At 43.1% G+C, this 843,202-nt stretch overlaps 2 protein-coding genes across 2 annotated transcripts; both read right to left on the reverse strand.

The window, feature by feature from the left end:
* Positions 1–86,507: 86,507 nt before the first annotated feature.
* On the reverse strand, positions 86,508–623,007 carry UNC13C (unc-13 homolog C). The gene is made up of 34 exons (XM_083183881.1): positions 622,399–623,007; positions 615,945–615,971; positions 610,736–613,930; positions 526,332–526,354; positions 525,705–525,769; positions 484,584–484,653; positions 482,485–482,490; positions 471,303–471,374; positions 469,574–469,793; positions 433,250–433,477; positions 430,004–430,145; positions 420,836–421,005; positions 411,454–411,569; positions 406,906–407,069; positions 376,390–376,540; positions 375,351–375,419; positions 374,285–374,374; positions 372,109–372,237; positions 323,740–323,873; positions 271,924–272,009; positions 236,846–236,972; positions 231,561–231,657; positions 229,743–229,886; positions 228,646–228,723; positions 217,514–217,591; positions 194,685–194,773; positions 191,346–191,495; positions 188,169–188,292; positions 178,635–178,691; positions 159,028–159,108; positions 140,494–140,641; positions 97,593–97,685; positions 95,280–95,439; positions 86,508–87,977 (listed from the first exon to the last, which is right to left on the reverse strand). Exons 3-34 carry the CDS (start codon positions 613,731–613,733, stop codon positions 87,695–87,697), a joined length of 6,642 nt encoding a protein of 2,213 aa, XP_083040007.1. The 5' UTR covers positions 613,734–613,930; positions 615,945–615,971; positions 622,399–623,007; the 3' UTR covers positions 86,508–87,694.
* Positions 623,008–702,789: 79,782 nt separating this feature from the next.
* Positions 702,790–782,903, reverse strand: LOC146073033 (protein unc-13 homolog B-like). The gene is made up of 8 exons (XM_083180209.1): positions 782,653–782,903; positions 779,246–779,275; positions 776,411–776,510; positions 774,386–774,503; positions 764,340–764,460; positions 717,097–717,217; positions 704,269–704,332; positions 702,790–702,828 (listed from the first exon to the last, which is right to left on the reverse strand). Exons 1-8 carry the CDS (start codon positions 782,672–782,674, stop codon positions 702,790–702,792), a joined length of 615 nt encoding a protein of 204 aa, XP_083036335.1. The 5' UTR covers positions 782,675–782,903.
* Between the last annotated feature and the right edge of the window lie 60,299 nt (positions 782,904–843,202).

Below are 843,202 nucleotides of genomic sequence, written 5' to 3' on the forward strand. Positions count from 1 at the left end.
AATGTATTACCCCTATTTACAAAGCCTACTGTACAGATATCCAAAACACTAATCGGATTCATTCATTTTTGTTTCCCCCATAAATATAATCATACATGTTATTTATGTGACCCAACATATTATGAAGGGCTGTGAAATAATAATGTGTATTCAGGCACATCAGTCCAGTGGAGCATATGGGGATAATTCAGACATCGCTAACATGTGAAGCGAAGCACTCACACGTTAGCGATGTGCCCACAAATTGCCCTGTGTCCCTGCAGACTACCGCCAGGGGTTGCAGTTTTGCTAAATTCCGAGAAACTGCAACCAGGGATGAATCATGCCCCGTATGTGAATTCCAAGTCTAGAGGTGATTTGGGACAACTCTGGCTGCGTTTGTCATTCTTAGGGCAAGATACAGTTAATAAAACATGGTAAAAGAGTAAGAAAAAGCTATAGCACATATACAATATTTGTAGCTAACTTCATTCTGAAATATCCCAACCAAATATTTGTACTTACCTTGATGACTTTTGTAGTTACATGTCAGCTGGAATGCTGATTGGAAAAAAAAAACACACAGTTTCCATGGCAACCTATGTGTGTTTCAATTTATTAATGTTACAATTCAAAACTTACAACTGGACATGGTACAATCCTCTGGACAAATTCAATCACATTAACATGGCATTGACATGTGAGAAATTAAATCACCTCCTGGATCCAAATGCATCAGCTGTGAATAGCATCACACTGCATACAGGAATGTCTTGTAAAGATTCCCCTAGGAGTGTGTTTAATCAGGAAGAGACTGAGGGGGGAATTTACTAAGATCAAATGGGTACGAATGCACCTATTCGCAGACCCAGCAATGGCCAATTTTATGCCCTAGTCAAGATTTGGGCTGGTGCCCCCTTGCACCGCTACTGGTTACCCATCCAGTTTTGTGGGGAGCATGGCCATTAAGGATAGCAAGGGGGCTGCTGACTGGCGACGGAGACTGAGACGCGCGTGCGCGTGAGACGCACGCGCGTCTCAGTGTATTCGCTGGCACGGCTGCTGACCTGACCCATCTGTAGCAGCACTACTATAGTGGGTGTAATTTGTGAAGGAGCACCCCAACTCCACAGACACAGCCCCCATGGTCGTAACTAGGTGTATGCCAGTGGTGCCTTGCAATTAGAATTGCACTGTTGGCGCACCATCTGGCAGCACATCCCGCACTTCTGCCTACCATTAATCACCCACCACCACTAGCACCCTGCTGCTGATGCTCCCCACAGCTCAGCTCCAGATGACAAAAATTTCAAATGTGGTGCCGGCCACTAGAATGTCAGAACTTGCGGACCAGAAGCTGCAGATAGCGATTGGCTAATGGACCATGAACTTGAATTGGCTCAGGAGCCTGTGCCATATTGGAAATATCAACTCAATGTCTCTTCATGCTTCAATTTTCTCTCCTGTCCATCTTCAGTAGAAGTGGCGGTGGGATGGACTGGATTACATGATGAACAGTACTGGGGGAATACTGCAATGGGCACGACTCAGGGCATTGTGTAAGGGACAATACTTGTGTCATTATGTGTAATAGGCACTACTGGGGGCATTGTATAAGGGGCACTATTGGTGGCATTATGTGTAAGGGGCACTACTGGTGGCATTATGTGTAATAGGCACTACTGAGGGAATTGTGTAAGTTGCAATAATAGTGGCATTATGTGTAAGGGGCATTACGGTGTGTGGTGTAATATGTAATATGCATTACGGTGTGGGGCATAATGTGTAATTGTCATTACAACGTGTGACATAATGTGTAATATGCATTATGGTGTGTGGCATAATACAGTATGTAATAGGCAATATGGTGTGTGGCATAATGTGAAATTGTCATTACGGTGTGTGGCATAATTTGTAATGGACATTGCTGTGTGTGGCATAATGTGTAACTAGCATTAGGGTGTGTAGTATAATATGTTATAGGCATTATGGTGTGTGGTATACTATATAATGATCATTACGGTGTATGGCATAAAGTGAACTGTAATTGTCGCAGTATCCCCCACAACTCCAGCACCTAGAGTAGCATCCCCACCATAGGATCCATCCCTCACACACATATCATTGCCCCGCAATTTTGCATGCCGAGCTGCCCGATTGGAGTAGCTCCGATCAAGGCAGCCAGAGCAACCACAGTTGCTCTCAAACTCTGCTGGCCCAAGGCTAGGCTTGGAATGCCCCTAGGCATTACAAACGCCCTAGGAAATTGTCTAGGCTGCATATGCCTAGGGCCGGCTCCACGTATTCGTACCCATTCGATGTAAAATACAGCTGACAAATTAGAATCAGCTATCATCTAGTGTGTATACACAATATCATTAATGATGCAGCATGGCCTTCGCTCCCCCCGTCACCACTCCCCAACAGCATTGTCAAGTGTGTATGCACTTGCTGATGCCGGAATCTTGCCGCCGCCGGAATTGGCATCGGCGGGTATCACCTAATGTGTATGAGGCAATACTCCATAAATGGTTAAATCATGATGACATCACAATAACACTGGGCACATTTCAGCAGCCTTATTTTTAATTCATTGTCAAAACCATATTGACAACTTTTCAGTGCTCTTAGTTTACTTCCAAACTACTTCTGGATGTCATCCTTGGATGATTACCTGATACAGCATCACCTTGGTTCTACTAGATGGAGACGGAGGCTTTATTGTGAAGAGAAGACAGGAATTTATTAAGACAGCACAATGTTATCTCGGATACACCCCACTCAATTTTACATTCCGGTACTTCAGATACATTTTCATAGGTTTGTATTTTCATCTGAAATTGTTTTCTATAGATCCATATAGTTTTCCATGGCAGTTCTGTTGTAATCTATCATATTTATGTACAAGGTTGTGAGAAAGAGATTTTGCTTTCTCATCTGTATTGATTTTTGTGCTTCTCTGCACCAAGAGCATTATTGCATATCCTCAATATAAGATACTGTAAGATACTGCAATAAAAATGAATACACAATCCAATAAAATAACTACATAATAGCTATAATGATTGCATTGCAAAGTAATTTATCCTGGGATTGTAATAACCTATTTTTAAAACTTAATTATTCCCTCCCAAGTGTTGAGACAACAAAATGAAAATGCCAAAATATTTTTATTGGTAAAAATTAGAATAATTGATACTTCAAAGTTATTAGAATAACAATTGAAAGGATATTTAATAATGTAAAGCAATAAAGAAAAGAAGATGAAATTGCATTCATTCGAATCCAGATAAAAGTATGTATCAAAATAATGGTTATTTAAAGGAACGCAATAACACATGTTATTATTATACAAATATTTTTGTATAGCCATCTACAGATAAAAGCCACAAAACCCTTACTTTGCACATGATCTGGCTCAGGCATCATACAGTGGGGTCTGGATCAAAAGCAGTAGCGCATGCAGGGGGGGTTTCTGAGTACCCAGAACCCCCCCAGCAGTCTAAGGGCCCTCAGCTAAAAGCTGAGGGTCCCCTCTTTCCATGGATACAAGAATTGTAAAAATCGGCCCTTGGGAACCAGAGATATCTGACTTCAAAGCAGTAGTCCCCATCCAAGCATGTTAATTGTTATTCCCAGTCAGATATTTCAGGTTCTGTCTGACTTAGTGTTTTTCTGAGGGTATATTCCATAAGTTGGGACTCTCCCCCTTTGAAGGGCCCTAGTAGCTTGTCTCTACTGTTCCCAGAACCAGAGATATCAGCCCTACAGCAGCTGGTTACTGCCCCAGCTCCACACACCTGGTATGTAGTTTTATATACTCGTTGGCGGATTGCTCTGCCTCCTGAATTCTGATCCCCTAGTCCCCAATACCATTTGGTAGGTGGGATTCTCTAGTTTTTAATTCCATTACAATTTAAGAAATCTATTTCTGGGAACTGGAGATATCTGCAGTCAAGCAAGCTGTCCTTGCACCAGAAAATTATGAATAATAAGCCCACTCCACTACAAACCCCTCCTCTGCGTATTAAACATCCTCTACCACCCTGGAAGTTATGTATCAGGGCCCCTTTATTCAGCCCCATTCCCCCTTCTCCCACCCCATCTCCCACCATCTGTGCAGTAAAGTTGTAATTAGTGGAAATTACTGAGCCCTACATGCTGAGCGGTTTATATAACACCCCCTACCACCCGCGGGACATCAAAGCTTACCCCACCCCTACCGCTGGAGGATCGGTAGGGGCCCCAATACATTGCTATGCCCAGGGGTCTACACTGCTGTTGACGCCCCTGTATGTATGTATGTATATATATATATATATATATATATATATATACAGTATATATATATATATATTATTTTTTTTTTATTATTATTATTATTTATATACATTTGGTCTATCTATAATACTTTACGCCAATGGAGTTTCCCTGCAGCAGCAGCCAGTAACTGAGCGGCAGGCAGCTGCTTTACATACTGTAGTATTGGATAGCTGAGCCACTCAACTGCCCTGCCCTGCTATACGCAGGCTCAGCTGTCAGTCAGTGCAAGAGGGAAGCCGGGTGACAGCTGAGCCTCCGCAGAGCAGGGCAGCCGACCTCTGCACATAAAATAACTTATGTGATTAAACATTAAGGGGGAAGTTTACTAAGGTCAAATGGCTACAAATACAGTACGCCTATTCGTAGCCATTGGAGCCCATACACAGCCGTAAATTAGTATTTTTGGAATTTACAATGGCTGATATACAGGCATTTATTTTGCTATTCATGGCACATTCGTATTTCCGAATACAAATGCATATGCCATCAAAAGAATACGAGTAGGAATCACCATTCAGTGAAATGGTTATTCCTAATATACTAACCAGCTGTATGTAATATACGGCCGTAAATTACAGCGAAAATACACCTGGAAAATACAACTAATTTTCCAGGCGTATTTGGCTTTAGCCTGCACGTATCACTCAGATCTGTGCAGGCTTCAGTGTAATAAAAACAGGGGGGAAAAAAACGGTGTGGTGTCCCCCCACTATCCACGTCGGCGTGGAGTTGATTTTATAATGTGTGGTGAGCGCATGTCCCCCTCGCTCGCCACGATTTATAAAATCAAATCCACGCCGATGTGGATAGTGGAGGTATGAAAAGGTTGGGAGGACGCGTACCACGTCCCATCGCGGGACTGGCTACGCTCGCCACGCTTTGGGCTGGCGTGGATAGTGGGGGTTTGAAATGGAGGCATTTGCCAGTATGTAATATGGAGCACTGGCAAATGCATCCTATCCTGCCGCAATAATTACTGAGATGCATAAGTGCTCCTGCATCTCAAACAGATGGAGCACCACTCCCCCGGGACCCTCGTGATCCCCTCTCCGCCAGCATCTGCCAGCGCAGGGCTGGCTTAAGAGGCGCTCACTAGGCTTGCCATGGAACTGCCATATCGAAGCAGAAATAGACTTGCCAGGCAATTCTATATCTGCTTTCGATCCCAAAGCCGCAGGGCCACGCATCAGGATCGAATCTGCATTGAAGGCAGCTAACACTGTTCAATTCAGCGTAATTTTTTATTCAGTTTGGACTATATAGTTCAACTCAAATCGAAAATGACACTAAACCGAACCGTGTGTACATAGCATTAAACAAAAAAATCAGGTTGCAGAGGAAATGGTTAGTGCTGAGCCACTATAGTTTCAGACTCCAGAGATGGATTTCAGACTCCAAGGGGCCCTAGGCTAGATCCTGGTGTGGGGCCCCCTTATATATATTTTTTTTAGAATTAATCAATAAGCAAAATAATTTTTCATTAAAGAAACAGATAACTAAGATTACACCCACCGAGCATCCTGAATGTTCTAGGAGAGTAGGCTAGTGTCCTATCACTGTCTATCTATTTCTCCATCTTAATACAAGTGGGGGAAACAGTGCTAACAGCACAGACAGAACAGAGGGCCTTATTCAGATCTGCTCCTTAGGCTGCGTATACCTAGCGGACAGGTAAACGCCTCCCACCGCCCAGCCAAATGCTAACCCCACCACCGCGTGACTCACTGCATTTGCATGCAAGGGGATGTGTATGCTTAGGCGAGAAATCATTCGATGGTCGCTCTCTTGCAGCTTTTCTATCAGTGTGAAGCACAACAGCTAGTAAGTAGGGTGTGGTACAGGGGTCCGACAGTCGGGATCCCGACAGTCATTAGCCCGACGTCGGGATCCCGACTGGCCAGACGCAGACAGCATGGTGAGCGCAACTAAACCCCTTGTGGACCCCCACGAGGGAAAATAGCTGACGGCCATCGGGAACCCGGCTGTCAGTGTTTTGACAGTAGTGATCCCGACGTCGGGTAAATGCCTATCGGGATCCCGACTGTTGGGACCCCGTGCGGCACCCAGTAAGTATACCACACATTTTCCTAATATAGTCCAGCAGTGTATAGCGGGCATTTAATGTTGTGCTCAAAAAATATATATTTTTTCTACTTCTTTTTGATATTTTGTCTAATGTGATATATGCTTTCAGGAGAAACCAAAGCTACAGTAGCAGTATATTCTCACCTAGGGCACCGAACAAGTTTATGTAGCAAGATACTGTGTCTCTGAAATTACCAATACATCATATTAGGACACAGCAAATATTGCTTTCCTAGGGATTGTTGTACTGGCCCTCTTGTGTGTTCTGTACTGTTGCTGAGACTTCACATTTCATGCAGTAGTTGGATCATATCTTTTAGTGCCTGATAGGCAGTCTCATGCTTTAGAAAGAATATCTATAATGCCATAGAAATGCAGAGCTCAGTATTCAGGCCTGTAAGATGAAAGGAGAGCCTGCAGATGTAACATACACAGCAAGCTTATATCTCGGGATAGTGACGTTTTAACAATGACATGCCGAAATATTTATATATGGAATTGAATAGCAATTTTATATTTTTAAACAAGGCATATTTAAAAATAATAGTAATTTATTGATCACATATTGTGAATGTTAATGGGTGTGCACACACTTCGACCCATCGGCGGTACAGTACCGATTCAATATCAGCTGCCACCAGGACCCAGCGGGTTGCTGGAATTGAACAGGAGGGAGGGATGGTGGCGGGAGGAGGGAGGGGAATATTGCATTGAGCAGCATGGAACTGCCATATCGAAGCAAAAATAGACTTGCCAGGCAAGTCTATATCTGCTTTCGATCCCAAAGCCGCGGGGCCGCGCATCAGAATCGAATCTGCATTGAAGGCAGCTAACACTGTTCGATTCAGCGTCATTTTTTATTAGATTTGGACTATATAGTCCAACTCGAATCGAAAATGACACTAAACCGAACCGTGTGTACATAGCATTAAACAAAAAAATCAGGTTGCAGATGAAATGGTTAGTGCTCAGCCACTATAGTTTCAGACTCCAGAGATGGATTTCAGACTCCAAGGGGCCCTAGGCTAGATCCTGGTGTGGGGCCCCCTTATATATATATATATATATTGTAGAATTAATCAATAAGCAAAATAATTTTTCATTAAAGAAACAGATAACTAAGATTACACCCACCGAGCATCCTGAATGTTCTAGGAGAGTAGGCTAGTGTCCTATCACTGTCTATCTATTTCTCCATCTTAATACAAGTGGGGAAAACAGTGCTAACAGCACAGACAGAACAGAGGGCCTTATTCAGATTTGCTCCTTAGGCTGCGTATACCTAGCGGACAGGTAAACGCCTCCCACTGCCCAGCCGAATGCTAACCCCACCACCGTGTGACTCCCTGCATTTGCATGCAAGGGGATGTGTATGCTTAGGCGAGAAATCATTCGATGGTCGCTCTCTTGCAGCTTTTCTATCAGTGCGAAGCACAACAGCTATTAAGTAGGGTGTGGTACAGGGGTCCGACAGTCGGGATCCCGACAGTCATTAGCCCGACGTCGGGATCCCGACTGGCCAGACGCAGACAGCATGGTGAGCACAACTAAACCCCTTGTGGACCCTCACGAGGGAAAATAGCTGACGGCCATCGGGAACCCGGCTGTCGGTGTTTTGACAGTAGGGATCCCGACGTCGGGTAAATGCCTATCGGGATCCCGACTGTTGGGACCCCGTGCGGCACCCAGTAAGTATACCACACATTTTCCTAATATAGTCCAGCAGTGTATAGCGGGCATTTAATGTTGTGCTCAAAAAATATATATTTTTTCTACTTCTTTATTGATATTTTGTCTAATGTGATATATGCTTTCAGGAGAAACCAAAGCTACAGTAGCAGTATATTCTCACCTAGGGCACAGAACAAGTTTATGTAGCAAGATACTGTGTCTCTGAAATTACCAATACATCATATTAGGACACAGCAAATATTGCTTTCCTAGGGATTGTTGTACTGGCCCTCTTGTGTGTTCTGTACTGTTGCTGAGACTTCACATTTCATGCAGTAGTTGGATCATATCTTTTAGTGCCTGATAGGCAGTCTCATGCTTTAGAAAGAATATTCAGAATTCAGAATTCAGAATCAACTTTATTGGCCATGTATGCTTGCGCACACTAGGAATTTTTTGTGGATTTACAGTGCAGCATCAAGCAGGGATGAAGGTGGGGGGGTGAAGGCATTACATATATTACATTAAGACATTACATGTGGGGAACACATACCCGCCGAGCTGCACAGCGCCTAGGCAGCCATCAGCGGCGCCACTGGTCGCTGCAACAGCCAGGAAGGTAACATTAAGTACAGTTATCACATAGGGAGCACATACCCACCGAGCTGAACAGCGCCTAGGCAGCCATCAGCGGCGCCACTGGTCACAGAAACAGCCAGGTAGGTAACAATACAAGCAGAGAGACAGTACAGTTATCACACATGGAACATATTTGGCCAAGCTGCACAGCGCCTAGGCAGCCATCAGCGGCGCCACTGGTCGCTGCAACAGCCAGGAAGGTAACATTAAGTACAGTTATCACATAGGGAGCACATACCCACCGAGCTGCACAGCGCCTAGGCAGCCATCAGCGGCGCCACTGGTCGCTGCAACAGCCAGGAAGGTAACATTAAGTACAGTTATCACATAGGGAGCACATACCCACCGAGCTGAACAGCGCCTAGGCAGCCATCAGCGGCGCCACTGGTCACAGAAACAGCCAGGTAGGTAACAATACAAGCAGAGAGACAGTACAGTTATCACACATGGAACATATTTGGCTGAGCTGCACAGCTCCTAGGCAGCCATCAGCGGCGCCATCTTGATCATGCTGCTCAAAGGCAGCAGTAATAATATTATTTTCATGGCAACTGAAGCATGAGTTCGACTGGTTGTAGCACTTTTCTTCCAAAGCTGGCACACCCTGCCAGCTTGTTGTTCAACGGGTGTGCAACTAGAGATGGTACAGCATACAGGCTTTGCAAACAGTGGTTACGGAGGTACATGGTACAAATCATTGTAAAGAGACAGTAAACAAAGAAAATACATAGCTTTCATCGGCTTAGAGGCTGAGAGAGATGGTAATTGGTGAAAAATAAAATGATGCCATGTGCGGGTGTAAGTCCAAATCCAGTCCAAACTCCAGTCAAACTCATGCTTCTGTTGTCATGCTTACGATGCAGGCTAAGAGCAGGCAAAGCCTTTAAAGCAGGCTTGCAAACATTTCCAATATTAAAGGAAAGTTTGGGTCAGCTGGTACAGGGGGAGGGGCTGGTGTTTGCACAAATTCCTCAACAGGCTAATTAGTGGAGGGGGGAAGTTGCAGGCTCCAAGTAACAAAACAATTCACAATGCAGACTGTTCTTTAAATGAAAGCATCAGATGTTCAAAATGGGATTCATGTACCTGTAAAATAGGAGATGAGATGGTTTCAGAACTTCTCTCCAGTCAAACTCATGCTTCTGTTGTCATGCTTACGATGCAGGCTAAGAGCAGGCAAAGCCTTTAAAGCAGGCTTGCAAACATTTCCAATATTAAAGGAAAGTTTGGGTCAGCTGGTACAGGGGGAGGGGCTGGTGTTTGCACAAATTCCTCAACAGGCTAATTAGTGGAGGGGGGAAGTTGCAGGCTCCAAGTAACAAAACAATTCACAATGCAGACTGTTCTTTAAATGAAAGCATCAGATGTTCAAAATGGGATTCATGTACCTGTAAAATAGGAGATGAGATGGTTTCAGAACTTCTCTCCAGTCAAACTCATGCTTCTGTTGTCATGCTTACGATGCAGGCTAAGAGCAGGCAAAGCCTTTAAAGCAGGCTTGCAAACATTTCCAATATTAAAGGAAAGTTTGGGTCAGCTGGTACAGGGGGAGGGGCTGGTGTTTGCACAAATTCCTCAACAGGCTAATTAGTGGAGGGGGGAAGTTGCAGGCTCCAAGTAACAAAACAATTCACAATGCAGACTGTTCTTTAAATGAAAGCATCAGATGTTCAAAATGGGATTCATGTACCTGTAAAATAGGAGATGAGATGGTTTCAGAACTTCTCTCCAGTCAAACTCATGCTTCTGTTGTCATGCTTACGATGCAGGCTAAGAGCAGGCAAAGCCTTTAAAGCAGGCTTGCAAACATTTCCAATATTAAAGGAAAGTTTGGGTCAGCTGGTACAGGGGGAGGGGCTGGTGTTTGCACAAATTCCTCAACAGGCTAATTAGTGGAGGGGGGAAGTTGCAGGCTCCAAGTAACAAAACAATTCACAATGCAGACTGTTCTTTAAATGAAAGCATCAGATGTTCAAAATGGGATTCATGTACCTGTAAAATAGGAGATGAGATGGTTTCAGAACTTCTCTCCAGTCAAACTCATGCTTCTGTTGTCATGCTTACGATGCAGGCTAAGAGCAGGCAAAGCCTTTAAAGCAGGCTTGCAAACATTTCCAATATTAAAGGAAAGTTTGGGTCAGCTGGTACAGGGGGAGGGGCTGGTGTTTGCACAAATTCCTCAACAGGCTAATTAGTGGAGGGGGGAAGTTGCAGGCTCCAAGTAACAAAACAATTCACAATGAAGACTGTTCTTTAAATGAAAGCATCTGATTTTCAAAATGGGATTCATGTACCTGTAAAATAGGAGATGAGATGGTTTTAGAACTTCTCTCCAGTCAAACTCATGCTTCTGTTGTCATGCTTACGATGCAGGCTAAGAGCAGGCAAAGCCTTTAAAGCAGGCTTGCAAACATTTCCAATATTAAAGGAAAGTTTGGGTCAGCTGGTACAGGGGGAGGGGCTGGTGTTTGCACAAATTCCTCAACAGGCTAATTAGTGGAGGGGGGAAGTTGCAGGCTCCAAGTAACAAAACAATTCACAATGCAGACTGTTCTTTAAATGAAAGCATCAGATGTTCAAAATGGGATTCATGTACCTGTAAAATAGGAGATGAGATGGTTTCAGAACTTCTCTCCAGTCAAACTCATGCTTCTGTTGTCATGCTTACGATGCAGGCTAAGAGCAGGCAAAGCCTTTAAAGCAGGCTTGCAAACATTTCCAATATTAAAGGAAAGTTTGGGTCAGCTGGTACAGGGGGAGGGGCTGGTGTTTGCACAAATTCCTCAACAGGCTAATTAGTGGAGGGGGGAAGTTGCAGGCTCCAAGTAACAAAACAATTCACAATGCAGACTGTTCTTTAAATGAAAGCATCAGATGTTCAAAATGGGATTCATGTACCTGTAAAATAGGAGATGAGATGGTTTCAGAACTTCTCTCCAGTCAAACTCATGCTTCTGTTGTCATGCTTACGATGCAGGCTAAGAGCAGGCAAAGCCTTTAAAGCAGGCTTGCAAACATTTCCAATATTAAAGGAAAGTTTGGGTCAGCTGGTACAGGGGGAGGGGCTGGTGTTTGCACAAATTCCTCAACAGGCTAATTAGTGGAGGGGGGAAGTTGCAGGCTCCAAGTAACAAAACAATTCACAATGCAGACTGTTCTTTAAATGAAAGCATCAGATGTTCAAAATGGGATTCATGTACCTGTAAAATAGGAGATGAGATGGTTTCAGAACTTCTCTCCAGTCAAACTCATGCTTCTGTTGTCATGCTTACGATGCAGGCTAAGAGCAGGCAAAGCCTTTAAAGCAGGCTTGCAAACATTTCCAATATTAAAGGAAAGTTTGGGTCAGCTGGTACAGGGGGAGGGGCTGGTGTTTGCACAAATTCCTCAACAGGCTAATTAGTGGAGGGGGGAAGTTGCAGGCTCCAAGTAACAAAACAATTCACAATGCAGACTGTTCTTTAAATGAAAGCATCAGATGTTCAAAATGGGATTCATGTACCTGTAAAATAGGAGATGAGATGGTTTCAGAACTTCTCTCCAGTCAAACTCATGCTTCTGTTGTCATGCTTACGATGCAGGCTAAGAGCAGGCAAAGCCTTTAAAGCAGGCTTGCAAACATTTCCAATATTAAAGGAAAGTTTGGGTCAGCTGGTACAGGGGGAGGGGCTGGTGTTTGCACAAATTCCTCAACAGGCTAATTAGTGGAGGGGGGAAGTTGCAGGCTCCAAGTAACAAAACAATTCACAATGCAGACTGTTCTTTAAATGAAAGCATCAGATGTTCAAAATGGGATTCATGTACCTGTAAAATAGGAGATGAGATGGTTTCAGAACTTCTCTCCAGTCAAACTCATGCTTCTGTTGTCATGCTTACGATGCAGGCTAAGAGCAGGCAAAGCCTTTAAAGCAGGCTTGCAAACATTTCCAATATTAAAGGAAAGTTTGGGTCAGCTGGTACAGGGGGAGGGGCTGGTGTTTGCACAAATTCCTCAACAGGCTAATTAGTGGAGGGGGGAAGTTGCAGGCTCCAAGTAACAAAACAATTCACAATGCAGACTGTTCTTTAAATGAAAGCATCAGATGTTCAAAATGGGATTCATGTACCTGTAAAATAGGAGATGAGATGGTTTCAGAACTTCTCTCCAGTCAAACTCATGCTTCTGTTGTCATGCTTACGATGCAGGCTAAGAGCAGGCAAAGCCTTTAAAGCAGGCTTGCAAACATTTCCAATATTAAAGGAAAGTTTGGGTCAGCTGGTACAGGGGGAGGGGCTGGTGTTTGCACAAATTCCTCAACAGGCTAATTAGTGGAGGGGGGAAGTTGCAGGCTCCAAGTAACAAAACAATTCACAATGCAGACTGTTCTTTAAATGAAAGCATCAGATGTTCAAAATGGGATTCATGTACCTGTAAAATAGGAGATGAGATGGTTTCAGAACTTCTCTCCAGTCAAACTCATGCTTCTGTTGTCATGCTTACGATGCAGGCTAAGAGCAGGCAAAGCCTTTAAAGCAGGCTTGCAAACATTTCCAATATTAAAGGAAAGTTTGGGTCAGCTGGTACAGGGGGAGGGGCTGGTGTTTGCACAAATTCCTCAACAGGCTAATTAGTGGAGGGGGGAAGTTGCAGGCTCCAAGTAACAAAACAATTCACAATGCAGACTGTTCTTTAAATGAAAGCATCAGATGTTCAAAATGGGATTCATGTACCTGTAAAATAGGAGATGAGATGGTTTCAGAACTTCTCTCCAGTCAAACTCATGCTTCTGTTGTCATGCTTACGATGCAGGCTAAGAGCAGGCAAAGCCTTTAAAGCAGGCTTGCAAACATTTCCAATATTAAAGTAAAGTTTGGGTCAGCTGGTACAGGGGGAGGGGCTGGTGTTTGCACAAATTCCTCAACAGGCTAATTAGTGGAGGGGGGAAGTTGCAGGCTCCAAGTAACAAAACAATTCACAATGCAGACTGTTCTTTAAATGAAAGCATCAGATGTTCAAAATGGGATTCATGTACCTGTAAAATAGGAGATGAGATGGTTTCAGAACTTCTCTCCAGTCAAACTCATGCTTCTGTTGTCATGCTTACGATGCAGGCTAAGAGCAGGCAAAGCCTTTAAAGCAGGCTTGCAAACATTTCCAATATTAAAGGAAAGTTTGGGTCAGCTGGTACAGGGGGAGGGGCTGGTGTTTGCACAAATTCCTCAACAGGCTAATTAGTGGAGGGGGGAAGTTGCAGGCTCCAAGTAACAAAACAATTCACAATGCAGACTGTTCTTTAAATGAAAGCATCAGATGTTCAAAATGGGATTCATGTACCTGTAAAATAGGAGATGAGATGGTTTCAGAACTTCTCTCCAGTCAAACTCATGCTTCTGTTGTCATGCTTACGATGCAGGCTAAGAGCAGGCAAAGCCTTTAAAGCAGGCTTGCAAACATTTCCAATATTAAAGGAAAGTTTGGGTCAGCTGGTACAGGGGGAGGGGCTGGTGTTTGCACAAATTCCTCAACAGGCTAATTAGTGGAGGGGGGAAGTTGCAGGCTCCAAGTAACAAAACAATTCACAATGCAGACTGTTCTTTAAATGAAAGCATCAGATGTTCAAAATGGGATTCATGTACCTGTAAAATAGGAGATGAGATGGTTTCAGAACTTCTCTCCAGTCAAACTCATGCTTCTGTTGTCATGCTTATGATGCAGGCTAAGAGCAGGCAAAGCCTTTAAAGCAGGCTTGCAAACATTTCCAATATTAAAGGAAAGTTTGGGTCAGCTGGTACAGGGGGAGGGGCTGGTGTTTGCACAAATTCCTCAACAGGCTAATTAGTGGAGGGGGGAAGTTGCAGGCTCCAAGTAACAAAACAATTCACAATGCAGACTGTTCTTTAAATGAAAGCATCAGATGTTCAAAATGGGATTCATGTACCTGTAAAATAGGAGATGAGATGGTTTCAGAACTTCTCTCCAGTCAAACTCATGCTTCTGTTATCATGCTTACGATGCAGGCTAAGAGCAGGCAAAGCCTTTAAAGCAGGCTTGCAAACATTTCCAATATTAAAGGAAAGTTTGGGTCAGCTGGTACAGGGGGAGGGGCTGGTGTTTGCACAAATTCCTCAACAGGCTAATTAGTGGAGGGGGGAAGTTGCAGGCTCCAAGTAACAAAACAATTCACAATGCAGACTGTTCTTTAAATGAAAGCATCAGATGTTCAAAATGGGATTCATGTACCTGTAAAATAGGAGATGAGATGGTTTCAGAACTTCTCTCCAGTCAAACTCATGCTTCTGTTGTCATGCTTACGATGCAGGCTAAGAGCAGGCAAAGCCTTTAAAGCAGGCTTGCAAACATTTCCAATATTAAAGGAAAGTTTGGGTCAGCTGGTACAGGGGGAGGGGCTGGTGTTTGCACAAATTCCTCAACAGGCTAATTAGTGGAGGGGGGAAGTTGCAGGCTCCAAGTAATGACATGCCGAAATATTTATATATGGAATTGAATAGCAATTTTATATTTTTAAACAAGGCATATTTAAAAATAATAGTAATTTATTGATCACATATTGTGAATGTTAATGGGTGTGCACACACTTCGACCCAGCGGCGGTCCAGTACCGATTCAATATCAGCTGCCACCAGGACCCAGCGGGTTGCTGGAATTGAACAGGAGGGAGGGATGGTGGCGGGAGGAGGGAGGGGAATATTGCATTGAGCAGCATGGAACTGCCATATCGAAGCAGAAATAGACTTGCCAGGCAAGTCTATATCTGCTTTCGATCCCAAAGCCGCGGGGCCGCGCATCAGAATCGAATCTGCATTGAAGGCAGCTAACACTGTTCGATTCAGCGTCATTTTTTATTAGATTTGGACTATATAGTCCAACTCGAATCGAAAATGACACTAAACCGAACCGTGTGTACATAGCATTAAACAAAAAAATCAGGTTGCAGATGAAATGGTTAGTGCTCAGCCACTATAGTTTCAGACTCCAGAGATGGATTTCAGACTCCAAGGGGCCCTAGGCTAGATCCTGGTGTGGGGCCCCCTTCCATATTTTTTTTTTAGAATTAATCATTAAGCATCCTGAATGTTCTAGGAGAGTAGGCTAGTGTCCTATCACTGTCTATCTATTTCTGCATCTGGGAAAAACAGTGTTAACAGCACAGACAGAACAGAGGGCCTTATTCAGATCTGCTCCTTAGGCTGCATATACCTAGCAAACAGGTAAACGCCTCCCACCATCCAGCCGAATGCTCGCCCCACCTCCGCATGACTCCCCGCATTTGCATGCATACACATCCCCTAACATGCGACCGCATGGGCGAGAAATCATTCGATTGTCACTGACCATCAAATTATTTTTTCCCTGTTCTTACAGTTGGGCAAAAAAGTATTTAGTCAGCCACCAATTGTGCAAGTTCTCCCACTTAAAAAGATGAGAGAGGCCTGTAATTTTCATCATAGGTATACCTCAACTATGAGAGACAAAATGAGGAAAAAAAATCCAGAAAATGACATTGTCTGATTTTTAAAGAATTTATTTGCAAATTATGGTGGAAAATAAGTATTTGGTCAAAAACAAACAAGCAAGATTTCTTGCTCTCACAGACCTGTAACTTCTTCTGTAAGAGGCTCCTCTGTCCTCCACTCGTTACCTGTATTAATGACACCTGTTTGAACTCTTTATCTATATAAAAGACACCTGTCCAACACTTCAAACAGTCACACTCCAAACTCCACTATGGCCAAGAGCAAAGAGCTGTCAAAGGACACCAGAAACAAAATTGTAGACCTGCACCAGGCTGGGAAGACTGAATCTGCAATAGGTAAGCAGCTTGGTGTGAAGAAATCAACTGTGGGAGCAATTATTAGGAAATGGAAGGCATACAAGACCACTGATAGTCTCCCTCGATCTGGGGCTCCCCGCAAGATCTCACCCCGTGGGGTCAAAATGATCACAAGAACGGTGATCAAAAATCCCAGAACCACACGGGGGGACCTAGTGAATGACCTGCTGAGAGCTGGGACCAAAGTAACAAAGGCTACCATCAGTAACACACTACGCCGCCAGGGACTCAAATCCTGCAGTGCCAGACGTGTCCCCCTGCTAAAGGCAGTACATGTGCAGGCCCGTCTGAAGTTTGCTAGAGAGCATTTGGATGATCCATAAGAGGATTGGGAGAATGTCATATGGTCAGATGAAACCAAAATAGAACTTTTTGGTAACAACTCTACTCGTCGTGTTTGGAGGAGAAAGAATGCTGAGTTGCATCCAAAGAACACCATACCTACTGTAAAGCATGGGGGTGGAAACATCATGCTTTGGGGCTGTTTTTCTGCAAAGGGACCAGGACGACTGCTCCGTGTAAAGGAAAGAATGAATGGGGCCATGTATCGTCAGATTTTGAGTGAAAACCTCCTTCCATCAGCAAGGGCATTGAAGATGAAACGTGGCTGGGTCTTTCAGCATGACAACGACCCCAAACACACTGCCCGGGTAACAAAGGAGTGGCTTCGTAAGAAGCATTTCAAGGTCCTGGAGTGGCCGAGCCAGTCTCCAGATCTCAACCCCATAGAAAATCTTTGGAGGGAGTTGAAAGTCTGTGTTGCCCAGCGACAGCCCCAAAACATCACTGCTCTAGAGGAGATCTGCATGGAGGAATGGGCCAAAATACCAGCAACAGTTTGTGAAAACCTTGTGAAGACTTACAGAAAACGTTTGACCTCTGTCATTGCCAACAAAGGGTATATAACAAAGTACTGAGATGAACTTTTGTTATTGACCAAATACTTATTTTCCACCATAATTTGCAAATAAATTCTTTAAAAATCAGAAAATGTCATTTTCTGGATTTTTTTTCCTCATTTTGTCTCTCATAGTTGAGGTATACCTATGATGAAAATTACAGGCCTCTCTCATCTTTTTAAGTGGGAGAACTTGCACAATTGGTGGCTGACTAAATACTTTTTTGCCCCACTGTATATAAAATACCGTTTAGATCGACTTTTATCTTGGCCGGCGATGGACGAATTTGGGGCGAGCGCTGATGTCAGCTGCCTGCCCCTGAGCAGGTATCGCCATGCCTTCTTTCGCAGGGGAACGCCAAGTGTTTTTGTGGGCTTGCCTTTGAATTGCTAGGTGTTCCCCTGCTCCAGCCCCCTGCTCACCCTCTTCCCTCACAGTGTGAACACGTTGGCAAGTGTGATACTTGATGAACCCGTTAGCACAGGGCATATTCGCAGACCCCCACCATCTGCCGGGGGGCCAAATTAGCCTGATATGAGTGTGTCTGAATCACCCCAGAGTTTGTATTATAATGCAAATTATTACCTGCCATTGTTATGAGAAGTTAAGGTTGTACTGGGATTACAGTGAAGAAAATACCCATGCATAAGTGGATGCTGTGCTTTTAGAAGCAGGGATGGGGAACCTTTGGCCCTCCAGTTGTTGTTAAACTATGCATCCTAACATGTCCTGCAACAGTTTCAGGATTGCCAAATACCTAAACTGTGTGTAGTTCAACAACAGCTGGAGGCCCGAAGGTTCCTTATCCCTGTTTTAAAGAAAGGAGCCAAGTAAAACTCGTGATAGTGCTTGCTGCCTTTTTAATGGATGGAGAGGATTTCAGAACTTCTTGTAGTAACTTTGGAAAAGTTCCTTTTGGCACAGGTTTTACGAATACAAAGAATCAATAACCCTTCTTATAAATGGCTTTAAATTTAATTAATTAGTTCATTGCAGCTGGTTTAAACACCCCACATGTGGCAGGCAAAACAATATCTTGCATATGGCATAAGGAAGAATATCATAAGCTGGTTATGTGTTTCATAGGCACACTGCCTGCTGCTTCAGACTTGGTTGTGCCAGTCTAGATTTAGTTATTTAATTCTAAATATATTATATCGGTGAACCATCAATATCAACGGAAAGTAATAAATAATGAATCAAATAAAATATACTGCGACTATAGTCAAATGTGTGGCTGATCTAAACTGTTGTAACTTAATAGAACATTTTCTGTTTTTATGTTTTACTTTTCTTACAAAAAAATACATTGAAAAGTTGTAAGCTAGCATTGAATTTGCTAATACAAGAGCGGACTGAAAACTCACGATGGAAAAATAGGTAACAGAGCAAAATGTGCAAAAAGAAAATCTGATTAGCAAAGACTGAAGCTGAATAACGGACTATAAAGATTAAAAATGAAATCCCAGAGCATTTTTAAACTACATAAACAAGAAGAAATGTAACGGTAATATTAAATGATAAAGAAAGAAAACTCATATTTAGAATTGAAAAGAGGTCTTCTCAAGTATGAGGTTTGGTTTATATTAAGAGGCGAAAATACCAGAAAGAGGATTGCTAGCAGCTTAAAGACCACCATTTAGGGGGGATTTTACTAAGCTAAAGAAATTATTAGAAAATATGCCTATTTTATTTGTATTCGCCATCAATAGAATACGACTAAGGGCAGTCTACAATGACAAAATTCGGCATGTGCAGCGAATCCTGTTTAGGATTCACTGCACTGTTGCCGTGTTCTGGAGGGCTGGAGCCTTCGCTGCCAGCCCTCACTGTCACACTATTCAATGCCGCAGGGGCTCGCTGCCCCTGACGGCGATTCTTAACCCCTGCGGCAGACGCCGCAGGGAGCCGAGGGACGGCGGCAGGCAGGGAGATGGAAGTCTCCCTGCCTGCCCTAGAATGTATGTGGGGGGAGGAGGGCTCCCCGGGTCCCAGGCAGCACAAGCTACCCCCCGGGAGAGCTAGCAGAGGACCGGGTTGGGAGCCGCTTGCACTGCTCCCGATCTTGCATATGTAATGATCGGGAGCAGTGAATATATGAATATGTAATGAGCGTCTCTCGGCTCCGGGCCCCCTGCTGGCTGTTATGTGTAAAAAAAAGTTTTTAATTAAATATATATTCATGTGCTGTAAAGTTCACATTCCACTTCACCATAAAAAGATGACGATTGCTACACGGTGACACACGTCGAAAATCACTTAGAAAGCAATTTGCCATCTTCTCATTGAATACACTCACGGCGAATCAGATTGAAAAACCCATTGAAAAACCACAGTGAATTGCAGAGACTATCAGGCGGTGAATTGTCCATCATTCACTGTTCACCGTTGGCGAATATTGCACGTTGAATTGATTCACTTTTTCAGTAAAAAGATTTCACCTTAGAGCATGAAAATAGCACACATTCGCCGTAGAACATGGCGAATCAGCCTCATTGAATACTACCCTAGGAATCACAATAGAAAAGTATGGTGATTCCTAATTTACTAAGCGGCCATATGTAATTTACCATGCCGCTAATTGATGATAAATAGCGGTATACAGCCTCTAGTTGCCAGTAAAATATCCCTGAAAAATACACTTTTTTCCAGCCGTATTTGGCAGAAGCCTGCACGGATCAGTCAGATCTGTACAGGCTTCAGTGTAAAAAAATAAATAGAAAAAGTAAATAAATAATAAAAAATGGTGTAACCCCCCCCCCCCTCCCCCAGCACAAGGCCCTGTTCCAGAAACACGGGGGGGGGGGCATACTCCAGGATGTCTCTGTCAGCTAAGCTATGAGCATCCATTTTTGCTCCTCAGCTCCTCCTTCTCATCTTTGCCAGCTCCTACATTGTCTCCTGCCTAGCGCCTACAATCTTCACCACTGACATCTTTTTTTTCAGAAGGACAATTCCATCTTGCACCTCTTTTCTTTGCATTATGTGTTCTTCGAGGCCTAGCTTTCAAAACTGCCATCCTGCCTGCCACTGCAGTGCCACTCCTAGCTGTGCTGTGTTTTTGTGCCACCCACTTGTGTTGCTTATCTTAGTCATCCAGCTACCTCTGTGCAACCTTTTGGCCCAAAAACAATAGTGTGAGGAATTCAGAAATGAGTGGAAATTAATGTTATTGAGGTTAATAGTACTGTAGATCTATATCCTAAACCAAAACACAAAACCCAAAAAATTTCTGGTGTACATCCCTAATTATAATAGAAAAAGTTGCATGCAAAAATGATCAGCACTACCAAGTCACACAGAGCTCATGCATTATGTGTAATGCAACTTGCAAGGAATGGAGGATAGATATATGTGGACACATCTGTACACTAAAAGGAGCTTCTTCTGAGTTGGGTGCAGCTGCATCCATTCCTGCAGCTTGTGACGGTAGCCCATCTGCGACTTTATGCAAATACTGTCACAAAAGCCCTTCCCCGGTGCACATCTGAATGTGCAAAGACTGAGTTACCCCCTTTCAGCATCAATAGGCACTGAAATACCAATAGGACAAGTGCAGTTGAGCATCTACACAAACACAAGTGTTACACAAACAATTTCACCCTCCCCCCCCTGACACTTCCATAACACATCCATCAGATAGACCACCTCTGTGAGTGCACTAAGCCACCTCCTAGGCGCACCTATTTAATTTTAATACATTTCTGAGACCTTATAGTAAGTCTCCCCTGCACCTCGCTCACAACTCAGACTCAGGCTGTGTGCAGGCTTTACTGATGAAAGTACAAAAATTGCAGCAATGTGTAAAATAGGAATGCACTTTTAATACTTATGATTTATGGCCGACCATATGGCCATTTGGTGTCTGTCTGGTGATATACATGGTGCTATGATGATGGGCATATTTTTTTGTGTAGGCCTGGAGCTGCCGCTCCATCCACCCCATTGTTGGTCTGGCAATGTGACATATACACATGCATAGAATAAAAAACTTGTTTCATGCAGTATGAAATTAACATTGCATGTGACACAAACAATCATCTGGCTACAACGGTTACTGTATCTATTGCCGCTGAACACTGTAGTAATGGTTACCTACTGTACCATGCCATGCTCTTCCTATTTTCTGGGAACAAAAATGATCACGCAGTTTGAACTGACCCCTTTCTATAGTTTGATTGGCATATAATAGTCCAAGAATTATCAGTGGAGGTTAAACTATCAATCAAACTGGCCAAGCACAACTGCTAGAGTTTCTACCATTCCTCCTGGCAACCAGAAGCATCATGGAAAAAATAGAACCATTAATGACTGAAACGGATAAACAACTGGAAGTAACAAACATAAATATCAATTTAAGAGATTTTTTGTGTACTCTGCTGATTTCTTTATGTGGGTAATAACATCTTAATATTCGATTCAATGGAGTTAGCCTTTAAAATCAGCAGGAGGGCAAATGTTTTAGTCAGAAACTGCAGGTTTTTTTTTTTCTGTGTGCCACCATCTGAATAATGATGTAAGCCGCAGGATCACACTGTACACAATCTTAATAGCAAGTACAGCATTATCTTTAATAATTATCTCAATATCATGATTTAGAAAAGGTCTGGAAAGCAATTCACTGGAATGTAAGCAAAGCGCTCCAACTACTGAATTGATCAAACACTGTGCTTAAAAACACAAAGCAACCATCAATCTTTTCTCCAGAATTGTTTAAGATTTATTACAACTACTGGATTCAGAATGGTTGTCACAAAATTCATTAGTATTATCAGCAGTTGATAAACGAGGTGATACAATATTAATGCATGTGATTCAGTGAATAGATGTCCGGTTAATTGTGCAAAAGATTCAACCATTAACAGGATAAAAAATATATTGTTGTTTTAGAATAGCCCTTAAACTACATTTCTGCACACAAAAATTCTTCCAGGGTTTTTCTGCGAATGAAGCATACAGTATGTTTGTAATTATATCAAATGTATTATTGTTCAATTTAGCTATATTGCTGATTAACTTAAGGGGTATTTGATTAGAACCAAAACTATTTCAGGAGTAAAAACCTTTTTTGGGCCAAATAAAATTCTAGAGATAGTTTTTTGGTTGGAATTTACTTAGAAATTATAAAAAAAAATTATTAGAAAATGTTTTAAGGATGTTTTTTCCCCCTTTACCCCAAACTAAACAACAAACTAAAGGTCACCTCATTTTGCTTACATCAAAATCCAGAAAATGTATCCTGGTGTACTGCACAGATGGCATTTTTTTTGCTAAATGTGCCATGAGTTTTGTCCGCATTCTGGTGCCACATTGAATGACATTTAATTAGACGGGAAGCAACTCTTATTAGAGTCTAGCGAAGGCCACCGAGATTAGATTTGATGTATTTAATAGCAGATCAATTCCTCTGTGGGTCTGGGACAAGATTTTTAATTACAGCTATGAAAAAAATAAATGTTGTAATCTCTGGTTTATGTACATAAAATGAAGGCATCAGTGACTTCAAATGGTTTGTGAATTTATTCGTTAATCATATTGGGAAAAATGGAATAATGAAATAGAGAAACTGTACTGTACTCTGTACACAGATGAGGTTACAGGCTGGTGGAAGTGTTTTGCTGCCTGAGTACTTTGAATTGACTGCTTGTAGTTAGAAAAAATGATATTTCGTCTGTAAAGTCATCTAACATTGAGTGTCTTAAGACAGCCACCACCTAAATTATAGGCTCTTGTTAAACCATGCTTCACTCGTACATTAAATATATCAAGAGTTACTGTAGATCATTTTGCCAAGTGCTGAAATTAGTTTGTGTGGTATACTGTAATTCATGAAGGCCTGTTATATAGGGTAGTTGAGTAGAGTGATCTGCAGTGTCTCCTTGTAACCACTGTGGTTGCAGTAGTAGCAGAGGTGCACTACTGCACATCCATCACCACTGATTCAATTAGAATTCTGTATGCCATTAATATGCCTCTTCCTCTTCCACCCCCACCTCCCACGAGCTTTGCAAAATGCATGCGTTGCGATCCAGCCCATAACGGGTGCGATCATCGCACCATGTATGGGCACCTATAGACCTCAGGGGTCATAGGCAATATACTGGTTTGAGGCCCTCATCAAACATTCCATACCACTATATTGTTGCTGCTGATTGCTTAGATAGCATACCTTAACACAGTCTACAAATAAATGTTTAGCTGCGTGAACATCGGCATTGAGTACAAATCTGAATCAGGCTCTAGGTCATTTGGAAGTAGACCTTATACCTGTGTCACATTTAAAGTAAACTAACTGCACACATACAGGGGATGAGACCATTTTGTGTGTTCATATATTTTATTGTCTTATAAAAGAACATCAAGTTGTCAAGCGGTATTCGCACAATGCTCCTCTGAGAACTTTTTGGATGCTCAGGATCTTTATGGGGCCACTTGGGAACTGATGGGCCTTAGGCAGGCACCTAGGTGTTATGGTTTCAGGTGTGAACCCGCAGCCGGGACTGCTGTTTAGGACAGCCACGGTGGGACCCTACACTAACTGTTGACCCCCCAAGCTGGGTGACTGGTTCCTGCAGGTACTAGGCTTCGCCTGTAGCCGCCACGTTTGAAAGGGTGAGTTAAGCCCACCCTAGCTCCGGTGCAGCCAGGAGTTATGAAAGGACATGGAACCCGGGGACCCCATCAGGGTACAGCCAAAAGGGTAAACTAACTATGGAGGCCTAACTGTAAATTAAAGGAAGAAGGCAACTTGCCGTAAACTATGCAACTAATTGCGCCATCGACCCAGTCACCAACCACCAGCGACCGCGTCGCATACACAAGAATAAATTACACCACACCAAAAGGCACACAATGAACAATGGACACGGAACACCGAACATAGAATAAGGTGCCGGAGGTGGCACACAAGCAAAAGGCAAACAAGGACTCATCTTACTGCTGAAAGGACTCCCTTGCACACCCGGCCAAAGAGTGGGAAAATTTAGATGTGCTCAGGAGAGCCACAAGTAACAAAGTAATTAACCAAGCCCCTAGCAAGGGTACTCACGAGACTGGGAACAGCTAGCGAGGCAGGGAACTCCCCAGGGAAGCACTTCCCTGGAACGGACAGGCACTGGAGAAGAGATGGGATCAGGCAGGTGGATAGCACAGAGACTGAAGCTGGACAAAGACTGGACCAAGAAGACTGCAGCAGGACAGGACTTCCACAGGACCAGGACAACTGAGTGCAGCTGACACTCTGTTTGGAACAATGACCTGAAAAGTGACCAACAGGAAGCCCAATGACTGCAGCTCCCTGCAACAGGAAAAGGAAACTGAAAACAGGAAACTAGAAGCTATCACTGGCAGGGCAGAGCTGGAGAGAATCCCCTATGGAGGGCTCAAGTGATTAATCAGCTGAGAGAGATCCAGACAGCTCCCAAACTGTAATGGATCATTACCTCGCAGACTTGTGAATGAATGCTCACAGAATATAGAGCTGTAATGGCACAGACCTACCACTGGAGGCCACCAGAGAGTCAAATGCCAAACACAATCTGAACAGAACTCAAAACAGAACTGAACCATAAATCATGGTTCCTAACACTAGGTTGCCTTGTGAAAAATCCAACCTCTGCCCCTGAGTGTCTCACAAGAGGAAATAGTGCTATAGAACATCCAAATCCATTGTGTCACTCAAACCCCATTCTACATGAGTGGCATGTACTAAGGCAAAAATAAGATAGAACCCCATTTTCACTGCATTTTCGAATGTACTAGAGCCATAACACCAAAGCTCCAATATGGAATGTAATGCCAGCTATAGCTGCTGTTCTGCTATTAGCCTATGGGCTTCTTTTCACATCGCTGTGTGGGGGATTCCCACAAGCACATAAACCAGCAAATCCAGACACGGGAGCGTATCACAAAGGGTAGGGAACATTGAATCCGATAAACTGGCGAGCTGCCAGGGTTCCGACTGTCTGAACGTCCCAACAGTTGGCACCCGGGATTGATACCCCCCCAATATATGGTAAGTTTCAGCAGTTGAATTCAAACAGTAAGGTATATTTAGTAAAACTTGGAAAAAGGAAAAATGGGATGTGTCATTGCAACCAGATTCTTTCATTTTAAAATAATATAGATAAATGATAGCTAAAATCTGTTGGGTTTTTTTGGTTTTTTTTTTTCATTTTAAACATAATGGGAGCAATTTAACTGGAAGCAGAGGTTGGATGACTACACATTAGATGATACTTTAAAGATATTCACGATAACGACAGTCATAAAATAATTTTCATGTACTGTATATAGTCTAGGGCAGTGGTAGCCAACTCCAGTCCTCGAGAGTTACCAACAGTTCTAATTTTCCAGACAACCTAGCTGTTGCACAGGTGCACTCATTACTCACTGACATATTTTAAAAGATCCACAGGTGGAGCTAATTACTTGTGATTCTGTGAGGAGATCTGGAAAACATTAACTATTGGTAGCTCTCAAGGACTGGAGTTGGCTACCCTGAGTCTAGGGTGAATGCAGTATACCATTAATTCCTGTGGTCATTAGCTATGTCCCATTTTGTCTGTATATGCAGCTCAGTCTGAAGATATCGTCAGTGACAGCAATACTCCTGGATGTGGCCACTGACAATACCTTTTGTGAAATCGCTCTGTGTCTATGCACTACTGTATATTATTTTTTTCAGGAGTTCAAGGGAAATCATGAGCAACAGTGTATTTGTAATTTCCTCTAATGCAGTGGTTCCTAAACTGTGTGCCTAGGCACCCTGGGGTGCCTCAGGACACTTGCAGGGGTGCCCTGGGTTGGTGGTCCGGGACCAACTCAAATTTATTTATGGTCAAAGTATTATGTAAAACCAGTGCTTGTGGCTTCCAATCATAATTTATGTGGACAAGCAGAAGCGAATCCTGTTCCTTACTACAAAATTGAACCTAGGAATGCCATATAAACACAAATTAATTTATTTAATATTTTTTCAAAATGTGTCAATAAGAAACTTTTGGCCTAAAGGCCCCCTTACATTTGTCCGACTTGTCATAATGACAAGTCGGACCCGATTGTCCCAGCAGCTCCCCGGGAGGGATCACATGCGATGGCACTTCATGTGCCAAGTTTTGCATGTGATAAATCGCATGCGATTTATCACATGCCACTCCCGGGGAGCTGCAGGGACAATGGGAGCGGGGGACAGCAGCGGGGATATGCCCGCAACCAGAGAGCGGGCGGGGGGGGAGGGGGGCGCAGGGAGCCTGGCAAGAAGCTGCTGGGCAGGGAGCGGGGGGGGGGGGGGGGCGGCGGCGACGCAGAGTACCAGGGAGCCGGGCAGGAGAAGACGATGCAGCAGCAGCGCGAGTGGCACAAGCAGCAGAGCACTTCCAAAAGAAGAAATTCCCCATACAAATGCATAGCAAGCCATTGATTGGCTGAGACCTCTCTCAGCCAATGAGCGATTGGCTGAGAGAGGTCTCAGCCAATGAATGGCTTCCTATGCGTTTGTATGGGCTTTTTTTTTTTGGAAGCTCCCTGGTACTCTGCGCCGCCCCCCCTGCTCTCGCTGATGCTGCCCGGCTCCCTGCGCCTGTTCCCTCTGCTCTGGTAGGTCCCCTGTTGCGGGGGAGCACGGCTCCGGGCAGCACATAAGATTTAGCAAATCTTATGTGCAGCCCGTCCGACTTCCCGTCTCCGATCCAATGCGCACGGGGCCGCGCATCGGGTCGGAGGGGATGTCTCCATATGCGATTTGGGACGATTTCACGGCCCGATTCATCCGAATCGGGCAAAATCGTGCCCAAATCGCATAATGTAAGGGGGCCTTAAGGGTACCGTGAAAAAAATTCTGATTCTCTAGGGTGCCGTGATTCAAAAAAGTCTGGAAACCACTGCTCTAATGTGTACCCAGCTTAAGGGGCCCATTTATCAAGTAAGATTTGCGGCTAAACCCCAGAAAACACCCGTTTTCGGGGGTTAACCGCAAATATTATGTATCCCTGAAATGCATTAAAGGGGACCGCAGCAGGAATCTCCGATCCCTGCTGCGATCCCCCCCTGCAGTGCCGCCGGCCGCATCCCCCATAAGTTTCTATGGGGGATGCGAAGCTGCCCGATGTATTAACATCGGGCAACCCGGCATCGCACCCCTGGGCTATCGCCATTCTAATGTGGCGATAGCCCATTGTAGCCTATGGCTACACTTCGCACTGCCCTGCTCGGGCAGTGCGGTCAGAAAGGTCGGCGGGGGTCAGCGCATAACCGCGCATGCGCTGACTCCCCGGCTTCCGGGTTAGGGCTTCGCAGGGAAGGGCTCCTATCGGAGCCCTGTCCCTGCGCCCCCAGAATGATAAATTCCTGCGGTATCAGATGATACCGCAATGCGATGCCCAGCATTGTCATCACGCCGGGATCGCTATAGAATGATAAATGCGCCCCTAAGTGTTTTCAAAGCATTCTAGCGAGTTTGTTTTATCACTGTCTACAATTGTAAAGCGCAACAGAATCTGCTGCGCTATACAAGAAACTGTAAATAAATAAATATTCTTTCTCACATTCGTATCAACCATAAAATGATCTTCACACATATTGAGTGTTGAACTATGGACCGTATTCAGGTTCATTCGCAAATGCCAGCCGTTCGCACAGGGTCCAATGGGTTTTTATTGCACACACGCTTGTTGCGTGCGGCCACAGTGAACAGATTGCCGGGTGCACGCAAGCAACCTTGCGGGCGGGGGGCAGAGAGAGGCGTGTGGCTGCATCATTACAATATGGTAATGCCCAGCGTTTCATGCATTACAGCCTTGCGAATCAACCAGAATAACCCGCTATGTCAGATGAAAGGTACATTGGTGGAATTAGGGCTTTAACCCTTTGCAGTCCAATTTTTTAAATGTTTTTTTAAATGTTTAAATTAATTGTAATTTTTTATGTTGAATGATATTAATGTTTTTATGTTAAAGTGGTTTACCATTGGATCTGCTACTAGCGCTAGGGCTGTTGAGCCTGACTAAGGGTTAAGCAAAAATCCTACTCAGCTTCCTTATGAATATACGCAGAATCTCTACACTCATTCTGATTCAATCGGTTCCTGGTGAACAGGTACCGATGTTTCTGCACTGCGCATGCGCATAATCGCTTATGCGCATGTGCAGGGCTTCAGTGCATGCGCCTTTGGCGATTTGCATAGTCACCATGGCACTCACACAGGGACAGGGGGGTCCCCATGCGAACGCAAGTGGGCACCTTCCTTCCAGGGACGGCAGCTGATGGAAACGTGGTGGGGAGGGGCGGGACTTTGTGCGGTGGTGAACAATCTGGTTTAAATGTATTTGTGCGGGTGGCGCGCTCCCATGGAAATTCAGTGATGATGCGGGTGCATGGGCAAGCAGCAGACGTCAGCGGATATCAGCTGCCCCCCCCCCCCCACTTCCCACACAAGGCGCACCCAGACCTAACACACCCCAGAGGTGTGTTAGGTCTGCAAGCGCTGTAGAAATCATTCGATCGTCAAGCTGTGAATGAATGTTTATGCTAAACATCCATTCGCACGCATGCGGGGAAACTCGACGTGCAAGTGGGGGGCAGCTTTTGTGCGGGTGGTGTTTAATCCACAAGCAAAGATGCTAATTTCGCAGCTTTGTGTGTGGACCAGAATAAAGTCCTATGTCACAGTGCACAGTGCATTCAACATCTAGGCACGTCACAGGCAGTGTCAGAATGGCGATAATCCCCTTCCTGCCTGTTCCACCTCCAGGATTGTCCTCCACCCTGCACACAGCCCCTACAATGTGTTACGGGTTGGGATCATTTGGTCTACTGCATTATGGTAGAAAGTCATTAGGTCGAATCCATTAGGTCGACATGCTAAAAGGTCGACATGACTCTAGGTCGACATGGGAAAAGGTCGACATGATTCTAGGTCGAAAGGTCATTAGTTCGACAGGTCATTAGTTCGACAAGGTCATTAGTTCGACATTGTCTATGTCGACATTCACAAGGTCGACATGGGGTTTTTCACTGCTTTTTTACCTGAATGTCAACACAGTCGACATGGACACAGTTTAAAGTGCACTGCATCCCCTCGCATCGCTCGCTGCGCTCGCTATGCGTCGGGCACGGTGCCTCGCTACGCTCGGCACACTATTTTATTCTCCCACCACGCCCTAGTGGATGGTAGGGCATGAAATACCGCCTGTCGGCACATGTTGGCTCAAAAAACAGTGAAAAAGCCCATGTCGACCTTGTGAATGTCGACATAGACAATGTCGAACTAATGACCTTGTCGAACTAATGACCTGTCGAACTAATGACCTTTCGACCTAGAATCATGTCGACCTTTTCCCATGTCGACCTAGAGTCATGTCGACCTTTTAGCATGTCGACCTAATGGATTCGACCTAATGACTTTCTACCATAATGCAGTAGACCAAATGACCGCATCCCTGTGTTACTAATGACTGGCCCTCCTCTGGGACCAGGCCTGTGCTCTTTCCACCTCCCAATACTATATTTCATGGGTGTGGTATAGGACCCAGACAGTCGGGATCCCAACAGTCATTAGCCCGACTTCGGGATCCCGACTGTCCGGACTCAGACAATGGGGAAGCGCAATAAAGCCCTTTGCCGGCTCACTGTGCTCGCCTCGCTGCGGGCATGGTGGCTCGCTACACTCACCACCTATTCTATTCTCCCTCTATGGTGGTCGTAGACCCCCACGAGGGAGAACAGCCAGTGGCCGTCGGGATTTAACAGTTGGGATTCCGACGTCGGTGTAATGACTGTCGGAATCCCGACTGTCTGTCAGGCACCCATATTACATACCTGTAGTTTTTTTCCCATTATCTGTCTTTTAATTTTGATAGTCTCACCTCTAAATTATGAATAGACTATTACATTTTACATCTGTAACATTTACTACCGTATTTATAAATGGTCTATATTCACATTGATTCAGTCTGAGGGGGAAATTTACTAAGATGTGTATTCTACTTCACATGTGATGTTGCTATGGGCAACCAATCAGATCCTGTCTACTATCTTCTAGAATCTAGAGGGTGCAAAATAAATAAGAAGTAGCTTCTGATCAACATCACATGTGAAGTAGAATACACATCTTAGTAATTTTCCCAGAGTGTTCTGCTGAACCTTACTATAATTAGTGTTGTTATAATTGTGTTTTACCTTTTGTGTATATAAATCCTAATTATGAAACATTTCTAGTGTTAATGTGTACAATGTGTATATATGGCACTAAATATCTGTATTTAAAATATAGCTACTGTAGACAAATACTGTAAGTATAGAAAAGTACTGTATAGGTCTAAGAGGTAAAGATGAGCCTAATGCCCGGTACACACCAGAATGATGCAGATCGTGAGCGGGTCATAGGATGATCCTACAACCTGCTCACAATCTAGTGGAGCTTACGACCCGCTCACGAACTGCATCCGATCCGGTCCCGATCCGATCACGACCCGTACCCACTTGAATGGTCATTTTCAGATCCTACCTGCTGCAGGAAGGATCTGAGAAATGACCTAACGACCCGCAGGGCTGCTCATTGGATCAGATCTGAAATGGCCTAAAACATGCCCAATTTACATACAATAAGTCGAGATTGTATCTAAATTGGGTCATTTTGGGCCAAATCGTTCTGTGTGTACCCTACATAACCCCTTGATTATAAATTATATTGATTATAAGTATTTAAATTACTGTATACTAGCTGCAGTCATCAAATGAGACTATTGCTTTAAACTAGACATATACAATCTTGGTCCGCAAGGCCCACAAACCGTCCAGGTTTTACTGATATCCCTGCTTGAGCACAGGTGGGTTTATTAGCACTTTGGTTATTTTGTTTCAACCATCTGTACCCAAGCACAGATATCATCAAAACCTGCACTGTTAGTGTGCCTTGAGGACCAAGGTTGGGAATTCCTGCAATAAATATACAGTTAACGCAATAAAATAGCAATCCTAATAAAAATAAATTGAATATTATGCATCAATGGTGTTAAAATTGGAGATTATTGGTCACCCGTCATTTTCTACAGTTGGTGTTATTGCTATCCAATTATAATTAAAGTCATTTGAACATCATATTTAGATATAATTACATCATTTGGTTTGTAGTGTAATGAGTCCATACATATACTTATCTCAGATGCATCTCTGAAAGATTAACAGCGATCCAATATTAATTTCATTACATTTTGTTCCTTTATCCTATAGCTTGATTAAGAAGCTGATATTGGATGTTGTACTACTGTATTCATTTTTCTATGTAAGTTTGATATATTAATACCTCAGATCTATTTTATACTAATTCTTTGTGACTAGATTAAGACTTTGTCAATTTACTGAGCTCAGGCTATGTCAGTGGTTGTTACACACTGTAAGTGTCTACTGCTGTAGGTAGTGACGGTTGCTTTGATATTTTATAAATATGTATAATAGTTACAGTTGGCACAACTGTTCATGAGTCAAATCGCTCTTCCTTCTTCATCTATCTTGAACATTATGGTAAATGCTATAGCCTCTGATTTTGTAACTGTAATGCAATTCTAGAGATTTCGCATTAGATTTTCAAATATAATGCATTTGAAAATAGATGCAAAGTTGCCAGGCTCAAATTGCTGTCCATATTTTTTGTTGTTAAAGATATAAATTAAACATATTCAAAGCTGCTCAATCAAACGAGTAATACCTCCAAGGGGCTGAAAGGATGGGATTGTTGTAGACCAGGCATGTCCAAATTGTGGCCCTCCAGCTGTTGTGAAACTACACATCCCAGAATGCCTTGCCATAGTTTTAACATCCCCTAATAGCAAAACTTTAGCAAGGCATGATGGAACTTGTAGTTTTACAACAGCTGGAGGGCCATAGTTTGGACATGCCTGTTGTAGACTAAAACATGTTTTACCCCAGAACACTAAGGGACATAAGCAATAGGATTCGGAACACCACATGGTAGTAGATAATTCAGAGATCTAAGGTTGAAAGCTGTACAATGAAATTAATAAGGCCTCTAGTAAAGGGCCGGTGCAAGGCGCCAGAGCGCCTTGCTAGCTCCTGTGGGGTGCCGGGAGTGTTGCGGTGTGGCTCAGCTCGGGGGGGGGGGGGTGCCTGGAGTGTTGCGGATCGGGGGGGTAATGCGTGCCCCGGGAGTGTTGCGGCGCGGCTCGGGGGGGTTGCCGGGTGATGTGATTCGGCGCGGTGGGGAGATTAGTTGTGGCTCACCTTCATGCCACATCCAGGACCCGAGCTGCTGCTGCCCGGTAGCTCCATGTCGCAGGACGTGGGCGGTGTGTGTGTGTACTGCAGGAGGACATGGCACACAGTGTGTGGTGTGTGGGTGTTACCCCAGCCTGTCACTCCAGGGTTTCACTCCACGGGGGGCGTGGGAAGATAAGCGATGCGGCGGTGGCCATACCATCCAGGGGGGGGGGGGCACCTGCTCCATCTTCCGCCCTCCAGTGGCCGGCGCCCAAGGCAAATGCCTAAAGCTGCCTAGTGGTGGCGCCAGCCCTGCTCTAGTCTAGAACAACCCCCTCCCTTTAAGCACCAGAGGCATTACTAATTTGATATATAGTGAGTTATAAAGTTGCCAAAAAATTTACTGTACCATACAAAACTCACAGAATAAGCAAGGATGCAAGGTTCCATATGTAAAATAATGTTACAAATAAATACACTGACTGGATACCTACATGAAATTAAGTCGACCCTTGCCTATTGAACTAAGTAAGTTAGGTAGTGAACAAGGGATATGTAGGGATTTTTATTAATATTTTTTCAATGGTTTCTACCCTTATTTGTGAACCTGCCTACTCACATAATGCACATATTCCTCTGTATTATGATACACCAAAGTTTACTAACGTAAAACTCCTAGATTAATGATATTCAAGATCTTCTACTACTAACAATCACCCATTGTTCCCATAGAGCTGAGCCTGCTCACCGGTACTTAGGCAACCACCTGGATTTATGCTTGAAGAGTAACGGCTTATGTAGCAACTCTGGTGATCGCGTGTTCCAAGTTATAGTGTTTCCTACCAGTCTATACATGATAAATAGGATAGTCTTCACAGGAATACAGGATGACTGGATGAGGAATCAGCACTAGAAACTCTGGTGCACCATATTACACAGACTGGAAAGATAATCCCATGCAGGACTACTAACAGGTTGTTACGCTGGATGGCTGGGTGTGGAACATCAGGCGTGAGCCCGTAGCCGGGACCGCCGGTCAGGACGGCCACAGCGAACCCTACACTCTCTCTGTTGGGTTCCTCTGGCAGATGACTGGCCACTGCGAGAGCTAGTGTTCACCTGTGGCCGCCGCGTCCGAAGGAGCGAGTTACACCCGCTCCAGCCCCGATGCAGCCAGGTCTTATGTTGGGACAAGTGGCCAGCGATCGTCAGAGGTAACACAAGAGGTGACTCTAACTACAGGGCCTAACTGAAATAACACACCCTGACTGCCAGCACCAAGCCAAGGACGGGGACGCGACCCAGTCGCAAACACAAAGGAGATAACACGGGGAATCACCACCATGCAATGAAATACTAAACCAAAAGAATTCCCCAAAATGACAGAGGAATGTAACAGGAGATATGCCCTGCCTGATAATAGAAATAAAGAGAAAAAGTACAGAATAAGCCCCGCTGCTAGCAGAGACCAGCAGGGTTAGTCCAAGAACACAGGGACCAAATCCTAAACAAGGAAATGGCTGTGCAGCCAAAGAATAACACTGAGAAACAATAGGCGATCAGCCCAAAAATAAGGGATAAAGAATAAAGCTCCAAAAGGAGCACTCACGTGACCCCAGGAGGGGAAGCAGGGCGAACAAAGGCAGGGATGCACCAGGACTGAGACCACAAGACACTGGGAGACAGGGTCTGGGAACAGGCGGTGCGACCAGGATAGCTGTCCGAACAAGCTATAACCGGCGCCATCTTGCCTGTGAGCATCCCTTAAAAGGGATACTGCAGCCAATGGGATGTCCCTGCTGTTACCAGCCCCCGGCTTCTAATTTAATCAGGTGGCCAAGCGCGCGACTCCCGGCGTCCCCTGTTACCAGGCAACCGGTGAACGGCTGCAGGGGAGCGCCGGGAGCTGATACATTGACGCCCGCGCCGGGCGGAAGTGACGTCACCCCGCCGGGCGGAAGTGACCGCCGGACGCTCGGCTGAGCCGGGCGGAAGCGCCGTGTGCACCTTTTGTGCACCCGCCCCCGGCCGCCGAGCGTCAGGGACGGCAACAGAGCTCATACATTGACGCCCACGCCGGGCGGAAGTGACCGCCGGACGCTTGGCTGAGCCGAGTGGAAGCGCCGTGTGCACCTCCTGTGCACCCGCCCCCGGCCGCCGAGCATCAGGGACGGCAACACAGGTGATGCAGGTCATAATAGCCAGGGATAATAATAACCATGCCGGACTTCTGATGGACAATGCAGGTTGGGAATGCAGGATATGCTGCACAGACAGGACACAGGAATAGGGTCCAAAGCCAGGAACACTCTGTAGACAGAAGCTATGACTGGCACAGCATGACTGGGTTGACTGCTAGATCAAGGTGGCCAATTACAGCATACCCTCCAACATTTGAAGAGAATAAATCGGTACACATTCAGGAAGGGGGGTGTGGGCATGAACAAAGGGGTGTGGTCATGGGCAAAAGGGGTGTAACCACGTCCCCTCTCCGAATGTGTACTGTGCACTGCACCAACTACTACACCGCCCACGGCTATGTTTTCCCCCAGTTACTTATGGATTGTAAGGCGGTAACTGGCGTGACCAGAGTGACAGGGGGTGTGGTCTGGCTGCACTGCTATGTATGACTGAGAGATGCAGCTGGAGCTCGGACATCCTTAGTGACGCCGCCGGGTCCTATGGGCAGCAGAGCCAGGAGCCAGCCAGGAGCCAGCCTGAGTGAGTACCGGGACACTGCACTGTGCTGACTGCTGTGTCTGGTGCACAATGACACTCTGTCTAGTTGGCGTCTGACCCTTCCTGTAGCATAGACTTACCCAAATGGGACAATAGGGAGTAGGACATGTGTGCCCTCATACAGGACTTCTGGTGTAATACAGGAAAATCATGGGCACGATTCAAATACCTTTCTGACCCCTGTGTTGTGATTGGTCGCAGTGCCTGCACTGTGATTGGCCGTGGTGTGCTGAGGCAGCTACCATTGGCTGCAGTGCTGTCAGTTTACAAGCCTAGCTCTGCACTGCAGCCAGCCCCTCTTCTCCAGGTGCCGCCTTCAGTGACAGCACCGCACGGTTGTCTGCCTCCATTCTGCCTCGGTAGTGACAGCTGAGCGGGAGCCACAAGAAAAATGGTACATTCGGTACACTTTGATTTAGCCGGTACAGACCATTTGAAAAAGGCACTGTATCGGCTAAATTGGTACAGTTGGAGGGTATGTTACAGGAGAGCAGGCTGAGCTCAATCAATGAGCTACTCCACAATGCTACATTTTACCTTTACCAATCAGAGTGCACATGGATGGTAATGGCAACCCAATGTCCAGATTCTGTGTAAAATCCTGACATGTGTATCCTTCCAGAGTTGTATACCTGGGTACACAGCTCTGGAAGCATACACATGTCAGGATTTTAGACTGCGACTTACCTGGTTGGATAAACGCAAGTAATTGCAGATTCCGTCTTGAAAATGCAATCTATGCAGAATCTTTGAACAGCATTTGATGCCACTTGAAGCTCCATATTTATAAGGAGTCCAAGGGGACCTATTTGTTGCTTTAATCTTTTACAACATTAAATCTTTTACATCTTTCAAAACAATTATTGAACTTTGCCTCTGATGAAGTCATGTTGACGAAGCGCGTTGGACCTGATGTCAACTATTGTTAATCATATAACTGGAACAAATTGAATGAAATGATCAAGAAATATTTTATTGTTATTTTATATATATTTTATTAAATTTGTTGTATCTCAAATTGGACATATGTGTTGTCACTAGTAAATTCAAATTTGGTTGGTCGAGGCACACCTCTTGGCGCACTTTATACACAATTTCATTGCATCTGTTTTCTCCTCCACTAGCAGGGGGGACATACTGTATAGAGTTCCAGCCATTTTAGTTATCAGCACATTGAAAGGGTTATTGTTTTTCTCATATATATATATATATATATATATATATATATATATATATATATATATATATATATAGATGGAGAGCAGGTGGCACTCAAAGGACTTGGTGACAAAAACTCACACATACAGGGGTCTTTATTTATTAACCGTTCTCAGGAGCCTGAGGAAGGTCAATTAAGACCAAAACAAAGCTTAAAAATCCCCGTGCCTGTGAGTTTTTGTCGCCTGTGAGTGCCACCTGCTCTCCATTTACTTGAATATCATGCCTTGCATGTAGGAAGGCACCCAGGAACATTCTATGAATACCAAATTTGAGTGCTGGTTGGTATATGTGTGTGTGTGTATATACAGATGTTTGGTGGGCTGACGGGGTCTTTTCAGTGCGGCCATTGTAAAATATGCCCGCAAATGGAGAAGGGAGTAAAAATGTTCAGTGGGAAGGACCAGAAAAATTACAAAATCAAAAGTCTGATCAACTGTTTGTAAACATATGTGGTCTACATGGTGTCCTGCCCATGTGGCTTAAAATATGTTGGCAAGACAAAGAGGCCCCTGAAAATAAGGATGTTAGAACATTGCAGAAATATTAAAAACAAAATCACTAATCATAGTCTACCAAGACATTTTTTAAAACATCACAACAGTGATTCGTCATTATTAAAGATGAAAGGCATAGAATACATCCCTATAAATAAAAGAGGAGGTGATCGAGAGAAACAGCTCACAAAAAGGGAGACTTATTGGATCATAACCCTTAACACTCTAGTTCCAAATGGACTTAATGAGAATTACGAAATCACCCCCTTTATACAAGATGCCTGATTCTATTAATACAGTACCACCAAAAAAAACCCGGAAAATATGCCATTAGAAAAATGGTCGACACAATGTCGATCATTTTTTCAATAGTGAATATATATATTGAATGAATATATATATATGTAAAAATAAACACACTAATGCATAGTGTTGATATTCTCCAAAAAGAATACATGTGAACACAAGTGAAAACGTCCGATAGAATGTACCTTTGGACATTGTAATACATCACTACACACAGGTCTCTATGGAAGAAACACCAAGTAAGTTGTGATTACAGGCAAGTGAAGTAACACCTGACACCTATATCAGAAACAAATAAGAAGATTAGCGCGCTATTACAGAAAACTCCTCGAAACTATGAAAGGAAAACTCCACGCAATTATGAAAATTTTTAAATGTTTTTAATGGCCTCTAACTGTTGTTAGCAGTTTAATTGATTTAAACAATTATAAGCCGAAGCCATGCCGCAAATTAAGATATGCACATTTGAGAACTTTGATTGGCTAATGGATCCGTAAAAGCACAGCCCCCAGTCACGATGGCCACCCCACTGACGAAGTCCATGACGAAACGCGTAGGGGCGTGGCCATCGTGACGTTTCCATCCTGATACTCCTGGCAGAGAGCAGACACGAGCGGTGTAACATCTACCCTGGAACTCTGAGAGACGCCGGCTGTCCGGAGAACCAGGAGGTCCTGGGGAAGCCGTCTGAAGCGGTGACTATTGCCTTTGAGATTGCAGTACTGCCAGTGAGGATTGTATATATATCTAGTGGTAATCAGTCCACTGCTGAGGTCAAACTCGGTACAAGTCCTTTTTAATGAGTGTATTATTTACTTTGTTTTTTAAAAATAAAAAACTTTATTGCACTATTGGGCGCCCCCTTCTATCTCTCCATTTCTTCTAGTTTCTTGGTGCTTGGGATAAGCACCTAACAGAAGGGGAGCGACGGTCCAAATAATTACTTGAAGGACAAGTGCAGAATAAAATCAACTTCTAGTGCCTGAGAGTTAACTAACATCGGCACAAGAGCCCAGATATTCGGGCTTAGCTCTGCAAGTGTCAGCGCTCCTATACCACCAACAAACCATCCAACATATATATATATATATAGAGAGAGAGAGAGAGAGAGAGAAAGAGAGAGAGAGAGAACGAGGCATGGTGGCACTCATTCGGACTTGTCTGTATGTCGTAACAATTAGGCAACTAGCACTGACACATCAAGCGGTGGACATATCTCACAGAGCGAAACAGAGGAGCCCAACACTATTTCTACTTCGAACTACAATATATATATATATATATATATATATATATATATATATATATGTGTGTGTGAAATGGTACAGTTAGTGTATGCCAAAAGTTAATTTCCAAATGCCTATAACATAGTAAGCTATTATAGTTTCTAGTTTTTTTTTATTACAGAGACAGGAAAATCAAAACTTCAGCATGATCCCTGTGAGTTATAAGATTAATTGAATATAGCCGATAATACATCTATTGAACATTAAATGAGCAGACACCTGAGGGTTGTGCTTGACTTGCTACAAGCTGCCTCTCCATCAATGCCAGCTATCAGTGAATGTACTGAATGTCAGAGTGAAACAAATGAAATTGTGATAATGATCATTGGCCCCATGACCTCTTACTGACATATGTAACATGCAGCACACCCGAGGTTTCTGATTAAATACAGTGGTTGCGTCATAATAGCCAGGGATAATAATAACCATGCCGGACTTCTGATGGACAATGCAGGTTGGGAATGCAGGATATGCTGCACAGACAGGACACAGGAATAGGGTCCAAAGCCAGGAACACTCTGTAGACAGAAGCTATGACTGGCACAGCATGACTGGGTTGACTGCTAGATCAAGGTGGCCAATTACAGCATACCCTCCAACATTTGAAGAGAATAAATCGGTACACATTCAGGAAGGGGGGTGTGGGCATGAACAAAGGGGTGTGGTCATGGGCAAAAGGGGTGTAACCACGTCCCCTCTCCGAATGTGTACTGTGCACTGCACCAACTACTACACCGCCCACGGCTATGTTTTCCCCCAGTTACTTATGGATTGTAAGGCGGTAACTGGCGTGACCAGAGTGACAGGGGGTGTGGTCTGGCTGCACTGCTATGTATGACTGAGAGATGCAGCTGGAGCTCGGACATCCTTAGTGACGCCGCCGGGTCCTATGGGCAGCAGAGCCAGGAGCCAGCCAGGAGCCAGCCTGAGTGAGTACCGGGACACTGCACTGTGCTGACTGCTGTGTCTGGTGCACAATGACACTCTGTCTAGTTGGCGTCTGACCCTTCCTGTAGCATAGACTTACCCAAATGGGACAATAGGGAGTAGGACATGTGTGCCCTCATACAGGACTTCTGGTGTAATACAGGAAAATCATGGGCACGATTCAAATACCTTTCTGACCCCTGTGTTGTGATTGGTCGCAGTGCCTGCACTGTGATTGGCCGTGGTGTGCTGAGGCAGCTACCATTGGCTGCAGTGCTGTCAGTTTACAAGCCTAGCTCTGCACTGCAGCCAGCCCCTCTTCTCCAGGTGCCGCCTTCAGTGACAGCACCGCACGGTTGTCTGCCTCCATTCTGCCTCGGTAGTGACAGCTGAGCGGGAGCCACAAGAAAAATGGTACATTCGGTACACTTTGATTTAGCCCGTACAGACCATTTGAAAAAGGCACTGTATCGGCTAAATTGGTACAGTTGGAGGGTATGTTACAGGAGAGCAGGCTGAGCTCAATCAATGAGCTACTCCACAATGCTACATTTTACCTTTACCAATCAGAGTGCACATGGATGGTAATGGCAACCCAATGTCCAGATTCTGTGTAAAATCCTGACATGTGTATCCTTCCAGAGTTGTATACCTGGGTACACAGCTCTGGAAGCATACACATGTCAGGATTTTAGACTGCGACTTACCTGGTTGGATAAACGCAAGTAATTGCAGATTCCGTCTTGAAAATGCAATCTATGCAGAATCTTTGAACAGCATTTGATGCCACTTGAAGCTCCATATTTATAAGGAGTCCAAGGGGACCTATTTGTTGCTTTAATCTTTTACAACATTAAATCTTTTACATCTTTCAAAACAATTATTGAACTTTGCCTCTGATGAAGTCATGTTGACGAAGCGCGTTGGACCTGATGTCAACTATTGTTAATCATATAACTGGAACAAATTGAATGAAATGATCAAGAAATATTTTATTGTTATTTTATATATATTTTATTAAATTTGTTGTATCTCAAATTGGACATATGTGTTGTCACTAGTAAATTCAAATTTGGTTGGTCGAGGCACACCTCTTGGCGCACTTTATACACAATTTCATTGCATCTGTTTTCTCCTCCACTAGCAGGGGGGACATACTGTATAGAGTTCCAGCCATTTTAGTTATCAGCACATTGAAAGGGTTATTGTTTTTCTCATATATATATATATATATATATATATATATATATATATATATATATATATAAATATGTAGATGGAGAGCAGGTGGCACTCAAAGGACTTGGTGACAAAAACTCACACATACAGGGGTCTTTATTTATTAACCGTTCTCAGGAGCCTGAGGAAGGTCAATTAAGACCAAAACAAAGCTTAAAAATCCCCGTGCCTGTGAGTTTTTGTCGCCTGTGAGTGCCACCTGCTCTCCATTTACTTGAATATCATGCCTTGCATGTAGGAAGGCACCCAGGAACATTCTATGAATACCAAATTTGAGTGCTGGTTGGTATATGTGTGTGTGTGTATATACAGATGTTTGGTGGGCTGACGGGGTCTTTTCAGTGCGGCCATTGTAAAATATGCCCGCAAATGGAGAAGGGAGTAAAAATGTTCAGTGGGAAGGACCAGAAAAATTACAAAATCAAAAGTCTGATCAACTGTTTGTAAACATATGTGGTCTACATGGTGTCCTGCCCATGTGGCTTAAAATATGTTGGCAAGACAAAGAGGCCCCTGAAAATAAGGATGTTAGAACATTGCAGAAATATTAAAAACAAAATCACTAATCATAGTCTACCAAGACATTTTTTAAAACATCACAACAGTGATTCGTCATTATTAAAGATGAAAGGCATAGAATACATCCCTATAAATAAAAGAGGAGGTGATCGAGAGAAACAGCTCACAAAAAGGGAGACTTATTGGATCATAACCCTTAACACTCTAGTTCCAAATGGACTTAATGAGAATTACGAAATCACCCCCTTTATACAAGATGCCTGATTCTATTAATACAGTACCACCAAAAAAAACCCGGAAAATATGCCATTAGAAAAATGGTCGACACAATGTCGATCATTTTTTCAATAGTGAATATATATATTGAATGAATATATATATATGTAAAAATAAACACACTAATGCATAGTGTTGATATTCTCCAAAAAGAATACATGTGAACACAAGTGAAAACGTCCGATAGAATGTACCTTTGGACATTGTAATACATCACTACACACAGGTCTCTATGGAAGAAACACCAAGTAAGTTGTGATTACAGGCAAGTGAAGTAACACCTGACACCTATATCAGAAACAAATAAGAAGATTAGCGCGCTATTACAGAAAACTCCTCGAAACTATGAAAGGAAAACTCCACGCAATTATGAAAACTTTTAAATGTTTTTAATGGCCTCTAACTGTTGTTAGCAGTTTAATTGATTTAAACAATTATAAGCCGAAGCCATGCCGCAAATTAAGATATGCACATTTGAGAACTTTGATTGGCTAATGGATCCGTAAAAGCACAGCCCCCAGTCACGATGGCCACCCCACTGACGAAGTCCATGACGAAACGCGTAGGGGCGTGGCCATCGTGACGTTTCCATCCTGATACTCCTGGCAGAGAGCAGACACGAGCGGTGTAACATCTACCCTGGAACTCTGAGAGACGCCGGCTGTCCGGAGAACCAGGAGGTCCTGGGGAAGCCGTCTGAAGCGGTGACTATTGCCTTTGAGATTGCAGTACTGCCAGTGAGGATTGTATATATATCTAGTGGTAATCAGTCCACTGCTGAGGTCAAACTCGGTACAAGTCCTTTTTAATGAGTGTATTATTTACTTTGTTTTTTAAAAATAAAAAACTTTATTGCACTATTGGGCGCCCCCTTCTATCTCTCCATTTCTTCTAGTTTCTTGGTGCTTGGGATAAGCACCTAACAGAAGGGGAGCGACGGTCCAAATAATTACTTGAAGGACAAGTGCAGAATAAAATCAACTTCTAGTGCCTGAGAGTTAACTAACATCGGCACAAGAGCCCAGATATTCGGGCTTAGCTCTGCAAGTGTCAGCGCTCCTATACCACCAACAAACCATCCAACATATATATATATATAGAGAGAGAGAGAGAGAGAAAGAGAGAGAGAGAGAACGAGGCATGGTGGCACTCATTCGGACTTGTCTGTATGTCGTAACAATTAGGCAACTAGCACTGACACATCAAGCGGTGGACATATCTCACAGAGCGAAACAGAGGAGCCCAACACTATTTCTACTTCGAACTACAATATATATATATATATATATATATATATATATATATATATATATATATATATATGTGTGTGTGTGAAATGGTACAGTTAGTGTATGCCAAAAGTTAATTTCCAAATGCCTATAACATAGTAAGCTATTATAGTTTCTAGTTTTTTTTTATTACAGAGACAGGAAAATCAAAACTTCAGCATGATCCCTGTGAGTTATAAGATTAATTGAATATAGCCGATAATACATCTATTGAACATTAAATGAGCAGACACCTGAGGGTTGTGCTTGACTTGCTACAAGCTGCCTCTCCATCAATGCCAGCTATCAGTGAATGTACTGAATGTCAGAGTGAAACAAATGAAATTGTGATAATGATCATTGGCCCCATGACCTCTTACTGACATATGTAACATGCAGCACACCCGAGGTTTCTGATTAAATACAGTGGTTGCGTTGTTTTTTAATTCTTGACTTTGATTCCATCTAGCTGTTTTATTCACATCTTTTCGTAATCTGTCCGAGTAAAATACATTAGGTCTTTTTTTGGTTGATTATGTGGGATCCTAGTAGTGGCATGGCTGCCTATTTGCTTGTTTTTTGCTTATGACTTGGGTTATCAGTCTATGCCCAAGGATAAAGCTAGCCTCGTTGAAGGGTGGGATTGGTGGTGGTGTCACCCTGCCATTAATCTCCATCGGTCTTCAACTCCAAACTGATTTATTTCCTATTCTGTGGATTAAAATCCGACAGTGATATATTAACGAAACTGTGAAATATAACATGAATATCACACTTATGGTAGCAATATCTTATTAGTATGTTTACTTTGATTAAATATGTATTTATTTGATTAAGAGAGCAATTGTGTATTAATTATATTAAAGTGGCAATATTAAGTAATTGCAAAATGTGTTTATGACAACAGGGAAACAATTTTAAATTAGGATTTAGGTTTGTATTATAGCAGGGTTTTTTTGTTTTCCAAAAAACTTTTATTCAAGTATTACATAAAATTACATTTGAAATGTATTCTTTGTGCACATCAATCAGCAAATGTTGTGAATCATGGTTTACTATGCAATAAAGATTATTACATTATACATATTTCCATAATGTTGTTCATTGTAAAAGTCAAGTAAAACAGGCTACATCACCACTCTCATCACCATGCCCTTCATATAAGGAGGTCACACTTCAAGCAGAATCAACCTTAGTCGCAGGTTATTCATATGTGAGTGAAATTGGGGGATCTTGTTCAAAGACTCTCGTTTCATACCAACATTTTCATATCTGTTCTTTTAGTGATTGAGATATTTTTTTACCAAATCTCTCATCCTATTAAATTTCCCCCAGAGTTTCTATACACACCTCCAATGTCTCAACAAAATTCTGGGAATTTCTCTTTTTGTAACACCCTTAAGTAAAGGTTGAAAAGGTCTCAGCCAGAAACCTGCTCATGGCAGTTAGGATGTGATTGGCTGGATGTTTATCTCTCTTTGGCCCTTATTCTGATCGGTGCGGACTTTTCCGCATTCTTTCGGATGGCGTTTTTTAGCCGTCTGTGCATGCGTGGCGATCGCTAGGCGCATGTGCCACGCATGGTCTCCGTACTTGTCCTCACTAATCCCGTACAGAAATGTGCACCGCATACATTCGGGCAATAGGGGTGTGTTATGGGCGTCATGCGGAATGACAAAGGGGCGTAGTTTCAAAGTGGGCTAAACTGGGCGGAAACATGGGCGGACACGGGGGAGTACACATATTTTGGTAGGCGTGCATTCGGACAGCACGCCGAATGCACGCGAACAAAAAGGGAAGAAATGTGCGGTGTCCAAAAGGTTACTCTTGCTTTGCGGACACCACTCGGTCATGCGCTAGGCAATCGGAACGCCTAATCAGGACGGACGCACCTCAACCAATGTCACCTGAACCCAATACAATCACATACTTTACCCATTACTTGTTAATTACACGCTTCTCACTGCTACAATTGGAAGCATTGCAGCTTAAAGGGAACATTACATGCTGCACTTGTCACACACTTTTACACTGCAAATAATGCCCACAAATTAATATTATTAATACTAATACACATGCCACTTCTGCATGTATAAATTAATACAGACATTTGTGGGGCCAAAATAACATTTATTAAACAAACTTTGGCACAAATTTAAAATACATAACAAAACAAATGGTACCATACCAGGACAAAAATTACATAATAAATAATAAATAGCCACAGCAGAATCATTGGGAACACATCAGGTGGCTTCACAACAAAAGTATAGCACCAACACTTCAAGTACAGCACACTGAAACAGGGCAACAGAGGAACCAAACATGACATTTGAACCGCGGGCAAAAGTGGTGACCCTGGGCACGGATTTGGACACAGGCTGCTGACACACACAGCTCAATGGAAGATTTGGGAAGACATAACGGTGGAGATTAATGGGGACACAAGTTCATTTGCGAGCACGTTTGGCCCTGGCAGGCTCCTTGCCACGTGCAGCAGCTCTTGTGCCTCGTCCACGGCCAGAGGCTGATGGTGGCTCATGTGGAGCACATGCTGGTGAGGGGGTGGATCTTCTTCCCCCTCTGGCAGCAGGGAGTGATGACGTTGGTAATGCACCCGAAGCGGGTGACATTAGGGCCCTATTGCTGGTAACTAGCTCCACCATAAGTTCATTATGGCGGAGGAGGAGGTCGTTTTGCCGCAGGGCTTGATCAGCCAGCACCTGCAGGCTACCAGCAATAGCTTGTTGGCTGGCAGCCATAGCTTGCTGGCTGGCACTCATAGCCTGCAGGCTCTCAGCAATAATCTGCTGGCTGGTGGTCAAACCCTGCAGCACCTCCTCGGCCCTACGCACCCGCTCGAATGCTGACTCTCCCTGCTGCACAATACTATCCAGCACACGGCCCCACATGGACAATTCAGCCGCGGACAATCCCACCGGCTGCTGCTGCACGGGCCTGCTACTGGGGCCAGGTGGCACAGACTCCACAACCTCCTCAAGAGAATCTTGACCAAGCGGTGGCGATGCTGTTGAACAAGAAAATTCCAATTACCACACATTCCATGCAACATTTAAAACATCTACTTATGGCCTGGCAAATAATTACCTTCAAGAGTAGAAGCCATCACTTCCGCTGGGGACTCGCTGTCTATAGTGCTCACCCCCCGGACCTCCTCCACTGCAATACAGCACTGGGCCATCTCTTCCAGGGGGGTGAGCTCCAGCTTGGATGGCATGGGGCCAGCCCCAGAGGTCTGGCTGTGTTGCCACCGGTCGGTCAATTTCTTCTTGAGGTTGCCTTTGAAGTCGTGCCACCTGCAATCAAAGTGTACATATTAATACATGTAACTCCTCATGTTTGCTGTAGCACCCATTGCAATATGATACATAATACAACATGTGCCTACTGACACCAACCTTACATTATATTCATTTTTCATACCAACCCTTAGCAGATACAAAAACATTCACCCTCCAATAACTATCAATTCAATGTCATGGCCAACATGTCTGTGCCTCCAAGCAACGTGAACACCCATTGCCCAACTAGATCTAATATTGAATGTAAACATTACTGGACTTGTACTACTCTAATGTAACACACATGTACTTGCCTCTTCTTAACATGCTCTGCCTGTCGAACTTGTGGAGCCACTGCATTAATCTCCGCCGTTATCTCCTCCCAGATCTTCCATCTTGTGTGTGTCAACTTCACCGCTGGACACTCAATTAAATCACGTGCCCGGGTCACCAGGATGTCAAGCTTCCGCGGTTCATATGCCATGTTTCGTGTTGTGGGTTCCCGTGTTGCCCCACTGCGGCCACGGGCACGGGCACTGCCACTGCCACGGCCACGGGCACCGGTTGCTGTACCTGAAGTGCTGGGCTGGCTACTCTGTTGGGAAGCCACCTGCTGTGTTCCCAATGATTCTGCTGAGGATGGCCCAGCTGCTGATTGGCCTGATGTTGATGGGCCAGCTGGGTCCTCTGGGTTGAGGGGTACATAGGTGGTGTTGGCCTCCATGCGGGCCAAGAGGTTCTGCACCACCTGTTCTTCCTCTGACTCTGAGCCAGCCATGTTAGCAACAACTCTTTGCCTGTGTAGGGCAATTTTAAATAAGTTTGGAGTAATTGGCGTTAATCAGCTACAAGCTGCGTTCCATGCGGCAGCGTCACGCACGGCTGCGTACGCCGTGGTGTGTGTGCGGCGCATAGGCCATGCCCATAGTAGCTGTACTAATCTAACTAATATGTAGGTGACCTGTTTAAAGATTTGTTGTCATGGACACATGTAACGTTATGCAATCCTAAATGCTATCTGTCAAATGTTCAGTAGTACTGTGTTTGTGTGGAGAATGACCATAAAAAGGCATTTGCACAATCCATGTTCAAATCCGGGCCAGAAGTCATGCAATACTCATCAATGATGTCATGCACAACACATGTGCTAGGCCTATAAATTGTGCATAGCAGCTAGGTGCATTTGTCTCCAGAGCAGTATTGGTCCAGGTTATAAGGTAAGCATTCTGCTGCTCCAGATTGTTGGAACAGCACAGTCTTGTTAGCATTACAGAAACATGTTAGCTGGCCACCATTTAACTGACATATGTTAAACGTGTGTGGCACCATATAATGGTGAACTACATGTCCCAGCATTATGGGATTTGTTTGTATTTAGTTATTGAGCAGGTGAGCACACCTGTAATACTTACTTTGTGTTTAGTTGTTACATGTTTACAATAAATGTGTCTTTAACAAGGTGTGTGGTGTGGTTAGATAATTCTATCTTCTTTCTAGAGTACTATGGATCTGTGGGACTACACTGGGCGCCCCTGTATTGTACGTATAGTTGTATTAAATGTGTCCAATTTAGAAGTATCACCAATCTTGCCATAGGTGTATCCTTATTTTGTAATCTTTTTTTGTAGCTAGCTGAAGGGGTCATGCGCTACATGGCACACCGGCTAAGGTCACTTGCGGCTCACCCCACTCGTCGCCCAAGGAGGCCAGGACGTGCTAGAATCTTCCGCACACGGGTGACACTCTTTGGGATGCCCGATGATGAGGTACTTACTAGGTACAGGTTACCCCCACATGTTATTCTAGATATACTCTCTTTAATTGAGAGTGATCTAGAACCTCTTCATGGGATCACGACAGCAATTCCGCCTCACACACAGCTGCTGGCGGTGTTGCATTTCTGCGCCTCAGGATCTTTCCAACAAGTAGTGGCAGTACTTGCTGGAATATCTCAGCCGGCTTTCTGCCGAATCCTGAGGCGTGTGATGTCAGCCATGTATAGGCGCAAGGGGCACTTCGTGGCCATGTCTTTTGCCCAAGAAACCCTTCACGGAAGCCAGCAGGCATTCCATCAAATTGCTGGCTTCCCTAATGTGATAGGGGCTGTGGATGGCACCCATGTACCATTTGTGCCTCCATCTCGAAGTGAGAAGATCTATAGGAACCGAAAATTGTTCCACTCACTGAACGTGATGGTGGTATGTGGCCCATCCATGGAAATTCTCTCCTTCAACTCGAAGTTTCCTGGAAGTGCCCATGACTCGCATGTTATCCGACAAACCGGGATATGGCAAAGACTCCAAGAGCTTGAAGGCCGTGATGCGTGGGTTCTGGGTGACTCCGGTTACCCATGTACGCCCTGGCTACTTACGCCGTACAGCTCCCCAGAACCAGGTCCACAGGAGGCATTCAATAGGGCGCATGTTGCCACCAGGCAAGTGGTGGAGCGCTCAATTGGCCTGTTGAAGGGTCGATTTAGAGTGCTCCACCGCACTGGTGGTGACTTACAGTATGCGCCTGAAATGGTGTCGAGGATTGTGGGCCTGTGTGTTTTTTTCCACAACATAGCTGTGCGGCGTGAGATACCCTTTGATGAGTGGGAGGTTCCATCTGAGCCGCAAGACCCGCCCATGCGCCCATCCCGCTCCCCGGAAAGCCGACGCGGATACCAGCTGCGGGACTCTGTGGCCCTGAGATACTTCAGGTACATTTCTGAATGTTGTCCAGACCAAACATGTATTTGATCGATTATCCCCATCAAGGTAGACAATGACTTCAATTTTGTGTCCTCCCATTTAAACATTAGGCACCATGGCCTCTTAATGGCAATAGCACTAGCACTACGTATTGTGTTTGAGGTGTATTGGTTTAAGGCCAATATTGCACGTATTGTCCATAGATTTCAAATCATATGTTATGTATTCCTTTTTTTAGTTGAGCTTATCATCCAAGTCTGGTGAGTACATTAAATTTCTTTTTTTTAACACCATGTATGTGTGGGATGTGGATGTGACTATTTGTGGTTATGATGTTTTTGGGATGATCACATATATATATGTAGATTTTGGGTGGTTAGTTAAAAATATATAAGCAGTAGGAGGCAGGCAGGCAGGCAGGCAGGCAGGTGTCCAATGTAATGGGCAAGTGCTAGTATGTGTATGTGTTTTTTTTCATAAATGTACACATACACATAAATGCATACAGTAAGTAATGCGAAGTACAGCTAAGCGATGGCAACCCATAGCACGCGTTGCTTGGCGGTGCGATGTTATCGCAGATGTTTGGGCGCATACACAACGTCCATGTCAATATGGATAATAAAGTTTATACCAAATAGTGAAGTTACCAACCAATCACACGACAGGATGTATTTTCATGTGCCATTGCTAAAATGGCTTCCTACCAGCGTGCAGAACCGTTCTCCACTGCGGAGCTACTGGCGCTGGTGGGAGTTATGGAGCGCAGACTGGGGCAGGCAGGCCCCTTCATAAGCAACAGAGACAAGCGTCGGGCATATGTTGCGGCCCGGCGCCGCATATTCGCCCGCACTCATGTGCGGAGGACCATCGCCCAACTGGAGAGGCGATGGTCCGACCTGCGGAGGCGGGAGCCAGAGCGTCTGCAGGCTCTGAGGCGGCGTCTGCAACGCTGTAAGTATTTTCGCCAAATACATATAAATGACAGTGGCCAGGATTCGGTCTGCTTCAAAAGTGTTAAAATGGAGAGTAACAAACAGCCAGCCAATCAGCTCCTACCTGCCCTTTTACAACTACAGTCTGTGACATGACAGGAAGGATCTGATTGGCTGCGTGTTTATCACTCTACATTGTATCACTTTTGAAGGCTAGTGCATCTAGGCCATTGAGTGTTTGCATTTTCACATTATTTAATATTAATATTACATGAGGTCAATTAGGTGTTTATGACATAGAAAAGCCATATACTATATGTGTGATATATAACACATATATAATGTGGTTATGAGATGTACTTGTTAGAGTAATTTCAATGTGAAATGACACTCACCCATTTTGTATGTTTAACCCACAGCACGGGAGAGAGCAAGACAGGCCCGTCAGGAGGCCCAGGAGGTGGCCAGTGCGGAGGCCACAGAGGAGGTGGCCAATGAGGAGGCCACAGAGGAGGTGGCCAATGAGGAGATGGCCATTGAGGAGCCCAGACAAGCGGGGGCCATTGACGAGGAGTCACAGGACCAGAGCTATGTGACAGAGGAGGATACAGAGGAGGCACAGGAGGTCGGGCAGGAGGTGGAAGTGGAGGAGGAGGAGGTGCCCCTACCCCTGGATGTTCCACCACCTCCCAATGTGGAGGAGGACGACCTGGTCGAGCTGCCTGCCAGGGGTAAGTAGACATAATGCTTCATTAGTGAGTTAGGTACAGGTTGTTATGTCGCACAGCTGATTCAATTTTCCTATAATATAGTAAAGAGTAGTCCCAAAAAATGGAAAACAACAGACACACTTTGGGTCTTATAGGCCCATGCTGCAAACGTGCAATCTGGATGCTCATGTAGGTGATGAGTGTTAATTTATGGATGCTCTTTGTATAGAAGCAACAAAAACACTTCAATGGAATATGGGCAGGCCTGATTTATACTGGAGTCCCATGTGGGCAGTTTGCATGGGCCCCCCTCTAGCCAGTGTGCCCGTGTTGTTGTCATGTATTTTTGTAAGGTATTATGTATGATGGATTGAGCTTAGAAATTGTTAGTTGTATGGAAGCGGATTAGTTCTGCCCTTTCACCTATGTGTCAAATGTGACAAGGAATCATGAAGTAATGGGCAGAGGAAGTAGCCGAGCATTTTCCTGTGGTATCTATTCTATCTATTCTATCTATCTATCTATCTATCTATCATGCAGTTTAGCTATTAAGCAGTAACATGCAGGTATATATGTATGGGTCAATGTGGCATGTTGTAGTGGGTGTATGTTTTGAGTTGAGTGAGGAGTCTTTGGCCAGGACAAGTGTGAGTGATCCTCAAGTGTGGTTGTGTTTTTGATATATAGATTGTGAAATGTATATGTCACACAAGTGTGTGGGTGTGGTGGCAGCATCATGATCATATATTTGATGACATAACATACAAGAGTGGATAAGGTTTTTTTGGTATGTATGATTTCGCATGGTGTAGGTCATGGGTCTTCAACCTTTGGCCCTTCAGATGTTGTGAAACTACATGTTCCAACATGCATTGCCACATTTTTTCCTATAAGAGCATGCCAAAAAACCTCAGGGCATGCTGGGACATGTAGTTCCACAACATCTGGAGGGCCACAGGTTGAAGACCTGTGGTGTAGGTACTTAGGATTGACTGTACAAGGTGTACGTGAGTAGCATAATTAATGTTGTACCCCCTTTCTCATGCACACAGATTACCAGGAGCCACCCCAGGGAGTGAGAGGGGCTCTCATGAGCTTGAGAGAGGACCTGAGGCGGATGACAGCCCATGTGGAGGACCTCTGTGTCCTGCTGCTGGACCAGTGATAGTGGTCCTTTTGTGATGTTTTTGAATAAAAGTTTGCACTTGTTTAAGAAGTTGTCTGTGTGTTATTTTAGTCTTTAACATTAAAAGTATAAAAAGCATTTAACACACAAACATGTGGATGTTTAGATATGTACACAGCAAAAGGGTAGATAACATTTTTATCCCCATAGGGAATGTTAGGGTTAATGTATAGTGCTTGTAAGTGTTTAAGGATCAATTAGCTAAATAACAGATGACCAGGAGCAACAATCTGTTCTCAAAGTGGTTTGCTAATTGCATAAGTGTGTCATGTGATCTATGTGGGAACTCTGATAACAGTAGTCTTGTTGTATGCGGAAGTACACCGCATCTGTGCGTAGTGGCCGGTTCGCGTCCGTTCTGACGCGGGAAGGCCGTGCATACGCGGTCAGACCGTGCAGAATCGGAGTGTTTCCCCCGCACACGCACGGTTTGTATGTCGTCCGTACACACGCCCTGTTCTTAAAGAGTGACTCTGTCCGAATGCGGAGGACACGTGGGCGTTTCTACGGACGATGGCCGCACGCTGCCGCACAGCGATGCGTGCGGCCCGCACCGAAAGAATTCGGGAATATCCGCACCGATCAGAATAAGGGCCTTTATCACCCTTGCATTTATCTCTTTTTAAGGTTTAATACATCTGCCCCATTGTTTGAAAAAAAGTCAGTAAGGAGCTGATTGGCTGGATGTTTATCTCTCTATCACCCTTGCATGTATCTCTTGTTAAGGCTTACTACATCTGCCCCATTGAATGTTAAAATTACCTCCTTACTGATCTTCCCCAGAACAGCATTTCACCTAAAACACTGTACAAAAACATGATTTCAGTTTGTTTCTTTCTAAAAATAGCTAATACTGGGCATAGGCGTGCACAGCCCATTTTATTTTTTATTTTAGGGGGTGCACCGTCAAAGGGGTGTGTCTGGCACCACCTATTGGGTGTGTCTAGCATTGCCCATTGGGTGTGTCTAACACTGCCAATCATGCATGTTTACTATCATCTATTGGTACTCGCTAAAATATAAAATGTCTCTCAGCCAGAACATAATCTCCGGCCTATTTCAGTTTTAATATTCTTATTACTCTGTATAACAGTACATGCATATAAAGTAAAAAAATGTATGGATTATGCAGGTATGTAGTGATATGACAATGGCCTAGTACAATTAACAATGCAAAACACACAATTGATTTATGGGCACTAATTTTAATGGAATACAGGTCTAAAAAGCAAAAGACTTTGGTAAAAGGTATTGCTGGTATTGCTAGCTGCATGGAGTTGTTCATAAGGGTGGGCACAGCATTTGGGGGTGCCTGTGCACCCCTAATGCTCAATGTGCACGCACCTATGATACTGGGGCAGATTAAACCTTAACAAGAGATTTGGGTGATAAAGAGAGATAAACGTCCAGCCAATCAGCTCCTTACTGACTTTTTTCAAACACAGCCTGTAACATGGCAGTTAGGAGGTGATTGGCTGGACGTTTATCTCTCTTTATCACCCTTACATTTATCTCTTGTTAAGGCTTAATACATCTGCCCCACTGTACTTTACTAACTGGAAGTCAAGAAATACGAATGACTTAATTTGGTTTAAGGTTTTGAACTACAGTACTTGTGCTATATATATTTCTATTTGCTTGTCACTTGTACTCCTCTTCTGAGGCATCTCTTGTAACCATCTAGCAGTGACTAAGCACAGAAATGTTATACCTAACCCGGAAATCTTCGTTCCATTGCTGAAATGCCTCAGTGGATTCGCTTATCATGCTTGTCACTCGCTGCACCGCAGTTGTCAGGGGCAGAGTCAAGATGAGAGCTGAGAAAGTGGGTTTTGAGTGATGAGTTGCAGTTATCTGCGTGGTTTGAAGGTTCCCTAAAACCACTGGATTGCCAAAAGGCACTGAATGTCCGTTTTTATTCAACCATCCATGTATATTCAAAGAACATATATGCAGCAAATATGAGGTACCCAGGGTATGTACTGTTTGCCTAGCTTGATGTCAAAATAATAATAGTATGGTGTCTTCATGAATGTAGTAATTTGGGGTGAGATTTAATAGGATGAGAGATTCAGAAAGTGAGAGATTTGGTAAGAAATCTCCAGGGTTTTTTCAAGCGGCAATCATTTATACTGTGAAACCAGTTTGATTTGCAGTGTAAATAGTTGCCGCTTTAAAAAAACTGGAGATTTCTTACCAAATCTCTCACTTTCTGAATCTCTCATCCTATTAAATCTCACCCCTGGTGTTTCTGGATGGAAAATATCACATCATCAGAATCAACTTCATTGGCCAGGTATTATGCATATACTTGGAATTTGTTTTCCCTTTCATCATACATACTGTGTAACAAGAAGTGACAGCAATGTTTACACATTTACATGACATCCTTGCTTGTAAAGTAAATTATAACCACAAAACTCAAACAAATGAAATGAACATCACTCATAGCCTTCACTTGAAGAAAGCTACTGTAAATGCAGAAAATTAACAAAACATGGCCGACAATGACTTAGCATTTCTGTATTCAGTTTCGCCAACCTATATATTTGCCAAAATTCCATAATATTTAACAAAATACCCCCATATCATTATAAACGGGCATGTTCTTGGCATGCTGAAATCAATTGGAAGTAGCCAAACTATCACAGATGGGATTTGTTGTGGATCCGCCGGAGGCACTAGTAGATGTTCTGGTTCAGAATTAGAAAATTTATATTCTTGCTGGATGGAAAATATTCCGGCACATATAGGTCCTATAAAGTAGTGAGGGATTTGGCTAGACCCTGAACGAAGGTGCGGAGCCTAATATGCTAAGTGGCCTTCACCAAGAGGAGGTGTGGACTTTAGCTACCCACAACATAAAGGTCACAGCCCTTTGCATGGGCTCAATCACAGTTGACAGGAGATAAAGAAAACTAGACAACACCGGACTGAGTTTCAAAGTCATTGGCTGGATGGACTGAACTGAAAATAAGAGTTGAAGACTTGAACCGGTATATACCAGGCTGAGTGGGATGGACTGTATATAGGAGTTGTAGACTTTATCGGGTGTATACAAGGCTGAGTGTACCAGACTGAAGACAGAGTTTAAGAGGTAGAAGAATAATTGATCAGGAGAATAACTGGAATTGAAGAATAATAATACTGCATCAGGCTGAAGAATAAGAATACTTGATCAAGAGAATACCAGGGGCGAAATGTAATAGGGTGTGATTTTTTAGACATGTGCGATTTTTGGTCAAAAACGGCCGAAATCGCACATTTTCGGAAAATCGCACATTTAATAGGTTGAAAATCGCGGTAAAAAATCGCACTTTTTACCGCGAAATCGCACTTTTAGAAGTGCGATTTTTAGTCACATTTCAATTCGCATCCAGATGTTTTCCCATTATAAAGTATACAACTCGCAAATGTAATAGGGTGCGATTTTTGGTAAATGTTACCAAAAATCGCAAAAAAAATAGACCAGGTTCTGACAGGCGAATTTGACAGAACCATGCACAGATCATTGAGATCTGTGCATGGTTCTGTTAATAAAAATGTGTAAAAGTGTTTTTATAAAAAAAAAACGGCGTGGGGTCCCCCCTCCTAAGCATAACCAGCCCCGGGCTCATTGAGCCGGACCTGGTTCCAAAAATACGGGGGGACAAAAAGCATAGGGGTCCCCCGTATTTCTGAAACCAGCCCCGGACTCTTGGACCGGTCCTGGTTCCAAAAATACGGGGGACAAAAAATCTGGGGGTCCCCCGTATTTTGAAACCAGCACCGGGCTCCAACAGCCCGCGGTGTCATGCCACAGCCGGGGGACACTTTTTATACAAGGTCCCCCGGCCAAAACATGAGCACCGTGGCTGGTCAGCCTTGGACGGGGTACCTGGAGGAGTGGGGACCCCCCCAATAAAGGGGTCCCCCCCCCCAGGCTTCACCCGTCCAGGGCTGAAGCCCGGGGCTGTCACCGGCGTCCGTGGCCAGTGGACGCCGGCCTGATAGGGTTAAATCCATCATACATATCATTACATTGCTTTTTACTGGCGAACTACAAGTGCCAGCAGACCTCCCCCGCATGCTGGGACTTGGAGAACCACAAGTCCCAGCATGCGGGGCATTAATGGGCCCGCTGGGACTTGTAGTCCACCTGTAAAAAGAATGTTTATAAAAAACACACACACAGAGAAGTAAAAGTTTATTACACACACACACCTCACTTTTACACCAGCGTTACTTACCATTCCTGGATCCAGCGCTGGTCTGGCTGCTTCACAGCCGGCTCCCCCCGCACTGACAGGCAGCGGGGAGAAGCGGCTGTCTCCGTCGCTTCTAACAGCCTCTGTAGCGCTGTCCGAGTGCTACAGAGGCTGAGAGCGTGATTGGCTGAGCTACAGTATGCGTCTTCATGGAGACGCATAGCTCAGCCAATCAGGACTGAGCTATGCGTCTCCATGGAGACGCATACTGTAGCTCAGCCAATCACGCTCTCAGCCTCTGTAGCACTCGGACAGCGCTACAGAGGCTGTTAGAAGCGACGGAGACAGCCGCTTCTCCCCGCTGCCTGTCAGTGCGGGGGGAGCCGGCTGTGAAGCAGCCAGACCAGCGCTGGATCCAGGAATGGTAAGTATGCTGGTGTAAAATTGAGGTGTGTGTGTGTAATAAACTTGTACTTCTCTGTGTGTGTGTTTTTTATAAACATTCTTTTTACAGGTGGACTACAAGTCCCAGCGGGCCCATTAATGCCCCGCATGCTGGGACTTGTGGTTCTCCAAGTCCCAGCATGCGGGGGAGGTCTGCTGGCACTTGTAGTTCGCCAGTAAAAAGCAATGTAATGATATGTATGATGGATTTAACCCTATCAGGCCGGCGTCCACTGGCCACGGACGCCGGTGACAGCCCCGGGCTTCAGCCCTGGACGGGTGAAGCCTGGGGGGGGGGGACCCCTTTATTGGGGGGGTCCCCACTCCTCCAGGTACCCCGTCCAAGGCTGACCAGCCACGGTGCTCATGTTTTGGCCGGGGGACCTTGTATAAAAAGTGTCCCCCGGCTGTGGCATGACACCGCGGGCTGTTGGAGCCCGGTGCTGGTTTCAAAATACGGGGGACCCCCAGATTTTTTGTCCCCCGTATTTTTGGAACCAGGACCGGTCCAAGAGTCCGGGGCTGGTTTCAGAAATACGGGGGACCCCTATGCTTTTTGTCCCCCCGTATTTTTGGAACCAGGTCCGGCTCAATGAGCCCGGGGCTGGTTATGCTTAGGAGGGGGGACCCCACGCCGTTTTTTTTTTTCCTTTTTTTTTTTTGAACAAAATCGCATTTATGAAAATGCGCACATTTTCATGACTGAAAATGCGCACATTTTCATGACTAAAAATCGCGGCAAATCGCGGCAAATCGCATTTTTTGCCGCTAATTCGCATCTCATTACATATGCGAATTCGCGGCAAAAAATGCGATTTTTAAAGGTGCGATTTGGTGCGATTTTTTTTTTGTCTAAAAATCGCACCCTATTACATTTCGCCCCAGGAGTCTTGACCAGAGCTGAAGAATAAGAATACTTGATCCGGAGAATAATTAGGAGATTGGACTGGAGCTGAAGAATAAAGTATACTGATCCGATGAATAAACAGGACAAGACACCAATATATTTCCCAGCAAAAAGCTGGAAAAACAACATGCGCCTCAGAGGGACATGTGGTCAAGCAGCTCACACTAGGGGGTGTCTAGTCCCCGATAGAGATATACAAGAAAAAACAAGGGGTGTGGTGGAGCTCTAGAATTATTCTAAATAGTAAATCAATTGGGTAGTACAATAATATGGTTAATAATTTTAAATAGTATTAAAAGATAGTAACAATATATAAGTAGCAACAAGTGACTGTCACAATAAGATAAAAATGATGAATGAACATAAAATAAATAATTATAATGTAATAGTTATTAATAAGGACAAATGAGGTTATATACTTAGTTGTCGGAGTTCTAAATGGTGGATGATTATGGTCCCTGGTAAGTATCCAAGTTGAAGATTGTAATTTTAAGGGAGTCCATAGACCTTGCAGGATTAGGTTTCGCTGGAGGGAGAGTTGTAATCCTCAATCACAGAGGCATCCTCACGATTATGCAATCCATCTATCCAAACTTGAGCAGGTGGTGGGTTCCCAATTGTAGCAGTTGTAAATGCAGGTTTTTTTGGAGTGGACCAGGGACCAAAGTTAAAGGCGGGCTTGAATAGAATAGAATAGTATGGTGTCTTCATGAATGTAGTAATTTGGGGTGAGATTTAATAGGATGAGAGATTCAGAAAGTGAGAGATTTGGTAAGAAATCTCCAGGGTTTTTTTAAGCGGCAATCATTTATACTGTGAAACCAGTTTGATTTGCAGTGTAAATAGTTGCCGCTTTAAAAAAACTGGAGATTTCTTACCAAATCTCTCACTTTCTGAATCTCTCATCCTATTAAATCTCACCCCTGGTGTTTCTGGATGGAAAATATCACATCATCAGAATCAACTTCATTGGCCAGGTATTATGCATATACTTGGAATTTGTTTTCCCTTTCATCATACATACTGTATAACAAGAAGTGACAGCAATGTTTACACATTTACATGACATCCTTGCTTGTAAAGTAAATTATAACCACAAAACTCAAACAAATGAAATGAACATCACTCATAGCCTTCACTTGAAGAAAGCTACTGTAAATGCAGAAAATTAACAAAACATGGCCGACAATGACTTAGCATTTCTGTATTCAGTTTCGCCAACCTATATATTTGCCAAAATTCCATAATATTTAACAAAATACCCCCATATCATTATAAACGGGCATGTTCTTGGCATGCTGAAATCAATTGGAAGTAGCCAAACTATCACAGATGGGATTTGTTGTGGATCCGCCGGAGGCACTAGTAGATGTTCTGGTTCAGAATTAGAAAATTTATATTCTTGCTGGATGGAAAATATTCCGGCACATATAGGTCCTATAAAGTAGTGAGGGATTTGGCTAGACCCTGAACGAAGGTGCGGAGCCTAATATGCTAAGTGGCCTTCACCAAGAGGAGGTGTGGACTTTAGCTACCCACAACATAAAGGTCACAGCCCTTTGCATGGGCTCAATCACAGTTGACAGGAGATAAAGAAAACTAGACAACACCGGACTGAGTTTCAAAGTCATTGGCTGGATGGACTGAACTGAAAATAAGAGTTGAAGACTTGAACCGGTATATACCAGGCTGAGTGGGATGGACTGTATATAGGAGTTGTAGACTTTATCGGGTGTATACAAGGCTGAGTGTACCAGACTGAAGACAGAGTTTAAGAGGTAGAAGAATAATTGATCAGGAGAATAACTGGAATTGAAGAATAATAATACTGCATCAGGCTGAAGAATAAGAATACTTGATCAAGAGAATACCAGGGGCGAAATGTAATAGGGTGTGATTTTTTAGACATGTGCGATTTTTGGTCAAAAACGGCCGAAATCGCACATTTTCGGAAAATCGCACATTTAATAGGTTGAAAATCGCGGTAAAAAATCGCACTTTTTACCGCGAAATCGCACTTTTAGAAGTGCGATTTTTAGTCACATTTCAATTCGCATCCAGATGTTTTCCCATTATAAAGTATACAACTCGCAAATGTAATAGGGTGCGATTTTTGGTAAATGTTACCAAAAATCGCAAAAAAAATAGACCAGGTTCTGACAGGCGAATTTGACAGAACCATGCACAGATCATTGAGATCTGTGCATGGTTCTGTTAATAAAAATGTGTAAAAGTGTTTTTATAAAAAAAAAACGGCGTGGGGTCCCCCCTCCTAAGCATAACCAGCCCCGGGCTCATTGAGCCGGACCTGGTTCCAAAAATACGGGGGGACAAAAAGCATAGGGGTCCCCCGTATTTCTGAAACCAGCCCCGGACTCTTGGACCGGTCCTGGTTCCAAAAATACGGGGGACAAAAAATCTGGGGGTCCCCCGTATTTTGAAACCAGCACCGGGCTCCAACAGCCCGCGGTGTCATGCCACAGCCGGGGGACACTTTTTATACAAGGTCCCCCGGCCAAAACATGAGCACCGTGGCTGGTCAGCCTTGGACGGGGTACCTGGAGGAGTGGGGACCCCCCCAATAAAGGGGTCCCCCCCAGGCTTCACCCGTCCAGGGCTGAAGCCCGGGGCTGTCACCGGCGTCCGTGGCCAGTGGACGCCGGCCTGATAGGGTTAAATCCATCATACATATCATTACATTGCTTTTTACTGGCGAACTACAAGTGCCAGCAGACCTCCCCCGCATGCTGGGACTTGGAGAACCACAAGTCCCAGCATGCGGGGCATTAATGGGCCCGCTGGGACTTGTAGTCCACCTGTAAAAAGAATGTTTATAAAAAACACACACACAGAGAAGTAAAAGTTTATTACACACACACACCTCACTTTTACACCAGCGTTACTTACCATTCCTGGATCCAGCGCTGGTCTGGCTGCTTCACAGCCGGCTCCCCCCGCACTGACAGGCAGCGGGGAGAAGCGGCTGTCTCCGTCGCTTCTAACAGCCTCTGTAGCGCTGTCCGAGTGCTACAGAGGCTGAGAGCGTGATTGGCTGAGCTACAGTATGCGTCTTCATGGAGACGCATAGCTCAGCCAATCAGGACTGAGCTATGCGTCTCCATGGAGACGCATACTGTAGCTCAGCCAATCACGCTCTCAGCCTCTGTAGCACTCGGACAGCGCTACAGAGGCTGTTAGAAGCGACGGAGACAGCCGCTTCTCCCCGCTGCCTGTCAGTGCGGGGGGAGCCGGCTGTGAAGCAGCCAGACCAGCGCTGGATCCAGGAATGGTAAGTATGCTGGTGTAAAATTGAGGTGTGTGTGTGTAATAAACTTGTACTTCTCTGTGTGTGTGTTTTTTATAAACATTCTTTTTACAGGTGGACTACAAGTCCCAGCGGGCCCATTAATGCCCCGCATGCTGGGACTTGTGGTTCTCCAAGTCCCAGCATGCGGGGGAGGTCTGCTGGCACTTGTAGTTCGCCAGTAAAAAGCAATGTAATGATATGTATGATGGATTTAACCCTATCAGGCCGGCGTCCACTGGCCACGGACGCCGGTGACAGCCCCGGGCTTCAGCCCTGGACGGGTGAAGCCTGGGGGGGGGGACCCCTTTATTGGGGGGGTCCCCACTCCTCCAGGTACCCCGTCCAAGGCTGACCAGCCACGGTGCTCATGTTTTGGCCGGGGGACCTTGTATAAAAAGTGTCCCCCGGCTGTGGCATGACACCGCGGGCTGTTGGAGCCCGGTGCTGGTTTCAAAATACGGGGGACCCCCAGATTTTTTGTCCCCCGTATTTTTGGAACCAGGACCGGTCCAAGAGTCCGGGGCTGGTTTCAGAAATACGGGGGACCCCTATGCTTTTTGTCCCCCCGTATTTTTGGAACCAGGTCCGGCTCAATGAGCCCGGGGCTGGTTATGCTTAGGAGGGGGGACCCCACGCCGTTTTTTTTTTTCCTTTTTTTTTTTTGAACAAAATCGCATTTATGAAAATGCGCACATTTTCATGACTGAAAATGCGCACATTTTCATGACTAAAAATCGCGGCAAATCGCGGCAAATCGCATTTTTTGCCGCTAATTCGCATCTCATTACATATGCAAATTCGCGGCAAAAAATGCGATTTTTAAAGGTGCGATTTGGTGCGATTTTTTTTTTGTCTAAAAATCGCACCCTATTACATTTCGCCCCAGGAGTCTTGACCAGAGCTGAAGAATAAGAATACTTGATCCGGAGAATAATTAGGAGATTGGACTGGAGCTGAAGAATAAAGTATACTGATCCGATGAATAAACAGGACAAGACACCAATATATTTCCCAGCAAAAAGCTGGAAAAACAACATGCGCCTCAGAGGGACATGTGGTCAAGCAGCTCACACTAGGGGGTGTCTAGTCCCCGATAGAGATATACAAGAAAAAACAAGGGGTGTGGTGGAGCTCTAGAATTATTCTAAATAGTAAATCAATTGGGTAGTACAATAATATGGTTAATAATTTTAAATAGTATTAAAAGATAGTAACAATATATAAGTAGCAACAAGTGACTGTCACAATAAGATAAAAATGATGAATGAACATAAAATAAATAATTATAATGTAATAGTTATTAATAAGGACAAATGAGGTTATATACTTAGTTGTCGGAGTTCTAAATGGTGGATGATTATGGTCCCTGGTAAGTATCCAAGTTGAAGATTGTAATTTTAAGGGAGTCCATAGACCTTGCAGGATTAGGTTTCGCTGGAGGGAGAGTTGTAATCCTCAATCACAGAGGCATCCTCACGATTATGCAATCCATCTATCCAAACTTGAGCAGGTGGTGGGTTCCCAATTGTAGCAGTTGTAAATGCAGGTTTTTTTGGAGTGGACCAGGGACCAAAGTTAAAGGCGGGCTTGAATAGAAGCTTGGGAGCTCCGATATATCCTCAAAGAGTCTAACAGGTTAAAATCAGCAGGTGCTTCCTAACATGTTTCGTTGCTGGCTAGCAACTTTATCAAAGGTATAGCCCCTGTGTGTAGTCTGGGTTTTTATACTGATCTGATGAATAAACAGGAGCCTGGAGCTGAAGAATAAAGAATACTTGATCCAGAGAATAACCAGGAGTCTTAACCCAAGCTAAAGTATTAAGAGTACTTGATGCTTATCCAAAAGGATAAAGCAGGAGCTCAGGATGCTGTACCTTCTGACAGAAGGGAAGAGTTGTACTGGCATCTGCCTGGAGTCAGTGAGTCAGTGAGCTGGATTTAAACCTCCTGGCTTCTGCAAATGCCTGGGTTCTGCAAATGCTGTGGGGAGATGCTGCAGCCGCCCATCACCAAAAGACAGCGGGGAACCAGGTGACTTAGTTGGCACATGGCCGCTGGAGCAAGGTGGCCTGGAAGTGGCAGCCAGAAAACCCGGACTAGTTAGCACCATGCTGTAACAATAACTAGTTTCACATCGGAAACATTTACACTGTTGTGCAGTATAGTCTATTTCAAAAATTGTGATTTTTACATAAAAAAATGTTCTTCTACTGCGTCCCTACACAGTCGTTCTCATTGGTTGCCTGTATTTTTTATAATCCAAAATAACATTCATCTACTAATATCCAAGGCTATGAACAAAAGTACATCAACATATGTCTACAATTATCTCAAAATATATTTTAACAAAAGCACAAGATCTGTGTTTTTGTTACTTCTATTTGTATGTTACAATGGCTGTGGGCCTAATTCATATTTGTACATATATTAATAAGAGGGCCCTTGTTCAGCTTGACTTGTAGATTTGTGATGATTTGCAAATACGACAAACTGCGGCACAGGGCAGGGTCCCTGTCCCGTGATGCAAACACCAAACAATTTGTGCTTGCATCTCTAAAGTGCAAGTGGTTTTCTATAGAAGTGTTTGCACAATACCGGCTGCCCCCTGGCTGCACAGCTTAGCTATGTCTAGCTGTGAAGCAAGTTACAGCTTCGTTTGACCTAATGCAGCCGCCATGTTTAAACACCCCCTCCCCCCTAAATTGTCTGGACATGCCTGCTAAAGGGTCATACACACTGGGCGACTATGCCCAGCGTGTATGGACAGCGATGATCACATACACACTGAGCGGCTTTCCCCCTACCTGGCGCCGACAGCAGGGGACGGATGGCTTTGCATGGCGCAGCACTATGCAAAGCCGGCCTCAAAGCCGCTTATCTGCTGGTATTACCAGCAGATGAGCGGCTTGCCCGGCGATGATGCGGGAGAGGGCAACAGCACTCACTGCTCATCGCCAGGGCATACACACTGGGCGGCTTTGAGCTGAAAGCCGCTCAAACTTGCTGTTTTGAGCGACTTTCAGCTCAAAGCCCCCCTTGTGTGTATGGGCCTTTAGTCTAAATCAGGCCCTGAAAATGCTGTGTCCCCACCTCTGCCACAGTCGCTCACGGCTTTGTCACCGTCCCCCCTCACTACGTGAAATGCAGTCACATTTTTTGCAGTGAGAATGCAGTTCATAGCCTTGCACATGAGCATGTGACCATTTATGCATGGGCTAATGAGTTTGCCCCTATATGCAATACGCGGGATTGAAGAGCTATGGCTATGTTATCTTATAGACTGTCTGCGGCAGTAGCAATGTGGTGTCTCTACGTATATGATCGCAGCTGAAGGCAGATACGAACCCTAAAAATGGTCAGCATTTTTGCCGCTCCTCCTTATTCACTCCCACAAATGGCTCCTTCCTGTCAATCATTCTGCGATAAAACCCTGAGTGTAAACATGATCGCAAAGGTACCTTGGTGCATGCACAGTGTGATCGCAGCAAGCGAACTGTCTGTTAATAATCACTCCATAGCCAAAACACTGTACAATCATGAATTAGGTCCCGTACTTACACTACCATGGGCCCATTAATAAAGGAAGACTAATGCTGGGGAACATAATCTCCTAGTCAGGGTCCAGGGTGATAATTCCCTTTACTAAATCTTTCCTTTTACTTGATTTGAGTCTGCTATTACTGCAGGATTAGCACATGCAGCTTATCGGAGGTGGCATTGCTGGGTTTTGTTTAAGCTCATTACCACTGTGCAAGCTCATCATACTACATCGAAGACATTACACTCATCACAGTGTATTTGTCTTTATTGCTTTTTAGTGAACTACTTCTGAATGCAATGAGCTAAAAGCAGCCAAGCATGACAACAGTGTATAATACTTGTTAGTAAGAAGACATCCTAATTTGGATCTATGAAATAATTCAGACTTGGTAAATACAGGTACACTTGCCAACAAGGAAAAAAGCTGAAGTGCTGTATAGATTTATAGGTCATTTAGAAAGATAAATCGAGTTAAGTGTCTACCTGTCTGTGTGGCCACCTAACTTGTTACGGTTAAGTCCACAATCTCATTATGTGGCATATCTTACATTATTTGTGTGTCAAATGTTTATGTTCTATATAAGCTAATAAAATGTACCTAACATTCAAAACCTATTGGTACAGTGTCATGGTAGACAACATTTCTGATGCTGTGTATGCAAAGGTTAGAAAGATTGATCTATATTGATTGCTGCATAGAAACTGATTAAATATACATGGTTAGACAGGCTCTCTAGTTACAGGAGAACCTTTCACTTTCAGTTAGTGCAAGCTAAGGCAAAATCCATCCAGTAGCTTATGTGCTATTGGCTTGTAATTTAAGTGAATGGCCTAAAAACATGCCCATAGGTGGTAATGTGCCAAATAAAATGCTTGAGATCTAATTAAAGTCTGCTGCAATATATTAAAATGAAAATTAAAACGTGTTCCCTTGTTTAACTGAGATCAACACAGAATATAAAAATTCAAATATTAATTTAAATCTCCATTAAAGTTCTATTTAAAGATAACAAAAAAAAAATATTTTAAAAATGTAGGTTATTTGAAACACCCAACTTCACTAAAATCAGATATGCCATTTGCAATATTGTACTGGCACTGTGTTTCAGACCATTTAGAGTGCCAGTTGTTGTGCATAACTGCTCGCCAACCAGCACCCTAACATAGCTTTTAATAAGCTCACTTTGGGAAACATAGGAAAGCTTGATCAAACTCTGGGCTCATACAGTATGTGCCTCTTATGGCTCTCACTAGCCCACACTAACCACAGGTATACTGGGAACAGACGTATTCAGCTAGAAACGTGCATGGGTTTCTCTCTTTGCCCATGAGCCAATTCCCTGGTAGGAAGATGTGCGTCGACCCCCATGTTTTGGATCTTGATAAATTTAGTTTTTTGGCTTTGGAAAAGCCATCTACACGTGTTTGGATTTTGTTCTGGATCAGTGTTTGTTTTGGAAAAGTGGTAAAAACTGCTAAAATCATGAGTCTGTTTTTATTCCTACAATATTAACTTCTATAACATTTCAGTCATTGCCAGTGAACATTGACCACCTCATAGCTCATAATATAGTTTTCACCAATATTGACCAAAGGCTGCAGCGAGCTGGCTGGTTACTAAGCAACTGTTAGCGGCATGGGCGCCCGGCACCGGGGGGCTGGTGCTAGAAGGCTGCACACACCACTTCCGCCCGGCGTCTCTGAGTGCCCGCGCGTCACTTCCGCCCGGCGGAGTGACGCGGCATCTGTCCGTCAGACAGGCACTGGGGGAGGTCCTCGGCGTCCCCCGGCGGCCGCTCAGCGGTTGCCAGGCAACAGGGGACACCGAGGGATGCGCGCTCGGCCACCTGAAAGTAATTAGGAGCCGGGGGGGGCGGTCCGGAACGGCGCTGGGTCATTTGCAGCACCATCCCTTTTAAGGGATGGCTGCAAGCAAGATGGCGCCGGTTATAGCCATTCTACAAGCTATCCTGGTCGTTCTCAGCTCCCAGGTCCTGTTCCACAGTGTCCCTGGTCTGCTACCCTGCTTCCCTTTTTCAGCCTACCCAGCTCCCCCTTCTGGGGTCACGTGAGTGCTCCTCTGGAGCTTGGTTCTGTTTCTTATTTTTCATTGTTGGCAAGTTGCCTTATCATTTTTGTTATTACATTCTTGGCTGTCCAGCCATTCCTTGTTTAGGGTTAGGTCCCTACAGTCCCTATTAGCCCTGCTGGCCTCCGCCAGCCGTGGGGCTGATTCAGGACTGCTCCTGCGTTTTCTCTCCCACCGCTAGAGCCCTGTCAGGCAGGTTTATCTCTGTTTGGTGCTTCAGTCGTTTTGGGGATTTGTTATGTTTGCATTTTGATCTGCATTTTGGAGATTCCCCGTATCACTCCACCTGTGTTTGCGACTGGGTCGCATTCCCGTCCTTGGCCTGGTGCCAGTAGACAGGGTGTCATCTCCAGTTAGGCCCAGTAGTCAGATTACCTCTTGAGCATACCTCTGACGATCGCTAGATCTTTGTCCCATCCTAAGACCTAGCTGCATCGGGGTTGGAGCGGCGGCCACAGGTGAACACCAGCGCTCGCAGGGGCTTGACATCTGCCAGAGGTACTCAACAGAGTGAGTGTAGGGTTTGGCTCTGGCCGTCCTAACCGGCGGTCACGGCTACGGGCTCACGCCTGACTCCTCGTTCACTGCCTATGGTCATAACAGCAACAGAGCAGAAGCACAGACACATGGCAGTTTATAGCAAATCTATGAAACATTGCACACAACAGTAGCAGAAAAGAAAAGTAGTGGAAGATTAAATTGTCCTTGGACTGTCCCACCAATCGTTATGTTAGACATTAAAAAGATTAACAAACCAGGCACTTCAGCGACAGGGTCTGACACTTTTATGGCTGAAGTGCTTGGTTTGTTTTGACAAAAAATGCCCAATGGGCTTAAGGCAGCTAATAGTGTTGTTAATCCTCTCTACAGTTGGAAGAAGTCATTCTCATTCTCATCAGTGTTAACATCTTTATCACATTGGTTGTCAGAGTAGCAATGCTTCTTAACAGATTGTCCTAACTCTAGGTAACTACTTCTAGATTCTGGCTACAGAGTACACCTGCAAATGATCCTTGCTCTAGTGCTCTAGACTTCCTGCAATCTGGGCTTGTCAATACTACCCTTCTCTGCTTTCTAAGCTATAAACATTCAGCAGCTACAGTTCTTCAGCTGTAAAACGGCTGACCGATCTACTGTAAGTGTCACAGGATCCAGCATGCTTGTGTTTCCAGCTTGAATATTATGTGCTTTAATCTAGCAGTATGCAGAAATTGTATCAAAAGCTTGCAATCTGAGAACACTGCTGGCTTCCTGAGCTCCACTTAAGTTGGTTCCAGTCCAGTGAAGTCTGGTTATATTCCGGTTCAAGTTTCTGACTCTAATCTAGTTCAAGTCTCTGACACCACGCTGATCCAAGTCTGGTTCCAATACAGACTGGAAGCTTTTATAGGAAAGTGGTGCTTGAAATCATCATTCTGTTGACCATGGTTACCTACAAGGAAACATGTACAGTCATCATTTCTTTACACAAAATGGGCTCCATGCAAGTATATTGCTGCTATTAAGATTGCACCTCAATCAATCATTTATTGGATCATCAAGAACATCAAGGAAATTGGTTCATTAGTTGTGAATAAGGCTTCAGGGGCCCAATAATGTCCAGCAAGCACCAGGAGGACCATTTCCTAAAGTTGATGCAGCTGTGGGATCAGGAGCACCACCATTGTAGAGCTTGCTCAGAAATGGCAGCAGCCAGGTGTGAGTGCATCTGCACGCACAGTGAGGCAAAGACTATTGAAGGATGGCAGTAGTGCTAGGAAATAAAGAGAGACCAATATAAAGACTAGGATAGAGACTATTTTCTGTGAAAAATCCAATACAATTTATTATGTTCATACTATACAATAAAAAAACCTTAGAAACAAGCTAATTTCCAAATAAAACAAGAGAGTAACAATACAAACACTAAAATACAAGTATCTGTAGGATATAAGATAAAAAACATTTATAAAGATATAACTGTAAAGTGCATAAGGTGCTTATCTTAGTAAATGAGCTACAGTAGGTAGGAGAAGTGCACCTCTCACTATGAGGAATACCAGTGTCCACCTGTTAGAAAAGCTAAGGGATATCATCGCAAAATGGCTTAAACCGGTGGGACTCTCCTTGTGATTTCTGATAATGCCAGAAATATTGTAAGAGCATTTAACTTACGCAATTGTATGCGATCGCAGTTTCAGGTTTCACCCATGAGAGCTCCAGTGAACACGCATCCACAGGATGGTGTGAAAATCGCTCAAAAAAATAGCTGAATCGGGCCCAAAATACTGCAAATATTGAAAACATCAGTCTCTTAATACTAACATTGGCAGTATTGTGACACATACTTGCAAAATGGTGTGTTTTCTACTCTGGTCACTTCAAGCTGTTATTGATGCAATTTGTTTTTACCTAGAGTGGGGTGAGGGGGGATCCCAAGTGATCTTGACCTTTAACAGATCTAATCCACGATACAAGTAATCCCACAATACCAGTAATGCCTTTTCATGTACCTTCCATCATTTTATCAGTGGCTATCCATTAAAACAATATGTCAGGATTTAGCAGTGCTAATGGTTTTGTGACCTTTTGCAGCCTACAGTAAACAGTTCTCACTAATAAATCCTTCCTGCGCCTTACATAAGATGAACATTATTAAACATTCTACTAAACACAGCAAAGATATTAATGACAACAGTGACAGCCATAATCTTGGGAAGCTTTGCGGCGTCAGAAAATAAAGTTGCTAATAAGCACTTCTGGGAGCCAAAAAATAAATCAGTGCATTAAATTAACTGCATTAGGTATTTAAACAATGAATAGTGATCCTGAGAAATTACCATGGTAAAGAAGAGGATATAAATGTCAGTAACTGAGCTCCAGTCTAATGGGACACTGGCTGATCCGAAAGGGGTCAATGTCAAATATGTTGATTCATCATTTTTGTTTGATCTCTGTATGACTTTTGAGATGCTGTGTTAATGAGCTTACAAACCTACAGAAGAGGGCGGGAGAGGAGGTGTTTATTACAGTCACACACTAATTGTATTTGGAGTTAATTTCCTCAAGTGTGTACATTGAAAACCCACAGGAAGGTAGGTATTAATTGAAACCAAATAAAACAACAGATCAAAGGAGACTCTGATAACTGGGAATAGATTGTTAATGTGCACATTATCTATTTTCATTTATTCATGTGCTTTATGCAGTATTCATTACAATTATATTTTAATAAGTAGATGTGTTATCTAGGAAATTTGATATGTGCTTTATTTTAGACATTTAAAATTATTTATTTTAATTAACACTTTTTTTTTTTTTTTTTTACAATTTTAAATCTGTTATCAGGAAACTAACATTTATCAGTAATAAAAAGCTATTACAGTATGTTTTGTTATATAAAGAAACACATGCATTTAGACTTAGGGGGGTATCCAATTAACTGCAGTAATTTTCCACAGCTAAGTGACTTGCTATTCTATTAGCTTGGACTGCAGGAAGTTACCGGGGGTTTTGTTATACCTGCTTTAAGCAAGCAAAACCAAATCCCCAATAAGTGTCCTTCAAAAGCCACAATAACTGCTGCGAAAAACACATTGCTGGATATTTACTTAGAACTCCGATTATGGAAGATCCCGTGTATGAACAGGTACGACCAGGATCATCGCTCATTGATCCGAACATACGAACTGTTAATACGCATTTTTACTGAGCTGCTGTATTTTCCGGATTTGTGAAGTGATTCGTATTTGGCTGCCAAGTATAACCAGACCCAGGCTCTTTCAGCCAATCCAGGTTTCAGAAATACAGGAGAAAAATAAATAAGGCCCCCCTGTATTTTTATAACCAGCACCAGTCTATGCACAAATACACATACATAGCTTGTTTCCTCCCACCATATCACACATACACACCACTCTTTCTGTTCTGCCAGTACCAAAACAAGCATTACCTTTTGCTCCAGAGACCACAGGAGCCAGCAATAGGAAGGAACAGTGGGCCGGCTGCCGCTGCTTCAATCAGACTGCCCAGGCTTAGGTAAAGTTGGGGGCATGGCCTAATCCTGGACCCGTGGCCACGCCCCTTTAAACGACAACACTAAAAACAAACAGTACCTGGCTGCAGGAGGAGGCCAGGGGCAGGCACCGCTAGCCATGGGGGCTGCGTGACCTGACAAGTAAACTTCATGCTGTTGCTAAGTGACAGAGGTGGGGCTCGGGAAGAGGAGAAGGAGGGTGGCAATAGCCCCTGCAAGTGCATAGAGCTGGTCATATACTAGGCAGACATGAATGCCCCTAGGCATTGCAAATGGCCTAGGGCAGCATTTGCCGAGTCTGCCTATGCCTAGGGCTGGCTCTGCTTACAATAGTAAAAGATGGCATCTGCTGACTAACAAATTGTATAAAGATCTGATACAATCAGTTTATATATATTTTATGTAAAGTACAGAACTTCAACCCCAAATTGAGAGGCTGCTCTGAGGAGAATATCAAGGAGGGAGAGCTGGATATTTGAATACACATACTGTAGCCTTCTGCATTACAAAGTAATGGCTGACAGCTGACACATTTTCACAATGATTAAGCCTCCCCTAATAAAACGAAACTGCCATTAGTTTGGCTGGTGTGTTCAGACGCATAAAATGTACAGTACTGGATAGTTTCAACACCCCTCGCTCTGTGTCAAGAAGCAAAAGGTAGAGTGTAAAATAAGTGGGACTAGTGGATGGAAGTGTTAATTAGAGTTATGGACTACATAGTCCAATGCGATTGGTCAAGAGGAAGGGTACGGACATGGAGAGACTAAACAAATCAAATAACGTTCTATAAACAGTATGGGTGAGATGTCCAGTAATAGGGTGCGCATTTTAGTAATGTTTTAAAACCCGAAAAACGTGCACATTTTTTTTTTAAAGTCACAATTGATAATGTGCTATTTTTAGACATGAAAGTGTGTGGTATTTAAAAATGGTGTGGGGTGCCCCATATTTTTAAACCAGCACCGGGCTCTAACAGCCCACGGTGTCATACCACAGCCATGGACACTTTTTATGTAAGGTCCCCTAGCGTACCATCCGCACTCACCTCATCTCACTTCCTCACTATCTACACATGACTTTGCCACCTATTTCACATCCAAAATGTACTCCATATGACAGGACTTCACTTCCCAAGAAATTATCAACAACCTGCCCCCCTCCTTTCCCCAATTACCTTTCCCCTTTCATTTCACCAACTCTAACATCTTTTTCCAATGTATCTGGAGATTAAGTAATTGCCCTCATCCAGACTCCCTCCCCAACCCCCTCTCCATTAGACCCTATACCCTCCTGCCTCCTCCACTACCTCATTCCTTCTTCCTGTTGTCAACATGCACACCTCCTTAATCTATTCATTTTATCTGGCATTGTCCCCTCTGCCTTCAAGCATGTCCTTGTCTTCCCTATTCTTAAAAATCTACCCTTAATCCTAACACACTCTCTAACTACCGTCCATTCTCTCTCCTAACTTTTGCTTCCAAACTCCTTGAGCGCATTGTCTATGACCGACTTAGTGCCTTTCCTTTTTCCTACTTCCTGTATAATCCATTCCAGTCTGGCTTCCGTCCTTTCGACTCCACTGAATCTACACTCACAAAAGTCTGCAATGATCTTCATGCTGCCAAATCTAAGGGCACTACTCTCTGCTAACTCTTCTTGACCTCTCTGCTGCTTTTGGCACTGTGACACTTGACTCCTACCTCTCTGTTAAACCACATATTCAACACCTCTCACAGACCTGTCACTTCCACCTCAAAAATATTTCCACGATCAGACCCTTTTCTCACCCAGGGTGCTACAAAAGGCCCTCATCCATTCAATAGTCATTTCCAGATTAGACTACTGTAATCTCCTCCTTCTGGCCTTTATGATAAACCTTTCTCCACTCCAATGTATCCTCAGTGCTGCTGTATAGCTAATATTTCTCTCCAAATGTACTACAGGTATGTCCACCTCCCCTTTCCCTTCAGAATACAATTCAAGCTCCTCACACTCACTTACAAATCCATCACCCATTCTACTCCCACCTACATATCTGACCTTATCTCTCTTTACACTCCTTCCTGCTCTCTTCGCTCCACAAATGCATGACTATACTCCTGCCAACTGGTTATTTCCTTCCATTCACCCCTCCAAGATTTTGGCCGTGCTCCTTATCTCTGGAATTCTCTAGCCCTGCCTATCAGACTCCCCACCTCTCTACAAAACTTGAAACAGGCTCACAAGATCCACTTCTTCATTAATCCCAGTCATCTCTCATCCTAACTTTCTGTCTATGCTCACTTCTACTCCTTCTGTGCCACTCCTGTCTGTCTGCCCCTCCCTTCTAGAATGTAAGCTCTCATGAGCAGGGCCCTCTCTCCCCATATGCTTTTCTTAGAATATATCTCTGCCACCCAAAAAATTGCTTCAGTGTCCTGTCCCCTGATTCAGCGCTCTTTACTCACCATATACTTATCCTAAATTGTCTTGTATTGTAATTCTTTGTTTTTGCTTATTTACTGTCATTATTGTTAGGTGCCACGTAGCCCTTGTGATGCAATATAAAAAACAATAATAATAATAATAATAATAATACATGACATTGTGAAAGCTGAGAAGTCCTTTTTCTAGTGAAACACCAAACACCAAAGAAATGTATGTTCTCAGCTTCAAAAAATAAATGCTTTTGAACCTTTTAAATTAATAGGGATAAGGAATGTAACTCTTTATTAGCAGTATTAAGCCCCACATGGGAAATGAACCATAACATCAATAATTGCTGCAATCAATGAATAATTGTAGCAATCATTGGCTATAGATTGTAAACTTCCGAGCAGGAGTTCCTTACCTCTATGTCTGTTATTACCCAGTTTTGTTTTATTATTGTTTGTTCCCAGTTTTGAAGTGGGACAGAATATGCTGCACTATATAGATAACTATTAAATAAAAGTACTCAATAAAATGTAGTAGAACAAGCATGCCCTTAGCTGCCATTTGTCACTGGTAATAATAATGCACATCTAAAACAAAGCTAAAAATCATTTATCGCAGTTACTGTAAGTCTATATTACTTTATATCAGCATCAGGAGTGTGGATTGAGCCTTACGTTCTGTACACACGGTTCGATTCCGTGTCATTTATATAGTCCAAATTGAATTGAAAATGACACTGAATCGAACAGTGTTAGCTGCATTTAATGCAGATTTGATCCCAATGCGCAGTCCCATGGCATCGGGATCGCAAGCAGAAATAAACTTGGCAGGCAAGTCTATTTCTGCTTTGATCTGCCAGATCGAAAGCAGTTCCATGCTGCTCAATGCACCATCTCCCCTCCCTCTCTCTGTGTGCCATCCTCCGGCCCATCCCTTCCTCCCTACCACCCAGCATCCACTGGTCATTGATATCAATCAGTATCGACAACTGCCAGGTCGGGTCGTGTGTACACGGCATCAAGTTAAAATTTTCTAAGATCGGGTATGAATGCATTTATTCGTACCCATCCGATACTAAATACGGCCGGGTCCAGGTGAGTGGTTGATTATAATCCTCCCCTCCAGGCAACCCATGCCCAGGTTGAAGCCCAGGGCTGTCCCTGATGCCCCAGGTCAATAATAGCTGATAGCCATACTGTGTAAAAAAAATTGAATTTAAAACTATTGGGTTAAGTTGTGATACTAAAAGTTCCCGCAAGCCTCCCCTACATGCAGGGACTTGGAGAACCACAAGTCCCAGCATGCAGGGCATTAAAGGGCTGGCTGGTACTTGTAGTTCTACAACTTAACCAATATTTAACTAACACACACTACGTAGAAAAATAAAACTTTAATACAGAGGGAGCAGCTCCCGCCAGAGCTCCTCCTGGTGATACAATCACCGTCCACCAGCCGACGTGCACCGCATTCGGTCGGAGCCCTCCACCGCCCTCTGCAGCTCCCGCGATCCCTGTCCTCTCCCTGAAATGGAGACGAGCAGGGAAAGTGCTCCCCGCCGTCCTGCTGATGGGGACGAGCGTGCGTGTGGAGCGCTTTTCCACCAGCTTGCACCAGCTAAAGGAATCTGGCAATTCCCTGTGCTGGCTAAGAGGCGCTCCATCTGTACATACTAAATTCACTCATACTGTACATACGTACATTTATATATATATATATATATATATATATATATATATATATATATATACAGGATATGTAGCTGGAGTCAATCACCAGTCTTGCAGTTTAAAGCATTTTTTAATCAGGCAGCATGGCAGACAATTGTTTGGTCGACATTTCGTTCCACCTCTAGGGCCTTTGTCAAGAGTAATGAGGCATACCACTGCATCGATATTTATGCTCCCCTTGACCCGGAAGTTAATTCCCATTGGTTGTCACAGCAATTCCCATTGGTTCTCACAGCAATAATTAGAATGGTGTATATATCTCTATACATTCATACTACAATATATATACTGTAGGTTCCACAGTAGGCCAATCTTCTTCACAATGTAGAATCTATAGATGTATCTGTGGAAATAAATTATACTCATCCGGTGTGGATCGCTTTCTCTTCAGTCCATGTAGGCATCCATGGGTTAAGGTAAAAAACAAACTGTAGGAACTCCAAGTGTGTTTACACTTGGGGCTACTCCTCCAAACTAGGGGTTTGCCGGTGATGTCAGATGCTGGGTTCTCCCCCAGCCAATCAACAGCTTACTTCTGGGGGAGATCCACGGCTGATTGGCTCTTCACAGCTCCATAGAAGCCTATGCTAAAGTTTAACATGAGCCTTTATTCGTGGATCCCATCATATGTGTGGAGCTGCGCAAACCCCAGGAGCGAACGGCTTCGGTTTGAGTTTCACACTCGCTGGAGCGTTCACTCAAGGAGGGAAGGCAAGGGGGCGGGAGCAGGGGAACGCAATGTTTTTTTATGGGCATCCCTAGAAAAATGCTTTGTATTCCTTTGCAGAAGCAGGCACATCAATGCCTGCTTGGGGTGGGCAGCTGATGCCACATAACGTCAGCGCCCATCCAGAATTTAGTGTACAGCGAGCACTAGAAAAGTCAGTCAAGGCCCGACATTTCTTAGTGAAGGCTGGAGAACTAATTTGATGGTGAACAACCATCAAATGATTTCTCCTCCTTGCAGCCGAATGCGAGTGGATGTGTTAGCGAGGTACTTCTGTAGTTTCACGGCGTCAGGCTACGCTATATTTTCAGCGTAGGCTAAGCTACGCTGTCAGCATAGCCCAATGACTGCCTAGCGTAGCCAGCGTAGTGTCCCCGTCAGGCAGCAAAGTCACCGTACTGTCCCCGCGAGCTGCAGCTCTGTCCCCGGCGTCCCTGGCAAGCCTCTCACACAGCGCCGGGAACCACCAGTTCCCCTGCACTGGTGGACACTGGTGGAGAGGCGATTATGCGGGGCGCCGGCGGAATGGTGCTCCATTTGCCTGAGACACTCGAGTGTCTCAGATGCTTGCGCATCTCAGTAATTCTTGCTGCAGGGTACGGCAACTCTGCCCGCGTCTGCTTCAGGGAGACGGGGTTTGGTAGTACGTGCGTCGCCTGCACAAAGGGGGTGCAGGCGCAAGTGCATCTCACGCATTTGACAGTGCTCCATGTTACATACTGGCAAATGCCTTCTTTTCAAACCCCACTATCCACGCCACCCCGAAGCGTGGTGAGCGCAGCTAGCCTCGAGAGGGGATGCGTTACGTGTCCTCCCAACCTGTTCATACCCCCACTATCCACGTTGGCGTGGAGGTGATTTTATAAAGTGTGGCGAGCGCAGTGAGCCATCTGAGCCCTGCGAGGGGATGCTTAAAACGAGCCCGAAGCATGGGGAGCGCAGCAAGCCCTACGTGGTGACACGGAATACACTTCAAGTAATACATGTCCGCTCACCACGCTTCGGGCGAGGTGGCTCACTGCACTGCCCACACTTTATAAAAATCAACTCCACGCTGACTTGGATAGTGGGGGTATGAACAGTGTGGCGAGCGCAGTGAGCCATCTGAGCCCTGCGAGGGGACGTGTAAAACGAGCCCGAAGCATGGCAAGTGCAACGAACATTACGTGGTGACACGGAATACACTTCAAGTAATACGTGTCCGCTCACCACACTTCGGGCTCGGTGGCTCGCTGCGCTCTCCAAACTTTATAAAATCAACTCCACGCTGACTTGGATAGTGGGGGTATGAACAGTGTGGCGAGCGCAGTGAGCCATCTGAGCCCTGCGGGAGGACGTGTACAGGTCGGGAGGACTCATACTGCATCCGCTCACCACTCTTCGGGCTGCTGTGTATAGTGGGGGTGTTTCAGGAACACATTAACACCTGTCATGTCATCAATCTTAAACAATAATGATGACACGAGTTAACTGCGCTAACTACGTAAGCTCTGGCCAGCCACGAACGTACTGACTATGCTGACTACCTGCTAACTGCTTAACTCTGACTGACTACCCTAACTACGTAAGCTACGGCTAGCCGCAAACGTACTGACTACGCTGGCTATGGCTGCGGGAACACAACGCTGATACTGACAGGGACGCTGACTACAATAACTACGCTGGCCTTGGAAACACTACGCTGATTCTGACAGGGATACTACGCTGACTAAGTAACTGCCACCGTGAAACTACATAAGTACTGTTAGCGAACACATCCCCACACATGTTAGAGAGGGAATTTGTGTGGCTGAGAAAGGGGGGGGGGGGGCGGCGGTGTTTACCGTTTCTCTAAGTCGAGAGAAATCCTTCAAGGGTCACTGACGGGCATATGCTAGGGGATGTGTCTTTGCGACACATCCCCTTTCATGGTTTCGAGGAGAAACGGCGGCGGGGGGGGGGGGGGGGTCGTGCATTTGCCGGTGTGGCAGGGAGGTGTCACAAGGACTCAGGGGTAGATATATGAAGCAGTAATAAGGGAGGAGAAGTGATAAAGTGGCTGGTACTTTATCACCGACCAATCAGCTTCTAACTCTCCCCTTTTACACCCATCCTGCATATTGACAGTTAGGAGCTGATTGGCTGGTGATAAAGTACCACACACTATCACATCTCCTACCGTATCATTGCTTTATACATACAGATGTAGCCCCTGCCATCTTTGGCCGGGGCTTGCCAGACCCTCCCCACTGGCGAGCACCGGAGGCAGGGGCTACATTGATCTGGGACGCGAGTGCGTCTCACACTGCGTGTAGGGTGGCCAATCCCGGGATCGACGGGATCCCGGGGTTTGGCCAGCAAAACGCCGGAATTTCAATCCCGGGATTGGAGTTTCCAATCCCGGGATTTCGGGATTAGACTGCGCATGCGCAGTCTAATTCCGGGCAGCGTGTTTTCTCCCATACCCGGCAGCACTGCGCAGCGTGATGAGGTCAGAGGTCAGAGGTCATGCTGTGCAGGGCACAAGCCGCCCGCCCACCCATGGATCTCTCTCCGTGTCTCCTCATGCTCGGGCACCAAGGCTACGGCTCGGATCTCAGACCGCCCTGTCCCTTTAGCTGGAACACAGACTGGAGTAGGGAAAGTAGGGACAGGAGGGCGGCGCCGGGGGAAGGGATGTGCACAGAGATCACCCCCTCGTTCTCCTCCGTCTTCCCTGCGGCATTATCTGGCCGCACGATCACCCTGATCACAGCGCACCCTCTGGCCATCCGCTTCCTCACATCCCGCAGGATCTCCCGCACCTGCAGCCTGGACCCTGGTAGCTGTATACTCCTCAGTAAGCTTGGAGAAGAGATAAAGTGGAGATAAAGTGAAAGGAGATAAAGCACCAGCCAATGAACTGTTTGAAAATGACAGTTGGGAGTTGATTGGCTGGTGCTTTATCTCCTTTCAATTTATCTCCACTTTATCTCTTCTCCAGGCTTAATACATCTGCCCCAAAGTATGTAATGCTGAATTGTAATCAAAGCACAACATTACAGTACATACAGGCAAACAAATCACACCGTCAGAAACACATTCCATAAGAAGCCAATTAACGTACTCATCTGTCTTGGGACTGTGGATTGAAATCAGAATACCCAGATGATATCCATAAGTTTATGGAGGGAGCATATTACCTGCATACAGATTGCTGCTTTAGAACTGAAATACTGTAGAGTGTATATCCCAGCACTGCAAGGTAATAATGTCAGCTATAACTTGTACACTGCATGGGAATTGTCCTCAGCAACCTGCATGCCATGAAATGTGCTGAAAGCCACAATAAATGTAAAAGGAATGCCTATTGAATCTATAAATAACCAATGTATATGAGATCCATTCATGAAAACTCAATAACCATGCTCCAATAACTGAGGTAATTATCTCAAGACGCCTTGTTATCTCTGGCAAGTGTTCTTGTAAGCAATGTACATTCTGTCCCTCATCCGTGCTGTGATTATTCTATAGCAGTAGTAATATAATCAAGTGTCTATTTTATTTGCCAACAAGTCATAATAGAATGCAAAGAGAAGATTGTGTATGCCAGGACCATTTACACCAGGTTATTCAGCCCCAACCCAGAAAGAAACAATACAAGACACTTGAGCAGGTTTATATTATTTTTAAACGTGATATACCGTATGCACCGAATGTTAAATAGATTTGGTTTCATACTATGTTGTTTTGGGTTTTTTATTAACAGCCGCAACATTTTTTATTTGGTCTCATGCATTGATCAATGTTCCATTCAAATAAATGTATCCACTTAAAAATGTATTATATATGAAAAAGTGGTGTAATATTTTAGGACTGTAGCCTGAAGACCAGGACTGTAAAAGTGCTGTATAATGAAGAGCATATCTTGGTTGCTTCTATTACAGAATGCATGAAATGTGAGGTTTGGTGTGTATGTTAATACATGATGCCTTCCCGAGCATTATTAAGTCACTAGGTGATTCATCGCGCCCTACGGGCGCTCTTCACACCGTCGTAAGGGGCTGCGCCCCCTTAATTTGTGAACGTTTGTATATGAGAAATATGGTTAGAATTGTATGAAAGATGCCCTGTATTGCAACTTAGGCGTCCGCGAATCGCGGGAGGGGGGGTCGCGGAGGGTGCCGCGAATTGCAGGAGGGGGGTCGCGGGGGGTGCCGCGAATTGCAGGAGGGGGGGGTGTGGGGGGGTGGATGCTGCGAATCGCGGGAGGGGAGGGATTGCAGAGAATCGCGGGAGGGGGGTCGCGGGGTGGGTTGCCGCAAATCGCTGGAGGGGGGTTACGAGGGCGGGGGTTGCGGCGAATCATGGTATTGGGGGTCGCGGGGGATGTGCCGTGAATCACGGGAGGGGGGGTCACGGGGTGGGGTGCCGAGAATCGCGGGGGGGTGTGTGTGTGCCGTGAATCGCGGGAGTGGGGGTTGCGGGGGGGTGGGGGGGTGTGACGCGAATCGCCACAAGAAAAAATCAACACAGAAAGGTCAACACATGTAAATGTTGACATAAGTGTGGCACTTCATTGGTGTCCATGTCGACACATGAGAATGAATATGAAAACATTCAAAAAATGAAAAAAAAACCTTCAAAAACTCATGTCAACCTTTTTCATTGTCGACCATAGCCATGTCAGTGTTTTCCATGTGCAATTTAATTCTGGAGCTGCAGCGAATCACGGGGGGTGCCGCGAATTGCGGGAGGGGGGGTCGCGGGGTTGGGTGCCGCGAATCGCGGGAGGGCGGGGTTCACAGGGGTTCCGGTGGGGGGTTGCCGCGAATTGCGGGAGGTGGGGGGTCACGGGGGGTGCCGCGAATCGCGGGAGGGGGGTTTTCGGGGGGGTGTGACGCGAATCGCCACAAGAAAAACTCAACACAGAATGGTCAACACATGTAAATGTTGACATAACTGTGCCACTTCATTGGTGTCCATGTTGACACATGACAATGAATATGAAAACATTCAAAAAATGAAATAAATCTTCAAAAACTCATGTCAACCTTTTTCATTGTCGACCATAGCCGTGCCAGTGTTTTGCATGTGCCATTTAATCCTGGGGCTGCCGCGAATCGCAGGGGGTGCCGCGATTTGCGGGAGGGGGGGGTTGCGGGGGGTGGGTGCCGCGAATCGCGGGAGAGCGGGGTTCATGGGGGTTCCGGTGGGGGGTTGCCGCGAATTGCGGGAGGGGGGGGTCGCGGGGGGGTGCCGCGAATCGCCGGAGGGGGGGTTGCGGGGGGTGTGACGCGAATCGCCACAAGAAAAAAATCAACACAGAAAGGTCAACACATGTAAATGTTGACATAAGTGTGGCACTTCATTGGTGTCCATGTCGACACATGAGAATGAATATGAAAATATTCAAAAAATGACAAAAAAACTTCAAAAACTCATGTCAACCTTTTTCATTGTCGACCATAGCCATGTCAGTGTTTTCCATGTGCAATTTAATTCTGGAGCTGCCGCGAATCACGGGGGGGTGCCGCGAATTGCGGGAGGGGGGGTCGCGGGGGTGGGTGCCGCGAATCGCGGGAGGGCGGGGTTCACAGGGGTTCCGTGGGGGGTTGCCGCGAATTGTGGGAGGTGGGGGGTCACGGGGGGTGCCGCGAATCGCGGGAGGGGGGGTTGCGGGGGGTGTGACGCGAATCGCCAAAAGAAAAAATCAACACAGAAAGGTCAACACATGTAAATGTTGACATAAGTGTGCCACTTCATTGGTGTCCATGTCGACACATGACAATGAATATGAAAAAATTAAAAAAATTAAAAATAAATCTTCAAAAACTCATGTCAACCTTTTTGGGGGGGGGGGGGCGCGAATCGCGGGAGGGGGATCGCAGGGGGGGTGCCGCCAATCGTGCATGGGGGGGTCGCGGGGGGGTCCTTTTTGCCGCGAATCGCGGGAGGGAGGTCGCGGGGGGGTGTTTTTTCCGCGAATCGGGGTGGGGGTCAGGGGGGAGGGTTTACAGCGATTCGCGGGAGGGGGGGGGTCACGGGGTGGTGGTTATGCCGCGAATTGCGGGAGGGGGGGGGCGCGCGGGGGGGGGGGTAGGTTTTGCCGCAAATCGCGGGAGGGGGGCGCTCACCTGGTGGCTGTGGAGTAGCAGCAGTGCTGGGCAACATGGGAAGGCAGTGGGTGTCTGGCACTGTCTGTGGGCTCACTGGGCTGGTTCTCTGTCACATACCTCCCAACATGACCCTCTCCAGGAGGGACACAATGCTCTGTTTCTAGACTTCCCCTTAATGTATGATTGACATCACCTGTTTTAAACAGTTTAATGTATGACTGCCATCACCTGTTTTAAACAGGTTAATTTCTCAGAAAGGTGTTCAGCACAGATGAAGGCAATCACACATTAAGAGGAAAGTCCAGGAACAGAGCGTTATAGACACAGACACCCACTTTGAGTGACAGATGTAGCCAAATATATAGGAGATAAGCAGGGAGGGGCGAGTGGCGGTTCCATTTGCCACTTGGCAAGTGTCTCGAATAATGTCTACATTGGCTGTGGTATATAATAATTCATATAGTTTAAGGGACAGAGCGGAGCAGCTTCTACCAGAGCTTATCAAAGCACTGTTACAGAGAGTAGCTGACAGGAAGAAGAGACAGGAGTCTTAGAATGAGGTGGGAGAATTTGTGCTTAGAAAGTGCAGTACTGGTTCTAATATGTTTGTGCATTTATTTGTTACAGTATGTTTAACCTTTTCATGACCACTTAGTATTTCTATTATTTAAATGTATAATATAGACCATCTACTGTATAGTGTTAAATATTAATACTGTATTCCATACAGTATCCAGTGTACAGAAAGTAACAACCCTGAACATACACACGGGGTAATATGATTGCTGGGGATATATTGCTAGCAATATATCCCCAGCAATCATATTGCTCAGTGTCTCCTTTTAATCAGCGATGAAAAGGAGACACTGCTACGGGGCGGAGGGGGAGCGCAGCAGCAGCAGACGCTGCTGCTGTCACTTTGATGGGAGGAGGGAGGGAGCAGCGGCACGGGGCTGGGGAGATCAACGCTGATCTCCCCGGCGCTGACCTCGCCGGGGAAAGTTGCTGGTCGCAGGAGCATGCTCCTGCGACCAGCGACCATTAGGCAGTGCACACGGGAGCGCGCAGCGACCATATTCCCAGCGATTTTACATGAAATTGCACCCGTGTGTACTCACCTTAAGTTCTTCTACTGCTCCCCCAGACACACACTCTTGCTCCAGTGTTCTGCAAAGTGGGAGATTGTGGACTGCATTTGCAAACCCCGTCCCAGAAGTCCCGTGATAATTGTTCCTCAATGTTACTTCGAGGCATTTATCTCCCTTGTGCTGAGCTTCGTATGGCATATTTTGGCCACATTCCGACATCAATATTATAACAGTCCGTTTTTCTGCAGTACCGACACAAATTGAACCCATTTTTTTTACTTCTCAGGAAATTCAAATTTTCTGACAATACCATCAGGGAAATGTAACCTGGTCCAGGTTTGCTGGTGGTATCGAATACCAACTGATCTCTAACTTATTTTAAAATGGCAATCATTTATAAGGCGTGGTTTGCCTTGTTAATGATTTCTGCTTTAATGAAAAGTCCAAGATCGTCAGGCATCTGGCAAACTTGTACCCTATTATACAGTATATGCCCCCAGAAGTTTGTTGATCTCCTGACAAACAGAAAATCAACCCAAACTTGCAAGCAAAGTATTAGTTTTATTGAAATTGCAAGAAAAATAATTAAAACATGTGTTTAAAACTTGCTGTGGATAACTCTAATTTTCCAAAACAGGGTAGATATATACTCAAAGTAATGCCTTTTGTGAATGCTAGTTTACACTGGCTTGAAGGAAATGCATAACATCTGTAAGGATAATGACTAGCCCATAAATGTACAGTATACTGGCAAAGAACTTCACATTATAATCACCTCCATTCATGGAAATTGTAATGCTTTCTGTAATGTACAGTGTTATTGGGGGTATCCAATTAGCTGCAAAAAAATGATTGGGGGAGAAACGTGTTTTTTTTAACTTTTCGATGATAGAGTCGAAGACCTGATTTCTAATGGAAATGAGGCTTATTTCAGGGATTCTTTGTAACTGTCTGAGGCAGGTGAAACAAAATCTTCGATCAGCTTGTGCCAGCTTTTCTGTGCTAATTGGATAGTACTGGATGAAACCATTAGACATGAGAAAATATTTTGGCCGATTAGATACCATCCAATGGTTGGGATGCAATGAAAGACTATTTTAGCAGCTGGGAAAAGTTGCTAGAAAGTCAGACAACCCTTTCTAATTATACTGTACCATTAGAATAAAACCATATTAGGGCACTATAACCGACTGTAACATTACATACTTTTGAACCTATCAGATTTTATTATGACATACACATTTTTAATTCTTTACAATAAAGTGTGAATCCCCAGAGAACATCAGTATTATTACTATTAATATTAGCATTATTTCTGCCATCTTGGCTAATTTGTGATCTCCTCTACTAAATATATGTATTTCATATATATTGTACTATACACCTACCTCACACAGTTCGATACCTAGATTCATCACAAATATTGTATTTATACTTGAAGAATCTTTTTATTTTATTTGACAAATTCTTTATCAACCTCTCTCATGCCCCTGCTTTGAGTATTGCTTTTATAATCCTTGCCATTCAACCTTAAAATCACTTTAAACTTTCCCCAGTATCCTGTGTCCGTGTGCTGAGACATGCAGATATACTGTTACAAAATAACATTATATAAGAACAAATACTTTATAAGGGTTGCAAGTATCCCTGTGGTCCTCTGTGCACAAGATTCATTCAGTACTTATGCTGCATTCACTCCGCATAAACGGCATTGACCCGATAATTTAAAACGTTTTTAGAAATGGGTCAGGCAGCCTTAACCCCTTTCACACCGCATATCTTAAATAGTATATTACCCGTTTAACTGCGGTCTGAAAGGGGTATTACCATTTCAATGACGTTTTGTCCCATCACATTACACAGGGACACGGAAACAGGTAGGACCCTGTTTTTTAACCATTTTGAATTACCGGTTTTCTTGAACCGGTAAATTCAAAACAGACCTTTCACACTGCACATATTACCGTTTTGAAACGGTAAAAAAAATGCATTTTACACGGTAAAAAGTGCGGTCTGAAATGTGTATTATACTAGTTATGCCGCATAGCACTCTGATTTAGTAGCTAGCTGGCTAGACATGCGGCTGACAGGCACACTAGCCACCTACCTGATTAGCATCCCATACCCATGGTCTCTCCTTATTGTGGGGCCACATTAGGAGACACATTAGATACAATATTTAAACATGTGTTACTGCTACTTATTTAACGTATTTGAATATCATCCTATATCTCTATTAGGACACACATATCTAACTGCATTACACATCACATACTTGTCTAGCGTGTTATACTATGCAATCTATGATTCTAACTTAGGTGATTGTTAACCCAATAAGTGTCATTGTTTGCACATGAAGTAATTTTGTTTTTTGTGACATTTCACCCACCCAATTACAATACTTATATGAAATTAAGTGAAACATGTCAAAAACATTGCATATACTCATTAATAAAAACGCAAACACACACCATTTATTTAAATGAGATGCTGGAGACTGTCAAACCTTTATTGACACATATACCTAAAATACAGTGTACTGCTTGCTCACCACTTTACTATTAAAATACTTATCTTTTCTATTCTGAGCTATAACTATGTGTAGGTTTTTTTATATGTTTCAAAATTTTATTGAATTCTAATAAAAGTTACATTCTAATAAAATGAGGTGCACCACACCAAGGTCAATCTCTCTTCTTCCTAGTCTTCCATATTTTTGTCCAGTGGTAGCAACTCCCCATATTAGTGCAATCTATCTGGGGTTCCGTATCAATATACCTAGTGTCCTGTGCGACTGGCACCATACCCCCATTTGCTGCCCATAGAAACCAATCAGGTTTTAGATTAAGAATGTATTGGATAAAAGATAGATAGAATCTTGTTGTTATGAGTAATGTTTCCTCTTTAGAGTATTTGATACATCTCCTTTATGTATATCTTTGTTATTTTTTTCTTGTGTGCATCAGTCTTATTTGTTCACAGTGTACCCCTGTAATCATTTACATGATGTATCTATGTATGTATATAAGTCATATATTGTAGACTGCATAGAACTTACGTGGTGACAAAGAAGTAAAAGATAATAATAATACTATGGGTTACAGCCCATAACATATTTCCGACATTTGATACATCTATAGAAACAGTATTTATATGTTTAGGATTAAATTGTATATTGCTGAACACATTCAACAAAGCTAAATGTAATAAATGAACACATGAATAAATAAAAACGTCCATAATTGGTAGGAGCAGTCACTCCATAGGCAGCAAGTTCTCTATAAATGCTTGCTTGAGGCAAAACCACAAAGATTACACAAGAGCATTTGGTTCCCTCTGAACTCCAGTGCCTGTGCCCCAGCTCTTTTAACTTACAGAGCATTGGGAAAATTATTAAAACAATGGTTCTTAATTATGTGTCCTGTGACATTGATCCACATCTCCACAATCTTTAAAGATTTGCCCATTTTGGGGACACTTCTTGGTACCGTCATACTGCATCTGCAGGTTCCCTTGTCTTGTTACTATGTTAATTGACTGAGAAAATTAGTAAACAGAATGATAAACTGGGGGGCAACATATCTGTAATGAGGCCCACTAACAAATAGCTAGATCCTGGAAATAGCCCAACTTCCCGAGATAAGATCTTACAATTGACTGCTTTTGGCACATATCAATAATAAAATATATTTTACAAACCATCTTCACAATACAATAGAGTCAGGAAATTCTACTCAGTCTGTAGATTCTGCTAATCAACTATTCCTCACTCCCTGACATGTTAGAGACACTGTTGGGTCCATTTAATTAGGGGTAAAAAGAGCAAGTTTTCATTGTGTCATTGTATAAACAACACCCAAACTGGAGTCCAGCAGTACAGCATATAACTGCATTTACAGAGGTGAGAACATTGCCTCTAATTGAATTGAAATCTTTTCTCTCTTAGACCATCACTGGGCCTTAGATTGGTTGGCCATCTACAGACCCCTCCCCCACATCCCCAAACGTCCTTCTGACTTTGTTTTAGTAATGAGATCTGCAACAATGTAGCCTCTTCAAGGTCGTTCTCTCATTTGTTATTAACTTTTTTAAATGTAGTGTGTTTGATTGTGACCAATGTGGCTGCCTCCCTTGTGTATTCTGTGTGTATTATTCACAAGTTTAAGGAGCTTTTACCATATGTAATTCTTCATATTGTTATAAATAAAAAAGATGAAAAAATAAAATAAAACGTGATGAAGTTTCTTCATATTTTATTTTACAATATCTCACTAAATATATTTACATGACATGACTTGCCTCAGTGCAATACATTTTTATGTTGCATAAGTACAAACTGTAGTTTTTTTATTAAAAAGAGACACTTGACTGAGATTGTAGCTAAGTATACAATACAACATTTTCCCTGCTTGCGACAATTAGTTTCTCTCAATGGTAAAGACAACATTCCAGATGCACACAGTTCCGTCAGTATCCTTGGTATTCATTAAAATGGTTTAAGTTCATACACTATTGGAAAATGATGGATAATCTTTAGGGACCTTTACTGTTTCCATTGCATTGTACAAAAATACGTCAAGTTTTATGGAAATTACTGTAAGTGACAATAAGCAGAGCAAATGACGTGAGCAAAAACATAGGGAATGACACAATCGCCATATACTGATTTATACAAATGTATAGAAACTCGAATATCTTCTGAGTATCTTGTGTTTAGCACTAGTACTACTATGCAGAGATCCATTACAGAACTGGAATACATAGAAGGGGACGCTACTGGGAGGGACATTAATGACCTTAGAAGCTTCTTTACAGTTTGTCTTCACAGTGATATACCAGAAAGTTTTGTGTAGTATATGCAGAAAATAGCCCCATCCTTTTTATATGAAAACAAAAGGAAACATTTCTAACCAGGAATGGAGTTATAAAATGACAAACCATTCGGCAACAATTAATTTGGTTCTGCAATAAAAAAAAAGCAAAACAAATTACAGTAGCGACATTATGATTATGAATAACATGTTGGGAGATAATTAAATAAAACGACCGCACAGAGACACACATTTATTTAACAAACACAACTCATTAACCAATAGTTTAGTACGCAACCAGGTTGGAAATCGGTAGGAAAATGAAGTTTACCAAAATATAGTATGAGCTTATTTCAGTTTTAGGTGTAGGTTTTGGCACTTTATGGGAACGAGTCCTTGCCCAATGTCTGATATATATATATATAAAAAAGTACATTTCTTCTTCAACACGCCTTGCAAGTATAGTACTGGTGTACTAGCAAACACTGAAACATATTGAATAAACATTCCCACTGATTTGCACATGCATACACTATCCAAATAACAACACTGTATCAATATGTTTGTATTTAAAATAGTTCTGTTAGTTGACTTTTAATCTGCAGCAGTGTTCTAGATCTCTTCTGGAGACCGAATGTCTGATTTCAGTTTTACAAACTCCTTGGCGACCTCGTCATTGGTCCTCTGAGATAGTATTCGCAGGATTGTCAGTCCAGTTTCATCCATGTAGATGCTTTTTGTCAGCGGATACCAGGATGCACAGTTTCCTTTCTCTACAATGCCCTTCAGCTGGATGACTGTCATTCCTATAATGCGATCTTCTCGGGCAAAGCAGTAATCCTTCACACACAGGTGAAGTTCATAAGTCCCCGGGCCTTCTTCATTACTCAGAACACTGTGGATTAAAAAGAGAGTAAATATGAGAAGGAAGGACGATGTCTTAATTCACCTTCTACACTCAATGGGATTATAGAGGATTCTCAACTGCAAAAAAATCTAATATATTCTGAAGCACTAATTTCATCTTTGCTAATGAGATATCATTGGCCCCTGCTACCCAATGTCTCTCTGCCTTAAAGCGATTCTCCATTATTTAATCAAGTCTCATTTATTATTACCAATTCTTTTTTTCTTCTGGAGGATTGACATATCATTTTCAGGAACATGATTGCGTTTATTCTGCTGATCCCCTGTACAAGCTGTGTCAGGTTCTGCAGCTTTGCAGCATTACTGTTTCCTTTTCGACAAAGCTTAAAACACATTTGTGTCTCAACAGGATCGTCATCAAGCATTGCAATAGTGCCCACTGGCACATTCACAGACCATGATTATTGCGCCATCAGTTGCAACCTGTATGGACAGTGCAGCAAGGCACAGGAGAGAAAGACGTATACCAATATACTATAAAAATAATGGTACTTATTTCCTAGCACGGCGCCCATCTCATTGATTGTATGCCTTAAGTTTAAGGTACTTAAGGCATACAATCAACGCAATGGACCCGATTTTTTAATCTCATGGATCTTATGCATCCATGAGATAAAAAATCGTAAGCCCTCAATAACCATTTTTAACGCCACCAGCATTATCAACACCAACCCGAAGTAAGGCGAGGGGCTGCGGTACGCATCCTCTGACCTTTTCATACCCCCACTATCCGCGTCGGCGTAGAGTTGATTTCATATAGTGTGGCAAGCACATTGAGCCACCGAGCCCGAAGCGTGGCGAGCGCAACGAGCCCCGCGGGGGGACGCGGACTACTTCACATGTATTCCGCGTCCGCTCGCCACGCTATATAAAATCAACTCCACGCCAACGTGGATAGTGGGGGTATGAAAAGGTCAGAGGATGCGTACCGCTGCCCCTCGCGGCGAATGCATCATCTCATGCATCTTATGCCGCACAAATACATAAGATGCATGAGATGCTTGAGATATCAGCCCCACACATACAATCTAGATCGTGCGCACCGTGCTAGGAAATAAGTACCAAAATAATATTATCATTCCTTATGATATGAGAAAAACTGGATCACATTCATCTGGTTTATTGCAAGAAAAAGGCTGGCCATCTCTCAAAATTTACCTTTGAAGTGTCGCACATACTGTATTATAGCATGTGGGTTTATCTAATCACCCAGTAGACTTACAGTCAAGTCAGCAACGAGCTTTCTGGAATGTAGCACTAGCGAGACACTGAAAACTGCATATTTCTACTGTGTTAGTAAATAATTTTCTCAGAGTCATTTACAACAGATCAGGAGTTTGGTCATATTTGTACTTTTAGTACCTTAATCTTAACCCACATATAGTATATGTAATACTGTAGTGTCAGCTTATTAGGGTTATCCAATACATATGGAATGCTCAACCTCAACATTATGTACCCCCCTTTTTACCGGATGGAGTCAAAATCCCGGTGGTCGGAAACCCGGCAGCCGAAATACCGACGCTGGAATCCCGACTGCCGAAATGCCGGCAACTTCTCCCTCTATGGGTGTCCACGACACCCATAGAGTGAGAATAAAATAGTGTGCCGAGCGCAGCGAGCCCGCAAGGGGGAAGGGGGGCGATCCACGGCCCCCCTTGTCGGTATTTCGGCAGTCGGGAATCCAGTGCCAGTATTCCGACTGCTGGGATTTCGTACCTACATTTTTTTTACATTATCCTTGGGGCCAAATGTAACAAGGTGCGAGAATCAAAAAGTGAGAGATTTTGGGAGAGTTTTCCAATTTTTTTTGTTTTTTAAACTGGAAATTATTTACACTGAAAAAACCAGGTTGATTTTGCCATGTAATGGTTTGCCACTTTTTAAAAAAAATGGGAAACTCCCCAAATCCTGCTCTGATTCTCCCACCCTATTACATTTGGCCCTTGATGTTTGGAGGGTGGAAATGCATGGACATCACACTAACCATCACCACCAACAGAACCATTACATTGGCCATCCCATTTTTATATTTTTCAGTTTTCTATTTATTTGGTAGATAGAAATATAGAATTTGATGGCAAATAAGAACCATTTGGCCCATGCACACACACATACACTAGGGTATTTTTTTTGTTCATGAGTCTTAGGAGTTAAGGTGCCCATACACTAGTAAGATTTATCTTCAGATCTGGCTGGTTGGAACAAAAACATGGTTATGGATGAGTGACAGTTTGTCAGCTTTCCAGCATTTCCAAGCAAATGATCAACTGTCATTTGCTCTCATCCATAATCATGTTTTTGTTCCAATCAGCCAGATCTGAAGATAAATCTGCATGTGTATGGCCACCTTAAGGGGAAATTATGGATGCTTGTACCCCAAGTGACAAATATTTTGAATTTCCTTTCCATAAACAAATGGTTCATGTACCCCATAGCTATGCATTTGTGCTATACATGCAAAGTATTTGCACCACCTTTTGTTATAAATTACCTGTTACTACTACCCCTGCCAAAGGCATGTAATACTCAGTGGATTCATTCATACTGCATACAGTATGAGCAGTCTCCAGCATTGCCAGATACAGTGTCTAGGAATGTTTGCACGCAGGACAGCCATCAATTCACTTCCAAACCCACCTGGAAGTGTAGGTATAGATAGGGTGAAAGGTTGAGCAAATGTCACGGTATGTATTTTAGTTGTTTGTAGCCTAGTTAGTTTGCAAAGTCATGTATGCTAACACCAATCAGAACACAAAGGTAACATTTTTTAAATATCTCCTATTGATGTTTTATGCAATCATTTTTTACCCTTTAAAGTGGATGTCGAATGAATTTTTGTATAAACTAAGTAAGAAAATCACATACAACTTGAGCTTTTCTATGCTCCCTCTACTGAATATCATAACAGTCCTTGTGCCCCCGGCCTACAGTTCAATGGCCATCTGTGAGCTATAGCATCTGCCAGAGGGCTGATGTGACTGAGTATATTAATAGGCTGGTCTGGGTCTCCATAACTTCTATTGCTCAGGCTAACATACACTGACAGCCGAATTCCAATAACTTACTTAAGGTCAGCATTCTGATCCGCCTGCCTAAATGGGGTGTTAAAAATCACATGAGGTAAAGGCAATGATGTACTGTAGTTTTAATGAGAAACCATTAGGATGGCCAAAAAAAAAATGCTTTGACATATACAGGACTGTGGGCTGGTGGACTGTTTGCCACGGTGCTGTAAGTACTTCCCTGGTACTGTTTACCCTATGTGTAACTACAGTACCTCCTTGAAGGTCACCCAGCATACAGTACATATTCCTTGGAGACATAAATAACAGCCTGTGATGTTGCTATGGGCAACCAATCAGATTATATTTATTATCTTCTAGAAGGTGCTAAGTAAGAAGTAGAAAACGATTGGTTGCTATGGGCAACATCAGACCTTTATTAGAACTCCCATCTTAGTAAATTTACCCCTACGTGCGTACACAACAAAGGCAAACAATATTACGTTTCCTACGCAGCTCAGTCCTTTCTTCTCAATGCTTTATTTTCAATTTGTCTGGGAAATAGACCCCAATGAATAAATGTTTTTGTATTCTCTAGCATAAGGTGCAAAATGCATTCAGCTAAACTCTGATCTATTGAACCAATTGATCTTACTGTTTAAACAAAACACCGGAATGCAATAAATCACTGATAAACCCGGCTCAGCCTTAGAAATACCACGTATCTATCATGGACACATTAATGAGCTCAGTGGTTACTCCAACAAGATTGCGTGGAGGCTGCCTGTGGGCGCTTCCATTGGGATAAACACCTGCTTCCCATAAACTCTGCAGTAATAAGTGCCATATTTACTATTTACATCAAATGCAAGCTGGATGGTGCAGGCCTGCTGGGCATCCTGGCGTTATACACTGCCAAATGTAATATGTAGTTAGCCTTTAATTGGTATAAAACAGCTGTAGTCTTATGTTCTATCTATTAGGTCAGCTCTGTGATCCATCTGCATTTCCTGGATACAAATCTACGAGCTGCAGGGCCACTTTATGCTATCGGTGATGCTAAGGGCACGCTCTGAGCTAGTACTTTATTTGTTACCAAGCCAGGCTCTAGCAGCACACAAGGCGTAACATGCCGACCCAAATCACACCAATGTTCAGTGTTTATACACTTCTGCTAGTACATATACTGCCCTATGGGCTTTACTGTAGTTTACAATGTGTTTGCAGATCACATTTTCTTTTAGGGACCGTAATAGGTTTAGACCATAGACTTACTTTTATACAGTAGCTATGGTTTCCGAAAAGCCAAAAGATCCATTTTTCAAGTGTCCACAAAGAGGGGCGTTTTAACAGAAAAGGGGGCCCGTGTGCAGACTCTGGTCTCCTCTTCTCCACGGTTCAGTGGACTCTAGAATTGTGCGGCACTTGGGCAGGTTTCCAGACACATGGCTCCTGCCATGTTCTGGCAACTAATTTCCCTACCGTAGCATGGCAGCCATTTTGGCTGCAATTTTTGCTGCTGATGTAGCACCTGATGTTGGACTCCAGGAAGCAAGTGTTAAAACATGGGTGCAGTGTGTGTGGTGTGGGCCTTCTGGACTCAGGGGCCCATGTGCACTGCATACTTTGCACCCATTAAACAACCACCTATGTCCACAAACTAACTCCAGTTTGTCTAAAATTGGTACAAATAGGCTCAGCTCACAGGGAAAAAAATACTTGAATGAAGATCTCACAAAACTCTTACTGGCTGGGAATAAAAGCATGACCTCCAAGAAGGAATCCGGATGATAGGTTGACAGTGTCCAGGTCAAAACCATGTGGTCAACACGCCCAAGGTCAACATGCATAGACAAAAAAAGTCGATACAAGCAAAATATCAACATTGCTATGGTTGAAGCATAAAAATGTTGATATGAGTTTCTCATAATTGTTTTAATTTTTTTGGACTTTTTCATAATTTATGCTAATTAAATAAACTGCGCTTCTTAATTAATATATCAGTACAGAAGAATTATCACAATAAAGGTAATTACATGTCAAAATGTGATATAAATATACAGTACAATTAGTTCACATAAAAAAAATACGTTTGGGTTTAAACGCGTTAGTGACTACCTAGACTGACTTTATGACTCCGTGATCAGCATGCCTTTGCATATGGAAATATGCTATAGAAAGAAATCCTGAACACCTGCTGCTGCCACGCTAAGGACTTGTTGATACCATCAGTGTCTTCCACACACTGCGCCTCACTGCATGCACTGGGATAAAGCCGTCAGCACTCCTGATATCAAAGACCTGGGCAAATGGTGCGGCATACACTGAAGTAAATGCCGCCAGCGTTGCAGTAAAGAGATCCAGCCAGCGCTACAGCAGAGAGCCCCGGATGTCCTGTCTGGATTATTCCCTGTAGAAAACGGCTCAATATATCAGCAGTGTGTGGGACAAAGAAGGTCAAGACTGGGCAATAAGTCAAAAACTTTGCTTAGATAAAAGGATTTTACCTTGATACTCAATTGATAATTGATGTTCAATTCCTTATCTGAACTTTATCACAGAGGTACAATTCCAGTTACAATAACCTCACAGAGGACAATTATACCTTATTGATTCTATTATCCACGATACCACCGTAGGGTACATTAATATAACATTATACTATGTATTTTTATTTTTATGTGAACTAATTGTATGCCCGGTCATTATACTGTATGTATATAAAAAATATTTATAGTAAATGTTGACATTTAATTACCTTTATTATGAGAATTGTTCCATGCTGATATATTAATTAAGAAGCACAGTTTATTTAATAAGTATATATTTTATTTTGGGATTGAGAATCCAATATTTTGTGCAGTCACCAACACAAAAATGAACTGCTGCTGTTAAGGGTAAAACAAAGTGGTATATTCATTAGATCTATTTTTAAAGGTATAACGCCCGATTTACTTGTGTACTTTCTTTTTCATAGTTTCCCATCAACATGGTCAATTGAGAATGGTAAAGTGGCTCAAAGCATGGCAAGTGGAGGGAGTCATGTGAGGGAACGTAGTACATTACCCTGAGGTCCAAATGCTAATTTTTTGTGGTTGTTCGTGCTGACCTTTTTTTTATGGACCTTTTCCATGTCAACATTTTGGGGGCGACCTAAATATTGTCAAACCCATAAACCTCACCCCTCTGATAAAATGCTCATTGCTCTGATCTCTCGTTGAGATGTCTCCTGCACTAGTGCATATCCTGCCTGTGACTACTGCTAGGGATTTCCACACTAGAGAAAATGGCATAGAGACCATCATATAAAGTGAGCTTTATAAAATATTGCAGTGGTATGTTATGGTGTTTTTTGAGTCTATTCTATGCAAGACTGATAGTAGAGTAGAAGACAAAGTTATTGCGCCTTACAACCGCTTCTCCACACTGATGGAATTGGAATGAAGAACATACAGTATCTCCCAACTCTCCTAGAAGGGACACTCAATCTGGACAAATGAGAGTAAAGATGCCTGTAAAGTTTGTGTGTCCTACTGGAGGTTGGCAGAGAAGTAACAAGACAAGTAAAGATGGTGTGGCAGATGGGTCATATTATCACTGCATATTTTCTATAATGCTAAGAGCATCACAGTGACTCTATGAGCATCACCTGTTCCTAATGTGTAGCCAGATAGAGTAAGTGACAGGCTATTTAAACTTGAATTATTATTGTGGGTTGTATGATATCTATTGTGGTTTGTACTGATGTGGCTTGTTCTGTGCTTGATTACAGGAACCCTGCCTGCAGTGCCCTTGACTTGTGTCTTATTCATTTCACTCCTTCTGTAGACCACACACACTTGCTGGGCATGTTACACTGAATACTATATTTTGATCAGTTTTATCACTGTACTGGACATACAGTAGTATGAGAGTGTCCTGAGACCCAAGACTGTACTCAGGACCATCTTAACAGTGTTGTAGGCCTTGGGAACAAAATACAAAGGCCCCTATACACATTTTCATGGGAATAAAAAAAAATGACACATTCTGCAGTGCCACGCTGGTTCTCCACGTGCTTCCATACATTGAATGGCTAGCACCACTGTGATTGGTGAATAGCTTCAGCCACCCACCAATCGGCATGCTGACAGCCATTCAATATTTATCTGCAGGCTTGTAGACAGGCAGAGAATACCTGGCAGCTTTGATTGTGTTTAATTCCCTATAACACAATACAGCCCTTACATCTGAGACATTGCAATCACCGTATATGCATAACTTACAAGTTGAAAGTCTCGTTGTATTTAGGTGACCAGGTGTTGCTTTTTGTCTTGGTACACAATTTCCTTTTCTTGTCACTGAGGCTGGGTCCTAATGCATAGATTTCAACGAAAGGCCGAAACATAGCTGTAGTCTGCCAAATCAGCCCATTGAGTGCCACGACTGCAACAAGAGGGGAGGAATCATATGCACAGAGTCAACACTAAAAAACAATATTGCAATATTCTTTAACTTAATAAAATACGTATTGTCACACTGTCCGTTTATAAATATGCAAGTAATCCCACGTCACCATTTGTTCGTCGTTTTGCTATGGAAGGCGGTTAGAACTTGAAACAAAGGATGTTCACAAATGGAGGACTATGTCTTGCCTATCTAATATGTGATACTGATAGTTATGTTACGCCTACAGAAAATTCCATAGACAAGTTCCGTTACCACTTACAGTAGTGTATGGATATTAATAGCAGGAGTGTGTCCATAGCTGCAAGCCCTGGGTGTTGCTTCATTCAGCTGTTTTTGTCCCGGGGGTTTGAGGGTTTTGTAATACAGAACTAGTGGATTCATTCCAATCACCACTTGTGCATAAGGAAGGGGGGGGGTTTGGGGGGGGCTGAGCAGGAGGGTTTGATTGTCGGAAGACTAGATTGCGGTTTATAATTGATCCAACCCCTTTTCTTCCCCACTCCCTGATGCCCACCTATGAGGGGCACAGTACTGTTGGACCAGAAGAGTCATCATGGCATACCAATGGGTGGAGGGATCTCAACCCCTCAGCTGTTTTAGTGAACTCCAATCAACACAAACACTTATTTGTGGTCAAGTGTCATTCGTAATTAGTGCACGTATGGACACATGGAAAGGTCAACATGCCTTAGGTTGGAAGGGTCATAAGGTCGACATAGCATAGGTAGACATGAAAAGGGTCGACATGAGTTAATCACGGTTTTTGTGTCTATTTCAGCATATGTGGACATGGACTTCGTATACGTATACCATTGCTCGGCACACTATTATAATCTAATTCTATGTCTACTTGAAAATATGAAACGCCACCTTTTTGTCGACCATCCCCATGTCAAAATATGACGTGTTGACCTTTTGACTATGTCTACAAAAAGGTATGTCAACCTTTTTGATGTGTCGACCTATTGTATGGCGTGTCGACCAACAATGGTTGATCTATTGACTGTGGACCTTTTATTGTCTGAGTAACGACCGCGTTATGGATAATGATCATTGACTGATGACACTGCACAGCATCATGCATGCAAATGTTAAATCAATAATTATGTCGACATGCTGTATGATGGTGATGCATACTGTACGTAGGTCATATTCTAGAACACTTTCTCATATAATGTGCAGTACTTTCCCCATTGAAAACAATGCTACTATACAATTTGCGGATAACTGCTGTGTGTGCTGGCCACACATCAGACCAACTTTCCTCCAACCATCCAACTAGTTGGTTGGTTGGACTGAAAATCTGGTACTGTGTGGGGTCAAATGCCAATAAGCAATTTGTTCAAACTCAGGAGAATGGACAAAAACATTCAGTGAAATTGTTTAAATCAAATGGGTCCAACTACAGTGCATTGTCTGAGTGACAGTTGTCCAATTTCAGATTTAGGAAACAAATTACTTAATTACAAAATACATTTGCTCCTATCCAGTACCAGATTTTTATTCCATCCAACCAACTAGTCGGATGGTTGGAGGAAAGTTGGTCTGATGTGTGGCCAGCATTAGGAAAAAAAGTTTACTAAGTGTCATCTTTAGAAATTATTAATATATAAATGAGCTGGAGATATGACATTAGTATAGCACTCGTGGAGTTATAAATCTCTACAACCTCAGCCTGTTGCAATAATAATTTAAGCAATGCTGAATATAGGTGCCGATTTATGTTTTTGCTGGCGGGTGCCCAAGCCAAAAATATAGAAGAGTGGCTTCATGGGGAAGGGGTGTGGCCACAAAATAATACCAATTTATATTACGGAGCACAGTGGTCTCCAATAATCAAATTACGGCAACAGAGTTCCACATACATTAATGCCCCCACAGTGCAGGTACTCCACGGACAGAATACACTCTTCCCGGCATACTGTTTCCCAGGTGGCGGGTCCGGCAATGTGGGTGCTGCAGCCGCTGCAGTTAATATGGCGGCTCAGCAGCGGGACTCTGGCCCGTGGGTGCTCATCAATTTCCGTGGGTGCTCGGGCCCTTGTGCACCCACATAATCGGCACCTATGATGCTGACAATAAGGTGACAATGGAAGTATATAATGTACTGTAGTGCATTTCCAGCTTACCCTTTACTGTAATCTTGTGCTCTCCATTTCCAGGATGAGTAAAAATATCCACTTGGACTGAGATTTCCCCAACAGAGGATTCTGTAGACAGACCTAAAACAAATAAGAGAAAAAAGGGTCAAACATCAAATACACAACACACAGCAAAAGTATTGTCCAGCTCCGTGTGTCCCTTTGTGTTACTATATCTGAAGATCCTGAATCCTTTGCCTGATATTTCTTAGCTCAAGGCTTTGTACAACACATTGTTGTACTGTGTGCTTAGTATTCTGTTTTCCATAGCCCATGCCTGTGTTGTTATGACGGGGGTTGCTAGCTTCCTTTTCTCTCTGTCCTGTACTGGTCTCTTTCAGCTCGACAGCCTTGAGGCTCCACATGTTATTCCTTTAGTGTGCTGGAGTCCTACAGTATATATGTTATTATACTGACACCTCCCTGACTGATTACCCATCTCATGTTGCCTATATACAGTAGCTGCCCTCTAAGGACTGCTCACCCTCGTCCATCTATTTGCCTTTGTTGTGAATCATTGTTACAGTAGGAGCTATACTGTAGCTACAGTATGCTGGGGATACGGTCACTAGGTCTACAAGCATTAGGTCGACACCATAAGGTCAACATGCATGAAGGTCGACATGGGTTTGGTCGACATGCCATTAGGTTGACACAAGTATTAGGTCAACATGGGCAAGGTCAACAGTCAAAAGGTCGACATGGGGTTTGTCACTTTTTTTAGCTGACGTGCCGACAGGCAGTATTTCATGCCCTACCATTCACTAGGGCGTGGTGGGAGAATAAAATAGTGTGCCGAGCGCAGAGAGCCATGCGAGGGGACACATGTGACAAAATGTGAACAACCACACGTCGACCTTTTGACATTCCCCATGTCGACACTTGTGTCAACCTAACCCATGTCGACCTTCATGCATGTTGATCTCCATGCATGTCGACCTTCATGCATGTCAACCTAATACTTGCCCACCTAGTTGGTGTCTATCCAATGATCCATACCCCTATGCTGCTGTCTCACTGCAAATTCTCCCACCCTACTCATCTTGTCCATTGTGTGGGATTACATTCTCTGCTTGGTTCTATTTGAATTATTACATTATAAGTGAAATACAGATTGTAATAATTACCTATCTCTATGATAATGCCAGACAAGATTCTGACATACAGTATTCTGTAGCTATATCAGAGGTCTCCAAACAATCTTCTCAAAGCCATCCTAATGGCCCAGGTTTTAAGTATATCTATACTTGGCCACAGGTGGCCACAGGTGCCTCAGTTAATTTGAGTTTATCATCTGTGCGGAGTCATGGATATTTCTTAAATAAAGATGACTTAAGGACCGCATTTGGGAACCTCTGGGCTATAATATAAGGAACAGGGGTCAGTATGACTTATGCCATAATATGAAAGCAGTAAAAATAATGTGGTTCTCAAATAAACTTGATCTAAAAAAGATCTCCCCAAAACAGATTCACAAATTAAATATAACGACCATATATACTCGAGTATAAGCCTACTTTTTCAGAACAATTTTTATGCTGAAAAAGCCCCCCTCGACGGTCTCACCAGTCTCACTTTGAAAACGGGGCCAAGAGCTCCGAAACGTCAGTTTTTTGTTCACTGAAATATACTCTTTGAAAAAGACCCGTCTGAGTGCCGCTATTTCCTGTTACACGTTATATATATATATATATATATATATATATATATATAGATATAGTGGGTCCAGAGGGTGGCCGGCACTCCATGCAGCAGAAACAAAACGAATCGGGTGCCCTCCCAGGAGAGGGGGAAAAAACCCGCTCCAATATACAGCAGCACAGACGGGTGGCACTCCAGAAATAAATACAATAGTCAAATGATCAGGTGATCCAACGTTTCAAATGTTATTGCAACATTTTTCATCAGGGTGAAAAATGTTGCAATAACATTTCAAACGTTGGATCACCTGATCATTTGACTATTGTATTTATTTCTGGAGTGCCACCCGTCTGTGCTGCTGTATATATATTTATATATATTACTAGTAGAAGCGTGATAATTTTATATATTTTATCAAATTTTATCAAGAAGAGCAGACCATGCACTCTATAATGGTTAGCAAAGCCTTGAAGCATGGGCCCTTACCGCTGCAATCCCCCGGTGGCCCTTTCATGCCCTCCTAATCCGAAACTGCATTTGTTTGTCATGTACCTAGACTTCGTAAAGCTGGGATTGAGTAGTTGATCTCCCTACGTAACATCCATGGCACACCATTACTGGGATAATGGGCTTCACTGCCACTTGACTAGGTTTAAATAAGGAGCTGAAGCAGGAAGCTTGATGTGCTTGGCTCACATAGGGGGTCAGTGTGCATGTGCTGGGCGTGTAATGCTTGCATCATGTATTGGTTTCTTGGTAATCATACTGTAAGTTAGGGAACACGTTAGTTTCCATTATTTATACTTCTCAATAATAAAAGATACTGATATTCGGAATAGGCTGCACATAAAATATTAGTTTCACACCCAGAGTAAAGTGTGATGCTGCTTTAAAGCTTGTGCACATTGCCAGCCCTGACTGACGCCTGTACAATCACTGACAGCTTGAAATGATTCCTGAGGAACAACATACTGGAGGTGCACTATTCCTGCATACATTATTCTGCAGGGTGGTTCATTTCCAATACTCGCAGCACCTGGCACTTTGCTGCCATCTCAAAGCCTGGCCTGCCATGTTCAAATAACACATTTACAGTATGATGTTTGTTACTATATCACAGGTGCTGTTTTAAAGAAAGATTTCAAATCAGAGTCTCTTTAATAAATATTCCCATACGTTATTTAAAAGGACTACTTTTTTATCTAAAGCATAATGCTGTATTTTTAGAACCCTAAGGCAGCTGCCTCATTGTAGAGCTGGCCCTGTCACCATACCCAATGAGGATACACCTATTACCTCAGACACAGGACAAGTCAGGGAGACTTCTGTGTGTAAGACAGCAGGAAGAGAATGGTCTGTGTCCTGCAATCTTCAGTGTGAGCAGGCATAACACCATCCTAAGATAGCATTAGGTCTTGCAAAAAATCTTTGCATCGCTCCATTATATAAATTACATTCCTGTGAACACCCCAATAAAAACTAGTGGGGACTGTAGGATATGAACATAGAAATAAAAATGCAGAGAAATCGGTGATATCATTGCACTCTTGAATTATGTAAACATAGCAAAAGTATTGCGTTCTGCTAAACAATTGAGAAAATATGTGTTTTAGGTTATAAAAATACTAAGAAACCCAGTTACAATACAATGAGAAATAACAAATCCATTGATTATTTTGGAGACAACCAATAAGACAAATATTGATGAACGAGCCAGACAGGATATATATCTTGAGACAGACGTGGTTCAGGGGGCATATCCAGATGGGGATTGTGGCAAAGCAGTGGTGCATGACGATGGCACACCCACTCTCCCTGAGCTGAAATCCTGTCACCCAAAAGATCTGCTTCAGCACTGTTATAAGTAAAATAGAAATTTTACATGTGATGCTCAAAAGGCAGCACAGTGCACTTTATCTTAGTACATGGACTCCTAAATTGCTCCATTAAAAATCCTAGTAACCTATACATTATATGTCTCACAAGTAAAACAAAGTTTTCTAACTTGATACAATATAAAAAGCAAATACTAAAGAGGAGAGTGATTTTACTACATCTGAAGTAATGAAGAGTATGGGCTCCTCATCCAATAGGGTGAGTACATTATGATGGTAGCATCTTGGCACTTGAACACTGGTTTCCATAACAACATGGTTGATTGCGGAGCAGAGTTTATGACACAATTGTGTATTTGGAAATGCAATTAATATTATAATATCCTGGCAGTCTGTAATAAGTTGGCATCTAACCATGTCCGATGCAGTTACCAAGTTGTTATGAACAATTGACTTTTCAGCATGAACACCTTGCGCTAATATAAAGAGTAAAGTATTAAAAGAAATGAAGTTTTATAATAACTTGCCCTCCAAATATCTTTATTTAAATAGTGAAATATTAACAAACAGAGATAGAAAGAAAATATGTTTGTAGGGAATGTTGATCACAAGTCATAATCACCATTAACATTAAAGACTTGTCTGGTGTGGCTTTTAGTCTGGGTCCAATTTTATTACCACTAAGACTAGTTTTGTTATTAGAATTCAAAAGCGGAGAGAAAAGAAATGTCCTTAATGGGTGCACCAGAAAGATAATAAAACTTAACTTTTAATGATAATTCATCTAAGAACTGCGAGATAAAAATACAAACATATAATAACAGACAAAGGTGGGGTTCACACAATTTAAAAACTAGGTGGCGGGCAGATGTGGCAGAAACTTTATTCAATGGTCAATGTGTTTAGACAGAACAGTGTGTTATGCCTGATTTGTACAGAAAGAAATTTCTTCTGTCAGTTCAGGATACTTAATATGAAAAGCGGGTTTATGCAAAAACCTCTTTATAATCGTGCTTTTCCAGACGCTAGCTCATGTAACAGATGAGTACAGTTAGTATTCCCTTAGGTGGGGTATAGGCGTTTGCTACTGGATCTGCATTCACTGCAATAATTGGACAGTTTGTGCGTGTCAATACGTGGTACTCCAGTGAAGGAGGATCCTTCAAACGCCGTGGTCCCCCGTGGGAAATGTGTACTGAGCAAGTGCTTATTCCCCGAATCTGTCAGAGGCGGGTTGCCTAGGTAACAGTGGTACACTATCGAGCGTGGGGACGCTCCGTGGTCTGATAGTGTGTACTCCCAATAGCGAGGATTATGTGGCTGCACTGTTTAGAGTAACCAGTAACATAGGTCCAATGGAGTCGCCTCCAGTTGGAATAGTATGTTGTGCCCAGTGGTCTGGTAGCGTAATTACCCAATGGTGAGGGTTGCCACGGACGTGCCACAATCGCAAATAGGAATACAGGGATGCACTATTAAGCGTGGAGACGCTCCTTGATCTGATAGTGTGTATTCACAAGTAGCGGGGATATCGTGACTGCACTGCTATAGTGACCAGTAACACAAGTCCAATGGAGCCGCCTCCAGTTGGACTGATACACTCAAACGTGAGCGCCTTGAAAAAGGCTATAGCGTCACTACCACTGTCTGGATACAGAATCAAAATACATTGATAAGAAAAATAACAAAGACTGCCTACATCTGCCCGCGCACCGCTAGCCGGCACGCGCTTCGCAGATACAGCTTCCTCAGGGCCAAAGCTGTATCTGCGAAGCGCGTGCCGGCTAGCGGTGCTCGGGCAGATGTAGGCAGTCTTTGTTATTTTTCTTATCAATGTATTTTGATTCTGTATCCAGACAGTGGTAGTGACGCTATAGCCTTTTTCAAGGCGCTCACGTTTGAGTGTATCAGTCCAACTGGAGGTGGCTCCATTGGACTTGTGTTACTGGTCACTATAGCAGTGCAGTCACGATATCCCCGCTACTTGTGAATACACACTATCAGATAAAGGAGCATCTCCACGCTTAATAGTGCATCCCTGTATTCCTATTTGCGATTGTGGCACGTCCGTGGCAACCCTCACCATTGGGTAATTACGCTACCAGACCACTGGGCACAACATACTATTCCAACTGGAGGCGACTCCATTGGACCTATGTTACTGGTTACTCTAAACAGTGCAGCCACATAATCCTCGCTATTGGGAGTACACACTATCAGACCACGGAGCGTCCCCACGCTCGATAGTGTACCACTGTTACCTAGGCAACCCGCCTCTGACAGATTCGGGGAATAAGCACTTGCTCAGTACACATTTCCCACGGGGGACCACGGCGTTTGAAGGATCCTCCTTCACTGGAGTACCACGTATTGACACGCACAAACTGTCCAATTATTGCAGTGAATGCAGATCCAGTAGCAAACGCCTATACCCCACCTAAGGGAATACTAACTGTACTCATCTGTTACATGAGCTAGCGTCTGGAAAAGCACGATTATAAAGAGGTTTTTGCATAAACCCGCTTTTCCTATTAAGTATCCTGAACTGACAGAAGAGATTTCTTTCTGTACAAATCAGGCATAACACACTGTTCTGTCTAAACACATTGACCATTGAATAAAGTTTCTGCCACATCTGCCCGCCACCTAGTTTTTAAATTGTGTGAACCCCACCTTTGTCTGTTATTATATGTTTGTATTTTTATCTCGCAGTTCTTAGATGAATTATCATTAAAAGTTAAGTTTTATTATCTTTCTGGTGCACCCATTAAGGACATTTCTTCTCTCTCCGCTTTTGAATTCTCATTACCCATATGTCCGTGGTAGCACACCCCTGATATAGTAAATAAACCTATTTGTGTCTTCACAAATCACTCTAGGGGTCCAACATATTGTGTCTTGTGCGACCAACAAAATCCCCCTCCTTTTCTAGTTTTGTTATTATGTGGGAAAATCATCACAAATATGCTTAAAAGGAACCAGCAATCAATCCATAGTATTCATGAACATGTATATAAACCCTGTCCCTGGATACCTTTTTATTAGTATTTTGAGGGGAGCAGTCTAAAGCTGGGTATATGCTATTTTAGCTGATATGTACAATAAGGATATTGATATAAATATTACTGCGCCTTAAAGAATCACCCCTTAATGCTATATATTGGTTTGTCTAATAATTGATCACCTTTGGGGTTGTTTATTAGCTTAATAATCAATAATGTGTGTATGCAGGCTGAGACAATTTCCAATTGACCCCACCCCCTGTGGCAGTAAATATAGGCCCTTATTCAGATCTGATCGCAGTACAAATTTGTTCTCAAAATGGGCAAAACCATGTGCACTGCAGGTGGGGTAGATGTAACATGTGCAGAGAGAGTTAGATTTGGGTGGGGTGTGTTGAAATAGAAATCTAAATTGCAGTGTAAAAATAATGCGGCCAGTATTTACCCTGCACAGAAACAAAATAACTCACTCAATTCTAACTCTCTCTATACATGTTACATCTGCCCCACCGGCAGTGCACATGGTTTTGCCCATTTTGAGACCAAATTTGTACTGCGATCAGATCTGAATAAGGGCCATAGTGCAGAAGCCACTCTTTTGAATATACAAAGCATACCCGTTTTCTATTCTCTCTCCAGCAGGATAAAGGAAAAAGCATATTTTGTTTATATACCTTCATTGTACACTGAGCACTGTAGCATCATTTCATACCAAATGTCACAGGCTCTCTTAACAAACATTCAGTAGCAAAAGTTAATCTACTGAAAACAACAAAAGAGCCTCTTGCTGACTTGCTATAGGCTAGTTCTTGTTGAACAGATCTGCAAAATATCTTATGGTAAAATTGACATTATGTTCCTTTTTTTTTTTAAAGAGCAGAAAAAGAATTTCAAACCTCAAATGCGTCCCAAGTTTTTTAAAGCTTTAATTTCCGGCCATCTGGCAGAATTCTGTTTATAGGGTTGACAGCCTAGTTTTTAGGTAACAGTTGTTAAACAATGGTAAATTTACAAGAACAGATGGATTAATCTGGCTAAGGGATATTTGCTTTAAAAAGAAGCTGCTTTTTCTGCTTGGAGTGAAGAGTTATGGCATTGTACCAATGGCTGTAACCCATCCTGTAGTTTTCACTTGGTATTAATTAGTAAATGTTATTTAATACTGTTGATTTGTCCCTAAAGTGCAGAGTGTGTGACCCCCAAGATGATGAGAATGCCCAAAATATCAATTTAAAATAAATTATTGACAGTGATTTGGTGGTTTCTGTAGTCATCTACTGATTACACACATACAATATGTCAACAGCATTATGTAGGTGTGAGAATGTTGACATGTTTAACCCAGTCGGCTTTAAAACTTTTAACAAGATCATGAAGCATTATATTTAAAGTTATAATACCAACACACTTAAAATGCTGTCAATATATTGACTGTTAATAACATTAATGCTTCCTCAGTAAAGAATAGGAAGAGTTTATTGTCCATGAAGTCAAACTAAACATACAATAGACTAATTGCAATCAAAACTTCCTGTTATTGCAAAATCTGTTGCCGTCTTATAGGGTATGCACACTGGGCAATTAAAGCCCCATTTCTAAGTGATCTGACTAGATCACTTAAAATTAAGCAATGATCGCTCAGTGTGTATGGCGATGCACGGTCCAGCGCATTGCTATCGCCTGACTAGATCACTTAAAATTAAGCAATGATCGCTCAGTGTGTATGGCGATGCACGGTCCAGCGCATTGCTATCGCCTGACTAGATCACTTAAAATTAAGCAATGATCGCTCAGTGTGTATGGCGATGCACGGTCCAGCGCATTGCTATCGCCTGACTTGATTTATACTGCATGCACATTATACTACATTTTAGTAATACCCTCATACACATGCAACACTTAACCTCACCAATAAATCTTTCACCCCAGCTTCAATTCTGCCTTATTCTCCAGATGTTAAAGCTGTCTGGACTTTGCAGAGTCTGAAGCCGCAATGTTTGGTCTCCTTACTCAAAGCTCAGATTATCTCCATACAGAGAGTGCAGGAGGCGGAGTTCAGTGTCAGGATATGGTTGTCACTGCTCACTGTAAAGTCAATGCAGCGGTACAGCTACTAATATGCTGTGCATTGCACTCAGTTTTTACAAATTGTAGCAATAGCCAGGATCTCCCACAGAGCATCCATGCATTTTTTCAAGGCTTCTCCATACCTATAAAACACACCACTAATCCCCCTTAGAAGTCTTCAAAAGTCAATAAACAATCTAACCGCTCTACATTTTCCTAACAGGCACCACAACCTTGGAACAATCTGTAATTCTGTTTCCAGACTAAGATATTTTAAAACATCTGTCTTTTCACATTATGACAGTGCTTCTCGAACTTGGGTCTTAAAACCAAGTTTTATGGATAAGCTCCTTGAGTACAGATTAAATCAAAATGACTCATTTACTAATTATTGCGCTCATTATGGTCAGGTTTAGCAACGCATTTACGCATTTCAGCTTGCCACCCCTGGGGATAGTGAGCTGAAATGCTGGTAAAAAAACAGTTGAACACTGCCCTTTGTGTACTGTCTTTAATACCAAGTATAAGAAGCACTGCGCTACAAGCACTGAAGAACTTTATTAAATTCACGTCTTACGAAAATTTTATTTCTGTGCTATACTTGGCATAATAGCATGAAATTAAATTTACTATTATGAAGACAATATATTTATTCAAATTAAGTTTTTTTGAAGAAATTTACTATATTAAGACACCCTATAAGAAGAAACTTGAGCCACCCCATCAGCATGAGCTATAGCTTTTCTCTGTATGGGCCTTAATTGTGACTTAATTGTCCCCAGTCTACTATTCGTTTTGTTACTACAGTAGTCAAAGATATTACCTTGGTGTAAACCAAAAAAAGCAAAGAAATAAGGCAATAGTGTAACTCAATTTCCCAAACTTTGCCCTTACAGTCCAGGTTTTAAGGATATTACATGTTTGAGCACAAGTGACTCATTTTGAACCTCAGTCAATTATATAATTATGTGGACGGGCATCCTTAAAACCTGAACTGTAATGGCGGGTATTGGAAACTCTGTTGACTCACTCAAAAAAGAAAATCTGACACAAAGAAAAAAACGCACTTGCTCACTGTTGTAAGGAGAAATTGAGGTATATAAACTGCAAATCAGATAAGAATTACAATGATTTAATTTACAATTCACTTGTGACTGCACAATAGCTTTGATAACATTTTCCTTATGATATTGTTCTACATGATTTGAAATGGTTTATTTTTGGAAATAACAATAATAAAGGAGCATCACCCCAATGCCTCAAAATATGCTGTAGGGATATCTGTGTTTGAAAGGTTTTTTTTGACACATACTGTACATTAGATTTTTAAACTGAGCTAAGATTTATCAATTCTAGGATAAGGTTTGTAGAGTAAGCACACACTGTTTGGTGATGGATTATCTAATTCCAAAAAATACAAAGAAGAGTTACTGTAATCACTACAAATAATTGGTTTAGTCATTAATACTTCCATTTCACTCAAAAGACATGTGACTCCTAGCAAAATTAGAGGTTAGAACATTGATTAAATTATTAATTAAATTATATGGGCTAGTATATCATAACAGTCCATATCATTTAATGTATCTAGTGTCTATATCAGTATCTAGTGTCTATTTTAAGTACAATGTTGTTTTCCTTTTGAACTCGTATAACTTATATGGGTTAAAAAGTAAAAAATCATTGTGCCTCAAATAGACACTAGGGGTGAAATGGAATAGGATGAGAGATTCAGAAAGTGAGAGATTTGCTAAGAAATCTCCAATTCTTTTAAACCGGCAATCATTTACACTTCAAAATCAAACTGGTTTCGCAGTGTACTGTAAATGATTGCCACTTTAAAAAAAACTGGAGATTTCTTACCAAATCTCTCACTTTCTGAATCTCTCATCCTATTAAATTTCACCCTAGGGGGCAAATGTAATAAGATGTGAGAATCAAAAAGAGATAGATTTTGGGAGAGTTTTCCTATATTTTTTTATTTTTTTAAAGTGGCAATCAATTACATGTCAAAATCAACCTGGTTTTCCAATGTAAATGATTGCCACTTTAAAAAAATGGAAAAACTCTCCCAAAATCTCTCTCTTTTTGATTCTCACATCTTATTACATTTGGCCCCTAGGGTGAATCTAAGAGAATGGAGATACCTTTACGCACCCTTGATCTGGCAAGGTGTTCAAAATTAATCACATATACAACTGTAACTCGACTTATGTAGTTTATCTAATCAAATGCCCATGTGGCCTTGCATATGCGGGTAAGACCACATGTAAATTCAAGGAAAGGATGGCACAACATAGGAGTGCCATCCACCTTGCTTTGGCAGGCAGAGATATACGGATTTCAAAATGATGAAGCATGGGGAATCAACGGTGAGATACAAAATAATTGACAGTGTCCCTGTCAACATTCATAGAGGGCATCGTGCAAAAGCTCTCTTGCAGAAAGAGGCACGTTGGATTTATATGTTGAACACTGCTTGTTCACTGTGGATTGAACAAGCAATTGAATCTTAATTGTTTCCTGTGACCGTTTTTTTTGTCTTTGATCATTGCATATGTGGACATTGTGCCTTAAAAAGCATGAAATTATTTATGGCTATTATATATATATATATATATATATATTTATTTTGTTCCATGCATTTCTTTATATGGTGTTTCTGCTCTTTTTGTATACAGGTGGAGGTTCCTAAGCAACCATAAGACGCCAGTGACGTCGCTGACAGAGTACATCCCCACTGCCTGTACGTTGGCGAATGCGGGAGCCAGGGTGACAGCACTGGGTTGGATTGGAGGTGACGGCGACTGTTTCCAGGCAACCGGCAGAAGTCAATAACATCAGCAGAGCGGGACGTGCGCGGGTGGAAGTGGAGGCCGGGAGCGGCAACTGAATGTGACACTGCACAGGGGTGAAGGTGAGGGTATTAAAGTTTTATTTGTTGTTTTCAATCTTGCTTCTGATGAAAATTCCATTTAGAGAATTGAAACGTTAAGCGCAAACTTGGTGTCCGTGTTTCATTTCCGAGAGTGCAGCCCAACCCTGGATGACTATATATATATATATATGCAGATGCCCCCACTGATGATCGCAGGTGGAGAAGTGCTCCATCCGGCTAGGACATGCTAGTGTCTCACACGCACACGCGTCCCAGTTTTCAGGCAGCGGGGGATGGGAACCCTGCCGTCTCCACTTCAGGGAGACAGGCAGGGTTAGGGGGTGCGAGGAGGCAGTGGGGACTGGTGGACAGCGGCAGAAAGGTGGAGGGGACCGACAGAATGGGATGCATCTCATGCGTGCGCGTCCCCTTCTGGGGGCTGGTGGTGTCGATCCGACTGCCAGCCCCCCGCTAGACGACAGTGGCTCCATCTGTATACACACACAAGACCCTAATGGGTGCCTGAGAGTATTTTATTGTGAGTGCCACCATTATGGATTGCATATTGGGCTCAAATAATTCTAATTTAGAACATCAGTATTCTACATTTCTTTATACTGTATTGCACCAATAACTTTATTGGGATGAACACTGGCAGTGGCGTAACTATATATTTTGCTGCCCCTGCCAAAACAGTCCCCCCCCAAAAAAAATAATAACCCTTATGAATTATGCCACACATCATAATGCCACTTACACTATACACCGAAGACTAAAATGGCACTTACAATATACGCCCCGATTGAGATCTTCATTACCCCCTTCAGCAGACATTTGTGCTGCGCTGCACGGGTTACATATGGTGACCTCTTGAGAGGTGATAAATAGGAGAACCCAATGGCCAACAGCTAGGATGAGTCTGAGGTGTTGGGTGAGGTAGAGCAGCGCTGAGAGGAGACTGCGCGCAGCAGTGCAGGGAGTCCTGCTGTGAGGACTAGCGGCGATGACAGGCTGGAGCCAGTGATCCTATGTACCTGTGCTGTCCGCGGTAGGTCACTGGCAGCTGCGGTGATGGAAGAGGCACCTGGAGGCAGCAGTGGTCCCCAGCGACAGTTGCGGATGCTAACTGTCCCCTTGGCAATGGTGGTGATCTGCAGGAGCGGCAGTGGTGACGGAGACACTCTCCCATCTCTTTGGGAAGTGATCGGGCAGAAGCCCCCACGGAAAGAGGTCAGTGCACAGTGCCGCTTGCAGCGAGGACAGAGGCTTCACTAGACCAGCAGGCCATCTGAGAGGAGAAACAATGGATATGGGCCCAGCAGTGCTCAAAAGGCATACACAGCGGATGGACTGCAAACCGGGCATGGACTCCAGCGGTCCAGGACTCGGAGTCAGGTGGTGGTATTCATGGGTGCTGCACTTCCTGTGCTCCCCGAAGACCAAGCCGGTGCTGGCTCCCCCAAGCCACCACGGGGTCTGGGGCAGCATTGTTAAGCCACTGAATGCTAGTCTTTACAGGTGAAGATGGGCACTTTTAATAAAGATTCAAACACAGAACAATGCCTTATATGCTAAAGATTTCAAACGTCTCAACCCTCTCAGGATATTTATTTTACAATATTTACTTTATTGAAGCATCAAAAAAAAAATACAATAGATGCATTTATGTGTGAACAAGATGACTTACATAACCGAGTCCAAAACAACAGCAAAGAAAAATTCTAAGCAAAGCAATGACAAATTCAATGTACTGTATATAAAAATACTGTACATTGAATGAAAAGAGCCTGGAATCAAGCCAAATAGTGGAAGTGTGGTTTCCTACTGCTGGCAGTAATTTACCGCACAGCAGAAACAAGCTAATATCGTGGTTTTAGCCAATGGTAATATTAGGCTATTTAATTCTAGCCTATTTTACTGTACAGAAAATTACCCATTTTTAGATGATAACACATGGGATCTGGGATAAGTTGCCGGACCCATATGTTATCGCAGTGAAACAGGGCTGTTCGGGCTTGTTATAAGGGATTCTCCTAAAGTATAATCCCTGATAATTGCCAGCTATCAGGGCAAAGTAGATAGCCCCCGGGTTATCCATTAGCTGCTGTAATTTACACAGGCTATTAGGCTACCCCCCTTAATCTCTTAAAAAATGGAGGGATCCTGGAGACATGTACATATCTCATGCATATTCGTCTCAGGATTATTATAATTTCATGTACACATAGCAAAACTGTGAAGAATTCTAGGAGAGAATTTTAAAAAGTTAGGTCCTCCGCTTTTCTCAATCTATACCCCTCCTCTCTTGGCAAACGAATCAACTCTTTCGGATTTCAGCATAATCTGTATGCTGATGGTACTCACATCTATCTATCCACACCTGAATTGTCACCATCAGTATTGCTCCGTGTCTCTGAATGCCTTTCTGCCATTTCAGCTTGGATGTCAACTTGCCACCTCAAACTCAACATTTCCAAAACAGAATTAATTATATTCCCACTAGCCAAGAGTAGTTACCAACCTGATATCTCTGTCACTGTTGAGAACACAACAATCAATCCTACCCCACAAGCTCGCTGCCTAGGGGTCATCCTCAACTGTGAACGATCCTTTATTTTTCACATTCAATTAGTCTCTAACTCATGGTACATGCATCTAAGAAACATATTTAAAATTTGTCCGTACCTTACACAAGACACGGCAAAAACTAATCCATGCACTCATTATATAGCCCATTGATTATTATTGCAATAGCCTCCTTACTGTTCTTCCTAAGAAAAGACTCTCACCACTACAATCCATTTTGAATGCAGCTGCAAGGCTGATCTTCCTGGTGATCCACTTTGTCAGTCCCTCCATTGGTTGCCTGAATATTACATCTACATACATACAAAGCCATTGTTCTGACTACACCGATTTATATCTCTTCGCTCATCTCAAAATATATCCCCACCCGACCTGTCCACTCTTCACAAGGTCTGTGCCTCTCATCCACACTTTTTTCAGATTGCCCCCACCCTATGGCATGCCCTTCCACGCACATTAAGACTTTCCTCTAGCCTCCAAACTTTCAAGTGTTCCCTGAAAACTCCCCTCTTCAGGCAAGCTATTCATATTCCAGAACCACCACATAATTTCCAGTAGCAGTCACATCTGATTGCATCCCATCAGAACTGTCTTGTAATCTGGTGGGACTGCCATGCTGTGGAATCCTATCCTTATGAATCCCTCCTATTATCCCTATAGATTGTAAGCTTGCGAGCAGGGCCCTCCTACCTCTGTCGCTTCGTTTCTACCCAGTTTGTTTACTACTGTTGTTTCCAATTGTAAAGCGTAACGGAATATGCTGCGCTATATATGCAACTGTAAATGAATAAATAAAAGTTACTACAGTATATGACAAGAATTTTTTTTGCGAGGTTTTTGGAAATTGGAATTTATGGTTTATTCTTTTTGCTTCTTCTAATTGTCTGCCTCCAAACAATCCTATGGACATTTCTAGTATGCAGAGACCTATCAGAAAGTACAAGTACTCTTTGACTCTGCTAGTGCTGGACTTTTTGCCCATTCACATTGTGGCAAAAGGTACAATGTGAAAAATACTTGCAAAAGATTCCTGGCACTAGCAGAGGTCAACTGGACATAGGGTCAGATTCAGAGATGGATGTAGGAGATCTGCAGTTCACATATTCCTGCTTATCTGTGGCTGCATGCACACACGCACATAATTTGTCTTGCGATGTCACCTGTAGTTCCTCTCTGCCACTTCCTGATTGGCAGTCAGCGGCGTCGAGGGCTTGGGAAGAGGGAGGTGGTGGCCTGCTTTTCCTGAAAAAGTGACATATTACACCCATTTTCATGGAGGGGAGAATCAAGGGTCTGCGTGTCACCATAGAGACTTCCTGGCATTGCAGACCTATCCTCAATTGGCCAGTGGCATAAGCTGAAGGATAGTCAGCTGGCTGTCTGCATGAACATCGAGACCAATGGTTGCAATATTGTAGCACAGCTTATGACATCAGTCTCAGATCTGGAATCATAGCTGCATGCCGGAGGTGTCTCTTACAAGCATCTTTGAATTAACGTATAGCTATAAATCAGGCCCTTGGTTCGCTGTGATGGGCTCTTTGGTGTGACTGCAGCAATAGTATAAATGGACACTCATATACTGCAATTTACAGTAGGGCATTAATATAGATGGAGTACAATACATTGCAATGAACTTGATGTATAATTTAAAATTCCCAAATCACCCTGGCGACGGAGGGGACCGCACGCTAACTGAGAGAGCTCCCGCACTAGGCCTTCCAAAGTGCACTCTCTGAGCCCATATCATAGCCACCCAGCCTCCACATATCCACCCCATACCTGTGGGGACCCCCCGGTAGCGTGTGGTGGGGGCTGCGGAGTCGGGGACGCTTCCACCGGCGTCCTGCGGATTGCGGCCTACCACTACGCGGAAGCCGCGGCCTCGATTTGAGGAGACACCCGGCGGCGGAGCTCCGGGCCGAAATCGCGGGTGCTGAGAGCCCGCGGAAGCAGCCAGACACAGAGAAACGGAAGGACAGGTGAGCGGTATCGCCCCCTGTCTCTCCCCACACCATCCCTGACCTCACCTGCCCCACAGAGCCCCAGGACAGGAGCTGTGCAGAGAGAAGCCCTGCTCCCAGCAAACAAGCGGCGGCCATCTTGAAAACACTCCCCAGAGCCCAGCAGTAGGTTGCTGCCCTGTGAGCAGCAGCTATACCTCCTAGCACCTCTGAGACAGCCAACAAGTACAAATAATGCATTGTGCACACTAAGCAAGGTGAAAGAAACAACCACTGAGATCAGTGCTGGTGCAGCAGGGGTACAGGCAGCACCACAGCCTAAGGGGATTCTAAATACACTTCCCCTCTCTCCCACTTATAGAACTGTACTTGAGCATTCTCTTGGTTTGACCACACAGACTGCACTAAAGAAGACACTATCTGGAGAGTGAGGTATTCTTGTTCTAGCATCACCCTCTATTGTATTGTGCTCCATTTCCCCCTTGCTGAGCCCGTAGTGCCACCCTGTGGTAAATCCCTCAATCACACTCTCACCATTTACCATTTGCGGCTTGCAACCCCAATAAGACAAAGCCCTCCCCTGGGTGAAGACCCCTCCGTGCACAAGGTGTTCTCACTCATTATATTAGACTGCCAGATAGCGCTTATTATACCTAACAACACCCACTGCCTCCGAAATATATTCTGTAAACGGAAAGTCGACTAGCCTGCAAGTGTCGTCTGACACATACAAGAGGGGGGCCTAGGGTGGGCGATACTCCTGCCCACCACCCTTATTACACCTGACCAGCCATATGTGACCCTATGCGGTCCGCCTACCGCATGCCGGCCATGATCCCCTGACCACCCCACCCACACACTATGGGGAACGGGGCGATGTGACCACCCCCTGGAGAGTCACCTCTTCCTACAACATAGGCAAAACTACTCTCAACCATTGTATCACCTAAATCCCTCCGCCCTAAGCATATGACTTATCTGTGCTACTAAACTTCTTATGGGAAGAACTAAGAGAGCGGGGCAGACCCCAGGCACCAAGAAATCTGGTGACACAGCATCCCAGTCGAATCTGTACCGTTATCTTGCTCCTGACCAAGCTACGCAAGGAGACGACTCCCGCCCTTCTGTACCTCCCTCCCCGTCCTCAGATAACTCCAGCACCATGGCCCTCTCAGCGCCTTCCAATCCTGACGCGATAGGAGAGGTTACAATGGCGGATGTTCTGACACACCTACGCTCTCTTCCTACCAAAAACGACCTCCCAACCAAACAAGACTTCATTGACTTGGAAAAGAAAATAGGGGCCACGGTCAAAGCAGAGATCGCCACTCTCCAAGCAGATATTGGCCAAATCACCCATCGAGTGTCAGACATAGAAGATCACATAGGAGCAATTGACTCCACACAGCGCAAACTACAAGAAGTGGTTGCCATCCATGCACAGGAGATGAGGACGATGCAGCGTCGCCTGGAAGATCTGGACAACAGGGGGCGTCGGAATAACTTGCGGATACGAGGAATACCAGAAGATGTACAAGGCCCAGGCATAATTGATGCCCTCACCAAAGTCTTCAATGAGATTACTGCTGCCCCTTCAGATAATACAATCCTCTTTGACAGGGCGCATAGGGCACTACGCCCCAAAGGGCTCAGATCAGAGGCGCCCAGAGACATTATATGTCGTCTCCATTACCATCACGAAAAAGAAGAAATTCTTAGTAAAGCTCGCAAATTGGATGGTATCGAGTTTAATGGCTCCAAGATTCAGATATTCCCTGACCTCTCCTGGAACACTCTTCAACAACGGCGTCTGCTCGCCCCACTCACAGACTCACTTAAACAAAGAAATATTAGATTTAGGTGGGGATTTCCTCTAAGTGTTCAAGCTTCTCATGAAGGTCGCCAAGCTACTCTTCAGCTACCTGATGACCTGGATAAATTCTGCTCAACGCTTGACATACCCGTACCCACACTTACAGAATGGTCTCAACTGCACTCTCGCCTTGATCCTCCACCATTACAGGCCTCAGGAACACAGTGGGTCCCTGTTCGGCATCGAAAGACTGCTGTCTCCCCCCAGAACTCCGGAGGGACACTCTCGGCTACTTGAGGTGCTGTGTTGGTTTTGGATAACGTTGATATGTTACTGATGTCTGAGTGGGAGACTGTCCGAAATTTCTACCCAGACTCTGCTATACTGGGCAGTCAGTTTCCTGCTTATCACACCACAGTATAGTATTTCTGCTATATCTCTAACTTAAGCCTTCCGTTGCAGTTACTCATTTTTATATTGAGAGACATAATATCGTTTTCTTAGTTATTGACAATGTTAAGCTTTGTTACTCCCATAGGTTTCCTATGTTGTATTCCTGTACTTATTTTACTCTCTTGGGGGTGGCCCGCGCCACCTGACCCCAGTTGGGTCGTTCCGCACTCCGACTTGGGGCATGGGTTCATGGTATGTCCCCATGCCACCCAACAGCGGACTGTTTCTTGTCTTATTCCTTACTACTCATACTCTAATGATTACTACCATACTCATTTCCTTTTTCCTTTGCTTCCTTTCTATGTTTTCTATCACCCCTTCGTCCTTCCCTTTATCTCCCCCTAAAATGTCCAACCTGTGTTATAAACTTGATGATTTCTGGCTTCTTTCCCGGTATAGATTGTCTGGCCTCACACCCCCCTACTCGAGACTACTATTTGATGCCTCCTTCGCAACACCACACTACTTATGGCCCCCATGACTTCAGAGGGCATTAAAATATGCTCATTTAATGTCAAGGGCCTGAACATACCTGAAAAGCGATCCACACTATTACGTGAACTACGCGCAGACAAAGTAGATGTGGCTTTTGTGCAAGAGACGCATTTTAAACAACTAAAATCCCCAAAACTTGGTAACTATTACTTCCCACATGTATTTTGTAGTAATAACCCCCTGAGTAAGTCCCTTGGTGTCGCAATTATCCTATCCCGTAAACTACCTGTGACAGAACTTGCTCACCATTCCTTGATAGAGGGAAGGTGCCAGGTATTGACATGCAAGATCTATAATCAAAAATATACTTTCGTCAATGTCTACTCTCCAAACTGTGGTCAGAGACAATTTTTAAGTAGAGCCCTTCGTCTTATGGAACCCCTGAAAGAAGGCTTCTTGGTGGTCGGAGGTGACCTCAACTGGCCTTTAGATCCCTCTCTGGACTCTTCCTCTAGATCCTCTCGTTCTTTGTCAAGAGATCATAGGAAGATCCGACAAATACTACACGAATACCAATTAATAGACCTTTGGAGGACTCACCACCCGACTGTCAAAGACTATACCTTTTTTTCACCCCCTCATGATGTATATACCCGTATAGATTACTTCCTGGTAGATCATAGATTTTTGCAATATTTCCCCCATAGCTCTGTAGGTAATATCACATGGTCCGATCATGCCCCAATATTTGCCTCTATCAGCCCTCCTAGCTCATGTCCAAAACCGTGGACATGGAGGCTCAACGAACTCCTAATACATGACCCCCGGTTTAAACAAGATATACAAAACGCCATTACGGATTTCATCTCCCTTAACGAAACGCCCAATATCTCAGCTATGATGATATGGGAAGCACATAAATGTGTTATTAGGGGAAAGTGCATCCAATTGGGATCACAACTAAAAAAAGAGAGACTGGCACAACGACAAAACCTGCTCACCCGTATCCAAACACTCGAGTTGGCCCATAAATCTACATCAGACCCGAATATCCTACTAGAACTCACAGCAGCCAGATTAGATTTTAAAAAATTCCTCCAGAATAGAATCAAAATAGACATGAACAAATGTAGGCACAAGTACTATCTGTGGGGAAATAAGCCAGGCTCCATGCTAGCTAGGGCGCTTCGGGCTCAAAGAGCTCAAACCTATATACACTCTATACGTGACACAAAAGGGAATATGGCTTCCACCTTTCCTCAGATCGCTGCAGCCTTTCAGGAGTTCTATACAAACCTATACAATTTACGAGCGGACCAGTCTATGGGCTCGCCTCCTGCTCTTGGGGAGACTGTTGGGGACTATCTGTCCTCCGTAGGCTTTCCGAGACTTGGGGAGGACGAACTAAAATCACTCGAACTCCCATTTACACAAGAAGAACTAGAAGGAGCGCTTTCAGATACTCCTACTGGGAAGAGCCCGGGCCCGGACGGATTCCCTGTGAGCTATTATAAGGCTTATAGTGCATCCCTTCTCCCCCTTTTCCTGAAGGCTTGCAATGCAGTCTCAGACACTGTAGGCTTCTCCCCTCAATCTCTTGAGGCTCATATCACAATAATCCCTAAAGAGGGGAAAGACCCCACCCAATGTGCCAGCTATAGGCCTATCTCCCTCCTCAATAACGATGTGAAATTATATGCTAAATTATTGTCCAACCGACTGGGTTCCCTCCTCCCTGACTTGATACACGATGACCAGGTTGGTTTTGTTAGGGGACGGGAAGCCAAAGACAACACTTCCAAACTCATAGACCTGATACACCACATCAAGGAGGGTAAACAACATGCATTTTTCCTGTCCACGGATGCGGAGAAGGCCTTCGATAGGGTAGACTGGCGGTTTATGGAGGGCCTTCTCCGAAGTCTGGGACTGGGATCCTATTGCCTACACCGTATACTTGCCCTATACCGCTCTCCTTCAGCAAGGGTTCGGATCAATGGGGCACTCTCCTCCCCCTTTATAATAAGTAACGGCACACGCCAGGGCTGCCCCCTTTCACCGACTATCTTCGTCCTATGTATGGAAGCCTTAGCACGAGCGATCCGAGCCAATAGAGACATAAAGGGAGTTCGGGTGGGGGACCGCGAATACAAATTGGCCCTATTCGCCGATGACCTTCTCGCCACTCTCACTGAGCCCGTAACTACCCTTCCGGCTCTTATGAAGGAATTTCAAAGATTCAGCCAGCTGTCCAATTTCAAGATAAACTACTCCAAATCGATTGCCCTTAACATATCCACTCCTGCCGACAGTGTAGAGGGTCTCAGGGGTTCCTACCAATTTCTGTGGCATCCCTCCCATATTAAATATTTAGGGGTCCTACTATCTCCCAACATTAATAATCTCTTCAAACTTAATTTTCTCCCCCTTATGACTAAATTGAAAGCTGACCTCCAGAGATGGTCGCTTCTGAGACTCTCCTGGTTTGGTAGGATTAATACCGTGAAAATGAACATCCTTCCCAAAGTGTTATATCTATTACAGACTCTACCGATCTCAATCCCTACCTCCTACTTCACATCTCTGCAGAGCCTAATAGGGAAATTTATCTGGGGAGCCAGTAAAGCCCGCCTCTCCCAAGCGACTCTAGTTAATAGCAGAACTAGGGGAGGACTGCAACTCCCCCAGTTTATAAATTACTACTACGCGGTACACGGTGCAAGAATAGTGCAAATGTCTAGAACCCCCCTTACTAAACAGTGGACCCACATCTTAAATTTCGCGACCCCTGTGCCGTTACATATCCTCCCCTGGACCACTACCATACCTCGAACCCCACACCCCACATTAAGTCCCACTTTGAAGTGCTGGCAAAAGCTTAAACACAATAAACTATTTAGCCCTGGGCTCTCCCTTCCCACACCCCTTTTCGGTAACCCAGACTTCCCCACTGGCCTTGCCTCCCCCTCCCTGACTACCTGGTCCATAGCTGGGATATCCCGCATCTCCCACCTACTCTCCAACTCTGGCCTACGTTCCTTCACTGACCTCCAACAGCAGTATTCCTTACCTACAAACTCATTCTGGGCATACCTACAATTTCGACATCACATCCAATCTTCCAATACCTTATCACTTAGAGGGACCCCAACCAGATTCGAGCAAATATGCTTAGATGACTCCCCACCTAAGCACCTTGTATCTACACTCTACCAGATGTGCTCAGAAGCCCTGTTGCCTGAACTACCCCCCTTTGTTAAGGCATGGCAATCTGATTTGACAACCACTATACCGGATGATCAGTGGCCTACTATATTCCAATATACGTTTGCCAGTTCATCCTCGATTCAAATTCTTGAGACCCAATACAAAATCCTCGCAAGGTGGTACAGATGCCCAGTACAGGTACATCGGATGTTCCCTACTATTCCTGATACATGTTGGCGATGTCAATGCTCCCAGGGCTCCCCTTTGCACATCTGGTGGCAGTGCCCCGAGCTGACTGATTTTTGGATGACAATTAGGAGATTATCCATGCTGATTACAGATATGCCCTTACCACACACCCCAGAATTCTGGCTGCTCAACTACATGGAGATCCCTATTTCAATGTTCAAAAAGTCCCTCCTCCGGCACTTAATGAATGCTGCAAGGGCAATTATACCCTGTTTCTGGAGAACCCAAACACGGCCTCCAATCTCCCACTGGTTCCTGAGAATAGACCGCTACATGCTCATGGAAGACCTTACTTCCAACTCTTCCGCCAAACTGCCCTCTAATGCATTTACCACCACCTGGTCCCCTTGGCTGAATTTTAAAGAAAGCCAAGAATATGCATCATATGCAAATACCCCCTCACTGACACCTGCCCCACATCCTTGAAATGAGTTTGGTTGGATTCTACCTGTCCCTCTCCTCCCCTCCCCCTCTCCCCTCTTTCTCTTTACATTCTTCTATTATTACCTTTTATTCTCTACTCTAATGCTTATACATTAAAATGTGTTATTTTCTACAGTTTAAAATGTTAATGCATACGTTTACCAATAATTGGAATACGGACTGTATACTACTTTGACTTGATACTTGGCGCACTTTTTGAAGTCCTGATGAAAATGTCTATATTACAGTGTATGCATGTTATCGTATCATAATAAACACTGATTGTGAAAAAAAAAAAAAAAAAAAATTCCCAAATCACTCATGATGGAGAGTGATTGTTAATCAACAATATCTTTGGGGAAATCCCCATGAGTTTTTATTTATATCCAAACACAGCTTGGGGTAGTATATCGGCTTGGTGTCAGAATCCGTGTCCTGTGGCTGAAAAGGAAGGCAGCCAGATAAAGGTATGCTAGAGTGAAGAATGGTCAGAGGCAACAAGGTTTACACAGCTTATTGAGTACATGCAAAAAAAGAGGGTTCAGGCAGAGGCGAATGGAGGTAAAGTAGGTGATAATAAACAAGTTGATAATAACAGAAGGTAATCTGCAATTACAGAAAAACAGCAACTAGATCTCTTGCAATCAAATACCACTAACCTGTCAAGGAAGAAATGACAGGGCAGACTTACTGTACAGTATGTAGGAAGTCAGACCATGCTAGAGAGTCAGTAAAGCAGTGAGACTCAGTTTACACATAGAACATACAGTAAACAAAACCAGGAGCTGTCCAGCAGTTAGAATAGCTGAAATAGCAGAAGTTTCGGAGAGCACAGTGCTGAACTTACATCCAGAAATGTAAACGAGGGCAGACAATGATGCAGTGTTCCGAAACCATCAGAGGGGCGCCCAGTGTTTTACTTTTTTTTTTTCAAATTCTGCTGCCACGTAGACCCCTGCCGGCCGCCAGTGCTACACCACTCCGCTGCCCGCCCTCTTCCAGCATACAACGTTTGGTGCTGGAAGAGGGCACTTTTTGTGGTTACCATTATACAGTCTATTGTAAATCTCGAATCAACTTGTTTTCCTATCGTCAGTGCATTTTTTTTTACAGGAATAAAAAGGACAGGGGGGTAAAACTACAAATTATACAATTCATTATTAGTGAGGGATAGTCAACTTGATCACGTGTGCAGTACACGAACTGAGCAGCAAGTTTTAAACAAGCTGCAATATGAGGATACCATGCTCAAGCTCAAAAGTTCATGAAGCAAAATGTCTTTGTCTAAGGTGCTGGAAATAGTTTTGTAATGCCAAATGAAAGTGTTCTAAAGCCATCCATGCAAGGTAGCAAGGTGCTCTTTCATAATAGTACAAGCTGCCATATAATGTTCTTGTCAGCTACATTTTCCTTTATGTGCTGGATTGTGCGCATGGTAGCACCTGTGACATTGTGCTGCCCTAGTTACAGTACACTGAGTCTGTCTGAAATGTGACAAATAAACTAAGTTCCCAGTAAGCCTGTATAATACACAGCAGGCCAACGCTGCTCATTAATATGCACATGGGCAGTTCTGATGAGAAGCTGTCAATGTACAAAGCCAAAGCCATTTTATGTAAGATCTTTACTGTGAGCAGCTTGGGTTTGTTTAGCCTTTTCTGTACAAATCATATTAAAATTTTCTCTCACACTATACTATCACAAGACGACAGTAATAAAGGCTTCTACTAGCAATACAGTATATATAACAACACTGTTTTGATCATGATAGATGAAGCTCTTTCTGTTCTGGGCAAGATTTGTATTGTCAGTGCCTCAATAATGTGATAAGACTCATTTAACAGTTATGCAAATCACCAGACTTCTAAATTTAGATTAAATTAAGATTATGATGATTCTCCTTCAACAAGACTTTGATTTACACTTGATTGATTCACTGTGACTGATGCAGAGTTAAATGTATGACAATTGGTACATGTACAGTATGTGCAGTTTACACGCTGCACACAGGGGCAAACGCAGGATTTTCAGAGAGGGTCGGAGCAAAGCACGGAGATGGACACTTAGGTGACCCAGTATATGCCGGGTCAGTTAAAGTATTATAGATAGACCAAATGTATAGAACTAATAATAATAATATAAATTAAATATATATATATATATATACACATATATATATACAGGCTGGAAGCCGGCACTCCAGGGGTTTTAAAGCAGGGTGAAACTCTTTCAGAAAGAAGATACCGACACACCATACCCTTGTGTCGGTATCTTCTTTATGAAAGAGTTTCACCCTGCTGTAAAACCCCTGGAGTGCCGGCTTCCAGCCTGTATCTACATTACCCTGCTCACACAGGGTCCGCAAGGCACCCAGGTTGCTGACCTTCGTAGCGAGTGCCAGGAATCCTTCTACTGCTATATATATATATATATATATATATATATATATATATATAACCGCAGAGTAGACCCCTGGGCATAGCAATGTATTGAGGCCCTACCTACCCTCCAGCGGTAGGGGTGGGGGGTGCTATGAGCAGAAGCTTTGATGTCCCGCGAGTGGTAAGGGGTATTATATCAACCGCTCAGCATGTAGGGCCTGGATCAGTAATTTCCACTAATTACCCCTTTACTGCACAGATGGTGAGAGAAGAGGGAATTGGGCTGAATGAAGGGGTCCTGATAAATAACTTCCAGGGTGGTAGAGGATGTTTAATACGCAGAGGAGGGGTGTATAGTGGAGTGGGCTTATTATTCATAAATTTCTGTTGGGAGGACAGCTTGCTTGACTGCAGATATCTCCAGTTCCCGGAACTAGATTTATTAGCTTTTAATAAAATTACACCTACCAAATGGTACTGGGGACTAGGGGATCAGACTTCAGGTGGCAGAGCAATCAGCCAATGAGAATATAAAACTACATACCAGGTGTGTGGAGCTGGAGCAGTAACCAGCTACTGGTTCTTGGCACAGTAGAGACAAGCTACTAGTGTCCATCAAAGGGGGAGAGTCCCAGCTTTTGGAATATACCCTGAGAAAAACTCTAAGTCAGACAGAACCTGAAATATCTGACTGGGAAGAGCAATTAACAGCTTGGATGGGGACCATTGCTTTGAAGTCAGATATCCCCGGTTCCCCGGGGCCAATTTTTAAAATTCTTGTACCTATGGAAAGAGGGGACCTTCAGCTTTCTGGGTACTCACTGGATTCCTGGGTACTCACTACTGGAAATGTTGAATTATTTGCATTCAGACTGCATCTACTATAACAAAGAGAGAGGCGTGGGAAATTGTGGCCTATGCAAACCAGCATGCAAGCAAAACACACCTGTTAGGAAGCATATATTTTGACCAGTAGCAGACCAGACACATGTTCTTCTCAAGATGCGGACAGCTCTGCATTTGAGAAGAAAATATCATGCATGCTTCTCTTGAGCAATGTAAGCCCAAATAACGCCCATCTTATCAGGCACTCTGTGTTTAGCGTTAAATAAGGTAAAAAATGTAACTTTATTAATGCTAACATATTGCAACTAGTTTCAATCGGTGCACTTTCCTCCTCATTATTGTCTATGCAGACAGCAACCCCAATTCTCCACAGAGTGAATGCCGTGGAAACAAAGCTATTATACACTCATCTTCCTTTAGCCACAGATAAGCAGCCATTTTGTACCCCCTGTGTGATTCTGTATTAATACAAGGAACAGGAGCCTATGGGAGATACCTGCAAATATTAAGTAGTTCCTTAATGTATGAAGACGGTACCACAGCAGATATCTACGGTACTTGTTTCCTAGCACGGCCACAACGATCTTAATCGCGGTCATCGGGGGTAAAATCGGGGCCATCGCGGGCATCGCGGCCGCTAAAAAATCGGGTGCGATGGGCCAGACGGGATTCCCCTCGATTTCCCCATAGAGAACAATGTTAAATGCCTCAATTTACCCGCGATGACCACGATTTCCCATAGGAAACAATGTGAAATGGCTCAATTTAGCCAAATTATCATAGGAACAATAGTAAATGGGCCAAAAACACCCCTGAACATTGAAATGACCCCCAAAAGTAGTTGACGCCACCCCGCCATCAACGTGAACCCGAAGCGTGGCGAGCACAGCGAGCCCGCGAGGGGCGGCGGTACGCGTCCTCCGACCTTTTCATGCCCTACTATCCACTAGGGCGTGTAGTGAGAATAGAATAGTGTGGCGAGCGCAGCGAGCCACCGAGCCCGAAGCGTGGCGAGCGTAGCGAGCCCCGCGTGGGGACGCGGATACCTTCACAGTTATACGCGTCCCCTCGCGGGCTTCCCAGGTGTCCATGGGGATGCGGACACCTGGGAAGCCCGCGAAGGGACGCGTTTACCTGTGAAGGTATCCGCGTCCCCTCGCGGGGCACGCTGCGCTCGCCACGCTTCGGGCTCGGTGGCTCGCTGCGCTCGCCACACTATTCTATTCTCACTCCACGCCCTAGTGGATAGTAGGGCATGAAAAGGTCGGAGGACGCGTACCGCCGCCCCTCGCGGGCTCGCTGCGATCGCCACGCTTCGGGTTCACGTTGATGGCGGGGTGGCGTCAACTACTTTTGGGGGGACATTTCAATGTTCAGGGGTGTTTTTGGCCCATTTACTATTGTTCCTATGCTGATTTGGGTAAATTGATCCATTTAACATTGTTTCCTATGGGAAATCGTGGTCATCGCGGGTAAATTGAAGCATTTAACATTGTTCCCTATGGGGAAATCGGGGGCATCGCGTCTGGACCATTTAAGCATTTTTAGGTGCACATGACGCGACCGACCCGATTTTTCACTGTTTTCAATGCATTTCAATGGAAAAATCGGGGGCATCGAGTCGGTCGCGTCGCAGGCCACTCAAATTACCCCCGATGGCCAAGATTTGTGGCCGTGCTAGGAAACAAGTACCATATCTACATTTTCTGTTGTACCCCACCATTTCTGAATGTAGCAATTTATGGATTTACAGTAGGTGTATTTGGACACATTGTCCAAATCAGTGGTTACCTTTTCTCTCTGTTACCCCTTGACTAGGTTTTCATTTCTGAGTACCCCCTCCTCTAAATTTGAAATATCCACAGCACTTACAAGTGGAGTGGAGTGGACTGAGCACCTTAAGAATTAATGCTGCTGCTTCCTCCACCAGCATGGGCAGCTCCCAGTGGATTACTGGTCAGGCAAAAGCATTAGGAAACGCTGATGATGCTGCAGACAGAACTGAAAGTGACGCAACATGGTTCATCCACACGGAAATGGGAGACTTCTTCCGGCATCGGGAGACTTCTTCTTCTGCCAATACCAATATTATTTTCAAGTACCCCCAACCGTTCTGCAGAGTACCCCCAGGGGTATGAGTACCCCAAATTGGGAACCACTGGTGTAAATAAAAGGTAGATATGAATCCAGTCAACCCGTTTGGTGCTTAGACAGGATAGCAAAAGTGGAAAAAAGGGCAGATAAACAGCTGCATGCAACGTGACCAGAATCACATATGCATTGGCTGCACACACAACAAAAGGCATATATTCGTCTGCATGGCGAGTGGTACAGTACGCATACATGCAAATGTATATACTCGGCTTCATAGCCATCAGCATTAGCAGTGCTCACTTATACCAACACTATCCCTGTTGGTAGAGATCTGTTGTACAACATATACATATCTGTATATATGCACAATTATACATAGTCTACAATTCAATGTACAGTACATGCACTTGACAATCCCTCTCTGAACTTATCTTATCTACTAATGCACTGTAGCCATCCAGGTCTTACCGTACAGCCACAAGTTCAGATACAACGGAGGTGTATAGGACTGCGTTTGGTTATTAAATGGAAGAAAGTAATCTCTTGTGTTTGAACTGAACACCAATATGAGTTTCTGGGTATATAGTATTTCCCAGTAGATATAGCTACTGTAAGTTTAATAGGCAACAGCTTTAATGTGATTCTGAGATAATCAACAAACTATGGGACTGAAATTCAGAGTTTGCAAATAATAAATATGGGGAAAAAAATCCACTCTCCAAGTACATTTCCACATATCAAACACTCAGAGCTGCCAGGCTTTTACAGGCTTCAGTGAAAATATAAATACGCACAGAAACAAATGATCTGTAAACAGGTAGAGGAATGAGAGCTGGGCCATCACACTGACTTTAAATTTAACTTTACCTTTTATCTCATAATACATTCATGTGCTTTATGGCCTGACTACAGGAGTACAGTTTTGTAAACAAGTCAATTAAATATTTTCTCTCTCACGTACACACATTCTTATGGATATTGCATAGTAAATCTACTGAAGGGTTCCTCAAACTATTTTGCTCTGGGCAGTAGCGTAACTACAGAGGGTGCAGGGGATGCAACTGCTATGGGGCCCGCCGGACCAGCATCTTAGGGGGGGCCCGGGTCCAGCAGGTCATCCCCTGCACCCTCTTAAATGTTTCATGCCGGCTTTGAGTCCTGTGCGAGTGTGCGGCTGTACGCTGCGCTGGATCCGGAAGCAGCGCTGGAAGAGGGGCGGGGCATACTGACACCCCCCCGGCTGCGTCGCTCTGCACTTCAAACGGCTGAGACTCGGCCGCAATATTCAGCATCAGTGACGGCTTTGCCGATGTGACAGCCAATGGAAGCTGCACAGCGGAGCCGCGCTCAGAGGCCCCATCCACCCAGTGGATGTCTGGAGGAGATATCTGGATACAACGCTGGGACCCGCAGTGAGGGAATTGTGTGTATGGGGCAGTGGGTGCAGTCAGTGAGTGACAGTAAGTAACTTCTATGTGTGTGTGTGACAGTGTGTGCGTGCTGTGTGTGTGTGACAGTGTGTGCGTGCTGTGTGTGTGACAATGGGTGCATGCACATTGTGTAATGTAGTGTGTGTCTGTCCTGGCACTGGTCGGGAGCCCTTACCATATTTTGCTATGGGGCCCATTGAGGACTAGTTACGCCCCTGGCTCTGGGTCCCCATTAGACAATGCAAATAATTACAGGACCCCAGCAAGTTACTGCAGAAGGTCATCACATGTGTAGTTAGCAGACAGCACATACATGGCAGCATTGTGGAGGCACATAATGATGGGAGGAGTCTAACATAACAGACAATTCAACAGACTTTCCAGACTCCTTGAATCAATGATTGAGATTAGAAAAGTCATCAACAGCCTGATGGGCAGCAACATGGAGTTGTGGCCCACTGCTGAGAAGGTCAGGACCCATTTTGGGGTCAGGACCCACAGTTTGAGAACTGGGGAACTACTGTATTAATGGGTCACAGAGAAAGCCATTCACATACTGTACCTCCCCACTTTGTAAACTGCTGAAGTGAGACTCCCGCACCTGTGCACTCCCGGAAAGGGGTGTGGCCTTGTAAATCTAATGTGGCCTCATGAGAATACCTCACCTGTGAGCCACCCCCTGTTTTAATCACTTTAGAGCCATGGCTAGCAGTCTATGAGCTGCTGCACATGCCCGCAGGGGCACTCACAAATGTCCCCCCACAAACACTGTGGTACACTGTGGGTGGGAACAGTCCCCCCCAAATATGGAACAGTGGGGAGGAATGCATTCACAGTCTGACTGCATCCATAAGCGGCACAGTTCCAGATGTACTATGTGACTCATGCACATTTATTGAAGCTGGTGGAAAAGAAGTGAGTGATCCTACTAGTGCTAGTAGTATCCTACTGTGTCTGCTTTGCTGGCTAGCTACAGAAACAGACAATGGAAACAGCAGTAAATAGGGAGAGAAGAGACTGACAGTCATTGCCGGCGCTACCCACTCAGCAGCTCCTGCAAAGCAGGGAGGCGCCATGCTGAAAAGACGCCGTCTCCCTCCCTGCTCTGCTTAAGCTGCCTCAGCCCTCACTGTCACTGCCTCCTGCACGCCGCTCGCAGCGCCTGTCTGACAGCGGCAGCAATATAAACCGCTGCTTCCTGCACCGCGAGTGCACACAGCCTGCACACCGCCCGCAGTGCCTGTCTGACAGCAGGCGGCAGTATGGAGAAGCTGAGTAGCTCCCTGCACCGCGCACACACTGTCCTCCTCCTGCGACCTGCCCCCTCTTAGTCACAGACGCTTGCGATGAGGCATGTAGCGCTGTCTGTGAATGCCTGTATGACATGTCATGTCCGGATCTGCCCCCTACCCATTTCTCCCTGCGCCTGTCAATCAAATGGTGAACAGGCAGCAGCGCCGCCTCCCCTTCCTTCCCTCTTCTCAGTGAGCTGTGCCAGTGCCACTGCCAGTCCTCAACACTCCGCCCCCTCTATCTCCTCCCCTCTTCTTCCATCTCCTCCTTCTCTCCCCTCCTTTCCCCCTCAGTCACGAGAGGGGTGTAATGGCGCAGAGGAGGAGGGACTGCACAAGAGTTAAACAGCAAAAGAACAGTGAGTCTTTTATTATACATGTTTATAACACATTTTTTAATCATTGTAGATTTTTTTATATTAATTTAGATACTTTTAAATAATGGGCTGGGTTATGTGCCTAAAGGTGGCCATATATGCTGCAATAGCAGCATGCAATGTGATGTGCGCTCCCGCAGGCATCGCATCGCACAGTACAAAAAGTATGTGCTGCACATACTGTACTTTTTGTACTGCTTTCAGATCGCACACACATTGCATGCAAGCCGTGCGATGCGATCTACCCCATAACATATGCAATTCTCGCAGCGTGTATGGGCACCTTTAGTGCATGCAACATTTTGCAGACACAGCACTGAAATGGTGTATGCATACATGTACATGCACCCGAGATCCTCCATAGGATTGCATGTTGCATACGCTCCCACAATCGTGCTGCAGCTTGTTGCAATGGTAATGTGAAAGGGCGCAAATTTGAATTACAGGAGGGCGCCGAACACCCTAGCACCGGCCCTGCTGACAGTAGACAGTACAGGTTGTCTCCCATATCCAAAATGCTTGGGACCAGAAGTATTTTGTATAACTGATTTTTACATATTTTGGAATATTTGCATACCATAATGAGATCTCTTTGGGATGGGATTCCAGTCTAAGCACAAAATGCATTTATGTTTCATATACACCTTATACACACAGAAACAAAACTCAATAGGAGAGCAATCGGGCGCAAAGGATGTAGCAAATATCTTAGAAAGATTTAAGAACGCTCTAATTATCATATAATCAAACAATTGCTTAATGAATTAACTAAATACACCAAACTAAATAATATTAAAACTAACTTAAATAGGTTTTTATTTAAAAAAAAAAAACTATTAAAGGCTGCTCCCAATGGCAGTCTGGAAATTGCTCAATAGAAAGAACATAAGTACATTTATATACAACTGAAATGAATTAAACTATTATTAAATGCACAGTGCATAGAAAGAGAGCGCCCCACAATTGGATAATTAATATTGTCATTTATCAATTTATTAGCTTATAATATTAAAAATCAATAAAAATAAATGAATAAAAATAAGTACAACGTTTGTATGAATATACACAGTCACAATGGATGATATATAAATATATATATTAATCAAAATTCAGCATGATCAGCTCTGAAATTGAAGTACTGTAAATGTTCCTGAGAGAGCTTTCAATTAAAGTGTCTTGTGCTAAAGAAAAATTGTATAATATCCCCCAAAATAAGTGTAAGTGCACTTGCGGTGGACCCACAGGTCTGCTCTAGGTTTCCTGCACACTTGCCCGACAGCCGTGATGCTATTGGAAGGAAACACACAGGTACAATGTCCAGCAGTGGCAGCAAAGATGTTAGACGTGCCCAGACAGCTCTAGCTACGCCCATCCGGCAGCCATCGCCTGTTGACGAGCCACCACTGACGTATTCAGCAGGGAGCAAGCCGTCCTCCTCCTGCTCCGGGATGGTGAAGGCAGTTGCGTATGAGGTGCCTGTAGCAATGGGTAATTACCGCAATTTAAATGGTGTGATTACCGGCAATATCAGATTATCCAGAACCCCAGGGAAGGTGTTAAGTCCGATCAGCTGAATTGGTGGGGATATAAAACCCCAAAGATCCTTAACGGATTTCTCCGTTATCCTTTCAATGGTTTCATCAGAAGGAAAATTATTTACTAATATCAATTTCGGAGCTGATCATGCTGAATATTGATTAATATATATGTTTATATATCATCCATTGTGACTGTGTATATTCATATAAACTTTGTACTTATTTTTATTGATTTTTAATATTATATGCTAATGAATTGATAAATGATACAATAGTAATTATCCAATTGTGTGGTGCTAAATTATACATACATCCGCAAGGTCATTTATACAAAGTCTGTGTATTTAACCATTAGAAAGCAAAGGTATAAAGGCTAAATTTCTTATGGGATACTGAACTTGTAGTAGCAGGGAGAGGAGAGAGACCTAGAATCAGAGTGAAGTGGAAGCGTGGGTTTCCAGGGTCAGTTGTATACATGCAGGGCCGGCGCCACCACTAGGCAGCTTTACGCATTTGCCTAGGGCGCCGGCCACTGGAGGGCGGTAGTGAGCAGCAGCAGTCACAGAGCTCCCGTCGGCGCCCATGGAGAGCAAGAAGAAAGCAGCTGGGACTGGAGTAGGTTAGTGAGCCATACCCCTGACCCTGGATAGCCCCCGCACTCCACTGCCCCCCCTGGAGCCCGGCCGGAGCTGCGGCTGTTATCGCCGCATCTGTAACCGGCAGCATCCCCCCTGCGGCATCTCAGGCAACATCCCCCTCCCCCCAGCGAAGTGGCGGCTGCATCTTTAACCACCCCCCCCCCCCCCCCCGGGAAGTGATGCCACTGACCACCCCTGGAGCACGGCCGGAGCTGCGGCTATCGCTGCATCTGTAACTGGCGGCATGTTGCGGCATCTCCGGCAACATCCCCCCCGGAGCGAAGTGGCGGCCGCGGTGGAGAGGGTGAGCGCCGGCGGGCCCCCCCGCCTAGGGCACTCCGGTGCCTTGCACCGGCCCTGTATACATACATACATCTATACAATCTCTGTGTGGAACCGCACTCCAGCTGATGCACAACAAGTGGGTGCCTAAAGATATTCACAACAAGCGCTCGGGTGTGTGTGTGTAGTAGTAGTAGTACGTTTATTTATAAGGTGCCACAAGTGTCTGCAGCACCGTACATACTGTAGCAAACAAAAAACAAATTACAAGGTAACGTATAGGGTGTGTGTGTGTATATATATATATATATCCAGTAGGTAAAGAGCGCACTCACCAGACTTAGTACTCAGTAAAACTTCAAGGCTTTATTAAATCCATTAAAAACTTCACGGTATAGTCAACGTTTCGGGTCTACACATGACCCTTCTTACAGACAGCAAACGCCTGGTTCCCTGAAGCAGGTAACTGACAGTGCACCCCACACCTGCAATTATACCATGGTGCCCCACCTCTACAAACATATACAGCCAATCACAGTTTAAGATCACAAGTTGACACAGAAACTGCCACAATTCACTTTACTGCAAATTCCACAATTTCCGGCGTGCGTGCCATGCTGTTGCCGGTGTACGCTTCATTCACTCAGAGGTGGCCAGTCAGTCAGCTTCCTCTGACGTGACTGTGTCCCCCCGCAGTGACGTTTGTGCTTCACTCCAGCGCCAACACCGGACCGCATCAGCCAATACCCGCTGCTTCCACGTTCCAACTGCCGGAAGCAGACGGGAGCACACAGAGTCTGCGGTGGACCAACAGTCCTCTACTTTGTGTTCCGCTGGATCGCTATGTGTGTACAGTGCTATCTATGCAACGCCCCTCTACACACTAGCCAATTTCCATACTCCAGCTTGTATTTAATGTAATCATACAGTATTCTGATTTTCTCAGCAAAACCATACTACATAGGACTTATTATATTCCAACTTGTATTCGCTATTTGCAAAAAAGTTAAGTACTCATTATGGGCATGTATCAGGGTCCACCATGGTACATATTCATATTCATAACTGCATTACAGACTAGAAAAAAGGAAACAGGTCACATCAGCGAACAGATCCATTACGCTTAGGATGGCTCCGTTCGCTGATGTGACCTGTTTCCTTTTTTCTATAATGCAGTTATGATCTGTGTGACTTATTGCTTTGCATATTTTATTTATGTATTGTGCACTTGTATTTTTCTGTAGGGGTTGCTTAGCAACCGCTCATCTGCACGGCAGACTGAGCTGGTGGGCGTCGGGCGGGTGATGACATCATCGGCAAGGGACGCTGGGCAGACGGGCAGGAGCTGCAGAAACCCAGAGCACGGTGGAGGAAGGTGATATAGGTAAGATTTTTTTATGTATTTGAGCCTGAGGACGAGCTAATAAAGAGCTTGAAACGTTTTGACCCCTGTGTCAGTTATTATTGCACGCAACTAAGACCCTTTGAGTGCCTGCCTGAATTGTGTGTGTGTGTATATATATATATATATATATATATACACATATATATACACATACATACATACACTGTACTGTATACTGTATACACATACACACACAAATTGGGTCTAGCTCCACATATAAGGTCTGTTTTTGCTGTGGACTTGCTTCAGTTGCTGCCTGCCTGCAGTTATCACAGACAGCTTTAATAACAAGTTTTAAAGTCTGCATATATATAATAAATTGCTTGCACTATGGGCTGTAATTCAGAAGTCTGTTTCATTTTAAGAACTCTTCAGCGGTGTCAGTTGCAAATACCTTATAATGGCCAGGCTGCAAGTGATATTAAATTTAAATATTCTCACCTTATGATCAATCATAAAACATTCCTTCTACATTACTACATATGACAGGTACTAATTTAGGTAAATATGACTTCTTATTACTTTGAGGGGAATTTGAAAGGAAACCATTGTGCTGTATGTCAGAATGAAATACCATTATGGGTTTCCCATGCGGCTCCTGAGTAAAAATACTCTGAAGTCTTTTAACAATAATGTTCTTCTACGTTTCTGTGATGGAAAAAACAAATCATGACAACAAAATCTATGGCTACGAAGAGCTTGGCTAACCAATGTTATGCATAGAGTGGGATGCTGGGTAGAATGTCGGATGGAAGGTGCAAGCTTGGAAACCAAATAACAGAAAAAAAAAACACTTATCCAAAGCACAATATGTAACACATTTCTTGGTGACCTGTTGTTGACTTTTAATAACAGATTTGGACGCCTCTTCTCCACCTCCCCAGCTAAAGTGTTGTGGGGATGGATATTAGCAAGTTATCATAGATACATCAGCTCCAAACCGTGTTGATACTGTATATCTTTGCATAATACTGATATCTCCTTGTTACAATTCTCCAATGATAAATTCAATAGTACCAAGACCCAGGTGGGTAACAGATACTGAGAGGGAGGCATAAAGGAGATGCTGATGGTATGTAGTCATCACTTGGAAGAGGATGTGAGGGAGAAGGCACTGGGCACATGATACTGACAAGAAGAAGGCACTGTGGAGAGTCTGCATCATACTTGCCTACTTTTGAAAAAGAATCTAAGGGAGAATGTGAAGGGGACACCAAGAAGCGGACATGTACTGCTACATCTGAGTCATAAAATGACTTGCATCCAAATGAAGATGAGCCCCAAAGCGGTTTCTAAGGTCTACTGTACTTGTTGAAGAAAAGACATGGATACATGTCAGGGCTTGTTCATGTATGGTATTTACAAGTGGTTCCATATAAGTGTCCACAAGAACCCTTATTTAAAATGCATTCAGCCATAGGGGGCGATTCTCTAACACAGAAATGCGGTAAAAACCCTGTTATCGGGGTTTATACCGCATTTCTGTATGCTGTATTGTTCCTCCGCAGACTCTTCAGGGAGACAGAGAGATTGCTTGTATTTCAGGGAGTCTAATGAAGAATGCAGGATGGTATGTAACTACTGTATGGTCTGCATGCAGGAGAGGGCACTGGGCAGCGGCTACTGACAGGAAACAGACGCTAGATAGAGGCTGTTGCACTGGGGGAGGCTGTGAAACAGCTGTCACAGGACAGAGGATACTAGCAAGCACTGGGAAGAGTCTGTGAGGGAGTTGGCACTGAGCAGAGAACACTGGCAAGGAGCAGTAACTGGAGGGGTGGGGGTATTTTCTCCCTTTCAAAAAGCGGTTTCCGGGATTGGTTCGGAACATGATTGTTTATCTTGAAGGGGCAGGTGTTACTCTGAAATGTACAGTATACAGTATGGCAAAATATAATGACAGAAATATCTTTCATCTACTGTAGTTCAATAACATTATTAAAAAGCAGTTTCTACATACAATAGCAACAAAAATCAAACAATATCCATATGTATTATTTCCAGATGTAGCTCTGTTGGCATTTAAAATTGCTGGGTAATAAGTTTTGGTCACATACAGTACTGTATATACAGTACAGTAACTGATGCTTAAGCCATTTTCCACAACAATACAGACTATTTTCAGCACCAGCATGTAACAAGCACTTTGCATTAATTATCAGAAACTGCAGCAAATGCCTCTGATGTCAATTTAACATGGATGGATTCTGAACAGAGAAGCTCCACTCCGTTAACAGAACATATATAACAATGTTGTATATTATTGTCTAGCAAATCTTTACAGAATAATATAATTTAGACAAGTCTAGGGATTTGGAAATAGTGAATCTCATGGACACATATTGGAAAACGAAAGCTTTACTTTGGCATTTCAATCCGCATGAGACAAGCTTCCTTTGAAAGGAGATTTGTCAAATGAAGCTTCTACCTACTGTGATTGATTTCATCTTTCCAAACTTTTTTATTTTTTTATTTTACTAATGTATATCAGGAATTCCAATGACAGAATCAATTCTGTGACGCTGCTGAAAGGACAACATATGCTTTTTTAGAGTGATATCATATGAAATGTATTGAAATCTTGTTTACTACATCCTCCACCCACCACCCTTCTTGCAAAGAGCATATAGGGAGTGTTAACATCTAGCTGTTACATCTACTGCATTACAATCGAAGTTAATGATGCATTTTTATCCACCAAATGGACTTTTATATTTAATAGGAAAATAACCCTGCACAATTGGCAATCACTGGGGTACAGTTATACCCATTTTACACCAAGGCAAAAACATGTTTTTTTGCCTGTTGGACCTGGGTTCATTTCTCCTGCAAATCCTACCCAGGACCCGAAAACTGTGGCACACAGGGAGGACCTGGGTGGGGAGTAGTGTAAATGGGTATGCCAGGTCATCCAACCCAGCTCCCGTTTAAAGCAATGAGAGAGCCCAACCTCCGGACCACAGCATCCTGCAGTCATTATGGTGGTTGGGCGGTGGGCGCACACAGCCTCCGCTCCTGCGACTCATACAGATGGAGCTCCTCTCCGCGGGTGCCCGCATGATCCGGAGAGCTGGTGTCAGCCAGCGCAAGGGATCTGGCTGTTACCGGCGCTGTGTGAGAAGCACTCACTAGGCTTGCCAGGGACGCCGGGGACAGAGCAGCAGCTCCCGGGGACAGTATAGTGACTAGCTGCCTGATGGGGACACTATGCTGACTACGCTAGGCAGCCGTTGGGCTTCGCTGACAACGTAGCGTAGCCTGCCGTGGTGAAACTACACGAGTACCGATAACAGATAGAATCTGGTTCTATGGGCAACATCCCATCTTCAATAGAATTCCCATCTTAGTAAATTTACCCCACTGTCTGATGTCTGTATATTTCAGATTTTGGCGTGACAATTTATTTATTATTTATTTAGTTTCTTATATAGCACATACATATTTTGCAGCGCTTTATAGATAATAATTTAACATTCACATCAGTCCCTGCCCCAGTGGAGCTTACAATCTATATTCCCTACCACATGTACACACATGCACACATTCATTCTAGGGTTAACATTTATTAGGAGCCAAATAACCTACCAGTATATTTTTGGATTGTGGGAGGAAACCGGAGTACCCAGAGGAAACCCACGCAAGTACGGGGAGAATATACAAACTCCGCACAGTTAGGGCCATGGTGGGAGTCAGACCCATGACCTCAGTGCTGTGAGGCAATAATGCTAACCACTACACCATCCGTACCTGACAATTGCACTGTATTTCTCCTGAAGTCCCTAGATTACAGTAGGTCACCCAGGTGTGACTCTGGGGAAAGGAATAATACTATGCCTAGGTTGGCTAAAATGCAGGGCTGCTATGCTGTCTCATCACTTTATTTTGTGTATTTATCTTCACTATGTGACTACTTCTATTAGTAATAGACTCCATGGCATTCAGTATATTAGTGGTATTATAAATGTATTATATACACATGGTAATGAGGCATATTGGAGTTATAGAGCTCTGCAGCTGAAGTTGAAGGGAAGAATTTATTTTACAAGCTAAAGTCATTCAGGTTGAAAAAAAAAGCGTCTGGTGTGATTCCTCCTATTCCTCGGTGATCTGGAGAAAGAAGTCACAAATCTGTAGAAGAGATCTCAATGCTCACTCCCAAATGAGCCCGTGATTTGTTTTACATAATTATTTACATCTCAACAAGCATGGTGGTGTATGCCAGAATCATTAGTAAGTTTGGCCAGAAGAATGAAAAAACTTTGTTTAGGGGCACTGTGGAGTTTACTTTTATTAGTTAAAATATTATTTAATTATTCTAAACATTAAAAATAATTATAAAATGTAGCTGCCTATATGGTACGAGCTTAGAGAAACACTGGGCCTAATTCAGGCCTGATCGCAGGGCAAATTTGTTCTCAAATTGGGCAAAACCATGTGCACTGCTGGTGGGACAGATGTAACATGTGCAGAGAGAGTTAGATCTGGGTGAGTTATTTTGTTTCTGCGCAAAGTAAATACTGGCTGCTTTATTCTTACACTGCAATTTCATACCTTCCAACATTTTTAAGGGGGTATTCAATCCCCGGTCACTATTGTCGATCCGTCCCGACAGTCGTGACCCTGGCCCGTTTTAATTTAGCTCGACCGCTACAGTAAACCGAGCAATGTTTTTTGAGAACAATTGTCATCAAAGAAAGTTGTGTTTAATGAGATAATTATAAGCTAGAAGGGGGCTAGAGTTTGGCAACATGAACACTTTCATACAGTGCGCCTCCAGATTTTTTCACTTTCTAAAAAAAAACTGAGAATAGATGCTTTTCTAGTTTGTGTAGTTGTTTTCCAAGAGGGAAAAGTCAGCATGTACTTTGAAGTGCGCTCAGCAGACCTCGCAGCCACAATGATCAAAAGCCAAGGTGAGTTGCGGTGTGCACCCCATGCATTTATATAAATGAGATCCGGGGGGAAATTTATTGAAGTGTGGTTTTGCAAAACTCGTTTTTTTTTAGATTTTATGAGCAGTTTTTCTGATGTCAGCTTTATATACAATCTATTTATGAATGTTACATTTGCATAACAACTCGTCAAACCATGTGAAAAATGGCAGGATTCTTAGGCCTGATCAGCAAATATTTAAACCACATGCAGCAATCTTGCCTATAGCATGTTGTAATAGTAAAAACCAGGGTGTCTCTGGGTGAGTGAACACAGATAATATGAATATAATCAGAGGCACAGATATCATTCTTACAATAATCAGGGCCACAGATATTTGTATTAATATAATTAGAGGGACAAATATTATTAATATACTCAAGGGCACAGATTTTATTTCTGCACAGATACAGAAAATTCAAAAAATTTCTCTGCAATTGTGTGTTAATCAACAGTTAAGGCCCATACACACTGGGCGACTTTGAGCTGAAAGTTGCTCAAAACAGCAGGTTTGAGCGGCTTTCAGCTCAAATCCACCCAGTGTGTATGGCCCGGCGATAAGCGCTGCTGCGCACTCCCGCAACATCGCCGGGAAAGCCATTCATCTGCTGGTTATAATACTAGCAGATGAGCGGCTTTCAGGATGGCTTTGCATAGCGCTCCACTATGCAACGCCATCCTCCCCCCCCCTCCATCGGCGCCGGGCAGGGGGAAAGCCGCTCAGTGTGTATGCACTGAGCGGCTTTCCCCGCAGCGATGATTGTCATCATCACTGTCCATACACGCTGGGCATAGTTGCCCAGTTTGTATGGACCTTTACATTACTAAGGGCGGGGGGCGATTAACTAAATGCCGAGTACAGTCACAAAATAGGTCCATAAGTGCTGCCAAGCATCTTTGGAACCCAGTAGTGATGAAAGTGGGTGTTTGAGCTGCAAGGCCACACCCTGTACCATTAAGACTGCACCACACAAGGCCATGCCCTCTTTTTGCTGGGCACGCCCAATATATTAGTGCATCAGGGATTATCAATGGTAGGAACACCACTCCTCAGCAAGTCTCACCACAGTTAATGTGTTATAGTGAATATGACAAAATCACTTTTATTTACATGTAATAAAAGATAATGTGTTGCACCGTTATCTAAATGAAGCCTTAAAAGTGTTGTCCCTCATGTGTGAGGTTGAAGAATAATGCATATAAACTACTTTATAGATGGTATTATGTCCCAGTTAGGCTTAATAAAATTTATTCAGAGATTTCCCCCCTATGCTGGAGATGCAAAAACTCAGATGGCCTTTTTCTGCATATCTGGTGGGACTGCCCTTTTTTGGCCCCTCTTTGGCAGGAATTGGCAGCTCTAGCTAACTCTATCTTAACTTTGAGAATTCATTTTAAGGCTGGCTGTTTTCTCCTTTTGATGGATAGCCCAGAAGCATCTCGCGCCCAGAATAAATTATTTACTCACATGGTTATGGCGGCCAGAACTTGTATAGCGGGTCATTGGAGATCTTTAGCTATTCCGCCACTGGCCGAGGTCATTGCTAAGATCTGGCATATCCATTCGATGGAGTACATCACTAGTATCTTAAAAGGCTCTTCCAAAAAATGTATCAAGGTATGGGAACCCTGGACCTCGTATTTTAATGTACCACCGGCCTTCCACTAAAATCAAAAGTTTCGACCCCTTAACATCCTATCTGATTTCCTGGTGATTAGATCAGGGCCAGTCAGGTGGGATCTCTCCCTCTCCAGTTCACCCCTCCCCTTCCCTTTCTCTTCATATTCCCTGTTTTCCCCCTCTTCTGCTCTTCCCTCTCCCTCTCCCTCCTTTACTCTACCACTAATTTTCTTTCTCTCTTTTTCATCATGGTTTTTGTTTTATAGTAGTTTTTCATAATATTTTCTTTATTTTTCTCTGCTCTTTAGCACTATTCTTATACGGTTTTTCAATATATTATTACTGTCAAAAACAAAAGAGATGCCTCTGTATTATGTTGATTGTGCATATTTGAATTCTATTTTGGAACCTCTGCGTAGGTTCTTCAATAGGTCTATCACCCTTGTTTCCATGGCATCTCATTAATAACATATATAAATATAATATATATGGGCTTTCACGGCTGCAGAGGAGATCTGTAGCCATAGGCCAAGTTTACTGTGGAGAGACATTTTGCTCCTGTATTAAATATGAGATAAATTGGGGCATATATTATTATTATTGTTCTTATTAAGTTTAGAATAGGGGTACAGTTCTTTTAACATTTAAGACTGCAAACATCTGTCCCGTCATGCAGCAGTATCAGGAAGGGCCTAGTTCTATTCAGAGTTCTATGCATTGAAGGAGCCTCAGTGGTAGGCCTATTTATCATTGAATTTGTGGGATATCCTCAGAACTGCAGCAGATATCTCTATTTCTTATCCACCGTTTGTTACTAATTGGAGCAGGTACTGTATAGATAGAGGTTTCGCATCAGAGTGTACTGATCCCGTTTGTTACCAAATGAAACAGGTATACTGTACCTAGAGGTGTTGCATCCTAATTTACTATGCAGGCTTGCCTAAAGCACGTACTACTGCATTGAGACACATGCAGAGGCGGGAGTACCATTGGGGCAGCAGTTTCATTGCACCAGGGGCCCTGAGGACTAAGCCCAGTGCTGCCCAGACCAGCAATGACTTCTTGGGTTGGTGTAGAGGAGGGGGCCCAAATTACATTTTTGCACCTGGTCCCACCACTAAAAAAAGTTCCACCACTGTACACATGGCTTACACAGAAAGTAGTGTGGCCTGTAATTAATAAAAAATAAGTGCTACGCCTCCATTTAACTAAAATATTCATTAAAATCTACTGCCTAACAGATTTGTGTATGTGCCGAAAATAATTTTATTATTTTTTCATTCATTTTGTTTTAGTATGGTAATACTATATGTACCCACAGAGTAACAATAAAATGCATCTAGCTCACAAAAAGGGGGAAGATATCAGCTCATTTAACGAATAATAATAAAAACAAAAACTGTGACATTACTACTTTAAACACTGCTACTCATCTCCCACTGAGCATCAGTATATTGCACGACTTTAATACTGGGAAACATATGCATGAACCACACTTACCTTGAGATGTCTGTGTATCTATAAATTTTTTTATCAAAGCATCAGTGGTTTGAGTGTAGAGGCTGAGGGCGTATTTCAGTGACTGGAGATCTGGGCTCTTCTCCAAGAAATTCTTTTTCAGGCCGCTTCCTCCAGCATGAAAGTATTGCTAAAGTAAAAACAGAGATTAGGATTGGACCATTTCATTTTAGAAAAGCAACTAAACAGCCAACCAACCAACCATAATAATAAACATTTAGACAAAGATATTAATGTAAAACAATATTGCAAAATTATAGTTTTGTGCAAAATAAATGTCAATGGTATTATTTCATTATACAGATTAAAACACATACCTCCCAACTGTCCCGATTTTTGCAGGACAGTCCTGTGACTGTCCCACGTCATGCCTGGGGCCAGCAGTGTCCCACGTTGGATGGGCAGTTGAGAGTCCCCCAGTTTGCACTACTCTGCTCAGCAGAGCAGCAGGTAATAGATGCTTCACACATGCATTCAGCATCTATTCCTTGAGACAGAGGGGCTGGGGGCATTGACGTGCGAGGGTCCTGATTTTTAAGAGCAAAAATTGAAAGGATTTTGTTCTAAATTGGACTTGTGTTGTCTGTTTGTAAATGACCCTTACTGGCTGCATAAAACGTACCCAAAGACAACAATACCCTAGAGGTAATCACTGCCCACGCACCACACTGCAAATGGGGATGCTGAAAGCTAGAGAGCACACATCAAAGCTGCCATGATAAAATCATTGCTCTAACCAAGAAATAAGTGAAAAGCTTGCTTGTCATGTTTGTGCATATTATCGTTCAGCTGTTCTAAAGGCCCATACACACTTGGCGATTTTCCCCTGAAAAACACTCATTTTAGCTGTTTTGAGCCCACCGATGAAAGACTAGTGATGATGGGTGCTCCCGCATCATCGATAGCACAGTCTCCCATCTGCTGGTTTTACCAGCATGCCAGCGATGATGGCTGGTTTCTCAGCCATCATCGCTGCTCGTGTACAGTAGCCCGGCTCACGGCCCTGTACCCTCCCCCAGCTCCTGCGCCCGTAGACAGGCATACTCACTGGCATGCAACGATATGCCTTCACACACGCTGGCACCGCCCGGCCTGCAGCCCTGCTCCCTCCCCCAGCACTGTGTGGAGCATACACTGCCCACCAATGATTTTTCTAAAGGCAGTAATATATACATGACTGACACATACAGCAATTTATATATTACTGTCACCAATGCCCACCAACGATATTTATATGTCCGTAATATTTACATGGATTTCACATGCCAGTCATGTATATATACTGTCACCACTGCCCACCAACGATATTGATAAGGCAGTAATACAGATGATGCCACTCTCCCCCTTGCTGCCAGTTCTCCATATTGCTGTAGCTGGCGGCGGATGGCGGACAATGTGACGGGTGAGCGCGAGTGTCTAGTTGCGGAGAATGTGGCACGCGAGCATCTCCTCCACGCACGCCCCATTCTGGCAGATAACGTGGGATGGCACAATGGGAGCCATGTATACAGTGCAGCCGCCACTGCACGCCAATGAATATTATGTTATGGTGGTAACATATACATTGCTGGTGCAGTTGAATGGATTTCTCCCTATGTGCAAGGTTGCAAATAATCGTAGCCGTGCACATTGGTGGGATTTTGCCCGACCGGGGTGGCGTTTACCTGATCACTGGGCTCTGAATATATGCAGCCCTGCGATCAGTTCTGAATCAGGTCTCAAGAACAGAAATGCACTGAATAAAATGGCCCCTGCTCCCACCCTTGGAATTCAAACCCCGCCCATTATGTTAATAGCCTTATATATGAAAGATTTTCAGCAAAGTCTTTCGCCTCCTGAAAATCTCTTGCTCTTTGGGAAAATAGCTCAGTGTGTACGCACTGCATTGGGGAAGATATATCTATCAGAGATTTTTGCAAAGTCTTTTGAAATGAAAATCTTCTAGTGTGTATGGGCCTTTAAATGCTGTAAAGAGTTGTCCCTCTGAACAAAGAAAGAGACATATTAGTAATTGGAGAAAAGTAGCTATTATCAATGGAAACTACCTATCCAAATTACATCTTAAAGGCAATGTAATAGTACTTAACAACCCTTACATATGTGCAGAGCCAGTGGAGGCACTAGAGTCGGCAACGCCCACTGTGGTTAATAGGCATGGCCTTGCGGGAGTCCCGTGTTTATGTCCTTGTGGAAGGTCCCTGGTCATATCTCTCTGGGGATGTGCCTAGATGTTCCCAGCATTCCGGGAGATGCTGCGCTGCCCTTGAAGCCTCTGGCTGCACTGCCGGCTCCTTCCCAGTAACAAGAGCCGGGGCAGGATTATGTCACACTGAAGCACCAGCTACCACATGTAACACCTGGGGGTTGTCCACACTCATTTACAGGTTACCAACAAATATTACAGAATCCCAGGCATTAAGAAGAAAAACACAGCAGTAATCTCCAATATTTGCAGCAGTCATTTCTAACATAGACAGCAGCCCCCCTAGGCTACCATGGCTAGCCATTATAAATGGTGGCTGCTGAGCATGCGCCACAAAGCTGACCATACATGCAATATGTCTTACACCTGGGATCACAGCTGCCGCTGCACTCAGAACACTTGGTTGATTTCGAACCTGGTTGCACAGCTGTGAATTTGCTGCAGCCAACAATCAGTTAAGTCGCTGCCCTACGCTAGTAAAATTCCATCTTCCAAATTAATGTGCTTCCGTTCGCACCCATGCAAATTTGTCTAAAATCTTTCGTAACAGGCTCACAGCCTGCAGTTTCCCTGACACTCCTATCCTTTTTCTAGGCACGCCTAGCCTTTTTCTTAACACTCCCAAAAAACGGTCGGTTTCCAACACCACACACCTACTTCATGCCAATCACCTTGCGGACAGCCAGCGAACAGAACTAGTTGCAGGAGTTCATCGCATGACGGCCTCGCACATTGGTGCCGATTTATGTTTTTGCTGGAGTGGCTTCATGGGGAAGGGGTGTGGCCACAAAATAATACCAATTTATATTACGGAGCACAGTTGTCTCCAATAATCACATTACGGCAACAGAGTTCCACATACATAAATGCCCCCACAGTGCTGGTACTCCGCGGACAGAATACACTTCCCGGCATACTGTTTCCCAGGTGGCGGGTCCGGCGATGTTAAAAGGGCAGCCAGCAGCGGGACTCGGGCCCGTGGGTGCTCATCAATTTCCGTGGGTGCTCGGGCCCTTGAGCACCCACAGAATTGGCACCTATGGCCTCGCACTTGCCTACTGTGAACTGCACACCTGTTCAGTGTATCGATAATTGCCCGCTGTGCGAATCCGCAGAAAGACAATCAGGTCCCCCCCCCCCCGACTACCAGTGGCTATTTACACATAAATCTGGGGCTGGGCCCAGGGCCGGATTAAGGTCTGTGGGGGCTCTGGACAACAAAAATTGTGGGGGCTCCCTCCTCTCCCCCCCCCCCCCCCCAGTGGGAGGTGGGGAGTTTGACTGGGGCAGTACACCTGTAAAACCGTATTGCAGGTGTCTTAAGGCGAGCTCAGGGAGGACAGAAACCTCCTGTGGAGAAGTAGTTATTCTCGCTGCCTATCTGAGTCGGAGCTGCTGCACAGGCACGGCAGCCACATGGTGCCTGGGACATGGGGTAATCAGGTGAGGAAAGCGGGGTAGGTGCCCCCAGAGACAGTGTGACAAGAGAGCAGGTTGCTGACTGTCCAGGCACCACAGGGACCCCCATGGCTACCCTGTGCTGCTCGGACCCCACAGACGCACTGTCCTGACCCCACTGCCTGCCACCCACCTGGAGTATGGGGCCCCTGTTGTGTGTAGGCCCCGGGGTGACTGCCCCTAGTCTCCCCTTGGTGGATCCGCCACTAGCTTAGCCTCTACAGAAGTGCGAAGCTGGGGTGCCGGACGTGTTCCCGACAGTCGGGATCCCGACAGTCGTTTACCCAACGTCCGGATCCCGACTGTCAAAATGCCGACAGCCGGGTGCCCGACGGCCACCCGCTATTTTCCCTCGTGGGGGTCCACGACCCCCATAGAGGGAGAATAGAATAGGTGGCTCGTGTAGCGAGCCACCGTGCCCGCAAGGGGCTTTTTTTGCGCTCGCCATGCTGTCTGACTCCGGACAGTCGGGATCCCGACGTTGGGATAATGACTGTCGGGATCCCGACTGTCAGAGTCCCTTACCACACCCGCGAAGCTGAGGGCAGCGGCAGCAGTAAAGCACAAAGCTGCCACTCCTAACTGAACTGAATAGCAACTTAATTGCACTGTGTACACAGAAATGACATATTTAGTCTTCTGTATTTAATGACTGCTTTAGAGATGGGCCCCCTTCACTTGGGACCCTGATATTTGCCAAACTGGCCACCATGGAGTTACACCACTACTTCAAGGGTAATTTCCTTTAATGGATCTCTGTTATTTACGGTATTTGTTCAAGAGTTATAGTCTGAGGGTGAAATTTAATAGAATGAGAAATGCAGAAAGTGAGAGATTTGGTAAGAAATCTACAGTTTTTTTAAAGCACCAATCATTTACACTGCAAAACCAGTTTGATTTTGCAGTGTAAATGATTGGTGCTTTAAAAAAAAAAAATTCTAACCAAATCTCTCACTTTCTGAATCTCTCAGCCTATTAAATTTCACCTAAGTGTCTAACTATACTATACACCAGGGCTGGGCAACACCGACCCTCCAGATGTTTATGAACTACACATCCCAGGATGCTTTGCATAAGTTTTGCTATGTGGCCCTGCTGAAACTGATGCAAGGCATGCTGGGATGTGTAGTTCATCAACATCTGGAGGGCCGGAGTTGCCCAGCCCTGCTATACACCATACTTGCCTACCTGACCCTCTCAGTGAGTGAGAAAATGCTCTGTTCCTGGACTTCCCTGGTAATGTATGATTGCCATCACCTGTGAGGAGCTAGGTAATTGATAAGAAAGGTGTTTCACCACAGGTGATAGCAATCATACATTATCAGGGAAGTCCAGGAACAGAGCATTTTCTCCCTCATGGAGAGGGTCAGGTAGGCAAGTATGCTATACACTAATCTTATGATAAATTCACCTGAAAACGTTAAAAACTACTGGGTCTAGTATTGATAAATGACAATACAGTGGGACTTGCAGACTTGCTACTTTGGTCATAGAATACCAGTGATTTATAACAGTGGTTCTCTACCTTGGTCCTCAAGTACCTCCAACAGTTCACATTTTCTAGGTCACCCAGCAGGTGCACAGGTCCACTCATTACTCACGGATACATTTGAGAAGATCCACAGATGGAGCTAATTATTTCACTTTGGAGTCTGGGTGGAGACCTGGAAAACATGCACTGTTGGGGGTACTTGAGGGCCGAGGTTGAGAACCACTGCTTTACAAGATCCTTACAGTGAACAGTTGGCTGTATATAAAAATCCAGCTGTTGTACCTATTACCTTTGTGTTCTCAGTATGCGATTGGTGTGTAAATGATGACACTGTATCTATTTATTATCAATAAACATAGTTATAATATTTTTAGGGTCATTTTTCCTTGTTTTTTTATGATAGCTTTAATTTAAAGAACAGGCCAATTGCGTTAATGAATACATAAAGAGCATATTGGTGCGCACCATATGCTTCCCAAATCCAATCAGCCGAAACGTGCCTTTTTCCTTAAAGGTTCAAATTACAGAAAACGGTTCTAATGACAATGGCTTCTCAATACATAGTATCCTATTATATAATCAATCAATGACGGCTGTGTGCATGCTTTTCTAAGTACTTACAGTAATAGTAATAATCAGATATTATAGACCCACACTACTTCCTTCTGGCAATGGTTTCATTTCCTAAGAAGCTGGCCATAGTTACTGATGCTAATCAAGCATCAGTGGGATAAGTGGTCTTTAGAACAAATCAATTTTGTCAACCACAGTTTGGAGATACAAATGTATCCATGTATTTGCAAATACATGTAACCAAGATCTCTGAATCGTACTATATTATAAATCTGGTAGCTGATATCATTCAGTGTGCTGGGGGGAAATCTATTTGGTCTATTTTGGCTCCAAATATAGGAGACGGATGTGAATGTTTAGGCCTTATTGGTTCCTTATTGAAAATGGGAATAGTTAAGGATTGTGATAATTATGTGTCTGCCTTTTACTTAATCAGATTCTCCAAATATTCATATCTGCCGCATCTATCAAACTGGATACAATCAGTCATAAAAAAGCTCTGCCAGTAATAATGTAAATCTCCAGAACTGGGGGCTGGAGAATCTGACTTCCATAAAAAATATACACCCACACACACGTGTGGGTGGTGGAAATGTCCACTTTAACACTGCCCACATACTGCTCAGGGTGCATTCAAATGAGGGCTGGAAATTCAGCATCTGTAGGCTTTTGCTAATCAATAAGCACGGTCTTGTTCATACAGCTTTGGGATCCGGACTTCTGCAGGGTTGAGTATGTGAGTGTATTGGCTGTTTATGTGTGAGTAAGTGTATGAGCGAGTGTGTGTGGCCTCTCAGCAGTCCCATCCCTAGTATAAAGATTAAAGGAAGATAACCAGGAGCTGGGGAGACCACTGGACACCACATCATGTTGGCAACTTTGGAGTATATTGTGAAGGAAGAACTCTAAAACAATGTAACATAGCTACATTGTGTAACATAGCTACATTGTGTAACATAGCTACATTGAGTTTTAATTATTATTTTTTTTTTTTGGTCCAAATCATATATTTTTCACTTCGTTCTAAGGTGCTGCAATCAGTATGGCTTTCCCTATTCATTTCTAAATAGTCACTATCATTTACATCCATGTGACTCCAATTAGCAATATTGCCTTCAAGATTAATTAAAACATGATTTCCTTTCAGAGTTTAATTTCTCACTTGATTAAATTTTCATACAACAGTCTGCATTCTGCACACTTAAAGGGACATTTACAGCATAATGAATAAATTGGTAGCAAAGCTTCACAAACTGAAGATTGATATAAATCACTTTCTATAGCCGTTCGTGTAATTGAACTAATTATTTTTCCTGTCTAGCTGTGAGCTCAGGATTTTTAGTTCCATCCCTTATTAGACATAGAGCATATGAGCATCTCTTTGTTAGAATTTACATTCACTACCCTCTTCATGTGTTTCCCATAATATGTCACTCTAGTATTCCCAATAACCCTTGTCCTCCCCTCCTCCTGCCCCCCATCTCTGTTCTGCCTCCTTGCTTTCCTTAAGCTGGCCATACATTAGAACAATTTCAGGCCCCTAATGCACCACTTTGACAGCTCGTACTATGCATTGGGGCATTTCTGCACTTAACGCTGGTTGACTGGGGGGGATTTCATTTAACCCAATGTATTACTAGCGCACCTAACGTGTGCTAGTGAGAGCCCGCCGAGTTACACTCAGTGGGGCTGTCCCCTGCAATCCCCCCCACACAGTGATTAGCGCCTGAGGCGATGTATTAACAGCCGCCCAGGCGTTAAATCGCCCCGGACACTTTGCCAGCTCAGGGCTAGCAATGTCCTATCCCCCACTGTGGGGACAATGCTAGCCCTGCTTCTGGTTGGGCTGCGCTGGAGATCTTGAGGTTTTAGCGAGATCTTGCGCATGCCCAGAAAGCCGGCCGGGGGGGGGGAGCAGCGAGTGCGCATGCGCGGGGGAGCAGATAAGGAGAGCCGTTCACACTGGGCATAACGGCTCTCCTTATCGGCTTGGGGAGTTAATACATCTGCCAATAACGTTTGCCCGTTCTCCACGTTATGCTGGAGAAGCGGGACTCGTTATTTAAAAAAATGTTATAGGCAGATTGATACATCTGACCCATTGTATTTTTGTGCACAATGTAAGGTGCTTTGGTACATTTACGATCGATGCTCGGGTCATGAGGTGGATCTTATGCACTATGTGCTGCAAACATGATCTAAAGATGCTGCTAACAACTAGGATGCTGGGAGTTGCAGATCTTACAATAGAGCTCATGTGAGGTTACACAGAAAGATCTATCATGTGTTTGGGAAGTTGCCGGGAAGTTCAAGGAAAATCATGACACGATCTGGACTGGATGCTGGTCGTCCTGATGTACATGAGTTGTTGTTGTCACAAACTGTTTATACAAATGTTGAACTGCTTTCCATACGGGTTTCATTTCCAGGACATATATATCCTACAAATAAGTACAATTAAACCGTAATGCAGGTGTCCTAAGACGAGCTCAGGGAGGACAGAAACCTCCTGTGGAGCAGAAGGGCAAATGTCAGATGTCAGCATGTAGCACTGCAGATGGAAGTTCTGCCCAGTCTGACTCTAAAGCTAGGTTCCAGCTATACCATATCTTTTGCAAATCTGGCCTTTTCGACTAATCTGCACAAACATGGTATAGTATGTACAATCAATCCATTGTTTGCTTTCACCCATCATTCATCTCCCCATTGTTCTTTGTGTCCAATGGGACAATTACATGGATGACACTGTGGGGTTTGTTTACTAAGATGGGCGTTCTATAGAAGATGGGATTTTGCCCATAGCAACCAATCAGAATTTACTTATTATTAATTTAGCACCTTTTAGAAGATAACAGATAGGATGCAATAGAACTCCCATCTTAGTGAATGAATCCCTATGTGTTGGGACATGAAGCACGTCAAGATATATTGCATTTTGGATTGTGTATTATAAGTAAAAAAAGAGTGTGCATGTCCCTCCCTGTGCGCACTAGGCTGCCAATGAGGGTGCCTCTCCTAAGGTGTCCTCACACCTATGGATCAACGTGGTTAAAGAAAAAAGTTAGAGGTACTGTATCCCCTTTCGGTGCAACAAGTGGGAAAGGAAGAGGAATTCTGCTTCCCATAATAGGGGATACCATTCCTCTTCTCTGAACTCGTCAGTGTGGGGTTACCCATGCAACCACTTTGCAAGGTTATCCCTGTTGAACTGCTACATTCCTGGCAGTATATCGGTATATTTCATGCGGTGTTCATATGGGGAATGTAAAAGGTGTTTTTATTGTTTGTGATTAAGGAGGACGTATTGCACTACTGTATATGCATCTTTTACATTCCCCATATGAACACCGTATGAAATATACCAGTAGGAATGTGGCAGTTCAACAGGGATAACCTTGCAAAGCGGTCCTTTGGGGAACCCCACACTGACAAATTCGGAGAAGAGGAACGGTACCCCATACTAAGGTACGCATAATTCCTCTTCCTTTCCCTGACTATGTAGTATGTACAGCGATGCAATATACAGTATTGTTACATCACTTGTCACGCTATTATTATTACATGTGTGTAACCTGTTGTTTTGCTGACCCTTTGTCTTGGATTTGCCAACAGCTGGGTTAAATCTTGGTGGTTCTTGATAATCTGATGTTATGAGTTATGATTACACAGAAAGATCTATCATGTGTTTGGGAAGCTGATCCAACAAGTTAGTGATCCAACATAGCCAGTAATTCCTGACAGCATTTACAGTATGCTACTTTGCTCATGGGAACACAACTACAGTATGGTGGAGAAAACTGATGAATAGGGCTAAATAAACAAGAAAAATACTAACCTACAAGGTTGTTAGAGTGAGAACCCTTTATGATGTTAGTGATATTATTCTCTATTGAGTTCCATGAATGTGTGAACTGAACTTACTGTAAATAAGCTAACAAATGTGTCGTTGGGGTTTGATTAATTCCAGAACATATTTGTATATCTGACCCTTCATTATTAAATGACAAATGCACAGGGCAAATACATAATAGTGTGTGCGTGTGTGTATGTGTATAACAAAGATATCTATCTATATATACAGTATATAGTAATTTCCAATCACAAAATCATGAAATAATCAGTGAGTGAGATGGTTGTTGCAGTGTAAGAAGCAGCAGGCAAGGTCTACTCTACGATATATAAAAATAAAAAATCTTATTTCATTTCAACACGCCTGGACAATATCCAGGAAAATAGGATTCTATTTGCATTCAATTGCACGCTTGCCTTGTGGCAGCTCGCTGAGTTTCCAGGTTAGGAGTTACATTCAATTCATCTTTAAAACCATTCTATTCTGCCAAGCTTACGTGGTTGTTTTTGCAAACGCACATTTAGCTTTAAATGGCCTATACAAGAGATCTTGAATTATCTGAAGCTAACAAATTGTGGACCCATGACAACAGTAAAGATCAGAAACTTTAAAAAATGGATGTTAATACCATTGAACCTCACAGTTCAGAAACACAGAACCATCATTCCTAGGGGGAGATGTATGAAATGTATTTATTTACTAAGTTTCTCATGTAGCGCACACATATTCCTCAGCGCTTTACAGAGAATATTTGAACCTTCACATCAGTCCCTGCCCCAGTGCAGCTTACAGTCTATATTACCTACCACATGTACACACACAGACATTCTAGGGTTAATTTTTTGTTGGGAGCCAATTAGCCTACCAGTATATTTCTGGATTGTGGGAGGAAACCGGAGTACCCAGAGGAAACCCACGCAAGTACGGGGAGAATATACAAACTCTGCACAGTTAGGGCAGGGTTGCCGACTTTAAGATTCTCCTCTCCGGGAGAAGCCCGGAGAGGAGAGTTTCAGAAGCCGCTCAGGGGGCGGGGCTTACGTGTGACATCACTAAGCCCCGCCCCATGCTGTTAAAGCATCAAATTCCCATATCTCCGTGGAGGGGGCGGGGCTAAAATGACGCGATTGTGCCGTTTTAGCTCCGCCCCCTCCTCTGAGACCTGAGGATTGCGGCATTTTAATGCCGCGATCCGGGGGTCGGCGGGGGTCCCCCCTGAATCCGGGAGGGTTGCCCACCCTTCCGGGGGCCGGGAGGGGGTACCCGATTTTCGGGAGACTCCCGGAAATTCCGGGAGGGTCGGCAACCCTGAGTTAGGGCCATGGTGGGAATGAAACCCATGACCTCAGCTCAGAGTCAGTAATGCTAACCATTACACCATCCGTACTGAAATCTATAAAGTGGAGAAGTTGCTGTTAGCATTTACTCATTATGCCAACACCAAAAAGTTAATATGCACACGGTTGATACTTCGATGGGTCGACACTAGCAAAAGGTAAACACATTAAGAGGTCAACATGAGCATGTGGACCCCCAATTAGTGTACCACTTTGCTTACCATGATTTGGGACTGGTGCCTCGCTCTGCTACAGCTGAACTCAGCCACTTTAACTTTCCCAATCATCCTCATGGATGGTAAATCTAGAAATGTTAAAAAAAATACCCCCCCATCAAAAGCATGTCGACCTTTTCACGTGTCGATCATAGTCACACAGACCTTTTCCCTGTGTTGAAATACTGACCGTGTCAACATAACCATGTCAACCACATGTCTATCAGCCATCGAAATACCATATAATTTATATAACACATTTCAGACAATGATAGTTAGAAGCTGATTGGTTACTATGGGCAACTTCCCCACTTTATCTTTTTTATAAGGTTGGACGATACAGTACATTCCTCACCTAGAGGTATAAAGTGCTAATAAAATACACAGAAAAATATATACAAGATGTGGGTCTATACCGCTCCAAGACTATTTAAATGAGTAGAACCAACAGCCAACAGACTATTTGCCTTGTAGAAGATGCACATATAGGCAAACTCTTTAATGTAGCAAAAGGTATTGTACGAGAGACATTGGGGAAATTTACTAAGATGGGAGTTCTATTTCAGATGGGATGTTGCTATAGGCAACCAATTAGATACTATCTATTATCTTCTGAAGGTGATAAATAAATAAGAAGTCGATTCTGATTGGTTGCCCATAGCAACATCCCATGTGAAAAAGAACTCCCATCTTAGTAAATTTTTTCCCATTAAGCGCAGAAACAGTAAATATCAACAATTAACTGAAGAGGCGAGTGGTAAATGGACCTGATTCAGGCCAGACCTGCTGCTGTGCAAATTTGCAGACGTCTGCGATCAGATAGTCGACACCCAGAGTGAAATGCCGCACCGTGCAAGTCTGAAAATGACTTACTAATCACTTATCTGCCCACTCAACATAGAATCATTTTCCCGGTCTGTGCAAGTGTGCGCAACTCTGACCTTGCACTCCGTGACCGATACAGGCTGATAGAGGTCGGAGATGACATCACAGACCCTCCTTTAAAACACCTGCGCATGCCTGTGACACTCACAGAAAAAGTCAGGGTATCACCTCCAAATGCTGCTGTTCTATCAGTCAAGTTGCGAGGAGATTAAAAAAGTAATAGCTTTTTTTGGGGGGGCCTTACGCATATGCGCTACAATCCATACGCATGCACAGAAAATACAGTAATCGTTTGCTTTGCTAATTAGCACAACAGCGATCAGCTCTGAATAACCACCATTGTCACATTTAGAATAAACTGAGATTCAAAGATAAATTGTTAAAACTTTTTAGATATACTAATTATTAGTGTTGGGCACGTCAACATGTTAATAACGCGTTAACATGCCAGCAATTTAACGCAGATTAAAACTTTGATCAACGTTAACACGTGGGGGGGGGGGGGCGCGGCAGCAGGGGGAATGGTGTCGCTGTGCTACAGAGTCTCTGACAGCATTACAGAGGCCCTGCGCCCCTCCAAAAACGGCAGCTGCCACAGAGAAGACACGCTAGTAGAACTCCTATACCTCTAGCAGCTGTCTCCACTGTTGCGGCGGCAATCGTTGGAGGAACACTGGGTATCTAATGGTGTCAGAGACTCTGCGCCTCCGCAAAGCCGCTCCTTCTGCCTCTGCGCGTCCCGTCCCCCCCTGCAATTAAGATTTATCTCCCCCTGGGCAACAAGCATTTAACCCCCTATGGCAGCAAGCATGTATTCCCCCCTGGCAACAAGCATTTAACCCCCTATGGCAGCAAGCATGTATATCCCCCAGGCAATGAACATTAAACCCCTGGCAACAAGCATGGAACTCACTATGGAAAGAGCATATAATCCCCCTTGGCAGAAAGCATGTAATCCCCCTTGACAACAAGCATGTAATCCCCCCCCTGGCAACGAGATAGTAGGTAAGTGGCACTTATGTGCCTAACAATGTGATTAATCGCAAAAATCGAATGCGATTGATCGCGGTTAAATTTTTTTTATCATTGCCCACCACTACTAATTATATAACTTATACTAATATTGGTTATTAATAGTTTATTATATAGTGCATCATATCCCTCTGTTCTTTACAATTAAAGACAGTGATACAACAAACTTGGTATTTACAGATAGTCAAAAAGGTAGAAAAGTGCAAGCTTATAATCTATAATATATCAGTAAATAGACTGCCAACATTTTAAAAAAAGGTGTTACTATGCTCCCTAGGTAAGAACACCTTCTATTAAAAAAAGTCATAAAACTGTTATATAACACATTCATCCACTCATCTCTCCAATTGTATCAATGTATAAAATGAACCTCAAGTACCGCCAGTGACCACTACAGGTCACTTCATGGACCAAATTACTCCTTAAGCAAAAGCAAAATTATCTTTTTCAAACTTGCTGGATATGGAGAGAGGGAGCTGTGAAGACAGAGTCTGGAAGTAGGAGCAGATATGGACAAACCCATCTTTTTGACAGACTTTTAACTAGTAACTAATAAAGTGATTATGTCCAGAAAACAGCTCCTAACTGTTTACTGCCCCCCCCCCCCCCACCCAAAAGAAAAACAAAACACTTCCATGTAACAGCACAGCTCAGTGGTCTCCCAGCTATACAGTAGATCACCTTTGACTGTGCTTGATCAGACATCAAGTTCACATCAGGATATATCAAAGGCAAGTTCTCAATGAATACATGTAGAAAACAGAGCACATGCAATGACTGTGCCCACAGCAAAATCAGTATTAAATAAAAAATGTATTGCCAGTAATGTGAATCATGTGAATGTATTGTACGCAGTTACATTGTACGAAGTACTATAACTACCTATCGGTAAGAAGTGTACAAAGCCCAGAGGCTCTGTGGATGCACCGTTGCCCACACTTCTGGCTTGCAGGGTGCATGAAACTACACCAGGCAGCTAGTAGTGTGGCAGTATTGCTCCCTAATTGTCCCCCTGTTGTCTCTACAGACGAGACTACTTTAGTATACGGGTCCGGCAACACGCCCCCTGTGTCTTGCGTCGCACACAAAGAAGGTGGAGCCAGCACAGGGTGCCGGGAGCCCTTGTTATGTCGTTGTTTGTATGTCATAAAATGAACTAGACTAAAGATGACAAATAATCAACAAAATGCCAATGCAATAAAAAAAAGATTGACAACACTACTAGTATTGAGGTTGCTTGTAACAGCAGTGTGGGTGTCATCAAGCCATACTGTAGATGTATTAAACAACAAGTCATATGACTGATAATAGAAGGTTCTTCTCATCTTCAACAGAACACTAATGAGAAAAATACCAGTAAATAATGTAATAAATGTACAGTCTTTAAATCAATCTGTAATCAGTGAAGAAACTCAGAAAGCAAGGCAATATTGCATTAATGGATCACAGCAGCATAATTAAAAATGTCACATGCTCACAGAAGGAAAAAAAAATCACAATTTAAAAACGAAAGACTAAATAATCAGTCAACGCCGCCAAGCAGGACTGAGAAAGGAACTGCAAACCTATGTAGTAGTGACAGCTAGGAAAAAGGAAGCTAGCTAAAGAGAAGTTTGAAAATGGCATCAAGATTGATCAGTACAACTAGATGAAGAAATGCGCTATCTGCTTTAAAGTGGAAAGGGTAAGGGGCACAGTTGAACAGCAGCTGATACACATAGGTGGACCAATGAGCACTAAAGAAATCCAATTTTCTTAGATTTATCAAAAACCTGACAAGATACACAATAGTCTACCTACTATACAGAATTAAGGAAACCAGAGAACCTTAAAGACTATCTTGATCAAGTAAGCCACAAGTTTGCAAGCTGACAAAAATACTATATGGAGATAGTGGTATACAAATGTGTCCTCCTTAGCTTGACCACAAATGAGTCACATGTACGTATAAGTCACGACTGTGTCTAGTCACACCTGTGTTATGCATCCATGAAATCCTATGGATTGGGGGTGGGGGTGTACGCAGTCCAGGCGCATGTTCTCAGGCACACTATTTGCGGCAAAGAGTCCATTACTAATAGCGATCATGGGTCTTATAAGTGAGGACCTATCTGTTCTGTATATGAGAATTGGCAAAATTTGATGAAGACATCCCAAAGATATAATTGTAAAGCAATCATGACAGCCTGTTTCTTCAGAAAGGTTTACCCAGTGATGGCACCCTCCATTTGTAATCATTACAAATACCGTAAACCAGTTTGGAATGCCACAGACTTTGTGAACTGACCACACCAAGCATTTTCTTCTTAAAATGGCCATTTTCTTTGACAATTGGGGCTGGCAGTCATTATACTGTGTGCGACTAATCCTTGTTACACACCTCAAATGATCTGCAGATATATCTCTAGATGGGTCGGGCATTGTGTTCTGCATACACGTTGCCCAATTATTTGTGATTGACATCACAAATGGGTGAACATTTACATGTGCCAGCTAAATTGAGCTGTCAATCATGCAGGTATTAGTAGTAGTTTGTTTATTTATAAGGTGCCACAAAGTGTCCGCAGCGCCGTACATAGCAAACAAAAAACAAATTACAAGGTAAGTACAGGGTGTGTTGATAAAATTCAGCATAAATAGGTGTATAGCTGGTAGAACTAAAATCAGCATCTGTTCTGAAGTAGGTGTCGAAATTGTCGAGGAGACTGAAGATGAAGTAGAGGAAGGGAAGAACAGGACAGGAGCACAGGTGAGGTAATGAGGTAGGGTGAGTACGTGAGGAAGGAGGGCCCTACTCATAAGAGTTAACAGACTAAAAGGAGGTGGGTGAACAAACAAAAAACAATAGGATAAGTAGGAACGGATGGGAACAGATTGAGGGGTAGGGGAGGCAGGATAGGAGGAGCGAAAGAGGTTAGGAGGAGGAGGGATAGGCTAGTCGGAAGAAGTGAGTTTTGAGGGAGTGCTTGAAGGAGGTAAGGGAATTAGAAAGTCTGATGGGTGGTGGGAGGTTGTTCCAGTGCAGCATGAGAGAAGTCTTGGATACGGGAGTGGGAGGAGGTGATTAGGTGAGAGGTCAGGCGGCAGTCGGCGGCAGAGCGAAGAGGACGGGAGGGAGTGTGGATAGAGATCAGTGAAGAGATGTAAGGAGCGGTGGAGGAGGAGAGAGCCTTGTAGGTGGTGGTGAGGAGTTTAAAGAGAACTCGGAAAGGAATGGGGAGCCAGTGAAGAGATAGACAGAGGGGGGAGGCTTAGGTAGAGCGGCGGGAGAGGAAGATGAGCCTAGCAGCGGCATTAAGAATGGATTGGAGAGGGGCAAGGCGGGCGAGAGGTAGCCCGGAGAGAAGGATGTTGCAGTAGTCAAGGCGGGAGATGACAAGAGAGTGAATGAGAATTTTGGTCGCGTCAGTGGAGAGGAATGGTCTGATGCGCGAGATGTGTGCCAGCTTGTGCAACTTGTGTACAAGGCAGATGTGTGCCAGCTTGTGCAACTTGTGTACAAGGCAGTCTGTGGATCGCCTGTACTAACGGCACAATGTGACCACACTGTATATATTTTATACCGGCTGTGTTGCAACATCGTTAACAGCCAGACTCTTCAGGGGTGAGTCCTTATCATGGGAGGCGTGACTAGGCCTCTTAAGAAAAAACACATGAAAAAAATAAATGCAGTGTCACTTGGAACAAGGAGCCCTTCAGTCAAGAGCAAATCCAGGAGAGGAATGTGATCATTCTCCCACCCACAGAGGAGAGTACCATTAATGGATGGTTCAAGTTTAAAGAGGAAGACAAAGACTCTTTTTGTCGGGGCACTCTTCATCTGAAACAATCTGTTATATTAGTAAAAGAACATTTTAATGAGTAATATCAACTGTACAGCTATATACAGATTGGAGCGCACGTAGATACAGCAGAAGTATAGTTTGTTGTAAGTGGTAACGGTCTGTGGGTGATTGAGATCGGTCCCTGTATAATTGTTAATTTTAAGACTTAACTTCTAATTGATCAAGAATAAAATAGGCATATACATACACACATATAAAAGACACACAAAACATAGAATATATACAAATATATGTACAAAGTGATGGATAAAATACAATCCCATATCCCTACTGAATGATGTGAGGCAGATATCATAAGCTGCCAGTAGAATTCTCAGGGAAACGTAACACTATATCCAGACACTGTAACACTAGTGTTTCTGCTGTATCTACGTGTGCTCCAATCTGTGTATAGCCCTACAGTTGATATTGCTCATTAAAACCTCCTGTTATTAATATAACAGATTGTTTCAGATTAAAAGTTCCCCTTACTCCAAAAATTAAACTCTGATCTCCCCAGGCCCCTCTTTCCTTTTCCCCTAACCTTAAAACATTAATGGATGGTATCAGAATCCTGTCAGAAGACCAAAAGCTGCACCTGATGCGCACAATTCCAAAACCTGCTAGTTAAATATTTTAACCCTCATCCCCACTCCATAACCCTCCTTATCTGCATCCTAACCCTAACCTTCGATAATAGCGCCTAACACTAATAGGGTGTACACATGGTTTAGATTTTGCTTAGATAAGCAAAACTGAATTGAAATCGAACCGAAAGGAATTTGAACACATTTGATTTAGATTTGATTCCGATGTGCAGCCCCCAGCATTGAAATCGAATAGAAAAATAGATTGTGCAGGCAAGACTATTTAGTACAGATCTGTAATATATAGTCTAAATCGAATGTTTACACGGCGCCAAGCGATTCTATCCCAATTTGATCAGGATTGAATAGAAACTACATTGTATGGTGGGTACACCCCTTAACCCTCCCTCCCTCACAGCGTAACCCTAAACCATTAGTGCTTAACCTCCCTTCATAGTGCCCAACCATAACCCTCCCAATTCCCTGCACCTTAACCTTCCCTATACTGCCTAAACTTAACCCTCTACCCAAAATCCCTGCCCCACGGCCTAACCAGCTCCTAAATACTTATGACAGGGTGTCGGCAGTCAGGATTTTGACATCGGCATTGTGAGCTGTGTCGGAGTTATGGAGCTGGTCTTCTGATCAGTGCTGGGATTCCACTATTGGCATTCTTACTGCTGGCAATCCAAATGCCGGTATGCCAAAAGCATCCCATATCAAGGTCCCTTCGATGACTACACAGTATTTTTAAAGGTCTACAGTAATTATCATTTCAGTCACTAAATACACACGTTAGGACTGCCTGCCTCAGAGCTTCTAAATAATCTGGAGTGTTGAGAAAAGCTTCAATGTAAATTTAATATGACATGAACTCCCTAAGGCACATTCTACCTGTGTAATGAATACTGTTGGATCTGATAAGTCATTGAATTTCTACTAAGTAACAGAGAATTGCTTTAGGAATGCTTGTGTATGATATTTACAGTGACAGCCAGTTGCTAAAATTAAAATGTACTTGTATAAGGTGTTGGTATATACAACAGATGTGCAAAGATACCTTAATTGTTGCTAGAACGACCTCCATAACTGAACACTGCCGAGGTGTGAGGCTTCTGGCTTCTTCTCGGATTACATGGTCCTAAGAAACCAAAAATAAAATAAATTAGAACTTGTACATAGATAACTCTGAGACTTTTACAATCAAAAACATAAATTCATCTGAACATGCTTCATTTATATGTTTTGGCACTTGGTACAATCATAGCACAGACATTACTCTGATTGCTAGGCATTCAAGCATTTGCATAGTATGAAGAATTGTGTAGCTGAAAGCATTACATGCTGTATACTATTTTCTTTCTTCCACTAGGAGCTATTATCCATTCCAGGAAAGTCGGGCAGTTAATATTTTCTGTCAAATTGTGGTACTAGAAATAGTGTAATGAATTGTAATTATGTGAATTATATTCATTAATAACATTTTAAAATTAATCTTAAGGTGCCCATACACGCACCAATTTTACTGTGCTATGCGTTTTTGACTGTACAATGGTTCTATACAATTTTCCTGCCAGAATGCGATGCAATGTGTATTTTGATGCGTGTTATGCGATGCGATTAACCCATTTTTGTACTGTTAATTTTCTGATGTAGTCTAAAAAGTGCGTGCTGCACATACTTTTTTGAGCATACAATATCGGACTCCCGGGAACGTGCATCGCGTCGCATCGCTTCCGCCCATAAACACGCTACAATTATTGTATATGCTATGCGTTCTGTACTTTAAAAGTACAAAACGCATTTGATAATTGGTGCATGTATGGGCACCTTTACACTGTAATTGTAAGCCATTGTTAGTTGCAGGGCCACTTTGGCATGAGGAAAGACAGTATTTTACAAAAATAGTCACTCCCATGGTGAAATTCAAATGTTTAAAGGGGTTATTTATCAGAGCTTAAAGAGAAATACATTATGAGAGATAAAGAAACCAATCAACTCCTGTCATATTTCAAACCTAATCTGTAAAACATAAAGCCCTATACACACTAAGAGATATTTTAAACAATATCACTAATTACTCCCCCTCTAATTGATAGCTTTTAAAACAATGCTGAATCATCACAGATGCGTGCTCCCACCAGTCATGACCGTTATCACAAAGCAGCATGGCCTCCACTCCCCCAGCTCCTCCCTCCATTGCTCCCTCTCACTGGCATTGACAAGTGTATATGCACTTGCCAAAGCAGGCACTGCGCCTGGTCTCTGCAGCCACCAAAGTCGCCAGGTACACACATTGTGCAGTGTTATGAAGCTTTAGGCAGAAGATGACTGACTAGCACTTTGGGTGTATTCAATTGTGGATTCCAACTGTCGGGACGCCCCAACAATTGGAATCTGGGATGGTTTTTATTCCTTTGACAGGAACTCGCCAGTTTGTATTCAATGTATCAACTGTCTGGTGTTGAAACTCTGCAAATTGTCTAAATTTGGACGATAAATTAAAAAATCTGCAGCCGTTTCTGAGAAAACAGATCTGACTTATTTTAAAGTCGGATCTGTTTTGTTGGTATCTACCTTCAAAATGCTGTCGGTAATGACTAGACAATGGCCGCTATTTCCCCCGGTGGAAATAGCGGCAGGGATTGAATATCACACTTTGGCCCTTATTCAGATCTGATCGCAGTAAAAATTTGTTCTCAAAATGGGCAAAACCATGTGCAATGCAGGCGGGGCAGATGTAACATGTGCCGAGAGTTAAATTTGGGTGGGGTGTGTTGAAACTGAAATCTTAATTGCAGTGAAAAATAATGCAGCCAGTATTTACCCTGCAGATACAAAATAACTCACACAAATCTAACTCTCTCTGTACATGTTACATCTGCCCCACCTGCAGTGCACATGGTTTTGCCCATTTTGAGAACAAATTTGTACTGCGATCAGATCTGAATAAGGGGCTTTGTCTTTTACAATTTTATCTCTCTTTGCTAAATATTCTGTACGCACATTTTCTCTTATCATTCTTTTTGTATGCAGCTATAATTTTGGGATATTTATTAGGGGAATTAACCTTAACAAAAGTGCAGATAACAATCTGCATATCTTGAACAAAGGTCTCAAAAACAAAGGATTATTAACTATTCCACTCTACACAAATCTGCATTGCAAACAAAAGGCCTTTCAATTAAGACACTCAATCAAGAAAAATCCCTTGTGACTGCATTGTGTTAAAATTACATTTCATCAGTAGCATTGGCTTTAGAACAGATACATTCAGCAAGTGTCAAAGCAGGTACTGTAACAACAAAGTGACTTTGTAGCAAAATCTCTGCTGGTTCAGATGAAAACCCTATCATTACATACAGTGGGGAGATCAGCGTGTAGTCTACTGAGAAGATAGAACCACTACATTATTTGGGAGAAAACATCACTTTATACTCATCCTATAAAATATACTTCCAACCTTTCATTTTCCAGAACACAAAGTGGATTTTCTTCCCCTTTGTGGTGTCTAGTGTAATATATACAGTTGGGAAGTATGCCATTTATTCCAAAAGACAGTGAAAGGCATTTGAGAATATAAAGTACAAAAGTATCCAAGTGACCTTTCTGCTGATTGTTACTAGCATCGCAAAACACGGTGAAGAGTCATTTAAAATGGGTCGATTTAAGGAGTGTTTTTACCCATTCTGCTGCCTGAGGTGGCATCTGGAACTATTTACTTCTCATTCGAATCCTTATAGAAATGCTGAGTGATAGGGAGTTGGTGGAATAAATTAAGTGCGATGTTCTACATTGTTTGTAAAAATGTTTGTATCCTGCTACAGTGCCATATTGTGTCACCTGCATCACATGACTCCAACCACTTCCTACTTCCAATACTTGCTCTATGACGTCATTATTTTTGTAACAGAACCTATTAAAGTAGCACCTTTGGCCTGCCACAGCACCCTGTTACTGTGCTACTGCTTGTCCCATATTAACCACTTCCCTGGTGTGGTCACATTACATGTGACCATACCAGGCTGGGACGAATCTGATGATGACAGTCAGAAATGTCTACTGTTCTAACTCATGAAATAGCAATATTTAAGGTACACTATGTACCTTAAATATTGCTATTTCATAGTATACGGTTAAAATAATGAACATTGCTAAAATTGGATTGAATAAGTTATACAAAGCCATTCTTGACCTAATTCAATCATAAAAAAAATTAGAGCATTTAAAAAATATATATATTAGCCCGTTAAGTGGTTAATATTTTAATATCTTTTTTTTTATGTGAGAACAACAAAGTCTAAGGTGCCCACACACTAGAAAGATCTGCGATCATAAGATGTGCGCATAAATTAGCCTTCAAATCTTTTGTCTGTCCTGGACCAAAGATTTTAGGCGCACATCTTTACCAAAGATTACCAAAGATTTTTCTTAAGATCCCATGTGCGTTCCTATAAATCTTCTGATCTTTCATGCAGCACGTAAGATCAGAAGATTTAGCAAAAGATCCACGGGAGCGCGCATCGGACCGAAATCGGACGATTTTCGACCGATTATCTGTAAACATCGGATGATATATTGGCCGAATGATCGGAAATCAGCCAAAAAATCGTTATAGTGTGTGGGCACCTTTAGTGGACACAAAAAGTCACTCACTTCCTGATCAGGAAGCAGGTCAGGTGTGACAAGACACAAGAGCCTGCAAGGACATCTCCCTCCACCTCATTCAGCGCTGCACAGGTGAGTACTGGAAGCAAAGGTGGGAGGGTACGCTATACCCAGGCTGGTTGAAGGGCCCAAGTCAGTTGCTGTTGGCTGACAGACCATTGATTTCTGTGCCTAAAGGCTGTAGCATGATGTGGCTCCACCTATGATTAGGTCTAGATCAAAGTAAGAGATAAGAGGAGAAAGGACCCCTGACGTCACAAGCACGTGACAGCACAAATGGTGGACGAGTAAGGATCGAACATGGTAGGTCACACTTCGTGCAAATTGCGAAAATTGCTTCCCAGGACAATGTATGGACCTGTAGCATGACAGTCGGCACTTCGATAAACTGTTTAATTACTGTGAAAGGTATTGTAGAGCCATGGTGTCTGTGGGGGTTATTCTGATCGGTGCGGCCAAACGTGCGTACGTTCACTATTAACGTACGCTAGCCGTACGCGGCCGTTGGGGTTAAGTCCACCCACAAATCAGCCGCATACGTACGGCCAGAAACAACGTAGAAGGGGAGTGGCGTACAAATGAGCGTACGCCAACGTACACGGACGGGCCAGCCCTTACACTCCGACAACTGGCGTACAACTGAGCGTACGCCGCCGTTTACGGACGTCTCTCGTCCGTCTTCCCACCGCCTTCTTGCGGAGATCTGAGCGTACGCCAGCTTGCACGGACGGGTCCCTATCAGTGCCGGTGCAAGGCGCCGGAGCGCCCCAGGCGGGGGGGGCGCCCCGGCGCTCACCCGCTCTACAGTTGGGGGGTGGAGAGGAATGTGGCCGCCGTGCTGCTCCTGGCTGGGGGGGGGGGGGGTGATGCGCGATGCCGGCGCCGCGCTGATCTGGGGGGTGGGGGGGGGGACCACTCACCCTTCAGGAGGAACTCGGCTGACGGTCCAGCTCAGCTCAGCTCAGCGGGCGGGCGGGCAGGAGGGCTCGCTGCGCTGTACGCATCTCAGTCCCGATGCATGTTAACTGACATTTTCTCCACCCGCACCGCGTACAGCTGCTCAGCGTTTGAGGGTGAGCCAAGTGCTCAGCGCTGCCCGGCTGAACGCGGTGCGGGTGGAGGAAAATGACAGTTAACATGCATCGGGACTGAGATGCGTACAGCGCAGCGAGCCCTCCCTCCTGCCCTGCTCCAAACCACCGCCCCCCAGTGGCCGGCGCCCTAGGCAAATGCCTAACATTGCCTAGTGGTGGCGCCGGCCCTGGTCCCTATTGTTTTCAATGGAAAACTCAGCTTATGTCACCGCTCGTGAGAGTGAGCGTACGTCCCTGCACGCTGGCATACCCTTCACATATATGGACCTGCAAATCTTGCCTTTCAACTATAATTATGAAAATTAATTAATTGATTGAATTAATTAATGTGCAAAATAGTGGGCATGGGCTTAAAACATTGCTGAAACATCCTTTGTAGGTGTTAGATGTGGTTTTTGTTATTGTATCATAAATACAAAACCTATGTTTGTATTAGAGTGAACACGTTGACACATGTCGACTTGTGTAGATTGAGTGTGCTACTGTGTAAAGTCTATGAAAGCACGTAGTGAATGTGTCTAACTGTTTAGCAAATACCTACCTTAGCATATATAAGCAGGTCTTAAAAAGATTCTTACCTTAAATTAAACAAACCTTTAAATGTCGAGAAGTATAGAAAGATAAGCTTCCAATGTGTTTGCGTGCTGTGTGTGGCTTGCAGGTAGTGAAATCATGGTTTGGACTTAATAGACTGCAGCATTGCTTATTACATTCAGGTGTATGTGTTTGAGTAGGAATCAGCGTTAATTAGCAAACTCAGGCGCACGCTGGCATGCGGTATCTGTTGGGGTGGTCTGAGCTGGCGGTTGGCGGCCGCCTGTCTGGTGTCCGAAATGAACGGTGCTTTAGGCGATCGTGCGGTAGTAGCACCGTTCATTTTTGGTGCACACCCCCGTGTACGCCCATATTTACGCCCATTTTCCCTCATTATTTCGGCCGCTCCCCTCAACACGCCCCTATGCCGCCCCCAATACCCGTACACTCGCGTACAGGTTTTTTCGCACGTAGAGACCCGTCCGTAAGCGTTGGTGAGTGGTCGCGCCTGCGCATTAGCGAATGTACGCATGCGCAGATCATAAAAAATCCCGGGACGTACGCGTACGGCCCGGCCGCTCCAACCAGAATAAGGCCCTGTGTGTGTATATACAGTGGTATACAGGTTAGGCGTTAGTGGGGGGACCCCATACACTGCTGCGATTTGGTCAGATTTGCCCTGACTCCAATGAATTGGGCCGATACATTGTACCAAATCGCATGTGCTTGAGATCCCATGCAGGAGGGTCCGACCCTATGTGCACAGGACCGCGCATCGGGTCTGACCCTCCTGTACATATCAGATCGGACCCATCAGCGGCACATCGTGGGTGCTTTTTAGCACCCAAAATGTGTTGGGTCTGATTCAATAGGTGTGTGCCAGCAGTAAAACATCACTGGCACACACCTTTGTACAGGTCTGTGTGGCAGGGTGGGCAGCAGCTGCTGAGGCCCGGGCGGCAGACATCCGAATGGTGGGATGCGCAGTGGGTGGCCAGTAAGCAGGTGGGGCGGGCAGCACAATTTAAAAAAACTGTCAAAACACTGGCCAGCTGTTGATTGGCTGAGAGAGTTCTATCAGTCAATCAGCGACCTCGGGTGGTGATTGGCTAAAAATGGTCTCTCAGTCAATCAGCAGCCAGCCAGTCTTTTTATAATTCTCCTGCCCTCCGCCACTGCTGCAGCTCCCCGGTAATTTCCTTTGAAATCAGGTCCATTTTGCCGGCAAAGGCAAAATCGGGTCCATCGCGTCGGTCGGGTGCATTAACATGGCATGCGACGCGACCGATGCGATGCACCCGATTTTGCCATAGGGGTCAATGTTAAAATATTTTTAACATTCTAATCTGGAAAAAAATGGGAAATGGGCCAGAATGATGGCAACCCGAAGCGTGGCGAGCGGCGGCGGTACGTGTCCTCTGACCTATTCATACCCCTACTATCCACGTCGGCGTGGAGTTGAGAATATAAAGTGTGGCGAGCGCAATGAGCCACCGAGCTCGAAGCGTTGCGAGCTCCGCGAGGGGACGCGTGTACCTGTGAAGTTATACGCGTCCCCCCCCCCCCCCCCCCCGGGGCTCGCTGCGCTCGCCACGCTTCGGGCTCGGTGGTTCGCTGCGCTCCCCACACTTTATATTCTCAACTCCACACCGACGTGGATAGTAGGGGTATGAAAAGGTCGGAGGACGCGTACCGCCGCCCCTCGCGGGCTCGCTACGCTCGCCATGCTTCGGGTTGGGGTCAATCGTGGGGTGCCGTTGAGGGGGTTAAAATTGGGGTCTGGGTAGACTTTTACATTGAATCCAATGTAAAATAGGGTCCCAGGGACCCTATTCACATTTCAATCAATGTAAAAATCGGGACCATCGCGTTGGTCGCGATCGATGCAACCGACCTGATCAACATCGGTGTGGCGTTCTAGGAAACAAGTACCCAAATTTGTACTGCGATCAGATCTGAATAATGGCCTTTGTATGTATCCCAATGCCAGATGTAAACTTGGCACACATGCTTCTGATGCAAAGCTACTGTAGATTATAGTTACCTACCCTCCTGCATTCTGCGTAAGACTACCTGAAATCTCCCTCTCTCCCTTATTAGTGTAGCATTCTCCCTCATTTCACCTAGCCCACACTACACTGTTACATTATTTTGCGGGATAAGGAATAAGAGATAGATACATTTACATTGAATCATCAGCGCCATTTCCCAGCACTTTAGTAAGTATAGTTGCTCTTACTAACTGCTTTTAGGCTCATCTACATTTGGATATAAGCAATTTTACAAGATTCCTCTCAGATGTAGCAGTGCACATTCACAACCTCTTTTCGCAATTTCTATATATGGAACTAGACACGCACTTTGGGTGGAGCATGACACACCCCCTCAATTATTTTACCAACTATAATCTCCCTGAAACTAGTTTTTAAAAGTAGGCAAGTATGCTGTAGATGTCATGCATATGAATAAGCCTAAGGGTATACAGTACTGTGTATGCATTTTTACATCTTAATTTTGTACAACAACATTGCAACCAACTGTAAATACAGTTATATATATATATATATATATATATATATATATATATATATATATATATATATATATATATATATATATAACAACATTGCAACCAACTGTAAATACAGTTTTATATATATATATATATATATATATATATATATATATATATATATATATATATATATATATATATATATATATATATATATATAACAAGAGGTGGTGAGCCCGGCACTCGTGCAAGAAAATCAGAGTTAATGCTGAGGTGCCTTCCCAGGAAACACACAAGTTGCTCCAATGTAGATAGACGAAGAAAGCGGCACTCTGCAGACTGTATCAGGTGAAGTAAAAAGCCTTTATTCCGACGGCGTTTCGGGTGTTACCCCGTTCTCAAGGACATACAAGTGCAACTGACATACAGCAATACATATATAGGACACAGAACATCCCACCCCCAAAATCAATCAGGTATCACCTGGACTTACCGGTTTCACCTGCCAGTGACTGCGGAAGCCAGCGTCTGTTACACAGCCTGCATGTGCGTGTCGCATCCTGATGACGCATCACGTTACAAGAGCGCGATGACGGCACCTCTCTGCTGTCTACACACGAACGGAACTGCTCCCAGCTAGCTTAGCCATACCCCACGTCACATAGCTGCGTCCCGGAGTCACCATCGTAACCTAGCAACCTACAAAACATAAACACCACATTTATAGTCAACATGATAAAAACGATCAGGATAAAATATAAGAGAAAAAAATGTTAAAACATGAGACCCTGCCAACCAGTGAACAATATCGTATGGGCTTTATGCTATAATGAATATGTCCAATTTAAGGTTAAATTTAACCAAGAAGCATACACGTTGAATAACATGTAGCTGGCTGGATATAAGTGGAGAGAACCCCCCTTAGCTTGCAAAAGCACTATACATCAAGGAAAAGAACACATTAAATAAAACCACATTATATAAAACCACATGACACAGAATAACATAAAATATATATATCATGGGGATACATACTCATCATCATGATAATAATAAGGACCAATGCGATGGAGGTAGTTTAAGGGATGTTAAAGATAACATTGTAACCCCCATTGTTCATTAAGACCCCTCGGGGCCAACGTCTGCAGAAAGTGGATCCACCTGCACTCCAACTGCATCAATTTTTTGTTACGATTGCCCCCCCGTAAGGAAGCAGGTACTTGATCTATAACTATAGATCTCATACTAGCCACGCTGTGGCCTAACTTGATGCAGTGGCGTGCAACTGGTTGATCGCTATGTCCACTCAAGAGTCCCTGATGGATGCCTGACCTATGTAGGGCCATCCGCTCCTTAAAGGTGCGTTGTGTTTTCCCCACATAGGACAGGCCACAGGGACAGGTGAGGACATAAATAACGAATGCTGAATGGCATGATAGGGGAAATTTGATGGGTATGCGTTTACCTGAGAGAGGATGATTGAAAGTGGCGCCAACTGTCATGGATCTGCAGGTTGTGCAGCCCAGGCAGCGGTAACAGCCATTTTTCCTCCCCAGAAAAGAGGTACTTGATGATTTATCCCATCCTGAAATATCCAGCCTCACCACCTGGTCCTTAATATTTTTCCCCCTGGTAAGGCTAGGGAGTAATTTGGTGTTTTTAAGGAGGGGCAAATCCTTATCAGTACATACCACTGGCCAAAATTGTTTGGCCTTTTTGATGTTCTCCTTACTGCCAATAGAAAATTGGTTCACCCATGGAATTTTGTTGTTTATGGAGGATAAATCTCGTCCCTTGCCCTTTAATAAACCTTCCCTTGGGATGTTAAGCACTTTCTTTTTAAGGGCCAACAATTCTTTCATGGGGTAACCTCTATCCAAGAATCTAGCGACCATAGCGTCCAACGCCGGTTCCACCTGATCAGCTTCAGATGTAATACGCCTTACTCTCAACAATTGAGAATAAGGCAGGCCTTTACGGGTGGACACCGGGTGGAAGCTTTCATTACGTAAGACCGTGTTACGGTCTGTGGATTTTATGAACAGCTGGGTTTGTATGCAGGCATTAGAAATGACTAAATTAACGTCCAAAAAGTGTACTGTGGACGAATCTATGTTATGTGTGAATTTAATCACACTGGTGGTCTGGTTGTGAACTGTCAAAAGATCCTCCAGCTGCTCAGGCCCACTACCCCAAAAAATCAGTAAATCATCTATGTAACGTCGATAAAATAAGACTTGTGGAATACAATTATTGTGATGGAAAAATAAGCCTTGTTCAACGTGATGCATAAAAATATTAGCATATGACGGGGCCACTGGGGACCCCATAGCACAGCCAGCTACCTGCAAATAAAATTTACTGTCAAAAATAAAATAATTATGAGTAAGAATGAGCCTCAGCAGCTGGAGCACCAGACAAATAGGAGGACCGTCATAATCAGAGATCGATTCCAAGAATATGCGCACTGCCTCCACACCTGCATCATGAGGAATACAGGTGTAGAGGCTAGTGACATCAGCTGTACATACACACTGGAATGATGTCAATGCATCACTATTCTGCAATGCCTCTAAGTCAGCCAATAAGGTAGTGGTGTCTTTCAAGTACCCCGGCATGGTCTGTACCAGTGGGTTCAAGACACTATCTAAGAAGACAGACACCGGATGATATAAGGACCCCCTAGCCGAAATAATCGGTCGACCCGGAGGGGATAGGGGGTCCTTATGAACCTTTGGCAAGGTATAAAATAGGGGCACCAGCGGGTAATCAACTTTTAAGGCATTACACAAAGTATTAGACACAAGTCCCTCACTAGCAGCCTGGGTCAAAATTGTATCTAATTCTTGTTTAAAAATCACAGTAGGATCCTTAGTGAGACGTTTATAAATTAGGGAGTCATTTAGTTGTTTGTAACACTCACATTTGTAGTCATTCAAGTCCTGTATTACTACAGCTCCTCCCTTATCCGCACTTCTAATAATAATGTCTTTTCTTGCAGACAAATCTTTGAGTGCCGCCAATTGTTGTCCAGATAAATTATGTCGACACGTCTCTGGTGTGGATAAATCATCAAGTACCTCTTTTCTGGGGAGGAAAAATGGCTGTTACCGCTGCCTGGGCTGCACAACCTGCAGATCCATGACAGTTGGCGCCACTTTCAATCATCCTCTCTCAGGTAAACGCATACCCATCAAATTTCCCCTATCATGCCATTCAGCATTCGTTATTTATGTCCTCACCTGTCCCTGTGGCCTGTCCTATGTAGGGAAAACACAACGCACCTTTAAGGAGCGGATGGCCCTACATAGGTCAGGCATCCATCAGGGACTCTTGAGTGGACATAGCGATCAACCAGTTGCACGCCACTGCATCAAGTTAGGCCACAGCGTGGCTAGTATGAGATCTATAGTTATAGATCAAGTACCTGCTTCCTTACGGGGGGGCAATCGTAACAAAAAATTGATGCAGTTGGAGTGCAGGTGGATCCACTTTCTGCAGACGTTGGCCCCGAGGGGTCTTAATGAACAATGGGGGTTACAATGTTATCTTTAACATCCCTTAAACTACCTCCATCGCATTGGTCCTTATTATTATCATGATGATGAGTATGTATCCCCATGATATATATATTTTATGTTATTCTGTGTCATGTGGTTTTATATAATGTGGTTTTATTTAATGTGTTCTTTTCCTTGATGTATAGTGCTTTTGCAAGCTAAGGGGGGTTCTCTCCACTTATATCCAGCCAGCTACATGTTATTCAACGTGTATGCTTCTTGGTTAAATTTAACCTTAAATTGGACATATTCATTATAGCATAAAGCCCATACGATATTGTTCACTGGTTGGCAGGGTCTCATGTTTTAACATTTTTTTCTCTTATATTTTATCCTGATCGTTTTTATCATGTTGACTATAAATGTGGTGTTTATGTTTTGTAGGTTGCTAGGTTACGATGGTGACTCCGGGACGCAGCTATGTGACGTGGGGTATGGCTAAGCTAGCTGGGAGCAGTTCCGTTCGTGTGTAGACAGCAGAGAGGTGCCGTCATCGCGCTCTTGTAACGTGATGCGTCATCAGGATGCGACACGCACATGCAGGCTGTGTAACAGACGCTGGCTTCCGCAGTCACTGGCAGGTGAAACCGGTAAGTCCAGGTGATACCTGATTGATTTTGGGGGTGGGATGTTCTGTGTCCTATATATGTATTGCTGTATGTCAGTTGCACTTGTATGTCCTTGAGAACGGGGTAACACCCGAAACGCCGTCGGAATAAAGGCTTTTTACTTCACCTGATACAGTCTGCAGAGTGCCGCTTTCTTCGTCTATCTATATATATATATATATATATATATTAAAAAAAAAAAAAACGTTTTGGCCAAGATAAACTAATAGAGCATAGAAATACTCTGATCATCTGTTAATGTCAAAGAACATGAATCCTGGTAATAAAAAAAGCCTGTATAATTGAAATACTTGTTACGATTACACAGTTAATGTACTTGAATAATAGATTTTCAGATGGAAAAGATCTGCAAAGTTAAGGACAAATTGTACATTAAAACTAATGTCATACAGCTATTATACATTGGAAGCTCCATAAGTGATTTAACATTGGGCAGCAGGAGTGTGCCAACCTGATCAAATGCAATCAGAATATGGTGGCATATTATCATTTAGAGGGCATTAGCAAAACAATATTGCTGTTATAATGAGTGGCAATTTGCACCAGAAAATACCCAGCTTCAAATGTAAAACTAACTGATGATTTAAAAACAACGTAAGTTCATACATGCATTGTAAAGCAGGGGGAAGGGCTACAAACATGTGAAATATTACAAATTGTGACATCACCTCGGCCTCTTCTTCCATGTGAGCAGGAGTAGGGGGGTACAAGTATGTGGGGTGGAGCTAACCTTTTTGTCTTTCTCCACTTCTGTTGTTAGTAATACAGGAGGTGGGCTCCTCTTTTTGTCTCCATGCCACTGCAGGTTATTTTTATGGGTGTGGTACAGGGATCCGACAGTCGGGATCCCGACAGTCATTAGCCCGACGTCGGGATCCCAACTGGCCGAACCCAGCTCAACTAAGCCCCTTGCGGGCTCGCTGCACTCACCATACTGTGGGCACGATGGCTCGCTACGCGAGGCACCTATGCTATTCTCCCTCTATGGGGGTCGTGGACCCCCACGAGGGAAAATAGCAGGTGGCCATCAGGAACACGGCTGTCTGTGTTTTGACAGTCGGGATCCCGACGTCGGGTAAAGGCCTATCGGGATTCCGACTGTTGGGACCCCGTCCGGCACCCATTTTTATAGGTTGTAGACTCCACATTCTCCCTGCTGTTAAAATATTAAATATAGAGAGTGGTTTTACTTGTCTCCTCTGCCTGCTGTATAGAAATGTAGGGGGGATAGGCTTCCCTTTTTTTTTTTATATCTGCCCCACTATGCATTATTTAAATTCTTGTCATATGCTAAACAGGGAGGAATTTAAGCAAATATTTACTCTCAATGCTGAAGTTATCCAGATGCTAGTGCTGTGCTTATGATAAAGTGTAAGGAGTTATGCAGATGTTTTTAAATGCTAAAGCTATTCAATTACTACAGTAATACTGTATTTGATTGATAACATTAGGTAGATGTTCTCTCCTTAAATGTGAAAAGGTATTCAATTGCTAATGAGGGTGTCTTATTGCTAAAGTTCCCCTCGATGCTACTTGAGAGACTTGCCTACTACCCTTACACACTTTCCTAACTCACACAACTTATTGGACCCACATAAGTAAGGCTTTCATTCCCAATACTCCATAGAGACAGCACTGACTAAAGCAGTGAATTATATGGCCACTAGGGATGGCCACCGTTGCCTTTGCCATCGATGGCAAAAGAGCAACTGACCATCAATAGTGTAGAACTATTCAATGGATAACCATCAATGTTTTTACATTTTCTTTGATTGATTGGTCTGTGGGCCAATCAAAATGCTCCGTGTCCCGGCACCTTGAGGAAAAAGCAAAAACGAAACTATTCATTTAAGCTTGACATTGATGGTGGGAAATCATTTGATTCTCCCCCATCGATGGCAAAACTATCCAACATCAGCCATAAACCATCAATGATTTGTTATCATCGATGGTTGATGGCCATCCCTAATGGTCACTGCTAAGTCTAAAGGTCATTACTCACTTCTACTAGATCTTCTGCCACATACTGTATGACCATTCTCTTCTCATACAATCCCCCATTTTCAGGACACAACCTTTCTTGGTTCTCATTTTCTCAATCAAATAACTCTTTTGTTTGTTTGTTTTATTTGCTTCCACTTCCTCTTCGGTAGCTCTGTCATTGGGAGTACCGCAGGACTCAGAGTTGAGACCTCTGTTTTTGTCAATCTATACTAGATCTCTTGACAAACTAATCAGCTCTTTTGGATTTCTGTATACAGATGATACTCAAATTCTCCCCAGACTTGTCACCATCTGTATTGGCCTATATCACTGAATGCCTTTCTGCAGTTTCAACTTCTATGTCATCTCACCACCTCAAACGGAATATTTCAAAAGAAAAATCATATTTCCACCAGTCAATAGTAGTTACCAACATGATATCTCTCCAATATGGAGACTCCCATCAGGGGCTTGTTATTTTCCTGACCCTCCCAACTCCCACAGCCTGACCCTAACCCTCCCTGCTAGTTCCTAAACCTAAATAATGTATCCTGCTGCCTAAACCTACCCACCCCCCTCGCCCCCATATCGTAAGCTCGCCTAGGTGTCATCCTTGATCTGAATTGTGCTTTTTTCCTCATTCTGTCTGAAAATAATGTTACATACATCCAGAAAATATATACAGTACATCATATGCCTATACCTTACAAAAAACTTTATACATGCTCTCATCATCTCCTGCATTAATGACTGCAATAGTCTCCTTACTGGTCTTCCCCAATACAGGCTCTTGCCACTACAACCCATCATGAATGCAGCTTCAAGGCTAATCATCCTTGCTACACGGTATTTCACCGTATTGAATATAAAATACTTTTACTTACTGTACAAACAAAGCCATAAAACAAACTACACCAACATAGATCTTTTTGCTTCTCTGAAAATATGTACCAACCCAACCTCTTCGCTCATCACAAGATCTACGTCTCTCAGTCTCACGCATCACTTGCTCCCATTCACAATTCCAGGACTTTTATCAGGCTGCACTTAATATGTGGAATGCCCTTCCAGGCACAATAAGAGTAGCATTTAAGGGCAGAATTATTAAGCCTGGTGCAGTGATAAAGCAGACAATCAGCCCCTAACTGTCAAGTTACAGGCTGGGTTTGACAGATAGGAGCTGATTGACTGCTGTGTTATAACCTTCCACTTCCAACACTTCACCATCTGCATCATTGTCTTTAAACCTTCAATCGTTCCCTCAAAACTCACCTCTTCAGGCAAGCTTATATAATAATAGAAATGCCTACAGTACATATCCTTCATTACAATTTTCTATCTAATCACCACTGTACAGTACAAACATATCCTCAGTTTTTTCTCTCACACATAGTTACAGGTGTGCCTAGTGGCGTAACTATCTAGGGTGCAGGAGATGCAGCTGCTATGGGGCCCGGTGGCTTTTTTCCATTTATTTTTTTAAATATTGCACCCATTCAGTTGCCACTGGCGCACAAGTGATCCGCCGCTACTGCCGCCAGGGTCAGAGCCGGGGCCGTACCTTTACATTTAGCATCTGTCTGCGCCATTGAGAAGCACACAAAGGTTCCACCAACGCTGCTGCAGGGCAGATGGGGTACAGATTGATCCGCTACTTCTGCAGCCAGGTCCAGCGCGCAGTCATGCCACTGCCGCCATCCTGTGACCCGACACCCCCCTCCTCTTCAGCAGCTACTGGCACACACAAGTCTCTACTGCCAGATTAGAGGCTAGCACACCTGGCATTTCGAATAGGAAACCACTGCTAGAGTGCTGGAGCCGGGATCCGGGATACAGGGGACTCACCACCAGCAATGCAGGTGAGCGAGAGATACTACATTTGCTTCTTGTATGGGTAGAGAAGAGAGAACAAAGTGATGCTGCACTGTCAACTCTTTGAAGCCACTGCTCCCCCCTCTTCCTTCCCTCGCTTTACCTCCTCTCACCTCTCCCCCACCTCTCTCTATTCCTCTGCTCCCCTCTCTCGCTCCCCCTCTTCCTTTTTGTCTCAAAGCGTTTTTTCCAGTCATTTGTTTTCAAAGCTCTCGCTTTCACTCTCTCCTCCACCTCTATCTGTCTCTTTACCCTGCCTTCTCACCTTTCTCTTTGGGCAGGATGTTCTAACACGAAAATAAGGTAATAACCCAGTTATCAGGGTTTTTACAGCATTCTCATATGCGCTAAAACCCACACGCCAGGTTACAAGCTTATTGACTTCTATTCGTGACCCCAACTACCCCGCACCGCCCCCCACATCTCTGACGTATAAAGTCATTTGGATGAAAAAAATTGTGAAAAACATTTGCTTGTGTCGATATCTTGTCAATGTTAAACTAGTGAAAGTCAACCCTTTTCATGCGTCGACCTATTGACTATCGACCTATCAACAAGAACCAGCATCAGGAAGCTACTGAGAGTTCATACAATGGCCACCACCAGTGATACTTGGGGGTGGAAAGTATACAGTATCAGCACTAGGACCATGAAAAGTATCTAAACAGACTTCAGATCTAATATAGAGAAAACATTTTCAGATACTTTTTTCTTCTATTTAAGAAATATAAAAAAATTCAATTATCAGTTCAAGAGCACCAACAAATCATAAAACAAAGTGACATAATGTATATCCTACAGATGTGTCTTCATATTACTAGCCTCCCTTTCCATTCTAGTCACAGTATGGAATAGCATGACTCTGTAGCACCTAATGTCTTACCTACCGCCTCTATCCTCCATGTGCTACAAGTCATGTTACACAAAACACATGAGCTCCTTGAGACTCGTTAATGTAGAACCTCATACGCAGATACAGCTCTGGCCGTACATAGAATATAAGCATGCTGCATATCACTTTTATGAGCAGAAGCTGCTTGTGCATACTATTCCAACCACTTTACAAATAAGAGGTATTATAATGGAAAATGTTGCATACAAAGACATTAGGTGCTACAGAGTCATGCTATTCCATACTGTGACTAGAATGGAAAGGGAGGCTAGTAATATGAATACACATCTGTATGTCACAAGTAGCCATGTGAGAGTTAAACTGCACAAAATTCCAGGCAGAGAACATATTGGCTATATCCTTTTACTGGGAAGCTGTGTCTCACACATCAAGGACAGTTTTTAATGCAAGTAGAATTAATTAAGATTCTCCCTCCATACATATAATGTGAAGATGATCAATTTTATGGCTGACCATTAGTGTGCCATAAATGTCACTGATGCTGTATCACTAACCCTTTAATGTGATGAGATGCCACGTCTGGCATTGGCAGTTCTATGAAATAATATTAATACTTTTATTTAAATAGAGCTCTTCCTCTAAAAGAACTCAAGGTGCATATATTAATCTAATCAGAAGTTTCCTCATGCACAATATTTATTAATAATAATGAGGAACTATGCTCATTGATTTAGTATTTTCTGTTTTTTTATTAAATATTCAAAATGCATACAAACAAAATGAACAAATCAGACTAGGGGGGGGGGGGGGTATTTAATCTCACCCGCTATTTCTGCTGAGAGAAATAGTGGCTGCCACCTATTCAATGCCGACTCGCCCACTTTCCGACACTCAACAGCCGGAACATTGAATTCTGGCTGTCGAGTTTCCATTGAGCTGGGTTAATACTGCCCAGAATTGTAACTGTTGGGACATAATGTATATTAAAACAAAGATACCTTAAGAGACCTGATTGACTACAATACTATTAGTTCAAGTCTATCTCAATGGCAACAACATTTTCCAGATTTAACAACAGATTCTCTTCTCTTATCGAATGATACCTGAAAGTTCCTATAGAGAGTTATTTTTTAACGTATACCATAAAACCTATATTAGTCCTCATAGGGCTTATTTGATGGGATCATCCTCATCAAGTACAGTAGGTGCCTAGATACCAGGTGGACAATGCAGGCATTTTCTACTGTTTGTGGACATGCCCTAGATTCAGGTCTTTTTGGATCAAGGTTTAGAGATATGCCCTTGCTAATCTTGATAACTATCCCCTTCACCCCTTAGTGGGCAGTTTTATGTATTTTACCCCAAGGTCAATGTATTTCGAGAGGCTGCCATTCACTATTGCTGATTTTTGCTTGGTGGCTTAAAAAAACATTCTTCAAGTTTGGAATCACTCGGATACCCCCCCCCCCCCCATTCTCTTTATTTAAGGAAAATTTGTTTATCTTGTTTAGAATGGATTGGATTGAGGCTTCCCTGTCCAAGGAATCTAAGGTGCATGGTTTCTTTGAGCTTTGGGAGAGCTAAATATCCATCCTTCCCACCCCAACTAAAACTTTATTAATCAAATGTTTTTCAAATACTTCTTGGTATCTTACAAGACTTGTGGCCAATGACCCGCCAATATAGGGTAATCTCTTTGCTCAGCGTCCTCGCGCGGTGTGTCTCACATAATCAGAATGAATTGTTTGTGCTCCTCTTATTGGTCAACTTGTAAGAATACATGTCTCACTACTGTCCGAATAGGTCTCAATTACTTGCACACATGCCTTTATTGATACATTTTGTGCCCCATTTGTCATTGAACTTCAATATATGTTTTATGCTACAAAGTCTTTAATAAAATATATATAAAAAAAAAGAGGTCAAGCTATATGTTGCTTTAAGGATGGCACTAAACATATCATATACAGTTTCCTTTATGGCAGTAATTGAGATCAGCTTTTTTGTGATCAGCACCACTCACACATATACATCTAACACTATTGTGGATGAACTAATACAATGAAGAAAAATAAAAGCCAACTTAATAAACAAAGACCAAGTGACAACATGACAAGGATAATAAAGGAAAATATTTTAACTTTTTTTTCTACTGACCCTACATTACAACTGAGAACATTCCCATGATATCTTCTAGGGCAATGACAGGCAAAAGTAGGCAATCTGAGACTTGATCTATGGCCCAGAGCTCTTTCCTTTTTTAGGCCTCATCCATTTTGTACTCAGCTTTATGTTCCATCCCCGTGAACTGTCACCTTTGTTTGAAATAGCTTAAAAACACTTGTTTACCTCACAATTCAAGCTGGTATATTATAACAGTGGTGTCACCTACATTTTGAATACATCTTTGAACCTTTTACTGAAATTAGGTATAAGGCGTGGTCTGCTTCAACGTTATTACAGAGTGGTGTCTTTATTTGATTAAATGTATAATATTACCTTCCTTACTTAAAAGACGGGTAATGAATGGCCAGTTTGATGTATAGAGGGCCATACATGTGGCTGGTGAAGTGTATCAGGTTATCTATCACTGATATACGGAATTCAGCTACCTTTCTATAATAAGTGTACTACCAACACAAATAATTCCCCATGTTTAATAGCAACTATTAATGAAGCTTTCATAAACAGAAAATAGAGGACACATTTAGGAAGGATTTGGTGCCTTTAATCTCAGTAACTAAAAATAAACTCAGCCAGTACCCAGAAAATGTCACGTTCTCGTTGAATATGCTAACAATTGTCAGAGTTCAAATAGTAAAAGCGCTGTAGCTATTGGCTCAATGACTGCATTCAGCACAGAAGAGGAGACTGGCAGAACTGATATTGCACAGAGATAGTAAAAGCAGAATATAAAGTTAGTGTGGCAGGTGATTAAGTATTGATTAAACAGTATTACCTTTAATTTAGACAACTGTCCAAGGTCTTTAGCTGCGCTGAAAATCATTTGAGCCCCCTGGAGAAAATAAAGACAACAAAATTATACTACAAATAAATTCAATGAAAACAGTCATTAATATTAATACAGTCACATTTAAATGGTATAATTGAAGCACAGGAACAGCGTGCAGAGATTAGGCTTTGTTTAATTAATATACACAAGTATTTAGAGAAATCACATTATCTTTATGCAGCATGCATTCCTTGTTCCAAATCATTCCAGTGTCGCTTGATGAAATTCATCCATTGTTTGAGAACAATGTAAAGGAAGAGCAAATTAATCGGCTTCCTCTTCACAAACTTAGAGAATAACAAAAAAACATAAATATTCTGTTTATAAACACCGCTAATGAATAGCTAACATTAATGAGGGAATCGTTAGTACAGCATCACCTCCCAAGTCATTTTTGCTGTTGTTGAGAGAATTATTGAACGCCTATCCATCTTTGTAACCACGGCAAAGTGCATAACAAAAACAGCATATTCCTGTGTGAGCTACAAGCCAAGATCCATATTGATTGATGATGTTGATGATAATAATAAGAATAGTATTGATGATTATTAATGATCGTCATCATCATTTATAACACTGGCATGTCTGATCCTGCCAGTTGTCTCAAACTCTGCAGAAAGAGATGAGATGGGCAAAGTGAGGGTGTACTGTGTGGGTACACCAGTGCTCGATGTTCTCAGTATAATGTAGAGACGACTTCTCCTAATGAAGACTCTGGAAATTGGGGGGAGAGGGAATATTTTTAATGGAAGGCGCACACGGCTATTCTTCAGCCACAAAATGACAAGACTGGTGAACTCTTAAAGCTGGCGCTTTATGCTTGCTTGGCATAAAGACAGTTCTCATGACCTCTTGCTCTCATTACTTACAGTATTTACGCTATAAAAGAGGCTAACCAAGAAGAACTTTAGGAAAAGAAACCGAAGAGCATAACTTAATGAAATGGCCATTTCTAATATGGTATAAGGATGCAATGCGATCAGACATGTGCACTTTTGCTCAGTGCACCGCAGCAGACTGTCCCTCTGCACACATAGAAACATTTCTAGTTTGTGGAAATGTCTCCTGAGAGCAGATACCAGAAGCATCGCTGCATTAACCTGCCATCAATTTCTTCAATAAGGTTTTAGAAATATACTAATAAAGTAATTTGCTGTTCATATAAAGGTTTTATATCAAGGTTTTATTTGACTGCTGCTGCTTTCAATTTGAAGCTAAAATGCTACTTATATAATTTGGTTTGTGTCGCCCACACACATACAGCCATTAGCTAAATGTAGCTAGGATAAATAGACAAGCAGCGGTGCCAAAATGTGTCAGAAAAGTGCAAGCCAGTATTACCCCTTTTATGTTAAACAGCCATCTGCTTATCGTCCCACCACAGTGGAATGCTAACATAAGTTATTTCACAATTACCCTAAGAACTATAATTACTAGTGTTTTTTGGCAGAGTATCAAGAAACATTCTACATAGTTTTGCATCACAACAGATGATCATTATATCTGTTCCATGCCTTTATTAAAAAAAGATATATATTTGCAAAAAGCATGTCAGTAATAATTATGATTTTAAAATATATTTATATATTTTAAACTCACGAACGAGCTGTCTTTAATGCCAAGATAATTACACTTTCTCGCAGATTTAAAAAGTGCAAAGCATTCTAATAATAGCTGCTAAATTAATATGGAATATTTATATCTGAATAATTATATATTATTCTCCATAGAAGGACTGGTACTTAACTAAAAATTTAGATACATCATGTACCCACACCACCTGAAAGCCACACCTCCAGTTTGGGCCTCTCGGCCCATGTTGACTGTTAACCTGTTGGTGCTGGATTGGAGCACCCTGCTGATGTCACTGCCCAGCCTCCAGGTACTTGGCGGGGACCTGTGTATACCATTCCCAGATTATTCACACTGTTTAGATTGGAATTGTATAAATACATACCATGTTACAGTAGCATGACTATGATTCTTTTTCTAGATTACAAAGTAATCATCAGACTATAAGAAATGCATACAGAAAATAAAAACTGTTTCTCCACATAATTATGGTCCAGTAAATTATTGGATTAACACTCAACCTTATTTTACAAAATGTTTCGTATAGAAAATGCCTTAAGGCCCATACACACTTGACGATATTCAGCAGAAAATCGTCTAGTGTGTATGGACCAGAGATCCCGGACAAGCGATGATGCGCGCTCCCACATCATCGCTACCGAGGTAGGAAGTCTGCTGGTTTTACCAGCACATCTAGCGATGATGGCTGGTTTTTCAGCCATCATCGTTAAATGTGTACGGAAGCCGGGCTGAAAGGTGACAGACTTTCAGCCCAGCTGACTGCCCGCTCCCTCCCCCTGCTCATATACTCACCCCACCTCGCTCCCACGCCGCTGGCTGCACTCCTGCACGCCACACAGACTCCTCTCCCCCGCTCGGCCACACAGCACGGCAGAGTACCCCGCCCCCCACTGAACGCCCCCGGCTATCTGAACGCTCCCTCCCCTGCTCCACAGAGTGGAGTATACACATGCAGCCGCTTCCCACCAATGTTTAAAGGCAGTAATATATACATTGCCAGCAATGTATATATTACTGGCACCACTGGGCATCAATTACTATTTTTTATGGCAGCAATGTACTGTATACTCTCGGCTGGGCTGCCACTATTGACGCTCTTAAACTCCCCCATTGCAACAAGCACTTCATCCCCCCCTGACGTCGAGCATGCAGCCCCTGGCGTCGAGCATGAAGCCCCTGGCGTTGAGCATGCAGCCCCTGGCATCGAGCATGAAGCCCTGACATTATGGTATGTGACATAATGGGCATCATGGTGTGTAGTATAATGTGTACTGGGCACATGATGTGTGGCATAACATGTAATGTGCATTATGATGTGTGGCATAACATGTAATGGGCATTATGATGTGTGGCATAACATGTAATGGGCAATACGGTGAGCAAAATCAAGAATAGAATTTTAGCAAAAATTAAGAAAAACATAAGGTGGGTCAAGGAGCCAGGCAAGGAGTGGGCCACTATCCGTGAATCTCTCAACACAAAGGTGGTAATGATCATTTTATTATGGCAGTAGCGTATACATTGCTGGCGAAGGGGCATGGATTTCTCCCTACGTGCACGTCTGCAAATAAAATCGTGGCTATGCACATGGGTGGGATTTCCCTGGGCAGGGCGGCATTTACCTGATTGCTGGGCTCCGAATATACGCAGCCCAGCAATCAGTTCTGAATCAGGCCCCAAGAAAAGAACTGAATGCCCCTGCTCCCACCCATGTAATTCTAACCCAGCCCAATATGTATATAGTCTTTTTTATAAAAGATTTTCAGCAAAGTCTTTCACCTCCTGAAAATCTCTTGTTCTTTGGGGAAAATAGCTCAGTGTGTACGCACTACTTTGGTGAAAGATATATATTTCATAGATTTTGGCAAAGTCTTTGGAAATGAAAATCTTCTAGTGTGTATAGGCCTTTAGATGTATTTATGGAATATGTGGAGTGAGAAAAGCACTTTACAACCTGTTCAAGGTATCTTACAGTTCATAATTCTTTGCCAATTGCACCTCAACAACCATAGTAAAAATGTACATTTGACAGAAAGATATACAAATGTTCCATTACGACTATAAACATCATCTATATCGAACTTCTCAAGGATTCCTTGCAGTTCAAGTTTTCGAGATCTGGAAGCTGGTGTGCCAGTGTACTTATTACTAAATGACACCTTTTGCAATCTACTATGGTTATTTGGAAAATATGAACTGTTAAAGGTACATGAGAAGAACTAACTTTGGACACCCTTCATCTACATACTGTAAGTAACCATTCCGTCTACTAATATCAATAACAATACACGTTGCAAGCTCATGGGGAAACAATGACATTATAAAATGTATTTGCAGATTGGTTTATATTTCAGATGCCTTCTATACAATATATATATATATATATATATATATATACATATACACATACATATATAGTCCACTGGGGCACCATTGCACACCCATTTTTTGGGATCCCAGGTTGTCTATGCTGTCCTTAATTTAATCATAATCATAGCCATACATGATTTAATTGATAAAAATTGTATTTACACCTTGGCAATGGCCTTACTAGCATATACTAGGAGGTACTAGAGTGACAGTACTGAAATACCAATATTACTAGAAATACTTCAGAAGTTGACAACGATGACTCAACATGCATCATTGCATTTTCAGAAATGTAAGATGATAGCACAATGTAATATATTTAGTGTGAAATGTCAATTTCAGTAAAGTAAACACTATGATTCTGGGTAATGCTATGATCTGCCAGTCAGTGTCACATACAGTGTCATGCCCCTGAAACAAGTCCCCTGTGACTGAACTAATACATAACAGAATAAAGGAATGTATCAATATGTAAGAAGAACAAAGTGTGATCTCAAAACGCTAAAGGCATGTTGCTGCTGAAATGTGCTACCCAGCCATTGGCTGGTTGTGTGAGCAACATTCTCTCACAAGGCTCCATGTTTAAATTATTGAACAAAGCCTTGAGAACATACTGCCATTTGTTTCCAAAAGGTCACAGTGTCTAACTATCTCAGAGATAGATTACCCTAAGTGTGATATCTGTGCATGAGATAGGCTGCCTGCAAGGCACAATCTGCATAGAAATATTGAGTTGCAGTATTAAGAAGCAAATTTCCAATTAATGGATATCCTGAATCGGTTGTTGGCTTAGGGAATAATTCAGCATGGTTATCAAAAGAATAATGGACAAAACCATGTGCAATACATGTGTGGCATAAATAACATGCGCAGAGAGCGCTAGGCAAAGCCGTCCTCAAAGCCGCTCATTGGCTGGTATCTGCTCATCAAACTGGGTGTTTTGAGCGACTTTCAGCTCAAAGTCGCCCAGTGTGTATGGGCCTTTAGATTTGGGTTGGAGGTGTTCAAACTGAAATCTAAATTGAAGTGTAAATTAAAGCAGCCAGTATTTACTCTGCGCAGCAACTAAATAACTCACACAAATCTATCTCTCTCTCTGCCCAAGTTATATTTGCCCTACTTGCTGTGCACATGGTTTTGCCCATTAGAGAAAGATTTTGCTCTTGTTATCCTAACTGAATAACCCAATTCATGCTGTGCTCATTATTGCCATAATTCTAAACTTAAGGTGGCCATACACACGCAGATTTATCTGCAGATCTGTCTGGTTGGAACAAAAACATGGTTATAGATGAGAGCAAATGACAGTTGACCATTTGTTTGGAAATGCTGGAAAACTGACAAACTGCCACTCATCCATAACCATGTTTTTGTTCCAACCAGTCAGATCTGAAGATAAATCTTACTAGTGTATGGGCACCTTAACTGTTGCATAGCTGTGTAAAAAATAAAGCAAAGAAGAATTGTGTTGCTGAGAACAACTATCACACCAATAACCTGGTAAATCTCCATGTTTATTATGCAAGTTTAATGTGTACCTTTAATCTACACAGAAGTGAGGAAATCATCATGAATATTCTCTATGAGCTCTCAGGTTACTAGGAATCTGTGCAATGGATCCCAATAGGTATCCTTGGCATCAAGTATCTCATACATGACCCAAACAGAGGCTTACAGTAGATTACATGTACAAATGGTATGATTTGTCGACTGCCAGGATCCCAATGGTCAGTATACCCACATCAAAATACCATCATGACACTTGCATTGATCTGCACTGGGGCAAAGAGTTTTAAAACAATGTGCAAGAATTTGCTTGGCAAAGAGATGGGATAACTGGAGGAGCAAAACATTAGCTATTGTTATATATGAAATGTTACACCAGTAGTGACTCCAATAGACAATCATAGTCCAAAACTCAAAATGGGGAGACACACCAACTGCCACCCCAACACTGCCAAACATCAACTGAATTTTGAACTGTGCCGCAGGCAGTCTGACCTCTGGAGCCACCACTGCTCAATGTCCTCCGTACTTCTCTCTATCACTTATATTATATATATATATATACATATACATATATATATATATATATATATATATATATATAGTAGGTGTGAGATACCGCACTCAATAGACTCCTTGTTCAAATCTGCGGTGCTCCACTTCTAAAGGCAACTCAGTCCCATATATAACAATACTTGGAGAAGCAGGCACTCACCATAGGCAGCTTTTAAGGGTTGAAGCAAAATTTATTCAGTCATAGCTGTGGTCGACGTTTCGGTCCTCGACTGGGACCTTTGTCAAGACAACAATATCCAAAGGACTGGAGGCACCAGGCAGTGTGTGACACAGACACACTGCCTGGTGCCTCCAGTCCTTTGGATATTGTTGTCTTGACAAAGGTCCCAGTCGAGGACCGGAACGTCGACCACAGCTATGACTGAATAAATTTTGCTTCAACCCTTAAAAGCTGCCTATGGTGAGTGCCTGCTTCTCCACGTATTGTTATCTCCTATATATTTGGCTACATCTGTCACTCAAAGTGGGTGTCTGTGTCTATAACGCTCTGTTCCTGGACTTTCCTCTTAATGTGTGATTGCCTTCATCTGTGCTGAACACCTTTCTGAGAAATTAACCTGTTTAAAACAGGTGATGGCAATCATACATTAATGTGAAGTCTAGAAACAGAGCATTGTGTCCCTCCTGGAGAGGGTCATGTTGGGAGGTATGTGACAGAGAACCAGCCCAGTGAGCCCACAGACAGTGCCAGACACCCACTGCCTTCCCATGTTGCCCAGCACTGCTACTCCACAGCCACCAGGTGAGCGCCCCCCTCCCGCGATTTGCGGCAAAACCTCCCCCCCCGCGCCCCCCCCCCTCCCGCGATTCGCGGCAAAAACACCCACTCCCCCGCGACCACCCCTACCGCGATTCGCAGCAAAAACACCCCCGCGACCCCCCCTCCCGCGATTCGCTGCAAAAAGAACCCCCCCACGACCCCTCCCGCAATTCGCGGCATAACCACCACCCCGCGACCCCCCCCTCCCGCGAATCGCGGCAAACCCTCCCCCGTGACCCCCCCCCCCGATTCGCGGAAAAAACACCCCCCCGCGACCTCCCTCCCGCGATTCGCGGCAAAAAGAACCCCCCGGCGACCCCCCCTTGCACGATTGGCAGCACCCCCCCTGCGACCCCCCTCCCGCGATTCGCGCCCCCCCCCCCCCCCCCCCCGCAATTCGCAGCAGCCCCAGGATTAAATGGCACATGCAAAACACTGACATGGCTATGGTCGACAATGAAAACGGTTGACATGAGTTTTTGAAGATTTATTTTTAATTTTTTTAATTTTTTTATATTCATTGTCATGTGTCGACATGGACAACAATGAAGTGGCACACTTATGTCAACATTTACATGTGTTGACCTTTCTGTGTTGATTTTTTCTTGTGGCGATTCGCGTCACACCCCCCCGCAACCCCCCCTCCCGCAATTCGCGGCACCCCCCGTGACCCCCCACAATTCGCGGCAACCCCCCACCGGAACCCCTGTGAACCCCGCCCTCCCGCGATTCGCGGCACCCACCCCCGCGACCCCCCCTCCCGCAATTCGCGGCACCCCCCCCCCCGTGAATTCGCGGCAGCTCCAGAATTAAATTGCACATGGAAAACACTGACATGGCTATGGTCGACAATGAAAAAGGTTGACATGAGTTTTTGAAGTTTTTTTGTCATTTTTTGAATATTTTCATATTCATTCTCATGTGTCGACATGGACACCAATGAAGTGCCACACTTATGTCAACATTTACATGTGTTGATTTTTTCTTGTGGCGATTCGCGTCACACCCCCCGCAACCCCCCCTCCGGCGATTCGCGGTACCCCCCCGCGACCCCCCCCCTCCCGCAATTCGCGGCAACCCCCCACCGGAACCCCCATGAACCCCGCTCTCCCGCGATTCGCAGCACCCACCCCCCGCAACCCCCCCCCTCCCGCAAATCGCGGCACCCCCCGCGATTCGCGGCAGCCCCAGGATTAAATGGCACATGGAAAACACTGACATGGCTATGGTCGACAATGAAAAAGGTTGACATGAGTTTTTGAAGTTTTTTTTTTCATTTTTTGAATATTTTCATATTCATTCTCATGTGTCGACATGGACACCAATGAAGTGCCACACTTATGTCAACATTTACATGTGTTGACCTTTCTGTGTTGATTTTTACTTGTGGCGATTTGTGTCACCCCCCCCCCACAACCCCCACTCCCGCGATTCACGGCACACACACACACCTCCCCCGCGATTCTCGGCACCCCACCCCGTGACCCCCCCTCCCGTGATTCACGGCACACCCTGCGACCCCCCCTCCCATGATTCGCCGCAACCCCCACCCCGTAACCCCCCCTCCCGCGATTCGCGGCACCCACCCCCGCGACCCCCACTCCCGCAATTCGCGGCACCCCCTCGCGATTCGCGGCAGCTCCAGAATTAAATTGCACATGGAAAACACTGACATGGCTATGGTCGACAATGAAAAAGGTTGACATGAGTTTTTGAAGTTTTTTTTTTCATTTTTTGAATGTTTTCATATTCATTCTCATGTGTCGACATGGACACCAATGAAGTGCCACACTTATGTCAACATTTACATGTGTTGACCTTTCTGTGTTGATTTTTTCTTGTGGCGATTCGCGTCACACACACCCCCACCACCCCCCCCCCCCGCAACCCCCACTCCCGCGATTCACGGCACACACACCCCCGCGATTCTCGGCACCCCACCCCATGACCCCCCCTCCCGTGATTCACGGCACACCCCCCGCGACCCCCCCTACCATGATTCGCCGCAACCCCCGCCCCCGTAACCCCCCTCCCGCGATTTGCGGCAACCCACCCCGCGACCCCCCTCCCGCGATTCTCTGCAATCCCTCCCCTCCCGCGATTCGCAGCATCCACCCCCCCACAACCCCCCCTCCTGCAATTCGCGGCACCCCTCGCGACCCCCCCTCCTGCAATTCGCGGCACCCTCCGCGACCCCCCCTCCCGCGATTCGCGGACACCTAAGTTGCAATACAGGGCATCTTTCATACAATTCTAACCATATTTCTCATATACAAACGTTCACAAATTAAGGGGGCGCAGCCCCTTACGACGGTGTGAAGAGCGCCCGTAGGGCGCGATGAATCACCTAGTATATATATATATATATATATATATTATATTTATAGATAATATATATTGCCATTCCACAACAGAACCCCCTCCTCCAGGTAGGGGCATAGCGAATGCAGAGGAAGTGGATTAATTTTGGGGGGAACAGAAAATGATGCAAAGGACTATCTACACCAAAAATTGAAGTGGGCAGGAATGGGGTGGAAATCCAATTTAACACTAAAAACAACACTTTTTTTGTGAAAGAAAACATGGAATAATAAAGACAAATTCTCTGAAAAAAAAAAGCAATGAAAACCAGAAACCCTATAGAAAGCCATTATGTAGTAAGCCAGATAACTTACTGTTTGGTCAGTCAGAGGGGGAAGAACAATCTGTTTTTCGATCTTATTAAGCACCAACTTCCATAACTCTTTTAAAACACGTTTCAGAACAGTCTTCTCACATATTTTTGCTGAGACCGATAACCTAAAATATCAGAATTAAAAAAATATAAGAGCAATGTTTTATTTTCATTTGTTTGCTACACAACTTTTTAATTTTGTGCAAATGTGCCTAACTATCCACATGGAACCATAACAAGCGGTGTATCTACATTCCAGATATTAAAAATACCCCCATAAAAGAGCTCTTCATGAACTTTCGCAGGTTCTATTCCCAACATGCATTGCAATTGTATTGAAATATCAGTTTAAACACACAAACTGCTATCACATTAGGTTTGTTCCAAGTATTTTAAGTAGACACGGCCGAATCTTGTGCATATTGGTCTGCTGTGGAGATGCTATGCCATTGTGAAGCACTGGTACGCCACTGGACATGGTGTGGTCATACACTTGCATTACTAGCTGAGGCTGGACTGCACCTCTTCCACAGTGAATGGTAGCCGAGTGCTGCACTCACATCATCATGTAGAGTCTGTAGGGGCATTCCCAGGGATGTAAGGCATACACTGGAGTGGAAGCATGTGTTTTTTTTTGGGCACACCCTTTGTCACCAACGCCACTGTGGTCATACAATATTGGTAGTTTAGCTACCCCCTCCTTGGTTGGCCTATTTGTGTCCCCTACTCCTTTAATTTTTTTTTATCTTTTCAGAGTTTAGAATTTCTTACATATTATTCATTATTAGAGTGATGGCACATTGATCATTCTTTATTGCATTGTACTTTTGAGTACAGTATTTTACCATTTTCTTTTATTGGCCAAAATGCTCACTTCTGATTAAATTAGTCAAGGCAAGGTAATTTTTGGACCAATTTCGTTGAAAGACATTGATCACCAATTTTCCTTGAACCCAGTTTCCTGATGTTAAACGAAATTGGTCAAAATATCTTTCAGTGTGAATGCAATGAACGGCAAAATTACGATGTGCATACCTGCCAGTTGTTCATCAAGGTTGTTCGTCAACTGTGCATGCAGCTCAATTTGGATATCTTTCAAAAAGAGCCTATAAACTGTAGCTAGATCTTTCATTGTTTTTCGTCAACATCTTTCATTCAGGACACTGGGTTCAAGTGAAATTGGTCATTAATGTCTTTCAACGAAATTGGCCAAAAAGATTGTACAGTGTGTATGCACATTTAATCTTATTTAATTATTTACATCCCCAAAGATTGGAATATCATTGGTATATGTGGGTGTACTGTATAACTACTATACACACTTTTATGCCATAAATTCAGTTGGGAACCCACCCAGGTCTTCCCATACTGACACACAGCTCAATGCACTTCTTCCCTGTATATAACAGGTGCATTCATACAAACATTGAGATGTCACAAAAGGACATTTGCACTGTAAAGGTGCATACACACTGTACAATTTTTTTGAAAGACATTTCCCTTGAACTGGACGAAAAATGTTGCCGAAAGATATTGACGACAGACGAAAGATCTAGCTACAGTTTGAAGGTGCATACACACAGTACAATTTTTTTGACCAATTTCGTTCATTTCGGCCATTCTGAACGAAATTGGTCAAAACATATTTCAGTGCGTTTGTGACGAACGACGAATGATGATGCGCATTCCCGCCAGTTGTTCATCAAGGTTGTTTGTCAACTGTGCATGCAGCTCAATTTCTATATCTTTCAAAAAGAGGCTATAAACTGTAGCTAGATCTTTCGTCTTTCGTCAATATCTTTCGTCAACATCTTTAGTCCAGGACACTGGGTTCAAGGGAAATGTCTTTTAACAAAATTGGTCAAAAAAAATCTACAGTGTGTATGCACCGTAAAGTCTCGTTTTAACATTTTCACAATTTAAGTTCAGCATATTTCAATACAAATTGAAGAACGTTTGTATTGCACAGCACAGGCCTCGAGAAGTTGCCAGGGATAACAATCGCTTAATGCACTTTGTCAAAGGAGCAATTTAACACATTTTTACTGAAGACTGCTTGTAGAGAAAACAGTTTCTAGCTAGAGACTTCTATGCTTGCACAGCATCAGAACGGATGACTGTGAATAGTACTAGAGGATCTGATACTGAGCACATACTGTATATGAAAAAAAAGGGGGTTATTCTAGTTCACTCTTTCTGACAAAATCATTCTTAGATGGACAAAACCATGTGCACTGCAGGGGGGCAGGTGTAAAATGTGCAGAGAGAATTAGATTTGGGTGAGTCATTTTGTTTCTCTGCATGGTAAATACTGGCTGCTTTATTTTTACACTGCAATATAGATCTCACTTTGAAGTAAAACCCCACCCAAATCTAATTCTCTCTGCACAAGTAACATCTGCCCCCCTGCAGTGCACATGGTTTTGTCCATCTAAGAAGGAATTTATCAGAAAGAGTGAACTAGAATAAGGCCGGTGTTTCCAGTTTATGAACAGCTTGTGGTCTTCACTACCATACCCAGTGTTGCAGCAAGGTACAAATGCACAATGAGCCCCACCTCAGCATTATGACATTATGGAAGAGGGAGTCAAAAACTGAGCTCTCAATGAGTTTAGGGACATCTAAGAGATCCCAGTGCAATCCAAATACAGGTCATACCCCCTCAGCCTTTCATACTAGTTGGCACTTCGTTATGAACCTGCTGTATAACAGTTCTAGACTACTATCAGTGAAGCACAGGACTAGATGTGCCTACATTAATATTAATGAATGATTTAGGAACTAATTCTGTGCCTCATAAATTATCCAGTAAGGGTGGCTATTAGATTATTTTAACTATTATTGTCACAGTTATTAATATCTGCCCACTAATAATAATTATAATAATGATTATGTCTACATAATAAAAATATTACATTTGTAGTATTATTTATTTTTGGATCACTAATTATTAATTAGTAACTGAGTATATAATGTACCACTATTATTGCAGTTTGAGCAATCTTACCGGATAGATGCGCCTCTATGTTTAGCAATGTTTCCGTTTTGTTTGCGTGCAATTTGCCCCTTTAGCTTTAGTGATACCACAACCATATATTTCACCATGTTAAAAGAGACCAGATTTAAATAGTTTCCATTGCAGTCGATCGCACACGAGCACAGGATGTTCAATACTAACGTTTTATCTAGGAAATCCATCAATGGGCGCAAAACGATTTCAGCATCCACGGCTGCACTGTTCCTGTTTGTGGATGCATTTCCATTCCCTCTCATCTGATTTAATTCCACACTCATTTGTCTCACACATTCCTCAATTATGTTCTGGAAACTAGAAAAAGAAGAAAGTCCAATTACATTTTTAGATATTTTTAGTTTTTTCAATTGATTAGCTTTGTCAGCCACCTTAGTAAAGTGCATCTTTTAAAGAACAATTCTGCAAAGTATTTATTTTTCTCTGTCACATCTCCCCTCTATTCATTATCTATGTGGAGAATCCCCAATCTCCAGAATCTGTACATTTGATGTTGCTGTAATCCAACTCTCTTGGATGTGAACCTGCGATCAGGTCTGTGTGCTTTAGTTTCTTTATATACAGGGACATCTAGATGCATTGATTCTAAAGGTGCGTACACACGGGGGGAGATATATTGCTAGCAATATATTGCTTGCAATATATTGCTGAGCAATATATTGCTCAGTGTCTCTTTTTCAACAAGCGACCAGAGATGGTCGCTGTTGAAAACGAACCTCTGCTGGGGGAGCCGCAGAGGTAATTAGCTGGTCGCAGGAGCAAGCTCCTGCGACCAGCGATTACAATGGGGCAGAAAACGGGAGCGCGCACCCGGCGATTTATCGCCAGGGCACACTCCCAATCACTGGCAATATGGTCGCCTGCGACCATATTCCCAGCGATTATAGCACCTATCTCCCCCGTGTGTACACAGCTTTAGGTAGATCAACTCTTTCAATGTCAACATCTCTGTAAGAGATGTGCAAAATACAGGCTAAAATTGGCAGCAGCGCTCACATCTGTTATAAAAAAAAAATTATATTTCCTATTAAAGGTAAACATTATTACCGGTTATTTTGATGAATAAAAATGTTTGCTTGTCAATTTTCACACCATTTTTCACAAATTCACTTGGCACTCAAAGGGTTTATTATTTTTCCTGTTAGCTAACACTATCTATTGCCTTTAGCTATTTTGTACAAAGCTTTATTGTAGAAAGAAAAAATTCATTAGATCCAAGTCCTAAACATTGTGCTTTCAGTAATGGTCAATCAGCAACTAGGGCTTTGTATTGTGTACAGTACAGCAGTGCTTCGTACTTATCAGAAGACACATATGGAACAAAGTCTGCTATGGTGTGCGTATACATATTTCTATACTGTAAAAAAGAGTCAAATTTATATCAACAGTCCAAGAGGTATTGGCCCAAATAAATCACAAGAACGAGTAGTGATCGGGATTGTTTTTATTACATGTGACAACATTGTGACGGTGAACATGTTTCTTGCATTGATGCTAGAGGTATTCCATAAACCTGTGCCCCCCAGCCAGCGGCATAGCAATGCCAACACTGCCCATGCGGTGACATGGGAAAGTGGGCACTGCACGAGAGAATGGTCTATGCAGATTCCATGCAAACATGAGAAATAATGGCATCATTGCTTGTGGATTAGATACAGGGATTACGGTATAGAGATAGACAAAGGGGAAAAATTGCAATAGGGTCCAAGTTTGGCCGAGGTGAGGGATGATGGACGATCTGGGAAGTTTTATTAAAGCATACACAAGGCAAAACCAGTGTCAATTGTTGAAAAAGCAAAACCAGGTTGGTTAAATGATTGCCACTTAGAAAGGGTGTGGATCGTTCGGTCTACAACAACTAGGTCGACAAGCATTGGGTTGACACCACTAGGTCAACAGGCAGCAAGGTCGACATGGGTCTAGGTCAACAGGACATTAGGTCGACACAAGCATTAGGTCGGCATGGGCAAGGTCGACAGTCAAAAGGTCGACATGGGGTTTATCACGGTCTTTTGACCTGAATGTCAACACTGTCGACATGTACACAGTTTGAAGTGCACCGCATCACCTCGCAATGCTTCGGGCACGGTGCCTCACTACGCTCGGCACACAATTTTATTCTCCCACCACACCCTAGTGGATGGTAGGGCATAAAATACCACCTGTCTGCACATGTTGGCTCAAAAAACAGTGAAAAACCTATGTCGTCCTTTTGACTGTCGACCTTGCCCATGTCAACCTAATGATTGTGTCAACCCAATGACCTGTCGACCTAGACCCATGTCGACTTTGCTGCCTGTGGACCTTGTTGCGTGTCGACCCAATGCTTGTCGACCAAGTTGCTGTAGACCAAATGACTGTATCCCCTTTGAAAAAACCCTATTATATATGCCCCAAAGCTCAGTAAACAGGTTAGACCAGTGGTTCCCAAACTTTCTTGCGAGAGATAACACACTAGAGCAGTGGTTCACAAACTGTGCTGTGGCTCCCTGGGGTGCCTCAGGACACTTGCAGGGGTCTAGTCAAAATGAGGGGTCTAGTCAAAATGAGGTAGAGACAGAATAAGACAGGATTGCTTGCAATTTTCAGCCAAAATCGCTGGACACTGAAGAAAACGGTAAACTGAGCAATATATTGCTGAGAGATATTAAGCCAGTACGCTGTGCAATATATTGCTGAGAGATATTAAGCCAGTACGCTGTGCAATATATTGCTGAGAGATATTAAGCCAGTACGCTGTGCAATATATTGCTGAGCTATCAAGCCATTAGACTGAGCATTATATAGCCGGGCAACATACTGTATTGCTGAGAGATATTAACCCCTTGAGTGGTGGGTCTTGCTGGGGCAGGACAAACCTACCAGGGCAGGTTTGTCCTGCCCCAGCAAAACCCACCACAAATAATTAGGAGCTCCCCCCCCCCCTACACCTTCACTCCGGCGTTAGTACAGAGGATGTTTTGCGGCGGCTCGGGAGTTGTCATTCTAAAGCCGTCTGTGTACACATGGGTCGATTGTTGTAAGTGATTTTGACTACAATGTCAAAATCGCTTAGAATGTTTCTCTGAATCGCCCTGTGTGTACACTGCGGGCAATAGCAATGTGCGGTCCCACAAGCAAGAATATTCCTGCTAGATGCTGCAGTGCTATTCGGCTGTACGCACGGGCTGCTGCTCGGGATGGCCGCTGGCTTATCTCCGGCAGCGACTGGGCAATTTTGAATAAGCCAAATCGCTTAGTCAAAATCACCCAGGATCAGCCTGTGTGTACACCCCTTTCGGGTCAGTTGTGTGGTGATGGACAGGATTCAAGGTGTGACTATATATTTTGTAGTCTGGGAACGGCTTTATATGGCTAATATGAATAATCCTCTAACATTGATATTTTCATACATTAGTCTCTTTTTATCTACATTATAAACATAAGACAGTAAATCAAAAACCAGTGCATCTTTATGGCTTCCATATTTTAAGAATTTGCATTTACCTTGCCCCAAATGTGCAGCTGAGCTCGTCAAGCACTGAACTTAGCTTCACTTGCAGATCTTTCAGCATCGCACTGGCGTCAGGATCCAGCTGCAGAGAGGAACATTTACATACATCTATTTAGTCCAAATATTCAAATACATCTCATATCCTGCCTACCACTTATAGTACAGCATTTTCTTTGGTCTTTCCTGCACACTTTTTTGCATTAGAAAAGTAAGGCCTGCACCATCTGTCACCTGCTTCATTTTAATGACAGAGCTTTATTTCTAGGCCTATCCAGTAATTTCAGCGAATGACATATTTAACAGAATGCTGGCTTTAAGCTTCTGTACAACAGGAAGGCAGCTTCTCGCTAAGCATCACGGGATACATAATCTTTTGCAGAAGCTGATGTACAGTACAGTCTGCCATATTAACAGTAGTGCAATATGGTCACCACTTAGCCACTGTGCCTGGCTTAAGTAATGGCATTTGTAAGCTTGGTGTTATGGAATGGAAGCCCTACTACAGAAATAGATTACACAAATGATGTCTAGAGTGAGAAAATAGATCACCACATTTCCCCCAAAGCCTTGAAGGACAGGATACATTTGCTATTGGCTTCGTTTGGGGAGCTAGATAAATAAAATAATTCCAGGGTTGCCGACCCTCCCGGAATTTCCCGGGAGTCTCCCGAAAATCGGGTCCCCCTCCCCGTACCCCGGAAGGGTGGGCAACCCTCCCGGATTCAGGGAGGACCCCCGCTGTCCCCCGGATCGCGGCATTAAAATGCCGCAATCCTCGGGTCTCAGAGGAGGGGGCGGAGCTAAAATGACCCAATCGCATCATTTTAGCCCCGCCTCCTCCATGGAGATCTGTGAATGCGCTGGTTAACCATCATGGAGGCGGGGCTTAGTGATGTCATGCTTAAGCCCCGCCCCCTGAGCGGCTGCTGAAACTCAAAGGCTTCTCTCGGAGAGGAGAATAGTAAAGTCGGCAACCCTGAATAATTCTATAGTGAAAAAAAAAGATCAGGAATGTTTTGGTAAAATCGAATACTAGTTTGTACAGTGGTTAATATTGCTAACTTGCAGCATTTGGGACATGGGTTGACTTCCAACCAGAGCTGTATCTGTGAGGAACTTATACGTTTTCCCAGTAGATGTATGGATTTCTTCTAGGTGCTCTAAATTCCTCCTAAGACCATAAAACTACAAGTAATTTAGTTGGAGATAACAATAAACGGACCTAATGTATGTTAGATATACTTGCTTACTCTCCCGGGTCCACCAGGAGGCTAGTGAAGAACTGTTGGCACTGCCGGCTCCCTAAGATAGATAAGCATGTTTCCAGATGTGGCCATGTTAACTATCAGTAATGTATACTGTAGTTGTCAGTTAGGCTGCACAAATATGGCACAGGCTGCAGGCTTTTGTGTATAGATGCAAGGTTAAGGTGAAAAATGAAGTATGAAATAAAATTATGACAAAACGCGCAAAGCTGTCATTATTACTGAGGTATAAGGCACAATTATTTTTGTCCAATCTTTTGAAGAAAAAAAATTATATTACCATATGTATAACCTAAACTATCTCAATGAAAGGAAATCTATTATTTTAAAGAATAACAATGTGCAGGGTAAACATTGGATTATGTCGACTACGTGGGACATGAACACCCAATAACTCTCCCATGGCTCGCTTAGCTCATCACACTATATGATCTATGTAGATTGGAATTGGGAATGCTAAAGTATAACCAAGTTATTTGAGTGAAAAAACGTGTTGACCGATGTGTTTACCATTGCTATGTCGACCTAGTGCATGTCAACCTTTTGTCTGTCAACCTATTGACTGTCAAACCTAACCATGGGATACCAAACATCTTTATCTAAATTATGCTTTAGCAAAGATTACCAGAACATCACGTCGTATCTAAGTGGGGGCATTGTCCTCAAGTTGGAAAACGTTTGTGGGCAGTGGGTATGGGGTGGGGCTAAATTATGTCTGCTGTAAATAGCTCCACCCCCTCCGCACTGTGGTGAAGGGTTTAACTAGTTTTATCTTCATTCTGCCCCTTCGCAGGCAGGGTGTGCTGGGATCTGGGAGAGTCCTCTATTTAATAATAATAATAATAATTATTATTATTAGCAGTTTCTTATACAGCGCACACAGATTCCGCAGCGCTTTACAGAGAATAGTTGAACATTCACATCAGTCCCTGCCCCATTGGAGCTTACAATCTATATTCCCTACAACATGTACACACACACAGACATTCTAGGGTTAATTTTGTTGGGAGCCAATTGACCTACCAGTATATTTTGGGGGGTTTTGGGTAGAAACTGGAGTACCAGGAGGAAACCCACGCAAATACGGGGACAATATACAAACTCCGCACAGTTAGAGCCATGGTGAAAATTGAACCCATGACCTCAGTGCTGTGAGGCAGTAATGCTAACATTACACCATCTGTACTGCCAATCTACACTTCTGGGGCTGCAGGAGACTACCTCACAAGCTTCTGGGAGGGTAGGTAACTATGAAATAATAACACAAAGGATGGATCTCTAGGTTTTCAGAAAGATTATCCATGGTAAATATAATATGAATGTAGAAACATAATAACATGTCCCCAACAAATGTACTAATAGTTTTTTTTGGTACTTGTGGATTATCACGGCTCCCACGATGTGCATCGCATATCAAAAAATCGCATCGCATGCGATTTGATTGCATGCGATTTGATCGCATGCGGTTTTTAACAGAAAAGCATCCAAATGCATTGAAATTAGTATCAAACATGTTCAATGGCCCCCAAATGTCATTTTTGAGGCTGTACCACCCCCACTATTAACGCGAACCCGAAGCGTTTCGAGCGCAGCGAGCCCGCGTGGGGCGGCGGTATGCGTCCTACGACCTTTTCATACCCCCACTATCCACGTCGGCGTGGAGTTGAGAATAGAAAGTGTGGTGAGCGCAGCGAGCCACCGAGCCCGAAGCGTGGCGAGTGCAGCGCGCCCCGCGAGGGGACACGGATACCTTCACAGGTATATGCGTCCCCTCGCGGGCTTTACAGGTGTCCGCGTCCCCTCGCTGCGCTCGCCACACTTTCAATTCTCAACTCCACGCCGACGTGGATAGTGGGGGTATGAAAAGGCTACGCTATTATTAACCTCAATAACATTAATTTCCACTAATGTCTGCGCTCGCTACACTTTGGGCTGGCATAGATAGTGGGGGTTTGAAATGGAGGCATTTGCCAAATTATTCCCAAACCGATGGACAGTAAATGAATTTCGCAGTTTAGGTACTGTGTCCATAAAGCGGTATCCTTGTCAGTACTAAGTACTTAAACACACTTAAATACACTAGGTACAGTATAATCAGTACACAAGACGGTATAAATTTGCACGTCGCAGGGAGCCGGGGGACAGCGGCAGATGGCAGGCAGGGAGATGGAAGCCTCCCTGCCTGCGCCGGAGTCTGTGTGGGGGGTAGGAGGGCTCCTGGGGACACAGGCAGCACAAGCTGTGTATGCTGACTATGCAGGGCTGCTGTGGAGTCACTACGCTGACTACACTAGGCAGCCGTTGGGCTACGCTGACAACATAGTCTAGCCGGGCGCAGTGATATTGCACAAGTACCCTTATTTTGATGAACATCATCTTCATTACATATTTCGGAAGCAACCTCCTACACCGCTCGCTGACCAGGTTCCTGGCTGCACTAAAAACTCTTTCGGAGTAGACGCTGGTGGGGGGATAACTCAGGTAAAATAGAGCCAGTTTGTACAGGGGCCCTTAAACTGCCAGTACAGGTACAGACTTTCTGACATGTCTACTTGGATGCTGTCACCAAAGTAATTTTCTTTTTTCAATGGTGACAGCATTGTATACAGTGACAGTAGACATGTCACCAATCGTTGGCAGGTCCTTCAGTCCGGACCAGATGTCCAAACTCGCTCCTGACTGCCCTGCATAACCGCCAGTGGGTTGGGTAGGAAATCTGAGCTGTTTCATTGCAGCCACAGGTGTGGGAGAAAATGAAGGAGGAGCTATTGCCGTGTCACGGTTTGCTTCAGATGACAATCTCCTGACCAGCAGGTCTTTGCACCACTGTAGACATGTGTCTGCTGAAAATAGAGACACAACATACTCTTTAAACCGAGGATCGAGAAGATGGCCAGAATGTATTCCTCTGACTTTAATAGACTAATCACCCTTGATCCTTGCAAAGCATATGAAGGGCTTCATCCACAAGAGCTACAGGCTTTGTGGAATCACAAAACTTTAGCTCCTCCTTCACTTTCTCCAGCTGCTTCTGCAACAGCCTGATCAGGGGATTGATCTGACTAAAGGTGGCCATACACTAGTAAGATTTATCTTCAGATCTGGCTGGTTGGAACATAAACATGGTTATGGATGGGAGCAAATGACAGTTGACCATTTGCTTGGAAATGCTGGAAAACTGTCACTCATCCATAACCATGTTTTTGTTCCAACCAGCCAGATCTGAAGATACATCTTACTAGTGTATGGGCACCTTAAAGCTGGCAGTGTCAGAACTAACTTCATGGGTGAAATTGAATAGGATGAGAGATTCAGAAAGTGAGATAATTTGGAAATCTCACAATATTTTTTTTAACAAGGGCAATCATTTACACTTGTAAATGATTGCCACTTTAAAAAAATGGTGATTTCTTATCAAATCTATCACTTTCTGAATCTCTCTTCCTATTAAATTTCAACCCTAGTGTGGCAAGTTCAAATGGTTGAAGAACCTTGCACAGCACGGAAATCAGTCTCCACTGCTCTTGGGTAAGGTGCATCCCCGCTCCTTTGCCTATGTCGTTGGTGGCTGTGTACACTTCAATGGCTTTTTGCTGCTTCTCCATCCTAGGCATCATATAGAGCAGGCATTCCCAACCACGGTCCTCAAGGCACACCAACAGTGCAGGTTTTAGTGATTTCCAGGCTTGAGCACAGGTGACTTTATTAGTACCTGAGTGATTCTGATTAAACCATCTGTGCTGAAGCCTGGATATCACTAAAACCTGCACTGTTGGTGTGCCTTGAGGACCGTGGTTGGGAATGCCTGATATAGAGCATGGGTCTTCAAACTGTGGCCCTCCAGATGTTGTGAAACTACAAATCCCAGCATGCCTTGCCACAGTTTTAACACTCCCTTATAGCAAAACTGTGGCAAGGCATGCTGGGATTTGTAGTTTTACAACATCTGGAGGGCCACAGTTTGAAGACCCATGATATAGAGAGTGGAGTTTCAGGGCTTCACAACCTCTTGTTTGAGGTGATGGCAGGGCAGGTTCAGGAGTTGTTGATGTCGCCCCAGTCTTCGGCAGCCAGTGGCAGAAATGCGGAAGTGACCCACAATTTTGCGGGCCACCACAAGTATCTCCTGCATGCTCCTGTCACTTTTGAGGAAATGCTGCACCTCCACATTTATTGTATGGGCAAAACATGGCACATGTTGGAAATTGCCCATATGTAATGCCCGCACAATGTTACTGGCATTGTTCGATACCACAAATCCCCAGGAGAGTCTAAGTGGGGTACTTAGAGATTATTCCCTCAGTTTCTCTGGCCCTTATTCTGATCGGTGCGGCCGGATCCGATTATGCGGCCAGGACCGTGCGTGCGAAACCCCGCCTTCCATACGGATCGCCAACTCCGTCCGTACGCGGTAAGAAGCTGGCCGAACGGACTGCACGTGTATTTTTCACGGAATACGCCTCCTCCATCTCAGGGAACCTCCCCCATCATTCGATGGTCGCAGATCCTCTGGAGGAATCCGGGATAGAAGAGGCATCAGTCATGCCAGTGACATGGCCTGCAGGACTACCTCCGATCCGGATTGTAAAGGTTATTGGCGAGTGACTTGCTGGCTTGGTTTTCAGGCACTTGGATACAACAGGATTAAGGTATTTACAGGTGGAGCGCCTCTCTTCCTTGACCGGGGATCGGCAGTATGTCCTCGCTGGCGATCGTCGGCGCAGAGGCGCTCCATCTGACTGGGACGTGCGTGCATCTCACACGCAAGCGAGCAGGGGCGGATTTAGGGATGAGGGCACCCCTAGGCACAACAATAATGTTTACTAAGTAGGACAGGTTACAGGGGCAGTATCTGCATGTCCTATCCATTTACACTCTATTTAAGATGGAATATAGTACAGTACAGTGGATATTTTGCAGTTATTGGTACATTTTGGGCTGACAGTACTATCACAGGCATCCAAGTGCCGCCCCCAAACATGTGCCGCCCCTAGGCCGGTGCCTCACGTGCCTAATGGGAAATTCGGCTCTGCACGCGGGTCCCAGTTTCAGGACAAAACCGCTGCGGGTCCCTGCCCGTCTCCACTTCAGAGAGATTGGCAGGGATAGGGGGGACAGCGGGCGGTGAGGGGCACCGGGGGAGGAGGCAGGGACCCGTAGACAGCTCCGTAGCCATGGGGGTGCCCGAGCATCTCCTGCGTGGCCACTGGCAGGAGAATGAGGCCGGCTCTATCTCTAGGTTTCCCTGGACTGCTTACGGTCCTAGCCACAGTTTCTGAACTAAACAGTGACTTAATGAACAAACTGCAGGTGACGCATAAGCGAGGATATCCCCAGATGACCAATGGCCTTACCCCTGCTATCACAGCGTTACATAAGCTACATATGGTGAGACAATTGTTGTCCGGATATGGATAAAAATAATTCCAGACCAAAAAGGTGGATTTTTTTGGTCTTCTGCCCAGGCATGGTGACGCCTTATGCATCCCAGTGACAACTGTCTCATCTGGTACCTCATTTAAGCCAACCATATCACCATCAGCATCCTCCTCATTAACTTCCTCCTCAGCGCCAGCTACATCAATATCATCCTCCCATAGGCATGCACATATTGAGTGTACAGGCACCCCCTAATGCTATTGATGTGCCCACCCTTATTAAAACACCTCCCTGCTGTTAGCAATACTAGCAATACCTTTTACCAAAGACTTTTGCTTTTAAGAACTGTAATCTGTTAAAAGAAGCGCCCATGAATTAATGATGTGTGTTTTGCACTGTTACTTGTACTAGACCATTGTCATATGACTACATACCTGCGTCATCAATATATGTTTTATTTATATTTATACTTTATTTGCATCTACTGTGTCTTCTAATTACACAGAGTAATTAGAAGATTAAAACTGAAATAGGCAGGAGATTATGGGGTAGCTGAGAGATGTTTCATATTGTAGCAAGTGCCAATAGATGATGGTAGACACGCCTTATTGGCGGCGTTAGATATACCCAATGGAGGCGTTAGACATGCCCAGTAGGTGGTGCTAGGCACACCTCTTTGACAGTGCACGCTCTAATAAAATGTGCTGCGCACACCTATGCCTCCTGCTGGTGTACAACATTGACACCTTCAATCTCAAATTCAGGAACTGGACTGTGGGTGATCCTTCCAGCATATGTAGAGGGCATGCTGCAAATGGTGGAAAGAGCCACCTCTTTCTGTACATTGGTGTGAAGGTCAGGCATTGCAACCACCAACAACCTTGGACTCTCCTTTGGGATTTGTGATGCCATGTCATTAGAAAGGCACAGAACTTTGCTATGTTTTTGATGACAGCTTAGCTCTCTTAAATTGTCAAGCAGGGGGAGAAGGGCTTAGATCATCGTGTGAAGCTGAACTGATAGCCATGAACATAGGCCAGGGCCTTAGCCGTTCCTTGCCACTCCATGTCGTAAATGGCATACTGGCAAACTTAAGTATCTTCTCAAACCATTTACATTTACTTTTTTCCTTTGTGTTACTGAACTTTGGCATTTTGGATTTTACCATGCCCTCTACCATGACATTGGGCATTGGACTTGGCAGACAATGTTGTTGGCATTTCATGTTCTATGTCATGGCTAGTGGCAGCAGCTTCAGCACTAGGAGGAGCTGGTTCTTGTTCTTTCACTATTTTATCCTCCAAATTTTTGTTCTCCATTATCTTTCTGGAGTTATAATAATATGAGGCACATGAGAGTGTACCCCTACACAGTGTTCCCTCTAAGCTGTGCGCAAGTGCGCGCGCACACAACTCGACAAGCGTGCGCACATACATTACAACAGAGCGCACAAAGCAGCAGTGGTCCCTTTTTGCAGTTGTGGACTCAATTAATGCGTGTTTCACCCATTAACTACATTGTGTGCTATGTTGTAAATGTTTAAATGTTTAATATCATTTTGAAGTAAAGTTAACAAAAATGCTGAACGTCGTTTTCCAGTGATATATAAGTGACGCACAAAAATTTATATTTCCTTCCAAAGTTGCACAGCCAAAATCTTTTGCCGCACACAGCCTTCGTAACATTAGAGGGAACATTGCCCCTACACCACACACGCACACTGCAAAGCCTGAAAAAATTATACAGATTTAAAATAACCCTTTTATTTTGGGGTTATTTATTATACTGTATGCGGGCGGCACAGGAGAGTGTTCTCGGCCTAAACCCCATAGACACACACAGCAAAGCCTGATTTAAAAAAAATAACCTTTATTTATTTATTTTGAATGTACAATGGACTGGACTGTCCCTGGAATTATATGGCAGTACAACTGGACTTAATGGCAGTGCCACTGGGCTTAACAGCAGTATTACTTAACTTAACAGCAGTACCACTGGATTTAACAGCACAACACCACTGAATGGACTTATACAGCATCACAGGGAACACCAGCAACGGCACCAGAGGACTGGACAGGACACCACAGGACACCACCACTACAACCAGGTCGTCACCCCACCCCAGGTTCCCAGAAAGATACACAGAGACAACCTCCCTCAACCCTCTCTAATGCAGGAGTCAAGATGGCGGTGGGTGCAGGGGACTTCTATAGATTTCGGATCTCGCGAGAATCCGACGCTGGGATGATGACGTTTTGCCTCGTTCTGCACGCCGAGCTTGGTGGAAATTACCGAATGGCGCTCAGATCTCAGATCAGATCCCTGCCGTTTGGTAGCGCCCGGATTTCAGAAATCTCATCTCTAGTTTAAAACATTAAAGACAAGCTTAAACCTGAGGTTAGAAAGTGACAGAACAGTCGGCTTTAGAATAAATACATTATAAAACCTTTAAACGAAGTATCATTTTCAAGTTCCAAAAGGTTCCACAAATATTGTATACCGCAGCAAAAACGTGGAAGTCTAAAGGAGCCCATACACGGTCCGTTGTGGACCGGCTCCTTTCTGTACTATGCGATGCGCGCTCCCGCGCATCACATAGGCCCTTATTCTGATCGGTGCGGTGTTTTCCGCTTGCGGTCGTACCGCCGATGTTTGTCGTCTGCGCATGTGCAGAGGTCACTCTGCGCATGTGCAAGCGGTTTCGCCGTACGTTTTTTTTTAGACGCCGCACAGGGGGTGGAGAGGGGCGTGAAGGGCTACTTAGCCTCATTACCCTATGCATACGCCCCGCGTTTCATGGGCGTTCCCATGCAAACGCTGGGCGTATGCATGGTAATGAAGCCGTGACGCATGTGTAGGGGGCGGGCATCTGACATCGCCGGATGTCAGCAGCCCGCCCCCATACATGATTTCATACGGACAAGTGTCCGTGTGGTCTAGGGTGGCGGGAGCTGGTGGAGCGTGCGGCCCTGCATTCGATGGTCGGCGACCATCGAATGCAGGGGCTGCTCCCAAGATGGAGGAGGCGTATCCCCGTCCACTTTCATGCGGACCGCCACATATCCGCGTACGGACGGAGGTGGCGATCCGTATGGAAGGCGGGGATTCGCCTGCACGGTCCTGGCAGCATATTCTGATCTTGCCGCACAGATCAGAATAAAGGCCATAGTACTGTACAAAAAGTATGTGCTGCACATACTTTTTGTACTAGGTAAAAATCGTATCGGATCGCAGTGCATGCACACTGCATGCACAAGGGATGCGATCCGATACGATGTGTGCTGTTTAAGCACAGAACGGATCCAATGAACGGACCGTGTATGGGGGGCTTAAGGGGTAGATTTATTAACAATATTTTATTAAAATAATGATAGAGAGGATGTTTTCACACCCATTAGCATTATTTAATATCACCTAAATGCATTGAAGGGGTTTTGGAGCAGTTTAAAAATTAATTAAATCATTTTACAGTAATTCTCATTCCATGTGTCCATGTGACATGATTAGGCCATACAGAAATATAGCTTTTTCATATTTTTCACCACCTGGCAATTGGCAATACCATAGGTGGTACAGCAAATAAATGTGTGTTATCAAGCCAAGTGTACGGAAAACTCTGCAACTAGTGGTATGGTATTTGGAAATAATGGTTTCAGTGCTCCTTTCCCACCCAAAGCAGAGTCAGACAAAAATAATATAAAATATAAAAAAAAAAAATCATATTATTATTAAGAATATACTTTATATTGTCAAACAATGGGTTATTTTTGTGTGTCATGTAAACAATTATTTTACAATAAAATAATAAGAAATTAAGCTAAAAAAAAGATAATTTCTTCCAAGATTTTTAGTTGCAACATACAGTATTGCATTGCCAAGATCTCACTGTTTTACTGATCTCATTGAGGCTGTTCAAAACCACTCAAGCAGTAAAGTTGCCTGGATGCTTTTCTCACCTTACATTAACAATGTTTCCTGCATTAACGAAATCTAATGTGAATGGTTTCATATGCCACCTATGTACAGGAAATATTACAATGACAAAAGTAGTAACTGTCAGCATTACTTTATCTTAGTAGGCATATGTGCAGACTGCTGGGTGATTTCCTTATACATAATGTTTATGTTATGTTAACTTTTTATTTATTTATATGCTTCTGCTAAGCTTTGATTTGAAAAATAAATTACAGCAACTAATAACAATAATTAGCTACAGTGTATGATTGCTGTTGCAGAACCTTTTTTGCAGGGGACTTACAAACAGTGGCGTAACAATAGTCCTGCAGACCCCGCGGTCGCGGGGAGGTGCTGAGTAAGTGTGGGCGCCGGGGATCTGCGGGGCTATTGATGCGCTTCCCTAGCCCTGCCTTATTCCACTGGCACTGCTTGCTGTTGCCACCGACGCAGGCTGTGTGGCCGGGACCCGCTGCCCGAAGATATACTTGTCTGCAGTCCCGGCTCTCCTCCAGGCTGGCACCTGATAATGTCAAAAATAGCTCTCACAAAATGTCCGCCCCCTTACAGCAGACACTTATCGAGGATGCTAGAGGAGGCTCCTCTAGCATCCTCAAAAAGTGTCTAAAGAGCTATTTTTGCCATTATCAGAAGCTGGGCTGCAGACAAGTAGATCACGTAGATGTATGTTGCCGGGATACACGGAGGCAGCACCAGCCAGGTAAGGCAGGATTGGGGGAGTGCAGCCTTTATTTTACTGGGGGGGGGGGGGGGGGGGGGGGGGGTGGGGGGGGGGGGGGTGCTGCAGATATTTCCACCGGGGGAGGTGGGGGTGCAGTATTTCAGCAGGGCTGCTGATAGGGGGTGCAGAGGGTACATCTGGCCAAGGCCCAGGCAGCTCATTTTACCCTCCGCAACACCACCACCCCATCCCCGACTGCCTCCGCTGTGCTGCCTGCACTGCGCCTAGGGGCACTAAATGAAGCACATGCTTCTTCAATGCAGGACACCGGCAGCCAATTAAAATGCTGCACCAGCTTTTGAGCGGCTGCTTGGCTCACCAGCCTGTGCTGCATATAATTGGCTGCAGGCACCTGCATTGAAGAAGCCTGTGCTTTGAGACCTGCTGTGTTCAGCAGGAGGGGATGAAGGAGCAGGAGTTGGGAGGTAAGTGAAGGGAGGGGGGATGAGGGGTAGTGGGGTGCGGAGGGGCCCGGACTGGAAATCAGTCCCAGGCCCCAAAATTCCTCATGACAGCCCTGCTGACTTGACCTGTTTTTCAGCCAATTCCGATGGATCGAGCTGATAAATCGGATGAAGGCTGGCCAAATCAGAGTCAATCATCAGGTCCAATCCCATGCACGTTCCTGTGCGCAGATCGGAGCCTGGAGAGCATACTGTATGTGCAGCACATATGATAAATAGAAATTGAATGCATCAGTGTACATCGCATTGCCTTTTTAGCACCCGGAATATATCACATCTAAACAGGGCCATAGGTGTGGTGCCAGCAGTGCCGTCTGAAGAGAAGGGTAGCGCTGGGCAATAGAGATGCTCTCCCCTCTCTGCATCCTCTGCTACCAGCTGCTGTGCCTGTAATGTTATGACAGGAAGCAGCTTTGGCAGCGCTATGCGCTTCGGTGGCCCCCCCCAATCCTTCTCCCGCTGTTGGCAGCCAGAGAGAGAGGCTGCGGTAGCGGCAGATGGGCAGGAGATTTGAAAAATCACATTCAAATGAATCAGTGGCCACCCGAATGGGAGCCTTAAATCTATTAATAACATTTCAGAGATCCATTGTAAGGACTGTTTATTGAGAATGTTGCTATTCAACTGATTTTCCATCATATACTGTAGGCTTGCATAACATAAGCACATGCAACCATGTCTCTGGTGACTCAGATTAGCAGCGCTCTGCTGCGTGAACAGGGTGGGCAGCTGACATCCGGTGATGTCAGCTACCCGCCCCTGACAATCGTGTCACTCTGCCATTTGCATGGGAACTCCGATGAAATGCTGGGTGTTCCCCTGGGCGTGACCCGTACCCGCTGCCCCACGCCCCCACTGCTCCGTGAAAACGGGCCAGCGACTATGTGAGTCGCCGCATCCATTTGCAAAAAAGAGCTAGCACATGCGCATAAATGTTTTTGTGCAAACGCGCAGGGGAGCGAATCAATCAGAATGACCTCCAAGGTGTAGATAAATTACAGTAGATAAAGGTTCAAATAAATGAAAGGGAATACAGTAGTGATTATGGGAGTTAATTCAGGCCTGATCGCAGTGCAAATTTGTTCACAGAATGGGCAAAACCATGTGCACTGCAGGTGGGGCAGATGTAAACTGCGCAGAGAGGGTTAGATTTGGGTGGGGTGGGTTCAAACTGAAATCCAATTTGCAGTGTAAATATAAAGCAGCCAGTATTTACCCTGCACAGAAACAAAGTAACTCACCCAAATCTAACTCTACCTACACATGTTACATCTGCCCCACCTGCAGTGCACATGGTTTTGACCATTTTGAGAACAAATTTGTCCTGCGATCAGGTCTGACGTGGGCCCTATATATATTCAAACTACAGTACTTTAGCAGCGCCAACAGCACATACATAACATAACTTTAGGATCCCCTTCTTCAGTAAGTTCCATTTTTCCCTTTTTATCCTATAGCCACAGCTGCGATGAGTGTGCAATGTACAATAGCATTCCATTCTCACCTTGGTAAACGTAAAAATGACTGCTTAGCATCAGCATAGCATAAAGAAGGCATTTCAGATGTATTAACTGATGCCAAGATTCATTGTTATATACCTGTCGAAATGATCAAGGATGCAGAGCTTCTGAAACAAGCTTTCATGGTTTAATCACTGGACTATTACAGGAAGAAATGGTTTATCACCTCATCCCTCCGGTGCAGGAATGACGATGCCTCTGCTCAGGCATTTACTCAACAGAGAATAATGGGCTTTTATTGATACTTCTAGGTTCCTTTGCCCAAGGGTAAAATGGATTCATCGCCATCAATTTTTCCTTTGGTTTCAGAAGGCAGTACGCGTATCTCTATCTCACTTTTGGTTATGATATTGGGTGCTTTCATCAGAATAATTACATTTAGTTCCGTCACAATATTGTAAAAGGTCTAAACTTGCGCATCTGGCTAAATAAATGATTGCAGAGAATTCGTTTTTTCCTGCTGCCCTTCATCTGCTGCCAGGCAAGAATTAATATTTGTAATTATTGATGCCTATGTACTCATGCTGAAAAAGTACAGCACAACAGAAGAGTCTTCTTGGAAACGGCTGGAGAAATCTATGCTTCCTGAAATTAAAATGGCCAATTTGGGGTATTAGTTAAAAAATGTACCATCTGTTCCTTACTATGCGTCGAAAATATTGACTGAAACTTTAAACGACATTTTAGCGTCCTATAAATCACGTTGCTACCTTTTTAACATTACAGATGGCCAGAACCTTCTTCTTTATTATTTATTTAACAGTTTCTTCTATAGCTCAGCAAATTCATTAGCATTTTATAATTGGAAACAACAGAGGTAAAGCAAAACTGTGGAATAACGTATAGACATAGGGGGAAATTTACTAAGATGGGAGTTCTATTTCACATGAGCTGTTGCTAAGGGAAACAACTCAGACACTATCTATTATCTTCTAGATCAGGGCTGGGCAACACCGGCCCTCCAGATGTTGATGAACTACACATCCCAGCATGCCTTGCATCAGTTTCAGCATGGCCACATAGCAAAACTAATGCAAAGCATCCTGGGATGTGTAGTGCACTAACATCTGGAGGGCCGGTGTTGCCCAGCCCTGTTCTAGAAGGTGCTTAATACATAAAAAGTTGGTTTCGATTAGTTGCCCATAGCAACATCCCATGCGAAAAAGAACTCCCATCTTAGTGAATTTTCCCCATAGAAAGGAGGTAAGAAAGCCCTGCTCGCAATCTATAGGTAAATAGGCACTAATACACAAGGATAGGTATTATTCATTGCATAATGCTCCACTAGATAGCAAAGATTCTTGGTAAGGTTTGTAATATGGCCACCCAGCAATGCTGGCCTGGGGTAACGGTGATGGGAAAGTAAAGAGTATTAGAATTATTTTTTTTTTTGCCTAATTCTAAAAGTGGTCACACGCTAGATCTTGTCTTTCAGATTGGATTACAAATTACTGACCTAAAAATAAACCCAGTCACGTGGTCAGACCACCACTCCCTTTGGTTCTCAATTGCAACCCCTCAAAATAGATCTGTGCCAATGGAGCTGACCAGGTATCGTCCAAGAAGGGGTATGACTCCACAGGCTCTTGCAGAAAATCTGGATATCTCTGCTTTACTGAGAGCTTGTGAAGATCCCTGTTCTCTAGTCCGTAGCTAAAATAGGGATATAACGGCTGCAATTGATAGTGCATGTACAACGTCTCAAACCACATCGTCAAGCTCCCTGGTTTGACAGCAGTCTTAATGAGCTCAAGAAAAGGGGGCGTCAAATTGAAAGACAATGGAGGAAGACTAACCTTTTGGAGGACAAGATAAAACTAACAAAGCATATTGAGGAATATCAATCAACAATAACCCGTAAGAAGTCAGAGTTCCTGTCAACTGAGATCATGGCAGCAAACAATAGGCCTGCTCAACTTTTCCGCACAGTGGTTGCAAACCAGCATGCCTGCAGCCTGATGAAACACTCTCCCAGGCAAGATGTAATGAGTTTGCAAAAATTCTTCTCAGATAAAATATCCACCATCAGGGCAGGAATCTCCACAGTTCCTTCAGATGAGTGCCAAACTACCAAGCCTGACATTGTAAGCCACCTGTCCTCATGGACCAGCTTTTACCTAATGGATGTAAAGGACATTGCTGAAATTGCCCTGCTTTTGCGTCCCACTACCTGTGATCTGGACCCTGCCCCAACCAAGCTCCTAATAGGGTGCATGGATATAATTGGCCCTATATTTGCAAAAATTGTTCAGTGCTCTTTGCAGACAGGAATTTTTCCTCAACCTCCAAAGGAAGCAATTGTTAGACCTCTTCGTAAAAAAACTAATTTAGATCCAGACTGCATGAGCAACTACAGACCGGTATCAAACCTTCCTTTTCTAGGAAAAGTCATTGAAAACGTGGTTGCAAATTAACTAGAAACCCGCCTGATATCTCATGATATGTATGATCCATTCCAATCAGGATTCAGGAGAAGACATAGCACTGAAACAGCCCTGGTATATGTGCTAAACGATCTTCTGATGGCAAGAGACAGAGGTGACTGTTCAATCTTAATCCTTCTGGATCTCTCTGCAGCATTTGATACTGTGGACCATGGGCTTCTGATTGAGTGCCTAAAAAAATTCTGTGGACTGGATGGCACAGTACTAAGCTGGTTTAAATCATTTCTTGCTGGCAGGTCACAGAGAGTTTCTTCTGGAGTATACTCATCTTCATCCGTGCCATTGCCATGTGGTGTCCCACAAGGTTCTATATTATCCCCCATGCTTTTTGCAGTGTACATGCTGCCACTGGGTGAAATTATTAGGCGCCATAGCCTTGTCTACCACTGCTATGCAGATGACACACAGCTGTACTTGTCCTTTGCTCCCGGCACTGTAAACCCAATAGCAACCCTAAATGGCTGTCTAGCTGAGCTCCAGGAATGGATGAGTGCCAGTTGGCTGAGACTGAATCCTGATAAAACAGAGGTCCTTATGATTGGACCTCAACATCAAAGGACAAGACAGCAGCACAGCCACTTAACTGGACTGACACTTGGGGGTACAGAATTACAAAACTCTGATTATGTGTGGAATCTTGGTGTGGTACTAGATGGTGGATTGACACTTAAACATCAGATATCAGCCACAATCAAATCCTCATTCTTTCCTCTGAGGAACATAGCCAGAATTAAACACTTAATCCCCTCTGAAGATCTGCCAAAAGTCATACATGCATTTGTATCATCTCATTTGGATTACTGCAATGCCCTTTACCTTGGTCTACCAGCAAAAGAACTGCACCGATTACAGCTGGTACAAAACACAGCTGCCAGGCTGTTGACTAAACAGCCCCGCTCTAGCCACATTACTCCCATTCTATACTCCCTTCACTGGCTGCCAATAAAATGGTGAATAATTTTCAAGATCAATCTATTGAGTTTCAAAGCCCTACATGACCAAGGCCCAAGGTACCTGAAGCAGCTTCTGATTCCATACTGTCCCACCTGATTACTGCGGTCTGTAGATGAAGGACTTTTAGCAGTACCTAGGATCTCCCGTAATTAATCTGGGGGTCGAGCTTTTAGCCATTCAGCTCCGACTTTATGGAACTCACTTCCCCGCACAGTTCGAGAGACCCCCACTCCAGAATGCTTCAAAAACAGACTCAAGACTTTCCTATTTACTCAAGCGTTTCCTTCAGTCCCTTAAGTGTTGTTTATGAAAAGCTTTTCTGTACTGTATTACATTCATTCTATATGTTAAGCGCCTTGAGTCCTATTGGAGAAAGAGCGCTATATAAATAAAATTATTATTATTATTATTATTATTATTATGATCTTCCCCATATAAATACATGCAAAGTGGTGTCTATGCCAAGTCTTCAAATGTGTATACTAGAGATGAGCAAGTTTGGTTTTATTTTATTCTTATCGCCAAGTTATCGCAATTTCTGATTTTTCAGATTGGCTATCGGCTGTCACGTGTTTTGCATAGCCAACAAGATCTCACTTTTGGATTCGAGTACAACCGAACCCGCTCATCTCTAGTGTATACAGGGTGTAAATATGTTTTTGTGCTTTCCTTGGCAGGAGGGAGCATAAGTAAAGGAGGGTGCAAAAGTACTATGAGAAAAACATTTTAACCCAACTACAGTATTACAGGAATTTTAAAATTATATTCTTATTGTTCATTGTTAAACATAGAATACAGTTTCTGAACTTTCTTTCTATACCACTACAATTATGTTGAACCACAGTTTAGGTGTTGAGCTCCCAGAAGTGCTGGCTGGTACTGTATAAAACATTGTAACAGTGTTTGCTTAGGACTTCAAACAGACTGTTACAGCATCAAGTTTGAAGTTCTGAATCTGACACATTTAAAACATACTTGCCTACTTTGGAAAACTAGTTTCAGCGAGATTGTAGTTGGAAATAGACTTTGAATATTAAGTTCTATGATGACGTGAAATGAGTGTAAATGGATTCATAAATGGATGCTCAAAGCAATTTACGCACCAACTGATGCAAAAGAATAGGAATGCAAATTTTAGCCGGTCATTCAGACCCGATCGCTGTGAATTCGCAGCCTAGGCAATTATCGATTGACTACGCATGTGTATGGATCACATGTGTAAGGCCATCCTGCAATAAAATCTAGCGACTTTTTTAATCAAAAGCCATTTGTAAGTTGATTGCTAGGAAGCCGGTCTCTGGGGATGATAACTAGCCGTTTTCTGGGAGTGTGACGTCTACTCTGGCCTCAATCAGCCTGTTACTATTGCACCAGCTGAGTAGGTCCTGGGTTACTGCACACACTGGGGAAATCATTAGACTGAGCTGTGAATGGATTTGCAGCTAATCGCCAATCTGCAATGTTTTCGCAAGCTTTCGCAGCCTTGCACAGGGTGGAAATGTTCTCTGGCGGGTGGCGGTTATCGGATCGCAGGGCTCTGCAAATGAGCAGAGAAGTGATCAGGTCTCAATAACCCCTACAGTTCAGTCCCCAAATAAATTCAGCTACACCTTTTCATCAAAAACCATATAATGATAACCTGTAAACAAGCACTATGTTAGAAGTTAGATGAATCATAACTGCTGATTTATAAATATTTTATAAATTTACTTATTTTAATGTCGTCCTCATTAAAATAAGTATGTGACACCAGTTTGAAACATTGTAGGTACAATAGTTGTGCCCATAGAAGTTATTTATTGTGTAGTAGCTTTTCATCATTGTTAACATGTAATCAATTTAAAAAGTTAAATTTTAAAATCACAACAATGTAATTTTTCCATTAATTAATGTCACGGTCCAGACACTATTCAATGTTGTGTATATGACAATTCATTACATTTGTGTGTGTCATGTGACTTGTGCCCTAACACTACCAAGCCACATCTCTGATTTCCCTGCACTATACAGTATTTGTCCCTCCTGCTGTAAATCCAATGTATGAGCTCATGCAGTAGAGCTGTCTTACGAACACTGAGCATAAGCAGCTAATGCACTTTTTCATGCATACTGTATGTTTTAAGGGGCCCATATATAACATATGTGCTAATTTGGTTTGGTACAAAGTGAAATGATACAGACAAATTATAAACTAATAAAGGTAATATTTGTACTATAACTAACATAGACAATATGCATGCAACTTTTATATCTTATTGATCATATTATATTTGATTAGGACAGACGCTCTTTAATAGATGGAACCTTTTGCTAATCTAAATGGTGTTCTAAATCAGGGCTGGGGAACATCGTTCTCAGCAGCCAGTAAGCTAGGTTTTTGGCAACATAGAGATACAGCTCACCAGGGGCGTAACTACATATTTGTGGGCCCCATAGCAAAAGTTTGTAAGGGCCCCCTATTTAGCAACTGATGGTGATAAATGTATGTAAAACATATTACTTAGACAGGAAAGATGGGCCCCCTTCAGCTCTGGGCCCCATAGCAGCTGCACCCCTGGCACCTATGGTAGTTACGCCTTTGCAGCTCACATACATCAGGAGTGCCACAAATCTACTTGATGTTCTATGTACAACCCTTTTATGCAGTTGAAAAAATATGGAACCTCACATTCTGCAAGAATACAATTTGTTGCTCTGTGATATCACAAGTCTGAAAAGACAGACCCGGAGAGCTCCCCGCAATTATTTCCCATCCAAGACAGAATCATAACACGGCATGACAGCGACTGACCTATGTCGCAGCAATGAGAGGAGATGCTTTTTAGACGCCAAGTTATCATAGAGACTCAATTGAGCAATTTTACAAAAAGCAGGCAAATGGTGCTATCCATTCACAGGATATGAAGTAATATGATTCCTGTCAAGTCTATCTTCACCGGTCTGACTTTACGACGTGGTGTGATAGTGCTCATATTTCATGTGTCATAAACTTAGGTTTTCATGCTAGCCGGGGAGTTTCAAAAGTTAAAAAAATGTGACAAAAAGGCACATTGCATGGTGCTTTTTGTGCATATATTAATAAATAGAGGTTTATTAATATATAGGAAAGGAAAAGCAGGCAGTTTTAGAAAATTCAGGATTTGAGGCACAATCCGGTCTTTGCAAAGGAGTATTTGTGCATTAAAACACAGAGAGAAAAGCTTTAACAAAGAGCTGGTGGTCATGGCCTCCGTGGCTCCCAACGTTTATACCAGAAGTTGAGGAGTCCACAAATTAGCATTTCCAACATGTATAAAACACTCCCCGCATTTACCATAGACCATTGCTGGTCTAGATTATAGTACCCAGCACATTTTCTAAATCTGTCTGCAAATGCTGAATAAAAGTAACTAGCCACTTTGCTGTCAGAACAAAAGCACAGGACACAGCGCTCTGTCAGGAGAGTGGCTGATTGCACAGTGTTGGATGAGTGCAAACCAAGCAGGAAGCAGACATTCCCTGTTTCCTTACATCATGCAAACTGATAAAATGAGCTCAGGGAGTACATCCAGCATCTGATTTTAGCTCGTTATCCAAATATCAGTAGCTGAGCTGAAATTCAACCGTTGTGGAAATATGCCAACATAAGCAACATATCATAGCTGCAAATAAGAGTTACTTCAGCTCACACTGATGTACTGATATCAGCCTGGAAAGGAGTTCCATTAAACTTGTCAGCATACCATTGCACAAACGCTTTTATTGACTTAGGAGTGCTTAGTCACATGTAACATTAACAATATATGATATGCCTGAGCACCAATAAGTCCCTGCTGAACCACTAAGATAGGGAACAAGTCTTATGCATGCATGGCCAGCACACATAAAGATATAGTGACATGGCTCCGCCTAAGTCATTTTGCATGAATCATACTGGAACGCATCCTCCAGCTTTTGAAACTAGTCAATTTAGCTTGGTTCAATCCAATCGTATATTACAATGATCAACACAAATACAAGGGCTGATTGAAAAGTAATGAAACTGAATCCGTTTTTCTGCTACAAAGTAAGACATGGCAATTCTACACTGGTTATTGTATACATCTATGTGCCTGAACTTGTTGTTGAACTGCCGTCGTTTTTTGTTTGGTCACAAGACCTTGTGGCAGGGACAGCATACTTCCACATGAGAGTAATGTGGAAGATCCAGTCCAGGATTTAGAACAGCAGCAGCAGGGCTAGGGAGATCCAACACGGGTTTTCCTAGGATGTATTGGGAATTGCTGGCTGATTAGTAGCACCTGGTGCTTCCTGTTATATGTGTGTTCAGGACAGGAGGTTGCTGTTCCTAATGGAAGTTATTGCCTGGGCAATAGGCTTGCAGAGGTCCGAGGATTACGTAAGGGATTCTTTGAAAGTACCCTTATTAAGTGAACTGCCATTGCTGTAACCTGTAAACTGCCATGCTGCAACTTAAGAAATACAAATCTGTTATCCTGGAATGCTGTTTATATGCTGAGAATAAGAATTAGACTTTATCTATAACTGGTATATGTGATTCCTTGTCACAATCTTCAAAAGTTCCTTCATGGTGGAGGAGGAAGACATGTTTATGTGATTACATCAGAGATATGTGATTTTTTTTTTTAACTTGGAAAAAGTGGAAAGGAAACTCATGAAATGTTACGTCTTATGGTGAATTTCCTATTAGTGGCGTGACTGGGGTGGCACTCTTGGAAGCTTGTATTGGTATGGTCATCCAAAATGTGCCAGTTACTGCAAAATATTTGTACTTAATTTGCCTTATGCCATCTTGAATGGAGTGCAGATTGGTAGCACATGTACATACTGCCCTTGTAAACTACCCTACTTAGTAAATATGTGTACAAATGTAAAAATAAAAAAACTTTCATAGTGGCTGGTTTTTATTTATTATTCTATTAATTTGGCTATCAACAAATGAGGGCATACTGTATGACCAATCAATGAATATAATAACATTTAAAAAAGGTGGGTGGCCCATTACTGTTGTGCCTAGGGTTGCCCTGGTTATGGAACGCATACAGTGGAGAAACAATTAGCTGTGTTGCGGTATTTCAGTGGTGGAAGCATCATACCATGCACATCAAGAAACCTATGAAGAGCTTGCCAAACAAAGGAGACTATGGCAGCTTCAGACACATTGATATACAGTATAAGTGTCACAATAACCAGCATAGCATTGCCATGTACAGTATAGTTATGGAACAGAAAAACAGAACCAGAGGCAGCCTCAATACTTTACAATCAGCCTTTGTACATTAGCAGCCAAGATGGCTGTATTGAAAATATAAACCATTTTCCAGGGCTATTAAGTGGGCTGGTGGCTATACAGGGGTGTAAGTTTAGAGTAACTATATAAAATGCACTCTTCCATATATTATAGTGGTAAAATGACAATACACTACGTTATACTGTAGTGCAATCAGAATTCCCAGTTCTGAAGTGTATGATAATAACTGTTTCACATATCCTCTTTTTTGATTTTTTTTTTTTTTTTCATCTTTGAACTACTCTATAGGAATAATGGATGCAATGCATTATTCTAACTGTAATTTCAATTGAATCTATATTTTGCATCCCGTTCTTAGGCTGGCACAGTCACGATAACCTATCAGGCTGGCACAGAATTACAGCCTGTAGCGTATGATTTATATATCAGTGCATGCTCGCCTTCACAAACCTTGTAAAAAGCTATTGCTCCTTCTTTTTCCTGCTCAGTCGATTGCAAGTTAAAGGCATTGGACAAAGACATGACACATTACAGACAAAGCACAAAACACAAAACCAACACAGATACAAGAATGTTATATACAAAAAAAAAGCAGGAAATCCTTGACTTGTGACTACAGCAAGCAACATAAAATACAATTCATCTTCTTTACAGATCCTTAGCAATTATTTTTCATATACCACTGTATGCTATGGAGTTTCTCCTGATTAACTTTTAATCCAGTAATGCTCCCGTCTGTGTAACACCGGCAGATCAAATATTGAGGTAAGCAAATTATTAAATAAGGATTTGGCTAATGATCTCTAAATACATTTTGTAAACCCTTTGTGATAAAGAATAAAGTCTTACCTCTTTCCCTCCCATATTCTCAAACATTTTTTCCAGCTGAACTCTCAGTTGTTGGATGTTGTTCATTAAAATACAGGGCTAGAAGTAAACAGAGTACAATCAGTTATTTCACGTGACCAATAAATGTTCTCTAGATTCAGACAATAAACTGAGATGGCTTCACCTGATAATATAAAGCAGGAGATGCTTTGTTACAAAAAAGTGCAAGTTGTCCTTGCAAACAGTTGATGTATACAAAGTCCGATTATATAGCAATAATAATTGACATCCCCACAGGTCAGCCTGCAGCTCCCCCTGCACCCAGTCACAGCTCCACCCCCCCCCCCCCCAAATCCACCACCGCTGATAACATATACCATTGTACCCCTCCCTCGTTTTCTCTGAGGCTTCTGCCACGGTTAGCTGGATTTAAGGGACAGGCCCTAATTCCAGCAAGTGCCCATCCCTTTTAGAGTCTGTAGCTACTGGGAACAGGTAATACCAACCCCCCTCTGTTCTCCTCTCCTTCTCCCCCTGGCGTGACGGCGGCTCTGCCAGGCGCAACGCGTGTGACAGGGGCTTAGCCTTGCTTAATGTGTACATACACTAATTGTCAGTACTATCTTTCTGTAAAAAAAAAAGGTCCAGGAACTCCGGGGGAGTTCCTGGAGAGAGAGAGAGGGAGGGAGAGAGAGAGAGAGAGAGAGAGAGAGAGAGAGAGAGAGAGAGAGAGAGAGAGAGAGAATGAGCTGTATAATATACATTGTATATTATGTATTTAGGAAGAAAGGCACTCACATGTGACTTTAAAATAAAAGGTATCTTATGTAAAGTACATTTTGGCCCAGAACAGGTTCAGGAACCCAGTCCTGATAATGACATATTTAATTAGAGGTACAGGAACTGAGGGGTAGATGTATATTAAGTTACAAGCGGAGTTTAAAAAGGGACAGTCAGGAGCTGATTGGCCGGTGATGAAGTACCAGGCACTTTATCACTTCTCCTCCCTTATCATGCTTCATATATCTACCCCTGAGTTCCTGCTAGTTCCTGCTGAAAAATAGCACTGCTATAATTATACTAGATAGACAAGCCCAGCAGAACATGCTAGACATGCCCAATATTCAGCAGTGCAGACCCTATTAAAACGTGTTGTGCATGTCTATTACAGAACTTATACAAAACATTACTAGACATGTAGAAGGTATAATTCAAACAGAAGAAATAAGTCAATTCTACACTCCCACAGTTGCACAAGCTGTAGCCTGATTGACATGCTGTGGGTGTTTGGGGGATGGACAGGTGCGGGGATGGACAGCAACTCTGACAATGAGGGCATATTGCCCCTTTTTGTGGGAGTCCCAAGGCAAGGGTTTTCTTATGCAGATTTCTTGGCCTCTACTACAGAGCAGCGAAGGCCAGAGTAGCATTAGAAGCACTAAGATGCCCAATATTTTTGCACCCATCTCTGAATCAGGCCATAAGCAACCAAATCGAAAGAATCCCAGTACTGTGATCTATTAAGTGGAGCTCTTTGCGCTTTCTTCCTATTTAAAATAGTAGTCATGTTATAAAATCCGAAAGCTTTTCAGATCCTTTGAATGGGCTCATTCTTTTCCATGATGGCTTTTACTTTTGGTGATTTCCAAGGTTGATTTGTTCATTTTACCAAGGTAAGAAAATGAAATCAGCCATTTGGTATGAGGTGACAATCCTAGAAAGCGGTTGCTAAAGGTAGGGGTGGTGGTGGTGGTGGGAGGGGGAGTTATAGTCAAACCCCTAAAAACATACAATAGCAAAAACAAGAAACAGAGCAGCGCTTTAGCGCCTGCAGCTTTCATTTGTGAAATAATACGTGAAGATTCAAAACATTCCTTCTATTGAGAGAGTGCCATGTCTCCATCAAGTGCCGGCTCCTAAGTGACTGGTCATCCAATACCCCTGTTGGGATCTAAAATTACAAATTGTTTTTTCTTACAAATAACCTTTTTATTATATCATTTTCTTTTTATTATATTGTTTTAATAAAATGTTCATTTGAAAAAGAATCCCACTACATGTATAGTTGATTTACTCATTTACTTTCATAGCTTATCCTGTTCTTGTTGAGAAATCGGTGTTTATGGGTAGATTCGCCTGTAATAGATTCAGTAGCCTGAATCCTGTAAATCATGTAAATGAAGATTTTTTTTATCTCTATTTGTACAAATTAACATTTAGTAGATAATCCCTTAACAATATTGTGTCAAGCACTGTAAATTATAATTTGCCCTTAATACGTGACAGCATGTTTTTACAATTAAGAAACCACTGAGGCTGTAAAAATGTACAATATATCTCATCAAGATTCACTTAATATGAGAAGCTCACTGACGTTCGTAATACACAAGTACATTACTGCAGTATACTGTTTAATCATTCTGCTGACTCAAGAACATGTCAGTTCGGGGATTTACAGGTTACACAGCAATGTATACAAACTATAAAGGTGCTTACACACTATAAGATATTTTTAAACGATATGATCACGATTGTTATCGATATTATTGTGCATATCGTTAACAACCCCAAACGTAACTATATTGTCAACCACTGCAGGTTCAGCAGGGTGCCAGGTGATGTCACTGAATTAACCATTTTGCTCAGTGTGTATGCATTCATGATATTGGCAGTGTAGCGTAGTGCTAAGTGGGTCCCCAGTTTAAGATGAGCTACAACAAATCAGTGTTGGGTATAAGAAAACAATGAAGTGCTGGAGTAACTACCATAGTTGCATGGCGTTCAGCTGCTATGGGGTCTGAGCTGTTTCCAGGGCCTGCAGCTCCCCCTGCACCCATTCACTGACTGCACATAAAGCCCAATGCTCCCTCTCCACCCCTGCCCACCGGAGAGAGCAACCATCGGCTGCCATAGCACCCACACACATGGCAAAGTATGCATCCACATACTGTACATAAACAAACCTGCAAGGACACCAACTTCAGAGTCCCGCCACCGAAGAATCACAACAAGAACTCCAGGGGCCAGGGCCGGCGCCACCACTAGGCAACTTTAGGCATTTGCCTGGGGCTGCGGCCACTGGAGGGCAGCCACTTAAAGCAGCCGCCCCCCTCGCCGGATCAGGTGAGCGGCTCCCTCTGACCGCCCCCCCCCCCCCCCCCCCGTGGAGCGACACATCTCCACCCCAAGCCTGTGACTTAACAGTTAGGAGCTGATTGGCCCCTGATTAAAAAAACAGACAAATTTGCCCAACAGTAACATGTTGAGTATCTTTCTATGATTATTTTTTTTATTAGAAACTATGTTGGGGTAAAATAATGGTCATTTTTGCTTCTTATTGACGGTATGGCACCATAACTGGTGTAAAATGAAGAAATACAGAGCCAATATAAAATGATGTTCCTCCCTGGCAGTGTAATGTACTGTGCACCTTAACTGGAATTATCATCACAGCAGATGGTACAGTACAATATATAATGCCTTTTTTCCCTGTCAGGTGCCATCATTATTTAAGTTTTTTTTTTTTTTTGCTACTGGGGGCCATTGTAGTTTTTTTTTCTGTAATATAAGACAATACTGTCCACTCTCCACCCCTTGTATATTTTAAAAATGATGGTGCGGCGGGGCCCATACTGGCATTTTGCCTGGTCTAAATCTGGATCTGCTTTAGGTACACCAGCAGGGCAGAGATGTTCCTTATACAGTGACATCCGCAGGGCAGCACAGCTCTGAAGTACTGTACACACAGGAGTGCAAGCCCCAGTCGCTGTACAATGTATGTATATGTGTCTGTGTCAGTGTGCCTCTGGTCCCTAAACAATGTGCATGAGTCAGTGTGCCTCTGGTCCCTGTACAATATGTGTGTGTGTGTGTGTGTGTGTAAAGGGCCGGACTGGCCGTCTGGCACTTCTGGCAAATGCCAGAAGGACTGATGGCCTTGTGGTCCGATTTTGTGCAGCCATTTGTTCAGGAGATTTAGTGCTTACAGCACTGCCTCCTCATTTGCATATTGACGTCATGATGCAGCAGCCTCATGATGCGACAGCCGTGCATTTGATCCGCCTACTGTGATTTGGTGATTGGCTGCAGTCTGAGCAGCGCATGTGGGTGGAGCTGAGGGGCTAGCGTCGGGGATTGCTGCGGCCGCCCAATCCCTGCTATTGTTTATGAGTAGAGGGGACGGGGAGCCTTGTGTGCCCGCACACTGCGGGCGGCTGCTGCTGTTAGGATGGAGTCGGAGCCGGTGGACAGGCATATGGCTCAGTGGTCCCGGACTGTGTCTTTTCCCTGCTTATCCAGCTTCAGGGACTCAGGGTGTCGCTTCTGATAGCCGACGGGCTGCCTCTGCTGTGTACTGACATAGCCTGACTCCTGCCATCTACAAATATGTATGTATTATTATAAGGGGAGGGGCGCAGAAATTTTAATTAGAGGACAGGGGGCTGTTAACATTAATAATACTGGAGGGGCTGTTATGTGGGCAATGTTTAAGGTGCAGTACTTAGGGGAATTATGTGTAAGGGACATTACTGGGGGCATAATATGGGCATTACTTGTGTGTCATATTATGTAATGGGCAATACAGTGTGCGGCAATGTGTAGTGGGCATAACGGTGTATAATGTGTAATGCCTCCTTTTTGTTTTGCCAAGCCTCCTTTCTGTGAGGCCGCGCCCCCTTTTTAACAGCACAAGGGTCATGCCTACTGCAGGTGGGCCTGTGTGCCCAAAATGCCAAGGTGGATTTCTGGTCCCAGTCTGGCCCTGCGTGTGTATCGGTCATTGTGCCCTCCTGCAAGAAAAGGAGAAACTGGACCTTGGTGCAATCACACAGCAGCTGTTCAAAAGGGGTGTGTTAGTCCCCAATGAATCTCAAAGATAAAGAGAAAAAGAGAACAGTGCTTGTGCTATATTGATGTAGAAAACAATTCCACAGCTAGGTATGACAAATAAGTTTAATAGACACAATGATTAAGACATAATAGCATGCATGAATAAAATAGGGTTTAAAAGGTATATTAAGCCTGTAATGAAATTGATAGCAATTGATAGCAATTAATAGTAATCTGCACCTCCACCAGGTTGACTGATTTTGAACCAAATGAACGTCCGGTCTATTATCCAGCTATAGGCAGAGCCCAGGCAGAATCCAGGCAGATTTTATATCCGTTTTTAGTCAAACTCACTGTTAGTATGCAAAGGGTCCACATGGCATATTGGTGGGTTTATCTCCCTCACCGAGTCGTTGGTAACGGTACCTGGAAGCTATTCTTTGGAAGTGCAAATAAATGGTGGAAAAGTGTCCTTTGGGGTGCAGGTTCAATGTCCAATCCAATTGCAAGCTCAAGTTAAAAGGCAGGCTGAAACAGGCTCTGCGTGTTTTGACGTGGAAGTGCCCACGTCTTCATCAGGAGAAGAAATTGTGCCCACCTGCTCCTGGTTCCTGTGTGTGTATGCTCCCTGTACAATCTATATATGTATACCAGTGTTCCTGTCAATAGTTATGCCATTTGAGTTATTTATGTAGATCCAGTCTGAATAATACTTATAAACCAGCTGTTAAGCATTCTTTTTACATTCTAGTCACTGGTGGTTCTAGGAGGGCAATGTGTAACATGTAACAAGCTGCAGCTGTAGAGTACTGTATGTTGTCTCTTTTTCTTTCCCTGGCACATACACTTTCCCTCTCAGTTCTCCCTGACCTGACACAGGGCCTGATTCAGACATGCATATATTCGCTGCCGAGCAGGTTGACGCACCCCATTCCCCCACCGTAGGCTGGATCCTATAGCTACGCTGCCCCCCCCCCCCCCACACCATCTCTCTATCTCTTTCAGGGACAGCTGCACTAAGCTTCAAAAGTGATACATTGGAGAGTGATAAACAGCCAGTCAATCAGATCCTGCCTGATAACACAGTCTGTGACATGACAGGTAGGAGCTCATTGGCTGGCTGTTTATCACTCTCCATTTTATCACTTTTGAAGCTTAGTGCATGTGGCCCAACATCTTTTTCTATATCCTCTCTATCTCCCCGGTCTCACAGCCCATGCTTCCATTGGCCAGCTGCACAAGCTGAGGCATACTTAGCTGGCAGTCTCCAGGGAACGATGATGATAATGATCGCGATGTTGGATCTCAATGTGTTACATTGGTCACAGTGCTGGTATCGCAGCTACTTGCAGGAGGCAGCTCTTCTACTGAGATGTTTCCTGCATTCCCATTCTAAAAGCTGGATGAAAATTCAATTTTGCTTGAAAGTGGCATTGAATTTACGGCCATGTCTGAATCAGTCTTAATACCCCTGTGTATACGGATTACAGCAATAATCTATAGGTCGCGTTAATAGCACACATCAAATACCGGCAGTAAAAAACACCTGTCTCATCCCCGTAACTGCACCAGTGACCTGGTGGTACAAGACAAGTTGGAGAGATAGAACAGACAGGTATGTGGTAGCATACATTTACCCAAATTGAACAATATCATTCCACAGGAGGCCAGGCATTGCTCAAAACTATAGCAGGTAACAAAGTTGCATTGGTGAATACATATATTTAGATCTACTGTAATTGAAGCCACATGTTTGATTGCCATCACTGAATTTATTGTCCTCCGCCACCATAGCAAATTAAATTCCCTCTGGAGCTGTAGCAGAGATTACCTAACTGGGGAGCCAGAATCATCAATCATACTAATGAACAAACAGTAATCCCAGGGGCAGGCTAAGTGACAACGGTTGTTATGTGCAACGCCTAGATCTTTGCAATTCATGAGACACCACACACTTTCCCTGCCCTTGAGAGCAGCCTTAGTGCAAAATACTTTACATTGATGCTGCCTGTCATCGCTCAGTAAAATCATGCCTGCATGGTCATATTGTTTCTAATGAAACAGAACACAGAAAATACTCTTAAGATAAAGTATGGCTAAAGTGCTATCATTATAGTTATTGAAGAGGAACAATTTACCCGCGCTGCTTTGAGCGCACTACAGCTTCGGAAATGCTATTTATAATGTAATCACAATAATGACATACATTAGTGGTACTATGAACTATTGTGGTATAGCAAGTATTTTATTAGAAATTGCTAAAGTAGTCAGCATAATTTTGCAATAGGTGCCAAAGGCTCCAACAAGGATACAATGGTCTTAATTTAGGTTTGGATCACTGTTGAGCATGTACAGAATGTGTCCTGCGATTGAAGCAGTTTAGTGCACACTTCTGCCTGATTGACAGGCAGAGGCGTTCATCAGCAGCAGGGCAGCCTGGAAAATGGGGGCATGTAGCCCCAGTTTCCCCAGGCGTGGTAAGGGCAAACATACAGATAAGGGCAAAGACTGCATCTTTGATGGTCGGAACATTGCTCTAGAACTGCAATTGCAGTACAAATTTATCAATTGTGAATGCAGACAGGAGGTGATATGCGCCAAATCCTGCATTTGCATAGCTAAGGACCGCATACACTAAACTGCTGTAAGCACTTCACATGGGTCTCCTCCAGGTGGTGCGGATCCCTGATACATGCCAAAGACATATTGCAAGGTTAATTACCTTCTGGTTGAATTGTGCGGTTATGATTGGGAAACGAGACTGCAATTTTCCACTGGGGTTGGAACTGATGTATCTAAACAAATTTTCTAATCCCACTGTTTTGTGTAACACATTCATTTCTATTAGGGATGGCCATCATTGCCACTGCCACGATGCAATAGATGACCATCAATATTTTTACATATCGATGGTCATCCATTGTATTTAATTGATTGGCCTGTGGGCCAATCAAAACACAGGGCGCGGGGCTATGCTCAGTGTCCCGGCACTTAAAAAAAAAAGCAAAACATTGTTTTGCTATTTCATCGATGGAGAGAAACCATCTGGTTCTCCCCCATTGATGGCAAAAGTATTCGACAAATCTTGCCGAATACTATTTTAGCACAAACCCCTTCATTTATTAAAACCTTTTAGTAATTTTATTACACTGCTCAGTTTAACCTCTATTATGTCTTACATTATTCATCAGAAAACGCACCCCATCGGGAGCCTGGAATGACTCCTGATAATTACTTCCTTCTGAGTACACCGAATAGTCAAGTATTTCTATAGGGTGTTCTATATAATATATATATTTTGTTTTCGTTTTTTTAATATTAAAAAAAAAAAACCTTTTTACTCTTTTTTTTTTTTACTTTTTAGAATGGTGGGTACTTCTAACCAGAGATGTGGTGGTCGGGGTGATTGCTCCAGGGCATTTACAAAGGTCAGTATAACCCAGAGATTACTAAGAAATAGTCCTGTGTGTGTGTGTGTGGGGGGGGGGGGGGGGGTTGACACAGACATAATGTTAATAATAAGGAGGATTCAGTGTGGCATACTTGTGGGCATCATGTGGCATACTGTGGGCACTGGGAATAACAAAATAAGGTTTTAGTGTGGCATACTGAAAATGAGTAGCAATGACGGGGAATAATGCAAACTGGGAAACTGTATTTACATTATGTAGTCTAAGGGTAGTGGCATCATGTGAATTGGGTGCACCGTGTGGTATCATGAGAACTGGGGTATGGTCGGCAACATGTGAACTGGCAACACAGTGGGCACAGTAGCAACATATAAACTGGGGGCACTATAGTGTGACATAATTGAGCTTGAGGCACTACAGCTTATTATACACCTTTTAAACAAACCTTTTAGTGCCAAAAACACTGTGAGAGATATTCAAGATATCCACTTATTCACTCACATTTGTTATATACATTTAAATAAAAAAAATGTGTAAAAAAAGATTTCCTATAGAAGGTAATTATGATGAATAAAAATGTTTGCTTGGCAAATTTGACACCTATTTTGATGAATTCACTCAGCACTCAGGGTTAGTAATGATAGTGGGGGAAGGGTAATTAGCATTGATTGAAGTTATTGCGCACACCCTCCTAGTAACTATTCCTAAGGAGAACAGTTAAGGCTGTATGGCTATTTGGCTATTGTACTTAAAGTGTATTTAGATTTAAGAAAACTGAGAACATAAGGAAGACAATCAAGATATCATCTCTGAAACTATGGAGCTACAACAAAATCCAACCTGCCTTTCGCTCTCAGGCAAACTCATTTATTTAAACGTATGTGATTTCATGACTTGTTATTACTTGTGTGGGAGATGTTCTTAAGTGAAGCAGAGTTTACTGTTTCATACAGAGCCAGCATTACCCGCTCAGCAAGGGTATGTAAAGTAGGCAGGCAACGAGCGGAAGAGGTGCCCTCCCTGCTATGCTACCCTACCTGCTTCTGTTGGCTGCTGCTGCTGTGCCTGCCACACTGAATGACAGACAGCATTACAGCAAAATGTAGCATGGCTCCCTGTGTCCTTCTGGCTCCCTCTCTCCTCCCCCTCCTCCCAGCTGCATCTTACCCTGGAAGAACTGCTGTGCCAGCAAGCCTCCCCAGCAAGCTGGGACTTGGAGAACCACAGTAAAAAACAATAGATTATTCTATTTTTTACACTTGAATCAGCCCGATGCCCACCGCCCAGGGGCATCGGGGACAGTACCAGGCTTCAGCCTGGTCAGGTAAGTCCTGGAGGGGGGGGGACCCCTTCATTGGGGGGGTCCCCACTCCCCCAGGGCCCCTGGCCAGGCTGACCGGTCAGGGGGTTAATGTTTTGGCCGCGGGACCTTATATCATAAGTGTCCCCCGGCTGTGACATTACCCTGCTGGCTGGTTGTGCCTGGGGCTGGTTCTTGAAATACGGGGGACCCCTAGTCATTTTGTCCCCCATATTTTGGGAACCAGCCCCGGACCTGGAGCCTGGGGCTGGTTGTTAAAAATCGGGGAACCCCTATTTGTCGGGTTCCCTGATTTTTAATTACCGGCCCCGGCTCCTTCAGCCTGGTGCTGGTTACAGCTGTGGGGGGGACCCCACGCCGATTTTTTTATTTATTTATTTAATTTTTCTATTTTTTTTTACACTGAAGCCTGCACGGATCTGACTGATCCGTGCAGGCTTAAAGCAAATACGACAGGGAAAGCAAGGTGTATTTTCCTGTCGTATTTGCGTGGGTGTTTCACACCACTTAGCAGCCGTATTATCAGTACGGCTGCTTAGTACATCAGGAACCACCATTCTTTTGAATGGTGATTTCTGTCGTATTCTATCGATGGTGTAGGACATTCGTATTTGTAAATACAAATACGAATGTTCCATCTTTAGGAATACGAATTGTTGTATTTTCGGGATTGTAAATCCCGAAAATACAAATTCGTAAAAAAAAGGTGTATTTCTCCCTACGAATACACCTTTTTTCTACGAATCCATTTTGGTAAATGTCCCCCGTAATGTGTAAGGGGCAACACTACTGTTTTATTTGTGTGGAAATACTATTGGGAGTATTAAGTGTAGCACTACTACTGTGAGCATTATGTGGCACTACTACTGTAGTCCAGGTGACGTCACAGACAATATAATTTACTGATATGGTTCAGTGTGTGCACTTAAAATCATTTGCCTGGGGGTACAATAAAAATAATGCCAATATCACTCATGGACCCCATTTGCTAGTGTGTATGGGCATTATCCTGACAGATTAAAAGATCTTAGTATGTATGGTTTAAAGCAGAGAAGGAAAAGTGGGACATGATAGAAACTTTAAATACAGTATATAAGAGTTTAAGAAGGTACAAGAGGGGAACAAAATAAGTATTTCAACACGAGGACACATGTTGAAACTGGAAAGTTGTAGATTCAAAGTAAACTTGAGGAAAGATATATGGTACTTGTGTATTATCTGGGCGCTCGTTTTTTTCATTGCATGCCACTACTTAAGGCATGCAATGCGATTTTTCATTGTAAAGACCAAATTTTTCATTGTATAGTCACCCATGGGTGATTTCATACCCCCACTATCCAACTACGCATGGAGTTGATTTTATATAGTGTGGCGAGCACAGCAAGCCATCGAGCCCCGTGAGGGGACGCGGATTACTTTACATGTATTCTGCATCCGCTCGCCACGCTTCGGGCTCGGTGGCTCGCTGCGCTCATGAATTCCCCATGAATGTGAAGTTATGAATTCACAAGGAGCCTTTCAAATAAATGATCCTTTTAAGGCTTTTTAGCTTTGTAAATAAAAACTACAAAATGACAGCACTTACTACTTACCACATTTTCTTTGCCACAGTAAGAATGGAAATCATTGGATATAATTGCAGCGTATTGAAGAAGCACTTTGTTCATGGTCTAAAATGAAAGGATACATAATTGTAACAGAATATAAACTGTTGTTTGTGAAATGCTCCCCAAATTCCCAAAGCACCAATTCTTCATTGGCATGGAGCAACTTCACCCAAGGAGGAGGGAGTAATATTTAAATGTAATAAATATCACACAATACTTTTACAGAATTTACTATTTGAAACCAACCAGTTTGGTGCTGAACGGCAGCTTACAATGTGCAGGTTAGAAACGAGAACTATTCCATACAGTATATATGAAAGTAAAGATTACATACAGTGCAGCAGAAATAATTAGTATACAGTTTGTGCTGGTTAAAGCTTAGTGAATAATAAAGAAACAACGTTGTAATGAATTTATACTGTTATCTTTACATTTTTAATTACATTCTCCAACAATGACTCAAAATTGGCAGCATACTACAAGACACTTATGAAACCAGATGCAAAGGAAAAATAAGTGATGTTGCCCACAGTAATCTCCAATGCCGCCATTCAAGGGGTACTTGAGCAATGGGCCCAGAATGACCTCCCATTTGCAGAAGGTCGCAGAAATTCTATGGGCGTAGCCTTACCACACCTCCAGCATCATGTTACAAGAGCCGGGGTATTTTCATCCTAATATGGTCCCTCCCCCATATGCCCAGTGTCATTCCCCAGTAACGGGCTCTCCCCATGTTCCCAATCATTGTATTATAAATGCCACTCTTCTAGATCAATACAGATAAGCGTTAAAAGCGAATATGACAGGTTGCTATGGGCAACACCAGATTATTGTACTACTTTTCATAAGTAATCCAATGTAATGAACATATCGAATAAAACATAGCTTCTCTCAGTCTTTTGTCGTTATACAGGTGATTTGTTAATAAGCAAAGGTCTACATTGTAAAATGCACTTTGAATACATTTCAGTAAAATTTTCTAAAACCAGTAAGATTTGTGAGGCAAAAAGGACCTCATTATTGAGCTGATTTAACATCTCATTTATAAAAATAAAATGCATGTACACATAAAAGCCAGTTACCTTTGCAAATCTTCTCATTGAATGAGAAAGGGCTTCCGGATTAGGGCACTCCAATTTCTTGATAATCTCAAAGCTTTGATTTAATTGAGTGAATATATCAACAACTGAGCAGGAAAACAAGGCGTGCTCAGATGTTGCCTGGAACTGAAGAAAGCAAGGATCAGACCTGAGACGTTAGCTTAAATTACCATGGACAATATGATCACATTTGTACTTTCTAGCACTACACTTTTTATCCTCTAGCTTCTGCTTATTTCTTATTAATACACTTATAGCTTAGTTTTTCACTTGTGTGCTGCTCTGGGGTGACTGGTTTATGCCAACCTTTTTGAGGTTCCGCACCCCACATTTAAACTTAGTATTAGGGACTCACCAGAAATGAGGTCACTTTGAAGCTGGTTGGTGGGCAAATGTTTCTTGGCCAATTAATATAACAAGAACCTCTATTATTGATTAATAATATGGAGTATGCATCTGCACCATGTGTTTTTCTTTGCAGAACTAAAAGTCCCAGCATGATAGCACCTAATGTATATATGGTGTGTATTCTAAGACCCCCCCCCCCCCACAATATGATCACAACCTGCTGAAGGTCCAGGATTCCGTGCAAGAATAGATGTATTATGAGATTATTTACAAGGCAAAACCAGGTTGTTTTCAAAATAAGGTCATTCTCAGATGTGTTCCTATTACATTTAACTCGTACTCTAAGAAGTAAACTTTTTTCTGTTTCACGAAAACAATATTTATATAAAAATTATGCGATAGGAATAGAGATTCCGCAAAAATTTCTCAGCACCTATCTCTCTCCTATTCCATTTTCTATTACCTCTTTTACCTATACCAGTCACGGCACCAATGCAGCCAACAGCTCCCTCCTATGGCCCAATGCGCATATGGCCAAAAATTATGTGTGGCTATATTAATAGGGGGCATGGCCTTGTGGAATTTTCCAGTTTACATCACTATGGAGGCGTGGCCTTGTGAGAAGCTTATTCTCCTGGTTGAATCACCAGTGATGCTGGGCTTCCCATGGAGACTCTGCAGCACTTCCAGCTCCTTCCAGTGACAGAAGCTGAGCACTGCAAGCTAATGTCACACTGCAGCCTCATCTTCTAATCACTGCAGAGGAGCCAGCACCTTGGTGTCAACCCCCTGGAGTGTGATACATTTGACCTATCCTAACACTTTCTCCCCGGCTAACCCTTTCACTTACCCTTCCCTCCCTTTCCTATCCTAAAACTTTCTCCCCACCATTCCTGCTCTCTACCCGACTGCATCTTTATATTACCACCCCTCACTTACTCCTATGCATCACTGACACTGCTGGGAATATTCTGAGATCATCAATGGTCATTACATTTATGATGACATAATTTTTTACTATGTATCACCAAAGGTGTTCTTTTTATAATATTCTATTTGTCTAATGGTATTGCTTTCAGCATTTACCAATAAGCCCCGAAGAAGCCACCAACAGCAGCATTTGGAATCCACATGTCTATATTGTTTCTTATCTATAGTTCAGAGTTTGTTTAATCCTTAGCCTTTCTATAATCAATATATATAGTTTTTTATTTATAATGATTATACATATTTTGTGTTGTAGAATAATTATGCCATTACAGTTGTCTCATTGCTGTGCTTATGTGCCCATTTAGATACTGTAAGAAAAATAGTTTGGCTAAATAAACTAATAAACCTGAATGCTGTTGCTATTTTGATCGATCTGTCTATCAATCCGATTGAAAGGTCCTCTAATTTTAGTTGCTACTTCTATAAAATATGCCATGGGGTCATGACCTGTCTGCAACTTACTCCATCTTTTTTGTCTCTTCCTAGAGCTCCATGGAGAAATTCCATTGACACGTCTTCATTTTCATCCAACCACTGAATAACAAAAGGTTCAAACCACCTAGGAGATTGAGAAAATTCTATATGAAATAAAATGTAAAAGGGGGTGGTGAATTAACCTCAGTATATTTATTTCCACTGATGTACCTATGTGTCCATCTTGCACATAAAAAATAATAATAGCCACTGTGTTCTCTTATTCTAAATTTGGGAAATGTCTCTGTAAAAACACTATCTGATATTCTAGTTAGAGGAACTTTGTCTCTGGTCCAAGAGATTTATGGATTTAATTTATTTTTTTGAGAATATACTGTAGAGAACATTTGTTTTGAAACTGTTGCAGAAGCTGGTCAAAAAACGGATAAGTAGATGTGTAGCCAGGTGGGGTGCAGGTAGAGTGACCGCTCCATTGCTGAAAAAAATCATCTATTCTGTATGTTTTTTAACCAAAGATTAGTATTGGTGAGATCTTCAAAGAAAACAAAAAGGTGTCTTGCGTGATATGATCTAGCCAGTCAGCAGCACTGTTGTGTGCAGCTTTCAATCTGATTTTCCTAACATGGGCTGGTTTCAATGGCCATAGAAATAGGCAATGGAAAAGATCCTGTGGGCTCCTGGTTCATTATGGGTAATTAGTGGGCAGAGCTCACTAAGCAAGGTATCAGGATGTTTAAGACTTTGTTCTGATGAAATAGAACATGGTAGAAATGTGGAGCATGAACAGTGGAGTGTACCACCTCAAGGGTGCAGGTGATGGACAATTTCTGTATATAGTAGGCAAAAGGGAAATAGCAGCTGGTGCCTATGCAATGCTGTCTTTCCCAACTTTAAAAGCCGTCAGGATTGTTTTGCAGAGAATGCACGTGGATTGTCAATATCACAACCGTATCTTGACGATCCATGGCCGTTTCTCGTGGGCACACCTCATTTTTGTCATTAAGCAGGCGGGACGACTCCCGCCTGTCGAATATCAGTCAAGTGGGCTGGGGCCAGGGTCACGACTGTCGTGATTTCCCAACAGTCGTGACCCAGGATTGAATACCCCCCTTAAGGGGTTAACCTACTACAAGTCTCATTTGATCAGGAAATAATAATAATAATAATCAGTGATATTGCTTTCAGCACTTGGAGGCTCCCAATTATTTATTTGGCTGTCATATAACACATAGCATAAATTGCAACTAGTGGATCTGGAGCTCAAGACATTTTTAAGAAGATTCACAACCCCCAAACACTGAAATTAATATCCCAAAATTGTATTTTTCCTATGTTTCTCAAGTTTTGATGGTATTGTGATATTTAAGCAGAAAATAATTTTTGTGGTATAACTAATTCCAACATCTTTAGGCCAGGCCTACTCAGTGACCACCTTCACCATTGCCTAGAGTTGTCACCTGATTTCTTGTTTTTAAAGCTTAATCTCTAAATCTAGCACTGTCTCACTCTGCCTTGATTCACACACCATTTGGTTCTTCTCCTTATGTCTCTTCCACATGGTACTGTATATTCTTTGTTTGACAATTTAAGTGTGTGCCATGTTCTCTTTTCCCCATACTAAGATTTGTGGTCCCATGAGACTGCTCTTGTAATTTATAATTTTTCTGTGAGTGGCCACTTATTGGATGAAGGAACAGTGCATGTTCTACACATTGGATAAGCATGCTGCATGGGACTCTGGAGAGGTCACACAAACAAAAGTGATTGTACTGTGATCAGCAAATCTGTAGTGTACATTAATCCCTACAGTGATATAGGAGATGTCTTTGCATGGCTGCCAACATCTTTACAGGACCCTTTCATATTTAATTCACCTAAAAATAAATTGGACTTAATTAAAAGTACTTAAAAAACAATCCATAACCGAACAGCAGGTGCGCACTTCCCAATAGTAACTGTGAGTAATTGAAACCTAATAATATTGTTTTCCTTTCTGTGTATTTTATATGCATTATTCTTTCAAACATCTACTAAGTTGTTAGGACATAAATAGTTATTACGTTATTTGGAGCTAGCTACTCAATAAACAGAACTATCATTTATTTCTTTTGGCCTAAGGGTGCTGTGAATTTTTTTTATAAAGGCAATATAATATGGAGTGCAAAGACCCCCTTGTTTTGCATTATATAGTAGTGCTGCTTTAGATTTCAAGGTCACACCTGACGTGAAGTGGTGGCTTGAAAATGACGCCATTTACCAAGTCTAGCTCTAAGGGTGACTTAAACTGAAAAAGTTAGAAACCACTAACAAATTTCCTGTGTTGTAAGAAGTATCATTTTAGATGTCATTTGCCATGCTTTCAAGGTAATGTTTTGGTTTAGAAAACCTATGCTCCAACTGCCTCCACCCAGAAATTATCAGTTGCGATTTTACTTGCTTCTGGAGAATCCTCGGCATCTCAGGTGAGCCACTCATCCTACATGTTTATGGAGGCACTCAAAATCTGAGTGATGACTCGATCTGCGGCAATGGTTAGATTTTTCAGCAACTGTATGTACGCCATGAGGTGGAAATGAGTAGGCAGAAGTGGGCAACCCTGTGTTCAGGTTATACTCTCAATTGCGGAAGGCAAAAAAATAGCAATTACATCAGCAACCACATCTGCATGATACTCTGGGCAAGATGTAATAGAGTGCAAATTTTCTGCAAAGAAGCCCAAATTCACACATGTAATAGGATGCGAATTGCGGTAAAAATCACACATTTTGACCTGTCGATTTTTTCTCACACTTCAATTCGTATCTAGATGTTTTCCCATTATAAAGCATATAACTCGCAAATGTAACAGGGTGCGATTTTTGGTAAATGTTACCATAAATTGCAACTCAAATAGACCAGGTTCTGACTGGCAAATTTGAGAGAACCATGCAGAGACCGTGCACTGGCTTAAAAAAATGCGTAAAAGTTAAAATAAAATAAAAATGGCGTGGGGTTCTCGCACTGACTGCGGGGTGAGGTGGCTTTCTCCGCACTAATGACAGCAGGAAATGCAGCTGTCATAGTGCTGTAAATGGCCTCAGCCCTAATTGGCTGTAGGTGTCTCCATGGAGACACTTTATGATTGGTTTTATAATGGGTAAACATCTGGATGCGAATTGAAGTGTGAGTTACATTCTACCTTGTCCATAGATGTCTATAGAAAGTATTTCATAATGTACTATGGACCTCATTCTGATCTGGTCGCTACGTTGCGAATTCACAATGGCGACCGATGTTTACTGCCTGCGCATGCGCATAATAGTTTATGTGCAGGTCTTCACTGCAGGCACCCTCGGAGACTTGCCTAGTCTCCAAGGCGCTCACAGCAGGGGGGCATGCAGGAGGCAGGCAGGGGGTGTCCCCGTGCGAACAGGGGCTGCTACCTGTCTTCCATGGGAGGACAGCTGACATCACCAGATGTCAGATGCCTAACATGTTCATGGAGCACTGCACCAATAATCTAAGACACCAGAGACGGTGGTCTGTGACTATTGAATGATTTCGGGCACCCACGCAAGGCTGTGAATGGATATTTATGCAAGACATTCATTTGCAGCGCTTTGGAGAAAATCGGCGAGTAGCGGGTGTTCAGTTGACCCCGCTATTTTGCGAGCCAACCAGAATCAGGGCTAATGAACAGTAGTTGATTATTTCTATGACATTTTCTGCTTTTGCACATGAACAATTATTATTATTATTATTATTTTTTACACTGATTGGCTGGAAAAATGACTAAATTTATCAGCAAATACTAGACTGTAGTACTATAGTCTCGCACAATCTTGGACTTTGGACAGGGAACTGTAATTGATTTGACTGTGTTCTGTGAATTGTTACAAAAAAGAATGCATTAGAAATCAATGGTGATTGCACATTATGGGAGTTTACTGTTTTTATTTCTATTTATTGGTATGCTACGCTTTATAGCAGGAATAGCACATAATAGCAGAACTACAGGGAAGTGCATCAATGCGTACCAAAATGAGTCCCACATTGGTATATATTATTATATTAGCTATATCATGCTATAAAAAAAGAAATGTGGAGGCTAAGTCGAGAGTTAATGTGCCCCTCAATTTTAAGATTACATTTTTTATTACCTTTTCATTTTTACATTTTCATTGCAAGGAGACTAAATTGAGAAGGGATAAAGGATAACAGGATAAAGGATTTTTTTCAGGTGTCTGCTGTTGTCTGTGCTGTGTTGCAATCAAGGGCTTACGTGAATACTAAGAAACCAGAAATTATTTTTCTTTAGTACTGCCTTATGGGGCATGGTTCGAAACCGACGGCCGTCGGGACCCGGCGAGTTGCCGGAATCCAATAGGAGGGAGGGGGAATGCTGAATAGAGCAGAATTGAACTGCCTTCGATCTGGCAGACTAAAGAACAAATAGACATGCCTGCCAAGTCTATTTCTGCTTTAGATCCCGGTGCCGCGAATATAGATCGAAGGCAGTTAGCACTGTTCAATTTAGATTAGAGTTAGATTTGATTTTGCTTTTATCAACCACTGTATGTTTCTGGTGTATCCCAGTGATGCCATTGGTAAAGAAGATGAATGAGGCCCTAAGAAGCCCCCCAAAATTTGATCATTTTGGTCATTAACATTTTTAGTGCATAAAGCTTTGTACAATGGGGTACAGCTGCCTGCTATAGGGCCCAGAGATGAAGGGGGGCCATCTTTACTGTATAAGTTATATGTACTATATACATTTATCACAATAGTTGGTACATAGGGTCCCCTTTCAATCTTTTGCTAAGGGGCCAATGAACATCTAATTACGCCAATGCTTACAATAAAACCTTGCACTTCATTCTCATTCGATATTTTATATTATACTGTATGCAATAAATGTTTGAATGATAACCATTTAAATGGACAATGGGTCATTAATGGTTAAGTACTTCAACTAAAATCTTGCTGTTTATCATGGGTGTTTTAAAAAAGTGTACTGTATATGCTGCCAAATAAAGAAAACATACAATTACATTCAGGCAATTTTTAGATACTAGGAAATTGGAAAAAGTACACACTGGACTGCTCAGTGTCCCCTAAGCAGAATCCAAGCTAAAATGTTAAAATGGCAAAGTGTATTCCTTAAGTTGGATATGTTAAGCCCCTACATATATGGGAACTTCCTGTAAAAGTAAGACTCGTAGCCCACAAAGCCGTATACAATGAGAAAGCGGTTATTTGTGTTTTTTTCAGATCCATTTTATCTTTTTCTAACTTATATTAATTTAATTTAGAAGCGCAAAAGTCAGACTTACAGAGAATATTCCGGGACGGAATCCTTGAATGCAGAAAGATCTCGAACGTATTCATTATAAAACCATTTTACTTTGAAGTGCAAATTCATATAATCTGTACTCTTGCATAGACGATGCTTTTCATGTTCTGTAATAGAAAGATTTAAACACTCAATTGTACTTTCTGTGTAACAATACATTGTAGCAATTTCATTGTTGAAATTATGGTGCATAATGTATACAAGGGAATTCTGTGATATGTTAAGGGCATACATGATCTGCAGCTTAAATACCATCAGCAGCATGGTGTAAGAAAACTACCAGTAACTGGAATAAACCTAAAAAGGAAACATTTCTTAGGCTGGTTACCCAGTGACTTTGCTGTAAAAGCAGTGACACTGCATGTCAAACGTGATCCCTCCTGACAATGGACGGTAATCAGTGCTTGCTCTTCTGATCAGGTGGCCGGGGTCAGAGAAGGACATGCCACTCCGTGCATTCATAGGAAGCATTAATAAATGGAGCATGCAATGCAAAGGCAACTCCTAGTGGTTATGAGGTCAATAGAACCCATGAGTTCTACACTCATGATCACCGGTATGGAGTTACTAGCACAAACAATGAAGGTAGAAGCAAGTATTTTCATGTAAGGGGTCATGTGTGATATAAGGGGCTGGCTCTGAGTTGTAGACCACAGCCATAGTTGCATCTATGACCCGGCCCACATTAAGACCAGAGGAAGGGGGAGGGGGTATATATTAAATTGTGAATACCTCGCAACATGACCAATTCCAGGAGGAACACCATTCACTCTACTGGACCTTTCCTCTTAATATGATTATTGTCACCTTTGTTGATCTATAGAAAGGAAAGGTGTCCATAGGTGATTGCAATCATAATATAAGACCAATGTCTATGTAGAGACTATTTTGACCCTCCTGGAATGAGTTTTGTTGGGAGGTTTAGCTTGTGCACATTAAATTTAAACCAATAGTGAATATAAGATTTATAGTGCCCCCTAAATGATACACCACTATTTTATAACGTTGTTGTAGTGGATCAAAGACAACTTAAACAGCTTTAAAATACCCATAGAAAAATAAAATAATTTATTTTGTCACACACAGAAATAGCTGCAGCCTCTGCACTACTTACACACTGCGACAGGACTCAGGAGGACAGAGAAAGTATGTGTGTGTCTGTGTGTGTCTCTAAACTTGTAAGGTCTTAGGGCCAGATTCTCTAAGCTTTAAAAGTGATCAAATGGAGAGTGATAAACAGCCAGCCAATCAGCTCCTGCCTGACATTTTTCAAACACAGCCTGTAACATGGCAGGTAGGAGCTGATTGGCTGGCTGTTTATCACTCTCCAATTTATCAAGCTTAGAGAATCTGGCCATTAATCTTTTATTCTAGCCTCCTGTTTATGCTCAGTGTCTACCCCTTATGTGTCACTACTGTCTGTCTGCCCCACCCCTTTAGAATGTAAGCTCTCGCAAGCAGGGCCCTCAATCATCATATGTATTTTACTCTCTTAGACTATTTTTCTTCCATATTCCTTTCAATGGTACAGTACCTAACCCTAGGTCTCTGCCACCCTAATAACTATTTCAATGTCCTGTCCACTCAATGCAACAATCTTTATTTACCATGTACTTGTCCTTAATTGACCTGTACTTAATTGCTTGGTTTTGCTCACAGTGTTACTCTGGGGGGACCTGCAAGAGGTAATACTGTGCTGACCCTCCTGTTGAGACATTGATCCAGTGAATTAACTGGATTTAAACTGACATTGACAATCACAATATTAACCACAAATAAATATCCTTGCATTTAATATAACATTTCTATTCTCTCTCTCCTTTTTTAAAACCATTTTACACACAAGATCAATCAATCCCACCCCAGACAGTGGGCTGTTCGTTTTGCTTTAATGTATTTCCTAGGAATGGAATACCCTTGAATAAGCAGCACTAATTTACTGTACATACCTCCATCCCTTGCCGCCCCCCCCCCCCCCCGCCGTCTCTCCCTCCCACACTTTTTTCAACCTCAAACCCCCCCACTCCCCCCCCCCATCCTCCTACCCATTTTGTCCTTGTCAATCCCCTTCCCCCACACTCACCAATCCAAACCCCCCCCCCCCACTCCCCTTCCCGGGTGCAGCGCAGTGCAAACCTTCTCCAAAAACAATTCAAGAATGCCCAAAACATTCCAGTGTAACTGTGGTATTATTGGTACGCAGACATTGTGGAATGTTTGACTTGCATGGCTTTTAAAGTAATTTTACACATTGGCATTAGTCTGACTCGGGCCGGTATCCGATTAGAGACGTGGCTATCTAATTAACCCTGACAACCATAAGAGCCACGATGACACATGGGCTTGGATACTTATGCTGGATCTCATGTGTTATTGGCTGAATACAGAACATCGATCATGTCAATCGATCATGTCAATCAGTCTGTTTCAACTGAAAAATTAGCAGAGATAATTGGTTACCCTTCTCAGAGGGAAATTCACTAAGATGGGATATACATTTCAGATGGGATGTTGCTCTGGCCAACCATATCTATTATCTTCTAGAAGGTGCTAAATAAATGAGAAGTACATTCTGATTGGTTGCCCATACACTGAGGGGGAAATTATAAGATGAGCTTGGTTGGTGAAATAGAAATCTCATCTTTATAAATTTCCCCCTAAGTGTGAGCCCTACAATGTGTTACCCTAAAGACAGGGCCGGCATCACCACTAGGCAGCTCTAGGAATTTGCCTAGGACGCCGCCCACAACATCCCCCCCATGCCGCAGTATCGTCCGCGCAACCCCCCCCCACCGGAGCGCGTATGGTAACCGCTGAAATCCCTCCCCAGAGGGGAAAGGGGGAGCGGGCCGTGGGGGTATTGCCTGGGGCGTAGAGAGGCTTTGCACCGGCCCTGCCTAAAGAGTATAACAAACGGGGAAATTTACTAAGTTGGGAGTTCTATTTCACATGGGTTGTTGCTATGGTTTTCCCCACAGTGTAGGTTGTTTATTAATCAAGTAGGTATAGTACATGCACTTCAAAGGGTACCTTACTGTACATTCAAAGGCTATTGCATCCTATTAAATATTCAAAGTAACAGTCTAAAAAAATAGTATACAAAAAAAACCACAATTTGTACATCTTGGATTTTAGTTGAAATGTATGTTTTTGTCCAGAAAAAGGGCAGGTCCCAAGAGATACCCTGGCCATTCAATACATTCCCAAAGGAGCATTGCGTGACAACCACATAACATTAATTAACGTGACATATACTTTGCAACTGGGTCCATTTTTGGGATGTACAAACATAAGATGCATCCAACTGAACATACAGTATACTATAAGTTTAAAGTTTACTGCCTCTTTTCCTATGTGCTGTCCATGTACATATACTGTAGTTCAAATGCGTCTTCCTCTAAATATCTAAAAATCCAGATTAAATTCGTTTAATTTACTATGCGGGGAAAAGGATGGTAGTCTCAGATTTTAATGCATGAAGCAATTCAATTACAGACCGTTTTTCTCATGCAGTAAACAGCTTTTGGGGAAAAAAATGTCCACGGGCTGTAATTGAATAGCCCCAGCACACCAATTAGCATGTGATTAGTTACCGTGTCTATGTGAATCTGCCCCTTAATGTAAATACAGGAACATGTCTGGATGTACTCCTCTACATGCACAGGAATAAGTCCTTTTTAAACAAGCTTTTCTCTTACACCACTTTTCCCCATACAGCACATGGAAATCGTATCCATAATTAACCTGTGCACTGTACAAGAATTTCAAGAGTTACTTAGTTACTTATTTATTCTTGATGTTGTCGGTTTAAACGATATTTCTGCACATTTATCCTGTGGAATAAAATCAATAAACATATATAAATTAACTTCTTTTTACTTGGAATGCACTTACAGAAAGTTTTGAAGGTTCCTCCCTACTTTGTAATCAACTAACAGTCTTTTTTTTCTTCATATAGATAAAAGATGTTGCTTTTTTGCTCTTGTTTTTACATTAACTTCAAAGACTTTGACATAATGCTCTTACTGCTTGTCAAAAAAGCACATGGTAAATTATTTAAGTGCAAAATAACAGTGATGTTTAAAAGTGGCCTTTTAGTATTTGGTAAGAATAGAAACAGGTCTGGATATGAGTCGATGTTAAATCAGCCAAGGATAGCGAACGGTACTTGTTTCCTAGCATGGCCACAACGATTTCTATCGGGGTGGTCGTGTTGGAAAAATTGCGTCGGTCGCATCGCATGCGACCAAATCGCATGTGATGCGACCGACGCGATCTACGCGATTTTTTAATTGAATCAAATGTGAATAGGGTTCCTTGGGACCCGATTTTACATTAGATTTAATGTAAAATATTCCCTACACCCCCAATTTGACACCCTCAACGCCACCCCACGATTGACGCGAACCCGAAGCGCGGCGAGCGCAGCGAGCCCGCGAGGGGCGGCGGTGCGCGTCCTCCGACCTTTTCATTCCCCTACTATCCACGTCGGCGTGGAGTTGAGAATATAAAGTGTGGCGAGCGCAGCGAGCCATCGAGCCCGAAGCGTGGCGAGCGCAGCGAGGCATATTACTTCACAGGTATACGCGTGCGCTCGCCACGCTTCGGGCTCGGTGGCTCGCTGTGCTCGCCACACTCTATAATCTCAACTCCACGCCGACGTGGATAGTAGGGGAATGAAAAGGTCGGAGGACGCGAACCGCCGCCCCTAGCGGGCTCGCTGCGCTCGACACGCTTCGGGTTCGCGTCAATCGTGGGGTGACGATGGGGCCATATACAATGTGAAATGGGTCATATTGGCCCATTTCACATTGTTTTCTTTGTGAGATGGACTTAATCAAGTCCATCTCATCTTGTGCCATTATAATGGCACAAGACCGACGCGATGCTCCCGATTTCAATGTTAAAAATTATTTGAACATTGAAGCCTATGGCAAAATCGCGGGCATCGCGTTGGTCGCGTCTGGGGCAATGTTAATGCCTTTGACGGAGAGATGGACCTGATTTCAAAGGAAATCGGGTCCATCGCGGGCATCGTGTACCTTAACTTTAAGGTACACGATGCCCGCGATTGTGGCCATGATAAGAAACAAGTACCAGCAGAACTGTTAGCTCATCAGACTACACCTTGGCCCTCATTCTGGTTGGCTCACAAAGTAGCGTTAGTTTTCTGCTTTGTGAAACTTGTAACGTCGCCCGACGGGCGAGTGAATGCCCACCCCTGGCTACACATTGAATGTCCCTGCAGCAATGCGAATGGCATAGGTGTGCGCAGCCCATTTATTTAGGGGGTGCACTATTAGAGGGGCGTGTCCATCACCGCCTACTGGGCGTATCCATCATCGCCTATTATTACTCATAATGCAACACACTGCAATTCCCATTAGACATAATGCCACACACAATAATGCCCATCACACATGCCACACACAGTAATGCCCATTCCACACAACGTAATGCCCATTACACAAGGCTTGAAAAATGTTAGTGAAATAGGGGCAATAGGGACAGTGCGCGCCAATTTTATATCGTAATGCATAATACACATAACACAGCCATTACATAGTATACCAGATTGCATAATGCCCATTATATGTTATGACAAACACCTTAATTCTCATTACATGTTGCGCCTCACACTGTGATGCCCATTACATGTTATGCCGTACAACATGATGCACCTTACACTCTATGCCTCACACCGTGATGGCCATTTCACATTACGCCTCAGATTATGCCATGTGGGGGAAGGGGTGTGAAATGCTAATTGCCAAGAGTCACATGCTCCTTACCATGGGTTTCATGCTCCCTGGGAAGGGGGTGGTTAAATCCTCGTTGACAGGGGAAGTTTCATGCTCATTGCTGGGGGTGCTCACTGCATGCCAGCGCTCCCGGAATCCACACTTCCGGGTAGCGCTGGGCGCTCTTCTTGTCAGAAGCCCACCGGAGCCGCAGCCACCTTCCCTTTTGAGCCGCTGGCCAGACGCTACAAGCCGCACACTGAAGCTACTTTACTTGTCAGCGGCAGGCAGCATCCGGCCAGCGGCTCAAAAGGGAAGGTGGCTGCGGCGGGCGGTGTTTCAGGTACAGCGGCCCGTGCCCGCCCTTCTCTTCAGAGTGGCAGGGCCCGGGACACTTGTACCCCTAGTACCCAAGAGCAAATGTAGGATTCTCGGGAGGGGGTTTCTGTTCATACACACACACACACACACATTTTAATACTGAAATAACATCATAACATGTTTCCAACAAAGCATACTACTGTTCCGAAAGGCCAGGAACCAGGAATAGTACCCAATTTTTATGAGCCTCCCATCCATTCTGGGACTGTAAGCAAGTATGACACAGTATACATACACACAGCCGACACACACAGTATACATACACACAGCCAACACGCGCACACACACACATAGTATCCACATACAGAGCCCCCCTCTACACACGCATAGTATACATATACACAGCTTTGGTTATGTGATACTTATCTTGCCTGAAAGTCCTGCAGAGTACCGCTCCCGCCTCTCCCTCCAGGACATCATTGTCTATTTCTTGCCCATGTGCATGTGAGCGGTCACCGAGGCATTGTTTGGTGTTTGATTGGAGTGCTGGGTCAGTGTGGCTATTTATATATGTATGATTACACAATATATACACACAGCCCCTCTATGTGCACACACACACACACACTATACATATACACAGCCCACACATATGAACACATAGTATACATACAGGAACAGCATGCACATACAATGTACTGTAGTATACACAGAGGGCCCCCCCCACACACATACACAGTCCCACTATGCACACACACACCAAGTATACATATACACAGCCCACACATATACACACATAGTATACATACAGGCACAGCATGTACATACAATGTACTGTACTATACACAGAGCCCCCCCACACACACCCACATACACAGCCCCACTATGCACACACACAGTATACATACAAAAAGCTGATGCACACACACACACCTTTTTGACAAAACAATAAAAAGCAGCCAGCATCATTAAAAAACAATATAATCACGTTTTCTACCTTCCCCCTCCCCCTCTAAAACAAACTCATAGACTGCTCATAAAACATACAAACCCCCCTGTTCCAGCACCTCCCAATTAGCAGAATCCCTGGTCCACTCCTGCAGCACTTTTTAAACACCCGGAAGTCCTCACCCAGCCACTCGGCCAGCGCTTCTCAGTAATGCCTGAGAGGACCTGAGCACTTCAGCAGTTCAGCTCCCCCTCCAGGCAGTCAGGGTCCTCACTATATAGTCTGTACTGTAGCCTGCGCTGCTTTACTCCCGGCAAAAAAAAAAGCTATTCAACTGCTGCAATCGTGCGGGGGTGCCTGTCATTAGGAGGTGCCTGTGCACCCCCGGCACCCCCTGTGCGCACGCCTATGGCGAATGGATGTTTCACATAAACATCCATTTGCAGGCTTGCGAGCGGCCCTGAAATTAATTGATGGTTGCCAACCAGCGAATGATTTCTGTAGTGCTTGCTAATGTAAGTTAGTCTTTGGTGACTTACTGTAGATTAGCGGCTACCTGCTCCGAGAACAGGGCAGCTGACGTCCAGTAATGTCAGTCACCCGCCCCAGAAGGCAGGTGGCCATACCCATTCGCAATTTTATTACTTCACCATATTGCTTCCTTACAGTATGTTTGTTGCTAGGATAAAGAAAAACATGAGGATCATTTCCAGCTAATAAAATATATTTATTGGAAAATACAAGGTCGTACAGTACTTGCTTACTCCCCTGGAAAGTCAGGAAGAAACACAAACGTTGGTGAATCACCTTCCCGCATCCTGCCTACAGTAAAATGGAGCAAGATTAGGGGAGGGCTTTTTATGTAACAGTCCGTGGAATGTGTCATCATAGCCGTACACCCTCTGCATGATGCTGCAATTCATAAAGATGGAGGTGGGGACCATCGCACCCTGTGATAATGGGAAGGATTAGGCTGCAAATGGGTGTTCATTTTCAGACAAAAATTATTCTGACAATGGGCAGATGGGAGAATTAGCATCCAAGGAATCACTATATTAGACCCCAAAGAGGGGGATGTAGTAAAAATCTTGACATTTATAATGTCAAAAGTTTCGGTGTTGACGTGTAAAAAGCAGATATTCTGCATGGACTAGCATTGGAGGGTTAAGTTACTGTAGGGGAGGTTAGGGTTTGGCTTTAGGAGGGGAGGTATGGGTTAGGCTGCAGAGATGGTGGTTAGAGTTAGGCATATTCACTACATGGAGCACTGGTAATTTTGCCAAAAGTCATCATCAGCTGACCGCCAAACCCAGAAGACACCACTGAAGCCACCAGACTCGCCATATCAGGTAATACCCCTTTTCACACCAGAAGAAAATTACCAGGTTAAAGCTCAGAAAGGGTCAACACGGGTCTTAAATCTCGGTACTCTGACTCTGCTTTTGACCAGGGTCTGAGTGCAGGGATTTAAAACCCGTGTTGACCCTTTCACACCACTGAAAACCCCGGGTTTTTCAGCAAATTCCTGGTTTGAAAAGCTTTAACCTGGTAATTTGCGGGTGGTGTGAATTGGGGTCAGGCTGCACCCTGCAAAATGACCCGGCACTCAAAAATGCTGGCTAATTGCCGGGTGGCTGGTGTGAAAGGGGTATAAATCACTTCTAGAGAACCAGGGATATTTTCATTGACATTCTAATCATGTGTATTCCTATAGATTGTAAGCTTGCAGCAGGGCCCTCCTACCTCCATGTCTGTCTGTTGTTACCCAGTTTGTTTTATCACTGTTTACTATTGTAAAGCGCAACGGAATCTGTTGCGCTATATAAGAAACTGCAAATAAATAAATAATAATAAATAATCATGTTGACATTTCATCAGTTTGCTTTCACTTTGTGTTAAGGAGTAGTGGTCACTGGTGGTACTTCACCTCAAAAAGGTGAGGAGTAGTTATATACACAGATACAATTGGTAGATACTATTACATCTTGTTTTGTATGGACCATTAATGTTATGTTTGTTTTGTTTCAATGTTGGCAGCCATTTGGGCTATGCAATGGCTTTTAACTTTGTTCATTGGCTGTTTTAGGATAAATAGGTCTGTTCAATACATATGAATGATATTTAATTTTGGGGCAGGGTAAGGTTAATAAATCATATTTATTAAATCAAAATTATATTAATTTGATTTTGGGACTGGTCGAAGTGGCCTATTTAAATGCTGCAAATTCAGTGACCAGTATTGAATACCCCAATGGCGAGTTATCGGCACATAGAAGGGTATTCTATGAATCCTCGCCACTCGCCTTTTGCCTCCTCGCCTGTTCCCTGTGGCGAGGTGGAAACGGCGAGTGTGGCCATTAAAATGGCAGGGCTTGCCTCAAAATGGATCAGACTCACTGAATTTGCAGCTAACCTCGCTGTTTAAAGGGGATCCTCGCCAGTTTCTCATGGCGAGGATTCTGCCCAAACATTAAATATGGCGAGGGGGTTTGACGGCGAGGATGGCTTATTTTTGGCTAGGAAAAGCCATCCTGTACAAACCCCATCTCCGGCGTATTGAATACCCCTCAGTATCTTGTTGGTAGGGAGGAAGTAGGAATAATTATTGAACAATAATGTTATAGCATCTAAAGTATACATTTATGCTTTGCCTACCAAAACACATAGCAGTTTTCCAGGATGCAAAAAAGCAGCAATGAAGCTTAGGACACCAGCTGGTGTTCAATGTTTCCTGACCACTTATTTGTATTATTTGAATGTATGATACAGCCTGTACTAGAGACCATTCATAGTATTACACAATACTACTTTGTTCCATACAGTATCCAGCGTATAAAAAGACCATTGTGTACCATAATTCCCACGGTGTTGCTAGGTTCTTCTACTGATCCCTCTGATTCCCGTCCCTGCTGGGGAGATTGTGGACTGCATATGGAAAGTCTACTCTAGAAATCCTGCTTTTGCCACTGCACTGTACACCTCTCCTATGCCTTCGTGCCTGGATCTACTAAATAATGTCATGACTTTGTAACTGGTTCTAAAACCACAGTATGATTCACTGGTATTGAATTGTCCCACATTTATTATTAAACTTCTTAAAACAGAGTTGCTAACTATGTTTGCTCACCTCTCTTCTGCACTTGCTAGGTGTATGATTTTACAGCTCCTGACACAGTTTGATACTAGCATTAATAATACCGTTTTTCAAGCTATCTGGCTAAACTTAGGTAATGTAATATAAGATGTGATAATGACATGCAGGATCACAACTTAGGTATGTGTAAAAACACAAAAATAATTGCTGTACTTTATGTTATTGTACCGTTTGTTATTCCATCACTGCACAGTGCTAATCTAAATATTGGCACTAAGGTATAATAAATAGCAGCAAGATGGCTTTAGATGTGGTTGGCGTGAGCTTCGCTCCTGCCTACAAACAGCATCGGTGATGCCCAGATATGGTAGGGCAGCAGGGATAGGTCTACCATAAGTTAGCATAAAGCAGCTGCCTAAGGGGCTCCAGATTTGGGGGGGGGGGGAGGTGTCCCTGAAGCTGAATATTACAAAACTAATTATGACTCAGAGTTTAACTCAAAACAGAATAAGGAGCACTGACCATTCATAAAGGAGAATTTATTGACGAATTCACATAAAATGACAGCATAAAACAGCCTAATGAAGGCAAAATCCTTCCTTTTTGTGGATCAGCACCTTTTTTTGGAGCCACAGTCAGTAATAAAGAGGGTACATTTGGAAAAACATGTACTACTCTTTGTCACATGTTCTGACGAATGTGCTTTCTGACTAGTTTGTGCTGACTCAGAAAGGCATCCTTGTTTTTCACTTCTAATATGCCAAATCCACACAATCACTTAAGGTTCTGGAAAGTCGATATTGATGTCTGGGGGATGGGAACAGTAAACTGAAGTTTCGCCTAGGGTGCTGAAAAATCTTAAGCAAGGGGGTGTCTGCCATAAGTCCTCCTACATACAAATGTGATCCAGTACTGTGAATGGGATACACAATGCCAGAAAAAAAAAAAAAAACATAGGGGACATAAGGCGTGACCTGGCGCCCAGTGAGAGCACTTGTTAGGTTTTTTTTTTAGCTCACTATAAAGGTGCCCACGCTTGCGATTTTAACTTTTTAATTTAAATCACAATTCGTCAAGTTCTTATATATTAGTATGTATTTTAGGACTTGTTTCCTAGCACGGCGCCCGTCGGGTCCCATCGCATACCTTAACTTAAGGTATGCGATGGGACCCGACCGACCCAATTTTCGGTCTTTAAAGACGTTTTTGATACAATTAAAAAATCTCAACTGCACAACACTTTTGTTGGTAAGCTGACAAAAGTGTTGTGCAGTTGAGAGGCATAGATGGGTCAGCATTAGGAGGGATTGCTGACACCTGAGTGCCATTGGAGAAGCCAGGGGTATCTCCAGGTAAGCTGGCTCTCAGATGTTATATGCCATTATCATGTGGCCTTATACTGGGCTATTAAGCCCAGACATATATGTTACTGCTAATGGGATGGGTTTGGGAGTGTGGTCCCCCTCATGTTGATATGGCTGGTCTGCTCCAGGTTAGCACACCCTAACACTTTATTAACACTTATTTTTTCCTATCACATTGTATATATTTTGTATTTTAATCACACCTTCACTTCCCTACATAGCACTTATGTGCTTCTTATTAACCCTTACTAATTTTCATTTGTGTGCTGCCCTGGAGTACTCAGCCTGTGTCGGCATGTTGGGGGCCCACACCCCAGACCCATACCCAGTATTAGGGACCCCCAGTGACAATGATGCCTTGACGTACGGCCTTGGGGCTTAGCCCTATATCTGCAGATATACGCAACCAAAATCTCTGTGTTATCTGATTATTATGTAGTTATGTTTCACTCAGTGTGCAATTGGGATACCAAATGTTTTTTTCCTAGACAGAATTGCCCCTCCCTTTTGGCACCTGAGTGACACACAAAAAAAATGATTGAGCAGCTTACCAACAAAAGTGTTGTCCGATTTTTAATTGTAAACTCACCTTGATGGTTAATTATTATGTCAAATGCCCCCCATTGTTAACGCTACGCCACAATCAACGTGAACCCGAAGCGTGGCGAGCACAGCGGTACGCGTCCTCTGACCTTTTCATGCCCCCACTATCAACGTCGGCGTGGAGTTGATTTTATATAGTCTGGCGAGCGCAGCGCTTGCGCTCACCACGCTTCGGGCTCGTGCTCGCCGACGTGGATAGTGGGGGAATGAAAAGGTCGGAGGATGCGTACTGCTGCACTCGCCACGCTTCAGGTTGACGTTGATCCTGGCATGGTGTTAACAATGGGGGGGGGGGGGCATTTCACGTAGTAATTACCCATCAGGGTGGGTATACAATTAAAAATGGGGTCTGGGGGGCATTTAACATAGAGTCCAATGTAAAATCGGATCTCAGGGACCATTTAACATTGGTTCCAATGTAAAAATCGGGTCAGTCGCGTCGCATCGCATGCGATTTGGTCGCATGCGATGCGATGTGCCCGATTTTTCGGACCCGATGGCATACAATTATAATCGGTGGCGCCATGCTAGCAAACAAGTACCCTTAGAAGTTACAGGATTGACATGTGCTACATACAGTCTATTCCCAGTTATATAAAATAACCCAACGTTTGGCACCAGAGTACAATAGATACTTAAAGTAGATGGACAAAACGTAGATTTGAACGGAGAATTTGAATCTTACATTTTATGATATTTCACAGACTGTGCAGGAGACTGAAAGGAAATACCCCTACACTGGAAATCTGCGGAAACAACATATTTATGATCCTATACAGTAAGTCTATTCTTTAATCAATGTACAGCCTGAATACAAAGCAACGCAAGTAGGAAAGTATTGACATGACAGCATGTATTAATAGAAAAATGTGCATGTTATTGATTGCCGGTCTCTTTGTGTCATTTCAATAAATAATGTACGAGAAATGAATGTATGTAACAACTCGGCACCTATAGACCCCAACCAATATTGGATTACGACACCCAATAATTGTTCTCTCTAACATCAGGCACAGAATAGTTTAGAATGAAAGAATATATTGCGATGTTCTCCCAGATCCAGCTAGATTTAATCCTGGCTTGCTATTGATTTCTGCAGAGGAATTACTTCTCAGCTGGTCATATCACTTTTCATCCATGGATATCTCTATTTATTTTGCTCTCCGTCTGTGGCTGTGAGCATTTTGATATGACTAGTAAAATCCCTTCTCCTGCTGTACCAAAGCTTAGGCTTTTTTACTTTCGATTGTGCTGTATATCTACTCTTCCAGAGCTGAAACTAGGACAATATAATTCATATTTGGTTTAAGCTTTAGCGTGTTGGGTTTGCAAGATATTTTATTTAGGTTTAAAAAGCGGTGCTTAATCTGTAGATAAAGAAATGTCGTGGTACTCAGAAATGGAAGTGGATCACAAAATGTATGGCATATGCTACGAGGACATTAAAAACTACAGTATTAGGACAAATGAAGGTCTGACAACAATACTATGAGTTCCAGAACACAGGTGCGTCCTTCCTGGATAAGCCTCCATATGTTATGAGTGCGCCCTGTATCAGCATACAAAATGCTAGATGTCTGCATATGAAATGCTACACTACAGCATCATTTTATCATTTTAATCAGTTTGCTTGTGCATCTTGTTCACATATTGGCCCTTATTCTGGTTGACTCGCAAGGCTGCGAGTCCCCCAGACACCGATTGCCCCCCCTTGCACGGCTGTGAATGGATGATTTGCATAATCATCCATTTGCAGCCTTGGGTGCGGGGGACACGTCATTTAATGGTCAGGGACCAGTGAATGATTCTCCATTGCTCGCAGATCTGAGACACCTCTGTGGTGTCTCAGATCTCCAAGCACTCTGTGCGGGAAGCGGGCAGCCCCCCGCGTCATCGGGGAATTTCCCATGGGCGAATCCTCCGGCCCAACGACCTAACACCCGGACTTCTGTGTCGCGCACAGCGGCTGCACATGCGCATAACTAACTATGCACAGTCGCCAAAAATTCAATCAGAATCACTCCCATTGTATGTAAAGGTATTACTTTGTGGGAATTGCAATAATCACATCAATAACTTCTGCCATGTTTTATTATGTGTCATGGGATTGCTCTGAAATTAAATATTTAAACATTTAGAGAAAAAGCAAGACTAAAGATTTGCTATATAATGCATTTTCAGCTTTTATATAAGGGCTTAAATAGGAAACAATTTGGATTATTTCATAATGACCAATTAAGAAAAGTATGAAATGCATCCCCGCAGCAAGCATACCATTTGTGTTTGCTGAAATGTAGATTTTTATTTCCATTAGAGGACTGCTAATAATAATGGATATTAAAATAATGATATGCATAGATATTTTACTAAAAAATAATGGAGTCTGCAGGGGACAAAATGTAGCATTTTCTGGAAAAAAAAACACCTTTCAATGCTGAAAGAGTGCATGAATGTATGGTTTTCTGGGTGTATAAGTGTAGTCCTGACTCCTGACCTTGCAGGCACTACAGTGGTTATGGAGCCCAGAGACAGAGTAGGTGCAACCACTAAATCAGTGGTCAGGGAACTCGGTCCTCATTACCCCACGCAGTGCATGTTTTGCAGGTCTCCTCACAGAACATCAAGTGAAATAATTAACTCCACCTGCGGACCTTTATAATATGTGTCTGTGAGTAATTAGTACACCTGTGCACATGCTGGGTTACCAGCAAAACATGTACTGTGTGGGGTAATGAGGACGAGTTCCCTGACCACTGCACTAAATGATGAATGGGGATGCAGTTGAAATCCTGGCGGTCGGAATACCTGCGGTCGAAATCCCGACGCCGGAATCCCAATCGCCGAAATCCCGGCACTTTGTCCCTCTGTGGATGTCCACGACACCCATAGAGGGGAAAAAATTAGTGTGCCGAGCGCTTGGTGTGCGCAGCGAGCCCGCAAGGGAGGGTGATCCATGTCCCCCCCTTGTCTGGATTTCGGCAGTCGGGATTCCGGCGTCTGGATTTGGACCGCTGGGATTTCAAACCAATCCCGATGAATTACACTGAACCGTATGGAGACATACAGACTTACTTCATCTACCATATGTATTATTATGGTATCCTTTTATACATTTAAAAGCTCAGCTGCTTAGAATTACTGTTTGAACCTTTCCTACTGTGTCTTTTCTGTAGTCTAGGTAAATAACATGAGGAAAGGTTTTCAACAGTTACTCGAATGGTTCCTGAATGCTTTTAGACTAGAGATGAGCACGTCCGGATTCTGGGAATCCGGACACCCCCGAACACCCCCCTATCCAAAAGCGTTCCTGAGCCTGTTCGGGTTTTCCTGCCCAGACTTGAAGCGCGCATTTCCGGCGCTCGCAAGTTCCCGCGAGATCCGGAAAATGTCACTACAACGTTACTATATGTATATAAGGACGGCCGGGCGGGCCCCATGCTCACTCTCCCACCCCGCTGTGCAACCTGCGTGGTGTAGTAGTTTTAACTACTACACTGCTGATAGTGACAAGTTCAACCTGTGTGGTGTAGTAGTTCTACACTGCTGATTGTGACAAGTTCAACCTGCGTGGTGTAGTAGTTCTACACTGCTGATAGTGACAAGTTCAACCTGCGTGGTGTAGTAGTTCTACACTGCTGATAGTGACAACCTGCGTGGTGAAGTAGTTTTAACTACTAGACTGCTGATATATTAGAGACAACCTGCTGAGTCTGAATGTGTGTGACTAAGCTGGAAAAGGGTACTACAAGTCTCACCTCACCTGTGCAGGCCACACGTCAGTGCAAAATAAATTGCAAAATATAATTTTGATTTTACAATAAATGGGTTAAAAAAAATATACTGCCTTATTAATAATCCTTTCAAAAATGTCTGTGTCTGCTGCTGTGTGTGTAAGCCGAGGAAGGTTTCTACAAGTCTCACCTCACCTGTGCAGGCCATATGTCGGTGCAAATTGCAAAATATCATTTTCCAATAATAAAGGGGTTACTGACTTCTTAATAATCATTTTCAACTTTTCTGTGTCTGCTGCTGTGTGACTGTTAGCTGGTAGAGGGTACTACAAGTCTCACCTCACCTGTGTGCACACCGGTGCTGCAAAATAATCAATCTAATTGCTTCTCACACCTGTCCTGCCTAAATCACACTTATGCTGGCCACACATCAGACCAACTTTCCTCCAACCATCAAACTAGTTGGTTGGACTGAAAATCTGGTACTGTATGGGGGCAAATGCCAATAAGCAATTTGCTCACAAACTCAGGAGAATGGACAAAAACATTCTGTGAAATTATTTAAATCAAATAGGTCCAACTACAGTACATTGGCCTTTATTCTGATCGGTGCGGATATATCCGCGTGCGTTCGGCCCGCCAGTGTTTTGTGTCTGCGCATGTGCAGAGGCGTCTCTGCGCATGTGCGAGCGGGGCGTACGGCCAAATCCCGCATGATATGTGAACACTCCGAACAGGGGGTGGAGAGGGGCGTGAAGGGCTATTTGGGCTCATTACCATATGCATACGCCCCACGTTTCATGGGCGTTCCCATGCAAACGCTGGGCGTACGTATGGTAATGCGGCTGTGACCCACGTGTAGGGGGCGGACATATGACATCGCCGGATGTCAGCTGCCCGCCCAGATCCCTGCTTTTGCACGGAAAAATGTCCGTGTGGTCTGAGGTTGCGGGAGCTGGTGGAGCACTCGGTCCTGCATTCGATGGTCTGCAACCATCGAATGATGGGGGAGGTTCCCTTAGATGGAGGAGGCGTATTCCGTGTAAAATACACTTGCGGTCCGTTCGGCCAGCTTCTTACCGCGTACGGACGGAGTTGGCGATCCGTATGGAAGGCGGGGTTTCGCACGCACGGTTCCTGTCCGCATATTCGGATCCGGCCGCACCGATCAGAATAAGGGCCATTGTCTGAGTGACAGTTGTTGTCCCTTTTCCGAATTGGGAAACAAATGACTTAATTACAAATTAAATTTTCTCCTATCCAGTCCCAGGTTTTTATTCCATCCAACCAACTAGTTGGATAGTTGGAGGCAAGTTGGTCTGATGTGTGGCCATCATTAGATAGGGTGTTACAGGTGTCTCCGGGAAGCCATACTGCAGTGTTAATGGAAGCACTGTACCTTAAGCACAGCTAACATGTACATTACTGTGTCACATTCACAGACACACTGTAATGCAGATGAAGATATTCTGAATATTATTCCACGAGCCCGCCGCTGCCGCTCTCACCCTGCATCATCCAACCAGACGCCGTCAGAAGACAACCTAAAAAGTGACAGGAGCGTGCAGGAGACAAAATTGCTGGACACTTTTACCACTCTGCCACTGCCTGCCGAAGCATGGAGCAGCAGCAAAACTCCTCAACCTGCCCTGCCATCACCTCAAACAAGAGGTTGTGATGTGCTGGAACTCCACCCTCTATATGCTGCAGAGGATGGAGAAGCAGCAAAAGGCCATTCAAGCCTACACAGCCACCAACGACATAGGCAAAGGAGCGGGGATGCACCTGACTCAAGTGCAAGTGCATATACTAAAGGGCATATAATAAGGAAGGGGGGTTATGTTTGGCCAGTAGGTTCCGCTCCTTTGCAGCTCTGCAGTGCAGCTATTCCATTCATTGGCTTCTTTTTTCGACCCCTTGTAAGATACCATTGGCCATTAACAATGTATTTGTGTATTGCTTCCGCTCGCCTAACTTGCTGGAAAATAATTTGTTTTGGAAGCTCTGAGCAGATCTCAGAGCGGCCCTAATCATCCACTGCTCCTTGGCTATATGTATTTAAATACCCATCAACCAAATGTAAAATCAGCTAACATGGCATCCAACAATGCTAGGCGCAGAGCCAAGCGGTGTAAGACTTCCAGAGCCAATTCTTTGAGCAAATGTGTAGACATTGGACGATCAAGCTATATAGTGGGGTTAGCGTTTATTAAACTGCTTGTAAGTCTCGCCTAACTTGATGGAAAACACAAAGTTGCTGAATTTCTTTTGGCAGCTCTGAGCAGATCTCAGTGCGGCCCAAATCATCCGCTGCTCCTTGGCTATATGTATTTAAATACCCATCAACCAATGATGTAAAATCAGCTAACATGGCATCCAACAGTGCTAGGTGCAGAGCCAAGTGGTGTAAGACTTCCAGAGCCAATTGTTTCAGCAAATGTGTAGACATTAGACGATCAAGACATATATTGGGGTTATCCTTTATTAAACTTTGCTTGTAAGTCAGGAATGAAACTTGTGAAGATGGCATGTTGAGATGTCGAGTCAAACATTCCTTAAGTGAACGCGCACGATTAGGAAGGAAGCCCCCGGTTTCCATGAAGAATAGGTATACATCTCCTACCTGTGTATTAAAGACATTGCAGAAGCACCCAATATTTGTGGGACGAGAAATCCCCCAGCTAGTGACAGTCATGGACCACATTTAGAATGCTTTTGTCTTTAAGCACCATTTGTAGCCCGTTTCTGAAAACTCAAGGCCCCAAGAGTAGGACATCAAAAAGATAAATGCTATTTTCATAGCCACCTGCAGCCAGCACAACTTTGCATGGCGACACAAGTTCAGTCCCACTGCACCTAAGTTCAGGACTTTCTGGCTCTGTAGATGTCGAATTGCAGGACCAAGCATAGGCTGAAACTGGTCTATCACAACATAGTCTGCATCTTCATCCTCAACTGCCCATTTAATGGCCTGTATCCCATGTCATGCATCCCATGCGGTGCAGGTAGATCAGGCTCTCTCATTTCCTCGGCAGGTCTCCCAGCATCTTCAACGCTCTCTTATGATAAGGTTTAATCTCTTTCATTAGCTGTATTTTCTGGCTCTTGACTTGAAGGACCAGACGATTCTTCTTGGTTCCTCTTTCAGAATGGTATGCCCAAAGAGGATTTTTGTTCCAGGCACTTCTTTCCCAGTTGCTAAATCCTTAACTTTTCTTAAAGTTATTGTAGAGCTCGCATCAATACTCATTGGCACGCCCTGAAAGCATCCATTGGTGGTTGTAAATTTGATATTCTTCCCAATGACCTTCGTTAGGAAGCTGGTGGGGCACAGGACTGAGCACAGCACACACCGCCGGCAGCAACTGCAAACAACAGAACCCTCCTAAAGGCATTTTATCACAAATCCCCAAGGAGAGTCAAAGGGTGTTGGTGGTTGCAATGCCGGACCTTCCCATCACAGTGGTGGAGATTTATTTTGGTGACAGCATCCAAGTAGACATGTCAGACAGTACTTACCTGTACTGGCAGGACAAAAAAAGGCAGTCTGGAAGCCCCTGTACAAAATCAAACTGGCTCTATTTTACCTGAGTTGTCCCCCCTCCAGTGTGTACTCTGAAGAGTTTTTAGAGCAGCGGGGAACCTGGTCAGTGAGCAGTGAAGAAAGTTGCTTCTGCAAAATGTGGAGAAGATGATGTTCAGCAAAATTCATTGAATAAGGATGAGGGCGATATCTTGCCTCTATAGAGCCAGTTTGTGCAGGGAGAGGTGACTTGCTTCTTTACTTGTGGGGCCCAAACAAACCAATCATTTCAGCCACAGTCGTGTGGCAGACCCTGTCGCTGAAATGATTGGTTTGTTAAAGTGTGCATGTCCTATTTACGCAACATAAGGGTGGGTGGGAGGGCCCATGGACAATTCCATCTTGCACCTTTTTTTGCCATTATGTGTTTTTTGGGGCCTAGTTTTCAAACAGCCAACCTGTCTGCCGCTGCAGTGCCACGTGTTTGAGCCGCCCACTTGTGTGGCTTAGCATAGTTATCCAGCTACTTCGGTGCAACCTTTTTCCCTAAAAACAATATTGAGAGGTGTGAGGTGTTCAGAATAGACTGGAAATGAGTGGAAATGAATGATATTGAGGTTAATAATAGCGTAGGAGCACAAAAAAAAAAAAATCTGCAATTTTAGCAGTCTTTAGACTTTAAAAAAAATTAGAACCCAAAACACGATACACGAAACACGAAACTGGTGGTGTTTTGGAACAGATCTAGATCCAAAACACTGCCCGAGATACAGACCCAAAATGGGTTTCACAGAATACGAAAAGTGCCGGTGCACATCCCTATTTTAAACCTATAGTTCTGATTTACTGTGAACTTAAATATAAAGAAAATATAACATCTGCAAATATACATTTAACTATTTTGAGTTGCACATAGTGGGGCTGATTCAGAGGTGAGCATGGCACAGCTGCACTTATAGGCAAACGCTAGCTTCAACCTTCCCCTTGTGTAGTAGTGTGCAGGTCCTGAGATGCCCACTTTCAGTGCCTGTGCACTGAAAGTGGGCGTCCACCACATCGGCCATTTATACAAACAATTTTTTTGCGTTCACTCCAGGCTACCTCTCAGTCATCGTCAATCAGTCTGACGCTCCGTTCTATGTTGTACAAACCAGTGTCTTTATATTTACACTCAGGGCAACGTATAATTAATCCAGATTTCGAGAATGCACGGTAGCAAGTAATTGCTGAACTACACACACACAGATATCTATATATATATATATATATATATATATATATATATATTCTTTGACAACCTACAGCGTATCAGTCATGTCCTATTATCTGATCTTATGAAAATGTAAATGCAAAGTAATAGAGATTCATCAGAGATTATTAGTTTTCGCTTTTATAGTAAGTAAATTACCGGTAGTTATCAATGTTGGAAGACAATCTAAATGCATAAGACGCAAATAAAAATGAATTGTATCTAAAATAGACACTTCTGAAACAGTGCAGGGGAATTGTAAGTATATGCCTTGTAGTAAGTACAGGTTGAGTATCCCTTATCCAAAATGCTCGGGACCAGGAGAATTTTGGATAACGGATTATTCCGTATTTCGGAATATTTTAATATTTCAATGATGTATTTTGAAGTATCTTGCATTTATGCTGTATAAACACATAATATACACACAAATATATTTTATTACCACATAAAATACACACAAATATATTTTAATTGTTCAAAAAACAAGGTTTCAAAACGTGAAACAAAATTTGTGTACTATCTCAGCACTGAATTTGAATGCCAAGCAATCATTTTCTTGCACATATATAGTGCCAGTTACATATCATGTCCTCAGTAGTGCTGTTACAAATGTCCCCAGTGAGTTTTTAGCAAAAAAAAAAAAAAAATTTCACTTTCTGTAATGTGTGTATTTCGGAATAATTCGGATAACGGATATTCGGATACGGGATACTTGACCTGTAGTACAATATTACGGTACAAGAGTAATTGTGAGGACTTGGAGTCTTTGATGGTAAAGCTCAATTCTCCCACCGGCAGTGCTGCTTAGTGTTGGAACTTGTACTATTCCATTAATGGAACAGTTAATCTCATCCTCCAATGGCTGTATTGTAGTTGTAATATCCTGGCTCTTGCAGCAATTAGCACCAGATCCTTTGGTGACTCTATGCACCTACTAAATGCTTTCAGTGCTCAATTTTCTAATTATGGTCGTAATCCCATTGCTTGTGTTTCCAGCTGTTATTTGACATTCTGATTATGCATGTATTGATTTGTCATGATTGAATCCACACTGTACCATTTGCTCTCTGACCTTGACTTGCTCCTGTTTATGCATTTCTGCTTGACCCTGGATTTGTTGGGTCTAGGGGGCATATACACAGGGCATTTTTAGGCTGTTTTCTAAGCGAAATGCTTAGAAATGAAGCACTGATTGCTCCATGTGTACGCCCTATAGTGATGGTGATGCGTGGTCCCACATGTCATCATCGCCCGGTCAGATATTTAGCATATGCAGTCAAAATGTAGATAGATGGCCTGCATGTGCTAAAGAAATCACTGGTTAGCACAGATCGCTCAGCACACATTACTATGTGTGTATAGGGTGATGTGTGCTAAGCGATGTGTGCTAATTAGATTGCTCAGCACAAAATTTCAGTCCCACATCACCTTGTGTGTACAGGACTTTCGTCATATAAAATATATTACCTATGTAAATTCCCTGCTTTTTTTTATAAGCATCTTCCTCTTATCATAGGACTTGCTTATATGTATGACAGTTTCCATACCTCATACCTACCCTGATAAAACCTAGACCAAAGGATTACCGCATTGATCTATTGTTATAGCAATTGTTATAAGAAATGTAAAAAAATAATAAATATATGGATCAGGTTTGTAAGTAAAGTAAAAAAATCAAGCAACTGGGCCAAACCATGCTGCACTGCAGGTGGGGCAGATGCAATATGCAGAGAGATTTGGTTTGGTGGTTTGGGTTGGGTGTGTTCAAACTGAAATCTTGACTGCAGTGTAAAAATAAAGTACTGTAGTCGCTGTGTACACACGGTGAGATTTGACATTAGATTTGAACTATATAGTCAAAATCGCATGCAGATCGTCTGCAGATCGTATACAGATCGTATGCAGATCGCACAGGTTTTTTACCTTGTGATCCCAATGCGCGCTCCCGTGACAGCACAAATCAAAACCCAGATAGACAGGGCAGCAATGACTATATAGTGCAATCTAATGCAGATTGTATGAATTGTATGTAAATAGTACAGAGATAGCAAAGGTTGCATAACACTCAAATCTTAATAGCAAGGGAATCTCACTGTGTGTACACACCTTAACATTTGTGGGCTACTTGCAAAGCGGACAGTATTTAACCTGAAGAGAAAACATAATCAATCTAAATCTCTCTTTGCAGGTTACATCTGCCCCACCTGCAGTGCAGCATGACTTTGCCCACTTCATTGTTTTTTGCTTACTTACAAACATGAATCAGGTGCCATAGTTACTCTCCATGCAAAAAGATCTGGCACCAAATCAGAGTCCATTGGAGAGATCCCATCCTCTTTTAGGATGACTACATGTTTAATCAAACTTTGGGCAGTATTCAATGAGAAAAGTTCTCCGTGTTTTGTGGAGAATTTGTGCTTTGTTCGCCTTGGACGGAGCATTTTGCTCTCCAAAAGCGAGCAACCCTATTCAATGTGAAATATTCTCCGTCTTTTTAAGTGATTTTCTCCGTCTCTCTCCGTGTAGCAATTCTCCATCTTTTGATGGAGAGCTGGAATGTGAACTTTTGAACGTAAAGGTTTTTTTTTTTAAATTTTGGTGTCAAAAAATCAGGTTTTTTTTCCTGTGAAGGGGCATGTTATTTTTATTCATGTGCGTATAGCACATGAATATATATTTAATTTTTAAAAAAATATTTTTTTACATTTTTTTTTTTTTTACACAGTGCAGCCAGCAGGGGGCCCGAGCGCTCGAGCCGCTCATTAGATATTCATATATTCACTGCACCCGAACGTAACTATGCACGAACGGTGCAGTGAATACTGGGTCCCCCGCTGGCTATAGGGGGGTGCAGCCTGAGTCCTGGAGAGCCCCCCTCCCCTCCACAGTCCTCTGGAGCAGCCAGGGAGACTTTAATCTCTCTGGCTGCTTCCGGCTCCCTGAAAGCTCCCTGCTCCCTGCAGGGGTTAAGACTCGCCGCGAGTGGCGGCGAGTCTTAACCACATTGAATAGAGGGAGCAGGAGTGGCAGCAAGCCCTCCGGAACACGGAGAGTGCATGGAGAGCGAAATAAAACGCTCTCCATGCACGGAGAACTTTTTCATTGAATTCTGCCCTTTGTCTTATTTCCCAATGATCTGGTTTATCGTCTTTTAAGAGTACAGTATATGCCTCTGTTTCCGAGGCTTCAAAATGTCTGCCCTTTCCAAGTTTTCTAACATAACTGTCCTGTCTGAAATATTTTAAACAGCTAGAATGCTTGAACAATTTTGGATGGCAGCCCTGGGTGAATCCATATATCACATGGTTTCTACACTACCCAGCACTGAACTCTGTCAGTCTACTAATGTTCAGTGTAGCAGAGCAGCAGATTACAATGTAATAATGGTTTCACTGCAGAAAATGTAGTCACTGATACGAAGACACGGTATTTACATTGAAGATCGCATAATACTTAACAAAGATGAACTTTGTGGCATGATAAACTATGAGGCAATTGTATAATCATACGTCCAAAATGTGTATCAGTGGAGATACTGTTGATTCAAATAAAAGAGGAGCTATTCAGGAGACAAATCTGTGTAGGTAATTACAGTATATCGTTGCATCCAGTGGCAGGCTCCAGAGGTGGGGCTGCAGCAAAGTTCAAAATTCAAATAGGGGACCCTCACCAACTGTCATTTCAAAATGACTTACTGGCAGTTAGTGAGGCTCCCCTATTTGAAGTTTGAAGTGTGCTGCAGCCCCTCCTCTGTAGTATAAACGTCAATGGGACTATAAATTCTTCCTGCTAATGGCCGTATTAGTAAGCTGGCTGCAGAAGAACATTTGCTATGTATGAGTAAGTAATAGTATATGAATACTGTATGAAACAATAAAATACAGGTGGCCTTCAGATCTCGCCATTTTCCTTCACTTAGGGCCAGATTCTCTAAGCTTCAAAAGTGAAAAAATGGAGAGTGATAAACAGCCAGCCAATCAGCTCCTACCTGCCATGTCACAGACTGTGTTTGAAAAATGTCAGGCAGGAGCTGATTGGCTGGTTGTTTATCACTCTCTATTTTATAACTTTTGAAGCTTAGAGAATCTGGCCCTAAGTCACTAAAACTCATTGCAGAGAAATACACAATATCATGGGAATACATACTGTAATGTGGTGCATAACATTACAGCACAGTATATCGCACATGGTAAGAGCACAGAATCTACCAAGGTTTTATCACATGAAGTTCAAAACAGCGTGCATGGCTTCACAGACACCCATGCATGGTATCCAATGATGGCCATTGGCGGGTACAGACCTTATAGTAGCAAAGGAGCAACTGCTAAACAAAGTGTATAGTGTCCCATGGAAGTCAGTAAAGACAACTGATGCTTCTTCAGCCAATAGTTTTAAAACGGCAATTAATTAAATATAAAACACACATGGTTCTGAATATAATATTCAAATTAAGCTGGGTGTGGATTATTAGATAGACTGTATGAGTACATGTTACCTACTAACACTGGACGTCTTCAAACCGGGACAGCGTGTGAGAAGAGCCGTGTTCACATCATAACTGGCAGTGTGGTCAGACTCACGGGACATGCAGAACATTTCTGAGGCACAAGGCCCCAACTCACCCCCAAAACACATTAATTACCACAAAAACCATGGCAGCTGCCCGCTGCATCATTCCTGCTATGTAGCCCAGTAGTGAAAGGAAAATACCTCCCAATCTTCCGATCCATGGGTCAAAAATGCCCAGAGACAGTGACAGTAAGGAGCATATGGTATCACACAGTAGTAAAATGTGCGTGGTACCACAGTAAAGGAACTTACAGTAAGCAACTCCTGAACCCAGTCATTAAATCAACTTCCTTTAATTGATGTTTCTACTTGCAAAGCATTTACTGATGTACACAAGCTACTCGCTGCCGAGTTCTGCGCAATATTTCAGCCAATGGCCTTTTAGCATCGTTATGGTATAGTACAGTATGTCATTAGATTTCTTATTGAATTTGATAAAAGTGCATATATGAATGTACAATGGAATTACAGAATTGCAGATCTGTGTCTAACAATCCCCAAGTCACAACTTCAGTAGCAATGCACTTGAGACTCCATGAAAAGGCTTTGTAACAAGCAAAGTCTAACTAATAGTACAAGGTGATATCTGAAAACAAAAAATATTCAGTTCAGCAGAGGTTACATAACCTTGTCTGAGAATAAATACAGAATAAATGAGTAAATTACTTCTTAGAAAATTACATCTGCTGAGGAATTGCTGCACTTATGGGAGAGGTGGGTCGCTAGTGAAAATCCAAAGACTCTTGAAAGGCTAGTGACGTTGAAAGTGGGAATACAATTACAATTTCACACATGAAAAAAAAAAACCTAATTATATGCAGTTGTTGCTATTATCACTCAGAAAATAAACAAAGCAGTATCAACAATGTCTTTGCAGAACTTAATTCACGTTTCAATAAAAGATGATTGTTACACATTTTTATATATGAAACTGCAAAACACTTTACTTTGCATGGGGAATCAGTCTTCTTTGTCCCTTTGTAGAATATCTAGTGCAAGGTATAAACAGAAAACCACTCATTTATGGAAATAGTTTCTTTATGTAAGCAGGGCCACCTCCAATGACACTTCTGCTGTGACCAAACATAGGCGACACCCAACAGCCGATGCTGGAGTCCCAGTCTGCTCAGGAATATTGGCAGCTGCAGTGCTGACAGTCCTAATTTTGGGCCATGGCAGTGGGGCAGGCGGCAGCTGCTGAGCGAGTGGCAGCGGGTCTGGGCAGCAGCTGCTGAACGCACGGCACCAAGTTTGCAGTTGGTCAGTCTTTTGACAGGTATTTGTTTTAATTCTTCTGGCCCCGCCACTGCAGCAGCTCCACAGTTGTCTTTACATGAGATAAATCCCATGTGATTTATCGCATGTAAAATATGGCACATAAAGTGCCAAATCATATGTGAGCCCTCCCGGGGAGCTACCGAGGGAACTCAAGGGAAATTAGGTCCGACTTGTCCTCAGGAGAAGTCGGCCTAATGTATGGGGGCCTATAAACCCTACAAAAATTCTGTAGTTATATTTGTAGCTAAGGGGGATATCCATTAAAATTTGATAAGAGATAAACTGAATAGAGATTAAGTAACCACCAATCAATTTCTGTCATTTTACAGGTGGTTACTGAAAAGAGAAATGAGCTGATTGGTTGGTACTCTGGTGGAGAGACACTATCTCTATGCAAGCTGGTATCCAGTGGTCAACAGTCGATAGGGTGACACCATATGGTCAACATGGTCAAACGACTGACATAAGCAATAGATTGACATGGCAATGGTGGATGCATGAATAGGTTAACATGAGATTGTGATTTAATTCTCATATTTTTGTAATTTTTAGAACCTTATAATTCCCAACTGGAGTCCACATGGATGCTAAAGTGTGCAGATCACGGCGGTGAGGCACCTGGCCTGAACCACAAAGCCATACGATGGTGACGTGGTACACTAATTGGGGAGTAAACGTGCTCAGGTGTCGACACTGACACCTAAACAAAAAAGTGGAAAACACACGTTTTCATGGTCAACCTTTTCAGTGCCGACCTTTGCTTATGACAATCTTGTGCAAGTCAACCTTTTGGTATCGACTTAGACAGCCGATCTAAACATTGTCTACCTAATACTGTGTGTAACACCCAGATTTATTACAGGGAGGGCGATGCTATACAAACTTTCCTATAACGAATCCTATAAAAGTAAAAAAAAAAAATGAAATGCAGTAGACGATGGTGTCAAATAACCCACTTTGAATAAACTTGATGCTAAATGTATGTGTCACAGATCTCTTAAATGTATAGTGAATGTAATCACTGTTCCTGAAGCAGAGTGCTTCTCCTTTCATTTTCCTAAGGGCTTTTTTGAGGGGCTTATGGCAAATCCCAGATGAGTGAGTTCAAATAATTCCCATGGTTACAAAGATCACAGTCACTTAGAAATTTACGTTCTAGAATCTGATGAAACTCCAGACTGACCTTCTCTGGCTACTTGTAATCAGCATTTATAGATTAAAAAAAAAAAAAGTATTACATACAGTATTAAAAGAATATTGAAGATGATATTTAACATGAAAGACCATATAGCCAAAAGAACACGAGTGTCTTATTATTGTTCTTCAGCAAAAACTCTGCTTATAATCTTTTGTATTACAACATCTCTTCCTGTTTTTCATAGACAGGATAGCATCATTGAACTATATTGGTCCTATGCCATACACTATTAAACAAGTTTGCGGTAAAAACCAGGCTTAATCAAATTGTACTGTTATGGGCATCTGTTTATTGAAACATTGGTCATGCTGTCGGACTACAAGTGTTTTTTATTATATAAGATATTATGTTACTATTTTTTTTACACCAAATTATCAGCCCGCTACCCACATCCCAAGTCCTGTATTTGGGAAACCAGGACTGTCTCAAAGAGCCCAGGGCTGGTTATGTTCAGTGGGGGACTTTTGCTAAAAATGTGCACATTCCCATTACAAAAAAAGTTGTCAGAAATTGGTCAAAATTGCACCCTATTACATTTCACCCATAGTGTTTCTCTACCCTAATCTACTTGAGACAGGGGTCTGTCAGATGTCAGAATATGTACAAATAACAGTTTTGTATGGTGCATATTCTTACTAATATGTCATTGTTCACATAACATGTTAAGCTGGCCCCAAATGTCAGAGTCCTTAGTTCTAAATCATAGCCCACTGCAGCTATGACAAAAAAGTATTATAACTTTTTATGACCCCCATAAAATGTAACCACATATCCTGCATATTTGTTGGTAATCAGATGCTGTGTTTTTAAATTCCATATTCTCCTTTTCTGATGTATCCAAGTGGAATACTGTATAATGTGTTTAAACCTTTTTCTCAGTGCATACAGTTGCTTTAAGCATGATCTGTATATAGGTCCACAAAACCGAATTAGTATCTACACAATAAGTGGCACAGCAATAGCCTGCTGTGTGACAGGCCATGTAAACATTATATAACACGTACTGTAGACTTCCAAATCTCTGTACAATTCTTGGAAGCCAATATTACATCAGGAATTGCTCAATCCCCTTATGTCTCCACACAAATAGAGTCATATAATTAAGATTGGTCATTTTTTTCCCTTTTTGCTTATACAGTAGGAAAGTATTTGTCTAAAAGACTATCTTTGTATGTTATTTCTAGTCATTGCTTTTGTATATACTGTAAGTATTGTGTGTTTTTTTCTCATATCAAACTTCATTTAATAAGACTGACCTCTGTGATTCTTATCAGAGCCATTCCTGTACTTCAGGCTATGTTTTGGATAACGATAAATGAGACTTAGCTGTAGTAAAGAAGAACTTTAGGTTTTCTATTTGGAGTATGATGTTCCTGAAACAACCTTAAATGACGGCAGCCCACTTAATGGTGAGTGAAAGAACTATTGGGGAGTGTAATCATTCCTGTAGACAGAACAAGCATTTTTTTTGTTTAATGAACTCTTTGTCAGATCTAGGCTCAAGTGATCGCTGATCTCCACAAAGTCATGGAAAGCCGTTACAGATTCAGGGGTAGATGCATGAACTAGTAGTGATAAGGGAGGAGAAGTGATAAAGTGCCTGGTCACCTGCTAATCAGCTCCTGACTGTTAAGTTACAGGCTGGGTTTAAAAAGGGACAGTAAGGAGCTGATTGGCCGGTGATGAAGTACCAGGCACTTTATCACTTCTCCTCCCTTATCCCTGCTTTATACATCTACCCCTGAATTATCTTACAACCGGGTCCATGACACTTAAGGTGCCCATAGACGGTCCGATCCCGGACTGTCCGTTCTGTACTATGAGATGCGCGCTCCCGCGCATCTCATCGTACGGTACAAAAAGTATGAAGTATTATTTTATAGATGGAAATCTATTGTAAAACTATTTTTCTTAAGGCCAGATGTCAACAGACTGTTGCTTCCCATTCATTTCCCTTTGTCTAATTTATATTACCAGCAAATTATACCAACAGGTGCTATAAAATCAGTGCTATCCACAATAAAAGAAATATAACTCATTATGTTGTCGCAGTCCAATACATATTTTACTTTACAAGATCCCATGTTATCTGACTTCTATGTGATTTAAAGTTACGATAAATCTAAACTGTGTCTCATCCAAGAAAAACTAAGTAAGAAATGTGCGATAATATATAAATAATTTAAAAGTATTAAATTTTTACAGCTATCCTGCATACAGAACAGGGGTACAAGATATTCAAGAAGCAAGGGGGATTACCAAATGAGCCAAGATCCCCTACAAACTATAAGTGCTTATCATCATTTTCAGCTACTTTAATATGCTGTGCATTTAAAATCTAGACCCTTTAAAGTTTTCTTCCAGTGCAAACCCCTCTTTTAATTTATGGTCTAGAAAAAAAAAAGTTTACTTAGCCTTCAGTTGTTTTTTTTATCTCCAAGAATTTTTCTTGCAGATACGCTGAAAATTATTTTACAATTTGAATAAAAGTTCTTTTTTTGTAAAAGAAATTCTCAATTTCTAAAACATTTATTACACTTTTTACTGAGTAACTAGTTTAATTAACATACAGACTCTAACAATACATTGGGGCATTCAATGCTTCAATTACTTCTGTCTGACTTACTAGACTCTTTCAATTGCACTTAAACAACACACAAAAAAACAAAAGTTTGTGCCCGTTGGGAATTCCTAAATAATTTGCAGTCTGACAGTTACAGCAATGAGAATCACACCTAAGAAATCCATAAAGCACCGTGATTGAGTGTCCAGTTCTCAATGTAATCCCACGTGTGCCCACTATTATTCATTATGTCTGCACAACACACTCACATGGGAAACGACTCACTAACAAACTATTTACGGAAATAAGCCAATGCTGATTTTGTGTATAACGTTTAACAGATTTATATGCAAATCCAAAATGCAATGCAATGCAAGCTATAAACATTTTGATGGACAGTTACTATGTTTATGGGATTTTGTGTTTGCCATATTTTGGCATCATCCAGTCTTTTACTCCCTGGCTTCTGGTTGAAAGGCTTATTGCACAATTTCTCAAATTTCTCCATTACAGTCCAGGTTTTACGAATATCCATGCTTGAGCACAGGTGACTTCCTTGGCTAATTTGATTGAACTACCTGGACTCAAACATAGGTATCTTTATAACCTGAACTGTAATGGTGGAGTTTGAAGCTTTTAAAATCAAGGGCCTGGTCCAGATTTAGGAACCAATGATATGAAAGAAACAATTTGCATATCAGCAATACCATGTTGCACTGCAGACATGGTAGATGTAAATTGTGCGTAGCAACACCCAATGCTGAACAGTAACTCAAAATAGGCACTGAGACATAGGGAGTGAGAATGATTGGCATACGTTTGATTTCTGGTTAGCCTATGAGAGGTGGGGTGTCTGGCTGTCTACATTGGCTATATAAGAAGATTTTACTAATTTTCTTTCCTAGGGCAGCTGCTAGCCTTTTCCTATACTTTAAGAATAGTCATCACTTTTAATTAAGGTGCTTGGAATTTTATGTTACTGGGGTTTTTCATTAGCGAAGTACCTGCCATTCATGTGATCAGGAACACAGCTAAGACAAGAACACATGTCTGTCACATTTAATGTATATGTAGATCTTAAAGCCTAAGGCGTTCCGGAATGAATCTCCAGCTGGCATTCTATATTTAGCAGATTAGATTGATTTTTGCTATGCTCTCAGAATGCAGAGGCAGTTGTGTGTTCTTTTGCTACCTCCCTTGAGGTGCTGTTTGATCTTGTGTGAAAATAACAGCTTGTCATCATTAGGATCACCGCAAATGTGTGATATCTGAGCTATATGTATAACACAATAAATACCTTCCTGCACAAACCAATAAACCAAATGAATCATGTCATGTTGCTGCACACTGAAATGTTCTTTGCAATTTTACAGGAAAATATTAAGTTACTCAATGTAGATTTATAGCCTGAACTCTGATACTCTGAACAGCTATACGTTACTCTGCAATGACCTTACATAGTTATTGGATTTATCCAGTCATATGAAAGCATGACACAGGCAACTAGAAAAGTGACAACAATGACAACTCACTGTATAATAGGTATTCCCAAAGGATCTCATTCTGCCAAGCAGATGATCAATCTTGCTTGTTAACGGTAAGCAATCAGAATGTCTGTAATGCAGGCTGGCTGCTTATAGGAAGACCAGTCATGTGGGGGTTAAGATTTACACATATGAATCACGGGATTATATATTTTCACAATGATATATATATATATATATATATATGTGTGTGTGTGTGTGTGTGTGTGTGTGTGTAAGTAAATAGGCGTCGCTCTGGGACTTGTTGGATGCAAAAAGGCTTTTAAAGGTATCTACGTTGTTTCGGGTTATACAATTACTATTTCTTAAGGCACCCATACACGGTACAATTTAACAGGTGCGATGCGAGCTCCCATGCACATAACATCGTACAGCACAAAAAGTATGTGCTGCACATACTTTGTGTACTAGATTGCATCTCATTGCATTGCAAAACCTTTGCGATGCAATGCGATGTAGTCCAAATTGTATACAATAATTGTACCGTGTATGGGCACCTTTAATATATTATGGTTCCAAGAACACGTTCTACAAACATAGCTACTAGATCTGTGTGGGCTTTTTTCAGACAGCAACATAGCTGTTAATAGGTTATTGATTTACAGAATCTATATAGAGGTGAAGCTGACAGTTTGATGCCAAAAAGAAGGAATGAAATTCATATTACATGTTAAAAACAGGGAGTAAATTATAACATTGTTCTGTATCAGGAAACCTTTCATTCCTCCAAAATGAATATAGCAACCTATGAGGCCGCCATAGTCGTAATGAGCACAAGGGGTGCTGTAAGAAAATGCAGCAAGAGAGACTAATACTTCTTCCCAGGTGGTTTCTTTTTCCACTTTCCTAAATCCCAGGTTGATGCGCATTCATGTGCAAATACCCAGGATTTTAAAGGCAGTGGAAAAGGTGTATTTAGAACAAAAAAGTCCCTAATTCAGAGCTGCACACTAATGCATTCATAGCTGTGATCCTGTAAGCGACATGCAAGACTATTCATGGCTTTCTACGGAGATGCTCACCGGCAGCTCACATCCAGGGTGGAAATCCTTAATCACGCAGAATGAACGTAAGACTTGAGATGCTAGCACCATGTTGTGTACAGGATCGCAGCTGTAGGCTATAGCATGCCCTAAAAATAGTTGAGAAACAACTTTGCTTTTTCCACCACTTCCTATGACCTCCCCCAAATAGTCAATCATTTTTCTGATAAATCCTCATTGTAAGCTCTATGGGCAAGGTACCTTGGTGCACATACAGTGCGACCGTGACATATGTGCAGTCACAGTTACATAATTTGTGCCTCCATGCAACAGCATATAAAAGACAAACTACAGTATGTATCACATTTTTTTGCAACTGTCAACATTAACTGTATACTAGACCCATAGGTATCAATGTACTTCCTTTTAGAGATGTATCATTACAAAAATAGAAGGTCAGACACGGTAAAAGACCATAATATTCCAGCAACAGCTTACTGGGGCCCAGGTAATATATAGAAGCCACAGCCCAGGCCAATGTACATGAGAAGATATAGACTCAACACCGTAATATGATTACTAGACCATGTTTAGAGCACAATTCTACTGTATTTTAAAACCTTCTTAATAGCTAGTGACTTGCATACCATACAGAACAATCGAAATACAGGTTGAGTATCCCTTATCCAAAATGCTCGGGACCAGGAGAATTTTGGATAACGGATTATTCCGTATTTCGGAATATTTTAATATTTCAATGATGTATTTTGAAGTATCTTGCATTTATGCTGTATAAACACAAATATATTTTATTACCACATAAAATACACACAAATATATTTTATTTGTTCAAAAAACAAGGGCCCTTATTCTGAACTGAGCGGTACGGCCCGCGTGCGGCCGTACCGCCGATGTTTTCACTCTGCACATGCGCAGAGGTCAATCTGCGCATGTGCAGGCGAAATCGCCGCACATAAAGTTTCTACGCCGCAAAGGGGGCGTATAGGGGCGTGAGGGGCTTCATACCCTCATTTCCCTATGCATACGCCCCGCGTTTCATGGGCGTTCCCATGCAAACGCGGGGCGTATGCATGGTAATGAGGCTATGACGCCAGTGATGGGGGCGGAAAGCTGACATCGCCGGATGTCAGTTCTCCGCCCCCATACAAGCTTTCACACGGACGATTGTCCGTGTGGTCTCAGCTTGCGGGAGCTGGTGGGGCGTGCGGCCCTGCCTTCGATGGTCGCAGACCATCGAATGCAGGGGGCAGCTCCCACCATGGTGGAGGCGTACGCCCCACCATTTTCATGCGGATCGCCAGCCGTCCGTGTACGGACGGCCGTGGCGATCCGTATTGTGGGCGGGGATTGGTTTGTGCGGCCGGAGCACCGTATGCGGCTCCGGCCGCACAGATCTGAATAAGGGCCAAGGTTTCAAAACGTGAAACAAAATGTGTGTACTATCTCAGCACTGAATTTGAATGCCAAGCAATCATTGTCTTGCACATATATAGTGGCAGTTACATATCCTGTCCCCAGTGATGCTGTTACAAATGTCCCCAGTGAGTTTTTAGCAAAAAAAAATTTTTTTTTCACTTTCTGGAATGTATGGTTTTCGGAATAATTCGGATAACGGATATTCGGATACGGGATATTCGACCTGTATATGATAAAAGCCTAACTTGTCCTATGTCCTTGATTTTAACAGCATGTTCTCAATATTTCCCTGCAGCATGGTGCTGCACTATGCACTTAAGTAGCGCTACATGGCAATTAAATGAAACTATAGCTAGTGTTAGTACACGTGAATGATGGTGGCAACACTGAAATGGAAACTAGTAAGTGGAAGCTTGTCAGTGCACGGTGTATTAAAGGGCCACTTGTTTACAAAATGTTTGGCTCATCAACATCAAAGTTTGTTCCAGGCTTTAGAAATGTTCAATGAATGAGTACAAACCCTAAGGACTGAAATGACTTTGCAGCAGGCCAAATGAAAGGAATGAAACAAGACAAGGGGTTTATATTAGGAAGAAAATTAAATATGTGCATATTTCTGAAAATGAAATGGCAAATATGAAAGCTTCATCCAGTATATTGCAATGGCAGGTTCTGTGCAGAACAATGAACCATTTGTATCCAAAACCAGAACAGCTGTCATCAAAATACGCTACAACCTTTCTTTCTCTACTCAAGAGGTTAGTAAAATGCTGGCAGACCATATCATTGTTGGTTTCATAAGAAATAAAGAGGCCAGAACGTATCATTTCTGGGCTCATTTTCACACCAAAAACATCTGTACCTGAATAACTGTAGTTATATATGTTCATTTAAGGACTATTTATTACCTTCCATAGCATACTTCATATCCTGGGCAAATAGGCTCCACATCACTTCTGCACTCAGTTTACCCATATTGAGCTCCTGTGGGAACCTGGAATAGAGAGACTGTCATTAGTCTTTTCCTAGGACATTCCATCTGACACTGCAGGAACAGTAATAGAAGTTACTGTACTAACAGCAGTACATGACACTCACCGCATGTACTGTACTCACGCCAACATCATGATACATAAACAGTACTTGATACAACAAAATGTGAAATCAAGACTATGGGCGAGATTTTATTTATTTATTTACAGTTTCTTATATAGCGCAGCAGATTCCGCTGCCTTTGCAATTGTAGACAGTGATAAAACAAACTGGGTAACAACAGACAGACTTGGGGGTAAGAGGGCCCTGCTGCAAGCTTACAATCTATAGGGATAAAGGAGGGAAACACAAGGACAGGCGAGGTGTACTAAGCCTTCAAAAGTGATCAAATGGAAAGTGATAAACCACCAGCCAATCAGCCCCTACCTGTCATTTTTTACACACAGTCTGTAACATTGCAGTTAGCAGCTGATTGGCTGGTGGTTTGTCACTCTCTATTTTATCACTTTTCAAGCTCAGTTCATACAGTACGAAAATATGGTCAAGCAGCAGGAGGCCTCAAGTACATAGATGCTTCATGCATGCTTACGTGATCCGCGTGAAGACGCAGCATAAGATCATTGGTGTGAACACTGGCCATCTCAGTAACCCTCACATTCACTCAGGATGTTGGGACTGTTCATTTTGCTGGAACACAGCCAGTGGCCTAGAGAATCCCAGAAAATAGGGAGAGGGAGATTGTACTAAACTTGGACCACCCCCATCCCCAAACGCCGGCAGCCTGTCAAGCAGGCTGCTGCTTGGGGGGTACTGTATGTGAGGACCAAGACATATTCTGTAAATGCACACCCACCCCACCATTGGAGATATACAGAAACCATCACTGAATCAGGCCCACAGTGTAAAAGCACTATGCAGTACCAAGGCTATAATGAAGAGTCTGGCGCAAAGATCAGGGGCAACACAACTGCTACCCTGTTGGCACCTGTATTCAGTTTGTACGGTAACTGGAATCAGTATCGGCTTAGGCTCTGGGCAAAACAATGGGGCCCCTACAAATCAATTCATGGAAATAAATTAAAAACAAAAACATTTATATAAAACGTACCCTTCCTGTGGTTCTGGGCCATCTCTCCACATGCTTCCATACATAGCTCCACATAGCTCCAGCCATCTACCTGTCAGCATCTTGGAGGCATTTACAGTCTGAATGCACGCTGAGATGCAGCAATCCCAAACCTGCCTACCAAGAAGATCTGAAGAAACCAGCTTTGGGGCTAATGCCGCCTGGCCCTGCCATCACCTGCTTGAAGGCTCCTAGAATCGCAAGGCTGCCCAATGATCCTATATGTTAAGATGGCTCTGACTGGAATGGCACCCTGCAGCCCAGTAAGCCATGTATGTGTCCCTCTGGATGTACGCAATGCGCAGTTTTATCATATCAGACTTCTTGAAGTGGGGGGCAGTGGTGCCAACCTAGGGCACAGAGGGGCCCCACTAGACCTGATTCACAATTGATCACTGTTGCGTGAATTCACAATCTGTTTGATAATCGACTGTCTGTGCATGTGTACAGACTGCAGCGCACATGCAAGCCACAAAATAGTGACAAAAATAGTGAAAATTTGGAATACACTTGCAGATTTGCACAGTTTTCTTTCTGCCTGCGCTGCAACTAACCACTTGCAGTCATTTCCAACTTTGCAGATCAGCGATCAACTCTGAATCAGGCCCGTAGCCCATTTAGAATGGTTATTCAAAAGAGAAACATCAGAATCGTCTCACGTGAACTTGTCCCCGCTGGTAGAATGGCCACTGCTCTCTGGTCTCTGTGACATTGGGGGTTATTTTGGTTCACTCTTTCTGACAAATTCCTTCTTAGATGACAAAACCATGTGCACTGTAGGTAGGTTCCTGTGCTAAAGGTGCCACTCACCAACTCCAGCTTTATATTTACAACCTGATCACATATACACTGTATGGCAAAGATACAATGGCACAAAGCAACTGATCAATTTAGAGTTAAACAATGTTAGTATAGAATATATATGGTTGTGGTATGTATGGTCGTCATTGCCTAGGTCAACATTTACTAGGTCAACCACTAATAGTCGTCAGTGATTAGGTCAACACCTAAAAATATACATATACTAGGTCGATGTTGACATAAGGTCGACACAAGCAAAGTGCTGACATGAACGTGGTCAACACATAAGACAGTCAACACACGTTTTCACATTATGGTTGTCTATGTCGACATATGTCAACATGGACAAGTATAAGTGTACCGCTGCACTCTCCATGCTTCTGGCATGGTTTCTCCCTGCGCTCGGCACACTATGATGTTCTCCCCCTATGCCCACTGGGATGATAAAGTATGAACAATTTGGTTTTAAAAACAAAAAACAAAAAAACTCATGAAAAAATCATGTTGACCTTTTCGTGTGTCACCATTTTGCTTGTGTCAACCATTTGTCAATGGCAACCTAGTTTATGTCGACCATTCTTAGTTGTCGACCTAATCACTAGGTTCACCATTAGTGGTGAACCTAATGACTGCCATCCGAATACAAATATATATGGTTGACTTTCTTGCTTCAATCCTGTATGCAAGCCCCAGCATTGGTTACTGTATATACAGGTTGAGTATCCCGTATCCAAAATGCTCGGGACCAGGAGGATAACGGATTATTCCGTATTTTGGAATATTTTAATATTTCAATTATGTATTTTGAAGTATCTTGCATTTATGCTGTATAAACACATCAAACACATGAAATGCACACATATATATTTTATTTGTTCAAAAAACAAGGTTTCAAAACATGAAACAAAATTTGTGTACTATCTCAGATATTGAATTTGAATGCCAAACAATCATTGTCTTGTACATATATAGTGCTAGTTACATATCACGTCCCCAGTAGTGCTGTTACATATATCCCCAGTTTTTCACTTTCTGGAATGTATGGTTTTCAGAATAATTCGGATAACGGATATTCGTATACGGGATACTCAACCTGTACTGTATGATTTTATATATATATATATATATATATATATATATATATATATATATATATATATATATACTGTCATTAAATTGCCCTGATGTTTGGCACTGCCGAACCTTTGGCTGTATTATCTTACTACACAAATAGCTCACTTAAAGAGCCTGATTCAAGGGGAGCCCAGAGATGACAGCATGGTAGAACTGGTTAAAATTCTGTCCACAGGGCATACACCTCTGCAGTTACTGTTGAGTGGAAATATGAGCCACCAATAGTTAAGCAGATGATTTTAGTGTGGAAGCAGGCGGAGGGACTATTGGGGAGCCAGGGCATAGACCCAGAAACACCTCTTAATAACGCTAAAGTTCTAACACAATTAACCCCTTCCCGACATTTGACGTACATTTACGTCATGGTCGGGAAGCACTTCCCGACACATGGCGTAAATGTACGTCATGGATTTAAACTGTCACCGCGTCTATAGACGCGGTGACAGTTTCAACATGTCTGCTGTCCCTGACAGCAGACATGTCCGTGCATGCCCAGGGGGGGCTGCGATGCCGCCCCCCCGTCGGCGATCGCTGTGATTGGCTGTTCAGTGTGAACAGCCATTCACAGCGTTTTCCTGTGTCACCGGCGAATAACGTTCGCCGGTGACACGGGATCAGAGGTGATTGGTGCTGTAAAGTACAGCACCAATCACCGCGGGGTGTAAGGGTGACACTGGTGTCACCCCACCTCACCCCGCCCGCCCCCAAAGGCCGTGATTGGTCCGTCGGACCGACGGACCAATCACAGCCAAGGAGGGGGATTTAAACTAACGGTGACTGCACTGCAGACGCCATTCCGGTCTGGAATAGCGTGCAGTGCGGTCACCGTACCCCCCTGCCGCCATACTGACCAGAACCTTGCTCCATACTTGCTCCATACTTGCTCCATACTTACCTGATCGCTGCTTCATCACTGCTTCCTGGATCCTGTTGCTACTTGTGCCTTCCTGTGAAATTGTGCTGCTGCAGTGTACTAGCTAGATAGAGAGATAGATAGAGAGATAGAGAGAGATAGAGAGAGATAGAGAGAGATAGAGAGATAGAGAGAGATAGAGAGAGATAGAGAGAGAGATAGTGTCAGAGAGTGCTATATTTTGTGCTGCTGCAGTGTGATATAGTTATAGATAGAGAGAGAGAGAGAGATAGAGAGAGAGAGATAGATAGAGAGGCCTAGTGACAGAGTGCTATATTTTGTGCTGCTGCAGTGTGATAGTTATAGAGAGATAGAGAGAGATAGAGAGAGAGAGATAGAGAGAGATAGTGACAGATTGTGCTATATATTTTTTATATAACTGACTGCTGCCCCCTCCTTTTGTGCTGATCAGTATAAATTAACTGATCAGCAACTTTTTGGGGGCGCAGGTTTTTTTTTATATATAGATATACCTGTCAGTGCTGCTGCTGCAGTGTCATAGAGTGATAGATAGTGAGAGATAGAGAGATAGAGAGAGATAGTGACAGAGAGTGATAGAGAGTGCTAAATTTTGTGTCTGCTGCCCCCGCCTTTTGTGCTGATCACTATATCTGAGGTGATCAGCAACTTTTTTGGGGGTACAGAGGTTTTTTTTTTTTTATATATACCTGTCAGTTGCACCAAAGGTTGTGCACCTGCTGCACCTCACTGGTAATCAGTGTCGCATCACTGATCACCTTTTTTTTTTGTGTGTGTGCTGTGGGGTCTTTTTTTAATTTTTTTTTTACACACACTGTGATTTTGTGGGTGTCCTGTGGCCGCTGTGCGCTGATCAGTGACGTACATCACTGATCATCTTTTTCGGCACAGGGTTGATCTATTTTTTGTTTTTTTTTGATCAAATTCCTGTTGCCTTTGAGCGCTGTTCAGTGACAGACGTTACTGACCAACATCTGTGCTCAATTTTTGGCGCAGGACCTTTTTTTTTTTTTTTTAACCCCTTAAATTTTTTATTTTTAACCCCTTCATTTTTTTTTTTTTTATTGGTATAAAGTATTTTTTTTTTTTTCTGCACTACATACACACTACACACTACATACCCCCCGGATTGAAATAAAGTTTGTACCCCCCCCTACACTATACACGTGTTGAAACATTTCACTACCAGTAACACAAAAATAAAAATGGCATCCCAAATGTCCTCCCAAATGTCCTCCCAAATGTCCTCCCAGTCATCCAGGAGAATGTATTCAGTGGAGGAGGCATATGCCATGCTTGCTTCTGACTCTGACACAGCCAGTGATGCAAGCGGGGAATTTGAAGGATTTGCCTTAAGCTCCTCTTCCTCCTCTGGTGATGAGGGACCCCCTCAAAGACGCCCCCGTAGAGCAGCTGAGACCCCCCCCCCAATAATTGATCTCGTATGGACCCCACCACCAGACAATTTTGAGCCCCAGGTTCCTGAGTTTTTGGCCATGCCAGGAATCCAATTTGATTCCACAGGTCTCAGAGAAATTGACTTTTTCAAATTATTTTTCTCTGATGATTTTATAAATTTAATGGTGGACCAAACTAATTTATATGCCCAGCAGTTTATTGCTCAAAACCCCACGTCATCATTTGCTAGGTGGACCCCTGTAGATGCAGTAGAGATGATGACGTTTTGGGGTCTGGTGTTTCATATGGGCATAGTAAAAAAGCCAGAAATTAGGCAATATTGGAGTACAGATGTTTTGTACAGTACTCCATTTTACCGTATGGCCATGACCCGGACTCGATTTGAGACAATTCTTAAATTTATACATTACACCGATAATGCACAGTGCCCACCCAGAGATGATCCCACCTTTGACCGGCTATTCAAAGTCAGGCCGGTCATTGATCATTTCAGTGCCAAATTTGAAGAGGTGTACATCCCTGAAAAATTTATTTGTATCGACGAGTCCCTTATACATTTTAAAGGAAGGGTTAAATTCCGCCAGTACCTTCCCAGTAAGAGGGCAAGGTATGGCATAAAAATGTATAAACTGTGTGAAAGCACCTCAGGGTACACCCACAGGTTTAGGGTTTATGAAGGGAAGGATTCAAGAATTGAACCGCCAGAATGCCCCCCCTCCCTCGTAGGTGTTAGTGGGAAAATTGTCTGGGATTTAGTGCACCCCTTCCTGGATAAAGGTTATCACCTCTATGTGGATAACTTTTACACCAGCATCCCCCTGTTTAAGGCCCTTGGTTCAAGAGGTACAGCAGCTTGCGGTACTGTGCGCAAGAACCAAAGAGGCCTCCCAAAAACGCACATTGCCCAAGTAATGAGAAGGGGTGAAAGCAGGGGAATATGCAACGAAAATATGTTGTTGGTCAAATATAAGGACAAGAGGGATGTCCTTATACTGACAACAATTCACGGAGACAGTACCACCTCCATCCCTGTACGAGGTACCAGTACCCACACCTCCAAACCTAATTGTATCCTGGATTACAATAGGTACATGGGCGGAGTGGATCTTTCAGATCAGGTACTGAAGCCGTACAGTGCCCTGCGGAAAACAAAAATCTGGTACAAGAAGGTGGCCGTGTATATCATCCAGATGGCACTGTATAACGCTTACGTGCTATTCCGTTCTACCGGCCAGAGGGGGACATTTATGCACTTTCAAGAGGAAGTCATAAAGGGCCTAATATTTGGGAACCCGCAGGCAGAGGGCCCCAGTACTTCTAGTACTGGTCCCCGTATTGTACCAGGGCAGCATTTTCCTGATGAAATCCCCTCCACTGGAAAAAAGGGCAGGACACAAAAAAGGTGCAAAGTTTGCTATAAAAAGGGAATAAGAAAGCAAACTATTTTCCAGTGTGACACTTGCCCCGACAAACCCGGCCTATGTATAAAGGAGTGTTCTAAAATATACCACACATCTATGGAATATTAGGTTCATAATTTCACCGTGCTTCGGGGGTCTTGCTAATGCCACATAGCACCCACCTTTCATTCCACCAAAATCTGTGCTGCAAAATCCAAAAATCACTCCTTCCCTTCTGAGTCCTGCCATGCACCCAACTGGTACTTTTTGGTCACATGTGAGGCATTGCCGTACTTGGGAGAAATTGGGGCACATATTTTGGGGTGCTTTGTCTCCTTCATACCTTGTGAAAATTAAAAATTTTGAGCCAGAACTGCATTTTTGTGTAAAAAAATGTAATTTTTCATGTTCACTGCCCACTTGTATCAAAATTGGTGAAACCCCTGGGGGTTTGAAATGTACACTATACCCCTAGATGAATTCCCTGAGGGGTGTAGTTTGCAAAATGGGGTCACTTGTGGGGGGGTTCCACTGTATTGGTGCTTTGGGGGTCTTGCTAATGCGACATAGCACCCACCATCATTCCACCAGAATTTGTGCTGCAAAATCCAAATATCACTCCTTCCCTTCTGAGTCCTGCCACTTTTTGGTCACACATGAGGCATTGCCGTACTCGGGAGAAATTGGGGCACAGATTTTGGGGTGCTTTGTCTCCTTCATACCTTCTGAAAATGAAAAATTTTGAGCCAGAACTGCATTTTTGTGTAAAAAAATGTAATTTTTCATTTTCACTGCCCACTTGTATCAAAATTGGTGAAACCCCTGGGGGTTTGAAATGTACACTATACCCCTAGATGAATTCCCTGAGGGGTGTACTTTGCAAAATGGGGTGACTTGTGGGGGGGTTCCACTGTATTGGTGCAACATAGCACCCACCATTCATTCCACCAAAATCTGTGCTGCAAAATCCAAAAATCACTCCTTCCCTTCTGAGTCCTGCCATGCACCCAACTGGTACTTTTTGGTCACATGTAAGGCATTGCCGTACTTGGGAGAAATTGGGGCACATATTTTGGGGTGCTTTGTCTCCTTCATACCTTGTGAAAATTAAAAATTTTGAGCCAGAACTGCATTTTTGTGTAAAAAAATGTAATTTTTCATGTTCACTGCCCACTTGTATCAAAATTGGTGAAACCCCTGGGGGTTTGAAATGTACACTATACCCCTAGATGAATTCCCTGAGGGGTGTAGTTTGCAAAATGGGGTCACTTGTGGGGGGGTTCCACTGTCTTGGTGCTTGGGGGGTCTTGCTAATGCGACATAGCACCCACCAAAATTCCACCAGAATCTGAGCTGCAAAATCCAAAAATCACTCCTTCCCTTCTGAGTCCTGCCATGCACCCAACTGGTATTTTTTGGTCACATGTGAGGCATTGCCGTACTCGGGAGAAATTGGGGCACAGATTTTGGGGTGCTTTTTCTCCTTCATTCCTTGTGAAAATGAAAAATATTGAGCCAGAACTGCATTTTTGTGTAAAAAAATGTAATTTTTCATGTTCACTGCCCACTTGTATCAAAATTGGTGAAACCCCTGGGGGTTTGAAATGTACACTATACCCCTAGATGAATTCCCTGAGGGGTGTAGTTTGCAAAATGGGGTCACTTGTGGGGGGGTTCCACTGTATTGGTGCAACATAGCACCCACCATTCATTCCACCAAAATCTGTGCTGCAAAATCCAAAAATCACTCCTTCCCTTCTGAGTCCTGCCATGCACCCAACTGGTACTTTTTGGTCACATGTGAGGCATTGCCGTACTCGGGAGAAATTGGGGCACAGATTTTGGGGTGCTTTTTCTCCTTCATACCTTCTGAAAATGAAAAATTTTGAGCCAGAACTGCATTTTTGTGTAAAAAATGTAATTTTTCATTTTCACTGCCCACTTGTATCAAAATTGGTGAAACCCCTGGGGGTTTGAAATGTACACTATACCCCTAGATGAATTCCCTGAGGGCTGTAGTTTGCAAAATGGGGTCACTTGTGGGGGGGTTCCACTGTCTTGGTGCTTGGGGGGTCTTGCTAATGCGACATAGCACCCACCAAAATTCCACCAGAATCTGAGCTGCAAAATCCAAAAATCACTCCTTCCCTTCTGAGTCCTGCCATGCACCCAACTGGTATTTTTTGGTCACATGTGAGGCATTGCCGTACTCGGGAGAAATTGGGGCACAGATTTTTGGGTGCTTTTTCTCCTTCATTCCTTGTGAAAATGAAAAATTTTGAGCCAGAACTGCATTTTTGTGTAAAAAAATGTAATTTTTCATGTTCACTGCCCACTTGTATCAAAATTGGTGAAACCCCTGGGGGTTTGAAATGTACACTATACCCCTAGATGAATTCCCTGAGGGGTGTAGTTTGCAAAATGGGGTCACTTGTGGGGGGGTTCCACTGTATTGGTGCTTGGGGGGTCTTGCTAATGCGACATAGCACCCACCAAAATTCCACCAGAATCTGAGCTGCAAAATCCAAAAATCACTCCTTCCCTTCTGAGTCCTGTCATGCACCCAACTGGTATTTTTTGGTCACATGTGAGGCATTGCCGTACTCGGGAGAAATTAGGGCACAGATTTTGGGGTGCTTTTTCTCCTTCATTCCTTGTGAAAATGAAAAATATTGAGCCAGAACTGCATTTTTGTGTAAAAAAATGTAATTTTTCATGTTTACTGCCCACTTGTATCAAAATTGGTGAAACCCCTGGGGGTTTGAAATGTACACTATACCCCTAGATGAATTCCCTGAGGGGTGTAGTTTGCAAAATGGGGTGACTTGTGGGGGGGTTCCACTGTATTGGTGCAACATAGCACCCACCATTCATTCCACCAAAATCTGTGCTGCAAAATCCAAAAATCACTCCTTCCCTTCTGAGTCCTGCCATGCACCCAACTGGTACTTTTTGGTCACATGTGAGGCATTGCCGTACTCGGGAGAAATTGGGGCACAGATTTTGGGGTGCTTTTTCTCCTTCATACCTTCTGAAAATGAAAAATTTTGAGCCAGAACTGCATTTTTGTGTAAAAAAATGTAATTTTTCATTTTCACTGCCCACTTGTATCAAAATTGGTGAAACCCCTGGGGGTTTAAAATGTACACTATACCCCTAGATGAATTCCCTGAGGGGTGTAGTTTGCAAAATGGGGTCACTTGTGGGGGGGTTCCACTGTATTGGTGCTTGGGGGGTCTTGCTAATGCGACATAGCACCCACCAAAATTCCACCAGAATCTGAGCTGCAAAATCCAAAAATCACTCCTTCCCTTCTGAGTCCTGCCATGCACCCAACTGGTATTTTTTGGTCACATGTGAGGCATTGCCGTACTCGGTAGAAATTGGGGCACAGATTTTGGGGGGCTTTGTCTCCTTCATTCCTTGTGAAAATGAAAAATTTTGAGCCAGAACTGCATTTTTGTGTAAAAAATTTAATTTTTCATTTTCACTGCCCAGTTGGACCACAATTGGTGAAACCCCTGGGGGTTTGAAATGTACACTATACCCCTAGATGAATTCCCTGAGGGGTGTAGTTTGCAAAATGGGGTCACTTGTGGGGGGGTTCCTAAATTTTAGCATCTTATGGTGCCTAGAAACCTACATGGTGCCTAAAAAATAATCTCATAAAAAGGAGGCTCCAAAATCAAGTAGTTGCTCCTTCTATTATGAAGCCTGTGGTTTGGTCAACGTGCACACTAGGGCCACATATAGGATATTTATGAAAACAAAAGATTTGGGGGAATCAATTTTTAGTCACATTTCTCTAGTAAAATGTACTGTGTTCCTTAGAAAAATGTATTAAAATTGCAAATCTGCAAAAAAAATGAAATTTTGAAATTTCACCTACACTTTGTTTTAATTCCTGTGAAACACCTAAAGGGTTAACAAACTTCCAAAATGCTGTTTTGAATACTGTGAGGGGTGCAGTTTTTGAAATGGCATCATTTATGGGGGTGTCTCACATACAAGTCCCTCAAAGTCACATCAGAACTGAACTGGTCCCTAAAAAAATCAGTGTTTGAAATTTTCTTGAAAATTTGAGAATTTGCTATTCATATTGTAAGCCTCCTAGTGTCCAAAAAAATTAAAAGGAAGTTGAAATAATGATGGAAACATAAAGTAGACATATGGTCTATGTTAGTTATTAACTATTTTGAGTGGTAAGATTATTTGTCTCACAAGCAGAAAATTTAACATTTTGCAAATCGCTAAATTTTCCATTTTTTCACGACATTTTGGTATTTTTCACAAAAAAACACAGACTGTATCGACCCAAATTTACCACTAATTTGAAGTACAATGTGTCACGAAAAAACAATCTCAAAATCACTGGGATAAGTAAAAGCAAAAAAAAGTTATCCCCACTTAAGTGAGACATGTCAGATTTGAAAAAAATGGCTCTGTCAGGAACGCAAAAACTAGCTCTGTCAGGAAGGGGTTAAAGAAACTGCAAGTGAGAAAAGTCTGGGGAGAGAAGGGAATTAGTGACCTAGGACAATTATATGAGAATGAGCAATTTAGGTCCTTCCAGTCATTAAAGATGGAATTTTCACTCCCTAATAAATATCTGTTTAGGTATATACAAATGCGACATGCTTGTAACGCCCAATTTGGTGAAGACACCCCTAATCTGGAATCCTCCCTGACTAAAAAGCTGCTAATGAGAAGCCCTAGGAGACATGAAGTGTCCTATCTGTATGGGGCCCTCTGTCAGGAACTCCATGATGATGGATTAGTGGAGTTGAAAAACAAATGGGAGGTCGACATAGGACCTATCTCAATGGAGGACTGGCAGGGGGCTTTAGCAGATATACGCTTAGCCACTAACCAAGCGAGTCTACAACAGATCCAGCTCTATATAGTGCATAGAACCTACATGACCTCAGAATTACTCCATAGGATAGGAGGAAGGGAAAATGCCAACTGCCCTAAATGTATAGGGAATATAGGATCATTTTGGCACTTAATATGGGCATGCCCGGAAGTAGCTGGGTTCTGGGAAGCCGTAATTAAAGAACTCAATGCCATAGGAATTCCTAAAGAAATATGTACACCACGAGCCTGCATACTGGCTATTACTCAAAAGGGGCCAATGGATAAGTACCAGAAACAATTCTTTATTATTGCCATCACGCTGGCAAAAACCTGTATAGCGAGAAGATGGTTAGCTAAAGAAGGCCCAGATATAGGTACATGGAAAGCTCTGGTCAAGACTACCATGTCACATGAAAAATTTACACATCTAGCAAGAGGCACAGTACCTACATTTTATAAGGTATGGAGTAACTGGAGGAACGGGCAGGAAAATGTACCTTAGAAGTAGAATACAGATAGGATGGAATAGCGTAATCTGGAGACAGAATAGTTAAGAATAAGGAAATAGAAATCAACCTAACCTGGGAGGGGGAGGGAAGGAGAGGGAGGGAGGGGAGGGAAAGGAGAATTACCACGTTAGAAAGTAAGTTAAACTATCTGTCAGGATATAAAGGGATAAACCACGAAGACTACTTGGTGACCAGAAGTTGAAGGCAATAGATTAGGATGTAATACTAATCTTTGTTATGAAATTATCTGTACTGATTAAGATAAAATGGAAATTGCATATCGAGCTCCGCGGCTCTCTGATAAAAATAAGGATAAGGATAAGGTATTAACACTAAAATATTAATCACGTAATAAATACATATGAACACTGTAAATAAATATGAATATAAACACGTATAACTGGATGCAATTTAGATGGGTCCCTATATATATACACCTGGTGTGCTATATGTAAATAGAGAATAGAAAAAGAAATAAAGTTCACCGTAAGCACGGAATAAAATAATGGGAGAATTACCCATAGTGAAATTGGAGATCACGGCACTAGCTTAAGAATATGATTATAGTGTATAAACACAATAGACACCCAAACCACTTGGTATATATAAAAAAAAAAAAAAAAAAGAGAGACGGAGGACCTCGATGTGCGATAAAATGGGAAATTGTAAAATCGAACTATGGAATATGCTAAATAACTATTGACCGGATAACAAATGGTTAAAAATGAATAATGTAATGCCTTTCTATATATGTTTTTAAAGGAAAAAAAAATGAACAAATAAAGTATGAATTTAAAAAAAAAAAAAAATTGCCCTGATGTTTTCATGGCCCTTCCCTCATCTGTATATACTGTAAAGCCCATAATAGCCAGTGGATGGATTGAAGAAGATTCTGGTATTCTAGTATAATATTATATTTACTAACAAAGTAACATAATAATTGTGTCTGCCAAGAAAACAGTAGTGCCAGAATGTAAATGACTTTGGAATAGCTAAATAGATTAATAGATTATGTATAGAAACTATAGTCCTGCAGCCCCCGCAGTGGCGAGGAAGGCACTGAGAGGGTGTGGGCGCCAGGGGGGGGGGCAGGGGAGGGCTGCGGGACTATAGTTACGCCACTGCTTTCTGCCCCTGCCGCTTCTGTCTGGGCTGGGTCCTGGCTCTCCCAGTTACTGCTGGTAATGAGAAGTGACAATCAGAAAATGGCTGCCCCCATACAGCAGACCGTTTTTAGGGTTGCTAGAGGAGGCAGCGAAAGGGGGGGGGGGGCGGTTTGTTTACCCCAAGGGGGGGGGGGGGGGTGGGTGCTGCTAACATTTTTGGCAGGGGGGGCGCCGTGTTAATAGTTATGCCACTGTAGAAAGAAAAACAAATCAACAAACCAATATAAAACTAAATGTGGCCTATCAGTGCAGCGTGCTTTAGGGTGATTAATGTAGTTAGTGCCGATGGGCTTAGCAGAAGATGTACTCTCTGCTGGAGATATCTGCCATCAATACAAGATTCTTTTCTCAGGAAAGCTAAATTCAAGAATAAGACTTTTTAAACAGTAATAAATAAGTCCACAGGCTTTCATCAGGATAGATTAAAAGATAACGGCAAGGCTGGTTTTTAGGTCAATAACTACTCTCAGATAAAAGCAACAGGTTCATTTCAATATCTGTTTATTAGGCGGTTCTTCAAAAGTCCACAAAATCGAAAAACTGATTAAAAATATTTCATTACTAATTCCAAGAACTACGTGTTTGGAATCACACATTTTCCATTTGACAATAAGCATTTAACCAACAGGTGAACTAAAGGACAACTTGAGGTATACAGAACATGTGCCAGTGTGCAGCCAAATTAGGTTTCTGTACCATACCTCCCAACTTTTCAACTCTTTAAAGAGGGACAAAGTGTGCGCCGAAATTTCGGGGGTGGAGCCTAGCGGGAAGGGGCATGGCCCCGTTTTCGCTGCTGTGGGGGCATGCCCAGAAGCTCCGTGAGCTGCTGGTTATGCCTCCAGCCCCGCTGGCTACAGGAATCGATGCTGTGCACAGTGCCTATTCATTTGTGACATCATCGCTCATCGTGCAGCGGGGGGGGGGCGCAGTTGGGAGTCCCCCCCCCCCCGCTGTGGAACACTGCTGGCCGCAGGAGGGACACGGGGATGTCCCCATAAACGGGACATTCCTGCAATAAGTGGGACGGTTGGGAGGTATGTGTATAAAGATGGCAAAGGTGCAGACACACGCTTATCCTTTGTGACAATTGTGCCTATTCACTGGATAAGTGCACACTAAGGGGTCAATTTACTAAGATGGGAGTTCTATTGAAAAGGGGATGTTGCCCATAGCAACCAATCAGATTCTATTATATTCTAGAAGGTGCTAAATAAAGAGGAATTGTAATCTGATTGGCTGCTTTACACAACATTACGTCATAATGATAGAACGGTACTTGTTTCCTAGCACGGCGCCCACGCTATTCAGTCATATGGCAATGTATTCCATTTAAAATTGTATACCATTGTATATGGCATACAATGGCATACAATGCAATGCGATGCGATTTTAAATTGTATATACAATTTTTAATTGTATAAGCACCTTAGTAGGTGCTTACAATGTTAAATGCACCCCCACGCCACCACCACTATCAACGCCAACCCGAAGCGTGGCGAGCACAGCGAGCCCGCGAGGGGTGGCGGTACGCGGCCTCTGACCTTTTCATACCCCCACTATCCACGTCGGCGTGTATTTGATTTTACAAAGTGCTGCGAGCGCAGCGAGCCACCGAGCCCAAAGCGTGGCGAGCGGACGCGGAATACATGTGAAGTAATGCGCGTCCCCTCGCCACGCTTCGGTCTCGTAGGCTCGCCACACTATATAAAATCAACTACACGCTGACAAGGATAGTGGGGGTATGAAAAGGTCAGAGGACGCGTACCGCCACCCCTCGGGGGCTCGCTGCACTCGCCATGCTTCGGGTTGGCGTTGATAGTACGGGTGGCGTGGGGGTGCTTTTAACATTGTAAGCACCTATTACGTTGCTTATACAATTAAAAATTGTATATTTAATTTAAAATCGCATCGCATTGCATTGTATGCCATTGTATGCCATATACATGATGGAGTGCTGTATTTACAGCTTTATGGGCCATCTCCTATAAGGAATACTAAGAACTGTGATGGTCTATTCGGTACTTCTTTACTTTCACGGCGCCAGCATGGCGCCGCGCTACTTCCGGGTTACGCTCGCCACAAACTATGTAAAATAAACGAAGTTATCGCCATGCCAACATGGATAGTTCATACCTCCACTATCCATGTTGGCATGGAGTTGATTTTAAATAGCATGGTGAGCGTAGCGAGCCACTGAGCCCGCAGCGTGGGCGAGCGAAGCGTGCCCCGCAAGGGGACTCTGACGCGCGGCGCCATGCTGGCGCCGTGAAAGTCAAGAAGTACCGTCTATTCTTCCCTAATACCACTACAATATAGCATCTGCTTCATAAAGAGTTATTATAGACTGCATAACTAAAGAACATTGACTTGGTGCACATTCCTTTAGCATTTATTATTAAAACAATATCCTTACATGTCTCCTATTTTTGAACAATGGGCCAATTCTATCTACACCTAGGGTGTTGGAGATTGAGATAGATTGCGCTGTGCACTTATAAGGACTATGGGGCAGATGTATTAAGCCTTAACAAGAGATAAATGCAAGGGTGATAGAGAGATAAACGTCCAGCCAATCAGCTCCTTACTGACTTTTTTCAAACACAGGCTGTAACATGGTTAGCAGGTGATTGGCTGGACATTTATCTCTCCTTATAACACTTGCATTTATCTCTTGTTAAGGCTTAATACATCTGCCCCAATATCCTTGGACACAGCTAGCAGAATGAGAATTCCAGAAGAGTGTGTTACTAATAATACCTAGCTTTGTCATATTTGTGTGTGTGTGTGTGTGTGTGTGTATACTGTGTTCTATTAACCCCTAGCTGTCCTGGGGTGACTGGCTTGCAACGCTTTTTGGGGAGTCCCATGCACCAGATTCAAACTTTGTATTAGAGACCCACTAGAGACAAGGTCACCTAGATGCTGGTTGGTGGGCTAGTATTTTTTGGCCAATAAATATACCAATAACCTCAATATTGCATAACAGCAGATAGCAGAGCTTATAATTATCATAGAATGTGCATCCACTCAATATTTTTTTGTTATTTGTAGAACTACAAGTCCCAGCATGGCCGTACCTCTTGATGTGTTTGTAATTAGGGATTTGCAGTCCAAGATCCCTTTCCCCCCCATATATTTTTATTATGTGAACAGTGCTTTTTATGTGGCACCTTTATCTGCTAGAATTTTGAATCCTTTTAACTAGGTCCTGTTACAGGAATAAATCAGTTATTGCAAATAATTTCAGAAATGATAAATAAGTGCAAGAGCAAGTGTCCAGAGTATGGAATCTACTATAAATCGTGCATAAACTTGTAACTTTAGGTGACTGCCAGAACTAATTACTTTTAATTTGAATCAGCATAAGCTGCTTGTGCATCGCATTCACCTTATTTAGCAAATATGATGCAGTTTCATGGAAAATTCACACAGACAGAAGCAAGTCCTACCATGGCGTAACATGACTAGAAGGGCTGTTTAACATGTAGGGAGGCTAGATGTAAGTGAAGGCACCAAAACAAAACCTATGGGCTTTCTAGTTACTTTAGTTTGTGGGAAATCATCTGGAGAATTGGGATACCCTAAAATATAAGTATCCCTGAAAGCACTAAATTGATTCTGCAGCATATATCAAAAATATAATCTGCCCAATTTACCAGAAGACTGCTTGTCTGGAGCCATCCGCAGTAACAGCCACTGATGTGTTGCTTATGTGTAGTGATGACAGCTTATGCATAGTAGGTCTGCAACATAAATTAATGTTTCTATTTACACATAATTGGATGCGCTCCTATTGGAGCACCTGTCCGTGGATGTGATCTTTAATACATACAATATGGGTGGAAATTCTTATTGCCCGAAATAAGAAATTTGATTTATTTAATCTATATCTGAATAGACAGTTACTGAGCCTCATAAAGTTGTATTTTTCTTCCAATACACTATTAGGTGATAGTTACAAAGATAAATTGGGTATACATGCATTCATTCATACTCATTTGAACTTTAATATGGCCGGGATCAGCTGTTCTGTTGATTTGCCCGATTGCCCGGCAACTTCTTATTTATTTATGATCTTCTAGAAGAGATTGCTATGGGCAACATCCCATCTTCAAGAGAATGCCCATCTTAGTAAATTGACCCCATAAATGGGGGAAAGGGGTATCAGTGCACATAACTTGAGCTGGTATGACTCTTCCTCATAATGAAAAATCATACATTCCCTGTTGCATTAGTAACAAGGCCTTATCTCCTACAATGATACCATTTATATACTGTAGGTCCCTTTCTATACCATTCAGTTCTACTCCTCTTTTTCAAAGTGTGAAACTTTGTTTTCCATAATTTCTCTTATTTTTGAAATAATAATAAAAAGAAATAAAAAAAAATTGGGTACATGTAATATCTGGGCTCCCGTTTTTCTTATGAGACCGCGTCCGCTCGCCACGCTTCGGGCACGGTGGCTCGCTGCGCTCGCCACACTATATAGAATCAACTCCATGCGTAGTTGGATAGTAGGGGTATGAAAAAATGGGGTGCATTTAACATGGGAGCCCAGATAATACATAAGTACCAAAAATTGCAATTCTGATCAATTAATACCATTGATATATAAGATTGAGATTTTTTGGTACTTGTTTAGTTGTTTAGTTTCACGGTGGCAGCTCTATGCTACGTTTGAATCCTGGCAGCTGTACGCCCAACGGCTGGCTTACTTCTCTAAGCTACATTATCAGTGTAGCTATGTTATCAGTTTCACAGCGGAAGCTCTACGCTACATTTGAATCCTGGCACCTGTACACCCAATGGCTACCTTACTTCCCTAAGCTACGTTATCAGCGTAGCTGTGTTATCAGCGTAGCTCATAGGCTGCCTTGAACTATGTTGTCAGCGCAGTGACTCCGCGGCAGCCCAGCGCTGACAGGTCATTGTGGCACTTGTAGTTCCACAGAGAAATAGACAGCCCGGCACACCGCTAATAAAGGGGATGTGTAAAGTGTGCGTCTAAAATTTAGACGCTATAGTGTCTAAGTACAGCGCCGTCAAACCGCTAACAAGAGGGCGCATCAAAAACTTAGACGCTCTAGCATCTAAATTTAGATGCTCCCCAAACCACTAACAAGGGTGCATCTAAATTTAGACGCTAGAGCGTCTAAATTTTAGTCGGGTATAGAGGTGCAGCATTATTCCAAAAAATAAATGTAAAAAACTAGTAAACCTGTCCACAATGACACTTGTCAACGTAACACCTTGTTTATTCCACTATCCACGTCAGCCCGAAGCGTGGCGAGCGCAGCGCGGCCCACGAGGGGACGAGTTACGTGTCCTAACGACCTTTTCATACTCCCACTTTCAACGTTGGCGTGTAGTTGATTTTATAAAGTGTTGCGAGCGCAGCGAGCCACCGAGCCCGAAGCGTGGCAAGCGGGGGGGGGGGACGCGGGTAAATTCACATGTATTCCGCGTCCACCCGCCACGATTCGGGCTGGGTGGCTTGCTGCGCTTGCCTCACTTTATAAAATCAACTCCTCGCCGACGTGGATAGTGGGGGTATGAAAAGGTCGGTAGGAGGCGTAACGCATCCCATCGCCACACTTCGGGCTGGCGTGGATAGTGGGGGTGTTTCAGGAACACATTCACACCTACCATATCATACACCTGAGCTGAGTGACTATGCTAACTGCGTACCGCTCAATCTACCAGCTGACTGACTACGCCGCGAGAACAAGATGCTGTTTCTGACAGGGACGCTACTTCTGACTAACTACGATGACTACGCTAGAACTAGACGCTGTTTCTGACAGGTACGCTAGGATGACTACACTAGTCACGGGTACACTACGCTGATTTTGACAGGGACGCTTATGCTGACTACGTACTGCCTACACTACGCTACTTCTGACTGACTATGCTGGTCACGCGAACAGGAGGCCAATTCTGAAAGGAAAATGTTTAGTGTAGCGCTAAATACGTAACTGCCGCCGTGAAACTAAACAAGTACCAATTTTTTTATATCCTATAAAGTATCACTTCTGTCACTTTTCTCCTTTAGGTTCAGCTCTAGAAGACCTTCCTCCTAAAATTAATGCAATCACTACATCACAATACAGAACATCCCTCAAAAGCTACAGTATGGGGGCTGATTTTCCTGTCGAAAATGGAAGGAGAGCTGCAGATATCGGAGATATCTGCTGTGGTCCCTCCATGGTACATCATAGGATCATTAATATTTGCGGGTATCAGGAAAATGTAAATTTTGGGGGGGATATCCAACAAAGGACTCCTAGGTACAGTATATTATAATCTCCCTTAATTATCAACTCACCTTTACTGACATTTTAGTAATTTCCTGTATTAATTAACACATTCCTCATCTTGTCAGGGTGGTCTGTAAGTTGCTCCTATTAAAAAAAGTGCTTCTTAGCAGTTTTTAACGTTAAGCAGGTATAATAGCTCCAGTGGCGTAACTATAAATTTTGCTCCCCCCTGCCAAAAAATTTATTGCGCCCCCTATATATATATTTTATAATATATTTTGCGAAAACCACCCAAAAAAGTGGGTCCCGGGGACTCTTCACTTCTTAAAATTGGGGTCCTACCTGACCTTTTCTGGGTCCAACCGAATAAAGCCTCCTCTCCCCTTCTTCCCAGCATGGCATATGTGGGTCGGGGGGAAGTATGAATTGGCCCACTTGCATAAAGATACATATATACTAAAAACAATATAAACCGGAAAACAGGGACAGTGCGCGCCGAAGGCGCGCGCTAAAAATTTAGGGCATTTTTTTTGGGGGAAGTGGTGTGGTCACATAGTAGTACCAATTCACATTCCAGCATACACCGTTATGCCCAGTACACATTCCAGCACCCACCGTTATGCCCAGTACACACCGTTATGCCCAGTACACATTCCAGCACCCACCGTTATGCCCAGTACACATTACAGCACACAACGTAATGCCCAGTACACATTATAGCACTCACCGCTATACCCAGTACACATTATAGCACACACCGTTATGCCCAGTACACATTATAGCACACACCGTTATGCCCAGTACACATTACAGAGGAGAGCAAGGGTTCAGGTTGTCACTTACAAGGGGAGGGTTTTCCCATGCATGCAAAAAGGGGAGGGTTTGCACATGCATGCAAAAGCAAGGGGGGGGGGGGTAGGCTGTCACTCATAGGGTTTGGCAGGCACATGCAGGTGAGCGCAAATGGCCAGGTTGACACCTACAGGGGGTGGTCAGCAGATGTATATACCGTTGAGGAGATTGAGGGCAAAAACATGTGATATACAGGAGGGGGAAGAAGTAACACCTTTCCAGTGCCCACAAACCCTCCTTTTCATCTGCGAAATAGTTAGATTTGCGGGCGCTGCTCCGGGGTGGACCACATGCGAATCCCCACACACAGACATTGACATTTCCCCAGGGCCACCCACAGCTGCCTGTTCGGGCATTGTAGATAATAGACAGACCTGCTGTGACATGGGGCGGGCTGCCGTCCTCCCCATCTGCCGCTCCTGGCTCCTCTTCCCAGCCGGTGACTCCTGTCCTGCGCTGCAGTGCTCCTGCGCTGCTGCCGCCCAGGCATGTCGATCCTGAGCTGCCCGACCAACTAGCGTGAGGCGCGTCCCAGGGGACCCGCCCAATTTTTAAAACGCAGTTCCTGGTCATGCGAACACGCCGGGACGCTGTCTCAAGCCGGCACAGCGGGGAACAGCGAGCGGGCAAACTGGGGGAAGCAGGGCGGAGGTGCCGGTGCCTAGCTACGCCGCTGAGCGTAACCAGCAGTCACTGCTGCTGCCTTACCCCCGCCTGCTCATTGGACAGCCGCCCGCCCGCCTACCCTCCCATTGGACAGTCTGACACTGAGTCTGTCAGACTGTCATGGCTGCGCCCGTGCCCCGGCCGACTCTCCTGTGCGGCGCGGCGCACGGTCACCAGCAGCACAAACCAGCCACCTCGCTTTGCTCAGTGCCCCGGGCGGGAGCAGGCGCCCACGCAGCCCCCGCTCCCCCAAGCAGTGGCGGGGGCTGCCTTGCGCAATTTACGCCACTGAATAGCTCCAATACTTTTTGCTGGGCCCTATAATAAAGGTGTTCAAACTTAATAGAAGTGCACTTCTCTTGTTTGCTTTTCTAAACACGGTATAAACTATTTGCTAGTCATGGTGATTATTCCATCATGACTCACTATTACCTACAAGATCTAAATTATCCCTTGACATAATTGAAATCAGTTCAGAGAACTTATTTCCTTTTCTGAGGGGATTTGTGCACATAGAATTTAAAAACATTCCGATTCTCCTCAACGTGCTGCTATTACTAATAGATTTCTCGACAAGGACACTTCCTTATAATGTATTTTCCCACCAAAGAGCGTTCAACAACCCAAATCTATCCACCGAGCCTCACAACATTTAACAATTTAGTTTTAACATGCATATTCTGAGCAGTGGTCTAACCTCTCTATTATAGGGACTTTGCACTAAGCCTTGGAGAGAGATAAAGTAAATGCATATAACGTGGAAGCCCCCAACTGCCACATTACGGACCATTTTAGAAATTGCTGTTAGGGGCTGGTTGTTTGGTATTTTAGCTCTGTGCACTTCATCTTTTCCAAGGGATAGTGCATAGACCCTTATATCCTTCATTATATTAAGGGTGTGATTTATCTATGGAAAAAAATGCAACCAAGCCACTGAAAATGTTATTTTCAGAGCTCTGACCACATTCTGCATACTGTATGTACCAAGCTCGAGAAGGCAACATTTTCCAGAGTTCGAACACTCTGGGGGGTGTGTGTGTGTGTGTTTCAATCCTGGATGATATTGGCCAAGACCTAGTCAATCCCGAACTCGTCTCTAGATTTTCTGCGGCAGATTCGGCTATTTGAAAAGCTGAATCTGCATTGGTTGAAAGAGCCATTCAATTTGCAGCTCCACATGTAACATGTTTTCCCACTTTTGCAATGTTTCAGAAAGTCAGAAAAAGTTGAAAATCATAGATTAGATCAAATGTGAATTTATTCTAGGCGAAAACTGTGGGATTTGAATACCCCCCTATGGACTTCTGTACACATTGGTCCCTGAAAGGGATTCAATCAAATCCCTCCTAGTGCCCCCAACCCTCCTTCCACGTGACTCATGCGTGTGCAAAACCTCACTAGTCATACTCCAATATACCAGTGGTGTCACTTACCACTCCAACATCCAGTGCAGAAGCCGCTTAAAAAAGGATGTGTTAAGGGGGGCGCTTTTTGAACAACACATCGAGGGAAGCCCGCCCCGTCAGGCAGCGGGCTCTTCAGTTTTGGGAGCAGCCTGTCTGGTTGCCCAGGGCTGTCTCTGCTTGGGCTTAGTAGACTTGGCCTGGCTAGTCTGTTTGCCAAACACCTGTCTCTTACTCTTTCCTGTGGGGCGAAACTGACCTTAGGCCGAGAGGATATAGAGGCTGAGAGCAAGCATGCAGTCTTGGCTGCTGCCAGAGAAGCTACTATTTTGTTTAGCTCCTCACAGAACAGAACCTCCCCTGCAAAGGGTAAGACCTCCAGGGCCTTTTTGGATTAGATGTCCACCTTCCGGGAATGCAACCAAAGTTTGCACCTGGCAAGCACTGATACTGCTGACACTAGGAACCTCGAAGAAGAAAAAATATTATTCTATTCTATACTGCACAGGTATTATACACAATACTTCAAGATTATTTTTTTTAACTTAATATATGAGTCCCTTACCGTGACTGGCCTTTGCAAGACAAAGGTGGTGAAAGTAAATAAACCAGTGACATATTATATAAGGTAATTTGTGCTGTCAATTTAAAAAATTGCCTTTAAAATAGCAGGACTTTCTTTATGCGACTTTCTCATTAATCATCTTCTTTGCTGAAAGCCAGTTATTGATCGTTTATACAAAGCTATACTTGTAGTGTAAGATTAAAGGAAATATTGGTGACAAAGATGCTAAGTAGTGACAAGTAAAGCAGCTGCTGTAATGGATTTATGAAAAGGCCGCTCAGTATCTCAGGTCTGTCTTTCTATGTCTAGCATGTCTTACATGTAATTATGATACATTATCTTGTTTCAACTATGAAATCAATAGTATAAAACATGTGAACGCTACAAGGGTCACCATTTATAGATATACTGTATATCCAAGGAAGTGAGCATAACCAAAATACTACATTAAACAACAGTTGCGTTATAGATTCTGGGATTTATAAATATAGTGGTCCATGAACTAAACCTCGAAGAGAGATAAAGAGGATGGAGATACCAGCCAACCAGTGGCGTAGCTAGAAATTTTTCTCCCCCCCTGCCCAAAAAAATTCCAGTGCCCCCCCAAGAAGGGGCGAGGCAATGGACTACGGGCGCCTCTGGCTGAGCAGTCAGGTAACCCAGGCAGCTGGTCCTGCTCCGTGCATATCCAATGAGCGGGGACCCAGCACAGTGCATATTGAATGAGCGGGTCCCCGCCCGTGCATATGTAATGATCGGGACCCACTCATTACATATGCATGGGGCGGGGACCCACTCATTCAATATGCACTGCACCGGGTCCCCCAGGACAAACTTCACTCAAGCCAGCAGTACTCATCACTCAAGGGCAGCAGCAAGTCCTGACTCCCACGCTTGACTCCCGTGCCCTTGTTCCTGACCTCTGCCCTTCTGAGATCTTATGCCGGAGCTCTCCGCCACCATTCACACTGCAGCAGTGACCAGGTGGTAGGTGCTCCTGATTCCCCCAGAGCCACCCCAAACCTCCCCAAGCGGGGCCTGCCACATGGTCACTGATGCAGTGCGAATGGTGGGAGCAGCGGCTGGGGAGCTCCAGCTATTTGCCATTAAATGACTTGTATCGCTATAGGAAACAGTGGTCCATGTACTGTATTCTAAAGAAGTGATTAACAATTGGGGACAAGCTTTAAAACTCTACATACGGTATATCGTAACCTGACCAATTTGTGTAAACATATGCCAATGCTGCTGTCGCCCGGAACTGTATTGAGGTGCCCACTGGTGGCTTCACAGAGCCAAGCAACTGCACACAAATAGCAGCGGGCACAGATCCTTAGATAATGCACTATCTAAGTAACTGTATAGCTGCTAGCAGTACTGTAAAACAGTGTTAGACGGAGACATCAGCAAGGTACGCTAGCACTGGCACGTGCATACAGTAGTGTGGCCATGATGCATGCGCAAAATTACTCAACTCTGCATACATCGGCATTGCATGCATTCCTGAATCAGGCCCATTGTGCAGTGCTTTGAAGTAAGACCTATGAAATAACAGTAAGCCAAGCAAATCTCTAACATATTTACTGTACATTAAATATGCCAAACTAAGTCATTCAAAAACGACACCATGACATCTTAAGTAGATGGACTGTAAATTCTCTTTTAAATCCAGCAGAAGGGAAGCATACTGATCTAATGTCTCTTCACATGGCTGGCAGTCTCACAGATGGTCACTCTGCATCTCTGCAAGTGTTCCCTCCAGCATATCCTTGGCTCAGTGCCATGTTTGAACAGTGTGGCTTGCCCTACAGTGCTCCCAATTCATTAGGTTTTGTCATTATGTATTGTATATTCCTCTAATTGTAGATATAACTGTCTATGGTCACCGACATCACTATAAATGTTTGCCACTTAGCAGGGTACACCCATTAATACGTAATGTTTTTCTTCATTATTACCTTAGACAATCATTAACTAATCTATGTGAGACTACATTATGCTTGGTTTCCAGCCAAGCTTAGGTGACAGAAGTGACTATGGCTAGGCAGAGGGTTTGAGCATGCAGTATAGTATATTATATATTGTATTTGAGCTTGTAATATGTCTGTGCTAGTCATTAAGTCATTTCTGTCTCCACAGCAGGTCTTTCAAGTAAACATCAGTACATTTTTGAGTTTGGGAGGAGACCTCAGCAGCTAAAAGCAAGCAACGCAAACACAATGGGTACCAACACAGATAAGTGAATGAGTAGTTTTGCGCACCCAGCAGCCGTAGGTCAACTAATTCTTAAGGTCCCTCAAACCTTCACCATACACCACAAACAAGAAATAGAATTGTGACTTATCAGGCGCTTGGAAATTCCACAATTATCAGGATCCCTCTCATGTGCATCCGTATGCAATAAAAGAGAAATGGCATAAAATGGTGAAGTACGTTAAAACATCACAATTTAATCACAATGGCCACATAAAATATACAGTTTAAAAAAGCACTACAGATAAAGTGCATCCAAAATCTTCAACAATATATCCTTAAACAGGAGGAGGTATAGCAATTACCAGATGGTCTGGAACTAGCTCTGGAACGCGTTTCTTCCTCACTAGGAGGACTTTTTCAAGGTGTCTTGAAAAAGTCCTCCTAGTGAGGAAGAAACGCGTTGGTGAACTGCATTTTAAGCTGCTTAAGAAAGGAGGAACCAGAGGACCACTAGAGGATTGCCCAGCCGCATTCACGCTAAGGATTGGGGACCCCTGCTTTGTTTGGAACTGCGTAATAGCTAGTTCCAGACCATCTGGTAATTGCTATACCTCCTCCTGTTTAAGGATATATTGTTGAAGATTTTGGATGCACTTTATCTGTAGTGCTTTTTTAAACTGTATATTTTATGTGGCCATTGTGATTAAATTGTGATGTTTTAACGTACTTCACCATTTTATGCCATTTCTCTTTTATTGCATACGTGATGCACATGAGAGGGATCCTGATAATTGTGGAATTTCCAAGCGCCTGATAAGTCACAAACACAATGGGTGATTCATGTTAACTCGGCAAGCACTGAAACACCGCCCCGCCGCATGCATCCCCTCGCAGGAGAAATCATTTGATGGTTGCCAACAGGGCTTAAAGTGGTCCTGGAGAGGTGGTGGAACTCCATTCCCCTAACAGGCTTTTCTGTTGGAATTACTGTTCAGGGCTGTGTTAGAGGTGGAACTCAGTTCCCCCTACCATTAGAGGTGGTGGAACTCAGTTCCACCCAGTTCCCCCTCATTTTAACCCCTGGTTGCCAACCATCAAATTATTTCTGCTGCGTTTGGAAATAATTGTCAGTCTCAACTAACATTTATTTCTTTGGGTGTCTGCCAAAGAGGGGGCAGGTGCTGACGTCCTGTGACATCAGCCCCCACCCCTAACAGGCACTGGCCCACCTGCATTCCCTTAAGAATGCCCAACGTTTTCAAGGGGATGCCCATAAACGCTGATCGTTCCCATGGCCGAGCCCCGTTTCCTCCTCCGTCCACGCAACAAACGGGCCGGCGAGTGTGCAACTCGCCATAGCCATTTGGTGCCGGGTAAACGCATTTCAAGACCCCCAGCAATCGGAACAGGCCTGAATTTGCCCCATTCTGAATGATAATGAATTAGGCCAATGGAGATGGAACATACAAACTTAGCACATACAGTATACACCCCCCCCCCTAATTAAAAACAGACCCTATGACCCCAGTGGTGTGAAAGAGCACGGTTGAATCCTTGTGCCTCAAAACACTAAGTTATAGCCAACAATGATTTGTCCTTGATTCATGTATATGTGTACAATATGTTAAATTTCTTAATTTATGTGAAATACACAATACTGACCTAGGGGAATCTTGGCAATTTCATTTTGTGTGCCATTATGAATAGTCCTTTGTCTGAGGTAATTCTGTCCATAGCATATTTGTTATTAGTATTATAACCCTTATTTTTCAAATGACAAGTTAATGTTTATTCAAGAGTACAACTTGCAAGTGATACATAGTAGCAATATAAAACAGTATCTTAAGGCATAAAGGATAATGAGATCTATTTGCTAAAAGGTTCACTGCCATGAAAGATCTTCCAGTACACTGTGAAACCCCCTCAAGGTAATAGTACAGTTGTATGCTGCATTTATAGCCATAGACGAAGCACAATAACTCTCCTTAATGCGGTCTTAAGAGTTCAGTACACTAACCTGGCACAAAATTTGGAAAGTAATCAGTTGAAATCACTCTAACCAATTGAATCACAATGAATTTGTACCAGACTGATTAAAATAGAGCACTAAACATACTGTAGGGAAGTAGCACTGCTTGTGCTCCAGCCTTATTATTGGTTCGCAACCATCAATGTTTTTGTTTGGGATGTCAGTGGTTTTACCATGCAATGGCCACATTCTGATGTTTGCCACCATCCCGCCCCTAGTCCCATCCACAGCCAACCATGCTGTAGAGGGTTTTTTCTGCACATGTGAAGATCACATGAATTTTTTGGAGATGATCAGTTACCATCACATCGAAAGATTCAATGGCAGATGACCAGCCATCATTTGATGGTGGACTTTCAATGTCCATCCCTACTTGTGACATTTAATACTGTCAATTGGGCTTTGTTACAATACCAACATAGTAAATTTTTCATGACGGTTGAACACAAAACAACAAAATGTATTGAGAAAAATGATACCCTTTTTTTGTCTCTTTATTGTATAGTTTATACTTGTCATTACTGTATATCATTGGCTGGGTGGTACCCTAGTAGCTAGCCCATTGTTTGTTGATTCCTTATGTTGTTCTTTCAAGAGTATTGAGATTTATCTGAAAATATCATCATATACACACAAGCTAAAGGCTAAATGCTAGAGCAGCGGTTCTCAAACTGGGGGTTCACGACCATCTCAGCTTGGGGTCAATACGTCATGCTGCTGATCATCAGGATGATGACATCTCTAATCTCTCAGTAATTTTGTGCCCCCACAATGTTGCCGCATACAGATGGAGCCGGCCTCTTCATTGCAGGGCCTGGCGAAAGTATCGCCAGCCCCCGCCGTGCATGCGAGACACTCGTGCGCCCCGTGGCAACAGAGCTTGCCCAGGTCCCCGCCGCCTCTCCCGCCGGTCCCCCTCGCTGCCCTGACCCCCCCTCCAACCCTGCCTGTCTCCCTGAAGCACAGACGGGCAGGGACCCGCATCACCGCCATCGAGAGCCTGGGATGCATGCGTGTCCCAGTTCAGTATAGCCCCTGTCTGCCGGCGCTCGCCAGGGGGGAGCCCTGGACAAGGATGACAGGGGCTCCATCTATATGTACCATCTGCTGACCTCACATGTGTGGTGATCATTCTGCGGTAACTTGATGGGGTCCTGTAATATTTAGTTAGTGGCCCCGTCAACAATATAACATAGTTAATTGACTGGCGTGCGTTCCACAGCGCTGGAGCGCACAGCCGGAAGTAGCAAGAAAAGAGACCTTCTAAGCAGCGTCATGCGTTCCACAGACATGCCACTGGTTTGTCCGTAAGACCAGTCGAGTACGCCAATCTGATTGATGAACGGTGCTGGTTGATCCTCTCTCTTAGGGTTCTTATCATTTTTCCCATGTACATAAGCCCGCATGGGCAGATGAGGTAACATATTACGTGGTCCAGCTGGCAGTACAAGCGGTGCTTTAGATAGATTTTCATACCACTATGAGGGTGGTACGAAAATCTATCTAAAGCACCGCTTGTACTGCCAGCTGGACCACGTAATATATTACCTCTTCTGCCCATGCGGGCTTATGTAGTGGGAAAAACGATAAGAACCCTAAGAGAGAGGATCAACCAGCACCGTTCATCAATCAGATTGGCGTAATCTACTGGTTTTACGGACAAACCAGTGGCAGCACACATTCTAAAGGAAAAGCACCAACTGGCCACATTGAGGTATATGGCAATCGATTGGGTACCTCCACCCCCTCGAGGAGGTGATCGGGGTTTAATGTTACTAAAAAAAGAAGCTAGGTGGATTCACCGCCTGAACATCATCTTTCCAAGGGGACTTAATGAAAAGACACATTTGAATATTTTTCTCTAGCTCCCTGAACTGCTCTGGAATTGTGTGGATTAGATGTATTATTGTATTATGTGGGCGTAACCTTAGGCTCTAGACAACCTTCAACTTGCCAGGTGTTCTGCTGGCGGACTCTTACCAGCGGTCTCGCTGTGGAGTGCGCCTTCATAACTACTTGGCAGTTGTTTAAAATGTGTGATATTTGTTGTCTGTCCGACTTGCATATTTAGCGTTTTTGAATGTGTGTTTTCTGACCCTTGGTGCCCTGGAGTCTCCAGAATTACCCATGCAGACTGAGGTTGATACCCCCATCAGCCATTATTGATTCTGCAATATAGCCCAAATTGTGAACGTCTCCGGTGTTTATAATATATGCATACTGTTGCACTGTGGGGTATAGATACGGGTGATAGCCCGTGCCCACAGCCTCTTAAATAATTTTTAGCATATTCTGACTGTGCAGCAGTGTTCAGCGTGTATCGCTGACATCTGCTGCTTTGTGGAGCGCTGTGCGTTCCGGCAGAGGACTGTGGAACGCATGACGCTGCTTAGAAGGTCTCTCTACTTCCTACTTCCGGCTGTGCGCTCCAGCGCTGTGGAACGCACGCCGGTCAATTAACTATGTTATATTGTTGACGGGGCCACTAACTAACTAGTAAGATAACGACTATATTAGACATATGTGTTATAGGCACAGTTTTTTCTTTGTAGCTGTGACTATACATGTCACAATATGTAGTATTCAGTGTTACCTGCGTGCAAAATCCTGCTGGCTCTGTCTATTGCTGCTGACAGCTCTGTGTGGTTAAAGTCTGCATGCTGATTTCAGCTTCTGATCCACTCCATGCTGCAGGAAAGTCTGTGTGATCTGAGCTCTGCTGATTAGTTGCAACACCTGGTAACTCTCTCCTGCAGGAGAGTTCAGTGTGAACTGACCATGCTCAGCCTTCATTGATTAGGGCACCTGTGAGTAATTAGCTCCCTGTGCTTCCTATAAAAAGGCAGTCTCTGGCAGACAGAAGCTGCCAGAGTATAGGCTCACAACCTGCTCCAGCGTCCCTTGTACTTCACTGTATTCCTGATCACCAGATACTGACTTCGGCTTGCTTCCTGACTATCCTTCGGCTTAATCCCTGTGTACCGTGAATCGTGGGTTACCTGTGTATGACCTCGGCCTGCCTCCTGACCACTCTCCTGCCTGATCCTCGTGTATCGTACCCAGTGATTACCAGTGGACGACCTCGGCTTGCCTTCTGACTATTCTCCTGTCTGACCCTTGTGTACTGTGCTCCGTGACATACAAGTGTACGACCCGGCTAAGATGACTACGCATAATCCTGAATCCACGCTACCTGTTTCCAAGGGGTTACCAGTGCCACATGGGGAACCTGCTCAGGGGACCGCGACCGGCATGTCCATAGCAGCAAAGCCCAAATCCCAACTGGAGGGGTCACTGGTGAACACCTATGGCGTGGTAAGACTCCGCACCCCTGTGTCAGGTCTAGCCAATCCCCGGCCTGGTGACCAGCGTGATGTACCTGAGACCGTGACAGAATACTCTGGCCCGAAAAAGGAGCTATGGGAGCAACTGTCTGCTAGGGTCTGTAAGCAAGAGCAGAACCAAGCTCTGATCTTACAAAGCATACAGACTCTGTTACAGCGGATGGACTTCGCTTCATCTCCTCCAATATCCGTGGAACCAGTGTCAGAGGCATTGAAGATTCTTCACCTTTTAATGCAGCAGTTGCAGGAGCTACTGACTAAGGTGTTTTCAGTGATTACCGTCTTACTAGGCAGTCCTTCTAGTGGCACGGTACCTTCCACTCTAGGTTCAGTGCCTGTGAAACCCTCTGATGACATTCAGGGCACTCCAGTGGCATCTACATCTGTGCCCTGCAAGAACAGGTACCTGAGTCATCCTCGTCCCCAGTTGTCTGATGAGGAGCGCCAGCGGCGTAGATCCCTCAGCCTATGCTTTTATTGTGGAGCCCAGGATCATTTCATCGGGGATTGTTCCCTACGTGGGACCCGAAATAGAGCAGTAGATTCTGTTCTAACCCAGAGGGAATCCTATGGTTACAACTGGGGTCCTAGGACCAAAATTTCTTTGAAGAACTGTATAGCCCAGGTCCAGCCTCGGGAAGGTGTTCATGATCGCAAGCCCCAAGAGGGGGTCCTGTTGGTCCAAGTCCATGAGAGGGTCCAGCCAGCCTCACCCCAAGAGGGGCCCCTGTTGGTCCAAACTCAAGAGGGAGTCCATTCAGTCTCACCCCGAGAGGGGGTCCCATCAGTCCAACCCCAGGTGGGGGTCCTGTCCATCCAGCCCCAGGAGGGGGTTCATGGTTACAAGCCCCAGGAGGGGAGTATCAAACCCAAAGATGGGGTCCTGGCAGTCCAGCCCAAGAAGGGGCTTCCGAGTAATGTGCTCCAGGAGGAGCTTCCTAGTGTTAAGTCCCAGGAAGGGCATCAAAGTGCTGTACTCCAAAAGGAATTCCCCAGTGTTGAGTTCCGAGAGGGGTCTCAGAGTGTCGTGCACCAGGAGGGGTCTCAGACTGTCAGGCTCCAAGCAGGGTCTCAGAGTACTACACCCCAAACAGGGTCTCTGAGCATTGCGCCCCAGGTGGGTTTCCTGAGCACTGCACCCCAAGAGGTGTCTCTGAAGGTGGTACCCCGAAAAGGGCGTCTGAATGCATTACCCAAAGAGGAGTCTCTGATTGTGGCTTCCCAAGTAGGGCCACAGAGCACTTTGCCTCAAGAAGGGGCTCTGTATGTCACCCCAAGTGGGGGTTCCGAGTTTATCACCCCAAGTGGGGGTTCCGAGTTTATCACCCCAAGTGGGGGTTCCGAGTCCGTCACCCCAGGTGGGGGTTTCGAGTCCGTCACCCCAGGAGGGGGTTCCGAGTTAAGCACCCAAGAAGGGTGTCCCCAGTTAATCACCCCAGATGGGGATTCCGAGTTAATCACCCCAGATGGGGGTTCCGAGTTAATCACCCCAGATGGGGGTTCCGAGTCCTCCACTCCAGACGGAAGTTCCGAGTCCTCCACTCCAGACGGGAGTTCCGAGTGTGTCACTCCCAGTAGAGATCCATCTGCCCTTGCCTTCGGGCATGAGGACCCATCTGCCCTTGCCTTCGGGCATGAGGACCCATCTGCCCTTGCCTTCGGGCATGAGGACCCATCTGCCCTTGCCTTCGGGCATGAGGACCCATCTGCCCTTGCCTCCGGGCATGAGGACCTATGTGCCGCGGCCTCCGGGCCTGTCTCCGCTGCCTCCGGGCCAGTCTCCACAGCCTCCGGGCCAATCTCCACGGCCTCCGGGCCAGTCTCCATGGCCTACGGGCCTGCCTCTAAAGTCTCCGGGTCTTCCTCCGCAGCCTCCGGACCTGTCTCCAGTACCCTCATGGTCTCTAAGGTTCCAATGCCTGCCATTCAAGAAGATTTGCCTGTGTTGCTGGGAGTCCCGGCTCTACCCAAACTGTCCTCCAAGTCCATTTTCCAGGAGGATCCAGTTCAATTGGATTCATTTAAAGAGCCTCAGTTTGTCCAATTTGATGGAGATCTCACCCATTTCCAAGCCCTAGCAGACTATTATTTAGATGCTATGAACTCCGATCCATTCTCCGGGGTTAATTTGGCAAACATTGTCAAGTACTTAGTGTTGTCATTCAGGGGAGAAGCCATGGAGTGGGTTAGTACACTCATTGAGACTCATGACCCCCGACTAAAAGACCTAATTTCTTTTTCCAGGGCTGTGGTTGAAAGATTTGGACCCAAGACTCCTGGTGAGAGGTCTATCCTTGCCGCACCTGAGGTCAGTCAGAGTGGTGAGTCAGCTAGACTACATTCTAAAATTCCCAGAGCATCTCCAAAAAATTTTTTGAGACCCGATTCCTTGAATTTAAGAGGTGGAGTTATATGTGTAGGTTCTTCCAGGTTGATGATGGATCCTCATGAACTCCCTACACGAACCATGGACCAGGATTCAAGTTCAGAGTGCGGCTCGGATCATGATGTCACTCCTTTTCTGGGACGTCCAATATTATCTACTGCCCGTTTTGTAGAGCCAAAGGTCACACATCAGTCAACAAAATCCAAACAGTCTTCCAAAAAGAAGAAGCACCGCAGACGACCTTGAAAATTTCCTTGTGGGGTGTTCGGAGCCCACCCCTAGAGGGGGGGGTAATGTCACAATATGTAGTATTCAGTGTTACCTGCGTGCAAAATCCTGCTGGCTCTGTCTATTGCTGCTGACAGCTCTGTGTGGTTAAAGTCTGCATGCTGATTTCAGCTTCTGATCCACTCCATGCTGCAGGAAAGTCTGTGTGATCTGAGCTCTGCTGATTAGTTGCAACACCTGGTAACTCTCTCCTGCAGGAGAGTTCAGTGTGAACTGACCATGCTCAGCCTTCATTGATTAGGGCACCTGTGAGTAATTAGCTCCCTGTGCTTCCTATAAAAAGGCAGTCTCTGGCAGACAGAAGCTGCCAGAGTATAGGCTCACAACCTGCTCCAGCGTCCCTTGTACTTCACTGTATTCCTGATCACCAGATACTGACTTCGGCTTGCTTCCTGACTATCCTTCGGCTTAATCCCTGTGTACCGTGAATCGTGGGTTACCTGTGTATGACCTCGGCCTGCCTCCTGACCACTCTCCTGCCTGATCCTCGTGTATCGTACCCAGTGATTACCAGTGGACGACCTCGGCTTGCCTTCTGACTATTCTCCTGTCTGACCCTTGTGTACTGTGCTCCGTGACATACAAGTGTACGACCCGGCTAAGATGACTACGCATAATCCTGAATCCACGCTACCTGTTTCCAAGGGGTTACCAGTGCCACATGGGGAACCTGCTCAGGGGACCGCGACCGGCATGTCCATAGCAGCAAAGCCCAAATCCCAACTGGAGGGGTCACTGGTGAACACCTATGGCGTGGTAAGACTCCGCACCCCTGTGTCAGGTCTAGCCAATCCCCGGCCTGGTGACCAGCGTGATGTACCTGAGACCGTGACAATACAGTTGAATAAGACTGTGTATACTTTATGTCTGCGCTGGGCTAGTTCCGGTGCTCAGGGTACTTAAGGAGCTCAGTGTGTGAATGAGATATGCCTGCTACTGTGGTGTTTCCTTCACTGTGTGTGGTCTTGACAAAGGGCTGACATCAGCCCGAAACATCGACATGCGATATAGTTGACTTGGTGATGTATTAAAAAATTTTCACTGATTGGCTTTATTCTGAAGACTGGTGAGTGCTCTTTTCAAAAAAGTACTATATACTGGCTACAGTATACCCCTGGGACTTTTTAGCCTAAAGATTTGCACCCCCGCTGATGTAATTGGAGGATTGTGAGTGCTGGCATCCTATACAACATATATATATATATATATATATATATATATATATATATATATCATATTAAACCCCCCCCCCCCCCCTTGCAGTTACCCATTTACCAAGTTTATACTGCCTTTACTCTATGTTTTGAAAGTGTAATATTCTCCCCTGTGGCCAAGTGCAAGAGGGCCCTCCTGTCTAAAGTGCCCCGGGCATCCGAAAACGTTATACGACACTGGTCCCAGAGCAAAACAGGTTGAGAATCCCTATGCTAGAGAATCACTGGTTTGGCTATAATAAAACTACTGCTGAAACATTTCAGTTGCTTACAGATCCATTTTTAGTGCATATGTTTACCCATCCAAATCTTTCTGGGTAGTTCCACCCTAAAGCTGCTTATAAATATAACAATCAGTTGATTCAAAAAGCTGTAGAAATTCTTTTGAATCAACAAGGCGTCTTATTAAAAAATATATTTTGTTTTCAATACCAGACCAAGTCGACCTTCAGTCAATGCAACAGCATGGTTTGACAGATCGTATTAGAAAAGGATTCAGATTATTCTCCTAGCAAGTAAGGTAACGGCCGTGACAACACAGCAAGGCCGGTGAGTGTAACCAAATGTAAATAAAATATTGCAATAATAATAAAGATTCCTAGCTATTTGAATTATTCACAAACAAGAATTAACTGAAATGAAATGTGGGAAAAACATTGCAAGTGGACATGTGCCTGTTATAGGAAGCAATTCTAATTTGTGTAAGTTCACCCTGTAACCGATGAAAGTCCTAAAATGGCTACTTCTAATTAATTTCAAGAATTGTGGGTATCAAAAAATTCTGTAATTAGCCAGAGTTGGGCAGCATGCAGCAGTCTAACTGTTGAAGCGCGCACCCAGTATGCCAACACAACATTTTAGTAAGCTCTAACAGAAAAACTGTGGTAGGGTGTGCTAAGAGGTATAGTTCCAAAGCAGCTGGAGTTCCGCATGTAGCCTAGAGCAGTGGTTCTCAACCTCGGTCTTCAAGGACCCCCAACAGTGCACATTTTCCAAGGTCACTCAGCAGGTGCACAGGTATACTCATTGTTGGCGTATTGCGACGGAACTACCATAGGTGTGCAGCGGTCAGCCTCATATAAAAGATAGTCACAGGCATTACCTTGCAATCAGATAGGGGTCTTTTAAAGGTATAACTTCTTTATATAGAACTGGGTAACAGGATCAATGTAACAGGACAAAACATCAGCATTCAGTAACAGCTTATTAAACTCAACATGTCTGCAACATGTGCTTCTTCCTTCACTCCATCAGACAACATGACTAGAAGCATCAGAGAGATACAGGAATATAACAGCAGACACACAATACATATCACAGTATATCGCCATCTGCTGTCCCTCCAGTGCACATGCATATGTATGAAACCCACAGCCTGTTGCATATATTCCAATACTCATTCCTCACGGACACAATTTTAAAGGTGCACAAGTGAAGCTAATTATTTAACTTGCAATTCTGTGTGGAGACCTGGAAAATGTGAACTGTTGGGGGTTCTTGAGGACTGAGGTTGAGAGCCACTGGCCTAGAGTACAAAATTGTACTGAGATTTATATCAGTTGAGGAGACAAACTACTGAATTATAGAGAGTACTGTTCTGATGTGAACTACAGAATGCCTACCCCATATAAAGCCATGATGATTACAATTAATAATGGAGGGAAGAAACATCTTGACACTCTCTCTCTCATGATCTTTGCGAATCATCTATATATAAGTCTAGTGTCTGTGAGTCTCCAAAACTCTGCCATCTGCTGGCAGAGAGTGAAACTATATCTCTTTCTCACACATGCACAGACACAGAAGGTAGCAGACTAGTTTTCAAAGCTTTTTCTTCGAGCGGGCTTACTAGTATCTTACTGTATATCTACATTGAGTAACAATAATGATGCATTTTAATATAGGATTAACTTGTACTGGGTGGTACAAAAGTCGCAGTACACCCTGGAAGGAAATAGGAAAACCAAATACTCCAGTAAGATATGTTCGGTACATACCGTAAAAGATAAAAGATAGCCTGCCTCACCTATACCTTACTGGAGTAAGAAATACTCACTTACCTCTGTTTGATCCCTCTCAGCTAGATATAATAGCCACAAGATGCAGATAGGCATATATGCCTAGCCTTTATAACACTAATATACTCTATCATATTTTTATTATTCTATTGTATTAAAATCACAATTTTTTTCTTTCATACAAAAATTGAGAACTAATTAGATGTAACATCACAACAGGGGGTTAAATGCTTTGTTTGTGCATTTCAACTCTTTTAATAAAGTGGAAGTAAGTACACAGCCTATTAATTCTGGTCATATCAAATCCACTTTATGCAATGCACCTGAAGCAGGATTAATTTGACAAGCACAATTTCAGGAAATGAGCCAAAGAGCCAGCAGGTTGGTATTTATAACAAATGGAGGAACAACTTGAGAACAGTATCAGGCTAGAACACAGTAGTGTGGTGTGGCAATCACATACTAATGATTACCTGGGTTTGCAAACAGACATGATTACTGAATGTGGCTTCGTGAAGCACAAGAGCCACCAACAGAGATAGAGAACGCGGCAGCAAGTCCCATGTTATCCACTTTCTGCACTCATTAGGATAAAGAATGACAATGTCAGAAATCCTGACATCCTTCTTTTATCTTTTCTTCTTCACGGTCTTATCCTGAAGCAGCAAATCTGTTGACTTGTTTAAAATATTTAACAAGTAATAAGCACGCTGGTTTATAGTTTCTATTGCTTGCTCAGCTAATGTTCCCTGCAATTGTCTGCATACTTAATAAATGCATAGGTGGAAAGGGATGCAGTTACGATCCTGGCGGTCGGGATCCCGGCGTTCAGAATCCCGACGCCGGAATCCCGACCGCCGAAATGCCGACACATTCTCCCTCCTGGGGTGTCCACGACACCCCCGGAGGGAGAATAAATTAGTGTGCCGAGCGTAGCGAGGCACCGGGCCCGCTGCGTGGCGAGCGCAGCGAGCCCGCAAGGGAGGGCGATCCACGTCCCCCCCTTGTCGGCATTTCGGCTGTCGGGATTCCGGCGTCGGGATTCTGAACGCCGGGATCCCGACCGCCAGTATTCAATACTGAATCCGGTGGAAATGCTATGTAACATGTTTAACACAGGGTTGCCGACTTTTACAATCTCCTCTCTGGGAGAACCCTGGAGAGGAGACTGTCAGCAGCACTTCTGAGGGCGGGGCTGATGGAGACATCATTAGTCCCTGCCCCCAGGGACTAAATAGGTGCAATCTGCTAATCGCAGCAATTTAAAACTCTGCCACCGGGGAAATGCGGCGGTCTGCCGGTATCCGGGTGGGTTGCCCACCTTTCCAGGGGGCCGGGAGGGGGACCCAATTTTCATAACCGGTAGGCAACCCTGGTTTAACATGAAATTTAGCTCTAACTTTGTCTGAATCCCAACTTTTATTTCAACTGTTCTGTAATACAGCTACCGTTCAGTTAATTCCATTTCCAAGGGTCACATTGAACTGCTACTTTCACAAAGCTGGATGTTTTAGTTTTAAGTTCTTGTCAGAGATGAAAGTATTTGAAAATAGGATTTGTTTTACAGAAGAGGAAGTTCTATGTCATTCTAAGCTAGAATTACATCCCAGGAGAGCAGGACTGGATTAATAGATTTGTCATCAAATAGGTGAAGCAAACATATCATCAATCCTAAACCACCGCCGCAATAAAACATAGTTTCAAACATAACTCTAGGCTCAGTAACTCAGTGGTATCACTCCATTAACACTTAGCACAGCTAATATCGGAAACCTGTTTTCATCAGAGTACGGGGAAGATGTACTGTACTAAGCCTTGGAGAGTAACAAAGTGGATAAAGTACCAGCCAATCAGCTCCTAATTGTCATGTCACAGGCTGTGTTTGAAAAATGTCAGGAACTAATTGCCTGGTACTTTATCTCTCACCAGTGCATAGTACATCTACCTCAGAGAAATATCTGCTGACACAATTGCCCGCTCTCTCCAGAATCTACAGGAACTACATTTGGAGGGATACAACATCTAAACAGTAAAACAAACTTCTAAGCCGGCAGTGATTGACAGATCAATTGTGATGCACAAATCCCAAATGTAATCAAAGGAAGATCAGGGTGCCTGCACGGCACTGAAAGGGGCATGGCCTCTGAGTGCTCTGAGATCTCCTTGACATGCCCCCTGTCCATCCGTCTCCGGTGAATAGATGCTGTGCACATGTGGATGTTTTATCATTTTGGACAAAAAAGTGAAAAAAAAACCATGTCGACCTTCAGTAATGTTGACTTCCATACATGTCGACCTTCAGTGGTCCACCTAATGTTTGTCTATCCAATGATCCCATTCCCAATGCTTCCAATGTAAAGCAGCGCATACCTCTCTCTCATGGACAGCTATGTGTCCTTTAATGGCTAACAACACTTCATGCAGGCATTACTAGGGATGCCTACAGAAAAAATCCTTTATCATTAAAATGAAGCACTATTTTTATAGTGTTTGTGTTGCCCTTTTCTGTTTTGTTTTAACCAAACTACTGTATATACCAAGTTCTGCCTCTATTTCCAGTGTACATGTAGGATCGGTTAGGCAAAGTCATGCGTGCTGGTACCTAACCGACCAGGACATCGGTGACAGTACGCTCAGTTGCTCCAGTGACTCTGTCCTTCTGATGAACAGAAACAGAAATCCACTCTGTAGGCGAGTTCTTCATGAAAAGGCACCATTACGTAGACTATACTTCTTTACTGACAATTATTTCAAGGTCTGTCTAGTAATGATGATGAGATGACTAGGTTTCCCCTCACAATGAGTGTAGTGTTTACCGGCTCTACATATTGTATTTATTATCTGTCATGTACATGCTGTAAAAAGGAAAATAAAAAAAATCTGTCTGGATTTCTGCCATTGGTAGCGGGACCATGATTTATACTTGTCCAGTATGGGGGTGGATCATTAGGTCAACAGTGTCTAGGTCAACAGTCAAAAGGTCAACACATGAAATAGGTCAACATGGTCAAAGGGTCGACACAAGCAGAAGGTCGACATGGAAATTGGTCTACATGAGATTTTCTTGTTTATTCTGTGTTTATGTTGACGTAGGGTGAAAGGATACCATATAAGTGTATGCTTTCCCTGGCATGGCTGGCTGCATTCAGCACACTATTATATTATCCCTCTATACCCACTGGCATGGTAAAGTATGGAACAAATAGGTTTAAAAAAAAAAATCACAAAAAAACCATGTCGACCTATTTCATGTGTCGGTCTTTTGACTGTCAACCAATAGTGGTCGACCTTTTTACTAGACGCTGTCGACCTAATGACCCCATACCTCCATTACCGTAGCCATGACACTGACGATATTGACTATCTGTTTTTGGCAAGCCTGCAGTTTATCTGTAACAAAGGTATATGAAAGGAATCACCAGTTTCTATTGCAGTGCTCCCAAATGGTTTTTAATGTGTTTATTTATTAATTGGGTCAAGTTTCAAGGCTATTGTGGGCCTTATTGAGACGCAAACACAAAAAGTGACCAACCAATGTTGTATATGCAGCAAGTGCACATCTCTCTCCCTGCATGTAACCAGAGTATGGTGGGAGGTGTTGCATCACAGTGAGAGCATAATGCTCCAGTACCAAGCTCATACATACATATAACTGGAAATGTATAAAATATTTGTAATTCAACTATTTTGTTGTCCTCATGATGACAATAATTCCTGTCTGTGCATACTTTTAAGACCCAAACACACTGGGTGACTTTGAACTGAAAGTCGCTGCAAACAGCATGTTTGAGGGGCTTTCAGCTCAAAGCCGTCCAGTGTGTATGCCCCGGTGATGAGCAGAGAGCGCTGCTGCGCGCTCCTGATTCATCGCTTGGAAAGCCGCTCATCTGCTGGTTATACCAGCAGATGAGCGGCTTTGAGGATGGCTTTGCATAGCACTGCGCTATGCAAAGCCATCCTCTTCTCTCCGTCGGCGCTGGGCAGGGGGAAAGCCGCTCAGTGTGTATGCACTGAGTGGCTTTCCCCCAGCGGTGAATGCGATCATCGCTGTCCATACACCCTGGGCATAGTCACCGAGTGTGTATGGACCTTTACTTTCATCTATTGTATTGTTGTATTACTTGACAATTTGGGGGAAATTTACTAAAGGAATTTTGTAAAAAATAGGTGTATTTGTATCCATAAATACACTTAATTTTTACATTTACTATTGATAGCATATCAATACGAATACGAATTGCCGTATTTTCGGGATAGTAAATGTCAAAAATAAGTGTATTTCTGGATACAAATACACCTATTTTTTTTTACAAATTTCCTTTAGTAAATTTCCCCCCTTGTATGTAGACCTGGCACCTGATGCTTCAATAAAAAAACATTTTATAAAAACAAAAAAATGAAGTATCCGTCACTTGTAGCCAATGAATATCCAACCAAACAAGACCATTCCCTTTCTCAGAGCAATATAAAATACCATTTTTCAAAAATTAGTGTCTGGTATTGGTATCTGGTTCTGCAATTAAATTACAACAGCTGGACTTTTTACTTAATTTGCATTTTAAGGTGTCTTAAGGTGCCCCGGACCGTCCGTTCTGTACTATGAGATGCGCGCTCCCGCGCATCTCATCGTACGCTACAAAAAGTATGTGCTGCACATACTTTTTGTACTAGGTACACATCGCATTGGATCACAGTGCATGCACTAGGGATGCGATCCGATGCGATGCGTGCTAATTAAGTGCCGAACGTATCCGTTTAACGGACCGTGTATGGGCACCTTTAAAGCCCATACACACTTGATGATTTTCAACTGAAAATCAGTCAAAGCAGCCTTTTTGAGCGATTTTCAGTTGAAAATCCCCTAGTGTGTATGGCCCAGCGCTGCCCGGCTAGCAATGATGTGTGCTCCCGCATTATCGCTAGTAAAGTGGTTCATCTAATGGTTTTACCAGCAGATCTGGCGATGATGGATGGTTTATCACCCCTCACTGCCGTTTGTGTACGCTGCCTCTGGGCTGAAAGATTAGCCACTTATGTTTACATCTGCAATTGTTACTGCACTAAAAGTAAGTAATTTTAATTCAACATACTGAGGCTTATTCTTCTGATTGCTTTAGGCAAACAGTACTATTCTGAGATTTGTAGTTCACCAACAACTGAGGAGCGATAAGTGGCAAATTCTTATTCTCTATGAAGTGATATAGCTAATAAAGACTAGTTCGTAGTGAAAGATAAATGGATCCTGCCATTTGTTTTCATTTGTTTTGCATTATATACCATTATATACAATAAATATTAGTACTGTCTGTCATAACCACCCTGCAGCCATCTAGGGATAATTGTCTCTTCTTAACATGGGAGTCATATTCTCTAAAATAATCTGAAATACTTAGATACCATAAAATTGAGTAATAGACCCATGTATGAGGAGAACATCCATCTTATTTTGGTAAGCTGAACAGCTGTCCCTGCCTCTCTGAGGCCAGAGAGTACTAGAAGTTATAATATTCTGCTATTCTAGGTTATAAATCAATAGTCTCTACATTTTCCATTACAGTACATGACACCATCAAATCAAGTGGTGAAGCACATTCCTCTAGGTAGCCACCACTGTGACACTGTGAGGAATATATAACTGCAAGTCGCAATTGTGAGTATAAGTCCAACAGCAGACAAACCACTCGAAGAATTCCCTAAGATTACATCCAATTTGGATGAAAGAATCGCATAATATGAGAGAATAACTATAATATAGTTTGACTATATAATATTAAAGCCATTAAAACATAACTGTGAACAAATCTACAAATTCAATACATTTGGGTGGAATTATATGTAAGGTAAGTAGGTAGGACTATCCGAGTTATCTAGCTATGCCAATTCTCACACCTAGTGGTTCCCACAATGACCGTTACAGTCCTAGGGAGGGGGTGTATTTATTTGATTGCAATTAACTTGCAATCATTTTGCCGTCAGCAGATGCTTATCGACACGGTGGTCAGCAATGTGTTAGCCCTTTTTGCCAGAAGAGAACTCATGAAAAACAGCTGGACCTGTAACTGCTTATGTATTTTGACCCGGCCCTTGTAATTTTTGCAAAGAGGGGCCCACAGGCTTCAACAGCCAATACCATCTAATGACAGTTTTATATATAAATAAGTATAGCAGGCGTAAGCTGCTAGCTCTACGCTTTCTAGAGCTGGATGAATGCGGCCACATCACAGCTTCATAAGCACCCGATGCTTCCGGGTGCGGCATGCTGGAGTGAGCAGCAACTCCACACAGCTCCGTTACCCACCCAGCTATACCGCGATATAACCCTGTCTGCACCCAGGAAAAGCCGATCCCGCTCCCCCCGTCGCCTACCTGAGGCTATGGACGAGCAAATTGAGCAGCAGCCGCCATCTAAACAGCCGCCGTCAGCCCAACAACAGAGGCAGGAGAAACGCCGCATTCAACAAAACATGGCGCCGGACGGAGACGCGACCCCGGGAACGCCAGCGGCGAAAAAACCCATAACAGCTAACAGCTCTCCGGGCACCCACGACGCTTCTATCTCACAAGGTATGGCTGCTATAAACCAGGGAGAATTGATAGCGCTGATCCAGGCTTCATTAGCGCCATTACTGCAGAAAGCTGTCTGCGATATATCAGAGCAAATAGACAAGCTCTCTGACAGGATGACTGAGGCAGAGGCCCAGATCAGTAATAACATGGACGATATACAGGCTTTACAGAAGTCTGTTAAAAGCCTTAAACTGGAGAATAAGCACCTCTCAGACAGAATTGAAAATGTTGAAAACAGAACTAGGAGAAATAATATTAGAATAACTGGAATACCTGAAACAATTAAAGATGCACAATTGGAACATTTCTTCCGCAATATCATTGTAAAAACACTGCAACCTGACCCCCCATGCACAGATATAGTGGTGGAAAGAATACACAGGTTGGGAGCTAGTAAATCACAAGCTGAATCTAGACCCAGAGTTGTTATTCTAAAGATATTGAACTATCTACATAAACAAGCTATATGGGCTGCATCCAGAAAAATCAACCCAATCAAATGGGAAGGACATACTATCAGGATTTTCCAAGACTTTTCTATTGAAGTATCAAAGGCCAGGAGATCCTTCTCACCAATATGCTCAGCTATGATACTAGCAAAATGCAAATTCTCTATGCTTTTTCCTGCTCGCCTCAGGATCCTTACTGACACAGGTCCCCACGATTTTCTGGAACCTAAAGCAGCAGAGAACTTTCTTCTTCAGCATCGCCTGATTCCTAATGGGAGAAAAGAATCTCAGGACACTGCAAACGCTCCTAAAGCTAAAGTGGGCTGACATAAATCACTCCGAGCTCAGGATAAGATATGTTTTTCCTTCTCCTTATAGCTACTAAAAGCTATTTAGAGGTAGATAAGTGGCTCCATAAGTTAAAGGGGCACATGATTTTTTGCAGCAGCAAATAAGTTTTGGTTTGAATAGTTGCAGACAGATAATCTGAATACTCATATATTTGAAGCTGGGCGGGTGACAAGGCCTTGCCGTTATAGTGAATTAGATCTTCACTTAGTAGATAGAAGTTTTCTCTATAGATAAGTAAAGTTGTGACAACGGAAGTCCATACTTAATTTAAAGTACATAATATTTAGCTGTACGATTTTTGATTTTAGTTTATGTAAATAAGTAAGATGCCTGTCTTTGTCTCCCTTTGTATGTGTTACTCTTTCCCTTTCGTGCTGTACCTCCCCCTCTTATCCTGGAATGCTATTACTATGACTCTTATGCAAATTGAATGTCGGTAAAAATTGCATCTCTTAATATTAGAGGCATACACACACCAGCCAAGCGACGTAAATTGCTGACATACCTCAATAAACAAAATGTGGACATTATATGTCTACAAGAGACTCATCTCTTAATTGAGGAGGTTAGAAAATTGCAGATACTTGGCTGGTTGGTAGTGGGTTCATCTTCACTAAACTCAAAATCATGTGGAGTAGCCACTTTGGCTAAAAGATCTTTAGGTGCTCAGGTTAATTCCACAATAGTTGATATAAAAGGAAGGTATATAATATCCGAAATTGAACTAAATGGTAGAATATATAATTTATGTAACTTATACGCACCAACGCAGTATAAGAAATCTTTTTTTGTAGAGTTGTTAGCCAAGCTCCACACTTTGGATCCATCCTCACTTATACTCTGCGGAGACTTTAATTTAATCTCATCTCATTTGCTGGATAGGTCACCCCCCTCGAAACATCCTTCCCCACTCCCGAAAATAGGTGTCCCCTATATAGTTAAAACGCTTAATCTGGTTGATGTCTGGCGCTCCTTAAACCCTATTGGTACCGACTACACATGCCTCTCCTTGACCCACAATACGTGGTCAAGGATTGATTATGTGTTAGTTGCTGAAGCGCTCTTCCCCTATACTAAGTCTATCAACATACAACCCCCAATCCTATCGGATCATGGACTTATAACTGTAGTAATAGATCTACCTAACACAACACCTCCTTCACGTGGCTGGACTTTCCCATCACATTTAGCGCAAACACAAGAATTACGAAACAAACTGATCTCCACATGGCAAGAATACTGTAAGAATAATCCCAATGACACACACTCTAACCCAATGACATTCTGGCAAGCGGCTAAGGCCGTCTTACGAGGAGAAATAATTGCTCATGTCTCTAGACTAAAAAAGAAACAGAAACATAATTATCTTGAACTACAAAAAAATTTAACAGAATCATATCAGGCCTTTAAAACTAAATCATCTCAAGAAAATAGAACAAAATACCAGTCAGCTAAACTGCATTTCGAGGAATACCTCAAAATACAAGGGGACAAATATCTCTTTAACGTTAGTTCAAAATTTTTTAAATTTGGTAACAAAGTGGGATCCATGCTCACTAATCTCTTAAAGGGATCTAGAAAGAAAACAGTAGTACACCCATTAATCAAAGATGATGGCACCAAAACTGACTCAGATGAACAAATTGCAGAAGAAATGAGAAAATACTATATGAAACTTTACACACCTCCCTCAACACCTTCCGCAAATAGTAATCAACTACAACCTCTTGATACACATCAAACCTCTCAGACAAACCCTCCCTCATTTTGGGATTTACTCCCTCTCCCACAAATAACAGAAAAATCACGCAACGCACTGGTTGCTCCGATCAGTGCTGAGGAGGTATCGTGGGCCATTGGGAAACTTAAACCCGTTAAGGCTCCTGGCCCTGACGGGTATTCAAATGAATTCTATAAACTTATGGAACCACATATTGTTCAGTCTTTGACTGCCTGTTTTAATTATATTATGGATCATGAGACGCTCCCTCAGTACTTCTCGGATGCAATAGTGCGGGTTATTCCTAAAGCAGGAAGAGACCTTAGCAATGCTGGTTCATATCGTCCAATCTCTCTGCTAAATACGGATTATAAATTATTCACAAAAATTTTAGCAGAGAGATTGAGACTGATATTACCGACAATAATCCACAGGGACCAGACTGGCTTTATAACAGGCCGCCATTCTCTTACTAATGTGCGAAGGGTCCTAGCTGCAATACAGCATTCCAATACATCCCATAGTACTACAGATACACCTAACATGATACTCACAATTGATGCCGAGAAGGCGTTTGATTTAGTATTATGGCCCCATCTAATCAACACCCTTAACCAATTCGGATTCCCCTCTAAATTTATAACCACAATTCGCACAATTTACTCCTCTCCTAGATCCTCAATAGCCTGCAATGGACTTCTATCTAACTACTTTCAGCTTGGTAGGGGAACCCGCCAAGGATGCCCCCTATCCCCACTGCTTTTTGCCATAGTAGTAGAACCAATGGCAATAGCAATTAGATCTTCCCCACTAATTCATGGTATAAAATTGAACACGGAAGAACTCAAAATAGCTCTTTTTGCTGATGATACCCTGATATTCCTCTCGAAACCCTCTCAATCAATACCAGCTCTTCTAAATCTTATTCATTCTTTTGGAGAAATATCGGGATATAAAGTTAATATCTCGAAATCTGAAATACTGCTTCTAGCAGGAGCGAACCCCTCCACCCTACAAAATCTTAACGTCCCATTCGCTTTTACTCAATCCAGTTTTAAATATTTAGGGATTCAAATCTCCGCTGACCTGACTAAGATATATTCGTTAAATTTCTCTCAAACCATAAATACCATAGCGACCAAATTAGCAGCATGGAAGGATCTTCCTGTATCTCTATTGGGGCGACTGGCGATAATAAACTCAATAATATTCCCAAAAATATTCTACAAAATGCAGATGCTTCCAATAGCACTTTCACGCACTGATATAGCACGCTTAGAATCCATGTTTCTAAAATTCATATGGCAGGGCAAAAGGCCTAGAATTGCTAAGTCAAAACTACAAACGCCACGTTCTGAGGGAGGTTTTGGGTTACCTGATTTAACTACATATAATCATGCTATCTTTTACAGATATGTTTCCGATTGGGTTTTAAATAAAACCTCCTATACTGATCCCATCTTTGAAAGAGCTGTATTCCACCCATATTCCCCGGGAGCTTTGATTCAAACTAAACTCTCAGCAATTCCCATATCTATCAGAAATAACATACTGTTCAGGGACACCCATGCTGCATGGATGCTGATAAATAAGAACTGCAAACGAAATCCTTTTACCTCACAATATATACACCTATGGGGAAACCCAACCTTTACTCCCTCTATTTCTAATCCGATGTTCAAAACGTGGAGAAACGGGGGGCTTGACCTATCCAGCAAAGTGTTTGATCCTGGCGGCAACATACATACATTCTTATTTCTATCCCAAAAGTATGATCTACCACAATCACACTTCTTTCTATATCTACAAATGAGACATTTTCTTTTAACGATTAAAGCACCTCACCCACCCTCAACTATACCTACAATTATCTCCCAAGTCACTTCACTAGATCTACTCTTTAATTATCTAGAGATTAAGCAATATAAAATTAAACACCTATACCAGTTCCTTAGGAAACAGAAATGTTTAGATAACGCGCAATGGCAACTTCTTCTAGATAAATGGACACAGGATATACCCCAGATAACAAATCTAGAAGATATAATAGGATTACATATGCTCTCTTTGAAAACACTTAAGTCTGTGTATCTGCAAGAAGTGTATCTCCGTACGGTCCATAGGGCTTATATTACACCACACAGACGCAAATATATGGTCCCTGAAGAAACAGGCAAATGCCTTAAATGCAACCATGTAACAGCAGATTATGCACATTGTATGTGGTTATGTCCCAAGGTTAGAAGATATTGGTGGAAAGTTTTAAATTTTTTATTTGAAATATTTCATGTCAGATTCTCTATGGAGCCTATGGCATTAATGGGACTATCTTTTCGACTGTGGCCCATGGACAGCATCAAAGGACCGAATCTAGCATTGCTGATCACTATATTAGCAATCGCTAAAAAATGCATCTTAACCCATTGGACACAGAAAACTGCTCCACAGCTCGGAGATCTACGGCAAAAGCTCATGCAGATACTGTATTATGACAGAAAATATGCCAAAATAGATTCCACAAATGGGACTCAGAAATTTCTTCAAAAATGGACTCCTATGATTGAAACATTGGATGCACCTACCAGGTCTCATATCCTGTCGCTGTTTATTTCCACATAGGAGTATAGAAGATGGTCTTTACTTTAATATACGATATTGGAAACGAAAGGAGAAGCCTGGAACTAGGTTTATGCATATGCTTATTCAACCGATATTACTCATACAACAAATAGCTTTAATATCTTTACTTCCCCAGTTGGGCAGAACTCAGACTAGAAGTATTTCATTGACTCTGGTCTGGAGGAAGTTAAATCAAGAATCATTGTATGTTTTATTGTTGGTTTAATGTCTTGGATTCATTTAAAAATTAATAATGCATACGGAAACAGTATATAGATGGTTTATACTTTATTAGAAAATGAAAGAAAGTGAAAGATACATAGGCTGATTACTCACAAAGAAAAGATGTCCCCCTTTAACATGTCTAGCTATATAACTCAGATATATAGCCATAACAGAAGCAGACAAGAAAATCGACATTATTATGCTTCTAAAAATAACTACGGAAGAATGTAAAGCAAAAGGAAAAAAAAAAAAAAAAAAAATAAGCATTCCATGATCCCTCCCCCCCCCCCCCCCCCATTCCTTCCCTTTGTCCTCTCCTATCTTCCCTTGTCTGTTATATGTTATATGTCTTCTGTCTTTTATTTGTCTTTATTTAGATTTTAATACATTATATGCCTTGATTGATTAAAATAGATTTATGCTGGTATACATATCTCTGGAAGGGACTGTCAGCAAGATTTGATTTGATGGTTGATATGTTTGTTCTATGTGTAGCATTATTGTCAACAGCAATTATATATATAAATATGTTGATTTGTGATACTGTTTGATATACAGAAATGTCAAAAAAATGTGTTAAGATCTTATATTTGTTTATGTGAAATATAACCCAATAAAAAGCATTTAACATAAGCACCCATGAGTGCTGCTGTGCGACAGCAAAATACATTTCTAATCAGCATAACTATGGGAGTTATCTGCTGTTGGGCTCCTGCTCCCAAGGGGGCACCTCTACTCCCCTGCTACTTTGAGTTAGTTAATTGAAAGCCATTGCTATTGCTTCTGTGGCTGACTCCCCCTCCTAGCCGGACCATATTCTTGTCACACTCTTTATTCTAAACATATATACACACACACACACACACACACATGTATACATATATTTGTATAAGGTGGTGTGTGTAGGGGGGTGGGGCACCAATATTTATCTTGCCTCCAGGCAACTGGGATGAACTTACGCTACTGTTTCTAATATCAAGGTGAAGTACAAAGTCCTTTAGAATTTATCGAGTAACAATTAAAAAAAGGTTACTGCCTTTCACAGGTGGTGCACAAGGAAAGAAAAATAAAAATTAGAATCTTGTCGGGTCAATATATTAGAAACTAATGACCTGAGTAATGCATTTTGCAAGGTCACTAGATCACAATCTCATGCATTTAATTGAGATCCTGTAACCTTACAGAAGGCCTGCCTCCACTACTTATAGGTGACAGTAGAACTTTAGCTATTTGGTATCTGATATAGAGTACTGTATACATACAGTGCATCCAGAAAAAGTATTCTCAGCGCTTCACTCTTTCCAAATTTTCTTATTTTACAGCCTTATTCCAAAATGGAATAAATTAATTTGTTTCCCTCTAAACTCTACACACAATACCCCATAATGAAAATGTGAAAAAGTTTTTTTTGCAAATTTATAAAAAAAAATATAAAAAAATTAAGAATGCTCAGCAGCCAGAACTTCTGTGCGAATCAGGCGCACCAGTCAGGTGACCAAGCAACTGCTGGAGGTAACGTCGGAACTCAGCGATAATCGAACTGCTGGATACTGGAGTTGAAGTGTGATTACTCAGACGTGCTGCATAGTGGCTTAATAAAATTGCTACTTATCAGAGCAAAATATCGCATAGAACTGGACCAAACCAATATATATTGTGGCAGTCCAGTCCGGATGCCCCCCCAGGTCTTTGCAGAACAAGACACAGTTGTTCAGTTTCCCCAGGCCAAAACTACCTGGGTTTAGAACTAAGAGAAATACTGGAGAATCCCATCCATGCAGGACCTGTTAAGGTGTTGGAGCAAGCGCATCCAGTAATCAGGGACACATGTGTAACACTTTCTTAAAGCTCATTAGTGCAAGGGCTCAGTGCTCTTGATACCAGCAAGTGGCCAAGCGATAGAGGGTGGTGGACCAATGGGTTATGCCCCTTTCAGACCTTAATTTTTACCCGTTATTTTGACATTTTTTACCGTTTTAAAACGGTAATTTATGCAGTCTGAAAGGTGCAGAGTGAATTTACCATTTCTATTGAACTGGTATTTCTAAACGGTAATAAAGCAGGGTCCTACCCGTTTCAGACCCGTTTTTTTCATCCACTGTTTTCTATGGGTTTAAACGGGTTCAGTGTTGTGAAGGAACAAAAACTGCATTGAAATGCCATTTAAGGACAAAAACTGCACTGAAATACCGTTTAAAGACATGCGGTGTGAAAGGGGTTTTAGCTGGAAGACCCGTTTTTAGAAATGTTTTAAAATACCTGGTCAAAGCCAGTTTTGCGGTCTGAAAGCAGCATTAGTGACAGGGAGCCTGAGACTGTGTACAGTATATGCTGTTTGTGGACCGGTGCCTGGTTAGAGTTTCCGGTAAGTTTGCTGTGGAAAATACATGTTTCATGTGCTGCTCTTCCCCACAACTGTGTCAGAGTCCTGTCTAGTGGCAGGTCATTACATATATAGTGATAAGACTTCACTTTTTGCTTTTTACATGAATAGACCCCTTAGTTAGAAAATACATTTTACAAAAATGCTTCACAATTCACCATTGTTAGTGACACAAGCTCAATGCTTCAAAAAAACATATAATGCCATTTTATATGTCCAATTGGTTTGTATGCACCAACAACTACAGTATGTTCTGCAGTAAAACCAAACAGCACGTCTTGGCACGCCCTGTTATGTGAGAATGTTCTAGCATCGGCAAAGATGTGTCTTAATCACAATGCAACGAAGATGCACAAGGAGACTTCCGATTAATGTAATATATACAGTAACACTTGTACGGTATGTCTGGGTGATTGCAGATGGTTTTCCCCCTACGTGCATGGCTGCGAACATATTTGCAGCTGTGCACAGGGGCAGGGGAGAAACTGGTGAGATGGATTTTACCTGATCTCTGGGCTCTGATGATTCGCAGCCCAGTGATCAGGTCTGAATCAGGCCCTCAGTCACAGTACACACATGTCATGTATCACAGAAATCAGCACAGTCTCCTTGTGTGTCCTAGCCACAATGCATTGTGTTTAAGACGCAAACAAAGACAACGAGCATTAGCTGCACAAGGCCTGGTGGTTCACACACGCCAGTTATCTCACGCTCCACATTGTACTGTGGTTGGTGGATGAAGACGCTTCTGTAATTAGAGAAGTGGCCTAAAGAACACTACTCTACAATATCTTTCTATAAAAACACACTTTGTAAAGGACCCTACCCAAGCATCTGTAGCTCTGCAGTGAATAATGATTGAAAAATATAAATACAGTATTGAAATACTCACTGGTTTAAAGCGGGAGTATATGATGTCTTATCTTCATCAATAATAGTGACCATCAGAGTAATGAGATTGGGCCAGAAATCCAAGTTTTTGATTGTTGGGCCTTGTTCTTCACGCGGAATGTCCTGCTTCTTACCCTGCAAGATATTCAAAGGAACCATTGTAAATGAAATGCATACTGAAACCATGAGAGCCATTCATTTACAGATGATACAGCTACGATTAGCTAACGGTGCGCGAGCTCTGATTGGCTCAACAGCCGGTGCAGCATTTTAATTGCCCCTCTGGCATCCTGTATTGAAGAAGCCTGTGCTTCACTCAGTGCACAGAGCGCAGCGCCGGCGTCACAGAGGAGGCAGTCGAGGGGGGGGGGGGGGTGGAGGTGGTTTCGGTGGACAAAATGAGCTGCACGGGCCCTTCCAGAGGTCGGGGCCCGGGACAGCTGTACTCACAGCACCCCCCTGTCGGCGGCCCTAAACTGCAGACTAGAACACAGGAAGCCTCTGATGTCCTGTTACTGCACAGAATCTGCCGCCTGTGAGGATAGCGCTGCGAAGGGATTTCATCACAAAATATGTTTACATCATATCTGGAAAATGTTTTAGATGATAAATTACAGATTGTAATAAAGAAATACATTTTTAGTAAAATCAGGGTTTATAAAAGAACATTTGTCCTCTGCCCTGCCCCACCAAGCCAGAGAGTATCCAGCGTTAGGCTAAAATCTGCTAGATGACAGATATAATGCAGAAGAGGTATGCGAGTCTTGCAGCGCTAGCAGCAGTGTCAAAGCCCATTCTGGTCAATTTATTTTAACCAACTGAACTGTTATAACATATAATCACAGATACATGGAGCATAACGGCCAGAGGATAATTATCAAGAGCAGTTCTAAAAATAATCATGCAAGTGTAAATCCAACATTTGTTCAGTTCTAAGAAGATATTGCTTACAGAGGTGATAGAGAGGCAATACTCCCCTCCAATCAGAGCTCAGAACACACTTCTCTGGTACCTAGCCTGGGATTGAGGTTGAGCCAATAGAGACATTGCAGCAGGAATAGATCTGCTGTGGACTCATTGCAGCTTATGGGACAGCTTCTTCACACTGCCTTTAACCCTTCAGATGCTGTGTCAGGGCCTCACCAGAAATTGTAGCCCCTTGAACACCCAGTGTTTTGATTCTGTCTAACCATATGAAAAGTTTTATTAAAAATGGTCAGCAAGAGGTAGCTGAGCCCTAGGTGCCGACACAGACTACCTAATAGGTATTTCAGCTCTGGTCACAATGTCAGTAGAGTAGCCTGCAGTACTCAGGTGCATAGGAATGGGGTCAGGACAGGTTTGTTTCCATAAAGGCAATATTATTTTCCCCACAGACAAGACAGGACAGGACAAAGAAAAAGCAAACTTATTTTGTTCATTCTTAATAACCAAATCCAATACTAGCGTTAAGGGGATGCGATGTTAGCAATCATGTCAACACATACTATGCGTTTAGAGCCTTATACAGAGTTGGACAAGGAGATTGGTAACTTTGAACCTCAGCAAAACTATGCTGTACTGTGGGGAGGTTACATTTATAATAAGTAAGCAGAGGACAAATTAATTAGCTGCAAGCCAACTCACATGGCAGGAAAGTGCATCCATATACCACACTTGCTGTAGATCTGGAACCTCAGATTTCTGTTTTTATACACACAGGGCTGCACACTAATATCTGTGAGTCTGGGGCAAGATGTGATAGAGCCAAGGTGCTGTTGCTGGCATTTCCAGGCCATTGCAATGCCAATTCCCCCTGCTCTCTCTCCTAACTAGCTGAACCAGTTAGAGATTGATATATGACTGATACTGTATGTAGATACATATTTATCTAAATTCCATTGTGAAAGTTGCCCAGTATTTGTGCCTTAGAATATCAAGGAAATTGCACGCTGCCTAGGCTGCATGCATACCCAAGGAGCGCAGTTGTACTCAGAAAAAAATAACAATAATAATTTTCCTCAATGGAATTATTTATTAAAAAACAATATATAACAATTTATACATAGAATAAAAATTCATTAGAAGTGCACTTCAAACGTAGATCAGATAGACAGGACAAACAACATAAGACAAACGGATGCTTGGCATATATGGTAACTAATATGCTTATTTCTCAATACAACACTGACAAGGCAGATTCCAGGGTCACATTCCTTTTCTTAGAATATCAGCCCCATACCTCCCAACAGTCCTGATTTTAGCGGGACAGTCCCGATTATCAGGGCCTGTCCCGCTGTCCCACCCGCGGGCGGCAGTGTCCCGCGGTGTGGGGAGGCTGTTGGGAGTCCCCCCCTGTCAGCTGCTAAGCAGCGGGGAATAAACGCTGTGCGCATGCGCACAGCGTCTACTACCGCAGCCAGGGGGCTGGGGGCATGGCTAGAGGCTCACAGAGCCTCTGGGTCATGCCCCCATAGCGGCAAAATGGAGGCGTCGCCTCGCGGGGGAGCCGCGAGTATAGGCCATGCCCCCGAATTAGGCCACGCCCCCAAAAATTTCGGCGCGCAGCAGCGTCCCGACTGCTGAACACGCAAAGTTGGGAGGTATGCAGCCCCCATTTTCCCTGGATGGTCAAAATTGTGCCGTTCTAGCAGATCCTTAGGGTAAGGCCTGATCAGGGTAGTATGTATTACGGTTTACTGCTCACACTTGAAACACATATAGGGCAGAACATGATAAACGAAGCAGTAATAAGGAAGGAGAAGTGAGCTAGTGGAGAAGTTGCCCAAGGCAACCAATCAGCACTAAAGTAACTTCTATAATTTGCAGAATATAAAATTATACAAATTAGCTGATTGGTTGCCATGAGCCACTTCCTCACTGGCTGACTTCTCATCGCTTTCCACTGCTTCATAAACCTACCCAATAGGGTTCCTGAGCAATTAAAAACGAGCTGGTTATAGTAGCATCCTCTACTATAAGCAATAACGTTCTGAATAGATATGCCTTTTGCATCAGTCATAATTCTAGGAATCCATGGCTTTGGATGCTTAACTGTGAAGGAGGGAACAAAGTACTATATAATGTATTATATGAAATTAATAAACAAACTTCAGTAGCAAAGGAGAAGGAATAATGAGATAATGGGCAGTATTCAATGAGAAACTTCGCCGTGTGCAGCAAATCCTGTTTAGGTTTCGCTGCACACTCGCTGTGTTCCGGAGGGCTGGCTGCCACTCGCTCTCTCCGTATTCAATGTCGGAGGAGCGAGTAGCCCCTCGCGGCGAATCTTAACCCCTGCAGCGGACGAGCGTCCGCGGCAGGGAGCCGTGGGACGGTGGCAGGCAGGGAGATTGAAGTCTCCCTGCCTGCCCCAGAACGTCTGTGGGGGGGAGGTGGGCTCCCCGGGACCCAGGCAGCACAAGCTGCCCCCCCCCCAGCAGGGGACCGGGTATATTCACTGCTCCCGATCATGCATATGTAATGATTAGGTGCAGTGAATATATGAATATCTAATGAGCGGCTCGGCTCCCGGCCCCCTGCTGGCTGCTCTGTGTAACAAATATATATATTTATATATATTTTTTTTTAATTAAATATATATTCATGTGCTATAAGCACATGAATAAAAATAGCATGCCCTTTCACAGAATAAAATTCCTGATTTTTTTACACCAAAATTAAAACAAAAAAACTTTTTATTTTAAAAGTTCACATTCCACTTCTCCATGAAAAGATGGAGAATTGCTACATGGAGAGACACGGCGAAAATCACTTAGAAAGACGGCGATAATATCACATTGAATAGGGTGGTTCACTTTTGGAGAGCAAAATGCTCCTTCCAACGCGAAAATAGCACAAACTTGCCATAAAACACGGCAAATTTTTCTCATTGAATACTGCCCAATGAGATCTGCTCACAGAGCCTAGAGAGTAGAAATGACAGCACATAGTTAGTGTAGTCTGTCCCTGACATTGCCTCAGATCACATATTAGTTAGGCTATCTGCATTTTCCCAGGCATTAAAGCAAAAAAAGCACCAGGACGACAGGGTTGCCCACTTTAGCCCTTGCTCTTTAATTTCGTGCTTGTCCCCATGCTTCAAGTGTGACACAGCTGGTCACAATTCCAGGGCATTAGACTTGGTGGAGAGAAAATAAGGATTTCTGCCCTCGCAGATGAGGTTTTGTTATTCATATCATCGCCCAGACAATCACTCGGACCGCTGATGGACTGTATCAAAGAATTTGGTTCCATGTCTGGTTCTGAAGTGAACTTTGAAAGATCTATGACATTATACCTAAAACCGGGATGTGCTCATCCAGCATGGCACAGTGAAATCCCTATCGATTGGACCACAAAATCCATATATTGGCATACAGCTACCAAAAAACCTTAATACTTTATATGACCTCAACTTGAAAAATAATATTCAGGGCATGCTAGTCAACACAGATACTGTAGGTGGCAACATTTTAAAGCAACGTATCTGTGTCGAGCAAGCTTAGTCGAGATGATGCTCTTCCCCAGAATTCTGTACCCATTACAGTCTCTCCCGATCTTCTGGATATAACGGGACACCATGGAAATGAATAGGATAATACGCACATTTGTTTGGAATGATAAAAGGCACGTTTGATCTGATAAAATTACAACAAATTGGGGGATTAATTTGCCCAATGTTACAGAATACCGCCATATTTGTTATCTGATTCTGGTTCACCCGCAAAAGCAAGTTCTCTCTTTAATGGATAAAAACTTTTGCACTGCAGGGGGTGCAGATGTAACATGTGCAGAGAGAGTTAGATTTGGGTGGGGTGTGTACTTCAAACTGATATCTATATTGCAGTGTAAAAATAAAGCAGCCAGTATTTACCCTGCACAGAAACAAAATAACTCACCAAATCTAATTCTCTCTGTGCACATCTGCCCCACCTGCAGTACAAATGGTTTTGTCCATTAGAAAGAGAATTTGCTTTTGCGAGTGAACCAGAATCAGGCCCTGGATACATGGCAATGATATGTATACTAATACAATTATAGAATGTACTTTCTTGAATGGTGTTAACTTAATTGCATTTCTTCACTTACATAATGAGAAAATACTTGCCCCCCTTCTGGATAACACATTACTCATTACTACACGTAAAGTATGGCACATATTACGCCATCATCAGAAGCTTAACCCATTTGTATCTCTCCATCTTCCCTTTGTTTCAAACCCAAAGTTTCAGGATGGCAATGCACATCATCCATTCACGCTGTGGAAACGGCATGGAATAACTAGCTTAGGACACTTTGTTCATGGTGAGACTAAAATACCACTTACGTTTGCACAAGTATTTGAAAAGTTCCCAATTTTACAACCCCTCGCTCTAGCATGTAGTGTTGATTCTAGCACCCGCTATCTTTGAAAACCCATGCAGTTAGCCTTCCCTGCATGGGGTGTCACTGTCTGCTGTGGTGTTTGTAGCACAGGTCTGGTTTGCATATCAGTGCTGATATACAGACAACACTGTGCTAGAAGCACTACAGCAGACAGTGACACCCCAGGCAGGGAAGACGAACTGCATGGGTTTTCAAAGATAGTGGGTGCTAGAATGAACAAGCATGTTTACAAGCTCAACATTATGTGGCTGGTCTCTCCAGAGTGCTCTCCCCGACTGACTATGATAACCCATTAGGCACTCTACTGCGATGGAAAAATGCTCCCTTTAAAGCAATTTATATCCATTACTCATTCACCATGATAACCTTAACGGGGATGGCACAATGAAAATCTTTACTTAATCCTTAACTTCCATTAAATTAGTTCCTGCTTGAAATATTTTACATAGGACATACTTGTCGCCACATCATCACTATTTGATGTTTTTGATTAATGATCATCTATGCCTTAGGTGTGGCTCACAATGGGTGGAATTATGCAATAGAAGTACAGTAGACAGTGAGGGTGCAGGAGGCTGCTGCTGCACACGGTCCCAGCTGCAAGCAGTGAAGGTGCAGTGCGGTGGTGCTGGAGGCTGCTGCTGCCCGGGTCCCAGCTGCCGGCAGTGAAGATGCTGGCAGCCGGGACCCCAAGCAGCAGCCGCATCCTGCACTGCCAGCTGCTGAAACCCCAGAAACAATGTCTACCAGCAGCCAGGAGCCCGGGCAGCAGCTGCATCCCGCACCTTCATTGTCTGCAGTTGGGAGTGGGACCCAAGGTACAGTATGAGAGGTGCAGTGGGAAGGAGGGAGGGAGAGGTGCACGGGCACATCTTTCCCCTTTGTTGTCTAACCAAAGCCGGGGGTGCCACAAACATTTTGGCAGGGGGGAGCCAATTTTGTAGTTTCGCCACTGGACACAATATTCTGTGCGCTTATATCAGCAAATGAGGAACAATAGGGTGGTGTCCACACACCATGAATCGACAGCAGAAGGGTATTGTGTAAATCACAAAATGTGTGTCTTCTCCGTCTAAATGCAGTTGAACTTTGGACTGTGCTGCAAGCCCCACATCTGAAGCTGCCACTGATTAGATGGGATGCCAGCGGCAGCCCGCTCCTACTGACAGGTAAGAGCCACAGCTGATGAAATGCTAGTACTGTGGCAGAGCATGCTGGAAAGCCATAGGTTGGCCAGGCCTGCTCTAATGATCAGCCAAGCCTCTGTGGTGACTGGCCCACCCCCTAAGCATATGCCACTACCATTACATCTAGTGTTAGTGCCCTAGTCCAACACTACCCCTTTGCGGTGGCATGCACCATAGTAATGTACAGGAACCAAAGTCTCAGCAGCCTTGCCAGTATTGGAAAGAATAACACACTTAAAACAGCAAAGTACAAATGAGAGGTGTCCTAAGGTTTCTCTGCATTGAAGAAAAACATTCACCTTATATGACCATGGTAACCCTGGGTAACATATAACTGGCCCTAATTTACAGGTACATAATCTGTTATAAGCTAATTACATTCTTGGTGACTACAGTACTGATATAGTATAACTGAGCAGACAACGCAGAACAAGTTACACTTCTCCCTTGTCAAAATTAGTAATTGCTAGTCATTACACTTGCTATGCCATTTAGTCATCACAATAATAACATTTTATTGAGAAGGACATGACTATCAAAATTTCAAGGGTCCACTAGGATCAATTCATACCACCCCAAATATTGACAAATGAGCAGCCAGCTGCATTTTCTTGTTAATTTCGCTTAATGCTACATATTAAAATCAATAACATGATTCAATGACATAATTAGTAAAGCTTTGTACAGACACACCACAGTAATCATTGCAAACTATTAATCCGTGAAATCTTGCAGTGGTACCGCCGCTAATTTAGCTGTGTATTACCAAAGGCAAGAACATTTTTTGAACTTGTGTCTCTGTCTAATCAGTTTATGATCTGAAAGTAAATGCATAACAGTCCACACCAGAGGATCACTGCGTGCTAACAACTTGTTTCATTGGATGATTAAACAAAAAAAATATCTGTTTAGAACTAATTATATATATAATAGCCGATGTACGTATATTCACACATCAGGAACATACTGTATTAGTCAGAATGATAATTACCATATCGATATATACTCACATCAAACCCATATAAGAGAACTTGAATATTATTCTAAAGATCTTCCAATAGTAGTCATGTGACTGCTCTTGAACTAAGAGGAATAAATTTACAAAATAATAATACAATTTTGAGATTCTTTTTAAATTTTCATGTTTAGGACATACTATTGGAATATCTTTAGAATAATATATAATAATTTCTTATATGGGTTTGATGTGAGGATATATCGCCATGGCAAATATCATTCTGACTAACATGTTCCTGATGTGTGAATATACGTACATCGGCTAGTATATATAATTAGTTCTAACCAGATATTTTTTTGTACATAGTTGTGGTGTGTATTGATGAAATGGTTAAAGTGCATGAGCTTTTAGGCTAATATAGAATTTTTGGAGTATAGTATCATACACTATAGTATTATAAGTCTAGTCTGTCCACTTTTTAATTGTTAGATAGTATTTTACAATGTGCACTTACAATTGAGTTCTTTTGTGTTTTGCACTTATTGGGCCAGCTTTATGAAGCCTTTCTGTAAAACAAATGCTTTGGCTACTGTGGAGACGCCTGCCTATTCGTGGAAGGCGCCCCAGCTATATATTGATCAGTGCCAGACCACTTTATAAGATATATATATATATATATATATATATATATATATATATATATATATATATATATATATATATATATATATATATATATATATAGTAAGGGGTTCTCAAAACGGCACTCTGTAGCTAGTAAAAGACGTTTTTTGGTGCAGGGTCCAATGTAGTAGATAAAGAACGCACTTACCCAACCTTGCAGCAGGGTAGGAGACAGACCAGCACTCAGTAATTAGGTGAAAAAAATACGTGTATTGAAGTATTACAGCATAGTAGGTTATTACAACATCACAGCTGACCCGACAGCTGTTTCAAACTGGAACACACGTCCAGTTCTCATCAGGGGTTCTGACAGATAGGAAGGCAGCTATATTTATAGTACAGATAAAGGCGCCAAGTACGCCCACAAACTTGTAATTGGTGCTGTCACTCAGCACCACGGGGTGAGTTGAAGCGTCCCATTGCTAGGAGACCAGTGAGGGGCGTTCTGCTGCTCAGCGCGTCACAGGGGAATCCCTGTTACGGCTGTATCAATCTGTCAGCGCGGCTAGATGCATTAACAACGGCAGGTGATAGCGCTAGCGCCACTGTCGTACCTCTATAGAAGGGGGGTGAAGGGGAGATGACCATGTAGATTGAAAGCACGGGGGTGGGGGAACATATCCACGATGGTACTTGAAACAGGGCTGCAGGAGGAAGGCGCCGTTACATTACGCTTAACGTTTAGCGCTGTCAGCGTGTGTTTTAAGGGCTGGCACTGTGGAGTCTATGAGGGAGTACTGGTTAGACGTGCTAGCCAAGTAGTTGCTACATGTAATAGAGCTATATCCTATGTGCTGCATGCATAGATGCACAATCAGTGCATTTTATGGAGAAACACCTGGACACACTAAGGTGTCAACTTTTCGGCATGTCGACAGTAGGCAACAAAATCCTAGGGGTGGTTTGGCAAAGCAAGTTAATAAACATCCTGACACACAGCGGTGTCATCATATGTTCATGTCGACCGTTTATAGCATGCGGTGGATATAATAGTTACATCAGTCCAATTGGCATGTAGCAGTGTCATTGCTCAACAACACCATGGTGGCTGTGGAGATATAGGAATCATACGCTTACTAAGTACCCTGACACACGGCGGTGTCAGCACTAGGTTATGTCGACCAGTTATAACATGACATACAGTAAATATATAATAATTAGCGCAAGTGGTATATCACAGCGTTAACCCACACAGGGTAGTGTAGAGGCAATGTCCAGCTTCTAAGCCCACGGCGGGGTACATATATAGCAAAGAGTCCAGCTCACATACCCACGGCGGGGTTGTTGTAATGTGTCTGGTGTGCTATTAAAAGAAAAGAATCACAAGCCATGGCCTCAGTGAAGGCTGTCCGACCTGTTCCCATTTCAGATTGTGTTCATTATTTTAATGGTATGTGTTTAAGCGCTAATCAAAGAAGGGGTTGGATATGTGTCAGAAGCATGTCCATAGATGAGTACACTCAGGCACTGTTCGTGAGGTAACGGCTAGATGAAACAGCCCATTTTGAAATCCTCATTCAGGCCATGAGGGGTGAGGGTATTCAAACGATAAATCCATTTGAGTTCACGTTGTAGTAGGAGTTTGTCTCTGTCCCCACCTCGCCTAAGTGGCGGTATATGGTCAATGAGGTGACATTTAAGTTGTCCGATATTGTGTCCTTTTTCAAGGTAATGTCTTGCCACAGGGAGTTGTTTGAGGTCCACGGTTGCATTAGTAGTTAGTGAGCTCTTTTTAATGGATGACCTGTGCTGTCCAAGTCTTTCTTTAATCATTCTGGTCGTCTTGCCAACATATATCAACTTACAGGGACAAATTAACGCATAGACTACATATCTGCTATTACAGTCTAGTCTGTGGTGAAGTTTGTATATTTGTCCAGTTGCTGGATTTGTGAATTCATTCCCGGTGACAAGAAAGTTGCAATTAGTGCAACCTGAGCATTTGTATACTCCATGCTTACGAGATAACCAGGTCGTGGCATTCTGGGTGTTGGAAGATACATCTGTGACCACCAGGAGGTCCTTAAGGTTCTGTCCCCTCCGGTATGCAAACCTGGGGGGCGTTTTTAGTACAGGTTCTAGAACTGGGTCACTCGCAATCAGGTGCCAGTGTTCAAGAATCTTTTTCTTTATTTGGCTGGAAACTATTGTGTAGGTACTGCAGAAATGTAACCTGTTGTCCGCTTCAGTCTGAGTCTTGGTTTTGTGTAGGAGCAGATCTTCCCTTTTATGCTCAAGAGCTCTATGTAGTGCTGTGTCTATGTCCTGTTTGTTGTAACCTCTCTCCAGGAATCGTTTTCCCATCTCTGTCAGAGCTAATGGTAGTTCTTCTGGATTAGAGGTGATGCGGCAGACCCTCAGCATTTGGGAATAGGGTAAGCCCCTTTTGAGGGGTTCCGGATGGTAGCTGTTGGCATGAAGTAAGGTGTTCTTATCTGTAGTTTTGCTGAATACTCTGGTCTGTAAGCGGTTGTCTTTTAGAGTTATGCTGACGTCAAGGAAACTGATGGTGCTACAGCTAAAGTTGATGGTAAATTTAATTGTCCCAGGGATATTGTTGAGATGATTAGTCAGAATGATAATTACCATATCGATATATACTCACATCAAACCCATATAAGAGAACTTGAATATTATTCTAAAGATCTTCCAATAGTAGTCATGTGACTGCTCTTGAACTAAGAGGAATAAATTTACAAAATAATAATACAATTTCGAGATTCTTTTTAAATTTTCTGGGACATCATGTTTAGGACATACTATTGGAATATCTTTAGAATAATATATAATAATTTCTTATATGGGTTTGATGTGAGGATATATCGCCATGGCAAATATCATTCTGACTAACATGTTCCTGATGTGTGAATATACGTACATCGGCTAGTATATATAATTAGTTCTAACCAGATATTTTTTTGTACATAGTTGTGGTGTGTATTGATGAAATGGTTAAAGTGCATGAGCTTTTAGGCTAATATAGAATTTTTGGAGTATAGTATCATACACTATATAAGTCTAGTCTGTCCACTTTTTAATTGTTAGATAGTATTTTACAATGTGCACTTACAATTGAGTTCATTTGTGTTTTGCACTTATTGGGCCAGCTTTATGAAGCCTTTCTGTAAAACAAATGCTTTGGCTACTGTGGAGACGCCTGCCTATTCGTGGAAGGCGCCCCAGCTATATATTGATCAGTGCCAGACCACTTTATAAGATATATATATATATATATATATATATATATATATAGTACACTTACCCCCCCGTAGAAGGATGAAGACCAGCACTCAGGCGTAATTTAGGTGACGAAAGTTGAAGTTTATTCCAAGTGCAAAAGAAAGCAACAATGGCTGTCCCGACAGCCGTTTCAACTGGGCTTTAGCCAGTTATCATCAGGGGAAGCCCAGTTGAAACGGCTGTCGGGACAGCCATTGTTGCTTTCTTTTGCACATGGAATAAACTTCAACTTTCTTCACCTAAATTACGCCTGAGTGCTGGTCTTCATCCTTCTACGGGGGGGTAAGTGTACTGCATTTCTTCAATACAGACCTGGCACCGGCATGTACTAATAACCGTGGAGTGCCATCCTGCAAACCCACTATTCTATATATATATATATATATATATATATATATCTAAAAGAAAGTGTGAGATGGGCGCCTCCTAGTGTAGTAATTAATAACAAATCAAAACCCTGTCACCACATCAAGACAAGACGGGATTCCAATATTAAAAGGAGTACCATTTATAGTGATATCCCACCACTGTTCAATGAGCGTATTCAAATACAAATTTCACAGGCAAAATCAGGAAACTTCTGCGATCACACTTTATTTTCATCTCTCTCTCTTCCTCTCCCCGGTATTTCACACCTGTAAATTGTCTCTCCAGAGGCCACCTGATGGTGCAGCAATCCCTGCCTGTCTGCTCCAGTCTCCTGTGGCTTCCATGCCTATTACCATAGGCCACAACCATGTGCTGTACATATATATTTATTTATTTAAGAATGAGAAGTAAGCGAATGTGCTAACATAAAGACCCAAAGAATATCCCAACCACTCCAAATAAGCATGAGCATGTGCACCTGCAGTCCCACACGCTCACCAGCCGCCGACCAGCTCCAGGCCCAGGGGGAGCTGCTCACCAGCCTCCATTGAGGGTGGCTGCTCCCAAGTGCTGCCCTCAAGTGGCCCCAGGCAAATGCCTGAAGCTGCCTTGTGGTGGCGCCGGCCCTGAAGATAATACTTTATCAAACATCAAAGATATCCCCTGTGGGACTGAAAGGGCTGTGATGTGATCTGAAGTGTCTTCAAGCATAAATTCTGACTAGGGAGTTGCTGCCGTCATGGCGCCATGTGGCAGCATGGCTCACACACCTCTAAAAATGGCACTGGTTGAGTGGATCCATTGTTAAAGCATACACTTTCTAGTTGAGATGAGCACGCTCGGGTCTCAGAAGATTGAGCCCATCCGAATTTCTGGGCCAGAACTCAGATCTCACGGCCATGTCTGAAGGTACCCATACACGCACCGATTTTTCCGGTGCGATGCTACGAGATGCACGCTTCCGTGGCATCTCATCGCACAGTACAAAAAGTATGTCCTGCACATACTTTTTGTACTGTCTTTTGATCGCATCGCATTGCATGCACAAAACACACGGCAAAATCGGTGCGTGTATGGGCACCTTCAGATCTGAAGATGGGGCAAAACATAATTTTCCAGGTGTTGGATATTGTGGGTTTTGGATTCAAGTACCAAGCCCCATTCAAATCAATGTGCTGTCCACTGACTGGCTGAGCCAGACGTTCTCATAGCTCTCAGACAATGGATCCCAGCCCCAGCATTCGCTGCACTGTAGAGACACACAAACCAGCCATGGCAGTCACTGAGAACACTGCAGCGCTCATAATACATCACAGCCCTACAGCCTTTTATTGTCAGTGCACTCTAATTACTGTATATATATTGACTCTCTGTTAGTTACAGCCTGTTCATTAAACTGGAGAAGCAGGAATATGGTTGAATGGACAGTGCATTGTAATATCTGCATTTTACTCTATGTCTTGCATAGTGGTTGACTAAGTCTCTGTGGTAACTGGTCACATCCATTAAGCATGGGTCCCTACCACTGCCTTCCCCTAGCAGTAGAATGCAATCCAGAGCCCTCTGAAGTGGCTAACTTATTTTTTGCTAACCCATACGCATTGTTACTTTTGATATTTCCAAAACAATACAGAACAGTGATTTTTTTTCAAGCAATAATCAGTGATTGCATATCGGAAACAAAAACTATGAAAGGTGATGTTTGCAGAACAACAGCGTATAATACAGCAGATTGCGCCAATAAAACTGTATGACTGACAGCTTGCCTCTGCTCACAGGGAGACCCGATTATTTTAACACCAGGGTGATCTTCAAGATCAGCATTGTGAGACTGATAGAGATTTCATTACTGGGCCATGCATGTTAAATAGCAGATGAGATTTATTTTTAGTACCATTTCTTCAAGGTTGTTTCCACTATTTCTATCAAGATGAATTTCATTGTATCCCGCCTGCCATTCACTTGACTGCAGATATTTGGGAGGTCAGACTAGAGGACCTCATCTGCTATCTGCTGAAATCAAACTCCTCTCATTTCTTTCTTATTAACATAATGGCATAATGTCATGCACTGGGTTAAACAGACAAGCAACTCTTCTAAAGTCTGCGCTTGTTATAAAAACAAAGTATTAAATTAAACCAGGGATAGTAAGCAGGAACGTGCAGTCAGGGGAGGCAGAGCCTCCCCTGTCACAATGATGAAAATAATAAAAAGAAGATATTTATATATCTTCTTTTACTATTTTCATCATTTCTACCTCTCCGGCTGCCTCCCACTGCTGCATGTGAGAGTGGTAGGCAGCGGGAGAGGTGCCTCCTGCTGTTCACATTAAAACACCGGGCAGCGGGGGGCGGGTAGGGGTGGGCAGGGCGCAGCAATGGGCTGTAAAAGCCCATTGAAAATGAATGGGGAAGCGGCACTTATACTGATGCCGCAATGACAGCGGCACCAGTATAAACGCACGCCCCCAGATGTGATTGGGCCAGCAGATCCAGTGCTGGATCCGCTGTCCAATCACACATGCAGCAGCGCGGGCAGCGGGGAGTTCGGCCGGCGCCTGCAGGGAGAAAGCAGAAGATGTCACTCACCTGCCGAGAGGACTGGCCGCCGCCACCGCCGAGGACAGGTGAGTCTGCCGGGTGGTGGGAGGGGTGGGGGGGTCGCATATACCGGCGGCCACTGCATATGTAGCACCGCCGGGGGGGGGGGGGGTGCTGGTGAGGTCAGTGCTTCCCCAGGCAATGACCTCACCGCACGTCACTGATAGTAAGTAACAGACAGAGAGATTAGTGAAGTAATTGATGTAAATTATATGAGATTTGCTTTTTAGCTAATTTCTAGTGCAGCTGGCAAACTTTTCATATAACAGCGCCAATGAGAGTGTCACAAGGTGAAGCAGAGTAGTGGTGTCCCTCCTTTCAATTTGTGCCATAAGTATTCCCATCCCTGGAAGCTGTGTGTGTGTGGGGGGGGGGGGGGGGGTCACAATTTTGTTGTCCAGGGCGCCCACAGACCTTAATCCGCCCCTGGTTAAAGTAAATTGTTCACTATGGCATAGGACGCGCTATACACTGGTAAAATATTTATAGATCCATCTAAAGCTAACACAGCCTCCACATAAAGTAGAACTACATGTATTTTTAAATGAGAACAGTAAGCACTTAGGTGTACACAGAATACTGAACTGATGCCTTCTGCGTCCTGGATACACTTCAACTACTCACCAGTGCTGTGCTGAACTGAAGTGATCTGATACACTGGGCTGTGCATAAGGAATGGGCCTCCATAGCACGCATATGTATGTGACACATCATTCCAGCTGCAGCATGCACTGCTCTCATAATCCTGTGTCACATTGATACATTGTGCCTGATACAGGGGCAATTGTATTGTCAGTGCTGTACACAGTTGGCTGATGTAAGTCTGTGTATGTGTCTGAGCCATACAGCACATGTGTCCTGATTGTTATCACTTGGAGACAGAGGTCATACCTCCCAACAGTCCCGATTTTATCGGGACAGTCCCGATTGTCAGGGCCTGTCCCACTGTCCCACCCGCGGGCGGCAGTGTTCCGCGGTGTGGGTGGGCTGTTGGGAGTCCCCCGTCAGCTGCTAAGCAGCGGGGAATAAACGCTGTGCGCAGCCAGGGGGCCGGGGGCATGGCTAGAGGCTCACAGAGCCTCTGGGTCATGCCCCCATAGCGGCAAAATGGGGGCGTGGCCTCGCGGGGAGCCGCGAGTATAGACCACACCCCCAAATTAGGCCACGCCCCGAAACTCCGGCGCGCAGCAGCAGCGTCCCGCCTCCTGATCGACGAAAGTTGGGAGGTATGCAGAGGTAGACTTTCCACAATGCAACCTAGGCACCTACTTAGGGTCCAGCAGAACCCAATGGGCCCCATAAAGATACCCTGGGCCACCCAAACATTCCCAGCGGAGCATTGTGTGACTACTGCGTGACGTCATGACATCACATGGACCTGCCCACACTCCCAAAGTCCCTTTGATAGGATTAAAAAAATATATGGACACACAAATGGTTTCATCCCCTGTATGTGGGCAGTCAGCTTACTTTAAATGTGACACAGGTATTAGGCCAACTACCAAAAGACCTAGAGCTTGATTCAGATTTGTACACAATGCCGGTGTTCACACAGCTGAGCATTTATCAGTGGACTGTGCACACGCCAAGGTACTATATTTTTGCTACTGATTGCAGGCAGCATCGATATAGTGCTATGGATTGTGAGGGAGGAGGGCACCAAGCTGGTATCTTGTCTAGGGCCCCATGAGGTCTAAATCTGCTTCTGCTCAGAGATGCAATGCAGGATTGGATGCAGAGAGCATGGGTTGTAATGATGGTACCTTGGATGTAAGAGAGGGCTAGAGAAGCCAACGTATGCATGTTGTGGGTGTGACACTGAATGCGTCTTACACAGGAGGCCATACTCAGGAGTAGAAACTGCACATGTCAGACGGGTGGTGTAAGTGTTGATGGTGCATCTAAAGATGCTGCAAGATAGAAATGCAGTGATTCAAGACCCTAGAAGTAGAAAGTCACAGTTTTTAAATAATCATCTGCGGCATTAGCATAGGATGCAGACGCGACAGTGACAAAAGAAGATGCCATGACTATATCTGTGTCATTATCAGCCCACTGTAAAGTCAACATTACATCACACAGGTCACATTATGCCACACTACCCCCACACTGACAATGCAGCTATGCGTGGGGGCTCCTGGGTGACAGTCCTGGCCATACTGTTGTTAATTCAGCAATGGGCGCAGGAATCTTTGGCACTGAGATGCTGCTGTTTAGTTAGAGGATATTTTTTTGGTTGTGTTATTAATGTTTTAGATGCTTTGATTGGCAGCTATGATGCACCATCACCACTTTATTTGTTTGTCTTTTTGTTTTACAGAAAGTGTTTATCAGATAGGTTAAAATCTTATAAGGAACATTTGTAAGCAGCTGCCTGTTGCAGCAGTTCTCTACAGATGAAAGGGGTAGGAAACTGATGACATAAAACAGATGTTCCTCTTGATTGATACATTTCACAAAGCTTCTATTAGCAGTGGCACACTCTTATGGTACCTTTACTGTAGGCTGATTTGTTTACTTTTACAGAAAATGTTTTGCATTACCCTTGAAGCACAATGAGCAGGGACAGATATGTACTGTATGTGTCCTATTTTTATTTTATTCTCAATACTTATCCATACTTGTCTACTTTTGAAAACTAGTTTCAGGGAGATTATTGTTGGTAGTAGAATTTTACACAGTGCCCCAGGGGGTGTGTCAAGCTCCACCCAAAGGGCAAGTCTAGTCCCATTTTGGAGAGATTGTGAAAAGAGATTGTGGGGTAAGAGAAGCGTGGGTAAGAGAAATCTTTTAAAATGACATACAATTTGGGGACGTGGCCTGGAGTAGCATGGCGTAGGATGTGTTTACCAGCTCTCCAGCTATCATCCTGCTAAAACATCCAGATTAAGCAGCTATCATTTGCCCCTGCTTGATTGCAGCTACAACATACACTCCCCGGTCCTGTGTGAGCTACTTTGCAGAGCTATCAGCCTGCTTGCTATCCAGGGGACTTACGCGGCCTTGCAGCGTAGCCTTCAAAGCTCCGGCACCTCTCTCTCTGAACGCTGCACGGCAGCCGACCTCCTGCTCTGCAAGTTTGACTATTCTGGGAGCCGCAGAATCTTCCTGTGCTCAGCCCACCCGCTTGCCTACCTGGGTTCCCGATAACTGTAATTATACCCCTATACTCTGCACGGAACGCAGACTGTGACCCGTGAATATCTGGTGTGATTTTGTCCTCATAACATGATTAATGGTGTGGCGTGGAGAGCAGGGTGATTGTGACTCTGCCATATACATCCTGTTATATTCCCTCCAGTTGCTTGCTGACTGCCATTCTGTTGTAATTGTAGTGGTGATATATGTTGGCGGTGTGCTAGCCACCGCCATCTTATTATACAGTTCACGGTTGATCTCCGCGGGGTGCCAATTCTTTTACAGTGGGTCACTTGGCTACTGCCAGAACCATGGCTGACTCTGTGCATTTAATCCTACAGGCTTTATATTCCACTACGCAAAGGCTACTACATATGTTTGCGAGCACGCAATTGGCTATTTCTACCCCATCCTGCACCTATGAGAAATGTGATGTAAGGGCTGAGTTGGCTGAGTTGGCTATATCTACTTGCTATACTTCTGCAACTCATCTAAATCCTGTATCTGGACAAGTGGTGGACTTAATCTCCATGATGGTCTTGCCTCAATTAGATGATGGCTGTTATCCATGGCCTGGATCCTACTGAGCTGCCGCGAGGCACTTGAAGAACACTCCTGAGAAAATCAAAGCCACAGGAGTTGACATTTATGGATGCTGATCTTTACTGTCTCTGTCCACCTGTGCCTTGGAATGTGACTGGCATCATAATTTTGTTAAGCCTAGGCTGTGCAATTTGGCCAGACTGATGTTGCAATCATTCTGCTATAAAGGATCTCTACTAATATATGTCCTATTGGAATATGTTATATTACTGTATTTGCTTATTTTCATATTAAAACAAGTATTTCAGTATGAGGTCCTATATATCCTTTCTATCTGATTTAGTGTGGGAGAGCTGGGTTCAGCCATGCTTATGGCCATTAGTATATTGTCCCTAACTTTGTGGGGGAGGGTATAGTTAGATAGCATAGTTAGTGGGGTAAGGGTAAATTGTTCTAGGGATCCAGGTATGCCTGTGAGGGTAGGCCATACAGGGGGTTATGGGGTAGGTTTGCTTTTTGGGGGTTTTGTGTTCTTGCTATAGGATAGGTTTATTTTGGGGATCATTCTCTTTTTATTTTTGGTGGCCGAGAATATATACTGTAAGGTAGATTCATTTGCATACTGCAGCTCATATTGGCACACAGTTACATGTTCAAACTATATGGGAGAGTAATCACTATTACATCCTGTATTGCCTTTATATAGTCACACCCGATTGGCACCCTCAGGTAGTTGAACAAATACTACTATGGTAAACGATACTTTCTGTCTATGCCTAGTGCTGATCTTATCCCTCTCATCCATATATGATTATACTGTACGTTTATATTTGATCTGGCCGCCTTTGTTTCATATACTGTATGTAGTGAAATTTGTTCTGTTTTGCAAAAAACTCAATAAAAAACATTGAATTAAAAAACAAAAATTACATAAAATTTACTTTAGATGAGCCCCAAAGCTGCTAGTAAGAGCTACTGTACTTGCTAAAGAAAAGTCACTGATACGTGTCAGGAAATGTTCCATATAAATGGGCACAAGAAATGTACGTAGCCCATTGGGCCAGATGTATCAAGCTTCAAAAAGTGATTAAATGGAGAGTGATAAACAGCCAGCCAATCAGCTCCTACCTGTTATGTTACAGGTTGGATTTGAAAAAAAAACAGGTAGGACCTGATTGGCTGGCTGTTTATCACTCTCCATTTTATCACTTTTGAAGTTTGATACATCTGGCCCCTTGTGTTTTATCACCAATGCTGTGAGTGTGTGTGGGGGGGGGGGGGGGGGGCAGTTGGGAGTGCCCCCAGCTTGAAGAGAATAGACTCTGTGCGCATGCCCCAAAATCTATTTTGCTTATTTAGTCTGTCCATGCTTTCTTTGTCTTAACGCAACACCTATAAACTGATTCAAATAAAGAAAAATGTGTCAATTCCAGTGGTGGTTTTTAGCAATGGGCTTCAAGGCTGCAGCCCCCCCCCCTAGTCTTTGAGACTGCTCTGACTTCACTGTGACTGGCAGTGACTTCCTATTGGAAGTCCAACCTGCCAGTCACCCAAGGTAGTCCCATTAGGAGGTGCTCCCTCCGGGACGTCTCTACATGCTGACTGGCAGCCCATAAAAACAGGGTTCTGCGCATGCGCAGTAAGAGGAAGACACTGCGCATGTGCCAGACCCGGTACCCTGAATATGCCTCTGGGGGGCTTCTGCAAAAGCAGCCCATAGAGGCTGGGGGCCAGCGTATGCACTGTACTGAAGAAGCTACTGCGTATGCGCCGACTAGACCGCGATTGACAGCAGCGGCGGCAACCACGAGCACAGTGGTGGCACAGAGGTAAGAGCTGCCGCTGGTCAATTCTATTGTGCGTAAAGGGAACAATGTGCTGTTTCCATAGCGTTTTAATGCTGGCAAAAGCAACCAAAATTAGTTTGACATCGCGCAAAGGAATTTGTTGCTGCAATGAGCATAGGACTGCAAAGTGTAACTATATTCAGTACTAAGCATTTTCTTTTTTTTCTTTTTTGCTTTATTTACATTTTAAAGGCAACTTATACACAAAGCTATTGTTTTTATACCAACTAAACAATGAAACAAGAATGCTTGGAGACAGTCTGGGAGGATAAAGAGTGGCTTATGTAATCTTCCGCTATGTCCAGTAATTGTGCTCAGGTAGACTGCTTGTCTGTTTTTCAGTTAACTCAACCGTGAAGAAAAGGCGTTTAAGGCATATGCACAGAGTGATGTAGGTCAATGTAGCTAACAACAACTTCAAAGCTCTGTCTGGGTACATAGGGCTTAGGTGAGACAAGATGGTACTGCCACAAGATAGAAAGATGTAAACAGATAACTACATTCATGCAATCAAAAATTCAATGCTAGACTTTTGCATCAGTTATCTTATACTGCTTCCTTATACTTTATGTTATAAAGTTGGAAATGCGATAGTGACAGCATTAAGCAGGTAATTGTACACATTGGTCAGAACTAGCATTTGCATAGCTCCCTGAACAGTGCCACACAAATCAACTGTTTTACTGTATTTGAGACTACTACTCAAGTCACATGGGTATCCAGATTCTTTATGGGGACTTAAGCCTTGATAACCAGAGAAATAATAAAATACATTCCTTAGGTATTTAAATGTAACGATCAGTTACTGTAAATTGGGTTATGGACGAGATTCAATTGTTTGAGTAGCCAGCAGCCACTGTATAGCAACCAGTGGAGCTAATAAATTGTGCTCAGACGCGATCAGCTGGTGTCATCTAATTTCAGCGTGCACCCCATGGTGAGCAAAATTAGTAAAAGTGACCAATTTGGGCACTCACATGGGACATTTCACATTACACCCATGACTATGGTCTGAGAGGCTAAACCCAAACTCTTCTCTGCACGATCATCACAATAAAAAATATCAACTGAATGTCGCACCCCCCCCCCCCCCCCATTCTAACTCTGGGGTCTTACTTCCAATGGCCATGCTGTACAATAATAAGGTTACTTATTGGCTGAGAGGTGGAACAGAGATGCTGCCAGTGAAATGAAAAACCACAAAATACACACTTCCCAGGTATTACATAACCGTTTTACTGCTTGAATCAGTTCGGATCCAGACAGTTAGAAGACCAACAGCAGAATCCCAACGGATGACAGTATTTTCACCTTACCCCTAACCCAGGGCTGGGCAATTGCGGCCCTCCAGATGTTGATGAACTACACATCCCAGGATGCTTTGCATTAGTTTTGCTATGTGGCCATGCTGAAACTGATGCAAGGCATGCTGGGATGTGTAGTTCATCAACATCTGGAGGGCCGCAATTGCCCAGCCCTGCCCTAACCCATCCCCCTTGCAATGAGCGTGTAATCACCCCATGGCAGCAAGCATGGAACCTCCCATGGCAACAAGCATGTAATCCTCCCATGGTAATAAGCATGAAACCCACTGTGCGAAGAAGCACAAAACTCCTGTCATCGAGCATGCAGCTCCTTGAAACTAGCATGTAGGTAAGCTGCACTTATGTGACATAATATGTAATAGGCATTATGGTGTAATGGGTATTATGTAATTTGTTATAAAAAGTAATGGACATTACGGTGTGGGGCATAATGTGAAGTGGGCATTACGGTGTGGGACATAATGTGTAATGAGCATTATGTGGGGCATAATGGGTAAGATTCAGAACGGTGTGTGACATAATGTCGCCATGCCCCTATTGTCATGTAACTACTCATTTAACCATGCCTCCTCGTGACACATGGCCACTTAAATTACCATTAAGGGATCATTTCTACTTGCCCCACTGTACAGAACTCCCAATTTAGTAAATTTACCGCCATGAATGTTGACAGTGTAAATGTCAATATCATGACTACATCCAAATGCAGAGTGAGTACAGTTTTCAGAACATATTTTGTGTGATACAGTAAATGGCACTGGCCTTCTGAGTTTATTATTTATTTTTACAGGCATTTGCACCCATTTTGTCAACAGCTTCCATACAGCTCTGGTAAGAAATATGAGTAATAGAATATTCACTTTTGTTCCATAGACATCTGCTTTCGTCATGGCCTTTAAAATGCACAATAAGGAGAAGTAAAAAAGAGAAATGACAAATTTGCTTGATTCATCCTGAGAGCAGAGAATTCGGCATCTTCCCCCAGCGTGGGAGCTCAGGTGCGGACACATGGATTTGTTAACAGTCACTTGAGTATGTTATTCAAGAATTCAACTTACAGATAAATGTAATCCGCTTTTCAGATCTAGTGAATGGCATTTCTGTTTTGAGTGAAAGGTGCATGAAATCTGTATAAGCAACATTTTTGAAAAGTACATTTCCAATATTGAAGCAAAAAAAAATGTATGCAGGTACGGACTGGGCCTCTGAATCGGCCCCGGAATTTGTGCATGTGCAAACTCATGTCACCGGCGGGCATGCGCACACTGCTGATCCCGGCATGCAGGAGAGAAGGCCATGGCCGCTTTTTATGCCCCCATCTCTCCTGGACCTGATCAGTGCACAGAGAGAGCCACTAAAGTAATGCTGGGTACACACCAGGACAATTTTCCCTCAATCCTGATACAATACAGACCGATTGTACAGTATGTACTTTTGTGCTTTTTTTGGCATTTCGTTTATCCAATTGCGATCCAATGCGCATACCCGTCGCTCGTTTGGTAGAGTTGTGGGTCCTACGTGCAGGTAGGATCTGTCAATACCAGTCTGACCGACCATCTATCTCGTGCCGGTCGTGAGTGTTTTTTGCTGCCGTCCGTCGGGGCGACCGTCGTGCGACCCAACCTATTTGATTGGCATTTCCTAAACACCCCCCCCCCCCGGTGCCATGTTTTTCCACATTGTGGAATTTGTGGAGGGCTTTATTGAACGGTATCGTTCCCACGAATGATTGTGGAGAACAAAATCCAAGGAGTATTCGAACAAAATTAAAAGAAACCAAGCCCTGGAGGATTTGGCTCACTTCAGCCTCCCATTCCACCCGGAGGCTAATGCAAAATGGGTGCGGAAACGCATTCAAAACTTCAGGACAGTTTTCCTGAAGGAACACAAAAAGATGGAGGCTTCCAAGAAGTCTGGTGCTGGAGTCGACCAGGTGTACTAAACCTCCCTCTGGTACTATGACAGGATGACATTTACCCTCAGCCAGGAGTCGATGAGAACAGGAGTAGTCCTGATGGTGGAACATGAAAACCAAGAAGTGACTGTGAATGAGGATCAGACATCTCAGTCCATGTCGGTAAGTCCATACACATTGGTCAAGTTTGTTGCCTACTTAATAAATTCCTCCTGCCAATCAACAGTCCCCTCTCCATTAAAGTAGGCCATGTACTGTTCCGTCACCTCTTTGGATTGTGCACTCCCTGTGAAGTGTTGTGTTGGGATTTGCAAGGAGGATATCTGCACTACCTCCTCTGGCAGATCTGGGTCTTCCTGTAGTGCTGTGCCTGTAGCCCTTTGCTGTGTGGCTTTTCTGCGGAGCAAATTGTGCAGGACACAAGCCGTGACAACCCAATCAATTTTGTACACCCCCAGGTTGATGGCAGTGTGGAACATGCGAAACCGGCTAGCCAGGATTCCAAAGGCATTTTCCACTACACCCCGTGCCCTGGATTGCCTGTAGTTAAAAATCCTTTTTTGGTGGTTGAGGCCCCTTTGTGCATATGGCTTAATTAAGTGCACGTGCAGGCCAAATGCCTCGTCTGCCACAAACACAGAATTAAGCCCCTCTTTAGTTTCCTGGACAGACGGCAAGTGAAGGGTGTTGGCCATGAGCCTTTCGTAAAACTTTGTTCCTTGAAAGTGCGACCATCCGACACACTGCCATTCCTTCCTACATCCAGCAAGATTAACTTGTAGTTCGCATTAACCACAGCCATTAGTACAATACTAAAATAGCCCTTGTAATTAAAGTAGTAGGAACCACTGTTGATAGGCTGGGCTATGCGGACATGTTTCCCATCAATGGCTCCTCCACAATTTGGGACGTTCCATCACTGTTCAAACTCCTCTGCGATGACTTTCCATTCATTCACGCTGGTAGGGAACTGAAATTAAAAGTAAATACAATTGATTAGTATCTGTGTTTTTTTCATATTTTTTTTTACAGCTGCACATTGGCGACGTTCCACCTCCAACCCCGGACCTGTCTCAGCCTCCGGGATGATGAGGCCCAAAGCTTGTGGGGAGATGAGTGATTCAAACGTCAGGTCAGCAAGAGACCGTCCTGTTGCAGAAACCTCAGAGGCACCACCAGCTGTTCCTCAGCAGGGATATCCATGCTATACTTGGTATCCTGCTTCTCAATGTGGGGAGTTACCAGACGCAGCTATTCCTGGAAGATTGCATCATCCATCCGCAAAAAATTACGGTAGTCATCCGGGTTATTTTCCCTGATGTCCCTGAGCAGTGGCATGTGAGACCGAGTCTGACGACTCAGTAGCCACTGCTTTGTCCAGCATGATCTTCTTCTCCTACGCTGGGCCCTCTGACGCCTGAGCTTCAGCACAGCATAATAGAGCAGGTAATGTTGCTGGTGACGACCCATCACTGCATTCTCCATAGAGCTCCTGGGCAGTCCAAGGGAAATCGTTTCAGGGTCATCTATCAGTCGTGGACGATCGCGGTCGTTCTGGTGTGTACCCCACATAAGTGAAAGAAGTGAGCAGACTAATACGGCACACTTAGCAGCACTCCTGGACTATTACTTCACACTTAGCAGCACCACTGGACTGATACTACACACTTACCAGCAACCCTGGACTGATACTGAATACTTAGCAGCACCCCTGGATTGACATTGCACAATTAGCAGTACCCCTGGAATTAAATGGCAGGGCTTCCTTAAAAACAAAAAAACAAAGGGGGCAGCATCCCTGAACCAACAGGGCACACTAAGTAGCACCCCTGGACTGTTAGAATTAAACAGCACATTTAGCAGCACCCCTGGAATTATTTGACATATTTGGCAGCACCCCTGCAGTAAAAAAAACAAAAACTTTTTTTTTTAAATTTATTTTTATATTTTTAAATATTTTACATTTTTCAGTAAATAATGTGGCCCCTTTTAAGTCCCCCACAGCAGCCCCCTAGTAGCTGGGACTTACAGTATATAGGGTCAGGGTTTCGGAAGAGATTCCGACAGCGGGATGATGGCATTCCGCCTCATTCTGGATATGGAAAATGAGCGAGCCTGCCTCGGATACAGTAAGTTCAGGGAAGGGGGGGGGGGGCGAGAGGGGGGGGGGGTGTACAGTTCTATAGGAACCAAACCCGTTCATCTGCTGCTAATATTTGCTAAATAGAAACAGATTTAGAGTGTAAAAATAAGTTAATTTAAAAAAATCAACATATGAGGGTGTTCAGTAAGTAAGGTAACACGTGGTTCTGGTTCATAGGTTGACTGTGTCTGGGTCGAGAGTCAATAAGTCAACCACTATTGGTCCACAGGCAATAGGTCGATATGGTCAAAAGGACAACATCCACTAGATGAACATTGACAAAAGGTTGTCATACAAATGGTCAATACATAAAAAGGTTGACGTGAGTTTTTCACAATTTTATTCAACTGAATTCTTCATTCTTTGCAATAGTGAGATCTGTAAACACCAATTGGGGTTAATCTTGACAGATATAGACAAAGACCACAAAAAACCTTGTGAAAACTGCATGTCGACCTTTTCCCGTGTCACCCAATGCCATTTAACATTTTCCTGGTGTCAACCTTTTTTTTAATGTCGACCTAGACATGTCAGCATTTTTCATGTATCAACATTTTCACTGTCGACCAATAGTGGTTGATCTAATGATTGTCGACCTAAACACAGTCCATCTTTTAAATCCAAACCTGGAAACAAGACCCTCCCACATGTGTAATGCACTCTGATTCTAATTTCCCGCCAGGGCACAGCAGGTAGACCACTGCTTCCCCTCACAGCCATTAGACTGCGTCTCATATCAGTCATACTCAGTAGAGGCTCCAGGGATGGGGCTGCGGCACAGTCCAAAATTCAATTAGGTGAGCCACACCAACTGGCACCCCAACACTGCCAAACATTGCCAGCCGGGACTCAGTGTCAATTTGAGAGAGAACTACGAATGGATCGCAATTCACTATCCACTCCCAAATCCATACGCAACTCACGAACCATCAAATGATTTTTCCACTCTGTGCAAACGTGAGTAAGTCTGACCCTTTCACCACTCTGCGGCAGAGACCGGCTGATCGAGCCCAGCGCTGGTGTCACAGATCCTCCTTGAAAACGCCTGGGCATGACCTTTTTCTGGCACTACCAGAAAATAGCCGGTTACCACCTGCACGAGTCAACTTCCTGTCAGTCAGCCTCCAGACACATTGCTTTTACAAGACATATGATACGCATGCACAGTCATTCGATAATCGCTCCATTTGCTGATCAGTGATCAACTTTGAATCCAGGCCCAAAAAAGTTAAAACTGGGGTATGTTTCCCCTAGAAACAGTCGTCCCCTTAAACTGTTCATTCAGTTATCAATAGGGTTTGGCACTTTCAACTCATGAGCAGTATTCTTAAGAACTCCTCCAGGTCCTTTGTCAAGGTTTAGTTGGCTTTCGTGAACACTAGCTCACTCTTTACTCACTCTCCTTTCTTCCCCTGCTCCTCACACCTCTTTTTTTTTTTTGCCAGCTCTAGCTATCGATTCCTTTTTCCGTGTTCTACAGTATTTAAAAATAATCAAATAAAATGGGTTATACAGTATTTTTTTAGTCATCGATGTCATAATCCTGTGTTGTATGCTTATGTACTATTCATCGATGGTTTTGATTTTTCTACCTGTAACTTCATAAATATATGTTTAAAAACTAAATTATTCAGAGCCATTGAACATGTTATTGTTTGGGTGACCAATCCTGGGATTTGCCACACTGCCTGCCCTCCAACCTGTCAGCCGCATGCCGCTTAGCTCCCAGCCGCACCACCCGGTCTCTTCATAACAGGAGGCACTCCCACTCACTTGCCTGTCCAGCACTCAGCCGCACCCGCCCATGTAAGTGAATATGCAGCGCGGCCAGGGCCTTTTTTTTATTAGGGAAGCCAATCCCGGGATTCTGGGAATCCCAGGATTGAACATTTTTCAATCCCTAAACCCGGGATTGAATAAATGCCCCGGGATTGGCTTCCCTAGTTACTGTATATACTGTAGCAGAACATTTTCCATCCATATTTCTTTGTAAACTTCTTTAAAAAAGTTCTATAACTTATATATTGTAAATATCTATTTACAATGCAACATTACAACTCAAGTATTGATGGATGGTTGTTTTACTGTAATATGATCTGGATGTTTGAAGGAATGTATTTGTTTTAAAATGTATACACATCAAATTACAATTAAATCGACCAAATCAGTAACTTCAAACTGGATTCATTTGGTTACAATGGTTTCCCACTTCTCCCAAATGCCAGAGCGATCTCTGATAAATGCTGTATTTTATTCCCACATTTTAACGACTTCTTCTTGTAAGATTGGATGTATTATATCTAGTTCCCTTCACTGCCTGTTTCACCAAATAATTATTCCAGTTAAGTTACAGAACAGTGAAGATATTACTTTCCATAAATTGTGAATTCCAGCCAAATGTTTTATACAGATCATTATCCCTTTATAGCTCTAATATCTCTAGATTCAATAAAACATTAAAGTGAACCATACAGTACATGGAAGGGATGGACTGACTACACTCATTTACTGTATGACAGAATAGGGTTACACAATAAGGACAGCGTTGTGTGTCATTGTAAGCCAATGCCAGCACAAACTCAGGATGAACACTGAGTGGAAGCATACTGAGCAATTGTAGGTGCATGCAAAGTTTTGAGGAACAGCAAAAAGTATGCAGGGCTGCATCACGGCATACGTGGCAACTGGTTACTTCCTCCTATTCCTGCCACCAAGATTGTGCCCGTTGTGTTCCATACATACTGTATCTCTGGAATTCTTTACCTCTCTCTAGCAGACTCTCCACCTCTGTATAAATCTTTAAACAGGCTCTCAAGACCCACTTCTTTATTAAACCCAGGAATATCTCATCCTAACCTTCTGTTTTTGCTCACTTCTTTCCCTTGTGTCACTCCTGTCTGTCGCTCAACCTTTCAAATGTAAGTTCTCGTGAGCAGGGCCCTCTACCTTTATGTGGTATTTCCTCTCTTAGACTATATTTTACTTCATACTCCTTTTAAAGGCACCTAACCCTAGGTTTCTGCCAGCCTAATAATTATTTCAGTGTCCTGGCCCCTAATGCAACCATGTATATTTACTATGTACTTACTTATCCTAAATAGCCTTGTACTGTAAGTCGACGTTCTCTTGTTTTAGCTCACTTATGTATTCTGATAGGCACTGGGGAACCCTTCTGGTGCCATAGAAATAAAAATAATAATACTAAATGATGTCAGGCATGTACTGTATGGGACCAATTTATACATTTATTTCTAAAATAACTATTATAAAAAAAAAAAATCTAATACAGCATGTATCATTTTCCTTCGGATTTACAAAAATGTTATATACACATTTCACATAAAGTAAAGCTACAGTATATACCTGGGGTAGCCAACTCCAGTCCTCAAGCGCTACCAACAGTTCACGTTTTCCAGCTCGCCTCGCAGGTACACAGCCGCACTCATTACGACTAACACATTTTAAATGATCCACAGGTAGAGCTAATTATTTCACTTGTGATTCTGCGAGGAGCCCTGGAAAACATTAACTGTTGGTAGCTTTTGAGGTCTGGAGTCGGCTACCCCTCTTAAAGCCTAAAACACTCCCAAAAGCAAATATAAGCAAAAGCAAAGAAAAAAACAAGCTTGGGAGGTGAATCTGCAATTAGCCAATCAATAGCTGCTAGCTAGTGCTGGGAATGGCCATTATCATTAGTGTGTATCTGCAGTGCACCAGCCAGGACACTGGCAATAGCTGCAGCTGCATCTCAGTGCAGGTTGGCCTACACAGCTACATGATTATGGCCTTACTGTATTTAGCCAGGGCCGTAACTAGGGGGGGGGGGGGGGGAGGCTAGGGGGTCACGTGCACCGGGCGCTGGAGGGTGGGGGCGCAAGTGTGGTGTCCCAGCAGCGTGGTCCCTGGGATGAGCAGCGGGGGTCCGGGGACTGGTGGGTTAACTCCGGCTCCTAACGCTGCCGGACGGTGGGCGGGAAGCAGGTTTTGAAAAGACTTGCCGGACGCTGATTGGCTGAATTCAAATGACTGCCGACCCGGGCGCCTAAACACCTAGTTTCGGCCCTGATTTGGCCTACGTTAGACCACCCATTCCCTCCCATGTTCCGTATCACATGTGGTTAGAAGTCAAACACATATTACATAACCAGATCTACGGTACATTTGGACAGCATATTTTGCTGGACATGACCATAGCCAGTTAATCTTTTATACCAGGGGTTAACAACCTCTGTTCTTAAGGTACTTGGACCATCCAGGCTTTAAATATATCATTGACTGAACACAAATTCACTGAGGTACTAATAAAGTCACCTGTGTTCAATCATGGATATCCTTAAAACCTGCACTGTAAAGATGCCTTGAGGACTGAGTTTGGGAACTACTGCTTTATGCTATGCAAACAGACATGGATGTCAACTTTCAAAAATGAATGGGGCTTTCTCTTGTTATGACTGAAAACTGTCATACTGTACATCAAGGGTGGCCAAACCTGTCCTCAAGATCTACCAACAGTTCATGTATTTCAGGCAACCTGTGGCTCTATAGGAGGAATCAATGCAGCATTTTTGAAAATGTGACAGTTAGTACTGACTGCAGCTGTGCACCAGCTAGGTGATTTGGAAAATGTGCACCGTTGGTAGAACTCGAGGACCGGTTTGGCCAGCCCTGCTGTACATAGTTACTGTCAGTGGCAGGACATATATTAGCACTTAAGGTGTATGTTCAATTTATGTATGTAGGAAAACTGTGACATTTAATTTCTCACAGACAAGTATTGTGTGGGTTAACTTAGAACTCTTTAATGTCCTACATTTTTTACACTTACAACACAAATGATCTAATTCCAGTAAAACAATCCTTTGTACAACAGAAGCTTAACACGTTAGATAAAGTAATATTGGTGCATACCATGGGCACGACTAGCCATAACATATTATGCAGTAAGCAATTACAGACAGTATACATTATTTCTGCACCAGTTTCATCCCTGTCTGCATGTGTACGCAGCATGCATTCCTATGGAAGTGGGTGTGTATATATATTTCGCATACACACTATTTGTGGCAAACACAACTCATAGGACTTACAATGAACATAATGGACACAAAAGGAATAATCTTTTTTTTTTTCCCTCAGACTGTTATAACTACTATACTCTCTGCACATGTACACACACAGTAAGGATTCATTTTGGTTGGGAGCCAATTAACCTACCAGTATATTTTTGGAGTGCAGGAGGAAATTGGAGTAGCCAGAAGAAACACACCCAAGCACAGGAAGAATATACAAACTCCACACAACTGCGGCTGTGGTGGGATTTGACCCCAAGACCTTAGTGTTGCATTTCTTGCAAACAAGACAAGATTGTAAAAGATCTACTGTCACCACAGATTGCAATCAGCAGTGCAGAGTAAAGAAAGTACTGTATACTGTCAGTTCTAGAACACAAAAACATTTACTGCAAGTACAGTAGTATCATTTCTCTAGTATTACTTCCTAGCATCCCGCTCCTATCTCAACAACCCTTTCACCAGTAACTCTACGCTGACCTCTTCAGTAAATATTTATGTCCAATTGTATCATAGTTGCCTACTCTCCTGCATTTTGCAGGAGACTCCCTGAAATAACAGTAATCTCCCTCTCTCCATCATTAGTCTAGCAATCTCCCTCATGTCACCTAGCCCACATTACACTGTTACATTTTTTGGGATAAAAAGAAATGAGAGACAGATACATTTACATTGAATCATCAGCACCATTTCCCAGCACTTTACAAAGTATAGTATCTCTTACTGACAGCTTTGGGGATCATCTACATTTGGATTAGGGTGGCCAATCCCGGGATCGGGATCGGCGGGATCCCGGGATTTGGCCCCTAAAACGCCGGGATTTCAATCCCGGGATTGGAGTTTCCAATCCCGGGATTTCGGGATTAGACTGCGCATGCGCAGTCTAATGCCGGCAGCGTCTGAGCAAGTGCTCAGACGCTGCCCGGCTACTCCTGTCCCGGCGTTGTGGCTCTGCGCAGCGTGACGAGGCCAGAGGTCACGCTGCGCAGGCCAAGAAGCTGCGCAGCCCCGTCCTGTCATCGCCCGGCCGCCTGCCCGGCCGCCCGCACACCTCCCTGCCCGGCTCCGGAATTGAAGTGGCCGCCTCCCGCCCGGCTCCAGCAATGGACCGCCCACCCTCCCAGCTTCACCGAACACCCGCCCAGCCGCACTGCACATGTAAGTAAATATGCGGAGCGGCCGGGGCGGGTTTTTTTAATTAGGGAAGCCAATCCCGGGATCCCGGGATTGGGCATTTTTCAATCCCGAATTCCGGGATTGAAAAAATGCTCTGGGATTGGCTTCCCTAATTTGGATATAAGTCATTTTACAAGATTACTCTTAGATGTAGCAGTACACACCCACGCTTCTAGGTGCCACGTTCACAATCTCTTTTCACAATCTCTCCATATATGGAATTAGACACGCCCTTTGGGTGGAGCATGACATGCTCCCCCCAATGTGGCGCTGTGTTAAATTCTATTACCAACTATAATCTCCCTGAAACTAGTTTTCAAAAGTAGGCAAGTATGAATTATATGCACTGTGTATGTAGCAGATGGAAACCTGTGTCACATAGCATAGCATTGTCTCCATTATCAGAATGCTAACCCATAAAGACAAATGGCGCACTATTCCCTAGTGAAAGGATGGTGGTGAACGATGCTTGAATACCCCAAACACAGATTTGCTATGTCATGTAGAATTGCTTACAAAACACAATCTTGTCGCGGTTAATTAAAACTACTTTGAGATGCTGTCCTAATGGATGTTTTTAATGAAATTGTAACTGTACAAGAATAGAATATAAAAAATGGAGAATTGGGAAAAGTACCAAGGATAATTAACAGTATATATGCTTTACCCATAAAGAGTAAGGGAAGATATACCACTAAATGTGTGTTACGTATCTTGTCCTAGACTGCATATTATTAAATATATTACAGCTCATCCTACCTTTGCTAACAGTTTAAAGCAGTAAATGAAGAACGTCACGCATTCATAGCTCAGCTCGGAGAACCTGAGCAGGAAACGGGCAGCTCTGGAACAATGCATCACACAGTGCTACGGTCCAGGCTGCCATACTGTGTATGAGTAAAAGGTTTCTGTGACTGAGATCTGTGAGTGGTAGTGGCCTTCAGGAATAAAAGTATATATATCGGAGAGAATAAAGGAGCAGGGAGCATGTATGTATAAAGCGGTGCTTGGGTATATCATAAACAGGAGGAATAGAAGTGTTAAGGAATATACTGTACAAGAGGATCCCAACCCCCTACACGGTCAATGGATATGTCTGTTTAAATACAAATGACACACAGATTGTTTCAGGCTCTTAAAGTAAATTCTCACATGCATATTGTAATTGATTATTTGATGTAGCTTTTTTTTTTAAACCTGAAAAATGATGCTTGGGTAAATGTTGAATAACGCTGCAGTAACAGCTGTCTTTCTACCAGTTACCACACTGTTTGTGCACAGATTCTTCCTTGCTGGTTACGGTTGTTAGGTCGACAGTCAATATGCAAAATGTTGACGTGGACAAAATATCAACATGCATTAGGGCAACTTTGACAAAAGATCGACGCAAGGAATAGCTGGACATGTTAATGGTCATCACATGAAAAGGTCTGCATGAGTTTTTCATGATTTTTTTTCCAGATAACGTGTTCATGCTTAACGAACCACGTAGACTACAATTGGTGATGGTAATGTCACGCAGGTGTTACAGTAACTGGCGGCGGATAGATGTTGACATAGACATCAAAAACCATGAAAACTCATGTCAACCATTTCTATGTCAACCCTTTTGGTCATGTCGACCTTTTTCTTTTATGTTCAACTACGAGGCTCCGCTCCCATGTTTAGTGGGCACAACCTTGGATCCAGATTTAGGTCCACGGGAGGTTTCTGTCCTCCCTGAGCTCGTCTTAGGACACCTGCGTTACTGTTTGACAGGTGTACCGCCCCAGTCAAACTCCCAACCTGCCACTGTCGAGGCCTCTAGGCCCAGCACAGGTGTTCCTTTTGTACCTCGCATTGGCCGGCCTTCTTTAAATTCACATTGACATAAGTACTGCAACGAAGCTGCTGGGCTAGATGCCTGCAGCATTGCACTGCTGGGACCTGAGGTTTTATCTGTTGTTTGACAACTGAAGAGGCGCTTATTGTGAACATGGACTGTGGCTCTACTGTAGGGCATGAAATAACTGGGACATTACTATGGGAACAAAAATTAATTAGGGTACTACTTTGGGACAGAATGTTAACCTGGATACTAACTTGGGGAAAACTATAAATTGCTAAATATGTATCATACTTAAAGCAAAGCTAAATAAGGACACATCAGTAATTGCAACAAGAATGCAAGCACTGATTTACTACTATTCATGAAATGGTACTGATGGGGATTAGAATGACATAACCATAATGTCAGCTGTGCACTCCCAAATGGAGCAACACTTAGGCAGGTATTCAATGCCGTGAGAGAGTGGCGACAATGAGCAGGGCTTCCTGCTCGCTGTCACCACTCACCCTGTAGTATTCAACGCACCCCCCTTCATACGCCAATTCCCCCTCGCTCCGTTTTTTGAGCGAGGAAGAATTGGCGTATGCGGCTCCAGAAGCAGCGAGACTCGTGGCTAAACACAGTGGGGTCGCTGCATTAGCCGCGGGTCTCACTGTTTGAGAGAATCCTTGCGAGGATTTTCGAGGATTTTCCCAGAACGTTGAATAGGGCAAGCGGCTGGTGAGGGGGTTAAACAGCGAGGATTGCTGGTTTTCTGCAATCCTCGCTGTTTAACCCCCTCGCCGGCCGCATTGAATACCTGCCTTAGTTGCACCATTGGGCTCCATCTAAAGGCCTTTAACATGCTAAGCACTTGCATTCCCCCTCTCCTCCCCCCATAGAGGTGAGGAGCAGTGTTAGCCCTTTATTATAGAGGATGCAGTTGTGTTTGGAGGCCTCTTCTGTATATGCGTCATCGTTTTTCTAATTAAACATGTCACCTATCTCTGCAACGGACAATATACTGCAGTGATATGTTACCGTAACTCCAGATCCCTGTAGGCTTCCCAAAACGCCCCTTAAAACTCCTATATTCCCCAAAATACCCACAGCCTTGCAGTTCAAGGAAGACAGACTAAACCGCTTTGGTAGACAAGGGGGCCACAGCCTATAAAAATTTGAAGGCCGACCTCTGGTATGTAAATCCAGATTTGTATTAAGATCTATGAGGTTAATTCAGACATTATCACACAGGCTGATTATCGATTGATTATTGATAGAATGCAAATGCGTACGGCCTGTTGAATGCATTCACAAGGCCGTCCAGCGTAGAAATCCTGCTAATTTTAGTTTTTTTGGGGGATGGTGTAGAACATCAGCATCAGGCTGGATAAACCTCTTTCCATCGCAGCTAGCATGTATGTCTCTGGCTACTCTCAGCCTGCGATTACCCAATATATTTTTATAGCCCATCAGTAGCCAATTACATTTGTGTCTAAAACAGAGAATATACTCCAACAAACAGTATATTCCTTACATTCCTAACAAAAATAATGTCATATTGAAAAGGTGTTATTTTCTCAGTATATGTGGTTTTCAATGGAGAAAACATTCAACGGTAAAATTAAATCAGAATGTTCTACTCAAAACTAATCACGGCCAACCCCCGGGTTGCTATACACAAATGCGGTCTGTTTCGATTTCCAGCATTATTTAAAGGTCCACTTTTATCACTCGTTTTGATTAACTGAAAATTACACATGACATTACATGCGTAGTCATAACTCACTGTGCTCCGAGTATAGATTTATAGACAGCTCAGGTTCACAAGATTTTATTGTTTTAATTAACATGTTCCTGAATTAATGTAACAGAACTACAGTATACTGCAACAGCATATGTGACATTGTCTCTAAAGACTGCAACAAAATTTAAAATATTTTATAGCATAACATTTACCATATCATAATGTAACATTTAAATGTACTTTACTTAGTTTTTATCCAATATATAGCTACTTAAAATTAGTCTTCATATAATATTATAAAAAAACTTAACCAACCAACCAAGCTCCTGTCATGCTACTACAGGCTGGGTTTACAAAATACAGTTATTACGTCTCCCCGTGCGCAAAAGTTCAACACTGATTGCACCTCATTGGAACACTTGGAGCCTTCACCGTACAACTCCACAAAATTAAAGACAATAAATACAAATGCATGTTCTAAATAGCGCCACCAGTGGTTACCAAACAACATTACGCACCAGTGTTACACAAAAACTTTCATTAAATCAGTTATCATGAAATAATTTAATAATAATAATTGAAAAAAAATAGCGCAATACTGTTGGTATCAAATTATGTTTGGTACTTGTTTCCTAGCAGGACGCCCAGATTTCCTACGTACGCTCAGTAGTTAATTTATTCACTGCACCCTGAGTGAAATCGCTTAGCATGGCCCTTTTTTTGTGGCATGAGATGTGAGATGAGATGAGATGTGAGATGAGGTGAGATGAGATGTGAGATATGCGATCTCAGTAGTTCATATGGTAAAACACTTAAAACACCACCACTCTCCACGTCATCCCGAAGCGTGGCGAGCACAGCGGAACGAGTCCTCCGACCTTTTCATACCCCCACTATCCACGTCGGTGTGGAGTTTACTTTATATAGTGTGGTGAGCGCAGCGAGGCGAGCGGACGCGGAATACATATAAAGTGATCCACGTATGCTCGCCACGCTTCGGGCTTGCTGCGCTCGCCACACTATATAAAATCAATTCCACGCCGACGTGGATAGTGGGGGTATGAAAAGGTCGAAGGACGCATTCCGCTGCACTCGCCACGCTTCGGGGTGACGTGGAGAGTGGTGCTGTTTTAGGTGTTTTACCATATGAACAACTGAGATCTCACCTCACATCTCATCTCACGCGATGTGCGATGCAATTTCACTCAGGGTGCAGTGAATAAATTAACTAAATTAACTACTGAGATCGCATCGCACGCATCACAAGGCACAAAAAGCCATGCGATGCACGATGCGATTTCACTACGCAGAATAGCCCACTAAGCAAATAGCTCACGTGTTTCTGTATAAAAATCACATATACTGTACAGCCACAAATATGCATAATCAGCCTCTCACTTCATTTTATTCCATGAAATGGACACTGAAAAGAACTTATATTGCAGAGACATAGAGCAATATTACCTTTCATCAGAATAACAATGTATTAATAAATTGCACTCACAAACAAAAACTTTCAAATCACATATCACCATATATTATGGTATTTGTCCTCCTGGAGACCAGAATCAAAAGGGAGGTATTCCATTGATGTCAGGATGGAGGGTTCTATCGTCCAGTCCCGGAAACTGTCCAGCACCTCCTCCATATTAAATTCACCAACCTGTTGTCCGATCTCCAGCTCCCTATGTGGTCTATTGCTTAAAGACCCACTTACCACAGATCGGAAGAATCCCAATGCAATGAAGTCTGCTGTGTTATGTTTATCTTCAATGGTTTTGTTTTTAAAGTAGCTTACAAACTACCTTCCTTCAACTTGGCATCACTCAATTTTGAAAACTGACTTTTTAAATAATCAAAGCCTTTGTCATTTTGTCCATAGCCTTTACTTACTATAGAGTGGACGGAGAAGCACCATTTCAGGTGTCACTAAAAGTTACACATTGGGCAGTATTCAATGAGCATTTTGGCGATGTGCAGCAAATCCTGTTTAGGATTCGCTGCACATTCGCCACTGCTCGCCGCGTTCCGGAGCCTCACCGGCTCCGGTATTCAACCGGCAAATTTTAACTCCTGCGGCGAATGCCGCAGGGAGCCTGAGGACGGCGGCAGGCAGGGAGATGGAAGTCTCCCTGCCTGCCCCAGAACGTTTGTGGGGGGGGTGCCAGCAGGGGACCGGGTATATTCACTACACCCGATCATGCATATGTAATGATCGGGTGAAGTGAATATATGAATATCTAATGAGCGGCTCGGCTCCAGCCCCCTGCTGGCTGGTCTGTGTAAAAAAATATATATATATATTTTTTTAAATTAAATATATATTCATGTGCTTACAGCACATGAATAAAAATAGCATGCCCCTCCTCAGAATAAAATTCCTGATTTTTTTACACCAAATGTAAAAAACAAAACACTTTATTTTAAAAGTTCACATTCCACTTCACCATAAAAAGATAGCGATTGCTACTCGGTGAATCATGGCGGAAAAAACCTTGAAATGTATTCGCCATCTGGTCATTGAATAGGGTGATTCACCGTTTTAGTTAAAAATTCGCCTTACAGCACAAAATCGCCATAAAAACCTGGCGAATCAGCCTCATTGAATACCGCCCACTGTATTGTGCTACCTGGTGACTAGCTCATTTCTGATTAACCAATCCTTAACAGTGTAATGCTGCTGTGATGTTCAACTATACCACAAGCACAGAAAACAGCAATACTGCTCTACAGTCCAAGCAATAAAGCAAAAAGTTCCATATCAGCACATATTTGACAGCAAAATATATTTCAGCTGATGGCATCAGACATCTCATTCATAGATACCGAATGAGCCACTGGTGCCAATGGTTTGGTGTACCCAAAAAAGTAAGAACAAGCTAGTAACTGACACCTTGATAAATTCATGTTCTACGGCAGGTGGGGCAGATTTTAAATATGCAAAAAGATTTAGATTTGGGAGACTCCAGTCTAAATTTCAATGTAAAAAGAAAGCTTCATGGGCTTCATGCAAAAGCAGCCAATATTTATGTATTTATACCCCTTGCATTCATCATGTATAGGCACACTGTTACTTGCTGGATTGGTGACTTACTCCCAGTAAGTTGGGAGTTGATGAGTTGATGAGTACAGCATGCGGCACTGGTCTTACTGTGGGTGGGAGCCTGGAACATTTAATTTTAGCTTTCCTTCAAAATCCCTTAGTTTTTTTTTTTATTAAGACATAAAAAACAGTATTGAAGGTGATTGGGTGGCTCTCTCCAGACCACTAGAACAGTAAAAGCCATATAATCCGTGTTTCCCTACATTAATTAGAATACAGCATGTGTAGTACTCAACTTTTCAATTGATCACTTACACAACAGCCAAAATAAACATAATTAATTTGCAGTAACTTCTGCATAATTGAACTGTGTCTAGCAACATCTATTTGGCGTATAAATCTGCAGCATTTTCGCAACATTTTTTACAACTTTTCATTGCAGCTTATTAAACATATCTATCTCCTGAGTGAGCTTCTGTATTGTATTTGGTTCAACTGTAGACAAACATTACTGATTACTACCCTCCCGACAGCAACGTGACACAGGTGGGGAAAGGGTCAGAAATATGACATGTTTTCACATGATAAGGATTTTAACAATACAGAATATGACAGCCTTGCTTCATGTTACCAAAACCTTGTTGACAAGTATAATACTTTCTCTACGTGATTACAAAAATATCCATAGAGCTTTTGCAGTTATTTGGGGAAGCTATTCCTCCCAATATCCCATTAGCACAATAACATTGCTCTAGGTCAGGGTAGGCAACAGCTTTGCTGACATAATCAAACTGTGAGTGGGAATGCTGGGATGTGTAGTTGCACAGCAGCTACACATTAACAAGACCTGCACTAGGTACTCCCGCACCCAGAACAGCCTTATAGCGCTTAGTGATGTATAAAATGCAAATTAATAATGCCATGCCCTCCTTTGGCAGCAAATAAGTTAAATGAACTGTATATGCATGCACAAACACAACAAAGGACAGGGCAACTGGCACAGGAATTGTAAGAAACAATAGCCACAAAGGCTCATGGCTGAAGATTCAGTCAATAATAAAAACTCAATGAAAAGACTGATGGAGAGACACAATTTAATGTAGCTCATCATGCATAATATATGCATTGTCCATCACTGTGCATTGATGCTCGTTGAGCCACCGGCTACAGCAAGTAAGGGGGGGGAAGTACTTTAAGACGTGTCAATGAATCGACCCAGGAGAGAGCATGAGCACGTCTTTGCCCATTAGTTACAGGATGTCACGTTCCATGTGATCTCCATTACCTCATTTCACTGAATACAAACACACAATCACACACACACACACGGAAGCCATGGAAATATTCTGCACATACCCTTTATTTCCTGACAGTGAAGATTTGTTTCATTAGCATATTTTAATGCACTTCCCAATCTGTAGTTGTATATCAATATTATGTCTGGAGCACTAAGCTGGCATGACATGCTCCAATTCATTCATTAGTTACTTAGCAACTAGCAAAGCTTCATATTGGTGCCTTAAGATTACGTCTATTATGTTCATCATTTGTGGGGATCCGAAATCCCCAAATTTCAGTTAATATTAATTTCATATTGCATAACACGCACGTACAGTACTCCACATCGCAAATATAAGCATTTGCTAATATTGGCTCAGTTTATACAGTCAGAGGAATTTGTGTACATTGTCAGAGAGTTAATTCTCTTTGGCTTTGTGCCTGGGGATACTGCATAATTCAACAATTATATAATCAGAATAGACTTATAAAGCAAATAAAATCTACTGAAAATGGTCAATTAAAAGTTTTTTTTTTCTCAAAATACACAACAAAGAAACACCATGTTGCCCCCGGGTGCCACTGTCTTCCTCCTCCAGTCATGCAGTACCAGTGATGTCATGACTAGAGTGGGAGAGGTGGGAGAGGGCAGAGTCGGGAGCCATGGGACAGATACATGAGATGTCACACTTGCTGTGCGCTCGGCGACGTCTAAAGCGAGGTGCATGCAAGCAGTATTTGGTACCTCTAGGTCATAAAAAAAACCTGCTGGGATCTGCAGATGCAGTGCGTTTAACTAAGTATATAACAGTGGATTTATATTATTTTTAATTGTGTATTATGCAGCATGTAAATGGATATTTATCTAATTCGAATTATTATCTAATTTGCATTTATATCTTTAACTTAATGAACAAATAACAAGGGCCACTGCCATACAGTCCAAGTTAGTCAATTTAGCAGGTTGGCTCTCTACTGTAGATCCCTCCCATTTGATGATGTTATTTCTGTAACATTAGGGCAAAGTCTATAGTTATTGTGGTGGATTGTGGTTTTTTATGGGGGGGGGGGTCCAATTTACTGCCTTGACCCAGGCAACAAAAAATCCTATAATATTGTCCCAGAAAAGGCATAACAGAGTACACATCTCAACATTACTAATGTATAATTGGGTATAAGAAGTAATTTTTCATACGGAAAAAAAACATACATTTATCCAATTATAGCCCATTTTTTGCCTGCCTCCCTATTAAGCATCAGCAATGGGGCAAATAGCTGCGGGAGTATACTCTCCCTGTGCTAACCTAATTGGATACTGCCATAATTGAGTCCTATGCGTAATCCTTTTATATGATCTCATCAACCTTCAGCCTGAAAATTGTAGCTGTATGGAGGAAATTTAATAGGATGAGAAATTCAGAAAGTGAAAGATTTGGTAAGAAGTCTCCAGTTTTTTTAAAGTGGCAATCATTTACACTGCGAAACCAGTTTGATTTTGCAGTGTAAATGACTGCCGCTTAAAAAAACCTGGAGATTTCTTACCAAATCTCTCACTTTCTGAATCTCTCATCCTATTTAAACTTTACCCTATGTGTCATTACTTAAGTAAAGTATAAAAAGTTTGGAAGTATTTACTGTTCAACACAAACCAATATGACTGTAAACAATAGATATATAATAACAACAGAGTAGTACAATTGTGTACTTAATCCAGAAGTCCTAGCCCGGGGAGCTGAGTGGGGGGCAGCTGCTTACTCACATTTCTCATTGGTCAGTTGCTCAGAGGAGGTGAGGAGTGGCATTGCGTAAAGAAGGGCCCTCTGCCTGCCCAATTCCTGTTGCTCTTAAAAAGCCTCATATAAGGCTGACAACCTGAGGCAAGTTGAACATGTCCAGGGCTACTCCAATCATGGCTCAACACACTCCTCTTATCCTTGTTGCTCAATATATTTAGGGTGAATACAGTGGCATCACTAGAAGGGTGCGGACTGCAGAGGGTGACAGCATCCGATTGGTTGACACCAAAAAAGCAGTGGTGATGGATGATGAGGATGTCCTCCACAATGTGGGAAGAGCTGGAGGCTGCCATGCACCCTTTAGCACTCTTCAGTGGTCTTTACACAAAAAATACACAACAAAGAAACACCATGTTGCCCCCGGGTGCCACTGTCTTCCTCCTCCAGTCATGCAGTACCAGTGATGTCATGACTAGAGTGGGAGAGGTGGGAGAGGGCAGAGTCGGGAGCCATGGGACAGATACATGAGATGTCACACTTGCTGTGCGCTCGGCGACGTCTAAAGCGAGGTGCATGCCAGCAGTATTTGGTACCTCTAGGTCATAAAAAAAACCTGCTGGGATCTGCAGATGCAGTGCGTTTAACTAAGTATATAACAGTGGATTTATATTATTTTTAATTGTGTATTATGCAGCATGTAAATGGATATTTATCTAATTCGAATTATTATCTAATTTGCATTTATATCTTTAACTTAATGAACAAATAACAAGGGCCACTGCCATACAGTCCAAGTTAGTCAATTTAGCAGGTTGGCTCTCTACTGTAGATCCCTCCCATTTGATGATGTTATTTCTGTAACATTAGGGCAAAGTCTATAGTTATTGTGGTGGATTGTGGTTTTTTATGGGGGGGGGGGTCCAATTTACTGCCTTGACCCAGGCAACAAAAAATCCTATAATATTGTCCCAGAAAAGGCATAACAGAGTACACATCTCAACATTACTAATGTATAATTGGGTATAAGAAGTAATTTTTCATACGGAAAAAAAACATACATTTATCCAATTATAGCCCATTTTTTGCCTGCCTCCCTATTAAGCATCAGCAATGGGGCAAATAGCTGCGGGAGTATACTCTCCCTGTGCTAACCTAATTGGATACTGCCATAATTGAGTCCTATGCGTAATCCTTTTATATGATCTCATCAACCTTCAGCCTGAAAATTGTAGCTGTATGGAGGAAATTTAATAGGATGAGAAATTCAGAAAGTGAAAGATTTGGTAAGAAGTCTCCAGTTTTTTTAAAGTGGCAATCATTTACACTGCGAAACCAGTTTGATTTTGCAGTGTAAATGACTGCCGCTTAAAAAAACCTGGAGATTTCTTACCAAATCTCTCACTTTCTGAATCTCTCATCCTATTTAAACTTTACCCTATGTGTCATTACTTAAGTAAAGTATAAAAAGTTTGGAAGTATTTACTGTTCAACACAAACCAATATGACTGTAAACAATAGATATATAATAACAACAGAGTAGTACAATTGTGTACTTAATCCAGAAGTCCTAGCCCGGGGAGCTGAGTGGGGGGCAGCTGCTTACTCACATTTCTCATTGGTCAGTTGCTCAGAGGAGGTGAGGAGTGGCATTGCGTAAAGAAGGGCCCTCTGCCTGCCCAATTCCTGTTGCTCTTAAAAAGCCTCATATAAGGCTGACAACCTGAGGCAAGTTGAACATGTCCAGGGCTACTCCAATCATGGCTCAACACACACTCCTCTTATCCTTGTTGCTCAATATATTTAGGGTGAATACAGTGGCATCACTAGAAGGGTGCGGACTGCAGAGGGTGACAGCATCCGATTGGTTGACACCAAAAAAGCAGTGGTGATGGATGATGAGGATGTCCTCCACAATGTGGGAAGAGCTGGAGGCTGCCATGCACCCTTTAGCACTCTTCAGTGGTCTTTATTGGGTGACACCAACCCTACTGACACCACTGAGTAGACACAGAGAGGGACATGTAGAAAGAACCTACAGTACTGCAATTTTGAGTAAAACCACCCAACCTGAAGCTTGCCAGCAATGCTAATGGCACTCCCAGGAGCTTGCCCACACACACAATTCAGGGACTGCTGTTCTCTAAGTCCCTTTGTCCTAATAAAAAGAAAAAAGAAGCACACTTGACGACTCTCCAGGAAAGGATGTGGGGTTTTTAAATCTCGTCTCACATTCATGTCTTTTGGAGCCCTCTCACAACCTTGGTGGATAGGGGGGGACCATGAGGATAATTTCATCCCTGCACACTTCTGCATCATTTTTCTCTCCTCCCTAGGCACTGAAACGCTGTACATATGTTGGAATTTATTTTACCTCCCACCATATGATTAACAGAGGCTCTTCATCCACATTATTATTATTATTATTATTAATATTATTTTATTTATAAGGATCCACAAGTGTTTCGCAGCGTCGTACAAAGAAACAATACAGGGAGACAAAACATGGCATAACATTGAATAAATAACAAAAGTAGAGTACAAATGAAGAGCGCCACAGTTCAATACACATTACAGCTTAACTATAAGTAGTGAGGACTCAATCAACATACAACTAGAGGCTTGAGGCCAATGATGGAGATGAGTATGCAGACGAAGATGGTCACTGAGTGTTTGAGTATAGGAGAGCTGTGAGTGAAATGTGAAGAGAAGTGGGTTTTGACAACAGGAGGGAAGAGGGCCCTGTTCAGAGGAGCTTACAATCTAGTAGGAAGGGGAGACAGACAGATTACAAGAGGTGCAAGCATGTGGGTTGTGGCTAGATAGTAGGATGTAAACAGGCAAGGGGTCGGAGAACCAGCTAGTTTATGCAGTGGAAGGGTACGCTTTGATGAATAGGTGAGTTTTAAGTGCCCGTTTGAAGCTTTGCAAAGTCAGAGAGAGTCTAATGGAGCGAGGGATTGCGTTCCACTGAAAGGGTGCAGCACGGGCAAAGTCCTGTACTCTAGCATGGGAAGCAGTGATCAGGGTGGAGGAGAGACAACAGTCATCAGCCGACTGTAGAGGGCGGGAGGGTGTATGAATGGAGATGAGGTTAGAGATATATGGAGCAATGGAATTAGAGATGGCCCTGTATGTGAGTGTGAGGTGTTTGAAAAGGATTCTGTAGGGGAGTGGGAGCCAGTGCAGATTTTGTTGAAGGGGAGTGGCAGAATTAGAGCGGCGGGAGAGGAAGATAAGCCTGGCTGCTGAGTTGAGGACAGATTGGAGAGGAGCCAGTTGGGATCGAGCGAGGCCGGTGAGGAGAGCATAACAGTAGTCAAGCCGTGAGATGACCAGTGAGTGGATGATCAGCTTAGTTGCACTCTGTGAGAGAAAGGGCCTGATGTGAGCAATGTTGCGTAACTGGAACCGGCAAGAATGGGCCAGGGCTTGGATGTGGGGTGCAAAAGAGAGGGAGGAGTCGAGAGTGACACCCAGGCAGCGGAGTTGGGGAACGGGGGAGATTATGGTGTTGTTGACAGTGATAGAGATATTAGTAGGGGGCATAGCTCTGGGTGAGGGAAAGATAATAAGTTCGGTTTTGTCTATATTCAGCTTCAGAAGTATTATCAAAGTATTGTGCAATCAGGAAAAGGAGGGGGTAACTATTCTGTAAACTGAGATGATAATATGTGAGCACTAACCAATTTCAGCGGCAAATTAATTACTAGCAAGACTGGGACTATTGCTAACAGGGGCTCTACATTGGAAATATATATCAGGCACTGTGATCAACGTAAGAAAAAGTTTGAAATATATATCTGCAAAAAAATCTTCATTTATAACATTAAATCAGCATTGCTGCATATAGCGATCTTTGTCACACCTAAGGGTATTCTTAAAGATTGTTATTATTGCTTTTATATTTCTTATTTGTATAATATACAGTATGTATTATTTACTGTCCTAATAATCTTTGTGGTAGTTCATAAAAAATAACAGGTTGCACTGCATACTACAAGCTCAAACAATTGTCTTTCAGCAATCATAAGATCATGGTTTCCAACATTCCAGATGCGCCTCCAGATTTCCCTTCAGTGTTATTCAGGTCACCATGCCCTTCCAAGGTGCCTATACACGGTACAATTATTGTATGCAATTTGGACTAGATCGCATTGCATATGTTTTGCAATGCAATGAGATGCAATCTAGTCCAAAATATATGGGCAACACATACTTTTGATCTGTGCGATGAGATGTACGCGGGAGCACGCATCTCATCGCACCCAGCAATTGTACAGTGTATGGGCACCTTCAGACTATCCACTTGTGCTCTGTAAGCGGGCAGCCAATGCAGACTTTGGGGAAGGTGCTCTGTTGTGGCAGGGCTGCCCACTTTTTTAGGGGTGGGGGGGGGGGGGGAGTAGTCAAGTATGAATAACAATCACTTGATTTCGGGATTTGTCCTCACAGATCCCAAACATGTTAAAAACCATCTTTGCAAAGTATGTTACTATTATCATCATTACTACTAAAACTGCAACTTATTCAGTCTTTTTATCTGTCTCAGTTTTAGGATAACAAAACAGTTTTGGAAAATGTTGTACAGGCTGGTTACCATCTTGTGCACAGTTTGTTTAAGTGTTGAACCTATGTTCTTGCACCCTGTTGAACATGCTTCGATGCCTAAAGCACAAAAAATCTCACGGAATATACTTAAAGTCACACATTTGATTTGCGTCAATCTTGCAACCTGAAGTGATCAAAAACATTAATGTTCTGTAGAATGTAATAGAGTACCTTAGGAAACTAATTAAGTACGTATATTACACTATGCTGCAGGGAAGCTCTAAGGTGCATTAATCAATGCTCTGTTAAAGAAACACAAAGTACAAGGTTTAACGTATACTTTTAGCTAGTGTTGCTTTTTAATCCCTTGTGTATGAGTTCTAAAGACTAAAATGAAAATGTACAGTAGGCTTCTAGCAGGCTTCTTCCGTGGCTACTTAGACGTGGGTGACGTCACTTCTGCTTCCGCCCTAGTATACTGATAACCGAGGTAAGGTAACAGAAAAACCCAGGTGAGAGAGTCTACCTACATGATTGTGTGAGTTTGGTACACATATGATACCATCTATGTATGAATGAGTGTGATCAATAAGAAAAAATAACAATACTTTGGTTTGAAGAACACCAGTATAAAAGTCTATGTATATTGGATAGTGCTTTTCAATTCTACCCTTTAATGTATTTTGGTTTCCGGTCTCTTCTCGTCTGGGATTGTATGATATTGGGTGTTATTTGAGCTGCTTTTTTCTGCTTGCGCCTGAATCACTCCATCTTTGTCTTTTCACTGTAAAAACTCTTGTGTATGAGTTCTTAAGACTGAAATGAAAATGTGGGTTTCTACTAGCAACTGAAATGATAGGGTATATTATTTCAAAACAAAGCACGCAAGACAAGCTCGTATCACATTGAACCCTAACATCTTTATAATAAACAAACTAAAAAACTTTACTACAATTATGTGATGATGGATATAGCCATCACTACTAACTCACAACCCAAATTGACCTTTTACTAGTATAAGCAAGAATATTCCTTGTGCGAACTTCTGCAGTGATACAGACAACCCCCCCCCCCCCCCCAAAAAAACAACAACTATACACTGATTGTCATTAGCATGTCGCTGTTTCCAAGTGATTTCTCCATCAAATAATAGCAATTACTCCTTCTCATTCCAAAAACCAAATTTACTGTAATGTATATGCTAAAATATTCCTTCTGCTCATGTCTGCAGTGACACAGACAATACATTAGCACTCAATTCATGTGCAAAATCAGATCGCCCTAAGTGATTGAAGGACAACAGCTCCAGTACTATGCTAATTCAGCCCTGGACTTGGAATAAAACGGTCATATAATTAGCACAATTAGATACTTAGGAAAAGGTCTCTTTGTGAGTGAATGAAATATATATTTTGGAATAGTTGCCATTGTTTCGCTTCTCTTCATGATTAGCCATTTAAAACCTCTAAAAACTGTAATTGAACATTCTAAAAACTGTAATTGAACATATCCCGCAATATTATAAGTATATGACAAGTTCTCACAACACAAACGCATGGGGCACTGGCCAGGGACATATTGAAATGGTTGAGGGGATGGTATGATATTATAAGAGGTGTGCACCTGGCCAGAAAGAGCAAAAATATGACAACGTTGTCAAAGTAATGGTGTGTATAAACGGTCGAAGGCTGTGCTATTCAATCCCAATGTGATCAGATCAGATTGCATCGAGATCGAGATCGAATCGCACGTTATGCCAGAAGACATGCATGCAATTTTGACTATATAGACAGTACCTGTCTATCTGGCTTTGATTTGTGCTGTGCGGGAGCGCGCATCTGGATCGCAAGGTTAAAAAACCTGTGCAATCTGGATGCGATTTTGACTTTATAGTCAAAATTGTATGCTGAATAGTACCGTGTGTACACACCATGGGCTAGATTCGGTACTTGTGGAGTATCACGGCTCCCATAGTATGGCATCGTATGGAGCTTACAATCTAGTAGGATAGCATACGATGAAGGTCGTGGGAGCCGTGATACTCCACAAGTACCCTAGATTCTCTAAGCTTCAAAAGTGATAAAATGGAGAGTGATAAACAGCCAGCCAATCAGCTCCTACCTGTCATGTCACAGACTGTGTTTGAAAAATGTCACACAGGAGCTTATTGGCTGGCTGTTTATCACTCTCCATTTTATCACTTTTGAAGTTTAGAGAATCTGGCCCCATGACAGAAAAAAGTTTTTTTAATAACCTAATCTGAGAAAACTCCTTCCTAGCATATTCATTCTCCTGCACCACTCACAACTAAGCACAGAAAAGTTTTCCTGCACATTCTAAGGTTATAGTACAGTTCCTTGCACCCTGTGTCCTAACGTGAAAAGCCTGTGCTGTGATCAATTAATCAAGCCTTATGGCACTGCAGAAAACACAATACAGCAACCGACACATGGAGTTAATCCTACTGCGGGCAATGTACTGACCTCCACAAGTTAGTGCGGTAACCTCCACATTTTATGGCCGCTAGCAGTGGCACTGCCTGCGTTTCAGCAATGGTAACTCGCACTGTTCATCCGCATTTGGACTGATCTCTATATTGGAAAATTCCTGGGTATAATTAAGAATAATAAAGACCCAGACAAAATCTTACCTGGTCCAGTAATTGTGAGTAAAGCTCATGGCAGTTAACAAAAATATACTTGTACGTGGAATCTAAGCAGGCACGCACACAATCCTTCACCACGGTGCTGGCTCTTGGAGGACTCTGAAGTTCAAGAACCTAAAAGAAAAGTCAAAATAAGTATATATATTTTTTTAATCTAGTGCAGATGAAGTGATTTTCTATACATTCATTACAGAAGAGCACCATCATAGTAAATATTTGCAGCAACAGTTGCAGAACTACTGGAGACAATGGAGGTGGTCGCCTTTGGGCACCTATCTTGAAAGTGGCCACCGGACACTTCAGCCTCCTCCATGATCTCAACTGTTTCTGCATACCAGCCCCAGAGCTAGGAGCAGCTCTCTGGATTCAGAGTCCGATCGCAAAGGGGTTGATGAACATGCTGAACACATGCCCCACTCAGAGGTTACCTCCAATATTGTCTCCTCCTTCCCTCAAACTTTTACAGACATGGCAGCACCTGCTCCTTTTGCTTTAGAGGTGGGAGCAGTGGATGCACGGAGCAGCAAGCTGCAGCCACAAGTCCCCCAGGCCCCTGTTCAACAATGACTGGTGAATGGGATGGGATGTCTGAGTGTTGTAGTGTATGTGTATGGAGGGGAGGTGTTTGGGTGTTGTAGTGTATGGGCAGTGCATGGGAAGATGTGTTTTGGTGTGGTATTAATATTGTATTGAGAGGTGGGGGGTGGGTACTGTTTGAAAGTCATACTATAGGATTAATAGTACTAGTAAATGAGAATGGCTATGCCAGTGCCGGGGTGTTGGTAGTGTGTGTGTCGGGTACGGCATGATTTTTTAAAGTGAGGACTAGACCATTAAGAATGTCTAGAGAATATAGAGGTTTTCTAGAATTGTACTTGTGGATTTTTAAGTAAACTGCACATTATGTATTTTTCAAGCACAATAAAACTGACCGTGCACAGGTCTGTATGCAAATTAGGCTTTTAAAGTGAGATAGGCAAGGACGTGCCAGTTTATTTACAATAAGTGCATGCTCACGTGTCAATATTAATAAGTGGTAGACTTACGGGCCATACACAGGGGACGGTTACAGCCCCATTTCTAAGCAATCTGTCTAGATTACTTAGAAATGAAGCATGGAACACTCCTTGTGCATGGCCCCAGGTATGCATTCAGTATAAATCTAATCATCGACTGTGTTCTCTCAGCTGAGAACACTGGCCAGGACAGGTTGGTTAATTAGTACACATCACTGGTGTCGTACTGAGTGCTGAGCGATCTGTGCTTAACTAGATCGCTCAGTGAAAAAGTAGCAGGACTTCATCGCAGCACAGCCTCGCACATTCGAGGAGTCTATTTACCCCAGACGCTTCCTGCTGCATTAGCATACAAACTGTATGGTATTGCACAGCTGCTTGCCTGTAGTGTACAACTCTCAATCCTGACCAAAAACTTCTGGCTTGGAAGTGTTCATTGTTAGTGCAAAATTCACCATTGCTACACAATGCACAGACTGAGTAATGCGACTTTCTAAGTTACTACTAACTAACATTGTTAAATCACATATATATGTTTTATCTAGGCTGCAACTTAGCTGCAAAAGCATTTAAATCACCAGAATACATTTAAAACAATAAGCTGCAGTTTGGACAAGTGACTAAAGTACTCAATAAAACTGTTCTCCAACAGTAATATATTATATCTAACATAAACGGTCACACAGAGCCTTTTAAGTGCTCGTTATATGAAGATAAATTAAAAATGGCTGACATTTTCCTGTTACAATTAGTATGATATAAAACAAATTCTGAAGCTGGGAATTACTAGTGTAAAGTGCAGCCATACCCGTGTGACACCACTTTACACATTCGTCAGACCTATATTTTACATTTAAAAAACATGTTTCAGAAAAACTTACTGTTCAAAGAACTAAAAAATGCAGATATTGTGAAATCCAGAACAGAAATAATTTGCCAGTAATGACAGTAAATTAGACAATAGCTGTATAAACATAGTAATGTGAAAAGCATGTGATATTGTTAGAAACATTATCCATCTGGTTTAAACAGATACAGCAGACTTCAATTACCAGAGTATGATAAACATGATTTATCAAGATTCTCCCTGCTAAACAAAGTGTGCGTTGGGTAAGACATGGAGGGAACCAAACACATTACACTACCTTCATGCGGAAAAACGTGATGCTTGTTAGCAAGTCCACTGTTGATTTCAAATCCTGGAGCCTTTCAGGATTGGTAGCAGGGAAATTATCCTATTTGGAAGGAAAAAAAAGTTGGTTTTGTATAATAATAACTGCTCGACAGACAGCACACCACAATGAAGATATTTTAATAACAGCGCAGAAAAAAACCCCATAAAGAAACTTTTAAAGAATTAAAGGCAACATATTTGTTTTCTTAATGTTACACCCTAATCATATTGTTAAACAATCTGATCACATAAAAAAAAATTGTAATCCAGACCAAATGATTATAATTTAAAATCTACATATTATTTAAACAAATAAACCAAGGGCATAACCTCCAGGGGTGTCGTGGACACCCACGGAGGGAGAAAGTGTCGGGATTTCGGCGGTCGGGATTCCAGCGTCGGGATTCTGAACGCCGGGATCCCGACCGCCGGGATTTAAACTGCGTCCCGCATAAAATGCCTAAACCAAAATGCAAAGTGAAGACAGTATATATCAGGGACAGAACATTTTGTACACATTTGCAGCCACTTCTACATTCTAAAAGGCCAACCATTTCCCTAAATATCAGTAATAAATTACAACAATACATTAAATCAGGGGCCAGAATATTTACAGAATCTTCAATGACATCATCAGAAGGAACTGTGGGTGGCAGGTAATAGTGGAAGCCGCAGGCAAAAATGGATTTAATCCAAAAATCAACAAATGACATTGTAAATGGCATTGAATCGATCCAAGACCAATACAATGTAAATAATAAATAACAAACAGTAACAACAGCTGATACATTCCCAACAAAGCAATCAGTACAACCATGACTCACAATGCCTATGCAGGTTTATAAAGCATTTAATATAAAAAAAGACAGAACAAAATCAAAGCTAAATCTGAGGTTGTCAGAGATGACATAACATCAATATTACACGTTGGGTAAATCCACTTTATGTATTCTCTGGACCCAACACCATAAAATTGTGTCTTGATAATGAAACTATAATGTAACCAATTCTTCATACTAATGACTCCATGTACTTACCCTGTATTTTGAAAGGTCAATTCGCAGGGAATTGTGCAATTGATCCAACAATTTTATAAACTTTTCTCGCTGTATAAATACAAAAAAAATAGATATATTATTGAAATATATAAAAAATGAAAATAATTGGACAGCATTTTTATTGTAAGTGATGATGCATACAAAAGGTCATAATTTAAAAATGTCAATGCAGAAACAAGCATATACTGTATATGTATTTGGGCCCATACAACAGCAATAACTGCAATGCTGCATTTTGCAGGTGACTGGGTAGAAAAATCAGCAATATTTAAGGTTCATCAATCAGCCAATTTCAAAAGTGACCAATCGGGGCTTTATTTTGCTAGCGTGTGGTAATAATCAGCTGATATCCTGGGCCTGATCCAGATGTGGTTATATAGCAGCTACTTTATGCCAATTGGTCAATGTTTTCTTGATGTGCATGCATCTGTGCCGTAGTGCGCACATGTAGTGACTGATTGTGATGGTGGATTAGTCACATAGGGGGTTATTTTGGTTCACTCTGACAAAATACTTCTTAGATGGACAAAACCATGTGCACTGCAGGTGGGGCAGATGTTACTTGTGCAGAGAGAATTAGATTTGGGTGGGGTTTTACTTCAAAGTGAGATCTATATTGCAGTGTAAAAATAAAGCAGCCAGTATTTTCCTGCACAGAAACAAAATAACTCACCTAAATCTATTTCTCTCTGCACATTTTACATCTGCCCCCCTGCAGTGAACATGGTTTTGTCCATCTAAGAAGGATTTTGTCAGAAAGAGTGAACTAGAATAAGGACCATAGTGAGTGAAGCGTTTGGGGGTGGTAACAAGGCATGGCTGGGTACAGCAGCAGATCTCACACTAGGGAGGCAAGTGCTTATGATTGCTGATGTTTGGGCCCTTTTAGTTAGTAAAGGCTGTGAGTATAAAATTCCCACAAACTTTCTTTTTCTTTTTCTGTAATTCACCTAATCCATATACTTGTCTTCTGGCCAAGTTCAGCAATTAATACATTCTTGATCTTGGTGCCACTCACCCCAAAATTTGTAGCAGCAAAGCGGTCTGAAGCAGAAACATTTGTTGAGGCTGTTGTGTGAGCATAGAATGCATTTATATTTGCCAATAAGGTGCTCATGACAGCAGGGACACTAGGGCACATGTATTTGGAAGACAAGCAGGAAAAATGCCTAGAGAAGAGACAAAGAACCTTGAAAATGCTTTTCTGAAATGTTTTGCATATCAGTGCAATATACAATATTAGAAATACCACTGTTTTAATGCATCTAAACTACCAACATAACACACCTATGGCCCTGATGAAGCTGAATAGCGAAGCACACGTCAGCATTTTTGTGTGTGCACGTTGATAATTGACATGTAAATTGCAGTACTAACTCACTTATCCATGCGGCTCTCACCCCCACCCTTATCAGGGCAGAGGGGACACGGGATCTATCCAGTCTCACAGTGGACCTGATTCTTTAATTATACCTTACCAACATATAGTGGTAACCTAGGGCAGCATTCAAGCCTCCTGATGGCATTTATATATTATCAGCCATATCTATTTGATATCTTCATACTAGACAGGATGACTGTCCACTAGAAATTATTATACACCAACTAATGCACTAGCATCCCATAACAAGGTTTTAATCACTTTTTATAATCTTTGGCACTACCTTGTCTGTTTTATATACTTCACAGTTTTTTATATTTAGTATGAATAAAAGTTAAATCTTAATTCTCTTCAAGGTGAACCACACAGAGACATTCCTTTCTTCTTTTATGTACTTACAATACCTGTCATTTTAACCATTGGGGCTTAGAAGTTTAAACACGACTGTAGAGCTTCATGTGTAAAGTTCTTTACAGTACTTTACAGAACAGTATTAGCGTGCCATTGCATTTGGCTCAAAATTATGCTATCAATTTCATCTATCAATAAGCTAACTCCATCAATCCTGTCAGGAAATCCTACAGTAATATTCCAATCCAATTGCACCTGTCACGTATAGCACGCACAGTAGAGACAAACATTTTGTAGTCTAAAAATTATTGATGAAACTACACCATATGAAATATTTTTTTTTTTAATTGAGTATTTTTTTTATTGATTTTGCGTAAACAAAAAACACCCAGCAAACAGAAAAAAAAAACTGTGGCACAGGCAGTGGCAATGCAGGATATCAGTAGTTGTACAGCAGGGATTTACAATACATAGAGGACTACAGAAATACGTAAGCATGTGTCCCACAAAGTCACATAGAACATTATAGGATAAATATACCCATCAGCACATCAGGATGGAGGCAAATGTGCAGTCATTCAGACCCCCGGAGGCGCCATCCGGGTCGTCAGAAGCAGATGAATAGGAGGATACATAAATAAAGATATAACATCGAATGTTCTTCACATACTACTATCCTGCAGTATAGACCAATTGGTTAGGAGGAAAACCACTGCCCAAGAACAAATAAACATAAACCCAAATCGGCCGTAGTAGCTCTAATAAAAAAAAAAGAAACCCCCCAAAAGGACCCAAATCAAACCCCCAGTAACCCCCCACCCTGTATGTCCCACCCCCAACCTGGGAATACCTGGAGCCCTAAACCTAACAGTTCCCCCACTAATCTACACTTACTAGCCTATAGTAACTACCCCCCCCCCCCCCCACCTCCCACCTCCCAACGTATGTATGATATTCAGTAAGGATATTTAAAGCAGGATCTGCTGAGGGCTATGATAATAGGATCTTAGAGAAGACGGAGACATGTCATCCCTTTCCCTTAAATATAGCACTGTAGCACAAACAGAGCAGTATACAGGATATAACAGGTATAATAGTAAAGGAAAGGCATCTAATAAAAAAAAAAAAAAAAAGTAAACAGCATAGCAGAATATAGGTAAACCATATCAGGAGATCTCAATCAGGCCATTTTTCGGGTCCTCGTAAAAGTATAGAAAATGTATTAAAGACAGGAGAGGGACCTGAGCATATATAGGTGATAATACAAATATTAATAGACAGAAACCAGGATCTTAGCGTGTCCAGCAGCAGCAATAGTGTTAATCGACAGGAATCATTGCTACCAAAAGCAATCGTGGAGATAGAGCAACTGATGCCCACAATTGTACACAGGGTCTCAGCAGGACACATTGTCAGACCTAGGTCCGGATTATAGTCAGAAGGGGCCATCATGGCAGCGGGCACATAAAGGCCATCCATATCTACCGCATCTTTACACTCAGGAGCAGACGAAGAGGATGGGGCACCTCCCAGCACCCCATCCAACTGTGACAAGAGTCTGGCAGTTGAAGCAGAAATTGCTTCCAGTATATGTCGGAAAGAACAGTCCATGGTTGTTATAAGTAGCAGTATTGAACTCAATAGAAATGGTGGAGGCTAGCACTCCACCACAGTCAGGATATTTCCTGGGTAATACAGTGTCGCTGAAGTGCACACCACAGCTGGACCAGTGAGTGCACTAGATAGGGCAATAATCAGGGGTAACTTTGCCAGACCCAATATTCCGGATCACTGCCAGGGGGTGTAGTAATATAGAGTCAATGTCCACTATTATGTTCTACAGTAGAAGTAGAATAGCCGCAGCCCGAAAACAGGGGAGCTGCTGGAGGTCCGAGATAGGGCCAGGAGGATGTATGATGGCGATCACAGCCCAGGGAGCACGCGGGCAGGACGGCGCGGGCACCCCCCGCGCGGACAACGGCAGCGTGGCCCTAACGGGAACGCTTCCCGTATACACCGCTCACCTTAACAGGGAGCGACCAGCGCTCGGCACCCGCCCGCAAGAGCACCCGGGGAGAGCTCGGAGACAGACCACAGAAGTCTCAGGACGCCAGGTATAGTGCTCAAAATGGCGCCCAGTCTCAGTTGCACCAGCGTCAGGAGGAGGCAGGCCAGGAGTCCCCACGCGACCAAGTCAAGCCGATTAGGTGGGTACCGGGCGGTCCAGCAATATCAGGAGGGCACCAGAGGTCAAATCAAGCAGGGCAGGAAGGTCTAAATCTCCGCATACAGGATTAAAAAACAGGATTTTCTTAAAAAACAGGATTTTACCATATGAAATATTTTAGTAGTTTTATTGATTTCCTGCAAACTGAGAATCTATGCTTTCATATCACATATACCTACAATACAGCTATCACTACTGAATAAAAAAAAAAAAAGAAGACTGGTCCTCACATTTGATGGAGATGTACTGTATCAAGCCTTCAGGAAAGATAATGTGGCCATTTTATAGAATGTGCTAGATCTGTAGTTACTAAACTGTGGGCTGTGACCCCAAAAGTTGGTACCGACCATCTCAGAAAAGGGCTGCAACTCCATATCGCTGATTGTCAGGCTAATGTCTTTTCTGATCTCTCAGCCAGTGATCCAAGGAGTAAGGAAAATCAGCTGAGGTCTATTTTACTTCAGACGCCTTGGATTAGTGGCTTAGAGAACCAAGGAGTAGTCAGGCAGTTCTGCCCCCCCACTCCACTGCTCTGCCTTTCCCTCCAAGTACACCACAGTGGCTCCTGTTGTATTTACTAGCGCAAAAAGTTCCATGGGCGCCTTAGCGATGAGAGTTCAAAAGGAACGGAGAAAGAATCAAAAGGTATATAGAAAGCAAGCATGCCCAAAATCGGCAGTGAAAACATTATTACATAATTCTAATAACCGGAGTAATTAACTAATTCTCAGATAAGACTGTTGCAGACTATATATGACATTAAAAATACTTCTACCTAAATTCAAATTGTGAGACATTAATTTGGTGGTTGTAGTATTCATTCATTCTTATCCAATGTGGGTATTGGTGCTGTTTGTGATACGGAGACCCCTCAGTGCAATTTGGCAAATTGCAGGATAATGTAGCAAGGGTATGGCACATGATAACACAAATTACTGTGAACGGAGTACTTGTGACCCCCCCCCCCCTGCATAATTAACTAGTGAGTGGCTGAGATACAAAAGAGAAACTGAGCTACAGAAAATAAACCTACTCTTCAGGGAGTCCATGGGTGCTCCTAAATTCAGGAGGGATTCTGGGAGAGTATGCAAGCCTGATTTTAGAAGTATCTATTGTACATAACCTGTATATTTTTTTACATTACAAAATTATATACTGCATCTGAAATATTCATATATTGAAGTGCGAGACATTAAAATCGTTCAGATACAACCAGTATTTGGGAATTAAGTTGGACTTAAGCCAAGATGAAATCAATCTCTTGAAAAGCGCTAGTAAGTTGACAAACAAGGTTAGCCGTACATATTGTTCTTGAAAAGGAAACCATGCATCTTCTACTGGATTTTAATATGATAGATATGGTTCTATCCCCCAGAGCTGTAAGGAACTGAATCTTTTAATACCGGTGAGTACAATAAGCAAAGAAGTCATTCTTTAGATGTTTATGAGGTTCTGTCTGCTCTTAGGGAAAAAATGGTAGCTGAAAAACTATATCAAAGTGATATCTCCACGTTTGTTAGATGCAGGAAGTCATAGCATACAGTATATATATATATATATATATATATATATAAGTGGTAGTGGTCCGGCACTCAAATAACCAGGAATACTTGGGCGGGTGCCTCCAATAAACCAACCTGGTGAGGGAAGGTTCAATACAGCATACTTGGGTAGATGTGGCACTCACGTCACTGGTATAATGAACGACACGTAGTCATAATTCTTGATCAACGTTTCGGTAATTTATTTTACCGTCTTCAGGATATGACATACAGTAAATACACTCACCTTATATAACATGAACACCCCGTGCAAACACCACGCTGGAAAACGCGCGCCACACTCGCCGTCAGAACCTGAGGGCGGGGGCAGCGTGCGGAGCGCCAGGACGCACAACGGCGTCTCCTAGCAACCAGCCACCACGACGTACGGAGACAAGGGACGCCAGCCGGTATCCCCAGCAACCGTCAGTCACTATATACAAATACAAAACATTATAATACACGGAAAGACATATAGGTATCAAAAATACAAAAAATGAAAAAAAACACAATATCAGAAGTACAATAATATCATAGCAATATAATTAAGAAACAACAAATACTCGTAATTGCAGGAGAAGAGGATTAGAATAATAATACAAAAAATCTTCTCATGATTGCAGAATCAAATCATCAATCATAAGAAACCATTATAAGAAACAGGATAGTGATAAATATTCATTTAGCCCTTTGGGGCTGATAGTATTAAGATGATGAATCCAGTAGCTCTCTCGTTTAAGCAAAGCTAAATTACGATCCCCCCCACGTCTTAGCGGGGCTACCCAGTCAATCATCCGATACTTTAAGCTGGACAATGAGTGTTTAAAAAGTGCAAAGTGTCTAGCGACAGGTTGTTCGCTGACACCACTAAGTATAGCAGCTTTGATCGCAGACCTATGTGCAGCCATACGGTCCTTGAACCTACATTGCGTCTTGCCAATGTAGGATAAGCCGCAAGGGCACAAGATCTGATAGACAGTGTAAGTAGAATTACAGTCTAAAGAATACTTAATACGATAAGGTTTTCCAGTATGTGGGTGGGGAAATACATCACCACTAATCATAAATTTGCAGGTCGCACATTGGCATTTAATGCACCCCAATTTCTTTTTCAAAAAGGATTTGATGGGTTCTTTACCCATCCCTGTTACATCAGCTTTAACTAATAGATCGCATAAATTACTGTTTCTCTTAAAACAGGGCATAAGGGCATGATTCCTTTTTGAAAAAGAAATTGGGGTGCATTAAATGCCAATGTGCGACCTGCAAATTTATGATTAGTGGTGATGTATTTCCCCACCCACATACTGGAAAACCTTATCGTATTAAGTATTCTTTAGACTGTAATTCTACTTACACTGTCTATCAGATCTTGTGCCCTTGCGGCTTATCCTACATTGGCAAGACGCAATGTAGGTTCAAGGACCGTATGGCTGCACATAGGTCTGCGATCAAAGCTGCTATACTTAGTGGTGTCAGCGAACAACCTGTCGCTAGACACTTTGCACTTTTTAAACACTCATTGTCCAGCTTAAAGTATCGGATAATTGACTGGGTAGCCCCGCTAAGACGTGGGGGGGATCGTAATTTAGCTTTGCTTAAACGAGAGAGCTACTGGATTCATCATCTTAATACTATCAGCCCCAAAGGGCTAAATGAATATTTATCACTATCCTGTTTCTTATAATGGTTTCTTATGATTGATGATTTGATTCTGCAATCATGAGAAGATTTTTTGTATTATTATTCTAATCCTCTTCTCCTGCAATTACGAGTATTTGTTGTTTCTTAATTATATTGCTATGATATTATTGTACTTCTGATATTGTGTTTTTTTCATTTTTTGTATTTTTGATACCTATATGTCTTTCCGTGTATTATAATGTTTTGTATTTGTATATAGTGACTGACAGTTGCTGGGGATACCGGCTGGCGTCCCTTGTCTCCGTACGTCGTGGTGGCTGGTTGCTAGGAGACGCCGTTGTGCGTCCTGGCGCTCCGCACGCTGCCCCCGCCCTCAGGTTCTGACGGCGAGTGTGGCGCGCGTTTTCCAGCGTGGTGTTTGCACGGGGTGTTCATGTTATATAAGGTGAGTGTATTTACTGTATGTCATATCCTGAAGACGGTAAAATAAATTACCGAAACGTTGATCAAGAATTATGACTACGTGTCGTTCATTATACCAGTGACGTGAGTGCCACATCTACCCAAGTATGCTGTATTGAACCTTCCCTCACCAGGTTGGTTTATTGGAGGCACCCGCCCAAGTATTCCTGGTTATTTGAGTGCCGGACCACTACCACTTGTATTGAAAACGGCAACTTTCCATTTGCTGCTGTTTTGGTCAAGGCACCTGCCATGATTGTTTGTCGACAGGAATTATCCCTGCACACTGGATTCGTCCATTTGCTTGCACTGAGCACTTTTTTTGGGTGTATATACGGACTGTTACATATTATCTGCAATGGCGGAATCTGCAGTTGATGACCTCCCGTTTAACCCTTCCCTCTTCAATGTTGGTGACACGTTTCTATTCTCTGACACGGACATCGAGGGTATCCTTAATAAAGAATGGCTTAAGGATATACCTGAAGTGACTGCCACCGATATCCTGTATCGCGACCTCCTAAGCTTGAAGAAAAAGGAGACTGATTTTACCTACCACGCCATATCGCTGAGCGATTATTACAAGACTAAGAAAATACCAAGGGGTTTCCGAATTAGGAACTGCCCCACAATCGGCAGAAATGACCCAGTCTTCTGTAAAAGGTGGGTGGGAATAAATAAATCGTTGTTCCTATGACTTGATATTATTAGTCATTGACCAGTCCAACAAAGAACTTGCTACTATACAAAAGAAAATCCAAACCTTTGAATCTATACATCTACCAAGCCTTACATCTGACAAAGAGACAGATTGGATGGATAAATTGGCACAACAGATTGCCGGCTATAAACGTGAATTGATTAAATTCAAAAAAGAGAAATTACTCAAGGTTGAATTGGACTACGAATATCACTGTGTTTATCAATGGCTGATTGGTGGTAATCAAGATGGTCGTCGCAACTTCAATCGATCTAATCGAGCCAGATATAATCGTGACCGCTTTGAGACAGAATCCTCCTCTGAACAATTCAGCTCAGCAAGCGGGTCTGATAATCCTGCTAAAAAGTACAACAGAAATCGACGTGTCCCTTTAGATCTACCCCCACGAGTCACCAGAAAAAATCCCACTGGTCAGAGAGACGCACCAGACGGGGGGGACAAAGGAAGAGGCAGGGGCAGGGGTCAAAAACCACCGTTACCCCAGAAGATTTAATCTTCAATTTTTCTTCATATGAACTCTCTGCATCAGAAATCAGTCTGTTAAACAAGGGTCTCTCCTTTGTTCCTTCGAAACCAGCTAAAGACCTAGACTGGCAAATAGAGGAATACAGATTGATGCGCCAGTTGCGCTTAAAGGAACATTACAACAATAAAGTACCGACTGTGTCGACTGTTTCTACTACTGCAGTTATTCCGACTATTCCACCTGCTATGAAACAATTTAAGAAACGCTCTACTTTTGACCCTGGTTCTTTAAATGCGTCCATTAAAACTTTTGGGCGCATGATTGATCTGGGGGTTAAACAGGTGATCAAGAGGAAAGAAAAAATGTTTTCTAATCTCAACGAACATGAGAGTAACGCACTAAGACTTTTGACTAATAATGAGAACTTGGTCATACGGCCCGCCGACAAAGGCGGAGCCATTGTTTTGCAAGACTTACCTGCCTATAAAGCCGAAATCATGCGTCAGTTGAGTGATATGTCGACTTATATACCATTAAAAGGTGATCCTACTTCAGCATTTAAACGTGAATTGCTTGAATTCCTTGTTTACAGCAAGGATAGTGGTATTATAAATGATGATTTATTTGTTGTTTTGATACCTGAGTTCCCTGTAATACCTCTTATGTACACCCTTCCCAAGGTTCATAAGGGTATTATTCCCCCTCCTGGACGCCCGATTATTTCGGCGCGAGGGTCATTACTACAGCCTTCATCTGTTCTGCTAGACACTATTTTGCAGCCACTTATCCAGCAGAATCAATTCTTTCTGTTGGACACCACTATGTTCCTTAACAAACTGGGTACCGTGGGTGTTATACCTGAAGGGGCTTGGCTTGTGAGCATCGATGTCACAAGCCTATATACCATCATACCCCACACCCTCGGTATCCAGGCTGTGCGGAGAATCTTGGTGTCTAACTCAGAATTGACAGCGGTTTTCATTGATTTTTTGTTGCAATTGTTGACATTTGTGTTGACTAAAAACTATTTCTTATTTGATGGGTTATTTTACCTACAGGTAGCTGGGTGTGCCATGGGCAGTTCCGTGGCCCCCAGCTACGCTAATTGTTTTATGTTTGGCATTGAACATGAAATTTTTTTCTCTGATTCTGTTATTGGCTCATCTATTTTGTTTTATTCACGTTTCATCGACGACCTGTTTTTAATCTGGACGGGCTCTAAACAAGCCTTTCTTGATGTACTGGATCGTCATAATGCTTCTGATAGTACAGTTAAACTCACTGCTACTATGAGCCAATCACAGATCAGCTACCTTGATGTATCTGTATCGTGTACTGGAGGTATTATTTCTACATCTGTGTTTACGAAATTGACTGACAGAAACACGTTCCTCCATAAGTCAAGCTGTCATCCTGATAAACTCAAATTGGGGTTACCCTATTCACAGATGGTGCGCATTTGCCGCATAAATAGTGACCCGTCTGTGTCATGTGCCCAAATTGATCAATTGATTGACAAATTTTGTGTAAGAGGCTATGATAGATCGTCCCTATTAAAAAACAAAACAAAAGCCCTGGCATTATCCAGAGTGGATCTATTAAAACAACATCCTAAAAAATCTTTGGTTAATAAACTACCGTTTGTTTCTAAATTTAATTGTCAATCTGAACAAATTACCAGCATTATCAAAAAATCTTGGCCGATGATACAGACTGATAAAGCTTTGGGATTACAGAATCATGCCCTTATGCCCTGTTTTAAGAGAAACAGTAATTTACGCGATCTATTAGTTAAAGCTGATGTAACAGGGATGGGTAAAGAACCCATCAAATCCTTTTTGAAAAAGAAATTGGGGTGCATTAAATGCCAATGTGCGACCTGCAAATTTATGATTAGTGGTGATGTATTTCCCCACCCACATACTGGAAAACCTTATCGTATTAAGTATTCTTTAGACTGTAATTCTACTTACACTGTCTATCAGATCTTGTGCCCTTGCGGCTTATCCTACATTGGCAAGACGCAATGTAGGTTCAAGGACCGTATGGCTGCACATAGGTCTGCGATCAAAGCTGCTATACTTAGTGGTGTCAGCGAACAACCTGTCGCTAGACACTTTGCACTTTTTAAACACTCATTGTCCAGCTTAAAGTATCGGATGATTGACTGGGTAGCCCCGCTAAGACGTGGGGGGGATCGTAATTTAGCTTTGCTTAAACGAGAGAGCTACTGGATTCATCATCTTAATACTATCAGCCCCAAAGGGCTAAATGAATATTTATCACTATCCTGTTTCTTATAATGGTTTCTTATGATTGATGATTTGATTCTGCAATCATGAGAAGATTTTTTGTATTATTATTCTAATCCTCTTCTCCTGCAATTACGAGTATTTGTTGTTTCTTAATTATATTGCTATGATATTATTGTACTTCTGATATTGTGTTTTTTTCATTTTTTGTATTTTTGATACCTATATGTCTTTCCGTGTATTATAATGTTTTGTATTTGTATATAGTGACTGACGGTTGCTGGGGATACCGGCTGGCGTCCCTTGTCTCCGTACGTCGTGGTGGCTGGTTGCTAGGAGACGCCGTTGTGCGTCCTGGCGCTCCGCACGCTGCCCCCGCCCTCAGGTTCTGACGGCGAGTGTGGCGCGCGTTTTCCAGCGTGGTGTTTGCACGGGGTGTTCATGTTATATAAGGTGAGTGTATTTACTGTATGTCATATCCTGAAGACGGTAAAATAAATTACCGAAACGTTGATCAAGAATTATGACTATGTGTCGTTCATTATACCAGTGACGTGAGTGCCACATCTACCCAAGTATGCTATATATATATATATATATATATATATATATATATATATATATATATATATATAGGGTGCAATCCCCGTCCTGGGATCAGGCACAGGGGAAGGAAAACGGCACTCGCGGATTTTTGTAATTATATTTTATAAATTTATGGTGACATCAGATACAGCATACCGACGTTTCAAGGCTTGACAAGCCTTGAAACGTCGGTATGCTGTATCTGATGTCACCATAAATTTATAAAATATAATTACAAAAATCCGCGAGTGCCGTTTTCCTTCCCCTGTGCCTGATCCCAGGACGGGGATTGCACCCTGTATCAAACGATATTAAGGGCACCGCGGTAAGTGACTACATCGTCCGGAGTGCCGAACAACACAAAAGATTATATATATATATATATATATATATATCCTATATAATAGCCCAGATCTGTCATTTTGTGACTGAATAATGCTGGGCAGAGTCATAGAGTGAGAGATTGGGGCTAATAGCCTATCAGCTTAGCACTTGCCAAGATCGCCCCTCCCCAATCTCTCATCAGGAAAAAAACCTCATTTAGAGAATTGCAAATCCCCCCCTGCAACTGCCCGTCACTCATCACCCGGTGCACTCCCGCACCTGACCAACCCACACGGGGCACCCCTGCACGTTTAACTCCACCACCCGCAGTATCCCTGCACCTGCCACCATATACCCTTCCCCCACCATCATAGGAACCCTCGCACATGACCCTCACCCACCCACCCACAAGGTAAGCGGCACTAATGTGACATACCATGTAATAGCCATTACGGTATGTAGTATAATATGTAATGGGCATCACAGTGTGTGGCATTATGTGTACTGGGCATTATGGTATGTGGCGTAGTGGGCATTGCGGTGTATGGCATAATGTGTAATGGCCATCGTTGTATGTGGCATAACATGCAATGGGCATTCCAATGTGTGGCACAACGTGTAATGGGCATTACAATGTGTGGCATAATGTGTAAGTGGCATTACTGTGTGCAAAAGCAAGAATAGAATTTTAGCAAAGGTTAAAAAAATCATGATAAGGCGAGTCAAGGAGCGGGCCGCTGTACTGGGAATTTCTCAAAACAAAGGTGATAACTTTAATTTTATTACGGCAGTAGCGTATACATTGCTTGCGCAAGTGAATGGATTTCTACCTATGTGCACGTTTGCAAATACAATTATAGCCGTGCACATGGGCGGCATGTATTTGAGCACTGGGCTCTGAATACATACAGTCCATTAAATCAGTTTTCAATCAGGCCCCAAGAACAGGAATGCACTGAAAAAAATGGCCCCGCTCCCATCCTTGGAATTCAAACCCCGCCCATTATGTAAATAGCCTTATAATGAAAGATTTTAAGCAAAGTCTTTCGTCTCCTACAAAATCTCTTGCTCTTTGGGGAAAATAGCTCAGTGTGTACACACTTTGGTGAAAGATATATCACACTGGGCGGCTTTGAGCTGAAAGCCGCTCAAACAGGCAGTTTTGAGCGACTTTCAGCTCAAAGTCGCCCAGTGTGTATGGGCCTTTAGTCTGTAGAACATGCATGCAACATCAATGACATGGTTGGTTTTTTTTATAGTAGAAACAGATTAAAAGATCTTTTACAAAGCAAAGAGGTTAAAGGCCCATACACACAGGCCGACTTTGATCTAAAAGCTGCTCAAAACAGCCTGTTTAAGCGGCTTTCAGCTCAAAGTCGCCAGTGTGTATGCCCCGGCGATGAGCGGTGAGCGCTGCTGTGTGCTTCCGCATCATCGCCGAGAAAGCCGCTCATCTGCTGGTAATACCAGCAGATGAGTGTCTTTGAGGACGGTTTTGCATAGCTCTGCGCTATGCAGCGCCATCCTCCCCAGGCAGGGGGAAAGCCTCTCAGTGTGTATGCACTGAGCGGCTTTCCCCGCAGCAGTGATTTTAATCATTGCTGTCTATACACGCTGGGCATAGTCGCCCAGTGTGTATGGACCTTTAGAGTTGCAGAGTAAACGCAAGGCTGTGCCCAAGTGCTTATATTTCTGCAAGTGCTTCTAGATTGCCATACATACGGTATGCGCTTAATAGAAATAGGGTGCTTTTTTGGCGATGCAGATGTTTGCACCTACTAAAAATAGAAGATAGGTGGATTGATGGCATTCCTAGTAAAGTACAGTGCAAACACACTTGATCCCAAAGAGCATGGATTTATTGGGTGAAGATCATGTCAAACAATCTTAAAGGGTTTTTTGACTGGACAACTAAAATAACAGATGAAGGAGGGAGGTCAATGTAACATGAGACTATAGTAAGGCTATTGACATGGGTTTGGATTCTAAGCTAGTTGAATGGATAATAATCTGGTTGCAAGATAGAAAACAGAGAGTTGGAAATGGAATGCAGCCACAGGAGGGAAATGTTAAAAATGGTGTATCCCAGGGATTTGTACTTGGACCAGGGTATTCTGGTGGAATCAATGCAATAACAAATACAGTATCTATCCTTATGTACAGTATTAATCCCTATTTCCCTATAGATTGTAAGCTTGCGAGCAGGGCCCTCCTACCTTTTGACTGTTTGTAAATACCCTGTTTGTTGTATAACTGTATCCTTTTGTAAAGCACAACAGAATATGCTGCGCTATATATCAAACTGTTAATAAATAAATAAAAAATACATTTTAATATCTGTTAGGAATAATGCAAATGGTATTGAAGGGAAAGTGGGCCTTTTTTTGCAAATGACACAAACGTATGCAATAGGGTAGACACACCAGAAGGGGGTGAAACAATGATTGATTAAATTGATTGAGCTACATTATAATGGCAATAAAATAAAATCATGCACTTGAGTCTGTAAAACCTATAGGCAAAAAATAGTAATAAAGGCACTTTAATAGAAACTAGTGTGGAGCATGCCTGCCTACTTTTGAAAACTGGTTTCAAGGAGATTATAGTTGGTGGTAGAATTTTGCAAAGCGCCTCATTGAGGGGGCATGTCATGTGCCACCCAAAGGGTGTGTCTAGTTCCATATACTGTATGGAGAGATTGGGAAAACAGATTCTAAATGTGGCACCTACAGTAGATGCATAGGTGTGTACTGCTACATTTGAGAGGGCTCTTGTAAAATGACTTATATACAGTAGAAATGTACAGTAGATGAGCCCCAAAGCAGTCAGTAAGAGCTACTATACTTGGTAAAGTGCTGGGAAATGACGATGATGATGCAATGTAAATGTATCTATCTCTCATTCCTTTTTCCCCAATAATGTAACAGTGTAATGTAGTCTAGGTGACATGATGGAGATTGCTAGACTAATGAGGGAGAGAGGGAGATTGCTGCTATTTCAGGGAGTCTCCTGCAGAATGCAGGAAGGTAGACAACTGTGCTGTGGAGGAAAGGGATCTAGGAGTCACTATTTCTGGTGACTTAAAGGCAAATAAGCAATGCAACAAGGAAGGCAAGTCAGATGCATGGTGGCATAGGGAGAGGAATTACTGTTAATCTGTACTGGTCTATTAACACTGTTCTGTCTCTTTAAGTGCCTAGTACTTTTGCGGTGACAACAGGCTGTTTTGCAGAACACTTTGAAATTGCAGTCCATTGACATAAGCAAGAACAAAGGCGAGAGTAGTTTAATATGCTTAAATAGTTTAACTTATTTATGCAGCCTCACGCCAGGTTGGTAATGGACATTACCATTGTTTGATTGCTTCAGGAAAAATCTGCATGCTTCCACTAATGAGATTCCTGGGTCATATTTATTGATGTTCTACCTGCATTTTGTAAGTAAAATTTTCAAGACTGTAGCAAGAGAATATAAAAAGGACATCAGACCTACGCTGCGATATACACTGTGCAGTGATACAATTATACTTTACTCCGCTATTTCTGTGCACATACTGTGCTTTCTTATACTGTAGTCCTCACGCACCTGATTCTTACACAAATGCTGCTGTGGCTGTGTCCATTATTACATTTGGCTTTCATAGAGGACAGTTACATAATGTATTATGTAAGATTATCGTGTTCAGGATTTTCTAACTAAAGTGATTTTTTTTTATAAAGTGGAGCACAATGCCTAAACTATATTAAAGTACTGTATATTCAAAATTGCCACTATTTGTCCCATAACACCTGTCAAAGATATATATTTCTAGTCATTATATACAGATGGAGTGCCTGTCATTTAGCGCCAGCTCCCCTCAGGACAGGCACTCCATCTGACGGAGAAGAGCGAGTGTCCCGTCACTCAGCAGTGGGGAGCGGAATCCCTGACCTTCTCCACTTCAGGGAGACAGGCAGGGTTAGGGGGGGGGGGGGGAGCAGGGGGCTGAGGGCACTGATGGGGGAGCGGAGGGGAGGCAGCAGAGGGCTCAGACGGAACGGAGTGTGTGAGCGTCTCGTGCGCATGTGCCCCCTTCCGTCTAATGGTCGGGTCCTGGCAATTGGCAGTAGAATCGCCAGGACCCGCAACACTGAGGGACGCTTCATCTTTATTTTTATTTCAATATCATCTCATTACAGCAACCATCTTAGTTTAACTTGTCTTTCTCTGGTTAACCAAGTTAAGGCCAGATGTTCTGAAGACAACAACAGGATGTGCTACGTAATGTTGCTTAATCTTCAGTTCCTTCTAGAATAATCTTTGCACACATTTCCAAATCACAAGACATGTTTAAAGTTCGCCAGAATTAAATGTTTATGTGTGCTAAAAGCATATTGCCATTATAATACCATACAAAGTTATGGGTGTACACAAATGTGAACGCTGGTGTTTTTCAGGGATAGATTATAAATATTCATTGATAGGTAGGGAACAAGGACTATAGCAGCAATAAAGAAGAGTGCACCTTAATGCAATATCAGCATGCTGTACCATTGACTGTGTAATATTCATGCTTGGCAGTGTTTTCCATATAATCAATAATGGTTACTTCAAAATCATACCCTCCAACATGACCCATTCCATTAGGTACAAAGTGCTCTGTTTTTGGACCATCCTGCCAGTGGCAGCTACAGAGGTAGGGCTCCAGCACAGTCCAATATTCAAAGAGGGGGGTCACATCACCTGTCAGTGAGTCCAGGACAGTGATGTTTGGAGTGGCAGTAGGTGTGGCTCCCCTTTTTGAATATTGGACTGACCTGCAGGCTCACCTCTGTAACTGCCACTGACAGGGAAGTCCAGGAACAGAGCATTTTGTACCTAATGGAATGGGTCATGTTGGAGGGTATGCAAAATTGGTGTAAGGAAGCCTACATATTTATTTATTGTTATTTTTTTTTTTTATCCACCTCCCTGCTGATAATTAGGGGAGAAAGAAGAGGCACAAATGTGCTGTTTGCATAATTCGGGCACTAATTGTTATCTCGCTAATGAATAGAAAGTGGAGGATGCTCAAGAAATAGATTATTATTAAATTAGATTATTACTAAAAAAAATAATTGTCCCTTCTTTTCCACAGTTTTCCTCACCAACCATAGAAAAAAACAGACTGCATAATGACAAAGACTTGGGGTAAAAAAAAAAGTGGAGAAAGTTGAAGTCATACTTGCTTCCCCTGCTGGATTGTCCAGGAGGCTCCTGGAAAAGGGGGAAAGTCTCTGTAAACCCCACCTACTTTGAACACATGTGGGCAATATGAGGGGACCAGATGATGCCAGATTCATGCTGAATCACATAATCATTGCCTCACTCCTGCTGAACAATGCCTGTAATATTGGCATTTTAATGGAGCGGCATGATCACGATGATGTGACCTCTTGTGCCACACCCTTGTACAGCCTCTTGAAGTAAGCCATGTCCCATCCCCTATCCACATCATGCCTGCCCACCCCGCACCCTGCTGCACCAAGCTGGCTGGATGAAGCAAACAATCAGCCCCTGTCAAACAGCTTATAACTGTAATTTTTCAAAGCCAGCCTGTAACTTGACTGTTAGGAGCTGATTGGCAAGTGATAAAGTACCAGCCACTTTATCACTCCACTGAGCTTAATAAATCTATGAACCTTACTTCTTTTTCCTATACCTCAAAATACAACAAAACAACAACACATTTTGCAGAGGTGAAAATCCTTGCAAAATGTGTTTGTGTCAAACTCTACAAGCAAGAGCACAGTTCTGTTTATTTAAATCTATAATAAAAACATTAACATACTTCATTTGACTATTATTGAGTGATATTTATAGTTAAGACAACATACACGTGTTGTTCTCTGTGATTTTGCAGTGTCTGAGGCTGTGTACATCAATTTTCTCTCTTCCTTCTTATAATTTGTAATAGGCATATCCAAGACTTTGTAAAACATATTGACTTGAATTGAATAAGTACAGACCTGTTCTATGAATTAAAGGATGTAGTATACTTAAAGAACAACCAGAATAAGCCTATACGTGCAACATTTAAAGCAAAACAATTGAATAAGCCCTGGCCCACCTAGTCAAATGTCAGACAGCAATCACATCTGGATTTGCTCAAGGTCACAACCCACTTTCTGAATCGGTACATCCCTGCCAAAATCCAAAATCCAGATCATTAACCTCTATTGTGATTTCTGACACATAAGCCAGGCGGTAATCATTGTGTTGTTACAGTTCAAGCTACAAATGTACAGTTTGCTTCTACAGAATCTCAAATCCACACAAATTTTGTAAATCCAGACCAAGCCAAAACCCGGTCCATATCTTCCAAGGAGATTTGATTTGAACAGAGCTCCAGTTTGGAACTTCCTAGTTAGAACTTTTAACTCAGAATTTGGGGTTTTGGATTACAGTTTCTATCGATATTAATTATTACTGAAACAAAAATCAAATTCGAACAAAAAAAACTTGAGGGTGATTTTGCCTAAACAAAAACATGATGATGAATTGAAATCTAAATATTTGGTGCATATCTCTAGTTCAAGCAAGTTCTTACCAAATCAGGATAGACATATATACTGGCAGACACTCAATCAGTTTAGTGATATCTCTCAGGTGCATGAAAGGAAGGGGTTATCTTAAAGTAAGAAAAAGCACATGGTTTCCCCCAGCACACTGAATGATATCAGTAAACAGATTTAAAAAGCAGTTTAGGTATACATAAGTGAGAGCCATTATCATGTGGCTCTATACTAGGTAATTATAGGACCCACACTGTGGTTAACATGGGTTTGGGGTGCGGCTCCCCTGGATTGGTGTGGCTGGGGGGTTCTGAGGAGGCACACTATTACATTCTCTTAACCACGTTTCTTCTACTAATAATCTCGGAAACACTATTCATTTAATATTTGTATTCAATTTATCACTTACTGTATGTATCACTTTTGTACATAGCTCTGGCTTTGTACACTTATTTACACTTATTAATGAATTGATTAATACATTTTTTTCACTGGTGTGCTGCTCTGGGCTTTCTGGCTTATGCTGATTTTAGGTTGCGACATCCCACATCTAGATATAGCAATTCGGACCCCCAACACTCAGAGAAGCCTTGATGGTCGGCTTGGAGGCTTACCTATGTATTTGTAAGCAAAATCTCTGAATTTTATTAACAGTACAGTATTTTTCAAATCTGAGATCATACTGGGGCAGATGTAATAAGCCTGGTAAAGTGAAAGTACAAGGTGATAACACACCAGCCAATCAGCTCGTAGCTGTCATTTTTCCAAACACAGCTGATTGACTGATGTGTTATCACCTTCCAATTTATCACTTTACCAGGCTTCATACATCTGCCCCTCAGTGTGCTGGGGGAAACAATGTGCTTTTCCAAATTAGGATAGAGCAAGGAAAGGTGAAAATGGTAAACTTTCCCCATATCTGTTGCTTCCTTTGTCTTGATCTGTTGAAACTTTTCATTCTTTTAGTTGATATAAAATCAGAGCTACGCAAACTTTGTCCTCAAAGCCCCCCTGACTGTCCTGTTTTAAAGAATATTGATGTTTGAGCAAAGGTGATGTACAGTAATTAGCACCTCACTCAATGCTTAGCAGGTAAAATTGGGGAACTAGAAACTGTGATCACTAGGGATTAGTCATGGGCAAAGTGATTGCAATGAGTTGAGACACAAGGCTCAGCTCAGTGAAATGTGTTGAATCAGTGACTCGGCTCTCGAGTCACTACTCATATGGAATTACAGGCACAGGGAGACAGTGCAGGGCTCACAGCACACATTTAGGGAGTTGCAGAGGCTCAGTCACTCAGGAGGTTATTCTGATCGTAGCGGCCAAACGTGCGTACGTTCGCTATTAACGTACGCTATCCGTACGCGGCCGTTGGGGTTAAGTCCACCCACAACTCAGCCGCATACGTACGGCCAGAAACAACGTCAAAGGGGAGTGGCGTACAATTGAGCGTACGCCAACGTACACGGACGGGCCAGCCCTTACACTCCGACAACTGGCGTACAATTGAGCGTACGCCACCGTTTACGGACGTCTCTCGTCCGTCTTCCCACCGACTTCTTGCGGCTATCTGAGCGTACGCCAGCTTGCACGGACGGGTCCCTATTGTTTTCAATAGAAAACTCAGCTTATGTCACCGCTCGTGAGAGTGAGCGTACGTCCGTGTACGCTGGCATACCCTTCACATATATGGACCTGCAAATCTTGCCTTTCAACTATAATTATGAAAATTAATTAATTGATTGAATTAATTAATGTGCAAAATAGTGGCCATGGGCTTAAAACATTGCTGAAACATCCTTTGTAGGTGTTAGATGTGGTTTATGTTATTGTATCATAAATACAAAACCTATGTTTGTATTAGAGTGAACACGTTGACACATGTCGACTTGTGTAGATTGAGTGTGCTACTGTGTAAAGTCTATGAAAGCACGTAGTGAATGTGTCTAACTGTTTAACAAATACCTACCTTAGCATATATAAGCAGGTCTTACAAAGATTCTTACCTTAAATTAAACAAACCTTTAAATGTAGAGAAGTATAGAAAGATAAGCTTCCAATGTGTTTGAGTGCTGTGTGTGGCTTGCAGGTAGTGAAATCATGGTTTGGACTTAATAGACTGCAGCATTGGTTATTACATTCAGGTGTATGTGTTTGGTAGTAATCAGCGTAAATTAGCAAACCCAGGCGCACGCTGGCATGCGGTATCTGTAGGGGTGGTTTGAGATGGCGGTTGGCGGCCGCCTGTTTTGTGTCCGAAATGAACGGTGCTTTAGTCGATCGTGCGGTAGTAGCACCGTTCATTTTTGGTGCACACCCCCGTGTACGCCCATGTTTACGCCCATTTTCCCTCATTATTTCGGCCGCTCCCCTCATCACCCCCTATGCGGCCCCCAATGCCCGTACACTCGCGTACAGGTTTTTTTGCACGTAGAGACCCGTCCGTAAGCGTTGTGGAGTGTTCGCGCCTGCGCATTAGCGAATGTACGCATGCGCAGATCATAAAAAACCCCGGAACGTACGCGTACGGCCCGGCCGCACCAACCAGAATAAGGCCCTCAGTGTGCAGGGCAGACAGGAAATAAAACAGTGGCTGGGCTCACAACTCATTTGGAATTGCAGGCACAGAGAGACAGTGCACGGCTCACAACACATTTAGGGCCTTATTCAGATTTAATCGGTACTGCGCGCATTCGCATGCAGTACCGATGCTGTGCGTCTGCGCATGCGCAGGCGTGTTTCTGCGCATGTGCAGGCGCATGGTGCGTGCACCCACGGCGACCTTTCGGGTCGCCGGGTGCACGCACCCATGGCATCGTGGGGGGGGGGGGGGGCGGAGATGGGCGGGGAGCGCCGGGCTGCCCCATTACCATATGGGAACGCCCTGCGTTCCATTGGCGTTTCCATGAGAACGCTGGGCGTTCTCATGGTAATGAGGCAGTGACGCGGGTGTGTGGGCTGGGTAGCTGACATCACCGGATGTCAGCTGCCCGCCCATATCACGCCAGCGTGCACGCAAATGTAAGTAACTCAAAAGTCACTTATATAAGCGTGCATGCTAAACATCATTCGATGGTCACCGACCATCGAATGATGTGGGCGGACACCCCAGCAAAGCGAATGGATGTTTATGCAAAATATCCATTCACTGCTGTGCGGGTGAAGCCGCACTTTGCTGGGGCGGCGGGGGGGGGGGGGGGGGGGGGGGGGGGGCGTGCGTTCGCCGGGCGGGGTTTGGTGGACTCGCAAGCCTGCGAACCCTTAGGGCGGGATGCTATATAGCAGAAATGCGGTAAAAACCCCGTTTTCGGGGTTTCTACCGCATTTCTATATGCTATATGCCCCCTCCGCAGTGTCAGCGCTGCGGAGGGAATCGCCAGCTAAAGCTGGCGAATCCCTGCAGAAGCCTATGGGCTTCTTACCGCAGCGCTGTTTGAGGGATCCGTCACGGATCCCTCCCAGCGTGCCCTGCGGCCGGCGCCGGGGTCTGCGCATGCGCAGATGGACTCCCGGGTCACAGACCCGGAAGTCCAGCGCCGGCACCGCATCGCAAGGGACAGCGCTTATCGCAAGAGCTGTCCCTTGCATGAATAACGGCATATGTTATAGCATATGCCGTTATTAATAATGCGGTAGCCGGCGAAGGGGGCCGCGGATGTTACAACATCCCGCCCTAAGAGTTGCAGAGGCTCAGTCACTCAGTGTGCTGGCAGACAGGAAGTAAGAGTGGCTGGGCTCATGACTCATATGGAATTACAGCAGACACAGAGAGACAGTGCACGGCTCACAACACATTTAGTGAGTTGCAGAGGCTCAGTCACTCAGTGTGCTGGCAGACAGGAAGTAAGAGTGGCTGGGCTCATGACTCATATGGAATTACAGCAGACACAGAGAGACAGTGCACGGCTCACAACACATTTAGGGGCAGATGTATGATCCGTCGTTATGGGGGAGAAGGGTATCAGCGCACGTTATGTGCACTGATACCGCTTCTCCCCCATGTATGAAGGAGCCGGGATGCGGTAAAATGATAGCAGGCCGAATGTATGAACGGTCAGCATCGCTGACCGTTCCGCACGAAGCCGGGTTTGGCTTCGCCAGCATCAGGCTGGCGAAGCCCTATCTAAACAGCAGGGACAGCGCTGTCCCTGCTGTTAGGTCTGGGCTGCGCTGGGGATCTCGCGTGAACAGCGAGATCCCGCGCATGCCCAGTGCGGCCGGCCGGGGGACAGGAGATAGCGCATCAGTATTAACTGATGCGTTATCTCCAGAAAGGGACATCGCCGAAGGGGGGAGTTAACGCTCCCCCGCTTCGGCAGACAAGATGTTAATACATCTTGTCGATGTCCCTTCCTGCTTCGCCTCGCTATTGAGGCGAAGCAGGAAGTATCATAGCGGCGCGATAAGCGCAGCTATGATACATCTGCCCCTTAGTGAGTTGCAGAGGCTCAGTCACTCAGTGTGCTGGAAGACAGGAAGTAAGAGTGGCTGGGCTCACAACTCATTTGAAATTACAGGCACAGCCGCACAGAGAGAGAGACAGTGCTGGGCTCACAACACATTTAGGGCCTCATTCTAGTTCACTCTTTCTGACAAAATCCTTCTTAGAAGGACAAAACCATGTGCACTGCAGGTGGGGCAGATGTTACTTGTGCTGAGAGAATTAGATTTGTGTGGGGTTTTACTTCACAGTGAGATCTATATTGCAGTGTAAAAATAAAGCAGTCAGTATTTCCCTGCACAGAAACAAAATAACTCACCCAAATCTAATTCTCTGTGCACATTTTATATCTGCCCCCCTGCAGTGCACATGGTTTTATCCATCTAAGAAGGATTTTGTCAGAAAGAGTGAACTAGAATAAGCCCCTTAGTGAGTTGCAAAGTAATAATGCTGCTGCTGTTTCGACTCATCCAAAAGTGAGTGTTTCGAATCCTGCAGTCAGCTTAATGATTCGAGACACTAAGTCGAGGCAGCGATTTACTAGCCATCTCTGCTAGGGACGATTATGACATTATTGGTATTAAAGAAACATGGTGTAAGGAGTTGCACAACTGGGCATTAAGCATGGAGGGATATACACTCTATAGAAAAGATAGGGGAAATAGAAAGGGCGGGGGTGTGCCTATATGTTAAAAATAACTAAGAAATGAGCACAGGTACAGAGGAAGATTACACGGAGGCCGTGTGGGCAGAGATAACGACAATAACACAAAACCTAATAATAAAATTATAATAGGGGCATGCTATAGACCGCCAAACATAAATGAAAGGGACGAGTCTCTTCTTTTAAACCAAATCAAACAATCAGATCAGATCAGATCAGGGTCAGGTATTAATTATGAAGGATTTTAATTGACCTGATATTGATTGGAAAAGGAAACATGTAAAAGAGAAAGAAGCAGTGGGTTCCTAAGCTTACTTAAAGACCAGTTTATCACACAAACGGTAGAAGCTCCAACTCGTAATAAGGCATTATTGCATTTGATATTAACCAATAACATATATCTAGTTTCAAACTCAAAAGTAATTGAACATCTAGGGAACAGTGACCACAATATAGTTTCACTGGAAATCAACTTCAGTAAATTACATCATAAAGGATCGGCAAAAATACTAAACTTCAGAATAGCTAACTTCGAATTATTCAGAGAAGACTTATAATTATGTGGGAAACGGTTTTCGAGGGGAAAAATGCTGAGGAAATGTGGGATACTCTAAAAAAAGTACTTGAATCATTAACTATTAAATACATTCCTAAAGTAAATAATGGTAAAAAAAGCCACCATGGTTGGACAAAAAATGTTAGGTCACCAATCAACGATAAAACAAGAGCATTTAAATTCTATAAAAATAACTTAAAGAGGCGTTCACCAAATACAAAGAATCAAAAACATTTGTAAAGGGGCAATCAAAGTAGCTAAAAGGGATTATGAAGAGGGCATAGCCACTGAAAGCAAAACTAACCCCAAAAAGTTTTACAAATACATAAATAGTAAACGTATAATTAAGGACAAAATAGGCAAACCGATATCACTGGAAAAAAGTTTTACGGAGGACAAGTGAAAAGCAGAACTGTTAAATGAGTTCTTCTCATCAGTGTTTACTAAGGGAGAGCAGACTGTGGAACGCACACAAACCACAAATGGGATAAACAAGCCAGACCTCAATATTGATTTCTCTACCAAGGAAATAATATTGAGGCTCAGAAAAATCCAAACAAATAAATCACCTGGGCCAGATGGGATTCATCCTAGGGTACTAATGGAATTAAAGGAGCCCATACATGGTCCGTTGTGTATGGCTCCGTTCTGTACTATCCGATGCGCGCTCCCGCGCATCACATAGGCCCTTATTCTGGTTGGTGCGGCCGGAGCCGCACACGGTGCTCCGGCCGCACAAACCAATCCCCGCCCACGAGACGGATCGCCACGGCCGTCCGTACACGGACGGCTGGCGATCCGCATAAAAATGGTGGGGCGTACGCCTCCACCATGGTGGGAGCTGCCCCCTGCATTCGATGGTCGTCGACCATCGAAGGCAGGGCCGCACGCCACAGCAGCTCCCGCAAGCTGAGACCGTCCGTGTGATAGCTTGTATGGGGGCTGAGAGCTGACATCCGGCGACGTCAGCTTTCCGCCCCCATCAGTGGCGTCATACCCTGATTAGCATGCATACGCCCCGCGTTTGCATGGGAACGCCCATGAAACGCGGGGCGTATACATAGGGAAATGAGGGTATGAAGCCCCTCACGCCCCTATACGCCCCCTTTGCGGCGGACGAAATACGTCTGCGGCGAATGGGGCTGCACATGCGCAGATTGACCTCTGCGCATGTGCAGACTAAAAACATCGGCGGTACGGCCGCACGCGGGCCGTACCGTCCGATTCAGAATAAGGGCCATGGTACGGTACAAAAAGTATGTGCTGCACATACTTTTTGTACTAGGTACACATCGTATCGGATCGCAGTGCATGCACACTGCATGCACTAGGGATGCGATCCGATCCGATGTGTGCTAATTAAGTCCCAAACGGATCCGTTAAACGGACCGTGTATGGGCTGCTTAAGGGAGGAATTAGCTTCCCCTCTACATTATATATTTGATAATTCCCTATCATCAGGAAAGGTACCAAAAAACTGGAGAATAGCAGAGGTAGTGCCATTATTCAAAAAAGGAAAAAAGGAGGATCCCGCTAATTACAGACCTGTTAGTTTAACATCAATAGTGGGTAAACTATTTGAAGGATTTTTAAGAGATGCAATCCAGGAATATTTAGACCTTCATAGTTTATTCAGTAATAACCAGCATGGGTTCGTGAAAAATCGTTCATGCCAAACTAATCTACTTTGTTTCTATAAAGAGGTTAGCTAAAACCTTGGTAATGGAAACGCTGTAGATGTGATTTTCCTATATTTTGCTAAAGCCTTCGACACCGTACCACACAAGAGGTTGATAAATAAAATGGAGGACCTTGGATTAGGGGCAAATGTCTGTAGATGGGTAGGGAACTGGCTGTGTAATAGAGAACAGAGTGGTCGTGAACAGTGCCGTTTCAAATATCATACCAGTACTAAGTACAGTAGTAAGTGGAGTGCCACAGGGTTCAGTTCTAGGGCTCATTTTATTTAACATTTTTATTAACGATATTGGGATGGGGTTACTCAGCAATGTATCCATCTTTGCGGACGATTCAAAACTGAGCAGAGTTATTAAATCATCAGAAGATGTCACCACGCTTCAAAATTATCTTGACAATCTAGATGAGTGGGCAAAAAAGTGGAAGATGAGGTTCAATATGAACTAATGCAAAGTCATGCACCTAGGGAGACATAACCAGTGTGCTAGTTATAACCTAAGCAGGGATGAATTGGGTAATTCAGTACTCGAAAAGGATCTACTGTAGGAGTCCAAATAGCCAACAAACTAGGGTGTAGTGCTCAATGTAATATAGCAACAAAAAAGGCCAACAAAACTCTAGCATGTATTAAAAGGGGCATGGAAACTAGGGACTCAAAAGTAATTATGCCTCTGTACAAATCATTGGTTAGAATGCACCTCGAATACGGAGTACAATTCTGGGCCCCACAATATAAAAAGGACTTTATAGAATTAGAAAAAATCCAAAGAAGAGCAACAAAGCTTATTAGGGGAATGGAGAAATTAAGCTACGAGGAAAGATTAAGCAATCTGAGACTATTTAAACTAGAGAAGAGACGTTTAAGGGGGGACATGCTCAATATGTATAAATACATTAAGGTCCAATATAAGGAACTGTCAAACACCTTTTTTTCTGCTAGACAGGAATCTAAGACGCGAGGGCACGAGTTTAGATTAGAAGAAAAAAAGATTTTGTTCATCCAGAAGAAAAAATTTCTTTACTGTCAGAACAGTCAAACTTTGGAACTCTCTTCCTGGAGAAGTGGTGTCGGCAGACACTATAAATAAGTTTAAAATAAGGTTGGATAAACATTTATTGGTTAAAAACATTAATGGGTACGAATAAGTAACATAATCTGTTTTTAAAATATCAGAACATACTACACAACAAGGGATAAGCTATTATAAACATAGGTTGAACTAGATGGACGCAAGTCTTTATTCAGCCTCACCTACTATGCAACTATGTAACTCATTTACTAAAACCATTATGGCTATTTTTTTAAAATCTGGACTGCAATGGGCTTTGAGGAACACATTTAAGAAACAGTGATGCAAAGTTTGAGAAATTCTAGTGATCAATTGAATATTTTATACATGTTTTGGTGCATTCGGTTTATTTTCATATTTCATCCTGTAGATGTCACTCTTGATACTGCTGTAAATTAAATATACCTACTCTATAGAAAGTTGCGGGAGACTCCCAATTTTTCGTGAAGTGTGTGAGATGTGGCTATAATACCAGGAATCATAGCTCTGTAGCGAGATGACAGAACTAAAATTAAGCCATCGTGTCTTTTTAGCGCCACCCCTTTCATGCAGATCTGCATTTCAAAGCATTGTGACACGTGGGTGTGAGGCCTGATAACATGAGAGCCCCGCTCCACCCGCCAAAGGTGGCCAGCGGCATTTCCTCTCTGGTCAATTCCCGCAAACTAAACTCTATCCAAACCAAAAAGAATGTTAAAGCATATGCGACCATTAACAATGCAAAGCCCGGCAGAGGGGGGCTGCGGATGTTAGAACATCCCGCCCTATGTGAGTTGAAAGAAGAGAAGAAAGTGTATATAATATGGAGTTCAGTATATTTAACCCTTAAGAGTTTTTAGGCATTCATTTATTTCTTCCTTCTTGAAAAAACATCTTAGTAGCTAATGTATTGAATGTAACAAAAAAAACAATGATACACAGATCACACTCAATGATCGTAAAGATATTTTGCCCTGAATACATTTTTCGCTAATACATGTCTTGTGGTTAGGTGCATTACCTAGTTCTGTTCTTTTTCAGTTAGTTTAAAAAACCCGCACTGAAGTCTGTTGGAGCAGAACACAGTAAGATAAATGAAAGCCACTTCCAAATACCCAGGGATAAGTATAAAAAACAGTTCGGCAATTAGCACTGCCCCTCATTAATAACGTATTACAGCTTAGTGTGGGTCATTTACAGCTGACAGGCTCTAGTGTCTGCATTTGTGCTCATTGATCTTCCCGCGTGTAGTAAATGCCAAAAGCCATGTCTACATTTTGCTTACCTGTATTTCTGTACATTATCCTGCCCCCTCGAGTGCCAACGTTGCTGAGAGAGATTCTCAAAATATCCACTTAAAATGCCAGCGTTGCTCACAGCAACTGTTCTTTTTTTGGGTGCAATATGAAACTACACTTCAATGAATTGACTTGGCTGTATTTGCATTTATTATACTAATAGATCAGTCACTGTGGGGTAGATTTATTAAGCTCGGTGAAGTGATATATTGTAGTGTCTGGTTATCACCGGCCAATCAGTTCCTACCTGTCATTTTTCAAACCAAGCCTGTAACTTCACAGGTAGGAGCTGATTGGCCGGTGATAAAAAAACAGCCACATTATCACTTCACCGAGCTTAATGAATCTGCCCCTGAGTGAGGCTGGCATTTTTAGGAGGATATTTGGAGGCTCTCTCACAGCAATGTTGGCACTCAAAGGGTTAGTACAGCAACCTAACTTTAATACAATCCTACAATGGATCAGGACAATAAGCAGTGTGATGAAGAGTGTAAGCCTTTTATTCCTGTGCCACATAGAAAGGCAATTCATGAAGACACTTAAAGAAAATGCCTGTAAGTTTCCCTACACAACTCCCCTTTGTTTCTTATTTAAACATTATACTGTATATATTCCACTGCCATCTTCATTTCAGCATTTGCGTGTCAGTGGATTTAAACCAATGTTGTCAAAGACACAGCTTGATTTATCAAAGCAATCCGCCTCTGCAGCCATTGTTCAGCTGCTGCTATTACTGATACACTTCTACAGCTCTCCAGAGTCCTGTGGTGATTTACAGACCCCCTTAAAATTGTATATTCGCCAAATATTCATATATCAGAGAGCTCATTTTTTAGACAAATATCAATACAAGACAGTATTTTAAAACAATTCCATAAACTCCTTCTGAAGAAACCGTCACACTCACAACGGAGAAACATGGCAAGGCAAGCTTCATAGATGGGCCTATCACCTCCTATACTTCAAATTTAGCCTTAACACCAACAGCCTCAATTGCAGCCATGCTCTCATTCCCAACTGTTGGACTAAACAAAGTTCCCCTGACCAGGTACCATGGCTAACAGCCAGAAGGAGTCACTGTACTGCCATTGACAGGTTCAGCTATTCACCGTGCTACTTACTGGTGTGACCAGGACTCTGAAGGCTCCATAGAAATACAAGTTTGGTCAGAGGGTAGGCTGTGCACATTACTATATATTGGGCTCAATCCTATAGGAGGTTGAGCACAGTGCTGGCTTTTCCACGGATTCAGTATGAAATCCCGGCGTTCAAAATCCCGACGCCGGAATCCCGACTGCCGAAATCCCGACAAGTGGGGGACGTGGATCGCCCCCCCTTGCGGGCTCGCTGCGCTCGCCATGCAGCGGGCCCGGTGCCTTGCTACGCTCGGCATGCTAATTTATTCTCCCTCCAGGGGTGTCGTGGACACCCACGGAGGGAGAAACTGACGGGATTTCGGCGGTCGGGATTCCGGCGTCAGGATTCTGAACGCCGGGATCCCGACCGCCGGAATTTAAACTGCATCCCCATTCCACAGCAGGTGTAGTTTAAACCAAAAGGACATTGTCATGATATTTTACCTAATTCATTTACATACTACAAAAAGTTGATCCATTATATATGCACTATATAATCAAGGGACAATATATATATATTATGATGGTGTGATCTATTCCAGTGGTTCTTAAACTAAGTGCTCAGGACCCCACACAGTTCACCCGACAGGTGCACTCATTACTGACTGACACATTTTAAAAGATCCACAGCTAATTATTCCACTTGAATCTGAGAGGAGACCTGCAAAACCTGCACTGTGTGGGGTCCTGAGGACCGACTTTGAGAACCTGTGATCTATATATTCTATGATGCTAAGTGTGATATATTTGTCAATTGTTTTAAATTCTGTTTCTGACTGATATTAAAATGTGTCTTAAAAGTGTACTCTCTGATATTGTATATGTATTGGTGTATATTCATAATGTTTCACTTGTATAGTAGAAAATCTCCGGATTATCTGTTGGGAGTAGCATCTATATAAGGGAGATGTTTATGTATTTGAGAATCTACTTTGCCTGATATTTGTGTTCTGTAAGTACACATATCAGCAATTTGCAGTATGTGCACTTTACATTAATATAATAACCATTCAATCTACTGATACAAAGTAGGCAGCAACTGGCCCCTAAATTACTGGCACAGTTTGTTCTCATTAAGAAAGCTGCAATTGCTGCAAATGCAAAGTGATAACTACCTTAAGATGTGTGCCAGCAATATGTATGACTGATCTATGCCATTGCCAAGCTTACATCACACTTGCACCTAAAAATCTCTATAATATATCCGCGCAAATAAAGATTTGTTCAAATACTGAATTCATACAGTAGTACTGAATTCATCAGCATTCTGAGTGTCTGGATCCCCGAATGCAAAAGTTCAATATCATTCCCACAAAAAAGACATTTTCCATGCCTGACTATCATTATCACCATCACCTCTGCACCTGCCAGCAGCAAATAATACATGGTTCGCAGGCAGAGATGTGTCATTATCCCAGCCTGCATCTGTAAACCATTGTGCAACACATGCCCTTATTGTACCCGGTCTAAGTTAAAGCGCCCCCATTCTGCCACCCCAGGTGAAAGCTAATTGTAGAATTGCACAAATCTGCAGGGACCACTGTTCTGGGCATTCCCTCATTACAGTATATGCAAGTATGCAACACTAAATCTGGGCACACACCTACAGATTTATCTGACCAATCTGTCTGGTGGGTGCAAAAATCTGGTAATGTATGGGAGTATATGAAACTCAACTATTTGCTCCCAAACACTGGAAAATGGACAAAAACTAGTAATTTGTCTGAATGACCATTGACTATTTTCCATTGTTTGGGAGCACATGTTCCATTCTCATATGTTCTAATACATTACCAGCTTTTTGTTCCCACCAGATATATTGGACAGATAAATCTTTACCCGGTTATACTGTCAAACGCTCACCCAGCATCAGGCACAATGTCTGTCATGCTGTACATTAAAGGATTATAATACATGCTTACACAGTAAAAATAATGTACGAGAACCATACACGGAACCTCCTCACAAACTGTAAAACTTTAGGCATCTCCATAAATACATGGTGACTGACTGACTGACTGAGTGATGAAGACACTGAACTGCTAGTATTCTGTCTGCTACAATAGAATATTCCTAATAGCAACAGCACAGAAGGCAATATTCACTGCAGTACTTGTGTGTTCATAGCCTATACATGCGCCTGTCTCCTCTAGGTTTGTGCTCCCGCTCTTTGCTTGTTATTAATGGCGCTCATATACTTACGTCATAGCCTGATAGATGGACTCGATTCCATAGCGCATTGCAAATTCATCCACTATTTCTTGTGCGTCGTCATCAAAGTACACCTTCCAGGCTTCATCTCCTTTTACTTCAGGGATCTTAACACTGCCATTATTCTGAACTTCTGTCAGGTAGTGGAATAAGTTCTGCGGATAAAGTTTGTTTCACACTGTCAGGACTCGGAGGCGCACGAGAGTGGCAGCTCAGCACATGATGGACTTAATACTCTTCAATCATTTTAACTCATTTAATTTCACTTCACTGAACTGATATCTATGGATGGGGGATGTGCTGCTCAGCGGGGACACAATTTACTGCATCAAAGGAAAGGCAACAGGTGGCATGATATATACAATATTTTCAATGGCAGCCTAATACTTCAGAAGCAAATTGCAAGCTCACAGGTTCAAAGATAAAAGCAGTGCTAGTCAGTCTGCCAGCACAAGATAACCTTACCACCGCAATCTACGCTAACCCTTTTATTATCTCAGTCAGAGAGGGAAAAGATGAAATCAAGAAACAACCCGTCTCCTCCCCCTTAAAACTAATGGAACACCAGGGAAACCCGTGGTGTCTTAACGACCCTCACCCAGTGCTATGATTTATGATGGCAGAATTCTTAGCAATGCAATTACTGCTATTGCTACCCCAGCATGTTCTCATGTGTTGTAAACAGGAAAAGTGGTGTCATTAGTAATCAATAAAATATGAACAAAACTAAGAATTAAGGTACATATTTATACAGAATAAGAGGTACTTTTAAAAATGTCACACATACATTGTGTGTACTTGGTATTTCACTGCATTACACAGGGTAAATGTTAAATATATATTGAGAACCCATTATGAAGAAAGCTAATGACCTCTGTTTTTAGACCATCGTGCATTTTATGGACATTGGACATGGTACTATTTTATCATTTGGAGGAATGTGTTCTACCTTTGAAGGGTGATGGACGCGTTACAACTATTGAAACAGCAATGATTTTCTGGGTTCCAGATGGCTGACAGACAATGTCTAGTCAGACAATCAAAAGGTCAACAGCAGTTAGACATGCATTAGACATTGACAAAAGTCAAGCCCTGAATCCCCCTATGTGTACACAGCAGGCGATAGCGATGCACGGCCTCACAGCGTCGCTATCACCTGGCCGAATAGACACTGCACGCAAGAATATTCTTGCTAGACGCTGCAGTGTCTATTAGGCTGTATGCACAGCTGCTGCTGTGTATAGCCGCCGGCTTACCTCCGGCAGTGACTGGGGGAGTTTGACTAAGTAAAATCGCTTAGTCAAAATCTCCCAGTCACAGCCCATGTGTGCAAACCCTTTAGAAATGCATTAGTTAGACATTGAAATTTTAAAGACTGAGGAGGTTTCTGACTTTTCAGTCAATCTCACAAAGTTGACAGCACTCTGTCTGGAAACATGTGGCCCTCTTGGGTCCCTTGCACAGAACTTTCCTATGTCCTGGACTTTAGACTATTTTACCTATTTGGGCGTACAAATTCCTCGTATTCCCCATCAGCTATATACCCTTCAGTTTACTCCTGCTATAAGAGACTTGCTGGTTGAGTTGGAGGGCTGGAGACAACCCCTTTATCTTATATAGGAAGAGCTAGTTTCAGTAAAATGATTTTCTCCCCTAGACTACCATACTTAATCCAAGCTTTACCTAAGATTCAGTCCCAAAAGTATATTCAGTACATAAATGATCTTTTTCCATAAATACATCTGGAATGGCAAGCGAACTAGGATTGGCATAATAAAGTTACGGCAACCTAATGTTAATGGAGGTATTAGCTTCCCTAGCCTAATGCTATATTCTTATGCTTCGAATGGTTAAAGAATGGTTACACAATCAGGACATGCAATCCATACTAACCTTTTTCTGGGTCAGGATTTTCTAGGAGGGGAACCTCACCAGCTTCTTACATTTGTATGACCATGAAATTCTATCACATCTAAAGGATAATCCATTGCTGTGGAATACTAAAAGGTATGGCTTCTACTTAAAAGGCCTCTCACGTTCCAAGCCTATAGTTACATTTGTAATATTAGAGGCACATCTTGTGGCATACTTTAAAGCCTAACATTAAGACTAATACCAGTTCTTTCTCGGACTTAGTCAGAATTCTTTGGATAAATTGTTACAGCGCCCACCTATTTCTCTAAAGGCGATCTCTGTATAATTATATTTATTTGGGAAATGTTAGATTATACCTTATACATGCAGGGACTGACATGGATAGGGTATAATACACTGGCTTCTTAACTTCCTACCTTTATCTCTAGATCAATTGCTTAAAGCCCATGTTTGTGCTGGGAAACGGTTACCTGCTGCTATGTACTCTGAGATGTCTGACTATTTTGTATAGAACTAACGTTTCATAGTGGCGTTGTCATTGTATATCAACTATGCATAATTGTTATAAAATCACTGAACCACTGGCTTTGGCAATGCCCCTTGATTCAGAATTTCTGGCTGCAGGTTAAAGCTTATGCAAAGGCCTCCTTGGTTAACTTGTTGCCACTCACACCAGAATGGGCTATTTTAGCTATTATTCCTTCTCATCAAAGCATTATCCCCTGGAGTAGAAAACTTATATTGGTGTTAGATCTCTTAAACCTACACTTTAGACATGGAATCACCATTCTGAACCTTCTCTATTTTTATTCAATGCCAATTTTATTTTATCTCTTTAGAGGGAATTCTTGCTAAAAAAAACCTCGAAGACCGAAAGATCTTCAACATAAGAGAGAGTTAAGGGGCCAACACACAGGGAGATGCTGAAGCATTTTGACCGTTGCTAGATTGCTCAGAACGCTTCAGAAAGATTGCTCAGCACACAGCGATGTGTCAGAGTTGTGTGCTCAGCTATCTGTCAGAGCCAGTGTTACAAGCTTTATCCAGCATGCTGAATATTAATTGCTGGACGATAGCAACATGTGAGGCCATGCCTTGCTATGCCCCTACACACGGAGAGCTGTAGGGGCATTTTCTAAGCGATCTAGTGAGATTTCTTGGAAAATGCCCGAAAACCGCTACGTGTGTAGGCCCCATTGCTTTAACATCTTATCACACTCATCAGATAACAGGAGATCCTCCTATTCTATTTTGAGCTGGAGATGTATCTTCTGATACCAGCATTGGAGGGTTCTCTCCTAAAAGGTGTGGAGAAGATGAGACTGTACTATTTTTTCTTGAATTTATTTCTTATTTTCTTTCTTTTACAATTGAATGTATTTATTTGATCTGAATGCATTTATAATGACCTCTTCATGAGACATTTTTCTTTGTTTATGCTTAATGTTATTATAGTGCGTGACTATTTTCTACTGTGAAACTCTGTTCTACTTGTGAATGTCATTGTCATTGTCCTTTATGATATGCTTTGACATTACCTACTGTTAATATCTTGTTGTATTGTGTGATTTATGGCACAGCTTCAATAAAAAAAGGTTATAAAAAAAAATAGAAGATATGCAGGGACGCCTCACATATCAAAATATTGCATTGGACCTTAGTGTGAAAATCCATTACTATTCTCTTATTTGGGTTTAAAATATAGAAAACAAGCAGCCGTGAATCAAGGAGTTTTTGATAACATATTCCTTGGATTCTTATGCAAGTGCAATTCAGAGAAGTTATTAAAATGACCCTGACTTGTACAGCTTCCTACAGTTGTCATACAGAGGACATCCCAGTACATCAACTTTGATAAAGAAAGGGAAAGATCCAAGTAGACTATGTAGCAATTTCTCTTTTTTGAGAAATATTTGTATTGTTTTTCACATTTTAGGAAGTACAGTACAATAAATTAGGAATTAAAGCAAGTTACATAGAGAAACATTCCTGGATAGCTTATATTTCTACTAAGAGCAAATATCTAAGTATCATTCCTATCTAATTTTGGGAAGGCACAAGACCCTTAAGCTTCAAATCCTTGGTGGTTACCACCTCTATACCCATGCTACTATGCCACTTCATTTTAACTTACTTTAGTTACTGCATTACAGGTTGAGTATCCCTTATTCAAATGATCCTTTATCCATAGTTTCCAGAATGTAATTTATTTTTCTTCATTTTTTTTCTAAAAGCACTTCTGGGACATCTGTAACTGGCACTACTGGGGAAATGTTATGTAACTGGCACTACTGGGGACATGGTATGTAACTGGCACTAAATATGTGCAAGAAAAGTATTACTTGGCATTCAAATTCAGTGCCTGAGATAGGACAAAAACTTTGTTTTATGTTTTAAAACCTTGTTTCATGCACAAATAACAAATATTTGTGTGTATTTCATGTGTTTTGTGTGTTTCTGAAAAAGAAATGAAAATACCTCAAGATACCTAATTGAAATATAAAAATATTCTGAAATACGGAATAATCCATTATCCAAAATGTTTTTGGTCCCAAGAATTTTGGATAAAGAATACAAAAACTTTGTCCAAAGTGCTTAGTACTCAACCACAGGGCACAAACTATCTAGAATTGTTTGGGTTACTGTCTTGTCCAATCACCTTACCTCATGCAAACAAGTGTACTGGATGTGGTAAGGAGGCACATTCTCTTCTCCCTTGATTTCAACATTGATTTTCATTCTGATAGCACCAGAGACAGCGGATTTATCAGTCCTTTTCTCTATGAAAGAAGAACACCAATGTCAGTATGGAATAATATTAGATGATATGCATCAGGGGCATAAGCATTTTCATGGTCTCAAGTATTCAAGAGTATAAAACAGATGTCAGTTCCCAATGTTTGAATACATTACATTAGTTAAGCCTCATGTAGTCATTTTTTAATACACCAGAGACAGAGGAATATTTGTACTCATTAAGATGCCGGCGCTCCTTCTAGCAGCTAAGAAGTCGTAACTAAAGCTCTGCGCATATTTGTGATTTTCTCTTTGGCTGTGTATACTGTATGTATTTTACAAACAAATTCAGTTCTAGCAAATGTTCCGATGGTATACAGATTACATTTACTGCACGTGCTGACTTGGGAGAGTTATGTATCATAATGACAGGAACAAAAATATGTCTCGTTCAAGTTTTATTAATTCTAGCATATACTTAGAGACTGAACATGGAAGTACTGAGGATGCTGGGTAAATATCCAAACCTGCCAGCAAGTACATGCTTGTACAGATGGGTCCTTACTTAGCTTTGCAAATATAAAAAAAAAGTGTGGCATGACATGTCGTGCGCCATAAAGAACATCTGCCACTGTTTTACCAGTCTGTAGCATCTATCTGCAAAAGCAATGCAAATACAGTACTTGGATGTATTTGATGTGTGATCTTGGGGTAGAGACATTGCACCATTATTCATCTATTATTGTTGTTTGGCATGCATGTTATTTTATTTTATTATTATTATTATTATTATTATTATTATTATTATTATTATTATTATATGTACCATGTGATGGTTGGTTAAATTTATCCACATTATTATTCTTGTTAACTACTCTAAATATCTTTACTTTTTACCAGCTGCTACTTATTGTAGGAGGGGGGCTGCAACTGGCCTGCGATGCCAAACTAGGCATTAATCAGTGGAACCATATATTGCAAACTTTTCTGTTGGCACATTGTAAAGTAGAAATTGCCATTACTTAAACATTGGTGTGCTTCAACTAGCCAGATAAATATATGGATATATGAAAAACTGACAAGCAAAAAACCTATAATCAAATGTAACACCTAGCCTACCCATTTGACAAAGCTAATATTATTCAAGGTCCATTTTTGTGCATGGGTGGGGTAGTGCTGCAGCTTCACCTATCTGCCAATGTGACAATGATTTATGGTGCTGAGCATCGGGAGCCAAGGCACACTGATTGCACAAGTGTGCAGTGCATTTCTGGGAGTTGACTAAGTCCCATGACACTTTGCACCAGAGGACAGAGGCTGAGAAGTTTGTGCTGAGCTCTGATTGGTGGAGCTCATTACATGCTTCTCAGGTCCATGGAGAACAGCAGCAGCAGCTTAGTCATGTGAGGGTTTTTAATCAGAGGCAGCACTAGGACTGTGAGGTCTCCTCCAGAGTAAGGGGCAGAGGGACAAACACAGGCTTTTCATGTGGTGTGTGTGTGTGTGTGTGTGTGTGTGTGTATATATATATATATATATATATATATATATATATATATCCCCTGCAGTTAACCATTGACCAAGTTTATTCTGCCTTTACTCTGTGTTTTGACAGTATAATATTCTCCCATGCAGTGTGCGGCCAGTAATGACAAGTGCAAGGGGGCCCCCCGGTCTAAAGTACCCCGGGCCCCCCGAAGGCTTAATCTGGCACTGGGTGCACTAAAGTGATTACCTGTATATTATTTATTCTTTAATACATAACTGTAACGTATTCTATTTATTAAGTTTTCTACAGATTGTCACTTGCTTCTGGATGTGTCATCAGCTGTCCTATCTAAGGACCAAAAAATTGTAAATGCATATTAATGCTTTGTATATGTCCTAAATAACACCACTCATTGCCACCATATTAGATACTGTTTGTTAGTGGCAATATACATTTTTCTTTGTTCACTCTAGCGATAATTCTTACGAATAACTCTTTGCTGCCATTTAAAGGCTTATTACACTTTCTATTTTTCTATAAGAGTTATAACGATCTTAAATTATTTGGAATTAAAAGTTAAGTTTTAATACAACCATTATTCTACCCATCTGATATCTCAAAAGTGTGCCTCCACAAAGGAATCCTTTCTGCGAACGGTTGTCCACGTCTTGTGGATCACCGTCTCTCTTTTTCTAAGTATACTGATACTTGATTCCTGGGGGCACCTCCAACAATACATTATTGTTATAATTTATAAACGATACTGTTTTTCAAGTTGGTTCTCTGACCATTACCTCCATCTCTTTGTCCTGTGCAGGATATCTCCCCCTATTGTCCCCTTTAAGGTATCATCTATGCAAATTTATTTTAGCACATCATCCCTTGTATCGCTAATTATGTAAACCACATCCTTACAACCTTTTTTTACTCTCATTTTGGCCGTGGGTGTATCTCAAACACCTGCGGCGAGATTTAGTGTGATTTTTAGACTGTTGAGCTTTTTTGAAAAAAAAAAAAAGCTGAATTTGCTCTTTTTCTGAAAATCACATATTTATAAGGTTGCAAATTGCATTTTTTTTTTTGCCACGAAAATCACACATTTTGACCTGTAGATTTTTTTCTCACACTTCAATTTGCATGCAGATGTTTTCACATTATAAAGTATACAACTATACACAAATTGGGGGGAATTTACTAAAGGAAATTTGTAAAAAAATAGGTGTATTTGTATCCAGAAATACCGTTATTTTTGACATTTACAATCCCGAAAATACGGCAATTCTTATTGATAGCACATCAATACGAATTGCCGTATTTTCGGGATAGTAAATGTCAAAAATAACGGTATTTCTGGATACAAATACAACTATTTTTTTTTACAAATTTCCATTAGTAAATTCCCCCCATTATGTTTGCTGTCTCATTGCCACGAAAATCACACATTTTGACCTGTAGATTTTTTTCTCACACTTCAATTTGCATGCAGATGTTTTCACATTATAAAGTATACAACTATACACAAATTGGGGGGAATTTACTAAAGGAAATTTGTAAAAAAATAGGTGTATTTGTATCCAGAAATACCGTTATTTTTGACATTTACAATCCCGAAAATACGGCAATTCGTATTGATAGCACATCAATACGAATTGCCGTATTTTCGGGATAGTAAATGTCAAAAATAACGGTATTTCTGGATACAAATACAACTATTTTTTTTTACAAATTTCCTTTAGTAAATTCCCCCCATTATGTTTGCTGTCTCATTGCAATGTGGATTTCTACTTTTAAAAATGAAAAAATTACGTGAATTGTAAAAATCAATTTCCATGAATATTTTGTACTACACTTATTAGTCTGTAATAAATATTTTAAACAGCATATTTGCATAGAATGAAAACTTATTTGATAATTAAATGTAGCTGTGATCAGTGTAGCAAACATTAGTCTAGTGGAAACAAGCAACCTATGGTCATCCCACCTTTTGTACATTAGAAATAGGGACCTGCTGTGCAGAAGGTGTGGCCAGCTCAATAACCTAGCACAGCGACCCTGTTTGACAGTTTGGAGGTGTGGCTAGTGCTCCCCAAACTGCTGGGCAGCCCCCGGCTCCCTGCCTGCACTAAAGATATGTCAAGAAAAGCTGCAGTGATCTCTGCCCCCCCCCCCCCACACACACACACACACACACACACATGCGGGAGGGACAGCAGTACTGTAATCTGTACAGTTGGGGGTATGCTATGGTATAATCCAAAGTCAGTGACACTGGTTAATGTACAGTATTACATCACAGCTAATAACAAACATTGAATGTATTTGTATTGTGATGCATACACTTATGTAGATGAAGCAGCCTGAATCATGGAATGTTGAATCATGGACTGTTGAAAGTGTGTGTAGCCAGGTAAAAGAAGGAAAGCATGAGATGTAAGAGATAGGGTATGACGTGGGATAAGTAATTAGCTCTGAATAACGATGGGATATAAAAGAAAGGTGTAAATTAAAACACAACAGAGAAATGAGACAGCTTTAAAGTTTAACTTTATGTTACTTCCAAAATGTATTAGAAATAACTATGTAGGAAGAATAAATTAAGCAGCACTCCCACAGTATACAGTATGTAGCTGATGAGTAAACGGATGTAACACGAAACACTCATATGCTTTATTATATAACTTGTTTGTTATTAAGTCAAATAACTCCGACCGGCAAGGCTGACTCATTCAGAAAGCAGAAAAAAAAGGTTGAGAAAAGTTTTGAGTGGGGAATAAACATCTGCTTTCTAACCAAAGGAAGGCAAGTCACCAGCTCTGAATACATGATGATCATGATCAGTGGTGGTTTTTACCTATGGGCTGCAGCACTGCAGCCCCCCAGGTAAAATCCGCCACTGTGCTCTGCATAAGTGAAGCCAGATGCAGTCTGTGAGACTGCATTGGCTTCACTGTGACTGGCAGTGACTTCCTATTGGAAGTCCGACTTGCCAGTCACCCAAGCCAGACCCATTGGAAGGTGTTCCCTCCCTCCGGGATACCTCTATGGGCTGCTTCGTCTGCAGCCCATAGAATCTGGTGTATGCGCAGTACTAAGGCCGATACTGCGTGCGCGCCGGTACCAATGCCTGTTCTATGCAGTGTACAGACTCCGGGCCGTGGTTTAGCTTCTATGGGCTGCTGCCGAAACAGCCCATAGAAGCTGGGGGCCAGCTTATGTGCAGTACTGAGGACGATACTGCGCACGTGCTGGAGAGGACCAGCTGGGACGGCAGCGGAGGGGAGGCTGGTATTGCATATGGAACCAGCCCCCACCGCTCACCCACTCTATGGCAGGGGGGGGGGGATGCGGCCACCACAGAATCGGTCCCCGGGTGGGGGGAAGGGTGCGGGCACTGCTCACCTCGATCCAGGGGGGGGGGGACCTGCTCCCAAGTGGCCGGCGCCCCCAGGCAAATGCCTAAAGTTGTCTGTTGGTGATGCCGGCCCTGCCTGCAGTACAATCCAAAATTCATATGGGGAGCCACACCAACTACCACCCCAAATGCTGCCAAACATCAGTGGCTGGGACACACTGGCAGTTGGAGTGACTACTCTTTTTGAATTTTGGACTGTGCTGCAGCCACATTTGTAGTTGCCACTGCTAGGTTGGATCCTAGAGCTTGTGCAGGAGGATAAAGGATTTAAAAGATCCCAGGCAACAGGTAAATTTGAAGTAAAAAGAGAGACAGAGGGCAGTACAGTGGAGAGTCACTAGCAGCTAGGATTATGCTGTTGAAAAAGGGTTCACTTTGCTATACACATTTTTTTTTTTTTGCTATTCAAACAGTCTGGTTTTTAATAAAAGACTGGAGACTGCTTCAAATTGTATAAATTGTATTTAATTAACATACAAAGTATACATATACATAGCTATTTTCTTTGAAAAAGCCCTGCTTGAGGGCGAAATGCGTTAGGGCCAGCCATCCAGCTTACCAGCCAACTACTTGCCTACCAGCAAAATACTGGGCGACTACCATCTGATTTCCATCCCCCCGCCTTCATCGCCGTGTGTGGAACGGTGCATCCACCAGCCCTTGTCCATTGTGCAGAGTGGAGAACGCCAGCAGGAGCTGACACAAGCACCTGTGAGTGAAAGTCACGGTGGTGCACTGCAAGACCCTAACATCTCCGGAAGCGTGGGTGAGAGACACGCGTACCGGCCACTACATCCAGGTCCGCACTGTCATTATCCTCAGGCGGGACACTCCACCAAGCAAACACCGCACAGGACTTTTACCATCCGGCAGCACAGGTGATGTATGCGCTCACTGTGCTATGATCTATTGCTCCTAAAAAGGACATTGTTACTACCAGCATTCTACTAAAATATCCCCAGTACGGTCTGACACTAAACCCAGTCGACACAGTGTCAACATATTCAAGATTGCTAGTTTTTATGTAAATTCAGAGTGAATATTATTATCATCACCCCCTTTTTTATCCAGAGCTAAACCTTTAACATTGTTTTTATGTGCACATTGGTATTATAGCATATGCTAATATATACATTTAATCTTTTAGGTGGCCACCCTATAAATAGCTATATATATGTATACTTTGTATGTTAATTAAATTGTTTTTTGATACATCAATTTGAAGCAGTCTCCAGTCTTTTGCTACACATGTAATCCCCTCCATGCCGCATTGGAAATTGATACAATTTATTGTTTATACATTAGCGCAATCTTCCCATTTTCCTTCTGTGTAATCTACGTTTTGCTGTATAAGTTTGTGGACTGACACTAGTGCAATTTTTGAAGATTGCTGCTTATTTTTCATAGAAATTTTTTTTCCTTACAAGTGTCCATTCATTTTTAAGGGATATTAGCGCCCAAGTCCACCTCCGTTTTTACGGTGGTAATACTTCTGCCACGTGGTTTTTAATAAAAAATGGTCTACATTGAATGTTGAATTATGTTAATGTTCTTATTTCAAAGTGGCTCACCACTGGAACCGCTACTAGTGCTAGGGCTGTTGAGCCTGACTAGATGTTGTACCTGAAAGGGTTAACATAATATTTTGCACAAAAAGGTGTAATCATGGGGCACCATATAGCATTCACAGAACTGTGACAAACACAGCAATTCACTAAAACATTATATGTCATATAATGAAAGTGCAGAGTTCAATCTCCGATAATAATACAGTAGCTAGATGGTGGTTCCGGTTGAAAGATCTGCAGTGTCTAGATAGAATGTCAATAGGTCTACCCCAAAAAGTTGACAGGATCAAAAGGTCAACATGAGTTTTTCACGATTTTAGAGAATAAAGTAGCCTGAAGCATGACGAGCAAAGCGACCCAGGTGAGGGTATGTGTTACACTAACTAGGGGGCATGTCCACAATTTTTTTTAAAGTTCATGTCAACCTTTTCACATGTCTACCTTTTTCATGTTGACATTTTGACCCCGACAACCTTTTAAACTTATTGACCTTTCATACAGTGGCCCTTATTCTAATCTGTGCGGTACGGCCCGCGTGCGGCCGTACCGCCGATGTTTTCACACTGCACATGCGCAGAGGTCACTCTGCGCATGTGCAGGTGAAATCGCCGCACACAAAAAATATACGCCGCAAAGGGGGCGTATAGGGGCGTGAGGGGCTTCATACCCTCATTTCCCTATGCATACGCCCCGCGTTTCATGGGCGTTCCCATGCAAACGCGGGGCGTATGCATGCTAATAAGGGTATGACGCCAGTGATGGGGGCGGAAAGCTGACGTCGCCGGATGTCAGCTCTCAGCCCCCATACAAGCTATCACACGGACGATTGTCCGTGTGGTCTCAGCTTGCGGGAGCTGCTGTGGCGTGCGGCCCTGCCTTCGATGGTCGACGACCATCGAATGCAGGGGGCAGCTCCCACCATGGTGGAGGCGTACGCCCCACCATTTTTATGCGGATCGCCAGCCGTCCGTGTACGGACGGCCGTGGCGATCCGTCTCGTGGGCGGGGATTGGTTTGTGCGGCCGGAGCACCGTGTGCGGCTCCGGCCGCACCAACCAGAATAAGGGCCAGTATGTTGACCTTTTGACCGTGTCAACCTTTTGGGTTCGACCTACTGACTTTCTATTTAGACACTGTCTATCTCAGGGATGGGGAACCTTCGGCCCTCCAGCTGTTGTTTAACTACACATCCCAGCATGCCCTGCTCCAGTTTTTCTATTTGGCCATGCTTAATCTGTTGAAGGGCATGCTGGGATGTGTAGTTCAACAACAGCTGGAGGGCCGAAGGTTCCCCATCCCTGTCTATCTAATAATCCACACCAGTTAGATGGGTACAAAGTACCTTGGGGGCACCATTGTGGCACTTACTTTATGATGGGGCCAAATGGAGTTCCAGCTAAACTGGATTACAATGGGCTAGCTAACTGTGCAGATTATAACTTTATATTTACTCAGGAATATGAGTTTTCTATTGGTACACATGGTCACACTTCTCATAGGCTGCATTTGCAGCGCCAACTTTTCCCAAAACTGATGTTTATTAGAGGCCTGAACCCAAGAAGTTGCCATACTGAACAGCGATAATACTCCTGAGGCAGCCCTATGGAGGCAGAAGGGAACATTGGAAGTAATTCTGCAATGAGCCAATCAGTACTCTCTGTATAATTTACCACTCCCAGGATAACAGACCCCCATAGTTAGCGTGAGTATCAGTAGCCATGTAGTAGTAGTCAGGGCCCTTGAAACATTTACTCGAACCCAGGCCTGGCTGTTGTTTTATTACAGAACACATTTGCTTTGACTTCTTTTATAATGCAGCAGATCTTGCTGTTCTCTCTGATGCATTTATGTGAGAAATATATTTTTGCTTTTAACGCTGTCATTTTTAGTGCACTGTAAATTGCTGCTATAGAAGTGATATCAAATTATATCTTCAAACAACATAATCATTTCATAGGTTTATGACAAAGGCCATGGTCACAAATATCCTCACCGAACCTGCCTATTACATAATTTATCTGTAAATCTGCAGCTGCATCCGTGACCCAAATATATTCCTCAGACTTAATTCAGTTAAATGAATATTTCATGACCTTACCTGGCTTTGCAGCTAGAGTATTTCTTGCAGATGCACAGTCTCTGTTAATAAATGTAAGTTAATACATGGTGACCAGTGCTAAATCTTTTGAAAGACCAAGGGAACGTGAAAGTGAGTAGATGTATGGATTCTTTAGTCTTCAGCCAGTAAAATGGTTTAGGTATTTATTAGGTGGTGAAAGACTCTGCATGTGAGTAAAGCATAGTAAACTAGAGCATTGGCATGTTTGCAGTATAAAAAAGGGTTTAAAACAATGCATGTCCAACCAGGCTTGTCCAACCTGCGGCCCTCCAGCTGTTGTGAAACTACAAGTCCCATCATGCCTTGCCACAGTTCTGCTATTAGTTAATGCTAAAACTATGGCAAGGCATGCTGGGATCTGTAGGTTCACAACAGCTGGAGGTCTGCAGGTTGGACATGCCTGCATTAAAGCATAGACATGTGTCAGAAAAAACATGAAAACAGGCTTGTACTTATGATCTCATAATGATGACATCACAGATGAGACATGTGAGTTTATATATACAAACATTGGATATATTGCAAGGAACGTGGAAAAAGTAATTTACTTTGGATATTTAATAATGGTTCATTTGACGAAGTTCTCAGAATTTAATTGTCGGGTTGCTTATTTTCATAAATCGTGTTATATGTAACAAGGGTCCAGTATGCAATATAATTTTGTCAATTTGTGTGCTTTTAATTCTAAATGGTCACCTTCCTAAATAGAGGATGACACTCACCTAAATTATACCAGACATCCATTTCTCCACTGAGCGTTCTCACATCTACAAACGTCTGTCCGAGGAAGTCATCCGATTCTTTCTTGAAGTGTTGTTTTACCCTGGACTTTATGTCATCATCTTCATCCCAAACCCTCACTTTAATTCTGTCTGTGGAGTTGTGGCATTCACTGTGGGTAAAGAGATGGATATATATTTATGTACAAATATACATATAAAGTTTTCATATTTTAAGTGATGTTTTAGTTAAAAATACTTTTCACTGGGCACATACTGTATATATATATATATATATATATATATATATATATATATATATATATATATATATATATAAATATATATATGGCAATTTAAAGAATTTGTATGATTTTCATTTTATGTTTAAAAACCCCATTATCCAGAGAGTGAAGATAAGGAATTTTACCCCATTTATTCAGATCTGATCGCAGTACAAATTTGTTCTCAAAGTGGACAAAACCATGTGCACTGCAGGTGGGGCAGATGTAACACAGACAGAGAGAGTTAAATTTGGGGTGTGTTGAAACTGAAATATAAATTGCAGTGTAAAAATAATGCAGCCAGTATTTACCCTGCACAGACACAAACTAGCTCACACAAATCTAACTTTCTCTGCACATGTTACATCTGCCCCACCTGCAGTGCACATAGTTTTGCCCATTTTGAACAAATTTGTACTGCGATCAGATCTGAATAAGGGCCTTAATGTATCCAACCCACCTAATGTCCATGTTATAACATAATATGTAAAACGGACATTTGCTGCTTGCTGTTCCATCTATAGCTCCATATAATAAGGCAGATCTTTAGAAAGTCTTATTCTAGCTAATAGGCAATAACACATACATACTGTGCTCTGCAGATTGATTATATTAAACTGTGTCCATGAACTGACAAGGGAAACACTGATAGGCTGCTTAGATTAAACATTCCATAGGCTATAATGCTATATAAGGTAGACTACAGTTACTCATCCTCTCATGCTGCTGAATGGCATGTACTCTGCAGTGCACACCAGCACACATTTATCTGCAACACTCTCCCACACTTACTGGCTAGCTTGGGAGCAACGTATATCCAGGTGTATTTGACCCTTTTCTGTGACTTTGATATTTACCCTGTCTGAAATATATTTACTGATGTTTTACTATAGTGCCTGGTTGAGCTTGGAAAGCTACAACCGTACACTAATCCTATAGGTGAATGTCTTGCCAAATGACAGCTACATAACGATAGTGTCTGTTCAATAGAGGGCTGGCTACAGTCCCGGAATGGCCGTGAAGCTCACGGAAATCGGGTCAGCCTCCTGTCCTCCCAGGAAGGTGGGCTTCTCCCCCACTATTCCCCCTCGGCAGGGGGGTTGCGGGAACCCGATGATGCAAATTGCATCACAGTGTTTGAGACACGCCCTTTTCACAGCACGTCAGCTGGCCCGCCCCCTTCTTCCTCTAGCTGGCTGCCCTCTCCCGGAGAGTGCAGCTTAAAAGTAGGCAGCCCTTGTTCAATAGCTGTTCTCTAACACTACAAATGACGGTCTTATTTCAACATGATAACTCTAGGCAAAGCTTTCCACACCACTTTCTGAGAAGTTTCACAGCCCCCACCTGCATTAATTACAACAATGATGTCTTCTTCATAGGCATCCTTAGTTTTTTGGTAGGCAAACTCCAGATCCTGGTGCCCCAGGCAGCTGTGTAAATCTGCCTAATGGTAGACCCGGCCCTGCCCTTACATACAGAATATTATCAGAAGACAGTCCACATTGTACAAGTAAGTACAGCATCACATTTTCACACACTGAGGGGTTTAATTACATAGATGGCAGTTCTATTTTCAGATGTTGCTATGAGCAACCAATCAGATTGTATCTGTTATCTTCTAAAATGCGCCAAATAAATAAGTAGTAGATTCTGATTGGTTGCTATGAGCAACATCCCATTTTCAATATAACTCCCATCATAGTAAATGAACCCCTGAGTCTTAAGACAGTATCTGCAGATAACAAACACTTCCAAACTGTCAGATATAAACACAGGCAGTTTTCGCATGATCCATGTTTCTAAAGGTGTCCTGAAAGCATCCTCTACATTTCAGTTAAAACAATGGTTCTGTTGTAGTTAATGTTTATGACATGTGCAGCGCTCAGGATGGTTCATTTGATAATAAAGGAACTGGCCATGCGGTGTCTTGTTTCCCCGGGATTTCTACCAGTCACATTTCAAGATAACATATTCAAAAGCAAAGATACAAATTGCGGGAGAATAAATCTTGCCTTTTTTTTTTTTTTTTAACAAAAAAATGTCACCATATACTGTACTTATGAAAATCATCACATCAAAGGACTTGGTGCATTAAAATGTTAAGACAAACAAAGGGCAAGCATTGCATAACCTTGGTACTGTCAGAGGGCTCATTTTATATTGTCTCAAGTGATAATTTTAACCAAAGAAAAAGTATTTATTCTTTAGTTGAATTGCAAGAAATAAATAAAAATAAAAGAACATCTTATGTACAATACCACAGTCCCCCGCAGTGACAAGTTACATAATGCCCGCAGCAGTCCGAACAGGAAGAACCTGCTCGTAACTGCCTTGTTGTCAACTTGTTTGTGGCTAATGTGGGGTTCACAGCCTGGGTGCAGATCGGAGATTGTTTTTGAAAACAGATACAGGCATTCTTTGCCATGTTGCCATAAGCCAGAATGTGAACTATAAAAGTATTTTTTTTTTATTTCTAAAACAATATTCAGTATGGGCAGTCCATCTGCCATGGTGGAAAGAATCAAGAAGCCAAAGTTGATACAGAAAGAAGTATACAGTATTGGACTGGCCCAGAGAGGATCAGGGGCAGTACGGATGGTGTAATGGTTAGCATTACTGCCTCACAGCATTGAGGTCATGGGTTCAATTCCCACCATGGCTCGAACAGGGGAAATCCCCTGGCCTTAAGACTAGTCAGTTTATAATTCGCTCCTGCATAGACCCCATCAAGAAACCCATTTCCTGGGTGCATAAATACAGGCTGAGTATCCCTTATCCAAAATGCTCAGGACCGGAAGAATTTTGGATAATGGATTATTCCAATACTGAATATAAATGCCAAGAAATCACTGTCTTGCACACATTTAGTGCCAGTTACATACCATGTCCCCAGTAGTGCTTTTAGCAACAAACAAAAAAATTCACATTCTGGTATGTATGGTTTTCGGAATAATTTGGATAAGGGATACTCAAACTGTACTGCAATAAGTCATGTTTGAGCTAATGGAGAAGATAATAGTAATAGTTGGGGTACTTGTTTCCTATCTGGGCGCCCAGGTTTTCTACGTACGGCACCGTAATGAAATCTGATCGCATCGCATCGTACACATACACGATATTGAACGATGCGATGCGATGCGATCCGATTCGATTTCCCATAGGAAACAATGTGAAATGGCTCAATTTAGCCAAATTATCATAGGAACAATAGTAAATGGGCCAAAAACACCCCTGAACATTGAAATGTCCCCCCAAAAGTAGTTGACGCCACCCCGCCATCAACGTGAACCCGAAGCGTGGCGAGCGCAGCGAGCCCGCGAGGGGCGGCGGTACGCGTCCTCCGACCTTTTCATGCCCTACTATCCACTAGGGCGTGGAGTGAGAATAGAATAGTGTGGCGAGCGCAGCGAGCCACCGAGCCCGAAGCGTGGCGAGCGCAGCGAGCCCCGCGAGGGGACGCAGATACCTTCACAGTTATACGCGTCCCCTCGCGGGCTTCCCAGGTGTCCATGGCGACGCGGACACCTGGGAAGCCCGCGAAGGGACGCGTTTACCTGTGAAGGTATCCGCGTCCCCTCGCGGGGCTCGCTGCGCTCGCCACGCTTCGGGCTCGGTGGCTCGCTGCGCTCGCCACACTATTCTATTCTCACTCCACGCCCTAGTGGATAGTAGGGCATGAAAAGGTCGGAGGACGCGTACCGCCGCCCCTCGCGGGCTCGCTGCGCTCGACACGCTTCGGGTTCACGTTGATGGCGGGGTGGCGTCAACTACTTTTGGGGGGACATTCCACTGCTCTGTGGGTTTTTTTGGGGTTTCTGGCCCATTTACCATTCTTCCCTATGCTGATTTGGGTAAATTGATCCATTTAACATTGTTTCCTATGGGAAATCGAATCGGATCGCATCGCATCGTTCAATATCGTGTATGTGTACGATGCGATGCGATCAGATTTCTCTACGGAGAATAGCATGGTGCGCAATTAACTTAGCAGGCGCCCAGATAGGAAACAATTACCATAGTTGGTACTTTGCAGTATGGGTAGGTTATTGGAAGCCTGATGAAAATGAACATGCTCCAAGAGAGGATTGTAAAATCCTCTGAAAGATGGATGTTGTAATTTCAGAAAAAAATGGTTTGGCAGAATCATCTATGTCACCTGAAGTAATATAAGCAAAGTCTGTTGTAGGTAAGGTGTATATCCAATAAACCTGTAGATAACGATCAAAGCATTGTTCCAAAAAAGTGATTAGTGCCTTTAATTTGGCATTAGTCATTGCCATAACTTGCTGGACAAGCGCAAAAATGGTCCAATGAGGTCCTTGAGGGCTCATTATTGGGTATGTAATTGGTAATTATAAATCCAGTAGCCAGAGCAACAAAAAAAACACAACAAAACAAGGTCAGCGCAGTTTGAGGTTACAGTGGCTGGTTTGGTACAAACCAAAATCAGTACATGAGTAATCAATCAAACACATACCAGCACGCGAGATCAATACACAAGTAACAGTAGAAAACATGGAAAAGAAAAAGCAGAGGAACACCAAAATAAGGCTAAGCAAAACCAGAAGCTGCTTTGCTTAGTCTCCTTTGATTGCTGACGGATTAAGAACAGGTAAAGTACATTGAGTAATTAACAATCTATAAAACAGCCTATAAAAGACTGGAATTCAAAGAATAGGTGAAAACCAAAGACGAGCCTTCAGAACCCTTCACTTTGGCCCCCTGGCAAATTTAGCTCCTGACTCGTATTAAAATGAGTAAGGGAAAAAAGGTCTAATTATTCAAATTACTTCTGGGATTTATTTCAGGATTGCGATGTTTAATTGGTAACCATCATGTTTTAGTGTCTGAAATATTCTAAAATAATGGATGTCATGGTTGTCACATTCATATTATCCTCAATTTTCGTACTGAACAATTTACAAATTCATGATTACTGATGAAACTCGTAGTGCAATCCTAAAAAGGCTTTGTATGTCAAATCTTGTAATATATGTTGTCAGTGTGTATGATACAATAAATAATTGTACAAACTGAAAACAAAAAGGGACTATTGTCTATGTACAATATTGATTACAAAGCCATGCCAACATAAATCTAGCTGTATTTGCATTTAATAATAGATATCGTAATACATTGAAATGATGTATTCAGGGCTGACAGCAATACAAGACAGCAGATGGATAGCTTAAACCAAAGCTGATTTATAAGCTCCTGAGATACATTTGAAAGCTCTTTTACCCATTCAGTGCTGATATAGCCTGTAAAGCAGAGAACATTACAAAAAGCCATTTCTGCATTGAGGAGATTGCAGTGCTGTTTGATTTCTATGTATACACTACTGAGGGTGAGCATTCATTAGATGTCCGAGTCTTGTAGTTTGGTATTTTGCAGTGTTTCAATCATTGCGCACAGCTGGCTAACCTTTGGCTAATCTCCCATCATGCCACTGTTTAACTGAGAAACATGACATGTTAACTCCCACTGCAATAGGAACTGGCACAACTGGGGTAATTGATGAATGTGCAGCACTTGGCTAATCAGCACACCTCATCTAGTCTTGCTACATACTGCACACAGAAAGGTTAAAGCCCTGACAGTGATGAAACTGTCCATCGTCTTACATGTTTTTGGACACACAATACATTTTGCATAAAGGTATGGGGGGTCGATCCTATTAACCCCGAAGGGTGCGAGTTGCTGTTTGGGTGCCGCTTTCACGCTGAAAACGGCACAGAATTATCCCTAATTCGCGCCCTTCACAGGGCTGAATTCACTGAAATTTGCTGGTACTCCTATGGAGGTGTGAGCACTTTCAGCGAATTCAGCCTGCCTTAAAGTGTGCCCGATGTTGTGATGATTCGCACTCGGCAAATCCTCCACACCCATGGCAGTTAATAGGCTCGACCCCGTGGTCTTATAAGGGTCTCAAAGCCGGATTCAGACCTCATTTCTCATCTACGAGTAAATAGCTACCACCCAGACAAAGTGGTAACCCGTCCTGTGTAAATCTGCAAGTGAAATTTTGCTATCCGGTATCCTGTTGCACATCCATATACGACCGAGACAGATTGATCGAGGCCCATAAAAATGTACCCCCAAATGCCAGCTTCCTGTCCGTCAAATTGCGAGGCAATAGCGAATAGCTATCTGAGCTAGGGCATGTAATCTACGATCTTTATATATACACATGCAACGTCATTCCATAATTGAATGGATTGTGAATTTGCACATAAACAATCAACTCTTAATTGGACCCTATTAAAATTACTACAAAAAAGTTCTAAATCTGGTGTGTCTGTTTTCAACAGATTTAATTTCCTATTTAAAAAGCATAACTGGCTAGAAATCTTGAATAACTGCAGCAGAGGCTCCATAGAAGAAAAATTCTTTATTTGAATGTGTTTATTTTCAGAAAATAATAATCACATAAAAAATATATATATAATCACACAATGCATTTGTCCAGTTCCAAAGTGCATGTGTAAGCTGCCAAAACAGCGAATGCACACAAAGTGCCACAACTAACTAGTATAGGCTGTGGGGGCCCTGGACAACAAACTTGTGGGAGCCCCTATAAATAAGAAATAGGTGCTCAACAAGTTTGTTGTCCACAGACCAGTGTATACATCGCAGGCCTCTTCCTTTGTGCCAGGCACACACCAAGCAGCAGCTACAGCCAGGTGCTGGACCATCTGCACACACACTGGACAGGAAAAAGCTGCTGGACAGGCAGCCAGGTGCTCTGCGATGGACTGTGTTCCACGGAACAGGACCTTGGCAGTGGCTGGGGTGCACAGAGTGTAATAATAATATGATGGAGAGGGGGCTGCGCATAGATCTGCGATATTTCCGCAAGTCATTTGCAGACTTACTGTACACACGGCAGGCACTTGTATATCTGTGTGTGACTGTGTAGCAGACAAAACCACTCTGTTCTGCTCTGTATACAGACTAAGGGGTCTATTTACAAAGTCATGGATGGAGATAAAGTGGACAAAGATAAAGCTCCAGAAAATCAGCTCCCAACTGCCACACCACAGGTTGTGTTTGAGAAATGATAGTTAGGGCTGGTTGGTCGGTTGGTAGTTTTTCTCCATTCTCCAAGGCTTAGTAAACAGACACCTCAGTCACACACAATATACAAGTATCATGTACTGTATCATGTACTGTATTAAATTAATCAGCACAGTCATGTTGTATTGCGAGTACGGTGCATTTATGGCAACACCCCCTCCCCAGAAAAACGATGCCCAACATAAACAGACCTGGCGGCTCATTCATCACAGGCATTGCGCACTCTATGGCGTACTGAGGCTAGATGTATGAGGACACATCTGTAGTATGTGACTGTATGACCACATTCTTGATACATTTTGACTGTATCCTCACAGTATGTGCCACTCAGACCACATCTACATACTACGTTGTATGCCCCACTCAGACAACACCTACTGTGCTACAGTGTATCTGACACTCAGAATTCACTTACTGTACTAGTATATGTGCCACTCAGAATAAATTAATTAATATTATATTTTGTTACGCAAATTTTGCATGTATGTTTTGTGCACAAATGCAGCATTAATATCAATTACACTGAAGCGACTGACGTAACAACCTTCAGAAAAAAGGAAGAGTTCTTATTACACGACTGGAGCCCCGAGGCAATCAAACACTGGCAGCTCTTAAACCTGCCCCTTCAAGTAGCCACAAACTTTTTACCTAGGACATACCATAGCTTTCTGTCTCATGGTAAAACATTGTAAGATAGATTCATCTGGTAAACTTGTTCTATAGACTTAAAGTTACAATACCCACCACAGTTAAACGTAGATTTTATTTCTATATTTTATTTTCATGTGCTCAAATGAAATGCACAGGAGCAGAAACTTCTTAGCCTCTGGAAAGGAATGTTGTGTCACTCTGCCCTATTATCAACCTCACCATTTTGCCAAAGACACTGGCATGTATTCAATGCCGGTGCGAGCGGCCGGCGAGGGGGTTAAACTGCGAGGATCTCAGAAAACCAGTGATCCTCGCAGTTTAACCCCCGCACCGGCCGCTCGCACTATGCAACGTTCCGGGGGAATCCTCGCCGTCACAGAACGGCGAGGATTCCCCTAAACTGCGAGAGCCGCGGCTAGTGCAGCAAACTCGCTGTAATTAGCCTCGATTCTCGCAGTTTTTGGAGGCACATACGCCAATTCTCCCTCACTCAAAAAACGGAGTGAGGGGGAATTTGCGTATGAGGGGGGGTCAGTTGAATACTGACAGGGTGAGCGGTGACTGCGAGCAAAAAGTCCTGCTCGCAGTCACCGCTCGCCCACGGCATTGAATATATGCCACTGTGTGTGGGCCCTGTTTGCAAGGTACGTTACAAAGGATCTTCCAGAACTGTTTAGATTATGCATTTAACAGTCCACTTTACAAGAGATATGAATAGAGTTTCATCATGGGAATTAAAAAGAAAAATAATGGATTCTACTGTATCCAACATTCATTATAATTCTGAATAAATATTTTGCTAATTTATTCTATTGACATCATTTATTTTACCTCATTTTAGAATCCAGTAAAAACCACTGTGGTATATAGAGAACTAAAGTATGCCTTTGGTAATCTAATGCAATGTGTTTGATTTACAGCACTTGCTTAAGTTAACCTTCCTTATACTGGAAAGATAACATGTGACTTTGTCTGCTACATTACTGTACAAGTCAGGAATTTCTCTATGTAGGAGTTACTGCTACCTTTTTACAGTAAACAGAGTTAAGTAGCCAGAGATACATGCTACAAGTAACTTACCATTCTGCCGATGTCACTATCCTATGGAAGTGGAATGGGTTATATCATATTAGTGAATAGCCTTGGCATGTATACTTACAAATGAAATTTCTCATCCCACACTGGGTTCAAATTTCCAAATATCGTTTTTGTCCTCCTCTTGGTTTTTCCAACTTGGACTGTCACATATGGATCACTGGAGCCTGTTTTGTCTTTTGCTTGTAACCCCTGTGCGCAAACCACTACAAAACAGTAATGTTAAGATTCTAATGAACCACACTTTACAATAAAGAAGACCTTGGATTATATTAGCAAATGTGCATGAAAAAATTTGCCATATGGAAGCTGGAGGAGAATATCAATTCAGGACAATGGTACAGTATGTTTTTGTAGTTTACACATTATTTTCATAACCTTTTTACATTGTTTTAGTTTAAAAACTTTAAATTATATGTATTTAAGGGATTTTAGTGCCATTTTAGCGAAAAACTGCTTCAAACCCTTTAGTTCACTTTTTCTTTTGTAAGCATTACCCATATTTGTGATATTAACACCGCCCTGAGACAATGAACCACAGGCTTTCTCTGATTACCAGCTGGGTTCTCTAGTCTGCCATTCTGAGCAGAGTCGGGAGATGATACCTGTGATTGGCACTGTGGCCCTTATTCTGATTGAGTCGGACAGCTGCGTGTGCAGTCAGACGGCCGAGGTTTGGTGTTTGCGCATGTGCAAACGCTGCGCACGTCAGAATACGGCGTGAATTCCGTACAGAAAACGATCAGTCGGAAAACAATCCGAGCAGGGGGTGGAGAGGGGCGTGAAGGGCTGTTTGGGCTCATTACCATATGCGTATGCCCCGCGTTTCATGGGCGTTCCCATGAGAACGCTGGCCATACGTATGGTAATCCGGCCATGATGCACGTGTGGGGGCGGACAGCTGACATAGCCAGATGCAAGATACCCCGCCCATATCCCTGCTTTCGCACAGAGAAATGTCCGAGTGGTCTGGAGCACTTGAAGCTGTCTGACCGCTCGGTCCGTCATTTGATGGTCGGCGACCATCGGAGGATGGGGGAGGTTCCCACAGATGGGGGAGTTGTTCACATGAAACATCCACTCGCGGTCCGTTCGATCGGCGTCTTACCGCATTTGTATGGTGTGAGTGATCGGTACAATAGGCGGGGCTAAGAACACTCTGTGGCCGTCCGAAAATACACATCCGTCCGAGTCAACTAGAATAGGGGCCTGTGAGTCAACACAGACTACAGGTGGATAACAGCTTTTTTATTTTTTTATATACACTTACCTCTCTACTCTGCTGCAGTGATCTGTGTTCTGGTGCTCCCCTAGCAGACACCAGTCATCAGATTGTAGGCTCCCGCACTGTGACCCATTTACAGCAGATTCTGGCTTCAGATGACCGGGTCATAGCAAAATATCCAAATAAGGTGGCAGAGGGCATTTGCAGGGAAAGAGCTTTTTCACAAGCTCTATCCTTGCATGCGATAGCTGATATGATGTAATAAATGATCACATTGAGGATTGGGCTGATATCACATTATATCTGTGTCTTCAGATGTGGGTAGTAGTAAATCAGACCCTAATTGTATTGGTGCACTGGAATCCCCACGAACATGTATTGGCTTGTGGTAGGAAGTGTGTTTGCAGAGCAGCAGCCAATGGGAAGAGCTGATTGTAGCAAGAGCACACTTAGATATGTAATAAACAGGCACGATGTGGATTTGTTTGTGGACTGGTGAAATTATTAAAATTCAGTGTAAAAGGCACATTTTTTTCAGCTTTCCTTGAATTGTGGATGAGTGCCTTTTCTTCATGAATGCATTTCCTTTTACAATGCAGCAGTTCTAGAGCTGAGAGACAGGTGGTACTGCACTATATTATTAGTTTTCACCATTTAGTTATCCACAGAGCAGATGTGAATTTCTATCTAAAGTTTGCGCACCGCATCTGGTGACACCATGGGCATTATGTAATGGCGTCCGAGTTCTGCGGCAGTGCCGGTTGCCGGCTGAATTAAGACTTTTTTTTAAAAAAGGGGCAATCGCCTACAAGACATGGTTTAAGCCTTGTTAGTTACTGCTCTGAGTTCGTCCGGCATCCCGCAATGCCACCAAACTTGGGCAGCATTACATTCTGGCCCCATATCCACTGCTAATGCACCTGAAAAAAGGCATGACCTAACAATGCTGTTGTGGCCTCACAGGAAATACCAGTTGCTTCAATCCAGGAGTGTGGAAAGCATCCCCTGAGATGATGGGCTGCCCCTGGAGACTAGCGCCTACCCTGCTGGCTCCTCCACTGTGATAGGAGCAGACTGCTGCAGGAGAATGTCACACTGTGGCACCTGGTCCCTGTCACTATGCAGGAGCCGGCCCATATATAACCCTGCATTCATTTTAGTGACACAACTATTGTAATGCAAGGAAAAGCAGACAGCAATTTAGCTTAAGATCCCTCACAACCATACAGGCATTCCAATGTAAAATGAGTTGCTGTACAGTACACTGTCCAATATGCATCACACTGTACATGGGGTCCAGTAAAGTTATTATAGTGATAAACTCACTGCAGTAAAGTTATCTTTAGGTGAAAGATTTCAGCTATTAACATGGCTTACATTTTTACTTATTTGATGCTAGTGCAGAATTCTATGATTTATGTAGGTGTTAAATGCTAAAAACTAATATTCATGATTATTACTAACATCAATCAAGAATGTGGTCTTTGTTACAAGAAGAATATATTCCAGTGCTATGCCTCAGATGCCACAAAAGACAAATCCATCCCTTAAATATATAACTGATGGCTTTGAATCATATATACTATGTTCCCAACTAATTCATATTATAACCGCTGGCTGCTATATTTTAATAAGTAAAGTGAAAGATCAGATTTTTAACCCTCTAAGTGCCAACGTTGCTGTGAGCAATCCTCAAAAAATCCGCTAAAAATGCCAGCATCACTCAACAGTTCTTTTAGTATAAATAAATACAAATGCAGCCAAGTTATTTAATTGAAGTTTAGTTAAATCTTGCACCCAAAAAAGAACATCTAGCAAATATTTTGAGTATCTCTCAAAGCAATGCTAGCACTCAAAGGGTTAATAAAAAGGTTTGCTTGGCAATGTTCTCACCTATTATGACAAATTCGCTTGGCACTCAAAGGCCCCCCCCCCCCGAAACGTGTTAGTAAATAAGGCAAGAGACTATCCTTATGACAATCTAATATAGGTATTTTTAAGCACCGTTTAGAACCTTCACAAGTAATATCTGAAACCTGTCCAATTAAAATCTATGAACAGAAGTAACAAAAACATGGTATACACCTGTGATGTTGATTTTGGCAGACCATTTGGACGTTCCATCCAGAACACTTTGCTTAGCTGTCTTTGTGTGTTGTGTAAAATCTTCTTTCGATATTTGAAAAAACTCCTGAATAAGCTGGAAAACCTCTGGTCGGTTTCTTTCTCTGATTTTCATCCTTTCTTTCATTGCCATAATTATATGTTGGGTTTTGTCCTCTGCTCCATGCTTAGAACTTTTCTCTGCTGCTCCTTTAAAATGAATAATAATAATTCAATCAGTAAATATGGGATAATAGTGAAACAGTTGAACGCCATTATATAATTATAATTATTAAGCAAAGTACTGATATCTTTAAATATACATGTCAATACAGTTATTTAATTGCAGTATCAGGTATTACGGTACTTGTGTATTATCATGGCGCCCACTGAGCTATTTGCTTAGTGGGCTATTCTGCGTAGGGAAATCACATCGCATTGCATGGGCCATTGTAAGTGCCGTGCGATGCGATGCGATTTGTCTATGTCATGTATTCAGTGCTCTTTTATTTATATTGTATAGGGTGTACATTGCCATTAGGTATACAAGAATGACATACAATGAGGTTTTAGGCACCCCCCCCCCCACTATCCACGCCACCCCGAAGCGTGGCGAGCACAGAGAGCCCCACGAGGGGCGGCGGAACGCATCCTCCGACCTTTTTAGACCCCTACTATCCACGTCGTGGAGTTGACTTTATATAGAGTGGCAAGCGCAGCGAGCCACCAAGCCCGAAGCGTGGCGAGCGCAGTGAGCCCCACGAGGGGACGCGGAATACATGTAAAGTAATCCGCTGCACTCGCCACACTATATACAATCTACTCCACGCCAACGTGGATAGTAGGGGTATGAAAAGGTCGGTGGACGCGTTCCACTCAACCACGCAATTCGGTGCGATGCGGTGCGATGCGATACAATCCTCCGGGGCTAAGAGAGCAGTGAATAAATTACATAGGAAAATCGGGTCGGATCGCATCGCACGGCCGTTACAGTGGCCTATGCAATGCGATGCAATTTTCCTACGGTGCCGTACGTAAGAAACTTGGGCGCCGTGATAATACACAAGTACCGGTATTACTTTAAATGTACATCTTGTACTGTATTATACAACAAGGATTTAACAGGTCTTTGTAAACGTTAAAGATTAAACGGTAAAGATTAAGCCAGTTGTCATTCTGCATTTTAAATATTGTCCATATAGATGTAAATATGTGCATTAATTCATTCACATGTTCTCCATGCATATTTATAATATAACAAGTCAAAATGAATGCACATCATGATAAACAAGCGAAAGGCTCTTTACAGTACTACACTCTCTATTACAAAAATACATCCAGTTCTTAATGCCAGTGTCTGTATACCTTTACACAGTAAGTAAAGGTGGGGTAAGCACATAAATAAACAATTAATATTTTCTGTCATACAGTATATAACAATCGGTACATCATCAGACGTCACCATATGAATAGTAGGCGGAGACGTGTGAACAGAGAACACCTGCATCCGGGTCTTTTCTATAGCTCTACACTCTAGCACTATGGTCATGGTGGAGGGAACGGCAGTGCTAAGGAGGAACATGCTGGGCACGAAAGCTCAGGATTTTTACAACTGGCCTGATTAATCTTTTGAAGAGATGGACAGTACACTGGCAGTTTCAAGAGTCATCAGGCTGAGCCAATTAAACTGAGTGGTGTAAGCATGACTTTGACAATATTAAGTGACATCATTTCTGCATAGTACAAAACTCCCGATGCACTGAGCCTACTGTATATTTCAAAGGAACAACCTTACCTGTAGCTCTAAAAAACAGGTGATTGCTTTTATTAAAGTTATCTACTGTGATACTCAAACACTGAGAAATTAGATTCAATCTTGATACAATTGTACTGTTTAGATTGGTTATGGGGCCAACACACGGGTGACTGTGCTCAGCGATCTGAGCAATGTAGATTGGTCAGCAAGATTGTCCAGCGCTGCACAGCGATGTGCTGCTGAGTGATCTGTCAGGGCCTGTGTTCTCCGGTGAGAAAACTGGCCCTGACTGGTGATCTTACCAGATTTATCCTGCATGAAGGATCTTAATCATAGCTATTGCTATGGCCCCTATGTACGGAGCGATGTATGGTATTTTTCTAAGCGATCTAGTCAGCTGAAATTACCTCTTGTGTAGGCCCCATTAGACTTGTCACAGGTCTAAAGGCAGTATCATATTAAACATTGAAAGTTTTTGCAATTTATCTTGATTTTTTTTGTTTTTGTTTTGTTTTTAAATAGTGCTATCCAATTAGGATCGCTCGATAAAAAGCACAAGTTCATCTGAAAAAAACACAGACTCAGTGAAACCTGTGTGTTTTTGGCTGTGGTGGCACCATTTTTGCGGGAGAATGGTCTGCTTATGGGGATTTTGCTTTGTCTGTCAGTGGTAGGCAAAACAAAATCCCAAATAGCAATCGCGGTTAATAAGATATCTCCCTAAGTTGGAATTATACATTCAAATAAACTATAAACTATGGCCTGTTGTGTCACTGCATAGTGTTTTTACTTTCTAAATATTTTATTGAAGACATGTTTGCAGCCTAATAAAGTACAGTATATCCATAAAAAAGCCAATGTGCACATTAGACAATCACAAAAATAACATGAATAAGAAATTTAAAAATTACAGTACAAGGGCCAAATGCACTAGGCTTCACAAGTGATAAAATGGAGAGTGATAAACAACCAGCCAATTAGCTCCTACCTAACATTTTTCAAACACAGTCTGTGACATGGCAGGTAGGAGCTGATTGGCTGGCTGTTTATCAGTCTCCATTTTATCACATTTGAAGCTTAGTGCATCTGGCCCCAAGTGTGGTGCAGAAACCAAACACATCACATATATAAAATTAAAACTGGTATCATCTTAATTAGAAGAGCCATCACCTTTAAAATGGAGGGCAACCCAAGGAGATCACTTCTAGGCTATACCATGTATGGCAGATAGGACTGAGTTGCTAACATGTGCGCTCCCACCCTTCATCAGCGACATCCTCCATGCATGCAGGACAAACGGAAGACATTGCTAATAAAGGACATGCTGCCAGAAGCACTAACATTTTTGAACCCAGAATTTGGGATGAATATGCCTGTTTGAAGTTACAAGCCTGACGCACGTGCACATTCTTACCTACGTGTAAAATTTCTGCCCTGACTGAGTCAATGCTAAATGTATTATCAGGGCCTTTTCTACATGGGGACGAGCAGTGCAATCGCATGGGGCACTGCTCAAATGCCACTACTGCATGCATCAGATGCAGCAGCATCATTTAGTGTAACTTTGCCAACTTCGCGGAGTACTAGGTCTGACTCCAGAAAGAAGGCGGCCCCACTAATAATGGGAAAACACTGCAGGAGTGTGAGTGGCAGTCATCTCAGACAGTCACAGTGAGTTCCGTGCTAGGTAGTCTTTTTCTGCAAGGTCACAACACTGCAGCAAAGTGATGCCCCTCCCTGTGCGACCACGCCCCCTTTCTGGAGTGCACATTATTTTTTACATGTACATTTGGGGGGGGGGGGGGGCATATTTACAGTGGCGTAAGTTCGCCCCAGTTGCCCGGAGGAAAGATGTATATTTCTGCCCCCTCCCCACCCACACATATACACAACCTTATATAATATATACTGTATGTCTGTTACGAAATATAAATATATATATATATATATACACACATATATATATATATATATATATATATATATATATATATATATATATATATATATATATATATATATATATATAGAGAGAGAGTGTGAGAGAACACATATATATTTCAGAACTCAGCCACAGAAGCGATATCGATGGCTTTCTATCAATGGATTTAAAACTTGCAGAAGTGCCCCCTTGGGAGCAGGAGCCTGGCGGCAGATGACTCCATTGCCTCCCAGAGTTCTGCCTCTGCATATTTACCTGTTTGCATAGGGAGCCATATAGTCTACAAACAGCACTGTGCATACTATTATTACTGGCCAAATTCAGCTTAGAGATTGTGCTACACGGTGTAACACAGTTTGGTCTGTCTATACTGAATGTATTCCCTGCATATATCCTGTGGATGAGTCTGTCTGTCTCCACCAATAAAACAGAAGCATGAATAGCTGTAAATGTAGAAATCATTGATTTTTATGTTAAGCACATTGTCAGCAGTAAGTGCAGACGCTTTTTCCAATGAGCTTGTTCTATTTTTACACTGTCAAGTGATTGAGAAGTGTCAGTGTATACAGACAAACCCTGTGTACCAGGAGGATCAGTGGCCTCTGGTCACACTCATTAACTGGAGCTCAACATGTGGTCAGTATAACCAGTCTTTGTGTAACTATCAGTTTATTGTTTATACAAGATACATTAACAAGATGTATAATTTATGCAGGAAAAATATAAAAATCAAAGGCTATCAAATAACTAATTTAAATATTTATAAACCAATACAGTATATCTGCTACTCACATCTATAAAACTGGCACACCACCTGTTAGGACTGTATTGGTAGAACCTTGCCAAGAGCCGTAATGATCTAGTCTGTCCTAAGTATCCATTTATCTTTTCTGACAAATATACAAATTCACTATTTTTCACTAAACCGAAACATACAGATGGGGCAGGTCCCATCTTTGCAGGGGATGGCGATTGCGACGCCAGCCGCCATCCCCCACCAGCGCCATAGCTATAGCGAGAAGGGGACGCGCGCGCACGAGAGGCGCGCTCGTCCCCTTCCGACGGCACTTCCAGCACTTCCCCCGGGTCACCGCCGGCTTGTCGGCGGTGACCCGAGGTCCCCGCCGCCTGCCCGCCCCCCCTAACCCTGTCCGGCTCCCTGAAGCGGAGACGGACAGGGTTCCCGCCGCCCCGCAGACGGAGATTGAGACGCACGCGCGTCTCAGTCAGATGGTGAGGCAGGCCGCTGGCAGATCGCCAGCGCTGACGTTCTGGCGATTCGCCAGCAAAGAAGAGGCCTGCCCCATCTGTACATTAGGGCAGTATTCAATGCCTTTTTTCGGCATGTGCAGCGAATCCTGTTTAGGATTCATTGCACATTTGCAGAGTTCCGGAGGGCTGGAGCATTCGCTGCCAGCTCTCCCTGTCACCCTATTCAACGCCGCAGGGGCTCGCTGCCCCTGACCCCCCCCCCGGGAGAGCTGGTAGGGGCACTGTGGAGGGAGCCGCTGCACTGGTCCCGCTCATGCATATGAGCGGGACCAGTGTGAAGTGAATATCTAATGAGCGGCTCCTTAAAAATATATATATATATATATATATAGTGCAGTGCAGAAACTTTCTGCAAACAGTTTCTGCACTGCACTTTATTTGACACGTTATGTGAAGAGCTGTCCTGAGGAAGGAGAGGTTTGCTCCGAAACTGTTGACACACAGGCTGCGTTTTTTTGCACTATGTTTGATATGTTTTGAATACATTTTGTCCACTTGTTCTGAGAGTGCCGCCTTATTTTTCATCAACTTGAAAAATTAGTTTGTATATATATATATATATATATATATATATATATATATATATATATATATATATATATATATATATATATATATATATATAGCATGCCCCTTCACAGAATAAAATTAATGATTTTTTTACACCAAAAAAAAATTACCTTTTTTTTAATAGATCACTTTCCAGTTCACCTTAAAAAGATGTTGAATGCAAAACGGTGAATCATGGTGAAAGTCATGCTGAAAGAAGTTCTCCATCCTAGCATTGAATACACTCTCGGCGAATCCCAGAGAAAACCCCATTGAAATACGCCAGCGAATTGCCGTGAGCATAAAACGGAGAACTGGCCGGCATTCACTGTTCGCTATCGGCGAACATTGAACATTGAATAGGGTGAATCAGATTTTCAGTGAAAAAGATTCACTGCAATGAGTAAAAACAGCCCAATTCGTCGAACAAAAATGGTGAATCGGGAGCATTAAATACTGCCCACTATTAGTGTTCTAAATCACATCAAAATGTTATATACTCCATTCTGCTGTGCACTATCTACATCTTATAGTCAGATTGCATGGCACACTATATATAATTCGTTATAGTAATATGAATTCATTTAAAGCAAAGTACTGAGAGCAAATTAATATTTTTGAAAGCCATAGTGTAAAGGCTTGTACACACCTCCGGCATTAATATTAGCCCTACATGCATTCTTAAAGAATGGTAAACACATTATCTCCCACTACGCTGCTGGGAGGCTTTGAGAACACAATTTAATTGCTCTACTGAAAGCAAGGTCAATGTACAGTACAAGAGTTTGCCTACTCTTTAACAGATGTTATTTTGCAAGGCTTGTGCATACCGTGTCTGTATTCTTACAATTCCAGGCGAGGCTTTACCAAAAGCAAATAGACTGCCTATTCCAATTCACATAGACTCGCACCAAGGCTCAGCAGGCACAGATGCATTCGAACCATAACAGAGGTCTAGGAGCTGTTTATTAAATACCCACCTATTCATTATGTGCCCAAATGCTTTCTACCATCAAGAAAGCCAATTACAAAATATGCTACACAAGTTTATGCAATTAAATTTGATATGTATATTATATGATATACAGTAGTAATAAAATGCTCTAGTCTAGTTGCATACTACACATTTCAGAACATCGTTAGGGGGAAAAAATAACAGGAAGTATAACATCTGTGACTTGATCTTGAGCAGAATTTTGATTCCCGTTAAATCATGGACTCCCAATTTCTTACAGGAAAGTTTCTCGATTCGCAGAAAAAGAATACAATCTTTTTAATGTCAAAGAATTCCATTACAAAAGACATATTACCTGCTGCCCTTCTGTTTTTATGTAAAATTGCTTTTCTTGCCCCAATCTGATTATTCTGCATTCCTCTCTATGCAATTCAACATACTGTAAAATGGAACTATATTGTGAAATTGGAGATTTTAGATGTATATTGGAATCAGAATGTGATCAGGCCTATACAAACAACCGTCTATTTTATGCCTGAAAACTACCCTGGATTAAGGCATATGAGGAAATAGCTTGAGTGATTCACAAAACAGAAGTCAACAAAGCAAACAACATTGAAATTATAGGTTTTAAACCAAATTAAGTTTTCCCCATTTAGACATACACAAGGAACAATGGGGCAGATGTATTAAGCCTGTTAAAGTGGTAAAGCGGTGAAAAAGTTGATGGTGATAATGCACCAGCCAATAAGCTGTGTTTGAAAAATGACAGTTAGGAGTTAATTCACTTTACCAGGCTTAATACATCTGCTCCATTATATGACACTTATATCAAATGCACAATCACACAATTCAAACCATGCATTCTTGGCATCATGTAATTACCATTTTACAGTGGGGAAATAAAAATCTGATAATTAAAATTACCACCATCTTTTCGATATCACCACCAGATACACTATACTCTAAAGAGAATAATATCCCTTTTGCAATTCTCCAATAAACCAAGATAACCATGTGTCGTGGCTCAGTGTGAAAGGTTCCAACCTGGGTTCATCATGGGAAGGTAATAGGGCAGTGTAATGAGGTGACCTGGGTCAACTGACCCAGGTCCAGAGAATAGTTGGAGCTGGATCCTGAAGCTTTGAGATTGTCATCACCTACATGCAGTGTAAAGGGGGCAGACTTGGGTATATTGGTGCTTTACCTAAATTCCCAAAAATATAATTGCATGCGGACACACACACTTTGGTTAATTATGACAGAACCCAGGGATACTCAACCTGTAGAGGATCATTGCCACAGTGGAGTTAGAGGCACCCACCCAATCATAATTTTGGATTGGGCTGTAACAATATTATTGCTGATCTAAATAAAGAGTGCCAAAGTCAAGTCAAAGTTCTTGTGCCTTAAATAATATAATAATACTAGTTACCAGCCTGTCAAAATGCTGCAACAACATAACAATAATGTCAATGCTGACGACTGTGCACTGCTGAACGGAGCAACAATTGAATTGAATAGTCGGCAACTAACTAGTGTCTGCTGGCAAGCGACACTTGAATCCCCCCCATAGAGGTGAGAAGCAACATTAGCCTTTAATTATAGAGGAAACCCTAAAGCTGGGTACACATTGGTGATATATATACGTCTGACGGTGGTAAGCAGGACGGTGGGCATGTACACATGATGGGGGAAATTTACTAAATGGGGAAAATTTACTAATATGGGAATTCTATTTCAGATGGGATGTTGCTATGGGTAACCAATCAGCTATCATCTATTATCTTCTAGAAGGTGTTAAATACAAAAGAAGTAGATTCTGATTGGTTGCAAACAGCAATATCCCAGTTGAAATAGAACTCCCATCTTAGTAAATTTCCCCCCAATATGTCTCCTAATATACAGATGGAGTACTTCCCATCTTGGCAGGGGATGGCGCTGGCGACGCCATCCGCCATCCCCCGCCAACGCCATATCGATGGCGAGAAGGGGACGCGCGCATGAGATGCGCGCGCGTCCCCTTCCGACGGCGCTTCCAGCCACTCCCCCGGGTCACCGCCGGCTTGTCGGCGGTAACCCGGGGCCCCCGCCGCCTGGCCGCACCCCCCCCCCTAACCCTGTTCATCTCCCTGAGGCAGAGAAGGACAGGGTTTCCGTTGCGGTGGCGACGGAGACTGAGACGCGCGTGCGCGTGAGACGCACGCGCATCTCATTATGATGGAGGGCGAGGCTGCTGGCGGATCGCCAGTGGGGACGTTCTGGCGATCCGCCAGCAAGGATGTAGTCTGCTACATCTGTATCAGCACATCTGGAGGTGTGTGTATGGGAGTTCCTCCTCAGTTAGGAAACAAACAACAGCCTTTTGGAGGTAGGAGCCCCAGGTTGAAATCCTGGAAACTACTGTAGATTTAAAGTTGTTACATTTTTACAGTAAAATGCTGAAGGCTGTTTTTCTAAGTCGAGGTATGCTAAATTCTCAGTATGTTCACTAATAATTTACCTTTTTTTTTCACCTCTCTTAAAAAAACAAGAAGTTGAGATTACTTTTGTGCTAACACCTGTCCAATGTACCTCTATAACCAGTGAGATTTGGCCAGGTGATTTCGACTAGTCCAAATCGCCTAGCTAGTTAGCCAGAATTGCAACACTGCGAGCGAAAGCGTTGCGCTGCAACGCTATTGCCTGGCAGGATAGACAGCGCAGGTAAGGCAATTTGGACTAAACCAGGTATTTGCCCTATGGCCCAATCAGCCTAGTCAAATTCACCCATGGATTTAGACAAAATCGCCCATGAGCTTAACCAAAATCAGCTTAGCCAAAATTGCCTGTTCCTGAGTCTGTGTGTACACCCCTTATGAGTATGACATACGGACCACAGCCAATTTAACAAGCAGTGAAAGGCCTGAGTATGGTGCTAGATGTCCCAGAAATGTGAATCCCACTGTGTAAAAGCCTTTATCAGCAAGTAAACCCACATATAAGAATAAATGGCATGGGGACATGTGATGTAACTACAATCTGTGTTGCTGTGATTGGTGAAGGCACTCTATTGTACAGATCAGTATTTTTTAATTAGTATGAACCCTTAATAGCAATGCTCATAGACAGTAGTCTGGATATTTTTAGTGATTTATGGAGCGCAGATAAGTGCTTAGCTAATAGTACTATAATTGGGATGCAGTCTCTTTTCATATGTCTTTTGTTTAACCAGTGAGCTCATTCAGTTGACATGAAAAATATTTAGCTACTTGATGCTGCAGATATTTCCACCCAAGGTATTTCATGCATAAAACAGAGATAAAGCGATTCATCCATACTAATTTGGAAATATTCACTGCAGAAAACTCACATCGTCACATGCATGGCTAGTCTCCTAATACTGCACACAAACTGATAGTGCAATCTAAAATATGACACCAAACTTTAAGGGTGAGAGCCATTAAACACTCACGCCTGTTGCACATCCGTCCTTCAGAATTAATCCAGTATCTACAACTATCAATATTATAGTTGCCAACTGTCCAGTGATGATCTCAGGTTTTGAAACTTTGTCCCTGGAAATGGAAGTAAATGTCATCCCTAATATTTAATATTTACCAACGACACCATAAAATGTACTTTCTACAGGTTAGCTGCATTCTGCAGGATACATAACATGATAGGTACTGTAGTTCTCCAAGGTCCCCAGTGACAGTTACCTTTTTTGTTTTTTTATACATCAGCTCTGGTGCTTTAGAATGTTGACAAGTACTATGTGCCCGAGGGCTGCTGCTGGTTTGGTTATAATCTCTCAGTTTCAACATCCAGTACAGTATCAGCTAATACCTGTGCATAACAGTAGCACAGGGTAATCTCCTCCATAATTTAACTAAATCAAAAAATATTTTAGCATAATTGATTTGCTTTTGTTACTGTACTCGCAGTTTCTACAAGCAAAAGATTAAGGTTACATATTTAAATTGATTACACCGCTATTACTTGTTAAGTAGATGTTTTTGTTCCATGCAAATTGAATTTTTGCCGCGTAATCAGATGAACAGATAAGAAATAATCACATTAAAGATAATGGGTGTCAATTATGACAGAGCAGCACAGTGTTCAGTCATTACTTCTATTCAAGATTTCAGCTTGGAATTGTGTATTACTATTCACCTGACCTTTTACATATAAGCAAAGGCTGGAATCCCTTTATACAGCACATACACACATGTACATGCACAACTGTCCTGAATGGAGTAATATTGTATTTTGCAATAGCTGTTCTTTTCACAAGTAATGTCTTTACATCATGTAACCAATATAAGACTAATCCTAAAGGTAGATCAAATTTATTTAATTATACAACACCTTGGACACATGTACAGGGCCTGATCAAAGGTACCAGGCGTCCTAGGCTAATACACATGTAGCTCCCCTTTTTAATGCTGCTAAACACACAAATATGGCCACTCAGAGACTCACCAGTCATACTGCCTATGTGCATGTAACAAAGGTTATACAACAGGCATGTAGGATCTAGGGCGGGATGTATTAATATACATCGCAGCCCAGTCGCCGCGATGCTACCGCATATGTACTAACACATGAGGCTAGCATCGGGGTGTGGTGACAGAGACCCCCGCGATACCTGTAATGTGGTGTGCGTCACATCCCGGCGCCTGTCAATGTCACCGGCGTCCCCTCCTCCCACCTGCAGCCAGATGTCCTCCCGGCTGTGACACCTGCTGGGGAAGGAGGAGATCGATGGAGGACGGGAGGGGGGTCGCGCGGGCGGCGATAGAAGCCCATAGGCCCAGAGGTGGCGATACCTGCCCGGCGGAGACGGGGCCGACGGGTAACGGTACATAGGAAAATGCGGTAAAACCCCCGTTTTACTGCATTTTCCCTTTAGTACATCCCGCCCCTAATGCTTGTGTCATGTGAAGGAGTCTTTGGCTTTAGGCTGCCTAACTGGAGCTATAGCACAATGTACATTAAGCAATGGTTCCATCAGTATATTACATTAGCACAGCCATCTGGCAGTCATCTAGTCACACACACATACACACACACAGTCCCCACAGCACATAGGGATGGGTGATAGCTAACAAGCATGGAATAAATTAGCCCTTCATTTTATTACTCAGCTGTCACCTGCAAGGTCTCCCCCCCTCTCCACCCTGTCCTGCCACCCTAGTCTGCAGCTTAATCAGCCTATTGGTTAAACAGGAACTGCATATGCAACAGAGTTCAAGTTTGCAAGAGGAGTAGGAGGCTGTACGATCTTGGATGTTTTTTTAAAGCGTCTATCATTTACAAGGCAAAAACAGATTGGTTTCATCTTGTAAATGATTGCTGCTTCAAAAACACGTCAGATCGGTCAACGCATCGGAAAACCTGGACCCTATTACATACTGTATGCCTGCTTGTCTGAGGTTCACTGAAACATATCACAGTGAATACAGTATATAACTATTGTGAACAAGGTAAAGTAGATTAATATAAAGTTACAAAACTAAAGAAAGCCACATTATAAAAGATCACCAGATTAAAGAAGAATAATAAAAAAAAGTAAAACCTTCTGTAGTTTTTTTCTTTTAAATTGATGTACTGTGATTCATAAAGATGATTTATTACTCTGTATATAAGTGCACTACACAATGTAAATACCTTATTTATGTAACAACATATTTCCAGATTGATTCTGCAAGCTGAAGACATTTTTCACTATCAAGCTTTTTAAATGGAATAGTTAAGTGCAACTGTGTTCATCTTAGCAGCCAACACAAATTAGCAGTTACATTAGTTATATTTATATCAAACTTTTTTTTCTGATTTTATATTCAATAGTAATTTTTTTGATTCTGGTTTTAGCAATACCCACTTACATTGTAGTGGTTATTTTTCTTTTTATTTCAAATCTTGAAAACTTGCAAAAGAAAAAGGTTTAACACTTGGGTCAAAAAACAAAGATAGTGGTGGAGCGCTCGTCCAAAAAAGTTACAACAGAATGATCAATTGGGTATCACAAAAAAAATTATATTTATAACAACAAAAAAAAGACATATAATAGACAATTTAATATATCATAAGGAATTAAATATTCTACTAAATGAAGAACATATAAAATATGTTATGCACACATAAATTTATGTTGGAAGGACAATGGAAGGTTATACAGTCCCGCTTATTCCTATTGATGCTCCCTCTTTAAAATCAGATTTGTTCTCCCATTTTGTACTCCATAAAGAAACTGGTATTGTGGGTATCCATAAACCTGACAGGAGGCCCAAGGTCTTATTCCTTAAGATGTAGGGATCAGGTTTACCTGTAAGCGAACAGGTGGGTCTCCAAAATATGAGCAGATGGTGGTGTCCCGGATTGAATTGTCCAGTTGAAGGATTTAAACCGTTTCTGGGGATCCAAAATGAAGTATGTGGGGAGCTGGTCCAAGTGGGTTATATGGTAAAAGTCCAGTGTCCAACAGCAGGTGCAACTAATGCGTTTCGTTGTTCTCTGACAACTTTTTCAAAGGTATGTCACTCTGAGATAGGTCAGGGATTATATACCCCCTAAACAGGAAGTGCATCACATAACAATCATTCAATTACCCAATTGATCAAATTAAAGGAATAATTAGCCATCATCCCCATTAGATATATGGATATATCCCAAATAGCTTGTGACGAACATCTTTCTTTTTAAAGCCCTATTAAGGGTATATAATAATGTTATTTCGCCCACATTTCCCGTTTTTTCACGGGCTCACTATGCGTTCCATAGACCGGAAGATGGACGCAGCGTGCGTTCCAACAACCGGAAGTTGAATGCAATGCAATATATTATTGTTATTTCTTAATAACTGTTATGTAAAAATGTATGAAACTTAAAGTTTAGACTGCCTCCTATTATCCACATATCATTATAGCTAATGAGGATGATTGCTAATTATTATTCCTTTAATTTGATCAATTGGGTAATTGAATGATTGTTATGTGATGCACTTCCTGTTTAGGGGGTATATGATCCCTGACCTAACTCAGAGTGACATACCTTTGAAAAAGTTGTCAGAGAACAACGAAACGCATTATGTTGCACCTGCTGTTGGACACTGGACTTTTACCATATAACCCACTTGGACCAGCTCCACACATACTTCATTTTATGTGATACCCAAATGATTATTCTGTTGTAACTTTTTTGAACGAGCGCTCCCACCACTGTTTTTTGTCTATATTTCTTGTTTCACGTGACTGACCTTCCCCTTGGTGTGAGCAGCTAGCTCAACATCCCTTCCCATTAGCGCCAGTATAGTTCACTTCAGTGATTATTCTATTCTATTTAACATTCGGGTCAGCTTTTATTTACTGAGAGGCATCCTGGTCAAGCATGAAAGGAGATGATGGGGTATAAGGGAAGAAGGGGTATATATTGGCATGTAGATTTTATTTCTGTGGGTAAAGACAAGCATAGTGTACATATGTATTTTAAGAGGTGTACATTCAGGGGCGGATTGGGGACTAAAAGTGGCCCTGGAAAATATCTGGAAGTGGCCTCATGTGGGCGGCACCAAATCAGCAATCAGTGGAGCCTAGTAACATCCTAGCCTGGAAAAAGGTGTGCCCATTACACATTATGCCCAGGTAATGCCCATTACATATTATGCCACACACCGTAATGCCCATTACACATTATGCCACACACCATAATGCCCATTGTACTACACACCTTAATGCCCATTACACATGCCCATTACACATTAAACCACATGGTAATGCCCCTTACATAATTATGCCACACGCCATAATGCCTATTGCAGATACCACATGCCGTAATGCCCATTACACATTATACCATTAACTGTAATGCATATTATGCCACATAAGTAGTGCTTACCTACATGCTCATTGCCAGGAGGTACATGCTCGTTTACCAGGAGGTACATGCTCATTGCCAGGAGGTACATGCTCGTTGCCACAAGGGATTACATGCTTGATGTCAAGCGGAAAAAAATGCTTGTTGCTACAGGGGATTACATGCTCGTTACCAGGGGGGTTAAATGCTCGTTGCCACGGGGGATGGAGAATACATGCTTGATGTCAGGGGGAGTTAAATGCTGGTTGCCACGGGGGATTACATCCTTTCAGCAAGTGCACCCTGGGCAGAGCAGTGCACTTGCTGTCCCCATTACAGCTGGACAGAGTGGTGCACTCGCTGTAACGGGGATATAGCCGTGCAGTGTGTGGTGGGCTCTGGGCAACCCAGCAGCTCTATCAGAGCAGGTCAGTGGCTATTTCAAATGTCGCGCCGGCTTGCGAGCCAATTGGAGCACACAATCCAGCAGCCAATCAGGAGCCACCACTGCCTGATTGGTTGCCGGCTGGGCCGCGAGCTGTCGGGACATTTGAAAAAGCTGCTGATCTCTGTTACAGCTGCTGCAACAGCAGGCAGCTGTACTGCAGAAGCTTAAACCCCCCCCCCCCGCCCGCCGCCCCCCCCCTCCCGCAAGAGGTACCTTCTCCTTGCATTCTGGGACATGAGCAAGTGGGTCCTGGAAGCAGCATCAGCGAGTCACCCACTTGAATGCACCAGCAGTTGCCGTTCTAGATTTTTGCGCGGAGGACAGTCAGTGAAATGGATGGAGCTCCGGCAATAGGAAAGAGCCGGTGAGGGGAGGGTGGAGTGGATGGATATATGTGCTACAGCTTGACGGCTCCTGCTTTGTTACGGCCGGCAGCATAGCTAAAGACACGGTGGGCCCCTTCATTACACTGCTGCAATAAAAAAATTGCTGGAAATAACGGGATGTCACGGACATATGGCAGGGCAGCGCCTGAGTGTGTGCACCGTCGGCGTCTATGGCCTTCAGTGAGTGGAGCCCGGTCACCTGGTCAGAGGAGGAGGAGCCCAAGGACGTAGAGTGCTGCTGCTGCCCGCACAAGGCCAGGCGCACTGCCAGAACTCTGCAGCATCCAGCTACAGGCTGTCATACAAAGATAGGTTACAGCTCAGTCCACCACTGACCGTAGGAGACAGGGCTGAGCTATGTGTTCCTGCAGTGCACTGTTCCCAGCTGAATTGTGTGGGCGACGCTACACCCGCGAGTGGGTGGAGCATGTCCAATTTTCGGCCTCACCTTTGTCCGGCCTCCCGGGAAACTTCCCGGTGAGTTATATGGCCAATCCGCCCCTGTGTACATTTTGTATTTTGGCTGGCTTTCTCTAAAAAAAACATGGTATCCAGACCTGCCCAAAACGTGGAATAATATGTTACCTTCTCCATAACTCCAGTATGATAGATATTTTTGAGTTCTTGGGAAGAAGGCATAAAGAATTTTTCCAGTATCGGTCTAGTACACATTTAGAAGCTACTAGGAACAGTGATTGTAAAAAAATAGAAGGGGTATATTTATTAAAGTGCAAGTTTTTAGAAGTGGGGATGTTGCCAATAGCATACAATGAGATTCTAGCTTGATCTTCTAGAAGGTGCTAAATAATAAGAAGAATGTGATTGGCTTCTTTGGGAGGAGACTATGAAGAAAATTTCAGACTAGACCATAAGATGTGAAACAGAGCTCTCCTGTGGCCACAATTCAACCAATATCTGGAATTGATATTAGGGAAACCCAACTCTATCTCCATGGTGTATAATACTACATTTAATAAACTGTAGAATGTCTTCTTTATTTATTTTTATTAGAATTAAACTTTTTTAAACTCTTCTTGGTTTAGTTCACTCCAAATCTCATTATCTATAAAGTATTTCACCTGCTTATTTAGATGCACACCTCTGGAACATCAATAAATAGGAGATAAGTTGAGACATCATGGCTTTACAGTAGCAATGACATAGTAATTACACTCCCCTAACAGTAGGGTTCCCAAATGTTCTGTTCTTGGATCTCTTCTCTCTCTAGATGTCCTCTTTCGGTGAGCCCATTGACTCTTTTGAGCTTTATGCTGATGACACTCAAATCTACTTTTGCTCCCCAGCCTTCTCCCCTATCTCTTCACTTATTTTAATTATATCTGATTAAACTGATTTATTATATTATTAAACTGATTAATTATATCAGTTTGACTGAGTTGAACATCTTTCCACCCTCCTACATAACCACACCTCCCACAATTTAATTATATACTGATGGCACAAAGATATCTTGTATCTCTAAAGTACTGTACACTGTCTTGGAGTTATACTTGATTCCTCCACCCCTCTTTTAAATCACATATCCAGTACCTCTTGCACTCCGGCCATTTGCATCTTCAGTATATTTCCAGATTCAGAACCTCTCTCAACCTGGGTACTATTCAAACCGTAATCCACTCACTAGTCATCTCCAGATTTAACCACAGTAATATCCTCCTCATATTTGGCCTCCCTCCTACTGTGTCTGCTCTAATCTTTCCTCCATGATAATGCCCAGCTCATCTTCTGCTCCAGACTATGGGGGATATTCTGGTTGATTCGCAAGGCTGCAAATTCGCAGTCTTGCAAGTCCACCAAACCCCACCTTTCTGAATGGTGGCCTGGCTGCCACCCACTCATAGCATGTGTTCACACAAACTGGCTATGAAGGGAAGTTTGACACAAACCTCCATTTGCAGCCTGTGGGGGAACACCCATCATTCGATGGTCGCCAACTATCGAATGATGTGGAAGGCACACACATATCTAAGTTGCTCAGAGCATTCTGAAGGAAGTCTGTGGGTAGCGCCCCTGGTGCCCACATCACCGGGTGATTTCCATGGGAACGCAATGTTGGGTGCGTGCACCCGGGAAACAATCGCACGCACCCGGCACATGCACCCTGTGTTACGATGCCCTGGAGACAATAGGAGGGGCTCAGCCACGGAGGGCCAGGGAACCAAAGAAGGAAAAGACCATTGCTCCACTGGAGCACTTACGTGACCCATGGAAGATGGAGACTGTGGGTCCGATGCAGGCTCACAGGCTGAGGATGGAATTCAGCAGAGGAGTCCAGGGAAAAGCAGGAACAATGAGATCCACAGGAGGACACAAGCTGGCAAGCTGGGAGACCAGGAAGGCTGAAGCGGAGAACCACAGCCAGGGAATCTAGGACCAAGGACCTAGAGGACCGGAGGGAACAGCAGTATGCTGGGGAGCAATAAAGCTATAACAGGCATCTGTGCCCAGCAGACGCCGGCTATTTATTCAAAATTCGCGCCGCCTGACTAACGTCAGGCGCGCGCGCTCCCGGCCGCCGGGCGGAAGTTCGGGGACGTTGCCTACCAACGCCCCGACGCTTAGCCTCCGAGTGAGGCTTGGGACGCAGCCTGGCAACGTCCCCCGCCGCGTCAGATGACGCTGCCTCTGCCGCGTCAGATGACGCTGCCACGTCAGATGACGCTGCACCCGCCGTCCGTCCGGGTGCAGGGATTCCCGGACGGCGGCGTGTAACAGTACCCCCCCCCTGAGGAAGGGTTAACAACCCTTTCCCACCAGGTTTATCTGGGAATTGTTGAAAAAAGACCCTTCTCAGGTTGGGTGAATGCAAGTCTCTATCGGAAACCCAGGACCTCTCTTCGGGACCAAATCCTCTCCAGTGTACCAGAAACTGCAAGGAACCTCTCACTAGTCTGGAATCGAGGATTTTTTCCACACGGAATTCCTGTTGCCCCTGCACCATCACTGGAGCAGAGCCACTCCTAATTCTGCGAGGAAACTTTTGAGAAAAAACCACTGGCTTAAGAAGTGAAGCATGGAAGGTACTCGAAATTTTGAGGGACTTAGGTAGAGCAAGACGGAATGCTACCGGATTAACCCTCCTGACAATCCGGAAAGGACCAATGAACCGAGGCCCCAACCTCGCCGAAGGTTGGTGAAGCTTTATATTACGAGTGGATAGCCACACCCAGTCACCAACCTTGAAAGGGCAAGGCCGTCTGGACTTGTCAGAAAATACCTTTTCTCTGAACGAGGCTTCTTTAAGGGCCAAGTGGACTTTCTTCCATATGACTCTGAGTCGAGAGGCAGCTGTTGAAGAAGACCCAGGGGCATCAGGTCCCAAAGAGTTAGCCCGTGGATGGAATCCGTAGACTGCAAAAAAGGGCGATGTCTTAGAGGCCGAATGATGTGCGTTATTATACGCAAATTCGGCTAACGGCAGAAAACTGACCCAATCATTTTGCAGTTTAGAAACAAAGACCCTCAAATACTGTTTAAGAGACTGATTAAGACGCTCTGTTTGTCCATTGGCCTGTGGATGAAACGCAGAAGTGAGGCTGATCTTCACCTTTAAGGCTGCACAGAACATTCTCCAAAACTGTGCCACAAACTGTGGACCCCGGTCGGACACGATATCACTAGGAAATCCGTGCAAACGAAAAATGTGCTGAAGGAATAGCGTGGCCAGTTCTTTAGCCGAGGGTAACTGTCTTAAGGCCACGAAGTGTGCCATCTTCGAAAATCTATCGACCACGACCCAAATGACTTGACAGTGAGAAGAGACGGGAAGACCCACAATAAAATCCATGGCCAAATGGGACCAAAGCCTGCCTGGAACGGACAGGGGCAACAATTCTCCCAAAGGTCGAGCACGTGGAACCTTATGTCGGGCACACTCCGGACAAGACAACACAAAGTCCTTGTTATCCATGGCCATCCCCGGCCACCAGACCACACGGGATAAAAGAGCAAGGGTCTTATATACTCCTGGGTGACCAGAAATCTTAGAATCATGGCATTCTGCCAAAACTCTGCATCTTAATGAAGGGGGAACGATCAATCTATTCTCCGGAGTTTGGGCTGGAGCTTGCCCTTGAGCTTGCCGGAGAAGACCCTCCAAGGTCTGACTCACTCCGGCATGAATACAGGATGAAGGAACGATGGGCCCTGACTTCCCTGACTTGATCCCACTCTCCTGTTGAGGAATGAAACATCTGGAAAGAGCGTCTGCCCTGATGTTTTTTGATCCAGGAATATAAGAAATAATGAAATTAAACCTCATAAAGAAGAGAGCCCACCTGGCTTGGCGAGCGTTCAGTCTTTTGGCTGACTCAATTTATTGCAGGTTCTTATGATCAGTTAAGACAAGAATCTGATGAACAGCTCCCTCCAGCCACTGTCGCCATTCGTCAAAGGCCCACTTGATGGCGAGTAACTCCCTGTTGCCCACATCATAATTGGACTCTGCCTGAGAAAATTTTCTGGACATGTAGGCACAGGGGTGGAATTGTAAAGACTCCGGATCTCTCTGAGAGAGAACCACCCCGGCCCCCACAAATGGCAGATCAGGGTTGGGGTGTTTAAGAATAGGAGCCGAAATGAAGGCCTGCTTCAAGGTCTTAAAAGCCTGTTCTACCTGAGGAGTCCACGCCGATGGATCCGCCCCTTTTTTGGCATGAATGAATCGCCTGTAATAATTGGCGAACCCAAGGAATCGCTGGACTGCTTTTAAATTGGTGGGTCGAACCCAATCCAAAATGGCTTGTAATTTCTTAGGGTCCATTTGGAACCCTTGCGAAGAAATTATATATCCCAAGAAAGATACCTGGGTCACCTCAAATTCGCATTTTTCAAGTTTTGCGAATAACTGGTGTTCTCGCAATTTTTGCAGCACCTGGTGCACTTGTGCCCTATGTGAGTCCAAGTCTTGGTAAAAAATTAAAATATCGTCTAAATAGACAACTACGAATTTGCCCAAGAATTCCCGAAGGACATCGTTAATAAAATCCTGAAAAACGGCTGGGGCATTGGAGAGACCGAATGGCATTACCAGGTACTCATAGTGCCCCGTCTGAGTACTGAACGCCGTTTTACACTCGTCCCCTTCCTGGATTCTTATGAGGTTATAAGCCCCCCTTAGATCAATTTTAGAAAAAATGGTAGCGGATCGTAGTTGATCGAACAGAACTGTAATTAAAGGAAGGGGATAGGTGTTTTATACCGTAATTTTATTGAGGGCACGGAAGTCTATGCAAGGCCTCAAAGAACCATCTTTTTTTCCACAAAAAAGAAGCCTGCACTGAGCGGGGATTTAGAGGGCCGAATTAACCCCTTGGACAGACTTTCTTGGATGTACTCATCCATAGCCTTTGTCTCCGGGAGAGACAATGCATAAAGTCTGCACTTGGGCAGTGGCGCGTTGGGGACTAACTGGATGGTACAGTCGTATGGCCGATGTGGAGGCAAACTGTCGGCCTTACCCTTCGAAAAAACATCTGAAAAATCCTGGTAATGAACGGGAACCCCTGCTAGAGAGGTGGTTCTTACAGGGAGTGAAATATGAAGGCACTTCTGTCGACAATTGGAGTTCCACTGGGTAATCTCCCCAAGGCGCCAATCAATGATGGTATTGTGTCTCTTTAACCAGGGGAAACCCAACACGATGGGCACCGAAGGGCATGAGGTTAACAGGAAGGTGATCTCCTCCTGGTGAAAAAGACCAATGGTCAACCGTACAGACGGATTCTGAAATGTGACGGACCCATTGGACAGCACCCCACCATCTAAGCCCCGTAGGGTAATGGGGATAGGAAGCTGGAGTTGAGGAATCCCCAAACTCTGAGCGAGGGCAGAATCCAGGAAATTACCGGCCGCGCCACTGTCGATAAACACAGAACCTGAAAAATGACATCCCTGAAAAGAAATATGCTCCTGGATTAATAATGAATCTAGAGAGGAAAACAGCTGGAGGCCAAAGTGAACCCTCTCTTCGTTCACTTGGCCCGGCCTTTTACTGGCCTATTGGGACAATTTCTCAGAATGTGACCCTTACAGCCACAGTATAAGCAAAGACCTGAGCTCAGCCGACGAGCCCTTTCTTCCGGGGAAATGCGAGCTGCCCCGAGTTGCATAGGCTCCTCGCTTTCCTCAGGGGACACTGGAACATAGGGAATCACCGTTCCGACCTCCGCTCACGGAGGCGACAGTCAATTTTAATGGCTAATTCCATTAATTTATCCAGCGTTTTAGGTGCCGGGTATTGAATGAGGCAATCTTTGATTTCGTCAGTCAGACCGCAACGAAATTGACTGCGTAATGCAGGATCGTTCCATCCGCAATCACTTGCCCATCGGCGGAACTCAGTGCAATAAACCTCAGCTGGGTCTTTCCCTTGCTTAAGGGCCCTAAGATGAGTCTCTGCTGAGGCTTCACGGTCGGGATCATCATACAATATCCCAAGCGAACTAAAGAAACTGTCTACCGAGGACAGAGCTGGGCTGTCCGAAGGCAGTCCAAAGGCCCAGGTCTGGGGGTCACCCTGGAGAAAAGATATAACAAGTCCAATACGCTGAGCCTCGGACGTGAAGGAGCGTGGTTTGAGCCGAAAATATAACTTGCAGCTCTCATGAAAATTAAAAAAGGTTTTACGATCCCCAGAGAACCGATCAGGCAAGTTCATTTTGGGGTCAGAACCTCCTGAGTCTGGAGGCCGCATCCTTTGCTCTTGGGAAGCTACCTTCAAGGATAATTCCCAGACCATCTGAGTAAGCCCTTGAAGCTGATCAGAAAAGGTCTGTGGAGTGGTACTCATAATACAAGATGACACAATTGATCACCCCACAGCGTGACAGACAACGGAAATCTGTCTTATTCTGGCCGGTTATAATGTTACGATGCCCTGGAGACAATAGCGGGTTCCAGAAGGCGAGATGATCAGGCGTGAGCCCGCAGCCGGGACCGCCGGTTAGGACGGCCACAGCGGGTCCTACACTCACTCTGTTGAGTCCCCGTGGCAGATGGCAAACCCCTGCGGAGCTAGGCTTCACCTGTGGCCGCCGCGTCCGAAGGAGCGAGTTAGGCCCACTCTGACCCCGATGCAGCCAGGTCTTATGTAATGACAAGGGGTAAGCGATCGCCACGGGGTACCCAAGAGGATAAGCTGACTAATGGGCCTAACTGGAAAAAGGCCCCTAACTGCCGGCACCAGGCCAAGACGGGGAGTGCGACCAAGTCGCAGACACCAGCGGATGGAAGGGAGTCCCCAATAACACACCAGAGGGACCGTGACTCCCAAAGCAGGGATCTGGATGAAGAAGCGACACTCCTGCCTAAACAGAATACTAATGACAGACAGGGGCAAGGGAACATACACCGAAAGACGGGGATAAAGAGGCAAAAGAGAGGTAACCAAGGATAATCCCACGGAGGGGCTCAGCCACGGAGGGCCAGGGAACCAAAGAAGGAAAAGACCAGGGCTCCACTGGAGCACTTACGTGACCCACGGAAGATGGAGACTGTGGGTCCGATGCAGGCTCACAGGCTGAGGATGGAATTCAGCAGAGGAGTCCAAGGAAAAGCAGGAACAATGAGATCCACAGGAGGACACAAGCTGGCATGCTGGGAGACAAGGAAGGCTGAAGCGGAGAACCACAGCCAGGGAATCTAGGACCAAGGACCTAGAGGACCGGAGGGAACAGCAGTATGCTGGGGAGCAATAAAGCTATAACCAGCGTCTGTGCCCAGCAGACGCCGGCTATTTATTCAAAATTCGCGCCGCCTGACTAACGTCAGGCGCGCGCGCTCCCGGCCGCCGGGCGGAAGTTCGGGGATGTTGCCTAGCAACGCCCCGATGCTTAGCCTCCGAGTGAGGCTTGGGACGCTGCCTGGCAACGTCCCCCGCCGCGTCAGATGACGCTGCACCCGCCGTCCGTCCGGGTGCAGGGATTCCCGGACGGCGGCGTGTAACACCCGGCACATGCACAAAAACATTGCGCATGCGAGCGTACAGACTTGAATAAGGTCCAATGTTCACCTCTTCCCTGTTTAAAAGCCTTATTCTGGCTCCCCTTCTGAATCCAATTCAAGCTTTGCACACTCATTTACAAAGACCTTACCATTCCTCTACCATTTATATATTTGACATTTGAACTTCTCTTCCCACTCGCACCAGTCCTCTTTGCTCCAAAAATGAATGCCACCTCTCATTTCTGCAAGATTTTGCACATGCCGCTTCCTATCTCAGAAATTCTCTTTCTCTTCCCATTAGTCTCTCCTGATCTCTACAAAACTTTACATCAGCCTTTAAGACCCACTACTTCATCGTACCCAACTATCTCTCATGCTGGCCCTTTGTTTCATCCTCACGGTGTCACCTCTGTCTGCCTCTCCCTTTCAGTATGTAAGTTCTCATGAGCTGGGCCCTCTTCTATCATATGCTTTTCTTTACCTTACTAAGACTATCTTCTACTTCACAAAGGCACCTAAGCCTCGGGTTCTGCCACCCTGATGCTTATTATAGTGTTATGTTCCCTGATGCAGCAATGTTCAAATACCATGTACTTGGCCTTACATTGTCTTGTACTGTAAGTTGCTTTCTTGTTTTGCTCATTTGTTTATGGATTTTATTAGGCACTGTAGAACCATTGTAGTGCCATATAAATAAACAACAACAATAATAATAATAATAGAGGTAATAAGTCTAAATATCTAAGTACATGCGTTGGTGATCTCAAAGAGAAAAGTGTTTAATTTTAAAAAAAAACTCAAATGGTGTGAGTATGTGAAGGAGATTTGGGTTGGTGATCTTCTAAGAATGGTAGTAGAGGAGTCCTTTAAATAGCACTTTTACTCAAATAATTCGCAAAGTGCTTTTCAATTGTACTTTTAAAAAACACATAATGCATGGTGTAAGCATGGCTGCGGCCTGTAGGTGTGGTAATGAAGATGGTGTAAGTTAAGTACTGTCAGGATGAGTATAGTGCAGCAATGTGGTGTGTGCCAGAGCAACAGGATGGGCAATGCTGGATGACTGTGGGTCACGCTGCCCGAACACTGGAATACCATCTGCCTGCACAGTGCACAGGGAACTCCTAGAGCACTTCAGAGCAAACTTGGAGAAACACCTGTAAGAATATATTGGTACTTATGTATTATCTGGGCTCCCATGTTAAATGCACCCCATTTTTTCATACCCCTACTATCCAACTACGCATGGAGTTGATTTTATATAGTGTGGCGAGCGCAGCGAGCCACTGTGCCTGAAGCGTGGCGAGCGCAGCGAGCCCCGCGAGGGGAAGCGGTTTCATAAGAAAAACAGGAGCCCAGTTATTACATAAGTACCAATATATTTCTCAGATTATGGTTCGTGACACAATAATCAGGGAAAATACATGTACAGTACTATATGAGATGTAATATTTGGCAAAAATCCTGGGACAATTACTGTACATCAGTACACTGTAATAGTAGTTTGGTCAAGGCTGAGTTATAGGTAATTTCAACAACGTCTTCTACATCCAAGTGGTTGAAGTTAGTGCAAGTCATTCTCAAGCTTGAAACTGTGTCACTCAATTAACAGCAAGGTTGGGATTCCAGCCTTGGAGAATACCTTATCAGCAAAGAAGATCATAAACTCATTAAATCTTGAGTAAGTGAGGGTTGCATAAAGAACTGTAGCCATCAGCATCAGATTCTAGTACAATAGTAATGGTTCACAGCATAAGTTTCCAAAATTTAAATGTATCGTTGAGTTCATGGACAAATTCAAAAAGCTAGTTGGCAGGATGTACTGTAGCTTTTCCCAGAGAAATTCTCAAATTTCGAGAGTAGGAAATTTTATGAGGTAGAGCTTTAAATGTTATTAACTTTTTACTATTAATTAGCTGCTCAAACCTCTGACCTCCACTATCCGCTTTTTGGGCAGCACAGACAGTGTAATAGTTAGCATTACTGCCTCACAGTGCTGAGGACTGGGTTTGATTCCCACCATGGCCCTAACTGTGCGGAGATTGTATATTCCCCCCATACTTGTGTAGGTGTACTCCGGGCACTCTGGTTTCCTTCCACAACCCAATAATATACTGGTATATTAATTGGCTCCAAACAAAATTAACCCTAGAATTAATGTCTGTGCATGTACATGTGTTAGAGAATATAGATTGTAAGCTCCGCTGGGGCAGGGACTGATGTGTATGTTCAAATATTCTCTGTAAAGCACAGCGGAATATGTCTGCGCTATATAAATAACTTAAATAAATAATAATAATAATAACTAAAAAGGAGACCAACCAACCTTAAACAAAAAAAGATATATATATATATATATATATATATATATAAAATTTACATTGATAATGATGAAAATTGTTCTATTGTTTTACAAAATTATGTGTCAATGGTACACAGCAAATCCACCTGCTAACATAACGTTGCATTCTTCACAGCCATAAAATTAAGGATTTCAGACTTTCCGGAAAAAAAGTTTATATGTATACAATTTACAATTCCCACATGAATCCTTCCACTTGCCACAGAAATAATTATACCATATGCCTATGCTGCCTTCTTACCCTGTTTATGTATTATTTGCTTGAATTAGTTATACAGCTTACTTATATTTGACGGCACTGCATTACAAAATGATGACAGATTTTTACAGAGATCATCAACGATGTTTGTTGGTTGGGATGGAATTTACCAGAGCAGCTAAAAGCGACAATTTAGCATTTTTATTGACTAAAATATAAGACATCAGGCATTCATGAAAGTGTTTATTCTCATGGCAATTGCCAGTAATTATGGTCACCTCATTAATTAAAACACACACATACAGCATACCGTTAAAATGCAGTAAATAAGACATACCCATGTCTTAAATTTGGATGTGGCTTAATCAGTTGTACACCTTTTTAACCAAAGTTTAGTCCAGTTTAGCAATATTTTCATGTACATTTTTATGTAATCGGTTGTAATGCATGTGACGAGGAGAAATCATTTAAGCTTTATTGGAAAGTAAAAGCTGTCATTAAGCCCGGCATGGATAATGTAATTTGCCTTGATGAGATACTATATTGTTTACAATTGTTTGCTACTAAGAATACTCAGAAGCGAATTGTGAGATTCTCAGTGTTGGGTGTACAGATTGCCCCCCTCCTACACACACTTCTCACGTCTTACGGCATGCTGTGCTCATGGCTGCCTGCGCAGTGCATTAGCCAAGAACTCAAAGCCAAGTTTCTTTTTATGAGATGTAACAGCATTATAGTCAACAATAACCTCTCTGGAGCTCATTACTTTAGTATTACTGTCAGCCTTCGCCAATGCACAATATAAATCTTGAAGTCTACCCTTTCCAAGATTTTTCCAATAATATAAGATCCTCTTAACATGAGAGTTATTGGAAGCGAGACATGGCTAATTCCAATACCCATTTCATTATGTGGGTTTCTTTGGACAGAAGACAAGGCATGACATGTAGATAAATCACTTTGTAGACACAGCATTGCTTTCAACAAGAAAGGGATAATAGAACTTAAAGGGGAATTACATTGTTAGAATTTAATTACTTTATAGTAGAGAAGCTATGCTTTAAAAGCAATATAGGTTTCTAAACCTGCGATTTTGCCCAGCGTGTATGCACAGCGATGATGGGGAAAATTGTTGGGCTGAAAATCGCTCAGTGCATACACACTGAGCGATTTTCTGCCATCTAGCAGATATTCCCGGGGGTGAATGACATTCCATAGCAGGACGCTATGGAAAGCCACCCACCCCTGTTGCTCATCTGCCGGTACTGTAACACCAGCAGACGAGTGGCGTAGGCCAGCGATGATGCGGGAGGTCTCACAGCTAATCGCCTGAGCTATTTTCAGCTCAAAACCACCCACTGTGTATGGACCTTAAGTTCCTCAGTGTTTGGACTGCTCTGTTACATTTTAAATTTAAATGTGCCAGACTTCTTCTAAAGGCAACTAGTTCTCCTAACATACCACAAAAGCAGTGATGGGCAAAAGGTGGCCCGCCAGCTGCTGTTGAAGTACATAGCCCAGCATGCCATTAAACAATATTGTGTCAATGGCCCTTATTCTGATCGGTGCTGCCGGATCCGATTATGCGGCCAGGACCGTGCGTGCGAAACCCTGCCTTCCATACGGAGCACCAACTCCGTCCGTACGCGGTAAGAAGCTGGCCGAACGGACCGCACGTGTATTTTTCATGGAATACGCCTCCTCCATCTAAGGGAACCTCCCCCATCATTCGATGGTCGCAGACCATCGAATGCAGGACCGAGTGGTCCACCAGCTCCCGCAACCTCAGACCACACGGACATTTTTCCGTGCAAAAGCAGGGATCTGGGCGGGCAGCTGACATCCGGCGATGTCATATGTCCGCCCCCTACACGTGCGTCACGGCCGCATTACCATGCGTACGCCCAGCGTTTTCATGGGAACGCCCATGAAACGCGGGGCTTATGCATATGGTAATGAGCCCAAATAGTCCTTCACGCCCCTCTCCACCCCCTGTTCGGAGTGTTCACATATCATGCGGGATTTGGCCGTACGCCCCGCTCGCACATGTGCAGAGACGCCTCTGCACATGCGCAGGCACAAAACATCGGCGGGCCGTACGCACGCGGATATATCCGCACCGACCAGAATAAGGGCCAATGTGAGCATGCAGATAAGTGCAGTCCAACAGCAGCTAGAGGGCCGCTCATTGCCCACCTCTGCCCTAAAATATACTGACTAGGTATGGATCAAGTATTGTGATCGCTAAAACTCCATCAGGATGCATGGAGCACTTCACAATTTAACTATGAGGCCAAATAAAATTTGCATAAATTTGACTGCATCTGCACAGAACTTAATATGTATATTTTCTCATTTGGGGCCGCATCCCTTCTATCCATGTATAAAGTTTAGCAGCCATTAATATTGTCAGCGCCCAATGGCGCAAGCCCTGCACCCTTGGTTAAAGAGATCACTTTGTAATCAGACTGCCATTCTGTCTAGAGTACAAGCACTTTGTTGGTAATTCTGATTGAATTGCTAAACTGCTGCCACGGCCCCAGCAAATACCCGCTCCCTCCGCGACTGTAAGATGTGTTAGGAAGACACATCACCTCGCATGTGCCCGCAGCAGGAGAAATCATTCGACCATCCAATGATTTCTCCTGTCATTGCAAATATAAGTCAGTTGAGACTGACATATTTGTGGCCGCTTGGAAGAAGACAGGGCGGCCGGCTGATGTCACGTGATGTCAGCCTCCCACCCCCGGTAGGCATCGGCCCGCCCGCGTACCCATGGTAATGCCCAGCATTTATGGGGACGCCCATGAAACGCTTGGCATTTCCATGGCCCAGCACTGCCCCTCCCCTTTGCGAACTGCCCGGTGAGTGAGCAACTCGCTACAGCCATCCACAGGGGTGGAATTTGGTCCACTATGTGTGAACCAGAATCGGCCCCTGTGTCCTATGTGTGAAAGTCCCTTTTCCAACCTGTTATTACACAAGACAGAGGTAAATGTATGAAGCAGTGAAAAGAGTAGTGATATAGACCAGTAGAGAAGTTATCTATGGCATCAATCCAGCTTTGAGGAGGTACATTCTATAAAATGATAGGTAGAAGCGGATTGGTTGCTTTGGGCAAGATCTCCAATTTTTCACTCCTTAATAAATGAACTCCTCAGTCACATGTGACTAAAGGCCTGATTTCGAGTTGCTCACTATTGTGCAGTTTTGCCATCCGTTCGATTCTCAAATGACTGCTCATGAGTACGGATCGTAACGCAAATGTGCAAGCCAAAATGGCGATAGCAAAAAATATCTTATTGCAATCCCCTTGCAATCTGATGGACAGGAAGTTCATGTTTGGGGGTGGACACCTGCTGTTTTCTGGGAGTGTCATAAAAAGCAGGCTTGCCCAGGCATTAAAAGACAGCCGTGGTCTTGCTTTAAAGCGGTGTTTGCCCTGAGCATCAGAGCCAGTTATAGCCTTCTTAGCCTTGCCTGAGAGTTCTTGTCTTGCCTGTATTTGGGAGTCTCCTGATACCTGTACCTGAAGCCTCCTGTACCTTGCCTGTATTTTAAAGTCTTTGTGCCTGTACCTGTTTCCTGACACCGGAAGCCTTGTGTCTGTATCTGGTTTCTGATCCTGATAATACATTGATTTAACAACCGTCCTGCCTCCGTTGTCTGTTCCTCCAGCAGGTATTATTATTAGTCTTTGCAGTCCTCTGGGACCCATAAAGCCAGACACTGATGTGATGTACAGTACACACTATTACATGTTCCCGGACATCTCCTGAGAATGAAGTGTAGGTTGGCCCTGTCAAGGTCACTGGACTCACCACCTAGAACTCAAGAGCAAAACCAAGGGGATTTACATGAGCATTCAGTGAGCGTTATAAATGAGTTCCTATGTTTGTGAAGTGTAGAAGCCAAGAGGAAACATATGTTTAGCTTACAACTGATATCAGATTGATTCTGCTGGCCACACCAGTAATACAACATTGCAGGGATCCACTGCAGATTGCAAAACATATATAGAATTTAATTTTGACATATTTTAAATGTTGTCAGTATAATAACTAATGAATGTGTTATTATAGGAAGACCAAAACATCTAAACATGTATGCAGTATATTGTGCACTATACAACAACACACACTGTACCACAGCCCCTATATATTTGTAGACTGCAGATGTGGATTATACAGCTACGGATTATCAGCAGACTCATTTCCTTTGACTACTGTAGTGAAGAGAAAAGGAAAGGCTGATTCTCATCTAGTGTCTCAAGATATAAAATTACACAGATTTCAGGCTAAACACAGATTAAATCTTTTCACATAACCATTGCTTCTGCAGTTGCGAAAATGATACATTTCCTATAACTTAATTTAGCAGCACTTTCATTTGTGTTTCTCAGTGCTGGATAAAACATGAGCCATTTGTTACACTGTGAACTTGTGCTCTGAAACCTGTATTTACTTTAAATGACTGCAATTTTTGCAAGATAGTTTTTTTTCTGCTGCTTTTTAGGCACCGTGCTATGTACAAGCTATTATTAATATGCGTCAACTGTTAGAATGGTGCTTTGTTTTTAGTGTGGCTTTGGCAGTGAATGGTGATTTACCAGCCACTGTTAGGATCAGGAGTTCAGACAGCACTGGCTGCATTATTACCAGCATCTGTCTCAGGCTACATACAGCCAAGATAGTTATTCTGTTTGACAGGACCACAAGCTAACATTCGCGCGTGCGCGCACACACACACATATAGTGTAGATCCTATATAATAAAAAGGATAAAGCTGCTCCTCAATGCTTTAAGAGAAATTCAAGTGTTTTCTATGCGACGAGATTGGGCGCATCAGCTGATACTGTTATGTTGTTAGAACAAAAACAAACACACAATTCTAGTGCTAATATATATATATATATATATATATATATATATATATATATATATATATATATATATATATATATATATATTCCCTTTCCTGTAACTTAGATAGTCCCCTGCAGCATTTTAAAAGGAATGCTCAATCCTTGAGAATAACAAATAGAACAAAACAACAAGACGGTTCAGGTCCATCCCTGTCAAAACGTCCAGATCCGCAAGAAGCTTCTTTCCGTTAGCTGTCCATCACCTGAACAATCCAATCAAAGCGAATGCAATCCCAATATCAACAGCCAAATAACGTGTCCCTACTTGGCGACCTGACCACCATAGTCGTAGCTAGAAATGGAGTGCATGTAATGTCTTTATGTAATATATGTAAGGTCATCAGATCCTCGACCTGGGTTATTGCCGGGTTGATGATGCACCTACCCTGGTCAAGGTGCGGTGTGAAAGCACCAAATCATATAACTCTGGTCGAGCAACCGGGTAAACCGGCAAACCCGGTTCATCCTTGTGTAATGGGCAAACTGGGTTTAGGGTGAATCCGCCGAACCCGGGTCCGAACCAGCATTGCAATCTGTATGGGGTATTAGTTGGCAGGTGAGCTTTAAACCAGGAAGCAAGCATATATACAATGTGATTATGATGTGATAGCATTTGCTGGGTCCTCAAGAATCAATTCATGAACCAAATCCCCATTATTTATGTATTAAGGTGCGTGATATTTATATACTGTTGATGCTGCATTAATTATAAATGATATTAAGTGTAACCTTGTGTAACTGCTATGAAGCATTTCAAGCTGCCATAGTTTTTCAGCCCATACACACAAATCATTATTTCCTCTTGCAGGAACTTACCCATTGGGTAAAGCAGAAATCAGTTCACTGCCAGGTGGATATGCAGACATAACATATGCAGAACAGCAGGATACCAGATACACAGCATGTTGTATTTTAGGTGGATGATCCTACCACCAGTGAAAAATTGGAGAGTGATAAACTACCAGCCAAACAGCTCCCCCAATGTTATTTACACAGCCTGTAACATGGCAGGTAGGAGCTGATTGGCTGGTACATCTGGCTCACCTAGAACAGAAGTTACATTTGAAATACAGAGCAATGATCTACAAGTGACATGTACCACAGCTGACTGAATAAGGGAACCACTGGGAACCATATGGAATATGTGGTCTCCAGCCTGCCCCTGTCTAGCAACACGTTACTATCTACTGCTGTCATTTTAAAGCACAAAAAGTAGCTATTTGTGTTATTGTCCTAAGTGACAAACAAATACAGACATATAAACAAAGGGTACTGAGGGCCCTGCTCATTAATAAAATGGTCAAATAAGCTTGTCAACATATTTTAATAACCTAGGGTTGCCGACTTTATTATTCTCCTCTCCGAGAGAAGCCCGGAGAGGAGAGTTTCAGCAGCCACTCAGGGGGTGGGGCTTAAGAGTGACATCACTAAGCCTCGCCCCATGATGTTAAACCAGCGAATTCACGGTTCTCCATGGATGGGGCGGGGCTAAAATGACGCGATTGTGCAGTTTTTGCTCCGCCTCCTCCTCTGAGACCAGAGGATTGCATCATTTTAATGCCGCGATCCGAGGGACAGCAGGGGTCCCCCCTGAATCCGGGAGGGTTGCCCACCCTTCCGGGGGGCCGGGAGGGGGACCCGATTTTCGGGAGACTCCCGGAAATTCCGGGAGGGTCGGCAACCCTGTAATAATAACCTTGTGTGTTCATATTATTATTTTATGTCCTAGACCTATACACTAGCGGAGTATATTGAGAAATTCCAAGTGTGTGTGTTTATGATGTAACAACCACACCTGGCACAGTGTATAAGTGCTGTAGAGAAAGGTGATAACTCACAGTAACAGCATCTCTCATTTCTTTATTGATGCACTAAAAGTGTATTTGTAAATAACACAGACTGATACGAGGCACAGTCATCTCTAGTCTGCTTAATGGAGAATCAGGCATGTAGAACACTTTCAAGCAATTACTATCACTCAAAGCCTGGATTACAGCACATGACATATGTTTATGCAATTAATGACGAAGTAATCATTATTATGCCACCATTACAGCACATACAACCAACTAATTATTTCCTAGCAACTCTATCTTCACCCAGAAACAAATATTCCTAGGATATATTGTCTGTTTTACAACATTCTGAGAACATTCTCTCTTTCTCCCTGCGAATTCTCCTGGGAATGTGCCAATTTTTTTGTTGCACTTTGCAATGTTCCTCAATTCTAATGATCTATATAAGGCATGTCAAACTCAAAATCCCAAATGGGCGGAATAATCAAGGTCTAAGTATTGTGTGGGCTGCAAGAGAAAACAAAAAAAAAGAGTCCTATATACAATTGTCCTATATATCCATTGTCAGCACTGTACAGTCGCCTCCTCTATATTATACAGTATATCAGTATCTATTTAGTGTTCAAATTCACATTCTGACACAGAGAATAAGCTGAAATTCACATTCCGACACAGTGAATAGGCCAAAATTCACATTCTGACACAGAGAATAAGCCAACATTCACATTGTGACACAGGGAATGAGTAAAAATTTACATTCTGACAAAGAGAATAAGCCAAAATTCACATTGTGACATAGAGAATAAGCTGATAGTGTTCATTCTAGAACCCGCCATGTTTGAAAACCTGTGCAGTTCCTCTTCCATGCCTGGGGTGTCGCTGTCTGCTGTAGTGCTTCTATCACAGTGTGGTCTGTGTATCAGCACTGATATGCAAAACCTGTGATAGAAACACCAGAGCAGACAGCGACACCCCAGGCAGGGAAGAGGAACTGCATGGGTTTTCATATATGGCGGATGCTAGAATGAACACTAGGCTGAAATTCACATTCTGACACAGGGAATGAGTGAAAATCCACGTTTGACACAGGGAATGAGTAAAAATTCACATTCTGACTCAGGGTGCCTGATAACACATATGCCCCCACAGTGCCAGATAACACATATGCCCCCACAGTGCCAGATAACACATATGCCCCCACAGTGCCAGATAACACATATGCCCCCACAGTGCCAGATAACACATATGCCCCCACAAGATAACACATATGCCCCCACAGTGCCAGATAACACATATGCCCCCACAGTGCCAGATAACACATATGCCCCCACAGTGCCAGATAACACATATGCCCCCACAAGATAACACATATGCCCCCACAGTGCCAGATAACACATATGCCCCCACAGTGCCAGATAACACATATGCCCCCACAAGATAACACACATGCCCCCACGGTGCCAGAAAACACATATGCCCCCACATTGCCAGATAACACATATGCCCCCACGGTGCCAGATAACACATATGCCCCCACGGTGCCAGATAACACATATGCCCCCATGGTGCCAGATAACACACATGCCCCCATAGTGCCAGATAACACACACGGCCCCATAGTGCCAGATAACACACATGCCCCCACGGTGACAGATAACACACATGCCCCCACGGTGACAGATAACACACATGCCCCCACGGTGCCAGATAACACACATATCCCCACGGTGCCAGATAACACATATGCCCCCACGGTGTCAGATAACACATATGCCCCCACGGTGCCAGATAACACATATGCCCCCACGGTGCCAGATAACACACACGCCCCCATAGTGCCAGATCACACACATGCCCCCACGGTGCCAGATAACACATATGCCCCCACAGTGCCAGATAACACACATGCCCCCATGGTGGCAGATAACACACATGCCCCCTCGGTGCCAATTATGCCCCCACGGTGTAATTATTCATAGAAAACATGTGGGCATAGCTTGAGCCCGAAGCATGGTGAGCGGCCGTGGAATACATGTGAAGTAATCCGTGTCCCCTTGCCATGCTTCGGGCTCGGTGGCTCGCCACACTATATAAAACCAACTCCATGCCATACTGGATAGTGGGATATCGCATGCAAATCGAATGCAATATTGCATGCTATTTACTGGCGCCTTGAAACTACACAAGTACCAAAAAATCTGTACCAGACACACACGGGTTGTGGCTTTAATCGCACAGGAATCTGTTTTTAGTATGTACAACCTCGCAGATAAAGCACAACAGGACTTGGTATGAAATCTTGCCGCAGCTGCATCATAGAACCTTGTACACAAATTCAGATATATTCACAAACAGATGCACTGTACAAGTGTCATATAGCAAATTAACTAGTGCAGTCTGGCTAAATGGTTTTAACACACCTGATTTATGTGATTAAAGCACCAAGCACACTACCCTATCCCTGCCGACACCAATATTGCCTGCAGCAGGGACCCGGTGTGCATGCACACTTGCCGATGCCGGGAAGGGGGGGGGGGGGGGGAGCAAAGGTCATGCTGCGCCTGCATGTTTTCAACAGTGTACACAAAAGTCTGTTCTATTATTTGACTGTTTAAAAAAAAAAATATCAAATCACTTTTCACAGTGTAAACACTAGTCAATTATCGTTCCCATCTGAACGATTACAGGATATGTGTTACAGAAATTGTCTCAAAAGGTCATGCTCCAGGACCGATCTAATCATCTCATCTGACTACTTTGCGCCTGGATGCTGCATATACACTATGAGATAACCGGATTGCACAGTTTATATAGTCAGTGGCGTCACTAGATTGGTGTGGGGGTGTGTGGCCCATCCTCAAAAGGGGCGTGCACCAGGTGACTTATCACACTGGGTGATGTCTCTGCATATAGATCATTAAGTAATCACTAAAGGAATCCAAAAAACATGAGCTTGGATAAGAAGGGACCATCCTAAACACTGGATTATAATAAACAACATTGCACACTCAAGTTTGGCTCATTTGTTATTTTGACTTCTGAAATTTGAGCACTGATGCTCGCTACTGCTTCATCGCCGGCCCAGTAATACTAGCAGATGAGAGGCGGAGTGAACGGTTTTCCATAGTGTCCTGCTATGGAAAATCGTCCATCCCGGAGAAAATCGCTAACACAGGCGAAAAACGCTCAGTGTGTATGTACGGAGCGTTTTTCAGCCTAACAATATTCCCCATCATTGTTATCAAAACATGCTGGCCAAAAACGTCCAATGTGCATGGACTTTAACAGTACGGATGGTGTAATGGTTAGCATTAGTGCCTCCCAGAGCTGTGGTCATGGGTTTGATTCCCACCATGGTCCTAACTGTGCAAAGTTTGTATATTCTCCCTGTACATGCGTGGGTTTCCTAAGGGTACTCCGGTTTCCTCCCACAATCCAAAAATATACTGGTAGGATAATTGGCTCCCAACAAATTAACCCTAGAATGTCTGTGTGTGCGTGTACATGTGGTAGGGAATATAGATTGTAAGCTCCATTGGGGCAGAGACTGTGAATGTTCAAATATTCTCTGTAAAGCGCTGCAGAATATGTATGCTCTATATAAGAAACTGTTAATAAATAATAAATAAAACTCTACTCAAATTTATGTTGTTTTTATTTTCTTCATTCTGATGAGACATTCCCTTCTGCACAGTGTGCTAGGTACCACAATGAGGTCAACATTGATGGTTATAAATATCACCACTGGCTGCAATAGCAGATCCTATGGAATATGACATCTGTGCAACAGTCAACACAACAGGAGTTCTCAGCATAGGGGCTGTCAGATAATTCTTGTCACTTCCACACTAGGACAAATGTATTAACATAAAATAAAACATGCTCCCTGTGTTACACAAAGGCATGAGGCACTTACTTTGCAAGCAGTCAGCGTTAAGGAGGTCTTGACATTTTTCATGACACTTGACGCCACACTCCGTACATCTCATGCCTTGTCTTGCTATTCCCCAAAGCAGGCCTTCACACTCATAGCAGTATGTCGGGGTTGTCGCCGTCCATACTTCAAAGTTGTGAGGAGTAGTCGATGATATTGGATAGATAAGAGCTTGCAATGTCTTTTTGAAAACATGAGCTTTCTATTGTGTAAAACATGAAACGTGATTAGAATCAGTTGTTTGGTTTCCACAGATGAACATTTCTGCAGCAGTGACAGAACTATATAATTAGTTTATGGCTAATATACAGCAAGGGAGGAAAACATTTGTATAAAAGGCATTCTGTAGCTGAACATAGCATTCTGAACTAAACACTACACGACATGCTGACAGTCTCATCCTAATAACATAATAATTCTTTACAGAAAGAACAAGAAATAAAATAAACTTCTTTCAAAGGTTACAAGAATACCAAAACCAATAATATTTTAAATGTGATTTTGTTTCAATGAAAAAAAGGCAACATTTTTATTCACATACCCAGGTGTAGCCATCAAAGGATAAAAGGGTAAAGGGGTAAAAGAGGCAATTCAAATAGTTACGGTAAATTACCACAGCTAATTGCCCCCCCCCCCCCCCCCCCCCCCCTCCCCAGGGGTTATTAAATTGTCCCCGTTGCGAAAACACATTTATCTGGGAATTTATGCTGGATCCTGTGTTTGTTTTTTGTTTTTGTTTTCACAAAAATTGGGCATTTTTCATGGGGGAGGTTGGAGTTGGTCATTTTTTATTTGAAAAAACTGAAATTTACTTTTTCTTTTTCTTCTGACCCACTTGCAAAAAAAATTGCTTAGTTTGACAAAACTCCATGCTCTATGATCCTGTATATAGCAAAGAGAAGCATTGAACTTTTATCAGTCTCTCCTCATTATGTAATTTAAATAACACTAGTTACTAATTGTGATCACCCTGAAATAGCCCCCAATCGCTACCGCCCTACCCCTGTAACCCTCCCTGCTTTCATCTTAACCATAACCTCTCTGAAGCCTAACCCTATCTCCCCATTACTGCCCAACCCTAACCCTTCTACCTTGCCACATAAGCCTAACCACTCTAGCCCGCAACCTGACCCTAACCTCAACATTCTAAGTGCCAAACCCTAACCGTCCTCCCCGCAGCATAATTCGCTAACCCTTCCCCCAATCCTAACCCTACATCCCCCAGTACCTATACCTACAGTCCGCTGACCCTTCCTCCGCAACCACCACACCATGCGTAACACTGAATACTTAAATTTGAAATGCCAGCAGTCGGGATTCCAGCAGTTGTAATCCATGCCGGAGTTCTGGTGCCGGTCTAATGGCAGCAGTCAGGGATCCGGTGCCAGGATTCCGACCGCTGAGATTTTAATTCCATCCCTTGTTTGCAGCCTATGGATGAGTCATTTACCCACAATTCTTATTGAAGGGTTTCATCATGTATAACGTATATGAATGTTGGCTCTGTTTCGTTAAATGGACAATAAATTTGATCATATTGAAAGCTAAACATATTTTGCTGTGAAAACCAAGTGGGTAGATAAGGGGGGCGGGCGGTTGTGAGTTTTACATGCCATAATTCACAATGATTTATATTTGTAATCAGCCAAGCATTTCAAAGACTACAGTATTTAAACAATGCATTGTAGTACAATACCTGAAAATCACTTACCAGTTCCTCATTGTTGGCAGATGTTCGGATAACCATTGCAAGAGATATACCAGCTTTCCTTGCAGTCAATGTCTAGGCAGAAACATTAAATTTTTACAACATTATCCCAACCCTACATTTATTCTGAAGTTGAAATGCAACAGATTTTTCATACGGAAATGCTTGAATTATTTATTTATTACATAGATAAAAAGAAATAAAGAACAAGTTATTGCTCCACCAAACTTTGCTTAACAAGCAAAGAGCTTCTTTGGGGGGGGGGGGGGAACATGCTGAATTTATATAGTTGTACTTTACATTCTTTCTCTTGACAATTGTTTGGTACAAGTTATCCTACTGCAACTGTTATCTAAAAACAGTTAGTTAACCATTTGGATCTGGGAAAAATCAAGGTCAGATCACTTCTGGTCCGATTGCACAACTGGTTCTACATTTACCAACAAACCCAAATAATGGCCATACTCAAAGCTATTTTTCATCAGGAACTCAGTTCCCGAACCTCTAATTAAATATGACATCATCAGGAACTGGGTTCATGAACCTGTTCTGGGCCAAAATGTACTTTCCATAAGATAAGTTTTATTTTAAAGTCCCCTGTGAGTGCCTTTGTTTCTAAAAACAATCAATCTCTCTCTCTCTCTCTCTCTCTCTCTCTCTCTCTCTCTCTCTTTATTTAATTGATCCACCATCAGACCTGAAGTTCCTGGACCTATTTTTTCAAGAAAAATAGTACTGGCCCTACTGATTCGATTATTAACCATTGTGAATAGGTCCCATACAGTTACATCTGGCCAATTGCCTGTATTTGGCTGTGATAGCGCACCACAAACAGAAGTGGTGTAGAGCATACAGTAGCAAATGCTTTGATCTACATATGCAGGAATGATAGAAAGAGCAGGATGTGAGAACTCAGGGGGGTATGCAATGTGGGATCACGGCTGTCGATCCCCACCAACAGCCATGATCCAGGCCCGTTTGCGGTCAGATCGACCGTATAGCGACAGACGGGATTCACTGTCCCGTCTGCTGATGGGCGCAAAGGGGGCGTGGCTGCAAAAAACGGCCGTGGATTGTCGATCTGCGGCCCGGATAACATCAATCCACGGCCAATTACAGCATCGAGTAGGGAGCTGCCGATATTTCCCACGTCGGAAATAGCGGCAGCAGATTGCATACCCCCCTATATGTCTGACCCAGATTTAGTTTTTTGTAGCATACACACCGACTGAAAGCTGCTACTATAAGTGTATACGCAGTAAATGTGTCTTTTACTGTAAAGCTGGCCATACTGTACATTAGAACGATATCAGGCCCGAACGCACAATTTTGACGGGTCGTTCGATCAATTGTGTGTACATCATGAGGTACTGTAGATCGGTGTGATGCGCAGCCCAGCGAGTCAAGCGGTGCTCAATTGATTATATGTGCTGCACGTATGATCAGTCGGGATGGCTTGAGGTTGTAAGCAGATCGTATGTGCTTTGTAGCACACCTGATTGCTCTTCCGATCATGCGATCTGCATCGTATGCAGGTCGTTCTAATGTATGGACAGCTTAAACTCTGCCTGTAGAATATGTCTTTTCAGCCTAGTTTTTGTAACTACAGTACAGTATATGCTTGTATAAGTTTCTGTTTGGTGCTCATTACCTTCCCAATGATTACTGCTACATTCCCACTAAAGATACAGTAAATGCCGAGAAGGGGTTTTAATATTTTAAATCTCAATTGTTTTGATGAGTATTATTAACCATGAAGCATATGGGAATGACCAATCAAGTACATACACAAGAATGATGCATATATACAGTATAAAGTGACAAATATGTGTCTTGGAAAATGAGGAAAATGCAAAGCTGGGCAGATACTGTAAATGTCAGGTGGAATGTAATGGTGACAAGTGATCCCCAATGCACTGGAGAACTGAAACTGTCAACAATTGGATTACATAAAATGAGTGGAAATGCAGAACTTCTCAGTGGAAACAACTCTTTTGTCAGCCTGTCACACAGTAAATGGAAAATGAAATAATTTGGGCTATGTGAGACACTGACAGGCACACCAATGTAACCCTGCACAGGGGCCATTTTATTTAGCAAGGATTCATTTAAATCTCTAAAAATATCATCTTGACAGATACAAATGGATCGCCCATAAATATTGCATTAAACTATTAGTACACTGTGAGCACACTCAAGAAAATAAATAAAAACATCAATCCTATACACCCTGCTGCTTCTGTAAAGACATCTATTTATAAGGGGCAGAAATAATATTATTTTGTATTATGTATTAAATATCAATACATAGGATAACATAAGACACATACTGTATAAGCACAACTAGACAAATGCAGGGGAGGTGACGGTTAGGGCATAGTAAGATGGGGTGGGACGTAAATCAGCACTCAAACCTGTATACAACAAGCTGGTAGACAGATGGGATCAGGTGTGGTTCAAAGTGAATGGGAAATAGGGAACAAAGGCAGTCACTGGTGGCAAGCATATACTGTAGCTAGAAGGAGATAGTGGGGAAAGATTGCATTGGCATTCGAGGATCACTGTTTAAGAGGGAGGGACGTTACCAGGAAGATAAACTGGGATAAATAAAAGGTGGGTGATCAGAGAGGAGGAATAATGAGAAATGAGGAATGGTTATAGGTTTTTATTAAGAATCTTAAGGAATCATTAGAAGGTGTGATTAAGCTAGTCCCAGGACTGAGGTGTGGTATGAGCAGGGCTGGCGACGGGGGGGGGGGGGGTCAAGGTGGACAAGTGTGACGGGTCCCAGCGATCTAAAGGGCCACAGAGCTTCCACTCCCCTGCATGACCACCGCCTGTACTAGCTGGACTGTCAGTGACCCTCGCGGCCCTGCCGTCTACTGTGCACCATCTGTGTGTGGCTGAGTGTGACTTAATCACTGTGTGCCACTGCCATCTACTGTGTGTGTGCCCTGTCACTTGGCGCTCAGAGCCACCTACTCTGTGTGTGCGCACAGCCTGGGGCCGCAGATGCAAAGCCGTGAAGTCTGCACCTGAAAGCAGGATCTGGAGCAGTGAAAGGTCCAATGAGGCTCATGCAGAAGAGGGTTGTATGGATTTGGGATTAGGTGGGGGACCCAGAACTATCAATGTATAGGACCCCAAGATTTCTGTTGCCGGCCCTGGGTATGAGAGAAGGCAGATGTGATGACCAGGTACATTGGTGAGGCAGGTAATGGTAGAATAGTGGAGAGATGGAGAAAGCAGAAAGGAAAATGGGACCAAAACCAAAATCTTTGGGGACACTGACCGATAAAGAGAGAGACACAGAGAGAGAGACAAAATGACATGGGTCTAGAATAAGCCGGAAGGAGAAGTGAGTGAAGAAGAGGTTATAGACAAGACACACTAGGATATTTGGAGGTAAAGAAAAAGATGCTGATAGTTAAGCTGGACATACATCATACATCTGGCCATACATTCTAGGCCCGAATGCACAATTTTGACGGATTGTGCAATCAATAGTGTGCACATTATGTGCAGATTGTGAGGTATCTGTGCTGCATATATGATCAGTCAGAATGGCTTGCGGTCGTAAGCACATCGTATGTGTTTTATAGAACATACGATCAATCGTTCCATCGATCATATCACCTGCATATGACCTGCATCGTATGCAGGTTGTTCTAATGTACTGTATGGCCAGCATTAGAGAGCTATAAGGTGTACAAATGGTTCGATTTAGTCTATTTTTATATTCAATTTTGCATATATAGGCAAAATCGATGCAAATAATTTCAGCAGCATTTGATGCTGATTCGATCCTGATGTGCGCTCCCTTTATGGCAATATTGAATATTCTATATTGAATAGAGAAATAGACTGTGCAGGTAAGACTATATACTTTAGTACATATCTGTACTACATAGTAAAAATCAGATGCGTTTTGCTTGCCGTGTGTTTCGGGAATACTGTCATTGGGTCACCAGCAAGTTGTTAGACAGTCATTAGGTCGACACCATTGGGTCAACATGCATTGAGGTCGACTTGTGTCTAAGTCGACATGCTTCTAGGTCAACAGGGTCATTAGGTCAACAGGGTCATTAGGTCAACAGTTAAAAGGTCGACATGGGGTTTTCCCTGTTTTTTTTTTGAGCCGACATGTGCTGACAGGCGGTATTTCATGCCCTACCATCCACTAGGGCAGGGCTGGGCAACACCGGCCCTCCAGATGTTGATGAACTACACATCCCAGCATGCCTTGCATCAGTTTCAGCATGGCCACATAGCAAAACTAATGCAAAGCATACTGGGATGTGTAGTTCACTAACATCTGGAGGGGGTATCCGGACTATTGTTAGACAGCACTTACATAGACAGCCATTACATCGACACCATTAGTTCGACAGCTCAATAGGTCGACATGCTTTTAGGTCGACATACCATTAGGTCGACATGTCATTAGGTCGACCGCTCATTAGGTCGACATGTTTTTAGGTCGACACTGCCATTAGGTCGACAGTGTCTATGTCGACAGTCAAAAGGTCGACATGTTTTTTTTCACTGTTTTTTGAGCCGACATGTGCCGACAGGCGGTATTTCATGCCCTACTATCCACTAGGGCAAGGAGGGAGAATAAAATAGTGTGCCGAGCGCAGCGAGGCACCTTGCCCGAAGCTGCGGTTCACTTCAAACTGTGTTCATGTCGACTGTGTCGACATTTCGGCCAAAAAACAGTGAAAAAACCATGTCGACCTTTTGACTGTCGACATAGACACTGTCAACCTAATGGCAGTGTCGACCTAAAAACATGTCGACCTAATGAGCTGTCGACCTAATGAGCTGTCGACCTAATGACATGTCGACCTAATGGTATGTCGACCTAAAAGCATGTCGACCTATTGAGCTGTCGAACTAATGGTGTCGATGTAATGGCTGTCTATATAAGTGCTGTCTAATATCGGTCCCACATCCCTGGAGGGCCGGAGTTGCCCAGCCCTGCACTAGGGTGTGGTGGGAGAACAAAATAGTGTGCCGAGCATAGCGAGGCAATGTGCCCAAAGCATGGCGAGTGCAGGGAGCCATACAAGGGGGACGCAGTACAATTTAACCTGTGTCCATGCCGACTGTGTCAACATACGGGTCAAAAAACTGTGAAAAATCCCATGTTGACCTAACCCACGGCGACCTAATGACCCTGTCGACCTTATGACCCTGTCCACTTAACAAATGTCGACCTAGACTCAATGACTGTCTAACAACTTGCTGGTGATTAACTGATCCACACCTGTGATTCTACCTCGACTGATGGAATCGGGATCTAATTGCAAGGCAACCCCACCGTGTGTACACCTCTTTAGGAAGAACTGAAGATTTTTGAGGATGGGTGATCTGAAGGCATGCTTTGCAGAACACTGCCCAGGATGAAAGGGACAGCTGGAAGAGGTGATGAGGTGGGAGCAGGTGTTAACAGGAATAACAAGGAGGTAATGAAGGACATGAGGACATAAAGTTGGGGATAGGTCAAAGTGACACAGAAGTCTGAAGGGAGGAGATTTCAAAATCAACGTTGAAACGTTGGAGGAAATATGCAGTCATTTTAAAGAATAAAATACCTTTGGAAATACAGAAAGTCTGGTGAGTGCCTTGTCCTTGGATCTGCGTATATATATATATATATATATATATATATATATATATATATATATATATATATATACACACACATACAGTAGAATAGCAATTTAAAGATGTTGCCAAACTTAAACAGTAATTTTACTTATACTGCAGCATAACATGGATAATCACACTGGTGAAGTGATGTTAATATCCAGTTGTTCTATAGTTTGCTTATCTTCACATAATAAAATACCATTGCCAGTACACGGGCCTTACCGCTCAAGTGCTGTTCTTTTTCTCCAACTCCAATAATTTCTTTATTAAACTGCACTTGAGCAGTGAGACTAGTGTGCTGGACGCATTATTTCATTATGTGGCATATTTATAGCTACCCTGAAGTCTCCAGCAAGCAAAATAGCACAGTGCACCTGCACTTTGTATCACTTATAATAATTTGCCATGTAGACTGAATACACTGTACCTACTTTGTGAGGACCAAATAGAGAACATTACTCCAAATAGGAGGTATATATGACCCTATGTCCTGCCTATTACCGAACATCACTACAGCAGGTATCTATCCTGGTACACAGGCTTACAACTAGGTGTTGGTCAGGATGGAACTGCTAGTTGAGGGGTGGGCGCTACCTGGAAAGGTGAACAACTGCAAATGAGACCTTATGCTACTCAGATATTAGATGTCCCATTATAAACTGTTATTATTATTAATTACACCCATGTCTAGTACTGGGCTGCATCCTCTCTATCTAAGTGGGCAGGGCCAGAGGCTTTACTAATTGCAGGGAGGTCGGGCTCTCACAGTGATGATGGAAGTATAGTTTTGCTACATAACCATGCATTCCTTATGCTATTAATATAGACAAAGTACCTTAGAAACAAAAAAAATCGATCTATGAACCTTCGCTATGCAAAGCAAACGGAACTCTCTTACAAAATGCCTAAAAGTCTTAGGGGGAGATTTATTAAATCTTGGAGAGAGATACATTGCAGAAGTTGCCGATTGTTATTTTTCTAGTACTGTACTGTAAAGGGCCCTACATACGCAGAGATGTGTGCCAGAGATACATAACGGGAGATTCAGCACAAGAGATTTCACTCTTGTGACTCATTTCAGACAATGAGCCACATACAGAGAGATTTGTGTCAGAGATTCATAATGGGAGATTCAGCACGGGAGATTTCAAATCTGTCACAGAAAGTGAAGTAAAAACACTGCACTTCATCACAAAAATGTTATTATTACTGAACACATCTAGCACATAACTAATGTCTTCTTTAATAAGTATTCTTTCACTTCCCCTAATATGCTACCCCCCCCCCCCCCCAAAAAAATTAAATCATGGTGGCTAGTGGTTCCCCTTGAACCGAATGCAAACCCATATGCAAACTATTAAACGTTGGTGGTACAGTGGGAGCTGACAAAAAAATACTTACCAAGTCCGGGGTCCAGCGTCTCATCCTCTGTCATACAGACAATAATTTTGTAAAAAAAAAATGGCATGGGGTCCCCCCACCCAGGCATGACCAGCCCCGGGCTTTTTGAGTGGTCCTGGTTCCCAAAATCCAGAGGACAAAGTGCGTGGGGTCCCCCGGATTTTGGGGACCAGCACCAGGCTCTTGAGCTGGCCCTGGTTTCCAAAATACGGGGGACAAAATGAATAGGGGTCCCCCATATTTTGGAGACCAGCACCAGGCTCAACTAGCAGGGGGTGTAATGCCAAACCCAGGGGACACGCTTGATGGTGTCCCGTGGCCAAAGCATTACCCACCCTAAAACTAGTCAGCCCAGGCCGGGAGTTTTTGGGGAGGTGGGGACCCCCCAAATAAGGGGGTCCCCCCTCTCCAGGGCACCCCAGGCCTGGGCTGCAGCCCGGGGCTATCCCCTGCACCCCTGGGCGGTGGGTGCAGGGTTGATTAGCTTATTTAACAGTAATATTGTCTTTTACAGTAGGACTACAGGTCCCAGCAAGCCTGCCCCACATGCTGGCACTTGGGATATCCACAGGTACCAGCATGTGGGGCATTAAAGGCCCGCCGGTACCTATAGCCCCCCTGTAAAGGAAATATTAAAATAAAACAACAAACACTGGTTTTAAATGTTTTATTTAATAAAAACACAAACACAGAGTTTTTAGTATTTTATTAAACTGCCTCTGGTCTTCACCTGGGGGCGGCGGCCTTTTAAGCTCTTTTGCATTGGCCGCGCCTCCCAGGACTTCAGGAGCTCTTCTCTCCTCCTCCGCCGTCGGACTGACTGCCCCGACCCTGTCTCGAGCTGGCTAATATAGCCAGCTCTAGGGGGCGGGGCAATGACGCGGCGAGCCGTGATTGGCTGGCCGCGGCCATTTTGAAATTTGATTTTTTTTTTTTTTTTTTTTTACATCTCCGTCTTGATGCCGCCGCGCTGCCGCCGAGGTGAGGTGGGGGTGGCGATGGGTGCTCCTGCTGGTGGGGGAGGGAGGTCAGGGGTGGCGGCGGTGGCGGGTTCTGCGGTGCGGGGTGCGGCGGTTCTGCGGTGCGGGGTGCGGCGGGTCTGCGGCGTCCACAGTCGCTCGGTCCTGCTCATCTGCCCGCAGCCACACATGCGGGAGATGAGCAGGAGCTTTCTGAGCGACTGCTCTGAATTGTACAGCCCGTCCGTTCTGAATCTTGGACAGATTCAGAACGGCGGGGGTGCGCATGTAAATCGCTGTGTGGGCTATATACACAGCGATTTACATGCATCTTCAGGCATTTTCTGAGCGATTTGTTAAAATCGCTCAGAAAATGCCTGAATATCGTGCTGTGTGTGGGGGCCTTTTGAAAAAAGTCAGTAAGGAGCTGATTGGCTGGATGTTTATCTCTCCTTATCACCCTTGCATTTATCTCTCTTGTTCAGGCTTAATACATCTGCCCCACTAACCCTTGGAAAGGGATACAATACCAGCTAATCTGCTCCAAACTGCCATGTTACATTCTGTGTTTGGATGACAGGAGCTGATTGGCTGGTACCTTCTAACTCTCCAAGGCTTAGTACATGTACTCCTAAATGCGAAACAAATGGTCAGTAGATATCAGGCTGTGGTAGTTGTCACAAGCTTTGTGATAAATATTATTATATGCGTGTAGTAATTTGCATGGCTGGATGATCCATTATGCCCTCTAAGCAACCTTTAAAACTTGATAGGCATGAGGGACCCAGATTACTGGGGGTTCTATGAGATTTTGTTTTACAAAAACAGGGGGGAGCCTTACAATTGTATGGCCCCAAGGTAAATTTATCTAGTCAGACTGAGAGCTATTTGTTCGGTTGTAGTGATTAATGTGACTTAAGGCCCCCACACACAGCACGATATTCAGGCATTTTCTGAGCGATTTTAACAAATCGCTCAGAAAATGCCTGAAGATGCATGTAAATCGCTGTGTATATAGCCCACACAGCGATTTACATGCGCACCCCCGCCGTTCTGAATCTGTCCAAGATTCAGAACGGACGGGCTGTACAATTCAGAGCAGTCGCTCAGAAAGCTCCTGCTCATCTCCCGCATGTGTGGCTGCGGGCAGATGAGCAGGACCGAGCGACTGCGGACGCCGCAGACCCGCCGCACCCAGCACCGCAGAACCGCCGCACCCCGCACCGCAGAACCCGCCACCGCCGCCACCCCTGACCTCCCTCCCCCACCAGCAGGAGCACCCATCGCCACCCCCACCTCACCTCGGCGGCAGCGCGGCGGCATCAAGACGGAGATGTAAAAAAAAAAAAAAAAAAAAAATCAAATTTAAAAATGGCCGCGGCCAGCCAATCACGGCTCGCCGCGTCATTGCCCCGCCCCCTAGAGCTGGCTATATTAGCCAGCTCGAGACAGGGTCGGGGCAGTCAGTCCGACGGCGGAGGAGGAGAGAAGAGCTCCTGAAGTCCTGGGAGGCGCGACCAATGCAAAAGAGCTTAAAAGGCCGCCGCCCCCAGGTGAAGAACACAGATGAAGAGGCAGAAGCCCTGGGAGGCGGCGGCCATGCAAAAGAGCTTAGGGGGCCGCTGCCCCCAGGTGAAGACCAGATGCAGTTTAATAAAATACTAAAAACTCTGTGTTTGTGTTTTTATTAAATAAAACATTTAAAACCAGTGTTTGTTGTTTTATTTTAATATTTCCTTTACAGGGGGGCTATAGGTACCGGCGGGCCTTTAATGCCCCACATGCTGGTACCTGTGGTTCTCCCAAGTGCCAGCATGTGGGGCAGGCTTGCTGGGACCTGTAGTCCTACTGTAAAAGACAATATTACTGTTAAATAAGCTAATCAACCCTGCACCCACCGCCCAGGGGTGCAGGGGATAGCCCCGGGCTGCAGCCCAGGCCTGGGGTGCCCTGGAGAGGGGGGACCCCCTTATTTGGGGGGTCCCCACCTCCCCAAAAACTCCCGGCCTGGGCTGACTAGTTTTAGGGTGGGTAATGCTTTGGCCACGGGACACCATCAAGCGTGTCCCCTGGCTATGGCATTACACCCCCTGCTAGTTGAGCCTGGTGCTGGTCTCCAAAATATGGGGGACCCCTATTCATTTTGTCCCCCGTATTTTGGAAACCAGGGCCAGCTCAAGAGCCTGGTGCTGGTCCCCAAAATCCGGGGGACCCCACGCACTTTGTCCTCTGGATTTTGGGAACCAGGACCACTCAAAAAGCCCGGGGCTGGTCATGCCTGGGTGGGGGGACCCCATGCCATTTTTTTTTTACAAAATTATTGTCTGTATGACAGAGGATGAGACGCTGGACCCCGGACTTGGTAAGTATTTTTTTGTCAGCTCCCACTGTACCACCAACGTTTAATAGTTTGCATATGGGTTTGCATTCGGTTCAGGGGGAACCACTAGCCACCATGATTTAATTTTTTGGGGGGGGGGGGGGGGGGGTAGCATATTAGGGGAAGGGAAAGAATACTTATTAAAGAAGACATTAGTTATGTGCTAGATGTGTTCAGTAATAATAACATTTTTGTGATGAAGTGCAGTGTTTTTACTTCACTTTCTGTGACAGATTTAAAATCTCCTGTGCTGAATCTCTCATTATGAATCTCTGACACAAATCTCTCTGTATGTGGCTCATTGTCTGAAATGAGTCACAAGAGTGAAATCTCTTGTGCTGAATCTCCCGTTATGTATCTCTGGCACACATCTCTGCGTATGTAGGGCCCTAAACACATCCTGTAACATGACAGTTAGCAGGTGATTGGCTGGACGTTTATCTCTCCTTATCACCCTTGGATTTATCTCTTGTTAAGGCTTAATACATCTGCACCCTTGTCCCTAAGTACATATCTCCGTATTATGAACTAGGACATGGAAGCAGCATTCATAGGTAATTGAGCAACAGTAAATGTCCCTTCTTTCAATCAATAGTTATAATACAGTATGATGTTTATTTTGTATTAGTACATTTTACTGTTTTTATTGTTGACAATACAGTTGTCATTACAAATGTAACTGGGCCGGGATTGCAATTACATTATTGCACACATTCAGAATAGTGCATTAATAATTCTAAAATAACCAACAGCAAATGAGTTGCATAGAAAAGGTCAGATAATTACTTACCATTGCCTGCACTCACAAAAGGCATTGCAAGGACAAAAAAAAAGAAAATAAAAAGTAATTAGTAAAATATAACAACACATAACTAGAAAAGCAGAAACTTCTTTCCTACAAATCAATAATAAATAAACTTGTTTGTGAAGAATAAAAGATTTTATTGTTAAAAATAAAAGACATAAAAGCATTGTAGAGACGGACACCTAAACAATTTAATTTATGAAATAGTCAATAAGTGATGTTGAAGCCATGCAGCTAGACAAGTTTATTATGCACAAGAGGTACTTATTATCTGAAATAAATCATTCTAACACACCAACAGCAGGAAACTTCAATTAAAGCATGCAACTTTTTTTTGTTTCATTAACTTTATTTGTTGTTTAGGTGTCTATTCAGGAGGCAGTAAAATAGGGTGCCGGATGATTCACCGACAGTCGGGATTCCAACAGTCATTACTCCTATGTCGGAATCCCGACTGCTGCTCGTGGGGGTCCGTGCTCCCAGCGTGGCGAGCGCAACGAGCCCGCAAGGGGCTTCATTGCGCTCCCCATGCTGTCGAGGCTAATGACTGTTGGAATCCCGACTGTCAGTGTGTTATACCACACCCGTAAAATAAGAGTGGAGAAGTGAGCCAGGGCATAAGTTGCAGATGGCATCCAATCAGCTTTAAAGTAACATTTGTCAATTGCATTCTGTAAAAGTAAACGTACCAGCTGATTGGTTGCCACGAGTATCTTCTTCTCTCTATTCACTGCTTCATAAATAGACCCCTTAGTCTTTTACATTGATGCTATACATATGGTTGTTTATATTACTACTTGTATACTGGTGCATAGAGGCATTATTTCTGCCTCTTTTTTCTTTTTGCCAGAGAATAAGTGGATCACCAACATTTAATAAAAACATACTGTTCCTTTATTTTTTTCAGAATGAAATACATTTGCAACACATCTGATATGCGTAAGAAACTAGTTTAGAGTCAATTCGTCTGGTCTGAAATGTGCCATGAATCTTAAGTGAAGATTACAATGTTTGTGCTAGTGCAGCCTATGGATTGACCGGCAAATTGTAAAAGTAAATGACATAAAAGTAGTCTATACATTGGCAATGAATAGATTTTTGTTATACTGAGGTAAAAAAATGACATTAGGTCTTCAGCATTTTGTTATAATGAGTGATATTTATTTGTTATCATCTAGATAACTTGTATTTATGCTTTCCCAGTGGATTTTTGCTTTATCAAGAGACAATTCTTTACAAAAAAAAGAAAAAAAAAGAAATGGAGTGATGATTGCTGTAGGAAACAGCACCTGACCATTCCCTCTCCTGATTCATTTAGGTAAAAACAGAGAAGTGTTTTAGGAAGAAAACTGGAAAGTTTATTTCATTGAAGGGGAATTTGCTATAGTGTTAGGAGACTGAAGGATGTGATGTGTCTGACCTAAGCACATATCTACTTTGTACTACGGTTTCTTGAGAAACTGCATTGTGGGAACTCGTGCACCAGCGCTAACCAATGTATGGTTCATAAATCGGGATACGGTCACTGTTTAGGTTGACATGCATTGGGTCCACCACTGAAGGTCGACCGGGCTTCGGTTTACACCTGAAATAGGTCGACAGGGTTGGAAGGTTGACACAAGCATTAGGTGGACAATGGCAAGGTCGACAGTCAAAATGTAATCATGTTTTTCACTTTGTGTTTTATGCCGACAGGCGGTATTTAATGTCCTACTATCCACTACGGCGTGGTAGGAGAATAACATAGTGTGCTGAGCGTAGCGAGGCACCGTGCCCGAAGCATGGCGAGCGCTGCAAGGGGACGCAGTACACTTTGATGGTATCCATATGGACTATGTCGACATTTGCTCAAAAACCATGAAAACTCATGTCAACATTTTGACTATCGACCTTCCCATTGTTGACCAAATGCTTGTGTCAACCTTAGCCATGTCAACCTATTTAAGTTGTTGACCAAAGCCCTGTTGACCTTCAGTGGCCAGCCCAATGCAAGTTGACCTAAATAGGGTCGACCCAATGATCCATACCCCATAAATCTCTCCTGTGTGTATAATCTGCTGGGCTTGTTACGTAACCTCACTTACCACATCGCGGACAATGGGTAGTCTTTTCTTCCTCCGGAGATCAGGCATACTGTCAATTCCGTAGAGCCCTCTGCAAGAAAGAAAACAATCTGATTCTATAGCAGGACACATTTATGTTTAGACACACACACACAACACAATATTCAATATTAAAAATGAGAAGTCTTAAACTAAATGAGTATTAGCAGTATAGCTCATAGGCCCTTCTTCAGATCTGATTGCTGTACAAATTTGTTTGGAAAATGGGCAAAACCATGTGCACTGCAGGTGGGGCAGATTATTACATGTGGAGAGAGAGTTAAGTTTGGGTGGGGTGTGTTGAAACTGAAATCTAAATTGCAGTGTAGAATTAATGCAGCCAGTATTTACCCTGCACAGAAACAAAATAACTCACATAAATCTAACTCCCTCTGCATGTTACATCTGCCCCACCTGTAGTGAACATGGTTTTACCCATTTTCCAAACAAATTTGTACTGCAATCAGATCTGAATAACGGCCATACTGTATTATGTGCAATAACATTAAAGGTAATCATTTAACTCTAGTAATTAATAACATAACTTAAGACAATGGGCGGTATTCAATGAGGCTGATTCGCCAGGTTTTTATGGCGATTTTGTGCTGTAAGGCGAATTTCTGACTAAAACGGTGAATCACCCTATTCAATGACCAGATCGCGAATTTCACATTTCAAGGTTTTTTTCGCCATGATTCACCGAGTAGCAATCGCTATCTTTTTATGGTGAAGTGGAAGGTGAACTTTTAAAATAAAGTGTTTTGTTTTTTACAATTGGTGTCAAAAAATCTGGAATTTTATTCTGAGGAGGGGCATGCTATTTTTATTCATGTGCTGTAAGCACATGAATATATATTTAATTTAAAAATATATATATATATATTTTTTTTTACACAGACCAGTCAGCAGGGGGCCGGAGCCGAGCCGCTTATTAGATATTCATATATTCACTTCACCCGATCATTACATATTCATGATCGGGTGTAGTGAATATACCCGGTCCCCTGCTGGCACCCCCGGGGGGCAGCCTGTGCTGCCTGGCACCCGGGGAGCCCACCTCTCCCCCACAAACGTTCTGGGGCAGGCAGGGAGACTTCCATCTCCATGCCTGCCACCGTCCTCAGGCTCCCTGCGGCGTCCGCCGCAGGAGCTCAAATTCGCCGGTCAGGGGCAGCGAGCCCCTGACTCGTTGAATACCGTAGCCGGCGAGGCTCCGGAACGCAGCGAGCAGTGGTGAATGTGCAGCGAATCCTAAACAGGATTCGCTTCACGTCGCCGGTATTCACATTGAATACCGCCCAATAACACAATCAATTTATAAAACTTTTATAAGATATAGCCTACTTCATTGCTTTCCTCATTGCTGAAAGAAAAAGCGGAGACAGGGGCAGCGACAAGAAAAACATGTTTCATTAGGCGCCACCCTTCAAAGATAAACTATGTGATTGGCTTGAATTAAAAGCATAGGGCCAGGGTCAAGATGACATAATTAGCATAGAAATGTATCATTAGGCCCCACCCCCTCCAGTTTATACCGCTGCATAATGTAGGAATTCATGAAGTGAGTTTACCCTTCCGGTGGGTGCAGGGGACTACCTGAAAAACTGGGTGTCTTCCACAGAATACTGGAGAGTAGGAAAGTATGCTCTATACTAATAGTCAAAAGGACTATGCATATGTAAGATTGGTGCAGGGCTATTACTAAGTAATTTATGCAAAGGTGTTTTAGGAGGAGAAGCGACCCATGTACGGTTTCATGCCTTTATATCATCTGCTGATACAGCAATGTTTTCAGAAAGATGGCGCATACCAAAAAGATCGCAGAGACTCTGAGTGGCTTGTAAAATAATTCAGCCCCCTAAAAAATTACCAGATTTGCCTGCCAGCCTCCACAGAATATTTATATTGCAAATCAGTACTCGTCCAAATTGAATCAGCAAACTTCTAATTGACTATTTGCAGATTAAAAAAAATAATAATAATAATAATTAAATATGTAAATCGTTTTGCTTGCATAACTATTCCAGCAACGTGTCGTGGTTGATTTCAGGTTTAGCCTGCCTGACAAATACGTTTTAATTAGTATATATATTTAAATCTTTAAACAATATCAGCCATAAAAAAAAAAAAAGGGAGTGCTTTCTCTTCCTCCATTATATATCAAGGGTTCTGCAAACCAGTGGACTGTATGGGAAGGTCGCTAGCATGAAGCTACTACTGAAGAAAAAACAGGAAACGGTCATCTGTCAGACCAGACTTAGGTCGACAGTCATTAGGTCGACCCCGGAAGGTCGACTTTCCCCAAGGTCGACAGGGTTAAAGGTCGACATGGCTCAAGGTCGACATGACTTAAGGTCGACATGGGCCAAGGTCGACATGGTTTTAGGTCGACAGTCATTAGGTCGACATGCGTTTTTCACTGGTTTTTGAGCCGACATGTGCCGACAGGCGGTATTTCATGCCCTACCATCCACTAGGGCGTGGTGGGAGAATAAAATAGTGGGCCGAGCACAGAGAGGCACCGTGCCCGAAGCATTGCGAGCGAAGCGAGCGATGCGAGGGGCTGCGGTTCAAATCCAACTGTGTCCATGTCGACTGTGTCGACATTCGGGTAAAAAAAAAAAAAAAACAGTTAAAAACTCATGTCGACCTAATGACTGTCGACCTAAAACCATGTCGACCTTGGCCCATGTTGACCGTAAGTCATGTCGACCTTGAGCCTTGTCGACCTTTAACCCTGTCGACCTTGGGGACAGTCGACCTTCCGGGGTCGACCTAATGACTGTAGACCTAAGTCTGTTCTGACAGATGTACCGCTTCCAAAAAAAAACACATCAAATTTGCAAAAGAGCAGAGTAACCCTGCTATACTGTGGCTCTAATTCAAAATACTACACTGCTCATTTCTCAGTAAACCCCAACCCAACTGTGAAGTACACAGTATGTTGGTGGCAGCTGCAGGATGTGGGGTGCATTTGCTCAGTTAGGCCATGCCATCTTGTTAAAATTGAAGATTGGATTGATGGTTCAAAATACAGGGAGATACTGCAAGGCAACCTACTTTAATCTGCTAAAAAAAATAAAAAAATAAAAAGACTTGGGAGGAAGTTTACCAATCAGACCAATGATCCCATGCATAAGGCCAAATCAAAAACTGAAGTGGTTGAATAAAATAAAATAATACTTTCCTACCATTAAAGTTTCCTCTACGGGAAGGAGTCTGTGGTGGGCTAGGCCTAGGGTTCCAGAATCTGGGAGGGGGGGGTGCCAAGATGTCTGCATATAACTGGTTTGTTAAGTGTAAAATATCTACAATTGAATTGCAAACGCCCAAATTATTTCATACATAGAAATTTATCTAAAATCAGTGGTGGATTTTCCACAAGGCAACCTAGGCAGCTGTCTAGGGCCCAGAAGGACCAAAAAGATATCCTGGCTGCCCAAAATGTTCCCAGAGGAGCATTCCACAACTACAACATGGTATCATGACATCACATGAACCTGTCGGCACTCCCCAAAACCCTTTGATTTCCTTTGATAGGACAGAAAATGTTTGGACACACAAAATGGTTTCATCCCCTGTATGTGTGCAGTCAGTTCACTTAAAATGTTACACAAGTATTAGGCCTACTGTCAAAAGACCTAGAGCCTGATTCAGATTTGTACACAATGCCGATGTTCACACAGTAGAGCATTAATGAATAGATGGTGCACACACCAAAGTACGCTAGTCTACGTCTAGAATCGCTGTTTAACCCCTGCGCCAGCCGCTCACCCTATTCTATGTTCCGGGGGAACCCGCTCTGTCAGAGGACAGCGAGGATTCTCCCAAACAGAGAGGCTCGCGGCTAATGCAGGGAGCCTCCTGCATTTAGCCGTGAGCCTCGCTGTTTTGGTGGGCGCACACACGCCCTGTCCTCATCGCTCCAAAAATCTAGCGACAGGGAAACAGCGAGTGCAGGGGGTCAGTTGACGACTGACCATACGGGCTGTGACAGCGAGTAGTCAGCACTGCTCACTGTCACAGCTCACAAAAAAAACATTGAATATACCCCATAGTGCTATGGATTATTTGAGAGAGGGGAGGGGGGCCCAAACAAGTACCTTGCCTAGAGCGCCATGAGATATAAATCCAGCTTTGTCTGACATTGTGGAGAGGCAGACGATGCTGAAAAGGGCATGACAATACAGTCTGACTACAGTAAGGTTATGTGCATGTTATTAAGTCAGTGGAAGTGTGGCAAAACTACGCGAATACGCCATTCAGTAGCAGCATTACTTTAAGGTGACAAAGCTGGTGAAAATATTTACAGAGGATGAAGCTATAACTAGCCACTGCTGATTGGTAGAATGCAGACTGACCTCTGTAGCCGATCATCTATCAAAAAGATTCTGTGGCCATATTTTAGCAATCCTTTTTACTACTTTAATTTACACTTGAGAAGGAATACTGCAGGAATATTATATCTGTTGTATTTTATGCAAATCAAACTATATATGGAAAATATCTATCACAATCTAAAGGCCCATACACACTTGAAGATTTTCATTTAAAAAAACTTTGCCAAAATCTCTAAAAGATATATCTTTTACCAAAGTAGTATGCACACTAAGCTACTTTCCCCAAAGAGCAAGAGATTTTCAGGAGTGCTGAAAATCTTTCATTAGAAAAGCTATTTACATAATGGGCGGGTTTGAATTCCAAGGGTGGGAGCAGAGGCCACCAATGTAAAAAAAAATATATATATATATGAGGCGGTAACGTATACATCGCTGGCCTGTGATGTATATTCTGTACATCGCTGGCCAGGGATGTATACGTTAGTGGATCCACTGGCCACCAATGTAAAAGAAACATGAGCCGGTAACGCATACTTGCCTACTTTTGAAAACTAGTTTCAGGGAGATTATAGTTGGTAGTAAAATTTTGCACAGCGCCCTATTGAGGGGGCGTGTCTAGTTCCATAAATGGAGAGATTGTGAAAAAGAGTACTGCTACATCTGAGAGGAATCCTTTTAAAATGACTTATATACAAATGTAGATGAGCAACAAAGCAGTTAGTAAGAGATACTATACTTGGTAAAGTGCTGGGAAATGGTGCAGATGATTCAATGTATCTATCTCTCATTCATTTCCCCCCCAAAAAATGTAAGTTTAATGTGGGCTAGGTGAAATGAGGGAGATTGCTAGACTAATGAGGGAGAGATGGAGATTGCTGCTATTTCAGGGAGTCTCCTGCAGAATGCAGGAGGGTAGGCAACCATGCAGTAACGTATACATCGCTGGCACAGGCCAGCGATGTATACGTTACCAGTGCCACTGCCCACCCATGTTAAGAAATGAGCCGCTAATGTATACAATGTTGGCGTGTCAGCGATGCATACGTTAGCCGCTCATTTTTTTTACATTGGTGGGCAGCGGATCCGCTAACTTGTACATCGCTGGCACAGGCCAGCGATCTATACATTACTAGTGCCACTGTCCACCAATGTAAAAAAAATATAAGCCAGTAACGTGTACATCACTGGCCTGCACCAGCGATGTATATGTTACCAGCTTTTTTTTTTTTTCATTGGTGGCCAGTGGCACTAGCAACGTATAGATCGCTGGCCTGCGCCAGCGATGTTTACATTACTAGCTCTTTTTTTTTTTAACATTGGTGGGCAGTGGTTTGCTGATTAATACCAGCATAATACATAATTACATTGGTGGGCAGTGGTTTGCTGGTTAATACCAGCATAATACATAATTACATTGGTGGGCAGTGGTTTGCTGGTTAATACCAGCATAATACATAATTACATTGGTGGGCAGTGGTTTGCTGGTTAATACCAGCATAATACATAAACAACATTGGTGGCAGTGTACTCGCTTGTAATAGCTGCAGCAGCGCTTCTGCGCTTCTCCAGCAGCTTCTTCTATTGTGAGTGACTGAGGGGACGGACGGACTGACGGCCGGAGGGAGCAGGGTGGGTGAGTATGACTGTGGGAGGCACTGGGGGAGGCAGCAGGGGAGTGCACTAGTGCCTAGGCTACTTGGACGGGACTCGGGAGCGCAGGTCAGAGGGAGGGAGCGGGGGAGGGTACAATTACCGCAGCAATGTAAAATCAGCAGGACGGGGACAGGGGGTGGGAGCAGGGGAATGGAGGCCGGCCCAGCAGAATGTCTTCTTTGGACCATCATCGCTCGCCGCATACACACTAAGCGATGATGGTTCCAAAAGAAGCCATGATCGCCAGGCATGCTGGTTTTACCAGCAGATTACCCACTTTGACAGTGATGATGCGGGAGCGCGCATCATCGCTAGTGGGTGATCTCTGCTCCATACACACTAGGCGATTTTCACCTGAAAATCGGTCAAAACACCCGTTTTGACCGATTTTCACCTGAAAATCGGCAAGTGTGTATGGGCCTTAAATAAGACCAGGACGTACTAAAAGCAAAACGTATCTAGAAGTCAGAAAGCTTCCACTCTCCAAAAGTCTACATCCCAGTTTCCCCCACAGATCACACTGTCCTCACCTCACACAGGACCTCTCTTTTCAGAAATGTAGTATATTGCCATTGTAACGACAATTCTATATACATTACATACATATATACCAGTGTTAAGGAGTGTATACACTGTGAGATTTGGCCAGGTGATTTTTGACTAGATAAAAGGTTATCAACAATCTCCCATTGTTTCTTCTGCTTTAAGGGGTGTACACACGGAGTGATTCTTCTAAGTGATTTTGGGCCAGATTCTCTAAGCTTCAAAAGTGATAAAATAGAGAGTAATAACAGCCAGCCAATAAGCTCCTGTTTGACATTTTTCAAACACAGTCTGTGACATGGCAGGTACAGATGGAGCCGGGCTCCCTCTTGCTGGGGAATCGCCAGACTGTCTCCGCTGGGGATCCGCCTGCAGCGAGGCACTCCATCTGACTGAGAAGCGCGTGCGTCTCACATGCACGCGTGTCTCAGTTTCCGGGCGGCGGAACAGGACAGGGTTGGGGGGGTGCGGGGAGGCGGTGGGGACCCCGGGTGACCGCGACAAGCCGGCGGGGACCCGGGGGAAGCGGCGGGGACCCGGGAGAAGCGCCGTCGGAAGGGGACGCACGCACATCTCGTGCGCGCGTCCCCTTTCGCATATCAGATGGCAACTGGCGGGGGATGGCGGCTGGCGATTCTGCCGCCATCCCCTGCAAAGACCAGGCCGGCTCCATCTGTAGGAGCTGATTGGCTGGCTGTTTATCACTCTCCATTTTATCACTTTTAAAGCTTAGAGAATCTGGCCCTTTGACTTTATCCTCAAAATAGCTTAGTATGTTTGCCTGAATCACCCAGTGTGTACACACTGGGTGATAGCGATGCGCGACCCCACAGTGTCTCTATCGCCCGACCAAATAAATCAGTGGTCAGGGAACTCGGTCCTCATTACCCCACACAGTGCATGTTTTGCTGGTAACCCAGCAGGTGCACAGGTGTACTAATTACTCACATACACATTTTATAAGGTCCGCAGATGGAGTTATTTATTTCACTTGTGATTGTGTGAGGAGACCTGCAAAACATGCACTGCGTGGGGTAATGAGGACCGAGTTCCCTGACCACTGAAATAAACACTGCAGGCAACAATATTCTTATTTATTTATTTACAGCTTCTTATATAGCGCAGCATATTCCGTTGCGCTTTACAATTGGAAACAACAGTGATTAAACAAACTGGGTAGATGCAAACCGACATGGAGGTAAGAGGACTACACTGTGTATTTGGCTGAAGCTCATGGGGTTGGCAGGATGCAGTTATCTCTCTTACGTCTTAACTACAACTTTATCCACTGTGTACATGGCTTAAGAGACCAATGAGTGGCCCCGCTATGTCAGTATCTATCAGATATGTGCAGGCAAGGCAATTTTGACTAGATCACAGACAATCATTAATTAGTCAAAATCTTCAGTGCATCGAGCCAAAATATCTTGTAAATCTACTCAAAATTGCTTAGTCAAAATTGTCCATTAGCTAACATCTCACCATGTGTACATGGCTTTAGGAACACCAGTATGTATGAGAAGTGGTGGGATGTATCAGGTTCACAGAGGTCATTCAGTAAGGATTTCAAAGAGATTTAGATTTCGGTTAGGCAGAATGTTCAAACTGAAATGTAATTTGCAGTGTAAACATAAAGCAGCCAGTATTTAACCTGCACAGAAACAAAATAACTCACCCAAATGTAACTCTCTCTGCACATTACATTTACTCCACCTGCAGTGCATCATGGCTTTACCAATTAGAGAAAGATTTTGCTTTTGAAATCCTTACTGAATAACCCCCAAAATGTGATGCTTGATACACCCAGCCCTTAAGGTGCCCATACACGTTACAATTATTGTATACAATAATGCTTTTCTCGTGCCTTTTACCTGACTAGGTGCATCAGATATACATATGAGGTAACCCTGGTGCACTTGCTACTGGTGCAGTGTTGTGCTCATATTGCAAAATCTGAATTTAGTATGATAAGAACTGTAACATAAAATCAATATATATATTGAGAGGAGACTACTAACACCACATTCATGATGGACATGGATATCAAAAAGTTGGCAATACCCCATAGAAGCCTATGGGCTTCTTATCGCGACTGCTGCCACCCCGCACGGACACACGTTACCCCCTCACCTAAGACCAGTGTCATCCTCCTCCTCTCTAGACCCTACATCCCCTTCCGGGTGCAGGTAGAGGGAGGGGGGGGGGGGGGTCCCTCTGAGCAGCAGCAGCCCTGGGTAAGGGAGGGAGGGGAAGCCACCGGGGACCCGCTGCACATCGCCGGGCTCATTGTAAAGGCAGCTCTTAACGCAAGAGCTGTCCTTTGCAATAATTATATCATATTTTTGTGAATATACGATAATTATCTGTGCAGTAGCCAGTGATGTGCGGCGGAGAGGGGCTGCGGATCTTCATGCATCCTGCCTATGGTCCTTTGCATTCTCCAACCATTTACACATTTTCTTCTTTTGCAGCCAAAGCCAACCTTGTACGGACAGCACATTGGGAGCCAGGCAGACGTCACAGGTGGTTTAGTGCTGTGTGTGTGTGAGACTTGGCAATGTAGGGTCTTTCTCCTGCCAACCAATGACGTGCGGATTGCAAAGCCGACAAGGGAGACTTAGAGCACATCTACTACCATTCTGTGCTATTCCTTATATTGAGTTTGACACCTCAATAACAATTTCTCAATGTGAACCTAGTCCAATGAACAGAAATGGGAGCAGCATACTTATTTCGATTTCCTAAAACAAACCGTTTGCACTAGGCAACATTATTGTTACTCTGACATCTCCCTTATTAGTATTAAACAGGAAATTCGGTGAACACAACATATTGGTTGCTATGGAAAGAAACCTCAAGGAATCTTAGAAATCCCCAAAAGCTCACTGGCTACAGAATTGTATTTTCTTCTCCAGCATGCCCTACCAGAAGTGTCAATTAGCATCCAGCCCCCGTGATAGTAGAACCATCTGGCCTACTGAAGACTGGCAGAGATTACTTTCTCTTTATTGTGCAGTCATGCTGACAGCAGATCAGTGTCTGCTGATAAAATATTTGAACACAGATCAGTGAGGGTTTCTGAAGTTGTACAAAGCGATGGCTGCACTATAGGACAACTCTGTACCCTTCCTCCCACATAATCATTTTATCACAGACATAAAACAATTCGCAGTTCTGAAGACAGTGGGCTATTATGTAACAGAGCAATATTTAGAACAGAGCTGCTTGAGCCACATGATACCATGGGGCAGATGAGACAGATGTGTCAATCAGTGCAAAAAACGGAGACGTGAACCATTGGATAAGTTACCAATAGCAACCAAACAGCTTCTACCTATCATTTTAAAGATTGTGCTTAAAAAATGCTTCCTCAATGCTTACTAATGGCGACTTATGCAGTATACTGGTCCACTTCCCCACTCATTTGACTGCTTGATACAGCTGCACCTGTACTTTATAGCTGTGCCATCCTTAGTGACAGCAGCTGTCTTTTAGAATAGAGCAGGGGTTCCCAAACTTTTTTGAATCAAGGTGCCCTAGAGCATCAAAATATTTTCAAGGCACCCCTAGGCCAAATGCTTCTTATCGAGAAATAAAAAAAAAAAAAACATATTAAATTAAGTGCATTGTGTGTATATGTCACAGTTATCTGGTGAGGGACAGGATTTGCTTCTGTTTGTTCACATATATTATGATTGGCAGCCACAAGCACTGGTTTTGCCTGGTACATTGACCATAAATAATATGAATTTATCCTGGTCCACCAACCCAAGGCACCCCTGCAAGTGTCCTGAGGCACCCCAGGGTGCCTAGGCACACAGTTTGGGAACCACTGGAATAGAGTGAACTAGCATCTCTAAAGGTCCATACACACTGAGCGCTTATGCCCAACGTGTATGGACAGCGATGATCGCTGTCAGCGCTGGGAGGAGAGCCGCTCAGTGCATACACACTGAGTGGCTTTCCCCCCGTTCCTATAATGCCTCCAAATAAGAACCTACCCTATACAGAACTCTGTAAATGCGGTACCATATTGACTTGTTTAATTAGTAGCTCCCTCTGTCGCATTGTTGGTTTCTTAATCATGTCATGTCATGTCTAATGCTGGCCACACATCAGACCAACTTTTCTCCAACCATCCAACTAGTTGCTTGGATGGAATAAAAATATATTACTGGTCTGGATGGGAGCAAATGTAAAATTTACTTCAGAAATTTGCTCCCAAAATCTGGAAAAGGACAAGAACTTTCCCTCAGACACGGTACTGTAGTTCAACCTGTTTTAATTAAACAATTTGACTGAATGTTTTTGTCCATTTTCCTGGGTTTGTGAGCACATTTCTGATTGTCCTTTACTTCCATCCAGTACCAGATTTGTTTTCCATCCAAGCAACTAGTTGGATGGTGGAGAAAAGTTGGTCTGATGTGTGGCCAGCATTAGTGTCTTTATGTTGTTAATAAATGTTATTGCATTTTAGACTTAATTTGCACCACAGAATTTATTTTAATTTCATTTATCTCAGGGTTGCCGACTTTTAAAAGCTTCTCCCGGAGAGGAGACTATCAGCAGGAGTTCGGGGGCGGGGCTTAAACGTGAAATCATTAAGCCCCGCCCCCATGAAGGTAAGTTACTAAATTTGCCTATCTCCGTGGAGGGGGCAGGGCTAAATGGCGCGATTATGACACTTTAGCCCCACCCCCTCCCCAGAGATCTGCAGAGTTAAGGTAATTTAAACGCAGCAGTCAGGGAGGGGGGGAGCGGGGGTCCCCCAGATTCCGGGAGGGTTGGCCACCTTTCCGGGACCGATTTTCGGGACCCTCCCGGCCATTCCGGGAGGGTAGGCAATCCTGATTTATCTACTGCACAGCGCAGTGTACCTTCTTTTTCTTTCTTTATAATTATAAAGGTCTGACTACCCCTTACTCATACTGCAGCCTGACAAAGCACCTCGTATTTCTCTGCGGCCCCATAATCTTTTGACAACTCATTATCAACAATTTCCTCCTGGCTGGGGTATTCACCTAGAACAGGGGTGGCCAAACCTGTCCTAAAGCTCTACCAACAGTTCATGTTTTTCAGGCAACCTGTGGATCTATAGTAGGAATGAATGCAGCATGTTTGAAAATGTGAGTTACAGATAAGTAATGACTACATCTGTGCACCATCTTGAGATCCGGTTTGGCCACCTCTGACTTAGAAACACCCCACCCCCAAATATTACTACAGTACCAACCAACGTGAGGAAAATGTGGCAAATATGAACGGCACTACAGTGGTTAATACATGTGTGGTGGTGCTGCTGGGAATATTTACACATTATACTTCTTGAAAACATCGCCAGCTCATTTTTATTGGTAGGGCCCCAAAAAACTTTTATCTGGCCCTGCCATTCAGCATCATCTCAGCAACCTTGACATGCCTTGTTTAGCAACCAAATCACAAATCAGCTAGTTGCTTGCTCTCAGCATTTGCAGACATTTTTAAAAAGCAGGGTCTGTGCAGGTTTCCAAGACAATGCAGATCACACCAGCCACAGCATCTCATTTACAGCAGCATTTCAGGAATCTGTACAAGTCATGTTTATTTCCAGCATTGTCCACCTGCTGCAGCCTGGAGAAGAGACTGAATGCCGGAGGTAAGTAATTAATTGCTGGGGTACAGTGGATGCAAAACCTGCTGTTATACTATTTTGGGAAAGGAACATTTTGCAGAAATGTAGTAGGAGAAGGGAGATAGAGCAGCCACCTGGCCAGTATTTCATCAGCTCATCAAACAACAATGTGTAACTGCAGACACAGGAAAGTTCTTTAGGTCACAGGAATAGAGAACTTCAATGTCATTGAAAACTTTACAAATTCATTAAAAAGAAACAGAACTTAAAAAAAAAGGAACAGTGAAATAAAAGATGGAAATTTTTTTTTAAGCACATACCTAGAACAGCATTTCATCAAGGCAACAGGTTACATAGCAATATTTTGAATGGGTTATCAAGCTTTTTAGTGTACTTTCACAGGCCCACCCTTACGGTGCTGGGCCACTGTGTACTGTAGCTCTGCTCTGTTCAGCATGGATGCTCTGAACATTGCTTCCCATGAAGAGTTCCCTTTTTGTTCAAGCAAAACTTCCTGTGTCCATGCAAATTTCCTTTACTTTAGGCCAGCGGTTTCCAACCTGGGGTATGTGTATCCATGGGGGTATGCTGCAGACCGGTTGGGGGTACTTGAAAATAATATGGCAGAAGGAGCAGTCTCCCGGTGGCAAAAGAAGTCTCCCATTGCCGTGTAAATGAACAATGTTGCTTTACTTCCGGTTTCATTCCACTATATCACCAGTGTCTCCTCATGCTTTTGCCCGACCAGAAATCCACTGGAATTCCCCAAATTGTACTGTTGCCCCAATAAAATGTAATTATTTCACAAAGCAGCTACAAATGGAATCGGTACATCTGTCAGAATTAACTTAGGTCTACAGTCATTAGGTCGACCCCATTAGGTCGTCTGGCTGGAAGGTTGACCTGATTTAAGGTCGACATGGGCCACGGTCGACATGACTTAAGGTCGAATTTGCATAAAGGTCGACATGAGGAAGGCGACTGGTCATAAGGTCGACATGGGTTTTTCACTGTTTTTTATCGGAATGTCGACATGGACACAGTTGGCAATGAGAATCGGACCCTCGCTTCGCTCGCAATGCATCGGGCACGGTGGCTCGCTTCGCTCGCCACAGCTTTAATAATCTCCTCCACACCCTAGTGGATGGTAGGGTATGAAATACCGCCTGTCGGCACATGTCGGCTCAAAAAACAGTGAAAAATCTCATGTCGACCTTATGACCAGTCGACCTTCCTCATGTCAACCTTTATGCAAATTTGACCTTAAGTCATGTTGACCTTGGCCCATGTCGACCTTAAGTCAGGTCGACCTTCCTGCCAGTCGACCTAGTGGGGTCGACCTAATGACTGTAGACCTAAGTTCATTCTAATAGATGACCGCTTCCCCTACAAACAGTAAGTGAGGAAATAGTCATTACTACAAAAATAATAATGACAACATTCATAATATCGACACCAAAATATACTGAGTTATTATGATTTCCCATGTGCATAAATGTAAAAAGTAAAATGGAACCCTAAAACAATAAAAAAAAAAGAGACATACAAAGAATTTTCAATGTTGTCTGGCACTCAACTCTCTCGAGATTAAAAAATAAGAAAAACCCTTGAATAAATCAGATGTTTTTAGATGTACTGTAACATTTGTGCAGGCAGATGCACCTGTGCACTGATTAAGAGTAGAAACCAATGGTACAGGTTAGCGCTGGTGCATCATGACGACATCGCGCCTCCCCATGCCAGGGGCAGAAATTGATTCTATCACCAGGAGCAGCTCCATTAAGTGCTGCTCCCTCTGTACACATTTGTTTCTGTGCTTGCATTGTGGGAGCACCTAAGCCCAACTTGCATTCACATCTGCATCATGGCCTTTATGATTTCCCTGTATAAAGCAACATTTCCATTTGCATAGAAGATATCATAGAGATACATTAGACAAAATAGTATAATATTAAAAATTCTACTGTAGTACGCGTCTCAGTTTCTGGTTAATGCTTCAATGAATTTTATGCACTTTCAAAATAGTCTGTGCACTCAAGTAACCTACATTGTTGTAAAAATGTATTATTCAGCTGCTCATTGTCTGCATAAAATGGTTAAGGCTACAATTAGAACTCTGCATAACCAACAGGGAATTGGTTAGTGGCCACTTAGACTCTCCGTAGTACCAAAATTTGATTGGGAAGCCATTATCCTATCCTTAAAGCTACATTTTCCTATGCTCTGCCCCAGATGCATGTTTATGATCCTGCTCTTTACTTTAAGTACTTTCTCCACCTAAGGGCACAATCTCAATGTTCAAAATCCTCTCCAAACGGAATTTATAGTGTTATTAACAGAACCCACTCGCCCCATGGCCTGATTAATTCTCACCAGCTCATCATATTGTTCAGTATTGCAAGCAGTGTATCTAACAACTAAGTTCTTGAAGCGATGAGACAATTTGCTACGATAATTGCAGATACAATATTACACCTGCACTGAGGCATGCTGCAGAATGGAATAAATTTGTGCTCTGTACAATATTTATTACTCTATATTTGTTGACAGTCTTCCAAAAAAAAGGACTGCGCTTTGTTTTACCTTCCTGCTTAAGCCCTTATCTCATTCCGCTAGGAGTCACAAAGTATTGCCTGCAACAAACACATGTACCACCGTCAACGATGATTTTACATCGGATGGCAGCCATCAAATAAGACCATGTTTCTAATCCTGAATATCAATACATGTGGTTGACAGTGCAAGTGCAATTGCTTTAAAAAGTGTACATGATATAATCTATTTAGATTGAACAGATCAGGACTCAGGGAATCTCTAAACTATAAATAGTAATTTAGGCCTAAGGTGTTTATGTCGGTCTGATCAAACTACTAGGTTCAAGAATCCTCTTATTTCATCTCCTAATAAGATACTGCATTGAGAACATTGTTGTGGGTACATACTATATTTAGGGTCACAGGAAACTGATATACTGGCACTTAGGTACCACAGGTCCAAATAAGGATATCTGTACAGAAAAATGTTGAGGTATGGGCACCAAAACCAAATCATAAAATTGCAAACTGGGTGTAAGGTGAAACATCCTTAGGAACTTCCACTGAAAATGGCTAAATGGATCAGGTGGGGTTATTCCTTAAAGTATGATTACATGCATCAATACCTATATTGCATTGATTAAATAACCAAAATATTGATGCTCTTATGAGGTAGGGAACTGTATTTGTAGACAATATCCCCAACTGAATATTAAATGGTGCACACTCCCTTGAACAGTGGAAACAAAGTGCTAACAATGTGATTAGGCTAGGAAAGCTGATTTCAAGACCTACTGTATGAAACATTACAGCATCTGAGGCTGTCGTTTTGACACCTTTGAGGATACATCCCCAACACTATATATAGTAGACTACTACATGCATTGTATACTGAAGCTGGGGTTGGTTTCAGTGCTTGAAGCTTTGCACTGTTCATGTTTTTATGGTTCAACCTGTTAAGTTATCGTTTATTTTAAAATGGTTTTTCAACTTAAGCCTTGGGCACTTTATTTGACCTTATCAACTATGTTACTACTGTATGTTACATATTCAGAATAAATTTGTTCAACTGGTACCGAAACAGAACCACTACACTATCATGGTGCACAGCCCATTCACAGGACCCAGCACCTGATATATATATAATTTGAAACATATAATTTGACGGCAGATAAGAACCATTTGGCCCATCTAGTCTGCCCCTTTTTTATCATTCAGGTAATCTCAACCCTTTTTAATCCTTATTTCCTCATATTATATGCCTAATATTCTCTGCTGCTGCATCCACTTTTCATCTTCTACCTCCATCACCTCTGGGTCCTCCTTTAGACTTACGAGCTTACTACCATGCCCTCTATTCCACCATCTCCAGCTGATGTCAGCTAACCACTTAAAGAAGAAGGCCTTAAAAACAGGCCTCTGTTAGACTCTTTGAACCTTGTATAGCAATAGTAAATCCACAAATTACCTCAAAACGTGACACAAGCTCAACAAGAAAATACTTGCTAAAATGTACAATCTAACTGGAAAATATGAGGAAAATAAGAATAACATGATACGGATGTGATGAAAAACTAATCTATGTTGATTAGTTGAGGAACCTACAGTATTTAATGAAGAAGCAAGACAATATTACCATCATCTACGTAACTGTATATTCTTTTTCATGGTCTTTAATACAAATATACTGAGCAATCACTGTGCATGTCACTATTTATTATTAGAAAACTTTCACATTTATGTAGCTTTCACATCACACTTTTAAAACGGTATATTGCCGTTTTTTTGCCTTTTAAAACGTTTAAGGCTGCAGTGTGAAAGTGTCATAGTTGAAATACCATTTAAAGTGAACTGGTATTTCAACACGTTTAAAAAGCAGAGTCCTACCCGTTTTAAAGCCAATTCAGAGCCGTTTTTTGTGCTGTCTGAATGGCACTGAAATGGTATTTAGTAGAAAATAAAGGTTAGAGCACTGTGATAGGCTGTCCCTTGTCTTGTGTCCCTTCCCTGAACCAGGAAATAAGCTGTGGGTAGAAACGTGTTCAGAGGTTAAACGGCTTGACTGGTGATGTGAATGGTACTTAAACTGTATTTTTAAATGGTAATCTGCTGCAATATGAACACTAGACCCGTTTAAAATACCATTTAAAATTACAGTTTTTCAAAACGTTTCAAAATGTTTTATGTGATGTGAAAGCTACATTAATGGGGTGACAGAATGTTTACCTGGGAAACTTGAGATTTCACCTGATGAATACCCTCTATGTCATGAAACTTTAACATGCCGCATTTATGTCTCTAGATATTGAGCTCTACTTCAGACGTCAACATAGTTATCATCAGATTTATGTATTACTGCTAAAAGCTTTTTCTGATACTTTCCCCATAAAAGTGTGCAGTAAGTGTAAATACTGAGGGGTTTTGTTAAAGAAAAATACAGGATACCGTTAAGCTGTTTTATCCACAGTGTGGATTTCAAGCAGAAAAGAAATACTACATTTATTCTATCTATTTGAAGCTGCAGTTACAGTAAGTAATTGGAAGAGATCAATATCTTGAAAAACTGAAATTAGAAAATGGACCTGTCACAAAACATGATGGCAGTACATGTTTTATGATTTATTCCAAAGACCCACTTAAAGTAGAACTATAGGTGCTGTAAATGTCACAGTGTTGTTTTGTGGGTATTTATCTTTGTCTATATCAGCTTAACTCATTTTTTGGCCTGCAAAAGGTCCTTGTAGAAATTAATTGCAAAAAACCTCCAAAACAACATTAATGGAGCCAATGGTGACTTTAAAAGCATTTGCTTTCACATAGGAAGACTTCAAACTTGTTCCATAAAAACTACAAAATGCGCTCAGCCCTGTACTAGTAGTATATGCATCAGACATATATCACATACAATTCCGAAATTTCAAGTGTCAGTGAAAATTTAACTAAAAAAACAGCATCAGAGGGTGCCTTCCTTAGGTACCCCTAATAGAGTCCAACATATCATGCAGCGATGACAGCACTCCAAATATTGGGTCAATGACACAGGTGTAGTCAATCAACATTTTGGGGTGCTTGGATACGACTCCTTCATCCTGATCTTGTTGCTGTATGATATCTATCTATCTATCTATCTATCTATAAAAGTTAAATGCACTTGGTATTTTTGTCCCCAAGCATCCCTATTGCAAATTCCCATTTTGGGCATATGCCAAGTGGCAACAAATATATGGTGCTACCTAATACAACATGAATCAATTCACTACAACATAATGTCACATTTTCAGAATATCCTTGCCCCATAAGTGTTATTACTGCTACTGTATGTGGCTTATCTCATTTGTCACCCTTTTCCGTATATTTCAATAACAATTTGCAAAGTACCACGTATCTTATGTATAGTGACTACAGATCTCTTATTTTGTATGCCCATTGTCCTTATGCTGAAACACACATGAGTGGTATAAAGTAACAATCTAAACTATGTTGCCAAGTATGTACATATTTTGAAAAAGTTAACTTATAGGCCAGATTCGCCGGTTTTTATATATATATTTTTTTTTTTTACACATTCGCCAGCAGGGGGCCGGGAGCCGGAGCCGCTCATTAATATTCATATATTCACTGCACACTGATCCCGATGATCGGGACCAGTGAGAGTGCAGCGGCTCCGACCCCAGCAGCACCCTGCAAGCGCTTCTGCTGGGGGTGAGGTGAGGGGAGGGAGGTGAGGGGAGGGAGGTGAGGGGACGGGAGGGGGGAGAGATATGCGGGGGACAAGCTGACAGGGACGGCTCCAGCAGTAGCAGACCTCTGACTCCGGCAGCCACAGCACGGTGATGTCAGCGCTGGGACTGCTTGAGCCGGAGGCTCTGCTGCTGCTGGACCTGTCCCCAGGCTGTGCGGAGGCTCCCGCCTGCATCAGCGCGCTCCCCCGCCGTGACACCAGTCCCTCCCATCCCCCTGCAGACTCCAGACAGGCATGGAGCATCTGCACAGGGGGATTCGTCACTCTTCACACTATTCGCCGTCAGGGGCAGCGAGCCCCTGACGCATTGAATAGTGTGGGCTGGCGTCTGGCAGCGAAGTGAAGGGGAGTGAAAAATCATGGCGAGCGCACTGCGAATCAAAAACAGGATTCGCTGCCATGCGCTCGCCATGGCATTGAATACTCCCCATAACATCAAAGCATAAAATGTGCATCTCTAAGCCTATACTTGAGATGGTGAGATGATATACATTATCTGTAGATACACACCCAATATAAGTACACTTGGTGCAAAAGTATAAAGATATGTCTAAGTTCTGCCTGGCTGCCAGCAGTTAATTCCCAAGCAATTGTAATGAATCTATTGTACCACCCTGTAATTCAGTATCTCCAATGACTGAGGTGAAAGGTGAATATGTCCTATTCTTGTATCTGCTTTGCCTGTCTGAAGTAGTTAGTTATAATGCTTTCACATTCATGAATTCAGAAAGTGCAGACTTTTTGTTCAACAATCTATTTAAAAAAAAATAGACTTTTGCAATACGTATTAATTCCTCAATTATACAGTACATTTTACATAAATTCTACATGATAGGTTACTGACCTGTGCTATTTTAACTCATTACTGATCATTCAACGGTATAATGACTTACTCTCATGCAATGTACACACGGTGTGATTTGCACTATTGATTTTGACTATATAGTCAAAATCATTATTAAGTTAGTACAATTTGCACCTTGGTTTGCGGCACACAATCGCGATTAGATCCCGATGCGCGATAGAAGAAATAGAGTGTGCAACACAGTCTATTTCTGCTATGCCGGAACGAGGGCCATGCTGATCAATGCAGCATGGCCCCTGCACCCCCCTCCGCGTGCAGGCCCTCCCTACCAGCTGATGCCGGCACCCCACCAGGTCAACGCAATATCAGCGGCCCCCATTTTCTGACATTCATTATTTACTTTACATATGCTAAATTACCGCAAATAACTATTTTAAAATCAACATTAGCTAAAAAAGAGGTTTTATATACACAAGCTGCTTAATTCAACCCGAAAATGTTTCAGAGGCACCTTAGGGATTTCAACAGAGCCCGTTAGATATGATTTTTTTCCCTTCACAGCTTTATTGCTCTTGCCTTTGACATTTTCCAACCAGAATACTTCCCTGGTATGACAGCTTGTCTCTCACATTTAATGCAAAAATCTACTTGAAATTGCAAAATAACCCTTTAAAACTCATTTCAGTATTATAAAAATGTACATTGACATTTTGAGACTCAGTATTAGTACTCTACTTCCCGGCAGTGTGCGAAAACATATGTGTGTGTTAGCTGAACCAGGGAGAGTACTCTTTTAAATGAAAAGAGAAAAATAAATAAAAGATTCCTGGTAACTCCAAGAGACCAGACAAGAATGAATGTCTTGTTGTAATAAGTATATTTCTGCACATTGCTGCTTTTTTAACATACAGTACATCAAGTCAAGTACAGTATGTTTGCCATACAACTGTACAACAGAAGAGACAATATATTCAGTGTTAGGTGTAGTCCAACAGATGGGACACCAATTCAGATAAGTGTCATAATGGTATGCAAGCCATTACCAAACATATTGTACAACTGGCTTTATGTCTTTTATAGACTCATTGCTTTTACTATGAGCATCATTACAATATGGGAGCGTAATTTTCGGCTCTTCGGGAGGGGGTGGGCACAGAAAGTTTTATTATTGAATAGAAATGTTTGAAGGTTACCAGGCTGATGGGAGAAGAACACATTAGTCTACATCAGTGGTTCCCAAACTTTCTTAACCAGGGCGCCGTAGAATATCAGCATTTGTTCAAGACACCCCTAGTCGAAAAGTTTCATATGGATAAATAACAAAATACAGTAAATTGTGCTTAACTGTCACCCTCAGGTTCATGTGGTGGACAACATAGCTGTGGTTCTAATTGTTTGCAAGGAATGTGGGTGGGAAACTGCACTAAAAAATCAGGAGAAATTTTTTATATATGTGAATTATGTTTTAGGGGACATAACTGATTATAATTATGTTCTAATTGTCCATACATTTTATGATTAGCAGCCACCAGCACTGGTTTTACCTATCACTTTGAGCATAACTAATTTGTTTTGGTCTTGAACCCCCCATCCTGAGGCAGCCTTGCAAACATCCCGAGGCACCCCAGGATGCCTAGGCACACAGGGGGTTATTCTAGTTCACTTGCAAAGGCAAAATAACTCTCTAATGGACAAAACCATGTGCACTGCAGGTGGGGCTGATGTATCATGTGCTGAGAGCGTTAGATTTGGGTGTGTTATTGTTTCTGTGCAGAGTAAATACTGGCTGCTTTAATTTAAAACTGCAATATAGATATCAGTTTGAAGTACAAACCCCAGCCAAATCTAACTCTCTCTGCACATGTTACATCAGCTCCACCTGCAGTGCACATGGTTTTGTCCATCAGAGAGTGATTGTGCCTTTCCGAATGAATTAGAATAACCCCCACAGTTTGGCAACCACTGTTCTACATCATTAATACATGCTAATGAATTACCCTTACACATCAGACACCCTTCCTCCTCGCATGATGATGTTGTCCATGTTTTAGCTCTGTCCTCAGGGTACATATCATACAATTTTTGGGCCGATGAGCCAGTAAATGTATGATTGCCCTAATGACCAAGTGTGTATGCATAAGCAAGCTCTGATTACCTGGCAGGATCGGATAATTGTATCTTCCATCCTGCTTAAAGGACTTGATTATCTTGATAATTATTTGGCAGATATTGGGTACATTTTATAGTGTGTATGCTCTGATGACCAACTGGCCAGGGTTTCTGCTGGCAATAGGCAGATACCCAAACTGCAGTCTGCAGTGGGGCACTTTAAGGGTACTATGGGTTGTTGGTCCAGGACCATATAAAGTTACTTATAGTCAATGTGCTGTTGCTCACCAGTGCTGGTGGCTTCCAATAAAAAAACAGAGGCATTACCCTTTCCTCCACAAGCATAACCATACCTCCACATCATTTGCAAAGGAGATGAGGCCCCGCTTCACGTGAATCCTGCTATTGGGAGCCATGCCTCAAATATGCTGTTACTGTGGCAGCATGCCCAGCTCTCTGGAAGTGCCCAGTGCTCTTTAATTAAACAGACTGATTCCCATGGTCCGCACCAGTACCAAGTCAGCTGCTCGAAGTCATTGTGCTAAGCAGAGCAGTGAGTAACAGTGAGCCTCTTAGCTGCTCTCCCACAGTGGGACCCTGCAGCCCGTGATTGAGACAGCAGAACAGTGCCCTAAAAACATATTTCTTCATTTAATAATTGTTCCTGAATTTCTCAATGAGAAAGATTAGACCATGGGCCAACTCTACTCTAGACTCTAGGGCAGGGATGGGGAACCTTTGGCACCCCAGATGTTGCTGATCTAAACATCCCAAGATGCCCTACAAAAGTTTTAGCATGTCCAAATAGCAAAACTTTAGCAGTGCATGCTAAGATGTGTAGTTCAACAACATCTGGGGTGCCAAAGATTCCCCATCCCTGTTCTAGGGCAAGGTGATTCAAGAAAGTTGGGGAATCAGTGGTATAGTGTATATGTATCTTACGTCATGTTCTCTCAACTGTTTCCTTGCAAGAAAAATCCGAAATAGATTACAGCTCATGTGAAAACTGAAAACTGTGTACCCAGTCACATAAGTGGAGAAATCACTGCATCTAACAAAGTAAGCCCACTCATGTCCCCTGAAATAGCTGTAGGGACTTTGTTCAACATCATACAACTAATATGCTAATGAAGCAGGAGGAGTCTATAGGGGGGAAAAAAGAGACGCCTTGTGCCAACATCTGCCATCTAAGTGCTTTGTCCATAGATAAAATATTGAATCACCAATGCTACTCATATTGGCCATGGGAACTTTTCTGCTTGGTTGAGGAAGTCTGTGTTGAGTACATAGACCCTAGGCTTGGCACATCTAAAAAAAACATCATGCCTGTTTTGTAGGACAACCCGAGCCCCAAAAAACTGTTAATAAAATCATTGCCCTTTTAAATCTTAAACATAAATATGATTGGAAGTGCTGTGGTTTAGAACTGAATATAAACGTCCAAGGAATCAAGTCAATACTATTCTGTATTCAGCCTGCACTCCTACGGTGGAGGTGAAGACTCACACCCTCACTCAGTTGTTATTGGTACCTGAAGTATCTCCCAAAAGATACGTCCCACAAAACCTGTAACTATGCCCCAATGAACCACCTCTACCTTACACCTATGAACTCCTACTAAGCTGAGTGAAAGTGATTGACAACGAACAATTCCCCCTTGGCAATGAGAATTTAACTTCCCTTTGGCAAAAAGCATGTATCTCCCCTTGGCATCAAGCATGAAGCCCCCTTGGCATCAAGAATGATGCCTCTGGCATCAAGCAAGAACATAGTAATGAACATGTAGGTAAGCGGCACTTCTGTATCAAATATGTAATGGGGATCATGGTGTGTGTTATAAAATGTGATGGGCATCACGGTGTGTGGTTTAATGCATAATGGGCATCACAGTGTGTGGTATAATGTGTGATGGGCATCATGATGTGTGGCATAATGTGTAACAGGCATCATGGTGTGTGGCACAATGTGTAATGTGTAGTGTGTCTAATGGACTCTAGCTGGCACAGTGTGTCTAGGCACTAGACACACTGTGCCAGCTAGGCTTTGTGGTGTAATGTGAATTGGTTCTATTATGTGGCCATGCCCTAGATTTTTGCCACGTGCCCTCAGCGTGCACTGTCCATAGTATTACAAATCAGTTGATACTCCAATTGCATTGTAGCTACACCCACAATGATGCTAAAATCTATTTTGCTTACCAAATAAAGTAGGCTTGCGCCATCCCGGTCTGTGACATGGCAGTTAGGAGCTGATTGGCTGGTGGTTTATTACTTTTCAAGCTCATTAGATTTTGCCCGGAGAGATTTGCACAAGAGAGTTGCTAGTATGGGAGAATTGTGTTAAGCAAAAAAAAAAAAAAATATATATATATATACACATACAGTATATATATTTAAATAATGGGTAGGTATTACAGGAGCGAGGACATACATTGTTCAGATCCCTTCTTAAAATACGTGCGATTTGCAGTCTCTTGATAAGCGATCTGACTAAATATATACTGCATGCTTGCATGATCTAGGCCAGCAATAGTGACACACAGGGCCGCACATCACCACTGTTATGGGGCATACACACTGAGTGATGTTGTGTTTCATTTCTAAGCGATATGGCCAAATCACTTAGAAATGAATCAGAAATCTCCCCTTTGTGTACAATCTCAGTTTATGGTTTTATGTGTGATTTTCCTGCAAAATATATTCTGTGCCTCAGTTGTGCTGTGGTAAGCATGGTGTTTGCGAAGTAGGTCATTTTTTTTTGCTTGTATGAATTTTATATTATGTTATTTAAATATCTTTCTTTTTTACCTTGTAATACAAATGACATTCTCGTGGTAATCGCATAATCCTAGCTCTACCAAATCACAAATATAATCTGGATGTAAATAGAAGGCAAACCTACAAGGCTTTCCTCTGCCCATTATCCTGCATGAGCAGCAGCACAGGAAAAATCAGGTCTCACATGTTCTCGGTATAAAATCTATAGAATAAGCCAGTAGTGTTTGACATTGGTGCTTCCATTCTAACATATTACATTTAATTATAGGATAATGTTACACAGATGGGTCAATCTAGATAGGTGCTTACTGAGCGACAAAATGGTACAACACCAAACCGAACCCTTATTTAATTTTACAAAAACATATAGATAATTTACCGGAATTAATTATTCTAGCACTTAAAATAGAGTGAAAAGCTATACAAAGTGAGATCCTCATTTATAATATCTTCTGAAATGATCTTCATACAGTATTCTAGGTAGTACTGCATTGGAATAATAATGCTAAGCCACTCTAAGTCTACTTTGAAACGATGATGTTTCCTGTTTATAAGTGGATAGTAAATCTGTTTTTAATGAGTGTGAAACCATAAAAGTGTACACAGAAGTAAGAGGATTTACGCAAGCTTTGTGTAGCTGACTTGCTTGCTTCTCCACATTGTCTGATAAGAATTTCCATATATGACGCTAATTTTTTCTTCAGCACTTGATTGACACTTGATTTGACAGTCAGATAAAGCTAATTAAGAATTCATGGTTTTAAACAATAGCTCATTAGCCTTGTCAGTTATTTTTTTCTATGTGCTGATTAATGGCTTGTCAAGTATTTAACTATACATACATTACAATAACTTATAAAATGGCTTAGGATGATGGTGACATGAGATTTCTTAATATTTCCGATGAATGTCCTACAGATGTGTTCTCATATAAAGGGGTGATTTGTTTTTGGCGCCTCCTGCTGGGCATCTGTATGAATAGTTTCTTGATAAAGCATTTCAATTGTTTCTTCATTCTGGCGCCGAGCACTGATGCACCTAAAAGCGCAGTGTTTAGCCACGCAAAGTGGCTAAAACTGTTTGAAGCAGTGGTTCAGGTTCCCAAACCATGGACTTTGCACTCAATTATGTCTTCCCCGCAGCTAACAGGCATCTCAATGGAGCAATAACAGAACTGTTCTCTTTTGCACCCACTACTGGTAGATGTGGGGAAAAATAATTGTAATGCCCCCTAAGCCTCTTTACACCATACTGTAGGTCAGGGATGGGAACCTTTGGCCCTCCAGATGTTGTGGAGCTACGCATCCCAGCATGCCCTGCTACAGTTTTGCTATTTGGCCATGCTAAAACTGTTGCAAAGCATGCTGGGGTGTGTACTCTAACAACAGCTGGAGGGCCGGAGGTTCCCCATTCCTGCTGTAGGTCATGGGATGACTGCCATTATTAAGACACTCCAAAATGAGTGTTGCATCGTAATCTTCTTAACATTTTGCATATTAGTCCCATTCCAGACGCTTCAAAAAGAGCCACTTACAGTAGGCATGTCCAAACTGTGGCCTTCCAGCTGTTGTGAAACTACACATCCCAGCATGCATTGCCATCATTTTAGCATTCCCTAATAGCAAAACAATGGCAAGGCATGATGGGACTTGTAGTTTCACAACAGCTAGAGGGCCATAGCTTGTTCATGTGTTAAACCAAAAACTGCAGTAGATGTCCAAAGTCTGAGATGATGCACAACGTTGTGCAAAAAAAAAAAAAAACACAGTTGCTCCCATAGGAGCCATTTCACACAGATGCACAAGCTATTAATCAGTGTATGCTGGCAATGCTGGTTTATTGTTCCCAGTTCTTTTATATATGAGAATAAGATGCACATCTTGAGTAAAACGACACTCAGTCGGACCTGGCGCACTGAGAAGTGCTACTTGGTGCAGCTGAAGCCACAGTATAAAAGGACACATGCATTCCCCAGCATTTCAGACAAAAAGGCAGGATAAATATGATTATTTAATGTTAAATATTTCCTCACAAGTGTACAAATTAAAGGATTTCCTGATCTGGACATCCATTTTCTAAATGTTCTTCAACAAACCCCTTAAACCCTTAAATCCATTAAGCAGGTACTAAAGTAGCACAGGTGAGCAGTCATCACAGAAGTTTCTGTATCTGGGCTCACATAAATCATACTAGAAAATCACACGCAGTACGGTGTTCTATGAACTACAGGTGCATGCTCTGATGTTATTGTAGGCAAAGTAGTACATTGTAGTGATAAGTTGCAGCATGTGTGGGGTGTAGTTTAGTGATGTAGTGCAGCATGTACGGGATGTAGTGTGTTATGTAGTGCAATGTATAGGGGATGTAATTTAGTGATGTAGTCCAGCGAATATGGGCATGCAGTACAAAGCACAGTGACAATGTGCAACATATAGGGACCTAAAGGGTCATGTATTGGAACAAGCTGCTGGAGAGACATCTGACAGAGAAGTTTGGGGCACATGTTACATGTGTGTGGGGGGTGCCAAATGACTGCAGTGCCGAGGTGATAACAATCCTAATTTCTGCCCTGACAGTACACATACAGTACACATACAGTTGATGCATGCACCAACCAAGAGTTGGGGGACCCAGTCGTTTCATATATATTAGATTACAATGTGTATATTCTGTCACATCTCAAAGGTGAAATTGAATGCCAAAGACTGGCTGTGATTAGACACAACTTTTCACCACACATAGCTCTGAATTGAAGAATACATTTTTTGACACAACAATCCACATCTCTGACCCTCACTACATTCACAGAATTCATATGTGGCATATGAATGGCAGATTCATATTCATATTATACATATAACACACCACAGACGTTGCAGCCATGACCTCTAAAAGCAATAAGAGTATGAACATGCAAAAAAAACCAACAATATGGTACGGTATGCATGCAACACAACACTGCCCTGCCCCGCACACAGCACTGCCCTGTCCCGCACCGCCCGACAGGAGACCGAGTTAGCAGGAGGAACACCAGCCGCCACCTCTACTGACAGAAGAATCACTTCCAGGCGGTGCGATTATTGCGTGCAATTTGATCTTTTTACTTCAAATCGCATCCTGTTTATTTTCCCTTGCGATGCACTCTCTTGCTTAGTCAATATCACACGGCAAACTAGTATATGCATTCAGATATTTCTGTACATCGCATGCTGTTGTACTACATACTATTCTAGCGTTGTCAAAATCTGGTGCAGTTCAAGTTTCATGTAGTTCAAATTTCACAGTGGGGGAAATTTAATTCTTTCCTGCGCCTCGTGCTGGGCACCTAAGCTAATGGATGTCTAGGAGAGCAAATTCAAATATTGCTGTGACGTGGCGCCCGTTTCCCTCAGCAGTCACATTTTTTATCAGTCTCAGGCGGTGCGAGAAAAAAATGTGTTTACAGTCAGTGGTTTGGGTACCCAAGCCCGGATGTTTAGACGCCCATGCGTCAAAATTAGATGAGTACAGACAGCTTAATTGAGTTGTACCTGCACATGAGCAATGCAACTACAGTTGTGTTTAAAATTATTCAACCCCCAATGCTGTAAAGGGGTTTAGGGACTATAGTGTACATTTGGAATTGTATTCAGAATGAAATCCTACAAGGACGTTTTAAAGAACCAAATGCAACTAAACTGACATCAATTGTTTATATACACAGTAGTAAATGTGTATTTTGTGGTTTCTTCATTGCCACAATTATTCAACCCCTTAAAGACTACCACTCTGAAGAAGAGAGGTTAATTCTGGTGTTTTCAATTAGGTATTGAAAACACCTGTGGATGTCACCGAGCACCAATCAAGCATAATAAGCACCAATTAGGCAGCTTTAAAATGACTGTGATACTCAGCTCCTTCTAGACATTTACTGGTGTAGTTACAAACATGGTGAAGTCAAGAGAATGGTCCAGGAAGACAAGAGAAGAGGTGATTTGTCTTCACAGGAAGGGCAATGGCTATAAGAAGATTGCAAAGAAGTTAAACATACCAAGAGACACCATAGGAAGCATCATTCGCAAATTCAAGGCAAAGGGCACTATTGAAATGCTACCTGGTCGTGGAAGAAAGAAGATCCTGACTTCGACTGCTGTGCGCTACCTGAAGCGTAGAGTGGATAAAAGTCCCCGTGTGACTGCTGAGGAACTGAAAAAAGATTTGTCAGATGTGGGTATAGAAGTTTCAGCTCAGACAATAAGGCGCACACTGCGTAATGAAGGTCTCCATGCCAGAACCCCCAGGCGCACCCCCTTGCTGTCTCCCAAGAATAAGAAGAGTCGACTGCAGTATGCCAAAAGTCATGTGGGCAAACCACAAAAGTTGTGGGATAGTGTTCTGTGGACTGATGAAACAAAATTAGAACTGTTTGGGCCCATGGATCAACGCTATGTTTGGAGGAGGAAGAACAAGGCATATGACGAAAAGAACACCTTGCCTACTGTGAAGCATGGCGGAGGGTCAATTATGCTTTGGGGCTGTTTTGCTTCTGCAGGTACAGGGAAGCTTCAGCGTGTACAAGGTACCATGAATTCTCTTCAGTACCAGGAGATATTGGATGAAAATGTGATGCAGTCCGTCACACACCTGAGGCTTGGGAGACGTTGGACCTTTCAACAGGACAATGATCCCAAGCATACCTCCAAGTCCACTAGAGCATGGTTGCAGAGGAAAGGCTGGAACATTTTGGAGTGGCCATCGCAGTCACCAGACTTAAATCCGATTGAGAACCTCTGGTGGGACTTAAAGAAAGCAGTTGCAGTGCGCAAGCCTAAGAATTTGACTGAACTGGAGGCTTTTGCCCATGAAGAATGGGCGAAGATACCCGTAGATCGCTGCAAGACACTTGTTTCAAGCTATGCTTCACGTTTAAAAGCTGTTATAACTGTAAAAGGATGTTGTACTAAGTACTAAGATTGAATGTCACTTGGGGGTTGAATAAAAACTAATAATGATGTGAGCACAGAAAAGACATTTGTGGTTATTTCATTATAAACTTAAGTTTATATTTCTCTGACCTACAAGTGCCTCTTTCATGTAAATGTAAGCAAGATGACCGAATGATCAAAATCAATGTCAAACTGGCCAAAACATTCAATTTCAGTGGGGGTTGAATAATTTTGAAGACAACTGTACAATCTGCATTCCCAGTTTAACTGTTGCAAAATACATAAGATGGATCAGTAGAATTTAGGCTCCCAACCTTTCACCTATAGACTCCAACAATATTTCAAAAGATGCAGCTGCTGTACGAACTGACGCCATCTCTGAATAAGGCTCAGAATGCTTCATAGTGTAATCTGAGATTCTCTCTAGAGACTATGCGGTTGATGGTGAGTTGAAAGTAAATTGGGTATATATTATTCAAAAGAGATGCGAGAGGAAATTGAGATGGGTGCCGCATCTGCATCAGCAGCATTACGTCATTACGCCTGGATTACGTCTAACCAATGGTTGAAAATAAGATGACTGAGGAGAAGCAGAAATTTGTATTGGTAGAAGTGGGTCAAGCTGGGCCATGTCCTGCTAAATTGAGAGTAGGAATACTGGTGTGTCTAGATTTTTGTATAGTGCACAAAAGAAATTATTTTTTTGACTTCTGGGCTACTAAATATCATGTATCATATTATATTTATAGTAATTATGCACTTTGACAAAGAAGCATGTATCTACAGTAGGTACAGTTAACTTATTGTAAAATGGAAAAAAGTTTTACCCAAACAAAAGTGATGTTGATGCTTGCTCACTTTCATGATAACCGAAAGCAAAAAGAGTGTTTATCTAAAGCAGTGGTCAGTGAACAGGGGTAAATTACCCAAAATGGGGTAAAAATTAAATTCCTGGGGGTAGTGGGGGGTCGCGCTGCCAAGACACAGCCGGGCAGGCATATGAATCTATATGCCTGCCCCGGCTGTGTCTCCGCAGTGTGACCATCCATTACCCCCAGGAATTTAATTTCATTGCATATAGAATCTATATAGCTGTGTGTGTTACAGTACTGTAGTGTCCAGTGTGTCAGGCGCTTGTGTATTGTGATGCCCCGGGCCCTGCCTCCAAGTTCGCCTGCTTCTTCAGTAGAGCCGACTAGTTACTGTGCCATCTCAGCAGCGCCCAGTCTGTACTGCCACTGTGGCGCCGAGTTTATTTATCTCTAGTCCAGGGGAAAAAAATTGCAGAGACTGTCACTATATCATCTTGAAATACTGACAGTACTAGTTGCCTGGACGTTACATTATCATTGGCTAGCCCACACACAGCCTGTCAGCGATTGATGATGTACCACACAAAGCCATATATGGTAATCATCATCATCAATTGCTGCAAGGCTATGTACCGTACTAGCAGGATATATCATGAATTTCTTGGGGTATAGGGCCAGATGTATCAAGATTCAAAAAGTGATAAAGTGGAGAGTGATAAACCCAGCTGGGAGCTGATTGGCTGGCAGTTTATCACTCTCCACTTTATCACTTTTTGAAGCTTGATAAATCTGGCGCACAGTGTGTATTACAATTATATGATTTCCTTCCTTTCAAATCAAGGGGGTAACATCAGCCTATTTAAGTATATTTTAGGGTACAAGGTAAAAAAGTTCCATTACCCCTGATCTAAAGAGTATCTAAGAAGAAAATTCTAACTATTTTATTAAATTAAAGGAAATGTTACATTAGGTAAAGATGGACAATAGGGTAAATTTACTAAGGCACGGGCCTGGGGGTGGCACAAATTAAGGGACCAGGAGCCTGACACGGTACATATCACTAGCTCCGGCTCTCTATGGGTAGCAGCATCAGATGACCGAGCAGCAGCACTGACATCACTCCTTCCACAGCTGCCTCCCTGTAGAGACCAGGAGCTAGTGATCTGTGCCGGGCGAGGCTACTGCTCACACAGGTGTCCATAGGTACCTGTGCTGTAGCTGCCGCTAGTGCTCCCTCCTTGTCGCTCTCTGTGCCGGCATGCACTTAACCTCCCCACATCAATGGACCTGGCGCAGAGGTGTCTGTGTGGCCTGCCACCAGTTACAGGAGCCTCCGGTGGGATGGTGACAGGGGGACACTGCAAGCAGAAATAGAGGAGTTCCGGTGGCTTGGAGAGGCAGATGGAAGACGTCCTGGCATGGCTGCTCTCCTCCTCCACGCAATCCTGCAGGATGAGGACTGGCGGCTGGCAGAGTGGAGGGGCTGAACCGGGCGGCAGGGATGGGCCGACCAGAGAGAGGGAGGAGGGGGCGGACTAAAGTGTGATGCCTAGGGGCGGCCTGAGTCCCCAAATCCAGGCCTGCATAGCAACCAATCAGATTCTATTATCTTCTAGAAGGTGCGAAATATTTCCCGGGTGAAGAAGTTCTACCCGGTAATTTGCCTTTTTACAGGGGTTTTTATTCAGTGAGAACGGGTCAACCTGTGTCTGCATACCCGGGTAAAAAGAAGGGTTTTACCCGTGTATGAGATCCAGGTATACGACCCGTTCACACTGAAAAAAAACCAGCATTAAAAGGCAAATTTCCGGGTCGACATGCTAGACCCGGGAATTTGCCTGCAGTGAAAAGGGGGTATTAAGAAGAAGTAGAATCTGATTGGTTGCTATGGGCAACATTCCTTTGTCGATAGAACTACCATGAGTAAATGTACCCTGTAGTGTACATTTGTACTACAAATGTAAATGTAGTGGTTGACCTTTTGAAGGTCGACCCAAAGTCTGGGTCTCCACTTACTTATAATGACAATATAATCCATTTTAGTATAAAAAAAACCCATCTTACCAATATTTCAGTTTCAGCACATAGTCACACATAGGATCATATGTCCATACTGCTTTTTTTCTTTTTATTCTCCTTTAAGAACATCAAGCTGAGTGTGTTCAAAAGAACTCGTGAGATTCAAAAACAATGCCAAGGAAACCAGTTTAAGCTTGAACACAAATTGTATTTCGGACTAATTCCTTCTCTATTTGTCACATGCATACAATGAAATGTGTACACATTTTTATAAAAATCCAGCATAGTTTATCACAACACACAGACACACAGCAGGTAAAAAGGTATTTTTGGAAAACCGTTTAGTCTAAGAAAAAGTTAAATGGAATAAACAAAGAGAAAAAAGGGTTTTATTATGTGTGATGAAAGGCACACACATGCTGCTTCTCTATGTAGCATATGTCTGACATATATGTAGAATTCTCTAAGAGCTTACATACGAAGGGGGAATGGGTGAACTGGTTAGGATACATGAAGGAGGGGTAGAGAAAATGCGTAGGCTTTGATAAAATGGTTCCTCTTTAGGGAACATTAAAAGAGGAGACTAGAAGAAAATGTCGACATAGGGTTTAAAAAAAAAAAAACCCTGAATTTCGAAAATTTCCTGAATTTCGACGCATTCGACATGGACACTGAAGCGCAGTACAGTGTCCGCTAGCCACACTATTTTATTCTCCCGCCATGCCCTAGTGGATGGTAGGGCATGAAATACCGCATGTCGGCTCAAAAAAACAGTGAAAAACCCCCATGTGGACTTTTTGACTGTCGACCTTCCCCATGTCGACCTAATGCTTGTGTCAACCTAACCCATGTCGACCTAGTGGTGTTGTCCTAATGCTTGTCGGCCCAATGCTTGTCAATCTAGTGACTGTATCCCACCAAAACAACACAACTTTAATTTAAAAAGAATGGCTGATGCTGAGCAGCAAGCAAGTGGGCCTGCACACAAGGCTGTATTGCTTGCTTGGAAATAATTCAAATCTTCAATTGTTTTCAGAGCAGTTTGCATCATTGCGACCGCACAGCCTTCAACTTATTCAATATTATCAATTATGATGTCACAAACAAGAACTTGTAAGACTTTAGACATAGGGGGAAAAAGTCTTAGGACACACTGGGCGAATTTGAGCTGAAAGTCTTTTAAAACAGCAGGTTTGAGCGGCTTTCAGCTCAAAGCCGCCCAGTGTGTATGGCCTGGCAATGAGCGGTGAGCGTTGCTGCGCGCTCCCGCAACATCGCCGGGAAAGCCGTTCATCTGCTGGTTATACCAGCAGATGAGCGGCTTTCAGGATGGCTTTGCATAGCGCTCCGCTATGCAACGCCGTCCTCCCCCCCCTCCGTCGGCACCGAGCAGGGGGAAATCGGCTTTCCCCGCAGTGATGAATGCAATAATCGCTGTCCATACACGCTGGGTATAGTCGCCCAGTGTGTATGGACCTTTATTTTAGCAACCGTTTAGATTTGGAGATTTGTATTATTATTTTTTTACAATGTATTTTACCAGTTAAAAACATTTGCTTTCCCTAGTAAGACAGAAAACAACAACAATCTATCTGGTTAAGTGACTGTGTTGCTATAGCAACAACATACCCTGATTCAGATTAGTGCTTTGCATAAATGAGAGTGCAGTAATTTACAGTATGGTTCCCATATGTCTCCGTTTTCCCAGGACAAACCTGATTTTTGCCTGTGGAAATTCTTAACTTAGAATACTTATTTCCATCAAATTTACATTCCCAATAGACAGCATTAAGCTGCTTTCCTGGAAAAGAGCCACGAAAGTATTTTTTAAAAGATTTATAAGATATTTTATGGACTTCAGAGTGAACATGGAAGTGGCGTGCTCACATTTCCGATTCTATAACAAGATATATTTAAAAAAATTGTGCCATTTTTACATTTGATTTATTGCAAGTAAAAATAGAACGGAAGGACTACCGGGGAGCTGCAGGGGAAATTGGATGCGATAAATTGAATGCAGGAATGCACACTGATGGCTGTGATTCCAATTTATCTTATGTGCGGGAGGTTCAATCTCTGGATCCGATCTGATGCACAGTGGGCCACGCATCAGATCCGATGTCAAACACATGTGTTTTGGACAATTTTCACTCAATTTCTGAGTCAGGTGAAATCGGTCAAAATTGAATAAGTATATGGCCAGCTTTAGATTGAAGTACAGCAAGAATAATACTTAAGGGTCTCAAACTTATGGTGCCCATACCCTTATGTGATAGGACGAAACATAGCCGCCTGCCAGCGCTCCTTCATATCAATGCGCTACTCTGAGGGACGCACTTCTTCCGCCCCCTCTCCCCAAACCCAACGCCCACCGAAAGCACTCCCTCCGCCTGTTGATTGCATTCGTGTGATCGTATGTGGTTAAAAACCACATGTGATCACTCCTGTGATTCGAAAGATATTATGTGCAGCACACACTATCTATCAATATGAGATTCGACAAGCGGGCCTGCACATTGCGTCGCATGGTACACAAAATGTGCAAACAATCATTTGATTTATCGGACAGAGTTCATCAAAATCGAATGACTGTATGCAATATCTTATATGTGTATGGACTACATTAGCTTGAATGCTATCATTATATTATGCTGCTTTCACACCGCAAAACCTGCTTAGACCAGGTATTTAAAACGTTTTTTAAAACGGGTCCAAGCAAGTTTAACCCCTTTCACACCGCACGTAAATACCTGGTCTAAAGCAGGTTTGCGGTGTGAAAGCAGCATGAAGTGGGTACTGAGAGCATCAGTCCAGGGTTCTCACCACACAGCCGGGAGCCTGGATGCCGAGACGATGAGTGGGGGCAGCGGCTCCTCTCTGGGCCCGGCCGCTGCTCCAGCGGCTCCTCTCTGGGCCCGGCCGCTGCTCCTTGTCGCTTGGAGCCTGATGAGCTGGCCGGTAAGATGCACATGTAATATGCACATATGTAATGAGTGGCCAGCTCATTAAATATGCACTGCGCTGGGGAACAATAGTGCTCACTGCTGCCTGGGTACTGCTTCAGACCCATTCAGACCGCAAAAAAAAGTGTCTGAAACGGGTAGGACCCTGCTTTTTTACCGTTTCCAAAAACCTTTTTTTTTTTTGGAAAAGGTAAAATCACTCTGCACTTTTCAGACCGCACAGGTTACCGCTTTAAAACGGTTAAAAATCGGCAAAATACAATTTTTTTAGTGCGGTCTGAAAGGGGCATTAATGTAGTTTTATTGTATTCAATTTTGAATTCAACATCTTAAATAGAACGTTTTTAGAAACGTTTTAAAGAAAGGAATGCTATATTTCATTTGTTCTCTGGGTGATATCCCCATAATCTGTGATGCAGTTGACTCTCAGTCACTGATTGGCTGGAAGCATAACACACAGTGGGCCTGATTTAGATGTAGTTGATTGTGCATTGCTGCTGTTTACTTGGATGCAGCACAACACACAAATATATTAATGCAGCAGGAGGCGTCTGAGGCATACATTTGTTATCCAGGGTTATGTCCAAGGAAGCAGCATATGATACCCTGTGAAACCATTGGCCAGCTGTGACCCTTCAGGAAGAGATCCTGGCCTTTGAACTCCCCCAAAATTATGTGGAGAAAAGAGCAGTGTTTGCTGCTTGCCCATTAACGGCTGCAGACTTTTAGGAAGTTGAGGTCTGCTGTTCTATGCAGGACCTATACTGCACTTGAATAACATGGGTCTGGCTACTGGTACATTAAGACATGCTTTCAAGTTGTGTCTGGGCATAAATCAAGCCTTAGCAGTCAGTGATTGAGAACAACTGTATCATGGAAGTCCTTCTATTGTACAGGCAGCTGATAGAGTCAAAGAGGACCAGAACTTAGAAGGTAACTACAGATTTGTCCTGATATATCTTTGCTGCAGTCAGGCTTGGACCGGTAGGCCCTGGAAGTTTTTGACCTCACTCACTTTTTAGGTGGGCGGAGCCTGCCAGAAACTTTTACCCCCCTCCGGGCAGTGGAGCACACAAGCTGAGCTAGGGAGGGGGACAAAGCTAAGCAGTGAGGGAAGCGGGCAGCAGCAGCGAGTACCTGGCCGGGAGCAGGTGCAGGGGAGCCAGGGAGCAATGGCAGCAGGATGATGGCAGCGGCTAGGGTTTCTGCAATTGGAGCATGTAAGGATGAGCCCTGGTCGGGTCATGGTGGGCGGACTGACATCATGATGTCTGCTGCATCATGGCATTAATCGCCGGACCGCCCGGTGGTTCCCTTAACCTTCCAGTCTGACACTGGCTGTAGTCACCCCATGTCCTGTAAGAGTCTGCTAGCTCCAGGTGTCTTTTTTGCATCTTTTTTTTTACCCAAAATTGCACCTAAGTCATATGTGATGTAACTAGGACACACCAGGGAACTGTGTTAATTAATTTGATATCCAGCACTTTGTCTGTGAGTCTCTGAATCAGCAAACAATGTGCTACGATGAAGTGGCAGCAACTTTTGAACATGCCAAGTTCCATTGTTCTTCATATACAGACTCAGCCAACAGTCAACAGTACAGAAAGAGTAAGATGACGGCAGTGGGCACACAGCCGTGTTCATTCTCTCAGAACCACAGTTTGTATAGCAGTCAACAGCTCCCACTGCAGTGCCAGACCTCACCACTCTGCATGATTAAGTGCACATTTGGAACTAAGGGTAGTATTCAATCCCTACGCTATTTCTGACAGGGGAAATAGCGCCTGCTGCCTATGCAATGCTGCCATTTCCGACAGCATTGAATGCAGATTTCGACAAAACAGATCCATCTTTAAAACCAGTTGGATCGGTTTGGTATGACACGGCCATGGGATATTGAACTAACCTGTTTCTCGGTAATCCATGGCGGTTTTACCCCCTTTTGGCCACTCGACAGGTGGAACATTGAATCTTGCCTGTCGAGTTGCAGGTGAGCTGGCCAAAAACGGCCTGGTATTCCAACTGTCAGGACATTCCCACATAATGGGTCCTGATCATAATGTTACAGTGTAGCACCTGGCTTCTGTCACTGAGCAGGAGCCAGCATTTTGCTGTCACCCCTCAGCAAGTGATGCATGAGTGTGGCCCACACCCCTGTAGTGACATTACTATGGACACCATTTAAATACTCTTAATTTATCTGCAAAGCTGTCCTGGGGACCTTGTGAGAGGTCACTACTTTCCTAGCTACAGAACACCAATTCTATTTCCATTTCCATATACAGTATATACCTTATGTAGGGTACACACCAGGACGACCTGCTCACGATGCACATCGTGAGCGGGTCGTCAGTGTCTCGTCCGACCCGCTCACGGTGACGCGGGGGGGCACGACCCGCTCACGATGTGCACCGTGAGCGTGTCCGATCCGATGGCGACCCGCACCCGGCTGTATGGTCGTCATTGAGATCCTACCTGCAGCAGGTAGGATCTCAATAACGACCGACGACCCGCGGGACCGCGCATCGGATCGGTATCGGTCCACACCAGGTCAGAAAAGGGCCCAATCAGCACACAATCTACATCCAATTGATCGGAATTGGATCTAGATTGTGGGGATCGGGCCCTAGTCGTCCTGGTGTGTACCCAGCATAATTTACAACTCAATTATAAGTGTGCCAAGCACACCCACCATGCTCCACAGAAACCAAACAAGTCGCCAGCATCTTTTCAAAGCAAAGCAAAACAAAACGGTGCATTATCCCTTATCTCAGAAATATGCCCTGCAATTACAGGCCGGTGCACATGCATCCTGATGATGAGTAACAAAGTAAGCTTAAAGCTAGGGGAACACAAGTTGTGTACAGTTTCACATGGGGCGGATGTATTAGTTATATGCACAATCAGCATCAAGCCCAAAGTGTTATAATCAGTGTTCATCCCATATAAAGAGATCAGAAAAGCAGGCTCTCTTTTTAACCCTTTGAGTGCCACCATCGGTGAGATATGTTCAAAATATCTGCTAGAAAAGCAACCATCGCTCACAGTTGTTATATCATTTCAATTAAAAAATGTTGTGTAGAAAAAGATTGCATTTCCTACATAAGGTAAACATTACAGGTTATTATGACGAATAAAAATGTTTGCTTGGCAATTTTGACACCAATTTTGACTAATTCACTAGGCACCCAAAGGGTTAAACAGGTGCTACGTTAGGAAATAAGTACAGATGGAGACACATCTTATTTTTGACAGATTCCTAAAAATGATTTAGATTTGGAGCACAAGTATTCTTATACAGAAGCTTGACTGACATGTTTTGTTCAAGTCTAAAATTACATTTGATGCTAGATTCAGAGCTAAATTACATTTAAGTTACAGTGTTATTTGGAAATATTCATGTTGTTTTGCTGAAAGGTCTTTTGCCTACTGAAATGATTTAACATTTGCTTAAGGCCTAGTTAAAGCATCTAGAGCAGGCGTGCAAACATAACCCCTTGTTGATGCACTCCCACTGACAAGTGTTTTTGCTCTGCTGCTGTATTGTTTTTTGTGTGTATTTTTTTTATGAAAATGTTCAAACAACAATAAAAAAACAATCAATAAGTAAATCAACAAGCTTGTTTTTTTTATCTATTGATAGAGACAATGTAAAAGATACAAACAGTGATCATATTGAGATGAGTCTCATGGAGCCCATACACGGTCCGTTGTGTATGGCTCCGTACTGTACTATCCGATGCGCGCTCCCGCGCATCACATAGTACGGTACAAAAAGTATGTGCTGCACATACTTTTTGTACTAGGTACACATCATATCGGATTGCAGTGCATGCACACTGCATGCACTAGGGATGCAATCCGATCCGATGTGTACTATTTAAGCAGGGCCGTAACTAGGGGGGGGCTGGGGGGTCACGCGCACCGGGCGCTGGAGGTGAGGGGCGCTGTGAGGTCCGGTGTATGTGAACGCTGTAGCGGCGGGCATGTTACTTTTGACTCCGTCCATCTCCTACTAGCGCGGCTGCAGGAAGCGCTGATGACTTCGAAAAAGACTTGCCGGACGCTGATTGGCTGAATTCAGCCAATCAGCGTCCGGCAAGTCTTTTTGAAGTCATCAGCGTTTCCCGCCGCAGCGCTAGATCACCAAAAGACTGCCTTGCCCCGGGCGCCGGAAACCCTAGTTTCGGCCCTGATTTAAGTCCCAAACGGATCCGTTAAACGGACCGTGTATGGGCTGCTTCAGGGTGGTCATTTCTTTGTATATTGCAATTACAGAAATAAATAAAGAAATAAATAAAAGTACACAGTAGGTTAAAAAACAATCAAAGGGAAAGGACAAGTGATAGCCAATCAAGAGGAGGTCCATCTATACATTTATTAAAATATTGGTGTATTGTATTCCGTAATTTATATGTGAACCTCTCATGGCCTATCACCTCATTCACCTTCTACTGCTCTGTTTAATAAAGTTATTGTATACTTTATTCACTGGTTCACACCATAGTGAGTGTAGCAGGTCAATAAAGGACACTCAATTGCCCCTCCAACCCAGAGGATGATTTTTCACAAGGCAACCTAGGTGCCTGCCTATGGCCCAGCAGGTCCCAAGGGGCCCCATAAAGATATCCAAAACATGCCAATACAGACCAATGGACCTGCCCACACTCCCATAGCCCCTTTGATGTTTCTTGATAGGAAAGCAATTTCTTGATCGTCTGCAATTTGACAGCCGGTATTCAATGTTTCGGCTGTCGAGCGTCGGAAAGTTGCCGTGAATTCGAAAATCGGATCTATTTTGTCTGAATCCGCCTTCAATGCTGTCAAAAATGGCAGCATTGAATAGGAGGCAGCCACTATTTCCCCCATCAGAAATAGCATCCAATATTGAATACCCCCCAGATTTGTACCCAATGCCGATGTTCCTGCAGCTGAGCATTTATTGGTAGACTGTACACGCGCCAAGGTACTCTTTCAATGCCGCCTGCAATCAGCAGCAAAAATATAGTGCTATGGATTGTTTGAGGAGGGCCCCAAACCAGTATCTTGCCTAGGGCCCTATGCGATCTAAATCCACGTCTGCTCCAACCAGAACAGTTTTTCTGGCATATGGTATAGAGCCATTTGACAGAAATGAATATGTGCAGCAACATTCTGAAACAAAGACAAACCTTAATAGTCAGTTATCAGAGCTGCAGGTCAAGGTTTAACATGCTCAATATGAAAGTATGACAACTTAGACCTATAGTTTTACTTTTCTACATGTAGGTGGAATTAGACACCATAAATGTGTATAGTGGAGTGGGGAGCAAGTATTCATGGGTCATACATCAACGCCTTTGCATGTACCTTTACTGTGGTTGTGTTCCCCTTATTGAGAAACCTCATAATCTACCTAAACTTGATTACATTACAGTATGATACTCAGGGCCGTCTTTTCGTATTGGGTTTAATGGGCACTTGCCCAGGAGCCCCAGGTGTATAAGGGCCCTATGCTGATAGCTGATGATCCACATTTTCCAGGGATACCAGCATTTTGAAAATCGGCCCTGTGGAACTGGAGATATCCAACTTCAAAGCAGCAGTCCACATCCGACCTGTAGTCTGATATCTGTAGTCAAACAAGCTGCCCTTCCCCCGGAAAATTATGAATATTAAGCCCACTCCATTATCCAACCCTCCCCTGCGTATAAAACACCCCCTACCTCTCTGAAAGTCATTTACAAGGGACCCATGCTCAGCTCAGTGCCCCCTTCCACACGTTAGTGTTTTCCCTCCCACCGCCTGTGCAGTAAAGGAGTAATTAGCAGAAGTTACTGCTCCAGGTCCTACATGTTGAACGGAAGATAGAGCACCCCCTGCCACCCGTGGGACATCAAAGCTGCTGCTGATAGCACCCCCCACCCCTAGAAGGGGAGAATGGGTAAGGGCCCCAGTGCATTGCTTTGCCCAGGGGTCCACACTGCTGTTAAGATGGCCCTGATGATACTTCTAGTCAAACAATATTTAGAAAGCATCTGCTATGCTGTACAACAGTGTTTCTCAACCACTGTGCTGTGGCACAGTAGTGCACTTCAAAAAGTGACAAACAACCAGCTCCTACCTGTCATTTTTCAAATCAGCCAGAAACATGACAGTTAGGAGCTGATTGGCTGGCTCCAGCTCCAGTTTTTTTTTTTTTTTTTATTAAATCCTTCCCTTTTATATTAGGTACAGCAGATAACCATTTTAAACCACAGCATAAAAACAATTTAAAAGCTTTTTACTCACCCTCCAGATGTCTGTATTTCGTAAAGTTTTGATGCATCCAAAGAACTGCCCCCAACTATCCGTGCCTTTTGTAAAAAGAAAGAATACAAATAATATTCTCTTGTGAATAAAGGGTCTGTTTGTCTATTTATTTAAAGCTCGCCGTACACAGAACACCTAACATGACAATGTGTTAAGCAGGGTTAGCTCCAGGCCATAGTATGTACTATGTACTATTTATTAATCGCAATGGCCTTGACTAAGCAATGCACTATTAGTGATGCATGTTGCTACAGTATAACCAAATGGACATATATAGCACAAACATGGGACACAGCAAACAAAATAGTTATCACAAGTCTGAATCCATTATCCTGCAAGCCATTTAATATTGATCTAATCATGGTGGGTACATAAGGTGACTGACTCAGCAACAGACGTTTATGCTTATTGTATGTGATGAGCGTCAGGAGTATCCTGTTTAACAATGCAACACATTTGGTGTTCTTATAAGGCAACAAAAGAATGGGGAACCAGAAGGAGCACATGCAGTATTCCACAAGTAAAATGAAGAACCAAACAGGTCAAGTCACAAACAACAACAACAACAACAAGACATGATCCCTTAGGAAAGATGTGATTGAAAACCTTTTCATCCATAGCTTTGCTATCTGAAAGAGAACCAGGAAGAAGGGGAATATATGTTAGATACAAGATTGTCCAAGCGATCATGTGTACAACGCACTAGAAGCTCGATACATTCACAGGAAATAACGTTATACAAAAATATCACTAATTCACATCAATTTACAAAATGCTGCAAACTAAACAGACTAAAATGCACAGCTACGCAGGGCTGTGGAAATATAGAAAAGGAGAGTTGTGGACTCTGGAAATGAAACTGTTAAATACAGAACACAGGACAGAACTTTATTTAAAAACTACAGAAAACTACCAAGAACTACAATTATATTGCAACAATTCCAGCTGGTCAAACTGCGAGTGTCCTGCACCAACACCATTAATGACATATATAGCTCCAGCACCAGATCAACAGTCCATTCTCCTTTCAGCAGGAAGAGTCTAAAGTTTTGACAGGCTGATTGCTACACCATCCAGTATGCATTTACACAAGGACAAGCAAGTGTTCAGGCATGTCAAACGCCTCCTCTGGTAAGAGATTGGACTGCAGATAGTGCTTGGGTGAGACTCTTATAGATGCCATGGCTGTATGACCATGGCAGATCTATTACTTGAGGCATTGGGTGTCACAGTGTCATCTTCGTTCAGGGTAGAGTCCTTCATTATACCACTTCTAGGCTGGCCACAGAATCATACACAGTAAACCTGGGGTAGCCAACCCTAGTCCTCGAGAGCTACCATCAGTGCATGTTTTGCAGGTCTCCTCACAGAATCACAAGTGAGCTAATTAGCTCCATCTGTGGATCTTTTAAAATGTGTCAGTGATTAATGAGTGCAGCTGTGCAGCAGCTAGGTTGTCTGGAAAATGTGAACTGTTGGTAGCTCTCGAGGGCTAGGGTTGGCTACCACTGCAGTAAACCAACACTTTGAGTTGTATTTTGTTAGGATTGCAGCAAGAATATTTTATTTCTATAGACCCTTTTTAATACATGAATAAGATTGTTGAAAGCATAGGCCAAGCCTGACCAATCGGTGGCTCTCAAGCAGGTATGAAACTACACCTCCCAGCATGCCCTGAATCAGTTTTAGGATTCCTTAAAAGCAAACCTTTGGCAGGGAATGCTGGGATATGTAGTTTCACTACAGCTGGAGAACCACGGTTGGCCAGGCCTGGCACAGGCCATTGCAGTTTCACATGTCACCTTGACAGAATTTGAATGTATGTCCGTGAGAAGAGTATGTGTTTCCATTCACACAATACTTCTAATATGATCAGCTTTATGCATTTGGCACATATACCATATATACTCGAGTATAAGCCTACTTTTTCAGAACATTTTTTAAGCTGAAAAAGCCCCCCTCGGCTTATACTCAAGTGAGGGTCCCAAGTCAATAAGTTTTCCCAGTTTTTTGTTGTGGTAATTAGGTGCCTCGGCTTATATTCGGGTCGACTTATACTCGAGTATATACGGTATATGGAAACACTAGGGGAAGGAAAGGGGAAAGGAATTTAGGCAATATAGAAGCTCAAGGTTGAATCACTAGTCTGTCACTACTAATACAAGGTTGCTAAGATATGTAATGTAAATTCACCTATAAAGAGATAAGACTTTGACAGGCTTACAAAGAAAATGTAAGGCAGTACTTCGCAGATGTAGGACACTGTAGACAGCAATCTGAATAATTATAACGAGTAACACAATGGAAGTAATATTCCCTAATGAGAGATCAGAGTCTATAGTCATACTGTACCATCAGGAAAGAGAAGTAATAAAATGGCCATTGTACCTACATCTTTTTTATTATAGCTCTATGGTCATAAGGTTGGGACAGTCTCTTAACTTCCATTCCCCTGTTTCGTTGACTGAGTGGGTTCATTCTCCATACGTTTTTTTGTTTTTTTTTGGGGGGGGGGGAGCAGAGTTGAATATGGGGAGAGATTTAAATGAATATCACATGCAGAAGATGCTTCATCTCATGTCCAGCATAAATGACACAACTGGCAGCGGACTTTCTCATCGGTATGTAATCATTTTGATGCTATTTACAATCTTGAGACCGATAGGTCAGAATGCCATCATTAATTTTCCCCAAAGCTAGAAAGGCCATCAATGAGTGCAAACCACCACAGGTTCTCATTCTACAGGTTCATAACATTGATTTTAATAATGTCATCATCGATTGTTAACCCAGCCATAGGCAACCCTAGTCCTATAGGACTCATGTAGCCTTTATGGTCCTGTAGACCCCAACTGCTAGTCCAGAAAGAGAAAAGCTCTTTATTTTAATACACTTATTTTTACTTTTCAGAAAAGGCATTTCAATTGCAGAATATTTTCAGATATACTTATGTAAAACATTTCCTTTTCTTTAAGCTTAACTTATAACTTAACAAAATAAATGTATTTTATTTTGCATTTGTTTAGTTTTCATACAGATATTGCTAGATATGGAAAAAGTATTTGTGAAAACCTCCAACTTATCTGCGCAAATGCGTATGCAGCCACAGATAGGATCAGCTCATAGGTGTCCCCACACCTCACAATAATTCTATATACACTAAACCCATTTTAGATATTGCTAGATATCATCAGTAATGTTTCTTCCAAACAAGCTGTTACTTTCAAATCTGCCATTTGAGCGAATCTGGACTTAAGCCAAATGGTTCAAGTGAAAGCAGACAGTACTGTGAGCACCAGTGGTTTTCCTCTAATTAACAAGTAAAGACCTACAGTAGCAGCAGTGAAGTTTTTAAAGATGCTGGCTGCAAGGTGGGCGTTTCGGTCCTTGCTTTTGATGAAAGAACTATAAAGGCACAGAAGTTCATTTTCTACAAAAGATGGTGCAGAAAAAAGAAAAAAATAAGGCCCATACACACTAGGCGATTTTCAATTGTGTATGGGCCAGCGATGCCAGCAATCTATATATTACTGATACCACTGGACACCAATGAATATCTATAAGCCAGTAATATATATATAGCTGGCACATGCCAGCCATGCATATATTACTGGCACCAATGTTATTTTTTAAACATTTATATATACATTGCTGGCACATGCCAGCAATGTATATATTACTGGCACCACTGCCCACCAATGCATATTTATAAGCCAGTAATATATACATTGCTGGCACATGCCTGCAATGTATATAGTACCACCGCCACTGGCCACCAATGCATATTTTATTATGGCGGCAAAGTATACATGTATACATTACCATCACCACTGGCCACCAATGTATAGTTTATTTAGGGTTACCACACATCCAGGATTCCTCCGGATAGTCCGGTAATTAAGCCTGATGTCCGCTAATGCAGAGTGTGTGCGTGCCGCTAAGAGAGATAGCCGGCCTGAGAAGCACATCTGCAGCTATTTCGCTCCCTGCCGCACAACACTCTCGGCCCAGCTGTGTGGCTGATGCTTTTTCCGACCTTAAATTTCCCCATGGCAATGAGCACTTTAGTCCCACATGGCATCAAGCGAGAAGGCACTGGCATCGAGCATAAAGATGCTGGCTTTGAGCAAGAAACCCCTAGCAATTAACATATAGGTAAGCGGCACAAATGTGGCATAATATGTAATAGCCATTATGGTGTGTGGTATAATATGTAAGGGGCATCACTGTATGCTGCATAATATTTAATGGGCATCACAGTGTGCGGCATTATGGTATGTAGCGTAGTGGGCATCATGGTGTATATCAAAATGTGGTTTTGATATACACCTTTGTTTTGAGAAATTCCCATTTAGTGGCCCGCTACTTGACCCACCTTATCATGTTTTTTTAACCTTTGCTAAAATTGTATTCTTGATTTTGAACACCGTAATGCCACTTAAACATTATGCCACCTATGCCCTTTACATGTTATGCCACACATGGCAATGGCCATGTGTGGCGTAACATGTAAAGGGCATGGGTGGCATAATGTTTAAGGGGCATTACGGTGTTCAAAATCAAGAATACAATTTTAGCAAAGGTTAAAAAAACATGATAAGGCGGGTCAAGGGGCGGGCTGTAGGTGGGTCAAGTAGCGGGCCACTAAATGGGAATTTCTAAAAACAAAGGTGGTAACCTTAATTTTATTATGGCAGTAGGGTATACATTGCTGGCGGAGGTGAATGGATTTCTCCCTATGCACACGGTTGCAAATACAATTGTAGCCGTGCACATGGGTGGGATTTCCCCAGGTGGGGCGGGCTCTGAATATATGCAGCCCAGCGATCAGTTTTCAATCATGCACCAAGAACAGACATGCACCAAATAAAATGGCCCCTGGTCCCACCCTTGGAATTCAAACCCAGCCCATTATGTAAATAGCCTTTTATATGAAAGATTTTCAGCCTTTGGTCTCCTGAACATCTCTTGCTCTTTGGGGAAAATAGCTCAGTGTGTACGCACTACTTTGGTGAAAATATATTCCAGAGATTTTGGAAAAATGAAAATCTCCTAGTGTGTATGGGCATTTACAATAAAGACAAGATTTACAATTTTGTAACAGAAACTAATACAAGTACAAATTATGTGATCCTGAAATCAATACATCAATGACTTATCCTTGTGAGAATGTATTTGTTTCCCTTTCCTGCCATCCTGGAAATTATGTTACTATAACTGCATTTAGCTTTCTGTCTGTGGTTTGTACACATTGTGTTAATAACCAAGGACAAACTTGAAATTGAGTAATGCCACAAATCTCTAATGCAAAGAAAACAATGTTTTTGTTTTATAGCGCATCTCTTTTGGCATCTAGTAACCTAATGGTAATGGTACAACCTAAAGCCACACAACAGAAATCGGAACATAGTTATGACACTGTGCACTGGACGTGATCTGTGACCAGCTCTGAACCCCAAGTCACTCTGTACACACAAATTAAGACTTTTTTTTACAAGATCTGTACAACAAACTCTTGCTATATAAGACATGTAGTTTACAGTTACTCATATTTATTATAAATCCACCAGCCTTTAATGTGCTTACCATGTATAGAAGATAATTAATGAGGTTGCACAAGGGCCCCACAAAATGTGTTTCCATGGTAATAATCTTTGCTCATTTTTGCTCACCATCTTTATGTGCTGTAATTGCCACAAGACGCACATGACGTAAGTCTGCTACAAAGCCTTGCCGTTAGTTCCATTTTAAATGATATATACATTTTACATTGTGGCATTCCCGCACATCAAAACCTGCTCACATCTAACACATACAGAAAAGAAACAAGCAAACAGAAAGTCCCGACTGTTTACATGGTCTCTTGTCAAAACCACTTGTTGGGGAGATATCAGCATAATTAGGGCCTCAACACATGATAATTAGCCATATATTTTATTTGTGAGACTCGCCTGAAAAAGTGATACTATATATATATTTCCAGGATATGAAAGGAGACGATCACATGAAGCTCATACGCGATTCTAGGACACCCTGCTTCTGCCAGGTTCACTGGCCACTAACCATACACATTGTGATGCGGCTTTCAGTATCATCACAATAATTTGCTATGCGCTTATTCCTGAACTTAAATAATTTAAAAGAATAATAAAATAGGTTGTGTATTATGTGTGTTCTATGGTTTTCATTACCACCTTTATGCTGATGATACCCTAATCTATCTCTCCTCCCCCGACTTATCCCCATCACTCCTGTCCAAGGTCTCCGAATGCCTCACGGCCATCTCAGCCTGGATGACCCAACGCTTCCTGAAACTAAACATGGCTAAAACTGAACTTCTAATCTTCCATCCCCCGAACATCCCCTCTTCTCCCACTATCTCCATCAGCATTTGTGAAACCGAGATCACGTCCACCGACCAAACGCGCTGCCTCGGTGTCATCATTGACTCCTCCCTCTCTTTCACCCCCCACATTCGTGCTCTCTCACAGTCTTGCCGCTTTCACCTACGCAACATCTCAAGCATCAGACCATTCCTCTCCACTGACGCAACCAAAATTCTCATTCACTCTCTTGTCATCTCCCGCCTTGACTACTGCAACATCCTTCTCTCTGGGCTACCCCTCACCTCTCCAATCCATTTTTAACGCTGCTGCTAGGCTCATCTTCCTCTCCCGCCGCTCTACCTCCGCCTCCCCCCTCTGTCTATCTCTTCACTGGCTCCCCATTCCTTTCCGAGTTCTCTTTAAACTCCTCACCACCACCTACAAGGAGCTCTCCTCCTCCACAGCTCCCTACCTCTCTTCACTGATCTCTATCCACACTCCCTCCCGTCCTCTTCGCTCCATCGCTGACCGCCCACTGACCTCTCACCGAATCACCTCCTCCGACTCCCGTGTCCAAGATTTCTCTCGCGCTGCCCCCCTGCACTGGAACAACCTCCCGCCACCCATCAGGCTATCTGATTCCCTTACCTCTTTCAAGCGCTCCCTCAAAACCCACTTTTTTCGACTAGCCTATCCCTCCTCCTAACCTCTTTTGATCCTCCTATCCTGCCTCCGTTCCCCTCCGTTCCTACTTATCCTATTGTATTTCGTTCGTCCATCCACCTATTTTTAGTATGTAAACTCTTATGAGCAGGGCCCTCCTTCCTCACGTACTCACCCTACCTCATTACCTCACCTGTGCTCCTGTCCTGTTCTTCCCTTCCTCTACTTCATCTTCAGTCTCCTTGACAATTTTGACACCTACTTCTGAACTGATGCTGATTTTAGTTCTACCAGCTATACCCCTATTTATACTGTATCTTTCATTTCGGAGCTGTGTGCCCCGTTTTCAAAGTGAATAGATGAGACTTTGAAAACGGGGCACACAGCTCCGAAAAGTCAGTTCTTTGTTCAATTACAAGAAATATAAGTATTTGAAAAGACCCATCCGAGTGCCGCTGTTTTTCTTTGCACGCTACCTACCAAGTTCCAGGAGGCACCGTGGGCAGCTGACTGACCCTGGGAGAGTGCCGGGCCGACAGAACGATATATATATATATATATATATATATATATATCTAGAGGAAGAAAGAAGTGGGCGCTCCAATAGTGTATTACCACTTAGTTTTTAAAGGTTTTTATTGATATAAAACAGAACAAACGAATGGGATCATGTACCGCAGCATGCGGCTGTTACCTACCGCTGGCTTCACAGCATGAACCGAGTACTCCGTACTCAAAAGGGTAGGAGAGATTACACTCCACACTCAGCTCGATTACAGCTCCACTGACACAAACTTCACAGAGACGCTAGGCCACGACCCTACGCGTTTCGTCACAACGGACTTCGTCAGAGGGCACCGTGAGCAGCTGACTGACCCTGGGAGAGTGCCTGGCTGACAGAACGATATATATAATATATATATATATGTATAAATTCCTGGAAATTCCGCACCTATCACAGACGAGTCACCACGGTGGTACTCACTCCAAGGATAAGATATCCAGACAATAAAGAGCAAAAAAAGAGGGCACTCACCTTTGTCAAAACCAAGCAATATCAAGAGCAGGTGTTCATGGTGGAAGGACCTGCTCTTGATATCGCTTGGCTTTGACAAAGGTCTGTATTAAGACCGAAACGTTAGCCCTGTCATGTAAGCATCAATAAATCGTTTTTTTCTTTAAATTTATTCAACGATTGGTGAGTGCCCTCTTTTTTTGCTCTTTATATATATATATATATATATAAAAAATATACAACAGCTGATGGACGGCGGCACTCAGAAATAACGACACGTACACATGCCAGTATCTGCCAACGTTTCAATGTCGGAACATTTTCGTCAGGGCATAAATATATATATATTTATTTTTTTTATTATCCCAACCATGTCCCCCTTCCCCAGGGAAGGTTTAAGAAAGGAGGGGCCTGTGTACAGGCTCCGTGTGGTTCTACTCCTCTTTGACAATGCAGTAGATTTTTCACCAGCATATACTGTACATGAGCAGGTCTCTAGGAAAATGTCTTTCATACCTTGTCCTCAGGGACATCCCTACTGTGCATGCGCAAATACCTGGGAAAATGGCCATGGTGGACATTTTCCAAAGATTTCTGCAGCCAGCACGGTGCCAACAAAGTGAAAAGTATAATAGTATGGGTGCAAGGGGTGCACTGTGTGGGCAGCCCTAGACCTTTAAGCCCCTGTCAACTTACAAACCCTTCTTGCATTATAGATACACCAGGGCTCTTCACATATATTAAACCAACAGGTGGTCCACATAAACCAGTCTTCTGAGTCTGGGTCCTATGTTAACACTGCAGACAATGTAATCTAAACTGAGATGCCACTTCTAGGATCTTCAGACAAACCATCAGTTGCAGTAATGAAATGCGCACCAGCTCTGTGGTAGATAAATCTTCTCCATCTGAGTATGGTGTCCTGGGTGAGCACGTGTGCATCTTTGGACAAAGCCGCTTCCAGTTTCACACCTGTTTCATCTTAGTCAACCCATTATCTCCCATGAATACCCACTGACATGGCGTCCATTTCTGTACTGGATCTCTGAACAGTAACAATGGGGATGCATGTGTGGTGGGACTGAAATGCTAGTGCAGACTTACATCACCAGCCAACTACGATCTGCATTGTGACACTGTGTGCGTGCGCCTTAGAATCATACCCTCGGTCTTTACAACAAAAGTGGGAATTCATCAGAACCGGTCTCTGGCAAGTGAAAGTTGTATGCAAAGCGTTTTGTGCTATTATGTCAGCATAAGCTGCATTTCTAAACATATTTCCCAATGAACTGACCTGAAACCACTGGATAATAAATAATAACCAGCATCTGACACTTGTACATCACATCAAATATTTAATGCATGACCGTATTCCTAAGCAGGAAATGGTTAATAATCAAGTAAGAAAGTAACACATGTATATAACCCCAAGACAACTGTGGGTAACCGTAACTTGTGGACATACTGTAAATTAATTATGTACTTTACTACCTTTAGCATAATAAACCCCTACTTTGAGAAATGGTATATTCTTCTTGATGAACAAGTGTTTAGAACCCTGGCCTTATTCTGACAGGCGATATAAATGAATTCCAATGAATGTCACCATTATAAGTGGACAACACTAAGACCCTGACGCTTGATAAATGGTTATAGCAGGGAAATAATGAATATATATTGCAATATGTGGAGTAGTTGGAGTTGCTAAATGGCAACTATGAAAAGGGAATGAATTAATGCCTTTCTCCGCGAGCATGACCTCTTTATCTTCATGTAGAAGCGTAGCACAAATAAATTACATCATTTGCTGAAAAATGTGTCTATAAAAAAAAGTAAGTACTCCAGCACTGTACTGTAATATTAAAGTTTTAACATAAAGTATGAATCAGGTTGATTTTAATTTATCTCATGATACATTTGTTTTTGGAAATGTTAGCATATTTCATAGCTGCAACGGCTTCTCTGCCAACGCAAACATGCCATTAATAAAATACTATGTTTACAAAAAGAACAAAGTCATTACAGGACGACACTGAACTGTCATCTGTTATATTTAGGAAATTTCATCAATGAGGCATTGTTCCATCTGACAACATTTATGATCCCAAGCTGGGCTGTGCAAGAAAATTCCACAGTAATGCCTCTAAAATTAAAAGTTGTATTTCATATTGATGTTCTCATACACAAACAAATATATATATTATTTCTACATTGAATGAGTCATTTTAAATATATACAAATCATCCCCAAATTAAGCTCCTGTTTTCAAGGGTTTTTTTTATAGCACAAATACAAACTACAGATGGTCTCTTCATCCAGCCAGACCGCCTACAAAATATATTCAAGATTATTTGGATTTAAAACCGATAACGTCTTTTTTTCTCTTCTACTTTGAGGTTTTTGCTCAGAACTAAAGATTCTCCTGGCAGCATGATTTGATGTTGTTTTTTTAGTTATATTTTTAAATGCAATGCTTTTATTCTTTTGAAAAGCTGAAAATAAAAATGCATATTCATTAAATGTGGATCCTAGTAAAGGGTATGGATCATTTGGTCTACAACAAGTTGTTAGACAAGCATTAGGTCGACATGGTTTAAGGTCGACATGACTAAAGGTCGACATGGGTTAGGTCAACAGGGCCATTAGGTCGACAGGGGTAAAGTCGACAGGGTCATTAGGTCGACAGGGTCATTAGGTCGACATGGGTAAGGTCGACAGTGAAAAATTCGACATGTTTTTTTTTATCCTTATGTTGACACAGTCAACATAAACACTAAAATGTACCACCGCATCCCCTCGCAAGGCTTGCTTTGGGTGCAGTGCCTCACTGCGTTCGGCACACTATTCTATTCTCCCTACACGCCCTAGTGGATGGTAGGGCAAGAAATACCGCCTGTTGGCACATGTCGTGTCAACATGGACACCGAAACATACCGCTGTGCTCGCCATGCTTCGGGCATGGCGCCTCGCTATGCTCAGCACACTATTTTATTCTCCCCCATGCCCTAGTGGATGGTAGGATGTGAAATACCGCCTGTTGGCACATGTTGGCTCAAAAAACAGTTAAAAATAAATGTGGACCTAATAACCCTGTCGACCTAATGACCCTGTCGACCTAACCCATGTCGACCTAATGACCCTGTCAACCTAACCCATGTCGACCTTACTGCATGTCGACCTAAAGTCATGACTGTATCCCTTATAAACAGTATCTGTGCAATTATTAGGTGTATTACACTTACTCTAAAAGTTAAATGCACAGATTATACTGCTTACATGTCCATACTGTACTACACCAGGTCCTGCATATATGCAGATCACCCACAGCTGGATTTGTACAGAAACACGTTGGGACAAGGCTGACATCACTAGGCCCCACCCCAAAACCTTGTGATTTATGGGCCCACGGAGAGGGGGCGGGGCTTAAATTATGCAAAATGCCGATATTTGCATCATTTTAGCCTCGCTCCCTCTCCATGGACCCATTAATTCCAGTAATCGAATCAACAGGGAAGGTGGGTGCGGGGGCTCTAGGCAGAATTGCGCATGCGCAAACATCAGCCCTATGAACGGGACAGAATAAGGTCCACTGTGGACATATGCATTAAATGATTTTTTGGGGGGGTTGTTTTTTAATGTATATAAAATTTTGTGCAGTTTCTTCTTTATATTGGTTTTTATCTGTTTTTCCAACATTATAAAGTGGGATTTTTGCAGTTTATCTCCCTTGTTCCAGCAGTTTTTTTTCCAAGTATGATATTTATGTACTTGACTCATCAGGAGTTTTGTAGTGGTTTTTATATTCTTTGGTCAGATAACAGAAAATAAGAATAATTATATGGGATATACTGTAACTACAGGTTGAGTATCCCTTATCCGAAATGCTCGGGACCACGAGCTTTCTGGATAACGGAATTTTCCGGTTTTTGGAATAAAATAGTTTTAGGCATACTTACCTGTCCCCTGGTGGTGCCCAGTGGTTCTTCGGCATCCACGTCCCCGTCGTCTCCAGGAGTGATTTGCGCGAGTTCCCAGGCGCGCCGGTGATGTCACCAGCGCGTGCGCACTCGCGCTAAGCACTCCTGGGACCGCTGGAGACCGGAGAGGATGCTGAAGGCCTGCCATGGACGCCGGGGCAAATTAGTGCTCTATATAAATAATAAAAGTTTGTTAAAATCCTTTGCGAGTCCCGATGCGATCAGATCGCATCGGGACTCTCATCGCACGGCATGCATGGAGGGGCACAATTTAGACTATATAGTGCAGATCTGCACTATATAGTCTTGCCTGCACTCTCTATTTGGCTGCCGATTTGCGCTCACACGGCTCGCAAGCCCTAAAAAAGCATGCGATATGGCTTCCAAAGTTCACTATATCGGCAACATCAGAAGCCATATCTTACCGTGTGTACACACCATTAACCAAGTGGATATAGCTACATATATATATATATATATATATATATATATATATATATATACAGTATAAGCAAGATCAGTCTGAATAAGTACATTATACAGTCATATATACCGTATATTGGTGATACACTCAAAACTCTGACCAATCACACCAGTCCCTGTCCCAGTGGAGCTTACAATCGATACCACATGTACATGCACACTAAGTTTAACCTCAGTTGGGAGCCAATTAACGTATAAGCATATTTTTGGATTGTGGGAGGAAACCGGACTACCCAATTGGAAACCCATGTGAGTACAGAGAGAAAATACAAACTCCACACAGTAATGCTAACCATGAAACCGTTTGTACTGCCTTAATGACACACACACACACATATACATACACACACACACACACACACACACACACACATCCATTGTTCCTCTGTGGGTAATTTTCCCATTTCCACTATGGTATCTGAGAAAGTTTTACCCCCCCTGGCTGGAGATCATGGTGTAAATATAATGGGGGAAATTTACTAAGAAAAAAATCGTATTATAAATTGTATTCGTACAGCAAAATATGTGTATTTTAGGCATACTCATATTTTCGGCATTTACTATGCCAATATGACGTTTCGTATTTGTCGTAGTGTCGTAGTGATGGCGTATTCATGTCGTATATATTTCATTATACGAATATCTACGCCGTTGAAAGAATACGCCTATATTTAACATTGCACAGATGTATTTTACTAATTTACTAACGATGCGTATTCGTAAAAAGTGCATATACGAATCGTAAATGCCTACGATTCGTAAAAGTAATACGACAAAAAAATACACCTTCATTTTGAAGTGTATTTTACCTGATTCAATGCTACACATGTTGAAATATTTACAAATTAGTCCACAGACAATTCTAATAACAAATGCGTGCCTTATAAAAGGCCATTAAGCTCAGAAATACACTTCCCAGCTTCAAACATGGACGATTATGGCTATAATGAAAGCATACATTGAGGATGGAGAAGACAGCGAGGCTGCATTTGAGATAGAAACATCTGGCAATAGATGGAGTTCAGTGTCTGGCCGGCAGATTCGCAATAAGCTCATCCAGGCATCCTTCAGTGGTGAGTAACTACAGCACAGTGACGTGCGGTGGTGGCTGTGAACGGAGAGGCACTGTCACAGCCACCACCGCACCGCACCCCCCCCCCTCCTGGCTGCCGCATACACCCGCTGCCCCCCTCCTCCAGCAGCAGACAGCACCCGTCCCCTGCCGCAAACCTACGTCCCCGCCCGCTGTACCCCCCCCCCCCCCCGAAAAAAAATGATACTCACTGGGCAGGGGGCAGGGGAGAGGGGAGCAGCAGCCACACAGGCAGGGAACCGGGACTCGGGAGTCGGCAGTGGCACAGGTCACAGCATAGGGAGCAAACGCGGCACTGTCGGCTTACATGACAGGGGCTGCTGTGATTGGACAGCAGCCTGATCTGCTGTCCAATCACAGCAGCCCCTGTCAATTAGGCACTTCTAGAAGTGCCGCTTTTAGTGTTATTTTTAATGGATTTTTCAGACCACTGCTTAGCCCTGCCCCAAGCCTCGCCCCCCGCTTCGTCCCCTTGCAGTTCTATTTGGGAGGCACGCTTATCGTGCCTCCCAAACTAGGTTAAATCATTCAAACTAGTAAAATAATATAAAGAAAATACTTATGACACAGAACAAGTGTCATAGGTATATTCTTTGTATTATTTTTAAACAAATTGACAGGGGAAGCACTGCCTCCCCTGACTGCACATCCCTGCTACAGCATATTGCCAACAGAACTTTGTGTCAAAAGAGTTAGCAAAAACACACGAAAAAGGAAGCCATTGTGGTTTGCAAAAGAAGTAGCAAGTATTGTGAAAGCAAAAAAGTTGGCCTTTAAGAAATTTAAGAAGACGCAGAAGAATGAGGACAAAGAGGTGTATCTTGTTAGACAGAAAGAGGCTAAGAAGGTAATCAGATGTGCAAAAGCACAGGCTGAAGAGAAAATGGCCCAATCAGTGGGTAAAGGGGGGAAAACTTTTTTTAGGTATATAAGTGAAAGGAGAAAAACAAAAAGTGGAATAATAAGACTAAAGACAGAGAGTGGAAGTTTTCTTGAGGGGGACAATGTAATAGCAGATAATATTAATAATTATTTCTGCTCAGTATTCACTGCTGAAAGAGAGGGGAAGGGGCCACAATTAAGTTGCAAGTATAGTCAGAAAACTGAGGGAGAAACAAGTACATTTACAGAGGAGAAAGTCCTCACAGAACTCTCAAAACTGAAAGTGGATAAATCAATGGGGCCAGATGGGATACATCCAAGGATACTAAAAGAGCTCAAAGGGGAGCTGGTAAAACCAATAACAGAATTATTCAACCAGTCACTAGCTACTGGAGTAATCCCAGAGGACTGGAAAACAGCGAATGTAGTCCCACTGCACAAAAGTGGAAGCAAAGAAGAGGTAAGCAACTATCAACCAGTGAGCCTTACATCAGTAGTAGGGAAATTGATGGAAACACTCTTAAAAGAAAGAGTTGTAGAATATCTCAAAACCAGCAATTTACAGGATCCAAAACAGCATGGGTTTACTGGGGGAAGATCATGTCAAACAAATCTTATTGACTTTTTTGACTGGGTGACTAAAGTAATAGATCAAGGTGGGGCTGTAGATGTAGCTTATCTAGACTTTAGTAAGGCTTTTGACACTGTCCCACATCGCAGACTGTTAAATAAACTTGAAAGCTTGGGATTGGATTCTAAGATAGTTGAATGGATAAGAGCATGGTTGCAGGACAGAAAACAGAGAGTTGTAGTAAATGGAGTACAGTCAAAGGAGGGAAAGGTTACAAGTGGAGTACCCCAGGGATCTGTACTTGGACCAGTGCTTTTTAATATCTTTATTGGTGATATTGCAAATGGAATTGAGGGTAAAATGTGCCTTTTTGCAGATGACACAAAGGTATGCAACAGGGTAGACACACCAGGAGGGGGTAAAACAAATGATTGATGATCTAGGTAGATTAGAGGAATGGTCAAGAGCATGGCAACTACAGTTTAATGCCAAAAAATGCAAAATCATGCACTTGGGTTGCAAAAATCCAAAGACTAAATATAGTATAAATGGCACTATAATGGAAACTACTGAGGAAGAGAGGGATCTAGGTGTCACTATTTCAGGGGACTTAAAGGCAGGTAGGCAATGTAACAAAGCAATGAAGAAGGCAAGTCAGTTGCTTGGTTGCATAGGGAGAGGTATCAGCAGTAGAAAGAAAGAAGTAATAATGCCACTGTATAGGTCATTGGTACGACCTCATCTAGAGTATTGTGTTCAGTTCTGGAGGCCATATCTCCAGAAGGATATAAATACATTAGAGACTGTACAAAGAAGGGCAACTAAAATGGTGCATGGCCTACATCACAAAACGTACCAGGAAAGACTAAAAGATCTTAATATGTATACTTTAGAGCAGAGAAGGGAAAGGGGGGACATGATAGAAACTTTCAAATATATCAAGGGTTTTAACAAGGTACAGGTGGGAGACATTCTTCCCAGGAAGAGGAGCAACAGAACACGAGGACATGCACTGACACTGGGGGGAGGAAGGTACAGGTGGGAGACATTCTTCACAGGAAGAGGAGCAACAGAACACGGGGACGTGCACTGAAACTAGAGGGAGGAAGATTCAGGGGAAATTTGAGGAAGAATTACTTCACAGAAAGAGTAGTAGATAAGTGGAATAGCCTCCCATCAGAGGTGGTAGAGGCAAATACAGTAGTACAATTTAAACATGCTTGGGATAGGCATATTGATATCCTTACAAAAAAATAAGGATCAAATATGGTTTGAGGTAACATGTTTAAAAAAGGGGCAGACTAGATGGGCCAAGTGGTTCTTATCTGCCGTCAAATTCTATGTTTCTATGTTTCTATGTAATCCATGCTATATGCAAACAGCACACCAAAATATCATTGACAATCCTACACTCACAAAGTGGCTTTATGTGTGCTCCATTATTATTTGTATCAGCAAGTTGCTTGAAGATTTAGTTGCATTGTCATATTCACATTGCTCACAGCATCTTTGTGATGGTTTCAATGCAACTAACATATGTGGCTTTTTTTTTCCAAAACATATCAATACATCTTATTGTGGTAACTGTAACTTATTCCAAACTCTTTCTTCCCTGTAAGCTGATTGTGTGCTTCTCCCCCACACATGTGGATGGGGCTTGTGTTCCTGGGTAGTATGGTACCTGGATTACACCTCGTGTGATTTCATTTGTCAGTAAGGATTGTGGCAAAAAACAAGACTATAAAAGGTACAAACTGTAAAATGAACAAGACAAATACTAGCACAAGACAACTTACACAACAATACACACTCAGATAACAAAATCCAACAACTACTCCACACCAACACTCTCCGGCAGACACCAAACTACACCCACAAGGAGTTTGGGCCTTGTACAGGACTTATATATGCCTGGGTCCCTCCCTCCCAAGTTAAAAAACAGCAGACCAATCACTAATATGCTTTCAGTTTAGTGATGACGCATGTGGAATAATTACGATTTTTCGTATTTTAAATACGCAGATTCGTATTTTATGTGGGACAAATGTCTAGATTTAGTACGACATACGTAATTTTACATACGCCACATGGAAAATGTACGGAAAAGATTAATACGGCTCAAAAATATGACTACTATTATGTAAAAAAAACATCAACATTTGCATCACATGTAGAGTTAATTTTGAAACATTTGTGGCTGGGTCCTAAACTTTCATGTGTAAGTCACATTCAGTTTTGTAGGGTTCAAGATGAACAGTGATGCCAGACAATAACGTGCACCTATATTGTTGAAAGTGGAGCGTGATATTGTGCAGTGTTCATGTTGTGGCCCCTTCATGTATAAAAATGGCCACAGTGGCTACTAATGAGCATGTGAGCTCCAGTGAGAATCATGTTTACCTGATAGATAACCAATGTTATAGCATCGTGCTCCATTGGTACCTACTGTACATACACTCACCAGCTGGTAAGCTATATACAGAAGGAGCCGAGCTCCCTCTTGCTGGCGAATCATCAGAACATCACCGCTGGCGATCCGCCAGCAGCCCAGCTCTCCATCGGACTGAGACGCGCGTGCGTCTCATGCGCACGGGCGTCAGTGTCCGTGCGGCGGGGCGACGGGAACCTGAGATGCGCGCGCGTCCCCTTTCACAGATACAGATGGCGGCTGGCGGGGGATGGCGGCTGGTGTAGCCATCGCCATCCCCTGCAAGGAAGAAACCCGCTCCATCTGTAACACCCAGCTCCATCTACCAATCTACCAGTGTGTATAACAGTGAATACAACTGTTCCACCATAATATTTAAACGACATGAATATAGAATTATAAGTTGATACTGTCCAAATTAGTTTATGTGAGAGGTTTGCGGAAGAACAAACACATAAAGTATCTGAATAATGTTATAGTTATTATTGGGAAAAGTAGTGTAGCTATGAATTAACAACTTTGTAATACAGGAAATAAGCAAATGTAGGACCATTATCACAATATTTGTTAAATAAGAGGTACAATATGTGATCTGTGGGTAAAGTAACAGCTCTACAATGTATCTATGTCTTTTTACATCCACAGTGCACTGCTGACTCAACAGAAGAATGCTACGTTCCCGACAAAACCAAGAATTGAAGGATTATGCTGTATGTGTTTGGTTGAATGCAGATTTCTCTATCACTGTCAGAGTGAGAAACTAGGTCACATACATTGCTCCTTGAAAGACTGCTTTTGAAAAATGCTTAGAAATCTAGTTTATGTGCACGGGTATTGTTTCCATAAAGGTCTGAAGCCTTCCAGAGCAGGATGTTAATGCCTGTCATCACCCAACTTGCTGTAGGGCTGTTGCACTTAAAACTGTAATTAACATGGATTTTCAAAATAAAGTCAGCATTATTTCTCCAAACACATTATGTCCTCGGGAGAAGACACATGACCTAGATCTTTATCCATTTAGGACATGATTCAATTAATTTGGAAGTATTGAAAAATAATATCCAATGTGATTTCATACTGTCAATATAAAACCATATTGATTATCTTAAAGGCACAGAGGAAGAACAAAAACAAAACACAATATTCCTTTCTTATTAAGATTTTAGTAACAATCAATTGCCGTTCTTTCTTTTTGTTCCAGCTTAATACGTCTTGTGGTTTATTCTGTGTTGAAGGCATAAGTCACTGAAGCATTTTTGATGAGAAACTGCTTTTAAAAAAGAATAGTGTTCTCATCTCTATCATTTAACATGTTAAAAATAGCTAAACCCATTAAAAAATCATGGGATAGGAAAGGAAGGTTTTCTTTTTACTTCTTACTCTTAAAACACCATTGGGCAAAACAAATGGAATCGGAATCAAGGAAGCAGATCATTAAAACACATATGGTCCATAATCAATGAGCTGTAATTACATCTGGACAAATAGTCAACTATATACTGTGCAGTCATTTAGACAAGCAATAAACAAACCCAAGGCATGTGTTTACCATATATACTGTACTGTATTACTTCAAAAACAGTGTATAAATCCTGCCGGAACTCAAAGTTGCCAAAGAACACATTTTGATTTAATACACAGAATTTCACAACTTATCAATATTCCTAACACTCTCCCCTGTGGAACAAGCAGTAGGCTTAATTTCAAGTCAACACTTATTCAGGCAATCAAGTCTCAGTAGTGACTCAAGGGAACTTACTTAAATGTTAACTAGAAAAATATTGAAAATCATACTTTTTTTTTAACCTTGATCCATACAGTATGAACATAGTTTTCAATTAGATAAAACTACAAATTACTGGTGAGCAATGTTGGTATTAGCCTTCTTAATATTGCAAAACCATTGCATAGTGTGTAAAGATATTGTTTATTCTATCACATTAGCCCCCATCCAAAGTGAGCTCAGAATCATGAGATCATACCATCACAATCATCAAAAAAATACTTCTGAACAGTGGAAGCGAAACAAGCGGAGCCATAGAAACTCCACGCAGAGTGTAGCATGGTCAGAATCCATACAAAGAACTGAACTTGGCAACATAGAAAAGCTATCCAGGGTGCTGCCCATAATATATATTTATAAATCCCCAAATTATGGAGAACATTACAGGTAGAGTCTACCATATGCAAAATTCCAAAATACGAAATAGAGAGTTTTTGAGTATGACTGAGATTAAGACATCTTTGCTTTCTCATGGTTCAATGTAAAAAAAAAAAAAAAACCTTGTTTAATGTAAAAAATATTGAATACAATTATTTTCAGCATTAAACATTTTCAAAAACACTACTCTCGGTGCTGAAAACCTCCTTTTCTTTTACACATAGAAAACACAATATGATGCACTAAGAGGCTTCATTTTAAACGTATGGCACATCACTACAGTTGATAGAACCAAAAAGGTTGGTGAATAAAACATGCATAAAATATTTAATAAAATGCTTATAGTCCACCATAGGAAAAAAGGGGTATTGTACCAAAAAGTAAACCTAGATTTGTTTTAACATCTCCTCGGAACAGGAATCAGTAGCACCATCCTGGAGCACAAATTATTTCCCTGATGTTCTTACCAATTCAGCAGAGTCTTTATTAAGGGCTCTCATATAAATCTTAACAATCACTCTAATTTTTGGTTAACGTGACCAATATTTCATAAACATAGCATGCATAATCCATTTTATACCCACTTATTCCAATTTACATATTCTGTATTTTATTTAAAATACCATAAACATATTAAATCTCATAAAATAAATTTGGGACTCGTGCTTCTACTTCCAGTATTGGTGTGGAACACATTGTCCATTGCCAGGTTCTGGCTTTCATATAAATAAATATAAATGTCAAATTGTACAAATATGTTTTGAAAACACCTTTTCATGTTACTGCTTTATCAAGTAACTGACTCTTTGATTTAGTAACAATGTAAAATTCCTGTGGGTCTATAGCAGCCCATACACGTCCCGATGCAGGTGTGTGTTGTTGGCTTCAATAGCAGGGATCACATTGCATTGCATTGCCTGTGCATGCGTTATGCATGCAGTGCGATGCAATGTGATGAAAACTAAGTACAAAAAGTATGTGCAAGCACATACTTTCTGTACTGTGCGATGAGGTGCCGCGGGAGCGCGCACCTCAAAGCACAGAACGCACAGCCCGGCATCGCAGCGTGTATGGGCTGCTTATATACTAAACCTTGGATGGAAATAAAGTGGAAGGAGATTGTGGGGGATTCAATCCCAGACAATATTTATGATCATCAGAAATATCATTTATTTTTGTGTAGAATAGATTGAAATCACATTAGATCTATGCAATGTTGTTCTTTTTTTCTGACTTTCGGAAAAAAAAACAAAAGCCGAAAAAGACGTGTTTCTACAAATCTGCATATTTTTATTTTACACAGAAACGGCTAACTCTCAAATTAATCTCGGCCGATGTTTCTACCCAGATGAAATATCGGTAAAGATTGCCACTTACTCATTAAATGGAATATAGATGAGGAAAACAGAGATTAGACAGTACTTAAGAAAAGTAAATGAAAGAAAGCAGCACTCAGTGCTATCCTGTTGTTCCTGCCCCTTCTTTCCTAACAAAGTGGAAGAAGTGAACAGAGGAGTTAGAATCCCTGCATCTGGTCACATCATCAGTAGTATAACTATCAAGGGGATACCACTGCTATGGGGGCCGGTGGCTTGAGGGGGCCCCAAAGGCAGTGGTTTTCATTTTTTCTATGTAATTACTTATGCTGCATGCCAGGGATGGGGTTCAGGCAGTTTACTTACTGGGGCACAGGGAAGGAGGGGATGCTACAGGCAGCGCCAGTGTTGCGCAGCTGATGGATGTGCACTGATTGTGCGTGAATTGTCCATCAGCCGTGCACCACCTGTGCTTCTTCTGTAGGCACAAGTACACTCTGGATTCTATATAAGAAGCTGATTTGCCTTCCTCCCAGTACACTGCGGGACCCCAAACCTGGCCTGCGGCAGCAGTAATTGAGAGTATAAAAGTTGCAGTGGGATTGCCTTGGGAACCCCACAAGCTGCCGGGCCCCATAACAGCTGCATGCGTTGCACCCTCTACAGTTAGAGGGTCTGGCCGGTGTGTGTCCATCTATTCCCCCTCCCATCTGTCAGTCTATATCCCTCCTGTCCACCTGTTTGCCCCAATACAGTGTTTTCTGCCCATTAATCTGCCAATGTTTTTGTCCGTCCATCTCTGCTCTTCCAGTCCATCCACTTATATTCCCATATGGTGCTCTATTTGTATGTCTATGCCCCATCCCAACCATCAATCTGTCCATCTATCACTGCTCATCCATCTATACCCCCATATGGTACGCTATCTGTACTTCTGTCCATCTATGCATCCAAGTTGTTATTATTTTTTAATTCAAGTGCACATTTTTATTTTTATTTCTAAATTCATAATTTATTATATATTTTTTAAATATGGGATTATATGCTTTTTAAATAAATATATTGTTATATACCCAATTGATCCTATAGAGTCCTGATTATATGTGGGGGGCGGGATTGGCAGGGGATTTGATGGTGACATGTACAGTATATAATCTGTAATTGTGTGTTAAAGCAGTTATGTACCGAGTGCCGCCTACATATATATCTCACTATTGCTCAACTCTATGTGGTGAAGTACCGCCAGCGTTGATTAAAAGCCACTCAACAGACTAAATTATTCCTTTTTGTGCTAAAAGATGTCAGAACAGAAATGGAAAGCAATTTTTGCAGGGACACTGATCTTGCTGCATATGGGGAGAAGGAGGAAGGAGCAGATAGTGACTGGCTACTGGCTCCACTGGGTGGAAAGTTTCTAGGCTAAAAATTGTCACAGTTCACAGTAAAAGAAAAATCTGTCACGGCTCACAGGGAAAGTACATTGCAGAAGCCGTAATTTTGTCGGGCTTTTAACTAATATTGAAAAAGCAAAGAAAACACAAAAAGCAGTGCTAACAATCAAAGATGAGTGAATCAGATTTCAAAAAGTTATAACAATTTATTAAAAAAACAATAATTTAAAAATTCATGTATAGCAGCATTTTATATGACATATGAATAGATCATACGTAGATGCAAATTGAATGGGTGCACATGAACGTTGAATTTAAAATCAATATAAGGTGACCAGATCTCACGTGTATATGAATATACCCATCCGGGGTGGAGGATAGAAGAAACCCGCACTGTCCATACTAGATGGTAGTCCCAAAGATTATGATGGAGTCCAGGGAATGGCGATTTGTATTCCTGTGGGCTCACCGAGGGAGTGGCTGATGTTGTGTGAGCCTACCTTCAACCTCGTGGCCAAATGTCCAGGTTGGTAGTTGAATTGAGCCGTAGACTTCCAATATTGTTAGGGAAAGATGGTGGTCGGACGATTCAGCAGGTGGAACCTCCAAAGTGTTTGTCCAGGATCTGGTACCAATAGTCCAACGCGTTTCGCTGTCCAAATGTCAGCTTTGTCAAGGCATGCCTTAACAAAGCTGACGTTTGGACAGCGAAACTCGTTGGACTATTGGTACCAGATCCTGGACAAACACTTTGGAGGTTCCACCTGCTGAATCGTCCGACCACCATCTTTCCCTAACAATATTGGAAGTCTACAGCTCAATTCAACTACAGTACCAACCTGGACATTTGGCCACGAGGTTGAAGGTAGGCTCACACAACATCAGCCACTCCCTCGGTGAGCCCACAGGAATACAAATCGCCATTCCCTGGACTCCATCATAATCTTTGGGACTACCATCTAGTGTGGACAGTGCGGGTTTCTTCTATCCTCCACCCCGGATGGGGATATTCATATACACGTGAGATCTGGTCACCTTATATTGATTTTAAATTCAACGTTCATGTGCACCCATTCAATTTGCATCTACGTATGATCTATTCATATGTCATGAAAATGCTGCTATACATGAATTTTTGAATTATTGTTTTTTTATAAATTGTTATAACTTTTTGAAATCTGATTCACTCATCTTTGATTGTTAGCGCTGCTTTTTGTGTTTTCTTTGCTTTTTCTATATTGTATGGGGACTGACCCTCCCCACCCAAGCAGCTGCTCTTATTGAGGCAACAACTCTACCAAAGCGCTCCTAAGAGTATACACAGTAGTGTCTACTCATCTTTTTTGGTACACAATTTTTAACTAATATTAACTAATTTAACAAATTTTAACCTAATATTTTAAATAACGTTTTAAGTAGATTACTGGTAGAAAATGCTAGGACAGTGAAAATGCACTTTTTGTTTGTTAAAATCTGAAACTAGATGAAGAATGGCTTTAGTTTATGTGGAGCATTGAAAACAAACCTTTTCTACTGGGTAATTATTTGAAAATTAATGGGAGAGGTCTAAAAAAGAACCAATTATGGGTGTCTGGAAATGCTTTCAATTAATACTTGGTTCGAATGCAGCCTTTAAAATATTAATGCAAGTTAAGTGCTTCAAATTACAAAGATCGAAACTTCTTCCTGATAAATGTACTTAATACTATGGAAATTAAAACTGCAGCAACGTCAGTGGCAAGCTTAACATGCAATATATTACCTAATAGAACTGAAACAGTATTATTTGACAGCACACCGCCTGCCCTGCCATTCTGTGAAGTCATTACCTAGAAGGTGATTGTACATTATGCTGAGAACAGCTGGCTGAAATATTGAGCCCCCATATAAAGACAAAGCATATGGCACAGAGAGGGCTACTGGTCTAACCTCAAAGTCAGCTCTCTGACCTTGGTTAAGTCACTTGATCTTGCTGTGTTGCAGACTCACTCTCCATTATATTGCTCATTTTCCCATTAAGCAGGTTCATATCTGATACACCATACAGATCATTACACACTCAGACTACTGGCTCATATCATGCGTGGTTGTGTCGACACTGGGGAAAAAAAATACTGTAATTCTGAAGTTGGCAACCAAGGCTGTGTGAGATGTGCTAGCTGCATGAAGAAGTAAATGGGAAAGAATTACAAACACCAGACCCTTGTTTAATTAAAAATAGTAAGTCATAGTCACTTTGTTCTAGTTATTAAATATCAGTGTGATAGGACCCCTCCCCCATCGCAATGTGTCACACCTTGTAGTTGTTCTGAATCGTACAGTATAATGCCTTTATAGGGCTCTGACTATCTCTCTCTCTCTCTGGGGTGTATTCAATGCGGTCGGTGAGGGGGTTAGAGAACGGGAATTGCAGAAAACAAGCTATCCTCGCTGTTTAACCCATGCACCGGCCGCACACCCTATTCAATGTACCGGGGGAATCCTCACTGTCAGAGAACGGCGAGAATTCCCCCAAACAGCTAGGCTCGCGACTAAATGCAGCAGGCTCCCTGCATTAGCAGTGTCTCGCAGTTTTAGCGGGCGCATACGCCGTTTCCCTCTAGCTCCAAAAAACAAAGCGAGGGGGAAACAGAGCAGGGGGGGTCAGTTGAATACTGACCGTGTGAGCTGTGACAGTGTGCAGGCAACCCTGCTCGCTGTCACAGCTCGCCCCTGCATTGAATGCTGCTGTATTATATATATAGAAAATCTACTGGTGACAGTAGGGGGATCCAAGGAGAGTTTCTCTTATGTCCTAATTGCAGAGATTAGATAGTGGCAGTGAGGGGTTCATTCTTCTGGTGACAGTCAAGCACAACCCTCCCCACCATCATTCTACGATGTACAGATGGCGCCGGGCTTGTCTTTGCTGGGGATGGCGGAGGACTCGCCACCCGCCATCCCCCGCCCCGCGCCATCTGTATGTCGGAAGGGGACGCGCGTGCACGAGGTGCACGCGCGTCCCGTTCCGACGGTGCTTTTCCCCGGGTCCCCCGCCGGCTTCCCGGGGTCCCCGCCGGTCCACACCGCCCCCCCGCAGCCCCCCGCAGCCCTGCCCGTCTCCCTGAAGCTTTAGACGGGCAGGACTGCACCCGCCGCGCCGCCTCGCCGCCCGGCTATTGAGACGCTCGTGCGTGGGAAACGCACGAGCGTCTCATTCAGCCAGAGCGCCAGATTGCTGGCGGATCGCCAGGGACACGGTCCTGGCGCTCCGCCAGCAATAATAAGCCCGGCTCCATCTGTATGGATTATACGTCAGAAGAGCTGGTTGAAACAAGATCACTAAAACACTAAATAAATGACCCGTGCTAAAGTATTGCTATATCTAACACCTGTATTTACTAGTAACTGATGTTAAGAAAACATCTGTGAGACAGTATGACATACAATATTTAACCAGAGCTTATGTATGCAGTCATAGGGTATAAATGAAGGCAAGCACACAATCTCCCAATGACAGGCACAAGCAGGTGTAGTTATGTTATATGGTCATTTTAACTAAAAGGTTCCACCCAGTACTCATTTGCATTTCCATAGCTTTTAGGGAACTTGCCTTAGGGGTGCTTGAGGATTAACGTTTGGAAACACTTGGCTTTAATATACCTTTTACTTCCCTAGTTGCTTTACAAGCAGTTTTGCCATATCACACAAAATAATACATTGTTGTTTCCACTTTTCACTGTCATCTGTGATAATCTGAAGCAACCATTGTGTTGTATTGATTAAATTCCTATGTTTAAACATCAGATATTAAATAAATATGTATTATCGTTTCAAAAATGAAACATGGTCGATGACATTTTTTTTTGTTTCTGTTATTAAATCATAAATCCATTATATTAAAATTCTGCTTTCTTTTAGGCAGCTGCATTTGCAACACCTCATTCTGTGCATAACCTTACTAGAGTATGGACACAAAAGCAGTGCCGTATGTAAAAGGAACTTGTCCAAACCTCCTTCATTACATTGGCAGAAGTACAGTGGATAAAAAGGGTGTTTCCGCTATGTTGGTTGGAGGTAAAGATGGGTCTCAAACGACCAGAAACTGCCAATCGGCTCTTTTGACAAACTAATCAGCTCTTTTGGATTTCAGTATTACCTGTATGTGGACGATACTCAAATCTATCAACCCCAGAGTTTTCACCAGTGGTTTTGTGGCGAGTCTCTGAATGCCTCTCTGCCATCTCATCTTGGAAGTTTTCTTGCCTCATCAAACTCAACATTTACAAAAAATAATTAATTATATTTCCACCAACCAAGAGCAGTAACCATCCTGACATCTCCATAACTCGACAATCTACCCTACCCTAAAAGCTTGCTGCCTAGGGATCATCCTCGACTCTGAACTGTCCTTTGCTCCCCACATTCAATTTCTAAATCATGTTACATGCATCTTAACATGGATGTAATATACGACCCAATCTTACACAAGACACTGATAAATCCATGCACCCATTATATCCGGCATTGATTATTGCAATATTCTCCTTACTGTTCTTCCTAAGAATAGATATTTGCCACTGCAAGCTATTATGCTGCTGCTAGGCTGATCTTCATCGCCTGCTGATCCAATCTGCCAGTCCCTACAATGGTTGCCCATATTCCACCGTATTCAATATAAAACACTTCTACTCATATACAAAGCTATAAACCATATTACACCAACATATAGATCTTTACTTATCACAAAATATTTCCCAACTCGACCACTCCCCTCTACACAAAATCTGCGTCTCTCTTCTGTACGGATCACTAGCTCCCATTCACTATTACAGGACTTTCACTGGGCTGCTCCCATCCTATGGAATGCCCTTCCACGCACAATAAGACTCTCCGCTAGCCTCCAAACTTTCAAGCGTTCCCTGAAAACTCACCTCTTCAGGCAAGCCTATCATATTTTGGCACCGCATACATAACCCTCAGAGGCACTTTTATATAGCTTCCCTTCTGGACTTGCAACTTGGTGGGACTGCTATGCTATTACTGAAGCCCAAAGGCGTAACTACCATAAGTGCAAGGGGTGCAGCTGCTATGGGGCCCAGAGCTAAAGGGGGCCATCTTCACTGTCTAAGTAATGTTTTACATACATTTATCACCATCAGTTGCTAAATAGGGGGCCCTTACAAACTTTTGCTATGGGGCCCATGAATATCTAGGTACACCTCTGCTGAAGCCTGTCTTTGTGTTTCCCTCCCATGTTCCTATAGATTGTAAGCTTTCAGCAGGGACCTCCTACCTCCATGTATGTTTGTTTTTACTCAGTTTATTCTATTACTGTCTACATTTGTAAAAGATTTGTAAAGATTAATGGAAATTGCTGCGCTATACAGTATTTGAAACTGTAAATAAATAAATATATTTTGACAGTAATGCAGAAGGGTTGGGTGCTTTTCCTGGGAGGCACAGCCTGCATCACCAGTACTAACTCATAAAGAAACATGAATCGGTTGTTTACACAGTACGAATATGTGGCAATAAGGCTGGTTCTCTTGCCACTATAACAGCTATCGCTATGATTTATTATTAAAATGTAATTGAGCCAACTGGAGTGATAATGGTTTGACACAATATGAAGATTCAATGTCTTCTCTTGGTCAGTGTCAGAGAAGGGCATGCGCGTGTGTCAAGACTAGCAAGATTATCTATGCACAGTGAAACTGAAAGCACAAACAAAGGGTTTCAGGACCTGTACCATCACTACTACTAAAAAGACACAAATATTTAAATAAAAAAAAAATATTACCAAATGGAAATAATAGAGAAATCTTTATTTTCTTTATTACAGGTTGATTATTAATCAACAATCATTTTCTTGCACATACTGTATTTAGTGGCAGTTACATATCATATCCTCAGTAGTGCTGTTGCAGATGTCCCAAGTAGTGCTGTTACATACAGTATCATGTCCTCAGCAGTGCTGTTATAGATGTCTCCAGTTATGGTTTTAGCAAGAATTTGTTTTTGTTTTTTTCACTTTCTGGAATGTATGGTTTTCAGAATAATTTGGATAATGGCTATATGGATAAGGGATACTCAACCTGTATTTAAAAAAAAAAAAAAAAAACCTTCCAAATAATCTGCATTTGGAAGTGATCGTTGCTAAAAAAAAAAAAAAACAACAAGCCATACAGTGAATCTGGTAGCCTTGGTGGGTACCACCGCAACAAGACAAAAGCTTGTCATTTAATAAATAAGAGCTCTGTAGTCTTTTTTGGATCATTACAACAGAGTCAGACTGAACGATAGACAAATAAGATCACTTCTGCCAGTCTGAGCTATTAAGTGCATTTCTCACTGGCATCCCATCAAATGGATAGAATAATACTATTATGATCTATAATATGTAATTCATTACTGTGCATTTCGCTCATTCATTGCCCACTTGTCGTTCACGTCTCTCATTTTATTTTAGCCAGACAGAGCAAACCTCAAAGGGCAGGAGGACAATTTTACTTCTTCTTTATTCATACATAAAAAATGATCATGTCTGTCTGTTTCCATAGTGAAGAATAAATTACACAATGTTTTTTTTAATCTATAAATTCAATTGCAGTTATTACTAAATGCGTGTTCTAAGAATATGTATACATGGCAAAACGGCTGGAAAACTGTTCCTGGAAATACATCTACAGTACTTCCTTTTTTAATCAGTATATTTGAATAAAAATAATTAATGTTCTGTTCATCTAAATTAAAACTATACCATTGGTTCTAAACTGTGATAGGCAAAACCAGGGCTAGTGGCTGCCAACCATGACACATGTGGACAAATCAGAAGCACAAAACTGAAAATGCCGATACTCTAGGGCAGTGGTTCTCATATGTTAAATAAAATGCCCTTATAACGTTTTGCAATGAAATGCTAAATAGTTGTGAGTTATCCAGCTGTTCATCGCAATAATTAATTGTATAATTTGGGGTTTCCCAAACTTTACTGAATCAGGGTGCCCTAGAGCAGTGGTTCTCAACCTCGGTCCTCAAGGACCCCCAACAGTGCACATTTTCCAGGTCTCCACACATAATCACATGTGAAATAATTAGCTCCACCTGTGATCTCTTCAAATGTGTCAGTGACTAATGAGTACAGCTGTACACCGGCCAGGTGACCTGGAAAGCGTGCACTGTTGGCGGTCCTTGAGGACCGAGGTTGAGAACCACTGTTCTAGGGCACCCTGATTCAGTAAAGTTTGGGAAACCCCAAATTATACAATTAATTATTGCGATGAACAGCTGGATAACTCACAACTATTTAGCATTTCATTGCAAAAAGTTATAAGGGCATTTTATTTAACATATGCAGTTGTGGGCTTTATATCGGCAAATGCCAAATAGGTTAGACATAATAGCGGAAGTAGAACTATGTGTTTGACTGTCGTAAAGAAATAAAGAGGATAAAGTCAGCTTTCTACACTCATCATTACAATACTTTAGCTACTGCATAGAAAACACAATTGCTTTACAGCAGCTGCCAAGCTCACTCTGAGCTTGGTGAACAAATCTAATTTAGTAGAAAGGAAGTCACAAAATAAACATAATGTCACAGTATAAAGAGTATTAACACTTACACACTGTATAATACTATCTTCATTCTTACTGTACACATCTCTACAATGAACAAAACTTATAAATAAAATGTGCTCAAGTTCACTACATGGGACCCTCTAGGCTAGCATAACTACCTCAGGACACAATCCACGTAGACATCTATTGGGAATAGGAAGTTTGTGCCTGATTTGGAGGTCATCGTTGAAGTGTGAAAATCGCTATTTGTCCAATTCTGAACTTCTGCACATGTGCGCAATGGAGCATGCATAAGTGAGCCCTAAACTGCGATCAGCGATGATGTGTGGTGATGGGACCATTGGCTATCGTTTTGTGGGAGCTGTCCTGCTTAGATTATTTAATTTACAGAAATCCCATGCTTTAATAGTGTGTACTATTACAATGTCCACTTAAATAAATGATTTTACTATACATACATACATACATATAGAAAGTTGGCTATAATTTAACAGAACAAATAGGCCTTGATTCAGAGTTTGTTGCAAAACGAAGGCAGCATCTTTGACTTAATACAAGTACTGCTACAGACTCCCAAGCACCGTAACTGGTGCAATCTTCCCAGAGACATCTTCAGGAAGACGGCCTCCGCACACTGAGAGTAAAGTCTCTGGAGTGTCTGCTTTCTAGTTTACATGGACAATCTTCCCAAATATCACTGGAAAGATTACCAAGGACGTGCGGTGGGGTAAATGGCTGAGGAGTCCTTGTCAAGTACCAGAGCCAGATCTGCACCGAATTTATGAGCCGTGGGGTACATGCTGTCATTATACACAAGAAGTATATACTGCTGGAAATTCATTGAGGTTTAATAAGAGATGTGCAGAAAAGGTAGCCAGGTGAGGCACTGCCTCACCTGCCATAGACTTTGTACTCCAGAGTTTTGACTATAAAAATTATTAGAATAATAAAAATAAGATTTTTTATATATATTCTTTGTATTTTTACTTTATAAACTCAAAACTCCAGCATATATGCTAGTATGACAGGAAAGGCTGTGCCTCACCCCACTGAAGATTACACCAGCCAGTGGGGTAGGACCTGCATCCTGGAGCAAGCAAGGTAGGAAGCAATTAGTGTTAGAGATAGGTCTACATTAAAACAATTTTGATATTGTGCTGTCAACATTGTGCTGGACAATATATGACATCTATATGTGACCCTAGCTATGCTTCATGGTTTCATGAAAACGATATTAAAGTATACAATTTTCCTTCCTTAGGAAGGTGCTACTGTGCATATTCCAATATGACTCCTTCAAGAATGCTTCATTCCAAAACCAAGATGGCCACTGGAGTTACTGTGCCACCATTATTTATTTATTAACAGTTTATTATATAGCGCAGCATATTCCATTGCGCTTTACAATAGGAGACAATGATACAACAAACTGGGTATTTACAGTATGAGGGCCCTATAGGGAAATATGCATTAGTTTCTCCAGAATGCAAAGTTTCCTGGTGAGCTGTATGAAATGGTGACCCAGCAGTTTGCTCAGGGGGGTCAGGAGGATGGAAAATGTGAAAAAGAAGTGGATATGTGTGGACTGTACAGTGTGGATATTATTAGATAGAAACGGTATATAAAGGTTATGTTTTACTGTGTAGAATGAACATATCCCCATAGTTCCAAGAGATCTGCTGTATATTACAAACATTTACCTGTATCAATAAAGCAGTGCCCAGCTGGTAAGCGGTCACAAACTCTCTGATCTCCATTCATCAGCCAGCATAACAAGGAGTACAGCTGTACCCAATAAACCGCACTACTGGTTAAGCCAACAAACTTTTACATGGGTCAGAAAAACTCTACTGGTGTGAGCTCTACTCTGCTATATGTTGTACCATTACATGTACATACATTTTCCCAACACCCTCCAGTGCTATGTATGCCTATTGCCAGTGTCCTTTGGCTCCCAGATCATGCAAAATTTGAGCATGGACAACTGTATTATTGTTATGGTTGCCGCCTGGGTGCTGGGGGAAACCACTGGAGGCAGGGAGCTGGAGGTCAGGTGTGAGCCCATAGCTGGGACCGCTGGTTAGAACGGCCACAGCAAACCCTACACTGACTCTATTGAGTACCCCGGGCAGATGACAAACCTCTGCGGGATCTAGGCTTCACCTGTGGCCGCCGCGTCCGAAGGAGCGAGTTAGGCCCGCTCCAACCTCGATGCAGCCAGGTCTTATATGGATGGACAAAAGGTGAGCGATCGTCAGGGGTAACTCAAGAGGATGATCTAACTAACGGGCCTAACTGAAAGATGCCCCTATCTGCCGCCACCTGGCCAATGACGGGAATGCGACCCAGTCGCAAGCACAAGAGACGGAGTATGGGGAATCTCCACACAAAAAGGAGACAAGGCTAAGAGGCGAATCCCCAAAACAAAACCAGGACTGAACGGGGGAGGCCCTGCCTATTAAATGCATAGAAAGGGCAAGCAAAAGGAAACTAAGGTAAATAACTGGTAACTACCAGAGGGAGGAAATGGGCTTGGACCATGGCGGGGCACAATCCTGAACCCCCCAAAAACTAAACAACGGGCTGAACAGCCCAATAACTAAAAGAGCTTGGCAGCTCTCCAAAAGAACAAAATAGAAAATAACCAGGCTCCACAGGAGCACTTACGTGACCCAAGATGGGGAATAACCAGTGGGACTGGACCGGGTACTGGAGCTGAGAACAGCGTGATGATAGACAAACCAACGGCAAAACACTGATGCCAGGACTGGGACTGGATAAAGTCCGGGGACTAGGCACAGGCGCTCTAGCCAGGGACCGGGGTGAGCTGTCAGAAAGCTTATCAAGGGAACTGGACACTAGAAGCAGGAAGCTATCACTGGCAGAGTATTGCAGGAGAGCCTGCCCTATAAAGGGCTCAAGTGATTAATTACACCTGGTGGAGATCCAGGCAGCTCCCAAGCTTGTGCTTAACGAGTTCATTACCTCGCAGACTAGTGAATAATTATCTCCCAGAATATTGAGCTGATATGGCACAGACATACCACTGGAGGCCACCAGTGAGTCAAATGCCAAACACAAACTGAACAGAAAACAAAACAGACTGAACCATGCAACCTGGTTCCTGACAATTATGCTCCCATACTCTTATAATCCATAAACATTATTTTATTTAAACCACCTAAAAAAGGTTTCTCACCTCACTAGAGAGCTAAGCTGGCAAACCAATGTTAGATAAAAGCCTACAATCCCCAATACACTATGCAATTCACCTGCAATTTGGGCTCTTTCCCTTCGGATACAGTGATCAATCGCAGAAAGAAAGTCCAAATTGCAGGTGAATGACCGCAGGTCCGATGCAATGCGCAGTCCCGTATGCATCGCACTGGAGTCTGCAAATCGCACCAGCTTCTGAGACAGGCAGGCTTGGGTGGGATTTCATGTGATATAACGCATGCAAAAGGATCTCATGCGATATATCACTTGCAATCTTGCCACCTAGGAAGGTTCCAGGCGGCTCAAGGGGGTAATAATCGGGAGAAGTGACTGCAGTGTATCGCCACCTTAAGGGATGAACATGATAAGTGAGTACTCAGGGATCACCAGCCATGTTTCTAGGTATATGTTTATCAGAGTAAAAACTTATCCAAAAAGTCTTAGCATATATGTTAAAACAGGGTTGCAGAAAATGCTCTGTTCCTGGACTTCCCTGGTAATGTATGATTGCCATCACCTGTGGTGAAACACCTTTCATATCAATTACCTAGCTCCCCACAGGTGATGGCAATCATACATTACCAGGGAAGTCCAGGAACAGATCATTTTCTCACTGAAGGAGAGGGTCAGGTGTGTTAAAAGGGCTTATAACATGTATTTGCAGAGTATGGGGTTAAAGTAAGGATCACCAGCAATCATATTGTTATTACCGAGTGTGACACGAGTAAACTTTCTATAACCTACAATATTTCCCTTTTTCAATGGTAAAAGATTTCAAGATTTTATATCTTGTTAAGTCTACAAATCTATGAATTAATGATGTGGATTTTAAAGAGATCTCCACTGCAATGGTAATTATGTCTTTTCTATATTTAGCAAGATGTGGTTTAATTATTAAAGGACATAATCCTACAGCAAGGCAGAATGTGTCTCCATATGTGCTTTTTATTTACAATCCTCCCCATTCAACATTATACAGATACCTAATGCACCTAAATATGAGCAATGGACAGTGGACAGTAATATAAACAAAACAGCTCCTTCAGTCTAATGCTAGGTACACACCAGAACGAATCAGATTGTGAGCAGATTGTAAGACGAGTGTATGATCGTCTCATGATCTGTTGAAGCACATGATCTGCATACGATCCGATCCCGATCCGTATCCGATTGAATGGATCTTTTTCAAATCTTAACTCCTGCAGGTACCAGCGGCGACCAGCGGTGATGAGCATCAGATCAGAAATGGCCCCGAACATGCCCAATTTACATACACTCGGTCGAGATTGCATCGAAATTGGGTGAATTGAGGCTAAATCATTCTGGTGTGTATCCTGCATAAAGGTAACTGATACAATGACTGCATGTTTCCCTCAGACACAGGGCCTAATTAGCCAATAGGCCGATTAGACTGCATCCTGGGGCACTGAGACTTGGGGGAGGCGCAGCTCTGGCACAATATATTGTGCTAGGATAGGACCGCTTCCTAGAGCCGCTGGAGTTGGAGCAAGGTCTCTGCCCCAGGAACTGTGGGAGCATCGGTGCCTGCTTGGATTGATGCCCCGAAATGCAGGATTTTTGGAGGGGGGGTCCACATTTTTGAATTTAGATCACTTGTCACCCACCCATGACATGCAACAAGCTATAGTCTGCCCCAAAGTGAAGTTTATATAATACAGTACATCAGACACATGCGAGGCCCAGTTATCACAGTAAGCGATGTACAGATTTTCAATCTGGTGCGATGATTGAGCACACAGATCCACACAAACATGGAGAAAACTTGGCAGGCAAATCTGCTGCTACTTGACATGTGCAGTACATTCTGCCTATTATACTGCATATGGTTGGCGCTGGCCAGACTGAGGGACAGAGGGGTCTCAGACAACTGGAGACCCCCTGCATGTGCTTATAAGGATGAATCGCTCTAAAACCATACAGTATCTGTGTGTACAAAAGATCAACACACAGAAATTCTCTTTTTCCTCTTTCTGGCTTTTGGAATTCTCTGGATAACAGGTGTCTACATAAAAGAATTTCAAAACTGACCTGTAACTATTGGAAACTATTTACATCTGACAAGGATATACAGATTGATAGATTCTGCTGTCAAATAGTAGGAATGAAAAGCTGTGAAAAATAGGGACCACAGTAGAAATCAGTGATTCGTCTGCATTATGTCTCCGGAACAGGACAAGTCAGTGATCAACACTTTTTTGACAGAGAAATGTGTTGTTTGGCTGACAAATATACCACAAGAGGTCAATTTATCACACCCTTCCCTGCTAGGCCCTGCTCCTTTTACCTGGGCACGTGCAGGGATATCTTAATACACACCAAGTATCACAGGGCACAGGGATGTCCCTGGTACTATGGATAGGTTACAGTAGATATCTCTGTAGATATCTGCCGCTGTCCCGCTATTGCAAATACAGCCTCATTACGTTTCTGCGATGGCTGCAGTACTGCTGTGTTTACAAAGCTCCGAAATATTTGCAATCAATTAACTTATTTTCACATGGCAGGATGGGGTACTTTCGGAGCCCATCTCCCTGCATGTTATTGACCGTTCACTCCAGCAAATGTTAATTTCTTATTTCTGGTTTTAGCGTCAATATGATATTCTAAATATTGTGTGTAAAACGCGATAATCAGTAACTCCTTACTGTAATGTTCTTAATACAGTTTTTTAATGAAAAAATAAAAGTTTACAGGCCTGATTCAACCTGATAGCTTATCTGCATATTTGCAGATTATGACGAGTAGTTAGTCCCTGCCCCGAGACAGAAAGAAAACCCTCCGCATGTAAATTTGTGAATTAATTTGCGAAAGTATCAATACAGAACCATTGAAAGATTTTTTGAAGTCTGTGCAACTATGAAGAACTCTAACCCTAGTGGTCATCTACAACAGCTATAGGTTGATCAAGGCTCGCACTGACATCAAACATCCTCCAATAAAAAGCCTAGGAATGCTTGTGTTTCTGGACACTCCCAGAAAACAGGCAGTTACCACAGGAGCCAGATGACTGGCTGACGGTCGAGATCCCAATGGTCAGTATACCGATGTCAAAATCCTGACTGGTCAACTGCCCCACAGTCAAAACCTATTCAGCAAGGTTTTTGTTGTTTTTTGCGCTCGCTTCCCTGTTGGGATTCCGATGTTTGTATACTGACCTATGAGAACTCGATCGCTTGCCAGTAATTCCGCACCGTTACCACCCCACGAACGTTGGCTTCCTGTCTGTCAAATTTGCAAGGGGATTGCGCTTAGATGTTTTTGCTATTTCTGTCGCCATTTTGGCTCACACATGGGCTATACAGTTCATATGCATGTTCACTCATACGATAATCGAACGATTTGCGAATTCGCACATCAGTGACCAACTCAATCAGGCTCTATATTAGCTGACTGCCATGTGTGTTGCTGTGGTAAGAAGCAGATTATTCAATTTACTTATTAATAAAACACCTCAACTTCCCAATGCCTGGACAAAGTAATACTCAAAGTTTATGAACCTAGGATAATAGAGAAAATCAATAGCTTATGAATAAAATCTGTTGATAGTAATTGAATTCACAGTGGCTAAACTGACAAACCAGAACTACTCAGTCATGAAAGTGCAGAGGTTGGTAATAATAGAAGATACATTGAAATATACAAAAATAAGACAGGGCTACCCCACTACCAAATTAAAGTATTGCACAATTACGACACAGCAACAAAAAAGTGGCAACTAAAGAAATAAAAGTATTACTGAAAATACATGGAAACAGGAAACTAGAAGCGGACAGTTATCTAGAGTGCTACTGCGTGTAAAAAGACACTATTACTATTTAAGTGTGGGAAGTATTGTTATTCGCAAACCAGACCTGTAATTATCAGACTTTTAATTTCTCTCGTTGAAACTAAAAATTGGTACTTGTTTCCTAGCACGGTGCCCACGATATTCAGTCGTATGGCATTGTATTCAATTTAAAATTGTATACCATTGTACTGTATATGGCATACAATGGCATACAATGCAATGCGATGCGATTTTAAATTGTATAAGCACCCTAATGTTTTTTTTTTATGTTAAATGGTCCCCCTATACCATTTTTAATTGTATAAGCACCTTAATAGCTGCTTACAATGTTACATGCACCCCCACGCCACCGCCACTATCAGCGCCAATGCTAAGCGTGGCGAGCACAGCGAGCGCACGAGGGGCGGCGGTATGCATCCTCCGACCTTTTCATACCCCCACTATCTACGTCGGCATGGAGTTGACATTATATAGTGTGGCGAGCGCAGCGAGCCACCGAGCCCGAAGTGTGGCGAGCGCAGCGAGCCTCGCGAGTGGACATGCATTACTTCACATGTATTCCGCGTCCGCTCGACACGTTTCGGGCTTGGTGGCTCGCCACACTATATTAAATCAAATCCACGCCGACGTGGATAGTGGGGGTATGAAAAGGTCGGAGCATTAGGTATAAGAAGCAGTTTGAATTATCTTTTCTTTTCGCTATTGACTATATTTAAGTGCAGATTTAGAACATTGGTAACATTGTGTGAGCATAGCTCAATTACTTCAGCACAATAACCATTTTCAGAACATTAACATAGCAGTTGCATGAGTTGCTACTACAGCTGAGCCAAATGTGACAGTCCTTGTAGTTTCCATCACAGCGCAGTTTTGCGGGTTACAGGGGCCGGAGCCTGCCTATCTGTTTCACATGCAGAGCCAACTGTAAAACAGTCCCAGTGCTACTGCTGAGCCGAATGGAGCTGAAATGAGCCACTGCAGAGATGAATGTAGCCTCATGCACAGTCCACACACCCGCTGGAGCTGAATGAGCTGCTGCTGCAGAACCAGATGGAACCTCCATCACAGTCCCCACCGCCAATGATGCCAGAGAGGAAAGGAGCCAAACCTCAAAAGAGGGTTTGCAGGTCACAGTAGCTGAAACCTACCAGTTTTATATGCAGGGGACCTGGAGCAATAATATCTTCCTAAAAAAAATGGTAACATTTTGGTTTGTAGCATTTAAATTTGTATTTAACCACATACTAAGTAATGTATAGCGATCACTTTGAATTAATGGATTTAACCACAAGTGGTTTAGAAAGAATCTCTCCATGATTTTCATCCACCAAAGATACTTGGCTAGGTAGTATTTGAGGTGGTGTCTTGCTGTACCTCTGTTGTTGTTGTTGTGTCATTTGACCGAAGGCCTGTCCAGGCCCATAGGGATTGGCCACCGTTGCCATTGATAACAATAGTACAACTGGCCATCGATAGTGGCAGACTATGCAATGGATGGCCATAAATGTTTTTCCCTGTCAATGGTCATCCATTTTCTTTTAATGGCCTGTGGGCCAAACAAAACATGGGGTCGGGCCTTCATGGGTGTCAGAGGCAGAGCTATGCTCTGTGTCCCACCCCTTGGGGAAAAACTTTAAAGAATTATTTGTTTATGCTTGACATTGATAGAGGAAAACCATCTGGTTCTCCCCATTGATGGCAAAACTATTCGACATCGACCATAAACCATTGATCGTTACCGTGGAGTTTTTACATTTACTTATTTAAGTATTCAGATTACTGGATTGTGAGAATCTACTGTATGCCTACATTTATTTGCAATTCATTTTAGTTTGTTTTGAACCTTCCGCTGATTGCAACAAACTGCTCAGGAAAGCTTCCCATAGTTGGCACTAGTGGCTTATGTAAAGCAGGTCACATCTTGCATGTAGTATTAGTGTTACTTTAAATTTTGTGGTCAAATACACTGAGAAGCAGACAGCTTGCAAAGGCCTCAGCTTAGCAAATCCAGCAATAACTCTTCACTTGCTAATGTCTCAGAGGGTCTAGTGTTTTATTAAAGCCAATAAATGTTTTCATTCTCCGAAAGCCTTGACTGATTTTTGTCTATTGATTGACAAGTAAGTGTCTCCGGTGGGTCAATGTTCAGAATATTGTTCTCCTAACTTCCACTGTCTGTATAAATTGAGAGAATTTTGTCACTGGCACCTTATATTGCTCAGACTCACACAATACATATTTCGAGTACATGAGAAATTACTCAAAGTATATTGATAGAAAATTGTCCTGATCTGATGCATTGATAATGCTTTGCAATGATACATGAACCTCCGTGATGTTTGAAAACCATGCATGGGTGATGACATAGGCGTGCGCAGCACATTTTATTAGGGGGTGCACCATCAAAGGGGTGTGCCTAGCACCACATATTGGGCATGCATAACACCACCCATTGGGTGTGTCTAACAGTGCCAATCAGGCGTGTCTACCATCATCTATTGGTACTCGCTACAATATCAAATAGCTCTCAGTATAATAATACATGCAAATAAAGTAAAAAACATATATGGATGATATGTAGTGATATGACAATGGTCTGGTACAAGTAACATTGCAAAACACACATAATTGATTGATGGGCGCTTCTTTCAATGGAATACAGTTCTAAAAGCAAAAGTCTTTGGTAAAAGGTATTGCTGGTAGGGAGGTGTTCATAAGGGTGGGCACAGCATTAGGGGATGCCTGTGCACACACCTATGGGTGATATTTGATCCACTGAAATAAAACATAGAAGGGCAAATGTATTGATCATCCATGCAGAGGCAGATTTAGACCTCATGAGGACCTAGGCAAGATACAGTTTTGGACCCTTCCTCAAACAATCTATTGCAGTGTATGTTGATTGCAAACGGCATCGATAGAGTACCTTGATGCGTGTACAGTATATCGGTAAATGCTGAGCTGCGTAAACATCGGCATTGCGTACAAACTTGAATCAGGCTCTAGGTTTTTTGGAAGTAGGCTAAATACTGTGTCACATTTAAAGTAAGCCGACTGCCCATATACAGTGGATGAAACCAAAGGGACTTTGGTAATGTAGGTAGCTCCATGTGATGTCATGACATCAAACATCAGTAACACAATGTAGCTGGAAAGCAACAATGATGGCGCTTGACTCAAAATATCAGGTGATAGTGGATTATTTGGAGTCAAGCACCATCATTGTTGCTTTCCAGCTACAGTACTTTCTAAAGGAGGTGTTTCCAGTGATCCTCCATCAACAGTGAGGCAGCACGGACTCTTTGGACATTTTTTTTTCTTTTTGTTCATCAGTAACATAATGTTCCTCTGGAAATGTTCTGGATGGCCAGGATATCTTCATGGGGCTCCTTGGGACCTGCTGGAGAAGGCGCCTACAGTAGGATGCTTGTGGAAAACTTTCCACTGCATCCCCCAAAATGTCCATCCACAAACAATCAGCCTGAATCATATTTTAAGAGTGTGCACTGTGGTTAAATATAAGTCCTACATGGTCACTAAAAATATATTTCTGCTTTCTCAGATTATAAAAATAATAATAAAAAAGTGTGTGCACGCGTGTGTGTGTATTTGGCCAGACTGAGACTATCACTTACAGTTTTAGCATCCCAAAACCTTTACAGATGCCTTATGTGTACCGATTTACCTAAATAAATTTGTTGAGATTTAAACCTTTTGTGGCTGTGCTGGTCCTATCATTAGCATTCTGAGTGGTGCTTTTGGTATAAGTCCATATTGATTCATTTGACCTGGCACTCATCATCCTATTGAAAAGTGTGTGTCTCCCTTAAGTGACATATATACCGATTTAAACATATGCCTTTGTATATTGATTTAATAATGTCTTGGAGCCACCATTGATTATTTTACTACCATCCAGAACGCCTTTTGCTGACATTTTTGTTAGCATCTAAGCCTTTATTAACTGCACATTGAATATCCAAAGCTTCTACTGATGACCGTGTTAGCATCCCAAAGCCTCCAGAGGTGTATTTTGAATTCTGTGCAAGCGTTTAAAATAATTTGCTAACTACACCATGCTCCCAGAGCCTTTGCTAATAATTCATTTTGCTAGTATCTATGAGCCTCCACTATTTAGTATCCTGAATGGCAATTGATGGCTACCCTTATTTTCTGAGACTCTACTATTCTTATTTTGTTAGACTACTGTCATGTTAGATAAGATTGTTGGCATTTCAGAATATTCTGTTCCCATTATTTTTATTGCAGCTTCTAAGAGCTTGAACTGATATCTAGTACTTTGGTGACATCATAGAAACTGCAGATAATGCTTACTGCCTTGTTGCAATAGTGGTATGCTACAGACATCCAATACATGGCATGGAATATTCAGAAGTGATTAACATGATCAATAACCATGTAAATTGGACTAAATTGATTTGCTAGACTGTGTCCTCAATATACTGATGTTTCTACTGCATATTTTGCAAATAAGTAGAAATTTTAGAGATTGTTCCATTAGAAATTGCATATGAAGCTAACTTTTAGGCATGTTTGCCTACCCTCCTGGAATGGCAAGGAGGTTCCCCCGAAAAAAGTCCCCTTCCTGGCCCCTTGGAAAGGTGGGTAAGCCTCTTGCATGCAATTGGATCCCCCTCAATCCCACTCCTCTGTTGGTCAAAAACTGACATTCCTGGATATTTGACCCATTTTAGCCCCATGGCCTCCATGAAGAGCCACAAATAACATAAAGGGGGCTGGGCTTGATCTCAAGATCCATGACCCAATTTACCCCATTTTGGCCCCATGGCTTCCATGAAGAGCCACAAAGAAAATAATGGGGGCTAGGTTTGATTTCAGGCTCCATTTCTGCCACAAATTTGCAACTAACTGAGAGTTTTCTATCCAGGCTTTTCCCAGAGAGGAGAAAAACAAGGCAAAAATGATTTCAGGTCTTCCATTACATGTCAATTGTTTAGAGCATTATCTGTTTTTCACTCTGACAGTGGACCTGCGTTGGGAATAAAGCAAACAAGATAATAATGTATGCCTGGAATTAAAGGGGATTCTTATGTGTGCGGTAATAATTCTGAACTGAAATCCTAAAGAGGGCTCTACCTTATGGGATGGTCCTGGAGTCAGCACAGAAAAGTTGTAAATAGAGCTCATCCCTGATTTCTAGTTACACTCCTGGGCATACTAATCTAGAAGATTGCATTGATTTCATTAACACTATTGTGGTACACAAACACCAAACGCTCCACTGCAGGGTGGTGCAATTAGACATAAACTCTAAAATTGATGAGCAATGTGACAAGTAATGTTCGTCTAAAAGAAACAAACTGCTACTACTACTAAAAACTTTATTGAACTCCATGAATGCTAATGCTTGGAACACCACATCCTTTATCATTTTGTTATCTCATCTAAAGTATGTGTGGTTCATTGAAATGATTAACATTAATAATTCTAGTTTGCAAAGCTTGGGGTGGGGGTTCGGATCAGAGGTCTGGTCCAGAAATATGAAAACTTACAACTCAGAGAAATCGGAAGAGAAGACTAGTACTTTAACATGGGAAGTAAAAAAAAATACATGAAATTAGGTCCAACTAGAGATGGAAATACATTATTTTACAGATTTTAGAAACACTATATTAGTTAAATAAATCTAGTTTGAATGTCTGTTCTGGGTTAAACCTCTTGGGAATGAAGGGAATTGTAAAAACATCTAATTCTAGAAAAATACAATGTCATTAATTGCATTTGAATTGCTAACAGAAGAGCTTTTAGGAAAATCAGTGCAGTAATGGTTGATCAAGGGCATATTAAACAGTATAAAACCCTCACTAATAGAACAAAGATATGTTTGGCGTTTATTCACTTACAGTACTGTTATGCAATTCTACTGACTGTGGTCTAAAATTATCGAATTCATATATGCACTTTTCAACGTGCATACATCAAGAAATATGGTTTCCGCACATTTGGTTTGTTTGCTCATAGCTGAATAAACTGATGTGACTAATACAGCAAGTTTGTATCAACTGTAACAAAGAGAACATCAAAGATTTTGCCCCAACTGCAGATCTGACATCCAGCTAAAAGGTCCCATGACAATTATTTCCCTGACTCCGCTGCACCATCCTCCCTTAATGCTTTGCAATTGGCTAAGAGGCAGCTGAGGAAGCAAACACAAACCATTAAGCAGAAGAAGCAATGCAAACAAGTGCACCATGGAAGGGGATGTCAGTGGAGGACTTAGGTAGGAGTAGAAATCTGCAGCTTGATGGACAGCTCATTAAATTAGATTGTTGCCTTTAGTGTCAAGTCCCATAATATCCAGTATTGTGCCCATGTTACTTTATCAGCCAGAAATACCCATGTAATTATGTAGCAGCTATAGGTATTCTGATTATAAACTAGTCAGCATGCTAATATAATTAGATCACAGCCAGAGAGTGGATACATGGTTGGAAGTGTAACATATAATATTCCAGGCAGTGTATTCCTATGTTTAAAAAAACAGTCAGCAGGGTACATACAAAGACAACCCACAGTTAATGGCAACAGTTATGTAGAAGTGATGTTATACAGTAGTTGCAATCAGAGCTGCCATCAGAAATTGTGGGGCCCGGGACTGACAAAAAAGCATGGCCCATTTGTGAACCCCTCATTTGTCTAACGAGGACAAAGGGCACACCACAGGGCTTTTTACAAGAGTGCCCCAGCAAATAAAGCCTTCTTTCTTTCTCCGATACTATTGTCTGGGGAGGCCTCTGGTGTCCTCAGCATTGGCTGCACTACTCCACCTCCACTTGGGTCAAGGGAAATGTGAACTGTGTTTATGACAAATTATAATTGTAATAGTTATAGTAACCTCTTTGCAATTCTCTCCATGAAATTGGATGTGGTTGTCCTGACCATAGGTGCCGATTTATGTTTTTGCTGGTGGGTGCTCAAGCCAAAAATATAGAGGAGTAGCTTCATGGAGAAGGGGTGTGGCCACAAAATAATACCAATTTATATTATGGAGCACAGTTGTCTCCAATATTCAAATTACAGCAACAGAGTTCCACATACATAAATGCCCCCACAGTGCAGATACATAAATGCCCCCACGGTGCAGGTACATAAATTTCCCCCACAGTGCAGGTACACTCTTCCCGGCATACTGTTTCCCAGGTGGCAGGTCAGGCGATGTGGGTGCTGCAGTCGCAAATTAGCAAGTTAATACGACGGCCCAGCAGCGGGACTCGGGCTCGTGGGTGCTGATCAATTTCCGTGGGTGCTCGGGCCCTTGAGCACCCACAGAATCGGCACCTATGGTCCAGACACCAAGGAACAGATGTATCAAGCTTCAAATAATGATAAAGCAGAGAGTGATAAAGAGCCAGCCAATCAGCTCCTACCTGTAATTTTTCAAACCCAGCCTGGAACATGGCTGATTGGAGCTGATTGGCTGGCTGTTTTTCTCTCTACATTTTATCACTTTTGAAGCTTGATACATATGGCCCAAAATGTCTCTTTACCCTATTGTTACACAATACACAGTTCAAAATATTCAAAATATTCAGCATCGGCTACGTGAAGGTAAATATTTGTATAGGATCATTACACTACACAGCCCATTTGCTCGCTTCGATGTTCACGCGCGTCTCATTTGCACGCGCATCTCATTTCGCATGCGCGTCTCATACTGTAAGCGTGCTCCGTACGGTGAATTGTGGGATTCCATTGGCACATTACAGTATATCACTCCGATGCTAGCTTGATGGAGCATTAGCCACCCAGTGGTGGTGGATTGTATTGCATGGCGTGCACCCACGCACCTTGGCGGACGCCAGCGCAAGAAGAAAATTGGAATGCCGGAACCTCCGCCATGGCGAGCTGGCGGCAGTATTGAGAGGCGCTCCATCTGTATAATGTAACATGTACCCAACAGACAATAGCATGTAAATAGTGCTATTCATAAAAAGTAGTATTTTGTATGTAAATAAGAAATACCAGAAACACAATATGCATATACAATTAAACAAAATACAAACTGTTATTTTTCCTTTTATAAATTATTGTCCAAATGGAAATGTCAAGTAAGAAATGAGAATAGATGGCTGTGATTTTAAATACTATTGCTGTCATGTTAATGAATTAAGTACGATCAGCTCCCACAAGTGAAATGAGCTCTAGCCGCTCTACATAGAATTTAAAGTCTCACATGTTATAAAGGGGTTACTGGTTCACTCCTTCTGGCAAATTCCTTCTCTAAAGGACAAAACCATGTGCACTGCAGGTGGGGTAGATGTTACTTGTGCAGAGAAATAGATTTGGGTGGGGTTTGACTTCAAAGTGAGATCTATATTGCAATCTAAAAATAAAACAGTATTTTCCCTGCACAGAAACAAAATCACTCACCCAAATCTAATTCTCTCTGTACGTAGAATATACTAAGTTTACCTATTCTATGACTTCTGGTCCCTTGACCGCCATCCAATGTCGGGAAATAACCACTTTCGCAAGAGCAGATAGATTCCTGGCCAAGTGTTTCAGATCTTGTGATAACCCACCCACCTTCCATACCCCCAATACCATATTAATTTTGTTTAACTAGCTCTTAGGGACTCCAATTTGTTCCATGATGCTAATTATTTCTGCCCAAAACCTACTTACATTTTGGCATGTCCATAACAAATGCCATAACTTGCCATCCCCTTCTCCACATTTGGGGCATCTATGCCATACAGCGCCAGCAAATTTTTTTAAATTTTGCTGGTGTTATATAGATCCTATGTAGAATGTTAAATTGTATCTGCTGGATCCGCATTGAATTGGTGGTATATTTAGGAGCAGATAATGCCACTCCCCAATTCATCTCGTCTATCTGAGGGATATCATCCTCCCATTTAGGGGATTATTCAGTTTGGTACGGTGAAACATACGTACGGTCCGTCACACCGTACGTTTCCCGTACGCTCACGGTGAGCGTAAGTCCACCCACAGAACAGCCACACACGGACGGTCACAAACACCGACAATGGGGAGTGGCGTTCACTTGAGTGTACGCCACCGTGTATGGACAGATCTCCCTCTTAGCCACCGATACCTGGCATACATCAGAGGGTAAGCCACAGTGCACGGACGGATCTCGTCCATTTTCCTACCGACACCTTCCGTATATCTGAGCGTACGCCACATGCAAACATGTTCTAATATTGTTTAAAATAAGACTTTAGAGTGTAATAGGCAGATGTTGGGATCCTTTGTTAGAGATATGTGATTGCAATAATGTGCTTGGTGGCATCTTACATACAGAGTGTGCTACATAAAGTTCATAGCAGATATGAAAGTGCATAATGTATGTGTTACAGTGAAAAAGTTGACACGTCGACTCCTGTGAATTGAGTGTCCTGCTTTTTAAAGTATAAAAAAACACTTTCTGAATGGGTGTAGATGGTTATAAATAACTATTTGGACATATATAACCAGGTATTAGAATGAATATTAGCTAAAATTAAACCAACCTTTACATGTAGAGAAGTGTAGAAAGATATGCTTCCAATGTGTTTGAGGGCTGTGTAGTGTAAAGGTAGTGAAATAATGGTTTTCACTTAATAGCCTGCAGCATTGCTTATTACATTCCGGTGTATGTGTTTGAGTAGTAATCAGCGTTAATTAGCAGACCCAGGCGTCCGCTCTCATGTGGTATCTCTAGGGGTGGTCTGGAGCTATCTTTGGCGTCCACCTGTTTTTGGGCCAAAATGCACGGTGCATTCGCCGATCGAGGCGGTTTTGGCAACGTGCATTTTGTGTGCACACCCCCGAGTACGCCCATGTTTACGCCCTGTTTTCCTTATTATTCCGGCCGCTCCCATAAAAATGCCCACAATGACCGTGTTCTTGCGGACAGGTTTTTTCGCACGGAGAGACCTGTCACAGCCCGGCGCGGTGCCAGGCCCGGCACCGGCTACTCACCCCTCCGCGTTCACCCGTCCTGGCGCCGTGATGGTGCGGGGCTGGCTGGATGCAGGCGGCGGGTAGTCCGGAGGCTCCCCAGTCTATTGGCGGGTCCGGCAGCAGCACAGACGCCGGCTCCCGGGACTGGGCGCCGCCATGTTGGGCAGGTCACGTGATCGGCACTCAGTGCTTCTATTTGATACCTTCCTCCCCCACTAGGGGGCCGGACCTTGCTGGGCTGAGGTATAAGTTCCAGGAGGCTCTTAGCCTCATTGCTGGAACAACTCGTCAGCTGTCAGCATCTCTCTGCAGCTCCACTGGTTGTGTGTGGTTCTGCTGATCCTGCTCTCCTGCCAGATCCAGCTCTCCTGTCCCAGCTCTGATCCTGTTCCTGCTCCTGTGTGTTAACCCGTTCCTCCCTGCTATCCTGATATTCCAGTTCCGTCATCATCTCCTGTAGCCGTGTCGGCAGTCTTCAGTTTCAAGCCTCGTCTTTTGGACAAAGTTGTCAGTTTACATTTAAACCAAGTCTGGTCCTTTTCAGTTCTCGTTTATTCTTCTAAAGCCAAGTGTGCCGTTTTCAGTTACAGTAGTCATCCGGTCAAGTCGTCAGTTTCTCCGTCAGCATTCTCTGGTTTACGTCATCCACATCTCAGTTTTTGCCTCAAAACATCCCGGTACTCCCTACGACCTTCCTACTCCTGTCCCGATCCCTAACCTGAGTGGCTCATCCTGTCCGCTCCATCTAGGGCACCCGTGGGTGCTCCAAGTGAGGGGCCGCGACCTGCTGTCCAGACGCAGCGAAAACCAAACTTCCTTGCGGGGGTCCCTGGAGAAGACCGCTGGGCAGTTAGACTCCGCGCCCTCGCTTTGGAGTATTCGTCAAAACCCACTGCCCAAAATATATGCAGAGGTCGTACATCCAACCTGCCAAGTTCCAAGGGCGTCCCGCCCCAGTCTCGCCTGAATCTGAACCTGAGGTGGGTCCTCAAGATCCTCCGGCCGTGATAAGACCCCTCCGTGAGTGGTGTGAGGTCGCCACATATGCGCATTGCGAAAGATACGCATGCACAGATGAAAAAAACCCCGATCCGCCCGTATACGGTCCCACCGTACCAAACAGAATAACCCCCTTAATCCGTAAGGCCCCCAATTCCTCTGCTTGTTAGTATGAGCGGAGTAAGCCATATATTTTATACATCCGTTTATCCTTTCCCAGTTGTTTAAGAAACTTCTTACATGGGGATTCTTCCGGGCACACCATATCACCTCTACTGTATTGAGCCAAGGCACTCTAATTGTAATTGGGAAAAAGACTTCAAATCCCCTCCTTGGTACATTTGGCCATTATTCCTATCCCAAACCTATGCCACAGCTTCCACTCCTGCTGTTCTATAATTTCCTTTAGTGTATATATGGAAAAAATAGAGGTATCTGGGACCAGACCCCCAAAATTGGTTATTTTACAAGGGATCACTTGCTGTTTGGACACTGATGAGTGAACTTGTACAGGCACATCAGGAGTGATCTCCTTATTCTTCTTTTTGTTGGCCTTGAATTTACCTTAGAAAAGGTGGCTATATATTTTGGAGGAAAAAATTAAAAATCTTTTTTTATCCTATACACCTTTATGATTTGGACACTGTTGATAATAGTGCGACTTTAATTAACCTATGATTGGTATCATCATTATACCAATTTGAGTGAAAAAAGTGTCTCTCAAGGATTAACATCCAGTACCAAATGAATATAGAGCCAGTTGTCACAGAAAGAAATCTATAAAATCGTTTGGAACACCAAAATAAATTTAGAAGCCCTGTCTGGTTTAACTTTATAACAAAGGCACTCCCAGATTGGTATAAAAATTGTTACTCCCCAGATGAAGTCTTTTAAAGGGACAAAACGTGTCAGGTTTTTTATGTCATCCACAATCGAAGGATAAAAACAAGATTTTGCCATGAAAAGTTTATTTTAATGTTTTAAATGTATGTGTTTTAATAAATGGTGTACATTTAAAGAAAACCTCTATTGATTATAGACTGATAATACAAGGAAAGACAGGAAATACCTTTTATTAATGTAATGGCGCTATATAACACTATTGTGTTGGTATCTATATATATGGGGTTTTTTTTGTTTGTTTTTACTTAGCAGCCTGCCAGCCAGCAAGGTAATAACAGAGCTATTTATTTAAGATTAAGTCGTTAATATGAAGAAACTGAGATAATTAACTATAATATGCATTTTAATTACACTTTTGAGAATCTCAACAGTTACTTATCAAAAGCTTCAGAATAAACCTTTGTTGCAAAAACTTTAATTATAGTGCTCTACAAACAGAAACATGAAACCTAGGCCCTCATTCAGATCTGAATAACATGTATAGAGAGAGTTAGATTTGTGTGAGTTATTTTGTTTCTGTGCAGGGTAAATAGTGGCTGCTTTATATTTACACTGCAATTTAGATTTCAACACACCCCACCCAAATTTAACTCTCTCTGCACATGTTACATCAGCCCCACCTGCAGTGCACATGGTTTTGCCCATTTTGAGAACAAATTTGTACTGTGATCAAATCTGAATAAGAGCCCTAGTTTCCTAGGCTTGCATCTGCTTATGTGCTTTGCACAAACTGCAGCGATCAGAAATTTCCCATGTATTTTATGCCATCCGAACGAGCATAGATAATCCTGGGGCAGATTATTAAGTATTAAACTTTAAAAAGCGATCAACACGAGTGTGATACAGAGCCCACCCAATCAGCTCTTAAGGGTCATGCCATAGGTTGTGGTTGGAAATGACAGTTAGGGGCTTATTGTCTGGTTGTTTATCACTCTGTATCACCCTGCGTTTATCTCTTTTTAAGACTCAATACATCTGCCCCCCTATCTGTATTCTACCTGTTCAATAACTAAATGGTGACTAAGTATTGTCTACAGGTCTTTATTTATGCCTATTTCACAAAATTCTGTTTTGAACAATTACTTATAGGCAGATGCAAAATCACAAGTCTTTTGGGTAAAGAATGCTGACTCACCGCTCTGATTGTGTGACCACCACTTGGCCCCACTCAAAGGCCCCCAGAATTATGGGGCCCTAGGCATTTCCCCATTGTGCCTATACACTAAAATGGCCCTGAACGTATACCCTGCACCTATTACAAATACGTACACTTCTTGCAAGCAAGAAGGGATGTAAAAGTGAGTTCTCACATAGGGTCAGATGTATCAAGCTTCAAAAAGTGATAAAATGGAGAGGTATAAACAGCCAACCAACCAACTCCTAACTGTCATGTTACAGGCTGGGTAGGAAGAAGACAGGTAGGAGCTGATGGTATAATCACTCTCCACTTTATTACTTTTTGAAGTTTGATTCATCTGGCCCATAGTCAGTATCACTGGGAGAGTATTGTCAGAAGTTTGGACTATGTATTGTGTGAGTTTTATGCTGGGTATATACTACGCGATGGGCAGTATTCAATGCTTTTGCAACCTTTCTACCTTGCTGGGTTTTTACAACGACGTGGAAACGCTGTGTGCAGCCGCCAAAACAGCGAGGCTCGTGGCTAAATGCAGCGGGCTCCCTCCATTAGCCACGAACCTCGCCATTTGGGGGAATCTCACTGGAATGTTGAATACAGTGAGCGGCTAACATGGGGGTAAAAAAGCGAGGGTCGCTTGTCTTCAGCGATCCTCTCTGTTTAACCCCCTGACTGGCCGCATTGAATACGGCCAAGTGTGTGTATTCTGTGAACTCGTAAGAAATGGGACCCTGGTGGTGTAGTCATCAGCGGCAAGTGCATACACACTTGTCAGTGGCAACAGTGATTGAGAGCGAGGGGGTGTGGGACCCTACTGCAATAGTCCACTGCTGACAACTATAACTACTGCATGCAAGTGTCTATGGGTCCAATTCAGACCTGATCACTGGGCTGCAACGTTAAGAGCCCAGCGGTCATGTAAACGCCACCCCGCCACAGTCTCCTCCCACCCCTGTGCATGACTGCAAAAACATTCGCAGCCAGGCACAAAAGAGGAAAACCATTTGCAATCCCTCACCATCTAATGGTTTTCCCACTGTTCGCAGCCCTTGTAGAAGTCTAGACTCACTCGGTCCTATGACCATCGTGGGACATTCAGGCAGCTGCTGACGCCAGTGGCCCTCCATCCTCACGGCCGGTCCTGCCTGCTTTTTGGCAACACTCCTAGAAAACACCAGGGTTCCCCCCCAGCTGTCAATTACCTTGGGAACAGCCAGCAATGGCTATCCAATGCTGGCTTTATTAACACGGATGGCTCGCGCATGCACACTGTGGACCTTGATAATTCAATAATCGCTCAGGCTTCAAAATTGCAGCTGAGCGAATGGTTCTGAATTGGGCCCTATGGCTACTCTTTACATACAGCAGGCAGTACTAATCAAAGAAATAGCCATGTTCTACCATTCTTATTGTGGTGAGCTCAGACACATTTCTGTACATGTGCATATGCAGGGTGCGTGCAGCTACGGCGAATAAGTCAGTCAAAGAAATTGTTTGCCCATCAATCGGTAAAATCATCAGTGGTCATCAGTAGCATAGTATACAACCATGGCAGGTTACTCTACCGTTATCAATGCCAACCATCGATGGTGACCGTACCGATGACCATCCCTACGCCAAAAGCAGTTAGTAAGAGCTACTGTATTTGTTGAAGAAAAGACACTGAGACATGTTTTTCATGTATTGTGTTTTACAAATTTTTCCATATAAGTGGCCATGAGAAACCGTATTTAAAATGCTGTGGGGATGTATTGTGCTTTAACAAATGCAGGGAAATGGTACTGATTATCTTATTTGAATGTATATATCTCTGATATATTTCTTTCCCCAAAAATGTAACAGCTGGATAAAATGGGTTAGGAGAAATCAGGGAGATTGCTAGAGACTCTTTAGAGAGACAATGGCATATATTCAATGCCGTGGGCGAGCAGTGACTGCGAGCAGGACTTTTTGCTCGCAGTCACCGCTCACCCTGTCAGTATTCAACTGACCCCCCCTCATTCGCAAATTCCCCCTCGCTCCGTTTTTTGAGCGAGGGGGAATTTGCGAATGTGCCTCCAAAAGCTGCGAGAGCCGAGGCTAATTACGGCGAGTTTGCTGCACTAGCCGCGGCTCTCGCAGTTTAGGGGAATCCTCGCAGTTCTGTGACTGCGAGGATTCCCCCGGAACGTTGCATAGTGCGAGCGGCCGGCGCGGGGGTTAAACTGCGAGGATCACTGGTTTTCTGTGATCCTCGCAGTTTAACCCCCTCGCTGGCCGCTCGCACCGGCATTGAATACTGCACAAAGAGTTTTCTACTATGTCATGGAGTCTCCTGAGAATGCAGTAGGGTAGCTAAGTATGTAACAGTACTGTAGCTGTAGCTTTACTATCCTAACATGATCCACTCATGTGGTATTAAGACACTAGGTCATTGCTTTCGCTATTGGCTGAGTAGAGACTGACAGCAGCATCTGAGAGCCCCCGCAGCCTCTAGTAGGATCAAACACTGCTTCTACCGAAGAACTCTGTAACAAGCTAACAGCTACTATGACTAGTCAGTAGTTACTGAGCGCGCCCCAAGATGGCTGCCTCACCTCTTACATGCTCCTGAACATCTCCACAAAACAGCTTAAATTCTACACAACCGACGTCAGAAACATCAAAATATCCAAGGACCTACCTTTAATTTGTACAGCCTTATGTGGACATCTCCTTAAAACCAGTGGATTGCATTCCAACACTGAGATTCACATTGGATTGAAACTCCTGCCTCTTCCCTGGCTCATCTGGGACTCAGAATGGCTCTACAACTGCAGTGATCATCTCCAAATGAAGGTACAGTTCCATGAAAACCAGCTACCCATCCTGTTCCTCCCTTAGACTTCCATTTACTATATTCTCTATTCAGCAAAGATCTGAACTCTGGCATTAATATTCCATAATTACACTCTTCCCAGTTTCTGAATTTCTGGATGTCATTTTAAAACACAGGGAGCTAGCTCATCCCAAAGAGACATGTTGTCTCTTCCCTTGTAAACTATTTGCATTTCAAAAGAAGGGTCTCATGCTGGGATTTGTTGGGATTTCACACCTACACTGAAGGAATGGCCTCTAACACCTTCCTCAGCCTGCTGGAATACAGTAAGTTAAATGACTCTTACTTCAACCATTGAAAAGAAAAGTTTCCTGGAGGAATATATTTGACTATAGCAATAGCCAAATAAATGCAAACTCTGTTGCCGACACATTCCACTGTAATTCATGGATCACTCTCAGTATAGAGGAAAAAAAACTGTTCAATCCTCTCTCATCAAATGCAATTCATACTTGCTCTGTCATTGAGGACCCAATGTATTTGTACACCTCCAGCTTTATACTTTCACTCCGCCCACCACGAAAGGCAGTTCCTATTAATCCAGCACAAGCTTCCATCCTTAAATCACTGGGCATTTTTAAGAGAACTCACCGTGGCAGCTGAGGGAATCGAAGCCGTAAACCTCCTATCAACTGTAACCATCTAAGTAACCGGTCATCAGTCTCTCCAATTTCAAATAGGAGACAAATAGAAGCAGTACCCAACAGACGACCCTGTGCTTTGAAGTACAGATCTGTAAATTCTCGCTCTGTGAATGACTTCCAAGGTGCCAATACACACTACTTAAAGAAAATTGCAGGCCCTCTGGTATGTCCCATCAGGTCTGTCCTTTGTAATGCCAGATCTATAAAAAACAAGACTGCTACAATTGCTGACCTTATCGAATCGTCAGATATAGCCTGTATTACTGAGACTTGGCTGGATGAAAATGCAGCACCTATCCTGGAAGCTGCAGTTCCAACAAACTACTCTGTTATTCACAACCCCAGACTGGACCGCAGGGGAGGCGGGGTGGCCATCTGCTTTAAAAAAGAACTAAAACTTAGGGTCTGCCCAATGGAAATGACTCACTCATTTGAGTGCATTGTTGCCCGGAGTTCTGCACAATTAGGCTTCAGAGTACTTCTCATCTATCGCCCCCCTGGAGATGGAAAGTCATTTCTACAAGAGTTTGCAGATATTGTTGCTGGGCTAGTTCTGGAGCACCAAAGATGGCTCATCCTCGGGGATTTCAATGCATGGGTCGATGATGAGCTCTCACGCCTTGGCCAAGATCTCATGTGCACAATGAATGCTCTTGGGCTCACTCAAGTCATCCCCTCTGCTACACATAAAAGTGGCCACACTCTTGATCTTGTCTTCCAGATTGGACTAGAAGTATCTGACCTAAAGATAAACCCAGTCACATGGTCAGACCACCACTCAATATGCTTCTCAGTCGCAACCCCTCAAAATAGATCTGTGCCCATGGAATTGACCAAATATCGCCCAAGGAGGGCTATGACTCCTCAGGCCATGGCAGCTAACTTGAACCTCTCAGCAGTGATGGGGACCTGTAAAGATCCATGTTCCCTAGTCCATTTTTATAACAGGGCTGTGACAGAGGCACTGGATACTATAGCCCCATTGCGTATTCGACCCTGCAAACCACACCATCAAGCTCCCTGGTTTGACAACAGTATTCGTGATCTCAAGAAAAGGGGTCGTATACTTGAAAGACGATGGAGGAAGACAAACCTGGCAGAGGATAAATTAAATCTAATCAAACACTTTGGAATATACCAATCAACAATCACCCGCAAGAAAACAGTGTTCCTTTCAAATGAGATCATGACAGCAAAAAATAGGCCCGCTCAGCTTTTCCGTACAGTGGAGATGCTTTGCAAACCAGCATGCCTGCAGCCTGATGTAACCCTCTCGCAGTCAAGATGCAATGAGTTTGCTAAATTCTTTGCAGATAAAGTATCTATCATCCGGGCTGGAATCCCCACAGTGACACCAAAGGAGTTCCAACAGACCAAGCCTACCAGTTTAAGACACCTGCCTTCATGGGACATCTTTGACCAAGTGGATGTACAATACATTGCTGGAATTTCCAGACTGTTGCGTCCCTCCTCCTGTGATCTGGACCCTGCCCCATCCAAGCTTCTTTTAGGGTGTATGGAAATAATCGGCCCTGCATTTGCAAAAATAGTTCAATGCTCTTTGCAGACAGGCGTTTTTCCCGAACCACTAAAGGAAGCAATAGTCAGACCACTTCTTAAAAAATCTAATTTAGACCCTGACTGCATGACCAACTACAGGCCAGTATCAAATCTTCCTTTTCTAGGAAAGGTTATTGAGAAAGTGGTTGCAACTCAACTAGAGACCCACCTGTTAACCCATGACATTTATGATCCATTCCAGTCAGGATTCAGGAGAAGACATAGCACAGAAACAGCTCTGGTATGTGTGCTCAATGATCTTCTAAATGCAAGGGATAGAGGAGACTGTTCAATCCTAATCCTTCTGGACCTCTCTGCAGCATTTGACACCATTGACCATGGGATTCTAATTGAGCGCCTGAAGAATTTCTGTGGCCTGGGTGGCATAGTCCTTGGCTGGTTCAAATCATTTCTCGCTGGCAGGTCACAGAGAGTTGCATCGGGAGTATACTCTTCACCACCAGTGCCGTTGTCTTGTGGTGTCCCACAGGGCTCTATACTATCTCCCATGCTTTTTGCAGTATACATGCTTCCACTTGGTGACATAATCAGACGTCACGGCCTGGTCTACCACTGCTATGCAGATGATACCCAACTGTACCTGTCCTTTGCTCCAGGCACCGATAACACAATAACATCCTTAAATGGCTGCCTAGCTGAGCTCCAGGAGTGGATGAGTGCCAGTTGGCTGAGACTGAACCCAGATAAAACAGAAGTCCTGATGATAAATCACAGGACAAGACGGCAGCATAGCCAACTGACAGGTCTTAAGCTGGGGGGCACAGCACTAAAAAACTCTGATCATGTGCGGAATCTTGGTGTTGTCCTGGATAATGGCCTGACACTTAAACATCAGGTGTCAGCCACAATCAAATCCTCATTCTTTCATCTGAGAAACATAGCCAGAATCAAGCATTTAATTCCCTCAGAAGACCTTCCTAAAGTCATACATGCATTTATATCATCACGACTAGACTACTGCAATGCTCTCTACCTGGGACTTCCAGCAAAAGAATTGCACCGCTTGCAGCTGGTACAAAATGCAGCCGCCAGACTATTAACTAACCAGCCCCGCTCCTGCCACATAACTCCCATTCTCTACTCCCTTCACTGGCTACCTGTAAAATGGCGAATCGTTTTCAAGATTGGCTTACTCACTTTCAAGGCCCTACATGACCAGGGCCCAAGGTACCTGCAACAGCTGCTGATCCCTTACTGTCCTACTCGATTACTACGATCCACTGAAGAAGGACTACTAACAGTACCCAGAATCTCCCTGAATTCATCTGGGGGTCGAGCTTTCAACTTTGCTGCTCCAACTCTGTGGAACTCTCTTCCTCGCACAGTGCGAGAAGCGCCTACTATAGAATCCTTTAAAAATAGACTAAAGACATACTTATTTACTCAAGCATTTCACTGACATCTACGGTTAAGCTTGTTTTGCATTTCGAGCTGTAAAGACAATGTGTGAAGCACTTTGAGTCCTATTGGGAGAAAAGTGCTATATAAATATCATTATTATTATTATTATTATTATAACTGTGCAGATGGGGACTCTGGTATCTATATTGAGTTGAGATTTTAGTAGCTTGCATGCTGGAATTTTGTTCATATGAATAATATTTTTAAATATTGCATTTTGATTGCTGAACTGTTTTATTAAACACTCCAGGGAAGATTTACTATTTGTTATTTAATAAATGTGCAATATTATATTATTATAGTACTGATGGGCAAATTTTGCGCACCACCACCTGTGTTTGAATATTCCTCATGTTACAGGCTGTGGGGCAGATTTATGACCGGGCGATATGGGGGAGAAGGGGTATCAGCGCACGCTATGTGCACTGATACTGCTTCTCCCCCATGTATGAAGGAGCCTGTCCATATCGGCGCTGCTATCTAAATGATAGCAGGCCGAATGTATGAACGCTGACCATTCCGCCCGATGCTGTTGGCTGTGGGCTGCGCTGGGGATCTCGCGTGAGTAGCGAGATCCCACGCATACCCAGTCCAACCGGCCAGGGGGAAGGAGATGGCACATCAAGGTAAACATCGCTGGAGGGGAGGAGTCAGTGCTCCCCCCGCTTCGGCAGACAAGATGTTAATACATCTTGTCGGTCTCCCCTCCTGCTTCGCCTTGCTAATGAGGCAAAGCAGGAAGTATTATAGCGGTGCGCTAAGCGCCGCTATAATACATCTGCCCCAGTGTTTGAAAAACAGTAAACAGCTAATTGGTTGCTGCCCAAGCTTTGACTCACAGTGGTGAATGGCATACGCCCACGTGCATCCCATTTGCGGGCACACCAGTCATGCAATATAGTCCAGTACACCCATACATCGTGGGATTGATAAGCGTGGCCACATCTGTATGTCCCTTTGCAATGCCACTAAAACATCTAAATGTAGTTTTCTTGGAGACAAGCAATGGTTGTGTTATAAAGAAAAAATAAAGCAATATGGAAGTCTCATTAATATGCCAGCTATTATATATTTTTTTATATTTCAAATGGATTGATTTTCTTTGCACACAAACTCTAGCCCTAGCTAACTCCCTAGCACTGTCGCGAGTTATGCCCCTGACCTATTGCTTTTTATTCACATTACATCACACTATATTGCACTTTATTAACATTACACCACACTGTATTGCTCCTTATTCACATTACACCACTCTGAATTGCTCCTTTATTCATACTGCACCTCACAGTAGCACTATATATACATATTACGCTATTACACCACAGAGTAGTGCACCTTATACACAGGGCCGGCACCACCACTAGGCAGGTCTAGGCATTTGCCTAGGGCACCGGCCACTGGAGGGCGGTATTGAGCTGGAAAGCTCTACCACCGCATCAGCAGCAGCAGAGGAGCAGGACAGAGAGCCAGAAGAAGGAGCAGGAGCAGGTATTCGGTGAGTGAACACTCCCTCCCTCCCCAGCAGCACAGCGGCCACATTGCGCACCCCCCTGCCCCCCACCCCCGACGGCCGGGTAACCACATGGCGGACACCCTTCCCCTGCCCCCCCCCCCCCCCCGGGCAGACACACCGCGCACACGCCCCCCCCCTGCTTATACACCTAATGTGCACACCTACACACAGTAATTCCACTTACACATATGCCATACATTGTTACAACCCAATCCACTCCCTAGTAATAACCCAGCTTGGGCTCTACAGATATAGAACCCGGGGCTGGCCTCAGGGAGTCAGTCAGTCAGTGGAAGCTCATTCTGCTGGACTTCGCAAAGACCCATCGGAGGAGGAGCTGCTGCCGCAGCCAGGCATGCACAGCAGCCGTCCTATAGGGAAGGTGGCCATTTCTGTTACTGCCCACCATTGCCTCTACTGTCTTTGCTCCCCACACTGGTGTTTCTGCAGCTGCTGGCTCCGTTGTATGAGTTGCATGCTTCTATTGCCTACTTTGCCTAAGCCTAGGGCCGGTTTTGGGCAAACTTACTACAGTGTTTCGCCATCTCCCCTATCAGTAGCTACAAGTAAATAACCTTTTTTCATAGAATCCATGTTTGACAGCAGACGCATTAAATAAATAGTCTTTTGGTAAACTACTGAATCAACATGATCTAGGTCATTTGTCATGGTGCCCCATGGCAGATGTAAAGGGCAGCTATGAACCAAGTATAAAGCCTCCCCAGCAATACTCTGGCAGCTGACCCGACAGGTACCCAGTAGCAGGATCGCCTGCGATGCATTGTATGCAGACCTTTTGCATACAATGTGTTGCATGCAATCCCAATCACCGCTGTGGGATACGTCAAACCCTTGTGGCAGCCATGACCATCTCCGGATCCGATGCACGGTCCCGGAAGTAAAACACATACCATATGGCACTATTCAGATGATTTATCAGCTTAAAATCGTGTAAACAGGGCCCAAATCTCACTAGTGTATAGACACCTTAACATTGAGCTTGAGGGATAGGGATTTTTGTCATGTTGTCAACAAAAACTGTACACAATATATTAAAGGGTTAATATGAGATGGAGAAGTTTATCCAATAAATAAACATGCTAGTTTCAAGTTACAGGAAGACAGAAGAAAGGGTGTTTGATCTACTTTGCAGCTAAAAATAGAACCAATCTTTTTCATCTAATGACAATATTTCAAACCGACCTGTACTTCCATGCAGCAGAAGCCCAAGTAATTTACAACGTCCTTGAAATTGACATTCATGCTCAGGTGTTTCCTTAGTTCTAGTAAATTCACTTTAGAGCAATTTCTGCAATAGAAACTGCTGAACTCTGAAGTATAATTGCTGTCTAATATGCTGCCTGAATTGGATGGCATGTAGTGCTCTAAAAGAAGATGTCATAAAACAACTTATTAGAACAATGGAATTTTAACTGTTCTTTTTTCTTTCTATGCCATCGTACACTTTATCCCAAAACGACTCAGAGAAGACTGTTTCCTAATAAAGTTAAACATGGTTTCATAGGCCTGGATTTGGGTAACTACACTGGCTTGTGTTCCTATCAAAAATAATATTTAAAAAATGAAAAAAAAAAAATATTGCGGTTGAGCGAGGCTCAGTTCCCTGGTGTTAAAAGAGCGAGACAGGCAGAAACGTAATAAAACATTTTTTTTACCGCATTTTCAAATGTGGAGGGTAACTCCAGCTACCCATAGAGGCATATGCATACCTCCCAACATTGGTGGCAATGGAGAAGGGACATGAGCAGCGCTATTTTTAAACAGGAACCTCTAATTAAATATGACATCATCAGGATCTGGGTTCCTGAACCTGTCCTGAACCTGTTCCTTAAGATAAGTTATAAGTTTTATTTTAAATTCACCTGTGAGGGTCTTTGTTTCTAAAGAAAGGGGGGGGGGGGGGGGGGTTGGCGGTGGGCACGTGCTTTGGTGGCCCCCCTGAATCTGCCACTGACCAGAGTGCATGCACCTGTGTACACCTTCCCTGAAGAGAAGCTGGCTGTGCAGTGGCTTTCTGTTGGGTAGGTCTGCCTATTCCTTTCACACAGCAGTCCAAAGTAGAGGTAAATCCATCAATGTTGGATTGCCAGTCTGGGGTGCTATCATCTATATATGTCTAGTGTCTGATTGTGTGTCTACAAAACACTGCCATCTGTTGGCAGTCAGTGAAACTACATCTCTATCTCACATATGAACAAACACAGGCAATTACAAGGTAGCAGATTAGCTATCGCAGCATTTGCTTCGAGCAGGCTTACTAACAAGCAGTATGAACTTCCAACAGGAAGCCCATCCTGTATCAATCACTGGCCCTAATGTGATTCTAAGGGTTGCAGACGATGCAGCCCTAAAAGCTTTTGCTGACGTCAAAGTAAACTAATTTACTATATACAGTATATAACAATTATACCATTATAAATAAATTCATTTGTTATATAATATTGGTTTAGTGTTCAAAAATATTTTTTATAAAAGAAAATTAGTAGCTCATAATTCAGTCTATGCTACAGCTTAAGTTGATTTAAAGTCTGTTAGATGTAAGTGGTGTAGTGGCTAAGCAATTGCAGTCCCCACTATGTCTTAAGGTAGGAGCTGACACTAGATTTTACAGAGACTACAAAATGTTTCACGTGCAGCAAGGGATGCGGGCATTGTTCAGGAAGACATGGTCATGACTAGAGCAGACATAGGGGTTTATTCTGGTTGATTCGCATGGCTGCAAATTCGCAGCCTTGCGAGTCCACCAAACCCCGCCCAGCGAATGAATGCCCACACGCCCCCCTCCTCGAAGTGCGGGTTCGCCCGCACAGGCTGCGAATGGATGTTTTGCATAAACATCCATTCATATGACTCGGGTAACCGCCCACATCTTTTCGATGGTAGGCAACCATCGAAAGATGTGGTGTGTGCACGCATATAAAAGTGACTTTTAAGTCACTTACATACAGTATGCGCGCACGCTGGCACGGATATGGGCGGGCAGCTGACATTCGGTGATGTCAGCTGCCCGCCCCCCACACCAGCGTCACTAGCATTCTCATGGGAACGCCCATGGAACGCTGGGCGTTCCCATATGGTAATGGGGCTGCCCAGGGCCCCCCACCCTTCTCCGCCTCCCGCACATCCGTCATGGGTGCGTGCACCCGGCAAACCGAAAGTTCACTGTGCACATGTGCAGAAACGCGCCTGCGCAGACGCGCAACATCGGTCGGTACAGAGGACCAAACAAATAACCCCCAAAGACACAGCATATATTAGATAGAAATATTTGCAGTGTATGTACAGTACATTCCAGACATAAGGTGCCCTTACACGTTACAATAATTGTATGCGTTTTGGACTACATCGCATGCGATTTGCATGTGATTTGATGCGCTCTGAAGCTAGTTCAAAAAGTATGTGCAGCACATACAGTACTTTTTGAACTGTGCGATGGGATGTGCATGGGACGCGCATCACATGGCGCCCGCAAAATGCACTGTTTATGGGCACCATTATATACAGCTCGCCCTCCTCAGCATACTGACGTTTTCACTGTGTTTGAAACAGATAGAAGTGTTAATAGATAATAGTACTGTGCCCTGCCTGAGTAGCCCAGACAGAGAGAGAAGAGAGGATTATTAATTGAGACCTAGCACCTGTGCATTGCTCTTGTAGGGAAAGAATAGACTTGTACAATGATAAATAAGGTTTAAACAGAGAGAAAAATACTGAGTTACTGCAACATTTTATGTATCTAACACATATTAGTAACATCTCTAATTACACATGGTTGTGTGCCATATACCTACATACCCTGCCAGCCGTACACAGTGTAGCGCCGCCCGCCACTGCCACCCACCTTAAAAAGCCACCTGAGAGACTCAGCCTGATCAGTTGAATAAAACACATAATGATGAAGCGGGGGGGGGGGGGTTATTGGGGCGGAGCAAAGAGGATGATGAGAACTGGCCCATCCCGCCTTCTCTAGTCCCTCTGCTGGAGTCATCACTCATCTGCGTCTCCTGAGGTGAGGAGCTGCCCTCTGCCACCCTTTACCCGCGCGGATGCTGAGGGTAGGGACAGGAAGGAGCTATTATCACCAGATAATCATTAATTGAAGTCACCTGTTGCTGCTCGGTTATATATATATTGCAGAAATGATACATTTATTTGATGTAGGAAGTCCCTTGGAGGATAAGGTAGCCAACTTTGTTTTTTTTTGAGTTCTCAGTGATGAGAAGGTTTGTGTTGGAGGTGAATTATATAAAAAAAATCTGATAATGCCTGTGTGTGTTCCCCCTGGTACTGTGCATGTATCTTTCCCCTGGCACCGTTCATGTAATGTTACCCCTGGTGCCATGCATGTAACCCCTGGCACTGAGCACGTAACCTCCCTGGCACTGAGCACGTAACCCCTGGCACTGAGCATGTAACCCCTGGCACTGAGCATATAACCCCTGGCACTGAGCATGTAACCCCTGGCACTGAGCATGTAACCCCTGGCATTGAGCATGCAACCCCTGGCATCCAGCAAGAAAACCCTAGCAATGAGCAAGAAAACCCTAGCATTGAGCATGTACATAAGCAGCACTTATGTGGCATAATATGTAATGGGCATTAGCTTGTGTAGCATATTGTGTAATGGAAAATAATTTTTGAGATCCAGAAACAGTACACAGCGCTAGAACTAAAATACAAAATAAATAGTGGACAAATCAATGTGTACAAAAACAGAAATCAGGAGTACTTCCCTTCCGTATATTTCAATGGATAAAAGGTAAGTGTATCGATCCCTTTTCGATGAATAATTCTTAGAATGTGAAATCCGTTTTCTTCATACGTATCTCAAAGTGGTCATAAAAATGAAAAAAAAAACATACATTGTGTAAACAAGTGAAATGTAATAATAAAGTGATTCAGTTCAAAAGTGCTTTGAAGTTGGGGTGTTCTTTTTTTTGCACAGGTGTCTCCCCAAAAGACAAGGAGAATAATGGATAGGCTAAAAAAACTTTAATTTGACAAGATGTAAAAAATTAAAGTTTTTTTAGCCTACCCATTATTCTCCTTGTCTTTTGGGTTCAAAAACATCTACATTGAGAGATCCAAACTCCCCCCTTTTTTGAAAAATATAAAGGCCTGTTTGGATATTAGAAAGAAACCTTGATGCGTCTGGCTCCATTCTGAAACTCCGTGAGTGTAGTACGCCATCCCTTATTAAAACACCATCTTGAATTAATTACAGAAAGATACCTTTATGTGCTTCCACCCACCATCTTGGATGTGAGTAGGGGTACGCCAACATAAATTCATTGTTTGAAGTATAACTTCGAAAAAACCTCTACAAAAGATACCTTGATGAGAGTTACCCCACCCAGTAACCAATGAGTGGGGGTACGCTTATCTATCCTTCCTGTCTAACCAATAGAAGGGGCCCTAATAACAAAAAGAAACCTTTATGGGATTACAACATATAATATCTATGTGAGTGGAGGTACGCTTTCGGAGCAGACTTCCTGTTAAATACATAACCAGGGACAAGCAAATTCCCCATAGACACCTGTGCAAAAAAAGAACACCCCAACTTCAAAGCACTTTTGAACTGAATCACTTTATTATTACATTTCACTTTTTTACACAATGTATGTTTTTTTTTCATTTTTATGACCACTTTGAGATACGTATGAAGAAAACGGATTTCGATACACTTACCTTTTATCCATTGAAATATACGGAAGGGAAGTACTCCTGATTTCTGTTTTTGTCCACATTGATTTGTCCACTATTTATTTTGTATTTTAGTTCTAGCGCTGTGTACTGTTTCTGGATCTTAAAACTTCTTTTCCATTCTTCCAATTCTAAGGACCTCTGGTGTAGGTCCTATTGAGTTCCAGTGACCATTCACAGCTGCTTTCAGCGCAAACTTTCAGTCACGCATAAAATTTGTTTTTCAATATTGTGTAATGGGAATTACGGTGTGTGGCATAATATGTAATGTGCATTACAGTGTGCATAATTCCCTGTCCCACAAAGACATGCCCTAAATTTTTGCAGCATGCACTGTTCCGTTTCCTTTAGTTTTTGGGTTGTTTTGCACTGTGGGGAACAATTTGAATTGGGGGGGGGGGGGGGTATTATGTGGCCCGCATTATTATTATCATGGGTATGTGGGAAATTTAAAGCTTGCAGGGGGGCGCCGAACACCCTTGCACCCACCCTGGCTGTGACATAGGAGTGTCTTTTCTTCAACAAGTACAGTAGATTTTACAAACTGCTCTGAGAGTCTTCTACAGTTATTTTAGGACACCCCTCTCAGATTTAGCAGCACAGGTCCGCACTTCTAGGTGCCACCTTCACAATCTTTCAGACATGATTTTTCAAAAGTAGGCAGGTATGATTAAATTGCATTTGGAATTAATTGCATAGGCATCACATTTATCATCATGCATAGTGTGCGGAGTTATAAGAAAATAAATATGACAGCAAATAGAATACCTCCCAACTTTTCAGCCAAGTGAAGAGGGACAGCTGTGCGCGCAGAGGGCGCATGCCTGAAATTAGGGGATGTGGCTTAGCAGCAAGGGGGTGTGGCCTACAAATTGCTTAATTCTCTCAAAGCCACGCCCCATTTCCGTCACTGTGGGGGGCCTGACCACAGCCCCCAGCCTCTCTGCTGCAGGAATAGCTGTTGTGCGCATAGCACACAGTTTATCCACCGGATGATAGGGGGGACTCCCAACTGCCCACCCCCCACGCGGTACACTGCCGGCCCCGGGCTGGACATGGGAACGTCCCCTAAAACGGGATGTTCCCTTAGAAAGCAACCCGAGGCAGTTCCAAGACTTGCACAAGTCATCCAGGTTTACCATCACCCCTGTCAGAGGAACCTAATTTCATCTATGGACTCTGTTTTGGGACTTACTGGCCACCTGGTGTCCATCTGCTGCTCCATTAGGAGATAATACACAGCGCTCACATTCATCGCTGGGGCATACACACTGGGCGGCTTTGAGCTGAAAGCCGCTCAAACATGCTGTTTTGAGCGGCTTTTAGCTCAAAGTCGCCCAGTGTGTATGAGCCATAACCCTAACCTTCCTATTTACTGGCAGGATGGGTCAGGATTCTGTGTGTGTCTGGACACCGCTCTCTGTCTTCTCCCTATCAGGATCCCCACTGCCGCGATTTTAATCTCATCCTAATTACACATATGCAATAGCCCCAATGCCAGGAGCTTTTAACAGGAATAATTGTATAGGAATGCGGGTATTATATTACCAGATATAAAAACTGCAGTATTATTATTGTATTACATATAGAAATAGGAATTTCCTTAATTAGGAGCAGTCAAGTGTTTTATTTTTAAATAATGTATTTTTTTTAATGTTACAACAGGCAATATACAGTAACTCAGGCAGCATGCAGATCAGGTCTAAAAGTCTTGCATGTCCCTGGTGGCTTGTTATGGGGTTTTGCAAGTCCTATGTTTTTAAAATGTGCATTATAATGAAAATTGTAAAAAAATATAAATATAAATATGCGGCTTAGCAAAAATGGCACTTTGGTAAATTTACCTCCAGTTCTATTCTTTCACATTAGCTCTGTCTTAGTTAGTACAGAGGCAATCTGGCCCTTATCACTTGGTGCCATCTATGCTACCTTTCATATAAACACATGCTGTAAATAAACGGTCAAAACTATGTGCTTCTGCTACAAGGCTAAACACACTGCTTATTGCATATTTGTACAATCCAATCAGGAATACTGAACATGATATACATATATGTAAACCCACCAATAGAAGCCTACTGTTCTAGATTGGGTGTGCAGTAGTTACCCAACTCTTCTCCATATGCAAAACAAGGCATGTGCAGAAATGGTTAGTGATAGCAGAGAGAGCTGGCACTGCCATTAGGCAGTTGCCTAGGGGCTCCAGAATCTGGGGAGCACCTCTGAGTCTGACTAACACAAAATTAAGGAGGACTATGAGAGAGGATTCCTTGTTGAACTTAATGCAAACAGCAGGTGTTGAACTTCTATAACGCCACCACCACCACCACACGTTCACCTAAAGGTTGCAAAGTCGGTACTGGTGTGTGGGTGGTGGTGAGAGCAGTAAACTGAAGTTTGGCTTATGGTGCCAAAAAACCTTGCACCGGCCCAGACAGCAGCAGCAAAAAAAATGTATATGGTTCTGCCTATGTTATACAGAAAATGTGAAGAAAGAAATACAGACATTATGCTACAACATATTAGTAAGACTGATGCATTTTACATGTTTGACACTGGCCTAAAGGGGTTGAGCATAAGAATGAATGATGCAAAAGGTCCTTTCCAGTCCATGCTCTTCTTTTAGTAAATTATTATCTATTGCTACAAGTGATTCTAGCAGTGGCACAGCAAGGGGACGCATTCCAGCTTGGCATGATCGTTTTACAAATCCTCTAATCCGCTGCAAATTAAAAACCTTCTAAGTACATATGGGATTTTTAATATGAACTCCCATCTTGATGCCACCAAGAAACAAAAAACAGCCACTGTAATTAGTATACCACAACCTACCTATTGTAGCATGATTTTTCTATATAAACAACCCTTTTTCAATTTTTCTCCAATAAATGACCAATAGAACGATTTTCCAACTTTCTCTGTAGATGTGATTTCACACATTTTGCACAAGATTTTGGGATTTTTTCCTTTTTTCAATTTTTCATCTTTTTTGACTTATGCAATTTTTCTTGACTTTTCTCATCAGAGTATGCTTTGATCAATATGCCATCAACAGTGATTATAAAATTTGGCCCACCCCTAGGCTACCCAACCCATAATCGCATCGAGACGCTTTGTGGCCCCTTTTTTCCCATATAAAGTTACCTCATTCTCGGGGTAACCACGGTGTCCCACCCTATTATATAGATAAATTATAAGAGTGTACTAGGACTGTCCACACTACACTAGATTATGTAGAATGGCAGATACCTGACATGTGTGACATTCCATACACAGTCTTTATTTTTTTTATATTATTTAATTTTTAATTTTGTAAATTCTTCCTTAAGTTCATCCCATATGATTACCCAATTGCCCTCCCCCTTCCTCCAAATGCCTGGACCCTGCTTGCACCATGCTATACATGGTGACATTCCACCACTTTCTCTTCCAACCTCACTGACATAACCCCTTTGTTTACATAGGTCACATGACTCTGCAACAGCCAATGGAAGGCTGTGGCTGGCTGCAGCATGTGATCACACCATGTGACTATACATGGTCCCGGTACTCGGTTTAAGTATCTCCTGCTTCATCCCTTGCCCTTGTGTGCCCCCCTGTTGGTAATACGGTCCGGTGGACTGCTGTAGCCTGCTGGCCACCGCAGATCACTATGATCACTATCACCACAGACCACAGTGCGGCCCTGCACTTCCGGGTTGACCCGGAAATGACACCGGCGGTGGGAGTGTACACTCCCCTACATACAGTAAGCAGGGCCCCAGAGAGCACTTCCCTGTCTTATTTCCATACCTCATACCTTGAATCCTTATGCACCTGTTGTCTCTTGTTGCTGCCTTGAGAAAGGTCCTAAGGGACCGAAACGTCGGCAGGCTTTACTGTGTACCATTGAACTTGGACATTTACCTTGATGACATAATTTAACACAAGTCTGGTGAGTGCTGTTTTCCCCCAGGGGACTATACTTTGTTGGTTTAGTAATATAGTGCTCAGAAAAAAATAAGGTTACATACAAATGTTATAATGTCACATGACTATTATACTTGTCTTTTCAACAACAAATATTTCATCAAACACACACACATTCTAAGTGTATATAATAGAAAAGATTGTTTGAAATAAGCCACTTTCTTTCTAAGCATAATACTGTAGCTAAACAATGTTCATGCTTTGGTAAAGAGAAGTGATGGCAACACAGATTTTGTATTAAAGGTCTGTCCCGGCTGGAGAGGTTTCAGTGCTGAAGAGGGCTGTAGATAGGTGGGGAGTAGCAGATAGCCTGTGCCAGGGGAGAGTGTAGGCTCCATTGGACAGATCCGAGCAGCATGATCACACAGCTCCGATAGTTGGCCGGTCACCAACATACACATACTGTATATGAGGAAATGGGTAGCTTCCACATAGGGATGTTCCTGCAGCACAGAGGTGACCATGGGATTGAGTGGCTGGATTTGAGATAGCACATGCAGTTTATCAGAATAAAGATCCTGCATAAACACTACACAATTAATGGGATGTTCATAGAATTATTGGCTGATCATTTGGATAATTGTAAAGAGTGACTTGTTCAAAACATTAAAAGCATAGGAGGAAACAATCCCTAAAAAAAATACAGCTGTCATATTCACTAAGGGAGGATTGGCTGCATCTGAAGGTTTAGAGCCGACATTGGCACCAGTTGCAAATGAGGGAAAAGGGCCTTGCTCATGAGAACTTGCAATGTATACAAGGAGGACAGACAGTAAGAAACACTGTGGAAAGAGGTTGTAATAGTCAAGAGATTACCAGTGAGTGTATGAGGGTCTTCATTGCCTCCAGCGTGAGAAAGAGTATGAAGCTGAATAGATTCTGAAGGTGGAAGAAACATGACTAGCAGAAGACCTGAATAAGGTATTTGAAGAGGAGGGCAAAACCTAGGATGGTTTTAGGACTAGCAGGATAGAACAGGTTGTGTTGTTATCAATAGTGATTTGCAGAGAGGAGAGGAGACTGGATGGTAGAAAGAAAGTGGCAACTGGAGGATTGAGTTAGGAAACAATGGGAGAAGTCAGTTGAGGAAAGTCATAGTCGGGATTCCAAAGGCTAACACTGGCATAAATATGGCAATGCCTAATGAGCAACCATTGATACAGGTTTAGAATGTTGTTCACCTGTCACATAGCATCAGGTAACCTGTAACTTGTAGTCAGACAATCCAGAAATGATACACAAATAATACACAAATGATCAGCAGGCAAGGATATAGCAAGCAAAATCCAAATTATAGACAGTATGTCAGATCCACAACAGGGCAATAGCAACAACCAGAGATGAGACAGAAACATAATCCATAGACATGTCAGGGTCAGTACATAGGCCAAGTGGGTACACCGAAATATAATATAAGAGCATATTTAATAGTAGCCAAAACAAAAGCCTGAGATCAGAAGTCGATGCTTCAATAAAATGCCTGTGGGGAGCAGGTTCACAGAACAACCCCCGAGCATGACCTCTTAAGCAAGATCTCACTAGAAATATTAGGGAATGTGGTTCCAATCACCAACAGGTGACATACAGTATTAGCATATGTGCCCCTGAATTCCATGGGGGGGACAACAGTCATTACTAATGTGCTGGGCCTGAACCATTTTTTCCTGTGTAGGAAGCCTGTGAATTCTAACCGTATGAAGCTACGTGTAATGATCAGCGTAAACCATTGCAGCTACGCAAATCTACGTAGTGTGCAGCCACATATCCAATCCCCTGCCATTTACACCTTCATATACTGTAGCACAATTAGCTATGCAGGCTCAAATAGCTCCATGTGTAAGGTGTGTAACTGTGAAGCGAGGGGTGCTAGGATCAAGTCTCAGTTTCGACTGCTGCGAAATGTGTGATTTAAAAAAAAAATGAATGTGGAATAAGATGACTGGTGTCCAAATCAGCTCTCTGAGGGGTAGATTTATTATAACAGCGCTAAACACGCCGCTATAACAGTTCCTGCTTCACATCATTAACGAGGCGAAGCAGGAGGGTAGACCGACAAGATGTATCAACATCTTGTCCGCCAAAGCGGGGGAGCACTAACTCCCCCCTCCGGCGATGTCCCCTCCTGGAGACAGCGCATCAGTTAATTCTGATGTGCTGTCTCCTTCCTCCCCGGCCGGCTCACTGCGCTACTCTCGCGAGATCCCCAGCGCAGCTCAGAGCCAGCAGCAGAGACAGCGCTGTCCCTGCTGTGGGCATAGGGCATCGCCGCCTGCAGCTGTCGAAGTCGATAGCTGCAGGCGGCGGAACGGTCAGCAATGCTGACCGTTCATAAATTAGGCAGGAGGCAGGCGCGCAGTACAAAATATGGGTACTTATGTATTATCTGGGCTGCCGATTTTTTGATTGTATGCCTTAACTTAAGGCATACAATCAGATGCGATGCGATATCGCATGCGATGCTATGACCCGATTTTTCCATAGGATTCAATGTTAAAATGGACGGAGTCCATTTTAACATGGAATTCAATGGGAAAAAGGGGTCCTTTTCATACCCCTACTATCCAAGTGGGCATGGAGTCGGATATAAACCTGTGGCGAGCGTAGCGAGCCACCAAGCCCGAAGCGTGGCGAGCAAAGCGAGCCCCGTGAGGGGACGGTATTCTATGTCCCCTCGCGGGGCTCGCTACACTCGCCACGCTTCCAACTCCATGCCCACTTGGATAGTAGGGGTATGAAAAGGACCCCTTTTCCCATTGAATTCCATGTTAAAATGGACTCAGTCCATTTTAACACTGATTCCTATGGAAAAATCGGGTCCATCGCATCGCATGCGATATGGTCGGATGCGATGCGATGGACCCGATTTCAAAATCAGCAGCCCAGTTAGTACATAAGTACCAAAATATGTACTATGCCTCCTACCCCACACCGCTGCACATTAGACACCCACTCAGCGGGTGTCATAGATCAGGGGAAGCACTATCCCCTGCCATAACGCACATGGATAGCGCATATTCCCCTGATCGCCCAGTAATAAATCTACCCCTGAGTGTTCTTTACTGCTAGGATGCCTGAAGTGAGACGAGGCGTCATAGCATGTGCTTGCTCTGGAATACATGGCTCGTTGAGCCCATGTAAACAACGTATGTTACGTCTGTACTAGGTCCCACAATCTGCAAGGCTATCATTAGATAGGGGTTAAAAAACACATGTAACAAACTAAAGGCCCCCATACACTATGCGATTTGGGCACAATTTCACCCGATTCGGATGAATCGGGCCGTGAAATCGGCCCAAATCGCACTTGCAGACACCCCATCCGATTCGCGGTCCCGTGCGCATCGGATCGGGGTCGGGAGGTCGGACGGGCTGCACATAAGATTTGCATAAGGTATATGAGGAAAAAACAACATTTTACCAATGGGACAAAGAACAGGACACCATGCACTAGTGATGTCAAAAGATAATTTTTATATTAGATAATGAGGAGTATCCGATTACCCCCAGTAAAACATTGGGAGCAAAAAATTGCTGTTTTTCGCAATTTTTCCGGATGTTTTCACAATGTTTTTTTTACCTGGCAATGCTATGGGCTGAAAACAGAGCTGCTTTCAAGGATTTTGCTTTGCCTGCCTGAGATAGGCAAAACAATTCCCTAATAAGCCAAGGTATTGCGCCGGTTTAACTGGGCTAATTAGATAATTAATTACTAGTGATCAGCCAATGACTTAAAACAGTTGAACACTGTAATTGCCTATCTTCATGAAAGGGTTAATAACCAAACTGTTGGGAGGTATGGGATAGTGGACATTGCATCACTTCCATACACTTGTTATTCAGTATAAGTCTCTGCAGCCATTGTTCAGCATGACTGCAGCTAATAAAGTCACACTTCTGTAGCTCTCCAGATTCCGGAGGCGATTTGCACACAAACCACTTTACAAAAACTAACAGTATTTCAGAATACAAAACATGCCTTCATTGCTATTTCGATGAACAGATCAGATGCAGCGTCTGGCACAGGGATTCTATCGCTTTGTCTACAGACACTGCATGTGATCAGTACCCACAAGGGATGTACATCCACGCTTAATGCCCAAAGCAGCACATCACAAGGGATAAATATCCCTAACCTAACCGAAACACAATCAACAAGAATATAAATAACATTAACTGCATCAATGCTTGATGATACCATTCATTTACTTTACAGACATATGTCCAGTCATCTTTTATTTTACCAAAACAGTGCAATTTTCTAATGACTTAGCACAATTTACAAAAAATGCACTCTCCCCTTGCATTCGGTCACAGCCTAGCCTCAGTAGTGCCCTGCAAATCCTGAGCAGGGCACTTCCATGAAAATGGGGACCAAGCCTAATATATAAAAGTCATCACAGGTACAAGATGTTGGTGTTATTAATCATTTGAAGTGATAATTTTGCTAACAGAGGAAAATCATTTTGATTTGTGACCTAGTACTTCGTATAAGAGCTCTTATAACTATTAGTGTTTACTGAATGAAAACAACATTATGCATTGAAATGCATATAAAGCAATAATAAAATGGAAATAAGCCATACATAATTATCTCTACATAATACGGTTCAATTATAATTTACAATAGTAAAGATAAGTCCAAACATTTTTGAGTTATTCAGATTGTATTATATTACCTCAATATTTTTTATTAAAGTTTTGAAATACAAACTCATCTTTAAAATGAGATCGTCCTAACATTTTTTTTTTTTTCAGAATGTAATTTTAGGTTACAGAATCAGATTACAAATGTGTCTCATACATCTAGACTCATCATACCATTTAAAATTCTATACAGGAGTAAGTTGACAGTTTCATACTTTTATTTGCCTTTTTACCAAAAATTGCATCTTAGGCATAATGCAATGTAACTAGGATGCACCTAGAATGCTGATTAATTTGGTATGTGCAGATGGAGCGCCTCTCAGCCAGTGCCGAGGCTCGCCAGATTTCCCCCGCTGGCGACATGGCACTCCATCTGACTGGGATGCGCAAGCGTACCACACGCACGTGCGTCCCAGTTGCCGGGCGGCAGGGGATGCAAACCCTGCCTGTCTCTGCTTCAGGGAGACGGACAGGGTTAGGGGGGGAGCAGGGAAGTGTGGGGGGGTGTCGGGGACCAGCAGAGGGCTCCGGTTGAATGCGGTGCGTGCGGGTTCCCTTCCGGCGACTGGTTGGGGCTGGCGGCTGGCGATCTGACCGCCGGCCCTGAGATGAAAGAGGTGGACTCCATCTCTAACACCTGTATATCAGTGTGCATTGAAGCAAACATTTAGTAAAATATGCCATGAATGGTGATTTCTTTATTGACTTTGAATATAATCGGATTTAACTTACGCAAGATACAGTTGAACAAAAGCTATTTTAAGAACAGTATATGGGGTTACGGCAGGCTTTTTGTTCACATTAGTGGTGGCAGTAATATGAGGAACAGAGTTTATCACTTTAAAAAGGTTATTCCATTACTGGTGGAATGACCCAATAGGGGCCTTTTGGTACTTCTGGCCATTACATACCAGAGTAATACTGTTAAATTATGGTGTCAAGACCGAAAAACAATTGGTTGTGCTTGTAACTACTACAATCCTGTGTTTATCTTCAAAGAGAAGGAAATCATGACAGCCGTAAACATAAAAGTTTGATCAAAAAATAAACTGATTCCTGATGCTTTCACTTGGCTAGACGCACACACATTTCTAGCGCTGACAACAATTGTTTTGCTGTTTTTCATTTAAGTATGGCTTTGTCATACCTCCCGAAAGGGGCATGGTCACGAGAAAAGGGGGTGTTGATTCTAGGCGATGACCACAATTGCGTGGCCATGCCCCCTGTAACTCTGTCTCTGGGAACAAATTAGAATCAAAGTAGCAACAATAATGTAGACTCCAAATTGCCCCCTCCCCCATTGCAGGACACTGCCAGCCTCAGGTGGAACACAGAAAGTCCACCCCCCCCCCTCACAAAAAAAAATGGGATTGTGCCACAAGAAATCGGGACAGTTTGGAGTTATGACTTTATTGCTGCTTGTTTAATAGGTAGAGCCATAATTACCTACCCTTCCAGAATGGCCAGGAGGCTTCCCGAAAAATGGATGGCTCTCCCGTCCCCCTGTAAAGGTGTGCAATTCTCATGCCTTACCCGGAGGCCCCTGCCACCCCCCATCTTGGTCGCCCACAATAGAGTACAAGTGGGCGATCCAAGGGGAACCTAATGATGTGATTTGCGCTGAATCATGTAATCTTAGATCTGTCTCATGCAAGGTTTTCGACACTGTCTGGTGGGACAAAGCCACAATGATGCAATTGTTGAGCCATGCCCTCTGGCCAGCTGACCTTTCTGCTTGACCATGCCACCTACGTTTCTGCCACTCTGCCTCCTCCAAGAAGAAGTATCAGCAAAGTAGGAAAGGATGGGTAGAGCTGAGCATTGCCATTTGATGGTTTTGGATTTCCATGATGCATATTAGTGTATTAACCCCATTGCAGGAGCCACTTGCACCTGTAGTTTGCAAAATGTATCAGCCATAATGCTAAAAAAGGCTGCAGTCACAAAGCAAAACACTACGTTTCATTAAATCCAAGCATGCTTTACTTTGTTGGGATGTCATCTCTAATGACATACTAATATTCTACCATTTTTGTATTCTAATGGAATCCAACCATTTTTTCCCAATAGGTGGCTTTGGTATACTGCTAGTTTTTTTAATCAGTATGGCAAGAAATGCATCAGCTTCCCATGATATCAATGAACTCAGTGGTAAAATAGCATGAACAGGCTATTTTAATGTAAATGCGTTCCCATTTTTTAAAACTGTGATTCATCTGCCATTATTTATAATTCCCACTCCAGGCCATATCTATACATTGTATAAAATGTCATCTAATTAATTGTGTAGAATGCTGTAGGCAAAAATCAAATAATTATTAAATATTTCGCTAGCTTAGCAGTTATCTAGCCCGAATTATGTTTTAACGTAAGTATATACACACGTTATCCATAAGCTTTAATTGCTATTTCAAAGTAACTTTTAGAAATGGCACAATACTACACATTCAAAACACCCAGGGGCTCATTTATTAATAAGTTTTAGCTATTTAATACTCATTCCATATGATAAATGGTGCTCCGGCTAATCAGCTCCCAATTGTCATTTTTTTTAAACATGACAGTTGGGGGTCAATTGGCAGGTGAAACTTGTTGATAAATGTGTCTCTTAGTGATTTGATATTTCACTGCAAGTTTTTACAAATAAGAGAGGCAGTGGACAATAAGTAAATCACCAGAATATAGTAACATTTCCCCACAGGCTAAGTACTGTACATTAAGTAGGTTGTTAGCAATTATGATTAATTCCATTGAATGTAAAACAACCCCCACTAATGCGGTTTCTAAGCTTTTTCTATATAGTATATAAACATGTCACTCCCTATTTGCATCAGATGAAGCAGGACATCATGCATTTAAAAGGTCTACTGTATTTTGCAGTACGTCAATTAGTTAGCATTTTGCTGTGCATAGTATATGTATATTTTTGTATGCTTTTAGGTCCACAGAGAACTTCTCATAATGCTAACAAGCTTTTATAATCCTTTCAGCCTGTTGCCCAAGCACATGCCTCCTCACAATCTATGGAAAAGATTTGGCTGCTGGGAGCGGAGACCCATGCAGTATCCTAAATATACACGGGTATATAATTTAACACCAATTGGGACATAGTAAACAATAGCAGCCATGTCACAGAAATATTGATGATTTTACAGTTACTGTGACCATATAAAAGTTTTGTTAAAAACTTAAAAGCACAGATTTGTGTTCCTACATTATTTTGCTTAGCTTTAATAAAAATGGAATAAAGTTTAATTAAAGATTGAATGTTTTTAGCATGTTATCCAGAGATGTACGGGTATCATGATGACTACCCCATGCACTGCCTACTAGAAGGGATATTCACATTGATTTTTTGCCTGATTTGACGTTTTTGGGTGAATTTAGCAAAGCAAAAACAAGACGTACAGTATTTATTGGAGTTAACTCTTACTGTCATAAGCAATAAGCATAAGCAATAGGATTTATCACACCATCCTAGTCATGCTCCTAAGGGTACAGATAAATTCTAAAGTGCTTTCGTTGTAAGCACAAGAGGATGAGAGACTAGACTTATCTGGCAATACACTTATGTGACTTCTTGGTGTGAGAAGTCGCATAACATTTCCCTTGAACTGCATGGCAGCTTCCCAGACGGCATGATCGCATGTGATATATCGCATTGGGTCCTTTTGCATGCTATCGCAGCAAGTGCTGCCAAAGACTGTCTGACCCGACATATCCTACATGCAGCATCTTGCAATCTAGCGGCTCCGATCCGATGTGCATGGGACCGAAAACTGGACTGAATCTAAAACTCATGCGACTTGCCCGATTTCACCCAATATCTTGGCCCGATGCGTATTCTAACGGAATGGGATCATTCGTCAGACTGCATTTAGGTCTGCAGTCATTAGGTCGACCCCACTAGGTCGACTGGCAGGAAGGTCGACCTGACTTAAGGTCGACATGGGCCAAGGTCGACATGACATAAGGTCGAATTTGCATAAAGGTCGACATGAGGAAGGTCGACTGGTCATAAGGTCGACATGGGTTTTTCACTGTTTTTTGATCCGAATGTCGACACAGTCGACATGGACACAGTTGGCAATGAGAATCGGACCCTCGCATCGCTCGCTTCGCTCGCAATGCTTCGGGCACGGTGCCTCACTGCGCTCGGCACACTATTTTATTCTCCCACCACGCCCTAGTGGATGGTAGGGCATGAAATACCGCCTGTCGGCACATGTCGGCTCAAAGAACAGTGAAAAACCCATGTCGACCTTATGACCAGTCGACCTTCCTCATGTCGACCTTTATGCAAATTCGACCTTAAGTCATGTCGACCTTAAGTCAGGTCGACCTTCCTGCCAGTCGACCTAGTGGGGTCGACCTAATGACTGTAGACCTAAGTTCATTCTAATAGATGACCGCTTCCCATTCTAACCACCCTGCTGTCTTCACTAAGTAATGGAAACAAAGAATACTCTATTTTCCTTTGGGGAAATGCAGATTGGTTATAGTGGAGGGGGGTTCTAAAGGAACCATCTGCCTATGATTTCTGTGAACTGCAGCGTATAGGATACAGAGCTACTGTAATCATTAGATTATTATCTTTTTCTGAATGTTTCTGCCACATAAATACCAAGGTAAAACGTAAATAAAAAGCCTCATTCATTCATTCCATAGGGTTTGATTCCGTTACAGTAATCAAATTTATTAGCATCTGCTGGTAAAGATCAATAGTGTATGAATGGATGCTGAAGGACTTGTTATTTTAGAATCTCTGTTTTAAAAACATTCATTGGAAATTTTAGACAATATAGCAGTCACTTTGAATCACCTATATTTCCATGAGGCCAAGATCAATAACGGCAAATTAATAAAAAGCCAGTCATGGTAATAACCCCAAACCCCATTGAATTATTTACAAATACATAAAAAATATGTTAATGAGCACTATAATTGGATTTAAAGGGATGAAAGTATAAAACTCTGGCTGACTACAGTATCTCTGGAATGGAGGAATCAGTATTGGTCAGTTGCCAGCAGCAACTGTATGTCTTAAATGACAGTAGCAATAAATTATTAAGGAAGAGGGGCAATGCTGATGACTGTAACACAGGTATATTTACATGGGACAGTGGGGCATGAATGCAAGGGTGATTAAGAGTGATAAGTATCCAGCCAATCAGCACTGTATTTTTTTAAAACTCTTTATTACCCTTGCATGTATCTCTTTTTGGGGCAGATGTATGAACTAGTGTTAAGTCCTCTGTCCCCTTGTTAACTGGGGCAGGGGCGGATTGGCCATTAAACTTACCGGGAAGTTTCCCGGGAGGCCGGCCACCCCTGAGGCCAAAGGCTGCAGGTGCAGAGTCAGGCTGGGCCGCGGGGCAGGGTGACAGTTGCTGCCCGGGCCAGACCTATTTCCAGCAATTTAGGCCGGCCCCTGCACACTGCCGCCATACCGTGTGTTCCTGTGTGCAGGAACACACAATACATATACTGTCTGCAGGTTCCACTTCCGCCTCCGCTCCGCCTCCCGCAGCATGACCGCCGGCGCCGAGCAGCAGAGCAGAGTCGGACCAGCAGGAGGGACCATGGAACCTGGAGCATCTGAGATGGCTGGGGGCTGCATCATAAGCAGCAGGCCTGCCAGCAGTTAGGACGGAACCCTTCCTGCAAACTGAGGCCCGCCCGGCTGATAGAGGTCACCACCCGGGGTAGGTAGTGTCAGCGTTAATGCGCGCGGGGGGGGGGGGATTCTGTGTATAATATGGAGTTGCAGTGCCATGCTAAGGTTTAAGTGGGGGTAGTTGGTGTTACTAATTGAGTATGGAACCGCACTGGGGTTATGTTTTATTGTTTGGGAGGGGGGGGGGGGGTTGTATATGTGTATGGAGCTGGAGGAGGTGTGTCCATGTATATATGATTGGGATTGGATGGATATAAGAGAGGCAGTGTATGTATGCATATATGTATGAGCGTGGTGGTGGTGTATGTATATATGAGACCAGCAGCGTATGTATGCATGTATGTATAAAAATGGTGGTGTGAGCAGCAGGGTGTATGTATGTATGAGAGCGGCAGGGTGTATGTATGTATTAGAGTGATGGTGCATGTATGTATGAGAGTGATAGTGTATGTATGTAACTATAAAAAGTGCCGGAGTATGTATGTACATATGTACAGTGTGAGAGTGATGGTGCGTGTACGTATGAGAGTGTCTGTGCATGTACTGTATGTATGAGAGCGGCAGGGTGTTTGTATGTATGTATGAGAGTGCCAGAGTATGTGTGATAGTGTATGTAACTATGAAAGTGCCGGAGTATGTATGTACAGTATGAGAGTGATGGTGCGTGTATGTATGAGAGCATCAGGGTGTATGTATGTATGTATGTATGTATGTATGTATGAGAGTGCCAGAGTATTATGAGAGTGATAGTGTATGTATGTAACTATGAAAGTGCCGGAGTATGTATGTACCGTGTGAGAGTGATGGTGTTACTGTATGTATGTACAGTGTGAGAGTGATGGTGCGTGTATGTATGAGAGTGTCTGTGCATGTACTGTATGTATGAGAGCGGCAGGGTGTATGTATGTATGAGAGTGCCGGAGTATGTACCTACCCAATACCCAGCACAGCACCCCTCCTGTGTATTCAACTCCACCTTTTGCACATCAGGAAGATGAGGAGGAGCCATATACAGCCAGAGGCAGAGCAGAGCTGCACCCCATCCAGCCCCCCCCCCCCCCCCCAAAAAGTAAGATACAATTTAAACAGTCTACACACACACTGGTCCGTGTGTGGGAGAGGTGTCTGGGACACACCAGTGGGAAGGATGTGGAAGGTGATGGAGAGCAGGAGCATATTGGGTGCCACATCCAAAGCATCCACGGGGCAGCCATTGTTCAGGGAGCGAATTAGGGGTCCCATTCCTGCTCAGGGTGCTTTATAGGGATCTGCTCTCTGCATCCTCGCAGCTTTGGTAGGAAACATGGGGGGGGGGGGGGGGGGGGGAGTAGCAGAGGGGATGTGTTAAGGACCACTAATTATGCAGGGACAGCATGGGGCAGATCTGTAGAAGTGCGGGTGTCACAATGGGGTATCTCTCCCTTCCTGGGTCGGTGCTTCAGGGAGTCTCTCACCTTCCTCCTGCATGGAGCAGTCTCTCTCACTGCTTGTGTGTCTTGGCGTTGGACTCTGGTTGTGTGGGTCACAGCATTGCTAGTTTTATCTGAGGCTCTCTCTGAGCGGCGCTTTCCACTGCACTGCCCCTCCTCCTCCACAACATGGACCATGCTGCCAATAATCAATAATGGTGTGCTGCATAATATGGAATGGGCACTATGGTGTGCGGTATCATGTGTACTGGGCATCACAGTGTGTGAATGTGTAATGGGCACAATGGGCACTACAGTGTATAATGGGCTTTAAATTTGAAGTAAAGAAAGCAAGCCACAATGTGGGTTTTTTGTGTGTGTTTGGGGGGCCCAACCCATATTTTTGAACCGGGGCCCACAACTCGCTTGTTTCGCCTCTGGAGGGGTCAGTGCAGTGGACAGCGCTGCTGCATGCGGCGTGGGCGGCCGCTTATCAGCGATGGCTGGGCAGGGGACTCATTTTGATTTTATATAACCTACAGTACATGGCCTGAAGAGGAGGCAGGACAGTAGCCACTTGGAGAGATTTAATACAGGATTATGGTGTGTGCATCAGCGTAAGGGAGGGATGCAATGAATGGGAACAGGGTATGCATGCATGTATGTATGTATGAGAGTGACGGTGTATGTATGTATGTATGAGAGTGGCGGTGTTGTATGTAAGACAGTGGTGTATGTGTGAGATTGGTGTATGTACAGTATGAGAGTGGCGGTGTATGTGTATGTATGTATGTATGTATGTATGTATGTATGTAAGAGTGGCGGAGTATGTATGAGAGCGATGTATGTTTTAATACAGGATTACGGTGTGTGCACTAGGGTGAGGGAGGGATGAATGGGAACAATGTATGCATGTACTGTATGTACAAGAGTGGCAGTGTTTTATGTAAGACAGCGGTGTATGTATGAGATTGGTGTTTGTAGTAGAACGGTGTATGTATGTATGTATGTATGTATGAGAGTGGCGGTGTATGTATGTATGAGAGTGGCGGAGTATGTATGTATGAGAGTGGCGGTGTATGTATGTATGAGAGTGGCGGTGTATGTATGTATGTATGAGAGTGGCGGTGTATGTATGTATGTATGAGAGTGGCGGTGTATGTATGTATGTATGTATGAGAGTGGCGGTGTATGTATGTATGAGAGTGGCGGAGTATGTATGTATGAGAGTGGCGGTGTATGTATGTATGAGAGTGGCGGTGTATGTATGTATGTATGAGAGTGGCGGTGTATGTATGTATGTATGAGAGTGGCGGTGTATGTATGTATGTATGAGAGTGGCGGTGTATGTATGTATGAGAGTGGCGGAGTATGTATGTATGAGAGTGGCGGTGTATGTATGTATGAGAGTGGCGGTGTATGTATGTATGTATGAGAGTGGCGGTGTATGTATGTATGTATGTATGTATGAGAGTGGCGGTGTATGTATGTATGAGAGTGGCGGTGTATGTATGTATGTATGTATGTATGAGAGTGGCGGTGTATGTATGTATGAGAGTGGCAGAGTATGTATGAGAGCGATGTATGTTTTAATACAGGATTACGGTTAAAGAAAAGTCTGCAGTAAATTGCTTTGTGGGCTAGAATTAAAATCATAGGTAACACTAACAACGGTTCTTGTACGTAGTGTAGTCGTTAGTTGGGGGGGCCAGGGGCCCGGCACCAGCAAGCCTGGCAGGCCATTGTTGCTTGTGGTATGCTATGTAATGGGAGTGTGACGTATAATGGGCTATACGGTGTGAATTTTTGGCGCGCGCCTGCGGCGCGCACTATCCCTGTTTTACGAATAGTTGAAAAGCCCTGACATGATGTGGAATGGGCATTACAGTGTGTGGCATTAGTTTTGCCTGTCAACAATGTATCTAAGTATAGTGATATAATAATTCCGACTACTATTATGTTGGCTCCACCCTTTATTGATTTGTTGCCGCTCACATGAGGCCACTTTCAGAAATTTTCCAGGGCCACTTTTAGTCCCCAATCCGCCCCTGACTGGGGGGAATAACTGTTTTTAAAATGTATTAATAGCGCACCTCACGCGCACTAGGGACAGCCCGCTGAGTAATGCTCGGCAGAGCTGTCCCCTGCAATCCCCCAGCAATTAGCGGTGAAGGCGATGTATGACCAGCCTTCTAGGTATACAGCGCCCATTAATCCACCCCAGCCACTTCGCCAGCTCAGGGCTAGCATTTTCCCATCCCCACTGCAGGGACAACGGTAGCCCTGCTGCTGGTTCTGGGCTGCTCTCGAGATAATAGCAAGATCTCGCGCATACCCAAAGAGACGGCCGGTGAGAGAGGTTTTTTTTAATACAATGCACTTGGGCAGCACTGCGGGGGCGCTGATAAGGAGAGCCGTGGGCACTGGACATAACGGCTCTCCTTATTGGCAAATACTGGTTAATGATTAATACATTTGCCCGCTTTGCATTGCCCGCTGCTCCTCATTATGCAGGAGAAGGAGACCCAATATTTTACAATCGTTATGGGCATCTGCCCCATATTGAGAAAAAAAACATACATACAGTATCAACTATCCATTCATGGTCTGAATTAGCATTCAGTTATAAAAATTGAACCAAAGTAAAACAAAGTAATATAAAACATATGTTCAACCAGTAACATTATAATATATCCAGCACAAGGAAAATGCATCAATCTATAAAAAGGGGGAGAAAAATGTCCCAGAAGGTTAAAGAGACATTCTCACACCCATAAACCATGCTATCAAGACCAACTATAATGAAGGGGTGATTTTATGATAAAAGAGGGAGTCTGAATTGCAGCCAAACACTTATAACGCTAAAATGGGAGACAACCCTTGGCCATTAAGTTAATTACATTGTACCAATTAGCCGGTCCAATAGCTTGTCAAATAAAGTTCTTTACATGGGGAGGTAATGTGACTAATGAAAATAAAAGTTGCAACCCTATTTTTTACATCTAAGGAGCATTCTACCCAGTCCATTTGGTAAGGATGAGTTAAGTGGAGAAAAAGTAATGTCAGGGGGATTGGCTCTTTATTGATCCACTGCAATAAAATTATTTTCTTTAATGCAGCTGCAACTCTTACTGAAAATAGTCTGAAAACATCTGTTCAGGAAATGGAAGTATAAGGGGCATAAATCGTATAAAGCCCATTCGGTACTTATGTAATATCTGGGCGCCCGATTTTTGCATTGCATCGCATGCAATATAGTGGCATACAATTCATGCGATGCGATTTTTCATTGTAAAGACCCGATTTTTAATTGTACAGTCACCCATGGGTGATTTCATACCCCCACTATCCAACTACGCATGGAGTTGATCTTATATAGTGTGGCGAGCCTGAATCGTGGCGAGCGCATGCAGAATACATGTAAAGTAATCCGCGCGCGCTCGCCACACTATATAAAATCAACTCCATGCGTAGTTGGATAGTGGGGGTATGAAATCACCCATGGTTGACTATACAATTAAAAATCGGGTCTTTACAATGAAAAATCGCATCGCATCGCATGCCTTAAGTAGTGGCATGCAATGAAAAAATCGGGCGCCCAGATAATACATAAGTACCGCCCATTCTACATCTTGGGTGAAGGAGATACTATACAGAGGTCTCTTTCTTATAGTATATAGATCTATACAAACAACTAAAACTCCTGCACAATTGGGTCCAATGGCTCCAGATTCAAACACACATAGTTATATAAGAGACATCAGTTAAAAATCTACATTTAGCATAGCATGCCCTATGGAGAAACCTAAACACTTAGCTGTACATTTACTAAGATGGGAGTTCTATTGAAGATGGGATGTTGCCCATAGCAACCAATCAGATTCTGTCTATTATCTTCTAGAATGTGCCTGACGAATAAGAAGTCAAATTTGATTGTTTGCTATGGACAACATTTCATCTTCAATAGCACTCCCATCTTAGCAAATGTACCCCTTGGTGTAAAATAACAAAATAGTTGTTGGCTCAGATATACACAGGATTAGATGATGATTGTTAAGTCCAGCCACAGAAAGACATTGTGCTATTCAGCAAGGCTGCTCTTTACCACAGAAAGATCTAATTTCTGTCTAGTGTACAAACAATAGGTTTTGAAAATGGGGGGAGCAAGGGAGCGCATTTAACCCCCCAATCGTTTGAGAGGTATTAATCAATTCACTGGGTTGTGGGGTGCTGTCTAAGGCTACCACAGGCAGCATATCTGAATTCTCTGGTCAAAGATAATTTCCTTTCCGGATAGATAGATAGATAGATAGATAGATAGATAGATAGATAGATAGATAGATAGATAGATAGATGCCCCAAACTGAAAATGTTCTGGTGCTCATGAACAAAAACAAAAGGAATTATCTATAGGACAGGTTCTGGTCACAGATGTTACATGGGGAGAGTACCTGATTAACATAATTGCAAATGTGAAAGTACGAGAACAAAGGGAAGAACAAATGAGGGAATTTTTCCCTCAATTGGGATTGGGTCAGAATGGAAGTGATACTGAAATTGACAAAACATAAACCCCAGAAATGCCAGGACCACATAAAGCTATCTTATTATCTATATTATTCTTTTGAAAATTAGGATTTAGAACATTCGGTACAGTAAAAAGAAAGGCACAGGGAGATGGGGCCTTCGTCTAAGCGTCCACCAAGCATGGCAACACATAGAATGTAAACAGTTATTTTTTAGCGTGGATGAGAAAGTTTAGGGAGACATACAGTACGTTATAGCTAAACCAAATTAATGTGAGGACAGTAACATATAATTAAAAAATTTAAATAAACTTCGATTTTAACTTTATATTTTTATTGCTTTTATTGCCAAGGTTATCTAATAGAAATAGGTTGCCAATCAAACTAATGTGCTTTTTAATTGATATACCCTATAGATCAAATTACTTGTTGAAAATTACAGTATAACTGTGAACATGTAGCAAATATTCTGTCAAGGTGACAACTGTCAACTGCTAGGCTTGATCTTAGCCCTAATTAATTATATTTCACACACACATCTTATTTAAAACCAATATGTGTTATAATCTTGCACAGAGAATGTTATCATTGTGACTATGTTAGAAAATTCAGGCAAAGCTAATCAACACTAATGATTTTCAGTCATAATGTGATCAGAAAAATAATACATTCATATAAATTTACCATTTTCAGAAATGACATAAGAGAAGAAATCTAATATGGAATGACCTCACGGCAGGTGTTTTTTTAAAGATTTTTGTACTACAGCCACACTTCCGTATTCTTAGCTTGAAAATGTAATGCGGTATTGATTTTAATGGTCTGTAGACAAAAATAATAAATATAACATCTAAAAAGTGGAGCCACAGAGACTGTAATAGAGACCCTAGAGAATAATTTTGTTATGGATATTTTTTGCTACAATAACATTTTTTCTGAATATTTTCAAGATATTTGAATATTTACAAATTGCAGCAACCCATTAAGTGGTATCATAATTATGGCATCAAAAATTGTTTTAATAGCCTTGCGGCTACAATCATTTAATCATAAAAATTTTGTACACAAAATAAATATTTTGTCTATCATTATAGAATGTACAAAATCTAATTTTCAATAATCTACTATTTGATTCAGCATGTAAATACAAAAATACATTGGAAATATATAATGTTAAGTACCTCCTGAAAGGATTCTTTCTTCAAGGTAAGCCATTTCTTTCTTGTATGCTTTGAATGCAGCCTCCTTGAAGCTTGGGCGGATATGTTTTTTCTTTGGAACCTCGATGAGTATCTCCGGTACATTTTTGTTTTCATCATCATTCTCTGCCATGTCGTAAATGATTTCACATTCAGGTTGTAACATATCCTCAGGAGCCAAGTCGTCAAAAGGAGAATCATATTCATCCATTTGTAGGTTGGCAAACTCTACATCATATGAACTATTTTCATACTCTTGGTAGTCTTCCATCTGCTCAAAATTTTCATTTGTGTTTGTTCTGTTTTCAAGTTTTGCAAGAACTTGTTCCATAACTTCTACATAATCAGCTCCATTGTCATTATCAGCTGCAGACTCACTATAATTAATTCCATCATCAGCCTTGTAATAGTAAGGTTCGGTGTACACATCAGAATCTAGGGTTGTGCTAGATTCATTAGCAGTAGACTGGGATAAAGTCCGAAATCTGCCCATAAATGAAGACCCACTTTCATCGTTGCCACTTAAACTCTGAGTGCTTTTATTCCACACCACTTCCAAGGCTGATTTAGCACGCTGAAGAGTAGATCCAAACTTGGGGAAGCTAAAAGTTTTATCAGAAAGATCAATGCTAAGACGGCTATGCCACGATTTTGGTGGTGCATCCTCAGAGTCATCACTTTGCAATTCGCTCTGACTGCGGTACATCATAGGCATTCTTGTTTGGTTCTGATAAAGTTCATTGGCATTTGTTTCGCTATAGGAATCATATTCACTAGTCCACTGATTTTGTGCTACTTGGCATATTTCAGGGCAGGATGGAGAATTGGTATCTAGTGTGTAACTGTAGTTTTCTGTATTATATGGAAGTTCTGTACTTTGGCACTTTTCATAATTGCTTTCATGAATTTCAGCCTGTTGATCTGTAGGACCATTGACATTATAGGCAAAAACCTGTTGTGTACATGCATCAAGACCAGAGTCTGTACCTTGTTCTAAATGGTGCCATTCTTTCCAGGGCGACAGATCGCCATGCAAAGAAAGCTGAGAATCACTATAGTGACTTCGATCTCCAGAAGCACAAAGTATTCCATTGCTGACACCACTGTCAACTGTTTCAGTGTTCTCAATTTCATTTTCCTCAGGATAAGGCTCTGCATCATTACTGTAAGCTTGCTCTTGTGAGTTCACACACCAGTTTGATGAGTTGTCCTCTGGTCTTCTTTGCCACAGCTCACGGTCAGAAGACGACAATAGAGAACTTCCATTGGTTCTAATAAAATACTGGTTCTCAGAAAAATCTTCTGAATAGGACTGGCATAACTTTGAAAAATCTGATTCTGAGCGACTAAGTTTTGGTGTGGAAAAATCTGTTTGTGAATGCCACAAGGGAGTTGAATCGCTATAATAGATTTTGTTTTTTTCCAAGTTATCAGAACCTGGTGACTGAAAATTAAGATCTCCATAATCTTCTTTGCTTTTATATGTGGACTCACTCAATGTTTTGTGAGACTTTCGATTATGTGATGATTGCCCACTTCTTTTGTTTCCACTTGATTTCACATGGACGTCAGATTTAGAGACCATTGCATAACTATTCCTATTTATGTCAGATTCTATGTCTTTATCACTGTCATCATGAGATTCCCACTCATCGTGATTAATCTTTGGCTCCATGGCAGAAAATTTCATATCCATACTCTCATATGTTTGAGAAGAAGGTAATGCCTTTTCTTTTTTAACTTTCAATTCATGCGAAAGTATATCTGTAGACACCCCAATTCCAGTTCCCTTTAGTTTATAACATTTTTTTAAAACTAGATCTCTATCTTGTTGTGTACCAAAGTATACAAGAATTTGTCTAGGCTTTGCATTTGGACAGTCTCTGTGTTGACCGATCCTGTGTGCAAGTTCAATTTTCATGCTGTTTTGTGCATCCAAGAATCCCATTTTTTCTATTAAAATTCTGTAAACAACATTTTCACAAACTTCACCTTTTTCTTCAGGCACATTTAAAAACCTAAGACAGACCTTATTACCCTGGCGGCCTATCTGTTTAATATAATCATGGATATCTCTTGTTTCTCTTCTTGACTGTACAAATCCTGATCGTAACTGTTCAATTTCACTTTGCACAACCTCAACGCTGCTTGAAATTTCATCAATTGATTGCTTTAGAGAATTGACATGTCCTCTTAGCTCAGTAAGTTCAGTTTCAATTTGGCTTATGCCTTGCAGTTCTTTAAAGATCATTTCCATGACATCATGCGTTTGACTAATGCAACCGGTTGAGCTAAAGGCAGGTTCCAGAGTATTGGTTTTTTGCTGACGGACTGTTCTGTCTAAAGACTTGCTCCGTAACCCCCATGTTTTTTTCCATGTGCTCACTTCAGAATCTGAAGACACACACTCTTGACTCTTCTTCCACTTTCTAAGTTTGCGCAAAGCACCCATTTTTAGGCTGTGTAATGTACGCTCTCCATCCGAGCTTCCATCAGATGGAGCCAGGCTGTTCATGCTTTTTCTGTTGCGTCTCACTGGCATGGTGTGTGATGCGTATTCCTTGGTTGTACTACCAGCCCTTGTTTCACTTAATGATTCAGAACATGAACTATCAAGAGAAGATATTTCTTGAAGTGCATCCTCATTATTATTGCCAACTAGAATAGGATTTTTTTGAAGCCCATTTGCAATTGCTACTCTATAACTGAATGTTGGAGAAAGTGAGAATTCCTTCTTCACAGTACCTTCTTCAGTTGATAAATTGCAGGAAGAAGAACACTTGGCAATTTTTTTGACTGTGCTTTTTATGCTCGTTGAAATATTTGGATTCTTGGATAGGCCAAATTGGGAAATTTCCTGATCCTTTTTGCTTGGACTTTCTTTCTTTTTTGTAGGATTCCCCAATTTCTTTGTAAACATTCCTTTGCAAATCTTATATATGTGAGAGAAGATTAGGCTCTTCAATAGGGCAGAAACCATCAGGGGAACTTTATATTAACCTAACTGCACGAAAAATATAATGATGGCTCCTGAGAAATATTTGTATGTCCACAACACATACATACAGCTGTGTAGCAGAACCGAACACACGTGTACTTGCGTTACAACTCAAGTCCTAATGGCAGGACCACATAAGCTCAAATGGCCACTCTGCTCCTCATGACATCTGGATGTTTCTGTAATGAAGGAATTTTAGTATCATTGCTAGGCACAGTAAACTGATGAGTAGTGAATGATTAAGGCATACTGCAGACATAGCATGCAGGACAGATATCTTTATAATGCACAATGTACAGGTCTGTTGGTAATTCATGCAGTAAGGTCTGATAGCATGGCAAGTTTTGGATCAATCCCCAGTCTCAACAATTTCCTTGAAAAGTAACAATTAGCCATATCCAATAGATTATTTTTGCAATAGGATCCTAATTTACACTTTAAAAGCCAAAATGAGTGATTTGTTTCCATTAACATTCCAAGATTTAGACTTAATGAATCACTGACTGATTGTGTTTTCTGTAAGGGGTATACTACTCGCAACCAGTGGCGGCTCCAAAGGTTGGGCTGCAGCACAGTCCAAAATTCAAAAAGGGGACCAACACCAACTATAGGCCCATACCCACTGGGCGATTTTAAGCTGAAAGCCACTCAAAATAACAAGCTTGAGCGCTTTCAGCTCAAAGCCACCCAGTGTGTATGGCCCGCGATGAGCGCTCCCGCATCATTGCCAGGAAAGCCAGCAGATTAGCGGCTTTGTGGATGGCTTTGCATAGCGCTGCACTGCAAAGCCATCTGCCCCCCACTGACAGCGCCGGGCAGAGGGAAAGTGTCTCAGTGTATGCACTGAGTGGCTTCGCTGTCATCACTGTCCGGCAGTCATCGCTGTCCATACACGCTGCCCATAATCGCCCAGTGTGTATGGACCTTAAGAGTGAGCCAGGTTGGAAAAGCAATTGGTGGCAGTTGCTGTGCCTCCCCATTTGAATTTCTAAATGCGCCGCAGCCCTCCTTCTGGAGCCTCCACTGCTCACAACATTAATAAATGACCAACACTACCACTACATATGTTCATCTGAAAGTATTAGAATTTTTTGACCTTATGGATGACAGTGGAAAAGTAAATCATTCCATTCGATATAGTACTTTATACCATGTGAGATAATGGGATATTGAGTAAAAAGTATTTAATTGAAATATTTCATTACAATTAATGACCCATCATTAAGACTGAGACATGAGTTCTAACATTTATCACATGGCTTTTCAAAACATTGTATCATTTCTGAAAGGTGTTTCAGAGCACAAATAGGTTTCCAGTAATTCATGACATGTACTGTATGACACATGAATATTGCTCAACACTTCATATTACTGTATGGGCTAAATGTACTAACATACAGTAGTCATTGGAGTCTGTTGACCTTGTGCATGTTGACTTTTTGACCTAGCATCCAATGACAAAGGGTCTCCATGCACTAGGTTGACATTGAGAAAAGGTCAACACAGGCAAAAGGTTGCCAAGGCAATGGTCGGCACTTGAAAAGATGTTGACATGAGTTTTTTTTTTTTCATTCTGGAATTTTCATACTTTAACATCCACATAACCTCCGATTGGGAGTGATAAAGTGTGCCAAGCACCGTGGCAGTGGGGCGTGGCACCTGTCTCCAAGAACTGGAAGCATACTTGCTACACTATTTCAGGGTTCATGTGCTCATGTATTAAAAATGAGACCAAATAAGTGAAAAACGCATGTAGACCTTTTCCTGTGTCAATGTTTTCCATGTTGACATTTTCCTTGTGTCGACCTTGTGCATGTCAACCTATTTACTGTTGACCTAGATACTGTCAATCCTGTGATCCAAACTCATAGTTATTGTTTCCTATTACCATCAGTATTAAGTGGATTAGGAATCTGAATTCAATTTAAAAAAAAACACATTCTAGTGTGATTAACTGGAAAAATTTGAAATTTAGAAATATATAATTCAAGTGGATTTTTAGAAATCCCATTTTCAAGCTGAACCCAGGAGTAATTTAAACATTTCAAACCACAAATGCTGTTAGCATCTTACATACATTAACTAAAAGATGTCTCAAGGTCACTGGTCATTTACGCAAAAGATGAAAACATAAGCGGATTTCTTCATCTGAAAATGTAAAAAGTTGAGGAAGTGAGAACGATATATACGTACATTTTTAATTTTATCCAGTATGACCACCTGAAAGCCAGATAACAGAATACGTGTTACAAAACAATGCCTACTTTGACAGAATCATAACAATTATTGTAGATGCATATAAATATGGAGGAGCAATGATTTGCCTTTATATGGTAATGATTGTGGCATTTTTTATGACCAATTACTAACAAGCAATTCTATTACAATTTAGCTTTACTGATTTAGTTATAATCCAGATATTAGGAGACAATGTACATTGCACTGTTACTGTCCAAGTGACCCCTTTACTTTTTGTTTTATTATTAAGAATTATTTATATAAAGCAACATATGACACAGCAATTTACAGAAAGTGTTTCTTCATTCACATCAGTCTCTGTCCCAGAGGAGCTTACAATCTATATTCCCTGTCACACGTATACACATACACAGCAGGGTCAATATTTGTCAGAAGTGAACCTTTTAGTATGTTTTTGGAGTGTGGGGAGAATCCAAAGCAATCAGAGGAAATCCAAGTTAAACATGGATATACAAACTCCACAGAGATCGTCCATAAAAGGAAATTGAGCTCATGACTGCCCCTTGGTATTTGGAACCTGATATGTGAAGTTCACAGTCTCATACTCTACAGTCAGGCATGTTTGATCTCATTAATCATTTGTTTAGGACCAAAGTAATAGTTACTATAAAGTTGAAGTGACCTTTTACATTCTTCCACCATTCAAATATTCTTATGTTCCTGAAGCACCATCATTTGAGAAGAAGGCATTTCCCAAGGAGTTAAATGGGATCACACATTGCTATTTGAAATTAAATAGTATTTGCACATTTGCTATTTAGTTTAAATGAAACAAAGGTAGATGGGTTAAAGGACCTGCCACGCCCAGGGGGAGGAGCAAGGCCGGGGGGGGGTTGCTCCTTTACTATCCACGCCACCACTGGTTGCCTTTAGTAACCATGCTCAAAGCGTGGCCAACGTCTGTTTGGGACTCTTCTTCCGACCTTGCTCCTCCTCGCTCTATCCCCACTCCTCCCATGTGACGTCAGGAGGTCCTTTAGCCCACTTCAATTTAGACCTAACCATGAAACAAAGGGTAGAATATCTTGAGTAAAGGTGTTCCAAATGATGTCTTGTGCCGAAAATCCTATATCCCAATCAGTGGTGTAACTAGAGGGTTGTAGGCCCCTGGCAAACTCTCTAGGTGTGTACCCTATTTGGATTTCTATAAACCTTTAGGTCTACATGTTTATCATATCCAAATAATTTCTATATCATGCATGCAGTACTACAAAGAAGTGAGCGAGTCCTTATCAGTGGTTGTGCTGCCCCTGGGCTGCAACACAGACCACACATAAGACAGAATGCAGCAAGCACCGCAATTTTCTTGCGAGGCATCCTGCCAATCCATGCATGAATATCGGTATCTACCAACATCGCTGCATGAAGATTTTAGCTCTTGAGGTAACAGCTGCCCTTTGCAATGATAGGACTTACAAGTATAGGACCAGGAGTCAAATCTGTACATGCATCAGATGTCACCGGGGATGCTGGCAGGGATCCAGCTGGATTTCTCACTGCATAAGGCAATGCCATCTAAATATGGTGTTGGCATCACTCATGGAATGGGGGAGAGGGGCAGTTTAAGTTATGGGTGTGATGGCTGCCTTACTCTTGGGGTCGGCAGTGCTGCCTTTTATTAGAAGTCATAATTCTATTTCAACTGAATAGCAACTTAATAGTGCCATGAGTACAATGAAATTAAATTATATATTATTCAGAGACGAATACTGATTTGGACAGGTCTCTGTAAAAATTGTATTAATTGCAATAACTACAGTATGTAGTCAACCTTATTCAGAGATGTGTGCAAAATGAATGCACCCACAGCTGTAAATTTGTATGCAGCGACTGCGTGAAAACATGCAAATGTAGCTGCTGCATGGATTTGGAGTGGGGTGCCTACTGGTTGCTTTGCAAGTCCCAGCAGCTGCATACAAAGATGCAGTATCCATGGCAGATTAGGCAATAATTGATGTTCTGAATAGCACTAGGGCCACACAGCATGGCCGTAGGAAGGTAGAGTCTGGAGACATTCTCTCAGTGTACAGGATTGGATTGCAAGCAGTACCACCACTCCCCTCATACCTCCACCAAATACAAACCCTATTAATCAATTTGGGAATAAATCCTTTCTGTGGCCACAGTTGTGAAACACATACAAAGTGTCACATGCATAAATCTCTGAATCAGGCCCGATAATCATAATAGAGTTGGTAGGGATATTACAGGTAGGGAATTAGTTAGCTTTTAAATAGTTTTACACTTACCTAAAAAGCTGAGGTGCCTCTATTTGGACTGAAGCATTTTCACAGAGCTGGATTTACAACAGGGCAGCTGAAGCATTTGATATGCAAAATCAGGGCTATCTGCTGCCAATCATATTATATGTGGACAAACAGAAACACAACCAACTGAACTTTGTTAGTTGCTTAATTGAACCATATATATTGGCCTAGGGCAGTGGCGTTACTATAGCACCGCAGCCCCCGCGGTCGCGGGGGGGCGCTGTGCATATGGGGGCTCCGGGGGGGCTGCAGTGCTATAGTAATCCCCCTGCCACCCCATCCCCCGCATGCTTACCTGTCCGCGCGTCCCGGCTCCCCTCCTGGCTTCAATCAATGCTATGGAGACGGACCACGATAAAATGGCCGCCCCATAAAGCAGACTGTTCTCTGAAACTGTCTGCGGTATGGGGGCGGCCATTTTATCGTGGTCCATCTGCATAGAATTTATTGAAGCCAGGAGGGGAGCCGGGACGCGCGGACAGGTAAGCATGCGGCAATGGGGGGAGGGGGCACGGGGGGCCGTCCGGACGTACGGATGGGGGGGGGGGCGCCCCCCCATTAACGGCAGGGGGGGCGCCCCAAACAAAGCTTTGCCGCTGGCCTAGGGGTGCCGTGAATAGAATGCTAATACTCTAGGGTGCTGTGACTCAAAAATGTTTGGGTACCACTGGTCTATAGATATATATATTGCCATCTGTCTGCTTTAGCATCTGTACAGTGTAAGAATGTAGAAACCATGACAGTATTATTCTCACTTATTAGTTATAATATATTAAATGGAGCATTTTACATTTAGACAAACAGCCGTATTGTGTAGTTGTCAGACAGTGCTCCAATCATACCGTTTGGCTGAACGGTACAGCACTTCTATTGACTTAGAATGGAGTGGGCTGCATTAGTGAGACAGTTCAGAACAATTCATCATCATCACTTATTGTCTAACAGAAATTTGCTCCATCTACAATGTATGAGCTTGGAATAGGTACACTTTCAAAGCACTTGTCAAAAGAAGCAGTTATAAAACGTTTTAAAAGGAAAATAAAAAAAGGTAGGATTTGCTTTATTTCTCTCTCTCCATTGCACCACTGTGGGCTATGACAATAGTTTGCACTCTGTATGTCTATTTAGCACTGTCTTGTTCTAGGCATAGTCTCCATGCTCCTGCTCCCATTTGCGCTAGAACAGACTTACTGTAGACTCTCAGTTCTGCAATATTAGTGATAAACATGAGTGTGTGTGTGAGGCTTTAATGATGAGAACACATGGGTAGCTAATGAATATTAATGTTCTCAACACTTTTCAAGATCATAAAACTGGTGCATGCCCCTTTAGACTGTGAAGATTTGTAGGTAGAGTGCATTTTTTTTTCTAATTGAGATCTGTTTCCTTCTTACGAATGGACCTGAAAGGTCTACATTAAAGCAAGGTTTTAAAGGTCTCTTTAGCTAGCATTTACAGTGCCATTCATCATTAACCTTTATGACAGTAGTACCCAAATTTTCTTGAATCATGACGCTCTGGAGTATGAGCATTTTTTTTGTTTATGGCACACATACGATAAAAGTTGTATTCAAATATTTGTAAACAAAATTTGAAATTAAGTAAATTGTGTCTACCGGTCATCCTTGGGTTGGTTAGGTGGTGTATAGTTGTGATTCTGATTGCCCTCATTTCAGGACTGGCAGCCACTAGCAATGTCTTTAAGTATCAACTTGGCCACAACAAAATCTGATTTGGCCCTGGTCCAGCAGCCTGATGAACCCCTGCAAGAGCCTTTCAGTACCCCAGGAAGCCTAGGCACACAGTTCGGGAACTACTGATTACATACACCAAAAGTAAAGCCGTGTACACACGGCAGGGATATGGGCTATAGTCGCTGGAAATATGGTCGCTGGCGACCATATTGCCAGTGATGGGAGTGTGCCCCGGTGACTTATCGTGCGTGCTCCTGTTTTCAGCCCCATTCTAATCGCTGGTCGCTGATGAAAAGGAGAAACTGAGCAATATATTGCTGAGCAATATATCTCCCCCGTGTGTACGCACCTTAATTGAGATCTATGTACAATGACTTGGAGAGACAAATCAGCCAATCAGCTTCCAACTGCTATGTTAAAGGCTGTGCTTAACAAATACAATAAGGAGCTGGTTGGTTGGTACTTAATCCCCAGCCATAGCATTCTTTCCATGGCTTAGTACATATATCCTTTAAAAACAAATCCAAATAATTTTTTCTACATGTGTTTAGTCTAATTTAGAAACAAAACTAATGTAACTGTACACAAGGCTGACAATCTTTAACAATATACACAATGCTAACCAGCACTTTTTTAATATAAGCTTTTAACAACTTACAGGACTTTGCATTCTTACAGTATACTACTACTACTACTACAAAATGCTAAAAGAGCCATCCAGTATGGTGTGCAGGGAAGTTGTACAGCTCTTATCTCAATAGGTTTTATTTCCCAACACCTGGAGATGCAGAAAACCTTACAAATTGTCGATGTTCTATTGTCAATAAATATAACAAGAACACTTATGGAAAGGTAAAAAAAAAAGAAATCTTACATTGTGGCAAAGCACACAATGAAAAGAATATACATTTTTACATAGAGTAGTATAATCCTAACGTTCCATCATCTTTGCCTGTAAATTGATAAGCTACAGAATATTACAGTGGAACATTATCAATCACTTCTCATTTTCTGCAAGATTGCTGGGATTCCCACTTTCAGATGGGTTAAGTTAAAGTGAAGGGACAGCACAGTCACATTAATGCCTGCAAGTCATATTACATCAGGCAAATCCAATCTGTATTCCGGGCTAACTGAATACAGATGAGCATTGGAAGATTGGATTTTGAGATCAAAAGAAGTGAAAGAAGCAGTTAAATGTTAATAGACCAATGGAATGAAGGCACTGCATTCAGTGAGCCAGGAATTCCGCTTCAAATCATGGTCTCATCCATTGCTGGACTCAGGTGTTTACATTTCTGAGCAACCAAACATATGATTAGTATTAGCATTTATCTGCCAGCCAAATAACATTAACCCTTTGTAAGCCAGACTGTACTGAAATGGCATGCCACACAGGTTCACCTCTGCCTCATAATGTGATCATTCTTACACACAGCAAATGACAGAATTTCGAAGTAAGCTCTATGGCTGATGTCTTTATTGGAGATATAGTCAAGAAAAGAAAATAGTCTAAATTCCTATAATATTTTCCTTTTTTTCATGCTAGTTGTAAGAGTGTGGTTGTGATACAGCTGCTTGCCCTTTAAATTGACTGTGCAGTGGTCTAGTCCAGCTTGTTTCCACTTCAAAGTGCTAATTGTTTCCAGTTATGTTATCATGTTCAGCCCAAATCACAATTTAATCTGAATGACAATTGCTCGGGAGAATAATCTACAGAGTACCGTGGCTGATATTTACAGATAAACTGCAGGGTGTTCATCTTGAAAGATTAATCAAGGAGCAGAAATGCATAAGCATCTGTAAATCTCAATTTAATACTAATCCTATGGTGAACTAGAAAAAAAAAGTATTTTACATCAGCAGCAGCTCTACTACCAAACGATCCCTGCCTGACGTGATGCACGGCCAGCAGCTGTGTATGTGTTGATACAGTGTGTGTGTTTGTGTGCTGGATATAGTGTAAATAGAATTGCAATGTATCAGCTACACTCCCTTTGATGATTGTCACCCAGATCCTGGGCTTCTCTATAAAGGCGTCTCAGGGTTGCACGGCTGGGTGCACTGGTAATGGGTCTCTGCAGTAAGCACTGGCCTCATAAGTCAAATTTAACCCTTTCATCTCCATAATGCATGCTTTACACACTGCCCTCCACAAAATGTGACTTTCCCCACGCTTGAACTTTGCATGCTAACGTTGAAGTACAATGTCATGCAGCCACCGGCATAGTAGTACAGTACTCCCCCCCACCCCCAGCTTGTAGTAACAGTGCAAGCCATCGCCTCCTAGCAAATGGTCGGCAATGGTAGGATGCAAGCTACAATATAACATGGGTTGCTGATACAATAATGAATGAATAATGAATCAAATACAAGTTAGACAATGGAGAATTCTGGGGGATGGGGGTGGGGGAAATGAATACATACCTGTCAGCAATCTCTTGCCCAAAGAAAGAAAATTACATACCCAGGTTGGTCCTATAGCGCGTGTTTATTCCTTATAGCCATTGTACATTCCTATTCCTCCATTCATCTCCAGCACATTACTATACTCGCATTAATGTGACTCATGTGCAGTCAGGCATGTTCCTAATCTGCAACGGGATCTGCTCCTCTACATTCCGCCGCGCTCTCCTGGTACCGTCACAGGCATGTCCCTAACTCCTCCTGCTCTCCCTGGCTACGGCTATGTACGGTACATACGGATCACAGCTCGGAGATCACCAGCCCGGAGTCAGGTCCCCACTTCTGCAAATAGTAGCAAATAATAATAATAAAAAAGCCTCAAGAAGTGAGCATGGCAGTCATCCCGGTGTTCCCGGAGCTCGCAACTTCACACATCGCCGTTCCCTGTGTATGCAGCATAGACTGCAATAGCCACAGCCCGCCCCTGTGTACAGCAGCCCCTCCGCTTCTCCTCCTCGCACTCAGGGGACAAGCAGAGCGGTGTGATGGGCTTCTCTAGTGGAAGTCCTCGCTAATAGACCCAACACATGCGCCAGCAGCAGCAGCAGGTGCATCACTGGCCACAGCACTCCGAGCAGGCTGAGGCACCGCCTCCAGTTTGTAGAGGAAATCTGGTTGCTAGGGCCATGTCTTAGCTAACCTTTCATTTATCACAATAACGTGACCAAGAGTGACAACTACACAGCCATGCCTTTCAACAGAGCCCTTTCACTGCGTCTGGACACTTCTGATGATGGGTGCCTTGTCCATGGTGCTGAAAAGACAGAGGCAACGTGCCAGGATTCATTCCATTCGATTCCAGATTTTCTATTCATAAAGTAATTTCTAGTGATTTATAATGTATTAATTTCATACCATTCTCTTCTATCTATCTATCTATCTATCTATCTATCTATCTATCTATCTATCTATCTATCATCAACTTTATGTCTGTCTCCTTAAATTATATAAAGCTGGGTACACACCTATACAATTATCGATCCTATCACCAGATATTAGTGATGGCCATTGGTGCAATCGCCATCATTGGCTGACATAGATGGTGATATTGGACTGGCCATCGATAGAAATCAAATATGTGATGGATGACCATCAATAGTTTTACCTATCAATGGTAATCCATTGTCTTTGACTGACTGGCCCGTGGGCCAATCAGAAGATGGGGGCAGGGGCTTCATGGGTGTCAGGAGAAGGAGATATGCGTGTCCCGGCACTTCGAAAAAAAACAAAAACCCAAAACTGGTTTTGCTGTGCCATCGATGGCGGGAAACCATCTGGTTCTCCCCCATTGATGGCAAAAATATTCATCATCAGCCATAAACCCTAGATGATTTTGAATCATTGATGGCTATCCTGACCAGATATTAAGTGGGCTAACAATTCTATATAAGTGTATGTAGGAGCATTAGCTGATAAATGGCTAAACACTCCTGCAAGTGTTTGGATTGTCGGGTTGCAGTTTAACATTTAAGTTACCTGAGCTACTAATCCCATAGAAGAGCAAATGCACAGCAATCTACAAGCTCAGTGTATATGAGGGACACGTGGTCAATCCGCTCATCCAAATGATTGGTAATTTGTCTACAAGAGCTTAATGTTGTCGCTGTGCAATACATCCCAACACAAAATGAGTGTTTCTTATTTCAAAAGACTCCTCCACGTTTTCAGACACCCTGGGTGTGATGCTCTAACATCCACTGCCCCTCTCCGCTGGCTACCGTATTCATACTAATCAGCACTGCAGAGAGGAGCCCATGGGCTTCTACAGGGTATTGCCAGCAAAAGCTGCCCCGATGGAAGGTAAAAATGTGGTAAAAACCCGTGTTTATGTTTAGAGCAGTGGTTCCCAACCCTGGTCCTCAAGTACCCCCAACCGTGCACGTTTTTCAGGTCTCCACACAGAATCACAAGTGCTATAATTAGCTCCACCTGTGGCTCTTTTAAAATGTGCCTGAATAATCTGTGCACCTGCTGGGTGACCTGGAAAACGTGCACTGTTGGGGGTACTTGAGGACCAGGGTTGGGAACCACTGCTTTAGAGCATCCCACCCTCTGTCTTTTACCACAAAGCTTCACTGCGAAAGAAGAATAGCAAATATGCCTCCATGGACACAAAGCAGTTAACATCATCTGAATATCGCAGTAACAATGCAGAAGATTTATTAACCCTGGTGAAGTGATAAAGTGATAGTGGACCAATCAGCTCCTAACTGACAAGTTAAATGCTGGATTTCACTTTGTCCAAATTTTGTTAGGTTACAGCCTTATTCCAAAAGGGAATAAATACATTTTTTCACTCAAAATTCTACACACACACAATAACCAATAATGACAACGTGAAATAAAAATTTTGGGAGATTATTGCAAATGTATTAGAAATAAAAAACTAAGAAATCACATGCACATAAGTATTCATAGCCTTTGCCATGAAGCTCAAAATTGAGCTCAGGTGCATCCTGTTTCCACTGATTATCCTTGAGATGTTCCTACTAGAGATGAGCGCCAGGGCCAAAGATTTGGATTCGTCACCGGGATTGGGATTTTTGTCAAGCGGTGGTTGAAAGGCTTTGGATTTTTTTCAGAAATGGACAAAAAAAAAACCACTTAAATTGCGTAATTTATGCGTTTTTTTTTTGTCCTTACAGTAATATTAACCTCAGTAACATTAATTTCCAGCCCTTTCCAGATACACAAACAATAAAGAAGCGAAAAAATAGTTTTTGATTTTTTTTAGTTTAATATCTTAATTCAGTGGTTCCCAAACTGTGTGTCTAGGCTCCCTGGGGTGCCTCAGGACACTTGCAGGGGTGCCTTGGGTTGGTGGACCAGGATCAATTCATATTATTTATGGTCAATGTAACAGGCAAAACCAGTGCTAATTGTGACATATACACACAATGTACTTAATTTAATATTTATTTTCTAAATTTCTCAATAAGAAACATTTGACCTAGGGGTGCCTTGAAAACATTTTGATGCTCTAGGGTTCCGTGATTCAAAAAAGTTTGGGAACCACTGTCTTAATTTGTTTTTAATGCACAGCTTGTATAACACTGCATGGAGGCTGAACAATCACACACGGAACTTCTGACAGTATACTATGGGTGCAGTACACACAAACAATAAAGAAGGGATAAATTATTTTAAATTTTGACTGTTATTTTTTTGTAATGCGCAGCTTGTATAACACTGCGTGGAGGCAGAACAATCACACACGGAACTTCTGATGGTAGCATATGGTGTATTGGATTGCAGGCGAACACACCACACACCACAAAAAAAAAAGCTGACTGACAGCCTGCCTGTGTACTGTACCCCACTACACAAACCCCAGCACACACCCCTGCACTGCACAGCACCCCTCTGCACAACATGCCCAGACCCCTGCACTGCAGAGTTGAGCGCAGCTTGTGGAAGCGTGTGGGGAAATTGAGACAAATTCTAGGGACACTGAGCCGTTAAAGACTCATTGTCTTGCGAGAATCAGATGTGAGATTACCGCGTTTGGCCGCACTCGGGTTTCCAAACAAAGCTGTAAACTAGCGAGCGCAGCTTGCGAACTTCAAGGTGGGCTGTGTTCGGAGCGGTTCGGATTCCACGGAATCCGAACGGCAACCGTTCATCTTTCAGCAGGAGAACGACCCTAAGCACACAGCCAAGATACCAAAGGTGCGGCTTCGGTATAACTCTGTGAATGTCCTTGTGTGGCCCAGCCAGAGCCTAGACTTGAATCCAATTGAATATATCAGGAGAGATCTGAAATGGCTGTGCACCGACGCTTCCCATCCAACATGATGGAGCTTGAGAGATGCTGCAAAGAGGAATGGGCGAAACTGCAAAAAGATAGGTGTGCCAAGCTTGTGGCATCACATTCAAAAGATCCAGGCTACAACTGCTGCCAAATGTGCATCAACAAAAGTATTGAGCAAAGGCTTTGAATACTTATGTACACGTGACTTACTTTTTTATTTTTAATACATTTGTAAAAAATCTCTACAAAAAATGTTTTATGTTGTCATTATGGGGTATTGTGTGTAGAATTATGAGGGCAAAAAAATGAATGTACTGTATTCCATTTTGGAATAAACAAAATGTGGAAAAAGTGAAGCGCTGTGAATACTTTTGGAAGCTCTACATAAACTCTACAGTAAAAATCATTGTGCACATAGAATGGTCAGGCATATATCCCCAAATACAGTACTATACCATTTTCTATGGGAGCAAAACAAGATAAAAAAGTAAACTGTAATTAAAATAGAAACAGAGCCCAATGAAACATAATGAGATGTAGATACTATTAATTATTATTTATAGTTTGCATCAAAGTTTAGAAAGCACAAAATGTGGCAGATCCTGCCAGGAATGCAGAGAAAATGTTTCTAGCTTATCTTCAGACATAATATATTAGTGTTTATTCTAGCACCCGCCATCATTGAATACCCATGCAGTTCCACTTCCCTGCCTGGGGTGTCACTGTCTGCTGTAGTGCTCCTAGCACAGTGTGGTCTGTATATCAGCACTGATGTGCAAACCAGACCTGTGCTAGAAACACCACAGCAGATAGCGACACCCCAGGCAGGGAACAGGAACTGCATGGGTATTCAATGATGGCGGGTGCTAGAATGAACACTAATATATATATATATATATATATATTTTATAAAGGAAACAAATATAAGAAATTATTTCCTGACTGTAATTTGCTCAGTATGCCATATCGACAATGATACTTGTTGCTAGCCCCTGTAAATTCCTATTAAGAGATAACAGCACAGTGGCAATCATACTTTAGTCAAAAAAAAAAAAATGAAATGTAAGACTCAAGTCTGTGTTAAGGACAGATGCCTTTGTAAAGAATCAATTTGAATGCCATGAAACAATGTAAAACATAACAATAGTAACTGGCGTGAATTGCATGAAAAAACCGTGCCATAATACAATATAATACAATATGATAAAGATTACTGCACAATTACGTTTAACTGAAAGAGCTGTAAATTAATATTCATTGTTGAATTAATGCATCTATGTGGGGGGGGGTTTCTATTAGCTGTGATCACTATGAGAAAAATGTCCAGATCCAGGATAAGTTCGTGCACACGTGTTATTGTGTCTCTGAGGGCTGGTTATCGGGTAATTTGCTTTTAATGTTTTACCGGTTGAAAAATTGTCTGCTTATGTATTGTACTTAGGGCCTGATTCAGGTCTTCTCACTTAGCAGTGTATTTTCGATGCCTAGTCTGCCAGTAAACGCCACCCACCCAAGCGAATGTCTGGCCATTCTGCTGTGCGAATTTGTGCATTTGCATGCAAGGGGATGTGTGCACTTACACATTCTCGCATATGGGCCCACAGGCAAAAAAATCATTTGATGGTCACCAACCATTAAATGATTTTTACCCACAAAAGGGGGTGGACGGTAGTGTCATGTGAGGTCAGCCACCTGCCCCAAACAGGCATCAGCCCACCTACTTTCCCAGGGGGAACACCCAGCATTTCCCTGCCCCAGACCACTTTCCGCCCCCCTTTCCTCCTCCCCTTAGTGTGCACTAGACCCGCAACCTTGGTCCCCGAATCAAATTCACCAAATAATGGTCCAACCTGAATCACCCCATTAGTGCAGTGATCTAAAATTTTCAATTATAGGTATATTTCCAAGATTAACACCCTGAGGAAGACTCAGAAACATGTTGGTGGTACATGAGTTTTTTCTTCTTTAAGCTGTGTGGGAACCTGGACATCTGACATTTTGTTGACCAACATCTGGATGGTGTTACCTGGGTTTAACATCCACCACCTGACAATGATCACAAACGCCTTATATTATACGGCACCATACGGTATTGAGAATTGCTTCCATTGTATGTTATATCTGTGCTGTGATATTGTAATAAATTCTACGGTTTTACACTATGAGATATGCACCCTTTTCTTTCTTTTGGAGGTACAGTATTTATGGAATGAGAATGGAGGTTGATAAGTTTCTTGCATAAAGATGTGTTAAATCTAGGCCCAGGGGAGGCCTACTTATCGGAATAACTTCCATGAGCTTCACCATAATCCTATCAGATGAACACGCGATCCACCCAGGCCTAGGCGAGGCCTTTCTCTGGTACGCCATTTGTTATTCATCTTCCTATCTGATACACAATATGTGGTTTATAAAATTTCTTCTATTCGCTTGAGGACAACAATGAACCCCAGTGAGAACATCTGAGGGATATACAGTCCTGTTGTAGAACACTTAGGGAAGTAACAACAACTCCCACAGGACGAATTATTACTATTCAAGACTTTTATTGTGATATATGTATATTCCCAATTAGGCGCGTTGGTGCCACTGTTTATTGATTTAGCATTTTTGATATTGTGGTAGTGGGTAATTATCACAGGCTTTCAGCTGCACCTGATTTGAAGTGCAGAAGCCCACACCACTATTTCTCTGTAAAATTATATGATGTTCTATAGTAAATACAAGGAACTGGGTAATGTTTTAGTGTTACATTATATAGAAAAATTACTACGCCTATGCTATGCTACAATGCATTGAATGTAACCTGAATCTTTAAACATCCAAGGAAAAGGCTTTTTAGAAAGATGCCAAAATTGTACCATGCTTCGATTATGTAATTTGTCCTGCAAAAATCTATGTGTACAAACCTTCACATGTAACAAAATCATCAGTTGTTTCTACTGCAACCACCAGAAGTTCTGAAATGTGGTCCTGAAGGCACCCTAATGATGCAGGCCTTAAGGAGAATTAATCTCAGGCACTGGTGACTTCATTAGTACCTCAACCAATTTGATTTAACCGTCTGTGCTCAACCACGGGCATCCTTAAAACCTGTACCATTAAGGTTCCTTGAGGACCGCGTTTAGGGAGCCTCTGGCATACTCCATTTGGTCTTTACTGTATGTACCACACAGTTGTCATGGTTTAAAAAAAAATAAAGGATTTAAACATGTGTAAACGAACCTTAAAACATGACCACACAGGCCAAATCCCTGACAGGTAGATTTTGAGGTACTATTTTTCCACCCTTCCTAATAACTGTGTTTAATAACCAGATTAGATTCCTATTTTAGATCAAATGTGTATTGTTTATTATAAGGATAATTACAAATGTCAAAACAAATGGTTCTTTTTTTCAACAAAGTACATTAGTGTTTACATACTGTACCACTCAAAGATAAATTAAAAAAAGTACCTTACTAAACGTATTAAAGACATCTTGTAATGTATGGGCATATCAGTCTTTTCTTCTTGCAGCATGCAAACAACTCACTAGAGGATCCAGTGTATTGATAAAGTGTACTTTACTAAATGACCAGTGATTTGTGAAGACTGCAATTAATTACAGCAAGGTCCTGCTCATCACTTCCAGCAATATACAGTAGCCCAGACAGAAAAAAAATAGGCATACCATGCAACATCTATCATTCCTGTCAGGAACACAGACTATTGCTCTCTGACAAGTCATGGCCATACTGTAGAAAAGACCCCCCCAAAAAGACATCTTCAAAGTATATGAAAAAAAATGTAATTTAGTCCGATTTACATTTTGAATTTAACAATTAAAACCAAGATTAAATTTAACTACAAAATATTTTCTGAAAGGCAACTCTACAGGATATCCAGCATCACCCTGAAAACTTTTTTTGTAATAAAAAAGTATATAACAGATTCACTTATGCTGCAAAGGGAAGCCCAAAGCCGGGAACACAATGAGCAATATGCAGTCCGTTCGGTTGTATTGGACTGGCAGATCGCCCATATCGCCCATGTGTCAGCGCTCTATCAATAGCATGCGACAACGTCAGCTTTGAGGTGCTGCACATAAAACCTATCGACTTCGCTAGTGACACCATACATGTTAATGAAGGGTGGAGCAGTGTTCGTTCTGTCCTTCATTAACATCGCTCCAGTGTGTACAGGTGATCAGGGCAGATGGGGATTTGTTTTGATCTCGGAACAAATCCCTGTTGTTATAGCATGTACCCAGCATTAAACAGCTAAACTGAATAGAACATAATTATTATAAACTTAAAGCAGGACTATGGATGGCTGGCATGTACGGTCAATCACATGCAGGGACAGTGGCTTCAATGTACAGTATAAGGCGTGCTCACTAATACATTAACTTTATCACTTTATTTACAAATTCTTGAATGACTGCACTAGTATGCATGGACACACATAGACTGCCAGGAAGGGATGCTCATCAGAGCACACATGGACACACATAGACTGCCAGGAAGGGATGCTCATCAGAGCACACATGGACAAACATAGACTGCCAGGAAGTGATGCTATGGATGTCTCTCCAAGAAAACTTTGCAGATTATAACCTGTAGACTACAATGGCTAATGCTATCTGAAGATTGTGTTCAATACCAGAGCCAAACTGTAGAACAGACATTTTAGGTGCCCCCACAGAAATCTATGGGTGCTGAATTTGCAGTCAAAATTGGCAGAAAATATCTCCTTTAGTCCCCTGCACATATAATTTGTGATGCTTAATATTATATATTTTTTATAAATATTCACCCATAGCAGCAATTGTACTTTTGATTGACTGCATACAAAGTAGGATATGCATCAGGTTTCCTAGTAGATCTTACATTACATGAACTTATTCTGCGTCTGCTCCTAAGGTGAATACACACATGTGCCAACACGGACATGCGTGATTCTGGCACTTGCACTCACCTACAGTATGGTTAAATTTAGTCACAGTACAGAGGAGGTGTAATAAAATATTATGGCTGTGAACCCTACTTTCTAGATCCGGAATGGGCACAGAACCACATGTGGCCAGGCAATTTTTCAACTGTGGCACTTAGCTGTTTCCTGCTTTATAATTCATCAGTCCTTTTTATCACTTACTGTATGTCGTCTGCCAAAAGTGCTTAATAAGTGAGTGGAAGGTCAAGTTCTATTTTATAGAAAGTAATTGGGTTACGAAGAAGGAAGTTTTATTGAAGATGGGATGTTGCTATGGGCAACCAATTTGATTCTATTATATTCTAAAAGGTGTTAAAATATAAGTAGATTCTGGTTGGTTGCTATGGGCAAATTCTATCTTCAATAGAACTCCCATCTTAGTAAATAAACTACAATAAGTCTGAGATATGTTTTGAACCGGATAATGTTGTAAAGGATATACAGGCATACGGGCATGGCTTAGGTGTGTTGGCATACAAAGGGACATTTGTGAGCCAGTGGAGGGTTTGAGGGCCCTCTTCTTTGTCCATTACCCAGTTTTCTTGTTTTAATACTATTTTGCTACCAATTGTAAAGTGAAACAGAAAATGGTGGCACTATACAGTTTTTGTGAAAATCGGATCTGGCACACAACCCCTAATGTTAGAAGTTATGAGATCATCCTATCACACCGCATGTCAATATATGTTTTACCAGTTTCAGGTTGGTTCAAAATAAATATGCTGTTAAACAAGAAAATAAAACCTATTCCTATAAATCAGGCATTCCCAACCACGGTCCTCAAGGCACACCAACAGCGCAGGTTTTAGTGACATCCAGGCTTCAGCACAGATGGTTTAATCCGAATCCCTCAGATACTAATTAAGTCACCTGTGCTCAAGCCTGGATATCTACAAAACCTGCACTGTTGGTGTGCCTTGAGGACCGTGGTTGGGAATGCCTGCTATAATGGTCTGAACAGAACACATCTATAAAAAGCATATGTGCATCACATATTTATTGTCAATCTTTAATGCTTTCTTATATTGCAATATTTGAGAAAAATGTACGCATGCATTCTATACTTGTCATTTTTTACCATCTTTTTTACAGAAAATGTATTGCTTTTATATAATTGCTTTTATATATAGCGGCACCTAAACATTTTATCGGATAGCAATTACAGTTATTACAAATGTTTTGCTTTGCAAATAATGGAACAGCGTTGCCACGGGGCACCCAGGTGGAAAATGATTGAAAAAAAAAAAACGTTGAGAAAAAAAAAAGAAAGTGCCCATTGATAAGTCTCCCTTTAAGTGATATGTATTTGCTACATATAGAGGTGAATATTACATGTTGTAACTACAGTACAAAGCAATGTAAATAGCTGGGTTAATTAGAGGCTCCAAAGGGGTAGCACACAGGTCATTACTGATTCATTTGGCTGCTCTCACCTGATCTGGGATTCACCATCTGTCTTGTCTTGCACTTGACTTCACTATTTACTTATTATCGTCACCAGATGCTGCTGTTTCCAAAACACCTGCAATATGCACTTCCTATACGGTCTTTGACTATTGTAATAAGCAACCAAGCATTATTAGAATTGTGTGGTATTCAGCCCGGAACTGGCCAATGGTCAGACGAGCCGATCTGGCCGCCCTCAGTTCCATCCATGTAGCACCACCTCCCATCAGGCAGACACTCTGCTCATCTTCACCTCCCTCTCCACACTATCGTCAGTTCCACCTCCATTGTGACATGGGGGGTTATTCAGACGTGATTGCATGGCTGCTACTTTGCAGAGCCCTGCAATCATGTATAAGCCGCTCAGCCAGAGAGAAATCCTGTGCTGTGCAAAGCTGCAATAAGCCTATGAAAGTCTTGCAGCCCTGCGATTTGCTACCAATCCATTTGCAATCACTCGTCATAAAAATATTTTTCTCGTGAGTGCAGTCTGCGGGTAGCCGAGAACTTACTCCACGGCTGTGATAGAAACAGGCTGTTCGGGGGTCGAAGCTGCCGTCACACAACTTCACATCAAATGCCTGCATTTTCCCTGACACTCCCAGAAAATAGCCGGTCACTATCCACAAACGCCAGCTTTCTATCAATCAACTTGTGTGTAGCCAGCGATCAAAAAAGTAGCATGATTTTAAAATCACAGGATGGTCTCGCGCATGCGTACTATGAGTCATACGCATGTGCAGACTATTATTGACTGGCCTGCAAATTTGCAGACGTGTGATCAGGTCTAAATAACTCCTAAGCATCAGCAGCAATAAGTGTATAATCCACATGCAGGGAGGGGATTGCTGATGAGGCTGTCCTGAAGTGGGTGCTGGGCGGGGAAGCATCTTCAGACACAAGCATGGACACATTGCATAGCATCTCCGAGCCCAGCCAGGGCAGCCGGTAAATCTGTCTATATTAAGGGTTGTGCTGCTGTAGTGGGCACTGCTGTGTGTTGCAAGGGGCACTACTACTGCATGGCATAATGTGTTGAAAGGGGCACTACTACTGCATGGCATCAGCTGTCTTGAGACCAGAAGGAGGCTCGGGTGACATGGAACAACAACATGCTGGTCAGGTTTGAGGGCAGTCGCTCAGACTCTGTGTCTCCGTTTCATCCCCAAGGACAAGCAACAGTTGACCTAGTAAATCCCATTAGGAGGTCGCCTCCACAGAAGTGAGCACAGTGTGGCCATGCAGATGGTGTCTGTTTTTGTGGCCAAGGCTGGTCTTGTAGCAACTATACCACTCATGCAGCACTCAACTGTCAATGGGAACAGGTATGCCAACAAATGCTGGAAGCCTATTTGCTGTCCAAGAACTTGCATTTCCAGTGTTGTTTTCCATCAATGCACATGCCCACAATTTCATGAAAGTGGTGTTTTTTCCAGCACAGGAAAGTATCAATGAGCTTGGTCATCCACCGTAACAGTCCAAACCTGGCCCCTTGCAACTTATTTCCACAAATCAAGAATATGGATGCAGCAGTGGAGACCTTCATCCAGCATGGAGAAGACAAACCTGCTTTGGACTGGTCCAGAAAACGCCCCATACATATGACATCAGTTTGAAACTGCCACAAGTGTCAAAGTGCGACTGGGGGTTGAGGAAAACGGTCTTCTAAGGTAACGGTGCATTTGTGTTATTGAGACCTGGGCCCTTATTCAGATTTGATTGCAGTACCTCAAACTGGGTAAAACCATGTGCACTGCAGGTGGGGCAGATGTAAGATGTGCAGAGAGAGTTAAATTTGGGTGGGGTGTGTTGAAACTGAAATGTAAATTGCAGTGTAAAAATGATGCAGCCAGTATTTACTCTGCACAGAAACAAAATAACTCACACAACTCTAACTCTCTCTGTACATGTTACATCTGCCCCACCTGCAGTGCACATGGTTTTGCCCATTTTGAGAACAAATTTGTACTGCGAACGGACCTGAATCATATAGGACTGTAACATCTGTAATACTTAAGGGTGCCAAGAGCAGGCACAAATACACAAGGATTATGATGACAGTCACAGCTTTACCTTACTAAACTCTTCTGGTTGGTAGATTGGGAAAACTGTGCAGTACTTCACTGAATCAGATAGGTAGATATTCTATTTCTGTGTACATGTTTAAGCTAGATTTTTCCCCATTGTATCGTAGATAATGATGACCATTTTGCTTTTATTTTTTTAAAATTCCTTTCACTATGGACCTTATTCTGATCCACACGCAACGCTGCAAAATTAGCAGCATTGCATGTGGACCCAACGCCGCCCACAGTGCCGGCCATGCAAGCCGCGATCCCCGGCATGGCTGCAAATAGATGATCGAATGATTTCTTCAGCACTCGCAGATCAGAGATACCGCTCTCTTATCTCGTCTCTTATCTGCCAGCGCCCTGTGCGGGAAGCAGGGGGGCAACTGACATCCACTGGCCGCCACCTGCACCTGTGTCACCGGGCGATTACCAAGGGAAAGCACAGCGTTTTCATAGTTACGCCCATGAACGTTGGACGTTCCCATGGGCTGTGCCCCCAGCCGCCGCCTCACTGCATGTGGTTCACCATGCCCACTTGCACATTGCATCTGCACATGTGCAGAAATGTGCCTGCGCACACACAAAACATTGGTACCCCATGCGAACGCGTGGGGGACCGAATCAATTAGAATAAGGGCCTATGTATCCAGCTTAGCTTCAGCACTTTGAGGCTGATTCAGAGTTTAACACATGCAGACAGGTTTAGAGACATATGTATTAAACAGTATTTGTGGGATATACCTTAAAAAAACTAAAACTTACTTTTGGAGAGACCAGTATGAAGGTTTTTTAGAATGTACCATGACAGGACTGCCAGCAGATAATTCAAATATCTACTAGGATCCCCCCATATCTAGAAATAGGTTTCTATGGGGGTTGCAAGCTGTCAAATTTACCAAGGGCTGGAATGTGAGGGTGTGCAATATGGTCCCGACAGTCATTAGCCCGACGTCGGGATCCTGACTAGCTGGACTCAGACAGCGGGGCGAGCGCAACATAGCCCCTTGCAGGCTCGGGGTTATGACTGTCGGGATCCCGACTGTCGAGGAACTGTCTGGCACCCTAATGTGAAGCATTCTAGAGTTTGGCCCCTGCAGCTAACACCATCTTCAAATGATGTTAGCTACTGTAGCCGGATTCAGTGTGAAATCCCGGCGGTCGGGATCCCGGCGTTCATAATCCCGACGCCGGAATCCCGACAAAGGGGGGATGTGGATCACCCCCCCTTGCGGGCTCGCTGCGCTCGCCACGCAGCGGGCCCGGTGCCTCGCTACGCTCGGCACGCTAATTTATTCTCCCTCCAGGGAACACCCATGGAGGGAGAAAGTGTCGGGATTTCGGCGGTCGGGATTTCGGCGTCGGGATTCTTAACGCCGGGATCCCGACCGCCAGGATTTTAACTGCATCCCCTGTAGCCTATGGTCTACACTTTGCACAAATTACTCAGTGAGGGCTCAATAGGTATCACCACAGTGTTCCGAAAAAGGTGTGAAATAATTGCATAAGCAACTATTTTTTTTCTTCCACATCGGAGGGACATGGTAGTTTAGAAGCCTCTGTCCCTGCATGTTTATATAAGAACATTAAGGCAAAACTTTGCAAAATTGCAACTTCCGACATTAGGCTTTGGGGGCTGCCCGGCACATTTTTCACAATGCGACAGCACTTCCCAGCCTAGCGATCTGTGATTTTTGCAGATCTGCATCCCATTCTGAATAAGCCGCATGGTTTGTTACAGCAAATTGATTCTTTTTGGCTCCTGTTTTGATTGGCTTCAAACTCTGAATCTGGGCTATTTTGTCCAACCTCAAAACTAAAAACATTCTTTTATAACTTATTTCTTATGAGCTACAGTTTTTTTTTACTCTACTTTATTATTTATTTAAAGTTTCTTATATAGTGCAGCATATTCCGTTGTGCTTTACATTTGGTAACAGTGATAATGATATTCAATTTAGAGACATGGATAAATAAAGATTTCTATAACTGTAAAATACATTTTAAATTGTTAGCGATAATGGCTTCTATTGTTCTCACAATGCAAACTGCAAAAACAAAACAAAAAAATGATACAGTATAGAGACAGTGTTTAAGCCTCAATTGTAGCAATACTTTTGTTCAACAAAATGCTCTTGTAGTGCCCTCTGCTGACAGACTACAACATCTCCTCAGACACACATCGTTAGAGAAAACCTACAGTATAAATTGTAGTGTCCATGATTTAGTAAATAAAAAGTGTAAAGTAAAGGAGCCAGTGACCTACATTTCTGTGCTCATCTATAATTTAAAGGTTATTTAAATTGGCATAGTTGCCACTAATCTTACACAAAAAAATAAAACATTTAAAAAAAATAATAAAAAAAGGGTTTTCGGGGGTATTCAATCTCAGGTCCCGACAGCCGTGACCCTGGCCCGGCTTGGCGATCACCAAAAAGGGGGGCGTGTCCACGTAAACGGCATTGTATTGTTGAGATTCGGCTGCGATTGTGACAATTACTTGACAGCTTTTAAAGTCGGGCCCATTCTGTAGATCTGCCTTTTCAATGCTATTGGGCAAGACAACATTGAATAGTCGCCCGCCACTATTTCTCCCGTCGGATATAGCGGCGGGGATTGAATTCCCCCCCTTTGTATTTAATGTTTTCAAACCTATTAAGGCTTAGGGCTGATTCAGAGGTGGATGTAATTGTACCGATGCGAAGTACAATGCCGAACATGAGCAAAAATGAGCAGCAAAAGGATTCTTGTGTAAAAAGCTTCTCCAAGCACGAAGATGCAGCATAGGCAGGGCTGTTTGGAGCATTGGCGGGCCCAGGTACAGCAGGGGATGTGGTCTGATTGTAACATCACCATGTTTCCTACAACAAAAATATATGAATAAAATACTAACTGTGGAGCTATGTGCTATATCGACTGCATGATCATTGCTGAGCAATTGGGCATGTGAGTATAACCCTGGGGTTACTCAGGATGTATCGGTAAATCAGCAGCCTCTGTGCATGTGCAGACCACCCAAAAAATGTACATCTACCCATGAATCAGAAAGCTTTGTGTTCTCATACAAAATCTGAACAATATTGTCTTGATGTATAAACAAGGAAACTTCATTTTAATTAGTAAAATTATAATTCACAGATGGTCAGTGAAATGCAGGTGTCAGTCTCGTCAATGGCTCTTTAGAAATGCAAGACAAAGGATTTAATTCAGGCCTGATTGCAGGGCACATTGTGATTGCAAATGGACAAAACCATGTGCACTGCAGATGGGGCAAATGTAACATGTCCAGAGAGTTAGATTTGGGTGAGTTTCGTTTCTCTGCAGGGTCAATACTGGCTGCTTTATTTTTCCACTGCAATATAGAAATCAGTTTGAACACACCCCACACAAATCTAACTCTCTCTGAACATTTTAAATCAGCCCCACCGGTACTTGTGTTCAAATGCCCCCCCCCATTGTTAACGCCACCCCACTATCAACGCCAACCCGAAGCATGGCGAGCACAGCGAGCCCGCGAGGGGCGGCGGTACGCGTCCTCCGACCTTTTCATACCCCCACTATCCACGTCGGTGTGGAGTTGATTTTATATAGTGTGGCGAGCGCAGCGAGCCACCGAGCTCGAAGCGTGGCGAACGCGGCGAGCCCCGCGAGGGGACGCGTAATACTTGTGTAGTAATGGCATGCGATGCGACGTGATATTAAAATTGTACACTCTTCCCGGGAAAAGCCTCAAATCGGGTCCATCGCATGCCATCGTATACCTTAATTAGTGGTATGCGATGCGACGGGCGCCGTGATAATACACAAGTACCGCCCCACCTTCAGTGCGCATGGATTTGTTCATTTGCAAACAAAATGTGCCCTGCAATTAGGTCTGAATTAGGCTCATAGACATCAGCACACTAACGGGGGAATTCAATTATCCCAAGTAATTTACTGTGGGCTAATTGATCACTCAGGGCTATTCAATTAGCCCCCGCTGGAAGCCCTTACTGAGATATAAATCCCTGATAAGCAGCAGGGATTGGGATATAAATCCCAGATAACCAGCAGGTTAATGAGTGTCACCGTCCAGTTAACATGCAAATCTGAGAACAATGTCCATTGCGTCTATTTTTGCACTATGCATAAACAACTTGAATGAATTGTAGGTTGGGGCCAATTTGGTGATTCTATGACAATTGTGTGATCTTAGCCCCATCTCCTCTTAATGCATTGGGGAGGCATGACCTAATGATAACAAGCACCTGGCTCCACCCCCATTAGCACTCAGTTGCACCCCACTAGGTCCGGACAAAACAAATGTCATCAAATTTGCATAAATGTATAGGGGTCAACTTTCCTCCACCACTCCAATTTTAAGGTTTATTTTAAAAAAATGGATCTCGCATTGCAGCAGCATTACGCAGCACTGAGATTTATTACCAGTTATTTATACAGTGCACCCTTCTGCATGCCCTATAGAGAACAGCGCTTATATATTTCAGAATTCCATTAAATGTATTTTATAGCAACAGACAAAGCTGGACAAATGGTTTGCTACAGTACTCTCATAACACAGCTCGGCTAATTAAAATAACTACTGTGCAATAACCAATTATCACAATTCCATTTATTCCTAAAAATATATTTGCATTTGTGTTTGCAGAGAGCATGAGCGGCGAACCACTTTCAGCCGTGCCTTGTATTTGCTATAAAATCATCGGCTTCAGCCACAGAATACAAATGCGTGTCATAGTTCTGTCGCTTTCAATACTGGCTGGAGAGACAGCATGCAACTTGGAAAAGCCATAAATTATCTTCTCAGCAGAGCTGATTTTCTTCCTTAACCTTAAAGGTGATAAATGATGATGCATCCTCTCTGGCACGTTACCAATATATATTAATGCCCAAAATAATATACCGTTGATAATGTCCTTACTTTTTTGAAAAACATGTCATGGAAATGCAAAAATGGACCTCATGAAAAAAATACTGTAATATATGAAACAGTATCGGATTACTGCAGGGTTCGCATCTTGTCTGCTTCAGTTAGTGCTACGATCATTGTTTTGCATCAAAGTAGGGGTGGCTATAGGATATAGGTGGCCCGGAGCAAAACAATGTGTAGAATCTGAACCGGATAGTCATTGAAATGCATTGCATCAGCCTACCACTGCTAACATCCTCACACCCTTGGGGGACAGATGCCTAGATAGTATTGTCTGGCTCTAGAAGTTTGCTGTAAATACACTCAGGGTTACTGGGCAGAGAATATTTGATCTCTTATGACAGTTATGTCAGAACAATTTGGATGTTTGTCATATACTGTACAGTGATTATTTGCTATAACATTGACTGGACCCATAATAATCATATTTCTGTCATCCTACCTGAATTGTACATTTATATTTCAGTACATTAGAGATTTATTACTAAATAATTATGGCACAGCAATGAACAGCTTTAACTGCATATGTGCCCTTAGTGTGAGTGTTAGGTGGGAAATGTGAATCCAGAATTTGGCCAATAAATTTAAAGTAATGTTGTGGTGGAGACAAATAACTGGGTATAAAACAAAAGGAAAGAGCGCTTTGTAGATGAAGAGCTAGCTGGTGGAAGAGGAAGTGAATAGAAAGACCCGGAGGGGCAAAGAGGGATAGACCATTCAAATGAAAAGTTATAAACAACCCATTGGCTGCTATGGACTAGTGGGAGTGACCCTAAGCACTGTATTGGTCAAAATTATGGCAGGACTTACTTAATAGCCTCCCTCTGGACTTAGGTGGGATTTGATGGTGTCATGTAGGCTCCACTATGACATCATTAAGCTCCAATTTATCTGATAAATACTACTGAAAATATTACAAATTATGAAATAGGGGACAATAGATTAAAAGCACTTCTTGTACCGTCAACTACAGATTTTGGGAAACATTTGAAAGAGAGCGGTAACCAATTACAAATAATTTGACCTCTGAGATGTTATTCTCCTATGATCCCTTGCACTGCACAAATCATTATGAAGCTCAGAGATAGGGGAATATTACTAACATCCTGGCTTCAATAATCTCAGAAGCACAACTGGCACTGCAGAAATGCTAGCAAAGATGAGGGATAGGGGATTGTTTGAAAGAGAGGAGACATCTACCTTAGCAGAAGGTCTATTGTTTAACATCCTATACTACAAAAAATGTTAAATACATAAATTATAATGCGCACATCCTTGCATTTATATATAAAAATGCATTAGATTTAAGTGCAGGTAGTCTATCATCATATAGAATATGTTTTAGAAAGGTGGATTACTTATATCATTTCTTTGTCATGATTAAATGAAAAATACAGGCATTTGCTTTTAGTTCACTATCTTGCCAGTTCCAGTAGTTCTGGAGTTCCATAGACTATGAGGAGGGTAGGTAACCCCACCTACTCTCTAGTGAAATAGGCAAGATGGGAAGTAGAATGCCAGGAAGAATAAGTTAATGGGAAATGGGTGGGGCCAATATAATGATTCTTTGAGAATTGTGTAATCTTGGCCCCATCTCCTTTTCATGCAGTGAGGAGGAGTGACCTAATGATGAGAAACCTTAAGTTCCACCCCCATTAGCAATCAGCTGCATCGCACCTGCATGTTCTCCAGAATGGGAGAAAAAATAAATGTTGACAAATCTTCATAAATGGAAAAGAGGTCAACTTTCCTCCACCACTTAAACTTTTAGGTTTATTATATTATTTTTCAGAATTCGCGCTGACAGTTCAAAACTAAAAGTGACTTTGGCATCTCTCTCTCTGCTGCTCTGCCCAAGAGGTGAACAGATAATAAGGTATCTTATCTATATACTTCTTCAGCCATACGTACTAAAAAATGCCTCACATTTAAAAGATTCAACTTCCCTTTTGAACAAATTAACCAATTTCCAGTGGAAGGAAGATCTGACTTGGCTGACTGTGGATGTCCAAGCTTTGTACTCATCGATCCCACATGAGAAAGGCCTGAAAGCAGTGGAAACCATACTCTTAAGACATAATCTGAGTAACCCTAAAGAGATAGAGTTCATTCTCAGCAGCATCAAATTTATTCTAACACATAATTTCTTTGAATTTGATAAAAAATACTACCTGCAGACCACCGGAACTGCGATGGGGACCAAATTTGCCCCATCGTACGCAAATCTGTTCATGGGTGTCTGGGAAGAACAATACATTTACAATTCCAAGTACTACGGGAATATTCTATTCTAACAACGCTACATTGACGATCTCATTCTGGTATGGAGAGGTGACATTTCCACCATCGATGATTTTATGGAAGGCCTTCAGAACAATGAATTCAATCTTAAGTTCACCCACAAAATGGATCAAAAAAGTATTGACTATCTAGACTTGGTTCTGGAAGGTTCCCCTGGAGAAACAGTGACCACCAAAACTTTCTTCAAAGAAGTGGATTTTAATAGCTACATTCCATATGACAGCTGTCACCTACCACAATGGAAGGATAGTATCCCATTTGCACAATTCTGCCACATTAGAAGAAATTGCAGTTCTATAAGAGATTACAATGACCAATCCTTGATGTTGGCGAATAGGTTCATCGAGAGAGGATATGGCCCACAAAAAATCAATCAAGCAAGAAGTAAAGCGTCTGCTAGACCACGGGAAGACTTCCTATCACCAGTTGAAGCCCCATCCACCAAGAACTTTGGAAAACGATCCTTTGTAACCCAATTTAACAAGGAAAACTTTCAAATTAAGAAAATTCTGAACAGACATTGGGGCATCTTACTGAAGGATAACATCTTGGGCCCACATCTACCGCCCAAACCAGATTTAATTTTTAGACGTGCAAAAAATCTTAAAAGTATCATTGCTCCCAGTCAATTGAGAGCCATCTCCAAAAAACCACCAGAGAGCAATTTTCTGACAAAAGTGGTACGTTGCACACCTTGTAATAAGTGTCTGTGTTGCAAATTCATAGAAAAATCCCCATTCAAACATGAGACTGGAAAGAAAAAATATTCCCTGAACCTCCCAACAACCTGTAATTTGAGTTACGTGATTTACAGAATCACTTGCGGCTGCGGAGCAAGAACACATCCGTAACATCAAGCATAAAGTATCCATCCACAGTCTTTCACGGCATTATACAGAGAAACATTATTCCTCTGTGGAAGTGAAGAATTTCTCTTTCACCATCTTAGAACAAGTCACTGTAGATCCCAGAGGTGGAGATCGGGACCTAAAACTCTCCAAACAAGAGACATTTTGGATATACACACTTAACACCCTTTACCCTAAAGGGTTAAATGAAAATGTTGACATAGTGTCCTTTTTAGGTTCATAGAAAATCCTTATTATTTTTTGGACACTAGTCCCTTTCATTCAGCTGCCCATCCCCTCCTTTTTTTTTTTTTTGGAAGTTGTATGGTTGAACACCTTGGGTCCCCGTCTTTTGAATTAATTTTGTGTGGTACTTTGGGCCCTCATACCCCTGGGCATACTTTGAACCTTTCCCATAGCATATTCCTATTATATCTGTCTATACACATTCATACCATTATATGTTCTTTCTTCTTTCCTATTATTAGTGTATATCCTTATAGAGATTCAGGATTTATACTCCACCCTTGTACCCTTTTTCCCATCCTATTGGCACTACTACGGTTCTATAATATCCGCTTGGGGCATACTCTGTTCTAAATATTATATCCCTATACGGGACACTATTTATGGTTGGGTTCACTCTTTCTTTATATGTTATCACACTTTAAATCCATACATAAATTTCTGTATGAAACTATGTGATATCACACTTTAGATCTATGTATGAATTTCTGTATAAAATTTCCTTGGATATTATTGGTCATCATGTGATCACCAGAATTTTTATAATCTGTATCACCTGTACAATCTGTAAAAAGCCCATATTCACAATCTGTAAACATAGGATATATATCCTCTGTCACCCATTACTATGTCATCATTGTATTTTGATATGTAATGTCAGATCCATCATTGTGGTTTACCCAGACCTCATAAGAACATTGGGTTTAATCATTAAACACAATGTTTCTATCCCATTCAACACTGTTTATTATTTTCCCCTTAAATATTTATGCTCTTATTATAGCAACACTATTATCCCCATTATCGGATTGGGGAATGCCTAGGTGCACTATATAGAATGTTAGGTATACTAGCACTTAGGACACTTAGTTGCGTGACTTGGAACGCACGACGCTTCTGGTTGGAACGCATGTCACCTCTTTTAGGAATACACGGCGCATCATCACACACGCGCCATTTATATCAGGTGGAACGCACCAAGGGGCCACCCGTTTTGTCACATCCGGCATTAAGCCAGGCTTCTGTCCTCCACATGTATAGTCCAGCGGAACGCAGTGAATGCGTCCGTGTACCGCACGACACTTCCGGGTACTAACCCGGAAGCACCGTATCCCACACCGCCAGCAGTCCAGCGGAACGCAGGAGATGCGTCCGTGAACCACATGACACTTCCGGGAACTAACCCGGAAGCACCGTGTTTTACATCGCCAGCACTTATTACCTTCTGCGGCGGCCCTTTATTATTTATATCAGCCTGGCCCTCTATTATCTATATCAGCCGATTATACGGCTCCCTGCACTTTCACTTTAAATTAGAATTCCAGCTATCCACATTACATCTTATACCCGGTTTTTGCACTCCTTCCCCTGACCGGATAGGACGGCCCACATTCTGGGTATAAATTAGGTCCACCCTCCCATAGTCCATTCATTCTGGAAAAAGTGCAGGAGAGTTCAGTTGTGCTCACCAAATTCTGGTAGGTTACCCTTTGATATATCTGACAATTGTTTATGCTATTATGCTGTTGTAATTCCTTATGCTGTTGGATTGTGATTCACATATCCATTGTCTTTACTATTGTCACCCTGTTCATATGAATATACTGTTGAAATTTATACATTGGTGAATCACATAGCCATGTTGATTATGTGGATTTATGATATATCCATCCATTTCATCTGGATGTAGTCATTTATATCATGCGGAGGTACAATATTGTTATGCCGATATTTCCAGGTACTAACACTACAAATGCTTTTGTAATGTGGCCGGGACTATACTGTGCTTATATAAATCGCCCAGCCATGCATACTTTATTGGACCCGTAAGATATCAGGTTGTCCTCTGTTATATACACTGAATCAGATTATTAAAGTTGTCCTTTTCAGATGCCATCATCATTGAGGTTTAATGATTATACTATCGTTTATAGCCTCTATGATGGTATTTTGACCCCTTAGTTGTGAGTTAGAGTCTTTTATGGTCATGGGCATTCTCCCTGTTATAATTGTCTACTCAGCCTCACTTTTCCCTGAGCTAGATTTGTTATTAGCACATGACCCCACCTAAAGTAGGTATGGCCAATGAATTGTTAGCATTGACTTTGTGCTAGGTGACCTTTTGACCTTTAATGGTTCATCTATCTATAGGTACACTCCTCCCCCTTTTTTTCCAGCGCCCTATTCTGCCAAAAGGGCCCTTATTGAAGGCCTGTCTACATTGGGTATGTCCATTTATCTTATATTCGTTTATGCTTTCTCTCCTCCTCTTCATTATCCTCCTACTTTTGCTCCTCCTATTATTGTGGTAGAATTTTGCTACTTGTGACTCATGAGACACATGCTCTGGTTTACAGAATTTTACAAAGTCCTTTCCGAACTCTGTTTGATTCTTACAAAGAATTTTAAAAGATTGTTTTTACAACATACCGCATTCTACCGGTATGTATTATATATCATATTTTTCTAAATTTCTGAAAGAAAAAGTTTTAATATTCTGTGTGATATATATATATGATTCTTATGGCATTCTGTACCACCCACAGTGTACCCCTGAGGAAGTTTCTTCGGAGACGAAACGCGTCGGGTCGTTTCCTTGCGGTTCACAAGAATATGAATTTGTAAATGTCATACATTTGTATTTTTAATAAATGTGATTGAATTATTACTCTACCTATCTGCTTGAAACTTGAGCACACAATAAGGTGGTGGGAATTCCTACAGCGCCCTCTACATCTTTTTCTCAGATAATAAGGTATATTTAATAAAACATAAATGTTTTAATGTTTAAGTTACAAAGGAAAGGAAAACCGATTCAACAGTCTTAATTTTTCAAACAATCCTGAAGCCCCGATGGAATATAAAGAGGGCAGTGCAGGAATGGTATTTATGTAGACAAAAGAAACAGTTTCTCTCAACTTTTTTGAGAAACATAACATATCTAGATGGCTTTAAATGGTTTACGGGCCTATTCTGAGAAGGGGAGGAGATTTGACCAGTGCTATGTGGGTGTGGTCAGTGCTGTGTGTGTATGGTCATAACAGATTGGGATGGAAAACCGGGACATTTCTGAAAGCAGCCCTCCTGGAGGTGGGGTTTGTTGAGGGGGTGGATCTGTTCAAGGGGTGGGATCCCTTCTCAATGGCCGGATTCTGCGTTGGACACAGTTTCAGCCTCCCTTGTGTTTTTTTCCTACAGTTATGTCTGTGATTTTTTTCTAATTCCACTGCAATGCCCTTCCCTTATGTAATGGGTGGATTAGGATTTTAAAGTGGATCTGGAAATATTTTCAAAAAGTGGCTCCATTACATGCAAACATTTCTTTCCTGCCACCTTCTTTCCCCAAACCCACCCACACCAGTATGCCACACCCTACCACATAACATACCTAGTCTATCACCTTCTACCCTTTTCCAGCAACAGGCATGTCGGCCCACCAGGGGTTCTTCATTATGGCTGGGATTGCCAATCCACCCCTGGTGTACATCCCTTACACTATCAGACCCACTGTCTCGCAAAGTACAGAAAAATAAAAAAAGATTACAAATTTTTTTGAGAAAAACTAGAAATATTTTAATACTAGCTAGTCTGCTTGCTATCATCATTTGCTTATGATTATGCGAATGCGCAGTCGCGAAACACACCGCTACAAATTTGCAATGGTGAGTACAGACCAGAATGACCTCCTTAATCCCTGACAAGCTGCGGTCCCCCTCGGTTTATCGGGGCTAATTGGATAGACCCCTGGTGAGACAATCACCTGCAGTAATTTACAGTGGGTAATTAGATATCCCCTTTAATCAACTGATCTGCAGATATATCTCTGCATGGATCGGCCGGCGTGTTCTCCATACACACTGCCCAATCCTTTGTGATTGATATCACAACTGAACAATTGCATAAAGCAGGGGTTCCCAATCTTTTTCTAATCACGGCACCCTAGATTATCAGAATTTTTCCAAGGCACCCCAAGGCCCCCAAAAATATATATCAAATTTAGTAGGTTGTGTTTATATGTGCTTCTTAGGTTCAGTTATGTGGTAAAGGGCAGGATTTGCTTCTGATTGTACACATTTTATGATTAGCAGCCACCGGCACTGGTCTTGTCCAGAAATAATTGATCATAAATAATTTGAATTGGTCCTGGACGACCAACCCGAGGCACCCCTGCAAGTGTCTCGAGGCACCCCAGGGAGCCTAGATGCAGTTTGGGAACCACTGGCATAAAGTATACATGAGCCCACCCAGTTGAGCTGGCAATGACTGCTGGCTCCTGATTCCAGTGTACAGGCGGTCTGCAGACCACCCGTACACACAGTATGATACGCCAATATACAGTAGCTTCAGACATATCAGCCATAAGCTGTCGTGATCTATCTGAACAACGCTGTTCGCAGACATATCGCTGTTACACACTGGCCAATCACTAAACAATATATCGGATGATCAATTGATTGGCCAATATATTTGCCAATGTGTACCCAGCATCAGAATACTTAGGTTGAGTGATATGTGCAATCTAGGTTGTTTTTTTTTAAAACGCTTTGTTTCTCGCAGCATTATTAGATCATGGTGACATTTGATAACAAAATTGAAGAAAACTGCCATCAACTTGGCTTTGCAGCCTGGGACAAAGTGATAAATAAATACAATATTGGTATAGCGATAATCTGCACATTACATATTCGCATAATAGTCTCTAATAACAAAATAGATGTACAGATGGAGCACCTCTCAGCCAGCGCTGGGAATCACCAGACTCCCTTAGCTGGCGATCGCTGGTGGAGACGCGCTCCATCTGATGGGGATGCGCGAGCGTCTCACAAGCTTGCAGGTCCTAGTCACTCGGCGGCGGGGAGCGGAATCCCTGCCCGTCTCCGCTTCAGGGAGATGGGTAGGGTTAGGGAGGAGTGCGGGGGGCTACGGGCGAGACAGGGGAACGGCAGGGAGGTGGCGGAGAGCTCTCCGTCTGAACAAATCTCGTGCGCCCCCTTCTGGCAGATAGTGGCGGATGGCGATTCGATCACCAGGAGTGTGATTCTTCTGTATATTATAAGAGAGCTGCTCCATCTATATATTATAACTGTAGCAGAGTTATTTATCAGATTGTGGAGGGATTAAGTGGAGAGAGATAAAGCTCATGTCTAAACAGTCAGCTTCCACCTCTCATTCTACAGGCTCTTTAAAAAATTTTACAGAAGCTCAAGTACCACCAACAGGTCATGTTGTGTGGAATTCTTTAATCATGCGACTGTGAGTTAATCTATTTTGCAGAGTCATTAATTACCCCACTAGCTTCAACTTCAGCAGGCAGAAATCCTCAAAGGACTGAGGTTTGAGGTAGCTTTATACTAAACATTGCTAAGTAGTCTATGTATGTGGGCATGTTACCAACAGCACTGAAGGAGCCATTTACAATCTTCTGCATTCTTGAGAGTACTACTTCATCAGCTGATGTACTTTAGGAACATGGCACCATCTAAAACAATTAAGACCTCCTCCCCCATTGTAAATATATACCCTTCTAATATAAAATCAGAAGAAAGAGTCCTCCCCATATGTATAATACAAGTGATGCAACATTTCTGGAGGTGCAACATCCAGAAGCGATTAAATGTTTGTTTGTTTTTTTCATGTTTGATTATTTCACCTACCTTTTATCTAGATATAACATTTATATGCATGCTAATGACATAATATGGTTAGAGGACACTGAGTGAAGGGTGATACATTTAAACATGACCCAGCTCATTTGAAAGAACTCTCCTTTTAGATCAGTTTCAGCTCCTCTGGGAGAAGACCATTTTTTAGCTACAATAAGTGCATAGAGTGTGGTCAGATTTTAAGATGTGGAGGAGGCACTATCCTGATATCAGCTTTGCGGTCACATCTACAAAGACATCACAGTGTCCTCTGAAATAAAAAGAAAGCTGGTATCACCCTCTGTAATCAAATAAAGAGAATACTTTTCCAAGCAATGTTGTTTATAAAAAACTGGACAGAATGCCAGATCTTAGGAATTATACTATTACATTTGTAGATTTAAATTGATTCCTTGGTATTGCATTCTAAAGCAGCACTTTAGTTATAGGTATCGTAAGCCATTTCAGAGATACACAGCGATGAGCTAGAACGTCCAGAAGATGATTTTAGAATATAAAGCTGTAAGGCATGTGTCTAACAGCTCCACAGCTAGCATCCCTCACTGGTAGCTGCCTGCTAGACACAACTACTCACTTCTTTGGTTTGTCTCCACTGTTCCATGAGTCCTGTCGATGTGTGGAACCTTCCTACTCACACAACCCCCTCCCGCAGAGGCGGGAGGAGACAAATATGAAAAAATAAGAGTGTGACAGAGATAATAGAGATGGAGGGGAGAGAGACAAAGATTAAAGATAGATGGGGCAAGGGGGCAGAGAGGATAGAGACAGATGGGAAGGCAGTGCGTGATGGGTGAGTGACAGAAATGGGAAGGTGGGGAAGACACCTGTTAGTGCTTGGAGCTGGCACGCATCCTGTGCAATGAACCCAAGCTGCAACTGTCCACATTATAGAACCCCTCATGTGATATAAAGATAAAGGTGGACATTTTTGAACAGTGACCCAGGACAATAGAAGGGTGGTGGCAGGCCCCCTTAGTGTTCTAGGCAGTGGCTGAGGCCACAAATGATACTTCTAGAGCAGTTATGTCAAACTCATGGCCCTCCAGCTGTTGTGGAACTACATATCCCAGCATGCCCTGCCACAGTTTTAGCAATCCATTATATAAAATGTAGCAAGGCATGCTGGGATGTGTAGTTCCACAACAGCTGGAGGGCCATGAGTTTGACACCACTGTTCTAGAGAGAGGATGTAAGGTAGCAATGTCCTTATTTGTAATATGGTACCACTCATTTTATCATGGAGCCACCCATGTTGGGTGCCATCTATTGAGTAATATTGGAGCTGCCACAGCTAGTTCAGTCCCTGGGCTTATCTTGAAAAATGCCAACATGCCAAATATTCCATGTTGCATCTACCTTCCGAAGTTTTTTAAATATTTAGTCCCATAAAGCACAATCTCATTATGGTTTTACAGTCTGTGCTAAGTTATTAGTGCTGCTGCTCATCCTGGACACGGATAATCACAAGATGCATCATTTTGAACTACTGTGGACATTATATATTGCCCTGAAAATCAAAGGTCCTCCATGAAGAAAGAAGCATATTTAGACATGCCGTGCATTAAGTCACCAAACCTGCTACTTTTGATCCTTAGGAACTGGAAAAAAAAAAGCAGTGATGACAAAGCTTATCCTTTGTGCGTACAGCAGCCTAACTAACAACACTGGTCCATCAAAACAAAATGACTGCCCTTAAGTGTGCAAGATAAATACTTCAAACAAAGGCAGCGTAACAAAGACCCTGAGATACGATCGGAAGGAAATGACATACATGGCAGACTGCTTAAATTTCCAAGAAGAAAATCCCCAGAACCCGACTCCTTTGGGACCCTGTGTATTTCCTGGACATGTAATACCTTTTACTGTGCAAGATTACTCTAAGGATCCATTCTATTTCTTCTTAATTGGCAGCTTTGATTATAGAGTACTCACTGCCTCTGAGCAATTTTCCTCTTAACCACGAGCACTCTGTTCCCAAGTTACATTTTACCCGTTCAACACTCTACAAAGCTTTTTTTCTTTCATTCCACTTGAGATAGGCTCTAGAACAGCGGGAAGCCAAATGTATCTTGTGCGCTGTGCTAATGTGCACTGCTTTAACAGTTTACATTTTCCCTATTTTTGTTAAAAGAGAACACAAAATTATCTTGCAATAGAACAATGCTGAGAGCAATGGGGCTAGGCAACGAAAGTCACTTCATTTTTCTTTTTAGCAAAAACCTAATTCATTCAGTCTATTTTTTTTTCTTTTAATGTTGTTATTGGTTTTGCATATTCTAAGGGAATTGTTGTTAGGATTGAATTTTCTGTTCTTTGTTATTATGTTACTTGTCTCTTATTGTGACTTCTAGTTTTCCTCATGAGCCAGACAAGAAATCAATACACTGACAGTACTGAGGCTGCAGTTATTCCTGCTTTTAGTAGACACCAAGGCATTGAATCACTGAGAGCATCTATCAATGGTGCTCTCAAAATGTTGCTTGGGGAGACAAAGCTCTGTGGAATTTACGCATTTCTTTAAAAAAACTAAAATTCAACAGAGTGTCTAATTATTTACAGATCTTTGCACATCTCCTTCAATTTATATTATGACAATGGTATCCTGATGGATGTCACTGGTCAGAATAAATAAATGCCACCTTAGTTTTGGAAGGAATAAAATAGATGTGACCATAGGTTCTGGGCATGCTCTACTGTGAAAAAAGGCGCCCTAGAGCACCAAAAAAATTTCAAGGCACCCCTAGGCCAAATTCTTATTGAGAATTTTGTGATTGGCAGCCACCAGCACTGGTTTTGCCTGTTACGTTTCCCATTAATAATATGAATTGATCCCAGTCCACCAGCCCAAGGCAACCCTGGGTGCCTAGGCACACAGTTTGGAACCACTGTCCTATACATTGCATTGTGATTGGATGCCTGTTTCATACATATATCTTTTCTACCACGCATGGGGTAGATGTAAGTATGGATCACAATAGATGACTACTGCAACTAGGAAAACAGGGTGTAGCTCAACCATGTTATGGTCGACCACCCTTAGTCAACTCCTCTGAGTTAGACGGGTGAAGATAGTAGCGGCAGTACTGCTAGTTAGATGCCAGCAGGAGATCGGTGGGACCATGGTCAACGATAACATGGTCAACAGGTTCTGCCGATCACCTGCTGGCATCTAACTAGCATTACTGCCGCGCTAGCAGCCACTGACTATCTTCAGCTGTCTACCTAAGCGGGATTGACTAAGGGTGCTCAACCTTGGTCGGTCAACCCGCTATACCATAAACCATTTGGTAGTGCATAGGACTACTTGAGGCTACTTTGCATCTAAGAAACAGGCTGCTCTTATACAAATCACTACACCGTACGTATATGGTAGTATAAGGTTCTAGATGTTAGGAAAAGTAAAGAAATGCATACAAATCTACAGAATATAAGATTATGTGCCAGGATGGAGAACTTGAAGATGTTATATAATCATGTAGGATCTTTTTTTATGCACCATACAACAGAAGAATAATGACAACTCTGTATATATTTTATGTAAATCACTATGTACAATGTGATGCTGTACGAAAACACATGGTGCATAGAATCTTCCTAAAACACAAGTCATTTGAAAATACACCTACAGTGCATCTTTATAAACTCCACAAATAAGGTTTTTAGTCACTGGTAACTAGAGCAATGAAAGTTTAAAATGTAACTTTTCATATATCTTCACCCAGGAGGAAAATGGGTGATATAACAGATTAATAATTAGAACAAGAGAGTGGCATGTATTCAATGCTCCTATGTCGCCGTAAATAACGGTGAGTGTGCATGTTTTTTTGAGAGTAGTGAAGTTTTCTCTCATATTTTGTGCTTCCCTGTATTCAACTCTGTTGCTTCTCCAAAAATATTTTGCGAAGCTAACTCAGTTCACCCTGCACTTCTCCCCGGTGTTCGCAATGTCTGTTCAATGGGGATTTTAGTGTCTCTCAAAAAGTGCATTCAATGCACAAATTGCGAGTCCTGCTGGTTTCTTTTTTTAGAGATGTTCTCCGTTTTTCCCTCGGCATCTTTTTTAGGTGAACTGTAGGGTTATCTTTGTTAAAGTTGTTATTTTTTTTGTTTTTTATGGCTTATAAATTAAAAAAAATGTACTCGAATGTATTTATTGCAAGTGCCATAATGCTGTACTTCTATATTAATTAATTTAGAATTTAATAAGTTATTTTAATGGTAACCAATAAGAAATAATTTTGGAATGCTCCTAGTAATTTCCCATGCTTCCTCTCTTCTTCCTCACCTAACCCCCAAACAGGCTTTTAAACACGCTAACAATTCATAAAATAAATTAAATAAAAACACAGGGCAAAGAAACAATGCCAAAAGCACAACACAAGGATAAAGGCCAAACAGAACAAAATACACCTGTCTGCACAAACCCAATTAAAATAGTTACACAGCCATTTGTTGTAAAATAAATACTGAACAAAACATTAACCTTTCTAAACCTTTGTAAAAAAATACAAGTCCACAAATGCGAGGAACACGCTTCTGAGATGAACACCCTGCTCAGGAATATCCCAGTCTAACCAGCTCACGTGGAGAGCAGGAGAAAACAGATCTCTCCAGTTACAGCACTCCCATTTGAACTCGCATAATTATGCTAAGTTCGCAAAAGGGGCCGGCAAGCTGGCCACACGTTGAATACTGAGGAAGTCAGAAATGAGGAGATAAGAAAAAGTGCCGAGCGCTTCAGCGAGATCACAGGGACACAGAACAGTGAGCGGTGAGCCAGACTCTCACAAAACATTGAATACTCCTCAATGATGGCACTGTAATCAAAAGTGAAGTTTTGGCAGTGATTTTACATTTGCCTCAAAATCACAATCTGTTGTGGCATAAATGCAAATTGACATTAATATGCAATGGACTGTAAATTCCTAAGTCATCAGTCAAAATTGTGATTGGTCAGATGCATGCCATTGGCCAACAGAGGGTCACATCAAATATATTTAGTTGTCACTTAGGGCCTTATTCTAGTTCACTCTTTCTGACAAAATCCTTCTTAGATGGACAAAACCATGTGCACTGCAGGGGGGCAGAAGTAAAATGTGCAGAGAGAATTAGATTTGGGTGAGTTATTTTGTTTCTGTGCAGGGTAAATACTGACTGCTTTATTTTTACACTGCAATATAGATCTCACTTTGAAATAAAACCCCACCCAAATCTAATTCTCTCTGCACAAGTTACATCTGCCCCACCTGCAGTGCACATGGTTTTGTCCATCTAAGAAGGATTTTATCAGAAAGAGTAAACCAAAATAAGGCCCTTAGTAACTTGGACGGTGTAATGGTTAGCACTACTGCCTCACAGCACTGTGGTCATGGGTTTGATTCCCACCATGGCCCTAACTGTGTGGAGTTCGTATAGTCTGTCCATGCTTGCGTGGGTTTACCCTGATTTCCTGCCACATTCCAAAAATAAACTGGTAGGTAAATTTGCTCCAAACAAAAAAAGTATCCCTAGAATGAATGTGTGTCCATGTACATGTGGTAGGGAATATAGATTGTAAGCTCCACTGGAGCAGGGTGTGATGTGAATGTTCAACTATTCTCTGTAAAGTGCTGCTGAATATGTGTGCGCTATAAAAATAACTGTTAATAAATAATAATAAATAACAATGAAAGTCCAAACAATTAAAATATTTAAGGGATACAATTCTTATACTGTGTACACACGGTACAATCCAGCATGAGATTTTGGCTATATAGTCAAAATCGCATATAGATCGCAAGCAGATCGTATGCAGATCGCACAGGTTTTTTACCTTGCGATCCCGATGCGTGTTCCCGTGACAGCACAAATTGAAACCCGGATAGACAGGGGGGTGTGGTATATTTCCCCGACAGTCGGGATTCTGACAGTCATTAGTCAGACGTTGGAATCCCGACTGCACAGCATGGTGAGCGCAATGAAGCCCCTTGCGGGCTCGCTGCGCTCGCCACGCTGCGGGCATGGTGGCAAGCTGCGCTTGCCACCTATTTTATTCTCCCTCTATGGGGGTCATGGACCCCCACGAGGGAGAAGTCGGGATTCCGAAGTCGGAGGAATGACTGTCGGAATCCCGACTGTCGGGGAGCCGTCCGGCACCCAGACAGGGCAGCAATGACTATATAATGCAAATCGAATGTAGATAGCATGAATTGTATGTAAAAAGTACAGAGTTAGAAAAGATTGTATAGCAGTCGAATCTTAAGTCGAATAGCAAGGGAATCTCACCGTGTGTACACACCATTAATTTGAGTGATATTTATATAAATGATGTTTTAATAACATAACTTATTATATATTTGCAGAAGGTGAGGCAGATACCTTGGGCACTCTCATTTGTAATTATTTACATCAATCCCTGTCCATGATCAGCTAAAATTTAATTTTACACATGTGCACACGTTTTTTCAAAAGTGAACTGACCTACCCAGAGGCGGAACTACCATTGGTGCAGCAGTAGCATTGGGCCGTGGCCCCTGAGGACTAATGGGCCAACTTTTGACCAGACAGCATTGAGTTATCAAGATTGGAGAAGAGGGAAAGAGGACTCTTTTTGTGGGGCACTCTTGAAAATGTAGTCTGTTAATAAAACTTAACTTTTATTACAAATTTAATTATAAAAAAGTTTTAGGGACATACACAGTGATACGAACAAACAAATAACAAAGGACTGACAACATTGAGATTGCAGTGAGCTTGGTAAGTATATGCTATGCAAAAAAGTTCTTTACTGTAGAACAAACGTTAAAAAGATGTGCCTAGTAGAGCTGACCACTACATTAACTAGGAATCGTCTGAAAGGAAAATAAGTAATTGGAGGGTAATATTCCCTGTTTAGACTGCTGTGTATGAAAGCACTTCACAGATATTGTGTAACAGATCTAGTGATCTGCCTGTATGCTGTTCACTATTGTTTCTTAGGTAGATTACCAAAAAGTTTCTCTGTGCATCATATTGTATCACAATTTTTGTGCCATAAATTGTGTCTGGAGGATTACCAACATTCAAATGCAGTTTTGACCAATTGTAGCAACAAATAAATCCAATCAAATGTGCAATAAATTGCGCCACTTTACACTGTGCAATCGATAGTGTCCAATAGGTTACTAAACCTCAAACACCATGGTGACCATTTTGCATCAGCAAAAAAGAAAGGAAGAAGAATACGCTGTAGCAGATCGTGTCAGTGGATTGTAGTCTCTGGCAATCTTCCTATACAACAAAATTACTATGCAACAGATCGTGCCAGTGGGTTGTAATCACTGAGTTATCCCCTGGGACCCCTGCAGACCATTTTGAGCAATGTCAGATGATTGGCCCAGTGCATAGAGCAAGGTGGATCCCACTGCCTGAGGGACCTGCCCCTTTCCTTAGGGTTGCAGGGCTGATCTTTTCTGTGCTAGCTGATAGAAGAGCCCTGCACCTATCAGCGCTATTGATCACAGCCATATTCTGCCTCTAGTTAACAGACTGCTGCCTGTGAATTAAAGGCAGCTCACACCTAGAAAGTACAAAGGACAGTGACCTCTGCCATAGACAGAGCAGAGACCACTGTGTTCCTATCCCCACCAAGGTTCATGCCCCCTGTTCTCCACACCACTGAGGATATTGTGCTTATACCACTGCCACCCACTGCTTCTCCCTATGATCCTCTATCACCAAATGCTCTCCATCACACTATACCTCCCCCTGCATACCACTGTCACCCTCTGCCTCCCCTTGCCTTTTGTTGTCACTGTCTTCCAATATATGTCAACCTCTCCCGCAGTCACCCTTTGTCTCTCTCTGCCAGCCAGTGCCCCTTGACATCTGCTGACAACCTCTGCCATTCACTGGCTTATGCTGTTACACTCTGCCTATCACTGTCACCCACTGATTCTCCCTGCCCTTCTTACAACCTTGCTTTTCACTGTCACCCTCTACCTCCCCGTCACTTACTGCTGTGCAGCATATTGTGAACTAGGTTTGGAGTGGAAGAGGGACCTAAATTATATTTCTGCACCTGGGCCAGCCACTCACAAGTTCCAACACCAGACCTAACAGTATGTTTTTATTTTAGACTTATGGGAGGAAATACAATTAATATACAGATAAGGATCCTTAGAGGGGTTTCACTAAACAGACCTCCACCCCTACAATCTTTATGTAACACAGTGGCTTTAAGTAACACATTTTACTGCTCTGCTATCAGTCATTACATTGGTTGCCTGTATTTTACAAAACACAACATACAGATATGCCCCCCCATCATCTATCCTACAAACAGGCCACACGATTGCAACTAGCCGCAGCTGTCTGCAACCTGTTCCTAAGGATCAGAGGTGCAGCTAGTTGCTGCATTAGACTTACGATTGCCATGGTAAGCGACAAAGATGAAGGATGTATAATCTCTTAAATACTCCTTTTTATTGTACATAAGGGCTAGCTACCCGCCAAACTACCTCAGCATGAATCTATTGGCGCAACTAAAAACATCTGCCAGCTCAATTCCTCCACTCTGAAAGACCTGCGTCTTACATCCACAGCGATTCACTGCTCCCATTCAACTAAATTCAGATTTAACTGAATCTAAGAAAACATCAATGAAATGAATATACATATAAATTTCTATTCTTGTACATGCACAAAGGTTTGTTCATCTCGCTTGTTTTGAGCTCAACTCCAATGTTTTAAGAAAACATTTTCAGTGATTTCTAAGATTGATTTACAAAATGGATTTATCAAAGGTTCTACTACACTTATCACTAAGAGATCTATGCTTCCAGTGATTGCGGAAGGCTAGCAATTTTCTTAGAGAGGTTTTGAAAACTTATGTTTTTCTTTCAGTTTGTCTTTAATGGATTTATTTGATTAGGACATTGACCTTTGCATCACAAAGCATAGAAAGGTGTAGCTCTAAAATTGTAGTTTTATCACTGGTTCTACAAATCACATAGCTGATTTAAATGGTAATCATAAATTCAGATATAAGGTGCAATTTTGGACCTTGAGAAAACCATGATGCATACTATAGCTAGGGAAGGAACATTTGCATCTGTTGTGCCACAGCATGGTACAGTACGTCTAGGTAAGATTTGGTCCCATTAGTTGGATTTGCTCCATACTGACCCCCTAACATAATTTATATGTGGTCAACAATATATGGAGGTCTCTGGAGAGTAGATGTAATGACCACAACGTGGTGGCAGCAATTGTGCCACTTGGTGTCAGTGGCAGTTTATATCTAGTGGAATTGTCTACACATAAAGAGTAGCCATGTGAAGCATAATATCTAAAAATGACCAGGCATCCCTGGAAATATTAACATGGTTCCAGCCCGCCCTCAGTATGTTGTCCTGCCCTCCTGGAGAACATACTGACTGTGGACTCGAACCAGGGGACGTTCTTTTACATTTCTGGAGGTGCCTGGTTATTTTTACATCTCATGCTTCACATGTCTACTCTTTATGTCGATTACGGCTGTAAATTGTCGCGATTAATCCACGGCCGTTTACTTGGACACGCCCCCTTTTCGCCAAGCGGGACATTGAATCCCGCCTGGCGATATGCAGTCATGACCCGGGATTGAATACCCCCCTAAGTGTAGTCAATTCCGCTGGGTGAGAGCCCATCATGTTTTCTACCTTGTAAAGTTTGTTTTTATTGATGAAAAATTGTATCACACTACCTGGAGCATGTCTCTATTTCAAGGAGACAATGCTGGAGGGATAGGACAAAGTATTTAGGAGATTTCCATTTAGAGGATACTGTTCTCCCTTTGCGATTAGCATCTACCCATTAGTGTAGACCACAGGTTCTCAAAGTCGGTCCTCAGGACCCCACACAGTGCATGTTTTGCAGGCCTCCTCACAGAATCAAGTGAAATAATTAGCTCCACCTGTGGATCTTTTAAAATGTGTCAGTAAGTAATGAGTGCACCTGTCGGGTGACCTGGAAAATGTGAACTATGTGGGGTCCCAAGGACCGAGTTTGAGAACCACTGTTGTAGACTATGGTACGGTGTCATTGATGCAATGGATTAATGCAGGGAAATTACACTGATGATCCCACTTGGATGTATTTATCTCGGATTTCCTTTTCCCCAAAATATGTAACATCTGCATAATATGTACAGTATTATGTGAAATCAGAGAGATCTCTAGACTTTTATGTCCCATATACATTGGGCGACGGGAGCTTTGTGCTGTACGATCCAGCATTGCTCAGATTAGATCGTTCGGCACACAGCGCTGCACCAGCGACGTGTGCTGAGCAATCTGTCATTGCCCGCATTCTCAATAGAGAGAACACAGGCGATGGCTAGATTTATAGTATAGTATTTATGTAGTAGAAATATAGTCATGCTGTAGCGATGCCTGGTCCTGTCGCTGGGGGCCATACACACAGAGTGATCCGTGCTTCATTTCTAAGTGATCTAGTCAGCTTAGAAATGGGGCTGTAATTGTGATCGCTGCTATTTCAGGGATTCTCATACAGAATGCAGATGGAAAGGCAACTATAAGCTACTGTAAACAATTGTGAAACAATTCCTGGACAGTAAAATGCAAAGCAGGTACACAATTATTGTTTGTATACAACCTCTGAATAATGCACTAAATAATGTAATAACTTTGGAAGCAAAGAGGTTACTTTAAACATCTATTGCCAGATAATTAATAGCGTATACGATTGGATTTGTTGATGTTTGCATATGGTACACAGCGGCTAAGTAGATGCTTTTATTACTTATCAGGAAAGATATAGTGACTGGCATATAATTCTTTGGATGGAGCTTAGATTGATGGACAGGAAAATCTGTGTAAATAGCAATGTCTAAAATTATTAGCGTTTTCCCATTCATAAACAAACTGTTCTGGAACTGTAATAAAAATGCAGATTGACTTTCCATGTGTAGCTGTTTCAATGAAACCGCTTGAATAATTCTATTTACATGAACAAGAGCCTAGGACAGTGGTTCCCAAACTGTGTGCCGTGGCTCCCTGGGGTGCCTCGGGACACTTGCAGGGGTGCCTTGGATTGGTGGTCCAGTGCCAAATGAAATTGTTTATGGTTAATGTAAAAGGCAAAAACATTGCTGGTGGGCTGCCAATAATAAAAAATGTGGACAAACAGAAGCTAATCCTGTCGCTCACCCATAAATAAACCTATGTATGACATACAAATCAATTTACAGAATAAAAAAACTTTTGGCCTAGGGGTGCCGTAAAAAAAATTCTGATGCTGTAGGGTGCCGTGATTTTAAAAAGTTTGGGAACCACTGGCCTAGGAGAAGCATCTGATGCTAAATATGAGAAGCAGCTCTGCTTCATCATTAACGCTACAGTGCCTTGAGGAAATCTGCAACAAATAAGGTTTACCTTCAAAAACACAGAAAGTCTTTGGTGGTTAATAGGAGGCATTTACATGTTGCCTAGCACTGAGCTGCAGAGTCTGAGGATATGCCACTAGCAGTGGTGTGCCCTTCCAGACACCCTGACATTGTAAAATATGAAGCAGGAGATATAGCTTTGAGCCCTGGGTGGTCCCTCCAGTTGCATACCCATAGATGGAGACGGAGTGTCTCCATCTGCCCTCAAGACCTGTGCAACACAGCTCGCCCCTATCTTTACCAGGATTTTCAACACTTCACTAGAAATGTGCAAGGTCCCCACCTGCTTCAAAGGCTCAATTATCGTCCCAGTTCCCAAGAGCTCAACTGTGAAAGACCTCAATGACTACAGGCCGATTGCACTAACATCGGTGGTCATGAAAGTGCTTGAACGTATGGTGCTGAACCACCTGAGAGTTGTTACAAATGCTCACCTCGACCCCCTGCAGTTTGCCTACCGAGCAAACAGAAGTGTCGAGGATGCAGTCAACCTAGGGCTGCACCACATTCTACAGCACCTGGACAGTCCAGGCACCTATGCAAGGATACTATTTGTTGATTTCAGCTCGGCATTCAACACTATCATCCCTCACATCCTGGAGCCAAAACTCCATTCACTAGGAGTCCCAGAACCTACATGCTCCTGGATCACTGACTTCCTGACTGAAAGGAAACAGGCGGTGAAAGCAGGCGCATTCATTTCAAACACATGCACAATTAGCACCGGTGCCCCTCAAGGATGTGTCCTCTCCCCCCTGCTCTTCTCCCTCTACACAAATGACTGCACCTCAGCAGAACCGTCAGTAAAAATTATAAAATTTGCAGACGACACAACGGTTATCGGCCTAATCATGGATGGAAACGAGTCGGTATACAGACGGGAGGTGGATCGGCTAACTAAATGGTGTAGCGGAAACAACCTTGACCTCAACCCCCTCAAAACGGTGGAGATGGTGGTGGACTTCAGAAGGAAACCAAATGCCATGCACCCACTCATAATATCTGACAGAGTAGTGTCGAGGGTCGACGCCTTCAAATTCCTAGGAACAAAGATTTCCTGCGACCTCAAATGGGGTCCCAACATCATTACAACTGTCAAGAAGGCTCAGCAGCGGTTGTTCTTCCTGAGGCAACTCAAGAAATTCAACATCCCGCAGGAGCTGCTGCTCATCTTCTACACTGCCATAGTAGAGTCTGTCCTTTGCTCCTCGATCACAATCTGGTTCGGAGGAGCAAACGAGAATGACAGACGAAGGTTGCAAAGAGTGGTGAGGATGGCAGAAAAGATCATTAGGGCGGAGCTCCCCACTGTCCAAGAACTTTACCTAGCCAGGGTCAATAAGCGTGCAGGAAAGATCTTGGCGGACAAGCTACACCCTGGCCACAACCTGTTTGAACCCCTTCCGTCAGGCAGACGTTTTAGGTCCATCCCAGCAAAGACGACAAGAACTACAAAAGGCTTCTTCCCAATAGCTGAAATACTGTGCAATTTGGCGCTGCCTGCCTGGAAGGTAATGCTAGTCAATATACAAATGATCGTAGGTGGGTTGCCTAGCGCTCACCTCTTATATAACACATTGATGCGTAAGGTAGATGTATGGAAAGAAAGTATATAGAAACGTGTTAATCCTTTAAGAGGTTTATTGGTATACAAGGTAAAAATGTGCAGTATAACACCGTTTGTCAACCAAGGAGCTGCTGCAAGCAGGTGATGTTTAGCAGACTGGATGGCAAGGGGGGATGAGATGTTACTGCGGGGGTGGTGGGGGGTATAGCTCCTGTGATAATGTCTCACAGGGAACTGGGAGGGTGAGGGGTAGAAGGCAGTATGTAAGCCGTACAAGTAAACAAAGTACTTGGATGGTAAGTTCAGGCTATAACTGTCCGTGGGAAGATGTAAGCATAAGTCAATGAAAACAATGTTCCGTGAAAGCAGTCAGTTGGTGAGGTCAAGGTGAGAGGGTGAGTGTCGCCGGGTGTTGGCGTCCCAAACCACCCGGTGATACACTAACCTCTTACCCGATACCTGGTCTCGTAGGTCCCTCGCCGGAGATCTGGCTGCAGACTTGTGCGTGCGGGCGGGCGGCAGCAGTAGCACACTGCTCTACGGCGTCTTCCGTCACTTCCGGGTTCGGCTGTTAAGCTTGCGCCCGGGGTGTCAGGATCAGCCGGAGCTGTGTGGTCTCAACTCCTGCAATGGAGGAGACTTGAAGAAGTAGATGTGTCTGCGTGTATATGTCCAACGCGTTTCGGCTCTCTTAGGAGCCTTTTTCAAGGATGTCAGTGCCGGTGTCAGGACTCTCTTTAAATTCAGTGACCCTCCTCCTGATTGGTTGCGGGTTCATGATGCTTATTGGTTCATCAGTGTTGACTCTGGCCGAGGGTGGGGCCAGGTATGGGGGTCAGTTCCTGAAGATTCTAGTTCATTGGTTAGTAATCTGAAGTGGTGATTGGCTTCCGATCCCTGGCTCCGGTAAGTGGGCGGGGTCAGGCACACAGTTCATATAAGTGACTATTGCACTACGTAATTTTTGACGCTGATACTGATGCCCAGTTCTGTGTTGTATGTAGATGGGCAGACAATGTATACTTTATGCAGCAATAGTCTGATGGTATATGCACTTAAATACATGTACAGAAAGATGGTTATCGTGATAGGAGGTAGAGGTAATGCTACTATTCTATGGAGTCCTTGATTACTCCATTACTCGTGGATATTGGAAAGGGGATATTGTGATATTTATAATGCTGCTACATTGAAATCTATATTCAACCCCTTTGGCTCCAATGTTTTCAGGGTGAAAATCCACTTAAGCTCTTCTTTGTCTAGTTTCTTGCTGAAGTTGCCCCCCCTCCAGTTTTGGTCTAATTGGGTAATAATGAGGAAAGTCAGGTCCTTGGGATTCTGTCCATGTGTGAGTCTGAAATGGTTGGATAAGCTATGCTGTTCATAACCCTTCTTGATATTCCGAATATGTTCTGCTAGTCTAATCTTGAAGGGCCTGACCGTGCGACCCACATACTGTAGACCGCACGTACAGGTCAACAAGTAGATGACTCCTTTGTGGTGACAGGTCAACTCTTGTTTGATATGGAATGATTGTCCTGTGATGTTGGACTTAAAGGTGTCAGTTTTCTTTCCCATTCCAGCGCATGTTCTGCAACCTATGCAGTCACCACACCTGGAAAAGCCAGGGGTGCCCTTTATCAGTGTAGTCTGTGTTAGCCTGCCGGGTGGGATGTGGTTCCTAACCAGTGTGTTCTTGATGTCAGGGGCCTTCCTGTAGACTACCTTCGGTCTCTCCGGTAGAACGTCTCCTAGTATCCTGTCCTTACGTAATATTTTCCAGTGCTTATTCATTAGGTGTTTTATTTCTCCTGCAGCCTCACTGTACTGTGTGATGAATAAAATGTCTCTGTCAATAGGATTACTTGTTTCTGATTTGTCTTTTAAAAGCTCTCGTCTGTCCCTTGTGTTAACCTGTGTATATGCCTTTTCAATAAGTGTGGGGCAGTATCTCTTGTCCAATAGCTGTTGTTTCAGGTCTTGGCTCTGTTCCCTGAATGTATCAGGATTGGAACAGTTCCGTTTCAGTCTAGTAAATTGGCCCAAGGGTATGCTCTTGAGCCAATTTGGATGGTGTCCACTGTCTGAGTATATGTAGCTGTTTACATCAACAGTTTTATGATAGGTTTTGGTTTCTATTCTCGAGTTGTGTATATAGATCTCCAAATCCAAGAATTTTACCCTTTCTCTACTGTATTTGGTGGTTAGTATGATACCCTTTTTGTTGTTGTTGAGATGTTCAATGAAGGTTTGCAGTGACTCCTCCGTGCCCTCCCATATAAACAGGATGTCGTCGATGAATCTCCGCCACAGGCGTAAATTTGCACCGAATTGATGACCTTGCCAAACCTCTTGTTCCTCCCATCTGCTCATAAAGAGGTTTGCATAACTCGGTGCAAATTTACTGCCCATAGCGGTCCCTGTATGCTGTAGGTAAAATTGTCCATCGAACCAGAGATAATTGTGTGTCAATGTAAATTCAATGGCCCTAATAATGAAGTCTTTCTGTTCCATTGGTAATGCCGGGTCTGCAGTGAGGAAGTGCTCTACACTACTGAGTCAATGTTCATGTTTAATGATAGTGTAGAGGGAGGATACGTCACTTGTAACCAGCCACATATCCTCCCTCCAGTCGATCCTCTGTAGTAGTTGCAGGGTGTGGGTAGTGTCCCTTAAATATGCTTTCTGAGTTTTGACTATGGGCTGTAGGAAGTAGTCAATGTACTGGGATAGATTGGATGTGAGTGAACCTATCCCAGACACAATGGGTCTACCTGGGGGGTTGTTCTTGTCCTTATGTATTTTTGGGAGATGATAGAATACCGGTATTATAGGATGTTCTGTTGCCAGAAAGTTATATTCATGTTTATTCAGGATACCTAGACTGTGGCCTTGGTCAATGAGTTGTTTGAGTTCTTTTTTGTATATGTTAGTGGGGTCCCCTTTCAGTAGTGTATATGTGTTCCTGTCTCCCAATAATCTCAGTGTTTCATCTTTGTATTTGGTCTTGTCCATGACTACTATTCCCCCTCCTTTGTCTGCAGGTTTTATGTTGATGTTATTGTTGTCCCTGAGTTGTTGGAGTGCTTCTTTTTCTGCTTTGGTCATATTGTTGTGATGATGGTGCTTTTTGGTCCCTATTTTGTCCAGATCTCCCACCAGTAGGTCCTCAAATGTTTGGATAATGTGTCCTTTTGTTTGTTGAGGGTTAAAAGTGGATTTTGGCCTAAGTCCTGAATGTTTGTAGTCATCTGGTGTATTGTTGTTTGTCACAGTAGGGTTCTGTATGAAGTATTTCTTTAAAGTGAGTTTTCGAGTGAATGCACGTATGTCCAAATAGGTTTCAAATTTATTGAGTTTTTTCTGTGGTGCGAACTTAAGGCCTTTGTCTAGTACCCTGATTTCTGTGTCAGTGAGAACAGTCCCGCTAAGATTAAAGATGCCTACCCCTGGTTTTGTAGTGGTGCCATCGGTACTGTCTTGGTTTTTTTGGGTTTTGTGACCCCCCCTACAGCCTCTTCTTCTTCTTCCCTGTCTTTCCTTTTGTTTGTGGAGTGTGTTTTTAGAGGGGTGCAGGTCACACTGCCTGCTGCTTCCTCTAAAAAAATGTCCTTTCTCTGTTGTTCTTCTTTTGTTAGTATGCTGTCTGTATTTGTTTGGTCTTTGTTGTGGCTTCTGTATGTGATGTGTCCTGCCTCTAATGACATTCTGGCTGTGTGACCCTGGTCTTCGTCTTCTATTTCGTAAATGGAAAATGACGAGTTTTCTGAGTCTGTCATTGTGCTGTTTGCATTTGGTGAGAATGTAGTCAGTCGTGTGTCGTCGTCTATTTTGTTCTTTTTGTGCAGTGCAGTCATATATTGTTGGTAGGTCAATTTTTTGTGGGTGTCTGGGTGGAAGTAATGCTTTATGGGATGGGTATTGTATATTGATTTCTTTGATGTACCTGTGACTCTGGTGGGTTTTCCGTCGTGTTGTTGTCCCATCTTTTGTCCTCTCTTGTGTGAATTCTTTACCCCCCATTTGTCCCGTAGAAATTTACGTTTTTTGGTCTCTATAATGTCCTTTTCCCCTCTTTCAAGTCGTCTATTTGTGATTTCTTCTATGATTTTGTATTCTGATTCGTCCTGGAATGGTTCTAAAGTCTTGTGTACTTCAAGTATGTCCTGATCTCACCAACTGACTGCTTTCACGGAACATTGTTTTCATTGACTTATGCTTACATCTTCCCACGGACAGTTATAGCCTGAACTTACCATCCAAGTACTTTGTTTACTTGTACGGCTTACATACTGCCTTCTACCCCTCACCCTCCCAGTTCCCTGTGAGACATTATCACAGGAGCTATACCCCCCACCACCCCCGCAGTAACATCTCATCCCCCCTTGCCATCCAGTCTGCTAAACATCACCTGCTTGCAGCAGCTCCTTGGTTGACAAACGGTGTTATACTGCACATTTTTACCTTGTATACCAATAAACCTCTTAAAGGATTAACACGTTTCTATATACTTTCTTTCCATACATCTACCTTACGCATCAATGTGTTATATAAGAGGTGAGCGCTAGGCAACCCACCTACGATCATTTGTATATTGACTAGCATTACCTTCCAGGCAGGCAGCGCCAAATTGCACAGTATTTCAGTATATCCAGGGGGCTGGGGAATCCCCCTTCATTTGGCAGCGCCTCAAACCATAGGTTGAGCGCAATAACCACCCTTTAACTTATCTTCCCAATAGCTGTCCACCAACTAAACCGTATTGAACATACCAAATACTAACTCGAACTTTTCTAGATACATGTGAAATGTATGTGATGTATGTTTATGCCTCTCTTCCTACCCCCTTTGTGTTCCCTGATTGATGCTGCACTGTTACCACAAAAAATTCCAAGCATACGCAAGTATACCTGGCCAATAAAGATGATTCTGATTCTGATATATACATACAGCTTTGATCAGTGGCCTTCTCTGTGGTTTGGTTCCTGAACACAAGACCCTTTTAATCTGTGATAAATTAGCTATACATATTGTACATTCTGTTTGTGAACAAAATGTATGTTTGTGGACTAAACAAAAGCTAGCAATGCCTACTTAAAGGGAATAATGGTTCCTATCAAGCATGTCCAAACTGTGGCCCTCCAGCTGTTGCAAAACTACATAACTAGGGATGCCAATCCCCGGGCATTTTTTCAATCCCGGAATTGCCTTCCCTAATAAAAATAAATAAAAAATTCCCCGCATATTTACCTTTATGGTACCCTTATGGTACAGGCGGCGGCAGGCGGGAGCTGTGCGAGCAGGTGGCTGGGATCGGGAAGCTGTTCTGCTGGAGGCGTAGCCAGGCGCCGGGGACCTGAGAGCTGTTCTGCGGGAGGCACGACCGGCTGGAGGCATGAATCAGCATTTGGTACTTCCTTATCTTTGCGGCCACCGTTTACGCTATGGAACCTACGTGGTGCATCATAGCCCGCTTCGCTTGCCACAACTGGTGTGGACACAGAAGAGTGGTGTTGACACAAGAGGGTACCTTTAGTTGTTGGAGACAGGTGGCCAGACCTCAGCGATTGCTTTCATAATAGCGACTAACATACAGTAACTGGCGTAGCGGTGGCCGCAAAGATGAGGAAGTACCCAGCATTTTTATCAAAGCTTGAAAAGAGATAGAATTGTGAATGCTTTTTTAAATTCCCTCAGAGTATGTAAAATACAGGGTATATATTATCTAGAAGCAGTGATGATATGGACTGCTTGCAACAAAAAACAAAAATGGGAACTAGGACTCAACACATTTGTTAAAAGTAAAAGACATATATATAAAAATGGACAGACATCATAAGATTACAAATGTAAGCTCACTAAATATTAGTAGTTAAATAAAGTTAGCTACCTAATGGAAAGTAGCATAACGTGCTGTTGTTTATGAATAATTGACACTGGGGAAGATGTATTAAGCTGGGCGAAGAGATAAACTGGAGATAAAGTGGAAGGAGATAAAGCTCCAGCTAATCAACGGTGTTTGAAATATGACAGATGGGAGTTGATTGGCTGGTGCATTATCTCCTTCCACTTTATCTCAACTTTATCTCCAGTTTATCTCTTCGCCAAGTTTAATACATCTGCCTCAATAATTGATATGTCCGCTATAATGCAGCTACACTGCCGGCACCGCTGAGGAATGAGCCAAGAATGAATGAAATGGAGCCGCCTCACTCTCAGCTCCTAGACACTACATAAATCCTTGCAGCCACGTCGATGACTGTGAAATCCCATGAAAGGCTGACAGTGACTGGCGCTGGCAGCGGTGAGAAGTGGGGAAATTGTACACACAGCTGAATCATGCTGTGCTTAGATTTCAGTACCAGTGGCGTGCGTGACTCAGGGGAAGAGTATGGGGGCCCTCCTCGGATCCGGCCATGTGTGAGGGACATGTTAAAGTGATTCGATTGGACAAGGGACAAAAGTGTTGTGTACTGTTGTGTACACAATGCTGTTGAAGGGAAAAAAAAGGAGTGCCTGGGTTGTAGGAAAGAGGAATAGAGGATGGTGAAGAGCAAAGTGGAAAGGTAGGTAGTGTGGGCAAAAAAAGGAAGTGGGGAGGGGACAGTTCAGAGGGTTTCATGAAAAAAAAAAAAAAGAGACTAATGCTGGCCACACATCAGACCAACTTTCCTCCAACCATCCAACTAGTTGGTTGGTTGGACTGAAAATCTGGTACTGTAGGGGGGCAAATGCCAATAAGCAATTTGATCACAAACTCAGGAGAATTTACAAAACCATTCAGTGAAATTGTTTAAATCAAATAGGTCCAACTACAGTACATTGTCTGAGTGACAGTTGTCCATTTTCTGATTTGGGAAACAAATGACTTCATTACAAATTACATTTGCTCCTATCCAGTATCAGGTTGTTATTCCATGCAACCAACTAGTTGGATGGTTGGAGGAAAGTTGGTCTGACGTGTGGCCAGCATTACTTGGGGAGGGAGGAAATTACTGTATTTAAACTAGTTTATTGGAGTTTGCCGTTTCTGCCTCCCACCCTGCTCCATCCCACGCTCTTTTATTTTGCATCAATTCCATTTTGCAAAAAAAGATAATCATTCACAGGTTATAGGAATCCTGGCAGGAACAAATACAAGGACCCCATTACCAGTCCCACCATAATCATTTAAAACTGTTTTGACAATCCGCGGCAGTTTTCTCAGATTCACAGACTTTCCGACACTCAACAGTTGAAACATTGAATTCCGACTGTCGAGTTACTGAGTTATCAGATGAAAATGGCCCGGGATTCCTACTGACGGGACATTCCGACAGTCGCATTCCTGGATTAAATACCCCCTTAATGTACAGTTGCACTTAAATAAAATGAGAAATACTTATGGACATTTAGGGGTAAATTTACTAAGATTGGATAGGATGTTGTCCATAGCAAACAAGCATCTTCTGTAAGATAATAGATAGTATTGGTTGGTTGCTATGGGCAACATCCCATCTTCAATAGACCTCCTATCTTAGTAAATGTACCCATTACAGTGTAATTATTTAGGGGCAGTTACAAGGAATCAGCAGAATCATATAAGGGGTGCAATTAAAGATTCCTTTCCTCTTGTTTTTGACATAGGTAATGGGTATTTAGCATATGGCCATTATTGAGCAGTAATAATCGTAATGTAAATTATAAACGTGTAACTGTCTGGTTATTGGATATGAATGAACCCCTTCCTGACACAGCCAGTTTTTGCCTTCCTGACAGAGCCCTTTTTTTCAAATCTGACATGTATCACTTAAGTGGGGATAACTTTTTTTTGCTTTTACTTATCCCAGTGATTTTGAGATTGTTTTCTCGAGACACATTGTACTTCAAGTTAGTGGTAAATTTGGGTCGATACAGTCTGTGTTTTTTTGTGAAAAATACCAAAATGTCGCAAAAAAATGGAAAATTTAGCAATTTGCAAAATGTTAAATTTTCTGCTTGTGAGACAAATAATCATACCACTCAAAATAGTTAATAACTAACATAGACCATATGTCTACTTTATGTTTCCATCATTATTTCAACTTCCTTTTAAATTTTTTGGACACTAGGAGGCTTAAAATATGAATAGCAAATTCTCAAATTTTCAAGAAAATTTCAAACACTGATTTTTTTAGGGACCAGTTCAGTTCTGATGAGACTTTGAGGGACTTGTATGTGAGACACCCCCATAAATGATGCCATTTCAAAAACTGCACCCCTCACAGTATTCAAAACAGCATTTTGGAAGTTTGTTAACCCTTTAGGTGTTTCACAGGAATTAAAACAAAGTGTAGGTGAAATTTCAAAATTTCATTTTTTTTGCAGATTTGCAATTTTAATACATTTTTCTAAGGAACACAGTACATTTTACTAGAGAAATGTGACTAAAAATTGATTCCCCCAATTCTTTTGTTTTCATAAATATCCTATATGTGGCCCTAGTGTGCACGTTGACCAAACCACAGGCTTCATCATAGAAGGAGCACCTACTTGATTTTGGAGCCTCCTTTTTATGAGATTATATTTTAGGCACCATGTAGGTTTCTAGGCACCATAAGATGCTAAAAGTTAGGAACCTCCCCCACAAGTGACCCCATTTTGCAAACTACACCCTTCAGGGAATTCATTTAGGGGTATAGTGTACATTTCAAACCCCCAGGGGTTTCACCAATTTTGATACAACTGGGCTGTGAAAATGAAAAAATTTAATTTTTCATTTTCACAAGCTCAGTTGTATCAAAATTGGTGAAACCCCTGGGGGTTTGAAATGTACACTATACCCCCTGATGAATTCCCTGAAGGGTGTAGTTTGCAAAATGGGGTCACTTGTGGGGGGGTTCCACTGTATGGGTGCTTCAGGGGTCATTCCACCAGAATCTGTGCTGCAAAATCCAAATATCACTCCTTCCCTTCTGAGTCCTGCCATGCACCCAACTGGTATTTTTTGGTCACATGTGAGGCATTTTTTTACACAAAAATGCAGATCTGGCTCAAAATTTTTCATTTTCGCAAGGAATGAAGGAGACAAAGCACCCCAAAATCTGTGCCCCAATTTCTCCCGAGTACAGCAATGCCTCATATGTGACCAAAAAATACCATTTGGGTGCATGGCAGGACTCAGAAGGGAAGGAGTGATATTTGGTGGTGGAATGAATGGTGGGTGCTATGTCGCATTAGCAAGACCCCCGAAGCACCAATACAGTGGAACCCCCCCACATGTGACACCATTTTGCTCACCAGCTTTGGGAGGGGGGCTGGCGCTGCGGCTGGTGGGGGGGTGGGAGGGGTGCTGGCGCTGCGGCAGCCGGGTGGGTGGGAGGGGGGCTGCAGGGTGGGAGGGGGGGGGGGCTGGCAATCGGTGGTGATCGGTGCTGTACTTAACAGCACCGATCACTGTGTATATATATATATATATATATGTATGTGTGTATATATATATATATATATATATATATATATATGTGTATATATATATATATATATACACACACATATATATATATATATGTGTATACTGTATATATATATATATATATATATACACACACATATATATATATATATATATATATATATATAGTTCATTTCATTAACCTTTCTGCTGCTGTGCTGCGGCTGGCGGGGGGGTGGGAGGGGGGCTGGCGCTGCGGCTGCTGGCTGGGTGGGAGGGAGGCTGCCGGGTGGGAGGGAGGTCGCCGGGTGGGAGGGAGGGAGGCTGCCGGGTGGGTGGGAGGGAGGGCTGCCGATCGGTGCTGTACTTAACAGCACCGATCTCTGTGTTACCGAGCGGCTTAGCCGCCGGTAATACAGAAAACGCTGCAATTGGCTGTTCACTTTTGAACAGCCAATCGCAGCGATCGCCGACCGGGGGGGGCATCCCTGCCCCCCCTGGGCGGCGAGGGGGGATGTCTGCTGCCAGGGACAGCAGACATCTCCAAACTGTCACCGCGTCTATAGACGCGGTGACAGTTTAATGGCATGACGTACATTTATGCCATGTGTCGGGAAGTACATCCCGACCATGACGTAAATGTACGTCAAATGTCGGGAAGGGGTTAATGAGTTATTTTAGAGTGATAATTTTGAATAAAAATAAATGAAACTGCTTGCCAGTGCTTCCCCTCCTGCCTTTTTTATTTTGTGTAAAATGTATCCAGAGGTGAGTAGTCCCCATATAGGAAGCAGCAGGCAGCCAGTTGTTTATTCACACTGTATTTTCAACAGGCGCCAGACTATTGTTTTAATTTGGTTCCCTATACCAATTCACTCCTATTTATAGATCTTACCTGGTCTCCGGTCACACTCCAGCATGCCCACTTTGCGCCACCTCTCCTCACAACTGATTACCTTATCCCATTTCTACCTCCAAAACTTTGCCAGAGCTGTTCATTTTCTCTGGAAGGTTTCCCAATCAGACTTTCCACCAATCTACAAAACATCAGATGGGCTCTTTACTTTTTGTACTGCCCGCAGATCGCATTGAATGCAAATCGCATATCTTGTGATGCAATGTGATCCACCTGATAACGCATAGCATAGCATTGCACGCTGCTGCCGCAGCGTGTATGGGGACCTTTACTCTACAAAACTTGGTTGATTTTGTAATTTCATTGATTGCCGCTTTAAAAAAAAAAAAGTGAAAAACGTTACCATAATCTCTCACTTTGATTCTCATGCCCGATTACATTTGGCCAGTAGTGTGAAAAATCCACAGACTGTAGAGATTATACTGACAACCAAATGAATTTATTTTTCAAAGTATGTGATATAGAGAGTGAATTGCAGAGGAGCTTTAGCATTGGATGAGCCTTATGGTAGTTTGCAATGGGTGCACAGATAAGACAAACATTAAAATTATATTTTGATAACTATGATGGAAGCCAGGAAAGGACATTGTACAGTATTTGAAGAAAATGGTCCAATGTGTCAAATGCAGCAGAGTTCCAAGACAAGTGGGTAAGTTTTGATTCAGCAGTGATGACATCATTGACCACATTAGTTAGTGCAGTCTCAGGAGCATTGGGAATGAAAGGCTCACTGAAAGAGCTCTAATACGCTGTGAGAGGAAAGAACGCCTGTGAGGCGAGTGTAGGCAAATAACACAAGAAGCTTAGAGGGGCAGGGGAGCTGAGATAACAGTCCTTTGAAAATATGGGTGAGAATGTTGTATTTGTTCAGAATAGAAGAAGTCACTGCTTGCATGGAAAAGGATGCAACAATATATACAAAGAAGTATATACAAGAAAGGACAATCCTGCATGGGGAGAAATATAGTGGACATTACAAATAGAAGATCAAACAAACATCATTTCCCATAAAAAATCATTATAATAGTTGTAGTTTTGTAGGAACTAGAGTGGTGGTGCTAAGGTGCACTTGAATCTTTATCAAGCAGAATATTTAAGATTTATAGATTAGAGTGATAAAAAAGTAATAGGTTCAGGTTTTAAAACTTGCTGGGCAGTATTCAATGATAAATTACGTAATGTGCAGCGATTCCTGTTTAGGATTCGCTGCACATTCGCAGGGTTCCGGAGGGCTGGAGTATTCGCTGCCAGCCCTCCCAATCACCCTATTCAACGCCACAGGGGCTCGCTGCCCCTGGCGGCGAATTTGAATGCCGCAGGGAGCCGGCGGCAGGCAGGGAGATGTAAGCCTGGGGGAGAAAGAGGGCCCCGGGGGAGGGCCGCTTCTGCTACCTGTGTCCCCGAGAGCTGGCAGGGGACACGGGTAGGGAGCCGCTGCACTGCTCCCGCTCGTGCATATGTAATGAGTGGGAGCAGTGTGAATTGAATATATGAATATGTAATGAACGGTTCCCAGCCCCCTGCTGGCGAATGCGTAAAAAGAAATAATTAAAAATTAAATATATATTAATGTACTTCAAGCACATGAATAAAAATAACATGCCCCTTCACAAAAAAAAATCCGATTATTTGACACCAAAAAAACCCTTTATTTTAAAAGATAACTTTCCGCTTCACCTTTAAAAGATGTTGAATACAAAACGGTGAATCATGGCGAAAATCATGCTGAAAGCAGTTCTCCATCCTAGCATTGAATACACTCTCTGCGAATCCCTGTAAAAAATCCCATTGAAAATACACCAGCGACTTGCAGCGAGCATGAAACGGAGAACTGGCCAGCATTCACTGTTCACTTTCGGCGAACAGTGAACACTGAATAGGGTGAATCAGATTTTCAGTGAAAAAGATTCACTGCAAGGAGTGAAAACAGCCCGATTTGCCAAAAAACAAACAAACCTGTGAATCGGGAGCATTTAATACTGCCCGCTGTGTATTGTGTATTATTCTGTGATGATGCATGTGTTCCTGGGAAATCTTGGTACAGTGATACAGTATGTTACGGAAATAGATACAATATCAATAACAAAACTTTAGTCACTATTGTTCACTGGCAAATGAGATACATTGCCAATATAATGCTGATATGTATCTATGTATCTATGTAAATGAAACACTATTTATAGACAGTTTATAGAAGAATGAACCACATTATTAATCCAATATATTGTTGCTAATAGGAACCCATATATAAATAAACAATAGAAGTAATGCGTTATAAGTAAAGTAAAAACAGTGTGTGAAAATAGATATTTCCTGGCAATAATATAGATGGACCACATAACATGGATTCTGACCAAAATCAAGAGGAGACTTGCCACATTCTCAGAAGCAGTAGTCTCAATATAATTTATTCGGGATTAGAAATAATGTTACCAGCTTTGATGAAGAATAGGGGGTCATTCAGGTGCAGTTGGATATGCCATAGCGCTGCATTGTAATGCAACAGGAGGTATCCGCTGCAGTAGTTATCAAAGCTGTGTCCTTGGATGCAGCATGGGATCTCTTTCCCACCACTGGGCAGCTTATGATACCACGCAAGCCACTGGTCGCAGGAAATCTCTGTCCTATGTTGACGCTCCCTGACCTTTTCCAACTCTCTAAACAGCATCGACACACCCATATTCACAAAAAACTAGGTAATCGCTATACATCCCATTCCCCACCCCCAGATGTCAGAAGACTGTCAATCACTGACAGCCTGTTGCCTTTCCTGCTTCATACGTTACAGGGCCTGTACATATGCTGGAACCATTTTGTGCATACACGAAGTACAGAACATCGGTACTTTGCCCATGATTTCACAGACGTAACCGCAACATTCGGGATATTAGCAAAAAGTCCTGCAAGCACATAAAGTACCAGAGGTGGTTGCAGCTGAAGTAAAGAAAGCTGAAACCGCTGGGGGCCAGATATATGGTGGTACAGGTCTAAAGTGTTGTAGCGTTGCCCAGGGAGGGAGGTCTGCTTGCAATAAGAGAGATTATTGTTTCTATGTCTCAGTCTCCTATATTGCTTTGGTCAGGGAGGGGGACCCAGGATACAGTCGCTAGGTCGACCATTGAAGGTCAACAGGGCTTAGGTTGACTCATGAAATAGGTCGACATGGTCGGAAGGTCCACACAAGCATTAGGATGACAATGATAGGGGTGGCAGTCAAAAGGTTGACATGAGTTTTCACTTTATTTTCAAAAACAGGTGGTATTCCATGCCCTACCATCTATTAGGGTGTGGAGGGAGAATAGAATAGTGCCCGAAGCATGCGAGGGGAAGCTGTACACTGAGGGTGTCCATTTTTTTGTTGAACAACTCATTGCGACCTTTAAATGGTCAACCTAATGATTGTGTCAACTTGCCGACCTATTGCAGGTGTCGACCTAAACCCTGTTGAAGTTTAGTGGGCAACCTAATGTATGTTGACCTTCATACTGTTGACCATATGACCCATACCCGGGCTCCCAGTTGTTGTTGAACTACACATCCCAGCATGCCCTGCTACAGTTTTGCTATTTGACTATGCTAAAACTGTTGCAGCCATCCCTGGCTTAGGTGATTCTAGTATCAACACATAGGGTTAGATGCACTAAGCTTCAAAAGTGATAAAATTAAGAGCGAAAAACAGCCAGCCAATCAGCTCCTACCTGCCATGTAGCTCCTACCTGACTGTGTTTGAAACATGTCAGGCAGGAGCTGATTGGTTGGTTATTTATCACTCTCCATTTTATCACTTTTGAAGCTAGTGCATCTGGCCCATAGTGTAATGGAAGTCCCCTGTGGATATATTTTTCACATACAGCAATTTCTCTTACTACAGTGGGTAATCTCTGCTACATCTATGTGTTAGTGTGATTGTGTGATAATTGTATACATGTTGATGTATTACATGGATATAATGCCATACTAGTTATTCTTAATATAAGATATATTGTGCTATAAACATATACTATCCCCACAGGGGACATTGTCTGAGTGATGAACAATTCCCAGCAGTCTCTGCAACTGTTGAAGAGGTCAGGAGTTGGTCACATGACCAGGGTCAGGTGAGACAGTTGAGGGGGAGCAACAGTTGGGCTGTGCAGTCTGTGAGGGGAAGATGGAGAGTCTCTGTGGAGAGGGGCAGTGAGTAGGAGTGAGCCCGGCAGCAGCCCAAAAGAAGAGAGGGGTGTGGTGAGTACGGAGCCAGCCCCAAAGCAGTATAGTGCAGCCCTGGACCAGCCCACACAATTAGAAGCCAGTTCCAGCGGCCTCTATAGAAATGCTGACTGACAGATCTGGAACAGAACTACAGCAAGGGGGAGTGGTGAGTGCTAACCAGCCCCACAGCATCTGAGTAAAGTCCCAGAACAGCCTATCTTCCCTACCACGATATAGAAAGAGAGAGAGGAATACATAAGTAGCTACACTAAGCCTGCGGAGATTAGACAGAGTGAAATACAGTGAGACAGAGAGTGTAAGAGACTATAAGGCATTCAGCGGCAAATACACTTTCCTTCAAGCATGTTTATGTACCAAAGCAGTAATATTGCTACCATCATCCCAGCATATCAGCAGTTAGTCGCCGAGTTTCATGATATTAAACTGCCAATGTGATATTCAGCATAGATTGGGAGAAAGTTTATTATTAAGGACATTGTGCACCACAGCCCGGATAGCAGTATAGAGAGGCTGAAAGTGTACAGTTGTGTTACACTATACCAGGAAGCAATTATCTCTGGCACCATACTATTTATTAGAGGTCTTCATTAAGGAAACAATACACAGAGACTTTATTAGGTGATAATGTCAGCGTGCATACAGAACTAGCCAGGGATCATCTCATATTGGGATTCAGTCACCTTCCCAGCACGTTAGTGATTACTTCAGATACTACTAGAAGGAGTCACCAATTGAGTCAGAACTGTCAAGAGAACCGTGTACACACAGTCAGCTCAGGGCGAGTTAAGTTATTATAGCCTTGGAAGAATAGCACTTACTACGGCAAATAAGGACGAGGTAGCAGCTGGAGAGATAAAGCACAGGGAGTTGGGAATTCCAACATTTGCAAGAAAAAGGGGCAGTGACTTAATTGTTTAACACCTACCTGGATTTAAGGGTACTCAGTGGATTACAAACAATCTGGAGATAGCATTCAGTTTAGACTTTCAATACCCGTAGGAAAAAGGAACCTTTCTATCAGTAGGCGCTTAATTGAATATGGAACTGCAGTTACGATAGAAACATTGCGAGACTGTTGAGGTTAAACCATTATTGCGCAATAATAAACTACAGTATAGTAATTGAATTAGTAGAGGCCTCTTAGAAATGGTACAATATATGAATTGTTTATGCATTGCAACATTTCCGTATGCACTGTAAGCGAATGTATGATAATTTGTTTTCTTTGTAGCATGTAAGGTAGGGATAGTGCTGTATGTATTTAAAGTGAACTGGAGCACAGTGGCAGAGGAATCCATTGAAGGACCAATATAATACCAGCATAATAAAAATTGTTAACGCTTGTTGTTATTTATGTGGAAACAATTGAATTTATTGAATGTAAAACACTGGATTGCATAATACCTGTTCTGTGAGTAATAAATTGTTTAGTATTGAAAAGGAATTGTCTCCACGTGGAATACTGAACACCTATAAAGAGAAACACAGAAATACTTACCTGTGAAACCCTGTGATAGATTTCACATTTGGCGTCTGACGAACAGGATTAGTACATCAAAAGTGGAGAAAACCCAACCACGCGTCACTCAAAATGTCTCAAGACGATAGTCAGGAGAGACAAGAAGATATGCTTGGCAACAAGGACCAAGGAGATGCAGTGGCTAGAATAAGTTCAACGACACGTAAACCAGCAGTGATAACTATGCCCTATTACTTGGGGGCGCCATGGCTTCCCACTTATACCGGAGATAGTGGAATGACTGAAACCAATGCGTTCCGCGACTTTAGGGAACAAATTGAAACCATGTTCCAAGTATATAGATTAGATGAAAATCAACAAATAGAGATACTATTGGCTCAACTGAGAGGATTTGCAAAAAGGGAAGTAAAGTCATGGCCAAAAAGTCAGAAAAGATCGGCAACAGACATCTTGAATAAGTTGGCGAAAGTGTTTGATGCAAAGACTCTCTCTGAATTAAAAACACAGTTTTATTCCCGAAAGCAGCAACCAAATGAAACATTGCGGGAATACGCAGTGGAGTTACAAGAGGCCTTACAGGACATTAAGACATGTGCTCCTAGGGAACCAATTGAGGAAGATGAAACCTTAACTAATCAATTCCTTGATGGAATCTACGACGCAAATACGAAAGGACAAGTAAAAATGTTGCATCGACAAGAATCACCTATAAGCTTTGCAGACTTCAAGGATTTGATGGTAAAGGTTTTAGGCGATAAACCCAAAAAGGGAACCGTGAACGCACCTGTTGAAACCGTTTTTCAGCAAGTTCAATCTGCTGTCTTTAAAGACTCCATCGAAGAAATGAAAGGGCAAATTGCTGAATTGACACAAGGAATGACGGATCTTTGTCGAGAATTGAGAAACTTAAAAGAGACGCAGACATTACAGAGACCCTGGCAGATGGAGAGAGATCCCCGTTATGGAAATGATGGGAGAAACGCTTCAGGGAGCTCCCGCCTACTTCCTACAGATAAATTTGATGAACAAGGAAGACCCATCTGCAGGCTTTGCCAAAGGAGCAGGCATATTGAGCGAAATTGCCGCAGTACAGAACATTTAAACAGAACTCCCGAGGTCTGGGACCAACTGTCGGGAGAATCTTCAGTAGAAGCTCCCACATCGCAAGAATGGAAACCAAAATTCATTGGGTGTTGCCCTACCATTGAAATCAAAGTGAATGGAGTCAGCATACCAGCATTGTTGGATACCGGGTCACAAGTGACTACGATTCGATGGGATGAGTTCATTAAGCATTGGAGGAAAGAAAGTATCATAGCCACACCACCGGCCGGGTTGAATTTGTTAGCCAGCAATGGACAACGTATCGAGTGTTGCGGATACTTTGAAGCTGAGATCAAGATAGGACAAGCTCATCTCCTTGATCAAGGATGTTTAATTACAGCCGTTAAAGAACAATGGTTACCGCCCATAATTATTGGAATGAATGTCCTAAGAAATTGCCCGGAAGAACTAATATCGACACTGACACAAAAATCGTACAGCCAACCTCAGACTCTGAACCGAATTATGCAGCACACTATCTATGGCCGGAGAAGCCAGGTAGAGAAGAGAGTGCTGGCTACTCAGGTACAAGGAACTGTCACATGGTTTAATGTCCAGAAGAAGTATGGCTTCATCAACAGGATTGATACAAAAGAGGATGTCTTTGTCCATCAGACGGCCATAAAGAGAAACAACCCCCAGAAATTTCTGTGCAGTGTTGGAGAGGGCGAGACGGTTGAATTTGATGTGGTAGAAGGAGAGAAGGGTGCTGAGGCAGCCAACGTGACGGGCCCTGGCGGTGTACCAGTTAAAGGAAGCCGGTTTGCTCCCAACAGACGTCAGTTCCGCAGATGGTCTTACCAGCCAAAAGTAGAGAATGCTGCCGAATCTGGTGGAGAAGGCATAAGTACAGACCAAGCAAGTGAAGGGGAGAGAGTGGAAGAAGTGTTCCCTCAGCAGAGACCCATGCAGTGCAGAAGTCCACCGCCATTCTTCCACAGACAACCTTTTGGTAGGGGAAACGGAGCAGCAAATCAGGAGCTTGACACCCTCCCCAAGGGGACGGAAATGATACAGACCGATGGGGTGAACAAACACGAGCATCGGCATGAACAGGCCGAGAAAGTAGTGGAGGAAAGGGTGGAGACAGCCCACCACCCACAAGGGACAAGTTATGGCCAGAACGCGAATGCCGCATCGTTCCGAGTGGGAGACAGAGTTTGGAAGCTGGATGACAATCGGAGTAATGACTTAGATCCCTTCTGGGAATCTGAACCCTACGTAATTGTTCACCTTTCGGCTACAGACACTGGGGTGTGTGGAATAAGAAGAGATGGAGATGACCACCAAGTTCTTAAGATGGTACACAGAAACCAACTCGAGCCATGCCAGGACTGTACAGAAGAAGACGCAATATCACAAGTCCCCTACCATCCTATGGAAGACCCACTATATCTTCAGCGCCTTAGGGAAATACTCCTCGCAGAGAAAAGAAGAGAGGCCGAGGAACATGGCCTATTCCTCCACAAAGATGGTGCAGAGGAGATGTCCAGCAGACTCATTAGAAGTACCCCAGGGGTGAAACCCCTCCGATTCAGAGACTGATCATATATGTTTAAAGTAAAGAATAGTTTATGAAAAAATGTAAATTCTCTTGATTCAAAGGCATGTAATGTGTTGCAGTGTTCGAGGTATATATATATATATGTATGTAGTATATTGATGTTTTAAAATTTATAAAGTCCATTGCCTGAGGACATGCAATGCTTTACCGGGGAAAAATGTGATAATTGTATACATGTTGATGTATTACATGGATATAATGCCATACTAGTTATTCTTAATATAAGATATATTGTGCTATAAACATATACTATCCCCACAGGGGACATTGTCTGAGTGATAAACAATTCCCAGCAGTCTCTGCAACTGTTGAAGAGGTCAGGAGTTGGTCACATGACCAGGGTCAGGTGAGACAGTTGAGGGGGAGCAACAGTTGGGCTGTGCAGTCTGTGAGGGGAAGATGGAGAGTCTCTGTGGAGAGGGGCAGTGAGTAGGAGTGAGCCCGGCAGCAGCCCAAAAGAAGAGAGGGGTGTGGTGAGTACGGAGCCAGCCCCAAAGCAGTATAGTGCAGCCCTGGACCAGCCCACACAATTAGAAGCCAGTTCCAGCGGCCTCTATAGAAATGCTGACTGACAGATCTGGAACAGAACTACAGCAAGGGGGAGTGGTGAGTGCTAACCAGCCCCACAGCATCTGAGTAAAGTCCCAGAACAGCCTATCTTCCCTACCACGATATAGAAAGAGAGAGAGGAATACATAAGAAGCTACACTAAGCCTGCGGAGATTAGACAGAGTGAAATACAGTGAGACAGAGAGTGTAAGAGACTATAAGGCATTCAGCGGCAAATACACTTTCCTTCAAGCATGTTTATGTACCAAAGCAGTAATATTGCTACCATCATCCCAGCATATCAGCAGTTAGTCGCCGAGTTTCATGATATTAAACTGCCAATGTGATATTCAGCATAGATTGGGAGAAAGTTTATTATTAAGGACATTGTGCACCACAGCCCGGATAGCAGTATAGAGAGGCTGAAAGTGTACAGTTGTGTTACACTATACCAGGAAGCAATTATCTCTGGCACCATACTATTTATTAGAGGTCTTCATTAAGGAAACAATACACAGAGACTTTATTAGGTGATAATGTCAGCGTGCATACAGAACTAGCCAGGGATCATCTCATATTGGGATTCAGTCACCTTCCCAGCACGTTAGTGATTACTTCAGATACTACTAGAAGGAGTCACCAATTGAGTCAGAACTGTCAAGAGAACCGTGTACACACAGTCAGCTCAGGGCGAGTTAAGTTATTATAGCCTTGGAAGAATAGCACTTACTACGGCAAATAAGGACGAGGTAGCAGCTGGAGAGATAAAGCACAGGGAGTTGGGAATTCCAACATTTGCAAGAAAAAGGGGCAGTGACTTAATTGTTTAACACCTACCTGGATTTAAGGGTACTCAGTGGATTACAAACAATCTGGAGATAGCATTCAGTTTAGACTTTCAATACCCGTAGGAAAAAGGAACCTTTCTATCAGTAGGCGCTTAATTGAATATGGAACTGCAGTTACGATAGAAACATTGCGAGACTGTTGAGGTTAAACCATTATTGCGCAATAATAAACTACAGTATAGTAATTGAATTAGTAGAGGCCTCTTAGAAATGGTACAATATATGAATTGTTTATGCATTGCAACATTTCCGTATGCACTGTAAGCGAATGTATGATAATTTGTTTTCTTTGTAGCATGTAAGGTAGGGATAGTGCTGTATGTATTTAAAGTGAACTGGAGCACAGTGGCAGAGGAATCCATTGAAGGACCAATATAATACCAGCATAATAAAAATTGTTAACGCTTGTTGTTATTTATGTGGAAACAATTGAATTTATTGAATGTAAAACACTGGATTGCATAATACCTGTTCTGTGAGTAATAAATTGTTTAGTATTGAAAAGGAATTGTCTCCACGTGGAATACTGAACACCTATAAAGAGAAACACAGAAATACTTACCTGTGAAACCCTGTGATAGATTTCACAATAACAGGGGAATTTATATTTAGTGTGCAGGCAAATTAATATTAGGTCAAATGTATTCAGATCCCTCTATAAATGTAACTGTCCCAAAGGGGCAAATGTTTGGCTGGGGTCTATTTTATGCTATGCATGAGAAGCTTGGTATAAACTTTCCCCATATCAATAATCCAAAATTGAAGTTTGCAATGTTCAATTCACGGAATCACAGCACGTTCCCATTTCTATAAATGCAATGAAATGGTGTCACACAACATTGTATCTTCATGTGTATATCTTTTTAAATAGTTTACTTAAGAGGTTCTTATATACATAAACATCAGGGCTGAATTAAGGCTTGTGGGGGCTACAGGGTATCTTGGTTATGGAAAGCCTCTCTGACCAAATTGATTTAAAGACCCTTTTTAAAAGGGAGCCACGCCAACTGCCACCCTGAGCGCTGGCAAACATCACCATCCGGCACTAACTAGCAGTTTTTGTGGCTCCTCTATCTGAATTTTGGTCTGTGCTGAAGCCCCACCTCTGGAATTGCCAATGGTTGGGGGGAATAAAAGGGGGTGTAGCAGGCACATAAGCAAACAAACTTACAGAAAGGTTGCATTTGTGTTTCCTCCTTATTAACCCTTTGAGTGCCAACATTGCGGTGAGAGATCCTCAAAATATCCGTTTAAAATGCCAGCGCCGCTCACGGCGAGTGTTCTTTTTTGGGTGCAATATTTAACTAAGCTTCAGTTAATTGATTTGGCTGTATTTGTATTTAGTTATACTAAAAGAACAGTTGCTGTGAGCGACGCTGCCATTTTAAGCAGATGTTTTGAGGATCGCTCACAGCAACGTTGGCAGTCAAAGTGCTAAGCAAAAAAACCCCACCAAAACACAGTGTTCCCTTTTACATTATTGTGGTTTACCTATATAAATGAGTGTTCTAAAACTATGACATGCATGTGCACATAATTGCTTAAAAAACATACTCCATAAATGTATCCATTGCATATTGTTAGAATGCATACATGGCAGTAACAAAATATGGAATTATCCAACACCAATTATACTGCATCTTCTTATTTGTATTACAGTACACTCACTGGCTGTAAAAATAAGGTTAAAGTACTACTAAAGGCTACTGTTTAATTATAGGATACTGCTGCATCTATTCACTGTCTGCAGAGCATGGCTCCTGGAGGCACAACATATTCCTCACACATGTTATTTTATCCTTCCTTAAACTCCCAAGGCAGTTATCATTAACCAGTTCTGCTGCTCATCAATTATTCAAACCATCCTCAGAATCACCGGCCCAGTGCCAAGACGCACATATTTAATACAACACAAGCCCTTCTGTCTACACTCACCTCTCACAGAGACGTACATTTCTATAAGATAGTGAACAGTTTATCTAAATGGTTCATAAAGTGTCATTATGCTTAGCAACAAATATAAAGGTCACCCCAATGAGATAAGGAGCAAATTCATTTATTGCTGTATGACAAGTATTAAGGGACAGAAATGGAATTTCCAAAGCATTTGGAAGTGGCAACTTGCTGCGAGCAGTGGCCTATTTCAGCTTTGACTTGTTCATTGAAATATTGTAAGAAATATTTCCATGGTGTCACTTATGTCATGCCAATTAGTTTTTTAAAAAAAAAAATCTAATTACTGATACTATGACAGTCATAATTTAAATGCCCTTGATTTTAAAGGGCAGTACACCTACTGTCACAAGTCTAGAAAGAATAGAAAAGATGTCTAAAACACGACACAGCAGGAAAGAGAAATAAAGAGAAAAAAAAGTCAAAAATAATTCTCATAAAACAATAATATAATATAGCTACAAGTTTAAGATTTGTAAGGTAAATCCTGTATATTTGATGCATAGTAAAATGAAAAAAAAAACATTTAGAAATGTCTTTATTGTATATGTGTATAGAGGCCGATTTCCAGCAACCATCACTCCAGTGTTCTAATGGTACATTGTGTTTAGAACATTAATGGATGATTACAAAACCCTTAAAAACCCTTGTGAAATTATGTTAGCACAGCTGAAAACAGGTTTGCTTGTTAGAGAAGCTATAAAACTGGCCTTCCTTTGAGCTAGTTGAGTATATGCAGCATCCCATTTGTGGGTTCGATTATACTCTCAAAATGTCCAGAAAAAGAGAACTTTCATGGGAAACTCGATAGTCTATTCCTGTTCTTGGAAATGAAGGCTATTCCATATGAGAAATTGCCAAGAAACTGAACATTTCCCGCAATGGTGTGTACTACTCCCCAGAGAACAGCACAAACACCTCTAATCAGAGTAGAAAGAGAAGTGGGGGCCCTCATTTTTCTGCTTTTAGTATTTTTGCCTTTATGTTATTCTATTTTAATTGCAATTATTTTATGCTTTATGTTTAAAGTTGAAGTGTCATCACCAGTGGTGTAACTAGAAATTGTGCATCCCTGCCCAAAAAAATTAATTCGTCCCCTTCCCCCAACCCATACAGTTATTATAATTTTTTCACCGAAATGCTTGTCAGGGGTTTCCGGTTTGTTACCAATGGTTTCATGCTCATAGCCAGGGGTTGCTTATTCATTGCCAGTGGTTTATTTATTTTACCAATGGGTTACATGTTTGTTGGGGATACGGTCACAAGGTCTACAAGCATTAGGTCAACACCAAGTCGACATGAATGAAGGTCGACATGCAGAAAGGTTGACAGGGTCATTAGACTGACACAAGCATTAGGTCGACATGGGGAAGGTTGACGGTCAAAAGGTCACATGGGGTTTTTCACTTTTTTTTTTTGAGCCGACATGTGTTTCATGCCCTACCATCCACTAGGGCGTGGTGGGAGAATAAAATAGTGCCTGAAGCATGGCGACTCCATGCGAGGGGATGCAGTGCTACGTTTCAGTGTCCACATTCTGTGTCGACATTCGGGTCAAAAAATAAAAAAAAATACCATGTCGACATTTTGACTGTCAACCTCCCCATGTCGACCTTCAGTCATGTCGACCTCCCTGCATGTCAACCTTCATGCATGTCGACCTAGTTGCTATCTATCCTATGATCCATACCCATTTGTTGCCAGGGAGTTACATCCCCATTGCCAGGGGGTTACATACCAGCGGCCATATATAAATTCCAGGGGTACATTCTCAAAATAGTGAGACTGTATTAAAATGCTGTCGTTTGTTGTTAAATGTGTAAAAAAAATTATAGAGGTTATAACTATACAATAGGAATACAATAAAATGCATGGTAATTATTATTATTATTATAATTTTATTTATAACTCGCCACAAGTGTTTCGCAGCGCCGTACAAAGGAACAATACAGGGAGACAAAAGTTGGCATAACATTGAATAATACACATTACAGCTTAAACATAAGTAGTGAGGACTCAATCAACATACAAATTGAGGCTTGAGGCCAATGATGGAGATGAATATGCGGACAAAGATGGTCACTGAGTATAGGAGAGCTGTGAGTGAAATGTGAAGAGAAGAGGGCTTTGACAACAGGAGGGAAGAGGGCCCTGCTCAGAGGAGCTTACAATCTAGTAGGAAGGAGAGACAGACAGATTACAAGAGATGCAAGAAAGTGGGTGGTGGCTAGATAGCAGGATATAAACAGGCAAGGGGTCGGAGAACCAGCTAGTTCACGCAAGGTTGGGTAGAGTCTAATGGGGTGAGGCTAGTGTTTCCACAACAGAAGCGCTTCCGCATAGCCCGGCGGATAGCGCTCGTTATTTCTTGACTGCAGGGACCCCCCGCTGCCGCCGCAAGCTTTATATACACAGCCGCAGGACAGGTACCCCCGCGGCACGGGGGGGGGGCGAAATGACGCCCTCCAGCATGGGAAGCAGAGATCAGGGTGGAAGAGAGATGACAGTCGTCAGCCGACCGTAGAGGGCGGGAGGGTGTATGAATGGAGATGTGGTTAGAGATATATGGAGCAATGGAATTAGAGATGGCCCTGTATGTGAGTGTGAGGTGTTTGAAGAGGGGAATGGGAATGGGAATTCTGTAGGGGAATGGGAGCCAGTGCAGATTTTGTAGAAGGGGAGAGGCAGAATTAGAGCGGCGGGAGAGGAAGATAAGCCTGGCTGCAGAGTTGAGGACAGATTGTAATAATGTGTATAATTATTTTTTTTCACTTCTGCTGGTTAAAATGCCCCAAGCTATTTAAATTAAAGAACCACAATTAGCAAGTAAGTAGCCCTGAGGTAAGAGTTAATGCTGTAGATGGCTGGAGCCTTCAGAGGCAGCTTATATGTCTCTAACTGAATAACTTTGGGGCCTTTGTCTGAATCTATCCAAAAGAGACCGCCAAGATGATTAATCAAACCATATACTAAACAGTAGCTAAAACAACTACAGAAAATATACATACAGTAAGGGAGGATAAACTCGGTCCTTAAGAAACCCTAACCGTTAACATTTTCTGGACCAGCTTGCTGATGTGGTACAATCATTCCAAATACATTCTAAATATCCACAGGTGCTCTTAAAAAAAGATGAAATGTTAGGCATCCTTGAAGATTAATTTGACCATCTCTAATCTCCTAGAAAGTGTTATGATTAAATAAAATGTTAAACAATCCCACCAAAACATACTGTATAATAGGTTCCCAGAATAAAGTATTTACTACGCACAAAAATAAGTGCTAAATTATTTGAGGTAAAGACAGAAAACCCATCCCAACTAATACAATTTAAAACCATAAAATAAAGTTAAAAAAATAAAAAATTAATCATGATACTAAGATTATGGTCAGAGACATTTATTTTGTGGACCCCAATATTAGAATAAAATGTAATTGATGTAATTGGAGGTGTAATTTTTGTATTACTGTACATTTTCCTAAAAAAAGATGAGGTTTATGTTTATGAGTATTTACTAGGGGGAGGGTTAGGGTTAGGCTATGGGAGAAGTGGGTAAGGGCTAAAATACAGTCAGGATCTTAATCGAGGGGATTCTGATACCATTCCATTTCTTCTTTAGAAATTCTCTACAGTTAGAGAGTTCAAAATGCAAGCTATAGGGCGGTATTCAATGTGAATACCGGCGACGTGCACATTCGCGACATTCGCCACTGGTCGCCGCGTTCCGGAGCCTCGCCGGCTCCGGTATTCAACGAGTCAGGGGCTCCGCTGCCGCTGACCGGCGAATATGAGCTCCTGCGGCGAACGCCGCAGGGAGCCTGAGGACGGTGGCAGGCAGGGAGATGGAAGTCTCCCTGCCTTCCCCAGAACGTATGTGGGGGGGAGGTGGGCTCCCCGGGAGCCAGGCAGCACAGGCTGCCCCCCGGGGGTGCCAGCAGGGGACCGGGTATATTCACTACACCCGATCATGAATATGTAATGATCGGGTGAAGTGAATATATGAATATCTAATGAGCGGCTCGGCTCCGGCCCCCTGCTGGCTGGTCTGTGTAAAAAAATAGGTACTCTTTACCTAGAACGGCGCCAGCGATTGAAATCGCGGTCGTCGGGGGTAAAAATCGCGGTCAGCGCGGGCATCGCGGGTAAATCGGGATGGCCGCGATGCCCGCGATGACCGCGATCACCGCGATTTTCCCATAGGGAACAATGTTAAAACGGCAGATTGACCGCGATTTTACTGTTAAATGGCTCAATGGACCCGATTTGGGGCCAAATAGGGCAAATTAACCCTTAAATGTCCCCCCCAATTTTTAACGCCACCCCACGATCCACGCGAACCCGAAGCGTGGCGAGCGTAGCGAGCCCGCGAGGGGCGGCGGTACGCGTCCTCCGACCTTTTCATGCCCTACTATCCACTAGGGTGTGGAGTGAGAATATAATAGTGTGGCGAGCGCAGCGAGCCACCGAGCCCGAAGCGTGGCGAGCCCCGCGAGGGGACGTGGATACCTTCACAGGTAGACGCGTCCCCTCGCGGGCTTCACAGGTGTCCGCCTCGCCACGGAAACCTGTGAAGCCCGCGAGGGGACGCGCATAACTGTGAAGGTATCCGCGTCCCCTCGCGGGGCTCGCTGCGCTCGCCACACTATTATATTCTCACGCCACGCCCTAGTGGATAGTAGGGCATGAAAAGGTCGGAGGACGCGTACCGCCGCCCCTCGCGGGCTCGCTGCGCTCGCCACGCTTCGGGTTGGCGTGGATCGTGGGGTGGCGTTAAAAATTTGGGGGGACATTTAAGGGTTAATGGGCTCTGTGGCCCATTTAACATTGATTCCTATGGCCAAATCGGGTGGATTGAGCCATTTAACAGTAAAATCGGGTCCATCGCGGCTTTTAACATTGATTCCTATGGGAAATCGTGAGCATCGCGTCGCGGGCATCGCGGGTACATTTATGGCCGGCCGCGACGCGACCGACACGATTTCCATGTTTAACATTGGTTTCAATGGGAAATCGCGGGCATCGCGTCGGTCGCGTCGCGGCCATACATAAATGTACACGCGATGCCCGCGACGGGCGCCGTTCTAGGTAAAGAGTACCAAAAAATATATATATATATATATATATATTTTTTTTTAAATTAAATATATATTCATGTGCTTACAGCACATGAATAAAAATAGCATGCCCCTCCTCCGAATAAAATTCCAGATTTTTTGACACCAATTGTAAAAAACAAAACACTTTATTTTAAAAGTTCACCTTCCACTTCACCATAAAAAGATAGCGATTGCTACTCGGTGAGTCATGGCGAAAAAAACCTTGAAATGTATTCGCCATCTGGTCATTGAATAGGGTGATTCACCGTTTTAGTCAGAAATTCGCCTTACAGCACAAAATCGCCATAAAAACCTTGCGAATTAGCCTCATTGAATACCGCCCATAGACTCAAATGTCCTTATTAATCAGAGATAACGTTTAGTCGTTTTTGTAGGACAAAAGTTTTGCATTTTATTTGCCAATCCGATTTCTGCTTTTAAGGAGTACAATATATTGTTATATTAGGGCAAACTTCAGTGAGTATAACAGTAATTTTATTTAGTTCTGCTAGCAACACTGCTATCAGCAGGAAAAGAAGAACAAAGCAACCCTTACTGACAATATCACACAATAAATAAAGACTGATTTTGTCAATAGAAGAAACACTTTTAATTCTGGAACCACTAGGCAATTCCTTGGCTTTGTATTATTCACAAAATTATTGACCAAGCAACAAAATGTCCAGTTTTTACCTTTTCAGTCTGCACAGTTCATAAAACAAATCAATAGCCGTAGGCTCTGTAGTAAAATCAAAATATTTAATAGTTTGTATTATGTGGCTCACTTGTTTCAAAAACAAACACGCTGGTGAAATCTACCAACCATGGTGCACTTTCAATCAGACAGAACGGTTTAAAAAAACAAAAAAATGATAAAATTATAATATAGATATTACTGTGTAAAAGCAGTATATTATAGTATATCAGTTGTGCCAAAGTGACATTCTACAATACAAGCAGAGTACATTATTATTATTATTACTGGTAATTGTTAACAGCAATAGACAAGCCATTATATTTTCCAATATAAGGGAAAGATTGTGAGGAGTAGGAGTGTGAAAACATGTCATGTAAACACATTAGTGGAAGCCTAGGTGCAAAACAGATGCCACCTTCTTCATATGTTTGCAGCATCGATTCAATGCAGCAATGTCATTGAAAGCAAAACCTCATGTGTTTTGTCTTCAATAAAATCACCCCTAAAAGTCTTGTTTTGGTTGACAAGCCGCAAGTTACTAAATAATACCCATTGTGTTTAAAACGTATGCAATGTCATAGCAAGCTCGTGTCCTCTTCCAGAAGTTTTGGGGGTACTTGTGTAGTTTCACAGTGCCAGCTCTGCGATAGGCTATGGGCGGTATTCAATGTCCTGAATCGCTGGTTACAGTGATTCAGATTTAACATTCGCCTGCCAATCGCCGGTTTTTAGCAGTGAATCGCCATGCATGGGGATTCGTGGGGAGTCGCCAAGTCACCCTATTCAACGTGGCTGAGAATCGCCGGCCCTAACGGCGATTCTCAGCCATACCGGCGTTTCCATACACAGCCTCATTAATGTAGTCAGTTGTTTAAAAAATCGCAGATAAATGCTAGAAACAAGCAAATTACCCTGGACAAACGCTTCCCATACAGCAGACGGCAAACGCTGGGAAATCTGGTCAAAGGGCAAACGAAGGAGTGAGGTGGGGAGGAGAATCATGGGTAAGTGAGGTGCACCATGGGTAAGAACAGTGCTTTGTGGGAGAAAAAAAAAATACCTGAAAAAATTAAATATATATTTGTATAGCACTTCTACGACCATCAAATCACACAAGGGCAGCAAATAATAATACATTAGACTTGCATAGTTAAATAGAGCACTTAAAACCAATTATTTGACATGTTCCTATAAAAGTTCACCATAAAAAGATGACGAGGGGCACTCGGAGAGGAACGGCGATATGAAAGAAGAAAAAGGAATCGCCAACTTCACATTGAATACACTTTTGGCGATTCCCCTCAACTACCGTCGATTCCCCATGAAAAATCCTATACACAAAAAACGGCGATTTGTACAGGAAAACATTTGGCGATTGCAGCTTCATTCACCGGTCGTCAACGGCGATTCTAGCTCATTGAATACGGTGATTCGCATTTGGAGCTCCAAAAATCACCGTCAGCCACGAAAAAACCCCGGAATCGCCATAAAACTTAGCGATTCCGGCTCATTGAATACCGCCCTATGTTTGGATCCTGCCATTTGAATCTTGGCAGCTCGCCCGCTCTAAGCTATGCAGCAGCGCTCATATTCTGCTAAGCTAGTCAGCGCCTCTCACACAGCTCTGGCGCCCGCATGATATCCTGTCTTCTGTGGAGACGCCGGCGGAGAGGTGCTCCATCTGTGTGAGACGTAGGAGCGTCTCAGACGATTGATCTGTCTTAGTCGCTGGTGCGTCTGACACGTCCAGCTGGGTACAGTAACTAGGTGTTCGGGAGCGTGTGCATTTCCCGCACAAAGAGGGGGTGCGGACGCAAGTGCTTCTCATGCATAATGAAAGGAGGCATTTGCCAGTGCTCCATGTTACATACTGGCAAATGCCTCTATTTGATACCCCCATTATCCACAGCAGCCTGAAGCGTGGCGAGCCCCGTGAGGGGACGTGGTATGCATCCTCCCGACCTTTTCATACCCCCACTATCCACGTCGGCTGACTGACTACGCTTTGCTGTCCGCAGAAACACTACGCTACATCTGACAGGGACGCTGGCTATGCTATGCGGCCGCATAGTCACGGGAACTGACTGACTACGCTAACTACGTAAGTGGTGCTGTGAAACTACACAAGTACCATTTTGGGAGACATTCAAATTTTGGGGGAATTTGCCCATCAACCTGCAGCCACAAGGACACAATCCACTACTTATTGCAGCATAGTCGTTTTGTCCCCAACAACATAAAGACAGGTCGGGTATGGATAGTTAGGGTGACAGTAGGTAGATCAACCTCTATTGGTCAACATGCATAAGCTTGACATGGTTAAAAGGTCGATACAAGCAAATGTTGACTTGAAAAAGGCAACAGTATGGACACCATATAAGTGCACCGTGTCCGCTCGCTGTGCTTGGCACACTATTACATTCCCCCTCCACGTTGAGGACAGAGTTTAGGAACCACTGCTACATGCCAATATATACTCTGTTTTGATACAGTATATACAAATTTTCTGTCTTTCAATAAAAACAAGACTTAATTTGCTTTAGTTAGCTCCTCTCACATAACAACTACTGCCTGTCCGGATAATTAGCTCTATAGGTATGGTCACAAAATTATAAAAATCTTGATAACACTGCCTGAGCTCCACTTCGAATACGCCTGTTGACCCAATAGTTCTCTGTGGATATATAACTGCCATCTTTTAATTGGATCAGCTGCCTTTGACACTGTCAAGCACTCTCTTCTCATACAAACACTACACTCCCTAGGTCTTCAGAACACAGCCCTTTCTTGGTTCTCTACCTGGCTTTCTAATCGCTCTTGCAGTGTTCGCTTATCTGATTCTACCTCCTCCTCACTACCTATGTCAGTTGGAGTACCACAGGGCTCAGTCTTAGGTCCTCTGCTTTTTTCAATCTATACCTCTTCACTTGGGAAACGAATCAACTCTTTTGGATTTCAGTATCATCTGTTACTGATGATACTCAAATCTATTTATCCTCCACGGAATTGTCACCATCAGTATTGCTCAGTGTCTCTGAGGGCCTTATTTTGGTTCATTCTTTCTGACAAAATCCTTCTTAGATGGACAAAACCATGTGCACTGCAGGTGGGGCAGATGTAACATGTGCAGAGAGAATTAGATTTGGGTGGGGTTTTACTTCAAAGTGAGATCTATATTGCAGTGTAAAAATAAAGCAGTCAGTATTTTCCCTGCACAGAAACAAAATAACTCACCCAAATCGAATTATCTCTGCACATGTTACATCTGCCCCCCCTGCAGTGCACATGGTTTTGTCCATCTAAGAAGGATTTTGTCAGAAAGAATGAACCAAAATAAGGCCCTGAATGTCTTTCTGCCATTTCATCTTGGATATCATCTTGGCACCTCAAACTCAACATTTCCAATGCAGAATTAATTATATTCCCACCAGCCAAGAGTAGTTACCATGTAAAAGTTGTTTTTACCAAGGTAAAAGAAACTAGACACTGGTGTGCCTCCAATTAGTGAGCCTAAAATTAGCAGCTGCTGAAAAGTGGTTATAGTGAGCCACTAGGAAAAGCTATACAAAACAACAGAAATGTAGCAGCGCTGTTGATAATATTATTTAGCACATTACCATGGGATTGCCTGTAAATATAACATTTATTGATAAAACATTACTGATACAATAAAACACATAAAAAAAATGATTAATAATAATAATAATAATAATAATAAGGTAACACGGAGGCAGAATGGCCGCCCACTACTTCCGGGTTCGGCGCTCGGCAAACTTTCTAAAATAAAGTCCATGCCAACCTGAATAGTTCATACCCCCACTATCCACGTTGGCATGGAGTTGATTTTAGATAGTGTGGCGAGCGTAGCGGGCCACCGAGCCCGTAGCGTGGGCAAGCGAAGCGAGCCCCGCAAGGGGACACAGACGCTGCTGCGACTGAGACGCTGCCGATGTGAAACTAAACAAGTGCCAATAATAATATCAGGATTAATAACGGTCTCTGGCTAGTGCAAGAGTTCACTGGTTATAATGAGTCCTCCTTTAGGTATATTATGTAATATCGCACTTTGTTTTTTGTATTGGTAAAGTCTCACCACTTGACAACGGATCCAAGCCTGGAAAAAAATCCCATTTCTTCAAGTGGTGAGACTTTACCAATGTGCAAACCCCAGTAGTGAACGGCTTCAGCGAGTTTCACACTTGGAGGGGGCAGGCAGGGGGCTGGAGAAGGGAACACCCAGTGTTTTATGGGAGTCCCCAAGAAAATGCTGGGCATTCCCCTGGTAACGCAGGTGGGCTGATGCCTGCTCAGGGTAGGCGGCTGACGTCACATGACGTCAGCGCCAGACCCCTTTACAGCCATCTCTGTCTGGGTTACGGTCATTGGGTCTACAACAACTAGGTCAACAAGTATTGGGTCGATACCACTAGGTCAACATGCATTAAGGTCCACATGGGTCTAGGTCGACATGGGTTAGGTCAACAGGGTCATTAGGTTGACACAAGCATTAGGTCGACATGGGCAAGGTTGACAGTCAAAAGGCGGTATTTCATGCCCTACCATCCACAAGGGTGTGGTTGGAGAATAAAGTAGTGCCCAAAGAATCGGGAGCGCAGCAAGCAATGTGAGGGGATGCGGTGCACTTAAAATGGTGTCCATGTTGACTGTGTCGACATCCAGGTAAAAAAAAATAGTGGAAAAAACCCATGTCGACCTAGCCCATGTCGACCTCATGATTGTGTCGACCTAATGACCCTGTCAACCTAACCATGTCGACCTAGTGGTGTCAACCTAGTTGTTGTAGACCAAATGATCCACACCCTAAACTAAAAGTCAGTTTTCAATGACTTATTTTCAAAGAGGAGTAAAATCATTTGATGGTCTTCAATCATTGAATAATTTCTCTCCCCTCTGGCCACATGCGAGGGGATGTGTTCTAGTAGGCTAGCGAGGGGAAGCGGGTTCAGGCAGCCTAGAGAACAGGTCTGAATCAGAGCCAATAACAGCTTAAGACCAAGGCATTTGAAAAAAAAAAGGAAATGTATTTGTTATACTGTAGACTGTCGCTATACATGTCAAATTAGATATCTGCGCAAGTTCATCCCTACAGCAGATGCAGGCTTTCATATCCCTGCTGACATGTGTAGCTTGGGTGCAATCAGTCTTAGTCCTCAGGGTACATTAAGTAAAGTGCTTTAATACAGTGGGTTTGTTGGGAGAACAATGTCATTTTTTAGTTCAATGACTACCATATATTTGATTTTAGTGACACGTAAAGTACAACACAGGCTGTATACCACGTCAAACCCACACCATCATTACACAAATAGTGCAATTTATGTTAATATACTTTTAACATCTTTGCTTAGCCTAACTGTGCAAGTTGAATGGTTCCCAGTCTGTTTGTTTGCACATATACAAACACTGTATGTAACTATCAAATGCAAAACTGTAATGATGGGTATGGGAGTGATAAATGAGATATGAATAATTCAGAGCCGTGAAGCGATGCACGTCTTCTGGAGCTGCTTTCCCAAATGTATTTACTCTGCAGGAAACAATGCCACCATTATTTTGTTTTGTGGGACTAGGAATTTGATGCGATACAGAGATGCAGAAGAAAATATAGGTATACAGATATGGATCAGAGCAATTGCATACAATATAAAATGTTTATTTTCAGTTATGTTCTCTCTGTTTGCTACTATTTTCCAAAACTAGTTTTCTAGTGCACATTATGCTGTAAATAAAATAGCCCATGACTGTATTAAACATTATCAGACAAATATAAGTGTCCTCCATGTACGCCTCCTGAGCCCTATATACATTACACTGAGCAATACAGTGACTCGCTCACATTTTCACAAGGGTAACAAATTGCTTGTATTAACCTAATATCTAGGTTTTTATTTGTTTTACAAGCATATTTATCAAAATCCACATCTCACCCCAAAACAGACCTGCTGCGGTCCCATGTACATAGAATTTTAGGTGGCACTTCACATGCCTAAACATACTGTGGTCCCCCAAATATATCTTCTGTGACTCCACGATTTTGATAGCAAAAGCAACTGTTTTCAATATGGAACGCTGAAATAGGAAATTTAACAAATGGCCTCCGTAACAGATTGCATTAGCCATTGTAGCGTACTGGCTACACTTTAGTGGGAGAAGGTCTCACCGACAACAGCCACTTACATGTGTGGTCTGATGAATACATGTTTGCTCTTTGCAATAGACTTGCCTGGTACAAAACTCAGACGTAAAGCAATCACTTTAAAAATTGCATAGATGGGTTCTAAGTTAGTAAATATGCCTCATAATGAATTTGGTTACAGAACCGAAACAATAGGAGCCCTATGATTCATGGGTAAGTAGTTTGTTTATTAAATATGTTGAGCACCAAGGCAATACTGGTCAACTAGCCCTTCTGGCAAATGCCAGAAGGGCCCATGGCTGGAATGGCCAGTATGGTCAAAGAGTACGGGGGCTGCTTCACAGTCCAAGACCATCCCTGTATAGCAATAATTACTCAATGGATCCCTGCGACAGACCAATTCATAAACTACCATTTTGATGGGTTTAGTAGTAATGGAAACGGCATGGTTAGGCCTGGAGGCTTCACCCTTTGAGTGCCAATTGAATGTGTCAAAATTGGTGAGAAAATTGTCAAACATTTTTATTCATCATGACCTTTAATGTTTGCCTTATATAGGAAATATAATCTTTTTGACACAACATTTTTTATTTTAATTTATGTAACAAATGTGAGCGACGCTGGCATTTTTAGCCGATATTTTGCATATCTCTCACAGAGATGTTGGCACTCAAAGGGTTAAAGAAACCCCATTAATTCAAAAGGAAGATGAGTATTTAAATTAGTATTTTGAAATCAGTAATAGCAAAATACCCTGTGAGGCAGATATCAGTACAGGTGGCAATCTTGGAAGTCGGATGCATCACCTGGGGCCTTATTTTAGTTCACTCTTTTTGACAAAATCCTTCTTAGATGGACAAAACCATGTGCACTGCAGGTGGGGCAGATGTTACTTGTGCAGAGAGAATTAGATTTGGGTGAGTTATTTTGTTTCTGTGCAGGGTAAATACTGACTGCTTTATTTTTACACTGCAATATAGATCTCACTTTGAAGTAAAAACCCACCAAAATCTAATTCTCTCTGCACATGTTACATCTGCCCCCCCTGCAGTGTACATGGTTTTGTCCATCTAAGAAGGAATTTGTCAGAAAGAGTGAACTAGAATAACCCCCCTGGTATTCTAAATATAGTTCTATGAAAACAGAGGTAAAACACCTGATTGACAGTACTGTTGACAAATAAACTCTACCATGAAGCAAAAATATGTATAGCCATTGACACAGTATTAAGTAGCAATCAGGTCATTCACAGGAACATGTAATCTGGCTATAGGGCCCAATAGTGTTTCTTTCATATTAATCTAAATAGTCCTAAATAAGACATATGAACTGTACTGCAGATGAGGAAGATGTAACATGTGCAGAGAGAGTTAACTATGGGAGGGGTGTGTTGAAACTGAAATCTAAAATGCAGTGCAAAAATAATGCACAGAACCAAAATAGCTCAAATCTGCACGTTACATCTGCCCCACCTGCAATGCACATGGTTTTTGCCCATTTTGAGAACAAATTTGTACTGCGATCAGATTTGAATAAGGGCCTATATCAGGGCTGGGCAACACCGGCCCTCCAGATGTTGATGAACTACACATCCCAGCATGCCTTGCATCAGTTTCAGCATGGCCACATAGCAAAACTAATGCAAAGCATCCTGGGATGTGTAGTTCATTAACATCTGGGGGGCCGGTGTTGCCCAGACCTGGCCTATATGTAACTTTATTAAGAAAATTGTTAAGGATTAGTCAAGTAAAAAAACATTATTCTTCTTGCTTCAAATGAAGCATATCAATTGTTAATGCTAAAAAAATCAAACAAAAAAAACATGTAAACATTTTGAATGACATTAATCACCTATTTGTATCTCTGTACAGAAACACAACTAGTAATTATCTGACATTATAACTGAATTAATACAGTTATTAATCATAAATGAATTTAGAGTCAAAACTTTCTTTCACATATGCCAATATGGGTACAATGTATCATGAATCGATTTTCAATGTGATACATCCGGGCCTCTGTCACAGTCCTACCACATTTATTAATGCTGCAGGCAAGAATAATTCCACCGGGATAGTTCTACTGATAAGAGCTGTCCCTTTACAGACAGAGGAATAATGGGTTTATGACCTGCGAGTTCTACTACTGCATGTACGCAGCCTGTGAATGTGCATACATTTATGCCCCTTCCAGACCGCACTAAAAAAACGGTATTTTGCAGATTTTTAACTGTTTTAAAACAGTAATCTGTGCGGTCTCAAAGGTGCAGAGTGATTTTACCATTTCCAAAAAAACGGTTTCTGGAAACGGTACAGAAGCAGGGCCCTACCCGTTTTAGACCCTTTTTTTTGCTGTCTGAACGGGTCTGAAACGGTACCCAGGCAGCAGTGAGCACTATTGATCCCCAGCGCAGTGCATATTTAATGAACCGGACGCTCATGACATATGCGCATATGTAATGAGCCTCTAATTACATATGCACATATGTCATGAGCGGCCGGTTCATTCAATATGCACTGCGCTGGCTCAGAGCGAACCAGCTAATGCTCAGTGTCAGTCCCCCTACCCTTACCCTTACCCTTCCAGCTTCCTGCAGCTCTCCTCCCTGCCTGCAGTGCGGGAGCTCCTGCTGGCATGCTGCTTTCACACCGCAAACCTGCTTTAGACCAGGTATTTACATGCAATGTCAAATTGGTTAAACTTGCTCTGACCCGTTTTAAAAAAACGTTTTAAATACCTGGTCTAAGCCGGTTTTGCGGTGTGAGCATCAATAGTAGCTTAGCTTAAATTATTTTACCGTGTGAAGTTTTCACTTGCATCTCTGCAAGGTTGCAGCAAATACGAATGGATTACCATCAGTTTATAATCAGCTGAATTCAAACCTCTGGATGCACTCTATCTTGGCGGAGGAGAGGGGCTGCCATGATGCTGCCCGCTCCCCCTGCCATCGCTGGTGGCAGCTAGGTGTCAAGGTGCGCAGAGCAAGGGCATGTTTTGCGCACCCCCCCCCCCTGATTTGTAGTAGGTGAGGCTCTTGCGCGGCGAAAAGGGGGGGGTTAATGTTATAACACCGTAATGCTGCTTACCTACATGCTCATTGCTAGGAACTTCATGCTCGATGCCAGGGGCTTCATGCTCGATGCCAAGGGGGACTGAAATAGCTCGTTGCCAAGGGCCACTGAAATTGTTCACTGCCAAGGGGGACTAAAATTGCTCATTGCCAAGGGGGACTTATCTTGCTCGTTGCCAAGGGGGACTAATCTTGCTCATTGCCAAGGGGGACTAATCTTGCTCTTTGCCAAGGGGGACTATTATTGCTCATTGCCAAGGGGGGACTATTATTGGTCATTGCCAAGGGGGACTATTATTGCTCATTGCCAAGAGGGACTTCCTCTCCTCCTCCCCGCTCCCTGCTCTGCCCAGCTGAGCTGCCTACTCTGTCCACAGCTATTTTCACTTAAGTCTGCCACTGGACCACTAGCCAATAAGCGCTTGCGGTCCAGCAGCCATCAATGTTGCTTCTGATTAGCTGCTGGACCGCAAGTGCCTAACGGTCCAGAAGCAGAGTTAATAGCGACGGACAGGGCTCAATGAAGCCGGGCAGAGCAGGGAGTGGGTGGGGGAGGGAGCGGGGGAGCAGGCTGCACGGCGCCCTTTGATGTCTCGGTGTCCAGAGCTTGTGCTCTGCATTCCCTACGTCTCTGCGTGCAGGTCATCACCGCCACCTGCTTGTGCTGAATCCCTATAGCCCTTGTGGGATCGGCGCATGCGCAGTAGCCTCTTAGGTACTGCACATGCGCTGGCCCCAGCCTCTATGGGTCCGCTTCGAGAACAGACCCATAAAATGGTATATGGTCCGGCATATGTGCAGTATCGTCATAGTGGTGCATACAGAGGCATCCCAAAGGGAGGGAACACCTCCCAATGGGACTGCCTTGGTGACTGGCAGGTCAGACTTCCAATATGAAGTCACTGCCAATCACAGTGAAGCCAGTGCAATCTCACAGGCTGTATCTCGCTTCATACAGTGGAGGATTCTACCTGGGGGGGGGGGCTGCAGCCCTGCAGCCCATAGGTAAAAACCGCCACTGATGCACACACATTTCTTGGTATACCTGCTTCCCCTGTGTCACAACGTCCTGAATGATAAGTGTGCACTTTTAGACAAAGAGAACAAAACATTCTGCAGTGACCTCTAAGCAGTATATAAAACTGGGTATAAGGATAGATGCATATTAAAAACATTTCCAGAGTTAAGCCACAATTCTCAATTATGTCTGCATAGTGTGGCATGGTAGATTAGCTAGCATTTCCACTTCACATTGCTGTGTCCACTTTTCTTTATTTTGACCAGGTTGTATACAGTATGTGGAGATTTCTACAACAAAACTGTAATTATGTGTATTTCTTCAACATTTTCATAGCTAAAGTTGTCACATCAATCTGACATCTATTATTATTTATGTTCATATCATACTTTTTTTTAATTCAATATTTTTATTTAGTTTTTTTTGCATATAAAAGAGAAACACACAAACAACAAAATCAATCAGCAGACAGGTATCATAAAAAGATACAGTCTATGAATTGAATAGACCAAAGAATTTGTACATTTGAATGAACTAAAAAAAACAAAAAACAATTCAAATCATAACAATACAGACTGTGTGGTCTCTTTTCATTCTAGGTGTTTAGGTCAGTAATTTTATCCTGTAGGGATAGTAACATCATCTATTTCAGATGCTAAGAATGAGATAAGGTAAGTAAAGGCAAATGTACTACATGGGACTGGCATGATCCTAAACAGAACCAGCATTATATCCTGTGAGCAGCAGTCATGGGAGTGATCTCAAATCAAGTATGTAGGAATAAACATACTTGATTTGAGATATCATACTTTTACCAAAACTCTACTCTAAGAAGAGAAGTCTGCCATTCACGGAACGGTCTCCCTAAGGATGGTCGACATACATTGGGTCGACACCGTTGGGTCAACATGCAGGAAGGTCGACGTGGGTCCAAGTCGACATGGCTGAAGGTTGAAGGGTTCTAGGTCAACATGGGTTAGGTCAACAGTCAAAAGGTCGACATGGGTTTTTCACTGTTTTTATTAGCCGACATTTGCAGACAGGCGGTATTGCATGCTCTACCATCCACTAGGGCAGGGGTGGGGAACCTTTTTTGTGCCAAGGGCCAATTGTATGGTGGAAAAATCCTTCGGGGACCATATGTAAATATTTATCTTACAAATTGTCCTGCTGCAGCCATCCCATGCTCTGGTGGCTGCCGCTGAATAGGACTGACAGTCACTGGTTGCTGTTAATTAAGAGGAATCTCGCAAGAACTTCCGACCTCTCGCAAAAAGTCCCCTGTACTTGACTCCCTGCAAAGCTGCCAGGTGGGTAGGAGGGCCACTCAGACCGGCTACGGGGGCCGCATACGGCCCCCGGGCCTAAGGTTCCCCACCACTGCACTAGGGCATGGTGGGAGAATAAAAGAGTGCTGAGACCGAAGCATGGTGAGTGCAGCAAACCATGTAAAAGCAAGCGGTGCACTTAAAATAGTGTCCATGTCGACTTTGTCGATATTCGGGTAAAAAAACCTGTGAAAAACCCCATGTGGACCTTTTGACTGTACATAATCCATGTCGACCGAACACATGTGTCAACCAAGACCCCTGTCGACCATGTCGAACTAGACCCCAGTGTGTCGACCAACCTTTGGTCGACCAAACAATCCCAACCCCTTAATATCATCCATTGTCCTCCATGTCAAAATGCATCACCAGAAATCTGGCTAGAATTGTACCGAGCAGGTTATTCTGTGCAGGTTACATTTACAGGCTGATTGTTTGTGACAACCAATTTATTGCCACCAACTAATGTACTCTGACATTATCCAATGCTTGGATGTAAGGACACATATTTTATACAAAGGCTCAAGATTGGAAATTCATATATCCCCAAGCATTAGCATCAACACACATGCATTAGTCTTAGCTTTTAAGAAAATAAACCTACTATTTAATTGTCAGAAACTGAAGAATGATTTGATTATTAAAATATGTGGGGAAAACAAAAAACAGCAGACACTTAGGCATATTTTTTTTAATATTATGTTACTCATTCGATATGTGTATAGCATATAAATATATTGGCAGTACGGATGGTGTAATGGTTAGCATTACTTCCTCACAGCACCGAGGTCATGGGTTCAATACCCACCATGGCCCTAACTGTGCAGAGTTTGTATATTCTCCCTGTGCTTGCGTGGGTTTCCTCCAAGTACTCCAGGTTTCCTCCCACAATCCAAAAATATACTGGTAGGTTAATTGGCTCCCAATAAATGAACCCTAGAATGTGTGTGTGTGTGTCTGTGTGTGCGTGTACATGTGCTAGGGAATATAGATTGTGAGCTCCACTGGGGCAGGGACTGATGTGAATGTTCAAATATTCTCTGTAAAGCGCAGCGGAATTATGTGTGCACTATATAAGAAACTGATATATATATATATATATATACACACACACACTCACTTTCAACGTAACAAGATAAGGTATAGAACTATCACCCATAAAGACAATGAGGCACCCATTGTCTTTATTAATCACACTGCTTTGCTAGTCTACCTTCTTCTCACCGTGCATCCTGGTGCATTATCTTCTCCAGGCATACAATGCATAACCACTTGGCCACAAACATTGGCCCTCATTCTAATTGGTTCACCCCTCTGCGAATTTGCAACAGAGTTGTTGAAGATCAGCACATGCGCATAAGCTGGCCACGGAGACTTGCATAGACTCCAAGGCACTCACAGCAGGGGGGGGGGGTGCAAGAGGTGTGCAGGGGATAAATGCTGGGCATTACCATGCGAACGGGGGCGGCTTCCTGCCTTCCGGGGGCAGGGAGCTGACATCCTGTTCTCAGTGCAGGGCACCGTTAATCTAAGTTACTAGGGAGTGACTTAAATTAGCGAGCGCTTGAGAAATGATTTCATGGTAGGCGCCCATCGAATGATTTCAGGCCCGTACGCTGCTTTGTGAACCAGAATCAGGGCCATTATGTAAATGTGATATGTAATATGTGATTCACCATGCCAACTTTCTCCACTGCACCATGGTCCAGTTCTAATGTTCACGTGCCATTTATAGACGGTTTTAGCAGTTAACAGCGGTCAGCATGGATGCTCTGATCAGCCTGTGCCTACACAACAAGATATGAGGCACTGTGTATTTAGACACATTTTGATCATAGCCAGCATTAACTTTTTCAGCAATATGATGGGCTAGGCTTCACTCCCAAATCAAATCATTGAGCCTTGGACACCCCCATGAGGCTGTCGCCAGTTCATTGGCTGTTCTTCCTTGGACCATTTTTGGTACTTAACTGTTGAAAGAGGAGTGCACGACTTGACAGACTCCAGTCTTCCTGTTCTCCACAGAGGCTTCAAGCACTATTCCAATATGGCGACCAAGAGCTCTACTCAGCATGTGCTGGAGGCATATTGGGAAACAGAATCTTCTTCTTAGCTCCTATAAGAGACTTGGCTAATACCTGACATAAAACTGTCCTGGCATCCCTGCACCACTACTCATTTGCAGTATACCGTCATCAGGTGGTGAGCTGTATGAAACATAACTTTGCTAAAGCTCTGCTCCAGAAAACACAAGTGCGTACAATTTAATATGGCTGTACATGCTATATATATATGAAGAAACCAACAACAATGGTTAAGTAACTGTGCTGTTCATAGTTTGAGTCGACAGTTGGTATATACCTATATAATTCTGCAATATCAACACACCTTTATTTTCAATGCTAACCAGTGCAAAAACACCCCACAAAAATTGCTGTTTTGGAGATATTCTGAGTTCCGACTCAGTTGTCTAGCTATCACATTTTGGCATTTGTCAAAGTTGATCAGATCCTTATGGTTGCCCATTATTTCTGCTTCACAACACATCACCTTACTGCTTACTTGTTGCCTAATATGATCCACACCTTGAAAGCTGCCATTGTAATAAGAAAAATATTGTCCACTTTATCTGCCCTTGGTTTTAATGTTCTACGTATGTCACCATGGATGGATGGGGATATCAAAATGAAACAAATAGTCTAATATTGCCTAGTTATTACTTTTGTTGTGAGTTATATACGAGAACAAAAAAACACCTGCTTAAAAAATGTACTGCATTTACATTGTTTGGCAGCTATATAGATTTTCTGGTACTCTCTCCAACTCCCTTGTAAACGCTCAGCAACAATATAGTTGGCCAGGGTAGCTTTAAAATAGTGCCACGTGGGAAACCTCTGAGATCACCAGAATGTTCCATGTTAGTGGTAATCATTGATTATGTAGATCACATGGCCGTATGCTGGATTTTTTCAGCCGTTAGCAGTGGGTGTGGCAGGAATTTACAAAAATACTAAATAGAAGGGGTGGTGTATGACTGGTGCATATTGCTGCTCAAGTCTTAGTTTGTCATGTTACGACTCCACTAAGTGTGTTCTGACTACACAGATAGTTTTAAATCTACATATTTTCAATGTTTTACATTTGACAGACAAATCCTTCTGAGAACAGTAGAAATGTGGGATATACAGTAGTATGAAATAGAACTATACACACTAGTAGCATCTTACCTTTTCAATTACTCTACACCATCTTTCTTTTGCAACATTACTTGTAAAAATGGAATCTTCATTCCTAAAGAACAAAGTAATACGTTAATTTGTTTTAATAATCAATAAATATTTAAAAAAAAATAATAATAATAAATAATTTAAAACTTCGGGCTTTGATCATGGTGGCACTTTAATAGACAGCCTAAAACAATGTGTTTATATTCCAGCCCCCTTTCTACCATAATAATACACACCTACCACACCTTTCCTTTCTATTTCTATCAAAAATGTTCGAAATTATTTTGATTTTATAAAACCAGTAATCTTGAGCGATTCACATCATTGAAGCTTATACAAACTTATTTTTAAATTGCAGTGGCTAACTGTTTAAAAAACTTATGAAGGTAAGAGACCATTTTGTACAAACCATTTAAAAAAGGTGTGCGAATGTATGTTTCTGCTTACATCTAGGGCAAGCTTATTGATGGGCAATGGGATTAGCAGGTTATATTTGAGAAACCAGTGAAATCACAGTCAGCTAACTTTTTAGACAGTAATTAATGTATCCACTGAGGATCCTTCTTTGCTTCAGTGTTGTGCATGGGTTGTTTTTAGAGGATTCTGGAAGTGGCGAAATTTGGTGGCAGACCAGAGTGGGTCCTTGATCAAATTTTTGTGTATGGACCCTTCTCTTACTAAACATATGGTGCAAACAAATGTAAATAATTATGTTTGTTTGCTTTGTTTATGACATATGTCCAGCTATTTCTTTGCAATTATAATGCCAGAACTATATTTGTGGCAAATAAGTCAGAAATAATTATTGTGCCCCTTAGTTGTTTTGTTATGTTCTCAAACTGTGGGTCCTGAGGACCCCTGTGTTATGCAATTCCATAAAACATCTCACAAAATGGTATGTTTTTCACCAGTGGGGGAAAGAAAATCCAGAACTTACTCATATTTATGTTAAATAGCACGTAATGTGGAAGATATTTTAATTTTAAGAGCGGCAGAACCTTTTGGGCCAACATATTATTCCTACACATTGTGAGCATTTAAATATAAACAGCAAAAACTAGTAAATGTAAAACAATAAATAATTTTAAAATCAGTTTGCACTAGTAGCCAAAATAGTCAGTGAATGTACATGTTACACTATGTTACTTAAGAACATTTAATTTCAAAATGTTTTTCCTGTAAAGTCATAATGAAATGTACCAAATATTTCAGCATACTGTACATTTGCAAGAATAAGTGATCATTATCCATACTGAGCAGTGTAAGAATACCCCATAAGCATGCTTCATAAGCAACACAATGACAGAAGTCTCATTAAACATTTATTAACATTGGCAATGAACACGTCCCCCTTTAAAATATGACTTTTGCAACAGAATATCTCCAACAGTGGTAGTGCATTCATAAGAAGTTATAAATATTCATCCAAATAGAATAATATTGTAGTTTCTAAATTAAAAATGCATATAGAACAAATAATAAATTCAGTAACAATTCTACAGGAATTGATTCTTAACGCTTTGAGTGCCAAGTGAATTTGTCAAAATAGGTGTGAAAATTGCATTGTATTCATCATAATGACCTGTAATGTTTACCTTATACAGGAAATATAATCATTTTCTACACAATATTTTTTTATTTGAATTTATAGAACAAATGTGAGCAACGCTGGAAATTTTAGCGGATATTTTGCACATTTCTCACACAGATGTTGGCACTCAGAGGGTTATACATTCTAAAGTAAGAAAGGCTAGGGAGACCTAGGAGTTTATCCCGGGTTGTTTGCATTCACACATGCAAAAAACCTGGGTTGATATGCGTCCATGTGCAAAAACCCAGGATTTAGTTGCCTATGTGAAAGGGGTAAAAGGAGATCAATGAAGAGTTATTTTTAGATCACATTTATTCATTAATATTCACTTCTGTAGCACCAGTATAATCTGATGGGCTTTACAAAACCTTTGGCAAGAACTTTAATGACATGACGAGTTGATGGTTCATAGACAATACAATCACAAGGGGCAAAACTGACGTTTATGAACAGGTAAACAAACAGGAGTGTTTGAAGAACCAACAACAAAATAGAAAATTAAAACTTGGCTTATGCAATGAATAAGTGAAGATATATAAAAAGTTATGAAGTAGAAGTGAAGGCTTTGAAAAGGCTTCATATACTGTAGATGAGGTATCTTAATTGATTGTCTTCACCCTTAGCAAAGGGTAGTGCACATCAACACTGACAACTGCAGAATCTTCACACAACCAAGTTTTACTGCATGATGCAGTACTCCCAAAACACTTACTGCACACAGTGCTGTGTGCAGTAAGTGTTTTGGGAGTACTGCATCATGCAGTAAAACTTGGTTGTGTGAACATGCTGCAGTTGTCAGTGTTGATGTGCACTACTCTCTGTCATCCACCGATGGCATTCTGATGGATCCTCACAATGAGGACAGATACATCAGCTATAGTCAGCACCGGTAGGGGGGCATAGTTAAAAATAAAAAATAACTTCAGGAGGCTGCAAGGGATGGCCTGCTGGGCATTAAGGCTCACCATGCCGCCGGGCCCCATAGTACTGCAATACGTAGCCCCAGCCATAGGTCCTATCACCTTGAGAGATGGCGTCTACTATGTTTAGTTAGTGCCCAGATGGGTTAGGATTTATTATGTGTTTAGTTTTATGTACTGCAAAATAAAACTCATTACTTATTTCTGGCCAAGAATGTGCTCATAGCAGGAATTATTTTTCAATAAGCAGGGAATGCTCCCGTAAATGTACTGTGACCATAACACCTTTTGTAAAGTCACTTTATAACTTGATTATAGTAAATTCTGTAGCATAACTTAACATGTGTCAAGACCCCAAGCACCAAGATGGCTCATCTACCTTTACGATGTATGTCCAGGCTGGCGCTGTGGTCCATTTGCAGTGTGCCCGAATGTTGCTCCTAAGAATCATGAGGGTCTGCATCTAGGGATCACTTCAAGTGGGCGCCGAGGCCTGTTCAAATTACTAATCCACAGAGCTCACCTCACCCACATGTTGATTCCAGATCCTCCTCTTCATAATACTCACCTCAGTCACATGCTGGTCTCAGATTCTGCTGCAGTGTACTGCTCACTTTCCACAGCTCTAGCTTTAGGGCTTACTTGTTCCACACCAGAGTACCCTCCAAAACTCAGACAAGTTCGCAGCCAATTCAGATGTGATCACCTAAATATCTCCAGCTACTCCAGTTAGTGTTTCCAGTTAATTGTCCACAGTAGCCAATTGCAGGACATAGCTTCCTATAAAGGGAGCCAACTGGCCACTCTCTGAATCAAGCTTTCTCCATGCTCCTGCTGCTTCAGCTTCTACCTAACACACCTTCCAAAGTCAGCCACAACCCTCAGGCATGACAAATGATACAGGTATAGTGCCACATTTTAGAGGCCTCGATAAGAGAGACAACCCCTTTCTTGTTTACAACAGTTAAGCTGCAAATGTCCACTGGTTTACCTATGTACATGTAAGATTTGATAGACTGTACACAATGGTTCAGCTAATAATCATCTACCAATATTATTGTCACTGCATTTTATTCTCTTCCTAACTACCATTATCAAAAGACTATGGGGTGGGGGGGGGTATTCAATGTGGGGTCATGGCTGTCGAGCACGTGACCCTGTCCCATTCTCAGTCAGCTCGACCGAGAAATCGCAGGCGGGATTCAATGTCCCGCCTGCCGTGGGGCAAGAAAGGGGCGTGGCTGCGAGAAGTGTCCGGGAATCAGCGAGCTGCGGCCAGGAGCTCCGCAATTTCCAGCTGTTCTAGGCAGACTGCTTGTGAAGTCAGACTCGTTCTGTGAGATTGCATTGAATAGGGCCGTCTTCCGCGAGATGGTCAGCAGTGATTGAATATCCCCCAAAGCTTGTTATATGTCACTCACAATTTATCAGTTAACATAGAGAGAGATGTACTGAGCCTTGGACAGTGATACAATAGAGAGTGCTAAAGTACTACCAACCAGTTAATACTTAAATGCCTGTTAAACGCTGTATCGAATAAAGAAAAGCCACCAGCGCCCTGAGACTGCTGCTCCATACACACTCCGGGGCACCACCCTCTTTCTTGCTTCAACCAAAAACAAATAATGAATGGTCCAAATACTGTAGCACTGTCTCAGAAGCGCATAGCATTGTGATCTTCTCTTATTCTGGTCTCCGTTCTGCAGGTCATCCAGATAACTGCAGAAAATCAGACAGTTAATGTGCTGTCCACCTCCCACCATTTTGTGGAGTTACCACAATGGGACTCACCTCACTTAAGTGGGAGGTGCGCACGTAAAAGTTTCTTTTTTGTCAAAATGACCCTCAGACTTCCACTCTCATCCCAATCGCCCAGAGGCATGTTGGACCCCATAAAAATAAAGGGCTATATATATATTGTGTAAGAATTGCTGGTGGGACAGGGTCATACTCACGATCTAGAATAAGCATTCACTGGTGCATCCCATTTCACAATCTAGCAGCAGCTGGAGGTGCATCATTGCTTGATGCAGCACAGGTCAAGTGGTACCAGACAGGAGCCATCCTGTCCTCTACAGCTGGTATTAGCAGGGATCCTGGGATAAAGCAAATTAACTATGTGGGTGAGCTGCAGAGACCAGTTGGTAGAGTAGCAGTCATATTTGGATCCCACTGTGAACCACACAGGTGCCTCTATACATGCAGGTGTCTTTTCAGGGCTTGGAACCTGGAGGCTAGTACCTCCATTGTATCTGGGAGTTATGCCCCTGACTCTATGGCTCTAAACTCATCCACTGGAAATAATCCCTCTCAGGAGGTGCACTCACCTAGAGCACAACACCAGTATTCCTCAAAATGTTACTTTTCAGGGTGTATGTGTCTCATCCACCTTCCTCAGCAAATAACACACATGTTGTTTCCAAAAAGATGCATCTCACATAAAAGTTCCCCTTAGGATGTACAGTGAGTGGTACAGTGGGATGTTGCAATCCACCCCCCTCCCCCCACAGGTGACACCCAGGTGCAGCTGTAGAGGGGATTGAGCCGATACTTTTTACCCGTGCCTGTCGGAGGGGCCCAGAGTCCCAATCTCCCTTTGCAGGGAGCAAGAAAGAATTGCCTCGATCTCCATCCCCGCACATGCAGGTCAGTGCTGTGCATTGAAAGGGGGGAGAGAGAGGCAGCGGCAGCTTGTCCTCTCCTTCCTACATATTAGATACCACTTGACCTATGTCATTATTTTATTTTAATTTTAGGAGGAGGTATGGTCACGCCTCCAGTGTTGACCACACCTCCTCCCATTGGCCACGCCCCTAATTTTACCAGGGCCCAACAGAACTGTCGGCACCCCTGCAGCCAGCACCCCTTTATGACACCACTGCTTGAGTTGATAATTAGGAGGGGGAAGATTACTTCACAGTGTGCAATCTCTACCTGTGGTGTACAGAGTTATCTAGTGGATCAGTGGCTGTAGTCATTTCCATTTATTTGCAGTCTCATCAACCTGTGACTTGTATAGCAATTTCTAAAACAGAACCACTAGGACATGACAGCAATGTTAAATGATTACACATTTTCTCCTAGTAAAATAACATTTCCTTGTACAGAGAGATAATCACCACAAAATGATATACTTTAGAATTAACAAAGTTTAAAATTACTGGATACAAAATATGACTCTCATTAGCTGAAGCTAATTCAAAATGTTGGAGTCAGGTTTAACTGAACAGGGACCTAAATGTGTTTCCATTACCCAAAGGTCTTAGCAACGTTAATTACATTTTCTAATAGTAATGCAATTTTTCCAGCAGATAAAATGTGAGCCATAAATCCTTCCAGAAATATTTTCAAGTTCATTTGACCAGCTGTATAATATGTGTTTTTATTTTATAACCGCTGCTGGATGAAATGACAGTCATCAAATGTAAATTAATTTACCACATGGCAAATCCAAGTGAAGTTTACCATACCCACTTGTCTGATACCAACTTCTTTAATTAATCAATGTAAAACTACTTCACCCCCACAGGGCGTATAGAATGTACAGTTTTATGTTTATATTGTGAATTGGGGAAAGCTGGTAAATTAATCTGCTCTCTCAGCTTGATAAATATAAGTTTTAAAAACGTAGTTAAAGTAAAACTTATGTAGGGTCACTTCTGCTGCAGCTTCTCAGTGTCTATCTTTGATGACGCTGATGTCACTACATCATTGCCAGCGAGGAAACACCTGTCAATAAGGACACTTGGACAGTTAAGTTATAGGGGCATTCTACATACAGTATGAGCCTACATCTGGGGCATTAAAACCACTAGGACACTACTATGAGCCACAAAACTAACTACAGCACTACTGTGGGGGTAAAAAAAAATTCTTTTTTTTTTTTAAATAAAATATTTTGTTGTTATTTCTTTGACAAAATGTAATTGAAAGTGGTTGTAGTAATGACTATGAGGGAAGAATATGATATGGAATTTGTATCAGAAAATTTTGAAGAGCGTTAAGGATGAAAAAGTATTAACATTTTAAGGTGCAATAAGAACACCCCCTGGGCAGCTCTATTGTCATCTATGTAACAGCATAATGGACACGTTAAACAAGTTATGTCAACTCCAAGAGAAGACAGAAAACTTTTTATGCTTCCAACGGAACCACAAAGCATAGAGGTAATCAGGCCCGCAGCAGAATAATCTATCTCCTTACCCCTTCTGGCACAAAATGCTTTCATCCCTTTAATCCTGCCAATTTGTTTTCAGCATACTTTTTTGGAAAATCCTTCAACCCCTCAACCTTCTGTGAGTTCCGTATCCTTTCCTTCTGACAGTATTCCATCTATGGATGAAGATAGCATGGTGTCTTGGAACACTGGAGGAAATAGGTAACTGAGTTACCAGCTGTGCTCTGACGGAAAAGCCCTTGGGTCTGAAAACTTCATTCACTCCTTCTACTGTGTATTCAGCGAGGATTTTGGACCAATTCTTTTACAGATTTTTACTGAGACTTCTACTGCAAAAATGATCTGTCCAGAATTGGTGAAAGCACAAAATGCAACTACAGATGTTGGCACTAAGTCTTATTGCATTGCATATGCAAAACAGCAGGCGATGAGTCATGTGCATACGCATGTTCCACTACCTATTCAAAGCTACGGTGGAGCTGGAAATTACGGGAGATTGCAGTCCCACTACTATACCCTGCTATAGAGTGGTGGTTTTTACCAATGGGCTGCAGCCCGCCCTATGTAAAATCCACCACTGTGAGAGACTGCACTGGCATCACTGTGACTGGTAGTGACTTCCTATTGGAAGTATGACCTGCCAGTCACCCAAGGCAGTACCATTGGGAGGTGTTCCCTCCCTCTGGGATGCCTCTATAGGCTGCTGCTGGGAAAGCCCATAAAAATGGGTTCTGCGCCTGCGCAGTACTGATTACAATACTACGCATGTGTCGGACCCAGGACTGTAGGACTGTGAATATGCTACTATGGACTGCAGCCAAAACAGCCCATAGAGGCTGATGGGCCAGTGCATTTGCAGTACCAAAGAAGCTACTGCGCATGCGCCGGTCTCGGAACCGCGATGGGGGTTGGAACCGGCATGGGGACACATTGCTATGTGTGTAGGACCTATTAGTAACCTCTATCTCTTGAGCACAGTCTGAGTCTACCCTAGGTAAGAACCCGAATGGGCCCCCACTCACCCACCCTTACATCCCACCCCGCTTGCCAGAACTCACCAGCTGTGGATGAACACAGGCTTTCCCATTTGTAATATGTGAGCGGTCATGATTGGTGGCAGACCTGAATAGACTGAGACAGCAGTAATAAGAATTGACTTGCTACGATGAGCTGAGGCTTGGCTTCACATTTCATATGAGAAGATAAAGTCTCGCCCTACTGGCTCCACAGAGGTTGGTGTTCATGAGGAGCTTCATTACAGTGAAAGGAGCTTTGAGTGAACAATAACGAATGAACAAATTTATGTCAGCAGAATCTAGTTATGATTTTCTGATTGGATGAATGTCGCACAAAGGTAAATTATATTAGGGATATTCTATTATGAAGCAGAAAACGAGGGAAACAGATATTATAGCAAGGGTAATTTTTTTGTCTAGAAAAAAAAATGGTCTGGAATTCACTTGCCCTAAAAACCATTGGGCGGGGAAAAAAATCACCTTTTTTTCTTTTGAAAAAATAACAGACACAAATGAATTTCCCCTATAGTATTAAGATTTAACGATAAAACCCGAGAAGAAACAACTGAACTGTGTCAAGGTATTACATTAAATAGAGTACGCATTAAATAATTTAGGGTGCAGTACAACTAGGAACACAGAGTGAATGGAATAGGGGGGGAGGAGCAACAAAGTGTCTTTGGCTGTGTTTTGATTAGAGGCCTTATGGGGAAATGTTTATAAAAGATGGGCCGTTATTAACCTTTCTGAATTGAGACAGACTGTTGGAAAGCAACAAATATAGTATCAAAGAAATAAAAAAGAGAACCAGGTAGGGGATGGGTGCACTCATTCTCTTGAAAATGTAAACTCAAAATCTCTTTTTATTAGATGCTTTAAAATGTATCAAATACCCATTTTAACATATTAGAAGCTTCTTGATGCAAGCATCAAGCAGGAGAAAAGGGAAAATGAGAATACCTTTTAACTAGTCACTAATCGGAGTAGACATTAAATCAGCGTCGCCAAAAATACATTAATCAAATATAATATAGTTAGAGATCGCTGTTTGGAATCACTTTAGAAAGTATTACAATTGTATTTATATGAATGGAGATAAATTATAGATCCGATACAATGGAAACATTTTAATATTACAGGAATATTAACAGAAAACAAAGACAGATTAGAACAAGAGAATTTATTATAATAGCAGTACAGTATCTAAATACAAAGAAGCCTTCTTAGTTCTAAAGAACAGCAATACCTGAATGCAACAGTCTCAGATTTTAGTCAACATAATATAGAAACAGCATGAGTCAAATGCCAAAGACTCAAGATGGAAAAAGTTTTAGATAAAAGAAAAGAAAATCAATCCAAACTAATATAATATAAAACAAACACTAAAACCCCCAAAAAGGAATAAATGAATACAGCAAATAAATAATGAAGCTATAAATATTGTGAATAACTAGTAATAAAACCAGTTTCGTGGTTCGAACCCTTCATCTCATTAGGGAAGAGAACAAAAATCCATTACATCCTGGTTATTGCTGCATTAATAACAGTTTTTTTAATTGACATTTTTACTTACTTAAATTATGTGTTTGCCAATTTATAAGACAAATGTAGACTTTAATACTGGTTTCATTTAATGAACATGATCATTATAGTGATCAGTTGTAAAGTGCCTAGGGGGTGCTTATACTGTAGGTAGGAATAACATGCTTGTGACTTGTGGCTGCATTTAGCTTTTGACCCTGAATTACATCTATGTGACATAAATAGAAAATCAATCAAAACAGCAAAATTCAAGCCAAATTTAGCAAAGATATAAACCGGTGAAACTTTCTATCACTAGTGCCAATTTTAGATAAAAAGAAACATCAAAACAATGTATATTTTAGTTTATTAAATATTTATGTATATATGCACAGCTAAATATATATTAACATACTCATATGTTACATAGCTACATACTGTACAGTGCATCCAGAAAGTATTCAAAGCGCTTCACTTTTTCCACAGCCTTATTCCAAAATGGAATACATTAATTTTTCCCTCAAAATTCGACACATAATAATACCCCATAATGACAATGTGAAAAATAGGTCTTTGAAGAGGTTTGCTAACTTATTAAAAAATAAAAAAAAAAGTATTCACAGCCTTTGCTCAATACTTGGTTGATGCGCCGTTTACAGCAATTAGCTTCAAATCTTTTTAATTTTTGCCACAACCTTGGCACACCTATCTTTTTTAAAAAGCGGAACACTAGATACTAGTGGATTAATGGGCGCTAATTATTAGCGGGTATTTGTATATATTTTAAGAATAATTCCTAGTGAAATACAATTGGCAGGTTAATTTAGTTAGAGCGGACAGCTGATCTCACAGGGTGCTAGTGTGTGCACACCAATTTCCTTCACCTGAATCCCAAAAATACTGGATACAGGATTGGGGAGAAATTGGACTATAATTTACCAAAAAATGGAGATACTGCGCCAATATAGTATTATAGCACCATGCACGTACAAACTCATGCATGAAACTTTGTATATATTATATACCCCAAGCCCAACCCAGCCGCATTTATTCACAGATATCAACAGTATTCCCCTTACAAACAGCAAGTGCTCCAATATATTATACATCCAGGGGTACTTGTGTATTATAGCGGCGCCCATTGCATCGCATACCATAAGGCATGCGATGGTATGGTATGCGATGCGATATCGCGCAATATTGTACAATGTTATACAATATTAAAATTGTATGACATTGTATATGGCATACAATGCCATACAATGCGATGCGATGCGATTAAAAATTGCGCTCGCCACACTTCGGGCTTGGTGGCTCGCTGCGCTCGCCACACTTTCTATTCTCAACTCCACGCCGACGTGGATAGTGGGGGTATGAAAAGGTCGGAAGACGCGTACCGCCGCCGCTCGCCACGCTTCGGGTTCACGTTTATAGTGAGGGGGTGGCGTGGGGTTGCATTTAACATTGTAAGCACCCATTTGGGTGCTTAAAAGCACCCTTTAGGGTGCTTATACAATGTTTCATCACATAGGGGGCAAAAATCGCATCGCATGCCATCGGTTGCATGGCATGCAATGCGATAAAAACATTGCGCGATGAACATCGGGGGCGCCGCTATAATACACAAGTACCCATCCAGGTAATGTACACTAAGAGAGCTGAATAACGGGCGGCACACATATCATACTCAAAAGGATAATATATGTGCATTTAAGTGAGTGACTCCTAAACCTAGTCAAAGTTTATACAGTTTATATATGATTTTTTTTTATATTTCTTAAGTATAATCTTATAAATGATCTTAGAATATGCATATATGTAATGTAAATTCTTATTTTAGATTTGTTACATTTATTTTAGGTAACTACCAAGTGACCTGTGTTCTTAGGGATGAACGGTCGCCACAGTCTGAGGTCAAGAGGTTTTCATCCAGGATGACTCTATACATTGCTGCATTCATCTTTCCCTCTATCCTGACTAATCTCCTAGTTCCTGCTACTGAAAAACCTCCACACAGCATGATGCTGCCACCACCATTCTTCACTGTTGGGATGTTATTGGCCTGGTGATGAGAAGTGCCTGGTTTCCTTCAGTCATGATGACTGTCATTTCATGCCAAAAAGTTCCATCAGACAAGAGACTTATTTCTCATGGTCGGAGAGTCCTTGAGGTGTATTTTTAGCAAACTCTAGGTTGGCTACCATGTACTTTGGTAGCCCAGAAGTGGCTTCTGTCTGGCCACTCTACCATACAGGCCTGATTGGTGGATTGCTGCAGAGATGGTGGTGGTGGCCAGCTCTAGGAAGAGACCTGCTGGTTCCAAACGTCTTCCATTTAAGGATGATGGAGGACACTGTGCTCATTGGGACCTCCAAAAGCAGCAGATATTTTTCTGTACCCTTCCTCAGATATGCACCGCAAGACAATCCTGTCTCAGATGTCTACAGACAATTTCTTTGACTTCATGCTTGGTTTGTGCTCTGACATGCTCTGCCAAGTGTGAGACATTATAAAGCTGTAGGAACATCTCAGGAATGATAAGTGGAAACAGGATGCACCTGAGATCAATTTTGAGTTTCATGGCAAAGGCTGTGAATATCTATGTACATGTGATTATTTATTTTTATTAAATAAGAAAAGTCTCCCCAAAAACGTTTTCTACATGGTTATATGTGGTGTTGTGTGCAGAATTTTGAGTGAAAAATTTATTTTTTCCATTTTAGAATAAGGCTGTAACATAAAAAAATGTGGAAAAAGTGAAGCACTGTGAATACTTCCTGGATGCACTGTACACACTACATATTAATTTATACACACACACACAGTCAGTAAAGACACACATTATTGTGACACAATATTGTTAGGAGTGCTGCATGTATGCTCAATTTATATAAGATATTTCTATATATATCTAGATCTATCTATCTATACCTATATCTAAGCCAGGCATTCCCAACCACAGTTCTCAAGGCACACCAACAGTGCAGGTTTTTGTGATATCCAGGCTTCAGCAGAGATGGTTTAATCAGAATCACTAAGGTACTAATTAAGTCACCTGTGCTCAAGGCTGGATATCACTAAAACCTGCACTTTTAGTGTGCCTTGAGGACCGTGGTTGGGAATGCCTGATCTAAGCAGTAGAAAGTCCGGCACTCCAAATAAAGCAATTTTTAATTATTTTGATAACTGCTGTGGTGCAACCCTAGTCCTCGAGAGCTACCAACAGTGCCTGTTTTGCAGCTCTCCTCACAGAATCACAATTGAGCTAATTAGCTCCATCTGTGGAGCTTTTAAAATGTGTTAGTGATTAATGAGTGCAGCTGTGCAGCAGCTAGGTTGTCTGGAAAATGTGAACTGTTGGTAGCTCTCGAGGGCTAGGGTTGGCTACCCCTGATCTAGAGTATATTCCATATACACACACACTTTTCAATAAATATTTTCAATGTTTGAAACCCTATTTATCTATATTCATAACTAAGATCTCAAATGAATAACCAAAACAATTTGTAGCCTAAGATCAGCAATATTTTTGCATTTGGAGACTTGCCTGTTTACATTTTAGTAGACTGAATTTCTGCTCCAGTCTTTTACAGTATGTCTTACCTTGATTCGGTTTTGATGGTACTGAGAATATATTTTTGCGATGAAGGACACACTTGTTCAGTGTCTGAAGAGCCACTAAACTCATTTCCATTGGTTGTGTCTTCATTTTCAATCATGCCACCTGTTGAAAAATCAAATCAAGAGTGAGTAATGGCTACAGTATTTGATGTAAAGATAATTATGGTGTATTAGAATCATGGCTATTTCTTTTTGAAAGAACTGAATATATAAAACTACATTTAAAGGCGTTGAAATCATCACATGTTTTACAGTCCTGTTACACAGCTATCTGTCTCCTGTTGTGTACACATGGTTAGATAGAACATTCAATTTCGACTATATAATCAAAATCAAATGGAAATCGAATAAAAATCGAATGCACATTCGATGCAGATTCGATCTTGCGTTCGAATTTAGTGGAATTTGAAAAGAAAAATAGTCTTGCCAGACAAGATGATATACTAGAAATCGAATGGAAATGAATTGAATGCCACATTGAATTGAATGGCATATCGACTCGAAAATCACATCTAACAGTGTGTAACCATGGGATGAATCGGGAATCTTACTCCTTGACGGATAATAGGATTCTTATCCAAGTAACTGAATGTTCCATTGAACACTAACACTGTGAGGGCATCAGTTGGTCAGCAGTCTAATAATAGTCTTGATTTCTGATCGTTATTGAAGTCACATCATGCTGTGTAATTGAAAGCTTTGACACTGTCCAATATTGGTATAATGCATACCTCGCTTTTTAACCACAAGTGTGTATTACATTTGATCCTTGGTTACCCCTGAAGAAGTCCCTAAGGGCCGAAACGTGTAGGGTCATTTCAGGCAAGCGTTAGCCAAAAGTTGGATCAAATTTTTAAACTGTACCTGAAACCACTTATGTGAAGAAATCTTTTATACTGCTGTTCAAAATAAGTACATTTTGTTTTTACCATTGTGTATTTTCACTGGAGTCATCTTACATTTACTATATGCTTTATTCATTATTTCTGATTGGCGATATATATGATATGTAAAAAAACGTCCTGTTTCTTGATAAAAACTTTTCGTATGCTTTTCCCTAGTTTAAAGGTTAGAGCATTGTCAGCACATTGTTTTGAATTCTCTGTTGTTTCCTCCAGTTGTCTTGGTGACGGGTGCACGCTAGGACGCCAAGTGCCACGGATGTCATAGGTAAACGCCGTACGGATGGTCTCTGCCTTCCCGGCGGCAGATATTCACTTTGGGTGCTCATTTAAGGTATGTGTACATCTTATTCTTGTTATTCTAAGCCTGACAATGCCTAAGTGTTCACATAAATATAATATAATAGGGAAGGAACATTGGAGTAGTCTATAAACCCCCTAGGTAATTTCTGCTAATTAATATTAATATACTATTCATTTGGATCAGTCCCCGTGAAGACACAGGGAGCTAGGAGGTTCTCCTTGCACGTCTAAAGAAACAAGGATACACTGTTAATAAATCCACCTTAAAGATATATTGCACCTTCCAGAAATTGAGGATTTCTTCCTCCAATATTTGGAGATATTAGTCTTTAAAGTTTGTGAGATTGTTCCCCATATGAAGTAATTGTAGAGGAAATGCGTTGGGCATCATTATCGTTTCGGTTTCATCTGTGATAACACGGTGAAGATATTAATAAACGAATATTGGATGAACTTCTCTGGTCTGTTTCACTAGTACTGGATCAACTGAATTATGGACATTTCGCTTATGTTTTAGGTGCCATATCACAATTGGGTATCATTTATTGTTTGTGTTGCTCCCTGCACGCAGCGAGCCCGCAAGGGGGGGCGATCCACGTCCCACCCTTGTCGGCATTTCGGCTGTCGGGATTCCGGTGTCGGGATTCTGAACGCCGGGATCCCGACCGCCGGGATTCAATACTGAATCCCTCTGGAAAACCAATATGTATTACATATCTCCCCACAGAGTCAATATAATGTACTCATATGCGAATCTATAGGAAATCATTCCATGTTTACTGGATTTTATATTGTCACTCTACTATGTTCCAGAAGAGAGCACTCAAATGTTTTTTATGTTTTTATCTTATGTGTGCACAAGGCAATAAAATCCATAAAATGGTTGTAAACCAGATTAGAATAACAGCGCACATCTCATGCAGTGGAATTACAAAAGAGGGTGTGTGTGTGTGTGTGTGTGTGTGTGTGTGTGTGTGTGTGTGTGTGTGTGAGGGGGTTAGTTTTCTACTGATGATCTACCATAACTGCTAGCTTTCTCCAGGCAGCAGAGTATAAAGTAAGTGAATATGATTCAACAACTAAGTTATATTTCAATCTCATTATACAATCCATTTTACATGTATGTGCCGGTTGTCTCTTTTTGTAATCGCAAACTTGTGTCAAACAAACTAGTTTTCTAAGAACTTTGATTGAACTTGGTTGTACTGTAAATCTATTTTTGGATCAGTCGCAGTAAGTGAAGACTTTCTAAAGCTGGGTAAACACACAAAGATGGGACAATTGGGAGTTAACGGGCTACGAAAATTCCTGTACACATCAGAGTGATTTCCTGTGTCTGCAGCCTGCTAGTTGTAAGTGCAGGCTAGTATATTGTACCAGGCACCTATGGCAGCACTAAGGGCCTAATTCAGACCTGTTTGCAGCCTAGCGAACAGGTAAACACTGTACGGCCGAACATCTTCCCCCCCCCCCCCACCCCGAATCCCGTCTATAGCATGCAAAGGGATGTGTTTCCTAATACATCCCCTCGCATGTGGCTGAATGGGAGAGAAATCATTCAATGGTGGCCGACCATTGAATGATTTCTCCCCCCATTGGTAATGAGTCAGTCTAAACTGAAGTTTATTCCATCCACAGATCACCGAAAAGGGGGCGGGCACTGACATCATGTGACTTCAGCCGCCTACCTCGAGGATGCATCGCCACACCTGCGTGTGCAGGGGAACGCCCAGCATTTTTAGGGGGGATGCCCATAACGCTGGGCGTTCCCTTGCTAATGCCTCCTGCCAGCCCCCATTCTGCCCCTCCTGGAGCCAGTGTGAAACTCACCGAAGCTGCTCTCCTTCACTCAAGAAAATGGTGTTTACATTATATACATTAACTGCAATACAAGAACATATGAGGAGTCAAATGGTATGATCTCCATGCTTGGTAGAGATGCCTAAAAACTAAGAGGAAACTAATATAGTAATATAAGGGTGAGGGGTACTTAAAGTACTGAGGGGTAAATGTATGAAGCTTGGAGAAATGGTATCTATCCCCCTAAAGAACGTTATGTGCAAGGTGATAATGCACCAGCCAATCAGCTTCTTATGGCCAATTTACATATTGGAGCTGATTGGCTGATCACCTTGCACATATCATTCTTTATAGGGATAGAGATCAATTTTCCAAGCTTCGTACATTTACCCCTGAGTTTTGTTTGCAGCCCCATAGGGCTCTGAGCACAAACGTAAGAGTCCGAGCTGTGAGGGCAGGGAGTTATAATGCTGTACAAACTCAAGTGCAAGGATGAGCTAATTGAATTCCCCTCAAAAGTCCAAAGTACAAGTGTACACGAATATAGTTCCATGCATAAACAAGTAATCAACTTTGCAAATGCTCAGGAACGGTCATAGCATTCCCCATGTAACTGACAGATCACTGAGCATGGCAATAAGATGCTTTAGTGTGAACATGTCACTAAAGGTTCAACAGCAAATGAATAGGATAGAAATATGTTATGTACAAAGTATTTCAAATGGGCAGTAATGTAATTGCTGTTAAATATTGAATAGACCATTAATCTATGTAAGCACATCAGAATGAAGCTGAGCATTTCAGAATAAATGTGCACCACTAGAACAAAATTGGACTTGCAAATTAGTAATGAGGGAGGCGCGATCCTCAGTGTATCTGAAGGCTCAATTTAGGACATCTATGAGAACGCAAGGAGAGTTTAGGCGGACACAGCTTTTTTTGGGAGCTTCTAAGGTGTGACCCATCGGTTTTCAACTGAATGCTAGAAAGCCAGGTGATGTGTCCTAATGGTGGGATTAATTGTCACAGCACAGAAACCTTGCAGCCCGAGTTTCCGACCCTTTCAACTGCAAGCATAATATAATGAGACTCATGATTATCAGGACCAGTATAATTGTATTTTTCAACGAGCCATACACATACGTTTTTTCTTATGGCTTGAGGCTGCATGGATTTACAAGAGAAATAAATTCTTTTAAGAATGAAAGTTAATTTAGGACCTTTTTCGAGGGGGCTTTATATCAGTATTACAGTGCCTCCGCTCAATATATTGATTGGGAATACAAAAGAGCTTATTATATGGAAGCAACATTTTTCAAAAAGCTAGACTGATTTACGCCTGCACATGCCTTTAGGTGTAACACACTAATAACCAGGAAGGCCTCTGTGGCACATTTCAACAGTAATACATCTACTAAGTTGTTGGTTTATTTTCTGGAGTGCTGTGGCTGGGGCATAAATTCAGCAGAAATGCAAAAGTCATTGCACTGCATTTACATACTAACTAGATTCAGCAAAGGCAAGACCGATTATTATGTGCATACATATGGATAGCATCACTAGAGAAATCGCGTTATAAGAGCACAAAATAGAAGAAAATAATGTAGGTTAGAAAAATTATTTTCTATGCAACTTTAACAAACATCGCTTCTCTCTGTGTAATGGACATAAATAGACAAGACAGCAGAGATGGCCAGATTATCTACTTTGGTCATTCAGACAGATTTTACCAAAGAAATGTGCAGAATGAATAAAATAATTATAAAAAAAAAAAAGGTTGTAAATGGGAAAAAAAGGAAGCAATTGACCAGTGTCCAGTAATTCAAAGCTTTAAGTCAAATGGGCAGATTCTATAAATCGTACAAGAAGCAATTTCTCATGCATTTGTACATTTTACTGTTGACTGGGAATATTTACCGTAATCTAAAAGTTTTTAATGTTTTGCTAAATCATTCTCAAAGATTTATCACAGTTCCTTTACATATCACTTTTCTTATTTTACTATAAATAATCTGATGAATTTGATCTATAAATCATGTACTGTAATACAATTTGGCAGACAATTCTATTTTATAAGATCCTTAAAGACAATTTTATATTTACTTATAAAGAAACATCAAAGGGATTAAAACGAGGGCCTCTGAAAATCTATAAAGAAATTATCTCTGCTTAAAGCCCATAACTGAGGAATGCTATAAAGATTGTGATAATATATATATATATATATATATATATATATATATATATATATATTATTTGCCATCCTGATAAAAGGAAGAACCAGCACTGGACCACCAAATGAAATAATTCATTCTGTGGTCCAGTGCTGGTTCTTCCTTTTATCAGGATGGCAATCATATATTCTACATGACCGGGCACGGACGTTTATTTATTCTGGAAGTGTTGTGCGAGCTATCATTCTTGATATATATATATATATATATATATATATATATATATATATATATATATATATATATATATATATATATATATATATATATATATATATATATATATATGGAGAAAAAATATATAGATATATATATAGAAATTATCTCTGCTTGAAGCCCATAACTGAGGAATGCTATAAAGATTGTGATTATATATATATATATATATATATATATATATATATATATTATCAACACACATCCTGATGAAAAATGTTGTAATAACATTTGAAACGTTGGATCACCTGACCGTTTGATTATTGTCATTTTTTCTGGAGTGCCACCCGTTTGTGTGTTGTTATATATTGGAGTGGGTCTCATCCCCCTCTCCTGGGAGGGCACCCGACCCGTTTGTCTGCTGCTGCATGGAGTGCCGGCCACCCTCTGGACCCACTATATATATATATATATATATATATATGTAGCAAGAATCCGGCACTCAATGGTAAAACAACAAGTAGTGATACAGCTTACTGTTAGCTGGAATAGGGCTGCGGTGCCCTCCAATTGAAGTCCCGAGGGGCAGCAAATGTAGAGGCAAGGAGGAGGCGGCACTCGTCAGGCTTGAAGAAAAAGGGTCCTTTAATTACCGACCGTTTCGGGGTTACCCCCCGTCGTCAGGGCAGGACAGCAGATACAATACAAGTACAACAAACACTGACATATATACCCAGTGCACAGAACACACCCCCCAATGCCCAATTAGCAAACCGATCAGACTCACCTGTCGGACAGCTGGACATGCTGCATTGCCAGACAGGAACAGGAAATGTCCTGTCAGCTGCACACAGTCCCCGTGTCCGGCAGTCAGAGAAATCCCCAGCAACGTATGTAGCACTAATTCGGTCCATGTCTGCCAGGCCGGAAGCACCGCCGGGAGCTTCAGCCCACATTACTGTGTAGCTTCCGCCCTCCGGCACATCACTCACCTGACCGCGCCAACCACGAACGGAAGTGCGTCACACTTGCCCGGGCTCTGATTGGAACCCGATCAGTCACCTAGCAACCCATGTAAATACATAACACTGCTCGGCTAACACTATCACCGGGCAGTTGCAGTAAGTATCTACACGTAAATAACAACAGTTGTATGAATCACCATAAGTATGGCTGTTGTACATAACCAGGTCCAGCACCATAAAAAATCAGGAGACATAAAAACATGGAAACATACAGCAAAAAGCAACAAACAGATGGCTTATATAATGAAGCCTAATAACAACAGTGTCCCAAATGGGGAGGCGTCACTCACATTAAAAATCAAAATTGAAACAGTACAAGGGGGCACATACGAACACAAGGCAGAGCAGATGAGCACGGAGAAAACGATGCAAAATGTATGTCAAAAATTTTTTTGCAAGATGTATGCAAAAAACACACTAGGTCCCTGAAATATATATAAACAGGGATGCAACCTATAAAAAACATTGGAGTCCAAGTGACTCATTCAATCCATTGGGAGCCATGGTCCCCAATATAAAAATCCACTTGCTCTCGCGTTGTAGCAATGCCTTGTTTCTGTTGCCCCCCCGTAAAGTAGCGGGTATGTGATCAATAATAATGGATCTAATGTCGCCAACCGAGTGCTTGAATTTCAAACAGTGGCGAGCAATTGGCTGGTCACTGTGGCCAGATTGAATGGCCTGATTGATGGCTGTCCTATGTAGGGCCATGCGTTCCTTGAATTGACGCTGGGTCTTCCCCACATAGGACAGCCCACAAGGACACGTTAAAAGGTAGACAACATAGGTCGAACTACAAGTTAAAGGAAACTTGATAGAAAAACTCTTCTTGGATGAAGGATGGAAAAACACATTACTGACAGTCATGGTTTTACAGGTGACACAACCCAAACATCTGAAGCACCCATTTTTCCTGGTAAGGAAATGTGTGGGTGCAATTTTATCCCAACCTGATATATCCAGTTTGACCAAATGGTCCTTCAGGTTGGATTGTCTGGAGTAACTGGGCATAAGTTGTGTGTTATGTAGAAGGGGCAAGTCCTTATCTGTGGACACAATGGGCCACCACCTCTTTGCCAGAGCGGTGGTGCGGCCACTGTCCACTGAAAATTTATTAACCCAAGGAAATTTACCAGTGGGACTCTCATCAGTTTTATCAGATTTCTCACGTAAAGTACTATCCCTGGACATTTTGAGGACTTTGTCTCTGATAGGCATCAGAGTGGAATGTGGGTAACCCCTCTGTACAAACTTATTGACCATGGTATTAAGGGCCCCAGGTACTGCTTTCTCATCAGAAGTAATCCTCCGTACCCTCAATAGTTGTGAGTACGGAAGGCCACTCCGCAGAGGAATGGGATGTGAGCTATTATAGCGCAACAGGGTATTTCTATCCGTTGGCTTAGAATATAAAGCTGTAATCACCTGACCATTATCTATGGTGATGTCCACATCCAAAAACTGAACATTACCCAAATCAATATGAGAAGTAAGCTGAATGACACTGCCACTGTTGTTATGTGCAATTAATAAAGCTTCAAGTTGTTTAGGGTTATCTGACCAAAAAATGAGTAAATCATCGATATATCGATAATACAGCACAACACCAGGAATGAGACTATCATCTTGAAAAAACAGTTGTTTCTCTATACTGTACATAAATGTATTGGCGTAGGCAGGGGCCACAGCGGACCCCATAGCTACGCCAGACCGTTGTAGGAAGAACCTCCCATTATATAGGAAGTAGTTCCTGGTCAGTACAAGTAATAACAGGTCCAAAAACAATTCAATGGGAGGACCAGTGTATAAAGGATTGTTGGTCAATAATTGTCTCACCGCCTCCACACCTGCATCATGGGGGATGCAAGTGTAGAGGCTAGACACATCGGCAGTACACAGACATGTAATGGTGGACAAATCCTTGGTAAGATGTAGGTCCCTCAAAATCCTGAGCAAAGAGGTAGTGTCCTTTAGGTAAGAGGGCAATGCTTGAACACAAGGATTCAGTAACCCATCCAAGAATACTGAAATCGGATGGTACAAGGACCCCCTGGCAGAAATGATCGGCCGGCCAGGAGGGTCCTTGAGTGCCTTGTGAATCTTTGGGATACAGTAAAATAATGGCACCACAGGGTAATCCACTGATAGTGCCGATTTTAATTCAGGGGAGATCATACCACCACGAACAGCCCCATTAAGGAGTTTATCCAGTTCGGCTTTGTAACCCCAAGTGGGGTCTTTGTCCAACACACCATAGGTGGACACATCACTGAGTAAGCGATCGCATTCTAGGCGGTAATCCTCAGTGTTTAAAACCACCACAGCTCCGCCTTTATCCGCCCCACGGATGATAATGTCCCTGCGTTTGGAAAGGGACTTAAGGGCCTCATTCTCCGCTTTCGTGAGATTATGCTGTAGTGGCAAAGACGTTGGACACTGAAACACTTCAGCTTGTTGTTCCATAAGCCTGGTAAACGTTTTAATGGCTGGATTTGACGTGATGGGATCGAACTTGGATCTTGGTGCAATTTGTCGAAGCTTCGGAGGAATAGGTGAAACCGATGTAATCGATGGTGTAGGCGATGGTTGTCGGCCAAAATGGTCTTTTAGACGTAGAGATCTATTCAGTCTATAAGTATCAACCTTCCACTGGAAGGGATCAGTGTGTCTTGATGGTATAAACGACAAACCTTTCGCCAAAACCTGCATTTCAATCTCCGATAGCGATGCTGAAGATAAATTGAACACTAGTTCTTTTTGTACTTCGACACTTTTTTGTTTGATTTGCCGGATGTTTTGGCCTGCACGCCTTGTTCTCCTCCTGCCTCTGGGTTTGGATTTTTTAATAGCATAGCCCGAGTCTTGGTCCCTAAAGGGAGTCTACCTCTGCCAGAGCCAGAGGGACCTGAATCGGTCTCACTTTGTGAGGTATTAGAACTATCTGGGTTGGCTCCGCCCCTTTGATTGGGGCGTTTTCTGAATGGCCTTGCTCGACCTTGGGTACGGGTCGGGTTGAGCCATTCATAGACTCTTTTTTGTTCATAGTCCATCTGGACTTTATGTAATTTGTCCCTTTTAAAAGCCAATAGGTTGCTTTTGTAGGTGTCCATTTGTTCCTGTAGCTTCTGAACCCAGTTGTTGTTAGGGTCTGACACAAGAGAAGGCATGTGAATTTTCTCAAATTCATTAATTTGTTGTAGGAGGAGAGTTTGCTCACGAGTGGCCTCCTCTACTACTAACAGTATAAGGTCCATAGAGCATTTGTTAAGAACCCCCAACCATCGGCGACAAAAGGCGGCATTGTGCCGACCGATGGTTGGGGTATTCTTCACCCGGAATCCCCGGGGAATCAATTTGCTCCTATAGTAATCGGACAAACTAATACTGTGATACTTGAAATCACATTCTCTCTGTTTAAGACGTAACAGGTGTTTAAAGAGAGCCTCTGGCACTTGAGGAATTTTATCATCATCCATACTGAGTTTTGACAAAATACTTTCTGCATCTGAATCAGGGAACCTGTTTTCCTGATATTAGCATACTTTTCTGACACAGTGATTGTTAAAGAGACAGTCCATCATTATGCAAGCAGCAAGTCAGGAAATGGACATGGCCCTTGAGTTCATCCAGATGGATGTGTGCAACTTGCTTAGCCTCTCTGATTCAGATGCAGAAAGTATTTTGTCAAAACTCAGTATGGATGATGATAAAATTCCTCAAGTGCCAGAGGCTCTCTTTAAACACCTGTTACGTCTTAAACAGAGAGAATGTGATTTCAAGTATCACAGTATTAGTTTGTCCGATTACTATAGGAGCAAATTGATTCCCCGGGGATTCCGGGTGAAGAATACCCCAACCATCGGTCGGCACAATGCCGCCTTTTGTCGCCGATGGTTGGGGGTTCTTAACAAATGCTCTATGGACCTTATACTGTTAGTAGTAGAGGAGGCCACTCGTGAGCAAACTCTCCTCCTACAACAAATTAATGAATTTGAGAAAATTCACATGCCTTCTCTTGTGTCAGACCCTAACAACAACTGGGTTCAGAAGCTACAGGAACAAATGGACACCTACAAAAGCAACCTATTGGCTTTTAAAAGGGACAAATTACATAAAGTCCAGATGGACTATGAACAAAAAAGAGTCTATGAATGGCTCAACCCGACCCGTACCCAAGGTCGAGCAAGGCCATTCAGAAAACGCCCCAATCAAAGGGGCGGAGCCAACCCAGATAGTTCTAATACCTCACAAAGTGAGACCGATTCAGGTCCCTCTGGCTCTGGCAGAGGTAGACTCCCTTTAGGGACCAAGACTCGGGCTATGCTATTAAAAAATCCAAACCCAGAGGCAGGAGGAGAACAAGGCGTGCAGGCCAAAACATCCGGCAAATCAAACAAAAAAGTGTCGAAGTACAAAAAGAACTAGTGTTCAATTTATCTTCAGCATCGCTATCGGAGATTGAAATGCAGGTTTTGGCGAAAGGTTTGTCGTTTATACCATCAAGACACACTGATCCCTTCCAGTGGAAGGTTGATACTTATAGACTGAATAGATCTCTACGTCTAAAAGACCATTTTGGCCGACAACCATCGCCTACACCATCGATTACATCGGTTTCACCTATTCCTCCGAAGCTTCGACAAATTGCACCAAGATCCAAGTTCGATCCCATCACGTCAAATCCAGCCATTAAAACGTTTACCAGGCTTATGGAACAACAAGCTGAAGTGTTTCAGTGTCCAACGTCTTTGCCACTACAGCATAATCTCACGAAAGCGGAGAATGAGGCCCTTAAGTCCCTTTCCAAACGCAGGGACATTATCATCCGTGGGGCGGATAAAGGCGGAGCTGTGGTGGTTTTAAACACTGAGGATTACCGCCTAGAATGCGATCGCTTACTCAGTGATGTGTCCACCTATGGTGTGTTGGACAAAGACCCCACTTGGGGTTACAAAGCCGAACTGGATAAACTCCTTAATGGGGCTGTTCGTGGTGGTATGATCTCCCCTGAATTAAAATCGGCACTATCAGTGGATTACCCTGTGGTGCCATTATTTTACTGTATCCCAAAGATTCACAAGGCACTCAAGGACCCTCCTGGCCGGCCGATCATTTCTGCCAGGGGGTCCTTGTACCATCCGATTTCAGTATTCTTGGATGGGTTACTGAATCCTTGTGTTCAAGCATTGCCCTCTTACCTAAAGGACACTACCTCTTTGCTCAGGATTTTGAGGGACCTACATCTTACCAAGGATTTGTCCACCATTACATGTCTGTGTACTGCCGATGTGTCTAGCCTCTACACTTGCATCCCCCATGATGCAGGTGTGGAGGCGGTGAGACAATTATTGACCAACAATCCTTTATACACTGGTCCTCCCATTGAATTGTTTTTGGACCTGTTATTACTTGTACTGACCAGGAACTACTTCCTATATAATGGGAGGTTCTTCCTACAACGGTCTGGCGTAGCTATGGGGTCCGCTGTGGCCCCTGCCTACGCCAATACATTTATGTACAGTATAGAGAAACAACTGTTTTTTCAAGATGATAGTCTCATTCCTGGTGTTGTGCTGTATTATCGATATATCGATGATTTACTCATTTTTTGGTCAGATAACCCTAAACAACTTGAAGCTTTATTAATTGCACATAACAACAGTGGCAGTGTCATTCAGCTTACTTCTCATATTGATTTGGGTAATGTTCAGTTTTTGGATGTGGACATCACCATAGATAATGGTCAGGTGATTACAGCTTTATATTCTAAGCCAACGGATAGAAATACCCTGTTGCGCTATAATAGCTCACATCCCATTCCTCTGCGGAGTGGCCTTCCGTACTCACAACTATTGAGGGTACGGAGGATTACTTCTGATGAGAAAGCAGTACCTGGGGCCCTTAATACCATGGTCAATAAGTTTGTACAGAGGGGTTACCCACATTCCACTCTGATGCCTATCAGAGACAAAGTCCTCAAAATGTCCAGGGATAGTACTTTACGTGAGAAATCTGATAAAACTGATGAGAGTCCCACTGGTAAATTTCCTTGGGTTAATAAATTTTCAGTGGACAGTGGCCGCACCACCGCTCTGGCAAAGAGGTGGTGGCCCATTGTGTCCACAGATAAGGACTTGCCCCTTCTACATAACACACAACTTATGCCCAGTTACTCCAGACAATCCAACCTGAAGGACCATTTGGTCAAACTGGATATATCAGGTTGGGATAAAATTGCACCCACACATTTCCTTACCAGGAAAAATGGGTGCTTCAGATGTTTGGGTTGTGTCACCTGTAAAACCATGACTGTCAGTAATGTGTTTTTCCATCCTTCATCCAAGAAGAGTTTTTCTATCAAGTTTCCTTTAACTTGTAGTTCGACCTATGTTGTCTACCTTTTAACGTGTCCTTGTGGGCTGTCCTATGTGGGGAAGACCCAGCGTCAATTCAAGGAACGCATGGCCCTACATAGGACAGCCATCAATCAGGCCATTCAATCTGGCCACAGTGACCAGCCAATTGCTCGCCACTGTTTGAAATTCAAGCACTCGGTTGGCGACATTAGATCCATTATTATTGATCACATACCCGCTACTTTACGGGGGGGCAACAGAAACAAGGCATTGCTACAACGCGAGAGCAAGTGGATTTTTATATTGGGGACCATGGCTCCCAATGGATTGAATGAGTCACTTGGACTCCAATGTTTTTTATAGGTTGCATCCCTGTTTATATATATTTCAGGGACCTAGTGTGTTTTTTGCATACATCTTGCAAAAAAAATTTTGACATACATTTTGCATCGTTTTCTCCGTGCTCATCTGCTCTGCCTTGTGTTCGTATGTGCCCCCTTGTACTGTTTCAATTTTGATTTTTAATGTGAGTGACGCCTCCCCATTTGGGACACTGTTGTTATTAGGCTTCATTATATAAGCCATCTGTTTGTTGCTTTTTGCTGTATGTTTCCATGTTTTTATGTCTCCTGATTTTTTATGGTGCTGGACCTGGTTATGTACAACAGCCATACTTATGGTGATTCATACAACTGTTGTTATTTACGTGTAGATACTTACTGCAACTGCCCGGTGATAGTGTTAGCCGAGCAGTGTTATGTATTTACATGGGTTGCTAGGTGACTGATCGGGTTCCAATCAGAGCCCGGGCAAGTGTGACGCACTTCCGTTCGTGGTTGGCGCGGTCAGGTGAGTGATGTGCCGGAGGGCGGAAGCTACACAGTAATGTGGGCTGAAGCTCCCGGCGGTGCTTCCGGCCTGGCAGACATGGACCGAATTAGTGCTACATACGTTGCTGGGGATTTCTCTGACTGCCGGACACGGGGACTGTGTGCAGCTGACAGGACATTTCCTGTTCCTGTCTGGCAATGCAGCATGTCCAGCTGTCCGACAGGTGAGTCTGATCGGTTTGCTAATTGGGCATTGGGGGGTGTGTTCTGTGCACTGGGTATATATGTCAGTGTTTGTTGTACTTGTATTGTATCTGCTGTCCTGCCCTGACGACGGGGGGTAACCCCGAAACGGTCGGTAATTAAAGGACCCTTTTTCTTCAAGCCTGACGAGTGCCGCCTCCTCCTTGCCTCTATATATATATATATATATTATACTCCAAAGCAATAAGCGTCACCACGAGATTCCGCTATGGTGCAAAAACAGCTATTTAATGGTGTCTATGGTGTTTCGGGCACAATGTCAGAAACGCTGTAGACACTATTAAATGTACATTTTTGCACCATAGTGTAGTTCCGGAGTGACGCTCATTGCTAATTATTGATGTTGGGTTACCCGTCGGAGCTGGTAAGTACTCATTTGGATGGCACAGTGAGTGCTGAACTTTTGCATATTCACCCGGAGAGGGTAAAAAGAGGTATGAACCGACCAATGTTGTCAGGTCTGATAAAATCATTACCTATACATAGTAAAATTATAAATAATAAAAAAAGTCTAGTAAACGGTAATCTTCCTTTTCTTTACTCAAGGGAAAAGGGAGAAGGAAAAATCTGCACAGGCTGATGCTAGAGCATCCGATCTGGCCCCAAATGAGACAATCTGGTGTATAAATCTCGGAGGGGGTGCAGCCAAAGACACTGTATATGATACAAAAAATGGGGGGACAGAAAAGAGTGTCTTCTTTGTTGGCGCACAGAGGTAATTTGAAAAGAAGTTTATATTAAAATACAATTCTTTATTAATAATTATTAAAAAAACTGTCATATTTGTGAAATATGAGAAAAATATGTACCAATAAAAATAATGATTGGTCAGAAAACAACTGTGTCCTTTTTGTCTTTTCTTATCATGGTTTCTGTGGAGTTATTTTTATTATTATATCTTGGATTTAGATTTATATCTTTTTTTTAGGAAATTTTTATATGAAGTAATTGTTGTGCACAGGTTTAAGAATATGTCTTGATACGTGCAATATCCCTACAGATTGGTGCAATTTATACAATCTGTTACTTGATTTGTATGTGGTTTTAAATATTTATCCACTAGGGAGCACAGTATCAGCTAGTCTTTACAAATGAGTACAATGTTTTTAATTATGATGCTTCAGGATTGCAAGTGGATGGCCCAGACAGTATTCTTCTGAGCTTATAGGGTTTATATCCTTCCAAGTGCTGGCTTATTACTCAGTGTATAGTATTCTTGTAGGCTCTCAGCCAAGAATATATTCTCTGAGTTTGCCGATTTATGATCCCTACAAATAACGGCTTATTGCTCAGTGTTGTATTTTTTAAAACATATGCACGTGGTATTCCTCACTAGGATGATACCTAAAAACAGATTTATACTCCACTTGATGTATTGATTGATGGTATCAAATGTGGTGGCACTATTCCTTGCTTTCAGCTGATCTTTAGTATAGGCAGTGATGGAGCGCTTTTATTGTTATGCGTCGGTCACTATTGTGTCATGTATTCCCACAAACGGGTTCATTATACGTTCAGACACATCTATATATTATGCTTTATTATAAGGGTAATTCTCTTTCCTCTGGATATTGTTAACCCTATAGCATATGGGTGACCAATTGATTGCACAGTGTGTGGGTTCAGATTTTATATATAGCATATGAGTGACCAATTGATTGCACAGTATGTAGGTTCAGAACTTGTAGATTGCAAAGTGTGTAGGGTCAGACCTTATGTATGTGCAATTTAGTTGAACTTAGGACATAAGTAGCATAGTTACAAAGTATAACCGGTGGATGTTTGGATTGTAGGTTACTGTGTGTAGCAAATAGAGACCTGTTAATACCAGTCCTTTCTTATGCTGGGTATGCGTCCGTTTTTTCCGTTTATAAACGGCGCATCACAGTGATTGTTTTATCAGATATCAATTATACAGATAGACTGCTCTTGTTCCAGTATATTAGCTGTATGCGTGTTTGTCTATTTAAATCATAGATCGTGCATTACAGCAAATGCCGGGCAGGTACCTATTTTGAATGCCGGGATTGTAAATCTCTGATACTAGCGGTCCTAAATGCGGCCGCATTTACTCTATTGCTGAGCATGTATCCATCTGTTTGAATACTAGACGGTGTTATTACAACACGTGCTGGGCAGATTATACGTCAGGTGCCAGGTCTGTATGCTGTGATATTCGCGGTCCTAACCGCAGAAGCAATAGTGCTCCTATCTATTTTAAGTGCAACACATTTCACATACACATTCAATACATTTAAATTATTGTTACAGAGACAAAGGACACTGTGACGCTGACGCGCGTCACGGGTAACAGTTTTGTCAAGGCGACTTGATTGACCCTGATTGGCTGAGCTATGCGTCTCCATGGAGACGCATAAGCCAAAGACGCTCTTAGCCTCTGTTGCGCTGGGACAACGCGACAGAAGCTGTTAGCTGCATCGGAGAAAGCCGGTTGTCCCCGCTGCCAGTGCGGGGGTAGCCGGCTCTGCAGAAGGGAGACCAGCGCTGGATCCTGGATCGGTAAGTATGTGGGTGTAAAAGTGAGGTGTGTGTGTATGTGTATATGTATGTAATAAAGTTATACTTCTCTGTGTGTGTGTTTTCTTTTAACATTCTTTTTACAGGTGGACTACAAGTCCCAGCGGGCCCATTAATGCCCCGCATGCTGGGACTTGTGGTTCTCCAAGTCCCAGCCTGCAGGGGAGGTCTGCTGGTACTTGTAGTCCTCCTGTATAAAGCAATGTTAGGATTGAAAGATTTAACCCCATCAGGCCGGCGTCCACTGGCCAGGGACGCCGGTGACAGCCCGGGCTTCAGCCCTGGACGGGTGAAGCCTTGGGGGGAACCCCTTTATTGGGGGGGGGGGTCCCCACTCCTCCAGGTACCCCGTCCAAGGCTGACCAGCCACGGTGCTCATGGTACAGCCGGGGGACCTTATGTAAAAAGTGTCCCCTGGCTGTGGCATGACACTGCGGGCTGTTGGAGCCCGGTGCTGGTTTCAAAATACGGGGGGCCCCTACGCTTTTTGTCCCCCATATTTTTGGAACCAGGTCCGGCTCAATGAGCCCGGGGCTGGTTATGCTCAGGAGGGGGGACCCCACGCAATTTTTATTTTTTTTATACAAACCCAAAATCGCACATAAGCTCAAAATCGCACATTTTCATGCCGAAAATTTGCCCATTATCGCACTTTTCTTGCCGGAACACGCACCTCATTAAATATGCGAATCCAAGGCAAAAATGCGATTTTAAAAAAGTGCGATAATGGGCGAAAAACTGACGTGCGAAAAACTCTCATCCCATAGAATGTCACCCAAAGACTCAATTTAAAAAAAAAAGTGTTGCTCATTAGAGATATATGAATGCTGACCCTTGCTCTGAGATATACCAGCAGTTAAAGGATCAAAGAAACCCTTACGGTATTCGAGACAGAACCGTAAAGTAAGTTTCTGTTATTTAAATACTACAAAGAAGATCCTTTAAGAGCTTATACCTGTCAGATGTACAAAGAAGCAGTTATGTGCACTCAAGAACACAATTTTAAGTAAATGTGGAACTATAAGGAGAAAAGGTTGATTACTGTATATCACCTGGGGTCTCCCATTCACACAAGACTGCACATAAGCAAGGTGTCTTACAGCCCTGGCTCCTTCCCATCCCTTTGTTATATGCCTTGACGCCCTTAACCCGTCCATGTATAATCAGCATGAACATTTACTGTAATAATCCTTGAATCACTGTGTTTTGGTCATACATTGAGGCACTTCTACCAACAAAGGTCTAAGTACTTTGTGATCTGCCTAGGCGTTAATGTTCATATAAAAATATTTGTGTCGCAAAATGGAGATTTAAAGCGCTCCCCAGCCATGCCTGCGGCGATGCCCTAAGCGCGGTCTGTCATCCACTGTCGCAGCTGGTGCTCCCGCTGTTGCCATTGCGGCATACTGCTTCAGCGACCAGGTCGCACCTCGCCACCATTCCCGGCCATGGATGGCACCATGACACTTCCTGGTTCTGCTCCAGTGCAAGAACCACTCGGGAGACAGATTTCAGTCTTGGTTCCACTCCAGCCAATCATCACTGAGCAGGAGGTATAAAGCCCAGGTCAGGGAACAGAACCCTGTAAGTGTTTTGTTGTCTTTCAGCCTATAGAGAGCTCCTGCTTTACTCTGCTTCTAAGAACAAGGTGCAGTTACCAACTTCAGCACTTCCTGACCTGCAGGTGATCATTAAGGATAGCTCCTGCTTCTAAAAGGCACAGTGCAGTTTCCATCTTTAGCACTACCTGAGTTAAAGCTCTGCTGGCATCCCCAGTTTCCAGCCATCTGGCTAACTGTACTGCTGGCATCCCCAGCTTCCAGCCATCCAGCTACCTGCACTTCTGGCATCCCCAGCTTCCAGCCATCTGGCTACCTGCACTTCTGGCATCCCCAGCTTCCAGCCATCTGGCTACCTGCACTGCTGGCATTCCCAACTTCCAGTTATTTAGCTAACTTGCACTGCTGGAATACCGGCTTCAAGCTACCTAGCTATCCTGACCTGGATATCCCCAGCTCAAGTTATCCGACTTTTCTGTCCTGCTGGTGTCCCCAGCCTGAAGCCACTCAGCTTTTCTGCCATGCTGGGGTCCCCAGCCTGAAGCCATTCAGCTATCCTGACCCGCTGGTGTTCCCAACCTCAAACTATCCAACTATCCTGTCCTGCTGGTGCTTACAGTCTCAATTCATTCGAAGCCACTCCTCTTAGCTTCACTGTGAGTGCTTCTAGCGAGGATACGCAACCTGCTGATCAGACACAGCTAAATCCAAACCTCCTTGCAGGGGTCCCTAGTCAATTCTGCTGACAAGTTAGACTCCGCTTGCTCGCTAAGGAATCTAGTCAAAACTCACGTTCTGCTGTCTATGAACATCTTCCAGCATTCCTGCAGTGCTATCATTCCCAGCTTTAGTAATCTGGAAATCCTGCTCTGCGGATATCCAGCTTCATGTCTTCCAGTATTCCTGCAGTACTGGTGTCCCCAGCTTCAATTATCTGGAATCTTGCTCTGTGGATATCCAGCTTTGCGTCTTCCAGTATTTCTGTGGTGCTGGTGTCCCCAGCATCCCGTCATAAAGGCTATCCTGCATTGCTAGTACTCTCAGCTTCCAAGCCATGGACTTCTTCAACCGTCACGTCTTACGAGCAAGTCTTAAATTAAACCTGTCAACTTCTGTCCTCACTACTCCAGCCCACTGGCAGCTTTTCTTACTCCGGGTGCACAATTGACCTCACAAGCACCAGCTGCCGAATTACAACATTTTACTATCATCCAAGCGAGTGCCATATTTCATCTGGGTGCATTCCGTTCCAGTACAGCCATTACTTCCACAGCTTCAGCCAAAGAGTCATCTGTGAGTCATCCTCCGCAAACCTACTGACTGGTGAACGCCTACCAACACAGAACTCTCCGCCGTGGGTGCTGTGACCCGATACCGCTGCGAGTTGAGCAGCTCAGCTATTCCATCCACAGATACAAATACTGATTCCCACTATATAAAATGAAGTACTTGGACAATACATTTCAGCTGGAGCACGGACTATACATTCCACATATAGTAAGAAAACTACATGTGTATATAGTAAGTGACCAACTCTCAGACTTAATCAAAGTTCTATATGTATTTTATATATATATATATATATATATATATATATATATATATCTATATTCATTCTAGAATATGTTTTATGAATTACTATCGAAATTATTTTATATACTTTAGGTGGCCACCTAATTAATTTGTAATTTTATAATATTTATTACATTAATAAAATCATGTGTCTGTATGTGTAGATACATCCATGGTGCTATAATATTATTCATTAGCGCAGTATCTCCATTTTTTGTTAATATGTATTCTACTAACTGGTGTAACAATATCCTCACCCTATCATCTGCATGGGGTAATAAAAAATGTGATTCGTCAGACCACATGAACTATATCCAATTATTTACTGTCCAGTTTCTGTGTTTTTGAGCAAAAGGTTTGCAAAAATATCAATCATGCATAGACAGGCCGCCTGCTTCTGCAGCCCATTCGATGTGCAGTGTGTGGTTGTACAGATACCTTTTTTGTTTTATGGTCCACTCTAATCAATATCAACTGCCATCCTGGAACAATTCACCATTGCAGCCATTTTCCTAATGCTTGCACCACGTTCATAGCCTATACGATTTTAGTTTGCCCTTAATTATTGCATGAGTTGTTTACTTCATTAGTGTCTGCATAGCTTCGCCTTTTTGTTCTTCTGCAGCTCAGGCATTGTACATCAGCATTATGTGCGGAACAGCTACTTTGCATAAAATTGCCTGGTGGTCATAATAATTACATTGCCGGAGCCGCATGTTTAGACATACAGTATGAGTTGGTCTATTTGTATCTGCTTTGGACCAAGAACGGATAGGATGAATTGTCACAAACTATGTAAGTTTATTATGAATAGATTGCGTAGTACTTTTGTGCCTAAATTAATTTTTTTTTTATTATTTACATTTCATTCCCTACTCAAATATATTTAAAAGTTTAATTTCCTAATCATAGAGTGACTGAGGGTAACGAGTAATGAGGGCAGAGGAGTGCTGAATGCTCTCAGACACTATTTGGTGGGCTGGGTGGAACAGAGAACAGGTCATAAAATCACAAAAAATTAAACTGGGTTAGGTAGCGGTGTGCATTAAAATGTCTTCTCCTCTAAACTAATATTGCTATGTAGAGAGCAATATACAATAATGCCGGAGAGTGTTGTCTGAAGATACCACCAGTTTCTGAGCAATCTGCAGTTAGTAATGTGCTGCCTAAACTCACTAAAATAGGCTTCTGGGCAACTGGAAATTCGCACTGCTGCATCCATATCATAAACGTAGACAACTTGGCTTTGCCCAGGTAATGGGGGTTCCTAATCCTCAAAAATTTAATTTAATAGTATTAAAGGATAGATGTAATACATCTGTAGTATGTAATCAATTTATCTCAAGGGTGGACGTAACCCTCATTGCATTTGATATGTGTATTGTTATTCATTATGCATTTCTTTATTTACTGAGTAACTGTGTCTCTTGCAATTTATAGGACTAAAAATCAATAAAGAAATTTGAATAATTTTTTTTTTTTTAATATTTGTATTAATGGTAACACACGTTCTACAAGGGGGTGCCATCAAACGGGGATAATTTGGTCCCACTTCCCCTTCCTCTGTTGGTGCCACTGAAGGATACACTGTCTTTAATCATATGTACAGGATCAGGCAAAGCATCTCCAAGACTCAAGTGTAGTAGGCTAAATGGCTCCCCACAAATTAACCCTAGAATGTCTGTGTGTGCGTGTACATGTGGTAGGGAATATAGATTGTAAGCTCCACTGGGGCAGGGACTGATGTGAATGTTGAAATATTCTCTGTAAAGCACTGCGGAATATGTATGCGCTATATAAGAAACTGTTAATAAAAAATAAATAAGCGCCAGAAAAGGCCTACACGTGCAGCTTTGCTCCATCTCTGAGGGGTAAAATTGTTCCTAAAAAAAAAGTAAGGAAACCCAAACAGGGGTGTCATACTATAGTAGCAAACAGCTAATCCTAGGTAAAAGTGAGTCATCACAATGAAAGGGAATTATCACCATTCAAACAAAACTACAGAACAATTTTAACACTCATCTGAAACATTGATCTCACTGTGCATTTTGCAGCAGGCGCAGTTTGGATTTTAAGTGTTCTTCGTTCGCCATCAACCAGATAGCAGAATTAATTAATGGCCCTCCCAGCTCTATTCACAAATGATGAATTCCACAAAATGCAATTTACAAGGACAATGCACATTACACTGAAGTGCATTCAAAACATGATAAATCTATCACAGCAACTTCGCACCTCAGAAGAATGGCCACAAAAGGTGATTTTCAAGAGATTTCACCATAGATCTCTTTTTGCTATTCAAGAGAACGTAACCGATCAATTTGTTGTATACTGATGCCTCAGTGTTGATCAAGCCTCAGTGATGTTGCTGGCTCCTCGTGATTTGAGAGATTCTCACAAATAAGTATACGGTGCACAAAACTTCTGCTTTCTTTCTGTGAACTAAACCTTCTTGCAGCAAAAGGCTGTCATTAGCTATTGTGATAGATTGTTCCTTGCAAGTATTTTGTACATCTTTCAATGTAGAGATGTAGAAGAAAAACAAACTAATTTTCTTACATTGACAAAGTTATTCTATATAATAAAAGGGCAAGGCTGCTCCTCAGTGTCTTGTGCATTGGCTGCAAAGAGAAGTTTTGCTCCACTTGTGTGCGCATAACTACTGGTGCTGACATTGCTGTTAGGTTATTCCATCATTTTTGTGAGCTGGTAACTAGTGCAGTAATAAACATCACTGATTGCCATACAAGAAGAACAAAGAACTGCCAAACATTGCTAAAACCCATACCACCACATATGGCCTGAGGAGTGTAATTCTATTTGTACTGAATTTGGATGCAAAATGTTCGGCAGTCAGTGTGCTTTTATGGGAGGTAATGGGGGGGGGGGGGGCTAGTTAATCTCAGGTGTATCATGAGCATTTTGTGGGCTTGGGTACTTATATGGTAGTTGGGTGCTCACTAAGCTATTTGCTTAGTTTTCCGCGTCCGCTCGCCATGCTTTGGGCTCGGTGGCTCGCTGTACTCGCCACACTATATAAAATAGACTCCAGTCCCAGATGGATAGTGGGGGTATGAGCATACTAACTATAGTGGGCGCCCAACTAACATATAAGTACCTGGGCTTGTTGCATTTTTGTAAGCAGCTGTAGTGAACCCAGCGGGTTTGCTGTGAAGTACATTCTGACCACCATAGGGTTGCTCAGAAGAGGATGGGGCCGTTCTATATGCAAACGGCACATTAAAAGATGCCATCAGTGGGCAACTCTGTATAAATCCCAGTGGTTGCAGCCTTTTCCACAGTATCAATGCATGCAAAGACCTCTGAGAGAGTGGTTGCAAGGTAACTGCACTTACAAACCAAACAAACATTGTGGGAGAAATACCCCTATTCCACTACTGCGATAACCCAGGAAATAGCCGGGTTAACTGGCGTCACAAATCAGTAGAAAAAGGTCCCAGAAAAATAGCCCAGGTTGAGTGAACAGAGAATCCAACCTAGGTATGTACGGGATACAGTCACTAGGTCAACAAGCATTAGGTCGAACATTGAAGGTCATCATGCATGAAGGTCGGGCTGTTACGTCGGCACAAGCATCAGGTCGACATGGGAAAGGTCGGCAGTCAAAATGTTGGCATGGTTTTTTCACTTTTTCTTTGAGCCGACATGTGCCAACAGGTGGTATTTCATGCCCTACCATCCAAGTGTCCATGGTGCGAGATTAAAATTGTGTGAGGAGCTTAGCATTTTTTAGTGCCCATGTCAACTGTGTCGACATTCGGGACAAAAAAGTGAAAAACCCCATGTCAACCTTTTGACTGTTGACCTTTCCCAGGTCGACATAATGCTTGTGTCCACCTAATGACCCTGTCAACCTAACCCATGTTGACCTTAAGTCATGTCGATCTTCAGTGGTCGCCCTAATGCTTGTAGACCTAATGTCTGTCTATCCAATGTTCCATACCCATAGCTATCATGGTCGGACTGGATCTGATTAGAAGAGGAGTGTAAATGGATTATCTGTTAAAATCATAAGGAGAACCAGATCACTGGTGCTTGGAAAGGATAGGGTCAAAGGAGCCTCTCCAGGAATAATCCGGGTCCAATGTACACTGCAAATGGGGGTCTGACCTGGGTTGGAAAAGTGCTTAAAAAACCCAGGTCAGAAACAGAATTTTAGTGGAAAATGGGTGTAAATAATTAAGATAATAATCTCCAAAGGGAGACCAAAGCAGTATTACAATTTCTATGTAGTATAAGAATACAGAATACATATGGAAAAATAAAACACATCTAAAAAACTGTAGGCATTTCATGTTCTGCTCTCAGACAAAGGAATATTTAAAATGTTAAAAAGTTAGAAAGAAACATGAAACAAATCAAAAGGAAAAAAAAACGGTACTTGTTTCCTAGCACGGCCACAATCGCGGGCATCGGGTGTAATTTTTAGTGGTCTGCGACGCGACCGACGCGATGCCCCCGATTTTCCCATTGAAATGCATTGAAAAAAGTCAAAATCGCGTCGGTCGCGTCGTATGCGGCTAAAAAAGGCTTAAATGGTCCAGACGCGATGCCCCCGATTTCCCATAGGAAACAATGTTAAATGCCTCAATTTACCCGCGATGCCCCCGATTTCCCATAGGAAACAATGTTAAATGCCTCAATTTCACCAAATATCATAGGGAACAATGGTAAATGGCCCAGAAACCCCCAAAAACACCCCTGAACAGTGAAATGTCCCCCCAAAAGTAGTTTACGCCACCCCACGATCAACGCGAACCCGAAGTGTGGCGAGCGCAGCGAGCCCGCGAGGGGCGGCGGTACATGTCCTCCGACCTTTTCATACCCCCACTATCCACGTCGGTGTTGAGAATAGAATAGTGTGGCGAGCGCTGCAAGCCACTGAGCCCGAAGCGTGGCGAGCGCAGCGTGCCCCGCGAGGGGACGCGGATACCTTCACAGGTTAACGCGTCCCTTTGCGGGCTTCACAGGTATCTGCGTCCGCTCGCCACGCTTCGGGCTCGGTGGCTCGCTGCGCTCGCCACACTATTCTATTCTCAACTCCACGCTGACGTGGATAGTGGGGGTATGAAAAGGTTGGAGGACGCTTACCGCTGCGCTCGCCACGCTTCGGGTTCGCGTTGATCGTGGGGTGGCGTAAACTACTTTTGGGGGGACATTTCACTGTTCAGGGGTGTTTTTGGGGGTTTCTGGCCCATTTACCATTGTTCCCTATGATGTTTTGGGTAAATTGAGCCATTTAACATTGTTTCCTATGGGAAATCGGGGGCATCGCGGGTAAATTGAGGCATTTAACATTGTTCCCTATGGGAAATCGCGGGCATCGCATCGGTACCATCGCACCCGATTTTTTAGTGCATGCGATGGCCCCGATTTTTACTCACGATGCCCACGATCATGATCGTTGTGGCCGTGCTAGGAAACAAGTACCAAAAAAACTTTACAAGCCATGGGATAAGTATCTGTTTGAAGCCAAATAAAGTTCTGACAACACTGAATGCAATAGAGCTTTTTTTCTTTACTCTGTGTTTTATTATTAGTGTTGGGAGAACGGGGTATTGGGCAGATTAAAGGTTAAGACGGCTTGGTATCACATCTCTAGCTGCGGTTTAAAAAATAAACATAGATTAATAATGTACACTATGTTAGGTTACAATTTCACTTTTCCTAAATTCTGTCAGTCGTGTTCCAGAAGTATAAACATATTCCTAATATTAGAACAGTATTCCCAATATGATTGCAAGGGTAGTAACCGTATTTTAGATAGTGCTTAAAGAGCCAGTGAAGAGAAAGTCATGAGTAAATTAGCATCTCTCCTTAGCTAGCGTTAGGGAATGCCACAACCGAGTTCCACCACACCAGGGATTTCCTGTTTGTGTGCCTGTTAGATTTTATGTGAAAATATCCCAATTATAAAGCCAGTGTGATGAAACATATTGGGGATGTGATTACTGTATGTTGTGCTAGAATCCTAACTTTAGTCCCTTGAGCTCTCAGGTTACCTACCCCCTGATGCCCAATAACAAATACATTAATAAATAGATAGGCCTATATTCTGTGTTCAAGTGTTGCTGTATTTTACTAGAAAACATAGAAAATTCCATTTTGTATGCAGATACAGGTGTAGCCAAAGATAGAATATGGGCAAGCTGCATTATAGTTGTAAACAACAGTCTGCTTGTGCATCTTATTAGCATAGTGATTAGCATAGTCATGCAAATAAAATGCATGATCGGCCAAAAAAGAGAGGCACCTGGTGCAGTTGGAGTTGCAAGGGACCAGTCAGCAAAATGTATGAGAACACATCCATAATATCCCAGTGATGAAAGGTCCTGTGCTCCTGCCCTAATGATAGTCCAGGTGTTAAAATCAGCTGCACCTGTCCATTGGCTCAGCCAAATTTAGTTCTGGTTTACAGACACTATGCAAACTGCTGCCTCTCCCAGAGTAAAAATGACAATGAGCACAATATATATTGCTGCACATCCTGCACCCCGAATACCCACTGTGCGTGCAGCTTCAACCCCCTCCCATTGCCTGCTGCCATCTTTCCATTATCCTTGAAGACATGATGCCAGCACAGGTGATAGGAGAGACTCTGGAGCTGTGCCAAGCCATGTTAAAATCTCTTAACTGGCATTTGAATTTCTCAAAGAGGCAGGAATGGTACCATTTTGTACTTTGGGGCAATTATCACTTATTATGTTTAGTTCAGTCTCATTTTATGGTTAGAATATTATATTATAATATTCTAGAAACATTTTTTTTTGTATTGAGGCAGAATATGCTTTGATGGATGTGCTCTACAGTTTCCCATAATATTCATACATGGACATAATTTTACATACTACTTATTGCATTATTTAGTTGAGTTACAGAGTGAGTCTGTCTGCCTGTAATAAGACTCAAATAACCCCTTGGCAATAGCCTGTGTATGCTTTATCTCAGACAAATTTGCTGATCTGTACAAACTACTGCCACTGCTCTGTATTTGACTTTCTTCTATTCATTTTCATGTACCTGTCATTACCTTTAAAAAAAAGGGGAAGAAGGCCAACAAACATCCTTCAGACTGTCAGGAAGTGGAGTCTAGAAGAGAATAATAGACAGTCCGTGGACAGAACTACAGGAAGGAGGTCAGGATGCAGTGCATACAGTTTTAGTCTATGCATGGCAATGATTACAGATAGGCATAAACATGGCCCAGTGTAATCTCTGACAGGAAAAAATGGTCAACCTGGTATCCAGATTATTACGGACCAGAAGCGAACACAGACAAAGCTGTCCACAACAGGGGCACACTTGTGTCTGGCTCCTACAAAAATGGCCACTGACAGACAGCGATGTGAACAATAGTCCGGACCTGGGAATCAGAACCACCAGTAAGTTAATGACACTGACCCGCCTAACATAGCATGAAGGCTATGATGGAGAGATGTTGATGGAGAGAGGTTGTTTTTTTATTATTAAGTTGGAGATGAGCTTGAGTAGGGCATTTATTAACCATTTCCTTACATACATTCATGGACCTATAGGAAATAGATGGCCATACTTCAGTAAAAAGCTAATAATAAACCAAAGGCTATACATCAAATCAAAACTAATAACAAAATCCCTGATAAGTCGTGGCACGTGCTGGCTTATCAGGGCTAACTGAATGTCTGCGGGCAAGGCAAATACGGATTGCAGTTAACTGTATAGCACCAACAGCCTTTAAAGTGACTACTTTATCTCTCCCGGATATATAAAGCTCCAAGATGTAGTATATCTCGGTCATATATTGACGACATGTTGTTGAACTATACTATTGTGTGGAAACCTTCCCTACACAAGGAGAATTGTTTACACAATGAAAAGCAATAGATTAATGAGCTTTGCATATCGCAGGAAGATGAACCTTACAAGCACCCCAAGGCTTTAATATGGTAGCAAGGCATATGTGTATTCCTATAAGACTATGTAGTTTAAATGATGTATGTGCATACAAGAAGCCATTAAATGTTTGCCATATATTTTCAGACAAATCCTATAGAGTAAAGCTGTCAACTTAGTTTATACCATACGGTAATTCACTACATATAGTTCTGTAGGTAGGCTGCAATTATTGTTAGGTAAAACACAGAACATCCTTGTGAAATGAGTTCTGATAATAAAAAGCCATTTGGGCACCAAACGCAATAAATCTTATAAATCTGTGGGTACAATACTTGCTCCATTCATTTTCATCTAACATAATAGAACACACTTTGCCCCATATTGTTGTGCCTATTCTAACACAAACGTAGGCCTATGGCTTTTTCTTATTAGTATGAATACAGTGAGAATTCCCTTTAGACAATATTGATAGTAATGTAGAGAGATTAATATTCCTGTGGAATAGGCAGGGTTTTCTTATTCTGTATTATTCTACAATATTTGGTGCACTCAAAACACACAAAGTGTAAATGCGCATCACAAATGCTACTGTGAAATCATGGATCTTTTTAGTGGAAATGTATTCAATTTTACTAATATGCATATGAAATAAAAGGTAAAGTAATGTAATCTGTGAGGATAGGTGCAGAGCTATTTTCTCCCTACAAGGTGTGCTCACTGGTATTTGAAATCCAACTTTATACTCCATTCGGCTACACTTGTATGTTCCTACACACATTAGAGGCATGTAATAAGGACAGTTCCTACGTGGAGGGATCCCCAGGAGAGAGTGATCAACTAATCCTCCGAGACAATGTTGAAAGCCTGTTTCAGGAGAATGTTGTAGAGTCCACCGCCATTTTAGCCAATTATAGAAGCCCTTAGCGAAGTAATGAGATGGAGTCTAAAAGGATTTAAGTTCAACCAATCAGTAAATTTCAATTTGAAACTGGTGGCTTCAGTGAGCCAATAGTCGATCCATGAGAGACAGCCAACATGAGGCAGCTGAGATGAGCCAGTCATGTCTCATTACATCATAGACCCACCACAACCATTAAAGGGTTAGTCTGACTGCAGTATAAACACACAAAAAGGTACATAGACACAACAAGATGCCATAATCAAGAAGGAATATGGTAGAGACTATCATATCATAATTACGTACCACACACAAAATCTTATGAGGCGCTTATGCAGGGCCGGCGCCACCACTAGGCAGATTCAGGCATTTGCCTAGAGTGCTGGGCACTGGAGCGCCAAAGTTGGGAGCAGGAGAAACCCCCCCCCCCCCCCCCCCCGGAGCTACTTGGTGCATCAATCGCCTCCCCCCCCCCTCCTGTGGAGAGCCACATCACCAGGCCACATCACCAGGCACCATCACACACCCCCACCTCATGGAGTGCCGAGGCGGCTTGCACCGTATCACCCGGCACAATCAAAAGCCCCCCGTTAAGCGATGCGGCGACCACATTGCCCCCGCAGGTGGAGCGTGTGAGCGCCAGGGTGCCCACACCTGGGGCGCTCTGATGCTTTGCACCAGCCCTGCACTTATGTATTATATTGCTTCCCTTCTGGACTTGCAACTTGGTGGGACTGCTATGCTATTACTGGTGCCTGTCATTGTGTTTCCCTCCTATATCCCTATAGACCAGGGGTAGGCAAGTAAATTTTAATGGAGTCTGGATATTTTAAATTATTTTGATCAAGGTCCACAAGGTCCGACTCAGCATTCTCAGTTTTGTACTGCGCCGCTGCGCGATGACGTCACCCGCGCAGTGCACTACTGCATTCGCCAATGGCTACTATATGGCAGCACTAATCTATATTCTATTTTTAGATATTAATTTTAGAATCTCTCAGAGAGAAATAGTATAGGTAGGAGATTAATGGAGGGAAGGAGAACTTGGAGGGTACCTACTATTGAGAGAGAGAGAGAAAAACAGGAACCCACATAAGGTAGATGACCACAGCAGGGTTGAGATCAGGCACAGTGCCTGCCTCCTGTTGTGTGCTTGATGTACAGCAGGCACCCGGACCTTGTACCCGCAGTGGAGAGAGTTTATGATAACTAGTTAACAGGTAGGGTGCAAAAGTATGGGTCGCTTTGCCAAGCTGCGGTGTACTAGTATAGGTTTGTCACACCCATAAGGTAAACAATAGGAAGAAACGCATATGACTTCCGGGTCTGCGCTTCACATGTATTCACTGCATTATCATATACATAGTACTACCAGCGGTACTTATGTAATATCTGGGCTCCCGTTTTTCTTATGAGACCGCGTCCCCTCACCACGCTTCGGGGACGGTGGCTCGCTGCGCTCGCCATACTATATAAAATCAACTCCATGCGAAGTTGGATAGTAGGGGTACGAAAAAATGGGGTGCATTTAACATGGGAGCACAGATAATACCCTACCAGCAATGCTGAACTTTACACTTTACTTTAGCTAATATCTGCAGGGCTAAATGCCTAAAGTCCTCTTTTCGGCAGTCACTGTGTCCCATCACGGGTAGAGAGGAGGGGGATCCCCGGCTGCCGAACCGGAACATCCAGCCGGTCCGGCGGGGGGGCTGCAGAAATCGAGGCCCCGGCTTCAGGAGTTCTGGAGGCCGCAAACCCGCAGGAGCGATCTATGCTGCTGTGTATCCAATGGGCAGGTACAGCAGCTGAGCGGCGTGCAGATCTCTGATCCGTGCGCTCAGTCAGTCAGTCAGTCACAGTGTGATAAAGACTGACTGAGAAACTAATAAAGATAATCCTCCAACTCCTGGCCTCCCTCTGGGTCCTCCAGACTGCTTAAAAACATATTGAGGTGGGCTATAGTTAAATTTGAATGAAATATATAAATAACACACACACACGTATATATATACACACACACACACACACACACATACAAGAAAAAGTAAGCAATAATGCGGGTGCATTAAAAGTTATATAATGAAAAATAAAATAGAACTTATTATTATTGAAAAAATCTGTTAAATATTAAAAAAAGAGTAAGTGAAAAAATGAAATAAAAGTGTTTTAAAATGTAAGTAGCCACTGCCTATATTCAGTATATTAGGGACAATATATTACCTTTCTGTGATTAGTGTCAAGGTGCCCATACAGCAAGCAGATTTGGGCCGATTGGGCACAAATCGGCTAGGTTTTATGTTCCCTCAGGTCCGATGCACGTTCCCATGTGCATGGGACCTGAGCAGATATGCTGGCCATTCGACCACCCGTCCTGAGACCTCCTTCCCGTGCAGCAAGGGGCGGGCTGGGGGGGTCCGACCAGCTGGTGGTGGTGGGGGGCAGGCAGCGACAACTGGGAAGCGGCAGGGGGGGGGGCGGGCAGTAGGGTCGCATGCGATTTATTGCATGTATAATTTGGTACAGTATACTGGCAAGTTAGGACTTATACCTTAATAATGATTACATTAAAATAGTAAGGGGTGGGGCAAAAATGTTGTGCCTAGGGGCAGTCTGACCCCTAAATTCGCCCCTGCTTTTCAGCAGCCCTGGTTGGATACATGATTGGATGACACATTTGGTTTAGTATTAGAGAGCTAGTCTTCAGGGTGTGGTCTGTTTTTATGCAGTACTCAGTGGCAAGTTAAAAGTGTAGCTGCATTGAATAGTGTACTCTGTCTATATGTGCCTCTCTCCTATAATTTATGAGGAAACGAGGAGAGTGAACTTCTCAAGTTTCAGTAGGTAAAAACAGAATTTTAAAGGCCAAAAATGCCAGTGATGCTCTTCCATTCTACCCACTGAGCAGTTTTTCTTGTAAGTTGTGTTACATATCGACCACAACTTAAGATGGGAGTCTACCGATCCCCTTGTTCTCCTGTTCATACACCACATCACACATGATCCAGAAGTTATCATGCTGCACCTAAGGGAAGTGCCTGCAATGGACCCTTTGCTAGGCTGCGTCACAAGGGAGCCTTTAGATACTTGTTACACCTACGCCCCTTATTCTCATAACTGTTACAAGACATAAAGCAGCATGGCGGGGACAAGAAATAAGAGTGGAGAGAGATGTAAGGTGGAATTGTAGGAACATTTTTACACTGCGTCACCAATTAGCTAATGAAAGTACAGAATGACTGGGAAGCCAGTGTGTACCTTTAAATGTGCATGGTGGCAACGGCTGTATGTGAAATGTATTAACCCCTTGAGTGGTATGCCCGGAAATTTCTCGGGCTCCGCTGCGCAGCGGGCTGTCCCGGAAAATGTCCAGGCATACCACTTTACATTAGGTGCGCACCACTGGCGCACTACCTTTAGGGCTTGCCGCCCGTCGCCTCCCCCCCACACCCCCTCCAGCGACGGCAGCTTCCTAGATTCTGTGGTGGGTTTTGCTGGTGCAGGACAAACCTACCCAGCAAAACCCACCCCTCAAGGGGTTAAGCCTGGAGAATAGATAAAATATAAAAAAAAAAAAATTGGTACTTATGTATTATCTGGGCTCCCATGTTAAATGCACCCCATTTTTTCATACTCCTACTATCCAACTACGCATGGAGTTGATTTTATATAGTGTGGCGAGCGCAGTGAGCCACCGTGCCCGAAGCGTGGCGATTACAGCGAGCCCCGCGAGGGGACGCGGTCTCATAAGAAAAACGGGAGCCCAGATATTACATAAATCAAAGGTTTTTAGTTAAGCGCTCGCCTTTGTATGTGTAAATAAGTGACAAGATGCTGATGATGTGAAATCAAAAGTGTTTTTTATTTACAGTTGCAAACAAGTGTACATATGAAATAACTGTAATCAGGGTAAGTGGTGAGAGCCTTGAATGAGCCCCTGCGGGGGAATTGGGGTGCCAGCAGGCCCCTTTCTACCATAAGCCTAGCAGGCTTATGTCTCATACAGGTGGGAGTGACAAAGGCCCCAGTGGCTGAAACGCGTTGGACATCACAAGATTCATCACACAGTACTTCAAGCATCCACTGCTGCACAGTAAGAAGTCTCCTCCAAGCCGGAGTCGAGCGCTCGGTCCCCCGGTGACGTCATCGCGACAACCAGGAAGTATCGCCCGAGCAGGCCGCACTTCCAGCGAAGCGGCAATACACACATCTCAGCCAGCCGGGTGAGCATCCCTCACCTCGGACTGGCACTGGCAGACAGGGACTTCAGCACAGCACCGCTGCGTACCACTCTGCAAGAGGATCACGTGGGTAAGACTCCTGGGAGCGGGACGCCGCCACCCAGCACCACCCACTGAGTGATCAATTGACTCTGCCTCCAGCCCCCGCTACTGTTGTCACCCTGGACTGTACCTGCACCCACTTGCCCCACCTACAACCCCGTTTCCCCACTCATCTGCCGACATAAGACATAAGCCTGCTGGCTTATGGTTAAAGGGTTCTGCTGACCCCTTACACCCGCAAGGGCTTATCACTGGCAGCCCCCACACCACTCCCACCTGTATGAGACATAAGCCTGCTAGGCTTATGGTAGAAAGGGGCCTGCTGGCACCCCAATTCCCCCGCAGGGGCTCATTCAAGGCTCTCACCACTTACCCTGATTACAGTTATTTCATATGTACACTTGTTTGCAACTGTCACTTATTTACACATACAAAGGCGAGCGCTTAACTAAAAACCTTTGATTTATACTATTTTTGAGCTGCGCCACATACAAAAGGTTAATAAGCGCTGTAACCACCCCAATTGTTTACTGTACAGATATTACATAAGTACCAAAAAATCAAACTTCTAATTGTCAAGTTACTGTCTGGGTTTGGAAAATGGCAGTTAGGAGCTGTTTGGCTGTGGTATTATCACCTTTGGTTTTATCTATTCTACAGGATTAATACATCTCCCCCCTAATGTGCTGCATAATGCTAGTAGCCACTTGATACGTAGGGCTGTGTAATATTACTGTAAGAAGGAATCATTGTCATCCACCAATAGTAAGGAAGTTATTAATGACTGGCATTTCCATGCAGCTTCCATAATGCATAATGGGAATGATAGTCATGGTAAACCGTGCAGACATGAAAGATCAATTACAGCCATGGCCAAATGTTTTGAGAATGATACAAGTATTAATTAGTTTTCACAAACTTTGCTGCTTCAGCATTTTCAGACATTTCTATAAGCTGTTACTATTGTATACTGAAGTGAAATTACAAGCATTTCATGTGTCAAAGGTTTTTATTAAGCAAGATTATGCAAAAGGGTATATGTTTGCAGTGTTGACCCTTCTTACTTAAGGCCTCTGCAATTTGCCCTGGCATGCAGTCAATCAACTTCTGGGCCACATACGGACTGGTTGCTACCCAATCTTGCCTAATCAATGCTTAGGGCAGTATTCAATGAGAAAAATGACGACGTGCAGCGAATCCTGTTTAGGATTCGCTGCACATTCGACACTGCCTGCCGCGTTCCGGAGCCTCGCCGGCTCCAGTATTCAACGAGTCAGGGGCTCGCTGCCCCTGACCGGCGAATTTTAACTCCTGCGGCGGATGCCGCAGGGAGCCTGAGGACAGCGGCAGGCAGGGAGATGGAAGTCTCCCTGCCTGCCCCAGAAGTTTGTGGGGGGGGGGAGGTGGGCTCCCCGGGTTCCAGGCAGCACAGGCTGCCCCCCGGGAGAGCCAGCAGGGAAGCAGATATTCACTGCACCCGATCGTGCATATGTAATGATCGGGTGCAGTGAATATATGAATATCTAATGAGCGGCTCGGCTCCGGCCCCCTGCTGGCTGCTAGTATAAAAAAAAAAAATTTTTTTTTTTTTTAAATTAAATATATTTTCATGTGCTTACAGCACATGCATGAAAATAGCATGCCCCTCCTCAGAATAAAATTCCTGATTTTTTTACACCAAATGTAAAAAACAAAACACTTTATTTTAAAAGTTCACATTCCACTTCACCATAAAAAGATAGCGATTGCTACTCGGTGAATCATGGCGATAAAAACCTTGAAATGTATTCGCCATCTGGTCATTGAATAGGGTGATTCACCATTTTAGTCAAAAAAAAATCGCCGTACAGCACGAAAATAGCACAAAATCGCCAGAAAACATGGCGAATTAGGCTCATTGAATACGGCCCTTAAGAGTTTGTCAAAATTTGAGGGGTTTTGTTTATTCACCCACCTCTTACCACAAAAATGGGATTAAGGTCTAGGGAGATTCTTGGCCATGGATCCAAAAATGCAATGTTTTGTTCCTCGAGCCACTTTATCACTTTTGCATTATATCATGCTGGAAAAAGCATTTCTCATCACCAAACGGTTTGTCATGGGTTGGGAGAAGATGCCCTTGGAGGATGTTTTGGTAATAATCTTTATTTCTTAAGCAGAATTGTGACTAAGCAACACCACTCATGAATGATCTCAGGATGATTTACTGTGTGCAGGACACATAACTGATGGTAGTGCTCACCTTTCCTTCTTTTTTCCAGATGCACCAAACAATCTGAAATTGGATTCTTCAGAGAAAATGACTTTATCCCAGTCCTCAGTAGTACATAACTGTATCTTTTTCAGGAGTTTTTTTTTTTTTGCTGCCCTTCTTGAGACCAGACTCACTGTGCATGCAGATGCATTCACATCTGCCTGCAGACATTCCTGAGCAAGCTCTCCACTGTTAGTGCTCTGATACCACAATTGAATCAACTTAAGGAGATGGTCTTGGTGGTTGCTGGATGTTCTTGGGTGCTCTGAAGCCTTCTTCACAACTATTAATCCTCTCTCCTTGAAGTTCTTGATGTTCCGATAAGTGGTTGATTGAGGTGACTGCAGCTAGAAGCATGAACAAGTTTATAACATATATGTCACAGGGGGATCCAAACGGATGGCCACTGGCACCCATAAAATGGAATCCCAATAAGGGTCAGATAAGTATACTTGCTTTCCCCAAGCCTCCCCCTAACCCTCCACACTCCGCTTAACCCTCCCCATAACCTGACCCTAACCCTCCGAGCTAGTGCCTAATCTTAACCCCCTCCCCAACCCCAGCCTTACCCCCTGCTAGGTGCCTAACTTTATCCTTCCCTCATTGCAGCCTAACCCTAACCTTTGCCTCCCCTGCCCCCCATCCTAACACTAAATTCAAAGCTTAGTGCCTCAATCTAAGTTCTACCCCCATCCCTGTTGTAACGGAGACACAACTGGGTCATTTATAGTTTGGCAGCCTGATACTGGTAACATTGGTATAATGTATACTGTCATCCTGACTGCTGGGATGCATCCCGTCCAAAGTGCCAAGTTTACAGTCTCATGCAACTTCCCAGTCTCTAATCTAGAGCATCTGAAGTGCTTTGTTTAAATTGGGAAAGGTGTGCACAATTAACATACACATACACACTAATATTTGATGCAATATAGTAATCCAAAGCTGATCTGTGCAGGTCATAGAAAAGCTGGAAAAGTACAATTTATATAGTACTGTACAGGTGAATGCTTATTGGACCAAGAACATAATAGCAAGTGTTTACACAGTACAAAATACCAATTTTTACAGAAGGGAAAATTATGGTGATAGGCTGACCTCTAGTGGTGTTCTTAGGAATTGCCTTTTAAGTATTTAGATCTTCAAAAAAGGAAAACTGAAGGCGCATCGATAATATTATGAATTGTCAAACAGCACGTTAACAGCAAAAAAAATTATCGCCATTAACAGGGGGCCTGTGGTGGGGGGGGGGGGGCGTCACGGAGGGGCAGAGTCTCAGGCAGTATTAAAGTACCCTCTTTGGAGGGTCACTGGGTCTCTAACACTGTCAGAGACCCTGGGTGACATTCTATGGGATGAGATTTGTGTTTTTTGGCGTTAATTAGTAAACAAAATGGCGACATCACATTTTTCCGTCAAATCGCCAATTTAATAGGATGCGCTAAGGGACTGAAATCGCATATTATGTGCGTTAACGCATGCGGACCAAAAGTGCGAGATAAATTCGCATTTATATCGCATCCAGATGTTTTCGTACAGAAAAGTATACAAATCGCTTATTTAATGCAATGCGTTTTCGCAAATCGCACTTTTTAGGTGTCTAATAATCGCACTTATTTCAGACCAGGTTCTGTTTGGCGATTTGGCCCAGAACTCACTTTGGTCAAGTGCACACATGGTTAATTTCAGCACAGGTGCCCTCATTTTCACTCAGAAACACCCCTACATAAACCCCAACATCATTAAGGACACCTGTGAGGGTTTGAGACATGGAGATTTTGCAGAGTGGTTTGGAGTTGCTTATCTGTGATGTGGCCCATTTGGATGAGCTGCGCAGGAGGGAGGAAGCTGCGCGCCAGATCCAGGTAGCCCCCCGACTACTGCGTACCCCACGTATGTATCGTGCTCGGCTGTACATGGACTCCCTCTCGGATCAACAGGTTGTGGGGAGGTTTAGGCTGAACCGCATTAACCTGTTGGACTTATATGAGCAGGTGAGAGATGATTTGGACCCTTTTGGGGGAGGCAACTATGCAGTGTCTGGGCTGCACAAATTAATGTGTGCCCTCTACTATTTGGCCACAGGCTCCACTCAGTCTGTGACCTCATGGTCCTTGGGGGTATCACAGGCCACTTTCTCTAAGCATTTTACTCAAGTGTTGCTTGCTTTAAAGAAGTTGTGGCGGACATACATCAGATTCCCCAGTTCTGAGTTGGAGTGGCAGGACCACAAGTTGGCTTTCTATAGACTCTCAGCATTCCCTCACGTGCTGGGAGCTATAGACTGCACACACATTGGGATTAGGGCACCGCACGTGCGGGGCCACGTCTACGTCAATAGGCGTGGGCGGCACTCCCTGAACGTGCAGGTTGTTTCCAATGCTCACCTCAAAATCCTGAGTGTTGTTGCAGGCTTTCCTGGGAACTGCCATGACGCCTATATTCTGAGACACTCAGCCCTCTGGAACCGATTTACCGACCACCAAATGCCAGAGGGCTGGCTACTAGGTAACTACCTTTTTACATATTACCCTGTCTGTCCTTATTTGTACCTGCTCTAATGTGTGTGTTTCCTGTTTCACAAGCATATTGTTCTTCTACCAGTGTCTCCTGTTTGCAAAAAAAACATACCTTACCATATAAGGCAATCACTTCCTATCTGTGTTTTAGTTGACTCAGGATATGGGTGTGTTTCCTGGCTCATGACACTTTTGCGCTCCCCAGAGGGCCCTGCACAGCACCGGTATAATGAAGCCCATATTGCAACCCGCAATGTGGTGGAGCGCACATTTGGCGTTTTGAAGAGTAGATTCCGGTGTTTGGACCAGTCATCGGGTACGCTGCTTTACCACCCTGCGAAAGTAGTGATGATCGTCCAGGCTTGCTGCATGTTGCACAATATAGCCCTGTCCCAACCTGCCTATGTGGAGGAGGAACATGCAGCAGTCGTGCAGAAAGCCCAACCTACCACACCTTGGGTAGTGAGGGGTACGCAGAGGGGGAATCTGGTGCGCACACACATCATCAGCCGTTACTTTTCTGGTAAGCACATGTGCCCTGTATTCCAAAATGTAACTTTGCTGTAAGTGTACTCATAAACAAATTATTTACCAATACCATCTGTTTCCACCCACATTTAGCCTAATACACAGAGCCCAAAGGATGCAGCTGGTGGTGCTGACCTATCCCTTGCTGGTATCAAGCTTGTAAGTACATTTGATACATGTATGAATTACGTTTGCTGAAAAACATGGCTCACTGGTGTTGTGGAACTACACGTGCCAGCATGCCCTGACACACTATAACCATTACAGTCCAAACCATGAGTGTCAGAGCTTGCTGGAATATGTAGTTCCACAACCTTTGCGGGGCCAGGAGTTACCCCACACTACTTTACAGCAATCCCATTGTCATATACCATTACACTAGGTCATAATACACACAACAATTGGTTGATAAATAATACACTGACACAATGGTATGCGGTTAGACATTTTTACTGCAGTATACTATGTCAGAAGCAATCTGCATTTTTGCCACTAAAACATTAAAACTGTCGGGGGATGTAACAAGATGTATTGCATATTACAAAATTATCAAAAATATGACCTATCTTCTCCCAACATCAGGCAACCCTACACCACTTCTAGAACCTGCACCCAGCCCACCACGGGTCCTAATACTCCGACGGGGTGGGGAAGTGGGGGATCCACTTATTGGGGTGCTAGATACACTACTGAGAGTTGATGCTGCGCCACCTCCGACATTGGCTTCCAGCTGCTGTAGTTGGGCCTGCATACCTATTAAGGCATTGGTCTGCGCTGTGCATGATTGGCTTAGTGCAGCTATACTTTGCGCAAGGCTGCCAATATGCCTATTCTGTTCCCTTACAGCAGAAGTTTGTTCTGCAAAATGGGTGTCAATGCTATTAGCAATGCGCACATGAGTGCCTACACCTACCCGTACACTTCGTGCAATTTTTCGTAATTGAAGAAACGTGTCACGCATGTACCCCTGTATGTTACCTATTTGCAGGCTTTGGGAGGCCATAAATTCGATTTGTTTCTCCTTGAAATTGACCAAGGAGTTAGCTACTTGGGAAGCAGAAGCTGCTGTATGGGGTGTGCTTGTGGGTGGGGGTGGGTTGGGAGACACCCCACTTGGGGGAAGATCACTCTGTGATGAGGTCTGTATTTCCTCCTCTGCCGCAAAGGTCTCCACGGGTTCAAGAATGATGTCCATTTCGTCCAACAACATCATTGAAGAATCAGTTTGATCTGTTCCTAGTTGTATAGTACCTGTGGATACAGATGAGGAGGTAAGTACTGATGCATATATAGGCCAGACTCTCTTCAGTACTGTTTTAGAAAGGGCTTGAGATGCTAGATGCACATACCTAGGGGTCTTATGTACTTACACATGTACCCCGATACAGCACGTAACATTGACATTAATAATAAATCACATGCCTAGCTCAGATTACATTCATTTCCGTTGCAATGTAGCAGCAGGAAATGAATGTAGTGTGAGATATTGTTGATGTAACATGGGTGTGTGTACTGTATGTGTAATGGCCTGTTTTTTGTTAATTTACCTGCTTCCACAGATTCTGCAGCAACGGGCCTTCTTGTCTTGGATGCGTGAGCACTTCGGGATGGACAATCTGTGAAAGGAAAAATGGGCAGCCATTATGTACCTTGCAATGGATAAGCATTTATGGCAAACATGCATTGAAATTACATTAATGGAAAATACTTCATTTGGATAAGGACTACATTATTTATTCCCCACATGATTTTTTTTTTTCCAGATTATTTTGTTAGAGTATTATTAAACTATTGTACACATGACAACTATTGGATAATCTGTGGTATGTAGGCATGGCAGCTAAACCACCAGTACACCTATGTGTTTTTGGCCACATACATGTTACGCTGCTAGAAAGAATGTTACAGTGTTGATCAATATCAGCAGTTGCGGAACTACAAGGCCCAGCATTATGAGCAACTTGAAAGTAGGAGCAGGCAATTGCTTGTGCATGACCTTGCTGGGCTATGTAGTTCCACAGCAGCACTTTACTTAGCATAACAATTCAAGTGAAGATTACAGTTTGAAAACATTGGCATGTTTGTTTAAGATTGCATGTGGTCACACTTACCGGCTCTGGATGGCGTTTGCGGCCTATCGGTATCCGCGACGTGCATGCCAGGCAGGACCTCAGGGGGTATGATGCGCTTCAACTTCACCTCATAGGATGTGTAGCACACAGTGGTGGGGCTTCCTCCGCCAGTCTTGGTGGCCTCCTCCAACTCCATGGCCATTTTACTTTTCAGCTGCCTTTTGATGTCATTAAATCTCTTCTTGACATTTCTGACCAGGCGCTTGTGCTGACTTACAGCGTTCACCGCCTGGGTGATGTCCTTCCACATAGCCCTTTTGCGCTGTGCAGTGGTCTTGTGGTGAGTTTTGCCAAGTAACCGGTCAAACACAGGCATAATAGCCCGGACAAGCGCAGCATTTTCCTCGTAGGAAAATCTGACCTTTCGGCCACTTTTTGTGCGGCCAGCTTCTACCTCCTCCTCCTCCTCATTTTCTACTCCAGCCATCTACCCCTCCTCCTCCATGCCAGTGTCTTCCTCCTTCACACCTCCATCTCTGACATGTGGCCCTCCTGCAGCTGCTGTGGGGTATGGTCAAGGTCTTGGCTATAGGATGGGGATGCCAGCGGATCCTCCACCTCCTCCTGCTGGGGCTGGACGCCCAGGGCCTGGTCTGGGGCTGGCCTTGCTGTGGCCATGCTGCCTGCCACACTGCTGGCTCTCCCACTTGGCTGGCTGCTGCCACTGGTCCCTCTGCCACTGCTCCCTCTGCCACCAACACCTCTTCCTCTACTCACACTGCCACTGCTCCTCTCCATGCTCCTTACTTCCTATCAAAGAGTGAAATGGCGCCAGTGCCCCTTTATATAGGGGGTGTGATGCATAATGGAGGGGACAGAGGTGGGCCAATAGGTTGGGGGGTTTTTAGTCATGCGGAGACAGTTTTGTAAATCGCACTCCGGTTGGTCCAAAACTCGCACATGACCGGCGGAAGAAATCGCACTTTTTTGTGACTTAATTCGCACCACTTCGCCGCAAATCGCACCACTTCGCACTTTTCAGCCTCCAAAGCGCATCACATTAAATATGCGATTTATTACAAAAAAATGTGATTTTAAAAAGGGCGAATAGCGGCGAAGTGGTGCGATATGAAAACATGCGCATTTATCTCAATCCATAGAATGTCACCCCCTGTGCCTCCACGGCGCCGTCCCTCCCCCCTGCAATGAGCATTTAACCCCTATGGCAGTAAGCATGTATTCCCCAGTGGCAATGAGCATTTAACCCTTATGGCAGCAAGCATGTATAGTATTTCCCCCTGGCAATGACCATTTATCCCTTTATGGCAGCAAGCATGCATTTCCCGCTGGCAACGAGCATTTAACCGCTATGTCAGTAAGCATGCATTTCCCCCCACCCCCACAGGCAATAAGCATTTAACCCCCTATGGCAGCAAGCATGAATTCCCTCATAGCAATAACCATGTAACCCCTATGGCAGCAAGCATGTTTTCCCCCTCGTGGCAAGGAGCATGGAACCCCGTAAGACTACGAGCATGTAATCCCCCTTGGCAACAAGCACGTAATCCCACCTGGCAACAAGTATGAAACCGCTGGCATTGAGATTGTAGGAATGCGTCACTTATGTACCGAGCATTGTAATTAATCGCAAAAATAAAATGTGTAATATATATATATATATTTTTTTATCAGTTTTAAATTATTGACCATAATTGGTCTATTTAAGGAGCGCATGGCAAACCACTGACTGGCTATCAGACAAGCAGTCAACACTGGCAGTAGCGATTAGCCAGTGGCTAGACAATGCTTGTTAAAAAAAAAAAAATCACAATGTAGCCAGTATTAGAACTAAAATTATAGATCATATTCCAGTTCCAAAAAGAGGAGGCAATAGAAGTAAAATGCTCCTGCAGGCAGAGTCTAATGCCCCTTTCAGACCACACTTTGTAAACGGTATATTGACGTTTTTTTACCGTTTTAAAACGGTAATCTGTGCGGTCTGAAAGGTGCAGGACCACTTAACCGGTTAGAAAATACCGTTTTTTCTAACCGGTTAAAATGCAGGGTCCTACCCGTTTCAGAACCGGTATTTTAGGCTCAAAATTGGGTTCTGAAACGGTATTTAGGACCCAGCCAATGAGCTGGGTCCAAAATTCAGCACAGTGAATATTTAATGAGCGCTCATTAAATATTCACAGCACTGGAGCCGCCCCGCCCCCACGCGCGTGTCGACACCCCCCCGCGCGCGTGTCAACGCCCCCCCCCCCGTGTCGACCTACCCCCGTGCAGCCGGTACCTCCGTTGTGGATCCCGGCACTGCAGTTCTGTATGGTCGGAAGCACTTATGAAAAAAAGTGTCTTTCAGTAAATGGCTGCCCCATAGGAAAACTTGTTTAAAAAAACTGTCTTTCGTATGGGGGCAGCCATTTTCCAAAAGTCACTTTTCTTATCCAAAAGTCACTTTTCTTATAAGAAAAGTGACTTTTGGAAAATGGCTGCCCCCTATACGAAAGACAGTTTACCTATGGGGCAGTTTACCTATGGGGCAGCCATTTTCTGAAAGACACTTTTTTTCATAAGTGCTTCCGACCATACAGAACTGCAGTGCCGGGATCCACAACGGAGGTACCGGCTGCACGGGGGTAGGTCGACACGGGGGGGGGGGGCGTCGACACGCGCGGGGGGAGGGGGGAGCTGCACGGAGGGGAGGGCTGAAGGCTGCACTGGCTTTGACCCTGTATTTGGAAAGTTTCCAAAAAACGGGTCTGCCAGTGTCAAAAAATCGGCACTTAAACGGTAATATACCGTTTAAGAGCTGCGGTGTGAAAGGGGTTTTATCTGGCAGACCCGTTTTTGGAAACGTTTCCAAATACAGGGTCAAAGCCAGTTTTGCGGTCTGAAAGCAGCATAAGTGGATTTTCTTACTGGACACTGTCACCAAAGGGGTTAAATGAACAGCATGGCCTCTATCATTTTTTTATGATATAATTTTTTTTATGAGATCTATAAGTGCTTGTGAAGTACATAGATGTCTGTTTATTGGATATTTATAAGTATGGTTAGCTAAATTATTCCTATGTACATGATGAAATAGTAATAATTGATTTATACCAAGAACCATTTCCCCTTATACGTGTGTGCTGGTGCGACACATCAATGCAGCTATTGAAGTGTGTCTGACAGGTACATACGCGCTTTGTATGACATGTTGTTTTTTAACATCTGTAACATGTATTTTTTATTTACTATATTTTTAGATGTGTATCACGTATGACCCATTCAGGGTCTCTTAATATGTCTGTTTTAGCCTCATATGTATTTTCACTTATTTTTTTGCAGTTTGTTTATGTTGCTATAACAACACTACACAGCGGGGAAGGTGATGCTTCCGGGATCCAAGAACTGACAGCGGGGACGTGCGTGATGACGTCATAGGAATGGCCGGACAGAGAGATCTGGAAGGCACCCTGTGATGACGTCATTGAATGGCTGCCCGTGGTGAAGGGAAAGGAGACGGAAGACGTCGGACCCCCCGCAGGTGAGGTTTTTTATTGCGATTATGGGGCGGGATTTTCTGGAGAGTATTTTAACACGTGTGATGCACTATGTAATTGATCCCTGAGGACGGGCCAGGTGGCTCGAAACATGTCGGATCTCTGAATATGCAATAAAGGTTGCATTGTTTTTTCAATACAAATCCGTGAATGCCGCCTATATTCCTGGTATTTACATAGGACTGAAAGGCCCTGCAAGGAAGGCACCTGCAATGCACGTGGTCCCCATTACATACATTTCACAAATGTTTTTATTAATTACAATTAGGCCATTGATGGAAACAAAATACTACCAATAAATAAGAATATATAGGATAAATAATCAAAAATATATCCTCAACCAGCCCAAATTTTAGGCAGCCTGGTAGTTTTGTCACTTGGGGCAGGAATACATAGAATGGTGACCAATGCGGCACAACACACTGTGACCATTACTAGCAGGCAAGCCAGATGCCTTTCACCAGAGATTGAACAGTGGCCTTTGGTGGCCAAAAAGGACAAACAAATGGCCTGCAGGGCAGTAAAGTTTGTGATGCTCTACCAAGTACACCCTACTCACTGCCAATGTAGCGAATAAGACAATATGAGAATGACACTGGCACATCATAATTTCTTGAGAAGCCATTCCCCTCAGGGTCACATTATATTATACTTTCAGCCCAAAAATAGGGTGTTTCCAGCTCCACTCTCTTTGAATAGTTAAGAACATAAATGTGTTCAAATATATTGTTCATACAGCACATATAACATTTAGTTTCAGCTTTATAGCTGAGAAAACACATCCAGGACTTTAAAACATGACTTGCATATTAAATTTCAGACAGGAGATAAAGGATAGAATTTCAGGGCAGGTACTGGCCAAAGGCAAGGTGACAGTGGGGGCGGATTCTCTTTAAGAAATGTTTAAAGAACAGTCTTAACGCTAAAGAGTTTCTAAGCTTTGAATTTTTAATATAATAGCATATAATTATTGTAATGTCTAGAGATTTACGGTGCAGATAAAGGACTAATGTTTTATGGTTAGCAACTGAATCAAAATTATACCAAATTTTAGGGGCTTGGGACAAAAATAAAAAAAGTAGTTACATTGGTTTAGTTGCAAAACAAAAAGTAGCAGACAGTAGTATGATGGGACTTTCCCTTGTGCATGTGTTGGAGGAACCAATGACATACATATGTACGTATAATTTTTTTTTTATGGTAGAGGAAGAAAAATTTAACCAAGGAAATATTTTGAAAAATGTTGACAACAGATCAAGTTCCTACATAAATTCATATACTGTGATTATTTATAAATAAGAATGTGCTCAAACAATGAATATGAAAAGTAGTGATCGAAAACAAGCCTTTCAGACCAGTGTTGTAGGTTGTCATTTTGTCAATCTGTGATAGAAGAAAACGTTAACACTAAAACACTGACATTCAGGATTTCGGTTGTCACTTTACATATAATTACACTCATATAATGGGAAAATATTTCACATAAACAAGACAAAATCCTGCTCTCAGACTGGTGACACAAGGTGGCTTCTGATTGCTGAATGTACTATTGGGTCCGTGAATTTTGAAGGGACGCCTTTCTATGAGCTGAAAAATTATTATATTGAGACACTTTCTTTGAGCACTAGGCGATTAAGGAGTAATATCCTCCATATTGTTCTTGCCTCAGGAGTGACGTTATTTTACTTGGATTTGGTAATGTAACTTCACTCGGGCAGCGGGCACCTATTTTATTCAGCAAAGGCACCTGGGCAAGTGTTTTCTAATTTGAGAAATTATATATACATATTTATAGTTCCAGCCACCCTAGGCTAATACAGAAGTGGCCACTCACCTTCCCCACCATCAGCAGTGCTGACAACAGCGGCAGTGACATCAATCACAGCCTTGGCGATACAGCCAGCCATGGATATCCTCTTCCTGGAGTCCCTGCCATGGTGACACCGGCAATCCCAGCATGCATTGCTGCTCACAGGGGAGATCTCATGAGACTTTGCTCTGCCCCAACTCCAGCAGTACCAGGAGTGCTCCCGTGCCTCCACAATCTCTTGTGCCTGAGATGCCCCCGGACCCTGCACCCCAGGCTGCAACCTCATCAGCCTACTGGTTAATCAGGCCCTGACACTATGAGTCCCAATATCTCTCCATTTATCTAAAAAAAATAAATGGAATTGATACCGCGTCGCCATGGACACCTGGGAAGCCCGCGAGGGGACGCGTATAACTGTGAAGGTATCCGCGTCCCCTCGCCACGCTTCGGGCTCGGTGGCTCGCTGCGCTCGCCACACTATTCTATTCTCACTCCACGCCCTAGTGGATAGTAGGGCATGAAAAGGTCGGAGGACGCGTACCGCTGCGCTCGCCACGCTTCGGGTTCACGTTGATGGCGGGGTGGCGTCAACTACTTTTGGGGGGACATTTCAATGTTCAAGGGTGTTTTTGGCCCATTTACTATTGTTCCTATGATAATTTGGCTAAATTGAGCCATTTCACATTGTTTTCTATGGGAAATCGTGGTCATCGCGGGTAAATTGAGCCATTTAACATTGTTCTCTATGGGAAAATCGCGGGCATCGTGTCTGGCCCATCGCACCCGATTTTTTTAGCGGCCGCGATGGCCCCGATTTTACCCCCGATGACCACGATTAAGATCGTTGTGGCCGTGCTAGGAAACAAGTACCAAAAAATGTTCTATAGGACTTGTTCAATTTAGTGAGATATAGTACAGATATGTTCTCATACATCTTTGTTGCAGTCACGCCAAACGCCTCTATAGTGTGTGAGAATAATGGGAAACAATAGAAACATTGTGAAGAACTGGATTGTCCCTATAGACTATAATTTCCGCAAAATGCCGATTTAGAAATACAGTGCACCATGACATTTAGCAATATAAGCTTTGCAATGCAAAACGATGAGCATAAAAGGTCAGAATGATTTCTATCTACATTTTACATGCATACATCTTCATTGCCTTTGAATAATCTGTATCGGACAGATTGTGTTCCACAAGTATTACTAGACATTTTATAGATTTTTATCATTTCAATTCCGCTAGGAGGATAACTGTACGCATAATTCCATATTCATTCACATTTATGACTAACTTGAGTCTGGTCAAAGATGCTTTAAATTCCAATCTACCATAAACAAGGAAATTTGCTCCCTTTGTAATGTCATGTCTTGTTGACGTTTCGCACCTTTTTTCATTTATGATTCAGTCCTGGGAACAGGGCAGTTAAGAGGAATGCCGGGCCCTGGTAAAATTTTGGGGGTGTGGCCACCTCCCGCACTTAGGCCACGCCCCCAAAATGTTTAGAGGAGGGTGAAAGAAAACTCTAAACTCAGCAGCAGCACACAACTAAAGCATGTGCTGAGCTGACAGTAGGCTCAGCATGAGCTCACACGCTGTCAGTGAGATGCTCATGCTGAGCCTGCTATCAGCACAGTACATGCTGTAGAAGTGTGTGCTGCTGTTGCTACCTGGGAGGGACGGAGGGGGAAGGGAGGGGTCGGACCAGAGCCCCTGCCCTGTAGGGCCCCTCCAGCAAGCCTGGGTAATTAGTACCCCCCGCCCCCTCGGTTGCCCTGCCTGGGAAACCTAACGGGCATGCTGTAGAGGAGCTCACTTTTGTCACATAATAATATACAGTAGCATCTTTATACAATGTAGCATTCTACTTACCAAACGGATCCGCAAAAAAAAGATCCAATAGTATCTGATGGAGTGTTGGTTTAATAGTACAAATCTCATCTCCATTTGTGACAACTTCAGAATATAATGTCCACCATTCCCCAGATCCTTCCTGACATTGTAAAAAGTGGCAATAATCAGACAAACATAAAAGGTCTTGTATGATACATCCCAAACAACACAATAATAAAAGCACGTCAAGTACAGTTCAATAACAAAGTAGACGCTGACAGTAATAAACCTAGTATAACATGAAAAAATAAATAAATAAAAAAGTAAAAGCGGTGACATTTACACCAAGTAGGAGTTAAAAGACAAAAAGTACTCAGCACCAGAAGCCGAGACGGGCAGGGTTTTCGCAGCCCAGGCACAAAGATGTGCACCGGCCACTTTTCGGGTTTTGGGTTCTGATTACCTTGAGGTTTTGGGTTCTAATGGGTTTTGGCAAAACACCTCCTAAGTGTTTTGTGTTTGGATTTATTTGGGTTTTGGGTTCTGATTTTTTTGTTAAAAAAGCCTAAAAACAGCTAAAATTGCAGAATTTGGTGTTTTTTTTGCTCCTACGCTATATTGACCTCAATAACATTCATTTACACTCATTTCCAGTGTATTCTGAACACCTCACAATATTGTTTTTATTGCCAAAGTTTGCACTGAGGTAGCTGGATAACTATGCTAAGCCACACAAGTGTGCGGCACAAACACGTGGCTCATGTAAGAGTGGCACTGCAGCGGCAGACATGATGGCAGTTTAAAAAAATAGGCCCATAAAAGATACCTATCTGGCTTGATCATGCACTGTTTACCATGTGCAGCCAAGGAGCGGTGGGCATTTTGTGCAGCACAGAGTTTGTCTGCAAGTGTGTAACTGTTTCGATCACTTTAACATCCAACAAGACCCCTATCTGGCTTGATTGTGTGATAATGTAATCTGATTGTTTAATTTTGTGATTATTATTCATTTATTATTACCAGTCGTCTCTTAAATCATTGCCTAATGGGTGTAGGGGAGTGGGCTAATCAATTTTAAGGTGGCAGATGGAAGATGTAATGTAATGTAAACCATCACTAGCATTGGTTGCAGCAGTGGCAGTAACTAATGGACCCGGCTGTGCAGATAAGGAGGATGCTGACAGCGATGATGTCAAATGGAAAGCCAGCAAACTGTTGCTCCATGCAGCGCTGGAAAACTTTGCTGCCCGTGGTGATGCCATAGGGCATGCGTAACCATCACTAGCATTGGTTGCAGCAGTGGGAGTAACTGATGGACCCGGCTGTGCAGATAAGGAGGATGCTGACAGCGATGATGTCAAAGGGAGAGCCAGCGAACTTTTGCTCCATGCAGCGCTGGAAAACTTTGCTGCCCGTGGTGATGCCATAGGGCATGCGTAGGAAGACGTAGCACCCAATAGGGGTCATGAAGGCAGTAAGCATGGAAGAGGCTCTGTCCAGAGGGATCTGCCAAAACCCACACTTGGCGTTCAGGGTGCTAAAGACCGTTGCACCTGGCATGTCAGTGATCACCTGCTCGATGGTGCAGAGTGTGTATCTGTTTTGGTCAGTTTAATATTTCATAAGACCCCTATCTGTCTTGATTGTGATTATTTATAATTAATTTCATCTGATTTTTTATTTGGTGATTAGTAATATTATTCATTTATTATTTATTATTACCATTCGTCTCGTCAATCATTGCCTAAAGGGTGTAGTGGAGGGGGCTAATCAATGACTAGGTGGCAGCTGGAAGAGTTCTATCTGGCTGCGACTTCTGTAACTCTATTGATCGCTAGGGTGGATTCAGATGATCTGGCTCGCTAGGCGGGTGTTCCCTTTGCTCACTGCTTCACATGCATCCCTCGTGAAGCTGTGCGCTCTGTCGAGGAGGATGTCCTTTGCCGGTAGAGAAGTACTGATCTTCTCTCAAGGTGTTACGACTCGTAGCTGCACCCCCTTGCTACAACCTCAAAACAAGCACCAAGACCCCTATCTGGCTTGATTGTGCACTGTTTACACAGTGCAGCCGAGGAGCAGTGGGCGATTGGTGCAGCAATCAATTACTCTCATTAGTGGAATGCAATCAGTTGTATGCATTTAAAAGACAAGTCCCTCATACGAATGACTCTCAGCAGTGGGCACCAGACCAGACAGGTAGATGAAGCAGTACTAGACACCACACGGTAGATACTGCAGTACTAGGCACAAGACCGGTAGATAAGGCAGTAATAGGAAGTACTAGGCACCAGACGGTAGATACGGTAGTACTAGGCAGTGGGCACTAGACCAGACAGGTAGATGAGGCAGTATTAGTTGTGTGTGTGTGTATCTATTTTGGTCAGTAATATTTAACAAGACCCCTATCTGGCTTGATTGTGATTATGATTGATTGATTATTAAGTAATTTAATGATGTGATTGATTCATGGTCGAAACCCCGTTTAACAACTTTCCTAATCCTGACCCTGATGTGCAGTTTGTCTCTGTGCTGAAAGATCCCAATCTCAAATGGCAGACTGAACAACCTGTGGATAGCCATATTTCAAAAAATGTGAATGGGCTTGTGTGGCAGCCCACTACAGGATACCCCCTGTGCCCCTGGAGTGCCCCCAAAGAAGTTTAATTGCATCAATCATACGGCAGTATAGCCAGTGAGCCCCAGACCACAAAGGTAGAGATATACGGCAGTATTTAATTATTTATTAGCCAGTGAGCCCCAGACCAGACGGTACATACGGCAGTATAGCCAGTGAGCCCCAGACCACAAAGGTAGAGATATACAGCAGTATTTAATTATTTATTAGGCAGGCAGTATTTAATTATTTATTAGCCAGTGAGCCCCAGACCACAGACCGCCAGACTGGCAGATTCAGTGCAGCACCAGTGGACTATATATATTTATATTTAATATAATTAATTAATAATTATATATATAATAAATGGCACAGCACAGCACCAGAGGTATGCCCCAGCACAGAGGAGACAGTAGTACTACAGGCAGGTACACAGTTAGACTGTTCTCCTAAGCAGAGGAGAACATAGTACACAGCAGCACTGAGGGAGACTGCCCTAGCAAATAAAATAATTAATTACAGCACAGCTCACCAGAGGTAGACCGCACAGAGGAGACAGTAGTACTACAAGTACACAGTTAGACTGTTGTCCTAAGCTGAGAACAGAGTACACAGCAGCACTGAGGGAGACAGCCCCAGCAAATAAAATAATCAATTACAGGCAGCACAGCACACCAGAGGTAGACCGCACAGAGGAGACAGTAGTACTACAAGTACACAGTAGCACTGAGAGACAGCACCAGCGATTGCAAAAGCTCAAGGTCAAGCTCAAGTTTAAGCCCCAGCAGCAGCACCAACACACCCTCTCCCAACCCACTACTTGACTGGAGTGAAGATGGCGGGGGCGCGGCAGCTGCTTATAAAGCCTCGCGAAATCCGACGCCGGGAGATGACGTTCTAATCACGCGGACGGACCGAGTCAGGCGGGAATCTCCGAGCGCTGCTCGGAATCGGGCTCGGAATGATGACGTCCGTGGGGGCTCGGATCTCTTAAATCCGAGCCCGCACATCTCTAAAATATATATATATATATATATATATATATATATATATATATATATATATATATATATATATATAGACGATCTTCAAATAAATGAAAACAGGAGGCGGCACTCAAATCAAACCATGGTAAACTTGTATTAAAGCATAGTGGTGAAAACAATGTCAGCTTGCATGGTCGACAGTTTCGGAGCTAAACGCCCCTTCCTCAAGACCACTGACACATAAACTTAATCAACAGCAAACAAAAGATAAAGTGCAAAAAAAGGAAAACAGCGTGGTGTATTACTTTGCATTTAAATAGGGAAACACTTACGTGATACCAGTACTGTGCTGAGCGCAGGAGACGGCTTCCGGCAGCGTGTGTAGTCGCCTGACCTCTGACGTTGGTCAGTAGTCTTGGCAACGGAGCTGGCGTCCGTCCCTGCATGTGTACGGGGAGAAGTAGGGTCAAAATAGTGTTAAGAGCGCTCAGTTTCCGAATGGGACGGCGCATATCAGTATATAATATGTGGATAGTGCACGATGTGAATACAAAAGGATTAAAAACGAGTTAAAAAACAAAGAGCTGGCCAAAGACAAATGGGGGATGCTAATGTGTGAAATATATATATTTTAGATGAATAATGGCACCGCTGGTTTCACGCAAATGTGCTCCATATCTTGGCACATATATTTTTGTATTTATATTACTGCGGACAATATATCACATTATACTGTTATTTTATAACCGACAGTGCAGGGCAAAAAACACATAATAGCGAAAACACCCACTATTTTGTCACATATAACCAGACTGTATGTCCCAAAATTACAAAGGTGGTACCTAAGAGAGAAATACTATCTCATAGCACGTATGTAGAGAGGGCAAATTTATGTAATGGTCCCTAGGAACTGAAACATAAGGAGAAGATTATTTTAATTTAACAGAGCAAATATTTTTTGGAAACTGAATTAACGAAAAATACTTTTTAAAAAAATATTTTAAAGAATTTTAAAGAAAAATATTTAAGGAAGTTTTTTCATTAAGGCCGCGGGGAGCCATTGTGCCCAAAAGATGGATCCAATGGGTCTCCCGCTGGAGGAGCTTCTTCAGTCTATCGCCCCCACGGATAGGTACAGGAACATGATCTACTATAATATGCCTGAGTTGTGACAGAGAATGTTTGTGTGCCCGAAAATGGCGGGCTACCGGCTGATCGATATCTTGGCCCGCTAGGCATTTCTTTATAGCCGAGCGGTGGGCTGCTGCTCGTTCGCGAAAAGGCCGACTGGTTTGGCCCACATACAGATAGCGGCAGGGGCACTGAATGATATATACAACGAATGGCGTTGTACATGTCACCACTTGGTAGATGTTATATTTATGGCCAGAAATGGGATGTCGAAAAAACGTCCCAGTGTCCATATGTCGGCAGGTTGTGCAGGAAGGGCATTGGTAACATTCTCTGTCACAACTCAGGCATATTATAGTAGATCATGTTCCTGTACCTATCCGTGGGGGCGATAGACTGAAGAAGCTCCTCCAGCGGGAGACCCATTGGATCCATCTTTTGGGCACAATGGCTCCCCGCGGCCTTAATGAAAAAACTTCCTTAAATATTTTTCTTTAAAATTCTTTAAAATATTTTTTTTAAAAGTATTTTTCGTTAATTCAGTTTCCAAAAAATATTTGCTCTGTTAAATTAAAATAATCTTCTCCTTATGTTTCAGTTCCTAGGGACCATTACATAAATTTGCCCTCTCTACATACGTGCTATGAGATAGTATTTCTCTCTTAGGTACCACCTTTGTAATTTTGGGACATACAGTCTGGTTATATGTGACAAAATAGTGGGTGTTTTCGCTATTATGTGTTTTTTGCCCTGCACTGTCGGTTATAAAATAACAGTATAATGTGATATATTGTCCGCAGTAATATAAATACAAAAATATATGTGCCAAGATATGGAGCACATTTGCGTGAAACCAGCGGTGCCATTATTCATCTAAAATATATATATTTCACACATTAGCATCCCCCATTTGTCTTTGGCCAGCTCTTTGTTTTTTAACTCGTTTTTAATCCTTTTGTATTCACATCGTGCACTATCCACATATTATATACTGATATGCGCCGTCCCATTCGGAAACTGAGCGCTCTTAACACTATTTTGACCCTACTTCTCCCCGTACACATGCAGGGACGGACGCCAGCTCCGTTGCCAAGACTACTGACCAACGTCAGAGGTCAGGCGACTACACACGCTGCCGGAAGCCGTCTCCTGCGCTCAGCACAGTACTGGTATCACGTAAGTGTTTCCCTATTTAAATGCAAAGTAATACACCACGCTGTTTTCCTTTTTTTGCACTTTATCTTTTGTTTGCTGTTGATTAAGTTTATGTGTCAGTGGTCTTGAGGAAGGGGCGTTTAGCTCCGAAACTGTCGACCATGCAAGCTGACATTGTTTTCACCACTATGCTTTAATACAAGTTTACCATGGTTTGATTTGAGTGCCGCCTCCTGTTTTCATTTATTTGAAGATCGTCACTATATATTTATTTTGTGGAAGGCACCTCATTATTTATTTTGCTGGATGCTCTAAGTGCCGGTCCTCACGACCCCTATATATATATATATATATATATATATATCTACAGTTGGCAAGGTCAAAAAAAAAAAAAAAAAAAAAAGTTCTCCAAGCTCAATCCAATTCGGCAGCTGACAGTTTATCCTTGCAGATTAAACATAATTCTCAATTGATCCCATAAATGGCAATGGGAGAAATCATCTTCCTTAACCCTTTGAAAGCGAGATGTGCAAAATAACATTTGTTAAAATAGATGAAAATAAAAAATGTTGCGAAAATTTTTAAACACCTATTTTGACAAAAAAACTTCAATAATGTATTCTGCCAAGTACTGTATAACTGGTAGCAGCAGCTCTGGTTAGACAAAAAAAAAAACATAAATAAAACAAACATGGAATCCATTATTAAAAAATATTTTTTTTTTAAATTAATAAGTAAACTGCGGAGGGAAAAAATTACATGTATGAATTTTCTAAATTAAAGGGAAGTGGTAAACTTGTTGGCCTTTTACACTAAACTAGTGCCATTAGATTAAAATACATTCTCAATGCATTCAAATAGAGGAACAAGCGCCATAGAGGAATGTGCCAGCAACATTTTGAGTCATACCTCCAAGAGTTTATGTGGAGGAAGAGTCTGGGTGCTGCAAATCCCTTTGCCCTTATTCTGCATGCTCTCACACTCCTGCCCAAGGCAAATTCACTGCCTTCACAGTGACTGAATTTTTATGTTTTTTTCTTCTTGAATTGTGATTATTGTTGTTACTTATCTTGATAATTGTTTATAAATGTCATTAATTATTGTGTTTTATTGAATTAATAATTATTAAGTAAATTTACAGTTTATCGTTAACACATGTCCTCATTACTGTGTCAGATGTATGGTATGGCTAGTGTGAATGTGTTTCTAAACCCCCCCCACTATCCACGCCACCCCGAAGCATGGCAAGCACAGCGAGCCACGCGAGGGGTGGCGGAACGCGTCCTCCCGACCTTTTCATACCCCCACTATCCACGCCGGCGTGGAGTTGCGGTGTGGTGAGCGCAGCACAGCGAGCCACCGAGCCTGAAGCGTGGCGAGCCCCGTGAGGGGATGCAGAAAACATGTAAAGTAATCCACATCCCCGCGCGGGGCTCGGTGGCTCATCACACTATATAAAATCCACTCCACACCGACGTGGATAGTGGGGGGATGAAAAGGTTGGGAGGGCGCATTCTGCTGCACTCGCCACGCTTCTGGGTGGCGTTGATAGTTGGGGGGTGCATTAAAAACACATTGAAGTGTAGTAAAGTTAATGGTATCGCACCCTATAAAATTGCATGCAATCACATGCGATTTTGCATCAGGTGCAAAGGCATGCGATGCGATAAGCCTGGGGCGAGAGAGCAGTGAATAAATTACTTAGGAAGATCGCATCACATGCATCGTATGGCACTAAAATGATACGATTTCCTTACACAGAATAGCCTACTAAGCAAATTGCTACTACATAAGTACCAACAATATAAGCAGGGACAGTATAGTATCACACAGGGAACACATACCCACCGAGCAGCACAGCGCCTAGGCAGCCATCAGCGGCGCCACTGGTCAGTGCAGCAGCCAGGTAGGTAGGTAACAATATAAGCAGGGACAGTACAGTATCACACAGGGAACACATATAGCTGAGTGCACAGATCCTAGGCAGCCATTTGCGGTGCCAACTTCCTGAAGGAGAACCAGCATGGGCAGTGGTGGTGGTGGGGGAGAGAGTCACTGAGGTCTGTGGAGAGTCAGTCAGGCCTGGGGCTAGAGTTGGGCCCTCCTTGGGCTGTGTTCCACACCGCTTCCCCCTATAGTCTAATCATACCTCCGCCCTTGGGGGTGGGGGGCGCTACCACAGCATAGAGGGCTCCCACATCTGCTGATGCTGGGGGGACAGCGGTTGGGGCCTGAGGGCATGATCTTCCTCTGCCGCGGCCGGGTGCCGATGGGGGTCACCTCCGGATGCCAATGGGGGGTCGCACCATCATGCCGTGGCGGAGCCTCTGGTGCCGTCCCTGGGTCCGGAGCCTCTGGTGCCACCCACGGGCTGAGCTGTGCACTGCTGGAGTCGCGCCGGCGGCCGGGTCCAGTGCCACGTTTTCTGTGCATCTCTGTGGGTTGTTGTCTTGGTGGGGCTGTGCGCCTGTCCTGGTCAGGGGGGTGGGGTGGTGGTCGCCGTGCCACAAGTGCCTGTCCTCCCTGTTCCTTCTCCCCCCTCTCCCTCCTTCTCCGTTCACAGGGCGCCCAATTCTCCAGGGGCCGGGGATGGAGGCTCCGGTGGATGGGAGCTCGCATGTGGAAAGTGATAAATAACCAATCAACTCCTAGCTGCCATGTTACAGGCTGGGTTTGAAAAATGATAGGTAGGAGCTGATTGGCTGGTTGTTTAGAACTCTCCACATTATCACTTTTAGAAGCTTGGTGCATCTGGCCCTTTGACTGAATTTGGTCATCAATTTTCACTTTACACATGTCCACATTCACCTATCCCCAAACTGTGCCAAATATCCTAGTTTACTGCACAACACACTTGCAACTCCGCAGTAATCCTAACTATCTAGGGCAGTATTCAATGCTCCCGATTCACCGTGTTTTTCGGCGAATGGGGCTGTTTTCACTCCTTGTGGTGAATCTTTTTCACTGAAAATCTGATTCACCCTATTCAAATGTTCACCGAAAGTGACCAGTGAATGCCGGCCAGTTCTCTGTTTCATGCTCGCTGCAAGTCGCTGTTGTTTTTTTATGGGATTTTCACTTACAATCGCCGTAATTTGCTGTGAGTGTATTCAATGCTAGGATGGCGAATTGCTTTCAGTGTGATTTTTGGCATGCTTCACTGTGTAGCAGTCGTCATCTTTTTAAGGTAAACTGGAATGTTATCTGTTAAAATAAAGGTGTTTTTTTTTGGTGTCAAAGAAATTATTTTTCTGTGAAGGGGCATCTATTTTTATTCATGTGCGTGCTGCACATTAAATATATATATATATATATATATATATATATATATATATATATATATATATATATATATTATTATTATTATTTTATTTTTTTACACATAACAGCCAGCAGGGGGCCGGGAGCCGCTCATTACATATTCATATATTCACTGCTCCCGCTCATTGATTATGAACAAGCAGGAGCAGTGCAGCGGCTCCCTACCTGCGTCCCCTGCCAGTTCTCCCGGGAAGCAGCTTGTGCTGCCTTTGTCCTGGGGAGCCCTCCTTCCCTCCCACTTCAATATCCCTGCCTGCCGCCACCCCCTGCGGCGAATTTGCCGCCAGGGGCAGCGAGCCCCTGCGACGTTGAATAGGGTATCATGGAGGGCCGGCAGGCTAAACAGGATTCGCTGCAGGATTGAATACTGCCCACAGTACAATATAAGTAACTAAAACACAACATTGAAGAAAATTCACACAATCTACAGTATCCAAGGCAAAAGCTAGGTCTGATACAAGTGACCTGCGCCATGTATCATTAGGCTTTATTTGATACGTTATATAAATTCCTTTGCAAACAAATACTTATCCTAAATACCTACTATGCTATGTGCCCGATTTGGAGTTAAGAAGAAAGTAAAAAGGAAACATGTTCCTGTGCTCCTGTAAAAAACAGGTAGCAATGCAAGGGGTGCAAATGCATAAAACAATTGCATGGGGGATAAATACAGGCTGATTTTGAATTAAGACCACAAATGTTAGACAGCTTTATTTTTACACTGCAATCAACTCTCACAAATCTATTCTTTTTGCACATCAACTGCAGGGGTGTTTAGTTTTCATGTTTAAATATGTATCTAGGGGATAGGATGTATGGCATGCTAATAATACATAAAGCAGTGTATTCATCAGTACTGCTACAGTCTCAATACTTACATCTGTGGCATGTTTAATTTCTTGGAGTGGAATCCACACACTGCCTAAAATAGAGTCTCGAAGCCAGCCGGACTTCCACACTTGTACAAGGAGACCACTCTGTCCTTCAATGAGGTCACTAAACAAAATATAAATTTATATTCTTAAATCTTGATAAAATATAACTCAATATAATATAAAAACATCATATTACTTACACCAGGCATTGCCAAACTGGCCATCCAGCTGAAACTATACATCCCAGCATGCCTCGCCACAGTTTTAGCATACCCTAATAGCAAAACTTTTTTTTTACAGAACGCATACACTGGGAACAAATGCAGATATAATTGTAACATATTACATTTAGGGGGATATTCAAATCGCCGTCGAGCATCTCCCGTGGGGGAGATGCTCGACGGGCCCTATTCAATGCTGTCTTCCCCGACAGCATTGAACAGGGTTTCCTGGCAGAACGAGCCCGACATCTCTAGCTGTCGGGCTCGTTCTGCCGAGAACAGCCGGGAAGTGACGAGCTGCCGGCTGCATCTCATCACTTCCCGGCCGCAACTCGCGGCCACGCCCCCTTCTCGTCCCACTGCAGGCGGGACATTGAATCCCGCCTGCATGTTCTCGGTCGAGCTGACCGAGAACGGGACTGGGTCACGGCAGGCGAGCAAGCTCGTCTGCCGTGACCCGAAGATTGAATACCCCCCTAAGTTGTTGGATATATTAGATGTACGTATTTTAGGGATGCAGTTAAAGACACATATAGTACAGGTAAAGTGTTTGGCCCTTTGATACTATTACAAAACATACGAAAAAGATTTAATTAAAAGTGCTCAGCAATGGCCTTAGGTGGTCCAGCCATACATAATTGATGATAGGCAGGATTATACAGTAGTGTAAATGCTGCTACTTCATTTTCCTAAAAGAGAACACTGGATATTAATGTAATGCAATTGATTAGTCTTCGTTAAAATAATGGCTACGTGAAGCAACTTGTGTTGCAATTAGTTGACATGCATGCAAAAAAAATTAGGTCCTTAGTTAAGGTATGATTTAGTCAAGCCTAAAGTTCAATAAATACCTTGACCCTTCTAACCTCCCAGAATGCAGTGCTCATTCAGAACAATAAGGAACTCCAAATAGCTGAGCTATAATTATAAATCAAATTAAAATGAGTCTAGTCTCAAGACAAGCTTTCTGTCATCTGGTGAAGGAATGTTCTCATCAGAGACTGCGGCATGAGCAGATGAAGAAGCCTAAGAATTAGCAAGAGCTATTTTTTCCCCAGGACCACATCTTTAGTGTTTCGGATGGTTTCACCAATGATGAAGTAGAAAGCACCAGTGAAATATCTATGCAGTCTCAGGGTCTTTAAGATCTCCAGGTGTTTCCTTCACTTTTGAATAGTTACGGAAATACAGTGTTTAATGCCAGTGTTTTGTTTTGGCATAGTTTATGGAAGACATGTTTCCTATGGATTTCTATTATAACAATACAGTTTAAGAATAATGGGGCAGATGTATTAAGCCTTGAGATAGAGATAAATCCAAGGGTAATAAAGAGAGATAAACGTCCAGCCAATCACCTGCTAAATTGCCATGTTACAGGCTGTCTTTGAAAAAAGTCAGTAAGGAGCCGATTGGCTGGACGTTTATCGCTCTTAAATCACCCTTGAATTTATCTCTTGTTAAGGCTTAATACATCTGCCCCAATGTCTCTGGGGTTCTGGTCCATGGCGTCTACAGATTTATGGGCTTTCAGGATGTCAGCTTTGTCTGACTCTCTCAAAGAGACTGAAAAGGCCCAAGAGATTGTTTTTTTTTTTTAGGTCAATTGCATTAGGCATATTGTTTATTCTAAATTATTTGCCTGTCTTTTAAGTAAAATGATGTACTGTAAGTTGCTATTCTATATTGGACTAGTGTTAACAGTTATAAATTAGATATATAGTTCCCAAGGTGTCTATCCTTGATCACTAATTTGAGATTGAACACTGAGCCACCTTAGTTAATATACAAATGGTTTCACAGTACTTACAATGAGTAGTCTTGTTCCCAGCATGGCTCGCTCCCTGGTCTAGGTACAGTAGAACTTTGCAGGCTCTGGATCTTGAGAATTACATATGTGCTGCAACTGCCTGTATTAATCAGCAATCAGAATGATAAAAATACAGCTTAGCTGGGGTCAACAAATGTTTACCATTGTAATTGGATAGGTCACCGCTTAACTTTCAATTGCTCAACAATGGTGGTTATATGGGCGCGTCATCTGAATTTTCTGCGGTCTCATTGGAGGAACTTGAATCCCCCCCGGAAACAAGTTCCTCCAGGCCGGGGACCTGAAGCTCGCACCGCCGCTGCGCTGAACCCCGCCACACTGGAGCTGTCTGCCACACTGGATGCGAGGGGATGCCGCCCAGAGGGGGATCGGAGGTAAGTACCCACCGCCTCCTCTCCAGCCCAGCACAACTCCAAGTCCCCGCTCACACCTTTATTTTATTTATTTATTGTATTTTTCATGCAACTGTTCTTTGAGGTTTAGGTTTTCTGTTCCTGGTGATGTCAACCTTGACATGCAGTATCTCTCTTACATATTTGCCGTCTGTTATTTGTCTTTTTGTCTAGTATGCATTCAGACACTGTTGGATAGATTTGGATGAAACCAATGTGAGGTGGCTTGATTGGGTCCAGATTATATTTCCGGCCACTAAGACCCCGATAATGACCCTGTGGTGGTCTTGAGAGCCCAAAAATGGGTCCAGCCACTACACGAAATGGGTCAGTGAAACAAGATATGTCAAAGTTGCATAACATGAAGGGGTAGAGGACATGGGGTTTAAGGGGGGGGAAAACGTGTTGAGATCAGGGAGCCGACCACAGAGAGGTTTAGGCCGGACACACTATGGGCATGGGTCTGGTATGTATTAGGACACTGTTTGACTGATTTGGACGAAACCAATGTGAAGTTGTTTGATTGGGTCCAGAATAGGTTCACGGTCACTAAGAGCCACATACCTGACCACGTGGAGGTCTCAGGGGCCAAACAATGGGACTGCCCACTACACAAAGTGGGTCAGGAAAGCAAGATATGGCAAAGTAGCATAATAGAGAGGTTGAGGACATGGGGTTTAAGAAAAATGTGGTCAGATCTGGAAGCCAAGCACAGAGAGGTGTATGCTGGGCACACCATGGGCATGGAGAGCATGTTCAGGGCCTTACGTTGGACGGATTTGGATGAGACCTTCAGATGACACTAGTCAGCCACCTCCTAGGTCTTTTGGAAGAGCTGTCAAGCTTAAAACAAAATAAGGATAAAGTTCGAGTAATGCTAATTGCACAACCAAACCCAAGCAATGCTGGGGTACCTCAGTTAATAATTATATATGCAATGATGAAGTGTACACAATGTCTGTACACAAATACTGACACATTATGCAATTTAACATCTGTATTTTATTTTCTGATAACTATTCAGTAGGATGTGTTTTAGGTACAGAAGGAGTGGATAAAAGTAAGTCTCATGGGCCATCCCATCTGCAGTTTATGCTGCTTTCAGACCGCAAAACTGGCTTTGACCAGGTATTTTAAAACGTTTCTAAAAACAGATCTGCCAGCTAAAACCCCTTTCACACCGCATGTCTTTAAACTGTATTTCAATGCAGTTTTTGTTCCTTCACAACCCGTTTTAACCCATAGAAAACAGTGGATGAAAAATAACGGGTCTGAAACGGGTAGGACCCTGCTTTATTACCGTTTAGAAATACCAGTTCAATAGAACCGGTAAATTCACTCTGCACCTTTCAGACTGCACAAATTACCGTTTAAAAAAAAAAAAAAGGGCAAAATAACGTGTAAAAAGTGCGGTCTGAAAGGGGCATAAGTCACCCTGTGTACAACACAAAACATACATTCTCTATTACATAGATATTCTTGCTTTGTTCCCAATTGAAACATTTTGAATAAAACCCCCTTCTACAGATCTTGTGTATGCCCCAGAATTTTCTTACGATACTTAAACTCAATTTCTTTCAGGCAAAAACTGTCCCAGTGGATGAATTTACACACATTCATATTAATAATTGCAAAACAGAGGATTATTTTAGCATCACATTTCTGTAGCAGTGACTATAGCACAAACAACCGGGGGGTCATTGTAAGAATAAAGACTTTCATAATACAGAAAGAGGAAGGAAAATTAACCGTGGCCCAGGCAGTGACATTAAGATGTATATTCTATTATGCAATCCAGTAGTGGATAAGATAACTGCTTTCCTCTGAAAAGCAACTCCAAAACTATTTAACCATCCAATACTGCGTTCACATTGCTAATCCAGGTCGGACCCAAGATTTTGATCCTGTTCAGACTCAGCTCTGACTCTTTCAGACTGAAACTGGATCGTCCATTCAAATAACCCAGGTTAAATTGCCGGGTTAGTCGACCAAGTTATTCAATATGAGGTTTTCACGCTGTCGTTAACCTGGGCTATAGGTGCGGTGTGAAAGTGGTATGAGTGACTTAAGTCATCCAAATGGTCCGACTCCTTATCCACAACCAAACTGCAACTCCTGGGGCAATACTATAACAATATATGTGCACCCGTAGTAATATAACGGTTTAAAGAAGTCAAAAACTTAACAATGTCATTGTGTATAAATATGCAGCATTTCATAGTTCATGAAAATAGGTCTGACATGTATTATGCAATAAAAATATATATTTTCTACATACTGTAGATATGGTGTATTCATGAAAAATATCAAAAACAATGGGCAGTGCCTCACAAAAAAAAAAAATCCACAAATGTACTGCATAATAGTGATGTGTGTCTTTTTATATATGATGGAATAGAAACCACAACATTTAAATAATTACCTGATATTCCATTGAAGTTTCCCCTTTTCACTGGATGAAAAAAAACACAAGAGTTACTTAGAGGGAAAAAAAACCATTAACATATTGTTTTAAGCTGTAATATAACGAAAGGAAATTGTTCACCATGCTTTAATTCTAATAAATCATGCTGATACTGCTTAAATAGAAATTAACCTTTGTCAGTGAGTACAAGACTTCTAGAACAGGTCTGGCCATTCTATGGCTCTCCAGCTGCTGTGAAGCCTCAAGTACCAGCATGCCCTCCCACAGTTTTGTTATTATTGAATGCTAAAACTGTGGCAGTGCATGCTTGGATGTGTAGTTTCACAAGAGCTGGAGAGCCACAGGTTAGCCAGGCCTGTACTAGAACACCAAAACAACCATATTGGATGACATGTTGGGTTTGGATAACAAGATAGACAGTATCTAGGTCAATATTCTATAAGTTGACACCAAAAGAGTCGACATTGACAAAAGGTTGACCTGGAAAAGGACATCAAAAGCTAAAATTTGGACATGGAAAAGGTAAACACATAAAAATGTTCACAAGCGGTTTATACTTTTTTGTGTCAATATTAACACCTAAGCATGTGGACCCAGTGGCGTAAGTTCATCCCAGTTGCCTGGAGGCAAGATAAATATTGGTGCCCCCCATGCCGTAAAGCCCTTTACACATTATGACACACAGTAATAACCCTTACATATTGTGCCACGCAGTAACGTCACTTATACATTATGCCTAACTGTAATGTAAATTACATTGGGCTAGACAGTAACATCCCTTACATATTATGCCACACTGTAATACCACTTAAACATGATGTCAAACATTAATGCCCCTTCCACATTATGCCAAACAGTAACGCCCCTTACATGTTATGCCCCTTTTAAAGGGTGAGTCACTCACAGTGACAGAACTCACCCTGTTGCCAATCTCTCAATGTGTAAGATTACCTACGTACAGACAACTCCTTAATATGTCATCGGTGCCCCTGGCCCCCTCCCCCTTGGCTTAACAAACCATTTTGAAGACTCAAAAGGTGCAGCGGCCAGAAGAAAGGTTAGAGGTAACCAGAAGAGGTTAGCTGCAGGCAGAATATAGATGCTGCTGACAGTAAGGAAATCGCCCATGGATGAGTTGCAGCACCGCCCAGCCAAACATATAATAAGTGTTACCGGGATGCCGACTGATGGACTGCATTAGTCAACTGTTTCTGTGGTTGCACTAAGCCCCCACTCCACTTGACCAATCCTTGAGACGACCCTGGTACAGGTAGTAACAACAACCTAATAGGTGCCCAGTAAAAGGAAATTGTGGCCATGACTGGTTCCGTCCCCAGAGTATCCTGCACTCTAAAAGACGGCATCAGTCATATCATGCTAGATACAGCCTTTGGTTCTGGGGGTGGGGCTATTAAAAAAAAAACAAAAAAAACTATATTGATATATAGATAGAAATATATACACATACACTTATTTAATTTAGGCACTCAAAATAAATCTTATTTTATGGAAAAACCATTTTGGGTCAGGACAGGTCTTCACAAAAAGTCCAGCACTCAAAATAAAAGTTACTTTCCTGGGTACTCCCATAAACAGGGGGCCATCATACAATTCTCAGATAACAAGAAGCGTCACACCGGGGCTCTTCAACATCTTCAAAGACTATGCATTATTATGTCAACTGCGTTTCGGGCAGTGCCTGCCTTCAGGACATAAAATACTATGGGGCAAATTTACTAAGATGTGTATTCTACTTCACATGTGATGTTGCTATAGGCAACCACTCAGATCCTGTCTACTTTCTTCTAGAAGGTGCTAAATAAATAATAAGTAGATTCTGACTGGTTGCCCATAGCAACATCATATGTGAAGTAGAATACACATTATTAGTAAATTTCCCCCTATATGTCCTGAAGACAGGCACACTGCCCGAAACGCTCTCGACATCATAATGAACACTCTTTACACATGTTGAAGAGCCCCAGAGTGATGCTTCTTTTTATCAAACAAACTCTACAGACCCTACACACAGAATAAAATGTCCACCTGTGTGCACATTCCACTAATGTATAATATTCCAAATATATACCACTATAGTGCACAGAACAAAAACAGCATCACAGGGATTTTTGAATCACTAAGAATGTGTTTACTTCAACGCTACAGGGAGCACTGTCCCAGTCATCAGGAAGCACCCGACGGTCAGTATCCCGACCGCCGGTGCGCCGACAGGGGGGGTGGCTGCACTCGCCACGCTGTGGGCTTGGTGGCTTGTGTCGCTTGCCACAGGTTCTATTCTCCATCTATGAGGGTCATGGACCCCCACAAGGGAGACTAGCTCCTGTGAGTCAGGATCCCCCCTTCTCAGAGCACCAGCATTCGGGATTCCGACGCCGGGATACTGACCATAAGAATCCCCCCTGTCGGGCAGTCATCCGGCACCCATGGACCTAGAGACCGGCGGCAGCTGACTATTGCCTCTGGGAGTTCAGCCCCTGTGCAGACCCCAATTAGTTTAGAGCATTTGCTCTGCATGCTTTGGGCCAAGCAAAGAAGGTCAACGTGCACAAGATTGACATTGACAAAAGGTTGACAAGAGTTTTATATTTTTTTGGTGCCAATGTCGACCCCCAATTAGTGTAATGCATTAGCTCACCATGCTTTGGGACAGGTGCCTCGCTCTGCTGCCACTGCGCTTGGCACACTTTACTGTTTCAAAATCATAGTGCATGTATATTCATTGGTCCCAGCGAGCGGAGGCGAGGATGACATTTTTTGGCGAGGATAAGCCATCCTCGCCGTCCAACCCCCTCATCGGCCGCTTGCTGTATGCAATGTTCCGGGAAAAGGATGGAGGAACAAAGATTCACCTGGAACAGCCAGGTTTGACGCAAATGCAGGGAGCCTGCTGCATATAGCCTCGTGCCTCACCGTTTTGATGGCCGCACTTGCCGTTTCCAAATCTCTTTTTAGAAACAGTGAGGTGAGAACGGCGAGTGAAGGGGGTGGGTTGAATACTGAGGGCGGGCTATGATGGCGAGCAATTGGCACTGCTGGCTGTCATTGGCATTAAATGAACCCCATTGGCATTAAATGAACCCCACTGTCTGCCCAGCTGTCTACAGTGCACATTTGCAAGATCTCATGTGCAGCCTGGAGCCAAGATGCACCACAAAAAAACAGTATGTGCAAATTTCCTACAATGTGTATCCATAAAATGCCCAAACACATTGTAAGGCAAGTATTCCTATGACACTCCTTAATTTTCCAAACAGGAAAGAAGGGAACCAGAGTTTAGCTATAGACATAGTTATACACGCTTGTACTGCACACCGTTTTACAGAGCATGTGCATACAATACAGAATAACACTTTAAAGTCCCAGTATTAACACTTGCCCCGTACCTCTCACACAGAGCAGCACCATGGCAGGGGGAGTCCCGGACAGACACAGGGCAGTGCAGTCACAGCTACGGCTGGTAAAGGGCACCAGCGCTTCTTCTTGTCACTCCCGATCTTTCTCTGAGTTGAGGTGTGATCTTCCGACCAATGAAAGTACAACCCCAGGCTCTGGTCTGCCGTGTCCCTCCCACTGTATAAATAAGCACGACCACAGTAACAAGCTGCTGCAGCTGGATGGAAACAGCCAAAACAAAAGCACACGCACCTGTGTTATCATAGTGAACAGTATCCATTCACTATGCGATGTACAGGACCGGGCCTGGGGCCGGAGGAGGGGGAGTGCCCAGCACTGCTGGCGGGTACACTGTGTCACGCCCCCACCCGGTGCTGCAGGGGATCCCTGTACGGGCACACCATCACACCATGTCTCTCCAGCCGCTGCCACTGCCGGGACTGGGGTGATGGTCAGATCTTGCAGCATGATGATGACCCCATCCACTGGGTGCAAAATGCTCGGCTTCTGCTCTTCCATTGTATAACTCTGGTCACCTGTGAGGAATGCAATGTACTGTTGTCTGCTATTACTGCAAAACAGGTGATTGCAATAGTACATGATTATGTGTCCAAGAGCAGAGATCCTGATGGATCTAATGGATAAAACTGAGGACATGCTGTTTGCGTAATGCTGGAAACAAACCTACAGATTTATGTATGAAATCTGCTTGGTGAGAACACATGCAGTATCTGGTATGTATGGGAGCAAATGACAAATAACCATTTGTTACCAAATTTTTGTTCCCACCAGACAGATTGGACAGACAAATCTGACGGTGTGACCCCAGCTCAAGTCACAGAACCATGGGACTAAGTAAAAACCGGACCCGGACAAGTCCCCGGAATGCCGGACCAGACATGAAACTCTGCATTCCGGAGCTTGTAGTGTCCGGGGGTGTCCCGTCTGGAGGGTGTCTTGTCTGGGGGCGATGCCTGTGATAGCTGTCATCAGGGACATGGGAGGGGGAGATTCCAGCCTCCCTGTGTGGTCTGGACTGTTCCGGCTTTTGCTACATTCCCGAACCATACAGAGAGGTTTTATTCTTCCCCTCCTCCTCTCCCCGCTGACAGCTGTCACAGGCAGAACACCCCCCCACCCCACACCCCTACAGGACACCCCCTGGACCAGACACTACAAGCGCCGGATAGCAGAGTTTGATGTCCGGTCCGGCATTCCGGGGTCTTGTCTTGGTCCGGTTTTTACCCATACCTCAGAAGCATTGCACACTTGTCCCTCTCCAGTATTTTTACTGTAATATTCTGTATTTTCTGGTAACATTTTCTGGGCAAAGTTTTCAGTAAAAATTACTATCAAGTTATATAATAAATGATGTGACGGCTGACAAAACTAACTTCCATTTCATATCAGCTATTAATTTACAGGCTGTTCTTGAAACATGACAGGAGCTGATTGTTTAGTACTTTTTCTCTCACCAAGCATTGCTAAATCCACCCCCTTTACCTGCGTTAAGGGGCATACACACGGGGCAATTTCAGAACCTTTTCTAAGCGATCTGATTATAATCTGTAAAAAAAAATTCTACTGACAGAACACTTTCGGCTACACGCCTTCTGTAAAACACCTGATGTATGTACCTGTATGACTGTACCATAGATGCAGGTGGCAGGTATTAAATATCATCACATGACCACATCCAGGTGCCTGTATTAACGGTAAGAAATTCTATGCATGTTTAGTGACAAAGCAAAATATTTGTAATATGACACGTCCTAAATCAGATTTCTGTGAGCATTATCTACAGATGAACACTGATTTTCCTGCTTGTCAGGAGCTACTGTATCATGGTCTATTTGAATTTAATCTGAAGCACCAAGCATAGACCATGCTAATTAAGGGTATTATGTCACTCTTCTTAATACTTTTGTTTTCTGCTTCCTTTCCCTTTCCCACTGCAGGTCTAAAACGGTAAATTGACGATTTTTCAGCACAATTTACCGTTTAAGGCTGCAGTGGGAAAGTGCCAGAGTTGAAATACCGGTTAAAGATAACCGGTATTTCAACCCGTTTTAAAAGCAGAGTCCTACACGGTTAAATACCGTTTTTGAGGCAGTGGGAATGCCTCTGAAACGGTATTTAGTTAAAAAAAAAAATCGGCGTGGGGTCCCCCCCCACTGCCGTAACCAGCACCAGGCTGAAAGAGCCGGGGCTGGCATTAAAAAATCAGGAAACCCGACAAATAGGGCTTCGCTGATTTTTTAAAACCAGCCCCAGGCTCAAGGACAAAATGAGTAGGGGTCCCCCGTATTTTAAGCACCAGCCCCAGGCACAACCAGCCAGCAGGGTAATGCCACAGCCGGGGGACACTTATTATATAAGGTCCCGCGGCCAAAGCATTAATCCTACCGACCAGTCAGCCTGGCCAGGGGTCCTGGGGGAGTGGGGACCCCCCCAATAAAGGGCCTCCCCCCCTCCAGGACTTACCTGACCAGGCTGAAGCCTGGTGCTATCCCCGGTGGCCCTGTGCGGTGGCCACCGGGCTGATCATTGTGTAAAAAAATAGATGAAAAACCTATTGTTTTAAACTGTGGAACTATGAGTCCCAGCAAGCCTCCCCCGCAAGCTGGGACTTGGAGAACCACAAGTCCCAGCCTGCGGGGCATTAAAGGGCCCGCTGGGTCTTGTAGTTCCACAGTAAAAAAAAATAGATAAATAAATACACACCGACACATTATAAAAATATAAGTTTAATACATACATTACACAAACACACTGATACTTACCTATCTTGATCCCGTAGGTAGGTCCCAGGGTCCGGTCCGGTGGCTTGGTTCCGGGGCTGGTCCGGGTCCGGGGTCCTGGATCCGTAGTAATCCAAAGGGGTACCTGGGGAAAGAAATCCTACTCACCTGTCCTCTGGCGACCACCCCGGCATCTTCACTTCAAGACGTACTGCTCCCGGCTGCTGGTACCCGCTCCGCTGTATACTAGAGACGCAGAGATCCTTCTTCCTCTGCGTCTCTGCTCAGAATGAATTCTGGCCAATCAGGAGCCGACTTTCTCGGCTCCTGATTGGCCAGAAATCATTCTGAGCAGAGACGCCGAGGAAGAAGGATCTCTGCGTCTCTATTGTACAGCAGAGGCGGAGCGGGTACCAGCAGCCGGGAGCAGCGCGTCTTGAAGTGAAGATGCCGGGGTGGTCGCCAGAGGACAGGTGAGTAGGATTTCCTTCCCCAGGTACCCCTTTGGATTACTACGGATCCAGGACCCCGGACTCTTCAGCCCTGGAGCCCCGGAACCAAGCCACCGGACCCTGGGACCTACCTACGGGATCAAGATAGGTAAGTATCAGTGTGTTTGTGTAATGTATGTATTAAACTTTTATTTTTATAATGTGTCAGTGTGTGTTTATTTATCTATTTTTTTTTACTGTGGAACTACAAGACCCAGCGGGCCCTTTAATGCCCCGCAGGCTGGGACTTGTGGTTCTCCAAGTCCCAGCTTGCGGGGGAGGCTTGCTGGGACTCATAGTTCCACAGTTTAAAACAATAGGTTTTTCATCTATTTTTTTACACAATGATCAGCCCGGTGGCCACCGCACAGGGCCACCGGGGACAGTACCAGGCTTCAGCCTGGTCAGGTAAGTCCTGGAGGGGGGAAACCCCTTTATTGGGGGGGTCCCCACTCCCCCAGGGCCCCTGGCCAGGCTGACTGGTCGGTAGGGATGAATGCTTTGGCCGGGGGGACTTGTATAAAAAGTCTCCCCCCGGCTGTGGCATTACCCTGCTGGCTGGTTGTGCCTGGGGCTGGTTCTTAAAATACGGGGGACCCCTACTAATTTTGTCCCCCGTATTTTTGGAACCAGCCCCAGACCTGGAGCCTGGGGCTGGTTGTTAAAAATCGGGGAACCCCTATTTGTCGGGTTCCCTGATTTTTAATTACCGGCCCCGGCTCGTTCAGCCTGGTGCTGGTTACAGCTGTGAGGGGGACCCCACGCTGTTTTTTTTTTTAAATCCCCCCCCCCTCTTATTTTTTATGGGTTAAACGGGTTTTTAAACGGCAGTGTGAATGTGCCAAAAACGGCTTTTAAACGGTAATTTACCGTTTAAAAGCCGCAGTGGGAAAGGGTCTTTATGGCTCTTGCCATTTAAAAACCCGTTTAAAAAAAACGGGTAATGACCCGTTTCAGCAGTGGGAAAGCAGCATAACTTTTGTGCTGAATTTGGAAAATAACTTGGAATAATAAATACTGATGTTTTCCAGACCTAATTTACTTCACAAATCCACTGATAAATGTGTACTGCAGATTGCGTGAATATGTACTAACCAGACTTTTAAATGCTGAAACCAAAATAAGTCAACTGAAAATATATTATAATTTTTTAGGTTGTACAGTTTGTTATTATTGTTATTTTTTATTACTCACTGTAATTACTTCCCACTAATTACTTCCCACTATAAATTCAATTACAGTCAAAACTGCCGTCTTGTCGGAAAGACGGCAGTTTATGACTGAATTAGGTTGGAAGGGGTTCCGACCTATTCAATGCGGGCTGCTTTTTCCTGACAGGTCAGAATACTCCAGGTGGATTGACGGGATAGCTGCAGATCAACCTGCTTTTGATGGAAACACAACCAAATACAAAAAAAATAGGTTTTGGCCCTGTTTCTTGCAATCTCAATCTGACTTCAAAAGATGTGTATACACAAAAATAGACATATGCAAAAATTAACCGTATTGAATACAGTACTTTGATAAGTCCTGATTGGTACAGGTTAATTGCACAATTTAAACAGCTTCGCTGTCAGTCCCAAAGTTGAGATATATGTCCACAAGTTTAAGTTTAAGCATAAGTCCTCCCAATAAGTTTATAATAGGTAGATTGGTGAGTACTCACACATGAATCTCCGGACTTGACAGTTTAGGAGAACAGCAGTGTATATTGATAAATATGCTGGCAGCAGTAGCCGATGAATCAGGCCGCCTATAGTAAGCTGCCGTTGATTAGGTGTCCGACATGCCAGTCACTGGGCGGTATTCAATGACTTTTTTCGCCAGTCACGGCGATACTGTTTTTAGATTCGCCATCAATTCGCCGGCTTTTTTGCGGCGATTCGCCATGCATGGGGATTCGCCGGGACTCGCCGAGTCACCCTATTCAACGTGGCTGAGATTCGCCGCCCCTAACGGCGAATCTAAGCCAATCCGGCGTATCCCTAAACAGCTCCATTACTGTAGTCAGTGTTTAAGAAATTGCAGTGAAATGCAAAAAAAATGCAAATTACCCTGAAAAAACGATTCCAGTACAGCAGACTGCAAAAGCTGTGTAATCTCCTCAAAGGCCAAACGAAGGAGTGAGGTGGGGAGGAGATTCATGGGTAATTGAGGTGAATCATGGGTAATAACAATGCATTGTGGGAGAAAAAAAAATACCAGAAAAAATTTAATATATATTTATATAGCAATTCTACGGGATGCAGTTAAGATCCCGGCGGTCGGGATCCCGGCGTTCAGAATCCCGACTCCGGAATCCCGACCGCCGAAATGCCGACACTTTCTCCCCCTGGAGGGAGAATAAAATAGCGTGCCGAGCGTAGCGAGGCACCGGGCCCGCTGCGTGGCGAGCGCAGCGAGCCCGCAAGGGGGGGCGATCCACGTCCCCCCCTTTTTGGCATTTCGGCTGTCGGGATTCCGGCGTCGGGATTCTGAACGCCGGGATCCCGACCGCCGGGATTCAATACTGAATCCCAATTCTACAACCATAAAATCACACAAGGGCAGCAAATAATATTAGATTACACTTGCAGAGTTAAATTGAACACTTAAAACCAATTATTTCAGAAGTTCATATAAAAGTTCACCATAAAAAGATGACGAGGGAAACTCGGTGAAGAACGGCGGTAAGAATCAAGAAATAGATTCGCCAACTTCTCATTGAATACACTATTGGCGAATCCCGGCGAATCCCAATGAAAAATCCTATTGACAAAGCCCGGCGATTTGCAGCGAATAACATATGGCGAATTGTCCTTCATTCGCCGGTCGCCATCGGCGAATATAGCTCATTGAATAGGGTGATTCGCTTTTGGAGCTCCAAAAATCGCCGACACACGAAAAAAATCACAGATTCGCCATAAAACTTGGCGAATCTGCCTCATTGAATACCGCCCATTGTATGGAGGTGTCGCCGCTCACACTTAGCGGCGTCTCTCAAGCTCCAAGTAGCTGGAAGCAAGTTGCTGGAAGAAAGTGTGAGTGTCGACAACTCCATACAGTGACTGGCATGTCGGACACCTAATCAATGGCAGCTTACTATAGGCGGCCTGATTCATCGGCTACTGCTGCCAGCATATTTATCAATATACACTGCTGTTCTCCTAAAATGCACAACACTTAAACTGTCAAGTCCGGAGATTCATGTGTGAGTACTCACCAACTTACCTATTATAAACTTATTGGGAGGACTTATGCTTAAACTTGTGGACAAATATCTCAACTTTGGGACTGCCAGCGAAGCTGTTTAAATTGTGCAATTAACCTGTATCAATCAGGAATTATCAAAGTACAGTATACGGTTAATTTTGCATGTGTCTATTTTTGTGTATACACTTCCTATTTTAGCTATATTCTGTATATGTTATTCTTGCATGCATGCAATTAATTTTATTGTGCAATATTAAAGTGTTGTTAGTTTTTGTGTACATTGGCACCTGATCAGGGCCGGTGCAAGCCCGCCCACCGCCCTAGGCAAATCCCCCCGCTCGCCCGCCCGCCTGCTGGGGGGGGGGGGCGGCGGCGTATCCCTGCACCCTCTTGAAGTTGCTGCGTGGGTAGTGGTGGCGATACCTGTCCTGTGCGACCAGTCAGCAGATGCGGCATCTAAACCAGGAGCTGTCAGCGCTAGTCAGCGGGAGACTCAGCGCTGCTAGCACAAGCACAAGAACAGGAGGACCAGGGAGTGAGGGTACCAAGGTGGAGGCGGCGGGAGATGCGTAGCGGGGGGGGGGTGTTTGAGATGGCTGCGACGGCTCTACACGCGCACGGCGGCAGGAGATGCAGCATTGCTCCATGGGGGGATGCTCACCTTGTTCCCGGGGGGTGGACGGGGACACTATTCCCAAGTGGCCGCCCTCCACTGGCCGGCGCCCTAGGCAAATGCCTAAGGCTGCCTAGTGGTGGCGCCGGCCCTGCACCTGATGGTTCTTTTTCTTTCTTGGTAATCTTTTGAGGGCGGCGTCCCTCTACCATAAGGCAGCCTGTGTAGACAACACATAGCCACTGTCCCAAAGCGCTCTAGACCCACTTTTTTGTTTTGACTTCAAAAGATGTTGGATTGAGGCAGGGAGGACAGCGCCGGATGAGCAGCAGCAGGTCACCCTGCACCATCTTCCCATCAGACATCCTCCCACACCCTACTTCGGCACTCACCTGTCCCACCAACTGGCCCAATGAGAGCAGCTCACTCAGCGCAGTCCCGGCTCCCAGCCACCTCACAACATCGCTCACCCAATCCCGGCGCCAGTCTAGTGAGCATCAATCAGCTGCCAAATCCGGATTTGGCCGCTGATTTGAATAGGTATTGTTGGATCCATTCTGACAAATTAATGTCAGAATGGAACCGACACTAATTGAATATATACCTTACAGTGGTATTTATCAAAGCATGGAGAGAGATAAAACTCTAACTAATCAGCTTCTACCTTACATTTTACAGGCTGTGTTTAAAAATGGATTGGAGCTGATTGGTTGGTACTTTGGGCCTGGTTCTGTTTTCTTTGCAAAAGCAAATTCTCTCTCTAATGGATAAAACCATGTGCACTGCAGGTGAGGCAGATGTAACATGTGCAGAGAACCTGGAAAGCATAATCACACAACCCGTGTTGTTTTTACTTTGTCTGGATTCATTGTATACATGTGTAAACTGTTCAGCAGTGGCACTGATGGGAAGGAAAAGGTAAGGGAAGATATTCTTTGCCTGGGCTTGTTGGAAGGGCCCAATAGTTGTCCAACAGCCTCAAGCAGCATTGTTTCTCTCCCTGCATGATGTGCAGTGGGGAATTGTTAGCACCTGTGCACAGCTGACACTCCGGTTCGGGATTTTGCTGTTGCAGTGGTGACAGGCAGTGTGTTCACAGCAGGGAATCCGGCACTGGTTTTGTGCTAACAGTCTGTGATGTCTGAGTGGGGCGTGGCAGCACCTTCTATATAAACCTTCCTCTCAGGCTAGGCAGGTGCTGCAGAATCCTAGTCAGATAGCCAGTCAGCATTGTCCTGTGCCTAGTTAGTTTCTAGCAATTGTATTGTATGTTGATTACAGTAATATAGGTCTTGGAGTTTGCGTCTTTGTGCCTTGATCCAGACCTAGCCGTAATCAGGAGTTGTGACTGTAATTGCTGGGGTCCCTGTACCACCTTGTGGATCCAGATAGGTTGCTGTTACACTCCCTCATTTCCTGTGTTACCTCTCTCACTGTGCAGCACTCATTGGTGTCAGCTAGCTGAACCCGTGTACTGCAAGCGAGGGGTACGGGTTTAGGATATTTTCCTATGGTCTTCTTCGTCTCTGACCTAGGAATCTATAGGCCTCCCTCTGTAGTACCCTGTTGGGACTGGGGTTGCCTAAAGCAACAAGTACATTCACGTGTCGAAGCATTACACCAAGCTCCACTATAGGTATCTCTCCTGTTACCGGAGAGATACTTATTCTTTGATACTAAGAAATGCTCTATCCGTTGGGCTCTCATCCTCCCAGCCTGTGCCTGTGAGTTCCCCCAGTATCCTCTCTGTGTATTGTGTGTATGCTCCCAGTCTGTTTTAGTGTTAGTACTTGTTTACTACTGTTTGCATTGTTCCTATGTCTCTGTGAGTCTGCCTAGCACTGCCCCTATGTCTCCGTCCATGGTCCTCTCCACGGTATCTAGTTTGTGCACTCCCAGGTGCATTCATACTGCCAAGTGGCATAACAGGAATGAGCATTCGCATCTGCCACCCCTCCTTGGCTGCTGCCCATTGGTTCTCACCTGGTGCCCCCATGTGCATGGTGGCACTGAAGCTTATTTGAAACAAAAAAACCTCCTAAGGAGGGGGGGCTTCCCACACCTGCCTGCATTGGCCACACCCACTCCCAATATGTGGCCATGGCACAGCAGTCAGCACCCCTGCTGTTCCGTGCAAGGGCTGGCTGGCAACTTTTATTATGGGGTGGAAATGTGTTTTTTTACCTGTGCAAAACAAAGAGAAAATAGGCAGAAGATGCACAGTTGTATGCATCTCAAGCACATCTCCACTTAGATTTCAGTGATCATCTGCTTATGGAACTGCAGTGTAAGCTGATGGCCACTGATTATTAGTAACAAACCAGTCAAATGGATATGGGACAGGCCGTTGCCCAGTGCTGGGCGGCCTCACATGCTGGGAGTTGTAACACCTGAAACACCCCAGCGCCATAATGAAAAGAAAGGTCTAGAACTGCCACTGTAGACCCCTCATTGTATTTAGGAAAATAATGCATCAGAACTGCCCCCATACTCCTGGTAACCCTCCCCTCTATGCCTTTATGAAAATAATGGCCTACAACTGCCCCCTCACCTCAATAAAAATAATATTGCAGAAGTAATCTCCCAGCCCTGATAAACCCCCCCATGCCTCAAAAAATAATGCCACAGAAGTACCACCTCCTCAATGCTTGATAACTGTCCCAAAAAGCACCTGTTCACTATTCAATAAACAGGTATTTAAAATAGTACCTCAGATCTATGGGGCAGCCCAGTGCAGCTACTGATTATTTGTATTCACCCTCCGCTGATCCTGGGCCCCGGTCCCTTCAGTCTGGAAGCACTGTAGCAGGCTCTCTGTGCTAAGATCAGTTTTCCCTGATTGGTGGATAATACCATCAGCCATCCTTCAATCGGTATTTAGATACTCCAATGGCTGTGAATGGATTGTGGCAGCATTACCCAGCAATTGGGACTGCTGGCTCCCGGCAGTGCAGCCACAGCATAACTGCAGGCACCAGACAATGGCCCTTATTCTGATCTGTGCGGAAATTCCCGCATTCTTACGGAGCGGTCCGCACGCCACGGTGTTTTGCCGCGTGCGGCCATCGTCCGTAGAAACGCCCACGTGTCCTCCGCATTCGGACGGACTCACTCTTTAAGAACAGGGCGTGTTTACGGACGACATACAAACCATGCGTGTGCGGGAGAAACACTCCGATTCGCCACGGTATTACAGAGTATTACAGAGTATGCTCGGGAATACCGCATCCGACCGGGAGCCAAGCGGTGCTACCGCACGTAAGCGGAGTATTTACGCCAAACAACCCACTATGAAGTATCTTCTGCAAGACATCACATGACCCACTTATTCAATTACCTATCCTCATAAAAAACTGCTTATTTGGAAATGGAATCAATTAGATTCCAATATATCCTTACAAGCATGCCTAACACATGCATTGCACACATTAACCCTTACAGCAATGTAAGTGCAATGCTTTGTATTACACCCTGTGTAAAAGATTAATATTCTGTCATGTCAATTGTTAGCAGTTTTTAAGTGTGGGACAAGTACAGCATATGTGGGGGATTACTAAGGTTTCCTTGAAGCAGCAATGGTTTCAATTAAAGCACTGACAAGCGTCCTATTAGTGAGTAATGAGTAAAGGAGTAGATTGTATTGGGTTCAGGTGTTAATGGTTGTAGTCATTAGGCGTACGTTCGCCTACCGCATGAACGAGTGGTGTCCGCAAAGCAATAGTACACTTGTGGACACCGCACATTTCAGCCCTTTTTGCTCGCGTGCATTCGGAGTGGTTTCCGAATGTACGCCCCCCAACATAAGTGTACTCCCCCGTGTCCGCCCATGTTTCCGCCCCGTTTTGCCCACTTTGAAACTACGCCCATGTGTCATTCCGCATGACGCCCATAATACGCCCCTATTTCCCGACTGATTGCGGGGACCAGTTTTGGACGGGCTTTGTCCGAACTGGTACCGAGTCAAGGCGTGGCACATGCGCGTAGCGTTCTCCACGCATGCGCAGACGCCGTAAAGACGCTATCCGTAAGAACGCGGTAAAGTCCGCATCAATCAGAATAAGGGCCAATGTGCGGCCCAGACATAGCTAGTGGCCTCCTTGTCATGGCTCCAAGTGTCTGAAAGAATATAGTCCTGGGTGCAGATGTCACGCTGCCACGCCTTCCAGCTCACCTCTCGTTCAGTGAATATATATTCAACAATTTATGTGATAGTACTATGAATGAGTTGGGTATGGGAGATCTGCACTAAGAATGCCAGCCGTCACATGACTAATGTCGGCAACCTGACACCTAGAATCCCAACACCTGGTGGGCAAGTTTACTAACTCTCTGAACCCTAACCCTCTCTTCTAGCAGCCAAACCCTAACTCTCCTGGGCATACTTACATTTGTCGGCATACTTAAAAACGTTTTCTCTCCAGGAGAAGCCTGGAGAGGACACGATCATCTGCACTTCGAGGGGGTAGGGACGGAGCCTGACATGATCAAGCCCCACCCTCATCAAGCAAATGCTGCGATTTGCAGGTGTACAAGGAGTGGGCGGGTCTAAAATGATGCAAATGTATGCGTTTTGTGCCATTTTAGCCCTCCTCGGAGATCGGGGGCAAGTGGGAGGCTTGCCCACTTTTCCGAGGTGCTGGTTGGTCCAAACGATTGAGTGTCTCTATTCTGGTGATGCTCTCTGACTGCCAGCATCCCGTCCATTAGAATGCCCACTACATACCATCTAAATTGGGGCCTTGTACTGATAATTAATTGATATGGTTGCATCGTAATTTGCATACCTGCAGACAGTTCTGGGTCTAAAGGTGGTTTCTGTAGAATTTGGCCTGATCTGAATGGATTTGGCTGTGTGGCAAGGCTCCGTCTGCTTTTTCCCACTAGAAGCTCTTTCATATAAACAATTTGGTTTCAGGTTTACGGAACTTGGTTCATAGTAGTAGGAAGTTTGTACTTAATATGGGTTCAGCTACTTTTATTTATTGTGTTAGATACTGTAGGTAAACAATTCCAGATAAATTGATTATCCGTCACTATGTCTCTGCGCCTCCAAGAATAACATCCCTAGAGCAATGAACAAGTTGCAGGAAAGTAAATATTCCACCTTCTAAACAAACTTGAATAGTTTAGGCTAATAAAACTGTCATTGATTATGAGGTCACTCATTTCTGACTTGGTAAATAGTGCCACTGTTTTCCTAACACCAATATATGATATGACACCCTGCAAGTAAAGATGAAGGTAAAATGCATTCAAAATACAATATGTTGAAAGGCAAACTGTCCAAACAGTCTGGTTTAAATATTTAAATTAATTGTAATTTTTTAAATTCAAAAATGGTCTACATTGAATTTTGAACGATGTTAATGTTCTTACTTTAAAGTGACTCACCATTAGATCTGCTACTAGCGCAAGAGCTGTTGAGTCTGACCAGACGTTGGACATGAAAGTGTTAAAGGTAAAGCACTGTAAACTTCACCCTTAATGAAAGTGCCACTTTAAATTTTCAATGCATATGATTAAGACAGGTTCAGCTTTCAGTCTCACACAGTCACTTAGAACCAGCACAAGCGAATAGCCATGTTAACATAGCACACAGGTCAGCGGGTAAGCAGTTAAGGAATGCTGGTTGGCACACTGACACAGACACTTTATCCAGTAATAGCAGATGGGCCTTTTATAGCACAGCACACTGGTTAGCAGGTAAGTGGGTAACACACAGTCACTTTATCCAGCGATAACCATAGGCCCTTTAAAGTGTAGCACACAGGTAAGCAGGTAACGTGCTGATTGGCATTAAGACCAGGGGCTGGCTGGCAACTTTTAGCCTAGGGGGCAAGTCCAGAGCACTGGCCCATAATCAGCCAAGTCACCGACGGAAGGAATGCTTTTGCGCGCCGAAAAATTAGGGGCGTGGCCTATCATAAGGGGCGTTGCCTGTACCATGATTGTATTGTGTACCTGCAGATTGCACATTTTAGCGAACCTTGTAATACCCATTACACATAAAGCCACATGCCGTAATGCCAATTACACATTATGCTGAACACCATGATGCCAGTTACACATTACGCCCAACACTGCGATGCTAATTACTCAATACACCGCACACTGTGATGCTAATTACACATTATGCTGCACACCTTGATGCCCATTACACCCCATACTGTGATGGCAATTACCCAATGCTCCCCACACCGTAATGTCCATTACGCCCCATACCATGATGCCCATTACACCGCACAATGTGATGTCCACAGTGCCAGATATGCCCCCACAGTGCAAGATATTCCGCCACAGTACCAAATACACATATGCCCCCACAGTGCCAGACACAAATGCCGCCACAGTGCCAGATATTCTGCCACAGTGCCAAATATGCATATTCCTCCACAGTGCCAGATATGCCCCCACAGTGCCAGAGACACATATGCCCCCACAGTGCCAGAGACACATATGCCCCCACAGTGCCAGAGACACATATGCCCCCACAGTGCCAGAGACACATATGCCCCCACAGTGCCAGAGACACATATGCCCCCACAGTGCCAGAGACACATATGCCCCCACAGTGCCAGATATGCCCCCACAGTGCCAGAGACACATATTCCCCCACAGTGCCAAAGACACATATGCCCCCACAGTGCCAGATATGCCCCCACAGTGCCAGAGACACATATGCCCCCACAGTGCCAGAGACACATATGCCCCCACAGTGCCAGAGACACATATGCCCCCACAGTGCCAGAGACACATATGCCCCCACAGTGCCAGAGACACATATGCCCCCACAGTGCCAGAGACACATATGCCCCCACAGTGCCAGAGACACATATTCCCCCACAGTGCCAAATACACATATGCCCCCACAGTGCCAGACACATATGCCCCCACAGTGCCAGACACATATGCCCCCACAGTGCCAGATACACATATGCCCACACAGTGCCAGATACACATATGCCCCCACAGTGCCAGATATGCCCCCACAGTGCCAAATACACATATGCCCCACAGTGCCAGATACACATATGCCCCCACAGTGCCAAATACACATATGCCCCCACAGTGCCAGATACACATATGCCCCCACAGTGCCAAATACACATATGCCCCACTGTGCCAGATACACATATGCCCCCACAGTGCCAAATACATATATGCCCCCACACAGTGCCAGATATGCCCCCACACAGTGCCAGATATGCCCCCACACAGTGCCAGATATGCCCCCACACAGTGCCAGATATGCCCCCACACAGTGCCAGATATGCCCCCACACAGTGCCAGATATGCCCCCACAGTGACAGAAACACATATGCTGGGGTGAGGGAGGGGGGGGGGGGGGGAGAGCGCTTACCCACTCGCTAGCTGCGGGCCGTGCTGCGGCTGGATCAGCTTCTCCAGCCCTCCTGCGCTGGCTGCGGCTTCCAGAACACGGCCGCGGCTACAGGAAAATGGCCGCCGGCCTCCTGCACTGAGAACATGTCCTCAGTGCAGGGGGCCGGCGGCCATTTTCCTGTAGCCGCGGCCGTGTTCTGTAAGCCGCGGCCAGTGCAGGAGGGCTGGAGAAGCTGATCCAGCCGCAGCACGGCCCGCAGCCAGTGGGTGGGTAAGCGGCCCGGGGGGCATATGGCACTCTGCCCCCCGGCCCAGCCCGCCCCTGAAAGACACAGTCACTTTATCAAGCAATAGCAAAATAGGCCATTAATATATATCACTCAGGTTATCAAGTAACATATGCTGGTTCACTTTAAGACACAGTCACGTTATCCAACCAAAGCAAAAGGCCTTTTAAAGCATAGCACGCAGGTTAGCAGGTGACACATCATTAACTACTGTAAACACATTAGAATCAAGGGAGAAAGTGTAACTCCTTGTTTTAGCATAAAATACAATATTAACAGCTGAACAGCATGCGCATTAGAGAGAATCTTACATTAACTCCTCCGCTACCATAAAACATTCATTTGTAGCCTAACAACTGAATGGCATCATGGAGAGAATATTTACATACGTCCTCTTGCTTTAGCATCAAGCATTCAAATGATCGGATTTTATAGTAACGCCACTGGTTTAGGCTGTGTGCAGGAGAAGATTAGGGTTAGGTGGTGGGGTGTGGAGTTTTGGATTGGATTGAAGGGTGGGAGGGGAAGCGTTAGGTTTAGGCTGCTTGAAGGGAGGGTTAGGGGTAGGGGAGAGGGTAAGAGTGCCCTGTCAGTATTTCACTATCAGGATGCCAGGGCTGGTATTATGAATGCCGGAATCCGAAACGCTGAGATAGCATATGTATCCCCAACAGAGGCTCTTTAAGAGAGGAGGAGGCCCATGTGCAGCCTTCTCTGTTCAGGCCTCCTCTGCGTCGCCCAGCACAATAGAGTCTGAGCACAAGAGCACTCAGACTCTATTGCACATGCACAGCAGCCATTTTTCCGGTGATTCTGCCAGCACTGCTGCCTTCATTGCAGGACTGCAGAAGTTAAGTATTAAAAATGGTGCAATGTTTGCAGTGAGGGCCCCCCTGGGACTCAAGGGCCCCTGTGCACACCAACTAGAGATATGCCACTGATCTCCAGGGAAATAGCACTAATATCTGATTTAGAATATGTAATTCAATTACCCATATATAGAGAGTTAATCAATAAAAACATGGGTACTTGTTTCCTACCATGGCGCCCACTAAGCTATTTGCTTAGTGGGCTATTCTGCGTAATGAAATCGCATCAGATCGCATGAGCCATTTTAGGGTCATGAAATGTGCGATGCGATTTTCCTATGTAATTTATTCACTGCTCTCTCTGCCCCGGGCCATCGCATCTGCCGCAAAATCGCATGCGATTGCATGCGATTTTATAGGGTGTGTGATGCCATGACATTAGGTATACAATAATATGATTGTATGTCCCAAAAGTATGTTTAACGCACCCCCCCCACACTATCCACGGCACCCCGAAGCGTGGCGAGCGCAGCGGAATGCGTCCTCTGACTTTTTCATTACCCCACTATCCACGTCAGCGTGGAGTTGTTTTTATATAAGGTGGAGAGTGCAGCGAGCCACCGAGCCCGAAGCGTGGCGAGCGCAGCATACATGTAAAGTAATCCACGTGCGCTCTCCACGCTTCGGGCTCGGTGGCTCGCTGCGCTCGCCACACTATATAAAAACAACTCCACGCCGACGTGGATAGTGGGGTAATGAAAAAGTCTGAGGGGTGGGGGGGATGCGTTACATCTATATTTGGGACACACAATCATATTATTGTATACCTAATGTCATGGCATCGCACACCCTATAAAATCGCATGTGATCGCATTTGATTTTGCGGGACATGCGATGCGATATAGTGGTGTAAAATGAGAAAAAAAAATTACATGAAAAAATCGCATCACATGCCGCTATAATGGCCCATGCGATGCGATGCGATTTCCCTACGGTCCCGTACGTAAAAAATCTGGGCGCCGTGCTAGGAAACAAGTACCAAAACATGTTATGTAGACAAAAGAAAATATGTAAACTTACACAGTAACAATTAAAAGAAACAATGTTGCAATGTTGGCTAAATTAGAGATTGAACGTAAAATAGCGACAGACAGCAAATCTAATCCCAAAAATTCTACAGTTATATAAACGGGAAACGGTTAAGGAAGGAAAATATTGGCCCACTAAAAAATAAGCAGGGTACCCTGGTAACAGAAGGAAAAGAGAAAGCGGAGTTATTCAATGAATTTTTTGCTTCAGTATTTACAAGGGAAGAATCTTCAGAAGATCTCCCACAGATTAAATGCTCAGCTTTTGATTGCTCCCACACTGGATGTTTGAGTGAGGAAATAGTCAAAAATAGATTACAGAAAATCAGTTTTGCTGGGATGCACTCCTCATCCACAAAGTCACATAGGACTTGAAATAATAATATACAAAATCTTTATTAATTTTATTAAAATACTCTCAGTTACTAGGATGTCATATATTAATTGTTGGGTACTTGTGTATTATCACGGCGCCTGATTTAATCTAAATCGCATACAATATCGCATACAATATTGTATGCGATTTAGTGGCTGATTTGCGGACGTTTCGATCTGCGATGCGATTTAGCATCCGAATTGCGTCCGATTTTCGGCCGATTTTCCGCAATTTCCTGCCGATTTGCATGCTATTCCATCCTTGCACACCCCCACTATCCAAGGTAGCCCGAAGTGTGGCGAGCGGATGCGGTTGATTTTATAAAGCGTGGCGACCGCCCGCGGAAAACAACCACGAATCGTAGCGAGTGTGGTGTGGGGTTTATATCAGGGTGTGGGGTTTATATAGGGTGTGTGATGCATAATATAATGGACGTTTTTTTTCATGGTCCATGTAACTTGCATTGTATAAATATAGCATGTTTCCTGCTAGCAATGTCAAAGGAAGTTGATCATGTTGCATTTACATGAAAGGACTGTGGAATGTTTATGGGCCAGAGGTATCAAGCTTCAAAAAGTGATAAAGTGGAGAATGATAAACAGCCAGCCAATCATGTTACAGGCTGGGTTTGAAAAATGGCAGGTAGACGTTAATTGGCTGGTTTTTTTTTATCACTCTCCATTTTATCTGTTTTTGCAGCTTGATACATCTGGCCCTAAATGAAAATGTATGTGTCCTCTCATGCATTTGTGCATGGGCATATACTGTAGCTTATGGCTTATGTAGCTTATTCATATCAAATATCAGGACCCAGCCACAGAAGGATAAGCAACAAAGATAGGGATTCATGGCATTCTCCAGATGTTATGGCTGTAGTGGGCCATCTCCAGTCTTTGTAATATTTATTTCAAAGCAATTTACAGTACATCAAAGTGCATTATCGTACAATGCACTTGAAAATGCCTATATATTCATAGGTATAGAAACGAGTGACATTTAATATGTCTGTGATAAGTACCAGTCTGATAGAGAAATAATATATTTTTCTATGTGCTTATGTGGATGTATTATTATGATTCTGTGATGTGACAGAGGAAATAGATTTATGGGAACTGCAAAATAGAATGTGTTTTGAAGAAAGGTCATAGAAGGGGTCATAATACCTATTAGAATACATACAGACCTTCCCGCAGTGAAGGGGAATTGATGGGCAGAGGTGAATGTTTAAATGTAATTCAATGGTTTGACAAATTTCTTTCAGGTCAATTTGCTTTCGAAGATCTGTCTGTGTCCGAGCATATGAGTGGCATAGTCAACCAAAAATATGTGAGGTTTTAGTTTCTTTTTATACAGTACTCTTCTTTAATCCTATATATTTAATGTAACCATTTTGCTGTAATAATACTGTACACCCTTTTCATTCGTTTTCTGTTTATATACATTTATACTGTGTAATTTTTGTCATATTACACAATATATTAAATAATTTTCTATTGCGAATACATACACAAGAACGGCAGGTGGGATGCCAGTGGTCAGAAGACCAGCAGTGGCATCCCGCTGATCATATCCCTGTCAGGGGCTGGGTATGTATACTTACCCTTCCCCTAATCCTCCCTACCTGATGCCTGACCCTAATCCTCCCCATTAGTGTCTACAATTAACCCATCAGTCCTGTAGCTTAACCCTAACCTTCTCTCCTTTGTTACTTACCCTAACCCCAGTGACATGCGGTGGTGGCTGTGAATGGAGAGGCACTGTCACAGCCATCACCGCACCCCCCCCCTCCCGGCCCTCGTGAATGGCTGCAGCCGACACCTGCTGCCCCCCTTCCAGCAGCCGGCCAGCAAACTTTCCCCACCGCCATCTCCGTCCTCCCCGCCAACCCCTCATCTTGCACCTGGCCGCCGATGACACCAGCGCCATTCCCCGCCGCCACCTTTGTCCCCCTTCATAAAGTTGTACTTACCAGGCAGGGGAGAGAGACACATCGCGCGGCAGGGAACCGGGACTCGGGAGCCAGGGCACAGGGGAGCAGGGGAGGGGGGAACAGAAGTGACACTGTCACGCTTAAATGACAGGGGCCGCTTTTGGCATTATTTTTAATGGCATTTTTTTAGCCAACAGCTTAGCCCCGCCCCCCACTTCTTCCCCTTGCCATTCTTTGTGGGAGGCACGCTTATCGGTGCCTCCCAAACTAGGTTAAATAATTAAATGTAGTAAAATAATCTAAAGAAAATACTTATGACACAGAATATGTGTCATAGGTATATTCTTTGTATTATTAAAAAAAAAAATGACAGGGGAAGCACTGCCTCCCCTGCCTCCCCTGACTGCACGTCCCTGCCTAACCCTTCTACCCTGTAGCCTAATCATAACCTCCCTCCCAAACCTAACCCCTCATATTGACTAAACCTAACCCTCCACCCCCATGCAGCCTAAAGCTTAGAGATCCTGTAATATTTACGACAAGGATACCAGCTGCCAGGATTCCAGTGTTGGCCTCTCCAGTTATGTTGACATTCAGGCACCAGTGTTGTTGTCGCTTGGGATTTTGGCTTGCTAAACACATCACTTCTGTGTTCTCAAATTATGGGCCTTATTCTAGTTCACTCTTTCTGTCAAAATCCTTCTTAGATGGACAAAACCATGTGCACTGCAGGTGGGGCAGATGTTACTTGTGCAGAGACAATTAGATTTGGGTGGGGGTTTACTTCAAAGTGAGATCTATATTGCAGTGTAAAAATAAAGCAGTCAGTATTTTTCCTGCAAAGAAACAAAATAACTCACCCAAATCTAATTCTCTGCACATTTTACATCTGCCCCACCTGCAGTGCATATGGTTTTGTCCATCTAAGAAGGATTTTGTCACAAAGAGTGAACTAGAATAAGGCCCTATGTACCGATACAAATTTTACATTTAAAGCAGATACCTTTTGGGTTAGAAAAACTATTTTTTAACTGAAGTTGTGAGAATATTTTTAGGTCATAGAGAAACTGAATATTTGTGCAAAATGTTAAGTTTGGGAGTAAATATTAATGGTATCAGAACTGAGTAAATAATGAGTAAACAATAGCGTATTTTTTGTTGTTTGGGCAAATAAACACCATTTAATGTGTTTAAATCTACTACAATGTCCAACATATAGGGGTGGCTTTGGGATCCCTGATTTCAAACTGTATTATTTAGCTGCTCAACTCTCACTTTGTGCACAATGGTGAAACCACTGTGCTTGGAAGGACTGGTCTAATATTGCAGCTGATGTCTTGGGTTTATCTACAATATCCTCCCTTCTTTGGCTTCCAAGGTCTTGGAGATGAAGAAAATCTGGCCCTTCCCCTATTATTCTTTCTCTCCACAACACAGATTTTCCTCCAGGCCAGAATGGCTCCTCCTTTTCAACATTTCTGTACCTAAATGATATCACTAGAGATGGACATTTCTCTCAATTCCCTCAGATCCAGGAAGATATAAATTTTCTTCTAGGAATTTTTTTCCCCAATTTTTACAACTCACACACTTTCACTCAAAAGTGAAATATCTCTTCCAGTGGCGTAACAAGATATTTGTAGGCCTCATAGCAAAAATTTGTGCTAACCAATAGTGACATATATAAACCCATGTTATTTACAAGGAAGGTGGTCCCGATAGCACCCCCTGCACCTATGGTAGTTATATCCTTAATCTTATCTCAAGTAGACCTTTTCCCACCTTCTAGGCTTTATGTATGAGATGTACCTCAACTAAAAGCTTGATCTCTGCTTTATATACTCTGTTTACTGAGGAGTCACTACACCTAGTGGGCCGTAGGTAAGATACCAGTTTGGGGCCCCCCTCAACAATCCCTAGCACTATGGCCCTTATTCTGATTGACGCAGACTTTACCGCATACTTTCGGATCGCGTCTTTACGGCGTCTGCGCATGCGTGGAGAACGCAACGCGCATGTGCCACGCCTTGACTCCGTACCTGTTCGGCCAAATCCCGTCCAAAACTGTTCCCCGCAATCAGTCGGGAAATATGGGCGTATTATGGGCGTCATGCGGAATGACACATGGGCGTAGTTTCAAAGTGGGCAAAACGGGGCGGAAACATGGGCGGACACGGGGGAGTACACTTATGTTGGGGGGCGTACATTCGGATACCACTCCGAATGCACGCGATCAAAAAGGGAAGAAATGTGCGGTGTCCACAAGTGTACTATTGCTTTGCGGACACCACTCGTTCATGCGGTAGGCGAACGTACGCCTAATGACTACAAGCATTAACACCTGAACCCAATAGAATCGACTCCTTTACTCATTACTCACTAATAGGACGCTTGTCAGTGCTTTAATTGAAACCATTGCTGCTTCAAGGAAACCGTACTAATCCCCCACATATGCTGTACTTGTCACACACTTTAAAACTGCTAACAATGGACATGACTGAATATTAATACTAGCAATACACATGTGTATTCGACATGTACTCATGAAACCACACATTTTTGGTAAAGTAAACAAATTTACTTATATACATGTCACAGTCAATGCCACTGTGATGCAATGACCAAAAAATAAAAAAATCCCAAACAAAAACAACATGGCAGGAATGTACAAAAATAAATAAGAATACAAAACAAATATAATTGCACACAGATGGACTCCAGCACCTCCTATGTGCCACTGCACATGCAGCCAGTGGGAAATGAGGAGGCTGCTGGCCCTTCGACAGCAGGCCAACCTGCACCTGACCATTCTACAGCAGGGCAACCTACACCTGGCCCTTCTGCAGCAGGCCAACCTGCAGCTGGCTCATATGCACCATCAGCAGAATCATTTGGAACACAACCGGGGACTTCACAAGATAGTACCATGGCCATCACTTCAAGTACAGCTGACAGTAATGGCAGGCAAAAGAGGGCAACAGGGGCACCAAAAAGGACATATGAAGCAAGGGCTCATCTGGTTACCCTCAGCACGTGATTGGACACAAGAAGCTGACACACACAGCACAATGGAAGATTTGGGACCACATAACGGTGGAGATTAATGCAGCCACAAGTTCATTTGCGACCACGTTTGGCCTTGGGAGGCTCCTTGGCCTGTGCAGCAGCTCTTCTGGCACGGGCAGATGCTGGGGCAGGTGGAGCAGATGATGTTGAGGGGTTGGCTGGTCTACCCCTCCTGCCAGCAGGGAGTGTTGCCGGTGGTAATGCACCAGAAACGGATGACATTAGGACCCTGTTGCTGGTAACCAGCTCCACCATAAGCTCATTATGGTGGAGGAGGAGATCATTTTGGCGGGTGGCTTGCTCGGCCAGCACCTGAGCACTTGCAGCCATGGCCTGATGTGACTCAGCCATGGCCTGCATGCTCGCAGCGATGGCCTGCTGGGTGCTGACCAAGCTCGCCAGGATCTCCTCGGTCCTATGCATCCGTTCTGATGCCAACTCTCCCTGCTGGTTGATGTCCCCAAGCATGTTGGCCAAGGCGGCCAAATCGGCTTGGGCCGATGGCTGCTGCTGCACAGGCCTACCCCTGGGGCCAGGTGGCACGGACTCCTCCACCTCCTGAGCAGAGTCGACACCAAGCGGTGGGTTGTCTGTGGAAAAAGATAAACAAAATTAGGACACATTCTAAGATAATTACTTGCACAAGTTTATGGCATGACCAATATTTACCTTCAATAAAAGACGCAAACACTTCAGCTGGGGCCTCGCTATCCATCGTGCTCACCCCCCTGATCTCCTCAACTGATATACAGCTCTCGGCCATCAACTCCAGGGGGGTGAGCTCTAGCCCTGATGGCATGGGCCCGGCCCCAGATGTCTGGCTGTGTTCCCACCGCTTGGTCATCTTCCTCTTCAGGTTGGTTTTGAAGTCCTGCCACCTGCAATGTAAGTTGACATATTAATACATGTCACTCCAGATGTTAGCTGTTGCAGCCATTGCTCTGTGCTACATATTACGACATGTGCTTAATGTCAAAAAGATAACATTACATGCAACTATGATATCAACCGTTACAATACACATTCACAATCACCCTACTCTAACTCTCAACGAAATAACATGTCAATAATGTCTGTGTATCGTAACAACCTCACGGGCCATTTGCAAAATCCATCTAAGCATGAATTCAATCATTACTTGCCTATTACTGGGCACATGTATCACAAAACAACTTGCCTCTTCTTCACATGGTCCGTCTCACGAACTTGTGGCGCAACTTCATTAATCTCTGCCGTTATCTGTTCCCAAATCTTCCATCTGCGTGTGTGTGTCAGCTTCTCCGATGGACACTCAATCCAATCACGTGCTCGGGGAACCAGGATGGCAAGCTCCTGTGCTTCATATGCCTTATTTCTTGTAGTTGGTTCCTCTGTTGCCCTCGCTGTCCCCTTGCCACGTCCATGGCCACGCCCCCTGGCACGTGTCGCTGCACTTGAAGTGCTGGCCATGGTACTACCTTGTGAAGTCCCCGGTTGTGTTCCAAACGATTCTGCTGATGGTGCATATGAGCCAGCTGCAGGTTGGCCTGCTGCAGAAGGGCCAGGTGTAGGTTGCCCTGCTGTAGAATGGTCAGGTGCAGATTGCCCTGCTGTAGAAGGGCCAGCAGCCTCCTCATTACCCACTGGCCGCATGTGCAGTGGCACATAGGTGGTGCTGGAGTCCATCTGGTCAAATAGTTGCTGCAGGTCTGGGTCCACCTCTGGTTGTGATCCAGACATGTTAGCAACAACATTGTCACCTTCTAATACACCTTTATATACTGTTTGTGTATCCTGTTTGGCGGACATCAGCGGCAGCTGCGTTCCGTGCGTGTGCGTACGTCGCTGTTTTTTCGCGCCGCATACGGTGGCGGAAATTCCATTGTGTAAAACCTGGCGAAACTTCGACATGAAATACTGGTCACCAATTCTAACATTGCATAGAATCTTCTGATACACCTGTGACTATTGCACAATACACATGCTATTTGCTAGCATGACATGACATTTGGTTCATGACTACTGTGGTATTGTGGAGTTTGATTGCAAGCTAAAAGTAGCCCAATCCCTTAGAAAATCCAGCCCACAAATCATGCAATACTCATCACTACTGTTATAGACCACACATGTGAGAGGCCTATAAATAGTGAGTTGCTGCTAGAATCATTTTTCAGCAGATCTGGACTTGTCAGGGTCTAAGGTAAGCTCTTCCATGGTACAGCTATGCGTTGCTAAGCTATAGCACGCGTTGCTTGGCGGAGCGAGGCGTCATTGGATTTGCTAAGTGCATACACACTGTGTTTTATATATATCAGATTTGTTCATTGCCATACATCAGCACTACTGTTTTGAAGGCATGCGAATTTGTCACCATTTGTGTTGGCGCAGAGACGCTGTTCATGTCAAGATGAACAATAAAGTTATTAACACAAATAACTGTGATAAACCAATGACACCACCTGATTGGTTGATAGATGCCATTGTTAACATGGCGGAGACAAGAAGGGCAGACCCCTTTTCACATGCGGAGCTGAGGGTTCTGGTCTCCGTCATGGAGACAAGGCTGGGCCGTGCGGGGCCCTTTATCAGTAACCGCCATAAGTGGAGGGCCTATGCTGCGGCAGGGCGCCGTATTTACGCCCGCACTCGGGTGCGGAGGTCCCTCGGGCAGCTCGAGAGGCGGTGGTCGGACCTCCGCAGGCGCCAGCCCCAGCTGTTGCAGCAAATCAGGGGCGAAATTGCTGATTGTGAGTATTTTAGCTATGAAATTTCGCACTTACAACATAGCATATATAAACAATAACAGGTGTCTCATGATAAGTGGGTGTCCATGGGTTTAAAAGTCCATAGACTGTTATGTGTGCTTCTTCCTGGTTAACATGCAGTCATGTGGCTTTTATATGTAATGACATAGCATTGAGGATTCTGATGCATACAATGTGCCAGATCTAATATGTGTTACACATTGATAAATGCCAGGGTTGTAATGTTTGAACAAATTACTAACAATCACATAATAATTTAAATGTCACATTTTTGAGTCCATTAACAGTAAGGAGCTACTTGCCTGCATCGTTTGCCATCATTATCACCCTTCCATGTATGTCTTGTTATGGATTAATACATGTGCCCCAATGACCCGACATTGACCATGATTTTTTTTTCTACCACACAGCACGAGCCCGAGCCCGACAGGCCCGTGAAGAGGCCGAGGCAGCCCTGGCCCAGGAGGAGGCCCAAGACCCTGAGGAGGAGGTGGCGGCAAGGGTGGAGGAGGAGGAAGTGGAGGAGGAGGAAATGTTGGAGGAGATGGTGGAGGAGATGGTGGAGGAGGTGGTGGAGGAGGAGGAGGTGCCTGAGGAGGTGGTGGTGGAGGAGGTGGAAGAGGAGTTGGTGGCAGAGGAGGAGGTGTTGGTGGCGGAGGAGGAGGTGGTGGTGGTGGAGGTGGAGGAGGAGGAGGTGGAGGAGGAGGAGGTGGAGGAGGAGGAGGAGGTGGAGGAGGAGGTGCTTGTGGCGGAGGAGGTGGACGTGGTCATGGTGGCAGAGGAGCTGGCGGAGGAGGGGGCTGAGGAGGCCACGGTTGCCCCAGAGGATTCCGATTCCGAGGGGGAGGAGGCGTGCCAAGCCCCGGAGTCCCAGCAGATCGGTATGTTTACATAATGCATCATTCATGAAGTAGTTGTACTGGTATTTGTTATGTAGCACTGGTGATTAAAAATTTTGTTTCAATACTATTCATATAGACCCCAAAGTGGGTAGCTACAGATACAGGTACGGGTTAGATGGGGTGTCCAAGGCATCCCTTTCATCCAGGACACCTCTCAATTACACAGGTTTGTGGGATGGGTTGGAGCTCCATTTTGACTGCCACATAACCGTTGTAGTTAAACAGGATCCTGGAGTAAAGGGATGAGTGGATCATTTGTGGATTAAATTCACCTGCTGCAATCGTAGATTATGACCCATCAAATAGTGGAATCTATATTGTTGGTGAATGTTATTTATAAACTCTAGGATGTATGCTATAAATGGAGTATGGCCCGGCCTACCTTGGAATGGAGTCAGAAGTTGCCAGTGTCCCAGGAGCCTCCTCTACCTAAACACCCCCTGTAGTTCAGATTGTTTTTTTGCCCTCACAGAATTGTAGGTTGGTTTAGACAGAATTATGATTTTGAGGATGTGTACTGTGCATTCCTGACATTTGCATAACTCCCATGCCACGAACCATCACTGAACTTAGACTGAGCAGATTGTGACAAGTTCTTATTGACGGAGGCCATGACATGCTTGTCATTGGTTAGTCATGGGTGGGTTGTGACTGAGAAGAAACACTATGACTGTTATGTCTTCTGCAGAGTAAAGGGTAGAGGCAAAAAAAGACAGTATGTAGTAAATAAGTTTGCATGTATGTATATATGTATGTGTCATATCTATTTATCTATGTGTGTCTCTATCTCTCTACATAGATAGATATATATATATATATATATATATATATATATAGAAATAGAGGGTGGTACAAGCGCTGAGTAGATTCTCCTGATCAAGAGAAAGTTCTGTCCTCTTGATTACACGATGTGTAATTCTCTCCTTTTCTTAATACACCAAACTTCTCCTTCTTTTAAGAGTGGCAGCTCCTCTCCTATTGGTTCCTGTTCCAGGGAACCTTTGTGCAGATATCTAGGAAAAAAGGTGAGACGGGCGCCTTCTGGTGTAGTAGGTTTTAGGTTAAATGTAGATCCCTTCACCTTTAGTGAGTGATCACCCCAGTAGTGTGTACGTGTACCGTTATTAGTGGATTCCAACCACTTTTTTATGAGCGTGTTAACAGGAGTAAAGTATCCAGGACTTGGGTATCTCTCATCCCCACGAATTGTTCCTCTCAAAAAGTCACAGTGGAGAAAAACAGAAAGAGGAATAGAATAGTGTAATATTGCTAACACAATTTTATTCTCGCAACAAAGACTTAAAATATTCGTACAATGTATAAAAACATAAAGGCTTATCTGATGCAATGGTGAGGTCAGTCAGAACGTCATCGCACCGTCAGAGTATCCCTCAACGCGTTTCATCCCCCGCCAATGGGCTTGGACTTCGTCAGGAGTGTATTAATAATGTGCTTACAGGATTGTATTTATACCCTCAGTAATCAGGGAATGGGTGGAGTGCGATTCCCGCCGTTAGCGGTACCACACTTCCGGGATTCGGCCGCCTGGAACGCAAACGCGTCACTTCCGGAACCCCGTGACCCGCACGCGGCTTCCGGAAACTGACGCTACTTCCTTAATGCAAAGTCTAGCTCTAAACGGGTCAAATACTTATAGTATCCGCCCGATGGAGCGCACGATGATCACTTCCGGAAGTCCGTGACACGCACGCGACTTCCGGCTACCATCATGAGTCCGTGACGCGCACGTGACTTCCAGCCAATAGTGTACCCTCCGTTGCGGAGTCCAGCATTACGCAAGTTCCCCCGGAACAATGGTAGCTAAATTTCGTGTCCCCCGGACGGTTACCTTGGTAACCACTATGCAGATGATAACTGTGCTAATTTATAAATACACAGGGGTCAGGATGGCAGCATAGATCCTCACAATTTGGAGATGGCATTCCCTATAATCGGTGTGTCCCCTGGGGTTTTTAGGTCACAATGCCCTCCCACGGGGATCCCCGATAACAAGGACGCCCTACCCTTCAGTAAGTCAGCATAAATGGGGACATCTTTCATCGCAGTAAAAAACGTCAAAGTCAGAAAAAAGTCTAAAAACACAGTAGTACAAAACTTTTTTAAAAATTCAAATAATCATGCCACTAAAAAAGTAAAAAGGGGTACATTAAAAAAAATTTCATAAAAAAGGTGCCAGTTCATAATTATCGTTCAGCCCATTTGGTGTTATAGTATTGAGCTCATGAATCCAGAACATTTCTCTCCTCGAAAGGAGGTTCTCCCTATCTCCTCCCCTAGGACCCAGATTGACTTGCTCCAGAACTTTGAATTTTAGTTCATCTACATTCCCATTATGAAATTTAGAATAATGTCTTGGAACTGTATGGCTGTCTACTTTAGATGTTTAGATGAACTAAAATTCAAAGTTCTGGAGCAAGTCAATCTGGGTCCTAGGGGAGGAGATAGGGAGAACCTCCTTTCGAGGAGAGAAATGTTCTGGATTCATGAGCTCAATACTATAACACCAAATGGGCTGAACGATAATTATGAACTGGCACCTTTTTTATGAAAATTTTTTTAATGTACCCCTTTTTACTTTTTTAGTGGCATGATTATTTGAATTTTTAAAAAAGTTTTGTACTACTGTGTTTTTAGACTTTTTTCTGACTTTGACGTTTTTTACTGCGATGAAAGATGTCCCCATTTATGCTGACTTACTGAAGGGTAGGGCGTCCTTGTTATCGGGGATCCCCGTGGGAGGGCATTGTGACCTAAAAACCCCAGGGGACACACCGATTATAGGGAATGCCATCTCCAAATTGTGAGGATCTATGCTGCCATCCTGACCCCTGTGTATTTATAAATTAGCACAGTTATCATCTGCATAGTGGTTACCAAGGTAACCGTCCGGGGGACACGAAATTTAGCTACCATTGTTCCGGGGGAACTTGCGTAATGCTGGACTCCGCAACGGAGGGTACACTATTGGCTGGAAGTCACGTGCGCGTCACGGACTCATGATGGTAGCCGGAAGTCGCGTGCGTGTCACGGACTTCCGGAAGTGATCATCGTGCGCTCCATCGGGCGGATACTATAAGTATTTGACCCGTTTAGAGCTAGACTTTGCATTAAGGAAGTAGCGTCAGTTTCCGGAAGCCGCGTGCGGGTCACGGGGTTCCGGAAGTGACGCGTTTGCGTTCCAGGCGGCCGAATCCCGGAAGTGTGGTACCGCTAACGGCGGGAATCGCACTCCACCCATTCCCTGATTACTGAGGGTATAAATACAATCCTGTAAGCACATTATTAATACACTCCTGACGAAGTCCAAGCCCATTGGCGGGGGATGAAACGCGTTGAGGGATACTCTGACGGTGCGATGACGTTCTGACTGACCTCACCATTGCATCAGATAAGCCTTTATGTTTTTATACATTGTACGAATATTTTAAGTCTTTGTTGCGAGAATAAAATTGTGTTAGCAATATTACACTATTCTATTCCTCTTTCTGTTTTTCTCCACTGTGACTTTTTGAGAGGAACAATTCGTGGGGATGAGAGATACCCAAGTCCTGGATACTTTACTCCTGTTAACACGCTCATAAAAAAGTGGTTGGAATCCACTAATAACGGTACACGTACACACTACTGGGGTGATCACTCACTAAAGGTGAAGGGATCTACATTTAACCTAAAACCTACTACACCAGAAGGCGCCCGTCTCACCTTTTTTCCTAGATATATATATATATATATATACACACACATGTCACCTAGCATTTGTGCAATTTATGTCGCAGTATGTGAAATGTATGCATGAATAACATGACTAATTTTTGCCCCTTTGACATGCCCACAGATGACACCACACCGGCAGATGAGGGGGTGCGTGGGGCCCTCCTGCGGGCGGACCACCATTTGAGGCTACTGCTAGCCGACCTGCAGGACCTCAGAGATCTCCTGATTTAATTTATTATTTGATATTTTTTTTATTTATATGTTAATTGTGTTTTCAAATAAATTGTTTATGCAAGTTCACAGTTGTTGGTTTTCTTTGCACATTAAACAGTATATGTGTAGATTGTTTATAATCTTTTACACAGGGTCTAATACAAACCATTGCACTTAAATTGCTGTAAGGGTTAATGTGTGCAATGCATGTGTTAGGCATGCTTGTAAGGATATATTGGCATCTAATTGATTCCAATTCCAAATAAGCAGTTTTTTATGAGGATAGGTAATTGAATAAGTGGGTCATGTGATGTATTGCAGAAGATACTTAATAGTGGGTTGTTTGGCGTAAATACTCCGCTTACGGGCGGTAGCACCGCTTGGCTCCCGGTCGGATGCGGTATTTCCGAGCATACTCTGTAATACTCTGTAATACCGTGCAGAATCGGAGTGTTTCTCCCGCACACGCATGGTTTGTATGTCGTCCGTAAACACGCCCTGTTCTTAAAGAGTGAGTCCGTCCGAATGCGGAGGACACGTGGGCGTTTCTACGGACGATGGCCGCATGCGGCAAAACACCGTGGCGTGCGGACCGCTCCGTAAGAATGCGGGAATATCCGCACCGATCAGAATAAGGGCCTTAGTTTTTATAGCTGATTGAGCTGGCATCGATAGAGTACCTTGGCACATGCACAGCCTACCAATAAATGCTCAGCTGAACATCGGCATTGCTTACAAATCTGAATCAGGCTCTAGGTATTTTGGAAGTTGGCCTAATACTTGTGTAACATTTAAAGTAAAGTGACTGCCCACATACAGGGGATGAGGCCATTTTGTGTGTCCAATTATTTTTTTTCTATCAATTATAATCAATAGTATGGATCATAGGATAGACAGACATTAGGTCTACAAGCATTAGGTCGACCAAAGAAGGTCGACATGTATGAAGGTCGACACAATCCTTAGGTCAACATAAGGAAGGTCGACATAGTTTTTTTTAACTCTTTTGACAGATTGTCAGCACAGTTGACATGGACAGAGCTCGCCATGCTTTGGGCATGGTGCCGCGATACAGGGATGTGTAGTTCCACAACAGCTGGAGGGCCTAAGGTTCCCCATCCCTGCCGTAAAGGATAGTAAAGCTGTTCATCCAAGCCTCTCTGTGAAAAACTTGTACAGCACCACACAAACATACATGCAAACTAACTCTAATCTTCCAATGTAGTACAAAATAACACAGGTACAGTATATACAGTGGAAAAGGCAAGTAGCAAGAATTTAATAGAACCAAGCAGTGTTTATCAATAAGTATCCATACCTCCCAACTTTGAGTGAAGCCAGGGAGGGACATCTTTGCCTAGCGGTAAGGGGCATCTTTGCCTAGTGACAAGGGGGAATGGCCTACAAATTGCATCATTTTGTGATGCCACTCCCCCATTATTCTGTCACTGTGGGGACATGGCTAGCAGCTCTGTAAGCTACTGGCCAGCCCCCAGCCCATCTGCTTATGGGCTGGGGGCTGGCCAGGCGCACAGTGTCTATTCACTAGGTCACAGGGGGGGACTCCCAACTGCCCCCACGCGGGGCACTGTCGGCCCTGGGTGGGACGCGGGAATGCCCCCAAAACTGGGTTGTTCCCGCTGAAGAGGGACAGCTGGGAGGTATGAGTTTTCCTGACTTATAATAAGGAAGGTCAGGATTACAGTACCTCGAATGGATGCCAAATTATGCCAGGAATGGATTTGAAAACTGGGTACTTCTTTACTTTCACGGCGCCACTAGATCGGATATCGCGGTCATCGCGGGCATTGAATGCACTAAAAAACGGCCGCGACGCGACCGACGCGATGCCCGCGATTTCCCATAGAGATCAATGTTAAATTTCTCAATTGACCCGATTTTACTGTTAAATGCCTCAATTGACACGATTTTTCCATAGGAAACAATGTTAAATGGACCACAGAAGCCAAATAGTCACCGTAAAGTGTGAAATGGCCCCCACATTTTTTAACGCCACCCCACGATCAACGTGAACCCGAAGCGTGGCGAGCGGCGGCCGTACGCGTCCTACGACCTTTTCATACCCCTACTATCCACGTCGGCGTGGAGTTGAGAATATAATAGTGTGGCGAGCGCAGCGAGCCACCGAGCCCGAAGCGTGGCGAGCGCAGCGAGCCCCGCGAGGGGACGAGGATACCTGTGAAGCCCGCGAAGGGACGCGTTTACCTGTGAAGGTATCCGCGTCCCCTCGCGGGGCTCGCCACGCTTCGGGCTCGGTGGCTCGCTGCGCTCGCCACACTATTCTATTCTCAACTCCACGCCGACGTGGATAGTGGGGGTATGAAAAGGTCGTAGGACGCGTGCCGCCGCCCCTCGCGGGCTCGCTGCGCTCGCCACGCCTCGGGTTCGCGTTGATCGTGGGGTGGCGTTAACAATTGTGGGGGCCATTTCACACTTCAGGGTGGCTAATTGGCCTCTGTGGGCCATTTAACATTGTTTCCTATGGAAAAATCGTGTCAATTGAGGCATTGAACAGTAAAATCGCGTCAATTGAGAAATTTAACATTGGTCCCTATGGGAAATCGTGGGCATCGCGGGCATCGCGTCGCACCCGATTTTTAGTGCATTCAATGGCGGCGATGCCCGTGATTTCTAGTGGCGCCGTGAAAGTACAGAAGTACCGAAAACTGTAGGTGCCAATGGAGATGCTTGTGTACACATGACAGCACCAAGGGTGTTAAAGAGTAGGTTCCCACCCCATAAGGGACTGATTGAACACAATTGAGTGTTTTTTTCGCTCTCTCTTTTACTACACAAATGTTCACAAGTGTCTGATATTGAGATGCACAATCTCAGAAATGTCTTGAAAATGTATTGGACATTCCTAGGGGAGGTGGCTATGCAGTGGTACACTGATGATCCGCCTTTTGGACATGTTATGGGAGTGACTCACGCATTTCACTGAAGTGGATGTATAATGGCTCACAATGGAGCCATATACTGATGGACATTACAAGTCAGTGTTGGACTGGGGTAGGAAGGGCCTACCGGGAACAACACAAAAAACTGGGAAAATGCAATGGAAGCGCCAATGCTTAGCGGCTTGGATAACAATTAGTGTATACACCTAGTTCTGTAGTATAATGGGTCTGGAACCTGATCTTTAGAAGTGGGGGTAGGCCCTCAGGCAGTGCAGACCACTGAGGGTTTCCCTCCTGTTCTCCTATGTGCCATTCCAACCTTGGTGCAAGTTCTGATGGTGCAACTAATGTTTGTGTCTAAAAGACACACCAAGCAGTAGTTGAGCATCTATAGCTGTTCAAAGTCCGCTATTGCACATTCAGATGAAGGGTTTCTAGTTTATTTTCATAAAAGTAAGATGGTGTAAGGATGGGATAGGACAAGCAGCAGTTAGAGCTGCAGGAAGAGGGGGCGGGGGTTGAAGCATTGGGAGTAATATTGGCAGTTATAAAAATAATTAATTTGATGTCTGCATCAGCATGCTCCTCATCCACACCAAATTACTTGAAGCTTGACTACAGTATTTAAAGTTAAGCAGTGACAAAAAAAAGCACATACTGTTGAAAGTTATCTATAGTAGCACTATACCCCAGTTGCATGGAGCACTCGTGGGGCCATGACTTTGGGAGTGGAGGCATTTAGAAAAGCCAATAGGATAAACTGGACGACCACTGTTATAAATTCTAGACTAAAGAAGAGAAGCGTAAATCTGGACTGTCAGATTAAAGGGTGGAAAGGAGAATGTAAATACAAGGGGGGGGGGGAGAATTACAAAGATTTTTAGTTTCTCTGGTATGTTATGTTTTTTAATGAAAATGCAAAAACTGTAGGGACTAAGGCATGTCTAAAAAGGAAATGTATGTTTCCGTAGGTTGGGGAAAGTTAATTCAGAGGATAAAATTATGTTTGGCAAGAGTTCTTTAAAGAAAAAAAACAAACGATACTAAAACCATTTGTAAATGGTCTGACAGATATCTCAGAACTGCATAATAGAACAGTATATCTTCCTTTTAATAAACAGAATGTAAACCTTGTCCGTTTTATTTCATTATAAGCTGATACAATTGAACACTTGTTCCTGTTAGTTGCTTGGGTCTTCAGTGCTAATATACAGTCGTTTCTATCAGCAAATGGTGTGGTCTTAACAGAAAACCAATAACACACCCTCTTTTTCAACAGCGCAATCCAAACAGTACAGAACAGGAAATGTTATTGTCAGCTTGATTAATGATAATGTTATACAATGTTTATTTTCCTTAGTTACAGATTATTAATTTTGGTGTTTAACATTTTCTATGTGAATAACTTGATTTTATGGTTCTTTTTGTTCCGTGTTTTTAAGTCAATATGTGGAGGATCGTTACTGCACTTTTTAGAAATAAAATTATAGGCTAAAGTTTAGGCAATAAAAAAAAAATAAAGTTTGCTATAAATTGTCCCTGGCTAGTCGGATACTAGTAGAATTAGCAAGTAAGTGAGCTTTTAATGAAAAGGTGGAACTGGCCTTCAGAAAATGTGGAACATGGGGATCTTTTGATCACTCAGAGTTTAAATGTAAAGATATGGAGCTCTTTTGATCATTCAGACACAGAGCTGGATGAAATCACCACAACGATTTATTTAGGCATGGCACACAGGAACAGAGAAACTTGGGGGCCAATACAAACCCTTTATTACAGGCCGAATTGTCCATGTCCCTGATGGTCGGGGTTTGAGCTTGCAGAAACCCTGGGAGCTAATGGCTTCAGTGAATCTCATACTCACCAAGCCGTTTGCTCCATAGTGGGAGGGAAAGGGGTGGGCAGGGGGCTAGGGCAGAGGAACACTGAGCATTTTATGGGTGTCCCCGTAAAAAATACTGGGCATTCCCCTGCAGACACAGGCCTGCTTGGGGTGGGAAGCTGATGTCACATGACGTCAGAGCCGTCCCCAAATTCGGAGGACAGCAGGCGCTAGAAATGCACAAGAAGCTGGAGAGAGGAGTGGCTGGCAAGGAGAGTGCACCCCAATGCCCCTGATCACGGCTACAGCTCAAGCCACTCTGCCTGCGGATACCTCTGCTCCCACTGCCTGCTAGTTGCTTAGGAGATCTGATCGGCCTGGTCTCGATCGGAGAGGAAGGATTTGTGAGAGGATCCCATAAGGGCCCTGACTGGCATAACGACTGGGGGAGCAAAAGCAGAAGTGCTGACACCAATTAGTTGGCCCGACTTATCAGAAACGTGAGTGAGCATATACACCAGTGCATTACCCCCATCACATCATCATAGGATATAGCCGCATACAAGCATGCATCATAGGATATAGCCGCGTACAAGCATGCATCATAGGATATAGCCGCGTACAAGCACACAGAGAGGGATTGTACATACAAGTGTCCCTGTTCGCAGCTCATCAGCAGGCGCCACAGTAGAAATATTATACCAGAGAGACATATTTCCCTAACAGCTCAGAGCAAGCCCCCTTAGCTTCTGTGCGTTAACCATAATTATAGAACCATGATAGGGTTAAAAGCAACCCCAATACCCTATTATTGAGACTAGTCACAAACCAGGTGTCATTAACAAGTACATAATTCAGGCAGCTCTACGCAAAGACTTATACTAGGGAAGAAGGAGAATATTGCAGGCAGCTATATTTGGGATACTTACGATGCTTGTTAATGGAATAACAACTGTAATCTAGCAGCAATTTCACCATAAACTTTCATCTGAGTTATCGTGTGTACACACGGAGAGATCCCTTTGGTAATCGACTTAAGATTCGATTGCTATGCAATCTTTGCTAACTCTGTACTACTTATATACAATTCATGCTATCTGCATTAGATTTCCACTATATAGTCATTGCTGTCCTGTCTATCTGGGTTTCAATTTGTGCTGTCCCAGGAGCTCGCATCTTGATCGGAAGGTATAAAACCTGTGCGTGTACACACCATTAGGATATATTTGTATAAAGGAAAAGTACTCTTCTTTATCAGTTGGCCTTGGGCTGCAACAATTGTAGCAACTTATGAAACATATTTTACCATCCATGGATCTGGGCCCACCCTGTTCTAGAAGATAATAGAGAGATAGATATGAGATGAGTGGAGTACCTAAGGGATCTGGGGATGTGGGCGCTCTCAGCAGTTAGCCTCAGTGATAGCGCTGCCTGCACTATGGAGCCGCCGACAGCAGCAAGATCACTTACCAGCGCTTCAGAGAGCAGCAGCCACCACACGCCGGTCCAGCTCCCTCGGCAGATCTAGTGACCGGAAGCAGCGTTATACCTCTGCCCCGCCTGCCTCTGCCTCTGCTCCACCTGCTCCCCGCCGCTACACAGCCAGCAGCACACACTGATTTCAGCCCCCACACTGTGCTGGCTATGACCGGCAAGTCCACACTGGAGCAGCGCAGTCTGGGCAGCGGCCAGCAGCAGGACGAGTGGCCGGGTGCTGGGGAGACAGGAAGCAGCATGGCCGGCGTACCCGCATCAGCAGCAGTCCCAGGCAATGGCATACACAGCACCGCACAGTAGCAGGTGAGAGGTGACACACACACACACACACACACAGTGCATAGTGTTAGTGGCACCTAACTAGTGTGTGCATCCGCTGCTCGCTGAAGTGCTGGTTAGTGATCTTGCTGCTGCTTGCTCCATAGTGCTCTAAAGCTGCCTAGTGGTAGCACCGGCCCTGGACACATCAGGATGGAAAAATCAATTGATTGATGATCGAGGTAGACTAGAAGAATGATCAAGAGCATGGCAATTACAGTTTAATGCAAAAAAAAAAATGCTAAATCATGCACTTGGATCTCAAAGATCCAAAGCTAACTATATTGGAAACTACTGCTGAGGAGGAAAGGGATCTAGAAATCACTGTTTCAGGTGACTTAAAGCCAGGAAAGCAATGTAACAAAGCAGTGAGGAAGGCAAGTCAGATGCTTTGTTGCATAGGGAGTCAGTAGCATCAGTATAACGTTAATTTAGAATACTGTGTTCAGTTCTGGAGGCCATATCTCCAGAAGAATACTAATACATTAGAGACTGTTCAAAGAAGGTCAACTAAAATGGTGCATGGCCTACATCACTAAGGGTGCCGGACGCGATCCCGACAGTCATTTATCCGACGTCGGGATCCCTACTGTCAAAACTCCGACAGGCGGGGGCCCGACGGCCACCCGCTATTCTCCCTCGTGGGCGTCCACGACCCCCATAGAGGGCGAATAGAATAGGTGGTGAGCATAGCGAGCCACCGTGCCCGCAGCGTGGCGAGCACAGCGATCCCACAAGGGGCTTTGTTGCGCTCACCAGGCTATCTGAGTCCGGGCAGTCGGGATCCCGATGTCGGGCTAATGACTGTCGGGATCCTGACTGTCGGTACCCTATACCATACCCCATCACAAAGACCTTACTTAATATGTATAGTTTAGAGCAGAGAAGGGAAAGTGGGGACATTATAAAATCTTTCAAATACAGTATATTAAGGGTTATGACAAGCTCCCGGAGGGAAACAATCTTCAATTGGAGAGAAGAATTGGAACACAAGACATGTACTGAAACTGGAAATGACTTCATAGAAAGGCTAGTGGACAAATGGAATAGCCTCCAATCAGGGACTACCCCTAGGCACAACATTATTTGGCTTCCCCCCACCCCCCCCTCAAACATATGCTGTATAGGGGCACACTGACATACACACACATACACACACACTGTACCGGATATAGGGGCACACTGAGACACACACACACACTTATTGTGAAGGCACACTGACACACACACAGGGAACAGAGGCCTGACACCTCCCTCTGAACAGGAACAGTAACTGCTGCTCTGCCCTGTGGGTGCCAGTGGATGAGGAGGCAGTCTGTGGATGGCCTACAGCTGCTTTCATTCTGCAGTGAGGCCCAGGCCAGGAGCATGCTCCTTCTGGCTGGGGAGGGGAGATTGGTGCAGGGGAGAGTGTCTCTGGTGCGTGTGGAGGGAGCCCTGCATCTCCGGCAGGCATGGGGAAGGCATCTCCGGCAGGCACGGGGGAGTGCTGCCTCTCCGGCAGGCAGGGGGGTGGGAGCAGCCTCTGATAGTTACCCCAGTGGCTGCCGTCTGTAACAGTCTCACAGCCCTAGTGACAAATCCAGCCTTGATTAAAAGGTAGTAGAGTCTAATGGTGTGTACACACGGGTACAATCATCATGAGATTTTGCCTATATAGTCAAAATCCCATGCAGTTAGCACAGGTTTTTTACTTTGTGATCCTGACGCGCGCTCCCGTGGCAGCACAGATCTGCACTATATTGTCCAAATTGCATGCATGTCGGGTGGCTTGCAGTGCGATTCGATCCCAATGCGATCTCATCGCATCGAGATCGAATAGCAAGCCGATTCTACTGTGTGTACACACCATAAGTGATGTATGAACTGATGTACAATATCTAGTACTTTGGTGACATCATAGAACATGCAGATAATGCTTAAGGTGCCCATACACGGTACAATTATTGTATACAATATCGCATCTCATTGCATCTCACAGGTTTTGTAATGAAATGAGATGAGATGAGATCTAGTACAAAAAGTATTGCTGCAAGCACATACTTTTTGTACTGTGCGATGAGGTGCAGCGGGAGCGTGCACCTTAAAGCACAGAACGCACAGCCCGCATCGCAGCGTGTATGGGCTGCTTAAGTGCTGCGCATACTTTTTGTACTAGATCTCATCTCATTGCATTGCAAAACCTGTTCGATGCAAAGAGATGAGATGCAATGCGATGCGATATTGTATACAATAATTGTACCATGTATGGGCACCTTTACTGCCGTGTTGCAATTGTGGTATACTACAGACATAAGGGGATACGGTCATTTGATCTACAGCATGATGGTCGACAAGCATTGGGTCGACACCATTAGGTCGACATGGGGATAGGTCAACATGGTTCTAGAAGGTTTTTCACTGTTTTTTGTGCCGACAAGGCGGTATTTCATGCCCTACCATCCGCTAGGGTGTGGTGGGAGAATAAAATAGTGTGCCGAGCTCAGCGAGGTACCGTGCCCGAAGCATTGCAAGGGGATGCAGTGCACTTTAAACTGTATTCATGTCGACTGTGTCGACATTCGGGTAAAAAAACAGTGAAAACCCCATGTTGACCTTTTGACTGTCGACCTAGACACTGTAGACCTAATGACCGGTGAACCTAATACCATGTAGACCCTTTTCCATGTCCATCTTGTCCCACGTCGACCTAGTGGTGTCGACCTAATGTTTGTCGACCAACATGCTGTAGACCAATGATCCCAACCCGACATAAGACAGTAGAGCAATTTAAAAAAGCATGGGATAGACTTAAGGATATCCTTACAAATAAATAAGGATCATATAGTGTGTGAGGTAAGAATATGGTTATATAAGGGCCAGACTAGATTGGTCAAATGGTTCTTATCTGCTGTCAAATTCTATGTTTCATAATGTTTCATGTAAATAGATAAGTTCTTTTATTTTCGTTGAGAAGATTTCAAAAGATTATTGTGCACACATTGCCACCTTGTGGTCTCATTGCTAATTGTTAGTGAGTCATGCAATTGCTGGTTTGACCACAATAAGATAACCAAATAATCCTATAGCAGCAGGCACAGTGGCTCTTACTGCTGAAAGTAGTAGAATATGTATTATACTCACACTTGTGAGTAAATTTACTAAGATGGGATTTCTAGTGAGGATGTTGCCCAAAACAACCAATCAGATTCTATTTTTTTTTATTTATTTAGCTAGAAGATAATAGATAGAATCTGATTGGTTGCCATGGGCAACATACCATCTTAAATACCTCCTACACTATGCACACTAACCCTTTGAAATTACTTATATAATAGATTCATAGGTTCTGAGTATTTGATCTCAACATAAGTGACGGTACTTGTTTCCTAGCACGGCCACAAAGATCATGATCGTGGGCATCGTGAGGAAAAATCGGGGGCATCGCGGCCATCGCATGCACTAAAAAATCGGGTGCGATGGCCGCGACGCGATGCCCGCGATTTCCCTATAGGGAACAATGTTAAATGCCTTAATTTAGCCGCGATGCCCCCGATTTCCCATAGGAAACAATGTTAAATGGGTCAATTTACCCAAATCATCATAGGGAACAATGGTAAATGGCCCAGAAACCCACCAAAACACCCTTGAACAGTGAAATGTCCCCCCAAAAGTATTTTACGCCACCCCACGATCAACGTGAACCCGAAGCGTGGCGAGCGCAGCGAGACCGCGAGGGGCGGCGGTACGCGTCCTCCGACCTTTTCATACCCCCACTATCCACGTCGGCGTGGAGTTGAGAATAGAATAGTGTGGCGAGCGCAGCGAGCCACCGAGCCCGAAGCGTGCCGAGCGCAGCGGATACCTGTGAAGCCCGCGAAGGGAAGCGTTTACCTGTGAAGGTATCCGCGTGCGCTCGCCACGCTTCGGGCTCGGTGGCTCGCTGCGCTCGCCACACTATTCTATTCTCAACTCCACGCCGACGTGGATAGTGGGGGTATGAAAAGGTCGGAGGACGCGTACCGCCGCCCCTCGCGGGCTCGCTGCGTTCGCCACGCTTCGGGTTCACGTTGATCGTGGGGTGGCGGAAAATACTTTTGGGGGGACATTTCACTGTTCAGGGGTGTTTTGGGGGGTTTCTGGGCCATTTACCATTATTCCCTATGATGATTTGGGTAAATTGACCCATTTAACATTGTTTCCTATGGGAAATCGGGGGCATCGCGGCTAAATTGAGGCATTTAACATTGTTCCCTATGGGGAAATCGCGGGCATCGCGTCTGGACCATTTAAGCCTTTTTTAGCCGCATACGACGCGACCGACCCGATTTTGACTGTTTTCAATGCATTTCAATGGGAAAATCGGGGGCATCGCGTCGGTCGCGTCGTATACCACTAAAAATGACACCCGATGCCCGCGATTGTGGCCGTGCTAGGAAACAAGTACCTAAGTGACTTCACTGATAATTTTAATGTTTAACACTCTCCAAGAAACTATAAGTATGCACCGCTAATATTTAATAAAGGGATAGCATGCGCAGTAGGGGTATGTTCTCAAAAGGAAGGGATATTGCCTTACAATAGTACCCCCAATTAAATACATTTCACAAAGTAGCACACTCTTATTCGCATTACACATATACTGTATGTACTACTACTCCTGATTCATATTAAACCACATAGTAGTGTCCCATATTCACATGACATCATATAGAAGTGACCCTTATTTATGTTACTCTACACCACGGGTGTCAAACACAAGGCCCGCGGGCCAAATCCGGCCCGCCAGACCTTGGCCCTTATTCTGATTGATGCGGACTTTACCGCGTACTTACGGATCGCGTCTTTATGACGTCTGCGCATGCGTGGAGAACGCTACGCGCATGTGCCACGCATTGACTCCGTACCAGTTCGGCCAAATCCCGTCCAAAACTGTTCGCCGCTATCAGTCGGGAAATAGGGGCGTATTATGGGCGTCATGCGGAATGACACATGGGCGTAGTTTCAAAGTGGGCAAAACGGGGCGGAAACATGGGCGGACACGGGGGAGTACACTTATGTTGGGGGGCGTACATTCGGAAACCACTCCGAATGCACGCGATGAAAAAAGGGCAGAAATGTGCGGTGTCCACAAGTGTACTATTGCTTTGCGGACACCACTCGTTCATGCGGTAGGCGAACGTACGCCTAATGACTACAACCATTAACACCTGAACCCAATAGAATCTACTCCTTTACTCATTACTCACTAATAGGACGCTTGTCAGTGCTTTAATTGAAACCATTGCTGCTTCAAGGAACCCGTACTAAACACCCACATATGCTGTACTTGTCAGACACTTTCAAACTGCTAACAATGGACATGACAGAATATTAATACTAGCAATACACATGTGTATTTGACATGTACTCATGAAACCACACATTTTGGGTAAAGTAAACACATTTATTTATATTCATGTCACAGTCAATGGCAGTGTGATGCAATGACCATAAAATAATACATACAAACAATAAACAACATGGCAGGAATGCCGCAAAATAAATAATAATACAAAACAAATATAATTGCACACAGATGGACTCCAGCACCTCCTATGTGCCACTGCACATGCAGCCAGTGGGAAATGATGAGGCTGCTGGCCCTTCTACAGCAGGGCAAGCTGCACCTGACCATTCAACAGCAGGGCACCCTACACCTGGCCCTTCTGCAGCAGGCCAACCTGCAGCTGGCTCATATGCACCATCAGCAGAATCATTTGGAACACAACCGGGGACTTCACAAGATACTACCATGGCCATCACTTCAAGTACAGCTGACAGTAATGCCAGGCAAAAGAGGGCAACAGGGGAACCACAAAGGACATATGAAGCAAGGCCTCAGCTGGTTCCCCTCAGCACGTGATTGGACACAAGAAGCTGACACACACAGCACAATGGAAGATTTGGGAACACATAACGGCAGAGATTAATGCAGCCACAAGTTCATTTCCGACCACGTTTGGCCTTGGTAGGCTCCTTGGCCTGTGCAGCAGCTCTTCGGGGACGGCCAGATGCTGGGGCAGGTGGAGCAGATGATGTGGAGGGGTTGGCTGGTCTACCCCTCCTGCCAGCAGGGAGTGTTGCCGCTGGTAATGCACCAGAAACGGATGCCATTAGGACCCTGTTGCTGGTAACCAGCTCCACCATAAGCTCATTATGGTGGAGGAGGAGATCATTTTGGCGGGTGGCTTGCTCGGCCAGCACCTGAGCACTTGCAGCCATGGCCTGCATGCTCGCAGCCATGGACTGCTGGGTGCTGACCAAGCTCGCCAGGATCTCCTCGGTCCTACGCACCCGTTCTGATGCCAAGTCTCCCTGCTGGTTGATGTCCCCAAGCACCTCGGCCAAGGCGGCCAAATCGGCTTGGCCCGATGCCTGCTGCTGCACAGGCCTACCTCTGGGGCCAGGTGGCACGGACTCCTCCACCTCCTGAACAGAGTCGTCACCAAGCGGTGGGGTGTCTGTGGGCAAAGATAAACACAATTAGGAGACATTCTACGATAATTACTTGCACAAGTTTATGGCATGACCAATATTTACCTTCCAGAAAAGACGCAAACACTTCAGCTGGGGCCTCGCTATCCATAGTGCTCACCCCCCGGATCTCCTCAACTGATATGCAGCTCTCGGCCATCACCTCCAGGGGGGTGAGCTCTAGCCCTGATGGCATGGGGCCGGCCCCAGATGTCTGGCTGTGGTCCCACCGCTTGGTCAGCTTCCTCTTCAGGTTGGTTTTGAAGTCCTGCCACCTGCAATGTAAGTTGACATATTAATACATGTCACTCCCAATGTTAGCTGTTGCAGCCATTGCTCTGTGCTACATATTACAACATGTGATTATTGTCCCATATATAATATTACATGCAACTATGATATCAACCGTTACAATACACATTCACAATCACCGTACTCTAACTCACAATGAAATTACATGGCAATAATGTATGTGTATCGTAACAACCTCACGGGCCATTTGCTAAATGCATCTAAGCATCAATTCAATCATTACTTGGCTATTACTGGCCACATGTATCACAAAACAACTTGCCTCTTCTTCACATGGTCCGTCTCACGAACTTGTGGCGCTACTTCATTAATCTCTGCCGTTATCTGTTCCCAAATCTTCCATCTGCGTGTGTGTGTCAGCCTCTCGGATGGACACTCTATCCAATCACGTGCTCGGGGAACCAGGATGGCCAGCTCCTGTGCTTCATATGCCTTATTTTTTTTGGGTGGTTCCGCTGTTGCCCTGGCTCGCCCCTTGCCACGTCCCTGGCCACGCCCCCTGGCACCAGTCGCTGCACTTGAAGTGCTGGCCATGGTACTACCTTGTGAAGTCCCCTGTTGTGTTCCAAACAATTCTGCTGATGGTGGATATGAGCCAGCTGCAGGTTGGCCTGCTGCAGAAGGGCCAGGTGTAGGTTGGCCTGCTGTAGAATGGTCAGGTGCAGGTTCCCCTGCTGGAGAAGGGCCAGCAGCCTCCTCATTACCCACTGCCCGCATGTGCAGTGGCACATAGGTGGTGCTGGAGTCCATCTGGTCAAATAGTTGCTGCAGCACTGGGTCCACCTCTGGTTGGGATCCAGCCATGTTAGCAACAACATTGTCACCTTCTAATACCCCTTTATATACTGTTTGTGTAATCTGTTTGGCGGACATCAGCGGCAGCTGCGTTCCGTGCGTGAGCGTACGTCGCTGGTTTTTCGCGCCGCATACGGTGGCGGAAATTCCATTGTGTAAAACCTGGCGAAAGTTCGACATGAAATACTGGTCACCAATGCTAACATTGCATAGAATCTTCTGATACACCTGTGACTATTGCTCAATACACATGCTATTTGCTAGCATGACATGACATTTCATTCATGACTACTGTGGTATTGTGGCGTTTTAGTGCAAGCTAAAAGTAGCCCATTCCCTTAGAGAATCCAGGCCACAAGTCATGCAATACTCATCTCTACTGTTATAGACCACACATGTGAGAGCCCTATAAATAATGTCTTCCTGCTAGAATCATTTGTCTTCAGATCTGGACTTGTCAGGGTCTAAGGTAAGCTCTTCCATGCTCCTTGTAGATATGATATCCATTAACAATGTAAGTGTATGAATGTATGCACTATTGCCTCACTGACTACAGATTGTTGGGCCAGCAAAGTGGTGTATTATTATTGCAACATGTCACATGTTCACTATTTCACTCACAGGGCTTAAACCTGTGTGGGTTCATCTATTGCAGGACAACATGTCCCAGCAATAGATGAAATGTGTCATAGTACATGATGTCGGCAAAAAATGCTGACACCTTTATCTGTGTGTTTTGGACGGTGTGTATTGAGTTCATATTATTGTGTCATCATTAGAGAGTCAAATGGATCTGCGGGATTTCATGGGGCGGCCATCTATTGTACGTATTGAAGGCTACAAATCTATTTGTAGTGGGATATGGCCATTATGTGCATAGGTGCATCAGTATTTATGTTCATTTCTTTATAGGTTGCAGAAGCTATTATGCGCTACATGGAGAGGAGGCTAAGGGCACTTGCGGCTCTCCCCACTCGTCGGCCAAGGAGGCCAGGACGTGCTAGAATCTATCGCACACGGGTGACTCTGTTTGCTATGCCCGATGATGAGGTACTTACTAGGTACCGGTTACCGCCACATGTCATTCTGGATCTGCTCACCTTAATTCAGAGCGATCTGGAACCTCTACACGGGATCACGACAGCAATTCCGCCTCACACACAGCTGCTGGCGGTGTTGCATTTCTGCGCCTCAGGATCATTCCAACAAGTAGTGGCAGTACTTGCTGGAATATCTCAGCCGGCCTTCTGCCGAATCCTGAGGCGTGTGACGTCGGCCATGTTCAGGCGCAAGGGGCACTTCATGGCCATGACATTTGCCACCGAGACCCTGCGCAGAAGCCAGCAGGCCTTCCATCAAATTGCTGGCTTCCCTAATGTGATAGGGGCTGTGGATGGCACCCATGTACCATTTGTGCCTCCATCTCGAAGTGAGAAGATATATAGGAACCGCAAATTGTTCCACTCACTGAACGTGATGGTGGTATGTGGCCCATCCATGGAGATTCTCGCCTTCAACTCGAAGTTTCCCGGAAGTGCCCATGACTCTCATGTCATCCGACAAACCGGGATATGGCATAGACTCCAAGAGCTGGAAGGCCGTGATGCGTGGGTTCTGGGTGACTCCGGTTACCCATGTACGCCCTGGCTACTTACGCCGTACAGCTACCCAGCACCGGGCCCACAGGAGGCATTCAATCGGGCGCATGTTGCCACCAGGCAAGTGGTGGAGCGCTCAATTGGCCTTTTAAAAGGTCGATTTAGAGTGCTCCACCGCACTGGTGGTGACTTACAATATGCGCCTGAAATGGTGTCGAGGATCGTGGGCCTGTGTATATTTTTCCACAACATTGCTGTGCGGCGTGAGATACCCTTTGATGAGTGGGAGGTACCATCTGAGCCGCAAGATCCGCCCATGCGCCCATCCCGCGCCCCTGAATGCCGGAGGGGATACCAGCTGCGGGACTCTGTGGCGCAAAGATACTTCAGGTACATGTTATTGAGTTGACACAACACACCAATTATTGTACAAATCACCCCTTCAAATAAGTACAGTGTGTTAGTTGTCAGTGTTACAACACGAAAATTAGCCAGCCTGCCCTCCTAATGGCAAAGAAATAGGAGATATTTATCATATGTGCTTAGTTTGGGGGGAAGTTCAATATAGGTGCTAATTATTATACCTTGGACAAGGGATCTTATGTGTTTGTTATATCTTCATTATTGTAGTTGATACTATCCCTGATGACTGGTGAGTACATTGATTTATTCTATCATGTGTTGGTGATTATTTCCTGTGTTGATGTATGATTTGTTTGCATATATAGATATATATCTATATATGATGTTGGAATTTATTCACATGTTTCAACATTTCAAGGAGCATGCAGGCAGGCAGGCAGGCAGGCAGGCAGGGCTGGTGTATAATGCTGGTTTCAGGATACCTGCAAGTGTGTGTATGTGTCTTTTACACATAAATGTACGCATACACATATATGCATAGAGTAAGTAATGCTAACTACAGCTATGCCTTGCTAAGCTATAGCACGCGTTGCTTGGCGGAGCGCGGCCTTATTGGATTTGCTAAGGGCATACACACTGTGTTTTATATATATCAGATTTGTTCATTGGCATACATCAACACTACGGTTTTGAAGGCATGCGAATTTTTCACCATTTGTGTTGGCGCAGAGACGCTGTTAATGTAAAAATGAACAATAAAGTTATTATCACAAATAACTGTGATCAACCAATGCCACCACCTGATTGGTTGATAGATGCCATTGTCAACATGGCGGAGACACGAAGGGCAGAACCCTTCACGCATGAGGAGCTCAAGGTTCTTGTCTCCGTCATGGAGACAAGGCTGGGCCGTGCGGGGCCCTTCATAACAAACCGCCATAAGCGGAGGGCGTACAGAGCGGCAGGGCGCCGAATTTACGCCCGCACTCGGGTGCAGAGGTCCCTCGGGCAGCTGGAGAGGCGGTGGTCGGACCTCCGCAGGCGCCAGCCCCAGCTGCTCACACAAATAAGGGGCGAAATTGCTGAATGTGAGTATTTTAGCTATGAAATTTCGCACTTACAACATAGCATATATAAGCAATAAAATGTGTCTCATGATAAGTGGGTGTCCATGGGTTTAAAAGTCCATAGACTCTTATGTGTGCTTCTTCCTGGTTAACATGCAGTCATGTGCCTTTTATATGTCATGCCATAGCATTGAGGATTCTGATGCATACAATGTGCCCAATCTAATATGTGTTACACATTGATAAATGCCTGGGTTGTAATGTGTGAACAAATGACTAACAATCACATAATAATTTAAATGTCACAATTTGGAGTCCATTAACAGTAAGGAGCTACTTTCCTGCATCGTTTGCCATCATTATCACCCTTCCATGTATGTCTTGTTATGGATGAATAAATGTGCCCCAATGAGCCGACATTGACCATGATGTTTTTTTCTACCACACAGCACGAGCCCGAGCCCGACAGGCCCGTGAACAGGCGGAGGCAGGCCTGGCCCAGGACGAGGCCCAAGACCCCCAGGAGGAGGTGGCGGCAAGGGTGGAAGAGGAGGAAGTGGAGGAGGAGCAAATGGTGGAGGAGGAGGTGGTGCGTGAGGAGGTGGAGGAGGAGGAGGTGGAAGAGGAGTTTGTGGCGGAGGAGGAGGTGTTGGTGGCGGAGGAGGAGGTGGAGGAGGAGGTGCTGGTGGTGGTGGAGGAGGAGGTGGAGGAGGAGTTGGAGGAGGAGGTGGAGGAGTTGGAGGAGGAGGTGGAGGAGTTGGAGGAGGAGGTGGAGGAGGAGTTGGAGGAGGAGGTTGTTGTGGTCGAGGAGATGGCGGAGGAGGGGGCTGAGGAGGCCACGGTTGCCCCGGACACATCAAGTTCCGAGGGGGAGGAGGCGTGCCAGGCACCGGACTCGCCGCAGATCGGTATGTTTACATAATGCATCATTCATGAAGTAGTTGTACTGGTATATGTTATGTAGCACTGTTGATTTAAAATTTTGGGCACATACTAATCATATAGACCCCAAAGTGGGTAGCTACAGATACAGGTACGGGTTAGATGGGGAGTCCAAGGCATCACTTTCATCCAGGACACCTCTCAATTACACAGGTTTGTGGGATGGGTTGGAGGTCCATTTGGACTGCCACATAACCGTTGAAGTTAAACAGGATCCAGGAGTAAAGGGATGAGTGGATCATTTGTGGATTAAAATCACCTGCTGCAAGCGTAGATTATGACCCATCAAATAGTGGCATCGATATTGTTGGTGAATGTTATTTATAAACTGTAGGATGTATGCTCGAAATGGAGTATGGGCCGGCCTACCTTGGAATGGCGTCACAAGTTGGCAGTGTCCCCGGAGCCTCCTCTACCTAAACCCCCCCTGTAGTTCTGATTTATTTTTGTCACTCACAGAATTGTAGGTTGGTTTAGACAGAATTATGATTTAGAGGATGTGTATTGTGCATTCCTGACATTTGCATAACTCCCATGCCACCAACCATCACTGAACTTAGATTGAGCAGATTGTGACAAGTTGTTATTGACGTAGGCCATGACCTGCTTGACATTGGTTAGTCATGGGTGGGTTGTGACTGAGAAGAAACAATATGACTGTTATGTCTTCTGCAGAGTTAAGGGTCGAGGGCAAAATAGACAGTATGTAGTAAATAAGTTTGCATGTATGTATATATGTATGTGTCATATATATTTATCTATGTGTGTCTCTATCTCTCTACATAGATAGATATATATCTCTATATATATATATATACACATGTCACCTAGCATTTGTGCAATTTATGTCGTAGTATGTGAAATGTATGCATGAATAACATGACTAATTTTTGCCCCTTTGACATGCCCACAGATGACACCACACCGGCAGATGAGGGGGTGCGTGGGGCCCTCCTGCGAGCAGAGCACCATCTCCGGCTCCTTCAAGCCGACTTGCAGGACCTAAAAGACCTGCTCATTTAATGTTTCCTTTTTTTTTTTTTTCATTATGTTAAATAGATATTTTAATAAATTCTTTATGCAAGTTCACAGTTGTTGGTTTTATTAGCACTTTAAATAGTATATGTGTAGAATGTTTATAATGTTTGACACAGGGTGTAATAGAAACCATTGCACTTACATTGCTGTAAGGGTTAATGTGTGCTATGCATGTGTTAGGCATGCTTGTAAGGATATATTGGAATCTAATTGATTCCAATTCCAAATAAGCTGTTTTTTATGAGGGTAGGTAATTGAATAAGTGGGTCATGTGATGTATTGCAGAAGATACTTCATAGTGGGTTGTTTGGCGGAAATCCTCCGCTTACGTGCGGTAGCACCGCTTGGCTCCCGTTCGGATGCGGTATTCCCGAGCATACTCTGTAATACTCTGTAATACCGTGACGAATCGGAGTGTTTCTCCCGCACACGCATGATTTGTATGTCGTCCGTAAACACGCCCTGTTCTTAAAGAGTGAGTCCGTCCGAATGCGGAGGACACGTGGGCGTTTCTACGGACGATGGCCGCATGCGGAAAAACACCGTGGCGTGCGGACCGCACCGTAAGAATGCGGGAATATCCGCACCGATCAGAATAAGGGCCCTTGTCATGTGGCCCGCACGAGGAGATAGCACGCAGGGCAGTGGAGGGTCACACTCACAATAAAAAAAATATATATATCTGCTGTTTCCTGAGGTGTCCCCGTGTGTAATAATAATAATATTGCCATGACACCACAGGCTGCTCCTCCTGTATAATCATTTATGTGTCATGGCATTACTTTTATTATATTATACAGGGGGAGCAGTCTGTGGTGTCATGGCATTAATTTTATATTATACAGGGGGAGCAGCCTGTGGTGTCATGGCATTATAATTATACAGGGGGACCTACAGATACAACCGGCCCTTTGAGGGTGACCAAACTGCTGATGCGGCCCCCGATGAATTTGAGTTTGACACCCCTGCTCTACACTGTAATACCGCTTATACATGTTACATCACACAGTAGTGCCCCCTGTACACAATTCCCACAGTAGTGAACCTTATACACAATTCCCACAGTAGTGAACCTTATACACAATGCCCACAGTAGTGAACCTTATCCACAATGTCCGCAGTAATGAACCTTTTCCACAATGATCACAGTAGTGCCCTTATACATATTATCTTGATAGGCACACTCCCCTGTGATGTTGAGCAACCGCGCATAAACTTTTATGTGAATGTGCAGCCGCTTGGTGTGAGCGGGCATGGCAAACTGCTTGTTCGCCATCCCGTTTGCACCTATCAGTGCAGGCATGGGACGTGGGGCCGATGGACTGCGCCCACAGGAATGCCCAGCATTCCATGGGCATTCCCATGAAAACGCTGGGTGTTCCCATGTAATTGGGCTGATGCAGGCAAGGCTGTGAATGGATGTTTATGCTAAATATGAATTCGCAAGTGTGCGGGGAATTTGGTACGTGGGGAAGGGCGGCCATTCGTGCGGGCGGTGTTAAAATGACATGCAAAGCTACAAATTCCATAGCTTTGCGTGTTAACCAGAATCAGGCCCATAATGTCCACAGAAGTAGTGACCTTACACATAATCCCCACAGTTGTAGTGCCACTTATAAATATAATGTTAACTGCAGTAGTGCCCCTTTTACATATGCAAACAGGAGGAACCACCCACTGAGTCTACCCTCCTCCTCCATTGCTCTTCAGTGTGCCGCTGGACCAGAGATTAATCTTCAATGTGAGGTAATTACAATTTATTGGAAGGCGTAGGGAGTATATTCATTTAAACGAGGGTGAATATTAATGTTCGGAATATAAGGGGGTTCTATCAATATTGTAGGGGATAAATGAATACAATTGTGGGGTAAATTGACATCTGGATATGTAGTCTGAGGGATATTAAACCATGCTGCCATGCTGGATGTTGAAGTCCTGTGGGTACAGGGTGCGGGCGGTGATCAGCCAGGTTCGTGCTGCGCACATGTCCTCCTGCACCAGCTTGTGTTCCCTCTGCACCAGGAACTGGCAGTCCCCGAAGTCGTCCATGACATGGACATCATGGTGAAGACCCACCACTGATTCAACCCGCAGCCAGGAGACCGCTATACGCATGCACATCTCCTCAGGCTCTCCCCCACTAAGTGGCAGCGCAGTTCCCGGACAATGTATAGTCCGGGAACACCACCCTTCCGGACTCTGGACACCGGTCTTAATTACCGGACTGTCCGGAGTAATCCTGGATGGGTGGTAACCCTAAACCCTATCCATACACACAACCAGCTACAGCCTAACACTATCCACACACACACACACACACCCAGCCTAACCCTATATACACACACACACACACCCAGACACAGCCTAACCATATCCATACACACATACCCATGACCTAACCATATCCATACACACACACACCCATAATCTAACCGTATATATATGCATACACGCACCTGTACCCTAACCCTATCCATACGCACACACAGCCACAGCCTAACCATATCCATAAACGCACACACACACACACACACAAACACACAAACACACCCATAACCTAACCGTATGTATATATATATATATATATATATATATATATACACACACATACATACAGCCTAACCCTTTCATACACACACACACCCAGCCTGCAGTCTAACCCTATCCATACACACAGCCACAGCCTATCCCTAACCACACACACCCAGCCACAGCCTAACCTTAAGCATTCACCCCTCCCCCTACCACAGCCTAACATTAAACTTACATATACCCTGCAGCCTAACCCTGTGGGGGAACTTGTGAGGGGGCGTGCTCAGCTGGGATGGGGGGTAAGGGATATATGAGATTAAAGTATCCCCCCCTTGGCTGACCACAGGCCATGAGAACCCATCCCCATTAGGGCTTCTTCAATAAATTTCCTGGACAGGTTTTCAATCCCAATCTGGCCCTGTTAGTCACTCAGCCTGCTGCCCACTATGTAGGCAATTGCTTGTAACAATCAAGGGAAGGGGGTGGGGGCCCTGCCTTTTTTGTCAGTCCCAGACCCCATAATTTCTGATGGCAGCCCTGTATGTACTTCTACACTGCTACCCTGTCAAGTACTGTACCTTCCCTTTCCCAGTCACCTTCAGTGAGTCCACCCCGATACCATTCACCATCAGTTTCCAGCATTGGGATCCAACATCATCAGGTGTACTCCACTCTGTGCCTACAGTATCAGTACTCCAAGTCTCCTGTAGATCTCAGCATATTACCTGCCAGTGTCTTCCAAGATACTACCTCTTCTTCATCTATAGATGGTCATTATTGGACATCAGTGACAACATCCATTCTTCAGCTCTCGCTAATTGCATTCCTTACCGGTTCCAGTCCGGTCAGAGACTCTACTCAGGCAAACCGAGTCCAAAGACTTAATAGTTACTACTGTTTCTTTCTGCTAAGTCTAAAACTTCCTAACAGTAGTTGCCATTGTCTAAGTTACTGTTCAATAAATAGTTTCCTTCATCATTGGTCACGAACATTGGGTGCTGGACTCTGGTCCTTCACCTGAGGTTTCTCACGCATGTGTTCTAAGTTCCTAAGAGAATACAGCTTCCACTATATTCCAGCTGAGAAAGCAAACCCAAACCTCAGGCGTGACATCTTCCACATCTCAGGCAGGTAAAAAAGCATTGGTACTTGTTTCCTAGCACGGCGCCCACTAAGCAATTTGCTTAGTGGGCTATTCTGCATAGTGAAATCGCATTGCATCGCATGGTCTATTTTAGGACCATGCGATTTGCGATGCGATTTTCCTATGTAATTTATTCACTGCTCTCTCAGCCCCGGGCCATCGCATCTGCCGCAAAATCACACGCGATTGCATGTAATTTTATAGGGTGTGTGAGGCCATGACATTAGGTATACAATAATATGATTGTATATCCAAAAAATAGGTTTAACGCACCCCCCCCCACCCCGAAGCGTGACGAGCGCAGTGGAACGCGTCTTCTGACTTATTCATTACTCCACTATCCACGTCGGCTTGGAGTTGATTTGATACAGTGTGGCGAGCGCAGCGACCCACCAAGCCCGAAGCGTGGCGAGCGAACGCGGAATACATGTAAAGTAATCCGCGTCCCCTCTCCACGCTTCGGGCTGGGTGGCTCGCTGCGCTCGCCACACTATATAACATCAACTCCACACCGACGTGGATATTGGGGTAATGAAAGAAGTCGGAGGACGCGTTCCGCCGCCGCTTGCCACGCTTCGGGGTGGCATGGATAGTGGGGGGGTGCGTTAAATCAATTTTTGGGACATACAATCATATTATGGTATACCTAATGTCATGGCCTCACACACCCTATAAAATTGCATGCGATCGCATATGATTTTGAGGGACATGCGATGCGATATTGTGGTGTAAAATGAATTTTTTTTTTTATATTATAATATATATAAAGTTCCAAGTTTTCCACAGGACAAATTAGAAAGACTACAAAACAGTGCCATACAGTACAAGACAATGTAGGACTAGTGCATGGTACTGTATATATAAACTTTACTGCTTCACAGGACATTAGCCTAAAATAAGCATTAAGGTGGCAGAAACCAAAGGTTAGGTACTATTGTAGGGACTATGAAGTAGAAGGTAGGCTGAGTGAAGGTGCCCACGGTGTGATGAACTCTGTGCTTTTAGTATTAGATTGCATAGCATCTAGTACAAAAAGCATACAATGTGCTACAGCACCGTGCTTTTTGTACTAGATACAATGCAATCTACAGACTTTGGGGGAGATTCTCTAAGAATCTCCGCCCCCCTTCGCCGCGCATCGCATATTTAATTATCGCATATGCTCTAACATATGCGATAATTAAGGCAAAGGACAGCTCTTGCGTTAAGAGCTGTCCTTTGCGGTGAGAGTCGCCGGGTCCCAGCAGGTCCCGGCGGCTCCCCCCTCGCTCACACACCCGGCGCTGCTGCTGCTGCGCCGGGCTCTCCTCCTCCCTGCACCCGGAAGAGGATTAGTGCAGGGAGGAGGTCACAGGTCTGGGCAGCACTGCGCTGTGCTGCCCGGACACAGGTGAGGGGGCGATGCGGGGCAGCGGGGGGTCGGCGCGGGGCGGCGGAGGGTTGCGATAGAAGCCCATTGGCTTCTATGGGGCATCGCCAGATTTTTCTGGCGATGCCCCCCGCCGCGGTAACCCGGCGGGGGATGCTTACAGCATCCCAAAATGCGGTAAAAACCCCGATAACGGGGTTTTTACCGCATTTTTAGCTTAGAGAATCCCGCCCTTTATGTGCTGTGCGATGGGATGTGCACGGGAGTGCACATCTCATCGCACTGCCCTGTCGCACCATGTATGGGCATCTTAAGAGAAGGAAAACGACATGGGAAGAGGGCCCTGCTTGTGAGAGCAGACAGGGGTGACACAGATGGGGTAAAATTGAACATGAAACAGAGGGTTAGGATGAGAGATGGCTGGATATGATGAAGAAATGGATCTTGAGAGCCCATTTGAAGTTTTGTAGAGAGTCTGATAAAGAGAGAGGAAGGAAGTAGCGCAAACACAATATTTTAGACATGAATGAGACAAAGTAATCAGTAGGCAGGAGAGGGGGCGTGTATTTGTGGAGCAAATGTAAAGCAGAGGCATTTTGAGAGAGGAGGCAGCCTGTATGCAGCCTCCTCTGGGCCCCTCCTCTCTGCAGGGAGCAGTGACGGGAGCAGTCGAGACCCTACTCGCATGCGCGAATCTATGGAAAATTTCATGGCAATTTTCATATCGCTGCTGCTGCAGCACAGTATTATGGAGTCTGAGCACTACTGAACTCAGACTCCACTGCGCATGCGCAGATCGCTGGAAAAATAACAACGCGCAATCTTTTCTGCCTATTTCGGCTGTGGCCTGTCACTGCCGCTGGACTACGGAGAGTAAGTATTTGAGAAATGAGTGCACCCTTTATAAATACCACTGGTAACGGTATATATGTTCAGATATAGAAATGGGAGAAGAATGGGTGACAGCTATGCTTCAATTTTATCACCCTTAGATATAACATGCGCAAGACCTATATGGCCACAGCACATGAAATGAAACTTAAATAAGGAAACAAAAGGTGTGGTGGAAAGCGGCCATATGAAAAGTAAGTCTAGGGTTACTTCATACTGAGCAGAGGAAATATCATTCAATGCTGAGCGACCATCAAATGACTTTCCTCTGTATGGACGCATGCGAGCGGATATGTAAGCGTGTAATGTGCAGCCAGAGGTGTCATGCCACAGCCGGAGGACACATTTTACGCAAGATCCCCAGCCGCCATATGGGCACTGTGGATGGTCATCCCTGAACAATAAAGGGGTCCCCCCAGGCTTCACCCATCCAGGGCTGAAGCATGGGGCTGTCTCCGGCGTCCCAGGGCAGTGGGCACCTGGCTTATGTGTGTAAAAGATAGATAAACTCTCATTGCTTTTAACAGGAGAACTACAAGACTCAGCACAGGGGCATTAATGTGCCCCCTGGATCTCGTAGTTCACCTGTTAAAAGATAGTTCAAATAAGGAGACAAATACTCATAGAAGTAACATTTTATTAAACACCCCCTTTACACTTACATTTTATTCACACATACTCGCCTGCTCGGCTGCTCCAGTGCCGTCTGGCTCTCTGCCACTGCTCACTCTGCAGCGGGTACTAGTGGCCGGGTCTCCTACACCCCACTGTTTGTTAATGGATGTTTAAAAAAATGGAAAAAATGTATCCTTTTTTCTACTGCACCCATCCATTTTGCATACTGTACACTGCTGGCTGGCCATTAACCCCACAGTGCACGGCATACTGTTTACTGTTCACTGCTGGCTGGCCATAATTTATTAAACCCCACTGTGCATACTGCTATTACTGTTGTTGATCACGTCAGCTTTGTTCCATTAACATCCATGGTGTGCTGCTACTGCTGCTGCTGGGGGGGGGGGGGGGGGGGCAATAACACCCCCCCCCTCGACTATAGAGTGCCCCCCCCCCCAAAAAAAACCCCACAACATTTTGGGGGCGTGATCTAATCGCGGGAGGTGACCATGCCTCCTGTGATTAGGCCACGGCACCAAAATTTTACCGGAGCCAGGCATACCTCTCGGCAGCCCTGACTATCACAGGGAAATAGAAAAACAGCAGTTGGCTAAATTCTGACTAGTTTTATTGTATTATATTAACCTTTTCACTGATTGACTTAAATTGACAATGGATTCCAAATGTACATATTGTTATATTAAAACTTAAACTTTCACTATTCTATCCTGCTTTGGTTGGAAAAAAAGTATTGTTTCACTGACCTTTACCCTCTCTGCTGAAACATTAATTTATCCTGTATAATACTTTGTATAATAATTTATTGATGTAACTCTGCTAATACGTGTTACATCTAATTTGTTAATGTTTCTGTATTTATAAATTGTATAGTAATCTTATGATTTCAGCCTCCCTGTCTTCAAGCACTCTTGTATTTCACCTTGACGTCCATGTCTGGATTGGTGTAATCTCTGGAAGTTATTTAGTGGTTGTGCCACTCTAACATATCAAACCATGCCATAAATAAGTAGTTCTGCTTCTGTGGTATTACCTAAATACAAGCACACGGGACATAGCTCATGCTGTTTGTCCTTCACTAATTTGTTATATGACACCTGCTGTAATCAAATGAATGATTTAATCTGCCAACTTCCTAAACATCTAGAAGCGAGTGAAGGTGCTACAAGTATGTAGTTTATCTTTACAAAATAATAGCTTTTCTGACATGAAATGTGGCTTTACTGCCTCAATATTTTACAGTGTTATACATAAGATAATACAATAAATCTCTGCTCCCTGACATGCTTGGGTTGAGGTAATCTGAGTTAATGTTGTTTCATTTCTCAGTGTGCTGACATCTGTCAACCATGATGTTAGCTACTAATTGTAGTGCTTAAGATCTACAACTCTCCATGGTTTCTGAAACATGTGTCGTAACACGAAAAGCGTGAGTCTTCATTGTGTGGAAAGAAATTGTGTTGGCATTTGTTGTGCTAGGGTGCAGGGCCATCTTAATGGCATCATGGGCCCCCGGGCAGGCAGTGCAGTAGGGCCCCTACCTAATAAATATATATATATATATATATATACAGTGCACAAGTATCTTTTAAACCACAGTTCTTTGTGGAACTACAAGTCCCAGAGTCACTAGTTTTCAGCTGGGATAAATCTTTCATTAGATGCACATGGGCGGTGTGAATGATGTGTCCCTGAGCACCCATATACAGTATGTGTGTTTAACAGCATTGCAAAGGGTGCTACATGTGTATTAGCCATGGGCATCTGGAACCTTTCATCTCTATTTGATACAATAAGTTTAAGACTGCAGTTACCTTAGTGATGTGTCAGGAAATACCTTACATGTGAAGCAGCTGGTAATGGCTGAAATTAATGGGTGTAGGAGTGTCTCAGCCATTGTTTCCTGATGTGTTTTTTTACTTTACCAAGACCTGCTCATGAGGGAAAACAGTAGAACTGGACACCTCTGATTACAGTGTTTGAGATGGTAGTGCCTTCTTTAACCATGTAGCACAGGATCTACAGTATCTGTATACTGCAAATTCTAAGTTTGGGTCACTGTACTGTGCTTACAGTGTGTACAGTATTACTGAGTTCTAGTTCTGCATGTGGTGTACTGAGTGTACAGTATTACTGAGCTCTAGTTCTGCATGTGGTGTACTGAGTGTACAGTAATACTGAGCTCTAGTTCTGCATGTGGTGTACTGAGTGTACAGTATTACTGAGCTCTAGTTCTGCATGTGGTGTACTGAGTGTACAGTATTACTGAGCTCTAGTTCTGCATGTGGTGTACTGAGTGTACAGTAATACTGAGCTCTAGTTCTGCATGTGGTGTACTGAGTGTACAGTATTACTGAGCTCTAGTTCTGCATGTGGTGTACTGAGTGTACAGTATTACTGAGCTCTAGTTCTGCATGTGGTGTACTGAGTGTACAGTATTACTGAGCTCTAGTTCTGCATGTGGTGTACTGAGTATATGTGCTCTTTGACTTATCTAACCTATTTCATTATATCTTAGCACAACACAGGTTTAGTCTGCTAAAAAAAGAACATGTTTTATTTTGCAATACAAAAAAAGTTTAACATGCCACACAGGAATGGGTCTTGAGGAAGACAAGTTGATTGGGGCCGTCAGAAGACTTAGGCACATGGCAATGGAGTAATCTGCCACCGGGCTCCTGCTCCCAAGTGGGCACCTCTTCTCCCCTGTTAGTTTGAATCAGTTAACTGAAAGCCATTGATATATTGCTTCTATGCTTGGATGCCCCATCTAGCAGTAAAATAGACGTCGCACTTTATTCTAAACAAAACATTTGTACACACACATGCATACATATATTAATAAATGGTGGTGGGTGTGTGTGTGTGGAGGGGGCAGGCACCAATATTTATCTTGCCTCCGGGGTAACCGGGAAGAACTTACGCCACTGGAGCTTATGTTTTATAGATGCCAAATCAGCACAAAGCCTGATCATATTATGTTATAAAATTGTGTCATTTAGTAGCATTTATATACGTAGACATACATTTACATTTCACTATGGAATATAATACAATTCCAGTTCTACAAATGTGATTGCAATCCCCTCAGTAATCCCAATATGTGAAATGCTTTTTAGTCTCTGGCAGCGCCCTTCCCTTCTGCTAAAATGTATGTGACAGTATCTCCATCCAACTCCATTGTTCTGCCGATCAGGAGATCAGGATTTACTGTAATGGGGTCTACAATATTCATTAGGAAATTCCCAAAACATAGCATTAAATAGCCGAAAAGCGTTTATTTCTTAATATGCCACAACATCTTTTATTTTAATTTTTAATTATGTTATTTTAAAATAAAATAGCTATTTACATTCTTAAGAAAATAACTCTATTGATTTTGGTACAGTTATAAATGTGATAGGTTAAATTTGTTGACTAATGCATGACAATTGATGAATTCTACGCCATAATGTAGAGATTGCAGATAAAAAGCTAAAGAGCGTCTTGATAAAGCGTGATGCTCTGCACATAAACTGTCATTATGTAGTCTGAATTAATATTCTGGAAATTGCAGCCTATTGATTCTGTAAGAGCTAATGACATTGCGAAAGCAGGAACATTGATCCAGATACAAAATGGTTAAATTTTCTAAACTGTGAACCACTTGGCACATTTTAGAAGCCAACAAGAACCTCACATGTAAAAAAAATTTTATCTACAAAAAAAAGGTAATTATGCTTTATAAACATAATTCCATACTTAAGCACATTAAGCATATTAATTGTCTATAAGTAACATTTGGTTTGATGTACAGTATTAAGAAGTGAAGAGAGTGAGAGGTGGATAAGTGAAGAAGTTGAAAAAAACTGGGGGACAGCGACAAAGAGGGTGTTGGTGAAAGAGAGATAGGACCCAATAGCAATTACATTCCCCACACCCTCTATAGTTACATCACTGGTCTCTGGATAAATGTACTGTATGCAGGGCTACCACCAGGGGGGCACCATTGGGACAAGTGTCCCGGGCCCTGCCACTCTGAAGAGAGAGGAGGGCCCCGGTCCACTCTGCCGGCCTCTCTGCTAGTTCAGTGGTGGGCCTCCCGCTGTTGTACACAGGGATCAGGCTTCCTGAGCAGATCTCCTCTTTTGCATATTTAATGAGTGGGTCTCCGCTCCTGCATATGTAATGAGCGGGGACCCAGTGCAGTGCATGAATGAGCGGGGACATGGTTCATTCAGTATTCATATGATATAACACTGGGGAGATATATTGCTCAGCATGTACGTGGCTTTAGATGCACAAAGCCATGTGCACTGCTGGTGGGGTAGATGTTACTTGTGCAGAGAGAGTTAGATTTGGGTGGGGTTTTACTTCAAAGTGAGATCTATATTGCAGTGCAAAAATAAAGCAGTCAGTATTTTCCCTGCACAGAAACAAAATAACTCACCCAAATCTAATTCTCTCTGCACATGTTACATCTGCCCCCCTGCAGTGCACATGGTTTTGTCCATCTAAGAAGGAATTTTCCAGAAGGAGTGAATCAGAATAAGGTCCAAGGTTTTATGGTCACTTTAATGATCACAATGGGCTCTTAAATTATAAGTCTTTGTACAGCACAATAAACATCAAAAATAAATATTGCTGCACGTATGTATATTTGATCCGATGCTACATCCTACATCAGCAGAGGATCACACATGTATGCAGGAGGCCTCAATGTATTACTTACCTGCAAATAGATATATTGTACCTCACCATCATTTACACAGTGCAGGTCCACTATCTATAGCATGGTTGCCTACCTGACCCTCTCCTTCAGGAAAAAAAATGCTCTGTTCCTGGACTTCCCTGGTAATATATGATTGCCATCACCTGTGGGGAGCTAGGTAATTGATAAGAAAGGTGTGTCACCACAGGTGATGGCAAACATACATTACCAGGGAAGCCCATGAACAGCATTTTCTCCCTGAAGGAGAGGGTCAGGTAGGCAACCACGATATATAGATACTAGAAACAGATCTAGAAACAGGCCGATGAGTATAGAACAATAATTATAATTATGTGCCTGTGGCTCTTGCTGATCCTTCTGGGCTGTGGGAGACAGGGTTTTTCACAAGATTGGGAGCTATCTTGGTATAATTACTAAAGTCCTAGTTTTTAGAAGTTGAAATGTTTTTCATAGCAACCTATGAAGTGTATTAAGAAAACATTAACCAATTTATGTACAATAGCTGCAATGCAAATGTCTCTGAATCAGGGCCATTAAATCAAAATAACTTTTTATAGCAGTGCC

This window comes from Crinia signifera, chromosome 4, assembly GCF_055691185.1.
Source record: "Crinia signifera chromosome 4, ASM5569118v1, whole genome shotgun sequence".
NCBI lineage: Eukaryota > Metazoa > Chordata > Amphibia > Anura > Myobatrachidae > Crinia > Crinia signifera.

What these genes read in the sequence shown, in the direction of transcription:
- UNC13C (XM_083183881.1), bottom strand. Translation starts at nt 613,733, where the DNA reads ATGGTTTCTGCCCTATTGAAGAGCCTAATCTTCTCTCACATATATAAG. An exon ending in AGTACACTTGTTTGCATGAG is followed by an intron (nt 407,070 to 411,453) that starts GTAAGGTGATTG and finishes CTTTATCCGCAG; the next exon opens with AACTTATTCCACTACCTGAC. An exon ending in CCCCTCTGACTGACCAAACA is followed by an intron (nt 178,692 to 188,168) that starts GTAAGTTATCTG and finishes TATTTTCTCCAG; the next exon opens with GGGGCTCAAATGATTTTCAG.
- LOC146073033 (XM_083180209.1), bottom strand. Translation starts at nt 782,674, where the DNA reads ATGGTGCTGCTCTGTGTGAGAG. An exon ending in AAATTAAACATGCCACAGAT is followed by an intron (nt 764,461 to 774,385) that starts GTAAGTATTGAG and finishes TTACAATGTCAG; the next exon opens with GAAGGATCTGGGGAATGGTG. An exon ending in TTTTTTTGCGGATCCGTTTG is followed by an intron (nt 717,218 to 764,339) that starts GTAAGTAGAATG and finishes ATTTTTCAACAG; the next exon opens with GTGGCATGATTGAAAATGAA.